The 1,153,433-nt window shown below is 46.3% G+C and overlaps 1 protein-coding gene across 2 annotated transcripts; it reads left to right on the plus strand.

Moving 5' to 3' along the window:
• Positions 1–22,170: 22,170 nt before the first annotated feature.
• On the plus strand, positions 22,171–912,903 carry ARL13A (ARF like GTPase 13A). Of its 2 annotated transcripts, XM_069613008.1 has the most exons (11): positions 22,171–22,231; positions 223,274–223,305; positions 430,165–430,270; positions 518,963–519,033; positions 698,599–698,848; positions 743,188–743,293; positions 796,698–796,900; positions 819,669–819,786; positions 886,210–886,411; positions 897,993–898,103; positions 909,510–912,903. In XM_069613008.1, the coding sequence occupies exons 3-11, from the start codon at positions 430,212–430,214 to the stop codon at positions 909,584–909,586; spliced, it is 1,197 nt and encodes a 398-aa protein (XP_069469109.1). In that variant the 5' UTR covers positions 22,171–22,231; positions 223,274–223,305; positions 430,165–430,211; the 3' UTR covers positions 909,587–912,903. The 2 variants fall into 2 exon arrangements, with proteins under 2 accessions (XP_069469109.1, XP_069469108.1); XM_069613007.1 differs by lacking the exons at positions 22,171–22,231; positions 223,274–223,305 and adding an exon at positions 312,653–312,778.
• Positions 912,904–1,153,433: the final 240,530 nt, after the last annotated feature.

The following is a 1,153,433-nucleotide window of genomic DNA, read 5'->3' on the forward strand; positions in this document are numbered from 1 at the left end:
CCCAGGCACCTGTATGAGGGCTTCTTGGCAGAAGCCCGCCAAAAGACAGCGAACAAAGGAGGCAAACCTGGTTTGCCGCGCAAAGTAAAACACAAGAAGGACAAAAACAAATGGCGAATAAACCCGACCAGAGCCAAAAGAAAAAGTATTTGGTCAAGCGGGTTTATGTTCAATGCTAATATAATAGCCTAAAACAATACTACATTTATATAATATAATCGCGGTAGAAAAGTTAGGGTAAATACCACTGCCATCAGCCAAGTCTAAATGTTAAAAGAGCAAAACAATGCTCTAGGAGGTACAGATAAAAAGGGATACGGAGTAACCCTTTCCAGTACTCCATGTAAGATGGGGTGTACTGGATCTGTGGTTAAATGACTAGATAAAGTTAATGGCAACTTTACCCTTTTCTGGGGGACTGTAGTCAGCCTCAGAAATGGAGTCGGTGGGAAGTCTAAAAGACAACCCTGTGTCACTACACTGAAGGTGCTGTGTAACACACAAAAGAAGGGGACTACTGAAGTTGTGTACTCCAGAGTCCACAATCACAAAAACAGGTAGAAGACACATGGCAAAACATGGGTAAGAGTGGGGGAAAGGCTCACACTCTTACCAAGTGAAAAAAATAAACTCCAGAAATCCAGCAAGCTGCTGGGGGACACACTAGGTGAGGGAAATTAGCCATAAAATGAGAATTCTCCTTAACACCTCCCCCTGGTGCCTTCTCGTGGGCCGCGGCGGAGGTGTTTAGTCCCGGTGTCCGTCCTGGCTCCACTCTCCCAGGGCAGTTTGTTTTGGTTTTGCAGAGGGAGCTGTTTCCTTGCCCTCTGGGTGCCCCTGCATACCTCTTAGCAGCTTGGGAGGTCTCCGATGCAGCCGGTCCTCTCGTGCCACCAATCCCGATACAGTCGGGGCGCAGTTGCCTCGTCAGCCCGCAACGGCTCTGTGCCCCTGTGGATGGGCCTCTTCCTCCGACGCTTGCTGCTTATTTGGGCGCGGGCGGGGACTGTGAGGCACTCGGCACAGGACCGGGGCAGCCTGGTGCTTGTCTCAGGTCGTCCCTCCGTGGTCCCTGCTCTGCCTCCTCGATGCGCCCTGCGCCTTGGTCCGGTTTCCAGCCGCGGCCCGCACTTATGTGAGCGGGGCACAAGCGCTGCAGCGCCAAGCCACAGGGTTCCCCGGCATTCCTCAGAGGCGCCGTCCACAGCGTCGTAGCATGCAGCACTTGTCCGGGCTGTCGGCCGCGCAGTCACTCCTCCTTCTCACGCCAGGCTGCAGCTGCGCCGGCCATCTTGGATTCCGGGGGGCCCCTACTTTGTCGCCGAAATCCTCGTCTCCCTCACTCTGTTTTCCCTCCCCGTGCAGGTCGAGGGAAGGGGAATCGGTTTATGCACCAGCCGGTATGAGTATATGCGCTCGAAGCAGTATTTCCAGGAGTCAATTCAGGATCAGTTAAGGATCAAGGCAGGAGCTCCGAGCCAGCACGTCCTCATGGCATGAGCTCAGCCCACGCCCCCCCCAATTGTGTTATGGTTATATAACCTTTCACACATTTATTTTATTTATCTTTGTTTATGAAAATCACAGGGGAAGCAATGAATGTTTGGTGCAAAAACGTAAATATAGAATTTAGCATCGATAACAGAGCGGCGGACATGGGTCCATTAAAATGGGGTGAGAGAATGTGCCTTGAAGACCAGATGTTGCAGGGGAAGGTGGAAACGTACACCAGGACGAGGACAGCCAGAATAGCATAGGAATGGCATGGTGGAGAAAGGATGGAGGGGCGACGGAAAAGTGATGTACAGTTGTTCATTAAGTGTAGGGAGAGAGGAAAACAGGGTGATGCAGTAGCATAGAGTGCTATGAAACAGGTTCTTCAGAAAGAAGTAGAGTATTGAAGTTGAATTTAAATAGCGGTAGAGTTGGAGTAGTACGGAGAGGGAGAGGTAGAGCATTCCAGAGTAGGGGGAATGAGGAGAGAGTGAGCAGAAATGAGATGGAGTACAGTGGGCTTGAGTGGTGGCAAGAAGGTTATCTGAGGATGATCGTAACAAGCGAGGAGGGAGTGAGATAAGTATGTAGGAATGATGGGTGAATCCATGGATAGTTTTGCAGATTATGAGAAGAAGTACATACTTAGCCCTTTGTTTCAAAGATAGGCAGCCAATCTTGCGACAGACAGAGGAGGTAGAGGTAAAGTGAGAAAGGTTGAAAAGTGTGCAGACCGCAAAGTTGAAGACATTGTTCAGAGGTGAAAAATCATAGGTGGAAAGGGACTAAGGAGGAGATTAGCTGTTTAGCAGTATTGAAAGGAAGAAGATGATGGATTGTTCTGATATTGAGAAGGTGGAGTCTGGCTGCAGTGGCAGATTTGGAGATGAATAGCGAGACTTTGTGTGATCGGTTCAAGATGACACCAAGGTTATGAGCAGAAGCACAGTAAGGAAGGTAGTCAGGAGAGAAGAGAAGAAGAGGAGGAGAGGAAGAGATTGCCTGTTTGGCTGGGAAGTAGAGAACATCAGTTTTAGTGGAGCTGAGCATGAGCGAGTGAGATGCCATCCAATAATTGATTGTGGAGAGACAGTTTGACATTTTTTACAACAGCTTGTCGGATAAGGAGTGAACGGAGAAGAAGATCTGATTGTCATCAGCAAACAGTTGATAGGAAAAGCTGCAAGAGGACATCAAGGCCCCAAGAGCTAAAGTATAGTGAGTTCACAGAAGTGGACCATGGACAGACCCTTGGGGAACTCCAACAGTAAGGGGCGTGAGTGAGGAGGTATGGCTGTTCTAGGACATCTCAAAGTGTCTGGGGCAAGTATGAAGCAACTCAAGTGAGGAGAGTATCTCAGATGCCAAGGAGAGATAAGGTAGAGAGAAAGTCAGAATTTTGACAGTATTGAAAGCAGCAGAGTGGTGAAGATGAATATGAATAGATGAAAGGATTGTATGCCAAGCGGAAGAGATGAAGTTGCTAACATTGAGGAGAGCTTTCTCCATAGAATGCATAGGTCAAATGCCAGATTGAAGATGGTCCCGGAGGTTGTGAGTATCAAGGAACTCGTGAGTCGATAGAATACTACTCGCTCAAGGATTTTGGAGTTGAAGAGGGAAGTAAGATGTGGAGCAACTGTGGGAGGTATGTACTTCACAATGTGCAGGAACAGTGGGTCAGTGGAGGCACAGGAAGGGTGCCTTGAAGAGCAGGGCAATAATCTCATCAGGGTTGGTGGGGCAAAGTAAAATAAAGTAGCTGGAGAGGAACAGTGGTGGCTGCTTTCATAGGGTGGGGGGCGCCACCCCCCCCCCCAGCCAGGAACCCCCTCGTCCCCCAGGGAACTTCACAAGTTTTGTGCTGTGAGCAACGATTCATAAAAAATAAATATCTGCCACCAACCCACTCACAGTAAGTGTACTGGTGGCAGATTTTATTTTTTTAAAGAATCGTGCTATTGGTTGCCTTGCCTTACATAAACCGCGTCTTCACCTAACAGGAGGGGCGCGTCCTGTTTTACGCAGATTATTTCTACAGTAAAGTGCGTGGAGCTTATAGCTCCATGCGCTTTACATAGCGCCATCAAATTAGGAGGCTGGCGAGGTGCCAGAGGGGTGGCCCTGCCAGCCTTAATATGTGCGCAGTGGATCTCACTTTGACCTGGCTTGCATACAGTTAGTCAGGGCCAAGGAAGGGCACAAACCAACAGCAATGCCATTGGCTGTTTGCCAGCCAATGACAATTCAGTGTGGGTGGGGTGATGGACGCATGGTTTGCCCATGCGTGTCACACTGCCACTTTCACTTTGTCTTGGGATTGATTCTGTGAGGAGGTGTTCGAGGTGCCCAGCCAGAGAAGAATAGCAGGCCTGGTGCCATTTTCTGACCGCCACCGCTGTCCGCTCCGCTGTTAAGTAAAAAGTTAAGCAACTTAACTAGTTGCAGCCAGGTAGTAGCAGTGATGGCCTGGCCAAATCATTCCCCAGGACAGACTGCTCCAGGACTATCCGGAGCCCTGCCCTGGGAAATGTAAAATTCAGAATTCAGGGCTTAGTTTTGTTGGACGTCGGACTCTGACATCCAACAAAACTAGGCCCTGCATTTTTCATTTCCTGGTTGGACGAGGACAACTGTCGCCGTCTCTAGGCCATGCCGGGTGGGTAGGCCCTACTGCATAGCCTGGTTAGCACTTGGAGGACCATACAGAGCCCTGCCCTGGGAAATGAAAAATGCAAGGCCTAGTTTTGTTGGACGTCGGACTCTGACGTCCAACAAAACTAGGCTGTGCATTTTTCATTTCCAGGTCGGTCCAGCACTGCTGGAGCTGGGAATGCACGAGAATGGCATGCTCGCGCAAACAGTACCCAGTGCAGATTCAGAGTAGCGATGGGTCTCATATGTGTAGTAAATAGACGCAGTCACTTAAGGGACTGTGTGGCTTTGGCTGGCCTATTTTTGCCCACTTCTGCTTCCCTGTAGGATTGTGGTGCAGATTGCCTCCATTTGAATTGCACCTTTAATCATGCCTGCAGCATCATCAACTTTTGTTAAGCATGACAGGGTTCACTGATAAGAATGAGCAAGGCCTAATAATATGCCTTATGGGGTGCGGCCTACTTAGCAAATATTAAAACTCTAGGGGTTTCATCCTAAGTAATTAAGTGTAATTAGACTTGCACCCGTTTCCCTCTCTGCCTGTAGTCAACATCAGCTTGAACGGTTGTCAAACATGTCAGAGTTCTTCGGTTGGCACCAAACATGGACCTTTTACCTCTGTACTTATATATAATGTCCAACAAGGAAGAAGCAAGTGTCTACGGTTAATGTTGGTACTTTTTACCAGAGGAGAATTACATGACATTTTGGTGCTGGACTATCCTTATGGGTGAGACCAGACTGATATGCAAAGAGATATGTTTCCTCTGGTTTGGCACAAAGAACTACATTAAATGGCAATGCAGACACCTCTAAGTGTGCACCTTCTCATCGAGCAGGTTGTTAGTACTTATTTATTCTCAGCAAGGAGGCTCTCACACACAATGTGGTGGGAGTGGGGCAGAAGTGGTCTGCGGTGTCAGTGGCACATTGGTTTTGTTTTTGGAGTGAAATTGAGGTGGTGACGTTGTTGAGCGGAAGTTGATCACACTATTCAAATAGCAATTTGCTGCACGTAGCATGGTGCGGAATTGGGTTAGAAGTGGTCTGCGGTGTCAGCGGGAAGGCCCTTGGAATCCTTATGTGAGCAAAATCCCTTTTGAAGTTGAGTTTGTACACAGAAGCCTATGTACTTATCCTGTACATTGTCTGCAAACTTCATAGCATAATCACAGGTCTTCTCAACTTTCTGCCTCTGTATGCCTCTTGCTCTCATCTCCAAATATTATCTTAGGATCACTGCCTCAGTAGTTAATTTGACCGACACATTGCCTCCTCAGTGTCTACCAATGACTAACATGCAACCTTCACCTATTGGAAACTCAGTGGAAGTCGATCAGGTAAATGGCGGTGCTGTGGTTACACCTATGTCTAACCCAAAACAAGTAAAGATAACAGAATTCTGCCAGCCCAACAACAAAATTAATTGTCAGAAGAGTTACCATTTATTCGACAGACAGTTGCAAATGTTCGTCATCTGGAGCATACAGATACTTCTATTCTAGATTAATCGCTTATCTGTCTCTGTCAGGATTTGTGTGATGACCCCTTTGAATCAGGTTTCAACCTGAGACCTTTCAATACAATACCTAATAGAAATGATACAGCCACTCAAATACCGGAAGTGTGCCCCTTGTGGATTTTGTGACTCCCAAAAATCCTCAATAAGGGTTAGAGGCACCTTTAACATCCAATATTAACACCTTGGGGTCTTCCTCGATTGCTGCATTACATTTAGTTATTGAGTCTATGCTACACCTCTATGCTAATATTAAAGACTCAGTATCCCACAATACGGCCTTAATGAAGATTATCCAGGCTAAATTAGTGCAGGAAAGCTCACTTGATGATAGTGGAAAGCCTATGGGCTCACCAACAAGTATCTTAATGTTGGATTCCCCACTACAGGAGGCCAATAAATCGAACACCAATCCAACCCTCACTGCCACCAAAGGTAAATATGTCTAGACTGAGTGCTTCGCCTGCACTGTTTCACAAACAAGATGACATTGGACAAATTGAGGCTCCTGAACCTACAGATGACAATAATATTAGTAATACTAACATGAAAGGGGAGGAACTTGTATGGACTTGTTTTAATAAAAGATAAACTGTTCAAACCCAACAAAAGAGGAAATCCAAAGATCTTCTGAATGTCAGGAATCAGAGTAGGAAATCCGCAAGGAAGTTCTTGCATTCACTGTTGGTAGATCATGAAGTGATTGATCTTAACACACACACCAAATACCCACAACCAGAGGACGTTGCATCTAATAAATCAGTGGAGAAGGCGATCAAATCTAAAAAAAGAGCAAGAAATCTAAGCGATCAACACAAGGAAAGTAACTAAATGTCTTAAACCTTGTAATGATGAGGATGCCGGTAGGGCTGGGAAGAGTCTGTCCCAGGTTTGACTGGCCCCTTGCAAGGAATTCTCTCATTCAAGCAACACATTCAAGCAATTTATCATGAATGGTCTCCGTTTCTTTTAAAAACAAGCAGTTTGGGCTTTTATGTAGGCATGGGAAAGATAAGTGCTAGGCAGGCAGGCAGTGATAAAAATGTTTTTTTTTCATCATTATTGGCTATCTATATAATGAATGTATTTATGCATACACCATCTATTCTCAACACAAGCTGCTGTAAAATACACCATCACACTTTTTTTGCACACGTAAGAATAATGTGCCTCCACTTGTATGTAAAAGCTAATGCTTTTTATGTCATATTTCGTTGGGTTTGGACAGTAAATTGCAAATTTTGGAAGACATTTTTCAAAAGATTTAGCAGGGTAGAACACCCCTGCACCCCACCTTGGTGTGGTGTGGGCTCGTTAGCTGCGCTCATTCGCTCCCAAATTCGCCCCAGGAAATGTACGCCCCACCATCTTTAAACTCATCAGCCACCACTGGAGAGGAACTGGAAAGTGAGCAAAAGGAGGGGATAGAAGGTTATTAGTGAGGGTGTTTTGTGAATGGTAGACATTTTAGATGCAAACTAGAGAGCAATATAATTTTCATAAAGAGCAGAGGATATAGAGGTGGCTTTAGGAGGTGAGAGAATTGAATTGAGAGATGTTTGGAGGTGCCTAGGTTGGGAGGATTGAGACAATATGAGAGAGAGAGAGAGAGAGAGAGAAAGAGAGAGAGAGAGAGAGAGAGAGAGAGAGAGAGAGAGAGGGGTAGAGAGAAAGAGAGAGAGAGAGAGAGAGAGAGGGGTAGAGAGAGAGAGAGAGGGAGAGAGAGAGAGAGAAAAGTCACGTTGGCAGAGTGAAGTGTAGAGGAATAGTTTTGAAGAGCAGTGAGATAAAGTTGGAGATCAGAGGTGTGTCATGACCTTTGCCAAGTTCATTGTTGTTTTCGGCGTGTGGATGAGAGGTGTACTCCAGGGCTGTGGAGGGGAGGATTTAGGAATGCATGCAATAAGAGAGTAGTGAGAAAAAAGGGAGTACAAAGATCAGTGTTGAAGTTAGTGAAGGCTTCTTCAGTGGATGCAAAGGTGAGTTTAGTGTAGGTGGCGAGAGAGTGATGTAGGTCAGAGATATAGTCAGGTAGTATGGAGGAGGGAAACTTGAGCCTAGTAGTAACTGGAGTAGCTGGAGAGAGTGAGGAAGAAACAGGAGTGGAGATAGAGTGATTGGAGGGAGAATGTGCAGTGGAGATATTAGAGGTGGAGAGGAGATGCAAATTAGATCTCAAGTTAGTTACTTAGTTAGTTATTATGCGCTCCATAGAACCCAGAGGCTTAAGGGCGCAAAAAACACAATTCACAACAACAGACATAGCAAGCAAGAATTCTACATGGGAAAAAAAAGAAAAAAACATAGGGCACATCCTATTTAAATAACAACGTCATAATCTTCTTCCTGAAAATTGCCATACACTTAATATCTGTAAGGTCCGGAGGGATGGCATTCCATGCCTTAGGTGCCGCCATAAAGAAGCCACTTTTCATAACCTTAGTGATCTTACTCAACCATAATGAAGGGAACATTATTAATTAAAAAAATGGGAGCTCAATTACTTAAAGATTCTCAATCTGAAAAATGCTGGTCTGAAAATAGACACAGGATGTATAAGACACTATGGCCTACTTTGAGCCTGAGGCCTTCAAGGCAATCAACAGTACCAGAATATGACCTGCTGTTACTACCTTTCACATACAACTTTCAGACACAACGTTTAGATCCCCAAATGGGTAAAGACACAGGCATCATGTATATCAATTTTGGATGTCTGAGAAGAAATCATTGGTACCCATTATTAAAGAAGAGACATGCCCAGCAAACAGTACAAACGTCGCCATTAGAACAGTGGTAAAGTATTTTTATATTTGCCACTTTGTATGCGAGTCATTAAGGTACTGTCAAATAGGAGGCACAACTAGGATACGTTTGAACATGGAACCTTGGAAGCTTGGGAACATTTCTGTATTAGTTCCACCATATGCATACATGTAACTCAGGTTAACATATTGTACCACCCTAGCACAGCATGGAGGCTTCAGAAATGTGTAGTAACCTCTGAAATGTTAGTGTTTTGTCCCCACACACGGATGCACAGTGTTTTTCTTAGTCGGGTGGGGCATTACAGTCACTGCAAGCAATGATTTAGCTGTGACTGCCAGCAAGATGCTTATACATATTGTAATTGGAAAAACGGGAATCTGCTTATAATATTCGAAAATGCATGACACTGTACATGTGAAAAACCTTACTGTGCAGGGAATGCGTGAAAACGCATTTCCCTTCCTCCTCAACCTGTGTGCCTTCAAATTTAACATTTTGGAATTTCTCGACAGAAGCATTACTGTTTTTGTATGCTGGGTTCCACTCATTAGAGACTATGGGCTTCATTACGAGGCTGGCGGTAACCTGCAGGTGCAACCAGCGGGTTGCCGCCAACCCTGTAACACTGAATCCGGCGCCTGACTTTCTGGTGCCACTGGGACATTACAAGTCCCGGGAAGTCAGGTGCCGGATTTTGTAACTGCCTAATCCCATAGAGTCCAATAGGACTCTATGAGAGTGGGGAGACGGAAGCGCTGGCACTGTTGCTAACGGTGCCAGTGCTTTCGTGAACAATCTGCCTATCGCATGCCGCTGCGCCCGGCAGGGTCAGACCTGTCAGGGGTATCAGCCCCAGCAGGCAGACTCGTAGTGTGGCGGTCCAGAAACCAGGGTGCTGGTAATCTTACTGGCACCCTTGTTTCTGGACCGCCACACTTGTAATGAGGCCCAATGCATTTAAACGTTTGGACACATTGTGCATTACATGCAAAACCTTTGCTTGAAATGTAACTTCTCAAGGAGGATAACTGACTCTCAGTGTTTGAGCATATGTCTGTTTCGTTTCCAGTGTATGGCCCATTAGATAAAGGGGCTGTGCAAGACTGTATTCCTGGCATATGATGATATGATATGATATATATTATATGATATGATGGGTTATTTATAACACGCTTAATATCCAGAGGTTTGTAAGCGCGGACCGGGGATCCAACCTGTGGTGCTCTGTGACGTCTTGTTTCCAAGGTGAGCACCTGGACCCTGGATCCTCCCGACCCTACAGCCAATGGAGTTTAAAGCGGGAGAATCCCTTGCCTTTTTTACCATGTCAAAGTAATGTGCAGCCCTGTGCGTGTTTTATTTTGTTGCTCATTTGTCTTGTGACCACCATATGATTAAGAGGTCTCTGGGACTTCAAAAGCTAATGGAATTGCCATTGTAGCATAATATGTTGTTAGTCCAATAAAAGGTATCAAAAATTGGACTTTGCATGATAATTAAAAAAAAAAAATCCAGGGCTTCTTCACCCTTGTCAGATGGCAATCCTTGGGACATTTGTCATAAAGTAAGCAATTATCATTAGCACCCTGGAGCCGGCCAATCAGGAGGCTGGAAATGCAGGCTGATACTCCTGATCTAGCCTGCATTCCAAGCCACCTGATGGTCTGCTCCACAGCCCGCCATCTTCCCCTCACCCTGTGTTCCCTTTTATTTTAATCCCATCCCCACTTACCTGATTGCAGCAGCGGCGGTGGCCGCCGCCGCAGCTCCCCTGCCTCTTCCTTTTCCAGATGCCATGTAATGGAAGGGGGTGCAGTGTCATGTTCAATTAATAAAAATGCATTATTCTTTAATACCACGGGTTACCGCTTTGGTAACCCGAGGTGCTAATGCTGTTCTTAAGCCGTCCCACTGGCCATACCGGGGATAACGTCCCAGTGCCCTCGTTAACCGCCCACACTTTGCTCGGCCGTTACCTCGGGCTGCCAGGCCATTACCCCCAGTATTGCCAGTGAAACGGGTTAAAAACGCCATATTATAGACATATACTTCAAGAAACCAATGCACCTAAATGAAATCTGCCACTGCAATCTGTTTGATTATAAGGGTGTTCATAACAAGATCATCAAAGGCGGATTTAAGATCTGAAATGAATCAGTCCGCAAACGGTGGAAGCAAGTCCTACTCATTGTTTTACAAGCAGGGCACAGTAATATAAGAGTGATACCATTTCATTGATGTACAGATGACAGACTTGGAATTGATTGAACATTTCCATGTTCCAACAAAGCATCTGGTGGTACAATTCCATGTCTATGCTTCACATGCAAGGTTTGCAGTTGTTGTCATCATGTCATTGCTAAATAAGGTTCCATTCCCCACTATGACTTATTATCGACATAGGGGTGTGCTACAATCCCCTAGTGGGCTTTTTGCTGTGGAATCCCTTTCCAACGCAATAGCTTTTCTCTCTCTAAGTGGGAGAGCAAGTCAGATTTCCGGATAAACTAGGTAGGCTCATTTGTGCGGAGTTGCAGAAATGTTACTGGCTTGTATCAGTGAAATGTTTTTTTTATTGTGATCTTTTCTAGCACATGCCTCCAAGTTAGATCACAGTCAGGCCCAAAATACCCCAGATGCAATATACGTAATGGAATGAACACCAAGGTATTCCCTCAATGAAATGCGATACCCGCATTTAGGTAGAAGAGTTACTTCAAACACTTGCTTTTAGAAATTGTGAAGATGCCCTACCATGCAGTTGCTAACACCTTAACAATATAAACCTGTTTTGCCACAATTAGGTTCCCAGCAAATTTCCGGCAAAGCCAAAGTATATCCTGATGGATCACAACAAACCCTCAATTTTCATTTAATAGAACAAGTTGGGAAACACCCATCCTGTGTTAAGCAATGCATGAAACTAAAACGATCCTCGATAATTCTCAAGTGATCTATTGCATCAGCCTATGCGAAAGCTCCAGCCGATCAAAAAATCCAACATCCATGTTGCACCTAAAGAAACTCCAGCCCATACCTTCAGGCTTGAAACCCTTCACGGGCTCCTGCTGGGATGGTGGGTCAAGATCTGTCAGCAGTGGTTTCCTCATAGACTTGATGAGGTTAACCTGCCAGCCCCAGTGGCTTCTTATAGGATTTATTGGAAGACATGTTGGTGGGGGTCTGATAGTAACTGCAATATAAGCATAGACTGCATCTGTTTAAGTGAGTCATAACACCCACAAAAGCTGCAACTCAACATCCATTGAACAAGGAAAAGGCTTTCCTGAGTAAATTTCATTCTTTGAAGACGTGTCTCAACATTAAAGCCACAACATTTCCCCCTTGGGATGTACTATCTAAACACTAGTGGTGAGCACTGCAAAGCCCACAAGTATGTCTGTAGTAGGAGAATGCGTAAAAAAGGGAAAAAAGATTAGTGATCACCCACCTGTGGAAAGAGCATACTCAGGTTACGGTGCGCATTTGTGAAAAAAGAAATTGCACAGAAGGCGCAATGTACAGGTGGGGAACATCAGTATTCGTCATTGGTACATTTGCCAGATAGCTACTAATTTCCTTGCTAACACGTCAGACACATTTGCGGTTTGACCACGTGTGAATTTGATCTCTAATTGCGTTGCCAGCTGCGGGTGTTTCCGTAATGACCTCCCCTTCCCTAGGAAAAAGATTTTACATTTTTTTAATTGCGTATTTAGTTATAAAACTTGACACAAATATTTTAATACACTAAAAAAATTAAACAAATAAATCTCAATTTTCATCTAAACTTGATACATTCCCTTAATAAATACAATATTACTACACATACACATTGCACATGCATCCCTATAATATTAACACATTGCATATTCATCCGAACACCACCATACATTCCATTCTCATTACTAAATTGAGTTAAAAGAGACTCCATTATCATACAAAACATCAATAATATACATACCAATCAACAAAGAAAACTCACTGGTTAAATTCCTTCTCAGTCAGCCTAGCCGCTGAGACCCTCCAACGCCGGACAATCGCAGCCATCAGACCCCTGATATAGCCTGATACGTACCTCAGCCACAAATTATCATTTCTAATTAAATTAATGTTATCGACATGCTTACTATAATATACCAAGTAAGTCATATAAATGGCCGGGCACTGAGTCGTTACATGCCAAATTCTCTCTTCTTGGTGAACATCAACACACAGCCGACATGTATGTTTGTCGTTTAGGAATGCCCAGCCATGCATCTCTAATACTCAAAGCTTCAAAGCTGTTAAATCTAAGTAACATAAATAACCTTCCCATGACATGTGAAGGTGCAATATAGATATATGGCTGAGGTTTTTCATAGGTAAAGAACATCTATGCAAATGTGGATAATGAACTCCTACCAGCTACCTATTCATGGCTATTTCCCCGATCAGACTTTTCAGCACTAGCCTTGAATAGTTTCAGCAATGGACCTATCCCATAATCCCACTTTGGGTACCACCCTATCTGATGAAAAAAGGCCACATTTAGCATTTGGAATTCTTGTAGTATGACACGTCGAAGCAACAATAGAGCAGTCTTAACCAGACCCAACAGTGAGCCATCTTGAGCACACATTATTTTTATATAAAGACTTCCCTGATTGATCTAATCCCTGTAGACAGGGAAATCAGCCACAATTGTAACATTACAGCTGCAATTGGAGTATAATTTGATAGCCCCAGAACTTTAATCCAGATAATGATCTCCAATCTATCGGGCCAGACAGTATTGTCGTTATATGACGTTTCCTGGGCATAAATAATAATAATAATTTAGCATTTATATAGCGCTACGAACCCTCAGGTGTCTGAGCGCTGCTCATTATTACCCACGGTGTGTGGTGCTCATGTATCCACTTTGGAAGGATGAAGGGCTGAGTTTGGCCCTGCCAGGATTCGAACCTGCGTTAGAGAGCTCTGCACGGATGTGAAAGCAAGCCTCTACTCGCTGTGACACTTTACCGGCTGTAAAGAATCATTGAGGTACGTTTTTAATCATAAACATTTAGAACGCCAATGAGGCTGTAGCCAGCTGTGCTTCTCGGAAATTGTCAAATGGCAGCCATAGTAGCCATATCTTTTTATCTCTTTTTCCTCAAGAGTATGTCATCTTTACCACAATCCTCTATTTCGTTAAACAATAAGGATAGTTACATTCTCTGTCAACGACCCCATTAGGACAGGCAATACACTGATGTGACGAACGCTTCCTGCGAAAAGACATAAACTGGATGTTTTTGATGTTAACTGTTCGTCCATTACTGACTGCGTAATCTAGGACGGCACTATGATTAACACCTATATAGGTACGATCAAAAATCACAAAATCACCAGCATAGCCGAGCCTCCCTTTTTTATATGGCCCAGCTTCTGGGGAGCATTATTGATTTTACCCAAACCCAACCCGAGGTTCTGAGACATATAAATTGAAAAGTAGGGGGCCAGCATACAACCTTGTCTGACCCCCCTCCTAATCAGCGCCGGCTCCGAGAGCTCACCAAGGCCATTTAATCAAACGCATGCCATATTATCATGATATAAAAGCTAACATGCATAAAGCAGATAACTAAGGAGCCCCATGTTCTTCAATTTCATCCATAATTTGTGTCTGTCACCGATTTCTCAATCAGAGAGTTGACAATAAGTATATTCATGTTCGTTGACAGACCCCTTCCAGGCCAGTTTGAAAGCATTCTAATATACCATTATTCTTGCACCAAGTGTTTATCACATTGAGAAGAAAGGTTGAGAACATTTTAGTTGCCAATAGACGATAGCTCTCTGGGCTACTTCTCATGCCTTTTTTTATAAACGGGGACCATAAGTGACATCCTCCTGGATTCAGGTATTTCACTAATCTCCACCACCTTGGTAAATAAAATCAACAGGATTTCGGACCACAGAACAGGACTGGATTTAAGCACTGTATTACCAACGCTGTCCGATCCTGGGGCCCTAGACTGTTTAAACTGCTTAAAAATAGAGATCAGCTGAATTTTAGTAAATTTAAGACCAATACTGACTTTGTTCAAACTTGTATAATTGTCATTCACATTTTAACTAAATAGTCACACCAGACGGCTTAATTTATGCAACACACTAGTTCCGTGTTCAACTTTGAGTGATAGTTTTGTACGACGACCAGAGTTTCTTGCTATCCCCTGCAATTAGGTCCTTCAGCATATTTTGCCATACCACATTAACTGACAAGGCTTTATAGTGTTTCACCCAATTGGTACACCTGTTCTTCACCTTTTTTTAAAAGTTATCTTTTCTAGTACACTATTATCAGTGAGGCCAGTACACCGACGTTCTTATCTCATTATTTTCTTTGCCCGACAGATCTTTTTATCATATATCCTGTCGATGTTTTTACCTTCTCTGAAGAATTTACAACTGCCCACAGGCAGGTGATTGTAGGCAATCGATGTTAACCATTCACTCATTGGAGGACACCAGATACTACTCCTGTACCGTGAGCATACAACAATTAATTTTATCTAAGTTCGTATCAAACCACCCAAGTCTATTATCTCCTGAGTTAATAGCAATGGTACCAAGTTTATGAAACCACTTTACTCTAACATCACCAACCTCACACCCTACTGTGAGGATGGTGTGATCACTAAAGTCTGCAAAGGAGGAATTACATTCTTTGGCAGCCAATAGAACTTTTTCATGAACAGAGACACAGGGCCTCATTCCGAGTGCGGCGGTAAGGGGTTAACGGCGCTGGTAAGGATGCCGATGCCGTTAACCCCTTACCGCCGCATTCCGAGGTCCTTTAGCAGGTCTCGCTAAGGGCGGCTGGTAAAACCAGCCGCCCTTAGCGGGAGATGCTAAAGGACTAGGGAGCTAATAACGGGCCCATTATTAACGGGCCCGTTATTAGCTCCCTCCCCATGCCCATTGAGCCCTATGGGGGCTTGAATGGGAATGGGGATGGCTTCCCTGAATGGGGAAATACCGGGTCCTCCAAGGTTGGAATGACCCGGTAAGTCCCCATTCACTGACCCGAGTTTGGAGGCAGCCATACCACAAATAGCGGCATGGCTACCTCCAAACTCGTAATGAGGCCCATGGTCTATTGTAGATATTTTTAAGCCATTCTGCCATGTTGTGCCGGCTGGAACGTCACAGCTCACTACACCATTGTGTTCCATGTCTTCAAAAAACTCTGACCATACTGGCGTTTTTTTTCGTTCTGCACTACTCAGTAAGAGTGGCCCATTTGTTATAGGAGTGGGCAAACTGTAAGCATTCAGGTCACCACATACATATAGTCAAAATCATAGTTCTGGATGGGTCTCAAACACATTGTACTATATATGTAATGTTGAATACTCTCTGTTGCCTTACCCCAGGGGGATCACAGATATTTATAGGCACTAATGTACATTGAGCAGGTACATCAACTTCAACTAGCAGAACATTTGGGGTTTCACCACATACACTGATTCCATGTGAATTCTGCTTATTGGATATTAGAATCAATAAGCCACCAAATGGGTGTCCTTTCTCACCCTTATGAGCCTTATTTGAATAGCATGTAAAACCGTCAAACAAGGCTTCACCCATTAGCCAAGTCTCTTGGAATAGGGCAATGTCAGCCGAAAGAAGCCGTTTAGAGGAGCCATCTTGCCTAAACAGATGCGCTTGCATTCCAAGATTTTATTATAATTCCAGATCATGATTTGGTAACCCTAGGCGGTAAGAAGCATAACCACTCCCAGTGTGATTTTGCCATTAGATCATTAGAGAAAACTGGAATAGAACTGCCAACACTCAGCTGACTAATTGCCTTTAACAAAAAATCGTGAGACTTACCAGACAACTTCCTGTTGCCTTGTTGCTTATTATCAACTACACAATCTAGGTCTTCCCCCCTTTTTAAAAGGAATTCCAAGTTGGCAAAAGCCAATGATACCACTTTGGATGAATTACAATGCACTCTTGTAAGTGGAAAGGAGCATCCCTTCACTTGCTCCAAAAAATCAAGGTTGCTACATCTGACTGATGTAAGGGCCAATAGGTGGCCAAAGGTGTCTAGTAGACACCACGGTTAATAGGCGCCATTGTACCTTCAAACAACTACAAATGGCAAAAGAGTAAGCTGGTAAAGGCCTCAATGCCATGACAACAGGTGCCAAGGCAAAGTCATTTGCAGCAGGAGGTATACTGTTTACACTTATACAATTGTTGCCTAACAGAACAGGAGCAACTGCTCATGGGGGGGGGGGGGGTTCATGGCAACTCTCCTCATGTTCAGAAACTGTGGTATTGTCTGTCCGTTGCTGGTGTTTAAGCTTCTAGTTTTATTAGACATCCTCTTTACTCGCCTAGCCGCTTTGTTTCTTGATTTCTTAGAGCCAGACCATCTCTTACCAATTAGGTCATTACCAGAATCAACAGACTGGTTGATGTTTTCAGTGAATTTCTCCACTGCCTCCTTTGCTTTTTTAGCCCTGTTTAGTTCCCCCTTTATTTCTTTGATATTATTGATCCCGCTTCCACATATTCACTGCCCTCCGAGTTTCAAATATTTGTTGATTCTAGGCCATCCTAGCACCAGGCAGCCAAAGAATCGGGAAGTAGGGATCTATTAATCTCCTAAGGGGATACTCCACCTGTTTTAAGATCACCTGTTTTCTCCTTTTCAATTATATTACAGGGCTTAGCCTTTGCAATATTTTCAAGTACAACCAAGTGTTGTTGGACAATATGAATAGGGTGACAATGCTTCAATAAGATTTTAAAAGCAAAGCTAGTCGCAACATTATGGGCATCTAATGCTGTACTCACACCACTATTTATACTGTGTGACACCACTGAGCCCAACCACACTTCATTAATAATAGGTAGAAAGGATTCATTGGCAGGGAATGCTTGAAGTTCATCAACCAATCCGGTCAAGCAGGGTGAACAAGACAGTCTCTCATTTCTGATACTGCAATGGTCAACAGCCATTACTAATCCTTCAGATCCTGCCATAGATTCAGCTCAGTCAACATCAAGAGCTTCCATAAGATTGACATTGGATTGTAAAGAATAACAGAGGTTAAGAAGAGAATTGTTATTATCCAATCCCGCCGATGTACATGCTACAGTACTGGATATGGGATCCATACAGTTAGGTACAGGATGTACTTCTGCAATAGTGTCTGCTGTACCTTTAAAGAAACTGGTATTTTTACCTTTTTTCTGGTAGCACCAATGTTACAGCTCGACTGGTTTATTTTTCAGGCCAGAATTCTTATTGGTCAACATTGTGAGTTGTTTATTTCCATTCCTCAGGTTACAGACCCTCTTACGCGTTTTGCCAGGCATATTCCACTATCTTGTTGCAGGGCTGGTATAAGAAGTCAACTGTTTCAGGGAACACTGGTGTAACGGGGCCCCCACAGCCCCCTGTGTGCGGGGGCCCCATGCTGCCCATGCCCTGGAGGGGGGCTCGGTGGCATGATGGGGACCCTCAGCAAGGCTTGCAGGGGGGCCCTACATTTTGTGTCCCGCCACTGTCAGGGAAATATATTGCCTTTCTGACTGAACAATGGCCCCAACAATCACCGCCGATGTTAATAGTTACTTCCAGTTATAACAATAAAATGAGCAACAAGTAGAATTTACTCACTGTGCAGCGGCTTTCCAAAGGATTTTAAGATTTGATAAAGATCCACGGCACAGCCCGTACCAGCTCAAATAGGGGATCCCAATTCCATCTCAAGGCCTCAAAGGCACACAAGTCACTCTGCATGCACTCACACCGATGCGCGCCGAGCACTGAGGGAGTTCAGCAGATAGGACCAAACGAAACTGGAAAACCGGATCACTTTCACCATGCACTTGATACTGCAGCAATATCCAAAGATCTGCAAGTCAAAGTTATAACCAGCAGAGTACTCTGCACACACTCACACAGACGCGCACAGTGATGCACATCGGTCCAGTTAGAACAATAAGCTTCAGGCAGCTTTGCAGAGCACTGAGTGAGTTCAGCAGGTAGGAGCAAACGAAACTGGAAAACCGGATCACTTTCACCATGTACTTGATACTGCAGCAATATCCAAAGATCCGCAAATCAGAGTTATAACCAGCAGAACCAAAGGCACACTGGATGCACTCACACCGACCGAGAAAAGAATAAAACAGATAATGATCGAGGTAAAGGATAGTGGAGCACATTCTGAATTAGAGTTAGACAAAAATCAAGGGTATTACACAATGTTGTTACAACTCTACCTGGTTGTTATTGTTAGGCAAGAATTGGTGCAGTTACACTGTGTGGGACTACACAACACTTATCTGCTTGGTATTAGGTAACCCACCTTTTGGTATAGGTCTGTACTACACAAGTTGGTAGTGTGACTGAGCAGCCATGTTAGACAGTTTCTCAGTACATGTGAGGACATCAAAATCTTCCAATGAAATCCAGATAAGCCTTTCCCAGCAGTAACAGTATACAACAAGCTACCACCTATGAGGGTCAAAGTCAAAGGACAAGAAGAGTATTCAGTGAGCCAGGACAGCCGAAGTCATCTGGGGCACAGTCTATGGATGTGATGCACTTCTTAGATCAAAGTCTTGCACAAAGTTAGACAGTGTAAGAAAAGTCACTTGTAGGGTCACAAGCTGTTAAGCCTGTGAGAAGAGAGTTGAAATCAACTTGTAAAAGGTAGGCCAATGCAATTCCCAAGTGAGAAGAGCATGGCTATAGGCAATAAGGTAAGTACCCCAGGCCTAAACAGAACCTCCGGTTAGAAGAAGAGTGGTCCAGCTGGATTCTGTCCTGCTACAGCGGTGCAGACTCTTGTTCCTGAGCCTCATTCGTGAAGACAAGAGGGAGGACGTCTGAAGGGCTCCTCCGGTGGTACTTGGGAGGTCGTGGGCAGCTATGGGCTCTTTTCGGTTTAGCTGCAATTCGCAGTTTCAGCACTTAGCAAGCAGCACCGATGCAGATCTTGGACACTGGTTGGACTCTCTTCGGTCCCTCGGTCCGGCACTCTGGTGAGGGGACTCTGGATCTGGAGGTCCTGCTTCGGGATGGTCCTCAGGAGTTTCCTGGAGCTACAGGTCGGATTTGTTCCATAGCAGATGTTGCACTCGACTACGGACACTCAACCCTTGGCATTGGGCTTCTGAAGCAACTGAGAGGCACAGCAAGTCGGGATGGTGGTCCAGTGGAGTTTGTCTCAGGGTTAGTTGGTCCAACTAACATAAGGGGAGAAGTCGTTCCATCCGGAGCTTCTCTGTCGAGGTGGAAAAGGATTTCAGCACAGCAGCAGGGCTTCACCAGGCAATTCAAAGTTCCAGCAGGTTGCAGCAAGCTTCGTTCCGGGTTTCTTCATTGGGTGCTTCTCCCAGTGGTCAACTCTGCCTGTAGTCCCAAAAGCCTTGCCTTTTAAGGAGGTTTTTCCCTTCATGCACATCCTAGGCTGTCAATCACACAGAAAGGACAGCCAGCCGGCCAATCAGGACTAGCTGCATTCGGCATTCCTAGAGACAGAGGACGGAGGGGTTTTGGGACTCTCTGTCACATCCTGTCCTCCCAGACACACTGGAGTCAGAGGCGGGCTTCAGTACTGAAGCCCACCCAAGGCAAGACAAACAAAGGGCTCAAATCGGTCTCAAAGCATAGAGTAAAACCCAAGAGAGACCTCCAAAACAGAAAATGGCAAAAAAAGACAGGGCCGTTTTGACAAAATGGTCACCCATGGGTGCTGTACTGCAGCTGAAAGTTCAGCCTGCGGTAGGAAAGCTCAATGGTAGGAAAAAATAAACCATTGCCACCAGCCATTTAAAGTAGTGAGGGTAACATAAAAATGTTACATGAGAATTTAGGATGGGGGCTACTAGGTAACCCCCCAGCACTCCACATAAAATGGTGTGTGCTGGACCTACAAAGAGAAAAGGTAAGTAAAGTCAATGTCACTTTACTTTTCTTGGGAACTGTAGTTCACACGAGAAAGGTTATTTAAACCTTATGTGAAATATAGAGGATTTCTCAGTGACACTGCACTGAAGGTGCTGTGTGTCACCATACAAAAAGCAGATGCCTATGGAGTTTGTCAGACTCCAAAACCAATGAAAACACAGAGTCCAAATCAGGTAAAACACATGAGAGAGTGAGAAAAGGGTCTCACTCACTCCAGAGTTAACAATTAAAAGCTCCTAATAAGTCCAGCAAAAGAGCTGGGGGTCTCTAAGCTTGAAGGGAATTAGCACAGAAATGAGAATTCTCCCCAACAGTTATCTCCACAAATGAAGTTTATACAAACATATACAACGTCCAGCCATCATAAACCTGTGGCTATATAGGCAAATGCAGTACTAAAATGAAGCGCAAATGTAGTACTAAAATGAAGCGCAATTAAGTGCCATTTTTATTGTTTGCATAAAAGCAAAAGGAGCAAACCCTTTGCTTGAGTCCATGTCACATAAACATGTTTAGGAAAAGGAAACAATGGAGTAAATGGGGTTTGAGTATTTTTCTGATAGTGTTACACGGCATGCAGCAAAATGAGTGCGAACATGCTTTACCAGGGACGTCATTTCACCAAATTGCCAGGGGTAGCGGAAGTGACCCTTGTCCTCTGATGACATCACAGCAAGTGATGTCATTTGACCCAATACCTGGAAGCGATGAAACACGACCTTTCACCTCTTGACAAAATAGGAAGGGGCATCACATAGCATTGTTCCTAAGTACACTACGAAAAATATGGTTACTATAACACTATAATGTGATATGCATTTCTTACAAGAATGGATCACCATATACATTGTTAATATCAGTGTTTATAGGCACACATTACCAAATGACTATGAATGTAAGCGGACCTCCAAGGATAAAAATTATGTGTTATAGAAAAAATATACATGCAATATCATCCAGCCTGTGTTGGTACTCATTTATCAACCTCAGAATGATGAAAGCCTGAGTTAAGGTGTTTAAGAACAGACTAAATCAGTGACTCACCCCCTGAAGTGTGCCTGAAATAAACCTTTAATGACTCTAGCAATTATTGTATAGAATTGCAGAAAGACACATTATTTGTTATTATTATTCTTTCTTATTTCGGGTCACTGCTCAAAGTGTTACACTTGTGAAACCCCCTGATTTTTCAAAGAGGCCTGGACAAAAAAAGCCACCCACTACAGAAACAAAGAGCCACATGGCGCTGGCCACAGCCCAGAAGCTTACATCTAAAAAATACTTTTTGTTTTAAATTGTCCTTTTTTTTTTAGGGGCAGCAAGGGAGATCACAGGGGTCGCAGTTGCAACCCCTGGCCGTCCCCAAATAACGTCCCTGTTACTGGCACCATATCCATATCACAAAATGTTTTGCACGAGGACAAGCAAATTGAGCAAGTAAACTAGTCGCAGCAAAACATTTTTCTTTATCACATGCTTTAAACAGGGCACAACACATGTTTTTTGATACAACGTTTGTAGCAGTGCAACGTTTGTTCACGATGATCCCAAAAGCCTCAAAGACGTCCCAAAAAGGCACAACATTCGCACTGAAGAAGCTACGGAAGCGCGTAGTCACAGAACGTATGACAGGAAATGACAGGCACAAACACGTGAGATGGGAAACAGCAACATAACGTGCCGAACGGTTTATTGACGATAACAACCAAGGGCTAAGCACCAGCAGCATAATGTTCAACCACAGTTTCCTGTCTCCCTGCAGCTGCACTTTTCATCGTGAAGAACCAAAGCAAATCAGACGTGGAAATCGAACAGTGAGTGGCTGCTCAAACTTGCAGCAGAATAATTACAATGAGAGCATTCAGACATTCTTAATTCTACCTAACTTTGGGGGGGAAAGTCCTTGCCTGTCATGTCGTGTCCCTTTGTCAGATCTATGTGTTGCTCATCCAAAATGAGCAACAGGTTGTCGACCCGCCTTCCTTATAGAGGAGCCACAATTATTATTGCAGCAAGCAGCTGTGCATGTGTTCTTGCACTGGCTTTGTATTGTTTACAGCACTACAACAACACAAGGCAATAGGGCAGCAATGCATTGAATGATCCAATGGGCTTGCAGACCCGAAAGCGTGGAATGGCCACTGCTACGCATCCCCATGCGTTACAGATTCCTAGGTTGTCGGGTTGGTGGTGGTGCTTGGGCTCCGCATGTCAGGGAAAGGTGTTTGGTTGACACCTGCGGCGGTTCCAGGTTGCCTGGTGTGTGGTAGCCGAAGGAAGACCTTAGCAGAGGCTATGCACAGCAAATGAAAAATAAAAACCTTTGTTTTCGTGTATGTATGCGGGTGTGCATGAAAGGTGTTGTGTGTGTGTGCATGCAATTGCGAGTGCAGTGTGTATGTTGTAGAAAATGGGTGTGCGTCTGAATAAGAGCATGCAAGTGCATTGCGAATGTTGTAGAGATGGGTGCACATGTGAATGGGAGCTTGAGATTGCAGTGTCACTGTTGCAGCATATGGGTGCATATGCGAAAGAGAGAATGAAAGTGCAGTGTGAATGTGCATGAAAGTTAGTGCATGTGGGCCAGGAAGGGAAGTCTCTTCACAGGAAAAGTGGAGGCTGGGGAAACTGTCCCTTGATCCCAAATTGTATGGACATGTTTTCTTGTTACTAGCATGCATTGTTAGTGGCGTAATGGACAACTGCATGTTGAGTGTCCCTATGTTTAGATACTGGCCTAGAATTTTGCAGTCAGCATGGACATGTTTTCTTACAGTGACAGCATTTTTACTGACATTTTGGGCAAAGCCACTATGAATCTTCTTAAGTGAGGACACTGGCCTATACTGGTACAGCCTGAAGGGACATGTTTTCTTACAATGACATGGCATTTTTACCAGCATTATGGGCAAAGCGAACATGAGTGTTTATACGTGGGGATACTAACCTATGTAGGCACAGCCACCATGGACATGTTTGGCACAGCCAGCATGAAAATGCTTTTTTACACTGGCAGAATATTAGCTTATATTGTGGGCAAAGTGCCATCAGGAAAATGTGTTGGATAATGCTCCTGTCCACTTTTGGTGACCTGACGTTTATTAGATTTTTGGTTTTGCTCCATATGGTGATGCTAGCCACCTATGTGGCAAAGCATTGCTAACACAAGAAAGACATGGGTGTTCAGAAACAAGATATCTGGTTCACGTGGTAAAGGGAAATGCTCAGGCATGAATTTGGTGCATCAGAAAAGGTTATTATTTACGTCTCTGGGTCATTTAAATCAATGTGTGGGTGTTTTACAATGATTCTCCCAATCCGCAATCTTGTTGGAAAGTACATGATTTCATCCTGTACTGGTGTAGGGATTCTTCCTTTGCCTGCTCACCCCCTCCATCTATCTGTGTGTCATGTCCCTCCCACCGTGCAATTCACAGAGGTCTCTTCTCCTGAGAGGACTTGTGCCCTGGATTGCATGGACAGAGAGCTCCACAAGCTGTGATGTCTGGAACTTTCCTCATCTGATTTATGATTTATCGGCCTGCTTGCTCGCGAGACGATATGGAGGTTGCGTATGGATGAAATTCATTGCCCATAAAGCCTAGGCAGCGACAGAGTAACGTGGTGCAGAGAGGACCGTAGCAAGGCAGGGATGCCCGTTGCTGAGGAGAAAGAGGTGGACTCTGGTTCTGGGATCCTGGGGAGGTGCTTACTGTGCTCTGAGGTCTGCTCCACCTCCTCTGTGGTAAGTGTCCCGTGTACGCACCTAGCAGCAGACCCAGTTGTTATGTTCTGATGAGCCTGATCTCAGGGCAGCTCACATGGACCAGGGACCAATGTTGGCACCTGATACTCTCCATGTGTCCACTGCAAACACAGAAGAAACGTTCACTCAAGCACACCTCTACCTTCTGTGAGTGAAGGTGCATGACACATGCCATCCTATCAAGCAGTCGATGCAGCACACAGATCTCTATTGCTAGTGGCATTAATGTCGTTTTTGTTTCTATGTTGCGCATATCTCGAGTCGTGGTTGTGTTGGGATACAGGTGCAACGCCCCAACCGAGGATAGAGGTTTAGGCTCGCAAATTGTATTAACAATAAGAGTTGGTCATTTAGTGTCAGTTTGAATGGGCAATCCTGCACACGTGTTAATTGTATCTAAGCTTTGACACACTTCAGAAAGCATTATAAAACCTTACACAATGAAAAAGGAGTAACAATGTTATAACATTGCTCATTATATTTAAAGGTTAGAGCTCCAGCATTGTTTAATAGCTTGTAGCTAGCAGTAGTGATTATATAGTGTTTTGGTTTCATTAAGACTTATGGGCAACTTTCTGGCCGCTAGTAGGAGATAGTTGAAGTGTTTAAAAGCAAGATATGGTAAATGGTATTGTTTTAGGACTGTGTGCCAACGTAGCAAGAGTCCTACCATGTTGGATTAGGCATCACTAAAACATGTTATTTCCAATAGCTAGAGAATTAGGCTGCTCGTTGGCGCTTTTGCTTTTGTTCATAAAAGCTGGCCATCACTCAGCTTACCCTTCATTCTGATTCTGTTGGCTGTCTCCATGACCACCAGTCTGGCTTCAGAGCTGCCAGAAGCATGGAACCTGCTCTCCTGAACATCTGTGAAGATCTGCTCTCCAACCTTGACTCTAACATTCCCTGTGTCCTCATCCTACTCGATCTCTCTTCTGCCTTCGACACGGTCAACCATCCCATCCTGCTCAACCATCTCTGTGATAACCTGGGTATCACCAATCAGGCTACGGCCTGGCTGACCTCTTTCCTCTCTGATCGACCCTCCCAGGTCCAACTTGGGTCCTTCCTATCATCTATCTCCCTCTCTACCTGTGGTGTTCCTCAGGGGTCTAACCTCTCTCCCTGGCTTTTCAACTAATACCTGTCAACTCTCAGCCACTGCATTGCCTTTTTCTGCTAACATTTACAGTGTTACTCTGATGACACTCAACTCATTTTCAGGCTGCCTCTCTGATTGCCTAACTGTCATTCAAGATTGGTGTGCCGCCAAAGATCTTTGTCTGAATGCCAGCAAGACGGAGATCCTCCTCATGGTCACACCTTCACCATCCTTTTCCGTCACTCTGTGGCCGGCCTCTCTTGGCCCTCCTCCTACCCCCACCTGTGAGGCTAAAAACCTCAGGGTCATCTTTGACTCCACACTTTCCTTCTCCGCCCACATCTCTGATGTCTCTAAAAAGTCAAACTTCCTACTGTACCTCCTCAAAGTTACTCTGCCTTTCCTCTCCTTCCCCCAGAAGGTCACTGTCTCCCAAGCTTTGGTTCTCTCTAGGTTGGACTATTGTAACAGCCTCTTCCTAAATCTACCTGATTCTACTCTCCGCCCTATCCAACTAATCCAGAACAGGACTGCAAGATTTGTCCTTGGCCTCCCCATATCTCTCCAGCTCTGAAATCTCTCTATTGGCTCCCACTGGATGCAAGGATTAAATTCAAAACCCTCTGCATAGTCCACAAGGCTTTCTGGGGCCTGGGTCCAACATACCTTTAACTATCCCTCTGTAAATACCTCCCCACTCGAGCTCTTTGCTCCTCTTCCTCTAACTCCATCAGGGTCAGTCTTTTTCAAAGAAACAAGCTGGGGGTGGATCTATATCTTTGGCTGGGGCCTCGCATTCAAACAGCCCCCCTGCCACTCTGAAACTTGAGGCGACCCATCTAAGGTTCCGGAAGCACCTCAAGACCTTCCTGTTTGCTTCTTCCTTTGCCCCCCTTCTCCCCTGCTGATCTGTTTCCCTCTAGGCATTGTGCACCTGGCTACCCTCTATCCCTCTATCCTCCAGGCCCAGGTACCTGCTCACCCTGCCATCCTCCTGCACTGTCTCCGGGCCACCACTGCACTGGAGTCTGTATCTGTACCCATACAGTCCCCCACCCCCTTTCCTTCCTATCTGCACTTTCAGACATACCCTGTCTGCTAAACCCAGCACTTGCCACTTGTTGGCTGCACTACCATTGTTTATTGCTGTTATTATTTATGTATTTATTATTATTTATCTGTTGTTCCTCTGCACCACACTTTCCACTTCTCCCCCCTTTCCATGCACTTTTCCCCTCTACCCTTTCCCATGCACTTGCAGGTTCTCAATGTCACTGGGCCTAGAACGATCATTGTTTTGTTCTCCCCTGTCCCCCTCCCTTGCCTTGTCACGCTCTGAAACACTTGGGTATAAGCACGATATAACTCAAATATTACATCATATCATATCAATATGCATCCTTCCCCCAGTGAGTGATCAAACAGCCATGCTCTCGGAATGAAGGGAGATGCGCAGAGCAGATAGAATATTAATTGTTCCAAGATGAGCAGTGTACATGAGCTGGGAACGCAACGTTGGTCTTAGCTGATTAGATTAGTGCTGCAGCTCTGAAGGACGTGTTTCATGAGAACAGGGCCTGTTATCGGGCACTGCCACACGGTCAAGCCAGGATTGGAGCAATAGTGCCCCAGTGAAAAGCGACAGGACCATTTGAACTGCGGGTGTTTTCATTAACTTTATTAACTAGAGCAAACAAATATGAGAAATAAATTCTGAAGGGTGGTGCCTCCACTATGTATTTATAAGCACCTGGTTCCCAAGAGAGGTAGAGTAGGGTCCTTGTTTGGGGTATGGCATGTTCCCAGATGGCAGTCGCAAGAGGCGATGCCAAAGAGCACAGCTGCAAGGTCAAATGAGCCATTCAAGATTGCCAAATTGTCTGGTCTCATGAAGAAGTCATTGTAGCACTAGCCAGGTTTGACCTCATTGTTCACACTAGCTCCCTGATAGGGCCCTCTCAAGGGTATGCACATCACAAGTTGTCCAAAAGTTGTCTTGACCAATGAGAACAGTAAATTATTGCAACAATTTACCTGAGTATAATGAACCAATCCTTATAGAGTCTTCTGCTGATGGCATAACAGGTAATCTTGAAGAGGGTTGTATCTAGTTATGCACAACCAATAGTGAAATAATCTATAGGGGATGTTGAGATTCTTGTATAGGTTTTAGCCAATGGGGAATGGGGGATTATGCTGTATCTGGCATGTTTTGCGTATGATCATTTACGGTTCTCTGCTATGGAAGACGTAACTTAGAATAGGTGTGTCGAGCGTGGCTTCATTTTTTCAGTTCTACAGGACTGACTGCCACTTATGGCCATAGTTGCATGTAATAAAACTTTGTTTATCTTTGCAAACTGTGCGCTCATTATTGATCCCTTCTGGAGTGATTTTTTATCGATCAGTTTTTGGGTCTGCCCTACAGTTGGATGTATGAGCTTACCTTCACTGACTTTGTTGCTGCCATCGTTATACCGTTGGATGCAGAGGGATTGTGAGCTGAACCGTCAGTGCTGAGAGAAAGAGATGGTAAATTGGCAACATCCTCAATAGATAGGACGCTCAAATTGTATCCCAGTTTTATCACGGCTCACTTGCAGCATTTAATACTTATCCAAAAGAGTATCAGTCTCATCACGAGTTTGGTGGTAACCCTTAAATGCAGTGGTAACACTATTACTGCTGCATTTAAGGGTCCGCCAAATCATGGGTGTTGGCTGCATTTACCCGCAGCTCTGAGCTAGGGGTAAATGCGCAGGGAAAATTCCCATTTTCGGGCGCAATTAGCGCTGCACTATTAGCGCGCACTAATTGTGCCGAAAATTCCCCATTCGGTCCAATGGGGAATTACTGTTACCGCCTAACCTGTGAACCGACGCTTTTAGTGCCGGATGGTTTGCCGGTACCGCTATTAGCCCGGGCGGTAATATAGCTGGGATACCGCCCAACTTGTGATGAGGCCCTATGTATTGACATTAGTTGTAAAGCCTTCCTGTTTAAAAAAGTTACCTGTTGATGCCACCAGGGGGCGCAGGCAAGATGGTTGTCTGAGAGCCGAGCTCCGTCCCCTGCCTTGGTAAAATGAGGAAACATGGTGAATTGCGGCACCGAACACAATACTGGAACAACTCCTCAAGCGTTGGAAGTCGTAGCTGCCCACCCCGCGATCAATAGTTCGGGAGACAGCAGCACGGAGACGGGCCCTGGTGGGCCTAAATCAGAGTATGACTCCCGCTCCGTAGGCACGAAACCAGAGGTGGAGCCACCAGCAGCCATGACTGTCAAGTTTCTGGGCCCGTGTTCCCAGTGAGAATTCATGTTGCTTCACCACGGGCCACAACGGACTAGATGCTTTCCTGTACTGCAGCCGGGCGGGCTGGTAGCAGGAGCACCAACCAGTAAACACTAACAATCTGGGCGGCAGCGGAGTGCAAAGCCCGGGGGCAGAACCCCGATGCCCGCACCGAACCGGGAGACCTGCGCCTTGTGGAGTGAGCCCCCACTGCAGTGGAGAGACGTTGCCAACCAGCTGACCCAGGCACCCTTGGTGTTGGGCTTCAGAGAGGGAACAGGGGACCCTGCTGACGATGTATCGAGCTAACGGGCCTGAAGCAGAGCGATACTGGTGCTGCAGAGAGTTACTGAGGCCCTGGGAAGACCGACTCTGGACTCCCTGAGCATAGATGCAGCAGTGGTGAAAAGCACCCCGTCGCGAGGAAAGTAAGGGGCTGCAGCCCCCGTGCCCTGTCGTTGGAAGGGGAATCAACACATGACCACGTGTGGCTTAAACACTGGGAAATCCTCCAGCAGCGGGCGCAGATGGGGAGCTGGCCTGGACTCTGGGGGGACATTTGAAGATGTGGATCAGGAACCAGGGGATGACGTGAACCAAATCCCACTTGGCTTAGCACTGCTGCCCAGCCCTGAGGCGAAACTGGGACAAGGAGGAACACCTACCCGAGGAAACTAACCTAGTACCCAGGTGATCCAGCACCTGACACGTGGAGGACTTTTGCTGTGGCGCCAGCCCACTAACATAGAGAGCTGGGAGGCCACCATCTACACCGACACCTGATGTGAATCATCCATGGGGAGCTTGACACACCGTCTGGAGGCGTAAGAGTGTGCACGAGAGGCCTGGTCATACCAGGCAAGCTGGTAGCAAAAGGGACTGTCAAGGGGCACGGCAGCCACTGTTGGAATTAGGCCTATTGTCTTGCGATCACCCCCGAGGTGTACTAGTGGAGATGACCCAGAATGCCTATGAGCTTGTGAGGTGCTGTAGCGCGATTCCAATATCAAAGTGGGGAGGAGATGGCATAGGTTAAGGGAAGGGAGACAGGGGACCCGGCCACCTCAGCAGAGCTCGGGTCCATCAAAAGTGATATACAGACTATCCTGGAGGAGATTAGAGGGATGAGCGCAGATATGGGGGTGCAGCGGGCAGACCTCTCGGCTAAGGTGGTCATCCTCAAGGACAGAATGGATGGGGTGGAGGCAAGCCAAACCTTGACTGGACTTCTGGAGACACAAATGGAGGCATGCTTCATGGAAATGGAGAGGTGTGAGGATAAACTGCACCTCAAGGTGGACGATATTGAGAACCAGGAGAGACGGAACAATCTCTGGTACTTCGGGCTGCAAGAGTTGAAGGGGAATCACCAGTGGGCCTGGAACACAAGATACAGAAAATAATAAGGATGGTTCTAGGTTCCAAGGAAGGAGAGACGTCACCACAGACAGAGTGCACCATGCTAGGGGGGGCCTGTGGTCCGTGCTCAGTCCTGGAACGTATGTATTACTATGGGGACAAGATGAGGATCCCCAAAAAGGTGAGATGTATGAAGGAGGTGGACTATGGCGACTCAAGGGTGGCTATATTTCAAGAGCTGTCAGCATATACGTTGTGGGGCTCTCACTAGATGGCTCCAGGAGAAGGGGGTGAGATACCGATGGGGCTACCTCTTCGCACCTGTATTCAAATGGGTGGAACGATACCATCTGGTGACGCGGGAAGACATACAATGTGTTACGGATGACCTGGTGGGCTATCGAGAGGAGGGTACTTTGAAAGGAGGCAGGCAAGGACTAGATCCTAACTGGGGCACACAGGGCCCCCGGGGCCTGGAATCAGCATGAGGAAAGCCCAGGGAAAAAGGGGCCTGGAAGTTCCAGAAGCTTAACACCCTGCCACCACGGAACAATGACACTTGAGAGGAGCCTGAAGATTTCCTTGACTCTGCTTGTCTTTGAGGGCGCTCCCCAGGCCTCTCATGGGGGTTACATCAGGGTTTAGAGGGTCAGACAGGAGGACAGATATGGTTGCTGGTTGCGCTGTTAGATTTTTGGATACTGAAATTGAGTTGTGGGGTTGGAGGGTAGAGGTGTGCGGAGGGGCACCTAGTTGTTTGAGGGGGGATCCGGGTGCTGGGAGAGTTGGTTTACCATTTGATTAAGAGATAGGTAGGGGCATCGTCTGATCTATGTGGTGACAGAAGAGTTGAAGGGGCTGCCTGACATGGTAACCAAGGCAGGGGTTGCATCCCTGATGGTTCGACGGATGCGCCCAACATGGTTGGGGCACGCGATCGAACACCTCTGATTGGGATAGGAAGGGGAGGGGGGAGAGAATTGGAAGGGGGGAGGGTGCGAATAAGGAAGGGAGCCTCATGCAGCGGAGTTCACATGCAACAAGGGATAAGTACTGCTCAGGAAATCCAAGGGGCAACCAGCTAACAGTGAAGAAAGGTTATGGCTGAGTTGATAGTAGGCACACTGAATGTGAATGGATTGAACTCCCAGAACAAGAGATCCCTAACCAGTAACATGTTCCATGAGCAGAAACTGGATCCTCTTCCTGCAGGAGACCGATTACAGGCAGGGGGCGGAATGTGCAATAAAGGGCAAGGAGATTGGTATGAATTTCTGGGCCTCCCACAGGAACTCCAAGAAATCCTACCTGGTAAGTCATTTAGATGGTCTGGGATCCATCAAGAGGGGCTTTGGTCGCAGGTTCCTGGGAATAAAAGGAATCCATGAGGGGACACAGCTCGCGCTTGCCACCCTGTACGCACCCAATGTGGGACAGTTGGGATGTCTTTGTCAGGTATTTAGAATGATGGATGGCTGGGCGAAGGGTGCAATGTTCTTGGGTGGGGATTTCAAACTGGTGGTGGACCCCATGCTGGACTGGTGGTCGGCAAAGGGGACAGGTCTCAAAGCGGTGGGCAAAGAAAACCTGGCTATTCGGGACCTTCTGCATGATCATTATTGGGCGGATATTTGGCGGGGTGTTTGGCCGGGCCCGGGGGGCTACACGTTTTCTCCCCCCCACATCAGAGCTATACGAGAATAGATCTCCTAATCCCAAAAGAACGGGAAGGTGAGGTAAGGGCACCCACAGTGGAGGCGCTCACATGGTCAGACCACAAGCTGGTGGTGGCAAATTGGTGGCTACCTGAACCTCGCTAGTGTTTTAGATGGAGGTGTAACGATACCTTCTGAGGGACCGGATGTTTTGAGACTTCCTGGAGAAGGAGATACGGTCTAACTTTGAAACCAGCGACAATGGGGAGACGGGTATGATGAAGGTATGGGAGGCAGCGAAGGCCACTTTTAGAGGGCTACTTATTGACAAAGGATCTCGCAAGAAGAGAGAAAGGGGGCTAATCAAGGATAGGCCTCGAGAAAGCTGAAAACACCGTGGTCCCAGCTGACCCAACATCAAGGGCGGGACAAAGTCTGATATGCAAATGGATTTTTCCCTTCTATGAAAGGTACAGTGAGCTAAAGTGTGGCTGCAGACTCTCGAGTGGGTACCTTCCCAAAGAACAGGTAATTTAGCCCTGTTCGTTCTCTCAGAGGGGTGCCTATGGACTATTTTTTCATATATATCCAAACAACACTTACAAGCTGTGTGTCCCTCCTTAAATGCAATGTGATATGATATGATATGATATGGCATTTGTAAAGCGCCTATACATAAGTGTTTCAAGGTGCGACGAGGCAAGGGAGGGGGAACAGAGGGAGGACAGAGACAGCGATCTTACTAGGCCATGTGACATTGGGACCGCGGAAGTGCAGGGGAGGGAGGAGGGGAAAAGTACCAGGGGAAAGGGTAGGGGGCAGTACTGTACATGGGATCAAAACAATAACAAGAAGTGCGGCCAGCAGGCGGCAGGTGCCAGGGTAAGTGCAGACATCAGGTGTCCAAAGGTACAGATAGGATGACTCTAGGGTTACATATACAGACCCAAGTGCAAGGGTTACCGGGAGGCAGTGCGTGTGTGCAACTGGGCGGGTAGGGACCTGTGCCCGAAATCAGAGGGTAGCCAGGTGACCAGTGCAGTATCAGACAGGAAATCAGCAGGGGAGAGGAAGAGAGAAGGCAGAAACAGAGAGGAAGTTCTTGAGGTTCTTTCGGGAACTGGAGATGGTTCTCCTCAAGTTTCAGAGAGGCAGGGAGGCTGTTCCACAGGGAGGCCTCAGCCGAAGAATATGTACTCTCGCATATGTACTCTAGCATATGTACTCTAATTCAATACTTTCGTCTTATAGGTGGCGACACCTAATAGTCCAAACAAATGACAGACAGACATGGGAGAGGCACCAGCAAACTACAGTGGAATGTGGGCATTTAGCTTGGATTTGCAACTGTCTTGTGAGCAACCTCATTGATTGATGCCTCTCTCCAGGGTGCTCATTTTAAATTTGTAATAGCTAGTAATAACTAGAATATAATGGGATTTCTAACTGTCACATCCCGGTTAAATTGGAGAATACCATGGCGTTTGTCCGAGCGCTACCCGACACGCAGAACCCTTTGAGACTACAATTCCCACAACTCCCGCTACTTGTAGTCACGTGACACGTGCACTACGTTGTGGTGTTTCCTTCATTGTGGACCGCATTTAAATGCCGGCTATTCAGAGATCGGGTGCTCCTAAACTGTTGTTAGTTACGAGCTTCTGTTCCCGGACTCCTGTTTAAATCCTTGACTACCCGGCGCTCGAATCAAGTTGTTGTCTCTGCCTTGTCCTTGTCTGCCTCCCGACGCCTGCCTCCCTCGATTGTCCCCCTTGGATTATATGAACCCGGCTTACTCATTATTGACCTCCCATTTCTGAATCCTTAAGTTTTGGTGACCTGATAACCCGAACATTTCCGTAAGGGAACTAGAGTGAGGTGAACGCCCGCTTCCCTGGTCATTTCATTTCTTTTCCTTGTCCACTCCTGTTACTTTGAACACTTTTGGAACACTTTGCTGCCTTAACACCGGATTGCTTTGAACACTTTTTGGGACGCTCTGCTGTTTAAACTCTGGATTGCTTTGAACACTTTTTGGGACGCTCGGCTGTTTAAACTCTGGATTGCTTTGAACACTTTTTGGGACGCTCTGCTGCTTTAACTCTGGATTGCTTTGAACACCTTTTGGACGCTTTGCTGCTTTCACCGTGGTGTTCCTAGGATACTGGCATACCTTCCCTTCACCAGACATCCTCCTTGTCTCTGCATTTCGATACTAGTAGGTTACTGGTATATTGTTTCTACGGAGCAGGTAAGAGTGGGTAATTGTGGGCGGTGTTGGCTGTTTGTTTTCCGGCACTACTTGGCTGCATTTCCTGAACAATTGTTTTGTTCTTTGTCCCTCTAGCTCTGACGATTCTGCTCCGGCCTTTTCACTCAAGCCCCCGGCCTGCCAGGTGTATTGATCCCTGTAGGCTGAGCTCTTGGGAGGGAAGTCTTTGGCACATCACCATAAAGATTTCATATTCCTTGAGTGAAGGTAACTTCCCCAAAAGAGTGGGGAGGTATTATCTGCAACGAGCAGAAAACAATCCCTGAGTTGTGACAGATTTAGGAGCCTTACAAAAACGCCTATTGGTTATGGAGGCTGCATCAGACCCAATGGCAGCTCTCATGCAGGCTTTTTCTGCCTTACATACCGATATGGCATCCACACATGTGACCTTACATCAACGCAAGGATGTATTACAGAGCTTCATGCAGCCATTACCCCATGATGAGGAATTTGGTGATGCCGCTGCAGCGGCACCTCCTCCTGTACCCCCTCCGGCTCCAGCTCCAGTTGTCCTTCCTGGACCCTTTCCTTTGGCCCCACCCGAACGCTTTTTGGGGGATCCCAAGGCGTATCGGACTTTTGTGAACCAATGTCGCCTTCACTTTCTTTGTCGTCCCTTGGCATTCCCAGACGCTACCACTAAGGCGGCCTTCGTTCTCTCCCATCTAGGTAGCACTGCCGCAGCATGGGCTAATCCTTTGCTGGAAGCTAATGATCCGGCTCTATATGACTTTGATAGGTTAATCCAAGCCATGAATAGCGTTTTTGATATGCGATACAAAGCACAAACTTCGGATTTGGAGTTCTTGGCTATTAGTCAAGGCAAGACAGATCTCTTGACTTACCTGGCTCGTTTCAACCAATTAGCGGCTGAGACCACGTGGCCAGAACAGAAGAAAGCGGCTGTTTTCTATAAAGGTTTGTCGGATGACCTAAAAGACGCCCTATCAGTGGTACCCGCCCTTCCGCCTGGTTTTCCCGAATTGCTCGACCTAGTCCTGCAAGTCGATGCTCGGCTTCGGCAAAGGCGTGGCGAACGTCGGTACCCCGATATTCGCACCTCTTCCCGACCAGATGGAACTACTCCTGTTTCCCATGGCGAGGCCGAACCCATGCAAATCGGGGCCATCAGGGGTCCGTTATCCAAAACTGAACGAGAAAGACGGGCGGTGAATAACCTGTGTTTCTATTGTGGCCAGTCAGGTCATTATATTCGTTTGTGTCCTAAAAGACCTGCCAAGTTGGCGGGAAACGCCAAGACTCGTCCTTAAACCGGGCCTTCCGGACGAGTCGAATGAACCCGGGCTCGGATAACTGTTTTCCGTCTTCACATGTTTACCTTGCTATGCGTTTCAAGGCTCCTGGCATTAAAACCTTTTCCAATCCTGTAATGATAGACTCAGGGGCTAGTGGGAATTATATGGATCTCAGGTTGGCCGAACATTACGGACTACCCGTATTTCCCAAAACGCGACCTGAGGACATTCATGCAGTAGATGGTTCCTGCTTGGTATCTGGACAAGTAACGGAGCAAACTGCTTCACTACAAATGTCCACCGCACAAGGTCATTCGGAATCCATTACCTTTGACCTTATTACGGCCCCTCAGTTCGGCATAATTCTGGGTCTTTCTTGGCTACAGATTCACAATCCTGTAATTGATTGGGTTGAACAAACAGTGCGGTTCTCCTCCTCTTTTTGCATACAGAAATGTCTTGGATCCCATGATGTAGCAGCATTTTCTCCTTGCCTAGCGATGGTGACTAGCGTCCCTTCCGTCAGCGCCATGTCATCTAATCCAGTCCCTGCACTTCCATTGGAATACCGGGAGTTCTCGGATGTGTTTGATAAGGGACTGTCAGAAAAACTGCCCCCACACAGATGTTATGACTGCCCCATTGACCTGATACCTGGGGCAGTAATTCCACATGGTCGTATTTACTCGCTCACTCAGAAGGAAGAGGAACATCTACGGGATTATGTGGACAATGCTGTGCGCTTAGGACACATACGTCCGTCCCGTTCACCGGCGGCCTCCCCAATCTTTTTCGTGCCGAAGAAGGAAGGGGACTTACGCCCCTGTGTGGATTATCGGGCCCTCAACAAAGTCACGATTAAAAACCAATATCCACTGCCGCTCATCACGGAACTCCTCGATAAAATGACCTCCTCGCCTATCTTCACCAAGTTAGACTTGCGGGGAGCATACAACTTGGTGAGGATACGAAAGGGGGACGAATGGAAAACTGCCTTTAAGACGAAATTTGGGTTCTATGAATATTGTGTAATGCCCTTTGGGCTTTGCAATGCCCCTGCGACATTCCAACATTTTGTAAACGACATCTTCAGAGACTTGCTGGATTGCTACGTCGTAATATATTTGGACGACATCCTAATATATTCAGAATCCCTGTCTCAACATGTACAACATGTGCGCTCTGTCCTACTTCGTCTAAGGGAGCATTCCCTCTTTGCAAAACTAGAGAAATGTGTGTTCCATGCATCCTCTGTGGAGTTCCTGGGATTTCAAATTTCCCAAAAGGGAGTACTCATGTGCACCTCCAAGGTCCAGGCAGTATTGGATTGGCCTGTCCCGACCTCAGTAAAAGCTCTCCAATCCTTCTTGGGCTTTTCTAATTTCTATAGGCGTTTCATCGCCTCCTTTTCCGAGATAGTAGCCCCACTAACCCGGTTAACCAGTCCGAACGTCCCTTTCCTTTGGGATGACAAAGCGCAATCCGCATTTCAGACATTGAAAGAAGCTTTTACCACCGCTCCGGTATTGCAGCACCCTGATCCATCCCTCCCGTTTATTGTGGAAGCTGATGCCTCCGCTGTTGCAGTAGGGGGCATCCTATCACAGATCTGCCCCGCTACTCAACGCTTACATCCAGTGGCCTTCCATTCTCGAAAACTTATGTCGGCCGAACGTAATTATACGATTATGGAAAGAGAACTGCTGGCAATAAAGGTGGCATTTAAGGAGTGGAGACACCATCTCTTAGGTGCCAGGCACATGATTACTGTGCACACGGAACATCGAAATCTCCAGGACTTATCCCATGCGAAATGTACCAATGCCAGGCAGATACGTTGGCATTTGTTTTTCACCATGTTTGATTTCATAGTGACATATCGCCCTGGTCCATTACATGGAAAGGCAGACGCTTTATCCCGCATTGGTACGGATATGGAAACTGTGAAGCAGACTACCCCGGTATTACCCTCAGGGGCTGTTGTATGTGTTTGTTCGGTCCCTCCATCCATCCTAGGCGGATTAAGGAGGTGGGCTAGGGATCATGTTCCTGTTCTTGAGGAGATGGGCGCCGAACTTATCACCGGCCTTCCGTATATTAAGGGTCTACTGTACCTGCCTGACAACCAAACCAGACGGAAGGCTCTCGAATGGTCCCACGATCTCCCGTTAACCGCTCATCCTGGCCAGGCCAAAACCTATGATCTTCTACACCGATGGTGCTGGTGGCCGGGTATGAAGAAAGACGCCGAACAATACGTCTCTAAGTGTGCCATATGTACACAGTGCAAGAGGCAGCCGGGTAAACCCGTAGGCCTTCTAATGAGCATGTCATTACCACCACATCCATGGCATACGGTTACCCTTGATTTTGTGGTGGAACTCCCTTGTGTCGAGGGAATGTCCACCATTCTGTTGGTAGTGGACGTCTTTACCAAGATGGCTCGGTTTATACCATGCTCAGGATTACCTACTGCTTCTACATTAGCCAGCTTGTTTTTTGACCATGTGATACGCTTTTTTGGATTGCCTACGGTCCTGATTTCCGACCGAGGGTCTCAGTTTACCTCACGTTTCTGGCGTTCTCTCACTTCCTCCTTGGGTATTGATGCCCGCTTGTCTTCGGCCTACCATCCTCAGACAGACGGCCAGACCGAACGTACCAATGGTACCATGGAACAGTTTCTTCGCTGTCTGTGTCTACAGCATCAATCAAACTGGCTCTCGCTTCTAGGTGCAGCCGAATTTGCCTACAACAATTCCAGGCACTCGTTGATTGGTTGTTCTCTGTTTTATGCCCTATATGAACTACATCCTAGAATTCTGCCGCCTGTCTTGCCTTCCCTAAAACAATTCCCCGCAGCTGATGCTGTGAGGGATTCTCTGCTCGCCATCCGTAAATCGGTCTTAACGCATCTGCAAGCACCAAAATGCAAGCTGAAAGGCGGCGCTCGCCAGCTCCTTTGTATTCTTGTGGCGACCGTGTATGGCTCTCTACAAAGTACCTGGCCATTCGGGGCAAAAGGAAACTTTTGCCATGTTTTGTGGGACCTTATACCATCCTACAGTGCCTCACCCTGTCACTGTTTGTCTAAATATTCCATCTCATTGGCGGGTGCACCCTGTGTTTCATGTCTCCTTGCTTCGCTCTTTTGCTCCCGGCACACGGTTGCCTGCTGTCCCAGCCCCAGTCAATGTCAAAGGACAGGATGAGTATGAGGTACGTGCGATTTTGGACACTCGCCTCTGTCGAGGGGTTCGAACTTACCTGATTGACTGGCTGGGGTACGGTCCAGAGGACAGGTCCTGGGAACCGGCCTCTAATTTGAATGCACCCCGTTTGTTGCGTGCCTTTTGGTTGCAACGCTTACAGAAGCACAGAAGATGTCGCCCTTTGTGGAGGGGTACTGTCACATCCCGGTTAAATTGGAGACTACCATGGCGTTTGACCGAGCGCTACCCGACACGCAGAACCCTTTGAGACTACAATTCCCACAACTCCCGCTACTTGTAGTCACGTGACACGTGCACTACGTTGTGGTGTTTCCTTCATTGTGGACCGTATTTAAATGCCGGCTATTCGGAGATCGGGTGCTCCTAAACTGTTGTTAGTTACGAGCTTCTGTTCCCGGACTCCTGTTTAAATCCTTGACTACCCGGCGCTCGAATCAAGTTGTTGTCTCTGCCTTGTCCTTGTCTGCCTCCCGACGCCTGCCTCCCTCGATTGTCCCCCTTGGATTATATGAACCCGGCTTACTCATTATTGACCTCCCATTTCTGAATCCTTAAGTTTTGGTGACCTGATTACCCGAACATTTCCGTAAGGGAACTAGCGTGAGGTGAACGCCCGCTTCCCTGGTCATTTCATTTCTTTTCCTTGTCCGCTCCTGTTACTTTGAACACTTTTGGAACACTTTGCTGCCTTAACACTGGATTGCTTTGAACACTTTTTGGGACGCTCTGCTGTTTAAGCTCTGGATTGCTTTGAACACTTTTTGGGACGCTCTGCTGTTTAAACTCTGGATTGCTTTGAACACTTTTTGGGACGCTCTGCTGCTTTAACTCTGGATTGCTTTGAACACCTTTTGGACGCTTTGCTGCTTTCACTGTGGTGTTCCTAGGATACTGGCACACCTTCCCTTCACCAGACATCCTCCTTGTTTCTGCATTTCGATACTAGTAGGTTACTGGTATATTGTTTCTACGGAGCAGGTAAGAGTGGGTAATTGTGGGCGGTGTTGGCTGTTTGTTTTCCGGCACTACTTGGCTGCATTTCCTGAACAATTGTTTTGTTCTTTGTCCCTCTAGATCTGACAATTCTGCTCCGGCCTTTTCACTCAAGCCCCCGGCCTGCCAGGTGTATTGATCCCTGTAGGCTGAGCTCTTGGGAGGGAAGTCTTTGGCACATCACCATAAAGATTTCATATTCCTTGAGTGAAGGTAACTTCCTAAAAAAGAGTGGGGAGGTATTATCTGCAACGACCAGAAAACAATCCCTGAGTTGTGACACTAACATATGGTTGTTAGCCAAGTCGAGGCTCCGCAAGAAGGAGAATTTTTGAACAGATCTTCAAAAGCAGTTAAAATGCAAGCACTTGCATTGTAGGGGACCATAGGGGTCACAGCTACAACCACGTGTGACCACTAAAAGATGCCCTGCTATCAGCTACTATTATATCTTGAAAACTCACTACACTCTGAAGCAGGCGCAGGAGCCAGACAGGTAGAAAAATCAATGCTTTTATTGCCAGAAGTCTCAGGATTCTAATTAATCTTCAGTTGAGTTATATTACAGGGGAAACACCCACCGGTCCCACCTCAGACGTTCTACGTCTGCTCCAGCTGAGACTCTTGGTATTGTACATGCATCAGATCCTAGCAAAGTTGCCTCAGCTGTGAGACAACACAGCACCATACTTCATTCATACCAAACACTCAAGACCAGATACCACACAACTACTTTTCATCACAACATTTAAACAAACAGGCCACGCACCCCAGCCTACCCAGCATCACACACATGTTGGAAACACACTCATGGACGGTTCACACAAGAATAAGCAAGGAATTCAAGAAGATTACAAAATACAAGGCAAGAATCCTGATGGTGCACAATTAGGGTACCATGCAAGGGCAGTCGGGCGTGAAAGGGCCTCTTGGCTTCAGTCCGGGCAAAACACATACAGCCACAAAGAATAACAGATGCATGCAGCACCCAAAAAGCAAAACTTGTTTCTAACTCACAGCTAAAGTGTGGACAGAAAACTCACCCCTAATCTTGAGTAATCTCCTGACCCACAACAAAACTAAAGCCAGTGATCCACTCGCGCACCTGCTGAATCAGCAACTAGAAAGAACAATACCAAATGAAAGCCCACGTTGCACCTGACAGTAAAGGAGGAGTGGTGCCAGCATGGACATGTGGACATACCCAACCCTTGGCAGCCTCCTTAAACCAGCCAAACGCCAGATACCCACCCACATGTGCAAGCACACCAACACAATCCCTTTGTGTTGTGTGTGGCCAGAATGCTCCTCTGGCCCCGGTGAGCCCCCCAGCCAGAGAGCACACACAGAGACGTGCTTGCTGTCCGGGCTCCACGGTCGCTCTGCTGCAGCCGTGGAAACACCCCGTTTATTACAAGTACATGCGGTGGAGTGGTGTCACTATGCCACGTGTGTGCCCTTAAAGGGGAAGGCACCACACTCCTCCTTTTTCATAACAAACAACAAGTGGAAAGTAAATACAGACACTTCAAACCATAACACAGCACACGAAAATAAACACCCCTTTATTTGCTTCCCTCCCAGTCCCACAAGTCACTGTTTTTCCTGTGGGCTGGGCCCACTGTTAAGAAAGATTCCTCTTTACTGCACCTTTCCTTCCATCTTCATGGAACTACTAAACTTTTTGCTTTTATTTTTTAATCTGACTTGTACTTTTTGCAGTACAGTGAAGACGTAAGCTTCACTGCACTGGCATTTGCTCATCTGTTATGGGGAAACTGAAAAGTCCTTCAGGCTGTCAGTACTGGGAAACATTGTTTCCCTTAGTCAAGTTACTATGTTGCTACTTGTGGTTACTTTTGTATCACTTGTGGTCACTTTTTAGCATTGCACAATGCAGCTTACACTTCAATGCAATGGGGTGCATTTTTGTTTTGCTTAGACTAACAAACACTCAGAGGGTTTCTGGTTACTCGAGATGTGCTTTAAAGATGGGCTGGTGGCAGCAGTGACTTTTCCCCAATTTTTGGGGAATTTCATTTTAGCTTTACCGAGTTTACAACATTTGGCTACTAACTGTGGCCAATGGTCAAACATGGCCGTGCCACGAGATTGTTTGCCTGTTCTTTTGCCATATTGTTGTTTAGCCTTCTTCCTGGCCTCGGAGGCCAGGAAAATCCTTATAAGGACATCCAGTGCCCGGGAAGGCAGGTGCTTTTGGTGGGCTACTGGAGGGCTGTCTGTGTTTGCAGACAGGATGTGGGCTGGGTCAGTCTGACTCCAAGCCACATACTGGTTTCTGTGTGTCTGAGTGGTATACATGAATATTCCTGCCAGAAGTCCTGATTGGACCACTGCTGGGTGTGTGTGTGTGGGCTTGTCTGCTTTTGGCTAGTCAGAGTTTCAGCTCTTAAATGGCCTTTAGGATAAGAGGAGGACCCCTGCATCCATTCTTCAGAGATCCTTGAGGAACCTGAAGGAGCCAAGTAACCCAAACAGCTGTAAGACCCGCAAAGAAACCTGAAATTATGACTGAAGGAGACCTTGCAACCACCTTCTGCTGCCGCCCTGGTGGAGACCTGTCTTGCTCGTGATCTTTAGTAGTCCTGTGAAGGTGCTTGGAGTGGAGGGACCATCCATTCCAGATGTCTGTTTGGTGTCCTGCCAAAGAAAGCCTTCAGAAGTGCCCTGGAACCATCCTGTGGCTGACCAGCTTCGATTCTGGGCTATCAAGCTAGCGATGTCACCATGCCGAGTTTTGGCCTGCCATGGCAAGACTCCTTCCTGTGAAATTCCGGCATCCTAGCCCAAAGGGGACTGAGATAGACCGGAAAGTACGACCGCGGCTACGGAGTCCTGTTGCATCGCTGTGCACGGCTTGCACCATCTGAAAACTGCTTACCTGAGCCGAATCCAGTCCTGAGAGGGGTGCTGCATCGAGCTTTCTGCATTCTTCGACAGAGAGTCCTTGCAGCAGCAAAAGACACCAAACGGAGTGGAGCTCGAACCTGCAACTCCTGGAAATCGAGGACCATTGATTGTGGCGGGAAAAGCAACATAGAACACCCTTTCTTTGTTCTACCAAGTCTGGGGAAGATTCGAAGTAAGGGGGGTAAGTTACAAAGCTTCTGTCCATAATTAAATAACTCTATTTTTATACATCCTGTCTAAGTGTAATCTGTGATTCTCATTGTGTGACCTCATTGTGTGCCCTTTACAAGCTCACCCCCTCTGAAGAACCTAGCCTAGACCGCCTGTTACTGCTACCTAAACGGGTTTGGCTACAGCTTCCCGAGTTGTTCCTGTCAAAATATAGGTTGGCCTTCTATATATCTGTCCATCAGGCCAGAGTACAGAAAATCTGTCCTAACATCCACCAGTTCAGGGGTCCAACACATAGTCATTGAGATGGGCAGGCTTCCCCCTCCCAACCCTTTGGGGATACCTCCTGCCTGATTACCGATCAGGCCCTCCTCACCTGCGTCCCCTCGACCTAGGGGACACCGCGGATGAGCCAGGCCACTGCCCTCGTCCGGTATCTCACCACAGCCTCTTCTCAGGATCACCTCCGGCCTGGTCTCCCCCACCTTCTTCAAGAAACTAGCATTACTGGTAGCAGTGGCAGTTCCACCCGATGCAGTCACCATCGAGCCACGCACCGCTACTGTGTCCCTCAGACCAGGCTTATATGGACATAGCTGTGCCTTTGTCTTGGCAGTTCCTTGATGGCCCTGGTGCACCAGATCAATGACTTGGGGCACCTTGCACATTGGTATCACTATGCGGTCAGCCCTGAGCAGCAGCCCCGACTCCACAAATGTCCGTTCATCTTTGACTCTCCACAGTTGTTCTAGCACAAATTGCACCTCCTGGGTCCTTTGTGTTAGCGTGTCCGCCACCGACCTCCACAATCCTTGCTGAAGGGCTGCCTTTAGTATTTGGAATCACTCATCCTCAGCTGACGCCTTTGCCATCTCTTGGAGAGGCACTGAGTTTGGTGCTGCCGCCTCCACAACTAGCCTCATGTGTTCATCCGCCTCCTCCCCACTGATGCTTCCGCGTGCTTCCACCTCGCCTCTGGGGTGCCTAGACAGATAGTCTGCAGTATTGTTACTGCCCGGGTGATACACCAATGAAACCCCAAACTCCAGAAGCACCAGCATCCACCTCTCAATATGGGCTTGAGGTTTTGGAAGATGAGCCAGACATGATCGGCAGCAGGGGCTTGTGATCAGTTACCACCATCACCGGCCATCCCAGCACGTATAGGCAAAAATGCTGGCTCCCCCACAAGACTGCCAGGGCCTGCCTCTTTATTTGTGAGTAGTGATGCTCTGTCTCCGACAGGGCCTTGCTTGCGTAGGCAATCGACCTGATCTCCCCAATCATGTATATTTGGGTTTGAACTGCACCCAGACCAAAAGGGCTGGCGTCCACCACAATCGCTGATGTTTGGGACGGATTGAAAAATGCAATAGTGTTCTCTGCCTTCAGCGCCTCCTTCACATTTTCGAACGCGACCTGCTCCAGCGTACCCCACTGCCACATGGCTTCTTTCTTGGTGAGACTTCTCAGGTGCTCAGACCTGAGGCTAGGTTCCAGATGAAGCGGCCACAGTAGGTGACCATCTCCAAGAAGCTTCAGACTTCAGACACATTCTGTGGGGGCCTCGCCTCCACAATGTCTTTGACCTTTCGGGGGTCAGGTGATACATCTCCCTCCTTGAATACGAACCCAAAAAACTCAATGTTCTTCTTGAGGAATTTGCATTTTTCCTTATGCAAGGTCAATCCGAGCACCTGCAGCCGCTCCAGAGTTCTCACGAGCCTCTCCATGTGTTCCGCCTCCGTCTTTGCAAACACCAGGATGTCATCACTGATGTTGAGGACCCCATTCAAATCCGCAAGAGCCCCATTGATTATGTTTTGGAACACCTCCGCTGCTGAAGTCACCCCAAAGCTCAGGCACTTGACTATAGTGGCCTCGGTGCGTGGTAAAGGTGATTATGTACCGTGAGTCTGGATGCAACACCACTTGATGGTATCCCGCCCGTAGGTCAATCGTTGAGAAGAATCGCGCCCCTTGCAATTCCACAATGATGTCATCGATCGTGGGCGTAAGATTTCTTTCACGCTTGATGGCCTTGCTCGGGAGACACATGTCCACACAAATTCTCACTGAATCAGGTTGTTTTGGCTTCCTGGCGATGACTATTGGAGACACCCACAAAGTCGGTCCATCCACCTTCTCAATGATGTCCAGCGCCACCAAATTGTCCAGTTCTTTGTCGACCAGGTCCCGCAGATGGAATGGGACTCTGCGATTCTTGAGCACAATCGGCTGCATCGACTCGTCAATATGAAGCCTCACGGGTTCGCCTGCCATGCAGCCTATCCCTTTGAAGAGCTGGCTGTACTTCGCGGGCAGCCCCTGTACATCTTCCAAATACACCAAATAGGCGAAGCACACAATGCTCAGTGCTTCTGCTACTGCACAGCTCAGGAGAGTGTTGCTGCTGATGCTTGTTACATAGAATCGTGCCTTGATAGATGACTCAACATGCTCAACCTTTAGCACAAATGCTCTGGCCAATGGGATGGGCTGCTCACTGCCAAAAGTGAATATCCGCACCCTGGGCTTCTGTAGTGTGGGTGGCACCACCATGGCATCATAGTGCACCCTGGTGTTAGGCAAGGGTTGCATGCAGTACCCTCTGGGAACACTACAAACAACTCAGGTACAGGAAACCCAACCTTCGGTATAAGCTTGTACTACACAGTTTTGGTAGTGTGTTGAGCAGCCAAGCTTATCTCAAGAGGGGTCAATGTGAGCTGTAGTGGAGTACACAGAGATTTACAAGTATTCAAATAAACCTTTACATAAGGTTTCTTGAATAAACAATTATTAATTTATTTATCAGTCAGTTAGAATAAGCCTTCTTCAGAAGGGAGCAATATAATAGTAACACTCAAATACACTTCATGGAATACACAGTCTTGATATCTCTAAATCAGTAGATACCCTTTTGGGATGGCCCACAGACACTACCTACACCCTCAGGTGATTTCAATTGATAGGGTGCTGAGGACCTTAATATATCACTGTTGCATTTAGGATCATAAAGTAATAAGTCAAAGGAAAAGATTATTTAGAACAAACAAGAGACCACAAATATTCTTAAGCAGGCAAATACTTTTTGTATCCCCCCAAGAAGAGTTATTCAGTACAATAGGTGAGGCCAAAGTCAATATGCAAATAGTCTTATATAGGATGAAACACTTCTGGAAGGTTCATGGAAAAGTCTTTGCACAATGTTTTAGAAGTCTTTGAAGAAAAGAAGAATCAAATGTAGGGTGGCAAGCTGATTAGACTTGTGAGTAGTAGAAGATGCAGGCAACTCTACAGCAAGAGGTAAGTTCTCTTAGACTTTGTACAGTACCTTTAAAAATGAAGAAAGGATGCAGAAGATGACACCTGTTCCTGTACAGCTCTGCAGATCTCACTGTTCCTGGGCCTCAGTCATGGGGCCAAGATGGAGGATGTTGGGGGACACCTGCACTGCACTGGGACAGTCAAAACTCGCAACCGGCAAACTTCACTTTCAGTGGCTGTTCAGTGTTTCAGTTCCTCGCGTCTACCCCAAATAACAACACCATGGTTCCTGGCTGTCGAGATGGACTTTCCTTGCTTCTGGGGTCCCGCACTCTGTTGAGGGGGCTCAGGCTTGGTCAGTCCTGCTTCCTGTGAGTCCAGCTTAAAAGCAACACACACAATCTGGTGTTCCTCTCCCTGGCTATACGGTTTCCAGCAGCAACTCTGTGGAAATTGAACCAAAGAGGCGGCTTACTTTGGAGTTGATTGGTCCCACCAATTCAAGAGGAGAAGTTGTCCTTCCAGGGGCGTCTCTGTCGATGCGAACTTGGCGTTTCGGCACTGCATCAGGGCTTCACCGGGCAAACCAATGGTCCAGGAGTTGCAGCAGGCGTCCTCTTCAAGTTCTTCTTCGGTTCCTTCATCCAGTGGTCGACTATGACTTCCAAGCCAAAAGCCTTGCCTTTTATTCAGTTCTCTCCCAATCATTCCAGCCTAGCTGTCAGTCACCCAGCAGGGTGACTGTCCTTGCCGGCCAATCACCAAAGAGTGCATTTGGGTCTCCTAGGAGACTAAGCACAGGGAGTTTCAGGCACCTCCCTCACTTCCTGCCTACCCCAGACACCCTGGAGCCAGAGGCGGGCTTCACTCGTGAATTCCGCCAAAGGCAAAGTGAACAATGGGACGAAACCTGGTTTGGCGCGCAGAGTAAATCTCAAGAAGGACCTTTCCACAAAGAAATGATGAAAAAAGAAGACCGGGCCACTTTGACACAAATGGCACCCTTGGGTGCTTTACTGCAGCTGCGAACGCAGCCCGCGGTAAATGCACACCACAGAGGTTAAAACGAAACCACTGCCACCAGCCATTCAGTGAGGAAAGGGTAACATAAAATGTTTTACATGAGAAGCTAGACAAAGGGGATACTAGGTAACCCCTCCAGCACCCTATTGTAAGATAGTGTGTGCTGGGTCTAGAAAGTTACAAATGTAAGTAAAGTCAATTTCACTTTACTGCTGTGGGAAACAGTAGTTTATCCCAGAGAAGGTTTTCAAACCTTTGGGAAATCTGAAAGACTTTCTTGTGCCACTGCACTGAAGGTGCCATGTGACACAATGTAAAAGATGATGCCTATGGAGTTTGTCAGACTCCACAACCAAAAGAAACACAGTGGACCTCATTATAATGTTGGCGGACACGGTATGAACAGTGCCGATAAGGCACCGGCACCATTCATACCATGCCACCGAATTGCAAGTTCTGCTCGCGGGTGCCTGACAGCCCGCCAGGTCTGACCTGGCGGGCTGTGCGGCACCTGCAAGCATAACTCGTAATTGCACCGGCACCATTATCAACGGTGCCGGTGCAACCATGCTCCCCACCCCCATTCTGCCCTTTGGGGCAGAATGGGGATCGGGAGCCCGGCAATACCGCCACCCGCGAATGGGCAATTACCGGCCCATTCAACTCGTAATGGGCTGGTTATTGCCCAATCGTGGGTGGCGTTGCCGGTAGTGAGTTTGGCAGTAGCTGTGCCTGTAAAACAGGCACGGCTACCGCCAAACTCGTAATGAGGCACAGTGTTCAAAATCAAATTAAAATACATGAGAGAATGTGAAAAAAAGAGTCTCACTCTCTCCAGGTTAAATAAATCAAGTCCTCAAAATCCAGCAAAGTTGCTGGGGGTCTCCAAAGTGGAGGGAATTAGCACATTTCTGAGAATTCTCCCTAACACCTGTCCCCCCCCAGACTAAGAGACAGCAGGATTTAATCCACACCTGGATGAATCTCCTTACTCCAGTCGGCCATACTTTCTGGAGAGACCATCAGCATTTTGATGATTACACCCTGACCTGTGTTCAATGGTAAAATCAAACCGCTGTAGGCTGATTGACCATCTTAACAATTTGGGATTTTCTCCCTTCATCTGCATCAACCATCTTAAGGGTTGGTGGTCTGTTTCAATCACAAAAGTTGACCCATACAAGTATGGTCTAAACTTCTTCAGAGACCACACAATGGCAAAGCATTCATGTTCTATGGTTGCCCACCTTGTCTCAGGTTCCTTCAGTTTCCTACTGATGAAGTAGATTGGATGTTCCCCGTCTTTCTCATCCAGCTGACTCAGAACTGCACCTATACCTGTATTGGAAGCATCTGTCTGTTCAATAAAGGATTGGTTTTAGTCAGGAGCTCTTAAGACTGGAGCTAGACAAAGGGTTTGCTTAACTCCTTCGAATGCCTTAGTGCACTCCTCATTCCACCTGACCTTCTTGGGGAATGTGGGTGAGGAGATCACATTCAAGGGAGAAACTATGCTCCCATCGTTCTCAATGAAGTTCCTATAGTAACCTGTGAGATCTACAAAGGCTCTTGCTTGGGTTTGAGTAGTAGGGGTGGCCCAGTCCTGTGCAGCCTGTATTTTGCTAGGCAATGGCCTTATTGCACCTCCTCCTATCTCATGTCCAAGGTAGACCACTTTACTCTGACCAATTTGACATTTACTTGCCTTTATGGTCAGATGGGCCTGCGTAAGAGCCTGCAACACATATCCCAGGTGGTCAATATGTTCTTTCCAAATAGGACTGAACACTGCAATGTCATCCAAGTATGCCATGCAGAAGGCCTCCATCCCATTCAGAACATGATTCACCATCCTTTGGAATGTAGCAGGTGCTTTCTTTAGTCCAAAAGGCATAACCTTAAACTGGTAGAGGCCTCCTGGGGTTGAAAAGGCAATTTTCTCCTTGGCATGGTCTGTCAGTGCTATTTGCCAATAGCCTGAGGTTAGGTCAAATGTACTGAGGTACTCGGCTCAACCAAGCTTGTCCACCAGCTCATCTGTCCTAGGTAAAGGATGGGCATCAGTCGTGGGGACTGCATTAAGGGTTCTATAGTCCATACATAATCTCAACTCCTTGGATCCTGTGTTTGGTACTAGCACAACTGGACTAGACCATGGACTTGTAGATGGCTCTATTACCCCGAGATCAAGCATCTTGTTGACCTCTTCCTTTATGTGGGTGCTTACATGGTCTGACATTCTGTAACCTCTGCTTTTAACAGGTAAACAGTCACCAGTGAGAATCTCATGCTGGTCCCAATGGGTCAAGCCTGGTGATAGTGAAAACAGAGGGGCAAACGGATTTAACAGAGCTTTGCACTCCTCCTGTTGTTCCAGTGTCAGATTAGAAGAGTGTCAGGAATCTGATTTGGGGTAGAGGACGGCGCTTCTTGTTTCCCAAGAGACGATAAACTACATTTCCTATCAGGCGTTGGGATGCATGTAGTTCCTCTTTCGCGCGGTATGCCAGCTGCTCATTAGCAGTAACTGTTGAAAACTCGCCGCTGCCCGTCCCTCGGTGCAGGTAATTACAGATTAGCAGCACGGGCGGCGGCAGCTGAAGAAGCAAGAGCATGCGGGAATGTTTTGGACGCCGAAGGGCTTTTGGAGCTGTCCCCAGGCCACGACGGTAATTAGCAGCCTAAACAGGAGAAAAAGCAGTTGCGGGCCACGGCGGTGAATCAGGCTCCTTCCCAAGTGTTGGGCATCGAACTTCAGGGTCCGGATGTCCTCGTGAGGCATCCGGACCATCAGTTAGGTTTTTTACAACAGTGTTCATGTTTTGGTGTTAAAGTATGCTTATTTTCACTTGTTGATTTATGATACGAACACGGCAGGGAGTGTGTGATGAAACACGCAATGTGTAGGATACACGCCATGTTTGAGACACGCCATGTGTGAGGAAACACGCTATGAATCTCAGAACTGACAAAACAGTGCCCTGGGAAAATAGGAGACTATCCTTTAAAGCACACTTGTTTTGGAATCATTCTTTAAGGTCCACACAGCACAAGGGCATGTGTTTTGTGTATTTGTTCTAATCCTTGTTTGTTGCTTCATTGGGCCCAGCGGGCCATGAATCTTGTATCTTCGGGACAACCCCTTTGTTTGTGCCATTTTGCTTGTATGCAACCCTATGTGTTTTCAGGAAGTATACGTCCCAAGGCGCATGTTATGTTATGTTCAAGTTCTATGTTCAAGTTTATAATGCTATGTTTTGTGGTGTGCAAAGTGGAGTCGTATAGGGACACTAATGAGGTACACTACTGTGGGTATGTAGCAGGTGCATTACATGTATAGGAGGTCAGGCTGGGTGTTCAGGAAGTAGAGGTACAGGTATAGGAGTATTGCGTATATTATATGTACTTGCTTGTTTATGTTCCCTTCCTTTCCTTTGTCACTCCATCCCCTTTCCCTAACTCATTCTTCCCCCCATTGGCTGCCACGTGGTTACTTGTGATATCATTTTCAGGCGCCCGTGCCAACCACGGTGGGAGGGGTCAATCTATTTGGCTTCTGTGGTTCGGAAGAGGGTATCGAGACCCCTATTCCCTTCTAAGTTTGACAAAGAGAGATGATTTCCTTCTATCTTCCCATCTAAAGGTTGGCCCCCGAGGAGGTCCGGTAGAGGCTCACTCTCCTCCTCTTGAGCAGAGGCTAGAAGCAAAGCTTCCAGTTCTGGTCTAGAGACATAGGCCTTTATGCGGTTGGTGTGAAATAACCTGGGGGCCTCATTAGGGTTGCCTAAATCCACCAAATAATTGAGCTCTCCGGGTTTTCACACAACCTTGAAAGGTCCAGTCCATTTGTCCTGTAAGGCCCACTGCCTTGTAGGTACCATAACTAGCACTAGCTGGTCTTGAGTAAACTCAACCATGTTAGCCTTCTGGTCATGCCAATACTTCACCAGAGCCTGACCTGCTTTCAAGTTATCTGAAGCTTCTTTCATCATGTGTGTCATTCTCCTTTGGAGACCTAACACATAGTCAGTGACTCTCACTGGCTTGTGGGAAGGAGCACTCTCCAACCCCTCCTTGATTAGGGCCGATGGACCTCTAACCGGATGACCATACAGAAGCTCAAAGGGACTAAATCCAACCCCTTCCTGGGGGACTTCTCTATAAGCAAAGAGAAGGCATGGCAGTAGAAGGTCCCACTTTCTTCTAAGGGGTTCTTCTAAAGCACCTATCATGCTCTTCATAGTTCTATTAAACCTCTCTACCAATCCATTGGTCTGGGGATGGTAGGCTGTTGATAACTTGTAGGTCACTCCACAGTTTTTCCACATGTAGTGGGATATAAAGTTAGATCCCCTGTCAGAGATAACCTCCTTAGGAAAGCCTACTGTGGAAAAAATACCATGTAGGGCCTTAGCCACTGCCTGAGCAGTAACAGTCCTCATAGGTATGGCTTCAGGATACTTGGTAGCAAGGTCTACCACAACCAATGTATATATCGGTTGCCTGAAGATGTTGGAGGGTCTAAGGGACCAACAATGTCGATTCCTACCCTCTCAAAAGACACTCCCACCACTGGGAGGGGCACCAAAGGAGCCACATTCTTGGCTCCACCCTTGCCAGATGTCTGACAAGTGTGACAGCTCCTAAAGAATGTATCTACATCAGACCCCATCTTAGGCCAGTAGAAATAGAGAGCTATCATTTCCTGGGTCTTCTTAAAGCTAAAGTGACCAGCTAAAGGAATCTCATGGGCTAACTGTAGAAACTGAGGTCTCACCTCCTGGGGCACTACAAGTCTCCTGTAGTCTCCCGGGGTAGGCTCAATAGGTTCACTGTAAAGGAGGCCATCCTCCCAGTACAACCTGTGCTTCCCTGGCTCTTGCCCTTCCAGCTGGGAAACTGCCTGTTGGCGAAGTCCTTCAAGAGTAGGACACTCTCTTTGACCTCTGCTGAAGTCTGCCCTACAGGGACCACCTTTTGCCAGTAAAGACTGCAGCTCAGGATGGTCTTTAGGATCCAGATAGATCTCCAACAGGGGGGAGGTCTTCTTCCAGCTATGTGTCTTCAGTAGCTGTCTCAACCTCTTCTGGTTCCAATGGAGTCTTCAGCCAATAGTTGAAAAGTTTCCACTTGCCATATGTATTTCTCCCTCAGGGATGAAAGCTAAGGAGGTGGTGTGGACCCCTGAAGGTTTACCCTTGCATCTGGGATCCCCCTTCACATGGTCAGTTGACGGACAAGCATAACATTTTCCAAATGTTTTGAGAAATGAGGGCTTCTGCTGACCTCCCTCTGGTTTGGCACCAGAGGTTTCACTGGACTGACCTGGTTTCCCATGTGGCTTACCCTTCTTATGTTTGTGGCCCTATTTTGGATGGGAGGTTTTAGAATTCTCTTTGTCATCTTTCTTGTGCTGCTTCCCCTTATCCTTTTTCTGAGTGGCCGCAGAATCCTTGTGAGTAGCCCTGTCGGCAACCCACAAGTCAGCAGCTTTTCCTAGCTTCTTGGGATCAATCTCTTTGGAGTCAGCCAAGTGCTGTCTCAGCTCAGGAGAGCAGGCATCCAAAATAGATTCCAACAAAAACAGATTTTGCATTCCTTCAAAAAAGTTCACTCTGTAACCCTTAACCCAACTATCTAAGTTTTTCAAGCATTCACACACCAGGGTAGCCCAAGGGGTAACATCAGTCTTTTTGAGGGTCCTAAACCTCTTAAGGTACTGGGAAGGAGTTTTCCCAAATCTAGCTATCAAATCTAGCTTCACATTTTCATACTCCAATCTTTCATGTTCCCCCACCTCCATTACAGCATGAGTTGCAACCTGGGGGGAGCTTAGACAAAAGCCAAGGAATCAACCGATTCCCTGTGAAACTCTGAATCCAATAGTTATATTCAAAATCACCCAACCAATCCAAAATATCAACTTTCACATCATACATACTCACTGCCCCTTTAGGCATGCAAGGTCTCTTTGGACTGGAAGACCTAGAAGACTCTGGAAGAGAAACATTTTCAAGAGACAATTTCTTCATTTCAAGAGCATGTTGCATTTCCATTTCCCTTAGTTTGATGTCCTGATGTTTGGTTTCAGCTTGGATCTGTAATTTTTTTAACTCTAACTCAACTTTTTCAAGAGACGCACATTCTGGACTCAGTGATAGGCCTTGTGCGGTCCCTGTGGCTAAAGGTTGAGGCAAAAGGGCCTGTTGAGGTAAAGAGGGGCTCTCTTCCTGTGACTCTTCTGACTCTTCAACAATATTAGAGTTAGACTCTGAATTATCATCCTCATTATCATTTTCCACATTTCCTGGAATAGTTGGTGTGACACGCCTACTACCCAAACGTTGATTATTCAACAATCTTGCAATGAGTTAATTTTTCTTTCCTTTAACAGGGAGATTCCTGACTTACACATTTGTTTCAGGTGATCTACTGTTAAAATGATCAGGGCTTCCTGCTGAAGTTATTCATATCTGGCATGTTACAATTTCTGTTCTAGTGGAGCTTAGCCTTGTGAAGGTTTTTAGTTGAACAAAAGTAAAGCTAATTCTTAGTGTAACAACTCTACAATATATCCTCACCGCCTGCCACCAGTGTTAGTCAAAGATTGTATGCAGTACCCTCTGGAAACACTACAAACAATTCTCACTACAGGTATAGGAAACCCAACCTTTTAAGCTTGTACTACACAGTTTTGGTAGCGTATTAAGCAGCCAGGCTTATCTCAAGAGGGGTCAATTTGAGCTGTAGTGGAGTTACAAAGAGATTTACACTTACAAGTATTCAAATAAAGTCTTCATAAAAAAAATATTTATTTATTTATCAGTCAGTGAGAATAAGCCTTCTTCAGAAGGGAGCAGTATAATAGTAACACTCAAATACACGTCATGAAACACTCACTCTTAAAATCTCTAAATTAGTAGATACCCTTTTGGGATGGCCCACAGACACTACCTACACCCTCAGGTGACTTCATTTGCTAGAGTGCTGGGGACATTAATATATCACTGTTGAATTTAGGATCATATAGTAATAAGTCAAAGGGAAAGATTATTTAGAACAAACAAGAGACCATAAATATTCTTAAGCAGGCAAATACTTTTGGATCCCCCCCAAGAAGAGTGACTCAGTACAATAGGCTAGGCCAAGGTCAATGGGCAAAAAGTCTTATATAGGCTGAAGCACTTCTGGAAGGTTCATGGAAATTTCTTTGCACAATGTTTTAGAAGTCTTTGAAGAAAAGAAGAATCAAATGTAGGGCCACAAGCTGATTAGACTTCTGAGTAGTAGAAGATGCAAGCAACTCTACAGCAAGAGGTATGTTCTCTTAGACTTTGTACAGTACCTTTACAAATGAAGAAAAGATGCAGCAGATGACTCCTGTTCCTGTGCAGCTCTGCAGATCTCAGTGTTCCTGGGCCTCAGTCGTGGGGACAATAGGGAGAACGTCTGGGGTCCCGCTCTCTGTTGAGGGGGCTCAGGCTCAGTCAGTCCTGCTTCCTGGGAGTCCGGAGGATCTTCCTGGAGCTCTAGGCCAGCTTAAAAGTAACGCACACAATCTGGTGTTCCTCTCCCTGGCTCTACGGTTTCCAGCAGGAACTCTGTGGCAATTCAACCAGCTCCGAGATGGATGTCCAGGTGGCTTACTTTGGAGTTGAGTGGTCCCACCAACTCAAGGGGAGAAGTCGCCCTTGCAGTGGCTTCTCTGTCGATGCGCACTTGGCGTTTCGGCACTGCAGCAGGGCTTCACCGAGCAAACCAACGGTCCAGGAGTTGCAGCAGGCGTCCTCTTCAAGTTCTTCTTCGGTTCCTTTGTCCAGTGGTCGACTCTGACTCCCAAGCCTTGCCTTTTATTCAGTTCCCTCCAATTCATTCCAGCCTAGCTGTCAGTCACTCAGCAGGGTGGCTATCCTTGCCGGACAATCAGCTGTCCAATCACCACAGAGTGCATTTGGGTCTCCTAGGAGACTAAGCACAGGGAGTTTCTGGCACCTCCCTCACTTCCTGCCTATCCCAGAGAGCCTGGAGCCAGAGGTGGGCTTCACTCGTGATGAATCCCGCCAAACGGCAAAGCGAACAATGGGACCAAAGCTGGTTTGGCGCGCAGATCTCAAGAAGGACCTTTCCACAAAGAAATGGCGAAAAAAGAAGACCGGGGCCATTTTGACACAAATAGCACCCTTGGGTGCTTTACTGCAGCTGTGAACGCAGCCCGCGGTAAATGCACACCATGGTAGTTCAAACGAAACCACTGCCACCAGCCATTCAGTGAGGAAAGGGTAACATACACATTTTTACATGAGAAGCTAGACAAAGGGGATACTAGGTAACCCCTCCAACACCATATTGTAAGATAGTGTTTGCTGGGTCTACAAAGTTACAAATGTAAGTAAAGTCAATTTCACTTTACTGCTCTGGGGAACAGTAGTTTATCCCAGAGAAGGTATTCAAACCATTGGGAAATCTGAAAGACTTCCCTGTGCCACTGTAGTGAAGGTGCTGCGTGACCCAATGTAAAAGATGCTGCCTATGGAGTTTGTCAGACTCCACAACCAGAAGAAACAGTGTTCAAAATCACATTAAAATACATGAGACAGTGGGAAAAAGGGGCTCACACTCTCCAGGTTAAAAAAATCAAGTCCTCAAAATCCAGCAAAGTTGCTTGGGGTCTCTAAGGTGGAGGGAATTAGCAAATTTCTGAGAATTCTCCCTAACACCTGGCCATTATATTGACTGACAGTCCTGTGTCCACCAGCACCGGTACCGTCGACTTTTTGACTTTCACGAGGCACCGTGGCTGACTTCTGTTGGTGGCTCGTAGCGCACTGACACTCGAGATAAAGAAAATATTCTCCTCCGTATCCACCTCTTCATCTTCGTGAGTCACACCATCATCCTCTTGGTCTACATGGGAGACATTGGGCAGGCACTGTGGCCTGAAGAAACCTGCCCTTACCGGCCCCCTCAGCAACAGAGTCCTGCACATGTAGGCATAGTGGTCGGGTGCCCCACAATGTCCACAGGCCTTCCCTTGCACCGGACATTATGCTGGGTGCGGAAGATCGTACCCACACTTGCTGCAGGATTTGAGTGCCCTGGCACCTCTGTCATGCTGTCCTCCAATCGGATGTCGGGCCCGTCTTCCTCCTTGACCTCGGCCCATGGTACACACCTCTTCCGTCTTTGCTGGACATAGTGCTGCGTCCATTTCTGACACCAGACCCTCCGACACCTCATGGCAACTGCCAAGGTCCAATATGCAGGGCAGCATGAGTCCTGGTTCCCGCAACATCTGTCTGCGCAGTTTTCCAGATGTACTGCCTTGTATGAGCTGGTTCCTGACCATTGTTTGGGGGTTCTCCCAGGCACACGACAGGGACATCCGACACAGCCATCCATAGAAGGTGTCCAGCAACTCATCGTCCTTCTGTTTGGCACTGCACATCAGGAAGCATTTATAGTACGCGTTGGCCAGCGGCATGAAATGCTTGCACAGTGCGTTCTTGGCCGCCGTGTACAATGCATCCACAGGTGTCAGGGACTGAAAGACTTCATGCACCGCTGTTCCTGCTGAGTAGAGAAGTGTGGCCACTTTGCTGTCTTCATCCGTCTCACCAGTCGCCCGGAAGTACATGTTGAGCCGATCTATTCAAAGCCTCCACTTTGGTCCAAGGCCTGACAGGGCCCCAGAGATATCAAACTTGGGCATTGGTGTGAGTGCCCCCTGCTGTCTCTGCGCACGCTCACCCACTGGACTTGCTGGTCCTGGCGCTGGTGCTTGGGCTTCTGCACCACCATCCTGGTCATTAATGGTGATGAGCACACGAACACCCCACAAGAGGAGTGGGGACGTAACTCACAGACAGCCCCTTCCAGTCAAAATGTGCTGAAATATTGAACATGATGATGTTGGAAAACACTCTGCTTCTAGCTAGTTCCGACGATTGCCCTTCCACCAAACCACCCAGTCACGAAATGCTTCTCCCAGCATTCAGTGGAGAGTGTCTAGAAATTGGGCGTGTAATCACTTCCCACTCCTCCACCCCCCTAGGGCTTGCTATCTTGGTAGACCCCTCCACCAATGTCCAAAACAGCCAGGAACAATTGGATAGTTCCCTTATCTCAGGGGCTAGAAATCCCAAAAATTGAGTGGGGTGCGGTCCAGCAGACAAAGAAACCAAAACAATCCAGCCCTCCCCTTTCTCCTCCCTCATACTCGACACTTGGAAATGTAGAAAACACTTCACAAATGCTCATTTTGAGCACAATGCTGCCCCCTGCACAAGGGGTTCCAAAAATTATACTTGTTGGATGCACAAATACTCCTAGAATAAGCCACAACCCTTACCAGCGTGTTGACAAAATGGCAGACGACTGCGTGGTTTTCGCCGGCTCTACAGCATTAAAACAGGAGAAAAATGTCACCCACGTTCTTTCACTGACTGTGCCCGGGTCCAATGTTGTGTGTGGCCAGAATGCTCCTCTGGCCTACCTGAGTCCCCACAGCCCCAGAACACACACAGAGACGTGCTTGCAGTCCGGGCTCCACGGTCGCTCTGCTGTGGAAACGCCCCGTTTATTACAAGCATACGCGGCTGAGTGGCGTCACTCCGCCGCGTGTGAGCCCTTAATGGGGCAGGTACAACACTATGAAGCCTCTACCAGTCACTAGCAAGCAGCCAGGGCCCACTAACACGAGCAGACACACATAGAACCACTCACACACTCAAACAGTGCATACAGTCTAAAAAAACTAAGCAGGTTTGTAATCAAGCAATGAGCAATAATGCCATGAATGAAGAGGAGGCGACGCACTGCAATAAAGTCACCAAGCCAAATGTACTCACAACAACATAGAACCTTGGGAGAAACTTAGCAAAACATTTTGCTCAAATGCATTTTCTCACATATCTGGGTTTAGCAGACTGTACAGGTGTCAACCTAAGTACCTGGTTCATTTCAAAACAATAACTATTCAAACTAAACTTAATCCAGCGGACAAGAACCATAGAAAACCCATCCACTACACTAATACATGCTTAAAATGGCAAACTGTTGATCTTACTATGTGGAAAAGGGCCACAGAACAAATGCAATTACGCTGACAAGTACAACAGCCCAGACGAGGCAAATGCGGCGCTTCAACAGAACACCTGGAGCTGTGGAGCAGTGTTACATCTCACCCTTATCGCTTGCGTTATGTATTGCAAGTATTTCACTCTTATTTAGGCTCAGGAGTCCGGTAAGTAGAAAACGCGTTGCTTTATTTACAGAAGTCTCAGGAATGCAGTTTCTCTGGAACTTATTGTTATACCAGGAGACGTTCATCGGTCCAAGCTCATGCAGCTCCAGCGCACACTCGGGAAATCCTCACACTCTGCCAACCTTTTCTGAGCTGTGATTCGTTCGCATACACCAGCTCCTACCACCACGCACGGAGGAGCAGTGAGACAACGCTGCGCCATATCTCGTGCATCCCAAACACTCGAGTTCAGACAGCACATTACTGGGCCGTAGAATGCCTCACCATCACCCCCTGCTGGTTGCAAGGGGAAGGTTGGGTGGGTACAGTTACTGGTATCTCCCACGCCGTGTCCGCTCCTGTGTGTGAGAGACTCGGGAGATGGCGCCGCTGAAAGCAAGGACTGGAGAGACAAACTAGCACAGCATTTTCAAACAAAACAATCGGGGGGGGGGGGACTGTGGACACAGTCAGGGCCTAAATAAGATATATGACTTTGTCGCCTGTGGCGTTGCCCGATGACGGGCGAACGCGGCGGCGTGACGCGTCACGCCGCCGCGTGGTGGTTAAATAAAGGGGGCGTTCCCGGCCGCATCAGAGCGACCGGGAAGCCCGAACGAACAACACCGTGTCTCCGTGTGCTGTCTGTTGTGGGGCTTGCGGGACCGCATCGGGGGCGCGGATGGCGACCCCCAACAGTGGCGACGAGGTGTAGAGGAGACCCGGGCCCGGCGGTGATTGTATTCATCACAATTTTTCTCGTGGGAGCGGATCGAAGATTCGCTCCGATCAAGGCCGGGTCGCGAGGACGCACACGCGGCCGGCGGCCATTTTGTTTGAAGGCCATAAATATTTCGAAGGCTCCGGTTCGGAGCGGAATCACTTTATGGGCCTAATTTTTGGACACATCAGGAGCGGACAGCTCCATCTGCACGCCCATACCTGTGAAATGGTTTTTTGAGTTTTCCTCGGACTCACACGTCGTGTAGAAGCCCGGAGAAGGATTGCCATGACTGGGCTTGCCTGATACCAATCCAATGCTCCAGGCTTAATTTTTGGAACTTTCTGAGGTGGAAGGGACATGACACAGTGGCTGCATGCAATTTTCTTCATCTCCCTCATCATCAGTGTGCTGTGCATTCTTTTTCGTCTCCTTCATCATCAGGTGGGTCTGAGTTGCGGCCCCCAACGCTGTGACTGGGGGTGCCTGTGCGCTCAAGTCCATGGATGAATCGGATGGTGCTGACAGTGACTCTTCATTAACGTCGCAGCCCCGGGATCAGAGCCAGGTGACTGCCCCGCTGACCAACCAACAGCCTGCTGCTGCAACACCAGGTCGGCCACTGGGTCAACCTGCACCCCCCATCATGGCTCAACTCCCGGTGCCCATCGCACATGCAGCTCTGCAGCCCATCCCGGAGTTTGATGCATCGGGTCCGCCCTCAAGCATGGGGCCTCGATGGAGGAGATGGGTGAGTCGTCTGGACATGTATTTCAGGGCGGCACACGTGACGGATGACGACAGCCGAATTGCCACTATGCTGTACTCGGCTGGGTCGGCAGTCCAAGACATTTTTGAGTCCCTGACGCCTGCCAACAACACATATGATGCGGCCAAAGTGGCACTCCTGAATCATTTTATCCCCCTCGCCAACGCGGACTATGAGAGGTTTATCATGCTCTCGGCCAAACAGAAGGAGGAAGAGACGCTAGACACTTTCTATGGTCGCCTACGCCGTCTCTCTCTGGGATGTGCATGGGGTGATGCGGACGACATGATGCGCACTATGCTCATTCAAGCATGTTCTTCCGGAAAACTCAGGAGACAAATCCTCCGGGAGCCCGGTATCACGCTACAGCGCATACTGGAACTAGGCCGGTGCCATGAGGTAGCGGAGGCCAGGGCCGTCAAGATGGAGTCTGGATCTCGATCAGTGAGGTCGGAGGAGGTGTGTGCCGTGTGGCGAGGTGGGCGAGGAGTGAGGCGTCCAGGCGGAGGACCCAGAGACAGGGCAGGGAGAGCCGGTGAGTCATGCCAAAAGTGTGGCTACGACCTCCCTCATACCGCGGAGTGCCCGGCGGCCGGAAAGGTCTGTGGAAGATGCGGACTGGCAGATCATTTCTCGAGGGTGTGCCGGGCCGCCCTGCCCGTGATGGTGCCGAGAGGTCAGGCTAGGATATGGGCCCCTCGCCAATACCAGCAGCCCAGCGTAGCCCAGGTGGAACAGGGTGAAGGTGATCCTCAGGCGGAGGTGGCGGATGAAGAGGACGAGGAAAACATATTCATCATCTCGAGCGTGGGGATGCTTAAAGGAAAGAGCAGAAGGCAACCACGGTGTATTGTAGGGATCAACAACGCCCCGGTCCCAGTCCTGGTGGACACAGGTGCCTCGGTCAATGTGATGGCCAGGGAACATTATGACTCTCTCAGGCCTTCCCCAGTTTTGGTAACGCCGAGGGCCCGCATATTTGCGTTTGGTGGTCAAGATCCCATACCACTGGACGGGGCATTTATAGCGCAGGTGGAACATGATGGGTCGCACATCAAGGCTCGATTCTACGTAACACCAATCAGTAGCAACACCTTGCTCAGTTGTGCGGCTGCGGAGGCGTTGGGAATCGTAAAATTTGCGTACGCCGTGCACCGAGAGGACATCAGCGACCTCCTAGACCGCTATGCCAAGCTCTTCAAGGGGATCGGCAAGATGGCTGGAGAACCGATCCGATTGCATATTGACGAGTCCGTGCAACCGGTGGCGCTGAAACACCGCAGAGTGCCATTCCACCTCAGAGAACTTGTGGACAAAGAGTTAGACAATTTGGTACAACTCGACATCATCGAGAAAGTGGAGGGCCCGACACCGTGGGTGTCCCCGATCGTGGTTGCCAGAAAGCCCAAGCAACCTGACTCAGTACGCATTTGCGTCGACATGAGGCTCCCCAATAAGGCCATCCGAAGGGAGCGGCACCTTACACCGACTATTGATGACATTATTGCGGAGGTTCAAGGGGCTCGCGTATTCTCCAAGCTGGACCTCCGAGCGGGCTACCATCAAGTCGTACTCCACCCTGAGTCCCGGTACATTACGACCTTCACCACCCATCGGGGATTGTACCGGTACAAGCGGCTGAGCTTTGGAGTGTCATCGGCCGCCGAGGTATTCCAGAATATCATCAGGGGCGCGCTGGCAGATCTGGAGGGCGTCCTGAATATAAGTGATGACATTCTGGTGTTTGCCAGGACCGAAGCGGACCACATGCAGAGACTGGACAAGACCCTGGAGCGGCTCCTGTCGCTGGGCCTCACCCTTCACCGGGAAAAATGTGAGTTCCTGCGCTCGTCGATCGAGTTCTTTGGATTCATATTTAAGGAGGGTGGGGTATCGCCAGATCCAAAGAAAGTCCAAGACATTAAGGCGGCGAAAGCACCTGAGTCTGTCACGGAGGTGAGGAGCTTCCTAGGTATGGTCACATACTGTGGGCGGTTCATCCAAAGTCTGGCCTCAAGATCGGAACCCCTCCGGGCGCTCACCAAGAAGGACACACTGTGGCACTGGGGCCCACTGGAACAAGCCGCCTTCGACGACATCAAAGGTGCCCTCGCCAGGGAGGATACGATGGCATTCTTCGACCCAGCGCTGGAGTCCGAAATTGTGGTAGACGCGAGCCCTTTCGGGCTGGGCGCTGTGTTGACCCAAATTGATATCACTGGGACCATCAAGCCTGTGGCGTACGCCAGCAAGGCTCTCACGGACACGGAACAGAGATACTCCCAAATCGAACGGGAGGCTCTAGCGGTGTTGTGGGGCTGCCGCCATTTCCGGCTCTACGTGCTGGGGCGCCCGGTGACGGTGGTGACAGACCACAAGCCACTGATCCCAATACTGGCGGGGTCCTCATCTAAACCCCCGGCAAGGATCGAGAGATGGATGCTGGCCCTACTGGAATACTCCGTAACACTTGTTTACAGACCAGGAGCTAACAATGCGGCGGACTATCTATCCCGCCATCCTGGAGCGAGTGGGGGAGAGGAGGACGAGGCCTGTGAAGAGGAAACTGACAGTCACATACGCATGGTCGTGGAGGCGGCAACACCAAACGCGATGTCCATAGAAGAACTGGAAGTCGCCGCCGCAGGAGATGAGTGCTTCCGAATTCTGAAACAAGCCATGCACAGTGGGTCCTGGAAGTCCGTGCTGGAGGCCGGGGCTGGACGCACGCCAGGAGCGAGAGCATGCCTGGAACAGTTGTGGAAGGTCAAGGAAGAGCTATCCTTCTCTAACTCCGGGCTGCTGCTCCGGGGGGACCGCATTGTCGTTCCACAGTCAAAGGTTCTTGAGGTAATCAGCCTTGCACACCATGGTCATCAAGGAGCGGCCAAGACCAAGGCGCGACTCCGTTTGAAGGTTTGGTTTCCCGAGCTCGAGAGGAAGGTCGACGAGTTCGTGGCCGCATGTGTGTGGTGTCAAGCGGCATCCCCCCTCCAACGGGAGCCCGCCATTCAGGCCATGCCCCGGGGCACGAGGCCGTGGGAGATCGTCCATGCGGACTTTGGCTCGACATCGGTGGGGACCCATTTCCTGGTGATCATAGATGAATACTCCAGATATCCAGAGGTTGAGTTCGTGGAGTCCGTAGCATTCGAACATGTGGTGATCGCCGTTGAGAAAATATTTGCGGCCCATGGTTTTCCACACACGCTCTGTTCCGACAATGGTTCACCGTTTCAAAGTGAGAGATTCTCTGAGCTGATGGAGAGCTGTGGAGTACATCACCGGAAGGTGTCCCCCCTGTGGCCCCGGGCCAATGGGGATGCCGAGAGACTCATGCGGACCTTGAACAAAACATTCAGAATTGCTCAGGGACAAGGCCAATCACTACAACGGGCCCTGTACCAGTTTCTCCGTGTGTATCGCACCACTCCCCACGCCGCCACTGGAGTGGCCCCGGCGGAGGTGTTGTTCCAGAGGTGCCCCCGAGGACTGCTGCCGGAAGTGGGGGACAGGGAACCAGGGGTCATCGATGATAATCGTGTTGAGAGTGAAAGACGGCTTCGGATTGAGCAGGAAAATCTACGACGGGGCCTCCAACCACAGAGTCTTGAGCCAGGGGATGAGGTTTTAATACGGAATAGACGTCCCCAGGGCAAACTATCACTCCCCTACGAACCCGACCCCCTGGACGTGGTGGCGGTGAAGGGTTCCATGATCACGGCCTCGGACGGCAGGTCGGCCGTCACCCGGAACGTTAGTTTCTTTAAGAAGTTGGGTGATTCGCGAACTGAAACCCCCCCTGAGCCTGATCCCCCCTACACGTTGTTCAATGACAGTTTCCCGGCCGAAGTGCCGGAGTCTCCCATCCGAGGTGAAGGAGCCGAGGGGCATCAAGTGCCAGAGGTAGGCCGGAGGTACCCCCAGAGACCTGGGCGTGGGAAGCCCGCCTACCTCAGTGACTATGTTGTGGGGCAGATGGCCCCTGAGTCTGGGGATCCGAATGGGGGTGGCTGTCATTAAAGGGGTCCACGAGTTTGGGTGTGCAGTGAAGTTTTTATAAGTGTGGGTTTAAGTTAATAAAGTTGACGAGTTTGCAATGTTTGTTGATCCTCCCGGAAAAGGAGGAGTGTGGCGTTGCCCGATGACGGGCGAACGCGGCGGCGTGACGCGTCACGCCGCCGCGTGGTGGTTAAATAAAGGGGGCGTTCCCGGCCGCATCAGAGCGACCGGGAAGCCCGAACGAACAACACCGTGTCTCCGTGTGCTGTCTGTTGTGGGGCTTGCGGGACCGCATCGGGGGCGCGGATGGCGACCCCCAACATCGCCGACAGTTAGTTCTTGATACATATTTTAGCAAGCTCTTAGCAGCTTGAGCAATGTACGGCGTGTTTCTTCTGGTGTGATATCGGTTAAGGGGTTTCCCATTGCTCAGTTATACCTCAGGTTGTGAAGGGGCACTTGTTTCTTCGTGTGTGCTGAACTGCTAGTAGTCCAACATATGCCATGCTTTTTCCATAATCCGTGTGCCCACTTCAGCCGTCCACATGCAGCGAGACATGAGCTCAGCCTGCACGTCTGCCCTATAATTATGCTGTGCTCCATTGCAATGATTGCGGGACTAACGTGCTGTTTACCACGTGCCTTTTCAATTTAAGACTATGAATGCATAATTTAATTATTGATTTCTCTGTATGGCCCTAATCAATAAACAGCTTGCAATTTAAGAGGAAAGTCCGCCTGTCTGTCTGGCTAAACAGTGAAAAGGGTAGTAACAATTGAGGCTACTAAGCGCCCCATCTCCTTCCGAAGCCACGTGGCCCAAGGAGTAATTAGCACACGCATTACAAACTGAGCCAAAGGGGCAGGGCTCTGAAAACTGGGATTATCCGGATTATAATTACCAGCCAGGATTTAGACCGCCATGTCATGGCTACAGATTTAGAAAAAGATTACGTCTGTTCTGTTCTCCGCGTTTGGCGTTGTGAAACCAGTCCCTGAGCTTGCCCAGTCAAACTCCGCCTTTCCAACGGAGGGGGCTCATGAGCGTTAACCCGTTGAGCCCCGGGTAACAGAAGCCATCCAGCAAACACTTGTCATTCTAGAATGCAATGGCGCACAGACCGAGCTTGCAAAGAATGAACATCCGGAAGGAGACTCACGGCGCAATGACGTCATGTCCCTTTGGCATCCAACTTCTGCATGTGGTTAGCTGATCTATGAGTGCACTTAACAACGCCGTGAAATAAACAAGCATTGGCAGTGCCAATAGTTTTGGCGTTTTACTGTTGTTCTTTGCATTACACATTTATTGGCACCACGGTGCAAGGTGGAGAGTGCAACGTTTTAAAGGTGGATGTGATAAGGGGTGTGCAGGTGTGCAAGAGAATGAGAAGGGGAATAGAGCAAGGGAGGAAGCCATTGATAGAAGGTGCCATCGATGATGAGCAAGAGGAAATATGAGCGTGAAAAAATGAGATGGGAAGAAATAAAGTGAGAGTGTGAGAGGAAGATTGAGAGGGGTGGGTGAATAGGGGGTATAGGTTGGTTGGGTTAGAGAACTAGAGGGGCTAGGCATGTGTGGGTGGGGGTAGAGCAAAGAGATGTCCCCTATTTACAGAGTTCGAAATTGAGGGGAGCAGGGGGCTGTTCAGCTTCTGCTGGAAACTTACAAGAGCCTGGTTGGCTTGGCGCCAACATCTACCAAAGCACACCTCTGATTATTTAAGTCTGTGCTTTAGGACAGTCTATAAATCCAAATTGGGACCCAACTGTACAACATTCGGAGCATACAGGGTTGTGACTAATGGAGAAAGGGCTATGTGTGCATCTTGGGTGGAGGTTAGATTTGCAGCACACTATATACTAGCTCCCCAGACCCCAGTCTTGGCTCCTGGCCACCTGCTATTGCTCGATACCCAGGAGCTGCTTTTGCTCCTGCTCATCCAGTCTTAATGTCAATCCCTACCTGTATGTCCTCTACCTGCCTATACTTGTGGAAGCGTAACTGGAACACGCAAAGAAGGCTGCAATTTAATTCAATCTTATTTACATAGATACTTTGCAATAGATGTTTTTGAGCAGTTTCTGGTTTAAACCGAGTAATCGCTGACAGAAAGTGAGGGCAGTGTACAATTGTGCCATTGGTAGTTATGGCAAGTTAACCTACACACCGTACCAGTCCCGTGCGAAATTGTTCCCTTAGAGGCTCAGTATGGTTAGTGGGACGCGGAGTAGGTCCCTGCAGGGGCCGCATGCGGTCAATGGAAGTCAAATATGCCACATAATGCGATCTAGAAAGTGTAATGCCGCATTGTGTGTCCATTGCACATACCAGTGGCCAGCGCCGGTGCGTCCATACTTTACACAGAGGGCCACAATCTATGACAACATTAATCATGATCATGCCATGCAAGTAAGGTCTGCTGCAGTTTATGGCAGGTCCATGCAGCTTTTGTGGCAACGCAGCCCAACGTATCACTAGTTCCGTAACATGTGTAATTGCATCCAATGCTGGTTGCCACATGTGGCAATGAAGCTGATAGAACAATGGGTCCGCCGCCTGTGGCAAAGCACTGCATAGTATGCCACGTAAGAGCAATGTACTGTTTGACCCACGCTGTCAGCCTACATTCCAAATACACCGCCTTCCCTTACATCTGCACAGTTGTCTATGGTTTAGTTGAACGCATATGACAATAACTGACCTATGCACCGAGCCGTCTGCAACACAGAGTGTGTGTGCAATGCTTTCACCTCACAGACACTGCTTCAGAGAAGGCATCATTTGCGAGCATTTCACCCGTTGGAAGGAGGAATGGGCGAATTTAACCTGCGCCTGCACATCACCCTCAGCCAGCAGCAGCAAGCGTTCAACCCGCTGAGCTATTTTAACATGCACATCTTAATAGTCATTGTGAATGCTCGTGTTTTATAGTAGAACCCATGTGCACATCGTTAAATTACCTTAACATAACTTCCTACTGTGTGCCACGGCTACGGCCACTCTAAGACATACAAAACAAATGCTGTCACCACAACTGCAGCTAATGCTCCTAGTTCATTGTAAAGGCAACATGCACATATTAACATACATTTTAAACAGCGGTCATACCCTGTGGTAATACGACGGCCTGGCCACTCTAAAAACAAGCAATGCAACGGCCGCCGAACCATACATGCACTCAATATATACAAATGCTTCTTAATTCTGACATTTACTTTCCGCAACCAAATTCCTCAACTCCCACTCACGCTATCCCCTGATTGCTGATGCCATTGAAAATCAGCCTTTTTTAGTGTTGGAGAAACTCACAAATATAAACCTAACATTAACTGCACGACCCCATTGGGTCGCCCTGGGGCCATGGTGCATATGCCACAGGCCCCCCACCGTCCCAGAGAGGTAGGATGGGGAGGAGTGGGGGGCGTGCGGGGGAAACACAAAGGCAAAGAGGGGACTATACGGAGCTACCAGAAAGGTAATGGACACAGCAAAAAACAAAGCGCCCCCAGTTTGAGTAAAGCTTCTGAAGGAGAGGAACAGAGCTCTGACGTTTTTCCCACCCAACCCACCCTGGAAAAGGAGGTGGTGTGTAAAACGCTGGGTAGCAGGTACGGTACCCGGCAAAAGTCGTAGGGGACACGTGTCTAAGGAGAGGATGCCAACTGGGCTGAGAGAAAGGAACCGGCCAAGAACAGAGTTAAAATGTCTCACTTGCAGGTACGCAAAGAAAAGGACTTTCCGACAGAAGCAAGGCATCACTCACCTTGGACACGGTGTGGCCAGAAGCACACCTGCTTTTTATCTTGTCGCATGTCCAGCTGGCCTGCAGTAGCCCTGTGCGCACACTCTTTTAAACCCGGTTATCGATAAGATGTCCGCCCGGTCATATACATATAACAAAGCACCTATTTGCATGTAATAATCACCCCAACAGACGTTTGCCCCCCTTTCTCTACCTCGGGACAATGGACGGCTCAGTTGCCTTCTCATGATCTAAACTGTGACCCACAGACAAACCGATGGCAGCAGCAAGCGCTCGACCCGCTGAGATATCATTACTCGTACTATCTTCATGCATTAAACAAACCCTGCTGTCGCTAAAGCACCACATCCCGGTGCATAACGCTACAGCCCTTAAAAACAAGCACCGCAACACTCCAGGCTTTTGTTCCCTTGTTCTGGGAGGTTGTGGCCCCTATTTTCTGTCGTGCTGCACCTCGGCAATTTGTATTTATTTATTTATTAATCATTTGTAAATTCGTACCTCCCCCTTTACCAATATTCAGCACAGTACACTGCTAGTTTTGACCACGCCCCAAAGCTCGCAGCTGGAAACAGCCCAAACAAATTCTAAGTAATGTCCCCTTTACCAGCGCCACTCCTGCTGCACAGATCTAGGGGTCACAGCTCCTGAACCTAGTATTTTGGGCCAGTGCACTGTGACAATCTGTACAATCTGATGCTATTCTACAGGGGCCTGCTACTTCGGTTGGCTCAGACAGTTGCAGCGCCTACTGCAGAATTTCCCAAAGCCATTACTAAACACACGGGCGTGCAGATATCCCCCGCCAGCCAATGAGAGGCCCATCTGCGAAAGGTGGCAAGCACATTTATTAACTACATGTAATGAGAAATGCGCGCTATGGCCCAACTCTTTACAATATATTAAAATGCCAAACTTCATTTCCCTCCTGTCGTGCAACCGCCCTTTTACTGCCCTCCATTGAGCCACCACACTGCACCTTAGCATGATGATTGGCGCACTACGCCACACTAGTGGTCGAAGTGGGCGGGAGCAGTTGGGAACGGAGCTCCTCTACTTTTTTTAAATTATGTTTTACTGTTATCTTACTTTTATTTTCAAAAGAAACCGTTCCGGAAAGGTTTCGTTTTAAAATAAAAGTGTAGGAAGAAGTTGAAACTTGCACTTCAGTCCACTGCACTGGATCATTCCCTTAAACAGCAGGTACGTTTGTTTGGGGGTTTGGATTGTGCTTGAGAATGGCTTGGTGATGGGCTTTGTGGTGAGTGGGGGCACGCCAGCAGGGAACATAGTTCCACTACTTCTCTCCGTACTCTTCGAGCTATGCGCCACACTTGTACACAACCCACGGCAACCGACCTCTGTCGCTGAACCCAAACTGCCCTGGGGCACTCCTTCACTGCGAACCGACAGTTCCAAATACAGAGGGGGGTATTCTGCCACCATACCGGCCGCCACCCCTCCTATTGCTGAAAAGTGAAGCTAAAGCGAGTGAGCAGCCTGCCCCGACCTTCATAGTTCTTCACAAATTAACAGAAAGCTCCACACACATCCCAGACTGCAAAAGAGAAAGAGCTCTCGCAGCCCGATCCCTTTATGTGCCCCCAGGGCAAGCTGATTCCAGCTGTACCCTGGGAGCAACACCCCTTTTGGCTTACTGCACAAAAACCCAGACTCATTTAAAAGTGGAAAAGGTCGCTTTAATGTGACAGGCCAAAGCTTACAATTAGACGCTTACCTGGCTCCATGGCCTTACAAACTAAAGACATATTTCAAACAACCAATTAAATAATTAAACATTCTCATTTTTTACCTAACAATTAAATAATTAAATAAAGCCATTTCCTCCCTAACTATCCCTTGGACCCTACCGTCTCCTTACCCTGTTTCCAGGCGTCCCGCTTTCTCCCCGAGGCCATGCCCCTCCAGGCTCAATACCTGTTCCCCCGAGGTGGCCCGATTGTGCAAACAGCGCCACCTCATCCTTTCCCGTGTCATTCCTCCATTGTGCTTCCCTCCCCCACATCAAAAGGGGCCATGCCCCCGGAGCCCAGGACCACTTCAATACCCCCCAGTCTCCCCTCTACACCAAACTCCCCCTTCCTATGACCTGCAGCCAGTCTGACCTGCCACATCAGCAACAAAATTTACATTACAACTTCACTGCTGCCCCAACCTCTCACACAAAACTACCATATAATAGCTCCTTAACAGACCAAAAAACCTCCGTAAGAACTTGACATGTGACGTAAAAAACCCCCACAGAAACCAAGTACAATGGTCCCCCATCCCTGTTTAATAAAACCAGATCCCAGACCTAACCCAAAATGAAGGGGTGGGAGGGAGGGACAATCACCAAGTCCAACCGTCGCCTGCCTCCCGAACCTTCCCTGGCCCTTAAATACCCTAGTGAGGCGCTCTGCCCCTCACGGCCACTCGCTGGCCGTGTGCAGCGCCAAAAACCTCCCCGGGGGAAAACGCTTCGTGTTCCCCCAGGGGCCCCCCTTCCGCCTCCCGAGAGAGAGAGTGAGGGGAGGCGAGATGGACAGAGGATGCCAGAGGGGTTCTATTTTCGTTCATCGTCAGTCATTTTTACGACTGCCTTTTAAACAAGTACAAAATTACGAAAAAGGTCACGCAAACCCCCAATCTTCCACCTATTTTGAACTATTCCCGACCCCCCCAAACCCTTACCTACCCTTTCCCATCCCAGCCAAAACATTTCGCTAACCTTTACTCGTTTAAAAGGCAGTCGTAAAAATGACTCACGATGAAACGATGTGATACCGCCAGAGGGGCGGCCTCCGATAGGAGATCACTCCACACTTTAAAGAAGTCCACAGGAGTTCAACTAGCAAAAAGGACTGGTACATACAAAATCCAAATATGATGGTCATGAAGTTGAGTGCAGTCATGTTCCTCCTACTTTGGAGCTTGCACAGCAGCAGACCGGCAAACGTGAGCGAGAGGGTCAGGGCCCAGATACTGCTTCAGCCATTTCACCACCCAGGCGTCGGCAAGTTGCCATGGCAATGCCATACACTGCTCCCGAACTCCCCTTTCTCTTTTTTAAACATTTACAGTACCACTGTTTTAGTGAATGGGTGGTTTACACCACCAAAGCGCCAAAAACCAAAAAGAGATCAGACCCCATTGTAGAGGTTGTGCTCTGCAGCATGGCACTAACCATCTAAAATGCATTTATCCCAGCCCATGCATGAACATTGAAATCAGGCGTAGTAAACATGCCAGTACTTTGTAAAAGAAAATAAGGGCCAGGGCCCAAATATGTTCTAGCACGCCTGTGACACTACCTATGGGCAGTTCCCCACCATTGCTGTCACCACCCACAGCTGCTCCCCACAGTGTTAACACATTTGGGGTTAAACTACAGCTTGCACCTGCTCATTGGGGTTGATGGTAGGGCGAACAGACGTCCAGGTTTTGCAAGGACTGTCCCAGAATATGGTGCTCTGTCCCCCTTTCTCAAGATTATGTTCCCATTGGAAACTGCAGTGGTCCCGGTTTTTTGTAGTAGGTCTTTATAGCTGGAATGCAGGAATGCACAATCTCACACAGAAGAAATGCTGCATTTTACAACTTAAGATAGTGCTAGTTTGTGATTAATTAATTATAATATGTGTTTCTTTGAACAGCAACATTTAAACCCCCTTCTCCTCCAAACGCTACTGAAGTGTATTGGCCTGACAGCCACTTTCAAGAGTTAGTCCTACTTTTATTTTAGTTGCCCTGTCCCGGTTTTTTACTTATTAAATCTCGTCACCCTAGTTGATGGATGCTCAGACTAACACCACTTCATGATGAAACTGAGTGTAAGGCAATAAGTGCCGGGGATAAGAAATAAGTGCCATGGCTGAGGGCTGCCAAACCGCCCCACAAATGAAGCACTGGATCATGCTCTTTAAAATATACCACAGTGATAGGACTAGCCAATGGAGTGATCACACTGCACACTGCGTGATACCTCCTCCCGCTGCATTCACTAACCCTGCTCACCTCCAGGCAGGTATGGAAACCCTTTCACTGCAGATGTTATTCCGTTTAACATCAGCATTTGCACACAGGACCATTCCAGCGTGTGAATTGGATGAAATGACACTAATCAGAGAAACGAGAAAGTGAAAAACCTCTTTTTCATGTGACCGATCAAAGTTCACATACAATACTCGCCTAGCTGTCACCCTTACACTAAAACATCCTTATGAACCTGCTGTAGCATAAAACACTTAACCCAGCTCTCCTACATCTCTCCTAAAGTCCCCTCCCTTTATCAATGGCCCCCTTTAATGTTCCTAACTGTATACTTACTCTTACACACCTCTTTCCCTTAGCAATAAAATCACTCTTGCTGCCGCCCTGCCCAGCTGCTCCCTGAGCTAGCCTGACCATGCCCCAGGCGTGCCTAACCACCCTCTCTAAAATCGCCGCCATCGATGCAAGACCATCTCTATCACTGAACAACTAACCTTAAACTTGAAAACTGCGGCCCTGGGGGAAACCCCTTCTTGAATTAGCTTTCCTGCCCCACCACTTAGCCAAGAATAGACCGCTACTGCCAACACACCTAAACCTGCCCCAAACTTCAACAGTCCTGCCCCTAAACCCAGAGAGTAACATTTGTTTTGCATGAACAACCGGTGCCCCTGCGCTGCCCGAAAATTGCAAATGCCTTCTTCCTAATCCCTGCATGAACCAACACCTCAACGTTCCACTGATCACAAAACCTGCCTGTTTTCTTATTCACTTACCTCCTCAACTTTCTCAACACCTGCCTGACCTTGCCTCCTCTCTACACAATGTCCAACAGAAGGGCTGTCCACGCGTGTATTGTCTTCTGCCGCTGCTGTTTTGCTAGTCAGTATATATTTTTTTCCGGGTTGTTAGCAGTAAAAGTCACAAAAAGTCCTACATACATAAACTACACTTTATACGTAGGTAAAACCAGAACGGCAAAAAAGAGCCATATCAATACCATAGCAATTCGTATAATTAACCTGCAACCACAAAGTAAGCACACATTATCAACTATTGAAGTTTTGTATCACTAACCTTTATGTCAGCACAAAGGAAATAACCCAATTCCCAACAGAGCTTCGTATCCCTCACCTCTCAAAGGTATGGATGGGCCACTTGACATTTCTTATGTTTTTCTGTTCACATCCCTTGCCTCACAAAGGTATGGATGGGCCACTTGACATTCCTTATGTTTTTCTGATCCTATCCCTCGCCTCTCGCCTTTCAAAGGTATGGATGGGCCATTTGACATTCCTTATGTTTTTCTGATCACATCCCTCGCCTCACAAAGGTATGGATGGGCCACTTGACATTCCTTATGTTTTTCTGATCACATCCCTTGCCTCACAAAGGTATGGATGGGCCACTTGACATTCCTTATGTTTTTCTGATCATATCCCTCGCCTTTCCAAGGTATGGGTGGGCCACTTAACATTCCTTATGTTTTTCTGATCACATCCCTTGCCTCACAAAGGTATGGATGGGCCACTTGACATTCCTTATGTTTTTTTGTTCACATCCCTTGCCTTTCAAAGGTATGGATGGGCCACTTGACATTCCTTATGTTTTTCTGATCATATCCCTCGCCTTTCCAAGGTATGGGTGGGCCACTTAACATTCCTTATGTTTTTCTGATCACATCCCTTGCCTCACAAAGGTATGGATGGGCCACTTAACATTCCTTATGTTTTTCTGATCACATCCCTTGCCTCACAAAGGTATGGATGGGCCACTTAACATTCCTTATGTTTTTCTGATCACATCCCTCGCCTTTCAAAGGTATGGATGGGCCACTTAACATTCCTTATGTTTTTCTGATCACATCCCTTGCCTCACAAAGGTATGGATGGGCCACTTAACATTCCTTATGTTTTTCTGATCATATCCCTTGCCTCACAAAGGTATGGATGGGCCACTTAACATTCCTTATGTTTTTCTGATCACATCCCTTGCCTCACAAAGGTATGGATGGGCCACTTGACATTCCTTATGTTTTTCTGATCATATCCCTCGCCTTTCCAAGGTATGGGTGGGCCACTTGACATTCCTTATGTTTTTCTGATCACATCCCTTGCCTTTCCAAGGTATGGGTGGGCCACTTAACATTCCTTATGTTTTTCTGATCACATCCCTTGCCTCACAAAGGTATGGATGGGCCACTTGACATTCCTTATGTTTTTCTGATCATATCCCTCGCCTTTCCAAGGTATGGATGGGCCACTTGACATTCCTTATGTTTTTCTGATCACATCCCTTGCCTCACAAAGGTATGGATGGGCCACTTGACATTCCTTATGTTTTTCTGATCATATCCCTCGCCTTTCCAAGGTATGGGTGGGCCACTTAACATTCCTTATGTTTTTCTGATCACATCCCTTGCCTCACAAAGGTATGGATGGGCCACTTAACATTCCTTATGTTTTTCTGATCACATCCCTTGCCTCACAAAGGTATGGATGGGCCACTTGACATTCCTTATGTTTTTCTGATCATATCCCTCGCCTTTCAAAGGTATGGGTGGGCCACTTGACATTCCTTATGTTTTTCTGATCACATCCCTTGCCTCACAAAGGTATGGATGGGCCACTTGACATTCCTTATGTTTTTCTGATCATATCCCTCGCCTTTCCAAGGTATGGGTGGGCCACTTAACATTCCTTATGTTTTTCTGATCATATCCCTCGCCTTTCAAAGGTATGGGTGGGCCACTTGACATTCCTTATGTTTTTCTGATCACATCCCTTGCCTCACAAAGGTATGGATGGGCCACTTGACATTCCTTATGTTTTTCTGATCATATCCCTCGCCTTTCCAAGGTATGGGTGGGCCACTTAACATTCCTTATGTTTTTCTGATCATATCCCTCGCCTTTCAAAGGTATGGATGGGCCACTTGACATTCCTTATGTTTTTCTGATCACATCCCTTGCCTTTCAAAGGTATGGGTGGGCCACTTGACATTCCTTATGTTTTTCTGATCACATCCCTTGCCTCACAAAGGTATGGATGGGCCACTTGACATTCCTTATGTTTTTCTGATCATATCCCTTGCCTCACAAAGGTATGGATGGGCCACTTGACATTCCTTATGTTTTTCTGATCACATCCCTTGCCTCACAAAGGTATGGATGGGCCACTTGACATTCCTTATGTTTTTCTGATCACATCCCTTGCCTTTCCAAGGTATGGGTGGGCCACTTGACATTCCTTATGTTTTTCTGATCACATCCCTTGCCTTTCAAAGGTATGGATGGGCCACTTGACATTCCTTATGTTTTTCTGATCACATCCCTTGCCTTTCAAAGGTATGGATGGGCCACTTGACATTCCTTATGTTTTTTTGTTCACATCCCTTGCCTTTCAAAGGTATGGATGGGCCACTTGACATTCCTTATGTTTTTCTGATCACATCCCTTGCCTCACAAAGGTATGGATGGGCCACTTGACATTCCTTATGTTTTTTTGTTCACATCCCTTGCCTTTCAAAGGTATGGATGGGCCACTTGACATTCCTTATGTTTTTCTGATCACATCCCTTGCCTCACAAAGGTATGGATGGGCCACTTGACATTCCTTATGTTTTTTTGTTCACATCCCTTGCCTTTCAAAGGTATGGATGGGCCACTTGACATTCCTTATGTTTTTCTGATCATATCCCTCGCCTCTCGCCTTTCCAAGGTATGGATGGGCCACTTGACATTCCTTATGTTTTTCTGATCATATCCCTCGCCTTTCCAAGGTATGGGTGGGCCACTTAACATTCCTTATGTTTTTCTGATCATATCCCTTGCCTCACAAAGGTATGGATGGGCCACTTAACATTCCTTATGTTTTTCTGATCATATCCCTTGCCTCACAAAGGTATGGATGGGCCACTTAACATTCCTTATGTTTTTCTGATCACATCCCTTGCCTCACAAAGGTATGGATGGGCCACTTAACATTCCTTATGTTTTTCTGATCATATCCCTCGCCTTTCCAAGGTATGGATGGGCCACTTAACATTCCTTATGTTTTTCTGATCATATCCCTTGCCTCACAAAGGTATGGATGGGCCACTTAACATTCCTTATGTTTTTCTGATCATATCCCTTGCCTCACAAAGGTATGGATGGGCCACTTAACATTCCTTATGTTTTTCTGATCATATCCCTTGCCTCACAAAGGTATGGATGGGCCACTTAACATTCCTTATGTTTTTCTGATCACATCCCTCGCCTCACAAAGGTATGGATGGGCCACTTAACATTCCTTATGTTTTTCTGATCACATCCCTTGCCTCACAAAGGTATGGATGGGCCACTTGACATTCCTTATGTTTTTCTGATCATATCCCTCGCCTTTCCAAGGTATGGATGGGCCACTTAACATTCCTTATGTTTTTCTGATCACATCCCTTGCCTCACAAAGGTATGGATGGGCCACTTGACATTCCTTATGTTTTTTTGTTCACATCCCTTGCCTTTCAAAGGTATGGATGGGCCACTTGACATTCCTTATGTTTTTCTGATCATATCCCTCGCCTCTCGCCTTTCAAAGGTATGGATGGGCCACTTGACATTCCTTATGTTTTTCTGATCACATCCCTTGCCTCACAAAGGTATGGATGGGCCACTTAACATTCCTTATGTTTTTCTGATCATATCCCTCGCCTTTCCAAGGTATGGATGGGCCACTTAACATTCCTTATGTTTTTCTGATCATATCCCTCGCCTTTCCAAGGTATGGATGGGCCACTTAACATTCCTTATGTTTTTCTGATCACATCCCTTGCCTCACAAAGGTATGGATGGGCCACTTGACATTCCTTATGTTTTTTTGTTCACATCCCTCGCCTTTCAAAGGTATGGATGGGCCACTTGACATTCCTTATGTTTTTTTGTTCACATCCCTTGCCTCACAAAGGTATGGGTGGGCCACTTAACATTCCTTATGTTTTTCTGATCACATCCCTTGCCTCACAAAGGTATGGATGGGCCATTTGACATTCCTTATGTTTTTCTGATCACATCCCTTGCCTCACAAAGGTATGGGTGGGCCACTTAACATTCCTTATGTTTTTCTGATCACATCCCTTGCCTCACAAAGGTATGGATGGGCCACTTGACATTCCTTATGTTTTTCTGATCACATCCCTTGCCTCACAAAGGTATGGATGGGCCACTTGACATTCCTTATGTTTTTCTGATCATATCCCTCGCCTCTCGCCTTTCAAAGGTATGGATGGGCCACTTGACATTCCTTATGTTTTTCTGATCACATCCCTTGCCTCACAAAGGTATGGATGGGCCACTTGACATTCCTTATGTTTTTCTGATCATATCCCTCGCCTCTCGCCTTTCCAAGGTATGGATGGGCCACTTAACATTCCTTATGTTTTTCTGATCACATCCCTTGCCTCACAAAGGTATGGATGGGCCACTTGACATTCCTTATGTTTTTTTGTTCACATCCCTCGCCTCACAAAGGTATGGATGGGCCACTTGACATTCCTTATGTTTTTCTGATCATATCCCTCGCCTCTCGCCTTTCAAAGGTATGGATGGGCCACTTGACATTCCTTATGTTTTTCTGATCACATCCCTCGCCTCACAAAGGTATGGATGGGCCATTTGACATTCCTTATGTTTTTTTGTTCACATCCCTTGCCTCATAAAGGTGTGGATAGGCCACTTGACATCCCTTGCCTCATAAAGGTGTGGATAGGCCACTTGACATCCCTTGCCTCATAAAGGTGTGGATAGGCCACTTGACATCCCTTGCCTCATAAAGGTGTGGATAGGCCACTTGACATCCCTTGCCTCATAAAGGTGTGGATAGGCCACTTGACATCCCTTGCCTCATAAAGGTGTGGATAGGCCACTTGACATCCCTTGCCTCATAAAGGTGTGGATAGGCCACATGACATCCCTTGCCTCATAAAGGTGTGGATAGGCCACTTGACATCCCTTGCCTCATAAAGGTGTGGATAGGCCACTTGACATTCCTTATGGTTTTATTTTCCTTGAGTAATGGAAACAAGTACTCAATTCTTGGCCTCTTGTACCATCCACTGAAGAGTAGAAAACGTATATTTGTCCATTTGGAATTATTATGACATTAACATCAGAAATCACATTTATCAAGCTGCTTTGTTTATTGCAATAGGTGCTATTGTTAACAATTTAGTAATCCACATCATTGACTATGGGCTACATAATTCAGATGGTTAGATGCTTTAATATTTGGAAAACAGACAGCTGGCTGCAGTGTGTGTGTGTGTGTGTGTGTGTGTGTGTGTGTGTGTGTGTGTGTGTGTGTGTGTGTGTGTGTGTGTGTGTGTGTGTGTGTGTGTGTGTGTGTGTGTGTGTGTGTGTGTGTGTGTGTGTGTGTGTATATCTTAGCACGAACTGCATGATCAAATCTCAAAATGTGATTATGCCCAGAATTTTATTTAACTTTAGCTTTTAAAGATTTAGTTACAGTAGATGGATTATAAAATAACACTCTCACATCTACCTATGCTGATGATAAAATATAAAATAAAAATATAATGGGGCTCATTAGAGGTTTGCCAGTAACCCGCCGGCACCCGATATTCCATTACTACCGGGATATTACGGGTGCTGGCAACAGCAGTACATTCCTATTCCATGGAGTTCCAGTAATACCAGTGTTGGTGAATGCGGAAAATATTTGCCGGTAGGGCCTGAACAAATGGCAGGTCAGGCCTGCTCGTGGATCAGAGCCCCTAACCGGAAACTTGCAGTGTGCCGCTCTGGTAAAAATGCCAGGGGCAGTATTACCAGCATATTTTCTGGCATTTTTACCAGACCAGCACACTCGTAATGAGCCCCAATATCTTTTAAAATAGCCTAATGCCTTTTGTAATTAGCCCAAATCAAAGCACATAGTAAAAATACTGCAGATAAGTGTCATGAATCTGTAATTAATTTGGAGCCCATCTCAAGATACAAAAGTTCCTCAGCAGCCGATTCTCTCACAGATAAAAGTTGTTTAATATTTTTTTCACCCACTCTTGGCAATTAATTCAAGTGCAGATATGGTTCATACATCTCTACCATGTCTTGCAGTAACACAGCATTCCCCCTCTTAAATCTTCAAGGATGGGTAACATTTCGACCACCAAATTGTGTGATGAACCACAGAATGGCCCCATAACCTCGGGTTAGGCAAACAGCAAATTTCTCTGTTTCGTCCATGTATTCTTATTTAAAAAATGAATTCCTAGATATTTAAAACTGGTTATAATCATCATAATGGTATCCTTCAAATAAAATGTCAAATTAATCTTTTTCCCATTCATTGGAAACTTAAAATATATGCAACGCATTTTCAAAAACCAAAATCTTCGAGATTTCACATACACTTGATAGCCATTTAATAACTTCTGAAAGTCTCACCAAAGTGCTTGCTAGCAGGATCACATCATCAGGGTATGCCAGGCAAGGCATTCTTCTTCCACCAACAATCGTAAGGTCAAAAGTGAGTGTCAAGGGTTATGGATCTAAATACAGATTGCCCACTGCTTCCGAACACCTAGTGAGATAGCACAACTCTCATAGTGTCCTCCCATTTTTCCATGCCTAATGTAGGTTGTAGAACTTGTATACAGTTGCATGAGATTCTCATCTATACCTTTCATTTTCAAAATATTCCATAATACAGATCCATATGATGTGGAGTAACCCATAAAGACACACATACAAGTTGGATGCTTTGGGTTTATAGTAATTCTCCACAAGTAAAGAAACATTAAGACATTGCGCAGCTGGACCCAGTCCTTTTTTGAAGCCAAACATTTTTTTGTATTTCTTATTTGTATTTTTAATTGTTTATTGTACGTAAGAAGCCTTTAAAATATTGCAAATCACATATTAGACAGCATATTACTAGCACCGACCCAGCTTAAAAGCTTCTCATAGACACATTTCCCCAAACTCCTCAGGGAAATATTGCTTGATGCTATTGGCCTGCAGTTGTGTGCCAGGGGCTCTTTTCTCAACGTGCTTCCTGCCCATTTCAGGATCAAATAGCAGCAGATCAAAATCGTCAGCACCTGCTGTTCTTTTGCCACACCGAGACGTACAGAAACAGGGTTGACTTGGAGGGGGCAGTTGGACATAAGAATGTCAAAACTAAACAAAGTATCGACTTCTTCCTCCCAATTCGTCACCCAAATGCATATAACCCTTATAAATACTTGACTTTGACTGCCTAAGTTTTTCAATGACCCCTGTCTCAAAATGTTTCTAAAGCGAAACAAAAGAGGTGATGGCTGGAAGGTTTAGAATGAATATTATCCTCTGGAATTGCTCTGGTGCAGGAGAGACGACACTGGAGCCGGATGGTGGTCAGACTCCCGAGCCGGAAATGGCCCATTACTTTTATTATGTTGGTCACGTGGCTGCTGCCACGTGACCCATGACAACATCCTGGGAGCTACCATGCTCCCAGGGGTTTACTTTGTAACACCACTCCATTTTATAATAAACAACAAAACAAAACATATTCCACTAACTACGCACTATTGCTCCTATGACCACTCTACTAATACACCCTTTATTAACCTGGGTGAGTGGTCTTACTATGACACAACACGCTAATGCACGCACAAAGCACTAACAACAGCTGCTGGCACCACATTATCTTTCCCACCGAGAGGGTCATGGAGGCACTGCTGAGATTCTTCTTGGGGACATCTGTGACTGTACCCTTCTTCCGCCACCCTGAAGGTGCAGGAGGCCATGTTGAGTCCTCACGAGTGTTCGCTTTGGGCGGTGACACCTCCGTCACGCTGAGAGAGACCGGCAAAGCCGCACCTGGGTAGGCCCAGGGGCCACATCGGCCAAGTCCATAGTCTAGGGGCGACTGCCACGTGACCCATGACAACATCCAACCATGCTCCCAAGGGGTTTAATTTGCAACAGGTAGATTAGACATGGACATTACATTGTAGATTCCTGCTTTCACATTCAAGCAATGGTGCTCTCCCTTTCCTACTCATGGGTGGTTGTGCTGGAGAAGAACCACTGGTGTGTTGCTGTAATTCTTTAGGCACATTTAATGTCGTCTTCAACTGGCAAAGCTTGGACCATTTACTCTAGTTACCCTGTGTAACGTTCATGCGGGGCAAACGCTGATTTAAACCGTTCTCTTGGTTCCTGGACCTTCAGTTTCGGCAAGATGCCAAACACATGAAAGCTTAAATGTTAACTGATCATCTCTTTTTAGAACAGTGGTTTGCAACCTTCTCTCCAGATGGTTTTGACTACAACTCCCATCATCCCTAACTAGCAGCAATAGCCAAATACTGTGGGAATTGAAGTTCAAGACATCTGGAAAGCCAAAGGTTGCAGGTTGCATACCCGTTGATTAAGCAGACTTCGGAAGCCATTTGCAAGCATCACAAGGTTTCTACTCTCAAGCACATTGATGGTCCTTTTAGCTGTTAAGCACTATAAGTTCCATATCTTTCACAAACCTGGGGTCTGTATGACTGAACCAGAATAACACTTCCTTTGAATCCTTTTTACATGCTGCAATGATGAGGTGCCCTCGCTGCTCAGCTCTAATAAGTCTTGATGGGAGTCTGCTAGATGGAACACACCTTCTATCACTGATAATTACTTCTTGCTCTAACATGACAAAGGCTGGTGTCCCTGGTGTCACCCTAGCGGTACTATGACTTTAAATGTTGTCACCTCACTAAACCACCACCATCAGAGTTTACCCCGTAGCTTTTGACTCGGACCATGACCGTTTTATCACATTGACATGAAATCCTCCTTGATCTGTTATGTACATGCGTTGGATATAGTCGTAGGGTTCCAGTACGAAAGGTCAAACAGTTAGGCACTTGCTGTTGAGGTCTGCATGTAACCTTTAGGTCACAGGCATAAATACAGTTCAGACTGGCTCTGCTTCACATTCTTTTGACGTCCTGAAAATAAAACCATTAAGTTGGGCAATATAAAGACATGTTACTTATGGTGCTAGGAAACAAAAAACTGCAGTACCAAGCTCTACATAAGATCTCGATAACGCACCTGTCGCCAGTGACTGTCTTCCAGACCACTTTGTAGTCATACGTCAGAAGCCTCAAGGAGTGTCTCTGGACGTTACAGAGTCCCTTGCAGCAAATGCTTTCAGTGACTTGTGCTCTGATTGTCCATAATGATAATCACATCTGATACAACTCAAGCCGCATAGATCAATGTGGATTCATTCCACAGTGAAATATACTTCTGAACCTAAGGAAGCTACTTATGATCCTGGGTCGTACAGGACAGATTAATGCTAGCATGGATGCAACTACCCAGCTTGTAAGGCCATCGATACTATAGACTGACCATACATGTGGGAGGTATTGAATGCATTTGGCGCGGACATATATTAGATGGGCAAAATTGTGTTATTCAGCTTTGTGGGTTAGGGTAAAAACTAGCGCCCTCTGTCGCCTCTGGTTTTTGCTGTACTGATGGAACCACTGTCACAATATTTGTGCAGAATCTTCAGCGACAGAGATACCTGTTTGGATGGGATCAGTCATGTTGACTCGTTGTAAGCTGATGGCATGGGGCTATTTACAAGGATCCCAAAAGCGACGTTTACCCAGTTTCTGGAGGTCATAGATCATTTTGGTCTTATCTCAGTTCTCCAATATAATATGGAAGAAATCGATCCTTTAACCTCCTAGAGAATATCAGACATGGGGCCTCATTACGAGTATGGCGGTAGCCATGGTGCTATTAGCGCCATGGCTAACCCCATACCGCATACCAGGTCCTGGTTCTCGGTATGGGGACTTAACCGGTCATTCCAACCTTGGAGGACCTGGTAAGTCCCCATTCTGAAAACCATTCCCAATGCCCATTCGAGCCCCCATAGGGCTCATTGGCAATGGGGAAGGAGCTAATAACGGGCCGGCAAATAGCGGGCCCGTTATTAGCTCCCTGGTCCCTTAGCAACTCCTGCTAAGGGCGGCTGGTAAAACCAGCCGGCCTTAGTGGGACCCGCTAAGGGACCTCGGAATGCGGCAGTAAGGGGTTAATGAGGCCCATTGTCTTTATTAGATCCCCTCATAAAAGTGAGTACTGACATTTTTGGATACCTCCGAGTGTACATTAGGAGCTGCTGGGAGGAGGTACATGCCCTGAACTTCACTGGCCACCTGGGGGAAATTAAGACACTCAATCCAGTTCTGGGCAGAGTCCCGCTTATCAACATGATAGTTTTGCCTAAACTGGTGTCCCTTTTTCGGGATTCCCGAAAGCTTCATCGTTAAACCTGACTTGCTGATTGCATGGCCTTTGTGGGATGGGAAGTCCACCAAATTAGCACAAACAACTCTGTGTCTACCGTATGAAGCAGGTGATGTTGGCTTGCTCGACTTCAGGGCTTACTATAAAACTGTGCAGTTGCAGCATTTGGTACCACGGTTCATTGGCTATGCACCGGATTGGTACACAATTATTTTGGGCCAAGCAATGGATCCCATTCCACTAGCAACCAGGGTTTAGGTAAGGTCTTTTCTTCATTCGATTCAAGTATTAAGAGATTTGTAGCATAGTACTACTAGAGAAGTGGGATATAGTAATATGTACCTACTGTGATCCCATTATGGCAGAACATGGTTTTCCAGGGCTGATTTAGGATTGGGCTCCACCATGGTACAAGAACTGAATCGAGTGCCAGTGGGATTTAATCTTCTAAATGAAAGAGAAGGGGAACTTATATCTCTTTAATACAATCCTAAAACCATTCTCCCAGGTTGTGACGGGCCCCTGGGGGACCCTCCTGCATGGAAACAAGGCACAATCACCATGCACAAACTGATACGCCAGACACAAGGTTCAATTCCCAAAATCTAGGGTTTATTGCAAAGCAAATAGTCTCAGTCAGCCAACTGGATCTCACGTCTCGCAACGTGTGTTACACAGACCTCGTGAGACGCAAGAGTGTGAGCATTCTACAACAGTTACATATATACAAAAAGATCATCATATTATCAGTTAGTGACACATCAAAACCACCCATAATGTGTCTTCTTCAGCAAGGTTTTCGGTGATTGACAATTATGACGTGCACGACACCTTCTAATACATTTATTCAGCAACAATTGCAATCTGCGAAGGTGCAGACACTATTCTATGTTACAGAGAACATAATGCTCTTGTTCCATGAGCGAGCTGTGTTCGTAGGAGAGACACATTCCAAAGCATACCATCTCCTAGTTTCTATTCGTGTGCTGGGGTCAGCTTGATCTAAAGAGGCCCAGTAAGGGGGGACGCGAAAGAGAATATAATTTATGTCTTTAGCTGTCTATTTCTACAATTTCTGCAGTTTCAGCGAGACCAGCTGGCACCTGCTTGGTGATTAAATGCCTCTCTGCTCGCCTTCAAGGACTTGTGAGGGAGGAAAACAATGTATTTCTGTCTGGACTAGTCTCTCAACGTGTAACTTGTGGCCTCGCTCTGTGCAGGGGCAGAACGGAATAGAATTCATTTGCAAAGCGTTTGAACAGAAAAGCAAGAGAAAGAAAAATGTAAAATTCTGTTGGTACAAAATGGACACTCTATGGTTATGCTGACGATTCGGTACTGGCGATGCTAGGCGTATGATGCGGTTGGTTTTCGGCCAACATAATATACTGTCTATGCTATGGTAGGGTATTTTTCTAGACTAACAGTTGGATGGGTGAACCCAAATTCTGTTTGTTATAAATCAATAACACAACTTCCCTAATCAAAAATCTGCAGAATTTTAATACAAGTTATTGTAAGCATATTTTAAACTGCACAGCGTTGTTAGCAAACCGTAGCATCATTTTCAGCATCATTTTCACATGGGAAGGGGGCAGGGGAACATGCAACAGTTCCCTGATAGCATCTGTTGGTCACATTTTGTAAAGCAAATTTCCTCATGTACAAGGTAACTTTATGTGCAGTTTAAAGATGCTAGCATATTAGGGAAAGTCAAATGTTTTCAAGAATCACATTACTGTTATAACCTGTCGATTGCTATGTGGTACATTTAAACCCATTGACTCGATAAGCAGCAGAGTTACAATTAGAATGTTTTTGTTATTCAGACTTCAATATGTTTAAAGAATCGATTTTGGAAATGAATCCTTGTGCATGAGAAATAGTGGCATTAAGTGGGCATGTCAATTTCTTTTTTTTGTAGAGAAGCTGACTGTGATTGCGTAACATTGTGGTAAATTCCCCTGTGTAATCCGAGGTGATCCCCATTGCCATGACTTCATCTTTAATTAATTTACTTACATAGATTCGAGTTTTGATCAGACTTACCATATCTTACCCAGAATTGAGGGGTTATATTTGGGGGCATTAGATCGGTTTTGCCTGCCTAATGAAAGTGGACATACATTAAACAAAATACATCTTACACATCCATACATTTTGATTTGAAAAATAGTCATTTTCTTTTTACTTGGTGAAGATAAGCAAGGTGTTGTAGTGTATGTCTGAGTGTGGTGACATCACTGACCGTGGAATGCTGTGATGTCAGTGAGTGAGAATGCTGTGGTGTTATGTTCTGAACAGGGGTTCCAACAGTTACAGTTGGAGAGAGTAAGCTGGCACAGAGTGACGTGCTGGTGTTTCTTCCTGGCAACATATACTTACCAATAAACCTACATGTAACTTTCCTGCTGGTTCGGGTCCTGGTTTATGGTACCACCTTATTTCACAAGGCAATAAATCCACCAGGTGAAAACATTTGGAAAGATGGCGAATTAAAAATGCTGGCAAAATAAACACATCCCAGCATAGGCTGGATGCAGAGACCAAGCAGAGTGGGGCACAGGTGTAAAGTCCAATTGGCAGAGTTTAGCCACTTCGCCAACACGATGGTCAAACCTCAACCTGAATGACTTATATCTCAACCGCATCCTTCCTATACGTTTATGATCCATTCCCTATAAAACTGAAAGGGACATTTCCATTGTGTAGACCTGTGGCAGAACATGTACCACTAAAACGAAAACCTTGCATTGTAACAACACTTTTTTGTTTTTATACATGTCCATCTATTTACACAATGTACAATCACACCACTAGAGTAATTTGATTGTATTTGCATTACTGTGCGCATGATGTACACATACATTTTAGTTCCTGCTCTCCACTGTCTGTCCAGGCCCACTTGAACCCGACCCATGCCACCCAAAAGACTACAGAGCTACTTTGGCTCTGTACATTCCAGGACTCTGGGTCAAGCCAATCCATTCCTCTAAGGCTGCAGCACACTAGCTTCTGAGTACCTGAGAAACAAATAGTGCAGAAAATGATTGCCTCATCCATATTCTTTTCTGCCCATTGTAATAGGTCTAGTCTTGATTTCTACATTCACTCCTTTACTTTGCAGCTTGCTTCGGCTGCAACAATGACACTGTTGCTATCAACACTAAAGCAGAAATGGAACCTCAAACTGAGAATGAGGTCTCAAATAAAGAGTTTCATTGTGATGCAGCACAGAACAATATTCCGGGCCTTCTGGACACCAGACAAAATGTTCAACATGGGAATTAAAGAAAAAGACCAGTGCTTGTTGTGTAGGATCCGAACGGTGGGTCTGGTGCAGTACAGTGAGAGAATTGTGAGTTAATATCAAGGAAAGGATTGCACTGCTCTTAGGAGTTCAGCCATGCCTTGACCTTCTCTTGGCACTGTAAGGATCAACAAGCTCACTCCGCAAACTGGAGAATGAGAAATGAGTGTGGGTGCTGAGGGCAGTCACATGTGCGAACAGAGTGATCCAGAGGCTACTCAAAGCAAAGAGTAGGCTGGCAGTGGACACATGGCTACGGGATCAGAATAGTTTGACTACCCTCTAAAAAGATCCTCTATCTGAGAGGGGACCCAGGAAAGACACCATCTCTTCTGGTTGAATATTATGGACTTGCATGCTAGCTGAATTTCTAGAAACGATAATGATATATCTCTGTGTTCTCCCCAGTGACCCAATCTCTTGGCCTTTCCAGGTTCCTTGTCCCTTTCCCTCCTATCATGTTCTTTCTGCCGTTTCTTTTCTCAACCCCACTACTAGCTTTCTTTCACCTGGCGTAAAAGACGCAGCCTATGTCGAACCTGAGAATATTTGCAGACATCTGGGCTGGAGTGACCTGGTGGGATAGCGGGAGATTTCCCGCTGTTCCTCTGAACCCTTGGGCCTTGTTTGCATTCATGGGCATAGGATACTAGAGGACTGTGAGTTTTCATTTTATTTTGAACTCACACTTTGGTTTGGGAGACAAATGCCTGCACTCTGTGGTCAAGGCCGAGCTGCCTGACTGCGAGTGTCGGAATGAAGTCGTTACCTAGCAAGTGCCGAGCAGCCTTGTATCAATGCAACACAGGCCACAAGGCCACAGTGCACACTTGAACTGATATTAAAAGGAGCAAGGAGTAAGGCCAGATAATACACTGATTACCCCCTCACGTTCCAAGGTCTAGTTTTGTTTGCACTTCAGGTTTTGCATCCAACTCACTGAAGCCTGCACCCCACGCATGTGCTTTTAAGAATAGTAAACGATATCAGAAAATGAAAGTGCATAGTCTGGGCAGGGTAATATACTTGTAACAATATATTGAGAGACCACCATTAACATGGGAAGGTAATTCCCCCCAATCAAAGTGCCACATAGCATTCCCTTTATTTTGGTTCTGGCTAGCCTGGTCTATGACTCATATATCCCTCCCCCTGTTACACCAATGCGCCAGGAACCAGGCCAGGGTACAGAAAGTATATATATATATATTTATTAAATAATAGGTTTAATGAATATTTGCACTAAATGATTACACACTCCACCTTCTCTCTGGCAAACAAAGCATCAATACAAGAACTCACCTTTGGGTCTCAGGTATGTGGAACGCAGGCCAAATAAACAGTTGAACCCTCCTGTTCCACAAAAACCCCAGAATGACAAAATTAAACCATACCTTGGAACATTACAAGATCATAAGCATTAGCACTCCTTGATAAGGTTTAGATTTAAAACAACTGCAACATTTTTCTAGTTTCAAATGAAATTTCACACATGCAGCGCTTTGTATGTATAATTTCCCTGCAAATCTGAAAATGCTAGCAGTTTTGAAATCACAACAGACTTTTGATACTACTTTGGATTGATAGAACCCTTCTTCCTTCTTCACCCGAAGCAACACAAAATCTTTCTCCTACCAGGGTCACTTTCACACTCTCAGGAAAGAAGAGTGCATTTTTCAAATTTGAATTAAATTTGTTTTGATTTAACAAAGCACTTTTCTACCTAGCATCAAAAACCCAGATTTTAGTTACATTGAACCCTGCTCTGCTTAAAGGCAAGGTTCTGGGAAGTGGAGACATTTAGGAATTTCATTTTTAGACAAGGACATACTTTCGTTTAGGGAAGTCTGGGGTTAACAAGAAAATAGATGTACCCAATTACTTAAAATTACTATAACTCTTTGTGGATAGGTCTTTGGGAGTCATATAATTGAATTTATGGGACAGAGGAACACACCTACTGGAGTTTTAACCTAAAAAGACAACTTTCTTCATTACTATAACCAACGCGACTAAACCTGACCAGGGGCTAGCCACACTACGAATAAACACACCAAGAATCAATCAAAGGTTCTCACTCTACCATCTCTCTGAGATTCTGGAAGTGAACCTAGAGGGAACTCCCTGGCACATAGTCCATAAACCATCAACAATACAGAAATACACACCAACACAATAGCTATTCATACACCTAACAGCCATCCGTGGACCCCTTATGGATACAGCTAACCAGTGCGCACAGCCTTTTTCCACCCGAACATCACATACCAACACAAACACTATTTATTTATGTATTTATTTATTTACATTTATATAGCGCACAAACAGCCCGGGGGCATTGTGCCGCTGTTACATGTGAGGCGTAGTTACATAGGGCATCTGAGACGCTGTTGGTATCAATATAGGATTAGTTGCATACATAGAGAGTACCTTTCGCTGAGCAGTGAAGGTATCAATAGAACATTTGTAACACAAAGTATGTAGCAAATGGGTGCTGAGGCGTTTTATGAGAAAAATAAGGTTTTCACTGCTTTGCGGAAGGCTGTGTGTGGGTTTTCTCCTCTGAGTGTTGACGGGAGGGTGTTCCAATGCTGGGCTGCTAGGTAAGGGAAGCTGGTTCCGCCTGCTCTGACTCTCTTGATGCTGGGCACCGTGACCATGTTGGAGTATGGAGTCCTGGTAGGTCTGGAGGTCATGGGACAGTGCATTTTCTGATGCAAGTAAGGAGGGGCAGTTTGGAGGACACGTTTGTGGGTGAGTGTGAGTGTCTTGAAGAGGTTACACTGTCTAATGGGTAACCAGTGGGCCTGTTTCCTGGCTGCAGTGATGTGTTCCCTTTTGGGTATGCCTAGTGCTGCCTGTAGCACGTTATTTTGAATACCTGCATCATTTCAATGTTTTTGGCTGACGTGCCCAGGAATAGGGCATTACAATAATCGAGTCTTGACCCTGTAATGGCTCTGGCAATGGTCAGGCAGTTTTCCTTGGATATGAATGGTCTGACAGCATTTAGAAGTCTAGCATGATAGGCAGCGGCCGATGCAATGGCATTGACTTGCCTAGTCATAAATAGCTTAGAATCTAGGTATACTCCTAATGTTTTGACTGAGTCTGAGACTGGAATTATGTTATTATCGATGGAGAAATTACTGAATTTGGGGTCAAGGTTCTTGAGGGTTTCCGAAGACCCAATCATGAGGAGCTCTGTTTTGTTACTGTTGAGACAAAGACCATTGAGGGTCAACAAGGCTTGGATCGTCGGGTAGATGGTGTTGAGGACTTTGGCGTCAGACACATAGTCCCCTGTTAGTGGGAGGAGGATCTGTGTGTCATCCGCATAGTTTGTGTATGAGATACCAAGTGAGTCTAGGATATAGAAGAGGGGCCTTCTAAAAATGTTGTAGAGTGTGGGGGAGATACATGACCCTTGAGGAACACTGCATGAAATGATGGTGGGACATGTGGATGCTAGGTTTCAGAAGACTTGCATGGACTTCCCTTATAAGAATGACATGATCCAGGCAGTAGCGTTTTGTGAGAAGTTTGCTGTGGAGTTGAGGTGGTGGCATAGGACATTGTGATTGACAAGATCAAATGCCACAGAGAGGTCTAGGAGTAAGAGAAGTGCAGGTTAACCTGCATCTCTAGCCTCATCCATTTGCTTTTTGAGATTGTGTAATGCTGTCTCAGTGCCATAACCTGGGCGGAAACCAGATTGTCGAAGTCCATGGATTTTGTTCCCTTCAATGAAGAGTTGAACTTGTGAGTATGCGGCTTTGTCCAATATTTTGAGCAAGAAAGGAACTGTCGTAATGGGTCTGTAGTTGATGGGTGACTGGGGGTCGAAGGTGGTTTTTCTTAGAAGCGGGCGGACCCAAGCTTCTTTGAGGCACGTCGGAACATTCCCAGTGGAGAAGGAGGAGTTCATGAAGGCTGTTAGGAAGGGAGCGAGGGTTGGCTTGGGCTTGGGAGGATAGCCTAGGGGCACCGTGTTCGCCTTGGAAGCAAGACAACACAGAGCCACACAGGTTCGATCCCCGGGTCCGTGCTTAGAAACCGCTGGGTATTAAGCGCATTATAAATAACCTATCATATCATATCATATCATATTAGTGCATTCCTTGATGATAGACGCTGGGCAGCTGTCTCCTTTACAGTTTGATGGTTTAATTGATTTTATGATGTTTAAGATATCTTGCTCCTGAATTGCCTTGAAGGAAAATGTCAGAGTGGACTTCTTAGCTGGAGAAGGTTCAGTGCAGTGGAGTTGGTCATGGTAAATTGAGTAGCTTTGATTTTAGGTTGGAGGGTGTCCAATTTGTTCAGCATGGCTGCTTGTATCTTGTTGCACCAAGTTTTATCTTTGGTGATGTTTTGAGGGGGGGCAGTAGGGGTTTATAGGTCTCCAAAGATGGAGAAGATCTCCTTTGTGTTGGATTTAGCATTTGAGAACCTTGCTCTGAAGGATGTGACTTTAGCCTGTGTGATAGCTTTTTTGTAAATTTTAGATTGGAGTTGGAAGTTCGGTTTGGCTGCTTCTGACTGGGTGGTTTGCCAGTGGGAGAGTGCGGCACTTTTTTTTAACAAAGTTCAAAAAGGTCATCGGTGAACCATGCATTAGTGTGCATGGTGGGTTTGGCTTTCCTCGCATTCAGGGCCACGATATGGTCCACTGCTAGTTTAATAGCCGTTTTGTGAGATATTGCTAAGGCCTCGGGGTCATTGGAAAAGAGGGGCCTGAAGGCAGGGCCTTGAAGGTGTGGATGTAGTCTCGCAGCCGTGAGTTGACAGGAGCTTCTGGTAATCGCTAGTGGCAGGGTGGGCGTGTTATGGAGAATTTTCTGCGTGGGGGTAATGTTGAACTGAATAACATTGTGGTCTGACCACAGTGCCTGTGTATTGGCAGTGACAGAGAGGGGGCAGTTATGTTGGGCTATCCATTGCAGAGTGCGACCTAGAGAATGTGTCATTCTGTGATGGTGTTGGAGAACCCTAGTGTCAGGAGAGCAGTGTTCACGGATTTAGCAGCATGGTCTTTGGGGTCATTGAGACCTAGGTTCAGGTCGCCTAGGATAATGGATTGTGTAGATTATTTCAGGTTGTCTGAGAGGAGGTGGGTGAGGGCAGGCTGAAAATCTCCCAGGGGTCCAGAGGGGCGGTAGACGAGGTGAATGGAGGTGGTGCAATTGTGGGAGATGTCAAGTTGATGAGGAGGTAATTGCTGTTATTGTCCATAGTTTTGTCTGATTTTCTAATGGGTAGGCTGTCTCGAGCTATGATGACGACTCCACCTCCCTTAGTGGGTCTGTCCTGTCTCATAATGGTGTATCCTGTTGGAAGAGCGAAGGAGAGGGCAGGGCCTGAGGCTTCATGTAGCCACGTTTCAGTTATCATGAGGAGGTCAGAGTTTTGAGTGGTGATGAGGTTGTGGATGTCAAGGGCGTGGGCGTTGATGGATCGAGCATTGATGAGGCCACAGCTCAAGGTGTATTCTCTGTGGGGATGGTGGTAGCTATTGCAGTATGCAGGGCTTTACTAGCTATGGGAGTGGACAAGGTAACATCATAGGCAGGGGCAAGTATTAGTGGCTGTTTCATTTGGCAGAGTAACATCATAGGCAGGTAAACATAGAGTAGCATTTGCATCATTGGCTAAGGCAGCTGACAAGGTATTAGTGGCTGTGGCATTTGGCAGAGCAATGCTGCGAGCCACCTGAAGCTGTGATACAACCCTTGGGTACACTCCAGCCACATGGCATTCATTGCCTAGAGCTTGCAGGACTCTCAGTAGACTATATACATGTCCAACAGGGTCCGGAAGGTACTTCTGAGTAATTGCATAGTGACGCGACTATTTACAAAATGGCACCATCGCACTCTCATGCCTGACATTTTGATTATGAAGCAATACCTTTGGGGCTGAATTAAGAATTGTTCATCCTGACGAAGGTGGTATATCCTTCCTACTTTACCACCGAAGCACCAGTCTTGTCACTGTGCATGCGCGGGGTGTGTGATCACACCCGGGACTAGTGAACGTGGCGCATCACGCTTATAACCACTCACGACAGCGGATTGCATAGTTTTGTATCCGCCTCATTCCCACTAGCTTTGAGATAAGTATTTATGTGGCATCAAACTACAAGACAGTGTTTCTGTTGACTGTCTGCTTTGACAGACTGATAATATTAGCAATAATTCAGCTATAGACAGTTAGCTACATCTCGCAAAACTAATGTTTGATGCTTTATTGTCAAATTCAGTTTGTGGATCATAACCAGCACTATGAATAGATGTGCCACTTGATTCATACTTGTTGACTTCAGTTTATCTTTTTAACTGTATTTCTTTACCTTTCCAGCAAATTGTATGTGTTTTCCTTCAATTTATCAGCTCACCACCTGTGTCTTTAACACACAGTTTCATCTGCAAATTAGCGCATATTTTCTGTGTCTAATTGTAAACTTCTAAGACAATTTTCTATTTTGAATATTCGTTATTTCTTTTAGATAATATAATTTTGTGATGAGATTTTTCCCTTTTGATTTCAAACCATTGAAATAATAAAACATAGTTTTGAATGTTCTCCAGATCCTTTTTCCTTGTTGCATTTGCGCCAATAATTGTACACTGTACTATTACATTATGACAGGTATCACACCTCCTTGAAACCACGTTATTCATTCACTGCACCAACCAGTCCAGTAAATGGTGGTTGTCTATAAGTAATTCTTTTGAACTCAATCTACACGGGAACACCCTTCTGTTTACCTTTAGAGTAAGATCATAGGCAGGTAAGCATAGAGCAGCATTTGCTTCATTGGCTAAGGCAGCGGACAAGGTATTACTGGCTGTGGCATTTGGCAGAGTAACATCTTAGGCAGGTAAGCATAGTGCGGAATTTTCAACATTTGCTGTGGCAATGGGCAAGGTCACACTGAATGCAGGTTTACAGCGGGAGGAGTTGGCCTTATTATCTTTGGTAGGAAGTAGGTCAACATTAGCAACGTGGTTAAATATGATGGTATTATCATCATGGCATTTGGTAGATGCTGATAACAAACATATCATGGCCGTAGAGTTCGAAATAACCGTGGTGTTGGTTATGGCCGTATCACCGTTGTTTGCGGTGGGGCTAGCCTCCCTATGTCTGGAGGTTTGTACGATCTTGGTGGGGACCTTTTAAGGTGGTCTGTGGAGGAGCGGAACCAGTGTCTTGTTGCGGTCTTGTTTCCTTAGATTGCGTCAGGCCGAGTATTCCGTACTCAGGTCATTTGCTAAACATGTCGTTTGCGGAATAGTTATCGTGCTGCTGCTGGATTCTGCGCCTGGTCGGGGATCCAGGTGACGGAGGAGCTTATCACGGCTTGAGGATACGTGTGCCGTAAGAGCAGAGGCGTATGCTACTCGCGGGGCAAGGATGGAGGTCCTGCTGGATAGGTGCAGGTTACGGTGGGGAGTGGGTGCCGCTGAGGAGGGAGGAAACTGAGTGCAGGTGCGGGCGCCGAGGCGGGAATTTCTGCGGCACAAGTGGGATGGGTCAGCTGTAGTGTTTATAACGAAGGTGGGGTGGGAAGGGGGTAGCGTGTGACCTGCAGGAACCTTCTCACACGAAAGCCAAATTATTGCATTTCAACTGAATGAAGGTGTCCTTTGGAGAACTGACCTACGGATCCCTAACGTCTTTCGTGTGTGTCTCATAGAAGTATTTCATGTCGACAATCTTTTGATGGAAGGAGACAAAGAGCTTTCTATAAAAGGGAAACATGAAGCCTGTTATGCTTTCCTTTTGTTTCGTGCTGGGCGTGAGCAGCACCTGAAGGCACAGGCACTTGAATGGAGAGCACTATACAAATGCCATACTTTATAAGTAGAAATCAGGCCAAAAAATGGTATCTGGCCGGATTATTCACAGCGCTCAATGTTATCCATGTGCTTTTCCTAAGCCTCGCGTCGCAGGTGCAAAGACCCTCATTAGCTGCGTGTTTTAGCCAGGTCTGCTTTGCTTCAGCAAATAGGACATAAAAGGGAACAGTTGCACCAGGAAGCAGGCAAAAAGAAATAGGAAACAAATACTTTTTGCTTGCAACTGTAGAAATCTTTAAAACAATCATATACTCTTTGATGGACCAACCACAAAACAGGCATACTTTTTGCAATTAATTACACGCGTTTACTGTGAGCAAACATGTTATATGTTCAAATCAATGAGGGTGGAGTGACCAGTGAGTTGAGCTACCTTTCCCTTCAGAGGAACTATGCGGACAAAGGGAAACACAGATTAATGCTTTATATTTTTCATTTTAATCATACTTAATGAAGATCTGCTTTACAGTGGCCGTGGTCGACTATATTGTGGGCACCATCATGGAAGTGTTTTACAGTAGGAATTCAGTCAGATATTGTGGTTGCAACTTCATGAAAGTGTTTTGCAACATAAAAGTGTTTAACAGTGGCAATGCTGGCATATATTGTTAGTAGTATTGGTAACCTGGAATCACGCCCAGTAGAATACAGTTGGGTTCCACAATACATTCAATCCAATTGCACACATAGCTCCTCCACCTTTTCTTTCTCATGCATTCCTGAGCCTCTTATCTATCCTATGCCCTCATCCCAACTATATACCCGACTTTGCTCCTCCCTACTACCACTGCATGTTCTATTATACTCCTCTTGTGTCTCTCTGACAGGCAAAATGCTTCAACACCATACCCCAGGCAGAGGGCGTTATACAAATGCAAGATGGCATAACACAAGCATCTTGCCCCAACACCAGCCCCAGGTCTCCCACACACAACACCTTGTGGCCTGTGACACTCCATGCATCCCAACCATGTGCAGCTTGTCCCACTGCTCCCCACACCAGCCCTGTTTAGCTTGTCCCCACACCCCTGTGCCAGCTCTATGGCTTGTACCAGAAGCACCCCACACCTCAACCCTGTGCATAATCCCAAATCCCAATGGTGCCATCATCAGCAGCACAATATTCCCACACCTCTACCCAATCACATGAATTCACATAATGACTTCCAGCATTGATTGGAAACAATCACACGCATCCATCCATCCTCCATTCACACAATCAAACCCATCCATCATATCTTCTATCCATCCACAAGCAAACTCTAAACCCTATTAAATAAGACCAACCTATTGGCTATGTCAATGAGTGTTACTGTTTGGAATGGGTATTTCGATATTAGGGTAAATATGTTCCTTGCTCTGCCAAAATTATGGTAGCTTTAACCACCATCTCTCATTCTGCTTTTGGTATTTTCAATAACATCAACAAATGGTATTCCATGGTAATCAAGAAGTGGACCCCTCGCTCATTGTGGTTAGAGAAGAACAGCTTCACCTCACTGATAAGTCCCAACAAAGCCAAAACACGTGTCTGGAGTAGCTGACGGTAGTCTTGTTCGTCGAAGAATCCCTAGCATTTCGGTGCTGGACTGCCCAAGTGGGTGGGGTCAAATTGATATGCAAATAGAATTTCTGTGAAAGGCACAGTGAGCTAAAACGTAGTTCCAGACCCCCATGCTTGGGAGTCTACACATACAACATATCCTTAAATTGTGCGGAACTTTTATGTATCGATATCATACATTGGTACCTTCGCGACCTAATTTTACAATTGTTGCTTTAATTCTCAATTTCTTTTTTCCTTATGTTTCTTTAATAGTAGCCATTTGTCGCATGAGTGTAGGCTAATACGGAGACATTGAGTTCCTCTACTCCATTTGTAAACCTTGAGAAAACACAAACACTTGTGCCTGCACTACTTTGCGCCAATAGTAGATGAAAAAAAAAACAGTTCTCATTCCAAACCACTGAAGCAGGAACTTCATAATTTGCAGGTGGGATTGAACCCATGACTTGTTAGAACCATACAGGATAGAGAATCATTTAAAGGCCCAGATTTGAAAAAGGCGGAACATGAGCCCCGAAACACGTGTCATCAAATAGGGCAAAAATTTGAAATTCTAAATAAAATCATAAAAAAATGGACAAAACCAACCATTTGGAATGAGAACTGTTTTTTTTCATCTACTATTGGCGCAAAGTAGTGCAGGCACAAGTGTTTGTGGTTACACATACAACATGTTTTCTGGCTGTATTTGTTCTCAGAAGAGTGGCCTCCAGACCTTTGCTTCTTTTCTTCAATCTCGTTGGATCCTTGAGATCTTTCAAGTCAATGCATAACGAGTTCCAAAGATATGGAACCAACACAACTTCAACACGGGCACAATGTGTTCAATGCCTACCTTGAAACTATAAAATGTATTATTTATTTGAAGTGAGATTACTGTCCAAATTCCCAAAACATGAAATAATAGAGACACAGTGAGGTGGCATAACGCCAGGACAATGACAGCCGCAATGCCTTGGGATCTGAGTCTTGCACGCTGTGGGGCATGCATTTACACTTCTGAATTCCTGAAAAGGGAAGTTTTGTACATAAACCACCAGCATTATTATCAGCACCATCCGAAAGTTATCTTATGTTTTGTTATCCAGTATTTATACTGCACCCATCACCACCATAGTGGTCTTCTGGCACGTGACCTTGTCCGAGAAGTGGCGTATTGCGATGCTGCCAGGGTGTCATCAGACCGTAGTCTGTGGATAGTAAAAAATATGCAGATACGTTAGCGTTGCGGTGTAACGTTGGAAGGAGGCACTATTTCTCCTAATCTATAGATGTGTCATCTGCAGCAGTATCAGCATTGGGAGGTACCCCTAACCCTCCCAGAATTCTCAATCTCAGGAAATAGTAAGGTTAAATGCTGAGAAACAGCGCTATGACAATGGTCATTAGTGTCCTTGAATGTCTTTCAAAATGAAAATACCTTAAACACTGCAAATGTGCAATTCAGTTTTAATGCTGGTGTCTGTCACAGCTGACACATGTTTCGATCTTGGGTCGTCCTCAAGGCAACTTCTTTCATCAGTCTGTTTCCCTATTAATGGTATTTGCTGGAAATCTTCCAGTAATGGCTTCAATTTTCTTCCACTTTTCTAAAAGTCAGCACTCTGCTTGCAATTCTATTATTGAGTGGTATTATTGCTCCCCAAATGGTGTAGCTGTATAGTCAATCCTGTGTTACTTTTCCTTCAAATGGATCAGATTGCTGCTTTCCGAATCTTATTAATTAATGGTTCTAATATCCCATGGAGTTCCACCTGTCAAGTACTTGAAGGTTCCAATACCTAAATTCACAGTATCCCAGTCCTCGGGCTAATTCCTGCGTGGTCGCATGTCCATGTGTAAAAAAAGATGGTTGCTTTGGGGGAGGGGCAGGAAAATGCATAATAACCAACATAAAATTCAGTAGGTGATAAAACATGGGGTGAGTGGGAAGTTATATAGCGGTGGTAGAAGGGACGCGTGTTTCATGACTGTTCACTATTGGCAAACATGAGAGAACATTTCAGGAATGTACAGCTTAGTTTAGAGCAAATGTGTTGCTCTGGGGGCAATATCTAGACCAGACAATACATGGACACCAGTTATAGTTTGGTGTGGGATTGCATGGTGGATTTGAGAGAGGCTCAAGCTGGCCCTTGCAGGAGTGTCTGGGATGAACCAGGACCTACCTTCTACAATGAGGCATCATGCAGCAGAAATGTGAAGAAGGGAAGAGTAAATTAGATCACTAAAAACAGTCCCACTTCCATGCACACAATAAAGTGACTTCCTTTGGGCAAAGAGAATAGGGCTGGATGAGTCTAAAATGAGCTCAGTCACCACATCTCTTCACACGCAGGAGAGTATGATGCTCTTCACACTCAGAAGAGTATGATGAAGCTGGCAATGTGCTCTAGGATCAATGTATCATTCAAGTGAAGCGCAGCAATGCGACATGCAGCGTGACACACAGCAAGCAAGTCAGTCATATTTGTGATTCGTTACGCACCGTTGCCGCAGTGATTCCACAGCTGCTCTACAGAAAGTCCTTGTATTCTCTCTTAAATCAATGCAACATTGCACCACTGACTAACTGGAATAGGTGTTCCCAGTGGGCCCTAACCACCCAGAATTGACTACATTTGTAACCTTTTCAAAATAGCACAAATGTAGAGCTGGAGACCAGGCAGAGCTCGGGGCACAGAACCAGCAGGGAAAGGGCAGACTAGATGGACCAGGTTGGTCACAGTTGGCGTCTTATACCTATTGAGTCTACTCAGGATCGGTGTTACTGGTGATTTTGCGGAGAGAATACCCATTAAGCATGTGCAATATGTCACCACTTGAAAAGGCCTACATTAAAATAAATATAAATTGCCCACATATAAAAGCCATATCCCTTACAGTAAACACCTGGCTCAACAGTTCTAAAACATGAAATGGTATTTAACACTCATCACAGGTTTCAGAAAACCTACTGCTGGTTTAAAGCACCACTCCTGAACAAGCTGATAAATACCAGCTATCTGGTCGTCTCAATTCTTGAGCCTAAAGCCACCCCCTGCTTCTGTTGAATGGGGAAGAGTGGAGATGTGTGAACCAGCATAGCAAGGCTTCAACTCCCACCATGGTTCACAGTGTCTAGACTGTGGCAGCCTCCCCCAAACAAAAACGCTCACAGTTCCCAACTAAACACATATCCAAAGCATGCAAGAAGGTCAACGAGCTTGACTTACACTTCTCCGAAAGCTGCACACCCATGAGGCGGGCAGGCAGTACAGATGTGCATGAACTTTTATAGCAATGACTCAACTCCCACATGTAACACATAATATTGTCATAGATGTATTCCCCTGCCCCAATTCCTGGGAGAAGGGGTACTTCAAATAAAGGTGGAGATGAAGGGGCAGGAGAGGATGTGAACATGCATGAAACCGCTGAAATTCAAACCCTGTGGCCTTTATGTTTTACAAGGTAAATGAAGGGGTTCAGACTGTAACTTCCCATATGCAGCCTCAGTCCTGTCCCTTTGTTCGTATATAATCAAAGGGTGAAAATCGCAGTGGAAAGAGATTCTGGAGGACATGGAGTAAACAGATGGGTAACCTGCTTTGAATACTGTACAACCGAAAGGACAAGAGGAGAGCTAACGACTAGAAACACAGCCACGGGACCAGCGGGAGGAACCCCAGGCCCTATATGTCTCAGAAACACTCCAAGGAAGGAGTACCAGGCCTGCAACCGAAACACTCCAAGGAAGGAGTAGCAGGCCTCCAAGAAATCAGCCTGCAAGACGCGGCCCATCCTTAAAAAAATGATAAGATCCAGACCTCAAAGGGATTCTGGATTTGCCGATGAGAGGACTGCATGGGCCGGCCTCTCCACAGCACATCAACCATAAAAGGAACCCACAAACAAAGAAAGCATGACAGAGCAGCATCCAGCCTCTGGTCAGTGAATGCCTCATCTGAATCAGTAGAAAAAGACAACATGGGTGACTGACTGGGGGCCTGATATCATGGAAAAGTGCTGTGTCTGAGATGAAAGACCCTTTTCCTTGAATGGCGCAATAAACGAAGTCCTGCAAAGCCCTGATTTAAGACATGGCAAGAGGACGCGGAGCACCACAGGTTCGATCCCCAGGTCTGCGCTTAGAAACTTCTGGGTATTAAGCGCGTTATAAATAACCAGTCACAATTACGTGTAAGGATCTGTCAAGGATTGTATTCTGAAGCCAGAACACCCTTCCTACACCAACCTAAAGAGGCATTTATTAACGGTGCCTGGGAGGTGCCTTAAACTACACAGCACACATTTTCTCATTATTAACATAGTATTTCTCAGACTGCAAGGCCACTTTTCTAGTTTAATGAAAGTTTAAGAAAACGTTCTTAAATTAGAACAGTAGCAATCTTTTGAGAATTGCTTTCAATGCCACTGGAGCACATAAAGAGAGATTTTAGCAGCTTTTGCTGCTGGAAAGCATATTTCCCCTCCAGTATTTCCACCCATGGGAGGGGAGAATGTCGGCTTTCCTGCTACATTTAGCACAAGCTCAGAATCAGGCTCTTCATTCCCAAGAGAGGCGCTGTGATTGCCTGTTTCTCGTACATGACTCTACTGCATATTAATACAAGTGTGAGGAGGGTGGGGGAAGAAGTGGCAATGACCAGCAGCAAATAGAATGCATTACCCCTTACAGTAAAAAGGAAATAAACTGAAAGTCCACTAAGGGAGATTTGGATATCTACAGGAGAATCCCATTGAGGTCAATGCTGATGAAAAGCGTTACCTCCACGTCCACTCTTCCTCGTCCCAGTACTTACCTCATGAGGCCCCTGCCTCTGACACAGGACCTTCTTTTATTTCTTTTTTTTTCTGTAACTCCTCCCCCACACCCACGTCACTTAGTTAAATTTTTCCTGCCTCTGGCAGGTTGGGCTTGTTTTTTCTTCCCGGCGCGGGGCGCTGGGCAGCTCTGATTGCTTGCCCCCTAGTGGGGCTGTGTGGCGGGGCCTTCGGCTCCCTCAGGGGCAGCAAGACCTCTGGGTTCCGTGCGGGGCTCAGGACCTGGTCAAGTCAGGCTGCCTTGTCTAGTTTCTGCTGGGCTATGGCCAGCGCAGGGCATCGTGACCCGCGTCCTTGGAAACGGCCCCGGGTTAAGTTAAGGAGTTTGGGGGCATGTTTTTCCTGTTGTATGGCCGTGCTGCACGGGCGGCTGTGCGCGGCTTGGCGGCTCCTTTTTTGTTTGATCCACGTGCTCCGAGGTGGGTGGGCTCCACCTCTGGTGCTGCAAGCAGTGTTGCCATACAAATTAATTGTTGTTATTCTTATTGGTTGTTGTTCTTTCTGGCCTCTATTTGAATGTGGGAGAGGCACGTTGGCAATTGTTTGTATGTGGAGCCTTGGTTCAGTGTGCAGAGGCTTTGGTGGTGAAGCAGGCTTCCTTTGGTCACTGTTTTTGGAAATACTCGACATGGGTAAACATTCTGCAAAGAGTAGGCATCTGGTCCTGTCTTCCTCTTCTTCTTCCTCTTCCTCTTCTCCTGAGTTATACAGAAAGAGAAAGAAGAAGGCTAAGCATATTTCCCTTACCAGAAAGGAGTTGAAGAAGCTTCTTAAGCATCATAGAGGGAGTCACACACGTACCCATGGACACAAGCGCAGGCGTCTGTCTAACTCACCCTCCTCTTCTTCTGGCACTGAGTCATCTGCCTCTTCATGTACATCATCGGCTGATGCAGAAGGAAAGTATCTGGACAGAGAGGGAGTGGAGGAGGTGCTTGCTCAAGTTGGGGATTGCATGGGATTTTCGGAGCCCCTGGTACCGGTGGAGGGGGCCGACCCTTCTATTCGCCAGTATAGACATACCCCTAGGAAGGGGTTGTCATTGGTTTCCGATATCTGGTATAAAAATCCTTTGGGAATGGCATGACCCGAGAAGATTTCAATGCCCCGCTTCATGTCCAAACTTTACCCATTAAAGGGTGAGACTTTGCTCTCTGATCTAGTTGAGGTTGACGATATCCTCACCAGCCTGGTGAGTCGCTCCTCTATGTCGGCTGAGGAGGAGGCCATCCGGGATCCAGAGGACCGCCGAGTTAATTCCGGCCTTAAAAAGGTTCATGCAGGGGCGCATCTGGCCCTTCGAGCGAATATCTACAGTTCCTACACGGCTGAAACGGTGTTGAATGGTTTCAGGAAGTTGAAGAAGGCTGTCAATGAAGGCTCTGATTGTGCCCCTTTGCTTACAGACATGCAGAGACAGGTTGAAATTTTGGCCGATCTGGATTTTGATGGGGTGCGTGGTTCAGCCATGGCCATGGGGGCTGATGTATCTGCCCGGAGGCATTTGCACCTGAGGGACTGGAAGACTGATGGGTCTCAGAAGGCGGCTACCCTGAAACTTCCTTTCACTGGGTCCAGGCTTTTTGGAGATTCCCTTGAGGATAAGGTGCACAAAGTTTTTAGGGAAGACAAACATGCTGACAAACTGACCAGCAAGTCTTTCCCTGGCTCTTCATCACATTCTTTTCGGAGAGCTATGGGGGGTTGGGGTCCTCCACACTCTTCACGTCCTGGGCCGGCACCTAAATCCGGACGGTTTGGAATTGCCAGTGGGCGGCGGCTCTGGCAGTTTTTTCCAGTATGGGAAAGGAGGTGTTCTGACTCATGGGTTCTGGACACAGTGCAAAGGGGTTATCAAGTGCATTTCCTATCTCCTCCTGACCAGCATTGCATGGTTCGGACTGTGGTTCCCAGGTCTCAGCTCAAGAGGTTGGCCATGGATGTCGCTCTCTCTGAATTAGTGTTAAAGGCGGCCATCATGCCCGTTCCGCTCCCTGTTCCGGGTCAGGGGTTCTACTCGTGGGTGTTCCTGGTCCCCAAACCTTCGGGGAAGTATCGTCTAATTCTGGACCACAAAGCCCTGAACTGCTTCGTCCAGAAGGAACACTTCAAAATGGAGACTTTACAGAACATTCTTCCATTGTTATTCAAGGGGGATTGGATGACATCTCTGGATCTCCAGGATGCTTATTACCACATGGCTCTCCGTCCCTGGCACAGGAAGTTCTTCCGCTTTGCAGTGGGATCCTGACATTTTCAGTCCAGAGTGCTCCCATTCGGACTGCAATCAGCCTCCAGAGTATTCACCAAGCTGGTGGCTCCCCTGGAGGCACACTTACATCTGTGGGGCATTCAGATATTTCCCTACCTGGATGATTGGTTGATCAAAGCGTCCTGCCGGCAGACTGTCATGTCTCATCTCCGATTGGTCTGCCACTCATTGCAGGACTGGGGTTTCCTTGTGAACTGGCAGAAGTCTCAACTGGAGGCTTCTCAGGATCTAGTTTTCATTGGTGCATAGGTTTGCACCAGGATGGGGAGGATGTTCCTGTCCCTGGAGAGGGTCCGTCACTTGCTGGCTGTTATGGGCAGGGTTCTCAGGAGGTAGTATGTCCTGGCTTGCCTATTGCTGAAATCGCAGGGGCACATGGCTTCTTGCTTGGAAGGGTTTGGGGGGCTACGTTGCGGGTCCTCTCTGCTCAGGGGTTGTGGGATTCGGAGGAGAGCCATTGGACATCCAATTGTCGAGAGTTGTGTGCCATTCTCCGGGCTCTGGTGTACTTCAGGAGGTTGCTAGTAGGCCGGGCAGTTTTGGTCCAGACGGACAATACGACAGCTTTGGCTTAAGTCAACAGCCAAGGGGGTTCCGGCTGCTTCTTGAATGCCCTTGCAGCTCAGATAGGCGCATGGGAGGAATCACATCTGGTGTCCCTGGTGGCTTCGTATATCAGGGGGGTGGACAATGTTCGAGCGGATCTTCTCAGCTGCCGGTTTCCAACCTCGTGGAACTAGTCCTGTCGACCCAGGTCTTTGCAGAGATCTGTGTCAGGTTCGGGACCCCTGTTCTGGACCTGTTTGCATCTCCGGCCTCAGCAAAAGTTCCCCTCTTCTGCTCTTGTTTTCAGGCCGAGGGTGCATGGGGGTGGACGCCACCTCTGTGCAGTGGCCTCAGGGTGTCCTTTATGCTTTTCCACCTTTTCCCCTTCTGCCCCAGGTGGTTCAGCGCATCAGAGTGTCGAGGTGACTGTATTGTTGTTAGCTCTGTTCTGGCCCCGCCAGAGTTGGTTCCCCTCTCTGTTGGAGCTTCGGTCCCAGGAGCCTTGGCTGGTTCTGAAGTGGCCTTGTCCCCTTCTCGGGGATCTGTGGTTGGGGGTCCGCCAGATGCAATGGGCAGTGTGGCTATTGCGCGGGCTAGGCTGATATCTCAGGGGTTCTCTGTTCCTGTGGTAGAGTCCATAATTAATGCTCTTAGAACCTCCATTCTTAAGGCTTACGGCAGGCATTGGAGCCATTTCCGGGACTGGTGTGGGCAGTGTGGGATCCCTCCCCTACGTTCTGGCCTCCCCGCTATCCTTCAATTCCTCCGGGATGGGTTTGACAAGGGCCTGGCGGTTTCCACGCTTCACTCTCAGTGGGCCTCCATAAAATTCCTTTTGGGGGACTCTGATGGGCACTTGGATGGGGAGGTGTTGGTGGGGAAGTTGCTCAGGGGGTTTTCTTCTTCCCGTCCTTGTACTTATAAGGGGCTTTCATCTTGGGGTCTCCCTCTTGTCTTAAAGTTCCTTCAAGGGCCTCCTTTTGAGTCAATTTACGATTTTGATAAGAAACATCTGATGCTGAAGACTGCCTTTCTGATTGCCATAACTTCTGCCCGTAGGCTTGGGGAGATTGGGGCTCTGCTATGTCACCCCCCTTTCCTGAGGGTTCTGCCGGACTCGGTGGTGCTGATGTGTGATCCGAAGTTTCTCCCTAAAGTTGTTTTTCGGTTTCACACCTCTCAGGATCTGGTTCTCCCTGCCTTTTGTCAGAATCCGCAAACGCCAGAGGAAGTGGCTTGGCATAACATTGATGTGCGGCGGGCGGTGTTGGAGTATTTGGCTAGGACTGCCCCTTTCCGCCACTCTGACAGTCTTCTGATTACTTTTGGCCTGGCTGGGGCTGGGCGTAAGGCATCTGTGGTGTCCATTAGCCGGTGGATCTCTGTTGTGGTCTCCATGGCCTACGTGGCTTCTGGCCTGCCTGTGCCTGCGCACGTTCAGGGGCGGTCCACCAGAGATTTGGCAGCCTCATGGGCCGCTGCAAGGGGGGTTTCTCTATAGGAGATTTGTAGGGCTTCCACTTGGGCTGATAAGAGCACCTTCATAAACCACTATAGGTTGAATGTCTCCCACTCAGGAGTTGGTTCCTTCGCGGTTGGAGTTTTGTCTGTGGGGTTGTAAATTTGGAGTTATTAAAGGTGTGTGTTTCTGCACTGTTTTGACTCTGTTCTTTTTCCCCGTTGCTGCTTTGATATACCTCATGAGGTAAGTACTGGGACGAGGAAGAGTGGACGTGGAGGTAATGCTCTGATTACTTACCGGCAATCTTCATTACTCCTAGCCCTACTCTTCCTCGTCACAGTACTGACGACCCTCCTCACCCTCCCTGCGGGGAAGGTCCCATGCTACGGCTTGCTAATATGAAACTAAGTGACCTGGGTGTGGGGGAGGAGTTATAGAAATAAAAAGAAATAAAAGAAGGTCCTGTGTCGGAGGCAGGGGCCTCATGAGGTAAGTACGGTGACGAGGAAGAGTAGGACTAGGAGTAATGAAGATTATCGGTAAATAATCAGAGCATTTTGGACAGCTATGGAGGTGCCATGGGAGGGTGATACCAGTGAAGATGTACAGGCGCCATGAGGCTAAATGGAACGGTGGAAACCTGATGAAGAGGTAGATTTCCTCGTAATGAGCATGAGATGCAAAGCTGTAGACTTGCGAATTGTGAGGTGAGACTATTGTGAACTCAAAGGTGAGAGAAGAACAGGTGGGAATGTCTCTGGGAATAGAATGGGGTCATGTTTGGAAAGCATAAATTGAGTTGGAGAGAATAGCCATTGTCTTTCTGCTGTGGTAGTCAGCTATCCGGCCGGGTGCTGAAACATAACAGCCCCCACTACTATACATATCAAAGACCCAGGGCTCCCGAGGATCTTATAAATACAGAGCAGCATGCTCTGAGAAAACACAATCCGTTTGTGGACCCTGAACGGGGACCCAAACACACAGGCGGTGCACTGTTTACTGAGTGCCTTCCAAACCTTTGCTTCTTTACCACAAAACCCTCCCACCCTACAAATAATGGAGAAGAACAAAGGAAAAGAAGTACAGGGCACTGTACGGTGCCCACAACAAGTCGTGGAACATGAGAAGGCGGGCACGGGCCAGAGGGTGTAGCCCCAAGGCCGGGTGCCCAAAAGTATTGTTATTATCTATGATATGTGATTATTGTTATTTGCATAACCATATCTGGACAATAAAACCTACAGCCTTTTATTGCCAACACTTGACAAACAATGTGTGAGACAAAATTTTCTGGGTGAGGGTATGGGATCAGCAATTTATAAATATGCATGCATATGGGTTCAGCAGTTATATGTGGTGTTTGTGCAGAGTGACGGCAATTCCATCTAGGCTATGTTCCACCAGAGTGGCTGTTACTCTGACGGTTCAGTAAGGGAGCATTATAATTCTGGTGCATTTGATTGCAGTGGACACCCATCAAGAAACCCGCGTTTTCAATGACAGTGCGCCTGACCTCATTATCTGTCGACGTGCCGCTGAGAAGCTGTCTGCCTGTTTCACTCCTCTGGCTGTCAAATGCACCGCGAGGTTTCCTTTGTTTTATCAGTGGCTGCCAAATCATCACAATTAAAGCGTGCGTGCATTGCTTTTCCACTGGACGCTGCGCGGGAAAAGCCTTCTGACTGAAGGATGTTGCGTCGCTCCCTGCAATACGTCCGCGCTACCGTCTTCCATTTCTTATCAGGTAGATAGAGCTCTGCACAGGGAAAGTGCCAGAAAGTTGTTAATGAACAACCAGTCCTTTCATTTCGGGAGCACCTGGCGTTGTGGTCATTTGTGTAAACGGTGCCACCTGTCTGTACTCTTACGTTCCCAGACGATGTGCTTTACAGTGTTTGTAGGCCAGAAACCAACATCTTGGCAAGCTCAATGGGTGGGCAGTGCATCCGTTTCCAAACCTCAGTCTACGTCAGTCATGGACAATATTGCACGTATGTACAACACAGATACCTTTGTCCAATAAAACGTATCACAAAAGCATAGAATATACATGGATATGAAAACCTACCCATTTCAAAAGAAAATGTAACTATTGGATAGTAGTAACAGCATGCAATACAAATGCCATACACTAATGACATTATGGGCCTGCAGGGCAATAGGGCAATGCACAAAGGGTACGCCTGACAGCCCAATGTGGGCAGGTGCTGGAGCTGTTGTTGGCGCGTTTTATGACTTAGGGGCTCATTTGATTTGTGCCTGAGAATCCAGCAGGGAGTGCCCTAAGGTCACCCTCTCCATGGTGATGAGCCTCTCAGCCAGATTTTGGCAAATTCCTCATGAAGTGTAAACAGGCACTGGAATCCAGTTGGACCCTGCACCCGATGTGGAAAACCCAACTAGATCTCTGCTGCGCATGAGCACAGCAGAGATGAGTATTAGTTGCTGTCATTCCAGTAGACCGCTGCGGGCAGTACCTTTTCTCTGCACATGATAAAAAGCAGGCAGAGTCCGTAGGTATACCAGCCTCTCCACCAGCATTAGAATACTGATGTGGGCGGAGACATATACGCACCCGCTGCATGAAGCAGGCATATGTATGGGGTGGCATTCCCGCTGCTGTACCCACAATGAATATAGTGTGATAATGCACTTCACAGCTGGTAGCTTTTACTAATGCTACCTGCCCAATGTGCTTTCAAATACCTCATTTGACATACATCTGTGGCATGGTACTGTGATGAATCAATTGCCGGGGCACCAGTGGTCCAGGGATGAATATTGGTTTCTAAACCATCAATCAGCCCCACACCTCTGGTACACCAGAAGGGATCCCAACAGATTGGAAACACAAGTCAATTATAAACCTCCTTGTCCGATTTTGGTAACGTGGACGGAACAGCAGGCTTATCTCTGCAAGGTTGTGGATAGTTGGTTAGTTGCAACAACGCAAAATACAATTATTACCCAATGATAAAAGGGACTGGCCAGTCAAGCCTGTATTAAAATGTCTACTTTATTATTATTCAACAGACAGTTCAGCACACCACAACATACAGCCCACCCTGGAAAGGAATGCAGAGGACAATTTTCGAGTAGGAAAAGGGATACACTCTGGATACTGACATGAGGGTAATAATTAATCTCAATAGTTCAAGGATACTTGGTTTGCACACAAGAGGGGAAATGGGTTGTAGAATGTCACTAGGGGTCTTCAGAGAAGGACCAGGGGGACTAAGCCATAAAGTACCTTGTGCTTGTAGAAGTTCCTGGTGCTCGACAGCATCGAGTCGGTTTCAGGGCACTTTGCAGCTTCTGTGACAGAGTTCAAGATGGGAGACAGCTGCGAGTATCAGGCGGCAGGCAGTTCGGCTGCCAGTGAAAGTGACGATCTTACAGTAGGTAGAGGAACATTCCATTCCAGATGCCAAGCAAGATTTTGTAGATGCCAAGGAAGAGGTTGAATACTTCATTTGGAGACCAATCATGCTGAACCAAATAACAAATGTATTCATATTATACAATTAATTGATTGGTTAGAAAATCTTATACAGTAAACAACTGTTTGTTTTTAATCAAGCATAAACTTTCCAGACTTACAAACCAGACAGAGTTGTAAGTGGTCTCTTACAAATGAAAGCATATTGAGGACAGATCTGTGATGCCTTCATAAAGGGATGTCGACCTGTCATGTGTTTTTAAAGAAGGCTGGAATGCCAGCCTAACCACTCCAGTTACAGAAATGGGCCACGGAATGGCTCAGTGATCATAGGCTGAGTAGTGTGGGCTCGCTTTGCTCTTCTTACCAGATCCCTACCTAAATAGTAAATCACAGACCAATTATGTTTATGGAAAAGTTGTAGGCCGTAGGCATTTTATTTTCTTACAGAAAATACAAAACAACAAAAATCAATACACTGCCACATGCTTTTGAGCACCTTGTGTCCAGTCTGGAAGTTGCCCAAGGCTCCTCCTGAGTCCTTGATATCCCTGGGCCTCCGGTCCTGGCCACATGCCGCATACGACATGCTTTGGACCGTGCACCGAAAGAGTACTCGACGTTCCCACTTCTGCCTGCTCCTTCTTTTTGGACCGTGTACCGAAAGAGTACTCGGCGTTCCGGCTCCTGCCTGCTCCCTTCTTCTTCCGTTATTCTTGTAGGGTGGGTTGGGTGGCAAACGTTTTTCCTTACCCTTATCCAGGCACTAAGAGCCTACCCGAGAGAGGTGAGCTCTTTACCTGGTTTGTGCCGCCTCTCCTTTTCCTGGCTTACTTATACACCCCAGGCCTTTTGTTCCTTCTTGGGGGCCGGGTTTCCCCCCCGGCCCCTTGTTGTTATATTTCGCACCTTCCCCAGGTGCTGTTTCCTGCCCTTTCCTGGGCTTTTGTTTCTTTTGGCGCCATTCGGACGCCCTTCCCTACTGCTTTCGCGCCGTTTCCCCCCACCCCACGCCTAAACTCCCAGGCCCTCCATCGGCCCGCATTTCATGCGGCCCGGGGCCTGGGGCATATTGATTGATTTTGTGGCTTCATTGGATTGCAAAAAATGGTGGAATGGGTTTTGAGAAATGTTTAATCCTCTCAGAAAAAGCATTTTTTAGAAGGACTGCGTGATCGTAGAGGAATATATGATTTCTGTCTTTTTGCCTTTAATAAGATCGACAGTCATACTAGGGACAAAAGCTTAATTGTCCAGGTGTTACCAGCATGTTTCTATAAAAGTTGCAATAAATATGAAAAGCAATACAAAGCCAGTTTGCTCTTTTAAAAGGTATGTCAGTTATAGACTTGATGAGGATATATTGTTTCCGCATTATTATTCACAATAATGTTTGCCCATTTGCCAAATTTGTGGCAAAGTGTTATTAGTATTCATGTATGCTGACAATCCGGTCCCCTTTGAAAAGACTCCATTTGGTCTGCAGAGATAGCTTTATAAACTGTTGCAATATTAAAAATATATTCAAATTATAATGATTATGGAGAAAACTGATGATACTCTCTCAGAGGAAACTATTATTATTATTTGTATTTGTGTTTAGTTACAAATAACCTTTACAGAAAATGTAGAGAAATGTAAAAAGGAATTAGATTTGTACAAACATTACAATTTCATATAGAGCACAAATACAAATAATATACGCAATATTCATACATTACACACAAATTATACATGCTTAACAAAAAGAAACAGGGGCAAAAAACATAACCATAGATCACAAACAAATTCCATCTAATCCATAATAAATCACAAGGATTCCTTAATTCCTCGAAAGGAAGAAAGAAGGACAAAAAACATAAATATATATCACAAACAAATTCCATCTAATCCATGATAAAACACAATGGGGGTCATTACGAATATGGAGGTAGCCATGGTGCTATTAGCGCCATGGCTACCCCCATACCACATACCGGGTCCGGGTTCCCTGAATGGGGAAATACCAGGCCATTCCAACCTTGGAGGACCCGGTATTTCCCCATTCATGGAACCCATCCCCATTCCCATTTGAGCCCCCATAGGGCTCAATGTGAATGGGGAGGGAGCTAACAACGGGCCCGTTAATAACGGGCCCGTTGTTAGCTCCCTGGTCTGCTTTACCAGGCACCCTTTGCGGGTCCTGCGAGCAAACTCGTAATAGGGTGGTAAGGGGTTTACGGCGCTGGCACCATTACCGGCGCCATAACAAAAATGCAGAATGACCTTACATTTGTAATTGCGAAGAGTGGGTAGAATGGAGATTTTTCCATACTTTCTATCAATATTTCTAATCTATGCTATTTGTGGACCTACTTTCCCATCTAAATAATGCTGTATTTGGATTATTTTTGTCTCTGAAGATAGGGAAACCTAAATAACACATAGACGATCTTACCGCCAATTTGACGTGATTTAGAAACCAAGAGCACAAGACCTGCCATAAATCCTCATAATCACTGTCTTTTTGGCATTTATATTAAGATTATTTAGCATTGTATACTCTCTAAATAATGTAAGCAGATGCTGAAGACCCCTAGGGCTATGATCGTAAAGCATAAAATCATCCGCATACGCGGTCCAGCTGACTTTTACTCCCTCCACTACCGGTGATGCAAAAGCAGCTTTTTTCAGAACAGTGCCTGCATCCGCCACATACAAATGAAATATAGTAGGCACAAAAATGCACCCTTGGCGGAGGCCATTGAATGCATTAATGGTACGTGACAGGACGCTGGCATTGTTGAGGCTGACCTGAACCTTGGAGCCCTCGTGAAGATGATAGAGGATAGACAGGAGGGGATATGGAAGCCCTGCGTATAAAAGTTTCAACCAAAGGGTATTCCTGTCTACAAGGTCGAACGCGATGGAAATATCCATCGAGGCGACATAGATCAGCAGACTGTTAGGCTTCCAAACCTTATCTTGTAAAACCTTCAATAATAAACCTCCTGTGTCCATCCCCACGTTCTTTCTGAACCCAAATTGGAAAATGGACATCATGTTAAAGTTATCCGACTACTCCTGTACGTGCTTCAGCACTAGGCTGGCAAAGATTTACGAGTCGGCATCCAGGAGTGCTATCAGTCTATAATTAGCTGGACTGAACTGTCTCCCTTCTTATATACCAGCACTATATAAGAGATGTGCCATGTGTCCGGAACGCACCTAGTAATAGCAGTTTATATTGATAGTTTTGTATGCCATAGTTTCGAATAGCAACGTTTCGAATAAAAATGCATCTAAAAATGCATTTTTACAAAAAAAATGTAATGGCCCGCACCCCCATTATTTTACTCCTTAACCCCCATTTTAGTTAAAGAAAACCTTTACCTACAAAAAAATCATTTTTTCGATGCATTTTTTAAAAAACTTTTCTCATTCGAAACTATGTTTTCGAAAAAATGACTGGATACCGTAATTAGCAATATCGCTAAAGAGAATGAAAAGAATTTTGGACAAGAGAACTAATTCCCCTTTAAGAATAACATTTTCTAGGCCGTTAGGTCCTGCCGCCTGAGAAGTAGAAGCTTTCGATATCAAGGATTTAATATAATCCAACTGAATTTTAAAATTCCAGTGAGAGTTTATAACAGATACGGGCAATTGCTAGACAATCCTAGAAGGAGCATAGAGAGAACGAAAATGGCCTTCCCAATCCCTCAATGAGGTTAACATAATTTCACTGTCCGTTTGATAGAGCGATGCCCAATGTCTCTTTATTCAGTTTTTCCATTTATTATCAGCCTTCTTCAATGGTACAACCTTTTCGGACAGTGAGCAGGACGAGACACGGATATGCCTAAATTTCCTTTGTCTACAGTTTTTAAGGGATTTAACCTTTGCGTCATAAATGTGTAAATGTTTCTCTTTACGAGAATTAGGGCACACTGGGGACACTTACTTCTTTATTGAGGTCTCAATGTAGTGACCAAGTGTATCATGAGTGTAGAAAGTTAACTTCTTCCCTAATTCCATAGTGGTGAAATCCGACACAAATACAGAATTTAGCTTGTGGACATTATCTTTGTGCCATGTAATTTTCATGTTGGACATGTTAATATTCAGGGGGACAGGATATATATCTGATTTCCCCAATTCCCTGCAAATGTTAATTCCAACATTTTGTGGTCGCTACAATCAGTTTGTATAAGAGCGAATGAAAGGACTAGATCGAACATAGGTTTAGAATAATAAACATAATCTATATTCGAAAAATCAGTGCCATTCATCCAGGTAAAAAGATCTGAAGAATCACTCTGCAAGTCATTTGCGCAGTAAATGCCCCAATTTGTAAAGAAATTTCCCCACAGTTTCCCCTGCAGCTGCTTCCCAAACTGCCCATAGGACCACCTTCTATGATATTGTTGGGAAGACTAAATAAAATGCCAAGGAACTTTACAACTGCGTTGCCAGGACCCCCATGTTTTTCAATTTCACCGTTAAGGTCACCAGCTACTATGATTTGTAAGCCCTGGCACAAGGAATGATATTCCTTAAATAGACAATTTAAAATTTTGAGGGATTCACACAAATTGTTGTCCGAATACCAATAAATATTCACCACTAATATAGTACAGGTGCTGTGGCTACTTCCTAACTCCAATAATACTGCTATGCACCATTTGGAAACCATAAACATTGTTTTGCTCTCAAGTTAGTGTCAGTAATAATAGCCAATATAAGACCCGCCGAAGGTCTCCCTCTGGGGCTTTTCTCGGCAAATTCAGAATAAACTATTAAAGCCTCCAAGGCATAAGATGTAGTAAGCCAGGTTTCCTGTAGACACAATACAGAGAATTTCAGTAGAGCAGAACATAATTCAGCAGAATTTCTGAGGAACCATGACCCTCTAGAGTTCCATGACACCAGGAAAAGTCCTCCCGCCTGGTTAAAGATACGGTTTCAGCCCCTGGAGTTGTGAAATGGACTCATGTAGGCTCAAGGCCAACCCTCTGAGATCGGGATCATTGGGCACCCCACCTCCTGATAAGAACTCTGGCTTCCTTGTGGGTCAGCCAAAGAACATCGTCTATTGTCTACCGTTTGTCTCTCAAGTCGTGGATTTAAGAACCTAGGACTATAGTCAAGGAGATCATAGCCAAATTTATTAAATGACTCAACCTCTAGCAATACCACATCATACACAGTGCGCAAATAAAAAACGATCCGCACATAGTCAAAGCATTCAGGGTGTATGAAATACACCAGTTTAATATCCCCAGGTCTAATAAGGGTCAAACGGGTGATCTCATTGAACAATGCCAGAATTCTCCATGGATAGAGGGAAACAGGCCCACCATGAGTGAACACATAGTGAAGCAAAACATAAGGTTTATCAGGAAAGTGCGGGTGTCTCCACGGCACATAATCAAATTGACTGTTATGAATGGATTCATATGATCTAGCCATCTTCCTCGGTGGTACTCCACCCTCTAACTGCGTATCCCCACAGTCCCTGCCAGGTTTTGCCACATCTTCCACCCGACTATTATTCTCAAGAGTTTTACCCCTGCAATCCCCTGTAGTCTGATCAACTGACACAGAGGTCACATCTTGTGGTACAGTCCCCTTTTCTATTATCACCCCCTCTTTACTCATCTGAGAATCATACGCTGCCAGTTGGATCTCAGATGGAGCAGCGAGGAAACCAATTTGCAGCAAATCAATTAAAGATTGTCCAACCATTGTATCCAGATCCTGACTACATGGAAAAATGTCCCTGTTATTCAGAGGGTTATTTAACAAGGGACCCACCTTCTCTTTCTCCCTGATAACACTTTCCACGTCTAGTGTCGGAATATTTAAAGATTTACTGGAACAACCAGGTGGGAGAATTAACTCTGAGTCCTTTATTCCAAACGGTGGATCAATAGGACCTTCTACGTTGTCCTGTGCAGACCACCACCCTCCGGTGCAGGCTCATTATTGTTCATATTTAAATGTGATGGAATAATTTCCAACATGAGTATGCTTTTTGTTGAAAAGGTAGTAGACCCCAGTATCACTTTTAGAACCGCCAGAGACAGCACCATATTCTGCATTGCTTTTTGACTTCTTATTATTTTTTAATCCGTTGTGTTTCATAGAAGAACTCAGAGTCTCGGGGGCAGGACAAAATTCAGGTGATTCCACTCCAGCTAGATCCACTTCAGCCTCAAGCTCCTGAGAAGCCACAACATCTTCCCTTACAAAGTTTCTCCAGGATCGGCGCCGGGGTCAGTTAGCCCCTTTCTCAGGCTGGAGCTTGGGTCTCTTTTTTTTGTTCCTGCCTTTTCTAGGTATAGTCTGCGAAGATAGGGAGACCTCCAAAACTCTACTAGGGGACCCTTTCTCCCCCAACCCCAGAGTCGATGGTTCACGCACCACATTGCCTTGCTTGCAGTGCGAATAGAGATAAAATTAGATGGAATTATTTCAGATAAAGCCTCTGGGGCAGATGCTAATGCCTCTGTTCTGACATTATTATCAGAACCCTCTGCTGAGTTCAACGTACAAGGGTGTACACATCTACAAGGGCAGATACCACCTAAGCTTTGCATTTCCAGCAGAACAGACAAGATTGATCTTAAACATAATGTGTTCTCTGACATTTCATTCAGGATCCTCAAGTTCATCCCATGTCCCGCCACCCCTTCCCATGTAGCCCCTACATCACCCGGCACCTGGGGCGAAGGAACATGATCCCCATCCTCCCCCACCTGATCCACAGCATATTGAGAGAGAGCCATGAGGGAGATTACCCCCTCCGAAATAATTGGGGGTGTATCCAGAAATGAGGAGTTTATCCCCCCAACAAGCACTGCACTGTTACCGCAGGATTCACTCTGTGCCTTTGACGTCTCAGTGGTAGTCTGCTCAATTTCTATAAGGGGAGGGGATGCCCTCCTCCTGTTACCCGCAACATGGTGAGATCCGTGATGTGGGGGGTGGAGCCAAAGCCCACCTCATTGTATTCCTGATGGGAGTAAATACTAAAGGTGCAGAGAGAATGTCATCGTACACACCCCCCGCCTCCGTATTTGCTCGTGCTCGAGCGAAGATTAAGTTTCATTTTAACACAAAGGCCGCTCTGGGAAAAAAAATCAATACAACCCAGGCATATAGTGAAACCTTTAGGTACATACAATGAATTGAGCACAGACATTTCTTGTACGCTCACTGCCTCCACATTGAAGAAAAGGCAGATTTATGGACAGACACCACTTTGTCCAAGTTTACATTAAACAATCCCAATATTACATCGGCAGACCAATTCAATCATTACAGAGTATTCAATCCAAGATTAGTGTGTGCGAGCAGGTTTAAACAAGAACAGCGCAAGGGCGATACTCACAGTGGTGGCAATGGTGGCACAACAACAGTTAAAGAACAGTTTAGCATTCACTCAACAAGCTTCCATGTACCGCTCTCTCGGGTGGTACAGAAGCGTTTGCAGAGCCGTGGCCATGCAGCTGTACAGCTTAACAGCCTAACAGCCACTTCCGGGCCACTTCCCGCTGCGCCTGTGCTGGTGCGCGCGGCTCAGTGTAGAGATATCGCGAGAGCCCCGCTCTCGCGAGATCTCGCTCGCGCCCTCAGCTCCGCCCCCGCGCGCTACATGCGCATTACGGGACGAGCTGAGGACGCGGAGAGCAGCATCTTCCCGGCTCCTCCGAGCACGGGACTTATTAAAGGAGTTTTGCTGCATATTCGAGCCATAGCATCTAAACCCCAAGTTGGCCACGTTGGCCCATTAAATCCTGGACACTATCTGTGCACTATCTGATCCAGACATATTGGAAATAAAGTCCTGGTGAAATCCCTGCCTGGCTCCTGTCTTTCTTCAGGCACAAATTTACTACATAAATTGGCGACGAGGATCACCACAGGAAACCGCGCAGAAACATGCAGGGAGCCACACCGCCGCCACCCTTTCTACAGACACCAGGTAGGCCTGCCATTCCTTGGCCACAATGGCAGCCCCTGTTCACGACGTACGTGGAGGCAATGGGTGGATCAGGACTTTCAGTGGTGAGACGCAGGGCCATGTTACTTAACGCCTTAGGGGTAGAAGGGCAAAGAATATTCGAGGGCCTTACCCCGATACCAGTAGCTGACGACAATGATGATGTGTTCAAGGAGGCCATTAGAAGAATCACTAAGAGGTTCGCCAGCAAAGAGAACACTGTACTCCATAGAATAAGGTTTTACACTCGAAAACAAGAGCAGTCCGAACCCGTCGATGACTACGTCACAAAATTAAGGGAACTAGCAGCCCTGTGTAACTTCGGCACCGAGGCGGAAAACCGCATATGTGACATGCTAGTCGTCCATACCAACAGTCGCAAGGTCCAAGATAAGTTCATCCTCGAAAAAGAGCTACAGTTAGAAAAAGCCGTAGAAATTGCCAGAGCGGTAGAGGAAACCGCGGGGAGAAGGAAAGAGTTTACAGGGGCCCAAGTCCCCACTGAAATACAAGCAGTTGGATTCCGTCCAAGAAAGGAAAAGTTTGCACCAGACACGAGAGAGTCAAGAAACAGCAAGAGAGAACCCCTCAAGTGTCATAGGTGCTCCAGCACCAAACACCTGGCATTTGACAGAGAGTGCCCAGCCAGAGACATGGAGTGTTCAGTCTGCAAACGCATAGGACACTTCTCGATAGTATGTCGATGGAGGAACAAGAAAGTCACAAGCCTCACCACAGAACATGCAAAGGAAAGGGAATCCTCGTCAGATGAGGAGGGGAGACCCACAGTCATAATGGTGAACAGCACCCGAGCCAGGAGAGAGAAGCCTCATTGCGTGATCAAAATCGATGGTAGAGAGACACGGGTCATGGCAGATTCCGGGTCGGACCTCACCATCCTACCGCTCCAGACATATAAAGACATGGTGGGTAAAGAGAAAGTGGAAGTGCTCACCACACGACACAAGCCCACGGTGTTTGGGGGGGCCTCAGTCGAACTCTTAGGGTATATAAATGGCAGAGTCGAATTCAAAGGAAGAGAAACCATCACCAGAGTCTACTTCAGCCATGAAGGGCCTGCAGTGTTGGGCTGGGATGATCAAGACAAGTTAAAAATCAGACTGGATCCCAGCACAGAAGATCAAGTCCTATCAGTCCATACGAGGAACAAATCTGTTGTCAAGAGTGATTACCCAACACTTTTCTCGGAGGAGCCGGGGCACATTAAAAATTTCATTCACAAGATCGTGCTCAAAAGAAATGCCGTCCCTGTCAAGCACCGGGTGAGACCGGTACCGGCCACAGCAAGGGACACCCTTAGACAACAGCTAGACAAAATGAAGATGGAAGGAGTGATAGAAGAAATTGAAGCGTCCGAATGGCTGAGCCCAGTCGTCCTGATAAAGAAACCCCAGTCACAGGAATTAAGGGTGTGTATAGACCTGCGCAGCCTAAACTTAGAGGTTATCACGGACAACTACCCGCTCCCAAGCATAAACGAACTCATATTATTAATGAAAGAGGCCAAAATATTCTCAAAACTTGACATGAGAAATGCATATCATCAGATACAGCTCCACGAAGAATCGAAGCCCCTTACAGCATTTATCACGCCATTTGGCACATTTCAATTCACTAAAATGCCTTTCGTGTTGTCGTCAGCCGCGTCGGCCTTTCAGCGCATGATGGACGTCCTACTAAGGAAAGTCAAAAATGTAGTATATTTTCAGGATGACATATTGGTGTATGCAAAGGACAAGCAGACGCACAATACCACCCTCAAAGTGGTTCTCAACAAACCACAAGATGCAGGAGTGCGTTTACGTCACGAGAAATGCTCATTTGGAGTAAAAGAAGTTGAATATCTGGGCTACAAAGTTTCGGAAAAGGGGATCAGCCCGAAAGAAAATCTTATGCAAGCCATCACCAAAGCTCCTGAACCTGCCACCAAAGAAGAGGTGAGGTCTTTTCTGGGATTGGCTGAGTACTACGCGAAATTTATACCAAAGTTTTCAGAAACCACGTCACCCCTACGCGATCTACTTAAAAAGGGGACAGAATTTTCGTGGAGTGAACCTCAGAAGAGGGCGATGGACACCATAAAGCAACACATCATGAAAGCTCCATGTCTGCAACCCTTTAACCCAGAGTGGGATACGGTTATTACCACTGATGCCAGTGCGTACGGATTAGGAGCAGTGCTAATGCAGAGGAGAGGTGACACCGAACATGTGGTGGCCTTTGCGTCGAAGGCACTATCAGAGGCGGAACAGAACTACTCTACGATTGAAAAAGAAATGCTAGCATGCGCATGGGCAGTCGAACATTTCAGAACATATGTGTGGGGTACAAAGTTTAAGCTGGTGACAGATCACAAGCCGCTTATCCACATGCTCAGCCCGGGAGGCACCAAAACATCCACGCCCAGACTAGCTCGCATTGCAGCAAAACTACAGGAATACACATTCAAAATCCATCACATCTCAGGATGGAAAAACTCGCAGGCCGACTGCATGTCGAGACTGCCCGAGAACAAGGAAAGGGCTACCACATTCCTACACGGAGAATGCATAGTCGCATCCATATCAGACATAAGGGCCCCAGACTACCTGGAACTCAGTGAGAGACACTGGGAAGAAGAAGACGGGAAGGACCCAATCATGGCCAAGATACGCAATTGGAGCAAAGAAGGCTGGCCGAATGAGAAAATGCTGCCGGAGGGCATGAGAGCATATTGGAAGGTGCAAGATGAGTTGTCGGAAACGGAGGGAATAATCATGAAAATGGATCAGATCATCCCCCCCACTGGAATGAGGCGCACCATACTCTGCAGGGCCCATGCGGGACACCTAGGGAACACGATGACTCGCCGCAGGGTGAGAGAAGCTTACTGGTGGCCGTCTATGGACCAGGAAATACGCGCCATGATAGAGCGCTGCCATGAATGCCTAAACAGTGACAAAAGAATGAAAGTTCGACAGGCGCCTCTCATTCCCACGGAGATACCAGAAGCAGTATGGTCCAAAGTGGGCATTGACTTCATAGGGCCCCTGGAGGCGATGGAAACGGAACACAAATATGGCATAGTGCTGGTCGACTACTTATCCAAGTGGGTTGAAGCCGAGTTTGTCCCGAACATAACCACAGAGACGGTCATAGAGATACTCACTGAAATTTTCCAAAGGGAAGGCCTCCCCAAAGAAGTCGTCACAGACAATGGTGTGCAACTAGTTTCCAAAGATATCGAAGCATTTTTAAGAAAGAACCACATCAAACAAAAGAAAGCGGCTTTGTATCACCCCCAAGCAAATGGACTGGTGGAGAGGGCGAACAGGTTCATAAAAGGGGCCATCCAACTGGCAACAGCGTCAGGAATGAACCCCCTCAAAACTGCCAAAGAAGCCATAGCGGCTCACAGGCTCACGCCAAATGGAATTACTCAAATATCCCCATTCAAAATGTTGAGAGGGAGGAGTGCGGCATCCACCCTCATTCCACCATGGCTGGCGAAAGTAAGGGAAGATGGAGCCGTTGACATGACGGAAGTAGTATGGCGCATGGAGAGAAACAAGACACGCATGAAATTGTGGAGTGATGAGAGAAGAAGGACGAAGCAAGCGCCCAATATAAAAGAAGGGGACTGGGTCAAAATCAAACTGCCAAGAAAGGACCAAGCCACGGGATCCCGTTATAGTCGGCCCATAAAAGTAACTCACAAAGGAACCAATCACGTCCACACGGAAGACGGACGCTCGTGGAACTATGAAAGGGTAGCGCTATACCAGCGAAGGCAAGAAGAAGCGAGGACCCAAGAGACACCCCACGTAGAAACCAAAAGAGATAACTGGAGAAACGAGGAACGAGAAACAGAAGGAAGCGATGGAGAAAGAGATGAAACCGAAACGGAACGGGAAGAACCATGTGAAAGTCCAGAACCAGAGCAGCAGAGACCATGCCCCGTAACCAGTGAGAGGCCCCGAAGGGAGCACAGAAGACCGGTGAGATACAATGACTATGTGGTACAGTGCACCCGTTCTGTTTTTGGAAAAAGGGAGGTGTGTAGAGATATCGCGAGAGCCCCGCTCTCGCGAGATCTCGCTCGCGCCATCAGCTCCGCCCCCGCGCGCTACGCACGCATTATGGGATGAGCTGAGGACGCGGAGAGCAGCGTCTTCCCGGCTCCCTCCGAGCACGGGACTTATTAAAGGAGTTTTGCTGCATATTCGAGCCATAGCATCTAAACCCCAAGTTGGCCACGTTGGCCCATTAAATCCTGGACACTATCTGTGCACTATCTGATCCAGACATATTGGAAATAAAGTCCTGGTGAAATCCCTGCCTGGCTCCTGTCTTTCTTCAGGCACAAATTTACTACACTCAGGTTTCAAATACTGTAGCAAGGCAAAGATGGGCCGAGCTACAGAACCACTGCAAAAGAAGTGAATATATTATACTAACACTGTGTTAGACACCATAAATTATCTGTTCTTAGTCCATATATGTCCACACAGTGCCCACAATATTAAGGGGCTCCATAATTCGGCACAGCACATCTTTAGGAGGAAAGTCCACATGTACAGGCTGAACGGTATCCCAGGAAAGAACACCAGAATCACCAGCCTAACAGCCACTTCCGGGCAACTTCCTGGTGCGCGCAGAAACTATTGAAGAAACCTTTTTGCAAGGGCTTCCCAGGTACATGATCTCATTCTTGGCATCAAACATTACACAAATCTCAGCTGCATAGAACATATTACCATGCAAGTGGAATAGAAGGAAAGAGTCAGAAAGGGTTTATAGTGCTTTAATAAACTCTATGGTTGATACATGGTTCAGCCGCTGTTGGCTTTGTATACAGCCACAGTGTTGATGCTCTTAACACCAGGGGCTGCTTTGTGAGCCTGCAGGCAGTTACGTGATCTTTCTATGTGCAAGTAATTGCCATCTGGCAACAGTGTGAAAGCCCTGGCTTTCTAAATTTGTATTAAATAATAAAATAATGTGGGTGATTCAATCTCTGAAAGTGAAATCTGATAATCAGATTGCCCTTTTATAAGCTTCATGGCAAAGCATAGTGTGTACTTGTGTTCTGCTCCAATTTTGCGAATCTCTCAAAACATGGCTCTTTCAACAATACCTGACCAAGGACTAATTCCAATGGATGCACATACTGACACACAAACCTCACAGTACTGCACTACTGTTAAACCATGCCAGCCCAAATGCCAGCCACCCACACTCTGTAGAGCGCTCCGTTGCTCTCGAGCTATGTCTGTGCTTTAAACAATAAAATAAAATAAAAAATAAAATCAATATCCTGATTTGCAGCACCTCCTCTACCAATGGCACAGAGCAGGTTCAGCGGTCACAGGTGCCTTCTTGGTAGCTGCAGTAACATTCAAGTCTCTGCAGTGCATGGGGCTGCATTTCAATTATGCACCCCTGTTCCAAAAACTGCATAACTCTGGAGATCCTGTGCTGGCACAATCCACTGTAAATACAAGCCAAACCTGAGTTAGAGTATGGTGGCCAGCATCTCTCAGAGTTACCCCAGCCACATTACATTTATTTCACACATGTGTCAGCCCTGTGAGGCCAGTTCAGTTGTCAAAGGATTATTTGAATTCCTCACAGACAAGGCCCAACCCTGTCCATTGACAGGACTGTAACCTTGAGGCATTGCTTCTCTTTGTCCCTTTGTACGAGCGGGTAACACCCTTTCCCCCAGGACAGCCACTCTACAGGATGCTGGCCTGGGAACACAAACCAAGAGACAACCCCATTCAGAGAGAATCAGGCCTCACACCAGGGTGCCGCCTTTATAAAGGCCAGGAGTTCCACATCAGAGACCAGCTCTGTCCCCTAAACACCCCCAGGGACCATTGGGGTTAAACTCTGCTCCTGGACCATGATCCTGCCTCTCAGCCAGCCATCCTGTTGCCTAGGACCTCACATTGTTGAAGGTTCCCTGAAGGTTTGTACCAGTCTCCCCCGTGTTTGGGAGCCTGAGAAAGGGACTGACATTGGCACATGAGACCCTGGAGTGGGACATACAGCACCTGGAAGCCAGAACAGCCAAGGCCCCTGTTGTCGCAATGATCCGCTCCAAGCCGTGACTCAAGCGTACTTAACACCAAGCAATCTAGCAGGACCCTTCACCACTGCCCTTTGGTGTCCATTGCTCTCTGAACTGCCATCCTCTGTTTGGCTCTATCCGCCACCGCACAACACCAGTGAAAGTGCATTGTTGCCTTGGCTCGTACCACGAAGTACCGCTGCCTAGCTTGAGCAGCCATCAGAAACACCAGCTTCTTCATTGCCGCTCCTGTAAATCGATCAACCCGACTCTAGTGTTCCCCGAAGAGTGACCTCCGAGCCTCCGCATAGAATCCACTCACCTGTGCATCCTGGTGAAAGCTCACCACTGGTGAAATGAGACTGGCGACTGAACCTGGGGACCGTCCGATCCACACAGAGCGATGTGATAAATCCTACAGTCATCACCAAACCCCAGCCTAAAGTCTCCTCCCATGTGGACAGGGGAAGGCAGCCGCTACCTGCTCCTAACCTTGGGGGTTGTATCAGGGGGAGCATAACATGGGAGGGGACAGCTATCAAGGTGAGGTGGTGACTCCGCTAGGATCAACGCGATATTCAACTTCTTCTGAGGATGAAAGTCAAATCATTCCTAAATAGCTAATGGCATGTTATCAATGTGCAAGTCCCTCCCATATAACTACTCAAAGAACCTGTCATAGGAAATCATCAAGACAGAGTAATGTTGATGCTTCAGAGTTTCAAGAACTAAAAATGAAACCTATAAATAATCCCAATTCCACCTTAAATGAAAGCCCTCATTACAATTTCAAAATACAAATCCTTTTTACAACCTCTCCTGTTGCTAATGGTTCTCAGTACCTAAAACAGTACCCCTCTTTCTCCTGCCTGTCCCCTCCAATTTCTCTGGAGCAAAGCACTTTGTGTGTGACATCATAAGGGCAAATTCTATCTGTTTCATTTCAAGAACAGGGAATGGACCCCCAAACAGGCTAGCTGTAGTCCAATCACCTGGGGACTTTTGCCTATACATGAAGGGTTCTTCCACCACTTCTTTGAATCATCTTGAAGCATCTTAGGATCATCACCTGAAAAGATTTAGCTGGATTCTGCTGAGAGAGCAGTCCTCTATAAACTCCTCTAGTGTTGAGGTAAAGACAGGAATTCCAAAGCAGAGACCAGCTCCATCCCCTAAACATCCCCAGGGACCATTAGGGGTGAACTCTGCTGCTAGACCATAAGCCTGCCTCTCTGCCAACCATCTTGTTGCCTAGGACCCCAGAGTGTTGCAGGCTCTCTGAAGGTTTGTACCAGCCTCCCCCATGTTTGGGAGCCTGCGAAAGGGACTGACATTACAATTTCAAAACACAAATACTTTTTACAAACTCTCCTGTTGCTAATGGTTCTCAGTACCTAAAACAATCTAAACTAACTAAAGGTAAAACTAGACAAACCAATATCACATCATGTAATATGGACTTCATTAACCATAATTCATTAAGTACTGGGATGAGGAAGAAGTGCGCAGAGACAATGAAGATTCAAGGTACTACTAGTCAAAAGGTGCAGTGTAGTTGTTATAGACTGAGGCACCAGAGCCGGTTATTTAAATCCCAAAATGAGGCACAGGTGAAGAGTGAGCAGGGAGGAGAGGAAGGTGATGTTTAATGCCCTGCAGGAGGTGTAGCTCATGCGGCTGAAGAAGTCTGTGGTGCCGGAGCAGTCACAGAGAGAAGAACGCCAGGAGAACCTGTCACAAAGGATGAAGGTCCAGCAAATTGCAGAGTGAGTGCAGAGGGAAGTGGCATGTCAAGAAAAGGCCACGCAGATTGCAGAGTACGCGCAGCGGGAAGCAGCGTCTCAAGAAGAGGCCCAGCTGTAGAGGGGACGTGCTCCCTGTTCAGCATACAGCGAGACGGTGAAAGAGGGCCAGCGGAAGATCCACAGAGCCGCCCAAGCTACGAGAGATCAACGCGCAACTCACCGAAGGCATGCGGTTGCAGGAGAGAAGGCAGACGGGAGATCGAAGACCCACCGCAACACCTGACCACGATACAGAGCTGCAGAATACAACCGGCTAAGTGTCAATGCTGACCCCAGGACACTCCGTGAAAGAAAGTCATAAAAGAAAGCAGAAGCTGCAGAATATTGAATACCGAACAATTAATGAAAGAAATTTGAAATCACATGATTTTGAATACCCAATACTTATTGAAAGAAAGCAGAAACGTCCTAATTGTGAATACCAAACAATTAAAGAAGTGAAGCAGAAGTGGCAAGAAAGTGAATTCCCTTAGAGGGGATTACAAGTGGGGAAAGCTTACAGTCATCATTGCCAACAGCCAAGAGGCTGTGAGAAACGTACAATAAACCAACAAAGGCATACATTCCCTTTCAATAGACACACAGTGGGGAAAGCTTATATTTTACATTGTCAACAGCCATGAGACTGTGAAACCGTACAGAGTTGACAAGTGTGCAACTCTCCCTTTTTTGGATAACAACTAGGGGAAACTTGTCACCCAAACTGCCAAAAATCCAAAGATTGTCAAAAAGCATTAAGGAGACATTTAGAGCATGACTCTTCTATAACAAGTTATTATTTTGGTGAAAACTGAACACACATTATCAAGAGTGAAGGGATTGTAAGAAAAGCAGTTGTTGCTCAACGCTCCTTCCAAGAGAGATTGGTGTTGAGACTCTTGGAACCAATATTGACATCAGAACTGAATGTAGATGTAGGAGTTTTCTTCCTCGCAGCGAGAACACCAGGAAAGGGATACTAGTGGTTAGTCCTGGCAGGCGGGTATACCAGGAATCAAGAAGATGGTTTAATGAAGGTAAAAAGGTGTGGTGAAAAGACCTTTGATGAAGCAAAGAATTAATAATCTTATTTTATGTTTGATAAACTGTGCTATCCTGACAACAGTCGTTTTTTTGAAGAAGGTGTGCCAAGAAAGGTTGTTGTGCTATCCTGACAAAAGTGGTTCAAAGTGGTTCATTTGAAAAAGGTGAAATAAGTCAATACTTTTGGAATATTTTGAAAATCACACTTACTTTGGTTTTGATCTTGTGTTCCAGAAGAAGGAAATTTACTTTTGAGAGGAGGATATTATGGATACCATCAGTTGATTTGAACTGTGAACAAATATTAGTGGCAAAGCCATTTGTTGTGTCCCAGGGAGAGACACAGTGGCTGGAAGAGACCTATTTATGTTATTTTGAACAGAACTTCGTTAAACAGATCTATGCTCAAAGTGTTCCTGCATTGATCCCTGGTAGGGGGCTTCAACCCTGGTCACAAGGAATGCTTTCAAGAATATTTAAGTCTGAATTGAGAAACTGTTTTGTTGAACTGACATAAGCCATATTCTCCTTGTATAATTGTGTGGTGTATATTAGTGTGAGGCTCAGAGACGTCTTGGACATTAGGCCATTTTTCTTTAGTTTTAGTTTGCTAGGCATGGACCTTCTTATGAGGTTAGGGAAAGATAGGCATTTTTCCAACCCTTTTCCCATTTATAAATGGTGAATTTGGAGAAAACGTTATCTATCTGTCCGCCTCTCATTTCTGACCTCTAACAGCCAGTAGATGATTCAAGACCGCAGCCACCTTCCATTCGACCTCGACTTTGCACCAGCTTGCTGCTGGGTCATCGTGACTGCTGCATCCTCAACCCGAGCTGACACTGCGATCAGCGCAGAGAAGCCTGGTTCGACACTGTTGAACCACCAAGATATTTTCAAAGGTGTGTTGGATCGATATCTGCCCCCACCACCCAGTCCATCTTCTGGGCCAAAGAAACTGATTAGGTCACTTTGTACCCTTTTTGCACACAAGTACATATCTTTTTACAAGAACATTTTGCTATTGCTTGTCTTTCACCCCTGATTCAATACCCAGAGTGCTGCATCTACTAACTTTGTTTATTCTGTGTTCTTTCCTCAGGGGTGGATTTTGTTTAGTTTTTTTCTAGTTAGTACTGTACATGGTGTGTCAGATGACATTCCTTTATTTTGGACTGTTGTACTTCTCTGTTTGGGTTGCTGCTAAACCACATTCTCACCCCTCTTAACATTATAGCCTTTCCTCAGCCCAAGTTACCACAAAAGGTGAAGGAGGCATATCTCTTGACTGTGCCTGTTTTCACTTTATGATTGTGTTGGCTCGTGGTTTTTAGAAGTGTGAGGGCTGAGTGGCTGTTTTAGCCTCTACTCATCCTTCTACTAAGTCAATTCGTCATACTATGCTTGAATGGACATCTTGACATAAGGCCTTGGAGTGGAACTTCTACATCAGCTTTAAGGAGTGAGTTGGGACTACTGAGCACAGAAGCCAACCCAATATAAAACAGTCTCATGTTATTGGGAAAAACCTGCATGTACACAAAGTATATTAGAGTGTGAAAGCACATTTTCCGGAGATCAATTCAATATATTGATGAATTATAAACATGTGGTGGGGTGGAGCGAGTCTGCCTTTGCTGCTAATCACTGAGGAGGAGCCTACATAACCTTGGTGTCCCTAAGGAAGCGAAGCAGAGTGATAGAAGAGTGTAAGCAGTTTCCTTCAGTTTGCTGCGAGTGAGTTGCAGGGGCCCACTCGGGGCGGCTGAGTGGACTGGCACAACAGGAGTTTGAGAGTGCTTTGATAGTAAACTCGCCACTTTGGAAGGGGTCTGAAGCTAACAGGCCCTTAGGGGCCATTGAGGTGAGTGTTATGAACTTACTAAGTAAGGATCTTGATCTCGTGGAAGATAACAAGCTGAGTAGTGGTGGTGCTGATCAGCCATGTATGAGCTTCTCATCCTCATCACACCCACCTCCAGTTTCGTTTGTGGCTGAAGTTCTGGTTACAGCATCAACGCCTTCCTACATACAAAAATACGGCACTGTAAAGCCCCCTCCTCCCTTTCCTCCACGGGATCCGCCAAATGCTCTTCGAGATTCAGAGACATTGGGGTCTGATGAACAACAACATGAGCGAGTGCCTGTGAAAGGGCTCTGTTAGGAAGGAAAGGCCGCCCAGAATAACAAAGATCTTCATCAGCAGGAGAGGTTTACTGCCGGATTGAATGCTTTTAGGGAGAATTCTCATTTCTGTGCTAATTCTCTTCAAACGTAGAGACCCGCAGCTCTTTTACTGGACTTTAGGACTTTTTAATTTTAACCCTGGAGTGAGTGAGACCTTTTTCTCACTCTCTTGTATCTTTACCTGATTTGGATATTGTGTTTTCACTGTTTTTGGAGTCTGACAAGCTCCATAGGCATCTGCTTTTTGTATGGTGACACACAGCACCTTCAGTGCAGTGTCACAGAGGAATCCCTTTAGATTTCTCATAAAGTTTAAATACCTTTTCTTGTGTGAGCTACAGTTCTCAAGAATAGTAAAGTAAAATTGACTTTACTTACCTTTTCTCTTTATAGGTCCAGCACACCCCATCTTATGTGGCGTGCTGGGGGGTCACCTAGTACCCCCTTATCCTACATTCTCATGTAACATGTTTATGTTACCCTCACTACTTTAAATGGCTGGTGGTAGTGTTTCAATTTTTCCTACCATTGTACTTTTCAAATGCAGGCTGAACCCTCAGCTGCAGTGCAGCACCCATGGGTGACCATTGTGTCAAAATGGCCCCGGTCTTCTCTTTTCACCATTTTCTGTTTCTGAGTTCTTTCTTGGGTTTTACTCTGTGCGTTGAGGCAGATATGAGTCCTTTGTTCGTTTTGCCTTTGGTGGGCTTCAGCCCTGAAGAATGCCTCTGGCTCCAGTGTGTCTGGAAAGGCAGGATGTGAGCGAGGTTCGTGAAACTCCCCTGTCCTTTGTCTCTAGGAATGCTTGAATGCAACTAGATTGGCTGGCTGGCTGTCTAGGCTGTGCATGAATGGGGGAAACCTGCTTCAAAGGCGAGGATTTTGGGACTAGAGGCTGAGTCGACCACTGTGAGAAATACCTGATGAAGAAACCGTGAACGAAGCTTGCTGCATCCTCCTGGACCTTTGAATTGCCCGGTGAAGGCCTGCTGCTGTGCTGAAGCTCCTTTTTCAATTCGGCAGAGAAGCTCCGGAAGGGACGACTTCTCTTTTGGGTTAGTGGGACCAAGTGACCCCAAGATGAACTCCACTAGACCATCTTCGCTGACTGGCGGTACTTCTTTGTGGCTGCAAGAACCGAGTACCAGAGGTCGAGTAATCCGTAGTCGAGTGCAACATCTGAAATCCAGCCAGAAGTTCAAGGAATCTCCTAAGGACCCTCCAGAAGCAGGACGATCAGAGCTTGCATCCCCTCACCAGAGTGCAGGACCCAAGGAGTGAAGGAAGCCTAACCGGTATCCGAGATCTGCGATGGTGCTGTTACTAAGCGCTGAAACCACAAAATCATGCTGAACCAAAAAGAACCTGTAGCTGCTAACAACCTCCCAAGTACCGTGGCGCAGAAGCCCTCCAGAGCCCTCCAGACTTCCCCTCTCTTGTCCCTACGACTGAGGCTAAGGAACACAGGGTCTGCACCGCTGTAGCAGGACAGAATCCAGCTGGACCACTCTTCTTCAAAACAGAGGTACTGTTTAGACTTGGGGTACTTACCTCATTGTCTTTTAGCTGTGCTTTTCTCAGTTGGGAATTGCAGTTGCTTACCTTTAGAGTTGATTCCAACTCTCTTTTCGCAGGCTTAACAGTTTGTGACCCTAAAAGTGATTTCCTAACAAACTCTTTGGCTGTCCTGGCTCCCTGCAGACTCTTCTAGCCCACTGACATTGTTATTGTTTGTCCCTCATAGGTGGTAACTTGTTTTATAATGTTATTGCTGGGAAAGGCTTGTCTAGATTTCATTGGAAGATTTAAGTGTCCTCACATGTACTGAGAACCTACCAACTTGTGTAGTACAGACCTATACCAAAAGGTGGGTTACCTAATACCAAGCAGATAAGTGTTGTGTAGTATCACACAGTGTGACTACATCAATTCTTACCTAACACTGGTGGCAGGTGGTGGGATTGGCGTAGAGTGGTTACATTGACTATTTGTTGTACTTGTGCCCAACCAAACCAGCCACAAAGCTAAGCTCCACCAACAAGATAAGCAACTGTAACATGGCAAATATGGATAACTTTAATGAGTCAGCCCTGATTGTCCTAAGAGTAGAACAACTGAAAGACATGTGTAAAACCAGGGGTCTGACAATGAAAAGAAAAAAAAATGTTAATAGATTATAAGGTTGTTAAATCAGCAAAGCTTGGGTAGTAGGCCTGTAACACCTACTAACCAAAATAATGTGGAAGATAATGATGAGGATGCTAGCTTAGAGTCAAACGCCAATCTGCAAGAGAAGTCAGAGGAGGGAGAGGAGTCTACAGAAGGGAGTCACCCTCTTCCAAACATGCCCCTGTAACCCAGTCACTTCCCATTGTGAACTCACAAGGTCCAAATCTAAACCCAGAATATATTTCACTCGAGAGACTAAGATTAGAGTTGGAGTTCAAGAAACTAGATGTCCAAGCTGAAACCAAACATCAAGAGGTGAAATTAAGAGAAAGAGAAATGCAGCATGAAATGGAAATGAGAAAGATGTCCCTTGATTCTGCCTCCCTTTCAGGGTCTTCTAGGTCTACTAGTCCCAAGAGGCCTCGCCTGCCTAAAGAAGCAGTGAGTATGTATGAACCTAAACCAAAATGTGTTGGATTGGCTGAGTAACCTTGAATACATCTATGGTCTTCAAGGAATAAGTGGGAATGTTTTGATTCCATGGCTCATGTCTAGGCTCCCCGTTAATGGCGGTGATGCAGTGATGGAATTGGGTGCCAGTGATAGAAAAGATTACGAGTCAGTTAAGCTGGCATTAATAGCCAGATTTGGGAAAACTCCTTCCCAGTACCTCAATGTTCTAACTTGATGGGTCCGACTTGATGGTCATGCAGTTATGTAATGCCTCCGTCCCCAAGTACCGCTCGAGCAGAATGTAAAACACTGTCCTAGCAATCTTTGAGGCCACAGGTGGGAGTTTCGTCGTCAGCCTGGTACTGAGTGCTGTAAGGCAAAGGGTTATAATCAAGGAAACACCCAAAAGGCAATTGGCAGAGGGAGCAAACAAGACACCAGCTTACCTAAAAAGGGTGGAGTATAGAAACCTATGTAGACAGCAGGGTAACCCAAAGCAGGCTGAGATGATGTACTCGGCACTCCTGAAAACACCTGGTGGAGCAAGAACTTGATCCGTGGCAAAACTTGAAGCAATCCGAGGTTTGCAGAAACAGAAGGGTAATCCAAAAGCAAGTCCAGAGTACAAACAGGTGTCCGGTGTCCGGGAGATCAGAGAGCACGCCAGAGTCCAAGGGTAATCCGAGAGCGGGTCCAAATGAAGCGTTCCATGGTCAAGGCAAGGAGAGTGACAAGAAGCAAAATGTAACGCCTGGCAGTCCTCCGTAGAAGTAGCTGTGAAGCAAAGTGTCTTGTTTGCCGGCTTCTTTTGAAGCAGCGAGCGGTGTCACGTGACGCATCACGTGACCGCTCGCACGCGTTACGTGGAGCGCAACGCGGCCAGCGATTGGGGCTGCCGGTACTTCCTGGTATCCTGGCGTCACCGGCTGTGCAGGAGATGCCATGGCAACCGCCAACGCGGAAATGGGCGAAAAGAGGCGGGTCTGCCCAACATGGTATCCCGCCTGTCGTGCTTCCCCTGCTGATGTGACTGGAGAACACGACGGCGAGAAGCGCCTGATGGGAGAGACAGGTGTGAGGGGGGAAGTGGGAGATGGGGTGTGTGAGAGGGCGTGACACTCAAGAGGTTTAGGACCCTCAAAAAGACTGATGGTGCCCCTTGAGCTACCTGTGTATGTGAATGTTTGAAAAACTTTGATGGTTGGGTTAAGGGGTACAGAGTACACACCTCTGAAGGAATGAGAAATCTTGTTTTGCTTAAATCTACTTTTGATGCCTGCTCCCATGAGCTGAGACAGCACTTGGCTGACTCAAAGGAAATCTTATTCCATTTAGTGGTTCCGATTAAGTTCAAATAACGTGTTTAAGAAGCTGACAATTGTGAAAATGTCTTTCTTTGTGCAACCGCAGAGAAATTTGGCCCATCAGTCTTCAGTTGAGAGTTTAATTGTGGCGGGTAGATACATGTCTCTAATACGTGATTTTGTGTCATCCAGTGCCGGGTATAAGGTGACAATATGCTGTAGTGTTTCAAGTTCGTTTGATTGCAGAAATGACAGAAGGAATTGCCTTTTGGTACGAGTTGCCTAGTTAATAATAGTTCTCATGTTGGCATCAAATTCAGTCGAAAACGAAGAAACGTGTCTCTGACAGAAGCAGATGGGAAATGTTGTAAATATAGCTGAAGACAGTTTAGCGGATGCGCATCCAATTTACATTCCAGATTGAGTTTGAATTGTGTTTTGGCGTTGATGGTCGATATCCAACCAGTAAGGGCGAATTCTTTTTCTCGCTTTTTCTGGGCGCTGGATTAACAGTTCTGTTGATGTGTCTGGCGTTATTCTAGTATTTTCCATGTGTTTTTTCCAGATCTGCATTGCAGTTGCTTGAGTTGTATGGTCTTTTTGCTGGAATATATGTAGCGCCGGAATATGTGAGTCAGAGATGATTTTCCTGTATAGATCTAGCTTTCGCCATGTGTAAAGTGAGGTGAGGGATTGAAGTGCCAGTTCGTATCGAATGCGAGCCATCGGGAACGATTGAGGTAATGAAAGCACTTTCCTCCAAAATGTATCTTCAATACGCGGCCATATCGATCTATCGATGTTAATCATATATTCACTTCCATAGAGAAGAATTGCAGTGACATTTTGCCTATAGAATATTATGATTGGCTGTAAAGTGAATTTTCCATGTTTTAGATGTAGAAAACAACCTTGGCGGGCTAGTGATAGAGTTTTCCCCATTAAATAGCTAAACCAATTTGTTTCAGTGGGTGATTGATTTATCCAAATCCCCAAATATTTGACTGTTGTCACTTGTTCAAGGGGTGAGTTATTTAGTAGAAATGCTTTCAATTTCTGTTTTGATTTGTGGGAAGGAGCTAGGAGCATCACTTTTGATTTTTGTGTGTTTATTTCCAGTTGATTTGTCTTCATTTAAGCTTCTAGTTTTAAGAAAGCTGATTGGAGACCACTTGGAATTTGTGAACACAGAACAATGTTGTCTGCGTACATCATGCAGCCGATGGTTGTTACATTTAGTTTTGGTGGATTTGACTGTGGGGAGTTTGTCTCAATCTCATAATCAGATGTGAATAGGTTAAAAAGCGTTGCCGCAAGTGGGCAGCCTTGTTTGAGTCCATTGAAGGTGGGTATGGAATCCATTACTGTATCATCTTGTGATAGTCTAACTCTGATAGATATTTTCCCAGAGAGTAGCTTTATTGGTTCCAAGATGTCATTTGGAAACCCCCCTTTCTGTAATTTCGACCAGAGGTGTGATCTATTAACTAGGTCAAATGCGAGTTTGAGATCTATAAAGGCTGTATATATTTGCCTTTTGTTATGGATGGCCTCCTGTTTTAGCAGATTAAGTAGGAGTAGATTGATGTTGGTTCCAACATGTTTAACAAATCCAGTTTGTCTAGTTGCATGTATGTTATTTGATTTGGCCCAGGTGTTTAGTTTGTCCAGCAGAAGGTTAGCAAACATTTTTCCTAGTGGGTCTAACAGGGCGATGGGTCTATGGTTGGATGGGTCTTTTGTTTCTCCTTTTTTAAAGATTGGTAGCAGGATTGCGGTTTGCCATGATGGTGGAATGGCTTTGGTTTTGTTGATTGGTTTATAGATGTCAGAAGAGATAGCTGTCCAGATGGTTTTGTTAGCTTTAACAAGTTCATTTGAGAGGCCATCCGGTCCCAGAGCACGTGAGGGATTTAAGTTGGTAATGTTTTTCTCTATGTCTTCCAGCTGCCATGAGAAGGTCCAAAGGTGTTGTTGTTGTGTTTGGTCTTGAGTATCTGAGTCGGAGGTAGTATTATAGAGGTTCTGAAAATGTATTTTCCATCTCTGTTCGTCGACGTCTGTTGACATCTTATCTACTGAAGTTGTTTGCGGGTTCAGTAGTTTCCATAAGTCTCTTGTATTACGGTTTTTGAGAGCAAGCAACATTTTTTCGGCATCATTTTGACTTTGAAGAGCTCTATTAGATCTCATCCAGTTTTTGTACTGTTTTAGTATTCTTATTTTGTCATGGTTCGTGTGGCATCCGCTGTACTTTTTTTATGTCACTTCTCAATTTCTTTTCTTTTTCTGCTACCAGTGTCGAATAAGCATGTGTATGAAGATGGGTCTTATGGATATTCGATGTTCTAATTAGTTTAAACAGAACTAATAGTTGTGGGTAGTTTAGCCGTTTGTCACCTGTCATAGTAGTCAAAGTAATTTTATCTGCTAGAATTGTCAGAGATTGATGAGAGATCTTCAGTCTATTCCGACATGAATTTAGAACTAGTTCAGGAAGATTTAGTTTTGTTTTCTGAGGACTGAACATTTTCCACAAGATTGTCATTAGTGTGTGGTAGCTGTTATCTGTTTTTATATTTTTTACTGTATTAGCTTCAGTGCGATCTGGTTCGGTGTATAGATGTAATCGATGATGGCACCGGATGAGTCTCGGGTCCATGTATTCAAAGGCTTGTTGGTTTGAGTGTCCAGGAAATGCACTCTGACGAGGCCCCTAGTGGACATTTCTTTCTGCCATCGTCGAGCTTGTGCAGACATGTTGTTTAGTTTTAGCTCTATGCCTGTACTGTCATAAAGATGTAAATTCAAACCCCCACACACTATTGGTTGGATGGTTGGATATTTTAAGATAATTTCATCTATACAAGTAAAGAGTTTATCGATATATAGATCATCGGCAATGGCCAATGGATTCCAGTAGGTATTGAGTATTCCAAACATATCGTGGGTTGAATTTTTCTTTGTCTTCGGTGTACGAAGTATCATGATTTGGATACAGTCATTTATTTTCATTGAGTCCATGATTGTGAGATTAGCGGTCGCTTTGATGAGGGTTAATAAGCCTGCAGATGGTCATCCTCTTTTGTTCTTTCTTGCTTGAACCATCATAGTTGTGTATCCATCACAGATTGGGTGTGATGTGATCCATGATTCCTGGATACAAATGATATCATATTGAAAAAGATCATGTGTCTTGTTGCGAAAAAGATGGCAGTGTCCTCGAGTGTTCCAGGAGCACAGTGATATTTCAGATCTAGAAGGTTGCAATGGTGGTTATTGAGTAGAGTCCGCAGTTTCTGAAGTTGTTAATTGTGACCATTCCATTATCCTCCGTATGTGATGTACAGTGTGGTCTGAGTATTTAGGAGAGATTTTGGTGGCTTTTTGGTGAATATTTTCTATCTGCCAGTCGTGTTTATTAGTATTTTCATCTCTTGATCTTCTGCGATGGCTATCTGTCTGACAGTCTTGTTTTTTTGAATGGCCTTTTCTTTGTAAACTAAAAATCTTTACATCTGCGTTTCTTTCTTACGGTCGACGTGTTGTATATCAAATCCCAGTATCTTTAGGTTAGTTTGTTCTTTCATAATCTGCTCCTTTACATTGTTTGATATAAGAAGTAAATACATTTGGTCCAAATAGTTTTCATCCACAAATTCCACTGTCAGGATCTTGTGTGTTGTAATATTTTGTAGTTGCAGTATGGCTCCAAAGAGGCGTAGGACATTTGTTCTATTCAGTATCAGCTCCTGGGTGTCGACTTCTGTCTGTTTCAAAAGTACCGCCCGTGACAATTAAGTTTTTTTCGGATTAGCAAAGATTGGCTTTGTTAAAGCTGAATTTGGTAGATTTTTTATTTGAGGGATGTGTTGGGTCTGAGGTACAATGAAACCGTCAGGAAGCAGGTCTACTCCATCTGCTACTAGCGTAGAGTTTGATATGTCTGCAAACGACAGCCTCATTTGTGAGTCCTGTTGAGATTCAGTTTGTTCGTAGTCGTCCACAATAATGGGTGAGGTATCACTTGGCTGTATTTGTGCTTCCTCTGAGATGTCTATTTCGTTGTCGAGATGTTGCGATAGGTTTACTAGATCATTCATTTGCGCATCGTCAGAAGTTTCTGCCCTTTTGGTATCACATAGAGGTGTTGATGTTCTAGCTTCGGCCGGAGTTTCAGACTTATTAGTGGGGATTGATGGCCCGACTATATTTTTCATTAATGGCTTCTGGAGCACAGGTTTGGGTGTCGTCAAGTTTCGGAGGAAGGCTCTAGAGCCAGTTTGCCTTTTTTTTGTTTTGTTGTGTTTTGTCCTTTTGGATTTGGGACAGAGGGCAGAAAAATGGGACAAGTGCTTGCCAATGAAGTCGAATTTCGTTCTTTATTTTGTATTTGAAGATTTGATGTTGGTGTAGAAGTCGTCGGGTTAGGATCTACTTGTATTTGAAGTATATTAAGAGAAGTTCCGGCAGTTTTTCCTTTGTTCGCCGTCTCATTCGCTGATTGTAGAGGACCTTGGCGGTTGACGTTCAATGGTAAATTGCTTGGCCGATTCATAGAAGTCATCATGGTAATTAAGGCAGTAGTGAGCTGTGTGTTATGTGCTCGATCTTTTCTGGTGATGTTTGACAGCCGAGATTGCCACAGTTTACTTGTTTCAGCCTCATAATCCAAATGGTCCTGGATTTTCTGAACAAAAGATTCTATGTAGAACTGCTTTGCATGAATAAGGGAAAGGAGTGTTGCTTGATCTTTGCTCGCATCTGCACATGCTTCTTGCATTTTTAAGAATGGTGTCATTGTCTGAGATGTTACCGCTATTAGCATATTTTGAAGATCTTGCATAGTAGTTGGAATGGATGGCATGTGGTCTGTTGAATGCGAGGAGTCTGTGTTCAGAGACATCTGTGGTTTTATCTCTCTTGTATCAACGAGAGGATTTGGTTGCTTCAGTGGTGATATTTGTCTCTTGAGGTTTGATCTCAAAGCCTCTGTATTGGGTGTACAAAGTTTGGAAAGGCCGTCTACATTACATGATTGTGGCATGGGAAACAGAGTTTCGTAAATTGAGTGACCAAACACTTCTATGCGCTTTTCCTGATTTGCCAAAAGTGCTTCGATCTCAATCATGTCCAAGGATAGACGGGCAATTCTTGGGTTTCGTTGGGCTGTAGGTGAGTTTGCCATATCTCGTGATAAACGTTTGCTTTCGTAAAATGATTGCCATCGTCTTTTTGCCAAAGCTGCTTTATCTCGCTGTGAAATTAGCAGAGTGAATTGTGTATTAGCTTCTGGATTCCAATTTGGAAGAGAGGGGAAACTGGTTTGTGGTATTGCGGCATCACCTTGATTTTGTAATCCAAGGCTCAATGGAGAAGTAGAAATAGGAGATTCAATCTCCAGGGAATTGATCATCTTGTCATTTAAATGTCTATCATCTCTACTTAAAGGATCTGTGCTTTCTTTGATTTGAATTGAGGTGGAATTTGAATACGGATTTGTCGTATCAGTTGAGTAGATCTTTGTAATGATTGGTAGCTAGTTGATGATGTTATTATATTTAACTCAGTAGCTGAGGTTTGGAATTTCTTTGCACAGCTTGAATCTGAATTTGACATTTTGGGTTGTAAAGTGGCTTGTTCTTGCAAGGGTGGGGCGGGCGATGTGGGGTGTGTGAGATCGTTATTCTTCAGATCAGTCTTTGGTATTTGTGATAGAGTATCTTTTTCTATCAGTGGATCAAAATGAGTATGAAGTTTTTTAGGGGTAGTCAAAAGTTGGAGCTGTGGAGTAACGGAGGATTTATTTATTAGTGGATCCTCTTCCATTGGTATTGTGGTCTCCTTAAGGTTTTTTTGGCTTGTGGTCAGGACCTTCCCGCGTGGCTTCTTTTGAGGGATTATGGTAGGTAATGCCTTTGCTCGTTGCCTAGTGTGAGGACCATTTTTAGAGTCATTAAGCGTGGTAGGTGTAAGGTCTTCCTCCATGATGACCGGCACCTGGGCACAGAATCTCCGAACCACTGCACTGTTTGTCCAGAAGTGTGCAGATTTGTTAAAGCTTTTATAAATTCAGATTTATAAATTCACATACTTCTATGGTGATTCTGTCTATTCTAAGCAGTCTGTGCCTTGTTTTAGAATGGATATGGATTTTTCCGTGTTAGTGAGTCAAAGGCTATTGTCCGCAGTTCTCAGTGTTGAAATGATTATGGAATGCCGCCGTGTATCCGCCTTTTCTAACTGATGTGCTCCGCTGATGGTAGTCCGGAGCTGTTTTTCTGCGTCCACGATCAAAAGATGACCATGGTTTTGTGGCGAAGCGGGACAGGAGCACAGCAAACGCCAAACAGTCTATGAAAATCCTCTCGCCCTTTACGCACTCGGGCTTAACGCCACAAGGGCGGATGGGAAGAGTTTTTCTTCCTCGCTTCCTGGTGGTGGCATGGCCTCCGTGGGGGCGTGTCCTTCTTCCGCGTCGCTTCTGTCTGCCTTTCTTTCCTCGCTGCTCGATACACGCCGCAGATGTAGAGCAGATGAAAGGAATGGGGGTGGAGGGACAAAGAATAGGCTTCAGCTGCCTTTGCCAGAGTATGCAGCAAACGCCAAACAGTCTATGAAAATACTCTCGCCCTTTACGCACTCGGGCTTAACCGTAAAATTAAAATTCCGAGAATCCAATGCTTTCTTGGTTAATGGCCAGGCATGGCTGATGCGGAGCTCGTGACACGGGAACCCTCACCAGGGGCCACTCGCCTCATCTGGGCCCTTCCCGGGCATTTCCCGGTGGGCCTCGCGGGTAGACGTCACTCCAGGGATATTAAGGGGGTTTATGCACCGGATCTTTGATGTAGTCTCCCCTGTGATCTTTGGCAGATCTCTCCACAGCGATCGAGGGTGGATTACTGCCTGTGATCGAGGGTTTCTCCCAGCGACGTCTCCACAGATGATTCAGAACAATGGGAGAGAGCGGAAGAGGCCGGAAAAGAAGCAGTGAGTATGTATGAACCTAAACTTGATGTGTTGGATTGGCTGGGTACGTTTGAATACATCTATGGTCTTCAAAGAATAAGTGGGAATGATTTGATTCCATGGCTCATGTCTAGGCTCCCCCTTAATGGCGGTGATGCTGTGATGGAATTGGGCGTCAGTGATAGAAAAGATTACGAGTCGGTTAAGCTGGCATTAATAGCCAGATTTGGGAAAACTCCTTCCCAGTACCTTAAGAGGTTTAGGACCCTCAACAAGACTGATAGTGCCCCTTGGGCTACCTGTGTATGTGAATGTTTGAAAAACTTTGATGGTTGGGTTAAGGGGTACAGAGTACACACCTTTGAAGGAATGAGAAATCTTGTTTTGCTTAAATATATTTTTGATGCATGCTCCCATGAGCTGAGACAGCACTTGGCTGACTCACAGGAAATTGATCCTAAAAAGCTAGCACAAGCTGCTGTCTTATGGGTATTCAACAGGCAACTCATAAAGACTCTGGGGCCACTCAATACAAGGAAGAGGGGAAGCAGCACAAGACAGAGGGTAAAGAGAATTCTAATTCTAACCATCCAAAAGAGAGCCACAAACATAGCAAGAGTAAAAGTAAAGAGTAAATTCCATGGGAAACCTGGTAGGTCTAGTGAACCCTCTGGTGCCAAACCAGAGGGAGGTCAACAGAAACCCCCATTCCAGAGAACATTTGGGAAATTATTTGTATGTAGGTCTGTAGATCACATGAAAGGGGATTCCAAATGTAAGGGTAAACCTTCAGGGATTCACACCGCCTCCTTTGCCTTCAACCCTGAGGGGAAGCACAAATGGCAAGGGCACACTTTCAGCTACTGGCTGAAGACCCATTGGAGTTCAAGCCAATGTATCTTTAGTGTCCCTGGGTCTGTGAGAACAACAGAATGTGGATGTTTATAACTCCATTACAGATAATACCAAAGAATATTATGACAGTGTTGTTGTAAATGGTCAGGAGACCCCTGCCATCAGAGACACTGGGGCAAGCATTACAGTGGTTGATGAAAGTTTTTTCAAACCTGAGGATGTAGCTAAAGCACCGAAAGGTCCCACTAAACTTGCAGGAGGCCCTATCCAAATGGTTCCTATTCTGCCAGCTCTCATCCAGTGCAATAATATGACTGTTAGAATTCATGTTAGTGTAAAGAATCAAGCGCCAGGGACAGTCCTGTTGGGAAATGAGTTGAAAACTCTTGAAGTAGTGTCTAGTACCGCCAGGCCTCCCAGCAAAAAGAAACAGGAGCAAACAAGATTGGCCAGAGAGGCATCCTTAAGAGACTCTGAGTTTGAGGTTAAGAGAGATTTCCAATACCTGCAGTCCACAGGAAGGCCACCCTTCTACTTCCAAAACCAGGAAAGAGACAAAGGAGATATCCAAGCGCTCTGGCAGAGAGAAAGGTTTGAAACCTAAACCTGTTCATAGGCAAGGACATCCCCGATAGGAATGTCCCAGGTCACCCCAGTGACACCTTCCCCAGTGACACGGTCCCACCACAGTCCCAGTGTACCATGGCAACGGTGTCGCTTCATCGGAAACCCCTGGCCCGTTTGTATCATACTAGGAACTCCCCATTTCTGCAACACTGGAGATTGCTTTGGCGATGCTGGGGACAAAACATCCAGAGGTGGTGCTCTGCATCCGCGCATTGCGCTGTCACAGGAACGGCACAAAAACATGATCACCTGACCAGCGCTGACACGTTACGCCCCGCCTCCCACGTCCCATAAAACTCAGCTGAGCGCTATCATTGGTGCTTCTGATTGAAGTGATTCACATTATTCTTGTTCTTGTTCCTGGATCTTGTGTTCCCTGTGCTATAGACTCCCTCCCCCTATAGTCCTGTCTGAATTGATTACCTGATAACGACAACCTGCTACTGAATACGGACTGCTTTATCTTGACAGTTGGTACTTCTACTGCCTGCACACTTCCAACTCATTTGCTGTTGAACACTAACCTCGCCTGCCTAACGTTTGTGCTTCCACTGTCTGTTCGCTGCCGACTACCTGCTACTGAATACTGACTGCTTATCCTGATGTTTGGTACATCTACTGCCCGCACGCTGCCGACTCATTTTGAAACACGTACATGCTCTTCGGATTTCTTCCGGATTCCTATTTGAACTTTCAGTGCACAGATCTAGAGACGCTCTGCTGTGCCTTCACGTGCACCACCCTGGCCATTAGAGTGCCTTTGTGCCGCCTGGGAATTCAGGTCCCACTAACACCACTAACTTCCTTTCCTTGCTTTTGTTGTCGCTTGCTCAACTCCTGGATTTAATTGGAACTTTCCTCTGACTCCTACTTCTTGGTCCTTTTGCACTTCCAGACATAGGTAAGAGTCTCTGCGGCTTGAAGCTTCATTCTCTGAATCTCTTTTAGTTAGTTCCTTATCATTTCCCATCTGTTTCCTTCTATAGTGGGTATCCTGCTGGACGAACTACCTATGCCATCAGATAGTTGTTTGAACCTGCGCCCCAAGACAGAAAGGTTAGTTCTTAATTCGCTCCTTGATTTTTGTTGCCTAATCCAGAACTCAAGACTAAATCCTGCCTTTTATTTTCAGCTGGCGCCCACCTGATGGTATCGGTTCTTTCTTCTTGCTCTTTCAGTTAATTAACCCCCTCTGTTATTGATATACAACTAATAGAGGGGTGCATTAATAGAAAGGTCTTTGTTAAGTTCTGGATCAGGTTACAAATGACTCTGACAACTTCTTGTTAACTGTAAGTTCTTTACTTAGTTTGGGCTTATTAGTTACAGTTCTTATGTCAGATAAGTCATCGGGAAAATAGGACACCCACCGGCATTCTCTCTCAGGGCTTACATCTTTCAACTGACCACCCTGGAGCACTCACTCATGGGTAAACATTCTGCGCTCTGCCTTCCATCTCAACATTCCACTCTCTTGCAGGCAGAGCTAATCATAACACATCTTCCACCTATAGGGACAACCAATCACATTAAACACCAAGATGTAACTAGTGGGAAATATCAGAAGAGGGGAAGGCTCAAAGAGCATAAATAATAAAATAGTTAACTGGCCTTCCAAAACCACTACTACCAAGCTAACGCTCCGAGAAAAAGCTCTCCATTCACTGAACCATATACTAGCTAACACATAGCTACACTCCCACCAGGACAAAACAACTATTTCATAGCTGGCCTACCATGAAATTCGACACCAGGGAACCAGCCCACAATCCAACTATCATTCAAAACAAACATACTGCACTCACAACCATCTTCCTCCATCCCCCATCAACCAAATGTGCACAAAAAAAAACACAATTCAGGGTTCTTAACCTCCCACGCAGCCTAAAGCTATGATAGCATTACTCAAACTTTTGCACCGCTAATGCCAGGAATCTAAATCCCTACCATCATTTGACACCTCTAGTGTCGGGATTCTCCATCCCCCAGGAATTTGACACCACCAGTGTCGGGATTCTCCATCCCCCAAAGATTTGACACCACCAGTGTCGGGAATCTACATCCCCCAAAAATTTGACACCACCAGTGTCGGGATTCTCCATCCCCCAAAGATTTGACACCACCAGTGTCGGGATTCTCCATCCCCCAAAGATTTGACACCAGCAGTGTCGGGATTCTACATCCCCCAAAAATTTGACACCACCAGTGTCGGGATTCTCCATCCCCCAAAGATTTGACACCAGCAGTGTCGGGATTCTACATCCCCCAAAGATTTGACACCACCAGAGTCGGGATTCTACATCCCCCAAACGTTTGACACCACCAGTGTCGGGAATCACAATCCCCCAAAGATTTGACACCAAAAGTGTCGGGAGTCTCATCCCTCCTTCCATTTGCACACCTCCACTCTCTCACAGAGTCACATCACACACTTGGCAATTTGCGCACAAAATATTTGAAAAACAAGTGTACAAACATCAATTGAGTTCATCATATTTGGCTACAAAGTCCTTTGTGATGTTACCTGTAAAAAAAAACATTAACCACAATTGTGCAATTGGGATGTTCTAAGAAAACGAAACTACACAACATTTCCTGGTGTTCCAAAAAAAAACCTCCACTGCATTTCCCTATCAACAGAGGCCACGATATCCACTTAAAACTCTCACACCATAACTCAACAAAGGCCATAGCGCTTGCACATACGAACCCAGCGCACACCAGTACACAGCAAATACTTTCATTCCATTACTGTAACTCAGACAGGCCTCACATCACAGCTGCGCTTTGTAAATGTTGTTTCTGACATGAGTAATGCAATCACAATACATTACACAAAACTATACATCATTACATGAAAACACATTTCATCTCATGAGTTCTTATCACTTCCCCTTCCATTTCAAAATTAATAAAAAACTGTTAAAAAAAACGTGTTCAAAACTGTGTGATGGAAAACCTCTAAACTATTAGATCTCGGCAGTTCAATGGCATTCCCCCTGCTCCATGCTGGCACTAGCGTTATATAAAAGTACCTGGTGTGGGGAACCTAACCCCATTATGCTGGCATCAGATAGTCCTGTCCCTGCAATTTGAACCACACAATGTGGAGGGCACAGTCCCTTGCAAGTCACAGTGCAGCCGTACGCTACCTCTTCCCATTTTCGTTTTAAAAAAAATGTTTTATCCTCCGACGAAAATATCGGCAAAACATCCTCAATGCCAACGTATGACTTCCAGCTCTATTTACTTAACAAGTGAACCTCTCATAGCAGTACGCTGCTAAACAAACATCAGAGAATTGCGTGGCAGTGTTCTCCTTTCTTTGTTCATTCAGTGCTCCCCCACAGCAACCGAATGTTGCTTCTAGTGATGGAATTCTTTACAAGCACAATCGCCAACTCCCCCAGCATTCTACCCGACGTCATCGGTCGGGATGGGTAGCCAAAGAGGACGGAGCTTTCCGCACTAACGAACTCGGCTGGAGGACGCCCACTCCACAGTCCAGGGCCGCAGCAAATTCACCAGAATAGCGCTCTCCATACAAACAGGCGCACGTCAGCTACAATCTCATTAACGGTAAACAGCCACATTAGGCAACTGAAAGTGCTTCCCCCAAAGATACTTGGCCACTGAAAGTGCTTCCACCAAAGTTACTTGGCCACTTGTTGTTAACCACTGGTCCTCTCAGACCCACTGTCTCTGCGACACTTCATAGGCTGATAGGGCAGAATGATCACAAAGCGCTCCTTCTTACAGTTCATGCACGACGTCTGTAGCACTGCACAAGGCCCCTGGCAACTGCAGCTCTTCACAATTGGACATTACATGACACTTGTCTAGGACTCTGCTGCCTCCACTGCCTCTGTAGCGCCTCTCTATGTCACGCTTGCCCTCACTGTGCCTCGCCTGCAGCGCCTCAATGCCAATCAGCGCCCTTACCTGAGAGAGGATTTCTTTGGGGGTGCCGGTGGGTGTCCTTCCTTGGTGCTGCTGTCCCCTCAGCAAAATCAGCATCATCCTCGTTGCCACTGTTAAGTTCTGGGTCCGGTTACAAATGACTCTGACAACTTCTTGTTAACTGTAAGTTCTTTACTTAGTTTGGGCTTATTAGTTACAGTTCTTATGTCAGATAAGTCATGGGGAAAATAGGACACCCACCGGCATCCTCTCTCAGGGCTTACATCTTTCAACTGACCACCCTGGAGCACTCACTCATGGGTAAACATTCTGCGCTCTGCCTTCCATCTCAACATTCCACTCTCTTGCAGGCAGAGCTAATCATAACAGTCTCCCTCATTTGAGGAGACTAAGACCTTATAGGTCTAGGTTTGCAGCAGCTCGAAGATCGGTTCCACTGGTGAGTTCAACTGGAAGCAGCACAGTGTCTGGATTCGCTGGTGAGTTATAAAACCCAGCTGATGCTTAGTGGGAGGACCAACCAAATTCTGTGGAATCTGCTACTGGTGACACAGAGCTGGAAGAAAACCTTCCCTGCATTGGAGATCTGGATCCTAGAGCCCATCCTGAGATAAAGACTTTACTTACAGAAGGTGGACCCTCTAGGGCAGACTTCAGCAGAGGACAAAGAGAGTGTCCCTTTCTGGAAGGTCTTTGCCAGCAGACAGCTTCCCAGCTGGAAGGCAAGAGCCAGGGAAGCATGGGCTTTACTGGGAGGATGGCCTCCTCTACAGTAAACCTACTGAGTCTATCCCAGGCAACTACAGGAGACTGGTAGTGTCTCAGGAGGTGAGACAAAAGTTCCTACAATAGGCACATAAGATCCCTTTGGCTGGTCACTTAAGTTTCAAGAGGACCATAGAGAGGCTATCTCTGTACTTCTACTGGCCCAAGATGGTTGGCTGATGTAGATACATTCCTTAGGAGCTGCCACACTTGTGAGACTTCTGGCAAGGGTGGACCCAAGCATGTGGCACCTTTAGTGCCCCTCCCTGTAGTGTGAGTCCCTTTTGAGAGGATGGTGATTGATATTGTTGGTCCCCTAGACCCTCCAACTTCCTCAGGCAACCGATTCATACTGGGTGTGGTAGACCAGGCTACCAGGTATCCTGAGGCCATAACTATGAGGACTGTTACTGCTCAGGCAGTGGCTAAGGCCCTCCTTGGCATTTTTACCAGGATAGGTTTTCTAAGGAAGTAATCTCTGACAGGGGATCAAATTGTATGTCCCACGACATGCAGACCATGTGGAAAAACTGTGGAGTGACTTACAAGTTCTCAACAGCCTACCCTCATCAAACCAATGAGTTGGTGGAGAGGTTTAATCGTACTATGAAGAGCATGATAGGTGCTTTAGAGGAACCCCTTAGAAGAAAGTAGAACCTTCTACTGCCATGCCTTCTCTTTGCTTAAAGAGAAGTCCCTCAAGCAGGGGTTGTTTTTAGCCCCTTTGAACTTCTTTATGGTCATCCATTCAGAGGCGCTTTGGCCCTGATCATGGAAGGGCTGGAGAGTGATCCTTCCCTACAGCCGGTGAGAGTCACTGACTATGTGCTAGGACTCAGGAAGAGGATGGCACTGATGATGACAGAAGCTTCAGAAAGCCTGAAAGCAGGTCAGGCTCTGGTCAAGCATTGGCATGACCAGAAGGCCAACATGGTAGAGTTTACTCCAGATCAGCTTGTATTGGTGATGGTACCTACAAGGTAGAGGGCCTTACAGGACAAGTGTATTGGGCCCTTCAAGGTTGTAGGCAAGCTTGGAGAGGTCAACTATTTAGTGGACTTGGGCAACCCCAAGGAGGACCCTAGGGTCTATCACACTAACCGCCTGAAGGCTTATCTTTCCAGACCAGAACTAGGAGCTTTGCTTCTAGCCTCTGATCAAGAGGAGGGGGAGAGTGAGCCTCTTCCTGATCTCTTAAGGGGACAACCTTCAGATGAGACAATTGAAGGAATCGAACTCTCTTCAGATTTGACTCTGGAACAACAGGTTGAGTGTGAGGCTATGTTGAATCAGTTTGCCTCCCTGTTTTCACTGACATTAGGCTTGACCCCTTGAGGCCAGCATGATATTCTCACTGGTGACAGTCTCCATGTCAAAAGCAGGGGTTACAGAATGTCAGATCATGTCAGAACTCACATAAAGGCAGAGGTCAAGAAGATGTTTGATCTTGGGGTTATTCAGCCATCTACAAGTCCACGGGCTAGTCCCGTTGCACTAGTGCCAAAAGCAGGGACCAAAGAGTTGAGATTCCGTGTGGACTATAGAGCTTTTAATGCAGTCACCATGATTGATGCCCATCCTTTACCCAGGACAGATAAGCTGGTGGACAAACTTGGTTCAGCCAAGTTCCTCAATACATTTGACCTGACTTCAGGCTATTGGCAAATAGCTCTGACAGACCATGCCAAGGAGAAAACTGCATTCTCCACCCCAGGAGGCTTATACCAGTTTAAGGTTAAGCCTTTTGGGCTCAGGAATACACCTGCTACATTTCAGAGGAGGGTGAATCAAGTTCTGAAAGGGTTAGAGGACATTTGCATGCAGGGGGGGGCTATCTAGTAGCCCCTTATTCTACTTTCTCATGTAACATTTTTATGTTACCCTCACTACTTTAAATGGCTGGTGGCAGTGGTTGAACTTTTCCTACCATTGTGCTTTTCTACCGCAGGCTAACCCTCAGCTGCAGTACAGCAGCCATGGGTGACCATTATGTCAAAATGGCCCTGGTCTTCTTTTTTTGCCATTTCTGTCTTTCTTGGGTTTTACTCTATGCGTCGAGGCATATTTGAGCCCTTTGTTTGTTTTGCCTTTGGCAGGCTTCTGCCCTGAAGCCCACCTCTGGCTCCAGTGTGTCTGGAAAGGCAGGATGTGAGGGAGATTCCCGAAACTCCCCTGTCCTTTGTTTCTATGAGTGCCTGAATGCAAATAGTCCTGATTGGCTGGCTGTCCTTTCAGGACAGCCTCCCTCCTGTTTGATTGACAGCCTAGGCTGTGTCTGAATTGGAGAAACCTGCTTAAAAGGCCTGGGTTTAGGGACTAGAGGCAGAGTGACCACTGGGAGAAAACCCTGACGAAGAAACCGTGAACGAAGCTTGCTGCATCCTCCTGGACCTTTGAATTGCCCGGTGAAGGCCTGCTGCTGTGTTGAAACTCCTTTTTCAATTCGACAAAGAAGCTCCGGAAGGGACAATTCTCCCCTTGGGTTACTGGGACCAATTAACCCCGAGAGGAACTCCACTGGACCATCTTCCCTGACTGGCTGTACTTCTTCGCTGCTGCAGGAACCGAGTGCCAGAGGTCGAGTAATCCGGGTTGAGTGCAACTTCTAAAATCTGGCTAGAAGCTCTAGGAGTCTCCTAAGGACCCTCCAGAAGCAGGACGACCAGAGCTTGAGTCCCCCCCCACCAGAGTGCAGGGCCCAAGGAGTGTAGGAAGTCCAACCGGTATCCGAGATCCGCGAAGGTGCAGTTTACTAAGCGCTGAAACCGCAAAGTGTTGCTGAACCAAAAAGAGCCCGTAGCTGCCGACGACCTCCCAAGTACCCCCACAGGAGCCCTCCAGGCGTCCTCCCTCTAGTCCCCATGACTGAGGCTCAGGAACACAGGGTCTGCACTGCTGTAGCACGACAGAATCCAGCTGGGCCACTCTTCTTCAAACCAGAGGTACTGTTTAGGCTTGGGGTACTTAACTCATTGTCTTTTAGCTGTTCTTTTAGCTGTTCTTTTCTCAGTTGGGAATTGCAGTGGCTTACCTTTAGAGTTGATTCCAACTTTCATTTCACAGGCTTAACAGCGTGTGGCCCTACAAATGATTTTCTAACAAACTCTATGACTCTGTGCAAGACTTTGATTCTAAGACGTGCCTCAGCCCCATATACTGTTTCAAATTGACTTTGGCTCTCCTAGCTCCCTGCAAACTCTTCTGGACCATTGACTTTGATATTGTTTGTCCCTCATAGGTGGTAACTTGCTTTAGACTGTTATTGCTGGGAAAGGCTTGTCTAGATTTCATTAGAAGATTTAAGTGTCCTTGCATATACTGAGAACCTGTTTAACCTTTTCCCTTCCCTAAACCTTTCCTTTCTGCAACCTCAGAATCTGCAAAGCATAACTAGTGTGATATATAAATGTCATTACTGTTCTTGTGATTATAGTCACCTCAGGTGAAAGGGGCCCCTCGGGGTCCCTTACGTCTATGGAAACAAGGCGAGTCACCACACACGATAGATACGCCAGACACGAGGTTGTATTCCCAAAGCTAGGGTTTATTGCAAAGCAAAAAGTCTCAGTTGGCCAACTCGGTCTCACGCCCCGCAACGTGTATCTCTAGACCTCGAGGGACGCAAGAGCGTGAATTACGTACATCAGTTACATATATACAAAATGCATATCAAACAATCAGCTATGACATGTTTAACACCCCCCTTTATTGGGTGTCTTTGAACTCGGTGTGATGATGGACACTTTCGACAATTATGACACCTTCAAATATCTATTCTAGTAACAATATGCAATTTGTAAGTGCAGAGGCATCTTTCAGTTGCTGAACAGAACACAGTGCTTCTGTTCTTGGAAGCGAGTTACATATGGGGGAAGAGTCGCATTCCAGACCTTGCTATCTATGAGGTGCTATTCGTGTCCTGGGAGCCAACACGCTCTAACAGGGCTCAGTAAAGGGGGGGCATAAGAAGAGCATAATTCAAGCCTTTAGCTGCTTTATTCTAAACATATTCTATCATATAACGAGTCTGGCTGGCAGCTGGGAAATGATTAAATGCCCTCCAGCTCTGCTTCAAGGCTACATTTGAGAGGGAGCCGGGCATTCTTCCTGGCGCTGCCTACGTTGTGTTTCAACAAACTCTTGTTATCCTCGCGCCCTGCGACCTTGTCCTTTTACGTGCAGACAACAATGTTTTACAGTCGAGCAGTGTAAGCAGAAAATGTACTGTGAAGCAATAAGAACAGAAAGCAATGAGCAATGATTAGAAAACAAAATGGCGATTCTTGTTACATCAAAATGGCCGTTCATTGGCAAACTCGGAAACCTATATGTCTGTCATATCGTGCATGAGACGGTTGGCCCGCGGCCATCAAAATACGTTTGCCGTTACATATGAGAGGTATCAATTTTTCTAGAGTGACAAACACTCCTTTGGCCGTACGCCAAACGTCTCATTCATTTATTGTATCCTCCTCTAATGACGATAAGTCTGAAGTACTTATGTCAGAATTTTGCATGCTATTGTAAGCATCATCATCTTCATTAATATCTATAGCCATCAATTCTTTTACTGTTTTCATCTCATTTGTGTCTTGGTCAGCCCGACCATGAGTTTGTTTTCTTTTTGTCATCATATGCATACATCCCTTAGTACATCCCTCAGTCACCTCAGCGCAAACTATTGGTAGGCAGTGTATGCAACAACAACACGTTATGAATATTCCAAACACCACTACTAATATCGAAATCAACTTCCATCCCCAAGAACGCAGTATTCCCGAAAACTAGGACTCTATTCCCCAGCCTCCTTTTCCAGTGGGGAGGTTGGAATTTAGGACATGTATTTTTTTATTGCTTAAAAATTGTAGGGGAATAGTCATCTACAAATACACAACACTCTGATCCCACTATTTTGCAAATTCCCCCACGATCAACCAGGATCACATCGAGAGCCATTCTATTTTGCAGCGTCATTAACCTGATTCCTTTTTCTTCCAACGTCATGTTAAATAGTATATCTGTTGTTGTGTTTATGGTATTTTTTAGTATTCTGGACAGCTGCCTTATATTATAGAAGTTCACTATCTGAGACAAGAATGGAATGAATGATTTTGCTACGTCGGTCGCTATCAAAACACCATCGCTACTCCTTTTGACTCTAGATCTGGGTAGTCTGGCCATGTCTGCTGTTTCTAAGAGGAACACTCATGGGAACAGTAGACCTAGGTAACATGTACCTCCCCAGTTTCTGGGCAACCAAGGATATGCTTTCTCTCCGCATATAAAATAAACTGGATCTCCCACATATACTGGTTCTATTTCCCATTTCAATACCACTGTATACATGCAGCCAGTAAATGTTCCGACTGAAAAGGAGCCTTTCTTTTTTAGACAAAAAGGGACAGTTCTTGGGTTATAATTCACCGGGTAAGAAGGGGGAACTGCATCTTTTTCCCCGTCTGTTCTTACACGAAACGTCATAACAGATGTTTTAACTGGTGGGGACAATCTATCTTGTCTATTTTGTCGGGTTATCTTTCGCATACTTTTCCTCGTAGGCTCTGGGGTCATTACTTGTGCTTTATGGAATATAGAACAACCCACAGGCCTCATTATTATTTCCTCAAACTCATTCATGTTAGTTCTGTCTAATTGACCCGTACTACTCTCATTCCATTTCCCATAGAACATTGCACTTAAAGATGCACTACATGCAGAACTTAATGGTAATGGCTGTACATACCAACCTATTCCCTTCCCAGCATGCTGTGGTAAATGGGCACATACCCAGCAATTTGTTTTCTTCAGAATTGCATGTGTCATATTCATAATTAATAACAACGTGTTGTTACCAAACCCTTCTCTGTGTCTTTCTTTCATTGGGGACAGGGTATAAGTAATCACCTGAACCGGGCTTTCAGTAGTGGATATATTAACTATTGGTAAAAACATTCCCAATGGGTACATCGATTCCACATACCATAATACTAGGGCTGTTGTTATTCGCGCTACCACGCTCATAAAGCACATAATTATTGTCAGTGCCAGCATACAATTCTTTTTACCATGCATTTTTCTTAAGCTTACAGTCTCCACAATTGACTCATTCTCAGCAGTGGTGCAGGAGGAGGCCGGAACCGGTCCCGACATGTTTCTCATCGTCCTTCTTCTCCCTTATTACAGTTCATCGCAGATATCTCTCTTCGTTGCACTTGCTCTGATGTCAATAAGTTCAACTGAATTATCACAGTTCAGTTCTGCCAGTCCTTTATAGCCTGGATTTGCTTAATTATTTTTAGGCAAGATCACTTGTCCTTTCTCATACTGCTCAGAGGACTTTTGATCAGTTATCTTATTGCCGTAGTACCATGTGCGCCCAGCTTGTCCACTCTGGTTCAGGACACATGTACTTTTTATGATCGCACCGAGGAGCCGCAAGTCTTGAATTGTCCGACTTGCACAATTCTCACGCTTCTCTCCTCTACACCTCTAGTTCCTTCTCCGTCCATGAGCAGAACCAGAGGTTGACATAAACACCAAAGAACTGGGGATCACTTTGTCTTTCGAGGCCGCAAATTGTATTGCCTTACTCCTGGTATTGTGTGATCCGTGAACAGTGCCGGTGCACTTCCAGATTCAGGCTCAAAGTCAGCCTGTGGCGCTACTGCAGGTGCTGGTGTGTGCCACGCCAGTGATCCGGATTCGGTCTTTGGCGTGCTGGCAAGTGCTGGTGGGCGCCAAAGGGGTACACGTTTAGTTTCTGCTGGTATTTGTAAGGCAGATTTCGTGTCGGCCAACAGTGATGTTGATTCTGCTGGGCAACGTTAGGGCACTCTTTGCCCTTTCCCCTTTTTAGCAATCGTCTCAGGCTTTGTTTCGAATTTTACCTCTCGCTTGGGCAGATTTGGTGGCGGCTTACTGGCAACAGTTTCTTCCGTTTCTGGGACCGCTGTCTCTTTCCGGTCGTCTGGGTCAGGCAAGTCTTTCAGTGAAGTTGGAATCTTTTTGGCATGGGTGGCATGAATCCACGACTTCCGTCCATCCACCCGTATCGCCGTCTGCGTTGCCAAGCGTACTTGATAGGGGCCACGCCACCTGGGTGCTAACAATTACTTTCTTTCAAAATCTTTAAGCAGCACCCAGCCTCCTGGCTCCAGCGCGTGCCCCGGACCGGTGTATCTCACTGGTGATGCCTCCTGCACCTGCTGATGAATCAAACGCAATTTCTGCATTAAAAGGCCACAATAAGTACTAAGCACAAGATGTTCTACCTCTCTAAGTCGTTTTAGCTGAGGGGCGCACCAAACATTTGCCGGCCTCCCCATTACGATTTTGTACGGGGAGAGCCCAGTTTTAGCCTGTACAGACGTACGCATGCATAATAGCGCTATTGGTAATGCATCCACCCAACTCAACTTGCTTCCTGCACATATTTTGCTGATTTTTTACTTGAGAATCCCATTGTGCCTCTCCACAAGACCGGGCTGAATTCGGATGACTTGAACTATGGAATCTCTTATCAATCTGAAGATCTGCACATATCTGTAACACCACTGCACCCACAAAATGCGGACCATTATCTCACCATAAGACACGGGGCAAGCCAAAACGGGAAAAATACTCTTTAAGCATTACTTTTGCCGTGCTCATTGATGTGCAGTCTTTTAAGGGATATGCCTCCACCCACTTACTGAATGCACAGATCACCACTAAGACATATTTCAAATTTTGGCATCTCTCCATCTCTATGAAATCAAAATGGATCACCTCAAAAGGCATAGAGGGCGGGCCAAAACTGCCTATTGGAGTCACTGTTCCCTTTCCTACATTGTGTTGTAAACACGTGATACAGTTCTGCACGAACCTCTCTGCATTCTTCTTTATGTTTACATTCTGCCATACTGTAGATAGGTGCTGTATTATCTTTTTCGCACAGATGTGAGTAGGGCTGTGGGCCATTGTGACCATTGCAGTCACAAATGAATTTGGCAACATCCAGTTTCTAGTTCCCTTGTCCACCCAACAACCCTCCAGATCTAACTCAGCAGAGCCCTCTGCCCACCCTTGTATTTCATCGGCCGTAGCTTCGGCCTGCATTTCTTTGACAGTGGCAAATCCATTTTCTATCATACAGGGTACTTTCTCAGTCTGGACCATCATCATTTTGGTATTTAAATCAGTGGCAGTTTGTTTCGCAATTCTGTCTGCAAACGCGTTTCCCTCTCCTACTTTGCATGTTACCTTTTTGTGTGCCTCGCATTTCACTATTGCTAGGCGCTTTGGAAGCGTGAGTGCAGACAGCAATCATACAATCAAAGGGCCATGTTGAATTCTGGCACCATGTGATGTCAGAAACCCTCTCTCAGCCCAGAGTCGACCAAAGTTCTGAACCACCCCAAAAGCATACTGACTATCAGTATATATATTCACTTTCAAATTTTCAGAAATCTCGCAGGCTCTGGTCAATGCTATTATCTCTGCGGCTTGTGCCGAGTTGTAGGGGATTCTTTTGCTTTCTACAACGTTCTCTAGGGTAGTGATAGCGTACGCGGCAGTTGTCGTGCCGTCAGGTAATTTAAAACATGAGCCATCACAAAATAACTCTCCATCCGGCTCTTTCTGTTGGGTGTCACTTAAATCAGCTCTCCCCCTGGTTTCTTCCTCAGTGACCATTAAGCAATCATGGGGGGGGGGGTGATTCATTCTACCCAATTTCTTTTATGGGTAGTGGCATTAATTCTGCAGGATTCAAAGCGCTACACCTCATAATTTGGATATGGGGCGCGAACAAGATAATCTCATATCTTGTCAATCTAGCAGAGGTGAGGTGTTGCGTCTGTGTTCTATTTAATAGAACGTCTATGGCATGTGACACCATCAAAATTAAAGTATGCCCTAATACCATCCCTTCCGTTTGTTTCACTGACGCAGCAGCCGCCGCGACAGATCGCAAACATCGTGGTAGTACGCGCGCTACAGGGTCCAGCGCAGAAGAAAAATAGCCGCATGGCCTATTTCTTCCACCTTGTTCCTGTGTCAAAACCGCCAATGCACATCCTTCACTTTCACACACAAACAGTCTAAAATTCTTCTCATAGTTCGGCGTGCCCAAAACTGGAGCAGAACACAATGCAGTTTTCAATTGATCAAATGCTTTCTGACATTGTAAAGGCATAACCGCATACTTTCTAGTCAAATTCACCATCGGTTTCACAATTAACGCAAAATTACCAATCCATTGTCGGCAATATGAAGCCATGCCTATTATGGCTCTGACTCCTTTCTGTGTCTTTGGAATAGGCATACAAGAAATACTTTTTATGCATTCTGGCGTTAGCCTTCTCCCTTCTTTCGAAAGTAGGTAGCCCAAATTGGCCACCTCCTTTCGATTATATTGAAATTTCTTCAAACTAGCTTTATGGCCATGTGCCGCTAGGTGTGACAGTAGTAATACAGTGCTTTCTTTCCAAATCACCTCTGTGTCAGCAGCTTATAATAGATCGTCTATGTACTGCAAGAGTACACAACCCACTGGTAAGTCTAGCATGTCTAGCCGCTCTTTCAATGCTCTACTGTAAATACTCGGACTTTCCGTGTAACCTTGCGGAATCCGCGTGAATGTAAATGATCGTCCTCCTAATGTGAACGCGAACAAATATCTGCTGTCCTTGTCCACCGGAATGCTAAAGAACGCATTTTTTAGATCAACTACACTAAAGTATTCTGGTGAAACAGGTATCATTGTCAATATTGTAGTGACATCTGGCACTAAAGGAAATTGTGGATCTACTACTTTGTTTAGCGCGCGCAAATCAATTATAAAACAGTATGGTACTTCATTGCCTTCTTTTTTATAAACTGGAAGAATCGGGCTGTTGCATGTACTGCCTGTAATTTCTTCAATTACCCCTAATTTCACCAAATCTGTAACAATACTCTTCAATCCTTTCTCACCTTCAGCCGAAATTCTGTATTGGGGAATTCGCGGTAGGGTAACACCCTCTTTCAAAATTATCTTTACTGGCTCTATTTTCAAGCATCCTACATTGTTGTCATGCATCGCCCATATACAGGTTGACACTTTTCTTAACTCTCCTGGTAAAGTTTCAGACATGAATTCTGACACAAGGGCATCTTGTGGCCAAATCGTTAGGAACACCCCGTCTGCCGTGCAATATATAACTGAACCTAATTTTTTCAACAAATTTAATCCCAACAAGTTCTCCCCACAATTTTCTGTTAAAAGGAAAGGACAATGTTCAGTGAATGGTCCTATAGTAACTGGGACTGGTTGGGACACTGGGTTTATGACTGGTGTACCTGCGAACCCTACAGAAACATTCTTTTGCCCTGACAGTGGTATATCCGGAACCAAGTGATGGTCTATTGAATACTTTTGCGCTCATGTATTTACAAGAAAGCGGTGCTCCTCATTCCCGACTCTCATTTCTACATAGGGTCCTCTCTGATTCACGGGAATAGACACTGGTTACGACCCCTGTCCTGGGCTGTCCTATTGGGGAAATAACACATCGTCCGATGTGTAATCATTACTGTTACTGTAATACGTGGTTGGCTGTGTATCGAAAACGTTCCCACTCTTCCCTCTGTTTCCCCCACTCTGGTTTCCATACTGTTGGTTTTGCTGTCCCTGACTCTGGTTAGGGGCACTTTGGTTTTGGGATTGGTTTTGATTACTTCCATTATTGTGGTACTGCTGCATACTATTCCTATTTGGTCCATTCGCTCCTTGGTGTTCTCTATGCTGTCTCCTCTGACCAGACCCATTTCTATTCTGCAGATGCGGACATTGCGCTCGCCAGTGTCCTTCCTCCTTACAATATGCACACTGATTTGGTCCCACTGTTCCCCCATGCATATTCGAATTACTCCTTCCTTGTGCGTTCCCTCTCCCTCTATTGTGTCCTACTACTTGCTGCAGTAGTACCTGCGTTTTCAGTAGGCATGCTTTCAAGTCTGCCCCCATCTGTTTTAACAACGATAATTCGTCCACCATTTCCTTCTGCCCCGGTGATGGTAACTGCTGCCGTTCATGATGTGACCCCTGCATTCCCTTCCGATGTCTCCCGATGTCCCTACTCCTGTACCCAGGTGTAGTAAACATTTCGGCATAATCATTATCTAATTCATCTTTAAGTTCAAAAAGTCCATATACATGTTCCCTCACTTCTTCATCCCTCTCCCTACAGCGTGCTAATGCATTCAAATCCAACAATCGCTGTGGTGGTAATTTCCCAATTAACTGTTTCCATTTCTCCACCAAATATTCATCCATGCATTCCAACACTACCTGTCTTTCGTTGCTTCTTCGGAAGTCATACATCGAGGCCAATGCTGCCGTCCCATCATTCCTGTCTATATACATCTCTGCCTGTTGCTGCAATTCCACCTTATTTTCTTTGCTGATTGCACTACGAGTTACCCTTGTGCATCCACGTTGTTCAGTCCCACCGCTCGCCCCTGTGGTTTCAACTTCAACCCCGGGAGGAACGGACGGTACCGAGTCTGTGTCTAAGGCGGGAGGTGCGGATGGGTCTATGGCAACAGGGAGTGTCTGTTGTGGGCCTGGTTGGCTGATAGGAAGTGTTACGTGCGCTGATTGTGGCTGTGGGAGGGCTTGAGCTACAGGAGGGAGAGTTTGGGCTACGGGCAGGGTTTGGTCTCACTTCTGATCTTGGGCCTTGTTTTGTATGGGTCAATAAGTTTTCTATCAATTCATCTGCTATGTGTAATTCTCGTTGTGGGTATATTTTTTCTATATTCAACTGGTCGTGTCTACCTGACCTCCTTAGACTCTCAGTCCACTCCTCCTCTTCTTTCTCTTCCGCTACTTCACCTTTCGATTTATGCCTGCGCGCATGCTTCGCTCTACTTCTAAATCAGAGCATTGCTTCCCTTCTCCAGTCTTTAACGATGTCAAATGCTGCAGGACGGGCTTTCTTTCTTATCAACACCCTTTCCAAGTTATCTATTCTCGCTATCTCAAAACTGCCATTAATCGGCCACTGATGGTCTTGTCGCTTTCTGGTTTGCCTATGCCAAGTCTCACAGAACATTATCGCACCCACTCCATACTTCACATGCATCTCATACGCTGGCGCTCCCCCAGGTGGTGCAATTTGGCCACCTGCCAAAGATTGTCTACCACAGTGGAAAAACCCCGCTAGGGTGGACAACACCCCAGGCATGTTTCAACCTTCCTCCTGGTTAATGAACCCTACCTAGGGTGTTTCATTTTGCAAAGTCAACTCTCAACCAATATCAGGATTACTTTGAATCGGGAATGACTCACCTGATAAATCAATGTGTCCTTTCGGACACAAGTCGTCTGTATACTGACGCACCCAATGATGTTGTGTCCTCGTGTTCTTTGGCTTCCGCCTCGTTTCGGGACCCTCACCTCCTTGTTCTCTAGCCATGTACGTCGATCAGGGATCAGATGTGTGCAGATCTGCAAAGGAGTCTCTCAACACTTCTACAGGGCGCCCCAAACACCTCTTGATCCCAGCTCGATCGTCCCGTCCTCGCCGTTCTCCGCCTTACTCAATTACAACGTATGCGATGGAACAAGTGGGGGAGGGTCCCTATTCGGGCGCCATCTTTAAAGGGGCCCCTCGGGGTCCCTTACGTCTATGGAAACAAGGCGAGTCACCACACACGATAGATACGCCAGACACGAGGTTGTATTCCCAAAGCTAGGGTTTATTGCAAAGCAAAAAGTCTCAGTTGGCCAACTCAGTCTCACGCCCCGCGACGTGTATCTCTAGACCTCGAGGGACGCAAGAGAGTGAATTACGTACATCAGTTACATATATACAAAATGCATATCAAACAATCAGCTATGACATGTTTAACACCCCCCTTTATTGGGTTTCTTTGAACTCGGTGTGATGATGGACACTTTCGACAATTATGACACCTTCAAATATCTATTCTAGTAACAATATGCAATTTGTAAGTCCAGAGGCATCTTTCAGTTGTTGAACAGGACACAGTGCTTCTGTTCTTGGAAGCGAGTTACATACAGGGGAAGAGTCGCATTCCAGACCTTGCTATCTATGAGGTGCTATTCGTGTCCTGGGAGCCGACACGCTCTAACAGGGCTCAGAAAAAGGGGGCCGTAAGAAGAGCATAATTCAAGCCTTTAGCTGCTTTATTCTAAACATATTCTACCATATAACGAGACTGGCTGGCAGCTCTGCTTCAAGGCTACATTCGAGAGGGAGCCGGGCATTCTTCCTGGCGCTGCCTACGTTGTGTTTCAACAAACTCTTGTTATCCTCGCGGCCCTGCGGCCCTGCGGCCTTGTCCTTTTACGTGCAGACAACAATGTTTTACAGTCGAGCAGTGTAAGCAGAAAATGTACTGCGAAGCAATAAGAACAGAAAGCAATGAGCAATGGGTAGAAAACAAAATGGTGATTCTTGTTACATCAAAATGGCCGTTCATTGGCAAACTCGGAATCCTATATGTCTGTCATATCGTGCATGAGACGGTTGGCCCACGGCCATCAAAATACGTTTGCCGTTACACATGAAAGGTATCCATTTTTCTAGACTGACACAGGGTGTAGGAATTGTGTAAGAAGCATATCCAAAGATTATTCACTAACTTGTTTTGATTCTAAAAAGTATTTTTAAAGTATGTTTACATTGTTACATGGTTTGCCTTTTTTTTTTAAATGGATGTTAATTAAATAAATAACTATTTATAACAGAAACCTTGAGTGTAAGTGTTACTTGGCAACTTGTATTTACGGATTTCATTTGTACAGCTCTGCAGCTTGCATGTACCCCTCTTGAGATATGCCTGGCTGCTCAGTCGCACTACCAACGTGTGTAGTACAGACCTATACCAGAAGGTGGGTTACCAAATACCAAGCAGATAAGTGTTGAGTAGTCTCACACAGTGTCACTATATCAATTCTTACCTAACACATGCGCTGCATGACAATCTAGTGGACATTGACAAATGTGTCCTCAGCAGAGAGCTTGCCACTCGTAAAACACTTGTGGCAGCAGGTCGATCTGGTGACAACATCACACATATGTAATGATCGACAGAAATTACCAGGAGCAGCGGGAGTATTGAGTTTTGAACATCTGCATGGGAGTAGTAGCAAGAAAGGCCACCCCTTGCAGACATAGTTCTTAAAATCAATGGATGATAGAAGAAGGGGTGGCCTCACCAGTTTCCAAAATTTGACCCCCAAAAAGGACTACCAATTTGGAATCAATGGGTTTAGAAATAAGTGCGGCAGAGGGTGCACAAAGATTCCATTATAACAACCCAAAAAAGAAGGCTACGAAAAAACCCTGTTAAAGTCACGTCCTCAAAAGGTTTGGAATTTGTGGAAGTAGAGGACGTGACTATACTTGCAAGTTGGAATCAATTAGAAGGAAGTGCCGAGGTAAACATTGAGCAATCATGTATCAATTCATCTCCAAAGGGCTCTACAGGTGAAAGGGGGCACTTCTGGTAACACAGCTAGACCAACTGGATGCGTGGTCAGACTCGAATTTCCAACAAAAATCCATTGAGCAACGTGGAAGTAAGCCCAAAATACTGACTGAAGAAGAAGCATCAAAACCCTCAACGGGTGTATTAATGTGTACTGAGACGAATACACCCACAGACTATCAGAGTGGAAGGGAGGGGAGAAAGCGCAGTCAGATTGAAACAGTAAACAAAGGCTCTATTGATGATCTTGATTCCACGCAATCCCCTGCAAAGTATTAACACCTTGAAACGGGACGTTTCAAAGGAGCGGGGTGGACTGGTTAAAATCGATTCTGGTGGTTTGGCTATAAATGGCAGAACAATGGCTGCACTGTCATTGGTAATGACTCCATTTACAAAATTATATGAGGCGATTAATGGACCAGTTAAAAGACAAAAATACAATGATAGTGATGCTGCACTCAAAAATGGTCTTTGTGGAAGGTTGTGTCACTGCGGTCCAAGGCTAATTAAACAAAAACAAGGAAGAGACGACAAACTTACTTCACCGGATTTTGGATCCCATCATTGAAAAGAAAAGGATAAGACCACAAAGTCATGAGAAGGGTGACCAAAGCACTGAAGGGTTAGGGGGGGTGCTCACTTTCATTCAAAACTCTGGTCAAACAAAGATTCTATCCACCCTGAGCCTGAGAGCAGGGTTCCACCTATTGTGGACAGAGAAAAAGGGGTTAAGCCCTTGGAAACCATACAGGAAGTTACCCAAGCTGGAAAAAAAATTATTGTTCTGGACAATGACGAAATAGAAAGTGATGCGACCAGAAAGACAACTGAGGAGGAGGGAATGGTAGATGCTCAGGATAAGGAAGTGGAAGGAGGGGCTTCTCGAAGAGCTAGAGAGCGTTCGCCTCTGGGCCCTTCACCACTAAAAGTCCTTGCGGAATATACCTTGTTTGCAAGACTGAAAAAGCAAAAAAAGAATATAGGGGCAAAGCCTTTGGCATTGAAGGAACATCATAAGGAGAAACATAAGGGTGAACAAACCCATTTAAAAATAAAGTCAAATGATGAGAGACAATTCTTGAAAAAACAAAGCCTCCCAAAACCTGCAAAAGAAATTAAAGGCCTAATTGGGCGAAAACCTCAAGACACAAAAGGAACGGGCAGCGAAAACAAAATATCCCCAGCAATTAAGCAACAATTCCTTGGCAGAAGACGGAGTGTTTGAACAACACTTAGAGCTTTCAACAAACTCGGTTGAGGAGGAGAACGAAGATCAACCGGACCTGGCCTCATGCCTTTTGGGTGAGGAGTTGGGAGAAGAATTGACAAGCCAATTAAATAATGAGGTTATCGCCCCTTAGGTGCAGAATAGGGAGGTATCACCCATGGGATTGAAAACATTGGAGCAAAAACGTTTGGATCTAAAATTGAGTAAGCAGCAGTACAGCCCTGTAAATAGGGAAGGGAGGCTTCTGACACAGCTGACTCATATGAGGAAATTCGAGTCAGATAGATCTGATGAAATATTAGAGAAAAACAGGCCCCCATGGTTGGAAAAAACAGCCATGGGAAAATAATTACAAAACAACTGGAAAAACAAAGCTGATTGGGACCCAAGTGTTATTCTAGAAAGGATTTTCCATATAGATGATGGCCTGATCTTGAATAGAGGCAATGTACTCAGAATGCTGCACCAAATTCCAAGATTGCGATGGATTACAACAAATGATATTGCAAGGGTGGCGTTCCCGCATGAAGAGAGATTGGACAAAGTTGTAGTCCACTTGGAAGACGAGTTAATCATGGAAGCCATCTTGGATGAAGCCTCATTAATCTCGGCCTTGGGGTTTGTTTTATCGGAAAAATCAGAGTCAAGAGAGGCAAAGAATACAGGCTGTATAATGATGAAGCACAGTGACGAGAGTAAGCTCAAAAGGACCCATAGATTTACAAAAGATTTACAAGATTCTTGCTTAAAAATGAAAAGAGTGGATTGGGGGTTGGGGATATAGTACGCCTTCGCATTGTGGTAGGAACCCTGGATAACGCAGAAAGAAAAATAACCACACATCAGGACAAAGAGTTGACTTGGATCCAAGAGAATCTTGGGAGTGGTTAGCCAAAGCTCTGGTTGTAAAAAAGAAAAGAGCCTTATTATCACACCAACAGTGTCAAGACAAGGGGGTTTAGCCAGTTGGAATACTAGAGGCTTTTGGCACTTATTTGGTAAAGAGGAGAAAACCTTGGAGAATTTTGAGATTGTTTTTCTCCATAAAACATGGTGAAGGTCACCTCCAATCCTCGATGGCTTTACTGGCCTTGTAAATCCAGCTATGAAGGGCAGTGAGGGAAGACCAGCATCAGGGTTATTAACACTAACCAAAAATTGAGAACTATTTGAAATCGTAGAAACATGGAACCCCAATCCCTACACCCAAATGATGCAGATCAAATGTACTGGGCTAAGGGAAAACAAACTTGAGTGGATAATTCTTTGTAATTTCTATTGTAACTCGGTAGGAATCAGGATCCTCAGCTTTCATTAAGGAGATCATGGAGATGTTGGACAGACTGAAAGAAGCACTATAAGATGCAATAGTCATCATTTGTGGAGACTTTAATATGCCAGCTTTGAAAGACCATTCTAGCTTCTGCTTGGAGCAAAAAGATTGTTTGATGATGGCTAGGGAAAGGGGTATACGATGTGTGGAGGAGACAGAACAACAAGACCTACACTTTAATGGAAAAACTAGGGGTGACATCACAGCTCACTACATATGGTATCGTGGAAGCTCAAATAAGGTGCTAGATTACTTCTTTGTATCAGGAAATGTCTTACCTTGGATATTTACTCTTGAAGTAATTTGATCAACAACTAGTGATCACAACATAGTTAAGCTATCAGGCAGCGGAATGATTTGGCCATCAGCAGAAAATTACTCTTGTCCAATTGCCATGTCACACGGCCGAAATCAGCTAAAAATTGATGCCCCAAAAATTGTGAAATTAACTAAACAACCTAAAAATCTAACAGCAATTAAAAAGGAGAATGGTTATAATATTTTGGAATACCCAAAACCTTAGATGGTTTTTAAACAAACTCAAAGTACTGGATCAAAAGTAGCCTTCACATATAAACATTGTTAAGATCTAGAATTAGTGACTGAAAAGAGACGATTGAGACGTGACTTGAAGAGGATAAAAGTAGGAAACCGTATGGCCAGTACTGCCCTGATTAAAACCAGGAAACAATATTATAATAACTGGATAAAAGGACAGAAACATAAAATGCTGCAGGAGGACACAGTACAAATGATGAAGAACATATCGAGTAAGCAAATTGGAGATATTTGGAAACAACTAAATGCATTTAACAGCCCACTAGAGGCGCTTCAACATCACGTCTAAATTATACTTGTAATCCTGTGCAAATGCGCCCAGATACCCACGGGTTTGGCGCGCAATACAAAGCAATAAACAAACAAACAAACTTCAGTGGCCGAACAAGAGTGGATGGATTACTTTGGGAAGGTGTTTAATGTGGACGAAGTGGAGGATCCTCAAGGAGAGAGGAACTTGGGCCCTGGATGGTTATTCCCCACTGACAAAAAGGAGATTCTGTCGTTTATCATCAAAGCCAGCAGTACAAGATTCCCAGGCCCAGAAAGGTTGACAAATGCCCTTTTCAAAGAGGAACCGGAACTATGGGCTAAGTTCCTGATGATCCTATTTGATAATATTAAGAAGCTTAAGCAGGTGCCGACCTCTTGGAAGACCTCTATAGCGGTCCTGATTTTCAAAAATGGCGACAGGACGGATCTCAGTAATTACTGCCCTATAGCTCTTCTAGAAGTGGTCGAGAAGGTGTTCGCCAAACGATTCTGGTGGGCCTGGAAATCTGGACAAAAGAAGCTGGTCGCTCGGACTTGTGGCAGTCAGATTTTGTTAAAGGAATGAATACTTCTGTGAATGTGTTTCTAATTAATCTTCTGAAAAAACGCCCCAAGGAGTCTACCAGCAAAACATACCTGGCTTTCATTGATCTAGCACAAGCATTTGATTCAATAAACAGATATATATGATGGACCAAATTTGCTAATTGGGGTGCTCGTGGGACTTACAGGAAGCCATTAAAGACTTGCACAGAGATACAAAGCCCCAGACAAAGCTGGATCAAAGGGGCACCCTCTCCTGCTCGATATCAACATCAAGAGGGCTAAAACAGGGTTGCCCGCAGGCGCCAGCTTTGTTTAACCTGTTCTTATCCGTCCTTCCAGACACACTGAGTAAAATATAGAGCTTCCTCCCTAATATCGACAGAGTGAAGATTCACCACCTATAATGCGCAGATGATTTGGTCCTAATAGACCAAACTCATGTGGGTCTACAAAGACAATTAAATGCACTAGAAATCTATGTACACGTGAATGGCCTAAAAGTCAACGTAAATAAATCAAGAACTCTAATTCTACAGTCAGCAAGAGGGAGGAGACCGAGCAAAAATGTGTGATATTTAGAAAACGAAAGGCTGATGGAAGTGAACTAATTTATTTATCTGGGGAGCTGCATAAATACTGCTCTAAAGGACGTCTCCCAAGCAACTATGCTGAGGAACAAAACTAAAACATTCGCCATTCAAGGAAGACTGATACAGAAGAAATATGGCAAATTCTCCATCATACCAGAATTAACTTTCTACAGAATGAAAGTAGTCCCAACGGTGACTTATGGGACCGAATCATTTCTGTCACTCCCATCAATACCCCGGAAAGCATTTTTGGGAAAAAAGGTGCTGTAACTTCCAAACTGTGTCCCAATCGCAGTTTTGAGACAGGAGCTCGGGTTAATCTCTATGCAGGCACAGATTACATGGACACATTTAACATTACTATTCTATTGGATCCGATAAGAGGATTTGGCATTCTGAAGGGAGCTATCCTGGGTGGCCGAGATCACTGTTTGCAGAATTCGAGGAGTCCCTGCATTGACACATTGAAAAGCTTAACAAAAACTGAAGACCAACTATTGACCAACCGTGATTCAGTAAATATTATGATCTGTAGACAGGATTGGATTCTGACACAAGAAAAGGCCAGAAGATCCAAGCTCTGCCTCCAAGGAGGTCTAGTAGGTAGGCCATACAATGTCCTCCCCAAATATTTGTCCAGGTGTCCAAGCTGTTTCATTAGAACAAATGTATGAGGTTTCAGTTGAACCTGTACCGTACGCTGGAGGTTTTGGCATCAAGAGATAAAGGTAAGAAAAAGAACATCGGCTGTAGACTGTGTAAAGTAAAGGCTCAGACGGAAACCCTAAAGCACTTGGTTCTATTTTGTAAGGTTGTGACACCTTTAAGACCTCTGTTACTGGGAGTCTTCTTTGAAGAACTGAAGATATACACGCAGGTGAATGGTGGAGCTCCCTTCTGCAAGGGGAAAGGACAACTTTCATTATTGCTCTGGTCACCTACGTGGAGGGAGTGTTCAAACATATTGAAGCCACTCAAGCAAAGGCGGCAAGCGGTTGATGGGAACAGTGAAGTACCGGAGAAAATGAAGGAAAAGCCCCTTTTTAGCCTTTATTGCTGTAGTTTTACCCTTTGCACGTGTCTGGAATTCTATAACTGTGTGTGTGACCATGAGGTCATGGAAGGTGAAAAACTTTTTTTTCTTTTAAAAGTTATAGCACCTTATACATAAATTAAATTAAAATAAACATCTTAACTATAATTTTAGAATTAGATAGTCCATGGATGTCCATAACTGAGGAGGAAAAAAGCCTTACTGAAAGCTTTATGCCTTAACACGATATTTCAAAAAGTCTCAGCCTTTGATTAAAAGTATCAGAAGCGGCTAAAGGAGTTATAAGATGGTGCAGCCTTAGCAATCTAATGAGCATTGCCCGTAGCACATTGGAAAACACCCCCTACCCTCAGACAACTACATTTCCAACAGGCAGTTTTCACTGACGTTTGCAGCAACGAAACAATAATGGCTGCCCGAAGGCACTGCTAGTTTTGAACATAAAGGATTGTTGGCACCGCACACTTTGATGCATGTAATTAACCCCCCATTGCCTTGATCTTGTTAAGGAAGGTTTCTCCGTATGTTTGATGGCTGCAAGGCCGAACATACAGAAAAATGTGTTCAGAGACATTATGACAAAACAGATGGACTGTACATGCTGTCAAGAAATACCATTGGAATTAAAGTAAAGGGGAGATGCTTTTTCCAGAAATACACCTTTTTCCATATATCTACGGGGTCTTTTCGCGTTGGCCCTGTCAGAGATAGCAGTAGGCAGTAGTAGGGTTGGGCGTAAAGGCAAGTCAGTAATTGCTTTAAGAAAATGATCGGATCTCTTCCTTGTTTGTGCTGTTTCCAAATTTCATGGAGAACATATAGCAGGGCAGTTATTAGCAACAAGGAAGTTTATTCCTGATGGAGCTTGGTTTCATTTCAATAGTTTTAAATGTGCTGAATATCTTCACTGAGTGGTATGTTTGTATCTTTTTATGTTGTAACGAATTTTCATTCGGGGGTGGTGGGGGGAGTCAAAGTGGGCCGGAGCGGTCGGGAGCAGTGCTCATATACTTTTTATTTTTAAATGTCACTGTTCCTATGCTTTTATTTTAAAAAAGAAACCGTTCTGAAATGGTTTCGTTTTCAAATAAAAGTGTAGGAAGAAGTTGAAGCTTGCACTTCGTTGCACTGCACTCAACATTCCCTTAAGTAGCAGGTGTGTTTGGGGTTTGGATTGTGTGTGGGAAGGGGCGCAGTGATGGGGTTTGTGTAGAGCGGGGGCAGGCCATCAGGGAACATAGTTCCACTACTTCTTTTCGTACACTTCGACCACTGAGGGGGACAATACAAAAAAAGCACTTTGATTTCCACCTGGACAACCTCATGCAGTTTACTTCAAAACACCTATGCTGGGAAAATATATTGCAAGAATACGTTCAGCCAGAATACAGCGTTCTATTGAGTAAAACATTAAATGGAAATCTGAAAAAGAAGCAAATCTGAGTGAGAAACTTGTCGTCTTAAAATACTCGAGCAGGCGAAAAGACTGAAGGGGCGTAGCAGTGCCCCCTGGCATCCCTTTCTCGGAGTGCCATTTCTTCTCTATGTGCAGTGGATTTCGAGGAAGAATTCTAATAGAACAGCACACTGGTAAATTCCAAGAGTGGGTGAAAGTGCAGCCTGGTAGCCCTGAAAACTGTGGCTGGTGTTCTCTTGCTGAAACTGCAAAGCGACCTCTGCCTTCCAGAAAACGACAAGTTTACAAGTTCCATTCAGTAAAATGGCGGCTGCGCCTCTTGGATTCAGACTCCTAGGACTGCTTAAAAAGCAGTATCCTACCGCCTAAATCGGTAGGGTTGGCAAGTATGCAAATAGGTACAACTTTGCCGCTTTGCTGTAACAGTCCTGCTTAAAAACCACCTCAAAGTGCTTCTTTGTACAAAGCAACATTTATTTTACATCTGGAATTGGACATCACATTATAATATTTAAAAGAATCAAGTACCTGTATGCTGTCAACAGATCAATAACATAACAATGCCGCCTTACTGTCTACAGCACCCCATAACCTTCTTTTGGGCCTTTTGGTCCCAGGTTCCTTTTTCCTCTTTAGCTTCTGTGGACCTTCACTGGAGGGTCCCCCAAGCCCCTCACATTAAGGCCTAAAACGACCACCATACCATGTCCAGCCAACAAGTGCTGCACTAAGCGTTTTCTCAGAGGTTGTCCAGATATACGCTAACAGTCTTTGCTCTTTCCTTCCCCACCCCCCACCCCCCCTTGAAACATCAACCTTGATGCAATGAACATCTCACTAACTGTGTTTGACCACCGCATGTCACACAAAAAGAGTAACAATGTGGTAGACTGGTTCTGGGCCAGTGCCCTTCTTCAATCTCTGGTGCACAGCACTGTAGCCTCACCCCAAAACCCTCATCCAGATCGATTTCAACCATTCTCAACCTAGGGGTGCAACCAAAGCCCAGGCAAAAAATGGTCCACCGCCCCATGCAAATGAAACACCAGAAGGGCAATCTACTTACTGCACCTGGCTTCTAATGGAGGTCGCTTGAAAAAATAGGGGATATTATGTGGTTGGCACATTGCAATGGCTCCATGGGATTCCGGGTGAAAATTCCTTCTTGGGGGGAGAGGGATGTGCCCAGAAATGTTTAACATTGTAATCTGGTAAAACTCAATGCATGCTTGCGAATCCGCTACACATGTGCTGTGCACATACGTGTGCAAAATTAAACACACACACAGATCGGATGTAGGGCCATGACAGCATATGCTGAACGCTATTATCTTGTAAGGGTAAATATTTCTTTGCATGTCAGCGCGCTGCAAGGCAACTTTGTGGTAGGCTTGCCCCAATACCGCCCAATAGCTCCAGTTAAACCCAGTGTCCCACTGTTGTAATGTCACAGCAAGCAATGACGGAAATAAGTATTCCGTGTTTAAATAATCATTCACTGTCTTGATGTTACAGCAGTGAATCGATGATATTGTGGGCAGAATATTCTTAAAACAGTGTGATATTTCCCCCTTTAAAAGAGAATGCATCAAGATGCAACTGAGATGTCCACACAGCCCACATTGTGCCCAGCAAAATGCCCATCATGCAAAAAAGAACAGATGCACCCACAGTGTTGCAGGGAGGACAAGGTTTAATAACATTCACAGATAGAAAATGTACTGTGAGGCAGTTATATTTGAGCTCCAGAGAAGGCTGTAATCATTGATCAGATCAATGTTGTATGTGTGCCTCACTCGAACCCCTGCAGAGGCGGCCTGCAGCCACGGATAACCTGTCCTTGTAGCAATTCTAAAAGAACACTGCCTTACCCAATGGAGATGGGAAATGGCGGCACTGCTTATCACAGGGTTACACAGCTTGCACTCGGCCAAGAAGGCCCAGCGCCGTTATGCCAATAAATCCCTCCATACACTTTGTAGCTGCAATAGAGGAGCAAAAAGTGAGAAAGAAAAGAAAGAGACCACCCATTTCACATGGATTCTGCATGTGCTGATTGGAGTATTGCAGAAGCAGACATCCCCGCAGCACATCAACTATCAAGTAAGGGTAAAAGAAAGAGCAAGAAAGGGGACTTAATGAGAAATCCCCCTCACTAACGTGACAGGGGGTTTAGATTCTATTAAAGACAGGAGGCGAGTATTATGCATTTCCATCTTTACTCTGAAACCACAGCAGCAAAGAAAAAACTTTACAAACAAAAAGTTTCAACAACAGAACTAGATAATGTCCATGCATGGGGAACTCCCCAAACCATCATGTATAATGTATAAGTTTTTAAGTGTTTTTAAATGCTTAAGTTGGACTTAACCCCTAAATACCTCTCAGCTGCTTTCCTGTGGGAACATTATTGCGGGGTCTCTTACCCTTGGGCATATGGATTAAGTAGATTTGCAGAGAAAGGGAGTTAATTGCTCCTTGGTCCTTCAATGGAAGATGCTATAGTGTTTAAGATGCTCTCCTGGGGGAGGGAATTGTCAAAGCAGCTGTTTGGTCATGGGAATAATATTTGGAATAATAATTTTATTTTATCACTAGTGTATTGCTCAGGTTGGGATTTGGATTGGGATGCAAGGGCTTTGAACTTGCATAATATGAAGCCTCCTGTCATGCCATAGAATGAGAAATCCCCCTCACTAACGTGACAGGGGGTTTAGATTCTATTAAAGACAGGAGGCGAGTATTATCCCACCCACCCTCCCTTTGTATTGGCTGTTCTGCTTCCACCCACCCACCCTGTTATATTTCATATTGTTTCAGATTTGGGTGAGAAGTCCTATCCAGAAGAACTTCGTCATAGATTCAGGCTGTGGGAAGGTTGAGATCTCCAGTTTCGCTGGATCCTTTCTCCGCGCTATGCAGTTCAACCGTTTCATTGGACGTCTGGTGCGAGACAGCTGCAGAAAGAGGGGTTGGGGTTAGAGTAATGGATATATATAGAGGAGGATCCCTGCTCATTGGTTCCCTGCAGGGCATGACCTGTCCTCCATGATGGTTTGGGGAGTTCCCCATGCATGGACATTGAACTCTTATCTAGTTCTGTTGTTGAAACTTTTTGTTTGTAAAGTTTTTTCTTTGCTGCTGTGGTTTCAGAGTACAGATGGAAATGCATAATATGAAGCCTCCTGTCATGCCATAGAGTTTAGGTACAGCGCAGCGTCAATCCTCCAACGCAGCGTTTGAATCGGGGGAAACAGACACACAGGATTATGGCTGACAAGTCAAGTTTTTTATACCTGGGGAGGTACATTGTGCGTTTAAGTTAAAGGGTGTGACAAGTCCAGAGGTCTGCCCCTGTCAGGTGGGGTAAGGACCCATCTCAGCCTGTGGTGCGAGGCCTACCACGGTTAACGCCAGAGCCAGCCCTTCCACATAGTAAGGGTGTGGGAGTTGAGAGGGCACCAGTTCCTGCCCCTTCCCCCTGTGCCTGGTTGCATGACATCAGTACAACTGTCTATCATCCCGTGCCCACACAGCCCCATTAAGACCAGTGTATTTCTCTTTGTCTCCTAAAACTTACAAGCTCATCTGCCTTGACAGCATCACCACTACCACCACAGACAGCCATACAGAGAGCACAAAACAGCAAAGAGCCGTAAGAAGCAGAACAAGCTGATGGGCAACTTAGTGCGACCCAAGTGCCTGTGCGAAGAAAGACAGCCAAGTCAGACTGCGCAGGGAGAGAGTGTCGCACCTGCACCATACAGGTGCAAAACAGGGCGCAGAGCGTTCCCGAGAGACTTACCCACTTCAGGGCATTTCATTCACCTATATAGGGGTCCCAGCTGGGCATCCTCAGTGACCGGCGCTCATCTGGCAGACGATCCTTCCATGAACCGGGACATTGAATTTGGCGGGCCCCCATTGTTGGAGACTGGCAGATCTGCGTAAAAAAAAGGTGCTGGGTTTAAGCCCCCTTTTGAATGTTTTAATGTTTGTGACACCATCCCAGGGAAAGGTAGGCAGTGGTTTGTACAGGAAACCAGCAAAAAAAGCTAGCCAATGGAGGAGGAAAGAAGAGGATAAAGGGGAGAACAGGAAATGGGAAGGGGTGGGTTTTTGGGTTAGGTCACCCAAGAAACCAGACAGAGGAAGGAAGGACCAGAGAAGTGTGGAGGAGATTTATTGAGGGAGCATGGTGGGATATTTTTTGGTGGGAGAGGGTGGTCCTGGAGTTTGTGTGTGCGTAAGAGATGAGTGAGTGACAGTAGGGTGAGAGTAGAGCGTCGGGGTTACTGGGAAAAGTGAAAGAAGGGTGACTGAGGGAGAGGGTGTTGGAGTGAGTAGAAAGTGTGGTGTGGAGAGGAGAGTTGTAGTGTGCAGAGGGGAGTGGGTGTATTGTGGAGAGGGGAGTAGGTGTAGATTAGAGAGGGGAGAAGTTATAGTGTGCAGAGGGGAATAGGTGTAGAGGGGAGAGTAGTTCTAATATGGAGATTAGATCAGTTGTTAGATGAGAGGGGAGTAGCAGTGATGTGGAGAGGTGAGAGTAGTATAAGTAGTGGAGCGGGGAGAGAGAATAGTAGGTAGTAAGATCAGAGGGTGGTGGCAAACAATATAATGAGGAATATCAGAGGGATAGAAGAGGAAGTTACAGGGAGAGAAGGGGGGCGAGAGAGAGGAAACAGTGGATGGAGTAGGATGGAGTAGAGTAGGAAGAGACCAGGGAGAGTAACAGTGAGACCCAGGAAGAGGAGTAGTCAGGCTTGATAGGGTAAGAGCAAATAGGGCCTGAGTGTCCGAAAGGCAACAACATCCAACCTAAGTCATCCTGGGGACCTTAGATCAGGGACCACCAAGATTGTTCCCTGAGGTAGACAGATAAATTGTTTGCCTTTAGGTCATCACCTTTAGTAAGGCGAGCTTTAGACAGTAGGGGTTACCAATCTGTAGTGACCAACCTGGGGTTGAGGGATGCTTGGGTTAGGGAGGGATTGCCCATCTCTATATTAGATAGAGAGGGACCATCCTTAGAAAGCTGAAACTAAGGTAGGAGTGGAACCCACTTATGTTAGAAAACATTCAGTAAGATCTGGAGATGACTTAGATGTAGTGGAAACTACAGTCTGGTATATACAACTCGCAACACTACAGTAATTCTCACAACAGACGATGAAGAAATAGCAGCCAATGCATTTCAGACCTGCAAGCCCATCTTTAGGGCTCACTCTGTCCTTCCCTTGCTATCAACACAATTGTGGATGCACAGAGATCTGATCTGAATGAAAGTAATCCCTTTTAAAAAAAAATCTGCTTACCAAAAGGCTTCCTGATATTTCTGTAAGTAGCCCCACAAACGTCTGGTAATATAACGTTTACCTTATTTCCACAGGAGCATAAGTTGCCTGAATGGAAAGGAGTTCCCCCTGTCGTCAAAGAGAGAGAAAAAAGGAAAATGAAATGAACCTAATGTGGTCACTATACTATGGCTCTACCCCCACCTGCTGTGCGCCCTTATGATAATCTGGATGCCCGTTTCCCTTCTCACCTGTGATTTTGTGTTAGGAAGCTCTCCGTCCTGCTGTCGTGCAGGGGTGCGTTGGTATTGAGGCACAAGAATACTCCAAACTGGAGATTGTAGAAGAGCTTTGCGGTGGTAAGTGTGTCTTGATGTTCAAACTTTTTTCTGTAGTCAGTTTTGTGTTGAAGCCTCTGAGGGAAAATATCAACTGGAGAGGTTGCTTCTCTTTGTGAAAGTCTAAATCTCTCTCTTTGTCTTGCAGGTTCGGCGAGGAAAGACTCACATTTGAGGAAGCACGGGTGTCATCAAAGAAACCCACTAAGTCTTGCTTGTGAGGAAAGGCTGGGTGTGTAAAACGGAAGGCTCGCAGTGATACGTGGCTTCGTGACCAAGCTGCAGATTCTCGCTGCGTGTCCGAGTGCTGGGAATGCTCGGAAAAGTTTGTAGGAGTTTGCGATGAGTAAGCGAGTAGTTTCACTTTCACACGCCAACTAATGTTAAATGTCTTTCTTTAACTAGGATACCTTGTCTTACAGGTTAAACGGAGATCGAAGGATTCGCGGTGAAGCCGTGGCTGAAGAAGAAGGTTGCGGTCTGTCGTGCGGAATTTGGAGGAAGGTTTTACCTGCTGGAAGACTGCTGCTGTGGAAATTCTTGTCAGGCACGTTGAATCTTTGGTCTGTGGATTTACTGGTAACGGGATAAATTCATAACATGACTTTTCTCTTGCTTTTTCAACTCTCTGAGCAACGCGCCGGTAAGCGGTGCACTGCTGTCAGCGGACCTAACATGAAGCATGTGCTATGGCACGGGCGGGGCTTATATAGTCCGCCACGCTCAACTACTAGTTCCCTAGTGCTTTTCAGTCGGTGACCTGCAAGGAGGCCATCTTAAGGCAACCATTTAACCATTAGATCTCTATGTGGGCTCACTGTGAATCTGATGCTGAGGAGTGTGAAGAATGCCTGGCACGCCATGCTAGTAACCATCTAGTCCCTGCATATCTGCACAAGGAACCCTTACTAGCCTGCATACCTGATCCCAACCCCCTTAACCCTTGAGGTGATCATGACAGTTTTGCCCCCTAAGGCCCCTCCAAAGGATGGACCTTCCAGCCCTGGCTTAGTCAGATGGTTCTGATTAAACCTTTTAAGTAGTTGAGGAGCATGGATGTTATAACTGAGTTCCCAAGTTCTGTCCTGCGGCCCATACCAGTTCCAATCCACCAGGTAAAACAATTTCCTCCTGACCACCATAGAATCTAAAATGTCTTTCAATTCAAACTCAAGCTCCCCCTCTATAACCACTGGGTATGAGGATTCTTGCATTCGGGTCCCTGGACACACCATCTTCAATAGGGAAACATGAAACACAGGGTGTATTCGCATATGAGATGGAAGAGGCAACTTCATAGCTGCATGGTTGATGACTGCTTGCAATGGAAACAGGCCCAAAAATCTAGGTTGGAATTTACGCAGCCACCAGAGTGTCTCTTCAGTGCTTGTTAGCACATTTATTCTGGCTCTCCTTCGCTGCAACCAGATGTACCAAGGCTTCCTCTTTGGCTCGAGCAATGTTCTCATGTAAATTCTGTACTGCAGGCATCTCTAAGGGCTCTGGTGGATCGAAAACTGAGGTTCGTGGATGGCAACCTTTCAAAATGTAAAAGGAGTACACCCGGTAGATGCGTGCTCAGAATTGTTATAAGCATAGTCTGTAATCCAAAGCAGATCCACCCAAGTGTTATCCGTTTGATGGAGAAGACATCAGAGATATTGCTCTAGGGTCTGGTTTGTCCGCTCCGTCTGTCCGTCGGTCTGTGGATGATGACTATTGGACAAACGCACCTCGATCTTGGCCATCTCACAGCACCTCTTCCAAAACTGGGATACAAATTGGCTGCCTCTATCAGAGACCACAACTGACGGAACACCATGTAGACATACGATGTGTTTCAAGAAGATCATAGCCAGGACTGATGCCGACGGAATCCCTTTCAGAGCTACAAAGTGAACCATCTTGGAAAACAAATCCACTACCACCAGGATTGTGTTGTAACCAGAACAAGGTGGCAACTCTGTAATGAAATCCATTGAGATGGTGTGCCATGGGGTTGGTGGAACCGCTAAAGGTTGAAGAAGTCCTGCAGATTTTTGCTTAGAACTTTTATTCTGAGTGCATATTGCACAAGTCTGAACAAAAGCGATGATATCCTTATGCCATGTGGGTCACCAGAATAATCGCTTAATTTTGGCTGTGGCCTTAGCAATGCCTGGATGACCTTCCAATAGCGCACCATGATAGTCTGCTAAGACCTTTTCTTGCAGGGCCCATGTATGCAGATAAAGACACCCCTGGAAGTACGGTAGGTTCTCCTGGATTGAACACTGAGGCCCCTTGGACCCCCAGGCATCTCACTCTGAGATTATGAACCCTCATAATTGTATTGTATGATGTATTATGTGATATATCTGATCACAGGTCACTGCCTTACTGTAACCCAAGGCACAACCTGCTCACATTGTAACTAAGTCTTCCTTGCAAGTAACAGTGCCACAATGCCCCTGGGCTGCCTGCGCGCTATATAAATTTAATAAATAAATAAATAAATAAATAAATATGATACTAAGCCGGATCTTTGTCTTCAATTCCTCTAAGGAGCAGTCTGTAACACTCACAACTCCCAACATCTTTTCTTCAGGAATGATGTTCACCTGACTTGGGGCATCATAGACATCTTGACCTTCCCCTATACCCAATAAGGCGTCCACCTTGCCGTTGCACACTCTGGGGCGGTACGTGATGACAAAATTATATTCTGCAAAAAACAGAGCCCAACGGAGCTGTCGCGATGACTGGGACGTCGCAGATCACAGGTATTGCAGGTTCTGATGGTCTGTGAGGACAGTGATAGTGTGTCGAGCTCCTCACAAATGATGTCTCTATTCTTTGAATGTATTCTTTATAGCCAATAATTCCTTGTCTGTGATAGCATAATTCAATTCAGCTGCTGAAAACCTCTTGGACCAAAAGGACACTGGGTGCAACAGTCCGGTGTCTGAGTCCTTTTGGGACAGTGCCGCTCCCATGGCAGCACTAGAAGCATTGGTCTCCACCACAAATGGCTGATTGGGTTGAGGATGCCATAACACTGGGGCCTTAGGGAACCTACTCTTCAACGCCTGGAATGCTTCTTCTGCCTCGACTGTCCAATCATATTTTTTTTGTTTCCAAAGTAACGACGTTATTGGATTGAGAAAACCGAGGTACAAAGTGCAGATAAAAATTGGCGAATCCCTGGAAACTTTGGACTCCTTTTAACAATATGGGAGATGGCCAGGTTAGGACCACTTCCACTTTCCTGTTATCCATCTGAATGCCCTGTGGTGACAAAACAAATCCCAAGAATTCCACAGCAGTCACATGAAAAGAGCACTTCTCAAGTTTGGCGTACAGTTGATGTTGCCGTAACTTGGTAAGTACCTCTCGAACATGGGCAATGTGTTCCTGGACTGAGGCTGAGAAGATCAAGATGTTGTCAATTTACACCACTGTGCACACGTCTAACAACTCCCGCAGCATGTTGTTCATGAAATTCTCAAAGTCTGCAGGGGCATTGCACAGGACAAAGGGCATCACTTGCTACTCATATAATCCATGCTGGGTGTGGAGAGCTGTCTTCCACTCGTCACCTTTTTTGATCCGCACTAGATGGTAGGCTCCCCGAAGGTCTAATTTAGTGAAAACTTTAGCATGCTTGACTTGGTCCAACAACACCGGAATGAGTGGAAGTGGGTATCTGTTCTTTAATGTGATCAGATTAAGCGCACAGTAATCCATGCAGGTGCCAAGGTCCCCCTCCTTCTTAGGCACAAAGAATAGGGGAGAAGCTGCAGGCAAATTCGAGGGTCGGATAAATCCGTTAGTGAGGTACTTATCGAGATATGCCTTCAAATGAGTATTTTCTTACTCAGTCAAGGTATAGATCCGACTGCACGGGCTGGGATCCAGGTATCAGATTGATCTGTCAATCGTATGGCCGATACGGTGGTAGCACATTGGCCTGTTCCTTCTCAAAAACATCCTGGAAATGTTGATATTCCGGGGGTCGAATTCCCAACAACCCCAGTGCAGGACCCCCTTTACATACAGCCTGTACCCGGTTTCCTTCTTCCACTCTATAACATGAGTTCTTGCACTTTTCAGCAAACGTCACGGTCCTGGTGTGCCAATCGATATGCGGATTGTGTTCTTTTAACCATGGGATACCTAAAATAACTTTGAACTGCGGAGCACTGATTAGGTCAAACAAAATCTTTTCTTGATGTCCATCCTGGCAGAGCAAGGTGCAATCCTCAGTGCACTGTGTCACTGGTCCCAATATTAACTGGGTACCGTCTACAGCCATGACGTTCTCAACCACTGGCTTAGGGTACATAGCAATACCAATATTTCTTGTGAGTTCGTGATCTATGTAGTGGAATACCGCACCGGTGTCCACGTATGCTTCTAAAGCATGCAGTTTGGAGGGTTGATGGTAGCTAATCAGGATGATGGGTACAATGAAATGAGAGATGTGAAGATTGCTCCTTCTGCCTCGACAAGCCGACCTCTATGCATGTCGGGCGTTGGAGTTTTCCGCCTGAGCTTCTTTTTCAGTCTTATGCAAGCCACCTACCGATTTCCTGGGAGATTTCACTGGACAATCATGAAGGAAATGTCCAGCCGAACCACAATAGAGGCACAAGTGCTGCTTTCTTCTTTTCTCGCTTTCCTCCTTTGGGATGGGGCCCGCATTCCCCCCAATTGCATAGGCTCAGGATGGCCCTCGGATACATGAGGGGCCCCATTTTCTTTTGGGCGGACATACTATGATCTGTTATCCAAGCGGGAGTGATCCACTCGTCAATCTTGCAAGCGGTGGTCCAGCTGAATGGTAAGATCAATGAATTCTGCACATCCTGCAGGAGGATTCACAACCTGAGCAATAATGTCCTTCAGTTCCCCCCACAGAACCCAATAAAAGAGCGTTGTTCTCTTTTTTTCCGGTCCAGTTAGTTTCTGCTCCTAACCGATTGAAGGTGGCCACATAAGCCAGCAAATCTTGGCAGCCTTGTCGTAGGGATAGCAACTCATTGTCCAAGGCCTGCCCCTGAGTATGAAGGGCCGAAGAGTTTCTCTAGTTCTCGCTGAAAACCTGGGAAATTTTGTAACAAAGGATCATCCCTGTTTACAAGGGGAATGGACCAGTCCGCAGCATGTCCTCCCAAATAGGACAATACAAATGTCACTTTAGACTGGTCTGATGAAAAAACCCTGGTCTACACAGGAAATGCAAATGACACTGATTCATGAACACTGCGAAACGCTTGGGATCCCCCATAAACCATTCAGGTGGTTCCAATGGAATGTTTCCTGGTACAGCCACCTGAACCGGGGCACTGGTTGAGGAATTTGCATTGGGGGAAGACCACTGGGAAGTGGGGCCTGGCCTGCCTGCGTTTGGAGTAGCTATCGGCCTAATTCATCTGTACGATCCCTATTAACTACCAACTCCTGTCTCAAGCAATTCGTTTCAGACCGCGCTGCATGGACTTCAGCACGTAGTTCACCCAACAACTGGGACATATTATCTATATCTGTGGTCTCCATTACGCTCGTGCAGAGTAATTTTAGGTAATGGGTAATGGCTTAGCGTTCTGTAACGCTTACCTTATCTCTGCAGGAGCGTAAGTTGCCTAAATACCCAGTGGGCTGCAAGGGCTGTATGGAAAGGAGCTCCCCCTGTCATCAAAGAGAGAGAAAAAAGGAACATGAAATGAACCTAATGTGGGTCACTATACTATGGCTCTACCCCCACCTGCTGTGCGCCCTTATGATAATCTGGATGCCCCGTTCCCCTTCTCACATGCAATTTTATGTTAGAGAGCTCTCTGTCCTGCTGTCGTGCAGGGGTGCGTTGGTAATGAGGCACACAAATAATGCAGACTGGAGAGTGTGGAAGAGCCTCGCGGTGGTAAGTGTGTCTTCATGTTCGGAGCTTTTGCTGTAGTCAGTTTTGTGTTGAAGCCTCTGAGGGAAAATATTAACTGGAGAGGTTGCTTTTCTCTTGCAGGTTCGATGAGGAAAGAATCACAAGTGAGGAAGCACGGGCGTCATCGAAGAAACCCGCAAAGTCTTGCTCCTGAGGTAAGGCTGCGCATGTAAAATGGAAGGCGCACGTAATATGTGGCTTTGTGAGCAAGCTGCAGATTCTCGCTGCATGGCCGAGCGCCTGGAATGCTCAGAAAGGTTCATAGGAGTTTGCAGTGAATGAGCGCGTAGTTTCACTTTCACCCGCAAACTAATGTTAAATGTCTTTCTTTAACTAGAATACCTTGTCTTACAAGTTAAACGGAGGTCAGGGGATCTGCGGTGAAGCCACGGCTGGAGAAGAAGGTTGCGGTCTGTCGCGCGGAACTCAGAGGAAGGTTTCAACTGCTGGAAGACTGCTGCTGTGGAAATTCTTGTCAGGTACGTTGAATCTTTGGTTTGTGGATTTACTGGTAACTTGATAAGTTCATAAATTGATTTTTCATTTGCTTTTTCAGCTCTGTGAGCAGTAGAGCGTCAGTAAGCGTTGCACCGCTGCCAGCGGAACAAACGCAAAGCACGTGCTACTGTGCGGCGGGGCTAATATAGTCCTCCACACCCAACTACTAGTTCCCTAGTGCTATTCAGTCTGTGACCGGCAAGGCAGCCAACCTAAGGGAACCATTTAACCATTAGATCTCTATGGGGGCCCACTGTGAATCTGATGCTGAGGAGTGTGAAGAATGCCTGGCATGCCAAGCTAGTAACCATCTAGTCTCTGCATATTTGCACAAGGAATACTTGCTAGCCTGCATACAAGATCCCAAACCCTTAACCCTTAACCCTTGAGGTCATCATGACAGGTAACTTCTGACCATTAGACAGATTCTTTGTTTGCTCTTTTTTCTGTCTATGAAGAGATGAAGCCAAGAAATCACCACCTGCTTACTGCTACAAGGAAAGTGACTACTACCCATTGACTACTAAGCAAATAGAAATCCTTGAACTGTCTTTGAGAGTTGATGTGTTCTTAAGACCATCTGAAACAGACTTATGTGATTTCCTGTTCCTCAAACATCACTCACCCTCATAGATTAAGGACTGCTCCAAGGAATAGGGATCACATGGTAATCACAGTTTACTATACATTCCCCTGCCTCTCTCTCCCATCTGAGCCCTGGGAATTTTAGGAAACTGCCCAATGATCTAATACAAAATGAGCAAACCTTGCATGAGCAAAATATTCTAAGCAACTCTAAGAAAGTTCTAGTATCACGCACTTCTGAAACATCAAATTCTTCATGACTATCTTCCAGCATAGAAAGAAGGGGGGAAAGCTCACACCCAAAGGAACCCTTTCACTTGGGACACAAAACACTATGTTATAGGTTAGCTGCTCCAAGGGATCCTTAAGGGAAGACAAAGTGCAACAGGATAATTAATGTGCACCTGGATTACCAATACATAAATGATACATGTGCCAGCAGCCGACAGACTGCGTGTACAGGCCATTCGCAGTGCCTGATGTTCTCAACAAAAGTGTGAGAAGGCTGCCCTGCTGCCATAGAAACATTGTATACCGTGTTTTAAGAAAAAGCTTTTGTTTTAAACTCGATTGCACCACCACAGATACGTCCCACAGACCAAGCAGAGGTCCTCGCTTTGCTCGGGCCTACAAAGCTCAGATTCGGGCTGGCGGGCCATTAAATGCCATGCCCGCTGCACAGCTGGGGCATGAAAGCTACAACCTTAAACAACCTAAGAAAGGCTTTACGGCTCACCCCTTTGCTAGTGCCTTGGTGCTCTCGTGCCAGTGTGCGTGTGTGCCGAGTGGCCATTCTGGGATGTGAGTGGCTGCGCCGTCTCAGCGGTGTCTCAGCTGATATTAGCTGGCCTTTTGCTACTGTGACCAGCAGAGGTCTTGTAGCCCTATCCCTTGGGCCTTGAGTGGCCTTCTGAACTGGGCCATCAGGCGTTGCGGTGCCTGCAGAATTCAGAACATTGACACAGCGGCTGGAAAGGCGGACCTGGGGAGACTGCCATATAGAGAGAGCTTTGCAAGGTTTAAGGTTGCTGTAAACAGAGGACCGATGTATTAAACAGTTGGGTGGCAGTCTGGTGGCAGTGGACGTTGCTAAGGTGCTGGGAAATGGAATCGAATTATGGTCCAAAAGTAAATCTCAGGCTAACTAACAGAAGACCAAAGTATCAGGACAGCAGTGAGTGGGGGGATGTAGATGGCAGGATGTCGAAACTGGTGGGGGTGAGCAGCCAAGCTAATGCTGGTGACACGGCCAGGAGTAGACAGTTGATGTGTCCAGTGCAGTGTCTAAATCCTGCTGCAAGAGGTCACTGTGGTATGAGCTGAACAAAAGAGGGAAGGAGGAAGAGAATTGCAACGGAACAGAAGGTAGGACAAAGCGAGCAGGAACTACCTGCAAATGAAAAACAGAAAGTGAAGTGTGTTAAGAGCAAGAAAGTGAAGGAGAAGAAACAACAGGAGAAGAAAGGTATGCATACTTTAAAAAGAGGCCGATAGACTTGAACCTAATGAGTAAAAGATTGGAGATCAGCGAACTCACAGATACAGAGATGCTGGAGGGGATTGATGAGCCAGAGGGCCAACAGGAACAGCAAGATAAAGAGTTAGAGTGCACTGATCCAGGGATCAAAAGGAGATCTGAGACGAGTGTGTTACCGACCCAGGTGACGCTGGCCTCAGTGAGGAGGATGGCTCAGCAGGATTTGGCAAATGGGATGGGTGGGAAGGTGTCTTTGCACCAAATATTGTCAGCAGACATTGAACAGATAAGTCAAATGATGGAAATAGTGGAGGGCTATCGTTCTCCAATGCCTATAGGTGGTGCAAGAGGATCCACGCAGGTTAAAGCTCTAAAAAGGAGAAATGAGCACCGTCAAACAAACTGAAATTACATGGATGAGTGTTGGACGAAGAAGTGAGAGAAGTACGAGTATCGAGAGAAGTATGGCTGGACTTGTCAGGGTCATCAACTCCCGCAAGACAGAGGGAAGATAAATCATCAAAGCTGGGGCTAGGGCCTTCAAGGAAAGTCACAGGGTTCGCAAGAAGTAGATATGACCCGCACAAACAGGAAAATGAAAATATATTGTAATCACTTACGATCACTTTGGCACCTTTTTTAAAATTGTATGAGAACTTTAGTGATAATCTGAAGGGCCATTCAACCCTTCTAGCAATGTTAGATTCCAAAATTATATGTATCGAGGGGTTTATTATGGCAAAAGAAGAAAGGCGAGCAATGTCTGATCAAATGGCAGCATGAGTGTTGGACTATGAGAGAGGCTTCATGGATCATCAAAGACTGAATACTGTGAAACTCCCAGATGAGCCCACACTACTAAATCCCACAGCTTCATCTAATAGTGCCAGTAGTGAAAGGACAGAGAATGAGGTGGGGTTTGAAAAAGTTAGGAGGTCGGGGGGAGAGTAAGGTGAACACAAGGATTATGACAGCTCAACAACTAGAAGAGGGACAGATATACATACACGTAATCAATGAAGGAGAAGTAGAAGATGAAGAAATGATGGTACAGGAAGAACAATCAGAAACAGTGATCACAGGAAACTCAATGGGGAAGGAAATCTGAATACTGTTGAGGACCAGTCTCAAGACGAATATACAATTTTTCAGCAAAAGAAGAAGAAAACCAGGGAAAAAGAGATGTGGCTCTAAATAGAAAACAGAAAACATGAAACAGGTGCAAAGGGTAAAGTCTAACAGATTGAGAAAATGTTTGCAGAACCTGGAGATTAACAATAAGAGCCCAACACCTATAAAAAAGAATAAAATGGGGAAAAAGAAGATCCAAGATAAAGCCTTGGAAGAAAGTGAAGATTGTATTGTAGGACAATTGTTGAACTTATCCACTTATTCAGGGGAGATCGACGAGTGTGAGAAAAGTCCAAGGCTAGTCAACTTAAAAGGACCAGAAATTAACATGCTGTTTACAGAAGAGAAAGGAAGAGTGAACAAAGATCCACAAACCCTGAGCGAGTGCCTCAGAGTACAGGAAAATGAAACAAAATATCCAGTGTTTAGAACACTTGAAGCTAAAAGGCGACAAGAGGATCTTAAATCTCAAACTGTAAGAAGATTATCAATGCCATTGAATGGAAAATAAATGGTTGACAAGAATTTGGAGGGGTACCGAAGGGGTAACCAAAGAGATCTGGAAAAATGTGTGTGGTTAGAAGCATTGTTGAATGCAGAGAAAGGTCTGATATTAAACCGAGTAATGTATTAAGCTTATTGCATCTTGTCGCAAGATTAAAATTTTGTTCTTCGAGGAATATCAGACTGGTAGAGTTTGTTAATGAGATGCGACTCGATAGGGTGTTGCTCCATCTGGAATCCTCTTTGGTCAAGCAAACAATTCTTTAGGCGGCAACATGTTTATTGTCACTAGGATTTGAATTGCTAGACACCATTGACCGTAAAGGAGTAAAGGAGTGAGGGGAGGATCAGCAGGGGATAAAGAGGTAACCTCAAGAGTTGCAAAAGCATGAAAGTTTGAATAGGAGTACTGAACATATGGTGGTATCAGAGAGGAAGGATGAATTGTGGGAAAAATACTTGGCTAGATTTCAGGCACAAAGATCTTGTCAGGTTAGAGTGACATGTGGAGGAATGAACAAAACAGAAAGAAGCATATCAGTGATACAGGAGAACAGATGGCTCCCTAGAGAGAAATGTTCATGGAATTGGCTATCAGAAACGTTGAGAATCAACACAGTAAAATAGGCAAATAAGAAGAGTGGATTGCAGGGTATTACATTAGGATCTTGTAACTCGAGGGGATTTAAACATTTGTTTGGAAGCAAATCTATAGAGTTTGATCAGTACGATATATTGTGTGTTCAGGAGATGTGGCTCAAATTGACCCCTAGGTTGGACGGATACACAACTTTGCTGAATCCGGCAATAAGGGGAGGCCATCATCGGGTCTAATGGTATTGGTAAAGAATGGAATTGGAATTCAAATAACCGAAACAAGAAATGTGAATCCATTTATTCAAATCTTGAGGCTGAAGTGGGACTTAACTGGTTTTTCAGGTAGATGGCCTACGTTATTACTTAATTTATATTGGAACCCGGAAGGCATTGGAGATAACGAGTTTTGGAATGAGGTCATGAATTTGATCGATGAATATCAAGTAGCGAACGGAATAGATGAGATATTGATTTGAGCGGACCTAAACAGTACATGTTATGATTCAAGGAAGCAGATTCTGACGGGTGTATTGGTAAGGGCAAAAGCAGTACAAAAGAGGGTGATTAAATGATTAGAGGAAATGGGAACGAGAGATCTCCATTTAGTCAACTGTCAAGTGAAAGGTGATTTCCCTGTCAGAACCATGTGGGCACGAGGAGAAACAAGGTCCACAATTGATTATGTGTTTGTAGACAGAGGAACGTTCACGGAAATTGAGAGTTTTATGGTTAAGCAAACAGGAAACAAGTGACGATTTGATTTTAGAGATGAAGTGGGGTCACAGGAATGATACTGTGAAGGAAACATACGCGCATCAGATAAAAGTGACAAATGGGAGAAAGCGACTGGCATTCAGAAGAGAGAGGCTGGGGAGCTTTATGGAGGATTTTAGTAAAGAAAGGTTATACAAAGCAGAGACCCACGCTAGGAAAATACTGGAGTATCCGCTGGCTTTGATAGAGTTTTTTAAGTTAAAGTTAAAGGGAGAAAGCCGCATTTCCATGCAAGACACGTATATGATGTAGAAGTAGCAGAAAAAAAGAAGTTGTGCAGAAGGGATGTTAAAATATTACTTGCTGAGTCTGGTGATAAAATAACAAAACAGATAAAGAAAAGGAAACAAACATTGAAGAATTGGTTACGTGCCCATAAGGCCAGAATGCTAAAGAATGATGCTGAAGATATGTTATGAGCTATATGTAAAAGGCGTACAGGTGACTTCTGGCAGCTCTTAAACAGGGTACACGTTCCACAAGAGGCCCTACAGAAAAATCCCATTGCAGAAGAGATATGGGTAGAACATTTTAAGAGATTGTTCTCTAATGATAAAGTAAAGGACTATTGTAATGAAACAAAAATGGGAGGATCATGGGCAATACCATATGATCAAGAAATCCTGGGGACCCAGATTAAAAAAAATCTAGTAGCTCACGAGCGCCTGGGCCTGACGTCTTATCAAACACAATCCTGAAAGAAGAACCGGATAATTGGGCCAAATTTGTATGCATGTTGTTTGAGCAGGTGCTGATAAACCGAGAGGTCCCGACATCGTGGAAGTCAGGGATAATAGTCCCAATATTCAAGAAGGGTGGTAGGGAAGATTAAAAACACTATCGCCCCATCACCCTCTTAGACATGCCGGGGAAGATCTTTGAGGGTCTGGTGCTGAAGTCCTTGACAAACTGGATTACAAAGTCAAACGAAAGAGACATATATCAGTTAGGGTTCACCAAGGGGCATGGTACACATCGAAATACATGTATGCTAAGTATTTTTAAAGCAAGAGTGCAATATAATCATACAAAAGTGTGTCTAGCTTTTATTGATTTTAAACAAGCCTTCGATAGCATTGATCGGGGAGTATTATGGAATAATTTGGTGAAATGGGGCTATTAGGCAAATATTATAGATGTTATCACAGCCCTATATTCAGGTACCTCATTAAAAGTGAGGCTGAACAAAGAGGGCAAGTTATCACGAGATATAGAAACAGTGAAGGTCCTTAAGCAAGGATGCCCCCTGGCGCCAACCTTATTCAATTCATTAATTTCTGATCTGGGAGAAGTCCTAGATGGGGCTCGATCATTTCCCCCTAAGATTGGAGAGTGTCAGGTGTGGCAGAATATTAAAGGCGGACGACTGGGTCCTTTTCGATCAGACACGTGTCGGTCTCCAGCTCCAACTGGATGCATTGAACAGATGTGTGATGTCAAATGAGCTGATGTATATACCAAGAAAACAAAGATCTTGGTTCTACAGTCAGCAGGTAGATCAAGAAAAACAATATGTCGATGATTTCTAAACTGGGAAGCCTTACAGGAGGTGGAAAGATTTGTTTATTTAGGAATGTCCATCAATTCAAGTGTAACGGATTCACCAAAGGCAGAGGACTTGAAGGAAAAGGTCAAATATCTAGCAGCGCAAGGGCGTATTATAATGAGACGGTTTGCCCGGTATTCACTGATACTGGAGATTCAGTTTTACAAACAGAGGTTTGTGACAATCCTCACAAACGGGGCAGAATGTTCCCTCTGCTTACCATACAAGATGTGGCCGTACCTGGAGGGGGCATTCGGGAGAAAAGTGTTATTTCTCCCAAACGGTTTCCCAATCCAGGTAATTCGGAGAGAATTGGGTCTTGTGTTGATGTATGCAAAGATATGCTGGACATCTTTGTCTCTGCTTAGGAAATGCTTGTTTGACCAAACTGTATATATGTTTCGCATATTAAAGGAGTGGATTAAACGGGCTAAATAAATAATATTAGTAGAGTGGAAACAAGCATGTGTAGAAATCTTGTATACACTTGATATGGATGAAGGTACCAACCCAGAAGCAGTTAAAAGAAAATTGTGGAGAATGGATTGGATAGTGACATAAGTGGAAGCTAAGTCATACAAACCTTATCAACAACTGGCCTATGAAGGAAGAGCAGTGAATACAACTCTGAGATATCTGACAAAATTCCCAAGCCAGAGCAGTGAATACAACTCTGCGATATCTGGCAAAATTCCCTAGCCCGGTTTACAGAAATCAGTTTCTAAGACTGCGTTTTAACCTATATTTAACAAAAAACAAAAAGAAGTCCTAGGAAAACAAAAGGATACACGGATATGATTTGTAGAGGCTGTAAAAGGCAGAAAGCTAAAGAAACATTTAAGCACATATTGCTATTTTGCACGGGATTCACAGAAAAGCATACTTTTTATTTAGATAGAATTGTAAACAAGGGGCGAAGGATATCAGCAGTTGAATCGTGGAGGAAATGTATCTTTTGTTGTAGCATCAATCAGTTGTTTAGAGAATGTATTTAAGGATATGTTGACTATTACAGGCTGAATTGTGTTTGGTTTTTAAGGTAAGATATGATATTGGGGATCATGAAAAAGATGACGATTTGGGTTTTTAACTTAAAATTTGTAAGGTTACTGTATCTTAAATAATTATATTAAGTGCTTGTTTATTTTAGAATGAAGAAAAAGCATAAATGGCTTTTATATGTAATACGCCTTATTGTTCTATGAAAAAAAAAAATTAGAAAAATCTCAAAGCACTTCATATCTTTTTAGAAGGCTAATCCAGAATAGTTGGCACCTGAACACCAGAGAGTTAAAACGTATGATTATCTGTACTTAGCACTTTTCCTATAACACACACTTTTTCAGGCTTTCTAAGTGACTTTTTTTCTAAGTTAACTCTCCCAAATATCATATTCATGATCCGATCATTGTGTACCAAGCATGAATAGACTAAATTGTCATCCAAGTGCTCAATGTTTTGATATTTTATGCAGCATGTACAAAGTGCTAAACTGCCAGTGCAGTGCCTCGAAGTGCTGAGGCTATCTGCAGTGCGACACTGAGGGACCGTGGTGGTCCAACAGTGGCGGATCGAAGGCAAAGGGCCCTAGGTGGGTGGGTCACGGAGGTAGAGCTTAGGGTGGGTGGAGTTAATTGTGGTCATAAGTGCACAATGGCGAACTTTCGAAACAAACGTATTTTTTATTTAAAGTTGTGTTTTTTACAGTTACCTGTGTTTAGGGGTCTGATTAACTGAAAACAGCTGGGCCTCCTCATCAGGCTTTGATATCAATGGTAATATTAGGTGATCAAGCATGAAACTAATGTTGGAAATGAAGATGTTTCAAGGCTAAGGGCAATGGAGAATTACTTACAGCTTATCAAGACCACACAATTTCCTAGAAAAAAGGCTCTAAGAAGGCTAGTTGAATCCAATGTTTGATGAATGATGCATATGGGTACGTGGCAGGGCAAGTCTTAAAAAGAGGAACAATAGGGGCCGTACTAACATGGGCAATGGGAAGACGTCACAGGAAGTGACAAAGTACGTTTTAGGTTTAAAAGGTGTGCAAGTTTTATACTTTGCTGACATTATAAAACACCGGGCTATTTTCCAGGTGTTCGTGATTAATCTTCTGAGGGGCTGAGAGGCAAATGATTGTCGGGAGTGAGTAAAATACCCGCTCCCCTACGTCCCCCTCCTCTTTGCTGGCTGGGATCCCCCAGTAAAAAAGTCAATTTCCAGCACTGGACATTCATCTATTTTAAAAGCAGGGCTCTGGCATTAAGGCCCCTACATTTGGAAAGGTACTGTATGAGTCAGAGACATTGAAGTATGAAGTCTCTTTTTCCCAGTTTGGGTATGGGCTGCCCCTGCAGCACAGGACTGGCCTGCTGAACCCCTATGACAGTACGTCTGGTTTCTGCTAACATTGTTAGGGGCAGGCCCGGCTAAAGATGTGTGGGGGCCCATTTGAACATGATGGTTGACCCCCTTTGCTTAGATTTGAAAGCATTCAGAGACACCCTTCGGGACACACATTATAATGGAGATAAAGTTAAGGTTAATAGCTGCCAATTATCATCAGACGGCGAGCCAGCAGGGAGCTGAAACACTGAATGCCCACTGATTAGCAATCAATCCATCTTTGTAAGCAAGTGGCTAATGTGGAGGAACCAGTATTGAAAGGTAACTAGGTAATAACACTTCTGTTTTTCACAATGGAAATGACGGCTGGACGGGCTCAAGCCAACGCAGCTTGTAAGGCGAGTGCTGCAAAGCGCAGACTGTAAGCCCCAAAACGTATTTGATATATAAAGGAATATATTGCTGTGTTTTTGGACTGCTGACTGGCAATATGGAGGCAGTTGCTGGGGCCCCCCTGAGGCTCAAGGCCCCTTTTATTTGAAAAGGTTGAAAGGCCCTGACGCTGCCCCAGGCTATGGGCGTGAAAAGGGGGTTGGAGGTGGGCAAAAGGGCAGTGCAAGGATTTACAGGACTCTGGTCAATCTCTGTCTCTTTCTCTCCCTCTCTCTCTCATGACCTAACAGTTGTCTGCTTTAGTCTACTTCTTCACCTTCTCTTGACTTCTACTACTCTTTTTTTTGCCTAAAGCACTTTCAAACGGTCTAACACTGACATCAAGCACTATAAAAACAGAAAAAATACCATACAATTTTCCTAGATAGCAGTGCCTCTAGGAGCCTGTAAGTGTTAGATAAAAAATGTAACCCCTCCCAAACCCTACCAGATATTCAGCAACAGCCGTATGCGTGGAAATTGGTGGACTTCCTCATAGGTCAGGAATGCTGCCCCACACACCACCCATTTTTACTTTGGCCTATTAGGTGGCGCTTGTTCCACCTATAAGCCGAGACCATTGCATTAGAGTACAGCTAGGGAGAAATGGCATATGAGGAGGGATACAAAGCTTCTAGGTGCTGTTTGGTTATTTGTCCACCCTTTGACTGCCCATGGCCATGCTGAACCCTGTGGCCATTCCTACCCAGGTCCTACCCCTCCCCACCTAGAACTCTTTGAGCTCTGTTCTCAAGCCTTACCATCAAACTTTGCACTCAAAGTGCATGCCAGTGTTTTTTTCAAAGCTGTCTTCTGAGAGTTAATGAGATAATTGGGACTGTAAATGGGCCAATGGTGTAATAAAAATGTCTTAACCAGATCTGCCTTCAGCCGCTCGATTTATAAGCACTATGAGTGTCCTTCACCAAAGTCTTGTTAAAAACAAGCATTGGAAAAGCCAACAGTTTGGGCTTGTTTATAATTATTAAGCATTTGCATGGGACACTGCTATTAGATAACCAGGTACTCACACCATTTTGCAGGTGCTGCCATCGATAGCCAGTTAATACCACCACAGCAGTGCCTGGCAAATGCCTTTTCCATGAGTACAAAAAAGCCAGAAAAAACTGTTGCCATTGCCAATGCTTGTTAAGACTGGCAAGCCGCGCACTCTTAGACTCCAGTGTAGACTGTGGAGCTTGTTTGCTGAATGCATTCGAACTGAAATCTGTTCTTGTTGATATTCCTGGGTGTGTTCTGCTGCTGCATGCAGCGGAACACCTTAATAGGGGAGCGAAAGACAGTAAAGCAGGGCTTTAATGCACATATGCAGGGCTTTAATGCACACATCCTCTAGGAGTAACGTGCTGGCGCTGTCATAACTGCAGGACTGGCTTTGGAATAATATTATGATATGTACATGCCTGTCTGTTGCCCATGTGCACCCCATTTCAGGAACAGCTGACATGTTTACGCTAATGGAAGGCACTAGATATACACATTTCAATTGGTTATAACACTCTGTCCGGGCTAAAATATGCCATGGTTTCCTGACCCGTCAGAGCATTCTTGATCTCGGCGAACACCCTTTGTTCCTTGGTTGTCCATGCCCACGCAACATCGTTCCTAGTCAGTGCACGCAAGGGCTCTGACAATGATGCCAAATCGCGAATGAACCGCCCACAGTAGTTCACCATGCCAAGAAAGCTTCTTACCTCGGCCGGTAACTCTAGGGGGGGGGCGCCTTGTGTATGCCTCTCACCTTCTCCGGGTCGGGCGAGATACTCCTGCATGGAATACAAACCCGAACTCTATCCGGTCCTTAAGGAACTTGCATTTCTTTCGGTGTAGTGTCAGCCCTAGACTTTTGAATCTTTCCAACGCTCGTTCCAGCCTCTTCAGGTGTTCAGACTCCGTCTGGGCAAAGACCAGAATGTCGTCAGACATGTTAATGATACCTTTCAGTCCCGCCAGGGCTCCAGGGATGATGTTCTGGAAAACTTACGCCGCTGAGGAGCCACCAAAACTGAGCCTTTTAAACTGATATAGCCCTTCGTGGGTCGTAAATGTAGTAATGTAACATGACTCCGGGTGGAGTTCCATCTGGTGGTACCCAGACCTCAGATCAAGCTTGGAAAAGACTTTTGCCCCCTGCAGCTCACCCACTATGTCATCCACCGTGGGCGTGAGGCGACGCTCCCTCTTTATGGCAGCATTCGGCAGTCTCATGTCCACACAGATGCGGACAGCCCCTGGTTGCTTGGGCTTTGGTGCCACCACTATGGGGTAGACCCACGGAGATGGGCCCTCCACCCTCACGATGATGTCCAGGTCAATGAGTGATTGGAGTTCCTTTTCCACATGCGCCCTCATATGAAATGGAATTCTTCTGTGCTTGAGGGCCGTCGGCCTCACTGATCCATCAATGTGGAGCCTATTAGGGTCGTCTCTCAACTTGCCCATGCCCTGGAAGATGCTTTTGAACCGACGCAGCAGGTGATCAATGTTTGTATGGTATACTGCCAGAGTGAAATGTACAATGTCTAGGGCCTCGGAGGCAGCGCAGCTCAGCAGGGAGTGCGGGCTTACATGAGTCATGAAGAACCTGGCCTTGATTTTATTCAGCCCATGTGACACTGCGGCCACAAAGACCCCCTGAATTGGCAGGGGCGTGTCCCCACAAAAGGAGTATATCCGAGCTTTGGACTCTTCCAGCTTGGGGGGCCCTGGGAGAGCCTCATAGAGTTCAGCTGCTAGGACGCAGACCGACACTCCTGTGTCGATCAAGAGTGGGCACATCGCCAATGTTCACTGTATATGTCGGTTGCCTGCTCTGCTTCGCTCCAGTGGCAATGCTAGAGCTGAAAAAGATCTCTTCATCTTCCTCCTCTTCGGCAATGACAAAATCCTGCATCCCTTGCTCGATTGTAGACACACTTCTCAAGCGTCTGGGGTTACCCCCGCCTGATCTTGCTGGCCCCCTAGATGCAGCTACTGGGGTCGTGGCCCTACACACTCTCGCGTAGTGTCCTGGCATGCTACACCTTCCGCAGACCCTTGTCTTTACAGGGCAATCCCCCGCATGTGGCAGGTCGTACCCACAGTACGGGCAGAACTGCGGGTTACTGGGCGTCGAGGGACCGTCCGCTCTCTTGGGACCCCAGCACGACCTCCCTGGGGCAGAGCACCCAATGTCAAAGGCATCCTCACTTTTTCCAGGATGCACCGCCGCGTCCATCTTCGCACCTCTTGACTCTGCCAATTCATATGCTCGCCCAGTGTCCAGGATTTGTGCCAGAGTCAGGCCTGGTTCCCTAAGCACTTGCCTCCGCAATTTCCCCGAGCTGCACCCCTGTATTAACTGGTTCCGCACCATCTCCTCCTCATTCACCTATCTGAAGGTGCTTGCGAGGTGCCTCAACCTTGCACAGAACTGGTCCAAAGATTCCTCCCCTTGTTGCTTCTCGGCACACATCACAAATCTGTCAAAGTCGACATTCGTCATGGGGAGGAAGTGATCCTGGAGGGCCTGTTTCACCGCATCATAGGTGACCACCTGAAGGTTTAGCGAGTCGAAAATCCAGTGGACCTCTGTGCCATCTGAGTACACCATTGTGGCCACCTTCGCATCATCATCAGTCTCACCCGAGGCCCTGAAGAACATCTCCAGTTTCTTCACCCAAAGTAGCCACTTCGGTCACAGTTTGGACAGTGGGCCTGAAGTGTCAAACTCAGGCATGGGTGCCAAAGTGCTGTGCATCCTGCATGGGACTGGCATGGGGGCCCCTCTTCACCATCCTCTTCACCCATGGTGATGTTTGGGGTGAGAGCGTGTCGGCAGGGTCAGCCCAGGGATGTCCTCCACTAACCTTCTCTGGAATGTGGGAGGTGCACAGGATCAGATGGCCCAGGTTGCTGATGGAGTGGGCTTGCAGCAGCAGCAGGTATTGCCTTTGGGTTTTCCCAAGTTGAAAAACCACAGCCCCTTTTGTTTCAGGGCCATGGAGTGTCCAAAAATTGAATTATGAAGGCTGGCGAATGAGCACCCATGTGGGCCGCAACCGCCGTGATCTGTGTGTTCCTAAGATGGCCGCCGGCCACCTGCGTAGGTCCGTGACCGCGCGGGGAGAAACACTTTCTCCAACAAAACAGCCAGAGCAATGTCGCGTTCCCCTCCGTGGGGTATCCTCTTCGCCAGTGTTATATGCGGCGTGTGACCCCCGGGACCCCCATGCACACAATCACACGCACACGCATCCAGTCACAGACAGACATAGGAGGCGTGTTGCTGGTACGGGGTCCCGGCTGCAACTGCTGACCAGGACTTCCTTTATTAACTAAGCGCATGCATGAGCCGGAACGAGGCTCGCGCATGCTCACATAGATAGCGTACTACGCAACACTTGATTGCTGATTAAAAGACGACCTCAGATCTATCTGTGTGTGAGAAAGCCGTTCTCATCCTCAGTGCTTCAGTGCTTTCGGCAACTTTTTATACTTTTAGTGGGCTTTGTGTGACTTTGTGATTATGGTGTTGCTTTTTTGCTGATGCAAGTTTCCCCCATGTTTGCCATGATGCTGAAGGACTTGAGAAATCGTCACTTGAAAATGTGGTGTGTGCATTTGGGATGCCTCTACACAGTGAGCTCTTAGCATCTCCTTGTGACACAGCGCGGCATTCACGGTGGAGGCTGCCGTGCAGCAGGGATGCCGGTCCCTCCACCGAGGCGACATTATGCTGCACCCCCTGGGGTCTCAGCTCCTGCTGTCCACACTGGATCCCTCAAAAAGTAGCAGGGATTTTTCAAAAAAGATTGTCTGCTGTGCTGCGGCACCGCGAAGAAATGTGATTTCCACATTGCGGCTTTCTCACTCCAATAGATATTCACACTCATGTGTTTTCTTTTTGCAGAGTCCACTGTCTCTGAGAGACTGGAAAGGGGTGGAGCAGGGCACAGGGGCCTGCTCGTCGTTTGTCTGCCTGACAAGTGCTAAAACCGCCTCTGTGGCCCAGTATTGAATTACATATTCAAGCACTACTATAATATGGACAATTGCAGTAGAAGAGAGGACTAGACAAATGTAATGTTTGTAATAATTCAGTTTGTTGCAAGAAAAAATACAAATTACTTAAGGTGTTACTTTCAATGATTGCTTCGATGAAAGCCAGGAAATAGACTGCAAAAATAGATTAACAGGAAAGATAGGAAACAGTATGAGGTTTCGGTTTCTATGCATGGACTGAAACCCTAATACCTTAAAACTTTTGGTTAATTAATTAAAATGACAGTGATGTTCACAGAACAGAATACATTGTATGTTAAGTAGACCGACTAGATCAATTTCGACAGTTTTTCGGATTGCTGTAGTGAACAAATAGTGCTGCAGTGCATTATTTATTTAGAAAGCGTGGAACGTCATGCCTACGTTAGGACTATGACGCAGTTCAATTTGCAGCACTAGGAGAGTATTTCATAACATGCGACTATGCACAGAATAGAACGCGTTCTGGCTGAATGGCCTCCAGCGAGAGGATCCATGACATGTATTGAGATTTGATACAGTTCAATTTAGCACTGGGCTATATGGATCGAAAACCTTTCAATGAAAGCCATTTCACCGCAAACCCAACTCAATGAAGACATTTTGTTGCAAGTCATCTCAATGTAATGCTTTTTAAGTACCATTTCAGCTCAAGCAACCTCCCCGAAATTCGTCTTGTTTTCCTTATTTTGTTTGTAGTTAGATTTCGTCACTTTTTTTATTTGTGTTTTGGATTGGAATCCAAACCTTTCACAAAATTACGCCATACAATTTACAATTCAATTATCAAAATTCGGAATACAAAAAAATAGATTTTTTTGCAAGAGTAGGAAACCCATGTTACTCCAGTTTTGCCCCTACTGACCGCTCCCTTTTCTTTATTTCACTTTTCTTTATGATTTTTTATATTTGTGTTTTTGTTTCCTGTTTTGTTTGCACTGTTCTCATTTGCTGTGTGTTATTTAAGTCTTTTTTTTAATTTGAAGGTTATTCTGTAACACTTTTTAAAATATTCAGTGAGTTTTACTTCAGAGTGTATTTTCTGGTGAGACGGCCTTGCAGTGACATTCTTTTGAAATGGCATCAATTAAAATGGATGAGGTCGAATAGGTGGGTACAATTACCGAGTATATAAGCTGAGTTATAAAAGAAGCATGGACGCTACGAGAGTTAGTGTTGGTGCAAGATAGTGTAGGGCCTTAGGGATGTGAGGAAGTTACTATAAAAGGTGCAGACAGTCGTGGAGACTCATTTGTGTATGTACACTGCCCCAGTTAGGTCATGATGAGAGTAAGTAACTTAAAGAAAAGTCGCTGCTTACCAGGTTTCTTTCTCAACATGTGAAGAGTCACAATTCCAAAATCGGGAGTACGATTAAGATTTGGATATCTCTATCTTCTCAATTCATGGTATAATAGATTATACTAAGAGACAGGGTACAGTTGGTAATATCTCTGAAGTAGTATGATATGCTGTAGTGTCATATTCTGGCTGATGTCCACACTGAAAATGTCTTCAAAATGTGAGAAAAGATTGAGCCCATAAATCCCCGATCTATCACTGGAGCAGTAACATTGCAGAATCCAAATGAGATTACGTGAAACTAGCAAGGACCAAGTTGATCCTGAAAAATGGTCATCTACTCATCCCGAGACCTGGCAATAAGGACCCTGCAAATCTAAATTTTATAAATCACAGCAGCTCAACTTGGCTCCAGAATGTCAATAATTAAATGAAGAGAATACTGATCCTTAATTTAAATACAAGTCATACCCCTATATTCCATATAGAGACACTGTTTTTAGGTTATTTTGGACAAATAAATAACAAAGCTTTAGCTCAGGCCTAAGAAGGATGATGCATTGCATACATTCTCCTGCAAATACTCCTAAGAAGTCCCTTCCCTTTTCAGACAGAGTATACATTCATCCAGTGACAGAATTCAGCTAAAGGGCCCAGTAGGCATAAAGGACAGAGGGCCCAAGGTAGGCAGGTCATGGAGGTGGAGCCTGGAATGGGCAGAGTTGCACAGTGTTGAACTTTAGGGATTAATGCATTATTTTGTTATAGTGTGTTTTTTACAGTGTTCTGTGTTGGGAGTTCTGACTCTAGCTAAAGACATGTGGGCCTCCTCGCCAGTTTTTGCTGGCAAAGGTGGTAAATATTGAATGATTAAGCCTGAAGCTAATGTTGGAAATGATAGGGTTCAAGCTATGGGCAAGGGGAAGGGACCGTACAGGCGGTGATATCATAGGATCATTCTTACAGCATCCAGAACCATTTTGTGCATGTCCCCGGTATTCTTACCCCACACACTTGAATGTCATTGAACATCACATACTTAAAGAAGTTCACCTTTTAATCTGAATTAACATACCAGAGATTACCTTTTTTGTGGATGCTGCTTGTGGCACTTGAAAGAACCCTTAACTCCCCATTACCTCCATGTCTCCTCCAGCTCCACAGTGCCCTGCTGCAGGGCACTGCATGGACATGGAGAGGGAATAATGGCAGGATAGTGAGGAAGAAAAGTAGAGAAGGAGCTGGTAACATGAACACTGATGTGACAGTAGAGTGGAGAATGAAGGAGGGCAGAAGAGTGAGGGAGAGATTGAGAGTGAGGAAAGGCAGGAGGTAAGGTGATTAAACAGAGTCAGGTGAGGGTAAAAGGGTGAATGGGTACCGAGAATGAATGAGGGCAGGAGCATGGGGCAATAGTTAATCAGGTACAAATGTGAGCGGAAATGCAGGGTCAAAAGGATTAAAGTGAGGGGAAATAGCGAGCAGAGGTTCAGAAGTGAAAGGGGAATGGGGAATAATGGAGTTCTAAAGAGTCAGGGAGAAATGAAGAGTGAGGAAGGGCAGGAGAATGGGAGAGAAGAGAGACATGTGAGTAGGAAATGGTGAGTGGAGGGGCAACAATGTAGGCAAATGGTATGTGATGTGGGTAAATGAGGGAGAGGAAAATGGAGTGAAGGAAGCAGGTGAGTATGCGAATATCAGCAAAATGTGGAAGAGAGTGGGCTCTTTATAACAAAGAACCTTCGGCAGAAATGGAGAAAGAAAAAGGCAGTAGGTTTAAGGGAATGAGGCAAGAATAGGACAACAAAGTGTTCAAAAAGAGCAGGAAAGAGTCAGATAAAAGAGAGGAAATTGCTGGTAAGGAAAAAAGAGTGGGGCAAAAAAGAATGCTGTATGGGAGAAAAGGGAAGCAGGAGGGAAAGGAGTACAAGGGGAGCATATTTGTGATGCGAGGTCAGCAGGTGTTTGCCCTAGCTGCCCACCTATACACAGTAACAGCTTTAATAGATAAATGAACAGGGAAACAATTAAAATGCAGCCACTTAGATAAGGTTGTATTGAAATGAGCCAAAAAGATCCACATGGTTGACAAAATCCCTTTGTGCGAGTTCTTCATGTTCACTTTATACCAAGTTGGCAGCTAAAGAAGCTCAGATGAAACCCAAGATTGGGAAACAGGGCTGGGTGTGTCTGTAGGGTGGCCAACCATCCCGACTTTTGCGTGACTGTCCCAATTTCATAGGCCATGTGCCGTGTCTCGCACACAGCCAGCTCGGCACAGGAATAAAGTCTGACTTTTCTCCTCTGAAGCAGGATCAGCTGTCCAAAGTCTTTCCAGCTCCCCCTTTTCGTAGGATAGTTAAAAGCACACGAAAGCACAGCACCTTTGCCACTAGTCGACCAGCACCCATGGGTTCAGCTTTGTGTGAACGTCATTTCAATAAACCAATAAGAGGTTGATGACCCAGGCTCAAGGGGTGCCTGCGTAAGGACTGTTGTCCCTTACAAGGTGCAGTTGGTGGGTGATATTAAATGGGAGGGGAGTGGAATGTTGCTTGCTGTGTAAAAGAATGGCTCAGTCAGATTACCTTATATTGAATTCTTTGTGAATACCGTTTTTAAAACCAAATGATATTGTTTTTAGGTCCCCATTCCTTTCCTTTGCTGGCTTCTACTGCAATTGTGCATTCAGGGTGGTGACAATAAAGCTAAGCATGTCTTTTGCTTGACCTATTTCTATAAAAATGCATACAATGTCAGGTTGGTTTATTATGTGATTTGTGTACTTTCAGTGCGTTGATAGAAAAAGAGTATTTAGTTTTTGGAAACCCAACCTTACAAAATATTAGCGACCTATCGCTAGGAATATATGTAGTCAAATGCTTAAATCACAGCCTTGGCCCACATAATGATGTTACCACTTTAACTAAATGTGTGATCCAGGGCAAACCATTTAATCTCACTGTGCCTGATTAGCTGACATTGAGTGTCACTAGAAGTGGTTGAGTTTGCACTTTTTCCTATGAAGACAAACCCTTGTGGTTTACTAAACTATTTAGTTGTTCCATATTAATAATAGTGAATATGTATATATTGCAAAGCACATTATTCTCTTGGTTTACAAGTGAAAACTTATTTCAATGCCAATGGAGTCCTAGAGTAATGAAGACTGATGACACTGATTTGTAATGTTATATACTGTGATGTCACTTCTGATCATGTCAATCCATATCATGCAAATTAAGGTTCTGCATATGTTTTGCTCAACATGTTTGGAAGTCAAATTAGAGCATATGTATTCCTGACAGTCCCACAATGTTGTGAGTTTATTCTGTGTATGCGTTCAAGAACCTCAGGAAAGAGGGTTGGGGGTGCAATCAGCTGTCCATGTTTTATATACTACACAGCAACATATTTCTTACTTTCATGGCATTAAATGTGCACTTTGCCTTGTGTGCATGTTACAGGCTGCCCTTTGCTGGCTGCTGTCACCTTAACTGAAGAATTTAAATATGCCCCTTGCAGCAGGTTCCAGACCGACTTTGATAGCATCCAGCAGTGTTATCACCTCTTTTACTATGTCCTCATCTGTGTTAGCACCATGCTGACAGAGCAATCACTACCTTTTCAGTGTCAGTTTATTGTATCAGGTGTTTGAACTCCCCTCTGCGGCCTGACCCATGAGATTAAAGAGCATTCATTTATATCCATTTTAATTTAAGCAACCCAAGGGTGCCACAGAGTGTGTCCACCCCTCCTAACTGGGGGCCAATTATATTGAAATGGCCGCCCACGAACCCTAACAAATGTTTAGCCTGACGACTGCTAAAATGGCCCTTTGTTATTCCACTGTGCCTGACTGCCAGCATGGAGGGATGAGGGCGTGTGTGTTGTGGCTGGTGTGAAGAGATTAGGAAGGTATCACCAGGACATGGCAGGGCCCGGTTGTCCTTTGTCTATCATTCAAGTTCTAAATCCGCCTCTGCATTCAGCCAAGTAGAACAACAGAACCTTCCCTGGAGCCTCATTGAGAATCACATTCCCAATGGAGTGGAGAACATACACAGTATGCTTTTGGAAAGCATCCACAATTCTTTGATACTGTGTTGCAATTATGCAGTGTCACTGATGGCTTAAAGAACACTCACTCCCAGAGATAGTTCAATGGTTTTAATTGTAATTTTCCTTAGCGTGTTAAGGGCCGTCCCTCACTCCCTAGTCTAGTTGTGGCAGATACCACTCTAGCACAGGTGTTGCTAGCAGTGGGTTAATATATACAGCGTATTAAACCCTTCTGCCTGATATCTATCTGTCAACTTGGGTGGGACTAAAGGCAAATCTGCCTTATCAATGAAAGGCTCTCTCAGGGAATTCCTAATTGTGGCCTACGCTAGCCCTGGGTTAGTACTGAGAGCAATAGGGATGCCTTCCAAATACTCCGGCCCATCTCGGTCTCGTTCCTTTCATGCCCTGATGTTCCTCTCCCTGTTTCTCTTGGTTATTCTCTCTTCACCCCTGCTAGATGCATCGGGTGCTTGGACCTTATATCCTCCCCCATGGTTGATAAATCCCTTAGAGGAGCATAAACTAACCGAAGGAGGATCCACTAAATTCCATAGTCTTGAGAAAGCCTCTAAACTGCAAAGAAACTGATCACTAAACAGTTAAAATGAAGTTGCTTACCGGAGGAGGACTAACCTCTATCTTAGTAAATCTGAACTATCTTGTCACCCCCAGCACGCTGTGCTGGTACTTTATTGCAGAACAATCTCCCATGAGAACCCAAAAGGGCTACCTGCCATGTAGGCGGCTAAGTGAACTCAGTCACTAACAAAGTGTCTCCCCGCCCTCGGGCAATCGCACTGACAGACACCTTCGGGGATGGCTAATGCTGAGCCGTTGAAACGCTCTGATAGAGAGGCCGCAATAACTTGGATGGAAGATGAGCAGCACTTCCAGACCCCTCTATCCCATCGAGGGATATTGTGCCTTCCCATAGGAGGAGATAAAACCTCCTCCACTTATCTAAAGAAAAAAAACCTGAAACCCAGAAGGATAAGGATGCAAACCCTGACGTCCACACTGAAGCCCCGCTCACAACTCTAAAATAAATGCACTCTTGCACTTATAACCAACCCCCACGACCGTAGAAGGGGAGAGCCTGCAGCGGCTCCACTTAACTTATTGAAAAACCAGGAAATTGGTGCAAAGGAAAGTAAACAAACGGGAGGGAAATTCCCAGTGCGAGCTCTGCACTGGTCATGAGCCAGAACTCCTGTTAAAGGAAAAACGGAAACCATCAGGTGTTCCTCCTAGAGGTGTAACATTATGATTCAATCCCCCCAAAAGGGTGGTGGGGAGGGATGTGGTAGTGGAGAGGGGCAGGGGGCAATGACTTTGGGATAATCCTCATGCACAGTAATCGAAAGGCTGTGAAGGAATACTGGGACCATTGTCCCTTCAACATTGAGGCCAGGACCTCTGTATGCATGCAAGGCTGACTGGCCTCTCCGGAGATCAGGGGAAAGGAAAAAAGAAGCACATTACACATAGTGAATAGCACTTAAATAGTGCTACGAACCCTCAGGCATCTGAGCGCTGCTTATTACTACTACCCACAGTGTGTGGTGTTCATTTATCGATATCAGAAGTATGAAAGGCTGATTTAGACCCTTCCAGGATTCGAAACCTGCGTCAGCAGGCTCTGCACAGATGTCAAAGCAAGCACTCTATTCGCTGTGCTGTAGGGAACAATAGAATGAAAATAAACAGCTCCCTTGAGGGTAAAAAATTGGGCTTGTACTCCTCGAGCAGAGGAGAAATTGTATACACCGCTAGACATATTAGCGGAAATAGGCAAAGCCTTGGGAGGAAAGCTATAGGGGCAGGCTCCAGAATGTTATTATTTGGTAACTTTTCCCTCTGATACCAGCAAGAGTTTCCCAAACACTGCATCAGGGTCAGAACCTGGGTTGCTCAAGGTTGTCTTCCAACAAGACTGAACAGTTACCCTTGAGCTGACCTTGTCCCCGCCAATAGTTAAAATTGTATAATGAATGCATATTGGGACAATATTAAGGGAAATCACGCCGCCCTTTAAGGAGTGGACTTGGTGTTGCCTAGCAGGCAAACCCCATCTGCACATCAAGCCTCTCAGGCCTCAATAGGGACACTAGGGGTTATTTCCCTCTTCAGCTTGTCGAGAGAAAACTCAGTAATCTGAATCAACACGGTTACCATCCTTCCAGTCTTCATCAAGCCCTCTTTCCTGGGGTCTCACCCTTTTGTCTGGACCAAGAAGGATACCAGGACTGTTTGTCTAATATTTTGACGTCTTATGAAGGCGAGTAGCGTAGAGATCTCCAAATATTTGTATAAGGAAAAATAGGGACTGAGGGAGCAATTGTTATTGGGAAAGAAATGCCTAAGGAAACAGACTGAGTTGTCCTGTAACTAACTAAAGTAAAGGCCAACAGAATCTAAAAAAGACAAAGGTTAACACCTGAATGATGGCTAGAGGAAGGTAGGGCCCCCCTATGGGTCTGTTACCAACCACCTCCACACACTCTTTTCTTTGAAGTACTATATAAATAAATAAACATAAATATAAAATGCTCTAGGAAGTGGGGTTACGCCCCAACACGGGTCCGAACCCCAGCCCCTTATAACAAAGCTAATGCTTACTGAGCCATCCGGGCTACAGCCAAAAGGAAAAAAATGTTAATGTGCTCCAGGCACAGTTTAAACATATTGTTTATCAAAAGAGTACACTGAGCAAGTGCACCTCAAACTGCTCACCCTGGCAGGGTGTGGGAACCAGCAGTACACAAGGGGCAACCTGCAGTAGAACACATCCACCGAGCAGGTTTATGGCACACCTACAGTGAAGGTAATCACCTATACCATATTCAGCGCTTAAACAAAACTGCAGACTGGCAGCGCATCAGGCTCTTGAGTGGGCAGGTCATTGGCCAAATATATGTTACACATTATTTAAAAAATGGAATTAAAAATATATCAACTTTAAAAAATATATATATAAAGAAATATGTACGGGACATAGCAGGAAACAAACCCAGGTCCTTCTGCACAGTAAACATACAGCTTCATCGTTGAGCTACCCTGCTTCTGGAGTGAAGCAGCAGCTTTTGCTACATTTAAGAAACAAATACACTGAAAAGCAACACAGGGCCTGTGTGGGACCATAAAGGGCAGGCAAGTCCACTAGGCTACAGCACCTGGTATTCCCAGGCATCTCTTTACACCCAGGTGTTTCCTACAAAAAAAACAAACAAAGAGGTATGTGTGCACCAGGTCTGAAGCTTTAGCAGCTTCTTTCAGACCGGCGCACAACGGAACCACAATAGGGCAGGCAAGCCCTCTACCGCACCTGGAGCTCCCAGGCGTTTCACAATAAACAAACAAAGAGGCCCGTGCGCGCTGGTCCTGAAGCTTTAACAGCTTCTTACAGGCCCGGCGCGCAACGGGAGCGCAAAGGACATACGCCTCGTAATCCGTGGAATCCAAGGGGCCCGTGCACACCGGGTCTGAAGCAGAAGCTTCCACTAGACCGGCACGCACGGGCTTAATAGTTTCTTCAATGGATACTTATTACGCGCTTAATACCCAGAGGTTTACAAGCGCAAGCGTGCTAGCCATTCTATATTCATTTTCAAAGGCTCATGAAGCATGTGTTACCATCGTAACCAATATCACGGAAGTTGCTTTACTTGCAGGTGGCAGCACACAACTGACTTATAAGCCCAATGTGAGAATTGCTAACATTCTAACAAAAAGACACACAGTAATAAAAGCAACAGCGGCACGCAGCCTCTCAGATACAATGTATCCAATCAGTAAAACTTCCCTTTTATAAGCAAGGTAACCAAATATACATTTACAAAATACATTTACATCACATTATTTAATACCTTAATGTACTATTAAGGCCTTCTACTGACTAACATGCAAGACACAACTAAAAAGAGTGACTTAGCTGTGGTGTCAGCAGCAAATAAAGAGAAGTTGGGATTGGAGTAAAGGACTTATATAGGGGAGGGTCCCTGCTCATTGTTCTCCTTCGGGGCATGACCTGTCCTACATGATGGATTGGGGAGGCCCCCTTACATTGACATTGAACTCTATTTAGTTCTGTTTTCAAACTTTTTTGTATGTAAAAGTTTTTTCTTTGCTGCTGTGGTTTCAGAGTAAAGATTGTAATGCATAATATGAGCCTCCTGTCTTGCCATAGAATCACTACACAGTACTGCTTGCTCACCAACCATTACCACACCTTGTTGAAAAATTACCTCCCACTCCATTAGCCATATTTCCTCCTGCTGGTCTCATGGGCTGCCACTACATCCTCCTCGGACCTCACTCAAATAAACTTTCTGTATCCTGTTGTCACCATTCTTAGACTTCCCATCTTGATCTCATTGGTCCTCTTCCCCTGGCCTATCTAATCCTGTCTTTCCCACCTGTGAAGTGTTACAGTGGTTATGCCCTGCCCCTTTTCTCCATGCAAAGCCACAATGCTTTAACAATGGCAGCCCGTAGCAGTGTATGTCCTAGTTTGCGTTAGGACATTTTTCTGCAGTGGAGTCCTAGGTAACGGTGTGGGAAATCCAGGTCTGTTGTACTCTGATCCACGGCTTCCACTATCCTGCCCTTATTTCCTCTCCATAGTTTGTGTCTATTAGAGGGGGTTTGTTGGAGCCTGGTGCAGGGCACTTTCTTCAGCAGTTTGCTGTGGTCCCTACGTCTGGCTAGCTCGGCTGTTTCTCAGTTCACTTAGCTTCTCTCTGGTGATGCGTATACGTCGCTGTCTGGAGTGCGTGGCTGGAACGATCAGATTGGTTATCTTCATGTGCGTGGTCCATCTTGCTTTCTATAGATTGAGTTTGTCTGAAATTAAACATAGAAGATTGGCAAGCATTAGGTAGTTTATGGGGATGGGGTTATGCAATGTGGTACCGCTCAAATATAAGCAAACACTTAGGGAGGAGACAGGAATTGTGTCCCTCTCAAATGCCAGCACTGGAATGAGACTGGCTTTAGCTTCCACCCTACTATGCCTCCCACTCCAGAATGAGAGGGATTTCTATCTCTCATGACATTGTTGTTTATTTTATTTATAGAGCATGGTCAGACTACCTTGTCAGTAGGTCAGATTACTGACCTTGTCACACAATGCACTGACAATTGGCTTCCCCACCGGCCATCCTCACATTCAATCTCTGGAATACATTTCTTCACCACACAACAGGCTTTGCAAAAGGATGACCGCATAATTGCAGAATAGGAGTTCCAATTAATGTGGAGAATTCCTCTTCAGTAACTAAACGTTCAAAATACAGTAGAAGTTGGGATTTGATATTAAATCACAATAAATAACCCCATTGTGATTACTAAGCCAGACCAGATGTGAAATCTATGTTTGTTTTTTCCCAGACCTGCAGGCAGAAGTTACTCCAATCTCAGAATGAACCATATTTGCCCAGGAAAAGGGCACTATATATTTTTTGTTTAATTGTTATAAGGTTAAAAATGTAACCTTTAACAAAGATTTCATAGAGAAAGAATAAAAAAAACCAAATTTCATAAACAAAATAAAATATGTTAAATAAATACATACGATTTGGTTTCAATTCACAATTCAAATTCAAAATCAACAATACTAAAGAAGACAAGCTATTATAAACAACACTGTAAAAAAAACTGCAAAGAACTTCAAAGACCCATATATTAAAATGAACCCGGATTTCCTACATTCCCCAACATTCAATTGGGAGTGCTTATATTCTATTTGGCAATACCTCTTTTGAATAAGGCAATGGAGCAAGACTCCAAGCATGGGGGTGAGGATTGGAATGGATATGGCCATAAGAAGCCAAAAAAAGGGTTGTTTCACCCCTTGAAAGTCAGCAAACACTCAAGGTGTCCTGGGGCAGTCCTGTGGTGTTTTGCGCACACTTCAGATGTACCTATTTCTGCATTTACAGGGTTGGCGAAAAGCAGTTTTTGGATGGCTTATAACTTTTGCGCCACTCAATGAAACTGCATGTAATTTAGCAATTTTATTCTAGAACTAATCCTGAATGGTTTTGCAAAGTTTTGTGGGATTCTGTCAAGAGGGGGCAAAATTAGAGGGGGGGTCCCAAAATATTGTAAAGGCAGATAAATGTGGCGTCATTTGACGAATCTGCACATTTGGCAAAACGATTTTAGATCTAGATATAAATGGTTTTCTAAAGTTTGGTGGGATTTTCTCAAGAGGGGGTGAAATTAGAGGGGGGGTCTTAACATTTTTAGATGGCTTATAACTTTGTTGCTATTTGACGAATGTGGACAAAAGTTTTGAGAAAGATTATAGACCTTCAATGTTTGTGTAAAGACTGAATGGATTTTGTCAAGTGGGGGCTAAGTTATAAGACGATTGTATGTACATATATTTTGACACTTTTAAAAAAATAAAACATGGGCGGATTTCGAGAAAACTCGTGAGGAGCATTGGCAAGGACATTAAAGCATGGTTTTGCAAATGTTCCCGTGTTTTATTTTTTGACAAGTGTAATAATGTTGGTACAAAAAAAAGTCATATACCTTTGGTGACTGAGGTATAGCCTGTGGCCGTGGGCAGTAGCCATATTGTCTGGGTCATGGCATAAGTTCATGACGCAGACAATCTGGCTACTGGCCATGACCGCTAGGGACAATAAATGGTGTTAAAGTTGCTATGTCTACCTGGGACCGGCTATTTGGTAAAGTTATTCGAAGGTAGGATAGGTTTGAAAGGGAAAAAAAGTGCTTGTTAATATGTTCATAGGGCTTTGCAGGTTGCCATGGCAAGGGAAGAGGGGCTGTGTACGGAGCCCCGCCTTCTCTTTCCATGTTGGCTGTCTTGGAAAAGGATTTTCCTTCCAACAGCGGGACGCCTGAGGCGTCCCGCTGTTGGAAGAATAATTCCTCCTTCTTACAGCGGGACACCGCAGGCGTCCCACTATAGGAAGAAAAATCTATGTTTTAGCACCCTGGGGTCCCCCTTTGGGAACCAGGGGTGCTAATGGCCTTTATCCCCCGTTTCCGGGGCTGCTATGGATGATAATGGTCCGTAGCCCTCTTTATTTATTTATTTATTTATTTATTTATTTATTTATAACGCACCAATGCCCGCAGACATCAGGCTGTGTGGTTACAGTATTTGTTGAGGAAGATGAGGTGGAGGAAGACAGCTTACTACTTGCTGAGAAAGGAACAACCTTTCTGAGAGCATTGCAGTCATTGGATTTGGTGTGGCGGCGCATGGAGGTGGTCCCGTCGGAGTACTGTCCAGGTAGTCTGCGACTGAGTACAAAAGTGCACTCAGTGCATTTCACTTTGGTAGCTTTAGCCTTTGGTACACTCCCAACAGTAGCAAATAACTGGCACACCCATGATTCGATCTTGGTGCTAGAAGTAGGCACTTCTCCTACCTCATCTTCTTGGTCCTCTTCATTGTCTTTGAAAGTACAGCACTTATTTTGTTGTGAAGGTCCTCCAGCTGGTGATGGTGGTGGCTCTTGGGGAGGAGGGATGGCAATAACTGATGCCATTTTTAAGATAAATAGCAGTTTTGATAACATTCTTCCAAGTATGTACTGTGTACTAGATTGGTAATGGATAATGAGTATGAAAAGGTGTAGGAGGTGTGCAAGGGAAATTTTGAAGTTGAAAGTTCCTATATCAGTAGAAAATGCAGTATCGAACTGTCCGTGAAGGACGGATCTCATCGTGAAGTGCGTACGGGTTCTCGGACACATCATCATGCTGCGCACCAGCGTATGGTCATGTGGCACTGTCCGGAAGGTCTGCAATGAAGTCAGATGTTTGTAGACGTCTACGGATGCAAAACTAGTTGAAATAGTTGCAAAAAGTGTATAGAAGTGTTAAAAATGATTCTAGAAGGTGGGAAATGGCAGAGTTTTAAGGTAACACTTTGTAAATTGGACCCAAATATTGTTATATTTGGTAAGTAGGATGTTAGTAAGTTGTAGGAAAATTGCATGCACTGGTAAAAACCCATGAAATTCACTGAAAAAACGTTGTTAAAGGGATGTTATGGTTAACTTGGACTAATAAAAACCTATGAAATTCAATGAAAAAACTTTGTTAAAGGGGCGTTACGGTTAAGTTGCACTAAGAAAACCTATGAAATTCAATGAAAAAACTTTGTTAAAGGGACGCTATGTTTAAGTTGCACTAATAAAAACCTATGAAATTCAATGAAAAAACTTTGTTAAGGGGACGTTATGGTTAGGTTGCACTAATAAAAATCTATGAAATTTACAGAAAAAACTTTGTTAAAGGGACGTTATGGCTAAGTTGGACTAATAAAAACCTATGAAATTCTGTAAAAAACATTGTTAAAAGGACGTTATGGTTACAAGTAAAATCGAAAAAACCCTGAAATTCGCCAGTTATGGTAAACTAAGCAACCATAACTCACGCCACCACTGTGCACTGCTAAGACTAACACCCAGGACATCAAAGATGACATCACAAATATCATTGATGACATCACTGATGACATCACATGTGCATTTACTTTTCATACAAGGGGTTGTGAATGTAATATTGGCAAAAAAGTATCAGGGATTATCGGGAAATGTGTAATAAACTACGTACTTCGTTACGCAATGTAGTGTTCTAAAGAACATTCCATTGCAGTGTTCTTTCTAGTACAGGAACCTACTCATACAGAAATGTAGGTATTGGCTGCAGCATACACCACAGAGTTGCTATATTTGTAATTGTCCAAAGTTATATAATAAAACGGTGAATGCTTCTGTATCAGACTTTTCTGTACTGTGAAACATGTACTAAGTAGCTAATAATGCATCACTTACTACATATTTCTACTAATACACACAAAACATAAATAGACTACAATGCATACAAATATGGGGCTTATATATGGAGAGTAAAGTAAGCAAACAAGAGGCAGTATCATTAGCAACTGTGTATAATCTACATGATTGTATTCACGCACAAAAATGATTGCTGTATTTCAGGCATGCTTCTTCCTCTATATATGTACATCATAAAATGCGATTAAATTCTAAGCAAAGTAGTGTAAGAACATGTGAGAATAGCAATTTCTATAAATGTAATACCTTTTGAAAGTTAAGTTTCTGGCTGTCAGTAAATAAAACCACCTGGCCTAGATATGGCAGTGAACAGAAAAGAAGGGGCTAGACATGTGATGTCATCTGTGATGTCATCAATGATATTTGTGATGTCATCTTTGATGTCCTGGGTGTTAGTCTTAGCAGTGCACAGTGGTTGCTTAGCTTACCATAACTGGGGAATTTCTGTTTTTTTTTTCGATTTTACTTGTAACCATAACGTCGTTTTTTTACTGAATATATATATATATTGTATACAGCAACGCTAATAGACCTATATTTAAGGTGAAACCTTTTCATCCATAGGAAATGCGATTATCCTGTGGCTAATAACTTTAGTGCCATACGACGGATCAGTCCAATTTTTGACAATTGTAAATTGGGGTGCAGGCCCCTCAGAACTGAATAATTGAGTGTAAATCCGTGTATGGTTCAAAAAATGTGAAGGCTAAAAAAAGGTTGAGTTTTTCACTTTTCCAATAATATACCCAGATGCAAAATGTCCACTTTTTGCTCAAATGCACAGCCCAAACTCTTCACGCAATTGCAGCAAATAAGAAACATGTCAGGCACAAAGCGCTTCAAGGAAATCCTTTGGTGCAAATTCGTCCTGTAGATTTTATTTATTTTCCATAGAGCTGGACGCCCCTCTACCCAAAATGTAAGTTGTATCTCCCATGATGCATTGCTGGTGCATTTCTGAAAATCTGCCCTTTTGCGATTCAAAAATCAAGTTCTCTAATCGATTTTGGAAAGTGCCCTAAAATGATAAAAGGGGTGTCGGTAGGGCAGTTTTAAGGCCAGGGAGAATGTAGGCAGGGTAAGAAAGGATGATTTGTGTAGTTGGTGTTGTTTGAAGCATTTTTCAGAGTTCAAGAATTGGCTCGAACGACAAAAAAAAAGATTAAATACTCCAAAACGATAATATATTGAGATGTAGAAAAGGGAGTATTTTAAATTAAATCGGGAAACTGTTTTTTTAAATATAAAATAAAATCACAGGGATTGCTTCCTAAATTAACTACAAATGTGTGGGTGGGGCGTATTAGGGGGCTTTAAGTGCTTTCGGGTGTTAAATGTGTTAAAAAAGAATGTAATTGCTTACTTCAAAATAAAGTGTGCTGCGAAGGACCTATGGAAGCCGATGCTTGTTTACCATATCCTTTATTTTGACTGGACAAGCTTTTCACGTGATTTGACAGTGAAGTTCTTGATTCACTCCTGACATCAGCAGGGAAGAGATCTACATTATCGCACCACCCTCTTCTTTGTTCCAGTCGTCATTAGTAATGCTACCTGAACCCCTACATCCCTCTTCCTCATCCCAGTACTGAATTGTAATCTTACCTATATACACCTACATCCCTCTTCGTCGTCCCAGTACCCAATGTTATTCTCGGGAGGATAGCTCAGGGGCAACGTGCTCGCCTTAGAAGCAAGACGACACAGAGCAACACGGGTTCTATCCCCGGGTCCGCGCTTAGAAACCTCTGGGTATTAAGCGCGTTATAAATAACCTATCATATCATATCATTCTTACCTTTAGCCCCATTTTCCTCATCACAGTCCCCAACTTCCCCACCTCATTCTCCCTCATCCCCCACTACCACCACATCACTCTTCCTCATCACAGTATCCCATTACCACCAACTCACTATTCCTCATCAGTCCCCCACTACCACCACCCCACTCTGCCCCAATAAAGTCCCCCACTACTACCACATCACTCTTCCTCGCAACAGTCCCCCACTACCACCACATCAGTCTTCCTAATCACAGTACTCCACTACCACCACTTTACTCTTCCTTGTCCCAGTCCCGCACTACCACTACATCACTCTTCCTCATCACAGTACTCCACTACCATCAACTCACTCTTCCTTGCCATAATCCCCCACTAGCACAACCTCATTCTTTCTCATAACAGAGTAGCCCACTAGTAACAAATCGCTCTTCCTCATCACAGTACAGCATAAGTAATCCTTTCTCATCTAGTGGACACAGAAAAAGATAAAATACTTGATAAACCTGATGTTGCGTAGCTGAAAAACAGATATTGATAACAAATGGTATGACATGAGTTATATTATCATACAATACACAATAAAAAAATATATCAGAAAAAAGGCTGGATTACATGTGGTGGGAGATACAGCCTAACAAAACCCTTGAAATTCAGTGAAAAAACAAACTTTAGTTGAGGGACAGTTAAGGTGAATATGTTCAGTGCAACACAACCCTTGAAATTCAGTGAAAAAATGTAGTTGAAGCACCGGTAAAATGAACCAATCTGATGCAACAAATCACTTGAAATTCAGCAAAAAAAACCTTTAGTTGAAGTGACTTTAAGGGGCTGATTTAATGCCCCAAAACCCCTTAAACTCAGCAGGTGTTGGACAGTATTGGAAGCTATGCCACCTTAACTATGAGGTCCCCATTGCGCAGCCACTAAGCACACTGATGACATCACAAATGACACCACTGATGACAAAAGTGTTATGAGAGTGTAGATTGATAGGGGTGATGAGATGCAGAGGTGAACATGCAACACTGGCATGTAGTTTGGGTTTTCGTCTGCCCAATCCCTCTTATGTGCTTTGCTCTCCACCGCCCACCCGTGCCGGCCGCAATCGCACCCAGAATGATCCTCCTTATCCCCAACCACTCCATGATGATGGCATCTTAGTGGGATCAGCTCATTCTCCTCTTCAGCCGCAGCCGGTATGTTTGGGCCCAAGGGCACCGCCCCCTTTCTTGTGCTAGGTGAAAGATGAATATTTTCAGTGAAAGCATACATTTTCCACCTAGCCCAGCTCCACATCTACACCCAGAGAATAAGAGGCAGTGTATGTCATCATGTACAATTGTGCGTACAGCCTGAGCAGGGGCGCATCCCTCACCAGTAAGGGCCGTTTTCTTTTGTAGCGCTATGTGCAGATGGCGTAGGATAATTATACTTTAACATTAGAGGGTGTGGTGGGGCACCAGAGTTCTGGCTCCCGCTGTCTGCTTAAACGTTAGCAAACAGTGCAACAGTGGGCCCTGTGTGACTGGCATTAGACTTTGGCCACGGTCTGCTTTCAGTCAAGCACACATTCGAAACCCCATTGGCTGTTGTTTTAGCCAATGGAATTCGAATGTATACTGTGCAGGGGTGGGGCTGAAACACCTAACATTTGTTAGAGGGCAGGGCCCATTGTCGCATGTGCATGAGGAGGTGGGTGAATCACTTTAATGCGCTGACGCTGAGCTGAAGAAACGAGACAAGTCTCACACTGCAACACATGCCTGTGTACGTCCTCCCAGACCCCCTTCCATGCCACTGTGTGAATGAGCGTGGTGAAGGCAAGAGGCGGCCGCATGGGTGGATATGATTCATGGCTTTCGTTGTGGGGGCCGGGGAGGAGTTGATGGCATTGCAGGCGATGTCTGTCACCCCTAAGCTTAATTTGTAACAGGTTGTTCCGTTTGCTTATCGATTATTCTGCAAAAAATGAATTGGCGAAATCATTACAATGTTATACTTTCAGGATGCGGTCGTGTTGACTGTTACTCGTTTTGTGTTTGTAACTCAGTGCAGTGCTTTGGGAACCACAACACCAGCCTTCTGGGATACGAGCGTCATGCCGCATGGGATCGTATCGGGGTTCGGGCATGCTGAGCTCTAAAAGAAATAATTCAAAAGAAAAAGAAATCCTCTGTAATTCGTAAGGAAGAGACAGTATCATGCACCCACCCAACGTGCAATGAAAAGCCCTTCCAACTGGTGCCACCCGGAAGGTGGGGAGAGCATGACGCCAGGGATGAGGGGGCCTACTTCAATGGTTGAGGAGGGAGGTAGAAAAGTAGAGAACAAAAAGTAATGCGTTTTGTGAAATAGAGGGATAGCTGCATCAGGAACACTAGGCTGAGATGTCGAGAGGCCGGGGCCCTGCTCTGAGACCGAGAGTTTAGAATATTAGCTCCAAACGTCAGGGGGACAAAAGGGAGTGTGGGTTGGACAAATGAAAGATTGCTGTAGTTGTAAGAAAACATACCATTCCGTACACCGTTGTATTTTTCACTCAAACCGAGCGAAGCAGTGTGTACAGCTGTTGAATGTTCAGAACAGAATGTCTTGCGTGGTTTGCTATCTCTGCGATAGCGAGGGCGCGGCCGCCACCTTTCTGTGTGCTTTCCCACCACCAACACGCATTCACGCTGATTGCTGGAAGTGACCCAAAGCGGCACGGTTCGCATTGCCAGACTGCTGCTAACATCTGGGCCTATCCGAATAGGTCAAATTACGGCAGGTAGATCAGGGGCATATTTAGGACAGTGTGTCACTGTGTCAGCAATGTGGTGGGGGGTTTAGGGGGATGATAACGGTAGTCGCAGCACACGAAAGGCAGCGTGTTTCAGAAATGAACAGACTGTCTGACTTGCACCCTTAATTATTGCAGTCCCACAGTCCCCACTTTCTGTTGTCAAAGGGAGAAACTGTTTTATTTTTCAAGTATAGTCAGAATTATTTGATAGCAGTGGTATGGTATCATGTAAGTATGAAGACAAGTTGGGTGGGTGTCTTGAAGCAGGTGGCATTGACGTTAGAAACTCAGGGGAGCTGTGGCGTTGGAGATGTGCTGGAAGGAGTTGGAGAGGCCGCAGGGCTTCTGCAGTTGAATGATCTTGTTGGGGTGAACAAATGCCTTTTGCCGATGGAGGCAGCGGCACAGAGTTGATGGTCAGCTCTGTTTCTTGTCCCGAGCCGAGCGGACGACGACGCGTGGCACAGAGCTAAATAGCTAAGAAGGGGGCAATGTAAGGGCCCCACGAGAAAACTGACTCTGAGCTTGCTGGATAAAAAATTAAGCAGCCTGCTGTGCCGGTGGGTGCTCCTCTGTGATGTGTGGCTGGCTGCTCTCAGCCGACTTGTGAATGACTGAGATGCGTTGGGAATATGCAAAAAAAGGAATGCATATTCCAAACACAGTGTGTGAGATGCTCTCGAGTCACACACCCTGTGGCCCTCATTCTTTGTCTTGACAGCCTTTCAAGTGGGGCAATTTATACTATTAGTGATGGCTCATTTAACAAGCCATTGTTTTACAAAGTATGTGCTTAAAGGAATGGTTCGGTCAGAAAATATTATTGTCCCTATGGTTCGGCCATGTGTTTTTAACCATAATTCGATTGATCGTACAAACATTTCCTTTGCACCTTACCCGAGTGTTCGTCTCTTTAACACAAGCGAAATCAGGCAGCAGGGCATGGCCATTTTGTGATAATCTTATCACTTGCCGCATCGCCCTGTGTGACCAGTGTTTGCGGCACTAAATCATATTCCCTGCTCCTCAGCCTGACATCACTAGACACGTACCGCCAATTTCACAACACCAAACGACGTCTCATGTCAACATTCTCTGCGCCTCAGCTAATGATGTATCGCCATGGAAATGGCAGGAAGCCTCTTTCCTCGATAAGTATAAATAGACCGTTTCACAACACACAACAGCAGATTTTCTTTCCCATTCCTCTCAGTGTATTTCTTTGAGTATTCTGTGACTCGTTTCTGTGCTCTGGTCAGCTACCTTCGTTGCTTGTAGCCCGTGTGAACAGATACCAATACCACAGCTATACATTATTTTCGTTTTTTTACCACATAATGGCAACAATAATGCCCTACCTGTACGAGCCCGAAGTATTCCAAGGAGGAATTACTGGAAAGAGAAAGCTGCGTAAACGATCGGGATTTGGACAACAGTTGGGTGGACGTTTCAACAGATGAAGAGCCTGGGCCTAGTCGCATGGAGGGTGTGTCCACCTGGTGTACCTGCAATCGGTGTGCGCTAATGCCAACCCAGGTGGAGAACTGCTGCTGCCGAGAAAACTCTGGATGCCTGTCCTACATATCGCAAGGCGATCCACAGCCGCAATGCGTTACCGATCTGCCAGACTTCACGGCAGTCAGCCCCACACGGCCCGTGTTGAGGATTTTGATGGTGCTTATGCACGAACTTCGCGCAACAGTTCGGCCTCGTAATCCAAGTAACGAGTAAGTATAGTCTGGTTGTGATGTCAGTTAGGCCACTACTATTTCCTGGTTGTCCCCTATATTCTCGTAACTTCAATATATCACTGTCATATCAGTTTAGTCTTGCAATTCTCTAGTAAAATTTGCATAAAAGTCGTTCAATATTGTGCAGTGTCTAGTTAGCATTTGTCCTGCCAATAATGCCATTGGATACAAGATTTGTCATTGACAACCAAGGTTTAATACACTTATCTTGGTCAATTAAAAACAGTTTGTATCTTTCTCTTTCACATGTGGTACCGGCTGGTGGCCTATCGTTCATACAGATGGTGGCTCCATGGGAGGCTTGGACACCCCGTTCGACGAGTAATACCCGCCTGTGTCGTTGGTGCCTTTAGACAAACTTTCCCCAGTGACAGCGGTCACTACAGGGGATTTTCCCTCGCTGAGCTGCAACCAGAACTTTAGAATGTTTAGTATTTTTGTACCATCAAAATAAGAAACCAAATAAAACACAACATATTTTTTTATCAATGGTTGTTTCATTTCTTAAGTGAAACAAGTGTGTCTCCATTCCGCAGTGTTCCGGTGCCTTGTCTGCACGCCCCCGTCCCATCCATCCCTCTCCACTATCAAAGGCAGTTTGCATCAGTGGATGTGCGCTGGCAAGGGGTGCTGTCAGGGGTGGGAACGACCAAGGTGCCAAACACCATCAAAAGGTATCTTACGCCAAGGGGCCATTGTTCACATGGCCTCCTCAGACCCCGTGTCTCCAGGCAGGCTCCCCTTCAAGGAGGCCACGCCCCTGCAATACACATAATACCACGACATATACATGTCATTCATTCACAAAAACACCCCTTTTTGTTATTCTTTATAAACCACTTGATATTTACCTTGAGCACATCTTTGTGCACTGCAAGTCAACTCGTGAACGTGCTACTCTGTGACCGCTTCAAGTGAACTTGTCAGTGTGCTACCTATGAACATCTCCCTGTTCTCCTGCCACTAATTACTCTGCTTGCTGAATCTAACTGTTTGTCAAGTTAAGGGCATGTATCCTAATCATATCTCCTTCGTTTGTAAATTTATATCTATTTCGAAGTAACGTACTCAGTAGTGCTATGTTAATTTGTCTCATTGTTATTGACTTGAGTTTCTTTTGTTATGTTATCGATATATCAATTTTTATCAATGTCAATTGGCATCGTATTGCATGCTTCACGGACCGTGTCTATAGTACAAGCATGTTTCCTTTTCGTGCACGATAGAACATTCAAGGGACGAGTAACATGTTCTGATTTTCAACACATCAATGAATCGTTTGTGAAATTTATCCTATAATACAGCCGCCCATGCTGTACTGGTTTTGCTGTGGTGCCCAAAAGAAAACGTGCAATGGACAATGTATGGTCCAATTCATTCTTTCTCACATTTTTATGCAAAATAATTTTCGAATAATGTTGACCTTTATTTTGCAGAATTTACAACAATGCCTGCATGTTCTATTTTCGGTTGTCCTTCGAAGACCCATGACAAATCCGAAGGCAGTACAATGCATGTATTCCCTAAGACTGTTGATCGAATAAGAGAAGGGGTCAGATATTGCGGATATCCACCTGAAGAGCTTGAAAGTAGTCAAACAAATCTTGGAGGACAAGAGGGGTCATCGATACCGCATCTCCAGCCTGCACTTCAACCCGGATATGTATCCTTGTACACAAAGAGGAATCAACTGAGAACAACTCGAAAATTACTCCCAAACGCTATTCCGACTTTATTCATGAAAATGCTGCCACAGGTGAGTCACGCTTCCGGATTTAGCTTTACGCCTGTATTTTCAGTGTAAATGTCACTTATAATACTTTCGATATTTATATGATTGAATAGCTGTTTAAATAATGACTATTTTGCTAAACATCAGGCCTTGTTTTTGAGAACCCTCATAGGAAATTGATTTATGGGGACAGATAACTATGCTATATTATGCATTTACATAAGCATAATTTTCTTGTATTCAGTCTCCTTACATGCCACTTTTTAATGTTGCAATTTCTAAATCGAATAATACTTTCCCTTTACAACTCCATGACTATCCACCGAATAGGAAGCAACAAGATTCAACATCCATGTCTTGCCTGGAGTCATCAACCACTTCCAGCGCGTATCAGGTAATCTTACCTAGCTATTCTGTTCCAGACTGGTTTTAAGCATGGAATTCTAGATAACGTGATCATATTTTCGCACCGTATCATTGCTTTACACAATTTTTATCGTGGTTTGATATTGATATGTACCTTTGTCGTCTTTCCAAAATGTGTGTCCAGTTTCCAATATTTTCATCCTTACTAATGCAAGTACTGTGTTTCAGGGAGATGTTGAAGCGTCCACTATAATTACAACATCCCTCGTAGTAGGTCCGGTGCCAGAGGTATGTGTCTTAACAGTTCAATTGGATGACATAATCTGATCATATTTACATATTGTGTAATTGTTTTATACAATGTTTCATTCGTACTTTAGTATTGATATGTACCTTTGTCGTCTTTCCAAATTGTGTGTCCAGTTTCCAATATTTTCATCCTTACTAATGCAAGTACTGTGTTTCAGGGAGATGCTGAAGTGTCCACTACAATTACAACATCCCTCGTAGTAGATCCGGTGCCAGAGGTATGTATCTTCACAGTTCAATTGGACGAGATAATCTGATCATATTTACATATCGTGTAATTGTTTTACACAATGTTTCATTCGTACTTTACAATTGATATGTACCTTTGTCGTCTTTCCAAATTGTGTGTCCAGTTTCCAATATTTTCACCCTTACTAATGCAAGTACTGTGTTTCAGGGAGATGCTGAAGCGTCCACTACAATAACAACATCCCTCTTAGTAGATCTGGTGCCAGTGGTATGGGTCTGCACAGTTCAATTGGACAAGATAATCTGATCATATTTACATATGTGTAATTGTTTTACACAATGTTTCATTCGTACTTTACTATTGATATGTACCTTTGTCGTCTTTCCAAATTGTGTGTCCAGTTTCTAATATTTTCGTCCTTACTAATGCAAGTACTGTGTTTCAGGGAGATGCTGAGGCGTCCTCTACAATTCCATTATCCCTTGTAGTTGTTCTGGAACCAGACCTTGCAGTTGGTCAGGAGCCAGAGGTGTGCATACTGACAGTACCATCTAATGAAAGAAAGTCGGTCTAATTGTATGTGTAATGCAAATGACTTATTTTATATGGATACTATTTTTTGTAGGGATGTATACAAGATCCGTATATTGAACCGGAGGCCCGTGGATCTGAGTCGGTGTGCCAGCTTGCTGATGTTGATGTTAGAGTAAAGAAGGTTTCAAAGAAAAGAAATAAAAATAAGGTTAGTTATAAACATGTTATATTGTTGGCAATTGTTTTGTGCTGAGGCCTTCATTATATGTTTTTTAATGTAAATTGTACAACACTGTATGTAGGATTTACACTGAACATCCCTTTTCCTCTCTGTCCTGTAGTTGCCCGATGGAGTACGGACTATGCAGACACAGACAGTGATACAAATGACAGATGCTGCTTGCCAAACTGTTTTCACCATGGAGGAACTATTAATTGAGGCGCAGCGTGTTGACACTCGAGATCCCTATGTCCAATGGCCAGAAAATGAATTTAATATGACCGGCGAATCCAGCGAAGTCTTTTTGGACCATTGCTACAATGCGCCTGCTCCACCAGAGGAAGGTGAAATTGAATTTATAGATGATAGTTTAACATTACTAGATGAGCACTTGACACAATCGACACCCGCCAAAACCAAAAAAATGCCCCCCAAAAAATAGTCCACATTGATGTTTTCTCCTATCCATGGTCAAGTAACAGATGTTGGAATGACAGAGACTGAAGCATCAACACTATTGACCGACGAAACAGACAAAGATATCGACTATAGTATATCCAGTTTGGCTGATATGTCCACAACAGTTCCGTCTGAAACAACAGTGTTGCCGGATGACACTCTAATAAAAGAGGCCAAATACATAGTATTCGACAGCAGCTTGATGGAGCTTATAAAGATGCTGAACTGTGTGTATTCAGTGCGAGGGGAAGTATGTGGGAAGCCATTGGTGAGCGTGACTCATCTAACACAAGGCAGTAACCTCAAAATACATGCCACCTGTGAAAAATCACATACAACATTTTCATGGTCCGCTCACCCGATGCTGGGGAAACTGCCAGCTGGCAATCTACTGTGTGCAGCAGCTTTACTTTTCAGAGGCTCTAGTTTCACAGAGTTATCCAGTTTCCTTCAGTTTGTGGGACTACATTTCATTTCTAAAACGCAATACTACAAATACCAACGTGATTATCCATTCCCTGCCATTAGTGAAGCTTGGAAAATTGAACAATTGGCTATTAAAACTACATTCGCCGACAAACGGTTCAGGCTAGCTGGCGATGGACAGTGTGACAGCCCCGGATTTTCTGCTAAGTACTGCACCTACCATTTTCAGGACATGGAAAGCAAGAAAATGGTGAGTTTGGTGGTCGTGTAGGTATCCCAATGTAAATCCTCAGTGGCCATGGAGAAACTTGGTTTTATAAAATCAACGGACGATCTACAATCGAGGGGAATGTAAATTGACCTCATAGCCACGGACAGACACGTTTAAATAGCCAAGACAATAAGAGAGCAGTATCCAAATATTAAACATCAATTTGATGTATGGCATGTTGCCAAATCAATAAATAAAAAAATCTCAGCAGCAGGGGAAAAAAAGGTTTTGAAAGTATTTCACAATGGTCACAGTCTTTCAGCAACCATCTTTGGTGGAGCTCCAAAACATGTGAGGGGTCTGTGGAAATTCTACTGGAAAAATGGCGCTCTCTAATGCACCACTGTTCCAACGTTCACAACTGGACAGAAAACCAACATTTCCACCAATGTGAACATGGCCCTTTGTCCCCAGAGCAGGCACGGAAGAAGTGGTTGATCCCATCTTCACCTCCACACAAAGCCCTTAAGAAGATTGTGTTTGATAAAACTCTATCAAGAGATCTGAACGGACTCACAGAATTCTGTCACACTGGAGATTTGGAGGTGTTCCACAATATGTGCCTAAAGTACAGGCCAAAGAGATTGCATTTCGGCATCCAAGGGATGAAAGCGAGGACTTTACTAGTGGTATTAGCGCATAACGATAATGTAGGCCAGGAACAATCTAGGACTGCAGGAAACTTAGGGATGCTTCGCTACAATATGGCCTTTACGAAAAGAAGCAAAAAATGGGTTGTCAAACCAGTATATGAATTCGATTTTGTGAAAGATCTTATTGTTAATGTCGTCGAGATGCATACTCATGGAATTGCGCACAAATCTGTTCAGAGCACACAAACATTGCCAACGTGCCATGTCCACCCAAAGAAGAGCTTGTTAAATTGTTCAAAACCGGTTATAAATTATTAACATTTGTTTTTATTTTTGCAAAAATTGTTTTTATAAACTACAAATAAAGTATGCGATTTGTCTTTTCAAATCTATCCTCTTAGTCCTTTTATTAAAAATAAATTACAATTATTACGATTGCTTTCACATTTCACAGTTTAGTCGAGCTACTGTGGGACCTTTGTTTTTCGTGTTAATGACCAATGGATAACAGTGTGTTAGAATCTTTGAGTTTTGGCAGTTGCCTTGACATAAAATTCCGCAAAAAGCTGAATATCTGCTCGCCCTATAAAAGGTATTATACCTAGGCCACAAAACATTCTAGGCACGCAAGAAGTACTGACTGTGAAAACATGCCATGGCGTAGGAGGCCATGAGATAAGCAGAGGTGGCCCTATTACTAGACACATTTTGACTCAGTGTTTGTGTTCCACCGACTATAATTTGGGAATAGGGAGCATTCTGTCATTTGCAAATTTCACCAACAGCTCAGCAGCGCCACGAACAACGAACAGTGACAGCCCCCAATTTCCTGTGCCCGTGCTTCAAAATTCATGTTCTAATGGATGTGTTGACACGGGATGTTGCAAAGTAAGAATGTATGTTCATTTTGAGTGAAGGTCACCAGCTTTGAATTTTTGCTTGGGAGCTGGGAGGCCCACGCGTCCCGCGCACAGTATAAGACTCTTTTTTTTTTTACCTTGAGAGGCAGGGACCATTCCGAAAGGGATTGAATTGAAGGGGGGGTGTAATAACGTATGATAAGGTTGCCCATTCCGAAACTGGACCTAGCTACATATAAGTTCAGTTTATGAAAAATCGTTGACACAAACGGAGGAGTCTGCATTACGGTGTGCATTGCGCCAAGAGAATGGAAATGCTGAATATAATGTAAGTTTCTCTTTAGACGATTTCATACCAGAACCAGTCTAAATACGAATAGCTGACCCTTATTGCTGGGTCACATTGTACTTGTTCGTTCTGTGTTGCATATTGCAATGAAGTGCTAGTGCAACCTTTGTGTGCTGGGCTATCTACTGGGCACATGGGCAGGCCAGCATCGAGACGGATGTAGACCACCGCTCATTTCTCCCTGGTTCTACATTAATAAATCATTACATAGTTTATGCACCTCCAATTTTTGCCCCAGTTTACACATTACGTTTAGAGCTCAAGATACTCCATGGCATTATCGTTGGAAGCAACTAGCAGAGTACTTTGAGATTCCATGCTGTATTCTCTCGGTTCACATTGTGTCACCTCTGTGCTAATAAAGAAAATGATTAACTGTAATAAAGATCGGCTACTGAGACACATTTCTATTTTTATCTTTTGCAAACAGGTACATCGTGCCATTCTGCGATTGTCATCTATTCCAGACCCCGACCGATGGGTTCTTCAACCACCAGCTGCAGCTACATGTCAATCACTGGATCTACTTAACCATCTTTTGGCACGACAGACAAGGTCCAATTTGCCCGTACGCGGTACTAGCGATTAGGAACAACATAACAACCTTTACGGTGGTTTAGTGCCTAGTTCATGCACCAGCTTTGCAATTCACTGTGTGACTGCAGCGCTTCATTTAGACAAAAGGAACACCCTGTGTACCCAAAAGGAACAGTGCGTGACTCACAATAAACATTTGCAGATTTGCGGAACGAGAGCAAAGAAAAAAAGTTTCATTTTGATTGATTATGTCAGACGCTGAATGTTATCGAAACATTTAATGTGAAATAAATGTACTTTACCAATTGTACAGTCTTGTTGTTTCCTTTTAAAGTACAGTTTCATATTCCTAATTGTGACGTGCTGTGCTGTGAGACGATGTGTGTTGTTTTCTAGGTTCCGCGTCTAGTCACGTAGGTGACGGCTGGGCGCGTTTGGCTACGCTGCCCAGTAACGTCACAGAGAGTGGCAGAGAATATCAATGATTTGGTGATGTCAGAGGCGGGGGATATGATTTAGTGCCTCAAACGCAGGTCACCTAGGGCAATGCGGCTAGTGATAAGATTATCACAAGATGGCCGCGCCCTGCTGCCTGATTTCGCTTGTGTTCAAGAGACGAAAACTCGGGTAAGGTGCATAGGAAATGTTTGTACGATCGATCGAATTATGGTTAAAAACATGGCCGAACCATAGGGACAATAATATTTCTGACCGAACTGTTCATTTAACATTTCAGTGTCAAGAACTGCATATGGGGCATTTTTATTCACCAGGCCAGCACAAGTATCAGTTAGCTGAGTAAACCAATGCATTCTTCAAAGAGGATTAAAATGCCACACAAAACAAGTTGTAAACTATTTTAATTTATTTCCATGTCTCTTTATTTGACACATCAAAACGTTTTTTTTTTGTACATTACTTTTTAGTGATGTATGGCCATCCCTGGGAAGGTTAATTGTCATTTTCTTGCTTAAGTATTCTAGTGGCTGCTTTGGGACATGGCCTAAATGTATCCACTCAGCATCAAAGGTCTTTTAATTTTCTAAACAAGCCAGCCACTGCCTAGCGCGCACAGCAGATGGCAACTCAATGTCACTTGGCCCCTTGATTAGAAAACGTAGAGTTCATTGTGTGTCACCATGCAGACAGTAGTCCATGGGAAATCAATGCAGTGATATGTGTGCATCAATGTTTGTGCACTGCACAAGCCACCACCCTATTGGTTAATGTTGTCTATGTGGCGCTCCTGTATGTAACAGCACATATATCTGTTTTTGTCTGATGTGCCCAATGTCCATAAAATAGCATACTGGAATGTTTTGTGTGTGTGGCTCGGATGAGCATGCCATACTGTGCCCACACTTACACTTAAACGCATGAAGCAATCAAAGAAGTTGCCTCAAATTGTGTATGCACTAAGCCAAACGCCCTTGCTACACTGCCACACCATGATTTTCACTAGCTACAGGCCAGCACTAATAAGAGATGCTCATGCCAACTATGTCAGATAAAGCAGGGGCCTGCTCTTTTTTGCAGAAATAACCCCAGAGGCCTGCGAAATAGTGAGGAGGTAGTGGTTGAGGAAAGGTGGACCCTTAACAGTATATTAGAAGCTGGTTTTGTTTAAAAAGCTTCATCAGTTTATTACTGGTCAGGCTAAAGTTTGTAAGAGGTACAGTCCTTTCTGTGTAGCCTTTCTGTGAATTGTTTATTGGGTCTCTCTTGTACGGTATCCTGTCCTGTCTATAGATATCATTCCCAAAAGATGTTTCTGTATTGGGGTTTGGGCATGCTCACACTGAGACCCAGCCCTTCCTCATCTAAAATTCTTCAGAAACAAGAAGCAAAAGAGCCCTTGTACCCCATTTGGGTGGCTGATGTTGCAGCCATTTTATACTCAATTCAAAAAACTTAAGCTGTCCAAATGAGTATATATGGTTCATGGTTACAAACATTTCAGTGTTAAGGTGAGTGTTGCGAACAGTGATATGAGCCATGCATCTGTTATGAATTTAGAGATTCACACATACAACCATATTATCACAGAGTTGTTTATCCAACATAGATATCTCTGATCATTGTTATATTGCTGAAAGGCTCTGTGATTTAATGCAAAGCAGACAGGAACATTCACTGGTGCTATTCGGAATGATAACCTTCTATCAGCAAAGAATTCATATGTTTAGTCTAGTGTTACCTTTTGCAAAATACAAGTGAGGTGGTAAGAACAGAACACCTGCAACACAGGGCCAGTGGTCAGTGGTCCCTCAGACCCCGGTAGCCTGGTCACACCGCGGTGTGCCAGTACAGACAGTTTGAAACTGCATTCAGGCAAGGCCTTCCCCGAGAGCAGATGAAAGAAAAACCATTTACTTGGGCAGAAACAGTTGTGCTTTCACATTAGAATTATTCTGTAAAGTACTTGCATTACAATGTACTGAACCAAGCTTCATTAATATAGCAATTATTTATTCATATTGAGGAGGGGTTTTATTATCGACACATAGGTGTAGTTTGGGAGTGACGTGTGTCAGTCAGGGGTGGGGGGCACATTCTGGTGTTTCGCCCTGGGCACCAAGTTGGCTAGAAACTGCCCAGCTGATGTTATTGTGCAGTAAGTGGTGTATGTCATTGATAGTGAGGGAGAGAATAGTGCAGTGTTGGAAGATGCTCCTGTGAATGTGAAGGGATGTCCTCTGGATTTTGAAGGGACTTTAGCGATGACACTCACGCAACGGCATGGATATGCTAAAATAAATGTGTCTGTCACTGTTTCCTTTTTCAAACATTTTCCTGTATTTCCAACAATTAAACAAAAAATTAATTGGGAAAACATTTACAGCGATTGCCAAAATATACTGCAAGTCATACCTTGCTATATTTTCAGTACAGTGGGCCTCATTAGGAGCTTTAACTTATTACGATTACTGTTATTGCCACTTGGTTCCATGGGTTTACTATGCAATTACACGTGGTGGGCACCCTAAACCACCAGGGAATGTTGTAATTGAAAGGGGGTGGCCCTCCCCCCCCACCCAAAATGGAGTGGGGGGCATTTAATGCTGCCCTCCCTGGGTGCAGATAGCTTCCCCTAGGAAGAGGCATCTGACCCCACAGAGGGCTGCATGAGATGCCCACCCCTTATCTGCCCCCAGGAATGGCTACATGAGATGCCCACCCTCAATTTGGGGTGGGAGGGAGAGGGCCACCCCCATTTACATTAGAACATTCCCCGGTGGTTTAGGGTGCCCCTCTGCCCCCCGACCCACCCTAAAATGCATTCTACCATTTTCAAATTTTCTTTTTGTTTACCCAACCTCCCTTGGGGCAGATGGGCCCATTAGTGTGCCAATCTGCCCCCAGGGTGCCTAACACCTACTGCCCCATCCATTGGGGGGCCTGTCTGGGTGGGTTGGTTTTTGGCTGGTCTGACACAGATAATGTATGTGTTTTCTTTTCCCTTTTACAGGTCTTGTACAGTTCAAGCTTCTCCTTTGTGATGTAAATATGGAATTTGGGTTATTTCAACATTGTATATTACGCGGGGGCGGATTGCTAGTGGGGTGGGTGGGAACTGGGGCTGGAGTGTTGGAGGTGTGAGCGGGAGTGGGTGCTCTGGGGAGGTATTGTGGTTGCCAGGGACACACTTGCAGGGGCAGCCCATGAATTGCCCCCCAGACCAGCTGAACAGTGCTGTTCCCCTGGGAGGGCAGTTTGTCAATATGCCATCTGCACAATGTTTACCTAGTAGTGCGGGTTTCCATACACCCATTGGTCTTATTCCCATTTCCTATCAGTTTGCAGTTCAGCCTTCCGGGGTGGTAGATGACTGGGATGTGCCATGTATCTGGTGGAAGGAATCGAAAAGTTTGCAGATAGCAGTCTCAAAATTTGCATGTAGTATTGGTGGGCTGAGCACAGATTGTAATTCTTTTTTGTTTCCTTTGCAGTTGCGGCTACTGGAAAGCTTTTGTTGACTTATGTAAGTACTACATATATTACTTTTGTAGATATCGATTGTAATGTGGGGGTGGATGGTTACTGTGGTGGGGGGACTGTGGCTTCAGTGGGAGTGGTATGGGTGGGAACGGCTAGTGGGGAGGTGATGGGGGCAATGATGGGTGTGGCCTCCATAGAGGAAATTGGCCTCTTTGTAGAAAAAAAACACAATTAGCAACAATGTTCAAAAATGTTTGCGGTAGTAATGCAGATGGTCATTTCTTCTGAGCATGCAATGCGCACTTGGTATGGAGCTCATTCCTTTTATTGCAACGGTCACCATTTGTGTCATCCAAGTCCAGCAGTGGTCCCAGTGAGCCCTGTTAGGGTCCCCATCCTTTCGCAGGCGGCAAAGCTGTAACGCAGGGTAGCCAGAGGGGCAGGACAGTCGGGGTTGATGTCACTGGCCTTGGGTGCCCGTCTCCCATGTGGGTCTTTTGTCCCCGAAGTTCAGCAGTGGTTGCAGGGTGCCCCGGCAGGGTCCCCATCCCTTCCTGGAGGGGAAAGCTGTAGCGCTGGCAAGGTAGTTTCTTGGATGGTTGTGGTTGATGTGTGTGACCTTGGCCGCCTCTCTGCCTTGTTGGTCGACTGCCCCCAAGTTCACCAGTGGTCCTGGAGCTGTGGCCGAAGCTCTCACAATTAAACTGTCCAAAATTGCAGTGATGTGATGGAGTCTGGCTTTGAGCAAGGCACACAGCTGGATATGCAATCTTTAACAGATAGTTCTTCTGAGGGTCAGCATGAAAGTGGTTGGGGAAGTGAGTTCTCCAATTATGGTAGTTCCTCCTCCTCATCATCGGATGATGAAGAGGATGAAAGAGTACATGCACCTTATCCCACACTTCCCACACGCAGGGGAATTGTAAGGGGGAGGGGACGCGCAGGACATGCAAGGAATGTGCCAATTCCTGACATGGCTGAAGAGTCGCAGTGGGTGCCTCCAGCAATGGCTCAGCCTGTTGTGCCCCCTTTCACTGGTATATCAGGGTGCACAATGAATACAGATGGGTTTCAGCCTATTGATTTTTTCAACCTTTTTGTTGATGATGGGTTCATTGCAGATGTGGTTCAGCAAACCAATGTATACGCTGCACAGTTCTTGAGGTCAAGGGGTCCCACTCTGAAACTCCAGCCCAGAGCACATGCATGGGTCCCAACAACCAATGTTGAGATGAGAACATTTTGGGGTCTCATTCTGCTCATGGGAATATCGACGAAGCCGTCTGTCTCAATGTACTGGTCTATTGTAGCGGTACATTCAAGCCCGGCTTTTCCAGCTACAATGAGTAGAAATAGCGTTCAAGCACTGCAGCGTATGTTGAATTTCAGTGACAACTAAGCAGCATTACCCAGATCTGACCCAAGCTTTGATAGGCTCTTCAAACTTCAGCCATTTCTGAAGCACTTCACTCAGCGATTTGCAGAGGTGTATGTTCCTAGCCAGAACATATCCATTGATGAATCATTGGTGTTGTACATAGGTCGGCTAGTGTTCAGGCAATTCATTCCTAGCAAGAGAGCATGATCAAGTTGTACATGTTGTGTGAAAGTGCCACTGGGTATGGCTACAGCATGAGAGTCTACACTGGTAAAGACTCTACCCTAAACCCTCTGGGTTGCCCAGCCCATTTAGGGACAAGTGAGAAGATTTTTTGGGATCTTCTCACACCATTGCTCCACAAGTGTCATCATTTGTATGTGGACAATTTCTACACAGGAATTCCACTGTTCAAGGAATTGTTCAATGTGGGCACACTGGCATGCGGTACAATCCACAGTAACCGCAAAAGCATCCCCAGACAGCTTGTGTGTAAGAAGTAGGCCAAGGGAGCATGTATGGCATTGCGGCGGGATGAACTGTTGGCAGTAAAATTCTGCAACAAAAGGGATGTGTACATGCTGTTCATGATGAAAGTACTTCAGCAGTTACTCTGCGCAGGCAGACTCGAAAATGTGGAAGCCCAACTGCATTCTGGAGTACAACAAGTACATGGGTGGAGTAGATAAAGCCGACCAAATGCGTGAGCCATACCATGCTGAACGCAAGTTGCGCTTCTTGTACAAAAAGTTGTCCACACGAATTATGCAGATAGCAACGTACAATGATTATGTGGTGTACCGTGCAGCTACTCCACAAAACAACCTCTCCATTCTGAACTTTGAAACAGAAGTTGCTCAATCTCTGACTATGGTCCATGTACAAGCTCCCTCCTTTCCAGAGGTAGAAGATGTGGCCAGATTGCAAGATCGACACTTTGCTTATTTTGTTCCTGCCACTCCCATGAAAATACAACCTTACAAAAAATGTAAGGTGTGTACAAAACAAGGAAAGAGGAAGGATACTCGGGTGTACTGTCCCTAATGCCCTTCCATGCCAGCCCTCTGCCTACAGCCTTGTTTCCTTTTGTATCATACAAAGGAAAGATATTGGGAGATCGACTGATTCCATCATTCCTTGAAAGTGACCCTTAGGCTCTGAATTTGTGCATGTCTAACAAAAGAATAGCACTCCTGCTCCCTGCACTGGAGGTGTACCTTCAATAAAAATGCAACAGCATGTCAACTCACTTCACTTGATTTAGCATGCACTCACAAGCATTGTTAGTTCGGCTACCTCCACTTGAGGCCTGCCTTGGAAAGGCACACCACTGCCGTACCTTTCCCTTGAGGCCTGCCTTTGGGATAAACGTCAGTCTAGCTCCCTCAGCTCAAGGTGTAACTTGCAAAGGAATGTGCTTCAGGCTCCTTCCATTTTTGAGGCGTGCCTTGGTGGCTTGGACACCCTAGGCCCAAATCTGTATGGTGTGCACATGAGCCCAATTCCTGAAATTCTGCTGTGCCAAAAGACTTGGGGTTACCTGTGTTTCTGGCTTCTCCCTTTGCGCCCAGGTAGGTGCACCTACACATGTGAGGTACCGTTTTCGTCGGGACACCTGTGGGAACGCGGTACGGTAGGCCATGTGTTGTTGGTGGGGTGTTTTGGTGGGTGACCAGAGTGAAATGTGTGGAAATTGTGTTTTTGTGGCCACATTTTGGACTTTGCCGGGGGTTCTGGGTAATAAATTCTGGGCCGATTTGCGCAAATCAGATCTCTGTGGATTCCCACGGCTGGCCTCTTTTCAGAAATGCATGGGGTTACAGTTTTCCTTGCTGGCTTGGACACCCTCGGCCCAAATCTGTATGGTGTGCACATGAGCCCAATCCCTGAAATTCTGCTGTGCCAAAAGACTTGGGGTTACCTGTGTTTTTGGCTTCTCCCTTTGCGCCCAGGTAGGTGCACCTACACATGTGAGGTACCATTTTCGTCGGGATACCTGTGGGAACACGGGACCATAGGCCATGTGTTGTTGGCGGTGTGTTTCGGTGGGTGACCAGAGTGAAATGTGTGGAAATTGTGTTTTTGTGGCCACATTTTGTACTTTGCCGGGGGTTCTGGGTAATAAATTCTGGGCCGATTTGCGCAAATCAGACCTCTGTGGATTCCCACGGGTGTCCTCTTTTCAGAAATGCATGGGGTTCACAGTTTCCCTTGGTGGCCTGGGCACCCTAGGCCCCAAACTGTATGGTGTGCAGATGAGCCCAATTCATGAAATTCTGCTGTGCCAAAAGACTTGGGTTTACCTGTGTTTCTGGCTTCTCCCTTTGCGCCCAGGTAGGTGCACCTACATATGTGAGGTACCATTTTCGTCGGGACACCTGTGGGAACGTGGGACCATAGGCCATGTGTTGTTGGCGGTGTGTTTCGGTGTTTGACCAGAGTGAAATATGTGGAAATTGTGTTTTTATCGCCATATTTTGGAATTTGCCAGGGGTTCTGGGTAATAAATTCTGGGCTGATTTGCGCAAATCAGACCTCTGTGGATTCCCACGTGTATCCTCTTTTCAGAAATGCATGGGGTTCACAGTTTCCCTTGGTGGCTTGGGCACCCTAGGCCTCAAACTGTATGGTGTGCAGATGAGCCCAATTCCTGAAATTCTGCTGTGCCAAAAGACTTGGGTTTACCTGTGTTTCTGGCTTCTCCCTTTGCGCCCAGGTAGGTGCACCTACATATGTGAGGTACCATTTTCGTCGGGACACCTGTGGGAACGCGGGACGTCAGGCCATGTGATGTTGGCGGCGTGTTTCGGTGGGTGGGCAGAGCAAAATGTCTGACAATTGTGTTTATTTCCAGCAAATTCTAGAGACATTTCCTTTTGCCCACCCACCGAAACACATCACCAAAAACAGATGTCATACCTTCCCGCGTTTCCACAGGTGTCCCGACAAAAACGGTCCTTCACATGTGTGGGTGCACCTATCTGGGCGCAAAGGGTAAAGGCTAACCCACTGGTAACCCCAGGTCTCTGGGCACAGCACATTTTGTTCATGTGGGCAACCTACAGATTTGGGCCTAGGGTGTCAAAGCCTCCAAGCAGAAAAAGGAACCCCCTGCATTTCCGAAAAGAAGACACCTGTGGGAATCCACAGAGGTCTGACTTGCACAAATCGCCCCAGGATGTATTAGCCACAATCCCTGGCAAAGTCCAAAATTTGGCGCTAACACACAATTTTCAGACATTTCACTCTGGCCACCCACCAAAACACACCGCCAACACCCCATGTCCTACCTTCTCACATTTCCACAGGTATCATGATGAAAACGGTACCTCACATTTGTGGGTGCACCTACCTGGGCGCAAAAGGAAAAAGGCTAAACCACTTGTAACCCCTAAAGTGTTTGGGGAGACAACCTACAGATTTGCGCCTAGGGTGTCGAAGCCAGCAAGGAAAACAGGGAACCCCATGCATTTCCCAAAAGAGGACACCATGTGTCGGTGCACCTACGTGGCCGCAAAAAGAAAAGCCTAAAACACGGGTAACCCCAAGCCTTTCGGCACAGCAGATTTGCAGGAACTTTGGTCGTTCGGACAACCGACAGATTTGGTCCTAGGGTGTCGAAGCCACAAAGGAAAACAGGGAAACCCATGAATTTCTGAAAAGAGGAGACCTGTGGGAATCCACAGAGGTCTGACTTGCGCAAATCGCCCCAGACTTTATTACCCACAATCCCAGACAAACTTTGATATTTGGTGGGAAAAAACACAATTTTCACTTTGTCACGGGTTCTGGGTAATACATTCTGGGCTGTTTCGCGCAAGTCAGACCTCTGTGGATTTCCATGGGTGTCCTCTTTTCAGAAATGCATGGTAAAGAAAAGAAGAAACCTGTGGGAATCCACAGAGGTCTGACTTGCGCAAATCGTCCCAGAATGTATTACCCACAATCCCCGGCAAAGTCCAAAATTTGGCGAAAACACACAATTTTCAGACATTTCATTCTGGCCACTCACCAAAACCCGCCGCCAACACCACATGTCCTACCTTCCCACGTTCCCACAAGTATAACAATGAAAATGGTACCTCACATGTGTGGGTGCACCTACCTGGGCGCAAAAGGAAAAAGGCTAAACCACTTGTAACCCCAAAGGGTTTGGGCAAACAACCTACAGATTTGGGTCTAGGGTGTCAAGCAAAACAGGGAACCCCATGCATTTCCCAAAAGAGGACACCCGTAAGAATCCACAGATGTCTGACATGCAAAAATCGTCCCAGAATGTATTACCCAGAACACCAGGCAAAGTCCAAAATGTGGCAAAAAACCCACAATTTTCGCACATTGCATTCTGCTCACCCAGAGAAACACGCCGCCAAAACCACATGGCCTACCTTCCTGCATTCCCACAGGTGTCCCGAGGAAAACAGTACCTCGCATGTGTCGGTGCCCCTACCTGGCCGCAAATGTAAAAGCCTAATACACGGGTAACCCCAAGCCTTTCGGCACAGCAGATTTGCAGGAACTTTGCTCATGCGGACAACCGACAGATTTGGACCTACGATGTCAAAGCCACCAAGGAAAACAGGGAACACCATGCATTTCTGAAAAGAGGACATGTTATTGTTTTCGGAGACCTCCTACATTAACACCAGTAAAAGGTCAACCCATTTTCAAGACATTAGGACTCAAACAATGCCATAACACAACATACTCGGCAGCATTGGAAACGTAAATCTCTTGCAACATTTTTGCTACAGAGAACTAACTCAAAACACGTGTCAGTCTGCAGATCTCACCTATGCTAACATTTTAAAAAGCAATTTAACTGGTCTGCTTACTAAAGATGCAAAATCTATCTTAAAAATGACACTGATCCATGAGCTATATGGGCAAAACACATCTGCCCCTGATGTCATGGAACAATGATCTCAACAAAATATAAAATGCATGCCCTTAATGCCAATCCTTGCAAGCTGTAGTCAATTCAACGATACAATGTTGAAAAAAGAAATGCAACCCATACTGCATATCATTTCCATAGACAAACTAGAAGTGCAAGGTGTGACACTCCCCATGTGTCAGCCAGCAACAGCACGACTAAATAGCTTGGAAAAATGTATCTCCAACACAGCTGGATTAGAAACAGTATTAATTCTGTTTCTAAACTGCAGAGTAATTCTGAAACGTAACTTTGACGTAGAACAACGTTTAGTCAATGGAGCAATTGATACAGTTGTTGGCTTCCAAACATATCCACATGACAACAACATTCAGTTTGTCAACATCCACTTTGACAACTTTGCAGAAGTTAAAAAGAAATATGCTGCACAATAGTATGTTTCCTTTTTTGCAAAGACATGTTTGTACGTAGAGAACAATTTTCTCTATCTCTTGCATATTCTGTGACTATTCACAAATCGCAAGGTCTAACCCTAGATCACGCATTGATTGACATTGGCAGTACAGTCTTGAAAGAAGGTATAAGCTACGTAGCACTTTACACATCTCTGTACACTCAGGTAAACTTTGATGCAACGCTGACATTCCTTACATCCTAGAATACAACAGGCTACGCGCACTGTACACTCACCATCTAGATATGTACACTGTACCTAAAAAAAAAAAACTTTAAAAAGAAAACGAATACAAACAGAACCTATAGCAGATCTCCCAGCAATACTGTGGAAAAAACAAAGAGCTGCTGCTCCATCAAATAATACAGCCACAAAACTCTGTAATCCAAAACGAACTGCACGCCCATCAGAAGACAAAGAGACAAATGTTTCTTGTCAAAAAACAACTTCAGGCTCATCAAAGGATACAGAGGCACAACTCTCTCGTCAATTCAAATTCAGCAACTCAACTGGAGTAAATTGCTATGCAAATGTAGCCATCAATCTTCTCTTCCAATTGCCACCAATTGTTCACAACATTAAACAGCTCAGACAAGTTGTGTTTGCAAATGCTCATCCTTCATAGAAATGCCACAAATAATGCTGATAGCACCAGTCTCCGGTATAAGGCAAGAATTGGACTACTGTACAGGAATGGTAATATTCACCATAAATACAAAGGAAGATTCACAAGAAGTCCTAATGTACTTATATTAAAAGGTAGGCGGGAGGCGGTATGCATTATTGAAAACAAACGTCCTTTATTCAGGTTGCATGAGAGTCCCGTGTCAGGGAGTGGTAAGCTTTAAGAGAGTTCAAATAAAAAGAAAACAAAGCAGCCGTTCCTCACTCGGCTCGGGTGTAGAAAAGTCGTCTGCTTCGGGCTGCTCGCCTACCAAATATGCCCAATGGAAGCTTGTGCCGTCCTCACTCCATTCCTCATAGTCCTCTGTCTGGTCAAACAAGAGAAAACAGAAGAACCCAAGTTTCCCGTGATTCTGGCTTTTATTGGGCCAACCCCCTTTCCCCTCCTATCAGCGGGCCTCTTGGTTGCCACAAAGTGAATGGGAATGGGTACCTCCCACTTCCTGGAACAGGTCGTACACCCAGGATGCCGCCATTCCTTCAAACCTATACCGGCCTGACCTGTTCTCCAGCTGATTTCAATGTCATGGCGGTTTCGGCCACGGTGGAAAAATGTCCATGAGGCTGTGGGTAAGGGTTTATTCTGCATTGCCTTCCTTTGCTGGTGCGGGTCTTCTGGCAGTTTACTGGCTGGTAATATGGCGCTCCGGTGCAGCCATGCTTTCTGGGACTCGTAGTCCCAATGGTGGGAGGCTCCATGCAGCACTCTCTTGATGTCATGTTGTTGCATGGAATTCTGCTGAAACAAGGTATCTCTGGTGCTGTAGTGCAGCTCCCACTAAGCATTGCACAGGAAGGGCGCATCTCAGTGGGCGAGGGAGGTTTTGATGCCACAGTGCTGTGTCATGCCTGAGCCCATATGGACACACCTTCACAGACTCCCACCAAAGGACTGAGCCATTCAGGCAGGTCTAAGAAACAGGATATATAATCAGCTACCAGTTGGTTCTTGCCCAGTTTATGAACTGTTGCAAAGTCAAATGGCTGTAGGGTAAGAAACCAACATAAGACCCGGTGATTGGAGTCCTTCTGGAGGGCCAGCCATCGCAAAGGAGCATGATCCATAAATAAGGTGAAATGTCTAACAAGCAGATAGTAACAAAGCGACTCAACTGCCCACTTAATTGCAAGGCACTCTTTTTCAAGGGTGGAATAGGACAATTCATGGGGGATTAGTTTCCTACTGATGAAGGCAATGGGATGAAGGTCGGTTTCACTACGCTGTGACAGAACAGCACCCAGTCCGCAACCCGAATTGTTGGCTTGTAAAAAGAAAGGTTTTGAATAGTCCGGGCACTGTAACACTGGCCGACGGCAAATCATGGTAATCAGGGTCTGAAAAGCTTGGACCGCTTCCTCCCTTAGGACCAGGGGGTGGTTAGCCAAGAGAGCATCAGTTATTGGAGCGGCTATTGCCGAGAAGTGTGGGATAAACCGGCTGTAATAACCCACAAAGGCCAGGAATACACATATGCCCTTCCTGGTGGTAGGCACCTGGAGCTTCTGAATAGCTTGGATCTTGTCCACAATAGGAGTTATCTTTCCACGGCCCACAGTAAAACCCAGATACCTAGTGGTCTCAGCGGCTAACTTGGCTTTTTTCGGGTTTATGTGTAGTCTGGCTTCCTTGAGAGTTGTGGTTACCTTTAGGAGAAAACCTAGGTGTTCCTCCCAAGTTGAGCTGTAAATGATTCATGGGGTTTCAACAGTTTATCCATCAAGGCCTGAAATGTGGCGGGTGCTCTGTGTAGTCCGAACGGGAGTACCACAAACTGGAAGAGCCCTTGGGGGTGGTGAAAGCAGTTTTTTCCTGGTCTTCTGACCTGAGTGGTATATGCCAGTAACCATTAGTCAGATCAAGTGTACTTAGATGCATGGCTGGACCCAGTTTTTCGAGTAACTCATCAATACGGGGCATGGGATACGCTGCATAGTGGGAAATGGCATTCAATTGTCGGAAGTCCATACAGAACCTTGTGGTACCGTCTGGTTTAGGTACTAGTACAACGCGAGAACACAAGGCACTTTTAGAGGGAACAATGGTGCCCAGTTTCAGCATTTCTTGAATCTCCTTGGAGACTTCAGCCCTTTTGGCTTCCGGTATCTGATACGGTCTAAGGCAGACCGTTTTGCCTGCATCTGTTTTGATCGAGTGTGTTACAAGGTTGGTCCTGCCAGGGAGGCCAGAGAAGATTGAAGTTACAGGCTCGAGGTAGTTGAACAGTTCTGTTTCCTGTTCTTTACTCAGCTGGTCTCCTAACAGTACGTCCCGTGTACTACTTGGGTTGTTCGGTACCAACTGTTCTGGTATGGATAGATCTGAGTGGTTGGTATCATAATAGAGACCGGTTTTTGAATCCATTACTTTAGTAAGTTTATATGGTAATTCTTTTACTTCGTTTGCCGGTCGTGTTGTTCAACCTCGTAGTTCACTGGACATAACACCTTGGTCACCTTGTAGGGCCCTTTCGATTGTCCCAGTAATTTGCTCTCGCTAGTAGGGAGCAATACCAACACCTTATCTCCTATGTTGAGTGGGCGTAACTGGGCAGTTCTGTCATAATATCTTTCTTGCTGCTCTTTTGCTCTTCCTAGTTTTTCTTGGGCAAATTGCCGTAGTTGGTCCAGATGATCCTTCAAATCACATGCATAGTCTTTTAGATTAGTTTCTTCTTGGGCCTCCCATATCTTCTTTAATACCTCGAGAATGGTTCTGGGCTTTCTCCCAAACAGGAGCTCAAAAGGGGAATAACCTGCAGACGACTGGGGAGTGTCCCGAAAAGCCATTAATACCCAGGGTAGGGCTCGATCCCAGCCTAACCCCATCAGTCCTGTTGCTCGGCATAACATCTGCTTGATTGTTCTACTGTATCTCTCTCGGACCCCGTCGGTCTTAGGATGGTAAACCAACGTTTTGTGATGGGTGATCCCCAGGGTTTTACAGACCTGCTTCATGAGCAGTGACATTAAATACTGCCCTGGTCGGTGACAATTTCAAGAGGTATCCCGACTCGGGCGAAGTATGGGAGTAGTAACGTCACACACCTGTCTTGTTGATATTCCCCATAAATGGAAGGCCTCTGGGTATCTCGTGTCATAGTTTACTACTACCAGTAGAAAACAATACCTCCTACTGTTGGGTTCCAGAGGTCCTACAATGTCCATTCCTATCCTCTGGAATGGTTTCTTTACGCAGGGCATCCGTTTTAGGGGGGCTTGTGGTGGTATGTGCGTACTTGTTTTCTGGCTGGTGAGGCATTTTTGACAATACTTGGTGACCTCAGAGTAGATACCCAGCCAATAGAAACCTTGCAAGCATCTTTTCAGGGTCATGTTATCAGCCAGGTGACCCCCGGTGTTCTGGTCATGGGCTAACTGAACCAAGCTTCTTCGATAAGATCGAGGTACCAACAGTTGCTCCTTCTCGGTTGTGTCTTCCCCCACTGTGACCCTCTACAATAGGTCCTGTTTATCCTTCAAGTAGGGTAGAGAGCTGCTATGTGGGTCCGGTTCCTGTGCCTGCTCGTGGCCTGTTTGAGGGTGTCATCTGTCCCTGTTTCAGTGGGAAAGGATGGTAAATGATCCTCCAATCTCCAATCCACTAGGCCTATCTCTCGGGGTTCTCCATTCCAGGCTGACTTTATTTTTCTTTTCATGGGCCTGGACAGGTGAGCCTTTGATGAGGCCTGAGCTCTTAACTCAAGGGGGCTTCTTGTAACCAGTCTGTAGAGCTGAATAAACTGGAAGACCCGGGGAGGTCAGTACCCAGAAGAATGGGAGCCGGAAGGGAATGAATAACAGCGGCCTTTATAGGTATCAATGACCCCTTCATTCCCAACGTGATGTCCCGGGACGGGTAGTCCTTAATATCGCCATGCATACACTTCACTGGAATCGTCCCATTTGGTACATCAAGCCGTTCACTTACTTTGGGTTGTATCCCGGTCTGTCTACTGCCGCTGTCGATCATAGCCGGGGTCGGGCATCCATCCACCGTAACCTCAATGATGAATGGGAGTCGTATCCAACGATACTCTTGGGTCTGCAAGGCCCCTATCTCCATGGGTTCTGTCTTGGGCTTCAGTGAAAAGAAGCGAGCAATCACCACGCTCAAAACACTGAGGTGGTTGGGACTTAGTGATGGCCCCTCCGGTTAAGGTCCGGGCTTCAGGTCGTGGTCTTGGATCTGGTTGTACTCCCCTGGGTGGTCCGTTGCAGGGAGTTGTGGGATCATTACCCGATCTTGCGGGAGCGACTGTAAAGGATCTGGGTATTCCGGCCTTCTGATATGCTGTAGTCACATCAATAGCCTCTGTTAGAGTCAAATGATGATGTTGTCGAACCCATCTTTGTATGGGACCTGGTTAAGGCATCCATGAACTGCTCTAGAGAATTTTATCTCTTATTTGGACTATGGTGGCTGTGCTGGGCTGAAGACATTTTTCTGCCAGATCTTGTATCCTGTAGAAGAGTTGGCGTGGACTTTCCCCAGGCTTTAGGTGCGTCTCTCGGTGTCTTATTTTTTACGTCTCCTCATCCATGCCCAGCCTCTTCAGTATGTTTTTTTCAAATCGGCATAAGGGGTGTCCCCGGTTGGATTGGCCACTTGATATGGCCCTTGCATTACCCCCCTCAACAAAGGAGCCAGAAAGAACGCCCATCTTACTGGTGGCCACTGCACTTCTCTGGCAATCTGTTCAAAGTTTATGAAGAAGAAACTGGGATCATCCCCTGGTTGATATTTTTGTATCAAAGTGGGAGGGATGGCCGCTTGGGATTTGCTGGCAGCCACAGCTTCCGCTAGTAAGAGCTTCCCGGCCCTGATCTTGTGCAGCACTTTGGATTTGCAGTGGCTGTTGCAGGGCTTTCCGGTCAGCCTGGGCTTGGTGTCCCTGTACCCGCAGTAGCTGTTGAAGTTGCTGTTGGCCCTCTGCCAAGGTTTTTATAATGGACTCCATGTGGGGGTGTTACCTTATCCCAACGCTGCCACCGCTGTTAAGAAGTAGGCGGGAGGCGGGAGGTGGGAGGCGGTATGCCGTATTAAAAACAAAGTTCCTTTTTTCAGGTTGCACGAGAGTCCCGTTTAAGAGAGTGGTAAGCTTTAAGAGAGTTCAAATAAAAAGAAAACAAAGCAACCGTAAGTCGCTCGGCTCGGGAGTAGGGAAGTCTGCTTCGGGCTGCGCACTACATGTTTTCACATGTTTTCTTAAGTTATACAGTTCCTTAATGGACATTCTTGTTCTCTTATGCTGCGCAATTCCTCTATATCGATATGAAACTGCTTTCATTCATAACAGTATTCAACCGTACTTGCTTTAATTCAGATTGGTATTCAAAATGCTTGTTTTCATTTAAATCGGTATTGAAAATGCTTGCTTTCATTTAGATCGGCATTAATTAACTTTCTCTTAAGTCTTACAAGCTTGCCTGCGGTCCCAGTGTCCCCCTTCCTAGGCTGACTCACTGGTCAGTGCTTACGGCGTTCCAGTGAGGCTTCCAGCTGCCAAGAGCTCTCTCTCCCTCATGCAGTGCCTCGCTTCGACTCCACAGCAACTCTCTGTGGCTTCGCTCCCACCACTGATGCATCTCTTGCAGCTCAGGCCTCACTCGGCAGCTTCACCTGGTCACGCTGGTTCTTCTTCTGTATTCTGCCACAGGCCCCCAGCTTCCTTTAGACTCGCCTCCTGCTGCATAGATCGTTCCGGGTTCCTCGAGCACTCAGTCTGCCACACCGTCTTCATGGAGAGGTCTGCTCTCGCCCAGCAGTCCATAGACCTGCTTCAACAGCTGACTCCGTTCTCTCCGTTCTTGCTGTTCTTAATGTCCTCGCCAGGTTGATTGGTCCGAAAAGGACTAGACCCTTACCCATTAATGAGATTCCTATCTAATACATCAGTATGGAAATTGCAGGACCCCTTTTGACCATCTTGAGAAGGGGATGAATACATCTTCATAATTATGGACTACACATCACAGTACCCAGAAGCTTTTCCCTTAAGAAGCAACACCAACAAATCTACCTAGAAGGTGCTAATCCATTCCTTTACTCAGGTTGATTCCGACAAGAGATTTTGACCGACCAAGGCAGCAGCTTAATATCCAGACTCACAGGAGAAATCAAGGCTCTCATGAATATCAAAACTCTGCATACTTGATTTGTTTTAAATTAACTTATAACGCACTTTGACAAAACAGAATACACTGTATCTAAGTGCAGATGATAAATAAGGGGAATGACATATCAAAGAGATTTTCCTGAATAATAAAAAGTAGGACATTTCTCTAAGGGGCAAGGGATGGGAATTCCACAGACGAGCACCTAAAACAGAGAAATGCCTATTCCCCCTGGGGCTGCAACAAGCTGTAAATGCAACTAGTATACACTGATTAGCAGATCACACATTTCGAGGCGGGTGATAAAGTGTGATTCTTTAAGACAGATAGTGGGGTGGTAATACAGGGATACCTTTACAATCCAGGCATAGAATCTTAAACTCTGTCCTCTGTCTAATGAGAAGTCGGTGAAGAATAAAACGATAGTGTGAGAAAGAGACATATTTTGGCACGCGTAAAATAAGTCTGACTGCTGCATTGTGAGCAACTTGCCATCGGGACAACTGAGTTTGAGGAATGCCTGCCAGAAGAGCATCAGCGTAATCCAGTTTGGTGTTCACCAGGGCAACAACGAATGGTCGGCTGAGGCGAGGAATGGAAGGACATGGCGAAGCTGCTGAATTCAATAGAAAACAAATTTGACTATGTCCCCAACCTGTTGCTAACAACCCAGATTGGGCTGCCCACATTTGTTACCTTCTCTGAGAATGTCATCGGAAGATCAAACAGTGGAATGAAGACGGGGGCACGTGATGTGTTGTCAACCCGGGAGTTTCGGTCATAGAAGGGTGGTTTCAGTTTTTGAAAGGTTATGTTGGGCTTTATTTGAAAATCATCCAAAGTCTTGAATGATGTCCTGGAAAGTGTCTGAAGCATTATGAACATGCAAATAAATCTGTCATCTGCGCAGAAATGAGTTTTTGGTGAAAATTGACAAAAGGAGCTGAATATGAACAATATAAAGTAGAGGGATAATCTGGGGACTTGATGCACCCCACAAAGAATTTAAGTACAATCATCTGAGAAACAATATCCAATGTTGACTTGTTGAGTGCACCCAGCTAAAAAGGAGTGAAACCAGACAACGGCATACTCTCATAACATAACATCAGACAGCCTGGATAAAATAATCTCAAAATCCACTATATCAAATGCACAAGATATATCCATTCTAATCAGTTAAGTAAGAGCATCACTATCAGTGTAATATGTATGTCATTCCAAAGGGCAACAAGCGTTGCCTCCATTCCTTAAAGTGGGCAAAATCTGGACTGATAAGTATCCAAGAGCTAATGTTTTTTAATGTTGCCTCGGGAGGATAGCTCAGGGTCAACGCGCTTGCGTTGGAAGCAAGATGACACAGAGCAACACATGTTCGATCCCTGGGTCCGCACTTAGAAGCCTTTGGGTATTTAGCGCGTTATAAATAACCAATTACAATTACAATGTGATCCTAAAAGGGAGAGGGACCACCTTCTCCAAAACCTCTGCTGCCTAAGGAAATCCGGCAATTGGGCGATAATTCTGTAGTATGGTTGGATCTAACGAAGGCTTTCTTAGGTAGCGGAGGAGTGCATGACAAGGACAGAAGCCTGGCCTTGTCAAAAGGGGAGGGGTATCGCTCTGTTGAGAGTGGGAAAAATACCAGGGAGTAATCCAGTACCAGGCAGACCCCTCGGGGGAAGGTGGCAGCTGAGAGGGTCCAATCCCCCCATGCCAGTTTGTTTTAAAGCAGTCAACCTTTGTCTCATACCTCCAAGCCAAGATGCTCGCCAGTCCATCTGTTCTTTGCAGAAAGTGGGAATCAGAATGAGAAATCAACAGAGAGCCACCCCTTGAGAGCCAGTGTGGAGTGCCACCAACCAGCACACAGAGCCCGCGATTGCATTACCTGGCAGAAGCCCCACCATCTTCTGAAATGGATTGCCAACAGAGAAGGAGCAGATAACGAACACCACTGCAGGGTCTGTGCGCGGCAGTCAGCAAAGCTGCGCAGCACTGCAGATGAGTACCGTTGAGTATCCACAGCCGCTGCTACCGACCCAGGACCATGAGGGCCTCATGAAAAAGACTTGACCATGGGAACTTACCTTAATGGACACCCGAAAGGTGACAGTTGCCTTCTTAGGCCAACATTGCTGTTTCATAGCCAGTCCGTGTGGATGAAGTGGGCGTGGCTTAGCCCCCTACTTGTAACATTGCCAGTCATCACAACTTCCTGACTGTGATTGTAGAAAACAGTGTGGAAAGCAGTGCCAGATTGACCAGGGACCGAGGCCCAATCCTGGGTAGAGCAGAGGGATAGAAATAACACAGCAGGAAGTGTGGGTTAGTTGGGTGGGCTCATTGGATGAGGAAGTGCATAATCAAGAGACCAGCAGGAGGGAGGAAGGAGCAGTGGAGTCTGGAGGCGGTTTCTGGAGAAGGTGAGGTATTGGCTAGTGGGTGAAAGTGGTACTACAGTGTGAGTTTGTGTGGTAGTGTGCCAAGTGCGGACTGGAAATTTAGTGTAAGGAGTGACTGTGAAGTGTGTGGTACTGAGTCGAAGGAGAGTATCTGAGTAGCAGTAGTGTGGAAGATGAAGTACTAGTGTGGAGTATTTAGTGGGAGAGAATAGGAGGAGGTAGTGATAGCAGAGAGTAGGTAGTGAAATCAAAGGATGGAGGCAAGATCCAGAAGGTGTGAGAGAGGTTGGAGGGACAGGAGGGTGGAAGGACGAGTGAGGAAAGAAGATGGAGTTGAAGGCAGAAAGTAGAAGAAAGGACAAGAGAGAAGGAGAGGAGAGAGTGAGCGTTATATAAAAAGCCTGACTCAAACAGGGCATCTGCAAGGCACATTTCTCTAAACCACTGGCTAAAGTATGGACAGTTCGGAAGTACAGGAGGGAGTTTAGTGAGATAAAGCCAAGGGCTTTATGTTAACATCCCAGATCATTTAGTAATTAGAATACTAAGGGAGAAACAATCTCTATGTACTTACTAACCTGGGGATAAGGTAATCTGGGCTAGGGATAAGGTGCTTATAGGCAAGAAAGAGAGGGACAGTCATAGGGCCCATTAATACTTCAATACAAATCTTTGAACTGCCTAAGATTTGGAGTGATTCTTGTGCCATCTGTGACAGGTGATAATAGAAGCTTGAAAGGCTGCAATAGTTGGCGAGCAGGTGCAAGTGGATCTAGGCCCCCTGGTCTAAGCCCAGCCCACCTGTCAATCAACTTAAACTGTTGATGCATTCCTGTATTCCGTCCCTTTTTCCCTACTTAAGCAGCCCTCCAGCCTCTTTCCTTTGCAGTTGGTGAGCAGATGCAAGTGAATCTAGGTCACCTTGCCTAAGCCCAGCCCACCTGTCAATCACCTTCAACTGTTGGCGCCTTCCTGTTTTCCTTCCCTTTTCCCCACTTAAGCAGCCCCCCAGCCTCTTTCCTTTGCAGTTGGTGAGCAGGTGCAAGTGGATCTAGGTCACGTGACCTACGCCTCACCCACCTTCTTAGCCCTGCCTCTTCCTTTCTGTTCTTAACTCTTAGATCAAGGGCGTCTCTCGCCCGGGCATCCAAATTGAAGGGCAGACAAAGCAAAGGGCAATTCCTGGTTGGACCGGCAGGACCCAGTGCCCGAACCACTGCTCAGACAACAGGTAAGCATGCCCTGACATGTGTTTTCTCCCTCTATCTCCACAGGCCATCCCCACCATCACCAGGCAACGCCAACATCAACATTACCCCTCCTCTAAGGCATGGACTCTGCAATGCAGCAACCTCATCCACATCAGCCTCAAGCCCATCAACACCCCCTAACCGTCCACAACATGGAAGTTGATGCTTGCCAATGTCCGCTCAGCTATCACCCATGCAGCAGACATCGCTGACCTCATCACTACACACAACCTTTATGCCATCTTTTTCATCAAGACCTCTCTGACACCCTCCTGACAGATTTAGATCCACCTGTCAGGCCCTGGTCCTATCCCACCTGGATGGGGGAAACGCACTCCATGAAGGCCTCCCGTCATCCTCCCTTGTGCCCCTGAGAAGTGGCCTACATGTAGCCGCACGCCTCATCAAGGGTCTACGCAGATACGACCACATCACCCCAGCCCTCAACAACCTTTATTGGCTCCCACTGCATGCACAAATCACCTTCAAGTCTTGCTGCATTATCTATAAGGCAGTCGCCCTCAAGTCACCCAGCTACCTCATGGAGAAACTCTTCGGTGGACAGCGCACCACCAGAAGTCAGGACAGGTGCAGACTTGAAATCCCCTGTGCAAAAAGCTAGAAAGGGCTAGAAAACAAGCCGTCTCTGCCTATGCCCCAAGACTATGGAACCTTCTCCCCGTCAGCATCAAGCTCGTCCCCACGCTCCTACAATTCAGAAAAGAACTCAAGACCCACCTCTTCAAGGAGTCTCTCCTCCTCAACACCTAGGGCATCACATCGCCCCTCGTACCACCTGACGAAGTAGACACCACATGTCCCTCTCCTCCCCACCACCCAGTATAGCTGTACCCCCCTTTAACCTCCTATGTATCCTACCGCCCGCTGTATATCTGTTTGGTTGTTACCACTGAAAAGTTCTCAGTTATGCATCTGTAATGTTGTATACCTCTGTAAAGCGTTCCGTTATGTATCTGTATTGTGTGTACCTCTGTAAAGCACTCCGTTGCTTCTCAAAGATAGATCTGGACTCAATAAATACCATAATAATACAAATAATAATAAAAGGAACAGTCTCTTGTAAAATTGAAAGCTTGATGAATACCATGATGAAACTGACTAGGGAGCTGGTCTGCATCCAATAAACAAATGCTGACAGAACATCAAAACAGTAGTTGGTTGCTTTAAGGCCTGGCGTAGGGGTGCATCTGTGTATGAACACCAGACCAATGTATTGGTGAAAGATTCAATCACACCCTGAAGGAGATACTGCAGAAGCTGGTTGATAAAGAGGGGAAGAACTGGGACGGTTTAATCCCATGGGCCCTCTTCACTTGGATAAACCATGCAAGCCCCAACAGGACTTTCACCATTTGAGCTGGTCTATGGCAGGAACCCAAGAGATGTACTGGACATAATGAGGGAGGAGACGGAGGCTCCTAGAAACAGACACACTATCCATTGGTCCAGAAGACTCTGGAGCGCATGGCGGTGGTCAGAGACCTTGTGATGTCCCAGCTACAAGCAGCACAAGCACAACAGGAGAAAGTGTGCAACCAGAGGGCAAAACTGTAAACATTCAACATGGGGGACAAAGTGATTGTTCTCCTACCTATGACAGAATAAGCTGTTGGCCAGGTGGCACAAGCCATATGTTATTAGAAAAGCGGGATCCACCAGATCCTACAAAGTTCAAAAAGCCGATTGCCGGAAACCATTACAGCTCTACGATATTAATAAGCTAAAGGCCTCTAGAGAAAACAACAGGCCACTCCTCTTGGCCCTCTATGAAAATAACACCATGGAGATATCTATCTGGGCTTCCCCTTTGGGGTTGTTGCAGGCCATAAGAGATCATAGGGATAGAGGGGCAAGAAAAGGTAGAGACACTCTTCCTTGGGCAATGTTATTACAGGCCCAGAGACTGGGATGAAGAAGAGGTGTGGGGAGGCATGCTGGCATCTCCGGACCACAATTCTCAGAATGCTCTGCCTGTTGTTGGAGGCCATCTTGGGCTATGAAGTTATATAAGCCACTCCCATCTATATGCCTGTGCGTGGTGTTATTAGAGTCACAGAAGCAGTACTACATACACTGTCCTGATATTTACCAGACCCTCCGATCGTCCCAAGCCACGTTCTTTGCTTGTCTGGATCTGACAAAGCAGCTCATTTTGTTCCGCCCGCTTCAACACCTGAGAAGGAACAAGACAAATTTAGCATACAGTGCTGCTGCATTTCCAGTCTTTCAGCTCCCAGCGAACTTGTGTGCAACCGTCATCAATCACTGAGCCTCCCACTCAGAAGCAACTCTGACCTTGGGCATTCACCTGCCCACTCTATGTGATCCTGCTCAAGCAGCACATTTTGAGCCAATAGTCACTGAGACAACTCTGAAAATGTACTGCATGGCCCAGCCATCATCTCATCACCGGTGCAGTTTCCTCTGCAGTCATGGAGTTCTTCATCCATTGGTCTTTCTCCACAGTGATTTCCTTGTCCAGACCTGCCAGTTGTGAGGAACCTGGACTCATGTTTGTGGTTCCAAAATGTTATTTAAAAAAAAGGGGGTTGGGAAATGTCTCACTGTCCCTACTCTAGGAGGCATTTCCGTACCTCAACCAAAAACTAACGGTCTGTCCTGTGTCAAGATGTCCAAAAGCAAAATTGTCCTGTGTCTGAAATCCTATTCTAGCCCTCCCTTTCTAAAAGTAACTATCAGGAGTAATGTCTTTCGCTTGGAAAAGGTGCACAAATGTTCAAGTTCAACAAAAGGTATACATCCAACAGAGGTTTCAAATGGAAAGTATTCACATTCCAGGGAATGGCTCCCTTGCACAGGTTTCTCGTGACCAAAACAAAAGTAGCAAAAGAATAAACAGTTCCTTGTAGTCCAAGAGGATAATCCCCATCCCCTTTTCGTGTTGTAATCCAGTACCAGGGAAATGACTCCCTTGCCCAGGTCTTTTCACAATCAATTCAATTCAAATTCCTAAGGGCATGAATCTTCCCTGGATTCTCTTTTCAAAGTCCAACAACTTGGGTGCAAGCCTCGGACTCATACAACACCTGGTATACTCTTCTGCCAGATTCTTTTCTACCACATGTTAGGACTGATTTTCTATACTCTGGCCTGGTGGACAGATGTATAGAAAGCCAACCTATACTGCGACAGGAACAACTCTGGAAAGCTGTAGCCAAACCAGTTTAGGTAGCAGTGACAGGCGGTCTAGGCTATGTTTTTCAGAGGTGGTGAGCTTGTAAGGGGTCCACAATGAGGTCACACAATGGGAATCACAAATTACATTTAGACAGGATATATACAAATATAGTTATTTATTTATGGCCAAAACACACTATTGGAAAATTACTACTAGCAGGTAGACCTATCACACAACACTATCAAACTAAATACATACATACATTAACTTTGTCATAGGGCCTAATACACATCAGAAACTCCTGTAAAGGAAAGGTTAGACATGAATTATGCACTTATGGTCCACAGAGATGATCCCTAACTAAAATTTTCCAGCCCTAAATTGCCTGGGGCCTTTTGCCCAATAGTTCAGGTTAAGGTTCCACAGAAGGTAGGAGGCAGGAAGAAATGCAGGTAGGGTCTCTGGGGTCCAGTGAAGGGTTCTTAGGGTTAGGGTTTGAGTCAGACTAATGCCCAAAAGTAACCCCAACAGTTAGATGTATTGCGCAAGCAGGTATTGGCAGAGTATTGTTATAATTAAGCTTTATTATAAGCCAATTGACTTATAATAGGAGTATAGGGGTAGGTTAGGAACTCTGTAACTGCCGAAAGTCACAGTCCTCGAATCACAGGGATTGCAGGTTCAAGCTGATCTCCGGTTGGTGTCTTTCACTGTTGCAAGGACTCTCGATTGAAGAATGCAGCAAAACTCGATTTAGCACCCCTCTCAGGACTGGACTCGGGTCAGGTAAGATATTTCGGACGGTGGTCACCGCAGCATGTCGACGCAAAAGAACTCAGCAGACTTTCCCTCCTATCTCGAGAACGCTCGATGTTAGGATGTCGATATTTCCCATGAGGTAGTCTCGTAGAGCCAGCTGAGGATCCCCCAAGTTTCAGGCCAAAACCCGATACGGTGATGCCGGCAGCACGGTAGCCCAAAACCGAAGCTGGTCAGCCACAGGACGGTTCCAGGGCACTTCCTAAGGCTTCCTTTGGCAGGGCACCAAGCAGACGTCGGGAATGGATGATCCCTCCACTCCAAGGATCGAAGCTCCTTCACAGGACTACTAAAGATCAGGAGCAAGACAGGGCTCCTCCAGGACAGCAGCAGAAGTTGGTTGCCATGCCTCCTTCAGTCAGGTCTCAGGTTTCTTTGTGGGTCTCACAGCTGGACACAATGCTTGGCTCGTTCAGGTTTCACCAGGATCTCTGAAGAATGGGTGCAGGGGTCCTCTTCTTATCCTAAAAGCCAGGTAAGAGCTGCTGCCCTCACTAGCCAATAGCAAGACTAGCCCACACACACACCCAGCAGTGATCCAATCAGGACCACTGGCGGGAACATTCATGCATACCACTCAGACACACCGAAACCAGTTTGTGGATTGGGGTCAGACAGACCCAGGCCACATCCTGCCAGCAAACACACAAAGCCCTCCAGTAGCCCGTCAAATGCTGCTGCTTTCCCTGGCACTGGAAGTCCTTATAAGGATCTTACTGGCCTCTGAGGCCAGGAAGAAGGCTAAAGAACAAGATGGCAAAAGGACAGGTGAAAGATCTCGTGGCACGGCCATGTTTGACCAGTAGCCACAGTTAGTAGCCAAACGTGGTAAACGTGGTAAAGCTAAAACGAAAATCCCCAAAAAGTGGGCGAATGTCAGTGCTGCTGCCAGCCTATCCTTTTATCACACCTAGAGTAACCATAAATCCTGAGTGTTAGTCTAGGGGAAAACAAAATTGTACGCATTTGTACTGCAGTGTATGCTGCTGTGCACAGTGATAAAAAGTTACCACAAGTGATACAAAAGAACCAAAAGTAGTAACATAGTAACACGACTAAGGGAAACAAGGTTTCCCAGTACTGACAGCCTGAAGGACATATCAGTTTCCCCATAACATAAGAGCAAAGGCAGATTCAAAAATAAAAGCAAAAAGTGTGGGGGGTTTCATAAAGATGGAAGGAAAGGTGCAGTAAAGAGAAATCTTCCCTAAAACTACATAACTCCTTTTGGGTGCGGATCCCAGAGCCGCACTACAACTGGTATGCTCTCCTGCCAAGACTTTATAATACAATTCTCTCTCTTTCTGATTCAGTACAGTACAAGTAAAAGTGGTATAGGTCGTCCCCCAAATTCTTCTTCTTATTGGTATATTTGTATCTCCCCCAAGTGCTTGGGCTACTTAAATCAGTTCATAATGTAAACCGGAGGGAATTGGCCTGACGTTTCCATTAGGGAATGCCTTGTCCAGCTCCCTTTCGTGGCCCCAACCTTCTACTGTTGGCTCACCGGCTTCAGGACTGCTCCCTTGGCTTCCCTGACCCTGCTGAGGTCCCTCTCTGCTTCCGCTCTCTCTCTCAGCTTCGGGCAGTGCGTCTCTGAGGCAGGTGCCAGTCTGCGTGTTGGTCCAGCTTCCCTTGCCGATGCAAAGCTCTTTGCTTGCTTGCTTCGCGTCCCACTTCAATGTCCTTCTAGCCTGTGGGATTGCTTCTCCGGTCCAGACACTGCCTTTGACGTTCTCCATGCCGCTTCTCTGTCTTGCTCTCTGCCTTATGGATTCCCATCCCGCACGAAGAAGTCTCCTCCACGGTTCTCCTGTGTCTCACTATTCGACCTGTCCACCTGACACATTGGATTCCGCGGCAGTCGCTAGCCAGTCAGATCTCCCTGCGTTGCTCTGCTGTTCCAACTTTGAACTCCCACTCAGCGGAAGGGAGTTGTTCAGAGTCAATCAGATTTCTACGACTGCTAGACTGTTCGTTTTGCTTCAGTCTAGCAATCTTCATTTTGGTTGACCTCTTCTTCATGTCAGTTCTTGTCATTAGGTTGGTTACAGAATATTGAAGGTTACTGTTAGCAGGCTGCGTGGGAGTTTCAAGGGAATTGTCACAATATGCCATCAAGGCATGAGAAATGGATGGGATATCCCTAAAAAGGGAAAGGGGAATACCATGTCTCATTTGACAATGTCTCACTCCCCCATGAGGGTCGTCTCCCCCATATATTCCTCTGTTGCATAGCCACCCCCAGGGTCAGGATCGGGTAGCTGCTAGCATTTCTTGGCAACATGAAGAGAGGCTACCTCCGGGAAAGAAGTGATGACATCATCAGATTCATCACACAGTGAAGTTAACTGACTGGAGAAGCTTCTACTGCAAGGCATCTCCGGGCTATTGGTATTTTAAGAGGAATACATTAAAAAAGAAAAAGAAAAACGAATTGTAGATGTGTTAGAATTTCGGCTAAATTACATATAGCCAAAGATTTTGAATACATCTACCATTCGCTGCAATCACAGTGAACAAGGGGAGTGGAGGTGGCAGGGGTATCTCCTGAACCCTTGCTCACTGTAATCACATCCGGCGTTGCAGGGGTGTCCCCCGCGACCTACGACATACATTTTCTTTTTAAAAAAGGACCCTGTGGTGCCGGTTCCCCTGCATGGAGTGAGGGGAACCGGCGTCGCAGAGGGATGACGGAGGCGGCGGCACACAGAGAGGTGTGCCACCAGAAGGTAAATAAGAGGGTAGGGGCAGAAATTTGTTGGAAATGTCTGCGGAGCGAAAAACAAATGTTATTTTCGAACAAATAACTTTCTGTTTTTCTCTTTCTGACATTTCGTTATCAAACAAATCACAGATATCCATTTTAAGGTACAGGCCAGTGTTAGAAGGGGTAGAAGGGAACTAAGGGTGGAGAGTTAGTTGAAGGACCAACTCATAGTTTCTATCTATTGTAGGTGCCACCATGTTGCCTCCACCCCAGAGAGAAGAGGAAGCAGTAAGGGATCACAGTTACCACAAAACGTCTCCATTCCCTTCACTGCGTCTCCTAGGGCTGTATACCACTCCAGTTATACAGCGACTTGGTGGTGGAAGTGGTGGGCACATGGCGTTACCGCAGAAGGCCACAGGTAAGAGCATGACATAATGCAAATCCCAAGAATTGAACCTGCCTGAATGCCATGGACCCCACTATTTCGCTTACAGATCTAGCGTCCTTGATCCAGAACATGAGTGCGGAGTTAGAGGCTAGTCGAGCTGAAACTGCAGCGTTAGCTAAGAGAGTGAATGCTCTGCAAGCGCAAGCCACTCTGGTACCCAGGTTAGAGGCTATGCCCACTTAGGCAGTACAGGACCCTCAATGGGCAGAAGGTGGTGCTACCTCATTCATGTACACACACCTCCTCCAGTCCTGTTGGCACCACTGGAACACTTTTTTAGAAGACTGTAAAGAATCCAATGACATCATTACTCCCTTTCCGGCGTTGACCTTCCCCCATGTGGCCAGGGGAAGGCAGCCGCTACCTGAACCTGACCCTGGGGGTGGCTATATGAGGGAGGAGATCACATGGGGGAGACAACCTACAGGAGTGATTGGTAATGACAGAGGATGAGACATGGTATCCCTCTTTCCCTTTGCAGGATGAATCTCCCACACATAACATCCTAATGGCCTACTGTGATTCCTTCCCTGCTCCCACACAGGAGAGTGCCAGATTTCTCTCAATCAAACCTCAAATCCAATCTTCAAACAATAACTGGCACCCAGACCATGTTAAAGCAATTTCTCCAATGTCTTTATGCTAGTTGTTCAAGTGGAACTAGGATTCCCAAAAACACCCTAACACTGAGACGAGGAAGAGGAATGGATGAATGCAGAACAGAGGAGGTCTCGAACACAGGCAACGTCCTAGTTGTTGGGAGGATGAACCTGCACCTGGGATGTTTAAAACCAGCTCATCCAAAGAAATGGCAGACTGCTGGTGGGAGCGGGCGGAAGTTCCTCGCATTACCGGAGGAGAGGAAGTTGGAGCCAACCGGCTCATACCTTGGGCAGAAGAAGTCTGCACTGAAAAGATTCCATGTGGGAATGCCAGAAGCAGACACCAGGCTCCTGGGCATTTATCAGTGGAAAGAAGCAAGAAGAAACGTACCCTAGACCCGCAAGAGGAGGAGAAGCACAGCCGGAAACACGGGAAGGAAGGAAGTCGAACACCGAACATCGCAAAGGAGAGAAAATCCTGCGGCTGTCATCGGCAAGCTGCAGACAGACCAGGAAATGCCACAAAGTGCCAGCGAGTCCACGCTGGGACCAAGGGAGCACCAGGGCATATTGGCGAACATATCAGATGTTAAAATCTGAACAAACCACATTGGGTAAAGAGAGGAAATCAATTATTAACATTAAAAGTAAGAAGTTAAAAGCATATTTTCCTCTGAAGAAAAACGTTATCGGGCAATGTGAATTAACCCATAATGCTGAAGTGGTGAATGATTTGAAAAGTGAGCAAAACATTAATGAGGCAATATACTATGGACTAAAGGAAATAGCCAAATGGGCTAAAGCGGTGAACTATCAAAGGTGGAGTTGCAGAGATAGGCAACTACAAGAAGTCCTGGCAGCAGAGTACACCAGGCAATAGCAAATGTGTCAAACCAAGAAGCCCTGGCAGGAGAGTATACCAGGCAATTGCAAATGTATGGAAACAAGAAGCTCTGGCATGAGAGTATACCAAGCAATTGCAAGTGTGTGAAAACAAGAAGTCCTTGCAGGAGAGTATACCAGGCAGTTGCAGTTGTGTGAAAACACAAAGTCCTGGCAGGAGAGTATACCAGGCAATTGAAAATGTGTGAAAACAAGAAACCCTGGCAGAAGAGTATAACAGGCAATCACAGGTGTGTGAAATAGCGAAACAGGACCAGGAATCCTGAAAACCCAAATTCCAAAGCTAAGCATATATAAATGTGTTATTGACCAAGAGGAAAGACAAGAAATGTTATTGACAAGAGATTGTGAAGAAGAATCCAGGGGAAGGAAGATACCTTCCGGATTAGAGAGCCATATCCTTGAGAGACTTTGTGCTGGAGTTATTTATTCCTTTTTTAACATTTTCTGAAACACAGAAGGCCACAGATATTATATTTTTAACCTTAACCTTTATTTCCTTAGAATGTGAAGGCCAGAATAATACTTTGGACAGAGGATGGTTTTGTTTTGGACATTCTGACAGATCCTTAGTTTTGAGTTTAGTTAGGGAAACACCTCTAGTGCAGGGGCATTGAGTCATTTTCACAACCCTTTTTATCAATAAAAGTCTTTACTTAAAACCATGGCTAAATTGTGTTTGACTTTCATTCCTGACCCTTCACAGGACCCACAAAAGTTCTGTTTTTTTTAACCTGTGTCGGCTGCATTTCATGTGCAGACCTGCATCCTTTCCTACAGACAGCACCAAGGTAGCCTTTTTACTTTCCACCCTGTGTGTCACACAGCCGATTGGTCAATACCTATGGTGGCGTCAGATGATCCCATTCTCTGTGATTTTTAGGCTTTCCAAAGAGAGCTGGAAAAACTGTTTGCCACCAAGGCTCACATTCAAGTGCGTAATAACCAATTATTCATTTGTTTCAAGGCCTGCAAGACCTCCCGCAGTATGTGTCAACAGTCAAGAGACTGGTGGCAGAAACCCACTGGTTAGAAGAAAAAATAATGTCACTTTTCTAACATGGACTATGCAGTGAACTAAAAGATGTGCTGGCTCAGGTTGCCAATCTGCCTGAAACATGTTCTGAATACATTGCCCTGGTGGTACAGCTTGATCATTCTTTAACAGAGAGAAGGATGGCTAACACGCAAAGCGAAAATCGAGCTATATATATCTTACTGAAGGAGAGCCCGAGTAACAGTTCACGAAACTAAGCACATCGGAGGTCTCAGAGGACCACTCACGAAGGAAAAACAAGATTGATGCTGACAGAACCAGTTGTGTTTATATTGCGGCAAGGTGGACCATTTCCTCTGTGAGTACCCAGTTAAACCCAAGATTGGAAAGAAAATGTTAGGAGCAATGGATGAGCACAGAATTCTGAAGCTGTTTCAGATGAAGAGCTAGCTTGCGATGCATACATAGACTGTGGTGCAACAGTGTGAAAACAAAATCAAAACATCGAGGCTGAGTACCCCAAAAGGAAATACACTGAACACGGGTTACAAAGGAACATAACAAAGTACTTTATTTTATACTGAATCTAGTTACAAAAACAGAACAAAATCAGATAGCTATCGGCCCTCAGTACAACACAACGAACTCCAGTGTGGTTCAATGTGTTCAGTGAGAGACGCTGTACATTAGAATGCATTGGCTTTTTACACATTTTGTGAGCACGATGTCCAGCCCCACTTCGGGTTAATATTCCACTTAATAGATCACCGATCTAGGGTTCATGCCGAGCCTCGAACATCCACATATAACTGGTTTGCTTTTAATACATATATCAACAAGCCTATACGGCAACTCAGTATTCTGGAATTTTCCGTGTGTGTCTTCTTAAACATTAATACAATGTGGTTTAAACAAATGTTCTACTTTCAGTATTTGAATACATTGTCTTTAAAGTATACTCGTGGATTAGTTTCATTGCACAAGCAATCCCTTACACACAGGTCAACGAAGGACAAGGCCTCAGTTCACGACCTCAACAAGTGACCTGCAGGCAAGTTACATATTAGCTATGTACAGAGGTCAAGATGGCCATGTTGTATTTTTGGAATGACATTGTCCACCATTTTAACCCACAGGGTGACTTTACAAAGCAAACCTAAAATTGCGGATTGACCTAAAATGGCGATTTACATTGATGTAAAGGTCAGGACCTTGCGACACGGATTCTTTCGCAAACGACTTTTGAGCAGCTTGGCGTAGGCCAATATACATATATTTATTGCAATACGAGGCACGATATAATTTCTCTTTTGACAAACCCTCCTTTTGGCCTATGCCAAGTGCTAAAACTACTTTGGATCTCCTCGCAAATAACTCCATGCATCATCATCCATGCACCCTGAATCGCTGTCGGAAATATCTATTGCCATTAGGTAATTCACTAAAATTTCTTTCAACAGATATTCCTTGGAAGTTTTATCTGGGGCATACACTTTATGTCCTATCGAACCTATCGCTTGTGCGCAACACCCCCCTAGCACCGAACACATACTAGGTAGGCACTGAATACAGCAACAAAGAAACAACTGGATTCCCAAAATAATCAGCAAGACCAAAAGTACTTTACAACCCCAAGATCGCTAGAAGTCCCAGAACCAAGCGCTAAGATCCCAATTTCCCTCGGGAACATGCACTTCTGAACTAAGGACATGCAGATTCTGTATTGCCTTGAAGATGGTTGGGGAGGAATCTGGTACAAAAACACAGCAAGCAGACCCCACTAATTTACACACACCACCACGCTCAGCCAGAATGACATCTAATGCCATCCGGTTTTGAAGTGCTACTAGTCTTATCACCTTCTGTTCTAACGTCATATTATAGAGTATGTCCGTGGTCCGGTTGATGGTTCTCTCTAGCACTCTCGCTAGTTTTCTGATATCTTCTGAATTCTCCATCTGCCCCCAAAATGGCACAACTGATTTTGCTATTTCTCCCAAGATTTGTGCTGGTGTGTCACCATTCTCGTCCCGCCGTGGACGAGCCTTTGAAACTTCTTTTGTACTAGCTATAAACACCCCAGGTAACAGGATCCCTAAATAACAGGTTCCCTGCCTATCCCTGGGCAACCATGTGAATGCTACATTACCGCAGACAAAGTAGACAGGTTCGCCTACATACAAAGGTCTGTTTTCCTCAGTCAAATTTGCAAGTTGGCACAACCTAGAAAATCTCCCATTGACTGAGTTCCATTCCTCCGTATGCAAAAAGAAACTGAATCGGGGCTATGATTAATAGTGTAAGAAGGAGGCATGGCATCCTTATTGCCTATCGGAGCCATTTTAAAAGAAATCAAAGATTGGAAAGGGCGAGGCAGTCTGTCAGAAGGCCTAATAGAAGCAACGTTAGGTTTACTCCCATTTGCAAAACGCGAGCATCCCAGTGGAGTCAAAACACGTTTCTCAAAACTATTCAAATTGGTGCCATCAAAGTTCCCTGAGATGCTATCATTCCAACGGCCAAAGTACAGTGCTCTAAGAGAGGCATAAAAAGCAGTTGTCAAAGGTAAAGGATGAATATACCAACCTAACCCCTTATCCCCGTGTTGCGATAAATGTGAGCAGACCCAACAGTTGGACTTATTAAAAATGGCATGCGTAGCATTCATGATAAGTAGTAGAGTGTTATTGTGGTACCTTTGTCTATGCTGAGAGTCCCTAGGGGATAGAGTATGCAAATGTACAAAGGGGGTAGGAACAATAGGTGTACTTTCAGTAGGTAACAAAAGTTCTAAAGAATGAGTTTCCTCAAGGTACCACAATCCTAAGGCAGCGACTATTAAAAACCCAAATATCAGCAATACATTTTTGGGGCTGAGGCATTTTGTCCATTGTCCCGGTTGGTCACCCCCTCATTTACAAGTCCCATACGAGCGGTAGCGGGAGCAGGCATTGTAGTCTTCAGACGGATACCCCAATGTTCGTTGGTGGCGACCTCCCAGCCGCGCGACTTCTTAGTCCTTTCACAACCCTAGCCAACAGAATCCCCTTTCTCAAATTTGGGCAAAAACAAGCCCTCGATGATCCGTTTCTTCTTTGAATGCACAGCCGAATCGTGCCGTTAGTCTATCAGAGGCACAGCAAAACCATGCTGTAAGTCTATTTTCTTGGACGCAGATTGTACCTTACTTTTCCCGGTACTGATTGATCCAGAAACAATATGTCGTCACTTCCTGTTGGAAGCAACGTGTCAGAGGCAAGTGAAGATGCCGAATTTGAAATAGCAGTTTACGGATGCAAAACTTTTGGAGAGTGTGGAGACAAAATTGCGGCTTCCCCAAGCCTCACGGGCTCGGAGAGATTCTCCGACACACTCTCGGTGCTACTTACTGCTTTGGGATCGTTGGTTGCAGCATTAGCGAGGGGTTCTGTTTCTTCTGTAACGTGTGGCACTGGGTGAGGAAGTTTCTTGATGTGGGACGCATGGATCCAGTTCTTTTTCCCAGAGACCCGCACCGCTGTTTGGGTGACCAACAGGACTTGGAACGGCCCACGTCAGCGAGGTGCAAGGCAGGAAGAGCGTTCGAATGCTTTGACGAGCACCCAGCTTCCAGGCCGTATACTGTGGCGCGGGCCCTCGTATCGCACAGGTAAAGCTTCTCGTACCTGGTGATAAATCAAATACAGGTTTTTAGTCAACTGGCTGCAATAATCTGAAAGTAATACATTTTCAACATTTCTCAATGAATTGCATTAAGAAAGGTTCCAAATATTGGCAGGTCTCCCCATTACCACCTAAAATGGAGAGAGCCCATTCTTAGTTTGAGGGGTTGTACGAATAGATAATAACACGATCGGTAAGGCGTCGGCCATTTCAGTTTGGTGCCGGTACACGCCTTAGCAAGCTTGTTCTTGATGATACCATTGTGTCTTTCTACTAGTCCGGCGTACTGAGCATGACTGGCCGAATGGAACCGTTTGTCAATTTGTAACACCGCACATATCTGCAGAATTACAGCAGCGACAAAATGTGGACCATTGTCCGACCAGATAACTCTTGGTAGCCCAAACCACGGGAAGTAGTCCCTTAACATAGTTTTTGAAGTAGTCATGGCTGTAGCATCCTTAACAGGGAAAGCCTCAACCCATTTACTAAAAGCACAGATGCCCACCAGTACAAATTTCTTATGGTAATCCTTGGAATTACTGTCCCCTTTCCCACATTGTGTTGTAGGCAAATCATGCAATCCTGGACGTAACTTAGTTTTCAAAATTTTGTCATTTACCCAAACTTTCTCTAACATTTTTGTCATCTTCTGGGCACATACATGTGTAGGACCATGGGCCATGATGACCATCATCATTACATACACATCAGGGAGTAGCCATTTCCCTTCCGCTATATCCACCCAACACCCGTCATCGTCAAGTTTCCCCAAGCCTTCAGCCCACCTTTTGGATTCTTCTAACATGGCATCAGCTTGGATATCCCGTACAGACCCAACACCCTCATCCATTGCATAAGCATTTACAGTCTCCCTTGAAACATACATCTCCTTAAGGGAATCGGTAGCAGTTTGTCTAGCTATTTGATCAGCGAAAGCATTCCCTGTCCCTATATCATCTGTAACCTTTCGATGTGCTGCACATTTCATAACTGCTAACTGAGTAGGGAGCGCAAGCGCTGAGAGTAGTTGTACTATTAGGGAGCCATGTTGGATTTTGGTGCCATGTGAAGTTAGGAATCCTCTCTCTGACCAAAGTCTCCCAAAGTTGTGAACCACCCCAAAGGCATACTGACTATCAGTATATATATTTACTGCAAGCCCTTCGGAAAGTTCACAAGCTCGAGTCAATGCTATAATCTCTGCGGCCTGCGCAGAATTATGCGTGATTCTCTTAGTTTCCTCAACCTTGCTTAATGTGGTGATTGCATAAGCAGCTGTGGATGTACCATCCGGAAGTTTAAAGCAAGAGCCATCACAGAACAGCTCTCCTTGCGGATTATCCAAAGGAGTGTCTTTCAAATCAATTCTACCCTTTATCTCTTGTTCGGTCGTATACAGACAGTCATGTGACTCTTCATCGCCGCAAGTAGTATCTTGTGGGAAAGGTAGGAGTTCAGCCGGATTAGGAACACAGCACCTCTTAATTTGAATGTGAGAGGCAAACAAGATCAATTCATATCTTGTTAACCGTGCAGAAGTGAGGTGTTGCATTTGGGTTCGGTTCAGTAGACCATCTACAGAGTGAGGCACCATCAGGGTTAGATCATGGGCTAGGACCATTCCCTCACTCTGTTTTACAGACACAGCAGCAGCAGCGACAGCTCGCAAACATCTTGGCAAAGCGCATGCTACAGGATCAAGGGCAGAAGAAAAGTAACCACACTGCCTATTCTTCCCTCCATGTTCCTGTGTTAATACAGCCAAAGCACATCCATCACATTCATGCACAAACAACACAAAGCCTTTTCATAGTTTGGTGTGCCCAAAACTGGTGCAGAGCATAATGTAGTTTTAAGCAAGTCAAACGATTGCTGGTGTTCCGTGTTCCATGGCAATGGCGAAGAAATGCCCTTCTTTGTCAAAGCCAACATCGGTTTGATCACTAGTGAAAAATTTGGGATCCACAACCTACAGTAAGACGCCATACCTATCAAGGCTCTAACTTCCTTCTGTGTATTTGGGACAGACATGCCAGAAATGTGTTTTATTCTTTCAGGTGTCAATCTTCTTCCCTCCTTTGACAGGAGATAGCCTAAATAGGAGACCTCCTGGCAACAATATTGAAATTTTTTAAGCGAAGACCATGCTTAGCTAGATGGATAAGCAATAACACAGTGCCCTCCTTACAGGCGATCTCAGAGTCAGCAGCTAAAAGTAAGTCATCAACGTACTGAAGCAATGTACAGGTAGACGGCAATTCAAGGGTATAAAGCTGTTCTTTCAAAGCCCTACTATAAATGCTATGGCTCTCTGTGTACCCTTGAGGTGCACGAGTAAATGTGAACGAGCGTCCCCCTAAGGTCAACAGGAACAAGTATCTACCATCCTTGTGTATAGGAATACTAAAGAAAGCATTCTTTAGATCCACCACACTAAAGTAAGTAGCTGTAGCTGGAATCATGGTTAAGATTGTCGTCACATCAGGCACAATTGGAAATTGTGGAGCGACGACTTTATTAATGGCACGTAAATCAATTATGAAACGGAATGGAATTGCATTATCGCCTTTCTTGTACACGGATACAATCGGACTATTACACAAACTTCCTGAAATTTCTTCAATCACCCCGCGATGCACAAAATCGGAAACAATGCATTTCAAAGCTCGCTCGCCCTCAACTGAAATCTTATACTGGGGAATGCATGGCAGCTCAATTCCGTGTTTCAAAACTATCTTAACAGGTTCAATCTGTAAAACACCGACATCATTGTCGTCAACAGCCCATAAACTCTCTGGTACATTAATGAATTCTGGCGGCAAAGGTCTAGTCAAGAATTGCGAGACAGAAAATTGCTGTGGTGAAATCGTCAAGCGCACTCCATCAGAAGAACAATAAATCACTGCATTTAATTCTTTTAACAGATTCAACCCCAGCAAGTTCTCTCCACAATTCGAAGTCAACAAAAATGGACAGTGGTCCATAAAGGGACCCAAAGAAATGGGTACCGGCGAAGAAACCGGACAAACAACTGGTGTGCCAGAAAACCCTACAGAAACATTGGTTTGCCCTGACAGTGGAATGTTTGCAACCCGTGAATGATTAATGGAACATTTCTGTGCTCCAGTGTCTATCAAAAACTGATGTTTCCTATTTCCCAACATCATTTCAACAAAGGGAACTTTCTGATTGACAGGAATAGGTGTAGGTTCCAAACCCTACTTCGGGCAATCCTAACGAAACAGAAAGTCATCAAAAGGAAGCTCTTCAGATAAATATGCAGCGGAAGGATGATCAAATATGTTCCTGGTGTCCACACTCGAAATCTGATTATCCTGCGAAAAAGGTTGCTGAGGATCCTATGTAAACTGACCTCTACCAGGGCCCCCTAAACCCGGGCGACCTCTGGATCGTCTACCCATATTCCCGAATGTGTTATTCGACCTTTGTCGAAGGACGGGGCATTGTGCACGCCAATGACCCTCTTGGCGACAATAGGCGCACTGGTTAATGTTCACATGACCCAATGGCACATTCCCTTGCGGGACATACTGGGCCTCATTACACGGTAGGCAGTAACCATGGCGCTATTAGCGCCATGGTTGCCGCCGGTACCGTACAGAGTCCGCCATGGTGAATGGCAGAATTACCGCCACATTCCATGGTGTGTGGGGGCGGTAATTCCCCATTCACCATGGCACTCCCCCATTCCCATTTGAGCCCCCAGAGGGCTCAATGGGAATGGGGAAGGCGGCAATTACTGTACCGCAAATTGCGGTACCGTAATTGCCTCCAAGGTCCCTTTGCGGGCCCGTTCCTTAACGGCTGGTAAAACCAGCCGTTGAGGTCGGGTCCCACAAAGGGACCTCGTAGTAAGGCGGTAAAGGTTTACCGGCACCGGTACCCTTACCGGTACCGGTAAACCCTTACCGCATTCCATGTAATGAGGCCCACTGACCTCTAATCTGAGAACTACCCCCTCTGGGTCCTCTAACAATTTGCTGCAATAGCACTTTAGTTTTCAAATCACCTTTTCGTTTTTCAACTCTATCTTTTTCATTATTGAAACGGTTCTCGTAGTACTGAGCCATGTGCAGTACTTCTGATTGCGATTTCGCCTGCCAAGCACTCTCAGAAGACATCATTTGTGACTGGATGTCAGGCAGCAATCCACCCACAAATTTGTCCACAAATAACCTTTTCCCAGACTCTGTGCCTAGGTCTTGTCCACTGAAATCCTAGAATACCTGTTCGAACCAATTAAAGAACTCGGCAGCACCCTCAGACTTTCCTTGGACACAGGCCGTAAGTTTGTCCCATATAATTCTTTTCTCTGGAATTATGGTTTTCAATTTTGCAATGATTCTATCAGGCAAAGTTAATATCATCTGAGGCGGTCTTTCACCAGCTGGCCTTTTTCCATCGAGTCTAGTTATATTTACCCATGTATCTTCCAATCCTGGCACATCGTCTATAGTTCTAACTTGCTTCCACAAATCTATGGGCAGGAGTAAAGGGAATGACAAATCGATATTGCCTAAGGTGAACACTGAGGATTGCAAGACGGACTCTATTTCTTTATAGAATCCTGTCGGATTTTTCCTAATATCAGGAATAGATTGCCTAATAGTATTCACTTCCTGTCTTGAGAACGGGACGTGAACGAACTGTGATACATAATGTGCAGGAATGTTCACAGCAACTGTATTTCGTGCAGCATCGGCCGCAATCTCAACCTTCGGGACAAATGTCAGAGGAACCTCTCTCATAGGCAACTGAGAAGTAGGTGACTCCGAACGCTTACTAAGCAACAGAGCTAAATCGAGCGCTAAAGCAGTCGAAGAAGTGTCAAGTGAAAAAGCTCTCTTGTAAATACTCAATAACTCTGTGGGATAACTAATCTTTCTTTTTACACAATCATCCTGTAGGTACTCTATCATTACCTGTATCACTTTCCTCTGCATTTCTGGCGTATACTGACTATATGTGTCATATACCTCAACTGGAGTTATCGACATATCCGAAATCCATCTAAGTGCGTCCTTCGTACAAATTCGTGCTTCCTCAGATATCGATTTACGACAAGGAAGGAACCGTTTCTGTACATACATATTTTCCTCATCGTCATCCTCATTCTGCAACTTTTCGAACTCCTTTCTATACGCAAATAACCTCTCGACATGCTCATTTACTTTCTCCACAGTGTCTCTAGAAAACGCTAAAGTATTTAGATCCCTTAACCCTTGCGGGAGATCTATGTTATTTAACTTTCCCCACATTACACATAACTGAATCCCTAAACCTTCAATAAAAACATTTTTCTCAGGAAAATTATCCATATTACTAAGTGTGGCAAAAACATTGGCTTGATCATCCTTCTCCATACAATACTTAGCCCATGCAATTAACTCACGTTTCTTCTCCGGTGGTACAGTATTGCGAGTGACAACCTTTGACCCTGCACCTCGATCGACTACAAGCGGTTCAGGACCACTTGGAAGAGAGGGAGCAGGCAAATTCAATGGAGGTACTGTAACTGGTGCGATAAGAAGAGGTGGAGGAGCTGGAGGAAGGGGAACATTAGGAAGAGCAGGAACAACGGGAACAACAGCAGGTAGAGCAGGAATAGCAGGAGGTAAGGCAAAGCAGCAGGAAGAGGAACATACGGAGGTGGCGCAGAGGCAAAAGGCCTTTGTTCATTTAACAATTTATCTATAACTTCAGCGGAAGCATGGAGGTCTTTGGAAGGATATATTTTTTGAATTCCAAGTGAGAAAGCTCTATCCATATTCCTAGTCGATTCAGAATGTTTATCTTGGTCATACAATAATGCTTTTTCGGCGTTCGTCTTATGACGGCGCGCATGTTTTTCTGTACTTTTAAGTTATTGCAACGCTTCTTTTTTCCAATTCTGCAAAACATCAAATGCTGCAGGTCTAGCCTTTTTCTTTAATAGAATTGACTCTAAATACTCAATACGAGGGATTTCAAAACTACCATTGATTGGCCACTGAAGTTCTTAGGCATGTCTGGTTTGTCTGTGCCAAATGTCATTAAATACTATACTTCCAATGCCATGCTTACAGTACATAGTACATGCCGGCGACCCCTCCTGTGGTGCCGGACGGCTAAATTCTAAAGATTGTCTATCACTGCGGAACAACGCCCTGAAGCAGGTAGACAATTTCCCAGGCATATCAAATTATTGGTGTTACCTGGTCAATAATTGTGTCTGCAGATACAATGCACCAAATTCAAATTATCAGGGTTGAATTAAGAGTCGGGTCACGTCTCACCTGAACAAACCTAAGGAGGTCCGATCGGATTTCAAAGAATCTTACCTAACTAATCTTACCTCGTGTATGGTGATTTTGGCAAATCTGCCCGCCTCGATAAGTGGACCCTCGTCAAGATGCTGTCTCGGACCACAAGCTAATCGTCCAGGGATCGGGTCGTGCAGCGCTGCTGAGGTGTCACATCTCGTTCAGTGGGGCCCCTTTTTGTCACACCGTCGGATCCCGGTCCGATAGCCTGAGTCAACCTTCAACAATCCGGCATCAATCTTGAGGGTCCCTATTCGGGCGCCAACTGTGAAAACAAAATCAAAATATCGAGGCTGAGTACCCCAAAAGGAAATACACCGAACACGGGTTACAAAGGAACATACAAAGTACTTTATTTTATACTGAATCCAGTTACAAAAACAGAACAAAATCAGATAGCTATCGGCCCTCAGTACAACACAACGAACTCCAGCGTGGTTCAATGTGTTCAGTGAGAGACGCTGTACATTAGAATGCATTGGCTTTTTATACATTTTGTGAGCACGATGTCCAGCCCCACTTCGGGTTAATATTCCACTTAATACATCACCGATCTAGGGTTCATGCCGTGTCTCGAACATCCGCATATAACTGGTTTGCTTTTAATACATATATCAACAAGCCTATACGGCAACTATGTATTCTGGGATTTTCCATGTAAGTCTTCTTAAACATTAATACAATGTGGTTTAAACAAATGTTCTACGTTCAGTATTTGAATACATTGTCTTTATAGTATACTCGTGGATTAGTTTCATTGCACAAGTAATCCCTTACACACAGGTCAGCGAAGGACAAGGCCTCAGTTCACGACCTCAACAAGTGGCCTTCAGGCAAGTTACATATTAGCTATGTACAGAGGTCAAGACGGCCATGTTGTATTTTTGGAATGACATCGTCCACCATTTTAACTCACAGGGTGACTTTACAAAGCAAACCTCAAATGGCGGATTGACCTAAAATGGCAGCTTACATTGATCTAAAGGTCAGGACCTTGCGACACGGATTCTTTCGCAAACGACTTTTGAGCAGCTTGGCGTAGGCCAATATACATATATTTATTGCAATAGGAGGCACGATGTAATTTCTCTTTTGACAACAGGCAACTACCTAAACATAACATTTGCAAAGAAACTTGGACTGGCAATTAGAAACAAGGAATACCCTGAGAACGTATGCACCGTTGATTGTTCAGCATTGACTTCCGAACCTGTTACCACTCAAACACATACATTAACATTATTATGTGGTCAGGGACATTGAGAAAAGTTTAAATTTGTTTTAATTGCAGTCCCGCAGTTCTGATAAATATTGGGGATTCCTTGGTTAGCCAAACATCCGAAGATCAATTGGGCCCACCGAGTGGTAAATCTGGGCTCCGTCTTATGTACAAATAATTGCTTTCTACTGGGCATAGAATAGACACCCCTGCCTTTGGCAACACCATACCGGCCACGCTCATGACAGCACCACCGTTGGGATTAATGGACAGGCTCCTGGATGCATATCAAGACTTGTCTTCCAGAAGGAAATTTAGTTTTTACTGCTGCATAGACCGTACGATTGTAAAATCAATATGATTCCTGATGCCAAGATCCATTGCAGCCATATTTACACCCTGACTACATCCGAGAATGACCATCTGAAGAAATACTTTGATAAGTATATAAAGAATAGGTTCATCCAACCCTCCAAATCCAGAGCTGCGTTGGCTTTGTTGTTTGTGCCCAAAAAGGAAGGAAATCTCAGAACATGCACCGATTATCATGCACTTAATAAGGTGCCAATGAAAAATTGCTACCCCTTGCCTTTGATTCCTGTCCTGCTGGATCAAGTGAAGGATGCCTACATTTTCACTAAACTAGATCTACGAGGGGCGTATCGACTGGTACGGGTCAAAAAAAGGAGACGGATGGAAGGCAGTTTTTCATGCCGAACTTTGGTCTCTTCAAGTACCAGGTGATGCCACATTCCAACACTTCATCAATGATGCTCGACATGAATTCATCGACATTTGCACGGTACTGTACATAAACAACATACTGATATATTCCAGAACTGAACAAGACCATGTACACCATGTGCGAGCCGTGCTACAGCAGTTGCAAAGGAATAATCTGTTTGCCAAATTGTAGAAGTGTTGTTTCCATGTGAATAGGGTCATTTGTGGGATACATACTGACCCCACAAGGCATCTCCATGGACAATCAGACAGTAGAGGCAATCCTGCAGTGGCCATCCCCCATGTCTGGAAAAGTGTTACAGAGCTTCCTTGGCTTTACCAATTTCTATAGGAGGTTCATCCCAGACTTCTGAGAGGTTGTACCCCGATAACCGACGTACTGAAAAAGAACACAAGATGCAGCTGGTCAAAGGAAGCTGAGCGTGCTTGCCAACTGATGGAGATCCTGTTTACCTCAGCACGCTTCCAGGCACATCTAAAACCGGAAGGCCCATTCATCCTTGAAACTGATGCATCTCATGTAGCGATGGGCTCTGTTTCGTCACAGAAAGGATCCGATGGGCTTCTCCACCCAGCAGCCTTCTGGTCCAGGAAATTCAAACCCTGTGAGAAGAACTACGCAGTGGTGGATAAGGAGCTATTTGTGATTAAAGCTGCCTTGGCACCATTAACGCCTGGAGGTTCACCATCTTTATGGATCACCAGAACCTGCAGTTCCTAAAATCTGCCAGAGCATTATCGGCACGACAACTAAGGTCGGCCCTCTTCTTGACGGACTTTGACTTTCAAATCACGTTATCGCCCCAGAGTCAGGAACAGCAAGACTGATGCCCTCCCTAGAACTGACATAAGTCCTGAAGAAGAAAAAGAAGTCAGAGGCCCCACGATCCACCTCCAATCATCCCATTGGAAAGCTTTGCGAATGCTACAAGCACCATGGACGTCAACAACTGTTTCCTTCAGCAAATACGGGAAACCCTCTCCCCAGATGCCCTAAAAGAATGGGTCACCGCAGGAGGTGAACGCAGTTTAAAACACAGCCTCTTTTATTTTAGGGACATACTCTGCATCGCGACTGAACCCCTGATGAAGCAACTTCTAAAGATCCACCATGGCTCGTTATTAGCAGGGCACCCTGGCATAACCAAGATGATACTTTGGATACAAAGAGACTACTGGGGGAAATGATGTGGGCTGATATTACAGAATATGTCAACACTTGCACTATCTGTGCTCAACTCAATGTGCCTCGACAAAGACCCCAAGGCCTCTTACAACCGATGCCGATCCCAGCGACTCCATGGCACACATGGTCTATCGATTTTGTAGTGGAATTATCCAAAAGCAGAGGTTGTACTACCATTGTTTTGGTTACAGATCACCTAGCCAAGATGGCACCCTTTCTACCCCTTAAGGGTCTGCCCACGGCCAAAGAACTAGCCAAAGTACTCATGAAACAAGTTTTTTCTCTACACAGATTACCCACGGTCATCATATCTGACAGAGGGGGTCAATTCACCTGGCATTTCTGGAAGGCCCTTTGCAAGTCATCTCACATGGACTCCAGGTTATCGTCCAGTTACCACCGTCAGACTGATGGGCCAGACCGAGAGAGTCAACCAAGGCCTAGAAAAATATTTGCGTTGCATGACAGCACAGAATGAGTGTGATTGGGCAGATATACTTTGGGTAGCGAATTTGCATATAACAGCAACGCCCACCCAGCAACTGGATTCACCCTGTTCGAAATCCTTTATGGTTACCAACCCACTGCTTCACTTTATGCTCGAAGACTTGTCACCTCGGTGCCATCAGTACAAAAACACCATGCTAGGATCAGATGCACACTAGAACAGTCCAAAAGCAGTGTGGACATTGCCATAAACGTGTACAAGGAACACACTGATAAAAAAAGCTAACACTAGCTCCCGAATCCCAGGCAGTGGTCTGAGTATGGGTTTCCACTGAACACCTACACTTGAAGGGGCCCCACAAATTCCTTCCACGCTATATCGGACCATATCCTGTGATAGGCCCCATTGGCAAAGCAGCAGTCAAGATCGCACTACCCAGTTCGTTTCAGGTACACCCAATATTCCATGTCTCACTAGTCAAAAAGGCTCACCCTGATCTCCGATCCAGTAAGACACCACTTCCACATGTAATGGTAACTCAGGGAGTGGAGTATGAGGTCAAGGCCATTCTTGATTAAAAAAGGGTTAGAGGCCACCTGTACTCCCTAATTGACTGGAAGGAAAATGGGGTTTAACAACACTCCTGGGAACCAGCAGAAGGGGTTCATGCCAATCGTTTGATCCACAGATTTCATCAACAGAATCCTCTGAAACCCGGCCGAGAGTGAGGTCTTTGGGCGGGGGGATACTATCCGGGCTTCTCCCATGGGGTTGTTGCAGCCCACAAGAGATCATAGGAGTAGAGGGTCAAGAAAAGGCAAAGACACTCTTCATTGGACCTTGTTATTACAGGCCCAGAGACTGCAACAAAAAAGAGGTACGGGGAGGCATGTTGGCATCCCGGACCACAATTCCCAGCATGCTCTGCCTGTTGCTAGGAACCATCTTTGGCTATGAGGCTTTATAAGCTACACCCAGCTATATGCCTGTGCTTGGCATTATTGCCGTCACAGAAGCAGCCCTGTGCACACTGTCCAGATACTTACCAGACCCTCCGATCCTCTGCAGCCGCAATCGCTTGTCTGGATCTGACAAAGCCACTCATTTTGTTCCACCCACTTCACCTGCAAAGAAGGACCAAGACAAGGTTAGGGTACTCTGCATTTCCAGTCTCACAGCTCCCAGCAAACTTGCAGGCACACCTTCCATCATTCTCTGAGCCTCCCGCTTGTGCGGTGCTCTGAACTTGCGAATTCCGCACACTCTATGCAACCCTGCGGAACCAGCACATTTCGAGTTCCATTCCTCCCAGTAGTCACTGGGACAACTCTAAATGCTTGCCGCACAGCCCAGTCATCTCATCATGGGTGCAGTTTCCCCGACACAGTACCCACAGGGTTCTTCATCCATTGGTCGGTTTTCACAGTAATTTCCTTGTCCAGACCTGCAAAGAGAGGAAAGAGACATTAAGAATCTAGAAGAATCAATCACATAGACATTTCAAGGCAATAGAGAACAGTGAGAAGATCCAGTAATAAAAAGACAACACAAGGAACAGAACCTTGAATTAAGGGCACAAGAGTCAACGATAACGCACATCCCTGAAGCCTGATGTAGCAGGTCTACATTCGTTCCAGCCAGTAAAGTTAACTGACTGGAGAAGCTTCTGCTTCAGGGCACCTCTGCACTATTGGTATTTTAAGGTACAATCTAGTTTTAGAAAGGGTAGAAGGAAACCAAAGGCAGAGGGTTAATTAAAGGGCGCAAGACATAGTTCCCTATCTATTATAGGTGCCACCACGTTACCTCAACTCCAGAGAGAAGAGGAAGCAGTAAGGGAGCACAGTTACCACAAAACTTCTTCATTCCCTTCACTGGATCTCCCAGGGCTGTATACCACTGCAGTTATTGGGCAACTTGGTGGAGAAAGTGGTGGGCTGCAGACATTCCTGCAGAAGGCCACAGATAAGAGTCTGACAATATCTCGTAGGATACATGTCGGGAATGAGGATTCTGACCGGCCTACCAGCACAGGTACATAAAGATTTTGCAAAGTTTCTGCAGTCCTTCCCCAATGTCTTTTCTGGGAACCTGGGAGAGTTCCTGGATTCCTTTATAAGATCAAGACACCACCAGGAAGATTAATCCTCCTCAAACCATGAAGCCTGCCTGAGTATTGTGAGAAAATAGTGAGAGAGGAACTACGAAAGATGCAGGACCTAGATATAATGGAGAGATCTCACAGTGTGTGGTCATCACCCATTATTTTAGGGCCAAAACCTAAAGAGTTGGAGATTCTGTATAGATTTCTGGAGATTGAAGGAGATGTCAGAGTTCGACATATTGTTGATGCCTCGCATTATTTTATTTACTTATTCATTTATTACATTTGGAAAGTGTTCAAGCCAGGGGTCATCAGAGCGCTGTTCAGATAACCAGTTACACATAAAATCATTTGAGGCAGGGTTAATCATGGTTGAGTCCAGAGCATTTCAGTTTCATGAAGAGACTCTGGGGAGAGTAAAGTTAATTTCTAATGTATAATGTCCTCCACCGGATACCTCCTCTGAGATATATTTGTAGCCTGCTCTGCAGTCTCAGAAAAAGAAATTGACAGCAGGGGGCACTGTGCAGTATCAGCGCTGATGTCCCTCGAAGATTACCATTTCTGCTTCCAGATATGATGTCAATGACAATATAACTAGCATGCACCATACTCTGTTGCTTCAGTTCTGTTTTTCTGCATGCACAGCATGCTTTCGGAACAGTCCAACTCACATCCGTGATTTTCTTCAATGTACATCGGTCTAATTTTAATTTTCTGTGAATCTGTTACAATGTATAGGCTGAAAACAGGCTTCAACAGATCTGCTGACTGTGATTTAAAGTTGTTGATCACTGATCCACACACGATTTGTCTCTGGTGCCGGTGCGAAACCCAGAAAGACATTGAATGTGGCTCCTGCCAATCGATGACAAGTAAAGCCTGGAAGGAGGGAAGGTCGACACAGACCCTAGATCGGTCGGTTTCCCCCCTTCAAAAAGAAAATCCTCCGATGGTAGGAGTTCCACCAGAGACAAATCTCCAGAAAGGCCCAGAAAAAGAAAACACTCTAAGAGATCCAGATCCAGGAGTGATTTGAATCACACTTCCTCTTTATCTTCAAAAGAAAGAGCTAGAAAAGATGCCATCATTTTTCGTCCTTGGATTCCTCACCCGACAGACGTCAGATACATTTTTCCAAGAAGACCGCCTTAGTGGCAGAAGGTGTTTAGAAAAGTGCCTCTTCCGGGCCCCTTCGAAAGAGCCAAAGAAGGCTATGGATACCACCACGTCCTCCAAGACTGACAGGGAATTGGTTAAGGCTTTGATGCGCATGCATAAAAGCCTGAGTCAAAATGTTTCCAGGATGCCTACTCAAGTAGCGTCGGCAGCATTGACCACCTAATCAGCATCGAAGCAAAAATATTCTATAATATCCTCCTCAAAGGAATCGAAGTCGAAGGGACCTCCAACATTGACATTAAACCTCAGAGTCGACTTAAAAATGTATACCGCAAACAAAGACAGATTTCTTAAAATCTTTCGGATCCATTTTTGAGGAGGAAGAAGAAGAGGATGATGCCATTCCCTTTGGGTAGGCACATTTTGGGATGCCAAATGTTCCAGAATAATAATTCTCAGAGGAATCACAGCTGGAAGAATTATTCTCGTGCCTAAAAGATGCCAGTGGCCTAGACATTGAGTCTGAAATTGAGTTTGACACTCCAGATTTGCATTCTCACCCAAACGCAGCCTATAACACTGTCATGAGCAGGGTAATGGAATATTTGGGATGTGGTCGCCCTGCAAAGGACATTACCCAAGATGATCTAAAGGACATTTTAGATATGGGCCCTCCTAAGGAAGCCTTTGCTGCTCTTCCATTCAGCACTAAATAATTCAATTACAGAAAAATTGAAAAAAAACAGACACAACCTCTGCTGTGAATAAGGAGTTGGTGAAGAACTACAAGCCTTCTGCTGTGGACCCTGATTTCCTATCTAAGCACCCTGCACCACAGAGCTTAGTAGTACAGGCTGCAACTTCAACATCCAGAGCCACAGGATATACTACTATCCCTCCAGATATGGATGATGAGCGTTATGACACCCTTCCAAAAAGTGTCTTTTCAGCAGGAAGTATAGCATTAAAAGCCATCAATGCATCAAGTGCACTGGCAAAATATAGATATACATTGTTCAATGTAATTGCACAAGCTGCTGAAAAAATTCCAGAAGGGGAAATGAGATAGGGGTTTACTAACCTATTTAATGACGGAAAGAATGCTCCTACAAGCAGGATTAGATGCATCAGACTGTGTTGGCAGATGCATGGGGTCTAGTGCACTAATCAGCCAATTTGCATGGCTGCGTAAATCTGGGTTGCCCCAGATGTTCAATCAAGGCTTCTATATATGCCTTTGATGGGTCCAATCTATTAAAACTACAGGCTTCAAAGGCTGCAGCAAAATCTTTCCCTACTGTGAAAAACCAGAAGGTGTTTCACAACCTAGTCCCTGGGAATCCCGTACTGAGGTGGCCAGGGAAAGGCCATCGCTCTTGGATCCCGACCCTGGGGGTAGACAAGTGAGGGAGGATCACCTGTGTAGGGGGTCCTCTGGGAGCGGGGGAGAAGCACCCAATGGTGAGACATGGTATCCCTCTTTTTCCACAACCCATCTAACTCCTATCCCTGTTTATTTATGGGAAACTACAACTCGCATAATTCCTCTCCACTTTGCCTTGACAAACGTACTGTGCTGAGGAAGATGAGGACTGAGGTCAAAAGGATTATTTTTCCTGCCACTTATTAGGACTCCCTGTGAAAATAAATGGTGGCGTGCACAGGCACACTTTGAGCGAGGCATGGTGCGAGAAGGCACAGCTCTTCCGCGTCTGATGTGAACTCGGCTGTGGAAGTTGGAAGGCCAATTGTGTCACAGGTTTCCCCTATTCTCACCTGTTTTCTCTGTTTTGCGGAGTCCTTTGTCAGGGTTTTCTTTCGACCAGTTCGGGTCTTGTACAAGCCCGCTCGGCCGTCTTCGGATTCCAGGATTCGATCAGCTTCTTCGTCCGGGATCTAGGAAACTCCAGGAAGCTTGGAATGGAGACAGCACACAGAAGCGGTCTACGCGGAACGCGGAAGAGACAGGATCAAGGAAGGTGTAGGAAAGGAGAAGGAGGAAGGTCCGGGGACCAGGAAGCAACACAGTTCAGGAGTACGAACTACGGAGCACGTCAGGCCACAGCTATCGGTAGAGTTGAGACACGCGGAACCGCAGGGGACTGGCTAATTTATAGAACGTGCTGCATAGGACGTAAAGGTCGATAGACCGCGTTCCATCTATACGGCCATGTTGGGTGTACTACAGCGAGTAACCCCCGATGTGCCAAGGACCAGGAAGACCAGAAGGGGCGTGATCGATTGATCATGACAGCATGCCCCCTTCTAAAACACGTTCCACTGGGTTTACCTGGATGTATTTGGTGGAACCTTCTGAGCAATCTGGGCGAGTTTAAATTCGAGACTGGTTCCCAGGTACGTTCACTGGGTGGATAGCCCTTCCATTCCACCAGGTATTGAAGCCGGCCTCGTCTATATCGGGAGTCACAAATACGAGAAACTTCATATTCCAGCTGGTTATCGACAATCACAGGACTAGGTCTAAGAGTAGTCTGGGTGGTTTGGATTTGGATAAATGGCTTCAACAGAGATTTGTGGAAAACTGGATGTATCTTCTTCCAGGAGTCGGGAAGTTGGAGTCGAAAGGCCACAGGATTAATGATTTCTTTTATAGTGAAGGGCCCGTAATACCGGGGAGCCAACTTATTCGGTCTGAGATGTCGGGGCAGAAGTTTCAAGGATAGCCCTACTTTATCCCCAATAGAGTAAGAAGGTCCTGGTCTTCTCTTTGAATCTGCATAGTGCTTGGTTTGGATTTGCGCACTCTCAAGATGTTCCTTGGCGTCTTTCTGTACATTGATGAGTGTTTCGATCCAGGAATCGACAGTTGGAACAGGTGTTGTGTGTGGAAGAACAGAAGGTAAGACTGAAGGGTGGAATCCTTGGCTGCAGAAAAAAGGGCTGGTCTTAACAGCCGAATGATCCGAATTATTGTAGGCGAATTCGGCCACTGGTATTAAAAGTGACCAATCATCCTGGACTTTGGTAGAGAAGCAACGAAGATATTGTTCAAGGGTTTGATTCACTCGTTCTGTGATACCATTGGTTTGGGGATGATATCCCGAGGAAAGAGCTTGTTGGATCCCTAATATCCTGCAGAGGTGTTTCCAAAACTGAGAGATATACTGTGGTCCTCTGTCCGATATGATCTTGGAAGGAAGTCCATGCAGTCGGAAGATGTGTTCCAGGAAAATACCAGCAAGTTCTGATGAGGATGGTAATTTATACAGAGGAGTAAAGTGAGCCATATGAGTGAATAGGTCAATGGTGACCATGATAGTGGTATAACCTCTGGAAGGCGGCAATTCCACAATGACGTCTGTAGCTATGATTTCCCAAGGTCTTGTTGGTGGAGTTGGCTGTAATAAGAGACCTGCTGGCTTCTGGTTATCATGTTTGTTCTGATTACAGACGGAACAAGATTGAATGTACAGCTGTACGTCTGTCTTCATCTTGGGCCACCAAAATTGTCTTTGTATTAGACGGAGGGTGTTGAAAATACCACGATGACCGGAGTGAAGAGTATCATGGCAAAGATTTATTATCCTGTGTTGTAGTTTCTGTGTGGGGATGACCAGTTAGTATCCTTGAACAAGTATCCGTCCTTGATTCTTAAGTCCCATTGATTCTTCTCTGAAAGTCCTTTCCAAAGTTCCGAAAGTCTGAGTTTGCACGCGAATCTCTTCCAGGAGGTTGTTTGTTTGAGCTACAAATATGGTATGAGGAAACATCTTGGGATACGTTCGATCCTCCGGAGGTTCATAGTATGGACGACGAGAAAGTGCATCAGCTATTACATTTTGGGTTCAAGGGACATGGTGAATCTGAAACTGATATTGGGCAAAAAAGAAGGCCCACTGAGCTTGGCTACTATTCCTACATTCCAGGGCTTGCAATACTTGTAGGTTTCGATGATCCGTGCGGACATGGACCGGAAATTTGGCTCCTAGAAGTAAATGACGCCACTCTGTGAAGGCTTGACGGATGGCTAGCAGCTCTTTCTCTAGGACGGAGTAATGGGTTTCACTATGAGTTAATGTCCGAGAAAGGTAGGCGAAGGGATGCTCCAAGCTATCCTCGAATTGCTGTTTTAGAATGGCTCCAATGGCGTAATTGGAGGCATCTGTCTCCACTATGAATGGTCGATTAACATCAGGCTGAGCAAGAATGGGAGCTTGTGTAAATTCAGACTTTAACTGTTGGAAGGCTTTCTCTTGGGCCATGGTCCAATGAAAGGGAACATCTTTTTTCAATAAGGCAATTATTGGTTGGACAATCTCGGAAAAGGAAGGTATGAATTTCCTATAAAAATTAGCCAACACCAGGAAGGATTGTATCTGTTTCACTGAGGCGGGGCTAGGCCAGGATAAAATAGCCTTGACCTTGGACTGATCCATCCATCCGATACCATCGGGAGTAAGGACAAACCCTAGGTAGTGAACAGTAGAAGTATGGAAGATGCATTTCTCGGGCTTCGCCAGGAGTTTATTTTTGCGTAAGCATCGTAAAACTGCTTTCACATGTTCTTCATGCTTGAGAGGGTCCTTCGAAAATATTAGAATATCATCCAGATAGACAATCACAAAAAGGAACAGCAGGTCTGAGAACACTCGATCCATGAAACGTTGGAACACCGCTAGGGCATTAGCAAGTCCAAAGGGCATGACCTAGTATTCAAAATGCCCAAAGGGTGTTCTAAAGGCTGTCTTCCACTCGTCACCTGCCCTGATACGAATCAAAAGATAGGTGCCCCTGAGATCCAGCTTGGTGAACACAACTGCGCCTCTTACTGCCTCCAGGATGTCTGAGATCAAGGGCAACGGATAGCGGTCCTTGAGAGTACATTGATTTAGACCTCGATAATCCAGACACGGTCTAAGTTCTTTAGTGTCTTTTCTAGGAACGAAGAACAGGGAGGCCCCTGATGGAGATTTAGATGGTCGTATGGTGCCATTTGCGAGATTAGTATCCAGGTATTCACGAAGGGCTTTCTTTTCTGGTTCTGATAGGATGAACATCCTTCCAAATGGAATCACCGCGGAAGGTTCCGTCTCAATTGCACAATCTTCAGGTCTGTGGGGAGGTAAGGCCTGAACAATGGCGGAGGAGAAAACATTGGAATATTCCTGGTAAGCCTCCGGGACCCGGATGATGTTTGAAACTGAGATTGTGTTCTGATGAGTTGTAGGAAATTCCTTACATGGTGTAGGATCAAGGTCTGGATGTAAGCAGTGGGACATACAAATCTCAGAACCCAGGAACAAGGATCCCGCTGCCCAATTGATATAGGGGTTGTGTCTTTGAAGCCAGGGCATTCCCAAAACCATGGGGTAATGGGTGGACTTGATGATGTCAAATCTTATCCTTTCTCAATGTTGATTTATAGCAAGCTCGATCTCCTTGGTCTGCAGGGTTATAGGTCTAGAAGAAAGGGGTCTTCCATCAATTGCTTCCACAGGTTGCATGATAGTCCGGGATTCATAAGGAATATGGTGTTTTAAGACCCATTCATGATCTATGAATACCCCCATAGCTCCACAGTCGACCAGTGCCAGGATGGGATATATTTCTTTCTTGGATGTTTTCAAGAAGGCCTGTAAGATTACCAAGGAATTTTGTCCAGGAGAGTTCAAGGATGGAATAGAGGTGGAGCAGACATCTCTCTCCCGAACCTGCGCTCCGTTTAGGATCGGGAGCTGGCGTTTCCCGAGCGCCGTGGGGGGGCAATCGGACATTCTCTTACTAAATGTTTGTCGGATGCACAATACATACATAATCCAGTATGAATCCTTTGCATCCTCTCTTGTGGTGTAATGGGTCCACGGAAGGCCCCTAATTGCATAGGTTCAGGCTCATTTCTTGGAGTAGAAATGTCTTCTGAGCTTGAAGGGGTTCCAATGGGGTTTTTCTGGAGTGGTAACTTGGTTTTCTTCTTTTCTGCCTTTCTCACCTGAATGCGAAAGTCAATCTGTAGAGCAAGATCCATTAGGGCTTGAAAGGAACCCGGGCGTGCTACTCTGGCTAGTTCGTCCTTGATCTCTTCGTTTAACCCTCTTCGAAATAAAGTAAAACAAGCATCAGAGGACCAATCCGCTTCCTTAGCCAGCTGTTTGAAGCGTGTGACATACGTGAGCAAGTCCTGGGTACCCTGATGAAAGTCGAGTAGACGTTCCTGGGCACTGTAAACTTGTTCCGGGCGTTCGAACATGGTCTTGAGGGCCTCTGTAAAGCCGTCGTAGTCATCCAGGAGAGCATCAGCAGAGTTAACCAATGGGGTGGCACAGGTCAAGGCATTCCTGGAAAGATGCTAGATTATAAAGCCCACTTTAGCCCTGGGCATAGAAAAATAATAAGGCTTAAATGTAAAGTGGACCAAACAGGAATCTAGGAATCCACGAAGGCTCTTTGCTGAACCGTCGTACTTATCAACGACACCGCCTAGAATTACACTCTCCTTCGTGGCGGAATCACCGGATAACACCAATTGTTTTAACTCAGCGTTTTCCGCCTTTAAGTTTTGCACTTCGGTCGTCAGCTCTTGCATGCCACGCATAAGATCCTGGACGGCCGCTTCCATGTCTGTATCGGGATCGGTCAGGTGGCGTCTCAATCTGTCACAGGTTTCCCCTTTTCTCACCTGTTTTCGCTGTTTTGCGGAGTCCTTTGTCAGGGTTTTCTTTCGAGCAGTTCGGGTCTTGTACAAGCCCGCTCGGCCGTCTTCGGATTCCAGGATTCGATCAGCTTCTTTGTTCGGGATCTAGGAAACTCCAGGAAGCTTGGAATGGAGGCAGCACACAGAGGCGGTCTGCGCGGAACGCGGAAGAGACAGGATCAAGGAAGGTAGTAGGAAAGGAGAAGGTGGAAGGTCCGGGGACCAGGAAGCAACACAGTTGAGGAGTACGAACTACGGAGCACATCAGGCCACAGCTATCGGTAGCGTTGAGACGCGCGGAACCGCAGTGGAGTGGCTAATTTATAGAACGTGCTGCATAGGACATAAAGGTCGATAGTCCGCGTTCCGTGTATACGGCCATGTTGGGTGTACTACAGCGAGTAACCCCCGACGTGCCAGGGACCAGGAAGACCAGAAGGGGCGTGATCGATGGATCAAGACAAATGGGCTGATCGACAGTTGAGAGGATCAAGAGAAAGCCAGGCAAGATTTCCAAGCTTTCGGGAAGCCATGAGTGTTCGAAGAGCAGAGCCGAGTGATCAGAGGAAAGAAACCTTCAATTTGCCAGGAAGCGGCCCGCGACCATCCTGAGTGAACGGCGAAATTGGGGAGGAGGAGAGGAGGCATTGGTAATGGCCTTGTGCTGCAGGAAAAAGATTAAATAAATCCACTTAACGCGACTGGTGAGTTATGAAGAGCAACAAAATTCTGGTTGATGTGAAAGGGAAAGTGAATGTCTTTTGAAAGTTGAAGGTTGTGCATGTGCCAATAAAACGTGAGTGAAGAGGACAAGTGTTGAAAGAAAAGGATACAAAGTAGCAAAGTGGTCCTGCGAGATGAAGTTGCACAATCGAAAGTCTCTGTGAAATGTAATGGATTTTTAAGGATGTTACAAGCTGAAAAGAAAGTGAAATAAGTGAAGTGTGAAATATGTCAAGAGGGCAAACGTAAAATACATTTGAACTGTGATACATGCCAAGAGGGCAAGAGTAAAATATAAGAACTTTGGTGGAAAAGGCCAAAAAGACAAGTGAAAGAGAATAAGGACTACAAGTACCAAGAAGGATGGGGGGAAATACCAAGAAATATTGGTGTTACCCACGAATATTTGAAAAGGCTAAGAGGGCAGACTAAAGAGAGTGAGAATCATAAGTACCAAGAAGTATTGGTGCAATAAAATGAGAAGTGATTGTGATTGGAAGGAGTATTGAAAGAGAGGTTGAAGCGGTCATGCAGCGGTACATGTAAATTTTTTACATTATCGAAAGTCTTTGACAATGAAAAGAAACCTTAGATAAAATGTGGGGAAGGGAACCCCACAAAGGAGAGACAGGCTCGAGCCAGGCAGAGGGAAGCCTGTGCAGCACTGTGAGAAATTGAGAACATAGGAACTGAATATTGATGGCAAGGTGGGTGAAGCCTAAGGAGTTGATTGAAAAACCAGAAGTTGAAAGCCTAAGATTGAACTGTTGAATTGTACCAGTAAGCCAAAGTGTGCAAGACTGGTACAACTGTGCCAACCACCTACCTTTTGTTTTCTTTAAGAGACTCTCTAGACCCCGGGGGAGGGTTGAACCTGCAGAAGGGAGTTGGTACTGAAGCCATTTTAACATTTCTTTTTTGAGACACTATTTTTTCTTTTGGATTCCCCGAACACATTTGGTATTTTGAGAAGGAGGGCAGGGTTAGGTTTTCTTAGTATTGGCCTTTTTATTCTTGACCAGACTGACTTGGACGCATTTGTTATAGTCTAATGGTCAAGATTACTCCCATTTCAGAGTTAGGGCCAGTTGGGAATTCTACCATCCAAATCAATATATTAAATAAAGGTTTTTTAAACTTGTATCCATTGTGTCTGTGTCTACTTGTTGATACCATGCCTTCCTCACACTACCTAGATGACTGGCTGATCAGAGCTTGTTCTCCCGAACAGGCTCTGGAACATCTCATCAACACCTGTCACTCCCTCCAAAACTGTGTTAAAAAATAAAAATGTTATTAAGAAAACATAAAAACACTGTTTTCAGCCTAATTGCATTAATTTTCCGATAGAGAAAAAGTTTTTTCTCTGAACAGCCATGGCGAAAAAAACACCAGGGAAATTTGGACCAAATAAGAAATAATTTGGGCACAAAGCATTGACTTAATTTCCTTGACTGGTTTGGGATAAATCCATCCAGTAGTTTTTAAAATATTTGACAAGAGACATGGGGATGCCTCCCTGTTCCTTAAATGAATACCTTTATACATATCAGAAAAGAAAAGCTTCCTTAATTTTGTTTTGATTGTTTTGTTCGATGCAAGTGATTCCCGCAATATTACTGGGAGAAGCCACAAATGAAAGAACTCAAAATGCTATTTGGTGGAGGAAAAAGGATTCCATCAAACTTTGGAATGAACTCCCCCACAACCTTACAGAATCTAATAACGTTCTTGGCTTCAGAAAGAGACTCAAAACTCTTCTGGTTATGTAACCACTCCAATGGGAACACTGATTGTTTTGAACCACAGCGCTTAGATGGCCTTGCCGTAGGCGCTATATAAATAGCCATAGCAACTACATCAGGCTAAAGGTTGGGAGTGGGAAAGAAGACACCATGTGAAGTTGGGGATTCGGGGGTGGGGAGGGGAGCCCGTTACGGGTAGCAAATGTCTGGTTTTCAGGGGAAGACCGCAAGAATTTCACAAGATTACAGCACCATTATTGCTGCAGATATGCAGGAGGGGGCAGAAGGGGAAGAAGGAAAGTACATAATCAAGTGACTGTCGGCTTAAATGAAAGAAAGGAGAGATGGTAGAGTGGTGGGAAGAGCATCAGTGAGGTGTCTAATGTGCCAGTGGCGAACAAATGTAAGCGGTAGGGGCAACATGAGGATGGAGGATCCGGAAACAGGCATGCAAGCAAGGAGGGGAGAGGAATGTTGGCTGTGAGGCAAGGGGCATCTGCCCCATTGTTGACTATGGAACAAGTAACACTCCCATGTTATAATATAACGTTAATGGCGGTGCATGGAGGCGTTGCCAGCCACTAGCCTCGGGACATCACTAAACAAGGGTTACGTTCTTTGCTATCTGACAAAGTCCCCCTGCGCAGCCTGCATTACCATTAACTCTATTAGCAACCTGGCCAAAAAGCAATGCCCCCTTCTTTAGGGAAAACCTGGTTTGTTAGAACCACACATGCCGATTTCCTCTTTAAAAAGTTTCAAACAAAGATGGCTGCCAAGGGAAATAGTCAGGAGAGTTGCTAGGTCTGGAAAAGACCTGGGGCTAAACTGATGTCGGAACTGTTGGGACTGGGGGCTAGCTAGTCTTTTGGCTGTAACTCCTGAGATTCTATCAGGGGCTACAACCAAAAGATCAGGGGCTATAGCCCTCTTAGCCCCCCCCCCTAGCAACGCCCCTGGAAATAGTAAAGAACGCTCAGGCATGAGTCCCTTTACTAGTTCCATGGCGACCAGTCTAAGGGAAAGATGCTTGCGTTGTGGAGGGAGCAGAGACAAGGTGAGGGCAGGTAGCAGGTACTATGTTATGGGTGGGAGGGAAAATCCAGGGCGAAGGTAGTGCGGGGGACGCTGGGGTGCAAAGGGCCAAAAAGATGACAGGCAACAGGAGAGGCCTGGTGACCTGAATAGAAGACGCGCTGTTATTGTCAGGTTCAGACTGATAGCGTGGCATGTTTCCCGAGCTTGCTAATGCCATTTAATGCCTAATAGGCAGGATATGGTTATAAAAGTGCAGCCTCAATAGCTTCAGACGTGCCACATAATGCAGTTAATGACTCAGATTCAATGGTATAGCCACTGCGCAATTCATATCCTCTCTCTGTTATTCACAATGTGATATTTGGTCCACACAGTTTTCTCTGTCATAATCGGTCTTTGGCAAGGTGCACTGTGGTCATTTCTCCCTGCTGTTTGTGCTGTGAGATTTGTTCTTTGGTTATCCTCGTTGCTCTTTACTAACCTTTTCAGACTTCCACCATAACTGACATACCTTCTCACCACACGACTTAACTCTGCACCACACGCCACAACGAGAGCCACTGGAAAACAGATAGCTGACATGTATGAGCCCACACATGCACTGCACAAACCCATGCTTGAAGCAAAGACACTAACGCACAGCCCACTCCATACAACCATAACTTGCAAGCATGCCAAAACAAATATCGACAAGATGCAATACACACCTATCCATCACAGGGTATGTCCCAATGGACCGGGTGTCAAAAAACATGCTGATGCTTACTTCACATACAGAGCCCAGTTCCTTCTGATCTGCATACACCAACAGAGTAGCAAAGCAGCCTTGCACTACTCCACCTGCTCCTACTAACCAAATGCAGCCCTATTAGCTGGAGGTCTGAAAGCATCAGGAGAGCATGAGAAGGGCAGCAGAGTGGTATATAAATCCCCATGCCTTGTTCCCATGGACAAATCTAACAAAGGAGACCTCCTGCTCTGATTGATGGAGATACATGAAGCAAAGCAAAGCTGGAGAAAGCTGAAAACAAAGAAAGGAAAGTGATAGAAAATCTGTACCACATACAATGCCACTGTCCATCTCTTGAAGAACCCAGGCAGAAATATCCTAAAACCACAATGAGATGTGCGATGACTACACATACGCAGGACATTACCATGGTCCACCAACGGGATGCATTCCCACAAGTCACCGAGACGGTGACGGCGACCTTCTCTCCGAAGGACCAAACAGATAATGACAATCAGGGCCAATGGGAAAAATCTGCAAGACCCGAGAGGTGAGGACAACCCCTAAATAGCAAAACCACGCAAATCAAAGGGAAATGGTGGAGCACAAGAAGTCAGCAACAGACCATGTACAATGCCCACTTTCTAGGAGAGTAGTGAGACCAGAACAGAATTCGGAATTAGCACTTGGCTCAGTAGGGCTATGCAGCTAGCCCTGGTCCTCTATTAATACACGTTCTACCAATCAGAAATAAGGAAATACCCGAAATAGTGCATGAAGCAGTCAAGCTTTTAGCAGTCCATACAGCATTGAAATGGCGCCACAGCACAAACAATTCCAACGTATCCTGGAAAGAGTGGGCGAATAACTGAGCAGAAGAATGGGCATTAATGAAAGGATGTATCTGCTTCAAGAAGACCCTCTCTATGCTTCAGATTTCTTTATGCTTGGAACTTCCAAGTGTTTCTCTCTAGTAACCCCTCTTTGAGATAAAGAGGGGAAAAGCCTTGATGGGGAGCAGGGAATTATTCATGTCCTACCTTGGCACACCCTTCCCATTTACAGCGCTTGTCCCACTGGGAAATGTCCAAATACAGAATTGCTGAATCTGCTGCTATATGACCGGTATTTGCATCGGGCTCAAGCAGCATTGGGTGACTCCTCGGTGCCAGTCTGAACCTTCTGAGAGCGTGATAGGGGAAAAGTGCTGCGTTTGTTGAATAAGAGGCCAGGTGAGGTCCCCCCACTGCGGGCCCGAATGGTGATCAAGCGACAGTCATGGGCATTCATTTCAATAAGGTGGCCATCCTCTCCGGATTCCCTGGAGCAGAGCTGAAAGGCATCAGTAGACTGAAGGGACCTGGATGGAGCATAGGGAGCGAAAGAGGCGCAGACAGGGTAAGGCCTGAGCAGGCAAGGCCCACCCAAAATCTATAAATGCCCACTCAGCAGCACTGTGTGGGCATTTGCAGCGTTAAAGTAACTGTGTTGGGCTCAACTACATTAGCTTCAGGCCCCACTTGCAAGACGGTCCTGGCTACGGCTCTGGGTAGCGAGACCATATTTCAGGAAGTAAGGAGCCGGTTTTTGGGGATATCCGATGAAGGATTCTGGCCTTGCGCCAGCGTTCTGTATCCTCATACTGTGATAGACTGGAAGCCCAGGTAAGGAGTGTTTTCTTAGTCACAGCAGCTCGTGTGCTGAGCTGGAAGCCGCTAAGTGAGATTTCCACATGTTTACAGGCCATTATTATGCTCGTCTTTATTTCATGCTTTTCTGTAAATTGCTTCAATTTCCAGAGTTGCAATTTTCCCCAAATCATTAGCACCCTTACCCACGTCTGCCATTCCAACCAAAGGGGCTTTTTTTGTGTTGTGACTTGCAAACCCGGATGATGGTCAAGGGAACCCATCACGCCACAGGGGGCAACTAACAAGACAGAAGTGGATAAAAGGGTTCCATGTGAAATGGTCGAATCTTTTTAATCGAAGTAGATTTCGTCTATATTTTTTTTTTTGCAGGAATATTTTGCTGCAAAAATATGCGCGGGAGACACCCTGCAGTCCCCCCTTAACCCAGCTACATTAATTATTCTCCAAAACCCGCCCCGCCACGCCCCCATATATATTTGCAGAAAAATACAATGACAACAAATTCGACAAAATCTACTTTGACGAATTCTACTGCAGCAAAAACTCCCTATCCCGATAAAAGGGCCCTGATGACACGAGGCAGAAGGCCACTGTGAATATATTCCTCTGCCTGGCCCTGAGTGTTCGTTTCCCTTCCTTCACATGCTTCACTTTTTCCCTCATACCATTTCACCGCCTGGTCCTGCCAGCAACGTGAACAGCGGTTGGTAAATTGGCTTAGCGGTGCCTAAATTAGTCTGCCTATTGCCACACGTCTGCTCCGCGTGGGCCCTTTTCTCCTTTATGAGATCCATGATAAGTCTGTTTTTCTGAGCTTCAAAAGCCGCGTCTGACTAATCCCCTTTCTGAGCTCCTTCTGCGCGGGCTTGCTCCTCCCACCCTTACTCTGATTTTGCACAGATGCCAGTTCAAGAGATTGTGCCTTGCCAAAGAACGGCCCAGTTGGAATGCCTTCTCTCGTGTTTCTATGAAGCACCCACACAGGGGGGGTTGCATAGTTGGTCAGAAGCGGCGCGCTATAGGACGAAAAGATGCAAGGGACTCCCAAAGGGAGTGATACTGTGGATAGCTCAGATGCGCCCCTTCCCACTGCCTTGATGCATAATGCACAGCACATCAATGAGTAGCCCCTCAGAGCATTTGTTTGCATGGATCAGCATCGGTGATAACCGTGGCAGTCACATAGCGCATTTCTATCCCTGAAACAGTGATAGGAAACTGCCTTACAACGTTTATTATAGGCATGACTTGGGGTATTTCAGAAATAATGCATGAAGTGAAATACCACCTGTCTGGTATTACTTTAGCGTCCAATCGGTGGTAAAGTCATAATCTATGTGGGCTGGGCAGCATACTGCATGTGGTAAGGGTAATTACTGCATGAAGTGTTACTATGGGAAACACTGCAAAACTTGAATTGAGGCTCATAATGTACTTACAATTTAGCAAAAATAGAATATTTGATGAAACATTTAGTAAGGACCACTGTTTTCTTTGCATGGGAACTGGAAAAAGGTATGCAGTATTATATTTGGCCCCCAGAACCATGGCTATTTTGATAGTTGAGCGTATTTGCTTTTTGGCTGTTCCATGTTTCGCAGTGGCAGCATGTAAAGTACCAATACACTCATTTTCCGAACCATACCGAACCCTCGGACATTAGTGCGTGCCTTTATGCTGGGTCACTCAATGCTGCTTGTATAGTAGCTGTAGCGTAAAGGCATGAAAGCCGGACCGCATCAGGGCTATTGCTTAATGCCAAATGGCGCCCTGTAATCTAACGCTGCATGCCTTATGCGTGCTGCAGAGTCAATGCTAAATCTACAGATGTTGCAAATGGTGAATAGCTGCGCGAGCAAAGCGTCGGCCTGTCTGACATGAGGGCAGCTTGAATTAAAAAAAATGGACTACAAATGGCACTTGGTTTTACAGCGCTTAGAAGCTGGAGAAATCTGGCAACAAGTGCTATACAAACACACAATATTATAATTTTGACTGTAGAAAACTCTGCTTTAAATGTGAATTCTGCACTATATTACAGTAACTATTTGCTGCAGTGTTATGAGGGTGGACTTTGGGGTGGTAACAAAATAGGTCAATATAGGGGCATTAATCACATTATTTGTTGTCTCTATGAGCACCTTGTTATTTCCGAAGCATGTAGCTCAGGGATGACACAGGAGGCCAGTTGTAAGTGCGATACAAGCTTTAATACCTGAGTTCAGGTTCAATTCAGATTTAAGCCTTTTCAGTACATTTGCGACAGGAGATACCCACCGACCACCTCTTTTATCTAGGCCCAACCCCCAAATGCTTACACACACCCAACATTCTCAGGATTCAGCAAAATTCTGGCTTCAGCCACCATGGCCATCAGGACACAACATCTCTTCCTCTCTTAGACAGCACACCCACAACTTTTGGTTCTATGTTCTTTTGATGGCTGTTTATTTCAATGAGTTTTTTAACGAAAATGTTTAATCGACAACACAAATCTATTTTTTTTTATATATGGGTCTTCCGTCCCAATTCTGCCTTCTGTATTATTTAATCCCTATCTCTAAACCCCACCTCTTTCATCCCCTTACCCAGCCCTTTATTTTTCGATTCGTTTTTTCGATTAATATTTTTCATTAAAAAACCAATCAGAAAGAAATCTTGTGGCAAAACTACTGTATACCCCACAACACACTTCTTCTCGTTCTTTCACACATTCGAATGTTTTGTTTTTCTGCCAACCACCCACTTTTTTGGTTTCAGGGACAGGTTAGGCGAATGCCTATGGAACATACAATATTCTCTAACAACAAACAATAGGATCTTTCTACAATCAAAATGTGTCAGGACGGGTGAAATGAGTGCATTCCCAGCTCCAGTAAGTCCACTGGTCATAAGTCCAAATGTCCAGTCACTAGTCTAGTAGGTAGGGTTCCTGGGTGACATTCCAGGAAAGAGCCCAACAAAGACACTCAGACTTCTTGCTTTTTGGTGGGATACGGTCTTCCGGGACTCTGGTTGTAGCTTCTGGTCAGTGCTCATGCCCGCATCTCCTCCTGGATGTTGATATGGCCTCCAATAATGGTTTAAGCCCCTGTGTCCTGAGTCATCAGATGGTATTCACCGTCGGCAGGCATGTGGTTGTTCCTCCTGCCTTGCTAGTCTCTGGTGTTTGGTTGCCTCGTTTGGAACAACTTGTGAAGATATTCCCCATATCTGGGTAGAATATATATGCTCTGTGCTTAGGTCTAAACTATCTTCGGTCCTGAGGATGTAATAGTCCACTCCCTCAGCAAAATGTAGGGGATACAGCAACTCTTACTTGCTTCAGCAAACGGATGGGATATAGTGCCCCCGACTAGTTTCAACTTTTCTGTCAAATTCTGGCTCGCCCCTCGTACCTCCTCTGGGCTTGCTTGGGCTCCGAGCCTGGTCTCTTTCTCACTGTGGCAATCTGAAGGTGACCCTTGCTGTGCTAAGGAATTTCTCCCAGTGTGCCATCGTGCCTTACCCACCACACTACTTGTCCTCCTCTTTTTGTTCCGTCTCCTGCTTCTGCGCCTATTCCTCTTCCTGCTCCACTTGTTCCTGCTCTCGCTCACTGTGAGGAAATCGACCATCCTCACAGTGGATGTGCGCTCACCTTTTTATTTTTTATATATATGAAATGGAATGAGGGTCGGTCAACCTCTGGAAAATGTGTGGGGCTAATCTGCACACATTTTTCTATGCTCACCGCATGACATACACATAGACTTGTGTACACTGGGTGGACAAAGCCTGCAGGCGCAATCCTCCCTGTGACATTTATTTGGAATGTGACACCCAGGAGTACATCTAGGCATCTCAAAAGGGGGAGGGCAAAACATTCCCCCTGCCATGGCCAGCCTAATTAAATAACAAAAGGCTCCATAGATCCGCCATATCCTTTTTTTGGCCCAGCAGAATGGTGGCAGCAAATAAACATAATTAGGATACTAGTAGAGTATACTTCAAACAGGCCCACATGGGGCCTAGCTGCAGAGGCTAACAAAAGACAGGAAAACCCCCAACAACCTTTGATATGCACTGTGTCAACCTGAAGCCAGCTCCCTCCCCTCAGTATCAAGGGCATGAAGTGTGATGTCTGATACATGTGTTTACAGTAGGCAACCCCTTTCAGATGGTAGGAGTGTGTGATTTGATGGAGCCAGAAAGTCTGTTCTCACCACAAATTCAAGGGAGACCTGCCTTTAATCATGAACCACAGTGAGCTCAATTAACCGGAGAGAGTCTTTGATCCACAACAAACAGGAAGATGGGTGGGGCTTAGTAGTACATGTTTTCACCCCTTTACCTTTCCAGTTGCAAAGCACTCTGGTTATGACCTCACGCATAACAAAATATTGTTGGTGGGGACCCAGGATTGGTTCATTAAGGCAGGCTTAGCCTACACCAATAACTGGGGCCCATTTGGCTTTAAAGGAGGGTTGAGCACCTTTTTCGGAAGATTATCTGAAGACTGTGCAAGGAGTAACAAGAAGAACTCCTTTGGATCCTGGCTGAAGGTACAGTGTGCCTTACAGCTTCTGCCAGTTAAGGAAAGCAAGGATTTCTAAGGGGGAAGCAAGATCCCTGCCCTGAACATCTCCCAGGGAACAGTGGAAGATACTGAATCCGGAGGACCCTCCAATCAGCTCCAGAACCGGTTACTCAGCCAGCACACAGCGTGCCGTGCTAGGCTATACAAGGAAGCTTCCTATATGGGAAGTGCCAGAGAGTCTCTGAACCAAATCAAGGAACGAGCCATTGCCTGCAACACTTTCCTCAGCTTTGGACATCCGCATTAAAGGATGACATCAGCCCAGCGAAGAAGCTAGGAGGAGTGCACCGACAAGCATCAACCAGTGCCCGCCTTAAAGCACATTTGTGAGGTAGTCGAGCCCCTCAAGCTGCAACCGGCTGTACCGCTGACTGTTGTCATGCCGCAGTCGCTCATAGCGTCCGAGACGCTTCGACCAGTGCTTCAGTCCCGCCAACCGGCACTGAAACAATTATTCCTGATCTCGAGCCGCTGTGTAGGCCAGCATGCCGCCGTCTGATCAGCCTTACTCACCGAACTGCCTGCCGCCTGATACCCGCAGCTGTCTACCGTCTTAAACTCTGTCTCAGAAGCTGCAAAGTGCACAGAAACTGACTCTACACTGTCGAGGACCAAGAACTTCTACAAGCACAAAGTACATTTCACCAGCACAGCTTGAGAGCGATGCTCCGGTGTCAGAGTTCAAAGACCCCTAACTCACTTGCTGGCTACAAGTTTATATCCCTCACAGGTCACATTTCCCATTCCCTGGTTGTTGAGACGTTTATCTCTCCTGCAGTGAGAGCACTGCTGGACCCTTAATAAATACAATGAGTGTACACTATTTGCCACACAACCTCACTAATTTACTTAGCAAGGTAGTGCGGAAGATAAATGTGAGAGCAAAGTGCAAGGTTGTGCATGAGAGGAATGAAATGTGCATCACAAGGGATGGAAGAGGGACTAGGAGCTGAAGGCCACAATGAAGGCCAGTTGACATGGGGACAGGGAAATGTGACCACAGGTAACGGCATGATGAGTAGCGTCATGACGTATGTGAAGAGAATGAATAAATAAGGGTGAAAGCCTGCCAACAGGACATTGCGTCCCTGTCACCAACTAAGTGTGTGTGTGTGTGTGTGTGTGTGTGTGCCTTATTACTGTGGGGCCTGGTAGCATCCAGGCCTCTCCTGAAAACATCACATTGGCGATGATTGGTGGTCCCCGGCACCCACTTACCTTAGCACCCGCCGTTTTGCATTCATGGCTGCCCCCACGTTGCCTCGTGCATACACTGCCACTACAGTGGCGACGGGGGTGCTGAACAAAATGCCCGGTGCTGCCGCCGGGAAAAATAGCGTGACTGTAGGCCGCGTCCGGGCTGCAGCAATGGAGGATGCATAGAGGGCGCGTAACACGGTGGCAGCTTCGTCCGCACAGTGCGGCCCGATCGCTAGCAATTTCTCAAACGGGAGCTGGGGGCGGCTGAAGCGCTCCCTGCCGAGGCGCCAGCCCACAGCAGACTTGCAACTGTTGTGTCCTATTTCCATGGACATGTTTTGTTTATAGTTGTTGAGTTGTTGTAAGTCCTTCCTCCCTGTTCATGAAGGGTTCTGGCGCGGCGAATAAAGAAAGTGCATCCCAGTACCCCGGCTCCCGCGTATTATTGATTGCCATAATTTCCATACATGGTTTAATTTGTCCTAGCCTCCGAACGCACTCGGAAGCTAACACTGGCGACGAGGACCATTTACCCACGCCCACCAGCAGACAGCCCCAGCGTCGCGTGTGGGCCGCGTTGCATCGCCACTGCCTCCGGCGTTGCTGCACGTCGTCGGCCCGCCCACGCCCGCCCGCAGGGCATTCCAGCATCGCGAGGGGGCTGAGAAGCAGCGCTGCTACCGCCGGTTCTGTACACATCAGCTGGCAGATACAGTGTCACGTGTGGGCCATCAACTGTAGCTGCTGCCTAGACACGGCAGCCCTTTCAACTTGCCTGATTCACCAAGAGGGGAACTCTGCAGCCCAGCACCCAAGGGCCTCCTCCTGCTCATGACGCCTCCATGCAGCCCAAGTCTCCGCTAGCCCCTACGTTCAGTGGGCGAGGCCGTGCTGGTGCAAGAAGTGGCGTAGGACCTTCAACACACGCCACACCCGTGAGTACAGTGTCACAGCAGAGCAGCCCAGTCACATCATCCACCAACATGTCAACTGACAATATTGACAGTGGCCTACAGAGCCCCCAAGCCAGCTCCACTCCGAGGGCAGCCAGGAATGGAGAGGACACCTCCTCTGAATCTTTGCAGCTACAAGCAGTCCCTCACTTTGACATGACGGACACCAACAGCCTGGCACCCAGATGGGCTCGTTGGTTAAAGGAACTCCACATCTATATCGACGCCTCGGGCGTGCGAGAAGAACGCCGTTTGAGGGGCATTCTGCTTCACTCGCTGGGCCCTGTGGTGGGAGACATCGTGTTTGAAATGCCCGAGGACAACACTAACTCTTTTCAAGGCATAATTGACTCATTAAATGCATATTTCGCACCCTTACGGAATGTCGACTACGAGAGATACGTGTTCCACACAACGACGCAAGACAAAGATGAAACCATGGACAACTTCATCATGAGACTGAGGAAAAGAGCCAAGTACTGTGACTTTGACAAATATTCTACTGAAGAGGCCCTGAAATCTCAAGCCATAGCAGGGTGCGGCTCTCCTGACTTTCGCAGAAAATTGCTACAAAAGAGCAGGACACTAGAAGAGATCCTTCAAATTGCAAGAGCTGATGCTGCACTAACCCTACAAACGGAATCTCTAGGCAACATTTCCATCACGCAAAATGCCAAATCAGCCTCTCTCTGCCCCATCCGTACGCCTGTCAGCCCGTCGGACCAAAAGAAATGCTATCGATGTGGTTTCCGTTTTCCCCATACAGGTCCATGCCCTGCGATTGGACATCAGTGTGACAAATGCGGGGGGGACAACCATTTCCAGTCCGTCTGCAAGAACATCAAATTCCTTCAAACCGCGGGACGCAACAGAGAAGGCGGACGCTCGAGAAGGGAAAGCCCGCGCAGAAACTCACATCGAGGCTCCACACATGGAAGGAGGCGCTCTCACAGTTCGTCCAAAGAACAAGCGCCCTCGTTGAGAAGGCGAGAAGAAAGGAGAGAGAGAGAAACGTCTACCCACCGAGAGAGCAGACGCCACTCTCCACACCGCAGACCAAGACATAGGATCAGATACGTGGATGACTCGCCTCAGGACAGACAGATAACAAGGTCATCTTCATCCAGTGGAGAAAGAAAACGAGCATACGTACATGCCATTGGAAATGCCACAGCGACTGAATACAGTCCGACCCTACTACTCCAACTGAATGGCCAAAATCTGGAATTCCTGATAGACACAGGCGCCACTGTGAACGTCATCAATGACATAATATACCAATCGTTGGAAATCAAGAAAGACTTGAAGATAGCCGACACGCTAATATACCCCTACGGATCCAACAGGCCGCTAGACTGTATCGGGATGTTCAACGCACGCTGCAGCTACAAGGAGCAGAGCCAGAAAGTAAAGATATACGTAATCAAAGGTGAAGTCCCGGGAGGAAGCATCCTGAGTTTCCGCACAGCGATACAAATGGGCCTCATCAGCATCATGTATCAGATCATGTCTGCATACACCTCCGGCGCCAAAGACATGATACAAAAGATATTCCCGTCACTCTTTAAAGGACTAGGGTGCTTAAAGGACAAACAAATCAAGCTGCACATTAATCAGCAAGTAAAACCCATCGCTCAACACTACCGGGGCATTCCCCTCAACATACAACGGCAAGTTGAAGATGAGATTCACTCACTACTCCAACAAGGCATAATTGAACCAGCGTCGGGCCCGACTCCATGGGTTTCACCAATAGTACCGGTACCCAAGAAAGATGGCACCTCCAAAATACGCATCTGCGTAGACATGCGTGCCCCAAATGTAGCCATTGAAAGAGAGCGACATCTGGCTCCACGCATGACTGACATGATACACCTTCTACATGGGGCCACCGTCTTTTCGAAGCTTGATCTAAACAAGGGTTACCACCAACTTGAACTTCACCCGTCTTCTCGATACATAACCACCTTCTCAACCCATCTAGGACTCTTCAGATACAAGAGACTAAGCTTCGGTGTATCATCTGCAGCCGAGATCTTTCAGAATGAGATACATCAGATAATCAAGCACATCCCGCACTGTTTGAATTACAGCGATGACATTCTTATCTTCGGCACCTCCCAAGAAAGCCACAATGACACGCTATGAAGGGTCTGCATGGCGCTAGACCAACCTCACGCTCAGCCCGGAAAAGTGTGAGATCAACAAGACCACCCTGAAATTCTTTGGCCACATCTTTTCAAACAAAGGCATGCGCCCAGACCCTGAGAAAGTGCAAGCCCTGGTGGATGCCCCCACTCCCACTTCTTCATCCGGCATACGATCATTCCTGGGCATGGCCAGTTATTGCACGAGGTACATTCAAGACTTTGCGTCTGTGAGCACCTCGCTAAGAGCCCTCACCGGGAAGGACCAGGTATTTGAGTGGACAACAGAATGCGAAGCGGCATTCCAGGAAATCAAAAGGCGCATATCCTCAGCGTCATGCATGGCCTATTATGACTCTAACTATGACACGGAACTCACTGTGGACGCCAGTCCTGTAGGTTTGGGTAGGTTTGGGGGCCATTCTAGCTCAATCCAGACCGGGAGCGCCACCCAATGCACCCAAGCGCATAGTAGCCTATGCCAGTCGGAGTCTATCAAAGGCAGAGTGCGCATACTCGCAACCCGAAAAGGAGAGTCTCGCCGTTGTATGGGCGTGTGAGCACTACCACCTCTTCCTATATGGCCGCCCATTCACGGTCGTGACCGATCACCAAGCGCTAACAACGATATATGGCAAACCCACGGCCAAAATGCCACCCCGAATCGCCAGATGGGGTCTACGCTTACAGGAATATTCCTTCAAGATCATACATCGCCCGGGAAAAGAGAACAACCCAGCTGACTTTCTCTCCAGATACCCACTACCGGCTCAAGTAGAACGACAATCCATGAAAGCAAACCAATACCTTAACTTTCTAGTCAATAATGCACTCCCCAAGCACGTCTCCGTTGCTCAACTTGTGGAAGCCACATCTACAGACAAGATGCTGCCCATCATAAAAGAGTGTCTGCGAACGGACCGGTGGCATGCCAAAGAACTGACCGAAGCAGAACAGGCTCAACTCCGCGTTTTCAAACTGATACGACACACATTATCCGTGTCCCCGGAAGGTTTGCTGCTCAAAGAGAACCGAATTGTAATACCATCCAGCCTGCAGAAACAAATACTGGACATAGCTCACGCCGGTCACCGCGGAATAGTGTCCACCAAGAGACAATTAAGAACAAAGGTCTGGTTCCCCAAACTGGACGAACAAGTAGAACAGATCCTAGGCAAGTGCCTCACCTGCCAAGCGGTGGGTCCCCGAACATTCCCGGCACCCCTACAACCGTCAGAGATGCCTCCGCAAGTGTGGGACCGAGTGGCTGTAGACATGTTTGGACCCCTGGCAAACGGGAAATACGTGCTGGTAATTGTAGACGAAATGTCACGATTCCCGGAGGTGCATCTCATTCACTCAACAAGTGCCCAAGCGGTCATACCCGCCCTGGACAAGACGTTTGCTGACTACGGTATTCCATCGATAGTTAAGTCAGACAATGGCCCCCCATTCAGCGGGCATGACTTCGCAATGTTCGCGGAACACCTTGGTTTCCAGCACAGAACAATCACACCGCTGTGGCCGCAAGCGAACGGAATGGCTGAGAAATTCATGAGCTCTCTCAAGAGAACTCTCCAAGTATGTTCCATCACAAATCGGTCATTCATGCAGGCCATTTGCACCCTCCTACGTGAGTACCGGAACACTCCACATAGCACCACAGGGGTGTGTCCGTCCACGTTAATGTTCGGGCGCATCATACGAACACAACTGCCCCACAATCCTCAAGCCCGTCCGTCACCAACGGCCATTGGTGACGCCATCAAAAGAGACACGCAGAGCAAAGAGCTAACAAAGACCTATACTGATCGAAAGAGACAGGCCAAGCCTTGTCACATTCAAGTGGGCGACGTAGTGTTGGTGAGGCAAGAACAAAGCACCAAGGACACTCCGGCATTTAGGCCTGAACCATTAGAAGTGACGCACGTAAATGGCTCCATGATAACAGCAGCCAGCCCCACAGGGACCATTACGAGAAACTCGTCATTCTTCAAGAACTTTAAGGGACACTCTGAACCGATCACTGACCACTCGATGACTGATCAGGAATCCTCAGAAGTGGAGTCGGAGTATCAGATCGAAGTGCGAGATGCGGACGACAGCGACAGCGACACACCAGTGCGGTGGGAGAAGACACCACGGAAAAGCCCATCCAAAAGGACTATTCGCCGACCCTCTCGGTGGATAGAAGAAATGTAAGAACGTGAGTTCCTCATTTAAGTGGGGGGGAGATGTTGTGTCCTATTTCCATGGACATGTTTTGTTTATAGTTGTTGAGTTGTTGTAAGTCCTTCCTCCCTGTTCATGAAGGGTTGTGGCGTAGCCACGGGAAAAAGGAAGAGGCGGGGCCACCGCCTCGGACGCCAGTTCTGGCGCGGCGAATAAAGAAAGTGCATCCCAGTACCCCGGCTCCCGCGTATTATTGATTGCCATAATTTCCATACATGGTTTAATTTGTCCTAGCCTCCGAACACACTCGGAAGCTAACAGCAACGGTGCTCGCAAGACTGCTGCGAACACCAGAGAGCAGCATAAGGTCAGTGGCAGTGTGAGTGGTGCCCCCTGTGACTGACTTCTTCGGAAAAAGCAGAAAGATCAGGACATTTTTTTTTCTTTCAAACGTTTGAATGATACAGTGTCTACATACCCATGTACTGGTTTTAGCAGTGAAACAATCCCAGGCAAACACGGAGAAAAGCACATCTCCTGCAAGACTGTAGCCCGCACATTCAATAATAAGGAACCGTTTCAAAGCACATAGAAGCATCAAGCCCAGCACTTGAGCAGCTAGACACACACCCCTAGTGAAAGAAAAAGGGGCATTGAAGCACCATTGCAACCATTGCAACATGGAGCACCAAGCTGCTCCCACAACACAACAGGCTTCCCCGAACCCACCAACAGGCCGCAGAGGGGTGAGCACACCCAACTATTATGGAAGCAGACCCAGCAGCATCCCCTGCAAGGGAAGGAGGCCAGGGACAGCAGCAGATGGCTGGACACCGCACACGGGACCTTCGTGAAGCATTTTGAGCCCATGGGCCCAGAGCTGCTCTTAGGTGGGTGCTGTGGATACAACAATTTGAACTTAACACAAAGTCCTGCAAGGTCCCTGAAACAAGTGCACTCCTAATTCGCAAACTTTGGTTTCCTGCATTAAGACTATTCAAAGCCCTGCCCCACAGAGGCAATGAGGACATCTATGCCAAGCTCATGCTTACCAGAAACCTCAGGTCAGCCCAGATTTTAAAAGGTTAAAATGAGCTAAGCCCATCAACATCCGAATGAAAAGACTGATGACTTCTGCAGCCGCCTCTGTGAAATGGCGATAGGGTGCGACTTCCCAGATGAAGAGTTTGCCGTTCGCCAGCAGGTAATCCACGACCTATCATCAGACAAACTCCACAGAGTGATACTCACCATGGGGCGTCAAGGAGAACAAATGGACGCACATGTAGCTGAAATGGAGTCCAGTATCAGCCGACTACCTCTGTGCTCAGAAAATACAGAAAATGTCATAGCAGCAATACAGACCCTCCAACAAGGAAGATACAAGCCTGGCCAGAAGCTGAGACCATCAGAATCATGCAAATGAAGCAAAGGGCCCTGGAATTAGGAAGAACCGTTCATAGTACTAGGGGTTACCTGCCACAAGTGCAGAAAGCTTAACCACTTTGCAGCAGTATGTTTGAGCAGAATTACCACAGAGCCACTGGACCACCAGAACATTGGCACAATTACCCCCTCTGAGGGTACAAGCATGAAAGCACCCCAAGCAGCAAGCACCCGCCAAAAAACATCACCAGGGAAACCGAGGATGAGCATGTGCAGTGGACGCAGATGCTGACGGCAGTGATGAAGACGAACACTCGGAGGATGAATCATCCCCAGACAGGTCGTCACACTGCCGGAAGCCGAGAAGAGAACGAGTACACATGATCTCAGTCGTGAAAACTCACCAGAGCAAAAAGAAATGATGGACAAACACCCACATTCCACATGCATAATCCTAGCTGACAGCACTCCTACAAAAACGATGAATGACACAGGGGCCACTGTCAATGTCATGCCCGCCGTCCGATATGAGAAACTCTGCCCGTGCCGGACACTGCAACATATGTCAGTACACTATGTAGGGTTGAATGGTGGAGTCTATTCTTGTTAGGAGAGAACACGGCATGCGTCTGTATAGACTTTCTTACCAAGATATTAAACATTCATAAAGGTTATAAGGCGTAAAGTGATGCAAGGTACAGAAATGTAAAATGTGGATTCATGTTTGATGGCAAAATGAAGATGGAAGGTAAACAGTATGGTTGAATGATTGAATGATTTTATATGTAAAAACAAGTTTGTAATAAACTAAATGACTAATACAAAGAAAAAAGTATTAACAAGACAGTACAACTGTTTGCATATGGGTGCAAGAAGCCTCTATCAGTGAGGGGCTCATTTAAGATGGAACTAGCGTATGAAGGGTAGTGATGCAAGTCACCTATTTATGTGGTCGACGCAGATATTAAGACAATTCTCAGCTGTAGAACAGCACACAATCTGAAGCTGATTCATTTTGTTTTTGTAGTATGCCCCGAACTAATTGAATGGCTTCTGATAAAACATGTTAAGCTATTACAGGGCATTGGGTGCTTGAAAAACAGCACAGTCAAACTACATATAGACCCCACGGTTGAACCCAGAACTGTCCAGCAATGACGAGTTCGCTTCCACATGAGAGCAGCAGTGGAGGCAGAGCTCAAGAATCTCGAAGGCCTCAACATCATAGAGAAAACAAACAGCCCAACACTGTGGGTATCACTGTCACGACCCTCGGCCAAAACCCCCTCTGGCAAACCCATTGGCCAGGTGGAGTCAGGACTCGGGCCTCTAGAGTCTGGCATCCTCTTCGAAAGCCCTCATAAGGCCAGTCCTGGCGCCTATGGTGCCAGGCTCATACACCATGAAAAACAATGTGCTTGGGAACTACTTTATTGTATTTTCAGCCAACATGGAGGCATCCACATAGCTTGGTTCCTAAGAACCAAGCTATGCGGTCTAGTGTTATGGATGTGGCAGCCTAGGGACTACTTTACCTGGACTATTTTGTTGGGGCTATTTAAACCACACCCGAGCAAGACAACACGCTTCGCGTTACTTTGCAGCTTGCAACGTGACGCTCACCATGTCCAGCTATTCCCTCGAACCTCGGAGAAGCAGAACCTGCAAGGAGACAAAAGGAACAGCATTGGCAGCAGCATCTTACCTGCAGTCTTCATCTTTAAACACTCGTAGCTACTGAGAACAGCTTCCTCGAATCTGCACGCCTCCCGGACAGAACGACCTGAAAAAGTAAGATAGAGGCAACATTAAAGAAAGCAGTAGAGACATTTACAAATTACGAACTGCTCAAAAGGCTTACCTGGCTGGTCGCCTCTCGGCTGGCACCACTCCGGACATTCCACTCGCGCTAAAGAACACCGTGACCTACAAGGGAGGAAAACACAGGTTAGCAAAGGCAATACTTCACAGCTCTGCGTATAGCGCTTAGTTACCACATCATAGCGCTCTTAATGCGCCATCATTTACCATCGGGGCTCAACCAAGCCAGTTCGCCGCGCTGAAGCTCCGCATACCTAAGGGAGAAAAAAGAGACATTTTAAACAAATAAAGGCATGCAGGATAGCAACAAAACTAAAGAACAGCAATAAGACCTACCTGAACAATATCAAACGGGCCGGCGTCAGTGAAGTAACTAGACCGCACTCGCCCATGAAAGACAACGGGCCCCTGCAAAGAAGGCAGGACGGAGAGCACACCTAATTCTACTACAAGGTGAGGAGAGGGCGCCAGAGGGACTGAAATCATACGGGGGTGGAGGAAGGATACTTAGCCCAGTCGGTCAGTCTTGAACACAGTCGTCCTGTATTTTCAGGCAGAACCTTCCCCGCAGACCACATCAGGACAAAGCTGAGAAGCATACCAGCAAGTAACCCGGCTGGGTGGCGTCCCTGTGGATACCAGGTGAGCGTAACAATCATCTATGGTGATAACCGCAAAGCCCAATCAGCCCCAAGCCTTATGGATCTGCATAGACATACAACTGCCGAACGTAGCTATTGGAAGAGAAAGACATATCACCCGAGCATAGATTAACTGATCAAGGATCTTACAGGGGCAACCACCTTCAGAAAACCGGATCTACGCTCTGGATACCATCAAAGCAGACTAGCCAAAGAATCAGGGTACATTACGACCTTCCCATTACATCTCGGGCTGCAGAGGTATTGTTGTCTGAACTTCGGGATTTCCTCTGCAACTGAGGTGTTTCAACACAAAATCCTGCATGACCTCCCAGGAGTGACCAATGCCAGCAATGGCATTCTTGTGTACGGAAGAACGGACAAGGAACATAACTCCTGACTAACTCTGAGAGGTTCCATGTCATTTCATCGAGGGATGTTTTTTCGTGGAGGTTTTTACTGCAGATTTTTAAATGAAAAAACTCATAAAAAAATTTATTTTTTATTTTTGGGGGGGTTCCCCCCCAAACACCAATCCCCTTTATTTTTTTTGCTATTCTCGAACACCGACACCTATATATATATATGTCAAACTCCTCCTAAAAATTCAATGATTTTTTCAGTAAAAAAAAAAAATCACCTTAAAAACCCCCACGAAAAAACAGACCGGGATGAAAGGGCATTGTACCCTCATAGAAGACTGCAGACTAACACTACACATGGAAAAGTGCAAGTCTGGAAAGAAAATGTTCAGCTTTTTCAGGTATGTGTTTAACGAAAAAGGCATATCTCCAGACCCTAGCAAGTTGGCAGACATTAAGAATGGCAACGCTCCTACTAGTGCCACCAAGGTTTGTAGTTTTCTCAGAATGGCCACCTACTGTGGGCAGTTCATCTCCGACCTGGCCCCTACTGCCACCCACTGTGGGAACTCACCAAAACAAATGTCACCTGAGAGTGGGGAGAAGCACATGAAGCCGGCTTCCAATGGATAAAGGACTCTTTGCTAGGAGATGCAACCATGGCGTACTTCGGCACTTCCCGAGAAACAGAAGGTTCAAGAGGGGATGATGTAACCTATAGCATTTGCACACAGAGCCCTGACCTCCACTGAGATGAACTATGCACACATCGAAAAGGAAGCATTAACCATCCTATGGGGATGCAGGCACTTCCATGTGTACATCGTTGGTAACCGAGTCAAAGTCCTCACAGACCACAAGCCGCTGGTACCAATATTTAAAGGATCAGCCCCACAACCTCTTGTGGGAATCGAGTGCTGGATGCTACAGTTACAACAATTTGACAAAGAGTTCCAATACAGAGCCAGAGCTCACGACACCCTCGGCCAGCGACCCCAAGAGAATGCGAAGCAGCGCTGGAAGCTGAAGAACACATCTACCAAGTTGTTGCATGTGCCTGACCAAAAACGATTTGGCCACAAGACATCATTGAAGAAATTAAAGTTAATCACTGTAGTGACTAGAGTACTCATAGTCTATAGTCCCCTTTCCTTCATCCTTGTGGGCATCCCCCAACATGGGGACAGTACCGGAACCTTTGGCAGCAATAAATTGAGCTTCCACTTTAAATTTAGTATAGCGAGTGGGGTGCAGCTACGGGCATGGGAACACCCCGCTGAGGCCCCACTCTACGGACCCTTTGAACACATTGGATGCTTAGATACCTGGCTAGACCTAAACATGTTAGCCTTTGGCATACTAGCTGGGGAAGGTGGGTGGGAGGTATGGAGGAAAGGGGACTATGAGTACTCTAGTCACTACAGTGAGTAACTTTAATTACTAAAACGTCCCGTCCATTTTCCTCCATCCTTGTGGGTGATTCCACCGGACAAGAAACATCGGGTGGAGCTCTGATAACCTGCCTCATTACTAGGTTGAAGCAAAAAGGTTCTTCTGAACTGCCTGACCAAACTCTGCATGGCGCCTGGAGCTGGTGTCCAGTGAGTAGTGTTTACAGAAGCCAACGGAGTGGCCCAATTAGCCGCCTTGCTGATGACATCCCAAGACGCGTGTCTCTGAAATGCGATGGCTATGGCCTTGGCTCTGACTGCATGACCATAAACCTCTTCAGAAACAGGTTTGGCCATGGCCCAATACACCTCTGAAATGCCCTGAATCACCCAACGGGCGATGGAAGCTTTAGAAGCCTGAGAGCCCCCAAAAGTCACAAACAATGTCTTGGACTTCCTGAAGGATTTCATCTGAGAGAGATGAAACTTGAGGACCCTCCTGAGGTCCAGGGAATGCAGAGGCCTCTCTGCCTCTGACTGAGAGTTCATGAAGAACACCAGCAGCCAGATCTCTCTATTCAGATGAAATGGAGAGACCACCTTGGGCAAGAAACGTGGGTGAATGCGCAAGATGACTTTGTCATTGTGAAATGTGGTGAATGGCTCACACGAAGACAATGCCTACAGGTCAGTAACCCTGCGCACAGAGGTGAGAGCCACTGATAAAACAGCCTTTAGCATCAACAAGTGGATTTCTACCAAACCCATCGGCTTGAAAGGCTTGCGTTGCAAAGTCACAAGAACCACATTGAGGTCTCTGACCGGATGAGGTCTATGTACCGGAGGAAAAAGCCTAGACAACTCCTTAAGGTGGCCCATAACCACCAGGTTGGCTGCCAAAAACACATGCTCGGGGGAATTCTTGTAAGACCCGATGGCTGTCAAATACGTGCAGCAAGTATTCACTTTGACTCCCGATTGCGCCAGGTGCGACGAAAAAGCCAATACATCATCCAGAGGACAGGTGACAGGGTCCAGTCTCTTGTTGCAAGCCCAATTGCAGAACCTAGTCCATTTTCTCCTATACTGGGACTGAGTCAAGGGCCTCCTGGCCTACTGAATGATGTCCCAGTTGTCGTCTGAAAATTGAGCGTTCTGAAGCCTCAGCTGATCAGGAACCATGCCGCCAGAGCCAGTTTGGCCGGGTTTGGATGTTCCACTGCCCCACCCACTGTGTTAGGAATCCCCTGCTGGGAATCGAAAGATGGACAGGACCCTGGTAGCCCAACTGCAGCAGATCCGAAAACCAGTGTCTCGAAGTCCAATGGGGGCAACTAGGATGAAGCTACAAACCATAGAGACCCGGAACTTGCAGAGAGTCCGTTGGAGCAGATGGCAGGGTGAGAACGCATAACACCTGCGGCCGTGCCAACAGATATTGAAGGCGTCTACCAGTTTCCCCCGACCCCGACCTGCCCATGAAGCAAACTAGGGGCACTCGGGGGTTGCAAAGGGATGGGAACAAATGCAGCTCAGTGAATCCCCAATGGTAGAACAGGTAAAACAAGGAGACGTTCTACAACTCCCACTCGTAGGTGTTGAATCCCAAGCTACTCAGCTGGTCTGCTTCTGCATTGCTGTCCCCGCAGAGGTGGACTGCTGAGTTCCAAATCCCCTCCATCAGAGCCCATTCCCAGATTGAAACCGCCTCCGTGCAGAGGAGGGGGGAACATGTGCCAGCCTACTTGTTCAGGTGAAACAGCATAGTAGAATTGTCCGTCCTAACCAGAACCGACTTGTTCCTGATGAGGGGAAAAAATGCCTTGAGGACCAGGCCCACTGCCCTGAGCTTGAGCAGACTGATATGCAGGAGGGCTTCCATCCTGGACCATGCACCACAACTCTTCTTTCATAACTTGGGAATCCGTCACCATCGGATAACACCATACTGGCCACAAGCAAATGGAGATGCCGAAAAGTTTATGGCATTAATAAACAAAGTGGTGCAAATTGCCAAAGACAAAAACAGGCCATGGCTCCAAGAGCTATATTGTTTCCTTTGCTTAAACCAGACCCCACACTCATCAGATGCAGAGTGGGATAAACAACAACGCTGAGTGCACAACAAGAACGAGAGTCAGGCCCGACAAGCCACCCCAAGCACCCTGCAGGTAGGAGACATGGCGCTAGGGAAGAACCGGGTGCCACCAAGGAAACTAGCCCTCACGTATGAATCAAAACCATGGACAGTCGTGGAAAAGAACCACTGCATGGTAACAGCATCACGAGGAAGCAAGAAGGTGACCTGAAACACCTCCCAATTTCGGAAAGTCCCGACAACCCTGTGGCTGCAGGAACCACCACGGAGCATGGCGAACAGACTCTTGCAGAGACGGAACAGCTACAAGAAGCCGAAGGCCCTTCCCAGAACACTGACCACGAGATGCCGCCAGTGAACAAGGGAGAATGAGTCCTCCCAAGTACCAACACTGCCCCGAGAGTGAAAAGCCACCACCTGTACTCACTGCGGCTGCAACCAGCACCGTCCACCCGGCTCAGAGTTATTGTGCCTCATGGTATCGTTGGCGAACTAGTACACCGGACAAGCGTAAGACTGTGAAAAGTTGATTTAAAGTTGTTCATCTAAATTCATGTTGGTATTCAGTTTGGCGAGGGATGTGAAATGGTCATGTGACCACAACTAACGGCATGACGAATAGCATCATGCCATATGTGAAGAGAATGAACAAATGAGGGCAAAAGACTGCCAACGGGACATTGCGTCCCTGTCACCAAATAAGTGTGTGTGTGTGCCTTATAACTGTGGGGCCTGGTAGCAGCCAGGCCCCTCCTAACAACATCACAGGAATCACAACCCATTCAATCAAAACCCAGGCCAAAAACTCCAAGCTTCACAATGATGATCAACGGACCAACATCATACTGACTTTCAACCTCAATCCATTTCTCTAACCCAGAAGTAGCTCTTACTTCCTGTGAGTGTCTACCCCATCCACCATCTTGACGTGGGTTTTATCGTCCATGTCTTCTGATATTGTCTCCAATTTCTCCCATGTAGGCAATCTTGATATCTGACAAACTGGCCTTCTATTGATTAAAAGAGTGTTAAAACAGGAAACTTGGAGGAACTTGGAACAAACTGCACATAGTAAGGATACAGTCGTGTTCTGGCAGATTGGATCTCGTGGATTAGGGTACCCTGGTCCATCTGCAGGGGTTAGCTATAATGTAACCCCCCCCCCAATGGATAAATCACTTCTTTGTTTAATCCTCCTCGTGCCCTTTTACCAGTCCCCTGCAACTCACCTCTTGTAACATCAGTAGGCAAGAGAAGCAGATTGATTTCGATTGTTCTGTATTTTTTGTGCAGAGGTGCAAACAAAGCTCTTTTTGTCGCCTAGCCAGAAAGCCCTTGTGTCTGATTTGGTCCCGTTAGAAGTGTTTAAACACAATGAAGCTCTCTGGGTTCACTAGAATTGTTTATGCATCTGCGTCGTAGTTTTCTTTTCCTCTGAGCTAAAAGAAAGATATAATTCTGCTGGTTTTCAAGACGGGAGATTGGTTCGACCGCTAATGCTAGCCCCCTTTTTCCCTTCTTGATTCATCGACTAAATGGTGCAGACACCTATACAGATAGATGTGCTGGATTGAGCTTTGATAAGTCATGTTTTCTCAGACATACCTTTCAGCATCCAGGAAGGCGTGGATACTGTTGAGCTGGCACTAAACCTCGGTGGAAACCTTGATAAATATGTTTTGGGATACTAGAGGTCGATTAACCTAGGGTTTTGGGATTTGAGCATTGCCTTTGACTGAGTTCAGCAACCCAAATTACACATTACGTTCTTTCATAATGTTCCGCTCTCTCCTGGTTATTTTGGTGGAAATGCACCCCAATCTTACCTCTAGGATGTACTTTAAACAGGTGACCGATTTGACGCTTTCTTTCAACTTGTGGGTTAGTCAGTGGTGAGTGTGGGCATCCCTTCTTTTTAACCTATATGGTAACTCCAGATAAAGTGAACTAAATCAAATCTCTTTGAACCAGTGCTTAATTTGTGGTGGTGTTGCCAGGGCTCAGCCTGGTACTTATTTCTGAGCCGCGGCACTTATTTTCTCAGACTCAATCTGATTATGATGTTGTGTTTTTCCAACTTTATTATTAAATCTCAATCAGTAGTTGTCGCACAACAAGCAACAACAGCGTGCACTAGCCACATTCCCGTTGCCCTTAAACATTTATCTAAATGAGTATGTTATTTGGCATCTGTTAATAGCACATTTTCCATGGATAGTGCATCTACCACCCAAAATAGCCAGTGGTTGTTGCAGCATAAACCCTTAATATGCAGGTACTGTGAGGGAAGAATCATGGGTTTTGGCAGCGGTGGGCTGGGGGGGTGCCCGCTTGATGTGTCCCAGGTGCGCTAGAAAATATTTGGGCCTGGCCTGATTTGTTGACATATTAAGCACTGCTTCAAATGAGCACCCGTCACTTATAGGTAACCGGAATATCTGTACTTTACCTTCTGCCGACAATGTTATTCTGTTAGCCTGGACAAGGATATCACTGCAAGCACGAATAAATGGTTATTTGAGCTACTTGGGCGCTCGCAATTTCCAACTGAATATCTCAAGTCAACTCTCATGGGTGTAGCACGCTCTGGTGGAAGGTTTCTCCCAATAATGGCAGCCGATAAGAAATTGGAGTGGGTTAGTCAATTCCATTACTTAGAGAGGAGTTTCTCAAGTAATCTAAAGTGGGACCCACATATTAGTTCCCAAGCGTCGAAACTGGTCCAGGCGAAGAGAGCTCTGTTCAGACTTGGGAGTAATATGCACGGTTTAACACGTGATCCTACCCCGGTAGCTACATATGGTGAGGAAGTTGAGGAAGTCTGGAGCCTATTCCATTCAATTAAAAGAAAACTAATGACACCTTATGGGGCCTGCGGCGGGGATGCAAGCTCGCTCTCTGTCTTTTCAATCTTTACCTCACGGACCTGGGAGTCATATTGGCCAGGTCGAGAACCTTCCTGCCAGGTTTAGGTAAGACAATAATGGATGGCCAGCCTACGCTGACAATATGAACATTTTTGATTTCACACCTATTGGGCTGCAGCAGAGTTTGAACTAAAGAATGATTTAATTATTAATCATAGTAAGACTACAGAATCATACTTTTGTCCTTCAGTATTCAACTAGAGCCTAAATTGGAGCTTGGATATAATTCCTTTACAAGTAACAATTCAATTCATTTACTAGGCTACTTGTTTACTAATAATCCTAATAAGAGTGCCCTAAACTGGTGTTATGCCTTACAACGCTGACGTATACAGTCCAAAAGAAAAAGGTGAAATCTAAAGTCACCCGATTTAGCCTAATTCCGTTGATTTCATACTATAAACAAAAGATACCTGGAATTGTTTATAGATTGGAATTCAAATCAAGTTGTGATTGTCAATTTATTGATAAGATTAGACTTATTTGACCTACTGTCTGATCTCTTCAGATGTGTGTTCTCATTGCTGTCATACACCACAAACACGGGCTACTTCCTCTCCGTGCCCTAGTTACTTGGAGGTGTTCTAAATAGGTGTGCTGGGATTGGTAGGTCTGACAGGGAAATATTGGGTCTTTGTTTTCTTACCACAATAGGTTGCCTCTTCCTAACACAAGATTTGTGTCAGTCATGTTTGTGTAATAGAGTCCCTTGAAGCCCCACCCTAATGTACTGAGTTCATGGCTTCCTTGGCTAGAGTTGCAGTTCATTACGAGGGGACAATATGAGTTGCTTGCTTTTTCCCAGTATTTTCTCGCCTCCACAGGCAATGGTATGATATTGTCTGTCAGTGCTCTGTTTGAAGGTAACCATTTTCTGCACTGGATGTTAGGGATTTCTAATAATTTTGTTTATTTATTATTTATTCAGATTTGTAGAGCGCACGTCAGCCCGGGGGCATCGTGGCGCTTGTTAAAGAAAATGGGCCGCATTACGAGTCCGGCGGTAACCGCGGCGGTAAAACCGCCTGGTTACCGCCGGATTCGTATTAACATTCCGCCTCCGTGATTCCCGGAATTACCGGGGCATCACAACCCCGGTTTTCCGGGAATCACGGAGGCGGAATGGTGTTAATCCCCTTTCCCATTGAGTCCTATGGGGCTCGATGGGAATGGGGATCATGGAAACACCGGCAGCATCTCGTAATGCTGCCGGTGTTTCCTCGGCCGCCTGCAGGCGGGCGGTGTTAAACCCGCCAGGTCAGACCTGGCGGGAACATCACCTCCCGCCTGCAGGAGTTGTGATCGCCCGGCATGGAAACAACGGTGGCGGCGGGTTTACCGCCACCGTTGTTTCCATACCGGGCGATTTGTAATGAGGCCCAATATCTTAGTTACATAGGATTCAATATTTACATACACATCAAATATTTACAGTAGACAAGGACATATATACAAGTTAGAAATGCAGTATATTTACATGGATTCCTGAAGGTTGCCTATTATTTTGCCAGGGAAGAGGTTTTCAGTTTCCTGCGAAAGATCGGGAGTGAGTTTTCCGCTCTAATGTCTGCAGGAAGGGCGTTCCAGGTCTTGGCTGCAATGTAGGGGAAACTAAGACCTCCGGCTTTGGCTTTTTTTGATGCGTGGGATGTAGAGCAGGTTGGAGTATGGCGTCCTGGTGGGGCGGGATGAGGATGGTTTGAGGATGGTCTCTGATAGATAGGGCGGGGCAAAGAGAGAGAGGCATTTGTGTGTGAGGGTGAGGATTTTGAGAGTGATCCGTTCCTTGACCGGGAGCCATTGGGCTGAGTGTCTGGCAAGGGAGATATGCTCTCTTCTTGGGATGCTGAGAGCGGCCCGGAGCGCATTGTTCTGCGTGACTTGAAGTCTGTATAGGTTTTTGGCTGATGTGCCTGCTAGGAGAGCATTGCAGTAGTCCAATTTGGCTCCAATGGTTGCTCTAGCTATAGAGAGGCAGTTGGGTTTAGAGAGGTAGGGCTTGATGGCGTTTATGAGTTTGGTGTTATGCGTAGATGAGGAGGTGATTGCGCTGACTTGTCTGGTCATAGATAGTGAGGAGTCTAGGTATACTCCCAGTGTCTTTACGGCTGTGGAAACGGGAATGATGGAGTTGTCAATGGAGAAGTTAGCGTACAGTTTGTCAAGTTTGTCTAGGGTGTTCTGTTGACCTAGTATCATGATTTCCGTCTTGTCGCCATTGAGGCAAAGGCCATTAACTGCCATCCATGCCTTGATGATGGAGTAAATTGTGTGGAGTGCCTTGGCGTCTTCGTTGTATGATCCCGAGAGGGGTAGAAGTACTTGTGTGTCGTCCGTGTAGTTAGTGTATGTGATACTGTGTGAGTCTAGTTTGTCAAAGAGGGGCTTAGTGAACAGGTTGTAAAGTGTGGGTGCAGCGCATGATCCCTGAGGGACCCCACAGTGGATTGTCGTGGGAGTGGCGTTGGCGATGTCCAAGAAGACTTTCATGGCTCTTCCCTCTAGGAAGGTGGTGACCCATAGAGCTGATTCTTTAGAGAAATTGGCTGAGTGTGTGAGGTGGGCTGTGAGAGTCTTGTGGTCAACGAGATCGAAAGCGGCTGAGAGATCTAGAAGGAGCAGAAGAGCAGGCTTGCCTTTGTCCATGATTTGGGTGATCTGGCTCTTCAGATCCACCAGGGCTGTTTCTGTGCCATGTCTTTCCGGAAGCCTGATTGCCTAGTCCCAAGGATGGAGTGCGTTTCCAGAAAGTGTTGGATTTGGCAGTGTGCGGCTTTGTCCAATAGTTTCAGGAGGAATGGCACTGTGGTTATTGGTCTGTAGTTGTTGGGTTGTGAGGGGTCGAGAGTAGGTTTTTTTAGGAGAGGCCGGACCCAGGCCTCTTTGAGGTTGGCTGGGATGATGCCTGTTTTAAAAGAGGCATTGATGAATGCCGTAAAGAGTGGCGCAAAGCAATCCGCGCAGTCTTTGATGAGTTTTGGAGGGCAGATGTCGCCTTTACAGGGGGAGGGTTTGAGATTTTTCAGTAGGTTTATCACCTCTGATTCGGTGACGTCCCTGAAGGAGAAGTCAGGCATGGCGGGCTTGGACGAGGTGGGTGGGGTGTTGGTAGGCTTGGTTTCTGTCTGTTGAGGAAGTGTTTTGTAGTGGTCTTTGATTTCTTTTGGAGAAGGTCAATTTTATGTAGCATGGCAGCTAGAATGCTGCTACACCAAGCTTCATCTTTGATTATTTCATCCGGTGTATTGGGGGGAGATGAGCTTGTTGAAAATGGTGAAGATCTCTTTAGAGTGTGATTTGGCATTAGAGATTCGTGTGTTGAAAGCGTTGGCTTTGGCATCTGTGATGGCTATTTTGTATTGGTGGGAGATTGAATTGAATTTGCTTTTGGTGCTGGTGAAGGGTTAGATTGCCAGTCTTTTCGTGCTAGTCTTTTGTGGGATCGCATTGAGTGCAGTTCTTCAGCAAACCATGAGTTGGTATGTAGGGATTTCCTCTCTTTTTTCCAATCAAGTGGTGCTATTTCATTGATGACTTTGGTGATGACATCTTTGTAGATGTCTGCTAGGATATTGGGGTCATTAGCGAATGGGGGAGCTAACTCAGGGGTATTGAGGTATGGGCGCAGGTTATCCTCTGTGAGTTTTTTTGAGCTTCTGACTTGTGCAGCGATAGCAGGGGTCAGGATTTTGTGGTTTTTGGTGATAGGAATAAGGAACTCGATGCAGTTGTGGTCAGTCCAAGGCAGTGCGGAGTTAGAGGTGATAGTGGAGAGGCAATTATGGTCTGCAATCCAATCAAGAATGCGGCTTTTGGCGTGAGTAGGGCTTTCTACTTTTTGGGTGAAGCCCAGGTCATTAAGTTCCTTCGTGAGGGTGACTGCAGATTTATCCTTAGTATCGTTGAATCCGAGATGGAGGTCTCCTAGTAGCAGGGTTTTGGTGGAGCTTTTGATATTATTGCCGAGGATGTGAATGATGTTTTCCTGGGAGTCTGTGGTGATGCCTGGGGGGGCGGTATAGAAGGTGTATGTTAATGGTGCTGTTGGGTGATAGTGTGAGTTTGGCCGAAAGGAGGTCAGAGTTCTTTGTCGGGGGGTGATTGACGGGTCTGAGCTGGAGGTTCTCCTTGTAGATGAGGGCTACTCCGCCTCCTATTCGATCTGGCCTGTCTTGTCTGAGTATGGTGAAGCCAGGTGGTAGTGCAAGTGCAATGGCGGGGCCTGATGCTTCGTGTAACCAAGTTTCTGTGATGGCTAATAGGTCAATGTTATTGCAGGTTATAAGGTCATGAATATCAGATGCATGAGCTGGGAGTGATCTGACATTGAGGAGGGCACATTTGATGTAGGGTGTGTGTGGTTTATTAGAGTTGGTGCGAGTGGTGGTCGTGACAGATATTTTATGTGAGGTAGTATTGTGGGCTGTGATGTGGTTAGCGGGTGGAAGTCTGTGGAAGAGTGGGTGACCCATGCAGGGGCTGTGTTTGGAGGTGGTGCGGGAACTCAGTCTATAGTTTCTGTGTTCAGTGGGAGGGGGTTTAGTGCAGAGTTCTATGGTCTGAGTGCGAGCTCTAAGTCTTTCTCGTCTAAGCATAATTACGACGCAGGGTGTTTGGGGCGGCTGAGTATGTGGGGTATCCGGGGTAGCCGAGGTGCTTGGTGGTAGGGCGTGTGTTGAATGGTATGGGAGTGAGGGGATGGATATGTGTATTGAGTTGGAGAGCAGTGAGTGTTGCGAGGAGAGTGAGCAGCGTGGTGGTGGTAGCGGCGAGCTTGCAGGACGCTATGTGCATGATTGTATGCTAGGATGGGCTGTGTCTGGAGGAGGGCACAGTAGGTGGGGTGGACCTAGCCTAGGGTAGGCGGGAGTGGATGGTTCAGAGTGGGCTGAAAAGCATCCTAGATGCTAGGTGCAGATGAGCGACTATAAGGCACAATATGAGTCAAGTGTGGTCTGGTAGCGACCATAAGGCACAACACACTTCAAAATGTGGTCTGTTTGTTCCATACACTTAACAGTTTCCATTATGTGCCATTTTTTAATACTGACAGCAAGATAATATGTTGTCCAATTTTTCCAAGGTTTCCACAACAATGATATGGTTTGTCTATGCCACCTCCACTCCATTTTAATCACTAATAGCAATTGATTGGACTTATCACTTCAGTCTGGTACACCTCCACCTCGAAGAACTACATCCAAGATGCCTGAAGCCCTTTAACAATCAGAGCTCGCGCTGTTAAATTATCTGAAATTGTCAGTGAGATAGCTTTGTGTGTACCTCCCACACACTCTGTTTATTGTCCCAGTTCTCAAAGGCTTATGAGAGGGTGTTGAGGTGCTCGTTCTCCCTGTTTTGCCGGAGAGGAATTACCGTGGTTTCCAGGTGCTGTTTGCACAATCTTCTATGTGATGCCATCTGTGGTGATCGGTAAAAGGGTCATGACCCTGCCTCACTGGAGAACTCCATTTCACGTCTTCTTTCAGCGACTGTTAATACTGTAAGGTTTTACTTGGGGCCCTCGAACCGAGTAGGCGGAACGTAATATGCGGGAGCCAGGTCACATGCAACTTGTCTTTATTGATACAAGGCAGGAACTGCCGAACTCCCCGTAGCCCCCTCCCTAACCCAACGTCAGTTCCCCTTATTGGGGAGAATGAGACGGCAACGGCGGTCTGCCCACACAACGATGTGGGCGGGCTGCATGCCCTGTGGACCGACCTGACATCTCCCTCCTTTTTAGCAGGCAAGACGCTTGACTCTCCTCACTCCATCTCTTCTATGAGTCTGTCAGGTTTTAGACAGCTTCTCTGGGGTCGACCGTTGTTGCAGGGTGTCCTCTCAGTTTGTCCCTGTGGCATCAGATTGTCCTCGCTTTCCGAGGCCTCACACTCTCCCAGGTAGGGGGTGTCTCGATCGTGATCATCGTCACTGTATCCAGTTCCATCCTGTGCGTACTCCATGTGGCTCCTCTGAGGTTTGAAGTACGATACATTCCGAGTGACAGAGGATTGGTCGTTTCTCTGGGCCATGATCATTGTCCCTTTTCTATGCGTGACAGACAGTGGTTCTTGTGCGAACGTGGCGTCCTCCTTTCTTTGTTTGGGTTGTCTCAACCACACTTGGTCTCCGGGCTCAATGTTGGACTCCTGTGCTTTCCTTTTGTGGTCCATGACTTCCTTCATCCTGGCCTTCGCTGTGACATCTTTGTCTCTGGCCTCCTGTTCGAGTGGCTTGGCCTCGGTCGAGTGTGTGTCTTCCGGAGCCGCATCTGAATCGGTCTTCGGAACATCAGGTCAGCAGGGCATATGCCCGTCGTGCTATGGGGCGTGTGTCGATAGTCCCTAAGGAACTGATAGAGTGCTTGCTCAAAAGGTTTGTTAAGTATGGCCGCTATTTGTAGGGTTCTTTTGATGTTGGCTATGAATCTCTCGACCATGCCGTTTGCCTGTGGCCATCGTGGTGTAATTTTCCGATGGTGAAACCCCATGTATTTCGCAAAGTTTTCAAAGTCCTTGCTCATGAATGGTGCTCCATTGTCGGACTTTATGACCCTGGGTATTCCGTATGTGGACAGCATGCGGTCCATTGCTGGGATGACGCTGGAGGCTGCAGTGCTGTCGATGATTTGTGCCTCTGGAAATCTTGAGTGCTCGTCTATTAGCACTAACACGTATGTGCCATCTCTTAGGGGTCCAAAGAAATCCACCGCAAGTTCCTCCCACACATGTCCTGGTAGTGTTGACATGTGAAGTGGGCTTGGGTGTGGAGGCGCTGCTACTTGCGAGCACGTCGTACATTGGCCTATCATTTCTTCGACCATCACGTCCAGTCTGGGGAACCACACCTTTTGCCTTAGTAGTCTCTTGGTGGCGACCACTCCCCGGTGGCTTTCATGGGCTACTTGGATCGTTCTGGTGCGTAATGACTTCGGGAGGAGTATTTTGTATTACATGATTGTCGACTATGGGGAGTTCGTCTCAGACCTGGTCTATGTGTTTGATGTCTTCTTGAATCTCCTCCGGTTCCTGTCTCGCTTGTTGACGCATTTGCGCTCTTCTGTCTTCTTGCATGCAGTGACGTACAATTCGTAATGCCGGGTCCTGCTCTGAATGTGTGATTATGTCTGCCCACCTCACGGACAGGGGCTGCAAGTGGTGGACAACATAGTTGAGATATTCATCGGCGATGGATGGTTGAGGGTTGGCAGGGCCAGTTGGGTGGCGAGACAGATAGTCAGCCGGGTTGTCTTCTTTTCCCGGGCGGTGCTTAGTGATGAATTTGTAGTCCTGCAGACGTAGACCCCATCAGGCTATCCTTGGCGGCATTCTTGATTTGGGGTCTCCGTAAATTGTAAGCAAGGCCTGGTGATCCGTTATGATGGTGAACTCCTTGCCGTATAGAAACAGGTGGAAGTACTTGCATGCCCACACCACCGCCAGGCTTTCCTTTTCGGCCTGGGAGTACTCTTGTTCTGTGGGTGTTAGGCTCCTGCTAGCATATGCCACGATGTAGACTTTAGTGGGTTCATGCGGATCAACTTGCGTGAGTATGGCGCTTAGGCCGACAGGGCTGGCGTCAACGATTACTTCAGTGTGTCTTTTGGCGTCGAAGTAGGCCATGTCCTCCGCCTTTGCGATGGCGTCTCGTATCGCCTCAAATGCCTTCTGACAGTCGGTGAACCACGTGTAGGGTTGGTCTTTTCTCGTCAGTAGGCGTAAAGGGTTGCTGATTGTCGCGTAGTCCTTTAGGTACCTGGAACAGTAGCTGGCCAGCCCTAGGAAAGATCGGAGCTCCGTCGTGGTTGTCGGGGGTGTGGTAGAGTTGAGCGCTGCTACTTTATCCGGATCTGGCGCATCCCATTGCTGGAGAAGATGTAGCTGAAGAACCGCAACGATCCTTTCCCAAATTCACATTTGGATTTATTCAGGGTTAATCCAGCCACTTGCAATGCTTCGCACACTCTGTGAAGAGCTGTGTCGTGTTCTTCCTTAGTCTTACCAAATACCAGGACATCATCGGAATAATTCAGGCAGTTTGGCACATGTCTGATGACACGGTGTATCTCCTCTTGAAAAATTTCGGCTGCGGAGGATATCCCGAAGCTGAGCCTTTTATATTGGAATAGGCCCAAATGTGTGATGAATGTCGTAATGTATCTAGATTCGGGTGCAATCTCAATTTGGTGGTAACCTTTTGTGAGGTCCAATTTGGAGAAGATCTGAGCCCCTTGGAAAAAGGTGGATCATGTCAGTGATCCTGGGCGCCTGATGTCTCTCCCTCTCGATTGCGGCGTTGGCTCTCCTCATGTCTACGCACAGGCGTATTGACCCGTCAGGTGACTTTTTGGGGACGGGGACAACAGGGGATATCCATGGGGTGGGCCCTGACATTGGTTCGATGACGTTGAGTTTGATAAGTTTGTCTAGTTCTTCTTCGACTTGGTGTTGTATGTTGACAGGTATCCCTCGATAGTGCTGAGCGACGGGCGGTATGTCCGGGTTTATGTGCAGCTGCACCTTTCTGTGTTTGTGTTTTCCCAGCCCTTTGAATAGATTTGGAAAGGTTTGTTCTATTGAGTCTGGTCTGGCGAAATATTTGTGGGCCATGAGCTGGTACAGTATGTGCACCAGACCCATCTCGACAGCGGTTTTAAAGCTTAGAATACATCCGCTGTTGGCTTCTGTCTTCAGAATATGCAGGGGAACTTTTGCCGCGTGTGATTTGTGTACGCACCAAGCAGAGATGGTCCCTTTGCAGGGTAGTGGGGTTGTGGCTCTGTACGGATATATGTCCACTGTTGCCTTTCTGATTTTCGGGGGGTTGGAGAGTGAGTTGTATGCTTGCTCGCTTATTATGTTAACTGTTGCCCTGTATCGAAAAGGAATTCCAGAGGTGTGTTGTTGACGTGTAGTGTGAGGATTGGACTGTGTTGGGTGGCCGTGGCGTTATTGAGTGCCCACACATACCCTTTTTTTCGTTGGTCGTCCTCTGATGACTGGGATTCACTGCCTGATGGGGAACGCATTTCAATGTATCGGACAAATCGTCTCCTTTGAGATCGCCTAGAGCCGTCATTGGGCTTCCTGTCATCCCTGGCTTATGAGCTCCTTCGTGTTCTGTCTTCTCTCCGGGGTCCCATCTGCTCTTCGTCTCCTCTCCCAGCGGGTGGGCTGTGTCGCGAGCTTCTCCTCCTCTCCTGTTGTCTCAGTCTGCTGGGCCCAGGTCTGGGTGCATTTTTGCAGACCGCTCGGTAATGGTCCATACCGCCGCAGGCGGCGCATTTTTGTCCGACTGCCGGGCAGTCACCCACGTGTGGATATTCGTACCCGGTAGCACGTGGCGTCTGAGTGTTTCCCGCTTTGTGAGGGAGCAGCATATAGCTTGTTGATTGTGTCCAGGTTGGGTGCCGGGTGCTGATTAGTGACCTTGGCCAGGCTGTCTAGCTGCGACTCGACTGCAGCTTCCATTGTGGCGAGGGCGAGGATTTCCTCGAGGGACCTTTGCTTCTGGAGTAGTTGCTTTCTAAACGGTTGTGAAATGCAGCCAGCTATGACTTGGGATCTTAGTGCCTCCTCATTGGAGTATTTGTGGAACTCGCAGTATTTCAACTTAATGCGTAAGCTCATCACAAAATTATCTAGCGACTCCCCTTTTTCTTGTCTCGTGGTATGGAACACATGGCGCTCATAGTCGATGTTTGTATGAGGTGTGAAATATTCTGATAGCTTCCCATGAAGTTCTCCATAGGTGACAGTGTCTACGTTCATCAATTCGCCTGCTATGTCCCTGACAGCAGAACCTACTGTCATGAATAGGGTGTTTTTCAGCATTGCGTCATCAGTTAACCCGATTGCGCCGGTGTAAAACTTAAAATCCCTGAGCCATATGACCCATTTGGGTCCTAGATTGGAGGTGTCTCTGACATTGAATGGGCCTGGTATGGGCAGATTTTGGGAGGCGGTACTTGATCCATGCGCCTGTTGAGGATCATCTGCCATGGCTCCGGATCCGCCAGATGAGGACGCTGCTGGGCTCGTTGGGGCCGACATGTCCACAGTGTCTGGTGTGCTCCGGTTGAGGCCTGGTGTGTCTCCGGAGTCTTACGCTGTTGCTGGGTTGCCAACCCAGAGAACGTGCTTGTAGAGGCCGCACGGGCCCTGTGTCGTCTTGATGGGCTGTGGTACGCCCCTTCACTCAAACAGAGGATTGCCCCCGGGTTCCCCGACTCTCGCGGGGCCTCCCTCTGCCTGCGGGTTGAAGAGAGAGCGAGAGGGGGGGCGAGATCGCCACCCGCGACGACTTGCGGGCCTGCCGAGCTCACTCCGTGTTGTGCGAGTACGCCCACGTGAGGGTGGCCTTCCTCCGCCGCGCTCACGGAGGTGGATGTATCTCTCTGGCCCCGTGTTGCGTGAGCATGCCCACGCGAGGGCGGCCTTCCTCCGCCTCGCTCGCGGTGCTGAGTGTGTCCCCCTGCGTGCAGCGAGTCCACGCACCTACGAGGAGCGCTGACACGCCAAGCTGCTCGGCCGCGGTCCTCTGCGTGCCTCCCAAGCCTCGGGAGCGGAGGTGCGCCGACGCGCTACGACCGCTCGACTGCAGGCCTCCTACTGGCACGGGCAGGTATCACGTACCCCTCGTCGCCAATTGTAAGGTTTTACTCGGGGCCCTCGAACCGAGTAGGCGGAACGTAATACGCGGGAGCCAGGTTTACATGCAACCTGTCTTTATTGATACAAGGGGGGGCTACGGGGAGTTAACTGCCGAACTCCCCGTAGCCCCCTCCCTAACCCAACGTCACTTCCCCTTATTGGGGAGAATGAGACCGCAACGGCGGACTGCCCACACAACGATGTGGGCAGGCTGCATGCCCTGTGGAACGACCTGACAAATACTATTCTTAAAAGACTGTAAACGTGTTTTTTTCGTTGCTGTTCGGTGAGTAGATGATCATCTGCGTCTATAAACGACTGTACACACCCTCTCGCGATAGTGAAGGGAGATAAATCGTTAAGCAACACTCAGAGTAGCAGGCGCATGAGCTTATCACACTGCAGAATTGACCTGCAGACTGCAAAATACGGTGACAAACATTGCCGTACACTGTGGACTTCACTCAATAGGATTGGCACACTTGAAAGCAGCTGCAAGATGGCATATGGACCAAATTTAAAACATCTAAATAAATAAATGCATACTACTCTAAGAGCAGCTGCCTCGTGGCAGTGTTTGGAGCATCTGCTGCACAAGATGAGATATAGCCAGAGTGCAATACACACCAATTAGAAAACATGTGCACTTCATACAATGAATACTGCACAGCTCTGCTTTTAAATGGGCCTACAAAATTACTGTAATTGCTTTATGGTATGAGAAGTCTGGCCAATAAAGAGGGTAGCGTAAATGGAACAATGAAAGGGATTGTGGGAAATGCAGTGCAATGTCCTTCCGATTTCCTTAAAACAAAACGACACCCATAACCTTGACAACTACAATCCCCAGAGGATCCAGCGGATTTCCTCTTCTCGCAGGGGCTGGGATTAAAGAGGCCCCTTGCAGTAAACAATGTAAATCCAGATTAGTTTTGCAAGTGCATCAGAGGATTGGAGACTGGAGCGGGATGCTATAGGGAAAAGATGGGTGGCGGAGCCGACACCTGCGTAAGTCTTGTTTTGTTGATATGAAACCTGTTCTCTCGCCTCACATATGCCAGGCATTGCTGCAGATAATGTATTCCCGGGCGGGACATTCTGCAGGGAGAAGGAGAAGAGCGTTGTCTCGGGCAGCAAGACGTCACTTCCCCCCCTTCAGAATGCAGCCTTTCGCTTGACATGCCGTGTCTGGTAATCATAGTTTGCGTGTGCGTGGAGCTGCAGACAGGGGTTATTTAAACTCACGCAGAGGACAGGAATGCTAAGTAAATAACAAATTAAGGAGCCATGTGTGTTATCTTGCTTCTTTTACAAGGTACAAAATGGTAGTGCATGTCTTTAATTGTGATTCTTGCTATGGGATAGAAAAAAGAGAGCTCAGCAAACCCATTCAAATGAATAAATTGAGTTCTGATTTGAATAGGTCTGTATGTCTCAATTGAGCTATTGTGTTGCCCCGGACCAGCGAAACAAAGTTGGGAGGGAGGGGTGAGGGGGCGGGACCGGCGCAGGTCTCCAAACACTACTCTATGGTATTTGGAAATCATCCTTCTCTGTCTCCCTCACCTCTCATACCTTTGTGTGTTTGTCTCCGGCCTTCATGGGGATCCCTGTCTTTTAATTTGTTTTGGGGAGTCTTTTGTTTGCTGATGTGAAAAACGTTTAATGTGCCAGATTGTGCCAAAACATACATTATTTGCCCCGAAACCAGGGGTGTTGCTAGATCTGGAAAAGATCCGGGGCTATGCTAATGTGAGGACTGTCGGGTCTCGGGGCTAGCTAGCCTTTTGGTTGTAGCTGCTGAACTTCTATCCGGCATAACTCTGAACCATTTATGTCGCAAAGGCGGGTGAAAACACCCGATTTTATTTTTGGCGGGTGAGAGGCCCATTGAAACGAATGGGCATGCAGGAGGCTTTGCGGCTGAGTCAGCTGTTAACAAGGCGGGTGACGCCCGCCAAAAGCGTGATAGTTGAGAGCTATGCTATCCGGGCTACAACCCCCTCAGCCATCTCCTAGCAACACCTCTGCCCAAAACTCGGCACATTATATGTTTCCGACTTCCTAAACATAATTGTAAAGTTCCATGGATTTTCGTGGCCCAACCTGTAAACTATTCAAATTGAGCACTTTTCCTACATTGTAAAACTTTAATGTGAAAAATGGTTAATGTTGCTTAATGTGAAAAATTGTGCCAAAAGTTAAATCAATTGCTGAGAAACCCTGCACATTACATAAGTCCTACTTCATAAACATAACTGGACAGTCTGATGGATGGTGGTGGCATAAGCTCCAAATTATGCACAATGCACACTTTTCATAGAGCACTGAGTGTTGCGTAATGTGTCAAACTTAGTCAAAAATACATCATGTACCCTGAAACACTGCATATGACCTGTTTCCTATTCCCTACACATAACTGGAAATGTTTATGATTTCTGGTGGTCCAGCCTACAAAGTATCCATGTTAAGCGCGCCTCTTAAAGCACTTAATGTTGCTTAATGTGCCATATTGTGCCAAAACATAAATCAATTACCATGAAAAGTCTGCACATTGAAGGTTTAATCCTTCCTTATAACATGTTGTGTACATCCTAAACATAACTGGAAAAGTTCCATGGGATTTCGTGGTCCAATCTGCAAAAAATTCATGTTAAGTACTTTTCTTATAGTACTTGATGTTGCATAATGTGCCAAGTTGTTCCAAAACAATAGTTGCACACAAGCACTGCAAATTACATGTTTACAACTTCCAAAACATAACTGGAAACACGGTTTTTGGTGGCTCAACCTCCAAATGGTGATTGGTAAACACTTTTCATAAAATATGTGATGTTGCTTAATGTGCCAAATTGCACCAGAACATAAATAATTTACCAAGGAACTCTTCAGATTGCATGTTTCCTGCTTCCTAAACATAACTGGAAAATGCCATTGCGTTTGGTGGCTCAACCTCTAAATGATGAATGTTAAGCACTTTTCATAGAGCATTTAATTTTGCTTAATGTGCCAAATTGAGTCAAAACATAAATCATTTACCTAGATACTGTGAACATTACATATGGCCTACTCACTAAACATTACTGGAAATGTTCATGATTTGTTGCGCTCCAACCTCCTAAATTATGCATGTGAAACACTATTCTTGGAGCACCTAATGTTGCTTAATGTGCCATATTGTGCCAAAACATAATCATTTAACACAAAAAGTCTGCACATTGAAGGTTTCATTCTTCCTAAACATAAGTGGAAAGTTCCATGGCTTTTGGTGGCTCAACCTGCAAATGATGAATGCCAAGTACTTTCCGTAGAGCACTTAATGTAGTTTAATATACCAAATTGAGCCAAAACATAAGTTATTTACCCAGATAATCTTCACATTATATGTTTCCTACTTCTTAAACATAACATAAAGGTTCTGTGGTTTTTGGTGGTCTAACAAGCAAATAACTCAGGCATAGCACTTCTCTTAGAGCATTTAATAATGCTTAATGTGACAAAATGAGCCAAAACGTAATTCGTTTATTCAGAAACTCTGCATATTACAAGTTTCCTACTACCCACACATCAATGGAAAGTTTCATAGTTGTTGGTTGTGAAACCCACACATAATTCACGTTAGAGCATTTAATGTTGTAGAGGAGCAGTTGCTTGCCTCTGCAGGAAATCCCGCCTCCCTACCTCCTGTATGTTGGATGCCTGAGATTGTGCCATGCTTGACACCAGGAGTTGTGCCCATACCTCGACGAATATTTGAGAGAAGATATCCTCTGAGAAAACCCTATCAAATGTATCCCCGAAGATTCGACAATCTGAGGGAGGAACTCAAAATATGAAAAGGAGCAAAAGAGGAGCTGGTGACGTCACGAAAGACAAGTGTGACGCCTTGAGAATATTGGCTGAAGAAAATGCATGGATCTTACAGAAATTGATGATGAAGTAAAGAATCGAGTAAACTTTCATATGCAAAAAGAAGATTACATGCGTGCAAAGTGCTACAGAAAATGCAACGGTTCAATGATTGTACAGACACTGAAATGCAAGTAGACTAAGTGATCATAGAAGCTGGTTAGATGTAATGAATAGACTGCAGGCGAAGCCACCATTGTATAGAAACTGGACATCGGTGTGAAATTAGTAAGCCAGGACCCATGGAGAGGAAAGGCCGAGAACTGTGTTGCAGCAAGAATAAACTGAGATCGTTGAAAAGAATGGCGAGGCTGTCTGACCTGGTATCAAAAGCCAAAGCTGCCAAGGTTGGTTATCTGTTCTTGAAGGCAGCGAACGTGTGAAGCTGAATCATCCCTTGTTAAGGTGAAAAGAAAGAACACCAAGCGTGCCAAGTTTTAGTCATTTAAGACATTTAAATGCTGCAAAAAGGACCAAATCGTGTTCTCCTGTCACGTGAGCCAAGGATGGAAATAGAGTTGGGCGTGGAGTTCTAGAACAGCGACAGTGAAAGCCTGTGTTCCCATATATTCCCACAGACAAGGATACTTTGCAGGGCCAAGTTCAAAGACACTCTGCATGGCAGAAGGCTTGGGTGATGAGAGATGTGGGGCTAATTGGGTACGGAGGTAAAGTCAAGTCCACCTCCTGGCACCTGCGTATGAGCTTACGTGCTGCTAAGTGAAACAAATGTTCCAGACATGGCACGAGCATGCCAACCAATTGTAGATGGCTGGATAACGAAGGGCCTTTATAGTTTGAGAGCCAATGATATACTGTGTACTTAATACTGTTAAAGATTACATGTTTTTAGAGGAAGGCATACGTTGTCCACCTGACAGTAGATAGCAAATCACAATCCTAGTCCCTATGCAATGTATATTTAGATGTTCCCCTTGAACCTATGACAATCCTTCGTAGGTTTTTCTTATTTGCCACGTAGTATGACATCACTGCTGTATTTCTTTTCATAGAAGGATGCTTTTATGAGAAATGCGCTGAGAGCTCGAGCGAACATCCGTTGAAATTCCCTGTTTTAGATCATTGTTACTAAAACAGAACCTTTGTCATGTTCCTGAGTTGGTTTGATCATTTGGTGTCTGAGTTATTCTGCATCCCCATCCATTGCATGCATGATACCCAAAGGGCCTTATGCTCAATGTTGCTTAATGTGCCAAATTGTGTCAAAACATAAACAATTTACCAATAAACTGCAAATTGCAGGTTTCCTACTTCCTAAACATAACTGGGAAGTTCCATGGATTTTGGTGGCCAAACCTGCAAACTATTGACATTAAGCGATTTTCTTAGAGCACTTAATTAACCAATTACTTTGTGTTCTGAGGGCTTCATCGTTCGGTGACAGCCCGGGCCCAAGTTATAGGCCAAAGCAAACTGAGGACCTTAACACCTGGCCGGATGCCGTTACCAGGTTACTGTAGCCCTCAGAACACAATCCTATCGCTATGAGCACCCCAAGGCAAACCCTCTTGGTGCTAATAGCAATTAGAGAAAAAAAAGAAACCTGCCTGCGCTGCTTCGTTCGCAGCAGCACCGGGGAGAGTCAGGGGTGCCATGGAAATGGAAGGCAGGGCTCCGCTGGGAGCCCCTCTTCCATTTCCATGGCAATGACCAGTAAGACAAGTGGATGGTGTGTCCTGGGCAGAGGACCACTTTTCAGGAAGTGAGAAGGGTGGGAGCTTTGAGGGGCTGAATTTAGCGGCAGGGGTGGAGAGAAAAAAGCAGCTCCATGTGGATGGTGGGTGCGCAGATCACTCGGGTTGCTCTGAACCTGGCTTGCGTCTATAGATTCAGCTGGGTTTGGCGAAACCTAATTGGCTGCTGCACCCGCCAAGGGTGCTAATGTTGCTTAATGTGCCAAAACATAAATCATGTGCCCAGAAACTCTGTGCATTACATGTGTCCTACTTCTTAAACATAACTGGAAAGTTCCATAGTTTTAGGTGCCCCAACCTAAAAAATGATTAAAATTAAGCACGTTTCTTACATGCAAAATATTTGGATATGTAGCTTTACTTTCAGGATCATTTAGAAACTTTTAGAGCTGCCAGAAAAGTGTTTAATGTGAAATATTTGCAGGTTATAATACCAAATTACTTGGTAGTTACATCAGAGATCGAAATTGGGATTTGTTGACCAGGAGCAAAAAGCATCTCCTGGGTATCCGGCATGCAAACTCTAACTTTGTGTCCATTTCATGTTATGCTCTAAATGTCCCTTAAGTGTATTCTTTATCGTCCTATCCCCAAACATACATAGTTGATATCACATAGCTAGGTTTGTATGTCACCACTTGCCCCAGGAGTCAAAGGTAGCTCCTGGTAGCTGATGGTTTCAGGCTAACCAGGCTCTCTCTCCTTGGCTATAACCAGGGGCTAAATAGCTCCCAGCTCCTGGCAATTTCGAACCCTGTTACATGATATATTTAGGCATTTGTAGACATATGTGCAAAGTTTTGGCGGGCATGGTTCATGTCCAGGCAGGCTGAACCACCAAGGGCTAAGGAACCGTTATTATATGGATGGACGTTGGAGGTGTATAGTTGATATTATGACACTTTTGAGTACATTAAGCAGAATTAAGTCACTGCCAACAAATATCATAATGAGAATAATGTACAGTTTCTGCCACCATATTATATGGCTTTAAAAGTCTATATCTTGTCAGTTAGAAACATATGTGCAGAGTTTGAAAGCATATGGTGTATGTCTTGGCAAATTAAGCAACTTAATAAAAGTGCTTAATGCATCTAATTTATATGTGAAATCAAAGGCCATGGAATTTTTAACAAGGGATTTGGGAGTTCGAAACATGAAGCATGCAAAGTCTTGAGGTATGTAGTTTTGTCTTTGCACTTTTAGGAGCATTTAGCAATTTTAAGAGTTGGCAAAAAAGTGCTTGATGTGAAACATTTGCAGGTGATAACACCAAATTACATTGTAGTTACAGGATATATTTAGGCATTTGTAGAAATGATATGTGCAAAGTTCTGAAGGGCATGGTTCATATTTTGGTACTTTTAGCCACATTAAGCAATATTGGACGTCTCGCGAGGATAGCTCAGCGCCAACGTGCTCGCCTTAGAAATAAGACGATGCAGAGTACCAAATGTCCGATCCCCGGGTCCACGCTTAGAAACCTCTGGGTGTTAAGCGTGTTATAAATAACCTACATATCATATTAAGCACTTGCATTAAAGTGTTAACATGAAAGCCAAAGGCTATAGAAGTTTAAGCATAGAAACATGAAAAGAGCAAAGGTTGTAAGTATATAGTTTGTTTAAGCAATTTTAGGCACATTAAGCAACATCAAACCCTGCAAACAAAGTGCATAATATGAATAAATTGCAGACTGGGTCACCAAATGACAAGGGACTTAAAGTTCATAATTTGTCAGTTGGAAACAAGAAATGTGCAAAGTATTGAAGTACATGATTGACATTTTTCCACTTTTAGTCAAGTTTAAGTAGCGTTAAGCACTTGTATACAAGTGCCTACCAAGAAGAACTTGCAGTTCGCGCCATCAAAAGATATGGAACCTTCTTACATGTAGTTAAGGATTCAGAAACATGAAGTATGCAAAATAATGAGGTATATATTTTATATACCTCATGTAACTCTTTTATAGCACTTATATCGTATGTGACACTAAGTACCGCTCTTTGCACATGGATTGAATCGAGGGGGTAGACATGGTTGTTTGTGTAGCTAACCCATTTTTCCCTTGCACCCTGCACTTTCATAGCTTAGTTGAAGGCACGGCCTCACTCCCACACACCTCTGCACACACATATAACACAAACACTATTGCACAACACCTCTGCCATAAGTATGAAGCTACTTTTCACTTCAACAAATTCGAACTATAGTTACTCACTTAATTTCTATCCACTGGCATAGTTCGTAATATACCTCCTTTCCGCCAATTTGTCATTCAGAAATGGGTGAGAAGCAGGGTCTTGGCCACTCTCTCATAAGGATAATGGCCGAAATGCACATACGCATAATATTACCACATAACGAGGCCGTTCAAGCAACAGCGCGTTGGGACCATAATTATGGTGAAAGGTGCTATACAAATGACACAATGAATGAATACGTTGGCACTTGTATGTGTAATAAGCAATTGGAAGCACTTCTAATAAAGTGCTACATGGGAATATTTTCAAGGTCAGACCATCAATGGCTCGAGCATAGATTTGGAATTTAATAACATAATGTCACTTCAGAGTTAAGGTATAGAAAAAATGTGTAAAGTATATAATCTCTAGATTGGTCTCCCAATTCAGCACCTGTTTTATGATTTGGCACATTGAGGGATATTAAACAATAAGTGCTCAATGTGAATAAATTACAGGTTGGGCCGTCAAACATTGTAGAACTTTCCAGTTGTTGTTATGAAATATGTAACATGTAATGGGCAGAGTTTCTGGGAAAATGATTTATGTTTTGACATGATTTGGCACATTAAGCATTATCTAAGAATAGTGCTTAATGTGAATAACTTGCTGGTTGGACCACCAAAAACGTGGAACCTTCCAGTTAGATTTAGGGAATAGAAAACCTGTAATGTGCTGCTTTTCCCAGTAAATTATTTATGTTTTGGCTCGGTTTGGCACACCAAGCATCATTAGGTTTTCTAAGAAAAGTGCTTAAACTCAATCATTTTCTGGTTGGACCACCAAAAATAATGAAACATTCTGTAGCGTCCCGAATTCGGGAGGGGCGCGTGGCTCAGGACAAAGAACACCAAACAAAGGGCCGTACACACAGGGCTGCTGTCACAGACTAACTAACTTTATTTGCGTGCCAAGTGCACTTACATTTGCGTGGGTCAGCTGACCCTTGTACGCATTACCGCGTCCACCGTGTGACTGCCGGCGATGCTACATCTGCCCCCAAAATAACATTGTCCTACCCCATTTCCTAGAACCATCTTCTTGGCTTTTGAATGATGCGGAAGGGCTGTCGTTGGTGTGAAGAGCTGCATTCTACTGCTCTGGCACTTCTTCCGCTGTGTTCTGCTCCTCCCTTTCTGATTCATCCTCATCTCCTGAATATCCAGACGTCACCCTTGCGAAATCTTCTTCCTCACTCCAAATCTGTAACCTTCGTGGTCCACCTTCTTCTGTTTTCCTGAACAGTGAACTGTTCCTTGTTACAGTCCAGCCTTCTCTTTCAGCCGTCACCATGGATCCTTTCATGGCTGTGAAGGTCAGTGGCCAGGGGTCAATGGGCGGGACATCCTTGTCAGATTGTGCCTGTCTCACCAACACTTGATCTCCTATTCCCAGTTCAGCCTCTCATGCTCTATTCCGTCTATCTGCATAGTTCTTCATTTTCATTTTTGCCTGGACGTCCCTTTTTCTCACTTTGCTCTTGTCCTCTTCCCTTTCCGCCCTCTGATCTTCTTGGGGCAATCTTGAGCGCGCTGGGCGACCGAACATTAGCTCAGCCGGGCATGTTCCAGTAGAGTCATGTGAAGTGTTGTGGTAGTCCCGCAGCAATTGATAGAGCAACTGCTCAATGGGCATGTGGGTGATATTGGCGATGCAAATTCCTCATTTTGGTATTCATCATGAAGCGTTCCTCAGTCCCATTCTCCTCTGGCCACAATGGAGTGATCTTGCGGTGTTGGAAGCACATGTATACCGCAAAACCCCAAAAGTCTTTGTTGGTGAATTGAGGGCTGTTGTCCGACTTTACTACTTTGGGCACTCCAAAAGCCAAAAAGATCTGGTATAGTGGCTGTGGCAGCTGTGGATGACATGATTTCTGCTTCCAGATATCTCGAGTGTTCATCTAGCACTACTAACACGTATTCTCCTGACCTAAGGGGGCCAAAAAAGTCTATGGCCACTTCCTTCCATACCCCTTCTGGCAGTGGGGTCATGTTCAAAGGTTCAGGGAACGCATGGGACTGAAGACTGAGACAAAAGTGGCATGCTTTCAGTGTTCTCTCGATCATTTTGTCCATTCCTGGGAACCATACTTTCCTTCGAAGCATTCTTTTAGTCAATACTATCCCTCTGTGACTCTCATGTGCAATGGTCAATTGTGCATTGGTGGCGTGCTGCTGGTATCACAATGCTGTCTCCTTTCAGTATCAGCGATGAAGGAGACACGGAGAGCTCTTCTTTGGATTTTGCGAGCATCCTGAGGAGGTGTCCATCCAGGGCCTGGTGTGCCTGGACGGAGGCAACTGTGGAGTTCCATCATCCGTTCTCTATACAGGACATGGCTAGGGAGAGGGTAGCATCTTCAGCCGTGCACTTCGACAATTCTGTCATTGATATGGTTGTAGGCATTTCATGGTGGATGATGTAATTTACATATCCGTCTGCTCGGCTGCCCGAGGACTGGGGGCCCTCCAGTGGTTGACGCGAGAGAAAGTCTGCCGGGTTTTCATCTTTCCCTGGCTAATATTGGATCATGTACTTATATTCTTGTAGTCACAGCCCCCATCTCGCAATGCAGGGTGGCATCTGTGCAGTTGGCTTCCCATAAATTGTGATAAGAGCCTGAGTAATTATTGTAAACGGATTTCCATAGATGAACAGGTGGAAATGTTTGCATGCCCACACAACTGCCAGGGCCTCCTTTTCTGCCTGCAAATACCTTTGTTCCGCTTCCGTGAGGCTCTGGCGTAGGAAACAATTTTCCTCTGCGCATGTTCACTCCCTGAGTGTTGACCTAGGAGGGCTCCAAGACCCACGGGCTTGCATCAACAGTCAACTCGGTTTGTAAATTGGGATCAAAGTAGGAAATGCATACGGATGTGGCAATGTCCCTCCAGATTCTGTCAAATGCCTCTTGTTGAGCCAGACCCCACTCAAAAGATCTACGTTGCTTTGTGAGGAGCAAGCAAAGTGGCGCACTGGTGGTGGCAAAGTTCGGTAGGTATCAGATGCAATTGCTCACCAATCCCAAGAATGATCCTACTTGAGCTACATTAGTTGAGCAGGGAGCCTCTGTCGATGCTCTAATTTTGTCCGGGACTGGCAGAATTTCTCTCTCCCAGAATATGTGCCAAAGAATTTCAGTGTGTTCTTATTGAAGTCACATTTATCTTTGTTGATGTTTAGATTTGCATTGTCGAGTGCTGCACAGACCTTCGTTAGGGTGGCGTCGTGGGCGTCAGGGAGCGGCCAAAAATCAAGATGTCATCACTATAATTTATGCAGTCGGGGATGTGGCAAATGATCCTGCGAATTTCCTCCTGAAACATTTCTGCCACTGATGAAATAACAAAACTCAGACGCTTGTAACGTAATAACCCCAAGTGTGTAGTGAAGGTCACAATGTACCAGTACTCTTCACTGAGTTCAATCTGGTGTTATCTTTTATTGAGGTCTAGGTGAGAAAATATGGTTGCCCCATTGAGTATATGCATCATATCAGTGATGCGTGGTGACTGATGGTGCTCCTTGAGGATGCCTTGATTTGGCGCCCTCATGTCCACATACAGTCTTATTTGACTTTCCGGGCCTCTTTGGTACTGGGACCACTGGAGAAATCCATGGTGTGGGTCCTGACGCTGGTTCAATTATTTCCGCTTCCTCAAGTGCGATCAGCTCTTTCTCGACCTGGTGTTGGATATTGAAGGGGATACCCCTGAAGTGTTGTGCAATTGGTTCCTCCGTCAGGTCAATCTGCATATGGAGAAATTGAGCTTCCCAATTCCTTTGAAGAGCAGAGGAAAGTTTGACGCTACTCTGGCAGCCGGCGAGATGTATTTGCTTGCCATGATCTGATAGAGTACATGGATCAAACCCATCTGGACCGCTGACTTGAAACTTAACACGCATCCACTTGTGACTTCTGTCTCCAAGACGTGTACCAATATGTGACTTTGTTTTTCCTCATGTCGGCAGAGTGTTTTGAATGCTCCCAAGCATGGAAGCAGGTCTCTGGCCCCATAGGCATAGATAGCCACACGTGATGCCTTTTAACTTGGGCTTGCTCTTGAGCTTGTGATATTCTGCTTCCTGCATGCCGTCAATAGTGGTGCCAGAGGCAACTAGGAACTCAAATGTGTGCCTCTGAATGGTGAGTGGCAGAGTGGGGCTGTGTTCCAATACCGTGGGCTTTCCTAATGCATATAGGTATCCTCTTCTCCTCCTGTCTGTGCTAGAGTGAGACGCAGGCTAGCTTGTAGAAGAAGTGTTAGCGTGAAGCCGGTGAATCCTTCTCCTGCTTTTCCGATGCTTCTCTGGCGATGGTGAATCTCTCTTGTGTGGTGTCTTTCTTTAGGATGTCTTCTTTCAGGGGCCCATGGTTGATCATCCCGTTGGTGTCGGTGTGGGGATTTATTCCGGCGCCACCCTTGTTCCGATTAGCTGGCTCTCGATTCCTTTGGGTTTCGGCCCATGGCGCGATAATGGTCCACTCCCCCACATGCAGAGCATATTTGACCAATAAACGGGCACGTCCCGTCATGGAGGTCACATCCACCTCTGAAGCATTGCTGCTTCTCTTGTCGAGCATCCTGCGGTGTGTGGGTTTGGTTCATGAGCTTGTTGATGCTTTCCTCTTTGATGGTCGGTGTCGAAATGTGCGTCTTATTTAGTGTCGATATTTGGAGGTCCAGTGCTGGCGATGTTCGCGCCAGAACGAGGATCTCAGCTAGTGTGTGCGGTATTTGCAGCAAATTTTTCTTCAGTATGATGGACTTGCATCCTGCGATTACCTGAGATTTGATGGCCTCCTCATTATTGTACAAGTTGAATTCACAATATTTGACCTTGGACTGAGGTGCATTACAAATGTGTCCATACTTTCTCCTGGAAGCTGTGTCATTGTGTGGAACACATGCCATTCATAATCGACGTTCCTGTGTGTTGCAAAATGTTCTTTGAGTATTGTAAGGAACGCATGGTGACAACAGTAAAGACAGACGCAAGTGATCACAGTTCAAGGGTGTTTTGTTAAACAATTAGTGCAGGGTGGAAAAACACCTAACCTAAATCTAAGATGGGAGACAGCGTTGACCATCAAATGAAAAATAAGGCAGTCCAGTGGCATTGTATCAAATAAAAAGGGCCTATACTAAGAAAAACCTATTGCCAATCCTTAAGCTAGATACAAAAGAAGTGTGGGAGAGCGTTTCAATAGAGAAAAGTGTTCTCAATAATAAGTCAGGATGTGATTGCCAGGGGTCTCCCTTCCCCATGTTTTCAGCACGGGACAAGGTGGATCTCCTAAGCACAGCACACCCTCGAGCTTTCCCCAGCACAAGCTGACAGTTCCGCTCCAGCTATCAGGTTCTCTGATGAGCAAAAAGTCTCTTGCCCTTGAGGGTCTGATGGTTCCAACAAACTACACAGGTCTGTTCTACAGCTTGCTTTGGGTGATGGCTTCACCCCTGGGTACCCCTCTTCTGGGCGCTGACCCTTCAAACCCTATTTTGGGTAATGGCTTCACCCCTTGAGCATCCCTCTTCTGGGCGCTGGTCCCTCTTTACTTTCACACTTCCCTTGCTTTCTCTCAGTGCGGGATTCACTTCTCTTGCTTTTCACCAATTTACAGATCAAAGTTTTTTGATTGTACAGGGATTTCGGTCGACATCCTGTATGACCACTTTGACCTGTTTTGCCGACTCTCCTACATCCTTCTGGTATCTGTAGTTTCAATCAAGATTGGGTCGACCAGAGCCTCTCAAATTAGCACCCACTTGGTGCTCAGTCCCTCTGCAGCTAGTTTTCCCTTTACACTTTCTCACAGTTCTTTGAAATTCCTTAAAATTGCCACTTTGCTACTTTCATTCAACACAGCCTGGTTCTTATTAGTTCTCCCCTCGACTCCCCGGATGTGATGAACTACTTGGCTTTTCTCTTCACTGGAGTCGAGGCCTTTACCATGGTTGCAGGAGATTCCCTCGCTCCTGCTCATCGACATAGGCTTGCCCCATGTACCGTTGACATCTGCTGCAAGACACTTGTGCTATTGTTTGCGGTCTTATGTCCTCTTCCACAAAGGTTCCGCAGGCCTGGGATGAAAAGGCAAGGTTGCTTTCCTCCTCGCCACCCTTTCGATTCCCGCCGCCTTTCTCCTTCTCTTGAACTGCTGTGCCTGGTTAGCTGTGCTGTCGTGGCGTTTGCTGTGCTCTTACTGTGATCTCTCGCTCCACCTTTTATCCATGTGGGGAAAGGAAAGGGCCATCAGGTGTGTGTGGTTCTGATCAACTGCCTGACTCTGCCGGACCCTTGTAATGGGACATGTCAAGTAAGCAGCTCTGTGTTAGTCTGTTCTCTGGTGTGCTGTGCGAAAGTGTTTGTGTTGGAAAAGGGGCGAGGCAGTGGTTTTGAATGTCCTATGTGGTAGGATGGGGAAAAGGTGTTGAAAGAAGGGGATAATGCGTCTCACCCATCGGTGTCTCACTCCCCGAGGACCCCCCCATCCAGGAGATCCTCCCTCACTGGTCCACCCCAGGAACTGGATCCAATAGCGATTGCTGTGTCCTGGCCACCTGGATGACAGATGCCCGGGGACTCGACAGGGAGACACCTTCAGGTTTCTCACAGTATCTTTTTGAGGTCATCGTATTTGTACTCCACTTCCTCCGCTAGCTCTAAGATTATGTCCTGTACCTCAGGACCTGCCGTGACAGTGAGCAGTCCGATGATGCGTTTGTCCTCCAGCAAACCCACTGCATCCAAGTATGCATCAAACTCTTTCTTCCAGCTGGTCCACATCCAACCAAGACTGGTGGTGTCCATGGTGTCGAACGGCAGTATGGATGGTACCGGGAATTAATCTCTCCCTTTCTGGGAGGTCCCAGGAGCTCCTGCGGCCTGCTCTTGGCCCTATTCTAGGTCTGAAATGGTACTGGGGCATTGGCGCTCTGCACGGAGCATGCTTTACAGATAGCACTGGTGTGGTAGCCTTTGTCGCTGTCTTTACTTCCTCGTGCTGCAGGCTTCATGGGCCTTACATGCCCATTTAGCTGTGGGTCGTGTGGTGTGACGCACTGGTGCCTTATTTACCCTTACTGGCCCGCTCTCACCTCATGCTGCAGCAGGCCGGGTGGTACATGTGCCCAGGGCGTCTCTTTTCCAGCTCGCAGCAGGAAGCAGCTGGGTCAGCTAGGACAAGCGGCAGCCTTCCTTCAACCTCCTGCACGTGGGAGGGGTAAGGCTGTTCCAAATTTGGGACCTGCGCTTGGCAATGCACCAGCACACTGGGTTCACTCCCTCATTGCCATTGTAGCGTCCTGACTTTGGGAGGGGGGTGTGGCATAGAACAAGTAACACCAAACAAAGGCACATCCACACAGATCTGCTGTCGCAGGGTAACTAACTTTATTTGCACACCAAGCGTGCTTACATTAGCATGGTGTGGGATGCATTGACCCACTAGGTTCTGCCCTGCGACATCACTGTGTGCTGCTTTCACCAGAAACAACAGAATGGCCGCCAAAAAGCCCTATGCGCGCTAAAAACCTCTGAAAAGTGCGCAGGGAAACCGGAAAAATAGGCTGCCAATCTACTTTGCCTGTGTCAGTGGTAGAACAAGAGACCACAATGCCAAAACCTGTCATTGGGCTGCCCACATAGTGAAATGGAACTACCTGAACAGGCAGTACTTCATTGCCAGGGAAACCCAGAAGTGCTCTAAAATCCGTTTTTCCTTGTCTGTTGAAATTGCAAAATAATGGTTCCCAAAAATCGGAAAAGATCCAACATCCTTGTTGGGTGTTAACCATCAACTTATCTAAGCAATCACCATAAGCACAATGTAAGGAGAAGCACATTTCATCACAAGAATACCCACATTAAAAAAAAGGTGCTTGCTTGGGAAAATCTGTCAGATATGGGCGCACTACCGCTGGCCGCTTGTATCAAAGCTGTCATTTACTTACACTGGGAGTTTAAACTGGTGCCTTAAAATCAAATTGTGGAAAAGAAGAGACTTGCCATCCAAAGCAAAATAGGTTGCTACTATTCAATCTCTATGTTGAAAAAGACTAGAATTGGAGATATGTTTGACTGTTTTTAAAATTGTAACTTTAATTTCAACAAAGAACAATGTAACAATTTGTCTTAAAGTAACTTGATTCAGCAAAACTTCAAAGAAGCTTCCCCGTCTGGGAAACACACCACCCTTCTCCTTCCCACCAAAAGGGCAGGAAATCTCAGTTGGATGTTAATGGAGGGCGGGAGGAGATTTTGCTCTGTGCTGTGGGGAGAGGCAATAGACTTCCTGGATTGAAAGGGAATGCAAATTCAAGTGTCAACAGAAACTACTGCCAGCAGGAAGAGAGGCCAGGCTTGCTCTTGGCCCAGCAAAACCTTGGGGGCGGGACTAGACAGATATGTGTATCTGTAAACCACAAGAAAGTATCTTTTTGAAAAAGACCCACAGAGAACTGTGCAAAATGTGTACAAATCTGTAAAATATAGGTTGTTAACATGAAAATTCTGCTCACATTATGAAACTACTCTGAACTCTGTGCTATGTTCAGAGACAGGACTACAGAAAATGTGATTTTGTAGCAATTGTGATGATTCTAGAAATATGAAACTTCACAGGATTATGCCCAGATGTCATGCGCATATATGTAGAAAAATGTGGACAAATCTGACATTGGGTACCCAACCAAAAGCGCAAAAAACTGTTAAATCTGAACTAAAGCTCTCACTGAGATGGGACTTGGATGGATACTTGCTCTATTAAATCGGTGATGTAAATATGTATTGCTATCAAGTTGGTTGTATTGTAAATATGATTTATATGAAAAATAGATTTTTTTTTTAACTTTTGTTTATTGGCAGGAAGTCAAGACAGGTACAGCATAGATTTACTGTGCAGGAACAAAGGGGAGGTCCTCCTGGATTGTAAAATACAGCATCATCATGGCACCAGAGTTCCTTCCCAAATCAGGAGAGAGGACAGACCCTAACCAATAGGATTCCTAGAGGGTGTGCCTCGTATAATTCAGCCTATCCACCTCTTAGGGAAATACATAAATAGAGACAGCGTGGGACCTACAGACACACAGACATTTCACCCATCAACTGATTGCTGGCAAAGCACTTTGCAAGAGAAACCCATAGCCAAGACTCCAGAACTTTCAAAGCAGCGAGGCCCAATTCCAAAGCTGACCCTTCTCAGCTTGGCCTCTAAATTCTTGAAACCTGATTTTACCCCAGACTTCCAAGGGGCACAACAAAAAGAACAGCCGGGCTGTGCTGTTTCTGCTTTTGCGCTAAGAACTCTTGCTAGAATCCAGAGATCCAAACCAGTAGAGCAGAGCTGTAACCTGATAGCTGCAACCCAGAAGCAACCCGTCAGATCCAGTCCAAAGGCTGTGCCGTGCTGAGTGCAGAACCGAGCGCCCTGAATCCTGTCTGGTGGGCTAGCAGAATTCCAGTGCAGAAATCTTTTGACCAGATCCCTGACGGGCCTATTCCAAACAGTAGTTATCAGTATCTATAGCATAGAATTGTCCATAGCCAGTATCTTATCCTTAAGTAATCCTATCCAACCCATTCTATTATATCCAGAACTGCATTGTAGAAAATCTTTTGTATTTCCTTAATCCTTCTCTCATCCCTATAGACCTTTGATTATTGTAGTGATAATATCATCTTTGCGCTAATATAGTTGCTGAAGAAAGACAAGCGTCTCGGCAGGTAGAAACCATCCGGAGACGTCGCTGGATTGGTGGCTGTGCTGTCGTGTAGCTTAAGTAAATCTGCTTGTAATTCCAAAGCGCATCTTTCATTTGAAAATGTTGACTGTTTATGAGACAAACCGACCTCTACTAAAACCTTCGTAACCTCTGTGCTGTGTATGCTAGAAACCAAATTTAAGTGTCAAATTGAAGCTAACATCCTCAGAATCCAAAACCGCATTCCAACTATAGTTTTCCCGCAATCGCGTTTCTCGCACGTGGAAAAGTTTGCCGCAAATTTTTCATTTGGCTCAATTTCATCACTTGTAAAACAGCTGTTCTTTGCATCTGACCTCAGAATTCAATGTTCAACCTGCTAGTGACTCGGTCATCATTGCTAGTGTTTACCTGAAACTATACAAAGCGGCTCCCACTAATTTTGAATCCAATTAAGGGAATTAAATCCATTTTTCTGTGTTTTTAACCATTCATTCAAAGCCACATTCAAAAGCATTTGACCTGTTTGCAATCATTCCTGTTTCTCTCTCTACGCTTGCTGGGGGGAATTGGGATTGAAACTGTATTTGTTGAGTGTGCATTCCTGAAACCTGTTTTGTTCTCCTTCCATATCTTGATCTTGCATATTGGGGGATTGAGTAGTGTGCAGGGGGAAAGAGTGGCATTGCATTTGACTGAACCCACACAAAGTATTATTCTGTGCTGCATTAATGTTCCTATCCATACTCCTTCTGATTGAAGAGATTGTTGATTGTAACATCACCCCAATGGTGATCCTTGTATAAATATTAAATAGTGTGATATATATATATTGTTCAAATCCATAAAAATAAATCCTTTTAACTTTGCAAAACAGCCTGCTTCCTGGTTCAGTGCGACCAGGGGCGTTCAAGGAGAGGGGCGTGATATAAGGGTACATCACTCAGAAATAAAATAACTTATAGACACATATATAATTAAGGGTTCCAGCTGTGCATCACATGCTAGGCATTGGCTTAGGTGGAGTGCTGGGTTGAAATCCCTTACAATGGATGAGCTGACCCTTGTACGCATCACAGCGTCCACCACATGACTGCAGGCGTTGCTACACGTTCCAGTTATATTTAGGAAAAGGAAAATACATGTGCAGAGTTTCTTGGTAAATGATTTATATTTTGGCACATTTTGAGACATTAAGCAACATTAAGTATTCTACGAAAAGTGCTTAGCATGTATCATTTGGATGTTGAGCAACCAAACATCATTGAACCTTCCAGTTATGTTTAGGAAGTTGATAACTTGTCATGTGAATAACTCTTTGGTTAATGATGCATGTCTTGGCACAATTTGCCACATTAAGCAACACGAAGCACAATAGGATAAGTGCTTAGTGTGAATAATTACACGTTTGGGACATCAAAGACCACGGAACCTACAATTTATGTTCAGGGACTAGGAAACAGGTATTTGGTAAATTAAGCAACATCAGGTGCTCTAAGAAAAGTGCTTAACATGCGTATATTGCATACGTTGTATATTGGGACACCAGGAATCCTATAAATCAACTTTAAGGATTCTTAGAAAATTGATTGACGTGCATACTTTGTAGGTTGGGTCGTAAAAAATCATGAACTTGCCCAGTTATGTCCTGTGAGTGCTCCTTGAAAAGTGTGCATTGTGCATAATTTGGAGAATATGCCACCAAAATCCATTACACATTCCAGTTATGTTTATGGCATAGGACATATGTGATGTGCAGAGATCATCAGTAATTGATTTAACTTTTCACACAATTTGTCACATTAAGCATTGTTCACATTACATTTTTTAGAATGTAAGAAAAGTGGTTCAGCTTGGACCACCAAAATCTATGTAACTTTCCAGTTATGTTTACGAAGTGGGAAACATGTAATGTGCAGAGTTTCTGGGCAAATGATTTACGTTTTGGCACATTAAGCAACATCATGTGCTCTATGAAAAGTGCTTACCAATAATCATTTGGAGATTGAGCCACCAAAAAACTAAAACCTTCCAGTTATGTTTTGGAAGTAGGAAACATGTAATTTGCAGAACTTCTGTATAAATGACTTATGGTTTGCCAAATGGGCACATTAAGCAACATCAAGTGCTCTCAGTGAGGTGGTTATCATGCATACATCATGAATACATGCCACCAGCCACCATACACATTTCCACTTATGTGTAGGGAGTAGGAAACATGTCATATGCAGAGTTTCAGGGTGCATGATGTATGTTTTGACTCAGTTTGGCTCATTAAGCAACGTTGAAGTGCTCCATGAAAATTGTGCATAATTTGGAGGTTATGCCACGAAATACATTAGGCTTTCCAATTATGTGTATGGCATAGGGCATATGTAATGTGCAGGGTTTCTCAGTAATTGATTTAACTTTTGGCACAATTGTTCACATTAAGCAACATTAACAATTTTTCACATTAAACGTTTTAGAATGTAATAAAGTGGTTAATTTGAATAATTTCATGGTGGGGCCAACTAAACTATGGCACTTTTCAGTTATGTATAAGAAGTATGAAACATGTAATGTGTAGATTTTTTTGGGCACATGATTTATGTTGTGGCACAATTTGGCACATTAAGAACATTAAGTGCTCTAAGAAAAGCGTTTAATGTGAATACTTTGCAGTTTGCACCACTAAAACCCATGGAACTTCAAAGTTATGTTTAGGGAATAGGAAACATGTAATGCTCAGAGTTTCTGGGTAAATTAATTATGTTTTGGCACATTAAGAAAAATGCTTAACATGCACACTTTGTAGGCTGGCCCACCAAAAAACATGCAACTTTCCAGTTATGTTTAGGAATTAGGAAACATGCAAAGAGCAGATTCTCTTGGTAAATGATTTGTTTTGGCACATTAACAACATCATGTGCTCTATGAAAAGTGCTTAAGATTCATCATTTGGAAGCTGAATGGAACTTTTGAGTTATGTTTTGGAAGTAGGAAACATGTAAGTTGCAGAGCTTCTGTGTAAATGATTTATGTTTTGTCAAATTGGTACATTAAACAACATTAAGTGTGCCAAGAAAAGTGGTACGTGTTAATAATTTTGCGGTTGGAGCACAACAAATCATGAACATTTCCAGCTTTGTATAGAGAGTACAACATATATAATGGGCAGAGTACCTGGTTAAATGATCACATGAAGCAAAATCCAATGCTCTATGAAAAGTACTTAACATTCATCTGCTAATAGCACCATGGTCCAGCGCCGGACTTGTAATGAGGGCCCATGGAATTTTCCAGTTATGATTAGGAAGCAATGCACATGTAATATGCAGAGTTCCTTGGTAAATTATTTATGTTTTGACACATTAAACAGCAAGTGCTCCAAGAAAAGTGCTTAACGTGAATTATTTGCAGGCTGGACCACCAAAACCATGGAACTTCTCAGTTAAGTTTGTCATAGCACACATGTTATGTGCAGAGTTTCAATGGACAGGAAATTATGTTTTTTTATGACTTTGCAGGATTAAGCAACATTAAGTGCTCTACGAAAAGTGCTGAATGTGAATAAACTATTCACATTCAGCACTTGATGTGCATAATTAGGCATAATGTGCCTACCAGTGCAAAATTATAATGTATGTGCCTTGAAACATTGCTCAGGTTATGGTTTCAATCCCTGAGGACTGTCTTGAAATTGATACTTGTGTGACCAGAACTGCAAATTATTCATAATAAGCACTTTGAGAGTGCTTAGTGGTGCTTAATGGGCCAAAAAGTGTCAAAAGATAGATAACCTGTGTCTCATGAGATTTGGCACACATCATGTTTCAAATTACCAAATCTATCCTGTAAACTCTGTGCCATTTGAAGGCCAGAGCTGCAAGGTATTCACTTTAAGCATGTTTTGGACTTATTCAATGTGCCTCACTTTTCCAAAACATAAACCAAATGCCTAGAAGATTTGCATGGGTTATTTTCTCAACTTGCCGAAGCAATACTAAACATTTTTGCAGCATTGGTGGCACAGCCTACTAATCAATCACTTTAAACATCTTGGAGGAGTTATTTTCCATAAAGTGGTTGCAATAAACTATGTGTAAAAATCATGTGTAAATGTTGTTTGCATGCGTTTTATACACTGGTTTTTGAAGAATTTGTATGGTGGTCAAGAAGAACAAGTTACCCTCTTACCTGGTAACGTTCTTTCGATGGGATGGTCCGACGACGTATTCCATATCTATGACAGTAATCACCACAGCTGTGCTGCTTCGGAAAATCTTTCGGCGTCTGTGTCCTGCGTCGATGACGTCGATACGCTGTCCTCGAGGGCCTCAGTCGAGCCGACGTCACCGGATGTTATAAGTAGGATGCACGACGCCCGTAGCCTCAGTTGTAGTTTTTCCCAGAATGTGTGGCACCAGTCTTCTGCCAGTATAACCACTGAAAGCCTTGCGGAAACGTAAGCTGCAATTGCATAAGAAATTCTGTAGCGGGGCAGGTAGGGAGGGAGCGATATGGAATACGTCGTCGGACCATCCCATCGAAAGAACGTTACCAGGTAAGAGAGTAATTTGTTCTTCGAGGGGGTTGGGTCCTCCGACACATTCCATATCTATGACAGACTCCCAAAGCAGTACCAACATATGGAGGAGGGAAAAATAATTTAGAATATAGAAATTTAGAATGCCCAATCAAATTGCAGAGTAAAGGACCGCCTTGCCAAAGGCCAGATCCTGCCCATGGATAGAATCTAGGGAGTAGTGTTGTACAAAAGTATAAAGCCCAAATGGCTGCTTCACAGATGTTAGGAATAGGAACACCGCTCTGCAGGGCAGTAGAGGCAGCCATACCCCTAGTAGAATGGGCCGCTAAACCTACCGGAGGGTCCTTACCCGCCAAGCGGCAACATTCAGAAATTGCCAAGATAATCCATCTAGACAAAGTCTGCTTAGTAACAGCTTGTCCCAAACGCCATCCAGCGTAACCAATAAAGAGCTGATCGTCCACTCTGACCCGGGACATGCGAGAAATGTAGAAACTTAACGCTCTCCTAGGATCCAACCTATGGAGCCTCTCCTCTTCCTTACCAGGATGTGGAGGAGGATAAAATGCCAGAAGAACAACTTTCTGGCTTAAATGAAATTCTGACACCACCTTCGGAAGAAAGGAAGGACAAACTCTAAGGACAACCCTGTCCTTATGAAACACAGTGAAGGGTGGCTTAACTGAAAATGCCTGCAACTCACTCACTCTGCGAGCGAAAGTGACCGCAACTAAAAACACAGTTTTAAGGGTTAACAGCCTTAAAGGACAAGAATGTAAAGGCTCAAACGGAGCACCCATAAGGAATTTCAGAACAAGGTTCAAATCCCAACCAGGCACCTGGAAAGGTGACGGCGGAAACACATTAGTAAGTCCTTTGAAAAACTGAGAAATTAACGGAATTTTGAAATAAGAACACTCCTCAGATGAGCGCTTAAATATAGACCGCGCCACCAGGTAACCTTTAACAGTACCCACTTGCAGGCCCCTGTGGGTCAACGAAAGCAAAAAGACAGAACCACAGGAACCACAGGAATGTCACATGAAAAAGGATCCACATTCTTAACCCTGCACCAGTCGCAGAACTTTCTCCAACAGCAACGGTACAGGGACTTTGTTGCCGGCCGTCTGGCCGAAAGCAACACCTCCATCACGTCTTCAGGGAGGTCCCAATCTTTATACCTCAACCTTACAGAAGCCAAGCGTGAAGGTTGAGGGATCTGACCTCTGGATGGAGAACCTGACCCCCCCTCGCTTGAGAGCAGGTCGTCTCGATTGGGAAGATGACGTGGAGATCAGATGGACAAGTCGAGAAGGTCCGGGTACCGCGTCCTCCGAGCCCAAGCCAGAGCAATGAGGAGCAATGAGGATCATCCAGGAACCGAACCTCTGTAACCTGCACAGTACTTGCAGGATGACGGGGACTGGAGGAAACGCGTACAGCATTGGGAAGGACCACTCCACCACGAACGCGTCTCCTAAGGCTCCTTTTGGAGGAAATTCCCGCAAGCAGAACCTCTCGCACTTCCGGTTGACACTGGAGGCCAAGAGATCCACCTGAGGGGACCCCCAAAGGGTGGAGATCTCTAGGAGAATCTCCTGAGCCAGCTCCCACTCCAGTTACAGGTACATCCTGGCAGAATGTACAGTAGAAAAACCGTGGGGTCATGGGACACAGATAATTACAAAATATACATAGGACACAGATAATTACAAATATACAAGGTTCAAATGCGGGCAGTCAAGGTTGAGGGTGACATAGGTCATGTGAGATCAGCTGAGGTCAGTAGAAGTGAGGAATTGGATATGTTTTCTAAAGCGAGGGTAGGGTAGGTCCACTCTCAAGTCTTGTGGTAGTGAGTTCCAGGTCTTTGCAGCCTTTACCTGAAAGCTATTACCTCCGATCGTCTTAAGTCTAAAGTTCGGTATTGTCAGGCAATTGGAATTGACAGCTCTAGTCGGTCTGAAGGATGTTCTCCTATGGAATTTGTCAATCAGGTATTTAGGGGCGGAGTTGTTAAGGGCTTTATGGGTCAGGGATAACATCTTAAGTGTTATTTTGTTTTCAGTGGTCAGCCAGTTGTGATGGCGTCTGGCGGCAGAGATGGGGGATCTTTTGTTTAAGCCTAGTGCTGCTTTCAGGGCATTATTTTGTAATATTTGTAGTCTTTGCGTTATGGTTTTATTTGCTCCGGAGTAAAGAGCGTTGCAGTAGTCAATCCTAGAGAGTATTAAGGCTCTAGCCAAGATTAAGAAGCTATTATTAGAGAGGAAAGGTTTACCAGCTCTTATCAATTTACACGTGTAAGCCGTGGAGGAGGCAAGGGATTTTAGCTGTTTGTCAAAAGATAGGGTGGAATCAAGATAGAATCCCAGGGTTTTTACGTCCTTCGATACTTGGATGATATTCCCATCTATGTTAAATGAGGAGAATTCCTGACCTAGTTTTTTTATGTTGGTTTGAGTGCCCAAGATAATCAACTCTTATCATCTTATCATCGTTCAGACAGAGGCCATGAGTGGCCATCCAGGCCTGGATGATAAGACATACCTTGTTCACCAATTCTGTGTCTTTCGCATGATCCCCAGAAAGCGGGAAGAGGATCTGTGTATCATCTGCATAATTAGTGTAGGTGATACCGAGATGGTCCAGATCCTCAAACAAGGGCTTGGTGAAAATGTTATAAAGAGTTGGGGAGACGCAGGAGCCCTGGGGGACGCCGCATGAGATAGGAGTGGGATCTGCCGCTGCCGAGGGGGAGAAGACTCTCATCGTTCTTTCACTCAGAAATGACTCGATCCATCTGATGGCTTCCGGGGAGAAATGGGCAGCGGAATCCAAGTGAATGCAGAGGACTTTATGATCCACCAAATCAAAGGCAGCAGAGAGGTCAAGGAGTAGCAGAAGTACTGTTCTCCCTTTGTCTCGTAGCTCGTCAATTTGGGATTTTAAGTCAATAAGGGCAGTTTCAGTCCCATGTAAGGGACGGAAGCCCGATTGTCTCTCTCATAGGAGGTTGTGTAGTTCTAGATGCTTTTGAATTTGGTTATAGGCGGCTTTGTCCAGAATCTTGAGAAGAAACTGTACCGTAGTAATGGGGCGGTAATTAGTAGGGATGAGAGGGTCTAATGTCTGCTTTTTTAGTAGGGGGAGTACCCAGGATTGTTTAAGGTTAGCCGGGATGGTGGCTGAGGCAAAGGAGGCATTGATCAATTTGGTAATAAATGGCGATAATTCTCTGGCAGCGTCTTTTATTAACTGTGCTGGGCAGAGGTCACCTTTACAGTTAGATGGTTTAAGCGACAGGATAACTTTTTCTACTTCCAAGGTGGTCAATTTAGAGAAGTGGAAGGAATCACTGTGCGCCGATAGATTATTGGTGTTGGGCATTTTAGGCAAATCCTGAATTTTAAGTACTTCTTTTTTTTGCTGGATTTTATTTTGGAGAGTAATAATTTTATTTGTTAGGGCTTGCTGGATGTCTGTGCACCAAGGTTTGTCCTTGGTACAGACGTCCGGTGTGGCGATCGGAGACTTAAGTTCATTTAGAATAGAAAAGAGCTCTTTCATGCTGGAATTAGAGTTGGCTATGCGGTCATCATACGAGTTACGTTTTGCCTGGCAAACTTCTTTTTTGTAAAGTGAGGAGAGAGAGGTTAGTTTGGCTTTATTGTTGACTGAAGGACAGAGCCTCCAGGTGGTTTCACTTTTTCTTTTCAGGATGCGCAAGTCTCTTAATTGTGGAGTAAACCATTCGTTTAGGTGGGCTTTCGGTTTGCTTGATCTGAGTTTGAGAGGTGCCAGTTTATCTAGGGTAACGAGCATGATATTATTGAATTCTTGTACTAGGGTGCTGAGGCTTAGATTAGCTGGTAATGGATTGAGGGTCGGTAGTATAGCTGGGATCACTTTCTCTACCGTAATATTTTTTTTTTTTTTCTGGTTAAGCAAGGCGGTGCTATTGGAAGGACTGTGGGGTTAGGTCTGGACGTGGCTAGGTTAAAGGACACTAGAGAATGGTCTGTCCAAGGTAGGGATCTTATGGATAGGATAGTGGCTGAGCAGTTGCAGTCGGCTATCCAATCTAGCGTTCTTCCTTTCAGGTGCGTAGGCTTGTCAACTCTTTGAGATGGGCCTAGTGCGTGAATAGTGTTCGCTACCAATGTAGCATTAGTATCAGTGGTGTCATGGAAACCTAAGTTAAAGTCCCCAAGGAGGATTATGTGCAAGCACGGTTTGAGGTTATTAGTGAGAAGGTTGTGGAGATCCTCGTCAGGGGGCCTGTATAAGAGGTGGATAAGAGGTGGATGGTGAGAGTTTGATTATTATTTATCTGGAGTTTAGCAGATAGTCTCACAGGATTGGATCGATTGGGTGGGTCTGAGTGAGAGGCTTATTCTGGAGATTATGGCGATGCCACCGCCTCTTGCACCTTCTCGGTCATTTCTGATTATCGTGTAGCCATCCGGGATGGCTAGCATGAGCGAGGGTCCTGCTGCATTGTGTAGCCACGTCTCTGTAATAGCGGTAAAGTCAAGGTTGCCTTCTGATATTAGGTCGGCAATGTCTAGGGCATGGGCGACAAGCGATCTCACGTTCAAGAGTGCTCCAACGATAGTTGGGGTCTTGGAAACCTCTGTGGCTTGGGGGGATGGAGTACTAAGTATGTTAGATGTAGTGGGCTTGTTGTTCTGAGTAGGGCAAGTATTGGAGTTGGGTGAAGGAGGTAGTCTAAAATAGCGAGGATTGGAGTTCTGCTGGAAGTTAGATTTGATGTTAGTAGGGGGAAGAGACTTACGGGGAGGTTCATACAGTTTGGTTAACCTGGCGCGGAGTCTAAGGTTTCTACTAAGTGTATCACATGGACGTGATACAGAGGTGGCTGTCTCAAGGGATCCATGGCTTGGATATAGGTATTGGCCTGGAGAGTTACAGGTCAGATGTATTACCGATGTCAGAGGAGGCAGGGTGTTGGGTAGGTGAGCATCTAACATGATGAATAGATGTAGGATAGTCCTCAGTAGGACTGTGTAAATAGCTGGTAGATACATAGTTATATAAGGAGGTCTATCTAAAATACCACATTAGTAGTCGGTGGGAGCAGTTGGTAACAGGTACAAAGCACAATATATGCTAGAGGTATTTGCATATAGGAGCAATTTGGTAATAAGAGTCACCTAGATACTAAGTGCTACCGACTCCTGGACCGAGACCCCCCGGACTCACGATGATGATGTGGAGAGTCGCCCCTTGAATCATCGGTCGAAAGTCCAGCGGATCGCGACTTCCGGAGCTTGCCCACCTTACCCACCTACAGCTTCTTCTTACGCCCCCGCAAGGCTTTCGATGAAAGAGATTGGCAGTTGACACAGTCATCCGTATCATGGTCCTCCCCGAGGCACCAGAGGCAAGCATCGTGCGTGTCCGTCAACAACATCTTGGACCCGCACACCTGACACTTCTTAAAACCCAACCGCGGGGTGGAAGAAGCCGAAGACATCATATTCAATACACAAACTAACAGGTTCGAAGAACCGAAAGAACAGGATTCAGTAGAACCGAGGCGTGCCAAGATCTCCAAAGCGAACACGTTCGTGGAAAAAACGGAACTGAGGCTATGGGCGTCGTGCGTCCTACTTATAACATCCTGTGACGTCGACTCGATGGAGGCCCTCGAGGACAGCATATCGACGTCATCGACGCAGATGCCAAAAGATTTTCCGAAGCAGCACAGCTGTGGTGATTACTGTCATAGATATGGAATACGTCGGAGGACCCAATCCCCTTGAAACATGGTTCGTAGTATCCAATTATGCTACTCTGTTCTGTTCAGCCATAACAATCTGTCAGTATCTCCATAGCACTTGATTTTGATGCTGGTTTAGGTACTGTTGGAGAAGATTTCTGGGATTTGCATGTTTGAATGACACTATTTTACAAATTGAATCAAAATTGCACAGACAGCAGCACTGCTACCATATGCAATCTGGTGCATGTACTCGCCAGGAAGTTTGAAACTATCCCCCTTTGCATTTTTAATATTGCTGAATTAATCAAAAGGTCACCAAAAATAACCCACTCAGCTCCACAAGTTACCTTTAACTCATTTTTTACTTATCAAACCTATCCAGAAATTGTCAGAGCTCTTGGTCAAATAATCTGCACATAATTTACAATAGACCTTTTCGAGGTCACGTCACATGGCCTAATATTTAAAAATATCTAGAAAAAATATTTGAATAGAGACCAGCTATCTTTAATATGAACCAAGTCTGAAATGATTGCAAATGCACCAACCTGCACCATTTTAGCAGCATGTGTAATAGTAAATGAAGCAAGGATGGTATGCTTCAATTTATATTAATTAATGATGTTTGCACTAACGCAAATATAAAGCAAGTGGGTTTGCACATTTTCTCTGCTTGCATAATAGTGGAGGGAGTGAACTGGCATAGCTACAAACGTAACTAGAACCGTGTTATGCAACGTTGGGAATTAGGAATAGAAACTTTATGAAACAAATTGATTATAAGAAAACGAATATTGCATCACTTTTCAAATGTGAAAGCTAGGGCTGTGTTGAGTCCAATTGTCGTTCTTCCATTTTTATCAAGTTAAGCACAAAGCATTGCAGGAGTTCAAAAATATCATTGTTAAATGGATGGAAGTACACGATTTTTGCTCTATTCCATATACTACAGACACAAGCAACACAACCTAAATTGTTAAATATGCTGTGCCAGTGCTAAAGGCACGTGGCCTGTCCTCTGGAGCTTTGGCTTCTGTCCAACATTCCATGTCCCAGGCATACGAATCTATCCTCACTCATCATTTTCCGGCAGACTAGTGTTAAAATAGTAAATAGGTAACCAATACCTGAGACACATATTCAATGTTTCCATTTAAAACAGTCCACTTCCTGCTTCTGCAAACATAACAGACACATATTCTGACATGCAAGTGTACCTGAGGCCTTGCAGGCGGATGCTTCTGCTAGGCCACGGAACACAGGGAAAGGTAGACGATACAACTGCATCTTTGCTGGGCCTCACCAGGCAAAAAAAACACAGAGTAGCATGGACACGTTTGCTGGAGTGTTCATATTTATAAAGTGTTGCATTCATTTGAACAGTTTTATATCTTGTTAATTGTGCTTCTTTTCAGTGAAATGCCTATTTTTAGGGAAAGAATGAACGAATTTAAACTAAAGTAAAGTTGAATCAGTGCTAGTAAGCAATGCTGAATATTAGAATTATGTGTCTACCAGTCCTACCAAAAGCAAATGAGGTCTTTCTCACCAGAACACCAGCTTCTGATGGAACATTTTAGCATGTTTGAGTATTCAGAGATTTGAAGCATGCAAAGTTATGAGGTGTGCTTTTTATATGTTGCCACTTATAGGCACATTAAGCACCATTTAGCACACACAACTAAGGGCCTGATTCACAGAATCGTTTTATAATGGTGGAATACCATAGGAAAACGCTCCATGAATCAGACCGTAAGTGTTTAATGTGAATACTTTGCAGCTTGGGTTACCAAATGCTGCAACAAATGTTGGACAGTGTTTGGGAGTAGAAGACGTAGGACCCCTGGCAAGTGTTTTACAATGGCGCAATCCCACTAAAAAACGCTTTGTAAACGAGATCCAATGTGTGCAAAGATTCTGGCCATCTGGTGTTTTGTTTGGGTCATTTGGGCACAATAAGCACAATTAGCATTCACATGAAAGGGCTTGATGTGAATACTATGTAGGTTGGTCCTCCAAAGGCCATGGAATTTTCAGCATACGTCTGAGGATTTGTAAAAAATGTTTTGTGTTGGACTTTTGGGCATATTGTGCAACACTACGCACTGTCAAAAACCTGCTCAATGTGAAGAATGTCCAATTGGGCCTTAAAATGCCCCAACATTTCCAGAAGAGTTGCTAGTTAAAACAAATCTTTTTTTTAAAACTTGTCTTTATTAGTTTTCAGATATCAACATTCATCAAACATTGTAACAACTCCCCCCCCCCCCCCCCCCTCCCCAATCCCTCCCCCGGGGACACACGTGTTTTGATTCGGGGATTACATTATGCATTAAAAATGTCGGTAACTTTAATGTTGTGTGGGCACCATTGTTCCATAAAGTCTGACTGGAGATACTCTAGGACTCCTCCCCATTCCTTTGCAAACCTGTCCCTCGTTCCTTGGATTGTGTGAGTGACTTTTTCCATTGCCAGCTGCGCCCAGACTTTTTGTAGCCACGTGAAAATCAGTGGGGTGTCTTTCTTTTTCCAATTCTGGGCTATTGTTGTCCATGCCGCAATGAGTAGTCCCATAAAGCTTCTCCATTGTGGTTTTTTGTATCTTCTTGCTGTTTCATCTCTTATTCCACACAACCAAACACCCTCTCCCAATTGTCCCACATCTGGAAATATTTTGCCCATTTCTCCCTTAACTTCTTCCCAAAACGGCACTATTCCTTTGCAGGCCCACCAGGTGTGTTTCCACATCCCCACCTCTCCGCATTCCCTCCAGCATAGGTTTGACGTTTTTGGGAACATTGTGTGAAGTCTCTCGGGGGTGTAGTGCCACTGTGTAACTATTTTAATCCACATTTCTCTTATTTGTGCAGATCTGGTCGTTTTGGGGATCAACGTCCATAAGTCCACCCACTGTTGTTAAAACAAATCTTATGTGCTTTTATTTTTTTTTAGCACATGGTTTATGTTTTGGATCTTTTGGGGACATATTAAACATCAATAAGAATTGTGAAACAAAAATTATGCTTACCATAAACAGTTTGTAAGATATTTTACCAACCTTGTGGATGTGGGAATCATATGGTGTTTTTATTATGTTTTGTAACTTTTTATGCAATATAAATTACATAGCACCATTGACATTTTGCTTAACATGAACATTTTGAATGTCGGGTCAATGCACGCCATGAAATGTATAGGATAGTTGCAGGTCATATTACTCTTATTCTCTGCAAATATTTGTGGAAATTGATCTATGATTGTACAGCAAAAGCTATAGTACAGGTTTCCATATTAAGGGCCTCATCACGAGTTTGGCCCGAGCCCTTAAATGCAGCGGTAATCATATTACCGCAGCATTTAAGGGCTGACCAAATCACGAGTTGGGCGGAAAATGGCATTTTTACCTCCAGCTTTTGGCTGGCGGTAAAAATGACAATTTTCAGGCCATTTTTGGTGCTATTGCCAGTGGTGCAATTACCACCGGCGGTAATAGCGCTCCCAGCTTCATTGGGTCCTATGGACCTAATGGGGATTTACCGCCCCCCACAATTCAAATTGCACCAGACCAAGTTGCGGTAGTGCTACCAGCATTGGGCGGTATGCCGGCATACTGCCCAACTCGTGATGAGGCCCTATGTGTTTTTATAACTTTAAGAAATCGTATAATGAAAATAATTTTCATTGATTCGCCAAAGGCGATGACATTTACAAATGCATACAGCATGTATAAATATGCTTCAAAATTTGGAGACAATTTACATTTCATTCAACGAATTCTATTGGTGCACATTTTGAAACACTAGTCATTATAAAGTGCTCTAAAACATGATTAACATAAATAATTTGCAGCTTTAGCCACCAAAAACCATCAAATATTCTGTTTATGTTTTGGAGGTAGGAAACTAGTAATGTCAGCATTCCTGAGTAAATGATTTATGTTTTGGAAAAATTGGGCACATTAAGCAACATTAAGTGCTCTAAGAAATGTTGTTAGCGTGCACCATTTGGAGGTTGACACAGCCGTCAACATTTCTTTTTCTGCTTTTCTTGCCACCTTGTGGCATTGCCTTCTTGGCCTTTCGCCTCCCACATCTCTTCCTGCTTCACTCGTCCTGCCAGCCCCCTCCTCTGATTGCACCTAGGCCGTGCTCTGAATCCACTGTATGGGTTTTTTAGTGAGCCCTGGCTCCGTGCAGCACTCCGGCTGTGTTTTCCATCTGCAACAGGTCATCATTTTCCATCCAGAGCATGCGCTCCTCTCCTGGCCCACCATGGGGTTTTCATTTGTTTTACTGCTTTTCTTGCCGCCTCGTGGTGTTGCCTTCTTGGCCTTTACCTTCCCCACCTCTTTTCCTGCTTACCTCGTACTGCCCGCCCTTCCTCTGATTGGGCCTAGACCCTGCTCTGAATCCACTGTGTGGGTGTCGCCTCCTCTGATTCCACTGTGTGGGTGTCTTCATGAGCCATGGCTCCATGCAGCACTTCGGCTACGTTTTCCATCTGCAACAGGTCAGTGTTTTTCATCCAGAGCACACGCTCCTCTCCTGACCCACCATGGGGTTTTAATTTCTTTTTCTGCTTTCCTTGCCACCTCGCAGCATTGCCTTCTTGGCCTTTTCCCCCTCCCCACCTCTCTTCCTGCCTCCCTCGTCCTGCTCGCCACCCTCCTCTGATTGGGCCAGTCCCATATAAAGCCACTACTATAGAGAAGCCCAGTGCCTGTTGCAGCCCCCTCGACAAAGGGCCCTGAGGCAAAGGGCAGCTCGTACAGTTGCAGCTCCAGATGGTGTTCGCCGGTGTTCACCGTGGAGCATGCAGTGCAGCCGACATCCAGCAGCAACTGACAAGATAGGGAAGGTGTGGGTAGGGGGAACATCCATTACTGCTCTCTTATAACTCCTGTTAGCAAATCTTCCAGTTATATTTTTCAATATCTTGCATGTAATATTTTTGTCTTAGTCACATGGGGAATTCCCTCACTCTAGGAAAGTAAATCTGGGTGTTTTTGTATTGTGGTGTGTTTGAAATGTAGGCATTTTTCCCTCTCTCTAGGGAAGTCAAATCTGGGTGTTATTGCTTTTGTGGTGTGTTCGATATTAGCCTTTTTTTACCTCTCCCTAGGAAAGTCATATCTGGTTGTTTTTGCATTTGTGGTGTGTTTGAAATGTAGGCTTTCCCCCTCTCTCTAGGAAAGTCAAATCTGGTTGTTTCTGTATTTGTGCTGTGTTTGAAATTTAGGCTGTTTTCCCTCTCTCTAGGAAAGTCAAGTCTTGGTGTTTTTGCTTTTATGGTGTGTTTGATGTTAGGCTTTTTTCCCTCTCTCTAAGACAGTCAATTCTGGGTGACTCTGCAGTCATTCCTTGCCACCGGAACCCTCTCCGCTTCTCCTCTAGCACTCCCTTGTGCAACCTCCCCTCTATGTGCAAGTGAAGTTGTTCACCGGCCAATATTGCTCCCCGCCGCTCCCTACCACCGTCCCCTTCCTGCTTGCCCTGCACTCAGCCTCTTCCCCCTCACCCCACATTTCTGTTACTGCACTTGCATGCTCTGGATTTTCTCGCAACCTAGTAGGAACGATGTTTGTCTTCGCTGTTTACCCCAACCTTCACTTCCCCTTCTCTCCTTCCCCCATTTCTGTTACTGCACTTGCACTCTCCGAATTGCCTCAGGACTTAGTAGGAATGTTATTGTTTTGTCTTCCCAGCTCATCCCATCCTTCACCTCCCCTCGTCCCTTGCCTCCCTTTGTCCCTCGCCTGTTTTTCTCGTTACTACACTTGCATGGTCCGAATGCCTCAAGACCTAGTAGAATCGTTAATATATTGTTTTTTTTCTCCCTTCCTCCCCCTCCCCTGTTTTGATGCACCTGGAAACACTTTTTCTGTATAGCTGCATTATAAATACCCAATAAATAAATTAAATAAATAAAACAAATGGCACTTTCCAGATATGCTTAGGAGGTAGGACACATGTAATGTGGAGAGTTTTTGGGTTAAGTATTATGGGCCTCATTTTGGGTTCAGCGGTGTGGCCAATAACAATGCAGTTGTAACATATTTACCAATGCATTACTGCGCAGTACCCCAGTGCCACACCTTGGGTTTGGAGGTAAGATGGAGGAAAAACCTCCAGCAAAATCCTTGAGGTAATTCCTCCACCTTACCACCAAACATCAGCTGTAGAGGAGGTCCCAAATATGGCCTGCACTCCAGCCACCCATATCGAAATGCCAGAAGCATACTCGCCAAGATATGTGACATATAAGGACCAAATGAACCAACAGTGAGCCACGGTGGGGCTCTGTCCAGTACCCATCAGAGGGTCATGTATACCTATTGAAGCACCAATATCCAGACAACCGTGGGCTGCAAGGTACCCACTGAGACAACCATACCAGCAGCTGATACGAAATGAGGATTACTTACAAACAGTCCCTGAAGAGACCCAGAGAGCCTTAATGGAGGGCAGATGGTGACAACAAATGAACACAAACAACGAACGAAAAACTGACGCACAAGGACTAAAAACAAAGAGTAACGATGTAATGGACATAAAAGAAGAAACAATGTTAGGAAACAGAAACGTAACCATGAAGTAAGATGAAAATATGCGACTAACTGAATGCATGCGAATAGGCTTGGAACGCAAGAAGCAAAGAAAAACGGTACTGCTTGCAATGCTTAGTAGAAGAATTGAGCGGCATGCGGCAAGTATATATCACCCTCAATGAAGCACGCTATACAAGTGCGACTTCATTTTGTAAAATCAGAATTAAGCCCAGGCTGCAAGGGACTAACAAGGCCAAGATTCATATTCCAGCCAAAGCCAAAGGGAAGAGCGGAATCGAAACTCAGTAAGAAGCAGCTCAACGCCTGGGAATTCGAGGTCAACCTAAGGAAGGGAGGAGAGCTGCAGCCTCCGAGAATCAAAACTTCAGAGCATGCCAGCCAACCAGTGAAGGTCGAGATAAATAGGCTCCAGGCAGGTGGCGATGCTAAGGAAGAATCAGGTACGCGAATAACAGGAAAAGCAAGCAGATTCACGGTGAACAGACACATGATCAGCCAAGGGCTCAGAGATACCAGCGTCTGATGTCACCCAGAACCCAGGATGCCATAACCTTTCCTGATAAGAAGCTACAGTTTCGAGGCCATCCCTCGCCAACTAATTGACACATAGCCCTAAAGGTACTAATTGATGGAAGGGAGGCAGGGTGAATCATGGGGCCCTCCGCATCTGGGTGTCCATTCTGCATGCTGCTAATTAAAGTGGAGATTTATTCCTAGGGGTGTAACCCACCCAATCACAATGGACCAAATAATCTAGGGTCCAATAGCTTGTAGAACCAATAAGACGTCATAGTTGTAGTGACGTCTATCACGAGAGATGTAGTGGGATGGGCATAGATGCCCACCCGATAAGAGCTACCCAATCCACATGCTCTGTTACCATATACAGATATAGCACCTATACTTAAGTCACCTTTCCGACCAATAGAATTGCATGACAAACGTATGAGTTTTGCACATCAACTGAGGACGAATTGTGCCCATATAAGTTGCTGTCTGAATGAAGAATTTGGGAGTTGAAGCGAGACAGGCGATTGCATCATTAATGATTACCATTTGTTTCCCCGTTTTTTGTACTTGTCATTAAACGGACTTCCCATTGCCAAACTATTGAGTTGTCCTTATTGAAGTGTGTTGTAGTAAGTGAATCCTGCACCCCGATTCCTCTCATGGTGCAGCTATGTTGTCTTACAGGTACTAGAGGGGGAGCTCTGACCTATAGGCCCGTCAGAGGATGCTACGCCCTCCTGTACACAGCCATTTCAGCAGAATTACTGCTGGCAGAATTACCGCCAGTGATGATTCCACTGAAATCCCCATGTAGTCCTATGGACTCCATAAATGCTGACAAATACTGCCACTTGTTATCCAGCATTAATTCTGCCAGACCAAGTGGTGATAACGGTAAATCCATTTAGTGGTACCTCAGCAAATTTACCTATGAGATATCGCCAAACTCATAATGAGGCCCATTATGTTTTGTCTCGGTTTGGCATATTAAATGCCATTAGGTGCCCTAAGAAAAGTGCTTCATGTGAGGAGTTGGAAATGAAAGTCAGACGCAGGTTTGCCATGTTTGTGGTTAAGAGGCTCTAAGAGGAATTTCCCTACTTAAACCAAAAACAAAGTATCTGTCTGTGCAGAATGTCGAAAATCAAATTGTCCCGTTTCCAAAGTTCTATTCTAACCCTCACACTATAAACGTAACACTAAGGTGAAGGGGAAATGTCCTTAACCATAGATCGTTTGAAAAAGTGTTCGTAAAAGAAAGAATGAATGGCTTCAACAGAAAAGTTCTACAAGAACAATTTGTCTCGTTCCAAAGGGTGGTTCCCTTCCACTGGATTCTTCCTTGGTCTTGATGAGTTCACAAATAAGTGTTCTGGTCCTTTCTTGGCCAACAGTCACCTTTACAAAAAGAACTTGATTGACTTCATCACTTTGTTAGCACAATCTTTGTTTAGTGCTGGTATTTACCCTTGGGACTTCTTTGGATCTTGTACACTTCTAGTTATGGACTGGTATACTCAAGAATACTCTCCTGCCAGGTATTCTTGTTCTCACACATTTGCAGTTGCCTGGTATACTCACCTGCCAGGGCTTCTTAGTCTCATACACGTGTAATTGCCTGGCATACTCTCCTGCCAGGATGTCTTGTTCTCACACACTTGCAGTTGCCTGATATACTCTGCTGCCAGGGCTTCTTAGTCTCATACACTTGTAATTGCCTGGTATACTCTTCTGACAGGGCTTCTTGTTCTCACACATTTATAATCATGGTCCTTTGTCCTTTTCCAGAATTGAGTACCAACTCTGATGGATAATATATCTTCTTGATATATCATCTTATCAGGTTTTCTATGTGCTTGAATTGCACTCATTCATATATTCTTAAGGGTTCTATACTTAGTTCCTTTCCATTCAAATATGTCCTTTCGTTTTCTTTCTCTCTATCTGTTATGCTGCATTCATGTGTTTGCAGGGGTTTTATACATAGTTCCTTTCCCTTTGAATAAGATGTCCTTTCGCTCTCTTTATTGTATTGTATCCAATTCTCTGTATCTGCCATTGTTGCCAACATGCCCTGGGGTCCCCACTCTCTTTGGGCAGGCTCACCGGCTCTGAACAGCATTCCTGGATTCTCCCATGGTCAGCCGGTAACGGATTTCGGCTTTCCTTGTTGAGACTGTGTCTGTTTCTTTCCTCCGTCCCGTGGCTTCCGCAGATCAACTCTGCTTCCTTCTCAGCTCCATTATGTGAAGTGCTGCTGTGGACTACCTGCGAGCACTCCAGAGTGCCTCACCGGCTCTTGGCGTTCCCACAGCATATCCTGGAACAGCAGCTTCTTCTTGTTTAGTCGGCAAGCATCCTGGCTCCACCACGCTGGCTCCAGCCTTTCTTCTTCCCTGTTTTCACAGAGTTTTCGCTCCCTCCCGCCAGTAGCAGACCTCACAGACTTCCTGCCTCTGCCTTTTGAACTGCCCTGGCTCAGATGCATGCGAGTGAACACTAGAGCGATCGTTGGACTTGCGGTCTGCTTCAATCTGCATTCTTTGATTGATCTTCTTCGTCCCAGCATTTTAAGAGTTCTGGGACATGGGGTGCATTGTTGCAAACAAATTCTGATAACTTAAATAAGTATTTGCAAATGTTTCACAAGGGAGACCAAAGGTGGGGAGTTGGTCTATAGGTTTGATCAAATGGGTTTCCCTATTCTCTAGAGGGGAATGACTAGATGCATGACAGTAGGCCATAAGGCTATTGAAAATACAAAGGTTATTTTCAACAGAGAATGGGGGATGCCATGTCTCACCCGATGAAGCCATGAGGTCATCTCCTCCCATGTGATCCTCCCTTATATAAATCTGCCCCCAGGGTCAGGATCAGGCAGCAGCTGCTGTACCCTGGCCACATCGGAGGAGGTTGCCACTGGGAAATTAATTATGACTCCATCGGGTTCATTACGCAGACATGAATAATTTGCTGGTTTGACCAGCAAAAACCATGCAACTTTCCAGTTATGTTTAAGAAGTAGTATCTGGGTAAATGATTTATGTTTTGGTACATTTTGGCTCATTAAGTGTGCTTTGAGAAATATTTACCATGCATCATTTGGAGGTTGAGCAAAAAAAACATTGAACTTTTTCCAGTTATGTTTAGGATGTAGAAAACAATCAACGTGCAGAATTTCATGGTGAATGACTTATATTCTTGCACAATTTGTCACATTAAGCAACACTAAGTCCAATAATAAAAGGGACTAATTTGGAGGTTGGGTCATCAAAAACCAGTTATGTTTAGGAAGTAGGAAACATGTAATGTGCAGAGATTATGGGTAAATTATGTATGTTTTTGCTCAAATTGGCACATCAAGCAACATTAAGTGCTCTATGAAAAGTGCTTGACATTATTATTTGGAGGTTGATCCACCAAAAGCAATCCAATGTCCATTATGCTTAGGAAGTAGGAAACATGCAATTTGCAGAATTTCTGGGTAAGATTTATATTCAGGACGAGAGCAGCAAACTTTGCTTGGTCAGCGTTCTTGGACCCGGCGGGGTTATGCGGGTTCCTCACTCACCACGTACACTCTGTGGTCCCGCCCCCAGACAGCGCTGGTTCCCCATGATACCAACAGCATCCGCTCTGCGAGTCTCTTCCCCAAGTGATTGACTTTACGTCAGCAGTTCTCTCTTTGCAGGTGAGGATTGAAATGTCTTTATATGCGTCTCTGTCATGAGAGATGATGTTCTGCTGATTACAAGGCTACAGAATTGAGTTGGGGTCAGCATTCATTTTAGACAGGAAAAAAGGCTTTATCACCTTGCCAACCTCTTTGGCGCTCATGTAGACCGAGAACACTGGATTTGGAGAACATCTTGATAAATAGAGTTCTAGTCCCCTAAGGGGAAGTCACTCCCACTGAGATCCTACTTGCCAATCCCCTAGGGAGGTTCTTGCATAGTGGGCTCATCTCCCTACTCTCAATGGGGATAGGTCCCTCTTGGGGAGAAGGGATGAATTCTCTATGTTCATTACAAGTGATTAAAGTTAAAAATGTGCTGGTCGGACCACCAAAAACCATGGAACTTTCCAGTAATATTTAAGAAGTAGGAAGCATGTATCTGGCTAAATGATTTATGTTTTGGCTCAATTTGGCACATTAAGCACCATTAAGTGCTATATTAAAAGTGCTTAACATACTTCATTTGGAGGCTAGTCCCAAAAGCCATTGCACGTTCCAGTTATGTTTAGGAAGTAGGAAACGCCTCAAAACCTTCCTCTTTGCTTCTGCTTTCTCTCCCTCTCTCCCCTGCTGAAATTCCTGGTTGAAACTGCACTGGTTACCTGGCCACCCTTTCTGATCTAGGGGCCAGGCCCCGCCTTTTGCACACCTGCCCTGGCTCCCTGGCAACCCCTGCACCTGGGGACTGTTTTCTGTATCCCTACAGTCCCCCTACCAGCACTTATGTCTGCTCTTACCTTGCACTTGCCACCATCTGGCCGCTTTTATTTATCTATTTATTCTTCTATCCCATGTACTGCACGTTCCCCTCTCCCTTCCCCCAGGAACTTTTCCCTTTTTCCCTACCCACGCACTTGCGCGATCTGAATGACACCTGGCCCAGTAGGATCATTGTCTGTCTTCCCACTCTTTCCCCTCCCTTGCCTCGTCGCGCCTTGAAACACTTGTTTATAGGCATGTTACCGCACCGGCCAACTACGAGTTTGCCGGTGGGGTGGGGTAATGACCTCCAGTTAAGAGCTGGAGGTATTTCTGCTACCTTACCAGCAGAAATTGTTGGTATCTCAGGCGCCGGTAACACCGGCAACGTCCGCCACGGAGTCCTAAAGGACTCCATGGAATTGGGACTAATGCTGCATACCGGCACTTGTAATCCGGCGGTAATACTGCCGGAACGATTGCCAGTATCAGTAATTCAGTTTTTCAGTATCCTGGCATTTTCAGCCAGGACACTGGCAAACTCATAATAAGCCCATTTGAGCATTATTAAGTGATTTTAGAAAAGTGTTTAAAGGGAATAATTTGCAAGGTTGACCCCCAAAAACCATGGAAACTTTCAGTTTGTTTGGAAAATAGGAAACATGTACTGTGCAGAGCTTCTGGGTAAATTATTCATGTGTGGCTCAATTTGGCATATTAAGCAACATTAAGGGGCCGATTCATGGAATAAATGTGCGCCGAAAAGGGGAGCGCAAGCGTGAAAATCGCAGCGCAAGCATGAAAATCGCAGCGCATGCGTGCCAAAGCCGTACACATCAATTCATGGAATTCAGTGCACGTGTAAATCCTGGGATGTGCGCTAAAATAGTGGGTGGCGCACGCAGGTGCACACGTCATTAAACGGCATGCGCTGCGCGCACAGGGAAAGCGCACATAACGCAGCGCACACAAGAAAAGTGGGCGGAACACGGGGTGGAACACGCGGAATGGGGAACAACGCGTGAAAATATGGGCGTTACGGGGGAAGTACAGGAGGTAAATGCTTGCAACGCCCACACGCGCCAATAACACGTATTCATGGAATCAAACAGGGGAAAGGCATGCGCCAAAAAAGACGCGCTAATCCGGAAACACGTACGCCAGCAGGAAGCAGGCGGAAGCGGCCCCGCGCAGCATAAAAGTGCACGCAAACAACAAACAAGCTCAGACGCTACGATGAATATACCGTTCCTCGAAGCAGTGGTCGTGGGACACCGCAGGAGGAGGAGGATAGCCAGGCCTGCATTTATTACCCAGGACCAACCTTTTTGGGATGCCTGATGACCAGGTGTATGGGAGGTACAGGTTTCCACCACACATAATCCTAGACCTGGTGAGTGAGTGGGAGGATGACCTCACATCACCCACCCTGTGCTCGCAAGCACTGAGCACCTTGGAAAAGGTGCTTAATGTACTGCACTTCTTGGCTACTGGTTCATTTCAGCGGCCAAGTGCCATAGTGGGGGGTGTGTCACAGGCCACCGCAGTCACGCTGCCTACACCAGGTGTTGGCTATCATGACTGCACGCCCCTCAGTCCGCAGGCACATATACATGCCCAGAACACCTGCAGAAAGGCAGGCCGTGGTCCAGGACTTTTACGGGGTGGCACACTTCCCCAAAGTGCTAGGTGCCATTGGTTGCACCCATGTGGCTCTACGTCCTCCCAGGGCCAATGAGCACATATATCGAAACCGCAAGCACTGGCATTCAATCAACGTGCAGGTAGTATGTGATGTCAAGGGAATCATCACTTCAGTATATGCCAATTATCCAGGGTCAAGCCATGATAGTTTCATTTTCAGAATGTCACCCCTAAACCGGGACCTGGAAGCTGGTGGCATGGCGACACATGGCTGATTGGTGAGTATAAATGCCTCTACACATGCATGCATGTCAGATACTGAGTAATGTGAAAACTCACTAATGATAGCCATCATCACCTCCCCAGGGGACAGTGCCTACCCTCTGAGCACCTACATGATGACGCCAATTCTGAACCCCACCACACCACCCGAGGTAAGATCCAACATAGCCCATATTGCAACCCGGGGCATAGTGGAGCGCACATTCAGAGTGCTCAAGTCACGCTTTCGCTCCCTTGACCGCTCTGGTGGGCAGCTGCTATATGCGCCCCAGTACTGTGCAGGATCATAGTGGCAGCATGTGTCCTGCACAACGTTGTAACCCGCCGAGGCGTGCCGGTGGACATGGTGGTGCCCCCACATCCCCAACCACATGCATGGCTGCTGTGCATGGGAGGTGGAGGGGCACGTGGTGAGGCAGCCCGTACCCAGCTGGTGGCAAATTACTTCACCTAAAATCCCACCCCTGCGGAGTGCACACTGTCAGCTGGTATGTGCCAGGGCTATCAATGATGATGACAAAAGGGACAGTCAACTGTCGCAACCATACCAGCCTAAGATTGTTCACCTGGAAGTGTTACATTGTGTGCATCCCTAGCTACTTTAAGACACCCAATGCTGTGTCACAAAAAAACACAAATTCATGCAGCATGCATGACTACCCCCTTGCAAAATAGCACATCAAAATAGTGCCATGTCACCCAACCCCTCCCCATCTCAGCTACCCAACACACCATGGCATGGCATGCAATGTGAAAGCAACCAAATGAATGCACAACACATGGACACAAGTGTCACAAAGTGTACTGTCCCTAATGTAAACAGGCCACAGACAATATGCTCTCAGTAATCAATAAGAAAAGGCACACATGATTGAATACTTACCAGCAACACAAAACATCAGTACAGGATGAAACGGTGCCAATATATGGCAGTAAAAAATGAAAGTACTGCAAGTGTCACAACCTGACTAAGGCAGCAAATCGACCCCTTCCAACTGCAGTGTGTTGCTGTCAGGCAAATGTGTCAGTGTACTGCAACAACATGAACTGCATCTGCAAAGGAGATGGGCTTGTCAAGACATGAAAAAGCTACATGTATATAAGGATAAAGACATGGTTGCACAAGCAAATATCAATCCACCATGCAGTGGAGAATCGAACAACAATCTCCACTAGGGATGTACACACAGGTTTGACTACAGACTGGCCACACAACTCATGGGAGCCCAATTGCAAGTTACTGTCACTTGGTCATACCCTTTGCAAGCCCAGGGAGGGAGGGAGGGGGGGAGAGAGAGAGAGAGGGAGGGGGAGAGAGAGAGAGAGAGAGGGAGGGGGGAGAGAGAGAGAGAGAGAGGGAGAGAGAGAGAGAGAGAGAGAGAGAGAGAGAGAGAGAGAGAGAGAGAGAGAGAGAGAGAGAGAGAGAGAGAGAGAGAGAGAGAGAGAGAGAGAGAGAGAGAGAGAGAGAGAGAGAGAGAGAGAGAGAGAGAGAGAGAGAGAGAGAGAGAGAGAGAGAGAGAGAGAGAGGAGAGAGAGAGAGAGAGAGAGAGAGAGAGAGAGAGAGAGAGAGAGAGAGAGAGAGAGAGAGAGAGAGAGAGAGAGAGAGAGAGAGAGAGAGAGAGAGAGAGAGAGAGAGAGAGAGAGAGAGAGAGAGAGAGAGAGAGAGAGAGAGAGAGAGAGAGAGAGAGAGAGAGAGAGAGAGAGAGAGAGAGAGAGAGAGAGAGAGAGAGAGAGAGAGAGAGAGAGAGAGAGAGAGAAATAAAAAAAAAAAAACACGCACACGGGGGGGCTGTGTGTCTGTGTCCCCAAAGACAAGCCTGCATGTGCCCAGCTGGAATACACAGTGGATGCCTGCTGGACGCCAACATGTCCTCCCTGTGTGAGTGGCAAATGGAGACTGCTGCTGGAGCTCCATCTGCCTTTCAGGGGGGAGAATGGAAGTGGCCACCCTATCCATTGCCTGACCCATCATTTCACACGATGCCCCCTGTTGTGCTGCTATACTGTACATGGAGTTCTCCCACACAGTATTGCCAGGTGCCGCACGGCCACCGTGTTGGCAGGCACCACACCTGTTTGGGGCAAGGCGATGTGCACCTTGCTGTGCTGGCACTGCCTGAGGCTGCAGGACTGCATTCCTCCTTTGATCTGCTGGCCCAGGAACAGGAGCAAATATTGTGGAGTGTGACCCTGCATCCATAACCGCCACAGGCGGACTTTCCAACACTGAAATCCCCATAGAGGAGTCTACCCCCGGTGCAGGTGGGTTGGACAGAACCGCATCCCTGCCAGAAACACTCACCTGCAACGGCACATATGTCTCAATGTCCGATTCAGCACCTGATTCATAGAGGTCTCCGGAGGTGTACACAGAGACACCCGTGGAGGGCATGGTCTGTAGGACAAATGGGTTTTCACCCACCACCACCCCACGTCCTCCAGTGGTGCCCTGTTTTGGCTGTGATTCTCCTGGGTCTCCACCATCTCCTCCTCCTCAACAGCATCAAGTGCCTCATCACCTGCAAAAACATGAAAGTTAAGTTAACAAATGGAAACAGGCATGAGCACCATAGCACACACACATAGGCCTGACGAGGCAGAGATCCAGCACATAAATTACACATGTCCCACATGACAATAACCCTGGCATGCATGCATTGTCAATGAGTTGGAAGGGGAGGCAAAAAGCAGACACTGAGGACTCCAAGATGGAAAAGCAACACATGTGCTGCATGCTGGATAGCACTGGCATCACACATTAGCCTGTGAGTGGCATGTCCAATACACATACATTACAAATGCCAGCACACAGATGGCACGTAGCATAGCCATGGTACATTTGACAAGAACAGCCATATGGTAGGAAATAAGTACTGTCACCCATCCATGTGAGATGGACATCATGAGATAAAACATGCAAAATAGTGTGACAAAACACGCATGTGCCACATGCTGCAACAAATCCAGTGTTCACTGATGCAGTGATGGCAGGCAGACAGATAGATTAATGGTTGGTCACTTCAACAGGACAGAAGACAACAGTCATGTTCAACATTCAAACAAGGCCCAAAAATGATTGTGTGCAGGCCATTTTTCAAACAGCCTGAATGGTTAAATCATTCCCATAACAAGGTAATAAATGTGGGCCATTGTGGGGTGTAATCTATGACAGAAGTATGTTACATTTGTGGCAGTATGGCAAAAAAATGTGTTGTAAAAATGGCAAGGATTAAAACAATCAGGCTGAATGAAACATTTTGAACAATGTTGTTGCAAGATGACAGTTGAAGGGCAACTGCAGTAATCTGGTGTAAATTGGCAACTGTGGTCAGAAGTGATACTGTCATGCCAAAACCCAAGGCCGGGGAATGGTTTGGAGGGACCACATGGGTGACCCATACCAGTCATGACTACACAGCCTCACCTGGCACTCAATCAGAACACATCACCCAAGCAACATACACATGGATTGCACACACATGCATGGGCACTCACCGGACAATGCTTCAAGATCTGGTAGGTCTCCCACGCCTCGGATCTGATCCTCTGTGATGAAGCCTCCAGTGACAGACTCCTGTTCAGTGAGTTGGTCGTCCTCTGGTGGAGACCCACCGCCAGTCACCAGAGTAGAGGCATGATTGGAAGCCAGCTTGTTCTTTTCTCTGCGTTTCAGGTCATTCCACTGCTTAGAGCAATCATCAGCTGTACGCTTCACAAATCCAAGGGAACTACTTTTGGTCAGCGATGGTCTGCCAGTGGGCCCTACGTTGAGCAGGCGTAGTCTTGCACCCTGCAGTCACCACCATTTCGCGGCTATGTGCTAACGCATAGGCCACAAGTGCATCTAGTTCGGCGTCATTGAAACTAGGCTTCCTTGATGTGCCGGAGTGTGTAGCCGTGTCTGGGGTCCCAGCCTGTACTGCAAGAGCACCCTTCTTCTTCTTGGAAGGTGGTGTGGACCCTGAGTGGCTTACGCCGCTCTGGTTGGTAGGGGCAGAAGCGCAGGTGGACTGGGCACTGGAAGTTTCCAAAGGCATAATGACCAAAGGTCTCACTGCAGGCATTGTCTTCAGGGTGATGTTGGCAGGACCAACCTCGGTGTGATGGAATTGGACGACACTGTCCCGGCTGGGAGACTCAGAGCTGTGGTGGATTGAGCTGCATCTGCCCCTGCAGCCTCCTGAACCTGGCTACTTGGAGCAGCAGATGACATTGCTGCCCCAGATCCACGTGGCCTGGTGACAGCAACTTTCACCGCCGCACGTGGCTTAGACTTGGTGACACGGAAGTCAGCCTGGGAGTCATCCTGTGCCGGTTCAGTTGACAATATGGGCCGGTTTAACAAGGGCTGAGCTGGGATGGTGTCAGCTACATTTCCCCCAACCATTGGGGGAGGGCATAGGTGTCCCCGATTGGTCCTCCACACACTGGCCTCTTGGGCCACCCTGCACATCCTGGCCACGTCCCCTACCGCGCCTACTTCTTTGAGCTCTGCCACCTTTGCCTCCCTTACTGCTTGGTCGACCTCCCAACCATGGCACTGATGTTGTTGTGCGTATGGGAGTTGCAGTTAACAATTGTATTGGGCAATTGGGGTGAAAGGGGTAGGGTACTAGATGGAATTCGTACCCTAGTGCTCTAGCAAGGCTGTCTGTGACCCCTGGGGGAAGATGACGGGTCACGCAACGCACAGGCACTCCGAAAACAATATTAAACATGCACACAACCCCTGGTAGACCATGTGCGTGGAAAAATGAACCCGCACTACGCTTTGGCACCCAGAAACACAAAAATGAGCGTACGCGTGATACATGCAGCCTACAATGACCTTTGAAGGGGTACGCGACACACGGGGGCAACCACAGTTGGAAAATACATTTGCGACTCACCGTCTGCCTGGAAAAAGAATGTGAAAAAGACGCACGTTTGCGTGTTGGCAACACCCCCGCCAAAAGAAGAATTGAACGCTGTCTAGGTAAACAGGGAGTACGAACTGGAACCGTTGTGAAGTAATCGCGTGTGAACCGACAAGAAGTACAAGAATCACCCGCTCGCTCTCCACAAAAAGCACGTACGAGAAAATGGCATCATATGCGTGCCTTTTGAGCAAGCCCACACGTGCAACGTCACTTAGGCGCGTACGCGCTAAGGCCCTTTCCTCCAATTGCACGCAGTGACACACGGATGTGCAGTTATTGCACGTGTACAATGAACATGCACCCGTGTTGAGGGCAACGCCCGTGTGCATTACATCACAGACGCGCTTACGCGCTAAGGGCCTTTCCTCAAATTACACGCTGACGTGTTCATGTGCCAAATCACTCCGTATCAAGCTGGCCATGCGACAAACCACGGAAGACCCCACGCTCCTGCCCAAAAGGCCATTTTCCTGCCCCCCAGATCCCTGAGCACGCTCCCACCTGCCATCTGCTGCTGCCTGCCTGCTGCCCAAATGCCCTGCTATTTGGTGCCTGCATGTCACCCATCTGCAGGGGTCCAGTTGCTGTGTCCACCCCTGCTGGAACGGAAGACTCCCGACTGGGATACCATCGCTCCACAGCCCAGCCCCAGGACCCAGTTCCCCACCCACACCTGCCTCGGGGGTCGCCATGTCGGGGCAAACATCATCCGAGACCGCTGGCGACCCCCAGCCAGAGAGGCAGAGGGCTACCAGCTTCACCGATAAGGAAGTTTGTACCCTGGTGGAGCAAGTTCTGGGGCATTATGATGCCCTCTTCACACCATCGCGCGCCAATAAGGAAGGACGGGAGAGGATCTGGGAGGACGTAGTGGTTGCCATCAACACGGAGGGGGTGGCAACCCGCGACATCAAACACGCCCGGAAGCGCTGGGAGGACTTCAGGTCCAGGACCCTCAACAAGGCCCGGCGCCTCTTGAAGGCAGAGGATGCAGAGGGGTGCCGGATCAGCCTGACCAACATCCAGATGAAGGTCCTGGAACACATAAACCCAGTGCTCTATGTCCAGATCCTTCAGAGGCAGACCCGTCTGGAGTTGAGCGGTAAGTGGCCATGCATTGCTGTGTGAAACAGGGCATGTTGCAGTGTGCTGGTAGTCCGCTAATTGCCTGTATGTGTGACATAGGCCATGTATGGATGTGTGTGTGCAGGGACATCATGCTAATGCATGTGAGACCAGTCATGCATGAACCACATGGATGGTGCATGTGTTCCAATTCGACATGGGGAGCAGCATGCGGAATGCACACTTGAATGCATGCCTGTCTCTGTTCTTGGACATGGATGGGGTGTGAGAGATGGGTGCCGCTCTCATGTACATGTATGGTGTACATGTCTGTGTGTCTGAGTAGCATGTGTGTGACTTTGAAACGCCATGGATGCATGACACATGTCCCTGACGATGTGTTGATTCACTTATGCAGTCTAGTCATCCTTGTATCCACTGTGTCTGTGGTGTACAAGCCCTGAAGCATGACCCTCCGGTGATGTGTGTGCATGGAATCAGTATGAGCCATGATGCATGTGAGTTTGAAGCCAACATTTCTGTCAATAGAGGCCCTTGTACATGGATGCTGATGTTGATTGCATGCGCCATGCCTGTTTCTGCATGTGTGTTGCCTGCATTGACCCATGTGTTGTGGAGGGACAGGATGGAAGTGACGTTAGAAAGTGCCACTAATGTGTTATTGCTTCCTGTCTAGGGGACTATTGTACAGTACCCTGATGCTTATGTTCTATGTCTCCCTCTATGCAGCGTCGAGTGAAGAGAGGGCGGAGACGGCGCTGTGGAGAAAAGCGGCGGGGATGCCTCCACGGGGCGGCGACGCAAGGCCCAGCCACCCTCCCAGGAATTGCCATCATCTGGGAGCGAGGGGACTGGTGTCGCGTCTGCCACTGCGGCTGTAGCAGAAGGACCGGGTGAGCCCCCAGAGGGGCTTGCGATGGCGGAAGACGGTGTGCAGACATCCAGGTTGGTGGTCTCCACAGAGGAGGAGGAGGCCGCTACTGAGCTGCACATGAGGCCTGGTGGGGGTAGTACCACTGGTGCAAGTGGTGCAGTTCAGTGCCAGGGGCAGGAGGCAGCACAGGTCACCGCGGAGGGGCCTTGTATGTCACTGTCCCTGACCCTGTGACTGCACCACCATGCACCAGCAGGGATGCCCCGTCCCAGGCCCGTCTGCAGGTAGGGGGGAGGCCCACGTCATCTGGCACTCCACTACCTGTGGACGAGGAGACCCCCTGACCGTATGGGTTCTGTCCTGATTGGTGTCACGTTGCGCACACGTGTCATTCGTGATGACGTGCGTGCTTCCTGGGGGACCACTCACGCCATCACGAAGAGCTGCGTGGCAACGTGGTACAGTTGGGAGGGTCCCTGGTCGGAGGGTTCCTACATGTGTCGAGCACTCTGGCGGCCCTCTCCTCCTCTGTGGAGACTATGCGCCAGTCGTTCTCCCTGCCGTCTTCCAGCCAAGATTCCACAAGGGCCCCCTGTGGACCTGGCCGACCAACGCAGCCAGCTTGGTGGAGCTCCCATCCCTGCCACAGTTGAGAGTCGGAGGTCCAGCAGGGGTGGACACCCCACCAACTGGAGATCAGCAGATGGAGGATGTGCCGGCATCATCGGGCAGGGCACATGGACAGCAGCAGCAGGCGCAAGGTGAGAGCTATGATGGCTCGGGGCCATCAATTTCAGAGGGGCAGGCATCGGCCGGAGGGTAGGAGGACCCTGGAATGGGAGTGTCTTCCGTGTGGCAGCGGTTGGGCCAGCGGATAGATGCGGAGCAGCGGCGGGCGGAAGAGGCGCGGCTCACCATGGTCAGGGTGGAGTTCTCCATGCGCCGGGCGTTGTGGCGGGCTGAGTGCCTCGAGGCAACTTGCAGGGAGTTGGAACAGGCCATGACTGCATCCCTGCGAGACCTTGGGACCAGGGCAGACGCCAGCCTCCGGGACATCGACATGGAGTTCGATGATGGCCCCGGACATCAGAGTGAGCCGTAGAACTTGCCCGCCGCCATTGTATATAGTTAGTTAGTGTTAGGTTTCCTTACTGTTTTCATTTATTTTGGGACGCTTGGACAATGCCCCACGTTTTTGTATATAGTTTTTCATTAGGTAGGTTTTTTTTTTATAGGTTTCATTTCAATGATTGGGCACATGGACCCTGGATTTGTACTTTGTAAATAGTTCGACAATGGATTTGGCTTCTTATTTTTTTTTCCATGGATCAATGGTTTTTTATTGTTTTTGCACTTTGGATTTGTTTTGCCGGACTGACACTTTGGACACGTGCTTTTGGATTGCTTTGGATTTTGCTATCATGCATTTTTGGTTTATATTTTGGACATGCAGCTTTTCATTTTTTATTTCCATTTTTGTGTTTTTCATTTCATTCCCTTGCTTTTGTGTTTAATACATTTTTATTTCTTACTTCAATGTGTGGTATTCTCTTTTTGGTTTCATGCATGTCACAATGTGTTTTCTCAATCACATGCACCCATTGTGTGGGTGTGACGGAAATATGTTGATGTACATACTTGCCATTTGGGATTTATCATGTAATGGGGATTTCATTGTGGGGTGGGTGTAATACCTGGTTGTGTGTTTGGACTGGGGTGGTGTGGGGTGTGATTTGGGTGGCCATAAGGCCCATGATTGTGGATCGTCATGAGGTGTTGGGGGCGGGGGGGAAGACATGAGTTGGGGCCTGCTTGCAGGTGCCTGTCACTGCTGGGTGGGTGGGTGGGTGGGGGGACGTGAGTTGGGGCCTGCTGGCAGGTGCCTGTCACTGCTGGGTGGGTGAGTGGGTGGGGGACGTGAGTCGGGGCCTGCTGGCAGGTGCCTTTCACTGCTGGGTGGGTGGGGGTGCAGGGGGACATGAGTCTGGGCCTGCTGGCAGGTGCCTGTCACTGCTGGGTAGGTGAGTGGGTGGGGGACGTGAGTCGGGGCCTGCTGGCAGGTGCCTTTCACTGCTGGGTGGGTGGGGGTGCAGGGGGACATGAGTCTGGGCCTGCTGGCAGGTGCATGGAACTGCTGGGTAGGTGGTGGTGCAGGGGGACATGAGTCGGGGCCTGTTGGCAGGTGCCTGTCACTGCTGGGTAGGTGGGGGTGCAGGGGGACATGAGTCGGGGCCTGCTGGCAGGTGCCTGTCACTGCTTTGTGGGTGAGTGGGTGGGGGACGTGAGTCGGGGCCCTCTGGCCGGTGCCTTTCACTGCTGGGTGGGTGGGGGTACAGGGGGACATGAGTCGGGGCCTGCTGGCAAGTGCCTGTCACTGCTTCGTGGGTGGGGGGACATGAGTCGGGGCCTGCTGGCAGGTGCCTGTCACTGCTGGGTGGGTGGAGGTGCAGGGGGACATGTGTCGGTGCTCACTTGTGCATGGTGACATGTGGGGTGGCTGGGGGGCATGGCCAGGGTGGATGGGCTGCCTGCGGGGCATGGCCAGGGTTGCAGGGTAGTCCCCTGTGTTGTTGGCTGCCTGCAGGGCCTGTGGAGGGGTGAGAGGGCACACCTGGGAGGACACATACTGCCAATTCGTGTTGGGGCACACCAGGAGTACACGTACCCCTCCTGTGGCAGCGAAAATGTGTGTAAAAAAAAAAAAACCCCGCGTACCCCCAAAATACACGTACCCTGCTCCCCAAGGCCTATCGCGTGCGATTCTCCCCACACACCCCTCGAAATACATGTACCCCGCTCCCCAAAGCCTATCGCGTCTGATTCTCCCCGCGCACCACTCGGAATACACGTACCCCGCTAGCCCAAGCCCTATTGCGTGTGTTACTTCACGCACACCCACTAAATACACGTACCCCACTCCCCAAGGCCTATCGCGTGTAATTCTCCCCGTGCACCCCTCGGAATACACGTACCCCACTCCCCAAGGCCTATCGCGTGTAATTCTCCCCGTGCACCCCTCAGAATACACGTACCTCGCTCGCACAAGGCTTTTCGTGTGTGATTCTCCACGCGCACCACTCGGAATTCACGTACCCCTCCCGCACAAGGCGTATCGCGTGTGATACTTCACGCGCACCCCCCAAATGCACTGTCCCGGCCCTGTGAACTGGTGCAGGTTTAGCGTGGCCCTTTGCGCTGCATTGGGGATTTCAATGCCTTATCCCTGCGCAAGGGGCGTTCTTGGGGCGTAACTGGTGCTGCGGGATGTCCTCTGCGCCAGCGCTCAAAATGGCTTTGATATTCCATGAATAGGCGCTGCGCCAGAATGCTGTTTAGCGCACACGGGTGGCGCACGCTAGCTCTCTGCGCTGCTCGTGTGCGCTTCCTCTGTGCTGAAATCTATGAATTACCCTGTAAATGTTCTACGAAAAGTGCTTCTCATTCATCATTTGGCGGTGGAGCCCCCAAAAGCCATGGAACTTTCCAGTTATGTTTATGAAGTAGAAAACCTGCAATGTGCAGAGTTTCCTGGTAAAATATGTATGTTTTGACACAATTTGGCACATTAAGCAACATTAAATGCTCTAAGAAAAGTGCTTCACATGCATACTTGACAGGTTGGGCCACCAAAAATCATAAACATTTCCAGATATGTTTATGGAGTAGGACACATGTAATGGGCAGAGTTGCAAGCTACATCATTTATGTTTTGGCTCAGTCTGGCACATTAAACAACAGTAAGTGCTCTAAGAAAAGTGCTTAGTCTGAATATTACTATATGGACCACCAAAAACCATGTAACCTTCCCGTTATCGTTAAGTAGGAAACGTTTAATGTGCAGATTTCCAGGGCACAAATAATTCATGTTTTGGTACAATTTGGAATATTCAGCAATATTAAGTGTTCTATTGAAAGTGCTTAACATTCATCATTTGGATATTTAGTGACCAAAAGCCATCCAATTTTCCAGTTATGTTTTGGAAGTAGGAAATCTGCAATGTGCAGAGGTCCTTTGTACAGGATTTATGTTTTGCTGCAATTTAGTGCATAAAGCAGCATCAAGTGCTCTAAGAAAAGTGCTTAGCGTGTATCCTTTGTAGGCTGGGCCACCAAAAATCATGAATATTTCCAGTTATGTTTAGAGAGTAGAAAGCATGTTATGTGCAGAGTTTCAGTGTAAATGATTTATGTTTTGACTTTGTTTGGCACTTTAAGCTTTAGGAAAAGGGTGTATTGTGCCTAATTTGAGGTTATGCCACCAAAATCCATTAGCCTTTCCAGTTATGTTTCAGAAGTAGAAAAAATGTAATGTGCAGGTAATCTCAGTAATTGATTTAGGTTTGGCACAATTTTCCACATTAAGCATTTTTCACATTAAACATTTTGGAATGTAAGCAAAGTGCTTAATTTGAATAATTTGCAGGTTATGCCATCAAAATCCATTAGCCTTTGAGGTTATGTTTGAGAAGTAGGAGATATGTAATGTGCAGAGTTTCTGGGCAAATGATTTATGTTTTGGCACATTTTGGCACATTAGGCAACATTAAGTGGTGCAAGAAAAGTGCTTAATGTGAATAATATGCAGTTTGGGCCACCGCGTTCCATGGAACTTTACAGTCATGTTTAGGATGTAGAAAACATGTTATGTGAAGAGTTTCTGGGTAAATGATTTATGTGTTGGCAAAATTTGGCACATTAGCAACATTAAGTGTTTTTCACATTACACGTCTTAGAATGTCCCCTGATACACTGATGAGAGGAGCCGTGGCTGCATTCCCTTTTTTATTTAATTAGCATTTTTGATGCCTTGTTTGGGTAGGAGTGTGGCACATCTTCCACCCCTCCCAATTCATCCTCCTTTTCCTAGCTATGTATTGTTGTTGGAACTGCCGCTACAATGAAATCTGCATTCAAAGCTTTCAAGTTTACTGTGGCCATGCGAGAAGATCATCCAGTCCTGTGTTTTCCATTTTTGGTTGCAGTTTTTTCATTCGCATTTGAAATTAGGAAGACTACATGCCATATGGGTCCAAGGAAAAACGGGGCAGAATGGCCTTCTCGTGCATGGCCATGAGAAACCTGAGGGTTCTGCTCACAGTGCTGGAAATGGAAAGAATGTATTGGGGGAACCCTCTCTTCCTTGGAGGAGCGAAGCCACGAGGGGAGGGGGGTCGGGGGGTGGCGGGCTGAGGTACCTACAATGCAGTATCTGTTCATAGAACCCAATCCTGGCGATTTGCATAAAAACAAAGCGCATATTGGGAACATAATAATGTCCACATTTTTTTTAATTTGAAACATGTTTTATAGTCATTGAGTAATAAACACTTTTGAGCGAATAATGGACGTTGGCTGCTGCAGTTCTGATTGGCATACTACTCACCCTAATGGATGTACATTGCAGGACATATATACCAGTTTGGACAGCTGCAACAAGTATATGCGGCTTTGGCTCTTTAAGTATTTAGTGTGCTGTGTCTGCTGCAAGCCCCGGGTCTGGGGACAGGACAGCGCTCCGTCATGTTCCAGCCCATTTCCTGCCCTGTTGCTGCATTGCGGTAATAAGAACCGGTACTTTGCAACTATCAGGGTAGTTCAGTCACACAGAGTTGGACAGTGTTTTTCCACTATTTTTTAGGGGGGCTCAGTCTTCCAGAGGGTAGCTGTGGAGAAGGGGACAGTGTTTCATTGGGCGCATTTAGAGCAGCTCAGCACAACAGAGTCTAAAGCTGTCGTGCCTCTGCTTATTTTGAGGGGCCCGTTCTCGGCACAACTACACCTCAATGGCAAAAGCACACACTGCACGCATCTGGCTGCTCAATACTCGCATGCGTTCAAGAAACCAACAACTATATAAAAATAGTAAGCTGTCTATTCCATTTCCACGGCAATTGCTTGTTTGACAAGTAAGAAACGTATTTGTTCAGTGGCACGGCAGATTTAATTTCATTATGCTGACGGGCAAGCTGCACGACTGTGTCCCAGAATGACTAGAAGCAGCGGCTGCCACGCAATGGCTCCTTCAGGGTGTGGCTTTGTGTCTTCAATACAGCAGGTGAGTTTACAGTGATCACAAGGTATCCCTTGTCATCTAAGTTTTTCAGCTAGTCCTCCCTGTAAAACTCACAGTACTTTGAATTGTGTTACTTGCAGTCCTACATTTAAACAAGGAAAATATAACTCTATGAATAAAATACAAGAAATGTCAATGCGACAATAAAAAATCCAAGACTTGCACAGCATCACTTGCGCCACCCAACATCATACAACATATTAAAAGGGCAGATGTATTTTTGTCCGATGCAGTCCTGCACAGTGGAGACTGCCCGCTTTGCCTGTTGCCACCACTGGAGGGAGCTGTTGCCTTAGGAAACGCACTTTGGCCCGTGTAAATAGGCTTTCACACTAGTATTTTTATAAAATGTGAATGATGAGTGGCGCAAGGTGATAAAAGCTGGCAATAGTTGGTCATGCTATAGCTTTGTGGCAGAGGAGAAAACATGTTCTGCTGCCAATCAAGTCAATTTTAACGAGGGGCCTGGTACACCCTCGTTGACCATACATGTATGGAATTCCATTGCTGCCTCTGCATGTGCTCTGGCATCACTTACTCTCTTGAAGCACATTCTGCATGCTTAATGATAGGATATGGCATTTATAACGTGCCTAGTGTTTCAAGTTAATCCCTTCCCCACTTATTTGTTTAGGATTAGTGCCCTGCGTGGCATAATAACAGTTGTTTCCTAGTGTGCAAAGCCCTAGTGGAAGAGACATACCTGAGGCTGGCATTCTTTTCCACACATGATCACCAGCAATGTATTAGGACTTTGCTGTGTTCCTCTTGTCTCATCACACTTTCCCTGCCTAGTTTGTCATGTACTATCAATATGTTTATAGCACCTCTTGTAAATATGGACCCACGCCCTAACAGGTTGACTAAGCTTCCAATTGAAACAAAGGCCGACAAGTATATTTTTCTTTTTTATTATCAGCAAATGTAGGTGTCACCGAGTAAACTGTCCCTGTGCTAGAGGTATCAAGATCGTTACTGTTATGTGTCATTTGTAGAGTGAATCATGTTTTGGTGGTCTACCCCAATGATGCGTCAGACACCCCAAAATTATCTGAGTTTATCTTTAAATCAAAAAGTGCGGCAAAATCAGGGACTTAGATGTCAGCAGACATATTTAGTATCCCAAACGTCCATATGTCGACACGTGTTTCGGCCCTACTTGGGCCTTTTTCAAAACCGGGCTTGTTGTCCTGTGGCTTATAGATTAATTAAAAGTAAGATTTCTCCATCAAAAATATATGGAATAGTTTTCTTGTCCCTTCTTTGTTAAGGAAGGATGACCCGCTCCGAGTGCAATATTTTAAACAAAAAGGCATAAGTAGGGCCAAAACACGTGTCAACATATGGGCGTTTGAGATAATAAATATGTCACTGACATTTAAGTCCCTGACTATGGCAGAATTTTTGATTTAAAGATAAACTCAGATAATTTTGAACTGTTTGGCCCACCATTGGGGTACACCACCAAAAACGTTATTAACTCTAAGGAATGGAGCGACGAACAACTTGGATTCATAAAGTATCACGTGGCGCGGAGCGACAAGGCATACCCCTTTTTTGATTATCATTTGTAGAGCACTGGTCTTCCGTTGGTCTGGCACTATTTCCATCGCCTAACCCATACTCTCACATAGCCTAGTCAGGTTGTGTATATTGCCACTCCGCCATGAGCGGACACCTGGAAGCCACACCTCCACATTCCAGCTGTACAAGTTGTCTGTTGGCCAAATCTCACCATCAATGGGAGTGTGCGGTGGCATGGGCCTTCTAAGAAGCAATGTGAAGTGTCATGGGCAGTTTTGGGAGCAATATGAGCGATGTGCCAAATTTAGGGGCGATGTGATGTGGCGCAGGTAAAATCTTGGGTAACGTGAATGACATTTAGCAAATCTCCGGCAATATGGCATAATAGGGGTCAATGTGAGTGGCAAGTGAAACATCTGGAGAACATGACGTGGTACATCTGGGGACATTGTTGATTGGCATGGTGCTAATCTGGGATAATGCAATATGACATATGCAATTCAGGGGCCAATGTGAAGGGTCCTGGGCTGTTCCGAGGCCAATGGGAGTTACTTTGGGAAATCCTTGGGGCATTGTGACGTGGTATGGGAACATTTAAGGTAAATGTAGCATGCCATGGGTAGGAGTGGGCTAATCGTTAGTGGCATGGCTAATGCATGTGGGCCATGTTATGTGACATGCAACAGTTCTGGCTGAAATGTGAGTAACCTAGGGAAAATCTGAGGGAAATGGGCCATGGCATAATGCAATTCAAGGGCACTGTGTGTCATATGGTGAACATCCTGGACAATACGTAGTGTCACAGGGTAACGTGAGGTGGCATAGGCAGTTTTGGAGCAATGGGACGTGGCAAGGTCCTGGGAGCAATATGTGGGTGTCTTATATGGTGGGGTAATGTGAAACTGACATGATCACTTCTTTAGGACAAAACAGGAACTATAACAATGTGCATAACGTGGGCAACAAAATAACATTCTTAAGACAATGGTCTGGTCATTTTTTAGGGGCATTGTTGAAACTGTACGATGGTTTGCAAGACATGCAAGGCACTGTTAAAACGGCAAAGGTCATCTTTCTGGAGAAACGTGAAACTACGTTCTTGCAAGACCCGCTTTAGTTGTGCGTTGGCACTGGGTCGGGTTTTGCGGCTGCAGTAGAGATGAACCAATACGATATGAAATCTGTTGTTTTTTCAAATACCATGGAGTATTGGAGCACCACCCACAGCAGGTTGGCACAACCGGCATCACTTTACTAGCAGCTCGCTAGCTTATATGGGCAGCATCGTGATATCACTGAGCACCCTGGATTGGAAGTAACCTGGCATGTTGTGGCAGCAACCTTTCTGGCAACTCTGGCTGCAATACTTTCAGGCATTTCTGATTTCCATTTAATGTACCTGAACTTTGACCTAGGATGTGCATCATTACTCGTGGCACAGATTGTAAGACTGGCGGGCGTCGATCTGCTTACACAATATTTAAAACTAGCAATGTTCCTGTTGGGATTTCATTCATGATTGCTCGGTTTCCCAACACACAGCGAACCAGACACTGCTTCAGTGATATGGCAAATGTGTGTCTTCTGTGCATTCAGTGGCTCTAATGGGCGCATCGTGTTCTGATGGGCGCCCACATGATTTGTTTTAGTCCAGTGTCCCTCTGTACTGCGCTGCAGCTGAAGTACTGACATATATTGCACTCGCCTTTGAAACGGCCTGTAAAAGGCAGGTGTGGACAGGGAGGCAAAAGAGGCCCTGGAAATCATTTTCAAAATGGCCCCATGTTACACATTTTCAGCAAGCCCAACCCATTTCCTTTGGGAAAATGAGAAAATACCACACAAAAGCGGCCCAGGGTGCAGAGACCCACTGGGAAATCTCCAGAGTTCCCTATGGGCCATTCCACCCCTGGTAAAAGGTAATGATATTTGTAAATTTCATTTCTTCGAAAAATGGTGCTGCAAGAAGCGCCATTTTTACTGATTATATATACAAAAAAATGTATTATTTTTTAACAAACCTTACAAAATATAAAGACAATTGAATCATGCATACAAAATACACACGAATTTATAAAATATTTCATAGTAACTGTTTCCACATAAAAGGGTAAAGAATGAGGCCCTCTAAACTCTGTCACAGCAATAAATTATTGCATCTACTAAAAATATTCTTATAGGTGGGCAAGGAGAGACCCACCACCATTTTCGGCATTCTTGATTGGCTCGGACTAGTTTTGATGTTTATTTCCGGCCCACCGGTGTCCAAGTTCACCAGAAACCACTGCCTATGCTCAAAGTTGAAGTAAACAAATGGCCAACATTCAGAGGCCTAATGCAAACCCCAGCTAATTTGCTCGGCTGTAATTAAAGGGGAGTTGTTGTGTGGTCAATGGTTTGCTCCTATTATTATGATGCTTGTAGTGAATGCTAGTGACACTAAGTGCAAGGTTGATTGTGCACAATTAGACAGGATCTGTGCGTATCATTAGTGCGTGGGCAGTGAGTGCACAAAGTGTCCATGGTTGGTTTCATAGAATGAGAGTTGATTGGCCGTACTATAAGAGGTGAACCGTAGAAGTGCAAAATAAAGTCTTCTGTCCGAATCCTAATCAACCAACTGGCCCTACCACTTTAGAAAACATCCAACTAAAGGGGAAAAAAGGAGGCTTGCACAATTGCCTCGGTATCAGCTTCTGCCTGGTCCAACTTGTTATTGACTTGCTCTCAGTCTCAAAGTTCTTTTAGCACATAATGGTATATTCTTCCCAGTCTTCATATCGAGTTCTTTGGATACAATTATAATTATCTTCTGTATGGGTTTCACTCTCCCCTTGATAAAGCCTTTGATTTGCTGGAGTGGAAATGGTTATTCCGAGTGTTGAAAGAATTTGGGTTTGGGGAAAATATTTGTAAGTGGCTGGCCCTACTATACAACAAACCAATGGCGATGGTGAGGACTAATAACTGGGCATCTGAAAAATGGGAATTAGGCAGAGGGACTCGACAGGGATGTGCGGCGTCTCCAATACTATTCGCCCTCGCTATGGAGCCCTTAGCAGAGTTTATACGGCAGGAAATGGTGAAGGTGGGGATAGAACTCGGAGGAGTCCAACATATAGTGTCATTATATGCGGACAATCTCCTCTTATATGTATCCAACCCATGGGAGAACTTACCAGCGCTATTAGAATTATTAAAGAATTTTCGCCACATGTCCCAGTTTCGCATCAACGAGGAAAAATCAGTCTTGTTCCCCTTGGGAGGGCTACGTGAATGTCACATACAAGACCTGCTGATGGTAGGTATACAATGGGAGATGGAGTTGTTTAAATATCTAGGTATACAAATATTTCACGACATGTAGGAAACCTTTATGCACAATACTGGGAGGGAATTCTCAAGGATAGGGGACTCAATACAATTCTGGAAGGACCTGCCACTTTGCCTGATGGATAGAGTGGCGCTATGTAAAATGTTGACCCTACCAAGATTGCTTTTTTTCTTCACCAATACACCATATGTGGTGAAAAAGATCTTTTTTTAAATGTTGGATAGTAAAGTGGGGGAATTATTATGGAATACGGGGAGAAGAAGGGTGTCCTTATAAATACTACGTAAATCTAGAACAGAAGGCGGGTTAGGCCTGCCTGACTACGAGAAATACTTTGTAGCAGCACAGCTACAGTCAGTGTTGGAATTGGGACAAACGGGGGGAAAACCTTGAGGGGATTGGTGGGGAGCCTGCCACCACATCGGAAGGGTGTTGAATTACTGTGGAACCCAATGGGGAATAAAGGGTCTTCGATTGTGTTTGAGACTGTCAGGGAAAAATGGAAGAAGTACGTTGGAAAGAAAGGGCCGGGAGGGCTCTATGATGGGTATTTGCCCTGGGGGGTAGACCAGAAATTGCGACCAGCAAAAGGGAGAGCAGGGATACCGAGGCTTCTGGAAAAGGGTTGTGAGAAGGTGGGTGACCTGTTTGAAGGTGGGAAACGACTGACCTTTGCAGAATGGTGCATGAAGTTTGAAGAAAGAACATGGGGGGGCGGAATGTTGAACTCTTTACGTTTGTTATTATGAAAATGCAAATAAAAAGTGTTTAAAAAAAAGAGGTGATGGTGGCATTCACTCGGCAAATTAGATAGCGGCTGTGGCTGGGGCATTGCCTTCCAATAGCAGTACAGCTGCATGGGGTCATTTTCCACCATATGTTGTCACTTATAACCTGCCATGCCAGGTGTGGTCATCTTACGCTAAATACAGCCCCACATTCCCAGGTGATGCCATAGTATTCCAAGTGCACCCTCCTGGATGTGTGTGTATTGCCACCTTATGCCAAGTAGAGACTCACATGCCAGGTATAATCATGCTTTATATAAGGGACAACCTGACATAACCAGGTGCTCTCATCACATGCTTTACAACTATGCTTATGCAGCTGGTATAAGCATCATGTGTAAGAAGAATGTAGCCACACTGGTGCAGATGCTGCCATCATACTATATGCCAATGGCAGTTTCAAATATCCCACAAATGTCATCTTGCAGCCTCTTATGTCCATGTCCACGTGCATGTTTAGCGGGCAAAGCCTCAATAATGTGATTTAATGCTAGTGAATGTCTCTTGTACATTCATGAGTTACTCGCTTCAGCAAAAATGTCTCATTCTGAACATAGAACAGCTGTAATACATGCAAAGAGATCATTTTTTGCCAATTTCATTAAATCCTCAGTTAATTGTCATCGAGCCCTATTAGCATTTTAAAAGAGCAATATTAACCTATACTTGGACCACAATAGGTCAATCCTCAAATACTAACAGTTTGCAAAATGTCTTCTCAGATGAAATTAGAAACATAAGGACTAATGTCAGTTTATCAATTGAGAGATCTAAAGCCTTAACTTATTAGTTACCCCAGGGGTTTGCCATATGACTCCCACTGACCAGACTGATCTGTTTGCATAAAAAAAACGTAATGGGAAAAGACACTAGGAACAACATTTCAAGTCTTAAATCTGCCAATTGCCCAGGAGACCTGTGTCATTCAACAGTCGTTATGGAAGGTGTTGATGTTTGTCTCCAGTCATTACCACAATGATTAACTCTTTGCTTGAAGACTCCAACAACCCAGAAAGTATACAGCAGGCCTGAATAACTGGATGCAAAGGAATCTCAAGTGGGTGTAGTTCTCCCTTGATAATGCTCAGGATTGGTGGGAAGCCCTAGATGATGGGGCTGAAGGCAGCCCTGAGGGACGTCATTGAGGGTTATCGCTAGTTCCACACTCTATACAGATAAAAGGGGGGAGGGTGGGTTATGATATTTAGTAATCATGTGCCCAGGTCCGAGGTATCTTCAGGATCAAACCTTTCCCAAAGTAACATGAACCCTTTGCAAACAGGATTTCTCCATGGAACCTGTCCTTGGAGAAGTGTGGTGCGCATGCATAGGGTATCGTGCCCTACCCCTTTGTACTGTGACTGTGTGTGCATTTTAGCTAGAGATTACATCAGATACACACTTTTCATTGTACATTTCTGATGCCTTAAAATATTCCCTGATCCTGGTCATAATTCAATGTGTGTGGTTTGTGTATAGCAGACTGTGTGGTCACTGTTTCACTGTCTATTGTCGTTTGGGATATCATTTTGTGTAGCTAATGAAGTTATAGCAACCTGATGCCCTCCCGAATTATGAAAGGTTGATATCCCCCCTCCATACCCTTCACATACCTTACATAGCTAAACTCTGATCTGGTTATTGTTCCCCTTGGCTAACACAGAGTGTGAGGGTCTCCTGTTCACTCCCCTCATCCCCCATAAGTCTGCTACAGGTCATTTATAGAACACGGTTTCTACTGTATGAGGTAGGCTGTTAGAATGTGAGATGGCCCTTCACACTTTCTTCATACCTGCCATCATGGGGTCTTCTCACTCTGCTGTTAGAGGCCACATTATGGTTGTGCTATTCTACCGGCTCGTGCACTCCTTGCTTTGGGAAGATTAATGAACTGCTGGACATATAAACAAGGACTTGTGTTGGGTACATTTTCTGTAATTTGAGTGAAGAATGACTTTTGTGATAGAAACATGGCATGTCTGCCTGTGGATAGGATGCAGTTTAGCCCTAATATATATTGGGTCCTGGCTAACCAGGCGCTAATAACCATGGCCACAGGGAGTCAATAGGGCAATGATTGTTTGGTGTATTGGATGAACCTTGCATTGCTTTGCGGCTATGTGTTTATGAAGTTTTAGGGACTGACCTTGAATACACACAAACTGAGATATGGTAAATGTGATGATAAATATGTGGCATTCAGTGAAATTGCTATTTTTAAAGGCTGGCGGCACTATGATTTCTTTAATTTCTAGTACATAGCAACATTAAGGGCCTGATTCTGAGCTCGTACTAAATGTACCATGGAAAGACAACATTTTTCCCTCCAGTTTCCGCACCACCATTCTGAGGTGGGTGGAAATATTGTGGGGAAATGTCGTGCTTTTCAGCAGCAAAAGCTGCTTAAATCTATCATTTAGATATACACATGTGGCACTGCGAGCATTTCCCAAAAAACTGCCACTTTTCTATTTTAAGAAAGTTTTCTTAAGCTTTCATTAAACTAGAAAAGTGGTGCTGCAGTCTAGGAAATGGTATTTTTATAAAGGGTAAAGTGGCAGCAGTGTTTGGCAGCACCTCATAGGTGCTGTATTGTAACTCCTCTTTTTGACGTCTTAAAGCAGTGCTTTTGAAAGGAGAATCCCCTCACAGTGCCCGCACTGCATTTCTCATGGTTGCTAAGGATGTTGTCAAGCAGTAAATCGGGCACATGCAAAAGTCGTGGCTTTGATGCCAGATCTCCACATGACCACTTTATCAGAATATAGTGCTTTTAAGGAAAGTTTTCATCCTTCATAGATGAACACTTTGCTATTTTGCATGCACCTCAGTATCGTGCGTCAGTTTGCAGTACGCTAGAGCTTTTTATTACATCCTTAACTTTAATTCCACATGCAGTTGGATGGTGAAGCTATATTGTGCTGTGTGGTAAGTCAGAATCAGAGACAGAGAAGGTGGCGTTTTGAATTATGTGCCTCTTTTATTAAAAACAATCCTATCTGACCCTATCTGTGCTGACCCTATCCTAAAGGAAAGAAAAGATATCAAAAGCGTACTTGTCAGGATGTCCCACAACATAAAACTCGTCCATCATCTAGAAACCTAATCATACCTGATTTCTGTCCCTACCACTGAAACAGAAAGAAGCTAACAAAATGAAAGCTCTAGTCTCTTGCCCAATGCTTGAATGGTGGTTGGTTCCTAGCCCACTGTTATGTTTCAAGAAAAAGTGGGTCCTTGGCCTCGTTGCTCAGTCACTGTAATGCCTCTTTCACTTCCCCTGCCTTGGGTTGTGAGTAAAATCAAAGTTCTTTCCTCCTTCGTTCTCTCTATCTTTTGATTTGTCATCCACTTTGTACCAATCCCGGGCATCTGATAACTTTGGGATTTGTAAATCCTGTTCCGGGTCTTCACTGGGTATTACATTCCAATGATTTTTGTACTGTCCTTTCCACTCTTCCTGTTGTATATGCCTCCCTGGCGTCTCTGGTTTCACACCCTAAATTGGGTGTTGCCTCTCTTTTGCCAACCTCAGGGCTGTATCACTCATACCCCTACTTGAGGCACCCAGGTTCTCGCCCTGCATCGTGGTCTATTGCTTTTCACCCCACCTTGGGGTCATTAGATTCTCACCCCAGTTTGAGGTTGTTTGGGTTTCACCCCACCTTGGAGTTCTCACTGCACCTCAGGGTCTTTCGCGACCTTTATACCCACCTCCCAATTTCCACGAGCAACCACGTACCTTTTCTTTTCAAGTGGCGATACTCTGATCTGGTGTGTTGGGTAGGTGGTGTGGTCTTCTTCTTTCAGTGTCCTTAATCTCTGTTGGAGCAGATGCTCCCTTCCCAATGGTTCTTAGCAAGGTTTTGGTGGCGGCTTCGTGTCTTGCTGTTGGTCGTAGGGCTCCAGCTCCCTCCTTTGAGTTTGTTGCGCCGGATCTCACTCCTCTGCTGCGGCTTGTTTGTGTAGCGTTCCATGGGCTCCATAACAGGTCGAAGCACCACACCTCATGACGGTTCGTCCCTCCAGTCCACACCTCCTAGGAGGAGCTTCCTCCCATGTGGCTCAGCTGGACTCTTTCACCAATGCAGATGGGCTCTCCTCCCTCCTTGTAGCGAGGGCGGGGGCTTATGTCCTGTTCTCCAGATCTGTTAAAGAATGGTGGCTGAAAACAGAGATATGGTCAGGATTGTCTAACAAGTGGGGCCTGAAGCTAATGCAGTTGTGTTAGGATGGATTTCTGAACTCTGACCTAGTGGGCAGAGGTTCAGGAGGCCAGCCTAGTTTCTTGGAACAGGGTAACTGTGATGCTGGAAATGCGTCAGAGGGACAGGGCCTCTGTATCCTTGTCATTTACTGCTTTTTATTGCGTGTTCTGCCATGTGTTCATGTGGGACTCCTGGCGGGGCAGCTCTCTCCTTTGGTTTTGGTGAACAGACCCATGGGATACCCTTATGGTACCCATGGGTAGGGGTGCAACCCTGTGCCCCTAGTGTATGTTTTTGGGCACCTGTGTGTGGCCCACAGAGCAGGGTATGGGCTGGTGGCAGCTCTGTGCTGAATTGACTGGTGCCTTGAGCATCCTCCATTTTGGGATGCCCAGGCCCTGTCATTGGAATCGGTACATTCCGGATGGAGACAAGATGGCCCCCATGGCCTCTTGCCTTCCATCGCATGCTACCTTGATCTTCCCGAAGTCCCGGGAAGCCCTGACTCTGTCCCTTCCCCCTGACTGGCTGTTGGGTGGAAGTTCCATATATGGTAGTGTGGGGGAAGTGCTGACCAGACTGGCTGGAGCCTTCCCAATGACCGTATGTTGTGGGTACGCCTGAGGATGGGACCTGGGTGAATGGAGTGTGTGATGAATACGCATTCTATGTTGTGGGTGTCTAGTATCTGGTGTTTGATACAATGACTGAGACAGCCCTGCCCGAAACCGGTATGAATGCAGTGTGGAGTGTTGAATGGCTTGGTACTTGTCCCAATACACATAACTTGTTGTGAGTGTCTGGAGAGAAGTGAATGGCCTGAATGCACTGTGTGCCTGATTGGCTGCCTGCCTGCCTGAATGCCCTTTGCCGTGATTGGATGCTTGAGTATGACACAGTGGAATGAATGTGAGATCAACCGTATATCTGGGGACCTCTCACTGCTAGGAATCATGTTCAGAAGCTGAAGTCCACTACGACGAGTAACTGGAGTAACTGAAGCGTAACCTTGAAGCCCTGCTGGAAGGGAAGAATTGCTGTTGCTCTCCTTCACAATCTGAAAGCTGCTGTGTCTCCAAAAACTGACCCAGAGAGGACCTGGTAAGGCGCTCTCTTCCCGAGCTACGAGGAACCATCGTGCACCAGCTGATCTTTGCCAAAGCTCCCTGGTAGACAGACCTTCGACACGCTTCCGACAGGAGACGTGGACTGCTGCAGAATAGGAAGGAGAAGCGCCCGGACTGTTGTCCGCCACTGCTGTCGCCGACCTGAGCCGCCGTGCTCCCGTTTGCCTAAGAACCTTCGAGTCCAAGGACTCTCTCGTCCGCATCGTCACCGCTGTATCCTGCTGGAGAAGGCCTGACCGTCGGCGTGCCGAGGAGCATCCGCCGGTGGGTTTTCTGCCACCCAAAGACCACAGAGATGCCGATGATTCGACGTCCTTGCTGGGCCACAGTTCTTCAAACTCTTTGCGGTCCAGAACTATCGACACCGAGGTGGCCTGCACGCCTCTTCCTTGTAGGACGTTTATGCTTCCATGTCAACGAGCACAGCTAGGAACAAACCTGCCACTTCACCGTCGTAGCTCAACTTGTTCTCCGTCGGATGTTCGACCCGTGACTCCTGCCTTAAAGGGAGGGCACTCAAGAAGGGCCGTCGATTCCCTGACGAGGAACGCTACAACACCAGGTACTTTGGGGTTGCAGAACTATTGGGAAGTCTCTTGTGAACAATATATGGACTGGGCTTGTATCTTTATTCTACAGGTTGCCCAGGTGGGGGGGATCTCCACACGGAGCTGTGTTTAACGCTAGTGACCAGTATTTCTGCCAGTTGTTCTCATCAACTGCTTTCCTCTTTTCTCTACTGTTGGCTTTCTTTACGACTTGATTTGTGTGCCATTTAACCGTACAGTTCATGAACTTTAAAGAGATCTAATAGTAATTGTGGTACCACGTAGAACTGTATATATTTACCATTGTTGATTTTCTGAGCTCAAAGTGAGTTATTGTGATAGTGTACATAACCTTGACTATGAATTTTATAAAGACTGTGTTTTAATCAATACAGTGTGTGGACATTCCTTTGTGGAGGCTTGGGGACTACACTGTACTTAAGAATCAGCCCACATCACCTTTCTGAGAAGCTAGGCTTTGATTGCTCAACTACGTTACCAATAATAGAGAATCTTGGCTGGGGTCCTCTGTGTCTCTCCTCTAACATATAGAGAGCGGAAGTACAGAGACCCCCCTCCAGTCTTTACAGTAACCTTCTGGACAAGCCAGACCAATAAAGGTAGCATTGTCGGCGGTCAAGACTAGGTTTCAGGAGGGGTGAGGGTGACTGAAAGACCTCAACGAGCACACAGAGCAAAGGACACTTACAAATCACTCCCAGTCAGTTGTATATATAAAAATGATATGTACATTTATTCAAGGCCTTGGAGTTTCAACACACAGTAATTATCAACAGTAATACTTTTAAACCAACACAATACATGTATACAATGCCAAGTGGCCTAAAGGGATTAAAGCACAGAATGGATCAACAACCTATAAGGGAAAGAAACGGGCAATGCAAATAGTCTTTAGGCAGTTCGTCGTTAAATAAACCCTAACTGAGAGGCATTCCAGTCCCTACGAAGAGTGGAGCCAAGCGCTCAATGTACTTTCAAATGCTGGTGCACGCGATAGTGCAGAAGGGCGAAAACACAGTCTCTTGCAGGGGCTGTATCAGCCCAGGAAGGTGGCTGAGGCAATGAAGAATAAGTTCCCACTATTCGTGGAGGGTCTCCCCAAGAGGGCAGAATAGGTTCCAGGAGTTGGGAAAGTTTCGATACCAAGAGCTACCTGTGGAAAGGAGAGTGGTTTTCAGGGGACAAAATGGATGGATGCACTAGGGGCCACCGGAAAGGGTTGCAAGTACTCACGACCCCCAGCGCACTCCGGACCAAACTTAAGCAGTCGAGTCCACTTCGGTTGCAGGTTCAAATGTGGCAGTTGTGCGGCTCTGCGGCTTTCAGCGGCGAAGTTACAGTAATGATTTCCCAGTGGGACAGTGGTGATTTCTCTGCTCCTGGTTGATGGATCAGGCCAGTTTCATTGTAGCAGGCTTCAGGGCACAGAGGGGCACCGCAGCAAGGCACCTGCAAAGTTTGTCACCACAGCTGGGCAACATGGTAACAGTGTGTACTCCGGTTCGGGCGCTTTCTTTATTCCAGACCTAGGAATGCCAAGTGAACACAATTTGGTGTGAGAGTGCCGTGAACACAGAGCTTGCGATGTACCATGTTTCAAGGGTCTCATCGAAACGGCAGCGGTTTGGGAGCAAAGGTCCTGCGCAAGCTGGTCAGCCCACTGGTTGGCCCAGGGACACTTCCGAGAAGGCTTACTTGCAGGGTTTGATGAAGGTGCTGAGAAAAGTTGGTCCCACTATTCTAATGAGCTGAAGCATGTTCGCAGACCTTCTAGTTCGATCAGATGCAGAGGGGTCCAGCGGGACAACAGCGGGCTCAGGGTGCCAAACCTTCCAGCAGGTCACCAGCAGTTCCACGACTCGGCTTCTTAGTTTCCAGGCACTTGGATCCTATCCTAGGTTCAGTGAGAACTCAAGAGATCGACCTGGCATGGGTGTTTGGGGCGTTCTCTTATCCAGTATCTCCTTCGTGCAAAAATGAGGACCCAATGAGAGATATGCTCACATACAATCACACAAGACGTGGACCAATCACGGATCACGGTGGTCCCATTCATTCACAGCACACCAGACGTTCTGGCACCCAGTCTGTGTATTGGAACTAGACAGTCCAGCCCACATCCTGGAAGCATGCACACAAGGCATGCAGAAGCCTGCGAAAGCTTGGTGTTTTTTCGCAGGAGAATGAATGCCCAAATAAGGACTGACCCGGGTTAGCTCAACCTGGGGAAGGCAAAGGGGAAAGATGGGCAAAGGACAGGACAAAGAACCTCGTGGCATGGCCATTTTGGAGCGAGGCCACCTTCTTGTGCCAAACGCTGTAATCGCGGTTTGCATGGCAAGAAAGGGTTCAAATAAAGCGAAAAGATAAGCTGCCACCAGCCCTGTCCAAGGCACATATGCACTTCTCCTAAAAAATCCTTTGAGGGAGTCTAGGGCCTTTTAGAATCGAAAGGAAGACCCAAGCGCACTGTACTGTAAGGTACATGGGGCTCATTACGAGTTTGCTGGTCCGGTAAGCTACCGGCACCGTAGTTACCGGACCGGCAAACTACGAGTTGTGCCTGCGGGTGCCTTTCTGCCCACCAGGTCTGCCCTGGCAGGCAGACGGGCACCCGCGAGCACAACTCGACGGATGCACCGGCACCATTCATGAATGGTGCTGTTGCATCCGACCTCCCCATGCCCTAAAGGGCTCAATGGGAATGGGGAGTAATGGGTACCGGCACCCTGCAATGGGTAATTACCGGGTCCGCCGGTCGGCATAACCCGGAAATTGCCCATTGCTAAGTGCCGGTAATTTCATGAATTTGGCGGCAGCCGTGCCCGGTTTTATTGGCACGGCTACCGCCAAACTCATAATGAGGCCAATGTGCACTTGTAACATGTTGCAGAAAAGTTGCAACATTGGAAAGGACTAAGGGAAACCAAGTATCCCAGTACTGACTGTCTTTAAGGGCATGTCAGTTTCCCCATAACAAAGTGAGCAAATGCCCAGTGGAGTGCAGCTGGAGGCTGTGCTTCACTGGCAAAGTCAGAGTATGGGGTTTAAAACAGCAGCAAAAAGTCAGGGAGTACATAACTGGAGGGAAAATTGCCCATAAATGGAAATCTTTACTAACGAATTGGGCTCACCACAGTGACATTACCATCTGTAAATGCCCACTCAGCACTGAGTGGCCATTTACAGATTTTGGGTGGGAATTGCCCGCTCAGGCCCTACCCTGTCTACGCCTCTGGCTGAACAGAGTCAGAAAGTATTCAAACGTTTGGTATATGAATTGGTAACTCGGTACATATGTCAAGAACCATGTAACCAACAAACCTATTGTATTCTTGAGACAAGGGAGGATAACACAAATCACTATCTAGAGATTGCCTGTCCTCTGAGGGGGTCACCGCCAATGGGTTCACGCTTGCCCTGTCCCATAGGTGGTGTTAAGCTTTGTGGGTTCACCTCCCTAGTTCCAAGGGGGTGGCTCCTCCTTGGAGAGAGGGGACACGTGCCCTGTATTCATCACATCTGTGAAACATACAGCCAACAATTATTATCGCAAAATAAAGTTGAGAAAGAATGGCAGCAACTAGGCTTAAAATGTATTAGCATAAGAAATACTTGTGATAACATATCACATGAAAAGTAAAAGATTAACCGACAGGTAGAATGGTCTTATATGCACATTTGGAGGTGTGTATGAACATTGTCTGATTAACTACACACAAAGGATATTGGTAAACTAAGCAACTTTAGAGGGGGAGGGAGTTAGAAAAAAATTGAGGTTGGTTGTGTTCAATCCAATGACCGTACAGCATGCCGTGTAATAACGGTTGCGAGGCCAAGTCATATCTTAGCGTTTCACACTTATTAAATGCATTCATTTCAGTCATCTATTGCCATATCTGCGAAATGTGAGTGAATTCACAACTGGTCGCAAAGTTGATTAAGAATGTTCTAAAATCCTTAGAAATGCACGTTAAGTGTTGCAACCACATACTCTTAATGTTAGCATTGCATTACATAAAAGGCAATGATTCTAGGTACGAAATTTGCAAATCTCTTTTTATGTGATTCGCATTCTGTATACCTAAACATACACTTTTTAAATAACTCCCTAAACGATTGAAAACCTAGAAAAAGGACAACCACCTGTCAGTTGGTAGAACGTACAATGAACACCACTGCACCGCAAAATGCGGCATTAGCATTACTGTGCGCTATGGTGAGAAAGATGTCCCATCTTTCGCATGCCAAAGGAAACCGGTGGTTGTAGAGGGCGCAGTCATATTGTACTGGGGTGACACAGTTGCCTTTTCCTATCAATGTTACCATTGCGAGAAGGCATGCGAGCGAGGATCCCCTGAACTTCTCACAATGCACCATTTCCACATGGTCCCAATGACCACAAAGCAAGTAAATTACTTAACATGGCAAGTAATGAGTAGGTTGGAGTCGGCAATAGAGGCAACATAGATGAAGTGTGGAGAGAGAGAATGACGATGACATGCAAATGTTGTCAGTTAAAATTCCCCAGGGCAAATGAACCTGACATTAACATGGGTCTAACAAATGTAAGAACAATGTACACATTAACATTGACAAACTCCCTGGACCCTCAGTGGACTACCTCCTCCTATTCCTTAAGTAACATGTTCTTGGCACCAGGCAGTGCTGGAAATGAGAGGGAAAAGACCTTCTGTGGTTATCCATCACTTGTTATGGGGGAAATGGTGAGAGGGCCTGAAGCAAAGGGGTTAGAGCTATAGGTGGCGTCGGTGCTTTATGTGGGGTGAGAAATCAGGTGGTGGGGCTGGGTCTGTAACTAGTGGGTGTGGCTTAAATAGTGGGCGTGGCCTGAAGTGACCGCAACACGGGGAAATAAAATAAAAAAAAGCCTTTGCTTTATTGTTGTGGGCTGACAAGCTGTCACCTCACGCTGTGCTGTTTCATAAGAGCTGTATTTCTTTTGTTTCATTTGATAGACTACTTGACACTCAAGTATATTGAATGAAACAAAAGAAATCCACCATCTCCAAAACGTAGATTTGGCACATGAACTTGTTATAGTCATTTATACTATAGTCATTTTATAATTTTCAAGATGGAAGCCAGCATGCAGAGCAGACGTGAAACCTCGCTCTTGCCCGCTGAAGATCCTGGTGAAATCCTACCTTACTTCGCCCTTCTCACCCTGGAAATCCTGCATTTGCGAACAAATTACAGGGGGCACTCGAAGACCAGGCGAGGTCGCCTACAGAGGCTGAGAGGAGGCTAAATGACTGGGTCGAAGAGGCCACACAGAAGGCGCTATCTTGGCAGCGTCGCATTGGTGCCTCGGCCCTATGATAACTACAATCCAGAGAGGGACAAAGATCAGCATCTGCAGCAGGGACAAGAGCCGAAACGGAGAGCCCCGCAGAGCAAGCCTGGGCAAAATAAATGGCTAGGACCTTGGGGTGCGAACGATCACCTCCCCTCCCAACGTTCCCAGCTGTGTTAGAGTAACATAGAGGGCCCTAGAATCATTATGTACTGCCTGAATGACGCTGCATACTCTTGCAGTGGGATCAGCTCCGAAGCTGGACAAAGTCCTGCGGGGTGAGTGCCGGCCCTGGGGAGCACCAGGTGTTTTCTGCAAGATGGTGGTAGGCCATTAAAGCTGGTTAGAATACATAGTTTGTGAAGGGGGCAAGAAATGTAACACTTGGTCCCTCCAATCGCAGGCATTGTATCCACGGGTGCGAGGACTCATACCAAAGCTGCAGGGAGGAACCACAAAACGGAGGTGGGTGGTTGTGTAGTTGGACAGTCTCCAGCACGTGGGACCATCTCTGATCCTTTTTGAGCTGTCTTTAATGAGTTGACGAACCTTGCCAGATCGCATTGCTTCTCGAACCAGACGTCCTTAACAGAAGGTGCAATCTGAGGTAGTAGCCAAACAGTATAGGTGCACAGTCATTTCTGCTGGGCTTTGCGTCAGGCTGACAGGCTGCAAGAACTGTGAAGTGCTCCTAATGGTGGCCGGCTCCTGGTGCACACCACTTTGAAACAATGCCTAATCATAAATTAATGGGAGTACCTACCTGCTTCAAGCCACCGACCTGTTTTTCTGCGACCTGCAATGTCTTGTTCATGTGACTTCTTTGCTACTGTCTTGCTGCTTGGCCACCTGAATGGAGTGAAGTGATATACAATTGGTACCCCCTACGGAGAGCAGATGGGATAATACCATTAGGTTTCAAAAGGAGTCCTTCGCCTGAGAAGAAATCTGCCTACCTGAAGGCATCATTGACTTAAGATCCTAAGGCCTTGGCGTGCTGAATTTGTACATCTGTCCCGTTGGCAGGAGGGCCTGACTTGCCAGATGCGGCAAGTGCAATTGGGCCTGTTTCTCTCATCTATCTCATTCTCCATCTGCGGCGCCCCTCGGGACTCTATCCTCTTGCTGTGGCTCTTTAGCATTTACCTTACCCCTCTTGCCCATCTGATCTCCACTTTCCACATTTTCAAGGTTATGCTGACGACACATAGCTCTCCTTTAATCTTCCCTCCTCTTCCTCCTTTTCCTCCTCTTCTTCCTCTCATTCCTGACTGTCTGACTGCTATTCAGGCATGGTGGGCCTCTAACGAGCTCTGCCTTAATGCCAGTAAGACCGAGATCCTTCTCATTGAGACTCCTTCCCTCCTACTCGCTGGCCACCCTCCTTGGACCCCCTCCCCTCACCATTGTGTGATGCAAAAAGCAAGGGTGTCATCATCGACTCCTCCCTCTCCTTCTCACCTCACATTGCTGACCTTGCCAAGAAATTTCACTTTCAGCTTCACCTCATCAGAGGCATTCTCCCTTTCCTCACCTTCCCCCAGAAACTCAATGTTTTTAGAGCTCTGGTTCTCTTCAGGCTGGACTACTGTAACAGCCTCCTCCTTAATCTGCCTCTTTCCTCCCTCCACCCTCTTCAACTAATCCATAATAGGACTGCAATATTTATCCTTGGCCTCAAGCTCAGGGACTGCATCTCCCCAGCCCTGCAATCTCTCCACTGGCTTTTTGTTTTTTCAAGAATCAAATTCAAGACCCTCTGAATCATGCCTCTCTGCTAGAGTTCTTTGGTCTTCTAGCCCTTACTCTCTGCATGTCAGACGCTTCTCCAAACAGGAGTGGCAGGTAGATCTCTTTCTGCGGCAGGAGAGAGGCAGAGCCCAAATAAAAGCTTACCGCTTTGTGGGATGTTTTTACCCATGCATCCAAGCCCTACCATAAAACTGTGCAGTACTGGCATGGAAAACATCATGATGGCCAGAACTCCCCAGAGAGTGCACAGGGAAAACATATAGAATAGGCTGCCACCCATTTTTGCCTATGTTGTGAGCACAGGAGGGCACTGCCTAAAACCACCATTGGGCTACACACAAAGTAGCCTGAAACCATTGGGAATGTCAATGCTGATTGCCAAAAAGCAACTCAGAACTGTGGGGAATTCATTTTCTTAATCCCAAAAATGGTTGCAATAACGGTACTCGCCACTATCAGAAAGCAGGCGTTTTAAAACCACCAGACTTTTGTGTAAAACTGAACAAATGAAACAAAACCAGGCCAAGGAAAGACTTGCTAAGAGGTGGATACAATGTAAAACTATATTCTGAAATGACTTGAAGGAAGTAATTATTTAATGTATATGTAAACATTGTAAGTTTGATTTAAACTGGGAACAAAAAGTGACATTTAGCTGAAACCTGGCTTAATGAAACTGGATTCTGCCTGACAACTACACCCGACAGGAGAAACCTGCTCAGCCACGCTTCCCAGGCCTAGCTGCATCCTGCTTCCCCACCAAAAGGAGTTGACACCTCTCTGATTAGATTAGGGGTGGAGCACCTGGGAACTGGAAGGGACAGAACAATGCAACTTCCTTGACTCAGGCAAATGTTATATTGGGGGCGTCGTAAAGTGGCTTCCTCTTGGGGGAAACTGGGAGGGGCAGTGCCTCTGCTAGCCAGCTGAGCTTGGGGGAAGTGGATAAACCAGTTATTCCACCATGTGATGTGGGAAGCCACACCCCTTTTTGACCAGGGCATACTTTTAAAAAGATGGATAATTCATAGTACGGACCTGTCAAAATTATATAAATAATATCATTATTCTTATGATTTTTCTGTGCACATTTTAAGAGGTGTTAGGACCCTGTGGTATGTTCCTGGGGATAGTAGCGGAAAAAAGGTTGTTACTCCAAATGTATGCATGTTAAAAATCTGACACTTTATCATCTGCAACCCATATCCCTGGTGCACATTTGTGTAAAATCTGGAAAGGTTTAGAGGTTATCTGGATGAAAAGGGGAGAATTCTGTCATCAGTGGACACAACATCGTACAAAGACAGGGATCGGATGGTTTGGTGCTACAGAAAATATGTTAACTGGACCTATAATATTAGAAAAATGGTACATAGATAAATATGCATTTGGATCAGAAATAGATTTGTGTGCAAATTGACCAGGGGAGGATCCTCTGACCCATAAACAGACCTCATCATGATGACAATCCATTTCCTTCCCCCAATCATGGGAGAGGGGAGAATTGGGCCAATGACAAGTAGAGAGGGGCAGGCTTAGTTAGGCCCAGGCACACACCCATTTTCAAAACACATAAAAAGAGACTGCTGGGACAGGTAGAGACATTCAATTCCATTTGCTGCGGAGCATGCTGACCGACGACTTCACATCCAGAGATCCAGACTTCAAATCCATCAATCTCCAGAACCTGTAGCAGAAATTAACTCCAGAATTTGTAGCAGAGAGGCCTGAATCCACCAACTGAATCCGCTTCAGCAGGCCTCAAAACCGACCAAACTATTCAACAGCCGGGCGAGCTGTTTGAATTTTTGCCAAGAATTTTTGCAAGAACCTGTAGCAGGATCCAGAAAGCAGTGCTGTATCCAGAACCCGAGAGAACCACAAACCAGACCGTTGTGAGCAGATCCGGTGCTTGACAGACCCAGAGAGCAGAGCTGACCCAGTTAGCCGGGACTTCGGAACCACCCGTCGGAAGTCCCGTCCAACCTGACCAGACCGTGATGAGGCCTATTTCAAATTGATATTGTGAGTACCTAGCAGAACTGTGCAGAACCAATCTCTTAGTTAAAATAATCTAATCCAAACTATTTTAACCTAAGTAGAACTGCCTCCTAGAAATCGTGTCATCTGTCATTTTTAAAGCTGCACAACTGTCACCTGTCAATTCTGCAGCTGCAAGCTGTCACCTGTCATTTTGAGTTTTACTTTAAATCCGAAAATCTACCTTTATTAAATCGTCCGTATCTCTTGAACCGAAAGCTTAGAATATAGGCTTTCCAACGAACCTAGAACCGACTTCCTACTCCCTATACTTTTCCCGTAATCGCGAGACACGCACTCGCGAAATTTACCGCGATTTGCGATTTGGCCCGATTTCTTCATCTGTAGAAATCAGCAGCTTGTTGCTTCTCTTTGTTAAAATCCGTTTGCAACCTGGTAATAACTCATAGGGCATTGCTAAAGTGAGCCCAAACTAACACCAACAAGCATCTCTCACTCACCCTGAACCTCTAGAGGGAATTAAAAGCAATTTTAGCACCTTTTCACTTCCTTGCAAACCACATTAAAGTAATTTGCCTGTGTTTAAAACTCATCCCTGTTTTCTCTAAGCTTGCTGGGGGAACTGGAACTGTGTATTGCATTATAAAGTGTGATTTGTGGGATTCTTGAAGACTGTGTGCTCTCCTTCCATTTCTTGTATTGCATAGGGGGGGAGTGAATTGTCAAAAGAAAAAGTGATCATATTACCTTTTGCTAAAATCGTAACAAGTTATTTCTGTACTGCATTTTATTCCACCTTGCATTTCCTTGAAACCATCAAGCATTTTCAGCTACCTCCTCTGCACTACTCCTAAGCAACCAAATCAGTGTACCCCTGTAACATTATCCATTGTTGATCACGGTCGTATTGTGAAGTGTGATATCAGTTATCAATTTATTTATAAAGTGTGATAGATATATATTGTTGAATTGTCCAAATAAACCTTTTAAATTTGCAAAACAAACCTACTTCTTGGCTCAGTGGGGTCGGGGGGATTCTAAGAGGGGGGTGTTATACAAGGGTTGTCATCCAGAGTACTGAACTGGATATAAAAATACATCAATAAGGGTTTCCTCAGCATCCCAGACTAGGCATTGACTTAGCTGTAGTGTTGATTGAATATCGCTTACAGCTTAGACAGAGGTATGTTATCTTATAGTCGCTCAGCCCAGTGACGGCACAGGCAATGGTGCCTTAGAGCATCCTCACTGATCACGCCAATCACTTGGCACACTTCGCTCGCTTCACTTCTGGCAAGGTTTTTGTAAGAGCGTTTCTTAAAGCAACATTCACACGCTCAGCAGAGGCTCAAGAACAAAGTGTAAACACAGCGAAGTCAGCAAAGCAAATCCGGTCTCTGCAACCATGCCAATCACTTTGGGAGTACGATTCTCTGAGTCAGTACCGGGTCGAGCACACCTGAGAAAGCAATCGTTGAAGATGATGCAAAATTCGGGAGGGCTTTTTCGTTTTTTGACCCGATGCCAGGGGCAACTGCTGGATTTGTCTTTAGAGGTGTATGCGAGACAAACGAAAGTGGCAACCTTGTATGGAGCACGCACCTCTATGGGGTTATATGAAAGTGCCAGAGTTACAGGTGTTGGAAAACACGTTTCTCAGACATTTATTGGGACTCCTTAGATCCACATCGAATGTAGCAGTGCATAGGGAACTGGGTGTGGTCTTTCTGGAGGATCAGTGGGAGCTGGCTCCGATTTTGTTCTTGCTCCACCTTTGGTCCAATGAACGTGCTAGTTTAAGTCATTTTATTATTAAGTCTTTGATAGGTGGGGCTAATTGGTATACTATTCCCTGGCTCACCTTTATGAAAGACTGCTTAAGAGTAACGCTTTGATCCTTTTTCCACCTGGCAGCTTGTTATCCCTGGGGCAAAAGCAGTATTGTAAGTGTATTTTGATGTCAGTGGTTATGGAAAAGAGGGAAAGTCGGGCACTTGTTACTGATAATCATAGAGCACATGCTTTTATCAGCAGGGTAGATAGGATACAGCCTTATCTCCTTCTGAGCTCTAAAAAGGGAGATTGTTGGCTGAGTACATGTGCTAGAATGGATTGCCTACAGTTCAGGGGAAATACAGTTCACTGGTAGGGTTATTTGGATGCTGCGAGTTGCCCGTTATGTGGGGAGGTCAGGGAGGATCTAAAGCATTTAATTCTTTTCTACTATGCATACAGGGACTTTAGAAAATCCACATTACTGCCTGTTTTTAGACAGTTCAATTTGCTCTGTCGTCATCCTGCCCTGCTCTTTCGCTTATCTGTGGATACAGTATATGTTGCTAGTGTCTTATCTTTTTTTAAAAAAACATCTATACATAAAAGAAAGGGTGTTTTGGCAGTGTTATGAAGGCCTTTATTTTATTCTTGTTGACTGCATAATGTATTGTTTTTATTATGTATTGTTGTGTTTTTTGTCTGATGGATGTTCATATCCAAATAAACATATTGACTGACACTTGTTTTGCATAGACCAGTACCCCCCCCCCCCCACCTCTTCCCTCTAACTTCTTGTTCTGCACTTGGACGTTCCGAATGTCACAAGGCCTGGTAGGACCGTTATTGTATCTTTCTCCCTTGCTCCCTTCCCCCCTTTTTTGTCTTGGGGCGCCTTGAAACACTGTTGTATAGATGCCTTACAAATATCCAATGAATAAAGATTAACCCCTTCTCCCCCAACATCCTTGAGTCCTCAACAATACTTTAAAGGACTACTGTGGTGCAAAAGCCACTCGCAATTATAAATGATCAGAAGCCAAGCAATTGACACATTCTGTTCACTATTGACTGCCTTTCCTTTGCCTGGAAAACGTTTAACAGTGTAGATTAAGCAAAGAAGCTTATTAAACAACAGTCTCGAAAAGACCATTTTGGAACCCACCAGAAAAGGAGTCATTGATCGGTTTACAGATCACACCTCCGCTTCCCCCCAACAATGGCAACCCGCTGCCCCCCAGTGTATGCAGGATCCATGGCAGCAACTCCCTGGAAGAGATGTGCACCGAAAGCTTTCTGAAAGTGGCTTTATACTGCGAACACTGCTCTTGCATGTGTGTGAGAGGAGGGGGGAGAAAGAGATGGCAGACACAAAGGCGGCGGTAACAAGCGGCAGGAGGGAGATGAGGGGTGTTGCAATTCTGCAGGTTTGGAAACATGCAGCCTCATGCCACTGACATGCTGCCCTGCAGACAGCATTGAGTCCCATTGCTGCTCTTTTGCTTGAATCAAGGCTTGGGGTTGCTAATCATTTTCAATGATATTTACTATTATTGGCAGCAATGATATCTTGTCAGAACCTACAGACTAAAAATAAGCAATATTTGTATGTCATTTGGCATTTTCCTCCAAAGTACTGCCACGAGGAAGATGACTTGTGTTGCTTTCGTTTGGTGGGTCCCAGACCCTTAAGCTTCTCTTATTGCGGAACAGACCTGGTGCACTTGCCTGCCAGGTACTGTGACTATGAAGATGCTAACTGCACCTTCTTAGTTTCCAACCAGCCAGCCCCAGTGCTTCCCCTACCTTTATAGAGCCTTGTAGTGGACTCTGGTCCACCCGTGAACAGTGCAGTCTCAATCTTCCTCTGGGCAGTGCAGTCTTCCCTTCACGTGCTTCCCAGGCTTCAGGAACATCGGGCGCTTCTCTCTGCCAGCTCGCCTTCTGGTCCTTCCACTTTGGACTGGCCCTGATCTTTCCAGCTCCCTCTTGGCATCCTGGTTTGCTTACGTCCACCTTCCTGCACCGTGCTGGCTCCTGCAGCTCCTCCAGGAAGGACTAGACAACTGCTTCCTGAGCCTCTCTTCCTTTACTACTCTATATTAACCAATGAGCACCTGGCAATAACTAGACTGCTCATTATGGTTCCTAGGAGTACTATTCATGGCTCCACACCTCCTGCTCGGCTCAGTACTTAAATCTGCGTGTTCTCCTGAGAGTCAATGGAGTTCTTCTTCGTCTCATTACTTCTACTCTTGATCTTCCTTGGGTCGGTTATGCTCTTCATAGTCCCAGTACTTTCTAGGGAAATCGTAGGATGACAATAACTCTTGAGCCTATTAAGGAAGGGGTTGTTCTTAAGGTTGTAGGAAGGGGGTGTAGGGTCAGGTGTTTGGCGGGAATACTGCATTCTCTTGATATAGTTGTCAATGGTTCCACAGGGGGATCCCCTCCCATGAGATCCACCCACTGAGTACCACCCCCAGGGGGACTATTGGGTAGCAGCCTCACCTCCCTGACCTCATGGGAAGGGGCTGCCCCTATTGAAGCAGTGTCAATACCCTGGGATTAGTCACACTACACATTGTCAGGATCTGCTGCAGTATTTCTCGCTCTCAGTCTCAATGCTTCATGCTTTCATTTTCTGCCCTCAGTTTTTGCATTCGGTTTCTGCCCTCACACTGTGGTTCATTCCATAACAAAATGGGTAAAGTTGATGCATGATGACTTTGTGCTAAAAAAATTGTCAAGTGAATAAATATGTACTCCCCCTAATCGATATACACAAGGAGCTGATGTAAATTACATTTTAGGTGATTTCAACCTCCTGCTCCGAATGAGAGTAAAAAACGTATTCAAGACGAAGATTATAAAAACTTTATTAAAACCAAAGGAGCTTTCTACTTGTCTGCTTGACTTCTCTGGGAGCTCTCCTCCGACAAAAGTCATAGACAGTTATAGACGGTCCAAATTTAAAATTACATTTTATGCAGCTGGTCTCTGCTCAGACACTGGTCTCTGTTTTGAATGAAGGTAAGCCACTAATGCACATCCTTTTTGATCACCATAACTTAGATATTAGGCGCAAACACACTGAGACTCTGTGCTATCTCTGCCCCTTTTTTAGAACGGCACCAGTGCACCATTCGACACTGGTATCTGCCTGAAGGTAACTTCCACCAACACGCTGTACCCATTATTCGGCCTTCCATGTCTGCCTGAGCCTCACATAGTCAGCAGAACTTCTCTTCTGCCCAGCACATTAGAATTGGAGCATTTGTATTCCTTGGTAAGCCTCCTCTGTGGAATCCCATGATTCTTTGATATTATTCACCTTACTAATAGCTTTTATGATTAGATCTACTCTCACAATTGTCTCCAACTGCATACAGACCTTGCCGGTACTGTAGTTGCCGGACCTGGGGGGCGGAATGGCACCCGCGAGCAGAGCATGTCGGATGCACTGGCACAATTCTGAATGGTGGCAGTGCATCGACCTTTAGATCTACTCTCACAATTGTCTCCAACTATATACAGACCTAACTGTATCCTCATATGTATCCAACAGGGTTTTCACAGCTACGCCCTGACGAAGGCGACTTCCAACAGTTTTATACCGCCAAAACGTGATTTGAATTGGGGGTCCAACAAAGTTTAACTTATGTGATTTGTAATCTTCCTTCTGGACATTAATTTACCCCTGTCGTTTAGGCAGACCCCTTAGGTGTTCCTTTGTAAATTATCCTTGAAAACGAGGAAGGACATACATTTTAAAAAGAAAAAAAGAAAACAGAAGCAACTTAGCCTCTAACAGTTTAAATACAACTGCAACATTTGTGATTCACTATTGTTGTTCCAACTGCCTAGTTAGATTCTTTGTAGAAATTGAAGACATGGGGGCCTCAAAACAAGTTTTCCGGTCCAGTAACTACAATACTGGTAAGCTTGTCGGTACCGTAGTTGCCGGACTGGCAAACTACGAGTTCTGCTTGCGGGTGCCTTTTCACCCGCCAGGTCGGACCTGGGGGGGCGGAAAGGCACCCGCGAGCAGAGCATGTCAGATGCACTGGCACAATTGTGAATCGTGGCAGTGCAGCCGACCTCATTCCCATTGAGCCTGGTGGGGCTCAAATGGGAATGGGGAGTAAATGTTTCCGGCCCCTGGCAATGGGGCAATATAGGGCCGCCAGGGTTGTAATGGCCCTGTATTTCCCCATTGCCAGGGGCCAGAAAAATGTGCAAGTTTGGCCGCAGCCTGTCGGTTTTACCGCCAAGGCTACTGCCAAACTTGTAATGAGGCCCATTGTTTCCAAAACTAAGGGAACACCCTGATCATCTTTTGATCAATTAACTTTGTGTAACAACACTATATGGAATTTTGTATTTTCAGAATGTCTATCTGCACTCCTTTAATTCTCCGTAACCTTTTTCTTTAGCTTTGGTTTTGCACACCATTACCACTGGGTCTCTCTCACTGTCTTGTTCTTTCTAAAAACCACTATATACTTTTGCATTGCTGTTGCGCTCACTTCACATTAGTAATCCGTTTTGTATTTAAAAAACATTTTGTGTCTGTTTACCAATGAGCCACAATCAATAATGCTAAAATTCATATTTTTTTTAAAATGTCAATAAATTAACATTTATGGTCCAGTGAGCATACTCTAGTGGTCTGTATGATTATTTATGGGCACAATTATAATTGCATTGAATTACAGTTTGATTATATGTTGATGCAGCAAAGTTCTAAATTAATACCCACATCGGCATCAGCAATGCCTCTCTGTGCGTGTTCTTTACATCGATCTCGGATGCCACGTGAGGGGATATTACATGTATGAATAGGTCAAAAATTGAAAACCTTAAAAAATAAAAAGAACATAATCTGGCAATATGTCTTTTTAACCATTCAATGTGAACTCTCATGATTACTAAAAATAAGATCTTCCTTGTTTACAGAATGATATAAAACCATGGTCCATCAGCAATTTCCTGATGTACATGTTCAATAAGTGTAAGATCATGTGCAATAAAAGTATGTATGATAATCCTAAACATATATTAACAGGTCCTATCTTATAGAAAGGTTGTCTGTTTTGTAAAGGTTTTATAAACCATAAACAATCCAAAAAAAAAGAAAAGTTATCTATACTGTAGAAGATTTAAGTCTGTGACACGGAAGGGTCATGGTGATTATTACAAACTTTTATTCAAGTGCAAAAAGGAAAAGGAGACCCTATCTCGCCTTAACTCTAAGAGGGGTTTCCCTGCCTCAACTGAAATAACTAGTATCCCCTGGACAAAAGACAGTTCTGGAATCTTCAGACCTTGAAGTATTGAGAAATATCTCCCTTCCCCGGCCTTGTTCAGGCGTCTTGTAAAGTTCAACAATTGTTGGAGGAAACTCTGTCCCCTTCTTGGCCCTTCACAGGCTTCTTTTCTGTCCCTGGGCCCTGAACCCGATTGGCAGACCTAGTTCCTTTTCACCAGACCCAGTTGCAAAAACAAAAAGATTTTGGATGTGTTTCCAAACTGGAGTGGGTCCTTGACCCTGGTTGACAGACCTGGTTTCCTCCCACCAGGCACTATGATGATGATGATATGCTTGGATGCACTCCCAAGCTGTGGTGAGTCCCTGACCCTGGTTGGCAGACCTGGTCTCCTGCCACCAGGTACTGCGATGAAGAAGAACAGCCTGTATGCACTCCCAAGCTGTGGTGGGCCCCTGACCCTGGTTGACAGACCTGGTTTCCTCCTACCTGGCACTACGATGATGATGATATGCTTGGATGCACTCCCAAGCTGTGGTGAGTCCCTGACTCTGGTTGGCTGACCTGGTTTCCTCACACCAGGCACTGCGACAAAGAAGAACAGCTTGGAAGCGCTCCCAAGAAGTGGTGTCACATACAGACTTAGTTTACTCCCCTGGCAAGTACTGCATGTACAGTCTATCACATTGACTGTTCTCTTTACATGGGCTTGGGTCCAGACTCACACTTCGGGTTTCCACCAATACTCGACTGAACTTAGTTCACTGTTCTGCCAAGTATTCTTCACCTGATTAGGCTTTCGTAATTAATGTATGTGATTTTACCAAATTAAATAACAGAGAATTAATTGAATTAATAACAAAACTTATCCAACGAAAAAATATTGAATATTGAATTTTTTAATTTGGTGCGGGCCCCCCAAACTCCCCGTTTCCCAATGCTTTTAAACCCATCCCCAACCTCCTCACCACCAGTTTTAACCCCTTACCCCACCCCCCAAATATATATATTTTTAAAATTCAGTATTGTTTCATTATTAGAGATTCATTATTAAATGCATTCTCTATTTTCTAGTTGCTAAAATCACTTGATACCTTTCGGGATGTCTTTTGACTTTTGCTAGGATCACAGACCCATTCATGCAGCTCTTTGGGCTTACTTACTTGCCTCATTGCACTGTTTCTGACATTTTACAGGACCTCCCCGAACATCTACTTACCTTGTTTTGTAGTCTGCCATGTTCTCAGGACATCCTACGTGCCTGCCGTCAGCGGTGCAGCTTCCCCTGCTTCCTTCTCTCCTTTCCGGAGGTTGGTGGCTCTCCTTCACTCTCGTCAGCATAGGACCATTCCTCCACAGCTGCCGACCTTTGGGGATGCCAGGAGCGTCTTCCCTGATGCTCACCTCGCTCTCCCTGCACACCAGACCAGCTTGACAGTGACCTTCTCCTTGCTTGGCTCCCTGGTCTGCCTTTCTTCTGCCCTGAGCATTCTCCGTCTCGCGTTTCCTCCAAGGGGAGCTTCACACTATGACCAGTCCTTCTTTGCTTTTAACACATCTTCTTCCAATCGGCTGTTGAGAACCACTCGAATGGGTAAAGTGGTTCTGGTAAGTATTCTGTATTGCTCTGCACCTCCTCCTCATCCCAGTACTAAGTGAGATATGATGTTGTAACTCCCTAGAGACCTTCCTCGTCTTGGTACTCTTTACTTTTGTTGGGCTTCAAAAATACATGATATACCTGAGGATTGAGGTGGAGAGGTGGGGTTGTTGTAGCAAGGGGTCTAGGATCAGGTGATTGGTGCAGATACCATGTTCTTCCAATATGGTTGTCACTAGTCCCAAACGGAGATTCGACTCCCATGAGATCCACCCGCCGAGTACCACCCCCAGAGGGACTATCTGGTAGCAGGCTCAACATCCTAGTCTCATGGGAAGGGGCTCCCCCTTCAGAAGCAGCAATGACATCCTGGCATTCATCACAATACATTCTACATTCATATGCATTATAGAAGTTATTTTGAGCAGTTCTCCACATGGCCTTACCCAATGTCTCCCAAAATGTTGCCAGGAAAGAGTTGGTAGTTAGTTATACTCCTAGTGTGATAGTGTTCTGGTGTGAACCAAATACCGTTTAAAAATTGATTATTTTGTAAAAGCGATATAAGTGGTGCCCCTGTTCTGTAATTTTGGGTTTTCATAAAAAGAACTACCCAGACCATAATTTCCTTCCTACTCATCATTCCATATTATAACCCCCATGTGAAGCCACCATTACTCTATTCTTACTGCTCCACAATCTAAGGTAAGTACCTGTGTGCTCACTAGCGGGTAGGCAGCAGAGGTGCGTTTGGTTTGGTTTACAGGATAGTGTCCCTCATTTTGGGGTACCTAATGGCTTAGAGGAGAGTGCCTTACCTTGTAAGGCGAAAGTTGCAAATCTTTTTCGGTCAGCATTGCTAGTGCTCAGTGATTCGCTTTGAGCGGGGAGAAGGAAATTAACCATTTGGTCACACTCGGCTCGCAGCAGATGGTGCTCTGTGTGGGAAACAAGATTTCAGTGATTTGAACTCGACATGCAGTGGTACGTTCCCCAAACGGGGAACGGGCATTGTCAGTTTGATGTGCTATTGTTAGTTGAAAGCACCCAGCAGCCTAGGTGCACGTCCTTTTGGAAAATGGGAGAAAATATTACATTTCTGATTATGGGTTTTGTGTTTGCCTGTATAAAGACGGCTGTTTTCATTTTTTCATACAGCTGTGTCTCAGGAGGACAGAGAGTCTGAGGTGGCCTTACTGGATATGATTTCTGGAGAAAGAGATTGAGAAGGACCACTTTGTCTTGGTTGTCAGTTCTTCCTTTTATCAAGTTGTAGATGAGGATTTCAAACAAAAACTGTTTTGACCCAGGCTGAGGTTTAAGTTTCCGAGCGACTGGCCTTCGAAATTCCCTGTATGGTCAGGGTTCAGGGCTAGGGTGAAACGGGGCAGACTTTTCTGTAGAAAACCGTCTCCGTTTGAGCTGACCCCCCCCCCCTCAGGACAGCGCTCAATGGTGGATCAACTGGATTGATGGTTTTGAGGATTTCATCCAAGGTTGTTGGTGATGCCTCATAATTTGTTGACATGTTAAAAAATCTTCTGGGGAGAGAAGTTGAGGGGTGATCAGAACACTCTGCACTGTGGATAACCATTGTTATGGTGCTTTCACAGCTTCCCTGAACAGAAATGTGTCACCGAACCAAACCGTTATTATAAACAATATGCATCTCAAGAAGCCTCTCTGTAGAGGAAAGCATGGACCATGCATGTGTCGATGTTCAAGGTGCTGAGATTGAAGCACCTTGCAAACCAGAAGGTCTTTCAGTCATGTGGTACAACCCACGCAATGAGAAGAAACCCGATCTAGCATGAGGTGCCAACTTGAGGAATCGCAATGCCGGTGAGTTTATTTGTATGGATTCACGTATCCACACAATGGGAAGTCACCTGCATTGGTGCAACATTGTGGTAAATGGGGTAAAGCAACCACTTCAAGCTTTATGCAGAAAAGGAAAGCTGCATCCACCAGAGCTCACGAATGAGAGGGAAGCCAAAAGGAGCACAAGCAGTGCACAGATTGGAGGGAGAGCAAGACGGGAGACCAGCATGCTCCCAGGAGGAACCCCCACCATATCCCTGAAACAATGAATATGTATATCTCGTGGTGCGAGACGTATATTCAGCCAAGAGCCCACAATTAACATTCAAAGTTGGACACTGACATGCCATTCATTATCAACACGGGCACCACTGGAAACACAATGACTGCATGGAACCTTCAGAAACTTGCAGCAACATTGCAGCTTACCCCATCTACAGATCACAGAAACCAGTGGAGTGCCAGTCACCCATTGCCATGCCTAGGTCACTCTACATATGCTCTGAGTCACAAAAGCAAGCCACTTAAAACCATCATTCATGTACTCGAAAGGTCATCACTAGGCCAATGTCTTCTTAGCTTTCAAAGGGTGCCCGGGGTAGGCCTCATCGACATTACATCACGTAGTATAGAGGAAAAATGACCAGAAAAACATAGGGTAACCCAAAATCTCAACTCACTGAAATCATCACTACTCTCAAGAAAAGATGCAGAACAACAGTTCCCAAGACACTCAAAATGCTTAGGAAAGACTAAAAATACACTTATCAAGTTTCACATTAGCAAAGCTGTCAAATCAATCCTCAAACACTGTGGCAGAGTTGGATTTTACTTATAAGATTGTGTATCAAAAGAGCTTGATAGCCTGCTCTGTCTGGAACTCAGAAGAAACCAACTATCCAACGGTGTAGGTCTCTCCATAAGTCATTGTACTAAACGAAGGGGCACGTACATGTCTGTGTATTGGTATGAGAGTTCCAAACATGGACAACGAAAAATAGCGACATCCCGGTCCCAACTTCCAAGACATGATCGTGAAGCTCAAGAAAGTGATTTTTAAAATTCAACATAAACCAAGGCTAACATGCGCTAGAATGACACTCAATGTCAAGCGCTATAACCATTTTCTCCACACATCGGGGTCTCTTCACATATAAAAGATTACATTTTGGGATAGCATCAGGAGCAGGAATAGTACAAGAAATGCTCTGACGCATACTTAGGTCATTCAAACATGCTTTGACCTACAGCAACCTGTGGGATAGTTTAAGCCCCAAGACAAAAGGAAAATGCATTTGGCTGACTGAGGCCTAAAAGTGCAGAACATTGAACACTCACTGTGGGCTCTACTACATACTCTAACAGGGTAGTCCGAGGAAGAAAAAACTAATTAAATGGGCCCTGTGCTGAAATGATAAGGCCTAAAACCAGAGGCCTACTTTCCATTAAATGTGACTGATGTCTAAAGTGTGTCTTTGCAAATGCAGTAACAGTTACCATGGAAAGGTGTGCATTGTGCAGCTAAGAACAATGAGCACATGAAAACGAATTTCCATTGACATAGTAATGTGAATATATATCAGGGATTATTCATCCCTTTGATCTGGGTCAGTTACCAGTTGTGTATTCTGTCTGTTACGCGACACAGGTCACTCTGCTTTGCCTGCAACAATGGAGTGTGAATTACGACCCTTTGGTCCACTCATATTACTAATTTTCACTGCCTAATGTAATGCTCACCTGGTATCCACGGGGACGCCACTCAGTCTGTTTGGACCTCCTACGACCTCAAACCCTTCCCTGAATCTGTTCGACTGGAGACTGGGCCTGAAACACAGGATTGCCAGAGTTTAACTCTATTGTCTCTGCTTGCTTGACCCCCTCTTCCCTTGGGGACCAAACCTTCCCCTTTGTCCACTCCTCACATTGCTTTCTTGTGTGGTGCGCTCTCCGTCCTGCCCTTCGGTTCAGGGGTGCGTCGACTGATGTGGGCTCGATGCTGCCTAGTTGCTTCAATGGCGCGGGCCCAATGGACTGGGCTTGCTGTAACTTCAGCCCGACCGGTAGGTTGAATGATTCTTATGAACTGTCCTTTTGACTCTTGTCCCTTCTGTAACGTGTCTCTCCTCCTTTAGGTGTAAGAGGGGTCGGAGATGGCGTCGTGCTGCTGAGGGAAGTCGAGCACTAACGGTGAGTGAGATCACGATGCACAATGCTGCTCACTCTTTCTTGTATTGACCAATGTTTGTCTCTGTGTCCCTTTCAGGTGCTGCAATATCCCAGCGTGGCTGCCGGCTGAGTGAATAAGGTCCGGTGAGTAAGCGCGATGTGCGACACCTCATTATGCTTTCCGTGCTACCCTGTAATGTCTTTTCCCCTTGCAGGTCGATGGGACGCTCTAGAGCTGAAGTTTCCCTGAGCGGCTTGAGTTCAGGTAAGCGTTTGACTCTTCTTCAGTTTTCGAGTAAGCTAGGATATGAAGAATGCTTACTAATGTCTTTTCTTTCGTTTGTTTATCGCCTTCTAGGATGCGGCGTGCCAAGATGGAGATGACACCGCCGTAGCTGCCCACAGGACCGGAGGAGCGATGGATGGAAGCTGGATACTCCCCAAGGTAAGTATAATGTTAATGCTGTTCTTGTTCTTGCAGGTGCGCGGGATGCGGAGGAAAGGCAAAGGCCTTCAGGAGACCGATCCGAGCACGGCGAGTGTCACGCTGCAGGTGCAGAGGAACGCAAAGAGTGTTTCTCTGCCTGGGCGTGGTTTAAATAGCTTCCAGGTATCCCTGGGTTGAACCACACCCAAAAGGCTAGACCGCATACTGAGTTCAAGGAACTGGGTTATGTGGGGGCATCCATCTTGCCCACAATACATTAAAAGTGCAATGCCAAGTTATCCTTAGAGCTATGTGTGAGCCTGGCCAGGCCTGACTCAAAGTGGGTCTCTGGTAGGATGGAGAGGCCTTTAAGGGCCATATAGGGGATTGTGGCCTGGTTCCAGACTGATGTCTCAGAGGGCTGTGGGCAGGGAGCATGACATCTAATTAACTTACCGACATACCATCTCAAAGACTGTGGGGGAGCCTTGTTTTCTCTGGGCTTTGTTGGCCCTGACTACATTGGTTAGTTTGATCTAACCAACGATCATGAGATCGGGCCTGCAAAGTCAGTCAGGCTATGAAGCCCAGTCGGGCCAGCAAACTTCACAGGTACCCATGGAACTTTCATCAAGCTGTAATATCCAGGCCCCACAGGAGTCTTTATCGTTATACAGGTTTTCGCCTCCTTCTACCATCCCTGAGGTGCCTTGGAAGGATTCATCCTGTAAATCTGAAGTGCAAGTGGTACCCCAACTGATCTAGAATCTGGATGACTGGTTTAATCCAGCTAAGTGCACAGACATAGATGCAGCTAACTCTGTTCAATCTGGATCATATAAACCATTGGCTGCCTTCAAAACTCCCCGAGCAAACTGTTTTCTTGCCCATAGCTGGCCAATGATTTTTGGTTCACTACTTTGTGAAATTGGCCGCAACGAGTACGGAACTAAAAACGGTGCCTCCTGTAAGAGGAAAGGCGATGCTCGATCACTCTGTGATGAAAATGCATGACAATCTTGCTGGGCACAAAGACTTTAGAGACTTAGCATCATTGAGTTTCCGGATCAGACCATGGAAAACAATTCTCTTCAGCGGCCTACGCTGTTTCACAATGCAGGCAGTGTCATTGGTGGGCTCCCCATTGTATTTAACCAACATACTCGACAAATACTCAATAACAAATCAACCTAATTTTTTTTATTTTTTTTATTTTACTTGTTACAATTTACAAAAAAGTTTTACAGAAAAGAAAAAGAGAATGTAGTACAATTCTCAACTCCAATTGTCCCATCACTTCATCTATCGAATAACATCAGTATTTTCAAGTAGTCCATAGACGGATCTTTTTCAGGTCACATCCCCCGAATCATTCCACCTTGTGTTTTTAGAGTTTCAAATTCATGAAGAACTGGGAAACCGCTATTACGTAACTGATGTTGTCTCCCTCGTTTAAGCGGTTCCACCAGTCCTCCTCATTGCACGTTCTTGACACCTTGAATAAATGGCCCAAGTGAGCCATTCTCAGCCTTGTTAAAGCGCCACACACTAAGAGTAAGTGCCGCAGCGTCTCTAGTTGCATCTTGTTTTTACAGAATCGGCAACTATTGTCAGATGTTAATTTCCTGATTGCTTTGATCTCGTTTGTTAGCAAGAGGTTCATTCGCACTCTTAGGAAGGTTTCACGTAGAGTTTTACTTGAAAATTTCTTTAAGTAGTTCGGTAGGTCGTTTAAGCCTCTCGTTATTGGTGGCAAGTGGCTTATCAGTTTACTTCTTTGGTCCAAGGATGTTGTCTGTATCCAGTCATGTTCCTACAGTTTTCGTTTTACTTTATTCGGATTCAAGATAAGTTCTTCCTCAGAGCTATTTATTTCCACCAGTTTTTTTTCGTGTTCTTTCGTCCAACACATCAGAATTTTGCTTTTCTGTGCTTCAATTTCCGTGTGAATAATAGACATTACATTCGGGCAGGTGCTAGTCAGTGACTTCCTGTATAGCATTAACTAGTTTCTAGCAACCATAGATTCCAATGATTGCAGACAAAGTTCCTGGCGTATGGTCTTTGCCGGTGTGGATTGCAGTAGGTTCAAAGTATGTTTCCAAAACAAACCTTCTAGTCTTTTCCAAAAGTCTGAGGGTATCGCCAGTAGTGTGTCTGCACCGTAGATCAAGGACGGGACCACCTTCCCTTTGTAAAATTGAATAAGTGGAATTGCTGTAAATCGGACAAATCTTCTGTCAATTATTTTTGCTTGACATGCCAATTGTTTTGCCTTCTCTAATAGGTGCAGTTGCATAGGGTGTTATTGCTGATGATTACCCCCAGATATTTAAATTGCACCACTTGTTCTATTTTCTCACCTTCCAGGGTCCAGCTAAAATTCTCTGTGCGGGTAGTTTGTTTCTCCATGATCATAACTTTGGTTTTGGCCCTGTTGATCTCCAAGTTGTTCGTCTCTATATATAGTGCCAAAGCGTTTAGTTGGCGCTGGAGACCAATCGGAGTGTAGTCCATTAAAATAAGGTTGTCCGCATAGAGTAATCTTGTTATCTTGACCTTCCCTACTGTAGGTGGAAAGGACCGTATCTCCTGGCCGCTTTCTTCAATATCCCAGAGATAGGAGTTGAACAATGTTGGTGCAAGAGGGCATCCTTGCTTTACTCCTCTCGCCGTGGGAATTAACTCAGTTAACATCCCTCCTTGGTTTAAACGCACTCTAATAGAGGTCTTCTGGTGTAATGCTCTAATGGGCCCCAAGATGTTTTCCGGACAGTTTCTCGCTATTAGTTTTTCCCAAAGTATTTCACGATTGACCTGGTCGAAAGCCTGGACCAGGTCAATAAAAGCAAGGTAGATCTTTTGGTCCCCTTCTTGTATCTTGCTTTTTAGGGTGGTTAGTAGGAGAATGTTTGGTGCCGTTCCCCCATCTTTCACGAACCCTGATTGTAGGGGGTCCTCGTGTCCTGATTCCCTAGACCATTTTTGAAAGTTTTCTAACAGTGAGCCGAACACCTTCCCAACAACGTCTAACAATGCGATCAGTCGGTAGTTCTTAGGTTGGTCTCTTGGCCCCGACTTATAAATTGGGACAATTGTTGCTGTAGTCCACGACACGGGTATCGATCTTGGTTCGTTGCATTTTTTAAGTACCTCATATATAAAGTTTGACCATTCTACAGCATGTTCCTTGAGGTCTGCGTTAGTAATACCGTCGGGCCCAAGGGCTCTTGAGTTGTTCAGTCGGACAAGTTTTCTTCTTATGTCCTCCCGATCCCATACATTTTCCCAAGTTGAATTGAGCAGTTCTTGGTTATAACACAAAAGTCCATGTTCTTTGTTGGGAAGATCGACATAGCCCTCTTTCCGGAATACTTTCGTGAAGTGGGTTGACCATGCTTCTTCTCCCACGTAATTATTTATCAGATCTTTTTGTGAGTCTGACGTATTCCTGATTAGGGTCCAGAAATCTCTAGTTTTCCTACTGCATATTGTCTTCAGCATACCTGCTGCATCGGCTTGGTTCATGCTTTCTCTGTGTTGTCTTAGCCAGTTTTTAAAGGTCCTTGTTGCTATTTTCATTTCAGTAACTAATTCAGCAGTAGGTGATTTCTTAACTTGTTGCCTTAGTTTCCTCATTTTTTTCCTTTCTTCCACAATTCTTTTGTTAAATTCGTGTTGATGGATTTTTGATTTATCATTTGGCCGGAACTTTCTTTTGACTTCATATACTTTTAACAAAGGTCGATATTATTTTCCGTGTTTGCTCGGTTATTTACTCTTCTGGTATTTATGTATGAGTCTGTTAGCTCCACAACTGCACTAGCCGACAGTCTTAATTTTGTACCGCTACTGTCGGTCTCAATTTTTGCTTCCATGGTTGATTTTATTCTTCTTGTGCACGCCCATTTTACCTTTAATAGGTTTTGATCACTATTGGCCGTTCTCACAACCTCGTACTCTGTTATGATTTTAAGTAGCTCATCAGAAACAAAGATGTGGTCTAAGTTTGCTGCATAGTTATCTCTCTCCCATGTCGGTATTCTCGGATTGTCTCTGTATACTGATGTTTGTAAGCTCTGCAGATCCCAGGCAGTCATTGCCTTAATCCAGAGATGCCCACGTACCATGTTCAATGGCACCTTCTTACCAGTCCCGTATTTCGAGTTGGGTTTTGGGCAGATCGCGTTAAGGTCTCCACATAAAATGACAAATTTCGGTGTCCATTCAAGATGTATTCTTTCCAGAATGTTGTCTGCCATTTCCAGTTAGTCCTCGTTTTTAATCACTGCGGGATTCCAATATGTGTTCAACACAATTATTACTTCGTCCTTTGCAGTGTTTTTACTGTTTACTGACAGCTGATTCGACCAGTTCAAAAGAGACCCCTGGAAATGGCTGTTTGAGATCACCGATTCGACGTAATGTAGTCCCGATCCAGATGTAATGGCGGTCAGCAGGCCTGAAGAGGGGCGTCCTTTATTTGAACGATCCACAGGGGCTAGAAAGGTTTCATAACCCTCCAAAAATGGCTTCTTAGTTAGCCACGTCTCCTGCAGGCAGATGACGTCAAACTCTCCCAAGTTGACGTCACTCTCTGTCAGGAGGTGGCTAAATCCCCGAGTATTCCAACATGCCATGACGATGTTATCCTCTTCCAAAGGCCTCACGACGTCGGTCCCGGGTCCTGCCTTGATATCCTTCCGTGTCTTGCATGGCTACCTTCTTTTTCCTGATGCTTTAGCGGCAGCCGTCTTAAGATTCAGATCTTCTCCGTCTCCAGGGTTAGTACTTGCTGCTGGTTCATCGTTGACCATTTCACTAACTTCTTGAACGAATGTGATTTTTATCTTCTGTAGGGGACCTTTTGGGTATCTATCGTTGTTCACAGCATCATGATCAGTGCTTACATCTTCGTTCACGTTGTTTGATTTTACTCTTTGATCATCTCTATCTAGGATGCTTGTCTGCTTCTCTATCTTTGTTCCTTCCTTTCTCTGTGTCCGCTCTTTGGTTGAACCAAAAGTAGTCTCGTCCTGATTGTTAAATGAATCCTTTTGACTTAATCTCAGATTTGCGTTTTGTGACTGTTGTAGTTTCGCACCAGTTGTTCGACAGTCCGATAAGTCATAGCCCAACATTTGAAAGCTTTCTTGTTCTAAAGTCAGCATTTGTCTGATTACCGGGGAGGGAATATGTAAATAAACACAATCTTTTACCTGTGGTACTGAACTCCACGATCTTAATGTCATCAGTGTTGATCTGCCTTAATTTTGGAATGCAGTTCAATAGGGCTATGATGTTTTTCCGATTCAGGATCAAATTATCTCTGTTCTCCCCTACCCGTTCCAGTTTAAAAGTTCTTTCGCTGCCTAGCTTTTTACTGTACGGAGTGTGGGTGTCTTGTTCTTTGACTCGAGCTTGTTTTCTATCAGCCGTTGTATTGCGCTCCTTAATTTGATCCAATATGAATCTGCTCTTTTCCTCTTTGTTGTTGTGAGTTGCAGATCGCAACTTCTCCTCTATACTGGAGTTCGTTTCTCCCTTGGTGTGTGGGGCTATAGACTTTGGATTTATTGCTACGGCTGTCCAAATGCTCCTTTTGTGGTCTTTCTCTGAGTTCGCCAATTCCAGAGGATATCGATTCGAAAGTTGTTTTCCGGCGTATGCCTTAGCTACTTTTTCCCGTCTTTCTGCCAAAGTAAGGAAAGGGCTCAAGTATTGGGCATCTTCATTTGCTTCAATTCCGCAGTCCTTTCCCGGAGCACTCACTTTTTGCCTCTCTGATAGGGATTTCTAGTTCCGAGTTTTCAACCGAGTATACCGACAAATCCAGTAAATCGATACTTTCTGCAGACTCATCTATGATCTGGTAGTTCTTGGCTGGGTTGTCGGCCAAGCTCATTTCTTCTGTATTCGATGGTTCCGTATCCTGCAATACCACCGCTCTGTTTTTTGGTTCTTTGTTTTCCCTGACTTTTGTTTTCTGGTTTTCTCTTTGGTCCTTTTCTGCTACTACCTTAGAGGGTTGGAGGTCCTCAGTTGTTGCATTTTCCCCTCTCTTGTTCGGTGGTCTTTTTCCCTTTGCAAAGAGCAGGGATAGTTTCGTGGTCTTCCCTCGATTGTCGAGTTCTTTTTGATCCCTGGGTCCGGGATTATTTGATCTCTGAGATTTATTTTGTGGCTCTGTTTCCGGTTCCTCCACAATCTCATCTATAGTGAATGAGTGGTTTTCTGCAAACGTAGTTACACAGCCATTTGATGGATGCTTCTTGGATATAGGCGGGGTGGCGAGCCTCTGTTCTTTGCGTGTTTTTGTTGACTGTGCTTTTTCCAAGGTTTCCTTAACTTCCTCTAAGGGTTTTGATTTGACTACTTCATTCTGTTGTTCCCTCAGTAGCTGCACGTCTTCTATCACGATTGTATCTGAGGCTACTTTTGTAGGTGTCTTCATTTGTCCAGCCAGCGTGACTTTCCCTGATATCGTCTCATTCTCCACTACCACGGCTAGATTATCCGGGTTTCCTGTGGCATCACCCTGTGGTTTATTAGATGGCATAGTTCTCCCATTTCTCATTTCTAATGCTGTGATATACCCTTCAATAAATGTCATTTTTGGATAGAGCATTGCCACCAAAGTTGTCTGGTCCTTTAATGCCTCATGGATGGATTCATACAATTTGCAGTATGGTGTCAAAGCAATAGTTATTTCCGACATTACTGTCAAGATTTCAACTTGTTTTGTGGAGGTTTCTTTCTCATTGTTCGAGTCCATGGTTGAAGATCTCCTATTCCTCGATGGGGATTGTAGATGGGTATTGTGCAAGGTGTTCGACCCCTGTTCTATGTTCTTTGTGTGTTTCTCAGCATCACTGATCGCGTCCCATGGGACTCCCGATGGTTCCTTCCTTCGGTCCACGCCCATCCTTGGCGTTTCCTTTGAGCTGGGCCTCGAGTTTGTTTCTCATAAAGGGAAATCTTTATCAGATATCATTGTATGGAATGCTTCTTGTCTAGGGGTTGATTCAAAGCTCTTGCCTATGTTTGCCTTAATAGTTTCACTCAGGGCCAGAACACGTCCGTTTGTCGTGTGATTTTTGCTCGTCCGCGGACTGTCAGTCCGGGACTTCGTTGAATCCTCGTGTGATTCCTTAGTTATTGACCATTTAGATTGTTGGTTCCCTTTCAGTTGTAATTCGGGGTCTTTGAAATACCGGATTCCTGTTTTTAGGAGGAGACCGGAAGGGTACGTTTTAATTCCTGGCCAAACACACTCCCCCCTAAGTGGGGTTTCATTTGTAGACATGCTGGTCCCATCTAGTAAGTCCGCGACAGACACTTCCTCCAGCATCGTTTGATCCTTCCTTAGCGTGTTTTGGAAAAATCTTGTCATTGAGTTTGAAGCTGCAGTCTTTGCTCTACCTCTCAGGGTGGTTTTGCGGGTTACTCTCCTATTGCTTATCTTAGAGGATTCATAAAAGGACGTTTTGTGCGTCAATTTAGCTGTTCTTTTTGTGCTGCCTTTTCTGGCAGAATTTTCCCTAATGTGTTTTCCTTTAGGGTTTAAAGTCATTGGTTTATCCTCTAATAGAGGAGAGTTGTTGCTTTGTTCTGCTTCTTCGCTTTCATCTCTATTGCGATCTCCTAATCCATCTTCTTTGTCTATGTTTGTTCCCTTTCCATCAGTGAACTTTAGTACTTGGATGACCCCTGGCAATGTTAGATTTTCTTTTCTGGGTTCTTCACTTGGGCTAGTTAGGTCTGGTCCTGTCATTTGGTGATGAATCTGGATAATAACGTTCGACACGTTATTCGGGTTCACTTTAACTGCGCCGACGCTTGCAACTCTCTTAGGTGTTGCCGTGCCTGGGGTCTGTGCCGCCCCCTCCACGGGCTGGTCCGGCGAGGGCGTCTCTTGGGCCACGCCCCCTGACTCCCAGCGACGACAGACCCTGGAGCTCTGCCCCTCCCGCCTCGTCGAGCAGCTCTGCATCGCCCACTGTTTGGTCTGGGCTCCTCTCTCCCTCCATACCCCCTCCCGTTGAAAACCGCAGCTCCGGCAGCGGCTCCCGCAGAGAGGGCAAAGACGGCTGCTCATCCACGCCGGGGAGCACCGGAGGGCTTCCTCCCGCTCCAGCAGGGAGCACGCCGACCCCCCCGACTCCCACACCCCTGCCCCCTCTCCAGACCCACCACCAGGTAGGGGGGACTCCAGGGTTGGGCAGGAGGGTTGGGGGGTGTTTGGGGGTGTTTGAGGTGGTGTTTATGTTTTTGCCAACAAGGAGGAAGGGGGTGGGCAGGGGAGGAGGAAGAGACTAGCTCATGAGCGTTGTCCACGTTCTCCTTTTCCTCCTCGTTTTCGATCGTGGAGTTTTGAAATGTTTTCATTATTTCGGATGTTTCATCCACGAGTGGTGGGGAAGCACAAGGGGCTGTGTTGTGGAGCGTTGATTTTGGAAAAAGAAAGATGTTCTGTTGCGTACCTGACTCCACCTGTATGTTTATAGGTGACGGTGAGACCAGTCGTTGTTGGCGCAGTCTGGGTAACTGCTTCAGCTGGCTTCTCTTGTCCAAACCAAAGTCCTCACGACCAGATCGTTTGCTCCGCGTGCTTCGTCCTGTGTCCTCCATTTTTGGATACAAGCAGACGGGCAGGCCACCCCCGTGCAGCCCCGGACTGCACCAGACTGCTTCCACCTCAGCTTCTAACTCCGTGTCCGCTCCGCGGTGTGTGGTGGTTTTTCAAGGGTGGGCTCCTCCTCCAATAGCAATGGACAACAGACTGCTCAGCACAGGGGGGGACTGCACCAGACTGCTTCCACCTCAGCTTCCAAATCAACCTAATGGCCATGCCCGGGTTCGAGCGAAATCATCTTCTGAGGCTGGTGACCATTATGAAAATGCTGCATTGCACCATACTTTAAGGGAAGTTGACGAAAGAATTAGTCTGGCTCATCCGACGCTCTCTGCCTTAAATATGGTGTTTCACTGTATGGTAATATTTGGAGTGAGTTAAAGTCAACGAATACCCTGATATCTGAGGTGAATAGCAAATTGGATTTTATTGGGTCAGAGCTGCGCTTTCCCCCAATAGGCAATGGTTTGGGCCTTTCAGTAACTGTCCCTGGGGTGTCCGATATGAATCCTACAGTAGCGGATGAAATAATTGAAATTTCAGATAGAACTTATCCGTCTGTTATCGAGCCGGCTCCAGTTATCCTTATTGTTCCTTTGCTAGAGATGTGCCTTGCTATAGATCAACTTTCTCGGCCAGCCTGCTCCAATATAAAGGATGTACCAATGATAGACTTGACTGTTGAGCCATCGATCCCATCGAAAGAGCATGAGGGCTCTAGGGCTGCTGCAGAGGAGCCCTCAACTAACAAACTGCCCAATGGGAAGCTCCCAGAAAAAAATGTTGCTGCAAAGGACTCGGCACAGTAACTCAAGACTTAACTATAAACCTTTCTTCAGTACAAGCATGCCTCCGCTATTGGAAGAAGGTACCCCATTGGAACAGGTGAAGGCAAAGGCCCTCACTACCGACTTCACCGTACAGACGGACTTAGTCTCTCGGGACTCCTTGGTGGCGGCATGTATGTAAACCTCAAATGGGATGACAAGTTATCCTGATTTGAGTGGTGAGAGGGGCGGTCCCTCCATGGTAGCTCAATCTCAACTGACTTTCCCCACACCTTCAGTGGGCTTGGTATCAAAGTGTGCTAGGAGTGAGGTTTCTTCTCTGTTGCCTACTATATTAGTATCTCAGCCTTTAACTCCATCTCCTATTGTTTGTAATAAGGCAGCTAAACCCTGTGTGAGTGGTTATCAAATGAAGGGTGGAGAGGGGAACTTGGTGAATAGATGGGAATCGTTGTTACGATCGATTTGCCTCCCAATTGGTTGTGTGAACCAGGCTGCTTTCCAACTATCTACTCTGGATGTTGAGTGTCGGATCCCAGATACCGACACAGGGGCGGTGAGAGATCAAATACTGAGAAATTTGCCATAAAATCTGTATCCTTCATTGGTGGCTGGTGCGGGCCATCTTCTGGAACGATTGTTGGACCTACCACACAATTGCCGTTGGATTCTTATCCAAGATGTGTGGACTCGCAGCGGCACAAATCGTATACTATCTTGCAGCATACAAGAGTGAACGATGGCCCATGGGATAAATCCAACAGGAAACCAGGTGGGAGGATGACTGACTCCTCAGTGGGCAAAGGGGAGTACCAACTTAAAATATTGAGTGCTCTTGGCCCTAATTTTCTGGTTTGCCTCAACCGATTAAACATTCTACAGATCTTTTCTGAAATCCTGTCATTGGGCCCACTCTGTTCATCTGACATTGACAGAGTGGCCTTCCCAGATAAGAACCACCCGGACACTAGTATCATCTATTTCAACTCACCCCTGGTGACAGAGCTTGTCCTCTCCCAACGTCTTTGCCTAGAGGCTTTGGGCTTTGAGATTTGCCCTATTGTTTTGGAGGAGGGGGGCTTCCTAGGCTCTCAGGAAGGGTTACACATTGTGGTCCGCCACTAGAGGGATGAAGGCAGAAGAGTGGGTATGGTGGATTAACAGGCTGATGGGGGGGGGGATATCGATTGGGTAGCGGTTATGCCAACATTTTGGTGGCAACCAGTCCCATAACCCACTGAGAGTATTAGGTACTTGTAGTAGAGAGATAGCCCTATGTCTTAAATCTTGGAACACACGTGGGAGTCGCCATCTTTTTACTAACCCCGTTTCTGTGGCTATCCTCAAAGAGGCAAACTGTATATGCCTACAGGAGACTTGGCTGACTAGTGCTCCAGTGTTGGATGGCTATCAAGTGTTAACCCAAATGGCAAAGCCTAGCAAGGGTGGGAGAGCTTCTGCAGGACTATTAATTGCAGTGGAGACAGCCTTGGGTATGGTGCGCCTCCCCTTGATGATCTTCCGTTTGGTGCTATGGGGTGGCTCTTTGCTCTGCAGATTCAGCTCTAAATCTTTTGTTAGTGAATATATACTGGCATAAGGAAATTGCCAAGCTTACTTACTTTGTGAAGGTGGTGTGTGAGTGTATAACCATGTGGTCAGTCAGACATCCTTGGGGTAGAGTCGTAGCTGGAGATTTTAAGGCCACTTGTCTCTTCCAAGATTTGGATTGGGATTTGTGCGATCTGTCATCGGACATGGTTCAGAAAAACTCTAAATGCCAAGTGGGCAGAGGCTGGTGTCTTGCTTTGGGGGCTGCTTGGGCTGCAGCCCTTGTGGGTAAGTCATCCAGTCATATTAATGGGACAGAAATGTATAGCTGGCACAGAGGGAGGAGTTCTTCCATGTTTGATTATATTTTCACAGATGAAAGTTTGACTAATTCTTGTTCCTTATACTCAGTGTTAAGAAATAACTGGAGTGATCATGCCATCCTTACAGTGACTTTGATATTTTATTAATTATTAGAGATTATTCTCATTTGCTGCACTTAAGTATTTCTGCTGCAGGTTGTGCAATTCGATGGTCTGACCCAAATATTCACATTCTAAACCAAAATCTCCAATCAATTATGAACGGAAAATGCTCAACTTTTCAATGTGAATGGGATTCAGAGCTTTATTTATGATCTGGTAACTGGGGTACGATCTGAACCCGGATTTAGGCCAATAAGATCATTTTGACCCCCTACATTGTTATAAAGAAGACCTTGCTGCAGCTAAATCCACCATGAGGAGGGAGATTAGGACACTGTCCGATCACGGTGATGATGTTATGGTAAGATCTAGCCTTGCAAAAAAGATCAAGCAAAAATATAAAAACAACTGCAAATCAATTAAAGGTATGTCACTACAACAAGATGCCGAGAACATGCTTGGGCTGTTGATGAATTCCTGTTTGGGTGCTTTCTGGTCCTTAATTAATGCCCAGGGTCCAAATTATGTTGTCATATCTCAATGAAATCCTGTTCTGGAGTTGGAATGGGTTTGTTTCTTTGAAAATGTGTTTGGTACATCCACTAGCAATACTGGTGATGATCCAGGACCGAGCATTCCTACACCTGAATATAATTGACAGCCGGATCTGGATATTAAAACTATTAATTTCCTTTTAAAAAGAATGGCCCAACCAACAACACCTTTAAGGCTGACCATACCAATTGGTCAAATTTGCTGTACCTACAATTTGGCATTATTATCCACACAGGAGTTTTACCAGCTTCACGTAATATGGCACATATGGTACCTATTTTCAAATGTAGGTCTGAACCTAAAAATTACAGGCCAATTTCCCTTATTGATGCGGACTGCAAGATCTTCTCTGCCTTCCTTTTGATTTATTTGGAACAATGGGCGTCTTCCACTCATGGCTTAAACAAACAGCAGACAGTTTTCTGTAAGGGGTATTCAACCAACATAAATGGCCTGGTAGTAAAGTGTATTCAAGAATCAGCAGGGTCGATGCCTGAGGGCTGCACTTATATGGCCTCAGTCGACTTATCAGTGGCATTCGACTGTGTATATCGGAACCGTCTATGGTCGAAATTGGCTGGTTGGGGCATGCCTGCTGGGCTTTTGTGGCTGGTCAATGGTGTTTATGAAAATTGTGGAATCTAGATTTGCCTATATCGATATGGTGATCTCTCAAGGGGAATACGCTTGTATCGTGGTCTCGGGCATGGATGTGTCCTGGCCCCTTGGATTTTCAATCAGTACATGTCTAATGTTGCTGATTGTCTGGGTGAAGGGGGTCTTATTTCCCCGAAGGATAGCCAGTTTAATATCTCATCGTTGGCATATGTCGACGACTTCATTTTTTATCAAACTATGGATGGCCTTCAATGGTTGTTGAAGTCCTTTGCGGGTTATGCCAGGGAGAATGGGCTTATTATCAACCCTAGAATGACTAGAATCTTGGCATTGTCGAGGAAAAGAAATAAAAGTAGCAATAACTCCTGGGTCGTTGAAGGAGTTGCATTAAAAAGAGTCTCGGTGTTGTATGTCTGGGGTTTCATTTTCGGGCTCATGGTGACATATGAAATATTAGCGGCATTCTTCTGCAAAAGGTAATCGATCAGAAATTTGGCAGAGTTTCCCTCAAACCGGCCCTTATGTTTTACGAAGGGGAAATCATCGCAAAATATATGGCCTTGAACTCTACAACGGCGCTATATTCAAATTACTGGATAGGATTGGGAGTAAGCTGTGGAGAAAGATCTTGGGCATACCAAATGCTATACCTTTAGCGGCCATCAGGTTTGAACTCAGAATTATTTCTCTAACGGCCCGGGTTGAGTGGCGGCTGTTGACGGTATACTCTAAATTAGCCTCACCAATTCCAGATTCCTTGTATGAGACACTTGGTGGTACTATCAATCGTAAAAATGCTTCTCAGGCAAACCTTAATTACCTGGCTCAACTTGGGAAGAGATGCAAAGCAATTCTCTAAAGAACTAGCTTGGATTTGGAGACCCTGATTAATAACACAATGAAGGTCAAAAGGGCTCCGTTTGATCTTGATTGCGCAACAACTGATGCGTTCCATTCCATTCATACTCGTCTATGAGTCATTTATCTCATGAGCATAAATGTAGGGGAACTTTATCTACACTGTTTTTCAAATTCCCTAATCAACATCATAGTGGCATTCTACTCAGGTTACTTTGGAATTTGCTCCTGACTAAGGAGATCTTGCTGAGAAGAACTTTAATCACTGAGGTTGAGAGTGCATATAGATTCTGTAACGCTGGTATGGAAACTATGGGCCTGATTCATGGAAGTGTTTTATAATGGCACAATCCCCTAGGAAAACGTTCCATGAATCCGGCCCTATAAAGCATTTGGTTCTCTATTGCGCTGCATTAATACCACGCAGGACGAAATATATGGTGCTCCTTCTAAAGTATTGATTAGGCTGTATAGATGAAAACTTATGGAAACAATGCTTAAATATCCAACATGTTCACGAAGGCTTAGCACTATCGGGCTTCATTAAAAGACAAAATATTCTGTAATATTTGCATATGCATACTACTGGAACTCAATTTTGGTGTGTTTGATTATTACACTGTACTTACTCTGATTTACAATCTGATTCTGAGTCATTTTAAAGATATGCTTTGAAATATTTGTATTCTTCTAATTTGTACAGCAGTGGCTCTGTCTTATGTTATCTATGTAAATGTTAATGTTTTGTTTATTTATATTTTTTAAATCTTTTCATTGTATTTTCTTGTCTGATGGTTTGTTTGTAAAGGTTTAATTTAAACCGAATACCATTTTTAAAAAATAAAATAATAATAATAAAAAAGAATATATAACCGGATGTAAAGATGAACATTGATGGCTTGGTGCAGGAGAAATATGCATATAATTTGAAGGTAAATATTAAAGTTGTCCACATGTGTAAAAGAAATTGCAACATTCAAAAACACCAGTTTCTGTGCATGAAGAAAAGCTGGGTTTAGCCCATTTAGAAATGTTTCTCAGGTGATTTACAGGCACAGGACTCCTCCCTCTCCCCAATCGGAGGCCAGGGTAAAGCTCTCCTCTTCTAGCTAAAGCATATTTTTGAAGCTCACAGAGCCAGGACAGGGTTTGTGCCGGACTAAAGGGTTGATGGGGTCAGCCGCTGACCCCTGTGAAAACAGAAGATCCAGCTAATGGAAAAAAACTTTAAAATACATGCATTTAAATTCGATTCATGGTGTAGCTCAGGACCTGACTGACAAGTGGCATGGTACAGAGACTGCCACATGAGGCTAATGGGTGGCGTTAGACCCATCTGGCCAGTAAGATAAGATCACTTCTGCAGGCCTTTGGCTTTGCAGGAATGTTAAGTGATTTACACCAGGCCAAACTAACAAAGAAGTAAATGGCCTGAAGTACACGTGAAGTGCTTAAAGAAATATAATGCGTAATTAGGGTTAAGAGTTATGCAGATGCCTTGAAATTGCCATAGGTTTGCATAGAGGATCATAGTTTGTCCATTATATTTGGAACTGTGCCACTTACAACATAGGGATGAATATCATTGAAAAACCTATGAATAGGGCCATCTAATTAGACCACCCCTAAACGTTTGACCTTGCGAACTTAAGTTATGATCTGCAATGTGATTATAACTTCCCAGAAAATGTCACGAAGCAGAGATTTCACGAGATGATAGCTTATTAAATTAGATAGCTGTATAGAACGTTTTGTGTTGATATTGTTATCATTTTTGAGTAAATCACACAAAGCTGTCATTCGAACCTGCAGCCTTGTCCAGACATAGGACGCTTAAGTTCTGCATGATAAGACTAATTCAAAAGGATATATATTGTTAGGTTTAGTTAGATGATATTATTAGATTATTACTATAATTGGTTTCTTATAACGCGCTTAATACCGAAGAGGTTTCTAAGCACAGACCCAAGATTCGAACCTGTGTTGCTCTACGTCGTCTTGCTTATAAGACCAGCGTGTTGCCACTGAGCTATACTACTCACGTCACTACTCCAATGAAGGAGAAATTAGAGAAAGTTGCCACATTATAGATTTTTAAGTGCAAAACTGAAATGTTTGGTAATGTAAATTCAAGTGGGTGGACTGAACCCTTCCTGAATTTGAGCTTGGTAACTAAAGGGGCCAATCAAAGAAAAGGAGATAGCCCTGTGTTTAGGGAATGGGAAATAGATGTCCAATCCAGATTAATAGCAAATGAGCTGGCATCTCATAATTTAGACATGCATGTGGGAGTGGTGAAAGGATTACAAGAAGACAGACAATGAAAATAAAATGAAGGAGAAAGGAAAGCTGTCTGATATGATCTGAGCGGGACTACTGAAAAATTGCTGGAGAATCAAGCTTGCCTGGGAGGAGGAAAACCATGGATACACAGAAGCTGGGTCCATACCAGTAGAGGCAAATAAAAGGGGATTGAGGCTAGAGGTATCCATGATTGAACCTGGAGAGGTCATCTGACCAGCTACCTGTCCTTTCCCAATGAGATGATCTAGGCTTCATGTCTTTTTACTGAGTAGGAAACCCAGAGAGATTCTGTGTAAGTAACCTGAGGGAGGGGTGGCTAAAAACGAAATTCCTAACTGTTCACCATTCCTCAGACCCTGCCATAAAGCAGAGGGCTGACGAATGTAAACTGAATATCTGGATTACTTTTGTGCTGGGGCAGAAAGGTGTCTTGCCAAAATTAAATAAAGTGGAGTGCCTGATTGAAAAGCATACTCTCTACTGAGAGGGGCGAAGTGACTCCTGGTAGAAGAGAGATTCTTCATGGCATTGTGGTGAAGTAAGAAGGGTTCTTAAATATAAAAGTGTTTTGTTTTTAAAAGTCTGTTGTGTGCCAACAGTGCTAGCATGCCTACTACGCAGGGAAATAAAGAATACAGAGCGCTGCCTGTGTGAAATTGCTTTTGCAAACAGAAATGTGTTGCATATTATTTAAACTAAACTTCATGTAAAGTATAGTGCCAAGAGTATGATCCAGTCATGTTTCAAGGTGCTACATGTTATTAAAAGTAAACCCCAAGCAAAGTATTTTGACTGTACATGTTGTGGTGTTAAAGAGTCTGTGATCTATGTTATCCTAAACCAACTAGTGTTTTCAATTTGTCTGAAAAGGGAAGTGTTAGATAAGAAAAGCATGTGGGACATGGAGTGAGGTGGCATGATTTATGATTTTGTACAAACATAAGTTTTCCTATTCACTAATACATATGTATTCTTTCTACACACAGGCCTGATTCTTGACTTAGCTATGGCAGAGGAGTGAGGGATTTGCATGGTTTTTTATGAGTTACTGACCGGGCTAGATTGAATTACATCACAGGTATATTGCTGTGGAGCTTTTGATTGGTGGGGGGAACTGAACACCCTGTATTAATTGTCGTCCATAAATATATCCAACAAACAACATCCTGATTTTTGTCCAAACCCAAATAGAACTCGATGAAGAAATACATGTATGTAATCTTCTTATAAAAGTAGGCCTCACACTCAACCATGAAAAGTGTGATATAAACAAAAGCCATCTTTAATTCTATGGACATATCTTCACCAAATGAGGCATGACCCCAGACCGCATGACATTTCAAACATCAAAAACCAGCTACCTCTCAGCCAAACAAGAGGTCTGGTTCTTCCCTGGGATGTCGGGCTACAGTTCCCTCGATATACCCAGATATGTCAAGCTTACTAGCCCAGTGTCTCATCTACTAAAGGAGGAGTCATCGCTCATGTGCTGTCAGCACTACAACAGGCCTATAATTACATCAAAAGTTCTCCCTTAGAAGTGATACATTTATCATATTTCAACCCATCATGGCCCATTGAATTGACTATTGGATTGGGACCATACTGGCTCAGTACAATTAACACAGAACCAGCCCAAAACATGCAAAGGCCTATGAAAGCAAAGACTTGTCTACCATAGAAGCAGAGTAGTCCCATCTCTAGATACAGCCTAGTAGCCGTGGGCCTGCAAGCATTTCTACCACTTCCTCATTGGGAAATGCTTCGCATTAGTCACAGATAAGCACTACTTTCCTAGGGCGGCAAACCTAAAACGAGGATGCAACCACAGATTGAAGGCTGGGGCATCAGGCTACAAGAATATTATTACGATATCATCCATAAGCAATATCCTGCCGATTACAGGTCGCATCACCCCATAAAAGGAAAGCTGTCCACATCACCTGCAGAAGCAGGACACCTGAATTACATATCGGACTCAAATGCCCAGGTGATGCAACAGGACATTCATAACTCATATTTGGGAGCTCAGTGAAAAGCATGTTCACCTTATTCAGCCTGCTGCCTTACAACTAAATATCAAGGTACAGCCCACCAAGAGCTGAATGTCAACATATGTGTGCCTCTAACAGGGGTTAAAAGATGCAAGTTGATACACAGGCACAAAAAATCACTCACCCCTTTTGTTCTCCTCACTCACATAGACATAATTTCTTAATCTCCAGAGGTCAATTATCACCTGCTTATGACTAGTGGCAATTACAGATTTGAGGCCTGCCTGTAGTGTAATGCAAAAAGATGTCGATATCAGGGTTGTATTATTATAATAATATTTACCCTCTAATAATAAAGTGTGCAAAGGCTTTAATTAGCTGAACAAATATTGAGTGTAATTCAGTGTCCCTGCACTGTTTAAAAATACCATCTAGGCTACAGCAGCAGTGGAACTTCTCGGAAACAAGTGGCCCTGCAGGTAAGACAAACAAACACATGGAACCAAGAATTCCCCGTTAATGTTAACCTGCTCCGAGCCAGTTAATTACCTGGGTTCGTGTACCTTCCCAGGCTGTAGACCAGATTGCGTGCGTCATTCGCATTATATGCTTGTTAGGATCAGCGAGAACAAGCAGCTTTCCAAACAGGAGCAGATACCTCACGTGACCCCCGTTTCGCATTTTCATTTTCTGATTGTGTTTCCTAAATAGGATTGTGCTCGGTGTCAGTTGTTGCTGAGAATGAAACACTATTGACTTTAAGTTATGTACATGTACTGCACTGTTGATAATGCAGGGAATTTTAGCACTTCCAGGGACACACATGTTGAATTCTTAACTTATCATAAAACAGAAAGCTGCAAAGGTAACTGAGCAGGTTGAGGGACTCTTGCTAACATGTTTTATGTTATGATATGGCATTAATAACGCGCCTATACGCAAGCGTTTCAAGGCACGATGCGGCAAGGGCGGGGGAACAGTGGGAAGACAGAAACCACGATCTTACTAGGCCAGGTAACATTGAGATTGCACAAGTGCAGGAGAGGGGGGGAAGGGTAAAAGTGCGGGGCAAAAGGGGAGGGGCAGTGAAATACATAAGATAACAGCAAGATGAATAAACAAGACATTAAATAAAAGTGCGGCCAGCTGGTGGCAAGTGCAAGGCTAAGGGCAGACATCAAGGTGTCAAGTGCTGGCAGGGGGTAGTAGGGAGACAGAAACAGTCCCTGAGTGCAAGGGTTGCCACGGGGCAGTGCAGGTGTGCAACTGGAGGGGAGGGGACCTGGCCCGAGATCAGAGGGTAGCCAGGTAACAGTGCAGTTTCAGCCAGTAGATCAGCAGGGTGGGGCGGGGGGGGATAAAGCAGAAGCAAAGAGGAAGGTCTTGAGGTGCTTCTGGAACCGGAGATGGTTCTCCTCCTGTTTCAGACAGGCAGGGAGGCTGTTCCAGGGGGAGGTCCCAGCAGAAGAAAGAGATCTACCACCAATTCATTGCTTGGAGAAGCGACTGACCCGGAGGGAGTTGGAGGCGGATGAGCGAAGAGCTTGAGAAGGAAGATATTTAGGAAGAGAGAGTTGAAGGTATTGAAGCCCCAAGCCCCAGAAGGCCTTGTGGACGATGCAGATGGTTTTTTAACTTGATCCTCACCGCCACGGGGAGCCAGTGAAGTGATTTCAGTCCTGGAGAGATACGATCCCTGGGCTTGAGGCCAAGGACAAGTCTCAGTCCTGTTTTGGATGACTTGCTAAGGGAGGAGAGTGGAGGCAGGCAGATTTAGAAATAGGCTGTTGTCATAGTCTGGCCTGAGAGAACCAGAGCTCTGGAGACAGTGAGCTTCTGGGGGAAGGAGAGGAAAGGAAGAATACCTCTGAGGAGGTGCAGCTGGTAGTGTGACTTCTTAGAGATGTCAGAGATGTGAGGAGAGTAGGAGAGTGTGGAGTCGAAGATCACCACAAGGTTCTAAGCCTCACAGATGGGAGCAGGAAGAGGGCCAAGAGAGGCCCGCCAGAGAGTAACAGGAAAGGAGGGAGCAGGTGGGCTGATGGGGAGAAACTTGGTTTTACTGGCATTAAGGCAGAGATCATTGGCAGCACACCACTCCTGGATAGCAGACAGACAGTCGGAGATGAGAGAAGGAGAAGAGGTGGCAGAAGGGAGCCTGAAAATGAGTTGTGTCATCCGCATAGCACTGAAAGTTGGGGCAGAGAGCGGCAATGTGGACAAGAAGTGACAGGTATTGGTTGAACAGCCAGGGAGAGAGGTTACACTCAGAGAAACACCACAGGTGGAGATAGAGATAGAGGAGAGGAAGGACCCAAGTTGGACCTGGGAGAGTCGATCGGAGAGGAATGAAGTCCGCCAAGCCAGGGCCTGATCGGTGATACACAGGTTATCACGGAGACGGTTGAGCAGGATGGCATGGTTGACCATGTCAAAGGCAGAAGAGAGATCAACTTAGATGAGGACACACCGGGTGTTGGAATCAAGGCTGGAGATCAGGTCTTCACTGATGTTCAGGAGAGCATTTTCCATGCTTCTGGCAGCTCTGGGAGATGGCCAGCTTTTCCAGGAGTTTGCCCAGGAATGGAGTGATGGAGACTGTGTGATAGTTAGCCGGGCAGGAAGGATTGGTGGAGGGTTTCTTAAGAAGAGGGTGCAAAAGGGAGTGCTTCAGGGGGTGTTGGAAGGGAAGACTCCTGTCACAAAGGAGTGATTGCAGAAGTCAGACAGAACAGGAGCCATGGTGTCAATGTGGTCCTTGATGGTTTTGGAGGAACAGGGGTGAACCTGTTTTGACGAGACTTTCATAGATCAGATTTGTCTAGAAACCTCGTCTGGGCAGAACAGGGGAAAGGCAGAGAAGGAGGGGGGGGAGAGTGGCCAAAGAAGGGCCAGAGAAAGAGCAGGGAGTAGAGGGACGAGGAGTAGAGGAAGAGAGAGGGGACAGGATGTCCTGCAATTTAGAGATTAAATGAGAAGCTAGGGCTGTGCAGAGGGCCTGGGAGGGGACAGGAGAGGTAGAGACTGCAGCATGATTGGCCAGCTCCTTGCATATTTGAAAGAGTTCAGCCAAGTTGTTAGATGCCGCAGAGACACAGGCTTGTATGTGGGCTCTCTTCTTGGTGCAGACATAGAGCCGGTATTGCCTTTGGAGCAGGCGGCAGGCCAGGATGTACCAGAAGCATGCCATTTCTTCTCAGCCACCCTGCATTTGTGTTTAAGGGTGACGAGTTCAGAGTCGTACCAAGAGTTGCACTTGGCTTTGGGCTTCAAGCGGATCCTCATGACAGGGGCAAGAACATTGAGAGTATCAGATATAGCAGAGTGGAGCATGGGAAGGTCTGTGTTAGGGTGTGAGTCGGCAAAGAGGGGAAAGGGGGGGAGAAAGTGGTGGCGAAAGCCTCAACTGACACACGCTCCATGGGTCAGAGAACCGAGAAGGTAGGTGGAAGTGCTGGAGTTGGCTTGGCCTGAGGGGTAGAGAGGGTGAGCTGGGAGGAAAGGAGAACGTGATCACTCCAGGAGAGAGGAGTGGTGAGAGGGATCGAAAGGGGAAGGTCTGAAGAGATCGGAGCATCCAGAGTGGGCCCTGCAGAGTGAGTTGGGCTAGAGGGGAGAACAGAGAGTGAGAGAGTCACAGAGGTCACAAAAGAGTCCAGAGGAAGGACAGGAAGCATCCAGGTGGATGTTAAAGTCTCAAAGAAGGAGGAGTTGAGTGGTCGGGACCAGGAGGGAAGAGGAGAGGTCCGCCCACTCAGAGAGGAAGGAGGAGATCTGACCAGGTGGTTGATGGATGGATTCCCAGTAAGAGAATGGCCAGGAGAGAGAGAGAGAACCTGCAGACGAGGCATTCGAAAGAGGAGTAGGCCTGCATAGGAATGACAGAGGCAGGAATCCACTCAGGGAAGATCAGGGCTACACCCCCTCCGGAACGGTTGGATCTGGGAGCGGAGAGGATATTGTAGCTGTCGGGGAGGAGAGTGTCAAAGCTTGGGACAGAGTTGGCCGTGAACCATGTCTTGGTGAGACCGAGGACATTGAGGTCAAGTTCCTACAGAAGGTGGCTGATGTCCCAAGATTGTTTGATAGCTGAGCAAGGGTTTAGAGTGGCAATATGGAGAAGTTTGCGTCCTTGAAAGAATTCCGGGGGGGGGGGGGAGGTACAAATCAGAGGTAACCAAAAACAGCAGGGATTTGTCCACACAAATACCCCTTATTTTATGTATCCAACCTGCATCAGATAGGTCAACTTCTTCTTCATATCTTCAGGACTGGGATTCCCTAAAAGGCCTCCCCGCCGCCATGCAGAATAAAATACTTGACCATGTCCCTTAGGTCCTGAAATGACTTGCAGCACTGAAACGAGTTTAACTGAGCATGGATCCATTTTGTGGAATACATTTACCTTTGGCCGTCGAGATTGTGCCTTACTCAGCAATGCTTACCGAACTTCGTCAAGTGTCTGCCCCACATGTCAGACACCCACTAAGAAAGTGAAGCGAGTGGTACGTTCCACTATTGGGATATCCAAAGCCACCTTTCTCAACCTTCCTCGGAAGATTATGCATAGAAACCCACCTTGTTCTCCCCCTACTACAAATACTCTTTAAAAGCCTTTCTTGTCTTGTGCGCTTTTTACAAAAGAGCAAGCTACACTGTGCAGAAAACATGCAACTCTCTAGGCAGGAGTCACCTTGAATTTGGCACCAATGTAAACCACAACTTACTCCATTGTTTGCATCGCTAACTGCATTCATCCATAACCCAGTTTACGTTATACTGCAAAGCTGCCTAGTATATTTCGAGAGCCATATGTACACCCTCCTTCTGTCCTCTTAATATTGAGATCACCGAAAAGCACTCTGAGATATGAGTAAAAGGTACTAAATATCTCAGATAATAAATCCAAAATATCCATAACCAAAATGGTGTCTGTTTCCGATACAATTAAAGTGAGTGAAAGAATAAATCTCCCTTTTAAAGATGAGTTTATACCCATGATGTCCACTACCTTGACAAGCAAAAACATGAGTGCAGTGGACAGGGAGGACCAGGTTAGGGCTAGTCCGGGGAAGAGAGCCCTCAGGCAATTGCTGTTAAGGGATGCTGGGGGGATTCTAGGGGGGTGGTCTGGCCCCTTTATGACTCTGAAGGGAACAGGACCCAGTTGCAGCGGCAGAGGGAACGTTAGCACAGGAGGGGGAGGGGGAAGGAAGAGAAGAAAAGAAAAGTCTTGAGAAGTTTCCGGTATTAAGAAGAACTGACTCAAGTGTGAGGGGGTCAGGGTGGCCGTTCCAGAGAGTGGAACCAGCCGAGGCAAGGGCTCTACCTCCCACCCTCTGTTTGTTGAAACGTTAGAGCTGCACAGAGTTGGAGCCAGAGGACCGAAGGACTCTGGCAGGGAGATATTTAGGGAGTGAAAGATGGATGTAGAGAGGTCCCAGCCCCAGACAGCCTTGTGGATAATGCAAAGGGTCTTGAATTTGCTCCCTGCAGTGACCGGGAGCTAGTGGAAAGATTTTAGGGCTGGAGAAATGCAGTCCCTGGGCTTGTGGCCAAAGATAAGTCTCACATTCCTATTCTGGATTAGTTGAAGGGGGGAAAGAGGCAGATTGAGGAAGAGGCTGTTGCAGAAGTCGAGCCTATAGAGAAGTAGGGGTCTGGAGACATTGAGCTTCTGGGGGAAGAGGAGGAAAGGTAGAATGCCCCTGAGGAAGTGGAGCTGAAAGTTGGACTTCTTGGCAAGGTCTGTGATGTGCGGAGAGAAGGAGAGAGAGGAGTCAAAGATGGGCCCTGAGGTTTTTTGCCTGACAAGTGGGTGAGGGGAGGGGACCCAAGCAGGCTTGGCAGAGAGTGGGGGGGGCAAGGAGCAGGCATCCCAATTAATAGGATCTCAGTCTTACTGGTATTAAGGCAGAGATCATTAGCAGAGCACCATGCCTGAAAAGCAGTCGGGTATGAGGGAGGAGGGGGAGGAGGTAGAGGATGGCAGTTTGAAGGAGAGCTGTGTGTCGTCTGCGTAACACTGGAAATGAGTGGAGAAGGTGGCGATCAAGTGGGCCAGATGGGCCTGGTAGATTTCGAAGTGCCATGGTGATAGGCTAGAGCCCTAAGGGATGCCACAGGTAGAGAGTGAGGTGGGGGAGAGAAAAGGACCCTTTTGTACTTGAGAGGGTCTGTTTGAAAGGAAGGAGGTGAGCCACGCCACGCCAGTGCCCTGTCCGTGATTCCTAGAGTATCATGGAGACAATTTATGAGGATGGAGTGGTTGACTGTGTCAAAGGCAAGAGAGCGGAGGGAGTGTTTGAGTCCTGGTTAGAGAGCAGGTCTTCACAGGTGTACAGGAGAACTGTTTCCGTGCCTCTGAGTGCCCTGAAACCAGACTGGTGGTCATGGAGGTAGCTAGCCATTTCAGTGTAGACGGTCAGTTGGGGGATGACCAGCTTCTCCATGAGTTTGCCCAAAAAAGGGGTGATAGTTAGCCGGGCAAGAATGGTCAGCAGGCAACTGTTTTAGGAGAGGGTGCACAAGAGAGTGCTTAAGGGGTTGTGGAAAGGAGCCAGTGGTAAAGTAGTGGTTGCAGAGGTCAGCCAAGGCTGGGGCGAGAGAGCCGATGTTGTCCTTGATGGTTATGGAGGAGAAGGGGGGCAACTGTTCAGAGGAAACTTTCATAGAGCAGACAACTCTAGAGATCTCGTCTGGTGCAATGGAAGAGAAGGAGAGTATGGGAGTGTGGGGAAAGGGGGGACCAAGGGAGCCAAGAGAAGGGGGTGGGGTGGGAGCAGATGGCAGAGGTGCCAGGATTTTCAGAGTTTTGGAGGAGAAGTGGTTGGCCAGTGCAGAGTGCTTCGAAGGGAGGAGGAGACAAGGAGACTGCAGTAGCATTGGCTGGTTCTTTGCAGATTTTACAGAGCTCAGCCGTGTTATTGGTGGCTCCATAGATGCAGGTTTGGACATGAGCCCTCTTCTTGGAGCAGATCGTGAGATGGTGTTGCCTTTGGAGTAGGCAGCAGGCCAGTTTGTCAGAGGATGAGCTAGATGCCTGCCACTACCGCTCTGCATCCTTACACTTGGGTTTCAAAGCTGCCAAGTCGGAATCATTCCAAGAGTTACTTTTGGAGGCAGGCTTCATGCAGATCCTCATGACGGGGGCAAGGATGTCCAGTCATGAGGATCTGCATGAAGCCTGCCTCCAAATGCAGCTCTTGGGATGATTCCGACCAGCACTTGACTGAGTCAGAAGGAGAGTCCAAAGAAGGGGGTGGGGGAGATGAAGGAAGAGGCAAATTCAGCAACTGACCCACGTTTCCTCGATCGAATGACGGAGAAGGAGACTGGCAGTGCGGGTGGAGGCATCATCACTGGACAGGTTAGGTCGAGGTGGGATGAGAGGAGAGAATGGTCAGACCAGGACAAAGGGGTAGTAAGAGGATAGGAGAGTGGGGTGTCTGTTCAGATGAGAGCATCCAAGGTGTGTCCGGCAGAGTGGGTTGGGCCAGAGGGAAGGATAGTGAGGTCATGAAAGAGTACAGTAGCCACATGCAGAGAGTTGAGATGGATGTCAAAGTCCCCAAGGAAGATACGTTTGGGGGAGGAGGCAAGAAGAGAGGAGGACAGGTTCGCCCATTCTGAGAGTAAGAGGGAAGTTGTTCCGGGTGGCCTGCAGATGATAGCAAGATTAAGAGAGAAGGTAGGCAAGACAGATAGCCTGCAGACTAGGCTTCAAAGGATGAGAAGGTTTGAGTGGGGATGATGGAGGCAGGAACCTAATCGGGGAAGATCAGAGCCACTCCACCGCCAGGCTGGGAGGGCCTGGGATTGGACAGGAGCTTGGAGCTCTCAGGGAGAAGTGTGTCAAAAGCAGTGACAGAGCTGGCCTTGATGGGGTGGGGTGTCACCACTGGGGGGAAAGAGGCAATGAGGGAAGGAGGGAGGAGGGTTTGGCGAGAGAGGGGGGAGAAGTTGAAGAGAGATGGAAGACGCCTGTCAAGGAGGAGGTTGGGCTACGAGCCCTGGGTAATGGTAGTGCCATTGTGATATACATTAATTGTGCATTTGGAAGATGAGAAGTGAGCAAGAGCCCTTCCCATCTGATGACACCAGTAATGGGAGAGGAAGAGAAAGGGGAGAGGACAGAAACCGTATGGGGAGTCCATAAGTCAGAGGAAGGAACAGCAAAGAGAATGTCAGTGATAGTCTGTCTGGAGGAATCATTGATGTAGGTGACTGCAATGCGTAGGCTGGGTAGGAACTCAGGAGTGCCTTTTTAAATGTCTTCCTTCCAAACTTCATGGGAGAGGGGGATAGATGATGGAAAAGCAATTAGAATATATAGGAGAGATGGAGAGCACCATGATGGTAGAGACAAGAGGGGTCGGGGGATAGCAGGGGAGAGGGTTGGAAGCACTATTCAACAGTAGAATCTCAGCAGGCGGCCAAGCAGGCAGAATCAGTGAGCACAGTAGAGATGTCCAGATTACAATATCATTAACAAATTGGAAAGCACACCTACATTTGAATTTGCCAGAAAGCACTAAAAGGTGATACAAAATGGAGGATGCACAGTTGGAAAGTACACCATATAATCGAACTAGGGTTTTAGATTTTGTTTTGTCTTTTGAAGCAGTGTATTTAGAAAACAGCAGAGAGCATACAGTAAGTGGCACCACACAATGAATATTACAATTGGTGCAGGGATTGGAGGTTATAGTTAGGCAGGTGGGGTAAGGAGCACGAAACAACAGAGAGAAATCAGATAGTTCAAGGGAGGTATGCAGAGCAGGTCAATGTGATCCATTTTGCTTACCAGAGCAAATTCAAAATCAGGGTGTTTAGTGGTCAAAGCCTGCAGTGGTCCAAGTCTGTGTGATTCATTTTGAGAAATGTTGCCAAGAGGCAAAGGGGTAAGGAGTAGTGGCAAGGAGTGGTGCTCCCTCCAGCTGCAGACAGGGCTAGGCAGGTGCCTTAGCGGTGGGCCTTCGTCGGGGGCAGGGAGCTAGCTCAGCCTGCCGACTCTCTGATTAGTGTTAAGGCTGCTGGTCTGGCCAATCACAGAGGAGATGAGGCAGGCTGATGAGGGCCTCCATTGTGATACATGGCATTGTCCATGTTTGAGCTGCTTACTTCCACATGCAGTGGAACAGTCCCACAGGGCTGCTACAATGAAAAAGAGCTGAATTTCAAGAAAAGACGCGCCAAGGACAAAGGAGAGGTCAGATGGCACCCACCAGATAATTTTGAAGCTGGCAGCAGCAAAAATAAATTCAGATTAAGCCCAGCTACGCTTACCTGAATTGCGTGCAGCAAGCAAAGGTGAAAACAAATGCCTTGATGTCACAGGAGGCTTTTGGTTGCTGCTGCAGGCTCCAGGTCTCGTAGAGAAGTGAGGACACAAAGGGCTTAGTTGTGGGCCTTCGTCGGGGGGGCCGCTCAGCCTACCGGCTCCCTGAGTAGTGTTAAGGTTTCTGGTCTGGCATTATAGCGAGCTGGAAGTATGTGACAAACAATCTCTATACCAGGTGACCTTGTTACACAATTTGTTTTAGAGTGGGGCTCATGTTTATTATTACGTAGCATAAAAAGCATTTGTAAAATATATCCGCAAATGTTTAACGCATGTTTTATGAGCTGCGCCATATTTTAATTCATTTGTATGGTGGTGGTAGTTAATGGAGGAATGGATAGAATTGCATGCAGGGGACCTATTTGCACATAAGGCCAAATGTAACAAGTCCCATTTGTGCAATTCATGTATTTAAATAAAAGGACTCCAAGGCCCACCTTACGAGTTTGCTGGTATCCAGCTGGATATTCCCGCAGGATACCGGCAAACTGCCCCTACCATTAGCGGTGCCTGATGGTTCCGGCAACGGCAGGAAATCCCCATCCCATAGAGTCCCATAGCACTCCATGGATGGGAATGCTGCAATTACTGGCACTGGTATTACCTGTGCTGATAATTGCTGCATTCTTTAGCCTATGGGGCCCTGATTTACTGGCAGGTCAGGGCTAGATGTGGATCTGTGGCCCCCAACGGCAAACATTTTTCCCTGGTGTGGTAAAAATGCTGGTGCCAGAATTACTGGCAATTATACCAGCATTTTTACCAAAACTGTAATGAGACCCTATATATTTCTTCAAGTGCTAAAAACACAGTCCCATACAACAGGAGAGTTATCAGACTATCATTATTTTGTATTCTAGGACTTGTAGTTTTCCACTCAACATGTGGCAAGTAAAGGTACAAAGATATTCTTTTGGCTTAATGCGTTTCTATAAGTATTTACATATGGTCAGGTTGCTTAACTATGGGATTTGGGTACTTTTTAAGTAAACACAATAAATGTTTTACTGTAGTCCATGAAAGCCAGCAACTAACTATATGTGCCATGGTGCGCTCAGAATGGATGTGGTAAAGTGCCTAATTTCCATAGGGGATTAAAACCCAGGTTTACTGCTTAACAAATGGTGTGTAATCTGATTGAGTCTTAACTGCAGAAAGTGGACTCCTTACAAGTGATTAAGTTCATAGTATTCAAAAAATAGCAGTGCCTTATAATGGGGCAAACTTCATGATTTAAGGGACACAATGCTACCCCCTTGTGTTCCTCCATTAAGGCCCCCTTAGGCTGCCACCTAGTGTTAATGATTCAGTAACCCTCCTTCAGTTCCCATATCACTTAATATGACATACAGATATATAGTTTCACCAACCAGTCACTGCATCAGAGACTGTAGCATAAGATACTGACAGTAATTGTCTACCCTGCTTCTGCCAGTCACCACAGTTGCCTGGGCAGTTCAGAGTACTACCCCAAATGAAAATTAGTAACACCTCTTGCTATGCCCGGGTTATGCTATGTTATTGAGCCTTGCATAACATACCTTCACCCCTTCTCATGGTTTTTTGGAGCTTCAGGATCTGTACACTGGCCCAGTAGACTAACACAGCGCAGGACAAGGATTCTATTTGCAATGTTTTGTACTCAGATCTGAAAAGATACGGTTGTCTGTGGTGTAAAAGGTTTTAGCTTATTTAAATTGTGTGTGGCTGACTGTGATGTCTGTCAGAGTGGTGTTTAAGGAGTTTGGCGAGTTGGGTTGGTGTATCGGTGGTGGGTTAGTGTGGTGTTTAGGGAAATTTAGTGCACATATTTGTCTTCGGTTTGGTGTACCTTCCACTATTTAGCCAATGTTGTTTTTGCTGCTGGAGTTGTGTATGTGGAGGTGTGTTGTTGGCTAGTGGATGCTATGTCAGGTGACACTACGCAATGGCACATATTCATGGACCACAGCATCTAGCCAGTGTCCTGGGACCTCCCTTCTGGCTGCCCACTGACACCTCAAAGACACTACACGTGTAGCACAGTAATGGCCCAAAATGTCGCCCTCACAATTACGACGGCCCAAAATGATGTTTGGGGGAAGATGATATAATATTAATAAAGGGAGCTGCGGGGGTCTCCCCCCGCATATATATGTGGTGTAAAGGGGGTTTAAAATAAAAAAGTCTGCATTTTCGTCTGTCGTAATTATGACTGTCGCAGTGATCATATAGATCCGTGACATTGCCCAAAGAATGCACATTTTGATGGTAACTGCCAGTAAGATGTTGCTGTGGTTGTGAGGTGGTGCATGGTTGGACTGGTCAGTAAGATATTGCTGTAGTTGTGAGGTGGTGCGCATGGTTGGACTGGTCAGTAAGATATTGCTGTAGTTGTGAGGTGGTGCGCATGGTTGGACTGGTCAGTAAGATATTGCTGTAGTTGTGAGGTGGTGCGCATGGTTGGACTGGTCAGTAAGATATTGCTGTAGTTGTGAGGTGGTGCGCATGGTTGGACTGGTCAGTAAGATATTGCTGTAGTTGTGAGGTGGTGCATGGTTGGACTGGTCAGTAAGATAATGCTGTAGTTGTGAGGTGGTGCATGGTTGGACTGGTCAGTAAGATATTGCTGTAGTTGTGAGATGGTGCATGGTTGGACTGGTCAGTAAGATATTGCTGTAGTTGTGAGGTGGTGCATGGTTGGACTGGTCAGTTGGTAGTTAGGATACAGATCCAGCTGCATTGCGCCATCATCCCTTGTAAGACTGAGTGGTGCTACAGGGTCTATGTGATCACTGCGACCGTCATAATTACAACGGCCGAAAATGCCGACTACAGCAATATCTTACTGCCAGTTACCATCAAAGTGTGCATTTTTTAGGCAATGTCACTGGACAAATGTGTATTCAATTGGACAATTGGTTGCTAATTTGACACTAGTTAATTAAAATAATTCTTTGACACAACGGGTATGGGGAACCGTACACGTAAATTTGCCTCACCTTTACAAAGTCTTTGAAGGTACCTTCTCCCCTGTCATGTGACGCGTTAGCCCATCCCTACGTTTCGGTCTAGTTACGCCCCTGGTCAAATGGGCTTAAGTTTATGGCAAAGATGTGTATGAATTCTCTTTTGTTTGGAGTGTGTTCCCGTGATTATCACGTGAAAGCTGTTTGAATAATCAGAGTATATTTCTGTAAAATAACGATTTAACTATCATAGTTTACAGCGATTGATTTGGTAAAGAGTGTTCATTTTAGTACCTTATCCTAGACATGATGTAGGCAGGAACATAGGCAAACATCCCCAGGCATGTATGCAAGCATGTGTGTGTATCTGAATCCTCTAGTAGTGCTGTGCAGCTCATGAGAGACATTAATTAACACACCCTTTGCTCTGTTCTTGGATTTCAGGATTAAAGGGAACAGGCACCACCTTATGTGCTCGGCGTGACTGTACAATGTTCCATCTCCTGTCCAACTGCTGGACGTGGGTGCAGATGAAGCAGAAGCCAATAAGGTGAGGTGCTGGGTGACATCAAAGTCCCTTTTATTGACAGACAATCCATGGCACAATTTCAATTATATGATTACTCCAGAAGAAAGATGAGCACACCGGTCCAGTGAAACCGCTAGCCAACTATGACGCTGGTTATTGGTCGTCTTTGAGGCCAACTCAGTCTATTAAAATGGACCTTGAATTAAATGAATTCAAAGCGCATATAACAAAGAAGATATGCCATTTGCAAAATGTTTTTATTAAACTGTTGAACCACAAGGTTTGTTTGTATTGTGATGAAGTATAGCATCTGTCAAACTCAAGCAAAATATGAATATCATTTTAACGGCGCTTGGCTACCACGTGCCCCACCCACTCGCTAACTGGACTGAGCGTGCCACCTCATTGCATACTACGTTTAATTATAATGTATTAATTGTTTTGAAAACATCGTCACTTTAAAAAGCTTCTTGCAATTTCAATTTAACTGCATAATTGCTGCTCAAAGTTTCGATCTTAGCTCTTCCTCAGGTGTTGCCCCAGAGCAGTGGAACCGCTTGCTTCACCATTCACCAGTCTCATCTTTCTACAGCTTGAAATTGCAGAAAGGTGATGGTGTTTTTGAACAAAACGAAGCAATTATAAATACTGATTTTAAAAATAAGAGACACATTCTCCAGTAAATGAGTGGGATGCCTGATGCAATCAAGGTTCCTCCCCTCCCTTTATGCACCCCTCTCCCTCACCTTTTGTTTTTCTCTGGCTCCACCATAAATGTTGTCAGGCCTAGTACGGTAGTCGCCTGTCTGTTTCCATTTCCTTCCAACTCTCCCCCTCCCTTCCTTATCTATGTCTTAGTTCTTGCACTATCTGAAATGTTGTCAGGCCAAGCATGATAGTTAATTTCACATCTTTACTGTTCATGGTCTGTAAGAATGTCTTTGTATTTTCCCTTGTTCCCTCCCTTGCCTTGAAGCGCTTTGAAACACATTGTGTATAGGCGCTACATAAATAAACTATCATATCAAATGCCACCGAACTGATATATTCATGGTCAAACTGCACTCATATTCCGCCAGCTGCTGCATGTTGCACAAGCTGAACCCGCACTACATGCACAAATAAACGTTTAGATAATCTAGGCAAATGACCCTTCATTTTGTGTTTTATGTCAATATAATTCCAGTTTAACAGACCAGGCAGGATCTGAAAGGCATGGACAGTCCTGGACACACTTCACATGAAAGTGAGGTTACAGGAGTCCTACTAGATAAACCTGGAGTAGGTAGAATATGGGTGCTGCTCCAGCAATGTCACAACCACCGTAAGGCACAGAGTGCAAACTTCCAACAGAGCAGACGGTACACCTGGCAGCTTTTCAGGTTCTCCCTTTTAAACATGAGCTGCCAACATGATCATTTGTAACCCCTTCATATGGTTGTAAGTCATTTTCTCGATCTCACACCTTGCATGACTCTCTGAAAAAAGCAACATTTTCAGTTTTTTAAAAGATTTTATTTTTTTCGTTTTTTGTTAATGAGGTTTTCACTTCCATACTCCCCTTCTTCCCTGATCCTACACCCTTTCTACTCTTCCACTTTTCTTTCCCCTCTTTTGTTTCCTTTTTGCCCTATTCGTCAGTATTGAGTTGAGAAATGTAGATTCTCAATTTTGTTCATTTTTATAACTTCAAGCCCTTTGTCCACCTTTTGCTCAGGAGGTTCGGAGACTGAAACATCCTTTTCAGTTGTGCAAATACCTTAGTACCAGCAGGCACTTACCCCATCACCCATTGTCACAGGCAGTGGGACCAGCACACGACACAAGACTGAATAAGTGGGGTACAATTCTCTTGTATTTATACAAAACACAAAGTTTGGAGTAAGGCCTATGATGTATAACAGAGAAAGGTTATAACAAAAACAGCGATATATCCAAATACGAACGTGTAGAAGCTTAAGGATAACACAAGCAGGTGAAGGGGGCGTTCAAATCCTAGTGTAATGTAGGACCATGGTCCTGGGTCCAGTTTCCCTGGTCTAATATAGGAGGAGTGAGAGATTGTGGTCAGGGTTGTATTGCCCCGTTTTGATCCTAGAAAGTGGCATGCGGTCCTTGAAAGGTCTGATGGTTCCTGGGTCCTTCCTGCACAGTCAGCAGCCCTCTTTCCCTCCTTGATATGATATGATAGGTTATTTATAACGCGCTTAATAGATGTGTAGCACAACCACCAGTCCTCGGCCCCTCAGCTGTGACGGTTCAGGGTTCATTTGATGGCAGTCTATCTGTTCCCCGTCTGGTTTTTCATGCCTTATTATGGTCATGTTCCCCGGCCAAGACTGATACACAAATTCAAAGGGGTATTATGCCTTCTCCCACTCCTCGGTCTGGTTACCTAGCCCCCAGCAACGCTTGCTCATGTTTTCCAGCCTCTCTCAGCTCTGACATTTTATACAAGCAGGATCTGGATCAGGGCCCCCCAGTAAGTCATAGGCAAGGGCCCTGCCTTAATAATGCTAATATTGTGTGACTTGTTACAGACTCTGTCTGTTCCTCTCCGCACCTCCTTTTTTCTGTACAGCTCTCTGATTCTCCACCTCCTAGAGCTCTCCTTCTTCTAGTGCCATACTTTAAATCACAACTCTTTGCTTCTCTTCTTCCTCCCCCTAAACCATGATTATAGGGACCCAGGAACAGTCCATTGGGACATGGCCACCGAAAGACATGACCCTCCCGAGTAAGAAACTTGTGGTCCAAACACGAAGGCTGGTAGGCGGGCACTAATGTACCCATTCCTCCTCATACATTCCATAGATTAGCAGGCCAGGCATGGGACAGAGGCCCTCGGGGTTCCCCATGTGCCAGGAGGAGTCTCCCCCCCCCCCCGAGTCTCCTGAGCCACCCTCCCTGGGGCTGTACAAGGAGACTTCATCACACCACCATGGCAAAAATGTAAATATTTGAAACCCTACATTTTGTTTTACATTTTCTGTGGATCCCCCCACAATGGTGGGCCAAAACATATCATACTACACTCATCTGGGTGTGAATTATGTGGTAGTAGAGTCCACACACAGCTCTGCCAGGATAGATGTGAAAGCCACTAAGCAAAGGTGGAGGTGTAGCTTTCTAGTTCCATCCTGTCTCTGTAATTGTAGCATTGTCACCCTCTTCGTACTTCTCCCCTGCTGGTTATCATTGGGTTCCAGAATTGTGTGTAGCAGTCTGAATTGTGATGGGTCATAATCTTCGTCTTGCTCTTCATCAGACTGATCAGTGGCTGTCACTCACCATCAATAGATTCAAACACTTGTGTACGAGCGCGCTACAAATAAAATATCAATATTAATATCTGCAACTCCTCTCTGCTTCTGCCACAGAGCCAGTGGTCTGAATCTTCTCCTCTGGCAACAATGCCCAAGCACACACTACTTCATCATGCACACCAGAGTGATGTGTGTCAAAAGGTGATGCCGCTGAATCTGGAATAGATGTCTTCAATTTACCTCGGACACTTGTGGCCACCCAATGCACAAGGCAACTGCTGTTGCTAATGTAAAACGACCTTTAGCCGCATGCCACCTTCTTCCAGGGGCATGCTTAGGCCTCCAGACACATGAGTACTCAAAATGGTCACTTCTTTCTCTAGTGAGAAACACATGACACGTGCATTTTGCACTCAGAGCCGCTGAATGTAATCTCCTGCCTCCATACATTTCAAAGATATTCTTCTTCGCAACCGGCGTTTTCTTTTATTTATCCCAAAATACTGGCACTCTTAGTTACAGCCACTGAATGTAATCACCAGCCCCCAAACAATTCCAAGATTTTTCTTTGCAGCTATTGTTTTGTCTCATTACTAATCTTAGCAACCAGCATTTTGTTTTGTCACCACAACTGTTGGCACACTCAGGTACAGCCGTTGAAGGTTATCTCCTACCTCCAAACAATTCTGAGATCTTATCTTTGTAGCTAGTATTTTGTCTTGTCTATCAAAAAAGTTGGCTTATTTTAATTGTATGACTCTCCCTCAACCCAATCCAATTGTGAACATTCTACCTCTCCCTCAACTGCTCTTGCAACATTCTCCCTCGGCCCTACCTACCAGACTGATCACAAACTCCAACTGGGACTTTCCTTTTTATCTTGAACTCATCTGCCCCACGTTGTTTGAAACCTGAAGGTAGCTAGGGAAAGTTTGACTCAACAGAATCACCTGAAAACCAAGTGATTCTGGATTTGGTAAAATAAGTTCACTCAAGGGCTGCGTGTGACACATGCCATCATATCATCAGTGGCGTCATACTTCCATTCTGGAATTCAGTTGTGTTATGGAGGTTGAGCACCAACTGGTGATCATGGAGGTCCAACGGTGGGGTGTTTAACTACAAATGAACATACATGCTATATAACAGAGGTTCCTTCTGTATCCTTACTTCAGCACACCGAGAGAAAATCTTCCAGAGAATAGTCCCTAGAAAATCATCTCATTTTAAGAGCAATACATCAGGTGTGAGGACTTTCGAAATTTGGAGAAAGAACCGTTTTCATGAAAAACAATCCAAAATGGCCTTCCACTGACCTGTGAGGTTTAAGGGAATTGGCTAAAAGACCCAGTGCCATCAGTTTCACCTGAGAAATGCTTAATGCGTAATGGATCGACGAAACCCAAGCTAAGCTCAAAAAGTAATAAGATGAACAATCTGAGCCACCAAAACTATGTCAGATGTGCATGTCCTGATGTTGAAACCCTCTTGGGAACCATGAAGTGGCACACTCAGACCATGAAAGAATTGTTTCGGATGAAAGTTCTCCCAAGCGGGGTAGAGGTACGTGGAATGCCACCTGTGTGGTGAACCCGTCTGGCCCAGGAACTGTACAGGAAAGATAAACCCAGACTGTACATTGGAGTTGTCCCCATATACCGTGGAATAAACACTCTAAGCAATAGGTACCTGTTAATCAACATAGGAGCACAAAACGTATAAAGAGTTGAAGCACAGCTGGACTTGGGGGGGGGGGGGTGGGGTCTCAAGAAGTAAGAAGTCACCCCTTTTACTTAAGTCCTTTGGTAAGGGTGCAAGGATCTCCCCTGGTAGATACTGGCATTGGAGAGGGTTCCTGAATTAACAAAAGTATGGCTAAATACCTATAGAGTGAAAACCTCCTGCTGGTCACTATGTAGTTGTCCTTGGTGAAGTGACCACTGGATGTGTGGGATTTCACAGTTGCGAGAACTGTGATGTTGGCTTCTAGATGCATTGTTTCCTCTTCTTGTTTGCTACTGACATCGGCACATTGGCGTAATGCATGCCACCATCATATTTCAATGAAATGGGCATCACCGTTGTTCCCCCAGAGGCACCACGATAGAAGGGTAGAAACCTTATTTTGTCTCAGGAGGATAGCTCAACGGCAACGTGCTTGCCTTGGAAACAAGATGACACGGAGCAACATGGGTTCGATCCCCGGGTCCGCGCTTAGAAACCTCTGGGTATTAAGCGCGTTATAAGTAACCTATCATATCATATATCATATCATATCATTATAAGTAAGTAACCTATCATATTATAGTACCCTAGGAACGTGGGGCAGGCATCAGAGCTGTGCCTAACACAACATCATAACACCAAGGTGAAAAAGTAGCCAGTGTGACAATGAATGATCCAGGTCTCTATCCCAAGGCCTGGAGGGGAAACTGCAGACCAGGAAAACCAGTCTGCCACAGCAATATCACCAAAGGTGCGAGTTACCTAGAGATGACACAGGGTGGAAGTTGCAAAGTTCCACTCCCCTCCCCGAGTCTCTGACATTGCCCTGACATGGGTATTGTACTTTTTAAGCTAGAAGACTCAGAGTGTGATGATACACATTGTCCTTTTGCTAAAGCCCTACTCAAATCTTTTGGATGCAATTGGAGAGGTGATTGCACCATAATAAGACAGTGAGCAAAGGCAATACTTACATCCCAGGGGTGAGCACCTCAAGATCCAGTGTTTACTTCTGTGCAGGTATTACTGGTCTCAGGTGGAGCCCTGCAAAGATTTGCCTAGTGTTAAGTGACAAGGTTTGATTAGCGGCGACATGAGTGGCTAGCATCTGCTACTGACACCAGAACAAGGCAAGTTGCAGCATGCTGCGGCAGGGTCCAACCTGCGAACAGAGATCCCTGCATATGCAGGAGAGTCCCACACCACACCAACAGTGAATTTCCCAACACATACAATGAAGACGGGGTGCAAAGCTGTCGAAGGAGATCAGGAGTTGCAGAAAAACGGCACAAAGGCGGGAATCGGGGGGGGGAAAAACCTCTGCCTGGAATTAAAGCTGCCCAGCACTGGAACTCCCTTCCCCCACCTTAAGGGTAGACCAAACATATTCGCACTTCAGGCTTAAATACATCCACTGGATTAAGAAAAATTACTGCTAACTCGCAATCCGCCCACCATCAGCGACACCCCACGGTCATATCTGCCGATGTTTGTACAATTTTCTCACTTGTATCCTGTATTCTGTATATATATTTATGCACACCACTGCACAGCAATGTAACCAAGCTTAAAACTATCTGCATTTGTATCATTGTATTCTGTCTTCTGTACATATTTGTATTCACACTTATGCACAGAAATGTAACCAAGCTGAAAATGTCCTTATTGCTCTCTGCGCCCTGATACCCCGGGTCTGGCGCGCATTATGAATAATAAAACAAACAAACAAACAAACAAGTTGGCCGCTGAGCCTTATGTAGGCACAGGAAGTGCACAGAATTGGGGAAAACATTGCATTAGGCAATTAGCCTAATCCAAGAGCATCACATAATACAATACAAGTCAAAGCCAATCAGAAAAGAAGTTGGGAAGGAAAGGCCTGCAAAAGGCTAGAGTGGCAAAGACGGGGCAGAAGCACTTTGCCATGAGCCTGCAGGCACAAAGAGGAAGCGAGAGCCAGATTCCAGGACCAAAGCAAAGGAGCCTGAAATGGGGCTACAAACACAAACTGGGAGAGCCAGACTCCTTCAGTGCTTAGACAACGTTTTAGGTGGGCCGAGAGGTAGAAGGTTGTAAGAGTGGGAACCCCTGAATTGACCAATACTGCTTGCCAATCCGAAGGGCATGCTATCCTTTATGAGGGAGAAGTGAACTCGTATGTATAGAACAGGAAAACGTCTGGCAGGCACTAAATCCTGGTTGCATTACAAATAGTGAACTGGGTGTTGTACATCTGTGAAAGAGAATTGTGGCAAAGAAGCACCAGCGTGCTTTATTCTTGTGACTATGAATTTAGGCAACAAGTGGCTATTCACTAAATCCTTGAGACGGTGTTTGAGACTCATGAAGTGGCTGGTGTCTAAATACCTGTGTTTGTGAGGAGCACAGAGAAAGTTGGGGAAAGCAGTCTGCCTACCTACTAGAGAGAGAGACGGTTTATAGGTTGACCCATCTTGCAGTGTTTGCTTAGATTGTTCCTAGATAGGCTCACCCAGTTATCTAAACCCCGAATCCCTATAAACTTTAATCCCAACTACCTTCTTATAGGTAATACACTGAAGGGAAAAATCTTGCTTCTTGTGTCATGTGTTTTGTCAGTCAGCCACACCAGCAAAAACAGACTAAATGCATCCAGACAACCATAACATTTTATCCACAGAATAAGCGTGGCCAGCTCTTCGAGAAGCGTTGGGAAACCTCTGAATAGCTTTTTGCACTCCTTGAGATTCTGAACAACCATGTTCTGAGTGTGCTGTAACACACTCAAATTGTTCTAGAAGCCGGTACCAATTGTTGAGTGGAATGACATCTACAGAGCACACGCACCAACTTCCACATATCCCCTCACCCCACTTCCACAGCATCTGCCAGAATTTGGTGACAGTGATTTGGGAGTGTCTGATCCTCGCATGTCGGTAAAATGCTTTGCCATTGCAAGATCAATAGATTATTTTGAAACCATGTCCTTTTTCTTTCTGAGCCCTTGATTGATACTGCATTGTTTCACTTCTCTTTAAAGTGGTATGATGGGCATATCAGCACTACGGGAAAACAAGCAATATAGCTCACTGGATCCTACCTAGACAATTGTGCAACCTGCATATCATCTTCCCGCAATGTGCAGGGCAGATGTTCAAAACCACAAAGTGATCAGATACCAGGGCCACAATACCAACAGAGGCGATATAAAGGTGTTTCTATCTGAAAGAGTGTTCTTGATGGCTAATCTAGATGTTCACTATTATTACATTTGCTCTAGTCCAAATAACATTGCTTTACCATCGCAGCCACAGGATTAAGGTTAGTTAGTGTATTTATAAACTCATAAAAGACACTTCTTGGTTGATGGTTGTTTGATTTCTTTATACACTGCTCGGACACCATCAAAGTGGGCTCTTGACCCTGTCCTCCAGGATAACACCACTGGGGGGACATGCAACTCTGCCCACTGGAAAAACAAATAATTAGGTTATCATGGGCATCTTTAGACTTCTCATTAAGCTATTGATGTGGTTATTATTGGTAAACAATGATGTCTTAAAGTGTCTACAAAATATGAGAAGGGCATCCGTGTTAGCAAGATGCTGAGATTTCTGCTACCACATCGATAAAGCCCCAACAGCCATTCTCACTTGATGACTTTAACCCATGTGCATGTTTTAGATTTCCGAGTGTGGTGTAGCGAGTGAACCTATATAAAGGTGATGCAGTCTGTCTATAGCAGCAAGTACACTTGTTCTGCACATGAACACTCATTGGGTAATTGTGATTAAAATGGTGTGGGTTCCTGACTTTCAATTACAATAACTGCCAATGATGTTAGAATCCGAACTTATGATGGCAATGCCTGGGCTACGATAGCAGCACCTGCCAGATCATGTAGCAGAAGGGGCCAACAGCTGGAAAGTGTCCAACATCAACTACTGTCATGGGAACCACTGAAATACCGATTTCCTTGGACCAAGCTTACCTAGCAACAAACCGGAGTCACCAGAATCCATTGAGGCTAGGGCCTCCACAGTCTGACTACAAAAAGAGAATACAACTTTTAACTTAAAGAAAGACCCAACACTAATAGAAATGTCCTGGGGGGCGTGGCTACTGGCCATGTAGAAGGACAGAAGCTCCGGAGCTCCCAGTGATCCGACGAAGATCCTGAGAATACCTGCCTCCCAAACGCAGCATACCCATTGAAACAATAGGTGCAGGCGTGGGACTACAAGCAGCGTGCAATCCGCACAATTCGATTAAAATGGCCACCGCGCGGTGAGACAAAGGAATGGCGGGCCGGACACAGAGACGTTGCCGAAAAAAGCCCTGCAGGAGAACACCACGCATACAGCACCCGAGACGAGGGCACTAGCGAACAGGGGCACCAGGCAAGCCTGATGGAACGGTGAATGGGAGGCAGCCTGTGAATGCGAACAAACCGCCGCAGAGAGGCGGTAGGCAAAGAATCATCGAGGGAGAAATCAGAACAAAGCAGAGCTCCTGGGCACCGAGACGCGCGCCACGGCCGAGGTTGAGTGGGACACCGGTGGTGCCCTAAGCAGCGGAGGGCCGTGGGGAGCAGTCACGCACTGTCAGCGTGTGAAAGCCGCGCACACCAAGCTGCTCCACACACCACCCTAAGTCCTCAACACCAGAGAAACATGGAGCAGCTCCATAGGGACCCCGCCCGTAGCGCACTTCTAGCGGGGCGCGCGTGAAGCGGGGAGCATAAGGCATAGTGCCCAGAGCCACGGCGCAGAGCCTGGCCTGGCTCTCTGGGTGACCCACTGATACAATGAGCATTGCTACACTGTAGCAATCCGGGGGAGCGAAAAAGGAAGAGGCATGAGAGACTGTCTCTCGCTGCACTATGCCACTGCAGCCCCAATAGGAACATAAAAAGGAGATATAAAAGGCGAGCCCCACCACGAAGCCACAGCAGGAGGACGCTCGACCCCAAGGGAGGACTGCACAGCGGGTCACAAGCCTGCACAAGGAACAGAACACCCACAGGGCACAGTTACACACAGACATGGGCCGCGGGCATGTGGATGCCAGGCCGCACCGCAACACACTGGGTCCAGGAAACAAGGGCGCCAAATGCACCGCAAAGGACCGTACAGGAAGCTATGACAGGGCACAGTTGTAAGCCCAGCCGAGGCACCTGAAGCTGTACCACAGTCACTGACAGCCCAGAGAACCAGTGAGGCACAACCCCACCTCCGAAGGCAGGCAAGGCGGGAACCTCGCTGAGACACACCACGGCACCCGCTGCACTGCCCTGAGACATTCCCACGGGAGCCTTGCTGTACAAGACTGTAACCTAGCATAAGGAGTAGCGCAGGAAAGTGCAAAGCAAGCTGTGGCCGCCCCTGGCAAGAAGTACAAGTAAGACAGTCTAACCCTGGCAGCACCACAGTGAACTAGCCCAAAGGAGACCACTGCCTGGGAAATGGACAACGGTGCCAGAACACCCGCAGGTGACAGCAAGCGGCCCACACACATAGGGCCGAGAGCCTGATAGCAGCAAAAGGCTGCACCATCCAGAGCTAGGGTCCTGCCCACCTGGAACCGCAAAAGGAATGGCATCTAAGCAGACTAAAACAAAAGGTAAGCAATCCACGATGGAGGACTTAATCAGCGGGAGGAGCCAGAAGCAAAGACAGAAGTGCCCAGCTGGATGTATCTCCAGCACGAGGAGACTGGCAAATCCTAGAAGCCAATCCACACCTGAAAGCGGTGTGGGAAACGAAACAGGGAGACACAGAGCACCCGATCTCACACCCCCTTAGAAAGGTTGGTTGAGTTACCAGTAGTGCGGTAACCTCCTGCTGGGTTCCCAGTACCGGCCTAGCTGGATAGGACCAAATACGGGATTGCCTGAGATCCAGGGATGGAGCTAGGCAACAGTTGGGGGAGGGTGGGGAGTTGGGGAGTTTGTAGTGATAGTTGTTAGGGAACGAGCTGGCACCCGCGCACCTCTGCGCATGACCCGGGCTAAGTATTCTCGGGTCAAAGGACATGGAGGGTGGGACAGAGGAGGGGATCTAAAGGATAACGGGTGACTTCAGAATAATAACTTGGAACATCAGGGGACTGAACAGCTACCTGAAGAGAAATAAGGTGATGATGTACTTGAGAAGGCAAAAAGTAGACATAGCTTTGTTGTAGAAAACTCGCCTCACTAAGGAGAAACCGGAGGTAATTAAGAAAAAGTGGAGAGGGACCACCATAGGAGCAACTTATTCGGCATACACCAGTGGGGTGATCATTTGGGTGGCACCACACATGCCTTTCCAGATACTACAGATCACGGTAGAACCGGATGGGAGGATGGTAGCGCTCCGGGGGCTTTTAGAGAACAGGGAACTAAGTATCATAAACACATATGCCCTCAACCAAGATACAGTGACCTACTATAAAACATTATATTGTAAGATCAGCCCCCACACAGGAGGAGCGATCATATGGGGAGGGGACTTCAACTGTACGCTAAACCCCAAACTGGATAGATCTGACACGAAACTAGACAAGCCCACCCCCGCAGCAAAAGCGATACACGAGCCCTGTTGACATACTTCGGGCTAGAGGACATTTGGAGGCGGCAACATCCGGCTGAAAGACATTACTCACACTTTGCGGCCCCACATAATCTGTACACAGGGTTGGATTACATGTTCGCCACCCCGGAAATAGCGGGGGAAGTGGTGGGTTCAGAATATAAGGCGAGAATACTATCAGACCATTCCCCTTTGGTCATGGAGTGGAAACACCAGCCCCCCAGAGCCAGAATCCCAACGTGGAGGCTTAGAGCCGAGGCACTGAAGGATACTACATTCCAAGAGGACCTACAGGAAGAGATAATTATCTATTTTGAGAACAACACAGGCAGCGTGAAATCAGAGGGAACCCTGCGGGAGGCCTTTAAGGTGGTAATAAGGGGGGGGTGGCCCTATCCAAATCTAAAGGGCTCCAGGGGGGCATAGAGTGAGAGCTGCAGGAGACAGAGAGGAAACTAGAAGCAATAATGAAAAAAGAAGGCACCTCACAGGAGGAGGCAGAACGTGTGAGCCAGTTACAACTGGCTTGAGGGGAGCTTTGGGAGAGGCTAAGCAATCTGAATTACAAGAAATATATCGAAAGACAACACGCCGGGGGGAGACCAACCAGGGAGGCTGCTCGCGTGGCTATATAAAAACGAGGCACCAAGATCAGCAATTAGAGAGATAACGGGAGAGGCGGAACAAGTCTGGAACACCCAGGAGATGGTGAATGAGAGTTTCCTTAGATTTTATAAACACCTCTATGCAGATACGGGGGAGAATACGGAGAGAAAGACCCAGGAGATCCTAGGGGACATAGGATTGCCCAAATTAAGCGTGGAAGATAGAGAGAACTTAGAAGCCCCAGTCACACTGGAGGAACTAGAAGCAGTGGTGATGCATCTACCCACGTGTAAAGCCCCAAGCACAGATGGGCTCCCCAGTGAGTTTTATAAAGCGTACAGCAAGAGATCCTTCCCCCGCTACTGGCAATGTTGAATGAGGCATACAAAAAAGGGAGACTGCCGGAATCTCTGAGAGAGGCGGTAATTATCCCGCTCCTTAAACCAGACAAGTCAAGCGTAGACTGCGGGTCGTACAGACCACTATCCATGTTAAACCAGGACAGCAAAATCCTCATGTCAGTACTAGCAAATAGACTTAAGCTGGTGGTAAATAAACTGATACACCCAGATCAAACTGGTTATGTCCCAGGCAGAAGTATATCCGACAATCACAGGAGGCTCCATCACATTATACAGCAAACGAAGGGCGACCCAAACGAAATAGCAGTAGTCTCACTAGATGCAGTTAAAGCCTTCGACTCGGTCAGGTGGCCATGGTTGATGGTAGCTTTAAAAGAATACGGGATGGGACCTGGGTGCCTACGGTGGGTGAAAATGCTGTATAGCTCTCCCACAGCCAGGGTCAAAACGGGAGCGATAATCTCAGATAAAGGGCAATTTAGCAGAGGCACGAGACAGGGCTGCCCGTGGTCTCTGATGCTGTACATCCTCGCATTAGAGCCGCTGGCAATTTATCTGAGACAGCAACATAGTGAGATAGGAGTGCACACCAAAGGGGGACCGCACCTGATATCACTGTATGCAGATGCTCCTGTACCTACGATACCCGGAGGAGAACTTGCAATACATCTTGGAAGTGATGGAGCTATATGCGGCTCTCTCCGGGTAAGCGGTCAACGCCAAAAAATCGTGCATGTTCCCCTTGGGTAGATACAAAGACATTCCACAGAATAACCTACCCACCCTGCAAATAGCCTGGCAGACCAGAACGTTCAGATACCTGGGGATCAAAAATACATCATACGGTAGCAGACGAGCATAAGTATATCACAGAGAAAGCAGTGGAAGGCATCAAGAATAGCATGGAGTTCTGGGCAAAGCTCCCCCTGGCCATGGTAGGGAGGGCAGCCTTGCTTAAAATGGTGGTTTTACCTAGGCTAATACATTTTTTAACAAACATCCCACACATGGTGCCCAAGCGCTTCTTCACTAAACTACACAGTCTAAGCAGAGGTTTCCTATGGCACAACACTAGAAACAGAGTGGCCCTGTGGAAACTACAGAATGCGTACGACAAAGGGGGGGATAAATCTACCGAACTTCGAGATCTACCACCTGGCGGCGCAGTTACAATATGTAGCTAGGTGGTTGGCGGAAGACGAGACAGCAGAATAGACTGCTGAGGGTTGAGAGCGCCCCATACTTTCTAAGAGAACTAATATGGCTACCCAAATCAGAGAGGCAGGGGAGACCGAGATTGCTAACACTGGGCTGGAAAATTTGGCATAAAGCATGCCGGGCCATGGGAGGCCTGGCCCCGTGCTCCCCGCAGGCGCCACTTGTGGCGCTATGCGGGGTAGATGAACAACTAAGGAAAGGATCCGAAAATATTGGGAGCTGGTGGGCCTACCTACCCTTGGGGATATCTGGCAAGAAGGGGAGGCCCTGGAATTTCAAACGATAATGGACAGAACTGGGATACACGCGGGGCAGCATATTCCATATAGTAGAATAGTCAAACAGGTGAAAGAAACGTGGTCGGAAATAGCGCTAGCAGAACAACCGGATACAGTCATAGAAATTATGTACTACATGTCGGAGGCAGGGCATGGATATACGAACTGACAATGTCTAGAGTGGGAAAAGAGTGGGAAAAGAGCTCCAACTGAGGCAGGACTGGGAGGAGGAAGCGGGAGAAACCATGCAGGAAGGGCAATGGGAAAGAGCTCAAAGATACCACAAGAAGGTGTCCAGAAATGCGAGGCTGCAACAAATCCAACTATATGTCACCCACAGAGCATACATGACCCCCCCCTCCCCCGAATGATTGCCAAATTCGGAAATACAGAAGCACAAGAAAGCCCCAAGTGTGGGGAGGTGGGAGCAGGGATGATCCACATGTTCTGGGCGTGTCCGGAGGTGGGGAAATTCTGGGAGGAAATTAAGCACAAGCTATCTGAAAAGGGAATCAAACTAGACGTGGAATCGAAGTGGGCATGCATGCTGGGGGGATTCACCAGGCCACGTAACCTGAAACACGTATGTAAACTGAAGGACCTAGCATACATCCTGGCCAAAAGGAGAATTGCCATGAGCTGGAAAGCCGCCCATAGACCCACACTAGAGGTATGGTGGAAGGACCTCCTAAAATGGGCAGACGCTGAGACAGTGGTATGGTATGCGGCGGACAATAAAGGGGAAGGTGAAGAAGTGGGACCACTGATAGAATAGAGACAAATGATAGCCTCGCTGTATGGGCCCACCCAAGTTAATCCCAGTGACGATGACACACCCGAGAACGAGGAAGAGAACTAATCCTGGGACGTGAGAGCCAGAGGTATAGTGGGAGGAGCTTGAGTTTTAAGGGAAGGGAGGTGGGGGAGACACAAAGGAGAAACATGTATTGTATGCTATGATACTTGTAACCGAAAATGTCGGGAGTGAAAGTTAAGATTTGTTTGTTGTAAAAACCAATAAAAACTATTTTTAAAAAAATGAATAGAAATGTCCTACCTTGACTGGCTAGGCAACTGAGGAAGTCAAACCGATTCTCTCATACTTCCTCAAAAGGGATGGACTCTCTTGTTCCTGAAGTTGCATGGGGTGGACTACACAATCCCTTATTGAATTCCTATTCCGCCCACAATACAAGCATTATCCCAGATAACTCTGTTGCCCTCTCTCCTTACCTGTGAGCGGACCAGCCTGCATGGGTTCATCCAGCCCATGACATCCAGCTGGTTCAGGAGATTGCACTTTCCATCATGGGGACTCTCTGGGGAGAACCTACACCCCAGACACCAGTACTTTGTTGCTCCTTCTTGCTTTCATTACGGCGAAAGTCAATGGCCATAAACAACTCAATCAACCCTGATTTAAGGTTAGATATGCGATTCTAACAAACTCAGCTTTGATTTGCCCCTTGGGGCCCCTCCAAAACAGGGTTGACTGAATCATTTCTAGCCAATGAGGGGTCTGCAGCAAGCTGAATACACGTAATATAGCAAAGGACATCCATTATGACTTTCTACAGACCACAAAAAGCCTCCTCAGCTGAAAAAAAGCCTTGAGGGCCAAGCATTTGGCAAAATGCTGCCTCAAAGGTAGAACAATTTTCCAAGGCTGAGTGAATTGCAGTCATAAAGGCCATCATCCAAGCAAAGGCAGAACCTATAACTCTTCAGCCCACAGTTCAACCTTCAAACAGACTGACCTAAACAAATTAAGCTTAAACTGACGCAAACCACAATGGAATAATACGTGTATTCATCGGCAGCGGGTGGAGGGGGTGGAAGGTGCTGTGCAGCGGTGCTGGTACAGAGGGGGTACCCACCCTAAAAGAATCCACGAGAGGTCCGGTTAAAAAAGGCCAGACCTGTGGTGTTGCATGTCACCCCTGCCGAGGGGACATGGTATCCTCCAGTGTGTGTTGTGGTCACATGGCTTCCCATGTGACCACGTTAATAAAAGGGCCGAGCTGCTTCCGGCTCGTCAGTCAAGACGGAAACTGACTCCAGCGTCGTTCTTGGAGCACCCTGCTGGTGCTGCGCTGCAGGCGCTGGGCCCAAGGACGGGGCCCAGCTTGAGGACGGTGCCCCTGCCGGGCAACGCCGTCCTTGTGTGTCCCCCAGCCCCCAACAATGGCGATGAAGGTGGGATGGGTGCTGCGTGTGCCCCAAAGAAGATGTGCGGTGGCGGGCCCAATTCCAGCTGGGCCCGCAAAGGTAACATGGTGGGCGAGCTACCCGCCCGTCTCCTGAGGGAGACGGAGGAAGTCTGCGGCGTCGGCCGCGTGGGTGGCTGCACCCCTCCCCCACCTTGGATGCGGACTCTGCCGCCACATGGATGGGGAGAGAAAGATGGGTGGCATCAGCCGCAAGTGGAAGAAGGTCCGGGTGCCCGCCCTGAGGCGCCCTGCCCCGCTGTCGTGAGAGGAAGAAGAGATTGCCCTGGGGCGTTGGCCGCCACATCGGGGAGCTGGTACCCCCTCCCGTCGGAGGGAGGTGAGTTGCCTGCCCCCGTTGAGGAAAGCGGCATCCGCCGCGTTGGGAGGGGGGGTAAGCTGCCCCTCCCCACCCGGAGGCCACACAACATGGAGCGGCTGGGGCACACAGCATCAGCCGCAGTGGAGTCTCAGAAGCGGCCTCGGCCGCATGGAAATGGAAACGCGGCATCAGCCGCGGGAGCGCTCCCTCAGCCACAAGTAGAGGAAAGGAGGGGCGGACCCCCGCAAAGAAGATATGAAGTGGCATCCGCCACGGAGAGGGGTGAGCTGCCTGCCCCTCCCCCACCCGCAGGTTGAGAGGGGGAGGAGCGGCAATTTAAAAAATAAAAAGAAATTGCAAAATGGAACATTTGCCGGCGGCAGCCTCATCAAGAGTCCGGGTCTGCCGCGGCACACAAAAACAAAAAAAAGTGAGTACTGGACGATGCGGCGCGCTGCTCCTGCCAAGCACCCTCGTGTGCACAATCCAAAAGAGGAAGGTGACAGGCTCCACCTCAGGCATGGTGTGGCAGCCCCACCGCAATGAGAACTGCGCTGGCCCCGCAAGACTGGGCTATCCAGCGGTGAGTGCTGGTGTGCTCCATCCTGGAGCAGATCAGTAACACAAGTGGAGGCGGTGGGGAGTTAATTCAAAAGTTTTGTGCTGCTCTTTGGAAGAGGGAGGAAAAAAAATACAAAAAAAAACGATGATGCAGGCCCAAACCCAACAGGGTTTGCAAAAGGAACAATGGAGGCGCTGCCCATCCCCACCCGCGACCCGCGGAGGGGAGGGACAGCGAGCATCGCCACAAGAGGAGACATGAGGCGGGCCCACCACCAACTGGGCCCGCAAGGACATTGTAGGATCGCACTGTAGAGCAGGCAGAGGAGAGGCCCGGGAGCCCCTCCCCCAATGGCACCCTACCACTAGTGTTTGCCTACCACCCGCCCCCATGAGGGAGAGGAAGCGTGATGAGGGGTCTACTGCCATACCGCCCTGGTGCCGGTTCTCCATCGGTGGTGCCCCCCTGAAGACTGTGGACTTGGCCGATGTGGCTCCTGGGCCTCCCCAGGTGCGGCTTTGCCGGCCCCTTTTGACTCTGGTGAACGTGAGGGGGGACACAGACAGTGTCCAGATACGGAGGTGCAGAAGATGGATGTCATCACCAACGTCCTTGATGAACACTCCGGGCCTGCAGAGACAGACTGGTGTGGGTTGGTTCACTGGGTGGGAAGTATAGTATGATTCACCTTTGAACACGATACGTGCCTCAAATGGTGCCAGTAGTTTTAGTATTGTGTGATGATAGAACCACTCACCCAGGTTAATAAAGGCTGGGACAATTAGCAGAGTGGTTTGGATAATAGTAGTTGTGGTTGTGTTGGGATTGTTGGGGGTTTTTGTTTTGTCGTTATGGAAAAGGAGGAGTGTTGCATGTCACCCCTGCCGGGGTGTGTGTGTTGTGGTCACATGGATTCCCATGTGACCACGTTAATAAAAGGGACGAGCTGCTTATGGCTCGTCAGTCAAGACAGAAACTGACTCCAGCGTCGTTCTTGGAGCACCCTGCTGGTGCTGCGCTGCAGGCGCTGGGCCCAAGGACGGGGCCCAGCTTGAGGACCGTGCCCCTGCCGGGCAACGCCGTCCGGACGGTGCCCCTGCCGGGCAACGCCGTCCTTGTGTGTCCCCCAGCCATGTGCGGCGGGCTGGGGTGGCGACCCCGGCCTGGGTGCCCCCAGAGCCGGGGCCGCGATGAGCCGGGTGCCCCCAGCCACGTGTGTGTCACTCCGGTGATCCGGAGCGGGTGGGGTGACCCCCACCCCTTGTGTCCGCAGCGTGATCGCCGCCCTGTGGGTCGCTTCGGATGCTCCCCGACATGAGTATGGGGCTGCCCGGTGACCCGGAGCAGCCCCCAACATGTGGTATACATCCTTTTGTTCTGCAATCCGCAGGTTCAGCCTTTTGTAACTGGCCTTTAAACATAGGTTCACACCAAACGCCCGTTATTGCCAAGGAAGCAATGTTTCAAATATTGTCAGACATCTTAAAATGGGCTACTACAGGCACTCTCCATACCACTGCCTTGCAGCAGGCTCAACCTCCAGGAAAGATGAGCACCCTTCACCATTCCACAAAGCTGTCTCTGATAGGACTGCAGCTCTCTAGCCCCAAAGGCCACAAGTGCGGGCCGGAACGGCTAAGCAGACCCGGAGTCCACAGGCCTCCATAACGAGAAGAATGCATAGCATTAGCTGGACGCAGATAGAGTATGCAAAGGAGTCTAAAGGCCTGTTATCCTGTATTGTTCATCACGTTGGAATTCCCAAATCAGAGAAGGCCTTGACAAATGGATCTATGTCGGAACGCCACCCGTTGAAGGCCACATACCAAAAGGCTGCATTTATTAAGCCAATTTGGTTCTGCTTCAATGGGCGGGCAATGGCCATTTTGGAAGGGGTTACCCCTCTGAGCTTCCCAGCCACATTGGAGGAGTCTACTTGTATTCAGGGTGGTTTCACCCCCGAACCACTCTTTCATGCTCCACCTCTCACACACACACACATATATAAATACACAACATAAACAATTACCATACCACGACAGTGTCTTCCCTCTCCGGGGTTGCTCTGGGGTCTGTCTGTTCAGCCCCCTGCATGTACTTTTGTGCAGTATGGTGCTGGGCCCGGCCTCAGAACTCCCCAAACTAATGCTTACTGTCTTCTCTGTACGCAATCACACACATGGATACACTAACACTGTTATACTTGAGGAACTCGCAGGGATTCCCGAAGTTGAAGTAAGCACCATTTTTACTTGTGTGGACCTAAAATTAAAGGGCAGACATGTTTGTTACTCTGCTTTACTTAGGAGGACTTAGTTGACACAGAGCCTACTAGTGGGGACACAAGTAGGTCCTCAGTAAGACAAAGAAAGGATTTGTATTTGACTGTGTTGTGATCCAATTTGCCATTTTCTACTCATTGCTACGTAGATGCTGGGGGTGAAGGTTAACTCATATTTCACCTATAGACAAATACCCAAAATATATGATCACCGCAATAACGTTTTCGCTGGAAGTGTTAATCCCAGCTCACTCGAAATGACCCAGTATGTATGGTGTTCATCAATTAACATTTGTGATTGTTAGGGAGTTTTACACACATTGCTGTCTGTGACAGAACTTGGAAAATAGGCATTTATTATATAAACTAAGTCAAAGGTGATCACTCACAAGTCAAGTAAGTACTCTAAAAACAGTAAGATAATATAGGATCACTTTGTAATATTCCCTGGATAATAAAGCACAGTTGTAGTAACTTAATAGCATTGGTGGTAACATATCACTTAGTAAAACCATCTGAAACATGTATGCAAACTGTTCCAAACTTTTAATAACCTTATTTCAGCCTGTATTAAAGAGTCAAACCCTATCTTCTGTGAGTCTCTCAATATTCAGCTGACTCACTGGGCTAACACGTGGCCAGGGGTGGAGCACAAAAGGCGGGAAAGCAGGGTAAAATGTTCAGTATGGCGGAGTGCAGCAGGAGTTCTTTCCAGTATTTAAGGTAAGTAAAGTTATTTATACACAGGCAAGAGAATCAGGTTGTTCCTTTGTAGGTTTGTCCCAAGGACCAGTGTCCTAAGGCAGGGTTAGAGTACAATGGGTAGTCCACCCCAATGTAACTTTCTGAGTAACCAGGAGGGCTGTGAGATGAAGCTATCTGCAGCCCCCGGAATAACAGGATCAAGCAAACAACCCATAGGTAAGCTGTACCAGGGATAGGACAGTACCTTTTAGTTGAAGAAACGGTTGCTGAAGGACAGTTCCAGTGGTGAGGCTACAGCAGACCCACTCGCTGGTTTCTCGGTCTTGGCAACAGAAGAAAGGGTCTTCAGTGGATCTGGTGACAGCTCTCGTGCAGACCGACGCCCAGCAAAGGATCTTCTCGATTCTGGCTTGTTGATGCTTTTTTCAGCCTCGGTTGAAGGAAGGTTATCGCAGCGGGAGACTCTTCTCGATTTCTCGGTCCCTTGATCCTTGTCTCGGGTGAGGGGATGTTTGGGAGCTGGATCAGATCACTGCAAGTTTAGGAGGCCCACAAAGTTTCAGGTGAAATTGCGCTTCAGGATACGATGCACAGCAATGCAGCCGAGGTCCCACAGTATTGGCGAATTGCAGGCCGTGGAGTTCGCAGCTCTTCAAGGGATGGCTCAAAATGCAGTTTGTCTTGGCACTGGTTAGGCCCCCCAGTCCCAGGGTGGAAGTAGTCATCTTTGGATCTTCCCAGTCGCTTAGAGTTTGTGGTCGGGACAGCAGTGTTTACTCAGCAGGTGCTGGCGGTCACTGGAAGTTGCTGATGACTTCCTTCTTTGTTTTTGTTTTTTTTTTAATTAAAAATGATTTAGTTACATTATATCTCAGAAAAAGTTCAGTAAACAAAAGAAAATATATTCCCTGGTTTAAATAAAGCAAACAGAATAGTTCAACTAAATTATTTAAATTCAGTCCTCATCTGCAAAATCTTTTCAGGTCGTTACAGATATTCAAGTACCTATAGTCCTTTTAAATTCTTGTTAATCGACATTATTGAGTCCCAAAATTGAATTACTCTAAAGGTGAGTAGTTTGTCGTTTCCAAGGATAATATATGCCCAATGATCATTACCGTCCATTTGTCTCGCCTCTGGAGGGAGCATAATTGCGTATCTTTCTCGTTTCTACCTTGTTGCCGGACACTCCATTTGGACGATTCAGTAACATTTCTCTAGTTACTTCTGCGTTCTCCATTAATTGGCTGCAGTAAAGTATTGATTACTGTCGCGTTTATCGGGTTTAGCTTGTCTCGCAAGATGTGGATTGGAGGAATACTGTAATTTATCAGTGTTTTCCTGTAAAGATCTAAATATTTCCAGATGACTATCGAGACCAGGGATTGTAGAGCAAGCTCATATCCGATTCTCATCATGGGATACAAAGCCGGTAGTGGCAATATCTTCCTCCAAAATATGGCTTCTAATCTGGTCCATATTTGTCAAGAAATATTTAATGCAGGTTTGCTCCCGAATATCAGAATGGCTATTATTTTTTGACAATAGAAAGTCATCACCGGTTTTAGAGAGAATTTTCCATACTTTTTATGAATAGCTAGATCTTGTCACGCTAAAGAAATTGACTTCGTCTTTAAATGGTCCACCCATCCAGCATCTATTGTGGATTGGGTCACCCACACACCTAAGTACTTGACTGTTCGTACTGGGATCAGTTTTTCACCTTTAATGAATATGCTCAAAGACTGCTTGATTTTTAAATTGTTTCATTCCGTGTATCGCACTAGGGCTGCCAACCTCTTTTGAAGACCCATTCGTGTCTTGTCAAGCAGGACAATATCGTCCATGAAAAGTATTTATGGAATTTTGGTAGAGTTCAGTGTTGGCGCTTCTCCTGTTGCTGCTACTTGAGTTAATCTCAAGTCTGAGATGTATAGAACGAATAGTGTGGCCGCCAAGGGGCAGCCCTGTTTTTAACCATTTCTTGTTGGAATTACTGCTGACATCGTTCCATCTAATGATTGGCGGATCTTGATCGAGGTTTGCGTGTACAGTGCTCTGATCGGTTCTATGATGTTTTGTGGACAGTTCCAGTTTTTTTATTTTTCCCAAAGTATCTGTCGGCTTACCGTATCAAACACAAGTTGAAGGTCTACGAATATCGCATAGGTGCAGATGTTTTTTCTTATTGCTTTGTGTTTAAAACAATTTAGCAATAATAAGTTAACAGTTGTGCCAACATTCTTTGTAAATCCAGTTTGTCGTGTGTCCAAGTGGCCGTTGGTAGAGGCCCAGGTAGTAAGCTTCATCAGAAGAAAAGCAGCAAAGGTTTTACCAAGAGGATCTAGCAATGCAATCTGGCGGTAGTTTGCAGGTGTACTCTTGCATCCCTGTTTATAGATCGGTATTACTGCAGCTAGTTTCCTGGTCTTCGGAATGAAGACACAGTTTTTTAATAGCAAACAGATGTCAGCCCATTGCTTTGGGTATTTTTTGATGGTCGCATTAGTGAGGCCATCTGGGCCAGGGGCCCTTGAACCATTTAGATGTACAATATTGTTTTGGATTTCGTTCCGGTCCCAGGCTATGTCCCAAGATGTTGTAGGGGATGTGGCCTCTTCTTCGCTTGTGGCATGTGGCAAGCTATATAGCTTTGAGAAGTGCGCCACCCATGCCTCTTCTGACACACCAGAGATAAATCTTATTGTTCTTCCTTATCATTGATTAAATTCCATAGCTCTCTGATATTTCGGTGATTTAATGCTTTCAGCATCTTCTCGGCATCATTTTGTGCAATCTGGGCTTGCTGGTTTCTAACCGAGTTGCCATATTGTGATTTCAGCCATTTTATCACTGTTGCATGTTGTTCTGGAATCAGGAATCTAGATTCCTTGATATTTTTCCTCACTGCTTTTTTCATTTGGACAATTTGTAGGTTGTAGGCATGGTAGTGTTTCTTATTCTGGGTGGGAGGGCATCTACTGTTACTTTTGAATGGAATTAATAACCCTACATAGTCAAGTTTTACATCGTCTCGCAGTTTTGAATCGGCAAAAGATGCTGTTAGGGGAACTATTCGCTGAACATTGATGCCTAGTCTGTTGCAAACTTTGTTTAGTAAAAGAGGTGGCAGATGTCGTTTTTGGGCTCACTCGTGACTTAATTCCCATTGCATCAATATTTTGTGGTGGTCGTTGCATTCTGTTGGAATCACTTCCAGTGAATGGAACTTTGATCTCATCGATTCCGGTATATAAATATGGTCCAGCAATATTGTTGAGCGACTGCCTACCCAGGTAGGTCTTATCTTTCTATCCTTTTCAGATAGCCCATTACCAATAATCATGTCTCGCTTCTTCATTTCCTATTCCCAAACTTTGGCTTTTTGTTGTTGTTTTCCAGATGCAATCTTTTACCCCTCGTGTTCAAATAAGTGGATGTTCAAGTCACCACATATTATCACTTCGATTTTCTTATATTTTATTTGCAACTCATCAATATGAGTTAATACTGTGTCAATAAATATTGTATCTTGGATTCCTGCTTTGCTCCAATATATATTAATCAGGTCGAAGAGTCCTGACTTGGTTTATTGATTCCTGAAAACTTTTTCTTGATTGTTTAGAGACATTGCTTGTAGTATTGTTATTTGTGTGAAAGAGTTTGGGTTAAATGATTCTATTATTTTTATGTTTGATTCTGCTTTGATAAGTTTTAGAAGACCTGCTGAGGGGTGGCCCCTTGCTCTCAGGATTGCTGGATTCATCGTTATTATAAAGCCATCACATATTGGTTGATGAGCTACCCACATCTCTTGTAGAAATATTGCATCAGAGTCTTGGAATTCTGCATTGGTATTTCTAAAAAAAGGTGGGCTGAACCCCTCGTGTTTCCATGAGCATAGAGTCAAAAATTGCTTCTCCCGCATTTGTTATTGTTGTTCTTGATTCGGTCAACGTCTATTTTCGCCTCTTTGGAGGCCACTGTATTCATATATTGATCCACTCGTCCTTCGATTCCTTCTTGTCGCTAGTCCTCTTATGTTCTCATAGCGAGATCTTCTCTTCGAATCATCCAAACTGAGATTATGTTGCTCTTTATTTAATGCCTGCTGATGTCTCATTATGTCTCTTTGTAGTCGATCCTGGGCGGACAAATGGCTTATGTCTTGTTGAGAATTGGAGTCGTTTTTTAAGCAGCGAAATCCCAGTGTTTGGAGTTGTTCATAGCTCGCTGTCACTTAATCATGTGCCTTTTGTGTGGTAAATTGTATCTCCACTACATCTGTTTCACCTTCTAAAGGAAATTGTACTACTTGGATGAGTTGAGAACTGATGTTCCGGAGATTTGGAATGGCATACAGCAAGCGTAGGATATTTGTCCTATTTAGAATTAAATCATCCTTTTTGGATTTAATGCGTTCTACCCTCACTTTATAGGACTCACGTTTCCTCCGGGGAATCAACAAATATTGGTGGTCTTACGTCCTGATTACGAGGAGCTTGTTTTTCAGACAGCACCACTTCTCTGGTCCTGCGGAAAGGGCCTTTCGGGTCGTGGTTTGTTAAGATGTTCTAAGATGTTGCTTGTATAGCTGTTGTATTATTTAGTGAACACGAGCTTTCCAGTGACACCGTAGATATAGTTGAGAACTCCAATTCAGTATCTGAGATATCTTCTACAGAGAGGAGATCAGACTCTAAGTTCATTGTTTGGCCTGGCTCATATTCGTCAACGATGTACAATGATTCATTCATATCTTCAGCTGAGGATTTAGCAGAGTGTAAGCTTGCTCGTATACTTCCTCTTTCATCTCTATAAATTGACACATGTATAAGAAGTTCCTGACTTTCACAGTCTTCCATTGTAGTTGTCCGGACTTTGATCTTATCAATAGGGTCTCCCCTTAGGGGCATCTTTGTACAATTGTTCAGAGCTATTCGTTTATCCCTTGATTTTGTCTGGGTAAGCTGGGTTATTGGTAAGGTAGGGTTTCGTAGAAAAACATGCAATCCTCTCCTTGAGGTTTTCCCTTTAGTGTTAGGTTTGTTGTTTTTCTGAATCTGTTTCTTATCCACTGTATGAGTGTCATTTTTCTTCAATGTTGATCTTGGATAAAAAAATTGAGAAACTTTCAACGGTCGGTAGGGATGTTTTATTCTGTGGCAGTTTCATAGTTGTTTGGGCAGTCGTGGGTTTTAAGGTAAGAGTCTTTGAGTTGTTTGACTCAGATATTTGTATCAGCTTGGTTATGTGACTCACGCTACTTAGTCTCACTGGCTGTTATCTGGTTTACGGGTAATTTTATTCCATTCACAATTGTTGCTTGTACTTGGCTGATTCTTTTCCCTTTGTTGGGAGCCAATTGATCCTGATTGCAAATGGTGGGGATCTTCTTTCTGGGGGGGGGGTTCATTATTACGCAATGATCCCATGGTATCATCACATGTTACAGGTATGTCCTGCGACTTCAATTTTTCTACCAATAAGGTTTCTTGTGATCCTTGTTTTGTTATTTTTGCTTGAAGGTGGATGTTTTCTTTGTGGGTCATTACCATCATTTCAGTCAATGATCTTGCCATAGCAGCTTTCTCTATTCTATTGCTTCTAGCGACTTCAAAGAGGCGTTCCTGCCAGTGGGAAGAAGTTTTGGCTTCTTTATCAAGTCTCTGTTGCACTTTAATTGCAAAGGATTCTCGAAAGACTTGCTTGGTGTGTGTCATGGCTATCAAAGTAGACTGATCCTTCAAAGTACCTGCTAGTGTTTCATAGAGTTTCATGAATGGTAGTAAGGCATGTGTTGACACCGTTGTTAGTGCAATCTCTAAGTCCAGCATTGTTGTTGGGATTGTTGGATATATTTTCAATCAGTCCTTCATATTCCCATAATGGTCAGCGGGGGTTGCAGACATGTCAACCTTCTTTCTCTGGTGTTGTTGCTCTAGAGGCGCTTATGATGTTATTGCGCCTCTATATGTTGAATAGTTTGGTAATTTTTGGTCATGCTGAACATCAGAATTACAGTCCCAGTTCCCATGTGGCATTTTTGAGGATCTGGGTTTGCCATCATTCAGGGGCGTTGACGTCCTCTTTCTTTGACTTGATGTTCTATCAGTTGAGACTGGTTTATTAAATAGCATCTGTGGTTTTTCCTGATTTAAGATCAGCAATTTGATTTCAGTAATGTCCAACGAGAGTCTATCTGCCCTTAATTTGACATAATTGAAATTTTCTTTTGGAGTCTCAATTGTAGACACGTCTTGCATGCATTTCTGTTTCCATCTTAGTTTGGCCTGGGCTGCTTTTTGGCGTTGGATTGCTTGTGGAGTCATGTTTCCTCCTGTGTATGGAGAGTTGTGTTTACTCATTGGCTGTTTATCATGCTGCTTTAGTGGGCGCTGCTTCTGATTATTAGATCTAGTCAGTAGTTCGCTTAATTCCTCTGCACTATTAGTGCGCTGAATGTCTGCCCATACGCCTTCTTGCTGTATTTCTTTTGTCTCACTAAACGTGTTTACGGCTGTTGTGTTATTTGCTTCACTTTCAGCGAGTGGAAACATGCCTCTTTCGATTGTGGACTTAAAGGCATGGTCTAGTAAACATTTTTATTTAAAAAATAGATAGGCAACATAAAAAGAAATACTAGCATTCTCTTTTTTAAAACTTCCTATGTAAAATTTTGAGCTATTCAAGCTCAAAATTAGCAAAAGCAAGCACATGGGCGCATCCATTTTGTGAAATGGATGCCCTCATGTGCTGGCTTTTGCTTTTGCGGCACTAATGAAGGAAAAGCCAGCCAGCTGTAGTAAACAAAAGCTACCGCTGGGTGGCTTTCCCTTCATTAGTGCTGTATGCGGAGGACGGGGACCGGAGACCAGAGCAGGAAAGCTGCAGCTGAATCTCGGTAAGTGCTATTTATTTTTAAAAAAAAATAAGCACTAGCTGTGTTTTTTTTTCTAAGTTTTCCGGGCTGGAGGAGCCCGGAAAACTTAGAAATAAAACCGCAGCTTTAAAAACGTATTTATGTTTGCGGTCGCTTTTGAAGCGACCGCAAACATAAATACAACGTTATTGTGTTGGAAAACGCTGCGGTTTTTCTTTCCAAGTTTCTCAGGCTCCTCAGGCTCGGAGGAGCCTGAGAAACTCGGAAAGAAAAGCCGCAGCGTTTTCCAACACAACCGCGTTGTGTTTCTGCCTGCTGTGGCTATCACTTTGGGTCTCCGGTGCTCCTGGAGACCCAAAGTGAAAGCCACAGCAGGCAGAAAAACAACGCGGTTGTGTTTACATGCCGCGTAGTGTTTCTGCCTACAGCTGATTTCCCATTTGGGGCTCTCGGAGAGCCCCAAATGGGAAATGCTAAATGCTGCATTGTTTCTGCCTAAATCTGCTTTCCCATTTGGGGCTCTCGGGCTCCCCGTCGGGAGCCCGAGAGCCCCAAATGGGAAAGCAGATTCAGGAAGAGACAACGCGGTTGTTTTCCGCAATGCTGCGTTGTTTCTGCCTGAATCTGCTTTCCCATTTGGGGCTCTCGGGCTCCCCGTCGGGAGCCCGAGAGCCCCAAATGGGAAAGCAGATTCAGGAAGAAACACAACGCGGTTGTGTTGGAAAACGCTGCAGTTCTTCTTTCCGAGTTTCTCAGGCTCCTCCGAGCCGGAGCCTGAGAAACTTGAAAAGAAAAACCGCAGCGTTTTCCAACACAATAACGTTGTATTTAAGTTTGCGGTCGCTTCAAAAGCGACCGCAAACATAAATACAACGTTTTTAAAGCTGCAGTTTTATTTCTAAGTTTTCCGGGCTCCTCCAGCCCGGAAAACTTAGAAAAAAAACCGCAGCTAGTGCTTATTTTTAAAAATAAATAAATAGCACTTACCGAGATTCAGCTGCAGCTTTCCTGCTCTGGTCTCCGGTCCCCGTCCTCCGCGTACAGCACTAATGAAGGGAAAGCCACCCAGCGGTAGCTTTTGTTTACTACAGCTGGCTGGCTTTTCCTTCATTAGTGCCGCAAAAGCAAAAGCCAGCACAGGAGGGCATCCATTTCACAAAATGGATTCGCCCATGTGCTTGCTTTTGCGAATTTTGAGCTTGAATAGCTCAAAATTTTGCATAGGAAGTTTTAAAAAAGAGAATGCTAGTATTTTTTTTTATGTTGCCTATCTATTTTTTAAATAAAATGTTTTACTAGACCATGCCTTTAACCAACCACCCGCTTGATCTATGTGCTCTTGAGCAGTTATCAAGCTGGCTTTGGTTGCTAGCGAGCTTCCAAAAGTCGAAGGGGAAGCAGGGCTCTTTTGGAGTGTTTTATTTGATTTCCGTGCAGTATGTTCAACAGTTCTGTGCATCGCAGTGTTATTTGTGAGTAGAGTGGAGACCAATTCCGGCTTTGGGAGATCGTTAGCCTCCTTTCGAGCGGTATACTGCAGGTCTATGATCACTTCAGAATCTGGCTGACGGGTGGTAGACTCTCTCATTTCTGGTTTCCTTTCAAAGGTGCTCATTTTCGGTGCTAGAGCATTCGGCAGGCACAATGGCATCGAAGCTGCGTCGTGAAGTAAATCTGTCTTTACTCTCTGCCTCGTTAGAGGCCCCGGCCCCGGCATTGAGGTAATTTTTGATGGATAAATAGGGGGATTTGTGCAAGCAGGTTACACAAGTTTGCCACTCCTTAGGGCTCAGCTTCACACCTTATTTGTAGTGCCATATGGTGTTATTGTATATGGTGTTATTGTAGAAACAATCAGCAAACTGGCTCCTCCATAGAAAAAACAGCAGACAGACTTTCGTGCACTGCCATAGACTGCTTCACTCGTCAGCCTCACTCTGCGGCCGTATGATGTTATTGCAGAAACAATCAGCAAACTGGCTCCTCCTTAGAAAAATCAGCAGACAGACTTTCGTGCACTGCCACAGACTGCCTCACTCGTCAGTCTCACTCCACCTGAAAGACGCTGGGTTTCAGCTTCAGGACTTCTAGATTTATGCGGGAAACCTGGCTGAGTCCACCAATCGTATCCCATGCGCCATTCAACCTTGGGGTTGGCTGTCCAATGGGGACAGCCTGAACTAGTTTCTCTCGGGCACTCTGCAGGACAAAGGACAGGGGAGTTTCGGTTCACCTCCCCCAATTCCTGTCCTGCCAGTCACTCAAAAGGTCCTCGCAGGCTTTTTGAAGGAAGCCCAGCAAAGACAATGGGACAGACAGACCCTCCTACACCTAGTAGGGTAGAAGAAGAAAGGACAGGCCATCTTGTTAAGGGTTTAAAAAGTACACCCACCATTTTGGGCAAATGGTGTCCCCTACCGCAGCTGCGAACACAACCTGTGATGAAAGTTTGCAAAATGTTGTTTAAAAGGTACACTGCCACAAGCCTAAACAGATAGGCCTGGCACAGTAACCAAAAGGTTACTGGAGAGTTATTTGTAGACGTATCCTACAAGTAGGTTGTTATAGTAATTCCCTTAGAGTCCAGTCACATCATATGAAACATATACATAGGGGAAGACACAATATTTAAAGACAGCATTATTTTCAAGCAAATAAATGATGATTTCTCTGTTTCAAAGCTGCTATTTACCCTATGTATATGTATATTGCTATGTGTTGTTGTCTCTTTCTGTTTTCTCTATAGTAATGCAATTATGTAATACATGGGTTTTATTAGCTACTTATTACATATTTCACAGTACACAAAAATCTATTAAGAAAACAATTATCATTTCATTATTCAACATATTAACATTACGAATATTATACCTTCATCTTGTACGCTGCACACAATGCTATGTTTCTGCATTAGTAGCTTAGTATACTAGGTAGAACCCCATAATAGAATGCTATTTATATCAATGCATCGTTCAAAGCACTAATTAGGGTATGATATTTATTGCAATGATCCTTGACACTTTTTTCGTAACATTATAATAAGAATCCCTTGTACACATATTTCATGAAAAGTACATACACATGTGATGTCATCAGTGATGTCATCAATGACATTTGGGATGTCATCTTTGATGTCCTGGGTGTTAGTCTTAGCAGTGCACGGTGGTGGCGCGAGTTATGGTTGCTTAGTTTACCATAACTGGCGAATTTCAGGGGGTTTTCGGTTTTACTTGGAACCATAACGTCCCTTTAACAAAGTTTCTTTATTAGCACGCAAACAATATACAAAGATGGAGTGTAAAAAGCAATTTCTCAGAGATGGCTGTACACAGAATGTGGCAAACTAAGAATTTATGGTCGTTTACAGTGAAGGTCAGCTGCTTCCATTTTTTGCTCGCGTGCCGGAGAGGCCCACGATTCGCACTATAAGGTTCTATTGTTTTTTGACCTTGACAGACAGGGATCGTGCTAAAAGACTTCTTTTGAAGGATTGTTGCAAAAACGTAAGACACGATAAGGATTACATTTCTGAAACGAAACGACTTTTATATATTATATCACTATGAGAAAGATTGTTGGCACAGACGGAGTCGTATTTTGGAACTGCACTACGCTTAGACAATGGACAATGCCAATATAATGTAAGTAACCCTTTAGATTATTGTATACCGGAATATAATAACAATAGCGTGGCGTTAAAGCCCGGTTAAGTTGTACTTGTTCGTTCAATGTGACATAGGGCCTCATTACGACCCTGGCGGAAAGTAACTGACATGACCGCCATAGCGTAAATAGCGTTTCCGCCATTGCACGATGGAGCAAAGTGCGGCCAATTCCGACCCATCGGGCACGAGCACCACGCCATGGCGGAAGTGCAAAGTCCGCGATGGCGGAAATGACCCCAAAACGGCCCATACCGCCGTCGTACGGCGCCCTAGGTGCAATTCCGCCACCCATCTTAGCGGTCACCGTAATGAGCGGTCAGCGCAAATTACGGTCACCGTAAATATACGGAAACGGAAGTAAAAACATGGGGCCGGAACGGGAAACAGGACGCCGTACACATATAAAATCAGAATCCCAACACAACCATAAAAAACCGACCCTGAGACACATCCCAACCCGTTAGCCACCCCATAATAAAAAAGAAAAATGGGAAAAGTTGCTAAAAAAGCGTGCGATCGCAAGCGGCAGGTACACTTCTCCCATGAGGAACTCACCGTGCTCACAGAGACCCTCCAGGAGAACGCTGCCGTCGTCTTCTCGACGCAAATGACCAGGACGGCACTTGCGAACAAGAAGGACATATGGGCCCTGGTGGCACAGCGGGTAAGTGCGGTGGGGACCGCACCCCGCAACCCACAGCAATGCAGGAAGCGATGGGACGACTTGCGGATACGCGTCCGGAGCATACTTTCAGCCAACCGCAACATTGCCACAGCTACCGGGGGAGGATCTGATTCACCCATCAAGTTGACCCCCTGGGAAGAAATCTGTGCCTCCACCATTGGAATGGAGAGCATAGAGGGAGTCGGAGGGATGGAGAAAGGAGTGCAGACATCCGAAGAATCAGGTAGGTGGGCCAAATTAAACAACGCTAAATCCACAAAGTCCAATCATGTGAAGCACCATGTGTCCCCATAGTGCAATAGAAACACATGTCCAGGAGAACGTCCACATACATTGCCATGATAGCGCCCTGTAAAAGTCAGATTAAATACATAAATAAGTAAAAATCCTAAAAACACCCTCTGCATGTGCAGCATGCACACCCTAACTGCAGGCTGCAAAATAACTGCACCCTCAATCCACACGAAAATGAGACCTCCCCCAAGGCCCTGACCCAAATCACCCTCAGGTACCACCCCAATGCATGTGATACATTGCCATTCCAATTACAACAGACCCATAAATAACGCTTGCCCTCCTTTACTCCACCACAGGGTCCGAATCAAACGACGAGCTTCAGGACACCCCTACCAGCACACCTGCAAAGAGGGCCAAGACCAACGGCCAAAGACCCTCCACCTCAGCTGCACGGATCAAGACACGTCAGCAGCACGAATCGAGTGGCAGCACACTGGAGGGGACATCAACAGGCACCCCAGCAGCCAGCATGTCCACAACAGCAGCACCACAGGTCCCCCCAATGGATGCCACAGAAGGCACTGCTTCTGGTGGCAGCAGCACCATAGGTGACACTGCTTTCATGCCAGCATGCTCCGACACAGAAAACGGTGCTGTAGATGTAGGATCCATCCATGACCTGTCCCAATCCCCCTGTATGTTTCATCCCCAAAACCATGAGGACACCACGCAGGGGCACCCACAAGACGACGACTGGCCAACCCCCACAAGGCCTGTGGCAAGGCAACATGAGGTGATCAGCCCCTCTGTGACACCACCGGAAATGGGCATGGCCCAGCAGAGGCAACAGTCCCTCGAGCAGATGATAGTGCAACAGCAGCATTTGGCCACGCTCCTCAAGGAGCATGCTGATGAATGTGGGGGTTCTAAGGCAGCCATTGAAACATCTACTGAGACACTTAGGGCAGAAATGGAGCGAATTACAGAGACGCTAAAGGCACAAATTGAGGGAAGCACCGAGAGCCTGAGGGGACAAATGGAGAGAAGCACCGAGAGCCTGAGGGGACAAATGGAGAGAAGCACCGAGAGCCTGAGGGGGGAACTGCATGCGACGTCCAAAGATGTATGTGTTGAACTTGCCGCTGTGCGCCGTGTGCTCACTGAGCTCTCACAAACCCTTAGGGACATGCATGGACGTGAGCAGGCAGAGACATCATCCGTTGCAAGTTCCGTCCAGGGCAGCCCCCAACGCAGATCTGGGAGGAACCTGCGCTCCACAGGCAGGGGTGCCCCTGATACCCGGAGAGGGGGCTTGCAATAGCGTCTGACCAATGACAATGAGCATCTCTGGACACTGGTGTTCTGGGGGGAGGTAGGAGGGTGGAGGGGGTGTGTAGGGTTCTACCGGGTGGCGGGTCGATTGGGTGTGTAATACCATTTCACATTTGCAATACATATATACACATTAATCCAATGAGATGTGTGGACATTGATCTTTGTGTACGAGGCCTTTCTTGGCGTACAGGCCACATTGTGCATGTTCCCGACACACACAGTGCCACAAGTCCCGTGTCCATGTAACAGCCACCAGGCGTGAGTACTAGAAGCATGCATCTATGATATTCTGACGAATCTCACGGGCCTCCTGTGCCTCGCGGCCTCCTTGGGGTGCTGCCACATCCCCACCCTCATCATGACCATCTTCAGGTGCCTGCAGTTCTGCGTCAGGGGGCATGGCCACATTTCTACGTACGCACATGTTGTGTAGCATTACACATGCCATGACCATCTTTGCAACCTTCTCATGGCGGTACAGGAGTGCCCCGCCAGACCTGCTGAGGCAGCGGAAACGAGCCTTCAGTAGGCCGAATGCCTGTTCTATGACTACATGGGTACGTGAGTGGGCATGGTTGTAGTCCTCCTCATGCTGGTTCTGTGGGTTCCGGATTGGTGTAAGGAGCCATCTCTTCAGTGGATACCCGGCATCACCTGTATGTGGACAAAGAAGGATGTTTGTGGAATAACATTGCTACGTACGCATCCCCCCCCTTCCTGCCACGTCATTGACGCATCACCTACCCCACATTCACATGCATTAAATGAGACTCACCGAGTAGCCAGGATCGGTGCCCTGCGTGTCGCTCCATGTAGCGTGGTACTGTAGAGTTCCTCAAGACCATAGAGTCATGGGTTGATCCTGGAAATCGGGCACAACAATGTGTAAAGATCCTGTTGGAGTCACACACCATTTGTACATTGATAGAATGATATTGTTTCCGGTTGCGGTACTGGACCTCCATGGCATGTGGGACAACCAATTCCACATGGGTGCAGTCGATGGCACCAATGCAACCCGGTATGCCGCCAAGTGCATGGAATCCCACTTTTGCGTTTGTGAGCTCCTGCTCCGAGCGTGGTAAACAGATGTAGTCGTCTGCCTGCTTCAGGAGGGCATCAAGCACTTGGAATAGTGTCCGTGACAATAGTGGCTGTGAAATGCCATGCAACTGTCCGACTGTGTGCTGGTAGGTGCCTGTGGCCAGGAAGTGGAGTACAGACACCACCTTCAGTAGGGGTGGGATGGCGGTTGGGCTATCTATCATGCTGACAAGGTCAGCGTGTGTCATGTCGACAATGGCGGTTATGGTGTCCCGGTCCAAACGGTAGAGGGTGTGGATCTGCTCAGCAGTGAGGTTGAACGTATTGGCACGGAGGCGTGGGATTGCGGGCTGCCTGCGTGGTGGTAGTGGCTGTGCTGGTGGGCCTTGCTGCCCCTGCCTTGCCCTCCTCCTCCTCCTCCTCCTCCTCCTGCGTCTCCTCTGTGCGGCCGGTTGTTGCAGTCGTTGGTGTTCGTCTTCTTCTTGAAGTTGGAGTACTTGCAGTGCTATCAGGTCCCCCAGGGCCAACATCGCTAGTCCTGTCGGTAGCATTTGGGAGTGGGTGTGGTTGTGGGAGGGGTTTGGGTGTGCAATTTATGTGTTTTCAGGCTGTATAGCCTCCACCTGTGGTGATTCATTCCACCTGTGCCAGCTGCTATTACTTTTGGGCGAGCACGTCCCGCACACAACGCTGCTATTTGACGCATGGCATCTTGCAATTACAATCATGTATATGATCCCGATGGCAGTGAAATATTGGTTAATATGTTGATTCTGCTATGGTCCCATTGTTTCACATACTATTTTTGCAGTCGCGGACAAACTTGTGAAGGGTCAGTGGAATGTAGTACTCGATCAACGGTGGACCCTCATGCAGCACTGTACCGACGTTCACCGACGGGCGGGGAGTCCCATTAGTGATTGAAGCCAGTTGCCATTTTCACACACAGCCGCACTACATAGATGTATTTGTGAATCTAAGCGTTCACAGATGCCTTTTCGACGTGATGTTGCAAATGAGGAATTCGAAGGACAGCGCTTTTGCTTTTCAACTAGCGGCGAGGAGACGCCCACAGGTCTGACTGGAAATGTAACGTTCTATTGTTGAATGTCCTTGGGACAGGGCCCATGACGAGAATGCAATGATTGAATGGGATGCGCAATAGCGTAGTGGACGATAAGGCAGGACGTCCCCAAATACATGTTACTTCACTACACTAGTGAACCGGGCAGGAGCACAGTGGATTTTGCAGACTGCATTACGCACAGACTCAATGGAAATTTCAAATGTGATGTGAGTAAATATTCAGGCGTTTCTATTCCGGGATGAGGGAATGATGAATGGATGCATGGACAGATGATTTAATTGAGAGTTTGTCATGTGCACGGCTTTTTGATATCTATCCCCTTCCCCTGCGCTATGTGATGCAAAGCTGCCATAGTGGGTCCATCATCTGTCTGCCCTTGTTGAACCCTCCCTGTCTCGACGCGCCTTCAAACACTTGTGTCTGTGCACGTTACTAATCACATCTAATGGATTCTGTTTTGACAGACGCATGCACACATACACTCGTTAGTAATAGTGTATTGAGATCGATTTATGTCGTTATGATTCGCAAGTGATTTTTTGGTGACATTAATCCTTTTGAGTGTGCTAGCATGCATATGGTTGTATATTTAGTGTGTTGAATGAACTGAGTAATTCATATGAAGTTCGGATGCCCATGCTATTATTTTTTTCTTTTGGGTGACAGGTATCTCCTCCCCTTTTGCCGCTGCCATCTGTACGCCACTCCTGCAGATGGCTTTTTCAGTCGACACCTGCAGCTTCGTGTTAATCAGTGGAGCACCATTACGATCTTATGGGACGATCGCCAATGGGCCACATGCCCTTACGCAGTACTAGTGGCTAGGAGCAACATATGTACCTTTCAGCTGGACTAGTGCCTACTTCATGGGACTGCCCTGCGGTTCTAGGCGCTTCCGTGTTGCCTTTTTGGTCGTAAATGTAGGCCCTGTGTACCATGACGGAACAGGGCGTCACACAAGAAGAAGCTGGTCATTCATTGCGGATGCAGCCCACAGTGATGGAAATCATTTGGGAGTTAGTTTGCGAATAGCTGTATGGGCTTGTTGATTTGGATGTGCATTAAAATTATGTTCAGATATTGACCGTGTGGCCTTATTCTTTACTAGTGATGTTGCATATTCCGATTTGTGGTGCGATGTATAGTGAGATGATCTGCATTGGGTTCCGGCTTCTGAGTGGAGTTGTGTGGTACTGTACTGGCCGCGTTTGCCTACGAGGAGTTGTGCAATGTGGGCAGGGAGTGGAGTACAAGCACTCAGTAGGGCCATGTACGGTTGGTTCGCGATGCCGTAATTCTCACCATGGCGGAAAGGTACTTTCCGCCATGCTTGATGGCATTGAGTACATGTCCGCTAGGGTCAGAATTCGCGTACCGTTGCGGCATGGCGGAAATTACGGTTTTGCAAGGCGCGCGTGCGCGTGCTTGGTGCAGTTAGCGTTGGCGTTCACTACGGTGTCGCTAATGGCATCGTACTTTACGGTGACGGGTCATGATCGCAACGAGCGGTATTCGATGGCGGTATTTCATTTCCGCCTTCGTTTTTGGAATTCCGCCAGGGTCGTAATGAGGGCCATAGTGTTTTCTACCGCGCACTATCACCGCCGAATTGGTCCCCTGTTGCTTAGAGGGCTCTGAAAAAGGCAGAGGACAGAGGGTGGGTTAATGGGAATAAGTTAACATACTTTGTTGCACTATCCTCACTAGCAAATAGTTTCACGCCCTAATAAATAAAATGAATATTTTTAATGAAGATCGGCTGGTGAGACTAATTTATGTTTTTTAAAACAGGTATGTCCTTCCGTACTGTCCATGCCACGATTTTCAGACCCCGGCCGACGGATTTTTTAACTGCCAGGTGCAGCTACTTCTAAACAACTTCATGACCCTCACCATTTTATGGGACAATTGCCAAGGACCAATATGCCCTTACGCAGTACTAGCGGCTAGAAGCAACATACCAACCATTATGGTGGTCTAATGCCTCGTTGTTGGAACAGCCTTCCGATTATCAGTGCGACCATAGTGCTTCTTTTATCATAAACCAACACCCTGTGTACCGCAAAGGAACAGCGCATGACTCAAGATGAACTTTTGCGGATCGACAGCAAAGACAAATGCAAATCGCTGAAAATTCTCTAAACATTTGATGTCAAATAAAAGTACTTTACGAAATGTACAATCTTACTGTTTGCTTTTAAATCACAGTTTCATATTCCGAATTGTGGCGCGCTGTGTTGTGAGATGATCTGTGTTGTTTTCCGGGCTCTGTGTAAAGTCGCGTAGGACTGGAGACGACTGGGCCTTACGCGGTACTAGCGGCTAGAAGCAACATACCAACTATTATGGTGATCTAATGCCTCGTTGTTGGAACAGCCTTCCGATGATCAGTGCGACCATACTGCTTCTTTTATCATAAACCAACACCCTGTGTACCGCAAAGGAACAGCGCGTGACTCAAGATGAACTTTTGCGGATCAACAGCAAAGACAAATGCAAATCGCTGAATATTCTCTAAACATTTGATGTCAAATAAAAGTACTTTACGAAATGTACAATCTTGCTGTTGGCTTTTAAATCACAGTTTCATATTCCGAATTGTTGTACACTGTGTTGTGAGATGATCTGTGTTGTTTTCCGGGTTCTGTGTAAAGTCGCGTAAGACTGGAGATGACTGGGCACGTTTGGCTACGCACCCTGTACCGTCACGGAGAGAGACGGGGAATATGAATGCTTTGATAATGTCAGGCTTAGGGGCGGGAGGTATGATTTAGTTTCGCAAAAGCGGTCAGCCAGGTCGATGGGTCAAGTGATAGGATTATCACATAATGTTGACGCACAGCAGCCGAATTTATCGTTTGTTTAGTGGACAAAAAGTCTGGTAAGGGCCATAGGAAATTGTAATGTCAACGGATATAAGGAGGGTTCTTAGAACACTTTCAACCTGACAACGAACAATACGAACAGCGTTCTCAGAACACCCCCATTTTGTTTAATTGCAAACATTACCTCCACGTCCACTCTTCCTCGTCCCAGTACTTACTTCATGAGGCCTCTGCCTCCGATACAGGACCTTTTTCTATTTCTTTAAATTCCTATAACTCCTCCCCCACATCCACATCACTCAGTTTCATATTACCAAGCCGGAGCATGGGACCTTCCCCGCAGGGAGGGTGAGGAGGGTCGTCAGTACTGTGACGAGGAAGAGTATAGTTATACGAGTTATGAAGATTACCGGTAAGTAATCAGAGCTTTTCAGGACACCGTGAGTGTTCTTAGAACACATTCAACTTGCCAGAGTACAATATGGACAGTGTCCTCAGGACACCCCCATTTTGTTTATGTACGAACATTTAAGGACACTGAAAGTGTTCTTAGGTCAATTTTAGCTTGCTTGCGAACAAAACAGACACATACTCCGTCCTCAGAACACCCCACCATTTAGTTTATATAGAACATTTCAGAACAGCCGTGTTGTCCGCAGACAAATCGAACACAACAAAAGGGTCTAGCATGTAAACAAAACAGAACATTGAACCTATCTCATACTCCCCCACCCTCCCCAAACACTCTTGCACACCAACACACTCCACTAAATACAATTTTTAATCCAAGTTTCACTGCGCTGTCCGCGGACGTCTGCGAATGCAAGATGGCGGGCGCCACAGAAAATCTGATGCGCTTCACGCACCACGCCGTCCAATCAGCGAACACTTTGCATGTCCGCGGACATCACGCAAGCCGCTCGGCCAATCGGGGCACTGTCCGCGGAGCAAACAGGGAAGTCCGTCCGCGGAGCGAACGGAGATATCACTAATTATTTTGCCTTACATTTTGGTCATGTTAAAAAAAACTACTGGACGGATTTACACCAAATTTGCAAAAGCACGCTTTCGGGACCAAGCCCCCACTCCTACTGCAAATTTGGTGTAAATCCATCCAGCGGTTTGGGCTGTAGGCGTGCGCAAAGTTTTTTCCCATTATGTCTATGGGAAAAAACAGAAGTTTTGGGACCCCCCTATAACTTTGCTCCCCTGGACCAAACCTCTCCAATCTTTGCAAAAAAATTCAGAGTGGGCCATATACTTTTTTTGCTAAGTTTGGTGAGGATTCGTCCAGAGGGAGCGAAGTTATAAGCTGCCCAAAAAATGCTCTTCCTATGGAAACACCAACTTAACCATAACTACATGGACGCTACTGCTTCCATGTAATATAGATATACATATATATTCATTGAAAAATCTTTGTTAAAGGGACATTATGGTTACAAGTAAAACCGAAAAACCTCAGAAATTCGCCAGTTACCATAGCAACCATAACTCGCGCCACCACCGTGCACTGCTAAGACTAACACCCAGGGCATCAAAGATGACATCACAAATGTCATAATAACATTATGACACTTGCCAAAAAATAAAACACGGGCACATTTGCAAAACCATGCTTTAAGTTCCTTGCCAATGCCCCTTACACAAGTTTCATTAAGTGGCGCCAAAGTTATAAGCCATCCAAGTACTGCTTTTCTCCAACCCTGCAATGCAGAGGTGTCCGCGAGACACCTGTTTTCTTTTGCTTCTTGCAGCTATATCCCATCCCATCCTCATCACCCCTAACCTCTGCAGAGATTATTTGATAAGTTTGACAAGGGCAATGTTGTGTTTTTTCATATGTTTTTACTGCGATGTCCCTGGACACCGGCCACTGTCCGCGAATACAAGGTGGCGGGCATTTCCAAAAATCTGACACACTTCACACTTTTCACCAATAGTGAGCGCGTCCGATGCCTTCTAAGCCAACGGGAGTCGTGTCCGCGGACAGAACAGGGAAATGGGTCCACGGACCGTTGGACCTACTTTTTGGTTGTTTTAAAAAAAACTACTGGACGGATTTCCACCAAATTTACAAAAGCATGCTTTCGGGACCAAGCCCAACGGTTTGGGCTGCAGGCGTGAGCAAAGTTTTTCTCCAGTCAGTCTTTGGAAAAAATAAAAAAAATTGGGACCCCCCCTTATAACTTTGCCCCCCCCCTTGACGAAACATACCCAAAAATTCAGAGCGAGCCATATAACTTTTTTACAAAGTTTGGTGAGGATTCATCGGGGGGGGGGAGCGAAGTTCTAAGCCGCCCACAAAGAGGTCTTCCTATGGATTTAGAAACTTAACCATAACTAACCGTAATGTGTTTTTCCTCCTCTCCCGAGCATTCCCCTCCACCTGCTTCTCTTCCATGGAGCTCTAAAGTGACTGTTTTACATGTGCCACTTCATAAAATAAAACTGAAATAAATGATATGAAAAAGGGTTCATTCACAAAGCTTATTACTCCTATTATGAACTAAAAAAGGGTGACAGCTGTCTGCAAAACTTAAGTCATTTTACAATGGAAAAAAGGGATCTCGATATCAAAAGGAATAAAAATGACTCTTATAATGAGCCGAGATCTAGATCAGTGTATCCCCCCAAATCAGGAGAAATATTTTATCACATTACTGAGGTGATCAGCACTGCTGTTGCGGGCTGCACGGGATAGGACAAAATGACCGAGGACAAAAAGCCTGACCCCCAAAAGTCCGACCCCAATTTTTCCACAAATATATATGTGGGGGGGGTAAAGTTAATAAAAATGTATAGGGTTAAGGGGGGAGGGTTGGACTTTTCTTTGTAAGAGGATTCAATCCAGCACTACAGCTAAGTCAATGCCTAGTCTGGGATACTGAATGGAAACCCTTATTGATATATCTTTATGTCCAGTTCATGAGTTCTGGATGACTACCCCTATATAACACCCCTCTCTTGGACCCCCCCTGACACCACTGAGCCAAGAAGTAGTTCTGTTTTGCAAGTTTAAACGGTTTATTGAGAATGTAAACAATATATATATATCACACTTTATAATAAATTCATAATTAATATCACACTTCAGAACATGAGCAGTTAACAACAATGGGTAATGTTCTACTAATAAACTGATTTGATTACCCAGGAGTAGTATAAAAGATGAGGTAGCACGCTTGGGAATAGGAACAGAAGAATAAGGTGGTAGAGAATGCTTTATCTAGTTTCAGATGGATGCAATGTTGAATGAAATGCAATACAGAAAATACTCAATATGATTTCAACAAAACAATGTAATCACTTTTCTCTGGCAATCCACTCCCCCCCCTTATGCAATGTAAGGAAATGAAGAGGAGAGCACACAGTTCTTAGAAATGCAATCAAATGTAATTCAGTTCACCCCAGCAAGCTTAGACTACAATAGGAGTTTTGAAACACAGGCAAAATGCTTTGAATATGGTGACAATGCAGTGAGAAATATGCTGAAAATGCTTTTAATTCCCTTCAGGAGGTTCAGGGTGAGTGGTATCTAGTTAATATGAGTTCAGGCTCACTCTAGCAATGATTCAGGGATGGTTCTTAAGAGGCAAACGAAATTTGAGCAGTTCAGGCAAAAGCTGCTGATTTTTACAGTAAAGAAATCGGGCCAAATCTCAAATCGCGGCAAAATTCGCGAATGCGTGAATCGTGATTGCGGAGAAAGTATAAGGAGTAGCAAGTCGGTTTTGAAGAGCTGAGATTCTAAGCTTTCAGAGGAAAGTTAAACCAAGTTCCTAGCCCAAACGGTTACGGAGTTATGGATGATTTTGTGAAGGTTGTTTTTCGGATTTGAAATTTTTAAACGTTCAAAGCGACATGTTACAGCTTGCAGCTAGAAAATGACAGGTGACAGCTTTGCAAAATAACAAGTGTCAACTTCTAGGAGGCAGTTCTGGTTAGATTAAAATAGTTTGGATTAGATTATTTTAACTAAGAGATTGGTTCTGCACAGTTCTGCTAGGTACTCACAATATATTGTTGAAATAGGCCTCGCCACAGATCTGGTCAGGTTTTGGACTGGACTCCGGTTCTGGTCTCAGCACTTCACAGTGATCTGGGTCAGCTCTGCTCTGCTGGTCTAGCCTCTCTAGATTCCGGATACTGCTCTGCTTTCTGGGTACTGCTACAGGTTCTGGAGATTGATGGATTTGAAGTCTGGATCTCTGGATGTGAAGTCGTCGGTCAGCATGCTCCGCAGCAAATGGAATTGAATGTGTCTACCTGTCCCAGCAGTCTCTTTTTATGTGTTTTGAAAGTGGGTGTGTGCCTGGGCCTAGCTAAGCCTGCCCCTTTCTACTTGTCATTGGCCCAATTCTCCCCTCTCCCATGATTGGGGGAAGGAAATGTGAGTCAGAGTGATGCTGTAGGTTTTATGGGTCAGAGGATCCTCCCCTGGTCAGTTTGCCCACAAATCTATATTTGACCTAAAGACATATTTCATAGATACACAGTGGTTTGAAATTACATGCACCCATCACGTATCACATGAGGTATACTCTGTTCAAACTCTGATGTTTCTAAGAGCTTGCATTCAGAAACGGCAACATTTTGCGTTTTTTAACCGGTTTTGCAATATTGGTTTTTCATTAAAAATTATACACATATACACGGCCTGTCCATACATACTCCAGTAAATTCCCATGTCTCTAGCTTAAACACAGAGTCTGTAGTATCCATAAATAGCGGGGTTTTGCCCCAGAACATCACACAAATTGGAGTTTGGGCTTGAATCGAAGGTACATTTTTTAAATTAAGGCTCTCAAAGTTATACATTCCTGTCATTTGATTACAAAGAGTTATCAGTGTTTCTGTAAAATATATATTTTGCTTTCAATTCAGTTCTCAGAGTGTTGGAGTCCGCCTCCAAGACTTGGGTGGGTCAGTGATCACATGTGTCTTCTGCTGGGAGCTCTTTGTGTACAGTCAACAGTCAACATCAGCATATTCTATTCAAGTGCAAGAGCTTATTGTGTGATCTCCAGGAGGCTGCCAGCCAGTCTGCCTTCTATCAATCAAGAGGTCATGTGAGATTCTGACTCCTGGTGTGAATCTCTGGAGGTGAGAGGTTTCCCAGCCTTTGGCCTGTTAATTAAATCAGATTGTCTTCTGGGAACAGCATGTGGTTAAGATTTTAATTAACTCCAGCCTTTGATGTAAAGGCCTCTCCTGCAACTCCTGACATGCAGTTTCGCTGTCAGAGTTTAGACCGCTAGCGCCGCCCTCAGTCAAAAGCGGGTACTGCATGCATTTTTTTGGATCAGTCTTGAATTCAAGCATTTCAAACAAGAGATATTACATGGAAGTATATTGTCCAGGTTCAACAAATGGCATTGGTGTAGTTCTGCAGTAAAATAATTTTGTGCCCATAAATAAGCCATGTTTGACCTGAAGAAAACGAATTCCCAACAGTTATGGGTTGCTTTTGGCAATCAGCATTGCCCCTTTTACAATGGTTTTAGGCTCTGTGCCCTTCTGTGCTCACAACATAGGCAAAAATGGGTGGCACCTTGGGTGACCATCCTGGTGTGCGCACAAACTGCGTGGTTCTCCTGGATTCTGGCGCACATGTGGGCTTTTTGGCCATCTTGGATTTTCTAAGCCCACAGCACCAAATGTTGCAGCATGATAACTCAAACGTGGGTCAGGACACCCAACAAAGCCCCCCCCACCCGACTGCACTTTAAATCTGAGTCGATGGGGAGTCGGGTGCAAAGAGTGTTTTGACCCATGTACTGGTATGTCCGCATAATCTTCTCCCAATTCTGCAAATGGCACAGTTCAGCATCTTTTCCTCCATCCGGTACTGATCGATCGGTTCTCCTCGCCGGTCCTGATGGGAATATTGGGCGGTACCCCGGGCCCCTTGCGTCTCTGCTCCCGGTCTCCGGATCGTCCTCCTTGGCCAGTCTCCAGGTTTTCTTTCTCCTAGGACGACAAAGGAAGAGCGGCAATACCTATTCATGGACATTTCTCCCCCACCATTGATATAGTGGGGTGGCATATATATTTTAGAACTCAACAGATATGAACATGCACATTTTTTTAAATTAAGCGACAGGAACACATAAACTTGAGAAACACAGAATTTGATAGGTTATATTTAGGATATTTTACGGTTGGAATTGAATTACTCTGGAGCGGTACCCTCTGGGATGGCAGAGGACTCCTCCAGTTGCTGCAAAGTGTGCCTGGGATGGCAACACTTCAACTGGTTTATGTGGACCCACTTGTCTCCCCCCTCTGCCAAACCGCCTTTGGGGATGCAGATCTTGTAGGCCACAGGGGAGATCTTGTCTATAATTTCAAACGGTCCCTTCCATGTAGGCAAATATTTTCGCTGTTTGGCCTGGTTCCTTTGGAAATTGTATAAATAGACCCGGTCCCCCACCTGATATTCCTTCCTGGAAGTTTTCAGGTCATAGTGGGTCTTCATACTCTCAGCTGATCTTTCTAGATTCCGCTGAGCATAGGCAAAAGCATGTTGAAGGTGTTTCCTTAAATTCTCCACGTACTCATGAGTTGTGGAGGCATTTATTAGTGTCTGCTCTTGGGTCCTGTAGAGCAAATGCTGCGGAAGCACCATCTTGCGTCCAGTCATCAACTTGAATGGTGACATTTTGGTTGCAGATGAAGGGGTAGATCTGATGGCCATTAGGACCAGAGGTAATCGGATATCCCAACTTGGCCCAGAATCTGCCACAAACTTCTTTAATATGCTCACAATGGTTCGGTTATATCTCTCTACTGCCCCAGAAGAAGCTGGCCGGTAAGCAATATGTAACTTCCTTTTGACCCTCAGTATCTCCCACATCTTTGTCATTACTTCACTGGTGAAGTGGCTACCCCTGTCTGACTCAATCCTTTGAGGTAGACCAAAACGGGAAAAGATGTGGTTAATCATCAGGGCAGCTGCTGTTTCTGCCTTGCAGTTTGGGGCTGGGAGACATGTACTTGTTTCCTCTAGACGAGCGGATTACAGGGCCAACAAAGTCGATTTGCAAATCTGACCATGGCAGTGTCATCCCCCTCTTTTGGAGGGGTGCACGTTGCGTGAGGGATGATGGCTGAAATTGTGCACACACAAGACACCCCTTCAATTATTGGTCAAGGTCCTGCCCCATGTGTGGCCAGTATGCAACCTCTCTTAAGATTTCCAGTGTTGTGTGAAACCCCCTATGACCGGCGGTGGCCGCATCATGGGCGTGACTTAACATCAGGCTTCGGAATGAGGTAGGAACCACCCACTGACCGTGGCCAGCTTTGGATTTCCTTACCAGCAAACCGTCTTGGATTCGGAACATTTTTGGACATTTCATCAACACTCTTAGGTCCTCTTTCCCAATGTAATCGGTATCCGTCAGGGGAAAGTTCTCAGGGTCCTCAAGGTGTTGGTAAAACTTACCAATAATTGGATCCCCCTTCTGAGCTGTAATCAAATCAGCATCAGGGGTCTCCTTGCTCCATTGGGCAGTTGAAAGATCATTGTGAGAATTTGTCTGGGACCTAGTGATAGCAGTGACCTGGATTTCCCCCAACAGGGACTCAATCTCAATTAGATCCCCTTAGATGGCCCCGGTTCTGGCCAGCTGATCAGCTAAGTCATTTCCAGTTTTGTCTGGTCCCTCTACTTTGGAATGACCCTTGACCTTCGTCCAGTAGATGGTCATCCCATTCGAGGTGACCAGATCATCAATGTTTTGAATTAACTTCCCATGTTTCAAGGGTTTGTTATTAGCACATAACATGCCTCTGGTTTTCCAATCAACCAGGTGCTCCACGAACCCGTTCCGTACATAATCCGAATCTGTGATTATGACCAGTTCGTGCAGTTGATGCTGGACAGCAGTGAGGATGGCCTGATGCACAGCCATCAACTCTGCCACCTGACTACTTCGGGGACCAATTTTGTATCCGGCGGAGGGTTCTGGGAACTCATTCACCCATGCATTCCCTACGCAGGCCACCAGTTCTTTCTCCCCGTTGTTGTCAACATGGTACGAGCATCCATCCACATAGACAGTGGGCATTCCCTCACACTTGTCTTCTTCAAAGACTTTGTGTGGGGAATTAAGGTATGCCTCCGTGTTGTCCTTGATTTTTAGACTTTCGTCCTTGAGACAGTTTTCTCTGGCACAATCATGCAAGTCAGCCAGACCTTGCGCGAGGGGACTCTTCTTGTTTTGGCCATATCAGACCTCCACAGGAAAGCCTTGCATTGACAGAATCCAGGAAGTAATTCGGGAATTACTCACATTTCCGGCCCGGATTCTGTCACTTTGGAGATATTGCAGAGGCTGGTGTGGAGTCTCCACTATGATGTGTTCCCCCTGGATAAACGGGCGGTAATTCTTCAATGCCCACACCGTTGCCAGGAGTGCCTTCTCACAATCGTTGAATTTTTCCTCCACAGAGGATAGTTTTGCTCGTATAGGAGATTACTTTATTGACTTTGTCATGCTTTTGGTATAATACTGCCGTCAAGCACGTATTAGAGAACCCTGTCTCCAGGAAGAACTCCTTGTTTCTGACAGGGTAAGCTAGGCAAGGCGCTTGTGAGAGGCTTCTTTTGAGTTGTCTTACTGCCTCGGCTTGTTCTGGACCCCATTCCCACTTGACCCCCCCCCCTTCAGGAGATGAATCAGGGGTCTGTGATCTCTGCGTAGCCCTCAATGAACTTTCTTCTGTAATTAGTCAGTCCAAGGAGGCTCCTTAGTTCCCGCAGAGTTGTGGGGTCTTTCAGTTTCTGAAGTGCTTCCACTTTCTTTTCCTGGGGACCGAGACCCTGAGGAGTAATCTCATGCCCCAAGAAATTAACACTGGTTCTACACCACTGTGCTTTCTGAAAGGAAAGTTTTGCTCCGGCCGCCCTCAACTGGGTCAGAATATAACGGATCTCCGCTATGTGTTCCTCCACAGATGAACTTTTGATGAGGACATCATCTACATAAGCCAGGTTACCCCTTGCACCCAGGTCGGGCATGGCCTTGTGTAGGAAAATGTTGAATTCATTGACGGAGTTGAGGTATCCGAAGGGAGTCCGGGTCCATGTGTACTGCTGGCCCCCAAAGGTAAAAGCCAGCTTGTATTGGTCCTCCCTACTGACAGGCACAGTCCAGTATCCATTGGTCAGGTCTATTGCAGTGAATACCTGTGACCCCTGGATCTGGGCCAGCCCTTGGTCAATGTAGGGCAGAGGCCATCGGGAAGTATGGACCCGTTTGTTAAGCTCCCTGAGGTCGGCACAGAGTCTCCACTGGCCGTTTGGCTTCAATATTCCCAGCACCGGATTATTGAAGGTGCTGTGTATTGGACGAATTATTCCCCGGGACTCAAGGTTCTTACTTATTTCAGTAAGGGACTCCATGGATGCGAGAGGCAAACAATATTGCTTCACAAACACTGGAGTCATTCCAGGGTCCGTGGGAATTGTTGTGGTGTGGATGTCGGTGCGACCACAGTCATATGAGTCTACCGCAAAGAGATCTTGGAAATCCAAGAAAACTTGTTTCAACTTTTGCTTTTGTTCCAGAGTCACACAGGCATCAGCTAGGTTGACTCTCTCTTCCACCATCTGCCTGAAGCCTGGAAAGACTTCTGGTTTGGCTATCTCAGCGGCCTCCTCCAGCTGGGTGGAGAAGTCCCTGGACAGAGTGCTGATTTGGACTGGAGGCCTCAGGTGGGAAAGGCAGCCCTCATGGACTTGGAAAATCACCTCATCCCTCCTGAAGTCACAAGTCACATCTTCCTTACCATAGGGGCAGGAAGTGTACACCAGGAAGTTCCCCCCATGCCGGGTAAAAATCCTGTCTGGTGTTGTATTGTCCTCACTGTCACTGTCAAAACAGTCCTTGGGGATTGGTCCTAACAGTTCATTTCCTAGATCAATGGAAAAATGTCGGTCATCAACCGCCATTCCAATAATGGTGCCTGCAGCTAGAGTAATACTCTTTAAGTCGCTGTTATCCACCTCTATTGGAATGGTGTCATGTTCTATGTTGACTAATGGAGTTGGGTTTACCCCCAACCCTTGCATTTGGAGAGAAGCATTTAGATGTATATAAGCATCAGGGTTTTGCAAATATTGTCCTCTTTTAACTTTCACTTCCAGGGAGAATTGTCGGGTCCTTTCTGGGATGGTGACTTCCTCTTTGATCTGAATTTCAACTGCATAAGGTAGCAATTGAGCTGACCTAAATGCTTTTTCTGGATCATCAAAGCCCATGGGATTATCCGCTAATCGGGACCAAGCTTTGAAGTTTATTAGGTCCAAACTAATGGCAAACCGATTGAGAATGTCACTGCCTAAGTAAAAAGCGGCAGTGACGTCTCGCACGACCCAACAATTGTGGACTATGCTCTTGTTGCCAATGGAGATTTTGAGCATACACCTGCTTGGCAGGAGATGTTTGGAATTGGGTGCTTCCAGGTCCATTTCCCATTTGTCTATCAGTTTGAATGTGGGAATGGCTGGATCTTTTGGGAGTTGGCGGAACATGGCTTCGCTGATGAAGCTCTTACCATTGTTCACGCACACTCGAGCGAGAACAGAGTCCTTCCCATCATTTAACTGAACAGGGATGAACAACTGCTCTCCAACTTGCTGAATATCAGCCAGGCTCTGAGCTGACTTCACATCTTTCTGGACTATAGGAGTGAGAGTTTCTGATTGTGGATTAGTAAAGAATTTCAGGGTGTTTCCTTCCAGTGTGGAATTCCACCTTAAACTGGAAGGAAGGTTGATTTTCAGAAATAGAGAGGACCCCCCATCACCAGTCTGTTGTCCTACTGCTATTACTGTCACGTCTGGAATTTGGTTGTTCCGGAAGTGAAATTCTACTTGGTCAGATTTTTGTTCAACCATGTGGCAGGTGCCGTTTAAACTAACATGGTTGACACTCTGTTGTAATTTTATTGGTCGGCTAGTCTGGGTCCAGAGGACCTTGTTTACACAATCTATCAGGGGTGACAACCTTCTCAGGAGGTCATTCCCTAGTAAACAAGGGGAGCCCTCGGGAGTCGCTACTATGACCGGGTGTTTCACCTTGTGTCGCCCAATTTTAATGTCCAAGTCTGCAGTCCCCTCAACGGGAATTTCCTTCCCGTCAAAGTTCTGCAGTTGTCCGGGAAGAGAGGTAAGAGGAATTCGGTAATTCTCCCCCCTTCCTGCATTTAGTTCCTCAAAGGCCCTTTTGGACAGAAGGGTAGCTTGGGATCCAGTGTCCACCAGTGCCAAACTTGTACCCTGCCCCTGTACTTGTACCGGGCATAGTATCTTCCCTCCTTCTCCTCAAGGGGGCACAGATAATGCACATTTTTGGACAACTGGTGGGCTAACTTTCTGGTTTTGGACATTGCTAGAGAAGAGATTTGGGCAGAATTCTGTGGAGAGTCTTGGGAATCTGAAAGAAAAAGTTGGCAACTGGAGATCAGAGCCATTGTGGGTTCTCCTGGTTCCGGTTCTGGGCCGCCCCCCCCTTTTTGGAGGCAGGCACCAGGATGGGTTTGAACCAGGGGATTTCGGTATTGTGGGTTCTGGGATGTGATGATGGGCGGCGGTAGCTCAGTCTCCATATCTCCCCAGTCTGAATTGACATCCCTTGGGACCCATTTTTCCTTGGGAGGAGTTCCCCCATCTCTGAAGGAGAAGATCATTTTCCCAGGATCTTCTGAGGATCCCTCTCCCTCAAATTGGAAGACCTGTACCTCCTCCACAAAGTGGGTCTGTTTGGGTCCTTTGTTTCTCCTACCCCCCCTCTGCTCCTTGGGAGGCAGGCATTCAGGGGCAGGAGATTTTGTTTCCGGTTCCTGGTTTTCCAGGGGCTGTTTACAAGTTGGGAAGGAAGCTTCCTCCAAGGCTTTACACCCCCTTCCCCTTGTGCCTCCTCCCTGGGAACCGGTGGATTATCGGGGTGCTGCCCCCGTCATTGTTCTGGAGCACCAGGTCCAGAGTTTGGGGCATTCAGCGGTGGCATGCTCATCTGAGGGTTCTGTTGAGCCCTCAGTATGTGACCCAGATCCCGTGCCATATTTTGGACCTGGCGCTCTAACTGGGAAACCCGCTCAGGCTGATACGGGGCTCTATTTTCTCCCCTGGGCTGATCCTGGGAAGAGTAGCTATCCCTTCTCTGGTAGTACCCCTGGTTGGGAAGATTTTGGTACCCCTCCACCCTTGGCCTCCCCTCTCCCGGATTAGGTTGTCTGGGCTCAGGGAATTGGGGAAAGAAGGATGGATGATTTTGAGGCTGGAAATTGGGTGGATACCTGGGGAAAAAGTTCTGCCCAGGATTTGGAGAATTTCTGCCCTCCTGGGGGAAGTTAGGAGGGAAGTTCCCTGGGTTAGGTGCTTGGCTGGGTCCCCCCCCCCCTTGGGCTGGAGGAGTCCACACATAACCATGGATTGGTCGGTTTCCCTTGTAAAGGGGACTTACATAGTCAGGGGAGCAGGGGACCCCATTTGTGGGACTACCTCCTCGACTCCCTGTCTGTGACTGCCTTCTGGGCTGCGAATTATTTGGTGCAGGCAGGTTTTTAGGCCCCCCCATCTCCAAATCTAAAACGGGGGCAACCTTTACCTCTGCCACCTTGGCAGCAGCAGGGGTGCTGTTGGTTTTGGGGTTTTTCGGCATGTTATTTTTATTTTCGATAGGCTTCTGCACCTCATAGATCCGGGTAGCCTGTTCAATGACCCAGTCTAAAGATCTTTTCTCGTGAAAATCTCTCACGAGCTGGGTCATGATGTATTTGGGCAAGGCATGGAAAAAAGTATTGATAAATTCTCTGCTGTCTGTGCGCACCCTTCTGGTGGTCTGCGCAAAAGCACGCTTTAATTCTTGCACAAACTCTTGTGGGGCCTGATCCTCCCCACACTGCAAATTGTAGGCTGCCTTGCGAGCCTCTTGGGGATTTCTGTGAACATAAAAATGTTTTAATATGGCCGCCCTATAGGTGGACCACCTTGAATGATTTTGGTCCTCCAGCCCCGCAAAGAAACTGGAGTACTCTGGGGAGAATGTCCACTTTACATATTGGATACAGCTTTGGCTGTCCTTCAAATGAAAAGTCTCCATCATTTGCTCATAGAGCTCCAAGTGTTCCCAAACAGAGTACTTGGCGTTCTTATGATAAGGCGTGATGACACTCCTGATTGCCTTAATCTGTTTCAATGGATCCTTAAGCAAGGCCCTTTTTGCCTTATTGGCCTTTTTGGTTCGGGTAACCCTGGTCCATTCATCCTCTGACTCAGAGGCACTGCTCTCAGAGGTTCCTGTCTGATCTTCCAGGTTTTCCCGGATTCTGCAAGCCTGGGAATGGCTGGCAGAATGTGGGGACCTGGTCTCCTGTGTCCTGCGCCGTTCAGAGGAGTCTTCAGATTCCTCCTTGCTGCCAGGATTTGATGGGTACCCCCCCACTGACCTAACTGGGCAGAGGTTTTCAGGATGCCCTTAATGGGCCTATTCTCCTAGGGTTCCCCACTAAATTGCACTGTGCTTGGGTGCCCATACCCGGATGCCCGCCCATCCATTCCTGGGAGGTACTGGCCTATGAACCCCATGCTTCTGGCTGGATAGTAATCTGCCATCCCTGTGGCCCGGTGCTCATGTGCGCCAGGGGACATGGGGGTGGCAGAGTCCAGGGACTGAGAGAGATAAAGGCCTCTGGTACTAGGGCTCCTGAGGTTATGCTCAGGAGTTTCCCTTTCCCAGCGAACCTGGTCTCTATCCGCCCCTGCTCCCTGTTGCAATGCAAAAGCCTGCGCTTTCAGTTCCTCAGTTAAGGCCTTACTAGACTCTATCAGTCGCTCCTGCATCGCTACCTGTTGTTGGAGCCTATCATTGTGCTGACAGAGAGCCTCATTTTCTCTCTCTGCCTCCTGATTGGTCCTGGAGTACTGGGCCAGTCTCTGCTGCAGGAGGGTTACCTCCTGAGCTGTGTCCCTATTGGCCTGCTCCTTTCTTGCCAGAGCATCCTCCACCCTACTGGTGTGCTCTAACAAGTTGTGGTGTTCTTTTTGGAGGTCACCCAGTCCCTGGAGGGCCAGGTGATTTTCTTCCATTTTCCTTTTTAAGTGGCAGACTTCCTGGCCTAAGGTATCCCTTTCCTGACTAAGAGCCTGCATCTGTGCCGCCAGGTCGTCCCGTTGCCTTTGGAAGGCACCAGCTTTCTGGCGCTCCTGGTCAAACTCTGCCTGGGTATCCAGGTCTTTCGAAATCAGTTTATTGCTCTCTGCCTTCTCCCTATCTAGGTGGCTTTGCAGGGTGACTACCTGCTCAGCACATGCCCTATTGAAGTCTAACTGTTACTCCAGCTATTTCTGGCTCTGCAGTAGGGAGTCCAAACCTTCTTGGTACTCCTTCTGCAAGGCCAGAAATCTGGTATCCTGGTCCGCCTTTTCTTGTTGCAGCACATCCATATCCTCCTTTATTTTAGTGATGTACCGTCTGCTGTCATTTTCTGACTCCTGGCTCCTGAGCAGCCTTTGCTCAGAAGAGTCCAGATCAGATTGGGCCTTCTGTAATGCCAGCAGTTGCCTACTCGCCAGATCTTGGCCTTCAGCACATTTGTCCTGCATGGCTCCCATATGTAAATATAAATATGTCGCTACCCTGGCAATCCTGTTGTGCTCATCCTTGGCCTTAGGGGCCATGTATAGTTCACTCAGGGCCACATGTAGGGGACCCTGATCTCCCCATATATCTGACCCTGTTTCAGTGACCTGTTGCGCGATTGCCTGCAACCAGACCGTTTGGTCCTGATGAGTCCACTCACCTCTCACAAATAGCTTATGTAAGAAGTGCTATCTGGCTATTTTGATGTCTACCAGTGTCGTCATTCTGGAATTTGAGTTCCTTCCTGACTTACAGAAGTTTGTATTTTATTTTTGCAAAACAGACTGTTTCCTTAGAGCGTTCCTTTGAGGAGTGCTTTACAGCGTAACACAGTGTGGTGATCCGGCCGGATGTATGTCTCCTGTCAGTTAGCACACTGTATTAATCTGCACAAGTGATAAATCTAACCCAGACGTCCGGCTCGAGCCCCCACTTTGTAAGAGGATTCAATCCAGCACTACAGCTAAATCAATGCCTAGTCTGGGATACTGAATGGAAACCCTTATTGATATATATTTATGTCCAGTTCATGAGTTCTGGATGACTACCCCTATATAACACCCCTCTTTTGGAACCCCCCTGACCCCGCTGAGCCAAGAAGTAGTTCTGTTTTGCAAGTTTAAACGGTTTATTTGAGAATGTAAACAATATATATATATCACACTTTATAATAAATTCATAATTAATATCACACTTCAGAACATGAGCAGTTAACAACAATGGGTAATGTTCTACTAATAAACTGATTTGATTACCCAGGAGTAGTATAAAAGATGAGGTAGCACGCTTGGGAATAGGAACAGAATAATAAGGTGGTAGAGAATGCTTTATCTAGTTTCAGATGGATGCAATGTTGAATGAAATGCAATACAGAAAATACTCAATATGATTTCAACAAAACAATGTAATCACTTTTCTCTGGCAATCCACCCCCCCCCCCTTATGCAATGTAAGGAAATGAAGAGGAGAGCACACAGTTCTTAGAAATCCAATCAAATGTAATTCAGTTCACCCCAGCAAGCTTAGACTACAATAGGAGTTTTGAAACACAGGAAAAATGCTTTGAATATGGTGACAATGCAGTGAGAAATATGCTGAAAATGCTTTTAATTCCCTTCAGGAGGTTCAGGGTGAGTGGTATCTAGTTAATATGAGTTCAGGCTCACTCTAGCAATGATTCAGGGATGGTTCTTAAGAGGCAAACGAAATTTGAGCAGTTCAGGCAAAAGCTGCTGATTTTTACAGTAAAGAAATCGGGCCAAATCTCAAATCGCGGCAAAATTCGCGAATGCGTGAATCGTGATTTCGGAGAAAGTATAAGGAGTAGCAAGTCGGTTTTGAAAAGCTGAGATTCTAAGCTTTCAGAGGAAAGTTAAACCAAGTTCCTAGCCCAAACGGTTACGGAGTTATGGATGATTTTGTGAAGGTTGTTTTTCGGATTTGAAATTTTTAAACGTTCAAAGCGACATGTTACAGCTTGCAGCTAGAAAATGACAGGTGACAGCTTTGCAAAATAACAAGTGACAACTTCTAGGAGGCAGTTCTGGTTAGATTAATCTAGTTTGGATTAGATTATTTTAACTAAGAGATTGGTTCTGCACAGTTCTGCTAGGTACTCACAATATATTGTTGAAATAGGCCTCGCCACAGATCTGGTCAGGTTTTGGACTGGACTCCGGTTCTGGTCTCAGCACTTCACAGTGATCTGGGTCAGCTCTGCTCTGCTGGTCTAGCCTCTCTAGATTCTGGATACTGCTCTGCTTTCTGGGTACTGCTACAGGTTCTGGAGATTGATGGATTTGAAGTCTGGATCTCTGGATGTGAAGTCGTCGGTCAGCATGCTCCGCAGCAAATGGAATTGAATGTGTCTACCTGCAGTCTCTTTTTATGTGTTTTGAAAGTGGGTGTGTGCCTGGGCCTAGCTAAGCCTGCCCCTTTCTACTTGTCATAGGCCCAATTCTCCCCTCTCCCATGATTGGGGGAAGGAAATGTGAGTCAGAGTGATGCTGTAGGTTTTATGGGTCAGAGGATCCTCCCCTGGTCAGTTTGCCCACAAATCTATATTTGACCTAAAGACATATTTCATAGATACACAGTGGTTTGAAATTACATGCACCCATCACGTATCACATGAGGTATACTCTGTTCAAACTCTGATGTTTCTAAGAGCTTGCATTCAGAAACTGCAACATTTTGCGTTTTTTAACCGGTTTTGCAATATTGGTTTTTCATTAAAAATTATACACATATACACGGCCTGTCCATACATACTCCAGTAAATTCCCATGTCTCTAGCTTAAACACAGAGTCTGTAGTATCCATAAATAGCGGGGTTTTGCCCCAGAACATCACACAAATTGGAGTTTGGGCTTGAATCGAAGGTACATTTTTTAAATTAAGGCTCTCAAAGTTATACATTCCTGTCATTTGATTACAAAGAGTTATCAGTGTTTCTGTAAAATATATATTTTGCTTTCAATTCAGTTCTTAGAGTGTTGGAGTCCGCCTCCAAGACTTAGGTGGGTCAGTGATCACATGTGTCTTCTGCTGGGAGCTCTTTGTGTACAGTCAACAGTCAACATCAGCATATTCTATTCAAGTGCAAGAGCCTATTGTGTGGTCTCCAGGAGGCTGCCAGCCAGTCTGCCTTCTATCAATCAAGAGGTCATGTGAGATTCTGACTCCTGGTGTGAATCTCTGGAGGTGAGAGGTTTCCCAGCCTTTGGCCTGTTAATTAAATCAGATTGTCTTCTGGGAACAGCATGTGGTTAAGATTTTAATTAACTCCCAGCCTTTGATGTAAAGGCCTCTCCTGCAACTCCTGACATGCAGTTTCGCTGTCAGAGTTTAGACCGCTAGCGCCGCCCTCAGTCAAAAGCGGGTACTGCATGCATTTTTTTTGGATCAGTCTTGAATTCAAGCATTTCAAACAAGAGATATTACATGGAAGTACATTGTCCAGGTTCAACACATGGCATTGGTGTAGTTCTGCAGTAAAATAATTTTGTGCCCATAAATTAGCCATGTTTGACCTGAAGAAAACGAATTCCCAACAGTTATGGGTTGCTTTTGGCAATCAGCATTGCCTCTTTTACAATGGTTTTAGGCTCTGTGCCCTTCTGTGCTCACAACATAGGCAAAAATGGGTGGCACCTTGGGTGACCATCCTGGTGTGCGCACAAACTGCGTGGTTCTCCTGGATTCTGGCGCACATGTGGGCTTTTTGGCCATCTTGGATTTTCTATGCCCACAGCACCAAATGTTGCAGCATGATAGCTCAAACGTGGGTCAGGACACCCAACATGGTAGTCAGACTTCTGCATTCGGTAATTTCACGCAGATCCGGCTGCACCAGGTGATAATGGCCACTGCCCACAGCCTATGGTGATAAGGGCCATTAGGACCCAGGCAAAACACTCAGCAGTGTTGGCCCGAGATCTACCAGCATCCTGTTCACAATTATTGGGCGCCCCGCCCCACATGTCTTTAATGCCCCGGGTAAAATAAAGTGTTCTGCTGCTTCTTGGCGCTAGGGACCTGATTTAGGTGGGAAGTTGGCCCGTGGCACGCACAGAGGTTCCCGTTTGGGGTGGCTGCAGCGGCTCGCACAGTGCTCTCCATCACCTTCACTGTCATGTAAAGTGTCAGTCAGTGAATCACTAATCGAAAGTCATTGACCGTTACTTTACATTGGTGCACTGCAGATAAAGGGCACTGCCAGCTCAACAATGTAAAGTGTCATGTAAATACATGACACTTTACATTGTGTTAGTTGGCAGCGCCCTTTTATCTGCATCGCCACCGCACCACTTGATCGCCCCTTGAGCCGGCTCTGACACCCAGAATGCTAAGGGGGTTGGCTTTTTCTGCCAGAAGAAATAGTGAGCACGAAGAGCCTGAGTTTATCCTCATAGCAAAAAAGTAAAAACAACAAACACGGGTGGTCACGGGGGTCTGCGGGGACAAGCAGTCCCAGGCCTCACTCACCACAGGGGCCTCGCAGGGTGTCCTATTGGCAATGGTATATGGGCGCACTGAGCTGCGGCACAGTTTGAGAAATCTCACTGGGATGCAGGTTCAACCAACTTCCTCTTCATCCGTGGATATTTTAGCAGAATAATGCAAAGGCAACTTGTAACCAGAAAGTCACCTTCTGCCACTTCAAAGCTATTAAAAGGTGTTGCCTACACGCATCTCATTTCTCAGTCTTTTTTTACAGTCCTGCCCAGCTCTGTTTATATTTCTTCTGCCCCATTGGTGCCTGCCCAGCCTCTTCTCACCCCCTCTTCCCTACACTTTTTGGTTTTGGCGCTTTGGTGGCGTAGGCCACCTAATATCTAAACCATTGCTACTGTAAATGTATTAAAAAAAGGAGAAAGGAGAAGGGGGAGCTCGGGAGCAGTGTATGGCATTGGCATGGCAACTTGCCGATGCCTCTCTATGAAATGGCCAAAGCACCATATGGGCCGTGATCCTCTCACTTGCGTCTGCAGGCCTGCTGCTGTTGCTGGGGAGCTGTGTGTGCTACTGAAGTAGGAGCAAAATGACTGCACTTAACTACATGCACATTAGATTTTCATTTGTATGCACCAATGCTTTTTGTCAGGTGAACTCCTGTCGGACTATGTTTAAAGTCCAAGCGGAGTGATCTGTTGGCAGACCAGACTGAAGCAGCCAGGCAAGCCTCTGATTTACGTGTCTGTGTGCTGTCTGTCGTCGTCCCATTATGGCGCAGAGCATATGCATGAGTTGGCACTTTGTTTGCTTTCTTCACTTCAAAATGGAAAGCAGAGAATGGAGATAATTGATTCTTATCCTGTGATGGGAATTCAGGGATAGGATGCAGCATGACTGAAGAGGCTGTTTTCATATAAGTTTCATGTGATTGTCTGGAGGTGCGAATGGCTGCAATGAAAAGCTTTTTCGAAGGACAGTATTTATTTACGCAATTGTTGATGCTGTCAAAACTCACAGCCAGCTAAGTGTGAAGGTCATTCACCCCATAAGACACAGCTGTTTATTACTCTGACACATATCGACAAGGGCATCTACAACTTCTACACCCATGCACAGGCGGTGATTGGCCCTTCTCCTGCTGTATCAATGCTCCTCCCCACCCCTCCCCCCAAGTCCTGGCTCACTAAAGGCAGTTTCCTTTATTTTTCAGAGCTATCGTGAGAGGACAGCAGGCACTGTGCCAGAGGGACCCCCTATCCCCACTGTCTCTACACCCACACTACCTACATTCTCTCTAACCTCACCCACCCTCTCTACCCCATCCTGTTTACCCCCACCATTTATACCCCCAACCCACCCCACTCTCTCTACAAACCCGCACTCTCTCTACCTCCACCCACCCAATCCCCACACTCTCTACCCCCACCCACCCTAAACCCATTCTCTCAACCTCAACCACCTTACCCCCACTGACTCTACCCACAACCGCCCACCCTCACTCTCTCCACACTATTCTACCTCCACTCTTTCTACACCCAGCCTACCCCACTCTCTCTACCTCCACCCACCCTACCCTGGCTCTCTCTACCCTATTCACCCCATCCCTGCTCTGTTTTATCCCACCCTAACCCTGCTCTGTCTATCTGCACCCACCCACCCTACCCCTGATCTCTCCATCACCCCCCACTCCCTCTATGAAACTGATCTCTCTATCCCAACCACTTTATCCCAGCTCTCTCTACCCCCACCTGCCCACTTTACACCTGCTCTCTCTATCCCAACCACTTTATCCCAGCTCTCTCTACCCCCACCTGCCCACTTTACACCTGCTCTCTCTATCCCAGCCACTTTATCCCAGCTCTCTGTACCCCCACCTGCCCACCTTACAGCCACTCTCTCTACCCAACCTCACCCACCCTACCCCCACTATCTACCCCATCTACAGCCACTCTCTCTACCTCCACCCAACCACACTACCCCTGCTCTGTCTACCACCACCCACCCTACCATTGCTGTCTCTACCTCTACCACCTACCCTACCCCTGCTCTCTCTAACCTCACCCACCCACAATACCCCTGCTCTCTCTACCCCCACCCACGCTACCCCCTTTCTCTCTACAGGCACCCACCCCCCATACCCCCACTCTCTTAACCTTCACCCATCCACCCTACTGTGGCTCTGTCTACCCTCACCCACTCTACCCCTGCTTGCTCTACCCCAACCACCCACCCTAATCCAGCTCTCTCTACCCCCATCCACCCTTCACCAACCCACCTACCCTACCTCTACCCTGCCCACCTACCCCACTCCATTCTCTCTACCCACACCCTCACTACCTGAACCAAGCCCCATATCCCCACTCCCATTATCCCAACTCACCCTATCCCCACTATCTCTACCACAAACCATCTACCCTACCCCCACTCTCTCTACCCCCACCCACCCTACCCCTATTCTCTCTAAACCCACCAACCTACCCAGTCGCTCTACCCCCACCCATACTACACCCACACCCTCTACCCCCCTCTCTACCCCACCAACCTTACTGCACCAACCTTCCCTACCCCCACTCTCTCTACTGCCGCCACCCTACCCCCACTCTCTCTAACACCCACACCCTCCCTACCCCTACCCCCTGGACCCCCACCTACCCTAACCCCACTCTCTCTACCACCACCCTACTTCCACTCTCTATCCAGACCCTACCCCCACTCTTTATACCCCCACTATATCTATGCCCACCCACCTATGCAACCACTGCTCTCTACCCCTACCCACTGTACCCCTGCTCTCTTTCACTCACGCAGCCTGCCCCACACTCTCTACAGGCACCTACTCCCCGATCTTTCTATCCCCCCCCACACACACACCTTACCCCTGCTCTCTGTACCACCACCCACCCTACCCATAATCTCTCTACCCCCACTCTCTAGCCCCACACTCACTCTACCCCTGCACTCTCCTTGCCCACTCACCCACCCTACCAAAGCACTCTAAAAAAACACTACCCCTACCCTACTCTCTCTACACCCACCCACTCACTCTACCCTCATTCTCCCTACCATACCCCTGCTCTTTCTATGCCCACCCTCCTAACCACTGCTCTCCCTACAAACTCTCTCTAACACCACCCACCCTACTCCCACTATCCCCACTGCCACCCACACTACTACACCTCAGTCTACCCCACCCGCCCTACCCCCACTTTCTCAACCCACATCCCCTCTACCACTCCCACCCACCCTATCCCCACTCTCTCTAATCCTACTCACCCTGCACCCATTCTCTCTACCCCATCAACCCACCCTATGCCCAATCTGTCGAACCCCACCGACCTACCCCACCCCCATTCTTTCTAGCCACACCCACCTTCCTTACCCCATTCCCTCTTCCTCCACCCACCGACCCTATCCCCAATCTCTCTACCCCACCCACCCTACCACCACTCTCTCTACTCCCACCCCCTCTTCTCCACCCTCTCTGTACCACCCACCCCACCCCATCTCTACCCGACCCTACCATGATTCTCTACCCACACCCACTCACCCAACACTTGCTCTCTCTATTGAAACCCTCCCACCCTACTGCTGTTCTCTCTATGCCCACCCACCCAAGCTACCACCACTCACTCTACCACCACCCACCCTACCCCTCACTATTTACCTCCCCACACACCCTGCCCCCACTCTCTCTACACGACCCACTCACCCTACCCCTGTTCTCTCTATCAACATCCACCCACCCTACCATTGTTCTCTCTAACCGCACCCAACCAACCCCCACTCTTACACACACCCACCCTAACCCAGCTCTATGCACCCCAACCCACCCACCCTAGCCCCACTCGCTCAAGCCCCCCACTCACCCTACACCCACTCTCTCTATGTCCTCCCACCCTACCACAACTCTCTCTACCCCCACCCACCCTACCACCGCTCTCTCTACCAACCCCTGATCTCTCTAAAGGCACTCATCCACCCTACGCCCACTCTCTATAACCCCACCCACACACCCTGCCCCTGCTTAATCTACCCCACCCACTCTACCACCACTCTCTCTACCCCCACCCGCTCACCCTACGCCCACTCTCTCTACCCCATCCACTCACCATACACCAACACTCTTATTACAGACTAGGTATAGTGCGGAAACTGAACTCAAAGCAGATGCTGAATACATTAATGCATGGGCTCCTGTCAATAATGAGAGCTGAGTGTTGCGTACTGGGTATATTCCAGGTGACTTAATTAGACACTTGTGCCTTATATTCAAGGTGATTTGATTAAATACTTGTGCCGAAATCTATTTCGACCCAACATGGGTCTTTTTCAAGGCTGTGGTGGTAGTGCAGTGTGTGAATTACATATTTATTAGTGCATCATGGCCTGTATGGTAGGGTAGGGTCCAAGTCAGTGGATCAACCCTGTTTATAGTCAAATGGTTGTGTGACAACTGTAAGTGATTCCCCATAATGTGATTGCAACAGTGGTGTACAAATTGGGTGTCATACGTTATGATAAACGTGACCACGTGAGTTAAGGATTATTACATAATTCGTTAAATTGTGAAGCACAGGAGATATTAGTTCCATCACAGTGGTCACATTCAGAAAGGTAATACATGAATATGATCATACATCAGGGCCAATATCCAGTGTATTGGTAACGAGATAGCAGTAGCAATTGGAGTCAAAAGAGAAAGGAAAGAGAAAAATGAAGGTAGTTATTAATGGTAGTGGATGAGTGTGGGTGCTGGCTGGTGTGGCCCAGTGTTTGGACCAAATGGTGATCTTGTTCCTTACTATTTGTTAGAAATCAGGCATAGTTGTGAGGGTAGTGGGCTCCGAAATGAGGGTTCTGTTGGTTAACCTGTGAGGTAGTCATCCAATTTAGGAGATCATGAATTAGGTGGTGCTAGGTAGCTCCGTCTCCATATCTCCCCAGTCTGAATTGGTTGCTCTAGCTTGGTGAGTTATTGGTATTGGTTGCTCTAGCTTGGTGAGCCCGGGGCAGCAGTCTGGGACCAGCTTTGGGCGAGCGTGGACAGGATGACTGGAGGCTGGGCTGGTTGGGTGCAATTGACATGTGCCCTGACTAGGGGGATGAGTGGCATGTGTTGAGTCTTGGGGCGGGACTACCCGTGGTGGCAGAGCCGTGTGGTGGTGGTGGCTGGTGCTGTTCTGCAATGGGAGTGTGTGGGGGCCTGTGCCACTGGGGTGGGTATCCAAGTATTGATGTGAGAGATGGTGTGTGACCAGAGCTGGGCATCATGCGCTGGCGCATGGAGTGGGCAGTGGTGGCCTTGTGCCACTGGGGTGGGTATCATGAGAGATGGTGTATGACTAGAGCTGGCGAATGTAATGGGCAGTGGTAGGAGGGGCAGTTTGTTTGTGCGTGTCACATGGGGTTTCTGTAGTGTTTGGGTGGGCCGGGCAATCAGCGTTGAGAGGGGCTGGTGTGTGCTCTTGGAGTGGTGCAGTGACAGGGATAGGGGGGTGATAGTGAAGTCTAGTGAGGGGATGTGCACTGTGGCTATATTGCTAGCCGTGATTTATCAGTGGCATCAGGCACGGGTCCATGGTCATGTTGGGAGATGGGGTGAGGCCATAAGTCTATGGTGTCACTGGGTGAGTCGCAGTGATGTGTGAAGCAGGTTGGCTGGTCCGGCCTTATAAAATGGTGGGGGAGCAGGAGTGGGAGACAAGCGCCGGCAAGTAAGAGGAAAAGCAGGCAGTAGTGGCGTCATTTGGCTGCCGATCGCATGGGGAAGAAGGGATGTGGAAAGCTGATGCTCATCTCAGAGGCTTGGGTTTGCAAAATCTTACTTATGGGCCGCAGAGGTTATTTGTCTATAACTTGGCACAGTATACACTAGTTGCACCACCCTGCATGGTTGTGTGACCTGAGATAACGGCAGCCTTCCCCTTCTCTCTTTACCCCCACCACGCACCCTCTCTCTGGCTCCACCCACCCTACACCCTTTATTCCCCCACCCACCTTACACCACCCAACCTCCTCCATTCCTCACCCACATTACCCCTGTCCCTATCCCCTCCACATTACCCTCAGTCCTTATCCCCTCGCATCCTTGCTCTTACAGTCTCACTTTATTTTGTACCTTCTCACTCATATTTTCTATTGCTCTGCTTCAAAGCACCCTCTATCGATGGCTTCCTTCATTGCGCTATTGCCCTTCTTATTCTATTGCACGCCTGCACCCCTTATCGCATCCTCCTTTGAAACTGTGCACTCTTCTCCTTGCACCCTGGTGCCTATAAATGCAAAATGCAAAGAACATCAGTGAACGCCAACACTATTGTCGTTGCCAATGCTTGTTTCTTTTCTCGTGAACGTGTAAAAACAGAATCCAGGGGATGTCAGCAGAAAGAGGAAAACTACAGATTAAGAAATACTTGAATAGGGGTTTGTGCCCCTCTCCACGTCCCTAACCCCTGGTCAGGAAAATGTATTTTCAAGGAGTAATACAGTTTGCACAAGGGTACTCATAGAACAAACAATCCTCTTTTTAAGTATACCTATGACAAGCTGGCAAAATCATAGCAATGCAATGTGAATGGTATGTGATGTCACTACGTCTAGCTCTAGGATCTGCAAGAGGCTGCTTGGCTAATTAAAGGGTAAATGGCATGCAATTAGTTTCTGTAGGGAAACCCTAGTCAAGATTTGGTCAGAAGTTGAATAACAGTCACAGAGATCACATCACACTTAAAATGACACTAGTTTAAGACTATGACAATATTCGGAGCCTATGTTTGGGCTGATGGGTGTTAGCATATATATAATAACCCATAGTTTACATAGTGCGTTCACCAAAGTTCTTTGCATATAACATTATTATCAGGCAACCAAAATCAATACTCATGTGTTGACTTCAGAAGGAAGGTTGAGTAGACTTTCCTAGGATTCAAACCTGATACCTGCAGATCCCTCACCATGTTCCTCCCCCACATAATTGTAAAGCTCTCCATTGCTTCCTGCAGCAAGGTCCGTGCTCACTAAATACACTAATAATAATATTACATAGATTCCAGCAGTGAGCACTTAACAGCAGAGCTATCATACCAGCTAATTCTCTTTCAAAGTGGATTAAAAAAGAACATGTTTGGTAATGCATTGGTTCTGGGGTTACATTTCATATTAATAGAACACTGATTACAGTGCTTAGAAGGAGGAGGAGTATGTTATGACCACTAGTAAACGTGATAATAGTAGAGCTACACATTTTTTATATATATATATAAAAGGACTGGAAGGGACAGATGGTGGCTAGGTATCCTAATACATGTTTTTTTTAACTGCACAGTTGAATAAAAAGCATGCTTGAGTCACGATTGGATAGCTCAGCAAGTTAAACGCTCAGTTCTGACATGCACCAGCCTCCACTTTCCAAATTAATTATTCTGCAGGGCAGAATCAGCCCTTCATCCTTCTGAGGTTGATAAAATAAGTACTATTATATTTGGGTAGTAATAGTACCTATGTTTATAGTGCTTGGATTCGTTAAACATACAAATATGGTATGATATCTATTATACTTGGATCCAGGAAAAGCTAGGCCATAGTGACATCAAAATGTGAAGTATTTGGGCAAAAAATAATAGGCCTCAGAAACATAAAACAATCAAGTTGACTCTAAATATGTCGAGTTTGTGGCATCCACTCTGACAGGCCAATGTAGACAAACACTACTCCTCACTTGTACCATTGTGAATATAGCACTTTAGAGAAAGCCAAAACACACATGAAATATGGAAGGCATTTGGCAGGAGTTATTGTGATGAACATGTCATACTGCAAATTACATTAGCAGCAATGTTCACCTACTTAATGTGACTAGAGTGTACAAGTTGTTTCATGACCCTGGATACTGGTGGAAGGTACCAAATGTTGTGCAACCATGACATGATGTGATGTTTGAAAGATTTTCAAAGTTATCAGCCTCCAGATTTACCCATGAAATCGTTTTGATGGTAAGTGCAATGGACCAACATCAACATGTGTGCTTAGCCCAGCTGCATCCAGCAACCTCACCAACATATCTATGCCCTCCACACAAACGCAAATGGAGAGTGTGTGTATATCCTATTGGCGGTGCCGCTGGTGCAATGCAAAAAATAGCAAGGGGCCTCACCACATTTTTTTGCCCGGGCCACACCAAAACCTGTGCCCTGTGAAAGCTCCCCGAGTCACTTTCCCATTGCGTTTCATGCAGCCACAAAGTAAGATATGCAGAAGGTGCGAACAGGCAGACGGTGTATGTGGCTAGCAAAAGAACAATAGCAGTAGGAGAGTTCCCGGTGTTCCTGAGGGTGCCAGCAGTGGATATAGATGACATTTTGGATATAGATGACATTTTCATCGGCAGGCCCCGGCAGTTGGCAGGAACCTAGGCTTTCACTGGAAAGTAGCTCCTACGTTCCTAGCCTGATGATTGACTGGCACTGCTCCCATGGACAGGGTCGGATTGGCCCATCGGCCACTCGCCTCTTGGCCGGGCTGAAAATATGTTTGTGCGGGCGAGTCCCTCCAGGGCGGTTTCTTCCCACGCCTGAGCCGGTGAGGGGAAAAGAAAAAAAAGCACGCGCAACCGCATAATGAGTAACACCAGGCTGTGTGGGCAGCAGCATGGGCATGGTTGCTGTAATGGGAGTCATACATTAGCTAATAATGCCGGGATGAACCAGTATCATCGAGTTAAAAGGTCCTGGAGAGGTGAAGATATTTTAACGGCGATGTTAGGTAGGTGCAATATTTTCACAAGTTATGCTTTTACCAAAGGCAGTGGTTGGTACCATCCGCAAATGAAGGCAGTATTGCCATTGAAATGAAGTGATAGTCTATTTTTTGAGAGAGGAAAAAGAGATTTGTTTTTGTTCAAAATAAATGCAAGATAGTCACCAGTGACCACTAGAAATGGCTGTGTGGAAACCAAAGGTGGCCTATGGCTGATGACAAGCGGCAGTAGTGGCGTGTAAGTTTCAACTTTCTCATTCATTTTCCAGTTTTGGGGGATGTGGGGTGAACCAGATCAGCCAAGAAGCTATCTAGAATGCAGGTGTGTACTTTTAGGTAAAGTCAGTATTGCAAGCAACGTGATTGGAAAATCACATGGTCCTGCATGAGAAATAGTTGTATTCTATTAATAATCACACTTCCTTACTCAGTCTGCTCTTAGCAATAGTCTCTTCCTCATGGCCTTTTACTACGGCTTCAGTTTATACAGCTGCAGCAGGAGTCTGGAGGCTCCCTGCAGGGCTGGGCCTGGCTGGGACCACGTACCAGTGGCGGCAGCGTGCACATTAAGTTGCTTTCAACTTTTAGCAGGAAGCAACAAATTAGTTGCACTTTCAAAGTTGAAAGCAACTTGTTGTTGTGCCTGGGGGCCGCCAGAACAACAGGCGGGCCATTAGGCCAATGAAAATGCAGCTGCAGAGCAGAGGTTGAAAGGTCAATGAAGACGTGGAGAGATAGAAAGTGACAGCAATGGGGGAGGCAGTAGGAGAGCCGGTGATCATGTTCAGAGAGTTTCACAAAGGTGGGGGCAGATACTTCGCTAGAAAGGAAGAAGGCAGGCATTAGCGAACTTTAGCTGGACCCAGCACACACACACACAGAAGGCGCACAGGCCCGTTCACCTAGGGTGCTGTGCATATATCTCGCTGTTATCCCTAAGCATCTGTCCCTTCTGCAGTACACCTTGGTCCCCATTAGCCCACGGGGTGGAACAGATAATGCTATCTCCATTTCATTGTCATGTGTGCCCTCCGTTGCATGGAAGGGGCTGGAAGAAAGCAACTCACCAGGGTGACATTGGCAGCATGGCGCTTCTTTTTCCTCTGGAGCAGACACAGCTTTCACCTAAAGAACACTGCAGAAAGTGCAGCTTTAGCAGAGAATGGGCAGCCTTCTTCATCCACTCATTAAATGGCTCCACGAGTCGGAGGAGGCCAGTCAGCAGTGCAGCAGCAGCAGCTGGGCTGAGGCCAGCCCCAGGGCACAGAGGCAGCCAGCCCAGCAGTTGGCTGGCCTGGCCCCCGACAGCCACCCGCAGGCGCCACAGCCTGGCAGCGAGACCGTGAGATTCTAGGAGCCTGGCCCTGAGAGCTGAGATAAGAAGACTTCTTTGGGTACTTATTGTCCAGCCACCCCCAGCGGTGCTGTTGTATTAGCGATAAATGACCAATTTTAGAGTAGAATAAGAACCCATTTCGGACTATGTATTTTGAGTTTTCACAAGTTGCAGAAATGGCTTGTTTTTTTCTGCTGTTGTCTCAGTTACGATCATCACAAGACATTCCATCTCGCTGTCCTCGGTCACTTTGCAAAATCCTTGTGCATAAAAGCTTCTGTACAGTGTAGAAATATTTGACCATAGCACATCAAGTGGCCATTGACTTAATTGTTCCAAAATTAATGCTTTGTTGCAATGTGACTATCTTTCCCATCTTCCTGGCATGCTGGTCAGGATGTTTGTTTGCATGTATGAGGTAACGAGTGCTCAGAGTATGGGATGTCCTGTGAGTGCGCTGCTTTCCCTATTTTGCCAACCTCTGAAGCTAGAAAGTAGATGCACGCAGGCTTGACATGCGACCAACTTTGCGCCAGACCTGCAGATGAACTTAACTGGTCTGCTGGTAAATCTCAGTTCCCAGTTTAATGGTATCCACTACAGAATAATTGCTCATTTTACTACAGCCGATATGATTGCTCAGTGGGTTGAGTGCTCGCTGCTGTGATGTGTGTGTGATCTGCAGGTTGCAGGTTTGAATCCCAGCAAGGCCATCTCAGCCTTTCATCCTTCTGAGGTTGATAAATGAGTACCAACACAGGTTGGTTGATATTGTATGCATTTCTATAACAAAGAGCGTAAGTGCTATACAATAACATATTATCATTTGGCCTTGGGCATCTGCTTGCATTCACACTAAGAGCACACCATGAAGGTTTAATTGACCCCAGTCATGGCAGCTCTGGTCTCCATTCGAGCGTTCAAACCTGATCAGAGGGTCTTCATCCAACATCTTTGAAAACAAAGGAGCTAATGATGGAACAGCCTATAAAACCGCCCCGCCCCGATCCTACGTCCTTGCTTTTCCTACCACTCTTGCCATAGGAGGATTTAAAGGGAGTCACGGACGGTAAAGCGAACTTTCCGCCGTCACTTACTTTCATCATTGACGACATCCTAGCTTCGCACAGTCATGTGTTCTGACTGAGCCTGAAGCAATCACGCCTTGTCGTGTGTGATGAAACGATTTCGTTTTTAAGAGTATCTTGCTTCAAAGAGCTCCTTGGTCTGGAGGAGATGCACGCCACTTCCCTAAATAGCAGCGGACATGACTCCGAGGCAGGGAGTATTTTGCTGGGAACCTCTAATAAATATTTGATGGTGTAGCCAAGTGCATCGTGTAGTAGCTCGCCATCGATTAATGGCAGATGCAGGGTTTTACAGGTGTGCTTGGAAGCATCCGGTCAGACGAATACATTGGAAAATGTGTCTTACCAGTGGAGCAGGCAATTAAAATTGCTTAGTGTCTAATTTAAATAATTGCTAAACAAATAAGCAAGCCTCAAATACACAAATCTTTTTATACATAAAAATGAACTTTAATGTTATTGACCTTTTCTGGTGATGTTGTTTCTTTCTTCCTTATTTTAGTTATCAATGTGCATCTGATTTGTGTGCATTGTGGGTCTCATAGTAATTTGACTATATTAATCTATACACACAGATATTAATGATACATATGGTGATCCATCCATTCTTGTATGAAATGTATATCACAGTAGTGAAATCATAACCATATTTTTCGTAGTGTTCTTAGGAACAATGCTATTTGATGCCACTTCCTGTTTTGTCAAGGGGTGAAAGGTCGTGGTTCATCGCTTCCGGGATGTCACTTTCAGATGGGGTCAAATGGCACGACTTTTGGTGCCATATTAGTGGAGCTTCTTCAAATCCATGCAATTTCAATGTCCATAACATCATGCAAACCTCTATTATACCACTATATTATGTACAGGCTACATGCTTATAAAAATGAAAAGTGTTTTTATGTTGAACATATTTTGCATAATTTTAGAATATTCTTTATAAGAAAGAATAGAGGCATGTTTTGTTATTTTCAGAGGATGGGGGCCAATATTGCCTGGTAATGCACTCGGAAGTATCCTTTAACTCCAGACATCATGTAATGCACCCTGCCGGCATATTGTAAAAATACCATCACTTCACAACATCAGTAGCTGCTCTGATTTTAACTCTGAGGTGGGAGCATAGTGTAGGGTGAAACTTGCTTGTCTTGGAAGTAAGACAACACCGAGCAACATGGGTTTGATACCTTGTCCCATGCTTAGAAGCTGGACTCCGACATGAAGTACAATATAAAAGTCCAATTTAGTATTATTATTTTTCATTCCACTATTCTTTAAATGAGAATTGAAAGTAAGGTAATTCCTGGTCTAGTGCAGACTAAGAATTATCCAAAGGCACAAGCCTGTTGTGAAATACATCTCAGCTGGTATTTGAACCTACTGCAAAAATGTAGGCGTAATATGCAAGTCACAAGTTGCAATCCTATGGATAAAGCTTGTTGCATTAGTGTGCATGCTACAGGTTGCAGGTTGGACCCCCATCCATGCAGACTTAGCCTTCGTTATGTTATGTTATTTTTTTATTTCTTTTTTTATAGTGTTATAGTTTTGTTTACAAACTTTTTTACACTTAAGAATGAATACAAGAACGAGAAAGAGGGAAGGAAAAAGGGGGAGAGACAGCAAGATAAGAAACAAGACATCTGCATCTTTCGTTATTCAGTTTTCTTCTTTTTTTCTTTTCTATCCTTTCCCTGTCTCTTCATCCGTAACCATTTTCTTGCAGGGCTCCCTAGATCCCATATTTCGTATTTCCCTCATTTCTTCTATGTCAAATAAAATTTCAACTAGTGCATGTTTTAACTTCCTTACTCATTTAATTTGTTATCTAATATGCGGTCGAGGAAGTCTATACCCGCACATAGTCTTATTGTGTTTTCACCAGCCATGAAAAGCTTGCACCATTCATCTGCAGTTAATGTATTGGTGGTGTATTTCCCTAGAAAATGAGTTCTTTCCAAGGTCATACAGTCAACCGATGTTTAGTTGATTCAATAACATTTGCTTGCAGAATCAACAGAAGTTGCCCGTATAGTTTCTTTGTTTCCATCTAAACAGAGTCTGCTTTGTTTGATATAGGTTTAGTCTCAGCCGGAAGAATTGATTTCTATGATATCGGCTGGGAAATTTTTGTAGATACTTTGGTATCTTATTCAGCCTTCGATTAACTATTGGCATATTAGATAAGGATTTGTACTGTGCTCTTTCATTTTGAGTTGCTATCCAATCTCTGATTTGGAGTTTTTTTTCCCACTGCTTCAGGATTTTTAATTAAGGTGAGTGCAGATCAAGGTGTGTGAAGTGCTTTATACAATTCTTCTTCCAATCATTTGACGGCCATGTGGATGCACCATTCTCTGGTTCTGCTACAATTCGATATGGAACTGCAGTCTTTCAACATAATTTTCCTTAGAAATTCCAAACTTTTCCATATTATTATTTAGTGCAATTATTGCAAGTCTAATTCACTACGAATTGCCTTCATCTGGATAGTTTATGGGAAAAGAAGGACTCTTTTCCCAAATATTCCTCCAATTAAATGCCAGGTTGACCATACCATGCTCAAAGCTGTTTCACCTTCATTTGTTACTATTGGTATCACTTTTTGTTTGTAAAAGCTTAATAGTTGTATCATTGGGAATTTTCCATATCGTGCATGGATTATTGCTCCTTGGACAGCTAATAATTTGTTTTTTGATGTCTACATCTCTAGCCAAATTCTTTCACCAAAGGTTTTATTAAACTGAATTCCTAGGTATCTGATGGACTAGACTTGTTCAAGACTGTCATTCCCTAGGTACCAATGGAATGGATGTTTTTTACTTCTAAATACTTGGTGGAATGTTACTATTTTGGATTTATGTGCGTTTACTGAAAGCTCGTTCGTTCGCATATAGCTTTCCAGTCGGATCAATTTCTGTTGTAACCCAATTTGTGTCTGATCAATGAGCACCAGGTCATCAGCGTATATCATCCATGCTATTTGTTGACCATTGATTTTTGGTGGTAAATCATTTGCCTCCATCAGTCTTTTCGATAGGTTGGCTAGATACAAGTTTAAAAGTGTTGCTGCCAATGGGCAACCTTGTTTTACTCCTTTGTTTGGATTTTAGAGGAGACCTCACCTCATTTATTTAGCCTGATTTGAATTGAGTTATTAGAGTAAAAGGCTTTAATAACTTGCAAGAGTTATTCTGGACATTTTCAAGCTTATTTATTTATTTATTGCATTTATTACTCGCCCAAACCCTTGGGTACCACGGCGATGTTACAGACAGCTTGGTTAAAACATTTCTTAGAAATTGCCAATCGGGCGCAGTGCACGTGAATACAAAATAATCATACACAAAGACATTTAATGCAGGGCTTCAGTACAGTGATATTTCCTGAAGCATGGAAGGGGATTTTAGTCTTGGTTAAATAGCCACGTTTTCAGGGATTTCTTGAAGCCTGAGAACGTTTGCTCATTTTTGATGGGGTGGGGAAGAGTGTTCCAATATGTGGGTGCGAGGTATTGGAAACTACTGCCTCCTGCCTTGGTTGTCTTGTAGCGGGGGATGGCTAGGAGTAGTTGACTGTTAGATCTGAGGGGCCTCTTTGATACTTTTTTGGTGATGGCGTGGTTGAGGTAGATGGGGACACAAGAGTGGATGCATTTGAATGTGACGCACAGGGCTTTGAATGTGACCCTGGCTTTGATTGGGAGCCAGTGATGGTTTCTTCTAATATTTGAGATGTGATCTGACTTGCTTAATCCAAGGGCCGCCCGAAGGGCTTTATTTTGAATAAGCTGTAGTTTGTTTAGATTGGCTTTTGAGGTACCCAGGTAGAGTACGTTGCAGTAGTCGAGCCTGGATAAGATTAAAGCTCTTGCCAGCGTGATACAGTTGGTGGGTGTCAAGAATTGGCGACTGAGAGCAATAAGTTTTGCGGTGTAGGAGGTAGAGGAAGAGAGGGCGTTAATGTGCTTGGTCATGGTGAGGTTGGCATCTAGGTAGACACCTAGTGTTTTTACTTGTTTGAGTACTGATATGTTTGTGCCATCGATGTTGATGGATGAGTAATCAGCATGTAATGTTTCTATTTTGGATTGGGAGCCCACAATGAGAACCTCAGTCTTCTCATCATTGAGACAGAGGCTATTTAGTGCCATCCAATTTTGGATTATGGCATATATTTTGTTGATAGTGTCGGTGTCTTGAGTGTAGTCTCCCGATAAAGGGATGAGGATCTGGGTGTCGTCTGCAAAGTTGGTGTAGATGACACCCATGTCGTCTAGTGCTGAGAAGAGGAGTTTAGTGTATGCATTGTATAATGTTGGTGCGAGACAGGAACGTTGGGGGACACCAATGGGTACTATGATGGGGTCGGCGGCTTCTTTACCTATGGCGACCCTGGAGGTGCGGTCAGCAAGAAAAGATTTGATCCAGGTAGTAGCTTCGGTGGAGAAGTTGAAGTCTTTCGCTAGTGTGGCGCACAGTTTATTATGGTCTACTAAATCAAACGCTGCGGAGAGATCGAGTAGGAGGAGGATGCAGAGTTTTCCTGAGTCTCTGATGGTATCCATCTGGATTTTTAAGTCAAGGAGTGCCGTTTCTGTGCTATGGTTGGGGCGGAAGCCTGATTGCCTCGTGCCAAGGAGGTTGTTTTGTTCAAGGTGAGTTTGGACTTGGTTGTATGCTAATTTATCCAATATTTTGAGGAGAAATGGGACAGTTGTTATTGGCCTGTAATTAGTGGGCACAGTAGGGTCTAGGGTAGGTTTTTTCAGGAGAGGGGTGACCCAGGCTTCTTTGATGCTAGCTGGTACTAGGTTAGTATTGAAGGATGCGTTCACAAAGTTGGTGATAATGGGGGTGAGGGTGTGGGCGCAGGATTTGACTACTGATGCGGGGACAGAATCTCCTTTGCAGTTGGAGGCTTTAAGTTTGGCGATGGTGTCAAACACTACATTTTGGGATACTGGTGTGAAGTGGAATGGGGAGCTGGTGAATTCCTGATGTGGTCGATTTAGATTAAGGAGGGCAGGTTTGTTGGCTAGTGATTGTTTTTTGGATGTGATTTTTATTTGGAGTAGTTCAATTTTGGCTGTTAGTGCGTCTTGAATAGTGGTGCACCATTCCTTGCTGGGGATGGTTGGGTTTATGGCTGGGGTAGGGTTTTCCAATTCTTTTAGAATGGCAAATAGTTCCTTGGTATCTGAGGTCGCATTGCTGATCCTATTATTATACGCATTAGATTTGTAGGTAATAGTAGCTGTTTTATAGGTTTTGTTTATTTCTTGGTAGGCTTTTTCTGCCTCTGCAGTAGGATGCTTTCTGTAGGCATGTTCACACGCGCGTTTGGTTCTTCTGAGGGCGATAAGATCATCATTGAACCAGAAGCTAGATCGCTTGTCTGAGCGTTTTGCCTTGGTGGTGAGCGGTGCTATAGCATTAACGGTTGCAGTGAGGCAGTTGTGATATATGTCTGCTAGGAGACAGGGGTTGTCACTAGTGATCGAGGTAGAATCTAGGATTTTTGAAAGAGGAGGCGTGAGGTTTTCTGGCGTGAGTTTGCGGGCGTTTCTAGTTTCATAGGTAATCATGGTTTTAGGTTTCTTTTGTGTGGGTTCGGAGGGATTGATTGTAAATACAATGTTATGGTGATCGGTCCAAGTAAGAGGGGAGATGGCCTCAATGGTTATGGGGGTATTAAGGGAGAGGATCCAGTCAAGAGTCCTGCCTTTGATATGTGTGGGTGCATTAACTAGTTGGCTGAAGCCCATGTCCTTCAGGGCGGAGTGAAGTGATTCTGCTTTGGCATCTTGGCTGTCATTGAAACCTAGGTTAAGGTCACCCAGGATGATGTATTTTGAGCTAGGTTTTATTAGTGGAGCTAATAGCAATGGAATTTCAGTCTCTGGGTGGTTGTTGGGGCTAGGTGCTCTATAAATTACTATTAAATTAATCGTAGTTTTAGCATTTATGGGAAATTTTACGAGTAATGTTTCATACCCTTCAATACTTTCGATGGGACAAGATCTAAGCTGTAATTTAGTCTTGACTATTATAGCAACACTGCCTCCTTGTGAGTGGGTCCTATCTGTTCTAAATATGGTGTAGTCGGATGGGATTGCCAGAGTTAGTAGTGGACCTGATGCTTGATGGAGCCAGGACTCTGCGACTACTAGTATGTCGAGCTGTGATTCCATAATGAGGTCGTGAACTTCTATAGCATGCGCCCCTAAGGAGCGGGCATTGATAAGCGCTCCTTTTAAGGTGGATAGTAATTTATTGGGGGTGTCCGGGGCTGGTTTGGAAGTAGTGTTGGGTTTCTGGCTAGGAGTATGGTTTTGATGAGGGGGAAGTACTCTGGGCCTAATTTGTTTGGGAGGTGTGTGTTCATATTTGACTGGGTTGGGGTGGTTGAAAGTACGAGACCTTAATCGGAAGTGTCTTGCTACACCTGTCACGGGGTTAGAGAATTTTTCAGTATGGCTGTGGTGAGGTGACTCTGCAGTGGGCAATACGTGTGAGATTGGATCAGGGCTGATAGCATGATGCTTGATAGTATTCAGATAGGTCCTAGGGGTGAGACTTGCGCTCTTTGGGAATGGGGGAGTAGAGGGAAGGAACGGTGTAGGACATGGGATAGGGTGATGCCGGGGGCATGCCGGCTTGCTGAGACCGTTGTTATGGGGCCAGTAGTAGTGGCCCAAGCAGGGTGTGTGGCTGGGGAGAATGCAGAACGGGAACATGATGAGGGGCAAACAGGTTTGCATATTGGATTAGTGTCAGGGCGAGCTGCGACCATAGGGCACAGCGCTAGCTCCTCAAAGTGGTCTGTAGGTGACCCTGGGGCACAATACGGCAGTCTAATGTGGTCTATAGGTGACCAAAGGGCACAATACAGCAGTCTAATGTGGTCTGTAGGCGAACAAAGGGCACAATACAGCAGTCTAATGTGGTCTGTAGGCGACCAAAGGGCACAATACAGCAGTCTAATGTGGTCTGTAGGCGACCAAAGGGCACAATACAGCAGTCTAATGTGGTCTGTAGGCGACCAAAGGCCACAATACAGCAGTCTAATGTGGTCTGTAGGCGACCAAAGGGCACAATACAGTAGTCTAATGTGGTCTGTAGGCGACCAGTATTTGAGACCGGGAGCACATTTCAGTAAAGCGGTTAAGATTACAAACATACAGTAGTGTCTCCGGTGCTGGCATGTACTTACAGTACGTTTTCATTGTCTGAGTGGTAGTCTATCGGTTGGAGAGTAGTAAAATTGTGCAAAAGCTTGCATTTTTTCCCAGAGTCTAATTCTATTCACAGTGTCAACGCCTGGTGGAGGTCAATAAATGCTAGATGTCGATTTGTTTCAGTTTTCATTGCATGAATTTTGAGTAGATTTAGGATAAATAGATTTAACCCTTTGCCCGCTCCTTTAGTGAATCCGGTCCGTCTTGGATCCATAATCTTCATTTTGTTGGCCCATGATACAAGTTGTTTTTGTATATTGATGCCAATACTTTACCAATTACATCTAATAGAGCTCCTGGCCTGTAATTTTTCAGATCTGTTTTGTCTCCTTATTTAAATAGGGGGACAATAATTGTAGTTGTACATGATGGAGGTAATTGACCCATTTTTACTATTTGTGATATAATTTTAGATAGCAATTTGGCCCATGCGTCCTGTTACTATTTTAGTATGTTATTTGTAAGGCCATCGGGTCCTGCAGCATTTGATGATTTTAATTTTGTTATTGCAATCTCTATATCTATTTGGTCGAAATTAATTCTCCATCCAACTTCTGGAGTATTCATAGACACAAGGGGCTTTACTTAGGATCCATACAAACTTTGGAGAAATTATTCACCCATTGACTTTCTGTTACTCCGCTGCATAAGTTTGCCTGTTGGTTACACGTTGTTTGATTCAAGACATGTTACATTAGCTCTCCTTGTTCTTGTTCTCTCAATGTTCAAAAGTTAATCAGCCAGTTTTGATACTGTAGTTTCCTCTTTTTATTTTGGTCTGTCCTTTTACCTGCATTTAGGTTCTTCATCTTTTTTAGGTCTTTTCTCTGGCATTTGTTTTTGTTCTGCTATATTGATGTTTGTGTTCTAAATGTGGATATTTGAAGCCAGTTTGAATGGCCTTGTAACTTTCCAGTAACGGTTCGTATCGTAGACCACTGCTTCCATCCTTTAAATGCTGTGTATAGGCATTATGTAACTGCGTGATGTCTTTGGCATTAAACTTTAGCTGACTTTTTCATTGATTTACTGTTATATCCATTGCAAGAAAGGACTGAGGTTTCTTTGTCCATATGTCCCATAAGAGAAGCAATGTATCATGGTCACTTTCGGTCATTGATAGACCATCTAATTGCTTGATGTTGTGTGGAAAGTTAAACAAGCTCCAAATATAGTCGATGGTCGAAGAGGAACTCCCACTCTGCCATGTCACTTTTCCTGGGATATCGCCTCTTGTTTGGCCATTCAACAAGTAGCAGTTACTTTGTGACAGTTCTTGATACCACATTTGGTTTCTTTGTTTATCCTTCTGAGTTGCAGCGGTTTAAATGACAACAGGATATCTCTCTGATCCATACATTTAATATATGTCACCACTGATTAGTAGGTGTGGGTTTCTTAATTCTAGGTAAAATGTTTCTATTATTGTAGTAACTGCTTGCAAAAACTTCTTGTTTGTGATCATAGCTGGATACCAATAGATATTTAAGATCACTGAATTTATTGGATAGTCCTCATCGTTGTGCATATGCTGTAAGGTTGTTATCTGCATAAACGGGTTGGTGTTTTCATTCTTAATTACCATAACACTAGGATTATTTTTAATCATTGTCAGTAATCCTGAGAATGGTCTACCACATTTCCCTTTTAGCGCAGGATTTAAGAATATTGGATATCCATCTCTATTTGGTAACTCATACAGCCAAGTCTCTTGAAAACATATGACCTCATGGTCTCCCACTTCTGCTGAATTGGCTCCAAAAAGGTGTTTAAACCCTCTTGTGTTCCATGAAAGCAGAGTTCCTGTGTTTCTGGACCATTTTCCTTCCAGCTAATGGTTTAACTTGTTTGCTAGGACACTGGGTAACCAACTCCAACTATAGGGCTCATCTTGGAACTTGTTGGTAACCTGATTTAAGGACACTTGCCTATTTTGAGCTACTTTATTTGTAAACATGATTTTCATTGGTTGCTGGGGGCTATCCACATAAAGAGCTGTATTCACTACTTATTTTTTCTGATCATATTTTGTCCCAGCATTTGATGTAATTCGCCCGCTTAACCTCACTTCATGTCTTACTGGTAGCCTGTAGTTTCTCAGCTCAAAGCCGAGTGGCAGTGATGTCTCTTTTGCATCTAGCAGTTGTTCTTTGGCAAGCTCTGAAATTATGTGCAAAATTACCCAATCCAGCCATGACTCTTTTGCATATTCGATGATAGCAATGTCGTTGGATGAAATTGATTTTAGGGCAGGAACACAGTGTAATAGTTTAATCACATTTCTTCTGTTTAGATTTATCTCATTCTTGACCGTCAGAATATTCTCTACTTTACTTTGCACATGTCAATGTTCCTTCTTTCTTTCCTGTCTTCTGTTTCCATAGTGTCCAATCTTAATGTATTCGTTTTCTCGTAGGGTTTAGTAGGATTAAAGGCTTTGTCATTACACGCTTTACTGATGTTGCACTTTTTGTTGTTACTTGGTTCAATAATATATCGTAGTTGCCTGCGTTTCTGAGATAATGTCAAAATATTCAGCCAAATCTCTTTCAACCGATCCAGATCCACCTCAGCTTATACCTCTCTCAAACTGTTATTCATTTGTCTCTCTGGTGTTGGTGATGTTGAATTACCTGAGAGCTCCTGCATCTCCGATGTAAGGCTTACTTCCTGATCGCTTGAACATAGGTCTTCATTCTCTTGCAGGTATATTGATAAGTCATCTATTAAGTCGACCTCTTCTATTCCTATTCTCTCGTGACACTTAGAAGGATATGAGGCCTCTGGTGTCGTCTTAGATTTGTGTGGTCATATCTCCAATTTAGCCTATATTGTAACACTTCTTTTGGAGATTGTCGTAGTTATTTATTTCAGCTGCTCGATGGGTCTTGTACCTTCAATCTTAGAGTTCTGTATCAGTGGCATAGGAAGGTTTCTCAGAAATGCTTGCGACCCATTTGATTTTGGTTTCGGTCTTCCTCTCACATATTTTTATAACATATCTTTGTTTTGGTTTCCAATTCGATTGGTGTGCATAGGTATTTTCACATTAGCAGTCTTTCCTTGTTTTTTAAAGATACCAAAGACTTCTCTATGTACATTAGGAAGATCAGACTCTGCGGTGCAAGGACTTTCTTTGCAAGACCTCTTGCTTATCACTGTCTGAGTCACTTTTGGTGAAAAGATCGTTTCTTGTGAAACCAGGCAGATTTCTTCACAGCTTTCATTCATTTGCTGTGTAACTTCCATTGGTTCTCACGCCTTCTCTCCTTTTTCATGTATTACACCTTCAACCTGAAACTGCATCTCTACATGATTGACCCTGACAGGTTTGAGGGCACAGGAGGGAGTCTTATCAGGGACGTCATTTCACCAAAATGCCATGGGTAGCGGAAGTGACATCACATGTCCCTTGACCTCTGATGACATCACAGGAAGTGATGTCATTTGATCCCGCCCTGAAGTGACACCACGGGAAGCGATGGAACCCAACCTTTCACCCCTTGACAAAATAGGAGGGCATCACATAGCATTGCTCCTAAGTACACTACCATAAATATGGTTGCAATATCACTGTAATGTGACATAAAGTTCATACAAGAATGAATCACCATATGTATCATTAATATCAGTGTGTACAGGCCCATATTACCAAATTACTGTGGATGCAAGCAGAAGTCCAAGGCCAAATGATAATGATGTGTTATTATAAAGCACTTGCACTTAAGCACTTTATATACAACAAATATACATACAATATCACCCCACCTGTGCTGGTACTCATTTATAGACTTCAGAAGGATGAAAGGCTGAATTGGCCTTGCCAGAATTCAAACCTGCAGATCACACACACATCGTAGCAGCATGCACTCGACCCACTGAACTATCATACCAGCTACAGCTATTTTACCGGCTATAGTAAAATGAGCAATTACATGTCTGAATGTTCTCAAAGTCAGAAAGCAAATCATACTCTGTAGTGGATACCAATAAACTAGGAACTGAGATTTAACAGCAGGTCAGTTAATCTGCAGGTCTGGTCCAATGTTGGCCACATGTCAAGCCCGCGTGGGTCTAATTTTCAGGCTTCACAGGTTGGCAAAATGCATACCATTGGGAGGGTACATAACTGTGTATTAAAGATTTTAGAGTAGCGGAGGGAAAGCAGCGCACTCACACGGCATCCCATACTCTGGGCACTCATTACCTCATACATGCACACAACCATCCTGAAAAGCATGCCATGGAGATAGGAAAGATAGACACATTACAACAAAGCATTAATTGTGGCACAATGAAATCAAGGACCACTTGATGGGCTCTATGTGATATTGCTGCATTTTAAAGACTGAACACAGGTTTTTGTGCCCTTTTTTGTGTCGGGTTTAAAATGCAGCAATATGACATGCTCACGCCCTGCCCAAGTTGATACATTCCCCACCCACAGCCTCTTCCGCTGGTTGTTATGTAAAACAGGGGGTTTTGCCTCCTCTGCCGCCCCTTTCCCCACCCACCACCCCCTTCCCAGCACAATACACACCAAGTCCACACACACATCCGTAAAGGCAAACACTCACGCAGACAAACACTCATGCAGACACACACACAGTCACTCACCTGTCGGCCTGTCAGCCCCTGTGCGCAGGCTGACAGTTCGATTTAGAATGACTGCTCTGTGCGGTCACAGAGCGGTCATTCTAAATCGATCTTTTTAGTTTTCGGTCAAGTCACTTAATATCACTTAATGTGCTATGGTCAAACATTTCAACACTGTACACAAGCTTTTAGGCACACGTATTTTGTCAAGTGACCGAGGACACTGAGATGCAACAGCAGAAAAAATCATGCTATAACTGCAACTTGCGAGAAAAAAAATACATATAGTTTCTGTCTGCATTGTGAATTTGAGGTGTTTAAGAACAGACTAAGGCCTCATTACAACTCCGGCGGTAGCCATGCTGGTAAAAACGGCAGGCTGCCGCCAGAGTTGTGTTTTTTTTCCAGCGTCTGGCTTTAGGGAATCACCGGGACATTACAGCCGGAAAATGTAACTCCCCATTCCCATTCAAGTCCCGTAGGATTCAATGGGAATGGAGAGGACGGAAGCACCGGCATTGTGTGTGACCTGGCGGGCGGGCGGGGGGGCATCTGGCTCTCAAACTTGTACTTTGCCGGTCCGGTAACAACATTACTGGTGAGCCTACCAGCACCGTTGTTACCAGACCTGCAGGGTCGTAATGAGGCCCTAAATCAGACTAAATCAGTGACTCATCTCCAGAGGTCTGCCTAAAATAAACCTTTAATCAGTCTAGCAATTATTGTATAGAATTCCAGAAAGACTATTTGTTATTCCTATTCTTTCTTATTTAGGGTCACTGCTCAAAGTGTTACACTTGTGTTACCTCCTGGTTTTTTTAAGAGGCCTGAACAATAAAGCCAGCCACTCCAGAAACAAAGAGCCACATGACACTAGCCACAGCCCAGGATGTCCATTTACAAATAAAAGATATATCTTTAAAAAAACTTTTTTTAGGGGTAGCAAGGGAGACCTCAGAGGCAGTTGCGACCCCTGGCAACCCCCCAAATTATGTCCCCGAGTCTTACCTGTGTGCTTACCCCCTTTTTCTTCATTTTACTACTTGAGGTTACTTTCGAATGTCCAATCCTTTTAGGACTCACTTGCTGAGTCAAATGATTATTCTGCAGTTTTTCATCTCGTGGGGGCCTCGAGCTTGTAGGCATTACGTTCTTCCTCATTCAGTTCACGGATTCTAAAAGCGTTTCCATTATGTTGTTTTTATCAGTATATTCACCTTGTGCGGTTTCACTCAGTCTTGCTTGCCAACTGGTAGATGCTTCCGCTTCCGTATCAAGTCCATTTTGCACCAATGTAGTAAAAGTTTCCAAGTGCAGGAGTTTCGTGTGTATCATGGCAAGCAGGGTATTGTGGTCTTTCATACTACTGTTTATATTTTCATTTCATTTTAGAAATGGTGCAATTGAAAGTGATAATGCAGCCATAACATTGTTTTGTATTTGTTTCAACGCTGCATTTGAAAGCTGCAACGTATTCCCAGTTAAGTCGGTATCCTCCGATTGCTCTGATAATGGTGAGGTGGCTGGTGAGCACTGCGCATTCAAGGAGTGAACCTCAATTAGTTGAAGGTGCTCCTTGTGCCTTTGACTGTTGAATACTGTGGAGTCTCACAGTGTTAGCAGTTTCTGCCTCATCACCCAAGTCAATGATCTCACCGTTTAAGTCACACCATGTTTTGGGGGGAATTAGTATGTTGACTTTTCCCTCTGTTTTGTATGCTGGGCATAGATGCATAATTGTTTTCTTCATTATTAAAATGTCTTTCATTGAAGAAGCATAGGGACTGTTCCCGCATTTCTGCCACATTTTATTCTGGCAGCCAGTCGTATGTCACGCTTCTCAACTTTATTCGTCAGAATTCTGGCAGATCCCATCTTTCCTTTGGGTTCCTCGGGTGCCTCGTGTGTTTTTTTCGAATCTGTTTTTTAATTCCTTCTCCAGCGTGTTGTTACAATTGTTGGTGGACATATGTCTCTCAAGTCTCTGGGCCTTTATGTCCTTACTTGAATTGCCCTCATTTACCAGAGCTAAAGAAATACATTCTTCATTATTCGCTATGTGCTCCAATATTAATCTGTGAACTTGTTTAGGTTGTTTAAGTTGTTCCGTCCCATTGTTCCTCTTTTTCTTGGTCATCTTCATCCTGTTGTTTTTGCGTCTCTCTTTCTCTGTGATCGCAGTGCAGGAGGCATTATTTCCAGGTTATCTGTTTTCTCACTCCTGACGAGCGTGGTGGCTTTTTCTATCTGAAGCAATTCAGCGTCCGTTATGTCATGAGTCAGTGCTGGTCATTGGGCCGGCTCTCAGCAGATCCGGCACCAGATATGGAGCCGGATCTCGGGATCCGGCCAGAGTCAGCTGCCCAAGACCATGAACCAGGCTGGAAAAGTTAAAAAAAAACGCACGGGGCAGCCTTTTACCACGGCTTTGGCACTGGTGTGTAATGCACAATGCTCGCTACATGCACAACTTTGTACATGTAGCGAGCATTGTGCATTACACACCAGTGCCAAAGCCGTGGTAAAAGGCAATACTGCCGTCGCAGACGTTTTTTCTAAAAAAATGTTTTAATGTATACCAGACCACGCCCCCTCGGGCACCGCCCCCCCCCAAACTCCTCCCTACACCCCGGCCCTTGTGTTGTGGGATCCCCACCACATTTTTTCCATTTCCACCACTGTCATGAGTCATTATCAGACTTGATTCTTTCGTGTTTACGGCTAGCTCGGCAAGCTCAACCACAACCGCAGCTACATTTGTGCCTGGCTCCATGCCCAGTGTCAATATCAGTGCTGCCTTTGCAGATGTTGTATTAATGTTACTGGGACCTTTTCCACTCACCTTTGGACTCACACGCCAGCGATACGCAACCCTTCTGTTTAAATAGGTGGAGCTAAGTAATTAAATAGGTAGTAGTCAGTTCTCCACACTCCAGCACAGGACGAGCAGGATGCAGCTCGCGCAAAAATCAACAGAGGACTGGGGAGAGACTGGACGCTCTGCCGGACTCACGCACCGGCGCTACGTGCCCCCTTCTGTTTAAATAGGTGGAGCCAAGTAATTAAAATGGTAGTAGTCCGTCCTCCACACTCCAGCACAGGAAGCAGCAGGATGCAGCTCGCGCAAAAATCAACAGAGGACTGGAGAGAGACTGGACTCTGTGCCGGCACTACATGACCCCTTCTATTTAAATAGGTGGAGCCAAGTAAATAAATTGGTAGTAGTCAGTTCTCCACACTTCAGCTCAGGAAACAGCAGGATGCATCTCGTGCAAAAATCAACGGAGGACTGGAGAGAGACTGGACTCTCTGCTGGACTCACATTATGTTATGTCGATTTGTACCGTGCACTGCTACCACCCAGGGGTAGTCTCCAGGTGCTCGCTTGGCTCTGCAACAAAGGGGGTCTGGAGGATTTGTGGGGAGAAAGGTGAGAGGTTAGATTCAGAACCAGGAGGAACTGGCATCTGCGGATGTTGTTTTGTATGTGGTAGTTTGTGCGTGGTCTCATGCGTTGCGTCTGTATGACTAAGATGATTTGCCTTGGTTGCATGGTCGTGTTTTGTGTTGGTGTTAGTGTGTCGTATGCCATGGTTAGATAGTGTCCATAAGGGATCCAGATTCACAGGCTGTCATAGCTGCAAGATAGTCTGGCATCTTGGTGTGTGGTTGCATTGTTGGTGGTTTCTGGACTATGTGGGTGGTTCACTCTAGGTGGACCTAGTAATGGTTTCTGTTTGTTTATGTGGTTTGTGTCCAGTCCTGGATCTGGTGTAGTGGTATCAGTTATGTAGAAGGAGCAGGAAGAGGAAGGGTTAGGTAGGTCAGTCATTTTATTGGGGGCTCTGGCGCACCCCTTTGGAGGCCGCTTGACGGTATCTAGACAGATTCTATGTTTTTGGGTCTTTCGGCTCATCTCGTCGCCTCTCTAGTGGTTTGTCTTTGGTGGTGTTGTTGCCGGTGCCCCTTCTAGGTTGTCATTGTCTGTTGAATAGCCAGGTTTTGAGCAGTTACCTGAAGGTGATGTGGTCTTCTGTGGTTCTAATTACTTTGGGCATGTTGTTCCATATGTCAGCAATTAGACGTGAGAATGCTCTTCTGCTGAATTTCCTTTTTTTGTAATGTTTTGCCTCTATTTGAAGGTTGGCTAATCTTGTCCTGGAGGAATTCTGCTCCTCGTCTGTGCAGGGCTTTGTGGGCGTTACAGAGTGCTTTGAATTTGATACGCTTTTTTACTGATAGCCAGTGTAAGCTTTTCAGTGCTGGGTTCTCTTCTGCTTTGTCCTAATAGGATCCTGGCTTCTGTATTTTGTACCCTTTGGAGTTTCTTTCCGGCATTCCTAATTAGCAGCTGTTTGCGTAGTCAATTCTTGTGAGTATCAGGGATATGATTGTGAGAGTTCTGTGGGGGAAGGAGAGGTAGGGGAGTAATGCAGACTGGGTTATAAAGCCTGTAACTAGGGTACTATCAAGTGACAGCCACACAGACGGACAGACAGTCAATGCAGTAAGATCTGGTATTGAAGTCTTTAGGCAAAGGGTTCAAAGTATGTAGTTGCTGTATAAAAACACAATTGTTAAGCCTGTACTGATGTGGTTGTGACCTGCCTTGAGATGTGAGGGTTTGTTCCTGCCCCTTTTTACTTCAGTGTTAAGCCCGCCCATTTTGCCATTTCAAACATCTATACACTATTTTGGCATAGCAACTGGGTACCTTTTATTTATACAGTGGACCCCCAGTAGGCGTTTTTCCTTTGGTGGATATTCTCTCCTAGCATATATCCACCTAAAATATGTTGTAAATCAGAGAAAGCGACTATAATGAGAAGTGTGGAATCCAGGAGAAAAACATTACAAATGTACATTTGGAATGTTTTTATAAAACTGGTAAACCTAGGCAGAGAGAAAAAAGGGGATCATGTAAGACGAGTTGCTTAAGGACATAGCGCATTGGGTCTTATGGGGGGATTGAAATGGAACAAACTTGACTTCCTCTTTCATAGCAGAAGAATGAAAGGGGGAACCACTGATACCAACTCAGGGATTTAACAGTGCTGCTAGGAGGTCTGATGGCATGAACAGAGTGTGGCATGGACGCCCAGGCCCGCCTCATTGCCCCATGCCCTCATGGCCACAACTGAGTTGTCTTCAGTGCTGTTCCTGACAGATAAAGAGGGTGTATATTTTCTTTGACTGATGCACACAAAACATATAACATGTTTTTCTTAAAGTTCAAATGTTCTGCCGGTGCATAAAATAAGATATATGCCTAGAACAGACAATTACTTTAAGTGTGCAACTATCACGCCAGCATTTCTAAGATTTGTCTAATCGTTGGAAACAGTGATGCTCATTGGGAAGGATATCAATTTGTCACATGCCAATAGACACATCAACACATTTAAATTAAGATGCAGCCTTGTGTCTAAAAGCATGTGAATTTATAACAAAGGTGCTTCTGAGAGGTGTCTAATTATTAGAAATAGTGCAGCTGATTATGCAAAACAAAGCAGGATCAAATGTCCCATGTCAGGTGTGTCTTGGGTTTTAGGCTCACATAATATTGCATTCTTGTTTTAATTTGTTTTATTGTTTTATGGTTATAAAATAACCTTTAAGAAAATGTCTTTGATTCATCCAGATTACATATGCACAACATTACAAAGTACAATTATAAAGAAGATAACATTAAGACCAAGATTAAGAACAACATAGAAAAACACTATACAAGAAAAGGATTCATATATTTTAAGCTAAAATAGAATTTCACAATTCTGCAAAACGACAACATACAGTCAACAAGAAAAACAAAACCGTTTTCTTATATATAACATTTCAAAGAAGGTAAAATGCTGAGAGTGCGTTGTTCCTATGCCGAAGAGTCTAACAACAAAGCCTCTAAAAAATATGTTACTGCAATCACAATTGCTGTTGTTCTCCCCGCAAGGCAAAGCTGCCAGGTAGACTCATAACCACACCACACAAAACGAATGCATTCACATATCTGCTCAAATAAATGAGTCTTGTGGCTTTCAGTGCAGGGCAACATGTAAGTAAATGTCTCAATGTCTCCTTTTCCTTCTCCACCTGACAAACTCTGCAGCCCAGCTCAGGATGAAGCTGCTGATGACGAATTAAAATCTCCCTAGTAGGTAGTAGAATCGAACGATAACAGAGAAAGTTGCCTCTCCTTCTTATATGGGGATATATTGTCAAATACAGAGTAAGAATACCCGCTTTTCCATAGTCTCCTCTCAAGTGACTCAAAGATTTATATGCGTGCATCTCCTCCATAGTACCAGCCCCATCGTGACGAAGTAGTTGTGATTTGACTTTCCCCGGATTAGTGGCTATTCCAACGCGGATGACACACTTTGTTTGAGTAGGTTGCTGCAGAAGCTTAAAACCTCATCACCAAAACAATCCCCTCTATTATCTAAAATGAGGCGAGCGGATTTAAGATTCTGTAATACAAATTAAAAAATGTCCAGCTGGCCCTAGCCTCAAGAGAATAACTGCCCTGCTCATATTGAATCAGTGCCAAAGGTGAACAATTTGGTAATCGCAGCAGATTTTTCCAAATAAAACTTTGCAAAAGGGGTAGGAAGTCCAGCACCCAGGTTGCCTGAACTTCCAACCCATATGCAATCTTGGGGACAATTTTCCTAATATTGCATTCTGATACTTGGAGGGCTGCAGTACAGGAATCAAAATGGCAAATGCTACCAATGTCAGGATTTACAGAACATGAATTGAGAAATTTTTCAGCATATTTTTTACAAAACTAGAGTGTGAATGAACTAGTTGGATGAGAACAGTAGGGAGTGGTGTATCTGCATTACTAGCTTTAGAGTTTGTCAAAGTCAGTAGTTATATCACAGATCACTATTGTGTGGTGAAAGAGAAGACAGTGAACCAGGTTTGTATGTATGTCTGTATGTATGGGATATCTAAAGTATAAACTAGCTACAATGCAACAGAGAACTGTACAAAAAAGATGAGGGATACTAAGATGACGCTGGGAGATCCAGTGGAGGGGAATCGGGGGTGGACTGGTCTATAGGGAACTCTGGAGATGTCCCAGTAGGCCTCTGCTTCATTGGCCTCTTTTATGTGGTAACCTATTGTATTGTCAAATGTCATATATGTGGCCACTTTGGACATTATTTCCAGGGCTTCTTTTTGTTACCAGTCCACCCCTGAGGGTAATCCAAGTAAAAAGAATAAATCATTCAACAGAATAGATTTGATTTTACTCCATATCAAGCACAGATCAATATACTTTATTGTTGGCATCCTTTGGACATCCACCATTGCATTGCAATGCATATCAACACAGTTGCCTAAATTAGACTCAGAATTCTTGAATGTATTTTACCACATCCAAGAAGATTAGATATAACAAGCCAAGTATTGGGTTTTCGCCCTGAAGACATTTGTCTCCAGATGGACTCAATGAGGAATTCACCTGGGATATATTTCCTTGGTTTTGGAGCACTATTTTATGACACAAACGTTTCACTCTTACCAGATGGATAAACGCATCAGAACTTTGAATTGGTGTGCACTTTGGACATATGTATTGTAAGCTGAAAATGCCGAATGGTAACAAGGACATGTTTATCTTGTGTTTCTTTTATGTCTATTAACATGAAATTATAGATGGGTTGTGAGAAGGGCATGTGATAAATTCAGTTTCCTATTTCTATGGACTCAGTTAGAAAGGGATCACAGCTTTCATCTCATTTCCTTTGCATTTTCACGTATTTAAACTCTGTTGGTTTCTATATGGCATGGCACAAGTAAAACATGTTTAATGTTTTCATGGCATGCAACTATTCATATGTTTGTGATGTTTTTCTGTAGTCCTACTGGAGGAAGGGATTATACTCCCAAAATGTGATCAAGAGTATTACTGGTATCTGGAATTTTCAGCGTGTAATGATCATGGTTTTGAATTAAAAAGCACAGATCAGCAACATCTTTTGCTTCACTTACTAAATTAAAATGCAAGAGGAGCAATTTAAAAAAAACTGCCCTGCAAAACGTGAGTGCTCAGAAGGAGGGGTTCTAGAAGACCCACTCAAGCTAATATGCACGAGTATTCCTCCTGTGAGGCCACTTTCACGTGAAGGTGGATCTCCAGGGATGGTTGTGGAATCTGCATGCATATCTTTGAATTCTGGCAAAGGGACCGTTCTAACTTTTATCCTCAGATGGCTGTAGAAAATGAGCACCATTTTGTTTAACATGCCCCATTACTTACCAGGCAGTAATATCAGGTCAACGAGTGTATTTAGCAGCTACACTTCCCATCTCCAGTGGTACAAAGTCAACTCGTGGTTCTTTTTTGAGATGGACCCTCCCGTATATGAAACCTTCTTGGTACCCCCTCATGCTTTCCCTGTGGCTGCTCCCAGAACATGGAACTCTCTTCCATGTGCAATCAGTATTTCCCCTTCTCCATTAGCATAGAGAACATCTCTGAAGACTTATGTATTTCGCTTGCATATATGCGTTTTGTCAGTGTTGTTGTATTAAGACTACCCTATATCTAATTTTGATTTCATTTTAAGATAATTTAGTTGTACACCTATTTGATTCTTGTTTATTTACTTTTCCGTTATTTAGCGTGGTTTTATATTTTCCCTTGGTTTGTGGGGAGCCCATTCCCTAGTCCCTGGTGTGTACACTGCAGACCCACTCTGTAGCGAAATTCTGGCAATACTTCTGACAAATTTGGGAAATTCATAAAAATATCTCTTGATAGGGAGACCTGCTTCAGAAGCACAGATACATATATAAAGAGAGGGCGTACCTTTCCCTCCCTAAAGACACACCAGTTCTCCTCTCTCCACCCCCCTCTTCATATCATTCCAACCGTGCCCTTAATAGTATGTCCTAAGTGTATGTATGCTCTTCAAGTATTAATGCCACAGGGGGGGTGGGGATTTTATTCCAAGCATTAGTTGCCCAGAAGCCTGACTTACATTCCCCAAGTGAATTGAGGGCGTTATGGGGGATTTGAGAACTTAACGCCAGGAAGTCATGCCCCCTGGGTGCTAAGGCCCTCTCTTGCCCCCCCGAAAACAGATCTTCGGGCACACTGCGTGGTCCCCGTGGTACAGCGCAGCCACAGAAACGACAATAGGCCCCACACACCGGAATTCTGAGTTCAAACCTACTAAAATAATATTGGAACGCTAATAGAATACTCAATTTACTAACGCACTGTGCTTTTCAACAGGAAAGTGACACTTCTTGTCATCGGCCTGGACAATGCTGGGAAGACTGCTCTTGTGAGAGTCCTCAAAAGAGGTAAGTGGGAAAGCTGTCTACATTGCTCTTGTGCACATGCCTGTGGTTTTACCGAGGTCCTCGGACACGCAACCACAGCGTTTCCTACTCCCAAACACACCAATTATGTGTTGATTGTCACCGGCTACTGGACTTGTTCCATCAATAACACTGCTTTATTGGTTTCAGAAATCAAACGTCTAGCCACACCTGAAGCACTTAGGTGCGTGATATGCACGCGGTTACCCAAACAGGCCTAAAACATGGAAACCTTCAGAGTCGTTTATCGTAAGCATTTGTATCATGATTCAAATTTGTAAATTCATATTTTAAATTGTAAGGGCATCTGTACAGTGGAGTGTGGTTTCCCAGAATGCACTGTTGTGGAGGGGGATGAACGCCTTAATATGCTGGTTGTGTACGTGTGTTCATGCAGGTGGGTGCATTTGCAGTGTCCTCGTAAATAATGGATTTGCTGAAAGTGCTTTTAGTCGCCGCTGCATTCTTTTCCTCAGAACAAAATTCAGACATGTTTCCTCAAGCGTGAACTTGTCTCCATTCCATCAGGGGAGTTGCTAGGTCTGGAAAAGACCTGGGGCTACGCTGATGTCGGAACTGTTGGGACTGGGGGCTAGCTAGCCTTTTGGCTGTAGCTCCTGAGATTCTATCCGGGGCTACAACCAAAAGATCAGGGGCTATAGCCCCCTTATACCCCCACTAGCAACGACCCTGCATTCCATAAAAGTCTTTCACCTGCTCTGTGGTAAGAAAAGCATGGGTTTCCTGAGGGCACATTGCCTCATCGTCCCTCGTCATTGCCCTGTAGTATTGATGAGGACTTTGTGGAGAATGAGTAGGATCCCTAGAAACTGGAATTAGTAAAAAATCGAGACAGTGCCTCATCCTCCCTCTAACTCAGTCTTTGCCAGAACAATACTTTAGGACTGGCAACCTGACCAACTCTTTAAATTACATTTCTACCAAATGACCAGTGCAAGGATGAAATTTTGCATCGGTTCGGTTGATACAGGCAGTGAAAAAGGGCCCGGCACTGGGGTGAGTTTAGCCATATGACCCCTGGTGAGCGAGTCCATTAAAGCCATCGGAGACTGGCTAAGAGTGATAGTGCACCAGTGTGCGGGACTAGGGGTGTCGTGGGTAGAGGGTAGCCGGAGCTGGATAGGACTGATTGAAGCCACTGCTCCCTGAATGCTGAACTTGTTGAAGGATCGGCACACTGTTTGCTGTGAGTGCCTGTAATTTTAAAATTTCGTTATTGTATATTATATTGCTGCAGGTTTACTGCATCGCGAAGCGCTCTAAAGTGGGTATACCAAGTCAGGTTGGCACTAAATTAAACACCAAAATGATAAAACCGGATATATCTTTGGTAGAGTCAGCCCTGAGAGGGCTTGCAACAGTCCAGGAAAGACACTCCATCCTTTCACCCAGTGGGTATGTGTAGTGTCTTGTCTCCTTTCCCGTGTGTGTGTAGCTGTTATGGCAGAGTGAGTGTTGGAATGCATGCTTCTGGCTGGTGGGGGCCAGGGGATCTTCTTCTCTATTACATGTACGTAAACTGTATGTGACTAATACCTGAGTAAATGGACTACATGTACCTACAAGTGAAGGCTACGTCTTTCGTTACTACACTGGCAACGAGGATCGAGAGTTAAAAGGTTGGTGCCGAAGTGCATTCACGCATAAGATCTGGTGTATGCCACTTATATGTATTTGAAATGGAAAAAAAGGACTTGACTTCCTTCTTGCATGGATAGTCAGGTTATGGTTATGGCTGTGAGAATACCGTTTTTTGGAGACCTCCTCTTTCCTCTAGGAAGTGGTGGTCTTTGTAGTGTGTGGCTTTTCTCTTAAGATCGCTGTGTCTGTGTGAGTCAGCTGTCTACGCGGGCCCTGTGTTCCTGTAAAGGGCTGGGGCATCTGTCTTCTCAGTGCTATTTGCCCCTGGTCCTTAACGTGGTGGCAGTGTGTCTGCTGTGCTCCTTTTCTCCACCTTATTCTCCGACTCGGTGAGAATTGTGACTGGATTGCCTGTATTGTCAGGCATAGTTGGGTGTGACATTAATGGAGTTGTGTAGTGTCTTGACTTCTTTACTTTGACTTACAAGTGAAGGCAGCTCTGTCTTTCATTGCTACTCTATCTTAGACACTGCTGTGCCAACCACAGCCTCTTTGGCCTTGCAACAGACCACAATGAAAAATGGTTCCCAGCGTCCTACTGATGCCGTCAAGTGCCTTCAGGGGCAGGAGAAGGGGGTGGGGGGTGTAAGGAACTCATGGTGGCAACAGTAAAGACAGACACAAGTGATCACAGTTCAATGGTGCTTATTAAACTGTATAGGTAGGTTGAAAAAACGGCTAATCTAAATCTAAGATGGGAGCAAGCTACGACTATCAAATAATAATAAGGCAGTCCTAGTGGAGACTATTCAAATAAAAGGGGCCTATACTAAAAATCCTTACAACTAAATACAAAGGGTGTGGGATAGGGTTCACTAGAAAGAAGTGTTCACAAATGATAAGGCAGGATGTTATAGCCTGGGGGGGTCTCTCTTCCCTACGTTTTGTGCACGGGACAAGGCAGGACTCCGGAGCAGAGCACACTCTCGGGCTTTCCCAGCATGAGGCTACAGTTCTGTGCTCAGGTATCAGGATCTTGCGTAGTTAAATCTCTTCATTACCAAAAACTCTCTTGCCTCTGAGTGCCTGATGTGTTCAAAATAACAAAACAAAAGTTCCTCTTCCATATGTAGGTTGGGTGATGGCTTTCACCCTTGGTGCCCCTCTTCCGGGCTCAGACCCCTCTCAAATGGCAGCCTCTCTCCATTGGGTTCACTACGGCTTGTATTGAAAGATTTCACCTCTTGCATTCACAAGTCTTAATGTCTTTTTAAACAATCCACTGTGGACATCCCTTCGTCGGGTTCACTCTTGTCAACACAATGTTCATTGGGGCAGCATGCTTCACTCTGTTCTGCAGGCATCCCTCAGCCGGGTTCATGTTTGCCAGTCACACAGTTCCTTCTACTTTACCACGGTACAGGATGTTTCCCTTAGCTTTCCAATTGCTTGCCGGTCAAAGACTTTTGACTGTACAGGGGGTTTTACTCGACCCCTTTATGACCACTTTGACCTTTTCCTTGCAGCTTTCCCAAGGTTTTCTGGTTTCAGTAGTTTACACACTAAGGGGGATCAACCAGAGTCTATCAAATGAGCACACATGTGGCGCCGGACCTCTCTGCAGCTGGTTTCTCCCTGCGGTGTTAACAGTTCTTTGATTTCCCTTATTTTGTCATTTGCAACTTTTGCTCAACACAGTTCGGTTTCTTATCGGTTCTTCCTTCCACTCACCGGCTGTGATGAACCGCTTGGTTTTTCTTGACTCTGGAGTCAAGGACAGTACCACAGTAGCAAGCGTCTCTCCCTGCTTTGGTTATCAGCCGTGTAGGGCTCTGTGCACCGTTGAATTCTGTTACAGCACACATCAGCTATTGTTTGCAGTCTTATGGTTCCTTCTACGGAGGCTTTACAGGTTTGGGTACAAAAGGGCAAGGCAGCTTCTCTCCTTCTCGCCCCTTCGGTTCTCTATGCTTTTCTCCTCCTCTTGAACTGCTGCCATCCTGGATTAGCTGTCTCGCTGTGCGGTCTGCCTTGCTCGTAGTGTGCTCTCATGCTCCACTTTTTATCCCTGTGGGGAAGGGAAAGGGCTGTCAGTTGTGTGTGGTTATTATTAATTGCCTCACTCTGCCTGACCCTTGTGTTGGGACATGTCGGGTAAACAGCTCTGGTGTTAGTCCGTTGTCTTTCATGGTGTAAGAAGGTGTTTGTGTCGGAAAGGGGGGTGAGGTATAGTTTGAGTATCCTATGTGGTAGGTTGGGGATACCGCATCTCACCCATCAGTGTCCCACTTCTACTCCCAGAGGTCCCCCCATCCAGGTGATCCTCCCGCACTGGTCCACTCCCAGGAACTGGATCCAATAGTGATGGCCGTGTCCTGGCCACCTGGATGACAGATCCCCGGGGACTAGTCAGGGAGACACCTTCAGGTTTCTCACAGAGGCCTAAGGGACCATGGTGTTGTGCTTACCTACTGTGGTGGATCCTAAAAACACGGAATTCACAATCTTCAAAAATAATTTATTTACATGTGAAAGGAGATGGGGATATTTCACAACAAAACAGGATCTACTTTTTTCAAATGTTCTAGGTCAACAGTGTTGGGCTAATCCAACTAATAAGTGCCCAGATTCACCCTATCATGGAGTTACTGGTTACCCCCAGGATCTCCTAAACTTGAGAAAAATCAGAAATATAGTGACCAGCTACTTCTTGGTTCACATGTATGTAGTGCTGTGCTACATTGTGTATCAGGTTGGATTCCCAGGAATATGGCATCCTTTGCTTCTTGACCACAAGCCTCAGTCATAGAGAAATAGAGCCCTGGCTGATATTTGCAATTCACACTAGGATTATAGTCTGTGCAAACTTTCTCAAAAGTGATCTGCTTGCTCCTGCAAATCTCCTAGTGAGATTCGAGTAGGCTTGTGGTTTCCCGAGATTGTTTTCTCCAGCCCAAATCTGCCTGAATCTCCTTTAAGAGCTTCAGAGACATCAGGGGAGGTTTGGGCACGTTCGGGTTTGATTCTTAGGGAATAAAGCATACACAAAATCACTTAAGAGACCTCAGGAAATGATAGAAAGTTTAGGGGGTGGGCAGAGCTCTGGTCAGGCTGGGTGGCAGGGTAAGCAAGAGGAAATTGAGTCCAGTGCATATGTGAAAGTACATTAAACTCTGCAGTAGAATATCTCAGTAGAGTAATACACCTGCTACAGAGACGTATCTATAACCTGCAAGTCCGAGGTTGTAATCTGGGTAAGAACTCAGCCTTGCATGCTTCTGAAGTTGATAAAATTTGTAAAGTTGAAGTGCGGAATTGTGAAACTACACGACAGACCCGCAGAATTAGGCATGCATGGGTCTACTTTTCATCATTCAGCGGTCAACACTCTAGGTCCTATTAAGGTGTTTTAGCATTGCAATATAGGGCATTCATAACAGAGATGGATTTTTGAAAAGCCCATTGGGTTGTAGAAGACTCAGTGTTGGACCCAGGTAAGGTATACAGGGAATACGCAGACGACCCCAACTGCATTGCCACACTAAGGCAGGAGGCAGTCACTAGAGCACTGACACCCCAACTACTCCCACAAACACCAATGACCACCAAAGGGAAAGCAGAAGTTAAGTTGGAAAAGCTGCTGGAGATTAGTACCATTTAACAATTGTCCTTCCTCTTCCATAGCCATATTAAAATAGTTAACTGCATTTCTTGGATGGTTTGTTTTCAGAGTTCATTTTTGAAGGGTTTGGCAATCTGTCAGGCTTCCGCCGAACAGACTTGCACTCAGACTTTAATCCTTCCCTCTTCTTGGCCTGGCAACCTGGAGCTAATGGCACACCCACACAGCCTGCTATCAAAGGAAAGACAGGGAGTAAAAACAAGGGTGATCAAGTGTTTAGTGTTTACAGATTTCCTATGAGGAGCAAGATGCACACAAGTTAGTACTATGTTAGTTCTAGGTACCCTTTCCAACAAGAGACTGTAATATGGTGCGAACAATGACTTACCCAATGAACCAAATTGCCTGGTCTTTCAAACATCAGGGACAGTAGTGAAAGGGAGAAGATAAATGAAGCCATAACTAGGCCTGAGGAAAAGTCGGGAAAAGGACACAGGATGGGCAATGGCGCTGCATAAAACTCTGGGGCTCACCTGGAAATAATGTTACCACAACTCCACACTCCCTATGCCTGAACATCGAGGACATAGTAGAGGTGTCCAGGCCCCCAGAAGAAAACGCTGGAAACCCCAACTGGGAATAGGTGCGCTAGGTCAACGAGTCCAAGCAGAAACAGGAATGGGGGACAGAGTGTGGACCATCCAGTGCGGTAAGCTCAGGGTGTGCAAGCCAAGGGACTCAGAAGCCAGCACTTAGTACGAGGGTGTGAGAGTGGGGGAGGGAGGATCTGGAGAATTGATGAGCAGATAATCAAAGGGAAGAGATGAATACCCTAACTGCACAAAACCTGTAGAGTCGGAGATACGCATATTCCTAAAAGCATGTTGTCAAGCTACCTCCTTAACCCTGGCAGGATATTCATGGTAGTGTCAACACCCCTACTGGAAGTACTCTCGTCCTTCCTTTCATTTTAATTCCTGCCTAATCTCTGGGCCATGTTGATTGGGTATTTCTTTAACAAAATTCCACATTACAGCTGAGGAACCTGGCTACATTAGCTCTTCCTTCCCATTTCCACTTTAAAAAAACTTTCCAATTATCCTGCCCCCTTCTCCCTGTTGCCCTATGTTTCTGCAGGCTTGTATTATGCAGGAGCCTAACAATGTTTCTGTTGACAAATGAGAGGCAGTGATTCTTTGTTTAATTCAGAAAAGAGGCAGCTTTGTCACCAGATTCAAGCAAAGCCAAGTAGGCACACTAGACTCTTTGTATATGTCCTTTCAGTTTCGGTTTAAGTTCTTGATAAAGGGTACTGAATAGCCGAAACCTGTCTTATTGGTAGGATGGGTATTGTGATATAGATTTACAACATGAAATGAAGTAGGAATTACATTATTTGAATATATCAATACAAATGATTTCGGTTAATGACAAACTGTTTCCAGCCATTTTGATTCAAACAGTTATCGCTGGTATCATGGCCATTGATTTGCTCAGGCAATTACTTTTGGCAGCCTGCCTGCCACCCGTGGCCAATATTGTCATATTAGTGTTGTAATTTTATTGTTGGTATGTAATTTGCTCGTACTTTTTATTGTACTGTTGACCATATGTTCTTTAAGGAAGACATAGACAGTAAATGAAAAACAATACTGTGTCTATTCACTTGCTCTTGCCACTTCTCCCCAGAGGGGCGTCCCTTTCCATGAGGCTAGGGTGGTGAGGCCACTACCCGATAGTCCCAGTGGGTAGTACAGAGCGGGAGGATCTCCTGGGGATGGACACCCCCTCTAAGGACAAGGACGAACACCTAGGGTACATCCCTTATAATAAAGTCACCCACACTCTGGCTCCTCTTTCTTCTGTTAATCTTTTTCTGGACAACGGATGTATTGTTGCAAGGTAAAAAACCTGAGTGTCCTTGAAAACACTAAGACAAAGAAGAGCTACAGAACCCAAGTAATCCAGGTACTCTGACAAGTTGGGCCCCTGTGGAATTATGAACATGGATCCCATGAAAAAGAGGAATGACTTAGGCAAGGCAGTGGTACAAACACTTTGAGAAGGGGTACTGGGAAGTTCTACCCTAGTACTGATACTGCAGCGAGGCACACTTTCAAATGGGGCAGAGGCTTGGGAGTGTGCAGTAGGAGTCCAGGGATTATAAAGGGAAGGGGAGCCTCACCAGGGACTGTTCTGCGGGGAGGGCGGTGTAGGCTTTGGCTTTCACCTACAGTGAGAACTTAAGACGCCATTTTAGATATTAGCAGCCACATTGAAACTGAGGCCCAGTTTTGCACTGCAGCCAGAATCACAGCCTAAGCCACACATGGACATAATCATATGCATGTGTGAATAGGAAATCGGGTGTAGCCAGGGGCATCAGTGAGAATGGTCAGAGCTGTAGAGATTCGTAATTCATAGACCTTACATTGTGTCATGTTGCTAGCATTTGTATCCCAGAAGGAATGCGCCCTGCAATGCCACAAGGGGGTTGAGAGCTTACTGTGAAAATTGATCCCTTGAGAAGGAGGGCACGAGCCTCCGACCTTCCAAGTCCCAGTTCTAAGTAATGGTATCCAGAGGCCCCCATTCCAAGACCTCCAACATTCCAAGGTAACAGCCAGTCCCAGACACCTGACCATAAAACTGTTAAACTCCCAATCGATCAGAAAAGATCAGAAAGCAGGGACCAGTTGCCTTCACCCTAGGTAACGTGATTTGTGCTGCGAGATGCCTGGAGGGATAAAACAACATAACTAAAACGAAGGCAGGAACCTTTAGATGGGCGCCAACGTGTCAATCTAGTGTGTGGGATGATATGGCCTCGAAGTATCCTCTTAGCCCTTGTTTGCAGTATCAGATGGACATTAGGTTAGAGATAGAGCATGTATTGTTTTTCTTCACATAATTGCCACTTACTTGTATTTTTATACCTGATGACGTGCAAGGAGGAGCCCACGTGGAAGAAGATGAACAGACGGGGCTGGGACCAATGGCCTGGCATCCCTCATGGAGCAGATCTCCTATGCGTAGGGTCTCGCCAACCAGCCATTTGGATTTGTACCTTATGTAATTTACGTCACTGATGAAGCTGTATGCCTTCATAAAGTGGTGCACATACTAACTTTGAGCAAAAAGATAAAGTTGATCTACTCTATCAAACACTGGTGCTCTCAGTTGGCCCTAAGGAGGGCTGCACTTTTAGAGAATACAATGTTTGACCTTTTGTTAAAGTATTCGCAATCAATTATCACCATCAACGGTAATTTGTTCCAGGAAATGTTTATTCACATCCCTTTTGCGAAGCTTTTTATAGGAATATTATTGTAGTATCATATTCACTGAGTCTGCGCCAAAATTAGTTTAGATTGCATGTACAGATGCCAATGCATTTCGGTTACAAAAACCTTCATCATGGCGATACATTAATTCTGTTATCAATTAACATTTACACGTTTTTCATAATTCTAAACCATTAAGTGACCACATTGTTACAATTGAAAAATGTTTTTACACATACCATTTCCCAGTGTCCAAAATGATAACATAAAAAAGGGGAAAGAGAAAAGAACAATAAACTAATTGTCAATGACTTTGTGTACATTAATTCTAGCTGATAAGCAAAAAAATGTGGGAATAGATCTCATACCTTAAGTATCTAACATTTCTCCACCTTGTGTGAGAAGCAACAAATTGCAGTGCGGGCTCCTGTAAAACCCACAGGAAAGCTCATCAGTAACATACAATTGAAATTATAAGCCGTAAAAGCGAAGAGAGCAGAACCTGCCTTACCAGACGAAAAATGCTGCGTCAATGGAAGCCGTGTTCGCACGAGCACGCGCGCGAGTGTTAGTTTCAGTATTTAAATGTTCCCATGGTGACCATACTAACTTTGCCAGAACGTTCTGTGGCAGCAGAGTGCTTTTCTGGCATATTTCAATTTTTGTGGAAATAAAACGTTCTTCTGGCAAGAGGTGTGCTGGGCCTTTTTCCTTAGAGGGTACCCAACATGATCCCAGCTACCCCTGAAAAGATGAAGGCTTCAACGCCGCATCTCTGGAGGGCCTGCACCCACCTACAGTGACCAGTACCAAGCGCCAAACCCGTAGTGGTGTACAGGAGCAATTTTTACAGATTTCCTGTCTGCTTTTTGGAGCGGACCGCGGTTATTAGGAGAGTGCAGGTCATTATTGCGACCCCGTGACGGAGGAGCTTGGGTGAACACACAGATGTAAGTAGACCTCTTGTGAGCGACAACGGGGACAGGGGTGACTGGGGAGGTGCAGTGTGTGTGTGTGAAGGAAGAGTGCATAAGGCCACGTGGCAGGTTTTTATATTTTTCATTCTTATTATTAAGGAGATAACGAGGAGGAAACCAGGAGTGTGGGAGCCTTTCCAAGTAAGTGGAGATGATGGCGCTTTTTTAAATTATGATAAAGGATACAAAACGTAGGAACTGCATATAATTAGATAGCTCAGATTCCTGTGGCCAATATATTTCAGGTGGGGGAAGGAGGCAGAGTAGTGGTTGTTGTTTTAGCCTATTGTTTTAGTATTGTGAATTCGGTGGAGGCCGAGGGAGGGCCTGCGAAAGTAGTGTGAGTGTGGTGTGTGTAAAGGGCGAGAGGAAGCGCACAGGGAGAGGCCATGGACATGGGGCAACAGGGAGGTGGGAACAGAGGACTGGTAGTGACGCTTGTAATAACACTGTGTGTGACGTGTAACTAGAAATCTTTCTTTTGAACGTACCATTGTCAATATGGGGGTTATCTCTGTGCTGGAGTATATGTACAATGCATTGCCATTATACAACAGCAAGATAGAGATGTACCACAACTAGTGGGTGGAGACCCAAAGGGGGATGCCCTGCCCTTGGCCTGAGCAGGGTACTAGTAACAAGAGATATTAGAACATATGAACACGTTCTTAACTGCTAAATATAAAGATAAACAATTGCAGAAACGAAAAGAGATTCTAGACTTATGGAGGATATAGGGGATAACGTTGAGTGTACGCCCCGGCGTGAAGACAGTGCTACCCAAAATGTAGCAAATGCGATCGTGCCAGAGGAGGTGCAACAGCTGGTGCCTACAGAGGGGGTATATCCACTTACCGCCTGCCCGCCAACAGGATACACTTACCCAACATATGTGCCCACACCTGACAACACCCCCCCCATACCGACCGAAACCAAACAACATTATGCCATGGGAAAGTAAATCGCAGAAGGAGTTGGAGGAGGCTTTGGAGGTAACGCGGGCAGAGCTGGCCCGTCTGAGGGTGGTGAAGGAAGGGGAGAGAAACCAGGGGTATGGGCTGAATGAGTGGAGGGTGAGAGACATTCTGTTTAGATTGGATAGCACCACAATAAAAGATGTGCATGTTGAGAGAGGGAAGGGTGATCATTGCGGGCGGAAAGCATAGGTTATGGGACTGAAAGGTCTTACAGGGATGCTGATAGAGAACTGCAGCAAGGAGATTGGGATATTTTGGATGAATTTGAGGATGACGAAGGGGACCCCAGGAGATGGCAGAGATATCACCCAGAGTAGATAGCTTGTGGGGACCACGGTTGAGGAACAGATTTGGGCAAGTAGCATTGACAAGGAAAAAGCGAAGTGATGGATGGAAAGCGAGGCATGGGCTGGGCACTCAACTACCGCTAATACTCAAGGCGCCTGGAAGGGCGCATTATGGGCTGTGTGCTCAAATGGACTAGAATAATTTGATTAAAATGCTCCCGCCCCTTACTGCCCGGGCCGGGAAATGGATATATGCTTTTGAAAAGCAAACAGCAGGGATTCCCTTTGCAGTGGGAGACATGAAAGGTTTACTGGTCGAAATTGTGAGAGATCAGGCGGGTGACATATTGGTTAAGTCTGGGTATCCAGGAGTGAAGTTAGATGATGATGCGCATGACGGGGTCTCTTTCAATAATATCAGAGTGCAGGTGTGGGATGCACTGCAGCAAGTATATCCGGACACAACGGACTTGCAGTCCGTAATGCACTTCCCTGTGGGGGACGATGTGGAGAGCAGAGACTGGTGACTAGTGGGATCAATCAGTACTCTTTTCTTTTTCGTTATTAGAAGGGGATTACCTAAGGAAGTGCAGAAAGCACTCAACAAGATAGTGTGGTCGGAAGCAAAGTGGTGTGCTGAGATTCAGACCATCATTCTACATCATTGCGAAAGAATGAGAGAAGCTAACGGCTCAGAGATTGCAGGCCGAGAAAGCAAAACTAGTGCAGAAAATATGTGTTTGATTCTGTGGGGTTACTTCGGGGTGCAACTTCTCACGCTTGTGACCTGTACGACAAATCTGTAGGGACGTGCCGCGTCGGTGTGGGAGGTTTGTGGAGGAACCAAAACCCCTACCTCCTTGGTTAACATAAGTGAACGACGGTTGTCCCACACATTGACTGCACCACAATTGATTGATTGGTTTATCAAATGATTTGTATTGAAGAATAGATCACACAATTGAAACAAATGATATGAATCAAATGATAAGTATTGATACAAAAGAGCACAATGGGCCTCGAGCCATGGGCCTACTACAGCAGACAGCTAGATTTGGTGATGCAGGGTCAGTTCCCATGCAAGCAAGGGCTTGCTGCAGCTACATTCGTGACTGAGAAAAGCAACCCAATTTGTATGGGGTTCTCTGTAACACTGTATGTGGAACAGGTAGTATTCACCATTTTGGAACGTTGTAAATCAACATTGGCTACACAGCGGGCAGCCACGTTTGAGATCATCCTGCCCAGCCCAAGCATTCACATGGTGAGGTGCAAAACTGTAAATCCCACCACATTTTTGACACAAAAGTGCACCGAGGAGACCTTGCAATGTATGATTGTGTAACCTTTTAGGGCAAGGAAGATGACATCCCAATGTCAAGGGACAGCCCACTGAAGGGGTGAGGTTCTTTTCATTGACTGGTCAGCAACCATCGACCAGGGCACGGGTTTGAGGCATAATGGGGCTGCAGTGATCTTTCCTAGTGGATGTCATCTATGAGGTATTGGTGCACAAGAGGTTACCCTTGCACTATTTGGCAGCATCATAATCTATTCTGACTCGGCTTACTTCACCACCAGGGGGCATGCAGGACTAACACGTTAGAAGAGGGGGGATTTGAGAGGGTTGACGGGTCCCTGGTAAAACATGCAGCACTGCTAGATAAGCTAATTGAGGCACTATTCCAACCCTCTTTAGCAGCAGTGGTGAAATAACCACAACACAGATGCAGTCTCATTCTGTAATGCTGCCACGGATGTTGTGGCCAAGCAACATCATAGTTACTGGTGCCAAGTGTCTCTGAGTACCCAGTGGTAGCGGAGTGCAAACAACAGCTGCCAGACTCCTACAATTGCTTACCAATTGCACAACTAATTGAGTTGCCGGGGACCTTCCCAACAGGAAGAGAAAGATTTGTGGTTGAAAAGTGGATGTAAACAGTCCCCTACAGATTTATTGTGGCGGCAAGAAACATTGGCCAAAGAAGTTATGCCACACACATTGCTGCCGGTCGCGTTCGACCAGCTGCATCATCCCTCTCATGTATCAAAACACCATATCGCTGCAGACATACAGGAGGACTAGTTTGTCCCAAATCTACAAGAGTCTTTAACTACCATGGTTATTCATTGCACCACATACTCCAAGAACAATTCAGGTTACCTTGCCCCACCCTACTGGGCTGTTCTGTGAACTGCATATAGATTATACAGACATTTATTTTATTTATTTATTTTCATTTTTATACCACACCTCATGCCCGTAGGCCTCAGGGTGCACATAAAACCAGACAAGACGAACAAAAAAGAAGTGAAGTCAGACCAGAGAGAAGCAAGAGAAACAGGTAGCACCTTAATCAGGCTGAGATTGATAAGGTGAGTCTTAATGGCCTTTTTAAAGGACAAGTAGTCCTCAATCAGGTGTATAGAGACATGAAGGGAGTTCCAAAGAAGTGGGGCTTGGACATCAAAGCTTGTGCCACCAAAACAAACCAGTTTGAATTTTGGCTGAACAAGTGTGGGTGCTACAGATTACTTAAGATTTCTAGTGGATGTCTTGCTCTTAATAGGATCCGATAAGTATACTGGACATGAGAGAGAAAAGCAGTTGTGAGCCAAAGTGAGAGCTTTATGAGATATTCTTTGCCTCACAGGGAGCCAATGTAAGGCTTTCCTAAATGTAGAGAGATGTGTACCACGAGAGAGCTCTAAGATGGTGCGTACAGCATTATTCTGTGCAATTTGAAGGGCTTGAATGTTAAGGTGGGGAAATGTGTAACAGGTCTCCCTATTTAATAGTGGTTCTATGTCTCTTCTCACGGCGGGTGATGGCTAGTCCTTGTGCACACCCTGATGCAAAATGTGCTGCCAAGTTCTTGATGAGAGAAGTTTTTCCTCCATGGGGCGTGTGTGAATTATTAAGGTCTGACAACGGCACACACGTTTTCAATGAGCTCTTAGAGGAGATCACAGCATTATTGGGTATTGGGCATCAGATGTGTACAATGTACCACCTGCAGGCCAAAGGGGTCGTGGAGAGGATAAATGATCTTCTAAAGAGCAAATTATCCAAGCTTTGCACCAAGTTGAAGAAAAAAAGGGTGCACTGCTTGCCGCTCGCAACCCTGTAAGGAACACCTCTTATAGCCCCACGAGATGGTAATGGGGCGACATATGCACACGTCGATATCTCCAATCAGGAAGGCATCTAATGCTCACAGGGCTGCATCCATTGCAGGGGAGGAATTTGTTGGGGTAGTAGTTCCCAGGTATGCCAGAGGTCGTCTGGGGGTCCGTCCAACTCCCAAGGGCCCAACACCCTTTCCCAGAATAAATGGAGGACTCCGCCAACGGCAAGTTAATACTGCGGTTTATGACAAAAACCCACAGGGATCATACAAGACAATCAGGATTCTCCAGTACATCTCAACTTTACAATGCATGCTACCCAGTTTTGTTGTGGTATGTCGTCATCACCTGGGCCCTTCCCAAATAAACTATCCCAGTACCGATTAGGTGCTGAGAGTGGTAACCCATATAGACATCCCATATCAAGGTTATTTTACTGGTCCTCGTATGTCAGGTGGTGGACCTTTACCGTACCCAAGAAATGATCTATTACATTGTTGCAGAGTAATGGGCTTACCATTGGCTCTTGCCCCTTGCCATCCACCCCTGAATTTCTATCTTGTGATTGGCTGGAGTTGGTCTCCCCAGGCCTTGCATGCAGTTCAGTTCTCAGCCCTTTCGGCACCTCTTCAAGGTGATGTGAAACGACTATGTGTCTGAATTGTATCTGGTAGTGTACCACCTTTGGCAATGAGAGTGTGCTCCCCATTGCAACACTTGTAGTTTTTATTCTTTGAATGGGTTGCTGGGACCAGCTCTCCTTCCCACCATGGGTGAAGGCCCATTGTCTAGTTCGGCTGCATCACGTGCTTGTGGACCACAAGATACAGCTCTTGGGTCTGCATTTATGAGGATGTATTAAATTTTCCTGTAGCTGGTCCTCTTGTTGTCTGGAGTTTGGAATGTGACTGTTTATCTCTGACCTGAAACACTGACCTAAAACTGGCTCGCTATAATAAAAATATCATATCATATCATACCTTGGCTGTGGGCTCGATCTGCGCTTCGTGCAGCCTGAGCCGGCTCCTCTCGTCTCGTGTTCTGTGGCTTGATGCCTTCTGTAATTTTCTTTACGCTTATAATTTGATTTCTACACATTCTCACTGTGCTATGTAACCAGTGCTCCATATAAGATTTTGAACTGGGAGTATTTTACTCCCTATTTTTGAACTTTGAGAGTAAATGTGATTTCAAGAGAGTAAAAATTGCTTTTCTCCTTTGCAAGAGAGTAAAATGTATGTGACATCCAGCTTACGTGTGCAAAAACGGTATGGAAATCATTACTATGCGGTAGCTTTTTTCATTGTGACAGAATACACCTTTCATTTGATCTCTCCTTTATATATTTAAATGTTGAAAACATAAAAAACCTAGCCAAATAGATATTACAGCAAACATGAATTGTATTGCGTGTTTAGATGTTCAATAGCAGAATTGTCTTCTGATGTTTAATGAAAGTGCATTTCTTGGAGTTATAACTACCTAATGGTATGCCAATGTTATGCTACAACAGTGCAGAGAGGCAAGGACTCCACGCTAAATTCTGTAAGTAATCTCATGGTCAAATGGCTATTTATATAGCGCTTTTGGCAAAGCTCTGTACATAGAACATATTTATCACAAATAGAACCAAACTGAAGTCTGTACTCTTTTATCTACCTTGAAAGGCTGAGCTGGCCTCGCCCGGATTCGAACCTGCAACCTACAGATCACGCACAGATCACAGCAAGGAGCACTCAACCGGCTAAGCTATCTTATTGTCTAACATTCTTCAGAGCTCAGTAAACTGGGTTTCGGCTGAGGTATAATAATCACAGTGCCTAGATGTTGGACAAACCATGTATGAAGCGCTACATACAGTTAAATACCTATCTGGATTATCACAGGGACAGGTTTTACAAATGTTTTTGAACAGCACTTGCACTTCCTGGAGAGTAAGGTTTTGGATGTTTTAATTGCAGTCTCGAAGATTTGAGGCTATAACACTGGTGATTGGTGTATTGACAATCCCTCAACCTTGAGCCGTAGACTCTGCTGCCACTGACCAGTTATAGTAATGTACCCCATTAACTGCAAGGTTGAATGGATGTAAACTAGGCCATGCACACTCATCATTTTACACACTGTTTTTATAATTAGAGCTTACATTAAATTAATGAGCATCAACACAGCAGAAGCTGAATGGAAAGAAACGATTCCTTTTGTCACAGTGTGCAGTTTCTTTTTTTGAAAGACTTCAGATAAATACATTCTGTTTCCGAGGCTTTTCTCCATGGCTTGCAATTACATCCATGTAGATCAAATCTGTCAAGTAACCTGAACTTTGCACTGCTCTCTGCTCTAAACTTAGGTGTAAATGTACACAGGAAAATAATAAAGCTGTCGTATTTGCAAGATTTTCATGTGTAAAAAGGCCTGCTATGCTCCTTATCTGAAGGCCTGTATGTAACCTATAAGTTAGTTTTACGTGGTCCTATCAGGCTCCATATATATATTCCTGTAGTCCCATATGGTTATTCACCATAAGCATCTGCAAACTTGCTCAGGATCTCGTGTTGCCTTGCATTTCTGCATTACTGCATTTGGTTAATGTGAAAATTTAATAAAGCTTTGACAGTATGTATATGTATCCGTCCTCTGCTATAGAACTGTGTAAGTATATTCTTTGTGTATGCAAATGTGTGTTCGTGTAATGCGTGCAGGGCTGCAAGCGTGCTTCATAACTAACGCTGCTATGTTGTGGTGTCACTAATGATGTCAGCATAGCGGCTTCTTGGTGCTTAATTGCGGCAGTCCATGAGGGTATTCCCATCCACAATCTCTGTTGAGTTCCCTGTTCCCGAAAGGATATGTACTGGATTAGGTCGGAATGGCTGACTGAGGGAATACCTTTCTGTGTACATGTCAGCCAGTGGTACACTTGGGACTTGTCCGAAAAAGGATGAGTAGCTTCGAGCGTTTCTGGCCCGTCGGCCTGTCATGCTCCTGGGGATGAGGAGGGGCATCCTTAGGACCCTCTTGTGAAATTCAGAAGTTATTTGCATGCCTTAACGAAAGCCATAAAATGTATCTCTCAACAGATCGCACCACAGAGAACTGAAGAGACGACCAGCGCTGCACCTGATTCTACACCCACGTCACCCCTCTTCAGTATTTCCATGGTGATTCTGTCTTGTAAAGAACTTTGTCTGCTGGTGGAGGGAGCCTAGATATAACGCCCCCTTTGAGGTCATCTATGCTACTCCTCTTGTGGTATATGTTTGTGAACTGCGGTACTGGGTGCATCTATCTGAGGTTCGCAAGCATGCCACACACCCTATCCAAGCTCAGTAAAGTATTACCAGTGCACATTGAGTACTGCATTTACAAGTTCTCCTCCTGGTATTGTTCCTAAAGAAACACAGGTGACTGCAGATGTAATATTTGCTATGGAAAAACTGTACACTTTAATTTTGGGACATTAGAATCACCAAATAAACATGCATCCACCCACCTGTTATGGCGCCACAGCTTTGTTGAATTTGAGCAGTCCCCTGGTGAACCCTTTCCTTTCCCACAACTCAAATGGCCAGGAGGGAATGAGCTCTACAGGGAAACCCCCTGGGGAAGCAAACCCTGACAGCTCTCGGAAGGTGTTTGCTTTCTGTGTGTTGTGCTGAGTGAGGTTCCAGCGATGTTCTAGGGATATGGTAATGCTAGCACAAAAGGATGAGAGAAAAGGAAATATTTTAAGCATGGAATTGAAGTGACAGTTAAGAGTAGAATGAGGGGGAAAGTTATAAGTAATTGTAAAAGGTGAAATACCCTTAAAGAGGCAGAATCGTAAATGAGACGTCTAATCTTTCATGAGCCGTGTTTCATTCTGTCGGAACTGATGTGAAAAAGATAAGAATTAATATGTCAATCTTGAGAAAGCAAAGATACAATGTGTGAATGGAAGCAGAACGATCAATGGAAGGCTTTCGGTATACCTGGCGTGCAGGATCTGAACGCGAAGCAAGTGGGAACTGTTCCCGCTGAATGTAGTCATAGGCTGTCGTCGGCTGAGAGGAGAGAAGCCGTAAGAGGATTGTGATCAACGTTACTTTCCCAGGAAACAAGGTACGTATGGAAATGAAAAAAGGATACCTGACGTGCAGGATCCGAACGCAAAGCAAGTAAAAACTGTTCCTGCTGAATGTTGTCAGAGGTTGTGATCAGCAGTCTTTTCACAGAAAGCAAATACGCCACTTAAAAAGAGACGCAGATCGGAGAATAAGCAACTGGAAGTCCCTAGGTGACAGAAACAGAAATACCCAGCTAAGGAAACACTGATCGGAATACAGAATAAGTAGATAAAGCCTAGTGGCGAACTTCCGAAGCGCTGGCATATAGGAGTAGCAACGCACTCGAGCGTTGTGTAGGAAGACAGATATTCAGCTCCTTGCAGAGTGGGCGGAGTCCCAGGATCGGCTAAGCTCTGCAAGACTGGAACATTGCAGCAACAAGGCGTCGCCATCTTATAATGAAAAATTAATGCATTCCGAGAATGGGACCAACGGTGCCATAAAGACCATCTTCTCCGGTGGGACATGACAGCAGATGCATTCTTGATATTTTTTTTTTTTAAAGTGCTACAACAAAACTACCTCAGTCACAGCTTTAAAACGCTGATACGCACTGTTTGCAAAGAGGGCTCTCACTCACTCTTTCTCTGCCTCTGTCTTTCTCCTTTTTGTAATGGAAGAACAACAACTCCATCTATAAAAAGTGACAATCTTTTTCAAGATTATTCTCTTATAACAGTGGTTTATTCAACGTATATATGTGTTATGCACTGTGTAGCTGGTCTTTCTGCTATCTCTGTGTTAGGATTAGGCATTTATTTAGGATGCACCTTTATATGGGGTGGTCATATAAAAGGGGGGAATAAGACATGCAAATATCACAAATGACTTGTTAACTAATGGTCTATTTGGGTCTTCAACATACCACACTGCTGTAAATGTATCTGTATTTAACCAAACAAGTGAAATGAATTATACTGTGGCCGATGATGATATACAGCCTAATGCATCTGTTAATGATACACGTGTACCCCAACAACGCATGGGGAAGCTTACAAATGTACTGATGTCATTTTTTCCTGTCTCTTCTGATTTACTTGCAAATAACAGTTTATCCTCCTTCTCCCATGGCCCTTAGGCAAGCCAGCTCAGTTTCAGCCATTGTTAGTTGTGAGTTTAAATCCTGTGTGAGCTTTCCAATATCGATTATAGGGGTATCCAGCCGCCTTGTTACTCCTTGGCTCTCATACAGGGGTGGTGCTGTGGCTGATGGCTTACGTACAGGAGGTGCTGTGGGTTGTGCTACATATACAGGATCACTGTATCCTTCTGCAGGTACTGGCTTTGACAATAAGGGATAGACCCGTGTGACCTCTATTGCCTTTTCGTTCTGTGTGATTGGCCCTTTGCTGCCAGCCATTGTCAGGGGAGATGCACTGTGTTTGCTACCTTTCTCCGGGGGCACTTCCTCAAACAGGCACCACAAGTCCAATATTTATCTCCTATTTTGCAACTGCTTCCCCTTATATTGAATGGACAGACAGGTGGCAACCATGTCTAATACCGCCTTATCAAAGGACCCTCCCTCCGGCCATACTTGGGGTAATCCTTCTCCCTTCAACTCCACGACCCATTGGTCGTGGTATTTATTAATCTTTTCTGCATACCCTGGCAGCGTCTTACAAATATGGCCAAGGGGCGTCTCTGTGCCCATTGTACTTTACTATCAGTATACCCTAACTGACAATTCTTATTTGTACTTGTACACTTCCTGTATAACCAATACAATGCACTATGCAATCCTTCTCAAACGAAATGAACCGTCCACTTACTTTTCAATACTTTGGAACTGCATCAACATATGTATAACTATTTTCATACAATGTCAAATCTATTCATTGATGTTTATGCACAGAAAGACCCTCTTTCCCACAAAGAGACGAACATGATACGAACATTTAACAATTCACACATACAACAAAAACATACACGACATAAATTGTACTTCACCGTCCCTAATACTCCTTCTACTTTTGCTTAGTTACACTCCCCTAGAACAATTCTCTCCCTTCACCTTGCTCTGGTCCACCCAAGAGGGAGAGAAAGTGATAGATAAGATGATGTTGGAAAAAAGCGTTTCTAAATACTATTCCGGGTCTTTCCTTGGGACCCCGACGTTATCTTCTTTTACCTCAATTCCCCACACTTGTATATCCTGTACTAGTCGAGATAGCACTATGCGGCGCCACCTTCCACCCCCCACTGGAGATAGGATCCCTGCCAACCTCTTTTCACCTTGTGCCTTGTCACTGTCCTTTTGGCCATATGCGATAAAATGAAGGTAGAGCAGAATATAGAGAAAAAACTCAGGCTCCCAAAACCCTTTTCCCCTTGCACTTCAGCTCTCTGCACCTTTTCGTCACCCAAATTATATTGATTATCCCACGACCTGCTAATCTGACTCTCAGCCGTACTTTCAATATCACCCACACTTGATACTCACATGTCCGTCTTGATCCGAGACCCTCTGGACCTGATCAGTTAGTGCGCCGCTCCTCGCTCAAAGACCACGCCCGGCTCCGGCGAGTGGTACGGTGGGTTTTGTAAAGGTGGATCCCGTACCCTCTCGCCCTACTGCGTGCGCACGTCTAGGTGTACCAGTTGCCGTTGGTGGGTAGCTCTTGAGAGAGCGTGCTCTGGGTCAAAGCAGGGGGACGTCTCGTGCCAGAAGGACGGGAAGGAACGCAATCACGTCAAGGTCACCAATGTAAGTGAGAGGCCCTCAAAATATGGTTAAATCTCCCAATGGAGTCAATGAAAACGCATCCCAGGATGGAATGAGACCAAGACCAAGTGCTGGTCATATAAAAGTCTTTTATCTAGAAATGAGGGCAAGCAGAATCTACTCTGCTCACGCCGAGAGTGCTCTGCAGAAAACATGTTACAATTTAGTTATATACAAAAAAAATCATCATCAGCTGTGGGAAGGCCTAGAGGGCACATGAATGATTGGGATTGGTTGCTAAGAGCGGGCACTGATAAGAGCCATAGGGTCAAAGGCACTTGGTTGGCTGGAGGGCATGTGGTGAAGTGATGCCGTGCCTTGGGTCAATCGGTCAGCTGGGCTTATCGGATTGGTATGTAGACTTAACACTTATGCTGTTTTTCTTCAGTTACACTAAACATTTGACATTTCCCCTTGTTGCCATGTACTCCCATTCATTCAATACCATGATCTGTTTGTCCGGTAAAACACAAGGCCTGTGTCTTAAACACTTGCAAAAACATGGTTCAAAGGCGGGTTATTTATTGCTAGCCATAGATTAAGCTTCACCCACTAAATACTGAGCTCAACCTGTTTGAACAATTCTGAATATACTGGCTAAGGGATAGAGCTCATGGGGTCGCTGTATGGTCAGGGGTGTCTGCCTGATAACTACAAAGAAGATTTCAAATAAATGGCTGAAATGACTAGGTCACAAAAGGCACATATCATTATGGGCATGCATTTCATTGTGGGGGTTCAGTGATCAAATGTCCAAACATCATTAACTCTCAGCTGACCTATTTTGAAACTTCGATAGGCCGGGGAGAATTGAGATCTCTTTTCAGTATGGTTCCTTGTTGCACAATGAATCAGGGCCTTTAGAACACAATTTTACATGCAGGCTTTTTATACGTGGCTTGCTATGTTGCACTCAAATCGTACTGGTTTAAAGCATACTATATTTTTCATCGGACTAGACACTCTCACCATAACAAAAGGGAAAGGAAAGAGCTCATCACAAAATAAAACATATCCTTAACCCAATGTTCATTGTCCATAGAAAAGCAGTTTACATCTCGGGGTCTGCGTGTGCATCCTTAGCTGGGAGTGTGGTTTGTTGAGAGTGATTAGCTGCTGTGTTCGGTTACACAACATCATACATGTATTTACATTTGAACATATGCAGACTGAGGTAGCTTGGTGCTGGTGTGTACAGTTTTACACTGGTTATGCATTATATTGTTGCAATCTATCATTAGGAGCATTTCTGTATCCTAGGTTGACATGCATCATACTTTCATCGTGAAGGTTTAACATGGGGACTCCTGGTGGGGATTCCTGGTTACATATATATATTTATATTGTTCACTCATAGACACATTGGCCCATCATTAGGTTTATACGATCCCGCATAAAAAAGGCACATTGGCTCTGTCCATATTAAGGCGTAAATAAACACACAGGTCCTTTTAACTGTTGACTGCCCTAAGGGCCTGGGGATAATGTTATTTATGGCCAGGGTCTGTAGAGTGTGTGGCAGGTTTATAGAGACAGATAGCTTTTGCTCTGGACCTTGCTCTGGGCTGTATCTGGGTCAATGAAGTGAGACGGAAGGCAGAAGATACAGTGTGGATTTTGTTGCATTCTCGCAGCCAACCTTCTCATGGGAACCAAGCAACTGCGGAGACGGCACAGGGGAGGAGGTGGGGGGAGGAATTTGCTCGCTGTGCACGCCTGTCGGGGAGAGCTGCAGGCTTGTGTTGGAGCTCCACGGCTGTTTTAACATTACAAAATGGAGTTGGTGATTTACAAAATGGAGTCTTATTCACACCTCTGATCTTGTATTGTTATGGGGGGGTGTTACAAGGAGGGTCACAGTTCCTAGGGGTATTCCCGCACAAGTGCTCCGGGACCGGGGCCCTGAACCCAAAGCAGCCATGACTGGGCTTACCCAGGAAGTGTAGGAATAGGGGGGGGTTTCAAAATGCCCCCTCCTTCCACTCACTATCAACCACCATCACATTGAAGTGCACCACCCGAGCTGGGCCTTGAGAAGGGTACAGTCCAGTCACCAATTGGCAGTGGAGCAATTGGCAGTCGTGAAGAGGGCACCAGGGCTAAACTATGTTTGGAAATGGTCATCCTTTGTCAGCAAACAGAGGGTGTAATTCAAATGCTCTGAATGCAAATGGCAAATATGCAAAAGGCGCGGGTAGCCCAGAAACAGAAAACGCAGTCATTCCAAAAGAACAGTGTGAGTGAAGATGAACTGCTAGTTAGAATAAGAGGCAAATAACGACCCGCAAAATGTAGGGAAATATGCATAACAGACTCGGGTGATTTGTCTGTTTGCACACTCATTTACTCATGTGTATGTGCCTTTTCCTGAATCGGTTTTTGATTTTAGTCAGATAGTTAGAGCAAAGGCTATTAACCTGTAAATAACCTCATGAACTTTGTGTTGTTCGGTGTTGCACTCATGAAGACACCGTAGGGACGTGGGCACGACTTGCATGTGCTGCATGCATGCAGACACCCAACATATACAATCCCATATCAACCACATCATAGGTAGTAACATCAAACCATCCTCCAGGATCATAGTTCTAGGCGATCTAAATCTAGGCCTACATAACCCCTCTGAACTTGCAGCCACAGCAAAGATATTCCCTGACATTGGGTTCATGCACGGCGTATCTTCTCCCACCCACAACAAAGGTAGAACCCTCGACTGGATAGAACACCTCAACAGTCAGCTCATCATCACCACCAACACCGATTGCCCCTGGTCCGATCACCATATCATCACCTTTTTTTTCCCATCTTTTAAACAACCCAATGCCTCATCATCCACGCTCCCTCCCACCGTAGCCCGCAGCTCCAGGAAAATCACCAGCAATTCCATTGCACCCTCATTCAAGCCCCTAAGCACAGTGCCCCCTGAGGTAACTGATCCAAAAGCCCTAGCTGATTTATACACCAGCACCCTTATCAAAGCCATCAACCTGGTAGCTCCTCTCATCCCTAGGAAGGCTAAACATTCCTGCCACCTTAACCCCTGGTTCACCTCAGACCTCCAAACCCTGCGAAGTAAGAAAATGACAAGCGGAAGCACTCTGGGGAAAAAAACCTACTAATCCCACAAACACAGCCTTCATCAAAATCGCCATTGAATACCGCCATCGAATATAAACAAGCCATCACAGCGGCTAAAGCTCAAGCATACAACTCTAGAATAGCAAAAGCTAATTAGGAATTATTCAAAATCCTCAGAGAACTAGAGACAACGGTCACTGCCCCAAACCCTATTGACAAAGATGAACCATGATGTGTAAGCATTCAGAACGCCATGAGGGGAAAAATCGGCTTACTACAAAATAAAATTGAACAAAAACAGAACAAATTGAGCTCCTCTAACCCACCACCCCTCACCACATTGTACCCAGCACCCGCCTTTCAATTCAGAGAAATATCAGAAGCGGAAACGGCTAACCTCATCAATAACCTTAAACCCTCAAACTGCAAGGCAGACATATGGCCTGCTGCTAAGAACACCTTGTGCCCTTCGTCACCAAATTAATTAATGCCTCCTTCACCTGCAACACTGTACCAGCTAACCTTAAAGAATCCTGGGTCCGCTGTCTACTCAAAACAACGCCACTTGACCTCTCCAGTCCAAACAACTAACACCCCATAACCACAGTACCTTTCTTGGTGAAGATTTTAGACAGGGCAGCATAGAATCAGATCCAATCCTATCTTGAAACCAACCACATTTTAGGCATTCACCAATCAGGTTTGGCCATGGTACCGAAACAGCACTATTAGACCTCAAAATCCAACTGGACACCTTCCGAGATGAAGGCAAGCCGGCCATCCTTCTTCTGTTAGACCTATCGGCTGCATTTGATTTAGTAAACCACTGAACTCTGTGTCACCACCTCTTCAACTCAGCAAACTTTTATACCAATGCCACCTCATGGATAGCCTCATTCCTAGAAAACAGAACTATGAGGGTCTTCGCAGACACAGCAGTGCTCGCCCATCCCCATCCTATGTGGTGTTTCACAAGGCTCCTGCTTCTCCCGCTCCCTCTATAACATATTAACAAAACCACTGTTGGACATAATGGATGAAGCAGGCATTCATTTCCTATACCAACTACGCCGACAACATTCAAATTCACCTACCCCTGTCAGGCTGCTGCAAAAAAGGCTCACATCTGCTCAACAAAACGTATTCTACAATACAATCCTGGATGGCCTCAAACTACCTCTGACTAAATGATGACAAAACTGAGATCTTATTGGCAGGCCCACCTGAAATTCTACAGAAACGTGGCCCCCAAAACAACGCCTTCAACATAGACGGCATCCAGATCCCGGTCTCAGCTGCAGTAAAAACATTGGGGGTCTACCTGGACTCAGCCCTCTCCCTCACCAAACAAGTAAATGCTTTGACATCCTCAGCAGCATACACAGCCAAGCTTATCAAGGCTGCAAGACATTTCTTAACCCCTGAAAGCTGTGTTACCGTTGCTAGAGCCACCACTGCAGCAAAACTTGACTATTGTAATGTTCTCTTCGTGGGAACCTCAAAAAAGAACATCAATAAACTCCAGATCCTTCAAAACAGTGCCCTGCAGGCTACCCTACACATCCCAAAGAGATCCCACATTTCCGCTGCCAGAAGAAAAGTACATTGGCTCCCCATAAAAGAGAAAAGAATTTTCAAAACACTCTACATGGCTCACAAATGCCTGAGCAATTCTGCTCCGCAATGCCTGGCCCAGAAAATTGAAAGGGCCAACTCCAATAGACCTGTTAGAGCCATCTACGCCCACCACCTCTCCATACCCAAAACCAAAAGAGCAAAAGGAGGAGGGACCAGCTTCCCAATGGTTGCAGTCAGCCACTTGAAATCTCTCCCCTCAGAACTAAGGGCAGAGAGCTCCTACTGGACATTCCGCAAAGCACTGAAAACCTGGCTGTTCACCTAATCTGAATAACCCACTTAGGGTTATAGTCACTTGCTCGCTCATTAAGAGTGCCCCCCACTGTGATATTATATCTTTCGTAATTGTTTAAGTATGTATCATGTAACTGGTTTACGCAACAGCGCTGTGGTGCCTCAGGGTGTGGGCATTTTACTAATGTAAATACAAATAAATAAATGCAATGGGCTCGGGGCTCGGACCACACGTGCCTGGAGTTGCACGTGTACCACCACTGTCTTGTCTTGCGGTGGGGCCGCTTGTCTCATTATTATTAATGCCCGTGCTAGTTGTACTAAATCATCAGCCCCTCCCTCCTGCGAGCTCTCCCAACACCCTATGATCCTGCATTCACAAGAGCAGGTTCATCCACCAAGCTTCACTGCACCAGTTGGTGGCCAATGAAAGTTTCTGTGGGCCACTACAAGATGGGACGCAAACACTGGGCAGAGTTTAAGTCAGTGCTTAACTTATTAAAAAAAATCAGTGCCAGGGCTCAAATATTTTCTAGCATGCCTGTGACACTTAAGGACAGGCAGCTCCCCGCCCGCCATTTTCACCACCCACAGCTGCTTCCCATATTGTCAACGTATACAGAGTTAAAGCTGCAACTCCGACAGACACATTGGGATTGATGGATGCACTATGGCAGATGTGTGATTTGCAAATACCAATCAACGTAACCTAAAATAACATACTAATTGGGTCACATTTTGGGACCAGTGTGCGGAAATGCAATGCATAACAGCCTTGCGTAAGGCCTTTACACATTGCATTTCCTGTATGCCTCAATTTTGTTAATTTGCACGGCAGAGAAGGTTGAACTTATGTTTAAGCCGCTCCTTTCCTCTCCGCCATACAAATCATCTAGCATTTCGGCTGACATTCATTTTCATGCCGGCGCCAATGCTGGGGATCGCTATGGACCCTGCCGGCTTTTAGCAAAAAGCCGGCAGATACCATAGAGATCCATTGTAAACGTTGCCTGTCATGCATACATGGCAGGCAGTGTTTACTCAATTTGCACGATGGAGTGCAAAAGGGCAGTGCAAACGGGGGGGGGGGGCATAAGGCAGTTTACATGCTTGTATCATGCCTTCCTCCCACCCCCTTTTACACCTCACCATGCAAATGACTAAAATTCAGCAGCGAGAACCTGCTTACATTGAAGTGTACATGTAACTGGTCCCACCGCCAAATTATGGGACTCGCAAAAATGAGCTCCCTTATGTTGATATAAGCCAAATGTTTAAGCGAATCTTTAAACACAATTTGAACATTTTCCTCTGATTCTTTAGGTAGCAAGTGGTACAGAGTAAACATGCTTTCCTCCTATGGTAAATTGATGGCCAAGTGCAGGCAAAATCATTACTGAACCGATGAACTTGCCTGTCAAGCACGCAGCAATATCTTCTTATGCAGGTTGGCATTCTAATACCGTATTCGGTCAATGCTTTTTTTTTTTTTAAAACAAAAACAAAAAAACACTATTCAGAAAGACCGCTCTGTGACCGCACAGAGCGGTCTTTTCTAAATTTAACTGTCAGCCCCTGTGACGCGTACGAGTGCGTGCAGGGGCTGACAGGCACGCCAGGACCCGGAAGCAGCCACGAGAGAGATCAGGTAAGTTTGTGTGTGTGTTTGTGTATGTGTTTGTTTATTTACAGAGCGCACCGAACCAGAAGGTACCTGGGTGCTTTAGCTTAGATGAGGGTCAAGGAAATTACAGGTGCCAGTAGCGTAGTGTTATAGATTAAGGTTGAGTACTGTAATGTCCTGTATGTGGACCTCCTCACGCTCACATGCGTTCCTTCATTCAAGAATGAGGCGGACACGAGAGCTGGGGTGCAACACGTCTTGTCTTTATTGTACAGCAATCCTAACTGCCGCTCTGCGCGGTAACCCCTCCTCTTCCTGTCACGTGGGGCGCAGCCCACTCAACAACAAAACAAAGAGAGAGGACTGTTCCTCTCTTCGATATGCTGGTGACGACACCACACCCTCCCGTCACTAAACAGTCAGTTGCGTTCTCAACCCATTTCTTCGATGAGGCGAGTGGGCTTTCTCCTGGTTCTTTGTGGACGGTGATCCACGCTTGTAGAGAGTGCCATCCATTCTCCTGGTGTCACGTCATCTCCAGAGTCTTCTCTGTCTCCCTCATAAGGGGCGTCCCAGTGGAAGAAAGTATCACACATACTTGACTTTCTTGACTGATGAAAACCAGGCATCCTTCGGAAGTGCGAAGAGTTTCGCGTTATGGACCGGTGGTCCCCTTCAGCCGTGATGAGCGATCCTTTTTTTCTGGTGATGATGAGGGGCTCCTCATTGAATGGAGTTGCATTCTTGCGCTGTTGCTGCTGGCGGACCACGACCATGTCCCCTGGCGCCAGGTCGCTCTCTCTGGCTCTGCTCTTACTGTCAGCTGCTTCCTTCATGTGTTCTTTCATGAGGGAGTCTCTTGTTCTCATTTCCGCGTCCCCTTCGTACTGTCCTTCATGATTGGGTGCGTGCGGTAGTCGTGTTCTGATCATTCGTCCGAACATCACCTCCGAAGGTGACTTCCCCGTGGTGCTGTGTGGGGTGTTCCTGTAGTCACGCATAAGTTGGTACAGCATTTTTTCAACAGGTTCACCTGTAAGGCGTGCGATCTGAGTTGTGCGCTTGATGTTGCTCATGAATCTTTCCACGGTGCCATTTGCTTGAGGCCACAAAGGTGTTACTTTGCGATGGCGGAATCCCATGTATTCTGCGAATCTTCGAAAGTCTTGTCCCGTGAAGGGTGGTCCGTTGTCGGACTTTACGACCTTCGGTATGCCATAGATTGCGAACATCCGATCCAGTGCCGGGATGGTGTGATGTGCAGCAGTGGATGGGATGATCTGTAGGTCTGGATATCTAGAGTACTCGTCTACGGCTACCAGGCTGTACTCACCCCCTTCCATGGGCCCAAAGTGGTCGATGGCTATCTCTTCCCATGTTCCTTCTGGTAGTTCGGTCATTCTTAGGGGTTCCGGGACTGTGTGTGGCTTTACAATGGCACAGGTGGGACAGTTTTGTAACAATTCTTCCACAGAGGTGTCAAGTTGGGGAAACCATAGCTTTTGCCTCAGCATCCTTTTGGTGGATACAATTCCCCTGTGTCCTTCATGAGCTAGCTCTAGCACTTTCTGGCGTAGGTTTCGTGGTATTACTAATTTTGTCCCTTTTAGTAGTAGTCCTTCCTCTGATTTCGCAAGTTCTTCCTTTACGGCCAAAAGGCACGTGATGTCTAGTTTGATATCCTCACTCATTGTTTCTCGAATCTGTTTTGCATGTTTCCATCGTCCTGTTTCTAGGCACCTCAAAATGGTTTGTATTCCCTGATCCGCGTTGGACTCTCTCGTTATCTGTTCCATGTCAAGTCCTTGTGGTGTGCTACTGTGAATAACATATCTGATGTATTGATCGGCAATGGATTGTTCGGGTCCGCTCTTATCCTTGGGGTGCCGGGAGAGGAAGTCCGCAGGATTTTGTTCTTTCCCTGGTCGGTGTATGATGGTGAATCAATAGTCCTGTAACCTGAGTGCCCATCTGGCTATCCTTGGTGGCATTTTTGCTTGTGGGTTGCCGTAGATGAAAGTGAGTGCTTGGTGGTCTGTCACAACTGTGAAAGGCTTCCCATATAGGAAGAGGTGAAAATGCTTGCAAGCCCAGACGACCGCCAGTCCTTCCTTTTCTGCTTGAGAATAGGCTTGTTCGGTTTTTGATAGGCTTCGACTGGCGTACGATACTATGTGCTTCCCGCCTCCATCTCTGTCATCTAGTTGCGTGAGAATGGCGCCTAGCCCAACGGGACTGGCGTCCATGACGAGTTCTGTTGTCTTCTTGGGATCAAAGTACGCCAGGTATCGGGCGTCCGAGATGCGGTCCTTGATGATCTGGAATGCTTCTTGGCATTTGGTTGACCACGCAAACTCGGTGTTCAGTTTGGTTAGGGCTCTCAGGGGTTCACTGATGGACGCGAAATCACATATGTACCTCGTGCAGTAGCTTGCGAGCCCCAAGAATGATCTGAGGTCCGATGTTGTTGTTGGTGGTTTAGCTTCACGGAGCGCACTAACCTTTTCAGGGTCTGGTGTCATGCCCTTCTCTGAGAATATGTGTCCGAAGAATCTGAGTGTCTTCTTACGGAATTCACATTTTTCTTTGTTGAGTGTTAGCTGGGCTTCCTCTAGAGCCATGCAGACTCTCATCAGAGTGTCGTCGTGTTGTTCCTGAGTTTGGCCGAACACTAGAATGTCATCGCTGTAGTTCAAGCAGTTGGGCACATGCTTGATGACATTGTGGATTTCTGCTTGAAAAATTTCGGCGCTGAGGACACTCCAAAACTGAGTCGCTTGTAGCGGAACAAGCCTAGATGGGTGGCAAAAGTGGTTATGTATCGCGAGTTCTTGCTGAGCTCCAGCTGATGATAGCCTTTGTTTAAGTCTAACTTCGAGAATATTGTCGCCCCATTCAAGAGATGCACCATGTCCGTTATCCGGGGGGCTTGATGTCGTTCTCTTAGGATGGCCTCATTCGGCCTTCTCATGTCCACGCATATCCTAATGTCCTGAGAATCTCTTTTGGGTACTGGTACTATAGGAGAGACCCATGGTGTGGGGCCTTCCGCGGGCTCAATGATGTCAGCTTCTAGTAGCTTAGTTAGCTCGTTTTCAACTTGCTGTTGAATGTTGATGGGGATGCCCCTTTAATGCTGGGCTACTGGAGTGATGTCGGGGTCGATGTGAAGTTCAATCTGTTTTCCTTTTAGTTTTCCTAGGCCTTTGAACAGTGCCGGGAATATTTGATCTATACTTGCCGTTGGATCTAGGTACTTGTGCACCATGAGGCGGTATAATATGTGAATGAGTCCCATCTCTATGGCTGACCGATAGCTCAAGATGCATCCGCTCTCGGTGGCGGCTTCTAGCACGTGCATGGGGATGCTTTTCTTATGTTCCTTGTATTGGCATGATGCCATGAAGAACCCTTTGCAGGCTAGGGGTGTTTTTGAGCCGTAGGGATAGATGAGGGCTCGTGCTGGCTGTAGGCGAGGAGCGTTCGGTATGCTTCGGTATACTTCTTCGCTTATTACATTCACAGTTGCTCCCGTATCTATCAGGAATTCTGCAGCTGTTTGGTTTATTCGTATTCTTAGCATCGGGCTGTGCTCTTTGGCCATGTCGTTCCCAAGGGCGTATAGATATCCCTTTTTCCGCGGTGCTTCTTGTTGTATTTCCGGTCTGCGGGATCTCTCTTCTGAGGAGGCGCTTGACACACTATCTGACTGTGATTGTTCTATGAGGCATCTCACATATCTTCTGGGTCGCCTCCTTGCTTTTGGCTGGGTGGTTTTGCTCTCCCTCCATTCTCTCCTCTCTTGTCTTCTTTCCGGTTGGTCGTCGTGAGGACGGCGCCGTCCTTGTTCCTGGAAGTGGTGTGCTGCCCTGTTGTCACCTATTGTGGTGAGAGGGTTGGTACTGTTCTGGTTCCATCGAGGGCTTTCCATTTCTGCCGGCCCCTTTTATTTTGCTGCGAAATATCAGGCATACAGACTTGTAGTGGTTGTCACCACCACATGCGGAGCATGTCTGTCCCATGGCTGGACACGTCCCTTCGTGTGGGTATTCATGGCCGCACCTGTAGCAGAAAGGATCTTGAGCGGTTCTTGTCGTGCCCTCCAGCTTGTTGATGCTTTCTTGTTTGCCGTGTGTGATCTTTATGTCGTCCAGGCCTTCCACCTGCGCTGCTAGGGCGGCGTCGGATCTCGCTAGGCGCAGGATTTCTTCTAGACTTCTCGGCTGTTGTAGTAGTCGCTTCCGGAAGTCCGCGCTTTCGCACCCCACTATGATTTGCAACCTGAGGGCCTCCTCGTTCGAGTAGTTGTTGAAATCACAGTGCTTCATTTTCGATCTCAGCCTCATGACGAACGCGTCTATGGATTCTCCTTTGTTTTGTTTGGTAGTGTGGAACACATGCCGTTCGTAGTCTACGTTTGTGTGAGGCGTGAAATACTCTGTGAGCGATGTCTTTAGCTTGATGTATGTATCTATGGTGTCTTCCGGCATTTCCTCAAGGATATCTCGTACATTGGAACCAACCGCATGATTTAGAAGGTTTAGTTTTTGTTCGTCCTCCAGTGGTCCAGCTGCCTTCAGGCATACTTCAAAGTCTCTCAATCATCTTCTCCACCTTGACCCCAGGGTGCTTGTCTCTGTGAGGTCAAAATTTGCTGGTAATTGGGCCAACAGGCTGTCCGTCATTTTTCTGTGCGGGGTCGCTGGGGCGGAGGATCCCTCCTCTTGTGCTGGTGTCACTGGGACTGTGAGTGACACCCTACGGGCTGGAGTCGCTGTGGCGGTGGGTGACTCCTCTCCTGAGCCGCTCATGAGCTTGACCTGGGCTTGCCTGTCGTTCGCGAGTGCGATGGCATCTGACCACCACTAGGGGGCACTGCGTTGGAGGAATTGCTCTCCTTGTGCCAAAATCGGGTGTGGATGGCTGCGTGGGGCTCTATGAGGCCTTGTAGATGTGCCTCTTGACTCGCGGTTTTCGTCGGGGTTCTTGCTTACCCTTTTATGCAGGTGTTAGAAGTGGGCACACTGTGTCCGTTGCCGTCGGCGGGAGGCCAGCGCTCCTCGACCGCCCGGTGGTGTGATGCGGGGAGTCACTGCTCCACCCGCGGCGTTGAGATGCACGCCTGCCGGCGTTGATGCCGTTGGCGGGAGAGAGGTCTTCCCTTTCTCCCGCTCGGAAGGATGTTTCACGGGGAGCTGCGGCTCCTGCTCCACCCGTGGAGTGAGCGCTTCGGCGCCTTTCTTTAACACGGGGAGCTGCGGCTCCTGCTCCACCCGTGGAGTGAGCGCTTCGGGGCCTCTTCCTGCGGAGCTCTCACGCTCCGACCTCAATCCTCGGGGCATCGGAGGGCGAAAACTCACGGGCGTCCGAGCGCTGTGACCTGAGGCGGCGGGCACGGCGGGGCGCGTGTCCGCCTCGTCGCCAGATGTAATGTCCTGTATGTGGACCTCCTCACGCTCACATGCGTTCCTTCATTCAAGAATGAGGCGGACACGAGAGCTGGGGTGCAACACGTCTTGTCTTTATTGTACAGCAATCCTAATTGCCGCTCTGCGCGGTAACCCCTCCTCTTCCTGTCACGTGGGGCGCAGCCCACTCAACAACAAAACAAAGAGAGAGGACTGTTCCTCTCTTCGATATGCTGCTGACGACACCACAAGTACCAGACAGAATCGTTACTTAAATAGCATACATTGTTGAACATACATGTCGATTGTCTAAAATCGGGCAGAATTTTTTTTAAACAAAAAATACAAATAATAAAATCGATAAAATCGGACTTTGGTTAGGCGTCCTAAAAATATCGAAATAATGACATCTAAGGCAGGCACACCACAACAGTGGGTTTTTCCCTGGCCTTGCCCTTTGTTGTTGCTGGCTGGTGACTGTCCTGTTGTTGTCACTCATCCTGCCATGGAGTACTGCCATTTATAACAGTAGAGAGCTGAATCATTGTCATGTAGGCTCACTGGAGCCCTCTGCTGGCATGGCTAGCATTGTCGCCTTGAAATTCATTGTTATTTATGAAAATGGATAGCATTGCTGTGGGAGCGTGGGTCATCCACTTCATGAATAACAATGAGCCAGCCTAGATGCAGACATGTGGCCAGTGCACACAGCTGTTGCTTGTTGTGTGACTGACAGTTAAAAAAAAATCAAGCTGCCAAAACTCCCCATCATAATCAAACTGAGTCTGGGGCAATAGGTGCCAGGGCTCAGAAATAAGTGTCAGGGCATAGCTCTGGCAAACAACCCCACACATTAGGCACTGGTTAAAGTGTTGCTTTCATTAGAAAAATAAAGCTCAAACTAAAGAAAGGAGGATGCCGGTTTCCACAAGTGAGAGTGCCATCAAGCATTCACAGTCTAGTTATACACTGGCATAAACAATGAGCTGGCCTGGGTCAACTTGAGAGAACAGGTACCAGCAAGTATTGCACCCGAGTTCAAATGCAGAAAACAGCTGTTTTAGCGAAATGCATGAGGAAAACAAATGAGAACTAGCAACATTATTAAGTATCGGAATAGTACGATCGGACCAAAAAAAAGGTCAGACCGTACAAAAAGTCAGAAAAATGCTACCACCAAAGGTCTGAACACCAAAAGTTCGAACCTTTGGTGGTAGCATTGTAGGTAAGTATATAAAAAAAAGACTGCAGGGTTGCGGGGTTGTCCCCCGCAAGCAACACCCCACTCACTATACTGTGTGGTATAATGAGCGGGTTGTTGCGGGTGACACCCCTGCAGCACACCCAAAATTATTATTATTTTTCTAAAGTAAAGGACCCTGCAGCGACGGTTCCCGATCACGGAAGTGAAAGGGAACTGGCGCTGCAGGGACACACCGTGAAGAGAAGGTAAGTAGGGTTTGTTTATGTTGGGGGTGTGGGTGGGGGTGTGTTTGGGTGTGGGTGGGTGGGGGGTGTGTCGTGGGCGTGTTGTGTGTGTGGGGGGGGTGTGGGTATGTAGGGGTATTGAACGTGTGTTCCCATGGGAAATCTATGGACCTTTTGTGGTTTGTACATTTCACATGCAAACTTTCCGGCCGTGGGAAAATCAGCCGCGGTCGGATCACATAGATCCTATGTATCGACCAGTGATCTTAATTAAATTTCAGGAACTCTGTGAAAAAATGAGTCCAATCCCCTACATACCTACCCATATTTTTGGGAAAAAGGATTACCACAGCAGCAGTCATGATGACCCTCTGTTAAGACCACAATACTGAACTAAGTGTGATGATGACCCCTTTAAGAGTGGGAGTCATGATCACGTCATGACGTGCTCCTAATAAAATGAGCCTCTTGCCGACGCGTGTACTAGTATGGGGGCTGACTTCATGAATGGAACACCCGTGTCCGACTCAATTATTTATGTACCGCCGTGTGACCAAGGCACTGCAATGAGCAACTCTGTGATTACGGATCCGCCTCATGAGCCCATGTGATCAGTGACCATCCAGTCGTGAGACCAAGGTAACATCCTCCCCCGCTGTGTTCCCACGGTGGTGATTGGTGATAGGTGGGCTTGTGTGATCATAGTGTCCGCCCACAGCACTAGCTTCTGGAAAGAAACACAATGATCTTCATGAAACTGAAGGACAAATACAACCTTCCTTTTGGTGAGAGAGACTGTTATCAGCAAATGAAGAGGGCACTTTGCTCATACGCTCTGCATCTTTCATCTGATCACTCAGCCTTTGTACAAATAGGAAGGTCAATGATCATAAATCAGAACTGTCATCTCCACCTCTAGAGCCTACAAAGGACTCTCTGAAATAGAGGTCATCTATGTGAACAAGATAAAACTAGGCAGGAAAACCAAGCTGGGAAACCATATTTCAAATGATCACTCAATGACCTTACTAAAAATTATTAAAGAAGCCAGAATGGGAATGGACATGATCTCCACAAAATTACAAATTACCATGAGGTTATATAGGACACCTCTCAAGCTATACAAACTGGGGCTCACACACAATGACAAATGCTGTCAACCTGGCGTGTTGGACGCAGGTCTGCACGTCATATACTGTTGGTATACAGTTAAGTAGGGGGTTGGTGGAGCCGTTTTATATCAGATGCTCTAAATTTGAATGTGGGCCTTAAAAACCTCATGTTCTTCTTCAGTAACCTTAGATCCCAGTGATGCATACGATTGCAGTGTCTAGACCCTTCCCCTGAAGCCTGACATACAAAAGGCTGCGTCAGGTTGTGCGACACACAGTAGGTCCGACTTTAGGGAAGAGGGAGCACTGCTCAGTAGCGATGTAAATGGCTGCTTGATCGAAACAGCTCTGCGCCCACCAAAAATCCTAACTTTAAAATCTACTGTTGTTCGGCACAGTGTAACATGCACTGAATGGAGCTGGTTGTGTCACATACCAGGGACATTTTGTTCGCTCCTGACCTGGGGCCGTGCCGCAGGAGCCTCGGATCGGACGCTGAGACCGGCGGCGGGGCAATAGCACCAGGGGGCCCAGGCCACATTGGCGACTTGACATGGTGGGAAGAGCAGACACTTGCGCAATGACACTTCCCTTCTGGGGGTGCGGCAGGTCTTGAGGGCCACCAGTGCAGAACCTCCTGATTTCCAGCGGGTGTCTCCTTTGTGCACTTGGCCCTGTGGTCCCCTGACCACGGCCCGCTCCTCCCTCTTGAGGTCTGTAGGGAGGCTTCTGACACTAGAGAGGAGGCTGCAGCGTGTGTGCAGCTGGGAGGTAGCCGCCATTATAGTAGTGATCTGAAACTGCAAACGGACAGTGCTCCTCCCCTGTCGCTGCGTCGACTGCCGTAACGGCTGCAGAAGCATTTGTGCACTACTTTCCTACATCAAGAATGGGCCCTGTGCTGCACTACTGCTGTGACGGATATTACCCGCTGCACCCCATGACACTGGATAGTTGATGCCCCAGATCGCCACTGGCCACCCCTCTGAACCTCTAATTATTGACACCTGGTAAGTGGCAAACCTGTGCACATATATAACTGGGCCAAAATGATTAGCACACGTTGTGTGCCTCCAGCGACGTGCCTCTCGTGGTGTGTGTGAACAGTGAATGATCTCCACTTGCATCAGACATCCCTAACTGTGCGGGCAGTGAAATTGTGACCTGCGGTGGGCGGGGCACGATGGGATCACTGGTGTGCAGACTTCAGTGTGCTTTATATACTCCTGTACAGACATACCTGTCTCAGTAATTGCAGTCATGACACGTGGTGGTGAAAAGCACAAAAAAAGGCCCAATGGATTTATTCCCCAGCACCCCTCGCAGGGAGACAGTGGATACAGATACAACGGCTGGAGCCCCTGAGGGGGGTCCCACTGGCAACGCCAACATGGATCCCTATAGGTTTATGGTTCAGGCAGGGTTTGCCTCAGTCAATTCCAAATTGGATGACATTGGTGCTAATATCAATTCCCTGTGCACTAAGCTGGATAAAGATAGTAGGCCGTATAACTGGGGTGGAAACCCATGTCAGTGACCTCGAGGATACAGTGGGTACACACAACCGGGACCTCCAGAATTTTAAGAAGGAGCTGCTTGTGGTACGTGCAAAATGCAGTGACCTAAAGTTCAGCTCTCGCTACAATAATGTTATCCTTGAGCAGGCGGTTCAGGGATCTATGGAACACTTTGTGGACGGTCTCTTGAAATCCTTCTTTAGCGACGCACAATTTTCTGCAAAATGTTTTAGTTGAGAGGGCGCACAGGGAGCTGGCTCCGCTCCCGAAGCCCAGATCACCGCTGCACATCATCATTGCGCGCCTTTTGAATTACCGCAATTGAGACCTGATCTTCAAAATGGCGAGGGAGAAGGGCTCACTACACTTTAAGTCTGCTAAAGTTCACATCTAACGTGACCTTTCGGCTTAGGCCCAGGCCACCAGAAGGACATACAATCAGGTGAAGAGGCTACTGCGGGAAAGACAAGTGGAATAGGCTATGATGTTTCCAGCTAAATTGCGTTTCCAGCACGGTGGAAGGGCACACTTTTTTGAATCTCCAGAGAAGGCTGCAACATATATTGAAAGATCGATACCGGTTCCAGGGGAGCGGGGCCTGGATATGGGACGGAATGATTGAGCATCATCTACAGCGCAGCCTTCCTCTGGAGACTGAACACTAATCGCTATAACTGTTGCTATGTACGCAGCTCCATATTGAAATGTTCTGCTGTGCCAGGGTGGGCGCTATGCTGGACGATGCTACATACCACAAGTTCCTATGTACGCAGCTCCATATTGAAATTTTCTGGTGTGCCAGGGTGGGCGCTATGCTGGACAATGCTACACACCACGAGTTAAGTTGTTGTTCGCTGTGTGCTCCCTAAAGTTTTGATGAAAGCAAATGATGGGTTTCACTGTCTTGTTGGGATTGATGGTGCAGGTGGGGGATGGTGGGGTTAGGGATGGGGTTGAAAAATGTACATTTTTGGCAGGCATGCAAATGAAAGGTACACAAGACATTTCTGAGCGATTTTGGACACATGTAAATATGAATATTCATGGCTGATAATAGGGTGAATATCGGGGGCCTCCCTGTTAAACTCCTCACATGTAATATACGGGGGCTTAACAACCCAGTCAAAGCCCAGAATATCCTTACCTACGTAGATAGACATGGGCCACAGATCCTTATGCTCTAGGAGACTCATGCCTTGGGTAGGGTGCAAAAGTCCTTTGCACGCAAGTGGGGCCCCCTGCAATACTACACAGACTATCACTGTCCCAGGGTTTCCTAACCCCAATTCATCATTTTATAGGGTTTCAGCACTGAACCATTGGGTCGCTATGTCATAGTCTGGGGCGAAATTGTCGGCAGGCTGGTAGTGCTGGTCAATATGTATGGCCCTAATGTAGATGATCCTGAGTTCTACCAATTGATTTCAGACATATTAATACAAGCTACAGAAGCTACTGAAGCCTCAATACTCTGGCGAGGAGACTTCAATACTATTCTTGATATTCAGATGGACAGATCATCCGGTGCTCCTCAGGTGCTGTCCAGGGTGGCCTTAACATTGTATCAGCTGATGCTACACTTTGTGCTTATCGATGTGTGGCGAGATCTACATCCACATGCCAGGAAATATACTTTTTACTCATCAGTTGATGTTTTTGGCACATGACTGTAAGGTTTGCCCTCGTACACTCGGACCATTCCCCTGTTGAGCTGAAGCTGGTGTTCGAACACAGTCCCAGACCTCAGCCCTTGTGGAAAACGGCCCCGGCGATACTTGGGGATACTGCTCTGGTTGAGACATTGCACAGGGACATGGCAGAATCTTTTGAAAGAAATGAGGGGTCAGTTCAGATGTGCTCCACGGTGTGGGAGTCATTCATGGTGCGGATTAGGGGAGCGCTCCTCTCTACTGCGTCGCGTGCTCTCTGGGGTGTTAGGAGAGAAATGAGTGAGGGTTGAAACTTGCCTTAGGGAGCTGGAGAATGAACATGGGGTGAACCATAGTGGTGCTGTGTTGAGGCAGATAAAGGAAACGTATCAAATTTCAAAGAGCTAGCTGACCATGAACTGCTGTATATGTTGAAGAGGGGATGCCGAAATATACTCCTCCCCTCCTTCCCCAGACACATAATCAGAAATAAGAGCAGAAAGAATAATGAGCGCACTCACTATTTTGCACCAGTCCCGGGTGTGCCCATGGATGACAAATATGCTGGAAGATACCCACTTTACCAACACTGCAACCTGAAAGCAACATAAATCTTGCCCAGAGTGGATGAATGAGCTTCTGGGTGCTAGCATAGACATGTGCAGTGCCATTAGGGACCTCATGCTCAATGCAAAATACTGCCATGCAGAATCTACAAAACACAAGAATTCCTTTTTAAAGGCTTGCAGTGCAGATGCTTACATGAATCAACCCTATGGAATAGCAGAAGTATTTGGGCTACTTAACAGTGCTATAACTCATTAATTCATGCAGTGTAAAATGGCACAGTGGAAGCCATGACTGGTTTAGGAAAATTACAGCAAAGTACACTTGTCTCAGTGAAGACCAGCAGCGTTGGGATCCGTGCGGACAACAGGAATGCACCTCACAAATCCAGGCTCTCAGCAAAGGTCGTGTAACAGATAAAATTCCTTTCTCTGAACCGCAGTGGACTGAAGCGCAGACAGCATTAATAATTCTTATAAAATACAGCGAATTCTGACCTGGAAAAACCAAGAGTATGGAGACAGGACACGTGACTCAAGGGCCTGACAGCAAGCCAAGGACCTGTCTTGAGAACGAAGACAATTTCGCCAGGGCCAGTCATCTTTTGCAACACTGTGTAACAAGAACACCTGCATGTTGCATTTGAAAGCGAGCACACTCAGAACGCAGTGTTGATTCACACATAATTATGATGCAGAAAGAAAACAGTTACCTTTACTTGGTGAGATACATTTGAGCTGAGAAGGAATTATGTCTCAGGTCTGGGGCAACAGCTAAACCGATGGGAAGACCTTCACAATGCAACATTTTAGAATTAGATAATGGGGAAACAGCCAGGCCAGCCCTCTGACAACGTAGGCCCAATGAAAACAATTTCTATAAGGGAGCTATATGTGACAAATCACTCAGCACCCAATCAGAGGGTGAGACATGTTCTGGGTATTGACCCAAGCTGTGATGTCAACAGGGCACTGTGTCTTAGAAACGAGCTTGCAGGCAGGCTCTGGGTGAGATAGCGTTTGGATTTGTTTCCCTGTGCAGATTCCTGTGTGATTTTTGGCCTGAATAAAACCACAGTTTGAACTTGCTCTTTGCTTGGACTCCTGCTGCATTCATTTTAGCAAGAAGGGGGGTGTTGGGCCTCCCATGAGTTCTGGATACAGGGACTCCCAGTAACCCTCTCCTACCTAGGGGTTCACTCCTACCCAAAAATGTCGAGACCAGTAAGGGCCAGGTGGTATGGTGAAGGGGACAAGCCAGGCCGTTGGCTGGCCAAAGTAGCTAAAGCCAGCCGGGAGGTGGCCTTGATTTTCCCTGAGTGGGTCCCTGCCTCTATCCTACCTACTCAATCTTACTCCTCTTTTGAATGCCTCATCTGTAGGCTCGGGGTCTCGCCCACTCTCTCTTTCACCCTTGCTACCATCTATAGGCCCCCTGGCTCGATTTCTCTCTTCTTCTCTGAATGGACTGACCTTGCCTCCTCCCTCTCAACCTCTAACTCCAAACTCCTCCTCCTTGGTGACTTCAATATCCACCTCGACTCCCTTGAATCAGCCACCCCACAGTTCTGTATCCTCTGTGACTCCCTCTCACTCACTATTCTTCCTTCCAGCCCAACCCACTCTGCCGGACAGACTCTGGACGCCCTCATCTCTGGTGACATCCCTAGCTCTAACCCAGTCACCACCCCCCTCTTCTGTTCTGATCACTCTCTCATCTGCTCCCACTTGGCACCCCTTGACCCTCTATCTGAGCCACCCCGAGCACTGCCAGCCTCCTTTGCCGTCATTCAACCGATGAAGCGAGTGTCAGTCGTGGCTTTTGATTCGACCTTCATCCCCCTCCCACCCTTGCTTCTGACTCTCCCTCTGACTCTGTCCTTGCTAACCTGCACCTCTCCCTAAGAGGGCGCTAGAGAGCCACCCAAGATGGCCGCTTCCTGAGTGAGCTCTGTGCGGCTCTAATGAATCCTGCGACATCGCCGCTCCTGTGGTAGCTAGATAATCCCAATCCTCTGCTGTGTACATCCACGGTGTCCGGCTGATTAATTTGAGACAAATTCCATCTCTGACACTCGATCACAGCCCGAGATACAAACTTTTTAATCCGGGGCCTGCAGGCCAACAGACAACGTGCGAGGGGCCTCCTGGGGACTCGTGCCGTCGGACGAGGCGGGCACCTGGCAAAAACACAGTCATCCGGAGCGTGCACTGTGCCGCTCAAGAAGGCGGGTGGACGTGTGCGTTTCGCCACTCGAGAGACGCGGTGGTCTCCGTCCCCGCGGCGGCCTGGTGCGGGACCAGCAGTGCAACAGCCCGGGGCTCCGGAGCGGTCCAGGTAGGAGAGCGCTGTGGCGTGTGCAGCTGGCAGCGGCTGGGTGGGCCCGCTCTGCTCCCCCCGCCCCGGGCAAACCTCCTGCGGGCTCGCCAAGTCGAGGGAGCGGTCCCTCGCGTGGTCTCCGGGCGGGACGTGCCCATCTCCCTTGAGCCCATCCCGGCGGCATACAGCTGGCAAGGTCCCCCCAGGGCCAACGTGCTCTGAACTCCAGCAACAAAAGCACCTAAATCATTGCCGCTGTACATTGGATTTCCCACAACAACGTTCTCCGTGGAAGCGGGGGGTTAGGGCGGCGGGCGCCGTGGTGTGGGCCAGGCACGCAGTACGGCAGGAATGCCCACCCTCTAAGCTGCCTGCCAACGGCTTGAGTCAGGACACGCAATTCTGCAAAATCACTCCCAGCGTTAATCGGACTCACTGCAACTCCAGCGAGACCGGACCGGGTCATCAAGCAACTGAAGAGTCGACATACTCTAGTTACACGAAACCTGGGGACAATTGGGCAACGGACAACCTGAAATCGGCTTGCCTCGATCGCTGGGTCCCACGAACCAGCGGCCGCATCTCATAGTTGCACTGTTGGGAACTAAAAGCATACTCAGGCACTCCATCCTTCGTCACACAAACTAAGCACCCACGCTGCTCCGATAATAGATACACGCACTGTTACCTACTGGCGCTGCTGGAGTGGAGAAAAACAACAGGTTCAGCCGGGGCCCCCCCCCCCGAGGCGCAGAAGCGCAGAAAGTATTGCCTAAATCGAGTAAAGACACGAGGCTCCCCCTTATCCGCCAAGACCATAGGAAATCTGTTGGGAGTGCGCCAGCGGGCTCGCCGCGGGGCCTAAGAAGCTGCGCCCTACCTGCCGTACACATCCTGCAACGTCCACTGAACGAATTATACGAGCCCCTCGACAAAAAGAACCAAACGCCACCGTCATCTGGGTCCAACCAGGTGCGGTCACTGATCAGAACAAACAAAACCTAGCTTTCTCCCACAAGCCTCTCCCAAAGCCATCATGGGGAAAACAGATAAGACCCAGAGAAACTGAATTTCGAAACTAGCTCCTTGAACAAACCCACGCCCAGCAGCAGATCTGAATCCCCTATGCCGGACGCGGCGCCAATGGGGGTACAGACCCCACAATCAGATATCAGAGAGATCCTGATGGACCTAAAAGCCGGCATCAGTGGCCTGGGAAGCAAGTTGGACACCTTATCGACGAAGGTAGATCAACTCCAACACAGACTTGATAAGCAGGCAGATAGACTCGACGCCGTCGAACAGCGCGTGTCTGACTTTGACGATGGGACAGCGGCACTGACCTCCCGAGTTTCCGCGCTCAAAACCCAGATGAAGGTAGTATGCGCTAAAAATGAAGATTTAGAGGGCCGTTCCCGAAGGAACAACATTAGGATCATCGGAGTAAGAGAGCAACAACTTCCGGGTAAAATGGAAGATCATGTCGAACAGATGTGCATCGCACTCTTCGGAAAAGAGAAATGTTGTCTCAGCTTTTTGTGGTAGAAAGAGCGCACAGAATCCCGAATACTAGACCAGTGCCAGGCGCAAACCCTCGACCGATAATAGCTAAGCTATTAAACTACAAAGACCGGGAGGCGATACTCAAGGCAGCTAGAGACAAGGGGAAGCTCCAGTATGAGGGTGACCCCATTCAGCTCTTCCCAGACTTTTCCCAGGCAGTACAGTCACAGAGGAGGTCGTACATAACAGTCAAGCGGCGCCTGCAGGATAATCATATCCTTTATTCTATGTTGTACCGAGCGAAACTCCTTATTCAACATGAAGGGAGGGCACATTTCTTCAATACCCCCGAGGAGGCCAGCGACTATTTTGACCGGGCCGGCTGCAGGCCCCACGGGAACAATCCGAGACCTCGACGTGAGGATCGAGTGAGAAGAGACCCCCCGTAACCCATGACTCTAACAATAGGTGGATGATGTCAGCACGCCTCTGTTCTCATTCTTGCTAATCACCACAGGAACAAAATCCTGTTGTCAAAGGGAGCCCGGTACCCTCTTGGCGGGCTACTAGCGCCCCTAGCACAGCAATGTTTACAGTTCTGTTTCTAAAGGAGGGATTTTCGTGGGCCAGTTGGGGGTTGCCCACACTAGGGAGGGAATCGGGTTCTACGCGTCCGCCTTACTCACCCCTCTATCATTTCACAGCAAGTCTGATGCACTCCATTGATGCCCCAGAAGCCAAGCCCTTCAGTCACTTATTCAGTTCAAGTTATCAGTCTCACCTTCACATCTTGTCGAGTAAGAACCTACCTGGTCACCTGAATGGCAGTAACAACGTTTAAAATCGCCACCTGGAACATTCGTGGCGGTAATCAACCGGAGAAAAATAGGAGAATCATCCAGTATCTCCGTAGACATAAGATCAACATCGCCATACTCCAAGAAACCCATCTCCTGCCAGCGTTGGAACTGCAGTGGGCCAAATCCTGGGGATGCCACAGGTATTTATCGTCATATTCGTCCTTTGCCAGAGGGGTTGCAATCCTCATTGACAGGAAGTCAAACTTTAGTCTCATCGAGTCGCAGAAAGACACTGAGGCAAGAGCCCTGCTGGTAAGAGGGATAATCGCAGGGAAGGAAGTGGTGATTGTGAATTCCTATGCTCCAAACGCTGATTGACCTGACAATTTCAACTGGGTGATGTCCCAACTTGGCAGGATCAACGCTGAAACCATCATATGGGGAGCTGACCTTAACACGCCAATCGATCCCAAACTTGACAAATCCCATAATACAACCGGGAACCTGTCTAGAGCCAGCATCCAAGTTCGAGAAATATGCCAAGCGTTTGATCTATCCGACACCTGGCGACATCACAACCGAGATGCGAGAGACTTCACGTTTTATTCGCCTGTTCACAACACTAGCTCCAGGATAGATTACATTATGGCATTCACCCACTGTCCGTTCTCCTGGGGAACGAGTCAAATTCTACCACGCACGTTCTCCGACCACTCAATGGTCACACTTGATGTCTCCCTGGCAGGCACAACAGTTCCCGGACTAAACTGGAGATTCAAACCTGGCTCGCTTTCAGACGCCGTCTTCGCAGATGAATTGCGTCAAGAAATAATAGCCTTCATCGAGATAAATCAAGACTCTGTCGATTCAACCAGCACCGTCTGGGAAGCACTGAAGTGCTTTGTACGTGGTATATGCCTTGCTAAAGAAAACGGTATTTTAAAGTTGATCCGTAAAGAACTCTCCGACAGCGAACGTCGGTTGAAGGAACTAGAGACGAAAACCACCACAACATCGAACCCTCAAATTCGGGCAGAGCTGAAAGAAGAGCTATGGAAGTTCAGGTAAACAGCCGAAAGGGAACTAAAATTCCTCGGCCGCAAGCACCAGATCCGGCAATATGGAGAGGGCCAGAAGCTAGGCGCACTGCTTGCCCGATTACTATCGATAGACCGAACCCCAACCCGCGTGTAATGCATTAAAGACGCACAAGGGCAGCTGGTATACTCGGAAGGAGACATCGCCAACGCATTCCGAGATTTCTAACAGAACCTGTACAGCTCTAGAGGCAACTCAGACCCTAACTCTTTACAAGAATATCTCAATGACACTGAGCTGTACTGGGTGGAGGCAGCCCTGCGAGAGCCATTGAAAGCACCAATAACAACTGAGGAAATAATAAATGCAATAAAATCCCTCCCGAGCTCCAAAGCGCCGGGACCAGACGGTCTCACTGGAGAGTTTTACAAAGCCCACGCAGCCATCTTGGCCCCTCTCCTGCTACGAGTCTATGAGGAATCTATCGAGCGCGGTTGCCTTCCCTCCACACTACATGAAGCCAATATTATAGTGTTACATAAAGCCGGCAAACCCGCTGACAAATGTGTGTCATACAGGCCGATTTCTTTGATCAACCTGGACAATAAAATCCTCGCAATAATTCTTTCATCACGGCTTCTCCCTCTCATGCCAGCTCTAGCAATTGGAGATCAAGCAGGATTTATCCCGGGACGCAGCACCACCTATGGCATCAGACGGCTGTTCGGCGACATAGAGGCCCTAGACCCAACACAGCAGGCAATAGCAGTGCTCCTCAACACCGAGAAGGCATTTGACTCTGTGGAATGGCCATTCATGCTGGCAACGCTTAGACAAACGGGCTTTGGCAACTTCTTCATTAAGTCAGTGTCTTTGTTATATAACAACCCACGATCATATGTCACACTGGGAAACACTAGGTCCTCGAGCATATCACTAGAACGCGGAACGAGACAGGGATGCCCACTCTCCGCTCTAATCTTTGCCCTTATTATGGAACCCTTGGCTTTGCGACTGCGCGAATTCCAAATACACAGGGCTCTTAAACTGGGTCCACACAAATTAATTGTCTCCCTTTACGCTGATGACGTCATATTGTTTATCGGCAACCCCCAAGAGAACCTTAACCCGGTAATGCGCGAAGTGATAAGGTTTGGTCAAATGTCGGGTCTAAAAATTAACCACTCCAAATCTGTGGTATTTCCCCTGACCCCTAAACACAGTGGAATTTGTAGACGATCATGGTTTTAAATGGGAGAACTCGAGGGTGCACTACCTGGGTATATATATGTCTCGCAACCACCACGAGATATATAAAAATAACTATGTCACCACGCTCAATTCCATTCAAGACCGAATACATAGGTGGAAAACGCTCCCACTAACGCTTTGGGGCAGGGCCGCTCTGACGAAGATGGTCATCCTTCCTAAGCTTCTGTATTTGTTCACAAATATTCCGCTACTCCTCCCCAAATCCTTTCTCATGAAAGTTAAAACTGCAGTCTTGGAACTGCTATGGGCAGGCAAACCTGCGCGTGTAGTGTATAACACTCTAGTTCTACCAACGTCTAATGGTGGTCTAGCGCTCCCAGATATAGAAAAATATTATTGTGCAGCCCAGGCGCATTTCTTAAGCTACTGGTACATGTTCCACTTCGTTCGCCCACATGTGCAGGTGGAACGAGCTCTTGCCTCACCCGACTTGCTCAGTGCCGTTATTATAAGTCAAATCCCAGTCCCGTACAACACACTGAATACTGTCCTATCTACATACACAATCTGGAAAAGGATGGCTGTTAAATACGGCCTGACCGTAAGATATTCCCCTCTACTACCAATCAGATTTATCCCGGGCATCCCCCTCACAAATGAAAAAGTATTCTTAATATGGGCCGATAAGATCAATATCCACTCCTTCGGCGATCTATTCCTGGAGGGCACCTTCCTAACCCCACAATTGGCCAAAGACAGGGACGGTAACACCTCCCTAGACACCTTCCTTTACTTTAGATTACGCCACACCCTACATAGAATGTTTCCCACATTTCCTGAACAACCCCCTATATGGGATCTGTTACACAACACCATCCAGGCGCAGGGAGAAGGGAGGTTGGTTTTGCTGCTCTACAAATCCCTTGTGGCAGACACCGCGTCGCCTAATGCTAAAACACAGCAGAAATGTGAGTCAACCATCCAGGAGTCAATAAACGGTGAAGACTGGTCCTATATCCTACGTCAAACTAAAAAAGTCGCAGTGAATACACGCTATAAACTAATACACTTCAACTTTGTGCACCAAACATACTATACCCCTGCTAAAAATCATCGGCATCACCCAGAAGCTTCAGCCCAGTGTGAACGATGTGCGGCGGCACACGCAGATTTTTTTCACCTAGCTTGGGAATGTCCAGGAATTCGACGTTTCTGGGTTTCAGTTTTACAAATCACTGCTGACATAGGGGAACAGGTGGCTCTGCTGCCACTAGCAGCCCTCCTTGGCCTCACTAAATACCTACAACCCACGTCCCGTAAACTAGCATCCCTTCTTCTGGTGCTGGCCCGGAGACAAATCGCCATGGCATGGAGCTGGGGGCCCCTGCCCAAAATCAAAGACTGGAGAAAAGACATAACATATTGTCAAGACGTGGAGAGTGAATTTATAAGAACCCTACCATTACATGCTCGCCCCCCAGACATCTGGGGGCCATATATTGCATATCTGCTAAACTGTACAGAATCATCTGATGCCGAGAGCAACTGAACTCGGCATAGGGCTTTGGAACTGAGTACTATTACATACTCATGACCTCATTCTAATTGGCATTAAGCAAAGAATGTACTGATATTTGTTGCTGTGGATGCTGGAGGGGGGGAGCGCCTATATAGACGAACCCGGGGGTGGGGAATGTTATAGGATTTTTTTGTCCTGTTTCCTCCTTCTCCTTCCTCCTCTTCTCCCTTCCCTTCCCCTCCTTTCCTCCTCTTGTTGTCTTGACAATGCACCATGTTGGTGCAATTGTTTTCTGATGGTATGAAAATCTAAAAAATAAAGTTTTAAAAAAAACCCTGCACCTCTCCCTTTCTAGCACCCTCAACATCCTTGCCCCTGTCATGAGGATCAGCCTTACAACTGCCTCCAAGAGTAACAGCTGGTACGACTCTGATCTAGGTTCTCTGAAACATAACTGCAGAGTTGCTGAAAAGTGGCAGACATTGGGTTGACAATGGGTTTACTCACTGACAAGCTGGCCTGCCGCCTGCTCCAAAGGCTGAACTTTAAAAAATCGGCAAGGAACTCACCAACCCAACTGCAGTCTCCACCTCTCTCCTTCCTTCCTTGGCTCTCTGCACCGCACTGGCCTCCCATTTCTCATCTTAAACTCAGGACATCCTATCCTCACTCTCCTCCACCCCCATCTCCACTCTTGCTCCTGCTCCCCTGCCTCCCATGGTTCCCTTCATTCCCCCCACACTCTCCTCCCTCCTGCCCATAGCACCGGATGAGGTCTCTAAAGTTGTCCACTCTAGGAAGGTGTCTTCCAAACAGGTGCTCCCCTGCTCCTCTAGCACTATGAAGGACATCTACTCTCTTGTCCCAGCTCTTACCGACTTCTGTAACCACTCCTTTGCCACTGGATCTTTCCCTCCAACCCTCAAGCACTCCCTTGTGCACCCTCTCCTAAAAAAGCTGTCTGCTGACACCTCTTGCCCGCCTATCATGATCCTGGATAAACTCTTGGAGAAGCTGGTCCTCCCCCAACTGAACCTCCACACTGAACTTGTTGGTTGCCTCCATGACCATCGATATGGATTGCGGGCATCCAGAGGCATGGAAATTACTCTCCTGAACACCTGTGAAGACATGCTTGCATATCTTGGCTCTAACTCTCATGCTGTTCTCATTCTTGTCAATTTCTCCTCTGCCTTTAACATGGTCTACCATTCTATCCTCATAAAATGACTCTGTGATACCCTTGGCATCACTGACCGGGCACTGGAATGGGTGACCTCTTTCCTCACTAATCGCCCTTCCCAGTTGCAACTGGGCCCTTTTTCCTCCACCAACACACTCGCAACCTGTGGTGTACCCCAGGGTTCTATCCTATTGCATGGCTCTTCAATATCTATCTCGCCCCTCTTGCTCCTCTGATCTCCTCCTTCTCTCCTCATTTTCAGTGCTATGCTGATGACACAGCTTTCCTTCAAATTTCCCTCAACTACCTCTACTTCCTCCTCTCTCATCCCTGATTGTCTGACCGGCATCCAGGCATGGTGTGCAGCTAACGATCTCTGTCTTAAAGCCAGTAAGACGTAGATCCTTCTCATTGGTACACCTGCGCCCTGTTTTCCTCCTACCCTCTGGCCATCCTCATTGGGCCCTCTACCCTAACCATCCTGTGAGACCAAAAACCTTGGGGTCATCTTAGACTCCGCTCTCTCCTTCACCCCTCACATCTTCATCCTTGCCAAGAAGGTCCACTTCCAGCTTTACCTTCTGAGAGGCATTCACCTTTCTTCACATTCCCCCAGAAGCTCAATGTCTCCAGAGCTAGCTCTGGCCCTCTCTAGGCTGGACTACTGCAACAGGCTCTTCCTTAATCTCCCCCTCTCCTCACTATGCCCCCTTCAGCTAATCCAGAAGAGCTGCAAGACGTATCCTTGACCTGAAGCCCAGGGACCATATCCCTCCAGCCCTAAAACAAAAAATCGCTCCACTGGCTGCCTGTGGCAGCGAGGATCAAATTCAAGACCCTCTGCAACATCTGCAAGGCTTTCTGAAGTCTGGGACCACGGTATCCCCAACTTTCCCTCCCTAAATACTCCCCTGCCAGAGCGCTCTGCTCCTCTAATTCCAACTCTCTGATTGTCAAACGCTTCTCCAAGCAGAGAGTGTGGGGCAGGTCTCTCTCTTCAGCTGGTGCCTTCCTGCCCCTCTCAGATTTGAGCCGGACCTTCTTAAATTCCAGAAACACCTCAAAACTCTGCTTTTCTCTACCTCTTTCCCTTCCTTCCTAACCACCCCACTGCCACTGAGCCCACTGGCCTGGTCCTCATGAATCTCACAGGGTACCAGGCCCTCTACCCGGTCCACACCAGCACCGCCCTCCCTGCCCTCAATGCACTGCCCCCTTCAGGCCCCTGGTTGGCGGCTGCTTATCCCACTGTGGGATTCAGCCACGCTAGTACTTAGCCTGAGGCCTCCCCCTTGGCTCCCCTTGGCACTTGCCTTCCGGGCCCCCACCACCACTTGTCCATTCCTTGCTCCCACACCCATCCCTATCTCCTGCACTTCTCTTCACTGCACTTGCATGTCCAAATGCCACAAGGCCTAGTAGGAGCATGAGTGTTGTATTTTTACTTTTTTGCCAATGTTATTAATTCCCCTTGTTCCCTCCCAATTTAGCCTTGTGGCACCTGGAAACACAATTCTGTTGCATAGGCGCCTAAAAAATGCTCAATAAATAAATAAAATAGATAGCCCATCACTGGGATTTTGGGTCAGGATGGTGAAGTTTCCACTAAGAATGCAGATATAAAGAGATTTTTCATGCATACTACTCTATGCTAACTACGATACAGTAAATGACACAGACCTTGTGCGCTACTTGCATGGTATCAAGCTTCCGGCACAGTCACAGAAGACATTGCAGGCGCTAGAGCAGCCGATGGCCATGAAGGATGTGGCTGCAGCAATAAAGTTGCTAGCATCCAGTAAAGCTCTGGGATCTGACAGGCTGGGAATTGAGTTGTAAAAGGACTATCAGAAACTTCTTGCCCCCAGTCTGTTGCAGGTATTGGAAGAATCATTAGATAGGGGCAAGATACCCCCTACTCTTCAAGAGGCAATCATTACAGTACTATTGAAACCTAACAGGCCACGCCATGATGTGGCCTCCTATCAACCGTTATCATCAATTTTGATGCTAAGGGGTTTGCCAGAGTATTGGCAATGCAACTTCTTCCATACATGTCACTTTTGGTGCATCCAGATCAGTCGGGATTCATTCCCACCAGATCTACAGCGCTAAACCTGCGACAACCTTTCTGCATCATATCCCAAATTAATCCTTGTGGCAATATCGATTCCAAGTTTCAAATAGGTTTAATTGTAGTCCTTATTTCATTCAGTGTGTGCGGCTGCTCTACAGTGGCCCCACGTCCAAAGTTTGCACTAATGACACAATATCAGCCCCGTTTCAATTGAGGAGGGGCATATGTCAGGGGTGTCTGCTCTCCCCTTGTTGTTGGTGCTCACGTTTGAGCCACTTGCAGCATTAATAAGATATAATCACGGACACAGGGGAATCAGGATGACGGGCCACCCCAGCTGCTGTCATTATATGCATGTGATGCACTATTACATGTTCGATATCTTAAGGAAAACTGGGTCCTCTAATATGCTATATAAACAAATTCATGCTGCATTCTTGCTATAAAATAAATAGCACTACATTTGAGCTGTTCGCCCACTGACCTAATGGAGTTCCGTTGGGTACCTCAGCGCTTCAGGTATCTGGGGATTAATGTTTCCAAGACCCAGCAGTCTCTGTATGCAGATAATCATGAGGTTTATTTGCAGCAACTGGCTCTCAAGTTGAATGTTTGGGCCGGTTTACTGATATTCATGTATGGATGTATCTCCCTATTGAAGATGGTAGTGGTCCCTAAGCTGCTTTATTTCTTTAGTAATATTCCCATGTGGCGGGGGCTGCCTTTTTTAAGAAACTTAAACCAATGGCGGTGGGATTCCTCTGGGGGGCAGGTGGGTCTCGGAAAAGTTGGGGAAAACGTATGAGCTCGGCAGGATGGCGGCACCTGATTTTTAGCTCTACTATTTAGCCGCACAGGCATAGTTTGTAGGACACTGGTATGCCAACGAGATGACAGTGGCTCACTTGTAGCTAGAGTACTATGGGTTATCCCCGACTGCCCTTAAATCTTTGATTTTCAGCGACCGGTATGTGGATTCCTAATTTTTGCCCTGTCCGAACAACAGTCAACGCCTGGTCTCAAATTATTTGTAAACTCAGCATAACGACATCCTATCATAGGGATGGGTCTTTGTGGGGTTTCCCAGGTATTAGCCCCTCGTTTGATTAAGAACTCAAATGGGCCTGCAATGAGTCAGGGCAGCTGATGTTGGGGTATATGTACCCTGAGGGATGTATGTGTCTCTTGAGGACTTCTCATATAAGGTGGGTGGCGGTCCGCTCAGAGTGCTGCACTACTACCAGATGAGCGCAGCATTCCATAGCCTATGGCCCTTGTTCCCGACTAAGCCGGAAAAGCACATGAGTGCCTTACTATGATAATAACGGGGGATGGGACCAGGCAGCCAGTCTCTAGGTTGTATAATTTGCTCCAGACTCACCTGAAGGCCAGGAACACTGTCCCGGGTCAATGGAAGAAAGAAAGATTTAGGTCTAACATTGCAGGATGATTAATGGTGTAGGTGTTGCCAGTCGACAAACTGTTTCGATGAATGCTGGTCTCCAATTGATTCAGTTCAAAGTACTCAACCAATTGCATTATACCCCGGCCAAACTGGTAACATTCTCCCCTAAGGTCAGTGGCAAATGTGCCAAATTTGGTAAGGCACTGGCGGATTCCTTTCACATGTATTTGGGTATGCCCTCTGTTCTATGCATTTTGGGAGCAGGAGAGCTGATGCCACTCAAATTCTTACTGGAGACATAAGTGTCTACTATTACGCATCGATTCTTTAATATTGCTTGTGCAGTCGCAAATAAATGTATACTCAAGCATTTCACAATCTTACCTCTAACTTAATCCTCTCAGTAGTTGGTAGCCCCCACAACTCCCAAGAACTCTTGAGCAAACCTCATGGCCATTACGCATCTGCGACATGACTTAACATATTACCATTGGCACACTAGTAATCGCCTCTAAGTTTTGATAGCCAATAAGGGAAGCTCTGATCCCTTCTTCTCACTTCAACATCTTCTTGGCAAAAAACTGAAAACTATACATGTATCTCAACACTCACTGTCCCTCATCCTTATGTTTTAATTTCCCTACATATTTTGAATGAAGTTTATACATTTTTGTCCCCCTGACATTGTCCACTCTTCTCCTTTCCCACTCTCCTTGGGCCCTGCTTCCATTCTGCATGCCACTCTGGGCAGTGTAACACATGTCTTCTATACAGACAAGGCTTGTGTGATGGATCCAGGGAATTCATCACTTCTCCCCAATGGGTAGCCACCAACTTTGAAACGTATAAGGTGAGTCTGCGATGCAATACCCTCCCTAAGGGATAGGGCAAGTGGGATCCCACTGGGGCTGACCCCCCCCTCAAGCATTTGTTGGTTATATGGGAATTGAGCAGGACAACCATGCAGAAAGACCCTTTTTCGTGGATGCCTTTGTTTCTGACCTTTATTTGTTGCTGCGTCTTTGTGAAACAGAGGACCAATGGAATCTTCCCCTCCAGGAATGGATCTAAATACACCTGCCAAGAGAAAAGGAGAGGATCAGCCGGAGAGAGAGAGAAAAATGCCAGCTTGCGCATCTTCGCAGAGGAGGGAGTCTCCCCCTCACAGGAGGAGCAGAACCATAGAGCTATACAGTCGGCGTGATGGGTGGAGACCCAAGGTAGACCACAAGAACACTGCTGCTTCAACAAATTCAGAAATCCTGACAAACCCGGGACTGCTGAGAAGAAGCAAAACCAATCGACAGGAGACTTAGCAACACCCTGGTTCTCTGACGCTGAAGGGAAGAACTGACGCAAAGAAGCTGACGTGTAGTCCAGAGCCAGGATGAGAACGGGTGTCCGCGCAGGGCAGAGAGACCGCCTCCAGTACAGAACACCACCGCTGGAAGAAAGCATACAGCAGTACATGAATAGCGGGCAGAGGGTGGTGAGGCCACAACGTAATCTACGCTGGGCTGGGAATCAGAAGGCCCCAGAAAGGGGTGAGAAAAACCGCAATCAAATCAGGAATGAGCAGTCCTTTGGCCCATGTTGGGCAGATAACCCGAAGTCTACAGAAGGGGGTGAAAGAAACCAAAACAGGGCTGAGCAGGCCCTTAGCCCACAACAGGCTGATAATTCGAAGGATTGCAGAAGGTGTTGTAAGAAACCACAACCCAAGCCAGGACTTACCCGAGGCTGAAAACATAGATCTTCAACCAGGCATAAAGAGAAGGTTCTGTTTTTGTGAATATCAACCAATATAAATCAAGGAACTTGTTATTATAAATACATCCCTGAACAGGGGATAAAACAGAAACTGTTCGTACTGGCTGATAAAGCCATTTCTTAGCCAAATCAACATTTAGAGACAATTTTGTACGTTGGAAATATCAGGCCAAGAGCTGGAAGAGACTTTGACAACTCTGATGTTTATCAGAAAACTAAGCCACTACTGATGTAACCAAGGGGGGAAGAGTAATCCTATTCTAACTCAACGTGTTCTTTCTTTCTTTCTTTTTATAGTGATAGGGCAGATGTTAGGATAGCATATCTTTGACAGACATTGTTGCATAATTTATAAGACATCCGGATGAGCACCTGCTTGTAGTTTTCTTTATAGTAGGGTACTCACCTTAGCAGTAGGTTTTCTTAATTTTCAAAAATAAAACATATTATTCAAACTTACCACACTTGGAACTTTAAGGCCTCTATGGTTGTGATGTGCACAGTATAAAAGAAAAAATAACATAAGAAAGACTGACACGTTTCCTTTTAAGAAAAACAGGTTTAATTCTCAAAGCATCAGAAGCAGGGAATTTAATAAATCTTCAGCTTGCGATCAGTATCTACTAAAACTATTAAAAGCACAGACCCAGTTAACGGAAGACCCCAGGACATGAAATCACAATCATTGGACATGATTCCTAAAGTTCACCTCACCTACATTGACCGTAAAGTTTCCCAGCCAGACAGTCAGGATCTTCTGGTTCTCACGGGGTCCACTGGCAGGGTTTTCACACACGTGAAGATGATCTCCTGCAGTGGGCCATTCCCAGGCTTGCTAAGTGCCCCCCCTGGCTTTGGATGGAGTCAGAAAAGCCCAATTATTTTCGAGTGGTATGAGGGGAACAATGTGCAAGACAAGTAGTGTCCAGGGGTCCAGCTCAGTTTTGGAAATAAAAATGGCAGCTGGCCTTAATACAACCTTAGAACAGTCACCCGTCAGTCCATATGACCATAGCCGCATGATCCAATCACCACTCAGCCGAAGTCCACTATACAGAAGCATACACTAATGGAAAGACAACTTCAAAAAGACGATTCGCATTCAGAAGATGTTGGTTGTTGGCGCAGGTTGTGGCTGGCGGTTGGAGGAGTCTGTAGCACAATACAAAGACAGTGATTAAGTGGAGGTTGCTGGTGGAGAGAGAAGAAGAAGCAGTCGGGTGGAAGAAGCACAGAGTTGGAGGAGGTGGTAATCTTTGGCGTAGGTATTGAAGAGTTGGAGCAGTGGTAACTTCTGGAGGAAGTTGTGCAGAGTTGCAGGAAGTGGTGAAGAATTTTAGGTGGGATATAATCTGGAGGAAGTGGTGCAGAGCTGGTTAGGGTGGTAATCTTTGGAGGAGGTGGTAACTAGTTGGAGGAGGCGGTTGGCTCGGGGCAAGCTGCAGAGTAAGTAAGAAGAACAAAACAAAGGCAGGAACCTTAAAGCAGTCAGGACCCTAGAAAAGACTAGAGGGTACAGGTCAGAAAGGTGAAGAATGGACCTGGAAAGTAGAAAGGTGTAGCAGGGCCCCCTTGCTCAACTCCAAACCCTCGAAGTTACAAATGGATCTACATTTGGTGTAGGCAACAGGGTGTCATGACCACAGGCCCCAGAATACAAAAACCACTCCATCTAGTGATGGGGGCAATGGGTCACTTGACTCATTGGGTCCCGGGCTGGACTTAGTCCTGGCGTCTTTGGCTCCGGGTTCATATGGAAATGTGAGCAGGAACACTTTATTTCAGTGCAGGAGTGCTTTTACTTTATTTCAGTGCAGGAGTGCTTTTATTTTACAAGAACTTTCCAGGAGCTGAAAGCCTTTATTCCAGAGAACATCCTCATATGCTGACTCATCAGGTGTGGCATGGTGTGGCAGACAGGCTGAACCTGGTGGGCGTGGCTTCAGAAGCTCAGCTATATAAGCTGCTCCATCCTTAAAGCCGGTGCTTCGCGTTACTGTGCACTTGCGTGCAACGTGACGCTCACTGCCCCTTGGACCAGTTTACTTACCTTTGAAACCAGGCGTTCTCCTGCATACTCACCTTCAGGGAAGCGGTGCTTCATCGCTTCATCTGCATAATCATCTCCTGACATCCAGTGATCTTGATCCCGACGCCGCAGCGCTGCACTCCACATCCACGAACTCGGATCCCTGTGAAGAAAAGGAAAGACGAGGTTAGAACATCCGTCCTAGAGCCGCGCCGCATTTAAACCCGCGCACCCCCTAGTTAACAACTTACCAGCTACTGTACCTCTGCAGCTTCGGTCCTCATTCCATCTGGCTGCTGCCTCGAGCTCCACAGCTTCTGCCGGGCCGGCAACATCACCTGCAAGGGAAGAAAGCAAAAGAGCAAACATCAAAAGTGGAACGGACAGCAATACAAGACCACAAACTTTACAATACAACAAAAACAGACGAGGAAAGACAAAGGCAAACAGGAACACTTACCTGTAGTATAGTGGCTTAGTCGCAGCAGGACTGGACTGCCACGTTCAAAGGACCAGTGAAGGAACTCAGTCCAGATCATACAAGCACCCCTGCCAGAAGCAGCAGGACGCAGTGCTCGCCAAAACTAATCAACAGGTGAACTTTCCATGGACAGCGCATCCCACGGGTACCACAGTTTCGGAGAAGGGGTCTGGAAGGGAATCGGGCGCACAAGCTGGCATACTCACGCCCCCTATTCGCATCGCAGGAGCAGTCCCGAGCAGCATCACCTATCACCACCAGTCACCACATAAGTCCGACCCGAGCGACCTCACCCCCGGGAGGGCTGCAACAGTGCCTCAAAGCCTCCGCAGAGACCAAGTGAGCATAACACAGGGAGGTGTATAATGGAGAGACTTTGTAGAGACAAGGTCAATTCAGACTTATGGTTACATTTTATGGCAGATTGGCAAGGCTTCAGGAACCAAGAAATCCAGAATCTAGCTAGATAAGGAGTGGCCACCATGCGAGACACTGGTACGAGACGCTGTTTGGATACTGTGAAGAATCCCAGGATTGTGTTCCATATCCCCAAGCGGGTGTCACCCCCTTTGGGGCTAGGGAGGTGCATCTGCTAAGCTTGACGCACCCTAGGGAAAATAGGGGTCAGGGCAAGAAGGATCCAACTGGGAGTTACTCCCTCTTGGTGGGCAAGGAATCCCTAGAAAGTGATTTCATTCATCCTCCCTTGTGTGAAAATTCCCTTTTGTTTGTTGGCTATATGGGGATTGGGCAGTGAAATTGTACTTATGACCCTTTAGAAATGGCTGGTGTCGTTTCTGACCCTTTCATTAGTCACTCATTATGAGAAACAGAGAATCAATGATTCATCCACTCTCGTTTCAGCTTGAGCCATAAAGATGTCGCAGGAGCAACACCAAAGGAGAAGGAAAAGGAAGAGGAAGTCCTGTGGAGTGAGCCGCAAGAAGGGACATCACCCTGGAGGACGGAGACAAGCAGCAGGTCAGTATAGAAGGCCCCTGGTGCAGAGAAGCAAATGAGGCAGCAGAATGTTGCTACTACCAAACCAGTCTGGCAGCAGTTGGGATAAACCAAGCGAACAGAGGAGCAATGCCCAGACCAGAGCAGTTGACCGGCGCCTGCAGTCCAAGGCACCACTGAGCCTACAACCGAAGAGGAGGCCGATACGAGGAACCGATGTGGGGAACGCTGAAAGAGGTGAACTGCTGTTCTGCGACAGCCAAACACCAATGAACGCCACCACAACACTTTCCCGGGAGGAGGGAGGAGGGTGGAGAGACCAAGCAATACCCTGTGGCAGGGTGAGAAGGATGGGTGAAAGCCAAAAGACCCAGAGATGAGATAAGAGATACAGTACCCCACGGCAGGGCAGGAAACCAGAAGACCCTCAGAGGCATGAAAACCAAATTACCCCACGAAGGGTTTAGAGATACAATACCCCAGGGCGAGGTGAGAAGCCAGAAGCCCATAGAGGGGTTTGAAAGCAAAATGACCCCGAGAAGGGGTAAAAGAGACACAACCCTGCAGCGGGTGGGATACCAGAAGACCCTAGGAGGGGTGAAAGCCAAATGATCCAAAGAAGAGGTAAGAGACACAATTATCCACAAAAGGACGTGCCAGTCCCAAAAAGGGGTGAAAGAAGCAGGACAAGAATGTGGCGAGAGAGACATGCAACCCAAAGTCGATTGAAATAAACCACACTCTCTGTCATACAAGGAAACGAGAAAGACTTAAAATACATTTGTGCTGGAACTCTGAATTACCTAGCCAAGCAGAAGGCCTGAAAACATCCAGAGAGATATTTGGATGGGGGTCAGAAGCCGACCTCCATTTCAGCTATTGAGAAAGCAGCCCTTTAGAGACCTGTTCTGGCCAACCTTTTGTTAGTGCTTTTTATTAGTGGTAGGATTAGGTTAGACTTTTGGGACAGCAGACTATCAGGTTTATAAGACTTACTGACGAGCCCCATTCATTCTTCTTTTTTTTAGATAGGTCCAAGATACACTTTAGAGACAGGGGAAGAATAGGCTTTCTTCTTAATTTGAAGTAAACCAAAATTTGAACCATGACCTCTTGTCCGCCTCCTGAGTCTGACTTACCACAACACTCCTAGTGATCTCTCTTTTGTATTGATCCTCTGTTATTTTCTTGGAAATAAGGACCTAAAATATACTAAACTAAAATCATTCAGAGAGGCCAATCATGTGTACATCCCACTATCCCCCTCCTTGACAAAGGTTTTGTAAATGTATTGTTTAGAAAACATTTAGAATGTTCAATTGAGCTACCTTATCAACATACACCATTCTAGCATATCTTAAAAGTCAATATCGTTTAATAGGAAATGAGAAAGAGACCTGGGACTGGAAATGGAGGCAGCACAGTGGAGGAGGCTATGTATTAGTGCATACAGCACATTGCTGGCCTGCCACTATAAACTATATGGGCTGAAATTGCTGCATAGGTGTCAGTGGGACCCGGTGCGGATATTGAAAATGTTCCCGGTAGCGGATCCCCACTGTTGGAGGAAATGTGGGCAAATAGCAGACTACTGGCAGATGTGGTGCGGGTGCGAGAAAGGGCAGAATTATTGGAAGGAGATCCTCGGGTGGATAAAGGGCCTGGAGGGGGTCGACAGGTGGTTGGACCCCCCTACTAGTACTGTTTGGAATGGAAACAGTGGAAGGGGACTGGGTGAGACTCCCGCATATGCCACATTACTTGCTGCTGGCAGCCAGGGCATGTCTGGAAGGGAAATGGAAGAGACAGGGGTTCCCAAATGAAAGAGAATGGGCCGCAAAAGCTTTGGACTTGTACAGAAAGGAGCAGCTAACGAGACAAATACACAACCTAACCCCGACAATGGCACTAGATTGGGCGGCCTTTCTGTAGAAATATGAACCGGAGAGGCCACAGATGGAAAGTGTACGGGAGAAAGGAGTGATTAGAACTTCCAGGAGGTGAATATGTGGGGTGTTGGGGGAGAGGGGAGGCCTACGATAGATATTGGGGAGAGAGGAAAAGTGCAACTCGGGTGCGCCTCAACCCAGACCCTGAGGAGGGGATATTGACCGCATAAGTGACTAAGGAAACATGACCAAGGAAAAAAGACTCTCGATAAAGGAGATAACCGACAATCGCACTTACTGGAATATAGGCACCGGAGGAATCCCTCATGTGGCGATCCTGGAGCTGCGCAGAACTCAACCTTAGAAGGGAGGGCGGCGTGGGGGAGGGAAAGTTAAAGTTTAATGTTGAGGGGGGAGAAAATGGAAAACACATATGGTGAAAGTTTAGCTAAACATGAAAAGTCGACTGAACATTTTGTAATTATGTAAACTCACCAATAAAAAAATATATTAAAAAAAAGTCAATATCGGTCAGTAATTCATACGGTCACTTCGGTCCCCTTCTTCAATATCAGAATTACCACTTATCACTTCCAGGAAGGGGGCATAGGTTTCAGATTCGGTTCTGCGTTAATACACAGAGAACGCATGGTGGATACAGCGTGCTTGTAGCTGCCCAAGTAAAGGGGACTAGTGTTTATGGTGACACTTGATGCTGTGATCTACTGCGTTCATTCAGCTTTTTTCCCTTGCTTGTGACTACAGTTTTACAACCACTAAAGGGCGTATCTGAGCAGGGCTTATTGAGATGCTCATTTTTCTACATTCTGATATGAGATTGACAAGTTGGAGATACTACATCTTAGTTCAAGTGTTTGTCTAGTTATTAGATGCTTGCTTCACCACTAATGAACAGTGAAGCTTCTAGTGGTGGCTACAAACATTAGAAGCAAAGACTTCATCTCCGTTGAGTATTATTAAGAATATCTTGACCGCAGAGAGTTTTTCACGGAAGGCCATCCTAATGTTAAGAAGATTGTCCCCTAAAGAAGTTCCACCAATAGTGTGAATACACAGGAAAGAGCAAAACATGTTGGCCAAATTCGTACTGTATCTGTAGAGCAGACACATTCATTTTACATTGAATGTTTTTTGTTAACTACTTAACAGTAATTTTTTGTTATTGTATAAACCTCAAACAAAAAAGAAAGGTTTGACAAGATGTTGACTCTGTTGCAGTGTATCAGGAAACTGTTTATAAAAACTTAGAAACCAGGGTGGAGGTCTTCTGAAATTGATTAAATAATCACATCATTAAAACATCAAATCATCATCCATACATCATTACTAAAACCAAATACAAAAGTTCAAATACAAAACACCTTGTTCAGAAAATACCACAAAAACCATAATAAAGTGCTAACGTGACTCTTCTCAACCCTCTAAGTACACTATCTGTCTCCAGACTACAGATCAGATACCTTAATGTGGGTTGTGTGGGACTCAACAAAGTGTTGGTGGTCCCTTTATATGATCAACATGTTTCTGTTCCTGGGCCCTTTTAATGGTGAACATTCTTCCAGAGCCCATCAGTAGGTCACAATTAGTATTTCCTGTTTTTCAACTTCTAGAAAATTCTCTTTTCCTCCAAAAAGGATTCACTGTCACTGCAAGAAAGAGACAAACAACCAATTAGCTCTTAATTCTAAGAATTCAAAGATATAGATTAGAAGAGGATGTTTTGAACAAAGGTCTGGGATTTGTCCTAACCAAGGGACATGATCCTTTTGAGTTTCGGGGGGTAATTTAAGAAGTCTGTCGGCCTCATTACACGGTAGGCGGTAGGGGTTTACCGGTACCGGTAAGGGCACCGGTACCGGTACCGGTAAACCCCTACCGCCTTACTACGAGTTCCCTTTACGGGACCCGACTTTAACGGCTGGTTGTGCCAGCCGTTAAAGTTGGGTGCCGCAAAGGGACCTCAGAGCTAATTACGGTACCACAATTTGCGGTACCGTAATTGGCACCTTCCCCATTCCCATTATTCCCTATGGGGGCAAAAATGGGAATGGGGAAGAGCCTTGGTGAATGGGGAATTACCGCCCCCGCTCACCTTGGAGTAGGTCGGTAATTCCGCCATCCACCAAGGCGGACACGGTAAAATATCGGCGGCAACCATGGTGCTAATAGCGCCATGGTTACCGCCTACCGTGTAATGAGGCCCTGTGAGAGAAATTCACCTGAAAGTTCTTTGAAAATAATGCATTTGTACAGTCTATAAATGAGACAGGTTTCAAAGGCCTGTCAACCTTCATGCCTTTGGCCCACACACACACCCCTGAGTCAAGGGTTTTTGCCAGCATTTCAAAATTTAAGTAAAAGAGAATAAGGAGTGGCAAGAGCAAAAGGTTGTGTGGAGCATAAGCTCCCCAGAACGTGGGAAGTGTTGCTGAGGGCAGGACAACTAACCATAGCGCAAGGATGGAAAGGCGACAAGTTGCCCACAAAGGCGGTATGGAAACGTAAGGTACACAATATGATGGGGATGGATAAATTGACAGCAGTTGTCAATGTCCAGATGGGGTCTTCAGAGAGGAATAGGATGCTTTGCTGTATAGATGGAAGCCTGAAGCAGGGGACCCCCCCGAACCCTATGGACTTGTAACAAGAAATATTGGAATGTTTCAAACGTTGAAAGGAGCCAAGACACAGGAAACTAACTGGATGCTCCATTCGCTGCCGAGACACTGAACTCGAGACTACCTGTAACTACTAGGAATCCGATTGAAACGGAAACCTGGGTGTTTGCGAGGGTAGAGTGCTAGGGGGGGATAATTAAGGGCTCTTAGTGGCCTGATTGCCAGCTATGACAACCAGATGGGTAGAAAGGAAGTTTGTTTGAATATATCCACAGCTGGGGTAAGAGCTTACAGTTGTGTTGGGGTCCAATTGTTTTTGGGGGGTTTGGGGATGGAATGCCAAGTCACTGACTTCTGTTAACTGCATTTTGTATGTCTCATTTTGCTACAAATGTTAATAAATATTAAATTTAAAAAAAGAGGGAACAAGCGGCAGCAAGAGCACTGGTGAACAATGACACGCCCTAGGGAACTAGGGGTCGGGGGAAGCAGGATGCCTCCGACAACTCGCAGACACTAACAGTTATGAACTTTTAATATTGGACCCTACAGAAGCACTGAAAAAGAACATAGAAGTTAAGGTAACAAAGCAGAAGGAAGAGGCTGGATCAGCAAACAGAAAGCAGCCTTCTTGGGTAAGACAGATCCAGCCCTGCCTACTTTTTACTGGCTCGCAGAGATTCATAAAACCTTAACCAATCCTCTGGGGAGGCCGATTGTATCAGGGATTTACTCCATCCTGGAGCCGTTATCGCAATTTGTAGACCAGAATCTAAAAGGGTTTGGGGGTACTATGAGATCATACCTGAAAGATACCACCAGTGCAATCAAGAAGTTTGGGAACTTTGAATTTGACCCAAGGAAGAACATTCTAATAGGACTAAATGTGGTGTCATTGTACACAAACATCCCACAAAGAGCTACCCTAGAGGTTATTGAAGAGAAGAAGTCTTATGGAGGAGAACAGATCAAGATCTGGTTACAAACTCATTTTTGATTTGGTGTGTAGAATTAGCACTCACACAAAATTATTTTGACTTTTTGGGAAATGTATACCAACAAATTGAAGGGACAGCAATGGGGGCCGTCATGGCACAGAGCTTAGCTAACCTTTATGTAGAGAACTTTGAAAAATCTGTTATGTATGTGACTTCTGATCCCTTTCGAGATAACATCAGGAATGGAGCAGCCTTCGATCTTGTGCATCACAAAATCCTTGCCAACACCTTTCTTCTGCCGCCCACTTCCCCATCAAAGCCATAACCTGGATTGAATCCTTTCTCTCTAACTTAACTATGTGGGTTTTCTCCCCTACAGCAGGGGCCCCTCCAGCCCCAGTAACCCGTGGAGTGCCCCAAGGCTCTGGTGTCTCCCTGACACTTTACAACATTTTCACTAAGCCCCTTTTTGACCCCCTAGATGACTTGGGTATCACCTACACCAAATATGCGGATGATATCCTCCTCCCATCTCAGGCACCTACGATACTGATGCCAGCTCACTTAGCAAAATCTACCTAACTATTCATGTGCTTGGATGGCCCAGCATGGTCTGTGCCTAAATGACGAGAAGACCGAGTTACTCCATAGGCCGTCCGCATGAACAGTTTACTCCACAGAGTCACCTCTGCTATGCATGTATGTATCACCTCTTTATGCAAAGTTATCAATCCAGTAACCTTATGTATGTAAGCAAGTATTCCAGTCCTCCACCAAGCCTGCGCCAAGATGCCTCTGGGTTCGGTGCGCCATACAAATGTAAAAATAAATAAATGAATTGATGATGTCCTGATGGTCTGGGAAGGGACGAAGGAAGAAGGGAGGGCTTTACTTGAGTGGCAACAGTGAAGACAGACACACATGATCACAGTCCAAGGGTGTTTATTAAACTGTATAAATGGGTGACAAAAATGCCTAATCTTAATCTAAGATGGGAGCAAGCTATGACCATCAAATAATAAAGGCAATTCTAGTGGCATTTTATCAAATAAAAAGGACCTATACTAGAAAACCTATTTCCAATACTTACCACTAAGTTACAAAATAGTGTGTGATAGTGTTCACCAGAAAATAAAGAAGTGTTGACAAAATGATAAGTCAAGATGGTATGACTGTGGTCTCCCTTCCCCACATTTTTACACGGGACAAGGTGGAACTCTTGAGTGCAGCACACTCCTGGGCTTCTCCAGAATGAGCTTTGAGTTCATTTGCGAATTATCAGGTCCTTCTGTGGCCAAGTCTCTTTCACACCAGGTCTCTTGCCTCAGAGAGCCTTGTGTGCTATAAACAAAAAACAAAAGTTTCCTTTCAGTAATCTTCCCGTCAGGTGATTTCAATTCACCAGTGAATCCTCCTCAACCGGCTCCGATCCTTTTGCCACATTGGCCTCCCTCAGCCGGGTTCACTACAGCCTTCCGTTCAAGATATCAGCAACTTGTAACATTCAAGACTCTCAGCGTCTTTTTAAACGACTGTTCATTGTGGACATCCCTCAGATGGGTTCACACTTGTCGACCGTGTTTATGTGGTGTTAAGTTTTGCTGTTATTCATGGGCATCCCTTAACTGGGTTCACATTTGCCAGTTTAGCACAGTTCACTTAGTTGTAACACCTTACGGTATTCACTTCCCTTGGATTTTCCTAGCCCCCAGTCAGGCTTAACCTTAGCCCCCAGTCAGGCTTATTCTTAGCCCCCAGTCAGGCTTCACTTATTCACTGTTTGCACAGCATTTCCCTCAGCCAGGCACAAACACCTGTTTCATAATGTCAAAACCTGGGCAATAGGTTAAGGACATTCGATTGTACAAGGGATTTTGGCTCGACCCTTGTATGGCCAGCTTAACTTTATTCCGGACTTTCATATGGCCTCCTGTTATTATAATGTTCACAAGAAAAGGGGACCAGCTAGAGTCTTTCGAATGGGCGCCCAAGTGCAGCCAGACCACTCTGCAGCTGGTCTTTCCCTGGGCTTTAAACATTCACTAGCACACAAGTTTTTTGTTCATAACAGGTTGACTTTGCCACCTTTGCTCAACACCGTCCCGTTTACTATCGGTTCTCCCTCCGACTCACTGGGTGTGCTGACCTCCTTGTTGTTTCTTGTCTCTGGAGCCAAGGACGGTACCACGGTAGCAAGAGCACCTCTCCATATCATATCAGTGCGGGTAACAGAGCACCGTTGGCATCTGTCACACCACAAGTCAGCTGTAGTTCCTGGTCTTAGGATTCCTTTCAAGGAGGCTTCACAGGTCTGGGTCAAAAAGGGCAAGGGCACTTCCCTCCTCGTTGTCCTTTCAGCTCTCACCGCCTTTCTCCTCTGTTTGAGCTGCCGTCCTGGAATAGCTGCTTCCTTGTGCATTTGTCAAAGTGTGCTCTGCCTTTTATCCCTGTGGGGAAGTGAAAGGGTCATCGGGTTTGTGTAGTTACTGCCAATTGCCTGACTATGCCTGACCCTTGTGTTGGGACATGTCAGGTAAATGGCTCTGGTGTTAGTCTGTAGTCTTTTACGGTGTAAGAAAGTGTTTGTGTCGCACTTCCCAAAGATCCCCCCCCATCCAGGTGATCCTCCCCCACTGGTCTACACCCAGGAAATGGATCCAATAGCGATGGCCATGTCCTGGCCACCTGGATGACAGATCTTCAGGAATTAGGGGGTGAGACACCGTCAGGTTTCTCACACTGAACACTAAAAACCATAATTTGCAATTCACTATGTGCCAGAGGGCCAATGAGATTAACTTCCTGTATCTAACAATATATCATGAACATGGGAGACTGCTGGTTAACCCGTACCACAAGCCAAGCAATAACAATTCTTTGCTGGACTACATGAGTCACCACATTAAACATCTTAGAGACAACCTGCCCTCTGGGCAATTTCTGCACCTTAAGCGCAATAGTAGCACGAAAGAAGCATTTGAAAGCGAGGCAAAAATCCTTTCCAAAAAACTGAGGGCTACGGGCTATCCTAAAAGAGTGGTGAGGGAGTCTACTATGTGGGCCTTCAATAACAACAGGGAGAAAACCCCCAAAATACAAACCGGGAACAAATTGGTACATGTTCTACATTTACAAATGTAAGTCTTCAGATATGCAATATAATGTGTAAACACTGGTGCGTGTTTGAAAAGAAGGGCACACAAGTGGAGCGCTGGATGTTTGCTTATCCAAAAAAGTGTCTTGATGGGCAACATTGTAAGTAAAAGCCATCTAACTCATGGAAAATATCACATTGGAACACTCCAGAATTCTTGGGGAATTATTCCTGTAACAGGACATTGCCCCTGTGGATTAAAGTACATAGAGAAGACTAATAGAAAAGTTAAGACTTACATAATGGAACACTGCAGTTGTCTTAATAATCGTACCTAACGAGCACCCTTGGTGAAAAACCTTGGGGAAAAGAACCATGGTTGGCAAGAGTTTCCATGGACGGTGCTACAGGAAATACAGAGTAACAACTTAAAAGATAGAGAGAAGAAACTGATTAAGAGAGAACAGGAACTGATATTCCTCACACAAAGTGAAAAGAGAGGCCTCAATGAGGAGTTTGAGTGGCATAAGCTAAAAAAGACATTTTTATAGTTCATGGTAAAGCGGTCGGTTTTGAAATAATGGTGGAAATGCCAACTGAATGAAAAAAGAAAAAAGAGAAAAAAGAACTTTGCTTTCTGATAAACAGACTAGCGTTAGAAAAGAGGACCGGGAATTATTTATGTATTTATGACATTTGTATAGCGCACCGAACACTAAGGCATCTGGGCGCTGTTTTTTTCGGTTACAAAGATGGTGGAATTTCAAACATAATTACATAGTTACATGTTAGCAGTGTTACATAATCGAGGTTACATAGTTACATCAAGGTGGAATATGGGCCTCATCACGAGTTGGGCGGTAGTCCTACCGCCAAACCCCCGGTGGTATTAGCGCCGGATCACGGGTTTGGCGGAACGGTTAGTGCCCATTCCCCATTGGGCCCATTCGGGAATTCCTCATTCCCCAGTGGGCCCAATGGGGAAAGTTAGCGCTATTATAGGATTTCCCGCAGGCGGTAATAGCACCGAAAATCGGCAAATTTGCTGCGGATTTCCCCCCAGCTCAGAGCCAAGGCCATGATCTGGCAGACCCTTAAATGCAGCAGTAATAGCGCTACCGCTGCTTTTAAGGGTTACCGCCAGACTCATGATGAAGCCCATAGTCACCTGGTTACACAGTTTACATAATTAATGAAGTATAGTTACAAGTTACGGCAGTCTTAGGCGCAAGAAAGGCGGTCTTATATTATATAATTATATATTGAGAAGAGAGAAAAGTATCCTGTGTTATAAGTCCCTGAAATGTAGGGGCAGGCATCTATTCATAAATCGAATATTTGTGCATGGTGTGCGTAAAAGTTTGAATAGAGGGGAGGCCCAGTAGAAAGGCTTAACATTTAAAACATATAAACTAAAATCGATGTGAGCAAAAAGGCAACAACCTTTTTACTCCGGCAATTACAGGTTGGACATTGGAACAACGTTGGCCTGTAATACATGGCGCTTATCTGTTTAAGATGGCCACCAGCGTTTCCCAAAGTAGTTAAGCTTTTCATGGCTCGAATGATATTTAAGAGTTGAGAATGGACACAGCATTAGTTTAGCTCTGCCAGTAAAAGGTAAGAGAACCGCCACAATTCGAGGGACTATAAGAATGGGATGTAAAATGTGAGGGGTGTCTGTTAACTGAGAAAGAAACATGAGATGCTCATGCAGTCGCATGTTCGTTTTTGTTTTCAACAGATACAGACTGCGCGAGCGTACTCCAACTCGAAAAGAGATTTCCCCCCGAAGCCACGCATCAGTGTTGTAGAGTCCGCAATGGAAGGGAAGAGAGTGTGCTAAGCCGAGTGAACAGGGACTAAAAATAAATGTTTAAAAAGGGACCTACCTTGAGGCATATAAGGGACTTAAGAATAAGAATAGACAAAAGTGAGTAATATTCACTAGAGCCCTATATATATATATATATTATTTTTTAAATTGTAGATGGAGCTGCACTTTGTTGACATAGAGACTTGGCAGTGAAGGTGAGTTTTCAACATCACACTTCAAATGATAGCAATAGATACAGCTCATGAACTGAGGTTGAGTAATAAATACAGTTGGTATGTTGTGCTCTATCCTCAGATATTTCGTACTACAGGAAGCTAATCTTAGCACTAGACCCAAGTGCAGACTTCTGCAACAAGGGTCAGTGCATTACAATTCATTGAAAATCTCTACGAACCAAAGTTGGACTGAATATAGGGCTTCGGATAGCTATGAACGATGCAAAGTGAAACCCAAAATAGGGTCTAATACATATCTTTGTGTCATTTTCCATAGGTGAAAGAGATCCAAGGAGAGTCGACTGATTCAAACACAGATCTCGTAGCTCTTTGACTAAACTGTTCTTCGATAGGTAATAGAGGTACTATCGAAGGGGGAATAGACAAAGCCCTTTCTTTTGAATTCTTAGCACTAAGATCTAATTGGTTGTTTGTCTCTTTCTTGCAGTGACGGGCAATAGTTTTTGGAGAAAAAGTTGAAAATCTGGAAACACAACCCATATTAAGCTACCTGATCTGTAGTCTGGAGACAGATAGTGTACCTAGAGGGTTGAGAAGAGACATGTTGGCACTTGATTACGTTTTTTATGGTATTTATTGAATAAGGTGGTTTGTGTTTTGTATTTGAACATTTGTATTTGCTTTTAGCATTGATGTATGGATGATGAATTGATGTCTTAGTAATGTGATTATTTAATACATTTAATTAATACATTTGAAACTATTTTTAGTGCAGATGGGTTGTATTTGATTAGAACCTCCACCCTGATTTCTGAGTTTTTATAAACTGTTCCCTTATGCACTGCAACAGAGACATCTTGTCAAACCTTCTTCCTTTTTGGTTTATAATTAGCTAGTCTGGGCATAGGTTTGACAATTCCAATTTGTATTGTTTACTAATTGGTCGGGCGTTTCCTAATTCTTAATTAGTTTGTATAAACCTCAACAGATTGACACGCCGTAAACATCAGGACATGTCCTAAATTGAGATTTTGTGCGTTTGGTAGCAGTCATTTTTGAGCTAAGGCTCTCTTTTTAATCATTAGCTTTAAGGTACTGTATATGTTTGTGAAACAATATTGCATATGTCACTTTCATTGGTTGCTCAAATCACTTTACGGCGTTAATAACATTTTTGTACTTTGATAAAGATTATATATATTTTGTATACCTGTGGTTTTAATGACAAGTGTATGTTAATAAAAATTGTTCTATCACAAATTATTGCTCTCTTGTTAGGGTCATTGTGATTTCAAACTGTGATTATGTGTGCAAGGGGATATATATGTTTGCTTCCCTGTGAGTTTTGAAGTAGATTTAAGCCACATAAACAGTGCAGAGTTGTTTGGGTATTTCTCTTTATATAGATGGTTTAATTCCAGGTCAACCCCTTCAACCTTCTATCTATCCATGTATTCACTTTTTGTATTGCGCTTTACACCCATGGGCCTCTAAGCGCTCTTTCTTGGTGTCTCTCTTGAGTATTGTATAGATTCATGTAGACATGTTGTTGTATCTTGACTGTCGTGTAGTCAGGAGAGTCCTCTGTCCACAAGTGCCACACAGGGAGGAACAAAATACACTCCCTGTGCAACCCTTGGGGCCACAGGTGGGAGATCTTCTTCCTCCGGAACCGCAGACCCTCCGAACCCCGGACCACTGCAAAGAAAGCACCGGTTAAGTTATGCGCCTAACAACAACCACTAGCCAAACGCAAGCAACTGGAACGGTCTTACCCACTGGAGCGGTGAGGTACTCCTGTATACCTATGGGGGTTTCCAGGATTCTCCAAGGGCCCTCCTTACTCCGAGGGAACTGCCGGAAGGCCAGATGTGGGTTTAATGGGCCGGGCCCACCCGTTGTCAGAGTCCTGAACAAGAACCAAGTAAACGTAGTGCCAAGGGATAAAGCAAGCGGGAGTCCAAGAAGCAGTCCGTGATAGGCAATGCAGCAGACAAAAACCAGGGAGATCCAAAATCAGTCCGTGAGGCAGTCCAAGGTCGATATCCAGATGATCAAGAAATCAGGTACGTAGCGCCGAACAGTGTCCAAAATTAAACAGCTGTGAAGCATCGGTTGGACTGACGCGGCCGTTTAAATACTGGCGCTTCTCTTCCCTTTTGGACACGTGATCCGCAGGTTCTGGTCACGTGTGCGTATCTTTTGGGTCACGTGAACCACAGCCATGTTATGAGAGCGGGAAGCATTCCTGGTATGCGGAAGTGCGACGGCACGAAGCCGATCCTTCAATCGTCATGGGAGTCGCCACCGAAACGGGCGTTGCAGCGAGCGGGTAGCAGCACGCTGGAGTGCAGGTGATGGCAAAGTAAGCGAGGAGGGCACAGGTGAATCCTGGAACCGGGCATGGGGTCGGGAGGGACTAGAAACAATGGCGGGGGAACTGGGGGACAGGGAACCTTGCTAGCCGTCGTGACAGAGCCCCCCCAAAAGGCCCACGACCTCGTGGGCAAGAAGGATTGTCCCGGTGGAACCGAGCCACCAGACGGGGCGTGGACGTCCACGGCAGGAACCCAAGACCGCTCCTCGGGCCCATAGCCCGACCAGTCCACCAGATACTGCAGGACACCCCTAACAACCCGGGAGCCCCGGACCGCAGAGACCTCAAACACATCAGGGGAGACCAGGGACACCGGGTCCGCGGGGGCACAAAGCCGCGTAGGACCAGGACAGGGTTTGAGCAGCAAGACGTGGAACACTGGGTGGATCCGCCAAGACCCCAGGAGAGCCAGTTCATAAGCCATGGGATTGACAACCCTGGACACCAGATAGGGACCAACAAACCGATGCAAGAGCTTCCTACACCCCACCAGTCGCAGATGCCTAGTAGACAACCAGTCGAGAGACCCCACGGCATACGACGGGGCCAACACCCGCCGTCTGTCGGCATGCGCCTTCATGGATGCACGAGCCTCGAGGAGGTGGGTCGAGGTCTGAGCATGGATGGAGGCCAGATCCCTAACACAGGCAGCCGCGGCCGGATTGACAGTGGAGGGCAGATCAGGGATGGGCAACACACAGGGATGCTGCCCGTACAGGACGTAGAAGGGGGAGAACCCAGTGGAAGAGTGGACAGCGTTGTTATATGCAAATTCAGCAAGATGCACCACTTGCAACCACGATGCTTGTTGTTGCATGGTCAGCCAGCGCAGGTACTGCTCTAGGGTTTGGTTAAGCCTCTCGGTCTGACCGTCCATCTCAGGGTGGAATGCCGACGAGAAACAGATGTCTATACCGAGCAGTGTGGTCAACGCACGCTAAAAGCGTGATGTGAACTGTGAACCCCTATCCGAGATGATGACTGAAGGGAGCCCGAAGAGACAGAAGATATGTACAAAAAAGAGCTTGGCCATGGCAGGAGCGATAGGTATACCTTTACAGGGAATAAAGCGGGCCATTTTTTAAAACTAATCGACAACCACCCACAGAGCGTCAAAGCCCTGGACTCGCGGTAGATCAGTGACGAAGTCCATGGTTACGGTGTGCCAGGGTCTGGGGGGAACGGGCAAGGGGAGAAGGAGACCCACAAAGCGACCCCTACGGTGTTTACATTGTGCGCAAATGGCGCAGGTGTTAACGTAACACTCCAAGTCTTTTCTCATGGAAGGCCAAGGTACGTGATTGACCGGGGTGTCCGTGTACAGGGGCGTCATGGGACCATTCGAGAGCCATGTTGCGAGTATCCGTAGTGGGCAAGAACAATCTGTCTGATACAAAGGGTAGGCCGTCATGGTACACGGGATCCCATTCGGATAGCTGATCTTGGTGTATGGCAACCCACTTCCGTATTGCTTCGAGCAAAGGCAGGGACGGGGTGCACAGACAAACCACCTTGCCACAGTCTAGTAGAGTGTCAGGGTACAGCGGCAAGGCCACACCCCCAGGGGATCGAGACAGGGCGTCGGCTTTTCCGTGGGCTGAGCCTGAACGATGCTTGATGACAAAATCAAAAGCAACAAAAAACAAATGCCACCGGACCTGCCTGCTGTTGATACATTTCAAGGAGGCCAAGTCTTGCAGGTTCTGGTGGTCGGAGTACACAGTGACCCGGTGTTTCACTCCCAAAAGATGATGCCGCCAAACACGAAATGCGTCCATGACTGCTAACAATTCTTTTTCAGTCACAGTATGGTGTGATTCGGCGTCAGTGAATTTGCGAGAGTGAAAAGCCACAGGGTGAAGCCGGCCAGTGGTGGGGCATATCTGTGACGACACCGTGCCCAAAGCAAAGGAGGAGGCGTCGGCCTCCACGACGAAGGGTAGTTCTGGGTCCGGGTGTTGTAGGACGGGTGCAGTAGTAAATGCTAGTTTCAGGGCCTCAAAGGCCTGTTGATGTGTATCCGTCCAGAAGAAAGGACTACGAGGGCTGGTCAGGGAAGTGAGTGGTGCCACCAGAGAAGAGAACCCAGAGATAAAGCGTCTGTAAAAGTTAGCAAAGCCGAGGAAAGATTGCAGCGCCTTCAGGGTCTTGGAAACAGGCCAGTCTAATACAGCCCGTACCTTGGAAGCGTTCAAGGCCAGCCCCCCAGGAGTGATAGAAAAAACAAGAAACTCCACGGAATCAGCATGGAACAGACATTTCTCTGGCTTGGCGAATAGGGAGTGTAACTGCAAACGGGAAAGCACTTCGCGTACGTGTTGTATGTGCTCATTTAGGTTTCGGGAGAAGATCAGTATGTCATCCAGATATACCACAACAAACACGTCCAGGATATCGGAGAAGATGTCGTTCATGAATCTCTGGAACGTGGCTGGAGCGTTGCATAAACCGAAGGGCATTACTGTATACTCATACAGCCCGTAGCGAGTGCAAAAAGCAGTTTTCCATTCATCGCCAGGGCGTACACGAACCAGATTGTAAGCCCCGCGCAGGTCCAATTTAGTGAAGATGGAGGCGTGAGAGAGACGGTCGAGTAGGGGCGTAATCAAGGGAATGGGGTACCGTTTTTTTACTGTGATAGCATTGATCCGGCGGTAATCTACGCATGGGCGCAGGTCACCTTCTTTTTTGGGGACGAAGAAAATGGGACTAGCCGCTGAAGAAGTGGAAGGGCGGATGTGGCCTAAGCGGAGGGACTTCTGGATATACTCCTTCAGAACCAGGTCTTCAGCTGGGGAAAGGGAATAGACCCGACCGGTGGGAATGATACTGTCAGGTAGTAAGTCTATCGGGCAGTCGTATGGGCGGTGTGGTGGAAGCGCTTCTGACAAACCCTGATCAAACACCCCTGCGTAATCCTGGTATTGGGCCGGTACGTGCGTGGAGACCAAGCCCACTGTATGGTGTTCTATCGGGGAAGCCGGAGCAGTGGTGTCCCTGATGGTCAGATGTGCAATGGATCCCAAAGCCTGAGCAGGTGTGGTGTCCCTGGTGTTTGCGGGAAGGCAGTAGTGTTGGCAAAGGTTGGACTCGAAGTGTACGGAACCGGCCTTCCAGTCTATCAACGGGTTATGTTCCTGGAGCCAGGGGATTCCTAATATGAGGCCGAACTGGGGCATAGTAATGAGGTCAAAGCTCAGGGTTTCGGTGTGAGTTGATTGTCAAGAGCATCGGGGCCGTTTGCTGTTTAATAGGCCCGGATATTAGCGAAGTGCCATCAACCGCGTGTACTGGTTCGGGCAAGGTCTTGGTCAAAAGGGGTAGGTTCAGGGACTGTGCAAGTGTGATGTCGATGTAATTACCCGTGGCCCCGGAGTCTATGATGATCGTAACCTGGTGTGTGATTCCGGGCGTGGGCTGGATAACTGCTTGCACATGGATCGGCCTGATGCGACAGAAAGCGGGTATGGGATTCGGGATAAGACCAGAGGTGCTCGGCCCAGTCCCCGTTTCTAGGGTCGAGCAGTCCAAAAACCCGAGATCTTGTGTTTCGGCCTGCGAGGGCATTCTTTGACATAATGACCTGTTAATCCGCAATAGAAGCAAGCGTTGTCCATTCTCCTACGCTCGCGCTCTACTGGCGTGATAGGACTTCGTATGCCCCCTATCTGCATAGGTTCATGAGCGGAGTCAGGGGTAGCCGAAGCGCCAGGCAGCGTTGGAAAACCAGCCTCAGCCCTATGTTCCGAACGCCGGGCATCTACCTGCAATGCTACGTCTACTATGTTTTGGAATGTGGTTGGCAAAGAGGGAACAACGGCAAGAGCGTCCTTCATGATGTTGCTTAGGCCCCTGTAGAACACGACAGACCTCTTGCTTTCAGGCCAAGACGTCTCTGATACCAGCTGATTGAATCTGGTAATGTACTCGATCAAAGAACCCTTCCCTTGCCCTAGGTCCAGGAGTTCTAAATCACGGGACTGTACTTTATGGCGTGTATCGAATACCCGTGACATTTCTGAAACTAGCAGATCGAAGTCATACCATGCCCTTTAGGGCAGGGTTGTCGTTCTCCAGGAGGGGATTGGCCCAAGCGGCTGCTGTACCAGCTAGATGGGAGAGTGTAAAGGCTGCCTTAGTGGTAGAGTCTGGAAAAGCTCGGGGCCTGCACAAGAAGTGCAATTTACACTGGTTCAAGAAGGTCCTGAATTTACTGGGGTCCCCATGGTATCTCTCGGGGGCAGCCAATGGGAAGGGGGATGGAACTATCACCGGTATGGGACCCTGGGGGGTTGGTACAGGAGGCGGAGCGGGCTGGGAACCTGATGGGGTATCCCCGAATTCGGCATCGGGAGGCAAGGGATGTCTAGTGCTTTGGATGTTGTCCATGCATTGATGTAAGGCAGTGTTAGCTGCGGCCATATCAGCACGTAACACGGTTATGGCTTGTACCATAGCAGCCAAGGGTTCATCTGCGGACCCTCCATGACTACACGACAGGTTGGCTTCACAGTCTGTTGTATCTTGACTGTCGTGTAGTCAGGAGACTCCTCTGTCCACAAGTGCCACACAGGGAGGAACAAAATACACTCCCTGTGCAACCCTTGAGCCACAGGAACCGCAGACCCTCCGAACCCCGGACCACTGCAAAGAAAGCACTGGTTAAGTTATGCGCCTAACAACAACCACTAGCCAAACGCAAGCAACTGGAACGGTCTTACCCACTGGAGCGGTGAGGTACTCCTGTATACCTATGTGGGGTTTCCGGGATTCTCCAAGGGCCCTCCTTACTCCGAGGGAAGTGCCGGAAGGCCAGATGTGGGTTTAATGGGCCGGGCCCACCCGTTGTCAGAGTCCTGAACAAGAACCAAGTAAACGTAGTGCCAAGGGATAAAGCAAGCGGGAGTCCAAGAAGCAGTCCGTGATCCGTGATAGGCAATGCAGCAGACAAAAACCAGGGAGATCCAAAATCAGTAGATGAGGCAGTCCAAGGTCGATATCCAGATGATCAAGAAATCAGGTACGTAGCGCCGAACAGTGTCCAAAATTAAACAGCTGTGAAGCATTGGTTGGACCGATGCGGCCGTTTAAATACTGGTGCTTCTCTTCCCTTTCGGACACGTGATCCGCAGGTTCCGGTCACGTGATCTGCGGGTACAACACGTGTGCGTATCTTTTGGGTCACGTGAACCGCAGCCATGTTATGAGAGCGGGAAGCATTCCTGGTATGCGGAAGTGCGACGGCACGAAGCTGATCCTTCAATCGCCATGGGAGTCGCCACCGAAACGGGTGTTGCAGCGAGCGGGTAGCAGCACGCTGGAGTCCAGGTGATGGCAAAGTAAGCGAGGAGGGCACAGGTGAATCCCGGAACCGGGCATGGGGTCGGGAGGGACTAGAAACAATGGCAGGGGAACTAGGGGGACAGGGAACCTTGCTAGCCGTCGTGACACATGTGTCTTCTGGTGGTTCGTGCTCCTTTGTGTAACCTACATTGTTTCAGTGCTGGAGTTGTGTAATGAGGTGTGTTGTTTGTTAGGGTGGAAGGTTGAAAGCTTTTGAGGTTATTATTGTAACCATATATTGCCCAACAAACCACCCAATAACTGGGGATAACCTTTGTCACTTTGGAAACATCACAGTTGGTAAATTGCATTTGTTCATATCCATGCAAAACGTTCTTTCTCAATCTGTCTTGCCTTATTATGCCAGACGGCATAATAATTTGCCATGATGCTAAATCAGGTGATGCTATGCCATGGCACACATTCAGGGCCCACCATTTCCAATCAATTGTTTAGGACCTCCCTTCTAACTGCCCCCCGGCTTCAGACACTCCACATGTAGAGTCACTCATCCTTACATGTGATTATGGTAAAATGAGGATGGACATGCACCATGAAACTAACAATTGGCAAAGCCACCATTTGAAGAGCTAGTCTATCCCCACCCCTGATGTTCTGCTGTAGTAGCATCCCTGGCAAAATATGACAAACAATGCAGGGGAAGGCCATTCTTCTATAAAATATCAGCTCCCGGGGTCCCCAACCTATTGTGCGCAGTAAGCAAAATGAACATATCAAATGAAATGGTGAGCAACATCCATTTTTCAATGAAACATATCAGCGCTCAGTTGGCCGACAAATGATTGCAACAAAAATTAGAAATGTATTAAACTTAAGACTGCTTACAGAACATTTTAATTTGCAGTACTTAATAGTTTTCTAGAACGCGTGCAATTGTAGTAAAGGAAATTTGCAAGACCTTTGGCTTCATTGGACATTAAGTGGTTGTTTACAGGAAATGTTGACGGAATTGAGTGGTCAGTAGTACATTTTTATAGACACATAGGACCAGTCAAGTTGTTAAAAACTATACAACTAAACAAACATTACCAGGGGTTTCAGGTTCTTGAGCAAAATATTTTTAAGACATTTCATGCAAATGTTTGCACAGTAAAATTGGTCACAAATGGAGCACTGATTTCCATGTGTACTTTGGGATTCTGCCCAGGGATTTTGTGGGATCTTTGGTGGCCTGTTACATTGGTGAAAAGTGGTTGGGAATATAAATAATACTTTTCTGAAGGATTGGGAGCCTCTTTTGTCTGACCAAAAAATACTTTTACACAGTACCTAGTGGCAAACATTGTTCAGAACTTTGAGAACTAGAGGGATGTGGTGGTGTTAAGTATTTGAATTAATTGGCATGTTAATTTAAACTTATTAACAGTAACTTAATTGTATTTGACTACAGGACAAATTAATTATGAAAAATGTTGCTTGCATTTGCCTTATCTGCCCATTATCCACGTGGCAGCGGGGCAGAACATCAAACAACCATTTTTCCACTACGACACTATCTAATGATAAATATAGGAGACACTCAAATTAATAATTTAGATAAAGATAATGCATGATGGCATCAAACACAAATCTCTCTTGTACAAAAAAGCAGTGCATGCAAATTATTTAAAAAGGAAAGTTGGGTATGCATGCCACTTACTTCATGGTTTCGAAATTGAGATTCAATGAGCAGGAGCTAAAGCCAACTCCTGGGTGTCAGGCATCATCCAGTTGGCAGGAGCTACCGCAGGGGAACTAGGAGATACCAGAGATGCTCCTTTAACTTTTTATCCATTGTCTATGAACTATTGTGTTTAAATGTGTATTAGATGTGTTCTAATTCTTCTTTATTAACATTCTCAAGTACTTAAAGTTAATGTCACATTTCCAAGTTGGGACCTAGGAGCCAGAAGTAGCTCCTGGTAGCTGTGCTTTCAAACTAACCCGCTCTACTATGCTAGAAGCAGGAGCTAAATAGCTCCCAGCTCCCCTCAATTTCAAACTGTGCTATTTGTTCGTTATGCTCTGAACTTTACAAAGGAACAGAATATGACAATTTTCTCCCGTACACAAACATGGTTCATTTATTTTGCTAATTAATACATTTGTCAGCTGGGCAGAGTATCTGAAGATGACCAGATTTTAACATTGACACTGCCATAATAGGTAAGGACATTTACCGAAAAATTATTTGCATGGTGGCAACAAACTCAAATCTTGCATGTATAAAAAATAGGCATACATGCCGCAGACCATTCAAAACCCATTGGGGGAAGGCTGAGTCCAAACAACTCAGTATGCATGAGTGCATCTTATTTTGATGGTAATAAAACATACACCACAGAACTTACAGTGACTTTCTTGCAATATTTCCTGGGACAGAGTATCTTATCAGGTATAGAGTGTTTTTGAATGAGCCGATAAAGTGGATCACCAACATTGGAACCACAGTCCATTTTATGTTATTCTGCACATTTCATTTTCAACTCTGTACAGTATTACTGGCCTTGGAGACCTGACTATAGGTTGAAAAACGTGTTGGGTTTAACTTTTACTTGATTTTGTCTTGCAATAAATGGCAAGTCAAATTAATTAATTGACTAGTGATTAGTCATTCGTCTTAGAATTTATTTGTGAAACACGGATTGTTTATTTGTATTTTGTGGAGTACATGTTGGTCAGGACAGTCAGATTAATTTAAAAATAAGCCTGCTGGAACCACAGCAGGTCTCAATGGTGAACATTCTTGCACAGTCCATCCCTTCAGCACCTCCTTCTAGGCCTCCACACCATGGCCCAGAGAAGTTTGCGAGCAACAATTTACAGTTGCTCCAGAGCTATACGTTGGGGATCACTGTGATAGATGATTGTTTGATGTACATAAATCATACCCTTCTCAAACACAAACATAAAGTATACAGGTTGATCACAAAGGCTCCTGTGGGTATCTAACTCTTAAACTTATTAAGAATGTTTGGACAATTTAAGGAGATCTCAAGTTTTCCAACATCAGGTGCCAAGTGTGAAATAATTAGCCATTGCTGGCTTTTAAGTTCATAACAAAGAAAAAAGGTGCATGTAAAAAATGTGTGTCTGCATGTGTGTTTGCTTGAATGTTTTTCTATACATATGTGTGTGTTTGTGTCTAGGACCAAGGCATAGTTTGTTGACTCTGAGAGCAACATGAGGCAGAACTGGAGTCAACATGGGCATATATAAAGCCCGACTGTGTGAATAATTCTGGCATTAGCAGCATAAATGATGGGCACTGCAAGCGTACATTGTTGATACAGGCCTTTTTTCGGCACTAGCAGCATGAAAATGTTTTTTACAGGGGCAATGATGTAATGTATTGTGGAGATCAGCCTCATTCCTTTCTTTGGACACAGAAATCACGAAAGGGAGGACAGACCTCATGATCTGGTTTGGGCATTAACTGTTTTAAGGTGAACCTTGTGAAAGTGCTTGATAGTGGGGCAATTCTGGCATATATTGTTGAGAGAGGCTTACTGTTTTTTCTTTGTGGACAGCCAGCCTTAACACCTGTTACAAAATGCCCCTATGCACAGTGGTTGACCAGGCATCTATTGGGGTGTTTCATGTGTGCCTGTAGATTGCAGTGTTCATTTTACATTGGTACCCAAGTGTCTGAAATTCTTGCTGTGAAATGCATGATTTCAACCCATTATTTTTAAAAAAAAGTGCACCAGACAAACTTTACTGGAGTAGTTCAGGTGTGCTTGCTCATTTCAATTCAGGAAACACATTTCCTGCCCTCATTTTACAAATTCACCAGCTGCCAGTGCTCCAGACATAGAGGCATTGGGGCTCGTACCAAGGTTGGTGGTGTGGGAAAAAGTGGCTGTAATACCGTTACCACCACTTTTACTGCACTGCCAAACCACAAGTTTGCCGGTGGGGTTGCCTGACTTACCTACAGCCAAGAGCTGGTGGTAAATCAGGCAACAACACCAGCAAAAAAGTGCTGGTATTACCAGTGCCGGTAATACTGGCAATCCCCCCATGGAATGGGGATTTACATACCCTTGCCGGGACTTCTAATAATTCCGGCAGACCAGGCACCAGTTACGGTATTATCGTCTGCTGGTATTCTGATGGATTCACCGGTGCAATCCCACCAGATTTAGGATTGGCCACATTGTCAGAGCGAGGCATGGAGGCCCATGAAGATGGCTGTTAGTTCTCGCTACGTTCTTTGATCACGCACTGGGAGAACCCGATTTCCCCAAATAAACAGGACTTTTTCCATAGGTCGCCCCACCTCCTTGCAACCCTCAACCCCCTTCCCCGCCCATACACCCGCCACACTGGATACTCCCTGGGTCAAGACAGAGTGAAGGCCACAACTCAGGAGAAGCTCTAGCGTGTTCCAAAGAAAATCCTCAAAGCCCTGCAAGGTTGCTCGAGGGCCACAATCCCGAAGCCAGAGTCCACCATGGTACATGGTTAGACATCTCCCTCAATTACAAGATGGTCAGGTATCACCTCTGAAGCTTAAAGACTTCTGCACAGAGCCATGAAGTGGGCATTGTATTTTGGGGAGGGACATCGTATATATGGGCACAGCGTTAGCAGTCGTAGTAGCAACTGCGCTGGCATACAAATGTGCAGTGGTGGGACTCTGAAGCAACTGTGATACTATTTGCCAGAGTGAATCGAGGGAGAGCTTACTAAAGGCCCTGGGATGCATCCCAGGTCATACTTGCCAACACCACCCATTCCAATCTTTAGGTGTTTATCCAGTCCTGGGTTTTCTTTGCATTCTGGGACTTTTAGTCCGAGTTTTATAATGGGAAAAGTGGAACTACAAGTCCCACACCGCAGAGAAAAAAAAACAGGACTGGATAAGCACCTACAGATTGGAATGGGTCATGTTGGCAAATATGCCAGGTGAGAGCACTGCTCTATACCGCCCTATCCCCACCAGAGTCTGCACTTGTTTTCTTTATAAATGTGCTAAGGTGGGACGGACAGAAATGGCGATTAGATAAGGAAATTCCGCCTCCCACCGGCGGGGCGCCTCACCGTATTCCAGGCATTTGAGAATGCTGAAATTAGCCTGTTCACACATGCTGCTGCAGCCGACTCTGCTGTGAGTGTGCCTCTGTAACAGCCGTGTTCTCAGATTAGCTCAGACTACAGGGGTTGCTGAGAGGCACTGCTCCAGCCTATGCGAGGCACCGGCCATTAGGAAGTTCCCACGAAATGTCGACATGCCAGTTATTAGTTCTAGCTGTTTCCTCCACGTGTTTATGTGCTCTGTATTTTAATCTTAACTGAATTATTTATTCAAATGGCTTTAGTTACTTTTGCACACCTGACAATATTTGGCAGACATTCGTGACCTGCTAAAAACCGGGTGATCTACCTTTGAAGTGATCTTAGGTATCGTTCATGGTTCATAACATTCCCTTTTTCTTAGACGAAGCTCTATCCAGTTGTATTATTTTACAGTTGCTGCAATAGCAGACGAGGTGCAGTTAATCTTCATTTAAGGTCCCAGGGAGCCATCTGCTGGGCAGGTCTTGGTACTTCAACCTACAGCTGTTCGATTAAGAAGCTCTCCGTTAACAAATAACCCACCAGCAACAAAAAACAGGCTCAGAAGGATGCTTCATGCCAAACCCCGGTAACTGGCAGAGTGCCCCACACTGCAGAGAGCTGTGAAGTATGAACCACCTCCTATCCAAGTGTCTTGAACCAGTGATTACATTGGGCTTCATTACTGTATCACCGGCGCTACGGCAACAGCGGTGGCGGTATCGCTACCGGCATCGTTGCTACCGTACTGCCATACTACAAGTTCTGCTCGCGGGTGCCTTTGCAGCCACCAGGTCTGACCTGGTGGCCGTACCGGCACCCACAAGCAGAATAGGACTGTATCACCGGTACTGTTATTAACGTTACTGGTGCTACCACCCTCCCGATTCCTATTCAGCCCTATGGGGCCGAATAGGGATGAGGAGTCCCTTATTACCAGCACCCGCGAATGGGCAATTACAGGGTCCGCCAAACTCGGCATTGCTCATTTGCGGTTGCTGGTAAAATCACAGGTCCGGCGGCAGCCATGCCTGTGTTACAGGTACGGCTACCGCCAGCCTCGTAATGAGGCCCATTGTCTCTTATGATGTTTTCCGCAGGGACAAACTTCTCTAGGATGGCTCGCGTGTACTGTGTTGTCTGCACGTAAAAAGGAAAAGGCTGCAGGGCCGTGAGGATAACAAGAGTTTGTTGAAACACAAACGTAGGCAGCGCCAGGAAGAATGCCCGGCTCCCTCCCGAATGTAGCCTTGAAGCAGAGCTGCAGGGCATTTAATCATTTCGCAGCTGCCAGCCAGTCTCGTTATATGGTAGAATATGTTAGAATAATACAGCTAAAGGCTTGAATTATGCTTTTCTTATGGCCCCCCTTTGCTGAGCCCCGCTAGAGCGTGTCGGCTCCCAGGACACGAATAGCACCTAATAGATAACAAGGTCCGGAATGCAACTTTCCCCCCCCCCGTATGTAGCTCGCTTCCAAGAACAGAAGCGCTGTGTTCTATTCAACAACTGAAAGATGCCTCCGCACTCACAAATTGCACATTGTTACTAGAATAGATGTTTGAAGGTGTCATAGTTGTCGGAGATGTCCATCATCACACCAAGTTCAAAGAAACCCAATAAAAGGGGGGTGTTAAACATGTCATAGCTGATTGTTTGATATGCATTTTGTATATATGTAACTAATGTACGTAATTCACTCTCTTGCATCCCTCGAGGTCTAGAGATACAAGTCGCGGGGCGTGAGACCGAGTTGGCCAACTGAGACATTTGCTTTGCAATAAACCCTAGCTTTGGGAATACAACCTCGTGTCTGGCGTATCTATCGTATGTGGTGACTCGCCTTGTTTCCATAGACGTTAGGAACCCCTTGGGGCCCCTTTCAAGATGGCGCCCAAATAGGGACCCTCCCCCACTTGTTCCATCGCATAACGTTGTAATTGAGTAAGGCGGAGAACGGCAAGGACGGGACGATCGAGCCGGGATCAAGAGGTGTTTGGGGCGCCATGTAGAAGTGATGAGTGACTCCTTTGCAGATCTGCACACATCTGATCCCTGATCGACGTGCCTGGCTAGAGAACAAGGAGGCGAGGGTCCCGAAATGAGGCGGAAGCCAAGAAACGCAGACACGACTTCATTTGGTGCGTCAGTATACAGACGACTTGATCTATCAGGTGAGTCATTCCCCGATTCAAAGTAATCCTTATATTGGTTGAGAGTTGACTTTGCAAAATCAAACGCCCTAGGTAAGGTTGATTAACCAGGGGGAAGGTTGAAACAAGCCTGGGGTATTGTCCACCTTAGCAGGGTTTTTCCGCTGTGGTAGACAATCTTTGGAAGATGGCCAAATAGTACCACCTGGGGGAACGCCGGCGTATGAGATGTATGTGAAGTATGGAGTGGGTGCGATAATATTCTGTGAGACTTGGCATAGGCAAACCAGAAAGCAACAAGACCATCAGTGGCCGATTAATGGTAGTTTTGAGATAGCGAGAATAGATAACTTGGAAAGGGTGTTGATAAGAAAGAAAGCGCGTCCTGCAGCATTTGAGACTGGAGAAAGGAAGCAATGCTCCGATTTAAAAGCAGAGCAAAGCATGCGCGCAGGCATAAATCGAAAGGTGAAGTAGCGGAAGAGAAAGAAGAGGAGGAGTGGACTGAGAGTCTAAGAAGGGCAGGTAGGCTTGACCAGTTGAAAATAGAAAAAATATATCCACAACGAGAATTACACATAGCAGATGAATTGGTAGAAAACATATTGACCCATACAAAACAAGGCCCAAGATCAGAAGTGAGGCCAGACACGTCAGTAGCTATTGCCCAAACCCCGCCCGTAGCACAAGCTCTCCCTCCGGTAGCTCAAGCCCTCCCACAGCCACAGACCGCGCATGTAGCACTTCCTATTAGCCAACCAGGCCCGCAACAGACACTCCCTGTTCCCATTGTCCCATCTGCACCTCCCGCCTCAGACACAGACTCGGTACTGTCCGTTCCTCCCAGGGTTGAAGTTGAAACCGCCGGGGCAAGAGGCGGGACTGACCAACGGGGATGCACGAGGGTAACTCGCAGTGCGATCAGCAAAGAAAGGAAGGTGGAATTGCAGCAACAGGCAGAGATGTATATAGATGGGAATGATGGGACGGCAGCATTGGCTTCGATGTATGACCGAAGAAGCAACGAAAGACAGGTAGTGTTGGAATGCATGGGTGAATATTTGGTGGAGAAATGGAAACAGTTAATTGGGAAATTACCACCGCAGCGATTGTTAGATTTGAATGCATTAGCACGCTGTAGGGAGAGGGATGAAGAAGTGAGAGAACATGTATATGGACTTTTTGAACTTTTTGAACTTAAAGATGAATTAGATAATGATTATGCCGAAATGTTTACTACACCTGGGTACAGGAGTAGGGATATCGGGAGACATCGGAAGGGAAAAAAGGAGTCACATAATAAACGGCAGCAGTCACCATCACCGGGGCAGAAGGAGATGGTGAACGAATTATCGTTGCTAAAACAAATGGGGGCAGACTTGAAAGAATGTCTATTGAGAACACAGGTACTACTACAGCAAGTAGTAGGACATGATGTAGGGAGAGGGAACGCACAAGGAAGGAGTAATTCGAATATGCATGGGGGTACAGTGGGGCCAAATCAGTGTGCGTATTGTAAGGAGGAAGGACATTGGGTCTGGTCAGAGGAGACAGCATAGAGGACACCCAGGAGCGAATGGACCAAATAGGAATAGTATGCAGCAGCATCACAATAACGGAGGTAATCAAAACCAAGGCCAAAACCAAAATGCCCCCAACAAGAGTTAGGGACAGCAAAATCAACAGTATGGAAACCAGAGTGGGGGAAATAGAGGAAAGAGTGGGAACGTTTTTGCGACACAGCCAAACACGTATTACAATAACAGCAATGATTACACATCGGACGATGTGTTATTTCCCCCAATAGGACAGCCCAGGACAGGGGTCGGAACCAGTGTCTATTCCCGTGAATCAGAGAGGACCCTACGTAGAAATGAGAGTCGGGAATGAGGAGCACCGCTTTCTTGTAGATACAGGAGCGCAGAAGTGTTCAATAGACCACCACTTGGTTCTGGATATACCACTGTCAAGGTAAAAGAATGTTTCCGTAGGGTTCGCAGGTACACCAGTCATAAACTCAGTGTCCAAACCAGTCCCAGTTACAATATGACCATTTACTGAACATTGTCCTTTCCTTTTAACAGAAAAGTGTGGGGAGAACTTGTTGGGATTAAATTTGTTGAAAAAATTAGGTTCCGTTATAGACGGAGTGTTCCTAACGATTTGGCCACATGATGCCCCTGTGTCAGAATTCATGTCTGAAACTTTACCAGGAGAACTAAGTAAAGTGCCAACCTGTATATGGGCAATGCATGACAATGATGTAGGATGCTTAAAGATAGAGCCAGTAAAGATCATTTTGAAGGAAGGTGTTACCCTACCGCGAATTCCCCAATACAAAATTTTGGCTGAAGGTGAGATAGGATTGAAGAGTATTGTTACAGATTTGTTGAAATTAGGGGTAATCGAGGAAATTACAAGCAGTACATGCAACAGCCCGATTCTTCCAGTTTATAAAAAAGGAGGCAATGAAGTACCATACCGTTTTATAATTGATTTGCACGCATTGAACAAGGTAGTAGATCCACAATTTCCTCTAGTGCCAGATGTCACTACAATATTGACAATGATACCTGTTTCAGCAGAATATTTTAGTGTAGTGGATTTGAAAAATGCGTTCTTCAGCATTCCAATGGACAAGGACAGCAGATATTTGTTCGCATTCACATTAGGAGGACGATCATTTACATTTACGCGGATTCCGCAAGGTTACACGGAAAGTCCAAGTATTTACAGTAGAGCATTAAAAGAGCAGCTAGACATGCTAGAATTACCAGTGGGTTGTGTACTCTTGCAATACATAGACGATCTATTGTTAGCTGCAGACACAGAGGAGATCTGTAAAGAAAGCACTGTATTACTACTGTCACACCTAGCGGCACATGGCCATAAAGCTAGTTTGAAGAAATTTCAATATAATCGAAAGGAGGTGGCCTATTTGGGCTACCTACTTTTGAAAGAAGGGAGAAGACTAACGCCAGAACGCATAGAAAGTATTTCTTGTATGCCTATTCCAAAGACACAAAAAGGAGTCAGAGCCATAATAGGAATGGCTTCATACTGCCGACAATGGATTGGTAATTTTGTGTTAATTGTGAAGCCGTTGGTGAATTTGACTAGAAAGGATCCAGTTATGCCTTTACAGTGGGATGAGAAATGTCAGAAAGTATTTGATGAATTGAAAACTGCATTATGCTCGGCTCCAGTTTTGGGTACGCCGAATTATGAGAAGATTTTTAGACTGTGTGTGAAAGTGAAGGATGTGCATTGGCGGTTTTGACACAGAAACAAGGTGGAAGAAATAGGCCATGCGGCTATTTTTCCTCTGCGCTGGACCCTGTAGCGCGTGCACTACCACGATGTTTGCGATCTGTCGCGGCGGCTGCTGCATCAGTGAAACAAACGGAAGGGATGGTATTAGGGCACACTTTAATTTTGATGGTGCCACATGCCATAGACGTTCTATTAAATAGGACACAGACGCAACACCTAACCTCTGCTAGATTGACAAGATATGAGATTATCTTGTTCGCGCCCCATATCCAAATTATGAGGTGTAGCGCTTTGAATCCTGCAGAACTAATGCCACTACCCATAAAAGAAATTGGGGAGGATGAATCACCCCCCCACGATTGCATAATGGTCACTGAGGAAGAAACCAAGGGGAGAGTTGATTTAAGTGATACCCCACAGAAAGAGCCAGATGGAGAGTTATTTTGTGACGGCTCATGTTTTAAATTACCAGATGGCACGACAACTGCCGCATATGCTATCACTACCCTAGAGAGCATTGTAGAAAGCAAAAGAATTCCCTACAACTCGGCACAAGCCGCAGAGATAATAGCATTAACCAGAGCCTGCAAGATTTCTGAGAATTTGAATGTGAATATATATACTGATAGCCAGTATTCTTTTGGGGTGGTTCATAACTTTGGTCGACTCTGGGCTGAGAGAGGTTTTTTGACATCACATGGCGCCAGAATTCAACATGGCCCTCTGATTGTACGATTGCTGTCTGCACTCACGTTTCCAAAGCGCCTAGCAATAGTGAAATGTGAGACACATAAAAAGGTAACATGCAAAGTGGGAGAAGAAACTGCCACTGATTTAAATACCAAAATGATGACGGTTCAGACTGAGGAAGTACCCTGTATGATAGAAAATGGAGTTGCCACTGTCAAAGAAATGCAGGCCGAAACTACGGCCAATGAAATACAGGGGTGGCCAGAGGGCTCTGCTGAGCTAGATCTGGAGGGTTGTTGGGTGGACAAGGGAACTAGAAACTGGATGTTGCCAAATTCGTATGTGACTGCAATGGTCACAATAGCCCACAGCCCTACTCACATCTGTGCGAAAAAGATAATACAGCACCTTTCTACAGTATGGCAGAATGTAAACGTAAAAAAGAATGCAGAGAGGTTGGTGCAGAACTGTATCACGTGTTTGCAACACAATGTAGGAAAGGGAACAGTGACTCCAATAGGCAGTTTTGGCCCGGTCCTATATGCCATTTGAGGTGATCCATTTTGATTTCATAGCGATGGAGAGATGCCAAAACTTAAAATACGTCTTAGTGGTGATCTGTGCTTTCAGTAAGTGGGTGGAGCCATATCCCTTGAAGGACTGCACAGCAATGAGCACGGCAAAAGTAATGCTTAAGGAATACTTTTCCAGATTTGGCTTGCCCCGTGTCCTATGGTCCGATAATGGACCACATTTTGTGGGCGCAGTGGTGTTACAGATATGTGCTGGTCTTCAGATTGATAAGAGATTCCATAGTTCAAGGCATCCGAGTTCTGCCGGTCTTGTGGAGAGGCACAACGGGATTCTTAAATCATAGATTAGCAAGATTTGTGCGGGAAGCAAGTTGAGTTGGGTGGATGCATTACCAATAGACCTATTATGCATGCATACGTCTGTAAAGGCTAAAACTGGGCTCTCCCCGTACGAGATCGTAATGGGGAGGCTGGCAAATGTATGGTGCGCACCACAGCCAAAACAACTTAGTGAGGTAGAACATCCTGTGCTTAGTACTTATTGTGGCCTTTTAATGCAGAAATTGTGTTTGATTCATCAGCAGGTGCAGGAGGCATTACCAGTGAGATACACCGGTCCGGGGCACGCGCTGGAGCCAGGTGACTGGGTGCTGCTAAAGAATTTTGAAAGAAAGTCATTGTTAGCACCCAGGTGGCGCGGGCCCTATCAAGTACTCTTGGCAACGCAGACGGCAATACGGGTGGATGGAAGGAAGTCGTGGATCCATGCCACCCATGCCAAAAAGATTCCAACTTCACTGAAAGACTTGCCTGACCCTGATGACCGGAAAGAGACAGCAGTCCCAGAAACGGAAGAAACTGTTGCCAGTAAGCAGCCACCAAATCTGCCAAAATGAGAAGTGAAACTCGAAACAAAGCCTGAGATGATTGCCAAAGAGGGGGAAGGGCAAAGAGTGCCCCAACGTTGCCCAGCAGAATCAACATCACTGCTGGCCGACACGAAATCTGCCTTGCAAATACCAGCAGAAACAAATCGTGTACCCCTTTTGCACCCACCAGCACGCCAAAAAACGGATCTGCATCATTGGCGCGGCACACACCAGCACCTGCAGTAGCACCACAGGGTGACTTTGAGCCTGAATCTGGAAGTGCACCGGCACGGTTCACAGATCACACGATACCAGGAGTAAGGCGATACAACTTGCGGCCTCGACAGACATAGTGATCCGCAGTTCTTTTTGGTGTTTATGTCAACCTCTGGTTCAGCTCATGGACGGAGAAGGAACTAGAGGTGTAGAGGAGAGAAGCGTGAGAATTGTCAGACAATTCAAGACTCGCGGCTCCTCGGTGCGATCATAAAAGTACATGTGTCAGGAACCAGAGCGGACAAGCTGGGCGCACATGGTACTAAGGCAATAAGATAACTGATCCAAGGTCCTCTGAGCAGTATGAGAAAGGACAAGTGGTCTTGCCTAAAAACGAATAAACAAATACAGGCTGTTAAGGACTGGCAGAACTGAACTGTGACAATTCCGTTGAACTTATTGACATCAGAGCAAGCGCGACGAAGAGAGATATCCACAACGAACTGTGATAAGGAAGAAGGACGACGAGAAACATGCCGGGACCGGTTGCAGCCTCCTCCTGCACCACCACTGCTGAGAATGAGTCAATTATAAAGACTATAAGCTTAAGAAAAGCGCATGGTAAAACGAATTGTATGCTGGCACTGACAATAATAATGTGCTTTATGAGCGTGGTAGCACCAATATCGACAGCCCTAATATTATGGTATGTGGAAGCGATACACCCATTAGAAATGTTTTTGCCAATAGTTAATATATCCACTACTGAAAGCCCAGTTCAGGTGATTACTTATACCCTGCCCCCAATGGAAGAAAGACACAGGGAAGGTTTTGGGAATAATACGTTATTATTAATCATGAACATGACACATGCAATTCTGAAGAAAACAAATTGCTGGGTATGTGCCCATTTACCACAGCATGCTGGGAAAGGAATAGGGTGGTATGTACAACCATTACCATTACGTTCTGCATGTAGTGCATCTTTAGGTGCAATGTTCTATGGGAAATGGAATGAGAGTAGTACGGGTCAATTACACAGAACCAACATGAATGAGTTTGAGGAGATAATAATGAAGCCTGTGGGTTGTTCCATTTTCCATAAAACGCAAGTAATAGCCCCAGAGCCCACGAGGAAAAGTACACGAAAGATAACACGACAAAATAGACGAGATAGATTGTCCCCACCAGAAAAGACATCTGTAATGACGTTTCGTGTAAGAACAGAAGGGGACAAAGATGCAATCCCCCCATCTTACACGGTGAATTATAGCCCAAGAACTGTCCCTTTTTGTCTAAAAAAGAAAGGCTCTTTTTCAGTTGGAACATATACTGGATGCATGAATACAGTGGTATTAAAATGGGAAATAGAACCAGTATATGTAGGTGATCCAGTTTATTTTATATGTGGAGAGAAAGCATATCCTTGGTTGCCCAGAAACTGGGGAGGTACATGTTACCTAGGTCTACTGTTCCCAGGAGTATTCCTCTTAGAAACAGCAGACATGGCCAGACTATCCAGAACTAGAGTCAAAAAGGACTGACAAGGGTGTTTTGATAGCAACTGATGTAGCAAAATCATTCATTCCATTCTTAGGGCAGATAGTGAACTCCTATAATATAAGGCAGCTGTCCAGAATACTAAAAAATACCATAAACACAACAACAGATATACTATTTAACATGACGTTGGAAGAAAGAGGAATCAGGTTAATGACGCTGCAAAATAGAATGGCTCTCGATGTGATCCTGGTTGATCGTGGGGGAATTTACAAAATAGTGTGATCAGCGTGTTGTGTTTATGTCGATGACTATTCCCCTACAATCTTTGAAGCAATAAAGAAACTGCATGTCCTAATCTCTGAACTCCCTACTGGAGAAGGAAGCTGGGGAATAGGATCTTGGTTTTGGGGAATACTACGTTCTTGGGGATGGAAGTTGATTTCAATATTAGTAGTGGTGTTTGTAATATTCCTAATGTGATGTTGTTGCATACATTGCCTACCAATAGTTTGCACTGAGGTAACTGAGGGATGTACGGAAGGATGTATGCATATGATGACGAAGAAAAAGCAACCTCATGGTCGAGCTGACCAAGACCCACATGAAATGAAAACAGTAAAAGAGTTGATGGCAATAGATATCGATGAAGACGATGATGTTTACGATAGCATGCAAGATTCAGACATAAGTATTTCAGACTCATCATCACTAGAGGAGGTTTCAATAAATAGATGAGACGTTTGGCATACGGCCAAAGGAGGGTTTGTCAGTCTAGAAAAATGGATACCTCTACTTTGTGACCGCAAACGTATTTTGGTGGCCGTGGGCCAACCGTCTCATGCACGATATGACAGAATATAGGTTTTCGAGCTTGCTAATGAACGGCCGTTTTGATGTAACAAGAATCGCCATTTTGTTTTCTAACCATTGCTCATTGCTTTCTGTTCCTATTACTTCGCAGTATATTTTCTGTTTACACTGCTCGACTGTAAAACATTGTTGTCTGCACGTAAAAAGGACAAGGCCGCAGGGCCATGAGGATAACAAGAGTTTGTTGAAACACAAACGTAGGCAGCGCCAGGAAGAATGCCCGGCTCCCTCCCGAATGTAGCCTTGAAGCAGAGCTGCAGGGCATTTAATCATTTCGCAGCTGCCAACCAGTCTCGTTATATGGTAGAATATGTTAGAATAATACAGCTAAAGGCTTGAATTATGCTTTTTTTACGGCCCCCCTTTGCTGAGCCCCGCTAGAGCATGTCGGCTCCCAGGACACGAATAGCACCTAATAGATAGCAAGGTCCAGAATGCAACTCTTCCCCCCCCGTATGTAGCTCTCTTCCAAGAACAGAAGCGCTGTGTTCTATTCAACAACTGAAAGATGCCTCCGCACTCACAAATTGCACATTGTTACTAGAATAGATGTTTGAAGGTGTCATAGTTGTCGGAGATGTCCATCATCACACCAAGTTCAAAGAAACCCAATAAAAGGGGGGTGTTAAACATGTCATAGCTGATTATTTGATATGCATTTTGTATATATGTAACTGATGTACGTAATTCACTCTCTTGCGTCCCTCGAGGTCTAGAGATACACGTTGCGGGGAGTGAGACCGTGTTGGCCAACTGAGACTTTTGCTTTGCAATAAACCCTAGCTTTGGGAATACAACCTCGTGTCTGGCGTATCTATCGTGTGTGGTGACTCGCCTTGTTTCCATAGATGTTAGGGATCCTTAGGGGCCCCTTTCACTACAGAAAGCTGATAGCTAAATTCAGGGTACCCAGCAACACACATTTGATCCTGAAAAGCTATGTTTGAGAAGGTATTTGTATTCACAAGTGTCAACATGTTGGCCTGCACCGTAACAGGCAGCCCGGTCTGCGGTTTGTGGCATGCATCAGTGTTACAGATGCAGCTCTGCTTATCTTTTATTTTATTTTAATTTTATATTGTATTTGGTTTAAATTGAAAATTTACAAATCAAGTAACCCATTAAGCAGACATACAAACACATAAAACATCCCTTTACAGATCAACCAAAAAATATGTACAAATAATTTTCATGAAAAACAGAAGCATGTTGGTTATGTAAAAAAGCAAAAATAAAAAGACAATAAATTAATACATTTCAGATTGCGAATATTAAAAAAGCTAAATAGCAAATCAACAGAAGTACTACCCTAAAAGGATCACATCAAAATTAATAACAATGACGTTAACACCCAAATCCTGCAGCAGATTAATCAGTGCAGCCCAATCGATACTTAAGAAGGGGCTCCATGTATTTATTCCTACATGTACTCAATGTATTACAGTCAGGTGCCAAATGCTTTATCGTTTCCAAACCAGCTTGACAAAATATATGTGCGATCTCTGTTACTTCAACTAAGCTTCTCCTAACCTGCATCCCCTTCGTTAAGAGCTAATTCCAACGTACCCTAAGGAGAAGATCCCTATGATGACGATTTCGGAATTGATACATCAAACGAGATAAGCTTCCCCAGCCTTTATGCTCATGAGATAGAAAAAAAGAATGGAATACATCAGTGGTAACAGCCCAATCAAGAAGATCCCTTATTGCCTTATTTGGATAATTAATGAAAGTTTCCGCATCTAGGCCAATTCTTATAAGGATTGCTTGACATTGGATCCCCAGATGGACCAAATATTTGGAATGCACATGGGAGTCACCTAGGATCTCATAAAGGGAATCTGCAATTGGAGAGACCAATTTAGAATATAGAGTCAACAACCGCCACTCGACACAGGCTGAGAGATATGTCAACCCCAATCCGAACCTAATGGCCGCCAGAGGTATGGCATTAGGGATACCCAAGATCTTTTGCCACATTCTGCCTTCAATTATATCTAATAATTTGAATACGGCATCACCATAGAGCGCCAAGCCGTAAATTGTCTTAGGGACAATTTTCCCTTCATAAAACATGAGTTCAGGCCTAAGGGAGAATCTGCCAAATTTACGATCAAGTTTGATTATCTGGCACTGTAGCTGTGCAGCCTTCTGCAAAAGGATTTCAGTGATATTTCTGATGCTAGCATGAGCCCCAAAATGGAACCCCAGATAAACAACGCTTCAGCTGTTTTTGATGTTCACCCCTTCAACAAATCAAGATGAATAACTAGCCTCCTTTCTTCGATTCGATAATGCCAGTATTTTTGTCTTTCTAGGGTTAATAATGAGCCCATTCTCCTTAGCATACTTTACAAATGCCTTAAGCAATTTTTTGAGTCCAACCCTAGATTTGTCGAATATAAGAAAACCATCCGTGTAAGTCAACCATGAGATTTTAAACCCATTAAGCTATGAGACCCCCTTCGCCCAGTCTATCGGCCTTTGAATGAACAGATTCTCCTAGAAAGATCACCCTGTTGGTTTACCCGGACCTGGATGCACAATTCTCATAGACCCCATTAACCAATTGCAGAAGACCCCCCAGCATGCTCCAACCTGCCAGCTTCCACCTTAGTCGATTCCAGTCTACACAGTCAAAGGCAGCCGATAGATCAACTGAGGGGATGACCAAGCTGATTCTTTAATACATTTTACAACAAGGCTATTTAAGTTGGTTGAATGCCCCTTCAGAAGCCGGTCTGTAGTTTGTTTAGCCCATGGGTAGTAGAGGCCCATTCTTCTAAATGAGTCAAGAGGAAGGGCGAGATGATCTCACAGTATGCATCGATAAGGGAAATCGGCAATAATTTTTGGCTCAGACAGAATACCACATTTAAAGATTGGTACTACATGTGCAGTGCTCCATGAGACTGGTAACACTGCCGTATGAATGATACTGCCGAATTGGATGAACAGCCAATTAGCCCAATTTTTTAGATCGACCTTGAAAGTGTACTTGGTTAAACCATTTAGGCCAGGAGTCCAGGATTTTTTACATCTTTTTAAAAGAAGATGGATGTTTTCGACATAGAGAGCCAGCTGCCAAGCATGATCGGAAGCGGGCAGACTGGGCCCTTGCAAATAATTAGTAAATCCAATGGGTGTTCCAAACAAATCTTCAAAAAAGCAAACCCATTCAGGTTCAGGGACCGAATTTAGTTGTGAGATGACAAAATTTGGATCCTGGCCGTTAATCAATGCCCAGAATGCCCCCACACTGGAATTAATCAACAGCCAAAGCATTTCTCGGCATCACCCTGCAGTAACGACCCTTCGATTTACAGAGGTTTTTGTATTTCTGCTTGATCTTCTTTACGTGACAAGATCTTGCCATGGGATCATTACTAGCCCCCCTAAGTGCCCTAATCTCCCTCCTCATAGCAATTTTAGCTGCAGCCAGGTCATCAATGTAGCTATGTAGTGTCCTAGAGAGGACCTAGCAGATTTAAAGCCATGGTCAGCAGTTACCATGACTAAAAAGAAGGTCTGAGACTCATTCACATTGAAATTCTGCATCTTCCACTCCAATGTAGTGGAGTTCATAATTGATTTTAAAGTTTCGGTTTAGAATCTCAATGTTTGGGTCCGACCATCGGATAATAAGTTGAGGTCAGATGCATCAATTTGGTGAACTCACACGTGATCAACACAATAGCAAATATTCTTCAACCAGGTCTCCTGTAGCAATATACATTAGCTTCTTTATGAATAGTCATGGATAATGGCTTAGTAAAAAGGTGACGGGTCTCACACTTATTCCAGAATTTAAGGCACAATGAGATTTCTTTCCTTCCCGTACCCAATGCACTCAATGGGTTACGGGGCCGGTTTGCACCAGAGTGTTGACGTGACAGCAGCTTATTAGGTGTGTGACTTTACTAGTTGCAGAGAAGAGGTTTATAGAGAGTGGCATTTGAGATGGCGTCTTGGAACTGCATCACAATATTGCAAGTGGGTGCACCATTCTAAGATGGCTACTGTTATTTCTATTGATCACTTACCTGCATTGAGATGGTCACGAAGGTTCCCAACCCAACATGACACTCACTGTCTTCCTTCATGTCAGGTGAGAACTAGGGAGCATGGATGAAAAGTGGCCAAGAAAGAAGTTAAATCGCAACTCCCGTTGTTATCTCATCTCCATGAGTGTGCGTCTGAGGTGTCTTGCTGGAAATATGCTAGTGTGGTCCTATGATTGTGGGCCATAGGTCTGTTGTGAACTATAAGATACATATGTCTGGAAGTTTTTTGTCCCAGGCACTTGGCCACATATTTCCTTGCTTCCCAGAAGGTTTTGGATAGAAATTGCATAGTAACCACTGACAAAGATTGCACATTTCTACTTGCCACAAAGGATCGTAGTGCTGGATAGTCTTTTGATTTTTACATGTATATATGTATCTTATAATGCATTTAGGTGGGTCCCCTTCCATAGTCAAGTACTTATTTCAGATCTACGTTAAAACAGTTTTTTACTGCGAGGTTGAAAACCTTGAATGTTAAAAACAATGCTTTTCTATTTTGAATGCAGGGGAGACCCTCTTATGTCCCCCTCCCTCAAATCCTGTCACTGCTAAGAACTGATGGCCGGGGCCATCTCCTGGTGTAACCCAAAAAAATCAGGGCACACACAGGCCCTTCTGCTGAGGAATACATTGACTTATGCTACCTGGTAAAAGGCGGTCCCTATGTTTTTATACGCAGTTAGGATGGTAGGATCAAGAGGACTCTGTACATCTGTATTTCTAAGAGACTAAGGGCCTCATTACACGTTGTGCGGTAAGGGATTAACGTTACTGGTAAGGGAATACCGGTAACGTTAAATCCCCATGCCAATTACGACCCGGATTACCGCTATTAGCGGCACCGCTAACTACGGTGCCACTAATAGCGGTCAGTTTGCGTGCGCGCGACCCTTCATCCCGTAAATAGCGCCATGCCGCTAATAGCCCAGCATCACAAGCCATGCGGACATGCTAATAGCGTCATGGTAAAGCCCCAAAAACCCCTTACCGGCATGGCGCTAATACCGGCATCGCGAACCACACGTTAAAAGAACAGAGCAGTGTTCCCACCTGCCACAGGTGGACACAATCAGCACAGGTGGAGGCAATGGAGACTGTGGCAGCACAAAAGGAGCACACCACGCCCCTTCCCACACCAAGATGGTTCCAATACTAGCAGCATTACATGGGCTGGAGGACATGATTGCAGTGCAGCAGCAACAACAACAGGCAGCACAGGGGAGACGAAGGAGGAGGAGGAGGAGGAGGGCAAGACAGGCGCAGCAAGCACCACCAGGGCACCTAGTCATACCACAGAGGCAGCCACCAATCCCCAGGATCAGAGCCAGTCCATTTAACCTAACCCCTGAGCAGATACACACCCTGGACCGGGATACCATCACCAGCATCGTGGACATGATACATGACGACATAGTGAGCCTCATAGACATCAGAACTGCCATCCCCCCTCTACTGAATCCCCCCTCTACTGAAGGTGGTGACTGTGCTCCACTTCATGGCCACAGGCACCTACCAGCATACATTGGAGCATATGCATGGCATCTCACAACCAGTATTCTCACGCACGCTGAACCAGGTACTGGATGCCCTCCTGAAGCATGCACGTGAACACATATTCCTGCCCCGGACTGCCCAGGAGATTGCAAACACCAAAGTTGGCTTCTATTCACTGGCAGGCATCCCAAGTTGCATCGGGGCCATCGACTGCACCCATGTGGAATTGGTGGTCCCACATCACAATGAAGTAGTCTACCGAAATAGGAAGCAATTCCACTCCATCAATGTCCAAATGGTATGTGACGCTAACAAGATAATCGCACATTGTTGTGCCCGATTTCCCGGATCAACCATGATTCCATGGTCCTGCGGCACACAACCATACCACTCTACATGGAGCGACAAGCTGGACAACATTCGTAGCTACTCGGTGAGTCGCCAGCCAAGCACATGGCAGTGTGATTGGGGGGTGGGTGAGAGATACATACTCCAACTGGGTTTGGTCAGGGGGGGAGAGATACGTACTCCAAATGGGTGTTGACTGTCGTCCATAGGAGAAATGGACATACAGATGTACCCCAATGTCCATCAGTGAAGGCCGCAATGTACCTGACAATAACCCACATGCAATGATAAGCTGCACAACATAGAGAACAATCCAGGTCAACGAAAGCTACACATCCATCCACATCCACATTGCACACCATGCCACACCACATAATACACAAATCAGCAACATGGCGGCAAGATGGTAATACAGAATTAGCGCAGCACAGAAATGTGCCCTTGAATGCATGCAAAGGGATCACCCCTAGCCATAGAATTCAACCACACACCTATAGCGCCGGTGAAGTGATTCTACACAGCATTGCAACATCGATGTCGGAATGCCACCACACTAGCAGTGTGGTTTCAAATATACCTGGGCCCAGGGACACCTAAGACCTGACCTCACCCAGGACATGTCAATTGGTGTCAGAGCCATGATTTGGGCATGTCCACTTGCAGGGTCAAGTTCACCTTTGCAAATTGCAGTCACACAGATTGTCTGCATGCATGCTGCTAGTCGTGGATATCAATCACAATGCAAAGTCAATTTGTCTGATATGTACAGGCCACTCCAGAGGTGACCAGTAACAGGTCCCCATTCTTCCCCCCATATAGGCAATGCCGGCTATCCCCTGAAGAGGTGGCTCCTAACCCCTGTACGGAACCCACAGAACCGGCACGAAGAGGACTACAATCGTGCACATAACCGTACCCGCGTTGTGATAGAGCAGACATTTGGCGTTTTGAAGACACGTTTTAGGTGCATTAGCAGGTCTGGTGGCGCTCTCCTGTATGGCCATGAGAAGGTGGCCAAGATCACCATGACATGTGTCATGCTGCACAATATGTGTATCAGATGGAATGTGCCACTGCCCCCTGACGTTGAAATACAAGCACCTGATGGGGATGATGATGGTGATGAGGACGGAGGTGACAGGGATGCCGGTCATGCAAGAGGCGATGGCCAGGAGGGACGTGATGTGAGACAGCATCTGATCAACCAAATATTCTGAGTAACATGGTTTCACTCTGTAGGATGGATATGGGTAGTAATGCACTGGTGTCTGTGCATTACTACCCTGTATTGAAGTCTGTGTTGAAGCGCACAATGGACCCTGTCACCAATAAAGTACACATACACAATGAAGAAGTCCAAGCCTGTGTTTTGAGTAATCACCAGTATATTAAGGAATATTAAGATGTAAAAGTGCATGTCCCCAACTATCCCACCACCCTTCCCCCCACCACAACAGTCCCGAAACACCCTTCCCCCTCCCCCCACAACAGTCCCGAAACACCCTTCCCCCCACAACAATCCCGAAACACCCTTTACCCCCTCCCCTCGACAACAACCCCTTATGTGTCTTGCACAATGTTGTCCTGCTGCACACGTGGAAGGTTGACCCTGCAGTCCCTATTCCCCATTGCCACCACCAGCATTAGGAGGCTGGGTTGACGTGTGCCTCGTGGTGCGCGTGGAGCGGCGGAGGGGGCTTGTCTGCCTCGAAATAGCAGATGATGAGGTGGCTGTCTGTCCCTGTGGTGGTGGTGGGAACTGGCGGTCCATCGCGTCCGCTATACGCGTGAGGACCTGCCTGAGTTGGCCAATCTCCACGCACAGCCTGTTGGTACAGGCCTCAATTGCCTCCCTCGAGTGCCTGGTAGTCTCTGTTATCTCCCCCCTGAGACGGGCAGCCTCTTCCACTTGCTGCCCAACCAGCATAGTAATGTCCTCCTGGCGCTGCCTGATGCTGGCCAGGTCAAGGGCACTGTGGTGTGCTCGTGGTGTGGCTGCTGCGCCTTCCTCTGCATCCAGGGCATCTGGTGAAGCCACCAGTGGGCTACTGCACCCTCCTGTGTTGTCCTCGCCAGACTGGCCATGGGCACTGGACTCTAGTGTTTTCTGTGGAGTTGCCTCTAGGGTTCCTGGGGGGGTTGGGGTGTGCATTTCCATGGAGAACTCTATCGGGTCCTCCACATCTGAGAGCGGCGCTGTGGCTGCCGCCTCACCTGCAGAACTTGTGGCAGCGGAGGGTGGGCCCGCCGTGGCTGGAATCTGTGGTGGGGGGTTCACATCTGAAGGTGGTGCAGTTGTTGCTGGTGTGGACTGCGGTATGGTAGCAGTGGCGCTCTGACGATTTTTGGCACTCTGCATGGGAACACTTCTCGCTTTGCCCCTTGATGTAGTGGGGGTGTCCCCTGTGTCCTGTGGCCTGGGTTTTTTCTTGGCAGGGGGTGCCTGAGTCACAGTGCCAGCTTCGTCACTGTCTGTATGTGAGCCTGTGGGGGACAAAGAGGGGATGGCATTGGTGATGGTTCAATGTACTTCATGCAGAATACGTTAATCATGCTGTTGTGTGCATTGGGACTTCATTGGTAGGGATGCAGGTGATGGGTCTGTTGAGTGGGACATCCATGCATGGTTCTGTGTGGCACTTGTCTGTGGTGATGCGTGCGTGTGTGTGTGTTTGGGTTTGACACTGACATGGCCAGGGTTGTATGCATGTATGGATGTTGGCGCATCCATGAAGTGAATCTGGGCTCACATTTGGGGGGGGGAGGGAGCCTCAACATTCACAGTGCATAGTTTCATGTGTACACTCACCTCCATCTGATGTAGTGGCCACACCATGCTCCATGCTCCCGACTCCCTCAATTGATTCAACACCAATCGTGTTGGCGCAGGTCTCCTCCCACTCCTTCAATTTTATTGGCGATTCGGCTCCACCTCCTGTGGCCATGGCCATGTTGCGGTTCGCAGACAGTATACTGCGGACCCGGAGGCGGAGATCGTCCCACCACTTTCTGCACTCCCGGACAGTGCGGGTGGTGGTGCCCACCGCACTCACTTTCAGGGCAACCTCTGCCCAGATAGCCTTCTTCCGGATCAAGGTCTCCCGCCGCATGTCGTTGGAAAATACCACGTCTCAGTGAGCATTGTTAGCTCCTCGTTGGTGAACTTCTCCTTGTGCTGGCGGTCGGTTGTTTTTTTTATGGCCTTAGGCATGGCGAGGGATTCCTTTTGGCTTTGGAATGGCACAGTTCTCGAAACAGGTCCAGGGAGCAGAGGATGGCAATGGATTGTGTTTTTAAAGATGGCCGCCATGCTCTTTCCCATTCCTGTGCGATGAGGCTATTTCCGGTTCCGCTATTTAAAGGTGACCACTAATTGCGATGGCCACTATTAGCGGTGACCGCTGTTTGCATGTTGCGGGAGGTCGGAAGTGCTATCAGCGCTTTCATCGATACCGCTAAGGGTCTTTTTGGGGTCATTACCGGCATGGCGCTATGCTCGTGTCTGCGTACTCGTAATGGTACGCTATTAGCAGCCTCTTGCCAAGGCGGACACGTTAATAGCGACATGCCGGTAAATGTCGATTTTTACCGCACAACGTGTAATGAGGCCCTAAGCCTTATCCCCACGTTCTCAAGCAACACTGTCGGCCCTTAATTTGAAAGTGAAGGTCCCAGTGTAGTCAGGGATGTCATTTAGGAGTCGCCAGGGAATGCCGCTGCAAACCCTGTATTAAAAAAAAAAAGTTAAATGGAAGCTCTTGGGCATTGGAGTAGCGGGGGACCCCTCGGCCCCTGCGGCGCACAGGGCCTGACACACCTGGTTTGGGGTCCCCTGCCCAGTCCTCACCCATGAGGGTGGCTTGCAGCATCAGAAGGAAGCGCTCAGTAGGGATTGGAGCTGACTTTGACATGTGCCACGTGTCACATGCCACGTTCAACTCCAACCCCTTCTCCTACGGCTTCCTCACAGCTCATATACAGGAACTAGGAAGCTCTCCCAGCTTCCTGGTTCCTGTTTGTGAGCAGTACGGAGGAGCTGGATTGATGGACCAAAGCTGAAAAAACAGGTAAGAAGACTTTTTTTGTGTGATGTGTATTTTGCGTGTGTGAAGTGGGTGTATGTATTTGCCATGGGTCAGTGAGTGGTGGGTGAATGAGAAGAATGTGCGTTAGAATGTTCTGAGTAGGCGTGTGCCTGTGTGGAGAATGCAGTGAGTGTGAATGTAAGAGAAGGTGTATGATTGAGGGACTGATGGGTGAATGAGTAGAAATGTGATAGTGTGTTTTTGAATATTCAGGGTGGGTGTGTGCCTGTGTAGATAATGCAGTGAGAGTGGATGTAAGAGTTGTATGAGTGAGTGACTGGTGGGTGAATGAATCTGATAGAGTGTGTTTCAATGTTCTAGGTGTGTGGGTGCGTTCCTTTGCAGAGAATGCAGAACAATTGGACGTGAGAGGTTTATGGGTGAGTGAATGGTGGGTGAGTGAGTGAGTAGGAGTGTGTAAATGTTCTGGGTCGGTGGGTGCCGGTGTGAGTTTATGTGAGAGAAGGTATATGGGTGAGTGACGTGACTAGTCGTTGAATGGGTATGAATGAGATTGTGTGTGTAAATGTACTGGGTGGGTGGATGTTTTCTGTGGGGTGAGTGCAATGTGAATGAATGTGTACGGGTGGAGGGGGAGGGAGAAAGAGAGACATAGACAAAGGCACAGACAGAGACACAGAGAGACAGAGAGAGACAGAGAGAGAGACACAGAGACACAGAGAGAGAGAGAGAGAGAGAGAGACAGAGAGAGAGAGAGACAGAGAGAGAGAGAGAGAGAGAGAGAGACAGACAGAGAGAGAGAAAGACAGACAGACAGAGAGACAGACAGTCTAGTCATTGCTTACTGTGGCATAACATTTATTAACCAACATCTTTGATAAAGCAAGCAAGCACGATAAGTAGTATTACCTCGCTAAACTGACATTTTGGTGTAGCAGCCTGTATATTTCTTACTGTAACAAGAGTTTTTATTAACTGAGCATCTATGATGAAGCAAGGATGATAAGTGTTCTTATGTGGCAAGACTGGTTTACATTGGAACCAAGGGTTGTTCTGGGTTACTGAGATCCAAAAACTTGAAATTAGGCGCTGGACAGTGGTATCTTAGTATCCAATGAGTATCAATTTCCACACACGTTAGGTGTTTGAAACATTTGTTGATTTATTTTTCCTTCAGTAATTCACGCATTCGTTGTCACTCTTGTGACCAACATATTCTTTGCTAAAACTTCATATGTGGTACAGAGTATGTGATATACTTTTATTTCATTAGTGCCGACGCATGTTTCAACCTTTGAGGTCTTTCTCAAGGCAATTGTAGGGTTAGCGTGTTCCCGGATGGTTGGAATTAAAATTCTTATGTTCAGCAATGGTATAGGGTGACACCTCTTACTCTCTGGTGAGTGTCCGTGTAGTCTCCTGGTCTCAGTGATCTGCTTCAGTGAGCAACACTAGCGCAAGACCCACAGTCCTAACAAGCTCCCAAATCACTTTAACTTACATTGGAACCAGTTTGGACATTTTTTCTTATTGCTTCACTTTTAATGGCCAAACCAACAGTAGTATTTTGTTAGATAGGAGTATTGGCATATATTGGCAGAGCCAGCTTTGTGCCTAGTGCCAATAATGATACAGTAAAAAAAAATCTCAAAGCGAATACGGTTCTGTTTTAAATGGGAATACTAGCATATGTTGGTGGACCCAGCATGATAATGTATGGGCACAGCCATTGTGAAAATGTTTTTTTATACTGCCATATATTGAAGGGACCGGCATGGCAATGCATTGGGAAATGTGCTTGTGAACTTTTGGTGACTTGCATCTATTGTACTTTTTTTTCATGAGTTACCTTACACCCTACAAAACCAATTGCAAACTGTCTGGCCTTTAACCTAAATGTTCACAGAAAGTGTGCTGTAAAATGCAGGATTTTAACCCATTATTCAAAATATTTTCTCAGGGAAGCGGAAAGAATCCCCCCCGACCTGGCCAAGCCAGTTTTTGTTGGTTCGGGCCTCTCCACTATGCTCGTGTCACGACCCGTGACCCAAAACCCCACTGGCATGGTCACATGCCAGGTAGGGTTAAGACTCAAGGTTCACTTGGGGCCCCAAGGGACTTGCACGATCCTCATGAACTCTGCTGGAGTCAGTCCTGGTGCCTTTGGCACCAGGCTCATGTTCAGATTGGAACACCGTCTTGAAGGGGCTACTTTTTCATTGGAGGCCTGCGGCCAACATGGAGGCATCCACACAGCCTAGTTCCTAGAACCAAACTGTTCGGTGCAATGTTTTGGGTGTGGTAGCCCGGACTAGTTTACCTGGACTACTTTACTAGAGGGCTATATAAACCACACCCAAGTTACAGAACGTGCTTCGCGTTATTCTGCAGCCAGCAGCGTGATGCTCATCGTGTCCAGTGACCAGCACCCGGCGATCCTTGAACAGCGGACCTACAGAGGAGACAAAAGAACATCATCAGCAGTCTCTGCTTACATGCAACTTTCCATCCGTCGATTATCCGTCTTCCTGCTGCTCGCGGTCTTCCATCCAGTCGGCAGCATCATCGGGACTCTGCGCATGCACCGGAACGAAGCACCTGGAGGGAGAGAGAAAGAAGGACAACGTTAAAACAGGTTACTCACGGCATTTACGGCAGTAATCACAAGAACCTCACCTGGCTGGGCATTACTTGGCCGGTTCCGCCCCGGAAATCTTCACACGCCCAGAAAGACCATCGTGACCTGAAAAGAAATAAAGAATACAGGTTAGCAAGAAAAGACATTACCATGCCGCACTTCGCGCTTAACCTATAATCCATCTTACGCTCCTGGGTCCATCATCCTGGTAGGAGCCTAATCCGAGCAGCGCATCCACCGAACCTCTGTGCACCTAAGGGGGAATAAATAAAGAAAAGACATTAATAGCAAGAAAGGAAAGCAAGGGCATTTTAACACTGCTATAACTGGACTTACCTCCTTAAAGACACTTGAATGGGTTAGCACCAGTGAAGTTAACTCAGTCGCTTTAACCCACAGAAAACTACGCGCCCCTGCACAGAAGGCAGGACAGAGAGAGTCCAGGGGGGAGGTTGGAGGAAACAAAATCTGTTCCTAAGTCCAGTCCTCCTGTGTTTTCAGGCCCAACCTCCATAGAAGGCACCATCCGGAATCGGGAATGGTCCACGGTGAATCCGGCAACCAGGGCATAAGGGCGTCCCCGTGGATACCAGGTGAGCGTAACAGAACGCAAAGCCTCCATAACATTATCCACCTGGGCGCCATGGGGACTTCAGAAATGGACCAACTGGCCCAGTTATTAGGACAATTACGTGCCGAAGTGCATTCGGCTAGGCAAAAGACTAATACCCTGCAAAGGGATCTTGTCGTCACCAAGGATCGCACCGAAGAAATCAGCAGGCAATTACTGCAATCACAGGCCGGACAAGCTCCATTACCCGGGAATAATCCACCGGCACAGGCAACCACGTCGTCTGCTGCTCCAGCACAAATCACCTTACCTGGAGCAATACTGTTGGCACCGCCAGAAAGGTTTTCAGATGACCCAAGGAAGTATGCTGCATTTATGAATAAATGTCGTCTTCACTTCCTCTGCAGACCGGACCCATTCCCTAATGATCAGGCACGAGTAGCATTTATTTTGTCATATCTGAGCGGTAGTGCAGCAGACTGGTCAGTGCCGCTTCTGAGCTATGATGATCCGTTACTACGTGACTTTGGGGATTCCAAAGGGAAATGGAAAAGCTCTTTGCTCGACACACCCATGAACAAGCTGTAGACAACAAACTCTTATCACTCCGGCAGGGGAATCAGGACTTACTAACATACATAGCAACCTTCAATAGGTTAGAGGCTGAAACCAGTTGGCCTGAAGACAAGAGAACCACATTGTTTCACCGAGGCCTTCGAGGGGAATTGAAGGACGTCTTGGCTCAGGTGGTTGATCCACCTAGAGACTTTAGTGAATTTATCAACCTGGTGGTGCAACTATATCATCGACTACAAGATCGGAAAGCAGATCGGTCCAGATCAGATACACAGGCTGTGTTCTACGAACCAAGGATGCTACTCCACGCACATCAGAGAATACCACAGAGCCAATGCAAATCGGAGTCATACGACCACCGTTAACAAAAGCTGAAAGAGACAAGAGAAGGCAACAGCAGTTATGTTTGTACTGCGGACAATCGGGCACTTCCTAAAAGACTGTCCGATAAAACCCCCCAAGCGACTTGTGGGAGCTACAGAAAAGGATGAGAGTAAGGAGTCGGAAAACTGCCTAGCTCGACAAAAGTAGAGGTCAGTTTGTCGAGTGAGAAGAATGAGCCACCGACCTCACATTTTGCAATACCAGTGATCCTAATCAATCACCAACAACCATCAAGGATGCATACGGTTGAAGCTTACATAGTCAGCGGAGCAGTTGGGAATTACGATCTGGCCGCACAGATGGGGCTTCCCTTAAGTTTTAAGCCAAACACAGAAAAGGTAACCACAGTGGATGGGACAGAAATTGCTTCCGGACCAGTAACCCAATGTACAGCAGGAATAACTCTGCTGTGCCAGGATGGACACTGGGAATCAATTTCCTCTGATCTCATCAAGGTACCCCAGTTTTAGCTAATACTAGGGATGCCATGGTTAGTTGCTCATAACCCTCGGATAGATTGCGTACAAGAAAATTGACTTTTCCTCGTGATTGCGCTTCTACCTGTTATTTCCAAAAAGACAAATCCAGTTTCAAAGTTCCTACAAGTCCTAGAATCGGCATATCTACACTTGGCACAACTAGTACTCTCCCTGAAGAATATCAAGATTTCCAGGATGTGTTCCAGATGGAACAAGCTAATACACTACCGCCGCATAGCTCCTATGACTGTCAGATTGACCTCATACCTGGTGCACAGATCCCTTGTGGCAGAATCTGTGCGCTCACAGAACCAGAAAACCAGCATCTAAAATCCTATCTGGACCAGTACTTGGCAAATGGGTTCATTCACCCATCTAAATCACCGGCAGCCAGTCCCCTATTCTTCGTACCAAAGAAGGAAGGGGACTTGAGAACCTGTATTGAGTATCACGCCTTGAACCAGATCACCGTGAAAAACCGTTACCCCCTGCCACTTATTCCCGAGATGCTGGATCAAGTCAAAGATGTCCAGATTTATACTAAGTTAGACCTCAGAGGGGCGTACCACCTGGTCCGAGTTAAAAAAGGAGATGAATGGAAAACGGCCTTCCGTAACCAAATATGGATTGTTTGAGTACCAGGTAATGCCTTTCGGACTTTGTAATGCCCTGGCGGCGTTCCAATACTTTATGAACGATGTCCTAAGGGAATTGATCGATGTTTGCGCCCTGGTCTACATAGACGACATCCTAGTGTATTCAACCTCGAAACAAGACTATGTCAAGCATGTCCGCGCTGTCCTTGCCAAACTGCGCCAACATCGACTATATGCAAAACTTGAAAAATGCTTTTTCCACGTAACCGAAGTAGAATTTCTTGGTTTCATTCTTACTCCGAAAGGCATTCAAATGGATGTACACAAGGTGGATGCCATTCCTAAATGGCCTTCTCCGACCTCGTTAAAAGGGGTCCAGAGCATGCTGGGCTTTGCAAACTTCTACTGTCGGTTCATTCATTCATTCATTCATTCCAGACTTCTCTCAGATTGTGCATCCGATCACATTACTTCTACGAGAAAACAATAAAAAATTCATGTGGACAGAAAACGCCGAAAACGCCTTCCAAGAACTTAAGGAAAGGTTCACCTCAGCCCCGATTTTACAACATCCTCGTCCGGAGCTTCCTTACATCGTGGAAACGGATGCCTCCAGAATGGCTATGGGGGGCGGTCCTTTCTCAGAGAGATCCTGAAACTGGCCAATTGCACCCCGTGGCCTTCTGGTCTCGAAAGATCACACCCCCTGAACTCAATTATGCCATCACCGATGAGTAACTGCTTGCTATAGAATCCGCCTTCAAGGCATGGCGACATTACCTCTTGGGGGCCAGGCATACAGTCACGGTAATAACAGGTCATCAGAACCTACAATATTTAAAAACAGCAAAAGCACAATCCTCACGCCAATTACGATTGGGCCCTTTTCTTTGCCGAGTATGACTACGTGATCACTTATCGACCAGGCGTAAGAAACGGGAAAGCTGACGCACTATCTCATGGGCATCGATGAGGAAGTATTTGCAAGCCCAGATCCAATAGCCATTATAACTGAGGACAAGCTCTTAGGCCTCAACACAGCTTTGACAGAAACTGATCTTAGAAATGTGATCCAACGTGAAATAACCCCGAACGAATTACTGGAATGGCATACCAAAGGAAAACAATACACCATTAAAAATCAACTGCCATATTTTGATGAACACCTGTATGTGCCTAAAACAGAGCTACAACAACAAATCATTTCGGACTATCACGATTCTTTGATAGGTCATCCCGGAATTGCCAAAACCCTAGCCAAAGTGAAATGCAATTATTGGTGGCCCACTTGGCATCGAGACGTCATCCAATACGTTCAGTCCTGTGGGGTGTGTGCACAAAACAAGTCACTAAAACAAAAACCAGCTGGCCTCCTGCAACCATTAGAAATTCCTCCTGCACCATGCAACACACTTTCTCTCGACTTTATTACCGATTTGCCTCCCAGCCCAGGGTTCAACACCATTTTAGTAGTAGTAGACTTATGTTCTAAAATGGCACACTTTATCCCTTTCAAAGGCTTCCCGGATGCATCCCATCTAGAAAAAGTGTTCCTGGAAAACATTATCAAACTGCATGGATCCCTTCAGTCCTGGTCTCTGATCGAGGCAGCCAATTTGTGTCTAACTTCTGGAAAAAGTGCTGCTTTATGGCTCAAATCGACATCCGGCTATCCACCAGCCATCACCCCCAAACGGATGGTCAAACAGAGAGGATCAACCAGACTCTCGAACAATACCTACGGTGCATGCTGCACCAAGGCGAAGGAACCTGGAGAGATCTATTATGGATAGCCGAATATGCTTACAACAATTCATTGCATTCCAGTACTGGTCAAACACCTTTCTAGTCCCTCTACGCCAGACATCCACGTACTTCCGAACTAGACAGCCCTCCCAGTCTAGAAATGCCGGCCGTAAAGACTCTTCATGCAAACATCACTCAGGCCATTAAAAAGGCAACAGAACAGCTAATCCAAGCCAACAACATGCAAAAAAGGTTTGCTGACCAACATCGGAAAAAGGCCCCTGACTATCAGGTAGGAGAGAGGGTTTGGTTAGCCGCAAAATACATACCTCTAAAAGGAACCCATACTTTTCACACTCGCTATTTGAGACCTTATTCTGTTGAAGCCATTATCAACCCAGCAGCTCTTAAACTAGCATTACCAGCCAACATGTGAATTCACCCAGTATTCCACGTCTCACTTCTAAAACCAGTACAACCCCGTACACGAGTTAAGCCACCACCTGAACCCATAATGATCGATGGAGAACCCAAATTTGAAGTGAAAGAAATCCTGGATTCCAAATATACCAGATCCAAACTATACTATCTAGTCGATTGGAAGGGTTACGGCCCTCAAGACAGATCTTGGGATCCTAGTGAGAACATTCATGCACCGCGTTTGATTAGAATATTTCATCGAAACTTTCCAGCCAAACCTGGACCAGGCAGGAGAATCACCTTAGGAAGGGCCTTAGGGTGGGGGGGGGGGGCGGGGGGTAGGACAAGGAGTGCTGTCACGACCCGTGACCCAAAACCCCACTGGCATGGTCACATGCCAGGTAGGGTTAAGACTCAAGGTTCACTTGGGGCCCCTAGGGCCTTGCACTATCCTTATGGACTCTCCTGGATGTTCAGATTGGAACACCGTCTTGAAGGGACTACTTTTTCATTGGAGGCCTGCAGCCAACATGGAGGCATCCACACAGCCTAGTTCCTAAAACCAAACTGTGCGGTGCAGTGTTTTGGGTGTGGTAGCCTGGACTACTTTACCTGGACTACTTTACTAGAGGGCTATATAAACCACACCCAAGTTACAGAACGTGCTTAGCATTATTCTGCAGCCAGCAGCGTGACGCTCATCGTGTCCAGAGACCAGCATCCGGCGATCCTTGAACAGCGGACCTGCAGAGGAGACAAAAGAACATCATTGGCAGTCTCTGCTTACCTGCAACTTTCCATCCGTCGATTATCCGTCTTCCTGCTGCTCGCGGTCTTCCATCCAGTCGGCAGCATCATCGGGACACCACGCACGCACCGGAACAAAGCACCTGGAGGGATAGAGAAAGAAGGACAACGTTAAAACAGGTTACTCACAGCATTTACGGCAGTAATCACGAGAACCTCACCTGGCTGGGCATTACTTGGCTGGTTCCGCCCCAGAAATCTTCACACGCCCAGAAAGACCATTGCGACCTGAAAAGGAATAAAGAATAGAGGTTAGCAAGAAAAGACATTACCGTGCCGCACTTCGTGCTTAAACTACCATCCATCTTACGCTCCTGCGTCCATCATCCTGGTAGGAGCCTGATCCAAGCAGCGCATCCACCGAACCTCCGTGCACCTAAGGGGGAATAAATGAAGAAAAGACATTAATAGCAAGAAAGGAAAGCAAGGACATTTTAAGACTGCTATAACCGGACTTGAATGGGTTAGCACCAGTGAAGTTAACTCGGTCGCTCTAACCCGCAGAAAACTACGTGCCCCTGCACAGAAGGCAGGACAGAGAGCACGCCAGACATCACAACAAGGTGATGAGTGGGCCATCAGATCGAGTCTAGGAGGCAGGTTGGAGGAAACAAAATCTGTTCCTAAGTCCAGTCCTCCTGTGTTTTCAGGCCCAACCTCCATAGAAGGCACCATCCAGAATCGGGAAGGGTCCAGGGTGAATCCGGCAACCAGGGCATAAGGGTGTCCCCGTGGATACCAGGTGAGCGTAACAGCTCGGTCGCAATGGCATACTTGTGGAAAATATTTACACCCTCCAATAAAACAACTCACCAGCCACCAATGGTGGTTAGTATATTTGGGGCCCTGTCACTGCCCCTTCTTTCCCCACTAGGTGAAACATTAAAGCTTTGATAAAAAAAACAATTGCTTCTTTCACTTGGAGTAGTGCATCCCCCTTCAGCAGCAGAATCATAGAAATTGCACACATGGTGGTCCGGGCCGGCCCGGGTGGTGGCATAGACTGTGCTTTGGTAAGGACCTTGGGAGAGGGGCCTCAGCATGGCTCACAGGGGGACCCCCAAATGTTGTGCTAGCCACTGATTGGGCTCTGCTCGCCTTGAAGGCATTAGAGTGTGATTTGAATGTTTGAGAGGGGCTGAAAAGTCGACCAGGACCCTGCTCCAGTGCAACACTGTTTAAGAAAATAAGAGCTGGACACAGAGTCTCAGAAGTGAGAGAGCCATGGAGTGACCCACCCCTACCCACCCAAACTCCTTCTTGGAAAGGGCTATGTGGAATCTTCATTCACAGGATGGTCCTGGGGGGAGGGTGGTCATTGAATAAAACCCCTCCCACTGTAACGCTCACCTGGTATCCACAGGGACGTCACTCAGCCTGTTCTGACCTCTTACGACCTCGAACCCTTCCCTGGAGTCTACTCGACTGGAGACTGGGCCTGAAACACAGGATTGGTAGAGGTTAACTCCCTATTGTCTCTGTGGGCTTGAGCCCCTTCTTCCCCAGGGGCCAACCCTTCCCTTTGAGCCACAGCTCACCTTGTTTTCTTGGAAAGTGTGCTCTCCGTCCTGCTTTCAGCACAGAGGCGCGTTGATTGATGTGGGCTCGTTGCTGCCTAGTTACTTCACTGGCAAGAGTCCGACAGGTAAGTATAATGAGTCTTTTGAACAGTTCTCTAACTTCGTTCCTTTCCTTCCTTAGATGATGGCCGGCATCCGGGGATGGCGACGTGCTGCTGAGATGAGTAGCGCTGAAGGTGAGTGAGAGCGCGATGTGCGATGCGACCCTATCCTTTTTGTATTCAACTGAGTTCTTTTTCTGTGTCTTTTAGGTGCCGCAACGTTTTCAGCATGGATGCCGGTTATGAAGAAGAAATGCGGTGAGTAAGCGTGGTATGCAGCGCCTCTAGATGTTTCCACGCTAACCTGGAGTGTCTTTTCCCTCTTGCAGATGGATGAGAAGTTCCGGAGACAGAGTTCCCCCATAGCAGCTGGGATTCAGGTAAACGTTTGAAGCTCCTACAGTCTTTAAAAATGAACAAAGATTTACTGAATGCTTACTAATGCCTTTTTTCTGTTCTTTTCCCTTTTCCTTAGGAAGCGGCGTGCCGGGATGGCAATGACACTGCCGAAGATGCCCGCAGAACAGAAGGAGCGATGAATGATGGGCAGAAGCGCCGCAAGGTAAGGCTGTTCCTAATGGTGTTCTTGTTCTTGCAGGAGCTGAGAACAGAAGAAAGATGCCGGCCTACTGGAGACCGATCCGAACACGGTGAGTGTCACGCTGCAGGTGCAGAAAACACAAAGCAGGTTTCTCAGCCTGGGCATGTCTTAAATAGTCTCTGGGTATCCCAGGTGTCTCTGGGCTGAACCACACCAAAAAGACTAGACTGCACATGCAGTTCTGGGAACCGAAATATGTGGAGGCATCCATCTTGTCCCCATCAATGCACTACAAGTCCAATCCCCAATGTTATCCTATGGGAGTGAGTGAGTCTGGTGCGACAAGCGCCAAGTCTGACTCCAAGTGGGTCTTTGGAGGGATGGAGAGGCCCTTTAGGGCCATGTAGGTGATCGTGGCCTGGCTCCAGCCTGACATCTTGGAGGGCTGGGGACATGAGGGGCAGGAATCATGACACCCACATAGAGCTCTGAAAATCATAGATGCATTGGCCAAACTCTTGAGATAAGTGCCGCTCCCCCTCCCACATCATCTCACCCCATTAAAAACAATTGAAGAAGAGGCATGTATCAAAGCCTAGGACATTAAGGTGTTATGTTCGGCTCTGGGTTGTGGGGGACAAGGTGTGGCTGCTTGTCACATAACTTAAAGATAAATGCACACAGAGACAGATGTCCTCAGCTCACACCCGCACAATAGGTTTAGTCTATCGTAGTGATAGCTGACTCATAGATATATTTATAACTAGGGAATTTTGTTGCTGCTAAATCCTGGTGAACGATTTAATTTTCACGCCTTGCTCGTGCAGCATTTTGCTCTTGGATAAACAGACAGCACACGCCTCCCCAGATTAGTGCTTGTTTGTCTTGTTTAACACATCAATGCCATAGATAATGAGTACTCCTGTGTCCATTGATCTATAGATGTTTCATACACTAGCTATGATCTGCATTAGAGATTTCAGTTACCCTGTTACAAGTGCTGCATTATGTATGTTTTACGTATAGGCCCCACGTCAAGTCGAGAAAATTACATTACCCAAATGTGTGATCGTGGATACATCACACATCCCTCTGTGCTTTGGTTCTCATATCTGGTTGAAATGAGAGCGCCTAGAAACACGGTTGTTCAATGCATCTAAAGGTCGTGTGCCATCACTTCCCGTGATGTCATTTGGGGATGGGGTCAAATTACATCACTTCCGTGATGTCCAGAGGTCGAGGGTCGTGTAATGTCCCTTTCACTACCCCAGGCATTTTGGTGAAATGACGTCCCTGAGTGTAGTCTGTAGCAGTGTGGTTTGTAATGCTCTGACTTGGAGCCAGCAAGAGACCATACAACATGATTTATGTCCTAAAGTTGTCAGAATTTGCCTGACGGTTAAATCAATTCTGAAAGAAATGTGAGTGAGGTCATTTTGGTGGAACGCTAAAACAACCCTGCATGTACATCACCAATTGGAAACTGAAACGGCCAAGGAAGGGGAGTGTCCTCATCACTGTGGCCCTGGTGGCCTATAAAGGTTGGGTGCCAAAGCACAGCATGTGTCTGGTGTGCCTAATGGATAATCTGGCCCTGTACACTGAAATGGGTCCAACCTTTATGCAGCCGATATTCTAGGAACCCTAGTTTGATTGTGCCGCCTGGTATACAATGCGCCCTTATTTCACAGGCAAAGGAAACATTTAAAATGGGTCAGTAATCGCAGAATTCTGTTCATGCCATTGGCATCCTCTCTATTTGTTGCTAGAAGGGTGGTGCACTTTTATCTCGTTTCCTGTTTGCTCAAATTCACACTTTTGTTACAGAGCGATCCAGTGCGAAAATGAGGAAACCAACCAGAATGGCGCTGACACTGGGGCAACTACTTCCACAAATGGCACTGTTAGATGCATGGCGCACATTACACCCAGATGCTAGACGTTACACCTACTACTCATCCGTCCACTACAGTGAGTCACGAATAGACTATTTCTTTGTATCACAGGGCCTATCAGAGACGCTGCACAGCTGCAAAATCCTTCCCCGTACACTGTCTGACCACTCCCCTGTTGTACTGGAGCTTTGGCTGAGAGATGCTCCCAGGCCTGCTAGGAGATGGAGAATGCCGGGTGGGATGCTTGGCAACCCAGGGGTAGTGGAGTCCCTACGAGAGGAAATACGTTTTTTACTAACAACATTGAAACGGTGGCACGGGTCTCCACAGTGTGGGAAACCTTCAAGGTCTGGGCTAGGTGGGCACTTATCTCGAAATCTGCTGGCCTCCTGAGGGGAGTGAGAAGGGAGTTGGAAGAGGTAGAAAATGCCTTAGACAACCTTGAGGAAACCTATAGCCGCACATATGATGGGGCATTTCTGGCCGAGATTCATAAATGTATTCGAAGATTCAATGATCTGGCTACCAGAGAAACACAATATATGACAGCCCCTGCCAGAGCACGCAGATACGGCGAGGGCAATAAGGCGGGTAGAACATTGGCCAACCTGATTAAGCATGGGAGACAGCCACATTCAATTACTAGCATACAAGATGCGACTGGCGAGGTGAAGACAAGCGAAGAGGGTATAAATGGGGAATTTGCCAAATTTTATCAAACACTGTATTCAAATAGAGATAGCAAAACGACCACTTAAGAAATACTTAGCATCGTTGGGGCTCTCAGAACTCCCACTCGAAAATAAAATGGCCCTAGATCAACCGATCACTGTGGAGGAAGTAGGTGAGACAATCATGGGGCTAGCATCGGGCAAAGCACAGGGCTCCAATGGGCTAGGGGCTGAATTCTATAAGGAGTTCCACAGTGAACTAATTCCCGTAATGCTGCAGACCTGGGAGGAAGCCCTAGAGGGAGGCATACTGCCCCCAACAATGAGGGAAGCCATCATAACTGTGTTACCCAAGCCCCAACGCCCACCTAGCGACATGTCACCATACAGGCCCTTATCGCTTATCAATGTTGATGCTAAGATATTTGCTAAGGTGCTGGCGAACCAAATGTTACCCTTAGTCTCCACATTGGTCCACCCCGATCAGAATGGGTTTATTCCCCTGTGATCCACCGCATTGAGCCTCTGTAGACTATTTGGTATAATGGCCCAGATTGACCCCGCGAGGAGGGCAGTTGCTGTGGCCCTTGACGCCGAAAAGGCGTTCGACTCCATGTCATGGGTATATTTCTTTACTGTGTTGGAAACACTTGGGGTGGGACCTGCTTTCATTGGATTTGTGCGGCTGCTCTGCACCACTCCAGGAGCCAGAGTATGCACCAACAGAACCATCTCCGAGCTGTTCCAATTAGGTAGGGGCACAAGGCAGGGATGCCCCTTCTCGCCCATCTTGTTCGGCTTAACCATTGAGCCAATGGCAGCAGCTGTTCAGCTAAGACATGGGGGCAAGGGAATAAACATGAAAGGTTCAATCCAGCTAATTTCACTTTATGCGAATGATACGCTTCTATACGCCCGCGAACCAGAGAAAAACATAGCGCCCATTATGACTGATATACATGAGTTTGCGGACTATTCGAGGTACGTCATCAACTTAGCTAAATTGGAAATGTTTCCACTCACACCTTCCAGTAAATGCCCTGCGACTACCTGCGGCCTTAAATGGTCGGAACAACACATCAGATACCTTGGGGTGTTAGTATCTAGAACCAGACAAACCCTTTGTGTGGACAACCATGAGAAGGCACTGCAGACATTGAGCACTAAGCTAAAGATCTGGGGACACCTCCCCATATCCCTATACGGTAGAATAGCTCTACTCAAGGTGATAGCCCTCCCCAAACTATCTGGGAAAACACCACACACCTGGGTGGAAGCGCAAACTATATCCGCAGCAGACATTAGGTCAGTCATATTTAATCCAAGACACAAATATATCTGTGATTATGACCCGGTCAGCTGCATGGTCTGGGCCTGGGGCGCATTATTTAAGAGACTGAAGCTGGAGACACCATATAACCCGGAGGTCCCCTTGTGTAACTTTCCGGGTATTCCCCCCACGTTCGATGCGGGTATTCAGGAGGCCTGGGAACCACCGCATGGAAATGAAGGTGGGCGATATGTTTATAGATGGTAAATTTGCAACTAAGGAAGACTTCACGAGAGCGATGGGGAGTGGGCCACTCAAAATATTACAATACTATAGAGTAAGGGCCGCATTTCAGAAGAGATGGCCACTGAACCCCCCCCCCCAACACCCCTGCACAACACTCATTACCATGAATGCTGGGCTGGGTATCTCTAAACTATATGTAGCAGTACAAACCCATACCCCCACAATAAACCGGGTGAAAGACAAATGCGAAACGGACCTGCAAATGCCCATCCCGGAAGACAAATGGAGCAGATACTGTGCACTCACAAAAAAGGTTTCATTAAACGCGGGACCACACTTGATACAATTTAAACTCCTAAATAGATTGCACTACACGCCAGCTAAATTGGCAATTTTTGCTTCAGAGCATGGGGGGGAGTGCCCCAAGTGTTGGGCCCAGTCCGTGGGCTCTTTTCACATGTACTGGGAGTGTCCTGCTCTTCTGAAATTCTGGGGAGAGGTGAATGAACTGTTGGCTGAAATCACACAGATACCCCCACAGCTAACTCCCCATAAATACTTATTCGGAGACATTGGCAAGTGCTCGGAGAAAACCAGGTGACTATTCAATGTGGCGTGCGCAGTGGCGAAGAAATGTATCCTACAAGTCTGGAAAATGCCCACCCCGCCAAGCATGACCACTTTCCTTCGTGAACTGACATATATCAATGAATGTGAGGAACAATATATTTAGACTCTCCCGGGGGCAAGCCAACCTAAAGACATATGGGGCCCCTTGGGAATGTATCTGTGTGATTTGCCCTCAGATGATGAAACATCCATGTAACGTTAAATGTAAATGCTATATCTGTTTGTCGACTTGTGTGAATTGATGGGAGAAGGTTGCTGTAACTGTTGAGACCACCGTTGAATAAAAAGAGTTTTAAAAAATAAATCACACTTTTGTTGATTGTGAAATGCTCTGGTTCGCTATCAAATTCGGTAGGGCGCTTGTGGTCAGTTGTAATGCGCACGGCCTGGGTCGTGTCTGAAGTCCTGTATAGAATGGGTGTTCTACTGTGTTTCACAGTATGCAGCGTAGACAAAAGATCTCAAAGCCACCAAACGTGTATGACCACAGGGCTTTTACCTGCCCTTAGACTTCTGAAAACCTACTGCTACTGCAGAATTCATCAGTCGACATGTTTTTTTGGTATCAGGTAATATTATCCCCATATATATGGTCACCGTAAATAATATCGCCGGGAAAAGGTTGTGGCGATATTATATGGGTGACCATATATATTGGGACAGGAGCAAAAAAAAAAACAAATAAATAAATAAAAATTGGGGGTTGCGGGGGTGTCGCCCGCATGTTCCATGCAATAATGTCGCCACAAAAAACGACCATTTCTCGGCGATATTTTTGCATGGCGAGATTTTTGTGGCGACATTATTACATGGAACCGTTTTTTTTAATTGTTTATGGTTAACATTAACCTTTTACAAACAGTTCACATTATTTCCATACTTTACATACATAAACCAAAACATACATGATTTGAGTCCTGATAAAAATCATGAATAAAATCAACTTTAAATAAAACAACCTTTCCCACTCAAAACAGGAGAAATCATAGCCATGACACTGCACACCCTCTTAGAAGTGGGAACAGAACATGACATTTGCATTAATGTTAGACTGGGCTCTTAGCCATTTCTCAATAGTAGGCCCAACTATACTAGAATAACATTGATTAATTACGTGTACTCACCCCTAGTCTACAGCCTAGAGCTCAATTTTACAGCTCTCCAACATTTGTATTACCGCAATTGTCATTTCTTGTGATTGCCCACCAATCAGTCTTTCCCACAATGATTCTTGCATATGGTATAATACAGGGTGTGTGAATTTGCTAAGGAAATGTTGCCTAGCCAGTGCTGTGCCTTCACAAACCAACAATAAATGTTTAGCAGATTGTAATTCTATATTTTTACAGATCTGACACAATTGTAATGCCAGATCACCCATTCCTCTTTTTGCCAATACTTCTCCTGTATGGGTGACATTCAACCTTAATCTTAAACATTTGGTCCTGATTCTCCAATCAGGAAACTTTACCAAATACTTGCTCAGGAAGCCCAATTTCCGATCTACAACCTGGAGGGGATTTGGATTGGCACCTGATCTTATTTTTTCAATAGTATGAATCCAATCCATTTCATCCCATTTCTTTTTAGCCTTCATCGGATCTTCTGTTAGTAATTTACTTTCTATATCGGCATTCGACAATAACTTTTTCACCAGTAGATTTAAGTTACCCGATAATGTTGATTTTCCCATTTCCATGTGGGCTTTTATAGCTGAGTACAATGAATCTTCCTGCGCAGTGATGATTTGTTGCCGAAGTGATATCAATTTCCACCCTGCCTGGGAATTAAGGGACCTGAGGCCCAATTCAAACCTAAGATTGTCCATTGAGAGGCTCAATGGCAGCCCCAGTGCATGTTTCCACAAGAGACCTTCCCATTTTTGCCACGGGGTGTTCCACAACTGAGGTTTTGCCTCCAAACAGTAAAGTAGTACGGGAACAACTTTTGCTTGGTAAAATTTTATTACCGGGATAATGGAAAATCTTCCATACCTTCTGAGTATTTTCTTCATCTTTGCCACCAGAGGTTTTGGTTTCAAAGAGATCTCATGCTCCACTTTATATACTGTCAGGGTAGCGTATATTTTGTAGCCGAGGTATATCAATTCTTCTACTCTCGTTATTGTATCTCCCCTTCGTTGACCATTGTTGAAATGCAACCTGTTTATTTTTCTGCCTGAAAACCAACATTTTCGATTTTGTTGAGTTTAGAGAGAGCCCATTTTTACCCACATATTGGTGAAGAGCATTCAGCAATCATTGCAAACCTATTGCCGTTCTGTCCAGGACTACCATGTTGTCTGCATAGGCAAGCCAATGGAGTTTTACCCCATTCATTACTGGACTTGCCATTGCATAGGACGCCACGAAGTCCCCCATATTTGCTGTGTACAGATTGAAGAAGAATGGTGCCCCCAAGCATCCCTGCCTCACCCCCCAGTTCACCCTCACGGGTTCTGACAGATGGCCCTCCTCATCCAACCGTACTCTGATGTCATTCTCTCTGTGGAATTCTATTAGCATGCCCAACATTCCTTCTGGTATTCCCTTTGTCCTCGATTTCTGCCAAAGCCTTCCCCTATCCACTTGATCAAAGGCTTTGGAGAAGTCCACCCATGCCCCATGCAGTTGTTCTTCACCACTCTTCTGTGTTCTCTCACTTAGCAGATTTAACATTATGCCGTTTAGGGCGGTGGAAAGTCCCCTCCTGAAACCTGTCTGGCATCTTGATAAGATCTTTACTTCTCTTTCCCAGATCTCCAATTCTCCCAACAGTATTTTCATGAATATCTTACTGTCGATGTCCAGGATGGCAATCGGGCGGTAGTTTGATGCCACCATCCTATCCCCCCCCTGAAAAAAGGAATTATGGTTGCTGAGCCCCAGGAAGGAGGCAGTTGTTTTCTTACCAGGATCTCCTTGAAAAGCCAATTAAGCATTTTTGCCCATAAACCCAGACTATTCCTCATTACCTGATAAGTAAGGCCACTGGGGCCCGCCACTTTTGATGAACATCCTTTCATAATCAGTTCTTCAATGTATGTTTCATCAAATGTTAAATGCCAATTTTCTTGTGTGTCACATTCGCATATGGTTTTTTGTGGCTTTCCAAAAAACAATTTTAAGTGACTGATCCAATCTTCTTCACTAACCAGATTACATTGTTGGTTAGCCGATTTTCCCTCCAATGCATGAATGATGGACCAGAATTAATTCAAATTCCTTTTACATAATAATTCTAACATATGTTCCCCGTCTTTTTGGTGTCTTCCTATTTTCCTTAACATGGACCAGTCTTTATAGTTATTGGTCAGGAGTCTTTCCTCCTCTTTTATGACCTCTCTATTTCCCTTGTTGTTTTTCTTTATCAACCATTGGTTCCTATTTCACTCTTTTTTCTTTAGCATTCTCTGTTCATCATAAGCATGTTGATGCATTTGTTTAGGACCATCTCCATTAGTTTTCGGTGGGCAAATTGACCAAATAAACTTTGTGAATCCTGTAGGGGAGCAGTTCTCGTATTGAATGGCCTCAGGCAGGGCTGAGAGTTTTTCATTCAATTTGGGCCCCCCTGCCTTATATTTATCGGTGCGCACTCTCCCCTTCCTACACTCCAATCTTTGTCTCTTACCTGTGTTTCCAGTAATCATTCTGGAAATGAGAGCTCTAACCTTAAATGGTCGCTACCACCCCCTTCCCGGATGACCAGCATTGCCTTTTGTTCAAATAACGAGCTTGATAAAAATAAGTAATCCAGCGTTGATACCGAGGAGCCCTGGATTCTCGTCGGTTTTGCTGGCAAATCCCCTGAAAGGTTACCATTTGACATTTTCAGGTCCCATTCACTTAGAAATTCCACCCATAAATGGCCATTCTCTGTCACCCTCCGCCCTGTTTGTTTTGTTTGCTCTTTTGATAAGTGCAGGCATTGGGAGTTCAAATCCCCTCCCAATATTATTTCAGCACCTGAAAATAATGTTTTCAGCTTCCCCAAGGATTGTGATAAATTATCCAAAAAAACACTGAACCCCGAACACACGGGATTCCAATTACAAAATAACACATCCAGGTCCTGTGTCTTTTTCTTCAATGTTGCTTTACATAATTGCAGCCCTTGTGAGTTACACTCGATTGGGGATATGTCCTTAAGTTTAGAACATTTGAAGGCCATAAGCATGCCACCCCTCGGGCGGCCTCTTGCTTTTTGGGAAGCTGCTTGCGCCTCTATAAAGAATCCCTCTACTGCAATGTGATTGATCATCCATGTTTCCTGCAACATTATAACATCTCCCTCCCCAAAAAGATAGTTTTTCATGGACCTGGATGAGAAATTATCAGGGCCCCGCGTGTTGCAACAAAAAATGTTCAAATGTTCATTTTCAAAGAGGTTTTTGACCTAACCCAAGTTTCTGCAAAACCTCTGTGAGAATATTTGGGAGCAAAGACAGAGCATTTTCATTGGGTGTCACACTTGGAGTTACTATTGATCTAGAGGCGACTGTGGGCCCGTCATTGTGGATTTTCTACTCTCCTTATTTGAGGTGCTTTTCAAGCCCCCTCCCCCAGATTGTGTCAAAACCTCCGGCCTGGAGTTTGAGACCAGTAGATCAAATTTCTTCAAGTCCCCCTTTGCACCTTCAATCGCCAAGTACACCTCTCTTGAAGCACATCCAATCTCTGCTACCAAAGGATGTGCTAAGTCAGGAAATTTCACAGACTCAATGTCATGACTGTTAACGAGATAGAGGCTCTGCACTTTTTTCAGCACTGATAAGATCACACCTCTATTTAAAGATTTTATCTGATTTTTGTTTGCAGTTAATGACAAGCAATTGATCGGCATTGCAAATGGTGATGGAACTTTGAGATCTCGTTCCACTTGATTTTTTTGTATTCTCTCCACGATCCATTGTTACTGGATATGGGATTGATGACTCTAACATTTCTTTCGATTTTCCCACTCCATTCCCAACCTCACCAATCATCCTTTGTTTTCCCTCCCCATCTTTATTTCTTCCCCAGTATCTATTTTTTTGTGTTCCACTTGGGTCTTTTTCTGGAATATCGGGGCAATCTTCAAAGTAGTCTTCACTTCCCCAACAGACTCGTCATTTTGAATCTTTTTTTGGTGCTCCCGCCTTTAGCTTCATTCTTAGGAATATCGGTCCTATTGGTAATCCCTCCTTTGGCTTTAGTAGTTCCTTAGATATCATTGAGCCAACCTTCCCACTTTCCGTTTAGGAGCCTGTTGATGTCATTGATGAGCTCTTATCTCCTTTTGAGGTACCAGGGTGTCCTTGGCAGTTTTTCTTTTTTTTGCCGTGGTTTTCTAGTTTCTTAGTCACATCTGTATTGCCCTGGGAACCATCCTCAGAGTCTAGTTCGATTACCTGTTGTTCTACCCCTGTTTGCATTATCAAGGTATTTGTCATTTTCTTCAGGAAGGTGTTTGTTTCCGAATTGTTATTTTTCCTTCTCTTTTGGTTTTTTCCCATTTTTTTTTAGTTATGCTATCTTTCAATCTTCTTTGTCTCCTCGCTTCGCTCTTCCTTTCTCCTTTCCCTCCTAATGCGGCAGACTGAGCATGATCTTTGTCCACACCATTCTTGGGGTCTCACTTTGGTTTATTGCAATAACCGTTGGGGGAGTTGGCGCCACCTCTTCCTCTTTTAATCTCTCACCTACATTGGCCAGTCTTCGGAACGCTTCCAGTACTGATTCTGACAATGGGGTATCGTCCATCAGAGCGTTGGAATCCTCTGATTGGCTTTTTCCATCTATATCCGACTTTCTTTGATTCAAGATTTGCAGTTGTAACAAAATGTCCTGTTTTAGCGTGAGGTCTTTCTCTTCATATTTTTTCCGTGCTGCCAAAGATGGTTGTATAGCTGACAGATCTAATCCTTGTTTGGCGCACTCCTCTCTCACCTCCTCCTGTAGCCTCTTCAGAACATTTGTGCTTATCGCCTTGTTACAACCCACTATTGCCCCATCCAAAGTTGCCATCTCCTTTGTCATTTCTAGGAGGGTGCCAGTTTGTGACTGCACCTCTCCCTTCAGTAGTTCAAATACTGATACCAGGGAGCTCAGGACATAATTCAATGCAGAGAGTATGTTTCCATTTGATTGATTTTCCCAAGCTTGTATTTTCTCTGGTTGGGGACTACTTACTTCCAAAGGCCTTTGTCGATCTTCCAAGCTTTCTTCATTTCCCAATGCTGTAGACTCATGATTCTTGTCTAAACTTGAGACATTTGGCTCTTCAGAAGTCAGTTCGCTTATATTCAGTCCCAAAATTGTAGGGACTTTGCTGTCTACTGACCCACTATCTCTTCTCAGTCTCTTACAGGGATTCGATGAGTTATCTTTCATTCATGTTATCTCTTCATCATTTGCACTTTTCGATATCCTTTTACCAAAGTGGTCTTCTATTTTCTTCTGTTTTTTCGTTTTTGTTACAGTAAATTCTAGACCTCTTTTCCAGTGGTCCATTCCAAAGTGCTCTTCTTCCCTCATCTCACAGCATTTTAATGGTGTAAAAGAGGCAGCCCCTCATGCACTTGTGCTTCGATGTTTTGTCTAACTGCTAAAATGTGTGTATTTAGCCCGACTTGCTCAATATGCTCCTCTGTGTCATTGGAGGTTGCAGCCTCTTCCATATTATGCCATCCCATTCTGGTGCTCTTCTGTGATCCTGGCTAAGGTTACTCCGTAATTTCATGGCTGTGCTTTATCTTTAATTGTTGGTCCCTTAAGCAAAGTCAAAACTGTCTTTTCCTTTTAGCATTTTGGATAAACGTTGTGTTTGCTTTCAATGGACTTTCTTTATGGTGTATCCTCGCCGGAGCTCCGAATGGGAGGAGACAGCTGGCTCCAACAATGAGCGCTGCGTCGGGCACTAGGACCCGATCACGTTGATCACTCCAGTTAGACTTTGGCAGGCGTGGCCAGCACTACACACCAAGTACCTTGAGCAGAGTAGTAGGGCGCCGCTTACGAGCCGTGGATTTCCCTGAACACGTCGAACAATCTTCCAGGCTACCCTGCTAGTCGAGATCAAAGGATTACTATCCCGCAGTTTCTCGACCAGACGCAGGTAAGCTAATTCGTTCAGCCCACGCTGCTCGTGCTCTCTGCTCGTGTTATGCCGATTTCATACGGCGGACATTCAAAATCTCCTCCTACTGTTTAGTCTCATCAGTTATTAAGCTCCAGATGACAACCTGAGGTCTGTTGTTGCTTGTTTGTGAACTGTTGGTTACAGTAGGGGCAGTGTAAATATATCTCTCACGGTCCGGATTGAGCTTTACTTTCACTTTAGTTCTTTCAACCAGAAATAGACTGTACACAGAGGCCCCTTCAGGGCCATCTTAAGCAGTTTTGGGGCCCTGGGCACGGACATCTGTGGGCCCCCCCTCCACCAAATCAAAGAAATGAAGTGATCAAGAATATCTGGCCCCCCCACTGCAATCACAACCCATAGGTTGATATGCTGCCTAACAGCATTAAAAATAAGCATGTTTACTCCCTTTAAGTCCGCTTACCCTCTTCATTCTTGCTCCAATCAGAATGATAAATAAGTACCATTTGAAGGCCAACATTATCAGTCTACGAAGAGGTTACTTCTGTTCTAGCATAGATAAAGGAGACTTTATCAATATCAACCAAGAAGGTATGCAGTCCGTAGTAATGATCATGGTCTGTATGTAAAAGGTGCATGTAACCCAGAATAGACAGAGAACTCACATTTGCTACCTCACAGAAAGCAAACATGCTCAATCATGGATAGAGGAGACCAATTGGTTGGAAGGAGAAAGCTACACATATGACAGCATGGATAGTGGATGCAGATTAGAAGCTACCAGGAAGGTGTCTCTATCCGACAGACTGAGATTATAAGTGGGACATGGTTTTCAAATAGTGTTGGCATTGGGGATCAAAAGCATAAAGTGCATGTGGTGTGCAATATATCAATGCTCACTATTATAGAGGAAGCAACACTATAGCCAGTGAAACCATGAGTGAGAATTCTTTGAAGATCAAACCCTGAGAAGGTAATCTCTCTGAAGGGCTGACAATTTTGAAAGGTTCCTACACACACTGGTCAAGGGGTGAATCTGGGATTTGTGCCAACTCTGCAATTTCGGCAGAACACTTTCATTACCTGTTCTTACCATGAACTAAAATAATCTCATTTTATAAAACTGACTTGGTAAGTACACCAATCACATTACCAAACATGGCAATTCTTAAAAACAAAATATTATAGAAGGGTGTAACCCAGAATGATTCTAGCTTCATTCTCTCCATCATCAAGAGAAGTATATAAGTACCAGCATACCAATCAGTATCATTTAATCTGGGTTGTATTTTAAATCTTTACATAGTTCCAAAACACTGGCTTGTGAAATTGTTATTTATAAACGTGTTGGAAAATCTTTGACATTTACAAAAATGCGAAGGGCTCTTTTGCGTCAAACAAGCAGACTTTAAAATATGCTTGCCCGAGTCCTGGACCATCTGGTCCGCTCCCTTCTGTCTAACACCCGTTCCACTCAAATGGCCTACATAAGAGAAATGTAAAGTAATGGGTTAAACGATGCCATCAGCATGTGAGGAGACAAACTTAACCAAAGACAGTGCAGTAATGTACTAGGTATGAGATGATTTGACCACTGTATTGTCTGCTGCAAAGCCAGGATACAAGCAGGAATGCTTTGGTTCCAAATGTGGATACTTATTTATCTCTTGGACTAACAGTTTACACTCATCGTTGGAGGTTATTGCCGAGGTTTTACAACACCCTATCTGAACAAACCAATTTCTAGACCTTTACCATAAGGATGACATGTTTGTTTTTATAGCAACCCGGTGCAGGTGCATTGCTGATAATAACACCTGTTGTGCTGCAAGACCAAGTACATGTGCAGGCTGGTTTATAAACTTCAGGCATGGGAAAGGCTCAGCCAGCCTTACAGGAATGTGCTATTCTAATCTTGCATAGGGACATATATCTCTGTAATGAGTGCTTAACACAGTGAGCTAACTTCTGAACCATTGTGGCACTCAATTTACCAATATGAATTTCAAATGTGGCTATTGCACATGATCAACATAATTCCCACAGGAATGAAGAATGCTACCGGAGTTGTGCCGCAAGGAATGAACACACAAACTATATACAGTGAACACAGAAAGCATTACATGATGAATTGATCGAGGCAGAATGAACTTGCCAAAACACACAGGCCATAGGTTTAGAGCCTCAGCACCATGCCATAAAATATCTGGATGTGTGCTATTTAAGTCTGGTGAACAAAGGAATCTTACTTCTTTAGATCAGGCAGTCTTGTGGGGCCCCTTCCAATGTAGGGGTCCTGGGCAAGTGCCCCTTTTGCCCTCCCATAAAAACGTCTCTGGGCCCCTTCCCCTGGACAATAACGGCTACCTGTGGTGTTTTATCCTGCTTACCGCACTGCACAGCCGCATGGACCCGTCCTCACCAGTCCCCAATGGACCACAACAGACAACTTACACCACTTCGACACTGCGCATGCTCCGCGCTGTAAGTGTGGTTTTGTCTCTGTGTGGCTGTGAGACTGCAGCAGGCTCTTCCTTTCCTCAGTAGCCACAGAAAAAAACCCTCTCCCACAATCAGCAGGGTTGATCACAACAGACCACTTCCACCATGTCATTTTATGCATACGAGACTGGCCCTACCGATTGGGCACTTGCAACACACAGACAGTTCATCCTATAGATTCACAATGTTTCAAGCATGCAGGACTCTGATATTTACCAATGTAATGCAGTGTTTATTTCTGTCCCACTATCTGACACGATTGTCTCGCTCTTTCACTGGAGTCGGTCACAACTGCTTCTAAAGCAGTCCTGCAGGCACTCAGACGAATTCTGCACGAGCGAGACTTTTCTAGCTAGAAGAGCTTTTCCTACTATTTTGCAAGTGATTGCGCAATGTGAAAACATGCACAACACTAACACTTTTACTGCTATTTTCTGTAAAGGAAGTATGAATTTAGAGCACATTGAAAATGTAACTGCTTTCTTGTTTCACACAACACGTTCTTTTCCCCTCTGTTAAAAATTCAGTTAACATTAATGCATTTAACAGAAATCAATCTCATTCCTTATATTTACCAAGCTTGCATTTCCATTTTACATGATATGATAGTTTATTTATATAGCGCCTATACACAATGTGTTTCAAAGCGCTTCAAGGCAAGGGAGGGAACAAGGGAAAATACAATGACATTCTTACAGGTTATGAACAGTAAGGATGTGAAATTAACTATCGTACTCGGCCTGATGACATTTCAGTGCAAGGGCTAAGACATAGATAAGGAAGGGAGGGGGTGTGGGAAGGAAAAAGAACAGACGGGCGACTACCGTACTAAGCCTGACGATATTTCTGGTAACGCCGGAGAAAACAAAAGGTGAGGGAGAGGGGTGCTGAAAGGGAGGGGAGGAACAAAACAAGCGGCTATCGTACTAGGCCTGATGACATTTCAGAGGGGGTGCCCGGGGGAGGAAAAAAAACAAGTAGGGGGAGGAGCCCAGATGAGGTTGCTATCATACTATGTCCAGGGACAATTCTGATAGAGTAAGTGCATAAAAGAAAGTAAGGGGAGGTGGGCAGGAGATAGGAAAAGGGAGAAAGGGAAAGGAGGATAGAAGAGAGAGCGTAAGCAGTCAAAAAGAGTGGAGAAGCAAGAGGGGAGAGCGAATACAATTGCAGAAGTCAGTAGTAACACATAATGTTGCAAGCCTGCTTACAAAATTAAGATGGGAACAGCATGATTCACGGCCACCATGAGAAGGGTGACGCATCGTGAATCAATGAAGTCCATAAAAGTCAAATCCAGCATTGACCACAAGACGGTGATGGTGAACCAGAGGCAATCAGGAAAGCACCAGGTGGGCAGGGCTTGCTAAGTGGGGAAAAAGAGCGGCAACCAGGAAGGCACCAGGAGGGCGGGGCTTAGGCCAAGTGACCAAGATCCACTTGCACCTGCTCCCCATAAAGTAAAGGAAAAGAGGCTGGAGGGCTCCTTAAGTAAGGAAAAAGAGCAGCAACCAGGAAGACACCAGGTGGGCGTGGCTTGCTAAGTGGGGAAAAAGAGCAGCAACCAGGAAGGCACAAGGTGGGTGGGGCTTAGGCCAGGTGACCAAAATCCTCTTGCACCGGCTCGCCATTTGCAAAGGAAAAGAGGCTGGAGGGCTCCTTAAGTAGGGGAAAAGAGCGGCAACCAGGAAGGCACCAGGTGGGCATGGCCTAGGCCAGGTGACTAAGATCCAATTGCACCTGCTTCCCATCTGCAAAGGAAAAGAGGCTGGAGGGCACCTTAAGTAGGGAAAAAGAGCGGCAACCAGGAAGGCACCAGGCGGGTGGTGCTTAGGCCAGGTGACCAAGATCCTCCAGCACCTGCCCCCATCTGCCATGAAATGTAATCAAAATAAATATTAACAACACAGAAAAACAGGCATATCTCCTGTCCAACCAGGGGTTGTTAAGGAACAGACCCTGAGAGAGAGGAGACGAAGATTGGTATGTAAAACCCTTAAATCCATAAACCTATTTAAAACAAATATCTGCACCACATAGAATCCTAAAGGTACACACTGTATAAATCACCCTGTAAACTGGACTTGCATTGCTTGCGTGTTTTCAATTTTTTCCCCTCAGGCAGATTTTTTCTTTCTGCTAAATTCACCTCAAACTTAGGGAAATAACTCACACCGGATTTTCCTTGATTGGCAGCCAGTGTGTGATCATAAAACGACTTCATCAGAATTGACTCGCCAGCATGCCCGCTATTCTTTTTACAGGACACATTTTGTGGAATTACCCTTCTTGATGCTGTGAAGTTGGCATATTTACCAATTGTGGCAAGAGGCCCCTCAATTTTTTATTTTTTTATTTCTTAAACTCTTTTTATTAATATGTCAACAAATATTCATAAAAGTATAATACAGGGGTGTTTAGCAAAGCCATAAATGACCTGTTCAACAGCATTTTGTTAACTATATAATAATAAGTAAACATTACAATCAAATTCACCCCCCCCCCCTTGACATACTAGGCAACTTTCAATTTATGCAAGCAGTAGAAAAAAAATACCAAAAGATATAAACACAGTTTATTTTTAGGACACAGACACAAATACAGGACTACACACAGACAAACACTAAACTAAACCACCAGCAAAGAAGATAAAGAAGAAGAAGTAGAAAGAGAAAAGAAAGAAGAAAGAGAAAGAGAGTTTATGTTTAAGTTCTGCCATGAGACTTTATGTACTCTGGTCGCCAGATACCCAAAGCTCACACCGGCGAGCGAATCAGAGTAATTCAAAAAAGCAGAGGGTTGGGGCTTCCTAGCAGGATTCTGGAAATCTTGCAAGCATTTTGAAAATGAAAGATGTCGCATATTCTTTTCTCATAAAAAATCCTGGTGTAACGACAGTAAATTAAAGACAACGCTACATTAGAAACTCTGGTTTGGGTGCACACAATTTGCACGTTTTAAAACATTTCTTTTCATGCCATGTGCGTCTGCGAACTAAACTAATTTCAATATACGGACTTCCTAAATGAAGATATGAGTAATGTAGTCGCAAATTAAGGGGTTTTAATTCCAAATGAGCAAACACCAATGATCTGCCCCGAATGTATTTGAATTCTTTCATAGAAAGAAAATCAGTCATTTGTCTATGTGCTATTAGTACCCGGCGAGAGCCAAGGAGAATGCAACACGCATTCTGATTGGCTCTCGCTGGGTCGTTACCCGGCCAGGAATCCCTCAGCCGGGATTCCACGGCCATTGTTCCCGGTGGGGGCGTGGCAGCCCCTCAGCCAATGAGGAGGCTCAAAGCGGGGCCATCCTTGCTCCGAGCCTCCCCGCGGCTGAGAGGCTGCCTTCGCCCCCCGCCGGGGCCTCGGGTAAGTCTTTTTTTTTATTCCCTTAACTCCCACCACCCCCCCAACTTACCTTCTTGTTCTTGCGTCCCCGGCGGGGGACGAGGGAAGCCTCCAGCCGTGTGGAGACTCGGAGCGAGGACGCCCCCGCTCCGCGCGTCCACACGGCTGGAGGCTTCCCTCGTCCCTCGCCGGGGACGCAGGTACGTTTTTCCATTTTTTTTTTTTTTTTTTTTTTTCTCCCGCCCTCCCAACCCCACTTAACTTCTTTTTGATCCTTTTTCGGGAGCGGACGAGCTGGGAACACTTGTGTTCCCAGCACGTCCGCTCCCGATGGCCACCATGGAAAGGGAAAACGGACTCTGTTTTCCCTTTCCATGGCGCCGGCCATTTTCTTATTTATTTTTTTAAGGTTTTAGTGCCCCAGTCACGCAATTTTGGCGGGCCGGGGTACTAATAGCAATATAACCCTCGCGTCGGGGGCATTACCGACTCTGCTAATGCCCCGGGACCTTCAGTAAGGCCCCCGACGCTCGGGTTATATTGCTTAATTAGTGCTCACTGGGAAGCAGTTGAAGTGACAGTCTTGTCACAGCTGTCACCTACAGATACAATGATCTATATGTAATGTATGTAATGCCTCAGTGGGTAGCTCCACTACGCCATGATAGCATGCATGCTTAACATATCATGATGATAATATTAAGCATGCATTGCTACTTGCGGAAGCTTCCTTCATAAACTATTTCAACCACCCATGTCCACCCATTTAAAGGAGAATCAGTGCATACAAAAATATCACAGCCAAAGCTGGAACATGCATACAGATAAATGGAATGTCAGGAGGTAGAGGAGAGTTTTGGATAACATTTAAGTTCTGGGTGTTAACTCAGTTATGTTTTATTTTTATATAACATAACACATTTCGGTGGAGACGGGATAACTCTTCAAATGTTGGGACATCTAACTTCTTTACACATTCTGATGAGACTATTCTTGTGCAGGTTCAATGTTATAGGCAGTTAACTCTCACGTTCACGTCTGACACCAGACACTTAAGGACTGTTGTGAGAATGAACTGTCTCCTCAAATTTTTGAGGGAGGGCTAAAGCCCAATCTGCCAATGGTGTTACACCACTGTGTAGGGGGGATTCTCTGTGATTTAATACGGTCCTGATGAAAATGATGTGTTCTTAATCTCAGTATGAGAGATAAAAGGATTATGTTTGGCCAGAACAGCAGATTAGTGCAAACGTTTCTTTAAGCAAGTTCATTTTCAGGTGCATTTTGAAAACTGAGAAGCTATGCATCGTCCTCTGGCCTGGACCCAGTGCGCAACAGAGGGTTGATTTTCCTCTGTGTTTAGTGCAGTTGAATTTGACTTAGCTGATGAATCTGAAGAGGTCGATGTAAAATCCCACTTCAGTAAGAGAATGAACGCATATGAATGCCGGTAACATCATGGCAAATTGATATTTTTCCATCATTACTGGATATCTATATTATGAATTTCTTTATGCATACAACGTAGTACCAGCTATTCACAATACAGTCTGTGGTAAAATACACTATCACACTTGCAGACGTAAGAATAATGGTCCACTATTAGTATATAAAACCTAATGCTTTTTATGGCATATTTCTGTGGGTTTGAACAGTAAATTGCACATTTTGGAAGCCATTTCTGCCAAATTTTCAAGGGGTTTTCAAGGGCGGAGAACCCCGCCACCCTGCACCCTCCTTGATGTGGGTTGGGTTCGCTCGCTTCCAAATTCACCTGGACAAATTTACACGCCCGCCACCTTTCAATGTCACCAGAGGCCACTGGCAGTGAGGCAGTTTGTTCAAGCTCTACCATTCTCTTGCTACAACCGGAAAAAGTTAATATGTTGGGAGGATTACTCCACCTTGGGAATTGGATAGCAGGCCATGGAGTGAATGACAGTAATGAGGAAACCCAGTAATGAGATATGAACCTGCCCCCAATGATTTTAAACAGTATCTTATAAGAATGACTCAACAGCACTCGGCAAACAGCACTAAAACCACTGATAACTATGAAGATACATTTTATAGCCACCCCTGTTTTAGAATCTATGTACAACATATGTACCTACACAACACTGACCCTGGATGTGTTGTGTCTAAGAAATAAGTCGCACTCCAGACCTGATGGTGTATTGTGTGCACACACTGGGCAGCTGACTGCCCCGTTCTGCAATGTGTTAAATATGTTACCAGACGTGGAGAGTAAAGTGGTTAAGTATAAGCATTGGAAAGGCCCGCGGGAATACCCACTACTTAGCAGGCTATGTGATATATGATATGATATGATATGGAATTTATAACGTGTCTATACACAAGTTTTTCAAAGGGCGACGAGGCAAGGGAGAGGAACAGAGGGAAGACATAGACAACGATCTTACTAGGCCAGGTGACAAAGATCACTCGTGTGCAGAGAGGGGAGGGGAAAAGTGCGAGGGGAAAGGGGGAGGGGGAAGTGAAGTACACAGGATAAACAGTAATAAAGACAATAAGTAAGAACGATAAATAAAAAGTGTGGCCAGCTGGTGGCAGGTGCAAGGATAAGTGCAGACATCAGATGTCAAGTGCTGGTAGGGGGCTGTAGGGATACAGAGACAGCCCCAGAGTGCAAGGGTTGCCAGGGAGGCAGTACAGGTGTGCAACTGGTGGGTAGAGGTCCTGGGCCCAAGACAGAGGGTAGCCAGTTAACCAGTGCAATTTCAGTTTCAGCCAGGAGTTCAGCATGGGAGAGGAGGAGAGAAAGCAGAAGCAAAGAGGAATGTCTTGAGGTGCTTCCAGAACCGGAGATGGTTCTCCTCAGTTTCCAGAGAGGCAGGGAGGCTCTTCCAGAGGGAGGCCCAGCCGAAGAAAGAGATCTACCACCAACTTGTTGCTTGGAGAAGCGACTGACCCTGAGGGAGTTGGAGGTGGATGATCAAACAGCTCATGTGCAGTCCACTGAGGCGTGGTGTGACCGTGTCAGAGGGCAATCCTCCTGAAGTCAACAGTTCTGAAATCAGTGCTGCCTTGCACGTTAAGGTTAAATGTTAATGGTATTTTCACCGCGCACCGTCGCCAAAGGAGTTGGTCCCCAGGCGCTCTGGCGGATCTGCAAACGAGAAGGGAGGATGGGTTAGTAAGGTGAAGAGGGAGTAGGATAGTGAGAGGGGTGGTGTTCTGTTGGCAGCTTCAGCTCGGTATACACCGTGTGGTGAGCTTTGGTGTGGGTATCGGATCAATGTCAGTCCTCGTGTGCTGTTGGTGCAGCTTATGTGTTGTTGCGGTGTGGTGAAGTGCATGCAGTTTGCGGTGCGAGAGGTGGTTGTGTGAGCTCTTGAGTGAGTTAAGTATGCAGAAAGTTTGAGCTCTTTGGTTAGTGGGTTATATAATTTGCAACTAATCTTCGCAGTATGACTAAATGCCCCAAGACGGGAATCCATTATGGAGGGGGAGGCCCTAGTCCCACAGTAAGATCCGTTTCAGTATACAATTGACAGGTGTGTATACCATACCTAGATTTGAGTGCACTGCAAAGTCGTGAAGGGTCTGGACTTCACAATAAACTACGTCTCGCCATACAGCATGCAAAGACGGAGGCTATCCCCACATACGAGAATCTTGCACAGTGGGAGAAAGGTTCAAGCTCCAAGTAGGTAGGCGTCGCAGTCCAGCAACCACAACTCCATCCCAGTGTAGCATCCGATCACACTCACCACTCCATCCAATGCTGCACATGCCACCACTCACAACTACAAGTGTCTCACTTGCCAACTCCCACAACTCCATCCAAGCGCGGCACCTGCCAAACATACACCATACAATTGCGATGCGGCGCGGGCCAACATCCACACCACATCCAAACCCAGCACCTGTCAACATTCACAGCTTCAAGCGTGTCACTTGTCAATTTCCACAACTCTGAACGGGTGTGTTCGTAACCAAGTGTGTAGTCAGTCTTCACTGTCCTCCTCTTGTGGGTCGTCTCTCATTGTGTCGTATGATATGTCGTGGAGTGCGTTCCTTAGACTCTGTTTGTATTCGATTGGTTGCTGGGAGCCAGGAGCATGGGACTATTCAATGGGGGGGAAAGGCTTTGAGATGAGGCTTAGAATTACAAAGAGGAAGAAACACCTTCCAGGAATGCTGTTAATTTCTTCAGTGTCCGGAATGGCGAAAATGGGGTTTGACAGATACACGCAGCTTCTTCTCATCTTTAGCAAGTGGTTTTCGGCACTGATGCATCCAGGCAGTGTAAAGGAAAGAATGGGAAGCATCTGATTCCTCACTCGAGTCGAAACCACTCCAGAATATTCCGGTTCTTTGGGAAATGCAGCAAACAACAGACTCTGAATCCGTTCATTGTCGCATTTTAAAGAAGCAAATCGGAGTGGTCCTGGAGAACATGCCTGGAGATGGAGGAGTAAGGGCCTAGTTTTCAGCACTCTGTCTCCCCCAGGCCCTGTAACTGCTTGTTATAGGGCCCGTGGCTGGGGGAGACGGTGGAGAGCATTGAAAACTAGGTCCTGCATCCCCAGGGCAGGGCTCCAGGACAATCCTGGAGGTGCCCTGGGCAATGAAGGCCATACTGCGACTGGGGCAGGCACATTGGCACACTCTCTTCTTCACACTTACGTACCGGATCAAGGCAAGGCCGTGCACATGGGCCATCTGGTACTGGTCTCTGGGTGGCCAACCCTGGCTCTTCAAAACTGCTGCAGTCAATGGTCTAACATGAAGTGAGAAGGTAACATGGCACTGCACGCGTGCGTGCGCCCCACCCACACTCATGAATGTCATTGGCTGACAAACAGCCAATGAGCATTCAACAAATTCTGTTGCTATGCTGATGGCTGCTACTGACTAACTAAAAGATCAGATCAGCTTACAGTGACACTGAGCTGTTTGTGCACAAATGAATACTGGCGGGGCCACCCCTCTTGCGCCCCGCCAGCCTCCTAGATTATCTACTATATAATCTGTTACATGCATGGAGCTACGAGCTCCAAGCAGTCTGCACTAGAATAAACGGCATGAAATGGGACGCACCCCTCTGTGTGGCAGGCCCAGTCACGATGTAAGGCAGATTAATTATTTATGTATTTTGCCGCCACGCCGCTGCTCCTAACACAAAACGAATGAATGCTGCTGCAGAACAACAGAAGTGTACACGGTTTTCTCTGCACACTCCCTGGGTGGGGGTTGACCCTCCCCACCCTAAGTAATCAGCCGCCGTGGTATCTACCCCAACCTAAGCCCACATCGATTTTTTTCATCTGAATTCGTTGTTTTACCTGCAAGGTTTTCCTTCTACCTCACAGTAAGAGATGCTTATGGTGTTCAAAACAATGCGTCCTACCCACTGTCCAGGTGAGATTTTCCCTTCTAAACTCATTCTGCAAAATCCCAATAGTTGTGTTGCCCTGTTGCTAAATTTTGCTTACTTCTCCTTCAGTCATTGTAATATACCAGACATCATGTAGTTGTTACTCCGTTGCCAAAATAATCTGGCTCCTGCCCAATTAATCAGAGTAATCTGCGTCCCATCACTAACACGCTCTTTCTGCTGGTAGTCATTAACAAATTAGCAACAACCCAGTTACAACAACACTTGGAAAATGCTAATATCTTTCACCCCAAACAATCTGGCTTTTGTGCCCATCATGGGACTAAAAGTGCCTTACTTGATCTCCAGACATACATGTTTAATTATATGGTAAAAAAGCAAATCTGGGCTGCTAATTTTGCTAGATTTATCAGCTGCATTTCATTTGATTGATCATAAGCACCTGTTGGACTGTCTATCCACCTATGGGGAGTGTTCCAGTGAGGTCACAAATTGGATCTGCTCTTTTCTGAGCAACAGGCTTTCGTGTTGGGGAGATGTCTCTTCAAACCCCAAGCAGGTACACTTTGGGGTCCCACAAGGTGCATGTTTGTCTCCAGCTTTGTTTATTTTGTACATCAAGCCTCTCTGCGGTTCCATGCCATTTCTTCGTGCGGTGTTTTTTCAGTTTTTTTTACTGCAGATTTTTTTTCGAAAAAACTCATCACATTTTTTATTTTTTTAAATAGCAAACCCCATCCCCTTTTGATTTTTTTATGTATTCCCGAACACCCACACCCAATTTACATATTTTTCTAACTTCCCCCCAAAAAATTGGATGATCTTTTTCAGCAAGAAAATAGTGGTAAAATACACAGCGAAAAAATATCCCACGATGAAAGGACGTCGTACCCTCTTTGTGACTTCCTCACCACTTCTGACATCCATTTTTACAACTATTCTGACAATGCTCAGCTACTTATGGAATTGAGTGGCGATTATGTATCTGACTCAGTTCGGCTTAATAACATCTATGACCTTGTGAAGGGATGGATGGTTCATAATTGGATGTGTTTCAACCCAGCCAAGACTGAGCTACTGTCTTCAGATCCACGCAAGCTAGAAGCAAGTTACATCCTGATTACTCTCTTCTGAATATTGAAAGATCACGGCCAAAGTCAAAACGCTTGGAGTACATAGTGAAGCCTCACTGAGCTCCAATGCGCAGGTAGATGGCATAGTTGGTAGTTCAAAGTATCATGTAAAAGTGTTAAGGCATGTTCATTATTTATAAACAACATACCCACATGCTAGCTATATACCACAATGTTAGTAGATACAACTTAATTAAAGGCATACAATATTCTACTTATTCATTAAATTATAACAACACAGACAGTAGGGCGCCCTGTATGAAATTCAACTTGTGTATTTCACAAAACAGCATCTAAAACATATATTTAATATACATATTAGAAAAATAGACATGTGCAAATAACAATTACAATATCATTCATCATTACTCACATACGCACATTCTTTCTTAAAGTGTCAAGTGTACAATCAGGGCTTTATGTGGGCTGGGGCTCTGGCAGGCTCCGAAATTTCGTTTTGAGGCAGGGCCCTACCGGGGCCCACTAATCTTCCCTGGCAGCCCCAGCCACTACACGAAAGGGCTTTTTTTTCTACAGCCTGAAGCTCTCGCTCGTGTGCGAGAGCTTCAGCCTTCAGAAACAAAATGCTTTTCAGCCATAAAGGTGGTGCCGCACCTGCGAGGCATCCCTTTAAGCAAGAGATGCCCGTGGGCCGGCGCCACCATTATGGAGAAAGCGTGAGGCCGCTAGTAGCAGAGGCCTTTCTTTCTAAATACTGAAGCTTCTGCGGATTCGTGGGAGTTTCAGCCTTTAGGAAACGGGCCTCTGCTTCCAGCGGCCTCACCCTTTCAGCCGCAGTGGTGATGCTGCCCCTCCCCAGCTGGCGAGGGGCAGCGCCATCATTAAGGCTAAATAGTCAAGGCGCTATCCCCTGCCAGGCAGGCCTATAGAAAATAAATGCAGAGATCAGCACCCTCTCCCCTTTGGTGAGAGGGTGCTGATCTCTACAAAAGGCTGCCTGGCAGGGGTGCCAGTGACACATTAAGCCGAGGCTCGTCAGGGGGGTGTGGGCTAACGGGCCAGCAGGACCACGTCATTAGGCCACGCTCCCTTGATGAGCCCCGGCTCATTTTGTAGTGCCACTTAAGGCACTGTGTACAATAGTTCAGAGAAGACATCTTTTTGATATGATATATGCTGGGCGATGGAATCTCACTCTAAAGAATAAAAAAGGTAGTAGGTCTACAAACAAGCTGAATTCGTGAAGGTTTAAAAGTCCTGAAAGCCTGCCCTACATATTTCGTTCCTATTAGGCAAAAGTGAACAATTCACTGGAACTTGGTCAGGGGCTGTCATACACCTCAGTTAGGATGTAGGGTTCAGAATAGAACCTACTCTATTCTTTATCATAAAAATGCAATGTTTGTTAGGATATGTTAGAAGTGCTATATCCATATATTTATATATTGCTTTGAATTCTATATGCTACAAGCACGCCATTATTCCATGCTACGTAGTCTTGAATGGCTCAACTTCTCAATCTTGAGTAAGCTCTTAAACATTTCTGCAAAGACCGTACAACATTGTATTACTGAGCTTAAAATTAACTCATGTTATTTATTATTTTTTTTTATTGTATGTAATCAACTAGTGATTTTTACATAGTCAATTTACTTCCTGTGAATTCTGAAGATTTCTGAAAGATGAATCAAACACGCAAAAACAGAATTTCTGCACATGACTGGGTGAGAGTGTTGAGTCCTGTTGCTGCACCCTACTATGTTTCATGATTCGTGTTCTTTCATTTTGGCAAAACTGATTGTTAGAAGTTTTGTTGTAGCGATAGTCCATTTTGACTTTTCGCCTGACATCAGTCCGTTCCACCACACATTTTCATCTAGAACTGAAACTGACATCCCAAGAGGCAAAAGGTATGCACTTCTTTCGTAGCTAAGCGCCTTGCAGTGCAACAATAGATGTTTCAAATTTTCTGGTTCGTCTGTTGCTTTGCATAATCTACATTCTTTGGAGGTCGCCTGGAGTCTAATGTAAAGGATTTCCCGTGTGGGCATTAGGTTCAGACGGGCTCTCAGAAAGCTCCTCATTAATTTTTTGTCCGGGAACTGTTGACAATATGGCAGAGGAGATTTAAGTTTGTTGAAAGATGGAGGGAGGTGTGCAGTTAGTTTGTTTGACTGTGCTTTATCCACTGTGTCGATCCAGTCCATGTGCGCCATTTTTCTTTTTATTTTTTCAGGGTTTCCGATCAGTTCAGCTTCAGTGCAGGCTATTTTCTTCAATTTTGCTGTCTGCATTAGCAACCATTTTGTTAGGCTGTGTAAACGGCCAGTAGAGAGTTCTGCAGCTATCAATTTGAATATTGGAAGCGTATCTGGAAGGATGATTTTTCTGTAGGTTTGCATAGCATTTTGTTCCACCACTCCCAGTAAAGATTGAAGGCCTAAGTCACACCTGATGTTAGCTATGGCCGCCGAGTTTGGTAAGCCCAAAACAGATCGCCATAGTAAGCCTTCAATTTTTGATCAGATTGAAGTTGGCATTGACAGGGTTGCGCCCATTCCATAAACCAGCGCCGGGACAACTTTGCCCCTATAAAATTGGATTACTGGCTCCAGTGAGAATTTACCATACTTCTTGTCAATTGATCTCATCTGGGCTGCTAAGTTCCTAGCCTTGCCCCAAAGAGTAGTTTGCATACATGATTCCCGGGCTGAGCTGTCCATCATTATTCCCAAGTATTTGTAGCAGTCGACAGTTTCGATCTTAATATTTTCCAGGAACCAACCTCTGTTGCAGGACTTGATGGAATCATTTTTTGCCAGAATCAAAAGTTTTACATTTATTGATTTCGAGATTGTTTGTTTTTATGTAATTTTCCAGGTTGGTCAATTGGCGCTGTAGACCTATTTCGGTTTGATCTAAAAGAATTAGGTCATCTGCATAAAGAAGGCGAGATATGTTGCTATTGCCTATTTTCGGCGGAAAGGCTCGAACCGTGACTTCCGAGTCCTTGAAGTCTCCAAGGAAACTTATGAACAGAGCCGGAGCAAGGGGACATCCCTGCTTTACCCCTCACTCTGCCGGAATCTCTTCTGATAACGTTCCTTGTTTATCCAGTCTGACGCGCAATTTATTTGCTGTGTGTAAGGCTTTTATTGGGAGTAGTATTTCGTTCGGGCATTTCCATCTGTGCAGTTTGGACCAAAGAAGACTCCGATCTCCTCTATCAAAGGCCTGTGTAAGATCTATAAAGGCCAGGAACACCGGTGGAGAGCCCTGCTTTACCTTGGCTTTAATGAAATTTAGCATCAGGATGTTTGCCCATCTGAAAGGGGTCATGTGCTGCAGACGCCTTTGCCCAAGTTTGGAATTTTTTCAACAGAAGTGTTGCGAATAGTTTGCCGATAATATCAAGCAAGGCAATTGGCCTGTAATTCTGTGGGTCTTCCCTGTTACCGCGTTTAAATAGCGGAACAATTATTGAGTGCGTCCAAGATAAAGGAATGGTTCTGGCTGATTTGCAGTGCCGGAATATGATGCTTATAAATTTGGCCCAGGCTTCCGGATGTTGCTTCAGGTCGATGTTGCTCAAACCATCGGGACCCGGGGCTCTCGAGGATTTCAGATGTTTGATGACGTTTAAGATGTCTTCTTCGTCGGAGAGGGTAGCCCATCTGTCACTAGACGGTTCTGAGGTGCTTTCCTTCTGGTCCTTCGGTGGGGCAAACATGTTCTTAAAGAAATTTGTCCATTTTTCCTCCGTGACACCGTTTACCAGATCACTTTCCTGTCTGGATGTTGTTGATTAAATCAAGGCCCAAAATTCGCTAGATTTTTTAGAGCTAAGTATCTTGAGCATTTGTTCTGCATCATTTTGGTACATTTCCCTCCTGCGACACCGGAGCCACGATTTAAAGCTGTTGATTTCCGCTAAACACTCTGACCTGGCCAAGTCGGATTTGTCCGTAGCTGCTAATCTTTTAGCTCTCCTGAGGAGTTTTCTTCTGTCGACTAGATCCTGGTCGAACACATGCAGATGATTTCGGCTAGGCCCATTGACTTTCTTTGGTTCAGTCCTGAACTGTAATAGCAAAGGAAGATAGTCCGGTCTCTCACATTCGATGCTATTGAGTACTATTTTTTCGCCGTAGATAGCGGAAATGGTCTTGATGTTTGTGGCTGATAAGCGAAGTCTAGTTCGCTGAGTGTTGGCTTCTAAAGCGGGCAGGCAAAGCTTATTTGTGTGATGTAGCGATGACCAGGTTATCGAAAGCACGTTATGGTCGCTTTCTTTTGTCCGTGTGACTTTAAATGATTTAATCAGTGGTAATAGATTTTCTGATGCAAAAATGTAGTCAAGCGTGGCCCTTGAGTTGTCCCTTTCTCACGTAGGTAGAATGGTCTCCCAAGATTTTAGCCAGGTCAGATTATGAAATTTTCTTGAATTCATCGCGATCATCCATGCTTTACCTCTCTTCCGACGATGATTTGGGCCTGATATTGGGAACGTTAGCATAGTTCTGTACACAGGTTGCATTTAAATCTCCGCAGATGATGATATAATCTGTATGCGAGTCAATTTTGATGTTGTCTATTGCTTCTGTTACTTCATTACAAAAATGTATGATTGAAGTTTGTTGCGGGTTCCAGTACAAGTTTAGTATCGCCAGATCGATGGTGATGATTGTTTTGGACTTTGGATCCTGAAATGACCATGATGTCAAGACTGCTAATGTTCCATAGCTCTCTGAAAGCTTTTCCCTGATTTTAATGCCTGATCCTATTTTCACTGCAAGTAGTAGACCGGATGATGGACGTCCAAATAGGCCACGTTTGGCGGGAGAGAGTTCGATCTCATAGCCATCTAGAGATGGTTTCTCAGTCAGCCAGGTTTCCTGGAGGCATATGATGTCAAAACCCACTAAGGACCAGTTGTTGCTGCTTGTTAGGTGAGCATGGCCTCTGGTGTTCCAAGAGGCCATAGAAATTGATCGCATCTCCAGTGTGTCTAGGGCTGGCGTGATGTTAGCCCATCTTGGTTGCTATTTACTGGTCTTGCCATTAACTGTGGATTTTAGCCATTCCCAAGGGCCTTTCGGGTGGCATGTAGGCTCACGGGTTGGGGACAGATCTTTACTGTCAAGATGTTCCTCCGAAGTCAATCTTGTTGGTGTCCTGTCAAATCTGGTTCGTCGTTTGTTTTCCATTTGACTGGACCTGTGGGGTGCGTAAGCGCCATCCGTTTTCCTCGAGGTATCTGTTTTTGTATTCCAAGCGTGCTCCCTCTGAAGGTCTCTGAATGATCTGGGTTTTGGTCTTTCGTTACTTGATTTTTGCAGTCGCATAGGCTCCAGCTTGCTGGTCGATGGTTCGTGCGACGGTAGTTTTAGTTCGGTTAATAAGAGGCCAATTTTGCTCAGTTCTTTATACGCCTCTTCCATTCCTGTCTGCAACGCCCTTGCTTTTATGTGCAGAAATGCCTTAGCCCTCTGTTCTCTATGATAGGGTTCAATTAACCTAAAGTCGCGCGTTGATAGTGACCTTAGTGATTGGGTGTTGCTCAGAATTTTTAGCACCGTTTTCCTGTTCAGGATCATGTATCCTGATTTGTGCGGAGTTTGTTCTAGCTTGAAAAGTCTAGTGCCCTGTTGATCGCTACGTGAGTTTCTTCGTGAGGATTCCTCTTGTTCTGTATACTTGATTGCTTCTGCTGAGGAGTTAGGTTGTTTATTCGTCGTCGTTCTAACCTGTGTCTCTTTTTGTGAAGCTTCTGGGTTTTGGGACTTCCCAACTTCTGCTCTGTCAGTCACTGTTCTTGCTTTCCTCTCAGGACTGGAGCGACTGTAGTTGCAAGATTTAATATTTTTAGACACAGGAGTCGGGTCTTGTTGAATTTCCTGATTTACCCTCAGAACTGATTTTGGACTGCTTTGATTTGTCTCGGTCAAGGAGAAATCTTCATCGTCCATATGTTGAGATGAATTCATAAGGCTGCTAGACGCCTGAAAGTCTGCTGCTGTCTTCGGAGAATTGCTTAGATCGATGAACACTGAAGCCTCCGTTTGGTCTTTTGATTTTTGGGATTTATTTAGATGAATTTCCGGTTTAGCTTGGTTCTCTTTAACAGCCTGGTTGCACGGCCCAAAAGCCTTTGTATTTTTCTCAGACCTTGAATTCTCACTTGGTAGTTGAAAGGCCGGATTTAGTGTTCGTTAGGGGCCGGCACCCATCTTTTCTGCAGCTGTTTCAGATGGAGCGATATTGACTGCCTTCAGAGGTTTACTGTGTTGGTTATGAAAGACTGGTGCTATTTTGTCCTGGTTGATGCTGACTGGCGATTGAGATGCCTTCTCTTACGTCTGTTTTTTCTGTACAACCAGTTGAATCTTGTTTAGTTGCATTTCTATCCGAGATAGCTTATCCTCAAGGATTACTTGCTTTGCCGCTTCTTTTGTTTCAATGGCTGTTATGTATCCTTCTAAGAAAGTCAATTTCGACTGTAAAGTTGCCAGGATAGAGGTGTTGTCTTTTGCAGAGTCATTTAAGGCCTCGTAGAGTTTACAAAAGGGAGATAGAGCGATGGTGAGTGCAGACATTATTGTAGTTAGATCAGGCCTATTCTTATCCGATCCTTTGCTCGACTCTCCTAAGTCCTCTGAAGAAGGTCTTTTTTTGATGTTGCTTCTCTTGAATCTCTCGATTGGGACTGAGTGTCAGGTGTATTTTCAGATGAAAAGTAATAGCCGGAAGTGATTTTTCTTACTCTTGGTGACATCGGTAAATCTTCCCGGCTGAAGTTGAGAGAACCAGAATAAGGATTTGCTGGTAGGGACAGGCGGCCCAGACGGTGGTTGTCCAGGTGGACATTGATTGTGAGTTCCTTTGCAATTTTGAAGTATCCTTGTCTTGGCTTATGGCAGGTGAAATCTGAGCCGGAATAGCCGACATCACTTTCTAACGCCCTAGGAGGGCTAGTCCCATTTTTAGTCTGTTGTTTGGTTGCAGGAATACTGGGCACTGACGGAACTGTTTTCACTGCAAGTTGCTCAGAGCAAATCGAGTCAAGGAGCTTTTTACGCTGCACAGCTGTCGTGGCCGTCGCTCCCCGACTAGATGCAGGCAAATTTGTTGGCTTCGAAATTTCTGATGGCTGGGCCCCCAGATCCGAATTGCATAGTGTGCTCGACTGAGCCGGACAGGACGTAGTGCTTGTGGAAGCAAGCCCTGAAGGCGCTACCGCTGGTTGGATTGAAGAATTCAGTAATGGTTCAGTGGTAACTGGGTTACTTGTTTCGCTGTTCTCTGATGGAGTTTCGTATGAGGACAATGGCATGTTTTCTTGTCCTAGTTCGTCCTTTGCGGTTTTGTTTTTCTGGCTGGGTTCGAAGGAGGATTTTTCCTGAACTTCCAAAATTTCCGCATCCGATATTTCCATTACCGCATTGTGTTTGCGTTTGCATTGGTGTTTTTTTAAGTAAGGTGAAGATAGCTTCTGCAGTAGGGTTCTTTGGGTGCCCATGTCGTTTTTTCTTGCTGCGTTTTGATTTAAGAGGCTTGAATTGGGTGTCGGAACGTTTTTACTAGATTTGATTTTCATGCCAGCCTCTGCGCTCGATCTTTTACCTGGTTTTTATTTTTTGTAGGTGATCAATTTTAATGGCAGGGTACGGCCAAGCAGTGCTCTGGGGCTTTGACTATCTGGTCTTCCGTTAGCAAAGTCCTCCAAATCAGTTCTTACTGGAGTGGGAGAGCCACTCTTTTCAGATGCATTTGGCACTGGCTGGCGGTTTCCCTGTGGTTGGAGCTCGATTCCAGAAGAATCACGTCTTGAAGATAAGTCTGTGCACTCCATTGGGTCGGTGGACTCTGCATGCACCAGAGCCACGATCTTTAGACCGTGTGTGTGCAGGTCAGGGGAGTTGTCGAACTGCTCTGCATGTCCGACGGCTACCGCAACTCCCCCTCCACCAAAGCTCCCCGGCGGAACAGGAGGAGGGGCCGGAAAAAGGGCCCTCCCAGACCGTCCTCCGACAGCCCCGGAGGGAATCCCTCTCGCCGAAGCGGGACTCCGGCCTGAACTCCAAGCTGCGTCCCGTGATGATCTGGAGCAGCGGGGGGAGGAGAAGGGAGAGACAAGGCCTCCATCGGCTTCCGTGTGCACCGCGGGGTCCTCAGTGGGTGACTCCTCCCAGGGTGCCACGCCACCCTCCAGCAGCTCATCCTGCGGAACTGGGGGTTGTAGAAGCGTACCGGCGGAGGGCTGACTCGCGCAGAGCACCACTGAGGAGGAGCCTCCTGTTTCATTGGTAAGTGCCGTGGTCTTGTTAGATTTACTTTTTGACCTGTTTGGTGACAAAGCTGTGACGGAACTTAGCTTTTCCTGTCGAGAAGTCCTTGGCATATTACTGCTGCGGAGAATCCGTTTTGAGTCCGGGTCTGGAACCGCAGGCAGAGAAAGGAAGGGAGGTGGGGGGGAGCCCATGATGCTCACGCCCCGTGACCCCTGCAGCCCTGCGGACTGCAGACTGCTTCTGCTCTGCGTCGTACTCCACGTTCCGCTCCACGGAAAGACGTGAGGTAATGTTGATCCGCCTCCAGTAGCAGCAGTGGAGGAGAGACTGCAAGGAGTTCAGGGACTGCAGACTGCTTCTACTCTGCATCCTACTCCGCGTTCCGCTCCGCGGAAAGACGTGGGGGTAATGTTGATCCGCCTCCAGTAGCAGCAATGGAGGAGAGACTGCAAGGAGTTCAGGGACTGCAGACTGCTTCTACTCTGCGTCCTACTCCACGTTCCGCTCCGTGGAAAGACGTGGGGGTAATGTTGATCCGCCTCCAGTAGCAGCAATGGAGGAGAGACTGCAAGGAGTTCAGGGACTGCAGACTGCTTCTACTCTGCGTCCTACTCCGCGTTCCGCTCCGCGGAAAGACGTGGGGGTAATGTTGATCCGCCTCCAGTAGCAGCAATGGAGGAGAGACTGCAAGGAGTTCAGGGACTGCAGACTGCTTCTACTCTGTGTCCTACTCCGCGTTCCCTCCAATTGAAAAGACAGTACTGAGAGGCAACAAATCACGGAGGCGCAATTTTGAGGAGTCTTGTTATGGGGGATTTATTATTTCAGTTACACGGGGGCATGATCTCAAGAACTTCAGCCACAGCGCGGGAAAGTGGAAACAGGATTACAGACCTGCAGGAACACCTTCGGAGCTGCGGGAGCGTCTGTTTTAATGTTGACGTTGAGAGCAGAGACCTCACTGCAACAAACCTCCACAGCCAGAGGTGGGCAGGCAACCGGCGTGATGGATTACAGGCGACGTTTTATGCAGTTAGTGGTAAGGAACGCACCAGCGCCATTCCCTGTTAGCTCTCTGAAATGAATAAGGGTTCTTCCCAGATAGACCAAGCTGGAGACCACAGGTAGGTAACTTGTGTGTTTATTCCGTTAACTGATGTTATTATAATTATTCAAAGCTGTGCTATCAATATAGAATAGTAGAAATATAAGTGTGAAAAGCACAGCCAGTTGTGTGTGAACACCAATAGTGTGGATGGCCATAATGGAGTAGGAAAATAACTCCCATACTCACATCCTCTAAATTACAGCTCGCAAATCTGTACTTGCACAAAAAACATCTCATCATTGGAGAAAGGCAGTGTACGTCCCAAAGTATCGTTTCCATTATTGCCTGCAAAACGAGTTAATTGTATCTGTATTACAAACCAAAAAGCTCAGAGCATGAAGTGTTTCAATGAGCCATGTAAATACAAATGTAGGTTACACCCTGGAGAAGGAGACAATAAATTCACACTTGTTAACAGATTAAAGTGTACGTTTATGGGTATCCACAAAAGGTATCCCGTGGGGCATAGTTGGCATAATGATCCCAAAGGAGCAGATACTTTGAGAGATTACTAGTCGAGTTTTGCCTTAATGGTTTTTTAATCATGCAAGGTATTCTTTTGGGAAAGCAACTGCATATATCTGAAATACAAGCAAAATAAAAACAGGAAAGTGCAGCACCAGAACTAATATCTGCTAATTATCAATCTGTGTGGCATTGTACAGGTATTAGTGAAACACATTTCATAAACCTTATGATAAACAGAACATAAATATTACATACAAGCAGTTTGCAGAAATACACGAGAAATTATGCCAAAAAAGAGGGAAGGCATAGAAAAGGGATAACGTAGAAAGCAGTGGTAGAAATTGCAAGAATTAGTACATTTGTGAGAAATGTCTGAATCAAACAAATGAGTTATTTCATCAATAGAACTATTCACTTCATGGTCAATGTTTTATGAGTCTCTTCCAACTTAGAGACTCCAAAGTACAGGGTTTTTTTTATTCCCCTTTGTACGAAGACCATTTTTGGTGAGGGCTTCAAGGTCCTAAGGTCTGTTTTCTTTGGACCAGAGGTTGGAGTCTGCCAACGTGTTAGTAACGAATCTGGGTACTCTCAGAAAGGAATCTCGTGAAGGTTCAATGAGATCCCTGATGGGGCACTTTTCAGCGAGGAAACGTATAGGTCATCTCGCCTTCTTCAGGGCATCTGTGTGGACCCTATGAAATACAAAGTATGTGTCTTTTAATAATATGCCAGGGTGACCAAAATATCATTAACCATGGGGCCTGGATTGCTAGAAATGCACACTTACCCTTTAGTTTAGGGGAAGTGGTTTACTCCATCTAACAATTGCCCAACCTGTGGGGCAGCTGTGGGCGGAGGGGCAACAATCAACAGGTAAGTAGGTGTGTCCGGTTTGTGATCCGGAAGGTAAAAGGGTGGGAGAAGTGCCCGTCTGCAAAGTAGGAACTGGGCAGTGTTTAAAAAGGGGCGGGGGCTCATATAGGTTAAAGAAGTCTGCTGAGTACTGCAATCCCTGTTGTGGCGAGGGGTCGACCCCTATCTATTGCCGGCATGTATTCTGTGGTTCCTATAGAATTGGGTGCGTGTAAAGACTGGGCCTTATATTGCCCGGAATGCAAAGGCTGTGTGGCGGGTTAGGGTGTACACGTGTGAATCGAGGACTCATCCTGTTTAACCTCACCTTGTGGAGGAACTATAACCGTGGCATGGACAACATGGCAAAGTTGTAGTCTATCTAAAAAAGCAGGAAGTACCTCTAGATTTTCCTCCTGTCCGAGTGGGCAGCCTGTGTTCTCATTGGTACACTGCTACTGGGGGCAGAGCTCCATAGTAAATACAGTAGTGCATCTGTGTAGTCAGAGAAAAGGGAGACGAAATCCCGGTCCGGTATATTAAAAATCTGATGTTGTGTTGGGGTAAAAAAGGTTACCCTTAAATCTGGCTTGGTGGCACCTTACCTGTAATTCCTGGTCGTCGGATACAATTGTTGATGCTCTTGTAAAGTAATAGAAACGTTTCTTCGCTCCCTGCACATAGATAAATGCGAGCTAGCAGATAATGCGTTGGAACGTCGATGCCATGGAGGCCGGTGATGCTACTGCGTGTGGAGGTGTGCCATTGGAGGCTACGTACGCTTTGGGCTTGGACGGTCATGGCGCTCCTTCCCATTGGCAAGGCGACGGGAATGCGATGGTATGATTTTAGTATTAGAGAGGCTGGGGCTGCCAGAAGTGGGACGAAACCAGCAGCTGTGCTTTTATGTGATAAAACACGAAGGACGTGTGAGTCCTGCTGTTGAGATAGAGCCCTACAATCAGCGGTTACAAAACGTCATTGTTGAGCTAAATGGATGGCGCGAGTGGATTCCTATGCGTGCACTGTAATAAATGACTCCATTGGACTGTGCTGGTTACATCTTAAGACGGGCACTGTGAGTTTGCATCTTAAAACGGGCACTGGCTTACAAGTTGCAAAGTCTAAAAGACTGTGAGGACTTAGATGAGAGGTAGAAATTCCTCATTCAGGCCATGATTGTATGTGTTCAATTTATAAATCCATCAGGTTTCTTTCTCCACAAGGCTTCTTTGAATGTTTGGTCCACTTTGTCTAGAACCCACCATAATAAATCATTGAGTGCGTGCTGGTATTCCATGTAGTGACATTTTTACATCGTATTCTATATCTATGCTCTGTTGAATGTACACGGGCTCGTGTATACAGCAATGTACTCAAAGCAGGCATGCAATCAGTAAGCAATAAACTATGACTCAATAAATCATAGAGATCATTTTTGTACGTCTGAACATGTCTTTATTCAAGCGCAAACTGAACTTCACGGCGGTAACCCCACCTACCTACTCACTTGGGTCACAGCCCACTTATTAACGGTGATAAACAGAGGACTGTTCCTCTTGGTAAACAAACAACAGCAGAGGTAGGACATTACATGCTCCGAAATCCTGGTGTTCACCGTTCTCATGGTTTTGCCAACGTATCGAAGTCCGCAAGGACACTGTAGGGATTTGGTATTATCCTGCATCCTAATGGAACCTTTAGTCAGTGTCTTGATTGACAATGGAGTGTTAAGGGTTAGAATGTTTATGTGTGACTGGGGTTCTTGGTGAGTCAGTTGGGAGATGTAAGCCTACCTGGGAGGTTGCAGGTGTATGTTGCCCTGAACCCAGATGTATTTGACCTTATATGACTATCATAATGTACTGGAACTAAATAAAGAAGTTACTGGAACTTCACCTGAGGTCATGGTCATCTGTGGGGAACAAGGAGCTTTACATTGGCGACGAGGATGCTGGCTGTGCTGGGGGGACAGCGTTGAAGATGGCACATACACCTCCCCCCAACCCAAGAAGAAGACCTCCCAGGTAGGGCGAGCGCTTAAAACTGTAGGCGCAGAAGGGCCCAGCGCATGGAACACAGCCGCAGAAAGTAAGGGGCTGCGCCAGAGCCAGGGGCCAGCTGGCCTGTCCCTAGCAGGACAGGTCAAGCAAAGAGGAAAGCAAGAGACTGAGGAGGGGCTGAGGGCCCAGAGACTGATGACTTAAGGGGTCTGGGACCACTAGCTGCAGCATGGAGGGCTTGGTGCCCAAGGCAGTAGCAATTTGAAGAGGCCTGGGGTCTAGTTACGCCTGGAAATTTTGAGGAAGCCATGCTGTGCAGCTGAGGGCTATAAGCCCAAGGCAGTAGCATCAGGAGAGGCTGAGGGCCTAAGCTGCGCCTGTACATTAAAGGAAGTCACGTTAGGCAGCAGCAGGCTTGGAGCCGGGGCAGCAGCAATACAGGAGGTTAGGAACCTAAGCTGCACCCAGAAGTGACAAGGATGTAAGATAGAAGAGCTGAGTGTGAGTGTAAATCTGAAGATGACGGATTTGGTCTCTTGTTGAACGTGGTGACATGATATTGAAGTGCCCCAATTTTAAGTGGTCGTATGCTGAGGAGCATAGATAAGGGAGATTTTAAGGTGACATTCTTGATGTGAGCGATAGTAACATGGTAATTTAGAAATATTCCAAAATGTTTCTCAGTATTCATGTGGTAGGAACATTTGTTTTGAGAGGTCTTTCGCAAGTGGTGGTGCATGAATTATGAACTATAGGTGTGCACGGGTGGAATGTTAAGGTCGTGGCCTCTGTTAAAAAATGTTTAGTAGCGAAATATGGTGGATGTTCGACTAACACACTTTTCCTTCCACAGATGGACTTTTAATTGCTGTATAAGTTGCACATTCAGCATTGCTATAGTTTGGTATGTGGAAACTGAAGTAGAGTCATGTGCACTAATGTTTTTATTTCCACAGATGGGACTTTTGAAATCCAGATGTATTGAGACCTTATTTAAAGCTAAAGTTTAGAGTGCTGAGTGTTAAACAAAGTTTTTTGTTTGGTTGTTTTGTTTGGAAACCATGCAGTGTTTCATGATGATACAGTAAAGACTTTAGTAGAGTTATTTTTTTTTATTTTTTTTTTATTACGAGTGTATAATCACCGTGGTGATTTTTACAAGAAGATGAACGAAAAAAACACTCCCCAGTTCCAACAATTATCTGTCAAACTGTCTAACTGTGGCCAGGCCCGTTAAAACGGGGGTACATGTACGAAGATCTGGTCCAAAATTTTTGTGGCTGCAATAGACCAAGATGTTCTCAAGCCTCCTATTAAGCGCTCCCACCAGAGCTCTTCCTCCCTCAGATAGGAGTTTTTTAAGTGATGGAGAATGTATGGTGATCTAAATTTGTCAGTACCTGGACATAGTAGTAAAAGGTGCCGTAAAGTTTCGCTTTGTTCAATGTTATTACAAAAGCGGCAAGTATTTGTTGTTGAAAGGCCCCTTGTGTACAGAATCTCATTTGTAGGTAGCAAATTTAGCCTCGCACGGAGTAGGGTGTTCCTAGTTTTTTTGTCTGGGTGCTTTGTCAGGAAGGGTTGGAGTACATTCAGTTTTCTGTTTGTTGGTGGAAGGTGGCTAGTTAACTTGTACTCAGATGCCTTTTCCAATGTATTTATCCAGTCCAATTCTTCTAATCGGGTTTTAGTTTTAGTCGGGTTCCCCAGAAGTTCTTCAATCGAGCTGCCGCAGATATCAAGTTGCTGTAAACACATTTGCTCCCATTTGGACGATAACTTGGATTTGCTTGAATTCATCTCTTCATGGACCATCTGGAAAATTGCAGAGGAAGAAGGATCTATTATTTTCCGATATAACATAACTGACGCTCTTTTCACAATTGACTCTAAGGAGGAGAGGGAAAGTTCACGTCTAATCAGAGCAATCGGAGTAGAAGATGGCATGTTCAGTACTGAGCGCCAGAACTGACTCTCCAGTCTGGCCCATATGAAGTGAGGTAAAGATGGCATGGCCTCGGCTCCATAGGTGATGGCCGGGATAACTTTGCCCCTGTAGAATTTAAGTAGTGGCAACAATGAAAAACGTCTGTATTTGTTGTCCAGTATTTTTGCTTGCGAGGCTAGAGTTTTCATTTTTCCAGAAAGATGGTGCTGCATCGCCGAGTCATTGGCCGTGGAGTCAATGAGGACTCCAAGATATTTAAATTCAGCCACTTGTTCGATTTTGTTTGTGTCCAGATACCACGAGATATTCTTCATCTTTGTCTTTTTTTGATTCTTTCCAAATACCATTATCTTCGTTTTCTGTTTGTTTACTTCTAGGTCGTTGGCGGCTGTATATGTGGTCAATGCAGACAGCTGCCGTTGTAAACCAATTGGGGTCTGGTCCAATTGAATGAGGTCGTCTGCATACAGGAGTCTCGAGATCTTCTCTTTACCCAGTTCTGGGGGGAATACTCGTGTGCTGATTAGAGAATCTTTATAGTCCCCAAAATAGGCCAGAAAAAGGGCTGGTGCTAGTGGGCAGCCTTGTTTGACCCCTCTGTCTGTTGTTATGGATGACGAGAGTAGGCCACTGGTGTTCAGTCGTACCTGCATTGATGTGGCCGCGTGCAGGGCCTTGATGGGATTCAGGATCTCCTGAGGGCAGTCCCAACTGGAAAGTTTTCCCCAGAGCTTCCTTCGGTTGACCAAGTCGAAGGCCTGGGACAGATCTATAAATGCCAAAAACAGGTTCCGATTTTTTTCGCGAGCTTTTGCTTTTAAGAGGCTGAGGATAAAGATGTTTATACTAGTTCCTACTCCTTTTTTAAACCCCGATTGGAGAGGGTCATTACAGGGCGCACTTTTTGCCCACTGATTAAAGTGATCCAACAGGAGGGAACCATAAACTTTCCCTATAACATCTAAGAGAGCCACCGGGCGAAAATTTCTAGGGTCGTCCTTCCTTCCTTTTTTGAATATGGGAATAATAACTCCTGAGGTCCAAGTGGGCGGGATTGAGCGGGAGGTAGTGCATTTGTAAAAAATTATGCTCAGCAAGTTTGCCCATTCTTCTGGCGCGGATTTCAAGTTCTCGTTTGACAGACCGTCAGGCCCTGGAGCCCTTGATTTCTTTAGCTTGAATATTTTGTCCAAAATTTCAGCTCTGTCCGAAAGGTCGACCCACCGAGCTGTCGTCTGGGGATATAAAGGTCCTTCCTCAGAGTCTGGAGATTTGAAGAGTGTTGAGTAGAACCCAGTCCATGCTGGTTCCGATATACTGTTTAGCATCATTGTAGATGCCTCCTTAGCTCGTGGGTTAACCAGACTCCAAAAGTCTCTAGAGTTGGATTTTCCAATTTGTTCTAACATGTTTTCAGAGTCTTGTTGGTGTAGTTTTAAACGGTGGCCCCGTAGCCAGTTTTTATAGGCTCTTGTTGTCTCCTTCATGTGAGCCCTAGTAGCGGGCGAGTTGTTTCTTGCAGCCATTCTTTTAGCTCTGCGGAGGATGTTTCGCTGTGCCACCAAAAGCGAGTCAAAAGTATGTGCATGGTAGGTCTGGGTTGTATTGGGCCCCTTCGATCTTTTTAACGAGGCTCTATAAGGTTCCAAAAATGGTCTGTAATCCACCTTTGCGGCCTCCTTGCTGCTTCCATACAAACAAGTAATTTCTTGAATGTTGGTCCGTGAGATCCTTACCCGGTTGCCTTTATCTACCGGTTCGATTCTTTCAGAGTAATGATCTGTATCTGGTTTTGTGGAGGCCCATTTAATGGCCAGCAGGTTGTGGTCGCTTTGCTGTGACTGGCAAATGTTAAAGTCTATCAACCGGGCTAACAGCAAATCAGAGACAAATATGTAGTCTATTGTTGAGCTGGTCGAACCTCTTTTCCATGTTGGTAGAGAGATAGAATCAAGAAATGTAGTTGCAGAGTTGAAAAGATGTCTGGCCGTCATCAGCTTCTGCCAGGCTAAGCCTTGTTTACAAGGCTTACTCTGTGCGTGGTCTGTGGTGCTATTATTAATCAATGGGCACTTGATGTTTAAGTCCCTACATATTATAACATCGGAGACCCCAAACTCTAAGTAGACTGAGTCCAATGTGGAGGTTACTATATCAAACAGTGAGGTCTGTTGAATCCCTTTGTGGTTCCAATAGATCGACATCACCAACAGGGGGGTGCATGTTTGATGTTCTTCCCCAGCCTCCTTTCGTTGCCACGAGATGAGTACCGCAATGGCGTATGGAGTCTTCAAGATGGTTTTGGTTATTTCTAAACCCACACCCATCCGGACTGTGACGATTAGGCCTGAAGATGGTCTTCCTTTAGGGCCCGCTAATGCTTCTGAGAAGGCAATCTCAAAACCATCCAATGTTGGTTTGGTTTGTAACCAGACTTCTTGGAGGCATAAGATGTCATAGTCCCCTAAGTTGATGTCTCCAGAAGTTGTCAAATGTAGAAACCCTCTTGTGTTCCATGTTGCCAGAGTCAGTTGATGTAGGTCTTGGTCAGTTTTTGTAGATTCTGATGGCTATTTCTGGAGGCGTGTGGATAAAGCTTTTGGTAGCCAGGCCCATGAAGACGATTCTAAAGACGGTCTGGACTGAGTCACTTTTTGGGTCTCTTCTAAGGTTGTGGGAGCCTTTGTGTTAGAAAAAATACTAGGGGAATTTGCTTTCCCCTGAGAAATAGAGATCGTGTTGGATTTAAGAGTAGCTGGTGGTTTCTTTACGGAATTTTCCTTTGAGTTAGTGGACTGACATTCTTCGTTTGATCTTTCCTCCATTGTACGATCCTTTGTCTTGTCATTATCTGTTCTAGGTGGTCTGGTTATTGTTAGCTCAAACCCTTGTTTGAATAGTACTTCCTCTGCTGCTAGTAGTGCTGTAGACACATCAGCTGACGATGTGTATAGCAGACAATATGCTATATGGTCCTTGTGGAAAGGTTCCACCGTTGTAAAGTCCTCTGATTTTAAATTTCTTAACGAGGAGATACTATGTAGCAGTCTCAACACCGTACGTCTATTTAGTACCAAATATTTTTGGTTCCCAGACCGTTGACGTATTTTGACCGCTGGATTCTTGTTGTGATGTTTCGAGTCTTGGTACGACTTCTTCGTATGATGGAATCTATGATCCAAATTCTCATGTTGTTTATATTCTTGAGGTCCCTTTCTCTTATGAGAATACGTCAAGTCTTTAGAATTATCCGGTAGGTCAGGTTTTGTTTGAGTGTGAACTCTTGATCTATACGTCACTTGAGGCCGATGAGAAGATGGGACCACTTCACAATTTTGTTCAGGACGCTTTTCAGTAAATTTCCTGAATTGATCCCCTTGAGTGCTACGTAGAGATTTGAAGCGCTCATCCAGTGAACTGAAGCCTGAAAGGTCTCTCGTGACTGACTGCTGGTTGTATGTCATCTTAGTTAGATGAGAGTTCGCCCCTTTCTGTTTGTCCGGGGAGTCGTCAAAGTGTTGACTTATGTCCATCAAGTCCTTTTGCATAAGAAAATCTTCTGATGTTTTTGGTGACTGCGATGGGACTTCTAGATGTGCCTCTGTGTCTGTCACTTTTGTTGTCACTGGTTTCGTCCCTCCCCAGTTTTGGGGCGTCTTTGGTAAGGGATCTTTTTGTTGGAGATCACATTGCGGCGTTACTGGAGATGCTTTAAACAAAGGAGCCGTCTTGAGGCATGTGTGCGTTCTGAGAGTCTGTTGCTTTGGTCTCATGTCCAAATTCCCCTCAAAACGCGGCCCTGGGTTCATTGGTTTGTGGCCTGGGCCTTGGGTGAGTTTCGATCCTAAGTGGTCTTTCTGTGGGAGGATGGCGTCTAAACAAATTACATCGTTTACACTCAGATTGTTAGATGTCAGATTTGCTCTGATTGGCAGTGTATTGAGAGAGCCTGACATGGAGGTTGAGCCCGCTTTTGGCCTTGTCCCACAATCAGTGTAGGATACGTCGCTGCACGGAGTGACTGGTGCTGTTATTTGGGTACTTACATCCATCCCTAGGCTATCTTTGTTGGTTTTTCCTAAGCTTGATAGGGCTTCCATGAACTCAACTTGCTGAAGCTGCAAAGCACCAATTGAGTCAGTTTTTCTTTTCTCTAAAGCGTTGATGTAACCTTCTAAGTAGATGAGCTTAGAGTTCATCATCGAGAAGATAGAAGTATGGTCTTTCAAAGAGTCGTTTATTGCCTCATAGAGTTTGCAAAAAGGTGCTAGAGCGATGGTTACAGCAGACATGATGTACATGAAATCCGCTTTTTTTGACGGAGTCTCCTTAGGGATAGTGTAAGAAGCCTCACTTGATCTTCTATTAGATGCGGAACTCACAGGTGTTGAAGGCGGCCATAGCCGCGGCAGTTCCTTTGATTTCTGTTGGGAGGTTGTCAACCTTGGGATGGAGCCCTCTCGGGGGTCCAGCAGGACCTCTTTGTTTCCATTTTCCTCAAGTGCTTCGCTGGCCGAAGGAGCCACCGAAGGGGTGGGCTTGTATCCCAAGTTGCTTTTCTCAAAAGGGTACTCCGTCAGACTTGGACTGTCAGCTAGCCCCAACTTGTTTAGATCCGGTGACACTGGAAGAGGTGGTATTGATCCTGTACTGTCTGACTGGGGTAAGAAATTCTTACTTCCCAGTAGAGATTCAATTAAAGGCTCAGCCTCCAAGACAGTTGGGGCTTCACTGTGAGACTCCTGGACTTCACCACAAGGCTCATTATGCACTAGTGATGGTGGTGGAGTTACGGGTTTCTCTATCCCAGTTTTTTGTAGTTCCAAGATAGTTGGTGAGCCTGGTGGTCCAAAGTTAGGACTATCTAATAGATGTGCCTTTGTATGAGTTGGTGGAGCCATAAACCCACTGCTAGAGGGATTCTTCTGAGAGTCCGATGATGCAGTGAGTAGAGGTTCTAGGAGAGCTTCCAAAAGGTCTGCGTCTGAAATTTCCCCAAGCCCTGCATGGTGCAATTTCTTTATGGCCTGTCTATGAAAAAGCGTTTTTAGTGAGTTTTCCAAACGCTGACTCGCCATTGGTATTGCTAATCTCGGAGGTTTTTTTGCAGCTGTTCGCTTAGTAGACTTTGGAAGATCGAAATTTTTCTTAGAAAGCAGTCTAAATGGGATTCCATGTAATTGGCGAGTTGGATCCCCCTGTTTGCTACCCCTCCTCAAGTCTATAGATTTGACAACCTCAGGTTCGATGGGCTCAAGACTTATGGGGGCCAAAGGAGAGAAGGTTAGTGCGGGCGAGGTGTTCAAGAGTCTTGTCCCCTCCCTCTGGCGACTTTAGGCCATTTCTATCATAAATGGACAATTCTGCACGTTCTGCTGGTGGTGAAGAAAGTTTATTATGAACTTGAGCCTTAGTTAGAATTTGTAGTGGGGGCTCTGTCACAATATCCGTGACCGCCTGATGGCGCTGTGGGGCAGCTAAACCAGGAGGAGTCAAGTTTAAGGGCTTCTCTACCCCACAGACTCTGGTTTCCTCATCCGGATGCTGGAGTGTGCACGAAGCTCCCTTGAGTGCAACAGGACCTGCGCAGCCCAGCCGCGGCTCCCCCCGGTCCGCGACCCGGGAGGCCTCCCCTCCTCCGAGGGACGGCTCCTCCGAGTCATCCACCGGGACTGGACACCGGGCCTCAGCCTGCCCAGCTCCTGTGCAAATCCGTCCGCGCTCGGCCCCAGCCTCCAACAGCTGTTCAAACGAGGCTTTCCCGCAACTCCGTTGATCCGGGGAGCCGCGGCTAGCCCCGCCGCCAGCCCCGCTCGCGAGCTCCTCGCCGACGCCATCCGACCCCAGCCCCACCCGGTCCCCAGCCCGGGAGGCCCCCCCTCCTACGAGGGGGGGACCCCCCACGCCGTCCACCGATGCAGCCGGGGGTCGTGGCACCGCGGCTCCTCTGGGGCTGGAGCCCATCACCGGCTCTAAGGCGAAAATGCCACACCGCTCCAATCGCCTCGATCCGCCAGCGGCGTCCCCAGCCGTGGGGAAACCAGAGGTATGTTCGATCCACTCCTCTGGTAATAGTTGTTGTTTGTGCTTCTGTATGGAGGTGTTGTTTTTAGTGGCATGCTGTTGCACAGTTGATTTAAGTAACTTCTTTGATGGGATGTTTTGTAGTTTGCCTCCTGATCTTTTCAAAGAGCCTGCACAGGCTAGAGTGTTAGAAAGCAGGGTAGAGTGAATTTCTCTAGAAGGTGAGGGAGCCAACAAAAGGGCAGACGAACTGTTGGCACTCCGCAGTCTTCGTGGAGCGTCCTCCTCTTCAAAGATGTTGTGTCTCAGGTCCAGGGTCTCTCCCCCATCCGCCCTAGACGCCATTAGACTGCCGTAGACTGCCCACTCTCACACCACTCTGCTCCGCTTCGCTGCTGCCTTCTGATTTTGAAGGAAAAAGGCGCCAAAAATGTCTCTGTAGCCACTGAAGAAAGACTGTAGAAAGACTGTAGAAAGGCTGAGAGGGACTGCCGTAGACTGCCCACTCTCACACCACTCAGTTAAGCTCCGCTTCGCTGCTGCCTTCTGATTTTGAAGGAAAAAGGCGCCAAAAATGTCTCTGTAGCCACTGAAGAAAGACTGTAGAAAGACTGTAGAAAGGCTGAGAGGGACTGCCGTAGACTGCCCACTCTCACACCACTCCGCTCCGCTTCGCTGCTGCCTTCTGATTTTGAAGGAAAAAGGCGCCAAAAATGTCTCTGTAGCCACTGAAGAAAGACTGTAGAAAGACTGTAGAAAGGCTGAGAGGGACTGCCGTAGACAGCCCACTCTCACACCACTCCGCTCCGCTTCGCTGCTGCCTTCTGATTTTGAAGGAAAAAGGCGCCAAAAATGTCTCTGTAGCCACTGAAGAAAGACTGTAGAAAGACTGTAGAAAGGCTGAGAGGGACTGCCGTAGACTGCCCACTCTCACACCACTCCGCTCCGCTTCGCTGCTGCCTTCTGATTTTGAAGGAAAAAGGTGCCAAAAATGTCTCTGTAGCCACTGAAGAAAGACTGTAGAAAGACTGTAGAAAGGCTGAGAGGGACTGCCGTAGACTGCCCACTCTCACACCACTCCGCTTCGCTGCTGCCTTCTGATTTTGAAGGAAAAAGGCGCCAAAAATGTCTCTGTAGCCACTGAAGAAAGACTGTAGAAAGACTGTAGAAAGGCTGAGAGGGACTGCCGTAGACTGCCCACTATCACACCACTCCGCTCCGCTTCGCTGCTGCCTTCTGATTTTGAAGGAAAAAGGCGCCAAAAATGTCTCTGTAGCCACTGAAGAAAGACTGTAGAAAGGCTGAGAGGGACTGCCGTAGACTGCCCACTCTCACACCACTCCGCTCCGCTTCGCTGCTGCCTTCTGATTTTGAAGGAAAAAGGCGCCAAAAATGTCTCTGTAGCCACTGAAGAAAGACTGTAGAAAGACTGTAGAAAGGCTGAGAGGGACTGCCGTAGACTGCCCACTCTCACACCACTCCGCTCCGCTTCGCTGCTGCCTTCTGATTTTGAAGGAAAAAGGCGCCAAAAATGTCTCTGTAGCCACTGAAGAAAGACTGTAGAAAGACTGTAGAAAGGCTGAGAGGGACTGCCGTAGACTGCCCACTCTCACACCACTCCGCTCCGCTTCGCTGCTGCCTTCTGATTTTGAAGGAAAAAGGCGGCAAAAATGTCTCTGTAGCCACTGAAGAAAGACTGTAGAAAGACTGTAGAAAGGCTGAGAGGGACTGCCGTAGACTGCCCACTCTCACACCACTCCGCTCCGCTTCGCTGCTGCCTTCTGATTTTGAAGGAAAAAGGCGCCAAAAATGTCTCTGTAGCCACTGAAGAAAGACTGTAGAAAGACTGTAGAAAGGCTGAGAGGGACTGCCGTAGACTGCCCACTCTCACACCACTCCGCTCCGCTTCGCTGCTGCCTTCTGATTTTGAAGGAAAAAGGCGCCAAAAATGTCTCTGTAGCCACTGAAGAAAGACTGTAGAAAGACTGTAGAAAGGCTGAGAGGGACTGCCGTAGACTGCCCACTCTCACACCACTCCGCTCCGCTTCGCTGCTGCCTTCTGATTTTGAAGGAAAAAGGCGCCAAAAATGTCTCTGTAGCCACTGAAGAAAGACTGTAGAAAGACTGTAGAAAGGCTGAGAGGGACTGCCGTAGACTGCCCACTCTCACACCACTCCGCTCCGCTTCGCTGCTGCCTTCTGATTTTGAAGGAAAAAGGCGCCAAACATGTCTCTGTAGCCACTGAAGAAAGACTGTAGAAAGACTGTAGAAAGGCTGAGAGGGACTGCCGTAGACTGCCCACTCTCACACCAATCCGCTCCGCTTCACTGCTGCCTTCTGATTTTGAAGGAAAAAGGCGCCAAAAATGTCTCTGTAGCCACTGAAGAAAGACTGTAGAAAGACTGTAGAAAGGCTGAGAGGGACTGCCGTAGACTGCCCACTCTCACACCACTCCGCTCCGCTTCGCTGCTGCCTTCTGATTTTGAAGGAAAAAGGCGCAAAAAATGTCTCTGTAGCCACTGAAGAAAGACTGTAGAAAGACTGTAGAAAGGCTGAGAGGGACTGCCGTAGACTGCCCACTCTCACACCACTCCGCTCCGCTGCTGCCTTCTGATTTTGAAGGAAAAAGGCGCCAAAAATGTCTCTGTAGCCACTGAAGAAAGACTGTAGAAAGACTGTAGAAAAGCTGAGAGGGACTGCCGTAGACTGCCCACTCTCACACCACTCCGCTCCGCTTCGCTGCTGCCTTCTGATTTTGAAGGAAAAAGGCGCCAAAAATGTCTCTGTAGCCACTGAAGAAAGACTGTAGAAAGACTGTAGAAAGGCTGAGAGGGACTGCCGTAGACTGCCCACTCTCACACCACTCCGATGTTTGTATGATGATGGTGTGAATGAAGTGTGGTTTTCCTAATAATAGCTGTATTATATTGAGGAATACTTTCAACATGGGCAATTTAGGGGTAATGGTGTCACTCGTAGTGAAGTAGTTACCCGGGTATCTGGGATACTCAGTCTAGTTGGAGGTGGTGTGTGTTTAGGCACATACCGTTTTGCATTGTTGGGTGTGAGGGAGATGTGTGTGTGTGTTCTGTTGTGGAATGCTGAAGACAAGTTTAAGAAGAGGGGTATGGGTGCCTCTATGTATGAAAGGATTAGTAAGGATGTTTGAGCAGTTGGGTGCCTTTTCTTCACTTCGCAGAAAGAGGAAAGGGCATTGGTTATAATTGTGTCCCACGGCTGTGAGGACGTTTTTGGAATATATAATGAGACTAGCAGAATGTTCTCAGTTAGGAGTGATGATGCAAGTGCATTGAACGTGGGGTTGTTTGTGAGTGTGTTGTTTTTAGCCGTTATGGTTAAGTTATATACTTGTCTTTTTTATGTCCCTAAGGAAGGGAGATGTGTAGGGATTTGGTATTATCCTGCATCCTAATGGAACCTTTAGTCAGTGTCTTGATTGACAATGGAGTGTTAAGGGTTAGAATGTTTGTGTGACTGGGGTTCTAGGTGAGTCAGTTGGGAGATGTAAGCCTACCTGGGAGGTTGCAGGTGTATGTTGCCCTGAACCCAGATGTACTTGACCTTATGTGACTATCATAATGTACTGGAACTAAATAAAGACGTTACTGGAACTTCACCTGAGGTCATGGTCATCTGTGGGGAACAAGGAGCTTTACAGACCCTCAATGAGCTATGGGCATAGTGAAATGACCAATATAGAGTGTGGGCTTACCAGCAAATGAATGCCTCATTACTCATGGCGGAGCACCTGAAATGAAGACAGCTATGTACTCTTCAACATCACTGTAAGCTAAAATAAGGGGAATGCTAGGTCAATTTAAAGGCAGAGAGTGGAAACGCAGCTGCAGACGCATACTACAAATTCTTACTATAATGTTTACTCATGAATTCCCTTGCTCACGCTTAATGAACCCAACGGGGCTTTTTATTCTCTGTATCCACGTTGTGGGGAAACTCGTTCTAATGAAAGCACCTGGAAAACGTAACCCTAACGTGCGCACGTCCTCCCGAGCCTCCTGCCTCTCTTCTAAAAGTAAATGTGTGCTGCCAATAGGATTTCTGGTACCTGAAGTTTGGCGAGTTAGCTCTCAAATGACAACCTGTCTACTTGCCATAAGAAAGCAGGCTGTTCCTATGGAGCGGGTATTTGAATGAGGCCACAGAAAAATGATGTCTATACAGGCTTTATATTCGCTTGTGGCCACTGCGGGCTGATAAGAAAAGAAGCCTTATGAAAAAGAAGGCATGCTTTTCTGTCTCACAAAAAACGTGCGGTTCTAGTCAGGGCAATAATTATGCCTCGCATAGATTATTGTAACGCCCTTCTGATTGGAGCAAGTAACAGTAGCCTAAAGATACTGCAAACATTACGAAATGATGCTGTTCGTATTGTCCACGAAATCCCAAGGAGAGAGCACATCACTCAAGCCAGAAAGGGACTGAGTGTGGCAGCAAGAATTGGCTTTAAGGCACCGTTGGTGGCTCACAAATACATCTATGGCAAGGCTCCGGCCTACCTTAAGGATAAAACAAAATTCTATGTTCCGCATCCTCAATTCCACTCTAGTTCTGGATGTTTCCTGTCTTTTCCTAGATCCAAAAGAGCTAGAGGTCTAGAACGATCCTTGACCTAACTGATCAGTTCGGGAACTCGCTACCCCTAGCATTACACTTGGAAGCGTGTTATTTAACGTTTAAGAAACATCTGAAAACATTACTGTTTGAATAATTACACCTGGCCTGAATCTCACTACTCTGATTCTCTGTTTCTCTGTCCCGTCTTTACTAAGCCATTGTGTATGCATAGCGCCCTGATGCCCGTGAGTTTTGGTGCTTAAGAAATAAATAAATTGTCTTTGATGTTTTGTAGTGATACCCTTATTTCTACCTTCACAATTGCTATTCAGCCAATAGAATAGGCAGGAACTGGAAGAAGACATGGGCTGAAGTCTGGCATTCTTTAGGAGACATCGGAAAGTTGTCCCCGCAAAAGGCAATTCCGTAAATGTGTATGTTTTCCCCTAAAAGGTAGATCAGTAGCAACAGAGCAGACTGAAAGGTACTTAAGTGCAGTCTATCGTGAGGTAGACACGATGGTCCTTGTCCTTCTTTGCAAATATATAGAGACAGTGCAGGTTTGTGCTCCTTTGGGTCTCCTAAAATTGTTTAGAGGACTGAGAATAATTTCTGGGACCATCGTATTTGTGCCACTAGAAAGCCAAGTGATAACAAGAGTAAGAATTTTGAGGGAAAGAAGATTGTTTATGGTATTCAAGATAAACGTTTGATATTAGATAAAGAGAGTGCATGTAAGAAACCCAAGGTGAAAGAACCTCAAGAAAGAGAAACCCTTTTAAAGGGGATCTGGAAAGGCCAAGAGAAGAAAGACCAAATAGAGGTGGCAAAGTTCCCTAAGTGAATTAAATGAACTGATACAAGTGATAGCCAAGAACTATCAAAAGATTTTATACTAACACAGGGATCTAAATTAAGATTTGATAAGCAGCAGCAAAATGCAGCTCTTCGGTATGCAGGATTAAATAGTGACCAGAAGCTACCACTGGGGATCCAGGAGCTAGTACAAAGTGTTCGGCAAATCTAACTTCCACATAAGATGCAAACCTATCACTCATTCTTGACCCCTTATGTTTTAAATGTCTCCTAATGCCTATTTATAGATTATCCCAAAGGCACACAGTTAAATCCACATAGGCGTGTTTGTTCTGCATCAATTGGCCTAGAAAGCCAATAGTATCTTCTGGTAGCTGTTGGTGTCAAGTAAACCACGCTCTTCTAGACCATGTTTAGTATTAGTAGTAGGGTCAGAATAGAGAATTTTTGACGGAGGACAGACTATTCCTTTGGACTTCACAACTGAATGACGAGCATCCTAGTTTAGTTTTGTTAGGTAGGGTTACCCATAGTTTAGGGAAAGTGAAGCGTTTTGTTATCATTTAAATAAATGTGTGTACAAATTTAAAAACCTAGTCTGTCTCCTTCTTCTGACCCGCCACATCTAGTATAAGGCACAGTTGCACTATACATAGCCCTAAGATAGGTTTTTATCCTTTGCACTGTATATCTGCCAGCCCCTTGTGTCTACCTTGGGGAGTTAGAATGCCTGCCGATCGTGTGGAGTGAACCGTTTCTCTTCTGCAGCTGGTGATGGGACATTCCTTATTATTAAAAGCACAAGCACCCATTTGCCTGCAAACCAAACTCATTCTGGTAAGTGATGCTCCTATTCAGCTACTGTGACTATACAGTGTGTTTTGTGGACAGAACAATACTATAGGTGTGTGGCTTTTCTCCTAACTGGAGAAATATCTGAAGTGCGTGGCAAATGTTTTTACTACAACTCCCTTGTCCCTACCCAGCATAATATGACATATGGGGAGCCCTCGCAGTCTGGGGTGAGAAGCCTACCAGGGTGGAAACCAGAGCCTTCCCTACCCCAGAGTGGCAAGCTGGCAGTTGTGGCGGCCCCAATTCCTGTTCCCTCTACGTGCCTATATGTTTGTGGGCAGTAGCACTGCTGATCACCTTATACCTATCTTACATGTTCTAGCCACGTCCTCTGTTTCGTGGGTAGGAACTACCACTACCAGCATGCACAGCCAAAGGAACCAACACACTGCAGAACAGAGAGAGAGCGAGAGAGAGACAGCCGTGAGCAATGGCGCCACCAAACAGGAAACCGGGGGAGCCACCACATTACGAACCCTCAACAATGTCAGCCTGTGGAGTAGCCCGCGTAGTGTTTTCCCCCACTCATTGCACCAATCCTTTCATGCTAAAGGATAGGCTATGGGGCCAGGCCCATGCATAGCTGGCTTACGAACTGTCCCAGCAGGATATTAAACAAACTGGAATTGCTGTTAAAACGTGCCACCATTGTCGATCCTTGGTGGAACAGCACACAAAAGAGGGGCATGGCTTAGAGCCCCCTTTTATGAATTGCCCTGTTTGTAACACCTCCCAGGCTCGAAAGTCCAGTGGAACCAGAAGGGAAAGCCAATGGGGGCAAAAGGGGGAGGATCTAAAGTAGGACAGGAAACCGGAAGGTGTGCATTATTCGGGTGAGAACAGAGGAGGAGTAAGTGGCAGACTTTACAGACCAGTAAGAGGAAGGACAGTGAAAAGGAATGTGGGTGTGATTTGCAGAGAAGTTGAGGTGTTAGTTGTTGTGGCAAAGTTGTACTGTGTTGTTTGTGACTGAGAGGGATAGTGGAAGAGTAGGGAGAGAGTTGAGTGACTGAGAGAGTGAACAGAGAATGGCTGAGGAGAAGGTTGGGCGGAGTAGTGGTAGTATGGAGAAGAGAATGTTATAGTACTAATTGTGCAGAGAGAATAGTAGTTGTGTTGAGAGAATAGAGTAGTAGTAGCATGGAGAGTGGAGAGTAGTAGCATGGAGAGGGGAGAGTAGGAGTGATGGGGAGAGTTATAGGAGAGGTGTGGAGAGGGGAGAGTAGTAGTGTGAACAGGTATAGGTGTAGTAGGGAGAGTACAAATAAGTAAGATCACAGGCTGGGGGTAGGTGAGCAAGAGATGCCTTTAGAGGGACAGAGGAGAAAGTAGCAGGGAGAGAGGGAGTAGAAGGTAGGTGGAGTTGTGTCGGAGGTGAATGGGAGAGGGACAGATGTACCTAGGAGGAGGAATAACATAGCACAAGAGGGATACGACCATGTGGGGAGTCAAGTGTCTGGAAGGCACTCCCACAACTCCTAGAACTAACCCAGGAAGTAGAGTAGGTCACATCTAGGAAATCTCTTAGGGAGTTAAATAGATAAGCCATATGCCTTTAGGCCCGCACATTGAGTCAGGCAGAACTTGGATAGTAAGGATTACTGGTCAGTAGATAAACTTGGGAGCAGAGACACCTGGGTTAGGAAGGGATTCACCATCTCTAGATGAAAGAGCGAGACACAGTGCTTGGAGCTGTTTTATGATACGAATAAAAACCCTTGAACGGCCCTTGGGAGTCAGTGTTTTATTGAGGCCATCTGTGACAATATTCAATGAGTAAGGATGATGGAAGTTGTGCTCCAAAACATTTTGAGAGCTGCAGGGTGCAGACCATGCCCCAACGTCTCTTGGTATGCATACAGTAAGCCAGCATAGCAAAGTATAGCCATTTTATACAATTATTAACACTGTTCAAAAGTGATCAGGTATTTCAATAGAATGAGACGATCTTGCCCAGAGAATGTTTGTAGATGTTAGCAGTGACCTGCTCATCTTCCGGGGTAATGTTTTGCACTGGTAATCTGGCAATGGAGAACCAGTGCTCCCCTTCTATGGAACCATACAGTGAGGTTGTGCGGACAGGTTTCTGAAAAGAGAATGGGGGCATTAGGGTGATGGGCTAAGGCTGCAGTCCCAAGAGCTCTGGCAGTGCTATTTGAGGGTCCTGGGGTGCACGACCGGGAATGCTGGAGTAAGTGTCGGAGTAAATGTCATGTTCATGGACTCTTCATGCTGGGGTTGTTAGACGAAGATATATTGCAAATCTATTGTAAGCCGTGCCCCCCGTTTGCAGTCCAATCTGTGCATCCAGGCCCCAACCACTTTTTATGACATCCTTTTTACCAGGCACACATTGCTCCTTCCAAGGTCTAAATGTCAATTGCGGATGCTCGGCTCTGAGCATGCGCAAGCAGCCTTGAAGGCATCAGGATGTCCTGCAGGCACTCGAAAGGGATTTACCTTCATAAGAAGGAGACTCCTGAACAATATCAGCTTCATCATCAATATCATGTATAGGGTCTGACCCAGGATGCTGGGGTTCTATGTGAAATGACCTTTTTTTTAAAAAAAAGTCTCAAGAGAAAAAGACCCATGTACTTTGATAGATTTTCTTTTGTTCGGAAACCGTGCGGTTTTCCCCTTTTAAAAAAAAATATTCGGGGTGTTTCACCCGTTGAGCCCCCCATTGTTCTCAACCCCTCACCCTCACCCACGGGATTTCAGACCCAGCCCTCTGCCCCCACCCTCGGCATTTCAGTCCCAGCCCCCTCTCCCCTCACCCCCTAAACCAAAACACATACATGCAACACACACACCAACACACTTACCCGTTCTCCTCGACCTCCGCTTCCTGGTCGCGCAGAGCCTGTCAGCCCCTGCGTGCACTTGTGTGCGGCAGGGGCATGACTGTGATGTCGGGCCGCTATTAGCAGGCAGTCCCGACATCCAAAGATAGGCCTTGATGGGCCGCAGATGGTGCGCAGCGCGTAGGGCAAAGACAACACGACCACACGGTGAGAGTGCATAAACCCGAACTGGCGCTCTGACGCCAGTTCCGGTGATTTCTTTATTTTCCTAGTGTCACGTGGCCCGGAACTAACGGGGCACGTGACACCACATTCCTCCCCAACTTGGAGGTGTTTACACTCAGTTCAAACAGAAGTGGTCTAACAGGGTAATTACTTGTTCTCCTGTCTCCGAGTCTGTGTTGGTGGGGTTGTCTGTCTGTAAATTCCGTCCACCACGTATCCTTGAAGACGGGACGACGGTCGGGGTCTTTCCCTCAGCAGGTATCGAGTGCTACTTCTATCAGGTGCCTCCGCTCTTCGGGCTCCCTGCCTAACTGGGTCATCTTGCTGGACCGGTGTTCTGGAGGTTGGTGTCTGTCATGATGCCTACCTCCAAGGAGCCAGGTCCGACCCAGCGACCCCAGAGGCAGGCACCATTTCCCCCAGGGGAGTGCCAGCAGGCCCAAGCTGGGGCCCTTTTGGACGCAGTCCTGGCGCCTTAGGCGCCAGGCTCATAAAGCTAGACATGTGTTCAAGTGTTTTAATGTGCACTTACCTGATGCAGACCATGCTGCCACATCCAGGCCCTTCTTGAGGCCTGAATGGAACTACTTTACCTGTGGGACTACTTTCCACCCGGGTGTGGTCGGGGAAGGATACATACCTGATCGGAGGAAGGATACACACTTGGGACTTCTTCCAAAGCTATTTAAACCACACCCGATCAGCAACTCACGCTTCGCGTTGTTCTGCTCCTCGCAGCTGGACGCTCACCGTGTCAGCTCCTGCATCTGGACTCCAGCCACGCCTGTCAGCATCCTGGGTCACCTGCAAAGGGAGACAAGAGACCTTACCAGCTAAATCTGCACCACGGAGACATCCCTGACGATCCTGAAAGTGAAGACATTATTTTTAAAAGCATTTCGTTACGATCGCTGCAGCGCTGCATTTCACTCACCTTTCCTGGGTTCCTCCATCTTCAGCAGCGATCATCCGGATACACAGCCACTTCCCAGAGCCTAGAGAAAAAGACAAGAATAAGAGGTGAGAGAAGGAAGGGAATAAGACTTACCTGTTGGGTCATTCCCATTTCATTTCGGGTCTTGCCGCTTCCAGGCATTTTCCGGACCCCGGCCCCTATGGGGAAAAAAGACAAAGACATTGAATGAGCATATGCAAAGACAGTTCCCGAGCGCTCATCCAGAACTAACCTGCCATTTACTGGAACTGGAACTGCACGTTTCACTTCGGGTCGGTGCCATATCTCTGGCATTCCGAACCCCGGCCCCTAAGGGGAAAAAAGACATAAGCATTAGAGCTTGCTGCAAAAAGACAATGAACATTATTATTAAGCTTGGACTTTTGAACTTGCAACAGAACTTTTACAGAGCCTTACCTGAATAGTCAAGCTTACCTGAACTCTCATCAATCCTCAATCCAGTGAAGTAACTGGGTTTCAGCGCACCCCTGCATCAGAAGCAGGATGGAGAGCTCATCCTCCCTGACCCTAAGGTGAGACTTCACGGGGAATCGTGGAAGGGTATTGTGGAGGGTTGGAAGAGAGTGGGAGGCTTGAGCATAACTCAGTCAGTAGGTAATACTCCCTTTTCACACACAGGGGAATATTCCTGCGAGCCGGAGAAGCCAGAGTAGAGGGCCCTTCCTGTCCATCTTCAGAGTCCTGCGCTTCACCATTGAAGAAGCATCAGCACTCAAAGCCAGACCTGCGCCTCCGTGGGAATCAGGTGAGCGTTACAGTGTCGTAGTGCGGTCCTTGGGCGATGTTTGGCTCCGGGGTGTGTGTGGTGCTGTCGCCTCACTTCTTGGGGACACTGGTTGTTCTTCTCATAGTTCAGCTGGTACTTTCCTGAAGTGCGACACGTTTCTTGTCACGGTCTCACTTCCACGGGTGTCTGTGACCATGCTGTGGTTTGTCGCGCTGACTGTCCACGGTTGTAGCTCAAAATTAAGGGACATTATTTTTGGGTGTTGCTCGGTTCCTGACGATTACCGTATCACCTGGTGTTAGTTCTCTGTGGCGGGCTTGTCGGGCGATGCTTTCCTGTTCGTTCCACCTCAGTCGCATCGCGTCCATGGCTGGGATGTCTGGTTCGGGGGCTACGCACAGAGGGTGTATGGGGAGCTCTGCCTGTATCGGTACCCCGAGCATGAGGGCGGCGGGGCTGACGCCGGTGGATGAATGCGGGGTTTGCCAATGCGTTCTTAGAAACCGATAGACAGCCTTCAGCCAGGGATGTCCCTTTTCTTTGGCGATGCGAATAACTTTGTTCAGCGACCCCATGAATCTTTCTGCGTCGCCATTCGCTTGGGGCCATCTGGGGGTGATACGCTGGTGTTTGACGTTTATGTCCTTGAAGAACTCTCGCAGTTCTTGGCTGGTGAATGATGGGCCATTGTCGCTCTTCACTTTCCTCGGAATTCCATGTGTCGCGAAGATCTTTTCCAACGTGAGAATCGTGGTTTCTGCGTTTGTGGATGCAACGTGTTCTACCTCAGGATATCTGCTGAACTCGTCGATCACTACGAGTAGGTATCCTTCGCCAGCGATTGTGCAGTGATCCATGCTAACTGCATCCCATCGCTTGCTGCTTTTCGGAGCGCTGCTGATGGGCTCGGGGTTTTCAGGTCTCCTGGATGCTTGGCACGCCGCACATGACTCTACGAGCTCCATTACCCTTTGTTGTATATTGGGCATCCACATTCTGGATTTGAGGTATGCCGTTGTTTTGCTGATGCCTTGGTGTCCGCTGTGCGCTAGCTGGAGGGCTCTCTTCTCCAATGACTCGGGTAGTACAATGCGGTGACCCTTGAGGAGCACTCCTTCGGGGGCGATGGAGAGTTCGTGTCGTATCCCAAACAGTGCTCGGAGTTTGGTTTGAGCTGATGTGGTGCGCTGGGCTATGGACGTGAGGTAGGTTTTCCAGCTGCCTGACTGGATGGCAGCAATGGTGTGCTGCAAGATGGTGTCTGCCTCTGTTTCACTGGCTACTTCCTGTATGGTGAGGGCGCGCGGTCGGGCGCAGGCGACCACGTGGCATACGTGTTCATCGGTTTCCCTCGAGTGGTGTTGTTCTCCCTCGGTGGCGGGTCTCGGGTGACGGGACAGGTAGTCCGCTGTGTTGTCCGTCCCTGGACGGTAGTCGACCTCTATGTTATAGGGCTGCAGCTGCAGCATCCATTTCTCGATTCGTGCTAGCGGAGCCTCGGAATATCGGGATCAATGGTTTGTGATCGGAATAGACTTTTGCTTTCTTGCCGAGCAGGTATACTTTGAAATGGCGGCATCCCCACAGGATGGCAAGGGCTTCCTTCTCTATGTGAGCATAGTTTTGCTCTGGTTTGGTGAGCGCCCGACTGGCAAATGCAATAGGGAATACGTTCCCCTCATTGTCCGTTTGGGTTAGTACAGCTCCCAGGCCAACCGGGCTGGCGTCTACTAGGAGTTCAGTGTGCCTTTCTACGTTGAAAAACGCCATGGTTGTGGATGCTGATAACGTGTCCTTGATTTGCTGGAATGCTTGTTGGTGGACCGATGTCCACTCCCATTTCTGGTCTTTTTTGGTCAATTCACAGAGCGGGCTTGCGATGTTGGCGAGGTCTGGAATAAACCACGCGCAGTATGTCGCCATTCCCATAAAGCTTCTCACCTCTGTGGCTGATTGAGGTGCCTTTGTGTTCTTAATGTCATTTACCTTGGAAGGGTCCGAGGACACACCCTTGGCACTGAAAATATATCCAAAGAAACACAGATTTTCTTTTTCAAATTCACATTTCTCTGCATTCAGCGTTGGGCCTGCCATTTCCAATCTTCTCAGGACTGCGGCCAGACGTTTGTGATGCGCTCTCTCATTTGATGCGTACACAAGGATGTCGTCGCTAATGTTCGTGGTGCCATCTAGGCCAGTGATGACCTTGCGGATTTCATGCTGGAATACCTCGGCAGCTGACGATATTCCAAAGTTGAGCCGCTTATATCTCATTAGCCCAAGGTGAGAGGAGAATGTGGTGATGTACCTTGAATCTCTTGCTAATCTGAGCTGGTGATAGCCAGATCTGAGGTCTAGTTTGCTGAAGATCGTTGCTCAAGTGAGGTCCACGATGAGCTCGTCTATCGTTGGGGTTATGTGGCGTTCTCTTCCAATCGCTGCATTGGGAAGTCTCATGTCTATGCAAATTCTTACAGCGTTGGGCTGGTTAGGTTTTTGGGCCACCACCATTGGTGATACCCACGGGGTTGGTCCTGATGTCTTTTCAATTATCCCTGCTTCTTCGAGCTTGGTCAGTTCTTTCTCCACAGCTTCCCTCAGGTGGAAAGGTATCCGTCGATGTCGCACGGCTTTCGGCTCTATGGTGGGGTCTATGTGAAGTTTGATGGTGCGGCCTTTTAGACATCCTATGCCTTGGAACAGTTTTTTGTGTTGCTGAAGTAGATCGTCAAGTTCCTTGTGTTGGATGTTGAATGCGAAGTGGATTAGTTTAAGTTTTTCTGCTGTCCTGCAGCTGAGCAGTGTCTCACAGCCAGCGTCCACCACATAGATGCGCGCCCTGCAGATAGTGTTGTTGTGGGTGAAGTCTGACTTGAAGGACCTTCGCACGGGTAGGGGTTTCTTACATCCATACGCATATAGTCGGACCTTCTTCTTGTGCAGCTTGGGCTTCGGGTTAAGCTAGCTGAATGCTGTCGCTGGCATTACATTCACTGTTGCGCCGGTGTCAATGACTACTCTCAGCGGTTCACCATTGGCGATGACGGTACAGGATGGTCTCTTCCTTTGTCGTGACCGGCGAGGCTCGACGGCTGATTTGAGATGCACTCGATGTATCCGTTTGCTTCCTTTCTTCCGTCTCTCTTTCCGCTCAGGTGATATGCTATCGTCGCTGTTGTCGCTATCACTTGTGTCTGGGGATCTTTGGGAGTGGCAACGGCTCTGGCTTTTCCTTTCCGGTCCTGTCGGTGCGATGGTGTCCTCGGTGCAAACTTGTTTCGGCGCCCGGGTGCCGGTCGTGACGCAGTTTCTCTGCCACTCTGATTTGGTGGGTTCAGGCAGACTGCAGCATAGTGGTTTAGACGGTTGCATTTCTTGCACGTGGATCCCCATGCTGGGCAGGATTCCCCTTTGTGCCACGGGCCGCCACACCATTTGCAGGCATTGCTTCGTTCTGGCGGCGCTTGTGTCTTCTGGCTGTATTTCATGCGAGTGTTCTGGTGTTTGGATATGGTTGCGACGTCTTCTGACGGCTTAGGGTTGTCCAGCGGGAGTCTTTGGATCGCTGCTTCGATCACCGCCACTTGGTCTTCAGTTTTCTCACGGAGGCGTGCCATTTCTAGAATGCGGGACAGGCGTATGTTCCTTTCTGAGAGTATCGCTCTTCTTAGCTTTTCTGAGGAAATGCCATTAATTATTTGGAGGCGGATTGCGAATTCTTCGTCTGGGAACTCACAGCCTACTGCCATTTCGCAGAGGCGAGCATGAAATTTGTCCATGGTTTCCTTTTCGCGCTGCCTGGCCATGCAGAAATGGAAGCGTTCGTAGTCGGGGTTGAGATCTGGTTTGAACATGTTTGTGAGGATTGTCTTGGCCGTGTCGTAGTTGTTGTGATCTCTGCGGTCTGGGGTAGCGTTGAAAAGGCGCAGGGTGGCTGATCTGACGTTGAGTAAAAGGAAAGTGCGCTTCTTCTTCGGTATGGTAATGTCTCTGGCATCAAGGTGCATTTCAAATTGTTGTAACCAGATTTCCCATCTGATGGCTGCTCCCGTGGTAAATGGGTCAAATGGCGGCATGAGCGTGGTTAGTGCTGGGTCCGGGTGGTCAGTAGTGAGGCTCTTCCTGATGGATGTGCTCGTGCTGGCCCTCACAGGGCTAGTTTCAGAGCTTGACGTGTTGTTTGGGAGTTTCTGATGGTGAGGGTGGTTATGTGGGTTCACTTCACCGGTGTTTGCAACTCCCAGTGTCAACGTAAATTGTCCTGAGCTTACGCCTTTGACGTGAAGAGCCCGTTTGGGTGTGTTAGAAGTCTTTTCTCTCTTGTCTTTTGTTAGGGGTGGTGTTGCAATGTTGTCGCATTGGACACAAACACGTTCAGGAATTCAGGACGCTTTCCCACATCACGTTGGGGAAGGTGCTGAAGGTGCTCTGTAGCGGTGCGTATCTGTCATGATGCCCGCTCCCGGGGAGCCGGTTCAAGCCCGGCGTCCCCGAAAGCGGACAGCCAGTCCCCAAGGAAGGACCCAGCAACCCCATATAGGGGCCCTTTGGACAGTGTCCTGGTGCCTATGGCGCCAGGCTCATTATGGGAATGCTTGGGTGCAGTTACCTGATGCAGACCATGCTGCAGGATCCCGGCCTCCTTGAGGCCTGAAAGGAACTACTTTACCTGTGGGACTAATTTACCATCCGGGCGTGGTCGGGGAAGGATACATACCTGATTGGAGGAAGGATACATACCTGGAAATTCTTCCAGGGCTATTTAAACCCCATCCGAACAGCCACACGTGCTTCGCGTTGTTCTGCATCTAGCAGCTGGACGCTCACCGTGTCTGCTCCTGCATCCTGACTTCTGCCACGCCTGCCAGCATCCTGGATCACCTGCAAAGGAAGAGAAGAAGAGAACAGAAGAAGGAAAAGTCCTTACCTGCTAAATCCGCATCCCGGAGACATCTCGCCGACAATCCTGAAAAGGAAGACTTTAATTTAAAAGCTCATCGCATCGATCGCTGCAGCGCCGCATTCCACTCACCTTTACAGGGCGCCTCCATGTTCAGCAGCGATCATCCGGATTCGCAGTCACGCACCAGCGCCTAGGGAGAAAAAGACCAGAACAAAAGGTGAGAGAGAGAAGGGAATAAGGAAAGCTAAATCTCCATGTTAAGACTTACCTGTCGATTCATTCCCTCTTCATTTCGGGTCCGGAAATGCCAGGATGCGGCATTTCCGGACCCCGGCCCCTAAGGGGAAAAAGAGACATCAGCGTTAATAAGCGAATGAAAAGACATTACCAAAAAACGCTCATTAAAGACTTACCTGATTTCTACAAGGATTTCACCTCTCATCTCGGGTCGGTGCCTGTTCCCCGGCATTCCGTACCCTGGCCCCTATGGGGAAAAAGACACTAGCATTAGTACATTAATGCATGGACACAAGGGGAACCTCTTATCAAAAAACTTACCTGGAAGCCAAGCAAGTTTGGTTCTCACCAATCCGAAAATCCAGTGAAGTAACTGGATACCAACGTGCCCCTGCATTAGAAGCAGGATGGAGAGCTCGTCCTTCCAGACCCTAAGGTGAGACGCTATGAGAAATCACAGAAGGGTTTCAAGGAGGGTGAGAGGGGAAAGTGGGAGGCCGATTGCATTACCCCGCAGACAGTTAATCCCCTATTTTCGCCTACAGAAGGATACTTCTGGGAGCCAGACAAGCCAGATTTGGGGGCCCGGTCCAGTCCGTCTTCCGAACCCAGCGCATCACCTTAGAAGAGGTCACAGCAGCGCGAACCAGGCCAGCGCCTCCGTGGGAGTCAGGTGAGCGTAACAGTATCAACGTTTATGCTGTTGGGGCACTTGTTAATGCAGCACGTATCGATACGCGGCCTTCACGCGTGTTAATGCGCGCTCTTTGGAGACGTTGGGGCACTTGATTTCTGACCTTATTGAGGCCGGCGGGTGTGCCGGAGATGCGGTGGTCGATGCGCGCTCTCCCTGAATGGGTACTCCTGCTGCGCGTGTTACACACGGTCGGCCACACGTGGTCGGTCGGTGCGCGTATGCTACGCCGCTGTGTTGCGCGGCATCTCACCGGGTGCTGGTGCTGTGTGTGTTCCGTGTGTCCCGCGATGCTGGTCCAGGCCAACACATGGCTCTGTTTTCTGTTGCCGCCGTGCAGGCAGTACGGGCCAACCGGTGCGCGTCAGACTGCGTGGCTCCGCTGATGTGCCGGGCTGATGGGGCAGCCACACGTGGCTCTCTCTTCCGCTTCCAGGCAGTCCCGACATCCAAAGATAGGCCTTGATGGGCCGCAGATGGTGCGCAGCGTGTAGGGCAAAGACAACACGACCACAAGGTTAGAGTGCATAAACCCGGACTGGCGCGCTGACGCCAGTTCGGGTGATTCCTTTATTTTCCTAGTGTCACGTGGCCCAGAACTAACAGGGCACGTGACACCACAATGACATTTCAGTTTAGAAAGACTACTCCGTGCGGTCACCGAGCAGTCTTTCTAAAGCGACTTTTCAGTGAAAGGATCTTTAGAAAAAGATCTTTTCACTGGGAACGGCTGCAGTTGTCTGCTGGCTTTTTGTGTGGATTCTTTGCACCTCCGGATTATTTTCTGATTGGTCTGACTTCTGCCCCACTCTCCTTCCATGGTGTTGTCCATTGGGAATGGCTCACCCAGGATAATGTCCAGTACTAGCATGGTGAGCAAAGCAGTGACAGAGGGCCCTGCCACAAAAAGAAAAGAACACATGTTCTTTATGGGCCTTCACAAGAACAGATCAGACAGTACTGCATCCCCATAAAGTATCACACCCTTCCAAAATCCAATAGAAAACGCAGGAGTCACTTGTAATGGGAACCCCTTAATAGACGGTACTGTACGCCCATGATGTCTCGAAATCTTTCCAGCGGCAATAGAAAAAGAGTGAGACACTCCTATTGGGAACGGGGTTAATGTGAAGCACATGGTACACAGTACTGTATTATCCCTGTATAGAAGCAAATCCTTCCAGTGCCACGAACAATGGAAGATGCAATTCTTTATGATGGGGGAAGAGACAATAAAGAGACGCTACTGAATACAGCAGAGTGCAGCAACTTACCCATGGTGGTGGTAAACGGGAATTTTTTTAAAATTTTTTTTTTTTGTGTTAACCGCTTGGTTTTTACAAAAGTCAATCTTCCAACTTGGGACACCACTTTGATTTCGTGGCTGAGCCATTATCGGACTTGGAGGCGCTTCATTCTAAGTTCGTTTGGAGGACACTTACGACGGGAGTGTTGGCCCTTCTAAGGGCAACGTCCAGGAATTTAGCAGTCATCCTGGACAATCTGGGGGAATCTCCAGCGATTAGACGGTACCAGCGAGTTTCTTCATCCAGAGCAATTTCGTTGGATGCGAGTGGTGCCAAGTATTTTTGTCTTTCTGTTGCTAAGGCTGAGCATGACATGAGAAGATGGTAGATCGTTTCAACTTGAGTTGGATCTTCACATAGGCGACAGTGGGGTCCGGGACACGTGCTCTTGAAGCTAGGATTTCCCTTGTGTTGAGTAGATTCAGTCTTGCTCTCATAAAGGTCTTCCTCAGGTTCTTCTCTGGGAATCTTTCACAATATTTTAGAGGGATCCTCAGTCGATTGTGCGTGGGTGGCAGATGCTCTAGGGATTTGTATTGCAGGATCCTCTCACTAGTGTTGATCCAATCCTGATCTTCTAATTTCTTTTTTACTCTCCCAGGGTTATTTAGGAGTGTTTCACTCGAACAGGCCACTTCTTCCAGTTTTTCGTGTATTTTTTTTCCCCAATCAAGTAGTGGTTTGCAGGTGCCTTTAGTAATTTCACTTTCCATGAGTTGGAAAATCGGCAGTGAACCGGGGGACAACATTTTTCTGTAGAGTTGTACTGCGCTTTGAGTTACCACTGAGGCTATAGACGGATAGGTGCAGATTTCGGTAGCGCCAAGACTGACTTCCAGAGGTAGCCTTCAAGCTTGGTCCAAATTTCCGATGGCAGGGAGAGGTTTGCCGCCATTCCATAGGTTAGTGCTGGTATAACCTTTGATTTATAAAACTGGAGAGCTTGAGACCACGAAAATTTTCCAAATTTCGTATCCACAGCACGAGTTTGAGCTGTGAGACTGTGGATTTTTTCCCACAGCGAGTTTAGAAGAGAGTTGTCTTTCAGAGTATTGTCAATCATGACACCAAGGTATTTGAATTCTTTCACTGATTCAATTTTAGTTTTATTCAGATAGCATGAATGTGCTGTCTTTAATTCCTTAGTGGTTTTGCAGAAAGAGATGATTTTGGTTTTCTTTGAGTTGATCTTTAAGTTATTAAGATCCATGTAAGCTGATAGGTTGGGAATCTGTCTTTGGAGTCCGATGGCCGTTTGATCCAGCAGGATCAGATTGTCCGCATACCATAGCCTAGAAAATGTCAAGGGCTGGGGATTTCCTGGCCCACTCTTTGCTGACCACAATCGTACTGCCGTGAGCAGTCCCGCTAAAGGCCTTCCCGCGATGGGCTTCTGAGCTGGGGAAACTTCAATTGTGAATCCCTCGAGAGAAGGTTTGTCTACTAGCCATGTTTCTTGGAAACAGATTAGGTCGAATTTGTTCCAGTTTGTGTCGCTGGGTTTGGTTAAATGAATATAACCTCTTGTATTCCATGACGCCATCTGTAATACCGTTTCTTTCCACCGTTGGTCCGCATTAGGTGTGAGAATCTTCGAAATGATGGCATCATGGGTTGACTGCTAGTCCTTCTTGATACGACCAAAGGTGTCAAGAGATCCATTTCCAAGGTTTTGATGACATCGCTGGCATTGGGGCTTAATTAGACTGCACAGTCTGTTCATTCTTTAAGTGGTAGGTCTTTGGACTTCCCTCTCGGCGTCTAGAGTAGTTAGGTGTCATGTGATTCGTTTTAAGTCCTTTAGGAGGGTAGTAGTTTTGTTTATCCCTCGCTTCGTTTCCACGTTCCGGCGCGACATCTCGTCTTCTGTTTTCCTCTGTAGAGGGGGCTGCTTTCGCCTCGACATCACATTTTGCTGAGAACTCCCGTTCGGTCCTTTCCCCCTCTTCTCGCTCTTTTATCCCGGTCCGGAGTTTTTCTAATTTCAGGCCCAGGCGTTGTAGATCTTTTGATATTTCTAAAGGCCATTCTTTTAGGGCATTTGATCTTACATGTAGATATGCTTTGGCTCTGTGGTCCCTGTGGTATGGTTCCACCAAGACCAGATCATTGGTTGATAGATGTCGTAATTTTCCGACTTTCGCCGTTATCTTTAGAACAGTTCTTCTATTCAGTACCATGTAGCTGTCTCTGGCCGAAGTTTGCTCCAGCTTGAAAAGGGTCGTTTCAGTAAGTTTTAAGTCTTTTTTTGCTATGGGTTTTATGCGTCTGAGATCTTCTTTATGTGAGTACCTCCGGTGTTTTCTTCGGTCTTGTTTTTGCGTGTGCCATTGATGCCTCTCAGATTCTCTGTTCTGAGAGCGGTTCTTTTTTTAATTTTTTTTTAAAGCTTCTATGGCTTCCAATCCGGTAGTGGGCGTGTTCGAGCGGGGTCTTTCCGGTCGGCTTGTCCCTCCTTGTTCTTCGTTGGATTCTTTCGGAGGTGGAGGCTGACCCACTTTTTTCCGGGCACCTGTCGTTATCTGCCATGCTTCTTCTATTTGGGGTTCTGTAATTGCCGTGATCATTTCGACACAATCCAAGGTCTGGGAGCAGTTTGAAGAATCTAGACCGGGGCTTGAGACGGGGGGCCCTTGTGAGGCATCAGACAGGTCTTGTTCTTTCTGGGTACTGGTTTTGTCTGGGCCACTGCTTCCTTTGTTTTCCCTTACTTTGGTAGGCCTGGTATCTAGGGAGTTTTCACAGTGAATGAATACACCTTGCTAAAAAGTTTGCTTATATTAATTATACGGACACAGTTGTGGAAGAACACTAACAGTACAGTTAGTCTTCAAGTATACACACATGTACCAATTCTCCTGTTTTCGATCCTACAGAGCACTATGATTTATACTTACCAGTCTATGAGATAAATATCTCAACTTACCTTATATAAGGTGAGAGTACACTTTTTATTCCTAATTAGAGAGGGTTAAACGGCTAGTTATTTAGACAAACAACCAGTAATGTAAAGTACACTGAAAGATGAATGGGGCCACAATTTTGCATGACGTGGCATCGGTATCCCTACAAAATATACCCACCAAAAATATTGCCATACATATGGCCGTTTGTCTCGCCATAGGCGATATTTTTGGGGAGGATATTTTGTGGGAGCGGGGGTTACGGGGGTGTCCGCCGCACATTTTAAAATAATGCAGGGGATGCGGGGGATATTTTTGTATCGTGATATTTTTGTGGGATATTAAGACATGGAACCGTGGCATCAAGGTGCGGAACTAGTGTCTCAACACTTAATGTTATTTGTAAGATCACAGTGGTATGCAAGGTGAAGGGGTTCTTCAAATAAGTTACAAAGCACCTATATCCACAGGTGGTGTAATAGTAGATTGCAGCATGGGCTAAAACACTGAACACATTTTTGCAACACTGGTATCGACATGATTTTTTTTAATGTGCTGGCCTGTTTTCCCCCTTACTTAAACCTCAGTTTATCATTTGTATTTCCTTACAGGGATTCTTTCAAGTTCAATATGATTATTGGACCAGCCTTGAGAAAGACTGAAAGCACGGTCGAAACACGTGTAGGTGAATGGGCAACACCATTGTTTAGATATTAGAAGACTTAAGGTGCTGTGGGAAATACAATATGTTAGGAATGGATGTTTATTCAGAATACGTATGTTAGGAATATGTTGTAAACCTATTGAGTGATATTATCTACATGTACTAAACCTTTGTATTGGTACACAAGCAGAGCAGTCGCAGTTATTTATGGTTTAACCGTCCTAGGTTTGGATTAAGACAGACTGCAATTGACTGTTTATTTATGTATCACAATGATTGAGAGTGACATTATCCACATGTGAACCTACCACATTAAAAGCTATACATTTGCAGGTATAATTATCTGGTCAGAATAGACTCTTCCTTTATATAGTTTTATATTATACTTAGCTGTGTGCTTGGGAGGTGGTGTATAATTCATTGCTTCCTTTTTTTAACCCTCCCCATCCCATGGTTGGTCCGCTATTCCTATCCAATCTAGCTGAGTGTACCCCGCACAGGAGGTGCTAAAAACATTAGAAATTGCAAATAGAGGGCTAAGTCCCACCCCTTTTCTCCTCACAGGGCTGCCGTGAGATAGTAATGGCAGTATGCAATGCCAAGTGTTCGGGTTTGTGGTAGAGAGCCTAGGCATGACTTCCTCCAAGGCGAGTAAAGTCTTGTTATGTGTTTGCAACTCCAGTAAAAGTCCTGGGCGGTCTAAGTCATTGGCAGCGGTTTCGCTGCTGCATGCTCCAGCGCTGGGGAAAGGTACGCAGCGCCGGGTAGGACACCATGTAAGATATCTGTTCCCTCTCTTGCTGTTGTTCTCTCGCTGCATGATGTCTGTGGCTCTTCTTGCAGCGTACCCAAGGTGTGGAGCCTAGCTCTCTCTTGCTGTTGTTCTCTCTCCACCTGATGTCTGCCGCTCTTTGCAGCGTACCCAAGGTGTGGAGCCTAGCTCTCTCTTGCTGTTGTTCTCTCTCCGCCTGATGTCTGCTGCTCTTCTTGCAGCGTACCCAGCTTGTGGAGCGTAGCTGAATCCTAGTTTTGTGAGTGGTCTCGCAGTAGTGCCCTTGCCTCACTGTTGAGTCTAGGAGACTACGAAATATCTTGACCAACCTTTGGAGTCACAGGCATGGTGGGATGCAATTCAGTACTGCACATAAACAAACAGGCTCATGGGGGGGGGCAGGGGGAGCCCGATTAAGGGCTCTGCCAGCTGCCACCTTCCCCATCTGGTGTAGGTCTGGCTCTGGATTCCTCCCTGGTGGGCCTCCCACCCCAGGCTGAGAGGGGTTCCCATCCCCACTTGACAAAGTTAGGGAACTGACTTTGTTACACATCTCATCTTTATTTGCATTATTCTGTTATAAAAAAAAGACCTCTGCGAAGAAGCTCTTTCATCTCCAGGAGACAGACAACAACTGACATTTAATAAATGGTATGTTGTGTAGTGTTGAGAATCTGCACTTTTGAAGACTGCATCGCCTGATAATGTGTTTTTGTTCAATACATTCTATTTTGTCAGTCTCTCTGTGTCTGCATTTTCATTTCTAGTCATCGAAAACAGTAATTCCCAAAAACATGACACCTATGTCTCCTAACCCCACACCCTGCCATGGCCTATAGACTCTGCCTGCTCTTAGAACACACTAAAAAGCATGCAAAGTTCATGGGCCTCTCTACCTTCCAGCTGGCATCAGAAAACTCATGTGGGCGGAGATGTAGGCGGGTTTCCTGGGCAGAGCAGATTTCCCATAGAGGATCCCACCACTTGTGGGGAGTCTGTACCAAAATGGCACTAATACAGGGATAACCGCGGAAAGTATCATTCTGCACCCTCATTGACATGAGGCTGTGAGATATGTTTTGCATACCAAATATATATTATGTAAATGTACAGTGGATCACTTACCTCTATTTTCAAACACAGGTTGAAATGAACCCACCCATTGTCCTCATCTGCCTTCTCTCTTTTTTTCCTCTCTATGCAGCTTGCTCTTGTGAGATGACCCCTACCACAGACCCCGTAAGGACAGAGCTCAGAGTGGACAGATTCGAAATTACACTGCTTGACCTGGCCGGGGGACCGCGCTTCAGGGGCACGTGGCGTAACTGCTACAATGAGGCTCATGGGATCATTTATGTTGTGGATTCTAGTGACACAGAGAGGGTAGAAGAGGCCAAATGGATATTGGCCAGTGTTCTGTGTCACCCCAAAGTATCTGGCAAGCCGCTTCTACTGTAAGGATCCTTGAAACATTTGACTTGTGTGGCTCTGTGTTTATTTGTTCTTAAAAGGGGATGGGAGATTGAAATGTGTTTTGAGGTGCACCTTTCATACACTATACACTCTGTTCGAGAGAACATAATTTAATAATCTAAGGCTTAAGCAAAAAAGGTGTCATAAAGGTAAACATGTTTTTTGTCATTCCAATCCACGGTAATTTGGTTGGAATTGAAAGAGCCATGTTTGTTATGTTTGTTCGTGGTTAGCTATCTGTGAAGAAAGTCAAATGTGCAGAGCAGCACAAAACTCAGGTTAAGATTGTTTTTGAAACGGCTAAATATAATGACCAATGCCGAATTACTTACTGGTAATCTTCATTTCACCCACTCTTCCTCACCCCATTCCTAAATAATGAGGAGATCCACGCTTCTAGACAGGAAACAATGCTGTGAACTTTAACAAAAAAACGTTTCTTTCCTTTTCTTGAGTTAAGAATCCTCCTCTCTCGCCATGCAGTGAATAAGGGTATGTCCCATTCATACACCCACTGGTTATACCAAGCAGATGGCCTGCCCATCTCTCTCGCATGGGGGGGTTCAGGAAGCAGAACTGGGATTTGGAAGGGTAGGACTAAGTGTATTGAAGATTACTGGTAAGTAATCTGGCCATTACTTCTTTGTCATTCTTCCTTGTCCCAGTCCTCAGATAAGGAGAATATACCGAGCTGGGGCTTGGCACTATCATAAAAGAACAAAAACACCACACTTATTGATGGACACAGGTGAATTTATTCAGTGGAGACCAGAGTGCTATTGCTGTGCCTTCAGGATAGAGAATCCAATGGCCACAGGGCCTTCAGGAAGATGCGGGCTATGATATGAAAGGGACGTGCCCGGATTGACCCAAGTTACGGCCTGGCAAATGTGGGTTGATTGATTGATTGATTGATATACTTTTTGTAGAGCGCTATGTCACCCATAGGCCTCAAATCGCTTCAACATGACAAGACAAACAAAATAGGTAACACAGCAAAGAGGAAATAGAATCCGCGGAAGTCAAGGGAGGAGCTTGTCGGGCTATTTATAATGACTAGCCAGGAAATGTATTGAACAAAAGGGTCTTAATGCCCCTTTTAAAAAGTCTGTAAGGGAGGTTTTTTGCCGAAGCTCTGGTGAGAGTTTGTACCACAGGGTCGGCGCCTGACAGTCAAACATGGTACCTCCAAAGGTTTTTAGTTTAGATCCCGGTTGAAATAGCTTTGAAGGATCGTAGACAACAACCAGGAACGAAAGTGATATGACGATTTGACAAATACTGTGGTGGCACTCCATTGCAACATTTGATAGACAGTAATTTATGCGTGATCTGATGTTTAATGGCGAGCCATTGTAGACCTCTTCTGGCCTTTGTGACATGATCTTTTCTAGAAAGGCCACAGACCGCTTTCACGGCTCCATTTTGAGTACCCAATAATAGACAATTACAATAGTCTAGCCATGAATTAATCAAGGCAGAGGCAAGTAGATCGCTATTCTATTAAGAGATATAGGGGTGAATATGGTGAAGACGTTTCATGACCGATCCACAGGATGCCCAAACCTGGTCTACATGTGATTTCATTGATAATTCCGCATCTAGGATAATACCCAAGGTTTATACCTTCCCAGATACGTTGATTTTATTCCCAGCTATAAGGAAACGTTCATATTCTGATGGCAATTTATTATGTTTTTTTCCTGAAAGCTATTTTTTTAAAATGTATTTATTTGTGTTAGTTGTTAATTACAACTTTTCAAATATATAAAAACACAGATTGACACCATACAGCTGCCATTTTGAATAAATAATACAATAACAATAAATACTGACATTTAGACTAAAAACAAATGTGCTATACAATTCCATCCATCTGGTACAAGTTCAAAGAAGTCATCACAACAAATATGATATTATCCAAAACAGCATATTTCCTCATGAATTTGTAAGGCCAAATAAGAACCTAGCTGTAGCAATATTTACAGACACGGATTCAGCATAAAAAATCTTCGACCATAAAATATCCTCAGTTAAAATCTTGTATTGACTAAAATACTTAAAAAACACATCTTTACTCTGTTGAGCTAGGTTTGGGTAAGAAACAATTAAGAGTTTTGGAGCGCCTGGCAGACTGTAGTTTAGTGGGCCATAGGTTTAGCCACAGTTTCAGTAAAATATCTGCATATCTATTATCAGCACATTTTGGAAGGTATGATGGAGTCGTATGTAAGGATTTTAGAATGAAATCACAGATGTTAAAACTTGAGTAAGTTAAACATTTGTCCCATGGCATACGCCAATCCCACGAGTAAAACTTAGATTTTGCTTTATCTGGATTTTCAACCAGGGTTTGGAGTGAGATGTCAGCCTTTGACAAGAATTGTTTACAATATGATTCCCAGTCATAAAGAGAGCTAGACCTGTGTCCATTCAAAACAGCAGACACCACTGGGATTAAAGTTTTTGCCTTCGTTGGATTAGTAATACATTTTCTATATAAAGTTGCCATGCTACCGTTGTGGCTAAGGATACCAGCCAAAATTCATATCTTAGAATTACTACTGGTATACTCTTTGATAAGGATAATATTTTTTTCCAGTACATGCCCTCTATATATTCACAATTGGGGTGATGTCTTGGCTGCTTGCATTGGGCTCCAAATGTGATTACTGGAACTACCTTCTACTTAAAAAATATGATTATCGGGGATGTGTGAAGTTCTGCCATATCTCTTTTGAATGAGTCTGGCTTGAGACGTTAGAGGCTGCATTTTCTGTTTTAGTTCCATTCGATAGGGAAGATCTATGATGCTACTATTAATATTCTGGGCCAAGTATTTATATCCATGTACAGTTGAAAGCTGGGTATTGCTAAGTACCCAGCAAAATTTGCATTTTGCTTTGCTTGAAGTAGGCCAAAATATTAGACTGTTAGATTTTTTGAAATTAATGGTTAAACCTTTTTCCTGGGCATAGCTTTGCAAAGCGGTCAGTTTTCGTTGGAGGCCCACTGGTGTTTGATCTAATAAAACTAAATTGTCTGCATATAAAATCCAGTATACATGTTTTGGTGGGAAGGAACGTGTCTGATTTAAAACAAGGTTAATATTATTAATATCAAAATCAAAAAGAATTGAAGCTAAAATGCAACCTTGTTTCAAACCTCAGAAAGTTGATATTGCAGTCATTAATAAACCATCGTTTGTTAGCTTTTCTTTGATAGATGTGTCTGAATAAAATTGATAAATTAAGTTTAAAACATATGCCAGGCAGCCTTCTTGCATCAATTTTAGCCAAAGCAGCTCATGAGAGACTGAATCAAAGGCTGTTTAAAATCAATGAAGGCTAAATAAATCAGTTGACCTGTGTTAAAAGCTTGATTTTTGATTGTAGATAGCAATAGTAGATTCAAGGGCATCCCTATACCCTTGACAAAACCTGACTGGTGACAGTCAAGTAAATCAGCTTGTTGCAACTATTTTAAAAGGTCTTTTAAATTAGCCAGGCAAATATTTTTTCAGGAATGTCCAAGAGGGCAATGGGGCAATAATTCCCTGGGTCAGCTCGATTGTCCTTTTTAAAAATAGGTATTATAATAGACTCTTTCCATGATTGTGGGATAAAACCCGTATTTTGTACATTAAAAAAAATTGTTTCTAGAATTGATGCCCACTCATAGGGGTATTTTTTCAGAATGGCATTGCAAAGGCTGTCAGGGCCTGGAGCTTGCGAGCTGCTTAGCTTATTAATGTATAGTGGTATGTCCGTTAGATCAAAATCTAAAAAGGTTGAATTAATTTTTGGAATTCCTACTAACGTAGGTAGCAATGGTGATCTTACAAATAAAGCTGCAAAATGACTAACCCATGCCTTTTCACTAACTGAATTTAGTGTGAGGGACTCTGTTGCAGACACTGGGTCCTCTTTTAGAAGATTCCATATTTGGCCAGTTGATTTGCTTATGATTGCAGTTTACATTTTTTCGCCATCAGTTTGCCATTGATTGTTTTGTATTTGGCGGATTATATTTCTATAACGCGATCGAATGTTAGAACTGCCTTTGTAGTTACTAGTGTTAGAACATTGATTTAATTCATGACGCCTTGCAGTTTTCAATGCTTGAATGGTTGGATTAAAGGAGTGGCGATGTTTAAATATCGGTTGATTGGGACGAGTAGTGATCTCTTCAATTAGCATTAATGTATCTAGATATTCTACTCATATAGAGGCAGAAGCTGCATGCGTGTGCTTGTCAGGATTCGCATGTTCGTGATTGCCCTCGTAGTGTAGCCGATGAATTCTACCCTACAATATAAGCCTGTGTGTGTATACAATGAAACCAACACCAGGGATCGATTGTTTGGAAGAATTGACCTAAAACGCGTGGCAGGAGACTCCCTAAACCGGAAACGAAAAGATTGGTTAACAACAATCTTAATTCTTTCCTTGGCAAAGTATAACAGCTAGATCAGTATAATACCTTAATGTAGATACTCAAATGACCCCAAGGAAAATAAGCTTGAAAACTGTATCACAGAATGGAAGCCCTGGAAGCTCTGTTTTCTAAGTACAAGAAAAGACACAATGGAAAAGAATTCAAAATACTCATAAGTGACCAAATCGTGAAGGAAAAGCAAAATAGGACAGACCCTTCTTACCATGGGATGTTCAGGAGACCATCAGAGGCAGGACAAGCGCTCCAAATAAGACTGTAGGGTACAACAGATCTAGGACTATTCCCGACGGCACACGAACGCCTATGGAGAGGAAGTCCAACAAGCACACCTGACGAAACGAGGACTCTCCTCCCTTTCTTCCCAGGGTACAATGGCAGTCTCTAGTCCGTACCGAAGAAAGGTGAGGAGGAGGTACCCACAGTCTTATGCAGGAGAGCACTTGCGGTTAAATGGGTCCGTGGTGGTTTCAGTAGTCTGAGGATCTCCGGGTCACAGCACACGATAAAGAACAATCACAAAATCGAGAGGCGAAGGCAATCCGCTTAGGCAGTCCGAGTTGGCAACGTGCAGGAAATAGACAGGTGTTTGAATCGGGAGGCGAAGGCAATCCGCTTTGGCAGTCCGAGTTGGCAACATGCAGGAAATAGACAGCGTTTGAATCGGGAGGCGAAGGCAATCCGCTAGGCAGTCCAGGTTGGCAACAGGGATTTCTGAGGGAGACGAAGAGGTAGGTCTGAAGCAGGAAGAGACACACAGTAGCAAGAACAAGGCAGAAGAGGAGGAAAGAGGAAAAATGATGAGTACAGGAGTACAGAAGGATTAAGTCTCTTATTAGACTCTCACACCGGCAATAACCATAAAGTAGGCAACTTGACAGCAAGAACAAAACATAGTTCGCAACTAATCAGAAGCAATGAGTGTCGGGAGAGGAGGAGTTTTATGATGTTACGGTCACATGATCGTAACGTGCGTCTGACGTCAGGTGCATCGGCTTCTCACACTCAGTTTCCATGGCAACCTCCAACGGGAAGAGAAAGAGGTATATTTTCGTATTAGCCGGCATCTGCAAGGTGATTCTGCCTTCCTAAGAGGGGGTTTATATATTCGCGCCTGTGAGTGCGTGTGTGTATTTCGTACTTTGGAAAGTCCATACTGTCTCTGACAATACGGAGATGGAATCGGCCTCCCTTGATTCCTGACAGTACCCCACCTCAAAGAACGCTTCCCCCGACGGAATGACCAGAAATCCTGCAAACACTCTGGGGCGTGAATATGAGCCAAAGGTTCCCATGTTCGATCTTCGGGACCATAGCCCTTCCAATCCACCAGAAACAGATGTACCCCCCGACAGACCTTGGTGTCTAAAATCTGCTGCACCACATATTCATCTGAGCCTTTCACTGGTAGGGGACGTTTGGGAGGCAACAACCGAGAACCTTCCTGGATAGGTTTCAGTAGAGAAACATGGAACACCAAGTGTATCCTCCAGGTGGCTGGAAGTTGTAACCGAACAGTCACTGGATTGATCACTTCCGTAATAGTAAAAGGTCCAGAGAAACGAGGTAACAGAGAACTACGACCGGCTAAGCATAAATTCTTTGTAGACAACCATACCTGCATACCCTTAGAATAGGCCAGAGAATCCAAACGATGGGCATCAGCGTGTTTCTTGGTACAGCGTTGAGCCTCCAAGAGATGCCGTCTAACTTGGGAATGCAAGACTGTGAGAGACCGAACACATGTATTAGCTGCCGGGTTACTAGAACCGGACAACGAAGACAAGGGGAGAGTGCAAGGATGGTGTCCATAAAGGGCAAAGAAAGGCGTAGTACCAGTAGCCGTATGGAATGAATTATAGGCGAACTCGGCCATGGCCAGCAGGGACAGCCAAGAACCTTGGTGGTGTAACAAGAGACAACGAAGGTATTGTTCAGGGGTTGCATTCACTCTCTCCGTTTGCCCATCCATCTGGGGATGATAGGAGCTGGAATATCTATCATCTATACCTAATGAGGCGGTGATGGCTCTCCAAAAGTGAGAGGTAAACTGTGAACCCCTATCTGTGATGATAATGCTGGGAAGACCGAATCGTCTGAAGACCTGAGAAACAAATAAGTCCGCCAACACTGGAGCTGACGGCAAACCACAACAAGGGATAAACAAAGCAGTCTTAGTCAAGTAGTCGACAATAACCCAAATGGTATTGTACCCCGTAATAGGTGACAAATCTACAATAAAGTCCATTGAAATCATATACCAAGGCAATCTGGGAAAAGGTAGCGGTTGTAAAAGCCCCATGGGTTTGGTGTGAGAAGCTTTACCTTGAGCACAAACAGTACAGGTCTTGACACAGTGACTAGTATCCATTTTCATGGTTGGTCACCAGCTCCACCTGTTGAGTAATTCTAAGGTCTTTCTGGCACCAGGGTGTGCCGAGACTTTGGAATCGTGACACCACTGAAATGCCAGAGAACGAGTTGCATCGGTAGGAAGAATGATTTTCTCATGAACATAGGGTAATGAGTGCACAACCTTGATACCTTCTTCTTTGATGGTCTGTGGATTCTGCTCCACCCAAGCCACCAGGAGAGATCTTAATGAGGCGTCTACATTGCAACCACACACCACCTGTTGAGGAAGTAAAACAGAGGTAGGAGCAGGTTTCGATATCGTGGTTCCAGGAATGTGTGCGAGAGCGTCAGCCTTAGAGTTACATGAACCAGGATGATATGTATGTAATTGTGAAGTTAAAAGCAGATAAAAAACTCAAGCCAACAAGCACACCTAGCTGTAGTGCACTTCAGTGATTGAAGGGAGACCAAATTGCGATGATCAGTGTATACCTGAATGGGTTCATTAGTACCAAGTAAATGATGCCTCCAAACCATGAATGTGTCTCTGACGGCTAACAGTTCTCTTTCAGTAATGGTATAATTCCGTTCATGAATGGTAAGCTTTCTAGAATGATAAGCTACAGGATGAAGGGCATTCGAATTACGACAAGCCTGGGATAACACTGCACCTACTGAATTATCTGAAGCATCTGCTTCGACCACAAATGGCAGGTCCGGGTTTGGATGTAGAACAACAGGGGCTGTGGTAAAGGCCAACTTGAGTGATTGGAAAGCTTTGTGGGCTGCTACATCCCATACAAATGACTTCTTGCTACTGGTCAAATCTTTCAGAGTTGGCCAATCCAGAACGGCCCTGACCTTAGCTGTGCTCATTTGAATCCCCTGGTCCATGATTTCATACCCCAGAAACTCAACGGAGGATACATGAAAAACACATTTTTCCATTTTGGTGTACAATGAATGTTCTCTTAATCATTGTAAAACCAAACCGACATGGTGTACGTGACTTTCATAAGACTCGGAATCGATCAAAATATCGTCTAGGTGAATGACGAGGAATTGATCCATCAAATCCCTGAAAATGTCATTAACGAAATCTTGGAAGGTCGCCGGGGCATTGCACAAACTGAAGGGCATTACGCAATATTCGAAAAGGTCATACTTTCTTGAATGCCGTTTTCCACTCGTCGGATTCTAACTAAATTGTAAGCCCCGCGTAAATCCAGTTTGGTAAAGATTTTCGAAGACCCAAGCTGGTCAAGTAGGACGGATATCAAAGGAATCGGGTACTGATTTCTGATGGTAATGGCATTCAAGACTCGATAATCTATACAAGGTCTTAGGTCCCCTTCCTTCTTGGGTACGAAGAACATAGGCGATGCGGCGGGTGAACGTGAATGACGAATAAACCCAGACTTCAAAAATTTGTCAATATACTCTTTAAGAATCATGTCTTCTTTCTGCGTAAGAGAATAGATACGTCCAGTGGGTATTTTAGCCCCAAGGACCAAGTCAACAGGACAATCATACGGCCTATGAGGTGGAAGAGATTCTGCTCCTTTGGCATCAAACACATCTCTAAAGGACATGTATTCCTTTGGTAGGCTGTTGCTAATGACCGCTCCAATGGAGGAAACACTGTGTAACAAGGGTCGACAGGGATTGCTGGGTTCTGGAGTCGAAGAAAAACAAGAAGACTCACAATGAGAGGACATACATTCCAGTTCCCCAGTATTCCAATCCACCACAGGATTGTGGAGATTTAACCAAGGCAGGCCCAATATCAAACGGCATTGTGGTGCTGCTATAATGTCAAAACTGATGTTTTCAACATGACCTTGATTAGTGGTTAGTGTTAGATCAACCGTTTGTTCTGTGACTAAACCGGAAAGCAACGTTGTACCATCCACCGCATTGACCACCTCTGGTTGGGTCTTTTGTACCCGTGGGATACCCAACCTTTTGGCAAAATCATTATCAATATAATTACCTGTCGCTCCTGAATCTAGTACAGCATCGATGAACCACTCATGATCTGGAGAGCAGGAACATCGGGTAGGTATGGAAAAAGGCCTTGTAATCCAGGGAGTCAAGAAACGTTGAGCTCGGCAAATTGACTCCTTCTGCTTTCGAGCTTTGGCATTTCCCCGACGTTTAAGTTTCTTAGTACAGGCTTTTACCAGATGTTCTGATGACCCGCAGTAAAAACATAGATTGTTTCTTCTTTCGTAATTCCCTTTCTTCAGGGGTTAGTGGACCACAGATGGCACCTATTTGCATAGGTTCTGAAGCGCCCGATACAGGAGTTGGAGGTAATAAGGCCAAAGGTGTAGAGGATCGTTTTTCACCCTTCCTTTCTGCTCATCGGGAGTCTATTTGGAGAACCATATCTAAGAGTTCGGGAAAAGTGGTGGGTACGATCGGGACCGTGGACAGGGTATCTTTAAAGGAATGTTTCGGTCAAAATGTTTTATTGTCTCTATGGGTCGGCCATGTGTTTTTAAGCCTAAGTGCTCGATTTCAGAAAAATTTCCTATGGACCTTACCCGAGTTTCTTCCATTAAACGCACACGAAAACAGGCACCAGGGAGCTGCCATTTTGTGATAATCCTATCACTTGCCCCATCACCCTGGCTGACCTGCTTTTGCGGCACTAAATCATATCCCCTGCCCCTGAGCCTGACATTATCAAAACATTAATATTCCCCGCCTCTCTCCGTGACGTTACTGTGCTGCGTAGGCAAATGCGCCCAGTCGTCTTATACGCAATTGGCATATTAAATCGGAATGGAATTTATTTTATTTTCTCTCGATCTGCAAATCCTCTAAAGTTGATCGTGAGTCACACGCTGTTCCTTTATGGTACACATGGTGTTGGTTTTCTTTGAAAGAAGCACTTTGGACGCATGGTGAACCGCAAGGCTGTTCCATCAACTAGGCACTAGGCCACCGTAAAGGTTGATATGTTGCTTCTAGCCGCTAGTTCTGCGTAAGGGCATATGGGCCCTTGGCGATCGTCCCATAAAATGGTCAACGTTGTGCAGTTGTTTACAAGAAGCTGCAGCTGGCGATTGAAGAAACCATCGGCCGGGGTCTGGAATAGGTGGCAGTAGCAGTATGGTAGGATGTACCTGTTTAGAAAACATAAAAATTGAAATTAGTCTCACCAGCCGATCTTTATTGCTATAATTCATTTTATTTATTACGGCCAAGCTGAAACTATTTGCTTGCGAGGATAGTGCAAAGGAGTATGTTCGGCTCTAAAAGCAACGCGAAAACTAACTAAATAAATCGAGGTAAACACACAATGTAATGATTTTTTAGCGTTGAACCACTGAGAAACGACTGTTTGTCTACATGCGTGTCGAATGGGCACACGCATGCCCATGTGCCCGGTAGAAAGACGATCCCACAAATGTTTTACTTGCTCTTCATTCATTCATTCATTCTTCATTCCGGTATAAAAGCGTCTAAAGAGTTACTTACATTATATTTGCAATTTCCATTGTGTCTCTGCGTAATGCAGTCTGTAAATTCCACTGTGTTCGTGCCAATGATTTTTCATATACTGAACTAACATGAAACTCGGTCTAGTTTCAGAATTTTCAGCCTTATCATCTCTTACGTTATTGCACCCCTCCTTCAAATGAAGTCCTTTCGGCATGGTCCCTGTCTCTCAAGGTCAAAAAACAATAGAACCTTATACTGCCAGTGCGAGTCGCGGGCCTCTTCAGTCCGCAAGCAAAAAATCAAAGCCGCTGACCTTTAATCTGCATGAGCATACATTCTTACTTTGCAACATCCCGTGTAAAGCCATCTGTGAGAATTTGAATTTTCAACTCCATCTATGTACTAGGCCTCAATGTGCAAATGTGAACTGGCTTCTTTCCCATCTGCAATGCCTCGCTTGGCGCGTTCTAAGGCCCCCAATTTTGTCCTCGTTGTCTGCGAGCTTTGCAGCCCTAGAGAACCATAACTATGGAGACATTGACTTTTTGGGGGAAGGTCAGTGAAAGTATAAAGTACCCGAGGAGTTGAGTTGAAAGTGAGATTTATTGTTTGTTTGTTTTATTATTTGCATTACGCAAGCCTCCCCTTGGTTAACAGTGCGCAGCATTTACACGAGATTAAGAAACTTAGTTACAGCAACAAAAATATATACATACACATATTCACAAGGTCAGCGATATGAGGTGAATAGATAGAGAAGTCAAAGATGACACCCATGTTGTTCGCCACACAGGATGGTGAAGGGAGGGGTTAGGGTTAGCATACTTTGTATGCACACTGTACAATAACATTATTTTCAAAAAGACAATCAGATTACAATCATTTAAACCGGAATTTGTACTTCTCAACGGGCTCTGCTTTGGGTGGGCATGGCACAGTGGCAATGTTCGGTGGCAATGCATCAGTGCTGTGCACAGAAACGCTCAAAATTCCATATCTGTGCTTCTCTAGTACAGTAACAATAAGGCCTTTAACAAAGTCAAACTCCATTTCCTCATATACTGGTTTCACCACCCATTTCTTACTTCTTTTTGCAAAGGCCGTAGTGTAGCGAGGCATCCCTACATTTCCCATAGTCCTAGATTGTTCACGGCACACATTCTCGTTATGGGCCAAGACCGCTAGTAGAGTCCTATGTTTCATGCCCTGTATGCCGAAATGCAATCGCTTTGGCCTGTACTTTAGGCACATATTGTGGAACACCTCCAAACCTCCTGTGTCACAGAATTCTGTCAGTCCCCTCAAATCTCTTGATAGAGTTTTATCGAAAACAATCTTCTCAATGGCTTTGTGTGTAGGTGAAGATGGAATCAACCGCTTCTTCCGTGCCTCCTCTTTGGACAAAGGGCCATGTTCACATTGGTGGAAATGTTGGTTTTCTGTCCAGCGGTGAACGTTGGTACAGTGGTGCATCAGTGACCGCCATTTTTCAAGTAGGATTTCCACTGACCCTTCACAAGTTTTGGAGCTCCACCAAAGATGGTTGCTGATAGACTGGGACCACTGTGAAATACTTTCCAAACCTTTTTTTTTTCCCCTGCAGCCAAGATTTTCTTAATGATTGATTTAGCAAGATGCCATACGTCAAATTGATGTTTAATATGTGGGAACTGCTCTCTCATTGTCTTGGCAATTGAAACGTGTCTGTCCGTGGCTACGAGGTTGATGTGCATTCCCCTCGATTGTAGATATTCCAATGATTTTATAAATCCTGATTTCTCCATGGCCACTGAGGATTTACATTGGGACACCTACACGACCACCAAACTCACAACTTTCTTACTATCCATGTCCTGAAAGTGGTAGGTGCAGTACTTGGCAGAAAATCCAGGGCTGTAGCACTGTCCATCGCCGGCTAGCTTGAATCGTTTGCCTTCGAATGTACTTGCTAGAGACAATTGTTCAATTTTCCAAGCATCACTAATGGCCGGAAATAGATAATCATGTTGGAATTTGTAGTACTGCGTTTTAGAAATGAAATGGAGTCCCACAAACTGAAAGAAAGACTCTAACTTTCTAAAACTGGACCCACTAAAAAGTGAGGCATCTGCACACAGTAGATTGCCTGCTGGCAGTTTCTCCAGCATCGGTTGTGCAGACCATGAGAACGTATGATTTAATCTACAGGCGGCATGTATTTTGACGTTACTGGCTTGTTTTTGATGAGTCACATGAATCAATGGCTTCCCACATACTTTCCCTCTAACTGAATGCCCACATTTCAGCATACTTATAATATCCATCAAACAACTGTTGAATACTATGTATTTGCCCTCTTTCATTAGACTGTCATCCGGCATCAAAGTTGTTTCGGACAGTATCGTTGAGGACATATCACCACAATTTAAAGTAATATCGCTGACATCAAGTTCTGATGCGTCGGTGAATGCTGCTGCTGGTTCATTCTCTTTCATTTCAACATCTGTTACTTCAACATTGATGGGAGAACACAACAATGTCGACAGCTTTTTGGGTGGCATTTTTTTGGCGGGTGTAGATTGTGTGAATTGATCTGCAACTACTTCAGAGCTATCTTCAATACATTCAGCATCATCTTCTTGTGGCGGTGCGGTCGCACTGTAGCAATGGTCCAATAAAACTTTACTGGATTCTCTGGACACATTCAATTCATTTTCTGGCCATTGGACATAAGCATCTCGAGTCTCAACCCGCCGCGTCTGAATTAATAGTTCCTCCATAGTGTAAATGGTCTGGCAAGCAACATCTCTTATTTGCTTCACTGTCTGTGTATGTATAGTTCTTACACCCATGGGTATCTAGAGGACAGATTGGAAAAGGGATGTTCAGTTTAAACACAAGATAAAGTATAGTACAATTGACAGGAAAAAAACATAATATAATCCCCAGCACAAAACAATTTCAAAAATTATGAACTGTTTGTAACTAACCTTATTTTTCTTTCTTTTCTTTGCAACTTTCTTGACTCGAACTTCAACATCTGCACGCTGTTGCTCCAATTCGTTTCCACATGTCTTCCCTTCCTCTTGCGCTGCAACGACTATATTTTCTGTATCCGCATAGACAGCACGGAATGACGCTCCATCAACTCCCTGAAACATAGTACTTTCATTACTATGTATCACAATACTGAAAACATAAAACACACGTGAGGACGAACACACAGGTACATCTCAATAGCTAAACACGAATTAAACATTGTGTGGAACATTCAAATGACAAGTATTCGAGCACTGATGATCTAGTTCGATGGAACTGTCAGTATCCATACCTCTGGCTCCGCATGGACTGTCATGAATGATTGTATTGGATAGGAGGCATCAGCAACTCCCTGAAACACAGTACTTGCATTAGTATGGTTTTCAATATTGTAAACATAACACACACTTGTGGTCAACGGCACAGGTACATATAAAGAGATAACCACAAATGATGCATTGTCTAAAAGAATCAAGGAATATCTAAATATGATCAGATTTAATTGACTTATTTCTCCGATTTATTTAGATCTGCATCATAGAAATGGGATGTTGTGATTGTAGTGGAAGCTCCGTCGTCTCCCTGAAACACAGTACTTGCGTTAATAGGGAAGAAGGTATAGCAAATGGAATCACGTTATATGATCATGTTCGATGGAGCTGTCAGTACCCATACCTCGTGCTGTCGAAGAATGTCTAGGGATGTTGTAAATGCAGTGTGCACTTCCGAAAGCTGTTGCGCCGATTCGGATATGCAAGGTCCCGCTTCCACTTCCCCTGGAATTACTTGAATGTCAGGCTCTGCATCAAGTGCAGGGGTTGACGCTCCATCTACCGCCTGAAACATAGTACTTGCATTAGTAGGGATTACAATATTGAAAACATAACACACACTTGGGGTCGACCGCACAGGTACATATCAATTGCTAACCACGAATGAAACATTGTGTAGAACAATCAAACGACAAGTATTCCAGCTCTGATGATCTAGTTCGATGGAGCTGTCAGTGTCCATACCTCGTGCTGATGAAGAACATCTAGGGATGCTGTCAATGTGGTGGACGCTTCTGCATCTCCCTGAAAGACAGTACTTGCATTAGTATGGATTACACTAATTATAACTGAAAACAAACTCCAGTGGACGATAACTAAGGTGTACATCAATTGGAAAGCACTAACCAAACATTCGGTAAAATAATTACACGATACATAAAAACTATCACTTGACATGCATAAAACAAGTCTGTAGCGGAATAGCCAAGTACGATTACCTGATACGCGCTAGAAGTGGTTGATAATTGCGAGCACGTCACGGATGTAGAATGTTCTTGCTTCAGATTCAAGGGATAATCAAGCAGTTGTAAAGGTAAATTATTGTTTGATAATGAAATGGCAATATTAAAAATTGCCATTATTCAAAAAGCTATACACTTGTATCAATGTCGAAAGTATTATAAGGGACACAACACCTAAAATATCAATTAATCCATTCGGCTACCTACACACTACCGCAAGGCCTAAAGCTAAATCCGGACACTTGACTCACCAGTGGCGGAATGTGGACGAATAGAGTGGGAATGGTGTTAGCGAGCAATTTTCGTGTCGTTCGCCGTTTATTCTTCGTTGTTACCCAAGATGTGGTGTACATGTTCGAAGGAAAGTGCCGGCTGCAGATGCGGTATCGATCACCCCTCTTGTCCTCTAAGACTTGTTGGACTCTACTTTTCAACTCAACCAGTGGATATCCGCAATGTCTGACCCATTCTCTTATTCGATCAACAGTTTTCGGGAATACATGCATTGTAGTGCCTTCAGATTTAGCATGGGTCTTCGAAGGGCAACCGCTAAACGAACAGGCAGGCATTGTTGAAAATTACCTTGACCAACAAACAGTTGGATTCAGCAAGCAGAGCAGTATGTTGCAGGAGAACAGGTAGATGGCCACAGGTAGCACACTGACGAGTTTGCTCAAAGCGGTCACAGAAGTTCATGGATAGCATGACGACGAGCAGATTAGCATAGATCTCGGAGGTTTCTCAGGTAGCACATTCAGGAGTTGACTTGAAAAGCACAAAGATGTTCTGATGAGACATATCAAGTGGTTTATAAAGTATTAGAAACAGGGGTGTGTTTGTGAATGAATGACGTGTGTATGTCGTGGTATTATGTGGTTTGCCGGGGGCCAGCCAGCGTGAGGGGGGGTCCTGGAGACACGGGGTCTGAGGAGGCCATGTGAGCGATGGCCCCTGTGTGTGGGATACCTTTTGAAGTGTACATGGTGTTTGGCACCTTGGCCGTTTGCACCTCTGACAGCCCCCCATGGCAGCGCGCATCCACTGGCGTTCCACTGGCGTGAAACGCCTTTGATGGGGGGGGTGGATGGGCCGGTGGGCGTGCAGACAAGCAAGGCACAGGAAGACTGCTGAATGGAGACACACTTATGTGGATTGCAGAGGGGCGGCCAGGGTCAGGGGAGGCCTTCCTGGAGACATGGGGTCTGAGGAGGCCATGTGAGCGGTGGCCCCTAGGCGTGAGATACCTTTTGAAGTGTACATGGTGTTTGGCACCTTGGCCGTTTGCGCCCCTGACAGCTCCCCATGGCAGCGCGCATCCACTGGCACGAACCGCCTTTGATGGGGGGGTGGATGGGCCGGTGGGCGTGCAGACAAGCAAGGCACAGGAATACTGCTGAATGGAGACACACTTGATTCATTTAAAAAATCGAAACAACCGTTGTTAAAATATATGTGGTGTTTTATTTTGTTTCTTATTTTGATGGCACAAAAATACAAAACTTTACACATTGTACAGGTCAGGTTGCAGCACAGCGAGGGAAAATCCCCTGTACTGACTGCTGTCACTGGGGAAAGTTTGTTTTATGGCACTAACGTCATTGGCGGGTATTACTCTTCGAACGCGGTGTTAAAGCCTCCCGTGAAGCCACCATGTAAAGGAACGATAGGCCACCAGCCTGTACCACTTGTGAAAAAGAATGATACAAACTGTTTTTAAATGACCAAGATAAATTTATTAAACGTTTGTTGTCAATGACAATTCTTGTAACTAATGGCATTCTGCTCGGACAAATGCTATCTAGACACTGCACACTATTGAACGACTTTCATGCGTTACAATGATATGTAGATGTCATTTTGGATATAGGAGACGACCATGAAATAGTAGTGGCTTCACAACCAGAGTATACTTACTCGTTACTCGGATTACGAGGACTAACAATTGCGCGAAGTTCGTGCATAAGCACCATCATTATCCTCAACACGGACCGTGTGAGGCAGGCTGCCCTGAAGTCTGGCAGCTCGGTGAGGCATTGAGGTCGTGGCTCGCCTTCTGAAATGTAGGCCATGCATCCCGAGTTTTCACAGCAGCAGCAGTTCTCCTCCTTGGTTGGCATTAGATCTCACCGATTGCATGTGCACAAGGTGGAAACACTGTTCATGCGACTAGGTCCAGTGTCTTCATCCGTTGATTCGTCTTGCCAACTGCCGTCCGAAGCCCCATCGTTTTCGCATGTTATCCCTTTCCAGTAGTTCCTCCTCGGTATACTTGAGCTCGTACATGTAGGGCATTATTGTGGAAATTTATAGCGATGGTACAGGTGTTCACACGGGCTACAAGCGGTGAAGGTAGCTGACCAGAGCACAGAAACGAGTTACAGAATACTCAAAGTAACACAGAGAGAGGAATGGAATCGAAAATCTGCTGCTGTGTGTTGTGAAACTGTCTGTTTATACTTATTGAGGAAAGAGGCGTCTTGCCATTTCCATGGCGAAACGTCATTAGCTGAAGCGCAGCGATTGTTGACATGAGACGTGCTTTGGTGTTGTGAAATGGGCGGTACGCGTCTGCTGATGACAGGCTCCGAGGCGGGGGATATGATTTAGTGCTGCAAAAGCAGGTCAGCCAGGGCGATGGGGCAAGTGATAGGATTATCAAAAAATGGCAGCTCCCTGGTGCCTGTTTTCGCGTGCGTTTAATGGACGAGAACTCGGGTAAGGTCCATAGGAAATCTTTCTAAAATCGAGCGACTTAGGCTTCAAAACACATGGCCGACCCGTAGGGACAATAAACATATTTGACCTAACCATTCCTATAAGAGAATCTGACAACCCATGATAAAACATAGAGGCTTTCTTATCTTCCGGCCAACCGGTCTCCGCGACTAACTGGTTGAATCTGGCTAAATAGGCCAACAAAGATGATTCACCTTGATGTAAACTTAACAATTCTAGATCTGTGGCTTGGGTCTTATAACGGGAATCAAAGACTCTACTCATTGCTGCAATCAGAGCATCGCAATCATATAATAAGGGGCTACCTTGTTCAAGTAAAGGATTGGCCCAGGAGGCGGCCATGCAGCCGAGATGAGACAATAAGAATGCCGCCTTTGTTTTAGAATCAGGGAAAGAAGACGGTCTGCATAGATAATGCAAGCGACATTGGTTTAGGGAGGTGCAATAAGTACGGGGATCACCGCAGAACCGTTCAGGTTGAGCTAATGGAAAATGAGCTGTCATAAAGACAGGTCCCGCTTCCTGTCCTGCCAATGCCACTCCTGCACCAGAAGGTTCCGTTGGATTTGGAACAGGAGGATTAGCTGGTATCATGCTGGCTTGTATTTCATTAATACGTTGTTGAGTAGCGGTATGAGCAGCTGTCATATCCGCACATAACTCAGTAACCATATCCATGATCTGGGCCAGTGCGTCATTTGGGTCCATTATGAGGCTTCTCATTTTGTCAGGATCGCCTGTTCGTGATTGCCCTTGTAGTGTAGCCGATGAATTCTACCCTACATTATAACCCTGTGTGTGTATACAATGAAACCAACACCAGGGATCGATTGTTTCGAAGAATGGACCCAAAACGCGTGGCAGGAGACTCCCTAAACCGGAAAGGAAAAGATTGGTTAACAACAATCTTAATTCTTTCCTTGGCAAAGTGTAACAACTAGATCAGTATAATACCTTAATGTAGATACTCAAATGACCCTAAGGAAAATAAGCTTGAAAACCGTATCACAGAATGGAAGCCCTGGAAGCTCTGTTTTCTAAGTACAAGAAAAAATACAACGGAAAAGAATTCTAAATATTCATAAGTGAACAAATCGTGAAGGAAAAGCAAAATAGGGCACATACTTCTTACCATGGGATGTTCAGGAGACCACCAGAGGCAGGACAAGCGCTCCAAATAAGACTGTAGGGTACAACAGATCTAGGACTATTCCCGACGGCACACGAACGCCTAGGGAGAGGAAGTCCAACAAGCACACCCGACGAAATTAGGACGCTCCTCCCTTTCTTCCCAGGGTACAATGGCAGTCTCTAGTCCGTACCAAAGAAAGGTGAGGAGGAGGTACCCACAGTCTTATGCAGGAGAGCACTTGTGGTTAAATGGGTCTGTGGTGGTTTCAGTAGTCTGAGGATCTCCGGGTCACAGCACGTGATAAAGAACAATCACAAAATCGGGAGGCAAAGGCAATCCGCTTAGGCAGTCCGAGTTGGCAACGTGCAGGAAATAGACAGCGTTTGAATCTGGAGGCGAAGGCAACCCGCTTAGGCAGTCCGAGTTGGCAACGTGCAGGAAATAGACAGCATTTGAATCGGGAGGCGAAGGCAATCCGCTAGGCGGCCCGGGTTGGCAACAGGGATTTCTGAGGGAGACGAGTGGGTAGGTCTGAAGCAGGAAGAGACGCACAGTAGTAAGAACAAGGCACAAGAGGAGGAAAGGGGAAAAATGGTGAGCACGGGAGTACAGAAGGATTAAGGGCCTCATTACACGGATGGTGGTAATGGTTAACGGTCACCGTTAATGGTAACGGTGACCGTTAACCATTACCGCCTTACTACGAGGTCCCTTAGCGGGTTGGTGCTTTAACGCCTGCTTTTTGCAGGCGTTAAAAACCAACCCGCTAAGGGACCTTGGTGCTAATTACGGCACCGCAAAATTGCAGTGCCGTAATTAGCACCTTCCCCATTCCCATTATGCCCTATCGGGCAAAAATGGGAATGGGGAAGGGCAGTGGTGGAAGGGGGAATTACCGCCCCGCCAACCTTGGAATGGGGCGGTAATTCCCCCTTCCACCAAGGTGGTGCCGGTATTTTACCGGCATGGACCAAGGTGCTAATAGCACCTTGGTCCATGTGCTAATACCGCCATCCGTGTAATGAGGCCCTAAGTCTCTTATTAGACACTCACACCGGCAATAACCATAAAGTAGGCAACTTGACAGCAAGAACAAAACATAGTTCGCAACTAATCAGAAGCAATGAGTGTCGGGAGAGGAGGAGTTTTATGATGTTACGGTCACATGATCGTAACGTGCGTCTGACGTCGGGTGCATCGGCGTCTCGCACTCAGTTTCCATGGCAACCTCCACCGGGAAGAGAAAGAGGTATATTTTCGTATTAGCCGGGATCTGCAAGGTGATTCTGCCTTCCTAAAAGGGGGTTTATATATTGGCGCCTGTGAGAGCGTGTGTGTATTTCGTACTTTTGAAAGTCCATACTGTCTCTGACAATACGGAGATGGAATCGGCCTCCCTTGATTCCTGACAGTGCTCTACAAGGATGGATTTCAATTGATGTAGTTTAGTTGGCGACCATCTTATTCTATTTCTACCAAGGTTTAATTTCACATTACCTTCAAAGATTGTGCCGGTGTCACTGAATGAGGAGACCACTTTATTTCCAAGATGTTACGGTCACTTTCATCCAAACAAATAATTCTAATGGTCTGAATTTTGTTCATGGCATTGGTAGAAATATAAGTATAGTCTAGAATGAGTATGTAATTCCCTCAAGACCATGTGGGAGCGGGAGGTACATCCCCAAGAATAGTGCCATTCAGCATGGTAAAATAACATGTCTTCATTATGGCGAACCACATCTTCGCCTGCTGTGACAGTAGCATCATCTCATCCGTTATACATCTAATATTTAAATCACCCACTATTAGAGTTGTAGCTGAGTGACCATCTAGCAGAATACGATTGATGTATGTATTTGAAAAATTGCTGTGCAGCTATTGCAAATGGTTTCCAACATACATTGATCACAGCTGCCTGGTATATAGCGGATGATGAACATTGGTTGTCATTAACTTACTTAGCTGGATCGCTGGGTAAGGGGATGCCCAGGGTTCAAGCGAGATGCCAGTATCTAGTTTTTTTTGCAATTAGCAAACCGGCAGCTGGCCTTCTTTTATCTTGTTTAATAGCTGGAATTCACACAATTTGATATCCAGGCCATATTGGTTGACAAGTTATCCACGTCTCTTGGAGCACTATTATGTTGTGAATAGCTAATTTAGTAGTATTGGGGTAAAATCAATGTGAAAAGCCTTGCGTGTTCCAGATGGCCATAGACATATTTGCACTTGTGGATGTTTGGCATTAGTAATCAATTTTTACAATATCTTGAGAAATGGCTTTAGAAAGCCAGGACCATTTGGATTGCATAAGCAGAGCAGAACTAGGTTTAAAATGAACCTGTCAATTTGATGTGCCTGGAACTTCGACATATTTAATCTTTAATGGCTGAAAAGCAACTTCTTTGTCCTGGGTTCTTGTAATGTAGTTATTTGAAACTGGATGTTTATGAGCATTATCAAGGTACAATTTTTTAGATGTTCTCTTGTTTTTAACAGCGCCTAGTCTAGAATTAGTCTGTGGGGTTTGTCTATGTAGTATAAAACCAGCCTCACTGAAGTCGCTTTTAGAATGCCAAAGTAAATCTGCCAAAATATGCGAGGGTATCACCAATTCAATTGAGTCGTATCTAAGGCTAATCAGTATATCTGATTGCCTCAATAACACTCGATCGAATATAATGTAAGTTATCCACAGCTTGAAAAGCTGTAAGTAGTGTGGTGCAGTTTGGAAATGGGTCACGTCTATTTCGGTCCGTCATAGCTAGTGGACCCGTGGATGCACTCACATTTGGTTTTGTATTTTGGCGACTTGCACAGTTTTCACTAGGAGCCATTAATTCAGTTGGTTGAGAGGAGATTTGGCGACTGGTAAGATCTTGATCTAATTGTTTCTTGGTTGAACGAGAATTTTGATGCAAAAGATTAGCGTTAGAAAGTGTGGAAATTCCTCATCACATTTGTGTGCCACAATTGTTCACAATTGGGAGAGGAGGATAATGGAGACTTTCAATAATAGGGTCCAATTGGGGCAGGGATGAAATTGAGTCAGTGGAAAAGTTCATAATTTCATCTTCTGCCTGTTCTATCTGAGAGTGTGGTATTATCGGTAGGACTCTTTGGCCCAATTCGACTTACAGCCGTATTATGATGGTAAAGTAACTATGACTTAGGTTGAGTCTGTGACCTCTCAGATAATTGAATTGAAATAGCAGGAGGTGTTAAATTACAAAGAATATTATTTTTGTGCTCAGCCCATGGGGGCAGCAAACCATTGATTAAGCTTTTAGTTTTTTCGAATTAACAGTAACTTCGTGATTAAATTCATCATGAACCATTTGACACCAATCAGTGTTTTTATTACATGAAAGGTTTGATGGTGAGTTACCTCCAAAATCTTTCAAAATCTGAGAGAGAGCACGAGAGCTGGAGTCAGCCAATGCAATTCTGTTGTAAAGCTTTCAGCTTTGGCATCAATGATTGTTTATTTTAAGTAAGCTACTGCTCGTTTATTAACAGCCAATGTTGTGGGTCAAGGGGACTTTCGCCATTCTCACTCCGCTTTCCTTTTAATATGCTGAGGGACAACAATGGTATTTCCAAACCAAGCACTCTTAGATTTATTTTTCACTATCTTGTGGTTTTTTGGGGCAAGTGTGTCCATGAATGTGTTCTGCTAGCTCATCAGACTTATTAAAGGTATCTGCAGGATGCACTTTCTTTTGTAGCTGAGCACAAATCATAGAAGGTGTCACCTTTTTTAAGTTGCATGCCATCGCAATTAATGGTCTGACCATGGACAGGCAATAACCTCAGTGTCCATAGCTGCTACCTGATAGGTTAAGACCCAATTGAAGGTGTGTCCGTCCTTATGCGTGGGTACCTGTATATATTGGGAATATCCCACTGCATTAAGGGCATGAAGAAGAGGGACTGCATGTGTGTCCCTATGGTCATCTGCCCATACATTGATATCACCCATGACAATCACAGGGGTATTGGCATTAGTCATGGTGTTAATAAGGTCAAGAAATTGCTCTTCAAAAATGGACCTTCCACCTCGCACAGCCCTACCGCTCTGCTTTGCATGGCTTGTGTGGCTCTATTCCCAATGGCAGGCAGAGGAGGCAAGAGAGTTTGAGGAAGGGACCTTCAAACGTGCCAAAACGTGTCAAGCCGCACTGCTCAGGAACGGCACAGACAATTAATCACGCAGCAGCCGCTTCCGACACTCCAACTCTTCACATGATGGTGTGATGAAATGACTACTGCTCCGCAGGAGTACAGGGGTGAGTATTCGTTAAAGTACTTATTCAGACTGACACTACTACTAAACCAGCAATGGTCCCAATAATACAAGTTATACTGGCACACCCTGACAGGTATACCTGCTTCACCTCTTTCAGTGTTGTGGGCCTACGTAAAGGCTATAATCTTCAGGAGGGTTGTTAGCTGGTACCGATGAAATACAAACAATAGTACACTGATTCGAAAATGAAAGAATGTCCAACCAAGGTTTTATAAAAAAAAGGAACTTTAATAAAATGAACAATGTGCATAATTAATAGAAAACACTAACGACCCATCCCTGCAAAGGAAACACTGACAATGCAGACTTTGTGAGAAAAGTCGGCTTTGAGGTGTCTTTGACATGGGGATATCTTTGGATCAAGTTGGCATTCGGGATGGGTCAACTTGATGGCTGTCACCAGGTCATGTCGGTGGTCGAGACAATGCTTCCTGTAGGGTCAAGTCAGCATTTGAGACTGGCAAGTCAATAGCTTCCAGCAGGGCAAGTAAGCTTTTGAATGTGGACGAGATGATGCTTTTTTGCATCGAGCTCTAAGCAACAGGTGAGCCGTTCAAAGTGCTTAAAGTATCAAAAACATCACTGCAGGTCCTGTAGCAGTTTGCAGTGAGTCAAGCATCGTCGAGTGAGCTTAAAGGTCTCTCAAGGCAGTAATCCTAGTTCTGATCTACTTCTGGGTTTCTGAGTTGTTGGGATGCCCAGTCCAAGGTCTCCAGGGACAAGGGGTGTCCTTGCCCCTCTGGCACCTGAGGGGGTCCTCCTTCAGTGATCAGCGACCTGGTTTCAGTGCACAGGCAGCAGCAAGGCCTTGATCCTCAGCAGTTTCACTCCAAATGTGCCCTTGAGATGGGTAGAAAGAAGAGCGTTCCTCTTCCTTGGAGCCTTCTATCTTAACCTCAATTGCAGAGGACCTTTGAATAGACTGTATCCCCAACAGAGTTCTGGGTGAATCCTTCTTGTCTTGATAACAGATTGTTCCAAAGCAAGCCTGTTGTCAGGAGTTCAGTCGGACTCCTGTAAAAATGGTCCCATGTTTTATTAAGTCATACCCAGAGTGTCTTGTCTGCAGGAAGGTGGGAGGGCACAGGAGCTTTGGGGAGCTCGGGCAAAATTCAAGATGGTAGAAGCCCTTCCCAGACTGCACCTCGCCTTTAGGCAACTCCACTCCTACATCTGTGTGCCTACATGGAAAGGATCCCAGTACCCAGCACCCTGGTATGAAGGAGCATTTGTGATATCAGGATTGTCTTCAACAAAAGCAAAACCAAAAATGGATGGCTGGAAAGTTATGAATGAATCATAACCACAGGCACAGCTCTGGGAAACCTTTCAGACCATCGTTTTTCAGCTAGCCAAGCCATTACAGAAGGGGAAAGACCATATGCAAATCATGTTTGGTCCTACCACAAAAGGGACAGTGCAGCCCAAACTGCTAGGTCACATCCCTTCTGCACGAGACCACAAGCATCCGCAGACATGTTTTGGTCTTATTGGGCGTCATCAGTGAGAAGTAGCTTGGTTCTATAGGCCCATCAGGCTCATGATACATGTCTGGGCATGCCCGTCCCACTCGGGGTGACTAAAGCAAAGTCAAAAGTTGATGGCTGGACGGTTCTGAATGATTCATAACTACAGGCACAGCTCTGGGCAACCCTCCAGAACATCGTTATCAGCCTACAAAGCAATTACAGAAGTGGAAAGACCATATGCAAATCAGGTTTGGTCCCACCCCAGGATTGTCTTCGAGGCACCAGTCCTCAGGGGTCCTCAAAAGGGGGGTTTCTGTCTCCTAAAGAAAGGTGTCAACCTTCCTCAGGGGATCAAAAATAAGCTTTTTGTGGAGGGTTCCACATGATTGCTGTGGGTACACCCATGGCAGACAGCTTATACACACCTGTCCTGTCATGACTCAATCACCTTACCAAGTTGACAATAATATATAATCCAAATGCTTGTGGTTTTATAATTGTGTGATCCCAGTAGCCACCATGCCTTTACCAGACATGGCTTATATCTAGATGTTACCCTGCCACCAACCTGACTAGGGAGACATAAAGACTATGTTTTGAGCCAGAGGTGCAGACAATCAAAACACCAGCTGTCTGTTGTAACTTTACATTCCAGCAGCTGTTCAGGAAAGCACATGTGACCTTAGAACCTGCCCTGTGGCCAACACATGGCAGCTGCTGTAGATGTTAGTAGATTGATGCAGCAAGGAGCATTGTTGCATTATGCATTTTGGCATGGAGCACTATAGACGTGGGATCTGATTAGCAGATCCCACTTTCAGAAACAGAATATCGCGTAACATTTTATTGATAAATAAAATGATAAAAGTTCAGGCTGTTCTGCCCTCACTGGTGGAACTGTCAAAGAAGGAAGTCTACTAGCTACCATATGAGTTACAAAACAATGATCGTGCACAAGGTGGTCATGGTGTTATCATTCTGAGATGGGAATCCCAGTGGGACAGGAGGTAGTTCACAAAGGCTTGAGGTGGGCTATGTCCCAGTGAACTACAAAGACACATGCTCACGCTGGAACCATTGGCAAGATGAAGCCGAAGGTCTGGACTTTGACAGCCTTTGCTGGTTGAAGGGAGACACTGCCCTCCTGTGTGTTGATGTTTGCCCGGAAGATGTCTAGTCAGAGGTAAAGGGTTATGCTGCTTTTCACCAGGTTCAGGATCCCCCCAAATCTGATGAGTCTGGAAAACAGTAGCCCACTCCTTTGGGCTTTGGGCAACCAGTAGTGCAGGGTGAGGTGGGGGGGGGCATATAAACCAACAAGTTGTGCAGGTAAGGATGGAGTGGGATATTTCTCCTGTGTAGGATGACTATCAGGGGAGCAAGGATCTTGGTACAGCTCAGGTGCACAGGAGAGACCAAAGGGGAAATTCTGAGTTAGAAAGGGCTTTTCTCAGAAACCGCTGTTCCTCCCCTTTGATTGGCATCCTGTATATTCACTGAACAAAGGTGATCCCCTCGTCCTATCATGCGGATGATAGGATTCAGTGTATCCATCTAGAAGGTGGAGGGCTGTAGGAACTTCTTAAAACCTCTGAGGTCTATAATGGGCAAGAAGAAACCGGTTGGGTTGGAGACCAGCAAGAGGATGGAGTGCACTCCTTGGCTATGTTCTGGTGGTTGGATCCCTCTTGTGATTCTCTCAGGAGATAGAAATGATCCTGAGTTGGCTGGAGGAGGAGTCTCCTATCTGGGTTCATGTGCCAAGTTGTCACCCTTGTGCTGGTATGCGAAGGAGAGCAGGTAAAGTCGAGGGAAAGCCCATCTCAGAACACCGGCCATGCTCAGCCATCTGAAACTTGATTGGGAGGGCTAAGCCAAATTCTTTGTGTACTTGCTTGATGTGTTTTCCAGTTTTTCTGGCTTCTACTCCAAGGAAAGAACTTGAAGTAGGATATCCATGAGAGAAGATTCTCTCATCCAATTTTGCAGCCAGTTATGCCTCCTGTCAGCAACCTATGCTGCCATTGCAAGGCTGAAGGTCCTTAGGGCATTGCATGCATTATTGTAAGCAAACGTGAGCTTCTTTTAAAGAATCTTTGAAGAGGAACTTAATCTGCTGCCTCTTCAAGAGCACATAAGAGCATTTGGAAATCCTTACAGAGGGATTAACATATGCATGCCTCATAGATCTCAGTTGTCAAACTGAAAGAGAAGTATGTGCCTTCATCAGTGTGCTGTCCATCCTCTTGTCTACATGATCTGGTGGAGAGGCTCCCTCAGAGGAATTTGAGATTTTTAATGTTAAGCAGGGTGGTAGAGGATCTTCCTTAAGCCAGTCCCGAAATTCCTTGTCAAACCATGGCATCTGGTATATCAGTGTTTGGGCATGGCCACCTTCTATGGGCCCGCATTCCTTAGCTATGTTGAACATACTCTGAGGAATGTGGAGTCCAGTTATAGTGGCAGACACATTTGACTATACGTTTCTATCAGTACTAGGGTGTTAGGTGCTGCTGCTGCTACTTTAAACAGACCCAGATTCGAAAGGAGGTGGGCAGAGCCTACTCTATCACTTCCCTTGTTCGGTACTGTCCTACTGAATTGCTGCCCTCCGGATCACCTGGAACAGAGGAGCAGAAGGGTGTGGGTCACTGGAGCCTTTGGTATGGCTGCAGTTGGAGGGAAAGGGTATTAGAGCAGCATCCACAGTTACCCCTACTAGTGTAATGACAGCAAAAGCAGTGGAAATAGCAGGGGAACTATGGAGGGGCAGGGGGGGGGGGTGATACTTCCTCTTCTTGTGAAGGTGGTGTGCCCTGGAGTGACACCTCGCCTCTCTTTTCGGATCCCTAAAGCAAAACCTATCACTTCTGTGTTCCGTGTTCCAGGAAGCGGCCTCTAGCACATCTGGAGAAGGCCCTGAAACGTGATTGTGTGGGTGTTGGGTATGGCTTTCATATTTGTGATAGATTTTACTGACCTGTGTCAAGCCCAGAACAGCGTGTGTGAGAAACCTGAAGGTGTCTCCCTAGCTAGACCCAAGGGATCTGTCATCCAGGTGGGCAGGACATGCCCATCTGTATTGGATCCAGTTCCTGGGGGTGGATCAGTGAGGGAGGATCATCTAGATGGGGGGTACTCAGGGAGTGGGACACCGACGGGTGAGATGCGGTATCCCCCTTCCTTTTACACCTTTTCCCCATCCTCTCATGGAAGACATTCCAAACCACTCCCCCCCCCTTTCTAACTCTTAACACTTTCTCACAACGGAATAACACCAGAGCTGTTTACCTGAAATGTCCCAATACAAGGGTCAGGCAAAGTCAGGCCATTGATCAGAATCACACACACCTGACGTCCCTTTCCCTTCCCCCCAGCATTAAAAAAGATGGAACGAGAGAGCACAGTATGAACAAGGCGAGCACGAAAGACAGCACGATGAGACGGCTACCACGCGGCAGTTCAAAAGAAGGAGAAAGGAATCGAGAGGGTGGTGAGGAGACAAGTGATCTTGCTCTTTTCATCCCAGACCCGCAGAACCTTCATGGAAGAGAGCCTAAGGCCGCGAATAATAGCAGAAGTGTCCTGCATCAGATGTCAACAGTACACGGGACAAGCCTATGCCAGTAAGCAGGAGCGAGGGAAGCTCTGGCACCTGTGGTACTGGCCTTGACTCCAAAGAAGCCAAAAGCCAAGCGGTTCATCAAAACCAGTGATTTGAATGGAGAACCGATAAGAACCAGGATGTGATGAGTGAGAATCGCAAAGTGGCAAGTTTAGAACCAAAGCTATTGGACTTTGAACTGTTAAAAGTGTGAAGGGGAGACCAACTGCAGAGGGAAAGCAGCACCACGTGGGTGCTAATTCGAGAGACTCTGGTCGAGCCCCATATGAGAGAAACTACAAGTACCAGAAGGCCATAGGAGGGCCAGAAAAATAGGTCAAAGTGGTCATACGGAGGGTCAGGCAAAATCCCTGTACAATCTAAAGACTTTGATCTACAAGCAGTGTGAGGAAAAGGGAAGTCAACCCCACAGTGAAAGTGAACATTGAGAAACCAAGGGAAAAGAAATCGTGCAAAAGGTAAGAGGGGTCCAAGCCCGACCGAGGGAGATCCAGGGGTGAAACTGTCACCCAAAATTGATTGATAAAGGAACTGTGATATATTTTGGAATACAATTGAAAAGGATCGTCCAGAAGAGGGGGACCCATGGATGTACCCATCACTCACCCAGCAAGCATTGGAAAAGTACTTTCATGTGTTAAAGGAACTTTTGTTTTGTTGTTTGAACACGTCTGATCCTCGAAGGCAAGAGACTTTCAAGGGAAACGAGACTTGGTATTGGATGGCCCTGATAACTGAAAGCTCAAGGGTTAAAAGCTGAACTATCATCTTGTGCTAGAAAAGCCTGAGAGTGGAACTGCTGTCTCGTGCTGGAGAAGCCCGAGACTGTACTGTACTCCAAGCTCCCATCTTACCCCATGGCCAAAACCTGGGGAAGGGAGACCCAGCCTACCACATCCTGACATATTATTTGAGAACACTTCTTTCTTTTCTTGAGAATTATCCCACACCCCTTTGTGTATTAGTTGTGAGGTTTAGTTATAGGTTTCTTAGTATAGGCCCTCTTTGTTTTGACAAGACGCCACTAGGACTCCCTTACTTTTCATTTGATGGTCGATGCTTGTTTCCATCTTAGATTTAGGTTTAGATTAGGTGTTTTTCCAACCTGCATACAGCACTCATTGTTCAATAAACACCCTTGAACAATGATCACTTATGTATGTCTTACTTGTTGTCGCCATGAGTTCCTCACATGTGTAACTGTATTCATTCATAACAGAATAAGTTGCACATTGTTCTTAAGTTAATACCTACATTTAAATTGCTGGTTGCTCTTTTTTAAAAAGTATATGTGTTAGTTTACTTACTTTTAATTGAGTGAGTTTTTACCCTTCTTAAAGTAATGTGGTGGTGTTATTTTATCGTTAGTGAATGACTGTAAAAGATTACCAATAAGGTTTGCCTACCTTGAATAGCCTATAGCCATTCTTAAAGTGTACTATTATGTTTTGCTTCCCCTGATCTGCTTTCTACAAAAGTCTTGAAGTTCTTACTTGTCTTAAGAGATGCATACTGCCCCACTAAAAAGTATATGGGTCCTTACTTACCTTGAACTGATGATTGCCTTTCTTAAGTCTGCTAGAGTTTTCTTACATACCCTAGAATTGTATCTTACACTTCTGAAAAGTATCCTTGGTTAAGCGGTCTATTCCTGCATTAGTAATAGTCTAATGGTTTATGTACCAATAGGTTATAATGACCTTGAATAGCTGTTGCTCTTCGTAAACTTCAACATTGGGTTATGCTGTCCCTGAACTGCTTTAGTGCACTTCTAAAATAGTTTACTGTGTTCATACTTATCCCAGAGTAGCTTAAGGCCCCTCTAGAAAGTATGAGTTACTTTACTAGCTCTGAACTGTGTTCATGAAAGTAATTGTGGCAGTGTAACTGTATCAATTCTTAATAGAAGAAAGTGGCATATGTTGCAAGATACTTGTAACAGTGTTGGTCTAATCAAGTGATTCAGTACTTGAACACCACTGTGAGTTAGAACCAATAGGGTCTGCTGCCCTTGAATTACTTATTGTATTCTAAAAGTATAATGAACATGGTCTTATTTAACATAGCATATTGCTATTTCGAATATATAACTTTAGGTTTGACGCATCTTGACTTGCTGAATGCTGTTCTAAACAAGGTATAGTTTGGTTGGTATACCATAATTATTGAATTGGTTTATATTATTGTGTTTATATGATATGTAGTTTGTATACTATGTAACAGTACTTACCTTTCCAAAGATTTATCTTTGTCTATATGTATTTGTAATGAATAATTATTTTTACATTACATAGCGTTTCAGTGTTTCTTTGGACCATATCTATGCTACAATTTCTTTGTACGTTCCTACAGCCCTTTGTCCCTCCTAAGATAAGCCTGGTTGTTCGGTCTACGCTACCAAACGTCTTCAGGTGGTAAAGCCGTATACTAAGAGTGGAGTTTCTGTATTGCTTCAGATATAGTTTTATGAAGCCATTAGTTAGACTTTAGAAAGGCTGTCCTAACAGTGGTCCTGTGGTTACCCAGGTAGAAGAATGTGTCCTGTCTTCCGAGGCTCTTGAGAGGGAGGATCTGTGTCATAAGCACCTCCTGGAGCAGGAGCATTCACGTATGCCATGGGCATCCTCGCTACCATCAACTGTTTCCATTTGTATCAACTAATAGGATCAGCAAAACACTGCCGTGCTAACCTGAGGTTGGCATCTTTCTCCTCCAGACCTGGCAATGGAAGTAGCGTTCAAGCTGGGATCTCTTTGCGATGCTGCTTTGCCCGATGCCTGACTTCAGGTCCTGGTGGGAGGGCTGGAATTCCTTCTGTGTAATGCACACAAGGAATAAAGGAACTCTAACTTGGCCACTACAGTGTGACTCATGCCTTTTTCTTATATGGGGTGAGGGTCTACCCTGAGGAAATTAGCATGGGACATTAACTGGCACATGATGGCAGCTAATGTACATGTAAATGTTGGGAATATGAGGTTATATTTGGCATATAATGACTGTACCTGATGTTTGTCATTAAACTGCCAGCTTTTGGATCGAGCAGGCTGCAGCTGTGGCGTCCGCAACACCCACTAAGGCACGGAGTTGCTGAGTGCCTTGTCCACTGCCTCCCCGGGCCCCACTGGATTCCCATCATTTGTATCCAGGATCTCCATGCAGCCTTCCATCGCTGCCCTACTAAGAGAACAATTAATTATCTTATGAAGATTCAGCGCGTCCTGAAGAAGATGGTCTACAACCACTGAACAACCATCAAAACCGGTCGACATGACCCGTTGTGACTCCACCACAACATTTTACGATATCCCCAAGACCAACAGGGGGTATCGCACAAAATTGAACTCCTAACCCAGACAGCATGGGTTCATAGCACACCCCATAGCCAGTGGGCCTGTGCGGTTTTAGAAGAAAAACTTTATGTAAACTCGATCTCTTCTTGGGGCAACCACCCATTTGCAAAGAGCTCTTGAGTCTCCAGGGTGAATAAAGCGTACAGCTAAAAATTCCGATGCCTCCAACTTGCAAATGTTAACCAAATTTTCTTGGTTTTTTGACTACGAGATCCAATCCCCCTCCCCGTACTCACCTATTATACTGTTGGTCCCCCCTCCCCGTCTTCATTTAGGCTGTTGGTGACCACACCACATGCGGCATAAAGATCCCCGCAGGTATACAGTTGAACTCAGCTCCTCTCTCTCTCCTCCCCAGACTGGCACTAAACCTACTGCAGCCTGTGGTTAGACAACCCAGCACAAAACCCCTCTTATTTTCCACCTCCGGCAGGGTTTGGGTGTCTAACCAGAGGGCCAGACCAGCTTCCTGTCCAATAATTATTCCAATTACCACACACCATCTCTTTCGTCTTGCCTTGATCTGCAAGCAGACAAATAATTCCCCCAGTGAACCGTTTTTTGTGTTATCAGTATGCCCTTACGGTTTTTAAGCCCTAATAGGCCCTGTTGTTATAATCTGTCATTATACTCAACATAAGGTGGAAGTGCCTCCTATGTATGTTGGTTCTGCTGGATGCTCCTGCCATATCATTATCTCGTATGGGTATATTGCGGCAACAGTGCTTCAAAATACAGTTGCTAACCAAAGGTGACAAAAGATTTCAATTACTATTTACCTTTTAATCATAAACTTTTTTATTACAGTTGTATGCTACAGCAGTGGGGACATCAAGGTCAAAGGTCACATGGTCACATGGTATTATTTGTGGTGATGTCATCAGGTCAGAAGTTATGACAGCACCTCCTTTAATATCATATACGTTATACCATTGTTTCCCAATCCCCTGTGCTATCCAGATTTGGCTACTGAAATACTGTTTATCCGGGCCTAGGAATCAGTCAGTCAAATTCAGCTCCTCCACTAAAGTTGCTAGACTTATCTGCTCACTTAAACCTTGGGTCCCAAGCTCCTCCTCGTTGAAAGCATATGTGCACATCTCTAGGTATTATTCACAAAAGCCTCACTAACAGAGGGCATGATACCCCATTACCTCACTACCTGCATCAAGAGATCTATTCTCTGTAGGAACCTCAGACCACCTTCCAAAAACTTGATATGCATGCCCAAATTCTGCAACAAAAAAAAACGAAATGGGGGCCATTCGTTTATTGTGCTTAGCTCCATGAAATGTAACAATCTGCCTGTGGAAATCGGGAATGAAGGCTACCATCACAGCTTCTGCTGTTAACTGAACATTACCTATTGGTGTGTGCATTTCAGTAACCTCTACCTCCTTTCTGGCTTGTACATATTGAAGTAATAACCCCCGAAGTGGTGGCCCTTACCGCTTGTTAATACTCTGAAGCAGAGGTCAAATGCAGAGCAAAGCAACTACCTTAACGAGGTCCTTGGTGCCATTACCAGGCTGTCATGCGGCCCACTAAGTGGGTTATAGCTATTACCAATCGGCATGCTGTCCGGGACGCTAACTGCTTTTCTTGCATCGCAGCCACTTCACATGTTTTTTTTAAAAAACAGAGAAAATGGCTGCCATTGATTAACGGAGAAGGAAACCATGGACATCTTTTAGAAGTCGCCAAGGATCGCAACTGTGACCCCGAGGTCTCCCTTGCTACCCCCATGGTCTCCCTTGCTGCCCTTAAAAAATAAAGTTCTTTTTAAAAATGGAGTCTCATAGGCTGTGGCATCACTTCCTGAGGTCAAGGGTCATGGAGTGTCACTTACGCTACCCCAGACATTTTGGTGAAATTACGTCCCTGAAGGAAACTCCTCCTAGTCCCTTCTCCCTTTCATACTAGCCATGGTAGGGGGAGGGAAGAGCGGGCTAGCGCTCATGTGGGATGATGTTGGTATGGCAACGACAGAAGGGTTGTAAATTGATGTATTGGGGGCTCGTGTGACTGGGTGTTGGAGCCACAGGAAGCAAGAAGGTGGTGTCCCACAACTAAGGAGGCTCCAAAGGCGGGCAACACTAAGAGGTAATGCTCACCTTCTGAACTCCCTGATTAGCTAGAGGCCATCACACAACACCTTCGGGCTGCAGATTGTAAATAATGTTCCTACTGTACTCCAACAGGTTATCCCTCATCACACTCACACCATCTGTAAACTTCGAAATTACTTAGATAGCCTTTTACCTTCCACTTGGTCATTTCACAAAAGAAATAGTCCTCACATTTAGTTGCTGCAACTGTGTAAATGCTTACTTGTGTGAAACCTCGTTGTTACATGTTGAAATGACTGTTGTTTTATCTCTTTTTTGCATCATTGAATTTGCATCAGCACAGTTGGATGTATTGTACCGTAAGCTTCCTGCACTTTGAAGCAGTTTTGCTGCAACATGGCGCTTTACAAAATACCAAAATAAATAAATAACTACCACTACCAGAGTCATTTTGGTGAATTGATATCCCTTATTTTCACTCTCCTTTGACCCCTTTACTCTCCTTTCGTCACTTTCTTCTCCACAACTGATTTTTATGAACCCTAGAGTGCCTATATATTTGACAGGGCCAGGGTCATGACCCTAAAAAAGATTGGGTATGTGGGCCCTTCCCAACAGAGGCAAGAGGCTCACCCAGACAGAACCAGAACCTGCCCTGTACCCGATGCAGGGAATGGTAGTGACTGTGGCAAAAGTCCCTGTGCCCACCCCATGTGTCACAAATCATCAATGGTATGGTTTTGTCACTCAACACCTCATCGTGCACTTTCTGGCCTATATTCTCTTCTTTCTTTTTCAGGACAAAAACTACCAGAAGCACCTCGAAGCAAACAAGAAACCCCGGATCCAGGAGATTGGAAACAAGAGCAGCCAGAGAATGTCCTGGAAATGTCCCTGCCAAGCAGAAATGAGGCACCCAACACCCAACCTGCCAACACTGGATGGATCCCAGGCAAATGGTGGGGCAACAGAAAGCAAACTGGGGCTGAGGAGAGACTGCAGGGGGGGCAGGAGAGACATAGAAACACTCCCCAAACTGAATTGGCAACAAACCACACCAGCACCGGAGGATGGACACACAGAGATTGAGCAGGCTTAGTCCCTGACAGCTAGCACTCTTATCAGAGACTGCAAACAAGACCGTGCTGGAAAAGGAGAAGGACATGGAGGGTTTTTTAAAGCCTCTAACCTGCGTACACCAGTCCCCCCGGGGGAAAGACAGGTAAAGATTGGTTCCTAGAGTCAGGTGAGCGCTGCAGTCAATGGAAGGGGAGGAGACAGAACCAGCAGGAGCACGTGTAAAAGGGAATAGGATGAGAAGCAGGGTGTGGGTTGCAGGAGTGAGGTCAGGAGGTGTGAAGGTAGACCATGAGACCAGGATGAGCGGTCTGCTAGAGGGTTGGGCACAGATTTGAAGCAAAGTGCAGGTGAGATGTTTGTGATAGAGAATGGTTGCTGTTGTTTGAGTGTGTGTGTTTGTGGTGTAGTGTCAATGGGCTGTGTAAGAGGCGAGGGACACAGAAAGAAAGATGGTGAGTGTAGGGGGAATTGGAGAGCATGAAAGTGAGAGATATAGAGCGTATGGGCGAGAGTGTTGAGAGAGTGGAATGTGGGAGTAGAGGTGTGGGTGGAGTGAAGTAGAAAGGGGGTGAAGGTACTGGTGTAAGAGGCGCAGAGAGTGTGTAAAAGCATATATAGACAAGAGGGTGTAGTGAGAGATGAGAAGAAGTTTGTAGTGAGAGGTGGGGAGAGAGGTGTAGCAAGAGGTGGCGAGGGGTGTAGTGAGAAGTGGGGAGAGGAGTGTAGAGAGATGTAATAAAAGGTGGGGAGAGTAGTGTGGTAAGAGGTAGGGAGAGTGATGCAGTGAAAGGTAAGGAGAGGGGTAGGAGAAAGGTGAGAGAAGGAGAGAGAAAGGGTGTGGAAGGGAATAGAGATGGTAGAAGAAAGGAAGGGGGATAGTAAGATCAGGAGAGGAAAGCAAGGAAGTGCCTGGCAGTGAGACTTAACCAGAGCATTTGAGATTGACACTTTTCCCATCAAGCCACATTGACAATCCTGGGCTGTGTTAGGATAGAGCATCTCTAGACAATCCCCAGAGGGATCAAGAAGGCTGCTGCCTTTATGCCCTTTTTGCCAGGTGGCTCTAGATCGTAGGGATTACTAATCACTAGCTGACCGCATTGGGCTTTAGGGATTCCCTGGCTAGAGATGTGGATGCCCCAGGAGATGAGAAAAGGACACCCAATAATGTATCACCCCTTCTCCAGCCCGGTGGGTTACATTGATCATCTGTGTGATGAATCCAGGGAATTCCTTTGGGAGTAGGGAGGTGAGCCTGCCCCTTAGAGGTCTGGATGTCCCTAAAAAGGGACAGCAATTATCCTCCCTATCCCCAAAATTCCAGTACTCCCTTTGTTGGCTACATAGGAGTTGAAGTATCTAAGGACTGGAAAATAACTGTAAGGATGGTTGGTGTGGTTTCTGACCTTCTGTGTGTTCCTCAACCCAGTGCGGGGTGAGACCCGGCAAACCCCAGGGTGGGGTGAGAAAAGCCAGAGCCAATGCTGACTACATTAAACCATGCCCCAAGGCGTGGTTCACAAAAAAATACCCCCAGGTGGGGTTCAAAAAAACATACCCCAGGTCAGGCTGAGACCAACCTCAGGCCGGAGGCATCGAGAAAAGCCTGAACCCAAAGTGGGCCCTAAGAACCCATAACCCAAGGCAGGGTGTCTGAAGCCACACCCCAGAGCGGGAACAGAAAAATCATAGCCCTAAAAGTGGCGAGAGAAGCCAAAGCCCAATGTAGGATGTAAGAAACCATACCCCAGGGTGGGGTGCACATAACCATTCCACAGGGTGGGGAGAGAATCACTGTATCCCAAAATGGGACAAGAGAAGTACAACCACGCTACGGGGCACAAGAAACAAAATCCCTAAGCAGTTGATCTAAAACAGACACCTGGGTGCGGTGAGGGACACAGTACCCCAAGGCATGGTGCCAGAACAAATATCCGAAGATGGGGTAAGAAAAACCAAAACCTGAGACTTACAGAATTACAAGTGCAAAAATCCCAGCGCTCGCCTGGTAAAGGATACCAGGGGCACCCTCTTTGCTGAAGGGGGAGGGAAAAGGACACAGATCAGACTGATTTCAGATGGGATGGGACAGAAAGAGACACAGTTGGAACCACTTAAAAAGAAAGACTGACTTGAACAGACCCTCCATCTTAGCCTCATGGTTGAAGGAAAGCAGCCCTATGGAGAGAAGCACCCCTGGGAGGGGATCAGAAACAGACCACCATTCCAGTACAAAGACCAAAGGTCTACATATATTTTATGTCATGTGATTTTGTTGCTTTGCAATAGTGGTAAGGACAGAGTGTATGTTAAGGGTAAATTTAGATGGAGGACCTTCTTAGTTTTGTATGGACATCCTGGCGAGCACCCTTTTAGACTTCTTTTCCTTCCTTTATGATGAAATCCAAGATGTAGAGACAGGTTAGGTTGTTTTGGTGAAAAATAAAATGAAGTCGCTCGCAATGTCTCCTTGTCCATCTCCTAATTGTGACCTACCAAATCTGCCTATCATAACATTGAACAGCGTATCATTGAATAATCTGCACAATTTAGGTTGTTTAAAAATAAAAACGCTTGAACTCTCTTGGAGATTCCGCAAATTTGTAAGGCTGTTTGTGATGAAAAGAAAATACTATGGGTACTTCCCACCTTTTTCTTGATATCGGGGGCCTGTATCATGCGGGGAAGAGACATTGTACTCAAAAACAAAAACAGGGACACAGCCCTTTTTCACGTATTCATATACTTTTCAACTATATTCAATAGCAATGATTAATCAATCCACTACAGACAACCAGAAATCTGTTAAAAACAGTTTAATATTTCATCAAAACCTTTACAAAAAAACGTTTCATATTACACACCAAAAACATGTCCTATATCACGACAAACATGCCAAAGGAGATGTCCCTTTGTTGACTATCATGGACGCCCCAATGTATTGTAATAAAATGTGTCCCACTGTGAAGTTAGTAAACTTGGGTTACAATATCTTCTACCACAACAATGCTCAAAAGTGAGAAAAGGGACTAGTTCTGGTCCACGTTTCCACTAAAACTGTTGCTCACAGGTGCCACCCTTCATGTACTTTAGTAGAGGAGTTTAGATCCTTGTATCTGTATATTCAAACCAAACGGAGATGTTATTTAGTAATTAATTCAATACAGAACAATGGCTGTAGTGAGAATGACCAATTCTTACAAAAATGGACATCTGACTCATGTATATATTTTGTCAGGTTTATAGTGTTTCGGCCCTTAATGAGAGATGGGTGTGTCCTAGTCATTCTCATCTGATGGTCCAGGGGGCCTTCACCCGGACAAGGAAAAATTGTGGTAAATATATATTCTGTTGTTGATTTTCACAAAACATTTTGGCATGTAGAAAACTGTAAACAACATACACATTACCAAAGACTCCCATTAAAAACGGATTCCTGGCAATACTGGACTAAGTACTCAGTACCAAGTAAACATAGCTAAACACCAACCTCTTTGTTGTTTCTGCATGTTTAGGACAAGGTTCTTTATACATTTTCTTTAGATTAATTGAATCTATACCAAAATTAAGGCTTCTCCTTAAATAACAGGTTTACATTACTCTGTTCTGTACTCCTGTATATCAATCACAGATGCTCTAAATAATATTTACCTTCTTTTCTCTACACCTCAAGAACCTGAGTGTAAATGGTGTGAGAAACCAGAAGATGTCTCACCCAGTAGTCCCCAGGGATCTGTCATCCAGGTGGCCAGGACATGGCCATCGCTTTTGGATCCAGTTCCTGGGATTGTACCAGTCCGAGAGGATCACCTGGGTGAGGGCTCTTCGGGGAGTGAGAGTGGGACACCGGATGGTGAGATGCGGAATCCCCTTCCGTGTAACACCTTTACTCCATCCTACCCGGTAGGATATTATTAATTGTACCTTTTTCTACCAGAACATTGCATAAACATTGGCGATTACAGAAATCCTTGCCTAAACATACCTGCAAATCAACCCAGAGTGCCCTTTTACACAAAGTTCTGCATTCCCATTTCTTTACAAGGTTGGATTTTTAATGTTTTAGTTAGTTTGTTTGCATTTTTATGTTTGATTAAAGTACGTACATTTTTATTGAATTTTAATTGGGCAATCCTTTATTTTGGAACCATAGTGCTAAACTGTTTTGGTGACTACTGTTATCAGCTCAAGCGAACACCCCTCTTTAAAATATAGCCTGCCCGCTGCCTGTGCTATCAAAAGAGATGAGGGAGGTATACCCGTTGTGCTGTGCCTGTTTCACCTTTGTTTGTCATCACTGCTGGTTTAGTAGTAGTGTGGGGCTGAGTAGGTAGTCTAGCCACTACTCATCCTTGTACTCCTGCAGAGCAGTAGTCACTTTGTCACAACTGCCCAGTATATGTCACATAAATGATATGGTGGGATACTGCTGAGAATGCAGGTGGGCTTGACAAACCAGATGGGTCTGTGGGTGGAAAGTTATCGTCATTCCCTGACTGAGTTTTAGATTATAGCAATGGATAAATATGTGGTCAGACATTCTCTGAGTCGGATTTTCCCTTCCTCCTAAGACTCAGATGTTCCCCCACATTTCCTCTGCAATGACGACATCATGGATCTACATGTTGGCCTTGGCGTCCAACTCATACATTTAGAGGCGTTGTTCCAGACATGAAGATTCACAGGTGTGGGAGGCGAACACTGTATCCCTAGGTTGGTTAAGAAGATGCCCTATGCCTCTCATCTTGTGTAACCTGTTCAAGAGTCACTGGGTAGGCTCCAGAGTGATATTTGCAATGCCATTGTGGAAGAAGAAATCCTGTTTCTCTTTTTTAATTTTTAATTATTGATCAGAGGTACCTGGATCTTGCCACTATGAACCCCACCAAGAGATGGCCAATTATTCCAAGTAGGACCCTTAAACACCTCTGACTATCAGTCTGGTTGCCGAAAGGATATGGCAGATGGCAAAATGGATTTCTCCAGAAGTGGCCTGGCAATCCTTGTAATCAACATTTCCTTCCACATTGAGGTCTTGCATTAGGTGCTAGCAGGCCTTCTTAATATTGCACGAAAAGGGTAATCTGATCCTCTGTGACAATACTCACAAAAACCGTAAGACTTCCAGAGTTCAGTAATGGTGACGACTGGGACGGGACGATGATTAGAAAAAGCCCATCGGAGGCCTCCTAGATTGTAGGTATGGACAGGATGGTGGTTCACCTGGAAGAGCAAAGAAATACCACCAGGTATTCACCAGGCTGAAACGAAACGAAGGAGAGTTTTAGTGAAGAAAAAACCGTGAAGTAAATATAATAGGGAAGTGAATTGGAGACTAACCTGAACGTTCTGGGAATATACTTTAAATGATGATGGTGTAAGTAGTGAAAAATAAACTCTTTATGGAGAAGGTACTTCGACAGATCACCTGGATCACCTGTGACTTCCAGGGGTCTTCTAGGAGGTAGGTCGAAAGGGAGGGGTAGTTAATTTGGTTAGTATGGACCTTATTTCCCGGGCGGAACGAGGACGCACTAATGGTAAACAGATAAGCAATGACAACAGCAAGGTGTCCACAGTTCAATGCGCTCTGAGAGAAGACAAGGGGTATTCCAGTAAGAAATCCGTTATATCAGGGAAATGGGCCAAAAACCAAGTTATCCACAAGGAACAAGTACAGAATCCAGTAGGAAATCCTAAACACAAAAATAGGTCAGTAGCCAGGAATTCAGCAAGAAAAGCGGTACCATTAAGGGTTAATTCAAAGGCAGGCTCGAGTTTACCAAAACCAAGGCCGAAATCACTGAAGAAATCCAAATCGAAACAGCATAGCAGAGCAGGAGGTTGCGAACCAGGAAGTCAATGGAACGTAGGAAAACAGGAAACACGAAGCATAGTAAAACTTCAATCAGAAGCATTAGCCGAATTAATTGTATGTGTATTTAAGCGTCTCAGCTGAATGCCTCTTCTGATGACATGACTGTGCGTGGTGTTGGCAGGGGTAGCATGGTCATGGCAACTGAAGGGGGCGTGGTCGCTGAGGAAGGCCGGGCCGTCTGGAACTGTGAAGTTCTCGAAGACGCCATGGCAACCTCCAGCATCTAGCACTGGTCATATGTGTGTTCTGGTCCTGCACAGGGCAGCGAGCGACGGCAGGGCTCCGGTCCCACACACATAGGCGAGGGACAGCGGAAGCCGTGACATCCCCTAACTTGAAGCCCTTTAAATCTATATATATATACAGGGACCTACACCCCTTTCCAGGAAGCAATAAGTTGTAATTTCGATCTTTAAGAAGGGGGACAGAAGTGTCCCTATGAATTACTGAACGATATTGACCTTTATGATATCCTAGACTGGCATATGTTACGCCGGGAACAGCTGGTATATCTAAATTTGTAAAGAGTGGTTTAAACCTTGTGCCCGGGTTATCCTCTTTGAGGTATGAGCAGTAGTAAAGGCATTCAATGAAACTTGCAGTGGATTTCCTTAGTGAAAAGCTATTCTTATGCTTGTTGAAGAGTTTCACAATGTCCCACCCACCCACATGCCATTCCATCCCTGTTAGGACCAGCCATTGTTTTTGACATCACTGCAGGAATCGACCCTTAGTCCATGAAGATCCTTTAAATGTCTACCTCTGAAGTTGCCTTTCTTGGCAGCTGTGACATGAGCAAGAAGGTTCATTGGGGCTTTGCTATGGTCTGAAGCTTACCTGAAGTTTTCAACAGCAGGATTAACTCCCAGGACACGCCCATCTTTTAATTCATATGTTTTATCATCTTTTCACAGAGGTCATTTACTGTTTCTGAAAACCTTTTTCTTTCAGATATCTGTTAATTCTCCTTGATATGGGTAGGGCAGATTGTATCTGCATGAGTCGTGCTGCTCCTTTTTTTGTGTTTGAGTCGCTTTCTTTGCTTTGCCCTATAAAGGCAAGAAACCCTCCGTCATAAACCTTAGCAGATGTTTGAGGCAGTTAATATCTTTGGCCTATGATGTAAGACAGGTTCCACTTCTTCCAGAGGTCCAACTGAGGTCTACAATAGGAGGAACCCATTATTAGGCAGAGGTCAAAAGAGTGTAACTTATGTAAATATGCATAGGAACCACGTGAGTATCTCCAGCCACATTTATCATTCACCATGGGCCTCATTACACGGTAGGCGGTAACCATGGCACTATTAGCACCATGGTTGCCGCCGGTATTTTACCGCGTCAGCCTTGGTGGATGGCGGAATTACCGCCCTACTCCAAGGTGAGCGGGGGCGGTAATTCCCCATTCACCAAGGAACTTCCCCATTCCCATTTTTGCCCCCCCATAGGGCTCAATGGGAATGGGGAAGGCACTAATTACGGTAGCGCAAATTGCGGTACCGTAATTAGCACCAAGGTCCCTTAGCGGGCCTGTTCCTTAACGGCTGGTAAAACCAGCCGTTAAGGTCGGGTCCCGCAAAGGGACCTCGTAGTAAGGCGGTAAGGGTTTACAGGTACGGGTACCCTTACCGCCTACCATGTAATGAGGCCCTATGTGTTGCATATGGGAGACTCCAAAGCACCACAGGTTTGTTTTGCCTTGAGGTTGTACAGTCAGCTGATAATAAACTGGCTGCTGAGTGTGACTGAAAGTTGATGTGTGTGTGCTTGTGTGTGTATACACCTCGGTTAGGTGTTTCAGTGTCGATTAGTTCAATGTCAAGGGGCTAAATATATCCTGGTGTGGTACATGATTGGGATGAGGAAAATATAATGTGAAGGTAATGTTACAATCACTTACCAGGAATCTTCATTACCTTGAGTCCTCATCTTCCTCAACACAGTCAGTCCTCATCCCTCCTTTCTGCCCTGTTTGTGGGTAAAACTTTGATCTTGGTTCATTGCTTGAGACAGACTTGATAATCATGGAAGAGGGTGGGGGACTTATCACCCACCCCCTCAAGGTGAGGGGCCACAAACAGAAATAAATATGCATTTATGTCGATACTGCACACTAGCAAAGATATGTTTTAGGCCTGACACCTCTCACGTTGAATAGGATTCTGATGAAGATTAAAAGTAACCAAGATTAACAGTAAATAATCAGAGCCTTGTCCAGTCCTGCAGACGTCATCTGGAATTTCACCCCAGGATTAAATTCTAAACAGTGCACATGACAAATGTTCAGATTGACAAAAAACATGTCCTTTTAAAGAAAGGCCATAGTAGAGGTGTATTCAGTGTTGGCTCATATATTGCTACCACCCCTCCTCTGTTCTGAATAATTTTTGTCCTGCACAACTCTGTACATATTTGCATTATAGAGTGTCTTTCACCCATGCTATAATGCAAATGCTTGCTTGAATAAGGGAAGAAGCTTGACATTTGGATTGAGCCTAAATATATTTCAGGGTCTGTGAAAATGCAGAGACGTGTGACCCCAGTCACCCTACACAATGATGGCATTAACCAGGATTGATTAAAAAAAGCCCCTAGGAGCTAGGGATGGTGAGTCGAGCCCGACGTGTGCTGTAAATCTTAGCCAATGTAGCAGAAGTGAGGTAAAAATGCTGTTCAAACCACCACCCTGATTTCAAAACAGGGAACAGAAGGGATGAAAGGGAGGCACTTGTCATGCTGCCCCGTAATCTGCCTCTTTGCTACCAAGAAATACTCCAGACCAGAGAGAGAGAGAGAGAGAGAGAGAGAGAGAGAGAGAGAGAGATAGAGAGAGAAAGGAAACCATCACTGAATGGAAAGGTGTGTTTTAAAACATGTTTTGGCCATTGGTGTTGTGAACAAAGAGAGTGTGTGTGTGCATATGTGTGTGTGTACATCAGTCATAGGCAGCATGAAATGTTCTTGCAGTGCTGAACTATATTGAGCACAGTCAGCATGAATATATATATATATATATATATATATATATATATTTGGGCTCAGTCAGCATACACATGGTTTACAGTAACAATGCAGGCATATAATGGGCACAGTCAACATAAAAGTGTGCTTTTACAGTTTCAATATTGGCTATATTGGGCACATCAGCATTAAAGTGTGCTCTGACCGCGGTGTGCTGGTATATGTTGCACACAACAAGCAAAAGCATGTGTTCTTACAATGCCAATACTGGCATAAAGTGGGGCCACCCACCGACCATGGAAATGTTCTCTTATGGTAAAAATGCTGGTATATATTGGGCACAGCCATCATGAAAGTGTGCTCTTACAGTGTCAATACTGGCATATTTTGGGCACTGTCAGCATTACAATATTTTACAATGGTAAACATGGCATATATTGGGACCCTCTATCACAAAGGTTGGTTCCTACCATGGCATGGTAGCATGTATTGCGTATCGATAGCATAAACATGTTTTATCGTGGCATATGTTTGGTTTATTTTGGTGACGCCTAGCATGAAAGTGTGTACTTACAATGACATGCTCACATGCACTGGAAACAGCAAGCATGAACATGTTATTACTGGTCTATATTGGGCACAGCGAGCATGAACATACTTTATCAGGGCAATACTCACATATCTTGTTGGGCATTGGCAGCCAGCATGAAAATGTAGGTTATAGGGCAATGCTGTCATGTATTTGTGAGTCCTTATGGTTCCCTTGAACACAACCAGCATATAAATGTGTTGTGAAATGTTTCTGTGTACAATTGGTGACTTGGAATCTACTGTAGTTCTTCATGTAGTCTGCCACAGAATTGATTCTAAATTATATGGCCTTTTGTCAATTTTTTCTGATATTCAAGTTAGAAAATTTGCCTTTTCAACCAATTACATTTGAGTGCCCTCTCAATGACATCACTCAAACTAGCTCAGTGAAAATAGTTCTGCCCCTCCAATCACAATTCACCAGTCACAACTGGGTGTACTATAGGGGTAGTATGTGGTTGGTTATTTAAGTAAGTGAATGAGATTGTAAATGTATGAACAAACTTGATTATAGTGTTCCCCTATGGTAATTCTTTCCAGACTCGCAAATAAGCAAGACAAGGCAAGCACTCTCCTACCATCTGAGCTTATTGAAGCACTATCCCTGGAGAAGCTGGTGAATGAGAACAAGTCATTGTGCCGAATTGTAAGTATGGAAACACCATTTACATAATAGCCACGGATTGCAAATCTCTGAACTACTGAGAAATGTTGATATAGCTTGTTAAACACCTGCTGAGTTGTTTAGAGCTGATAACATTTTTCATTCTGGTTCAGTCCATAGAAAGAAGAATCCTATAGCTCTGTATGACTTTCTGCGTAAATCAACTTTTATGATGCCACTATGCAAGAGACTTCCAAGTGACCACCACACAAATGATTCAGAGGCTGATGTCTTAGGGCTCAAGTCATTAGCTCAAATGTTATACCTGATCTACGGCAAAGGGACAATCTGGTAAATCTCATTAAATGTCTTCCAGATTATTTCAAATAGCTTTCTCTCTAGTGAGAGGTTGATACTTTATTTCAGTAGAATATATGTATTTGCATTTCATCATAAACCTGTATTTGCTACCAAATTTAAGATCTATTTTCTTTTCTATGATTTTTTTCATAACACTTTTTTTATTTGATTGTACCTTCATTGCAGCATCTGAAGAAAACCACAACCTTAATCCACAAATCTTAACCACTTTCCTTCTTCCCTAGCCCACCTGGCCAGCAGGCCACAACAATTTGTCCATTACATTGATATCAATTCCTATGTAAGAGATAATCATGGCTGCACATGGTTATCATCCAAAACGTTGAGATATATCATAATCAGCAGTTGAGGTCTATCATTGAAATAGGTTCAGTGCTCTTAATCAGGCTGGGAAAGTCTTCTAATATTGAAAAAACAGCAGATGTAAACAACTTTGTGGAACTATCCCGTCCCCTGCACACCCAATTAGTATTCTATAGACAAACAAATATTCAGTTTTCAGTAAATCATATTCAATAATCAAGAATATCACCTGTACTCTGTGTTTAGTAAAAAGATCAATTGAAATATGTTTTAATTAATTTAATCCTATTAGCTAATTCCAATTCGTTAACAGAGAATCGTGTTCTTTTTGCAATTGAGTTCAGTGACTAACGTACACATTTGAATTGAATCATACACTTTCAAATATCAACCATAATGTTAGTCATAAGTAGAGATATTTCACAAAAATTCTTTGACAGTTTTCAGATAAAAAAGATCATCAAACTATGTTATATGACAAATCCTTATGTCTTTCTCTATGCATTTCAGGGATGAAGCCCCCTTCTTCAGGAGCTGTCTACTCAATTTTTGTTTTCTTATTCATATCTATAATGGATAATATATAATCATGATTCAGTATTTCTCATATTAACATCTGTTGTATATAATTAATAGTCTGTCATATTTCCATTTTTCATAATCACCTCGATTGATCCCTTTTGTATGTGTTCAAGATTTCTTCCTCCTATCTGGTTCTCATTAATTGCTACGTGATTCTTCCTACAAAATCAAAATCAAGAATTTGTCTATAAAAAAACATATTGTAACCTCTACCATTTTTTTAAAAAAAGGCTTGTCTATAACTAAAAGAACAGGTAGTGTTTAGATCAGGTAATTAATGCAAAATTGGGGAATCTCTACTCCCTTGTTTTTCATATCGAGTGGTGCTTGGTCATGAAATAGCCTAAGGCTGGTGGCCCTGTTGTCAGGCAACCTCTCTTTGTGTATATCCTGTAATCAAAAAGTTTATATTGGGGAGTATTGGGGAGCTTATCCCAATCTCACAGAAGTTGTATCATCATTGACCTTTTTGGCATAAAAATGCCATGATATCAGTTGATAAGAATGTAGGTCACAAGAACTTACCCCTATCTACAATATAGGCTTGCCATCAGGGTGTTTGATAGGATCCGCAGTGCTATTGCAAATGGAGATTCCAAGTTTATCCAGAGTAATTATACCTGCAAACTAAAGCAGGGAACTGTTTTAATAATTCTACATTATTTTGAATAGTTATGCTGGCTTAAGCTAAGGATGCTAGAGCATCCGTTTGTCAAACAACTATTGAGAATCTCACCTTTGTGGCCGTGACTATCAGCTGTGTCTTCCATGCGAAACCGCAAGGAGCGTGATATTCCCAAAATGACTGCCTTTTGTTTATGTAGGTCATCACGCTGTTGCGTAATGACATCATAAAGTTGTATTGTCGAGCACGATGGCGTTTGTTTAGTAAACATCAGTGAGTGTCCCGTAAATTCCTACTTGCGTTGTTCGAGGTTGCCATTGTTTATAAATATTGTTTACTAGCTGGCTATTGTTAAAATTGAAAAGAAAAGAAATAAAGGAATTTGCGTCCACTTCTATTGTAGTACTCTAGGGTACACGCAAACATTCCAAATTATTATCTCTAGTCTATTGCTTTCATCGTAGTTTTTCAAAAACTTTATTCTATTTCTGGTGCGGTCTGTTTGGTGACTGCTTCATGAAAAAGGACTTGGGAGAATGCACTCCCCCTTCTGTTTTAGTTCTCTATGCCAAAAAGGACTAAGTAGATAGTTCATATTTTCTCAAGATTAAAGCCAGTCTGTAAGGAATTGCCCTTAAAAGATTTGATCCATCTAAAATGATTCTATATTGCAATGAACCTTGTAGTGCAACATCTCAACGGGATGTCACGTAACGTGGGGTCCACCTTGTTTTATAGAAAAATATAGTATATATGTGAGGTGATCTTATTCCGGTATATGGAAGATGTTAGAGTGAATGCTGAACTCCTATCTTGATAGTGAGGCCAGTAAAAAAAACTCCTGCTACTCATGTACACCATGTGTGCTATTTCCAAGTGCAGTCAACTTAGTGACTGTTTCATAAGAAAAGGAGGAAATAATCACATCCCGTTCTGTAGTGGTGCTCAAAAGCACATATTGACTTTCTAGATTGTCAATTTTATATTCTCTATTGCTGTAGGACAGTCCATTTGGATTTGTCCTGAGATCAATAATTCATAAACTCGCAATGGGCTGTAAGTTGTGTGGAATTCAAACAAGGGATTTCAGAGATGTTGTAGTCGTGTGTTCTATACCTAATATGGAGTAATTCATTGGTGTGCAAATGATGATAAAGATGTAAATTATATAATGGATTTAAATTTCTAGAGTGACCCATTCATATGTTCATCAACAAGGATCATGCTCCCAGTCTTGTGGTCAATTCACTTGTACATTAAGATATAGTTCTAGATGTGCATTATATCCAGTGGTTCAACAGATAGAGGTGTTAGAGAACATGTATGTACAAACCTTATGCATTTATTTGTAGTCTAACACAATCATGCAATCACTCGGTACATGTTTTTATAGAAAAGCTCCCAAGTTGTACTCCTCATTCATCCCATTGAGGGTCAAGCTGTCCACTTTATCTATCCAAAAGATTTCCCGTTGGCCCATGTGTTTAGCATGGTTTCCCCCTCTCTGCGATTTTTTGACTATTTCTAAAATGACAACTTTAAGTTGGGCTATGTTGTGTCTGTTTTCAGCAAAGTGTCTGGCTACTGGTGATCTTAACATTGTTCATCCTGATATTACTTTTATGCTCATTCCAGCGCTCTTTAGCTTTTCTATTAGTCAGACCGACTTAAAATATTCCACAACGGTAGCTCAAACCGTATATTATTGATTTGGAGTCACAAGTCGCAAAGTCATTTAGTTTGATTTTGTTAACATTTTTAGGGTGTCTCACGTAACCACCTTTCATGATGTTGTTACAATTACAACAGTCTAGACATGCAAATGTGCCTGCTTTCTTCTTTTTAAGTGTTTGTTGTCTGTCCTTCGGGAGTCTCTCCGCCTTACCACTTGATCTTTAAAGATCGGGCCCCTTTTGTACACAATAATGGGCGGCTTTGGGAATAATTTGTTCAGTTGTGGGTCCAATTCAATAATACGTCAGTTCTTCTTAACATTGTTCATCCTGATATTACTTATATGCTCATTCCAGCGCTCTTTAGCTTTTCTATTAGTCAGACCGACATAAAATATTCCACAAGGGTAGCTCAAACCGTATATTATTGATTTGGAGTCACAAGTCGCAAAGTCATTTAGTTTGATTTTGTTACCATTTTTAGGGTGTCTCACGTAACCACCTTTCATGATGTTGTTACAATTACAACAGTCTAGACATGCAAATGTGCCTGCTTTCTTCTTTTTAAGTGTTTGTTGTCTGTCCTTCGGGAGTCTCTCCGCCTTACCACTTGATCTTTAAAGATCGGGCCCCTTTTGTACACAATAATTGGCGGCTTTGGGAACAATTTGTTCAGTTGTGGGTCCAATTCAATAATACGTCAGTTCTTCTTGATGATACTTGTTATATGACTTTGCCCTGAGTATCCAAGTGCGTAAAAGATCGGGATATCCTTCGGTTTTGTTTTAGGGATTAGAAGTTCCCTTCTGTCCAAAATCTCAGTTTTCTCCCTTGTATTTCTATAATGTCTTTCGGGAAACCCCTCTTTCTGTATTTCTCAGTCATTGTCACATTTTCCTCCCATAGTGTGTCTACTGCTAATACAATCCTTTTCATATGCAAGAATTGACGATAGGGCAAATTGTTTTTCAAATGTTCGGGATGATGACTCAAGTAATGTAGAGAATTGTTAACATCTGTCTTTGTATGGTAAATATTGGTTATAATGCCTTCTGGTCTGATTTCTAATTCCACGTCCAGAAAATGTAGCTTGGGTGTTCCAACTTCCATGGTGAATTTGATCCTTTAATGTAATGCTGTCCATCATGCAGGCTAAAGAAAGGGTACCTCACCTTCCCAAATAATGTCTATGATCCTGTAATAACAGTCGTAAATCTTTCAATCGCCAAAATCTCTCAAGCTATGGAAAACCACTGATTAATGCTAGGGACTGATCGAGTTCCCTACATAGATTTAATTAAGCACTAACCCACAGTGATGGGCTGGATCAGCCAGTAACTGTCCAGTCCCCGAGTTATAATAGCCCCGGTAGTGTCACTGGCAGATCCAGCCTGCCACCACAGGTATTATTGCTATAGCACCTTTAGGGCCAAGCCCAGAGGTACTAATAGTACCTGATTTAAAAATCAAGCGAGTGGCAAGCATTCAAGTCGCAGCAGAGCCCGACATAGAAATGGAAGATGAGATCCAGGATAAGTTAGTCTTCATGTCTATGATGCAGCATACAGAATTGGAGGCGGTGCCCAGTGAGGGAACAGGAGCGGAGGCTGGCAGAGAAGGAGAATCAGGGTGTGGGAGTTGGGTAAGGAGCATTATGGAGGACAGGGCAGGCAGAGCGAGCGGTGGGGAGGGACTCGGCCAACGGGGCATGCAGACTTGCTTGAGCTCAGGGAGAAAGGTGACAGCCTAAGGCTTTTAGCATGTGATTCAGCCCCTGATTGTTCTGACCCTGATTAACTAGTGCCTTCTCCACCGGTGCGATTTACTAACTGCGCTGCCAAAACCAGGTAAACAACTATATCATATTATGGTGAGATAAGTGGAATGGTCGGGTCACAGGTAATTGTGATGAATCCTGTGGAGTCATCACTGATCCCCAGCCTAAGATCTCCTCCCATGTGGCCAGGGGACGGCAACCGCTACCTGATCTTGACCCTGAGGGTGGTATTATGAGGGAGGATCACATGGGAGGAGATGGCTCTCAGGGGAAATGTGGTGACTCCATCGGGAGAGATACAGTATTCTTCCATTCCATGTGAAGAAAACCCTATAATTCCTACCTTTCTGATGGCATATTGTCATTATACAAATCCTTCCAGTTGTAAAACCTTAAAACCCCTTCTTGCCAAACACCCTAGACAGGATACTATTAACACTTCATATGTACATAACACATGTAAAACCCCTCCTGTTTCTGATGGTGTTGACCTAAACAAAAATCCAAAGCAATACAACTTTAAAAAGCAGAGTAATCCTACGGACTCCAACTCCCATAAAACCTCAAGTACTAAGATGAGGAAGAGGAAGGAGGTGTTAATGTGAATAAAAATAAACATCAAGCTAATTATGCAGGCTAGTTGTTGTGATGGGAATCAACTGTGTGGGCCTTTAAAAATGGTGTGCCTCTTCAAGTCAAAAGTAAAGATGAAAACGAGAGATGCAGAGCGGGGGAAGCGGTTAGCAGAACCAAAGGCAGAAAACCGAGAGCAGACTGTGCTGAAGGAGGCAGGTGCTTCCTACCGGAAAGGCGAGACACTGGCAGAAGCACAACAGGTACCACAGGAGGATGGCTGGGGAACCGGCAGCAGCGGATAGGCTGTTGGGGAAGCGGTCGCTTTGAAGAGCAGCAGTTCAACCGGCAGATGAAAGAGAAGCCGACGGGGGAAGTGAAAAAGGGTCTGCAGAGCTTGAAACGCTTTCCCGAAGCAAGGTCTTCGCCATCCCCATATGCCACGGGTCAGAAACACCAGCAAACACCAGTGAGTTTGCCAAGAAGTATTGGGAACCCAGGGGTGTAACGACAGGCGTACAAACAATTGGAAACTTGTTTTCAATATCTACTAAGTAATATAGAAAGACCGATTTACACAAGTCTCCATACATGAGATGTCGATATGGGGAAAACTGGAGTAAAAGTCGTCATGAGCAATTGAACACTAATGAAGAAGTTGAAAGGCAAGATCTGAACAAGTCTTCATATATGAGATGTCAATATGGGGAAGAATGGAACAAGTATTGCCAAAAGGCGATGAATACTAAAAATGAAGTTAACAAATACAACTTGAACAAGTCTCCATATGTGAAATTTCAATATGGGGGAGGTTGGAAAAAGTAATGTCTGGAGTCAATAAAGTATAAACAGTGAATGAGTACAACTGTGTTATACCTTAAGAGAAAGAGAACTGAAAGATAAAGAAAAGGTTATAAGTGTCATGATCTCTGCTTCCAAAAGATCAGGACTTGCCCGACTCCCTTGGAAGCAGACCCATAACCCCGGTTCCGAGTGCCAGCCAGTCCCAATTGGGACCTTTTGGACCATGTCCTGGCGCCAGTGGCACCAGGCTCATAAAGATGCCCAGTCCCAGCGCTGGAAGCGCCGGGCTCATAATGCTTGGGTGGACTTACCTGCAGCAGACCATGCTGCTTACTTACCTGCCAGTTGAACCCCTGATCCTCTTCTGTTTGGGACTACTTTTCCTGTTTGGTGGGGCAGGAGCCACTCCCTAGGTTCAGAACACTGGAACTCTTCTGGAAAGCAGGAACTCTTTTCTTACCTAGGCGTGGCTGTGGAAGGAGACACCTAAGCACTACAGGAGGCTATTTAAACCACACCCGATGGATGAATCTTGCTTTGCGTTATTCTGCATTCTCTGCAGCAGAACGCTCATTGTGTCTTCTGCTTCTGATCCTGGGCCTAAGGGAACAAAGGCTTACCATCCTGGAATCCAGTCTTCAGCAGCACCTGTAAAGACAAAGAAAGAACAGGTTAGCACTACGGTCTTCAGTGGCAGCGCATCTCTTACCTGGTCCATCGGCTGTCACCACCGCCTCGCGCTGCATTCCGGCATCTGAAAGACAAAGGCTTACCTACTCTTCGCATGCTCCGGAGGTCTTCGCACTGCATTCCGGCATCTGAAAGACAAAAGCTTACCAGCTCTTCGCACGCTCCGGAGGCCTTCGGCGCTGCATCCCGCATCTGAAAGACAAAAGAAGGTGCGTTTAAAGCCATTGGGCAACTTTATTACTCGCGTGCCATTACTCCTTCCCACTCCGAATCCAGTGGGTATTCCAGCACCCTTCAGCTTCTCTAAAGCTCCAAACTTGTACCTGCAAGATAAAAGGGACAGTTAGTGCGCATCGTGAAGCAGGCTACAAGCGCTTACTTACGTGCTTCCAGGCGCTTCTATTCCTCACGCGGGTTCGATCCTCAACTCTCATCAGCCCGCCATCCTCCATCGCCGGAACCCTGCAAAACAAGAGATATCATTACAAAAGACTTTTCAGACATTTGAAGTGCCCAGAACTTACCGTTCGTGCAGTTAACGACGGACAGCAGTCCTCTGAGGTCAAGAGGCCTGCACCCTTATCCAGTGAAGAAACTGGTTACGGCACCCTGCCCCGAGGCAGATGGAGAGCTCGGCGTTCACTTACCTAAGGTGAGGGCGTTAACCTTTGGGGTTCTACAGAAGAAGAGAAGGGGAAGAAGAGAGAGACACCCAATAACCCCAGTTCATTAATCCCATATTTTCTATCTGCAGACATCTTACTCTTCGAGTCAGACATACAGTGCACAGAGGTCCAGCCCAAAGAGCCAACCGTGTGTTACACATCACCTTTGAAGATACGGCATTCACCCAGTCAAGACCGGCGCCTCTGCGGGAATCAGGTGAGCGTTACAGAACGCAAAGCCTACCGCAAAACTCCCACCCAGGCGCTATGGAAACCTCGGATACCGACCAGCTAGCCCAGTTACTTGGGGAACTAAGAGCAGAAGTGCATGCAGCCCGTCAGGAAACGAATGCTCTAAGAAGGGAGACCGTTCAGGGAAAGGGAATCATCCCCTGAATGCAAGGATTGTTTTGTTGGATTTGCATACTTAGTTTGTGCACACTTTATGTTGAATCTAAAGCAGAGATATTTACCTTGCACCTTTTGATGTTCATTTTTAGTGTGAGGGTCAGATACGTTTTGGACACTAGGACAGTTTGCCTAATTTTGATGACCGAGACACCGACTGATTTCTAGTTTTGATTTCCCAGGCAGGGAAACTCTCTTTAGGATAGGGACAATAAGGCCTTTATCCAAACCCTTTTATTTTAATAAAATGTCAATGTTGAAAACATTAAACTTTGTGTCTGCCTCTCATTTCTGACCCCTCGCATAATCCCCAACAACACGGAGGGTGGTTCTTGCAGGAAGTCCAAATCTGAAAAGTTATTAATCCAAAATCTAATTTCTAACCAATATGATCTAAGCTCTTAGCAGTTCCCAAACATTTGGCTAAGTGTATCTACTCTTCTACACACCCTAAAGCACGTATCAGTGTGTGCTGCTAGGAATGTGTTTTCTCAAAATAATATTGTACCATCTATAAACTATTTTTAATTTGCATCTCTCCATGTAGCATACAAATCACGGACTTGTGCATTCTTTTATGTATCTTCTTCTGCATTTCCTCAGGTATAGTATATAAGGTTGGAGTTCCTCCTGCTATTTAACTTTATATTTACATCTCCTCGGATTCCCATTCTTCACCAATAAACTGTATAATTTGGAAATCCTACCTCTTCTGGAGATGGGTGCTGAATACACGTCTTCAATCTTGTTCATTCTCTCGAGGCTCCCCTTTTTATGCTTGGATGCATTGCATAGTGTCAAAGCTTATAATAACAAAACCACTCTTTCTGATCAGTTCCATAATTCTTCTTCTTACATTGGGTAAATGCCTTAATATTCTCTTTAGTAAATAATTCCCCCAGCTTCATGCAGCCTCCCTGTGACCATTATTCGTCCTGCAAGGCTTTAAGCATTTTCTTGAGTTGAGACATAAGTATAGCGTGTAAAAAAGAAAAAAATATCCATAGCACATTCATTTTCATCACTGAAATACCTTCTTGCCGCAGAGGCATCGGCTCTACCGTCATAGTAGGTCCTTTCTTATCTTGTAAAACAAGTTGGGCTAATATGCCTTATGGACGTGCAAAAGGTTTGGAGTAATACTCACCCCCAGATATCTAACTCCCTCGTTAACCCAACAAAAGGGGATCTGTGCTTCTAATATGGTATTGCAACTTGGAGGCCCCGTGTGATAAAGGATCTCAGACAGGGGCGTTGCTAGGGGGGGCTAAGGGGGCTATAGCCCCTGATCTTTTGGTTGTAGCCCCGGATAGAATCTCAGGAGCTACAGCCAAAAGACTAGCTAGCCCCCAGTCCCAACAGTTCCGACATCAGCTTAGCCCCGGGTCTTTTCCAGACCTAGCAACTCCCCTGATCTCAGATGAATCATTATTCACTCCTCCCAATTACTCGATTGCTTCCAGGACTCTTGTTAGTGATTCTTGCAGTTGAGAATCATGTCATTTGAGAATGCACTTATTTTGTGGACTGATTTCCCAACCATCATCTCCTTAATGGCATCTCTCTTAAACTGCTCACCAAATGGCTCCATCCCAAAAGTGGACAGGGGAGGAGAAAGCAGGCACAATGTTGGTAAATTAGCTGTTCATGCCAACCCTTACGACCAATTCATGATAATTTGCCAGGAGCATATTCATGATTGATTTTAGGGCACATATCAAATTTCTTCAAGATTACCTCCAAGAATATCTAATCCACCCTATCAAATACTTTTGCAGCGTCTAATGTAAAAAGTAAGAATGTATCAGACACGCTTCTGACATTGTCAATCATATGAACACATGATACACATGAACATTCTCAAAAGGCTCCTTGGGTTGAGATTCCAGCAAGGTGTATTAAACAAGAGTCTTGTATCTTTACAATGTTAGGGGATGACTCTCCCCCGCCCGATCTTTCTCAGTTTTCTCAGTGTTTTTTTTCAATTGACAAGTCCAGGACAAGTGTCTTTTTTTCTCCTTGCCTTTATCGGACTTTTCACAATGCCAAGAGAATGACTCCCTCCTCTTGGCTCCTTTCGTAATGTTGATCAAGACCAGGGGAGTATGTCTCCCTTCCCCAGGCTTTTCCTAACCTCTTCAGAAGGCCAAGAGAATGATTCCCTTCTCTTGGATTCTTTCACAACTTGTATTAATGCCAAGGGGTATGTCTCCCGTCCCCTGGTCTTTCTCAAACTCTTCACAGTGTTCACAGCCCACCTGGTTCACTACCCTGCCAGGTACTATGACTATGATGATGATTTTGTAGACAGTTTGTTATTGTGTGTGGGTCCCAGACCCTTCTTAGTTCTTCTCATTTGTTAGCACTTATACCCGTTTCACTATCCTGCTAGCTATTCTCGGTCCCAGACGCTTCTTATTGGTTTCTTTCACTCTCTGATCCCAGACCCCGTTGGTATTTATTTCTCTCTTTCTCTGGTCCCAGGCCCCTTTGATATTGGGTTCTTTCATTCTCTGGTCCCAGGCCCCTTTGATATTGGTTTATCTGCTTTTTGGGGGGCCCCTTCAACCGTTCTGGCCTTCCCACCCTCTTCTGGGTGCTTCCCAGTGCCTCTTGGTTCTCTGCAGGTTTCGGTTCACCTCTCTGTCATCTTCCGATCGTTCCATGGACTGCAGCAACTCCACAGGGTTCCTTGCTACTTTCTGGCCTCTTCCAATTGCCCCAGGCAGCGCTACAGCTCGCAGTGGTTCCCTGCTGCTCTCTGGCCTCATCCGATTTCTCCAAGGGCTGTGGCTGCTCTGCAGAGGCTCCCTGCTGTTTGACTGCATGGCCCACGCGGTTCCCTCTCTCCAGCCTGGTTCTTCTGCCTTGCATCTCCCTCTCTAGCCGTTCCACGACGGGCCTTTCCCGCCCTCTGCTGCTTCTTTCTTCCTCGTACGGGATTTCAATAACCCGGTTCTTCCAGGGAGGACCTTTCTCTGTGTATGAATTTCCCTCTTCTATTTCAACTGTGCCTTGGCCAATAGGAAGTCTATGAAGACTAGACAGCTAAGTATGGTTTATAGAGGTGTGCTCTAAGCCTCCTCACTTCTTCCTCACCCCAGTACTGATCTTAAGGACTCCCTCTGAGTCAGGCGGTCTCTTCCTCATCTCAGTGCATATCAGTGCATAAGTGTGGAGCCTGCGCTCTTCCTCGTGCCAGTACTTCCTACCTTACTAGTTTTAAGGAAACCGATAGGAACAATAGGGGTCGTGTTGTAGACAGTTGGTGAGAAAAGTGGGTTAAGGTAAGGTGGGCCATGGGGATAACGCATTCTGGCCAGGTCGTCACTAATCGCATAGGGTGCTTCCCTCCCCTTGAGATCCACCCCCCGGCCTGCTTCATGGGAAGGGGCTCCCTCTAGAGGAGAAATTATGAAATCCAGAGATTCCTCACATCCTGCAGACCTACTGATCATCAGACGCAGAGGACTGCCATTGTCCTTAGATCTCTCTCCATCTGGTTCAGCGACATAGGTTTGAATCACCAGCATTCGCCACGCAGCACACCTGCCATCTTCCAGCACTGCCCGAGACCTAGTGTCCATTGTTGATTTTTATGCAATGTTGCCAGCAGTGTCTGGCCGCATTTTATAAGTCCTTCATCTATTTGACAGGTTTCATCTTCATTGCTCCGCGGGACCAACTCATCCCAGTACTTGGAGTTCCTGTTCTTCTTCATCTGAGTACTTTCAAGAACCTTGATGTACTTGCCTCATAACAGTACACAGGTCTGATATCTACAAAGAGGTTAGCAGAGGAAGGAGAGGATAGAGTATGTGGGAGTGCAATGTTCTCATAAGGGCTGAACTCTAGATGGTCGTCCTTACCCCCAGAGGGGGGGTCCCCCCCCATCAGATCCTTGCACATTATACCACCCCCAGGGGGACTATTGGGTAGCAGCCTCTCCTGCCTGGCCTCATGGGAAAGGGATCCTCATCAGGGAGAAGTGACGACATCTAGTGAATTCGTCATTATACCTTAAGAATGGGGCTGCCAATATTGAGCTTCCTCTGACTACAGCTATAAGATTGTCCCAATGATTTCCCATATTTGTATTCAGAGGGGAGATTAACTGGAGTAAATTCCTAATTGTCTCTTTGAGATCCTTTCTTAGAACTACATCTCAAGACAATTTCATCAATCTTCCAAATCCGATCTCTTAAAGGAGTTCCCTGAATCTCTAACACCATCTTAATGAGGTTATAGTATGCTATGGGTTCTGGAAAAATGTCACCTCTTTTTAAATGTCCCCTCTTTTTTAACACACTCTAACGACTAAACTCGTCATTTTAGGGTAGGATTGGTGCACATGGCAACAATGGTGTGGTTCCTGTCGGATGGGTGTCTGTGCCTCCAAGCATTAGCGAAGCCACAAGCCATCAGAAAATGTTGATTATTTTTTTAGGCTTCTCCAGCCGATGAAAGCTTAGTCTGGAAGAACCTGTCTTGTTAACTATTGAGAACCATCTTCATATCACTAACAACCATACATTCTTCTTCGGCAGATTCCGGAAAAAGTGGAGAGTTCTCTAACTTCTTATACTTAAACAATGCATCCTAACTGGCAACTGCTTTCATGCAGCACCGGCGCCTGTCCTTAACAAAAAAATCCCATTTAACCAGGAAGGGAAACCCCTTCCTTCCTCACAGAAAAGATGGATAGCAACCCTCAGATTGCTTCCTCCCACCTAAGGAACATCTAGTACATAAAAAGAACCAAAGTAAAGAGATCCTATTTCCAGTTCCCAGACATTTAAACCCCTTAATGCACAGAACAGGTCATTGCAGTGTTTATTCATGAAGTGGCTGACCGAAATTAATATCCTCCTCTTTAGCCATACACATTTAAATGCAAGTGATGCATATCCACAGTCTACACTTTACAGCTTCTGCTCACATGACTTAACCCCACATATCCCTAGATCATCTGAGTTGGTCAGTCCAAATTCCTCCAGCCCCTTCCAAATTCATCTAGCCCCTTATTTCCTAGGTAGGTAACAGCTACAGTTGTTCATAAAAGCATTGGTCAAACTGGATCGCATAGCCTCTTATCCACCTCCTTTCAGTTTCAGAGTATATAATAAGGAAGATCACAGAAGATCTCTTTGGTCGGTATCTGTTAACTGCCAGGGGTTCCTGGATCGGCAGATTGCCTGGCTGAGCCTGTGTCACCTGATGAGCTAGAATATTTAGGCTGGTCTTTGTCTTTGATGGAATCTGGTAGTTGTATTCTAAGGACTCTTGTCTCCTCTTCAGGTGTTAGAACTGCCTTGATTACCTCATTCCACCTGAACTAAAGGCTAATGGGGTGGGTCTATTTGCACTTGACTTGCTGTTGTCACAAGGTCAGTAATCTGATATCGTCACAAGGGGCTAGGAACCTCTCTCAGCCTGGGGTGGGATGCCTACCGGGGTGGGATGCCTACCGGGGTGGGAGGCCTACCGGGGTGGGAGGCCTACCAGGGTGGAAGCCAGAGACAGACCAGTCCCAGTGGGGCATATTGGCAGTTAAGAGGGCCCCAATTCCTATCCCCTATTCAGGTGACTGCTTATATCTGAATGCTACCCACTCTGCTCACCCCATTCCTTTACAAAGAAATGCTTGCTACTTGCCAGTCATATTCTTATCATTGCAGGCAACCGCAAGCCCCAGAAACTGGAGCAGACCATCCACAAGCGCATAATCCAATAGAGCCTCCTGATCAGACATTCCAGTCGGCAGAGTTCTTTGGATCGTAAAAGGAGAGAGATTTGGCAATCAGAGACAGAACCCAAGAGTCAGCTGCATATGCCACCATCTGGCAGCATCAAAGGAGCCCCCTCAGACACTCATATCACTGTGTCAAGGAGCAGCTTACCACAAGGCTTAATGCCCCAATACTTACCCAGGGATTTTCCAAACGGCATCCAAACACGAACTGGAACATAGACTACTAAGCACCACCATTGTTGCAGCGTGGATAAAAGTGATAGGCTTAGCACCCTTTTCCTAAACATTGACCATTATAATGCCACCTGGGTGGGGAAGACAGAGCCAGATTAGTCAGGGCCAGAAAACCAATGGGAGAAGGAAAGGGAGGATAAGAAGAGGGATAGGAAATGGGAAGCTGTAGGTTATTCGGGGGATGTCAGAGGAGGAGGAAGTGGCAAACAAGAGACCAGTAGGAGGATGGGTGGACTAGAGCAGGGGGGAGCCTGGATGGCATTTTGAATAAAAGGTGAGGTATTGGTTGATGAGAGCAAGTAGTACTGTGTGGTGAGTGTGTGTTCAAGATAGGTGAGTGAGCGTATTAGAGGGAGTGCAGAGAGTAACTGAAATGCGATTGCGATAGTGGAAGGAGGGTGACCTAGGAGAAGGTGGGGTGGCTTGGAGAGGGGAGAGTCTTAGTGGAGGGGAGAGTACTAGTATATTGAAGAGGGAAGAGTGGTAGGGGAGAGAGCGGGAGGGGGGGAGAGAGTGTAAGTGATTTCAATCCGGCACACACCCAAGTCAAGCCCAGCATGTACTGCGCAATTGAAACCTTTATTTATTTTTATCTATAAGTTCAATATTCTGAACGATATACCACTCGTATCACACCCTTCTCCTGGAACCCCTCCTCCTTCGGTCACACTGAACGAGGAATCGGGCTAGTTTGCAAAGGTAAATATTTATTTATGTATTTAAAATTTAATCACAATATATTTTAATAGGTAAACAACAATCACCAATGGGGTGACAGAACACTGAATAATATCTTTAATCCACTAGTAGTCAAATAATGAGCACAAAAACAAATGCAGCACAGAAAAGAATACTGTTGAGTTGGTTTAGAACAGATGGCACTATGGTTAGAGGTTCCCCCTGCAACACGCCTAAACCCCCCCAATAGGCAATGTAAAGAGGTGGGAGGAGAGAGCAGGTATTCAGGAATAGCACAAATCAAACAGAATATCAGTCCCATCTTCCCCCTTCAAACAAAAGAGAAAAACGGAATTAATTTTTCAGCTGTCAAAATGGCTTTGCAATTGTCTTTGGAATTGGCTGAGCAAAAACCCCAAGTGTGGTCAAAAATACTTAAATTGTTACATATTCCTATGGGAGCCGCTTTGAACAGTTGCACACAAGCACAAGCAATGATTTAGTCAGACGAAAACTTTTGAAATCTCAAAGTCCAAGTCGGAAACAAATTAAAGCTATTTCACATGTGTAAATGTGTGTCCTTGGTATATTTTTCACCACTTTGAATCTCAAGTTATGGGTCTTTAAAAATGGTTCTTTGTTCATGTTTAACAGCAGACGGTTGCTTGGCTCCACCCCTTTGTCTCTCCTGGGAGTCCAGTAGCATCCCCCTCCTTGGGGGAAGTTCATTCCAGGAGCCATTTATGACCCTCTCAGACCTCCGTTTCCTGGGCTGAAGGGCCTGCTATTGTTCATTCTCTGTAACGCTCACCTGATTCCCGTAGAGGCGCCGGTCTTGACTGGGCGTATACCGTATCTTCAAAGGTGATGTGTAACACACGGCTGGCTCTTTGGGCTGGACCTCTGTGCACTGTATGTCTGACTCGAAGGGTAAGATGTCTGCAAATAGAAAATATGGGATTAAAGAACTGGGTTATTGAATGTCTCTCTCTTCTTCCCTTTCTCTTCTCCTGTAGAACCCCAAAGGTTAACGCTCTCACCTTAGGTAAGTGAACGCCGTGCTCTCCATCTGCCTCGGGGCAGGGTGCTGTAACCAGTTTCTTCACTGGATAAGGGGAGCAGGCCTCTTGACTTCAGAGGACTGCTGTCCGTCGTTTACTGCACGAACGGTAAGTTTCAAGTAATTCTAATGTCTTTAAAGTCTTTAGTAATGATGTTTCTTGTTTTGCAGGGTTCCGGCGATGGCGGATGACGGGCTGAAGTGAGTTGAAGATGGAGCCCGTGTGATGAATAGAAGCGCCTGGAAGCACGTAAGTAAGTGCTTGTTGCCTGCTTCACGATGCGCTCTAACTGTCTTTTTATTTTGCAGGTACAAGTTCGGAGCGGCTGCAGGGTGCCGGAATACCCACTGGGTTAGATGTGTCAAGGAGTAATGGCACGTGAGTATTAAAGTTCCCCAATGTCTTTAAACGCACCTTGTTTTGTCTTTCAGGTGCGGGATGCAGCGCCGAAGGCCTCCGGAGCGTGCGAAGAGGTGGTAAGCTTTTGTCTTTCAGATGCCGGAATGCAGTGTGAAGACCTCCGGAGCGCACGAAGAGTAGGTAAGCCTTTGTCTTTCAGATGCCGGAATGCAGCGCGAGGCGTTGGTGACAGCCGATGGACCAGGTAAGTGAAGAGCTGTCACTGAAGACCGTAATGCTAACCTGTTCTTTCTTGTCTTTATAGGTGTTGCTGAAGACTGGATTCAGGATGGTAAGCCTTTTTCCTTAAGCCCAGGATCAGATGCAGAAGACACGATGAGCGTTCTGCTGCAGAGGATGCAGAATAACGCAAAGCAAGATTCATCCATCGGGTGTGGTTTAAATAGCCTCCTGTAGTGCTTAGGTGTCTCCTTCCACAGCCACGCCTAGGTAAGAAAAGAGTTCCTGCTTTCCAGAAGAGTTCCAGTGTTCTGAATCTAGGGAGTGGCTCCTGCCCCACCCAACAGGAAAAGTAGTTCCAAACAGAAGAGGATCAGAGGCTCAACTGGCAGGCAAGTAAGCAGCATGGTCTGCTGCAGGTAAGTCCACCCAAGCATTATGAGCCCGGCGCTTCCAGCGCTGGGACTGGGCATATTTATGAGCCTGGTGCCACTGGTGCCAGGACTGGGTCCAAAAGGTCCCAATTGGGACTGGTTGGCACTCGGAACCTGGGTTATGGATCTGCTTCCAAGGGAGTTGGGAAAACCCTGACCTTTTGGAAGCAGAGATCATGACATTCTCTTTCTATAGACAAAGGTCTGGGGCAACCCACAATGCGTACCTCCCCGTGGTTTCAGCTGAGAGGATATCCCTCCCCCTGGGAAAACCTGTTTGTCCACTTCCAAAGGGTGGCAGCACAGCCAAGCTAAATGTATTCTTTATAAAAAATCCAAGAAAAAACAAACTTGTTGCATCAAACATAAAAACATTACTTTCTTAGCTTTAACTCTGTGAGATAAAAAGCAACTGAGATCTGTATTATTTTTAGACACAATCCTTTTTATGTTTGCTGACCCGGCAGACTTTTTAGTTTAGATCACTTTAAAGTTTCATCAGTAACTCATCCGACAGCTGTCATTCAGGTAGCCCAAGATACTGCACCCAGGTTTTGGCAGGGGCTGTCAGTTTACAGACAATCCAGTCTGTCTGATGAAATGTTTTGCTCTTCACCTTAGGACTTTGTATGTTCGCAATGCTTCATTAGATTACATGAATTTTAGTGCCAAGCAAGATATTGAATTTTGAGGAGTGTTGTGTTACAGGCCATTTGGAGTTTTTAGCAACAAAGCAAATGTCATTTGTAGGCACATTTTGGGGTTTCACTTGCAAAGTGCTGCTTTTCTCTCTGCACTCTGTTTGCTGGTCATGGAGCCCACTGGCACATTTTATGCTGGGTGTGCTCTATTCCACCACACATGCACCATGGGTGGCTGGTTGTGAATCCATCTTTTGTGTGCTTGAGAACGCGGTTTTTGTAGGTTTTTTGTAGGTTTTTGGCACGCACAAGAATGTTGCCACCATTGTTGCAGTTCCTTGCACCATACTATCAGGGTGATGCCGCATAGCATAGTGGTATGGGTCAATACATCCCACAAGAGAGAGAGAGAGAGAAAGACATCAGAGAGTCAAAAGGAAGAGGTACCAGGAGGGAAAGCAGATGTCGTTAGGAGGAGAGTAGCGTTAAGGAGGATAGAACAGCGCTGAGAAACAGGGGGATGAACATCAGGGCATGAGAGGAAGAAGACCGAGTGCAGCTTGAGAGCCTGAATGGAAAAACGCTACAATCAATTTCGAGCTAACAACCATGACAGTGTATGTCCAGCTCTGAATGTGCCATAGAGAGCTTAAATATGTATTGACAACCAGTTAGAAAATAATAAGGACGTGTGGGCTAGGTAGGAAAACATTTTGGCTAGACGAGGGAGTAAAGATTGGTCCTAGCCCATGTCCAAAACTTAAATAATAACCCTTGAACCATATCTCGGAGTTGGTGTGTTTTTAGGGCATTTGTGACACTGTTTGGATAGTTTTTCAGTGATACGTCTCCACTAGACCGAGGCGCTACGCCTATTTCAACCGCCTGGCCACACCCAGGTTCAAGTGATCCAAAGCCAGAGGCGCCAGGTTTCCTGTCAATGCAGCCACACTTTGGAACTTGCTCCCTCCAGCCCTGAGATCAAAACCCTCAATCAGACTGTTCCGGAAACAGCTAAAGACTTACCTATTCAACTTATGCCCACCACAACCTGGCTCTGACTACACCATTGCCTGCGGAAGACCATACCCTGCATACTGCTTTGATATAGCTGTAACCATTCCAATGCTCATTTTAGATGCTCCATTAACTAGCGCCTAGACACCTCGGGTTAAGAGCGCTCCTTTACATTTATAAATAAAATAAAATAAATACGTTGCATTGATCTCATTCTGGCAAGCGTGGCTCATGACCGGTGCAGGCATATCTATATTGAACTGACCAGAAATTTCATGTGGCCTTTTCTTCTTGCTTCAGTAAGTATGGCTTCTTTTACAGCCAAATCATGCAAGTCAACAACTATAACTCTCGGTTGTGTTTCATCATTCTTCCTCACAGGATCCACCCTGTGGTCCCAGTAGAGCTTTATTTTAGTAGTGGAGGATTTCTTTTGCATCTGAAGGAACAGAACTATCATCTAGTTAGTAATGTTGTCCAATTTATTTTAATTTTATTTTTTTAATTAATAATGTGTTGCAGTCAATAATCTAACTTTTCACATACAAAGAAAAAAACAAAAACATGAAAACAGCAAACGCAACAGTAAAAAGCCCATCTTAAACAAAACAATCAGTTATCCTCTTAACCAGTCCCTGAGGCAAGGGTCTTAAGCAATCATTCATTGAGATAAAACCTAAAATGTTCAGTAACTTCAAGTCTTCCACACTTAAAAAGGTTTCATGCCCCGAGAACAGTCTTCAGCAGAATTCTTCTGCGCACAACCATTCTTTTCTATGCACAAATTGTTAAAAATGCAAGACCATTAATTCATATGTCGCCGGACATTGCATCAGTATATGTCGTAAACTCTGAGTGGTCTCTTCACCACAGAGGGAGCATATTTTTTTTTGTTCTATGATCTTTAGACCAAATCACCTGTCGGTATTATATTTAGGCGAAATCTCAAAATCTCTCTTTTCCATCTGGAGTCAGGGAATTTTTGCAGATATATAGGCAGCACCTCCACTGGTTTATCTAAGACAGAGAAACAATTATGTGATTTATAACCCTGCAAACTGTCTATTGTTGCAATCCAATCCGAGCGCATAACTGTTCTCTTTACACGACCCAGATTTTCAACTATGTCTTCAAGTGTTCTTGAGCAAGTGTTCAAGATATTTAATTTAATTTATTTAACATTTATAAAGCGCTCACACAGCCCACAGGCATCGAGGCGCTGTTACAGGAATTGTTTGTTTTTCTTAGTTGTGTAATTGTGTTGTTTTTTTTGTCTTAGTTACGTATTTATAACGCGCTTAAACACCCAGAGGTTTCTAAGCGCGGACCCGTGGATCGAACCTGTTGTTGCTTCGTGTCGTCTTGCTTCCAAGACGCGCACGCTGCCGCTGAGCTATCCTCCCGGTACATATCTGTCACCTTACACACCAATGTTTTCCAATTCAGAGCCCTGTTTTAGAAATGCAACCGAGGTTCTCACACTTAATTTGGAGATTTATATTTGAAGTCTTCAGTTCTTTTGCGTCTTGTGTAATCCTGGGTACTTTGAGTTCAGATGAACAAAATGAGGTTTCATTCTTATTGACCCTATCTCCTAATTCTGCACTCTCTTTCATAGTTCAACCTGTTTCCACTGTAAGGTTCACTCTCAACTTTGACATTTATTATTTGAAAAACATCTTCAAATCATCCTTGAATGATTGCAAGGTTTGGACGAGTAATTCTTTCATTAGTAGTGGTGATTCACTTGAGGAAAAAAAGCATATGTTGTGGTAAGTGAGGGTGTAGAAGGAGATTTACAAGGAGGGGTCATGTTTAGGGCTACAAATGTTTATTATGACAGAAAAGAGCCTATCTCTCTTTGCTTCTAAGGGGCTTGCCCTGTCCCAACCTAGGAACATTTTTAGCAACCTGTCAGAATGTCCATCCAAAAATAATATGTTCTCTGTCCTCTGTCAGAAACCTAGCAATCTAACCCTAGCACTTAAATCAAAAGTCTGTAGCAAAAGTAAAGTTCCTTCAGCAGGAGAATGACTCCCTTCTCCTGGTGGCCTGTTTCAGTCTTCTTGTAATAGTGATTCTTTCAGTGCCCCTTCAAAACAGGGCTAGGGGAATGACTCCCTTACCCTGGTTCCTTTAGCAAAGTTCTCCATGGTGGTCCTTCAGCACTTTTACAGAAAACCTGTATCAGTTCCTTTAACTCTTTCCAGGAAGTAGAAAAGCTTATGGCTTTATTTGGCTTCCCTTTAATGTCTGGATGATAAATATATTTTCAAGGCTCCTCTGTATCTTTATTGTAAACCTTCGCAAGTCTATGTGAGCAGTGGGAATGGTTGACTGGCAAATGACTCCCATTGCATTCTGCTGGAGCAGTGGTATTGGCTGGGCCACTGCGACGAGGAAGATAACTCCTGATGCACTCTGCACGAGCAGTGATATGGGTTTGGCCACTGTGATGAGAGAGGTAACTCCTGTTGCACTCAGTGTGTGCTGGGCCTTTTCCCGGACCCCACCCGGTCTTCCTGCCGTTCCCATTTCCTGTGGTGCCTTGGGGATACAGCTCCAGATCTTGCCACAGTGACAGGGGTCTTTCCTGCTCCTTTCCGCTTCCTGCACAGCTCTGCGACAGGCTCGTGGCCTCTGTGTCGTTTCTGGACCTGCCAGTCCATCTTTCAGCAGTCGTGCCACCACCAAGTGCTTTGGCTCCCTGCCAGCTCTCAGGGCACTCCGGCAGCACCCTGACTTTCCTCTCTCGCTCCTGGAGACCGAAGATTGCTCTGGCTGCAGCATTCTGACTTTGAACTTCCTGACTTTGTACGCATACTCCTGGCTTCCACAATTTTTTGTCCGTTCTCGCTTTCCTGTTTATGCTGTTGATGCCGCCTTCACGTAACATCAACATGAAAGTCTCTTTGGCACTCTTCATGCCTCCAGTAAGCCACCTTGTTACAGTACTTGGCTGCCTCTTCATCTGGTTACTCCATATGCCTCTCACGTTCTTCTTCGTCTCAGTAGGGCTTATACTTGTCACAGTCATGGATTTACAGTAGCACATGGTTCTACTATCAAGGACGGGTGAAAAGGGTGACCATGAGTATATGGCTTTGTGTTGTGGTGGTGGTATGAGGACGATAACTCCTGATGCACTCTGCTCTAGCAGTGGTATGGGTTTGGTCACTGCGATGAGGGAAGGGAAGTAACTCCTGTTGCACTCGTCCTTATCCCCAGGAGGGAGTCCTCCCTATGAGGTGCTCCCGCATATTAGCACCCCTAGGGAGACTATTGGATAGTGTCCTCACCTCCCTAACTCATAGGAAAGGTCGCCCCCTGGGCAGAAGTGACAAGACCTGGTGAATCATTACAGGTGCCATAAGGGTTAGTCTTCCCAGGTATCTCAAGGAAAGATTTCATACACAAGGTCTTAATCAGGCATTGTGGTTTAGTAACCCTTTCAGTCTAAAGAGAAGAAGGCTTCCTCCCGCTGCTCTCTATGTAAATGTTGTGGGAAGAGTAATGTGATGTTACAGTGGAAACCACTTTGACATGTGAGATTGTCCCGTAGCTGTGTGCACACAGAAACATCTTTAACGGTTGTTGATGGTCAACCTGCACTTGATTTATGGATACTAAATGCCAGATAGAAATTTCACAGATTCCTTGGGGGGTGCTGTTGCGCTCATTGGAACAGGCAGCCTAGGTGCCAAGCTCCGGACTGGGGCAATCCGTTTTGTAAAAATAACCGGCTCACACTTAGAATTCTTCTTTCATCTTCCTGTATCCTGCGGACAGACCCACATACTCTGTCCCTGCCGACCCACGGAGCCCGGGATCCTTGAACAGTGGAGATATAGCAGCATCTTAAACCAGACGGCCTGAACGGGGGAGGGGCGACTTGGCCCTCGTTGCGCGCCGGCCTGCAGGTGGCCGACTTGGTTCTAGAGGGGACATCCGATCACGTCTAGGAGCGGATCTCGCAGCCCTGCGCCAGGCTGGTGCGACGCTGAGGGATCAATGTGTTGCGGTGGGACCTGCACTGGCCTCCTGCTCCTCGTGCCCCCCCCCCCTGCCGGCAGATGAAGCCCGCTAATGTGAAGACATGGTAGGGGGCTGGGGGGGTTTACTGAATTTGGCGGTACCCGCCGAGACAGGCCTTCACAGTGGGGGAGCTCACAACTGCTGCCTATTCCACCAGACTGAGAGGCGCTTTTCTCATAAAGTAATAATACCGGAAGCCATCACTTGCTCCCACGCACACCGCTAGAAGCGGCCCCACTTCTCACCCTGCGGCCCGATCGCTTGATCAGTTGAGGCCCGCCCCACCCGCCACACGGCTTCCGCTGGCACCTGGAGCAAACTGCCTGTGAACGAGAATTCGAGCACCCCTGCAAATAAATCGCACTCCTGACCCGACACCTTACAGGGGACTGCAACGGGTCAAGGCCTGCCCACTGCCCATGCCCCACATTGAAGCAATTGCCTACCCTGCACGCAGTTAAACGAGACTTTCAACCCCAGCAATTGGTGCAAAACCCTCAACAGATAGGGCGGGAACACAATCTCTACTGGGGCGGGCTTGCAACCCCTGGAGGGGCTGGTGACATAATCTACTTCAAAGGACCCACCCGGCTCTCCTAGCGGCCCGGCCAGTGTGGTCTTGAATATCCTGCTACACGCATACTGGAAATATAATCTAGACATCACTGGCCACCCACACCTGCCCATATTCCCAGAACCCCCCTCCACTGGCACCATGACCAAAGGAGCAGGTGCGGGGAAGAAGCAGACCTCCCTGAACATGTTCACAAAGACTCCAGCTAAATCAACAGCTGAGACACTGGCTGAGACACCGGATGAGGCCCCTACAACAATGGCCACACCGGCCCTGGATGACTCGCAGAAGATGCTAGAATACATCCGCGAGGGGTTCACCACACTACGCATCAAACTGGATGATATGAATGGCACCATCTCATCCATAAAGGCACATGTTGAGAAGACGGATGGTCGGGTGGCGAAGATCGAAACAAGGGTGGGGGCCACCGAGGATGAGCTGGGTTCTCTACGGGCCACGGTCTCCTCACTCTCCACTCGGATGCTGGCGGTGGAAAAAAAGAATGATGACCTAGAATCTCGTTCCAGACGCAATAATCTGCGAATAGTCGGAGTACCTGAGGACAATATTAACGAACCCATGGAAGACTTTGTGGAGCACATGTTAATATCACTCTTAGACTCTCCGAAACTCTCCCCGCAGTTCGCAGTGGAAAGAGCCCATCGTTCCTTAACTGCAAAACCTAAGCCTGGCGCACCTCCACGTCCCATTATAGCCAGAATCTTGAATTTTCGTGACCGAGATGCTCTCCTAAGAGCGGCTAGAACCAAAGGGGAGCTACGTCTAGGGGCAGCGAGGATCCATCTCTACCCTGATTTCTCTGTGGCGGTGCAGAAGGAATGCAAAACCTTTGTGGCAGTAAAAAGAAGGCTCCAAGATCAAGGGGTTAAATGCTCCATGCTATTTCCCGCCAAACTAAGAATTGAACACTCTAATCAGACATTCTTGTTTACGATCCCAGAGGAGGCCTCAAAATTCATTGATGAACATTTCCCTGGCTGATTCTCCACCGCAGCTGTGTCACCGATGTGGCCGGATCACTACACACCAGGTCCTTGTCTGGAAACATGCACCTCTACTCCCGCACACACAGTTTGGACTATGTTCCGCGGGAAGGCATTAACAGTTTGTTGTTGCTCCTTTTTTGAACTACTGATCCCTCGCTCATGCAGCCTATACTAATTACACTGGTTAATAGTACGGTATTGAAAATCTCCTTACACTCTCCCCAGTCCGGTGCGTCACCGCTAGGCCCCCAGGCGTTGATGCCGATGAGTTTGCTGTTGTTATGGTTCTGTTGGGTTATCATTTCTCTGTTTGAGGGAGGGATGTGGGGGGGGTTGGGATGTTATGTTAAAAAAGTCTTGACAACCACCAGAGATGCCACACATGCCACAGAATTATATCACAGGCGTGCAGATAGGGCGACGTGCCCGCCCGAGCTGGGCTGGTGCTGGCTACTGCCACCCCGTGGACCAAAACTCAACCAACACCTCCACACAAATGGTGGATAACAGCTTAGCCTTCATGAGCTGGAATGTGAGGGGTCTGGGTAACCACAAAAACATGCGGCAGATACAACTCCATGCTGAAAGCCATGGTGTTAAAATCCTATTCTTACAAAAGACCCATGCCCGCTCTGAACAATGCGAAAAATTTGCTAAACAGTAGGGATCCCAGAGGTACTACACTAATTATTCCAACCAAAGTCGAGGTGCTCTTACTCTAATACACAGAAGCCTTAAGCTCTCATGCTGTCACACATGGATAGACCCGCAAGGGAGGTATGTACTAATCTTCGGCAGACTCCAAAACCAAGAGGTAGCCATCTTGAATATATATGGCCCAAACGTCGATGACCCAGACTTTTATCTGGCCTCTGTGTTGGAAAGTTACCCTCTGGTCTCGATAATATGGGGTGGCGATTTTAATACAATACTAGACATCAACCTAGATATATCAGGCTCTACACCTCGTCAGCTCTCCAGGGCAGCCCATACTATTCTGACAACGCTCCCTCGGCTAGCGGTGGTTGACGCTTGGCGGCTCATGTACCCTGACTTCCGCACATACTCCTTCTATTCCTCAGTGCACGACTCACATTCTAGAATGGATAGATGGCTCATATCAGATATATTGGTCAGGTGCCCGTCCCATCTGGCGATCCTCCCTATAACTTTATCCGACCACTCGCCAGTGATCATCTCATTGAATTGGGGTCAGGACTACGATAAAACTAGACAGTGGAGAATGAGACCCCATGCCCTACTTGATCAGCTCTTCGCCTCTGAACTTGAATCTTCCATTGAAGAATTCTTCGAGGTTAATACTAACTCCTTGTCATCACAGGCCACCCTCTGGGAATCCTTTAAGGCATACACCAGGGGTATTGCCATTTCCAAAGGGAGCAGCATCCGGAAAGGAATCCGTGCGGATATCACTAGTAGCAAAACGACCCTTGCTACCCTAGAGGCTCAATATGCCCTGGATCAATCCCCTGAAACACTAGCACTACTAGGGTCAGAACTAGACACATTCCGCAGCCTAACCGAACGAGAAGTCAAATTCCTGTATAGCCCTCGGTCGGTAAGGAAATATGGTGAGGGAGAACGGCCGGGCCGCATGCTGGCCAGGTTGATATGCCGAGAATTTGGAGCTCCCAACATACCGGCGATAGAGAGACCCGATGGAACGCTAGCCACGTCACCACAAGACATTAACTCTGAATTTCTATCATTCTATACCTCCCTATATTCGAAAGTTGATGGCCCCCAGATATCAGAAATCGGCTCCCTCTCTCGGTCCTTTGCACTGATGCCAGAATTTCCCTGGAGAGACCGTTCACTCCTGAAGAACTTACGGAAGCCATTGAATCGTTGGCATCTGGTAAGGCCCCTGGCCCAGATGGCCTCCCTATTGACTTTTATAAAAAATATAAATCTCTCCTGGTTCCACATCTGCTGGTCCTCTGGGAGGAGGCCTGTGAGAAGGGCATACCCCCCCTCACTCCGAGAGGCAATGATAACAGTCCTTCTTAAACCTGGCAAACCCCCCACCCAATGCGGCTCATACCGTCCTCTTTGCTAATTGATTGCAACATCAAAATATATGCCAAACTACTGGCCATCCGACTAGCCTCGTTTATGTCCCACATCATTCACCCTGATCAGGCGGGATTTGTCCCAGGCAGATCCACTTCCCTGAACCTAAGAAGACTCTTCAACGTGATCAGTAGGATTGGCCCAGAGGTACAGGCAGTGGCGGCCACCTTAGATATGCAGAAGGCATTTGACTCAGTGTTGTGGGAATATCTGTCGCGAGTCCTTGAAAAATGCAAGTTTGGCCCCAACTTCCGAACCTGGGTTAAGCTACTATACACCGGCCCAACGGCTAGGGTCCGCACGGAGGACAGGTGCTCCACCCCCTTCCAGATAGCCAGAGGGACACAACAGGATTGACCGTTTTCCCCGCTAATATTCGCCATAGCCATGGAGCCCTTTGCTGACATGGTGCGCCAGTCACATTCTCATAGAGGCTTGCGTACTGCGGGCCAATCCGATATTGTCTCCATGTATGCTGACGATGCCCTCCTTTATATTCGTTCCCCAGAAACCAATCCTGCCCCGATCCTGGAGGATGTGGTCCGATTTGGACACATGTCCGGGTTGAGGGTAAACTGTTCCAAGTCTATCCTATTCCCACTTAGACTGCACGCAACCCCCCTCTGACCTAGGGGGATTCACATGGTCCCAATCCAACATCACTTACCTGGGGGTGGCAGTCTCCCGTCACGCTGTGAAGTTCTGAGAAGAACCTGTCCACTAAAACGGCTAGTTGGACTAGACGCCCCATTTCCCTAGCGGGCAGTATAGGAATACTTAAAATGGTGGTGCTACCCCAACTCCAACTCCTTCAGGTCGCTATGCCACATAACCAACACCTTCCTATGGCATTCCGGTGCAGTCCGTCTCAAATTAACAACACTGACCACTCCAATGGAATTAGGCGCGTTTGGTGCCCCGACTTCATTAGGTAATGGCTGGTGGCCCAGTCCCAATTTGCTTCCCACTGGATTAACACCATAGACCCCCTCCATCATGTCCGGCTAGAGTAAATAACGGTCAGCGATCGAGTTATTGGGTCCCTTATCCTCAAACCCGTCCCGGCTGACCCTAACTCAGTGGACCCTGTCGCCAGTACATCCTTGGCACTCACTAAGATTTGGAAACTGGTAGACACGCCTCACCCCTTCCACTGGGACCTCCCGCTCTGGAACTTCTTCCCGGATGTCCCACACATCTCACAATCCATTGTATCTTGCTGGGCTGATGCAGGCTTCTTGGCACTCCGAGATGCCTATGAACAGGGCAACTTTCTTGAATGGGCAGACCTCCCACTTCCCCTCAAGCGGAAACCTTCGGCATGGCTACATTACTCCTCTCTCTGGAAAAATCTCAAAGCCAGATACCCCAACTTCCCTACAATGCCACCTGACAAGTCCATAATGTAGCTGTGCTCCTTCGATTCCTTTAGGCGGAAAGTATCAAGGCTTTGTACTCTACTGCAGACTAGAGCTGCCCCCTCCTTCACTAAACTGAGACATAGGTGGGAAGAAGATCTCGGAGTTGAGATTACCGATGACCGCTGGTCCCGAATGTGCGCTCGCGCCCACAACGTATCCTATAAATCTAGGTTTAAATTGATACAATTTAAGGTGTTGCACAGATATCATCACACTCCAGACAGACTACACCATATGTTTAGCGAACGTCCTTCCAGCTGCCCTAGATGCGGTGCCGACCACGCTTCCTACATTCATATGATCTGGCTCTGCCCACGTCTGATGCAATACTGATCCGAAATATGTTCCACATTGTCTGCCATACTGGACCATACTATATTCCCATCCCCATTACTATGCCTTTTCCAGAACTTTCCCCAATTGGGGCGCGATTCAAGGAAGCTAGCTGGACTCTGCATGGTACTGGCTGTACGTTGCATCTTGGTGAACTGGCTCCGACCTAGAGCACCCACGTATGCACAGTGGCTCAGGACAGTCACGTGGGTGCACGATACTGAGGAGGCCTGGGGTGCACTGCAACATTCACACTCGAGACCAAGGGGCATTTGGCGGAGGTTCCATAGTTATATGTCTGCCTTGACCTCAAACTCAGACACTGAATCTTCTTCCACCGCCGTTCCCCCCACTAATGTCATCCTGTGAATTTTGTCACTTAAATCCTGTTTCCGTGACATTACCTGGACTCCAACCCTCTTAATGTACACAAAATGCCAGCACTGTACTGTAAAGTATGCAGTGTGTTAAGGTGTATTTTGTGATTATGCTGTGATCATCTCTGTTTGTTCGTGCGTCGTCAAGTCAAATAAATAAAGGTTTTAAAAAAAAAGAAATTTCACAGATTCCTACCATCAAATGACCTTCTCTTGTGGACTGCCGCTAAAATCCTTTGCTTGCCCACCTTCTCCTGAAGTACCCCTTTATTAACGGTGCACATTCTATTTTCAACAGGACGTATCTACGCCTCGAGTGTACCGTTAGCCCTCCAGCAAAGGAGACAGCCTCTTTCCATATCAATTCTGGAGCCAATTAGATTGTAACTTGGGGTGAAGATACATACAAAGGTCTGGGAGCCCCTCTACCGAGAGTGAACATGGTCAAATAACCTGTTAAATGGGTAGGTTCCCACTCAGGATGGTCTACAACCACATTTTAGAACAACAGCAACCCCCCAGACATGTGTTTCACCCTACGGTACCCAGGGTAATCCAGATGTGGACCCCTTGCTCCCCGTGCTTAAGAGAGGCAAAGCTTCAACTCACTGATGAAGCCCGAATGGTCTGAAACATGTCTGGGGTTGCTGTTGGTACTCTTGGCCCACTGTTTACAGCAACCATATGACCTTAATACAGTGAACTGAAGAAACAATGCGTGACATTTTCCTCCCCAGCGCCTTGCTTTTTGACTATTCTTTATCACCAGGATAAACCTCTAATCTTTTTATCTTAGGTTTTATTTAAGCGACCACTCTTACAGTGCCCTTAAAGGGGCATCCAGTCTACATGGCCTATGTAGATAAACTCTACTCTCCAGCTGCACTTCTGGAAATAGCATATTAAAGTAAATTAAAGGAAACCAAAATACACATGAAATAAGGAAGATTTCTGGCTGGGGGAATAATGATGGAAATGTCATACTGGAGAGTTCATCTGACTATAGGATAGGCTCATGGCCCTAGATACAAGTGGAAGATGACACATAATAGGCGACCATGCTCTTTGCAAGATTTTCGGTGTGTTCGGTCTCCAGATTTACCATACAAATCACGTTGATGGAAAGGGCAGTTGACCAGCAGAATGATTTTAGCTTAGCCCAGCTGCACCCAGAGTGCCTCATCAATATATCTATGCCCTCCACACAAACTCAAAGGGAACGTTTTTGTGGCCCTATTCATGGTGCCACTGGGGCAGTGTAAAAAATAGCAAGGGGGTTCAACAAATATTTTGACCTGGGCCTCACCAAACCTTGTGACAGCCCTATTTCTGACTTCCAGGTGATTGGCGTTAGTGCAGAGGTTGGCTGTCAGACTCTTCCAGAGGGAAGATACCAGTTTAGAGGAGGCACATGATCCAAGACAAGAGGATGGGAAATCCTTGCACAAGATAAAGTGACCAGCGCAAGATCAAAGGTTGTGAGAAGGCTGCTGTGCAATCCTTTTGATCCTGAAGTAATCGTGAACTTTCTTTTTGGGAAGTGTGACGAAGTCCCTAGTCTGTTTCTGGGAACCACTGTGATGGTTACTCAGGGGGACGATTGCCTCCAAAAGCCAGTAGATGATGAGCCCAGTGGAAGAGAAGGATATATCCCGGGTGTGCCCTCAATTGGCTCTATCCTAGTGCAAAGTACAATAAAAGGGTGGGGGTCAGAGTGGGACAATCTCAGCAACATGGACCCTCCCAGTTCAAAGTCAGTGAAAGCAGTCAGAGAAATATTGACCCTACCGTCTGCTCAAACATTATACCATTCCAACGGAGAGCTTGAAGCCTTCTCTAGGTAGAACCAAATTCTTAGTGAGAGAAAGCAAATGTTCTGATGCAGAAACAGTCTGCTTAACTCACACAATACTTGTTGCTTTTATATGGCTACTCTTGCTAGTGAATCTGTGGTAATGAGGAAATTCATATATAGCCCAGAGAGACACTGCACAAGCTTGCGTAGCAAGTGTCAGATCCAAACCCCAGTGAGGTGCTTTTGTTAGATCCTGAAGTTTGCATTCAAAACAATGGTGATAGTTCATGGGTCTCCAACCGTGGTGTTAACCATAAGGGATACAATCTTACCTGTCCATTGTCATTCAATAATGTTACTAAGTTGCAAGTTCATCATAAACTGGCATTCCATAAACACCCAGGGGAGTTTGCATTTGTAAAGAGCTTTTCTGACAGCGCTTTGCACACTGGGTATTGTGAGGCCTGAATCCTCCCAAAAGAGTCAAAGGCAGTAACAGGAAGGGGGAAGTAAATCCCAAAATGGCCTGCAGAAGGGCTGGTCTGGCCCTTCAAATCCAAAGTAAGGCTAGGTGGCATGGGAAAGCCATACAAGAGGGAGGGAAGGAATCCCTAAATAAAACATAGAACTCGGGCAGTCAACATGCATTGCAGGAGTAAGAGGCTCATATTTGTAAGGGCCTGTAGAGTGTACAGTGTTGTTAAAAGCCAATTCTGGAATGACGGAGGAGGCTGGAGAAGTGGAGAGGAGGAGGCAGTGCTTACATCGGGAAAGCAGGAAGAGCTTTCAAAATCAGGAGGTGATAACATTGGGAGAATAAGTTAGCAGAAAGGAGTTGGTAGGAAGTTCAAGAGGAGGTACTAACATGAGGAAGTGAAAGTGGTAGGCCATTGGTGGTAGCGTTGATAAGAAAGGAAGGGTTGCTAAAATCAGGAGACGTTGGGAGGCCAGAAGTGGTAAAGGAAGGAGGAAGCTGCACAATGATGAGTGAAGGAGAAGGTGGAAACACAGGAGTTGAAGATGGTAGTCTGGAGGAGGCAGTATTGTCATGAGTAAATGAGGAGATAATGCCAGGAGGAAAAGGGGGCATTCAGCGGAAGGTGGTTAACACGAAAAGAAGGAGGGGGTGATCGCTGGAGGTGCACATGGTGGAACAGAGGATGCAATAACAATAAGTGATGACTTCTAGGGCGAGGAGGAGAGCATACCCACTATTAAACAGAACAGGAAGGTTTCAGAAAGCCAGGATCAGACGGTGAGTAAGAAGGATATAATAAGATCACAGTGGCGAGAGGGCGTGGCTAGTGCGCATGGAGTGAGGAGGCAGCCTGGCTGAGCTCCCATCCGAGATCCTGCATACGATCCTTTGGCAGCCTAATAGTACGGCGTTACCCGCTGATAAACACCAGCAAATTGTGTATAAACCTTTCGCCAATCATCCGGTGCGCCCTCTGACAAGAATCGGAGTCGGGAACTGCGAAAACGTTTGCCACAGTGTGAAGACCCTCCGGCCCCAAAATGGCGCCGGCGGCTTCCGCTGCCTAACTGCGAAAGGAAAGAATCACGGAGCAACTGTGACATCGGCGGCTGGAGCCCTGTGGATACCTGCGGTGAGGGACTGCCTGGGAGCGCTTGTGGCTCCTATTGCTGGAGGAAGGAGAGCAGCGGATGGTTCTGGGCGCTGCCCTGAGGGCGCAGAGCTTTCCATTGGAAGAGCTGAGAGACGCCCGCGTTCCCAGCGAGGGCGGTACTTCCTGAGCCGCGGACAGAGACAGAGCTGGGGCGCGACGGGAGCTGATGGGCCGGCTTGACGCGATCACGGAGCGGCCCCTGCTCCCCACGGCTGGAGGTTGCCACCTCCTGTGCAGTGAAGCGGAAGAGTGACCTTGCCGTCCTGGAACAATCAGAGGACAGCTGGGAGCTCTGGGCGGCCCCCGCCGGAGCGGAGGGCCCCAGCGAGTGCGTGTAACTGGAAGACTGGTGGCACACGGGTCGGTGAGTGCACATCCCTCACCCAGGTGCTGGGCCCACTCTCCGTCTTGGAGCTGCCTGAGGGTGCCTGGCTCAGGGAGGTGGTAGGAGCCGAGCCACACTGCAGGGAAGGAGTAAGCATTGGCGGGGACAGCCCCCGCTGCAGCACACCTACCGAGGGAACATATACCTCGCTGGCACATGGCGAGGACCCGAGGCGACACCGCAGACCCACGACCAAAGGCCTACTACGGAGACTGTGGCCCAAACTGGATACCTGAATTAATGCTCGAACTGGCGCATTCGAGGTTGCGGACCCCGACCCAAACCCTCAGCATCACAGAACACCACCCCAAACACAGGGGCAACTGAACTAAAAAGCAGCAACAACACAAACAGCCCACTGTGCAGGCTCGCAATCACGTAGTACTTGTGCACCCCCGTCCTCTGACGGCCACCTGCCTTAGCCGACCTAAGACCTTTGGGGGTGACACTCATCGAAGGATCCCACAATCACGGACACTAGGCTGTGACCACAGGGCTGCGTATAAACGCAAGTCTGTGCCACTGGGAGATTGGTGCGGTTGGACATCCAATGGAGGGCCCAGCCAACGAGGTGAGGCAATGCCCCCCCCTAAGGGGAAGGGAAAACCAGTATTATGGAATCCTTTGCTGCGGCCCGCTCAAAAGACCATGGGCCGGAACCCGAGACCCCTGACCCTGCCCAGAAGGCTCCCGAGGGACACGCCAAAGACGCACAGATCCTGAGTGACAACAGACCAACAGGAGATGGCCACAACACTGAAGGAGGTCCGGTCCAAAGTAGTGGAACTAGAAAAACGCAACAGGATGCTGGAGGAGAGGGCTGAAGATGCCGAAGGAAGATCTAGGCGCAATAACGTTCGCTTACTCTGGGTTCCGGAGGGGCTCGAGGGACGCAACCCCACTGAATTTGTGGAAATACTGCTGCAACAGGAGGTGGGCGCCACCAGGCTTTCTCAGGGATTTGCTGTCAAGAGAGCACACAGGGCACTTCAGAAAAAACCACCACTTGGCTCGCACCCTCGCCCGATCATAGCTAAGATTTTGAACTTCCAAGATAGGGAGGTAATATTACGCTACTCACGCGAGGAGGGTGCAATAAGCAGGGAAAATGCAAAGATAACAATATACCCGGACTACACCCCGGCGGTCCAGAGGGCGAGAAACTCCTATATCCCAATCAAAGCCAGGTTGAGACTATTGAACCTCAAATACATGCTGCTCTATCCTTCCAGGCTCAAGATCATACACAAGGGACGGGCCATCTTCTTGGAGACCCCAGCAGCAGCAAACATGTGGCTCGAGCACAACAACATGGCCGCCGATGAAGAGCCGAGGACAAGCTCACATCACTGACACAGCAGGACCCTACAAATGTAACTCTGCCCAGGACAGGCTACCACCTACGCCTGAATCTCTGTCAACAAGGACGGGGGGCCTGCCATGATGCCCAGCCCACGCCGAATGACACGACCCCATGAACGAATCGATGCATGCCTGTTGCCACAGCATCGCAACCCGCCAAGGAAGGCTTGGAAAGGCCAAGAGATGGCTGGGGCACCTGAGCACCGCCCAAGTGGCGCAACTGCTGGGTACGGTTGGTTGAGTTTACCAAGTTACTGTTTAAAATGTTCTGCACTCTTCCCACTCTTTCCCACAATACACATCCAGAATCGGAGCGTAACAGAGACCCCGATCAAGATAATGCAACAAGATGATGGCGGCTAACATCAGGGTAATGACGTGAAATGTCAGGGGGATGGGCTCCTACATGCGCAGACATGGAATCAAATCATATATGCGGAGGAAACATGTCTCAATCGCACTACTGCAAGAAACACATCTAACAGCAGAGGACGACAACAGAATATCGGAATGGTGGGGGGGTCAGGGCTTCGGCGTCCCTTACTCTAAATACGCATGAGGAGTTTATACCTGGATCGACAGCTCAGTGCCCTTCAGGCTACACTCGAAGGAGGCATATGTGGAGGGAAGATACTTGATACTCACTGGCAGCATCGAGCAGCAAGAAATATGCATTGTCAACACTGACCTCCCCAACAGCGGCATCCCGGCGTACCTGTCTCAGATAAGTGCCAAACTAACACCGTATCGGGAGGGACTGTTCATGTGGGAGGGTGATTTCAACTTCATACGAGATGGCACGCTGGATAGGTCTAAACCCCTACCACCACTGGCCTCCCCCTCCCAGTCTCTGCTGAACAAAGTACTAGAGAACCTTGACCTGGCTGAAGTGTGGAGGGAACTCCACCCGACTGACAGGGTATATTCATATTTCTCATCCCCCCACACACTGTACACCAGGATCGACTACTTACTGGTGGACAGGCTGCACTTACCTCAGGTCGAATCAATATCCTACCTAGGCAGAACTATATCAGACCACTCCCCGCTACTCATGGAATGGAAGACTAGAGGACCCAGACCACCCATACCAATGTGGCGCATGCCGACTGAGATGCTCACTGACGGGGCCTTCAGGGAGGACCTTCAGGTCAAATTTCAAGAATATTTAGACACCAATATAGGTTCTGTGGAGGGCTGGGATACGATATGGAAAGCGCTAAAAGGAGTGATTAGAGGGGAAGTTATTGCCAGCGCCGGGTGTATAAGGAAAACCCTACAGAGGGAACTTGAGGCGGGGGAGGGAGCAATCACCCAGCTTGAAGCCACGGCCCCCAAAACAAGGGAAACAGAGGAGGAACTAGCCACAGCCAGAGATGACTGCCAAAACTCATGGGCCAGATTGGCTAAATTTGATTATATAACTATGGCCACTAGAATGCATACAGAGGGGATAAACCTGGCAGACTTCTGGCGTGGTTATGCAAAAAAGAACACCCGAAACACCCAATTACTGAAATAAAAGCCCCCACAGGAGAGACCTACAGAACACAACTAGAAATTAACGAGACATTTAGCCAATTCTATGCCCAACTATACAGTCACACGACAACAATACAGCGGGACGACATACAAGGCATCCTCGAATAAATAGGCCTCCCAACACTAGACGAAGCCCAGGCGTCAACTCTTAACGTGGAGTTATCACTGGAGGATATACCTGAGGCTATTAAATCGATGTCCACGAGTAAGACCCCGGGCATTGATGGGCTGCAGCCTGAGCTATATAAAACATACAGCGAGAACCTGGCCCCCATCCTCCTGGAAGTCCTTAGAGAATCCTACGAAAGAGGGTCCTTGCCCAAGAGCATGAGGGAAACGCTGATAGTACCGATCCCCAAACCCGGAAAACCCAGGGATGAGTGCGGGTCATACCGACTGTTAGCCATGCTCAACTACGATATTAAAATACTAACCAACATCTTAGCACAGAGGCTCTCCAAGGTGATCGGCACACTAATACATGAAGAACAAAACGGGTTTATACCGGGCCGGAACATGGCGCGAATCTGCGCCGACTGCAACACACAGTGGCCCAAACAAGAATCCTACAACTACCATGTGCGGTGGTTTCTCTGGACGCCACAAAAGCGCTCTATTCCATTTACTGGGAATGGCTCCTGGAGGTCCTGAGACAGTTTGGGTTGGGGGCCACCTTCATCAGATGGATAAAAATACTAAACCAATCGCCGGTTGCCAGGGTTAAGACTGGGAAGATAGCGTCGGGACTATGGAACATCCAGAGGGGTACCAGGCAGGGCTGCCCACTGTCACCCATGTTATATATCCTGGCTTTAGAACCACTAGCCATATTCATGCGGAAGCAATTTTTCGATTGCTGCCATTAGCATAGGGGGAGAACACCACATCGTCTCATTATACGCAGATGGTGCTCTACTATATCTCCGGGACCCCCACCTCAATTTACCAACCATCCTGGAGGTGCTAGAAAACTTTGCTCGGGTCTCAGGGATCTCCTTTAATAAAGAAAAATCTAGCATATTCCCACTGGCTGCCCTGGCTGCACGCACCGAAACCAGCCTCCCAACGGTCGGGATTCAATGGAAGCCCCACACCTTTAGATATTTGGGAGTCAACATCTGGCACACACCAGAACAAACACACGGGGGCAACATACAGGTGGCGGTGCATGGGCTCAGAAAATCGATAAAATGTTGGTCAAAACTACCATTATCAATGATGGGTAGAGCTGCAATAGCAAAAATTATATTACTGGCGAGATTCCTGTATTTCTTCCACAATATACATTATCTCATTCCCCCCCCTTCATCCGGGTACTGGAGAGCCTGATGAGAGAACTACTCTGGAACAACACTACACACAAGATATCCTTGAAAACACTGACATTGCCGTACAAAGCAGGTGGTATCCAACTTCCAGACTTAGGAAAATACTATCTAGCTGCGCAACTAAGGCATGTGGCCAAATGGATGTCTGACGAGCATACCCCGGAAACCAGACTGCTCAAGCAACACGTGGCCCCAGCGACCTTGAAAGAGATCGTATGGGTCCCGGCAGACTGCCTAGGGGAAACTTCGATGCTGGTAGAGCTGGGCAAAAAGGTCTGGAAGAGAACCCAGACGCATCCCAAGGGTGGGCACTCCTACTCCACAGACATACCCATAGCAGCAGGATTATCAAGGGGAAAACAGACTTAATCCGAATGAGACAATGGGAGGGGTATGGTGTCTACACCTAGGGGGGCCTGTACACAGAAGGAACTTTCAGGGAATTTGAGGCCAAGGTAATCGAGGAAGGTTTGCCCAAAGGCCAATTTCTGTGGTATAGAAAAGTCAGAGAGAGCGCCAAGTCAAAGTGGCAGGGGTGGCCGGAAGAGTCGGAACTGGATCCACTAGCAACACTGTTGTATAGCCTGGAAGACGGCTGGAAACCAATATCCAGACAATATGCCCAGTTGTCAGACAGACCCAACCCCAAAAGCGAATCTCTGAAAGCGAAGTGGGAATTGGACCTGGGGGAAGAAATCACAGAGGAGGAATTGGAGAGAATCTTACGCTTACCCAGAGAAGTATCGAGGAACGCCCGATTTAGACTAATTCAGTTGCAAGTTCTACACAGAACATACATGACACCAGGGAAAATAGCCAAAATCAACAAGTCCAGCAACTCACTATGTCCTCGATGTGCGCTAGAGGGGGCGGGGATGGCGCATATGTTCTGGGGGTGCCGGAAAATCCAGACGTTCTGGTCCAGAGTGGAGCTGACCTGCAGGAGAGCAGGGATGACCCGATAGACATGGTCCCTGAAGGAATGCCTTCTTGGTGTGTACCCGAGAACAAACTGCGACACATAGTGAAGCTCATGGACATGGCATGTGTGCTAGCCAAGAGAGCCATAGCTATGACGTGGAAATCCTCGAAAGGCCCACACTTTGAGAGATGGTACAAAGAACTAGAACACTGGACGGGGGCCGAGACAAAGGTGTGGGGAGATGGAGTAGACAAAGCAGGAGGAGAGACAAGTCCAACATTTGAGGACTGGAAAGCACTAACACGAGATATGTTCCTCCTGTCGGATGACAAACCCCCCTGAACCATCCCCTGACCACCAAAGCAATATCGAATCAGTCTTGAAACCCAATGCCCCATGAAAACACTTGCAGATCTACGAGAAATAATACTTAACCCCCAGCTCCACACCCAGGAAACTCCGACACTGAAGATCCACTTGAACCAAAAGGAAACCCCTAATGGATTCAGATGGCAAAGAGACTAGTTGTTTAGTTGTTATTGTTCACAGTTTACATACCATGTATCTTTTTCCCCTTCCTTCCCCTCTCCTGCTCTCTCCCTCCCCTATCACTTCCTTCCTTTCCCCTCCCTCTTTCTTGAGAACCCCACTCTTCGCCTTCCACTTTATGGAAAAATGCTTCAACTGAGTATTTTGTAAATGCTACTAAATACGAAATGCCAATAAAAACATTTTAAAATAAAAATTAGATCACAGTGGCGAGAGGGAAAGAACCAGGCATCTTTCTTCCATCCCTGCGGCTAATCCCTCGGAAAGATCTGTTAGCATTATAATACACTAGAGTTCGTCTTGTGGTATGGGAACCTGGAAAGACGGTAGCTAGAAAGTCATCTGGAGATGGGCTTGGAGAACCTGCAACACCCAGATAATTGAAAGGGGGTGACAGAACCCCTTTGCAACTGTAAATGAAACTCAGAAGGACATTTAGAATAAAATAAGCCAGAAGGGCATGAGTCCTTGGTTGACCGCAGAAAGCATTGTGGGACCCACCTCCTCATCCCCACAAGAGACGGAGAGGTCCATTTAAGACTCAGACATTTTTTGTTTTTATTTTCAGACCCTGTTTGTTGGCCAAAACCTAAATATTCCCCTAAATAAAAAGTTGAACTTGAACATGTGGCCTTGGCTTGCTTGTTGGTCTCATGATGTCCTAGGAAAGAAGCCAGTGGGAGGGTCTTGTGGCCTAGACTGATGTGGTGTTTGGACCATTTCAGGGTGGATAGATATGGCAACATGGTTTAGGATGACTTGTAGCTTCTGAATCGACGAGGCAGGCAAGCCAGCAAAGAGAGCATTGAAATAGCCCAAACTAGGCAGGAGGGTGGCAATTGTGATGGTGATCTTTGAGAAAGAAGGACTATGGGCAAAATAATTTTCATTTTTTTTAGCTTCATGATTGTGTTAGCTGACATTGTAGTGAGGTGATATGATGAAATGTACTGTCAAAGGCCACTGCCAGTTTGCAGACTTTGAATGTTAGTTGAGAAGAATCACCCAGATTTTTGTGGCAAATTATAGTTCGAGGTTGCCTGGGTTTGCTGGAGAGGAGGAGAATATTCAATTTTTAGTAATTGAGGCATATATATTTGCTTTTCATCCAGGACTGATGGTGTTAAGGCAGTCGGACACTTATATTGTAATTGTCAGTTATATAGCACCTTTTACCACTATTATAGTCTCAATGTGCTGGTCGTGGTAATGACCTCAGGGGCCGAAGTCCAGAGTGTTGGAGGTCACGGGGTAAGATTAGAATGCGTGTGTGCATTTGGCCTAATGAGGCTTATCAGGGCTGCCCAGGCTCCGGTAGAGAGCAACCCATGAGGTCAGGCATGTGGATGGGTGCCAAGAGGAGTCGGGAAATGGTGTGAGTGCTAGAGACTTGCTATGGGTTCAGCATGCCCAAATTCGTCATAGGTTTTCGCCTCCTACTGATGAGGTGTTGAGGCGTAGTCTTGTGTAAGTAGGTGGAAAACATTGGTACCAGCGCAACCAAATTTGTAATAGTTGCTGCTGTATTCTGATGTGTGTGGGTAGCCATGCCTGTGGCCAGTGTCCAGCGGAGTGGTGTGTTATACGTACCTAGCAGATTCGGTGGCGATTTATTGTACATGCACCTGATCAGGTAGTGGCTTCCTCTGTCGATTCTTGCAGCTGCAATAAAATAGTTAGTGACAGTCTATGCTTCAACAAATTGCAACTACAGGAGCACGGACTATGCTTACAAACACTTCTAGGTGGATTGCATGGCAAAGCTACCCAGATATTGTGCGCGTACTGAATCGTCTCAATTGTTACCAATGGTGGTGTTCTATCACAACCACTTTGAGTGTGTGTTCCTGTTTTCCCCATACATGCCTGGTGCAATGACTAATCAATCCTGTGACATTTCATAGTGCGAAAAACAGTATGAAGGCCTGTGTTTCAGCTGGAGGTGCTTGTGGGAACTAAAGAAATGATTGGTGTTTGATAGTGTGTGTGGTCCAGGCCACTGCGAAAGGTGTGAAGAGGAAGAGGTTTCCAGATGGTGGGAACTAGGATAGAGAAGGCCGAGTCACCTACTCTGCTGCAGTGGTAAGGGGGAATAGCGAGGACAAGAGATGAGTCCATTCAGTGGTTTCGGGGGGGTTGGTAGTGGATGATTGTATTCTGTAGGAATTCTGGTCGTGTATTATGGGGGCCTGGTGTGTTATGCACATGGTTTTGAAGGTCGCTCTTAGGCTGATAGGGAGCCAGTGTAGTACTCTAAAGGCCTGGGTGATATGTTCTCTGGGCGAGAGGGCAAGGAGCAATTTAGCTGCTAAGTTTTGGATTTGTTGCAGTTTCCTGAGCTGGCGTGCTGGGATGCCGAGATAGAGGAAGTTGGCGTAGTCTAGGCGAGAGATGATGATGGCCAGTATTGCAGAGACTCTTTGAGGATAGAAGAGATAGGAAAAGATGTGCTTTATAATTCACAAGGGGAAGTGGCAGGTTCCGGATATGTAGTTGATGTGTTTGGAGAGGCATAGGTCTGCATCCATGGTGCATCCAAGATTTTTAACAGAGGTGGAGGCGGCAGGTGGGGCTCCGAAGGCTTTTGGCAATTGTAAACGTTTGAGAATCAGAGAGGTTTTGCAGCATATTAGGATTTCTGATTTGCCCGGGTTGAGTATTAGGTGGTTGGTTGTCATCCATAGGTCGATATCCGACAGGCAAGAGGCGAGGTTGGGAATTGGGGCGTCTGGAGTCTCTGGAATTTTGTAAATGATCTGGGTGTCATCTGCGTAATTGTAGCAGGTAAGGTTGTGAGAGCAGATCAGAGTCAGCAGTGGGCTTAGGTAGATGTTGAATAGGAGGGTTGAAAGAGAGGCTCCTTGTGGGACCCCTTTAGTGACAGGTGAGGGGCAGAGGATCAAAGGGTGGAGGAGAATGATTTGCGAACGTTTAGAAATAAATTAGGTGATCCAATTAAGGGCAGAGTGCAGCACATCCTTCTGAATAGGCAGTTCATTTTAGGTCATCCCAGATAGAAACCAGTGAGGATTCTCTTCCACTGAGGTCAAAACCCTGATTGAAAAAGGCCAAGTTGCTTGTGTGCCGCGCTGTCAATTAGTTTAGCAATGAAGCGGTGTTGGAGATTGGGCAGTAGCTTGATGGGTAGAGTGGGTCAAGGTTGAGTTTTTTGAGTAGCGGTTTGTCATGAGAGGTTTTGAAGGCCTCTGGGAAGGTTCCAGATGAGAGGGATTTATTGATGATGGAGCAAGCTACACTACCTGTACAGGTGATAGTTTTCAATAGATTGTTCTAGCTGGAAACAATGCTGGTGCTCGGGAGGCGGGTGTTGAGTGAGAGGTAGGAGATGAGTAAGTTCAGGATGCATGACCTGGAAGAAAGTGGACGAACAGGAATCCTTGCTGCATCAATAGGTTAATGAGTGGATGGTTGGGACAGGGCGAGGGGTCAGTGGGATGAAGGGTGGTATCTCCCTTTGTGGGAGAATCAGACAGCAGGGGTTGGGCATGGAAGGGAGGACACCCTTCAAGGAAGTTGGACGGGATGGGACAGGGTGTGGGCAGTGAGAGAAGCTGCTCCTGAGGTATTTTCTGTGCAGGAAAGACCCACACACAAGCCTTACTTTGACTACCATCTATCAGCCACCTGTTAATGATAATGTTAAAGTATATTTATACTGTACACTATCACCACTGTAGTGGTCCCCTGGCGCTCTGGCGGATCTGAAAGAGAAGGGGAGTTAGGTTAGGGGTGTGTTAGTGGGGCAAAGTTTGGAGAGGAGTAAGGGAGCTGTGATGTACTGTTGGAAGCTTCAGTTCGGTTAACACCGTTCGCTGAGCTTTTTGGTGTAGTATCCGGTCCGAGTCCGTTGTGTGATGTTCTGTGAAGATCTATGTGGTGTGTTTGTTGATGCGGTGTGGTGAAGTGCGTGTGGGTTTCTGCGGTTTAAGAGGTGTGGTTGTGTTTAGGTAGAGTGTGAGAGGTGTGTGAGGAGTGGTGAGGTTGGTTAGTAGCCTTGTAATTCAGAGAGAGGCCCACTCCTATTGTGTGTCTTGGGCAATTTAGAGATGGTTGTGTTCCTTTCAGTGATTAAGATTTAGCATCATAAGGCTGCCTCTCATCTCTCTGTCATTATGTTAAGTTAGCTAGTCTTTGCATTTCGATCTTTGTATTTGGCCAGCCCCTATAACCCAGTTTGTGGTCGGTGTAAACTAGTCCTTTTGGATCAATCCGCTTGTTAGCTGTGCACCTACCCTACGTCCTGTCTGAGTGGGTGGGTTGGTGGTTATGACTGTGTTAGGCACGTCTGCTATTGTTCTGTCGAGATGGGGTTGTTGCTCGTGTTCTAATCCACCGACAATTGTCTCTTTTGTTCTTGTAGGAGTTTTCCTTAGTCGGTCCAGGGTGTTGTCAGTGTCGTCATATATTCTGTCAGCCTGTTCTTTTGTATTCCTGTTTGATTGTTTCAGTTATTTCTGTCTGGTTCCGCGGTGTTGAAGAGCCAAGTTTTTATTAGTTTTCTAAATTTTAGGTGATCCTTGGTATTTCTTATTCCTTTTGGGAGTTTGTTCCATGTTTTTGCCGCTAGGTGGGAGAAAGAGGAGCCTCCTAGTTTTTTTCTGACGTAAGATTTTGGTTCTAGGTGATTTCATTGCTTAATCTGAGGAGTCTCGTTGGTTTGTAGATGGTTATTTTCTTTTGTAGGAACTCTGCTCCCTGTCCGTTGATTGCCCTTTGTGTTATGCACATTGTTTTGAATGTGATACGATGTTTGATTGGAAGCCAATGTAACATGTTTAGCGTTGGGAGTGATGTGCTCTCATCTTGACAGTTTCAGGAGGATTCTAGCTGCTGCATTTTGGATGCGTTGTAATGTATTCATGAGGTGTTCCGGCATCCCGAGGTAGAGGCTGTTTGCCTAGTCTATTCTTGACATGATGAGGGCGACGATTGTCAGTGTGTTGTGGCTGAAGGAGAGGAAAGGTAGAATTATTTTTGTTGAGTGAAGAAGGAAGAAGCATTTCTTAATTATTGCATTTACTTGTGGTTCTAAGGTTAGAGCGTTGTCCATTAGGACTCCTAGGTTTTTTACTACCTTAGATGCTGTGTGCGCGGTTCCCAATTCAATCGGTAAGTAAATGTAGGTGTTATTCTCTTGGTTTTTGGATATAATCATGATTTCTGTCTTTCCTGGGTTGACTTTTAGGTTGCTGGTGTTCATCCAGTCATAGACTTCTTTTAGACATTCTGCTAGAGTTGAGAGATCTGCTTGAGTGTCTTCGATTTTTTTTAGAGGACTTGAGTGTCGTCTGCGTAGTTGTAGCATGTAATGTTGAATTTTTTGAAAATATTGATTAACGTTGTCTGGTAGATGTTGAAGTATAGTGGTGATAGTGAGGATCCTTGTGGTAACTCGTTAACTCGTGGAGTAGATTTGAAGGGTTTTATCCATACAGTTTCTGTTCTGTTTGCTAGGAATGATTTAATCCAGAGTAGAGCCAGGTCCATTACACCTTAATCTTTTTATCAGGGTTTTATGGCTTACTGTGTCGAAAGCAGCAGAGAGGTCGAGCAGAATCAGAGCAGAGGTTGTGTTGGAGTCTGCGTTTGTTTTTAGGTCGTCCCTGATGGATAGTAGATGATTTCAATTGTATCAGCAATCTATTTATCCAGTCTAGACCTGCCTTCTCCAGTTCTGCCATTGAAGGTTTGGTCAGCTCCAGTTGTTCTATTAGGTTGCTTGCTTTGATAGTTTTCCAGTTTCTTTTTGTGTTGGTTGGGAGTTGAGGGGCTGGATTGTATCTTTGGTTGGTAGCATGTTCACGAATGGAATGATGAGATGGTCGCTCCAAACTATTTGTATCGGAGGTGCAGTGGTGATGAGATTTTTCTTGGCGAAGATTGCGTCAAGGGTGTGTCCTGCCGAGTGTATTGCCCCTTTGACCAGCTGTTGTAGTTTCATGGTTGTAAGTTGTCCGATTAGTGAGCTTTGGGAGTTGGTGTGTTTTTCTTCTAACCATATGTTGAAGTCCCCCAGGATTACCAGATTCTCATGTTGAATGGCTACGTTGGTGATGGCTTCTATGAAGTTGTCGACGAAGGTTGCATCGTATGTCGGTGGTCTGTAAACCAGTATAAATTTAATGTTTGTTTTTGGATTCACTGATAGGTGTAAGACAAAGACAATGGTTTGGCAGTTCACGATGTTTAGCGGTTCGCCTGTGTTTATTTGTAGGTGTTCTTTGAATGCTATTGTGAGGCCTTCTTTTTAATTTTTTGTGTTTAACTGGAGGCATTTGAACTTGGTGCAGAGGCAGCTTTGGAGTGTGATTTTGTAGTTGTCATCCAACCATGTTTCTGTGATTAACAGGATGCCGATACCGTTGTCGCAGAGAAGGTTGAAGATCTCTGTTGAGTGTTTTAACATGGATCTTGCGTTGATTAAATTGCAGTGGATTTTTATGGTATAGTTTGGTTTGAGCTTTATTGTTGGTGTTGTATTCTGTCTGGTGTTTTGGTTTCTATGCAAGTCGATCTCTAGTTGTTGTGTTGGTACAGTTGTGTCTGTGACTTCATCGAATAGCTCTTCTAGGTTAAGTCTTGGGTTTTTTGTTTCATCGGTTTCCTCTTCTAAATGTGGATGTTGAAGGGAGGGTTCACTTGTTTTGGTGATGTATGGGGTTAGGGCGTTGTTTGTGTTCTTGTTACCTCTAGCTTTGTCCGTTCTTCTTCTGCGTGGTTGTGTTTGGTTGTCGGTCTTTCTTGATTTGTTCATTGGGTCGGTTTGTTCTGGCGAGTGATTATTTGCGAGGTATGGTGTTAGGTATAGGGATTTCTCTCTTCTCACGGCCTTTGTCTTTCTTTTGGTCCAATTCGGTTTTGCAGCATTTAGAGTTATGTGGGGGTCCGCTGTGGGGTTAGTGTCGGGTTGTTTCTCATTTCTTTTTTTTATTAGTTTGGGTTTTCGCGATTGCGTGCTTGTATTTCGTTTGGGTTTCCTTCAGGGTTCAAGTTGCGGTTGCCGGGGCAGTAGCCCTCGTGCAGTGCTTTGTTGGCTGGCTCTGTTTTTGTTATGATTGTACGGTTGCACATGTTTTTCCGATTGGTTTTGTTCGGTTCGTTGTTGTAGAGTCAGTCTATCATGCTTTAATCCGGATGTCTTGTAGTGTTGGACTGGGTGTGGGAGTTTGTCTGATACAAGCTTGGGCGCTTTCTGGTTGGGGAGGTCTAGATGGGGTTGTATCGTTGAGGCAGTTCACGTGCTGTCCCAATGTGGCACTCTCTGGGTGAGATTCAAGGCAACACAAACAACTCTCTGGGGTGCGACACAGGCTAGCGCTCACAGCACCATCACAGTATGGCCGGGCCAACAATCACAGCACTATCTCAGTGTGGCACTTTCTATATTTGATTGAATTAAAGGCCTTATTAACAATTCTTACAGCACTATCTCAATGTGGCATTCTCTGGACGTGATTGAATTAAAAGGTCTTCTTGACAACTCCCTATGGTGCTATGCAGGCCTACATTCACAGCGCCATCCCAGTGTGGCATAGGCCAATAATCACAGCACCATTATTACTGTGGCTCTTTCTAAATGGGATTCAAATCAAAATGCACACATCTCCAATGGTGAGACAGGGACAATGATCACAATGAGCCACAGGCCAATAATCACAGCACCATTCTTACTGTAGCACTTTCTAAATGTGATTCAAATAAAAAAAAGCACACATCTCTAGGGTGCGACGGGGACACTAATCAGAGCACAAGTCAGTAATCACAGCACTATTCTTGCTGTGGCGCGTTCGATATGCGACTCAAATTAATATGCACAAATCTCTGATGGGTCTGACACAGGCCAATAATCACAGTACTATCCTAGCAAGGTATTGGCCAGTAATCACAGTACTATCCTAGAAAGGCAGAGGCCAATGATCACAGTACTATCCTTGGGAGGTGCAGTGTAATGAGCAGAGGCACAGGTTAGTAATCACAGTAATATTCTTATAGTGGCGCTTTCTAGATGTAATTCAAATCAACATGCACAAATCTCTAAGGGTGCGACGCAGGCCAATAGTCACAGTACTATCCCAGAAAGGCACAGTCTAATAGTCACAGTACTATTCTAGAGAGGCACAGGCTAATAAGCAGAGACACAGGCTATTAATCACAGTACTATTCTGTTTTGGTGCTGTCTAGATGTGATTCAGATCAATATGCACACATTTCTAAGGGTCCTACGCCGGATAATAGTCACAGTACTATCCTAGATAGGCACAGTTTAATAGTTACAGTACTATTCTAGAGAAGCACAGGCTAGTGATCACAATACTATCCTAGTGAGGCATGAGCTAATTATAAGAGGCACAGGCTAATAATCACCACTGTACTATTCTATTGTGGTGCTTTCAGGATGAGATTCAGATCAGAATGCACAAATCCCTAAGGGTGTGATGCGGGCTGATACTCCCAGTACTATCCTAGATAGGCACAGGCTAATAATCACAGTGCTTTTCTAGAGAGGCATAGGTTAGTAATCACAGTACTATTCTTATTGTGGTGCTTTCTAGATATGATTCATATCGATATGCAGAAATCCCTAGGGTGCGACGCAAGCTAACAATCACAGTACAATCCTAGAGAGGTACAGTCTAATAGTCATAGTAATATCCTAGAGAGGCATAGGTTAGTAATGTGTTGCTTTCTAGATGTGATTCAAATCGATATGCAGAAATCCCTAGGGTGCGACGCAAGCTAACAATCACAGTACAATCCTGGAGAGGTACAGTCTAATAGTCACCGTACTATTCTAGTGTAGGTCGGTTTGCTATGTGGCAGGGGTACCAGAGTAGAGTGATTGGTCTACTCCCCACCCAATCCACTCCTACCCTGTTAGTCGCTGCTGGTTGACGGCTGGCCACTGGCTTCCCCTGCTGACACCTACAGACACGATATGGAGACGCTTCTGTACAAGCTGCCCTTTGGCTTGGGGCCCATAGCCGCAGGGGCTGCATGGGCAGAGGGCTGCCCTGGGAAGGTCACTTAAGAGTAGTGGTCTGACCTATCAGGGGTGGGGGATGGGCCGGGAGGCGGGAGGGGGAAGCAAGGGGAAGCAGAGGGACAAATGTGAACGCAGGGGCTGGGGGGCCTAAGCAAAGTTGGAAATTGGGCAAAACACAAGGCCCAGGAGGATTGGGGCACAGATTCGCTCACCTGCAGAGCCTGGTCAGATCTCCTCCTTCCTCTCTAAGTTGGTGGACCACTTCTCCTCCCTCCTGGTCTTGACCACTCAACTCCTCCTTCTTGAAGACTCTAACATCCCCCTGGATGCTTCTGGTCCTTCCTCTGGACTCTTTCGTGACCTCTGCGACTCTCTCTCTCACTCTCTATCCTCCCCTGGCCTCACTCACTCTGCAGGGCACACTCTGGATGTTCTGATCTCTTCAGACCTTCCCCTTTCTATCCCTCTCACCACTTCTCTCTCCTGGAGTGATCACTTTCTCCTTTCCTCCCATCTCACCCTCTCTACCCCTCAGCCCAAGCCCAACATGTGTTTACACCCTCTGTCCCAACAGGCCATCCCTAACCTCTCTGGTCCCCCGTGTTGTTCCCTCGTGCACCCCCCCTTGCTGCACACAGGAATCTGTCCTGATACATTCTGGTTTCACCATCACCGTCTTGTGGCCAATGCTGGATTTTACTTTTATGGATTTCATTGATTCACGGTGCGTCACCCTTTCTCAACTCTCATGCTGGACTTCCTTTGCATCTTTTACTCATTGTGGCCCTGAATCATGCTGTTCCATCTTCATCTTGTATCCTGGCTTGCAACATTATGTGTTACTACTGACTTCTGCAATTGTATTTGCTCTCCTCTCTTGCTTCTCCACTCTTTTTGACTGCTTACTCTCTGTTCTCTCCTCCCCTCCCCTCTCCCTTTTCCTATCTCCTCCCCTCATCCCCTTACTTTCTTCTATGCACTTACTTATCAGAATTGTCCCTGGACCTACTATGATAGCAACCTCGTCTGTCGTTCCCCTATCCCCTTACTGTTGTCCCACCTCCCTCCAGCACTATCTGAAACGTTGACAGGCCAAGTACAATAGTCAGTTGTTTTGTTCCCATCCCTTTCTGCACCCCTCTCCCTCACCGTTTGTTTTCCTCCAGCTCTACCAGAAATGTCATCAAGCCTAGTACGGTAGTCGCCTGTCTGTTTCCATTTCCTTCCTACTCTCCCCTCCCTTCCTTGTCTACGTCTTAGCACATGCACTATCTGAAATGTTGTCAGGCCGAGTACGATAGTTATTTTCACATCCTTACTGTTCATGGCCTGTAAGAATGTCGTCGTATTTTCCCTTGTTCCCTTCCTTGTCTTGAAGCGCTTTGAAACACATTGTGTATAGGCGCTATATAAATAAACTATCATATCATATCACTCCAGCACTGCCACATACATTCTCGGTTATCCGACCCATGTAGTGTGTGTCAGTTGAGGCTTTTGCCGCCACTTTCTCACCCCCCTTCCCACTTCGGCTGGCTCACACCCAGACATAGCCCTTTCCATCCTCCACTGTGCTACATCTAATACTATTGATGTTCTTGCCCCTGTCATGAGGCTCTGCTTGAAGCCCAAAGCCAAGTGCAACTCAAGGTAGATCTCAGACCTCGTCACCCTTAAACGCAAGTGCAGGGTGGCTAAGAGGAAATGGTGTGTTTCCGGTACATCCTCTGACAAACTGGCCTGCCACCTGCTCCAAAGGCAATATCTGCTCTCTGTCCACACCAGGAAGAGAGCCCACATCCAAGGTCGAGTCTCTGCGGCATCCAACAACTCAGACAAACTCTTTAAAACCTGCAAGGAGCTGGCCAATCCGTATGCAGTCTCTACCTCTCCTGTCCCCTCCCAAGCCCTCTGCATGGCACTGGCTTCTCATTTCATCTCTAAAACACAGGACATCCTCTCTCTCTTCCTCTTCCCCTCCTCCCTCTACTAACCTCTCTTCCTCTGGCCCCTCTTCGGCCACCTCTCCTCCCTCCTACTCTGACTTTCCCCTGTTCTCCCCAGACGAAGTTCCTAGACAAGTCTGATCTATGGAAGTCTTGCTTAAACAGGTTCTCCCATGTTCGTCCAAAATCATCAAGGACCACATTGATACCCTGGCTCCTGCCCTGGCTGACCTCTGCAACCACTCCTTCACCACTGGAGTATTCCCTTCCCCCCTGAAGCACTCCCTTGTGCACACTCTTCTTAAGAAACCATCAGCCGACCCTTCCTAACTATTGCCCAATCTCCATCACTCCTTTCCTGGGAAAACTCCTGGAAAAGCTGGCCATCTCCCAGCTTAATCTTCACACTGAATCTGTTGGTTGTCTCCATGACCATGAGTCTGGCTTCAGAGCTGCCAGAAGCACGGACACTGCTCTCCTGAACATCCGTGAAGACCTGCTCTCCAATCTCAATTCCAATACCCCCTGTATCCTCACCCTACTTGATCTCTCTTCTGCCTTTGACAAGGTCAACCATCCCATCCTGCTCATCCATCTCTGTGATAACCTGGATATCACCGATCAGGCCATGGCTTGACAGACCTCTTTCCTCTCCAATTGACCCTCCCAGGTCCAACTTGGGTCCTTCCTCTCCTCTATCTCTACCTGTGGTGTTCCCCAGGGGTCGAACCTCTCTCCCTGGCTGTTCAATCAATACCTAGCACTTGTTGCCCACCACATTGCCGCTCTCTTCCCTAACCTTTAGTGCTATGCGGATGACATTCAGCTCATTTTCAGGCTCCCTTCTGCCACCTCTTCTCCTTCCCTCATTTCTGACTGTCTGTCTGCTATCCAGGAGTGTTGTGCCACCAATGATCTCTGCCTTAATGCCAGTAAGACTGAGATTCTCCTCATCAGCACACCTGCTCCCTCCTTTCCTGTCACTCTCTGGCCGGCCTCTCTTCGCCCTCTTCCTGCTCCCACCTGTGAGGCTAAAAACCATGTGTTCATCTTCGACTCCTCACTCTCCTTCTCTCCTCTCTCCTCACATCGCTGACGTCTCTAAGTAGTCACACTACCAGCTGCACCTCCTCAGAGGTATTGTTCCTTTCCTCTCCTTCCCCCAGAAGCTCACTGTCCCCAGAGCTCTGGTTCTCTCTATACTGGACTATTGCAACAGCCTCTTTCTAAATCTGCCTAACTCTACTCTACACCCTCAGTAACTCAGCCAAAACAAGACTGTGAGACTTGTCCGTGGCCTCAAGCCCAGAGATTGTATCTCTCCAGGACTAAAATCTCTGCACTGGCTCCCAGTGGCTGCAAGAATTAAGTTCAAAACCCTCTGCATTGTCCACAAGGCCTTCTGGGGACTGGGCCTCAATAGCTTCAACTCTCTCTTTCTCAATATCTTCCTTCTCGAGCTATTCGCTCATCCGCCTCCAACTCCCTCAGGGTCAGTCACTTCTCCAAGCAACGAGTTGGTGGTAGATCTCTTTCTTCGGCTGGGGGCTCCTTCTGTAACAGCCTCCCTGCCTCTCTGAAACTTGGGGAGAATCATCTCTGGTTCCAGAAGCACCACAAAACCTTCCTCTTTGCTTCTGCTTTCTCTCTTCCTCTCCCCTGCTGAAATCCTAACTGAAACTGCACTGGTCACCTGGCTACCCTCTAATCTCGGGCCCAGGTCCCCTCCCAGCTGACCTGTACTGCCCCCCCTGGCATCCCTTGCACTCGGGGGCTGTTTCTGTATCCCTACAGTCCCCTAACAGCACTTGACACTTGATGTCTGCACTTACCCTTGCCTTTGCCAACTGCTGGCTGCACTTTTTATTTATTGGTTTTTATTTTATTTATTTTCACTGTTGATCCCATGTACTGCACTGCCCCTTCCCCCTTTCCCCTCACACATTTCCCCTCCCCCCTCACCTGCACTTGCGCGATCTCAATGTCACCTGGCCTTGTAAGATCGTTGTCTCCGTCTTTCCTCTGTTCCCCCTCCCTTGCCTCATCACGCCTTGAAACACTTGTGTATAGGCGCGTTATAAATGCCATATCATATCACACAGTAAATGCTTTTTAAGCAGAGAGATGGAACTGCTGGGTGTCATCTGTATAGAAGTGGAAGTGAAGGTTCAAGCTATGGATTAGGTCAGCAAGAGATCTGACATAGATGTTGAAAAGAAGGGGGATAGGGAAGAACCGTGGAAGACTCTGCAGGATAAAGAGGAGTTAGAAGACATAAAGGAGCCCAATTTAGAGGAATATGAGCTGTCCATCAAGAAGACCTTCAACCAGAGCAGGGCTTTGTTTCTTATGTTGGCAACTGAAGATAACCTCTTGAGGTGGATGTAATGATTGATGGAGTCAAAAGCGAAAGGTCAAGAAGGAGGACGGCCTCAAGCTTTCTTCAGCCTAAAAGAAAGCTCATTAAGGAACTTAAGGAAAGGGATAATGCAAAAGGTGGACAGGGGAATTGAACCGCCAGAATATGTTCTCATTTTGGAAAATCTTATCTTCAAAAAATGTGTAAATGTTACATGGATCTTGAGAATTGTAGTCAGTGGAGGAGAGAGGATTGTCTAACTTTTGAAGAGTTCAGCAGAATGATCAGCATATCCGTGATTCTGGACTCGTAATGGAGTTTGAATGCCAGAAGAATTTTATTATTGGCTATAACACCGACGATACAAATATTGTCTTCATTAGATTGCTTTTCTCAATTCCTTTCCAGCTTGCAGGCAGGTCTTTTCATGTGGTGGAGGACTTTAGAGAACCAAGGGTTGGAAAACATTTTGTTAGATTTCAATTTCCTGATTTGGAGGGGGTTGTTCATGAAAGGTGAACTGAGGCGGGTGACGAGTGAAGCGAGGAAGGTGAAGGTAGATGGCTGGTTGAGATGAAGTGCAATTGGCTTCATTTTCTTGACAATCTAATTGTGAAGGGGTGCCTGGACATTTTGTGAAGCCATCAGTCTTGATCTTACCTACTACTTCAATCTTCAGAGCTAATTTAATGAGTAATTTGGCGGCAGACGTTTGCACAGCAAAGTAAACGGCTCCATGCCACCAAATCTTTGTCATTGTCACATGTGTGCAAACGTGTACGCCGCCTTTTGCCCTTTACATTTGCACTCCGCAGTGCAAAATGAGAAAACGCTGCCTGGCATGCTGTCATGCCAATCAGCTTTTACTTTTTATTGTGAGCACTGCTTGCCATGCTCGCATGTTAAGCAGTGTTCAAAAATACAATTAAAGCATGTACACGCTCCCTGCCATGCGTGTACAATGGATCCCTACGAGGCCTGCCTTATTTATGCAATAGCAAAAAGCAGGCGGACCCCCTAAGGATCTCCAGCATTTGTGCATGAAAAGTTATGCTGGCGCAGATGCTGGAGCATTATTTGTATGGCAGGGAGGAAGGGAGTGAAGGAAGCGCAAGTTGTGTTGCACCCCTCCTCTCTGCCATACAAATGCTGGGAAAATGGGCCATGGCGTGAATGGAAGGTGTTAAAGCCTTACTCAAGGCTTTTTGGCCTTGCATTCACGTTGTGGCTCTATTGAACATGAGCCCCCTAAGAGTGTCAAACCAATTTGATTTGAAGGTTTCATGCCGAATCTGCCATTGTGTGTGGTGGATGGACTACCATGTTCTTTTAATTCATTCATCTGTAGCAGCTGCTGGAGAGACAATTCTCCACCTGTCTCATTAAATAAGTTTTTAAAATATCAAGACTTCATTGGATCATTGTCCTTATTGTACTATAAACGTGTTACATGTGATTTAATTGAATTACAAAACAACGAATACATTTTTACCTAATAATAAACACCTATTCCAAAAATATCACATTTTGTTTTTGTTGTTTTTGGGGGAGGGTCGCCCCCTCAATCCCCTTCTTTTTCTTTTCGACACTTTCCTCCACCCCAAAAACCACTATTCCCATTCCCAACCCTATATATCTATTTTTTCTAAAATTCGATTTTTTATTCAGCCGTTTTTTTATTGGGTCAAATTTCAAAGGTTATTTTCTATTCGACCAAATCACTGCGTCTGTTGGGTGACGACTTGCCTGGGCATTAATGGAGGAGGGATGGCCTACTTGTTCTAACACTGTCACATATATTCTGCTGAAATCATTAAAAACTGCAAGTAGTATCTGATTTGATGGTGTCCATGCATTCCATAAATGTACTGACTGACGTTTGTGATCCTTTTTCTTCGACAGGAGCCTTGTGCAGCTGTGACAGATTACTGTAGCAACTATGACTGGGTCGTCTTGAAGGCTCTTCGCTGGCTCTTGTTCACCATCACAATCAACTACTCTGCTCTATGCCTGCGGGTGCAGCACGACTCTGGGGAGCAGCAGATGCTAAAGCTAAGCGAGCATCACACCAAGGAGAACCCTCGCAGCAGGATACGAGTGGACAGGTGCTGAGAGAGACCCTATAATGTCGACCCTGAATGTATTTATTGTTTGCTTGTTAGGCGCTTATACAGCAAGTAAAATACCAATTCAAAGCGCCCACAGGGCGAGGGGAGGGAATAAGGGAGTGAAATACAGTACAAAACACAATAGGCCTCATTACGAGTCCGGTTTGATTTGGAGGAGGGGGTCCCTCACTGTCTAAGGGCTACGTGTAATGATGGAGCTGGTGCGTGACTTTGCAGAAGCTGCAAGTTCTGTTCATTTGACAGGCTTGTGGCACCCACACTGTCAAGGCACCATGCTGTGAAAATTAGAGAAGAATATTGGGCGTTTTATGCGTCTCTTGGGTCAAAGGATGACAAGGGAAGTAGATAAAAACATATCCCCAAAAGCAGTAGAGTATGACTTCAATAGACCACTGTCATGACACAGGTCGCAGGCCCGGCCAGTCATCCATGCACCATACAATGCAGCTATGGCTATGCTCTTCAGGCCTAGCAGCGCATATAGCCGTTCAAACTGAAACACCTGACGTACCTCAACACCTCTGCCACTAGCATACAGCGACTGCCAACGAAAAGAAATTCAGTATAGCTAGCCACACATCAACTCTTTCAGCAATGGCACTCTATCGCAATCCCCTAACAGCGCCCACCCACTAGCCTGGCCTCTTTGGGCTGCTTAGTCGAGCCTAGCCAGCCACCTAAGTCTTAGACCGGCGGAAAATACACACACGCATCACCTAATCTAAAATTCTTAGAACCTCCAGCACATTAAGAATTGTCACGAGGGCGTTCCAACCACAAAGCGCATTGAGGCCATACGAATGGGGAAAGAGCGCTATATAAATAACCAAATACAATACAATACATCGAGTTCATAAGTCACAGCATTTTGCAAAAACTTCATTTCAAGTTGGCAGGAGCGGAGCCATCCTCACAATATTAGGGGGACAGTTTTAAAAGCTCGTCATCAGTGAGAGCATTAACCCATTGGGCTGTCACTCCTCTTCCCCATTTCTCTCAGCCAGGGGGACTGGAGAGCTCTTACTCATTTCCTTGGCCCATTAGATGCATCTTTCACCCCAATTCAGACGCTATTCAGTTACAAAGCCATACTATTCATTGGAGGCGTTTGTCATCTAAAAGCTGAGCCCAGGAGGTTAGCCTTTGGATTCATAACAGGGGTGTTCGCGTGTGGCTTGGGCAGGTTTTTGTCTTCTGCCTCTGTGCGTTTGCTGCTGCCACGTTCACGACTGTGTGAATCTAAATACTCTGCTCTCCAAGGTGAAAAATATGACAGGTTCATGCCTCCAGCCCTTTGTCATGACATCCCGGGCGGGGCGTCACAGCAGAGTGCTGCCTCCTGCCTCCCAAACCCAGGGCTGGTGCCGCCCATGCAAATTGGCTTTGTATATATGACATAGTCAACAAAAGGGATTGTGCACGTACCAGCTGAGATACTAACATTGTAAGGGATTCCCGAAAATCAACTTCTAAAGTGCTGAAGCCCATACAAGTGAATAAACATCAGCGTAAGATGTTGGGTGTGGTCTCCTAGAAATTTTGGGCAAAGTGATGCCCAGCATATGTTATGGAAACCAGTGGGTAAAGAAGTGTATGCCGAGATTGAGTGGGTCTTGCTTGAGGTACATCTAAAGTTGTCAGACATGAAATTGTCAGTAAACTCACTCCATTGTAAAAGGGCACAGCTTATTCGTATACATAAATCTTTGAAAATAGGCTACATAATGGGCCCTCGGGGTTTTTTTCTTGATGAATGGTAATGAATAAACAATGGCATCTCTTTGATGGGCCGATAGTAATATCCATACCTACTACCTAATCAAGGGGTAAACGATGGATTTGTGTCCAGACTACTCTGATGTTAAAGGTACATCACCAGGAATAAATATAGTTGTAAAAGGCCCATGGCCCATGGCAGGTAAGCAGCATGGCAGCCCCTTGTACTCCCTATTAGCAGACAAATACTCCCAACAAAAATGGGAGTACACCTAATCAGAACCCACATATCATGGCGGATATGTTCGGATCAGTGGTTACAGCCGAGCAATGTCACAGGAAGGAGCTTTTGCATTATTACTGCCTGAAATGAATCTATACATTTGCATGAACTACTTACGAATTTAAAAAGTTTGTTATAGAGTTGAAGTATATTTGTACTTGCCTAAAAATAACACCATTGCAAATGGAAACTACCTTTTACTCCATAAATTATTTTACTCCCAATTTTAGAACCAAGGGAGCAAAATACACCCACTTTAAAATCTTACCTGCAGCACTGAGTGAGAGAATGCAAAACGAATCTTCTCCATGGGGACCACATTCATGTTACTATGTCTACACTCATGCACCTTGGTTTTGCAACCTCATCAAAAGGCAATAAATAAGGTGATGTGGTGCTGATTCAGTGCATTCACATAGTACAATGGAGGACATGGTTGTCTTAATTGTATGTCCATAGTCATGGTGATCAAGATTTATTTTTGTCAAAACATAATGGCAGACTTCCTAAAAAGCAGAAATCCCTTAATCATCACATACAAGACAACTCAATTGCCCTGCTCTCCTAGTGAGAAAGAAAGCTCTGTCATGTGTTATTATGAAGGGTCTGAACTAATAAACTCCCTGCTGTAATGCTACTATATCTCTCTAAGCTTACAGTGTTTGGGGGAGCGATTGGGGGAAGGAGAGGAAGGATACACAGCATGATATGGAGGGTAGAACACAGCCTGAACCACCACTGGCAGTCCAGAATCCTATTATTGTCCCCCAAATCCCAGTCCCCATCTAAGGTCTGACCAAATGGTAAAAGCAACTTCATAATGAAGAGGATGGAAAAACACTATAACAAGTGAGGCACCTACCCACTCTTACACTCGGGAAAGAAAACGGTCCCAACAACTATGTAATCGTGCAGCCACCACAAACTCTAACATCAGGTACCACTTCCTTGTTGATTTTCCCCAAAAAGCCTTCCCTTCCACCAACTCTTTCCACCCTGCAAACACTGATGCCTGCAAACCCACGTTAAGTAACTCCTTATGAATCTGGAACATCTCTTTTTGTCTCATATGGGAATAGTAGTACATAACTGGAAAAACTCAAACTCCCCTGTCTCCATGATGGATGAATTTGGCCTTGGCTACTGAAGGACGCACCAATTTCCACAGTTCAGTACCAAATTCCATTGTTCAGTGTTTCGGAGGACAGCCATAACAGTTCCACCCCCCTTAGATTCTCTCCATCTTCCACAGACCACAACTCAGGCCAGGAACCAAAGGGAGCCCTTTATATGATAAGTCATTCGTAACGCGCCATTACACAAGTGTTTCTAGGCGTGATAAGGAAACAGGGAGGGTGGCGTCCTGCCACATACATTCAATTTCTTTACATGCACATTTTCTGTACCGATTTAGCCAGTATACGAAGAACTGTTTATTTAGCTTACTGTCATTTAGGATAGGGGAGCACAAACACTTGTTGAGTACATTTAGCTTTTTATTTAGCCAGTGTTAAAAGATGCAGATTCCGTTCCACATTTTGTTTATATTCCCCTGTGTAGGGGGTATTTTTTGCAGAGAAACAACAAGTTCTGCGTTTCACTTGTGTTCATATTGTATAAGCGAGCACAAATAAAATCAGAACACAGACAAGTGAGCATTGACATATGCATATATACACACACGTGCAGATCAATTACAAGGTAGTGAAAACAATTGTTGTTCGCCTCAATGTACAGCACATTTCTTTTACTTTAGATATTTCAGAGGGCAACCAACAGATAGTACAGTAACAGTCAGGTTCAGGCTGTAATGATCAAGTTCAAAAGTGGACACTAGTACATCCTTCTTAGTATTTTTGAGGTGCACTGAGTGTTAGGGGTATGCAGATTGGGGAGTAACCTAGTCGTTGGCGTGATAAGACAAGGAGCGAAGAGGGAGGAGAAGACAAACGATCTTACTAGGCCTTGTGTCATTCAGATCGTGCAAGTGCGTGTGACCTTGCTAGCGACAACAGGGGAAAACGCCATCTGGGCCTGGCTCAGCTCCAACCCCACTGGGATCAAGATTTAACATTCTGATCATCAACAATGTGAAACAATGCATGTGTCAATGTATGGTTTCCGCAGCACAGCAGCACAGTAGCTAATGGGCAGATCGGTATATTATGCACATATTACAGCAATTAATTTACCCAAAGCACTGGCTCAGAGTCCTGGAGATGTTACTGCTGAGATGACGATTGAATGAGCAGAGAGAAGGCAAACTCAACAGGAGCCAAAGTAAGAGAGATAGTAGGAGGTCAGGAAGCAGGTAAGGCTGAAGTAGAATGTGCCTGTAGGGAGGTGGTCAATAGAGGAAGAAGGCAGGGACATGCAAGCACAGCAGAGAACCAATGAGCCAGCAAGAAGGAATGAAGAGGGGCAGAACTCACTAGAGCAGGAGACAGAGAATACAGAGCAGAATGAACACAACAAGCATTGAGACCCCCAGGCTCAGAAACCCCTGTTCTCTTAAGGGAGCAGGCAGAACAAGGCTCTTGCAAGCATTGCCTTAGCAACCTCAAAATGTGGAGGGTCGCAAAAGTCCCCAGGCGGCCCAACTGTCTTCTGAGGATGCACAATGAGACTAAGATTGCAGCACCCACTTTAGTCGGGAGCTGTTGGTGGGAAACTGTCGTCCGCCGCCGTCGTGACTGGCGGATACTTCTGCGGTATCGCTGGCAGTATGGGTTTAGAGACTGGTAGTCCTTTCTCTAGTTTTACGGCTCTAGCAGCCGTCCCAGTTCCCTCAGCGCGAAGCCTGCCGGGAGTATTTATTCCTCCTCCTTCCGTTGGACGCTGCGTTGCAACCCCACTGGATAGTTTTCCCAGTTTCCGGGTTTACGCTTGCTGCTGACACTCTGTCTGGATCGTCATCAGTGCTTTTGTTCTGTTGTAAACTTCGTCCTCTGCACAAAGTTTTCCTTCTCTTTGGTACTTTGCCTCTTACCGGTTTTATTCCGGTTCCTTCTCCCCGCGTCTCTCTCCTTTGAGACCCAGTACCTTTGCTCTTTCTGCTCTTTAATCTCCGTTTAACCTGGGTTCCTCTCCAATTTGGATTCCACTCTACTTTCTATTATTCAGCTTTCTCTTCTCTTACTTGAGTCCCCTACTTCCTGTGTCCTGCCGGGCTGCATTGGATACCAGTTACGCCTTCTGGCTTCACGTTTGCCACGGACCCCTGCCGTTTTGAATCTACACCTCTTCCTGCTTCATCACTTCGGAAGTCCCTACTTGGAGTCGGACAGTGTTCAGTTCGGCGCCTGACAAGGGTTTTTTCTGCCGCTTGGCTTTTTACCTTGTGTATCGGCTTGCTCCAGGGGAGGGAGCCACAGGCGTGCTGTTCCATCAGCGTTCAGTGGCTTCCCTCCGTGACAGGCAATTACCACCAAAAAAGGAGAAAGACTACCTCGCCAGGCGAAACCTGTCCACCGAAGCCTTTGACTCAAACAGCTCAGGTGAGGAGAGTGTGGAAGCAAAGGGGGAAGTGGGAGAAAAAGGGTCAGAGAAAGGACAGATTGCAACACCAAAACATAACAAGATGTCGGCGGAGGATCAAGTTCAAGAGCTTTGGAAGGCTTTCCAGGCTATGTCTGTAGAGCTACAGGGAGTGAAGACAGAGAACGCTCTTCTCAAACAAATGGTATCGGCTAGAGAACATCCTACTTTGGAATTACCTCCCATGCCACTCTCCTCGGGAAAGTTTGATGGTTCTCCCAAAAAGGTAAGAGAGTTCCTGGAGGCTTGTACCGTCTATTTCACATTTCGCTACCGATCAGGCCAAGGTTGGATTCCTAATCTCAAATATGACTGGCAATGCGTTGGCGGAGGCAACTCCTTTGGTAACCAGTGCAAATGCTATATTGCATGACTTTACGGGATTCCAGAACCTGCTTAAACAGACCTTCGAAAGACCCGAGTTGTCTTTTACCGCTTGTGAGGAACTATTGCACGTAAGACAAGGTTCTTTGGACGTCCTATCCTACATTTCTTCCTTCAAGATTTTGGCGGCTGGGGCAGGTTGGCCGGAACCCACCTAGTATGCCATCTTTCGGAGGGGCTTAAGGGAGGAGATTAAAGACGAACTAGCCAGATCTCCACGTTCACCACCCTTTTCTGATCTACTTGCAGCCGCTCTCCACATAGAGTTTAGGCTTCAGGAAAGAAGATCTGAACGTCGCAAGCAACGTGCTTCAGGATCTTTGGTGGACCCTCTTTCGCATCCTTCACCTTCTCTCTCTCCTTCTAAGTCTTCAGACGAACCTATGCAAATTGGAGCTACTAGGACATCCCAACAGGAAATCGGGAAACGACCATCTTCGGCGCCAGTAGGGACAGGCATCCGAGGGTCATCAAGTTCCATTTCTCGTCCCTATGTTTCTCTCTCAGTGTCAGCTCTGGATTCTCAAGAAGATTCGAGACTCGTAGTTCTGTCCATGGCCCTCAAAGTGGAGGGTAAGCAAGTCGATTCTTTAGCCCTGTTGGACTGCAGAGCTGCAGGCAACTTCGTTGACACCTTGTGGGCTGATAAAGTAGGTCTACGCAGGATCGCCCATCAAGAAGGCCAACAGGTCGAAGGTGTAGATGGATCCCCTTTGTCCTCCAGTCTAATCACTCATTCCACGGAGGATCTGTTCTTGACTATCAACTACACACTGAGAAGCTGAAGTTCGACATCATACGAGCAGCCCATTTCCCCATAATTCTGGGAATTCCTTGGCTCCGAAGACACAATCCTCGTATTGATTGGGCGAACAACCAGTTGAGCTTTTCTTCGACCTACTGTACTACCAATCGCCTCCCCTTAAAAGATCGGTGCGATTTACAGTCTGTAACAATCATTCCGGATACCCATCTTGGAGTGCATTCGCTACCCCGATTCTGCTCACCTTTTGAAGAAGTGTTTCAAGAGAATCATCACGCCAGATTACCCCCACACCGACCAGAGGACTGCACCATTGACATAGAGACTAACGCTTTAGTACCATTTGGAAGAATATTCTCCCTCACACTGTCAGAGAAAAAGGTACTAAGAGATTATCTGGATACCAACTTGAAGAATGGCCTCATTCAGCCCTCAAAATCCCCCGCTGGGGCTTCTTTGTTCTTCATTAAGAAGAGAGGTACTGACGAGCTTAGACCCTGTATAGATTACAGGGGTCTAAACAAGGTCACCATCCGGGATCGCTATCCGATGCCTCTCATCACAGACATCATTGAAGCAGTCCAGGGGGCTAAGGTGTTCACGAAACTCAATTTAAGGAATGCATACCATCTGCTTCGTGTAGCCAAAGGCGATGAGTGGAAGACCGCCTTTCGCACTCCATTCGGATTATACGAATACCGGGTAATGCCATTTGGCCTGGTGAACGCTCCTGCTGTATTTCAACCGTTTATGGACCGAAAGTTTTCCGACATGCTCACCATTTCTGTAATTATCTATCTGGATGACATTCTCATTTTTTCCTCCAACGTGGAAGAACATACTCCTCATGTCACTCAGGTTTTGGATCGTCTTCAAAGGAACCAACTTTTGGTCAAGGCCGAGAAGTGCATTTTGCAGTTCCTTCGGTACCATATCTATGGTACATCTTATCTGTGGAGGGTATTGCCATGGATCGCAACAAGGTTGAAGCTATTCTTGACTGGCCTGCCCCTACTTCAGTTCAAGAAGTACAAAGATTCCTTGGTTTATCCAATTTCTACAGGCGATTCATACCAGACTTCTCTGAAGTGGTGTATCCCATTACCCGTCTACTCAAAAAGGATGCTCTCCCTTTTCACTGGTCAACTGAAGCTGAACGTAGTTTTTCCCTTCTCAAAGGACTCTTCTGTTCTGCCCCAATACTATGGCATCCGGACCAGACATTACCCTTCATCTTGGAGACAGACGCCTCTGCCGTAGCCATTGGAGCAGTTTTGTTACAGTCAGTTAACGAAGTGGAACATCCTGTGGCTTATCTGTCTAAAACCCTCTCTCCCAGCCAACTAAACTACTCAGTTCTTGAAAAAGAACTATTGGCGATGAAGTTAGCGTGCGAAGAGTGGCGGCATCTGCTTATGGGGGCACGACATTGGTTTACCATTCGGACAGATCACAAGAATCTGAGCGTACTGCAAGATATGGAGTGTTCAAATTCACGACAGGCCTGGTGGGCCTATCTGTTTTCTCAATACGATTTCCACATCACCTACATTCCCGGAACTTTGAATCGCTTGGCCGACGCCCTGTCCCGCAAGGATATGAGTAAGGAGAAGTCTTCAGATCACTCGGAACCACTGTTTCGGAGGAACCAAATCCTGGTTCTGGTAAGCTCTTTCCTTCAAGAAGTGAAAGCCGCGGTCAGACCGGAGTATGCCCAATTACCACTTCATCCTAATTCCCATTACCAGGAGAAAGATGGCTGGGTATTTTACAAGAAGCGTCTATACATCCCATCCGGTCCGTTACGCCAGAAGATACTGAACTCGTGCCACAATCCTCGCACTGCAGGCCATAGAGGTTTGGAAGGTACCATGGAGCTGATATCAAGAGTATTCCTTTGGCGTAATCTGAGAAGAGACACGTTGGATTACGTACAAGCATGTCCCACCTGCGCCAGAGCCAAATACCCTACAGGCAAACCTCTTGGATTACTTACACAAGCGGAACTACTCACTCGACCATGGGGACTTATTTCCACGGACTTCATAGGGGATCTGCCTCTGTCCGAATCATGTAGATGTATAATGCTCACGGTAGCTAAGTTTTCAAAAATGGCACATTTCTCTCACCTTTCGGGTCTTCCCAGCGCAGCGAGAATGGCTGAGGTTTTTGCCAGAGACATCTTCAAATTACATAGCATCCCGGACAAGATTATTTCTGATCGAGGGAGTCAGTACATCTCAAAGTTTTGGAAGGCTCTTTGTGTCAGACTAGGCATTGAAAGAGCGCTTTCCTCAGGATTTCATCCTCAACCCAACGGTCAGACCGAACGCCTCAATGCCACTTTGGACCAGTACCTGAGATGTTAGATCAATCAACACCAGGACAATTGGGTTTCTCTGCTTCCTACAGGAGAGTTCACATACAACACCAAGCATTCTGCCATCGGTCTTTCCCCTTTCTACTGTACTTACAGAGTCCACCCCAAAGCATTTCTGCTCAATGTTCCAAGCCTCACTAATTCCCCAGCTGCAGAAGAAGTTCTACAGAATATTGCAGCAGCTCAGACCGCCGCTTTACGAAGCCTAGAAGACAGTAGAAGACACAATAAGGAGCAGGCTGACTAGCATCGCAAAGAATGCCCGAAGTTGGAGGCAGGCGACAAGGTGTGGTTGTCCACCAGATACTTACCCAAATGGACACATCCTTCTAAACTATCTCCTCGTTTCTTGGGTCCTTTCCCTGTCCTCTCTAGAGTCAATCCTGTCACTTATAGGCTTCAGCTTCCTTCTCCCCTCAGTCGCATTCATCCAGTATTTCATTCTTCCCTTCTCAAACCCTTCATACCTGACCCCCACTGCAGAAAGGTTCCCCGTCAGGTTTTCTTACCTGAGAAGAACAAGGATGAATATGAGGTGTCTTCCATACTGGACTCTAGGTATTATAGAGGTCGTTTGGAATACTTACTGTCTTGGAAGGGTTACCCCGAGTCGGAGGACTCGTGGGAACCCGCTTCACAGATACAGACAGAAACACCAGCATTGGATCATGAACAAACACCTTCTTTTGCCGTACCATCACCACTGAGTAGAACGGCACCAGCCAACAGGTAAGGAGTAATAATACGCAGGTGCCCAAGGGTAGCGGGCACCGTAGTGACACTCTTGCACTATCCTATGACGTCTAATTAATTTCCAAATCAGAAACGGGACATGAACAGGACAGGCAGGTTCCCATGTCCAATTAACAAGATACTGCAGCTGCTCCTACCAGTTCCAGGCAACACACACACAGCTTCAAAGTCGTAGTCCGGCTCATCGTTGAAAAGCAACGGACCACAATGCCGAAAGCGATCATGGAGCACACGTTTGAGCAGACAGACATGAAACACTGGATGGATCCACCAGGAAGATAGAAGCTGCAGACAAAAGGCAACAGAGGACAGCTGCTTGGTAACCTGAAAAGGGCCCAGAAACAGCGGAGGCAGCTTCTGGAGAAATTTAGCAAGTTCAGGTTAGTGTGAAAAGCCACACCTGGTCACAAACCGGGAAAGGGGGCTCTGGGTTCCTCGTATTATTATCCTGGTGTGCCTGGTTGCGTTTTATGTCAGCTAGGATTGTATTCACGGTCTCATGTATCTACCAGAGGCACTGAAGCAGGCAGTTAGATGAAGGCGCAGGTGTAGAGGACACTAGTAGCATAGGCAATAACTTGGGATGTAATCATAAGGTACATAAATAAAGGACTGCAGTTTAATAGCTGGAGTTGTTAAACGTCTGCAGTGTCTAGATGGTCACACCAATCAGAATTTAACGTGTTCATACAACATTGCATGTACTGCTCTAACGTCTGATTGTCCTTTCCTTCTGCCTCTTAGTCTGAGGTGATAACAGTAACTTATATCCCTTTGTATGTCCAATGCCAGAGAAATGGCTATACAAAAATGGGACGAAAACTGTTGGCCTCGGTAAGGAACTTTTTTCCAGGAATCCATGAAACCTACAAATATCATGAGGGAAGGCATGTGCCATTTGTAGAGGTAGGTAATTTGGAGAAGGGAATACAATTCAACGTCTTACTGACGGAATCAACAACCACCATTACATAAGTGCTGCCTCAAGATACTGGTAACTCCACAATAAAGTCCATTGCAATCATATTCCACGGATACACTGGTGTCTCAAACAGTCCTAACAGTCCCACAGGCAGTTAAGGCCTTTCTTCTGAGCACAAGTTGGACAGGAAGCAACATAGTCCGCTATTTGTGTTGTCATTGGCCGCTGCCAGAACTGTCGCAATACCAATTCATTTGTGCCTTTTGATTTCTGTGGGCAGTGATCCAGAGTCATGGAAGCCCTGTAGTATGACTGTCCATAGAGCAGACAATGGGGTATACAGCTTATTGTGATAAAACAGTGCAGCCTGGACACTAGTTGGTCGTCTCTGAAGGTGGGCTGGGACTAAGGGGTCACTTGGAGTATCCGGAAGTACCTTCTCTAGGTACGGTACAATGGCTGAGAGGAAATCCCTTGTAGGTATGATCAAATGCTACTCCAGAACCTTTGTGCTGATGATTTCCATTGAGCAGGAAAGGGCATCTACCATCTGGTTTTGGTTTCCTGGTATACAGGTTATGACAGAACCGAATTGTGAAAAGGAAAGCGCACAATGTGTTTGGCAACCGTTGGTACAGGTCAGCGTGAGAATAAATTGTTGGTTGCTGTGGTCCATACAAACTTCCATGGGATGCAGACTGCCTAGAAGATGGTGTCTCCACTACTCAAAACCTTCCTGTAGCCCCAGGAATTCTCTTTCGATTATGGAATCATTCTTTTCACTAATGGACATTCGATGAGCGTGGTATGCAAGGGGCTGCTCTTGCTTGGTTTCGAGGTTTGATTGTAAGAGAATGGCCCTCACAGCATTGGCGAGGCATCAGCTTCCACAATGAACAGATGTTTATTATCTGGGCGTTGGCGTATGAGTGCTTTGGTGAATTATCTTTTTAGAGACTTGAAATTGCTTTCTGCGAGGCTATCCCAGATAAGATATGCCCTTTGTATAGAAGTTGTGTTGTCAGCCAAATGCTGGGCAAAACTGGGAATAAAACGCTGGTACCAATTAGCAAATTCCAAAAAGCATTGCATCGCTTTAATCTCCCAACAGCTGACAAGCTTTAATCTTTTTGGGGTCTTTTCCACTGCCTCTTGACTGATGACATTTTAAATCTTGGCACACAGATAATTGTTCTTCAGGCAAGCCAACACTGCAGAGACATGCTTAGCTTGTTCCTCCATACAGGCCAAGAAAACCAAAATATTGTCTGATAAACCCAGGAGGTTATAAAGACTGAATCCATAATACTCACTACATCTAACTCTTTCTCCCTAAATACCTCTCTGCTAGAGTCCTCTGGTCCTGTAGCTCCAACTCTCTGCAGTCAGACGTTTCTCCAAGCAGAGAGTGGGGAGTGTTTCCCTTTCTTCGGTAGGAGCCTCCCTCTGGAATGGCCTCCCTGCCCCACTCCGACTTGAGTTGGAACTCCTTAAGTTCCGGAAGGTTCTCAAGACCTTCCTTTTCTCCTCTTGCTTACCTCACCCCTTCATCTGCTAGTCTCCTCCTGCCGCTGCGACTGGTTGCCTGTGTCCCTTATGAGTCATACTGGGGTCAGGCACTCCTTCGACCAGTCCTCACCCATTCTTACCAGCACTTTCCCTCAGACCCCCTTCCCTAACTAGCCTTCTGAGGCTGGTCCAACCCTTTCCTTGCACCAGTTACCCCTACCATGCTTCCCCCTGGCACTTGCCCTTCTGGGCACCCCTTAGCACTTGTCCAGCCCCCAGCTTTGACTTTGAGAAGGGACAGTGCAAAGCGCTGGCTTGGGGTGCTGGAGACGAGACTGCTGATATGATGACCATCAAATGAGAAGGTGATAGAGGGCCGTCTCAATAACAGCCAAAGTAGAAGAGATAGGGTAATGTTGGGAAACTGGTAAGGGTCTCTCCCCACTGCACTTCTCCCTCTTCACCCTCTCTCTATCCCATCCCCTCGCCCTGATCCACCCCACCCTGCACTTCTTCATATTGCACTTCCACAATCCGAATATCACAAGGCCTAGTAGGACTGTTACTGCTGTTTTCTCTTCTGTCCCCCACCCCCTTCTTTGTCTTATTGCAACTGGAAACACATTATACTGTGTAGGCACCATAACAAATTTCAATAAATAAAAATAAAATACATAAATACAGTGGAAGACAGCTGAGACAATGTAGAGTCCCAGAGGAGTTTTGAATGCAGTCTTCAACTCATCTCCAGGCTTAATGCACAGCAAATGGCACACCCCTTGCAGATCAATCTTGGTAAACACATGTAGCGATTCCAAAATGTCTTCCATCAGTCGGAGGAGACAACAGTCCTTCGAAAGTGATCTCATTGAGTTGTTTGAAGCCTATGCAGAGCCGTAAGGTGCCCTCCTTTTATGCACAAAAAAAGAGTGGTGCCTTGCAAGGGAACAAGAAGGTTGGATGTATCTGTTTTAAAGGCAGTACTAAACGTATTTCCGTAGTCCCTCCTTTTCGGGGCTGGTCAAAGAATAAATACAACCATGCAGTATTGGTTTGTCTGGCTGAAGGCCAATTTCACAATCAAAGTGAAGGTGGTGGGGATACGGATCGCATCTGGTTCAGCAAACATGTTCTAGTATTCCTGGTATCCTTGGGGAGGCGCACAATAGCACAGAACATTCTGACACATCCCACGTTCAGGGTGTAGAAGAGGAGCAGATACAGGAGCAGAAAAAGAACAACAATAACAGGTGAAAAATGTAAGACCTAAAAATCAGGGTACATGTTTTGGATAGTGATGAAGGGATTGTGGTAGACTAACCAGGGTAATCCAAGGACCAACGAGTAGGGAGGCGAGTCAGTAAGGCTAAAGGAGATGATTTACTGATGTTGATTGATGGTAAGCATCAAGGGAATCCACTGCTGACAAACCGGCCCTGAAGTCAACAGAGTTCTGTTTATACCGGCAATCAACACTGCATGCGTTTTACACTGGCTGGGTCTTCTGCTTAGTACCAGGTAAACTCCATCAATGTAGGTTCCCAATGGCCAGAGTCCAGGAATGCTGTCCCAAAACGTGAACACAGAGAAAAAACAAAGTCTAGGGATTCATACACTGGGGGCCATCAATCAGAATACTTGTTGTTTCCTTCCTTCCCAACTACACGCCCACTACTTTCCCATTGACTATCAAGCCCACTATTCTCCCATTGGCTATCAAGCCCACCACTTTCCCATTGACTATGAAGCCCACTACTTTCCCATTGACTATCAAGCCACTACTGTCCCAATGACTAACGCCCACTACTTTACCATTGACTATCAAGCCCACTACCTTCCCATGGACTATCAAGCCCGCTACTGTCCCATTGACTATCAAGCCCACTACTTTCCCATTGACTATCAAGCCCACTACTGTCCCAATGACTATTAAGCCCACTACTTTCCCATTGACTATTAAGCCCACTACTTTCCCCTTGACTATCAAGCCCACTACCTTCCCATGGACTATCAAGCCTGCTACTGTCCCATTGACTATCAAGCCCACTACTTTCCCATTGACTATCAAGCCCACTACTTTCACATTGACTATCAAGCCCACTACTTTTAATGACTATCAAGCCCACTACTTTTACAATGACTATCAAGCCCATTACTTTCCCAATGACTAGGGAGGCCGCACCGGACAGGCAGTGAGGTAATGGCCAACTGCCCGGCAATACAGACACAACCTGTTGAGCCGGTGCCTCTTCTTTTCCTCCTCATTTGGAGGACCCCTTATGACTCCCAACTGCATGTGTTCAGGCGGTGGCTCAGATGGGGTGGTGAGTACGAGTGGCTGAGAAGCAGGACGACTTGCAGCTCGAGATGGATGTTTGTGCCTTTTCTCAGCCCGGAGTTTTGACAATCTGTGGTCGATCTTGCTAACTGGCTCAATCAGCGCCTATAGGGAATAAGACTCAGTATTATGGACTCATTATTCCTCATACTCATCTTGCAAGCCTTGCACAAACGGAGACTTCTGGGTCACCTCTGGCCAGAGTGATTCGGCGGGCATTTCAAGCAGTAGCAGCTTGATTAGGTGATTGAAAGACGTTGCGAAAGGCATTTTCAATGTCAGAAAAAAAGTCAGAATCTGTTCTTTTGTTGTTACATATGCGGCTGCCCACGCTAAAGCTACTAAATCAATACACTCTCTACGGTAGTAAGAACTATATGCACTTTGTAACTTCAAATATTGGTTGGAATGCACCGCCCTCTGTCATATGCTGAACCATGTAACTATTGTGCTTTTATTGTAAAGAACAGTGCCTAGATGCCTCTGGGCTTGGTGCGCTATACAAATTGCTAAATAAATAAAGCATTTCCAGTCAAATAATTGAATATATAACCAATCTTGGCCTTATCACTTGCAAAGTAGATGGGAAGAAACAGGAACTGGATTTTGCAGAGATTGCAGTATCCCCATCATACTTCATGGAACTGGATTGGGCAATTGATCCTTTGGTAACTGGTGCTAGGGTGTTTTGTGCAAAGGCGCCTTTAAGCGCCATATGTAACACCACTTCCAGGCGCAAAGTTTGTGACTTGTCACAAAGCTCTTGTATGGCCTCCATATTTGGGTCCCATTCAGGTGATAGGCATCTCAATCTGTCAAGCTACGCAGAGCACCGGTGCTGCATGGCTGAAATGCTGGCGTAGATACAGTCTGGTCAAGTCCACTCTATGAAACCCACAAGGTCGACTGGTGGTACAGGAATCCAGCCCAGTGCACCTCATACAGAGGGAAGCGCGTGGAGGAGGGCAGATTCTCCCTGCACCACAAACCCCAGCTTTGACTTTGAGAAGGGACAGTGCAAAGCGATGGCTTGGGGTGCTGGAGACGAGACTGCTGATATGATGACCATCAAATGAGAAGCAGATAGAGGGCCGTCTCAATAACAGCCAAAGTAGCAGAGATAGGGTAATGTTGGGAAACTGGTAAGGGTGGAATAAAAGCATTGAGATGCATCCGGGACAGAAAGCCTTGTTCTCTTTAGGGAGAAGGTGGAACGCGGCTCTCGTGTGCGTTGCCTTGACAATGTAAACATTCTGCGGATTGTGCGATGGCCTGAATGGGCCAAGCGCTCTCCAGCGCGTGCGCGAAAAGGGCAGGATTCCGTCGTCCAATGGCGTTGCGAGCTGGTGGCATGAAACGCAGGCAATGGGGCGAGAGTCAAACGTTCTGTGGCCGGATCAGCACCATTAAGTATAGCGACGCCAGCCACCAGTTAAGGCATAATTCAGATTTTCCACACATTCGTTACAGAAAGTCATAATTCTATTAAAGACACGGAGGCGAAGGATTATGCTTACTCTTCAACTTTACTGATCACCAGCAAAGAAAATATTTCCAAAGAACATGAATACAAATTTGTAAAAACTACAATAACCATGTTTTTTGAACATTTGTAGTTCATTTCTATTGGTCTCTAACTGACCACGTGACAAACTTTAAACCAATAAGACAGTCCTCAATGAACTAAATCTCTTGTCCTCTTTCCCTTCTTCCTCTTTCTTTGATTCTGCGAGGATGAGTTCTGTACATCTTTGATATTCTCTTCTCTCAATTTCCTATTTGTTTGCCATCTGACATCGTCCCTAGAGAAAACATAATTTATAACAGTGACTATAAATCGAGTACAGGGTGGGTCAATCGTATAATACCACATCTAGTAATAACTTGTATAAACATCGAACATTAGCAACATCATCATATTCATTATACTTCTTAAACGATTTTGCATAATAGTTACAGAAAACATGTTATGTAAACATTACATTCTTACGATTGATCGGGTGGGATAATCCTTCGCCTCCGTGTCTTTAATAGAATTATGACTTTCTGTAACGAATGTGTGGAAAATCTGAATTCTATGTCAAGACCGGAGGCTCTGATTATGCTTGTTCAAAGCTTACTTACCACTAACGATGTTGCACTTTCTAAAGGTTTAAAATAGAAAGTCTTAAAAATCGATTCATTCGACCAATCCGCCGATTTCATGATGTCTTCTACTCTAGCTCCTATGTTATATGCCTTAGTAGCTATCGCTCCTCTGACTGAATGAGCGCCATATTTCTCAATATTTATGCCTGCTTCTGCCATCACCCACCTAAGCCATCTGGCTATGGTCGCCGGTCTAACCGCTTTAAAAGGTTTACAAATCGCTATTAATAGTTGAGTTACCCCCTGTGGTCTTATTTCCCTCGTCATATCTTCGTATGCCTTTATGCATCTAACTGGACATAATTTTGGTTGATTTGGAAAAGCTTCATATGAAACAGATTTCAAACCTGTCTTAGTCCTCTTCGAAATGAGGAAAGTCACTCCATTGGGGGACATACTCTGCCTATTAATCTCCAGTGCTCTGATATCAGACGATCTTTTACATGCTAGTAGACATAAAATCATAGCTAATTTACCTGAAATTGCTTTACGTGTCAAATCTTGATTATCTGGCCATGTCAAAAATAGTCTCAGGACCTTATCAACATCCCATAATTCACTATATTTCTCGTTAGGAGGTTTAATCATTTTTACTCCTCTTAATAGTCTACAAACTAATGGGTGTTCCCCAATCGTTAGACCATCAACTCTAGGATGTCCAGCCGATATCGCAGACCTGGCCGTGTTAATGGTTCTATAAGCTTTACCTTGTGCTGCCATCTGAGCTAAAAAATTTGCTACATGTACTACATCCGTTCCATCGGGATGTATGTTCCTCTCCAAACACCAGCTACACCATCTAGCCCATGCTGATCTATAAGCCTTGTGTGTTCCGGGGGCCCAGGATTCGTTGATAATGTTCTCAGCCTCATTCGATAGTCCTGGCCTAATCCAAGATCCCCTGAAATCGCCCACTCTACCAGGTTGATTCCTCCTGACCTCACCAAAGGGTGACTGAGACCTCTGGGATCTCGTATTATTAGTTCTCCCTTGGGTAAAGTCAGTGGATTTTGATAAGACATCTCCAGAAGACTGGGAAACCATACTTGACCTCTCCAATCTGGCGTTACTAGGATTAGTGATGCCCTCTGACGTCTCACCTGAGCAAGGGTCCTCATTATCATGGAGAACGGGGGAAATGCATAATTCCTCTGATGGCCCCAGACTTGCAGGAAAGCATCTATCGCCTCTGCCTCCGGGTCTGGTCTCCAGCTGAAAAATCGGGGTAATTGTCTGTTCAACCTCGATGCAAAAAGATCGATCTGGCATGGACCCCACCGGGACATTAGTTCCTGGAACACCCTCTCGTCCAGTTTCCAATCGCTGGAGTCTCTGAGGTATCTGGAATTCCAGTCGGCCACTACATTCTGTTGTCCCGGCAGATATTCTGCTCTTACTGAAACTCTTCTTTCCAGACAAAGTTCCCAAAATTCCTTCGCTAGTTCCGCAAGAATTCTGGATTTTGTCCCTCCCAGCCTGTTGATGTATCTGACTGCTGAGATATTGTCCATCTTTAGAAGGACACAACATTGTACTCTCTCTTGTGTCCAGCATTTGACTGCAAACGATCCTGCCAGTAATTCTAGACAGTTTATATGGAGCTTCGTCTCCTGATCCGACCATCTGCCCCCTGTCGATAGATTCCCGCAACGGGCTCCCCAGCCCCATCTGCTGGCGTCTGATTCTATGATCAGGTCCGGGGATGAGCCAAATATGGCTCTCCCGTTCCATGCATCCATATGAATGAGCCACCATTCCAACTCTTCCCTCACTTCTGTTGAGATGTTCACTTTTAATTCGTATGAAGCGCCCTTTCTGAGGTGATATATCTTCAATCTCTGGAGTGCCCTGTAATGTAATGGCCCCGGGAAGATTGCTTGAATCGAAGCCGCAAGGCGTCCCACCAATCTCGCTATGTCCCTCAGTGATATTTCGCCCTTTGCTAGTGTGTGTCTCAATTGTTTCTTGATCTCGTTCACTTTGTGAATGGGTAGACTGAGAGTTCCCTGATCCGAGTCCACTATGAACCCTAGGAATTCTATCTTCTGTGTTGGGATTAAGCTGGATTTCTCCCAATTTATAATGAAGCCCAGGGACTCTAATAATTCTATTGTTAATTGCACTTGTCCTACCAGTGTTTCTTTCTCTTGGCTCATCAGACATATATCGTCTAGATAAATTATAAGTCGTATTCCTAGAGCTCTGAGGTGCGATACTACTGGTTTCATCATCTTGGTGAAACACCATGGGGCTGATGCCAGTCCGAAAGGGAGACATCGAAACTCCCATGTCGTTCCTCCCCAGATGAATCTCAGAAATCTGCAGTGTTCCTCTGCTATGGGAATAGTCAGGTATGCATCCTTCAAGTCTATCCTGGCTAGCCAGTCTCCCTGAATTAGAATATCCCTTAGTAGGTGTATCCCTTCCATTTTGAAGTGTCTGTATACCACGTAACTGTTTAGACCTCTCAGGTTTATTATAGGTCTTGTCTTGTGTTTCCCTTTTACTAGAAACATATTGCTTATGTAACCTATTGACTGATCTAAGACTGGGCGTATGGCTTTTTTGTTTACCAAACCTCTCAACTCTCTTTCTAACGATATTTTGTCCTCTCTGTTCAAAACTATTCCCTTTGGTGGTTTCTCCTGCTGGGGTGTGTCTAGAAAATCTATATAAAAACCCTGCGCAGTTTGAATCACCCAGGTATCTCCTGATATGTTCAACCAATTCTGTAAAAATTGGGCGGTTCTCCCACCCACTTCTATGGTATTCACGCCTGGCATTGGTGGTCTCACCTGGATTGTTCTGCTGACGTTCACCTCGCCAGTTTCTGCCTCTTCCTCTACCTCTCGAAGGGAAGAACGGTGTTTGTTTGCGTTCCTCATAATCTCTCCACTGTGATCTGTCGTGATAGGATCGATTGTATTGGAACCGGCCAGCCGAACGACCCCGCCCTCTGCTGGCCCGTCCAAAAATCTGCCTTCCAAATACTCTTTTAAGGGAGGCCTGAGCTTTGTCTAAAGCTGCGTATGAGTTTACGAATTTGGTGAGTTCCTTGATGAAGGAGTCTCCAAACAATTTCCCTTTTGCCGAAGTGGCAGATTCTGAGGAGGCCAATTCACTCAATTTTGGATCGATCTTCACTAATAACGATCTCCTCCTCTCTGTTGTAATAGCATGATTGGCGTTTCCTAACATGCATATCGCCCTCTGTGTCCATCCGATAAGGATTGCCGGGTCAATTGGCTCTCCTTTCGTCTTCGCTTCTTCTCCCATCTGGAGGATTTTTGTGAGGGGCCCCGTCATTTCTAACATCTTGTCCTGACACGAACGCCAGGATCTGTCTAGGCCCTTCCTCACATCTTTGGTAAACTTACTCATAAAAGTTATCATTTTTTCATCTATTACCGGCGTGTCCGCCGCTCCCTCCGGGAGAAGAGGTCTGGGGCATTCCGCCCTCATCTTGCTTCTCGCCTCTTTGGCTAATGGCGCTCTCAGGCGCTTCTTCAGATATGCTGAAATCCTCTTGGGAGGTTCCCATTCTGAGGATCTGGGATGGATCAGGGTTTCTGGATCGAAATCCCCTTCATCTGCTATCTCCTCCTCCTCTTTCTTCTTTTTCTTTAACGCTTCCTGACCATCATCTGAGGAGGATATAGATAACACTTCCTCTTCATCGGGATATTCTTCTTCCCAGTCATTCTCGCCCTCCTCTGAGGAATCTGAGGATGATACTCGTCCCCTGTGAGTCACCGTCTTACCCTTTCTCTTTCTTTTGCCACCTTTCTTCTTGGGTGGGGTGCTCGGGGGGGTATGGGCTTCATCCGCCCTGCGAGCTAATTTACTGCCCCCTTTAGTCTTCATTCGAGCCTTAATGCTCTTATCCGCCTCCAGGCCCTGGGATAGTCTGAGCCAATCCTCCATAAGCGCTATCTGCTGCGTATTATGTCCCAGAGAAGCCCCCAGGGCTTTCTGGAAGACAACATTCATTTCTGAATGATTCCTCTTTTGGCTGACCCCAGCCTTCCCCTCATCACTAGAGGAACTCATGATTCCCAGGCCCTGGGGTAAAAGGATATGATATGATATCTAAATATAATATATATATATATAATCAATATATATATAAGTATATACACCAGATCTTGGGTATAATTATCCAAAATTATATGAGTAAATCTCAAATTTACAGGTTTTACCTGGGACTGTGCCCGATTTTGGTGCGGTGACGGTATGTTGCCTGCAGGGGCGCTGTGGAGCTGCTAACAGGACGCTACGCACAAGCGATGCGTGTTGTTGCTGCTCTTATAAAAATAATATATATCCGCGAGTCTCCGCGATCATACAATGGTCTGAACTGACTCCACACACACGAATTATAACGAAGGAGAGAGCGCCGGAACTACGCGGTCCCGTCGCGCTCTCTCTTCCGTTATAATAGTGCCCTCTCTGACGGATCGCCGGCGTTGCGGCCGCCGGAGCACCAGCCCCGTCGCGGTCGCTGCTCCCTAGAGCCGCCTTTCCGTCGCGGAAATGTTCCGCCTGTTAATGTAAACACCACGCGTTACTCAGATATACATACGCATACATATAATAGCTTTCGAAAATGAATATGGAAGAAAGTACTTAACTCGCTGCCGAGCAGCAAAGAAAGAGGAAGAAGGGAAAGAGGACAAGAGATTTAGTTCATTGAGGACTGTCTTATTGGTTTAAAGTTTGTCACGTGGTCAGTTAGAGACCAATAGAAATGAACTACAAATGTTCAAAAAACATGGTTATTGTAGTTTTTACAAATTTGTATTCATGTTCTTTGGAAATATTTTCTTTGCTGCTGATCAGTAAAGTTGAAGAGTAAGCATAATCAGAGCCTCCGGTCTTGACATAGAATCATATGCAGGTGCCCCTGGGTGGCGCGCGCAGTAGTGGCGCATGACAGTGTTTATGACAGTGTTTATGACATTTAACAAAAACAACACTGAAGAATGTCTTGCCCAATAATTAAAAGATGTGGATTAATTGGCATTAGCATCACAGGCAGTTTTGTTTCATCCTCGGATTTAAAAAGTCAATGTGTATTAACATTGTAAGATAAATTAGCAATGTTTTATCCCGGGATGACTAGGCAGGTAGTAGCCTTGGATAATTAGACGAGCTGTTTTGCAAGACAAAGAGGTTAGCCTTCTCGATGAATATCGTCAGCCATGTATTAGCATCTCCGCCCAGGTTTGTCCTTCCAGTAGTGTATTGGCATTCAACGTTGTCCGCATACAATGCTGCTACAGCTTAAGACTTCTAGGGGAAATATCACACTCCGGTGTGATGGAAAGGGGTTCCCCATGTAACGAAAAGAGTAAAGACAAAGGGCTCCACTGGCCCTTTCCATGTTCTTATCCACAACACGGGCATGGCTGCCCATTCAGTATTACAGCAGCCTTCAGTTCCTTGTAGAACTTTCAAGTGATTGACATCAGATTCACAGGAGATTGAGCTGCCACTTTACTGACCATAGAGTCTACTGACCATAGAGACTCCCATAACACAACGTCAAAGCTTTCTCAGCATAAATGAATATGCATGCGAGAAGGGAACCTGTCTGGTCAGCAGTGATGATTGCCCGCCCAGGCATAAAACAGCAGGGTCCCCATCTGTTTACAACAATGTATATAAATGTTTTATTTTCAAAATGAAGTAACAATAGTGCTGCTCAGACATAAATGCAGACCAGAGATTGTGGATATACAAGTTTTGCTGAGGAGTAACCATAAATGAACTTTTTGTGAGAAAATGCGCTAGTTGATGGTATTGCCATCAATGAACAGTGTAGGTGAGATATGTGGATATACATGCTAACTGATATTGTGGAGAAGAGCTTTGTTTCCTCCAAGGCAGCAAGACTCCATCTTTGAGTGGCAGACACAATACATACAAATCTTTATGGCTGCAAGTATTGCCTTGTTTTGACATACAAACGTATATGACTCATTTGTATTGTTCTGATTCTTCCTCAATAGAGAGCTGCTGGACAATCGTGAGAAGCACAAGGAAGGAAGCAGCCAACTCGTGGAATACAAACCATTCCGTGCTATTAAGATGAGACCCTTGCAACCAATACACAACATTCTATCACAGGTACAGTATCTTACTGAGTTCAGCCAAGATGATACAAATATCGGCATGTGCCCTTTTGTTGTCAACATCCCAGGAATTCCAGACTTCCATACCTAGCAGGCCAGTTATTCAATTAGCTGCCCTGTAGAGTGTCGGAGTTCCTTTGTCACTATTGTCTAATGACAAGGTCCATAAGAAGCAAACGATATGACGGGTGTTCTGTGACAGGCAGTCAACGTGGGAGGCTTTCACTGTCTCCCAAGACGAAAAATCACCCAAAATAATGCAACTCACATGAAAAATGGACATGAGTACAAATGTACTCCAGCACGCGTCATAGCCAGAGCATTGGTGGACCAGAATTTAGAACACTTCCCTGAGGAGCGAGCTGTTGTAGAAGCTGTGGTTCAGTCCTCTTCAACACTGACTCATTTCATAAATGTCCCATTCTTCTTTGTGCAGTATGGACAACTGTTTGCTTATTTAGTATGCCCCAATTCTTTTGGAAAATGATTGGCCAAAATACCTTCGAAGATCCCAACGCATACACACATTTATAAAAAAACAGAAAAAAGAAATACATTTCATCATAAAGATTTGTCTCCTACTTTACTTCACACATTTAACCAGATATAAAATAAAGACGCTTGGCACTGAGGTAGCAATTTCTAGCGCCACCGTTAACGTAGGTTCAAGCCAAAACACAGTACTTTCCAAGGCCCAATCGTTTAACATGACCAATCCCTGAATTAAGTCCAGCAAGCTCTACGGTAGATGATTATTGCCACGTAAACAGCTCATATTCACATTTAGAACAGTATTGGGATGTGAGGTGCCTACCACGAAATGAAAGACCTCAGAGAAAGAAGCAGATTGTCCCCCCAAAGTCCAGGACTTATTCAATGCATCCAGGAAAGAGTGAGGTCCTCTTCACTACCAAGGGTAAGTTATTGACCTGACAGAACCTTCCCCCACACCACCATTCCCCTGTATATTGAACACTAGCATGCCAGTAACTTGGGAGTCCTCCTTGTACCCAACTGTCTCAGTTGCTGTCCATGGCAGCATATGTCCCTAGCCCCACCCCATGGAAAGAAGAGCACAGTTCTATGACAAGACCGGAGGCGAGCATTATGCTTATTCTCCTTTAATACTGCTTAAATACAGCTTTTCAAATTCAACTTTTCATTTTTTTTTTAAAGTATTCAACTGACGTAAAAAAACAAACATTTTCATCCAACATAGATCTCTAAATAAAGTCAAGCTAGCGGACCCACTACAACTCCCATGAGGCCTCAGCTGGCTAGTAGTCCTAGCCTCAGTCTAGTCCTCCAATAAGGATTCCCTTGACAGTATAAGTCCCTTCAGCTCAAGGTGCCTTCCTCTTCTTTTTTGCTGCTTACATAGCTAAGTACACTCCTTACCTCTTATGTTTCATTTCTTAATGGAATCTTGGTATTGTATTTTGATAGGTGGCAGGTGCTTAAGCACGAGTTATCCATAATATATTTACTTTATCATACAATGCGCTGCGTGTATTTAGGCACGCTGAATCGATTTTGTATGCTCACAAATATTTTAAAAAAATGTTATACTTCATAATAGCAGGGCAGAGGAGAGGAACGGCCCCCGAGCGTTATCGCTCGCACTAGGGCTTGTTTCCCCCTCTTATCTAGGCGTATCTTGTTCCAGCGCGTCACCGGAGCTACGAGCTCCTGAAGGTGGCGGTGGCGCCGGCCCACACGCTCTGCGCATGCTCGCACATGTGCCAGACACCTCATCTTACTCCAACGGTTATGGAAGATTCCGAACACCGTGCAGCACTGCTCCGGGGCTCGTACGCCCGCAGGAAACACCACGTTTAGGCGTTTAAGCTCAGACTTAGAGGCAATATAAAAAAAGACTATACACATAATTACTGTATTTTCAGTGCACAAGATTATCAAGACTCCTGAGCAAGCTTGCTGATCCAGCACAGGTCCAGTAGTTCAATCCTCCAGAAATACATTACCCAGTCCCCTGAGTGTATAAGTCAGCCATGGCATGTGACAGGGGTGAGGATTATTGGGAGGAATACGAGGAGCAGGAGACAGAGCTGCAGGTGGATGAGATGGACCTGTCACTCGGTTTTAAGAGAGTGTTAGGTGACTCCCTGGTGAGAGCAGTGGCTCAGGGAGTGCAACCTATACAGGGGAGACTACAAGTCCTCGAGAATGTTCTGGGCACCAGAACTGGCTTGCAGGACGATCCAGGTGAGGGGACCTCCACTAAGCCTCTGGAGAATGCTAACAGGTGGTGTAAAGCGGGCTGGAAGAGAAAGCACTCTTCTACCCCCCGGGCTCTGTCAGGGGAATAAGAGAGAAGCCCCAGGAGGCAGCTGATGCTTTCAACAGACTGAAAGATGCCTTTCTGGTGAAATCAGCAGTGCCCACCCCCTGCCCAGGGGTGGATAATATAGGGGATGCACTTTTATCATCCGAGGAGTGCGGACAAGAGGAGGATGATGGAAGCTTGAGCAAAGAGAGCGTAACAGAGCTACCAAAGTGAGCCTGTACCAATAAAGCCAGCACAGTGGAGAGTACCCCTGAAGATGACATATCAGATATGTTCGAACCGGACGCAATTAGACACCCTAGGTCCACTGAATGGACCCCGTCGCCAAGAGTGGCAAATATATATGGCTGAAAAGATTAGGAAGCCATTGGAGAAAGAAACAAGATTCCGTCTGAGATCTGAATGCCCCAGACCAGAGCTTAGCGGGAAAGTCTCTGAGACTCCGGAGCTAGACTCTAAAATGCTCACTTTTGTCACCAAAGCAGGCAAGGATGTCAGGAAGGGTATGGACCGTGCATGGGGATCTTGCCAAGACAAGATACTAGACTTAACAGGGCCCATAGCAAAGATCGTGGACCTAGCGGAGAGAGCCAAGGATACTGGAGAACCAGTAGATTCATTTATTCTAGCGGGCTGGGCACAGAGAGACGTATGCTTGCTAGGGCTCTGCAAACTCTGCCATATCAGCAGAACGGAGGAGATCTATGCTACTGAAGATAGACAGTAAATTAGGTGACTTGGCTTCGTATGAAGCTGGAGAAAGGCGCTGAGGGTCTCCTTCGGAGACACATTTGTCAAAGAAATGAGCACGTTCATGGGAACCTGTACGGCCCTTGAGAAGGCACAAGCTTCGATAAGAAAGGTTTTCCCCGGACGTGTTTTTGCCGGTCCGGCCGATGTAGAGGCTGCTCGACCTGTCGCTTTAACTCTAACAGACGGCCTCAGGGTCCAAGAGCCCAATACTGGGTATCGCGTCAACAAGACGCCTTATTTCCAAATAGAAGCAGAGGCTTCAGAGGGAGAAGAGGCAGAGGATACCTCAGACACCAGAATAACAACTCGGGTGAGAGAGCGCAATGCGATATATCCGCCCGTGGGAGGCAGAACTTTGCTCTGTATGAACAATTGGCGCAAGCTTTCGGCAGACGCATGGGTACTGCAGACAGCGCAGGGATATCAGCTAAAGTTCATACGCACTCCCATACAGCAAAATCCCCCGCCACGCATGCACAGCTCAGATGCGGAGGTGGAGTTATTAGACAAGGAAATACAAGCGCTGGCGCAGAAACAGACTATAGAAAGAGCGCAACCTCATTCAATAGGCTTCTTAAGCAACATGTTTTTAGTGCACAGAAAAGGCAAGGTACTGCCGGTTATAAATCTGAAAGAACTGAACAGTTGGCTAGTTTACAGGCATTTCAAGATGGAGGGTACCAATCTATTAGCGGATCTTCTCAGGAAGGAAGATTGGCTAGCACGTTTAGACCTGAAGGATGCTTATCTGACGGTACCCGTTGCACCTCAGTACCGCTACTTTCTACAATTTCTGTGGAAGGAGCAAAGATGGCAGTTCAAGACTCTGCCATTCTGCCTCGCATCCGCCCCTTGGGTGTTCACCAAGTTAGAGACCCCACACAGCTGCTCTAAGAGACGAAGGGATTTGAATGATCGTCATCTAGACGACATTCTCTTTATGGCCGAAGACAAAGAGAGGTTGCAGAAGCAAGTTCAATGGGCAATGTCCTTGATTTCAGGGCTGGGATTCTTGATCAATTCGGAGAAATCAGCCTTAGTGCTGTGCAAAAGAATAGAATTTCTAGGTTTCAGGATAGACACGAGGAAAGTCATGCTAGAGCTCCCGGGGCCCAAGATCAGAGCGATAGAGAGATCTGAAGTCTCTGAAGAGGCTGGTTATATCGCTTGGGAATCGAGCCAGGATAGTGGGACTTCCTGCAGCCTCTATCCATGCGATATTCCCAAGACCTTTACATTATCGAGCTCTTCAGAGGCTCAAGATAAGATACTTGCAGAAAGGGTGGAGATATCATCACCTAGTCCCTCTAGATGAGAACAGCAAGACAGAGTTTCACTGGTGGCTCAGCAACATTGAAGCCTGGAATGGGCGAGCCGTATTCGGAGATCTGCCAGAGAACATTATAGAATCAGATGCTAGCAGGTGTCATGACCATAGCCCCTGGCCCTGGCATTCGGGGCCTCTGGGCCGCATCACAGTGTCCCTGCACGGCACCAAGGGCCCAATCATGCCCCCCCAAGATTCTCTTGGAGTCGGTCCTGACGCTTTTGGCGCCAGGCACATATAGCAGGAGGAAGGGCTGGAGTCTTCAATGGCAATAGTACAACATGGATGCCCCCACATGGTTCAGTTCCAGAACTGAACCATGCAGTCTAGCTTTTATGGTGTGGTCAGTCCTGAAGGCACCTGGGATACCTGCAGACTATATAAGCCATGCCCGAGCTACAGAACAAGCTTCGCGTTGCTCTGCACTTGCAGCGTGACGTTCACTGCTGTCTGTTCTCTGCATTCCGAGCCTGCACCTGTAGGAATAAGAAGAACATCATTATTCATCCTTACCTGCTAGTTACTCCAGCTCCTGTTGTGCGCTCCAGTGTCCTGAACATTTAAAAAAAAAGTAGCAGGCGCTCCTCTCCAGAAAGAACAAGGCATGATAACCTGTTCTGAGATGAGAGTTTGCAGCACACGCTTTTTGCTCACTGTATCTTTCACAGATGGGAAATATCCATTTGCATATCAGTCTTTGTCCCGCCCACATGGGCAGTCCAGGACCGAAATGCTATGGCAATTCCTCTCTGAACAAGAGTACCACCAGCAACCCCATACACGTGTTTCAGCCTTGTTGGGCATCATCAGCGAGGTGAAGCTGTGCCTCTCTAAGCACAGTGAGCAGGGAGTCCACGTCTGGTTGCCCCCAGGTAACTTAGGGTGACCAACCCCAAGTTCCTTGAAAACATTTCAAAAAAAGGTAGCAGGCGCTCCTCTCCAGAAAGAACAAGGCATGATAACCTGTTCTGAGATGAGAGTTTGCTTCGTGACGTTCACTGCTGTCTGTTCTCTGCATTCCGAGCCTGCACCTATAGGAATAAGAAGAACATCATTATTCATCCTTACCTGCTAGTTACTCCAGCTCCTGTTGTTCGCTCCAGTGTCCTGAACCTCCAGCATCTCAGCGGACGCCCTCTCCTGGAAACCACAACCTGGGGAAGAAAAAATAGAAGAACAAGTTACTTCTTACCTTGTAACTTTCTTTCGATGGGATGTTCCTCCGACATATTCCTTATCTTAGATATCTCTTTCCAGCTTTGCTGGCCTCGGAAAGTTTTTCTCTAGAGGGCGCTGCGCCTCGACGTCTGCCGAGTCGATGTCCCTCGACAGCCGCCGTATCGACGTCGACGTCATCCTGCCTATAAAGGCTGTGCGCAGCGTCCGTTGCTCAGTTCCGTTTTGTAGCCCACAATTATTCTTTCTGGACTAGACTAATCACACTGAAGGAGCGTAAGCTGCAACAACCAGGAAAGTAGTACTGCGGGGATGGATGGGAGGGTCGATAAGGAATACGTCGGAGGAACATCCCATCGAAAGAACGTTACAAGGTAAGAAGTAACTTGTTCTTCGAAGGGATTGTGTCCTCCGATGTATTCCTTATCTTAGATAGGCTCCCATATCAGTATTCTGTTATTGGAGGTGGGAGTACTGACTTCATGCTTCCTTTTATTGATGAATAGAGTGCAATACTGCCCTTCCAAACCTAGTCTCTTGACTGGAGGAGGAATCCAAGTTGTAAAACCGTGTAAAGGTATGGACGGACGACCATGTGGCAGCCGCACATATGTCTTTAACCGGCACTCCTCTTTTGAGGGCCGATGAAGCTGCGATACCTCTGGTCGAATGAGCCCTAAGATTTTGAGGGGGCTCTTTTCCCGCCAGTTTATAACATTCCAAAATGGCTAGAATGATCCATCTGGAAATGGTCTGCTTAGTTATCGGTAACCCCAGCTTGTGACCTGCGTAGCCTACAAACAGCTGGTCTGTCTGTCTTATCCTAGTCAGTCTACTGATGTAAAAACTTAAAGCCCTTCTTGGGTCCAGCCTGTGTAACCTCTCTTCCTCTTTCCCCGGATGAGGAGGAGGATAGAAAGATGGAAGGGTAATCTTCTGAGTGATATGGAATTCAGAAACCACCTTTGGGAGGAAATTAGGCTTCACTTGCAGGACAACTTTGTCTTTGTGAAAGATTGTATGAGGGGGTTTACAAGAAAGAGCTTGTAACTCGCTCACCCTTCTAGCAGATGTAAGTGCTATTAATAAAACAGTTTTAAGGGTAAGAAATCTTAATGAACGAGAATGGAGTGGTTCGAAAGTTGTGCCCATCAGGAAAGTTAGGACTAAGTTTAAATCCCATAGGGGAACCTGGAATGGTCTTGGGGGATAAACGTTAGTTAACCCCTTTAGAAACTGTATTACCAAGGGTAGCTTGAAATAGGATGGTTCTTCCGCAGTGCGCTTAAAGATGGATAGTGCTGCGATATAGCCCTTAATGGTTCCAATTTGAAGGCCTCAATTCGCCAAATAGAGTAGGAAGGACAAAACCATTGGTGTACCACATGAAAAGGGGTCGATATTCTTTTCTCTACACCAGCTGCAAAATCTGTTCCAACGGCAGCGGTATAAAGACTTTGTTGCTGGCCTCCTTGCCGAAAGCAACACCTCCATAACATCATCAGGGAGGTCCCAATCCTTGTACCTCAGCCTTTCAGAAGCCAAGCGTGAAGGTTGAGGGTTTTGATGTCTGGATGGAGAACCTGACCTCCCTTCTGTGAGAGTAGATTCTCTCTGAGTGGAAGTCGAATTGGAGGGCAGATGGACAAGTCTAGAAGGTCCGGGTACCACGTTCTCCTGGCCCAATCCGGGGCAATTAGGATCATGGTTTTCCGGAATCTTCTCAACCTCCTGATCATTTGAGGAATGACAGGGACCGGTGGGAACGCGTACAGAAGCGGAAACTCCCAGTCCACTATGAACACGTCTCCCAGAGCTCCTCTCAGGGGAAATTCCCTTGAACAGAACAGATCGCACTTCCTGTTGACACTGCTGGCGAACAGATCCACCTGAGGGGTTCCCCAACGGGCGAAGATCTCTTGAAGGACTTCCTGAGCTAGTTCCCACTCGTGGGAGACTGTGCTCTGCCTGCTCAGAGCGTCCGCTGTCAAGTTCTTCTCTCCGGCTAGGTGAACTGCCAATAGAGAGATTCCTTCTTGGATTGCCCAAAACCAGAGCTGCATCGCCTCTCTGCACAGAGGTAGTGATCCTACGCCTCCTCTTTTGTTGAGGTAATGCATGGCCACTGTGTTGTCCGTCATTATCAGGACATTCTTCCCTTGTACAGATGGCAGGAACGCCTTCAGCGCAAGTCTGATGGCCCTCAGCTCTAACAGGTTGATATGTAGTCTGGACTCCGATGGAGACCAAAGACCGCTGATGGTCAAGTCGTTGGCGTGGGCTCCCCACCCCGTGAGTGAGGCATCCGTGACTACTGTTATCTCCGGCCAGGGTTGCCAAAACTTTCAACTCCTTTCAGAATGTTCTCCTGACAGGCCCACCACTGAAGGTCTCGAGCTACCCTGTCGGGAACCTGAAGAAGATCTGTCATTCTTCCTGAGAATTGTGACCACTGAGTTCTCAGTGTCCACTGGAGGGATCTCATTCTCAGGCGAGCCTCTGGCACTAGGAAAATGCAGGATGCCATGAGGCCTAGCAACCTCAAAAAGTCGAAGGCTGCGAGACGTTGGGCATTTTGGAACTTGGTAACCATCTGTAGAATATCTTGAGCCCTCACCTCTGGTGGCGAGGCTTTTCCCAGGGAAGTGTCCAGGATTTCTCCGATGAACTGGAGTCTCTGCGATGGTATCATTTGTGACTTCCTTAAATTGAGGGAGAAGCCCAGTCTGTGAAGGGAGTGGCAAACGTGATTTAGCTGGATCTGAGCTTGTTCCGAAGATACAGTCCTGATCAACCAATCGTCCAGGTAGGGGTAGACGTGAATCCCTTCCCTCCTTAGACTTGCAGCCACTACCGACATTAACTTGGTGAATACCCTCGGGGCGGAGGTCAGCCCAAATGGCAGCACTCGAAATTGATAATGAGAGTTGCCAATTGCGAACCTCAGGTATTTCCTGTGTTTGAGATGGATAGGCACATGGAAATGAGCGTCCTGAAGGTCCAGAGATACCAACCAGTCCTCGAACTGAAGGGCCTGAAGGATCTGAGAAAGAGTTACCATCTTGAATTTGTCTTTCCTGAGGAATTTGTTCAATTCTCGCAAGTCCAAGATGGGTCTCAGTCCTCCGTCTTTCTTTGGAATGAGAAAGTAAGGGGAGTACCAGCCCTTGTTCCTCTCCGCTACAGGTACCGGTTCTATGGCACCTTTCTCTAGCAGGTCTAAAATTTCCTGCAAGAGGAGCGGATCTGGAGCTTTTTGAGAGCTGATCCCCGGTGGATGACTCTGAGGTATGCGTAGGAGAGGCAGGCAGTAACCTTGTGCATCTGACGTGATAGCCTGCCATTCCGCCAGATGTTGAGTTAACCTGCCTCCTACAGGTGTCTTGTGAGGGAAGTCCTCAGAGTGGTTTTGGGGCGGCTGATGCAGATGCCGATGGTAAAGAGGCACCTGCTGTTGCTGCGGCTTTTGAATATCTACCCCGTCCACCTCGGGTAGTTCTTCTTTGTCCCCTTTGAGCCGGTCGTCCTCTACCTCTTCCGAATGCGGAGTAGAAGCGAAAGGACTTGCCTCTCGCAGAGGTTCCTGTGGGACGAAAAGGTGTCTGACGGATTGCAGCGCCTAGGGATTTTGCTGCTGCTTTTGAAGTTTGCAGTTTCTCTAAACTGTCATCCGCCTTTTTCCCGAACAAAGAAGAGTCATCGAATGGCATGTTCAAGAGCCTGGCTTGCACATCTGGGGCAAAACCAGACTTTCTCAACCAGGCGAATCTCCTGGTTGTTGTACTTGCCGCCATTGCTCTGCTGATACTGTCAGCCGAATCAATGCCCGTCTGGAGGGATTCGCACATAGCGTCTTTAGCGTCCTGTATGATATTTAGGAACGCCTCCCTTTCTTCTCCCTCCGGGATGCAGTCAGCCGCTGTAGAAGCACACTCCCAAAGTGTATGGCTGAATCTAGCAAGGGTGCAAGTAGCATTAATAGATTTTAACGCCATGCTACATGCCGAAAAAAACTTTCTTTGCCATGGCATCATATTTCTTATCGTCCCTGTCCTGTGGGACGGTAGGGTAAGCAGTCTTGATGTCAGTAGAAGATGCTGCCTGTACCACCAGACTTTCTGGGGATGGGTGTTTTGACAAAAACTCCGGGTCTGCAGAAGATACCCTGTATTTAGTAGACAGTTTTTTATTTACTGCCGGGACGACATCTGGGGTCTCCCAGTTCGTCATGATTTTCCTTTGAAGAGCTTTATGAAAAGGCACTACAGGATCCTCCTGTGGACCTTTATCAAGAATATCCGTGAGGTCATCTTGTTGGAAAGCCTGTGAAGGTGTTACCACCCCATAAATTCTGTGATCCTGGCCATTAAGGCTTTATAGGGGGTTTCAGCATGCTCCCCCGGGTCTGGCCTAGCGAACTCCACCTCAGGGGAAGTGTCTAACCCGCTTGCCTCATGTAAGGAATCATGGAGATCCTTTAACCTGCGTTCTTCTGAGGATAACTCCTCTTGAACTGGGGTTGCAGGTCCCTGCAACTCAAATGTCTTTTCTTGGTCAGATAGTTCTCCCTCTTCCATAATTGAGGACATAGTTCTCAATTGGTCTGAACTCACAAAGGGTGTGAAACCCATCTCCAAGGCAGAGGGTGCCAAACTTGTTGTAATCGGCCTCGAAAACGTCGATGTCGTCGACGCCGACGTCGAAGGATTCGAGTGTGGTGTCGAAAACAAAGGCGGAGGCCTTGAGGTCCTCGATAGAATTGGGATTCTGCTCGAGGAAGTCGACAATCTCGACGCAATCGTCATCGAGGACCTGGGGATAGCCACTGGGTGCGCCGCAACCGTGACTTTCCTTGGCGTCGACGGCGGTGTCGAAGATGGCGTCGAGTCGACAGACCCGTGTGTCGAAGGTCCCTTCGACAACGGCGTCGAAGACACCGACCTCGGCGTCGACGGAACCGGCGGCGACGGAACCTTCGAAGAAGGTTTCGAGGTCATAGCTTTACTCGAGGGTTCGTGACGCGCTCGAGAAGCTTCCTTCACCGGGTACTGCGACTTGCAGCGTTTTTGACCTTCGGGACTTTCGACCAGAGCATCGCTCTCGGCAGTCTTCGAGGGGGTCAAGGCCGCTTTCTCGAAGACGCTCATCATATTTTTGCGGAATTCCTCCCATTCAGCCCGGGAACTATGTTTCGTGGGTCAAGGGATTCTCTTAGGAGAAACAGAAGAAGAGGAGGACTGAGAAGGGGATATTCGACGTCTCCTCTTCGAGTGCTTCGATCTCGAGGAGTGATGGGACCCACTCCGAGACCTGGAGCGCGAATGGTGACGAGGAGACGAATGTCTCGACTTCGTCGAGGAAGAAGAAGCTTTTGAAGTCTTACCTTTTTCCAGCTTCCCCCTACGCTCCTTCAGGGCCTAAGCTGTCATGGACATACAGTCCTCGCACTCCGAACAATGGTGTTCAGCTCCCAAACACCACAGACAAACTCTGTGAGGGTCAGTCAGCGACATCTTTTTCCCACAGTCTCAGCATTTTTTGAAGCCGGACTGAGGGGTCGTCGGTTCCGACGAGGAAGCCATCGAGTATGGATCGAATATCTCAAGGAAATAGGATAAATTCTCTACGAAACTGAGCAACGATATTCCGAGGCACTGAGTAAGCGCGGAAAAACGGAACTGAGCAACTGACGCTGCGCGCGGCCTTTATAGGCAGGATGACGTTGATGTTGATACGGCGGCTGTCGAGGGACATCGACTCGGCGGACGTCGACGCGCAGCGCCCCCTAGAGAAAAATGTTCCCAGGCCAGCAAAGCTGGAAAGAGATATCTAAGATAAGGAATACGTCGGAGGACACAATCCCTTCGAAAGACTGCATTAGTAAGCATTCGCATTTCACATTTAAAGAATTCGGAAGCACGCTTCCCTGAGCGGGACTCGCTGTTGGCTTATTCCCGTTCCGGCCTTCCATCAACCTGCCGCATACTTACTCGACGGCGATTCGGAATACATCCACCCATCGCTCCGCATCCTCTCGGCAGCTTACTATCCGGAACATCACTGCGACCTGCAAAGAAGAATAACACAGGTTAGCACACTGCAAAAGCGCACATAGCGCCACGCTCCACGCATTCATTTACTATCTCGAGCACAACCCCAGCCAGCACGGTGACTTCACCATTCCTCCCGCACCTATGGGAGATGAAAAGACATTAACAGGGGCAATTACAAGTACGGACAAACTATCAAAACAATAGACTTAACTGAAGAACTGAGTCACAGCAGGTCTGGACTCACAGGCATGCCAGTGAAGCAACTTGGCGGCAAAGTGCCCCATCCACGACGCACCCCTGCACAGAACTGCAGGACGGAGAGCGCACCATATTAAAATCCAAGGTGAGGAAGGCTCTAAGGGGATCATTGGGTTCACAAGGGAGGTGGGCCCAGAGAGGAAGAGATTGTGGGCTAAATCTAAACTCCTGTATTCCAGACTGGATCCTTGGCAGAACGAGAACCCGGGGGAGGTGGATCCAGGTCGGAAGCAGTCCAACCAGATCGGGTGGCGTCCCTGTGGATACCAGGTGAGCGTTACAGCAGGTCGGGCTGTGGAGCATGATGCGGCCTCGTAGAGACGGGGAAAATGGTCGCAAGAGGAGCTAGAGCTACACATCAACTGTCTAGAGCTTCTAGCTGGATCGTTCGCAGTCAAAGCATTTTCCAGAGATCAAGCAAAGTGTTGCATCCTTCTAAGGATGGACAATATATCAGCGGTAAGATATATCAACAAGCTGGGGGGCACGAGGTCCAAGATGTTAGCGGAGATTGCAGTCTTCCGGGAGCGAAGAACACAGTAGCAGATTGGAACTCCTGGTAAACAGACCTGAGCGACTGGAAACTGCACAAATCAGTATTCGAGAAGTTGCAGCGAAAGTGGGGCCTCTTCAATACAGATCTCTTTGCCTCAAGACTGAATACCCAGCTGCCAAGATACTTCAGCTGGAGACTGGATGCAGGAGCGACAGGGACAGATGCGTTCCTGCACAGGTGGAAGGATCACATTCATTATGCCTTTCCCCCCTTCGCGATGCCGGCGAGGGCATTAGCAAAGGTCAGCAGAGAAAGAGCGGACCTAGTCATAGTGAAAATAGAGTAGAAATCGCAAGCCTGGTTTCCAGTTCTGATGGAACCTTCCATGGATTTCCTGCAGAGGATTGCTCACCAGGCAGATCTACTAGTCAATCCGAGAGGCACGCCTCATCCTCTGATACAGAACAACACTCTGAACTTCATAGCCTGCAGAATTTCAGGCGCAAATGGTGTTTGCCAGGACTTTCAGAAGAAGCTACAGAGCTTATCAAGGTATCATGGGCCCCGTCCACAATTCGGCGCTATAGTTCTGCTTGGCAAGCCTGGGAGATATGGTGCAGGGGGAGGAGTATTTCTCCCGTTTCAATTGCTATAGAGCATATTTTGAATTTCTTAGCATCACTAACTTCTAACGGAAAGGCTTTCAGAACAGTAGGGGTATATAGATCAGCCATTTCAGCAGGTCATGATCTAGTAGATGGGGCACCAATTGGGGAACACCCAGCAATAACACACTTTCTTAAGGGAGTTAAAGTGACTAAACCCCCATTACCCAGATATTCGGTTCTTTGGGATGTCAACAAAGTTTTGCAGTTGTTTGAGCAATGGCCAAGAAACGACCTCTTGTCAGGGAGACAGCTATCAGGAAAGCTGGCTACTTTACTCTATTTAGTCTCATGCAGAAGGGTATCAGATGTCAAGGCACTAGAGATTGACAGGAAAATGTTCTATCCAGAAGGCGTAGCTTTTAACCTAGCGCAGCGCACTAAGACTAATTCTAAGGTCATCACCTATCCCTATTTCCCTGATAACAGCAAACTCTGCGTAGCACAGTGCATTAAATGTTACGAAGCAGAGACCGCAGCAATAAGGCCACATAACGTGACTCAGCTTCTCAAAGCGCGCAGGAAATCTTTCAAAGCAGTGGCTACTATAGCAAGATGGGTGAAAGAAGTGATGGAACAGGCGTGCATAGACATTTCTGTTTTCGAAGCTCATTCAACCAGAGGAGCTTATGGCTATGAAACTTTTTGCAGCTGGTGTTCCGCTGCAGGAGATCTTGAGGGCAGCAGACTGGTCCAGTGACCCAGTTTTCAGAACCTTCTATTTTAAGCCTGTATCTAATATTGCATTAGCAGTTGTACAAAGCTTTGAACAAGCATAATGCTTGCCTCCGGTCTTGTCATAGAATGAAGATTGCCAAAGCGCACATCGCAGCAAGTCTTGATTCTATTAAAGACACAGAGGCGAGCATTATCCCTCCCTAGAGGAATGTCGCTATTCAGGGGAGATTGATGCATATTGTTTGCGTATGGATCTGTTAAAGAAGACAGCAAATTCCCCTCCCTAACAATCTCGCTCTCTGTTTTATTTAAGGGGAAGAGCAGAAAAACTTGTGAGAGTGATTAAGTAACAGAGTCGAGGAATGTTAATAACCCTTTGCAGGATAACAAGGACAAAGAGAGATCATCCTGGCTTGGGGCCTAGACTAGGATTGGAAGAGAGTCAGTTCATCAAAAAAGAAGGAGGGCACCTTGAGCTGATGGGACTTATACTGACAAGGGAATCCTTATTGGAGGATGAGACTGAGGCTAGGACTACTACTACCTCATGGGAGTTGTAGTGGGTCCACTATCTTGACTTTAATTAGAGATCCATGTTGGATGAAAATGTTTGTTTTTTATGTCAGTTGTATACTTTAAAAAAAAATCTTTTTAAAAATGAAGTTGAATTTGAAAAGCTGTAGTTAAGCAGTATTAAAGGAGAATAAGCATAATGCTCGCCTCTGTTTCTTTAATAGAATCAAGACTTCCTGCGCTGTGCGCTTTGGCAATCTTCATTGCCCACTGAGAGACTGCAGAGAAAAAGCAGGTCATTGTCAGCAACTTAACACACTCTCCAGGTAATATGTTCTACATTCTGTTCAAATGTTTAGTCACTTTCCATCAGTATCAGAAATGGGCCAGACAACAAGGCATCCCTGCCTCTTAATTTGGCCACTGAAGGTTTTTATGTCATCACACGAGCACTGAAAAAATATGATAAATTAATTCCTGAGGATGGATCAACACAATTCTTGGCCTCCCTTTTGCACCCCTTAGCCAGCACCAGTTAACCAATTAGTCAGGCAAGTGACTGTCTCCACCTCCATCCAACACACATGCTTCCAACCTTCAATGTCTTCATTGACCTTGCTGCTACGCCACACACATGGCTCCAACCTTCAATGCCTCCCCAACATTATTGCTATCGCACAAAACAGCATTTGATTAACACTGCATTTATTGATGTAAAGTCATTTATTTATGTATTTATAATTTATTCATAACACAATGTATGTTGAGTTAAAAGTACAATGTTAAATAACCAGTACAAGTCTGAATGTGTTCTCTATCTGTCTGTAAGCACGAATGAGAGGGGTCAGACCTCTGGAAAATTGGAAAAAGGGTATGTCACTTGACATAACTCAACGCTGACATTATTCAACATCTAAAGGCCCACTGGTGTGGAGCACACCTGGCCAGAGCCAAGCCCCCCTGAATCATCCTCGATAGATGCTGTATGGGTATCCTGATTTATGATCTACAACTTCCATTATCCCTAGCCAATGAAGTCAATGATTAGGGATCATGGGGGGCAGAGCCCAAAACATCCAGAGAACTGCTGGTTACCCTAAAACATTGCATGCCTGTAGCATCGTCACTTCCCAGACGTATGGTGCTCTTAGGTCCAGTCAAACACCAGTGTCCTCCCCCATCACCGTGATGAAATCACTAAATATCTGAACAGACAGTGCTATGTAGAGGAACAGGTCAGAGCCGTGGCTCCATATATCACCATTGGTACATAATATAAAGTAAAACATTCAATGTCTGTATTATCCACTGCTCTCAGACTCACACTGAACTGAGGTCTCCTGTTTCATCAAACTTAAAACCGCTAAAAGACTACTTTACATGTACTATATAATGTAGGCACTGCCTGTACACAATGGCAGAATGAGTATACTTCTTATTATAATGAGAACAGCTTGTGGGCAGATCAGTGGTTATGCATTCAAGGTGAGGAGGACTAATGTGCATCTCATTGGGAGTTGCAAAACTAACATTGAGAGTCGCAAACCATCAGCAGACATTATTATACTGCAGAATAGGCGGAACAGCTGTGCATATCTGGAAAATGCAAAATGCAGCATCAGTATTCAGTACAAGAATGCTCTAGAACTATCACATAGTGTTCAATGATAGTTTTGCTAGGTTGGACATGCCATCTTCAGCTTGGCAATATCTGTGAAGAACTGCAAAAAATAAGACAAGGCTGTAGAGGGCATTTGTATCAAAGCACATTGTGTACAATGCCTGATCATGAGTATCCAAGTTATTACCCCAACATAAGTGCAATAGCAAATGCACAGAACATTACATTCCACAAGAGATCATCAACTGCAAGTGAGGGTCTAGAACATGACATACTTGTTTAAGTAGATCAACAAGGCCACTGTGTATTTTTTTATTAGCAGCTGTGCTTGGAAAGTACACTACCACTACTGTATAGTGGCCTTGGGGCCACATCATGGAAGCAGTTATCACGTTATGGCATTTGAGAGAGAACTGTGCAGCAGCGTTATACCATATACAGTATCCCATGCCAAGGAGTAACATGCCATGCTCCCTGACACCAGGGAGGCAGCCTTGTGTCATGGATCAAGTGTCAATAGCCACTATTAGAAGTCTGGATACATCATGATATGATATGGCATTTATAACGGGATTTACAACATGGGGGTTGTATCTTCGCTAACATGGGTCAATATCTATTTAGGTTCCAGTGCAGTATTAATACAAGGCACATGGAAGACTTGCTGTATTGTATGTAGATTGTGGGACCTTAAAGCAAGCACGAAGATTTTTACAATATAACTTGGTCTGTTTGCAGTACCCCGTCACACGTGTTTTGGAAAACATTTCTTTGAAAAGATGATTATGCCCTTGCAGGGCAGGAGAACCCAACCCACATCTGTTTTTATGACCTTTCAATATGAAGTCTCAGAGATTGCATTAAAAATATGCAATAAATACATGCCCTTATGAGTTTAAACGCATGACATTAATTGTTGAAGGATGTGCAATGCTGTTTAACTCTTGGTCATTACAGAAGACAAGCCACACATATTAACATGTGTACTGTACTTGAGAGCAACATTTGGACATATTGTTCTTTTTTTAACACTGAAATAGCAGTTTGATCAACACATATAACCACTATTTTGGTTCCACAGTACCTCTGAGATCCAGCTTTGCACAATTAAGGCAGTCATTGGGAACAGGGACCTTGGATTCTTGCGTTGTGTGACTAAGGCATGATTGCAATTGTGTGACTCAAAATTGTGTATTTATTACCAATTCTTTATTTGGCAAAACATGATGAGAATGAAATGTGCAAAAATTGAATATATTGCAGCGCATTTGAACAATAGTTGTACAGTATAGTCTTAGAGACCCATGCTCAGTTCACTGCAGCCCCATTTTATTAATTGACAAGTGGAAGGACCTTTTTAATATGGCACATTGTCCCACAGAAATTGCTATTGGAATGTACCTCTGACCAGATGAATGTTTTGGCTCATTATCCATAATTGTGGGTTCCAGGAGAAGGACGCCTTTCTCCTGGACAGGCCTTCTTAGCCTTAATAGTCTATATTGAGAGAGTTCCTTCTGACACAGTTAATCAGTTCCTGTAATTCCCCAAAGGCACACTCCCACCTTCTCTCAGGTATCCCCTGTCTTCACTTATTTACAGTTCCTTGTTTCGTCGTTTGAGGGTCTTGGCCTCTATTCCTCTGGATTTACTTTATACCAATATCTGTCTCACTTGTACTTGTTTCACAGTCTCTCATTCCACGAAGACCAGAGTCCCTGGCTCCTTTTACCACTTCGTTAACCTGGAAGTATTCCCACTTATGGGAACAAGCAATAGGTTCTTCTGCTCCTCTTTACTTATGTTTTGGTCTTCCGAAACACTAAGACAAATGTTATTATTCGGCATATGCTCTGCTGTTTTCATTGTTACTGGGATGAAAACGTTGGGTCCCTTGGTATTTGTTATGCCCTTTGCTGCTGTCATAATTACTGAGACGAGTACGATTAGTCTCTCATTATTCGTTATGTACTCTGCTGCTTTTACAGTTGCTGGGACAAGTATGATGAGTCCTTTGGAATTCGTTATACTCTTTGCTGCTATCACAATTACTGAGGCAAGTATGATGAGTCTCTCGGTATTCGTTATTCTCATTACTACTGGTACAGTTCCTGCGACAAGTATGATTAATCTCTTGGTATTCGTGATACTCACTGCTGTTTAGCGCCTCCCCATGTCCCCTCCTGGGTCTTCGGCCATTCCTGTTACATTTAGCTTCCCGTGTTGGCATAACTGGTTCTTCCTGTGAGGTCGGGATCACGCTGTGTTGGTAAACGCTTTCAGCGTCTTCCTTTCCTTCTCTGCTTTGCTCTGCACAGCTCAGCGGAGTATTCTATTGGATGGTCTTGGTGTTGATGTCAGACCGCACCGTCCACCTCCTCGAGGTCATGCCACCACCTGTCAATGCTTGCCACAGACACAAGTTGACTCCCTGCCAGCTCCTGCACCGCCTTCCTTCTTCATCCTCCACTTCCTCTTGACCGAGGACCTCCCGGAATGCCCCAGCTTCTCTCGCCCAGGTTCGAACTACCTGGGTTTCACCTGCTCAGTGAACACGACTTCCTAATACAAGTCCCTCTTTGCATTTTATGCATCTGAGCTGGATCCTCCCCAGTGGAGGATCTTTGTCCTTCTTCTCTTTCCTTTGAATATTCTTTATTACTCCTTCGATCCCACTCTTCACAGTATTCTCTATTTGCCATGGGGGATTGATCAGCACTACTCCTCCAACCTCCTTCTTCTCAGTGGATTTGTGTTGGGTTCCAATATTAGAACTTGTATTTCAATAACAAAAAGTCATTTGATCAGTTTGTGTCTTTTAAGGCAGTGATAGTTTGAGGCACTCATAGGAAAGTGGGGCAGGGAGTCCTTCACGCAATGGGAGTCCTTGTCTCCAAAAAGGGAGTCTCTCCCTCTGAGGTCCCGCTGACTGCCACCCCTAGGGGGAATGTTGCATAGTGGGCTCACCTCCCTAGCCTCACAGGGAAGGACTCCACTCTGGGGAGAAGTGACAAGATCCTGTTAATAGTCACATCATATTATTACTAGAACAACATTTGGAAAATTGGAGATCGAGGCATGGAACTATTAGTTCTTGGGCTTTTTCCTTGAACATCTGGTCTACCAACATTCTGTCTTCTAGGCATACCTGGTTGCACATGAACCTACTTTAACCACAGGAGGCTTGTTGCACCCCCAGACCACATGAAATGCAAATGCAGGCAGGTGAAACCAGGATAAAAGCCGAATTCTCTTAATCTTTAGTTCATGGCCCTGTATAATCCCCCCATCCTGGACATTTCGATGACTGGGCACAGATCTCGGACACTTCTATAGTTGAGGGGCTGAAGAGCACCATCTGGACACACGACAACTGGGCAACTATTGGAACCAGGCAGGGTGTTTGTCATGAACACAGTAACAATTGTGATGGAAGTCACTTGAGCCGAACTAGGTTCTGGGGCAATCTGGGACCATCACGAGTCATCCACTCCATGATGGGAAAGCCAGAAAGCCAGTGGAGGCAGTAAATGAGGGATTTCTCCCATAGGTCCCCCAGTCCTCCTTTACCTAACAGTAAGGCTCAGACTCCATACAGGCCGGTAGCAGGCCCTCCGTGGCTCCAGTTAGAAATGTACCTCCTAGACACAGACAGAGCGGAGCTAAAAGCCAGTACAAAAGACCCCAGGATATATATGGATAGGAAAACCTTTGAGGGACAAGCACACAGCAGGTTTCAGACCACTAGCAAGAGAATGGAATACCTGCCAAGTGTGTTAGGTACAGTTTTACAGTTTTCAGCTCTACGCCAGAGCACTAGTCTGAGCTCAGAGCACGTTGATGGGATAAAACGAAGCATGGAACTTGAACCATGCTCAAAGGGAAATCTTTCCACCACAAGAACAGAGAGAGAGCAGGTACTCTATGTGAAACAAGGCCCATTGAATTATGCACTTCTGATGCAGGCTCACTGACAAGAGGGCAAACGCCATACAAACTAAACATATAGATTGCCGGTTTGGTAAGGTGCCATGATCCTCCTGCCAGACTCTGAGATCGTGGACCCACCTAGCAGCCGAACTAGTTCACCAAACAACTCTCTGCACCAGGAAATAAGAGGTGGTAGGGCAACCATATTTAGGGAGGAGGGAGGAGATTGGGCAAAGGTGCCAAGGCCAATTAAAGCACATGAAGGTCAGAACCACGAATCAAAGCCTTTATTGTCCAAATTACCAGGCTATTTTAAATTTTAAAACATATTTTATTGGTTTTTAGTGTTAAAGACATACCAATACAAACATAATAACTGAAACAGATAAACATAAACAACTACAGTCTTCATATGATACAGTGCGTAATACTTGAATGGATGGGGTGGAGTTCAGGTGTCTCGGGAAGCAAGGGGGGTCACATACAGGGATCGCCGTCCCTACAGTGGTGTAGCGGACCTGTTACGGCAAAATGCTGCGGGTCATCAAGGGGGTTTGTGGTCTGCACTGAAGCGCATGTCGCTCAGGAGGGCCTTCCAGGAGTCCAAAGTGCCACGGCCACATCTCCACCAGAGTTGGCTCCTTCCTGCCAGGCCCTGGTTTCGGCCGCTGTCCATCTCTCCATTTCCCTCAGCCAGCGTTCATGTCTGGGGCCTGCTGGCGTCTTCCAAGCCATTGCTATGGTTCTTTTTACTAGAATACATGAAATGTTCATCAGCTTTACAACATGTTTGAGTTTGCTTGGTCTGGGGTATGTCCCTAATAAGCATTCCCCTGGTGTCCATTCATATCTTCCCATTCCGGCATCTGTGCAGGTCTGTTTGGCTTTGGACCACAGTGCCATCACTTTAGTGCAGGTCCAGAACATATGGATCAAATCGGCTTTGTCGTTCCCACACCATGGGCATGCTGGAGAGGCCTTTTTATTAAAGGAAGCCACCCTATGGGGGGTCATATATGTCCGATAAAGGACGTTTAGCTGAATCTGTCCGAATCTGGAGTTTCTCGACACTTTCTTGGGGAATATTAATACTCTTTCCCATTCCTCGTCTGTGAGCGTGATTTCAAGATCTGCTTCCCATCTCGCCTTCAGCGCCTCTCCTTTGGGGTTAGGTTTGTCATTAAGCCTGTTGTAGAGCCTGGAGATTGGTCTCCAGCCGTCCGCAAGGTCGTACATTTCTTGTAGCAGTGGGTCTGGGGTGGGTTCCTCTGGCCAACTGCTCCACTGCTTCTTGGCGGTCTGCTTGAGCCGGTGATACCAGAGAAACTGACCACTTGATAGCCCTTCGTTGGCCTGTAGTGACTCAAAGTCTCTGAATTCCCCTTCTTCAAACACGTCTCCCCATGAGTATATGCCAGCTTCTTCCCATCTCCTTGCTGTGGGTAGGTCTGCCTCTGTTTTGCACACATCAACCTTAATGGGATTGTCTGGAAAGTACGGATATTTCACCTGCCTGATGTAGCAGGTCCTGGCCCATATCTGCCTGCCAAGTCCAACGATCTGGGGGACTTCCTGGGATTGTCGGAAAGGGTTCAATAGAGTTTCCTTGGGGGTTATCTTGGTAGAAGATTGTAGCAGGAGCCCCAATTGAGCCGAAGGTTCATCTGAGAGCCACTTCGTCGTGTGGCTGAGTTGGGCCGCTAGATAAGATCCGGAAGTTTTATTCCTCCCTCTTTATGTGGCAGGGACAGAGTAGCCAATGTTAGTTTGTGCCTATTAGGTCCCCACAAAAAGTCCTTGATGATTGCCTCAAGCTTCCTGAAAAAGGGCGGTCTAACGTATTGGCTAATGTTCACAAAAAATACAGAAATCGGGGAAGAACTATCATCTTGACAATCGATGCTCTTCCTACCATTGCCAGTGGGAGTTTGGACCAGAATTTTATTGATCGGCGAAGGGCGGTTATTGCAACTTCTGTGTTGTGCTCATGTGTGAGCATCGGAGTGTGGCTCACAATAATACCTAGGTACCGGAACTTGTCATGTTGCCACTTTATCCCTATAGCTGGGAGATAAGTCGCTGCTATGCCTCTCAGACCGGCCAGGGGGAATGCAGAGGATTTATGTCTGCTGAATTGTATCCCAGAGTATTTCACGTAGTTATCAAGTACCTCTAGTGCGATCGGTGCATTGGCCTTGGGATCTTTCAAGTATAAAAGGACATCATCAGCGTATAGTGATATTATGTTATAGACATTGCCCACCTTGATGCCAGCATCGAAAAATTGTTGCCTAAAGTATATGGCGAGTGGTTCCAGGCCCAGTATATACAACATGGGCGAGAGAGGGCACCCCTGTCTTGTGCCCCTCTGTATTTCCCAGGATCTCGATATTGTTCTGCCTGTCTTTACTCGAGCCATTGGAGAGTTGTAGAGTACCGTGATCCATAATATGAAGCCCTCGCCAAAACCAAATCCCCTCAGAACCTCTACAAGCCACTCCCAGTAGATGGAGTCGAAGGCCTTGATGGCGTCGAGTGCCAATACCGCCAGGTCTTCTTCGCTCTCGTGAGTTCCGGCCATAATGTGTTGAAGCCTTCTCAGGTTGGCTGTGGTATTGCGTCCTGGAACAAACCCATTCTGGTCTTCGTGGATTATGGATGTTACCACTCTAGCAAGTCTGCTGGCCAGTATAGAAGTGAGAATCTTGCTGTCGTAATTCAGCATGGCCAGAGGGCTATAGGAGTCGCAATCGGTAGGTGGTTTGTGTGGCTTGAGCATGGGTATGATTATTGTCTCTTTCATGGTGTTGGGCAAGACCCCGTTTGTGTAGGCCTCCTGGTAGACTTTATGCAGGATTGGGGTGAGAATAGATTCATATGTTTTATAGAACTCAGGCGGAAGGCCGTCGCTTCCGGGGGCTTTGCTGGTGGAAAGCGTCCTGATTGCCCCCTTCACATCTTCGGCAGTGATCTCCATCTCCAGTTCGTCTCTGTTCGGTGGTTATTTTGGGGAGGCCTATCTCTTCCAGTGTTTCTATTATTTCATCCTTGGGTATTTGGGCATCATGGGCGTACAATTCAGAGTAGAATTTGGCGAATGTCTCGTTGATCCCTAATTGTGTCTTGTGTGATATCCCTTCTTCGTCCAGTATCTCCGTTGGGAGGTGCTTGGGGTGTTCTCGCTTGCACAGCCAGGCCAGCAATCTGCCTGGTTTGTCAGACTCTTTGTGGGATCTGGCAGTGTATGTTACAAAGTCGAATTTCTCCAATCTGTCCCAAGATGATTGACATTTCTCTCGGGCTTCTTTCAGCTTCCGTTCGACTTCTGTAGTGATGTTGGGGGTGGACTCTAGGCGGGAGATCTCTAATTCTTGTGCCTCGAGTGTTGTCCTTAATTTCCTGCGAGTGCCGCCAGCTTTTGATATTATTTCTCCCCTAGCCACCACCTTCATGGCTTCCCACAATGTGCTCCAGGTAGATACTGAGCCCTTGTTGATTTCAATGTATTCCTCTAATTTCTCGGCGAGGTCCTCTCTGAACTCTGGGTCATCGAGTGCCGCAGTAGGCATCCTCCACGTGGGGATTGGGGGCCTGGGCCCTTTTAGTTGCCATTGCATGATCAGGGGTGAATGGTCAGAGACAGATCTCCCCAAGTACTGTGTGGCCGCTGCCAATGGAACTTGTTCCTTGTCAATAAACAAATAATCGATTCTTGTGTGGACTTTGTGTGGGGCTGAGTAATGGGAATAGATCCTTTCAGCTGGGTGTTGTTCCCTCCAGATGTCCACCAAGTTGAGTTGCTCAAGTGTTTCCATCAGGGCGCATGTTGCGGGGTTACTTGGTTGGGGAGGTGGAATTGATCTATCCATAGTTACATCCGTGACACAATTGAAGTCCCCACCCCATATAAAGGTGCTGCTACGGTGGTGTGCTAGCTTTGCGCTCATTGCTCTGAGGTGTGACGGTATTCCATGTTGTGGAAAGTATGAGTTAACTAAGCAGATCGGAGTTTGCTCAATGGAGCCCCATATTATTACGTATCTTCCTTCCTTGTCAGACTCGCACCCCTGTAGCTGGAGGGCACATTTGGGTTTACCCATATGAGCACTTCCCCTCGCATATTTGGAGTAAGGGGAACCTCTCACGGTCCCATCCCAGCGATCAGCTAATTTGGACATGGCGTCTTCCGTGAGGTGGGTCTCTTGTAACATTGCAATCGAGACTTTCTTTCTCCGGAGGTAGGATTGTATGCGATTCCGTCTAAGATACGGGCCCATCCCCCTCCCATTCCATGTCATCACGTTGAGTTGTGACGCCATCGGATCAGTGTTTCGTGCCAGGCAGGAGGATCCATCCCTGGGGGCTGGTACAGCGTCGATCCGCAGCGACCGGACTGCGGGCAGGAATACACTGGTTCCTTAACTCCTGGGTCGTATCTTGCATCCATCTCATCTTTATTCAGCAGTAGTACTACGAAGACTGTGTAACAAATGAAACTGATAATAAAACTCAAACTGGTGCGCCCAGCGACTACAACTCTGTCGTGGTGCTCGGGCGCTCTCGAGCCGTCTAAACCCATCCGGGTGTCAGGCGCGAGTTGGGTCAGGCAGTAACTGGCCCGACTGGGTTATTCGCTGGGGGTGGGGCTGGGGCCCGGCGGTGAGGCCGAATGAGGGCCGTTTCGTAATAGCATACTGTAAGTTGGATTACCTTCTGGGTTCCGGCTTCTTGCATTTTCTGTGTTCCTTCGTGGCTGCATGTGGCTTGCTTGAAAGTTCTGATGGGTTTAGTCCTCCGTACGTGGAGCGTCCCTGCCGTCAGCAAGATTATTATCTTCCAGCCACATGTTGGCGGCCTCTGGATTGTCAAGGAATATCGCACGCCCATTATGAATGACTTTCAGGGGGGTAGGGGTAGAGCAACCTGTATTTCAGATTCAATTGACAAAGCCTTGCTTTTATCGGTACAAAAGAATTCCTCTCTCTCTGCACTTTCTGAGTATAGTCTGGGTAGATGGTTATCTTAGAGTCCCCCCGTTCGATAGGGCCTTCTTCCCTGGAGTGTCTCAAAATAGTTTCCCTATCCTGGAAGTTTAGTATCTTAGCTAATATTGGCCGTGGATGCGAGCCAGGAGGGGGGCGCTTTTGGAGGGACCTATGGGCCCTTTCGACCGCGAAGCCCTGTGTCATCTTCCCGGCCCCAATCTCTTGTAGCAGCAAGGTTTCTACGTAGGTTGTGGTGTTCGAACCTTCACTTCCCTCGGGGACTCCCAGGATCCTAATGTTGCCCCGTCTAGCCCGGCCTTCGGCCTCCTCGGCCCTCTCTTCTAGGTCAGCTACTTTCCTCTTCAAGTCAGAAACCTCAGACTGTAGGGCTGTGGTAGCCCCAGCCGTTTCCTCTGTTGAGTTCTCAATATTCGACACCCTCTCCGTTAAGTTACGTGCGTCTTGGCGAATAAGTTGGATGTCTATTTTAAACTCGTCGATCTTGGAGTCTATGTGCGTCCTTAGTGATGCAATAGCGTCCAATATTTGGGAGTGGTTATCTGTAACTTCCCCCTCACTTGTCCGGGTGCTTTCGGAGGGGCTAGCTCTGGCTTGAGTGGGGGTCTTCGTCTTGGCAGAGACAAAGGAGTCCATAGTGACTGCTTTAGCTTTATTCCTGGCGGCCATATTGGGGTAGCAGTAGTGTTGTCCCTGGGGCTCAGGAGCTGGGTTGCTGATGGGGGTAGAAGTTGGGACCCCCTTCTTTATCAGGGCCTTAATTAGGGTTCCCAAGGTAACCGTACCCGATGAGTTCAGTGCGGGTATTTGGGAATGATTAGGGGTGCTCAGCGCTGGTGCTGTGTGCTCACCCGCTCCCAATCGTGCAGCCTTGTGGAGCCGCTGCTACTGTGGCGCCGTTGTCCTCGCTCCCTGGCTTAGGGCTTGCTGGTAATGGCGCCCCTGGGCCTCTACAGTTGGGCTGCTGTCAGGGGGTAGGAATCGTCACCCCTTGTTACAGGGCTCCGATTAGGGTGCCCAGGATATTCGTGCTCAGTCAAATGCAGGAGGTTGGGTGAGAGCAGGGGTTTCGCTCGCGTGTGCTGTATGGTCGCACACACCTTAACATGTAGACTTATGCAGGTATTGCTGCCGTGGCGACGCTGCACTCACCTCTTAGCCTCCGGCTTATTGGGGGGCCCAAAGGCTAGAAGTGTCACTGTGACCGCCCTCCCGTTCTCCCTGCTTCGGGAGGGTTGCTGCTCAGCAGACTGGTGTGGCTTCGGGTAACCAGGGGTTGAGAATGATGCTGTGACCGCTCTCCCGCACTTCCAGCTTCGCGAGGGTTGCCGCTCTGCAGTCGGGTGTAGCTCCAGGGATCGGGATGCTAGAATGTCACTGTGACGGCTCTCCTGCACTCCCGTCCTCGGGATGATCGCTGTGCAGCGGTCGGGTGTAGCTCCGGTGCCCGCGTCCTCCCTCGGCGGGCTGCTCGCGGCTGCGGCGGTGTCCGCGTATCGTGGTCCTGTGCCGGTGCGCGGGTCCCACTGTTCTGGTCCTCGCACAGTGAAGGGGGAGCAGGGCGAGGGCACGCAAGTCCGGTGTTGGCTCCAGTCGGGTGCCGCTCGGGAGTCCGCACCCCGATGCAAAGTCTCCTCTCCCCCCCGCGCTGCTGTACGATCCCCAAATGTCAGCTGGTGGAGGATCTCTTCACGGGGGCTCCGCTAAGTGGCGCGCAGTGCCATCTTGGATTCACACGGAGCGGGGGAGGGAGTGCGGTCTGGGACCGTTGTCGCTGTCCAGAGAGTCCGATTACCTGGACCGACAGGCGGATCATGACAGTATCCTCTTCCCCCACCGCTACGTTCTTTTTCGTGGGTTAATGCTTCTCTTACGCCGGCGAAAAAGGATCAAGAAACGGCGTCTCGGCCGGAGCTCGGCGATCAGCCTCTGCACGCCATCGGCTCCAGGCCACGCCCCCCAAATTACCAGGCTATAAACAGTACAAAAGGAGGCATGGTTTTAGCGTGAGAGTAGTGGGATTGTGAGAGGGACAGGAGGAAGAGTGCAGGAGCCATGCTGGCAAGACCAGGAGGGTTAGCTTGGAGTACAGCCAGATAAAAGGTGGTGGCTGCATCTAGGGAGCCTCAGTATTAGGGAGGCCAGGCTAACAATCCTGATTAGTGCAGGTGGCCTGCTGAGGACCTCAGTCCAGAAATTGCAGGAGCCAGATAGTGCAGGAGGAGGTGGTGATGTGAGTCAGGGTGCTATATCCCCTTAAAAAACAGCCACACACCATGAAATAAACACACAACTGAGAATGAGCAGGGAGTAGGCTGGACCGGAGTGGAGTGCAGGGAAGAAGAGAGGCATCTGAATGGGAGGAATGCTTTTTTTTTTTTTTTAGTCCTAGGTTATACCCTTCCCTATAGAGGTACAAAGGGGAAACGGGGGAAGGAGAATGGTCTGACTTAAATGGACCACCACTGATAGAGAGCCTAAAATGGATATAGGGGAGAGAGAGGTGTCCCGATCTCAGTAATGATGGACCGCAGGGCACTGGGAGTACATCCCCCATGGAGGAACCTGTGGGGGGGATAATTGCTGCACACAAACATGTACTAGGGGGGAAGTGATGTGGGCAGCACTTAGTCAGAACACTGGGGGTAGAAAAGGCACTGCCACCTAATTTAATAACCCAAATAAAAACCCACACTTCTGCATACACCATAGGGATGATAATAGCAGCACACCAGAATGTACGATAGAAGAAGGGATATGAGCCACAGTTAGTCAGAACAGTGGTGGTAGGAAAGGATACTGCCACTAACCAACCCTTCTAAAAACTCACCCTTCTGCATACACACCTCAAACTCTAATCTGAACACAACCCATACCTCTACAGCACACCAAACCGCACGCTCTTCACTACACCACAACGAAACAAACCAAACATAGCCTCACCCTCCCAGCTGTCCCCTCCTCTCCCTCCCTGGCTACCTTACCCACTTTTTCCTCCTCCTCTGCCACTCTTCAGGCTACCTCCACAACTCCGCAGGGCATACCTCTAATTTGTACCCCTCCCCGGAAGGTCTTTAAGGCCGGCAACCTTCTTCATCTTGCCACTCTCAACTCTCGCTCTGCTGTCAAACACGCCTCTGACATCTGCCACCTCCTTGAAGAACTGGACCTTGATGTCCTCGGTCTTACGGAGACATGGTTCACGGCTAGCTCTGTCACAAGCTTTGACACTCTACTCCCTGAGGGCTACAAGATCCTCTCCGCACCCAGATCCACTCGACCTGGAGGGGGGCGTAGCCCTGATCTTTCCTGAGTGGATTCCCGCCACTATCATTCTCATTCAGATTTACTCCTCTTTTGAATGCCTTGTCTGCAGGCTCTCACTCTCTCCTAGCCACTCTCTTACTGTTGCTACTCTCTACCCTCCCCCCCACCCCAAGCAAATCACCTCTTTTCTCTCTGAGTGGGCTGACCTCTCCTCCTCCCTCCTGGCCTCAACCACTCAACTCCTCCTCCTTGGTGACCTCAACATTCACCTCGATTCTCACTGTCCCTCATCGCTGCTCTTTCGCAACCTCTGCGATACCCTCTCCCTCTCTATCTTCCCCTCTGGTCCGACACACTCTGCAGGACACACACTTGATGTCTTGATCTCCCCTGGCCTTCCCCTCTCTATTCCTCTGACCACTCCTCTCTCCTGGAGTGACCACTGCCCCTTCTCCTCCCATCTCTCACTCTCTTCTCCCCAAGCCAACCACACCCCAACACTTCCACTTACTTTCTCAGACATCCGACCTATGAAGCGTGTGTCATCTGAGGCTTTCGCTGCCACCTTCTCTACCCCTCCTCCTCCCCTGGCTGACTCACATCCCGACACAACCCTGTCCCTTCTCTACTCTTAAACGTAAGTGTAGGGTGGCTGAGAGGAAATGGAGGTCTTCTTGCTCATCCTCTGACAAACTGGCTTGTCGCCTGCTCCAAAGGCAATACCGACTCTCTGTCCGCACTAAGAAGAGAGCCCACATTCAAGCCCGTGTCTCTGCGGCATCCAAAAACTCGGCCGAACACTTTAGAATCTGCAAGCCGCTTGCCAACCCTGCAGCAGTCTCCTCCCCTCCTCTTACCTCCCAGGCTCTCTGCAATGCCCTTGCCTCGCACTTTATCTCTAAAACCCAGGACATCCTGTCCACCCTCGCTTCCCCTCCCCCTCCTATTCCCTCTCAGTCTGTGCTTGGAGACCCCCCTTTAAGCACCCCCCCACCATCCTTCTCTTCCTTTCCTATTTTCTCCCCAGACAAGGTCACTAGACAAGTCCGATCTATGAAAGCCTCGTCAAAACAGGTTCATCCCTGTTCCTCCAAAACCATCAAGGACCACATTGACACCCTCGCTCCTGTCCTTGCTGATTTTTGCAACCACTCGTTTGCCTCAGGATCCTTCCCCTCCCCTCTGAAGCACTCCCTTGTAAATCCTCTTCTCAATCCTTCCTGTCCGGCAAACTATCGCCCAATTTCCATTACCCCCTTTCTGGGCAAACTCCTGGAAAAGCTGGCCATCTCTCATCTTAACCTTCATTCAGATTCTGTTTGTTGTCTCCATGACCACCAGTCTGGCTTCAGAGCGGCCAGAAGCACGGAAACTGCTCTCCTCAATATCCGTGAAGATCTGCTCTCCAACCTTGATTCTAACATTCCCTCTGTCCTCATCCTTCTTGATCTCTCTTCTGCCTTCGACACGGTCAACCACACCATCCTGCTCAACCGTCTCCGTGATAATGTGGGTATCACTGATCAGGCTCTGGCCTGGCTGACCTCTTTCCTCTCTGATCGACCCTCCCAGGTCCAACTGGGGTCTTTCCTATCATCTATATTCCTCTCCACCTGTGGGGTTCCACAGGGGTCTAACCTCTCACCCTGGCTTTTCAACCAATACCTGGCAACTCTCGCTCACTGCATTGCCATTTTCTGCTCAAATTTCTAGTGCTACGCTGATGACACTCAACTCATTTTCCGGCTGCCCTCGGCCACCTCCTCTCCCTCTCTCATCTCTGACTGCCTAACTGCCATTCAAAATTGGTGTGCCGCCAATGATCTTTGTCTGAATGCCAGCAAGACGGAGATCCTCCTCATCGGCACACCATCTCCATCCTTTTCCCTCACTTTCTGGCCGGCGTCCCTTGGCCCTCCTCCTACCCCTACCTGCGAGACTAAGAACCTTGGCGTCATCTTTGACTCGACACTTTCCTTCTCAGCCCATATCTCTGATGTCTCCAAAAAGTCAAACTTCCGACTGCACCTCCTCAGAGGTATTCTGCCTTTCCTCTCCTTCCCCCAGAAGCTCATGGTATCCCAAGGTCTGGTTCTCTCTAGCTTGGACTATTGTAACAGCCTCTTTCTAAATCTACCTGCCTCTACTCTCCGCCCTCTACAACTTATCCAGATCAGGACTGCAAGACTTGTCCTTGGCCTCAAGCCCTGGGATCGTATCTCTCCAGCTTTGAAATCTCTCCATTGGCTCCCAGTGGATGCAAGGATTAGATTCAAAACCCTATGCATTGTCCACAAGGCTTTCTGGGGCCTGGGTCCAAAATACCTTCAGCTATCCCTCCGCAAATACCTCCCCTCTCGAGCTCTTCGCTCCTCTACCTCGAACTCCTTCAGGGTCAGTCGTTTTTCAAAGAAACGAGCTGGGGGTAGATCTCTATCTTCGGCTGGGGCCTCCCTCTGGAACAGCCTCCCTGCCACTCTAAAACTTGAGGAGAACTATCTCCGGTTCCGGAAGCACCTCAAAACCTTCCTCTTTGCTTCTGCCTTCGCTCCCCTTCTACCCTGCTGATCTGCTCTCTTGGCACTGTGCACCAGGCCACCCTCTGTCCCCTGGGCCCAGGTACCTGCTCACCCTGCCACCTTCCTGCACTGCCTCCTGGCCACCCCTTGCACTAGGGACTGTATCTGTACCCATACAGCCCCCCCCCATTTTTGTTATTTTTCTGCACTTATTCAGACTTACCCAGTCTGCTGCCTTAAACACAGCACTTGCCACTTGCGGGCTGCACTACCACAGTTTGCCTCAATTTTCTATTTATTTTATTTATCTGCGCTCCTCGGCTTCTGCACTTTCCACTCTCCCCCTTCCATCACTTTTTCCCTTTTCCCTTTCCCATGCACTTGCGCGTTCTCAATGTCACTGGGCCTAGTAAGATAGTTTTTATGTTGTGCTGTGTTCTCCCTTGTTCCCCTCCTTTGCCTAGTCGCGCTCTGAAACACTTGTGTACGAGCGCAATACAAATAAAATATATCATATCATATCATACCCAACAGCACATGGTGGCTACAACCGAAAAACACACCCACACTCAGTGAACGGTGTCAACCGAACTGAGGCTGTCAACAGCACATCACAGCTCTCTTGCTCTTTTCTCCAACTCAGTCCTACTAACTTAACCCCTTGCTTCACAGATCCGCCAGAGCGCAAAGAAACCACGCAGGTGGCAACAGTGCGCAGTTAAGAACCTTTAACATGACAAAGTGGTGGAGGAAGATGGGCATTATATCCCCAGGAGCAGAACCTAAAGTTAGATTTGATAATTTGGCGTTAGAACACAGACAGGGTGGCAATTGCTAGGCCATCAGCTCAACCCGAGAGTCTTATTGTCAGCACCACAGCAGGGGGGTGAAAATACTTCCTGCAAGTACACAACTAGGGGCCAGATTACCTACCCATATTGCCCAAAGTGGGGCAGTGATGAAGGAGAGATCCCTAGGGCAAGAGGAGAAACTACAGATGTTGCCCAATTGAGAAACTGGAAGACCCTGCGAACACAAGGTTTACAACTATTACCAGATGCCATTTTAACATCCCAGAAGTAATAACCTACAAAGTCACAGAGACAAGCAATATTGACCAGGGTTTGGAGGACTGACCCCTGGAGGCCCTCCGAAGCCCACCAAGGAGGGTGCTGGAGCCAATAAAACTCTCAGAAACTGTGAGTGACTTAGCTGCGGACACTCTAAACCCTGTTTTCTCATGCACTGAACAGACTTGTGTGCACAGGACAACAAAATAGGTGATTCACTGCATTGGTTTTCTTCAGCCAGACACTGTTTGTGGACTTGAACCTTCCCCTTTTAGGTCTACCATTCTAGCACATGTTCCCCAACCTTCTTTCCCCTTAATACATCTGTGAAATTGACTCCTGGTGTCTGTCTGATCTGTGGATATCATGCCACTATATACTCCTAGGATTTTAAATTGCTGGGGTATATTTAGCTTGTGCTTAAGAGTCAGAAGAGCAAGGCATCACATGATCCAGGAACCACGTTTGACTACCCAGGCCAAATGGTGCCATTCAAACATACCTATGTCACATTAACAATGATTGGGAGTGTATATTGTGGTGAATCTGACAATGTTACCACTCCTTTCCCTGAAGGAACCTCTCCCTATGTGGCCAGGGGGCGGCAGCCACTACCTGATCCTGACCCTGGGCCGTCTATAGGAGGGAGGGCCACCTGGATGGAGATGATCCTAGGGGAGATCAGATGACATGGCAGAAGGAAGTTACATACCCCCATTATCTTTTAGGGGTGTCCTCTATTCCACATACCTTTAATGGCATATTGTCACACTATTCCTCAACCTCTTATTAGATCTATTCTCAATATTCCCAGACATCCCTCAAAGAATAGCATACTGATAACTGGAATGAGGAAGAAGGAGGGAGCAATAATGATCACTCCCAATGAAGTTCAGTAGTAACCTCCTCAATGTCATTCAAGCAATAGCTCTATAACAACTGGGACGAGAAAGACCAACAGAGTAATGAAGATAACTAAGACCGGCGTCCAAGGCAATGGTCTAGTCTTTGGAGAATATGTAAGAAGGCTGGGAAGTTTAAATCCGTGCCCGCTACAGCTGAAGGAGAGAAGGACAGGAGAGAGCTGCAGACGCCAGGCTGCACTGCGACCTGTAACCACACTGAAGACCACACTAGGCAAACTCAAATGTGAGAAGAAGAAACCGAGGTACAGGCGATTCACCGCTCGAGAAGGCAGACCAGCAGGAACCTCGCATCAAAGAAAGGGGTACAACGAGAGTGTGGCAGCCTACGGTTCGCACACCGAGCCAACTAGTGGAGGAAGATGGAAACGAAGGAACGCGAGAAGTAACTGGTAAACCCTGGGAAAACAAATGGGTTCCCGGATTGCCTGCACGGTTATGCCACTACATGAAAATTGTAAAGAGTGAAAGGAACCGAAGTAAGGGCACACCATGTGCAACCAGTGAGCACAGAGAAAGTAGATGGATTACCAGGTTGCCTAGCAAAGTGTGCTGCTTCATGAAAATTACGCAAGAAACATCAAGGGAGGTTATAAATGAGTTGTTGAAACCTCATTTTACCGAAGAAGGTAAAGTGAATGTGAACAAGAGGCAAAATGCCCTTTTGTGAAGGGAAAGTTTTGAAAAGAACTACCAGCGATGGGCTAATATTATTTCTTGTATACAAAGGAACGTGTTTGTGTAATAAAGTCCTGGCAAGAGAGTATAGCAGGTGAAGTTAAGTGTTTGTATAATAAAGCCCTGACAGGGGAGGACACCAGGTGAAGAGAAGTATTTAAAGAGAATCTCAAGGAAGGTCCATGCCCTCGAGAGTGTGAACTGTTGTGTGAATTGTTGTACATGTGAAAAGAAGAATCTCAAGGATGACCCATGCCCTTGGTATTGTAAACTATTGTATAAGTGTATATGTGTATGAAAGCCCTGACAAGGAATATATCAAGTGTCCTGCAAGTTTGGGACTCGCATGTAAATGATGATACAATCGAAGTTGAGTCCTTAGGAGGATACATGGCCTTAGGATTTACATCATTTTAGAGGTTAAGAGAAAACCTGGGCAAGGGAGCCATTTTCCAGAGAACTGCGAATTCGCCAAGAGGGAAGAGATATCCTTTTGGGTTCTAAAGAACTTGACTATTCTTTAGTTTTGAAAATTGTTAGAATACTACAAGGAATCTGGGGAAGGAGCCATTCCCTGGAACTCTGAACACTGTCCATTGGAAACCCTTTCGTTGGATTTGAACTTTTGCGTTAGATCTGAACATTTGGGCACTTTGAGAAATCAAGAGACAATACCCTTTACACCTTATAGTTAGTTTTAGAGTGTGAGGGCCAGAATAACATTTCAGATACAGGACATACTTTTGTTTGGACATCTTGACACAGGACAGACCCATTCGTTTTGATTGAGGAAGGGAAATACCTCCTAGATAAGGGATAGTGAGGTTTTGCCCAACTCCCTTTTGTTTTATTGAACGTTTGTGACCACAAACATGACTCCTCTGTGTCTGCGTCTCATTCCTGGTTCCTCACAATATATAAAGCATCAGGACACATTTAGAAGACATTTAAAGTATAATGTGTCATACAAAATGAACAAAAGGTTATAGCTGGCATCTCATTTGAAAGTTAGATTAGTCACACGTTATGCACTAGCGTCGTGCATCCCAGATGTTGCTCCTACTTACTGGGTGATTCCAGATGCCTAGGATCTGCTTTTTGTTACTGCTCATCCAGGGGTGGACTGGGAACCAAAAGAGGACCTGGAAAAGTTACACCATAGTACACTGTGCAAATGAAGGTTTGCGAGCAAGGCCAGCTCCTCTAAGAAGTCCTCGGGTTGGACCTCCGCCCCAGAAAATGTGTAAAAGTGGATCGAAATAGTGAATTTTAAAATGCATTTGTCTCTAAGTAGCAACACATAACAAAAAAACAACATAAAGCATTTCACTGAGTGAGAAACAAAATACTGTAAGCTTTATCTGAAATTCATTGTTTCATAGGTATGTCAGGGATAAGAGAGATGGAAGGAGTGAGGCAGGGTGCCTGAGAAAGAGGGCAATAGGGGCAGAAAATCCAAACCAGACTACCCATAGAAGAGAGACTGATAGAGCAGTGTCCCACCGTGAAATCTCCAGAGTTCGCCGTGGGCCAGTCCACCACTGTTCATCACATTTTCATTCTGATCCCTATACTCCTTTATTTAGGAATCCAGACTTTACCCCAGCTCTTGCAAGGGCACATTTTCACAGCAGGACTGCCTAGAACTGGATAGTTTATTTTTGAGGAAAGAATTAAAGCCTTTAAAGAATATAAAGAGGATTTACAAATTCATGAATCTGGGAGGCAAACCTGAGAATGCATTTTCTTCCTAGAGATGGGCTATCAAGATACTGACTGTTTTTTAGGGGAATCTTTAAAGCCATACAAGCTCGAGAGGATTGATTTCCCCCGCGAACAGGCCACTTCAAACTTGAAAAATTCTAAGAGATGGGAAAATCCACATAACTGGGAAATGGTGCCCCAAAGTGAGATCTCCAAGGAAAAATGAGAAGACATCTGGGATTGGACTAGAAAATCCTTCAGGTGTTTCCATCATAGCCAAGTAGGTTATACGTTTCTCTGTCACTGGTATTTAACCCTAGGTAGACCTTTCTGACTTCTATTCAGCCAGGTGTTGTAAGCATTCTCTTTTTCTGGTTCCCCCATACATGGTGGGAGTGTCCCACAATTTGTCCTGTTTTGACATACATTATATGTCACCTGTCCTGATAAAGGATTCTCACATTCCATAATATCTGCATTTAGTCAGTTTGGGTCTTCACAAAAACAAGTCTGTCTACTTTGTTCTGCTATGGGGAGGATGATGACTCTTTTGATCCCAGGTGACCAGTAACTACTATGGGCACTGTGAGGCTCGGGGTGCAAATCTGTGGTGATACAAAATATGACATTTCCTAGCCATTCTGACGGTAAATATCACAGACCCAAACAAAAAGTTTAAAGACATCTGGGGCCAAAATTGTCCTAGTGCTAGAAATATACACTTGTGATGCATTTTTGCATCAGGGCAAAGTTTGCCCTAGTGCTAATAACATTCCGTATTAGCACTAGGGCAAAGTTTGCCCTGGTGCAAAAATGTAGTGAAAATTCATCTTTTTTTGCATTGCGTCAATTTTTACCCTGATGCTTTTAATATGCCAAACTGCACTTGCCCTAGTGCTAATACTGTGCAAACTTTGCACTTGCACCGGTGCAAAGTTTCTGTAATCTGGCCCAGACATTCTTTTCTGAAATATGTGGCCAAAGACAATAACAACCTACCTGCCCAGTGTGCTTGAGCGGACTGAAACCTTTTGAACTATGCTTGTTTTGATGGGGTAATGGAGACTTTGTGATATGGCTAAAGGAAAACAGCAGTCTGATCTTTCTTGTGGGTGTTTACTAGGCACTGAGGTAAGCATGTGTTTGGTAGGAATTTTGGTCTGGTCTTGTTATCAGAACATTGCACTGGCCCATGCGTGAATGCATTCAGATTTTCCTAATTGAGATGCACGTGCAGCTTCTAAGAGTTTTGTTCAATGTTCTTTTCTAGATCCTCAGTTTGCAGGATCAGTCATTGTTCTTGCTAGTGCAGGAGGCTAGTCACCTCCATGGTAAGAGAACAGTATGACCTTGACACGTAGATAAAGCAACTGTATAAGGTTCCACCTACCTGTGTTTGTGCTTATACCTGAAAATCAATTAAATGTACTTGACAAAAGAATTACGGAGTAACAAAATACAGAGCAAAATAAAATACAATAATCTTAACCAATACAAACCTTAACACATCTTATCTTTTATCACTTCTGTGCCACAATTTTGAAATTCACAATTTCACCCAATTGTTTGAACCAAGGCAATTCCCTGTCCTTTGATTTACCTTTGTTCCAAAACTGGGAGTGATTAAAAACATATTGGCTTATGGGACGCCGCTTAGGACAAAATTACACCTTTATTCATGTGACATATTATAATGAATACAACATGCATTGAAATATGTAAGGCATGCATTGCGATGACTATAACATGTATTGAGATAACTATGACATGTATTGAAATGAGTATGGCATACATTGTACTTCAACGAATAAGACATGCATTAAAATGAATAGCACACCCATTGAAATGAGAATGACACACATTGAAGTGAGTACGACATGCAATGGAATGCATATGACACCCATTGAAATGAATATGACACATTGAAGTGAATGTAACATGCATTGGAATGAATATAACATGCATTGGAATAATTAAGACATGCATTGGAATGAATAAGACATGCATTGAAATGAATTGGACATGCAATGGAATGAATATAACACCCATTGAAATTAATATGAGACACATTGAAGTAATTATACTTGCATTGGAATGAATAGGAAAGGCATTGAAATGAATAAGACATGAATTGTAATGAATATGACACCCATGGAAATCAATATGACATGCAATGGAATGAATACGACATGCAATGGAGTAAATATGACACCCAATGAAATTAAAATGACACACATTGAAGTGAAAATAAAATGCATTGGAATGAATAAGACATGCATTGAAATGAATACGACCCATGTTGAAGTGAGTGCGACATGGATTGGGATGAAATGAATATGAAATGCATTGAAGTGAATGTAACATGCATTGAAATGGATAGAACATTCATTGGAATTAATATTACACCAATTGAAATGAATATGACACTCATTGAAGTGAATGAAACATGCATTGAAATGCATATAACATGCATTGGAATGAATAGTACATGCATTGAAATTAATAGGACATGCATTTGAATTAATTACACCAATTGAAATAAATGTAACACCCATTGGAATGAATATGAAACACATTGAAGTGAATGCAGCATGCATTGGAATGGATATAACATGACTGAATGAGACATGCATTGAAATGAATATGACACCCATTAAAATGAATGACACACATTGAAGTGAATATAACATGCATTGACATGAATATAACATGAATTGGAATTAATAAGACATACATTTAAATTAATAGGACATGCACTGAAATAAATATGACACCCATTGAAATAAATATGAAACATGTTCAAGTGAATCCGACATGCAATGGAATGATTATGAAACCCATTGAAATTAATAAGACACACATTGAAGTGAATATAAATAATAATAATAATGATTTAGCATTTATATAGCGCTACAAACCCTCAGGTATCTGAACGCTGCTTATTATTACCCATGTAACATGCATTGAAAAGAATAGGACATGCATTGAAATAAATATGACACAGGTTGAAGTGAATATGGCACACGTTGAAGTGAAGAGGGCATGCAATAGAATGATTATGAAACCCATTGAAATTAATATGACACACATTGAAGTGAATGTAAAATGCATTGAAATTAATATAACATGTATTAGAATGAATAAGACACTACCTCTATGTCCCTCTTCCGCGTCCCAGTACTTACCTTTGAGTACGTTCTGTGCTCACTGGAATTCTTTTCTTTTCAAGCTGGCCTCCTCTGGCCCCTCCCCTCCCAGGAGGTATAACCTCCCAACCAACCAGCCCAAAGCAGTTCTTTTGTTACTGCCAGAACTGGTGAATCCTCTCTGTGCTGGGCAGGAGGAGTAGCGGCTGGCGGCCCTCACTCAGCGCCTCCTCAGCAGGGCTTGGTGGTTGCTCAGGTGTCAGGATGCCTGCCAGGCCCCCTGCAGCGCTGTGGGTTCCGGCAGATGGAGTCTGGTAGGCAAGTGCAAGCAGGGGGCCCCCGTCGGCCTCCGGAAGTTGGCCATACTGCTAGCTGAGGGCCGGGGGATTCAGTGCTCTGCTCTGAGCATCAGTAATTTGGTGGGAGGTGGTGGTGGAGCCTGTGGATCTCCAGCGGTGGCCACCAAGCTTCCTTACACCTGTCTGGAGTTCAGGTGTACTCTTACTTGGATGATTGATTGATCAAGGCCGGGTCTTGGCTCCAGGTTGGCCCATCTTTGACTTGTCTGTCGAACCCTGTGCAGGTGGGGTTTCTTGCTCAATCTTCTGAATTCTCACTTTTCCCCTTCTCAGACTACAAAGTTCATCAGTGCACAGTTCTGCACCAGGGAGGGACTGGTTCGGCTCCCACTGGAGAGGGCCTCCCGGGCTGCAGTGTCTACTGCAGACTGTTATTGACAGGGATTGGGCTTCGGCGAGGGAATTGTTGGCTCTCCAGGAGTACACGGCTTCCTGCGTTTTTGTGGTCCCCTGGGCGCGGCTGCATTTGAGACTGTTGGCGCGTCATCTTCTGTTCCATTGGAAACCGGCATCTCTTCAGTTGAACTGTCTGATTCTAGTGGCATCAACTCTCCGGAAGTCCCTCCACTGGTGGTTGGTCCGGTACCATCTCCACAGGGGTGTGCCCTTATCCCAGGGCTTGCCAATCAGTCTTACCACCGATGCCAGCAGCCTTGGCTGGGGGGCGACTCTCCTGAACTTCTCTAATCAGACAAGGTGGTCTCTTCACGACCAGGAGAGGTCCTCCAGTTGGAAGGAGTTGGTGGCCATTCTAAGGGCTTTGGTGGTCTTCAGGTCTATGATCCAGGGGAAGAAAGTTCTGGATCGGACAGACAACACCTCGGCTCTAGCTTACATCAACCATCAGGCGGTACGAGGTCCCACTCCCTGGAGGATCTGGCTTTGTCCATCAGGACTTGGGGCGAGGCACACCTGCTCTCCTTGAGAGTGATCCATATCTGGGGGGTGGACAGTGTGACTGCAGACTGGCTCAGCAGGGTGTTTCCTGTCTCAGGGGAGATATCTCTTCATCCCAAGGTTTTTCAGGAGGTGTGTTGACAGTTCAGGCATCCCTGGATGGACCTCTTTGCCTCCCCATGCAACTCTCCCTGGGGCCTGGGGGGCTGGGCGCGCTTTCCTTGGCTTGGCCCCCAGAGTTTCTTTATGCCTTTTCTCCAATTCCCCTGATTCCGAAGGTCATCAGCAGAATCAGATCGTTTCCGGGGGTGTTTATCCTGGTGGTCCCTTACTGGCCTCGGAGGGGATGGTTCCCGGGCCTTCTGGAGATTCAGTTAACTACTCATTTGGTGTTGCCCAGATGTAGTCTCCGTTGCATGTGGTCAATGCCCCTTTCTCCTCTCTAATCCGTTGAGTGGTATCAAAACTGAGAGCAGGCATTAGACCTTTCTGCTGCGATGGCTGGGACAGTCCTGAGGGCGCGTCGGTCCTCTACACTTAAGTCCTATGACCATCATTGGGCTAATTTTCTGGCTTGGTGTTCCACAGAGCTTGTCCTGGGACTGCAGTGTGGCCTACCATTTGGAAATTTCTTCATGAAGAGGTGGAGAAGGGGTTGGCAGTCTCCACAGTCTGTTCTCACTGGGCAGCCATTCGGGCTTTCCGGGTTTCCTGGTCCCCTGCGGCGGTGATGGAGCTCTCTGGTCTCGAAGATCTTTAAAGGGGTAGCAGATTCTCGTTCTATAGGCCCAGTTGGGGATCCCCAGTGGGACCTTCTTTAGTCCTGTCCATGTTGCCGAAGCCTCCTTTTGACGCTGATCACTACCTTCCTGATTGCCATTACTTTGGCTCGTGTTTGGAGTAAATTGGGGCCCTCTTGCGTAGGCCTCCATTTCTGGTGCTCCAGGAGGAGGCGCTGGTGCTGCGCTGTGACCCCTCATTTGTGCCAAATAGCATCTCTTGGTTCTATTGGTATCAGGAGGTAGTTCTCCCAGCTTTCTTTCCTGCTTTGTCCTCTCCTGAGGAGGAAGCTTGACATTGTCTGCATGTCAAGTGGGCGGTCTTACATTATTTGTCCTGGACTGAGTAATGTTGTCTCGCTGATCATCTCTTAGTCACCTTTGGGCGGGGGACTGTGGTCACTGGATTTCAACTACAACGATTAGTCGGTCGATTAAATCTTTGATTCTGCAGGCCTATGAGTCTGTGGACTTCTGTCCTCTAGGGGGGGTCCAGAGTCGGTCCACGAGAGGGCTGGCTGCCTCCTGGGCACGCCTGTGGGGGGGTACCTTTGTTGAACATTTGCTGAGATGCCACATGGGCTACACCCAACACATTCTTTCGGCATTATCAAATCACAGTGGAGAGGCCTCAGTCTACTTCCTTTGGTGTGGGTGTACTGGAGGCTGTATCTAGATGAGGTGGTGGCAGGAGTCGTGGTCGGCCTGCCTTTTGCTTTTTGCTGGTCCTTAAATAAATTGGTGTTGGGTGGGTTTCACGTTACCCTTGGTGTATGTGTCTTTTTTGATGCGCATGGGCGTCCCCCCTGTTTCTACTTTGGTACAACTCAAAGGTAAGTACTTGGACAAGGAAGAGGGACGTGGAGGTAATGCTCCGATTACTTACCAGTAATCTTCATTACTCCTAGTCCTACTCTTTCTCGCACCAGTATGAACTTCCCTTCCCTCCCGCCCGCTGGATGAAGGTTCCCAACCCTGGGCTTTGGATTACTGCCTTGGGCTGGTTGGTGGGAGGTTATACCTCCTGGGAGGGGAGGGCAGCCAGAGGAGGCCAGCTTGAAAAGAAAAGAGTTCCAATGAGCACGGAACAAACTCATAGGTGTGTACTGGGACGAGGAAGAGTAGGACTAGGAGTAATGAAGATGACCATTAAATCATTCGAACATGCTTTGAAATTAATAGGACATGCATTGATATAAATTTGACACCCACTGAAATGAATGTAACTTTGATATATATGAATATAACACTGATTGAAATTAACGTAACATGCATTTACATGGATATGTAGCTTTTGATAGTTTCTTTGAATATCTCAACCACATAGACCAACGCATTCAGTTTACGAGGGAAATTACGCACAACACGATTACCTTTCTGGATGTTCTCATCAAAAAGGAAACGACGAGCTACAGCACTTCTCTATTTCGCAAACCTACTGACCGCAATAACCTCTTACATCGTTTAAGTTTCCACCAGCCTAGTCTGCTCAGGAATCTCCCATACAGTCAAATTTACGGGTAAAGAAAATCGTCAGTGACACTGAAGACTGTTTAGCCCAACAACTGATTATGAAAGAAAAATTCTTAGCACGAGGTTACAAACAAGAGGAACTTGACTCGGCGTCAGCTAGGGTTAGCATCCTGGCACGTGAAACCCTAATATCTACTCAAAATCCAAGGAACAAGAGAGAACTCAAGACACCTGTATTTGTATCCAAATTTTCTATACAGAGTAACAAAATCAAGAAAACCATCAGTAAACACTGGGGGATCCTGAAAAATGACACCAGGGTTCAAAGTTTATTCAGTGAACTACCGGTGTTTGCTTATCAGCGCAGCAGGAACCTAAGAGATGAATTGGTACAGACAAGACCACCTCTCAAGGCACCTTTAACTCAACGCACTGGAACGTTTCCCTGTCTTCACTGTATTAATTGTAACTCAATAATCAAGGGGAATGCCATTAATCATCCGAGAACAGGGAAAAAGATTCTGCTCAAAACCTATGGAACTTGTGATAGCACCAATGTCATCTACGGCATTAAATGTCCGTGTGGAAAATTCTATGTGGGCCAATCCACAAGAATGGCCAAAACTAGATGGAACGAGCACCGTTCTTGCATCTGGAATGCTAACATCAACTCGTCTGTAGCACGCCACTGGGTTGAGAATGGACACAACCTGACTCAGATAAGATTTGTGATTTTAGAAGTACTTACAAGAAACAGTCCACACGAGGACCTGAACCAGCGGTTGAACCGCAGAGAGACCTTCTGGATCGATAGACTTGGTAGTTTGACTCCCAATGGAATCAACGAAGAAATCAACTATCACTGTTTCTTATGATTTATACTGCTTTGATTAATAGGCTTCCAACTATCAGTATTACCTTGTGTATGCCATCTTGTATACCAAATGACTGTGGGCCCTTAAGCCATCCTGTTGTTTTTCCTAGACACTGCGTCTAGGACCCAAGGTGCCGCCTTCGGACGACACCTCATACAACAGGGGTCTGAAATATGCTAATGTGAAAGCTCAATTTAAGTAATATTGATCACGTGTATTTGACACTGTTGCATACCCTCGGTGCCGTCTTTCGACGACACCTCACACAACGGGTCGCTAATGTTGATGAGTGAGTTCAACATCAGCAACCATAAGATTGTACATAATTTTCCAGCAACACCTATGTGATTCTTGTCCCTGGTGCCGGCATAATGACGTCACCAGCGACAGTAGGAACATTTCATTCATACTATCATGTATTTTGGGCTTGGCTCCTTACTGTCCTTAAATGTTACCATTTGTATGTCACTTACTTCTTTCCTATTCATTATGTGGCTTACATTATCCACAACTGAGTATTTCTTCTGTTTCCATCTTTTTACTTTCTCTACTTTTCTCCTTTTTACACTCCATTATTTCCCATTTACATCTATTTGATCATGTAAATGTCTGAATCTTCTCAGTATCAGCTTATTGGCTCCATAGCAGTCTTGTAATTGTGACCGCGCGCCCATCCGCCCGGCTTTGCGGTCACGTGGTAATAAATGGAAGCGTTGCCTCGGCAACGCTTCGATGCGAAAGCCACAGACTAACGCGAGATAGCAAGAGGAGAACTCCTGTCCCCCGCGTTGCACACGGTAAGCGCGGTTAACGTTGTAATTCTGTCTTTAATCACAGACTTCACCGGCCCTCAAACTCGTATACTTTTTGGTTGCAGCCAATCCACTGACGGCTGAATTTCTGCGCTGATTCACATCAGGCAGCTCCTGATATTTACATGTTTTATATGTACCATGCTACATTCCGTGTATCCAAGTTTACAAACTCAAGTAAAATGCTTTCTGCATTCATCTTACTGTCCTCTATGGATATCATACAGAGCCTTATTGTTCTCTTTTCTTCTATTTTCTACCCTATCCACTTACCTCTACACCCACTTCTGCGACTTCAACTGAATGGTATGTAATTGATATTACAAAATGTGTTTTTTTGCACTATTATGCGATGGTTTTTTTACCATGATGAACTGTTTTAACATTGTTAAATTTATGTACTCATATACTTTACCTGTAGACCTGCCCTGATGAAGGAAATTGAATTCCGAAATGCATTGGCAATATGTTGGTCTGATTGAAAAAGCGAATGTGGCGATTTCTTCCTCACTAAGAAAGCATTAGTGATCTCTCATTTTTTATGAGACTTATTTTTTTGATAAGAATTCTTGTGGATAAAACCATCTTGAAAAACAATTGAATCTCAATATTGTTGTTACTTTTTCAATTGAAAGATAACTTTTTATTTACTTTGAAGTATATATTTTTTCAAAAAAGTTTTGGACTACTCATATACCGGATCGGGTCCTTTTGGAGAGCGGCTGTGTGACCCTGTATTTCACTTGGTCTTCTGCCTCACATGTATTTTGAGTTTGGGTGTCTCCAAATTCGTCTCAGCCAGCTCCCTTCTGAATATCTAGACACGAACTATTGGAACAAACGTATTTCTTTGTTTAAAAATTTCAAATATTTGAAACACGTGGACGTATAATCAAGTGGTGCCCACTCATCTTCCTTTTTGAAATTCTTATGACACAGATTTAAATGAATGTAGCATGCATTGAAATGGATAATGTGCTCTGAATTGTGAGTATAACACATGCTGAAAAGCACATGACATAATCAACCAATCATAATGCAGTGAAATGAATTCCAGTGAATCCTGCTCACTCTTTCTTCAGGCCTAGATGTAATAGCTTAGAGTTCTCTGTACATAGGGCCTCTGCACACTATGTGTCCGCGTTTAGTACTGTTATTTGCACAACTTTCCTGGGCTCAGCTGCCTCAGCCTTACAGGGCTGGCAGCATGTGCGGTTGGAGGGTTCATCTTTTGTTGTGATCATGATGTCTTTGTTTACTGATATCTTTGGGCCTGGGCCGTTCATTTGTTTATTTTTACAGAGAGCTTTCTCTTTCTTCTGACTCCTGATCCAAATGTAGTCAGCTCAGGCCAGACATTCAAGCACTGGCAGTTTCCCAAGTCGCAGCTAGGCAGACACACACACAACGTCCGTCGCTCTGCAGGCTCTTAAGGTGCTAAGGTTGCAAACATATTTCGTTTATCAGTGGCAGAGCCTTTCCTATGCACGATGGAACATTTCCAACTCAGAGATCACAAAGTAACAGTTACTGTGCAAATCTATGATAGTTAAAGTGAGCAAAACAAAGCACCAATTTAAAGATTTGTTTATATCCATCATGACATGCAAAAACCAAAAATAAAAGTTGCTTTATGTTACTAATAAAATGTTTTCAACATCATGAATTACAACGAGCTGGAGGTTTGTGACAAAGAATCTCCATATCTATGTGAGTTTATTACACAACTTATTGTATTGCATGTTTAAATCACTGAAAGTACAGTGGGGTTCAATAGATTTTTCAGGATGATGTCATCTTGCATTCTGGGACTTATAGCTTACCATTTGGGATGTGAAAATTAAACTGCCAATGATATTCTTTTTGCTTAACATGTTTGTCATGATCTCTGCTTCCAAAAGGTCAGGGTTTTCCCAACTCCCTTGGAAGCAGATCCATAACCCAGGTTCCGAGTGCCAACCAGTCCCAATTGGGACCTTTTGGACCCAGTCCTGGCGCCAGTGGCACCAGGCTCATAAATATGCCCAGTCCCAGCGCTGGAAGCGCCGGGCTCATAATGCTTGGGTGGACTTACCTGCAGCAGGCCATGCTGCTTACTTGCCTGCCAGTTGAGCCTCTGATCCTCTTCTGTTTGGAACTACTTTTCCTGTTGGGTGGGGCTGGAGCCACTCCCTAGATTCAGAACACTGGAACTCTTCTGGAAAGCAGGAACTCTTTTCTTACCAGGAACTCTTTTCTTACCTAGGCGTGGCTGTGGAAGGAGACACCTAAGCACTACAGGAGGCTATTTAAACCACACCCGGTGGATGAATCTTGCTTTGCGTTATTCTGCATCCTCTGCAGCAGAACGCTCATCGTGTCTTCTGCATCTGATCCTGGGCCTAAGGAAAAAGGCTTACCATCCTGAATCCAGTCTTCAGCAACACCTATAAAGACAAGAAAGAACAGGTTAGCATTCCGGCATCTGAAAGACAAAGGCTTACCTACTCTTCGTGCACTCCGGAGGTCTTCACACTGCATTCCGGCATCTGAAAGATAAAAGCTTACCAACTCTTCGCACGCTCCGGAGGCCTTCGGCGCTGCATCCGCATCTGAAAGACAAAACAAGGTGCGTTTAAAGACATTGGGGAACTTTAATACTCACGTGCCATTACTCCTTTCCACATCTAACCCAGTGGGTATTCCGGCCCCCTGCAGCCGCTCCGAACTTGTACCTGCAAAATAAAAAGACAGTTAGAGCGCATCGTCAAGCAGACAACAAGCGCTTACTTACGTGCTTCCAGGCGCTTCTATCCATTACACGGGCTCCATCTTCAACTCACTTCAGCCCGTCATCCGCCATCGCCGGAACCCTGCAAAACAAGAGACATCATTACTAAAGACTTTAAAGACATTAGAATTACTCGAAACTTACCGGTCGTGCAGTAAACGACGGACAGCAGTCCTCTGAAGTCAAGAGGCCTGCCCTACCTATCCAGTGAAGAAACTGGTTACAGCACCCTGCCCCGAGGCAGATGGAGAGCCCGGCATTCACTTACCTAAGGTGAGAGCGTTAACCTGTGGGGATCTACAGGAGAGGAGAAAAGGAAAGAGATAGGGACACCCCAATAACCCCAGTTCATTAATCCCATATTTTCTATCTGCAGACATCTTACTCTTCAAGTCAGGCATACAGTGCACAGAGGTCCAGCCCAAAGAGCCAACCGGGTGCCACACATCACCTTTGAAGATACGGTAGTCGCCCAGTCAAGACCGGCGCCTCTGCGAGAATCAGGTGAGCGTTACAGAACGCAAAGCCTACCGCAAAACTCTCGCCCAGGCGCTATGGAAACCTCGGATACTGACCACCTAGCCCGGTTACTTGGGGAACTAAGGGCAGAAGTGCATGCAGCTCGTCAGGAAACGAATGCTCTAAGAAGGGAACTAATTATTTCCAAGGAGAGAACAGACAATCTTGCTAGACAATTGCTACAGTCACAAGCCGGACAAACTCCGTTACCCGCATCAGGGGCAAATCTTCCTTCAACATCCTCTATGAATCCAGTGCAGATCAACCTACCTGGGAATGTACCTCTGGCTCCGCCCGAACGATTTTCTGGTGACCCAAAGAGGTTTGCAGTATTTATCAATCAGTGCCGGTTGCACTTCTTATGCCGGCCAGCAGCCTTTCCAACTGATCAAGCTAAAGTAGCTTTTGTACTTCCGTACCTTAGTGGCAATGCGGCAGACTGGTCGATCCCTCTAGTTAATCAAGATGATCCGGTTCTCCATGATTTTCAAGCCTTTCAGCTTAGTATGGAAAAACTGTTCGCAAGACATTCACAGGGGCAGGCCTTGGACAATGAGCTTCTTTCGTTGCGACAGGGTAATCAAGACCTTTTGGCTTATATTGCATCTTTCAATAGACTAATAGTGGAAACTCAATGGCCTGAGGACAAAAGGATTATGCTGTTTTATAGAGGTCTACGTGGGGAGCTCAAAGACGTTTTAGCCCAAGTAGTGAATCCCCCACAAGACTGTTCGGATTATATAGACTTGGTCGTTCAAATAGATCACAGGCTGCAGAACAGGAAGGCCGATCGTTCCAAGTTTGATGCTCGAGTATTTTCCAAACCGCCAACTCCTTCCAAAGGAGTAGACTCCGGGGAACCCATGCAAATAGGGGGTCTGAAAGGTCCTCTAACACAAAGGGAGCGGGAAAGGAGAAAACAGTTGCAATTATGCCTATATTGCGGAAACTCAGGGCACTTTCTTCGAGACTGTCCGGTGAAACCTGCCAAGAAGGCAGTAGGAGCTGCAGTTACCAAAGTTACAAACTCTGAGCAGGGAAACAACCTCGCCCGACAAGAATAGAGGTCCTCTTGCCGAGCGTGAAAACCAGTTCCGTGACCTCGCATTTCGTGATACCTATGGTCCTCATTAGCCCTGATAACCCGGATCGATTACATGCAATTGAAGCTTACGTCGACAGCGGTGCCATAGGCAATTATGTGGATCATGAAATGGTTTTGAGGATGAATCTAACTCTTTGTCCCAAGGCTGTAAAGGACGTCATTACTACGGTGGATGGTACGGAGATAGCCTCCGGGCCAGTAACGCATACCACTCAAGAGGTGACGCTAGTAAGTCAAGATGGACACCATGAGAAGATCGTGTTCGATGTGATCAAGGCCCCTCAGTTTCAGATTATTCTAGGAATACCTTGGTTAGAGAAACACAATCCTCTGATCGATTGGCGAGCAAGAACGGTCCAGTTTCCAGAATGTGTCTCTACTTGTCACCCTCCACCTGGTGTTGCACTGGCCGCAATTTCTTCAGAGACTCCCCAGTTACCTCCCGAATACCTAGAATACCAAGATGTTTTCCGGAAGGATCAGGCTAACTCTCTACCTCCTCATAGGTCTTATGACTGCCAGATAGACCTGATACCTGGATCTACTCCTCCTTGTAGTAGAATTTATGCCCTCACCGAGCCTGAGAACCTTCACCTTCGACAATACCTGGATCAATACCTGGCAAATGGGTTTATTCGTCCTTCCAAGTCCCCTGCTTCTTCAGCTTTGTTCTTCGTTCCAAAAAAGGAAGGAGACCTTAGAACTTGTATCGATTATCGCTCCCTGAACCAGATCACCGTTAAGAATAGATATCCGTTACCTTTGATCCCTGAACTCCTGGACCAAGTCAGAAAAGCATGCATATATACAAAGCTGGATCTTAGAGGAGCTTACCACTTGGTACAAGTAAAAGAGGGCGATGAATGGAAGACGGCCTTCCGCACCAAGTATGGGCTATTTGAATATCAGGTCATGCCCTTCGGACTTTGCAATGCCCCGGCCGCCTTTCAATATTTTATGAACGATGTCCTCAGGGAGCTCATAGATGTATGTGTTGTTGTTTACATTGACGACATCCTCGTTTATTCTTCATCGGAATCTGAACATCGGAAACACGTGAAAATGGTCCTCGAAAGATTGCGTCAACACAAACTTTTCGCTAAATTGGAAAAATGTGTTTTCAACGTGACTGAAGTTGAATTCTTGGGATTCATATTATCACCTGGCGGAGTGCGTATGGATTCAAAGAAGGTCGATGCAGTTCTCAAATGGCCATCACCATCCTCCGTAAAAGGTGTGCAAAGCATGTTAGGCTTCGCTAACTTTTACCGCAGGTTTATCCCCGAATTCTCTCGAATAGTCCAGCCCATCACTGCCTTGTTAAAGAAAAACAACAGTTTTGAATGGTCTACCGAGGCGGAACAAGCTTTCCAGGATTTGAAGACTAAATTTATCTCTGCACCAATCTTAAAACACCCTCGCCCCGAACTCCCCTACATCGTGGAAACTGATGCTTCAAGCCTTGCCATGGGGGCAGTTCTATCACAAAAGGACCCAGTAACCAATCAGTTGCATCCCGTGGCATTTTGGTCCCGCAAATTCTCGCCTCCTGAAATCAATTACACGATTACTGACAAGGAACTTCTGGCTATCAAGTCTGCCTTTAAGGCTTGGCGGCATTATCTGCTGGGGGCCCGACACACCGTTACTGTGATTACGGATCATCGAAACCTGCAATATTTGAAAACCGCAAAAGCCCAATCCTCTAGACAACTCCGTTGGGCATTATTCTTTGCCGAGTTTGACTTCATAATTACCTATCGACCTGGTACAAAGAACGGTAAAGCTGATGCCCTTTCTCGGATGGGAGTGGAAGAACACTTGATCAACCCTAAACCTGTACCAATCATTCCTGAACAAAGAATTCTGGGTGTAATCGCCACAGAATCCATAGAGGAAGTTAAGGATAAAGCCAGGCAATTTGTAACTCCAGCAGACATACAGAATTGGCATCTGCAGGGAAAGGACTTTGCAGTAAAGGACAACTTATTGTATTTCCAAGAACGATTATACCTACCCAGCACAGATTTACAGAAAAAAGTAATCTCTTGTTATCACGACTCTTTAATGGAAGGTCATCCCGGTATGGCCAAGACCTCAGAAAAGATCAAGCGCTACTTCTGGTGGCCGTCTTGGAAAAAAGATATCAGAGACTTTATAATGTCCTGTGGAGTATGCGCCCAAAACAAGAGTCAAAAGGAAAGACCAGCAGGCCTCTTACGCCCTATTGACATCCCACCTCGCCCTTGGCATACGCTTTCTATGGACTTCATCACCGATCTACCTCCATGCTCCGGATACAATACGATTCTAGTAATCGTGGACTTATTCTCCAAGATGGCGCATTTCATTCCGCTCAAAGGCTTGCCAACAGCAGCAACTCTGGCCCGAGAATTTCTCGAAAACATCGTCCGACTGCACGGTTTTCCTTCGGTTCTAATTTCGGATCGAGGTAGTCAATTTATTTCTCATTTTTGGCGAAGTTGCTGTCGGTCGGCTCAAATTGATGTGAGACTATCGACCAGTCACCACCCTCAGACCGACGGACAAACCGAGAGGACCAATCAAACTCTGGAACAGTATTTACGCTGCATGCTGCAACAAACTGAAAAAACTTGGAAAGACATCCTTTGGATAGCCGAATATGCCTACAATAACTCTGTCCATTCGGGAACTGGGAAAACCCCGTTTTTTCTTTTGTACGGCAGTCACCCTCGAACCTCGGAGTTGGATCCCCTCCAAGATCTTGAAACGCCAGCAGTAGACTACCTGCATTCTACAATTACCCAAGCCTTTAAGGAAGCTGTTTCTCACCTTCAAAGGGCTAAAGAACAATACAAGAAAGGAGCAGATCAACATCGGAAGGAAGCCCCTCAATATCAAGTATGGGATCAAGTCTGGTTATCCACCAAATATCTACCTCTAAAAGGGCCACGCACATTCAACCCAAGATACCTTGGTCCCTATTCCATCACTACCATAGTAAACCCAGTAGCGGTCAAGTTGGACTTGCCCCCGCACATGAAGATACATCCGGTCTTCCACGTCTCTCTATTAAAACCCGTGCAACCTCAAACCCGACTAACCAAATCTCCAAAGCCTATCCTAGTTGATGGAGAACTCGAGTTTGAAGTCAAAAGCATTCTGGACTCCAAGATCTCCAAATCTAAACTATTCTACCTAATTGACTGGAAAGGCTACGGCCCCCAAGAGAGATCCTGGGAACCTGCTGAATATGTCCACGCTCCTCGCCTAATCAAAAGATTTCACCGAACATTTCCTGACAAGCCAAAACCCCCGGAGAAGCCCGGTTTGGGAGGGGCCTTGAGGGGGGGTACTGTCATGATCTCTGCTTCCAAAAGGTCAGGGTTTTCCCAACTCCCTTGGAAGCAGATCCATAACCCAGGTTCCGAGTGCCAACCAGTCCCAATTGGGACCTTTTGGACCCAGTCCTGGCGCCAGTGGCACCAGGCTCATAAATATGCCCAGTCCCAGCGCTGGAAGCGCCGGGCTCATAATGCTTGGGTGGACTTACCTGCAGCAGACCATGCTGCTTACTTGCCTGCCAGTTGAGCCTCTGATCCTCTTCTGTTTGGAACTACTTTTCCTGTTGGGTGGGGCTGGAGCCACTCCCTAGATTCAGAACACTGGAACTCTTCTGGAAAGCAGGAACTCTTTTCTTACCAGGAACTCTTTTCTTACCTAGGCGTGGCTGTGGAAGGAGACACCTAAGCACTACAGGAGGCTATTTAAACCACACCCGGTGGATGAATCTTGCTTTGCGTTATTCTGCATCCTCTGCAGCAGAACGCTCATCGTGTCTTCTGCATCTGATCCTGGGCCTAAGGAAAAAGGCTTACCATCCTGAATCCAGTCTTCAGCAACACCTATAAAGACAAGAAAGAACAGGTTAGCATTCCGGCATCTGAAAGACAAAGGCTTACCTACTCTTCGTGCGCTCCGGAGGTCTTCACACTGCATTCCGGCATCTGAAAGATAAAAGCTTACCAACTCTTCGCACACTCCGGAGGCCTTCGGCGCTGCATCCGCATCTGAAAGACAAAACAAGGTGCGTTTAAAGACATTGGGGAACTTTAATACTCACGTGCCATTACTCCTTTCCACATCTAACCCAGTGGGTATTCCGGCCCCCTGCAGCCGCTCCGAACTTGTACCTGCAAAATAAAAAGACAGTTAGAGCGCATCGTCAAGCAGACAACAAGCGCTTACTTACGTGCTTCCAGGCGCTTCTATCCATCACACGGGCTCCATCTTCAACTCACTTCAGCCTGTCATCCGCCATCGCCGGAACCCTGCAAAACAAGAGACATCATTACTAAAGACTTTAAAGACATTAGAATTACTCGAAACTTACCGGTCGTGCAGTAAACGACGGACAGCAGTCCTCTGAAGTCAAGAGGCCTGCGCTACCTATCCAGTGAAGAAACTGGTTACAGCACCCTGCCCCGAGGCAGATGGAGAGCCCGGCATTCACTTACCTAAGGTGAGAGCGTTAACCTGTGGGGGTCTACAGGAGAGGAGAAAAGGAAAGAGATAGGGACACCCCAATAACCCCAGTTCATTAATCCCATATTTTCTATCTGCAGACATCTTACTCTTCAAGTCAGGCATACAGTGCACAGAGGTCCAGCCCAAAGAGCCAACCGGGTGCCACACATCACCTTTGAAGATAGGGTAGTCGCCCAGTCAAGACCGGCGCCTCTGCGAGAATCAGGTGAGCGTTACAATGTTGCTATAATGATTTGCATGTTGTTATGTGGCTTTATTATGCAATTTGTGTTTTTTGTAAATAACCTCTATAAGACATCATTACTGTTGGCCTTGAAATCTGAACTATTTGTAGAGAGTAAAGCTTGGAGATTATGTGGTAAAATTTGAAAAGTGGCGTTTCACTGTTCAGCCAAGGTTTGTGATCCTGGACCCCACGCCCACCCGCCTCTGCCAGCTTTCCAGCCATCCCACTCCCTTCGTTTTGGATGCAGCCAGAGTGCCATTAGTTCCTTTTTTCCACTTCTACCACTGCACATATCACAGTCCCCAGAATCGTACAGCACGTGCATTAACCCACTCCTCCTTTGCATGCATAGTCTGTTCTTGCAGGGGTGAGTTATCAGATCACCATGGGGTACCCAGTGGCACTAATGGAGAGGGGTAAATTCAGGGAACATGGGCCAGGTACTCACATCCAGGACATGGGGCGCATCTGTGATTCTTCTGTAGGAGCAGGTGATGCCTGTGCGACACACAGCCTAATTTGTTAGATTTCTGCGGCAGGTGTGTTCCCCCACTGGATTATCTTACTGGTGCATGCCATCAAGCATAAACTGTTCTTGTAGGAGCTATACCCTGCAAGCTCGGAGAGTTGTGTGATCCCCAGCGGTACCAGGTGGCACCAACAAGGTGGGGTAGATGTAGGCAGTGTGTACCAGGTACTGAAGTCCAGCCTACAGGATGTGAGATGCCTCTGTATGGCAGGTCACACCTGATACTACAACATGCCTCCACAGATTTCTGCAGCAGGTGTAGTCACCCATTGGGTTATTTTACCGGTACATGCTTTGAAGCATAGCCTGTTCTTGCAGGTTCTATGCCCTGCAAGAATACAGAGTTGTACGAGTACCTCGATGTTCCCGGTGGCACCAGTGTAGAGAGGGGTAGATGGAGAGAGGATGTGCCAGGTGCTCACATCCAGGATGTGAGATGCCTCTGTGGGCAGGTGATAACTGTCCTGCACAAAGCATGTTTTTTTCGCATGTTTACAGTGTATGCAGTGTATCACAGAGTGCACAGCCTCAACTTTCCCCTGGTCCCTGTGAGCTCTATACCCCGGAATCTACTTATTCTGTCACAGTTCACGTTGCCGCACTCACTGGGCTGCGGGGAGGGCTCCCTACTAGTCCCTTCTTTGACAGAGAGGCACTATTGTGGTTTTCTCAAGCAATTACACAAAACATTACATGCAACAAACACCATTAACCCTCCATAAGTCGCATTTTCTGTAAAGTCGTGAATTGACTTGATTCATGGACAAGGATTTAAAGGCCATTTTCTTTGAGGTGAGGGGCAGGCCACTTTTATTAGGTGCCTGGGCCTATTTCTTGTCCCAGTCCTACCCTACAAGAATATAAGAGAAATATCAGCAATATCAATTGTCGGTCGCAGAACCCTAGGCATTCCCTTGCGACCATCTGGCACTGCCTCTGCGACCCATGGGACACGGATCGCAGAGGCAGTGCCAAAAAAATAGTAAAATAGGCTCATTAAAATTCAAAGTTCATTTTGGAAATGATTGCCACCCCTTATTCCTCCCCAGCAGTGGTGGGAGTGGGCAGGAGGGGCTGCGAGCAGTGCTATTCTACTTTTATTTGGTGTCACCATTCCTATACTTCTATTTTAAAAGGAAACCGCTCCGGAATGGTAATCTTTTTAAAATAAAAGTATAGAGAAGTCAGCTGTAGCAATATCTGGATTACAGAGTGCTTAGCCTTGGCCCAAGCCTGCGCAACAGAGACGTCTTTATGGGAGGGCAAAAGGGGCACTTGCCCAGGGACCCACCTTGGAGGGGGCCCCCACAAGGCTGCCTGATCTAAAGTAAAATTCCATTGTTCACCAGACCTAAATAGCACATGCCGGGAGATTTTATGGCATGCTCCTGAGGCGCTAAACCTATTGTTTGTCCCTTTTGACAAGTACATTCTGCCGTGATCAATTAATCATGTAATGCTTTCTATGTTCACTGTGGAATATATAGTTTGTGTGTTCCGTACTGCACAACTTCTGCAGCATTATTTCCTTCTTGTGGAAATTATATTGATCATGTGCAATAGCCAAAATTGAAATCCATATTGATAAATTGAGTGCCACAATGGTTCAGACGTTAGCTCAGTGTGTTAAGGACACATTGAAGAGATGTGTGTTCATATGAAAGATTAGAAGAGCACATTGCAGCAAGGCTGGCTGAACCTTTCCTATGTCTGAAGTTTATAAACCTACCTGCATATGTAATTGGTCTTGCAGCATAAGAGGTGCTATTATCAGCAATGTTCCTGCACCAGATAGGGGTTGCTATAAAAACGAACATGTCATTCGTATGGTGAAGGTCTAGGAATTGGTTTGTTCAGATCGGGCGTTCTAAAACCTAGGCAATCCCCTCCAAAGATGAGCATAAATGATTAGTCCAAAAGGTGAATAAAAGACTGTGGAACCAAAGTGTTCATGCTTGTATCTTGGCATTGCCAGCAGACGATACAGTGATCCTGGTCAAATCATATATATCTTGCATTACTGTGCTGTCGTCTGTGAGGTTTACCTTCTTGCATGCTAGTGGCATCGTTTAGCTCATTACTTGATCTTTCTTCTTATGTAGGCCATTTGAGTGGAAGGGGTGGTAGACGGGAGAGAGCAGACCAGATGGTGTAGGCTTTTGGTAAGCATATTTTAAGGTCTGTTTGTTTGACACAAACAACTTTTTGCTTTTTGTATAAAAGTCAAAGGTTTTTCTGCACGTTTATGAATGACAATTTCACAAACCATTCTTTTGGAAGTATTTAAAGCTTAAAAGTACCAAAGACATACCTAGATTAAATCTGTTAAATCACATCAATTGGTATGCTGATACTTATATACTTCACTTGATGATGGATAGAATGTAGCTAGAACCATTCCCATTTTGCGTAACACCCTTCTGTAATATTTTGGTTTTAAAAATTGTCATGTTTGGAAATGTGATTTGTGTAGTTTGCAAGTCCGTTTTATAAAATGGGATTGTTTTAGTCAATGGTAAGAGCTGGGAAAAAAAGTGTTCAAATGCCGAAATTGCAGAGTTGGCACAAATCCCAGCTCCACCCCTTAAGCAATATGTGATCCTGGGCATCTCATTTAATCTTGTATTGCCTAACCTCTCAGTGTTGCCAGTCCCTAAACCTTTCAAAATTGTCAGCCCCTCAGTGTGATTTCCTTCTCAGGGTATGATCTTCATAAAAGCCTCACTCATGGTTTCACTGGCTATAGGGTTGCTTCCACTATAATAGTGAGCATTGATATACTGCACACCACAGGCACTTGTTCCCTTGATCTCTAATGGCAACGCTATATGAAAACCATGTCCCACTTCTAATCTCAGTCTGTCTGGTTAGAGGCACCTTCCTGGTAGCTTCTACTCTGCCTCTATTATCCATGCTATGGTATGTGTAGCTTTCTCCTTCCTTAAAATTTGTCTACTCTATTCATGCTTGAACACTTTTGCATTCTCTGAGGCAGCTAAATTGAGTTCTCTGCCTATTCTGGGTTACATGTAGCGTTTAAATACAGTCCTGCATTAATACTACAGGCTGCATACCTTCCCGGATGCTATTGATAAAAAGTATCCTGTTTCTATACTAGAACAGAAATAACCTCTTGTAGATTGCTAATGTTGGCCTTCAAATGCTACTTGTTTATCAAAATGATTAGAGCAAGAATGAAGAGGGTAAGGAGACTTAAAGAGAGTAAACATGCTTATTTTGAATGCTGTGAGGCAGGGTTTTGGGTGGGGGAGAGGGGGTGCCACCAGATATACTTGATCACTGAATTCCTTTGGTTTGATTGAGGGGGACCCCAAATGTGTCCATGCCCAGGGCCCCAAAAAATCTTAAAATGGCCCTGCTGCGCAATGAGAAGATGCTGGCGTTCTGTAACTGCACATGCCCTCACAGTGCGCAAACGTGAGCCGTGCCTAAACACTCTGGACTGATATCATATCGACAAGCAGCAGCAGGACGCAGCCATCAGCTGGGCCCCAGTGTACACTTGCTTGTTGCTCCAGCAGAGGTAATCAATGGGTGTCCTGGTTCCGTTACGTACTTCCATTTTAACAGGCTGGAAGTTAGAGAGCCTGTTAAAGTGGAAGTTAAGGCTAGCGGCTGCCGGCTGCCGGACATGCATTGAGGACATGTGCTGGCAGTTTGGTTTCTGATTATTAATTTTTGCTGCATTCCCTATCGTTTACCGGCAGTAAACGATAGGGAATGCAGCAAAATAATCAGAAACCGCAGCTGTGTACCAGCAATTGGTGGTGTAGTGGACCAGGGAAACTTCTAGGTTATTTTAGGTGGCTGTCATGTCGCATTCATATATGTGTGTTTGTGGATATTATTGTGCGTACATGACTGTGCATGTAAGAGTGCGTCTGCGATTGTATATGAATGTGACTCTGTATTTGTGCATTTGCATTATAATACTATAGGTATAGAAATTACTGCTTTCAGCCTATGATGAGGCAAGCTGCCTGTCCTTCATCACAATGTGGCACCCTCTGTCAGTGCACATGACAGCCACTTAAAGTAACCTAGAACTTTCCCAGGTCCACTATACCACCACTTGCTGGCACCGAGTGGCAGTATCAGATTATTTTGATGCATTCCTCATCATTTACCAGCGGTAAATGATAGGGAATGCACCAAAAATAAATAATCTGAAACCAGAACAGTGGCAGAAGGAGATTCTGGGGTATAGAGATCACAGGGACCGGGGGAAAGTTGAGGATGTGCGCTCTGTGATACACTGCAGACATCTGCTGCAAACATGCTAAAAAACACGCTTTGTGTCAGACAGTTATCACCTGCCCACAGAGGCATCTCACATAATAGATTTGAGCACCTGGCACATGCTCCCTCTATCTACCCCTCTCCACACTGGTGCCACCAGGTACACTGTGGTACTCGTGCAACTTTTTGTTCTTGCAAGGCATAGAACCTGCTATGCTTGAAAGCATGCTATGCTTGAAAGCATGCACTGGTAAAATAACCCAATGGGTGACTACACCTGCTGCAGAAATATGCGGAGGCAAATTGCGGTATCAGGTGTGACCTGCCATACAGAGTCATCTTGCATCCTGGAGGCTGGACTTCAGTACCTGGTACACACTGCCTACATCTACCCCACTTCATTGGTGCCACCTGGTACCGATGGTGATCCCACAATTCTCTGAACTTGCCGGGGATAGCTCCTGCAAGAACAGTTTATGCTTGATGCCATGCACCAGTAAGATAATCCAATGGATGAACACACCTGCTGCAGAAATCGGACAAATTAGGCTTTGTGTCGCACAGGCATCACCCGCCCCTGCAGAACAATCACAGATGCACACCATGTCCTGGATGTGAGTACCTGGCTCACGCTCCCTGAATCTACTCCTCTCCATTAATGCCACCGGGTACCCCAAGGCGATCTGACAACTCACCCCTGCAAGAACTGGCTAGGCATGAAAAGGAAGAGTGAGTTAATGCACGTGCTGTACAATTCTGGGGACTGTGATGGGTGCAGTGGCAGAAATGGAAAAAAGGAACTAATGGCACTCTGGCAGCATTGAAATTGAAGGGAGTGGGATGGCCGGAAAGCTGGCAGAGGGGGTGGGGACCAGGATCACAGCGAAACACCACTCTTCAAATTTGATCACATACTCTCCAAGCTTTACTGTGTACAAATAGGCTCAGATTTCAAGGCCAACAGTAATTATGTCTTATAGAGGTTGCCTACAAAAAATACTAATTGCATAATAAAGCCACATAACAACTTGTAAATCATTATAACAATATGTTAAGCAAAAAGAATATCATCGTGAGTTTAATTTTCACATCCCAAATGGTAAACTATAAGTCCTAGAATGCAAGATAACGTCAACCTGAAAAATCGATTGAAGCCCACTGTACTTTCAGTGATTTAAACATGCAATAAAATAAGTTGTGTAATAAACTCAGATAGATATGGAGATTCTTTGTCACAAACCTCCAGCTCGTTGTTATTCATGATGTTGAAAAAAAAGTTTTTTAAAAATGTGTTTATAACACAGCACAGAGGAAACAAGACAATAATAGCATGTAAGTCTCACAGGCAAGTCAAACAAAATAGATTCAAATTCCTTTCCCTCCCCTCCCCCCTCAGGATCCCACGTCAGCGGCAGGGGAAGTCTCATTCGGCCTGAGCGAGTTGGGAGCCCCCCTCCTACGGGGAGAGGGCCCGGGCGATCAAGCGGGGTTTAAAAGTCAAGGCCGGGTAATTCTGGTCGTAGTCCAAAACTGGGGCCCACATGTCAGTGAATCGGTGAAGCAGACCCACTTTGGCTGCCGTGACTTTTTCGGCTATTAAGATATCCCATAGTTTAAGCCACCAGAGAGTTATCAGGGGGCCTTCTGCAGACTTCCAAGTGCGAGCCACTGTGATTTTGGCAGCCAGTAAAAGTTGGGAGACCAGTGCCGCTCTTCTCCCTGTTCTCGGATACGAGTCCAGAAGTGGGATCCCCAAGAGGACCTGTTCAGGCGTCAGGGGGATCTCCATCTGGGTCATCTCTCTGATAATGGCCAGGCATTGAGTCCAGAATTCTTTCACCCTGGGGCAAGTCCACCACATGTGGAAGTAGGAACCTATAGAGCCACACTGGCGCCAGCATTGGGGATCCAGGGCTCGCTGGAAATGATGGAGGCGTAAGGGGGGTAGTACCAGCGCAACAAGAGTTTATGGGCGCATTTCCGATTGGTAATGCATCGGGACGTTGTACGTGTTCTCGTCCAAACGTCTATCCATGTGTGGTCTTCGATTGCTCGACCCAGGTCCGATTCCTATTGGGCCATATAGGAGGGCCTGAAGAGTAGGGGGTCATCCTGCAAGAGTTTGTATAGGGCCGAGATCTTACCCCAGGCCGGCAGGTCCTTAATCATAAGCTCTAGGGGGGCCAGGGGTCTGATTGCAGCAGCTCGAGTTTGGGGGTGAGTGCACCAGTGCCTTAGTTGGGCATAGGAGAATCTATCCGTCTCTGCAAGCTGGAAAATCGATTTGCATCGTTCAAAGGTGAGAGCAGCATCGTTCTCAAAGAGCTGTCCCAAAGTTTTGAGGCCTCCCGCCACCCAGTTCCTGAAGTTTTGCGGGCAGGCTCCAGGGGTGAAGGCGGGGATAAGAAAAATCGGGGAGGCTGCGCTAAGGGAACCAGGGATGCCTCCACGGCTGCGGGCCCACTCCCATGCTTTCAAGGTCTGCTTGGTGGCAGTCAGTATCCCTGGCCAGTTGCGTCTAAGAGTGGTGGGAATGAATGGGAGGAAGCGAAGGTGAAGAGGAAGACGAGATTCTTAATTTCCACCCATTTCGGGCGATTGGAGGCAAGGTCCCAAGCTTGAAATTGGGCCAGTTGTGCTGCAATGTGATATTTCCGGAGGTCCGGGACTCCCAACCCTCCCAGTTTCGTACTGGACATCATTGTTCTCTGGGGAATCCGGGCTTTCTTGCCTTTCCATTTAAAGCCAACGATTTTCCTCTGGAGCCGCTGCAGAGGGGGAAGGGGGATTGTGTTTGGGAGGGCAGCGCATAAGTATAGGAATCAGGGGAGAAGGTTCATTTTGCTTGCCGTAATGCACCCCAGAAGCGAGGTTTCCTGAGTCTGCCAACGGGATAGGTCCTTCTCTAGTTCCGCAAAGAGTGGGGGAACGTTTGCCTGGTAGATCTTCGCAGGGTCAGCGGGGATCTGGACACCCAGATAAGGGATCGCCTGAGTATTCCATTGGAGCGGGCTAAGGTTCTGCAAGGCTTCTCTCTCGCCTGGGCACAGTCCCACGCCGAGGGCAGCTGACTTGCGGAAGTTGATAGCGAAACCCGAAACGTCCCCAAAAGTCTGGATCTCTGCCAGGGCCACCGTCATGGAATTTTTGATGTTTGTGATGGTTAGCAGCACATCGTCCGCGTAGAGGGCAATCTTGTGTTGGGTTGCGCTGATCTTCGGGCCAGGGATGAGGGGGTTCTGGCGAACTCGCTGGGCCAACGGCTCCATGGCCAACGGTAAGAGCAAGGGAGATAGCGGACATCCCTGTCGCGTGCCGCATGTGAGAGAGATCGGATCCGATATGCGGCCGTTGACTCTCAGCCAGGTCCTCGGGGTCTGGTAGTTCGCCAGGGCCATCCGCATGAACGTTGGTCCAAAGACAAAGGCTGTTAAGACCAAAGAGAGGTAAGGCCAGTCTATTTTATCGAAGGCTTTAGTTGCGTCCAGGGCTATCAGGGCTAATTGCTGGGAACCCTGGGCAGTGACTTCTATTAGATCTAGAGCCCTGTGGATGTTGTCTTTCATTGATCTGTGGAGGATGAACCCCATCTGGTCTTGATCTATAATGCTCGGGAGGATTGGGGCAAGGCGGGTGGCCAGGACTTTGGAGTAGATGTTAGCGTCCAAGTTCAACAAGGAGATTGGTCTATAAGAGCTATTTTCAAGGGGGTCTTTTCCAGGTTTAAGAGTTAAAATGCTGATAGATTCCTGCATCGATGGGGTGACGGTGCCGGAGACCGCGAACGAGTTGAAGAGGCTGGTCATGGGGGTCACCAGTTGAGGGCGGAAGAGTTTATAGAAGCGTGTGGAGAACCCGTCAGGGCCAGGAGCCCTCGCTTCAGGCTTTTGATGGCTTCCTCCACTTCGATAGTAATAGGGGACTCCAGTTCCACTCTCGCCTCCATTTTATTAGTGACATAAAGCAACTTTTATTTTTGGTTTTTGCATGTCATGATGGATATAAACAAATCTCTAAATGGGTGCTTTGTGTTGCTCACTTTAACTATCATAGATTTGCACAGTAACTGTTACTTTGTGATCTCTTTGAGTTGGAAATGTTCCATCGTGCATAGGAAAGGCTCTGCCACTGATAAACGAAATATGTTTGCAACCTTAGCACCTTAACAGCCTGCAGAGCCACGGACGTTGTTTGTGTGTCTGCCTAGCTGCGACTTGGGAAACTGCCATTGCTTGAATGTCTGGCCTGAGCTGATTCTATATTTGGATCAGGAGTCAGAAGAAAGAGAAAGCTCTTTGTAAAAAGCAAACAAATGAATGGCCCAGGCCCAAAGATATCAGTAAACAAAGACATCATGATCACAACAAAAGATAAACCCTCCAACCGCACATGCTGCCAGCCCTGTCAGGCTGAGGCAGCTGAGCCCAGGAAAGTTGTGCAAATAACAGTACTAAACACGGATACATAGTGTGCAGAGGACCTATGTACAGAGAACAAGTTCTTACCTCTAGGCAGGAAGAAAGAAGAGTGAGCAGCATTCACTGGAATTCATTTCACTGCAATATGATTGGTTGACTATGTCATGTGCTTTTCAGCATGTGTTATAGTCACAATTCAGAGCACCTTATGCATTGCAATGCATGCTACATTCATTTCAATCTGTGTCATAAGAATGTCAACCCAGGTTATATTAATTTCAATGATTGTCAAATTCATTTCAATGCATGTCATATCCATGTAAATGCATGTTACGTTAATTTCAATCAGTGTTATATTCAGATCTATCAATGTTACATTCATTTCAGTGGGTGTCAAATTCATTTCAATGCATGTACTATTAATTTCAAAGCATGCTCGGATTACTTACTGGTAATCTTTATTACTCATATTCCTACTATTCCTCGTCCCAGTACTTACCTTTGTGTTTATTTCATGCTCACTGGAACTCTTTTCAAGCTGGCCTCCTCTGGCTGCCCCTCCCCTACTAGGTGGTAAAACCTCCAACAAACCAACCAACCCAAGGTAGTAATCCAAATCCCAGGCATGGGAACCTTCATCCAGTGGGCGGAAGGGAAGGGAAGTCCATACTGGGTCGAGGAAGAGTAGGACTAGGAGTAATAAAGATTACTGGTAAGTAATCTGAGCATTACCTCCACGTCCCACTTTCTCGTCAAAGTACTTACCTTTTGAGTTGTACCAAAGCAGGAACAGGAAGGACAGCCATGTCCATCACAAAAGACACATACACCAAGGGTAAGTGAAACCCACCCAACACCAATTTATTCAAGGAACAGCACAAAGTAAAAGACAGGTCGACCACGACTCCTGCCACCACTTTATCCAGACACAGCCTCCAGAACACCCACACCAAAGGAAGTAGATTGGGGCCCCTCCAAGTTGAGCTGGTAATGCTGAATGAATGTGTTGGGTATAGGCCATGTGGCATCTCAGGAAATGTCCAACAAAGGGACCCCCGCAGGCGTGCCCAGTAGGCAGCCAGCCCTCTCGTGGAACGACCCTGGACCCGCCCTGCAGGACAGAGGTCGACAGACTTATAGGCCTGCAGAATCAAAGATTTAATCAACCGACTAATTGTTGGAGTGGAAGCCCAGCGACCACAGTACCCCGCCCTAAAGGTGACTAAGAGATGATCTGTGAGACAAAATTACTCAGTCCAGGACAAATAATGTAAGACCGCCCACTTGACATCCAGACAATGTCAAGCCTCCTTCTTAGAAGAGGACAAGGCAGGAATGAAAGCCGGGAGAACCACCTCCTGAGACCCATAGAACCAAGAGGCGATCTTTGGCACAAATGAGGGGTCACAGCGCAGCACCAGTGCCTCCTCCTGGAGAGCCAGAAAAGGAGGCCTATACAAAAGGGCCCCAATTTACCCCAAACACTGAGCCAAAGTAATGGTAGTCAGGAAGGTAGTCTTCAGCATCAACCACTTCAGCTCCACCTCCTCCAGGGGCTCAAATGGAGGCTTCTGCAACATGGACAGGACTAAAGAAAGGTCCCACAGGAGATCCCCAACTGGGCTCACAGAACGAGAATCTGCTACCCCTTTCAAGAGCCTCGAGACCGGAAACCTCCCTCCCCCCCAGAGGGAACCAGGAAACCCAGAAAGCCTGACTGGCCACCCAGTGAGAACAGAGAGTAGAGACCGCCAACCACTTCTCCACCCCTTCATGAAGAAATTGCCAAATAGGAGGCCACACTCCCCCCGGGGCACACCAAGCCAGAATATTAGCCCAATGACGGTCATAGGACTTAAGTGTAGAGGACCGATGCGCCCTCAGGACTGTCCTAGCCATTGCAGCAAAAAGGCCTAACGCCTGGAGACCCCTGCTCTCAGTTTTCATAGCACTCAAAGGATAAGAGAGGAGAAAGGGGCATTGACCACCTGCAACGGAGACGGCATCTGGGCAACACCAAAGGAGGAGCTAACTGCATCTCCAGAAGGTCCAGGAGCCATCCCCTGCCAGGCTAGTGAGGAAACACCTGTATAAATGCCCCCGGAAACAATCTGATTCTGCTGATGACTTTTGGAATTAGGGGAACTAGTGAAAAAGCATAAAGAAACTCTGTGGGCCAAGCCAGGGAAATAGCACCCACCCTGGAGTACTCAAGCAAACCTGGGGAAGTTGAGAGTTGCAGGGAGAGGCAAAGAGGTCCATCCAGGGATGCGTGGACTGCCAACACACCACCTGAAAAACCTTGGGACGAAGAGACATCTCCCCTGTGACTGGAAACACCATGAAGAGCCAGTCCACCATCATATTGTCCACCCCCCGGATATGGACCGCTCTCAAGAAGAGCAGGTGTGCCTTGACCAAGGTCCTGATGGACAAAGCCAGATCCTCCAGGGATTGGAACCCGTACCCCCCTGATGGTGGATATAAGCCAGAGCCCAGGTGTTGTCTGTACGATCCAGAACATCCTTCCCCTGGATCGAAGAACTGAAGACCACCAAAGCCCTTAGAACGGCTGCCAACTCCTGAAGAGACCACCTTGCCTGATGAGAGAAGTCCAGGAGAGTCGCCCTCCAGCCCAGGTTGCTGGCATCGGTGGTAAGAATGATCGGCAAGCCCGGGATAAGGACACACCCCCCCCCGGAGATGTGACCGGACCAACCACCGCCAGAGGGACTTCCAGAGGGGAGAAGCCACTAGGATCAGACAGCTGAAGTGAAGAGATGCCGGTTGCCAATGAAACAGAAGATGACGCATTAACAGTCTCAAATGCAGCTGCGCCCAGGGGACCACAAAAACACAGGAAGCCATGTGCCCCTGGAGACCTAACAATTCCCTGGCCGAAGCCCAATCCCTGTCAAAAACAGTCTGCAGCAGACACTGGAGCACGCGAGGCCCTGTCCAGTGGGAGCCGAACCAGTCCCTCCCTGGTGCAGAACTGTGCACTGATGAACTTTATAGTCTGAGAAGGGGATAAGTGAGATTTCAGAAGATTGAGCAAGAAACCAAACCTGCACAGGACCCAACAGAAAAGTCGAAGATGGACCAACCTGTAGCCAAGACCCAGCCTTGATCAACCAATCATCCAAGTAAGAGTACACCTGAACTCCCGACAGGTGTAAGGAAGCTTGGCGGCCACCGCAGGAGACCCGGAGGCTCTGCCACCAGCTCCCACCAAATTACTGATGCTCAGAGCAGGGCACGGAATTCCCTGTCCCTGGCCCAGCAGAACGGCCAACTTCTGGAGGCCGACTGGAACACCCTACTTGCACTTCGCTACCGGACCATCTGCTGGAACCCACAGCGCTGCCTGCCAGGCATCCTGACACCCGGGCAACCTCCAAGTCCTGCAGAGGAGTCGCTGAGTGAGGGCTGCCAGCCGTTGCCCCTCCTGCCCAGCACAGAGAGGATTCACAAGTTCCGGCAGGAATGAAAGACCTGCTGTGGCTGGTTGGTTGGGAGGCTATACCTCCTGGGAGGGGAGGGACCAGAGGAGGCCAGCTTGGAAAGAAAAAAGTTCCAGTGAGTAAAGTACACACTCAAAGGTAAGTACTGGGATTAGAAAGAGGGACGTGGAGGTAATGTCTTATTCATTCTAATGCATGTTCAGTACATTTTACATTCACTTCAATTTGTGTCATATTCATTTCAATGGGTTTCATAATCATTCTATTGCATCTCCTATTCACTTCAAAGTGTGTCATATTCACTTCGTGTGTCATATTTATTTCAATGCATGCCCTATTCTTTTCAATGCATGTTACATTCACTTCATTGTGTATCATATTAATTCATTTCAATGAGTGTCATATTTATTCCAATGCATATCCTATTCATTTCAATGCATGTCTTATTCATTCCAACGCATGTTATATTCATTTAAATGCATGTTACATTCACTTCAATGTGTGCCATATTCATTTCAATGGATGTCATATTCACTCCATTGCATGTTATATTCATTTCAATGCATGTTTCATTCACTTCAATGTGTGTCATATTCATTTCAATGCATGTTATATTCATTTCAATGTGTGTCATATTCATTTGAACGGGTGTCATATTCATTCCAATGCATGTTGTATTCACTTCAACTTGGGTCATAGTCATTCCAGTGCATGTACTATTCATTTCAATGCATGTCTTATTCATTCCAATGCATGTTATAATTACATCAGTGTGTGTCATATTCATTTCAATAGGTTTCATATTAATTCCATTGCATGTCGTATTCACTTCAACGTGTGCCATATTCATTTCAATGGTTGTCATATTTATTCCATTGCATGTCCTCTTAATTTCAATGCATGTATTATTCATTCCAATGCATATTATATTCACTTCAATGTATGTCAGATTCATTTCAATTGGTGTCATATTCATTTCAATGGGTGGCATATGCATTCCATTGCATGTCAAACTCACGTCAATGTGTCATATTCATTTCAATGGGTATCCTATTAATTTCAATGCTTGTCTTATTCATTGAATTTCAATGTACTTCATACTCATCTCAATGCATGCCTTACTCATTTCAATGCATGTTGTATTCATTTCAATATGTCGCATTCATAAAGGTGTAATTTGGCCTGAACAGCTTCCCATTTCAGCTTCCATTAACTTAAATAGATTTAAAATGTATTCGGTACAAATATTTATTTCACTGAAAGGAAATGAATTAAGTAAGCTTGTCATCCTTTTTCTTTCTCTCTGCATAACAGAAACAGGATGGACTGAAGGCCCCGAAGAAGAAGAAGGTGAAGATGAAAATAAAAGGTGCAGTAAGTTTAGCAAGTGTGGTGGAAGCGGAAGAGAGAAAACTGGAGGTAGAAAATCGAAGCACTTCAAATACCGGCCTCCTCCACAGCAACCGGATTGCTCAGGAACACTCCAATACAGAAGGCAAACAACTACCTATCGCAGGTAACGGCATTCATGCATCCCTCAACACTGGCACTCAAATAGGATTTCTAATAAATCTGCATTGTTTCCTGACGGAAACTGATGCCAGCCCACATTTAATAAAGAATCAGAATCAGCCTTGGCCAGGCTAAGGGCAAACTCACACTAAGAAAATGTGCATGCTAAAGAAGTAAACCCGCAGCAGATCACCTAATGGTGGTTTAATCATAATGCACAACCCTCTTGGGATGCGACCCACATCCTAATCGTTTGTGCAAAGAATGTTCCTCCCCCATTTAGAGATACATTTTTTTTGGTCATTTTTTCAATTCTCTTAAAAGGCCATTTCAGTGCCTGCACCATGCTCTCCCAATGGCTGTCTATCAACAAGTATATCAAATGCTGATCAAATAGAGGCAGTGACTGAATTAAGCACGCTGTCTCCCTGGTGGCTTGCGTTTTGAAATCTCAAATATTAGGACTATTTTAGCACTATGTTATATATAATGAAGAGATCTAGATACAACACATACACAATCTATGTAAATATGATGAAAATGCTCTGAAAACAGTTTTTAGTGCAAGGCTCTGTGCACCTAGGTGCAGTCAGTGTTGCACAGGGCAGTGTCCCGTATTTGGTATGCTTGACCCATCATTTGGTGTGTAAGGAGGAGTTGAGAAGTTTCACAAAAAAGTTCACAATGTTTAAGTAAAGTCATAGCCTGAGAATAAGAATGCTGTATGGTTTTGCAGTAAGCAGGGTAACTGTAATAGTTTATTTATGCAGCGCTTATACACAGGTCGAGTGCTTCAAAGTGCTTCAAGGGGAACGGGAACAAGGGAATACAGTATTCACTCTTAGGCCTTGAAGTTTCTGAATGGTCTAACAGAATAACTAGCATACAAGGCCTGACAGCTTTTCTCCTAGTGCAAGTGCATGAAGTGTTACAGTTGCGATCAAGCTAGGTAGGGGGGACAAAAAAAGGGGAGGAGGAGACAGATCAGACGAACTTACTAGTCCTAGTAAATTTAGGTCATGCTTGCATACAGACGGAGAAGCGAGGAAGGGGGGTGGCGGAGGAGCAAATGCGTTCAGTACAGCAGGGCCCTGGGTTAAGTGCAGAGAGGTTGTGAACTCATGGAGCGTAAGCTGAAAGTGCAGTGATGCTGAGCATAGTGCAGCAGCCTGGAGGCAAGTACAAAAGGACTGGCGGGGAATCCTGGGACCTGTAAGCTCTGGAGGTGAACCAGGCAACCAGTCAGCAAGAACTGAACAGAGTTAGGGAGGAGAAGAAGGGTGGAGGGAGAGGAGGAGGAGGAGGAGAAGAGGAAGGTCTTGAGTTTCTGGAACCTAAGGTGCTCCGGCTCAAGACAGAGGGAGGCAAGGGAGGCTGTTCCAGAGGGAGGCACCTCCAGAGGGTAAAGATCTACCCCAAAATCTCTGTTTGTGAAAGCGGCTCACCCATAGAGAGTTGGAGGAGGATGAGCGGAGGACTCTAGGGGGAGAGTATTTAGGAAGGGAGCGCTGTAGATAGTGCGGGCCCCGGCCCCAGAAAGTCATGTGGGTTATGCAGAGGGTCTTGAACTTGATCCTTGCAGCCACGGGGAGCCAGTGGATGGATTTCGGTGCTGGCGAGATGCAGTCCCTATGCTTGAGGCTAAGGATAAGTCTTGTGGTTCTATTCTGGATGAATTGTAGAGGACAGAGAGTAGAAGTAGGAAGATTGAGAAAGAGGTTGTTACAATCGTCCAGCATAGAGAGAACCAGGGTTCTTGAGGGGGTGAGCCTCTGGGGGAAAGTGAGAAATGGTAGAATGCCTCTGAGTAGGTGCCATTGGTAGTGGGACTTTTTGGAAATGTCTGAGATGTGAGAAGAGAAGGAGAGAGTGTAGTTGAAGATGACCCGTAGATGTTTTGGCTCATTGGTAGGTGAGGCTGCAGAGTGAAAGTGGGAAAGCGGGAGCATGGGTCCCTATGAGGACGATCTCTGTCTTACTGGCATTCAGGCAGAGATCGTTGGGGGCACACCAAGACTGAACTGGGGATAGACAGTCAGGGATTAGCGAGGAGGAGGAGCCGCCCGAGGGTAGCCTGAAAGAGAGCTGCCTGTCATCTGCATAACACTGAAAGTAAGAAGTAAAGTTAGAGATCCTGTGGGCCAAGGGGGCCATGTAAATATTGAAGAAACAGGGGATAGGTTAGATCCTGGGGGATCTACCACAAGTAGAGAGAGTGATAGAGGAGAGAAAAGGACCCAAGTTCCATCTGTGAGGGCCAGTCAGAGAACAAGGAGGTGAGCCACGCCAGGGCCTGATCTGTGATGTCCAGGGTATCACGGAAATGGGAGAGCAGGAGGTTGTGGTTTACTTCATCAAAAGCAGAAGAACGGTCAAGAAGAATGAGGACAGAGGGGGACTTAGAGGGGGAGTTAGAGTCAAGCGTTGAGAGCAGGTCGTCACGGGTGTTCAGAAGAGCAGTTTCTGTGCCTCTGGATGCTTTCAAGCCAGACTGATGGTCATGGAGACAACCAACAAATTCAGTGTGGAGGGTAAGTAGAGTGATAGCCAGCTTCTCCAGGAATTTTCCCAGGAAAGGGGTGAGGGAGATCGGGTGATAGTTTGCCAGAATAGACAGGTTGGCAGAGGGTTTTTTGAGTAGAGGGTGCACAAGAGACAACTGTCCCCTTCAGATGGACAAGATGGCCTTAGCTATCATTGATGAAAACAACAACTTTCGGTGGAGGGGGAGGGATGGTAGCAGTCCTCAAACCCAAGTGAGATAAGCACAAGCACAGCATTTCAGTCCTGCGCATCCATGAACGTGGTATCTATTTTTTGTTTGTTGTTAAGGGAACAAGTCTTTGCGCAATTCATGCCTCCCTTAAAAAGAAATTAGCCACCCACTAAACAATCTCACCCTTCTGCATACACATCTCAAACTCCAACTAAGCACAACCATACCTCTAATGCACAACAAACTGCACACACTTCACCACACTGCAACAACAAAATATACTACACATAGCCTCACACAACAGCACACCTAAGCTCAGCGAATGGTGCAAACCGAACTGAGGCTGCCAACAGCACATCACTGCTCTCTAGCATTTCTCCTGCTCAATCATACTAACCTTCCTACCCTCTTCCCTTTTCAGATCCGCCAGATCTCTTTGGGACTACTCTGGTGGTGATGGTGCGCGGTACAAATACCTTAAACGTTAACATTATAGAATTACAATAACACAGTCCAAGGGGGCATGGCCGGCAGTAGACTGATGCAGTAAGGATACCATGAGGCTGCAGCCACCACCCGTTAATATCCTGCTATTATCCTGGTTGCAGCGAAGGTTACCGGCTTGGAGGAGCAGACCCACCCAGCAAAAGGTGCAGTGCAGTGCACTGGAGACTATCCTACATTTGAAGTAGGACACAGTTCCCGCTGTGCAATTTTGACCAAAAAGAAAGGTGCGTGGAGGACTGGTGTCGCACCAAGATGACCGCCCAGGGGCACTAACCTGGCAGGGGCATCCTACGGTGGCAGAGTGCGAGGCTGCAGTGTCAAGAGCTGGTGTGCCGTGAGCCCTGCAGGAAAAGTGTGGTGAGACTGAAGTTCAGGCTGCAGGGGCTGAAACCCAGAGGGCCACCAGCCCGGCGCAAGCAGGAGTGAGTAGAAGACAGGCCGGAGCACCCGCACAGGCCGCAAATTACAGCGGGGGGCAAGCAGCCCCTGCCATCTGACACACAGAGGCAGCATCCTGGGGAGGTGCTGGCTCCTCCTCCCCGGCCCTAAGGCCCCAGACACCACGCTACAGTGGGGAGCTGAACTCCCAGCCTAGCGGGGGCCAGACACTGGCTCCGACAGTAGGGGCCGCATAGAAGCTGGATCGGGCCAGGGAGGCCTGGAGCAGCCAGCCTGAGCCCTTCCAGGCACCAGAGGACCACGAGGCTCCAGTCTACAAAAAGGAGTTGCCCCAGCTTCAGCACGGGGTGCACCCATCACAGCGGGGTCACACTGTCAGGAAGGAGGTAAGGCAGGAGGGGGGCAACCCCAGACACCTGGGGCACTGAGGGTCCCTGAGAACCTCCCAACAGAGGTGAGCCCCGGATACCATGCAGCAGCAGGGAGTCGAATTTCCAGCCTAGCGGGGGCGCGAACACAAGCCCCCACAGCAAGAAACCACATGGAAGCCAGAGCAGGCCTGGAAGCTCTGGCGAAGCCGACCTGGGCCCTCCCGGATACAGGAACTGTGAAGCTCCGGTGAACATAAGTGAGCCAGTCCAATGGCAGAACAGGGTGCACTCATCACAGCGGGATCACACCGGCAAGAAGGAGGTGGGGTGGGATAGCATCCCCAGCCATACGTGGTGCTGACAGCCCCTGAAACTCTCCCAACAGAGGTGAGCAGGTGGAAGGCTGACAAGACCAGGACAGTGGGAATGAGAGGGAAGGCCGGGAAGCTGGTGGACTGTAAACACAGAGACATTACCTTGAGCAGTAAGAGAGAATGAGGACAGCCCAAATACATTGTGGAGGCGAGGTGCTGGGGAGTCCCCACCCTGAAGGTTGTGGGAACGGGTGCCAGTGCCTGGTAAAAGGCAGAGCACAGTGTGAGGGGGGAACTGGTGACCCCATGGCAGGCAGTGTAAAAGGCCTGAGAGTGTATACAGGCAATTGCAGAGGCCATGCCAACTCAGCCGCTCTGAGGAACCAGGTGTGGGGACACAAGCATGAGGCAGGCACAGAGCAACCTACTATGCAAACCTCTACAGACACTCTGAGTGGACCTGAGGGGGACAGACATTTACAACGCTACCAAGACTGGCCTGAATCAACCGCTAGACCCACACCCCTCTGGAAGGAGGTGCAGAGGAGACCTTAGCGAGGGGAGAGGCGGCAGCCCAGACCAACGCCCCTGCAAGTCAGGTGAGCGAGCGAACCATGATGGGAGGGAAAAGCAGGCAGCTGGATAAGCACACAACCCCAATTCAGCAACTGCAGCCCGAAGGGGGTTCACATCCTCCCCACCCCCACAGCAAGAGGCACAAACTATGTCCTTGGAGGGGAAAATCACTGACGTCCTACAGGCAGTACAGAACTCCAGGATTGACTTGGAATTCAAGATAGAACGAAACTATAGGGGAAGAACCTGATCAGAGCAGACATGCAAACATTGACAAGAGGCAAAAAGCAACAGAACTGCGGGATACAGCTACAGGTGTGGAGGTACAGACCCTCAAGAAGCAAGTGGCTACACTCCTGCAGACGACAAAGGTCCTGGAGGCCTTGGCAGAGGATGCCAAAAGCAACTTGAGGAGAAATAACATTAGGAAAGTGGGCCTCCCCGAAACTGCTAAAGGGGACTCCATGGAACTCTTTCTAGAAAAATGTTGCTGGGAACAGCTAGGTGGGAAGGGCCTCTCGCAGTGGGTCGCAGTGGAGCTACTCATAGAGACCCAGCACAAAAGCCAGACCTAGGCCAGTTGTGGCCAGGATATTCAACTACTGAGTCCACGATGGTCTCCTGCAAGCGGCCATAAGGCAGGGCCTGATAAGATTCTCTAACTGATCTGTGAAGGTATTCCTTGATTATACAAGGCTGGTCTAACATAAGAGACAGAGCTTTGAGGAAGTGAGGAGGGTCCTTTCGGATAGCGAAATCCGCTACAGGATGTTGTATGCCGCAAGACTTAAAATTATTAAAGGGGACCGACACTGGTTTTGTAACTCACCAGAGGAGGCATGGGAATGGTGGGAAGCAGAGGGCTACTGGTCTACGAGTACACACCCGGAAAGGTGAGACAGGAACCTGGGCCAGCATGCAAGCATGAAGCCACCAGAGACAGGAGAGAGTTAGGCCATGGGTGGCCAGGATGCAGGAGGCAGAGTCACAGTAGCAGAGGACGGATCCCTCCAACTGCGTGGGAAGGATGGACAGCAGGAGGAGGACTCTCTCAGAGTCCAAAGTGACACTGCCCCACTGACAGAGAAGACCACACGGGCACCAGACCCTTAAAGCCACAGTGGGAACAAGCCCAGAGGATGGTGAACTGCTACAACACAAATTGGGCTGCTGGGGGTAAAGGGGGAGCCTGCTATCATGGGCAGTCTACCCTAATTTTGGACATACCTTAGCAACGCACCACCTTATGACTTGGGGGTGTGCACACACCCCAGCCCCCAGCATGGAGTCTGCCCCATTGGGGAGACAGGCCAATGCGGAGTGCCTCTATTGCTGGAGGTTTGTGAGTTGATCTGGTTCCTTAATGAAGTTTTTGGGGATGTTCAGAGGGAGGTTGGTGGGAAGGAGGGAAAGAGGGGAGGGGTCCAGCTTGGGGAGCCAGCCAAGGGGCGAGTAAGGTTATGCGGTATGCTGCAGAGGGAAGAGGAATACGGTGCATAACCAATACCATGGGTACCTTGACGATTCTCACCTGGAATGTGAGGGGATTGGGGTGGCCAGGCAAGCTCAGGGAAGTAATGGGGTGTTTGAAGAGATGGGGGGGTGCAGGTTGCGATGCTCCAGAAGACACACCTCAAAAGGGCAGAACTGGAGAAGGTGAAGGCTAGCTGGGGGTGTGAGGTTTATGGCACGACCTACTCCACTTACTATAAAGGAGCTTTGATCTGGATAGCGAGGGGGGCTCCCTTTCAGGTAACCAAGATTCAGCATGAGGAGTATGGCAGGACTCTTATTCTGCTGGGGCTATTGGATGGGAGGGAAATGTGTCTAACAAACCCATATGCACCCAATACTAATAACGATACCTATTTTAGTTGGCATGATGGGGGCATAGACAAAGGGGGAAAATAGGATGAGGGGATTTTAACTGTGTACTTCAAACCCACCTAGATAGGTTGGACCCCAAGGAATGTAACAAACCGATGGCCTCCAGATCCATGGGAGGCACGCTATCGGATCTTGACATGGTTGACCTTTGGCACGAGATGTGAGGAGATGAGAGATGCTAATCCTTCTTTTCCCTCCCATATGGCACATACTCGTGGCTCGATTATATATTTATGGGGAGGGGGCAGTACACCCATTTCAAAGAAGTTGGATATATGGGAAGGACGATCTCGGACCTTGCCCCCTTAAAGGCCACAATGGTATGGGAGAGGAGGAGCGGGGCATTCCCCACCTGGCAGCTACAAGCCGAAGCATTGACAGATGTGGCATGCGTGGACAAGCTCAGGCACGCCATAGAGGAATACTTTGATGTCAACGTAGGCTCAGTCGATGACTGCGGGGTGGTATGGAAGGAGTTCAAGGTTGTGATGAGGGGAAAATGCATAGCCACCATGCATAGGGTTCATTCAGCTTTACTGTCCTCCTTTAAAGACTTGGAGGACCACATCAGAGTACTCGAGGGAGAGATGGCAAAGAAGTCACTTTGCAGAGCGGAGCCCCTCTGGTGGATGGTATGTAGCCGACAGGCGCAAGAGCGGTTGGGCAGGCATGATTACGCACACCACCTGATGAGAATTCATGGGGAGGGAGACAAGGCGGGCTGGCTTTTGGCCTGGCTCCGCTGGCGGGACCGTCACCCAAGCTTAACTCCCAGGTGGAAAAGGAGGATGGGGCCCAGGCCACGACACAGGAAGATATTAGCGCAGTGTCCCAGAGATATTATGAACAACTCTGGTAAGGGGCACGGGCATAACCGAGACATGGAGGAGATGCTAGACCAAGCCTCCCTTCCGCATCTGAATGAGGAAGCAATTGCCACACTACAAGAATCCTTAACAGAATATGAAATTAGAGGGGCAATAGAATTGCTGGGAAGCAGGAACACACCTGGGGGCGACAGCCTCCCAGGCACATTTTACAAGATGTATGTGGACCTACTTGTCCCTCGTCTCTGGCAACTCTGAGTTGTCCTTCCAGAAAGGGAGCTTCCCATTTTCAATGCAGGAAGCCATCATTATCGTATTGCTCAAACCAGGGGCTGCCAGCACTATACAAGTATACATAACATAACAGGGAGGGACCGCACTGCAGCGGCTCATACCAGCCCATATCATTGTTAAACATAGACAATAAAATACTGGGTGTTAAAATGGATTTCTGAACTCTGACCTGGCGGGCAGAGGTTCAGAAGGCCAGCCTAGTTTCTCGGAACAGGGTAACCTTCTGGACAAGCCAGACCAATCAAGGTAGCATTGGCGGCGGCCAATACTAGGTCTCAGGAGGGGTGAGGGTGATCAAAAGTCCACAATGAGTACACACAGTAAATGACACCACAAATTACTCTCAGTAAGGTGTATATATCAAAAATACCTATACATTTATTATAGGTTAAGTCAAACACAAGATGAAACCACAGTAATTATTAACAATGTAACACAACCAAATACTAGGGAGCATATATACAGTAACTAGTCTCCTAAAGTTATATTAAACAAGTAGAGATATGCAACCTGTAACAGAAGAGGGTCAGACAGTACAAATACACTTTAGGCAGTTCTTCAGCAACTCAAACCCTAACTAATAGGCAGTCCAATCCATACGAAGTGAGGAGCCTTGTGCACAAAAGTACTTTCAGCACGGCAGCACTCGATCGTGCGTTAATGTACAAAACAGGTCTTTTCAAGGGGCTGTAGTGACTCAGGAAGGTGGGTGAGGTGATGAATAAGAATAAAGTACCATTATTCAAGAAGGACCTCCACAAGAGGGCAGAGCGATTTCCAGGAATCAGGGATAGGATGGTAGCATAGGCTACCCTAACAAAGGACAGTGGCCCTGTATGAAATTGTCTATCTAGATTTGTGAAATTGTTCATGTGAAATCATTGAAAAAACATTTTTTTTTTTATTTAATTGGAAATCATATATTATGTAATATGGGTAGACACCAGATGAAGTTTTAACACATTTCTGAGTAGTTAAATAAATATTTGATTTAAAAATGTATTTAATTAATTACTTTGACTAATCCACACAAATTGATTGTCTACACAATACCAATTGGGTGTGCAGGGGACGAGAGAGTGCCACAGGTTTGTGGACATCTGTTGTCTTATATTCATTAGTGCAACCTACTGTCAGTGTTGGTTTTCTCCCCGGCACACCACTACCTTTCCAGAAATAACTTAATCTTCAGATTACTATAGATGTGCTCTAGGCCCATTAGAACATGGGGTAGAAATACAACCAGGAATCTCAAAAGGCTCCAGCACCTTATAGAAAAGGTACAGGGGTCAGCAGAGGAAATGGTGGTGGTCTCCCTGGACGCGGTCAAGGCCTTTGACTCCATCAACTGGGAGGGGCTTTTCCGATTCCTGTAGAGAAATGGGATGGGGACAAATATGTTGAAATGGATCTGGTTGTTATACCACGATACCATGGCACGAGTTAAGACAGGAAGGGTGGTTTCGCATAGCTGGCAACTGGAGAGGGGGAACGCTGCAAGGCTGCCCCTCTGTCACCCATCTTATTTGCCTCCAGCTTATGGCACAGATCTTCCAGGTGCAGTTTCATGATGCAGGAATCAGGGTAGGTGGTCAGAAATACCTCATCTCCATATACGCTGATGATGTCTTGTTCTACGTGCAGAACCACAGCCTGGTGCATATCCCTTACATAATGGAGGTGTTGCAGAATATGGAGTTTTTCACAGGTTTACGGGTGAACGTAGAGAAATCACTAGTGTTCCCACAAGGCTCTCCAGAGGGGAATGCGATGCAGCAGTTACCGTCGGTTGGGTTGCGATGGGAGTACAAATCCTTCTGCTATCGGGGTATCCAGATTCATCATTCCATGGCAGAAACCTTTCAGTATAATGTCAGCAGGGCGCTCACGTGGATAGATGACAGGATTACATTCTGGAACATATTACCTCTGTCCCTAATGGACAAAAAAGCAATCTGCAAGATGCTGATACTCCCAGGTTTGTTCTACCCGTTTGCAAATATCCTGCACATGGCCAGGGCCCCATTCTTTCCGATAATAGAAGGTAAAATGCCTGACATATTGTGGGGAGGGAAACGGCATAAGGCGTCGCAGGCTACACTATGCAGAAGATATCAGGAAGAGGGGCTGGCCCTCCCAGACTTTGCACTATAACATCTGACGGCCCAACTACAGCACGTTACCAGATGGAAGAGGGGAGGAGGAGGAGGAGGGCTGGAAAAGCAGAGGGTTCCTGTCTGAGTGCGGTAGTGAGACAGGCATGGAAAAGGGCTTGTGCTAAACTATAGCTAGGAGATGGCTGCAGCTCCGAGATACCTTTGAGGTCCGATTTCAAGGATGGGCGGGATAGTACCGGGTAAGGGAGATGCAAAAGTCACATAGGAAGGATGACGGGTGCTAGGCAACTCCTTCGAGGCAGGGACGCTAATGCCATTTAAGACGTGGGCTGAGAAGTTTCAGATGCCCAGGGGGCAGTTCTTAAATTACGCCAGGTTAACCAAGGCGCTTGCAGGCAAATTGGACACAATGCCAGATGAGCCACCAACCACTCTGATTCTGCACTCCCTTCTTACCATAGGAGACCACAGACGGGCAGTATCGAGCCTGTAGAAGGCTTTGCAGGATTGTAGGCCCCTACCCCAGCTTAAGGTATAAGGTAAGGGGGATAGGGACTTGGAGATAACTTTTGAGCAGGCAGAGTGGGAGAAAATGTGCACACACCCTAGCAAGGTATCCAGGAACATGCCTTTTAAGTTAATCCAATTTAGCTTCCTGCACAGAGTCTATCTTACTCCTCGAAAACTGCATATGATGCGTCCAGATATCCCACACCATTGTCCCAGATGCAAACAAGACTCAGCTGGCTACTGGCACATGGTATGGGCATGCTCAGTAATACAGGTCTATTGGAGGGAATTATTGGCTTAGTGGAGGGTAGCTAGAATGTACCCCCAAGATGTGCCTACTGGGGGTGGTACCCCGGGGGAAACGGGGATCCCAGAAAAAAAGATGGTCGCCTTTTTACTGCTATTGGCAAAACGTAGGCTGACAATAGCCTGGAAAAATGCGCAGTGGCCCGAATTGGCACAATGACTGGCTGATGCGCGGCAGTGAGAAGCTGCAGAGCAGCGGATAATGCAAGATATGGGGAGGGGAGATGGGGGTGAGGACATGGGACTTGCTTGGGGCATGCTTTTGAATGATTTACACACCTCCCTGATGATCTGCCCCCTTGAAACACGGTCGAACCAATACACCGTGGAGGGTGTGGGGGGACTGTGCAATTCGCTGTCCGGCATGATGGGTGGCAGTCAGGAAGACAATGGATGGGCATGAGCCAGGAAGAGGCCTACAGACAGCTGGCAAGGGTTGGTTTGGACGGGGCTGAGAGGGGAGGAGGATTGGGAAGAGGTGATTACGGTAATTGTTTTTCTTCCGTGTAAGGTTTTTGGCTGCCAATCACAAGCCCGAATGAAATGGACAGGTTCAAGCCAAGGGGGAAGACCGAGCTGGGCTGGACTGGAGTGAGTGGGGGTGGGGGGGATGGGAGAGGGCTGTTTTTGTTATGTGCATGGAGAAAAATCAATAATGAGATTTAACAAAAAAATATATAAAACAGTCCATTCGTTTGTTTACATTGAAAAACGTCATTCTCGTATGCAATGTAATTACATATTTATACTTTTTTGCACAGGATCCAGCAGTAGGAAAAAAAGGAGAAAAAAGAAAATGCCAGTAAAAAATAAGATCAAGAACCAGGAAACCGCATCCAATATGCCGAACAGTGACCTATCTTCAACATTTGGTGAGGAGGTTGTGGGGGGTTAAATACCTACCTTTTCTACTGCAACAACCTAAAGGACGAAGTAAAAAATAATTGGCTAGCTGTTGCAATTTTAGGCATTCATACTAATCATCTCTTTTTTTAATTGTTTTGTGAAATTGTTATTGTCTATATTAGCTATATGTTTTTGCTATATATATTTTAACTATTTCTTGACATACATATTTATGTTTCATATTAAGTAACATACACCGCTGTTTTCAACATGCTTAACACTGTAGGCACAATTTACAACAAGATACATCAATGTCTTTATGAGGCTTACACACCTGTTTTAGAGTGCGATCCTTCCTAATTCATGCCTATAACGACATGGTGTTCCTTTTCACATATCCGGGTGCCTGTGAAGAGCCTGCGTCTGACCTTCCCTTGGTTTGTCTCTCCCCTTTCCCCTGGGCAGTGGGGCTTGCAGGTGTGGCATTAATCCGGCGGCTCAAATGTCCAATGTGAAGGGAGGAATTGGCATTGTGTCAGTGGGCTCGAACTACTAGACCCCCTTGGTTAGCATCAGGACAGAATTCATTAAGATTATCTTGTACAGAAGCCTCCACAACTCTCAGGAACTTTTGAGAAAACCTCAAGTCTATCACGCATCCATAACACGATTTTAATGTGTACCACTACAGCATGTTACTAGTATTTCCTGTCACAAACGTTTGCCAGCCAATAATGGACAGCCTTCTTTCCTCTCTAGATCAAATTTAATTTGATCAAAACATCCTATAACTTTACATGCATCAGGGCAATCATTGTCCTAGAGCCCACTGGTGCATAGGCCTGCCTTTATCAACGTACGTCTGCTTTGATTTGCCTCTTTCCTTTCCCCGTTTCCCTCTCACTTTTGCCTGCTACCTTTCCATCCCATGGGCCACGCTCTGACTGTTACCCTGAGCAGTGTCACAATTCGCCTATGCTCAGTCAAGGCTTGGGGCTTTAATTCCAGTTTGGTGGTGATGTGCAGCGTATAAAATACAAGTAAAATAGCATAGCACCGAATGAAGATGTTCACATATTGCAGGGTCTGTAACAAGTTCAGTTATGTGATGTGTCACAACTGGGATGGATTTGGCTCATGCAGAAACAGATGCAAACCCCTTCCTTCCCAACAGGCCTTCTAGCCCCCGGGTCAATGGCACAGTTGGGAGCCCCACTGACCAGAGGAAAGGGGGAGACAAACCAAGGAAGGGTCAGAAGCAGGCTCTTCATAGGAACCCTGGTATGTCAACAGGAATGCCATTACACTATACGTTAGGAAGGCCATCAATCGAGAATGCGCACTAGAGGACTTGCCTTGTAGAGAGATTACAGCTGTGTTGCTCTGCCAACACCAACTTACACCCCTACATGGCCCCTGTAGTCAAAGTACAGTGGCAGTGGCAGAGGAATTCCCTGGAGGACCACAGAAAAACTGCTTGTGGAACACCGAGATGAGCAAATGGGAGTACAGACACTCCAGACAAAAGCAAACAGTAAGATGTCAAGTTGGCTAAGGCAAACGAGTACAGAGCGTGCAAGTTAAAGAGTGGTTGCACTGAAAATAGGCGAGCACTCAATACACACTTCACAAGAGCAGCAGTGCAGCTGAGGTAGCAGGATACGGGAAGGTCTCAGGGGTGGTTGAAGTGTGAATGCAGGGAGGGGAACAATGCTAGCAGAGGGAAACTGAAAGCATGGAACCCAGAGGAGGCAGAAAGTAAGCCGAGCCCGGGAAGGGAGTGAGGGGCGGGAGAGCTAGATCATCAAGCGGAGAGACAAAAAGAAGAACAGTGCAGAAGCAGAACAAAAGTCCAACCCAGAAGAGCGATGGAGCGTGGCCAGAACCACCAACCAAATCCAAAAAAACAAATGAAGAAATAGCAAGGGGCTGCAATGGGACCATCAACTGATCCATTGGTCAGTGTTGTTAAGGAACTCTGTAAAGCCAGACCTGGCTATGTATAGTCCTGTCCAATCCTGAAACTGGCTAGTCCTTTGTATATGTTCTTTTCTCTAAGTCTGATTTGGTGAGCATCTTGGAATGGTGATTGCCGTAGCCAAACAAGTTGTTTTGAACCCAATAGAGCCTTAATGTCCTCCTACCCAATTTCCTTGTGGGCCAAATGTTCCAACCATTCGTAATCATTTTCCCTTCAAGCTCTCCCACTGCCTTTGGATTCTGACATGATGTTACTGTGGGAAAAAAAAGAGTTTATCACTGATAGCCTGCTTGGCTGCTTGGCTCTGGGCGGACTCGCCCACAATTGAATTTCTTAATCTACAAACACGCAACTAGCCCATATTTATTTTTGACAGAACAGTTACTCAAAAGTTGCTGGTTCATTGAATGTAATAGGCGAGATGGAACATAATGGCAACATTTTCCTTTTAGATACAGTGGACCCGATGGGGGGCACTGTTAAGCCCAGCTAAAATGCCCGCAAGCCTGTGAGCTCCTGGGCACTCCTATAAATCTGGAAGAAATCCTGACACTTTCCAACCTGGACCGCAGCACTGGCTAGTGCATCGACCATCCTGGCTCTTTCTAACCAGGTACCGCAGCACTAGCTGGTGCATCGACTGTGAGACCACCCTGGGCACGGTTGTGCGGAAAAATTGTGTTCCCTGCTCGTAAACTGAAGACATGAGGCATGGCGGAAAAAAGCCAGCCTGATCCGAGACTACAGCATGGGAAGACGTATGCAAACAACTGGCGGCTGGGAAGCCTTCCTGGAGGAAAGTGGACTTGAAGCCACCCGAACTGCAGTCCTGTTTTGTATAGCGAGCCGTCGGCTCTCATGGCCGCTGCTTGCCTGGGACCTGCTGGTGGTGAGGCATGCTGCTGTGTCCCAGAGGACCGGAGAAAGTGTTTGCTGACACCGTCTGGGGAGACAAGGTTTGGGCATGGGTGGGGGGGACACAGATATTTCTCTTTGTACTCTTCTTATTCCAGGGGGGTCTGCATATTGGTACGCTGCTCTGTGGGTTTCCACCTGACAAAGGCGATTAAAGACCAGGAGGGTCGGACATTGCTGGTGACTGGGATGCTACATTGTCGGGCGGTTAGCTTACTTAACTACTACGGCCCTAATCAGGACACAGTGGATACTCTAGAGTGGGTGGCCAGGCAGTTTCGCCAATACTCCATCGGGGCAATAATATGGTCGGGGGACTTCAATGCGGTGATGGAGCCAGAACTGGATAGAACTGGGAGTGCTTTACGACCACCCATGAGTTCGACAAGTAAGTTGCTGGACCTGTGCTGGGCTTGGGATTTGATTGATATCTGGAGGGCCAAGCATGGGACAGAGAAGGGCTATACATTTCACTCCAAGGTTCTCCAGGCAGCGTCCAAGTTGGATTACTATGTGATACTATGTGAAGTTGTCGGGGTGTGTGTCTGAGGTCACAATACTGGCACGAACGTTGTCAGATCATGCGCCAATGCTGCTCGTCCTGCAGATTCCAGGGAGATTGGGGGGGTGGGTCGACCTGGAGATTCAAGAGTGAAGGTTTGACTGATGGGGTTTTTCAGGATGGTATTGGGAATGTTATTGCTAAATTCTTTGAGGAGAATGTGGGCTCTGTTGTGTCTAGCTCCACATTGTGGAAGGCTTTTAAATGCGTGGTGCGTGGGGAGTGTATTTCGAAGCAAGCTGGGGTCTTGAAGCAGATATGGAGGGAGCTGGAGGGAGCTGGAGGAGAGTGAGGCGGCATTCAATGCTTTCAGGCTGGCAGGGAAGCTATGACGAGCCGGATGTGCAGAGGGAGATCAAGGAGAAGGTGAACAAATTCAGAGAGGCAGCCCAGAGGGAAGTGAAATTTCTATCAAGGAGGGTGGTGGTCAGGCAACATGGGGAGGGCCAGCTGCCCACAGGTTTCTTGCGAGGGCAGCTAAGGCTGTTGGGCCGGTAACTCAAATTATGTCTGTTAAAACGGGGAGGGGGAGAGACAGTACGTGGATGGGGAGATTATGCAGGAATTCAGTTTGTTCTTTACAAGGCTATACTCCTCGCAAGCTTGGGCTTCACAATCTGAAATTAACAGATGTGTGGATGAGGTGGACCTTTATTGGTGTGCTGATAAGGAGAGGGAGTGGCTATGCCAGCCTGTTGCGGAACAGGACGTTTTGGAAGCGATTAAGGTGCTCTCATCCGGAAAAGCCCCGGGTCCTGAAGACTTTACAGCTGAGCTTTATAAACACGTTGCTCTAAAGTTAGCTCTGTATCTCATGCAGGTGTACCAGCAGACCATAGAGAGTGGCGAGCTAACGACGTCTATGAGGGAAGCAATGGTGACTATTCTGTTGAAGGGAAGGAAAGAGGCGGATAGATGTTCTTCCTACCGACCGATTTCACTTATTTATTTGGATTACAAAATCTTTGCCAAACTGCTGTCAACGAGGTTAGCACCTCTAATGCATAAATGTGTTAAATCGAACGGATCAGGATTCTTTTTTCGGGGCGCTCCACCTCCCAAGGCTTGCGGCGAATGTTCGGTCTTCTAGCTTCGGTCTGACAGGAAGACGATGTTGTAGCAGCATTATTGGATGCTGAAGAAGCGTTCAGTTAAATGGCCCTTTCTCTTCATGGTGCTGCATAGAATGGGGATGGGGGAGCAGTTTATTTACATGTTTTCGTAGCTTTACACCCGGCCTGTTGCGCACATCAGGGTGAATGGTCAACTCACGTCAGTTATTCCACTAGAGAGGGGTACAAGGCAGGGGGTTCCTCTTTTACCCCTGTGGTTTGCCCTGGTGACTGAGCCACTTGCTGAGCTGATTAGGGATGGACACATCCACTGCGGGATACAGGTCTATATTCACTGTGTAATAGTATCCCTGTAGGCAGATGACATGGTGATTTACATTAAAAAAATCTGCAGGTTAACCTACGGCCGGTTATATGCAGGAAGTGGGGGCTATTTAGGACTGAAGATTAATGTGACTAAGTCGGTGCTCTTCCCTCTCACTGATGGCACTGTGCAGTTTAATGACGGTTTTGGTTTTCAATGGCTATGGTATTGTGAGAAACCTGAGGGTATTCTCCCAAGTGGACCCCACGAATCCCTTATTCCGGTGGCCAGGGAAGGGATGTCGCTCTCAGATCCCAACCCTGGGGGTGGACGAGCGAGGGAGAATCACCTGGGTAGGGGAACCCGGGGTTATGCTCAGAGGAATACCCAAGCTGAGAAGCGGTATAACAACGGGGAAGAAGGTGAGGAGGACGAAGTACCTGAAGCTTTTATAGGCTATTCCCACTCATCATCCCTTCCACCCAATGAATCTCCCTTACCAAAAGGAAAGTCCAACAGCCCCTCCACATTTGCCAAACCTATTAGGAAAAGGAGAAGACAGGTAAAAACAAGAAAGAACACCTCGGGAGTACAAGTGGGGAAATTAAGATGCGTTCCTTCACCACAACATAACTGTCCTCTTTATACTGACATGGATTTGTATGATTTTCCTGTGATTTCTATACCACACTACCCCATCATCCCTGTTTTCACTATAGAAATGTACCAGTGTTCAATCATTTTGCAATCCCACCTTCTAACAGATTTAATTTTTACTCTGAGCCAGGAAACTACCTTTCCCAAAATCCACACTACTTAAACCCAAACCCAGTTGCATTGGAAAACTGCATCTCCCATAATCCCTATTTCCCTGTTGACCCCCCAAGTACTCCCCTTTCACCAACACACCTATTCTTTTTCTGACAGCAAGTTATATAGATTTTCAAAAAATCCGGGAAAACACTACCACTCCCACAATCCTTACAATCCCACTGTTATGGTAAGGAAAGGAAGGACAGACCCTGGAGCTTTACCTTTTGTGACTTGCCATGGCTCTTCCCCACTAACAAGAATCAGACAAGTCAGTCTAACCAGGCCCAGAACCCACACCTGCAGATTGTTAACTCTCCCCACCTGTAAAAAAAGGCAGAGCTCAGAGGCACACTCGAGGCAAAGGGGAGCAGAGCAGCAGGAGATAATTCTCCTTGGAGCAGTGGCGACCCTGGAGGCAGAGCAGGACAGGCCAGCTGCTGAAAGAAAGTCTGTGGCGATATCCACTGCAAAGCAAAGGTCGCAGCAAAAATTAAAGGAAACTCCTTCGTAACGCACATGGCTAAATCGGTGCCTCATTCGGGTGGAAACGAGCGAATTGGAAGGAGAACAAGCAGCGCCATGTTGGAAGCCCAGACTTAAAAAAGGAACGGAGTTGATGAAGTGTATCCTGAACTACCGGTGAGTGAACTGTGATGCGAGAGGCCGGCTAGTGCTAAGGAGTAGAAGATACAGTAGCGTTTGAAGGCTGTGCATGTGCCATTGGAAACCGCAAGAGAAAACCTGAAACATTGTTACCAATTGTGAACCCGACTGATGAATTAGAAACTACAACCAAGAGGCCTTAGGAGAGGCTTGCGTAAGATGTCCAAGTGGTCCTACGAGGGTGAAGCCAAACCCCTCGTACAGTCGAAACTCTTGCTGAACTGTGAGGGAAATTGTGAGGGCGATCGTGGAAGTAAGGGGAAGGGAACCCCAACGTTTGTGAACTGTGAACCCGACTGAGGGAAGCGAAGTAGCGATTGTGAAAGTAAGGGGAAGGGAACCCCAAAGTTTGTGAACTGTGAACCCGACTGAGGGAAGCAAAGTGAACTGTGTTATTGAGAAGGCAAGCGTGCACCTGACTGAGGGATGCCATTGTTATAGAAATTGAGCTATTGATTTACAAGGTTTGAGCCTGGCTGAGGGGAACACATGGAACTGTGAATCGAACTATGTTTGCTAAAGGAGCTTTGGGGTACGAGCCAAAGCTGGAGAAACTTGAAACACTGGGAAGCTGGGTCGAAGTGTTTGCCTGCTTAAGTGTGCCCCACTGCCAACGAGCTCTGCCTGCCCCTGTGCCATTAAAGGAATGGTTGGTCCAAAATATTTTATTGGCCAAAAAGATGGGCACTAATAAAACAAATATACTGGCACTTTTCCCTATGTAAAATTTTGAGCAATTGAAGCTCAAAATTTACAAAAGCAAGCACATGGGGGCATCCATTTTGTGAAATGGATGCCCGCCTGTTCTCGCTTTTGCTTTTGCGGCACTAATGAAGGAAAAGCCAGCCAGCTGTAGTAAACAAAAGCTACCACTGGGTGGCTTTTCCTTCATTGGTGCCGGGACTGGAAGGATGAAGACCGGAGACTACAGGCAGAAAAGCTGTAGCTGCATCTCGGTAAGTGCTATTTTTTTTTTTTAAAGCACTAGCTGCAGTTTTTTTTCTAAGTTTTCCGGGCTGGAGGAGCCCGTAAAACGTAGAAATAAAACCGCAGCTTTAAAAACGTATTTATGTTTGCGGTAGCCTTTGAAGCTACCGCAAACATAAATACAATGTGATTGTGTTTGAAAACGCTGCAGGTTTTCTTTCTAAGTTTCTCAGGCTCCTCCAAGCCGGAGGAGCCTGAGAAACTTAGAAAGAAAAACAGCAGCATTAATGAAACACAACCGCATTGTGTTTCTGCCTGCCGTGGCTATCACTTTGGGTCTCCGGTGCTCACCCATGGGAGCACCGGAGACCCAAAGTGAAAGCCACGGCAGGCAGAAACACAACGTGGGTGTGTTTTCATGCCGCAGTGTTTCTGCCTGCAGCTGCTTTCCCATTTGGGACTCTCGGGCTCCCCACGGGGAGCCCGAGAACCCCAAATGAAAAATCATCTGCAAGCAGAAACACAACGCGGTTGTGTTTCCATGCTGGAGTGTTTCTGCCTGCAGCCGCTTTCCCATTTTGGGCTCTCAGACTCCCCAAATGGGAAAGCGGCTGCAGTCAGAAACACAGCGCGGTTGTTTTCAGAAATTCTGCAGTGTTTTTGCCTGCCTTGGCTTTCCCCGTGGGGAGCCCGAGAGCCCCAAATGGGAAAGCCAAGGCAGGCAGAAACACAACGCGGTCGTGTTTCCATGCCGTGGTGTTTCTGCTTACAGCAGCTTTCCCATTTGGGGCTCTCGGGCTCTCTGTGGGGAGTCCGAGAGCCCCAAATGGGAAAGCAGCTGCAGGCAGAAATCTTTCTAAGTTTCTCAGGCTCCTCTGGCTCGGAGGCGCCTTAGAAACTTAGAAAGAAAAACCAATGAAGGAAAAGCCACTCAGTGGTAGCTTTTGTTTACTACAGCTGGCTTTTCCTTCATTAGTGCCGCAAAAGCATGTGCTTGCTTTTGTAAATTTTGAGCTTCAATTGCTCAAAATTTTACATAGGGACTTAAAAAAAAAAGTACCAGTACATTTGTTTTATTATTGCCCATCTTTTTGGCCAATAACATTTTTTGGTCGAACCATTCCATTAGCGCAGGGAAGGGAGTTACAATTACCACGTCCAGTTATCCTGACACTTCTTTTGAGACACACTGTTTCTTTTGCATTTCCCATTGAAAACCTGAACACTATTTTCTTGGAGAACACTACCCTGTTGTGTTAAAAGCTTACATATCCCTTGTCACGTTTGTATTAGATTGAGGACAAGAAATAGGTTTAATAGTCTAGGCCTTTCTGATTTGACTAAACTGCCTAAGACTGTCTTTTCTTTATTATTTGATGGTCGAGACTACTCCCATCTTAGCAGTAGGGCAAGATAGGAGTTCTCCAACCCCTTTGAAACTATTGAATAAACACCCTTAAATTTGTACCACTTGTGTTGTATTCTTACACCTGATAACCATGCCATCCTCACAGTATACACCCGGTATCTGGGGATAGACATAGCATCTTCCTCAGACATTTTGTATTAGCTTAACTATGTCAAGGTACTGGAGCACGCACGGACGTTAGTGAATATGTGGATGGGGTTGCCTCTCAGTCTTTATGGACGAATCTCAATGGTAAAGATGATCTTGTTGCCTCTGTTCCTTTACGTGTTTTTCAATGTACCCTTAGCAGTGCCTAAGTCATATTTTCGGAAGGTACAGTCAATGTATCTCTGTTTCTGTGGGCGGGCAACCAAGTGCACATCTCTTGGCAGAAATTAAGCACGCCGTTGGACAGGTGGGGCCTGGTACTGCCAGATTTTGAGGTGTATTACGAAACGGCTCGGGCAGGATTCTTGTTGGAGATGGTGCAGCTACGAGGCATGTGGAGACAGAAAGGGCTCTGGCAGCACCATCCCTGTTACAAGCAGTGATACTGACTGCCCCTGCTAGGATATCTCTGACCGAGAATAGGGTGGCGTTGACCTGCAGGTCCTGGCCTTGCATTGAAAAGAAAGGGAAGGGAGATGGCCTTTATTCTCCAAAACTACCTGATTACCGATATCCCGGCCTTGCCACTGGCCAGCGAGTTGGAGTTTACACGATGTGTGAAACGACTGGGTATCTCTTGCTTTCTTGACCGCATCCCGAAATGACAGTTTCTAACGGTTGAGGGGTTTTGCAGCAGAGGGGCTGTTACTCCTTTAACCCTGTATCTATATTTTAGGTTGAAGTCCTCTCTGAAAGGCCTGTTCCCCACCTTCCCGCAGGAACCAGTGGTAGCCCCTATATTGGATGCAATGATGGGGAGGACGGATGTTCGTAGGATTGTGTCTGATCTTTCTAGTAAAATCCAGGATGTTGAGGGGAATGGGGTGGCTACATCTTCAGGGAAATGGAGGACCTCCCTGGGCGGAGTTCGAGGGGGGTTGTGCCTGACGAGGTATGGGAATACTGCTGTGCGCAAACGAGGAAAGTGGCTCTTAACAGCAGGTTCAAGTTGATCCACTTTAAATTCCTGCATCAATTTTACTATGCCGCAGCGTTGCTGCCTACATTCTTTCTGGATACCCCGGACAAGTGTGTTTGCTGTCCAAGCACACCAGCAGATTTCTTACATGTGGTATAGAGTTGTCCACCAGTGATGAGTTTTTGGGAGGGGGTGTATGAGACGCTGAGTGCTCTTATAGGAGAGAGGGTGGAGCCTTATGCAGTAGTGGCCTTATTGGCGAACAACCGGCAGATCATAAGCCGGGTGAGGAAGCTGGTTGGACTATTGCTACTGGCGGCTAAGAGGTGAGTGGGGTAGGCCACGTCACACTATAGTGGAACAGTGGAAAGCGGACATTCTCTATTGTAACGAGATGGAAATGGAATATGGAAGGATGGTGCATTCTAGTGCTTGTCCCAAGGATATTTGGGGTCCTTATAAGCAATACCTTACTATGCAAGCCCAGACAGTAGCGGTGTATACAGGAGGTGGGATGCCCTTAGAGGTCGCTGCTCATGGTTTATGATGTTTTGAGTGTGACATTATGGTTGAATTCTATATCCAGATGGGTGGGAGGTGAGAAGGGGGAACATTTATTTGTTAATGGAATATATTGTTGTAATGAAGAAGACTCAATATATGTATCCTACCTGGTGTAAGCATGTACTGAAGTATCGAGAGGGCAAGGGGTTGATCCACTGAACCACTGTAGTGTTGTGTTTACACTTTTCCTTGTAACGATAAACTGAAGTTAAAAAAAGAAAAGTACAGCAGGCCCTGTCAAAAGAAACCCATATGCACGCTGCATGTGCCTTAAATTGAACTGAACACACTTTACAAGTGACAACCAGTGCAGTTGACGGTAACATTTTGGTCTGTATGGTTACCTTGGTTTGTTTCTATTAAAACATGCATTACAGATCACATACCACATAGTGTAGGATCAGGGTTAGTGTATGGTAACTTGGCACTACAAGTGGAGGGTTGGGGGCCCTGGGTGCTATCCCAGATATGGTACAGTGGTGATAGTTGAGAGGGGGAATCCCTTCTAAAGAATACAGCTTTTAAATTTTTACTGAACAACATCATGTTTTCTGTTCCAGAACTAGGGAGATGGAACCCTTATTTAGGACTTATGTATCTGGGCAGTGGAAATATTAGTGGCCCCATAGCATATTTTGCTTGGGATCTGCATGTTTAGTGTTCCACCCCTGTTCCAACATGCAGGATGCAGATGACGAAAATGCCTGGGCTTACATGTCACAAATAACATAGGGCAACTTGGCAGCTATGGTAAGTGGTTTTTCCCCAAAAGACTTGATTTCCTGATAGTGAAAGCAACATTTAAGGACCGATTGTTGTTTATCACAATTATATTTGATCAGTGCCACACTGTATTTGTGATTTTCAGAAATAGGTCTTTCCACAATTAGTGAATATTGAGGTTTGTACGAAATTGTGTTGGATGTACATATTTCTTGAGTGGCCTGAAATAATTTCCAAGCTACCACTCCTTGAGCGTGTAATTGTTGACCACTTGCAGGCACTTTAATATCAGTGCCACTCGACTTTGATAATATATGTCTAGTGTTCCATGGGAGAGGTTAGTACCTGATCCAGCTGCCTGCCATTGAAAGCACTGCAAGCAGTGACAGTCTAATTTTATTCTATTTTACAGATTTGTATCGGAAAGCAATGCTGACCTTGAAAATGAGGCAACAACAGAAGAGGCCACCCAGTGATGTCAGTCCATGATGAAATAATTCCAAAAAGGACATCCAGCATTTAATCTTAAGGATCTGCTCAGTGATCCTGTTCCATGTAACGTGGTCAAGCACCATAGTGGCACAAACCCCAGGAATATCCCTGAGTGGGTCAGCAAACAAACAACTTGCAGTATTGTGTGTTTATTTAGAATACATCATGAGTATACAGAGTATCAGTGAAATGATTTTCAGATGAATTGTCAAAGTAGGTAGCAAATCATTGTACCTTGAGGTGGACTGTATGGCCATCTACCATTTTAGAATTGCACACTGGATCTCTGCTTCTAAAGGGGAAACAATAGGATTCCTTAGTGGTTGTGGAGTGTCCCACTTCTCTGCTTTCGGTGACACTGTTACAATGGATGGGAACAATGGAAACTCGTAGTGTTACCAAGTGATCATGTCAAAATAGTCTCTTTTATGTAGCTCCGACTTTTTATCCATATGCATAGACTTGTGTCTTTATATGTTTTGCCATGATTGTGTGTGCTCTAATAGTCCCTCCGCAGAGCGAGCTGTGTTAAAAAAAAAAGAAGAAAATAAGCCCTGTATGGATAAAGGTGATTCCAATGACACAAGACCAAACTATCGAGGAAAATATGCTTTCAATTATTCTTTGACTTGCAACAGCCAATGGCAGAGAGATCTACTATTTTCAATTACCTAGAAATGAAACCAAAGAGCATATTCAATCCATCCATAAACAATCCGGCTTCGGAACTCTTCGTGACTAAAATGATTAATGACCCAACATTGATTAGGTTTTTTAGCCGGAAACAACCAAATATCAACAAACATATTATAAAAATGACTACAACAATTGGCTGAAGATAAAACCATTAAAATCAAACAAGCGGATAAAGGGAGAGCAATCGTGATTATGAACACAAACTTTTATCCCTCAAGCTGTCTAGAACTACTGGGAGATGACAGCACATACCTGCGTCTTGAAGGAGACCCCACTGAAGAAATACAGACAATTATCGACTCGACCCTAGAAAAGGCACATGGAGAAGAATGGATCTCAGACAAAACAAAGGAATACCTAACTAATACTTTTTCCGATTATGTCTTTGTTTTATGGCTTACCTAAAGTACATTCAATTCTGAGACACCCATCCTTGAGACCCATTGTGGCAGTAGCAGACAGCATGTTTGATTCAATAGCTAAATATCTAGAAAAACGACTTCAACTCATTGTTCAAAAATCTTCTACATCTAAGAGATGTAACATACTTCCTTCCAAAAATGGAAAACTTAACAGACTTACCACAGATTCTAACTTTGTTTACACTGGATGCACAATGTCTGTACACATCCATTCCACATGACGAAAACCTGGAGACCCTAGAATGGCCCCTACTCAATGTAGAATACTCCAAACTGATAAGATGTTCACACTGGAACTCACTAAAATCATACTGTATAATAACTATTTCCTTTTGGCAAAGAGCATAATTTACAAATCTCTGGTACATCAATGGGTTCGGCAATGGCCCCAGTTTATGCAAACTTGTTTATGTACGCATTTGAAACCAAACATGTCATGGAACATGTAACATGGTCCAACAAACTCCTAACATGGAAAAGATTAATCGACAATCATTTAAATACATGTCATCCTAGAATTAGAGATAGGCAAGCCACAGATCCACTTCTTAGATGTCATAATTTCTTATGACAACAACAAATTGGAAGCCGCACTTTACCGCAAACCCACAGACATGAATAATACATTACAGTATGAACGATAATCTGCCAATGAGCCAAAACCTAAGGATACGAAGAATCGTCTCAAATGACAACATACTTACAGAAACGACACAAGATGTCTCAGAGAGATTTAAAACAAGAGGATACCCAGAGGAAGTATTGAATAAAGCCATCACAAGATATACATCCCTAATTGGGGACACACGACTAGGACCAAAGATATGTGCAGATGCACCAAGATTAATTCATATCATGACATTTTACAGACAGAATGCTCAAATGACGCAGCTGATGAAGAAGAATTGGAAAATTACGAAATTGGATCCACAATTGAACAAACTCTTCCCTGAACCCTCTATGTGGCCTACACAAGGTGGGGGGGACTTTAGGGATAGCTTGGTGAAGGCCGAAAGACCAACTAAATCCAGACAACCATTCCTAGGTAAACCAAATCTAGGAACTTTCTTGTGCCTGCACTGCGGGCATTGTAACAATATCTCAAAAAGAGTACATAAGCCACCCGAACACAGGCAAGAAGATCACACTCAAACACTACGCTACATGTGACTCAAAGAACATAATTTATGTTCTCATCTGCCCTTGTGGAAAATAATATGTGGGCCAGACCTCACGAAGAATGAAGGAAAGATTGAATGAACATAAATCCAATATTCAAAAAATAATCAAAAGTCTTCTGTAACGAGACATTTCACATTAATGAGGCACACTGTCTTACAACTCAAATTCGTGATTCTAGAACAAATAAAAAATCTGCCACAAGGTGGTGATATATATACATTAATGTTAAAACGAGAGTTGTTTTGGATATTTTGGAACTAGACACTGTGAATCCGAAGGGAATGAACGAAGAATTCACGATTGCCCCCTTCTTAAAACACCAGCTCTGACAGAGATAACCACAAATAAAGACAATAGACCATCATGACAAATATTGGATATTATTCATTGAATGCTGACAAAAGATTGAATATGATACATATAATAAAGAAATAGGGACCAGAAGTATTGACAACCACTGAACCTCCATTTAAATGCTTAAAATTCAGAGCCAAGTAAGGATTTTCAATTCTGGTAAACTTTATATGTAGCACCAAAAATCGTGGGTCAGAACATGTTTTTTGAGAATGACAGAATGAGCGATCCAATGTCAGATTTGTATTAGAGAAGATCATATGTAAAGAAGAATTGTATATCAACACCATCCAAAGAAAATATGTCTTTAAGAATGTGAATGTGGAGTACAAACTATTAATACACTCATGCAAGTGAATGTCATGTAGATTATTCGAATATGATACTACATAATACTGTTGATACCTCGACAGGCCTCTTTTTACAGTGAACAATTCAAGAAAGTGTACACCAGGACCCTCCTTTCAAAATGTTTTACTTAATAGGATTCAAACCCGAGGGAGATCTATGATATATTTTTTTAAAAAATTATTTAACAAATGTATTTGGTTTATTAAACGTTTACAGAAGAATCAACGTATAACAATTTCCATTGAAAAAGAGAAAGAAAATATATAGCAGTTATTACCATTAAAATACTTATTAACATTTACAAATTCACTTAATGCTCTTGTTAATATTGATATTAGTATAATGACATTCTTCATATTTCTTTCAAATAGCATTTAGTTAATCCTTAGCCGAAATATAAGTACACAAATAAGATTAAAAAAACAAATAGATCTTATTACGCCCTTTCATAGATTGGATTTACCCCCAACAACATCCCGACTTTCTCAAACTTGGCATATTTGATGGAGCAAACTTACAGAATTCAATCGAGTTTACATTCATTTTTTATGACGGACAAAACTCTCAACTTCAGGGACATGGAATCGCCATGTAACATGAATAACCAGACCAAATCTCTTATAACTTGTTGTGTATTGGTGACAAACGAACCAAAATATTGCAGTCTCATGGTCGTCATTAACACTAGGCACACCAATAATAGATGGAATAGGAATTCTGTTATGTTATGTTACTTGGCATTTATATAGCGCTTTATATATCATTGGTATGACCTCAAAGTGCTGGTAGGTTGAACACCCTCGGGAACCGTAGTTCAGGTCAGTAGAGAGAGATGGAGTCATAAAGTGCATGGGTGCACCGGGTATGTATGCAGCTGGTGTAATTGTCGGATGGTAGCTGCTTCCTAGTGATAGGTGGTGCTGCGGATATCAGTTGGATGTGTGCAGTCTGGTGGGTGGACACCCAGATTGGGTTCTGGCTGCGTTAGGCCTGAAGAACGCTTATGTGAGCAGCGAGGCTAGAATGTGCTCGACTAGTTGCGTTTTATTAGAGTGATGAGGTGTTCATGGGGTCGTATTCGTATCTGAACAGCTAGGCCGAATTATCAGGGGTATAGCTGTGTTCTAGTTGAATGATCGTGTATAGTAGAGAGTGAGCGTAGTGGTGTGGTATGGTGGTTATCTGTAAAGCGCCCGAGACCAGGCACATGAAACAGGATGGTGGGGACATAGCAACATACAGATATATAGGGACAGGGGTGGATACAGGTATATATGGGGATAAGATATATAGCATATATTGGTTGGTTACAGATGTATAGCAACAACACTGGGAATAGGGTGCAGAGTGATACAACTCATTCCATTCTGCCCAATTCATTTCATCCACTCCGTCCATTTCTTTGCTTCGTTTACTCAATCTATTCCGTCCATGTTATCTATGTCATCTATTCTACCTATTCTGTTCACCTTATTCATTCCATTCATTCTATCTATTCGATCTATTCTACTAATTCTGTCTATTCCGTCCACTTTGTCCATTCATCAATTCCATTTACGTTAGCCATTCCATCCACACTAGCCGTTCTATCTGTTCCATCCATCTATTACCTATTCCTTCACTCCTATCCGGTTCATCCATTCACTCCAGTTCGTCTATTCTATCCAGTTCATCCATTCTATCCGGTTTGCCCATTCTATCCAGTTTACCCATTCTATCCAAATTATGCATTCTGTCCAATTCATCAAATCTATCTATTCCAGTTCATCTGTTCTATCCATTCCGTCTACACCATCTGTTCCACCTGTTCTGTCAATTCTATCCACTCCATTCCGTCTATCCGTTCCATCAGTTCCATCTGCTCAGTCTGCTTTAACCGGTTCCGTCCACTCTGTCCAGTTCCGTCCACTCTGTCCAGTTCCGTCCACTCTGTCCAGTTCCGTCCACTCTGTCTGGTTCCATCCACTCTGTCCAGTTCCATCTACTCTGTCCAGTTCCATCTACTCTGTCCAGTTCCATCTATTCCATCCAGTTCCATTTACTTTATCAAAGATACTATCCAGTTTCATCAAGGTCATCCAATTCCATCCACTCCATCCATGTGGCCAGTCAATCTTCTCCATATGTTTCATTCATTTTTTCTTTTTTTTTTTTATTGAAAAATTGATTTAGTTGACATTCAACTTTTTCAATTACAGATATATCATCTTTAAACTTACACATATAATCATTTCAATGTACATACTGGTTTGCCTTGATAAATAAGAATAATTTCAACATTAATATTAACATCCTAAAATCAGATTCATCACTCTTAACATATCATTAGGCAGAGAAATAGTTATTACACTCGTCCTCTCAAGGTCTGGAGTGGATCAAATAGAGCAAACTATCAAACAATGTAACAGTAAAAAGGAATGATAAGTTTTAAAATCGAATAGTACAAACACTCATAAAAGATTAATTGATAATTAAGTGACCATTAAAATTTGTTCTCCATCCTTTTTAGAATCTAATGTTCATATCATAGGCAAATAATACAATAGAATCCACCAATGGTACTTGGGATATCCGTCACAGCTTGGATCAAAAACATTGAAATGTCTAAATTTACATAAAACAACTTCAAGGAGCTAGTGAGTTTTAAAAGAAAATTGACAGTAGAGATAATTAAAGCATCTCTCGAAGCATTAAAGACCTCATTCCACATTTGAGCTTTAGTTAGCATAAGTCTGTCTTTAAAATGCTTAAAAATGATTTTTCCTCAGTTCAACCAACCCTTCACATTCGGTGATTAGATCGGCAGTAGGGATGTAACGGTATAACGGTATACCGTTAAAGATACCGTGAACCACTTAATTGAACAATAACAACCGTCACATTGTTTATACCGTTATACCGTTCATACCGTTAAGTGTGATTTTTCAATCTAATTTGGAAAGGCTGCAGTAAGCAAGTGCTGCGCAGTCTTGGTCTTGCACTGTTGGATGTGCCGTCTGCCAAGTAGTTTCAGTTAGAGCAGTTTTTAATGCCATTCCATAAACCACACGTGCCCGACACAAAATCAATATGTTAGCAATAGGAAGAATAGATACAGTGCCAAGGAAAAGGGTTTACTTTGGGGTGGCGGCTTTTGGGTTTATATATTTATAATGGCTAATGTTCTCTAAACATATGGCAATGGGGGATTTCCCTGGTTCGATCATTGTATTTACATATAATAAGTCACACTGCGAAATTCACTCATCTGTCGGTATTCCCTGCTGCCGTACCAAAACTAAAGGCTGTAACGTGTTGTGTGAACGTGCGAGTGCGCGTGTGTGTACAAGCTTATACTACCATCATCCTCCATTGATCTGTGGCATGCAGGTTATCAAGACGGCAACATGTTCATTTTCACCTGTAGCCAGTGGGGGATCAAAACGCCTAAATGACCACAAAAAAAGCTATTCAGTTTGCTTTGCCAGTTGCAGCAGCCCCCCCCCCCTCTCCACACGTGTGTTTGTGTTTGGTGGAAGCAAGCCATTTCAGTGGAAAGTATGTTGAAATGCCCAATACTGGCCCTGGGTGTCCGGTTTTGTTTGTGATGATAAATCAATTTATGACCTTTTAGAAAATATTTGTTACGATTAGTTAACTCCACCTGCTATACCGCAATAACCATGATATACCGTCATTTGGCAAGAAGGTTATTGTACCGTCAGAAAACTAATACCGTGACACCCCTAATCGGCAGTGGTCTCTTGTTTATGGAGTATTTTACAGAATCTACAAGAGATAGGTAGATCAGTTTCTTTGTTATGTAATGCAATTCTAGATTTTGTCAGTAATAAATTAAATCAAAAACGTAAAGATGTATATGCATAAATGTATATGCATAAGTCCTATCAGGAAAGGTTTGGATATATAAGGGTATCTCATTTAGTGCTTTAGTTAGAAAGGAACCTGTTTTGTACGCATGGTAACTGGAACATTTTTCACTTGTAACAATCCAATCCATCCTATTTAGCTTTAATTTTGCTTTGTCAGGGAATTGGATTAATTGATCCATCGAAATGTCAGCTTCTTGCAAGATTACTTCACACTGCTTTTTCCATTTTGATAGCGGGTTTTTAACCAAGCTCGTTAATAATTTTTTTTTATTAACAGAAAGAGATTTTTTGATAAACCTGTAGATACATGAGCTTTCCTATAAAGTGCTATCATTGACCTATGAACTACTGTTTGTAAAGAGACTAAACTCATTTCATAGCGAATGAGGGCAATAGGAATGCTCATAGGTACTGGTAAAATGGTTTTCCAATAAATACCCTCTAAGATGTCCCATCTGACTGCTTTATCCATTATTTTTGTTTGGCTGCCATAGGTAATAATGGGAACAGCCTTTTGTAAATAGTACATTTGAGCAGGCAGTAATGAAAATCTCCCATATTTACTCTGGAGTGCCTTAGCTTGAATTGCCAACATTCTCATTCGCAGGATAAGTTCATCATTATACGGTTTCTCTAGCGAATGAGCATTCATATTAACTCCTAGATATTTGTAGGAATTTATTTGAGCCAGAGGGTTTTTTAGCAAGTTACCAAGTAAATCTGTACTTATATCTTTTATTAACATGATTGAATACTAGAATGTTAGATTTGTTTGTGTTTGTTTCTAAGTTATTGTCCTCTGCGAAGACTGTCAAGGCTGTTAGCTTTCTTTGTAGGCCTATCAGCGTCATATCAAAAAGGACCAGGTCATCAGCATATAATAAGTACGGGACATCATGGGCACCTAAGCGAGGAGAAATGGAGCGGACATTCTTCAGGGCCTTATAAAAATCACTAATATAAAAGTTAAATAAAATAGATGCAAAGGGGCACCCTTGTTTCAACCCAACATTTGTTTCAATGGCTTCCGATAAAAGACCTTCAGTGGAAATTTTTATTTTGACTGATGTATTCGAGTACAATTGCTGGATTAAGTAAGTAATATACACCGGGCACATAGCTATTATAAGTTTGTTCCATAAGATGTTTCTCGATACAGAGTCAAAAGCTTGTTTAAAATCTACTAACGCCACATATACTGGCTGTTTGTTCTTAATTGGATGGGCTTTGATAGTTCCACTGAAGGTCTTTTATCGGAAGCCATTGAAACAAATGTTGGGTTGAAACAAGGGTGCCCCTTTGCATCTATTTTATTTAACTTTTATATTAGTGATTTTTATAAGGCCCTGAAGAATGTCCGCTACATTTCTCCTCGCTTAGGTGCCCATGATGTCCCGTACTTATTATATGCTGATGACCTGGTCCTTTTTGATATGACACCGATAGGCCTACAAAGAAAGCTAACAGCCTCTTCACAGAGGACAATAACTTAGAAATAAACACAAACAAATCTAACATTCTAGTATTCAATCATGTTAATAAAAGATGTAAGTACAGATTTACTTGGGAACTTGCTAAAAAACCCTCTGGCTCAAATACATTCCTACAAATATCTAGGAGTTAATATGAATGCTCATTCGCTAGAGAAACCGTATAATGAGGAAATTATCCTGCACATTCCTACAAGGAAGGACCATGCAGGTCTTCTCTGATCTAGCTATTGCCTCACCCACCATTATGCTATGTGGGGTACCACAAGGCTCATGCCCACCCTCTACAATATATTCACTCGCCCCCTCATCCTCAAACTTGATGCCATGGGGATCTCCTACACTAATTACGCGGATGACACTCAGATCCTCATCACCCTGACAGGCGACTATGACACTGGGCCTCATTACGACCCTGGCGGAGATCGTGGTGCAATATGCACCATGGAGCACGGCGGAAAGCTGCCAATACCGCCATGGGGGTTTGGCGGATTCACCGCCCCATTCCGACCTTGGCGGGGCGGTAAATCCCCAATCCCCATTTTACCCTTCCCCATTCCCATTTTTGCCCCATAGGGTATAATGGGAGTGGGGAAGGCGTTAATTACGCCACCGTAGAATACGGTGGCGTAATTAACAACAAGGTCCCGTAGCGCCATGGATTTCTCCGCCCGGAAAAACCAGGTGGAAAACGGCTCCATGGCGCTACGGGAACTCGTAGTAGGGCGGAAGGGTCCGCCGCGAATACCGCTGGCGTAAACCCACTCCGCCAGGGTCGTAATGAGGCCCACTGACTCCAAGACCCTCATCACCATCTACAACACAATCCAAACCTGGATGGCGGCCAACAGCCTCTGTCTCAATTCAGACAAAACCGAACTCCTGCTTGTAGGCTCCCCCGACACACTCAAAACACTTGACGACCAGTTTAGTCACTTCACCATTGACTCCATCAAAATTCCAGTATCTGAGTCAGTAAAAACCTTAGGCGTCTACCTGGACTCAAGTCTGTCCATGACCAGACAGGTGAACGCCACTGCCTCTTCGGCTGCCTACCAGGCCAAACTCCTCAATGCAGTCAGACCCTACCTTTCCAACGACACCTGCACACACATAGCAAGGGCTATCACTGGATCACGGTTGGACTACTGCAATGTTCTCTTCCTAGGGACCTCCACACAAAACCTTGAGAAACTGCAAGTTACTCAAAACAACACCCTACGCGCAGCACAAGGCATTTCCAAAAGAGAGCACATTTCTACTGCTCGAAGAGCCTCCCACTGGCTCCCTATAAAAGAGGGGATCATCTTCAAAACCCTGACCCTCACCCACAAATGCATTCACCTCGCAGCACCAGCATACCTATCGCAAAGGATCCACCCTGCCCTGTCCTCAAGACCAATTAGACCCCCTATGCCAACCTACTCACCGTACCCATGGTAAAAAGAGCAAGAGCAGGTGGTGCCAGCTTCCCCTACCTAGCTGCCCTGCACTGGAATGCCCTCCCCACTGCCCTGTGAGCTGAACTTTCACTCACCGCCTTCCGTAAAACCTTGAAAACCACCCTATTTGCCTGATCTTTTACCCCGTTCATTACGTTCATCCCCTATATGAATATCTGAACTGTGTACGTTTCTATGCATAACATGTATTACATCTCTGCACCCAAAGCTGTAACTTATGCAAAATGTAACTAAGCCTGCTGCAAGTAACAGCGCCACAATGCCCCTGGGCTGTCTGTGCGCTATATAAATGTAACAAATTAAAATAAAATAAATAGTTGATGTTATTATAAGGTTTAGCGCTGTACCAATACCAGCCACAAACCCAGATTGATGTGGATCCATTAAGTCTTCTTTAATAAGCCATTTAGTAAAATCCTTTATTAAAAGTCTAGCTAAAATTTTGCCTGGGGCATCTAAAAGTGCAATTGGGCGGTAGTTAAAAGGATTTGCTCTGTCACCTTGTTTAAAAATTGGAATAACTATAGCTGAGCGCTAGGTGAGCGGTATAGTCTTGGTCTTGAGAATATTCTGAAATATGGTATTTAGAACTTCCGCCCATGCGTCTGGATGTACTTTGAGTATAAAATGTGTAAGCATATCAGGACCCGGCGCTCGAGACGAGCTAACTTTTTTCATTATTATTTAGATATCTAAGGAGTCAAACTTGAAATGAGCTAGGTCTGATATCTCAGTCTATTAGTTGAGGTATAACTTCTTTTTTTAAAGAGGAGTTTTTGATAGTGAGATTTCCAAGTAATCTCATCAATACCGTTTAGATGTGTGGACTGGCGGGCGTTTCCAGAGACAGAATTTATAGTTTGCCAAATCTCACTAGCAGATTTCAAGAGTAAAGCTTTAAGCAATGTTTCTGCCTCTTGTTGTTTTTGTATATATACAATCTGCTTAATTTTATTTCTACATGTTGTTTTCAAAGAAGTTTTAAGTATATTATTTGCATTTTTCGGTAACATTCTTAATGATCTTTGTAAATCTTTTTTAAGGTTATAGATGTTTAAGTTCCAACTGTGTTTGTGTTTAAAGATTGGCTTATTACCATCTCTCTTTGATTGAACAAATATCTGAATATAGTCATTATAAAATGTCTGAGCATTTTCTTCTTTGCTTTGTGTCATGTACACAAGTTTCTGCTGTAGACACGAAATTTGTTTCAGATTCCGCTTAGTGCGATTCTGGGAGATATTTGTCTCAAACTCTCCTTTGAAGTATAACACTGATTGAGTAGAGTGGGGGAACCAGTGTACTTCTATCAAATTGTGATCGCTAACTTGAGTTGGAATTACTTCAAATGCACGGATAAGCTTATTAGCATTATTTGAGATAAAAACATAGTCGATAATAGAGTGGAGACTAGCTCTAGACCAGGTTGCGCGGGGTGGAGAGTCATTCTTAAACGTGCCGACCAAGAAGGAGAATTGTCTTATTTCCATCAGCATTGACCATTTATCGGGTCTAGAGTTCGAACCAGGGGTGTAATTTGTAATTAAATTCATGTTGAAATCACCAGCAATGATAGTCATTGAGTTGTTGGGATTTAACAGCGTTTGGGCTAGTATATTCTCAGTTTTACTGATTAACTGCGCTTCAGTTGGTGATAGCGGATTCCAATATATATTTAATAGTGTTATCATTGGGAAAAAAAGGTGATTTTTGTTTGCGGTTCGAATAATCACAGATTGAATACCGTGGTCAGGGGATGGCAGCAGCTCAATGGATAGTTGAGAGTCGATGCGTACAGCGATTAAGAGACCAGCTGCCGGTCTACCCCTTGCAGCTTTCGAAGCCGAAACCACGGAAAGCTGATGATCAGGCCACACCGGGGCGGACATCATCCAGGTTTCTTGCAGTAAAGCGAAGTCATATTGGTTAAGTAACTTTGCTTTGGATGTCAATAAGTGTGAGAACCCCCGAGTATTACAAGAATCCATGGAACACTCATGCAAAACCACTGTAGGAGATAGCTATCAGTTACTGACACCCTTAGCGTTAGGATGAGTCAACCATGCCCATTTTGAGGGTACTGCTTGGGCAGGATTGGCAGATGCCGTTTTACAATTACAACATTTGTGTATATCAAATTAACGAGGGGGGGTCCTGGGAGTCCCTCTGCCAGACATTAGTCCTGGTTACGAGAGACTTACCCAGAGTCTTTAGCTCACTATCTTTCACAGAGACGAAATATCCCAAACATATCAGTCTTTGTCCTGCCCTGGGGCAGTCCAGCACCGAAATGCTAGGCAATTCTCCTCTGAACAAGAGTACCAACAGAAATCCCAGACACGTGTTTCGGTCTGGTTGGACCTCATCAGTAGGGTGGATCTGTGCCTCTCTAAGAGTAGTGAGCAAGGGGTCCAAGTCTGGATTCCCCTAGTAACTTAGGGTGAGACCCAAAGTTACTTAAAAATGCAAATTAACAAGGGGGGGTCCTGGGAGTCCCTCTGCCAGACATTAGTCCTGGTTACGACAGACTTACCCAGAGTCTTTAGCTCACTTTCTTTCACAGAGAAGAAATATCCCAAACATATCAGTCTTTGTCCTGCCCTGGGGCAGTCCAGCACCGAAATGCTAGGCAATTCTCCTCTGAACAAGAGTACCAACAGAAACCCCAGACTCGTGTTTCGGTCTGGTTGGACCTCAACAGTAGGGTGGATCTGTGCCTCTCTAAGAGTAGTGAGCAAGGGGTCCACGTCTGGATTCCCCTAGTAACTTGGGGTGAGACACAAAGTTACTTAAAAATGCAAATTAACAAGGGGGGGTCCTGGGAGTCCCTCTGCCAGACATTAGTCTTGGTTACGAGAGACTTACCCAGAGTCTTTAGCTCACTATCTTTCACAGAGAAGAAATATCCCAAACATATCAGTCTTTGTCCTGCCCTGGGGCAGTCCAGCACCGAAATGCTAGGCAATTCTCCTCTGAACAAGAGTACCAACAGAAACCCCAGACACATGTTTCGGTCTGGTTGGACCTCATCAGTAGGGTGGATCTGTGCCTCTCTAAGAGTAGTGAGCAAGGGGTCCACGTCTGGATTCCCCTAGTAACTTAGGTTGAGACCCAAAGTTACTTAAAAATGCAAATTAACAAGGGGGGGTCCTGGGAGTCCCTCTGCCAGACATTAGTCCTGGTTACGAGAGACTTACCCAGAGTCTTTAGCTCACTAGCTTTCACAGAGAAGAAATATCCCAAACATATCAGTCTTTGTCCTGCCCTGGGGCAGTCCAGCACAGAAATGCTAGGCAATTCTCCTCTGAACAGGAGTACCAACAGAAACCCCAGACACGTGTTTCGGTCTGGTTGGACCTCATCAGTAGGGTGGATCTGTGCCTCTCTAAGAGTAGTGAGCAAGGGGTCCACGTCTGGATTCCCCTAGTAATTTAGGGTGAGACCCAAAGTTACTTAAAAATGCAAATTAACAAGGGGAAATCCTGGGAGTCCCTCTGCTAGACATTAGTCCTGGTTACGAGAGACTTACCCAGAGTCTTTAGCTCACTATCTTTCACAGAGAAGAAATATCCCAAACATATCAGTCTTTGTCCTGCCCTGGGGCAGTCCAGCACCGAAATGCTAGGCAATTCTCCTCTGAACAAGAGTACCAACAGAAACCCCAGACACGTGTTTCGGTCTGGTTGGACCTCATCAGTAGGGTGGATCTGTGCCTCTCTAAGAGTAGTGAGCAAGGGGTCCACGTCTGGATTCCCCTAGTAACTTAGGTTGAGACCCAAAGTTACTTAAAAATGAAAATTAACAAGGGGGGGTCCTGGGAGTCCCTCTGCCAGACATTAGTCCTGGTTACGAGAGACTTACCCAGAGTCTTTAGCTCACTATCTTTCACAGAGAAGAAATATCCCAAACATATCAGTCTTTGTCCTGCCCACTATTCTTAGAGAGGCACAGCTCCCCCCTACTGATGAGGTCCAACCAGACCGAAACACGTGTCTGGGGATGCTGTTGGTACTCTTGTTCAGAGGAGAATTGCCTAGCATTTCGGTGCTGGACTGCCCCAGGGCAGGACAAAGACTGATATGTTTAGGATATTTCTTCTCTGTGAAAGATAGTGAGCTAAAGACTCTGGGTAAGTCTCTCGCAACCAGGACTAATGTCTGGCAGAGGGACTCCCAGGACACCCCTTGTTAATTTGCATATGCAAGTAACTTTGGGTCTCACCCTAAGTTACTAGGGGAATCCAGACGTGGACACCTTGCTCACTATTCTTAGAGAGGCACAGCTCCTCCCTACTGATGAGGTCCAACCAGACCGAAACACGTGTCTGGGGATGCTGTTGGTACTCTTGTTCAGAGGAGAATTGCCTAGCATTTCGGTGCTGGACTGCCCCAGGGCAGGACAAAGACTGATATGTTTAGGATATTTCTTCTCTGTGAAAGATAGTGAGCTAAAGACTCTGGGTAAGTCTCTCGCAACCAGGACTAATGTCTGGCAGAGGGACTCCGAGGACCCTCCTTGTTAATTTGTGTATATCAGCCTTAGTATTGCTATTTGGATCAATACTTAAGGGCAACTGGAGCTACAAAGTTGTTTTTAAGGCTTTTGGCTCTAGTGGCAGTGGGGCCACAATTTCAAGAGCTAGACCTTTCTCAAGAAGAAGATATCTAGTTTTTAATTATTAGCTAAAGTGTCACGATATCCACTGTATCCTGGAAAGCAGGCTTTGGGTAAAATACCCTATGGATGTCATTAGAGTTGATGTGTTGTAAAGCAGGAATAAGCTGAAAGACCGCAAGTAAGGTCGCTCTGCTTGGAAACGGATCCGAGTGAATTCTATCTATCATAGTAATTCTCAGTCTCATCCTGCAAATTGTCCAAAGCACGAGGGACATCCTTAATCTGCATTGATTCAGTTTCCTGAATTGAATCACTAGAGACATAAGATGGTAATTTAGAATGTGGCGCATCTCTTGAATTGCTAGCCACAAAGTTAGAGGAGGGAGATTTGGCAAAGGGCAAACGTCTAATTAAACCATTTCGCTTTTGTTCAAGAGTTCTAAATGTAGAACCATCATAATTTAAATTCACACAAAACTTGGGACTTTGTGCCAGTGGGGCTGAAATATTTTCATGCAAGCTTTGATAGATGGCATCCTGAATGGAGGCGTTATTATGTGAATAGACAGAAAGGTTCATCAATTGATCTTTAGAAATTGAATCTTTAACAGTTACAGAATCAACAGATGTTATATTTTCCATAACAGGATTGCACATTGGAGCCTCCAGTGTCTTGCCCTCAAATAGTGCCAAACCAGGAGAAAGAGGGCATGCCTCATTGGGAATGGGATTGGAAAGCTTTTCAAGGTCATGAGGTTGTAAAGGAATCTGCAGAGGCTCAGTTGCCGAAAGATTAGCCACAAAGGCTTTCGTTTTGGATTTAGCTTTTTTTTGGGGGGGATGGGGAGATTTTTCATTTTTTTCCCTTTGGATTGTTCCGTTGACGAGTTAAGATCAACAGCCCGGATGAAGGTCCTCTTCCTATTCCTTTTACGTCTTCTGTGGGTGTTTTGAGAAGGGTGGCAGAAAACATCATAAAGTGACACCTCAGGAATGGATTGGTCAGGGATATCGTCATCTATTTGCTCATCAATAGGTGACTGCAAATTATTATGCAGGGCAATTTCCTCAAAAGAAATACTATCTTCGGTCATTGGAAAGGTATAATTTCAATGATTTGCTCAACAGGGGGTGGAGACACTGGAAGTTCCAGGGGCAAAACAACTGAGGATGAAAAGGGTATGACATTTTTCAACATGTTGGGGAGATTTAAGACCAATCAGTCCAGTTTATTGGTCAAAGTAAACAACATGTTTTCTTGAGCAGAAGCTCTAGTGTCAAGAGTTTCAAATAGCTCTGTGAGTGTGAATAAAGATGTATTAATTGCCATTGGAGCCGACTCCAAAGCAGGATTGGAAACTGATGGAAAACCGAATGGAGGGCGAGGAATCGGTTTTGCAAATGACAGTGCAGCAGATACATTAGAGTCAGGTGGAGAAATTATGTCATCTGGACAATCTGTGGGATATAAATCCGGAGATATAGATAATCTGGACACCATAGGTCTTGAGGCAGTGTCCTAAATAGTAAGTGGCATGTTAGAAGTTAGAGCTTGAGTTGACTGAGCTACAGGGAGAGGTAGAATTGGCGCCAAATTTAAGAATTGACATTTGGGTTTATCCCCCAAATTAGCAACATCAGCCATAGCAACAGGCCCAAACAGAATTTGGGAGTAAAGAGGATATGGAGTCGGAGGAATCATGGACTGAGACGCTCCAACGTAGGATTCCGGTATGGAGGCTTCATTTAGCACAAGGTCTTTTGGATCTTCTAGAGTAGATGCTTGCTCAGATGCATACGCATGCATTGTGTGATCCGAAAGAAATTGGACTTGAGTGACTTCTTTAGTAGGTGCAGTGAAGTACAGACTGGAGATGCCTCATTTTGTAGAAAAAGGGAATCTCAGAGACGCGGACCTACTAGGGCCATCCATCATAGCAGAAAGGTGGAACCCCGGCCTTAAATCAACTGGAATGCTATAAGAATGGCATGGGAGCATGTCAGATGTAAGCCACATCATTTTCACTACAGATCTTCTTAAAATACGGTTTTATTTTCTCTCTCTTTTTGTTTTCCCCCTTTTTGCTTCCCCCATTTTGCCCTGACTCCCCCTCTTTATAGGTATTTCACCCCTATTTTTCACTCACTGATCCCCCCCCCACAAATGATGCTTAATGTCTTGCTTAGCAAGCCTTTAAAGATGTGGTCCCAAATCCCTTTAGTACTATAACGCACCTCGACAATGAGGGTTCAGGAGGATAAAGATGAGGGCGAACCACATGAGCCTCACAAAAGGGTTAAATGGGGGTAAACAGGGGTCACAAACAATCTAGCGGACAAGATGAAGGAACAATTGAATGAAGGATCGATTTTTAAATTATTTCTTTTAAACACCGGATCCCTTCAAGGATGCATCAAGCGGCACACCGTAAAATGATACACTTTTCTTAAAGAGACACACGTTCAGGCAGCCAATTATCAGTTCAAGAGAACGGTATCATGCACATACTCACAATTCAACTAAGTGTACCGCACGATGTGCCAGAGAAAACAGAGTAGCAGCCAGCGCGGCACTCGGGGGAATTATGCACAAGGTATTAACAAGCGCGGTTTAAAACGGAGGCCAGGTGCAAATAGTCAATCAGAGTTAGGATGCATAGGGTGAAACCTAGAACTCAGGAAGAGCCAGCGGTCCATGACAAGGTTTTGGAATTGCAAGCAACACTCACGATCGAATGGCTGGAACTCTCACCTGGCTAGAGAGGAGCACCTCGCAAATAAAAACACAAGAAAGACAGCTTATCGTAGGGGCGCGGTACAGCGGTACATCGATCAGCGGACAACTAACCGTAGTCGTCTGTACTCGCTCTCAGTGCGCGTGCGCGCTGGTGCACGCGGGGATGCAATTTGTAGCGTGGAGCGTGCAGGGGCGTGGCTACAAGAAACACAGAAAGTAAATTAGTGTTTTTTTAGCATATAAATCTATTACTAATAAAGTCCTTAGTGGCAGTCCTTATGAGGATTGAGGTAGTAAAATGTCCAATATACCCAGTGTTCAATTGAAGTAGATGACAAAGGTAGCTGGCGGCGCTGAAGTATCCGGTATCAGGCAATCCAGGTAGAGTCTGCAGCAGAACAGCTGACAGTACTCGTCTGTACTCCCTCTCGGTGTGAGGTTTCATTCATTTCCATCCAGTCCATCCAGATCCTTCCAGTTCCATCCATTCATCCAGTTCCATCCAGGTCATCCAATTTGGTCCACACCGTCATTCTATCCACTTCATTTCATCCACCCCGTCCATTACATCTGTTTCATCTACTTTATCTGCTTCATCCATTCCATCCGTTGTGTCCACTCCATCCGTTTTATCCATTCTATCCATTCAATGTTCACTCTATCGGTTCAATGTTCACTCTGTCCATTCCATCCACTCTGCCGTGCCATCCACTCTGTCTGTGTCATCCACTCTGTCCGTTGCATCCACTCTGTCCGTGCCATCCACTCTGTCCGTTCTATCCACTCTGTCCGTTCTATCCACTCTGTCCGTTCAGTTCACTCTGTCCTTTCATCCACTAAGTGTGTTCCATCTACTCTGTCAGTTTAATACGCTCTGTCCATTCTATCAACTCCATCTGTTCCATCCACTCTATTTGCTCATCCCCTCTATTTGCTCGTTCTACTCTCTGTTACATCGGTTCTATCCGATCCGTCTGTTCTGTTCATTCCATCTGTTCTATCCACTCTATCCTTTCCGTCCACTCTGTTACATCCACTCTATCGGTCACATCTATTCCGTCCACTCCATCCCTTACATCCACTTCATCCAATTCCAATCGCTCTGTCCAGTTCTGTTGATTTTATCTACTCCATCGGCTCTATTAATTACATCTGTTGCATCCGCTGGACGTACTCTATCTGCTCTATTCACTCCATTGGCTCCATCCACTCCGCCTACTCCTTCCACTCCATCCGCCTCATCCAGACATTGCATTCATTCCACTCGATCCACTCCATACCCACAATCTAATTCTGGCCAATTCCAACCATTTCCATCCACTCCATCCGACTCCATTCACTCTATGTACTTCCATCCATTCATTCGGCCCACTCCATATATTCCATACATTCTATCTAATTCCGTCTATACCATACATTCAATCACATACATTCCATTCCATCAGACTATCGAATTACATCCACGCATCGAGTTCCATCTGCTCTTTCCACTCCATCCACTCCAATTACTATCCTTAGGGTAGGATTGAAGGTCTTTGAGCACCAGGTAGAATAGTCTCATTGTGTGTTTCGTCATTGGGTTGTTGGGGATTCAGACGCATCTTTAGGGTGGTCATTGGTGTTATGGGAAGAGCCATGTTTTTAGTAATTTACAGAATGACTAATAGTCTTCGGTGTGTCGGATGTGAGGTGGAAGTGAGTTCCACAGAGTGGGGGCCAGGGCTGAGAATAAGGATCCTCCGATCCTGACCGACTTGGTGGTTGGGATCACTAGAAGGAGGGAGGAGCTTGATCTTAGGGTGGAGGGAGGTAGGGTTTTAGCTTGTCTTGCAGGTATAGAGGGCCGGTCTTGTGCACTGCATGGTGGGTGATGCACAGGGTCTTGAATGTGGCCCTTCATCCAACTGGGAGCCAGTGGAGGGTTCTGAGAGCTGGAGAGGCGTGGTCTCTTGGGCCAATTGCTAGTTGCATTTTGGCAGCAGCGTTTTGCGCTCTTTGTAATTTATTAAGGTGGTATGACTGGACTCCGAGGTAAAGGGAGTTAACATAGCCCAGTCTTCACATTACAATAGAACTAACAGCGGCAAGACTATTCGGGAAGGAGAGGTAGGGAAAAAGGCACCTGAGAATTTTGAGATGGTAATGACAAGACTTAGATACGTTGTTGATTTGACGAGAGAGCGTTAGGTCAGAGTCGAGAGTGCATCCAAGGTTTTTTACTGTGGCAGAGGGGGTGGGTGGTTGGCCCATGGATGGGGCCAAGGTAGAAGGTGGGGGAGAAGCTCAGTGTTGCCGCACACCATCATTTCGGTTTTAGTGGGGTTTAGGAGGAGGTGGTTGGTAGTCATCCAACGGTCGATGGCGAGGAGGCAGACTGCGAGGTCGGGCTGAGAGTTGGAGTCTGAGTTGAGGAGTTTCTGGATGACTTGTGTATCATCGGCGTAGTTGTAGCACAGGATATTTTGCGGGCAGATGATTCCAGGAAAGGTGGACATATAAAAGTTGAATAGAAGGGCTGATAGACATGCGCCTTGTGGTACTTGTGTGTTAACTGGGCGAGCGGCCGAGGCAAAAGTGGAGAGGAGGGTTATTTGTTTCCTGTTGTTGAGGAAGGAGGCGATCCACTTGAGAGCGGTTCCACAGATTCCTAAGGAGTGGAGGCGGTCAAGAAGGATTGACTGGTTAATTGTGTCGAAAGCAGCAGAGAGGTCTAGGAAGATTAGTGCAGCGCATCCTGCAGAGTCAGCGGTGATCTTAAGATCATCCCAGATTGAGGCCAGAGTGGTTTCAGTTTTGTGTTGCAGTCTGAAACCTGATTGGGTGGGGTCAAGGAGGTTGTTGGATTTGACCAAGGTGTTTAGTTGCGAGTATGCGATTTGGTCTATGAGTTTTGCAAGGAATCTGGTGTTCGAGATGGGGTGGTAATTTTTGGGGTTGAGGGGGTCGAGGGATGATTTTTTAGAAGAGGCTTGACATGTGCAATTTTGAAGGCATCAGGGAAGATTGCAGAGCTGAGGGAGTCGTTTAGGATGGTTCTTGCGTACTCTCCTGCGCAGGTGGATGAGAATATTTCTTTGAGGACTGATGCAGGGCACGGGTCAAGGGGGGAGCCAGAGGGTTTCCGAGCAGAGAGAAGGTCGAGAAATTCATCTCTGGAGATTGGTTTGAAGGAGTCCAAAGTGGGTGGAGTCATTGTTGCGGTGGCGGGTGGGGGCGTGGTTGATGGGGTGGACGGATTTTGTGGTGGGGGAGGAGGGCCAGTTTGTTGTTAAGATAAGTTGTTCTGTCCAGAGCAGTGGTGTAGAAGTGGAGCGAGTTGCAGAGTGATTGAGATGGGATAGATTGGGCTGAAGTACAGGTTGGTTTGACAAACTCTGATATGATTTTGTGGAGTTCCTTGCTGCGGTTTCCACAGTTTAGAATTTGATTGTTGTGGTGGGATTTTTTGGCTTTTCGAATTTCAGCCTTATAGTTGCGATGGTGCCAGGCGAAGGTGGATCTACTGAGATTGGTTGTTCTTTTATGCCATTTGCATTCCAGGGATTTATTTAGTTGTTTGGCAATCCTCAGCTCAGGATTAAACCTACCACCTCAGTTGTCTGGCAGAACCTGCAAAAACCATTCTCGTCACCCAATTGCTTCCTACTGATTAATATTTCCTTTGTTCTTACAACATTAAAGCAAAACCGCAATATTTTATTTCTTAACCCCTGGCTAAGCTATTTCTTTAAATACTGTTCCATCTCCGGATACCACTTTTGAGGCGGAACCACTTGGGAATACAGTCTAAAATCTAAGGCTTAGTTTTTGTTTATATAGTAATCATTGCCTATCATTAGATTTTTTATCTTCCCGGTATTGTCTGTGTTGTCATCGATGAGCCCATTCTTTTACAGAACCTTCAGTAGCATCCTCCCCCGAGAGACTGTACAGACACCCTTAGCGCTGATTTCACATTTTGTATTTGTATTTTGTATTTATTTTATTTGTATAGCGCACCAGGCCCGAAGGCAACTGGGCGCATATCTTCAGACAGTACATACATGAATGGCATGGTTACAGTTACAAGTTACAGTTACTCACTTACATGAGCAGAGGCATTAGAAAACAAGAATAGTGCAAGTTGGTAGGAAATAGGAGTCAGGCATAGTGAGGTGGCAGCGATCAGATGGCCTGAGGCGACTGTGGGTCAGGTGCAGTAACTAGCCAGAGCTTCACTTTATGTTTGAACAAGTTAAGTGAAGGTAAAGTTCTAATGGTAAGTGGCAGTGTGTTCCAAAGTTTGGCAGCCAAGACTGGGAAGCTAGTACCTCTGGCTGTCTGAAGCTTGTATCTGGGGATCGTGAGGCAGTGTGCTTGGGTGGATCTAAGTGACCGAGTTGGAGTATGTTGAGCGAATCACGTGGCTAGGTAGATGGGGGCCTGGTGGTTTACACATTTGTAAGTAAGGGCCAGAGATTTCAGTGATATCCTTTGGGTGACTGAGAGCCAGTGTAGGCTCTTTCCAGTTTCAGAAATGTGTGCAGATCTGGGAATGTTGAGGGCCGCTCTAATAGTGTTAATTTGGGTAATCTGGAGTTTGTTGAGTTTACGTTGGTTAGTGCCTTGATAAAGTGCGTTGCAATAATCAAGTTTGGACATAACCAGAGTGCTGGCATGGGTGATACAGTTCTGAGTGGAGAGGAATGGGCGGCAAGCTGTGATAAGCTTGCATGTGTAAGCTGAGGCAGCGACGACTGCGTTAGTTTGTCTGTTTAAGGAGAGTGTACAGTCTAGGTAGATTCCCAAGGTTTTAGTATCTTTAGTTACTTTGATGGAGTTGCCATCGATATTAAAAGAGCTGAACAGGGGATTCAGCTTATTAAGTCTTTGTTGTGTGCCCAAAATGAGGAGCTCTGTCTTGTCGTCATTAAGACAGAGCTCATGTTGGGCCATCCAGGCTTGAATGACTGGGTAGATGTCATTCCGAGCTTTAGAATCTGCAATGTAATCACCAGTGATAGGGATGAGCATCTGGGTGTCATCAGCGTAATTAGTGTAGGTGACGCCAAGATAGTCAAGCACATCAAATAGGTTTGGTGAATACATTGTAAAGTGTAGGTGATACACAGGAGCCTTGTGGGACTCCGCAGGGGACTGGGGTGGGGTCTGCCGAAGAGGTAGGTGAAAATACTCTCATGTGTCTATTGTCAAGGAAGGAACTAATCCAGTTAGTGGCATTGTCGGAAAAGTGGGCAGCTGATTTCAGATGATGGCAGAGGATTTGGTGATTGACCAGATCGAAAGCTGCAGATAGGTCCAGAAGAAGGAGGAGGGCAAGTTTGCCGTTGTCTTTTAGGTCCTCAATTTGTGTTTTAAGGTCTAAGAGGGCTGTTTCTTTCCCGTGCTTAGGTCTAAAACCGGATTGTCTTGTACCGAGGATATTATTGGTTTCCAGATAGTTCTGTATCTGTAGGTAGGCTGCTCTATCAAAGATTTTTAGAAGGAACGGGACCGTGGTGATGGGTCTGTAGTGGGAGAGTATCTCTGGATCTAATGTCGTTTTTTTTAGCAGAGGTATAACCCATGCGTCCTTCAGATTGTTAGGGACAATTCCGGATTGAAACGAGGAGTTCATGAAGGCGGTTATGAAGGGAGCAATGTCATGTGCTGATTCCTTGATGATAGGTGCAGGGCAGGAATCACCTTGGTAATTGGAAGGTTTTAGATTACTGATGATTTTTTCGACCTCCGGGATGGTGAGTGGTACAAAACTAAATGGGATGTGGGGGAAGGAGGTGGCCGTATTGGGCGCAGGGAATTTAGGTAGGGTGGAGGTAAGAAGGGAAATTTATTTGGCGTTGATTTTGGATTGTAGGGTGGTTATTTTAGTAAGGAGAGCATTTTGGATATTGTTGCACCACGTGCTGTCTTTGCTGCAGGTGACTGGTGAGGGGGATACTAATTCTTTGAGAATTTTAAATAGCTCCTTCGTGTTTGATTCAGCTTGCGATATACGCTGATTATAGGTCTCTTTTTTAGCTTGTAAGATTGCTTCCTTGTAATTGAGGGATGTGATGAAAAGGAAGTCTTTGTTGGCCTCGCAAGGAAGACTTTTTCAAAGTCCTTCAGCCTTACGTTTTTCTTTGCGCAGAGCTCTAAGTTGCGGGGTGAACCACAAATTCAGGTGAGCTCGTTGTTTGGCTTTCCGTATTTTGAGCGGTGCTATGGTGTCAATGGCTTTGAGCACTGTTTGGTTGAAGTTGTCCACTAAGACGGTAGGATCATTGTGCTGAGAAGCACAATTGTTCAGAATGGGTAGGATGAGTGGGAGTAGTTTGTCCCTGGTAATGTCCTTTTTGTTCCTGGTGGGAATAGCGGGGGCTATTTTGGTTTGGGGTGAGGATTGGTGGCTGGAAGGTGAAAGATAATGATATGGTGGTTCGGACCAGGCACATGTGGAGTTAAAACTTATCGATGTATTACAGTTAAGAGCTACAATCCAGTCGAGAGTTCTGGCCTTGTTGTGGGTGGGTTCAAGAATACGTTGCTGGAAACCTAGGTTGGAGAAGATGCTAGCGACCTCGGTGGCCATAGGATCGTTAGGGTCAAGTAGGCCGAGGTTGATGTCACCCAGTAATAACACCTGTGAGTTGGGCTTAGTGTTGTCGGTCGAGAGGGAAGTAATATCATCTGTGAAGCAGGCGAGTGGTCCTGGTGGTCTGTATATAAGGTGTAGTGTTGCAGTGTTGGTAGGTGAGAGGCATAGTTTCACTGATAGTGATTCGACCGAGCTAAATTGGGTGTTGGGGATAATTCTCATGGTGATATTATCCCTATGTATGAATGCAACTCTGCCCCCTTTGGATAAGTTAGACTGGCGGTCATTTCTGAGGATGGAGTAGCCATCGGTGATAGCGAGAAGTGGGCCTGAAGCGGCGTGTAACCATGTTTCAGTAATGGCGATGAAGTCAAGGTTTTGGACAGTGATCAGGTCAGTGATATCCAGGGTGTGGGCCATAAGGGATCTGGCATTGATGAGGGCTCCCTTAAGTTCTTTGATGGGGGGGTCACGGGGTGGTTGTTTATCGTCTGCGTAGTTGACTGTGGGCTGGAGGTGAGGTGACGCTGGGCACGTGATACGTGGGGCAGTCTGGATCTAAGTCTGGCATTCCTGAGTTGGAGTGTGCAGGGGTGGTTAGGTGTGGGTTTTGTGGCAAAATGTTGAAGCCACAAGGCCAGAGCATTAAGGTAGGGATTGGTAGAGGAATCGGTGAGGTTCGTTATGGTGTTAAGCGTGGGTGTGGGAAGGGGGGAGAGGAGGTGGGTTAGTGGTAGTATACTGTGGAGCATGGTGTAGGAGTGTGTAATAGGGTGGTGGTGGGAGGTCTTGGCCGTGCTGACAAGGGGAGCGCAATGAGTATTGGCTGGATACCCTGTAGTGACAAGGTAGGAAAGGTAGATGGTGGCAAGGAACCACAGCAGCATGTCGTATCTTGAGGATCCTAACAGTGGGTGCGGTAAAGAGCGGTCGCTAAATTGGCCAGGGTGGGCAAATACAAGTCCAAAAATAGCAGGCAATTGGTGCAAAGGCACTGGTCAGGAATGGCAGGCAGATACAAGTCCAAGAATAGCAGGCAATTGGTGCAAAGGCACTGGTCAGGAATGGCAGGCAGATACAAGTCCAAAAATAGCAGGCAATTGGTGCAAAGGCACTGGTCAGGAATGGCAGGCAGATACAAGTCCAAGAATAGCAGGCAATTGGTGCAAAGGCACTGGTCAGGACTGGCAGGCAAATACAGGTGGAAAATAGCAGGCAATTGGTGCAAAGGCACTGGTCAGGAATGGCAGGCAGATTCAGGTGCAAAATAGCAGGCAATTGGTGCAAAGGCACTGGTCAGGAATGGCAGGCAGATTCAGGTGCAAAATAGCAGGCAATTGGTGCGAGGTCACTGGTCAGGAATGACAGGCAGATACAGGTGCGAAATGACACAAGACTATGCATTAGCACAAATCGAAATTTCAATACGTGCAACGGGTTGCGGGCACCAGACAGATTGCTGAATACCAAACATACAGAGCATAGGGTAGACAGGCGGCATGCAGAGCCGTGGTTGGTGTACAAAGTTAGCAGTGTAGCTTCTACAACTGATATATATGATTGTCATTGGTGTAGGTTAGTCCCATAGACAAGGTGTGGTAAGGTGAGTTAGGTAGGTAGAGCAGCGGCATTGGTACATAACAGAATGGGCCGTGCTGGGCAAGAGTATGATAGGTAGCAGGAACGCTTTGACTGTCTTACCGGAAATATGGTGTGGGAGGAGCCATCATCAACTCATGAGCTGGACGCTTCCAACGGCAAAGCGAGGAGAGAAGAGTGCTGCAGAGCAGTGTCCCGCACTGCAGCGCAGGTACGGACAGGGGCAGACAGGAAGGTGCCTTTGATTCCGTGTGCCTTAGATGAGGTGGGCCGGCTTCCGCCTCCGGCTTGCCTTCTCTGCCTATAGGCGTGTGATTGTCCTGGTTGCTAGGCAACCAAAATAAACAAATGGCGCTCATGGAGTGCGGCGGCCATTTTAAGATCTGCTGCGCTGTGGCTCCGGCGGTCCCTCGTGGATCTGGATTGGATCTGGGGGTGCCGTGACTACCACGGTGCAGGGGTCGCTTGCTGGGGTGCCTCGGGGGCAATTGTATCACATTGCATCCGCGGGTCGTCTCATTATCTCAGTAGCAACAATCTTTTCCATTGCATTATACTGGCCATAGATTGTAGGCCCATTTCATATCTGATTATTTGTATAGGAACGCACTTCGGGAAATTAAATAGGACCGCTCTCCAAACAAGGCAGCCAACTACTTTCAATTCCGGGAGGATCCACGCAGGAAAGAATTCTAGGCCATAACATATTCTGGGCAGGACTTTCTTTCTATAAAATTCCCTGCAAGGGACCATCAAGAATTTCCCAAATTTCCGGTCTATCTGGTGCATTTGTCTGGCCATAGCCACTGCTTTCATTTTGAGATAATTGCAGTAGAAGATCTTTGAATGATTTCCTAAAATGGGATATCCTAGATACCGCATATTCCCTTTAATCGACAGCACCCTGTTCTCCCATTTCCAGCAAAACTTACTTTTAGACTGACCACCCTTAGCAAATTTCAAGAGGACCATTTTAGATGGATACATTTTTAAATCAAGCTCAGCAATATATTGCCCAAATGCATTGATCAATCTCTGCAGAACTATCAGCGTACAGTCCACCAACACAAAATGATCAGCGTATGCCGTCCAATTGACTTTAAGGTCCCAAATTTTAGGTGATGCTAATGCAATATGATCTAAAGCTCTGCCTGCATCAGCCACATACAAATTAAATAATGTGGGTGCCAGTATGCAGCCTTGTCGCAAACCATTGTGTGTTGAAAAACTAGCCGACATCCTCCCTTCTGAATTCAGTCTAACCTGCATCTTTGGGTTCCTGTGCACGTAGATAAGAATACTGAGGAGGCCCTTGGGAATAGCATAGTCAACCAGTTTTTTTCCATAACAAAGCTCTATTTGCCATGTCAAACGCAATGGACATGTCCAAAGAAGCAACATAAACAGAAGGTCAATTAGATTGCCATACACACCTCTGAAGGCAACTAAGCAAGAGACCCTCACAGTCTGTGGCCATATTTCTTCGAAAACCCATTTGCTTATGATCCAAAATCTCATTAGAAATACATCAGGCCTTAATGTGCTCCAATAATATGAACGTGAACATTTTAGACTCCACATCCATAATGGCAATGGTCTGTAATTTGACTGAGACAGTCTGAAGCCTTTTTTTAGAAAACATGGGGATCACATACGATATTTGCAATGATACAGGGGCACTCTTCCGATGCATCATATCAGAGTAGAGGATATGGAGAACCTTGGCCCATAGATCAACATTTTGTTTTAGTATAACATTTGTCACGCTATTAGGACCTCCTTCTTTTGAAGGTTTGGATTTACCAATAATACTAACAATATTATTAATGGCTATATCCATGTTCCAATCATAACCAGCCACTTCTGGCATCTCTATCAAAAGGGCAGGTTCCTTATAGATATTCTCAAAATTATGTATCCAATCTTTCTCAGCAATGGGATTGGTGAGTAGCTGGTATTGTTTCCCCTCAGTATGGTTCATTAATTCCCAAACATTATGAGTATTATTGCCTTTAAGGGAAGCCATCATTAGTTCCCCGCCCCTTTGATAGGGAGCAGGACGATAGACCTTAAGCCAGTTCTTATAGGCTTGTTTGAACTTCTTAACCTGCTCCTTACTACCTTCGCACATACTCCTTATGTACACCTTTTACAGCTCTTACCCGATTCTTCTTTATGACCAGGTATAATCTAGACATATGTGTCTTCACATATACAGAGAAGTTCCACAAGGAATAGTTCAGTACTTTAACTTCCAATGTGGTGGAATTAAAATCATGAAGCATAATATTGTTACATTTCCTGGTCTTATTCAAGGACCACTTTAGTCTATTACCTCTTAGATTCACTTGTACATTCTTCCATACAGAATCCAAGTGTGTAACCTTAGAAATCCAACTCAATTGCAGGCATAACATTGCGTGATCACTAAAATTGGTACGCCTTATCTTAAAATCCTATATAGTCAAAAACAATTGCCGGGACAGGAAGACATAATCTATGATCGAGATAGAACCCCTTGCATACCCGGTTGGAGTGTCACCCTCTATTAGTTCAGACCCCTACCCCTCTGCAAAATTAAGCCACTGGGCTCTGTGAATATCTTTTTTTGTGTGATGGAACGTGGTCGTCACATTAAGTAATAAGAACTTGTTCAACTTGTAATAAGCCTCATTACAATTAGCATTGAGGTTACCTGCCAAAATAATCAACCCTCCCGCCCCCCCGGACCCACTCGTCCACCAGTATATGTAGAGTTTCAGGGGCAGTATCTAGAGCAGTATCTAGATGTCTCTTGTATAAAAAAAAAATAAGAGCAAATAACTTCAAATCGTTAACCAAAATGTCATTAGATACTAAATGAGAGTGCCCTCTCGCATCCCATGATACAAAGCGGATGCACCCTTGCTTCCTAAAGTGGCTGACTCACAGTCTTGAGCTATGTAATGGAGTCTCTCAAAGTTAGCACTAGCAAATGACAATTTGGGCCCTCTGAAGTTGAACCTTCCTGTTCCAAACACATCCTACTTTCCAACCCCTCATTTCCTCTTCCAATAGAGATGGGTATAGGGTCTTTAATCGCCTCCTTAGACTGGATTGTCCCATCCTTGAATATGGTTATGTCATATCCATACTTCTGAAGACTACTTTCCTCATTGAGTGATGTAGATCAAACTAACGGAGAGGGAATTACCAGTCTAACATAGTCGTATCTCATCGGATGAATGAAATCAACTAGTTTAATATCCGCTGATGTAATGAACCTAAGCTCTAGACTATCTTCAAAGAGAGCAAAGATGCATGATCTATGCATAGACTGTGGTCCCCCTTCATAAAGCAAGTAGCTCAGAATCAAAGTCAGGTGTTCTGGATAGGTGGGATCACATAGTATAACGTGATTATCCCCTTTCAATATTCCTCATCTGCCCTTGGGAACCCCTCATGACTCCCTAAAACCTCCTTCTGCCGATCGCTCAGGTCCTTCTTGTATATAGTTTGAGATGGCCGACTCGTTGGTCCAATAGCGCTCCAGTTAGGCTACCCAACATAGCTCCCTTCCCTGCGTCGACCCTCGAGGAATGACCTGAGGCTGCCGTCTTCCTTTCATGTGTCCGAATGTTATTCACCAAGAGTCTCACCTCTGATTCAGACATCGCTTTCACTTTTTACCTTTGTCAGTAACTATCCCACCCCCACACCTTGTAGAGGCACTATGAACCCCAAGTCTTGGCGATGTGTTAGGTTACCTACTCCAAACCTCCAAAGTGGGGTCAAAGTTTCCCTCATCCCCCTTGAGCACAGCACCAAATTCCTTTTTTTGCCCACCTTGTTACCCACCCCATCCTTTGCTCCCTTCTTGGGCTGTCTCAAACTAGGAAGTCACAGGGATGTTTAAAGATGCCATAAGTGTGTTTGGCTCCCTCCCTATAACTTGTGGGTTTCCTACTACCACTCCCTGTATCAAGATTTAGTTTGAGGACGTCCAACAATCTGTTGTTACCCTCTTCATACTCAGAGAATCCCCTTGTAAGATCAATTGGTGACTGTCCCAGCAGTCGCTTATCTACTACCCCTCAGTCACCACCTCCACCTCCATATTGGGCACTATTCTAGCCTCTCTCTCCTTCCCATCCCTCATCTTCTTTTCCAGGCAGGTGCCTTCAGCTACTAGATGGTCCTGTAAATCCTGGAAGGCCACCCCACGCAAATACTTGCGGCACAAGGTCTTAGAAGCCTTTAATTCTGCAGCCAACTTCCTTGTTTAATTTTTCTTTTTTTTCTTTGAAGTCTTCATTGCCACATTCAAGAAAGGCCCTTGCCCTACATTTACCTCAGCATTCAACTCCACCCCTTTTAGAGGAGACGTAGGGACCTCTTCCACAGTGGGAAGCGACACACTCCCCAACTCGCATCCCTTTCAGGGGCTGTCCATCAAACCCACGCTCAGATGGAAAGCACTAATTACATTATCCAAGCCCTCTTTCAGAGTGTCCGTAAAATTAGAGGAGGTGGCATTCAACGATTGTGACAAATCTCTCAAAAGGAATGTATGCAGTTTAAGTTCAAACATGAAATCGCTGTTCAATTCCCCGATAGCCTCTAATAACGGGGTAAGATCATTGGGTTTCATAGCCTTAGATGTATCAAGAGATGTTTTGTCCTTACTCTCCTCCTCACGCCCCCCCCATCCAGATGTTGTGATAATCCAAGTAAGTTAATTTCCCCTGAAAGAAAAATAGGAGGAGAGTCTAGGAAGGCGCGCTCCAAGATTCCACTCTTAGAACTGTTTGACTTGATCAATGCACGCACAGTTTTGTTTGTATTTCTCAAAGGAGTCGTTTCAATATCCTCAACATGGAGGGATTGGGAATGGTCCTGGCTTTCCTGATTCTGAATATCCATGACAGACATTTCTGGGCTAATGGATAGTTCCCAGCTCCTCTCCTCACGCCCTTTTTGAGGAGATGGAGGTAAGGGCAGCGCCATTGCCCTTGATAAACGATCTCTTCTATGGGTGAAAACCAAAGGAGCTGCTAAAATGTATTTTCTCAAGGACATGTTTTTTTTCCTCATTGCAGGAGAAGATAGCGGTTTATATCAAACCCATGTACAGCAGGCCACTACCCTCTTTGCGCTGTTTCTAAGGATAGACAGAACTATCTGCACATCTAAGCCCCACAAACAAAGCAAGATCAATTCCCTCCTCATTCTTTTAGCATATTATAAGGCTATTTGAACATAACATCAGTACAACAGAGAAACACTGTATGGGTTACAGTAGGCAAGGAACCTATCAGCATTAGCTGACAGTCCCCGTACAGGGTTGCAATTTGCTTCGGTTTTTCACTTTGCAAAGTGATTAACAAATGGCCACTTTCTAGAAGGCAATGCCAAAGGTATCCGCCTTCAAGTATAAAGGTAGTCGATCATGAATAGTGGCCCAAAAAACCTTCAGAGAAAGGACTCCCTTCACCCAAATCCCAGCAAACAGCACTCACGGATGAGCGCGACCTGGGCCTCAAATGCTGTGCTGAGAATTGTGGGAGGAGTGTGAGCAGAGCTTCCAGAGTTGTTGCAAGTGTAATTCACTTGAATAAGAAGAGGATTAGCTATATCACAGTCAAAACAGAAATGTCTTTTGAACGTGTATGAGACATCCAAAAATCACTGCTACTTTCTTTCTTCCTCAGCTGTAAAAAAAGTACACGCTGTAATCCGCGAGATTCATCAAGATGCAGCATCCCCCACCAATCACAAGAAATAAAGGGTACCTGGTATGCTCTTGGTCCCCCAGGCAGGCAATATGTATACACAAAGAAATGTGGACCAAGAGCAGGAGGATGGTACAGAACAGTTCAACCCAATTCACAAGAATATACATTTATTTCCATACATTGTAAATATTTAGTGGCATTTAGACAAACTAAAGCATTACAAATCGAATCAAACACTAGTCTATACTAATCCTTCCTATATTCAGTCTACTCCATCATACAGGCTCATTCACACATACATTCATAATACTTCTTGACTGTATATTTCATATACCGGTCTTGTAACATACAAGACCTTTTAACAAATATTCCAAAAATGTTTTAACACCCCATTTGTATACTGGTGTGTCTGATTCTTTAACAGATGTTGTAAAATGTTGTTGACACGTGTTTCAGTCGGAATCAACGCCCTTAATACTTGGGTCCTCACTTTTCTCCAACCTTCTTCAGGATGAGAGATTCGTTAAGATGCGGCGTCCCCCCACCAGGCAGCCAGGCAGCAAACGGCACTCACGAGGCACTCCAGGAGCTCTTTGATATACAACCCTGAACATCCTAAACAATTAATGTTGTATTATAATACCTAATTTTGGATAAATATAACAATCTAGGTCCTCATCATGATCGTGTCTTTCGGACAGGGGATGTCGTCAATAAGGGCGCACGTTGTGACGTTATCATGTCAACAACGTAATGCAGTGTAAACAAACAGCCATCTTGAATCGGACTCGGCCACCTCGTGGTAAAGCTGAACAGATACCAGTTAAGACCAGCTGAGATTCTCAAGTTAAAGGGAAATATTCTTCGAAATTACACACCTAGGGGTATGTTACAGAGATACACTAACTCCTTACATTAGTACCCAGTGTGTGATGGCTCTAGTCTTACGTATATATACACTTTTCCTCACACAGATTGCTGTGGCATCTAACTTTTGAATTGAGATGACAACTTCTTAATCTTAATCACTGAGATAAAGAACTGAACTGCCACCAGTTAGGCGAGTCCTTTTACAAAGTACACATATTAAATGTAGGAGATTGATTGCATTAGAAGCCTATCCTGAGGGCTCTATTTTTAAGTAAATATACACTTTTCCTTACACAGGTTACTATGTCTACTAACTTCTAAATTGGGATGACAACTTCTCAACCTAAATTACTGCAGAATAGAACAGTTCTTCTTCAAACTCTACATTTTTATGTAAGAAAACAGATGACTTATAGGAACCCTATAGTCTCTTCAGTCCCTCAATGGACTTTACTCCTATTTGCCTTCCACTAGGTGGGACTCCAGAACTTCTGTTGAACCAGAGCAGACCATTATTCAACGCAACTATAACATGGATTTTCTAGTCCACATGAATAGGTAAGCACCAGGATATTAGAAAGAGCCTCAGTCTTGACTCTTATAAACTTATTTAGACTTTTCATTAGCTTTGCCCCTTTTTGTCACCAGATATGACTAGGAAGCCATAAACTCAAAGCACTCTGATAACAACCACCCATTTGGAAATTCACCATGAGAGGGCGCATGGCATGAGCTAGCCAGGTGATTCACATTTTGACTCCATTATAAGTTGATTGAAAGATTTTACATTATCTGATTTGTTGAACGAACAGTAAAACTGATCTCACTCTTACAATGTATTCTTTAGAATATATATGAAAATGTGAAGACACATAAGAAAGTGATTTCGCTCCTGAAGAAGGGATTCTCCCGAAACAAGTAGAGCAATTTTTGTTTTTGCTTTTTGTATTCTGAAGTATGAAATATATAAATGCTCATCTCTTGAAATTGTTTAAAAACACTTAATGAACATCGAGATGATATCTCAATTTTACAAAGCTTTACTGACCTTAGGGACAGTGCTTAAGGTGTTCAGGGCACGGGAGTGTCCATCACTATAGGGCACTGTATTGTCCTTTCATGATCATAGGAACTTTATGTGCTAGAGTTGTTATTCTCCCCAGCACCCTAAATTATCGCTAAATTGTATCTAACTTACTGACATTTTTTCAATAAAGACCCATAAGTGAGTAGGTGTGCAGTCGGCCCCAACACATAAATACTGGCATCAATGCCATGAAACATAAAGGTCCATATGCATACTAAGAGACAAAGCATAGCTGGTATGGCATTAACCAAAGGAAAGAAATGGAGGGTCACAGCTCTGCGTATAGACAGATCGTTTATATGTTCATTCTTAATTAATACACATATCCTCTCACCAGGTATAGTGTCAAAGCGGACACTGGACATCAGCCAGTCCACCTTAATACTCATTACTCTTTCAGTATTACTGCTCTGGAGACCTGTTACCAGTTCCTTAAAGGAGCCAGAGAAATATTTGGTATCATGAATTGAGGGGGTTGTGGAAGAAAGCCTCTGTAATGTGGCCTGTGTAAAGCATGGGCACAGCTACAATAAAGAAGAAAATGACCTTCATAGTGGCTCAGAGTAATCATTGGAGGGAAGCCCGACAACTCGTGTCAAAGGCATTTGGATTCACCAGCACATTAGATGGAAAATGTATGACGTCATTGGACCAGGAGCATCAGGACACGAGGTAACTGCTGTCATTACCAGAAATAGAGAAAGCAGAACGTTGAATCGAGTCAAAGTATCTAACTAAGACCACAAGTAAGGCATCAATACTGTCCAAAGCCCTGGACACAAATACCCTGCCAACAGCACACCCACACAGTCAGCAGCCGCTCAATTTAAGCAGCACGGCCAGCACCCTGTGAGATACTGTTCGCATCCCCCAACGAGAATTTTAGAGAGCACAGTCACAATCTTAAGATAGGCACTCCTCAATCAAAAGCAACATGGGAGAAAACTTGAGCAAGTATGACATGTACATGAGGGCCAGGAATCAGCACTACAGCAAAAGAAACATGAAAGCCGTAAATAACACAGCAGCCATCTTTAAAGGGGACAAACAAGAGAACAAGCCACAGCAGTTTGCATTCAATAAACTATACTAAGATCTCATGAGGGTGCTGCGGTGTTCATTTTAAAAGGGGCAAATACACAAGGAAAGGGGTCCGAGCACAAGATACATAGATACATAGAGGCAAGAAGACACACAGCAGCTTATGGAGATAAACTAGAAGAACACATCTAAAAGTAAAAAAATGCATTTTAAAAGTGTGCAATACAGCTATAGAAACAAAGGGCACACAAAAAATAAAGTAATAGGGCAGCATCAGCTACACGGAAACAAACCAGATGTCTGATGAACAACCCGTTGCAAGACACGACTATCCCTCTACTGATGTGCACAGCACAGCTTGAGGGGCATTGGACCGAAGTGGATCACCTTGATAATTTCACTTAAAGATTTCATAGATAACCTTGACAAAACAAGGGACAAACAAAAATGCACCTGCCACTTTCTTGGAACTCTTTTTCTTAACCCTGCCACTTTTTCTCCCTAGATATGCTTTGTTCCAGCCTCTTTTCTTCTGCATTTTGTGCAACTGGATTTATGTCACGCTAACTTTGCCCCACACACCTGCTAGTCACTGCTAATCTTTTGGTGCCTCTTTTTTGGTGCTCTTTTTCTTCACTGTGATGAATCTGATGATGTCATCACGCCTTTCCCAGAGGTAGCCTCTCCTCATGTGGCCAGGTGTCAGCAGCCACTACCTGATCCTGACCCTGGGGGTGGATATACGATGGAGGATCACATGAGCAGAGGTGACCCTCATGGGGAGGCAGAGGCATAATTAGATGAGACATGGTATCCCCCTTTCCCTTTTAGGAATATCCCCTCCATTCCTCATGCTTTGATGGCATACTGTGGTAATCTTCTTCAACAACCCGTAAAGCCTGCTGACAGTTTCCTTCAATATTCTGTAGCAAACCCGAATGATAAAGACTGAGACGAGAAGAGGACTACCCAAATGAGGATTACTAGGCAGAACCAGAAGGAGCAGTCTAGTGCTTGATGGAAGCGGATTGGCTCTGAGCAACTCCCTTCCTTGAAGCAGGAGTTCAAAGATGGAACAGTTGATAGCAACTTGGAGATCCGACCTGCTAGTCACTGCTGGGGAAGCCAAGCTGTCAGGTGGACAGGTGAGCAAGGAGACGCGGGAGAACCGTGAAGAAGACTTCCCAGCTCGGGCTGGGAATCCAGGAGGTGGCGAGCGAGGTAAGGCAGTGAAGCGAAACGAAGAAAGGGGGAGGCAGCATCTGGACCGGAGACGCATTCCCACGGGCAGGAGAAATGCTGAAGTGGTATGCGAGCCAAAGGAGGAGCTTCACGCCGGCAAGGGAAGCCGGAGCAATGCGCAGACCGCCATCACCCGCAGAGATGCGCAGCCCGAAGCGGAGGGAGAGAGCAGAAGAAAAGAAGGACCTGAGTGGGTTTGGAGAAGCCAAGGGAGCTGTCCTAGAGCCGGTGAGCCCACAGTGGAAGGTCGGGTCCGGGAGGGAGATGGAGAAGGCATTCCCTAATTGGAACGTGAAGCAAATTTCCTACAGCTTACATCACAAACTGGTTTTCATAATACCAGTGTTTGTGGAGATACAAATACACCATTGATAAGAGGAACTTGGGGAGAAAGCATATGTCGGCACAAAACACACCCTGGACGTTGCTGCCCAGGTGCCCAATGCCGCACTCCTAACGTGATAGTATCCCAGGTCAGTTAGCTCAACTAGTGCGAGAAAGAAGACTCAACTGAGTCAATTATCCACAATAGTTGAGGCAATAAAGTTGCAATTTTCGTGGCGAGTACCATGTCAAGGTGCTCCACAATTTAACAAAATCTTATAATCATTCAAGTATTCACTTCTTTCAATATTTCTGTCTGTCTGCTAGAGTAGAGAAAGGAAAACAACCAGACTAACTCAAGGCAGGTTCAACAGAAAGCTTCAAATGTTTATATTTAAAAGGCTCTGTGCTTTGCACTGTTAATTTCCACAGTGCAGTGTGTAAACAGTAAAGAATAGTAAAAAATGGTCACAAGACAGTGATTCAAAAAACAACAATGGTACAGTTTGAGCTGTGAAAGATTGGGTAAACCAAAATAAGGCCAATCCAATGGGTTTTACAGGATGTATCACAATTACATCATTGATGATAACTTTTAGAACTTCCCACATCAATCTTTTCAAGTTTTCATGTTGAAAACTTGATAGGTGGTTATGGTTACGACAATGGTACAGTTTGAGCTGTAAAAGATTGTGTAAACCAAAATAAGGTCATCACAATTACATCATTGATGATAACTTTTAGAACTTCCCACATCAATCTTTTCAAGTTTTCATGTTGAAAACTTTTAGAACTTCCCACATCAATCTTTTCAAGTTTTCATGTTGAAAACTTGAAAAGATTGATGTGGGAAGTTCTAAAAGTTATCATCAATGATGTAATTGTGATACAACCTGTAACACCCATTGGATTGACCTTATTTTGGTTTGCACGATCGTTTTACTGCTCAAACTGTACCATTGTTGTTTTTTTAATCAGTCTTGTGACCATTTTTTACTATTCTTTACTGTTTACACACTGCACTGTGGAAATTAACAGTGCAACGCAAAGAGCCTTTTTCTGTTGAACCTGCCTTGAGTTAGTCTGGTTGTTTTCCTTTCTCTACTCTAGCAGACAGACAGAAACATTGAAAGAAGTGGATACTTGAATGATTATAAGATTTTGTTAAATTGTGGAGCACCTTGACATGGTACTCGCCACGAAAATTGCAACTTTTTTGCCTCAACTGTTGTGGATAATTGACTCAGTTGAGTCTTCTTTCTCGCACTAGTTGAGCTAACTGACCTGGGATACTATCCCGTTAGGAGTGCGACATTGGGCACCTGGGCAGCAACGTCCAGGGTGTGTTTTGTGCCTTTGTATTTTGTATCTCGAGTGGCCTCGAGATTTTCCCAGCTGCACCTGAAATACTATTTTACTTTATTAAACATATTAGTGTACCACCCTATACATTTACACAGTTGTTCCATTGAACATGTATTTGTAAAATATAGCAGTGCCTCCCCTCGCCCCCTATTTTCACTGAGAAAGCATATGTCCTCAGATCTTGAAAGTAAAGGAACTATATGAGAGAACCTGATAGGAGAGTATACCAGGTGTTTTGAGCGTCTGAGACCTGCACCTACATTGTGTAAAGTAACTATATGGGAGAACCTGGCAGAGGATTATATCAGGTGTTTTGCGAGTATGGGGCCTGCACCCAAATTGTGTAAAGGAACTATATGAGAGATCTTGGCAGGGGAGTATACCAGGTGTTTGCGTGTCTGGAACCCACACCCAAGTTGTGGTATCTTAAAAAGAGAATACCAAGGAAGACGCATGCCCTTTGGATTTTTCAATTGCAATTGGAGTATTTTGAAAAAAGAATCCCAAGGAAGATTCATGCCCTTATGATTTTGAATTGCATTGATTGTGGAAAGAGCCTGGGGAGGGAGTAATTTTCCCTGGAGTGGATTGCAGCACCAAAAGGAGGAGGTTATCCCCTTGGGCTACAAAGAACATGCTTATTATTTTGAACTTTTGCTTTGGTGGAGAGAAACCTGGCAAAGGCAGGCATTGCCTGTAACTGTGAACATTATCCATTTGTAACCTTTGTTGGATTTATACCTTTTTGTTGAACTTAAACGTGTGTGCGCTTTCCAAGCCAAAGACAATACCCTTGCACCTTAGAGTCACTTTTAGAATGAGAGGGCTAGGATAAGATGTCAGACAGAGGACATTTTTGCTTTGGACATCTTGACACAGGACAGACCCTTCATTTTTAGTTGAGGTGGGGGAAATACCTCCTATATTAGGGACAGTGTGGCATTTTCCAATCCCTTTATTATTTAATAAAAGTGTATGCCAATAACCATGAGTCCTCTATGCCCTCATCTCATTCCTGGTTCCTCAAATCACCCTGCCAATTTCTTTCTCTGCTTAAGCTGCCGTAGAGCCTCTTTTTTCGTCTGCAAATTGTGTGTTGGTGAAAGTGGATCTAGGTCACATGACCCTTGCCCACTCACCTGCTTAGCCCTGCCTCCGTCTTTCCTTTCTCACCTGTTGAATCACAGGGCATCCTTGGTCCAGACATCGGAAGCAAAGAGCAGATGAAGGAATGGGCAATTCCTGCTTGGTCCTGAAAAGGGCTAGAACCTCTGCTCCTTGCATCCCAGGAAAGCCAGCAGCAAGTGGCATCACTCTTCTCGCCTTCTGCCTGTCATCCACTGCTGGCAACAGTCACCTCAAACCTCACTTAAGGGACACAAGCAGTGTAAGCCAATACTGCCCTCTAGCAGCAGATGATGTAAGAGCAGGTCGTGTGACCTTGCTCTTAAAGCCTTCTACTGATGAGCACAAGCACCTTGAGCTTTATTTAAGGGTCAAGAGCGGCATAAGCATGACCTTGCTCTTCCCGCCTTCTGCCAACCATCCACCACAGACCACTCCTACCTTGCATTGCTTTTTTTAAGGGACACCAGTGGAGTAAGTCAATCCAGTAGCAGACGTGTTGATAGTGGACTGACCACACCTATCACAGGCTTCATTTAAGCAGTCTCTCCTAGACGTACTTATCGCCAGGCATACTCAGCACAGGATATACAAAGAGCAGGATGCCACCTGTTTGTGTGCAAGAACGGGCCTGGCACCTCGCTATTAGTAAAACATAATCATCTGTCTCTCATAGACCCACCTCCTACCCATATTTTCTAGGGATCACACAGGCAAACGCACTCAAGGACACTGCACATCTAAACCGGCTGACCTTCTCCAAATCCCTCTCGTTACGGCTCGCACTTCCCCTTCACGCCATACAGGCACTTTAATGCAGATTAATGCCCACTCAGTCATCCTATATGCAATGGGCATTTAAAACTTGATCATCACCAATAGACTGCTGGTTATCTTTATTACCGAAACCTGGCTCACACTAACCTTCTCCCGCGTCTTTGATGTCCTTGACCCACCCAGATACAGTATACAACATGTTGCTTGCGGGGGGATATCCACACCATCGACTAGCCTTGTGCAGTACACAATCACCAATAGATTCAATAGGAACACTCACTTGCCAATTCCCTCTATCACACAAGGTCTCAGCCACTTTCTACCTCACCTACAGACCACTTCACAAGTGTGGTACCTTTCTAGGTGAGATCATGGTCTGACTTTCTACAGCTTCAGTTTCTCACATGACCAACATCTTTCGTGGAGACTTCCTTAATTTCTTTAATCGCCTATAACAAGTTTCTTTGACACCGTAATCTAGGCTCTATAATGCCATTTGAAGGGTTTCTTTCTTTGTATTTAAACAACACCTCCAAAAGGAAGGTGCTTTAATCATGTCTAAATAGTGTACAAATGTGCCCAAATGATTCATGTATGTGGAGCCTAACATTGAACACTCCGTGAGGACTTTTTTGGTGACTCCAAGAATAACAGGTTATGGCATATTCGACGATGCCTTTCACGTTCAACTAACGATAGAGCCAGACATAGAGTAGAATAAACAGAGAAGCGATTTATGCGTAATAAGAGTATAAATCTACAGAGGTGCCCGGATGGGCATATAACTAAGTAGGGCTGTGCTTTTTTATATAAATACAACATTTCGGTGACAAAGGCATAACTCTTCAAAACTGATAAATGGCAAATATTTTCGCACTAGTCCCATAAATCTAACTGCCTCTTTAATGAATAAGAAGTCAAATCAATACAATCAAATAACTTGGCCATGGTCTCCTTATATTTGGAGTCTCCTCCGTTCTTATCGAGGTCTCTATTCAGACTAAGAGGTGATTCATGGGGATACTCTTCATTTTAATGTACAGAAGTGCCAGTTTCTTCAAGACCATAGCTTTAAGGATGGAATCCCTAGTTCCAGGCGGACAAAGGCCATAGGTATACAAGCAGGCAGAAGTAGCCTTCTCCAGAATCTTCCTTCAATAAGCTGGAGCCATTTTAAGTCAAAGGTGGTCAGACTTTCTAGTCCATATATAATAGCCGGGACTAAGCATTGAAAATAGAGGCGTCGGGCTCCTACAAATGTGAAGCCTCCCGTTCTTTTAACAAATTGATCTATGAGGGAAGTTAACTGAGCCACCTTCCTTATGTGTATCTCTATACAAGTTGTATATCCTCGATGCTGATCAAACTCAACTACAAGGTACTTATATTGAGCCACATTAACAATTTCAATACTTCTTATAGTTAGCATAGGAAGTGCTATTCTTTTTGCAATATATATCAGTATCTAGGTCTTATTCCTATTTATTTTCAAAGAATTTTCCTCAGCGTATTCCCAGGGGGTATAAGCTGCTCGTTGCATGCCTGTGAATGTATGATCTAATATCAATAGGTCGTCCGCGTTAGCAAGTACTCCACAATGGAACAAATCAATTTTTGGTGGGCAACCTCTAACATGCGCTAGGCACTGAGGTAGATCAGACAAATACAGATTAAAAGTAGGGGGGGGCAGAAGACACAACCCTGTTTACCTCCACAATTGGAGGGAACAGGGTATGTCAAGGCATCCCCATCATTGAGCTTCACTTGAACTGTATTATCTACATGGAATAGTTTTATATAGTAGAGTATACCGGAAGGGACAGCCAGACCGTTCCAACTTCCGCCCTAGGCGGTCCCTCCTCACAGAGTCGAAAGCGATTTGGAAATCAACAAACAATGCATAAAGAGGAGGTGAATCGCTAACATTTGCACGTTCAACCAGAAAGTCCATCAACCTTAAATTGGGACTTGTAGAATATACCTATCCGCAGGCCCTCCTTGTCTACCCATCTCTGCAACTCCTTCAAGAGGAACATTGCGAACAGCTTACCCGTACAATCTAGCATTGATAAAAGTCAATAGTTTCCCAGAATAGGCGGCTGCCCTTTTTTAATACAGGGATTCATGTTGCGTTTTGCCAAGACAAATGAATTCTTCCTTCCAGCAAAACCTTGACGAACAGGATCTTTAGTAGGGAGGACCAAAATTCTGGTTTCTGGCTAATGACCGCATTTGCAAGGACATTGGGGCTTGAGGCCGTAGAGGATTTTAATTTACTAATTTCCAATTTAATATCATCCTCATATATTTCAGAGGCCCACTTAGAAGAGCCTAATTCCATGTTATTATTATTTATTATTATTATTATGTGTGCATTAGCAGCAGTCTCAATAGTAATACGACTACCTAAAGATGCTACCCATTGATGCTCATTAATAGGATTTCATGTTTTCAGTTTCCCATTTCCTTTAGCCTCCCCCAACGTTGTCCAAATGCACCTCGCTTTACCACTGCTAAGTACAGCAATCATTTGTTGCCACTGGGGACTCCTAGAGGAGTTATGCCACCACTGCATCCAGTTTCTATATGCCTTCTTTATTGCTTTGTTTTCCCCAAGCCATTCGGTAGGAGCCAAGGCACGCCCCTGCATGCTCACACTAGAAAAAATACAACCCGCCAGGGAAAAAGGCCCAAGTCACTGCTTGCAAGGATAACACGTATTTATTTCTACAAAATACAAATGCATTAGCAAAGAACTCTGCTGCTGCCGAACTTTCTGCCAAATTGGGGATGTGCAGCTAGCTAAAAGGACGCCTGGCATTATTATCATCATCACTACATACAGTAAAAACCTGCGTGGCTGATCGGAGCGGCCCTATACATAGCGGCCCACTCCATAGGGATACTAGGCCATTGGACCCAGCCTTCTCGTCCGTCTCCGTCCACGTGGTTGCTGCTGGGCTCGTCGTCTGTGATAACACTGGGCCTAACAAGCAATTACTTATTTCGAAACCAATGCTATTCTATCACTGTAATGGTGCACGTGGCAGACACAGAGATGGGCCAAGGGGGAGAGCCAAGGTCATACTAACTTGCATACTTCACTCCCTCCCGGATGCACCAGCTGCCTCCAAAAGTCCTCCACCCTCGTTTTGGGCTATCATTTCATCCCTCCTTTGCACCTTGCAGCACAAATCACGTGACTCAAATGTGAAGGCAAGATCACCTTGCTTTCTGATCTTTCTGATCGACCGGGGGTCTTACAGCTTTATGGTCAGTGGTCTGGGCCTGGCTGGCTTTGTGATACGTAGGGGTCTTGCGATCAAAGCATAGGGGGGCTGTAACTCTAACGTGTGGGGTGTTGGTGCTGAGGGGTCATGCTATCTGTATTGTGGAATGGTAACTGCCAAGAGGTGCTCTGCCCCCTTTTCATGGCCTTGCAGAGCACATTCTTTCTGGGGCACAGGGGCCTACAGCCTCTGGGACAATGGCAGGCTTGTAACTCATTGAAGCTAACACGTGGTGGGGGTTATGTCTGTGTGGGCCATGCAAATCTACTACTAATACATTTGGTATTTTTCACTGAGCTTGTGCCTACATACAATCATGGCTGCCAACAACTAAAATGGAGCTTACACTCTCCTATATAGCTCCTTGTGCATGAACTACATGATCATACATTCTCTTGTGTGTACACCCCCCTCCCTCCTGCTCCCTTGATGTGCGGTTTACAGTTTATTTCTTATTCGTAACCGGTTAGGGGGCTGGGAACCAGAGGCAGATGTTTAGCATGAGCTTTACACAGATCCCCACGTAGTGTATGCTTCCTATCTCTGATAGAAGGAAAAAAATGAAGGAACCGTTTTTTTGTGCCAAATCAATGCATTTATTTCTTAATTATGATTGCAAATTCACCAGAATTTCAAGTTGTCAGCTTACGATTCAGTCAGTTGCAGACATAACTTAGCTGTGGGGCAGAGGAGTTATGCCTCTCCCATTTCACTTTTCTTTTCTTAGATTGCTTCACTTTTTCTAGCTTATGACATGGTTTCAGTTTTGATTCTTCCAAGTTTCTTAATCTTGAATCCCCTACTCTCTTTGATCGTTCTGCAAAATAAGTTAAAAAGTCCTTCCATTGTGCTGGTTTTGACAAACCCTTAGCTTCTAAAATGCTTCTTAAGTCAAAAAGCTTAATTAGGTCAAATGTCGGGTCTACAGGAAATTGTTGACGTGTATCACCTTTAGTCAGTATGTTTATTTTTTTATTTTATTTTATTTATTTATATAGCGCCAAAGCCTGCAGGCATCAGGGCACAGTCAAACATAAACATGCAGAAACAGGATTACAAGGATCAGACAGAACAAAAGGGTAAGACAGGCTAGGGAATAGTAATTATTCAAACAGCCAGGTCTTCAGTTGCTTCCTAAACGCCAAGTGGCATTTCTCTAGGCGTAGCTTCAGAGGTGTATTCCATGCTTGAGCCGTAAGGACGGTGAAAGAGCACCCACATCCTTTAGCCTTTTTAGCACATGGTACTACCAGTTGTCCTTGGCTACCTAATCATAGGTGCCTGGAAGGTATGTATCGGGATACGTGTTTCTTAAGATCGCTGCGAGCTTTCCCTTGTAGGCATTGATGTTCCACGGAAAGGGCCCTAAAACTTGCCCTGGCTGACACTGGTAGCCAGTGTCATATCCTTCTGGTTCTGGATATGTGTTCCCTCTTAGGAATATCAAAAATGATCTGCACTGCTTAATTTTGAATCATCTGGAGCTTGGTGTTACATTGTTTATTGGTTCCTAAGAGAAGAGCGTTACAGTAGTCCAGCCGGGGCATAATGATGGCTCAGTCCAAGACTTCTCGATTTTTTTTGTGATATGACCTTGCTTTCTGGAGCCTGGGTCCAAAATACCTTCAACTATCCATCCGTAAATATCTCCCCTCTCAAGCCCTTCGCTCCTCTCCTTCTAACTCCACCAGGGTCAGTCAATTTTCAAAGAAACGAGCTGGGGGTAGATCTCTGTCTTCGGATGGGGCCTCCCTTTGGAACAGCCTCCCTGCCACCTTGAAACTTGAGGAGAACCATCTACGGTTCCGGAAGCACCTCAAGACCTTCCTCTTCGCTTCTGCCTTTTTCCCTCTTCTCCCCTGCTGATTTGCTTTCTCTCTCGGCACTGTGCACCTAGCCACCTAGCACTTTGCCACTTGCCGGCGGCACTACCACTGTTAATCACCTTTATTTATTTATTTTACGGATTATTATTTATTCTGTTCTCTCCTCTGTTCCGCGCTTTCCAATTTTTCCCCCCTTCCTTGCACTTCTCCCTTTTCCCTTCCCCATGCACGTGCGCGTTCTCAATGTCACTGGGCCTAGTAAGATCGTTGTTTTTGTTCTCCCCTGTTCCCCTCCCTTTGTCTGTTCGCACTCTGAAACACTTGTGTACGAGCGCAGTATAAATAAAATATCATATCATATAAAAGTTTTGGTGAATCTCAGTACTCTAAGGTAATAGTACAAGTTACTGACAACTCCAACAATGTGCCTCTTAGAACTGAGGGAGGCTTTAATATAAATGCCCAATGTTTTAAATTTCTCGAGGATGTATATACAGTTTCCCTCCAGAGTCATGGATTTGTATTTAGGACTTAGTTTTGCTCTCGCCTGCGCAAGAGCCAAAGATCATGAGCTCTGTCTTTTATTTGTTTTAATGTGTTTTAGCCAAAATTAACAGCTTTTCACAAGTAAACCAAAAAAGAAAAAGAGAACAAAAAACAATAAAAGAATAAAAACAATACAGCAATAAAACACCATTATACAGAGGAAACATTACTTGAATGTAATACTAGAACTCGCAAAAACCATTAAAATTTCAATTGTCAGGTTTATTTCATGGCCAGCTATAGGTCTTTCCCAAAATGAGGTTGCTGACAGCCACTCCAATTTATCCACAAATTGCCCATCATCCGAACCCGCAATTTCCCAGTGCCCCTACAGACAATCAACAGATGGTGTAATGAGTGAACAATCATTTCGCTACAGAAAGAGCAAGGAGCTACTCTGAGTGGACTGCATCTCTCCTGTACCAATTAGATTCAGCTGAAATCTCAAGAATTCTGCTCTCAAATTTGAGGTTGGGAAGCGTGTTAGGTAGTTTGAAAGAAAACCCCTCGGTCTATCATAAGGCAATAGGGATCCAAACAGACTCTAATCAGGCATTTGTCTTATGGTTTGTATCCAGTCCATTCGTGACATGGCCATCTTAGTACCCACTGGATTTCCCACCAAATCCTTAATTGTAGGTTCACACTGTTTCAGCATCATATTAACAAATTGCCCAGCACCAACAAGATATTACTCGAGCCTCCTTTGGTTCAAAGAGCAGATCTTCATACAGTGAATCCATCTGGGGTATTACTATGTACCTGTATAGTGTGACAATGTTCCAGTCCATTTGCGTTTCTAATAATTGCATCCCCAATTCGTATCTCAGGCTTGCCATTGGCAGGCTATTCGGCAACCGCAAAAGCCTCTTCCAGATCTTAACCTCCAATTGTGACTAATTTAACACAGAGTGGGGAAATGTGTCCAAACCATATAGTACAGATGGAATCACCTTTTGATTTATACTATCAAATTAATGAACACAATGAAAATGTGCAATATGTACTGTAGATTTTTCTAATTTGTGCCACCAAGTGAATACATTTCAATTCCATATCTGACTCCAGGGCAGTCATATGTATGAGTAGGGCACAATTTAAAACCCAGATATGTGACTTCTTTAACCACAGGTACTATTTGCTCCAAGAGTGACCACTTAAAGCTTGGTGCAATCTTTTGAGGACTTTTAAACATGGGAATGTGTGATTTTGTTGGGTTTAGTTGTAGATCGTTAACCTCAGCATAATCACCAAATGCAGCCACAAAGCGCTGCAAACCCACTGGAGTATAGTCCAGCAAGACTATATCATCCACATAGGCTATCCAGTTTAAGGGTTGCAGGCCAATTTTAGGAGTAGGTAAATAATGACAAACCAGAGTTTCAGCAATGTCAGCTAACTAGAGGTTGAAAAGGCACAGGCTATCCTACACCCCTGCTGCACCCTTTTTTCAGCACTTTTTCGGATAAATTACCTTGGGAGTTTAGTCTTACCCTCAGATTTGTTGCCTCATGCATGCTGATCAATACAGCTAACAGATTCTTTGGAAGACCCCAGGAGGCAAGCTTTTACCACAGTCTCTTCCTGATGATGGTGTTGAAGCCTTAGAGAGATCCAACCAGGCCCCATATAATATGGGGCTGCCCTTCTTCCTATACCTCTCAGACACAATCGACATCACCAAACTATTTAGGGAGGTTGATCCTCTCCTAAAACATCTGCCGTCTTGATAAAATTATTTCCCTCATTATACATTCCTCCATGTCCCTCAAGACTGTGGCAGCAAATCATCTGCTCCTTCGGTGTCAGGTGCTATTCTTACGCTGAAGACACCCAGATCCTGATTTGTCTCGATCTTGACCGGGCTGAGGTGTCGTTGTGCCTTCATAAGTGCCTGATGGCCGTGAGGGAATGAATGGTCCACAACTGGCTGAAATTGAACGGGGACAAAACGGAGGTGCTGGGGGTGGGATCTCCCCGTCACCCCTCCCTTTGGATTGCTTAGTTTTGGCTGTCCTCCTTCGGTTCTCTCCCGGTGCCCTCGGTTAAGGTGAAGAATTTGGGTGTGATCATGTCTGCCAATCTGTCCATGGATGCCCAAGTTTCGGCTATTTGTCTGGCCGGGAATTTCCAGCTGAATATTCTAAAAAGGGTGCACCACCTGATACCATTAGCACTACGCCCACCGATTGTGGCTGCCATGGTACTGAGTAGGCTGGAGTATTGCAACTCTCTTTACTTGGCACAGCTCAAGGGTTTGATTTACCGACTTCAACGTCTGCAAAATTTGGCAGCTCTTGTTGCGACAGGGTCACCGTATGGGGCCCATATTTCCCCAGCTCTGCGCTCCCTTCACTGGCTCCCAGTGGCTCAGGATATATGCTTTAAAGCATTATGTATTGTCCATCGGGCTCTGCACAATCAGGGAGCGGAGTATCTCCGAACTAAGTTTGTGTGCTATCTTCCTAAGCACTCCCTGCACTCAACAGCTGTCTTGCTCTGTGTGCCCTCCTTCCGTCGAGCCCGTGTTGGGGGTTGGGCTATTCCCATTGATGTGGCTCATCTGTGGAATGATCTCCCCATTGCTATGAAACAAATGCCAAACCATTTCATTTTTAGGAAAACCTTAAAAACATATCTATTTTAATTATTGCGGTTGATTGGCTGACTTACTGTTTAGATGTTAGTTACTTGCCTCTCCAGCGCCTCCGGGCGACGGTGTGCTATACAATTGAACATAACATAACATAACTCCTGAGTTGTGTCCTGCATGCTGCAGCACGACACATGAGAGCACTCCGGAAATTCAACCCTGACCCTCCTCTAACTGCATTGGCTCCCGCCGGAAGCCTGTCTCATCTTCAAATCCTGTTGCATCATTTACAAGGCTGTCACCCTGAAGTCCCCAAGATACCTCACTGAAAAACTCAGCATCACCAGAGGCCTGCAATCCACCAGAAGTAAGGAAATGTGAAGGCTTGAAAAGCTTTCTCTGTATATGCTCCAAGACTCTGCAACCTCCTCCCATCAAAATCAGGCTTACCTCATTGCTGCTACCATTCAGGAAAGAGCTCAAGACCTTCCTCGTCAAGGAATGGCTCCTACATAACACATAGGTCCACACACCATCCACTCCCCACCATACCCGAGACTCTGTGATCTGCCCCCACTGTCTCGTCTCCTCCCCTGGTTGCTTGTAGATCCCTTGATGCAAATTAGTTGCTGTTGCCCTCCCGTTAGCTCCCACTCCCTTTTACTCTGCTTCCCTCACTGTGTTCTTCCCCGTACGATTGTAAAGCACCCTGTTGATTCCTGAAGCCAGGTCCGGCCTCAATAAATAGACTAATAATATTAATAATAAAAGCAACAACCACACACTATACAACCCAATTATCATCTCAAATATCGGATACCGACTGGAGGTAAACAGGATACTTGGATGTGCAACCTCATCCCATGCTTCCTATTCTCAGTACATATGTCACGCAAGCGCTTTGAAGGGGTCCCTTGCAAGTTAACGCATTATAAAACTCAAATATGAATTTGCTCCCTAAGGATTTTGAGAAGACAAATGTCATGGTCCGAGTATCCTACTTTAGCATTGCTAACATTACCGTATAAGTGGAGAGAAACATTGCAATATAATTTACTTGGCCTGCAAGGGATAATGGGTATTAGCTATGCCAGGTATTACTCGTCTATAGTATTAGGGCAACGGATATTCCGACAGTAGAATGCTTTTCACACAATCTGCATCCTTTCTATGTGTTCAGAGTTGCATTGGGCATAGACCTTAACACATTATATTGTAACTCACTGCTATACAAAAACAATGTAACTTTTAATTTGTATAATCCTATCCAACAATATAAGGGTGGAATACATTGCAAACGATCATGTGTGCGCTGCAAAATAATTGTGTACTGCAAATTCATGACATTTTCCTAAATTGCATATAATATCATGGTGAGGCACTAAATATGTTTTGCTTGCAAAGTACTATAGGTAGGCAAATATCCCAGTGAGTATTTCACTGCTACAATCTCATGTTTTACAGTGCCCTGTCAACTAGTATTGGAGGCGAGCACAGGAGCCGGAGAGGGGTACAGGTGAAAGGGCACAGGAGAACAATCCTTGCGAGTGAAGAAAAAATCAGTAACTTTCAAAAAACAAGTCAGTTGTTTTGGCAGTACAGTACACTGTAGGAAATAGGTTTGTTTGCTAAAAGAAATTAAACTTTAGTAACAGGTCTAGAGAATTGCACTTTCTGTTTCTTTCTATGCTCAGCTGCTGAGGGTGTTTCAATATAAACATGTGTTCTGCGTTTATTGATTCTAGCATCCCCCTGCATCTTGTTTAACTGATAACATTGAATTACAGAGGGATCCCTAGTTACAGAAGAAGGCTCTCAAGTTGTACCACTGAGCATTGATGCTATTAACCCAAAAGGCATGAATATGTGATTTACTTCAACAGGGCTCTATAAGAAACCTCTGTAAGTCTCTTGTTGAATTTTGTCTAGGCTGTGGTGCAGAAGGGTGGGCAAAACTATAGGCTGTATTATGTGCCCTGTCATTTTACGTCCTACATCAGGGTTACAAGCAAGGCTCTGATAAGAATGTGCTTCCTACTTAGAGTTAAATGATTTTTCAGTGAGTAAAAAAAAGTAATTAGCTTTGCCAACAGGGATACTTTATGCTTATTAAAAGATGTTATTTGCCCTTATAATTCGTCTTGTGAACAGTCAGAAATATTATTAGAGTTCCTTCATACGCCACTGTTCTGCTGGGCACTGATTCGAAAAAATATCAGTGGAGCTTTGTGGACAGAAGACAGGGGTTGGTTCCTATGTGTTCATTGTTTCCCATTTTTATTGGGCAAATGTTTCTGTTTTTAGGGATTAAAAATAGATGGTGTATGTAAGGCTGGTTTTGAGTGGCTCACAGGACAACATAATGAGGATAGTCAACAGAAGCAAGGGAATTCTAATCATCATTTTCTGTGCTGCAGTTATTCTGGTGCAATTATCATCCTTACACAAATTATGAAAGGCATGTTCTCCTGGCCCTTGAATTTCTTCATTGAGGTGGCACATGAAATCCTATTGGCATGTTTTCCGACACATTCCTTTTAGTTGCCTTTATTCCATCTGCAAATATTGTATCCGGTCTGATTTTTGATAGCCACATCAGTTATGAAAAGCAATATTCTTTTTTTGTAATACACATGAGTGAATCTGCATAGGAGTACTTTTGCTAGCTACTGTGGCGTATCTTGAGGTCTTGAACTGGTTGATGAGTTCGCTTTATAATCACATATTAAATATATTTATTTTTTTAGCCTATGTGTAGGGTAAAAGGGTTGTAAGATGCACATTGTATGCAGATTTGCAAAAAATTGCAGTGGTTTGGGAGTGACAATTCCTTTCCAAACTCTTTTCAGAGATGGTAGCTCACTAACTACGCATGCTCACAAAGTGGCTTACCTCGTTAGTCAGTTGTGCACATGGAAAATCAAGTGCGCACGAAAAGGTAACCAGTGCCGCACTTAGAGAAAAATAATTAGAGTGAACATTGCATGGGTGCAATGTTTATTATAGCAATTGTGCACAAACACATTCAAATTGCGTCAAATACATCAGTGCTTAATCCATTAAAAAATTCTGGCCAAGTCCGCGGAGGTACTGCAAAACATCACGCTCCCCATAGCTCGCCACAATGTTCTGCACCCTCCTGTTCTGGTTCAGGTACCTCTTCCGCTTTGCAGGTGGGCATTCGGCATGGATGTATTCCTCATACAGCTGGTCTGTACCCTTTTGTATCAGACGTACCCCATTTATACATTTCTAGATTGTTGGATGGGCCATGCCAAACTCAGCCTGCATCATACAGTGGGTAGTGTCAGCAAAGTTGTTAGTGCGTGCCTGGTCTTGGTTAGTTCTTTCATACACCGACCACATCTTTGGTGAGAACACAGCGAAGCAATGGCTGTGTTTTAGGTTCTGGCAACCCATGTAATTGTCCTCAAACAAGCGCAGGACTGGCACCAACTCTCTGCAGGCATTGCATTGTCCATTATAACCACCCCTGTCCCTGGGTCATGAATTGGCACAAAGGCTCTGCGGTCAAAGTGGTGCAAAAGCTGATTCGGCACCAGCCTTTTGGCGTAAAGGTCATTGGACGCAACTGACATTTCAGCCTATGTGCAAACAGCTCTCATACCAAATGGACCCTCAAGGGGCTGCCCTAACCCCTGTGAGGGTAATTACAACCAGCAGAAAAAATGCAGTGATCTCAAACAATGCACGTTTTCCCACTTTTCTAGCAACTACATTAATACTGCTGGTGGTATTAAAAATGCTGCCGAACATAACATATTGAGATTTTAGATGCAGGCCTGGAGCTGTAACAGCTCACACTAGTTCTCTGTCACTGCCTGAGCGATTGATGTACACGCTTGACACATTCTTCTCACTGCAGCGGCTGCTCATGAGTTTTATGTGCTCAGTGCTGACATAAGGTGGTCTTCTTGACAGCAGCTGTACAAGTTTCAACCTCACAATACTCACTCTTCGGCCTTGACCCTCTCCCGTGTCCCTTAAGTCCTTGTCCTCTCTGTTGACACTGGCCACAAGGGCCCCCCTGAAGAAAGACATCATAGGAGATGGCACTGTTCGCCAGTTGTGATGCTGAATTTATGAAAGTGAAGTCCAATTCCCTCTGGATACTTGAGAATATCAACCCATTTTACATATGTAGGATATTTACATTTTGATAGGTGTTTGCTCACAGCCATGTAGACACATATATTCGCCAGGATTTTTTTTAAAAAAAATGTGAATGATTATTAGGGTAAGCCCAGCGCCAAATGAGCGTAAACATTAAATTCGTAGACATTAAATTAATGAAATAATTTTTCAAAAGGTCTGCTCGCCCAGAGATCATGACTCAGCACATAACCACAAAGCCAAAGGGAAGTTACGGTTTAAATATAAGCAAAACACATTCATTTTTTCAATTGCAGAGTAAGTATAAAATTTGTCTCCAAGTGACCATTAAGCTCTCTTTGGTCTAGTGGTTAAGTGCAGCGTGTTGAGCTCTAAGAGAGGAGGGTTCAAGACGCCACTGTTTTAAAAATGTTTTTATTAATTTAATGTATGCGCTCATTTGGTGCTGGGCTTTTGGGTTTTTTTAGCAGCTGACCTTGCCGCCCATTGGGGTAAGTGTCCCGGGGGCGGCGGATCATCTCTTGCAAATGCAACATGTTTTACAGGCACAGTACCTGTCAACCTGGCGCATTTCCAAAAAATGACCCTTTTATATTCTTGGCCAGCTGCTAAATTGCTGACCATGACGGCCGTTGGGATGAGCCTTCCTGGAGTGGTGCTTCATTCTGTGAGATCATGGTTGCATATGTTCTACTATAGGATGTTATGGTTGTGGACACCTCAAAACAAACACAGCTGGAAGAACACGGATTGGCAAACTGCCTTTGCAGGATTGGCCAGGATTGGCGTGCTGTCATAGCAGCATAACTGAGTGCAGATAAAGCACTGGAAACATGCTTTTTGTTCAGGTCAATCAGGCTTGCAGACGTTCTACGGTAATAATATATGATTCCGTAAAGCTGCGTCTACTAGTTATAATAAACACACACATACACATGCATACACCAGGAATACCCTACTAGCGTCTCAAGATCAACATTGATGTTCTGGGTTGGAGAATACTTGCTTTTTTGGATTGTACAGTATTTTTTTAGAGCTGGTTGAAAATATTCTTATGTAATATGCTATTGTTTAAGATGTGTACAAATCAATGACATGGGCTGCCTGATCTCATCAGGGCTGACATGTTGTCATTTATTACTGAATTATATAGTGTTTCATGACAGACTCCTCAGCTTCTAAGAGCTCTGTGTGCCTAAAGGAGAGTATACTACATTCATCAATAATTTGCATTGTTACTTAAACTGAAGGGATATGTAAATATATGTGTTATAGCACTTTGTCCCAGCTGGGCAGCCTACATCAACATCTCATTCTAGAAGATAGCTCAGCGGGTTTGGGTGCATGCTGCACAGAGCGGTGTGAACGCTGGGCTGCACCCTTTCAATGCCTCTCATTAAAGTAGTCAGAAACGGATGTTGCACTCTGTGTATGAGGTGGATATTGTGATTACAATGATCATACATGGAATTGCAGATATGTCCCTCCAAGCACGTCATGCAACTGCGGCGGGTCTGCGCCAGATGCAGTTATTTACATTTTGGGTGCATGAGACCAGGGGTAGGTGCAAGGGGTAGAGGGCTATGGTGGTTCTCTGATATTAGCAGCTGTCACCCCCCCTCCCAACCCACCATCTCCCCGCTGCCTTGGTAAAGGTTCTTAACATAAGAGAGGGGGAGAGACTTTAGCAAGCCGAGGTCTCGCAAGAAAAGGCGACAAGCCATTCAGTCCCACATATTCATGTTTTGGGTGCAGGCGGGAGGTGGGGACAAGGGGGGCGGATTGTACGTGATCAGCATTTTTAGTTTATCGATTCCCCTCGCAATGACATGTGTGCCCAAGTGTTTGCCACTGGTGATGAACTTTGTGCTTATTATTTCATTTTCTTACAACGCGGCTGTGAGGAGAGTCTAGCCCCAGATATATATAGGAGCAGGGTTTTCCCCAGTATTGAATGATTCACCAAGAACAGTCACTGCAATTTTCAAGATTCCTTATCTCAACAACTTTTGGGTAAATGTCCTCTTTTGAAAAAGGCCAGGGGCCGAAACACGTCTTAAACAGGGGACATACCAATGATTGAATGACTTTATCTTGCGCAAACTGTGTGGTGGCAATTTATTTTGTACTATTTAATTTCCATTTACAGTTATTAGACGAATTCAGAACGAAAGAGGTGATTGGGACCAGTTACATACAGTGCATGAACTAAAGGATTGTTCACACGATAGCCTTAAAATCATGGCATCCAAGCGCTGCTCCGGAATGCCTATAAACAAGAGAATATTAGGGTTTACAATCCCTGTTAAGGTTCTGGCACCAATGTGCTGGAATTAGACAGACTGACTGGCGAAATGACTTTAAAGTAAAAGACAATGGGGTCATTACGAGTTTGGAGGTAGCCATGGCGCTATTAGCCATGGCTGCCTCCAAACCCGTGTCCGGGTCCGGGTAGTCGGAATGGGGACTTACCGGGTCATTCCAACCTTGGAGGACCCCATAAGGCCCCATTCTGAAAACCATTCCCCATTCCCATTCGAGCCCCCATAGGGCTCAATGGGAATGGGGAAGGAGCGAATAACGGGCCCGCAAATAACGGGCCCGTTATTAGCTCCCTGGTCCCTTAGCGGGTCCCGCTAAGGACGGCTGGTAAAACCAGCTGGCTTTAGCGGGACCCGTTAAGGGACCTCGGAATGCGGTGGTAGGGGGTTAACGGCACCGGCATCCTTACCGCTGCCGTTAACCCCCTACTGCCGTACTCGTAATGAGGCCCAATGTCGACTAAAACGGTAGGGGTTCAGAACCCCTGTAGATGTAGAGAGGTAAAAAGGAGTAATTTAAGTATGTTTTAGAGGGTGTGTGTGTCCATCTGGCACGGGGCCGTTTACACATAGGCTGCAGCGACCCTTGCGACAAAAGTCTCCAGCAGAATTGGCGTTTGCGCCGAATTGGCTGTGCAAAAAGGAGCTCTGCGGCCTAAGTGTTGCGCCAAAACGTCCGGCACCAAAACAGGGTATACCACTCTATGGGTCCATCAATGTTGAAATGAAGACCAGTATCCTCCCACTGGGGTAATGAAATGGAAGGATAGCATTGGGCAGGAAACAAGCCTGCTTATTAGACAGGCCCTTGGGTTGAGAAGAGCCGCAGGTGTTAGAATTTTGTACTGCTCCTAGATGGGCCCCATAATAACACACTACACCTGCAGGGCTCACTTAATAAGTGTAAGGGGAGCTCGACCTGTCACCTATTAATACATGCGCTGCTTTTCATTTGTTTATGTGTTTATTGTTTGGCTGTTAACATGCCAACCTAATGCATGTCTGATGTACCACCTGTCCTTGAAACAAAGGAATGCATCAATTCTGTCTTGTTCTAAAAATTCAAAAAAAAGATTTGAATACATAAATGGCATATCGATGACCTTTACCTGGACAACAGGCCATACATTTGTAGCCTTTAGCCAACTTTGGCATTGCAAGACTGTGTGGTTGCCCATTGATGGAATCCTGTGTCTGCAATATCAATAGCTACTGAAATGTCATAGTCGGGGGCAGAGTGACGATTCTCTGGATCTTTTCACTTCTCCCCGGGGGAAACCCTTCTCTAGGAGGCGAGGCTGCTACCCAATATTCCCCTAGGGGTGGTAATTAGTGGGAGGACCGCATAGGGAGAGACTCTACCCATTGGAATAAGGACTTCCGTCCTGTGAAAGACTTACCTAAACCCTGGTGCCCAGAAGCTATGACCCGATTGACTCCTCCTCCCTTCCAACCTGAAACTACTACTGTGTGCTATTGTGAAGTTTCTACTATATCATCTGTAAGACCAGTTATGAGTGAGACGAAGAAGAACCAAAGAAGCATACATAACAACAGTAGAAGGGATTACCAAAGTACTGTGTCAAGGTGGTCAGCAGGCGGCATGAAGACAACTTCAGGGGCATTGACGACAAACATTGACGCTAAGCTGGGACCGTCCCAGCAATATAAAGTAAAGACCAAAGAAGGACTACGTGCGCTTGTGAGCAGGAAGAACAGCGAGGGAAGCTGGCGTCTGTCCTGCAAGGCCTGGAAAATTCAAACCTGCACTCCCCAAAGTGTCGAGAGACAAGTCGGTATCGTTAGAAGTAGCCGAAAGGAACCACATGAGCCAGAATAAACCTGACTTGCTGCAGAAGTAGGAAGAATCCAGCTGTGGCGTGAACTCTCTGAGGTGGACTGCGTGGTCCCTACAACACACAAGACCACCACAGCAACAGCTCTGTGGGACCGCACAGACCAAAGAGGAGGAAAGCAGGAATCTGTGCCAAACGCGTGCAGAACGAACAGCGATCTGGGACCCCGGGAAAAACCGGTAGTAATCCCCTGTGAAGATACAGGTAAAGGCAGTTGTGGGAAAGCCGGGTGTGGTTCAGGGAGCCCAAAGAGTCAAGTACTTCTCGGGAGTGATCTCCCTCATCACAGTAGCGATACCCGGAAAACCAAGAGTCAAGCATTCCTCGTCAGTGATCTCACTGGTCACAGTAATGATACCCAGAAAACCAAGAATCAAGTGTTCCTTGGGAGTGATCTACCTCGTCACTGTAGTGATACCCAGAAAACAAAGAATCATGTATTCCTCAGGAGTGATCTCCCTCGTCACACTAGTGATACCCGGAAAAACAAGATTCAGTTATTCCTCAGGAGTGATCTCCCTCATCGTAGTCGTGACACAAGAAATCATAAATCTAAGGAGTGCCTCTGGAGTGAACACCCTTGTCACAGTGGGAACCCCAACACATGTGAAAGATACCAAAAGGGCCAACAACTGTCAGGGAATAATCTCCCCAATAGTCAAGATATAAAAGGTCCTAACAAAGCATCAGCAATAAGAAGTGTTGATAAAGCCTTAACTCTGTTGTACGCAAATCCTTGGGAGTAAGAAAAGAGACTTCCAAAGACTTGTACACAGGACTATCAAGGAACAGTCTCCAGAACTCTTCCAGATTGACCAGGAGAAGGGAGTTATTCTCCTGGTCTAAGTGCAATTGGTAAATCAAACCCTGGTACAAGAGACTGCTGTTAAGTCAGCCAAAGACTGGAGTGTTTCACCAGGAGAAGGAAGCCATTCTCCTGGTGGTATGGAAAAGAAGTTCATTGAACCCTCTTTTTAAAATGTATTTCTTAGTGGTAGGGATAGAGTAGTTGGTTTGGACAGAGGACAGTATATTGGTTTTTGACTTGCATCCAGACGAGCACCTGAGTTATTCTGTGTTGAGGTAGGAAAAACCCCTCTAGAAATATGGAGATGCAAGTTCTTTTCTTTATTTAAATAAAAGTCTATAGCCAAAATGATACCACCTCATCTCATCAGCCTCCTTACTCCAACACGCCACAGCAGTTTCACTATCTCCACCCCGAAGCAGTACAAAAGCCTCCAGTTTCTTGTCGTCCGGGAGGAAATTGAGAATGGGACCGAACTTAAACCAGAGTTTCCGGTGATATCTTGCAGGGATGGTGAGCAGGTTGGCAGCCTTGATAGTGGTTGCCACAGTGGAAATTATTCTTTTGCTGGAAGCATCAAACTGCCTGCCTTCTTTGTCTGGAGGGAATGGAAGGACATTGACGAGGAAGTCAACAACAGAGTCGTCAACAGTTTGTGCTTTGTGGACAAAGGGTGATTTTGTCGTTAACAGTCATCAATGCTTTAGGGGTGATGTGGCTCAAAGATGTGCCTGTTGATGAGGATTTTATATTGTCGACAAGACAGACAAATTGTGTGAGGCAGAAGCAGGTTTGCTAGGCATGGCAGGCTTATCAATGCCATTGTGAGCATGGTTGGAATACCCATTTCCAACAGAAACTCTCCTCATTCTTTCTAGTTGGGGAGCCGCGTAGGACGCAGTGAAGCACAACTCCTCAATGAAGCAGAGTCCGAGGCCACAGTACTTTCATCGAGCCAGCCAAAAGTCTTTTGTGCCTATCTTTTAGAGCCATATTGGAGAAAGCATTGCAAATAGAGCAGACAGCCAGGTATAGACCTGGGTAAAGACACTAAAGGCATTTCTGGTGTCTTCCACATAAGTTTTTTAGGCTACAGGTGGAACAAGTTTTGAAAATAATCTTTTTTGGCCATGGTGAATGGGCGAAAGGGGCACTTCACTGGGCTTGTCCTTGGAGAAACATAGAGTAACTTATGTCCCCTGTAGGGGAGCGCCAAATGAGAAAGCTGAGGTAAGATTCTTGGAGAAAATGTTAAAGCGAGAACCTTGGAGAAGACTTTCAACTATAAACTTGTGGTAAAGAATATGAAGATGGCCTCCATAAATGGAGATAAAAGAGGAACTGCCTATTAGCTCGAGGGTGACTTATCCCAAAACAGCACTAGGAGAACGCTAAAGTGAATAGTCAAAAAGCATTTGAATCTATGAAAGATCCAATACAGAAGTGTTCTCTCTTGCCTGGTCTCAAGGCTTCCTCTTTGGCATTTACCAGTCCTGCCTTGAACCTCACCCCATTTGCAAATATTGTATGGCTCAAGTGCTCAATAGATGCCTTCTGAACTATACGTTTTTCCTTGCACAGTAAAACCGTTTCTCCAAAGTTTAGTTCTACCATATACATGCAGATCATCCTGCAATGCCAAGACACCACGTACCTTCTACAACAAAATGTGCATTATGCACTGGAAAACCAAGAATGTAAAACCATCTAATCTAAAGCCAAGACAGGATTTCCGACAAAAAAAACAACACAAGTATCTAAAGTGGTAGCTTTAGCAAAGCAGTCAAGGTAGAATGTAGGCTGGTAGTGAAGTACAGTTATTCCCAATAGTTACCCCTGGAAAAAAGACTGCAACCTTTGGCTCGTCAGATGCTTTGAACTACAACTCCCATCAGCTATAGCCAGCACAGTCAACGGTGAGGGATCATAGGACCCATCATGGAAATCACCATGGGAGCCACAGGTTGCACATTCCTACCCTCGAGAGTACATCACACTGATATACTGAAATATATTCACTTCTATTATCAAATCACACACACATTATCTATGAGTACTTTGGGTTAAACATACCATAATAAAACACAGAGTATGTATAAAAACATTGAAGGTCTTAAAGACCCTACCCCTTTCTAAACTAACCACATGCCCACTACCTGGTAGTAGGGACAATATATAGAGCTATGGGTTCGGAAGAAAAGGGGAACGCTAGACAACTTAAAAAATCCATTCACAGAGTCATGATAAGAACCCAAAATTCCAACACAGGATTAAGTCACATTAGTTCCTACAGCTCTAGTACATAGTAGGATTTATGATGCAAATGGACCCTATACATTACATATAACAGCTAGAGGGAGATATACAGGGGTTAACACTTTAATAACCAAGCTCAGAGGGCCACCCAAACTTAGGATACAATTAGGCGTACACTACCAGACCCCTATGGTCTCATTACATGTAATAATAATTTAGTGATACGAAAATAACTAACAGCTACAGTAACATCCATATGTAGTAGTTTAATGAAATGATTTCAAACATGCATATAAAATAAGGAGTAAATGCTCAAATTCCAGTCTCTTTGCCTACAATCTCAGAGATTAAAGGGGTACCCAGGAAACATGTTTATGTACAAGTAACAGCCTTTTAAGTCACTTTACAGGATGTTGCACATTAATTTACAATATCCCCATAGGTCATAATGGGACAAACCCTATAGGTAAAAGTGTGGTTATGGGAAAAGGGTAAGTCTGAGTTCTACCCCACAAGTCCAGAAAAGACAACAACCAACTCCAGCGAGCGCAATAGAAGAACAGCTTCAAGAGTTCAGATTTGAGACCCAAAAGCCCCAAGAAGAAAAGAAGCAAAGCAGGATTCAGGCCAATGAAGGAAATGACAAACTGCGGTAGATGAGGACCTGCAGAAACCCATGACCACAAACGCAGGAGTTCCCCGAGTGTAAATTCAAAGAATAATCCACCATCTACAGGCCCAAAGGTATCTACTCACAGTGACATTTTCAGAGAACACGTTTCAGATTGGCAAAACATCCTGACAAGTACAAATCTTTTGTTTAGATCCCTCACACCCAGGTTAGAGTGAACTCAGTATGGTCAAACCAGATCCCGCTGGGTAAAGGGACTAGACAGGGCTGCCCCCTGTCCCCGTTAGTTTTTGCCCTAGATATTGAACCTTTAGCTCAACATATTCATTTACATCCGGGAATTAAGGGCTTTACAGTCGGGAACCAATGCCACAAAGTTGTGTTATACGCAGATGACATCCTTTGCTTTTTAAAAGACACCCGAACCTCACTTCCCCCCCCCATGGATCTTCTTATTCAATTCGGGAGGTCATCGGGATTCACAATAAACATGGCTAAATCAATGGGGCTCAATCTATCTGAAACCCCCGAAGCCTTGGAGGTCTTGAGGAATCTTTCCTCCATTCAATGGACGAACACCTCCATTAAATACCTCGGAATCCATCTAACACCAACCTTTGCAGGTCTGCATAAAGCCAACATCCCTACACTATTAAAAGAAGCCAGAGAATCCCTAGGGAGGTGGTCACTTCAAGAAATATCCTGGCTAGGAAGAATTAACGCTATCAAAATGACTCTACTCCCCCAACTCCTTTACACATTCCAGGCCCTACCCATAATGATCCCGGATCGGGATCTTCTGGGATTGCAGAGGGAAATATGCCGATTTGTTTGGAAGCGTAAAACACCCCGAATCCAATGCAGTCTCTTAACCGAAGCAGCTGGACGGGTGGGCTGGGTCTCCCCGCAATTGTTAGATATTACCGTGCCTCCCAACTAGCCGCCATGTTGAGATGGTCTCATCCGAGTGAACCTCCTAGATGGCAGGATATCGAATATCATTGCGCCAAGATTCCACTAAGTTATCTACCCTTTCTTCCTCGAGAGACACGGAGTTATGAAGGAACTCTCCTACCTTCTACAAAAACCACACTTCGTGCATGGGATAGATTCTGTAAACAAAGGGGTATTGGGTCAGGTCTGAGCCCGATGTCCCCTATACAGCAAAATCCAGCCTTCACTCCGGGGTTGCAATCGAAATCGTTCTGTATGTGGTCGAAAGATAAACCTTTAACTTTAAGGGATCTCTACGAGAACAATTCCCCCCTAACCTTTGATCGTTGTAAAGAAAAGTTTAACCTTCCTGAGACTGAAAGGTTTAGGTATATCCAGCTCCGTCATTGGATAACCAGTCCAGAGGTTAAAAAAGCAGCGACCAGAGCTCCCACGGGGTTGGAACTTGTGATGATGGAAGGCCAACTCACTAAAAGGGTGGCTACATGCTACCGCTTGTTAGAAGAAGAAATGCTGGAACAGAAAATGCCCTACATGTTAGCTTGGGAAAGCGAGCTAGATAGAGAAATTGATCAGGAAACCTGGCACAAGATTTGGAGAAGGGCCCACAAAGTCTCTAGATCTACCACGGTGAGAGAATGTGCGCTTAAAATCTGCTTTCATTGGTATTTTTCGCCCCAGAAACTTCATGCAATTCAGCCTGATTATCCAGATACCTGTTGGCATGGGTGTGGGGCGAAGAGAGACCTAAGCCACCTATGGTGGTACTGTCCCGTCATCCAATCGTTCTGGTTGGAGGTCAGGTCCAAGATCAGAGACATCTGTGGAACGCTCCTTCCCATGGACCCGCTGCTATTGGTTTTAGGAGCTACCCCAGATGATGATTCATACCCACAATCTGGCCATAAGGCGGAACTGATTACTCATCTACTTATGGCAGCCCGGCTCACCAGAGCCAGATTTTGGAAAGACGTCGAAGGACCTCATCTCGCATATTGGTGGGTTAAGATATGGGACCTGTTTGGCTTGGAAAAGTTAACGGCCACGTTGGAAATAAAACTGTCTAAGTTCTCAAGAATCTGGGGACCTTTTCTAGCACACATGGCCGAAAGGGAACATATGTTTTTCCAACCTCGTTTGATCAAATATCTAATGAACCCTTAAAGTCCTGATGCTGTGAACATTGGGGAATTTGTGAAGTGATTGTGAAATCTGCAGGAGCTCACTTGATTCGGTAGCTTAAGGCGAAAGGAAGGACAAGATGGACCAGGAATAATTTTTCTTTTTTTTTTTTTTTTTTTCCTCTTCTCCCTCACTCTTTCCCCTATCGGTATTCTGGTTTAGAACTGTGAAGCTTGAGGTAAATCTGTTGTATCTGAGACCAGTTATTAATGAATTTGTTGCGTTACTGATTTTACATTGATGAAAATGAAATATTGATGAGTTGAGCGTCTGCAATGTTTGGCATTACGCCTCTACATGAATGAATTGGATGATTTGATGATCTTATGTTTGTGATATTTCAATAAAAAAAATCTTTGGTTTACGGTTCGGCAATAGCATTCGGTCTAGCAGGGACATGAACCTCAGACAAACGACAGGTCAGAAAAAGAAGCAGCTCCCTTTGTAGAAAGGTGACCCAAATGCCATAATGAAAGATTTGCAGGCGCAGTTGGAACGCTGTTCACAAATCCAAACTCATCAACCTGCTTCAATCCCACTGCAACTCCGTGGATTGCTGCTCCCTTACCACATTACAGGATGCCTTCACTGCCACGGCAGATGTGCTGCCACCTTATAAATTATGTAACAACGCAGTCGCCCACCTGAGCCCTGGTTTTGCAAAAACTCAAGGATAGTAAACTCCAGTGTAGGCAGATAGAAAGTGACGCCGGAGCTACTCCCCCAATCTAAAAACTTGCTATCGCAACACACTTGTTGGCTACCATAGAGAAGTGTTTAATGCTCAAAGAGCCTACTTTGCTCAAACTGTAGAGGAGGCTATTAACAAACCTAACGCTTTATCTAACCTGGTGCAGTCCCTCTCTACGCCAAAATTAGATCAAGATGCTGACACACCGCCCCAAGAGCTCTGTGACTCCATCTCTACCTTCTTTCTTTCTAAAATAACCACCATCTGAGAAAATATCAAGACCGAGGTTGCAGCAATTGTGGCCGCCTCAGTTTTTGTGAACCCCCCTCTACTGGAGGTTGCTGGTCTTCCTTCCCCCTCTTCTCTAATGCAGAAGTTCTATCTACGATCCAAAAGCTCAAATCTGCATCCCCTACAGATGCCATACCACTCGCTCTTTTACAGGAGACGTCCGCTGATCTGATCAATCACATCACGTCAGCGGTCAATAACTCTTTCGCTACGGGAATGATCCCGGACTCTCTTAAACATGCTTTAGTGATGCCTGTGCTCAAGAAGCATTCTTTGGATCCTGAAGTGATGGCCAATTATCACCCAATTTCACTTCTGCCATTTCTAGTGAAGGTCTTGGAGGCACTGTTTTCCCCACTGCTATCCACTTTTCTAGAATCCACACAGTTCCTTGATTCATTTCAATCTGGCTTTTGGCCTGGTAGAGGTACTGAATCCGTTCTTAATTCGGTGATGGATGACCTTATGTGTCTTGTCGATCAGGGTGGTGTCAGAGCAGTCCTGCTTTTAGATCTGTCGGCTGCGTTCGACACCGTCGATCACTCTCTTCTAATCTCCCGGCTCTCTGAAGCCGGTATCTCTGGCCAGGTTCTCAAATGGTTCATAGCTTTTCTGACTGGTTGTTCTCAGTCCGTCTCTCTTCCTCCTTTTTGCTCTGCCCCTGCCTCTCTCTCTTGTGGTGTCCCTCAGGGCTCGGCACTCTCCCCTATTCTGTTCAATATCTACATAAGATATATACTGTTTCTGATCGAATCTCATGGGTTTCGCTTCTACTCATACGCTGATGATACCCAGATACTGGTCCGTTTGGACCTTACAAAACCGGAAACAGCTAGGAGGCTAAAAAAGTGCCTGGAGGAACTGGGAATTTGGATGACGCTGAACTGGCTCAAGCTAAACGGTACTAAAACCGAAGCTCTGGTTGTGGGTATCTCTACCCCTCATGTGTTCTGGACGGCCGACTTCTGGCCCCCTTCACTAGGCCCTCTCCCTATACCTGTTCTATCTGTCAGGAATTTGGGAGAACATTTCGCGGCCACTCTGACCATGGATGAGCAGGTTAGAGCAGTTTGCAAATCGGGTCACTTTAAATTCAGGGTCCTCCGGAAAGTCCTCCCTTTTATTCCCACGGCTAGTCAGGCATCTGTGGTGGGAGCCCTGGCTCTTAGTGTCCTGGACTACTGTAACTCATTATATCTGGCCCAACCCAGCTATCTTATTGGGAGTCTGCAGCTACTCCAGAATGCTGCTGCCCGTTCTATCATCCGCCCGCCTTTTGGAGCACACATGACTCCCATACTGAGACAACTACATTGGCTCCCTGTTGCCCAGCGGATCCTGCTCAAATCCATGTGTATGGTTCACCGGGCCTTCTATGGAATGGAAGCAGAATATCTGCAAAGAAAATTACTCCCTACCAACCCACCCGTACTCTTCGTTCTCTAACCACCCGGCGGGTGGCTGTGCCTCAGTTTAAGCTGGCCCGTAAGGGTGGCCGTGCCTTCTCAGTTGCTTCTGCAAGAGCGTGGAACCGCCTATTCCTTTGCGTGACATCTCTGACCACCTTACCTTCTGGCGAGGATTATAAACCTTGCTTTTTTAGCTGCACTACGGCATCTTGCCTTACCTCCTCAGTGCCAAGATGCCCTCAGGTGTACGGAACAAGTTACTTACCTGTAACTGTTGTTCTCCAGCATGGGTCTGGCATGGATTCACATGCTCATGAATATTCCCCGTCGTCAGGCTGGGAATCCTCGGTAAAGAAAAAACCAGTATCAGTTTCGTTTCTGATCTGTCTTTCGTAGTAATAACCAATCACTGGTCTCTGCGTCATACTGACCACAGCCAATGACTGCCCTCTACCTAAGCACCGCCTCTGGCAGCCATCTTCAGATTTGGAAGCACGTGAAGTGGCAGTATGACCAAGTGAAGAGCCGCAGAGGGGTAGGCGGGAGGGTTCGCATGTGAATCCATGCCAGACCCATGCTGGAGAACAACAGTTACAGGTAAGTAACTTGTTCCTTCTCCAGCATGGGGTCTGGCATGGATTCACATGCTCATGAATAAAGAATACATAGCAGTACACACATGCACAACCACGGGAGGTGGCAAAGGCTCAACATTAAGCATCACATCAACTCAACATTAAGCATCTTACCTCCTCACCAGGCTCACCTCAGGCGAACAGGTTGCGCAGCACTGCTTGGCCGACCCTGGACTCCTCCCTGGAATCCCGGTCGACGCAGTAGAATTTCGTGAAGGTGTGCGTCGACCTCCACGTAGCAGCCCTGCATATGTCCAGCAGGGGCACACCAGATAGGAACGCCGTGGTAGCTGCGATCGCTCTGGTGGAATGGGCTCTCGGACGGCCAGGCAGCGGTCGGTTTGCCAACCGGTGACAGTACATGATACAGCCGGAGAGCCATCTGGAGATGGAAGCCTTCGAGAGAGCCTTCCCCTGATTGACAGGTCCAAAGTTCACAAAGAGTTGTGACGTCTTCCGAAAACCTTTCGTGCGGTCCACGTAGAACTTCAGCGCTCTAGCTACATCCAGCGAGTGCAAAGTCCTCTCAGCCGGCGACGAAGGCGACGGGAATAACACAGGTAACACCAAGGGTTCGTTGAGATGAAAGTCCGACGGTACCTTGGGCATGAAGGAGGGGTGCGTCCTGAGCACTACCCTCGTGTCGTGGAAAGTCAAGTACGGGGCCTTGCAGGAAAGGGCCTGGATCTCTCCCACTCGTCGTGCGGAGGTGATGGCCACGAGAAAAGCTGTTTTCCACGATAGAAACTTCAACGGGGCCGAGTGCAGAGGCTCGAACGGAGGTCCCATGAGTTTGGTCAGTACCACGTTGAGCTCCCACGCCGGGGCCGGAGCCTTCACCGGTGGGAACGATCTGAACAGTCCCTTCATGAACTCTTTCACCAGACGATGAGACCACAAGGACGTCCGGCCCGTGGTTCTGGTGTATCGGGAGATCGCAGCAAGATGAATCTTGATGGACGCGTGTGCCAGACCAGCTTTGGCCAGCGTCAGCAGGTACGGCAGCACTTGGGGAGCCGTAATCCGTAGAGGGTTAATCTTCTGTGCGTGGCACCAGACAGAGAACCTCTTCCATTTGTGTCCGTAGCATTTAAGAGTCGAGGACGCCCTGGCCTTTGCAAGAACCTCTCTGCAATCGGCCGGTATGTCGTATCCTCCAAACTCTAGCGCTGCAGGAGCCAGGCCTGCAAGTTCAGCGACTTCGGGTCGTGGTGGAGGATGGCGCCTCCTTCCCTGGAGAGTAGATCCGCGTCCGCCGGCAGCTTGATTGGCGGGGACGCCGACAAGTCCAGAAGGTCCGGGAACCATATCTGCCTCGGCCACGCAGGTGCGACGAGGATCATCCTGCACCGTGACCTCTTGAGCTGGTTGACGAGCCGGATTAGCAGAGGCAAGGGAGGGAACGCGTAGAGGAACAGGCCCTCCCAGGGGAACGAGAAAGCATCGCCCATGCTCCTCGTCTGGGGAAACCTGCTGGCGAACCTCCGGCACTTGGTGTTCGTCGCCGTCGCGAACAGGTCGATCTGGGGTGTGCCCCACCGTCGGAAGAGGCGATCCACCAGATCCTGCCGTAGTTCCCACTCGTGGCACGAGCGCAGCTCCCTGCTGAGTGAGTCGGCGATGGTGTTTTTTATCCCTGCCAGATGAAACGGCACCAGAAGAATCCCTTGGGCGACGGCCCAATGCCACAGGTCCTGCGCCTCCTTGGACAGCGCTGGGGACCTGGTTCCGCCCTGTTTCCTGATGTAAAACATGGTGGTGGTGTTGTCGGTGAAGATCCTCACCACCTTGCCCTTGAGGGACGGAAGGAAGGACCTGAGGGCCCAAAACACTGCACGGAGCTCCAGGACGTTGATATGCAGGGACTTCTCCGTCGGGAGCCAGAGTCCCCTTGCGTGCAGATTTTCGGTGTGCGCTCCCCACCCTTCTAGGGAGGCATCCGTGGTCACAGTCACCTGGTGGGCTGGGGTCTGGAAGTCCATGCCCGCCGTCAGATGCGCGCGGGTGCCCCACCACCGTATCGCTCGTCGGAAACTCTCGTCGAGCTTGATCCTTTCCTCGAAGCTGCCCGTCGTCTGGATCCAGCGCGCATCCAGGAACTCTTGCAACGGGCGCATCCGGAGCCTGCACATGGGAATGAGGTAGATGCAGGAAGACATCATCCCGAGGAGGGACTTGATGGACCTCACCTTGGCCGCGTCGGCCACCAACATCCGTTGCACCTTGCCCAAGATGGTCCTGGTCCTCTCCTCCGACGGGGAGGCCAGAAGGGACACTGTGTCGAGCCTCGCTCCCAGAAACAGTGCGACTTGCGCGGGCACCAGGTGGGATTTGGCGTAGTTCACGGAGAATCCCAGGTCCGTGAGGAGTTGGACGGTCCTTGCCGTGTGGACCACGGCGAGCTCCCTCGTCTTGGCGCGGATGAGCCAGTCGTCCAGGTAGGGGTAGACGTGAATCCCCTCGCGGCGCAGCTGCGCCGCCACCGGTGCGAGGCACTTGGTGAAAACCCTGGGTGCCGACCGCAGTCCGAAGGGAAGGGCTTTGAACTGGTAATGACGCCCTTGGACCACGAATCTGAGGAATTTTCGGTGCCCCTTTAGGATGGGAATGTGGAAGTAGGCATCCTCCAAATCCAACGACGATAGGAAGTCTCCTTCCTCCAGCTGACCCAGGACGTGCTGGAGGGTGACCATCCGGAACTTCTGCGCCTTGATGAACTTGTTCAGGCGTCGCAGGTCCAGGATGGGGCGCCATCCTCCCGTCTTCTTCTTCACGAGGAAGTAACGCGAGTAGACTCCGGAGCCCCGAAGCCTCTTTGGGACGAGTTCGATGGCGCCCTTTCTGAGCATCGCCTTTACCTCCAGGAGAAGTTGAGGGACGTGAAGTTCTTTCCTGGCCACGGGGGGGACGCGCGGGCACCTTCTTTGAAACTCGAGCGCGTGGCCCCGGGCCAGGGCGTCCAGCACCCAACGGTCGGTGGAGATGGACTCCCACACGCTGACGAAGCCCGCCAGCCGGCCTCCCACCGGGGTGCTTCGGTGGGGGCCCGACCCCACGGCCGGTTCAATCCTGCTTGGACGCGGCCTTGCCGCCTTGGCCTCCTTGGCGACGACGGCGGGGGCCGCCAGACTTGCCTCGTCCTCTGTAGGCCTCTTGCGACGACGAGCGGGCCGCTTGACGGTAGGAAGCGAAACCGCCGCCGGAACCTTTGGAGGCGCCCTTGCCTCCGCCGCTCCGAAAGGGCGTCCGCCGTTGCTGCAGTACTCCAAGGGCCCGGGCCGTCTCAGTATCCGCCTTGATGGCCTGAAGGGAATCGTCCACTGTCTTCCCAAACAGGTTGTTCCCGTCGAAGGGCATGTCCAGGACCCTGGTCTGGACGTCCTGCCGAAAGTCCGTAGCCTTGAGCCATCCGCGACGTCGAAGGCAAACGCCGTTGCCCATCTGGCGGAACCCAGTGTCGGCGATGTCCGTCGCCACGGTGATGGCGTGGTCCGAGGCCACCTCACCTTCCTGCAGGATCTCAAGGGCCTCCGCCCTCTTGTCATCCGGCAGAAAATCCAGCAGGGGAGCTATCTTGTACCAGAGTTCCCTGTCGTAGCGGGCCACGATAGCCAAGGCGTTGGCCGCTTTAATCGTCGTCGCCGCCGACGAGATGACTCTGCGTCCCATGGCATCCAATTTCTTTCCCTCGCCGTCCGGCGGGGAAGTCGACGTGGAGGCCGCACCCCCCCCCGCTTTCTTCCTGGCTGCCGCGGAGACGACGGAGTCCGGGGTAGGCTGCGCCCGGAGGCATAGGGGGGCCGAGTCCGGGACCCGGTACTTTTTCTCGTACCGGTCTCTTTTCGCTGGCGTCGTGGAAGGGTTCTTGAGGAGGGAAAGGCCCTCATCCCAAATGTCGTCCAACAGAGGCACTGCGAGGACCGTCTTCCTCTTGGTCTCGCGCCGTTGGTAAAGGAAGCCTTCCTTTTTCTTCTCCTCAGGGCAGAGTTGGAAAAGCTCGGATGCCCTGGCGATCATTGAGTGGAACGATCCAATCTCGTCGGGCGGAGAAGCCCTGGTGGGAGGCGACGACGGAAAATCCTCGTCGTATGCCTCGTCGTCCGTACCCGTCGCTGCCGTGTCAGTCCCCGTATCATCCCCTCGGGTGGACGGGGAGGAGGGCTGGACGGGGCGCGACGGTTGAAAAGGAGGCGGTGGATGGATCCTTCTTTTCTTGGTAGGGGGAACACCAGAAGGTCCCGGTTCTGGATCCCCCGACGGGAGAGGTTCCTCCGTCGGTAACGGTAGTCTCGTCCTTATCTCGGAGCATAAGGACTGTATAGCCAACAAAATGGCCGCTGAGTTGTCTTGCGGCGCTGGCAGAGGGGAATCCGACGGGCGAGCAGGGGCCCCGTCGGTATCCTCGACGATGTCGTCGTCGTCACCTGCGTCGGGGCCCATTCCGACGGGCTGGTCTTGTTCCACGCCTAGGCCGTGGCTTAAGACCTCGATCAGTTCCTCTTCTGAGGTTGAGGCCGAATCTACGACGACGCCCTGCCCCCCCTTCTTCCCCACGGAGGGTTTCACGGGGGTCCTATCGATGGGCACGAAAGAAGACTCCCTCCGAGGAGGCAGGGAGATTCTGGGCCCCGAGGCCGCCACCACTGGTGCAGCCTCCACAGGCTGGGCCAGGGCCGCCGCGACCGTTTCGATCGAGGGCTTGGTCGAATGGATCAAGGCCTTCACCACCTTAGGTGCGCTCACCGCCTTGTCCTTGAGGGAGGGGGCACTGCCACGCTCCTCCTCTGCCTTAGAGCTCGACCGGGGTCTCTCCAGGAGCTTCGCCGGGTGCTCGGCCTTCCTCTTACCCGACCCAGAGCGTTGGCTCGTGGTTGATGGTGCCGGGGAGGGTGCGCCCTGCCTGGCGCCCGTAGAGCCCGACCGTTCGGCGCTCCCGGTGCCAGCGGACTCGCGGTGCTTGGCCTTATGTTGGGCCCCCGTCGCCGGGGCGCCCTCAAAGGTCTTAGAAGACCGCTCAGATTTCTTCTTCTTCTCGCCAGACGGGCTCTTACCCTCCAGCCAGCTGGCGAGACGTTGATGGCGGTCCTTCATGGTCCGTTCCGACATGTTGCCGCAAAACGCACAGTCCTTCTCCACGTGCGTCTTGTCCCCATGAAGGCAGTAAAGGCAGAAAGAGTGTTCGTCCTCCTTGAAGACGTTCTGCAGCTGGCATCCAGGGCAGGCCCTGAACAGCTTTCCGGGCGTCGAGCTTCCCTTCTCCTGGGCCATCTCCGAGACCGGGCCTGAGAAGCTTCTGGAGTCCTCCGAAGTGTAGCTCGACGAAATCTTCACCCTTGAGGGGCACAGATGAATCCGACACGGGTCCCCGTTGATCGGATGTAGGATCGGTGGAGCTTGAGGCTCTTTTGACCGAAAGAATCGAAGTTTTTGTGAAAAAGCGCGAAAAAATAGCTCGAGAGCAATAGCACGAGGATCCCAACACATGAACGTGCGGTAAAAATCTGAAGATGGCTGCCAGAGGCGGTGCTTAGGTAGAGGGCAGTCATTGGCTGTGGTCAGTATGACGCAGAGACCAGTGATTGGTTATTACTACGAAAGACAGATCAGAAACGAAACTGATACTGGTTTTTTCTTTACCGAGGATTCCCAGCCTGACGACGGGGAATATTCATGAGCATGTGAATCCATGCCAGACCCCATGCTGGAGAAGTGCGCTTACATAAATGCACTTAGCATAATATAACATAATAAAGAAACAGCAAAGAAAGCATCAAGAAGACGGAGGAACTCAACCAAGCAGATCCAGATAGCTCAATGCGCAAAACAAAGCAGATAGCTAGCAGAACATTGTCCCACGAGAAAAATGGTGGAGGCACAGGCAACCCGAAAAGGCCCAAACGAAGAGGGGGTAGTGGTGTCTCACCACCCTTCTAAAAAACGACACAGAAACTGTCACAGTATAGGCCATCTAACCCATTCAGTGAGGAGGACCAGAGGAAAAGGCAGGACAGCCCAGGTGTCATGCCCGCGCCACTGGCACACGCATTGGCAACCATCATGGACTACTTGGTACTCATTTATCCTCCTAATACTCCTTGAACAACTCCTTTTCACGCCTTGGTCTTTTATTTCCATTTGCTCAACTTTGGTTCTTTCTAATTTTATTCAATTAACTACATTTACCATAATGCACCTGGCTACAGTCCTCAATTCCTGGCTATTCTCATTCATCGTTATTGGGACCACAATCCCCAGAAGCCCTAGCGGCCAGTGATGCTTCAACCTGCTCAGGACCAGAGAGGGAGGAGGCAGATTGTCATCAGGTGTGCTGCCCCAGGTGCTGTCAATTAGCCTGCCTCAGAACAGGGCAGGGCTGTATATAAGCAGCTGCCTGCAGGAGCACAGTGCCTTGCATCTTGAGATCTCCCCGATCCTGTTTGCCTTGACCCGCTTCTTTGTATGCTGTTCCTGTTGCTGCATTATCCTGTTTTGATCCAGTGCCCTTTCCGGGCTCCCTGCCTTACAGCCGATCACGCTCCGCTACCTTCTACCTACAGCCCTTGTCCTTTGGGCTTCCTGCCTTGCAGCCTACTACAGTCCTCTGCAGCCCTCTACAGCCAGCGGCCCTGCTCCTCTGGGCTCACTCCTTGCTGCTCTGCTCTTCTGGGCTCCTTGCCTTGCAGCCTGCCTCACTCCGGCTGCCTACAGTCCTTGTCCTCTGGGCTTCCTGCCCTGCAGCCTGTCTCACTCCAGCTGCCTACAGTCCTTGTCCTCTGGGCTCCCTGCCCTACAGCCTGCAACCCTCTGCTGTCTCCAAGCCCTTGTCCTCCTGGGTTCCCTACCTTGCAGCCTGCACCTCTTCGCTGCCTACAGCCCTTGTCCTCTGGGCTCCTTCCTTGCAGCCTGCTCCCTCCGCTGCCTACAGCCCGTGTCCTCTGGACTCCCTGCCTTGTGGCTTGCTACACTCCTCTGCAGTACAGCCTGTTTTACACTTAGCTGCCTACAGCCCTGCTCCTCTGGGCTCCCTACCTCGCAGCCCTATTCTTTTGGGCTCTCTGTCTGTCGCCTCCTACTAATCTCTCTCTGTCCTGTTCTTCTGGACTCCCTGCCTTGCAGCCTATTAAAGTCCTCCGCAGTCCTCTACAGTTTGCCTGCACCTAGTCCCACTCTTGACTGCAGACCTGCTTCCTACTTTGCAGCCCTTCTGTTTTCCTGACTGCTGCTCCCTTGTTCTCTTCCTTGAGTCCTCTGTACTCCACCTTATGTTATCTACTTCAGTCTAACTGCCTTTCCTTCATTTCCTTCTGCTAGATTGCTCATTGACTTCCTTTTCGCTGGATATATCTGTTCTTGTCTTCTCATGTGTCTTATGTAATCCCTTTGTACAGAGCTTGCCTGTTGGTTTCCGGCAGGCAACCTCTGCCCCTTCCCTTGTCGCGTTTTCAGTGTTACAGACACCCATTGCTGTTGTTCCCAGCCATGAGCATACAGCGTGGGCCTCTGTTATAGCAATCTGTGCAGAAGGCTGGAGTTTCCTAAGGTTCGTGGAACACTCTTTCCCATTTCAGCATACACCCCAAGAGGGAATCCAGTTTGTTTGTACCTTTGTATCTTTTGCCCCTTTTGGCTCACATCTACAGTTTCCTACTCTTCTTTCTTGTTTAACTCCCTGCTGTGTGTGCTTATCTGCTACCTTACTTCGGCACAGCCACCCAAAATCTACCTGGGTACCCTGTGCCACTCTTGACAGAGTGCCATTCCTGACACCAGGACAGATGGCCAGCAACCACAAATTAAAATCAGATTTAAGGGAAAGGACACAGGGCCTAACCAGTAGGATCAGACATGTTTCTTAATAGCAGCAACACACGATTGTGGCAAAAATCCTCAAGCAGAAGATATGTGGACCTAATAAAATCCCAGCAGAGTTAAGGAAGGTTCAAGGTCTCCTTAGATATACCAATTCACTCATGGGCTGGTCAAAGCCAGCCCTCCAATCACACAAAAAGGCAGGCACACAAAGGTTTTGGAGGCCAGTCAATCAGGCTGAAACTAAAATACTTTCAAACACTCTGATCCACCTGCATTGTTTTGTGTATTGGCTTGTTTAGGACAAGGGGCCTGTCCAAGCCACTGGACAGGGTGCAGGGCTGGTCTCATAGGGACCCCCTGTTTTCACAACTGACCTTTTAGGCGGACCACATGGTTGCCAAAACAAAATGGCTGAGAGTAGTACTTAAAAATACATTTGTATTCCAATGGCTACCATAAAGATACATTAGACTACTGATAAAAACAGCTGCACCTGGTGAAGTCAAATCCAAGTTTCAGCTGCCACCAAACTACCCCACAAAACCCTTGTAGAGAGATATAATCACCTTTTGGACAAAATGTGGGCTTAAATAGTACTCTTGGGAGCCGGAAGCACTACCATAGGAGCATATAATAAAACAAAGGCTGCAGTGGTGGTAGGGTGGGGGTCTTCAGTAGCAGCTTCTCTGAACACAAAATTAAGTCGTAGAACCAAAAAAAACAAAGAGTAAAAAAATGTAGAGGCCCCATAATTTGGGACGGCACAACACCTAAAAATTTAATTCTGCCCTAACACAATGCCAGAAGAAATTGAATCCTCTTAAGCTGGTATGCCCTCTCTGGTGTCACAAATACCATTGAGGAACATGGATCCAGCAGCATTTGGGATCATTAAACGTTAAAATGTAGTTTAGATAAATGCTTTACATTCCCAATTTGTATCATTAGAATTTGTATCTTTATATATAAAGCTGAAGGAATGTATGTGTGTGTGTATGTTTGTCCGGCTATACAAATCGACACCATTGAACCCAAGTCTACCAAATTTTGCATGAATTTCTCTTTATGTTTGGATGCAAAAATCTTATGTGCAAAAAAACATTTGTATGTGTGGGTGTATGTTTGTCCGGCTATACAAATCCACACCGTTGAACCCACTGCTACTAGATTTTTCATGGATTCCTCATTTGTCTGGAGCAAGATTGTAGTCTATGCTTGGATGCAAAATAATGTACTCCGTAGACACCCTCATTTACTGATGCTCCCCCCGATTCACTACAGTAGGTACTAGAAGGAGGCAACATTAGCCGGTCAAGTGGCACAGCGAGTAGAGCGCTCTGCAGAGCCTGCTAACAGAGGTTCGAATCCCAGCAGGGCCAAACTCAGCCTTTCATCCTTCCGAGGTCAATAAATGAGCACCACACAACGTGGGTAATAATAAGCTGCTTGTAGCGCTATATAAATGCCAAATTTATTATTATCATCATTATTATTATTATTTGGAAAAGTGTCTGAAGCAAAATGTTCAATATGTTGGTTATTCCTTTAAAAATTATTACTACTGTATACAGTTCGAAACAGTTTATTCATTTTTAAAGGAAATTTAACCAATAAAAAGAATTAAATATTTTTTTTAATCACGTCACTTCAAATATGGGAAATGACAAGGTTACAGTTTACTTAAGTTCATTCATGAGAAGAGAGCACAATGAATCAATCTTTCTTGGACATTTTCTCAAATGTGCTGAAGCCGTTAAGTGACTGAAACATGCCGCACAAAAAACAAACATCACTTGGAAAAGCTCCACTTCTGAAACACAACAATAAACAGCAGGACTTTCCGACCAGAGGACAAGAGCAATTTTCTCCAGGGCAAATGAGATGTCAGAGCAAACGGCAGCAAGGCTTGCTGACATGAAGACAAGAGCAACATCCACCAGGGCACATGAGACACCAGAGCAAACTGAAGCAAGACTTGCCGACAAGAGGACAAGAGCAACATCCTCCAGGGCACATAGGACACCACTCGATTAGGACAAGGGCAACGCCGGGTACCTCAGCTAGTCTCTTATAAAGATAAGACAATATATCCATATCGGTACATTCAAATGCCATATCTCAACAGAAGCAGACTTCTTCATTCTATTTTTTGCTCCTTTACGCTTCACACTTCTGTTGGAGCATGTCTGATAAGTCCTTAAGCACATGAACCAGTGTAAGAACACTAAGCATACCTGTATTCTGTTGTCTCTTTAGAAATAATCATACAGAACTCTATATGGTATTATGTGATGCAAGCTGAAGAGAGATAAAGGTGCCGGGGAGATGGTATCACAATGGGCTGGCGGACTAACCAATTTATCAGATTGTTCGGTAAAGTCTTCCTCCTCATCAGTTGGACACAAATCGGACTCCCGTTCCCTTTCCTCCTCACCTGAGCTTGAATTTAACTTCTTTCTTCTGGCGTGGAGAGCGGGAAGTCTCTTCTTCTGTAGAAGGTAAGGTCGGCCTCGAAAGGAAGCCACCGCGGCTCCGAACACAGGAGGCACGGTGACCCCCTTCCGCGACAGATTAACAACGGAGTGAGGGGAAAAGCCAGAATGGCATAAAAACCCCTCCGGAGTACTGGCAGGAAACCGATAACAGGAATACTCGGGAAAGCACAATCCAACGAATATGCAAGGTGAGTGAGAGAGCACAAGAGGGACGAGCTGAATATTAGAAAGGAGCCGAGAAAGAGACAGCCAGGGAAAGGGAGCGAAATCGGTGAAACCAACCGGGAAGAGAAACACTGGGAAGGCTGGAAGGAGAAAGAGCGCAAGGGAAAGAGCGCAAGGGCCAGGGAGCCCCAAAACAGCATGGGCGGAGCACCGCCAAGGAGAAAACAATAGGGGAGCGAGAGCAACAGAGGGAAATCCGAAAGTTGCAACGCGCCGAGCTGCCTAGCGTGTGGAAGTAAATACGCGTAGGCAGCGGCCGTGTTGAAAAAGACTAGACCGTTAATACTGTCAGGGGGAAAACGTGGCGGCACAAATCAATGGCGGCCCCGCTTCCACCTCTCCCACAGCCGCCAGCGCCCAGCGGTCGTGACAGTATGCCCCCCTCTAGGGCGATACCCCCCGGGCTTGCCGGGATGTAGGTTGTGGAAGCGGTGTAGCAAACGGGGTGCGTTAACATAAGATCAGGGTTCCCAGGAATCCTTGGACGAAGGGAAGCCCTTCCAATGTATAAGATATTCCAGGCGTCCCTTATGGTAACGGGAATCCCTGATGTGGGAGACTTCGTATACTTCAGAGTTAGGGTCGGGCGGAACGTGAAGTCTGGGAACTCTCTGCCTTCTCTCATCAGCCACATAAGAGCAGAGCTGTGAAGAATGAAAAGTCGGATGAACACGGCTGAGTGACTTAGGTAACTTGAGGCGGTAAGCCACTGGGTTGATCTTGGTCAGGATGTCAAAAGGTCCAATATACCGGGGGGACAACTTGGAAGGTCTGACCCATCGGGGTAGAAACTTGGTAGACAGCATAACCTTTGTACCTCTCTCCCACATCGGTACCTGTCTCCGGTGGCGATCTGCTTGGTCTTTGTATTGAATGCTTGCCTCTTTAAGACTCTGTTTGGCCGATAAGTGAGCTTCTCTCAGCTGTGCCAAACTGGATTCAATCGACGGGATAGGAGTTTCCTTCCAGAAAGTGGGTATAATAGATCTGGGATGGTATCCATATGTACAATAAAAAGGACTCATACCTAAAGAAGCATGAATCGCATTGTTGTATGAGAACTCGGCAGTTGGGAGAAGAGAAACCCAATTGTCTTGAGACTGGTTTACGAAACACCTCAGATATTGTTCAAGGGTTCCGTTTAGCCTCTCAGTTTGGCCATTAGTCTGAGGATGGAATCAAGAAGAAAGAGCCCTCTCAATACCCAACAGTTTGCATAAAGCTGACCAAAACTTAGATGTGTACTGGCTGCCACGATCGGATACAATCTTTTGAGGGAGTCCATGCAATCTGAATATGTCTTTAAGAAAGACTTCAGCAGTGAGTGAAGCAGAAGGTATGCCAGACAGTGGGGAGAAATGCGCCAATTTGGAATAGGAATCGACTGTTACCATGATGCACGTACACCCTTGGGATTTAGGTAAGTCGACGATGAAGTCCGTAGAAATGTTAATCCAAGGACCTGGAGGGATCGGGCTGGATTGAAGTAGCCCCAACGATTTCTGGGTGGAATACTTGTTACATAAACAAGTCAAACATGTTTGAATATAAGCCTGAGTGTCTGCCCGCATCTTGGGCCAAAAGAAGGTTCTTTGGAGCAGTTCAAGAGTACCGCGCAGGCCACGATGACCCGCAACCTTTGAGTCGTGACACCACTTAAGAGCTTGTACTTGAAGGTCATGTGTGGGTAGGATTAGTCTTCCTTGGGTGAAATACAGTCCATCCCTTTCCTCGACAGGTAAATTTCTTAGAGTGGGAGCGGGACCTTCTAAAGGAGTATAAGCCCCCCTAACCTCTTCCAGAAAAGACGATACAACCAGGATGATCTTAGTACGGGGAAACATGAGTTCTTTCTGATATGACTGGTGTACTTCGTTTCTTCGAGACAATGCGTCAGCGACTTGGTTTTGAGAGCCTGGAATATACGTGATGGTGAAATGAAACTGAGCAAAGAAGTGTGCCCATCTGGCTTGTCGGGTGTTGTAGCATTCCTGTTGCCTCAAAATCTGCAAATTTTCGTGATCAGTACGTATCTGAAATGGGTACATACTTCCTTGAAGTAAGTGTCTCCATTCCAGACAAGCCAATTTCATAGCCAGTAGCTCTTTCTCGATGACAGAGTAGTTTTGTTGACTGGTTGTCAAGGTTTTGGAAAAATAGGCTATAGGATGTTCCATGCCGTGGTTGATTTGGAGAAGAACGGCACCTACTGCAGCAGCAGAAGCGTCGGTCTCCATAATGAAAGGTTTCAATTTGTCTGGTTGCCGACGAATAGGAGCCGTGCAGAATCTTCCTTTGAGACTGGTAAAGCTGTCTTCAGCTACTTTATTCCAAAGAAAAGGTTTGGAGGATTTCTTAAGTAGAGAAGTGATGGGCAAGATAAGTCTTGAAAACCCCGGGATAAATTTCCGATAAAAGTTTGCCAGACCTAAAAACCTCTGGATGTCCTTTACAGAGGAAGGAGATGGCCATGAGAGAATGGCTTCAACTTTCTCGGGATCCATGGTTATCCCTTCTTCAGAGAGAATAAACCCCAAATAGGGTATGGAAGATTTAGCCAAAGCACATTTCTCTGGTTTGACCAATTGATGATGTGTTCGGAGTCGGTGTAACACCTCCAATACCTGGGAAGAATGCTCCTCCTTCTTCCGGGAAAATATCAAGATGTCATCAAGGTATACTACTGTGTTGATCCCCAATAGATCGGAAAATATGCGATCCATAAACCTCTGGAAAATAGAGGGAGCATTTACCAGTCCAAATGGCATCACTCGGTACTCGAAAAGCCCGTAGGGAGTGCGGAAAGCAGTCTTTCATTCATCACCGGATTTCACCCGAAGCAAGTGGTATGCGTTCCGAAGATCGAGCTTAGTAAACAATACCGATCCCTGAACGGCTTCAAGTATCTCCGAGATTATAGGCATCGGATATCTGTCCTTGATCGTGACTTGATTTAGACCCCTGTAATCAATACAAGGTCTCAACTCCTTTGTGTCTCTCTTAGGTATAAAAAATAAAGAAGCACCTGCTGGGGATCTTGATGGTCGGATCAATCCGTTAGCAAGATTGTCATCCAGGTAGCGCCGGAGAACTGCCTTTTCAGCCAAGGATAGGGGGTACATTCTTCCAAAAGGAACCAAGGCCTGAGGTATGAGGTCTATATTACAATCTTCCGGCCGATGAGGGGGAAGTACCGAAGGTTGTTGTTCCTTAAAAATATCAGCAAATTCCTCGAATATCCTGGGTATATTGTGGATGGGGTTACTCTCAGTAGCACATATAGTCTTTACCTTCTCAAACATCGGTTCCGGCAGACACCTTTCTTTACAAAAAGAAGAGTGAAAGCTCAGCAGGTTGTCTGTCCAATTTATTGTTGGGTTGTGTTTGCGGAGCCAACCAATTCCCAATATCACAAGGAAATGGGCGGCCCTAATGATATCGAACTTCAGGGACTCGGAATGTTGTTGGATAGATACCTGAACTTCCTCGGTGGTGTGGGTTATGGGCCCGGAGCATAAAGGAGTACCATCCACCCCTTCTACCTTCTGGTCTTCCTTCTTTGGTAATCGGAGAAGGCCCACCTTGTCAGCCCACACCGTGTCTAGAAAATTACCGGCAGCTCCACAGTCAAGCAAGGCTTGTGTCTCTATCTGTTGTCCTCTGAACTGGAGCTGGACGGCAACTACCATCAATCGATGGTCTTCGGAGGTTTTGGCAGAGGTCACAGAAAGTGTAGCATAGGAACCAACTGACGCCCCTCGATAGTCTGTTCCACCGACTACCGAGGGCGCTCGTTTCCCGGCCTCCTCGGGGGTACGTCAGGACAGTCCCTCAAAAGGTGTCTTGCCGAACCACAATAGAGACACAGATTGCCTTCTCGCCTTCTCTTCTTTTCTTCCGCTGTCAAAGGAGCTCGGGTGGTACCAATCTGCATTGGTTCATCTCTGGAAGGTGGACGAGTAACAGGTGAGGAGGTCGACGTGTGTGCTTCAAGGGAAGGTTCGGGAGGACGAGTCTTCTTCTTCTCGTTCTTTCTTTCGGTCATGTGATAATCGATCCTGATTATCGCCTTGATGAGATCGGAGAAAGAGTCTGGGCGGGGAATTCTGGCTAGTTCGTCCTTTAAGTCCTCCCGCAAACCCCTCCGGAATATGGTATACTGTGCTTCTTCTTGCCAACCAGCCTCCGCTGCTATTCTTTTGAAAGCGGACAGATAGGAAAGCAGGTCTGAATTTCCATGACGCACGTCAAGGAGGTCTTCGCTGGCTACAAAAGCTGTTTCCGTATGGAGGAAAGTCTGTTTGAGAAGGTCTTTGAAAGCCAAATAATCTTGTAACACTGGGTCAGATCGAGATACCAAAGGAGTGGCCCATGCTAAGGCATTACCCGTCATATGGGTTATCATGAACCCTACCTTGGTATGGTCTGTGGAAAAGGTGCCTCTTCGGAAAGCAAAGTGAATATCACAAGCATCAAGGAATTCCCTTACTTTCCTCTCGGTGCCATCAAATTTGCCTGATACCAAGGGTAGGGGGGGTAGACCGGCAGTAAGCTGTTCTCGAGCAGCAACCCTTAGTTGAAGGGCGGCATTGTCTGCCTTTAAAGTCTGAACCTCCTGACTCAAACCTTGTACTGCTGCGACGAGTTCCTGGAGTTGTTGTGGGGTTGCCATCTCAATACTTGGGCGTTGCAAACTATCACAATGGGCTGGCGGACTAACCAATTTATCAGATTGTTCGGTAAAGTCTTCCTCCTCATCAGTTGGACACAAATCGGACTCCCGTTCCCGTTCAAGTCTTCCTCCTCACCTGAGCTTGAATTTAACTTCTTTCTTCTGGCGTGGAGAGCGGGAAGTCTCTTCTTCTGCAGAAGGTAAGGTCGGCCTCGAAAGGAAGCCACCGCGGCTTCGAACACAGGAGGCACGGTGACCCCCTTCCGCGACAGATTAACAACGGAGTGAGGGGAAAAGCCAGAATGGCATAAAAACCCCTCCGGAGTACTGGCAGGAAACCGATAACAGGAATACTCGGGAAAGCACAATCCAACGAATATGCAAGGTGAGTGAGAGAGCACAAGAGGGACGAGCTGAATATTAGAAAGGAGCCGAGAAAGAGACAGCCAGGGAAAGGGAGCGAAATCACTCTTCATCTGGGGCAAAGCATTGTTCTCTTTAGTTCTAAAGAAATAATAAAACAAATAATGCGATTTAACCAAAAAAAAAAAATTGTATCATGTGTTGGTTTGTCGATTGGACTCCACATTTTAAGAGAGAATAGAAGTGTTAACTGCATTAGACAGTTTTAGACCATGATCTTGAGAACGGGTGGTAACAAGTTTAGGGAGGTAGTAACTGTGCTGAAAAACAATAGAGATCCCCATGATACTATGCAGATCATAACAGAAAGTGCCAACCTTGTGATAGGTTTTTCATCGAGTGAATTGAGTCTGCCTGTCATCTTGGAAAAAATATCTGGAAAATGTATATTTTAATCGCCCTAGTGGATATATATGGTGACATTATCCCATGTCTTCTCATTAAATGGAGCCAATATATATTTTCCAGATATTTTTTCCAAGATGTCAGGCAGACTCAATGCAGAAAAATAGGATGGTTATCCTACAAACTAGCAACACCATGAACTTCGCTCGATTAAAACCTATCACAAGGTTAACACTTTCTGGGTCATGCCTCTCAACGACTCTTTTTAATATCTACATCTTCCCTTCCTGACGACCTGGGTGTGCAATATGACAACTATGCTGATGACACCCAGGTGTCCTTGAAGCTTTCAGGTATCTACACGCAAGACATGGCAGCCATCAACATGGTCTATGATGATAGTGGCCGCAGAGATGCAGTCTTGGATATAGGCCCTCTTCTTCGAGCAGATTGAGAGTCTGTATTGCCTTTTGATCAGGCAGCAGGCCAGTTTGCCAGAGGATGTGCTCAAAGCCTGCCACTTCGCTCAGCTGCTCTGCACTTGTGTTTCAGAGTGGCCAGGTTGGAGTCATACCAGGAGCTGCACTTGGAGGCAGGTGTCATGGTGTCTGGCAAGGATGTCAAAATCTGCAAGGAACTCGCCAACACTGCTGCAGCCTCCAATTCTCCTCTGCCTTCTCTAGCCCTCTGCACTTCTCTGGCCCCTCACTTCATTTCCAAAACCCAGGACATTTTGTCCTTACTCTCTTCTACTCCTCACCCTCTCCCTCACCCACTTGCAGGCCTCCCTTGGCCCCCCTCCCTCCTTCCCCTCCTGCTCTCCTCTTTTTCTCCCATAACACCTGATGAAGTTTCTCAACAAGTCTGCTCTATGAAAGTCTCATCCTAACAGGCGCTCTCCGGCTACTCCAGAACAATCAAGGACAGCATTGCCTCCCTTGCTCCAGCCTTGGCCGATTTCTGCAATCACTCCTTTGCCACTGGATCCTTCCCCTCACTCCTCAAGCAATCCCGTGTGCACCCTCCCCTCAAAAAGCCTTCTGATGACCGTGCCTGTCTGGCAAACTACCACCCTATCTCCATTACCCCCTTTCTGGGCAAACTCTGGAAGAAGCTATCCATCTCCCAGCTTATCTACCACACTGAATCTGTTGGTTGTCTCCACAACCACCAGTCTGGCTTCAAGGCTGCCAGAGGCACGGAAACAGCTGTCCTGAATACCCGTGACGACCTGCTCTGTAATCTCGATTCCATTTCTCCTTCCGTTCTCATCCTTCTTGAACTTTCCTCTGCCTTTGATATGGTCAATCATGCAACCTTGATAAATGAGCTCTGTGATACCCCTGGCATCAGGGACCTGGCTCTGGACTGGTTGACCCCATCCTCTCGGACCGACTTTGCCAGGTTCAAATGGGCCCCTTTCTCTCCACCATCTCACTCTCCACCTGCCGTGTCCCTCAGGGCTCTGTCCTCTCGCTTTGGCTTTTCAACATCTACCTGGCCCCTCTAGTCCATTTGATCTCCACTTTCTCTCCTAACTTCCAGTGTTATGCAGATGGCACGCAGCTCTCCTTCAAGATTCCTTCCTCTGTCTCCTCCTCTTCTTCTCTCATTCCTGGCTGCCTGTTTGTTATTCAGGCATGGTGCACTGTTAACAATCTCTGCCTTAATGCCACTAAGACACAGATCCTTTTCACTGGGGCCCCTGCTCCCTCTTTCCCTTTCACAGTCTGGTCACCCTCCATGGGCCCCCTCCCCTCACCCTCATGTGAGGCAAAAAACCTTGGTGTCATCTTCGACTCCTCTCTCTCCTTCTCTCCTCACATCACGGACCTTGCCAAGAAGGCCCACTTTGAGCTGCACCTCCTCAGAGGCATTCTCCCCTTCCTCACCTTCCCCCAGAAACTCAATGTCTCCAGAGCTCTGGTCCTCTCCAGGTTGGTCTACTGCAACAGCATCTTCCTAAATCTGCCTACCTCCTCCATTTGCCCCCTTCAACGGACCCAGAACAGGACTGCAAGACTTATCCTTGGCCTCAAGACCAGGGATCTCTCCAGCCTTAAAATCTCTCCACTGGCTCCTAGTTGCTGAGAGGATCAAGTTCAAGACCCACTGCATCATCCACAAGGCTTTCTGGGGCCTACGACCCTTCTGCATCCAACTCTCTCCCAAAATACCTCCCTGCTAGAGCCCTTCGGTCATCTAGCCCTAACTCTCTGCAGATCAGATGCTTTTCCAAGCAGAGTGTGGGTAGATCTCTCTCCCCTGCAGGTGCCTCCCTCTGGAATGGCCTCCCTGTCCCTCTTAGACTTCAGCCAAATCTCTTTAAGTTCCGAAAGCTTCTCAAGACTATCCTTTTCTCTTCTTCCTTTCCTCTCCCCTTCCCCTGCTAATGTCCCTGTATGCCGCTTGACTGGCTGCCTGGTTCCTTCAGAGGCTTACAGGGCACCAGGTCACCCAAATCCAGTCAACCCCTGCACTTGGTTTCCCCTGAAAACCCCCACCCACCCAACCTGCACTTGCCCTTCCGGGACCCTCCCCCTGCACTAGCCTGGCTGGGCCTACACCCTTGTAGCCCTTCCAGCCGCTTAACTCGCACTTACCTCGTGGACCTTCCTTCCCCTGCACTCTCTGCTTTCCCCTGGCTTTGTCCACTGCGCCTCCTCTTTTCTCACGGGCCCTTCTGCCCCGACCGGCACTCCCCCTCCCCTGCACTTCTCTTTACTGCACTTGCACGATCTGAATTCACAGGGCCTAATGGGTTGCTTTTTGTTTTGTCCTCCCTGTTCCCCCACCCTCTTGTCTTGTTGCGCCTTGAAACACATTGGGCCTCATTACACGGTGGGCGGTAAGGGTTAGCGCTACCGGTATTTTACCGGTACCGGTAAACCCTTACCGCCTTACTACGAGGTCCCTTTGTGGGTTGGGGAATTTAACGCCTGCTTTTTGCTGGCGGTAAAAACCAACCCGCAAAGAGACCAGGGGGCTAATTACGGTACCGCAATTTGCGGTACCGTAATTAGCGCCTTCCCCATTCCCATAGAGCCCTATGGGGCAAAAATGGGAATGGGGAAGGGGGAATTACCGCCCCGCCAACCTTTGAATAGGGCGGTAATTCCCCTTTCCACCAAGGCGGTGCCTGTATTTTACCGGCATGAACCATGGCGCTAATAGCGCCATGGTTCACCGCCATCCGTGTAATAAGGCCCATTGTGTATAGGGGCCATATAAATACCCAATGAATAAATAAATAGATCGGCAGTACAAATTTCCATGCCACAGTAACAAATAGTTACACTGGCTGCACCAAAATGCCAGTCTAGCCACGTAATTAAATATATCATGCTTACTTATCATAGAGTTCGAGTAAAAATGCCATGTCACAATACGAAATAGCTAAACTGGCTGCACCCAAATGCCCCTAATCTATATTAATAAAAGTCAAAATATGTGGGTTTGTGGCTTGGCGAAACATTGCCCCTTATATAATTCCACACTGTTACAACAATCTGCACCATATTTTGCATAGTTGGCTTTTAGGACCTAGGTCCCTCTGGACATTACTGGCTACATTGCATTTTGACACCCCCCCTATCCCCAGATTTCAACAAAAGTAAAAACTGTTGTGCGTTTGTGGCTCAGCGAAGCATTGTTCCTCACAGTTCTACAACCGTTTCATCAACTTGTACCAAATTTAGCATAGTTACCTGTTAGGACCCTCTAGGCATTACTAGCTGCATGACATTTGGACAACCCACCCCTTTCCCCGGATTTCAGCAAAAATCAACATTTGTTTGTGGATTTGTGGCTTGGCGAAGTGTTGTTCCTTATACAATTCCAAACCATTTCACCAATCTGCACCAATGTTTGCATAGTTACCGGATCCTCCAGACATTACTGGCTACATGACATTTGGACACCCCACCCCTTTTCCTGGATTTCAGCACCTTCATACATGAGATGGTTGGCTGAAATCAGCAGAACATCAATATGGTCGTAGAAGACCTGTCTCGACATGAGGAACAAAACTCAAGGGCCCTCATTACAACCCCGGCGCTAAACCATGGCGCTATTAGCACCATGGTTGGTGCCGGTGTTGTAACGAGTCCGCCATGGTGGAATGGGGAAATACCGCCCCATTCCAAGGTTGGCGGGCCGGTATTTCCCCATTTCACCATGGCCCTTCCCCATTCCGATTTTCGCTCCATAGGGCTCAATGGTACTGAGGAAGGCGCTAAGTACGGTACCGCAAATTGCGGTACCGTAATTAGCACCGAGGTCCCTTTGCAGCACTCTACTTTAACGGCTGGTAAAACCAGCCGTTAAGGTCGGGTCCCGCAAAGGGACCTCGTATTCAGGCGTTAAGGGTTTAACGGCGCCGACACCTTTTACGGCGCCGTTACACCTTTAACGCCAGGGTCGTAATGACCCCCAAGGTCCCTATGGGACCATGAAAAACACGTTTCAAGGCCCTGGGATGCACAGTTTGCGATATTTGCAATGCAACTAACTGCACCATGCCGGGGTGAGGCGACAGGTGGGGAGAGAGGACAGAAGTTCCCAGTAGGCAGCAGCACACCAACTCTCGCCTGCGCCCAACGTCTCCTCCCGGGTGTGTCAGCCAACCACACGTGCCTATTCTCAATGCAGTTTACTCTTCAGGATGCAAAGCACATCAAGCAAAGAGCAAATCGTAACAGCGACCTACAGGATCGTTGATTTTCAAGAATTGATGAGACTGTTATCATGTCTGTCTACAGAACCTGTTCGGAGAACGGGTACTTTTTGCTAGTATTTCCCTAAAACTAAAGCTTAATTGTAATGGCGTTGAACAAGATTTGACACTTAAATTGCTATTATTTTGGGTTAGAATTTGCTCATCCCCACTTTTAATCAAATTTCGGGATAGTCTCATGGATGTTCTGAACCAGCAGGGTGGTCCATCATTGCCTGATGTGTGTAGACACATAAAATTCATTTTGGAATTTTGCACAAATTGAATGCAACAGATCTATGTTCAAATCCTACTACAATTAACAGGAATTTAAAATATTTGATTCAATCTTTATTTAGGGAGTTGACCCAAGTACAGTTCAGTCTAGACCGTCAGCGATCTGAGCTCTTAGGTCAATAAAGAGCCAACCTGGGTTTGAGCCTTACTTGGATATTATAAAAACGCAATCTGCGAGATCACTAAATATACGGCTTAGGCTACGTATATTACATATAGAATGCGTAAAGAATCAGTGGAATTCGACCTCTAATATTTCCTGTTTGTATTGTAATGGTGTGGCTGAGTCATTTTTATCACTTTTTATTTTTCTGTCTTCTGTACAAGGATCTGCGAGGTGCTTATCTGATCCCTTTATTGAAATTTTTTTCTGTATCAGCGCTAGTGATGCTTTGTATTTATGCTCTCAGCCTCAGCACCTCCTGAAAGGGAGATACTCCCTCCTCTGCGCGTCTGCGTTTGCTGGCATTTCTTGCTCTCTGGAAGATTCTCTCTCCCTTGTGGGCATCCGGTTGCATTTAGATTCCTCCCTGGAATGGAATGGAAGATTCCAATGGACCTGGTCTTCATCAAGAGGTGGCAACAAATACAGGTCAGAAACCAAGCCATCCACTTTAAAGGGACCCTGTACATGATTGCCATGTTCAATTCCCATATAACGAACAAACATTGGGGAGTTTGAAGTGAAGGAAGGTGAGATGGAATCCTTACTTGGGCATTTCTTGTCCCTGGGGGGAGGGAGGTCACCTCCAGTGGGATACCGTTTGCCCTGACCCTTAGGGTTTAGCATAGTGTGGGCTCACCTCCTAGTCCCAAAAGGGTTGGCTCCCTCCCTGAGGAAAAGAGACACATTTCTTGGATTCCTCACAGCACTCATACACCATACACTCGCTCATTCATAAACGCACCAAAAATCATACACGCACTCATTCACTCATGCATACATTGAAGTTAACCTTACATTCAGCCCTGTTCCGAACTCTGCTGCTCTCAGAAGATGCCTCGCACAAAAGCCCACAGGCTCCCATGCAGCACATAAAGGAACCAGGAAGCAGAGTGCTTCTTGGTTCCTGCATGTTAATGCATGAGCTGGAGTGCTCCAAAGCCAGCACCCCAGGCTATTCTGAATGTGCAGTGAGTCTCAAGAGTGTCCCCTATGTACATTCAGAGGTGCAGTTCTCCAGTCTGCATCCCCAATGTACCATACAAGGCTGGGGAAGAAAGATGTCCCCAGCCTTGCATGATCCATTGGACTAGCACTGTGGGGAACAGAAACTGACAGTTTAAGCAAGTCCAGGAGCACTCCCTCAGCTGCATAAGCAGCTGAGGGAGCGCTCAGTGTTTACACTGGGCTGCCATGGCTCATCTATAATGGGCGACAGTACTGGTTAGTCAGCGATATGTCGCCCATTATGCACGATCTGCCCGTGTCAGCGGCCATTTCTTGCAAAGGCTGGTTAGCGTTGCACATTCTGCCTCGCAGACACCTAAGTACAGCAGCTCCTTCCTCACTGCCCCTCTATCACCGTGTTTGATCTCTGCCTTAGTTGCCACAGTAGGTTCGGCATAGGATGCAGGAGAGGTTAGGTCTGGGTCCCCATCCGGACAGTGTGTAGCATTGGTGTGCTGTTCTTTCTAACTGTGCACTCGTTGCTGTCTTCGTCTGGCCAGTTAGCTCTAGGGAAGACTGAAAGAATCTGGATAGAATATGGTTCATACGGCACAAAGTCGCTCTACAAAAATACATGCTGACACAAAGCACGGGGGGCAGGAATTAGAGCCCTCTTAACTGGCACCACCCTCCTCAGGAATAGGACTGGCTTTACAGTACATAGTCGCGGTTAGCAAGCCATTCGGGTACAATTTACCTACCTACAATTACATTCCAGAGGAAGAAAGCTCAACATTGCACATCAAGAGCCTTGAGGACAAATCTATTGTGAAAGGATTGAGGGATTACCATTCCCCACACTCCCCAGTATTGTCAATTTGGAAAGGATTCACAAGCAACAGACACATTTTCTGCATTTACTAAAAATAATTCCAAACATACAGCTTCTAACAAAAAACCTGTTTACTAATAACGCCAACCCTCCTGAGGAACCAGACAATCTCATTTGGAGAAACACGTGTCGAGGGTAATTTGCACAGTTTTCAAGAACTGAGGTTAATTTGCACAGTTTTGAAGGATTCATACTTGATTATAATACACATGTGGATCAACATGTAATTGTCTTTTTGCTTTCGAATTTCAACCTTATAAAAACTATTTTCATACCACAAAGAAGTCCAGCTGAAGGGCGCAGATATACTTAAGGTGTTTCATAACAATCATAGGACTGGCTTTAGATTTTGGCTCTAGATTTCTAGACCTCTGTTGGGGTGAGGCCTCCCACCCCAACATCAGAGGAGTTCCCATAAAGGCCAGAGTACTACTGGTGTTGTCACAAACCATTGAGAAGAGACTGTACTGACACTGTTTTTACTTTGATCTAGAAAAGGAGTTTTTCGTTTTAAATAAAACCTGTATTAACTTGACATCGGGCCTCATTCCGACTTTGGAGGTAACCACGCCGCTATTTGCAGCATGGGTGCCTCCAAAATAGTTCAGACTCCGCCCTGGTGAATGGAGTAATTACCAGTCCATTCCAAGGTTTGGTGGGACTGGTAATTCCCCATTCACCAGGGCCCTTCCCCATTCCCATTGAGCCCCCATAGGGCTCAATGGGAATGGGGAAGGCGCAAATAACGGTACCATAAATTACGGTACCGTTATTAGCACTAAAGTCCCTTTGCGGGTCCCGTCCTTAACGCCTGCTAAAAGCTAAAAGCAGGTGTTAAGGAAGGACCCGCAAAGGAAACTCATAGTAGGGCGGTAAGGGTCTAATGGCACCGGTCTCGTTACCGGTGACCGTTAACCCTTACCGCCCTACTCGGAATGAGGCCCATTGTGGTTGGCCTCTTTGTTGATCCAATTCGGCCCTACGATAGGGTCTATAAAGAGAATCCTTCTGATGTGGGATGCTTTTCTGCACTTTGCACATAATCGAGGGGAGCAGTGAGATGAGTTACTTACAAGTGTGAGGAATCTGGAGAATTCATCCCTTCTTCCCTAGGACACACCACCCCCGTTTAGGCTAGACGTGAGCCCTCTACGCAAAACCCTCTCTAGGGGTTGGACAAGCGGGACCTCACTAGGAGGGACTCTGCTTTAGGGAACAAGAACTTCCATTCCCTTGGGGAACTCCCTACACCCGGTATACTCTCTGCCTATATGGCACTAAGAAAAGAGGACATCCATGTGTTTGACGAAAGGTAATGCTAAACTTTCCTCCTGCTTGATATCTTGTAATGAACAACATGCCCCTTCTCATTACAGGAACAAGAATAAAGGGCCAACGTCGCTTCAATGGAGGAGGAGATTACTAATGCCAAAGCGATTCACTGACGTCAGACCGCCAGCAAGGGTAGGAGCCATGTAGACCAGAGAAGCCTACTGCAGAACAGAAGGAGGCAGACTCACGACGGAGACGCCACACTTCAGGGGTGGAGATGTCAAGGCTGCGTGGAAAACACAAGACCTGGAAGCGGCACCATGTACAGGGCCCGGTCGGGCTAGAACCCACAAACCGACGCCTAGTCTAGGGACGAACGGAGGACTGGTTCCTCCACTTTTTGCACATGAACCAGTTAAAAGCGAGAGAGCAGAGTGAACGGCAGAATCCGAAAACCACCAACATGCAGCGGAGAGAAGCAGCAAGCTGCAGATAAAGTTGCAGGCGCTTGACAGACGGACCCTCCCTGGAGCAAGCACCGCAGCATAGCACATACATGGATAGCCCAGGTCAGAGGGAGGGAAAGAACCAAGAGAACAAGCAGGGAAGAAGGAAGGACTACCCTAACTCCATCCAAGGGTCACAGGGACCTGAGAAGTCTGAGAGAGCAAGATGAGTTAAATGGTTGCGGGAGCCCGAGAAACCCGAGCAGCATAAACACACAGATGGGCCACAGGGACCCTAGTGAACTAAGTAATATATTCAGTCTGGGGAACTCAGACGACCCACGGGGGCAAAATAAGCAGAGCGAGAAAATACCTCACAAGAGCATAAGAGCACCCAGAGGTTGGTCGAAGTGTGAAGAGATTGACCAAGTTGGTGGAAGGGAATCCAGGAAATATCCCTCCATATAAAGATGATTGGACATTTTGTTTTATCAGGAACTTGAGACTACTTTGAACTTTGGGAATCTTTGAGGAACTTTTGATAGACTGTGTCAAGGTGCAGAAGTAAGAGTCTGACAGTGGGGGCATATTTGTTGGGAAATATTTCTTTGGATTTGTATGGGTCCTCGATCCCTGTGTACTGCTCTTGCGTGGCTTGCCCAACTTCATATGAGTCCCAGACCCTGATGTGTTGCTCTTGCGGTGCATCCCCGACTTTGTATTGGTCCCACACCCCACTCTCAGGTTTGTCTGTTGCAACCAATATTGGATAACTAACCTGACGGGCACTGCTTTTCACGTGACTGTCTCTTAGTTTTTCCCCAAGTCCTCGTATGAGGAAGGTGGGGTTCTACTGCCTTCCCCAACTGCCTCCTTTGTTCTCTTTTCTCTCCACCACCCGCTATGGTAACTCAAGTACCTTTTTGTGGCATTACCGGCTTGCTCAGGTAGCTTCTTTGAACTTTTTCTTCCTGCAGCTGGCTTCTGCACATCTTCCAGTGGTCTCTGCCATGTCCTCGGATTGTTCTCAGGTCTGGTCCCTCTCGTTGTGTACTTCTTAGCACGACTGCGAGGTCTGACTCCCGGTGTCCCCCGAGGTTCCGATACTCTCCAGCCTGGACACCGGGGAACACATTGTGTGTTCGACAAGGCTCTGTCAGCCTTACTTTTTCTCCTCAGCGAGCCTATGGATGGCTCTCGCTTCCTCCAGGGAGGATCTGACAAGGTATACAGTCACTCTTCCCTTTTTATCAGACTCTAGTTGATTGTACTGCATATGTTGGTTACGCTGTAGGCTTTTGCCTCCTTCTTCTTGTCAGTGGTTGTATGAACTCTGTCTGCGCAAACCTCACTCTTCCTCATCCCAGTACGACCTGTATGGATGGGTTCTTCTGCCCTACTGAGATGCACAGATGTGTGGGGGACTACAGTGGACTGATTGGGGTGAAACGAAAGAGGGGACAGAAATGGAGGGGTGTATACTGCGTTCTCCCAAGATAATTGTCACTGGTCGCGTGGAGAGCTTCCCTCCCCTTGAGATCCACCCGCTGAGTGTCACCCCGAGGGGGATTATCGGGTAGCGACCTCAACTCCCTGGCTTCATGGGAAGGGGCCTCCCCCATGGGAGCAGTGACAATACCCTGGGATTCGTCACAACTGACAAAAACAGTTTTCTTTGAGAGGAACGTTTGTTAATTTCTCATTTCTAATATTGGATCAAGGCCCAGGATGAATTCCTGGAAAAGACTCAGCAAACTTTGTGAAGATCGAAGAGTGCAGCGCACTCCTTATATATCTTTTATGTTTTGCTAGTGGCGGGCCCAGTTTAGTAGATAGGTTTGGTCCGAGGACTAGTTCCTCCAGATGGTGCCCCTTCCCTGCCCCTAGTACAGTGAGGGAAGGATGTCTCTCCCGCTGGCTTCATCCCTATGCAAAGGGTCTGTGAATTGTCACCAAATCCAACACTGATCAGCAGAGTGTGGTTGTTTTCCACAGTTTTATAGGTACATTCTAACAGTGGATTGGTGGCCTCCAAGCCTCCTGCCAGAAGCCAATGGGAACGTCACCAAATGGCAACTTCTCCATCTTTTTCCACATTCAAAGTAAATGGCAAATAACTAAGATTTAAAACTGCAGTCTAGGTAGTACACCACAAGTACATGATAAGGAGAACGTAACTGTGAGCTGTAGCAGAGTAAGAAATGCAAGGCAGAAGGACAGAAGGTGTGGGTCAGTGGCAGTGTAATGAGCAATGCGATGTATATTGCTGCATCGAGCCTAAAGCATCAGCACCACCCACCAGCAGAAGCAGTGAAAAGCAGCATGACCCGCACTACTCCTTTAAGTATTTGTTTTGTAAAGGATCACACATGTGTAAGAGCACATAAAAGGAGGAATGGGCAGCTGCATGGCGTTCTATCTGGAGGCTGTGCATTTGTTGTGTGTCAGTCAGACGCCTGTTTGGCAGCACCAGTGTCTCCATTGTGCATACTCTGCTTACTACATTTGCTGGCTGATCCCTAGGTGTCAGGCTATTGACTCTCCAATACGACGCAGGAACTGATATTAGTCGGCACAGACCCTTTTAATCCCCCCAACACTCCCTCAGGAGATAACGAGGTTCAGCAGGAAGGCAAGTGGGACCAGAACATGTAGGCAGGACAGAAGAAGGCGTCTTCCCTCAAGCATGTGGCACAGAAACAGGAAAGGCCGGGATGGATATTTGTACAGTGGAACACCAGTGAGGCTGGGAGATATGTGAAGGGTAATCATTACCTAGACCCCTCCCCAGGGCCCAGGCTCTCCTCTGAAATGGTGAATGGTCTGGCAATGTGGCTACCACTGGCAAAGGAACTGCGATAAGCTGGCAGAATTCGATGGATGACGTTAGGATTCGGTCTTAGATATCTATAGGAATGAGTCATGAAGACATGTACAGGAGGATGATGATTTTCGCTGGGATCGTGGCAGTCGACAAGACACCAATGACGGTGGGGCCCATGCATGGGCACAGAGCCAGCGTTTGTAGACAGCAGTTTACAGGGATGGGGAACATCTTCTGATGGAACCTAGGCATGTGTTGAAAATAATGAGCATTTAGGCTTGTGGAGTCAGTGATCTGCGCTAGAACCTGAGCAGATTCCTAAAATGAGCAGGTGCAATTGCTCCTTAATTCTACTGGAACAATGATTAGATTTCTTCCCCATTGTGTGAAAGAATGCGGGGAAGCTGTGGGGGCATTGTAGAAGGCTTAAAGTTGCTAGGACAGGATGCAGGTTCCTCAAGTATACTGTGACTGTTCCGTGACTGTTTTGTAGATACAGATCCCTCTCCTAGCCTCTCCTTCCTTGTAGATCCTCCAATTGCCTAGATGCTAGTACAAAGTATTATGTTTAGGCAATGTTTATTGAGTAGTAATTACAATTTTAAGAGGTGTGCGTTTTTTAAAATTTAGATTTGGGGTCTATGAACTCACTTGTATGTGCAATTAGGTCAATTTCTGTGCTATCAAAATTAGGTTTCAGTAAGGTGACCGAGGCACCACTGGTCTTGCGAGCCGTTTGATGTTTTTAATTTGCTACTATTTCTTACATTATGCTGGAGTGTCCCTTTTTAAATGGGACAGGACTAGGGGTGTACCGAAATTCAGCTTCGAGTAAGTATTCGGCTCAATTCCAGCTGAAAATTATGTATTCGGTTTTGGCAGAATACCTAATGAATTGCTTACTCAAAGCCGAAGTTACACCCCTACTATTCACAGGTGCATTTGGAATACTAGTCTTTCTTGGTTCGGTTTACAATACATTTTAAAACAAATATAAACAACTTTGCAGCAGGATTTCTGAGTGGGACACAGCAAGTGCTCCCCACCCCATGTCGGGACATTAGCATGTACATAGAGGAAATGGGATGGGAAGTCCCCGCTCACCCCAAGGGGTGCAGGCTACTTTTGCATCATCAAATGGCAGCAATTAAAAGGACACCCAAAGAACAATGGATTTGCAAATGGAGGCACTGTGTGCCTCTGGGGCCAGCTGTGCCATAGTACTCTAGACCTCTGCAGGGAAAAGCAAGTTCACTTGGTGAGATAGCCAGCCAGCAGAGAACATGGCTGCAGGAGGGTCCGGGGTGCAGAGGCGCCGGGATAACGCACAGCCATCCACCTTCCCCAAGCTTGGATGAGGACTGGGGGGTGGGGTTTCAGGGGAACACGAGAACACAGAGCCGTCAGCCTCGTCCAAGCTCTAAACGGGAACTGGGCTGTAGAGGAGCCGCGTCTAAGTTTGGAACTGTAGCAGGGGGTGCAGATCAAACAGAACTGGAGTATTCCTCCTCACACATTCGCAAAGCTCGCTTACTGGCATGCACTAATCTAACTGGAGGGAGGTGTTTATTTAAAGATAACGAAGATGTTGACACTGCCAAGGAGAGCAGTAAATGGACTTGTTTGCTTTATGTGCAGTGTACCCCGCTAAGGGAAATGGGGTGGGGGTGGTTAAAAGCATTGCATACATAAAACATCCAGATGTGGGAACGTACATCCATGTATTATATTACTCCATATAAGGGGCAGTTTGGGGCCGGGAGCTTGTCGGCCGGGGCCGCTGCTTCCCATCTAAGGACAAAAGGCAAAGTTTGTCCTAATGATGGCTGGTCTTTTTCTGAAGTTCTAGGAGCGCTTCAACGCCACACTGAGTCCACCCCTTCCTGGCGATAGAAGGGGTGGGCTGCATTTACTTCATGGGGGGTCCGAGGATGCTTCCACTGCGTGGGGCTGGGTCCTCTTGGGAAGACCTTCATGTTTGGCCGTATGAGTCACACACAGCGATACATATATGCACAGTAGACTGTGTATACGTACAGCCCTGCACACACTCGACACACATGCCTATTAACACATTTGCAATCTCACACATTTACAAACACACATAAGCGCCACACAAGCAGTGCACTCACACACACACACACACACATGCTGCACACCAACACACAAGTGCATACAGTAAATACACACATATGCAGTTCAGAAACTGCACACACACATATTAGAGTTTCTCTATCACAATATGCAGTACACTTACAAATGCAGCACACACACACATTCAGTACAATACACGCACATATGCAGTACTGACACATGCAGTTCACAAGCAAACAGGGATTAAGGAAGAGGCAAATGCAGTGACTGACACACGCTTCATCGGTCGAATGGCAGAGAAGGAGACTGGCAGTGCGGGCAGAGGCATCTTCAGGGAACAGGGGAGGTGAAGGTGGGAAGAGAGGAGAGAGTGGTCAGACTAGGAGAGAGGGCTAATAAGAGGGTTGTAGAGGCAGATGTCTGTTGAGATGAAAGCATCCAAGGTGTGTCCGGCAAAGTGGGTTGGGCCATAGGGAAGGATAGTGAGGGAAAGGGTGTTGCACAAGTCGCAAAAGAGAGTTGAGGTGTATGTTAAAGTCCCCAAGGAAGATATGTTTGGGGGAGGAGGCAAGTAGAGAGGAGGACAGGTCAGACCATTCTTAGAGGAAGAGGCAGGATGGTCCGGGTGGCAGGTAGATGGTAGTGAAAGAGAGAAGGTAGGCGAGACAGAATGCCTGCAGACTAGGTTTTCAAAGGACGAGTAGGTTTGAGTGGGGATAATGGAGGCAGGAACCCACTCAGGGAAGATCAGATCCACTCCACCACCAGGCCGGGAGGGTATGGGGTTGGACAGGATCTTATAGCTCTCAGGGAGAAGAGTGTCAAAAGCAGTGACGGAGCTGGCCTTAAACCACATCTCTGTGAGAGCAAGGATGTCAAGGTCAAGGTCTTCAAGGAGGTGACTGATGTCAGGAGTGTTTGATAGCAGAGGATCGAGAATTGAGGGTAGCCAAGTGAAGCTGGTTGCCCCCTTGAAAAGATTTGTAAGGGGGGCAAAGGGGTGGGGTGCCATCACTGGGGGAGGCAAGAGGGGAATGACGGATGGCAGGACGGGGGATTTGAAGAGAGATGCAAGATGCCTGTCAAGAAGGAGGAGGTTGGACTGAGAGCCCTGGGCCATTGTGATAGGTATTAATGGCGCATTTGGAAGATGCGAAGTGAGCCAGAGCACTTCCTATCTGGTGCCGCCAGTAATGGGTGAGGAGGAGAAAGGGGAGAGGACAGAACCATATGGGGAGTCCATAAGTCAGAGGAAGGAACAGCCTGAAGGAAGCATCAATGTAGGTGTCTGCAATGGGCGGACCAGGGTTGGAAATAAGGAGTGCCTTTTTAAGTTTTTTTCTTCCAAAGTTTGTGAGAGGGACAATAGGTGATTGAGAAGTAGTTAGAAAAGGTAGGAGAGACGGAGAGCACCATGGGGGCAGAGACATGTGGGGGGTGGGAAATCAGAGGGTAGCAGGGGAGAGAGTCAAAAGCACTATGCAACAGTAGAATCTCACTAGGCGGCCAGGTAGACAATGACAATGAGCACACTGGAAATGCCCAGATTGACAGATCAATAAAAAAATTGGAAAGCACACCAAAATTCAAATTATGCTAGAAAGCACTAAAAAGCAGTACAAAAAGGAGGACGCACAGTTGGAAGCATTCCTAAATTCAAATTATGCCAGAAAGCATTAAAAGCAGTACAAAATGGTGGATTGCCCAGTTGGTGGTATACCTTAATTTGAATTATGCCAGAAAGCACTAAAAGCAGTACAAAATGGTGGATACAGTTGGAAGCACACCTAAATTAGTTATGCCAGAAAGCACTAAAGAGCAGCACAAAATGGTGGATGCACAGTTGGAGGCACACCAAGAATATGAAGAGTTTTACATTATTTGCTTTCTTTCTTCATTTTGAAGCACTGCATTAAGAAAGCAGTAGATGACCAATCAGTATGAGGCACATCAAGATGCATAGTACAGATGGTGCAGAGATTAGAGGTTAAATATTAGGCAGGTAGGAATAGGAACAGGTAACGAGTAGTCATAGTGTCCAAGGAAGGTGGGAGAACCGATGCGATCCATATTGATCACCAGGGCAATTTGAAGTCAAGATTTTGATCGTGGTCATAGTGTGCTGGGGACCAAGTCTGTGTGAGTCAGTTGGGAGCGTTGCAAAGTAGCTGCAGGGAGGAGTGTTGCGTCCAGCTCCGGACAGAGCCAGATAAGGTTCTTAGAGTGGGCCTTGGGTAGGGGCCGGCTTTTGCTTGCCGGCTCACTCGATGGGCCCAGATGGTAGGCGATGCGACCAATAGGGTAGGGGCTCGTTTGGAGGCTCAGATGTATATGAAAGCACTGCAGTGCCTACAAGGCAGCGGCCATGATGTAGTGCAAAGGCCAAATTAAACCACATTATCCTGCCTGGGCTTTGATGAGGAGAGGTGCACGCTTGGAGCTAAGTCTGTGGAAATTGCCTCCAAATTCCAATTACAGCATTGTAATGCGTTGTAAGGCACATCAGGGCAATGTATGCGCACAGAAAAGCGCTTGTCGCCTCACATAGCAAGGTTGGGTATAAACAATGAAACAAAGTCCATCTGGGCTTACCTAGAGAGCAGGAAGGCAGGCGTTGCTCTGGATTGCCTCATACAGGTGGTTCTGAACACTGATGTAGTTGTAGTTTTATTTTCAGATTGATGTTGCAACACTGTAGGTTTTTTTATGTTTAAATCCACTGACTCAAAGTTGTCTCATAAATAATTCATCAAACGTTAATTTTCAAGATGATGTTTTGGGGGCTGTTTGTAGCAGTCTTGTTTCTTCTTCCTTGCCTCTGCATAATGATATTAAAATGAAGTAGTGCAACACCAGTGAGTTGTTCACTTGTTTATCCATCTGCGAAAACAATTTGAGCAAAACCTCAAAAAGGGATATATTTTTTCATTTTTAAAGCATGCAAAACCCAGAGGCATCGCAGTGCTGTTCAATGGTTACAGTAATACATACAGCAGGCATAAAGAGGCCATTGTTGCTCTAGGTAAACAGCCATGTTTTTAGACTTTTGCAGAACGACCAGGACAATTGTTCCGCTCTCAGGTTGGGCGGTAGGGTGTTCCACAGTTTAGCTGCATTGACCGGGATGCGGGAGCTTCGGGCTTTGGTCAGTCTAAATTTCGGTAGAGGCAGCTGGTTAGTATAGGTGGTTTTGGTTGGTCTGAATACTTGAGTTCTGGCAAACTTCTGGACTATTATTTATTGCTCAAGAGTGCCACCTTTCCAAAGGTATTCCTTCAATACTTAATGTGATCCCAAATTACTGGCCAACCATACTTTAGATGTCTCCTTGTGTCCCTTGAAATTCAATGGAGAAATGTAAAATATCACAATAGTCTTTCGTATTTACAAGTGTTTCCCCCTTTAATGGACAATCATGCCCAGTTGGTAGATTGCTCGCCCATGGATCAACAAACGGCAGGGAATCAAGTATGTGATGAATCCAATGGAGTCATCAGATTTGCCAGCAGTAGCCTCCTCCCTTGTGGCCAGCGGACAGCAGCCGCTACCTGATCCTGACCCTGGGGCGGCTTTCTGAGGGAGTGTAGTGCGTGTCGGAAAATGAGCTAAATAACATGGCACCAGTGTGTGGCCATTTTGGACATGCACTTCCAAACCGCAATGAAAGTCTACGTATTTGCGAGCTCAGTTGGAAGGCAGACATGATTTCTGCAACAGTTGCGATATTGTAGCATGAAGCAGATGAGCTCACTATGGAGGATAGTTATTGTATTGTTTGCTCAAGGACGAGCCGAGAGGGGAGTAAGGGATGTGCAGGTGCATTGATAAGGGATGCTGGGAACGAGAGCGCGAGCTGGGTTTTTCCACTGTCTGGATTTTTCCACTCTTGCCTCCCATGCTTGCTGTCTGTCCTTCGGCCAGGGCAGTCTGCAATTTATGAGGGGCAGGGATTTGTCCCCATAAGAAGAGAGGTGCAGTTGACAGAGAATTGGAACCCCAGGTGTGGAAGTCTCGCTGAGAGGGAGGACGCTCTGCTTCATACCCCGTTATTTGATGTGTAATCTCTCTGCCTACCTGCCTCGGGACTGGGTAGTGTTGTCGTGGTAGAGATTAAGATTTCTCCTACAACTGCACTAATGGTGATGTATACTTATTGTGTTTATGCTTGTCCATGTATTCACGTATAACCAGTTGCATTTATTTCGTAGTACTATGCATACTTATGGAATGTGAATAAAGGGCCTGTAAATAGGCAATTATTTTCCAACTAATGGTCTAAGTGTACATCGTTGCCTTCCTGGGTTGAATAACTTTTAGTTTGTGTAACAGGGTGAGCGCTGAGGTCATTACACGTGTCTAAAAAGCAGAACAGGGAGTATCACATGGGAGGAGATAGCCACTGGGGGATATCATGGCTTAATTGGAGGAGACGTGGTATCCCCCACTTTCCCATGAGAGAGATTTCCTGTTGTCCAATACCCTAACGGCTTATTGTCATATTAGTTCTCCTTCAGATATAACTGATCATCCATGTGAACCTAGTAAGAAAGACCTTTTAAGAATCTTGCATCATAAACCATCAATGAACTTCAACTCCCATAAAACCTTAAGTACTGAGACGAGGAAGATGGAGGAGTTGATGCTGAGAAATAAACGTGATGAACGTGCTAGTCATTGGATGAAGGCACCTGTTACGCTCACCTGGTATGCACGGCGACACCACCCAGCCCTGGTTGGATGATTTGCACTCTCAAACCCTCTCCCGGTCCCTTGGTAAGGCCTCTGGTTAAAGATGGGTCTTAATATTGTAGAAGGTGGATTCTCCGTCCTGCTCCTCGTGGCAGGGGCGCGTAGAAGTGGGGGCGAGCAGCGACCAAGTTACTTCACTGGTGCAAGCCCCCCCCCTGTGGGAATCCAGGTCTGCTGTGACGCTGGAGCTTTGCTGCTTTACAGTCTTTGTATGCAGTTCTTATGTTCCTCTTAGTTCGAATAATAATGTCTTGCTTCTTCTTTCCTTTTAGGTATGGCAAGGTATTTTGGAGTTGTCGTGCAGTTTGAAGATGAGCATGGGCCGGTAGGCGAAAGCGTGGTGTGCGTGATGCTGTCTGGTGAGTAATGCGCGATGCGCTGCGATGTTTCGCCTTTTATATTGCTAACCTGTGTCTTTTCTCTCCTTGCAGGTTATGATGTTCCTCACCGAGCGCCGTACGTTCCAGCAACGATACTGACCAGGAGATGACTACCCAGGTAAGAATTGTGTGGCTTTCTTAATTCGGAAGGAAACATGAGTAAACGCTTACTAATGCTGTCTTTCTTTCTCCTCTTTCCAGGTTATGGTATTCCAGGATGCATGTGGTGCCGGATGATGGAGTTCGTACCTTCAGGTGAGTGGAACGGAAGTCGGCGATGGATTGAAGACAGGATACTGTTCCAGGAAAGTTTCGTAGTGTTCTTTCTCTCTCTGCAGGTCCTCGGTTTCAGGTAAACTGACATCAAAGAAGTGGACACGGCGAGCGTTACGCTGCCCACAGCAGAATAACACAAAGCATGTTCTGCTGTTTGGGTGTGGTTTAAATAGTCTTAGGTAAAGTAGTCCAGGTAAAATAGTCCCAGGCCTGCCACACCCAAAGTAGTCCAGGTAAAGTAGTCCCAGGCCTGCCACACCCAAAAGACTAGACCGCATAGCTTAGTTCCTTGTAACTGAGCTATGTATGTGCCTCCATGTTGGCTGAACCCCCCCAAGTTAAATAGTCCCAAGTAAATAGTCCCATTCTAATGTTGGTCTTCATGATGGTTATGAGCCTGACTCCAAGAGAGTCTTGGATGAGGTTTTAAGGCCTTTGACCTGGCCCTTACTGGAAGGCTGACTTGCCAGTGAAGGCCAGGGGCAAGGGTCATGACAGCACCTGAGCGCTGAACCTTTACAAATGGTCATCGCACTGAGAGATGGAGCTCAGAAGAGGACTTGATCTCTCCAGGCACAGCGGACAGAGGATGGAGGCACGAGTTGGCGTGCAAAAGCTGGAGTTGTGAGCCGGTGTGGCAAGGTGAAACAGCTCGCCAGCAGAGAAGAAGGAAAGAAGCGTGGTGCAAGGGAGACGGGTCAAGGAGACACCAGGAACCATCAGAGGGTTCCTGGGTGTCTGGAAGCCAAAAGAAGCAGCGCCGCCCTTTCCGGGACCCAGAGAAAAGCTAGCGTGCAGGAGCGGAGACGCGAGAGAGCCTGGAGAGACATCAGAGCCACGCAGAGACTAAAGCCGGCTGCAAAGGTGCAACCCATAAGCGCAAGGGAACCTGGAAACGCTACAGCAAACCCCTGAGTCTGCCAAAGCAGAGTACGGACCTTGGGGCATTTTTCGGCAACTGCACTGAAGACCATTAGAACAGTGGGAAGTTACAAAAGTGAAATGGCATGAAGATTGTGTATGCATAAAAGGGCCAAAGATGTTCCTAAAGATTGTGAGATAGCGGAAAGAAAAGTAAAACATTGTGAGATTGTGAAAAGCAAAGTAAAAGCAAAGATTATTTATCAAGTAGATATGCCAAGCCAATAAGAAGGGTATATATTACTTGCATAATAAAGAGGAACCATAAAACATTTGAGAGTATAAAGAGAGGTCCTGGCAGGAGAGTACACCAGGCATTTGACAGTACACGCAGAAGTCCTGGCAGGAGAGTACATCAGGTATTGGAAAGTGCATAAAGAGTCCTGGCAGGGGGGTATACCAGGCAAATTGCAATCCTACAAGGAGTGTCAAACAGAAACAGTGTTTGTGTTAAAAAAGAAACGTGTGTTGCAAGAGAGCCTACAAAGTTGAACTGGGTTCATCTAACAAGACTGTTGCAGGCCAAAGGAGGCCTAAAGAACTATTAGTCTGAGAAACATTTGTGATACCTGTGAAGAATCCAGGGGAAGGGAATCAACCTGTGAATTAAGGTCTTTTACATCTTGGAGAACATTTACGTTCAAGCCATTCTACTTTGATTTAAAGCTGCCAGACATTTCCCTTGTCACTTTGTTATTTTGTTTTAGTGTGAGGGTCAGGATAGAATGTTTTGGACACAAGGACGGCTTTTTGATTTATGACATCCTGACAAAGACAGATCCTTGGTTTTTAGGTAGGGAATTTCCTCTTTAGAATCGGGTCAGAGAGGCATTTTCCCAACCCTTTTAATTTGAATAAAAGTCTATAACGACAATTATGACAACCGTGTGTCCGGCTTTCATTTCTGACTCCTCACAAGTATATGAGGCTTTTATTATCAAATCAAAACAATCTTTTTCTTGGGTTGAATACGTAAGGGGGTGGTCTTTGAGCAGGCAGGAAGTTCTATCAATCGTGCATCCATTCTTACGGGAATGCTGCTTTTTTAATGTGCAAACAGAAGTGAAACACAAGATGAAAAGTTGAACTATTTATGGTAAATTGGGGAAATTAATGCTACACTTTTACGTAATCATCCATTACACAAATGATTGCTCAACATTGACACATTAAGAACTGAGGTATTTCACAAGATAGTAGTGGGCGTATCTGATCAGAGTTATTCAGTATTGTACCCTCTCGTACCTCGATAGTCATTAATTCTGACTCCTGCTTGATTGTAGAATATAGCTGAGTGTGAGTTGACCTTCTGAGTGGGATCTACCAGTAGTGTGGAACGGAAGTCAGGTTCCAGATACGTTTCCATTAATATACTGAAAGGAGGGAAGGTTAAAGGTTGGAATCAAAAAGTAAGAAAGTGAGGGTGGAAGAAAATTAAGGGTTTGGAGTGTGAGAAAAAAAACGTGAGAGAATGGTAGGCCTCGATACACTGGCAAAAAAGATGCCAAATAGGGGGTGGGGCAATGTGTCAAGGAACAAGAGGAAATTTGCTACTAACATGGCATGGTAGTTAGTGCTATAAACGAGTAGGTTTATCTGGATGTCTACAAGGATGAGTCATGGTCCGCCAATGAACAAATAAAGCCACTTATTAAATAAAAAGTAATCTATTCTGGAATCTTGAAGAATTTCCAATGCCAATGAGGCATGTCTGTAACCAACGAGTTGGTGGTAGATCTCTTTCTTCGGCTGGCGCCTCCCTCTGGAACAGCCTCCCTGAAACTTGAGGAGAATCATCTCCAGTTCCGGAAGCACCTCAAAACCTTTCTTTTTGCTTCTGCTTTTTTTCCTCCTCTCCCCTGCTGACTTCCTGGCTGAATCTGAAACTGCACTGGTCACCTGGCCACCCTCTGATCTCGGGCCCAAGTCCCGTCCCCCGCCAGTCACACACCTGCACTGCCTTCCTGGCAACCCCTGCACTTGGGGACGGTTTTCTGCATCCCTACAGTCCCACTACCAGCACTTGCCACCTGATGTCTACACTTACCCTTGCACTCGCCACCTGCTGGTTGTACTTTTACTTATTGCTTATTTATTCTATTATCCCATGTACTGCACTGTCCCCACCCCCTAACCCCCACCACACTTTCCTCCTTCCCCCTTCCCATGCACTTTGCGCTATCTGAATGACAGCTGGCCTAGTAGGATCGTTGTATGTCTTCCCTCCGTTCCCCCTCCCTTGCCTCGTCGCGCCTTGAAACACTTGTGTATAGGCGCTTTATAAATGCCATATCATATCATAACCCAGCTTTTCCCCAAAAAGATTTTTCGATCCGACTTTTGTTTCACTACTTTTACAATATTAACTACATTTTTGTTTAGTATAGATAACTACATGCGTATTTGACAAGAAAAAGGGGATGAATGCGGGTGAGTCCCTTACACACCCTCTTGCCATCCTCTCTCTTGCCACTGTGTGAATGTGGAGACTACCACACCTACCAGTCCCTTTTCATTCCCCCTTTCGACACTCAGAAAATGCAACCTACCATTCTCCAACAAGGCTCCAGACATACCCAATATGGCGAGTTAGCAGTAGTTGTTGCACCCAAAATATATAGATGCTTTGTTGCTTTGGCTTTACCTAAACACAATATTAAGTATGAACGTACCTTTCTGTGCTGTTATTCTTGAGTTCACATCATGAGAATGCCCTATTGCTTTGCTTTTTTCCTGATGGGAGCTGCTGTGAAGGGAACTCAGAATTTATGGGACTGATAATCCAGCCACCATAATCAACGTCAGTATGCAGGTATACTGATATACGCTACAGCTTTCAAATCAAGTGGCACGTATGGCATGTAGTTTGCGAATAACATTTTCAAAATGGGAATTAAAGTACACCCATTTGTTACAATTTTAAGGTGTTTTTCCATAAATTCTGTATTTTAGAAATATATGATACAAATATTTTATAAATGCATTCTAATCCCATAGTGATGGTGAGAATAAAAAGCGTTTTATTAAAAGTTGTATTTCATTCCTATTTTTAGGAATATGGAAAGGTCACACTCAAAGGGGGTACTTCATAGAAATCAGCGCACAAGTGGCGCACGCGGCTGGTGCACAGTATGCGCATGCGGCAGACTGAGCCAGCCGCGTGCGCCAAAACCCATTTCAGCGCACAGCGTATTCATGGATTTCAACATCCAGAACCAGCCGTGGCGCAGAGTGGCGCAGCGATCCTGCAGCAGCGCCGGTTACGCCCCCAACCCCGCCCCGTGCTCCATAAACATCGCACAAATCCAGGACATGGCGCAAAGGCCAGTGGACCAGCATACAGCCCCCCAACCACGAAAACGTGTGTAAAACTCCCTGCGCACCCCTCAGAATACACGTACCCCTCTCGCGCTAGCGAAAACACGTTTAAAACTCCCCGCGCACCCCTCAGAATACACGTACCCCTCTCGCGCTAGCAGAAACACTTGTAAAACTCCCAGCGCACCCGAGAATACACGTACCCCTCTCGCGCCAGCGAAAACGCATGTAAAACTCCCTGCGCACCCCTCAGAACACACGTACCCCTCTCGTGCTAGCGAAAACGCGTGTAAAACTCCCCGCTCACCCCTCAGAATACACGTACCCCTCTCGCGCTAGCGAAAATGCGTGTAAAACTCCCCGTGCACCCCTCAGAATACACGTACCCCTTGCGCTAGCGAAAACGCGTGTAAAACTCCCAGCACACCCCTCAGAATACACGTACCCCACTCGCACTAGCAAAAATGCGTGTAAAACTCCCTGTGCACCCCTCAGAATATACGTACCCCTCTCGCGCTAGCGAAATCGCGTGTAAAACTCCCTGAGCACCCCTCAGAATACACATACCCCTCTCGCGCTAGCGAAAACATGTGTAAAACTCACAGCGCACCCCTCAGAATACACGTACTACTCTCGCGCCAGCGAAAACGTGTGCAAAACTCCCCGTGCACCCCATGGAATACACGTACCCCACTCGCGCCAGGCCTATCGCGTGTAAAACTCCCTGCGCACCCCCTGGAATACACATACCACGCTCGCACCAGGTCTATCGCATGTAAAACTCCCTGCGCACCCCTCGGAATACACGTACCCCACTCGCACCAGAACTATCACGTGTAAAACTCCCAGCGCAACCCCGGAAACCAGTGCTGCAGGAGCCAGGCCTGCAAGTTCAGCGACTCGGGGTCGTGATGAAGAATGGCGCCTCCTTCTCTGGAGAGAAGATCTACGTCCGCCGACAGCTTGACTGGTGGGGACGCTGACAAGTCCAGAAGGTCCGGGAACCAGATCTGTCTCGGCCACGCCGGTGCGACGAGGATCATCCTGCACCGGGACTTCTTGAGCTGGTTGACGAGTCGGAGCAGCAATGGCAACGGAAGGAACGTATATAGGAACAGGCCGTCTCAGGGGAAACGAGAAAGCATCGCCCATGCTCCTCGGTTGGGGAAACCTGCTGGCGAACCTCTGGCCCTTGGAGTTTGTCGCCGTCGCGAACAGGTCGATCTGGGGTTTGCCCCATCGCTGAAAGAGTCGGTCCACTTGGTCCTGGCATAGTTCCCACTCGTGGCATGAGCGCAGCTCTCTGCTGAGTGAGTCAGCGATGGTGTTTTTTATCCCTGCCAGATGAAACGGCACCAGAAACATCCCTTGAGCAACGGCCCAATGCCACAGATCCTGGGCTTCCTTGGATAGGGCTGGGGACCTGGTTCCACCCTGCTTCCGGATGTAAAACATCGTGGTGGTGTTGCCGGTGAGTTTCCTCACAACCTTGCCCTTGAGGGACGGGAGAAAGGACCTGAGGGCCCAGAACACTGCCTTGAGCACCAGGATGTTGATGTGGAGCGGCTTCTCCTCCGTAGCCAAAGGACTCTCGCGTGAAGATCTCCGGTGTGCGCTCCCCACCCCTCCAGGGAGGCATCCGTCGTCACCGTCACCTGGTGGGCGGGGTCTGAAAATCTGTTCCTGCCGCCAGACGAGTGCGGGTGCCCCACCACCAGATCGCTCGACGGAAGGTCTCATTGAGAGGGATCCTGTCTTCGAAGCTGCCCGTTGCTTGTATCCAGCAGGCGCCAAGGAACTCCTGTAGAGGGCGCATCCGAAGCCTGCACAGGCGCACGAGATATATGCAAGAGGACATCATCCCGAGGAGGGACTTGATGGACCTCACCTTGGCCACGTCCGTGGCCAGCAGACGCTGCACCTTGCCCAGGATGGCCTTTGTCCTTTCCTCCGACGGTGAGGCCAGATGCGGCACTGTGCCGAGCTTGGCTCCCAGAAACAGTGCGACTTGAGAGGGGACCAGGTGGGACTTGGGGAAGTTGATGGAGAACCCCAGGTCCGTGAGTAGCTGGATGGTCTTCGCTGTGTGTTCCACGGCGAGCTCCCTTGTCCTTGCGCGGATGAGCCAATCGTCCAGGTAGGGGTAGACGTGGATCCCCTGTAGGCGAAGCCGCACCGTCACTGGAGTGAGCCACTTGGTGAAAACCCTGGCTGCCGATTTCAGTCCGAACGGAAGGGCCTTGAACTGGTAGTGCCGCCCTTGGACCGCGAACCTGAGGAACTTTCGGTGTCCTTTTAAAATGGGGATGTGAAAGTATGCATCCTTCAAATCCAACGACGACAGGAAATCGCCCTCCTCCAGCTGTCCCAGCACGTGCTGGAGGGTGACCATCCGGAACTTCTGTGCCTTGATGTACTTGTTCAGTCGCCGCAGGTCCAGGATTGGTCGCCATCCTCCTGTCTTCTTTTTCACAAGGAAGTACCTTGAGTATACTCCGGAGCCCCGGAGCCTCTTCGGGACGAGCTCAATGGCACCTTTTTTGAGCATCGCCCTTACCTCCAATAGCAGTTGAGGGACGTGATTTTCCTTCCTGGCCACGGGTGAAATGCAGGGGCACTTTTTTAGAAATTCGAGGGCGTGCCCCTGGGCCAGGGCGTCCAGCACCCAGCGGTCGGTGGAGATGGACTCCCACACGCTGATGAACTTCGCCAGCCGGCCTCCCACCGGGGTGCTTCGGTGGGGGCCCGACACCACGGTCGGTTCAATCTTGCTTGGAGGACGCCCTGCTGCCTTGGCCTCCCTGGCGACGACGGCGGGGTCCACCCGACTTGCCTCGTCCTTTATAGGCTTCCTGCGACGAGGAGCGGGCCACTTGGCGGTACGCAGAGGAGCCACCGCCAAATCCCTTGGAGGCACTCTGCTTGCCTCCGGTGCTCCGAAAGGACGGCCTTCGTTGCCGGAAAACGCCCAGGGCCTTAGCTGTCTCCGTGTCCGCCTTGATGGCTTGGAGGGACTCATCCACTGTTTTCCCAAACAGATTGTTCCCGTCGAACGGCATGTCCAAAACCTGGGCTTGTACGTCCTGGCGGAAATCCGTCGCCTTGAGCCACCCTCGACGTCTAAGGCAAACGCCGTTGCCTAGCTGGCCGAAACCGGTGTCGGCAATGTCCGTTGCCACCCTAATGCCGTGGTCCGACGCCACTTCGCCTTCTTGCAAGATCTCCAGGGCCTCGGCCCTCTTGACGTCCGGTAGGAAGTCCAACAGGGGGGCGATCTTGTACCATAACTCCCTGTCATAGCGGGCCACGATCGCGAGGGCGTTGGCTGCCTTTATCGTTGTTGCCGCCGAGGAGATAACTCGTCGTCCCATTGCGTCCAGCTTCTTTCCTTCGCCGTCCGGCGGGGAAGTTGACGTTGAGGCCGATGCCCCCCCCCCCGCTTTCTTCTTTGCGCCTCTGAGACGACCGAGTCAGGGGTCGGTTGTTCCTCTTGGCCTTGTGCCGTTGGTAAAGGAAACTTTCCTTCTTCTCTTCAGGGCAGAGCAATGAAAGATCCGATCTCGTTGGGCGGGGAGGCCCGGGCTGGGGGCGATGGGAGCTCCGTCCCGTCATCACCGCCGTCGTCGGTACCCGTCGTGGCCGTGTCTGTTCCCGTGTCATCCCCAGGGACGGGGACGTGGGCAAAGGTTGAGTAGGCCGCGAGGGCTGAAAAGGCGGGGCTGGATGGATCCATCTTCTCTTGTTTGGGGGGCTTCCCGCCGGGCCTGGCTCTGGCTCTTCCGTCATCGAGCCTGTTTCCGGTTCCTCCGTCGGTGGTAAGGGCAATCTCGTCCTTATCTCCGAACATAAGGATTGTATTGCCAACAAAATGGCCGCCGAGTTGTCCTGCGGCTCCGGAAGGGACGGGTGACTAGGACCCTCGCCAGTGCCGCCGTCGCTCTCGTCGTCACCTTCGTCGGGATCCCTCCCGTGGGAATGGGCCTCTTTGATGCCCTCGTCGAGGCCCTCTAGGACTTCTACCAGCTCCTCCTCGGATGCTGTGTCTGTGTCCACAATGGCCACCGGGCCCCCTCTCTTTTTCCCCTGGGGTCTTCACGGGGGTCTTTTCGATGGGTCTGAAAGAGGCTTCCCTCCGCGGAGGCAGGGAGACTCTGGGCCCCGAGGTCGCCTCCACTGGTGTAGCCTCCACAGGCTGCGCCAGGGCCGCCGCGACTTTCTCGATAGAGGCCTTGGCTGGGTGGATCAAGGCCTTTACCACCTTATGTGGGCCTGCGGCCTTCACCTTGGGGGGAGGGTCACCGCCTCACTCCCCCTCGGCCAGATCCTTCGAGCTCAACCGGGGCCTCTCCAGAAGCTTCTCTGGGTTCTCGGCCTTCCTCTTCCCTGAGCCAGAGCGTTGGCTCGTGGTTGATGGCGCTGGAGAGGATATGCCCTGCCTGGCAGCCGAGGAGCCCGAACGTTCGGCGCTCCCGGTGCCTGCGGACTCACAGTGCTTTGCCTTCTGTTGGGCCCCCGTCGCCGGGGTGCCCTCACAGGACTTAGAAGACCGCTCGGACTTCTTCTTCTTACCTGACGGGCTCTTTCCTTCCAGCCAGTTGGAGTGACGAAGGTGTCGGTCCCTGATGGTCCGTTCCGACATGTTCCTGCAAAACGCACAGTCCTTCTCCACGTGCGTTTTGTCCTCATGAAGGCAGTAGAGACATTTCGAGTGCTTGTCCTCCTTGAACACATTCTGCAGCTAGCATCCAGGGCAAGCCCTGAACAGCTTTCCGGGCATCGAGCTTCCTTTCTCCTGGGCCATGTTCAGGTAGGCCGCAGAAACTCCTGGACTCCTCCAAGACGCGTAACTTGACGAAATCTTCACCCTTGAGGGGCGTAGAAAAATCCGACACGGGTCCCCGTTAATCGGATGTATTGACGGTGGCGCTTGAGGCTCTATTGACCGAAAATTGAGAAATTCTCTTTGAAAAAAGCGCGAAAACGCAGCAAAAGCTTGAGAGCTAAACACGAGGACTCCCAACACTTGAGCGTGCGGTAAAAATCTGAGGATGGCTGCCAGAGGCGGGTCTTAAGGAGAGGGCAGTCATTGGCTGGGGGCAGTATGACCCAGAGGCCAGTGATTGGTTACTACTGAGAAAGACAGATCAGAAACGAAACTGATACTGATTTTTTCTTTACCGAGGATTCCCGGCCTGACGACGGGGAATATTCATAAGCATGTGAATCCATGCCAGACCCCATGCTGGAGAACAGTGATTCAACACATTGTCACGGACATGTGTCATGCATCCATGGCGCACACACTACTCTGACACTTAGACATGTACATCATGCATGTCCATGACAACAGCACACATCTATCACACCACAAACATGTCAAGGTACAGACACAGGCATGCATACATGTGAGCATTCCGTATGCTGCTCAGCATGATGCATTGTAACACATACACCATCCATGTGGGTCACGGCTGACTAGATTCACATGCAGCACCGTCATTTCCCTGCACACACACATCCATACATGACCCATGTCACACATGCAGCCGAGTAGCTAACTACCTCCACGCTTCAACATGCACTGTTTCAAACGTGAATGCATTGCCACTTACCGCTCGACTCCAGGCGGGCCTGCATCCTGAGGGTCTGGTGGTGAAGCACTGGGCGGATGCGCTCCAGGACCCTCATCTGCTGGGTGGTAACACGGGCCTGGTGCTCCACTGCATCCACTGCCTCCAAGAGGTACCGGGCCTTTTTGAGGGTCCTGGATTTGTAGTCCTCCCAGCGCTTCCGGACGTGTTTGATGTCACGGGGTGCCACCCCCTCCGCGTTGATGGCACCCACTATGTCCTCCCAGATCCTCTTCCGTCCTTCCTTGTTTGCACGCGATGGTGTGAAAAGGGCATCATAATGCCCCGGAACTTGCTCCACCAGGATACCAACTTCCTTGTCACTGAAGCTGGTAGCCCTCTGCCTCTCTGGCTGGGGGTCGCCAGTGGTTTCTGATGGTGTTTTCCCTGACATGGCGACCCCCGAGGCAGGTGTGGGTGGGCAACTGGGTCCTGGGGCTGGGCTGTGGAGTGATGGAACACCATTCGGGAGTCTTCTGTTCCAGCAGGGGTGGTCACAGCAACTGGACCCCTGCAGATGGCAGATGTGCAGGCACCAAATGGCAGGGCACGGTGGCAGCAGTTGGCTCGTGGGAGGCTGCTCGGGGCTCTGGGGGGGCAGTAAATCGGCTTTCTCGGCAGGAGCGTGGACTTCCGTGTGTTGGCGCGTGGCCAGCTTGATACGGAGTGATTTGGCACATGAAAAAACTGCAAATCAGCGTGTAATTCGAGGAAAGGCCCTTAGCGCGTAAGCGCATATGTGACGTAACATACACAGGCGTTTCCCTGCAACGGGTTGAGGGTCCCACGTGGGTTTCTATCGCTCTGTATGTGCTTTTCGTGGAAAGCGGTGCGTGTGTTTTCCAGGCGTTGGGGATCACACGCGATTACTTCACAGCGGGTGGGTGTTGGCTACGTGTTCTTCTTCTACGCGCAAGGCAGACGGTGAGTCGCACACGCTATTTTTCCCACTGCTGGTGTCCCTGTTTGTCGTGTACCCCTTTTTTTTCCGTGTTGATCACGTACGTATTTTTGGGGTTCCTGGCTGCCACAGCGTACTGTGTGTGTTATTTTAACACGCTCATGGGCTACAGGGGTCGCCTATCTCTTTTTCTTGCTTTTATGGGATGCCTGTGCATTGCGTGACACGTCATTTCTCCTAGGGGGCCACAGAATGGGACATTCATCGTAGCTGTATATACGGGTTTGTTGTTTGTGCACACTTTTGTTATGCGCCTGCCTTCGGGTGGCAGATGTGTTTAGGCCTGTGCGCTTGGTGACGTGTGCGCCCACGTGCGCCACCCACGGATTTGGCGCACATCCCAAGGTTTACACGCGCAGTGCATTCCATGAATCGACGAACGGCTGCGTGCGCGGCTTTAGCACGCGTGCGCTGCATTTTTCACGCTTGCGCTCCCCTTCTTGGCGCACATTTATTACATGAATTACCCTAAAAATCTCCTGAAGGAATTGTTTCCATCCAATCTAGCCCTTCCCTACCACTTATACCTTATCAGAACCTGTGATACTGAGTGTGTACAAATCTTGCCCATGAGAAGCTCTATCTTTAAGAGTAATAAGGAAAGTCTCCTTTTGTGCTCACATTATAGACAAAACGGTCATTGAATATATGGATTTATTCAGACCCTAGCGGAGAGACATTAGATGGACAAGCGATGACAGTTCCATATCGTAAGTATTTGAGCATTTTCGACAAGTTATTGGAGAGTTTGGGCCTGTGAAGAGAACAAATTGGTAACTGGAGTTTAAAAATCAAATCAGAAAAAGAAGGTAGGGAAAACAATATTTGAGGTTGGTTATGTGAGAGTGAGCAGTAACGTAGAAGGAACACATTCCTCTTCTGCGTAGGGAGGCGAGAAACAGTGCTGCCTATTATGGGGATGCAGGCGCTGTCAAGGAGCGTAAGCTAACCTCCAAAACATCTGTGGGGCAGTCCTTGAAGCAATGGCGAGGGGTGAATGTGGGTGGTTTTTGTCCTTAGTTGCTGGGTATCACAGGTGCGAGAGGAATTGAGATGGTGGCATGATCCAGCCAGTTCAGGGTTCATGACAACTGATACACCGGGAAGAGGATAGGACCAGATATTAGTGTTTGCCCTTGAGGTGGGTGTGACTTGTGACGTGCTGCATGATGGGGATCTTAAACTAACATGCAAATCTTCAGTGGGATAGTCCTTGCAGGATCACAGGGGTTGCTTGTGGGTGGTTGTTATCCTTGGTTGTTGTGTATCACATACATAAGGAGAATTGGGATGGATGTCTCATCTGACCATTCCAGTTCGAAAGATACACATTATTTGGCATGCAGATTTGGATAGGACCAAGCTAATGTATCGTCCACGAATCCAGTGGTGGCTGAAGGGTTGGTAATTGGGGTTAAAAGCTGCTGTTATGAATTGTGAGGTGAAGGGGAAGTAGCAGCTAATGAGCTTACAGGCCGAGAGTGCAGCAGATTCCTGCAGGGTGCACTGCCGTGTCCGTTGTGACTGACCCTACTCAATGGTACTACAGAAGAATCGGAAGGAATTATGTCACACTCTTCCAGTGAACCTAAAAAGGCACTACTATTATGATTCACAATATGTATTCAATAAAATGTTGAAATCAAAAAGTGCAAACAACTTCTGAAGTCGTCTGAAAATGTAGGATCACATGTCTCAAACAAGGAAGTAAAACTTCTGAAACATTTATAATAGTTTACAGTAATCAAATCAATAAACAAAACACTTATATTGCGCATGGCAATTTTTTATTAACTAAATGAATATACAAACCCAAGTTATTACATATATATCTCAACTAGTAAACCGTCCCACATAACTTTATCTTTTTCTCTGACGGAAAACTCAAAAAGTCGGGGGGCTCCCCATGTTAAACTTTATGTATTTCAGTTCTCCATCAAACCCTACTTCAGGAGATGCAGGACTCCCAACATTCTCCATGTTGTGGTATTAACCTTTTTCACTGCAAGGAGTTTCCCAAAAGGGAACCTCTGAAAGAGCAACCACATTCTGGATACCGATTGCTTTTTCTATACTGTAATCATGATGATAACTCAAGCTGAGCTGTTCTGCTGATTTTGTCAGAAATATATCTGGAACATCTTACCATCTTACAATAAAATGTCAAATCTTGAAGAAAATTGATCTTATTACTTGTATAATGAGCTATCCATACATTGAGATATTCATTCATGACAAAAACAGTGAGCGCCTCTCACTTCTCTCCCACCCAATGTTGCAGACTGTATCATGGATCCAAAACTGCCTCTCCCCTTTGCGACTTGAGCTCGGCTTCTTTGCTGCATGCAATATTTGAGTTTGCTGAATCGCAGCATGCTATACCTAATCAGAACTCCCACGCAGATAAGCCACCATTCCTCAGTGGCTGGTGAGGAGCTACATGAAGCAGAATGTGGCAGATTCCCGTATGGCACACAGCTATATCCTCTTGTGCATGACTGCAAGGCTTCTACCAACACTTCCCAATCTATTCATATGCTGCAATGCAAGCTGTAAACCAATGGAATGAGCAAACAGAACATGTGTGAGGATGTTGGGGTGAAGTAGGTCTCTGAAACAGAAATGGTATAGAGGTTGTGGGAAATGAATTAGGTTTGCAATATTGGCTGCATGTCAAAATGTGGAATGGGCATCGACAAGAAGGTTTCGGAAGAGCATTTATCATGGCAATATGTAGGAGGGAGGTACTGCGACCGAATTTCCGGGACACTGGATGCTGTCTTTCATGGAGCTCCTGTTAAGGTGCTTTCCCATGCTTTGCAGGCGCAGCTATGAGACCCTGCCAAATCTTTGTATACAGTTGTATGCTGACTTCACTAGATAGCAGCAGAACCCCAGATAAAAGAAGCCAGTAGCTCAGATAGAAGGGGCCTGCGAGTGACAGCTGTATGGAGGTTGCTCAAAACTGCTCTGAATGGACTCCACATGGACATATCATACCATGGTTCCAAAAAACTGCAAGAGAGATCTCAACATTGACACACAATACTTAATGACCCATGCAAAGGACTACATGATGAAAGTAGGAGCATTTTCCCTCCAAATCCGAAATGCTTCCCTCCCAAATCAGAAATGTTTTATACCCTTATAAGTGGGAGAATTGCAATGCTTCTCAAACCCATTACGCTTTGAAAAACGAAATTCTTGACACCCAGGATCAACTTTCAGCTCTCCCAATTTCGACCCCTGTATATGAGGTACGCCTGTCGGTGAAAGGGCCATCTACAGATACTGGCGAGAGTAGGGATGGTAGAGATTGTGAAGGGTGAGCGGTATAAGGATATACTGTAATGCAGAGGAACTGGCCCTTCCTGGCCCGACAAGCTCAAACAAGCATCTCCTTTGTCTCATTCCACCTTTAACTGAGGACTCCAGGGTGATGTCACTGTGGCAGGCTACGATAAGAAATGGATTGAACAACATGGTTGTCTATGGAAGGGGGTAGGGTTTTAGGTACCAGCAGCAAGGCAGGTGGTCAGTGGAGAGACCGCTCGAGATAGGAGTAGAAGGGAACCTGAAATAAGTCTGCATGGAGGTGGATGAACATTTGTCAAACCTGCAGCATTGCATTGAAAATTGGTATGAAACACTGCTAAATGTATGTCTTGGTACTAAAACTATTTGCACCTGACCACAAATACAAGCAAGCATAGTCGAGAAGCCCGTACCACCACATCAGAGAAAAGCGGACACCAGAGTTAATCAAGAGCTGCAAAGAACAGTGTAGAGGGGTCTGCAACCTACGGCTCTCGAGATGTTTTGAATTGAGGCTCCAATGACCCCTCACCATTGAATATGCTGTCTATGGCTGATGGGAGTTGAAGTCCAAAGCATCTAGAGAACCAAAGGTTGTGGACCTGTGGCAGAGCCACAGAATGTGTGTGAAAGAGGGGAGAGAACTGAATAAAGACTGGAGCAGCAGTCGGTCCACAGTGGGCTGAAGTCACCCACACACAGTGCAGACCTGCATTAACCAAAGTGCATTTGAATACTGACAGGTGCTATTAACTGATGCTGATACAAATTCATAAAACAGTTATAAAACACAACCACAAACCATCTAACTACTCAATAGAACTTTCACAAAAAGAGTTTAACATTCAAAGTGGTTTTTTTGCACACATCTTAATGTGTAAATCCAAAGCAGATGACCGTACCCGATTATGTTGTTCACCTATCGAAATGTGCTTTAAACAAAGAAGACAATATAAACCAACATCTTTGAAGCGGGGATCCACTTCACGGTTCAGTTCACGAACAACAGCATTTGTAATTTCTCCACCTTGCCCAACTGCCGTTGTGCACTGTCCAGATCTTCCGGGAACGGTACGTCTTACTTCAACACTTCTTTCATGGTGACGCCTATAGGTATGTGTGTGCTGTGTTTTGACATGTCGTTGCATCGATGTTGTGCCATATGAATACTTTCCTGCTTTTCCCCTGCTGAGGTTTCTTTGACAAATCTTGCATGTAACAACACGTGAAACAGATTTTGACCCTGCATCAGACGGTTTAAAGAAGGCCCACACCCAGGATTCGGACGTTGCTGTGGCTTCCTCCTGGTTTGCACACTGTTCCTCTTCACTATCCTCTGTTTTTACTTGCAGCACATTCAAAACCTGTTCTGTCTTCACTGGACCTCTCTGTTCCAGATGCTTAGATAAAGGATCCATTTCTACTTCTCCTGTCAAGAGTACAGTAAAAATAAAAGTTATTCAATGCTATGCTACACTCCATCATCATTAGAGCCCGTAGAAATCAAGACCATTCCTTTTATTTCTAAGGTCTGCATCGCATATCAACTTTGCTGAACCTTTGAAGTAAAGGTTTGTTATTGACCCTTCATGCCAAGTCCAATTTATGATATACAGTGTTTGAATTTTCACACTCACACAACATACAATTTCTCAAACCATTCCAAATGATCTGCAAATTTGCCTAAAGATCTCACTAATACAGTCAGTGACGGCTGGGGAATTCTTTTGGGGAATTCTTTTAACTGGAGGTTTGTAAATATTTCCCATGAAAATGCATGGCTGACGAGCAAGTGACCCCAAACCAACACAGAGCATGCTTTAAAACATTGGCTAAAATGGTGCACAGCGCTTTCTGTGAATAATTGGTTAAAACACCACATCATTTTCAATTGGTTTTCTAGACTAACACATGAAAAAAATTCAATGGATGCCAAGTTATCAACAGTGTAAATTTGCATTTTCCAAGACATTTTCATGATGAGTTTGTTCACAATATATGGACGTATTCTGCTACTGTAATAATATTTCACACTGGGTTTGCCCATACATGTCCATGCTGCCTGCACCAATATATGCCAGTATTCCCACATAACATACCCATGTTTGCTTCCCATAATGCCAGCAATATTCTAAAGAAAACCTGTCCATGCTGCCATATACCCAGCATCGCCACATAAGAACATACTCCTGTTGACTTTGCTCATAATACCATTACAAATGGCATGCCTCTGTAAGAATACGTGTCAAAACTGGCTGCACCAAATTATGCCTGAATGGCCACATAAGAACACTCCTCATGTTGGCTTTGTCCATAATGTATGCAAGGACTGATGGAACCCCGCCAGTGTTGGTAACACCCTTTCAGTATCTACTAGCTGCAGTTCGATACAAACATCAATAGGGAGATCATGGATACTTAATTTTCTTAATAACGTCTTTATTGGTGTTGTCTTTTCACCATTGCAAGAGTGGCCGAACCTCTAGCCAATGCATTTCGGACTCAGTGTCCATCCATCATCAGGGCTGGTTCTGTCAACAGTAGAAACTGTAGCGCTGGTGAACACACTTTCTTGCCTGATCTCCCAAGTGTCTATCAATGATATTCCACGGAAGATTCAACTCTTGCGAGGATTTTCTTTCTTCAGCGGAACTCAGTGTTACCAGCGTTATAGTTTGTACTGATATTCCAGACTGACACACTGCTTGTTTTTTTGCCTTATAATGATACAAACGGACCATTCATGCAGAGAAGTCAAATAATATTAATTATGCCCATATTTTAATGCTTGTTACTGTATATTCATTTCAAAAACAATTCAACAGAGAAGGACATCTAAAAACAAATAGGATGTCCCAGGAAAAGTGGTCAACTGGTTTGTGCCACTATAGCAGCTAGGTTGCATTCACATCAGGACCACAAATATTTAATTATTAATCATCAGGGTCAATGCTGTAAGTCTGTTCAAGTCTTATACTCTTGTTTTTGTCCCCCAAGCCCCCCACCTGCAGACGAATCTTAAAATATTTCTCTGTAAGGTACGCAGATCATTCGCAGGGATGCTCACAGGGAGTGTGCTGCAGTGATATAACAGTCTAGGGAGTAATTTCATTTTCATAGCGGCAATTTGCCCTAACCATGAGATCTCCTTATTCTCCCAATGTTTCAGATCCTGCCGAAAATCGGCCCATAGCTGAGGGAAGTTGCATTGGTACAAGAGCTATATGTCATTGGGGATCTGCACCCCGAGGTATTCCATCTCAGACGCTGCCCAGGGGACTGGCAAGCAAGGACCAAGCTCTGACTTTTGCGATTTGGTGATATTAACAGCAAGCGCTGACGATTTGCCCAGATTGACCCAAAATCAGCCCGAATTCCTTGATCTCATCCCACAGAAAACCCAGGGACGAGTTTGATATAGTCAGGGTTAATAACACGTCGTCTGCGTATAGCGCAATCTTATATTCATGCCCCCACACCTTAAGCCCTTTAACATTCGGGTTGCAAAGGATTCTATTTGAAAAGGGCTCCATTGATAGAGCGAAGACCATTAGCGACCACAGGCAACCCTGCCTCGTCCCCCTGGTGATCCTGATTGTCTTGGATCTGATGACGTTGACCTGCAGTTGCGTAGTGGGGAACTGGTAGTTCGCCATGATCCATTTGCAGAAATTTGGCCCAAACCCAAAGTGTAACAGCACCGCACCAATATAGCCCCAATCCACCAGATCAAAAGCTTTGTGAGCATCTAAGGATAGAACCGTCATGCTCTCTCCCATCTTTTGGGCGCTTTCTATGATATCTATAGTCCGTCTGATATTATCCTGTGTCCCCCTCCCAGGGATAAACCCTGTTTGATCGCTGGAGATGATATTCAGTAGATATGAAAATACTTTCCCATCATTGTTCATGTGGGTAATTGGTCTATAGGAGGAGGCCAGTTCAGGGTCCTTCCCCGGCTTGTGTACCAGAATCGTGACCGACTCCGCCATTGATTTGGTGATCGAGCCAGAGTCAGGAAAGAGTTAGGCAGAATTATGAGCTGGGGGACCAAGACTTGCACATAAGTTTTATAGAATTTAGCTGTGAGCCCGTCAGGCCCCAGAGCTGTATTTTTAAGGGATTTAATGGCCTCTAGGATTTCCTCTGCTGTGATTGGGTTTTCAAGGGCCAGTAGGTGAGACTCCGGTCGGGGGCCACAAGCTTGTAAGTAAGAGGGAAAATTCTCAGAGGTCATAGGTGGTCCGGCCATTACAGATTTGTGATGTTCCACCAGCACTAGATAGGTGGGGTAAGGGGGACCCTCTTTTTTGTTTAAGGGGGGCACTGCCAGCTTGTCCACCTCAGTGTATCGGGCTCCGCCGTCAGCCCCAATAAGGCGGAGATGTTGTTCCCGTTATGTTTTTTTTTAAGCTTATATGCTAGTATTTGATTCGCTTTGTTGCCTCTACTATATTAAAATTGTTTTGTGAAAGCTAGTGATCTGGCGGATCTGTCAGCCCAGAGCATCTCGAGAGTGATCTTGGCTTTCATTAAGGCCCTCTGTGCTTTCCAGGTCCTACGGGATTGTAATTATTTTTCCCAGAATGATACTTCTTTTTCCAACCCTGCCGCCTCTAACCTAGATACCCGGGTCCGTTCTGCCCCTGCACTGATAAAAGCGCCTCTCACTACAGCCTTCATGGCGTCCCAAATCATAGCAACCGCCATATCGGGGGTGGAGTTCTCAGTGAAGTAGTTCGTGAGTGCTTCGCCAATTTTTCTTCTGACACCGTCATCCAGTAGGATGGGGTCGTAACGTTTCCAATATTGTTGGGGGGGGGATGACGATGGCCCGTTATGCTAAGGGTTGCAGCCACTGGGACATGATCAGAGCGAGCTTGAGTGAGAATCTCCACCTTGTCCAGACATGGGAAGATATCGCTAGAAGTAAGAAGGAGGGCTATGCGTGTAATCTCTCGGACTGTCATTAAACAGTCTCCACACATCCACTGTAACCGTTTCTCTGAGGAGCCTCGCGAAAGACAGAGCTTGGGAGTAGTCTGATTTTGTTGCGGGGGGAGGGAGTTTTGTCCAGAAGAGGATTTGGGACCAGGGTAAAATCCCCTCCTAAAAGGAGAATCCCTTCAGCGAAAGCGAGGATGGATGGGATCAGGTCTGCCATAAATTTGTCCTGGGCTGAGTTAGGGCAGTAAATCGTCCCCATGGTAATTGGGCGTTCCACCAGTAGTCCCTTCACTAGAAGATATCTCCCATTAGGGTCCCTTCTGACTGGGATTGGGACTGGGATTCTGGACAAGGGGACCCTTTCACTCAGAAGAATAGCTACTCCCCTTTTCTTCGACCCAGAGGTGGTGAAGAAAGCCCTTTTGAATCTCTTAAATCAAATGCGCTTTTCATCTGCTTGCTGCAAATGAGTCTCCTGCAGGAGAACTATATCCCCCAGTAAAAGGCAGAGCCTGTGCTCCATGGATCTGCGCTTTCCCGGGTAATTTAGACCCTGGACGTTCCAGGAGAGGAGTTTCAATGTGCTTCCATCATCCTGCATCGCGAGGAGAGGTAGTGAATTTGGCTTTGGAGCGCGACCTACCGACATCTTCTTGTGATGCTGTAAAGTAACTGCCCTGGCAATGTGTTCCTGAGTTAAACATGGGTGAGCTTTTCTCCCACTTGCAAGCGGAAGAGCAGAGAAACTCTAACCCAACTAGGGTAATCTCCAACCCACTCCCCCCAGTCCCTCCAGCCCCCAACCTGAGAACTCACATTCCCAACGGGACAACTGGAAAGGCTCCAACCAGGAGCTCTATGGCCAACTGGGCCCAGCTTGGAGGTGACCGGACCAGTCAAGTGACCTACATCACCATGTAATCTGAGATAGGTAAGTAATATAACTTTGCTGTAGTTCCAACTCAGGACCAAGTGTCAGCAGAGATCCAAACCCACTCGGGACCAAGTGTCAGCAGAGCTCCAAACCCACCCTGCCACTAGTCCACAATGAACCGGAAACCGCCCGTAGGGGCCGATGTGCCCGACTGTCTTACCCCCAATGCCCAGGAAAGCACCCAGGAATCAGTCGCTGGTACAACAATAAAACTGCCCAAGATTCTTGGAGGTTTCAGCTTGAGACACAGTTCAGATCAGTCCGGGTCTGGCTTTTTGCAGGGTGGGCCGCAGATCCCACTCCGTCTGCTGACCCGCGTCCAAGTCATTGTAGTTTGCTTCTTACAGAGGTCCCGAGAGGGAACATCCGGATCAGATCCCTCGCCAACTTCCGTGATGCCGATGAGACCCTCTGCGTCCTTTATGGAGTGAATCTGGTGTTTCGAGCCCTCCTGGGTAACTTTTACAGATGTTGAAAAGCCCCAACGGTACACCACCTTCCTTTTGCGGTGCCAATCGGTGAGGGGCTTGAGGGCTTTCCTTTTCTGAAGGGTGGAGTTCGCAAGGTCTTGGTACAATAGGATATTGGAGCCTCTGAAGGAGATTTGCTGCATTGATCTAGCTTCACGCATGATTTCTTCTTTTAGTTTAAAGAAATGGACTCTGGCAGGATGTTGGGAGGTGCCACAGATGACTGCCTCAGGACCGTTCTGTGCAACCGATCTAGCTCTAGCGGAGAACCATCTGGGAGGGTAATTATAAATCTGAACAAGTCCAATACATAATCCTCCAGTTTAGTATCAGTGATGGATGAAGGAATCCCCCTTAAGCTAATGTTGTTCTTTCGCAACCTGTTCTCCGCGTCCTCGTGCTTCGCCTTAAGAGCCTGACAGCGAGCCTCCAGGGCCGATAGTCTCTCTTGGCCTTTTTCCCTTTCATAGGTTTGCTCACACAGGGCATTTTCTACCTCCGCTGTACGATTCCCCGCTGATTCAACCCCCTTGTCAAGGGAGTCAATCTTTTTTGTGACATCCTCAGTTCGCTTCTGAATTTCTTTCATCAGGGCATCCAGTAGGTCCCGCAGATCCCCCTTCGTGGCTAGGTTCTCTGACTCCGGGGCTTCTTGGATGGAACTAGGGCGACTCAACTGCTCCCCAGGGGAGTCAACCCTCCACGGCCTCTCAAGGGTATTGTTTCCAAGAAGTGTAGCAATGTCTATTTGCTTAGTGGCCTTGCTACTCTTAGCCATTGCAGCACGATGCTTGAGGAGCAGTAGGGTGCCACCGGGGTTCTTCTTGAGTGTCTTACTGGGTCTCCCCTGTTGAAAAATTCTTTGTACCTGCCACACCCCCTCACCACACCCTAGGAGACCCACCAGAGAGCAGGATTCTGCAGATTTAGTCAGCACCTTACTCCGCTTGAAGCGTGAGGACAGTGGCCCCGGATTTGGACAGGCATGCTAAAGCTGTAGCTCCTAGTGCAGTAGAGGAGGAGATTCCAATAAGGGAAGCCGCCGCGGCACAACAGTCCCCAATCCTCCAACTGCATGGTAGGTGAAGCTACAATAGCAGTATGCGGGGACGCCTGGGACCCTAGGTCCACGGGGGCCTGGCCGGAGGTCAGGGAGGCAGGAGGGATCCAGTATCCAAACTATCCCTGAAACAACAGCTGCAGGCCCACACCTTCAGAGGTGTAAAATGAGCCATATGAGTGAACAAATCTACGGTAACCATGATGGTCGTGTACCATCGGGAAGGTGCTAATTCCACAATGAAGTCTGTTGCAATGAATTCCCATGGCCTTGTTGGCAGCGATAGTTGCATTAGAAGACCCGTCGGTCTCTTGTTATCATGTTTGTTTTGACTGCAGACAGCACAAGCTTTGATGTACTGCTGTACGTCGGTCTTCATTCCGTCTCATTCCAGGCCACCAAAACGGTCTTTGTATAAGACGGAGGGTGTTGGTTATGCCACGATGTCCAGAGTGAAGGGTATCATGACAGACGTTTATCATTCTTTGTTGTAATTTCTGTGTAGGAATGACCAGTGCATTGTCCTTGAATAAGTATCCTTCCTTAATTCTTAGGTTCCATGGATTCTTCCTTGAAATATCCTTCCAGAGGTCAGAGGATTAGGTTTGTAATCGAATTTCTTCCAGAAGGTTGACTGCTTGAGCTACAAAGATCGTGTGGGGAAACATCTTAGGATAGGCCTTGTCTTCAGTAGTTACATAGTCAGGATGTCGAGATAAGGCGTCAGCAATCATGTTTTGTGATCCGGGAACATGAGTGATTTGGAATTTGGTATTGGGCAAAGAAGTAGGCCCAACGCGCCTGACGACTGTTCCTGCACTCCAATGATTGTAGAATTTGAAGATTCAGATGGTCCGTGTGGACCTGAACTGGATATCTAGCACCCAGAAGTAGATGTCGCCATTCAGTGAAGGCTTGGCGGATGGCTAACAGTTCCTTTTCCAGGACGGAATAGTGCGTCTCACTGGGAGTCAGGGTTCGTGAGAGGTAAGCAATGGGGTGTTCCAGTTTATCCTCAAGTTTCTGTTTCAAGACCGCTCCTATGGCGTAGTTAGAGGCATCCATTTCCACTAGGAATGGGCGATTTATGTCTGGTTGGGCCAGGATGGGGGCTTGCATGAACTCTGTCTTCAATCGTTGGAATGCTTTGTCTTGCGGTGTAGACCAGATAAAGGGAGTGTCTTTCTTCAAGAGAGCAACAATCGTCTGGACGATCTCGGAAAAGGAAGAAATGAACTTCCGGTAGAAGTTGGCAAGCCCCAGGAAGGATTGAACTTGTTTCACGGAGGTGGGAGCAGGCCATGCCAGTATGGCCTTTACCTTTGAAGGGTCCATACCAATTCCTTCTGGGCTAAGGATGAATCCCAGGTAGTGAACAGAAGTAACGTGAAACAAGCATTTTTCGGGTTTGGCTAAAAGTTTGTGTTCACAGAGTCGTTGCAGTACTGCCTTTACATGCTCTTCATGCTTTAGAGGATCTTTGGAAAAGATCAATATGTCATCCAGATAGACAATGACAAAAAGGAATAACATGTCAGAAAACACCCTGTCCATAAAACGTTGAAAAACCGCGGGAGCATTAGCTAGTCCAAAGGGCATGACTAGATATTCATAGTGACCAAAGGGTGTTTTAAAGGCTGTTTTCCATTCGTCTCCTTCCCGGACATGGATCAAATGATAGGCACCCCAGCGATCCAACTTCGTGAATACTACGGCGCCTCTCACAGCTTCCAGGATATCCGAGATCAGGGGTAGTGGGTACCGATCTTTGAGGGTGCATTGATTTAAGCCACGATAGTCGAGGCAAGGTCTGAGTTCCTTGGTGTCCTTCTTGGGAACAAAGAACAATGAAGCACCCGCTGGAGATTTTGAAGGTCTTATGGTGCCGTTTTCAAGTTTGGTATCCAGGTATTCTCTGAGGGCCTTTTTCTCAGGTTCGGAAAGAATGAGCATTCTGCCAAAAGGAATCACTGCTGAGGGATCTGTATCTATGGCACAGTCTTCAGGTCTGTGAGGGGGTAAGGCCTGGACTATGGCAGTTGAAAATACACCAGCATATCCCTGATAGGCCTCTGGGACTTGTATGATATTAGAAACCATGAGTGGTGTTTTCAGGTCTCTTGGTTGTTCTTTAAGGGGTGTCGAGGAGGGATCCAGGACTAGACAGTGGGACATACAAAACTCTGAGCCTAGGAATAGTGATCCTGCTGTCCAATTGATATACGGATTGTGCTTCTGTAACCAGGGCATACCCAATACCATGGGGTAATGGGCTGACTTAATGATGTTGAATGTAATCCGCTCTTGGTGATGGTTTATGGAAAGTTGGATCTCTTTTGTCTGCAGGCTTATGGGTCCTGAAGAGAGGGGTCTTCCGTCGATTGCTTCCACCGGCTGCATGATGCTTCGTGTCTCGTACGGAATATGATGACTAACAACCCAGTCTTGATCAATGAAGATTCCCATAGCTCCGCAGTCCACCAAGGCCAGAATGGGATAGGTCTTATTCTTGGAGGGTGACAGGAAGGCTTGTAGTATCACCAAATTGTTTTGTCCAGGAGAGTTCACGGATGGAATTGATGTGGAGCAAACATCTCTCTCCCGAAGCTCTGCTCCATCTAGGATCGGGAGCTGGCATTTCCCGAACGCCGAGGAGGGGCCAGAGGACACTCCCTAACCAGGTGTTTGTCTGAAGCACAGTACATGCACAACCCTGTATGAATCCTTCTCATTCTTTCTTGCGGGGATATAGGTCCACGGAAGGCTCCTATCTGCATGGGTTCTGGTTCAGAGATTGAGCCTGGGTTTGTGTCCGCCTTGGTGGTACTCTCAGCGGACGGCTTCGGAGGATTAGCTTTGGATTTCTTCTTCTCTACCTTTCTTTCCTGGATACGAAAATCTATTTGCATGGCAAGGTCCATTAGTGCCTGGAATGAGTTTGGGCGAGCCACTCTGGCCAACTCCTCCTTAATCTCCTCATTCAGTCCTCTCCTGAAAAGGGTAAAACTCGCCTCCGGGGACCAATCAGCTTCCTTGACTAACTGCTTGAATCAGGTAACATAGGTGAGCATATCCTGGACTCCTTGCTGAAAGTCTAACAGGCGTTCCTGGGCACTATAGACCTGTTCTGGACGGTCAAACATGGTCTTAAGGGCTTGTATGAAGCCATCATAGTCATCTAGAAGAACGTCGCCGGAATTACCGAGGGGCGTAGCCCAGGTTAAGGCGTTTCCTGAAAGGTGGGAAATTATGAAGCACACTTTAGCCCTGGGAGTTGAAAAGTAGTAGGGCTTAAAAGTAAAGTGAACCAAACATGAATCCAGGAATACTTGAAGGGTTTTTGGTGAGCCATCATATTTGTCCACTATACCGCCCAGCAATACACTTTCTTTTGTGGCAGAAACGCGGGATAGAACTAGTTGTTTGAGAGCGGCGTTTTCAGCCTTTAGATTCTGCACCTCGGTTGATAGCTCTTGCATGCCACGCATCAGGTCCTGGAAGGCCGCTTCCATGTCCATATCGAGTTTGGTCGGTTGGCGTCTCAAACTCTCAAGGAGTTCCCCCCCTTCTCACCTGAGTTCGATCCTTGCTGGATTTCTTGATTGATGCCTTCTTGCGTACTGCTCGAGTCTTGAATAAGGCTGCACGAGTCTCTTCCGACTCCAGCGTGCGTTCAAGTACCGGGATGCAGGTGTCCAGGAAATAACAGGGTGTGCGCAACTAGTCCAGGAATCAAGAAAGGAAGGAAAGGGACTAGAATTGGGTTAGAGTTGGAGAAGCAAGGGAAACAATACTGCGAGCTACGGAGCACACGTCTGGTCGCTACTTCGCAATAGCATTGAGACGCGCGGGGCCGCGGCGGCGTGGCATATTTATGGAACGTACTACGTCCGCCGTGAAGGCTGGTGCGAGGCGTGTCACGTGATACGGCCATGTTGGGAGAAACAGTGAATGCAAGCCCTGCCGTGACAAGGACCAGGAAGTCCAGAAGGGGCGCATTCTGTGGGTCATGACAGCTGTAAGGATATCACGGAACTCCAGAGAGATTTGGCTGCCATTTTCTTGCCATGCTACGTGCCGGGAAAAAGAGCTTGAATCACAGGTTTTTCCGTGTTAAAGGGTCCGGCAGCCCAGCAACGGTGACATCTTCCCTTCCTAATTCCAGACCCATCGAATTTCCCACAGAACGGAGCTGTGAACCGGAGATAATACGCTTTCAGTCTAGAGCCAACCAGGAGCTTCTAAGAAGCCATGCCTTTCAAGGCGGCTCCAAGCCACGCCCCCCCACCACCCTTAATAAGTTGACCGTTTACAATGTAGAGACCAACTTTTGATTTGTAAAATATAATTTTGAATAGGATGTCACCTATTGTGAATTTGTAACACTACATTAACAAACAGGAAACAGGAAGTTGTAATGGCTCATTCCTTCTTTACACTTCAAAGAGATAGGTGTGATCTATGCGGTAATGGAAGAAAAGATGGAATCTAAAATGCTGAATGCACGTTTAGCATTCGGCATAGTAGATTAGATCGAAGCCCATAATACCAAACAAGGGACGGGGGTGTCCTCCGCTCCGGAGTTCGGTATTATGGGCTGCGGGGGTGTACGTTAAAGGCAGTGCGGGGAACAAACAGGCAAAATTCCAAAAGATCGAATTACATAAAGCGTGCAAGTGGCTGCGTAATTTCATAATTTGATCTTTTGGAATACGTTCTTTTAATGTACATCCTTCTACGCTGTGCTCCTGTCTCTTCACAATTGTAGTATTTAAACTGAACTTCAATAAAACCTGTTTCTACATTTCTGTTAACCTCTTTTTTTGGAAAACAGTTTAATGTATTTATACAAATCAGATAATCACAAATATGTTGTAACACACAAAAGGCGTGTACGCAACCGTGGCAATACAATCCCACATCTTTGAAGAAAACTCTTACAGAGTTAAAGAATAGCACTAGGTACATCTTCTCCACCTGACAAAAAAAGTGCTCTACTCTGCATATGTTCCCCCACCATTATTTCTTCTGCTGCTCTTTTGGATAGCAATTGCTATGACTTTGTGGTACATTTGGATATACACCTGAATCAATTATTACCACCCGGCTATTCCTTTCCCATCAATCATTATAAAATGTGTTTTTAGCAACATATGTTTATGTTAATACCGTAACACCAGCTTAAACTCAGCACTTGACACATTTGGCATTGTCCACATTTGAAATGTCCTTTTGTAGGTGGTTGTAGCCATGAAGTTGATTTTGATGTGTGTGTGTATTTTGTAGGATTGAAATGTGAAGGGCTCAGCGTGTGTCTCAGAATTTTGCTCTTGCGAAATGTGATTGTTGGTTGATCTTCCAGTATGTTAACTAGTTCTTGGTCCAATATAAGTGTATTCCAATTCTTCTTTAGAATGCATTTGATTTGTTGGCTGTTGCTGCTACAAGGTGTAATTAACCTCGGTTTGACTGAGGTTGATCGAGCTGGTGGCTTATCAAGTAAAAGGTCTTGTCTTGTATGGTTTGTGGTTTTGGCATATGACTTTTTCAGATGCTGAGAGTTGTAGCCTCTTTTTCTGAACTTCAATACAGAGTTGGTGCATGTTTAGCAAATTTCTCATTGGTTGCAATTCCGTTTAATTCGTAACATTTCTCTGTACGGGATATTGTTGATGACATGAGTTGGATGGTTACTTGTGGCATGCAATATGCTGTTGACTGAAGTTGGTTTAATATACAGTGTAGTATGGATGGTATTGTTCTCGACATATAGTTGAAGGTCCAAGAAATTGATTTAAGTTTGACTGGATGTGATTGTTATTTTCAAATTGTACATATTTTGATTTAGGTGATTGTAGTACTCTGTTAGTTGTTCTTGGGTGCCCTTCCAGATCATTATTATGTCGTCAATGTACCTTCCCTAGAATACCACCATATTGTGGGTGGTGAAGGCTAGGTGGTGCCATGCATGTTATAACTCAAAGTGACCCATATATAAGTTTGCATAAGATGGGTCGAACTTGGCGCCCATTGCGGTGTCTTGTTTCTGTTTGTAAAGCTGGTGCTTGAAGGTAAAGATAGTGTTGATGAGAGTGTAGCTTAGCATTTCCAAGATCATCATGTTTTGTTGATAGTAAGATACTGATCTGGTTTTTAAAAAGTAATTAGTTGTGTCCACGCATTTATCGTGAAGGATACTAGTGTAAAGTGCTGTGATGTCAAGATTTACTAGCCAGTAGTTGGGTTCCCACTGTATGTATTCAAGTTGCTGGATGATGTGCTTTTTGTCCTTGATGAAGGATGCTAAACTGGCTGCAAGAGGTTGAAGTTGATGGTCAATATATTCTGATATTCTGTCGATTATTGCACCAATGCTATTGAAGATTGGGCGACAAGATGGTAAATCTGTAAAAGGTTTGTGAATTTTTGGAATAAAGTAAATTGTAGAGATGATTGGAAATGAGATGTTCATATACTGGTTGATTTGGGTTTGAGAGATGTTTTGTTCTTCCGCAAATGTCTCAATGGAATGAATGTCATCTGTTTTTGGTAAGTTTAGGAGATCTGCTGTTTGTTCCACATGTCTTACTGTTAGGTCAAATGACAGGTTTATGTCTGAAGGTGGTTTAGGGTACGTAGTATGCAGAAAGTGTTTCTGCAATTTTAGCTTTCTGCAAAAACGATATAGATCCACAGTTGTAGTGAAGTAGTCATAATTGTTTGTTGGACAGAAAGTTAAGCCTTTGTTGTGGGCTGAAATAAAATGTGGTGAAAACTCTTTTTGTGTTAGGTTGACCACTAGGTCTTCCGAGGTGGGCGTTGGTTTTTGGATCGCGTTTGAACTCCTTCTTGTGTTTCTCCTTGCTTTGGGTTGTTTCCTGCTCCCCCTCCTACCCCTACTTGTCCTCCTGAATTTGGTATTTGAATCGATGTATTTCCCAAGTTTCGGTATCTTACTGGGTGTTGTCTCATGTGTTTGTGCTGGATGAACTCCTCTAAAAAAGATCATAATGGAGGTGAGGGCGATATAGATGTGTCTGGGTTCACTGGGCCACTTGCCGTTAATACTTGCAGTGTATATAATTGGTCTATATCACTTGATAACTCTGTGTCTGAAGATGGTAAATTTGGGGAAGTAGGTCGAGTGCCTGTAGGTAAATTTGGTTTGATTTTACTAGGTATTCTCTTGCCTGTTAGTTTCCGAAAAGTATACACTCGCTTAAATGTATAGTCCATTTCGTCACGTAGAAATTGACGTTGTTTTTTTAGTTTGATTTCCTCTGTGTAATGATCTATAATATCGTCTATAATCTGATAATATTTTTTACGTTTTCTCCGGTATTTTCAATTTTTCTATGTCCTTCTTAATTTGAGTGATGTCTTTAATAAGTTTATCATGTTGTTTTTTCGCATTGACTATTCATTTGTGCATCATTTCTTTCGAAATGTTCGTTAAAAGTTCTTCCCAATCCTTGAGCCCCTCTAAATCATCTTCATCATGTGGGGGGAAGATACAGATGCGTAGGCCTCTTGATATTCGGCCTACCTGGAGATATTTTTCCAATGTTTTTATCTCTCACCATCGGGATAGTTCCTGTTTTAACAGTTTCTCTTGTTGTATAGAGATTTTTGAGTGACTGTTAAGTTGTTTCCTTTTTTTTTTATTGTATTTATTATTTTTGAATACATACAAAGAACTTGGAAATAAACGATACCCCTTAATTCCCCCACCCCCGGAAGATCTCCTTGAAGTCTTTCAGAAAGGGAATGCCTTATGCACTGAAGAATTCTGTTATTTTGATTTTGTGGGGGCACCATTGTTCCATATAGTCTGACTGCAAATAGTCTTGGACCGTTCCCCATTCCTTTGTAAATGTTCCACTTGAGCCCTGGATTGTATGCGTTAGCTTTTCCATTGTCATTTGTGACCAGACCTTCTGGAGCCAGGTGTATCCTAGTGGAGGGTCTTGCTTTTTCCAATATTGGGCTATTGCTGCTCATGCCACTATAAGCAGACCCATGAAGCTCCTCCAGTGTGCCTTCATGAATTTCCTGGCTGTATTGTCTTTCATTCCGCATAGCCACACCTTCTCCCCCAACTGTTCCGCATCCGGAAACATTTTTCCCATCTGGGTTTCTATCTCGGACCAGAATCCCTTGATCCCTGTGCAGTCCTACCATATGTGTTTCCACGTACACACTTCTGCACAGCCTCTCCAGCATAGGTTAGATGCTTGAGGGTACATTGTGTGTAATCTCTCTGTTGTGTAGTGCCATTGGGTTATTACTTTCACCCACATCTCCCTCATTTGAACTGATCTGATCATTTTGAACTGACATTTTTGGAATGTTAATCCACAAATCCTCCCATTGTTTTTTTGGGATATCCTCCCCCAGGGGTTTCCCCATTTGACCATGTAGGCCCACTTAGCATCTTCCTCTTGAGAGTTTATAAAGGTGTATAGTGACGAGATTAGCCTCCTAGACCCCGAGTTGGTTATTAGATCATTTTGAAAAGGAGTAAGATCCCTTGTTGCTGCTCTTGTGATTTCCGTTGTAGCCAGCCAATGCCGGAGCTAATCGTATTTATACCTGTCCCCCTTTGTAAGGTTTAGTAGGGGTTTACATAATTTCTTTGTCCTGAAACATTTCCCCAATTTTCATACACCCTGCCGATTCCCATTTCTCGAAGGCCCCTCGTTCCATTCCCGGCAGGAATTGGGGGTTCCGGCAGATGGGTGTGAAGGGAGCTTCCACCGAGGTCATGATACCCCTTTGCGTTGTGAAGTTGTTTCTTGAGGGTTGCTTTGATCTGTGTTATGGCCTGAGAACAATAGTTCAGCCTCCTTGTCTCTGTTTGAGTAGTTCTTTAACATGTTTAAATGTTCTTGAGGTGGTTTTAAGGGAGACTGCCTGGGCTGTGTGTTCAAGAATAATACTGTAACACCAGCATAGACTCAGCACTTGGTGCTACACCTCTCTGGTTTCAAAAATGTAGGTTGACAAATTCATTTATGTTGATAGTGAGCTGCTAACTGTGATTCATATGCCCTGAAGCTGGCCAGGGCTCAACAACTGATACACCAAAAATATATGAATCCAGTTGTGCTTTCACTAATAGCAATTGTATTCGTTGGATAATAGGTATAATAAATGAAAGTATACACTCTGTTGGTTCTTCAGGTTTTATTTCTTTTTTTATTATTTTGATGTCTTTTGATTTTGGTATATACACACTCATTTCTTTAATAGTTCTTTTGGAGTCTATCCTATACTTAGTTTATTAAGTGAATCGATCCAACATGGGGAGAGCAAATGAATTGGTGATCATTCAGTTGCTGTTTGCCTTCTTCATAAACTTTGAAAATCCTTGGTTCGATATGCTATTTATGTTAAAAGACAAAGAAAATGCACACTTTAACACCGGGATAATATGATCACTCGTCTAAGGTAATAAGCTTAGGTTGTAACCCAGACACAATGACCAGGGCAACAGTGCTTGCTGGGCTCGGGCGTCAACCATGACCAGCAAACACAATGTCCATGTCCAGGCACTGTAAAAATACCAACCGTACCTCTTGGTATGGCCTGCGACCATGGCCTTTAAACACTGTATCCAAAACAGCATACTTACCTTACCAACCCAGCCAGCTGGTCATGGTCATATTTGGCCCTGCCCAGGGCACACTGACTCAAGCTTCATTGATCCCAGTCTGGGTCTGCAGATTTTAGTTCAGAACTGTTGAGTCCACACACTACATTGCGTTTTCTCTTCCCCAAAACCAAATTCCACGACTCTGGGACATAGCATTGCTTAGTAACCAGATCAGCCATCCTTGCAGAGAATATTTTTGCCCTCGCCAGGGACAGTAGAGTGCTAATAGGCCCCTTTCAAGCTTATTTCAGTCTTGGAGTCTGTGCATCTTGTCATCGAATCCACACTTGATTGCCCAATTCTATAGTGTTTTGCATTGCTTAGGTAGTTATTTCACCCAGGTGAGGCAGGCACTTGCCCTCTCCAGTGTCACTGCAAGCCTTAAGCATGCCATATAGCCTTATTAAAAGGTTTTTCTAGCAAAGGTCCACGGACCATCACACTGGGTCCATGGAAGCCATTTAAAAAATGTTTTGTCAGACATTGCTCAATTTGAATTGATCTGTTTGGGCAAGCCAGTAACATTTTTGAATGTAGGTTTCAATTTGGGTCCATAACCCATATGGATAAACTACAAATGATTTTTGATCCCATATTTTGTTGATGTAATGTAAGTACCAATGCAGTCAATTTCAGCATGTGGTGGAACACACACTGGCTATTTGTGGACAGGAGGTCGGGTTTGCACAGCAGTCTCTGGTGTGGTTTAATTGACAAAAGTAGAAGGCTGCAATACCTCTACTAGCAAGACGATGGTAGGGCAAGTAGAACTATTATTAACCTAGCTTCTGAAAATAGCCTGTAACAACAGGGGAATCTAAGAAAATGTGCAGAGAAAATCTTTCTGTCCAGTTTATCAAAAGTGCATTACCATTGGATTTTGGTGTTGAATAGCGGGATGCAAGATTTTGGCATTTATACATTTCTACTAATGCAAAAAGATCAGAATCCAGTATTCCCCAACGATCGAAGATGCTTTCTAATACCTTGGGCCTCATTACGAGGTTGGAGGTAGCCATGGCGCTGTTAGCGCCATGGCTGCCTCCAAAACCCTTCCGACTCCGCCCTGGTGAATGGAGCAATTACCGGTCCATTCCAAGGTTGGAATGGACTGGTAATTCCCCATTCACCAGGGCCCTTCCCCATTGCCATTTGAGCACCCATAGGGCTCAATGGGAATAGGGAAGGCGCTAATAACGGTACCGCAAACTGCGGTACCGTTATTAGCTCCAGAGTCCCTTTGCGGGTCCCGTCCTTAACGCCTGGAAAAACCAAGCACCTCGTAATGAGGCCCCTGGTATTTTAGGAACCAATCGGGATCTTCCACATTAGACCTACCTAGGAAATCTGCTCGAACATTACGATTACTCAGAAGGTGAACAGCCGTTATGGACCCCTTGCTAGCAGCCAGTGCCAGACATCTTCAGCCTTCCTCAGAGCGTCCTGGATTTAGTTCCTTCCATTGTCATCATGTTGGTGATTCGAATCAAAATGGAGAAAAATAATCGAAGGAAGAAAAGCCTTGATGGCAAGATGCATAGGAAAAAGCTAATCTTATCATAAACCCTGAATAGTCAGATGGTCCATTTGAACTCGTAGCCCTCCATCAATGCATCTGTCATGAGCGCATAAGGTGGCATTTGCTTTTTAAACAGAGCTCCTTGCAGAAGATTCTATTTGTGACAAATCTATTTCAAATGACGTTTGGCTGATGATGTAATCATCCTCAACAGCTTTCTATCCCAGGAGTCCGTTTTCAGTGATCACTGGTCCTCAAGGCACTGCTGCGGTGCACATATGTAGAGACTGAGATTAGGAACAAAGAAAATTCAGGATGCCATCAAGCCCAGGAGAGACGATATCCATGTTGCTGTGGGGAGAGGTCTCGCAGTCTATCCTTCAAAAGATTCCTATGCTTGTGCTTACAACAGCTCTGAGGAACGGTTGAAGTGGGGATGGGTTTCTGCACTTTCACTTGAAGACCCAATCTGTAAGAATGTTTGCCCGAGTCCTGAAGTTTAGTGCTCTTTCCTGGTGTGATTCTGATTTAATCATATAGATAAGCATCTAGAAATGGGCACTGTCACCCAATCTCCTACCTGACTCTGGTGGCATCTAGTGAGGTGACAAAAGGGTCCGGGTACTTCCCCAAGTTAGCAGATGGTGGGCCCAGAAGAGGTAGTCACAGGGACAACTTGACCACTGGCTCTTTAATGATCCTCCAATGGGCACTAGGACAATGTACTAAACCACACCTTTACAGCAATCCATGGGCCCAGTACCAAGCATTCCTTCATTTTCAGGCAACATCATAATAGGCATAATCACATCTCAAGAATTTAATAAGGTACGTCTGACTGCTATCTGTTACTCACCAGCCGGCGAGTAGTCTGGGCAAGCGACCAATATGGTTGTACTGGATGTTGCTTGAAGAGCTCGAGATGGAGCCTCCACCTGAGCCTCCTCTCTGTTGAGGGAAATAAGCTCTTTTTGATGATATGACACTCTGCTGCGCTTAATCGCAGACAGAGAGACCGATCACCCAAAAGAGCGGGGAGAACACACCGCCACGGACCCAGCTGAAAGAAAATGACAAATGGTAAATACTTGGTGAGAGCAAAGACCACCACAAGAAAAACCTCACAAAAGCAGGAAGTACCTGGGTCACCCACTCCCCTTGTAATTGAAAGGAACAAGAATGGAATTTCCCCTGTAAGTATAGAAAAGATATTAGATTCTATTTTGATGGTTTCAGATAGGATATAATAAAGAAGAGTTAAGGAGGTCTTACCAGAACAGGAAATGAAATAACCTAATCAATCCAGGCTAGAAAACAACAGAAGTACAAAACAATAAACAGGAAGGTTAGTAGGGATGCCATACCCGGGCGGCACGAGGAGCGCACTAGATACGGGTAGGTGCACTTCTCAGCAATGCGTCCCTGTGTGCACTTTCAGAAATGAGTCCTTGTGTACAATCAGCAAAGCGTCCTTGCGTACACTTGAGGAAATGGAGTCGGAATCCACAAAAAGACAATTGAATTGAAGAAGGGTACAGCTCACAGTATACCTAAGGTGAAGCATTGCAGGAGGCTACACAAATAAGGTAGCCATGTTTCAGTAGCTCAAATGTTCCAAATAGAAATTGTAACAGGAAGAACTCGCCCTCGATTTTGAGAGGTTGAAGCTGAGAACTTGGAGTCAGCTGGGAAGGTGAGGAAAACCAGGTGAAGGCGGTGATTGGGTAATTCAGGACAGAAGTTTCTGTACGGGAAGAACAGCGAAAGGCAATCCAGTGGACAGGCAGCGAGATCTGGTACACAGGCGGGCTAAAGACAGTACAGAATCAGGATGCAAGCAAACCGTAGGGCTGGCAAAGGTCCGGTACACGGGTAGGCAGAAGAATTGAGAAATCTCAAGGCAGTCCGTAAATGGAAAACAGGAACTGGTACACGGGAAGGCAATGATTAGGAAAGGCACAGAAGACGAAACTTCAGATGCCGGTTGCAACGTTAATCAGAAGCAGCGTCCTTCCCGCTGTAGTGCCTAATATTACCCAGGAGGCGGAGCGCCGTAAACCCATCAGAGCTCACGTTCCGCATAGTCGGAACTACACGCAAAAGGTAGGTTTCCTGGGAGTTGTAGGCAAAGGCTGGGTTGTTGATACTTTTGATGTTGTTGACCCCAATCTCCAGGGTAACTGCCACCGAGAGAAGTAAGGGGCTGAGAAACGTCAGATACTGTGGCGAAGCGTCACGACTTTGGTAGGTGCCTTGAAAGTGGTCTGTTTCGCCTGGCGTGATGAGGAGGCGAGCGGGTCATTCAGACCCCGATGTGTGACAACATCCACCCCCAAAGGCAGCGCCAACCCCTTGCGGGCATGAAAGCGGCGCAGAAGCACAGGAGATCGGATGTTCCTCAACGGTTCCCAGGATCTATCCTCCGGGCCGTACCCCTTCCAATCAACAAGGTAGAACGGACAACCCCTGCGCAGCTGGAAATCCAGGATATCCGCCACCTCGTATTCGACATCGCCCCCCACCCTGATAGGAGGAGGACGAGCAGGCAAACGAGTAGAAGGCGGGCAAGGCTTTACCAGGGAAACATGAAAAACCGGATGCACTTTCCAAGATGAAGGCAGAGAAAGCCGCACAGCAACCGGACTAATCACGTCAGTGATGGCATACGGACCCACGAACTTGGGAAGGAGCAAGCGCTTTCCAGGGATCTTCAGGTTGCGAGTAGACAACCAAACCTTTGCACCCACTTTATAACTGGGAGCAGGAATCCTATGCTGATCCGCATACTTTTTTGATTTAACCTGAGCACGGAGGAGATGTTCCAGAACAGATTTGCGAACAGATTTGAGATCCCGAATACAAGCTTGTGCAGCCGGGTTGTCAATGGGAAGCATAGGATCCAGGGGCAAAGACCGAGGATAGTAGCCATACAAAGCGAAGAAAGGAGAAACACCAGAAGCCGAATGTCGCGAGTTGTTATAGGCGAATTCGGCGGGTGGCAACATCGCCAACCAAGATGACTGGAAATGAAGACAGAGACAACACAGGTATTGTTCAAGAGTTGCATTGACCCTCTCGGTTTGCCCATCCGTCTGCGGATGATAAGCAGAACTGAACCTGTCATCAACACCAAGAGACAATGTCAACGCCCTCCAGAAGCAGGACGTAAACTGAGGGCCGCGGTCCAAAACCACAATGGAAGGGAGCCCAAAGAATCAGAAAACATGCTTTAGAAACATGGAGGCCAATATAGGTGCAGAAGGCAGCCCGAAACACGGGATGAACAGTGACATTTTAGTGAAATAATCGATGACAACCCAAATAGTATCAAAGCCATCCACAGAGGGCAGATCGACTATAAAATCCATAGAGACCATATACCATGGTTTATGTGGTACCGGAAGAGGCTGCAACAAACCCACAGGTTTAGATCTAGAGATTTTAGACTTGAGAGCATACAGAACAGGAGGCCAAATAATCAATGACGTCGCTGGACATAGAAGTCCAAAAAGCCCAACGGCGCAAAGAGTCAAGGGTTTTCTGTTGTCCGGGTGAGTCGCCATCAGTGAATCATGAGACCAAGCAATAGCGCGTAAACGCGCATCACCATGAGGTAGAAACAATCTCCCCTGGATGTAGGGCAAACCCTGCACTATATCGAGGTTGAGAGCCTCACAATCCCTTGCATGCGAGGAAACCCAATCAGATATCAGGGAGCGTAGTGGAGGCTGAGGGGTGCACCCACAGACCACTCTACAGGGTAGCAGGAGAGAGTGATCGTTAGTTTTACCACCGGGATTGTAAGACAAATGTGACAAGGCGTCAGCACAAGTATTGAACCGGGCTGGCCGATTAATGGTGAAATTAAATTGTGAAAAGAAGAGATGCCAGCGAGCCTGTCTAGCGGTAAGATATTTCATGGATTTGAACGCAAGGAGACTGCGATGATCTCAAAAGACCGTGACAGGATGACGCGCACCCAGCAAATGATGTCTCCATTCAGAAAAGGCGTCCTTGATGGCCAACAACTCTCTTTCCGTGATGGGGTAGTTCTGTTCATACTGAGTCAACTTCCGTGAATGAAAAGCAACCGGATGGATCTCTCCCGAATCGGGACAACGCTGGGATAGTACCGCCCCTATGGCGGAGCCTGAGGCATCGGCCTCCACTAAGTATGGTAAGAGCGGATTAGGATGTTGCAGTACTGGAGCAGTCGAGAAGGCAGCTTTCAGACCTTCAAAGGACTGTTGCGCCTCCGGACTCCATTGAAATGCCCGTTTAGAGCTGGTCAATGCTGTCAGAGGAGCTGAAATGGATGAAAACGAGTGAATGAAGCGTCTGTAAAAGTTTGAAAAACCCAAAAAGGATTGTAAAGCCTTGGTAGTAGTAGGCACAGGCCAGTCAAGAACAGCTCTAACTTTAGAACGGCTCATTCTAATTCCGTGATTAGTAAGGTCGTACCCCAAGAACTCCACTTCAGTAGAATTGAACACGCATTTTTCTGCTTTAACAAATAAATGATTGTCTCGTAGTCTCTGAAGCACGAAGCGAACATGGTCAATGTGTTCCTCCATGGAAGAGGAGTATATCAAAATATTGTCTAAATAGACAATGACAAATTGATCCAGACAGTCATGAAAAATATCATTCATAAATGCCTAGAACGTAGCAGGCGCATTACACAGCCCAAAGGGCATCACCAGGTACTCAAATAGTCCATAACGGGTCTTAAAGGCTGTCTTCCACTCATCCCCGTCTCGTATTCGAACAAGGTTATATGCACCTCGAAGGTCCAGTTTAGTGAAAACTACCGAAGAACCAAGCTAATCCAAAAGAACAGATATCAGCGGAAGAGGGTATTGATTCTTTACAGTTATAGCGTTCAAGGCTCTGTAATCAATGCAAGGGCGAAGATCGCCTTCTTTCTTAGGGACGAAAAAGAGGGGAGATGCCGCAGGAGATCTAGATGGTCTGATGAACCCAGTGGTCAAGGCCTTGTCAATGTATTCCTTAAGTACCTTGTCTTCGGGCAGAGTAAGCGATTACACCCTTCCTGCTGGTATCTTAGCTCCTGGCACTAAATCGATAGGGCAGTCATAGGGTCTATGAGGGGGCAGAACATCTGCACCCCCTTTGTCAAAGATATCCCAGAAGGCACTGTATTCTGAGGGAACATGGACTTCCTTGACAGTAGTAATGGCACCGATAAGTGCATTAGAGGCTGCCAATGCCTGACAAGAAGACACCGGACACACGTTCGAGTCCTGAAAACATTTCTCATTGCAGACCGGGGAAGGAAATTGGACAGTTTTTGCAGCCCAATCAATGGCCGGGTTGTGATAGCGTAACTATGGAACTCCCAGGATGACCCGAAACTGGGGTGCTTTGATCAAATCGAAGGAGATTGTCTCCACATGTCTGTCTTCTGTTTGCATGCGGACGAGAGACGTGTTTTGGGTTACCAACCCAGAGACCAGAGAAGTGCCGTCCACAGCTTGGACTGTCTCTGGTTGGGCCTTATCTAATACAGGAACCTTGTTACTGATGGCGTAATCATAGTCCATATAATTCCCCGTTGCCTCAGAATCGATGATAGCCAGAGAAGAAAAAGAAGTGTCAGTAGTGGCAGTAAATACTACTGGTAAATTGACAGGGGCGGAGGCTGTACCATGAGAGTCCAATGATAAGATTCCCGGCGTAGGGACTCTGTCTATCGCCGGGATTTGGCGTTTCCCGCCTTCTTGTTGGGTTTCTTTGGACAGTCTTTCAGCGGGTGTTCGGCTGAGCCGCAGTACATGCATAGATTGTGAGATCGTCGATAATCACGTTGCGCAGGGGTTAGAGGGCCCCGCACCGCCCCCACTTGCATTGGCTCTGGAGCAGAAGAGTGCGTGGGAACAGGGTCAAAGGTGGGAGTTATGTTTGCTTGTGGCTTATGTTCCCCCTTCCTTTCGGACCTTCTGGCGTCTATCTGCAAGACTAAATCCAAAAGTTCCCCAAAAACAGTAGGAACCACGGGGACAGTAGCTAGGGTGTCTTTTAATTCCTCAGACAACCCTTTATAGAATACTGCCGATATCTTCTCCTCAGGCCAATCTGTTTCAGCCGCCAATTGGTTGAAACGAGTGAGGTAGGTAAGCAGAGAGGCAGTGCCCTGGCGCAGGTTCAAAAACTCCAGGTCTGTGGCCTGTGACTTGTAGCGGGTATCAAAGACCCTGTTCATGGCTGTGATAAGAGCATCACAGTGGTATAAAACGTAACTATTAGATTCAAGTAAAGGGTTAGCCGAAGCAGCTGCCGTCCCCCCAGATGAGAAAGAATGAAAGCCGCCTTTGTCGTGGAATTGGGGAAAGCAGTTTGGCGGCAAAGAAAGTGTAGTTTACACTGATTAATGAATGTACGGTATTGTTTTGGATCACCTGTGAAACGCTCCGGGGGGGGGGCAACGGAAACTGTGTAGCCATGAGCACAGGGGTTGCAGAAAACCCAGAGGCGGCAGCCGTAGGGGCGCCAGAACCCAAAGCCGTAGCACCAGAGGAATCTATGCCCAGAGTCTGAGAAGCTGGAAACCTCTGCAGGCTGTCAATCCTGTGATGCAATGCATCATGCGCTGCCATCATATCTGTATGGAGTTCGGACACCAAGCGAATAAAAGCGTTTAGAGGGTCTTTCTCTTCCATGGCTTCTGATTTTGTTACTCACCGGCCGGCGAGTAGTCTGGGCAAGCGACCAATATGGTTGTACTGGATGTTGCTTGAAGAGCTCGAGATGGAGCCTCCACCTGAGCCTCCTCTCTGTTGAGGGAAATAAGCTCTTTTTGATGATATGACTCTAAGCTGCGCTTAATCGCAGACAGAGAGACCGATCACCCAAAAGAGCGGGGAGAACACACCGCCACGGACCCAGCTGAAAGAAAAAGACAAATGGTAAATACTTGGTGAGAGCAAAGACCACCACAAGAAAAACCTCACAAAAGCAGGAAGTACCTGGGTCACCCACTCCCCTTGTAATTGAAAGGAACAAGAATGGAATTTCCCCTGTAAGTATAGAAAAGATATTAGATTCTATTTTGATGGTTTCAGATAGGATATAATAAAGAAGAGTTAAGGAGGTCTTACCAGAACAGGAAATGAAATAACCTAATCAATCCAGGCTAGAAAACAACAGAAGTACAAAACAATAAACAGGAAGGTTAGTAGGGATGCCATACCCGGGCGGCACGAGGAGCGCACTAGATACGGGTAGGTGCACTTCTCAGCAATGCGTCATTGTGTGCACTTTCAGAAATGAGTCCTTGTGTACAATCAGCAAAGCGTCCTTGCGTACACTTGAGGAAATGGAGTCGGAATCCACAAAAAGACAATTGAATTGAAGAAGGGTACAGCTCACAGTATACCTAAGGTGAAGCATTGCAGGAGGCTACACAAATAAGGTAGCCATGTTTCAGTAGCTCAAATGTTCCAAATAGAAATTGTAACAGGAAGAACTCGCCCTCGATTTTGAGAGGTTGAAGCTGAGAACTTGGAGTCAGCTGGGAAGGTGAGGAAAACCAGGTGAAGGCGGTGATTGGGTAATTCAGGACAGAAGTTTCTGTACGGGAAGAACAGCGAAAGGCAATCCAGTGGACAGGCAGCGAGATCTGGTATACAGGCGGGCTAAAGACAGTACAGAATCAGGATGCAAGCAAACCGTAGGGCAGGCAAAGGTCCGGTACACGGGTAGGCAGAAGAATTGAGAAATCTCAAGGCAGTCCGTAAATGGAAAACAGGAACTGGTACACGGGAAGGCAATGATTAGGAAAGGCACAGAAGACGAAACTTCAGATGCCGGTTGCAACGTTAATCAGAAGCAGCGTCCTTCCCGCTGTAGTGCCTAATATTACCCAGGAGGCGGCGCGCCGTAAACCCGTCAGAGCTCACGTTCCGCATAGTCGGAACTACACGCAAAAGGTAGGTTTCCTGGGAGTTGTAGGCAAAGGCTGGGTTGTTGATACTTTTGATGTTGTTGACCCCAATCTCCAGGGTAACTGCCACCGAGAGAAGTAAGGGGCTGAGAAACGTCAGATACTGTGGCGAAGCGTCACGACTTTGGTAGGTGCCTTGAAAGTGGTCTGTTTCGCCTGGCGTGATGAGGAGGCGAGCGGGTCATTCAGACCCCGATGTGTGACAACATCCACCCCCAAAGGCAGCGCCAACCCCTTGCGGGCATGAAAGCGGCGCAGAAGCACAGGAGATCGGATGTTCCTCAACGGTTCCCAGGATCTATCCTCCGGGCCGTACCCCTTCCAATCAACAAGGTAGAACGAACAACCCCTGCGCAGCTGGAAATCCAGGATATCCGCCACCTCGTATTCGACATCGCCCCCCACCCTGATAGGAGGAGGACGAGCAGGCAAACGAGTAGAAGGCGGGCAAGGCTTTACCAGGGAAACATGAAAAACCGGATGCACTTTCCAAGATGAAGGCAGAGAAAGCCGCACAGCAACCGGGCTAATCACGTCAGTGATGGCATACGGACCCACGAACTTGGGAAGGAGCAAGCGCTTTCCAGGGATCTTCAGGTTGCGAGTAGACAACCAAACCTTTGCACCCACTTTATAACTGGGAGCAGGAATCCTATGCTGATCCGCATACTTTTTTGATTTAACCTGAGCACGGAGGAGATGTTCCAGAACAGATTTGCGAACAGATTTGAGATCCTGAATACAAGCTTGTGCAGCCGGGTTGTCAATGGGAAGCGTAGGATCCAGGGGCAAAGACCGAGGATAGTAGCCATACAAAGCGAAGAAAGGAGAAACACCAGAAGCCGAATGTCGCGAGTTGTTATAGGCGAATTCGGCGGGTGGCAACATCGCCAACCAAGATGACTGGAAATGAAGACAGAGACAACACAGGTATTGTTCAAGAGTTGCATTGACCCTCTCGGGTTGCCCATCCGTCTGCGGATGATAAGCAGAACTGAACCTGTCATCAACACCAAGAGACAATGTCAACGCCCTCCAGAAGCAGGACGTAAACTGAGGGCCGCGGTCCAAAACCACAATGGAAGGGAGCCCAAAGAATCAGAAAACATGCTTTAGAAACATGGAGGGCAATATAGGTGCAGAAGGCAGCCCGAAACACGGGATGAACAGTGACATTTTAGTGAAATAATCGATGACAACCCAAATAGTATCAAAGCCATCCACAGAGGGCAGATCGACTATAAAATCCATAGAGACCATATACCATGGTTTATGTGGTACCGGAAGAGGCTGCAACAAACCCACAGGTTTAGATCTAGAGATTTTAGACTTGAGAGCATACAGAACAGGAGGCCAAATAATCAATGACGTCGCTGGACATAGAAGTCCAAAAAGCCCAACGGCGCAAAGAGTCAAGGGTTTTCTGTTGTCCGGGTGAGCCGCCATCAGTGAATCATGAGACCAAGCAAGAGCGCGTAAACGCGCATCACCATGAGGTAGAAACAATCTCCCCTGGATGTAGGGCAAACCCTGCACTATATCGAGGTTGAGAGCCTCACAATCCCTTGCATGCGAGGAAACCCAATCAGATATCAGGGAGCGTAGTGGAGGCTGAGGGGTGCACCCACAGACCACTCTACAGGGTAGCAGGAGAGAGTGATCGTTAGTTTTACCACCGGGATTGTAAGACAAATGTGACAAGGCGTCAGCACAAGTATTGAACCGGGCTGGCCGATTAATGGTGAAATTAAATTGTGAAAAGAAGAGATGCCAGCGAGCCTGTCTAGCGGTAAGATATTTCATGGATTTGAACGCAAGGAGACTCCGATGATCTCAAAAGACCGTGACAGGATGACGCGCACCCAGCAAATGATGTCTCCATTCAGAAAAGGCGTCCTTGATGGCCAACAACTCTCTTTCCGTGATGGGGTAGTTCTGTTCATACTGAGTCAACTTCCGTGAATGAAAAGCAACCGGATGGATCTCTCCCGAATCGGGACAACGCTGGGATAGTACCGCCCCTATGGCGGAGCCTGAGGCATCGGCCTCCACTAAGTATGGTAAGAGCGGATTAGGATGTTGCAGTACTGGAGCAGTCGAGAAGGCGGCTTTCAGACCTTCAAAGGACTGTTGCGCCTCCGGACTCCATTGAAATGCCCTCTTAGAGCTGGTCAATGCTGTCAGAGGAGCTGAAATGGATGAAAACGAGTGAATGAAGCGTCTGTAAAAGTTTGAAAAACCCAAAAAGGATTGTAAAGCCTTGGTAGTAGTAGGCACAGGCCAGTCAAGAACAGCTCTAACTTTAGAACGGCTCATTCTAATTCCGTGATTAGTAAGGTCGTACCCCAAGAACTCCACTTCAGTAGAATTGAACACGCATTTTTCTGCTTTAACAAATAAATGATTGTCTCGTAGTCTCTGAAGCACGAAGCGAACATGGTCAATGTGTTCCTCCATGGAAGAGGAGTATATCAAAATATTGTCTAAATAGACAATGACAAATTGATCCAGACAGTCATGAAAAATATCATTCATAAATGCCTAGAACGTAGCAGGCGCATTACACAGCCCAAAGGGCATCACCAGGTACTCAAATAGTCCATAACGGGTCTTAAAGGCTGTCTTCCACTCATCCCCGTCTCGTATTCGAACAAGGTTATATGCACCTCGAAGGTCCAGTTTAGTGAAAACTACCGAAGAACCAAGCTAATCCAAAAGAACAGATATCAGCGGAAGAGGGTATTGATTCTTTACAGTTATAGCATTCAAGGCTCTGTAATCAATGCAAGGGCGAAGATCGCCTTCTTTCTTAGGGACGAAAAAGAGGGGAGATGCCGCAGGAGATCTAGATGGTCTGATGAACCCAGTGGTCAAGGCCTTGTCAATGTATTCCTTAAGTACCTTGTCTTCGGGCAGAGTAAGCGGTTACACCCTTCCTGCTGGTATCTTAGCTCCTGGCACTAAATCAATAGGGCAGTCATAGGGTCTATGAGGGGGCAGAACATCTGCACCCCCTTTGTCAAAGATATCCCAGAAGGCACTGTATTCTGAGGGAACATGGACTTCCTTGACAGTAGTAATGGCACCGATAAGTGCATTAGAGGCTGCCAATGCCTGACAAGAAGACACCGGACACACGTTCGAGTCCTGAAAACATTTCTCATTGCAGACCGGGGAAGGAAATTGGACAGTTTTTGCAGCCCAATCAATGGCCGGGTTGTGATAGCGTAACCATGGAACTCCCAGGATGACCCGAAACTGGGGTGCTTTGATCAAATCGAAGGAGATTGTCTCCACATGTCTGTCTTCTGTTTGCATGCGGACGAGAGACGTGTTTTGGGTTACCAACCCAGAGACCAGAGAAGTGCCGTCCACAGCTTGGACTGTCTCTGGTTGGGCCTTATCTAATACAGGAACCTTGTTACTGATGGCGTAATCATAGTCCATATAATTCCCCGTTGCCTCAGAATCGATGATAGCCAGAGAAGAAAAAGAAGTGTCAGTAGTGGCAGTAAATACTACTGGTAAATTGACAGGGGCGGAGGCTGTACCATGAGAGTCCAATGATAAGATTCCCGGCATAGGGACTCTGTCTATCGCCGGGATTTGGCGTTTCCCGCCTTCTTGTTGGGTTTCTTTGGACAGTCTTTCAGCGGGTGTTCGGCTGAGCCGCAGTACATGCATAGATTGTGAGATCGTCGATAATCACGTTGCGCAGGGGTTAGAGGGCCCCGCACCGCCCCCACTTGCATTGGCTCTGGAGCAGAAGAGTGCGTGGGAACAGGGTCAAAGGTGGGAGTTATGTTTGCTTGTGGCTTATGTTCCCCCTTCCTTTCGGACCTTCTGGCGTCTATCTGCAAGACTAAATCCAAAAGTTCCCCAAAAACAGTAGGAACCACGGGGACAGTAGCTAGGGTGTCTTTTAATTCCTCAGACAACCCTTTATAGAATACTGCCGATATCTTCTCCTCAGGCCAATCTGTTTCAGCCGCCAATTGGTTGAAACGAGTGAGGTAGGTAAGCAGAGAGGCAATGCCCTGGCGCAGGTTCAAAAACTCCAGGTCTGTGGCCTGTGACTTGTAGCGGGTATCAAAGACCCTGTTCATGGCTGTGATAAGAGCATCACAGTGGTATAAAACGTAACTATTAGATTCAAGTAAAGGGTTAGCCGAAGCAGCTGCCGTCCCCCCAGATGAGAAAGAATGAAAGCCGCCTTTGTCGTGGAATTGGGGAAAGCAGTTTGGCGGCAAAGAAAGTGTAGTTTACACTGATTAATGAATGTACGGTATTGTTTTGGATCACCTGTGAAACGCTCCGGGGGGGGGGGCAACGGAAACTGTGTAGCCATGAGCACAGGGGTTGCAGAAAACCCAGAGGCGGCAGCCGTAGGGGCGCCAGAACCCGAAGCCGTAGCACCAGAGGAATCTATGCCCAGAGTCTGAGAAGCTGGAAACCTCTGCAGGCTGTCAATCCTGTGATGCAATGCATCATGCGCTGCCATCATATCTGTACGGAGTTCGGACACCAAGCGAATAAAAGCGTTTAGAGGGTCTTTCTCTTCCATGGCTTCTGATTTTGTTACTCACCGGCCGGCGAGTAGTCTGGGCAAGCGACCAATATGGTTGTACTGGATGTTGCTTGAAGAGCTCGAGATCGAGCCTCCACCTGAGCCTCCTCTCTGTTGAGGGAAATAAGCTCTTTTTGATGATATGACTCTAAGCTGCGCTTAATCGCAGACAGAGAGACCGATCACCCAAAAGAGCGGGGAGAACACACCGCCACGGACCCAGCTGAAAGAAAAAGACAAATGGTAAATACTTGGTGAGAGCAAAGACCACCACAAGAAAAACCTCACAAAAGCAGGAAGTACCTGGGTCACCCACTCCCCTTGTAATTGAAAGGAACAAGAATGGAATTTCCCCTGTAAGTATAGAAAAGATATTAGATTCTATTTTGATGGTTTCAGATAGGATATAATAAAGAAGAGTTAAGGAGGTCTTACCAGAACAGGAAATGAAATAACCTAATCAATCCAGGCTAGAAAACAACGGAAGTACAAAACAATAAACAGGAAGGTTAGTAGGGATGCTATACCCGGGCGGCACGAGGAGCGCACTAGATACGGGTAGGTGCCTTTCTCAGCAAGGCGTCCCTGTGTGCACTTTCAGAAATGAGTCCTTGTGTACAATCAGCAAAGCGTCCTTGCGTACACTTGAGGAAATGGAGTCGGAATCCACAAAAAGACACTTGAATTGAAGAAGGGTACAGTTCACAGTATACCTAAGGTGAAGTATTGCAGGAGGCTACACAAATAAGGTAGCCATGTTTCAGTAGCTCAAATGTTCCAAATAGAAATTGTAACAGGAAGAACTCAACCTCGATGTTGAGAGGTTGAAGCTGAGAACTTGGAGTCAGCTGGGAAGGTGAGGAAAACCAGGTGAAGGCGGTGATTGGGTAATTCAGGACAGAAGTTTCTGTATGGGAAGAACAGCAAAAGGCAATCCAGTGGACAGGCAGCGAGGTCTGGTACACAGGCGGGCTAAAGACAGTACAGAATCAGGATGCAAGCAAACCGTAGGGCAGGCAAAGGTCCGGTACACGGGTAGGCAGAAGAATTAAGAAATCTCAAGGCAGTCCGTAAATGGAAAACAGGAACTGGTAAACGGGAAGGCAATGATTAGGAAAGGCACAGAAGACGAAACTTCAGATGCCAGTTGCAACGTTAATCAGAAGCAGCATCCTTTCCGCTGCAGTGCCTAATATTACCCAGGAGGCGGAGCGCCGTAAGCCCGTCAGAGCTCACGTTCCGCATAGTCGGAACTACACACAAAAGGTAGGTTTCCTGGGAGTTGTAGGCAAAGGCTGGGTTGTTGATACTTTTGATGTTGTTGACCCCAATCTCCAGGGTAACTGCCACCGAGAGAAGTAAGGGGCTGAGAAACGTCGGATACTGTGGCGAAGCGTCACGACTTTGGTAGGTGCCTTGAAAGTGGTCTGTTTTGCCTGGCGTGATGAGGAGGCGAGCGGGTCATACAGACCCAGATGTGTGACACTATCAAGGATACAATGTTTCTGCCTGCCTCAAACCATACCCTTTCACTCTCCCCAATGTAAACACTGTTTTAGTACGGTTCCTTTAAGCGTCCGAAGCTCTGAAGCTCAGAATAGTCAGACAGCGTGTGCATCATTTTCCTCAGACACTGCTCACGGGCCCCCACACAGACATCAGAAACACTTTCAGAGTTTATAATCAAGCCCCATCAAGAACTTGCATAGACAAAGCCAAAGTGAAATGTTTTGGTGACTGTCCAGGAAGACGAAGTAGCTTCATCAAACAAAGTTGGATTTTCTGTACGACCTGCTTCGCGAGTCCATGCCAGCAAAACAGACACATTGACTGCTCGTGTATACAAAGCCCTACAGCAGCAAAAGTGCTTTTTCCTTGCTTATCAGTGATATATGTTGCCAATACACAGCAGTATGAACTCCAAGGCCGAGACAGGTTGCAGAGAGGTTAGCAGCACACGGCGAAGAGATTTAAAATATAAAATGGTGCAATATGTAAGTTAGGTCCATCCCTCCCCAACTGCCCACACCAATTTGCCAGCACAGGCACAGACCCTCATAGGCAGTCTTCCCAAGCGGACGTGTCATAGGGCTCTACAAGTCCAGGCTCTTATTCAGTCAGGAGGGGAGTTTGGAGGAAGGAGTCCCTGTAAAACGGTGGGTGCAAGGAGCAGGAGTTCAAGCTTAAATGCCAACAAGATAACCAGGGCTAGTGGGGAGCTAGCCAGGAACAGCTGGATACAACTGAGTGGGCCAGAGACCCAAGAAGGGTAAAATCTGGAGGCCACAGAGTGTACTAGACCTAGAGTGGAAAGATCCAGATACTAGAGAGTGGACCTGTGGTCCAAGAAGGGGAAAAGCCAGAGACCACTGAGTGGACAGGATAGATTTTGCGGGAGAGAGGCGAACGACAGCAGGGGACAGGAAGCGAACCTCAGAAAGCAAGAGGTAACTGCATCTCCATCCTGGCCCATTCGATGCGCGATAGAGAAACACGTTAATTCACCAGGAAGTTTAGGCGTTCTTCTAATCCGAGGAACTGGGTGACTGACCTATCCTTTGTATCCATCACAGGCAATTCCTTTCTCGAGAGAGAGGAGCGCTGCTGCACCTTATAGCTGGAGGGCCACCAGCAGTGAAGATAGATCACATGACTTGTATATTAATACAGGTAGCTAGGTCTCTAGCCTGGGGTGTCTAGCAAAGAGGGGAAGCGAAGGGCATCATAATGTCTTTCCTTTCACTAGCCTGTTGTTGCCAGGATTGTATGTATTGTCTTATTTTCAATTTCCCTTGTATCTTTCTTTGCTGTTTAACTAAAGATGCGTTATTCAATTGATTTCTCGCCTAACGCAGTTCTTAATTCCAGTTGGGACAATGATAGAAAATGTAACCTAGGTCAGACATTTGTAAATGATGAAAATATTATCTCAGTTCAATTAGAACTGATACAGCCCAAGAAAAAGGAAAAATTGTGCACTATTAATGTCACCTTGATAAATTGCAGACAGCAGTTGCCCACTAGAGCAAGATAAATTATATTATTTTAGACCATATTCTCAACTTGATGATTTAAACTGAAACTTGGTTCAAAGCTACATCAGCAGTATGTTTTGATTGGAGTTTGCCTACCGGGTATAATCATATGAATGTATATAAAATTGCATCAAACGGGGAGATTCTGTTTAGATGCCTGAAATCAATCCAAATCTCTATGTATTGTCAAGTTTTGGCATTAGGACTATCAGCGAAGAACTCTCACTGTAAGACTTCTCAATTACACAGATTACACAGATGTAGAGCATCTTTTTAGTTCTTCCATAATTTGTTTGCTGGCCACAGGCAGTCGGTAGGGTTTGAGACATTGCACTCACCCTGAAGGTGTCTGGATTTTATGTACGACTCTGTTCACACAACCAGGCTCCAGGAAGAACACATCGGAGTATCTTCCGATCAGTTGGATGAGTTCTTGATGACTGGCTGTGGAAAGACCTGCATGCATCGTAATTTAATAAACTTCAATTGGTAAAGGGATTTATCTGGTGTTATTGGCATACATGACATGAGTTGAGGATTGCTGTTTTCCTTCCATGCCTTTAATTTGTTCGAAAGATGAAAATGTGATGGTTTTCACTATCAGCTTGATGGACTTTGTATGTGAGATGGGAGTCAAATTCAGTAACAACATATGGGCTATGCCATCTGGCCAATTGTTTGATTTGAGTGGTGGGGAGTAAACCAGTCACCTTATTCCCCCACCTAAAAAGTATGTAATCTGGTGTCTTTGTTATATGCCCTTTCCTGCCAGGCCTGTGCATCTTTCAGGTGAGTTCAGCCGAATCTGCACACTTTCAGCGATCAGGTTGATACAGTTATGGCCATCTTCCACAACCACTTTCCTTAAGATACTCCTAAATGTTTTATTTAATTGCTCTACAAACCCATTGGTCTGTGCGTGGTATATCGAGGACCGGAGAGCTTTTCTGTTCATCAGTGTTTTGATATTGTCCATCAGTTTCGACATAAAGCTACTCTGCTGCTCAGTTAGAATCACAGCCGGAAAGCCCACTTGAGTATTTGAGGATGGCTTTACTGGTGTCACTCCTCAGAGAAAATGTTTCAGGATTGCATAGTCGACAATTACCAAGATGTACCTGTTTGCAGATTTTTAAGGTTACAGTCAATGCAACTTTGAAGAAGGGGACTTCTATAATTGGACAGCAGGTGCAGAACTGCTTGACTTCGGCATAGACTCCGGGCCAGTAGAACCTACTGAGGAGAGTCCTCTGGGTCTTCTCTAGCCTTAAATGCCCCGCTGTCAGACTAGAATGGGCTAACTCTAACACAGCCCTTTGAAATTGCTTCGGTAGCAACAGTTGGCAGTAGTTGATCCCTTCACCCTCAGGATTTGCATTGATTCAATACAGAAGTCCCCTTTTTCGATGTAATGTGGTGTCTTCAAAGTTCGGCTCTGAGCTTCTGACACTAAGCTATTCCAAGCATGTTCTAGAAGCAGATCTGTCCTCTGGACTTCTGTAAATGGACCTGTGGTGCTTCGGGACTGGGCCCCCTCCTCCTGTGCCTCCGTTATTTCCACCTCCTCAGTCTCTAGTATGAGAACTTTCATGCACCAGCTGTGCCATGGGTTGACCAGGCCAGACAATGTAAGACTTATTTCCCCAGGTTAAACAGAATTACCTTTACTTATGTGCAGTAATTACTATTGACGATGATGCCTCCAACATAAAGGTAATGCTTCTGGCCCAACTGAGACTTTGAGGTCAATTCTTCCATAGGACCCCTCAGGTATCAGGTACCGCCATCTGTAAGTGTCTTGCCCCTTGCTGGGATACTGACTTCCTTGTCATCATATACATTGCACCCCCTGTCTCCAAGGGTTATCCGAGTGGGGACTTGGGCCGTATTAGTTAGTCATAGTACTCATAACATTTTGGATGGCAGTGGGTGACCTTTATCGGGGTCTAGAGGATAACACAAAGACACCACGTGTCACTGATGGCTTAAGAACACCCGAACTCTCAGAGGCGGCTCAATGGTTTTCATTTGATTTTTCAGGCAGTGCGCTAGGGCCGTCTCTCACACTCTCGTCTAGATATAGGGCCTCATTATAGGTTTGGTGGTATCTCTGCAGTAAATCCGCAGAGAAGCCACCAAACAGAATTACTGTTACCACCACTTGGTCCAGCACTATTACCACCGGATTACAAGTGGTGGTAGCAGTGTTAGTCCCCATTTATTTTGAGTCCATATGACTCTTTGGGGCATTTTTGCAGAATTATCGTGACGCAATTCTGCTGCGGTAATTCTGCTGAAATTGGGCTGAAAGTTGGTGGATTTACCTCCAGCTCATAACTGGGAGTGAATCCTCCAAGTTTCCACCCAACTATTAGTTGGGTGGTGCGGTAATGCAGCATTTAAACCGCTCTGCCCAACTCGTAATGATGCCCTTATGTTTTCCAGCCTCGTCCAGGCGCCCTTAACCGCAGGTTATAATATAAAGCTTATTAATGCCTACTGTCTGTTCTCTAGCTAGCTGTAAGCGAGGGACTAAAGGCAATCAGCTTCCCTATCGAGGCACTGTGACACATCAATGTAATTCGTCCCTTCTCCCCAAGGGGAAGGCATCCCCTTTGGGACTAGGGAGTTGAGGCTGCCGCTTTGACGAAGGTGGGGAACCGACATGACCAGGACCGCTGAGAAAGGAAGCAAAGCCAAACTAAAAGAGATGTTCCTGCATTCTGCCTTTCCGATGTTCTGGAAAGGAAGAACCGAAGCAAGAAAGCCAACCAGGAAGACTAGAGCCAGGTCGACAGTGCTGGTCCACACTGGCCAGCGAGACCGCCTCCATTAAGGAGGACCGCTGCTGGAGAGAAGATACACGGCATCAGACTAGGAGCAGGTGAAGGGCGATGAGGTCCCAACCGAGCCGACGCTGGGCTGAGAATTCGCCGACCTCACGAAAGGGTGGAGGAAGGGTCCGCCAAAACAGGGTTAGAGAAACCCATAGCTCACCCGGGGCTAAGAATTCAAATGCCCCACAAGGGGGTGAGAGAAGCAAAAACCAAAGCAGGGCTGTGGCGGCCTAAAGTCCACGCAAGGCTGAGAAACTGCATATCCCATGAGGAGATGAGAGAAGGGAACAACTAGCAGAGCTAAGCAAGCCTGTAGCACATGCAAGGCTGAGAGTGTAAATAACCTGCAAAGGGGAAAGATGGAACTTTGTCTTGTGAGCACCTAGCTACCCAGGTCAGGAAGCATGTGGCATCTAATAAGGAGAAAACCTCCCAAGAGATGGGATGGAGTAGGAACTATTCAAACTGCCTGATAATGCTGTTTTTTGACTGAAAGGAAAGCTGACCAAAAGGAAAGCTGAGAGCCATTTTTTGTTGTTGGACCTATTACACCAAGCCGAGTGCTGGAAAAATCTTTCAGAACTCTTTGGGTGGGGGTTAGAATCTAAGGGGGGGTAACCTTAGCCTAAGCTAACACATCTATTATATTTTCATTTCATAGTGGTAGGGCAGATGTTAGGTAGCATAGGGTTTTGACGGAGGTCAGACTTTCTTTGTAAAGACATGCTGATGAGCACCCGTTTGTTGTTTTTTAGAATAGGAACCCCATATTAGAGTTTTGATGATGCTTTCTTTATTTTAATTAAATACCTTGTTCAAACATGTCCTCTTGTCCATCTCCTATGTCTGATTTATCACATTACCCTTTGGGACTTTCGAAACTGGTCCTACCTGTCGATGTTATAGCAATAAAGGGGTTATAGGGTTGTGCCTTCTAGACACTCTGCCCCAATTCAATCTCCTTCCTCTGACGCCTGATGTTCCTTTCCCTATTCCTGAATGTTGTCCTCTTCCTGCTACTCTTCTCCGACCAATTCGTCCCACCTTTTCTCCTGTTTTACTTCTCGGTCCCTCTGATATCTCTCTCCCTCCTTCTATTTCCTACCTCTAACCTTTGCTGTTAATACTTTCTCTACTTAATACTCTGTCCTCCACCAAACTACTACTCCACCCTCCCACTCTCAGTCACCCCTCCTTTTACTCCCACAAACACCTTTCACTCACCCTCTACACTCCCTCTAAGTCTCACTCTCACTAATTTTGCATGCACACTCACCACACAGTACCACTTTCATCAACCAATACCTCACCTGTTCTCTAATTTACTGCCACACTCCCATACACCATCCTTCCTCCAGCTGGTCTCTTGGTCCTCCATCACTTCCTCCTCTGACCTCACCCGAACAACACACACCTTCCTCTTTCATCGCCCTGCTTATCCTCCCTGCTACTTCTCCCATTGGATTTCTGGCCTTGCCCAATCTAGTCCTACCTTTCCCGCCCGGGAGATGTTACAATCATTAGCATTGACAAATAATGGGTTAAGCCCCACCCCTTTTTGGCACACAGGGCAGCTGTACTGCAACAATGGCAGACTTTCGTGTTAAGCAGATGCATTGCGGTAACCCCCAAGGTAAACAAACATTAATCAGGTCAATGTAACAGTAGCTCTGAGTCAGGCGTGGCTGTCAATCTGCCACAGCTGCCGTAGCTCGGGAGCAGTGCGCTGCGTGCCTGTTGGCTGTTCAGGCCCTCCTTTCTGTCGTCTGCCGGCTCTCCCTCTCCCTGCTGGTTCTGGAGCTAGAGTTGGCTAGCGTGGGGCGCTGGTTGATTGCAGTCCTGCAGGTTGTTTTTCCATAGCTCAGCTGCCTCATTTCTTGATCAAGAAAGAAAAGAGAAAGCCATTGCTCTCAAGAAGTATGCAGTAATGCAAGTTGGTACTTTTCAAATATTAGCATGCACTTGTGGTGGGGACAGGAGTCGGAGCCCTTTCAACAGCCACCGTCCCCCTATGGGATAAGGCTAGTTCTGGCTTCCACCCTGGTGGACCTCCCACCCCAGGATGAGAGTGGTTTGTATCCCCTCGTGGTGACAAGGTCAGATTGCTGCCTTTGTCACACTACTAAAAGATCATTACAAAAGCTGACAACAAACCAAAAGCCCTGTATGGTGCTATAAAGAAGGAACAAGTTACTTACCTGTAACTGTTGTTCTCCAGCATGGGTCTGGCATGGATTCACATGCTCATGAATATTCCCCGTCGTCAGGCCGGGAATCCTCGGTATAGAAAGAAATCAGTATCAGTTTCGTTTCTGATCTGTCTTTCTTAGTAGTAACCAATCACTGGTCTCTGGATCATACTGCCCCCAGCCAATGACTGCCCTCTCCCTAAGCCCTGCCTCTGGCAGCCATCCTCAGATTTGGTAGCACGTAAAGTGGCAGTATGACCAAGTGAAGAGCCGCAGAGGGGTAGGCGGGAGGGTTCGCATGTGAATCCATGCCAGACCCATGCTGGAGAACAACAGTTACAGGTAAGTAACTTGGTCCTTCTCCAGCATGGGGTCTGGCATGGATTCACATGCTCATGAATAAGAGAATACATAGCAGTACACACATGCACAACCACGGGAGGTGGCAACAGGCTCAACATTAAGCAATACAACAACTCAACATTAAGCATCTCTTACCTCCTCACCAGGCTCACCTTAGGCAAACAGGTTGCGCAGCACTGCTTGGCCGACCCTGGACTCCTCTCTGGAGTCCTGATCGATGCAGTAGAATCTTGTGAAGGTGTGCGTCGACCTCCACGTCGCAGCCCTGCAGATGTCTAGCAGGGGCACACCAGACAGGAACGCCGTGGTAGCAGCGATCGCTCTGGGCGAATGGGCTCTCGGACGGCCGGGCAGCGGTCGGTTTGCCAACCGGTGACAGTGCATGATGCAGCCGGAGAGCCATCTGGAAATGGAAGTCTTCGAGAGAGCCTTCCCTTGATTCACAGTCCCAAAGTTCACAAACAGCTGTGACGCCGTCCGAAAACTCTTTGTGCGGTCCACGTAGAACTTCAGCGCTCTAGCTACATCCAGCGAGTGCAAAGTCCTCTCGGCTGGCGACGAAGGCGACGGGAAGAAAACTGGCAACACCAAGGGCTCGTTGAGGTGGAAGTCCGACGGCACCTTGGGCATAAAGGAGGGGTGCGTCCTCAGCACCACCCTCGTGTCATGAAAAGTCAAGTATGGAGGCTTGCAAGATAGGGCCTGGATCTCTCCCACTCGTCGTGCAGAGGTGAGGGCCACGAGGAAAGCTGTCTTCCATGACAGGAACTTCAGAGGCGCCGAATGCATAGGCTCGAATGGGGCCCCCATGAGCCTGGTCAGCACCACATTAAGCTCCCACGCCGGGGCAGGAGCCTTCACCGGCGGGAATGATCGGAATAGTCCCTTCATGAATTCTTTCACCAGGTGATGAGACCACAAGGACGCCCGTCCCGTAGTCCTGGTATATCGGGAGATTGCAGCCAGATGTATTTTGATGGAGGCGTGAGCCAGTCCAGCTTTGGCCAGTGACAGTAGGTACGGCAGTACTTGAGGGGCCGTAATCCGCAGAGGGTTAATCTTCTGTGCACGGCACCAGACAGAGAACCTCTTCCATTTATGTCCGTAGCACTTGAGTTGAGGACGCCCTGGCCTTTGCAAGAACCTCTCTGCAGTCGGCCGGGATGTCGTACCCTCCAAACTCTAGTGCTGCAGGAGCCAGGCCTGCAAGTTCAGCGACTCCGGGTTGTGGTGAAGAATGGCGCCTCCTTCTCTGGAGAGAAGGTCTGCGTCCGTCAGCAGCTTGACTGGTGTGGACGTTGACAAGTCCAGAAGGTCCGAGAACCAGATCTGTCTCGGCCACGCCGGTGCGACGAGGATCATCCTGCACCGGGACCTTTTCAGCTGGTTGATGAGCCGGAGCAGCAACGGCAGCGGAGGGAATGCATAAAGAAATAGGCCATCCCAGGGGAATGAGAAAGCATCGCCCATGCTCCTCGGCTGGGGGAACCTGCTGGCGAACCTCCAGCACTTGGAATTCGTCGCCGTCGCAAAGAGATCGATTTGGGGTTCGCCCCATCGTCGGAAGAGTCGATCCACTTGATCCTGGCGTAGTTCCCACTCGTGGCACGAGCGCAGCTCCCTGTTGAGTGAGTCGGCGATCGTGTTTTTTATTCCTGCCAGATGAAGAGGCACCAGAAACATCCGTTGGGCGACGGCCCAATGCCACTGATCCTGGGCTTCCTTGGACAGGGCCGGGGACTTGGTTCCGCCCTGCTTCCGGATATAAAACATCGTGGTGGTGTTGTCGATGAAGATCCTCACCACCTTGCGGGACGGGAGAAAGGACCTGAGGGCCCAGAACACTGCGTGGAGCTCCAAAATGTTGATGTGGAGTGACTTCTCCTCTGGGAGCCAAAGGACTCTCGCGTGAAGATCTCCGGAGTGCGCTCCCCAACCTTCCAGGGAGGCGTCCGTCGTCACCGTAACCTGGTGAGCTGGGATCTGAAAGTCGGTGCCTGCCGACAGATGGGAGCAGGTACCCCACCACCGGATCGCCTGACGGAACGTCTCGCTGAGAGGGATCCTGTCCTCGAAGCTGCCCGTCGACTGGACCCAGTGGGCGTCGAGGAACTCTTGTAAGGGGCGCATCCGAAGCCTGCAAAGGCACACCAGATAAATGCAGGAGGACATCATCCCGAGGAGGGGCTTAATAGATCTTACCCTGGCCATGTCCGTGGCCAGCAGATGCTGCACCTTGCCCAGAATGGTCCTGGCCCTTTCCTCCGACGGCGAGGCCAGCCGCGCCACTGTGTCGAGCTTGGCTCCCAGAAACAGGGCGACTTGGGACGGAACCAGGTGGGATTTTGGAAAGTTGATGGAGAATCCCAGGTCCGTGAGCAGCTGGACGGTCTTCGCAGTGTGCTCCACGGCGAGCTTCCTCGTCCATGTCCGGATGAGCCAGTCGTCCAGGTAGGGGTAGACGTGGATCCCCTGTAGGCGCAGCCACGGCACCACCGGTGCGAGGCACTTGGTGAACACCCTGGGTGCCGACTTCAATCCGAACGGGAGGGCCTTGAACTGGTACTGCCGCCCTTGGACCACGAACCTGAGGAACTTTCGGTGTCTTTTTAGAATGGGGATGTGGAAGTAGGCATCCTCCAAGTCCAACGACGACAGGAAATCGCCCTCCTCCAGCTGTCCCAGCACGTGCTGGAGGGTGACCATACGGAACTTCTGCGCCTTGATGTACTTGTTGAGTCGTCGTAGGTCCAGGATGGGGCGCCATCCTCCTGTCTTCTTTTTTACGAGGAAGTACCTTGAGTAAACTCCGGAGCCCCGAAGCCTCTTTGGGACAAGCTCGATGGCACCCTTCTTGAGCATCGACCTTACTTCCAACAGTAGTTGAGGGACGTGATTTTCCTTCCTGGCCACGGGTGGAACGCGAGGGCACTTCTTCTGAAACTCGAGGGCGTGCCCTTGGGCCAGGGCGTCCAGCACCCAACGGTCGGTGGAGATGGACTCCCACACGCTGACGAACCTCGCCAGCCGGCCTCCCACCGGGGTGTTTCGACGGAGGCCCGACCCCACAGTCGGTTCAATCTTGTTTGGAGGCCGCCTTGCCTCCTTGACCTCCCTGTCGACGAAGACGGGCACCACCTGACTTGCCGCGTCCCCTGTAGGCTTCGTGGGACGAAGATCTTGCTGCTTGGCGGTACGTGGCGGAGCCACTGCCGGTTCCCTTTGAGGCACCTTGTCTGCCGCCGGAGCTCCGAAAGGACGGCCGTCGTTGTTGGAGCACTCCCAGTGCCCGGGCAGTCTCTGTGTCTGTCTTGATGGCCTGAAGGGACTCATCAACCGCCTTCCCAAACAGGTTGTTCCCGTCGAAGGACAAGTCCAAAACCTTGGTTTGTACGTCCTGGCGGAAATCCGTGGCCTTGAGCCATCCCCGTCGTCTCAAGCAAACGCTGTTGCCCAACTGACGGAAACCGGTGTCGGCAATGTCCGTTGCCACCGTGATGGCGTGGTCCGAAGCAATCTCACCCTCCTGTAGGATTTCAAGGGCCTCAGCCCTTTTGGCGTCCAGAAGGAAGTCTAACAGAGGGGCGATTTTGAACCACAACTCCCTGTCGTAGCGGGCTACGATAGCCAGGGCATTGGCCGCCTTGATAGTCGTCGCTGCCGATGAGATGATCTGTCGTCCCATCGTGTCCAACTTCCTGCCCTCGCCGTCCGGCGGGGAAGTTGATGTTGAGGCCGATGCCCCCCCAGCTTTCTTTTTTGCCGCCGCCGAGACGACCGAATCCGGGGTAGGTTGTGCCCGAAGGCACAAGGGGGCAGCGTCGGGGACCCGGTACTTCTTCTCGTACCGGTCCCTCTTTGCCGGTGCCGTGGCAGGGTTCTTGAGGAGGGCGAGCCCCTCATCCCAGATGTCATCAAGAAGTGGTACGGCGAGGACCGTCTTCCTGTTAGCCCCGCGCCGTTGGTAAAGGAACCCTTCTTTCTTCTTCTCTTCTGGGCAGAGCTGGAAAAGCTCGGATGCTCTGGAAATCATGGCATGAAAGGATCCAATCTCGTCGGGCGGGGACGCCCGAGCAGGGGGCGACGGGGGACACGTCCCGTCATCGCCTCCGTCGTCATCTGTACCTGTCGTAGCCGTGTCCGTGCCTGTATCATCCCCGTGGGTAGTAGACCGAGGGGAAGGCAGAGCAGGCCGCAGAGATGGGAGAGGTGGCGTAAGATGCGTCCTCCTCCTCTTATGCGGTGGACTTTCCGAAGATCCTGGCTCCGGTTCCCCCGTTGGGTCTGGCTCAGGTACCTCCGTCGGGGGAAGGGGCAACCTTGTCCTTGTCTCCGAGCATAAGGACTGAATCTCTGACAAAATGGCTGCCGAAGTGTCCTGCTGCGCCAGAAACGACGGGCGCGAGGGCTCTTGAGAAGCCTTGTCGGCGACACCGTTGATCTCGTCGTCGCCCTCGTCGGGAACCCTCCCGATGGGCTGGGCCTCTTCCACGACTTCGATGAGCTCTTTTTCAGAGGTCGTGTCCGTATCCACGATGGCCACCAGCCCCTCGCCCACCTTTTCCAACGAGGACTTCGTGGGGGTCTTCTCAATGGGCCTGAAAGACGACTCCCTCCGCGGTGGCAGGGAGACTCTGGGTCCTGAGGGCGCCTCCACTGGTGTAGCCTCCACAGGCTGAGCCAGGGCCGTGGCGACATCCTCAATCGAGGTCTTAGCAGGGTGAATTAAGGCCATCGTCACCTTCTGGACGCCTGGGGCCTTCACCTTGGGGGGAGGGTCAGAGCCTCGCTCCCCCTCTGCCAGAATCTTCGAGATTGACCGGGGCCTCTCCAGAAGCTTCGCCGGGTTCTCGAACTTCCTCTTATCCGAGCCAGAGCGTTGGCTCGTGGTTGATGGCGCCGGGGAGGATGCGCCCTGCCTGGCAGCCAAGGAGCCCGACCGTTCGGCGCTCCCGGTGCCCGCAGACTCGCAGTGCTTAGCCTTTTGTTGGGCCCCCGTCGCCGGGTGCCCTCACAGGACTTAGAAGACCGCTCGGACTTCTTTTTCTTCTTCTCGCCTGACGGGCTCTTCCCTTCCAGCCAGTTGGCGAGACGGAGGTGGCGATTCTTCGTGGTCCGCTCCGACATGTTCCCACAAAACGCAAAGTCCTTCTACGTATGCGTCTTGTCCTCATGGAGACAGTAGAGGCATAACGAATGTTCGTCCTCCTTGAAAACATTCTGAAGCTGGCATCCAGGGCAGGTCCTGAACAGCTTCCCGGGTGTCGAGCTTCCTTTCTCCTGGGCCATGTCCGGGGAAGGCCTCGGAACTTCTGGAATCCTCCAAAAGCGTAACTCGACGAAAACTTCACCCTTGAGGGGCGTAGAAAACTCCGAAATGGATCCCCGTTGATCGGATGTAGAAACGGTGGAGCTTGAGGCTCTATTTAACCGAAAAATTAGAAAAATCTCCTGAAAAAGCGCGAAAACGCAGCAAAAGCTCGAGAGCTACAGCACGAGGACTCCCAACACTTGAACGTGCGGTAAAAATCTGAGGATGGCTGCCAGAGGCGGGGCTTAGGGAGAGGGCAGTCATTGGCTGGGGGCAGTATGACCCAGAGACCAGTGATTGGTTACTACTAAGAAAGACAGATCAGAAACGAAACTGATACTGATTTTTTTCTATACCGAGGATTCCCGGCCTGACGACGGGGAATATTCATGAGCATGTGAATCCATGCCAGACCCCATGCTGGAGAAATGTGTTTATCCAGTAAAAGCTCATTTCTTGATGGCCTCCGATCTTTTATGTGAAAAATTCGATTACATTCTTTATGGACAAAAAGCTATTCATGATGGCTTTGAAGATAAACTATACATGTGTGTCCAAATGATTAAAAAAATCCATAAATATCAAATGGAATCTCTACGCTAGACTATGGAGGAATTCAATAAATTTGTGGCTAGTTTAAAACCTACTTTTTATGCCAATGATTTCGTCCCAGCTAAAATTGTCAAAAAACTATCTGCAACATCATTAGAAGCTTTGAATCAGATCAAAATGTCTTCCTTTTCAGAAGGTACTTTTCCCAGTATTTTGAATACAGGGTTCATAACCCCCATATTAAAGAAGGGAAACTTGTATGTATATAAGTTAAATAACCTTTGGTCAGTGTGTAGCCTATCCTTTTGGGGACAATTCTGGAAAAACTGTTTATTTACATTCAACTAAACAATTTGAACTTTCACACAAATCTGTCGAAATCTTATCATTCTGGTTTTAGAGCCAACCACATTATTAAAGCAAGCCCCACTCCAGATTAATCATTATATTCTTTGTATTACTGATGGGTGGCATACATGTCTTTCGCTGGAATTCGATACCATGGACCACAGATGCTGGTTAACAACTTGTCACAGTGGATGGTAATGGGGCAGTGTTGTCTTGTACGCTCTGGTGTGCCATAGGGGTCTATATTGTCTCTATTGCTTTTTGATCTATACACAGAGCTGCTGGGTGATCTGGTTTGAAGCTTTGGGGTCACCATTCAACAGTTACATTTAGTTGTGATGTCCATCGCCTAGGATGCTGTCTCTCAGTTACAGAAGAATGGATGGAAAAAAGCCCATTTAAAATTTAACAATTAAAAAACAATGTTTTGTCATTGGTCCCGAAGAAAAAGCCAATTAAATCAAATCTTGGCTCGCCCCCCCCCTATTCTTGGTAACACCTATTTAAAAGTGATGCCTTAAAGTAAATCCCTTGGTATTGTCGATATGAAATTATCTAAAAAAGTACAATTTTCCCATTACCAACTTTCTCTTCTATGTAAGCGTAAGGACTTTTCTCCTTGCACTTCATTGCAATGTTTAGTTCAGTCCCTGGTCGTATCTCATATGGATAGAGGTAATGCCTTACTAATTGGTATCTCAAGCTGTCTAAGGCCTTTAAAAGTTGTGTTTCGTGCACTAGCTTATCTCATTACTGGAGTCAGAAAATTTAATTTCAACTCGACGATGGGACATTTTTCATGTACACTTCTGTCTTTTTCTCTTTTTATTTAACACTGAATTTAGTTTATTGATCTACAGTGCTTCACTAATTATTTTTAAAAAAGGTTTGCGCTTTATATAGTCTCAAATAAAATAAAGTGAGGATCAAGAAAAAGAAAGTAGTGCATATCACGAACCAGTGAGAGAAAAATACTAGAAGGTGGGAAAAGGGTAACTATAGAAGAGTCTGCCTGGAATAAGCCAAGTGCACAAAGGGGCAAACAAGATGAAAATGGTAGGAGACCGTGGGAGCGTAGTTTATGCGAGCAAGTACTTGGCAACAGTAACAGCTGGAGAGATGGGTACTTTTGGAGATGGGTAGTTTCCCAAAGTTGCAAAGAAGACAAAGAGACAGGCGAAAGATAGACCAGTAAGCAAAAGGGTATGAAACAGAGACAAATAGTTTGCTGAATAGCTGATCAAAGAAGTAACAAGAACAAAGTGGGATGACAGTCAGAAGAAGGCTATCAAAGTCAGAAGAAACCGAGGGGTGAGCTGATGGGCCTGGTTAGCTCAGGTGAGAGATAAATCCAAGTGCAGTTAGACACCCTCTTATCAAACCTCCCTCTCCTTGTAACAAAAGTCACTATGCAGGTTGCCCCAGCCTGTATTGTCTGGGTCCTTCAGTGAACAAGAAAAAAAAGAACAGAGCAGACCAGTTGGGGGACCCCGTTAAATCAGCAGCTAGAAACCTCAGAGAAACCCAGAGAATAATCAAGGTAATTTTGAAAACCATATAAACCCATAACGTGGGAATAAAGGAACTTCCACAGAACAGTATTTGAGAAACCCATGAGCCTGAGACTGATACAGTCAAAGAGGTTATTTGAGAGGAAACAAGCCTGGAGAGGGTGGTGACTCCTTTCGAGAGGTTTGGCTAAACTTCGGCTGGCCCTGAACCGAGGGTTAATGAAAAGAAGCACCCAGAATGTTCAGTTAGTTGGACCTTTTTGTTGCCCTTAATCCTTTATCGGATCCTGACTTTTTTTTAGTTATCCCACCCCATTTATTAATTTGACCAAAAGTTGTGCTTCTACCCTAGCAAACCAGAGTGAATCTAAGTCTGTTTTCTAGTCCGCTCCATTGATGCCCTTGTCTGGGATAGGACTGAAGAATCTTTGGCCTTCCTCAGTAATGTCACCACCACCAGCACATTTTTAGAAAACACTTTTGGGGCTGACTTCAGACTAAATGGAAGGACTTTTACTTAAAGTGAGATCTGTTCACAACAAATTTGAGGAATTTCTGATTTTGTCTGGTAGTGCGGATGTGGAAGTATGCATCCTGAAGATCTATGGAGGGCATTCAGTCGTTGACCATAAGACAGGGACAGAACTTATTAAGGTTGTGACAAAGTCATAGTCCGGACTTGGTCCGAAGAGCTCGCAGAGTCTCTGCATAGTAGAAACACCATCCTAGCATAGCCCTTGGGCCAGTGCTGTGACCCACCTTGAGGGGAACACAGAAGGGACCCTCAGTCATCCTCCGAGTTTGATCAACCCCCCTGCTCAATGCGCAAGGGACGTTACAGAAGCTGGTCCTAGTAAGTCTTGCTCTCCATCCTGGTTCTCCACTGTTTCATGAGGGCAGTAACATCACCCATTTGCCAAGCAGAGAACCCCAGGTATGGTGAGACATGCACAATAAGCACAACTGCTGGTTCGCACCCCTGTTGATCTGAAGATTCTTTATGACATTCAAGAGATGCAGAAAAAAGGAACCACAACAAACATTTCCATGTGCAAGGCTACTCACCCTTTTGATAGAGAACAATAAATAAAATAAATCAAAGAATCATTGTTACGAAAGTCAGTGGACTGGTGAAATGCCAGAGCCATACGTGTCAAGGACAGGGCGACCACACAGAGGAGGCAGGCCTTCCACTTGGTCCCAAAATGACCACCTGGTCTTTTCTAGTCTTGGTTGCGCACTCCAGCTTGACAGGTGGACAAGAATACCTGTTTGCAATGATTAGCCAATCAAAAGGAGTCCAAGAAAGTATGAACGGAGATAACAAATGCCAAATCTGGTCAATTAAATTTCAGCCCACAAACCATTATAACTCATAACCACAGTAACCCCTAGTAACCCCTAGGTGTCAGAGGCCAGTACGTGAAAGAGAGTTCAAGATGCTGGCAGAAGTGAATAAAAGCAGCACACAAAGAGAAAATGCTTTCCACATAGGGCTGAGTTGTGCAAGCTGCACTGGCTCATCCACCTGCAATATCTTAAGAGACCAGAAGTGGTGAAAGGAGAGAAACAGCAAAATCTTTTATAACACGCTTAACACCGGGGACCAGTTTCTAAGTGCGAGACCGCCATTCGAACCTGTGTTGCTTCCAAGACAAACACGTTGCCCCTAAGCTATCCTCCCAGCCCCAACAATAACCCAAGAGAAACAGCATGGGTTTCCTAAAGAGAAGCTGCAGACAACAGCCTTTCATGGGAGCCAAATCAGAGGGTTGGCTTCACAAGTGTGCTGGGCACTATATCCTAAAGTCTTACATAGACTGAATTGGACACTAAATCCCTGATGGGAACTTACCACTTTATCCTTGGAGGTTCACAAATCATGAGCGGGCACAATATCTCTTTAACCCAAGCTTTTTTGTTGACAATTAAACAAAAGAACAATAAATGACCCTGGTATTCCTTCATACAAATATCCTAGATCCATATTTTTAACATATTATTTGCAAAGAGAAAAAAGGGAAACAATTTTTACATTTGAAAAAATGCAACACAAATAAAATGGGAAGAATTATAAAAATTGAATGAAAAAATGTAAGAAAAATGTCACAAGTGTTCTGTTGTACAAAATTGTGATATATATGTTACACGGCACGCGGTTGCGGGCGTGTAGTTATGGTTACGTTGCTAAACCCATAGGAATACCTATTTTGTTGCCGGCTTATAACTTCGCTCCCCCTGGACGAAACCTCACAAAGCTGTGCAAAAAAAGTATATGACTGGCTCTGATTTTTTCCGGCAAGTTTGGTGAGGGTTCGTGCAGGGGGGCACAGGGGGAGTTATAGGGCGGGTCCCAAATATTTTTTTTCCATAGACTGAATGGGGGAAAACGTTGCGCACGGCTACAGGCCGAAAAGGCTGGACGGATTTGCACCAAATTTGCGGAAGGAGCGGGGGCTTGGGTCAGAAAGCGTGCTTTTGTGTGTCTGGTGGAAATCCGACCAGTACTTTTGTTGCAAAGAACTGAAATGTAGTTCCCAAAAAATTAGTGATATCTGGGTCCACTCCGCGGACAAATTTCCCTGTTCACTCTGCGGAGCAAAGAGTCATTGGCCTGCGGAATGGTGTGATGTCGGCGAACATTGGACGCGGCCAGTGGTTGGCTGGAGGGAAGCGTGCAGTGCGTCAAAGTTTTTGGGAAACACCGCCATGGTGAATTGGAGGATATTGTCATGGAGGAAGGGGTTGCTAAACATGATTTGCAGGATAAGGTGGGTGAAAGAGGGCAAAGCAAACAAATTGTAATCTGTTGTGCTGTAGCGTAGGGCTGTCGGTGGTTATGTTGACTTTGTGCATTTGGAGCGTTTTATGGCGGTGGGTTTGTGGCGAAATGTTGCCATGCTTCTCTGCCATGCCTTGTAGTGTTTGTGGGTATGGTGTAAGGTTTTCAGTGCATGGGCAGAGGCCGCATGCCTCCCCTTGTACCAAAAAGTGTACGGCTTGGGCACCACCCCCGCAATGCAATGTATCCATGCATGTGTAGGTCGGCAGGCGAGGACATTCTGTGGCGACGGCGTGGACGCTGCCTTGGGAATGGGGAATGGATTGCAGATGGTGGGAAAAAATTGAGAATGGGTGACATTCCTACATGGAAGGATTTAAAATGGAGAATGGGTGACATTCCTACATGGAAGTATTTTTTACCACCACCTTTTTCCTATATGGCCCATGCACGGAGCTGCTCACGTAAAAGCCATTGGCGGGTAGCTCCAGAGGTGACTATCACATTTTGGTCAGTGCAGGCAGATTGCAGTGGGGATGGGGAGTACACATACAGTATGAGGATATTTGCTGATGGTGTACTATGTTGTGTTGTGCCTGCAAAGTTCCCACTGTCTTGTGTGCATGGGTAGGGCCCTTGCTCCTAACAGTGCGGGCATTGGTTGGAAGTAGGTGTGAGAAAATTGTCATGTGTGCGTCTGTTAGTGTACTCATATGTATCTGTAGGCAGGGAAGCTACGTGGCCACATGTTGCCATGCATGGCTGCATTGCCTTCTAGTGGATGTGCAAGAAGTAGACTTTTGGGTACATCGGCGGTACAAGGAAGGCCATTATGCCATTGAGACATGGAAGGATTTTTTACCAGCACACTTTTGCGATATGGACCATTCACGTAGGTCATTGACATATACTGCATTGGTGGTTTGGTGGACAGGGGACTATAACATTTTGGTCAGTGCAGACAGAGTGCATTCGACTGGGGAGTGCATTGCAGATTGGCGGGTAGCTGTACAGGCCAGTATTACATTTTGGTCAGTGCAGGCAGTGTGCAGTGGGGATGGGGAATGCACATGCACTATGAGGATATTTGCAGTGGGTGTCCTATGTTGTGTTGTGCCTGCAAGGTCCCCACTGTCTTGTATGCATGGCTAGGGCCTGGTGGTTAGGTGCACAGCGGGCTATATAGTGCATTGGTGGATCGTTCCAGACTACCTTTGGGGCACATGGCCAGAGCAAGTGCATTGTAAGTTTTGTATCCTTTTTTTCTGTAATTCCATACAATGTCTGACCTTCGAGCTAAACATGCTTCCCCCTCAAGGCTGTTTTTTTACAATGAGCGAATGTCCTGTTGAAGGAGAGGTATGTTAGGTTTCGATTTCCGGAGATGATGCTGGAAAAAAAAGGAATCAGCAGGCAAGGTGTTGTGATGGTAGCATGCATTTATGAATGTTGGTAGTGTCATTATGGTGAAGGTAGTACGACGAAGAGGTACCGATGATCGTGCCGTACACATGGGGCAGTGAATGCACAGATGGCAACATACATAAAATTTGCTTTTGCAGTGCCTAAGGACCAGTTATATTTGTAGTGTGTAACGAGGCAACGGTGCACGATGGCAGACAGTGTGTTCGCTGCCTCAGAATAGGTGGGCGGGTGGCCCATCGTATGCAGTTTGGTGTCGTGCAGCATAACGTTGTTAGGGGCTGCCGTTCAACAAAGAAACGGTGTTAGTGTGTATGCTTGTGAAACACTGTGAGGGGGTTATGGAATTGAAAAGGTGTTTCTTTGTTACAATAAGAAAGGGAAACAGAAGTATGAAAACTTAAGCAATAACGCAGTGGTTGCAATATGCTACTGAGCTATAAACCAGGCGCTGCACTGAAATATGTATTGGATAGCTTTCTTTGAAATGGTCTACAAAACAATGAAAATAACCTAATGATCTACACGGTGCTAGAGGAAAGGAAGAAGCCAAATGTTCCAGTAGTTACGGTAGTTATGTAAGATGTATGGATGAATTAATCAAGTTGTTATGTTGTGATTATGCAAATTGTCGGGTAGGTTACTGTAGTGTTGTGCAATCAGTGTGTCCACTTATTATAGGCTTAGGTGAACAGTGTACATAGGGAACAGGTTATGTATTGTGTGGAAGGAATGGCAGCCAATGTCAACTGCAGTGGGTAATGTGGTAGGTGGCGGTGTTATGCGTGGGGTTAGTGGTACGTGGATAGATATTTGTATGCATAGTTGTACAGTGCAGCAGCAATTGTGGGTAGGGTGTACAATGTTGAGTGCATGACAGGAGGCCCTACACTGTACAGGGTGTAGTGAAGTGTGTAGGGAGAAGCTGTGTAGTGTAATATAGGTGTGCATTGAAATGGTGGCATTGTATGTGTATAGGAGAAATGCACTGTGGACATTGTAGAGAAGTATAATAGCAATCACTGTAGACTTACTGTTTGGAATGAGGAGAGCCTGTACTGTGTTTTGTGTATCAAGTGTGAAATGGTGTGGTACTGGTTGCCGCATTATCTGTGGGAAAAGAAAACAGAACATGTTAGAGCAGGTATATTGTTAGTTTGCAGTCGACTACATAGCATACATTTCTTTACTTTGTGGACCCTCATAACTAGTACTTCCTAATACTATGCTTTGAACATGTGTACTGGGCAATGAGCTTAGTTCCTGTGTTTCTTCGCATAATCATTGGGTCTGTGGGGAAGAAAAATCCATGCAGGATTAAAAACAAAACTTCCAAATTGCTTTGCTAGTATGGTGCACAATGAATGCTAGGCACGTTTAGAGTGGTTGCAGCACTTTTTAAGGTGTACTCTTGAAGTAGGAGGAAATGCAATGGTTTACGATTTCTGGCCTATACATGTTGGTAGGATGGGTGGCGTTCTATAGGAGGTGGTACATTTTACTTGGTTTTAATGAAAATAACATTGTTGTATTCTGGTTGCAGTTAGATACCAGGTGGCGTATTCTAAAAGTTTACAGTGTCCCATTCATACAGGGTACGTTTAGAAGCTTGTGCATTCCTGTTGCTACTTGGACATCTGTGTACGTTCTGAAGTGGTAGTGTACCATTATGGATTCACGTGGTGATAGGTCCATATGTGTTGGAGTTGTATGACTATTCTTGGAGAGCTGGAGACTGATTTGCGTACATGCTGAGTTTCTGAGGTTACTGAGGATAGTTTTGAACCCTCCTACTTAGTACTTTCTGTTCCACATATCCTGTGGGAAATACTGGTACTGTGATTTGTTTACACGTATTGTTTGTGTGAGTGTATTCATTGGGTTCATTGGGGACAAAAGTGTCCAACACACACTTTAGTGCATTTCGTCAATGCTTGTAGTATGCTAAATTGCTTTAGGTTAACAGTTTGGATGGAAGCATTTTCTATTTCCTCCACTTACAAAGGTACTGGTTGGTGCTGGGGAGTAAGGTGTAGTAGGTTTGTACATCACTGAGTACATTTTGGCTTCAAGAATATTTATTTATTTTATTTTATTTATTTATATTGCGCCGGTAGCTCGCAAGCTTCGGGGCGCAGAGACAGGAACACGAGAGACAAGTGACGGATAACCTACACGAAGCATAAGACAGATATAGAGTAGGCATTCGCAAGATTTGCAGGTAATCTCTGCTTTGGACTGATGGAAGTATCATTGTATTTCCACCATGACGATTGCTTTCTAATGTATGCAGTATAGTGGCCTCCATTGGTTGAATCCCCTGTGTGATAGATTATGGCAACTGTTGTGAAGGTTTTCTTGCCAAGTGATACCTGTCAGTGGGTGAAGGCAGTAAGTTTGCAGTTGTTTTTGATTCCATCGGCATTGTATCTTAGGAGCATTAATATTACATATTGACTATGTGAGTGTATATATAGCGTTGAACGAATGTCAGAATTGCACGACATACACAACATGGTATGGTTTGCATTTTGCACCAGTTGCTGAAATGGAATGGAGTCACAGTTAGGTATTGAAACATACACAAAGCATTTGTTAGGGACTTGTTCCTGAATGACATGGTTGCACAGAGTACATGTATGTTTCCACATGTAGGAAATGTGAAACATTTCATTTTCGAGTATGTTTTTCCTTTCCAGCATTTGTACTAAGTACATTAGAAATTCCTGTGGATCTTCTTGTCAGTTTAAAGTGAATTTCACCATTCCAGCACCGTAGTCCAATTCTTGCCTTATTCCTGAGACACTGTAACTGGTGTCAGGATTACTTACTGCATTTCTGTGAAGGATGAGCATTTGCAAATACAACTGGTCAGCGCCATTTAAATAAATGTTGTCAACAATTGCTGGTATTTGGAATTGAACATTCATTGTTACATTTGCATAGCAATTAACACCTGTTGTATTCGAAAATTTGAATGGGCCAGGTACTTCTGTGTCTGAGCACTTTGATGGAAGGGTGCGTGCTTTCTTTGCAGAGACATTTTTATTTGTGGTTGAAGTTGGGTATTTCTTTTCTTTTTTACTCCTTTTGTATGTGGTTTTGGTAGTTGAAGTACTATGAGTTGCTTTCAATTTCTTTGATGGTACTTTTGCCAAATCATTTACATCTTGTGATTGAATGAGCCTTCTTTTCAAACCTTTTGGTTTGTGAGGAATAGGGTATATTTTCATATGGGGTGTGTACAGGGCATTTAGTCTTCTATTGTACTCTATGATGCAAGGAATGTCTGCACTGACTGTAGTTGCATCAAAATTCACTAGATACAGTCCTTCCAGTGTTCTAGCCGTGACAGTGCTACATAACCCATGCCTTCTTTAAACACTGTGTTCCCAATATCAATTAATGCTTGATCTAAGGTTAGACCTTGCGATTTATGAATAGTTACTGCATAAGCTAGCGACAGAGGAAACTGTTCTCTGCGTACATACATGTCTTTGAAAATAAGGAATCGCGCCGCTGTGCGTTCTATATTTTTGACTTCTGAAAGTTTGTCAAACGTGATGTTTACAAACTGAATGCTGTTGTCCCGTGGGTATGTTTGGAAGCCAACAACTGTAGCAAGTGCTCCATTAACTAAACCTTGTTCTACGTCAATGTTACGCTTTAGCATAACTCTACAGTTGACACATAACGTTAACATTTTCTCCAAACCAGCTGTGCTGGCGAAAGAGTTTTCTAAGGTTTGTAGTCGTGCTATGCCTTGTTGACACATAGGTATTGTCTTACCATGCACGTCCAGTTTGTCTGTGGCATGAATTTCCACTAGTGGTTGTTTTTCTTTTTGCAGCATTGTGCACAGCTTGCTAGAGTTGGCATTAAGGCTATACAGCTGACATTTTTCTGAGCTAATTGTTCCATGACATCAGTAGCACATTTGTTACGCCCGTATAGCTCATGGATGCGTCTAGCATTGAGGGTAGACTGCGCCTCCTTTGATAGTACACCAATCCGTATGTTTTTTTAAATGTTGGCATAGGTGAGGTCTGCAGATTGACGCATGTTTTTAGTTAGTTCTCTGTATTGGAAATCTTGCCAGAGATTTACATTCCTGATGCTTCCAAGACTTTTAGAACACGCTTTGTGCCCTAAGGTTTTGAAGATAGGTTCGCCTTTGACTGGTGCTAATTGAAGAAGATCTCTGAAAACAATGACATGTTTTCCTCCAAAGAGTTCTTCGTAGTCTGTTTTGAGGACCTCTTGCAAGCTGAGGTGAATCAAAGCCAACATTAGGTTGGAGACCATGCTCACCTCATCTATTAGGACTATTTTCATTTGTTTCAAAACTCTGCGTAGCTCCATAGCAGATTCTGCTGAAAGTTTATAGTACTCTAATTTGTTGTTTTGGTGTTCCACTGGAAGGAGTAACAATCGGTGTAGAGTGACTCCAACTATGTTGTAGGCAGCCAAACCTGTAGGGGCGGTTACAACAGCAGAAAGGTTGTTGTTTGTTAAGTGTTGGAGGTATTTACTGATCATTTTTATTAAGAATGTTTTATCTGACCCAGCTTCATCACTTTAAAACAGCAGTACAGGTTTGTAGTTGTCACAGGTGCAAGTTTTACTTTCGTGCTGTATACCATGTTCAATTTTTTCACTTAGTTTGAGAAAAATGGTACGCTGCTCATTGTTTAGTTGGGATTTCAGTACTGCCAGCTCTTCTGCAGAGTGCTCATACTGAAGCATAGTGGTAGTTACTTCTGTCATGGCTAATTCTGCCTCAATTGCTATGAGTGGCTGTACAAGTGGTTCTTGGCTGCCTGTTTGAAAAGGTTCACTGCTCTAAGAAGTGTCTACATTTACTTGTGCTTGAAGTTCTTCTTCTTGTTGGCGCTCATTGTCCAATATGGTTTTGTATCATGTCAAGTTTTCATCTGTAATTGTACTTTCACTGACATTGAAAGCATCTTCATTGGAGGTGTGGGTGGCCAATAAATCTTTTTTTTCGCCATGGTTTGAAAGGTTGCAGTAGAGCCATGTAGTACAGTTCTTTGTGTTGAGGAGTATTTAATGACAACTTCATATGATTAATTAGGCTGTGTTTGGCAAGTTTAACCAGACTGCCTTCACAACTTTCCACTCTGTATCAACCTTTTTCCACATTTGGTTTAATGTTGTTTTTGTATGCAAAGTTTTGGGCTATCTGGTACTAGCAGAAGGCTTCAAAACTAATACTCTTGTTCAGGTAGTATGTATCCAATAAGTTGTTCTTCAAAAGGTCCTGGCTGTTGGGATCGCTTTTGGCTACTGTTTGTATGCCTTTGTACGATTTAAGTACTCTTTTTCTGGATGCAGCAGGCCCAAGGCTTAGCCACACTATGTTGTCAGATTTGCCATATAAGGCGGTGCCGGTTAAACGGTCAGCAACTTCGTAGCTGTCACATTCTATATGGGACAGCATTTTAATGCCATAGCTGTACCATTTCTGTGCCAGTGTTTTGTCAGAGGAAATGTCCTCCGAGAGGTCTTATAGCTCTGTTTTCTCTGCTTCGGTTATGCAGGCGCTAACATATCGGGCAACTGTAGTGGAATTGTCTGAAATGTACTGTACATCAACATTGGCACTCCATAGGAGGGCAATATTGCATTGTAATAATTGATGTATTTTGATGCTTTGCTCCTTTTTATGCAGTATGGGTTCTTAGGAAATTTTCCTTTCACACTGTGTCGAACCAAAGACATGAAGCTGTTTACTTGGCCTGTAGTTGAAACTGATCTAGGGAAACCAAAGCGGCATTTGGTGTAGTATTTGCCTCTGTTCTTATATTTGCGTCGACAATACTTGCCACACTTGTGTCTTTGGAATTGCAAGATTTGTGCTCGTAGGTCACTATGTGTACTTTCCTAAGGGATTTCGCAAGTGTCATATTTGTGAATGAACTGCAAAATAATTTCATCACTCTCCTCACGAAATTTAGGAGCATTTTTAATCCACAAAAGCATGCAGATGTGTGGTGCTCCTCTGGCTTGATATTCTTTTCTCCAAAAGAAGTGCTGTACTTCTCCGAGGGGAGGAAGTGCTTTATTGCAAATGAAGTGGAGCATGGCAAGGAAGCGATGATTAAAGTAGCGTGAAACATTTACTGGATCGAGAGAACAAAGCTCTCCAGGTGTTTGCATGTCTACACCTGTTTTGTTATTGTTTGCTATGCGTAGGAAAGTGTGCAAGCCTTCCCATGAATACTCTGCACAACTTAAAGTGACAACTATGTGGGTGGTCCAAGGTTGCGTAACATACACCGTACATCTGCGTGCTGTCAGAACCAGTACACTTTCGTGCCACGCATGTTTGCCAAGAGATTTGTAATTCTTGACTGTAAAACTTCTTCCTTCTCTTGCACTTTTTGAAGTAGCTGTGTAGCAGAAATGTTTTGAAAATAGGAACATGTTTTTAATGTGTGGGCAAATCCATAGTATAGCATTGCTAGTTCACTTTCAAAGAGCAGGTGGAATATGTACTCCACCCTCTGTCTAAATCTATGGTCTTCAGAATACATTCGTAAACAGCAGTATTCTGACGCTGTTATTTGTGTGCATCTTCCATCATATCTTGCACCTTTTCCAGTCGTGATAGAGTAGAGGAAAGGGTTGTGCTTCCACACTTTTTTCCCATTTACTGATTGGCGCTGCTTTGGCTTGCCGCATTTGATATATTTCTAGTGCATCGTCTATGGTGTCTTTGGAGTGCAGTGGGTGAATTGTATAATGGTCTAAAATATTGGAGGCTGCAGTAGGATCTAGACGTTCAAATAGGCCAGTTGTTGAGGAGTCCCGAATTATTTCGGTTGTTTCTCTCAGGTTTTCTTGAACATTTATTTCCTTGTAGTATTCATTGTTTTCTTTAAGGTATTGCAACACTTCCCTAACTTTGGTTAAGTCCACTAGTTGCTGCCAAATTCTTTTGTCTTTAGTAGGTACACCATTTACCAGGATAATCAACGATTCATGTATTGGCCTTTGCACTCGTAGAGTGTCTACATTTTCTTTGAGATCTAATGGTAAATAAACCACTTTACCACAAATGCTCTCAGTGATTCAGTGGGAGGCAATGTTGCGGTTGCAGTCGTATTATTGCTTGAAATGGGTGCATTGTTTGGATTATAATGCTCTCATACAAATTAAACTGTTGCAGTGCGTTTGGCAGTGGAAATAGTTCTAAATTATTACTAATTGCCAGTGAAGGCATTTGGTTATTGTCAAGTTTTCCAGAGCAGTATGTGCACAGTATGGAGGTGCTCGTAATTTCCTATTTGTTTTCAGCTATAAGGTACAGAGCTAATTGAAACCATTGGGATTCCTCATTGCCTTCTATTTTCTGCATTATTTCTACAGTTTTGGTGCTCTTTCTATAGAAAGTTCTACAACAACACGCACATACTTGGTTTGGCATTTCAGCAGATGTGCTTTTGAACTTTTGTATTTCTTTTCTGTATGTGCGATATAAGAAGTTGATAGCTGTACTGTTGTCAGTACTGTTGTCTGAAAATGCTGGAATTTGTAAGTGGTCTTCAATTCCACAACATTTCCTTTGGATGTGCTCTATTTCATCAAGCAATTCTTTGGCTGTGCCATGTAGTAGAATATCATTTAAATGTTGGAGTGCTGAAGCTGGACTTTTTGCATAGTACAGTTTGAAAACTAGAGTTCTGAATGTGGAATGGTGGGTTGCTAACATTTTGATACGGTGGAAGGTGCTTTTGCAAGCAGGTCTAGAAATACAGGCTAAAGAATGTCCTCGTATTCCAGTGTAGTTGCGCACTGGACAGGAGTCCATAGTTTTTAATATTTATTTTTATTTTTTGTCATTGCCTTTGACATAACGATTGAGGAATTGCTGCAAAGATTTGATTAAAATTTGGCAAACGTTACACATTGATGTGCAAGGCCATTTGTAGGTGAGGCGTGTTGCTTTGGTGGAATGGAGAGTGACATCTAAGTTTGATGGGGATGTTTCTGAAAGCAGTGTTTCCTCTTCCATTATGGTATTGTGTATCTTTTCATACCCTTGTCCACTCCGATGTAAGGCAATTTGGTTTGTTTGTTCTTGTTTGTATGATTCTTCATTGAAGTATGGCTCTGTGTTGGTGGTATGACTCCACTCACCTGTGCAGATGTGGGAAAAGGTATCTATGCTGACACTGCGTTTGTTTCGAGGTAGTGCTTACCATTTACCAATGAATCTTGTTAGTGGTTTCATTTTGTTAAAAATTACTATAAACAATTTCCGTTTCACGCTCATTGCACTGTCTACAAGAGCTTCTAGGATTACTTGTTTGCGATAGGTTTTGAGGGTTGAGCGTGATTCCTGCCCTTTATAAGGTTCTGAAGGACTCTGTGGTGGAAATTTTTCTGTAAAAGTACTTTTTTAGAATGCTTAATTGTGGTTACATTACCATTTGTACATGCTCTCTTAGCAGTAGTGTGCGTTGCACTGTACTTAGTGGTTTTGTTTTCATTGTCACATTTTGACAGATCATCTACACTGTCTTTACTGGTAGATGCATCCGTTTTCCGTAATGACTGAATTAACTCTTCTCCTTCATACTTTCTGTTCACATTAAGATTGCAGTGGATGGCTTTTTTCTGTGATTTTAGTTATGCGTGGCTCTCTTTCTGCATTGTTTTCGACGAAGTTGCAGTTTGGTAGGCATTGTGTAGTAGCTGTTGCCGAAGAAAGGGAAGTGTGGGTGTGGGAATTTGTATATGTGTGCAATTTGCAGTGGTGTGTAACTTTCGGTTGAGGACAGTATCTTACTATGTGGGGATTAATCTAATGGTGGCAACATAACAAACACTGAGCGCCTGTAGAGGTGTCATCAGTAACAATGAGTACATACTGGTGGATGGCCGCACATCTATATGCTACAATAGAACAATAGTACATTTTTATAGTAAGACATAGGACAGTTTGGTGGTAGTTTACTTACTTGGTTGCTTACTGAGAGTAAGTTTATTGTGGACTGTATTTTGAAGTGTGCACTCCAGTGCCTTTCCGGAGAGAGGTGGGTACTGCACCTGTATAAGAAGATGGTACCAAAATATGTTGGCTAATGGAATAGTGCTTACATTTGTGCAATACATTCTTCAAAACAATAGGGGAATGTCTTGGCAGGGAGAGGAAGTGTGTGTGTGTTTGTATAAATGGAAGGCTTACGATATGAATGGGCACTTGGGAGAATAAGCATGTTTGTTAAGGGGTAGGTGGGTTATTTTGCAGTATATTGTATGACTTGTTATGAATGACGTGTGTGTAGGCCTATTTACTTTCAAAATGCAGTACTTCGCATTGTGCAAGGATGAAAAAAGGTGCTTAAAGATGTACAGAGGGCAAAGCAGAATGTTTTTGCACGTACATTTGCATGTACTTCTCTGCATATATATGCTTGCTAGATGAGTGAAGGCATTGCTCTTGGGCAATAATTTCCTTATGCACATTTTGAATGTTACTGTTGTGAATGCACACATCAATATTTTGTATTGCTTCACTACTGTTGTTATCCATGACGTACGGCAGGAAACTGTGGGTTTGCTTATTTATTTATTTATTCGTATTTGTTAAGTGCACAGGAACAGCCCTGAGGCATCGTGGCGCTGGTTACAGAGATAGCGCTGGTTACAGGAATAGCGCGACTTAGTTAGAACATAGAAAAAATAGCTCAGCATACAAAGTTATACAAGAGCATTTGCAGTACGTATTAGTTGGCTGTCAGAGAGTAGATTTAGTTAAAGAGAGAGGTTTTGAGTTTTTTTCTGAATGCCAACAGGGAGGATTCTGCTTTTAGAGCGTGGGGGAGATTGTTCCAAAGTCTGGGAGCTATGTAGGGGAAACCCCGCCCACCTGCTGTGGTCTTGTTGATGCAGTATACAGTGAGTTGGTTGGTGTAGCACAGTCTGGTTGGTCTGGATGAAGTCGGAATGTAGATAGTGTCTGAGAGGTATGATGGTGCAGTGAGATGGATACATTTATGGGTGGTAGTCAGAACCTTGAAGGTGATGCGTCCTTTGACAGGGAGCCAATGAGCGGAGTGTCTTGCAAGTGAAATGTGTTCCCTTTTGGAGATGCTTAAGGCTGCTCTTAGGGCGTTATTTTGGGTGACCTGTAGTTTGTTTAGGTTTTTCTCAGATGTGCCGGCTAGGAGAGCATTACAATAATCAAGTTTGGCGCCTATGGTGGCTCTTGCTATTGAGAGGCAGTTATCTTTGGTGAGGAATGGTTTGATGGCGTTGATGAGTTTGGTGCTTAGAGGAGATGCAGAGACAATGGCACTAACATGTTTGTCCATAGACAAAGTTGCATCAATGTAGACCCCTAGGGTTTTCACTGAGGATAGGACTGGAATGATGCAGTTGTCGATGTTGAAGTTGGCATAGAGACTATCTAGTTTAGCCAGCGTATTTTTTTGGCCGAGTATCAGGATCTCAGTCTTATCCCGTTAAGACATAGGCCGTTAGTGGCCATCCAAGCTTGAATGGTGGCATAAATGTGTTTTAGGGCTAAGGCGTCTGCGTGGTATGAGGTGGTTAGAGGAAGGAGCACTTGGGTGTCGTCTGCGTAATTGGTATATGCAATCCCAAGTGCATCCAGCATATCGAACAGGGGTTTGGTGAAAAGGTTGTACAGAGTAGGGGCTGTACAAGAGCCTTGTTGGACACCGCAGTGTATTGTGGAAGGGGTGGCGTTGGAAGTGTTAGAAAAGACTTTCATTGCCCTCCCTTCTAGGAATGATGTTATCCATGAGGTGGCTTGGTCAGAGAAATGTGCGTGGTGGGAAAGGTGTGACGTGAGGGTCTTATGGTCCACTAGGTCGAATGCTGCTGATAGGTCGAGGAGAAGTAGAAGGGCTGGTTTACCTGTGTCCAGTATCTTGGTTGTTTTTTTAGGTCCAGTAGGGCAGTCTCTGTTCCATGACCTTTGCGGACGCCTGACTGTCTGGTGCCTAGAATGGAGTTTGTTTCCAGGAATAATTGGATTTGGCTGTGTGCCACTTTATCTAGAATCTTAAGGAGGAAAGGGACTGTCGTTATGGGTCTATAGTTATTGGGCATCGTAGGGTCAAGAGTGTTTTTTTTTTTAGAAGTGGGCACAGCCATGCTTCTTTGAGATTGTCTGGGACGGAGCAGGTCATGAAGGAGGAATTAATGAATGCGGTAATGAGTGGGGCAAGTTGTTCAGCGCAGTCTTTGATTAATTTGGGGGGCATATATCTCCTTTGCAGGTCGATGGTTTCAAGTGTTTCAGAATGTCCAGGACTTCTTGTTCCGAAACTGTTGAAGGCAAATTTAGGGATGTTAATGGTTTTGCTAGAGGAGTGAGGTTGTGAGGGCTGACTCTGTTTCGGCAGGGTATTGTAATGGTTCAGGATTTTGTTTTGTAAGAGGTCTATTTTGTTAAGCATGGCGGCTTGGATACTGTTGCACTAGGCTTCGTCCTTAATGATCTTGTCGTTGGAGGTGGGAGGCACTGTAAGCTCCTTGAAAATAGAGAAGAATTCCCTTGAGTGGGACTTGGATTCAGCTATTCGGCGGTTGTATGACTCGGATTTGGCATTGAAGATGGCAGTTTTGTATTTTTTTGCGATGTTTTTGAATAGGTCTTTGGTGGTGTCGCATGGGTTGTTGCTCTGCCAGTTTTTGAACACTTGGCGCTTGTTGTTACGCAGAGCTAGGAGGTCCTCAGTGAACCATGCGTTGGAATGGAAGGACTTTTTTTCTTTCTTTTCCTCAAGGGGAGCAATGGAGTTTATAGCATTAGTGAGTGTTTCGTTTAGGATGTCTGCTAGAATGTTAGGATCTTGTGAGAAAGGTGGGGCGAGGCATGGGGTGTTGAGAAGGGGGCGTAAGTTGTCTGCAGTTATGTTTTTTTGAGCTTCTGGCTACGGTGGCAGGTTTATGTACTAGTGTTTTTTTAGTTGGAATCGTAGGGATAGAGAACTGTATGCAGCTATGGTCTGTCAAGGGGAGGAAAGTATTGGATGTGATAGAGGAGTTGCAGTTGTGATAGGCACTCCAATCTATAGTTCTGTCATTGGTGTGGGTAGGAGACACCATTATTTGTGTGAAATCTAGGTTAGAGAGCTCTTTAAGGAAACAGGCTGCAGTTTTGTCCTTGGGATCGTTAAAGCCTAGATTGAGATCACCTAAGAGTAGTGTTTTGGTGGATTTTTTAAAGTTTTCGCTGAGAATGTGGGTGATTTGCCCTTGAAAGTCAGCTGGGAGTCCTGGGGGCCTGTAGATGACGTGGATGTTGATGGTGTTGTGCGAGAGAGGTAGTTTGGCAGAAAGTATGTCAGTGTTCCCTTCCCATGTGTGGGGAATGGGTCTGATGTAGTGGACGTCTTTATAGATTAGGCGACCCCCCCACCTACTTTAGTTGGTCTGTCTTGCCTAAGAATGGAGTAGCCTTCTGGGATGGCTAGAGTAATGGTGGGGCCTGAGGCTTCATGCAGCCAGGTCTCAGTGATGGCTAGCAGGTCTAAGTCGAGGCTGGAGATAAGTTAATTGATTTCTAAGGCATGGGCAGTGAGCGAGCGAGTGTTAAGTAGTACGCATTTGAATATAGGCGCTGGCTGACGAGTTTGGATGCTGTTGATTAGTTAGCTTAGGTCTGGAGGGGAAGGATAATATGGAGTAGGGTGTGAGATTAGGGCTTGGTGTGAAACTGGGCGAAGGCTGCTGGGAGACGGATGAACGGGAATGTGGAGAGAGGAGAAGGACCTGGGTAGGGTACGCGTTCTCAGTCTGCACAGTCTGGTGCAGCTATTGGGTGTAGATGTGTGGAGCTGCAATGAGGCGGAAATGCGGGTACCTTTGTGCATAAAGAGCAGTAGCGAGTAGCGTGCCTAGGAGTAGTAGCGCAATAAATAGTTGGTGCAGGCCTGGTAACATGCTGGAGTACTTGTGCATGTGCCGGGAGGCGGGATGAGGCAGAAGTAGCCCAAGTGATGCATGGTGACTAGCTGGCCAGCAAGTGTCATGTGTCAGAAATGTGTATCGAGCAGTCACAGCGTACAAGTGTGCGAATAGGGCTTTCAGCCAAGAACCTGCGAATTAGGAGTGCATTATAACATGTGCATACAATAATAGGGTACACATGCAAAGGACTTATTTATGCGATAGAGTCAAAATTGAGTTATATGCAAATCAAAGTCTAGGGGACTTAGCAGTGGAGATGCGTGGCAGTCTTTCTCACGTATCCTGAGAGTTCCAACTGGGTCACAGTGAGAAAGTGGAAGTCCCGTGCCTCCAGAGGCGAACAGGGGCAAACAGGAAGGTCCTTTCTCTCTGGGCTTTCCTCGAGATGGGCCGGCTTCCGCCTGCCGGCAGGGGCTGGCTCACGGAAGAGCGAGACGTGTTGCTAGGCAACGCAATAAACAAAAATTGCGGCGGACATTTTGGAAGGCTTTGTCAGTGGCGAGGTGCGGGCACTGGGCTTCGTGTGCCTGGGCTGCCTGGAATTCACTGGGCACTCGCCAGTGAGGGAAATCTGGGGAGGCACAGGGGGTCCTTCACAGCGTCTGCTCCTGCAGCGCTGAGCGGATGAGCACGGCTGCTCCTGCAGACCGTGTGCTGTATAGGCGGTCGATCAGGGGTAGAGGAGGCATCAGCTGCTTGATCCTCCCGATGCGTGGATGGCTCCTGCCCTGTGGGGATGCTGCCTGAAGAGAGGGCAGGGGCAAACAGGAAGGGCCTTTCTCTCTGGGCCTTCCTCGAGATGGGGGCGGCTTCTGCCTGCCGGCGGGCTGGCTCACGAAAGAGCGAGACGTGTTGCTAGGCAACGCAATAAACAAAAATTGCGGTGGCCATTTTGGAAAGCTTTGTCGGCTGCGAGTTGCGGGCACTGGGCTTCGTTTGCCTGGGCTGCCTGGAATTCACTGGGCACTCGCCAGTGAGGGGCATCTGGGGAGGCACAGGGGGTGCTTCACAGCGTCTGCTCCTGCAGCGCTGAGCGGATGAGCACGGCTGGTCCTGCAGACCGTGTGCTGTATAGGCGGTCGATCGGGGGTAGAGGAGGCATCAGCTGCTTGATCCTCCCGATGCGAGGAGGGCTCCTGCCCTGTGGGGATGCTGCCTGTAGGCACTTTCTTCAGTTTGGTGGGAAAGGCTGCCTGATCCTTTTGTGTGTGAATTTTACAAATGTGATAGTAGGTGCGTTAGTGTGGGGAAAGCATTGTAAAAATGACGGAACAAAGGAACAGAGTAACCGTTTCCATATACCAATGGCTGTTATGGACAAATCGCAACTTTGCCACCATCTACCACCGTAGGTGGTGGGAGGATAACAGTATACATTTTCAGTACATTATGGACTTTTACAGCTAGGTACCCTGTTGTTACAAACTTACAACACAATTGCCACTGTACTGTACAAAAAATATAAATACCTATTAGGCATGTTGATGGGTGCCGATGTATGTGGGTGCAGAACTTGTAGATCGTATTAAAGTACTTTAACGTGCAGGTGCTTTTCATTTACAGGATATTTCACCTCTGTGTGTTTAACGGTTGGTGTGGACTGTTCAATAGATGTGGTAGCGTTACATGCATAATTATTGGATGTAATTGGTGGATGCATATGTTAGCATTTAACAGTAGCCAATCAGGGAGTGCTGGTCAAAGAGTACTGGAAAGGGAAGAAGGGCTGGCCCTGCTTTACTGAGGCACGGCCTTCACGATAGTTAGGAAAAGCGCATGTGCTACATGCTGTCCTACTTAATGTGCTTGCCATGGAAATGGGACTCCGGATTATGGATTCAGGTGTACGTCTGCTTTTCTGTTCCATGCTAGGATGTTGTTCTGTGCCCATGAGAACATTACTGCTTGAAGTGTGATGTTTGTCAGTGGCGTTGATATTTTTTTCCCCCTATTGAAATTATCTGTTACACTATGTACAATGTACGCTGCAGACAGTCGTGTAAGAAGGGAAACCAGAGAGCAATCCGTAAGAAGGAGCACACAAAAAGTTGTTTCTTTACATGTCGCTTTAGCAAAATTAGAAGAAAACACTTGTCACAAATTCCAGCAAGACGGCCATTTTCTATGACGTCTAAAATGGGTTTGTGCAGCCCCCCACACAGGACAATATGTTAGTGAAAGCCGCGTCATTTGGAGGTGCGCACGTGCTACATCCGGGTGTTTTCAGGGTGCCAGCAACTGTGCAGGAGCTGCGATTGGTCAATATGATTTCCTGGGTGTGGTGTATAGCAACAGATTGTGCCAGAACGTCTGCTTGCCAATAGGAGTGGAGATGGATACGGGGACGGGTGTGCCGTTAAGTAGGCGGACTATATGGCTTTTGGGCGACTCCTGGATACATTGGGTACAAGTTTACGCAGAACGCTGTGGACTGGCTGCACACCTTGGTTTCCATAATGTCGATGTGCACTGGTACAGAAAACGTGGGATGAAGTGGCACTATGTGGTTCCTGTTTGTGCCAGTTTGGTGACGCTCACTCATCCAGACATTATTATTGTTCATTGTGGAGGGAACAGTTTAGGCCATGTTAGCAGCATTTCACTGCAGTTTGCAATGAAGGAGACATTTCGGCTTTCCAAAATCACACAATTTTTTCTCGCATTGCCCAGAGGCAGATGTGGCTGCATTCTTCCTCGTGTGGCCCACAAATGGAGAAAGCGTGGCACAATGTGAACAAGGCTGTTCGCGCTATTTTTTTGCGCGACGTTGGCATGTTCTCCTTCCACAATGAAAACATAACATTTCGTAGTAGCACCATTCAGATGGAGTTGAGCTTTTTCTGCGTAATATCCAAAATGCAGTGCAGCGCTTCCTGCAAATCTAGCAAGAATGTTCCCTGTGGTTGTGAACCACTTCCAACATTGCAAACACAAACAGCACAAAAAGGCTATTTTCAGAGCCACCACTTTGTTTTGCAAATGCTTACATACTTTTGACTGAGTTCCGCCGTTAATTGTTGCCATCTCTCTACGCAGCGCTTATAGGGTGTGCCACCGCCTGCATGCTTTCATTCAACTTCCATTTTTAACAGTGGAAGGTGGCTCTGAAAATAGCATTTTTGTTCCCTCCCCTTCTGGTTGTGTATCATTTTTCCTGTTCTTATAGGTCAAGCCACAAAAGCCAGCAATGGAAGGGAGATTTGACAAAGGGTACCAACCACAGGGATAAGAAATCGTACGTGGAGAGCAGAAGATGTGCGGTGCACCTCACTTGGGTAAGGGGCACTCTTTGTCATGCTCCCGGACCAAAGCCTCAAAAGCACTTTGACAATGTTCCCCCTACACAGTACCGCGTCGCAGTATATGCACAATACAGTGACCTTTGAAAGGTAGTGGTCTGTTGCAGTGCATATGTCCTCCAAGGCTGCTTGCGGGGTGCGGTGGTCCACTGCAGTGTCCCTAGTGATGGCAGGAGCAGATGTGGAAAATGCTGTAGGGGAAAATAACCTACTGCCTGCTTGGAAGGGGACAACCCTCTGAACAGCTGCCTGGTGGTTCGTTTTGAGATGCCGCTGCATGGAGGTGGTGCCGTAGCAGTACAAGCCAGGTTTTCCGCGACTGAGTACTCACGAGATTTTGGCACATCTCCAACGGTCCTAAATAGTTTCCACAACCACAACTGACGTTGGCTGCAGGTAATGGGGATTCCTTCTACTTTTGTTGCCTGTTCCCTATCTCAGGACCTTCAGAGGGAGGTTTTAGTGGTGAGGGTGCGGGTGCTCCGGAGTCAGAGGTAGTAGCAGAAGCTCTGGTGTCCATTATTTTGAGAGGTACTTTGCAGGCACACAATTGGTGAGGAAGCAATTTCTGCACAAACCAATGTGCACCGCTGCTCTTCTCTGGAAAGCCAAACAAGGATTGCAGCGCACTTGTGGGGTGTGCCGTTTTATAGGACTGTTGTGGAGCACGTGCCACCGCAAAGTGGGCCTAGGTCTTTCCCAACCAATACGTACAAGTAGAAGGAAGAGTGTAGGATCTCTGTAAGGGTGCACACTCACTGTAACACTGCATACATTGCAGAAAATTGTCCTCTTTCGATGTGCAGAGATCTGGCTCGTGTCCGCCAAAGAAGGGACACGCGCAGTGTTGTTTCGTTACCATGGTAACATCACCATTGTTCTCCATTTGGACGTCTGTGTGCCAGACGAATATTGGCCGTAATACTTTGTGGCCACGTGCATGGCTGTCCAACGGATACTCTTGCCATCCCCAGTCTACTAAAATGTACGGCACACGTGCATTGAACATTTCTACAGAAGCTTGGTCTGAGCACGAGACAGTAGGTGGAATGCTTATGTGCACAGGTACTCACAGGACGTGGGTGCCCGCTTCCACCCAGTACAACTACATCACACGTTTCTTTGCATGTCTTGACCAGGGACAGTGTTTCCAGGCGTCACAGGACGAGATACGCATGTGCACAGTTGTGCAGCCGCCAAACTTACGGTCCTGCAATTACTTACAGGTGGTTGTCGGCATTCAAACATGCGGCCCGTCGTAGCTTCCTACGAATGCGTTCATTGTGATTACGCATAGGGCAGCCAGGTGCGGCAGTCGTACGACTCCTCCATTTTCCTCATTTGCAATCATCCCCACTAGTGCTGTGCCCTTCACACTTACAATGCCTTCTTAAAACAAAGGAAAAGGCACATATGCAATCATTACACATTAACATATCAATCTTTATTAGCACTCATTCATAGCCACTATTCGGAAAGGGAAGGGGGACCAGAAACAGATACATATACTGGGGAGTTTGCCATTTCAACAAGTTGCTGGTGAGGGGAAGAAGGGATTGAACTCTCATCGAAGCGTTTGTCATGACACGCAATTTGCAGGGATTGGGGGCTGGGAAATGGGGAAGCGGGGCATGTGCAAGTCAGGCAGTGATATCTATTTTCCCCATATGTTCTTCTACAAAATGTTTCAAAGCAGTAAATTGGAGGAGCAATTTATCAATTTTGGCGTCCAGGCGCTCTTCTTTTCTCTGTCCAGTGTTCACTTCACTTTCGGTGGCCGTATGTTGCTGTGCAAAAGGCGTCGCTTCTGGTGTACTCCTTTGCTTTCCTGTATGGTCTGATAAAGGACAATACATGTGGTTAATTTACATGAAGCACTATATTGCATTTGCCTTCAACTCGCCACCTTGTTCGCTACCTATGTGGTTACTATGCTCACTCATGTTGTCCTGCAGGAAATTCTCCTCCAGCCACTCTAGGGTGCTTGCCCTTGCAGTAACTGTTTCCCTTTTCACAGTGCAGCGGGTACCAATGGGGCTGTCGTCCTCACTCATTTCTTCATGCGGAAAATTCTCCTCTAGCCATTCTAGGGTGCTAGACATTGCTGCGCACAACTAGAACACGTCATGCTTTCCTACTTTTGTACACTACCGGAGCTGTCCAGTTACAACACAAACTTTGTGTACTCACCAGGTTGTAGTTACGTTCTGCTCTCGGTGGTGGACGTCTCTACCTCTACATCTTCCTCCTTTCTTGGATTGTGAATCAGGTGTGCGGTAAAATTTATGAAGGCAAACGTCACTTCTCTTGTTGGTGCTTTCCATTATGCTGCATACCCTATGCCTTTGCGCTCTTTGTTGCGACGGTACAGACTTTGTACAGCTACTGCATTTTCCCTTCCCATTCACTCACTTGCTGCTGTTTCTACATTTCTTTTGTATTTACTGCATGTTAGCACCTTTTCTGACCACCACTCCCTTTCTCAGCAAGTTGGACTCCACCCGATGTCCGCAAACATACGCAATGTTCCCAACCACTGTGGCTATTAGTATAGAGACACCGGCTTCAGAATGCTGTACAGTACATGTATACAAACTAAGCGTATCCTGTTGAAAACTAATGTAATTCAGTGAAAGAAACATTACTAAAGGGACGTTATTGTTCAGTTGCGCTACTAAAACTCTATAAAGAAATGTGAAAAAACTATGATAAAACAAAGTTATGGTTAAGGCGCCCTACTAAAAACCTATGAAATTCACTGACAAAAAACTTTGTTAAAGGGACATTATGGTTAAGTTGCACTATTAAAAAACCTATGAAATTCAATGGAAAAACGTTCCTACAGGGACGTTATGGTTCCAGGTAAAACCGACAAACTCCAGAAATTTGCCAGTTATGGTAAGGTACCCAAACATAACTCGCGCTACCACTGTACACTGCAAGGACTAACACCCATGACCTCAAAGATGGCATCAAAGATGACATCACAAATGTCATTGATGACATCACTGATTGAATTCCTCTGATGACATCAGACTGAATGCCTCCTAAATTGCCCAAAAAGAAGGCCAGCCAAACAACACTAGACAGCTATGCCAGGACCACCCACCAGGCTCCTGGAGGAGATATGGAGCCCTCGCAGGCGAAGGGTGGGAACGCTATGGAAATGCACAACCAAGTGATGCAAGCTATTGCAGATTTAAATGCCTCATTAGGGACGCAAATAGAAGCAGTGAAAATAGATGTTGGACTGTTGCACCAAGATGTGCGGAATCTGGCTGAGCACACTACTAATTTGGAAACCCACATGAAGGAGAACACTGTCAAGCTCCAGGAAACGCACACTAATGTCCATGTCCTGCAACAGAAGGTCAGCCTGTTGGAAAAAAGGGTCGAAGAAGCCGGAAGGCAGGGCCTGAAGAAACAATGGGCCTCATTACACGGAAGGCGGTAACCATGGCGCTATTAGCGCCATGGGTGCCGCCGGTATTTTACTGTGTCCGCCTTGGTGGATGGTGGAATTACCGCCCTACTCCAAGGTGAGCGGGGGCGGTAATTCCCCATTCACCAAGGCTCTTCCCCATTCCCATTTTTGCCCCCATAGGGCATAATGGGAATGGGGAAGGCGCTAATTACGGCATTGGCAAATTGCGGTACCGTAATTAGCACCAAGGTCCCTTTGCGGCACCCTACTTTAACAGCTGGTAAAACCAGCCGTTAAAGTCGGGTCCCGCAAAGGGAACTCGTAGTAAGGCGGTAAGGGTTAACGGTCACCGGTAGCATTACCGGTGACCGTTAACCCTTACCGCCTTCCGTGTAATGAGGCCCAATGTCTGCATAGTTGGCTTGCCTAAAGGGGAAGAAGGAACAGACCCCACAACATACATGGAAAATACATTTCTTCAAGAAATAGGGCCAGGAAACCTCACACAGGATTTCACAATCGAGAGGGCACACAGAGCGCTAACTAGGCGGCCCCCTCCAGCAGCGCCCCCAGACCAATAATTGCAAAGGTCCTGAACTATAAGGATAGAGAAAAAATCCTATCCTACTTCAGGCAAGGATGGGTACTGAAGAGAGCTTCGGCAGACCTGGCGGTCTACCCCAATTACACCTTCCAAGTGCAAGAGAACCACGCAGAGTTCTCGGCAGCCAAGGCTAGGCTCAGGATTGCTGGTCTAAAATATATGCTGATCCACCCAGCACGTCTAAAAGTCATACACAAAAACAGGACTTTGTTCTTTGACCTCCCAGAGGAGGTGCAAGCACAGATGGACAGAGGGAAGAAACGCCCCTGCGAAGAGGACGAAGCGGACGATCAAGCGAGGCACAAGTGAAATCGGCATAGATAGAGGCCAAGCACAACTGGAAACTTCTTACTATTATACCTATGTTGCTTCGGTACGACTGGAGCGCCAAATGAGTACCCCAGGACAAGCGGGCCCTTATTGGGAGGACAGCTCTTCTTAAAAATTGGTCCTCTGTGCTTATACTTTTCTCACATGGCGGGATACACTACTTATTAGGATTACGACCTGAATAAGAGGAGACCTGACTTACTGCCCGGGCTACCACGCCCTCCGAGTTCTATTTTGAGGGCACTTGTTTTTGTGCCCACATGCTGTGCACTAGCCTCAAGTATGTACACTGGAGGTGAATGCTAGAAGCGGATGCGCCTGAGCATGGGCAACGATACTAGGCAGTTGATTTTAGTTGGGGGGAGTTGGGGGAAGTTAAATGGGAATGTGTTTTGCCTGCACGAGTGCCTATGGGGAATAGAAGCACAGTATTCTTGTTTGGATTACCGTATAGGGAGGAATGAGAGCCTCCTGATGTGCCAGAGGTGGATAGCCTTTTTGCATTACACGCAAACTCATGGCTACAGCCGTAAATGTACTTACCTGCAATGTAAGGGGTTTAAATGCCCATGTAAAGCGAAACAGGGTTTACTCGTACCTGAATAGATGTAAAGTAGACATTTTGATTTGCTACAAGAAACACACTTAACAGCTGAAAAACAAACATTGTTAGCAAGTAAATGGAAAGTGTGGGTGTTTGACTCTCTGTACTCTGCCTAGGCAGGAGGGGTCGAGGCCATATGAGGAAGGGGGACTAGGGCCCCACACTTTGGGCTATACTACATAGCAGGGCAGTTACAATTTGTAGTGGACTGGCTTGCAGATGACCCCACTCTGAACACGCTAATGCTGCAACCCAATGCGTCACGTTATTATCTAAAGGTACTGGTATGGAACAAGAAGCCCCGAGATAGACAATTGCACTTGGTGTCTTTGGGGGTGAGAATGTGGAATAGGGCACACGCAGTGATAGGGCTCACAGATCCGATTTCAGTACCAATCCCCCTTGTCTCAGTAGCAGCTCCCAAAGCACAGGCGAGGCTGGGGATACGCACAAATTGGGAACCCCATGGGGTTGCGACAATAGGAGATCTTCTGCAAGATACCTCTTTCATACCCCTTTCAGAGTTGGCCGAGCACACGGGTTTGCATAAAGGTCAGTATTTACTATACGGCACCATCAAGGGGGAGATCATACGCAGATGGCCCGCGTACAGTGAATAAAAACATTCCATTGTGGACACTCTATATAACATATCGGAGGGAGGGCAGACCATATCTAGAATATACCACTTCTTGCTGACCTGCGGGCCCCCAACCTCCTGGCGGTAAGAGGCAAATGGGAAGATGACTTGTGGGCCCCTTTCACAGATGCACACTGGATGGAGATACTGGGATATCATAGGAGAGTGTCACGGAATACGAGATTGCAACTGATACAGCTGTAGGTAACAAACAGGGCATACATGACACCCCAGATGATTTCACGGTTCCTAGGTGCAGCGGTGCAAGATTGCCATAGGTGCAAAGCGACAGATGATGGGATACTACACATGTTCTGGGCATATCCCGAGGTAAAGCAATACTGGCAAGAGGTGGCGAGCAGACTGAACAAAGGAGGTTTGGAATTAGATATACTTTCCCCTGGGGCATGCTTGCTGGGCCGCTTTGCTCGTCCCAAAACATAAAACATATTAATAAGATGAAGGATTTGGCGTACATACTTGCCAAACGTAGGATCACTATGGCACGGAAATCCCCCAAAGGCCCTGATGTGGAAGGATGGTGGCGGGACCTGAAAAAATGGGCGCTGGTTGAAACTGCGGCATGGAGGGGGGCAGCGAGGTTGAGCCAGGTGGGGACCAATGTGGGAATCATGGAATGGGAGATCCTGATACAAACTATTTACTATGGAATCCAAAGAAACGGATAAGGTGGATAAACCCAAATAATGGCAAGAGGTAAACCAAACCAAGCAAGTTGAAGTACACTGATAGTGCACTAGTGCCCTAGGCAACTTGAGGGTGGGGGAGCTGAATGGGAGAGGGGTGATATCGAGACTGTTGTAGACACTGTATAAGGCAGTGCTGGAAAATGACTCATCTCATGTTAAAGCAATAATCAATAAAAATGTATTTTAAAAAAAAAGAAAACAACAAATTAAGTTGGAGAAGAACAAAAGACCATAAGAGATGGAACAAGTTACTTACCTGTAACTGTTGTTCTCCAGCATGGGTCTGGCATGGATTCACATGCTCATGAATATTCCCCGTCGTCAGGCCGGGAATCCTCGGTATAGAAAAAAATCAGTATCAGTTTCGTTTCTGATCTGTCTTTCTTAATAGTAACCAATCACTGGTCTCTGGGTCATACTGCCCCCAGCCAATGACTGCCCTCTCCCTAAGCCCCGCCTCTGGCAGCCATCCTCAGATTTGGTATCACGTAAAGTGGCAGTATGACCAAGTGAAGAGCCGCAGAGGGGTAGGCGGGAGGGTTCGCATGTGAATCCATGCCAGACCCATGCTGGAGAACAACAGTTACAGGTAAATAACTTGTTCCTTCTCCAGCATGGGGTCTGGCATGGATTCACATGCTCATGAATAAGAGAATACATAGCAGTACACACATGCACAACCACGGGAGGTGGCAACAGGCTCAACATTAAGCAATACAACAACTCAACATTAAGCATCTCTTACCTACTCACCAGGCTCACCTTAGGCGAACAGGTTGCGCAGCACTGCTTGGCCGACCCTGGACTCCTCCCTGGAGTCCAGATTGACACAGTAGAATCTTGTGAAGGTGTGCGTCGACCTCCACGTCGCAGCCCTGCAGATCTCCAGTAGCGGCACACCAGACAGGAACACCGTGGTAGCAGCGATCGCTCTGGTCGAATGGGCTCTCGGACGGCCGGGCAGCGGTCGGTTTGCCAACCGGTGACAGTGCATGATGCAGCCGGAGAGCCATCTGGAAAAGGAAGTCTTCGAGAGAGCCTTCCCTTGATTCACAGTCCCAAAGTTCACAAACAGCTGTGACGTCTTCCGAAAACTCTTTGTGCGGTCCACGTAGAACTTCAGCGCTCTAGCTACATCCAGCAAGTGCAAAGTCCTCTTGGCCGGCGACGAAGACGACGGGAAGAAAACTGGCAACACCAAGGGCTCGTTGAGGTGGAAGTCCGACGGCACCTTGGGCATAAAGGAGGGGTGTGTCCTCAGCACCACCCTCGTGTCATGAAAAGTCAAGTATGGAGGCTTGCAAGATAGGGCCTGGATCTCTCCCACTCGTCGTGCGGAGGAAAGCTGTATTCCATGAGGAAAGCTGTCTTCCATGACAGGAACTTCAAAGGCGCCGAATGCATAGGCTCGAATGGGGCCCCCATGAGCCTGGTCAGCACCACATTAAGCTCCCACGCCGGGGCAGGAGCCTTCACCGGCGGGAATGATCGGAATAGTCCCTTCATGAATTCTCTCACCAGGCGATGAGACCACAAGGACGCCCGTCCCGTAGTCCTGGTATATCGGGAGATTGCAGCCAGATGTATTTTGATGGAGGCGTGAGCCAGTCCAGCTTTGGCCAGCGACAGTAGGTAAGGCAGTACTTGAGGGGCCGTAATCCGCAGAGGGTTAATCTTCTGTGCACGGCACCAGACAGAGAACCTCTTCCATTTATGTCCGTAGCACTTGAGAGTTGAGGTCGCCCTGGCCTTTGCAAGAACCTCTCTGCAGTCGGCCGGGATGTCGTACCCTCCAAACTCTAGTGCTGCAGGAGCCAGGCCTGCAAGTTCAGCGACTCCGGGTTGTGTTGAAGAATGGCGCCTCCTTCTCTGGAGAGAAGGTATGCGTCCGTCAGCAGCTTGACTGGTGTGGACGTTGACAAGTCCAGAAGGTCCGGGAACCAGATATGTTTCGGCCACGCCGGTGCAACGAGGATCATCCTGCACCGGGACCTCTTGAGCTGGTTGATGAGCCGGAGCAGCAACGGCAGCGGAAGGAACGCATAGAGAAATAGGCCGTCCCAGGGGAACGAGAAAGCATCGCCCATGCTCCTCGGCTGGGGGAACCTACAGGCGAACCTCCGGCACTTGGAATTCGTCGCCGTCGCGAAGAGATCGATTTGGGGTTCGCCCCATCGTCAGAAGTGTCGATCCACTTGATCCTGGCGTAGTTCCCACTCGTGGCACGAGCGCAGCTCCCTGCTGAGTGAGTCGGCGATCGTGTTTTTTATTCCTGCCAGATGAAGAGGCACCAGAAACATCCCTTGGGCGACGGCCCAATGCCACAGATCCTGAGCTTCCTTGGATAGGTCAGGGGACCTGGTTCCGCCCTGCTTCCGGATGTAGAACATTGTGGTGGTGTTGTCGGTGAAGATCCTCACCACCTTGCCCTTGAGGAACGGAAGAAAGGACCTGAGGGCCCAGAACACTGCGCGGAGCTCCAAGATGTTGATATGGAGTGACTTCTCCTCCGGGAGCCAAAGGCCTCTCGCGTGAAGATCTCCGGAGTCCGCTCACCAACCTTCCAGGGAGGTGTCCGTCGTCACCGTCACCTGGAGAGCTGGGGTCTGAAAGTCCGTGCCCGCCGACAGATGGGAGCGGGTACCCCACTACCGGATCGCCTGACGGAACGTCTCGCTGAGAGGGATCCTGTCCTCGAAGCTGCCCGTCGACTGGACCCAGCGGGCGTCGAGGAACTCTTGTAAGGGGCGCTTCCGAAGCCTGCAAAGGCGCACCAGATAAATGCAGGAGGACATCATCCCGAGGAGGGATTTGATAGATCTTACCCTGGCCATGTCCGTGGCCAGCAGACCCTACACCTTGCCCAGAATGGTCCTGGTCCTTTCCCCCGACGGCGAGGCCAGCTGCGCCGCTGTGTCGAGCTTGGCTCCCAGAAAAAGGGCGACTTGCGACGGAACCAGGTGGGATTTTGGAAAGTTGATGGAGAATCCCAGGTCCGTGAGCAGCTGGACGGTCTTCGCAGTGTGCTCCACGGCGAGCTCCCTTGCCCTTGCCCAGATGAGCCAGTCGTCCAGGTAGGGGTAGACGTGTATCCCCTGTAGGCGCAGCCGCGCCGCCACCAGTGCGAGGCACTTGGTGAACACCCTGGGTGCCGACTTCAATCCGAACGGGAGGGCCTTGAACTGGTAGTGCCGCCTTTGGACCACGAACCTGAGGAACTTTCGGTGTCTTTTTAGAATGGGGATGTGGAAGTACGCAACCTCCAAATCCAACGACGACAGGAAATCGCCCTCCTCCAGCTGTCCCAGCACGTGCTGGAGGGTGACCATACGGAACTTCTGTGCCTTGATGTACTTGTTCAGTCGTCGCAGGTCCAGGATGGGGCGCCATCTTCCTGTCTTCTTTTTTACGAGGAAGTACCTTGAGTAAACTCCGGAGCCCCGAAGCCTCTTTGGGACAAGCTCGATGGCACCCTTCTTGAGCATCGCCCTTACTTCCAACAGTAGTTGAGGGACGTGATTTTCCTTCCTGGCCACGGGTGGAACGCGAGGGCACTTCTTCTGAAACTCGAGGGCGTGCCCTTGGGCCAGGGCTTCCAGCACCCATCGGTCGGTGGAGATGGACTCCCACACGCTGACGAACCTCGCCAGCCGGCCTCCCACCAGGGTGCTTCGGCGGGGGCCCGACCCCACGGTCAGTTCAATCTTGTTTGGAGGCCGCCTTGCCTCCTTGACCTCCCTGTCGACGACGACGGGCACCACCTGACTTGCCGCGTCCCCTGTAGGATTCCTGGGACAAAGATCTTGCCGCTTGGCGGTACATGGAGGAGCCACTGCCGGATCCCTTGGAGGCACCTTGTCTGCCTCCGGAGCTCCGAAAGGACGGCCGTTGTTGTTGGAGCACTCCCCGTGCCCGGGCAGTCTCTGTGTCTGTCTTGATGGCCTGAAGGGACTCATCAACCGCCTTCCCAAACAGGTTGTTCCCGTCGAAGGGCGTGTCCAAAACCTTGGTTTGTACGTCCTGGCGGAAATCCGTGGCCTTGAGCCATCCTCGTCATCTCAAGCAAACGCCGTTGCCCAACTGACGGAAACCGGTATCGGCGATGTCCGTTGCCACCGTGATGGCGTGGTCCGAAGCAACCTCACCCTCCTGTAGGATTTCAAGGGCCTCAGCCCTTTTGGCATCCGGAAGGAAGTCCAACAGAGGGGCGATTTTGAACCACAACTCCCTGTCGTAGCGGGCTACGATAGCCAGGGCGTTGGCCGCCTTGATAGTCGTCGCTGCGGATGAGATGATCCGTCGTCCCATCGTGTCCAGCTTCCTGCCCTCGCCGTCCGGCGGGGAAGTTGATGTCGAGGCCGATGCCCCCCCAGCTTTCTTCTTTGCCGCCGCCGAGACTACCGAATCCGGGGTAGGTTGTGCCCGAAGGCACAAGGGGGCAGCGTCGGGGACCCGGGACTTCTTCTCGTACCGGTCCCTCTTTGCCGGCGCCGTGGCAGGGTTCTTGAGGAGGGCGAGCCCCTCATCCCAGAGGTCATCAAGAAGCGGTACGGCGAGGACCGTCTTCCTCTTAGCCTCGCGCCGTTGGTAAAGGAACCCTTCCTTCTTCTTCTCTTCTGGGCTGAGCTGGAAGAGCTCAGATGCCCTGGAAATCATGGCATGAAAGGATCCAATCTCGTCGGGCGGGGACGCCCGAGCAGGGAGCGACGGGGGACACGTCCCGTCGTCGCCTCCGTCGTCATCTGTACCTGTCGTAGCCGTGTCCGTGCCTGTATCATCCCCGTGGGTAGTAGACCGGGGGGAAGGCAGAGCAGGCCGCAGAGGTGGGAGAGGTGGCGTAGGATGCATCCTCCTCCTCTTATGCGGTGGACTTTCCGAAGGTCCTGGTTCCGGTTCCCCCATTGGGTCTGGCTCAGGTACCTCCGTCGGGGGGAGGGGCAATCTTGTCCTTATCTCCGAGCATAAGGACTGAATCGCTGACAAAATGGTCGCCGAAGTGTCCTGCGGCGCCGGAAACGACGGGCGCGAGGGCTCTTGAGGAGCCTTGTCGGCGACACCGTCGCTCTCGTCGTCGCCCTTGTCGGGATCCCTCCCGATGGGCTGGGCCTCTTCCATGACTTCGATGAGCTCTTCTTCAGAGGTCGTGTCCGTATCCACGATGGCCACCAGCCCCTCCCCCACCTTTTCCAACGAGGACTTCGTGGGGGTCTTCTCAATGGGCCTGAAAGACTCCCTCCGCGGTGGCAGGGAGACTCTGTGTCCAGAGGTCGCCTCCACTGGTGTAGCCTCCACAGGCTGAGCCAGGGCCGCAGGGACTTCCTCAATCGAGGTCTTAGCAGGGTGAATTAAGGCCATCGTCACCTTCTGTACGCCTGGGGCCTTCACCTTGGGGGGAGGGTCCAAGCCTCACTCCCCCTCTGCCGGAATCTTCGAGATCGATGGGTTCTCTCCAGAAGCTTTGCCGAGTTCTCGGACTTCCTCTTACCCGAGCCAGAGCGTTGGCTCGTGGTTGATGGCGCCAGGGAGGATGCGCCCTGCCTGGCAGCCAAGGAGCCCGACCGTTTGGCGCTCCCGGTGCCCGCGGACTCGCGGTGCTTAGCCTTTTGTTGGGCCCCCGTCGCCGGGGTGCCCTCACAGGACTTAGAAGACTGCTCGGACTTCTTTTTCTTCTTCTCACCTGACAGGCTCTTCCCTTCCAGACAGTTGGCGAGACGGAGGTGGCGATCCTTCATGGTCCGCTCCGACATGTTCCCACAAAACGCACAGTCCTTCTCCGTGTGCGTCTTGTCCTCATGGAGACAGTAGAGGCATAACGAATGTTCGTCCTCCTTGAAAACATTCTGAAGCTGGCATCCAGGGCAGGTCCTGAACAGCTTCCCGGGCGTCGAGCTTCCTTTCTCCTGGGCCATGTCCGGGGAAGGCCTCGGAACTTCTGGAATCCTCCAAAAGCGTAACTCGACGAAATCTTCACCCTTGAGGGGCGTAGAAAACTCCGAAACGGATCCCCGTTGATCGGATGTAGAAACGGTGGATCTTGAGGCTCTTTTTAACCGAAAAATGAGAAAAATCTCCTGTAAAAGCGTGAAAACACAGCAAAAGCTCGAGAGCTACAGCACGAGGACTCCCAACACTTGAACGTGCGGTAAAAATCTGAGGATGGCTGCCAGAGGCGGGGCTTAGGGAGAGGGCAGTAATTGGCTGGGGGCAGTATGACCCAGAGACCAGTGATTGGTTACTACTAAGAAAGACAGATCAGAAACGAAACTGATACTGATTTTTTTCTATACCGAGGATTCCCGGCCTGACGACGGGGAATATTCATAAGCATGTGAATCCATGCCAGACCCCATGCTGGAGAAGTATAGTATCTCTTTTTAAAAACATGTTTTTTATTTAAGTGCCTTTGTTTAAAGTAATAACCTTATACACTATACAACACGTTCAACTAAAAATGCATCACACAATTCATATATAAATACATCACATAATTCATATAGTACAGATGCCCAAGTAGTTGCATTCCCAAGTCTGTTCTAATCTGATCCCTCTCAACCACCAATCAAAGGATGGGGTACCAGATGCCCCCTTCCAACTTACCATGATTTTCATCTTTGTAGCGTTAGGAATAAGGCCAAGGTCACAAGCATAGCAATGTAGGGCCTGTAAGGAGTGCTGATGTCCAATCGAGGTGTGATCCAGAATCACTGTATCATCAGCATATGACAGACATGGAAGGCCTTCCCTGCCATGCTGCAGTGGGCAATTCCTGACAGGACTTTAAATTAAGGGCAATTCTGATGTGTAGAGATTGTAAAGCAAGGGTGCTACCAAGCAACCTGCTTCAATCCCGATTAGTAGGGAAGAACCTGGACAAATCCCCCTCTTGGGATAGCCAGACTCTAACTAGGGTCTCACTATATAAAGCCCTAATAAAATACAGGAGTGATGAATCTATAACCCAGCGGGTCAGGACTTCCCACAGCTTTGATCTTATCATGCTGTTGAATGCTGCAGAGTAGTCAATAAAGCAGAGGCACAGAGACATTTCTGGATAATGGCAGGTGTCTGAAATCAGGGTCAGGAGAGTCCTGATTAAATGGGTAGTCGCACAGCCCTTCCTGAAACCCGTTTGCTGGTGATTTAAAAAACCTTTATCTGCAACCCAGGTGGATAGCAGCTCCAGCAGTAGATTTGCGAGTATCTTGTAGCTGCAGTCCAGCATTGTTAGCAATCTGCAATTGGAAGGCACATTCCGTAGTCCCTTTTTAAAAACTGGAATAAAAATTGTAGCCTTCCACAAACCAGGAAAACACCCCGAGTCAAAAACACCCCGAGTCACAAATCTGATGAGATAATTGATAGAGAAGTGGAGCCCACAATTGTGGTTCCCTTTTAACACCAGGTTACAGAGGCTGTCAGGGCTGGCGGCACTAGAGGCCTTAGATTTAATTATACTGGACAAAAGGTCTGCCTCTTTAATATGCTTACTGACCAGAGTGTTACTCATAGATCTTATTTCTAAAGCCAAATCAGATTCACCCTCCTTATAAAATACTCCTTCTATAAACAAACCCCACTGCACTTCTGAGATACCTGTAACCTCATTGGCCAATCGACTCAATTCATGGCCTCTCAAACAGTGCCAAAATGTCTTTAAATCGTTTGTCCTTATGAACCGGTGTATACATTTCCAACCCACATCATTCACAGAGGACCTGTACCCCTTCAACCAATTCTTGTAACTTGCCCTGGACCGGACTATTAGCACACATTTTTCCTTTGTGATTAAACACACTTTCCACCTTATTAACGGCTGCATGCAACTCTTTCTTCTTTTTAGCTATTATGGGGGCGAAGCAGCAGCCCGAGCTGGAGATATGGTTCTTTTTAGATTTATACCTAGGGTCAGTAGGTCCCAGTAACTTACTTAAATGCCCATTACAATATTGCATAATTTGCACTTCGTTCAACCCACAGTTTCCCAGTAAGGTGTTACATTTCTCAATGCTTCCCACAGTCCAGTGGAGCCTGTTCCCCTGTACATTCCCCGAAGGATTACAAACCAATCTATCTCTGGATTTAGGTAGGGCCTCATTACAAGTCATTAAAAGCATTGCATGGTCGTTAGAGATGGTAGGCCTTATATCAAGCACAGGGTTATATCTAGCAAATCAAGCATTAATAAAAATGAAGTCTATACGACTGCTATAGAAACCATTAGACCAATTTGCTTGTTCGTTCTCTTACGTAGACAGTATCATGCTAAGCTCAAACTCTGCTAGGATCCCCCTCCATTCCCTGCCTCCTGACCCCAAGAGGCCCTTCTTGCCCACCCCTTCTTCAGTTTGATCTTTTTGGGCACAGTCCAAGTTAAAATCTCCTGCTAAGACAATGGAGCCTACAGGAAACAGAATATGGCAGCTTCTTAAGGATTCTATCATGATAGCCAGAAACTCAGCCGCGGATTCTCCGCCGGTAGGATCGTACAGGGTAGCCAAAAGAGTAGCTTCCTGGCCCATTCCAAGATTCTTGATATGGGCCGCCAGGAAATTTCGATGAATCCTACTAACACAATATTAAGAGATGTTAGTAGTTACTTTGGCTCCAATGCACAACCCCCTTTTGCGGCGGCCTCTTAATGAGACAAGGGATGGGCGAAACAGTAACGTATACCCATCAATCTCAAATGTTGAGCTTAGCCAAGTTTCCTGTAGCGAAAAACATTGGGCATTTCTCAAGTCTGCCAAGGAACCAGAGTTATTAGTAGAGGAACTATGGCCCCTGGTATTCCAGGACAGCAAATATTTGATGTCTGGTACCCCCAATATGGGAGGTCAATGCCAGTCCTGGGTCACCCAGGACCACTGCCCCTTTTGCCTCGACATTCCTTTCTTGTTTGCTGTCCATCTTTCTAGTCTCCCACTGGACTTTAATAGGTGAAGTGGAGGTGTTATGCACCGGTTTTTGATCAAATGGTTGAAAAACTGTGATTTCAAACCCCAAATGATGTAAAGCCCCAGCATTATTACAAATGCGTTCTACTACAATAGGAGAAATAAAAGTAACCAGTGTCCAATTTCAATCTTAGGTAGATAATTCCTAGGGATGCCCTTGGATGAGATGGTACAAACATTCGAAATTAAATGCATTAGTTCCAATAGCCATGTTCGATTTAAAAAAAGGTATCTTCTCCATAATAACACCACCAAAGGTAGCTCAATCCTAGGAATGTCCTTGGATGAGATGGTACAAAGGTCAGAAATGAAATGCATTAGTTCCAATAACCATGTTCGATTTTAAAAAAGTTATCTTCTTCATAATAACACCACCAAAGCCAAACGGTTTCGATGCTTAGCTTTCTGATTCCAATGGCTGCCTATTCAGCAGGGCAACAACAATAACTATGGGCCTCATTACGAGGTATGCCGGTAGCCATGCCGCTATTTGCGGCATGGCTGCCGGCAAAACCGCATCCGTGTCCGTGTCCTCGGAATGAGGACTTACCGGACCATTCCGAGTTCGGATGGCCCGGTAATTCCTCACTCGAGGACACGGACACGGTTCATCCCGATTCCCATTTCAGCCCCCATAGGGCTGAATGGGAATGGGAGAGGGAGTAAACAATGGGCCATAACGAGATGGCCCGTTGTTTGCTCCCTCTTCCCCTCGCGGGACCCGGTATGCACGCCTGGTTTTCCCAGGCGTGCTTAACGTGTCCCGCGAGGGGACCTCGTAATGTGGCGGAACGGGTTGAACGGCGCCGCAGCCTTTTACGGCGCCGTTTAACCCATTCCGCCAGGGTCGTAATGAGGCCCTATGTCTTACACACCAGCAAATCTATTTAAGCATAGAAGTCACCTTTATTTTAACCGTTTTTTATGCATAGCCTCCAGATTCTAATGGTTGTGTCTTCATCAGGATAACAATCAACAAAGTATGTCTACATAAAAACAATAAAACACAATTCTGCCACAAAAGGCATAAGGATAAGGACATAGTTGTTGATTTGAAATGTGGTGTCTAATAAAATAAATGCATTTAATTACCTTACACACTAGCAAATTTAATTAGGCATAGAAATCACTTCTAATACTGTGCTCGTACAAACATGAATTAATAAATCACTAAAACATGGAGTACATTTAACAACATGTGTCAACATTACAGTGCCTTCCAGTTTCAAGTCTCCCCTTCAAAATATCTGAAGTGTCAAAGAAGATGTAAATGGTAGGAGAAAGTGGGATTGTAGTTTGTGGGAGCAAGTACTTGGAAACAGTAACAGCTGAAGAGAGGGATACTTTTAGAGCTAGGTAGTTTCCCAAAATCTCAAAGAAGACAAAGGGCCTCATTATAAGGCTGCCGATCCTGTAGTGAAGGGGGCCGGTACGGGACCGGCCCCCTTCATTCCGCGAGCGCCGATTACGAGCTTCCCATTGCGGGAACCAGGTCGCACGCCTGGTAAAACCAAACATGCTTTCCGGGTCCCGCGAGGGGAAGAGGGAGGCATTAACGGGCCAGATGTAATCTGCCCGTTATTACCTCCCTCTCCATTCCCATTGAGCCCTATGGGGGTTCGAATGGGAATGGGGATGGGTTCTTGCAAGGAGGAATTATCGGGTCCTCCTATGTCGGAGTAACCCGGTAAGTCCCCATTGCAGGAACCCGGTAATGGAGCCCGGAACGAAGACAGCCATGGAGCTAATAGCTACCTCCATTCTCGTAATGAAGCCCAAAGAGACAGACGATTTTTAATCCATTCCTAAAAATTATTCAAAGATTTAAAAAAACTTATTGATTCTAACAAAAACGAATGACAAAATAATGAGATCCGAGCATTGTCAAGATGGCGGCCGCGGCGTAGAGACGTGTCCGGCTGTCTCTCCCGCCGGGCCGCCCTGTTAACGGTGCACAATAATCCTTGCGACAAGCTCGGACAGTCGGTCGCCTCTCTCCCGCACCGGAGACAGGGGGGAGTAGTGGTGTGGAACCCCCGAGATCCGTGTGGGAGAACCACAGGAAGAGCGAATTCGGGGATGCGAGGTTCCCATCCCCCAACGCTGTCGAGGACTGCCTGGATTGCAGCCCGAGAGGGAGATGTGAGCCCCCCCTCCCCCGCCGGGAGTAGCTGTCTCCCCACGGAGGGGGGAGTGACTTGGAGCGGGATTGCCCGAGGACGGAGCCGGACCGGCCTGCGGGCGGACCCCTGCGGTTGGAGCAGCAGCCATGACGCCGAGTGCCGACCTGCGGGGAGTCTTGGAGGGCCCTTCTCCCGTCCGTGGAAGGACGGTGGAGCAGCGACAGGGGCCCAGCGGGCAGCGCCTCGGGAGGAGTGGACGAAGCTTGCAGGTGCGGGCTCCCTACTGGGAGACTCAGGGAGGCGAGCAATGCTCTGCAGGACTGGGAAGGTGAGCGGCTGCGCAGCGGTGGGGGCCCTGGACACTTACCCGGGCCTGGACAGGACGTGGAAGAAGGCACCTACCCACATATATCTGTGGCTGGGGGGACTGGAAGTGAGAGACTGAAGCGGCTCCCCTGAGTGCATACAGGGGGCCTGTGAAGAGTTGCTGGAGCTTGGGGTCCCCCCCCCTCATTGGAGTGGGATTTCATGCATAAATTGTGTGCCAGTAGACAGGGTTGGAGAATCCCCTCCGCGTGACTGGTACCTGCAGAACCCCAACCAGGTGGCGATTTTTTGAGAGCGCAGTCTGCGCTGGGCCCTGGGTGATTGGTTTTGGAGCCACGAGAGGGGCCGTGGATGGAGGGGGAGGAAGAGGAGGAAGGAAGGATCTGTGCACAAGGAACGTACGAGGCTGGGCTCCCCCCGAACACCCCCTCGTACAGAATGTCCAAATCAAGGGGGAAGAGTGGTGTACCCACTGTGCAATCCACCGCTACAAAGCAGGATATGAATTTGGTCCAGATGGGGGCATCTGTGTCAGCAATGCATCCGAAAGGGGCCGGTGCGGAGGGTCTCCAGGCGGAGCAATCTGGTCCACCGCGGGCCCCCACCTCAAAAGAGGAGCTCCACTCCTGCTTCAAGGAACTACAAGAGACATTCATGTCCACGGTGCAGGAGCAATTTAGCTCCCTACGAGATGACATGAAGCAGGCGCTACAGGAGATTAGGGCTGACGTCTCCAAACTGGAAGAGCGGACAGACGGACTGGAGAGATCGGTTCAAAGCATGGAGGAGGACACTCTGCAGAGCAGGCACGTGCTGGACCACCTTGCGACCCTCACTCACAATTTAGAGTTGCAATGTGAAGATTTGGACAACAGGTCCCGGCGATCGAATATTAGGATCAAGAATATGGTTGAATCAGTTCTGGATAAGGACCTTAGATCCGCAATCCAGGCGGTCTTTCGGGACATCCTGGGGGCTGACGGGGAAGAAGAGGTGGGAATTGATAGGGTTCACAGGGTGGGCCCGAAAGGCACAGGCGAGCCCGGGGAGCGGCCCAGAGATGTGTGGGTTGCCTTCACTTCCTATCAGCAAAAGGAACAGATTCTGCGGAAGGCGCGAGATATTGAACATATCCAGATGAATGGAGTGGACATTCAACTGTTCCAGGACCTGGCTTTGGTCACGTTGCAGAAAAGAAGAAGATGGCTCCGGTGATTTAAGAGCGGATCGCCAGAGATATTAGATACAGGTGGACTTTCCCGTTCGGCCTTCTATTCACATGGAATGGCAAGCAGAAGAGAGTGCAAACGTGTGAGGAAGGTCTGCAGCTTATGGGGCTACAAGAGGCATGCGATGAGGAGGATCTTCGTCGGGGGGGAGGGGCCGGGCGGAGAAACCAGTCCGGATGGCGATCGGTGCAGAGCAGGAACGCATTGCGAAAAAGGGGAAAACGGAGGACAGTGCCGGATGCCGTCTCCTGAAGAGACCGGTGGACTCTTCCGCTGGGGGGTTGGGACTCGCGGGGTCATCTGAGTAGGCAATAGCTTGTTGCAGTCCATGGGATGGCGGCCCGGCGGGGGAGGGCAGTCGAACTGGAATACAAAAAGAGTGGTTCCTGCAGGGTTTAGGAGCCCCCGCTCGGTTATACCCAAGTATGCGGAGGGACGGGGCGAAGGGCAGAACGCCCTTGCTATGTTCGACACCTGGTCTCTCCTTGGGAATGTTGTTGTTGTTTGGGGGGAAGTTGGTAGGGTGGGGGGTTAGGGGCAGAGGGGGGTCAATTTATTCCCCTCGTGGAGGATTTAGGGCGGGGAGGGAAGGGAAAGGGTTTGCCGGAGGGGTTATCGGAGGAGGTCAGGAACGGGTGCCAGGCTCCACTGAAGATTTTAGGCCCATGGGTGACCTGCAAATTTTAACATTTAACGTTAGGGGGCTCAACCACCCGGTAAAACGGAAAAAAGTAGAGGGCCTTCTGAAAAGAGAGGGGGGTGACATTATCATGCTGCAAGAGACCCATATTAAGCGGCGGGACAAGAACAAACAGAGCATAAAGGGATATGATCTGTTGGGGCAGTCCAATGCTCAGGACAAGAAGGCAGGAGTCCTGATAGCGGCACATAAAAGTAGGAGCATCCTTCTTCATGGAACGCTAATGGATAAGGAGGGGAGGTACCTGTTTGTGAGGGTCGCGATAGACGGGCTCCATATTAAGCGACGGGACAAGAACAAACTGAGCATAAAGGGATATGATCTGTTGGGGCAGTCCAATGCTCAGGACAAGAAGGCAGGAGTCCTGATAGCGGCACATAAAAGTCAGAGCATCCTTCTTCATGGAACGCTAATGGATAAGGAGGGGAGGTACCTGTTTGTGAGGGTCGCGATAGACGGGCTCCCCTGCACGCTGGCAAATATATATGTCCCAAACACGGGGCAAGACGGTTTTCTGAGGGAAACAATTGGGAAACTGGAAGGATTTGCGGAGGGGGAAATCATCCTGGGGGGGGGATTTAAACCTGGCGTGCCATCCGCCTATAGATAGGAGCTTGGGGGGCGGTCGGGGACTAGAGGCACCCTCGAAACGACTCCGACAGCTGATGAGTCACCTGTCGCTGGTAGATGTGTGAAGAGAGCGCAAGGCTCAACAGAGTGGCTTCACCCACTACTCCATGTCTACGATTCAATGTCATGGATAGATTACTTCTGGGGAAGATCTCGAACATAGATATTGGGCCGATATCGATCTCGGACCATGCCCCCTTGTTACTGGAGGTGAAATGGTTGCATAGGCAATCGGGACTCTGGAGATGGAGGCTTCCTCAGGAGGTTTTGCAGGACCCGGTACTGGGAGAAGAAATCAAGGGGGAAATAAGGGAGTTTCTTGCTATTAATGATACGGGTGAGGTAAAACTGGGAGTAGTGTGGGATTCCCTGAAGGCCGTCATAAGGGGGCAATTTATTGCAAAAAAAACGACAAGAGTCAAGCAGAGGCAGGCCTGGGAAAGAGAGTTGGAAGCAAAATTAGCAGATATACAAATGGAATGTGTGAAAAAAACAACACTTTCTTTGAGGAGGGCTATGAGACATGTACAGGGTCAGTTAGATGTTCTCTGCACGAAAAAGGCGGAAATGAGTCTTCTCCGCCTCAGACACTGGTACTATGCTAAAGCAAATAGAGCGGATAAACTGCTCGCAAGACAATTATGGGCACAGCAAAAGAAGGGGCTGATCAAGACTTTATTTAACAAACAAGGGGAAAGGCTCTCTACCACCTCTGAAATGGGGGTGGAGTTCAGAGCCTTCTATAAGGATCTCTACTCCTCGGAAAGGCTGAATGGGGACGATCAGGACAGCTACCTAGATTCCCTCCCGCTACCACGACCTTCTGAAAATGATAGGGTCTTGCTAGATGGCGACATAAGGGAGGAGGAGGTGCGCCGAGCAATCAAGAGTCTCCAGACGGGCAAGGCTCCGGGGCCTGATGGCTTCACGGCGACCTTCTATAAGAAATACACAGAGGATCTGATTCCCTTCCTAACCAAATTGTACAATTCCTTTAGAGAAGAGGGTAATCTGTCCCCGACCATGAATGAGGCAAAGGTTGTTGTCTTTCATAAAGCAGGGAAGGACCCGACCTCCGCGAGTTCGTATCGTCCAGTAGCCCTGATTAATCAGCATGCTAAGATTTACACTAAAATTCTCGCCCTAAGATTATCTCCATTGCTTCCCGAATTGATCCACGAGGATCAATCGGGAGTCATCCCGGGTAGGCAGACTTATGATAACCTGAGACGCATGGCCCACTTGGTGGAGAAGGTGGGTATTCACGGCATCCCAGCGACTCTCCTGGCGGTCGATGCCGAAAAGACATTCAACCAAGTCGAATGGTCAATGCTATTCAAAACTATGGAGCTAATGGGATTTGGAGACAACTTCCTCAAGCTGGTTAAATCATGCTATAATACCCCTTTGGTTAGAATAACTGTCAATGAGGAACTTACAGACAAGATAGAACTCTCCCGATGCACAAAACAGGGATGCCCCCTGTCGCCGCTGTTGTTTGCTATCTCCCTAGAGCCACTATTAACAAGGATACGGGAGTCGAGTGCAATAAAAGGGATAGAGATGGCAGGGAGACAGTATAAAGTGGCCGCTTATGCTGACGATCTGTTACTGATCATGGGGGACCCAGCCCACACTCTCCCGGAGGTGATCAAGGAATTAGAAGAGTTTGGGGCACTAGCGGGTTTAAAAATAAATAGGTGCAAATCGGTGGCTCTCCAGTTGGCGGGGGACTCGGGGGGAGTGAAGGGAGTAGCGGAGACAATGGGGCTGAGCTGTGCGGACAATGGCATTAAATACCTGGGCATCCATCTGATGAAAGGGGTGGACTGTATGTATGGGGCGAATTTCCCAGAGCTCCTGGGGGAACCTCAGAGAGACCTTGAGCGGTGGGAACCGCTGGTGATTTTGTGGTTGGGGTGGGTGGCTGTGATTAAAATGTCCATACTACCGAGGCTCTTGTATTACTTCCGAGCCTGCCCGATAAATGTCCCTAGGTCCTTTTTCAAGGCCTTAACTAAAGCTATCACATCGTTCATTTGGAGGAAGAAGACTCCTAGGATCTCAAGGGCGGTGTTAACGACTCCACTGGAAAGAGGGGGTTGGCCCTTCCGCATTTTTATAAGTATTACCAGGCGGCGCAACTGTGGGTGCTCAAAGAGTGGTTGGGGGAGGAGCAGCAGAAGGTGTGGGCTGTGCAGGATAGGGCAGTAGCTAGAACACCCCTGCGGGAACTCCTGTGGAAGGACAAGCAGCACAGGCATGTTAACCTAGGTCTAAGTGTGGTGATGAAAGCTCCCCTTGAAGTGTTGGATGAATTGACGAAATGTGGTGTTTTGTCTACGGTGCCGGGTCCTTTTACCCCCATGTTTGGGAACCCAGATTTCCACCCGGGAATGGAGAGGGGTGCATACAGAGATTGGGAAACGGCTGGGTGTACGAAAATAGGGGAAATGATGGAGGGCTCGGAGGTCCTGCCCTTTGAGAGGTGTGTGGAGATACTGAAGATTAAAAAGGCAGACAGGCTCAGGTATGAGCAACTAAAACACTGGCTGAATTCTCCTCCGATAAAACATGCGGCCACCCGGGAGCTTTCACGTTTTGAGACCTTTGCAATAACCAATTCGGGCACAAGGAAGCTGGTGTCCTCTCTCTACAAGTTAATTGTGGGGCACGAGGAAAGGGTTGGCTGGTCATATATGAGGAAATGGGAACAGACCCTGGGGGAGCCCATTAGCAGAGAACATTGGGAAGTACTGTGGGGTGATCTCCCGAGGCTGGCTCGCTCAGTGCAGGTGAGGGAAATGTGGGTAAAAGTGATGACGCAGTGGCACCTAACCCCGGAAAAATTGCATGTAATGTTCCCTCGGGTATCCAACCAATGCTGGAGGGCTTGTGGAGAGTTGGGAACGTGGAGGCATATTTGGTGGGACTGTAACAAGTTGCAAGGCTTCTGGGGGGATGTAAAGGCACAATTTCAGAGGCTTTTTCCAAATGCTGAGTCTATGGGGGAAAGAGTGTGGATGTGTGGTCTCAAGGATGCAGCAGCCAAGGCGCTTACTAAAGCATATTGGAGATGTTTTATGGGCCTGCTGGTAGCGGCTTGGGCGGCAATAGCTCAGTGCTGGAGAAGCCCAAATCCCTGTCTGATATTCAATTGGCTGCAAAGGGTCTGGACGTTGATTACGATGGAAAACATCTCATATGCCCTTAGGGGGGGAATGTCAGTTTTGAAAAAGACTGGGGTGTTGTACTGGAATACCTCCAATCGGACTATATGTTGCAGTGGTGCCCGCACAACATAAGAATTTTGGACCTATTTAAGGCATGAGATGCTTAGACGACTCCGAGGGGAACCTCTGGCGGGAAGAGGGAGGGGGGAGGGTGAGGGGTATTATCCTTGCTGTTGTTTGTTTGAAAATGGAAAAATAAAACTTAAAAAAAATAATAATAATGAGATCCTGTCTCCGTAACACTTACAAAAAATAATTCACAACCATGATGAGAAACAGTAAACTATTACTAATAGCCTGAAAGAGCAGTGGATAAAAGAAAATGCTGAATTATGGGAGAAACCACAGAGCCGTCAATATAACAAAAAAAAAATGAAATTGAAAAATGTATCTATCTTTTAACTAACTTAGGGCAAAATTCAGGAGCACAACGAGAATGTTTGTGCTGGCATGCATATAAAAGTCAAAACATTGTTTATGCCCATGCACTCTACTTAAATAAGAAGTAAATAAGGTAGAACTTCCTGTTCAACAACTGGACCAAGCTAACTATTTGGTTATAACAACTTAAAACAGCAGCAATGTTGGGATATTAAACAACTGGGCCACTAGCGTGAAATAACTACCCTCCATGTTAGGAGTTCCAATTTTTGGTTTAACTCCGTTAGTCAACAACTAGACCACGCACATGATCTGATATAAACAGAAACGGCAGCCATATTTGAACAATACACCACAAAACCAATGATTTGGAAGAACTTGGCTTCATCTTCAGAGTCCTAATTGTAAATCTTAAATCCACTGCAGCCGCCAGACACAACTGTAATGGGGAAATATTTTTTACATGTACTTTTAGGCCCATATAAAGCGCCCAATCTAAACTATCAAATATGGTGCTATGTTCAAAATCCTACATGGGCAAGTCTAATTCCAAATGTTTGCCCATTGCAGCTGTTCATTCAATTATGAATCACACAATGCCAAATGATACATCCAAGTCTTCTCCTTCCTTGAAAACAACTTCTGAATTGAACCCCCTCGCTGGTCCACTTTCACTTGTTCAATAACTCACATACCCAGGGATCGGAATTGAGATGAGATAAACAGGAGCAAAAATCAACTCCTGGATATTCAGCATTAACCAGAGACCAGGAGCTAGCATTGGAGCACAAGGACCAAGTACATAGTGTTCCGCAAACCTAACTTCCACATAAGATGCAAACACAGCATTGTGTCCATTATTTATGACCCCTTATGCTTTAAATGTTGTATAGATGTGTCCCAAGGCTTATTTATAGATTGCTCCAACACACAGAGTTAAATTCACATGGGAGTGTTTGTTTGGCATCAGTTGGCATGGGGAACCAAAATGAGCTTCTGGTAGATGTTGATGTCAAGCTAACTAGGCTCATCTACACTGCAAGCAGGTGCTAAATAGCTCCCAGATCCTCTAAATTTTGAACCCTGCATACCATCTGCACAGGGTTTACTCCCCATGTAATCGGATACTAAAGAAGCAATCTTGGTCTGAATTTTAGATCAATGCTCGTTCACTCCCAGGTTTACTGTCCTTGATGCTTTACCCACATATATCTTCTTACAGGGACACTGCCACAGACTGAACATTTGGGAACAAGAAGTGCACTAAAACCAGGTGCTTAAGGTTTAGGATCTCCCTCAAAGGAATAACAAAACATAGGATGAGCTTCTTGCATAAATGTCTCTAAACAACGTCTTTCACAAACAATGGGTGAAAGATCAGATTTTTGAGTTTAAGCCGTCACTGTTCCAAAGTCCCACCTCCCTTCTTCTTCCAGTATGTAGCAAAAACTTAATTTGCTCCTCTGAGCCTAGGTGCAGGTTTTTGGGATCCCGTACCCCAAGACTAAACCAGTCCTTGGTATTCTGCAGGACCGATCAGTGTCTCTTAGAGATGGTGTTGGGGTCAGTCACTGCCTCTATAGTCTGTCACTAGGTTTCCTGACCCCCACTGGAGCCTCCTACCTCTAGCTGACTTGCCTGCTTCTGGCCCCTAGCCTCTGTTTTCAATATCTTAATAAAAAATCCTAATATCTTATCTCTATTGCTTTCTTTTTTCTCTTCCCATGCTCGTCAACCCCTGGCTAATCTTATTTAATATCCTCATCTGAAGACGTGTCATACTCAGTCTTGCCAACCCCCTACTCCGCTGATTCATCACTGTCTTCTTAGTACCGCCCTGGCTCGTGTCGCCACCTTCCACTCCACTCTTACTTCCCCCTCTTTTCCTCTGTTCCTACTACCGCCTTCCACTCCACTCCTGTCTGTACTGTGTTACTCTTCCTGTCCCTACTATCACCTTCCACTCAACTTCGGCTTTTACTGCTGTCCTCTTTTCTTCTGTTCCCACTACCTTCAACTTCATTACTGGTTTTACTGCCTTCCCACTTTCCTCTGTTCCAACTACCACCTTCCACTCCACTCCTTGTTTAGCCTTCTCCCCTTTCCCTATTTTCACTCCCCTTTAACTTTCACCACTTCCTTGTCTTCTGTAGAAATCGTCACCTCCTCTCTCCTGCTGCCACTTCTCCAGTTACCCTCTGCAGCACTCTCCAGTATCCTGTCTCCAAAGCCTCTGCAACACCTCTCCTTTCCACGCCAGCCCTCTAACAGGAGCCACTGCTCCTGTCAGCCACCACATTAAACTGGGCTGCCTGGCTTATATAGCAACATACCCCCTCTCCCTGACTGGAACTAGGGATGATGGTCTGCGGCTCTAGGGTTGAGGGTTGGGTTTGGCTCACTTCCTGAAAGTCAGAATGAAGCAGAAGGGTCTTTGGAATACCTATAAGAGCCCTTGTGGCCATTTTGAAACTCTTTGTGCAAGGAGAAGCTCAACAGGCTGCTTGTGGAGAGGCTTTCTCCCTGTGCTGCTGTTAGCAAGGCAAGTGTGTTGGCAGGTCTCTAGGGCAGTTTAGGTTTCCCCAGGTTCTTCATGTCCTTGAAGGGTTTTACTATGACCTCCCTGTCATTGAAGGGAACTGTAGAAGATGTAGTCCATCTGAAGGTGGTTTGAAAGTACAATTCCGATGCTTGAGCCCTGAGTTTTCTGGTGTTTTCCCTGGCTTTAGTGACAGGAATGGGGGCCTCATTACGAGTTAGGCAGTATCCCGGCAGTAAATCCGTCAGAATACCATCCAACTTAATTACTGTTACTGCCACTAGGTCTGGCGAAATTACGGCTGGATTATAAATGGCGGTGGCAATCCCCATTTTTTTTGGTCCATTGGACTCAATAGGGCTTTTTTGGCATAATTACTGCAGCGGAATGTTCACCGATTCTGATGATTTTTCAGTGGTGAGTGGGAGGATTTACCTCTAGGATTTTTGTGGAGGTAAATCCTTGACTCCAGGACTGACCTCATAATTTGGTGTAGCGGTAAAGTTGTCAGTAACGGAGTTACCGCCAATGTTACCACTTAGCGCCATACTTGTAATGAGGCCCTGAGTATTCTGTCTGGTCTACTCCCTCACAGCCTTAATTTGGCTACCTGGATCTGGTCCGTGTTTTGTTTCTGTTCCTGAGGGGCATTATGGGAAATGTATTTTTATATTACTGGTTCGGCTAAGTACTCATTTAGTCACCTGGCTCGTGGTCACCAGACAAAGTTCCAGGCAAACATTTTGGAGGCACGAGTTGTGTTAGTTTAAGTCTGCAGCGCCCAGGTCTCATTGGCAACATAAAACAAGGTCCGTTTCTAAAAAGGTTTAAAGGCATTGCATGTACCAAAAGAAAAATATCCAGTAATGAATGGAAGATTCCACATTTCCTCTCGTAGCGGGCCTTAACGAAAGTACCAATTTCTGATGTTGCTAATATTGTGAAGAAATCCTGCAGCTACTTATTTCTTGCTTTGCTGTTTTTCTACAAAAGCCACATCTAAGTTCCTGCTCCAGACTTTTTTAGACTGTCTCAATTCAAGATTAAATGCATTATGATTGATGCAATTATCTGATTTTAAAGGTTTAGGAATTGTGAGTAAAGTTGCATCAGCCAATACACCGAAGCTCAGCTAGTTCACATTTTTGGTGATGCTTGATTTGATGTCATGCAAGAGTAACTCCAAATAGTTCTCTTATTTATGAGGGCACGTTTAGGTTTAGACTCATGCCTTTTGGTCTAATTTCTGCTGCTGCATTGTTTCATCGAATGTGGTTCTTTGAAAATTAAAAGGGTGTGATGTGCTACCAAGAAGACATACTAATTATGGGCAACACAGTAGAGGAACATGACAGTAGGTTGTCAATGGTGTTGGGTGAACGACAAAGGGCAGGGATGATCCTGCAAAAAAGCAAGTGTTGTTTCAAAGTCAGAGAAATTGATTATTTGGGACACAGACTTTGTGGATATGGTGTATCTCCAAAAGAAAGTTTGGTGTCTACCATTGTGGGGTTACAACTTCCCAGGGATAAGAGCCCATGGTCCTCCCCTATCATATTGGTCACTAAACCTGACCGTTCCTGAAGTTTTCGCATACACATCCATCACATTAACACAATTTCTGACTTTGATGCCTACCCCATGCCGCGCATCGATGACCTAATTGATAAACTCGGAGAAGCCACTTTTCCATCCACCTTAGACTTAACAAAAGGGTATTGGCAACGCCCAGTATACGGGCCAGAAAAAGAGAAAAACGCTTTTTCAACGCCCCTAGTACTGTTTCAATTCGAGGTCCTCCCTTTCGGCTTACACGGCACACCAGCCACTTTCCAACGCCTCATGGATAGGATCTTGCATCCATATTCTTATTTCTGCAAAGCTTATATTGACGATATCGTCAATTATAGTAAAACCTGGGAGGACCAGCTCTTCCATCTTTATACTATGATGAAAGTCCTCCAAGAGGCCGGCCTTACTGCTAATCCATCTAAATGCAGACGAGTGCGATCAGCCGTGAATTACCTTGGCTTCGTTGTAGGGAATGGGAACGTACAGCCTCAACGTGAAAAAGGGAAAGGCGTCTTCGATACATCAACACCCAAAACAAAGAAAGATTTTAGAGCCTTTCTAGGGTTAATAGGGTATTACCGTAGGTTTATCCCAAACCTTTCGGACAAAACAGCTATGCTGACTGATAAACCCAAGAACGAGGAACCCCAGAAACTGCATTGGATCAACGAGTATAACACCTTAAAACAAACCCTGTGCCAGAACCTGATCCTAAAAGTAGTAGACTTCTCTAAGGAGTTCATACTGCAAACAAACGCCTCCCTTACAGAATTAGGAGCAGCCATGTCTCAAGTTTGTGATGGATTAGAACATCCCATCTTGTTTACAAGTCGCAAGCTTTTCCCACATGAAAAATATTACTGCGTGCTGGAACCTTGGCTATCAATTGGGCCATTATCCATCTGAGATACTACCTGTTGGGGGGGGGGGGGGGAGTGCACACTTGTCACAGACCATTCTCCCCTAGTTTGGATTAGCCAATGCAAAGACTCCAACCCTTGTGTCATGCAATGGTTTCTAGACCTGCAGCCCTACTGTTTCACTGTGGGACACTGAAAAGGTAAGGACCAGGGGAATGTAGACTTCCATTCCTGGCTCACCTTTGAAACAGATGCGGCTACATCGCGTGGAGGAAGGGTATGTGAGAAACCTGAAGGTGTTTCACCCGCTAGTCCCGGGGATGTCATCCAGGTCACCAGGACACGGGCATCGCTATTGGATCTAGTTCCTGGGGGTGGACCAGTGCTGGAGGATCACCTGGATGGGGTCTTCTGGGAGAGGAAGTGGGACACTGAAGGGTGAGACGCGGTATCCCCTTCCTTATGACATCTTGTTCCCATCCTGCCCAGTAGGATACTTAGAAACACTACCCCCCCTTTCCAACACGAACACTTTCTCACAGCAAGAACGACAACAGACTAATACCCGAGCCGTTTACCTGACATGTCCCAACAGAAGGGTCAGGCAGAGTCAGGCAATTACCGACAACTACACACATCTGACTACCCTTTCCCTTACCCATAGGGATAAAAGGTGGAGCACAAGAGCAGACTCCGAGCAAGAACGAGCACACAAAGAAGCAGCCATTCCCGGACGGCAATTCAAACGGAGGAGAAAGGCGGCGAGAACTGAATGGACGTCAAGGAGGGAGTTGACCTTGCCCTTTTCAACCCAGACTCCGATTAAAGAAACATAAGACCGGGAATCGCAGCTGGCAAGTGGAGTGACCGATGTCATTGCTAAGTGGCGCCCTCCCGCATTGATAGCCAGAGCGGGGAGACGTGGTTGCCATCATGGTACCGTCCTTGACTCCAGCGATAAAGGAACCGCCAACGGGTTCCTCGCAGACGGTGAGTCGGTAGAACCTGATAGGTAAGGATTGGCAATAAGTTTTCTTAGTATAGGCCCTCTTATTTGACCAGACTCCACTAGGACTGTATTATTATTTGATGGTCATAGCTTGCTCCCATCTTTGATTTAGCTTTAGATTAGGCGTTCATCTCACCCATTTATGCAGTTTAATGAACCCCCTTGAACTGTGATCACTTGTGTCTGTCTTACTTTGATGCCATGCCTTCTTTACATATCTGTAAACCAGCGTCCCCTAAAACTGTAGATGAGGTTCCATGTAGTATTTTGACATTTTGCAACTCAGGGCATCACTTGGGTGGTTTGAGGTATGGATGGATCTTAAACTCTACTATTAGGCCTGAAACTTGAAAGCAAGCGCTGAGTAAAGCAGCTGCTTCAGTTGTCTGAAGAGGAAATGGCAAGGAATGAATGCCACTCATATGTTTCCCTGCCAGAAATTGACCAATTGCCTTCACACTATCGCATGTTCCTTAATTATAAATATAAGTAGCATGTTTACAAGTGTGCTAATAAACTCTTTGCATGGGCCTGCATGGGTAACTGGTGCTAGGTCTTACTACAAACAATATGTTCACTTTTCTGCAAACTATAGTTAACAACCAATACATGCCCTCATTCGCATGGTCTCATATATTATTTATGAATGAATTCTATTTCGGAGTGGTACAGTCCTACTTTTTGGCCCTGTAGTGAAAGGATTGTTAGATGTTATACTATTCTATTGGGCATTGCTTCCAGACCTGGTTAATTGAGCGTGAAGGTATTTTTACATTATTGATGATTCTTAATGGCACAGACATTCAAAACCTCATATAGGCTTCGATAGCAGGCTGTATAAGCTGCAGCCTTCGTGCCTCAGCTGCCGAAGTAAAATGTTATAAGTATTCGTTAAACCTGCAGAGGCAAACAGCTCCCATAACAATAGCCATGTCATAAACAACCCTTCAGCTTGCATGTTCTTGAGATTCATTATGGAGCTGACACAAAATGATGCATTAAATGTGAAATGCAATGAATGCATGTTTGAAATTAGAAGTAAAGAAAGTGATTTACATACTTAATGAGGGTATATTTTTAAGGCAAATAAACATATATTAACTCTAAAACAGATTTTGCATTTGTGTTTGTTATCCCTCATAGGTTTCTCCTTACATCAGTAAATAATAATACATAAGGTACCTTCCTGTGTCACTGCTTTAATGGTGCCACTGATCTGAATATGTATCACTAGAGCTGTGTGGTAGAAGCTGTGTAGCAGGATCCCCTGTAATCATTGTGTCCTGTTTGTTGGGAGTATTGTATTCCCTTTTATAGTGGAGGGAGTATTTGCCTGCTTTTGGGGAATGAAGGTGGCTGGTATGCCAGGGCTCGCAAACTCTACTAGCCCACTCGCACTGACAAGGAGATTTTATGAACGGAGTGTACCGTTGGCATGGTACCTGATCCTGCTTGTGAGATTCTGGGAATGTTTGAATCTTTTATTTGACATTTACTGCAAACATACTTTGTTTGCAGTAAATGGCAAATACACATTTTAATGTGCATGGCTGGCCTTTGGGTGGCAGTATTGCACCAAATATGAAATGTGCTTATGGTGACATGCACCATTTTATAGAAAGCACAGGTACATATTTTGTCACCCATCACCATGGGGAGAGTGCATTTCTCTTAGGTTGAGTATTTAAACTAAGGAGCTCATCATGCAGGTCTAGTGGGAGTTCTAATAATTTGTTACGCCCCCTAAGCTAATGCTTCAAGATTGTGAGAATTGTTGCATGAACGTCTGGCACTTCATTACTAGCAATTATATTGGCCCATTTCACCATTCTTCTGGAAGTAGCTAATACGACATTATATGGGGTGATTGACATGGTTAAGGTTTTGTCACCACACAATAACAGTGTGGCCTTGAGATTGGTTACTCCCTGATTTAGGGATGACCCTAAAGTTACCGAGCAGCTTCAGGCTCCCCATGTTAATCATAATGTAGTCAAACTGAAATTTATACAGGACTGATCTAAATGTAGAGTATGCTGGCATATCCTATGTAAAGCGTCCATCGCAAAGCCTTTTCTCTCTGACTTTGATATTCTGTATCAGGTTGTATACCAATTTATGCTGTGGTCAATTGTTCTACAATTCACATCAGGAATGTTTCAGATTTCTTGGACATCCTCATACAAACATGCAAAATTCTCTACATACCCAAATTTGCATATAAAATCACCAATAAGAATAAAATGGACCTGCTTCCTATGTTTGTTAACTTTTGTATATTTTAGGGTATCCAGAATTTCAATTAGAGCATCAACTGCTTTCTCCTTTCACCTCAGATAAATATCAACAATAAACAAAGTATTAGAGACAAAAACTCCCTATATCATCTGGGTATATGGATTATTGGATGAAAAAAAGCCTTTAGTCTCCTGAGCCACGTAAATTATCAAACCACCACTCAATCTCGCCCGAGTCCCCTTCTCAGCAGGAACACAAAAGCTCATGTATCCATGTTTGAAAATATTATTTAGTGACAAGTCTCTTGTAAGCAGATAATCTGTGAGCCATCAATGAACCTCTGCCAATCAAGATCCTCAATTTTAGTTAGGAATCCTGCAATATTCCAGGACATCAAATGTGTACCATATTTTCTGACAGTGTGATTTACTTTCTGTTTGGGGATCAACCACACCCTGAGAGAAAACCGGAGTCTGCATGAAATGGGTGAGAAGGGAACAGATATCATGTCTGTATAGAGCATTAAGATTAGTATTGGTTAACTCAACATCGTTTTTTTTTTTTTAAAGTTTTTATTATTTTAAAAACAAATAAACAATACAAACCAAACTAGCAGCATTATTTGCGACAGACACATGAACATCAATTAATGCGCACTATTGCTCCCCCAATCCCTCCCCCCTCAAGAGCTTATTTGCGTTTCTCATTCTGTATCTGCTGCATGTGGCCGGGTATCGCTTTCTTCCAAAGCTGCGGAATCCATTACTGTGCCAAACAGACCTGTTATTAACACTCTCCATGCCATCAGGTTCCCCACCTCTTCTTCCCCGCAACATGCCTCCTGCCATACTGCCGTTTCAGCCTCCGCTCATTCTTGCAAATCCCGCCACCATACCTCAACCCGTGGCTTGTGGCACTGTTTCCAGCCCATGGCAATCCTTCTTTTTGCAAGCACATATGCTAGGTCCCTCAGTTTCCCAACATGTTTAGTATTCCGTGGTCTGGGAAACCCTCCCAACAGGCAGGCCCAGACCGTATCTATGTTGAGCGTGACACCTTTATCCGCTAGTTTTTGTGCCACTTCTCCCCAAAAACCTTCAATCACTGGGCAAGACCAGAACATATGTGTCATATCAGCGTCTTCTTTATCGCATTTCGAGCATGCTTGTCTTCCTTCATTTACAAACTTAGATACTCTCTTCGGGGTCATATAGGCTCTATGCATAATGTATAACTGTATTTGTTGCAATCTGGCGTTTCTGGACACCTTCTTGTGGTATCCCATAGCATGCTCCCACATCCCATCGGTCATCTGTGCCCCCACCTCCACTTCCCAGTCCAGCCTCAAATGCGTCAAATCCTTCCCCACCCGGGTCATCACCATCTCATACAACCTAGAAATCTCGTGACCTCCTTCTGATGTGTCATATATTGTCCCCATAATGGCGTCTGGCTCCTCCGCCAGTACAGTCTCTGGCCAGGTTTTACGAATAATCTGGACTAGCCTAAGATATGTGACATATTGGCCTTTGGCTTTGTGATCTTCCCCCAGTTCTTCGAAATCCTTAATGGTCCCCTCTTGCCATACATCTCCCAATGTGACCAGCCCGACCGATTCCCAATAGGTCCTGATTATCATTCTTAGTTGGTTGTCTTCCCCTGCTAAGGCCACTAGCGGCACTTGTGGGGAACACGGATACGGGTTCTCCATCAGTCGGCATACTCTACGCCACATCTTCCACCCAAGCAACATCATACCCAGGCGTTTTTTCATTTCAAGTCTAGGCAACCAAATAATCTCCTTTAGGTAAAACGGTGTGCAGTCCTGTCCAAACAACCTAAGTTCAGGGGTTACCTCATCAGAAAGCCATTTGGTTACATATTGCAACTGACCAGCTACATAATAGGCCTCAAAATTTGGCAGCTTAATGCCCCCTCTGTCATAGAAGTTCTGCAGCTTCCCTAGCGCCACTCTATTTCGAGTGCCATGCCATAGGAAGTCTCTGCACATGCTATTCAGTTTGACAAAAAACTTTTTGGTGATCAAGTACGGTATATTACTGAAGAAATGTAACAGCCTGGGCAGGACCACCATTTTGAGCATCGCCCCCCGTCCCATCATCGCCAGCGGCAACTTCTCCCAGAACTTCATACTTGTTCGGATTTTACCCACAGCCACCTCGGTATTATGCAAGTGTTCCTCCTCTGCCGTGTGATACACATCTATTCCGAGGTAGCGGAAGGAATCAACCACCCATGGTACAGACAACATTGGCAACCACTCCAGAGGGGCTCCTCTGTAACTCCCCAGTGGGAACATGCTCGATTTTTGGGGGTTCACCGCTATGCCGGACAGTTCTGCATACCTTTCCATAACCTCTAGAATATATTGAAGATTTTCCTCCGGATATTTCAGATATAGTAGCAAATCGTCAGCATACAAGGATATTAGATGTTTCTCTCCCCCTACCTCAATACCTATCATGTCATATTGTTGTCTGAGGTACACTGCCAGGGGCTCCAGGGCTAGAATGTATAACATCGGGGACCAGGGGCACCCTTGTCTGGTGCCCCTACTAAGTTGCCATCTCTCGGATATCACCGATCATGTGCGCACCCTGGCCAGTGGTTCACTATATAGTAATTTTGCCCACCTAACATAGCACAGCCCCATCCCGTATTCCTTCAGGGCCTCCAGCAGCCATGGCCACCTCACTGAGTCAAAAGCTTTGACTGCAGCTAGGGACACAACCGCCATTTCCCCCTCGCTCCTGTTCCCCTCTTCAATCACCCGGTGGAGTCGCCTATGGTTGTGGGTTATGTTTGCTGCTGGGGACATAACCTGTCTGGTCCAGGTGTATCAGTTTGCTAATAACTCTACGCAGCCTATTGGCCAGGACCGCCGTCAATATTTTGCTATCCTGGTTCAACATTGACAAAGGCCTATAGGAGCCGCAGCTATGCCCTGGCTTGTTGGGCTTAGGAAGCGGCACAATTAACGCTTCTCTAAGCGATTCCGGCAGCCGGCCCATCTCAAAAGACTCATTGAGCATCTCTAGCATAGGGGGGAGTACTTCCTCTCTATATGTTTTATAAAACTCGCTAGGGAATCCATCCGTGCCCGGGGTCTTACAGGTGGGCAGTTGCTTCACCACCTCATCCAATTCCTCTAAGGTAATCGGTGCGTCCTGCTCCTCCCTTTCTTCAGCACTAATCTTAGGTAATTCCATGTCTTTTAGAGTTTCTCTTATCTCCTCTCGGTTGTCTCCTCTTCTGTCCTCATATAATGTCCTATAATAGTCTAAGAATGCCTCGTTGACTCCCTCTTGGGTGTCCACTACCTCCCTGTCTTCTTTAGTTATCGTCCTAATCGGGGGCCTGGGGGTTTCGCCCTTATATAACCACGCCAGCAAGCGGCCAGTTTTATCCCCACCTGCATGTTGCCTCTCAACATACTTCTTATAATTAAGGTTGCAGAGCCTTTCCCAAAGCTCTGCACACCGCTGCTGTAGTTCAGTACAAGTTCCGCATTCCCTCCTGCCCTGTTGCTTTCCTGTTCCAATTTCACTTCCGCTTTCTCTAATTCCGTTAGGACCCCACCTTGTAGGCCTTTTGATTTAGCAATAGCAGCACCTCGCAATACCACCTTAAAGGCTTCCCAGAGCGTGCACGCTGAGTCCACACTGCCTGCGTTTTCCTCAAAGTACTGTGTGATCGCATCCCTGATATCTTTCCTGAACACCGAGTCCCGGAGCGCCTCCGCCCGGAGGCGCACGTCGGTATCCGCGCCCTGGGGCGGCAGCATTGCCAGCTCAGAACCAGAGGCGAGTGGTCCGACAGGACCCTCGCTCTATAGTCTATTTGGGTGGTCTCTATCACCACATCTGGCGTGGCAAAAAAATAATCAAGTCTCGTATGTAGTTGTTGCGGGGCTGAGTAATGCGAGTATTGTGTTTCATTAGGGTATTTCAGCCTCCAAACATCTGCCAGCCCGAAGTCGTCGAGTAATGTCTGCAATACCCTGGCTGCCGGGGTGGGCCTATCAATCTTATCATCGGATCTATCTGCCTTGGGGTTGAGCACGCAGTTGAAATCCCCTCCCCAAATAACCGTTCCTCCCATACACGCGCCCAGATGAGTACACAGGGTTCTAAAATATGCCGGAGTATTTTGGTTGGGGGCATACGTATTTATAATGCACACCTCTCTATTCTCCACCAAAGCCTTTAATATGACCAACCTCCCCTCCGTGTCCACCACCTCTTGTGTAAGTTGGAGCGGAACGTGCGGTGCCACCCAGACCAGCACTCCCCTAGCGTAGGCAGAATACGGAGAGCCTACTACAGTACCTCTCCACTTCTTCCCCAGCAGTTCCAGTTTTTGCCGAGTCAGATGTGTTTCCTGCAACAACGCAATATCAATCTTCTGTCTTTTCAAGTACATCATGACTTTGTTTCTCTTTAAGTAACTGTTGAGTCCCCTGACATTCCATGTTACAATCTTAAGGTCCCCCATAGCTCATGAGTGTCCTCTTCTCTTCCGTGTAGCGAATCCCCTTCGCCCACGTGATACAGACACAGCTCTCCACGTTTACTTGTAGCTTCTTGCACAAGCTCAATCTACCCATAACTATGTACACAACAAATTCCCAACTTTCCTCCCCACCCTCCCCCCATCCCTTCCCCCATTCCACACACCCCAACTGCTGCTCAGCTCCGTTCTCGGAACTCAGGCACCCCCACATCTAGCCCTGCAAGCACCAAACAATGCCCAGAGCCCAGTAGGGTGAAGTCGCCCTAATGGCCACTTAACTAAGAATACTGTGGGGTAAAGAGATCCGCTCTGCAAGGCTCCCATTGATTCAATAATAAATACAGTGCTCATAACATCTAGTGTAACAGTCTGACCTTCTCTGCTGAAGGCTGCGCAAATGACTATATTCAAGTCCCATGGGTCCTTGCCGCGCCATCTTGTGGCATCCTCCTCGTGCATTACTTATCTCTTTCATGCTCTTTCTCCGTCCGAACTCCAGACTCCTGGGGACATCCCTGTGCATCGAGCCATCCCATGGCATCCTCCGGGGTCTCAAAAAGCAAAGTTTTGTGTTTATGTATAACTTTCAATTTTGCCGGATACAGCAACATGTATTTGTGGCCCGCCTCTCTCAGTCTCCGCTTTACCGTCCCAAAGTTCATACGACTACGTTGCACAGACAGGGTATAGTCCGGGTAGGCCGTGATGTTCGCCGCTCCTCGTATAATCGTTCCTCCCTTGCGGAAGTGTTCCAATATCCTCTCCCGGTAATTAAGAATTTTGGCTATCACCGGCCTAGGCGGGTTTCCTGGCGGCGGCCTCCTTGTTAGAGCTCTGTGTGCCCGTTCCACCGCAAATCCTTGAGATAGGGCTCCTCCAGGTAGCTCTTGCAGTAGCATGGACTCAATGAACTCCGTGGGATCGTGGCCCTCTAATCCCTCCGGCAGGCCCACGATGCGGATGTTATTTCGTCGGGCGCGTCCTTCCGCCTCCTCCACTCTGCTCTCCAAGTTGCCCACTCTCTGTATCAGGGCATGCAATTCGGCCTTATGGGAGGCACAATCTGCGGTATTCGGGCTCACTTCCTTCTCAAGGGTCTCCGTGCGCTCCTCCAGGGCCCTGACGTCCTGCCGGAGTAGATTAACTTCCTCCTGCACCTCTCCGACCTTAAGGTCCAGTGCCGTTTTCAGCTCAGTGACGGCTAGTTCGAGTTTGGCTTCCCAGGCCGCCTTTAAGTATGCTATCGCAGCTAGGACTTCTTGGTTAGTGCCCGTTGCCGTCATGCTGCCTGCAGGCGACTTATCCTTGCACTTGGTATTTTCTTGACCAGGGGACGACTTAGCGAAGTCGTCCAGGGTGGGCTGCTTCGCCTTCGGCCTCACCGTTCTATTAGACATGACCCAGAGGACCTGTATTCTGCACAAGTGACAAATGTGCACCCAGTACGCCTCTTCCGCTCTATCACCGTGCGGCCTGCTCCTTCCTTTGTTCCGGACATTGGCCGGCCATTTTGTTTCGTCTTTTGTCTCCGGCGCTCCTCGTCTTTTCCGCACAGAACTCTGCCGCCGTTCCTCCTACACCTTTCAAAAGTTCACCAAGCATGGTCCACTCATTCACACACCAACATGTGTATTTTCAGCAGTCATCGGCCCATCGCTGCGCACTTTTACGCCCGGATCATTTCAGGATCTCGGGAGCTCCTCCAGATCACGTCCTCCTACATGGCCCTCGTGGCCACGCCCCCTTAACTCAACATCGTTATTTTCAGCTGAACATACAGGTCCTGGAGAACAATGATATTTTCATTGAATTACTTTTCATTATTACAGATTGCACACTCATGATAGAAAATGAAACGTGTGATCATTCTAAACTGAATATTAGAACCATTGGGGGAAGTGTTTAAGTAACTGTCAAGAATCCCTTCTTCTAATTTATTGTTCACCAATATAAGTTCAACTGTGTCCAGCATCGAAGTTGAATCACCTGGAGGTCTAATGGCTCTCATAGTTATCTTCCCTGATTATTGATTTTCGTCCTTTCACAAACTGACCCAAACAAATCTCGGTTTTCCTTTTGGTTGGTCCCCACTCACAAGACTCCTGTCAGAAATATTAGGTTGTTATTTATTCAATGACCATTCTTCCCGTTGGTATTTTTGCAATCAGCATTGTTTCTGACGAGAACACCAGTTTGCCCAGTTGAGATGACATTAAAAGCAGTTTGTTTGATACTACTATTTTGAAAAAATCCTATTGGCAAAATTGGTTTGGGCAAAGATATTACATAGAGGAATAATTGGGGTGTTTAGCATTACCTGCTGGCACTACAGGTTCTTTCAAGGTCGTTCTATGTAGTTGCTCAACCAGTGGTGTTTGGCAGCATGTGATGTTTCCATTATTGCAAGTATTGCTAAAAATTATGACTGAGAAGTGATCCGAGTTCTGACGTCATTAAAGAGAGATGATAATTAGTTTTTTATCAATTCAAGATCAGTCATAACTTGGGCTGTTAGTAACACAATGTTCACCACACTGCAACTTAGGTCTCTGAAGTCTGGTCACATGGATTTCTTAACAGCATCATCTAGCACTGCTGTCTGAAATCTAGAACTCTCACTACCTAAAACACGAGCCTCAGTCACTACTGATATGATATATTTTATTTATATCACGCTCGTACACAGATGTTTCAGAGCGCGACCAGGCGAAGGGAGGGGAACAGGATAGAACAAAACGACAATCTTACTAGGCCCAGTGACACTGATAACGCGCAAGTGCATGGGGAAGGGAAAAAGGGGGAAGTGCATGGAAGGGGGGAGAAATTGGATAGTGCGTAACATAGGACAGAGCAAAATAAATAATAGGTCACATAGAAATAAATAAATAAAGGTAACTTGAGGAGAACCGTAGATGGTTCTCCTCAACTTTCAAGGTGGCAGGGAGGCTGTTCTAGAGGGAGGCACCAGCCAAAGATAGAGATCTACTCCCAGCTCGTTTCTTTGAAAAACGACTGACCCTGAGGGAGTTAGAAGTAGAAGAGCGAAGGGCTCGAGAGGGGAGGTATTTACGGAGGGATAGTTGACGTTATTTTGAACCCAGACCCCAGAAAGCCTTGTGGACAATGAAGAGGGTTTTAAATGTAATCCTCGCGTCCACTGGGAGCCAATGAAGGGATTTCAGAGCTGAAGAGATACGATCCCAGGGCTTGAGGCCAAGGACAAGTCTCACAGTTCTGTTCTGGATTAGTTGTAAAGGGCGGAGAGTAGAGGCAGGTAGATTTAGAAAGTGGCTGACCTAGAGAGAATCAGAGCTTGGGAGACAGTGAACTTCTGAGGGAAGGAGAGGAAAGGCAGAATACCTCTAAGGAGGTGCAGTAAGAGGTTTGACTTTTTAGAGACGTCAGAGATGTGTGTGGAGAAGGAAAGATGACCCTGAGGTTCTTAGCCTCGCAGGTAGGAGCAGGAGGAGGGCCAAGAGAGGCCGGCCAGAGAGTGAGGGGAAAGGATGGTGAAGGTGTACCAATGAGGAGGATCTGAGTCTTGTTGGCATTTAAACAAAGATCATTGGTGGCACACCAATTTTGAAAGTCAATTACGCAGTCAGAGATGAGGGAAGGAGAGGAGGTGGCTGAAGGAAGCCTGAAAATAATTTGGGTGTCATCAGCATAGCACTGGAAATTTGAGAAGAAAAAGGAAATGCAGTAGGCCAGAGTTGCCAGTGGGTAAACTGTCCGGTTTACCCCTTTTTGACCAGTTCCTGATGGTAACGTTTGCTTACTTTTGCTGATTTCACTTGCTGGCAAAGAATCCATTTGCTCAGGTTCTGACACCAGTGGTAACAACCTATTTTGTAAAACAACAAAATTCACTATTATATCAGGGGAATCTGAATTAATAGCTTCAGGAGGATTTATTATTTATCCCATAGAAAACTCACTAGTCAAATTGTTTGATAACACTTTGATCAGGTCCCAATGTCACTGTTGAACCAAAATGGATATGAAGCTCTGCTGGCACCAGAAATGCCTTTCACCCTAGTTGAGTAGGACCACAAGGAACTTCAGTTAGTTGCAGGGATGACATATATCCAGTCAGCTCACTTGGCTCCCTGTTTGATACAGGCTGCTTGTTTGCATTACGAACCTGTTCTTTTCTGAAATATATGAAGCGCTTTGCTTGCAGAGGATTAATTTGGATATGCCACCTATTGAAGCAAATTTCAGTTGCTATTGTTTTGAGAAGCTTCTTTTAGTCTGTTTGTGTTGTGGTAAGTGGGCAGATGTTTGCGTGCATTGCTGTATTATGCTGCAGTGGTTGTGGCCAGGGCCTAGACCCAACACTTAAGGCCCTGGCCAAAATGTACCGCAGCATAATACAGACATGCACTCAACACTGTCATACTAGTATATGGATTAGAGAAATGTGTACAGAATCCATATTTGCAGATTACAAAGAAGTCTGACACCAATAAGTGTATACTTACTGTTTGTATTGTTGAGGGTCTCTGCTGTTCTGTTTGCATGGTGTGTGCAAATGTACGATAAATTGTTATTTCATTCTCTGTGATAAAAGAAAATATAACAGGTTAGGGTACGTACTTTGTAATTTTGTATTACATTGCATTGCAGACATTTGTATACTTTGTGGACCCTCATAGTTAGTACTTCACACGTACTATGCTTTAAACAAGTGTACTGTGCAATGTGCTCAGTTCCTGTGCTTTTTCGCATAATCATTGGGTTGGTGGGAAAATAAAACCCATGCAGGATTTAAAAAAAAACTTCCGACGTTGATTTGTTGTTATATTGCATAGTTTGGTTTAGTGACATGACCAGTATTTATAGCAATGTTTAAGGTGATTTTCATTTTGGAAGTGGTGGTACTATGGTTGCAGTTAGATACCAGTTGGCGTATTCTAACTGTTTATCTCTTTTTATCAGTATTTGTTTGTGTTTGGTTGCTGTTGATGTTTTCTAAGTACTGTGCTATTGCAGTGTAATGTTGCAGAATTGTGGGGGCATTTAGATACCTGTTGGCATATTCTAACTGCTGATAGCTTGGAAGTTGTTGAGGGTTTGTTTGTAGAACTGTGGTTGCTGAAGGTTGATATTGGCAGTTTGATCGATGGAAGTATTATTGAAGTACTATGGTTGCAGTTAGATACCGGTTGGCATATTCTAACTGTTTGCACTTTTCCAGTTTTGCAGGGTGTTTTCAAGCACGTTCATTTTTGATGGTACATTTACATTTTTCACTACTGTGAAGTGCCTTTTCAACACTTTGTTGGATAGTTGTTGTATGGTAAATTGTTTCAGTTTCACAGGGTAGAAGGTTATTTTGGTTTTGCAATTACATATGTGATGGTGGGTATTGGGCAGTAAGTTATTCTACTTTTGTAGATTAGGGAGTACATTTTGGTTTCAAGAATATTAAGTAGGCACGTGCAAGATTTGCAGGTAATCTCTTCTTCGGAGTAATGGAAGTAGCATTACATTCAAACCATCCACATTTCTTTTTAATGGATGCAGTATAGTGACCTGCACTGGTTGTGGTGCCTGTGTGGTAGATTATGCCTACTGTTTTGAAGGTTTTCTTGCCAAGTGATACTTGCCCATGTGTGAAGCTAGTAAGCTTGCAGTTGTTTTTGGTACCATCTGCATTGTATCGTAAAAGCATTATTATTACATATTGGCTATGTGATTGTATTTGAAAGGTGGAACGATTATCAGAATTGCAAGTAGTACATAATATGCTATGGTTTGCATTTTATACCAGCTGTTGAAATGGAATGGATTCAGTTAGGTATAGATACATACACAAAGCGCTCATTAGGGACTTGTTCCTGCACCACATGGCTGCAGAGAGTGCATGTATGTTTCCACATGTATGAAATCTGGAAGATTTCATTAATAGGTATCTTTTTGTTTTCCAGTACTTGCAGTAAGTACATTAGAAATTATTGTGGATCCTCTTGTGTGTTTAGAGTGAATCTCACCATTCCTGCACAGTAGTCCAATTCCTGTCTTATTCCAGAAACACTAAGTATTGTCATGATTGTTTGTTGCATTTCTGTGAACATTTGCAAACACAAGTGGTCTGTGCCGTTTAAGTAAATGTTTTCAAGAATTGGTGGCAATTGGAATAGAACATTGATTGCTGCATTTGCATAGCAATTTACACCAGTTGTACTGGAAAATTTGAATGGACCAGACAGTTCTGTGTCTGAGTCATTTGATGGAAGTCCACATGGTTTCTTTACAGAGGTAGTTGTCTTTGTTTGAGGAGTTAGGTATGCATTTGACTTTTCAGTACATCCTTTTGTGGTTTTGGTAGTTGATGAAGTATGAGCTTATTTTAATTTCGTTCTGATTGCATGAGTTTTCTTTTACAAAGTTTGTATTTTTGAGGAACAGGATACAGTTTGAGATGGGGTGTAGAGTGCACATGTCTATTGTACTCTACGATGCAAGGAATGTTAACGTTGACCTTACTTGCATAGAAATTGACTAGAAATAGTCCTTCAAGTGTGCGTAGGCGAAAGTGCTACGTAACTCATGCCTTCTTTAAAAACTGTGTTGCCAATATCAATCACTGCTTGATCTAGGGTTAGACCTGTGCTAATTGTTCCATGACATCAGTAGCACGTGTTATGGCCGTATAGCTCATGGATGCTTCTGGTACTTAAGATATACTGTGCTTCCTTAGATAGTACACCAATCTGAATACTTTAAGATGTTGGCATAGGAGAGGTCTGCAGACTCACGCATGTTTTAAGTTAGTTCTTTGTATTGGAAATGTTGACAGAGATTTACATTTCCTATGCTGCCAAGAGTTTTACGGCAGTTTGTGTCCTAGGGTTTTAAAAATAGGTTCATCTTTCACTGGTGTTAATTGAAGGAGATCGCCAAAAACAATAAAATATTTTCCACCAAAGAGTTGTTCATAGTCTGTGTTAAGGACCTCTTGCAATCTGAGGTAAATCAAAGCCAATATTAGGTTGGAGACCATGCTCACTTCATCTATTAGGAGCATTTTCATTTGTTTTAAAACTCTGGGTAGTTCCATAGCAGCTTCTGCTGAAAGTTTGCAGTAGTCTAATTTGTTTTGGTATTCTACTGGAAGGAGTAGCAATCGGCGTAAAGTGACACCACCTATGTTGTAGGCAGCCAGACCTGTGGGGGCAGTTAAAACAGATGAATGCTTGTTAATTGTTAATTGTTAATTGTTGGAGGAACTTGCTGATGATTTTTATTAAGTATGTTTTGCCTGAACCAGCTTGACCACTTACATACAGCAGTATAGGTTTATAGTCTTGACAGGTACAGGTTTTCATTTTCGTGTTGTACACCATGTTCTATTGCTTTAGTTACTTCTAGAAAAATGCTATGCTGCTCATTGTTTAACTGATTTCAGTAGAGCAAAGTCTTCTGCAGATTGCTCATACTGACACATGGTGTTTTCTACTTCTGTCATGACCTACAGAACGCGCCCCTTTTGGACTTTCTGGTCCTTGTCTCAACGGGGCTTGCACTCCCTGGTACTCCCAACATAGCCGTCCAGCGTGAAACACCTTCTTCGCTCTACACGTTGGACGTAGCGTGTTCTATTAATAGACCACGCCCCCCGCGGCTCTGCGCGGCTCAATGCTATTGCGAAGTAGCGACCAGACGTGTGCTCCGTAGTTCGCGGTATTGTTTCCTTGATTCTGTCCCTACTAACTCCATTCCTAGTCCCTTTCCTTTCTTTCTTACTTCCTGGACTCGTGTGCTGAGTAGTGCACTTTCTTAATTTCCCAGATTCCTGGATCGTTGCATCCCAGAACTTTGAACCCACGCTGGAGTCGGAAGAGACTCGTGCAGCCTTATTCAAGACCCGATCCGTCCGCAAGAAGGCATCGACCAAGAAATCTGGCAAAGATCGGACTCAGGTGAGAAGGGGGGAACTCCTTGACAGTTTGAGACGCCACCCGAACGAACTCGATATGGACATGGAAGCGGCCGTTCAGGACCTGATGCGTGGCATGCATGAGCTATCAACCGAGGTACAGAATCTAAAGGCGGAAAATGCCGCTCTCAAAAAATTAGTTCTATCCTGTGATTCTGCCACCAAAGAAAGTGTGTTGCTGGGCGGCATAGTGGAAAAATATGATGGGTCGGCAAAAACCCTTTGTGGATTCCTGGATTCAGGTTTGGTCCACTTTACCTTTAAGCCCTACTACTTTTCGACTCCCAGGGCTAAGGTGGGTTTCATAATTTCTCACCTTTCAGGAAATGCCTTAACCTGGGCTACGCCCCTCGTTAATTCCGGCGATGCTCTCCTAGATGACTATGATGGGTTCATACGGGCCCTTAAAACCATGTTTGACTGCCCAGAGCAGGTCTGTAGTGCTCAGGAACGCCTGTTAGACTTTCAGCAGGGATCCCAGGATATGCTCACCTTTGTAACCCGATTCAAGCAATTAGTCAAGGAAGCCGATTGGTCCCCTGAGGCGAGTTTTACCCTTTTCAGGAGAGGACTGAATGAGGAGATTAAGGATGAGTTGGCCAGAGTGGCTCGCCCAAACTCATTCCAGGCACTAATGGACCTTGCCATGCAAATAGACTTTCGTATCCAGGAAAGGAAGGCAGAGAAGAAGAAATCCAGAGGAAATCCTCCGAAAGTGTCCTTTGAGAGCACCACCAAGACAGACACAAACCCAGGCTCAGTCACTGAACCAGAACCCATGCAGATAGGAGCCTTCCGTGGACCTATATCCCCGCAAGAAAGGATGAGATGGATTCATACGGGGTTGTGCATGTATTGTGCCTCAGATAAACACTTGGTTAGGGAGTGTCCTCTAGCCCCTCCTCGGCGTTCGGGAAACGCCAGCTCCTGATCCTAGATGGAGCAGAGCTTCGGGAGAGAGATGTTTGCTCCACATCAATTCCATCCTTGAACTCTCCTGGACAAAACAATTTGGTGACACTGCAGGCCTTACTACCGCCCTCCAAGAATAAGACCTATTCCATTTTGGCCTTGGTAGACTGTGGAGCTATGGGAATTTTCATTGATCAAGATTGGGTTGTTAGTCATCATATTCCATACGAGACACGAAGCACCATCCAGCCGGTGGAAGCAATCAACGGAAGACCCCTCACTTCAGGGCCCATAAACCTGCAGACTAAAGAGATCCAGCTTTCTATAACCATCACCAAGAGCGGATTAGATTCAACATCATTAAGTCAGCTCATTACCCCATGGTATTGGGTATGCCCTGGTTACAGAAGCACAATCCGTATATCAATTGGACAGCAAGATCACTATTCCTAGGCTCAGAGTTTTGTACGTCTCACTGTCTATTCCTGGATCCCTCCTTGACACCCCCTAAAGAACCACCAAGAGATCAGCAAACGCCACTCATGGTTTCCAATATCATACAAGTCCCTGAGGCCTATCAGGGATATGCTGATGTATTTTCAACTGCCATAGTCCAGGCCTTACCCCCTCACAGACCTGAAGACTGCGCCATAGATACAGATCCCTCAGCAGTGATTCCCTTCGGCAGAATGTTCATCCTTTCCGAACCTGAGAAAAAGGCCCTCCGAGAATACCTGGATACCAACCTTGAAAATGGCACCATAAGACCTTCAAAATCTCCAGCGGGTGCTTCGTTGTTCTTTGTTCCCAAGAAGGACACCAAGGAACTCAGACCTTGCCTCGACTATCGTGGCTTAAATCAATGCACCCTCAAAGACCGGTACCCACTGCCCTTGATCTCGGATATCCTGGAAGCTGTGAGAGGCACTGTAATATTCACGAAGTTGGATCTCCGGGGTGCCTACCATTTGATCCGTGTCCGGGAAGGAGACGAATGGAAAACAGCCTTTAGAACACCCTTTGGTCACTATGAATATCTAGTCATGCCCTTTGGACTAGCTAATGCCCCCGCAGTTTTTCAACGTTTCATGCATAGGGTGTTCTCTGACATGTTATTCCTCTTCCTCATTGTCTATCTGGACGACATATTGATCTTTTCCAAGGACCTTCTAAAGTATGAAGAACATGTAAAGGCAGTATTACAGCGACTCCGTGAACACAAACTTTTAGCCAAACCCGAAAAATGCTTGTTTCACGTTACTTCTGTTCACTACCTGGGATTCATCCTTAGCCCAGAAGGAATTGGTATGGACCCTTCAAAGGTAAAGGCCATACTGGCATGGCCCGCTCCCACGTCCGTGAAACAAGTTCAATCCTTCCTGGTGCTTGCCAATTTCTACCGAAAGTTCATATCCACCTTTTCCGAGATCGTTCAGCCGATCGTTGCTCTCTTGAAGAAAGACACCCCCTTTATCTGGCCTACACCGCAAGATAAGGCATTCCAACGTTTAAAGGCAGAGTCCACGCAAGCCCCCATCTTAGCCCAACCCGACATAAATCGACCAGTCCTAGTGGAAACGGATGCCTCTAACTACGCCATAGAAGCGGTGTTGAAGCAGGAATTTGAGGATAAACTGGAACACCCCATTGCTTACCTATCATGAACCCTAACTCCCAGTGAGACACACTACTCCGTCCTGGAAAAGGAACTGTTAGCCATCCGCCAAGCCTTCAGTGAATGGCGACATCTACTTCTGGGTGCTAAGCATCCAGTTCAGGTCCGCACGGACCATCGGAATCTTCAAATTCTACAGTCATTGGAGTGTAGGAACAGTCGTCAGGCGCGTTGGGCCTACTTCTTTGCCCAGTACCAGTTCCACATCACTCCTGTTCCCAGATCACAAAACCTGATTGCTGACGCCTTATCTCGACGTCCTGACTATGTAACTACTGAAGATAGGGCCTATCCTAAGATGTTTCCCCACACGATCTTTGTAGCTCAAGCAGTCAATCTCCTGGAAGAAATTCGAGTGCAAACCCAATCCTCTCCTCTGATCTCTGGAAGGATATTTCAAGAAAGAATCAATGGAATCTAAGAGACAGGTTATTTATTCAAGGACAATGCACTGGTCATTCCTACACAAAAAGTACAACAAAGAATAATAAACCTCTGTCATGATACCCTTCACTCCGGACATCGTGGCATAACCAACACCCTCCGATCATACAAAGACAGTTTTGGTGGCCTGGAATGAAGACCGAGGATACCCGACCATCATGGTTACCATTGACTTGTTCACTCATATGGCTCATTTTACACACCTGTGTAAGCTACCATCCTCGTCCGAACTTGCTGGAATCTTTCTGGCACACATATTGCGTCTGCATTTGCTTCCTTCCAAGATCATATCTGATCAAGGACCTCAATATGTCTCACAATTCTGGAAACATCTCTGTCAAATTTTGGGAATCCAACGCGCCCTCTCATCAGTTTATCATCCCCAAACCAACAGGGCCACAGAACGTGCTAATCAGACCCTGGAACAGTATCTTCGATGTTTCGCCACCAAGGTTCAGGATGACTGGTCGCTCCTGATACCCGTGGCTGAATTTGCCTACAACAATTCCGATCATTCAGCACTTAAAACCAGTCCCTTTTATTGTAGCCAAGGTTTCCATCCATCGGTTCTACCCTCTGTTCTCCCTCATCCCACACCGGTACCTACTGTCGACTCCTAGATCGAAACCCTCATCAACGTACACCAGGAGGCCAAAGAAAACATAGAGAAGGCCAGAGCACAGGCTAAGAGGTATGCAGATTCCAAAAGAACACCAGGGCCTTCTTATGCAATTGGTGATCAAGTCTGGTTGTCCTCGAAATTACTACCCCGACATCTACGGCCAAACAAATTGGCCCCTCGGTACTATGGTCCATTTCCCATCAAGGAAATTATAAATCCAGTCTCATACCGGATCAAACTACCAGACTCCTAGAAGAAAATTCACCCAGTTTTTCACACATCCTTATTAAAACCCTACATCCAATCCTCCCGGAAATCCTGCAGACCCCCTCCTCTGCTGGTCGACAACCAACTGGAATATGAAGTGTCCCGAATATGCGACTCCAGGTATAAACGGGGTCAGCTTCAATACCTGGTTGAATGGAAGGGATATCCTCCTAGTGAAAGAACCTGGGAACCACTTTCTAATATGAAGACCCCTCGACTGCTCAGAAGATTGCACCTCATACACCAGGTTAAACCTGTAGGAACGTGTCTCCGGAAGACCTACAGAACGCGCCCCTTTTGGACTTCCTGGTCCTTGTCTCAACGGGGCTTGCACTCCCTGGTACTCCCAATATGGCCGTCCAGAGTGAAACACCTTCCTCCCTCTACATGTTGGATGTAGCGTGTTCTATTAATAGACCACGCCCCCCGCGGATCCGCGCGTCTCAATGCTATTGCGAAGTAGCGACCAGACGTGTGCTCCGTAGCTCGCGGTATTGTTTCCTTTATTCTGTCCCTTCTAACTCCATTCCTAGTCCCTTTCCTTTCTTTCTTACTTCCGGGACTCGTGTGCTGAGTAGTGCACTTTCTTAATTTCCCGGATTCCTGGATCGTTGCATCCCGGAACTTTGAACGCACGCTGGAGTTGGAAGAGACTCGTGCAGCCTTATTCAAGACCCGATCCGTCCGCAAGAAGGCATCGACCAAGAAATCTAGCAAAGATCAGACTCAGGTGAGAAGGGGGGAACTCCTTGACAACTTCTGTCATGGCTAATGTTGCTTCATTTGCCATGAGTGGTTGTCCAAGTGGTTCTTGGCTTTCTGTTAGAGAAGGTTGACTGCTCTCAGGAGTGTAAAGAACAGAACAGAATGCTCAATTACCCCTCTCTTAGTTCACTTAAGAGACTGGTCAAGGAAAAGAATTTAGGATAGATTATCTATTTCATTTATCCAAATTACATATGAACCAAAGGATTTTTTCATCGAGTAAACAAAGTAAAACCATATTTTAATCAAATTTTTCACAACACAAACATTTGGTAGGCGCTTTCCACAAGGCACCTCACACCTTAAAATTAATCTCAAAAGATAGAAAAAAGTAAGAAGTCCAGGAATATCACGTTTTCTGCCACTAGTGACTGTGGTTAGTAGGTGACAGTTATAATTTATCACACTAACATACTGTTTTCAAGATATTTATCATATTGCATTTTTTGGGGGAACACACTGTGAATGTACAACATAAGGGGAATGCTTATGCTACAAAAAAAGACACAGTTTTTCAAATGTCTGCGGTTTGTCTACATATGTTTCAGATAACAGATTTCATCAACACCGTCCCTGGTGTTCTGCTGTTTTCGTTATAGCCCTCTTCAGGACAGTACATTGCTTTAACAGGTTGACAAAGAGTCATATCCAACATATCCCCACAGTTTCACAATTTTTGTCAGATACTTTATATTCTGTTGTGGTTGGACTAGAACGTGGCAAAAAACAAAGGTGCCCCGCAACAGACAACCACAAAATCTAGAATATAGATATCAGAAAACAACACCTGATTCACGGCATATAAAAAAAACTGTGATACAGTCTGCAAACTGATTAAATTCAAGCCAAGTGAAAAGCAGAAAAGACTGTTGCACAGCGCAACTCACGAAAGGGAAGAAATCTCCTATTTTTCTTTAAACAACCACGCTCTAGTCCAACCACAACAGAATATAAAGTAATCCGACAAAAATTGTGAAAATTTGGTGATATGTTGAACTCTTATGTATGAGAATGAGAGTAGGCATACATGTAGAGTTGTGTGATTGTGGAATGGGCTGTCAGTTCAGGTTGGGAGGGCTGTACCCAAATCTGTGTGTTACTATACTGGTGTTCAGATGACAATACAAAGTGTGCACCTGCTGTCAGTAATAATATAATGCTGTTGGTTTGATACAATTGTGTAGCCTACAATACAAGAACATTGCTCTGTCTGACTAACAGGCAGAACACTACAACAGTATTGCACTTACTTTGTTGGATGCAAAGAGTAGGTTTCTTCTGGGTTCTTTTTTGCACTTCAGACACCACTGGCTTTGAGGAGTGTGGTCTTCACTGCAATTGCAAAAGAAGGAAGTTAGTACATATTTGTGTTAATGGCACAGTAATTTCACTTGAAGAACAGATTAGTTAAATTTGTAGAAGGATTTCTTGCCAGGAGGAGGTAGTTTATGTGTTAAATTGCAAAGCTTTGTATATGAGTGGGGACTTTGGAGCATCAGCATCATTGCTAAGTGGGTTAGTGGTGTATTTATAAGAGTGTGCTATGAGGTGCAATTTTGCAAGTGTATGTTTTGCTGTTGCACTATTTAGTGCAGAAATGGATTAATGGAAGTTGTAGTAAGGTGAGAAAAAGGCTTAGCTAGATGTACAGTTTGGAAAGGAGAATGTTTCTGTGTGTGGAATTCCATGCATTTTTCTGCACATGGATGCTTGCTACATGAGTGGGGGACATTTTTCCGTTCTTTGATTTATTTAGCCACATTTCAAATGGCACTGTTCTCAATGTACACATGCATTTGTTTGTTTTTGCAACAATGGTGCGTTCTGTTAATTGTGCGAAGTATGTACTTGCCCTGGTTTTTCCAGCATGCAGTTTCCATTCTCTGTGTGAATTCTGGGCATTTTACATAGGACCTGCCACTTCAACTTGCTTTAAAAATGATTCCAATATGGTTTTCTTTTTTTCATGTCCAAATACCTCAGAGAGAGTAGAGTGGTGATGAAATGGAAATATGCAAGTGGGCATTAAAAGAAAAGTGTGTAAGCACACAGCATTGTAAGTAAGTGGTACTTGATGTTAGGAGATGGGACAAATAACAGTATGATTATGGAAGGTAAGTGACAGGCACCCTGTTGAAATGCATGCAATCTATATACTTGCAATGCTTTGGTAAGACACATGCTGGTTTCCTGTTTTGTGTGCATTCTAGGAATTTTGTAGCAAGTGTGTTGGGGGGGAAGTGGTTGTAAAAATGACAGAAGGAAAGAAGCAAAAAGCAGTTTGCACATTACAATGAGTGATCTGGGTAAATGAAAACTTGGAAAGCACACAGCATTCATATGTAATTAACCCTTAATGATAGGAGATGGGACAAATAACAATATGCTTTTTTAGTAGGTAATGTGGGGTAAGTGGCAGGTACCCTGTTCACATGCATTCATAAAACAGTTGCAAATGCAGTCTACACAAAATATTCATACCTGGAGTTTGTGTTGATGCATGCAGATGTGGATGAATCTGGAAGCAGAAATCTTGGGAGAGTTTTACAGCACTTTTTGCTGTAGGTGCTTTGCAATCACAGGAGACTTGTATTGAGAGTGTTGAACAGTATATCTAAAGTGCTGAACTGTGATGATAAGAGTTAGATGTAGAGGTTTTGGATGTGATTGGTGGATGGTTGTATGACTGCTTAACAGTAGCCAAAGAGGGAGTGGTGAGGGAGTGGTGCAGAGAGCGAAGTGGAAAGGGAATAAGGGCTGCCCCTGTGTTACGGGGTCCACGGACACTGCGGTAGTCCCCGGACAGGGCGTGCCACATCCAGGGCATCTCAGCATGCCTGGCATGGAAATGGGACTGGGGGGATTAGCCAATCGGGTGTTGAGGGTGTTATTCATAGGGAGAGGGGGTAATCCTTGTTTTCATTGCTGTGTGTAGTGAAGATTGCTGTGGTTGGAGAGATGGAGAGAGTCAGTGTATGGATGGTGGGAGATGGCTTCATCACTTATCTGCAGTGGTATGCAGAGATATGTGGAATTTCTGCCAATCTTGGATTGGAGGGAGTGGAGGCTATGTGGTGTGATATGCCAGGGAGAAGTGTGCAAGGTGTATTTACACTTTGTAAAAATATGGCTGTTTTCAGCAGTCCAGATATCCTAGTGATTATTTGTGGAGGAATGTATTTGGGGTATATGAGTGCAATAACTTTGCAGGTTGCACTGAAGCATTTGCAAAGGGAACTAATGCACCTATTTCCATGTGCAAAGTTTATCTTTTCCCAAATCCCACCTAGGGCTGCATGGATGTGGTGTAGTGTCTTTAATCCTCAACAAGACATAGGAAGGTGTCTTGTTAATCAAGGGATATCTTGTTTTATGTTTGTTGCTGGGATGTCAACCTTCCAAAATGAGAACCTTTTGGAGGATGGTGCAAGTTCTTTTTTTTGTGATGGCATTAGTTTGACAGATTGTGTTAATAAAATCTTTTTTAGTAATATTCAAAATTCAATCAGAAGGTTGTTGTAAAGTCATGTAGAGTGCAGTTAGTAGGTGTAGCAGAACAAATCTGAAAAGGGCCCAAAAAAAGGCTCTTTTCAGTCACCACCAAAGAGGAAATGTGCTACCCTGGTTGCAATTTCTGTCCCCACCCGTTTGATTTTAACAATATGTCCACGGACACAGGCTGGCAGGCATGGAAATGGAACTCTGCAGGGCAGGGATAAGGTTTACTGGATGTGATGTGTAACGAGAGACTTGGCAGAAGGTCTGTTTGCTGAGAGGAGAGCAGATGGCTATGTCTTTCAGGAGGCATAGTGTCTGGATATTGGGAGACTCATGGATACATTGTTTGGAGGTGCATGCAGAGCACTGTGGAGTGGCTGCACATCTTGGATTCCATCCTGGTGTAAGGCGCTCTATAAATAAACAAATCAATCAATCAATCATGTGGATGTGCACTGGTATGGAGTGCGCGGAATGAAATGGCTGGATTTGGTTCCTCTTTGTGCCACTTTGGTGACACACCGTCATCCAGACATTATTATTATTCACTGTGGAGGGAACAGTTTAGGACATGTTACTGGAATCTCGTTGCAGTATGCGATGAAAGAGGCACTTGGGAAAGTCATGGACATGTTTCCAAACTCCCAAGTAATTTTTTCTCGCATTGCGCAGAGACAGATGTGGCTGCGCTCTTCTTCATTTGGTCTGCAAATGGAGAAAACGAGGCGCAATGTCAACAGGGCCGTTTGCGCCTTTTTGAGAGATGTTGGCATGTCCTCTTTCCACAATGAAAATATTATGTTTCGTAGCACAAACATTTTTCGCAGAGATGGAGTACATCTTACTGATGCTAGTAATAAGCTTTTTCTGCGAAATATCCAAAATGCATTGCAGCCTTTTTTGAAAGTATAGCAAGCATTTTTCCAGTAGGTGTTGGCAACTTCAACCATTCCAAAACACAAACACCACAAAAGGAACAAGTTACTTACCTGTAACTGTTGTTCTCAAGCATGGGTCTGGCAGGGATTCACATGCTCATGAATATTCCCCGTCGTCAGGCTGGGAATCCTCGGTAAAGAAAAAACCAGTATCAATTTTGTTTCTGATCTGTCTTTCGTAGTAATAACCAATCACTGGTCTCTGCGTCATACTGACCACAGCCAATGACTGCCCTCTACCTAAGCACCGCCTCTGGCAGCCATCTTCAGATTTGGAAGTGGCAGTATGACCAAGTGAAGAGCCGCAGAGGGGTAGGCGGGAGGGTTCGCATGTGAATCCATGCCAGACCCATGCTGGAGAACAACAGTTACAGGTAAGTAACTTGTTCCTTCTCCAGCATGGGGTCTGGCATGGATTCACATGCTCATTAATAAAGAATACATAGCAGTACACACATGCACAACCACGGGAGGTGGCAAAGGCTCAACATTAAGCAGTACATCAAACTCAACATTAAGCATCTTACCTCCTCACCAGGCTCACCTCAGGCGAACAGGTTGCGCAGCAGTGCTTGGCCGACCCTGGACTCCTCCCTGGAATCCCGATCGACGCAGTAGAATTTCGTGAAGGTGTGCGTCGACCTCCACGTAGCAGCCCTGCATATGTCCAGCAGGGGCACACCAGAAAGGAACGCCGTGGTAGCTGCGATCGCTCTGGTGGAATGGGCTCTCGGACGGCCAGGCAGCGGTCGGTTTGCCAACCGATGACAGTACATGATACAGCCAGAGAGCCATCTGGAAATGGAAGCCTTCGAGAGAGCCTTCCCCTGATTGACAGGTTCAAAGTTCACAAAGAGTTGTGACGTCTTCCGAAAACACTTTGTGCGGTCCACGTAGAACTTCAGCGCTCTAGCCACATCCAGCGAGTGCAAAGTCCTCTCAGCCGGCGACGAAGGCGACGGGAAGAACACAGGCAACACCAAGGGTTCGTTGAGATGGAAGTCCGACGGTACCTTGGGCATGAAGGAGGGGTGCGTCCTGAGCACTACGCTCGTGTCGTGAAAAGTCAAGTACGGGGCCTTGCAGGAAAGGGCCTGGATCTCTCCCACCCGTCGTGCGGAGGTGATGGCCACAAGAAACGCTGTTTTCCACGACAGAAACTTCAACGGGGCCGAGTGCAGAGGCTCGAACGGAGGTCCCATGAGCTTGGTCAGCACTACATTGAGCTCCCACGCTGGGGCCGGAGCCTTCACCGGCGGGAACGATCTGAACAGTCCCTTCATGAACTCTTTCACCAGACGATGAGACCACAAGGACGTCCGGCCCGTGGTTCTGGTGTATCGGGAGATCGCAGCAAGATGAATCTTGATGGACGCGTGTGCCAGTCCAGCTTTGGCCAGCGTCAGCAGGTACGGCAGTACCTGGGGAGCCGTAATCCGTAGAGGGTTAATCTTCTGTGCGTGGCACCAGACAGAGAACCTCTTCCATTTGTGTCCGTAACATTTAAGAGTCGAGGACGCCCTGGCCTTTGCAAGAACCTCTCTGCAGTCGGCCGGTATGTCGTATCCTCCAAACTCTAGCGCTGCAGGAGCCAGGCCTGCAAGTTCAGCGATTTCGGGTCGTGGTGGAGGATGGCGCCTCCTTCCCTGGAGAGTAGATCCGTGTCCACCGGCAGCTTGATTGGCGGGGACGCTGACAAGTCCAGAAGGTCCGGGAACCATATCTGCCTCGGCCACGCAGGTGCGACGAGGATCATCCTGCACCGTGACCTCTTGAGCTGGTTGACGAGCCAGATTAGCAGTGGCAAAGGAGGGAACGCGTAGACGAACAGGCCCTCCCAGGGGAACGAGAAAGCATCGCCCATGCTCCTCGCCTGGGGAAACCTGCTGGCGAACCTCCGGCACTTGGAGTTCGTTGCCGTCGCGTACAGGTCGATCTGGGGTGTGCCCCACCGTCGGAAGAGGCGATCCACTAGATCCTGCCGTAGTTCCCACTCGTGGCACGAGCGCAGCTCCCTGCTGAGTGAGTCGGCGATGGTGTTCTTTATCCCTGCCAGATGAAACGGCACCAGAAACATTCTTTGGGCGACGGCCCAATGCCACAGGTCCTGCGCCTCCTTGGACAGCGCTGGGGTCCTGGTTCCGCCCTGTTTCCTGATGTAAAACATGGTGGTGGTGTTGTCGGTGAAGATCCTCACCACCTTGCCCTTGAGGGACGGAAGGAAAGACCTGAGGGCCCAGAACACTGCACGGAGCTCCGGGACGTTGATATGGAGAGACTTCTCCGTCGGGAGCCAAAGGCCTCTCGCGTGCAGATTTTCGGTGTGCGCTCCCCACCCTTCCAGGGAGGCATCCGTGGTCACTGTCTCCTGGTGGTCTGGGGTCTGGAAGTCCATGCCCGCCGTCAGATGCGCGCGGTTGCCCCACCACCGGACCGCTCGGCGGAAACTCTCGTCGAGTGTGATCCTCTCCTCGAAGCCGCCCGTCGTTTGGATCCAGCGCGCGTCCAGGAACTCCTGCAACGGGCGCATCCGGAGCCTGCACATGGGAATGAGGTAGATGCAAGAAGACATCATTCCGAGGAGGGACTTGATGGACCTCACCTTGGCCGCGTCGGAAACCAACATCCGCTGTACCTTGCCCAGGATGGACCTGGTCCTTTCCTCCGACGGGGAGGCCAGAAGGGACAGTGTGTCGAGCTTCGCTCCCAGAAACAGTGCGTTTTGCGCGGGTACCAGGTGGGACTTGGCGTAGTTCACGGAGAATCCCAGGTCCGTGAGAAGTTGGACGGTCCTTGCCGTGTGCTCCACGGCGAGCTCCCTCGTCTTGGCTCGGATGAGCCAGTCGTCCAGGTAGGGGTAGACGTGGATCCCCTCGCGGCGCAGCTGCGCCGCCACCGGTGCCAGGCACTTGGTGAATACCCTGGGTGCCGACCGTAGTCCGAAGGGGAGGGCTTTGAACTGGTAGTGACGCCCTTGGACCACAAACCTGAGGAATTTTCGGTGCCCCTTTAGGATGGGAATATGGAAGTAGGCATCCTCCAAATCCAACGACGACAGGAAGTCTCCTTCCTCCAGCTGCCGCAGGACGTGCTGGAGGGTGACCATCCGGAACTTCTGCGCCTTGATGAACTTGTTCAGACGTCGCAGGTCTAGGATGGGGCGCCATCCTCCCGTCTTCTTCTTCACGAGGAAGTATCTCGAGTAAACTCCGGAGCCCCGAAGCCTCTTTGGGACGAGTTCGATGGCGCCCTTCCTGAGCATCGCCTTTACCTCCAGGAGAAGCTGAGGGACGTGAAGCTCTTTCCTGGCCACGGGGGGGACGCGCGGGCACCTTCTTTGAAACTCGAGCGCGTGGCCCCGGGCTAAGGCGTCCAGCACCCAACGGTCGGTGGAGATGGACTCCCACACGCTGACGAAGCTCGCCAGCCGGCCTCCCACCGGGGTGCTTCGGTGGGGGCCCGACCCCACAGCCGGTTCAATCCTGTTTCGACGAGGCTTTGCCGCCTTGACCTCCTTGGCGACGACGGCGGAGTTCGCCAGACTTGCCTCGTCCTCTGTAGGCCTCCTGAGACGACGAGCGGGCCGCTTGACGGTAGGTGGTGAAACCGCCGCCGGAACCTTTGGAGGCGCCCTTGCCTCCGCTGCTCCGAAAGGGCGTCCGTCGTTGCTGCAGAACCCCAAGGGCCCGGGCCGTCTCAGTGTCCGCTTTAATGGCCTGAAGGGAATCGTCCACTGTTTTCCCAAACAGGTTGTTCCCATCAAACGGCATGTCCAGGACTCTGGTCTGTACGTCTTGACGGAAGTCCGTAGCCTTGAGCCATCCACGCCGCCTAAGGCACACGCCGTTGCCCAACTGGCGAAACCCAGTGTCGGCGATGTCCGTCGCAATAGTGATGGCGTGGTCCGACGCCACCTCACCTTACTGTAGGATCTCCAGGGCATCCGCCCTCTTGTCGTCCGGTAGGAAGTCCAGCAGGGGAGCCAGTTTGTACCATAGCTCCCTGTCGTAGCGGGCCACGATAGCCAAGGCGTTGGCCGCTTTAATCGTCGTCGCTGCAGACGAGATGACCCTGCGTCCAATTTCTTTCCCTCGCCGTCCGGTGGGGAAGTCGATGTGGAGGCCGCACCCCCCCGCTTTCTTCCTGGCCGCCGCGGAGACGACGGAGTCCGGGGTAGGCTGCGCCCGGAGGCACAGGGGGGCCGCGTCCGGGACCCAGTACTTCTTCTCGTACCGGTCTCTTCTAGCTGGCGTCGTGGAAGGGTTCTTGAGGAGGGCGAGGCCCTCATCCCAAATGTCGTCCAGTAGAGGCACCGCGAGGACCGTCTTCCTCTTGGCCTCGTGCCGTTGATAAAGGAATCCTTCCTTTTTCTTCTCCTCAGGGCAGAGTTGGAAAAGCTCGGATGCCCTGGCGATCATGGAGTGGAACGATCCAATCTCGTCGGGCGGAGAAGCCCTGGTGGGAGGTGACGACGGTAGATCCTCGTCGTATACCTCGTCGTCCGTACCCGTCGCTGCCGTGTGAGTCCCCGTATCATCCCCTCGGGTAGACGGGGAGGAGGGCTGGACAGGGCGCGACGGTTGAAAAGGAGGTGGAGGGTGAATCCTTCTTTTCTTGGGCGGGGGAACACCAGATGGTCCCGGTCCAGGATCCCCCGACAGGAGAGGTTCCTCCGTCGGCAACGGTAGTCTCGTCCTTATCTCTGAGCATAAGGACTGTATAGCCAACAAAATGGCCGCCGAGTTGTCTTACGGCGCTGGCAGAGGGGAATCCGACGGGCGATCAGGGGCCCCGTCGGCACCCTCGACGATGTCGTCGTCACCTGCGTCGGGATCCATCCCGACGGGCCGGTCTTCTTCCACGCCAAGGCCGTGGCTTAAGACCTCGATCAGCTCTTCCTCCGAGGTTGAGGCCGAATCTACGACGACGCCCTGCCCCCCCTTTTTCTTCCCCGCCGGGGATTTCACGGGGGTCCTATCGATGGGCACAAAAGAGGACTCCCTCCGAGGTGGCAGGGAGACTCTGAGCCCCGAGGTCGCCACCACTGGTGTAGCCTCCACAGGCTGAGCCAGGGCCGCCGCGACAGTATCGATAGAGGGCTTGGCCGGATGGATTAAGGCCTTCACCACCTTAGGTGCGCTCACCGCCTTATCCTTGAGGGGGGGGACACTGCCTCGTTCCCCTCCGATGGGGCCTTCAAGCTCGACCGGGGCCTCTCCAGGAGCTTCGCCGGGTGCTCGCCCTTCCTCTTACCCGACCCAGAGCGTTGGCTCGTGGTTGATGGTGCCGGGGAGGGTGCGCCCTGCCTGGTGCCCGTAGAGCCCGACCGTTCGGCGCTCCCGGTGCCAGCGGACTCGCGGTGCTTGGCCTTGTGTTGGACTCCCGTCGCCGGGGCGTCCTCAAAGGTCTTAGAAGACCGCTCGGATTTCTTCCTCTTCTTCTCGCCTGACGGGCTCTTCCCTTCCAGCCAGTTGGCAAGACGTTGATGGCGGTCCTTCATGGTCCGCTCCGACATATTGCCGCAAAACGCACAGTCCTTCTCCACGTGCGTCTTGTCCTCATGTAAGCAGTAGAGACAAAAGGAGTGTTCGTCCTCCTTAAAGACGTTCTGCAGCTGGCATCCAGGGCAGATCCTGAACAGCTTTCCGGGCGTCGAGCTTCCCTTCTCTTGGGCCATGTCCGGGCCTGAGAAGCTTCTGGAGTCCTCCAAAAGCGTAGCTCGACGAAATCTTCACCCTTGAGGGGCGCAGACGAATCCGACACGGGTCCCCGTTGATCGGATGGAGAGTCGGTGGAGCTTGAGGCTCTTTTGACCGAAAAACGAAGTTTTTGAGAAAAAACGTGAAAAAATAGCACTAACGCTCGAGAGCAATAGCACGAGGATCCCAACACATGAACGTGCGGTAAAAATCTGAAGATGGCTGCCAGAGGCGGTGCTTAGGTAGAGGGCAGTCATTGGCTGTGGTCAGTATGACGCAGAGACCAGTGATTGGTTATTACTACGAAAGACAGATCAGAAACGAAATTGATACTGGTTTTTTCTTTACCGAGGATTCCCAGCCTGACGACGGGGAATATTCATGAGCATGTGAATCCATGCCAGACCCCATGCTGGAGAAAGGCTCTTTTCAGAGCCACCACTTTCCCCTGGAAAATGTTTTTAAAGTGCCACCCCCTTCATTTATTGAAATGAAAGTCCGCGGACTGTTCGCGGACTTCTCACTTTGCACAGGGGCATGCACCATTTGATTGCCACTTCTATTTTTAAACTGTGAAAGGTGGCTCTGAAAAGAGCATTTTTTTATTTTGTTGTTTTGTATTTTTGGGGGGTTTTGTACATGACACATAAGGAAAGGAAGGGAAGGGAGGATAGGGAAGGGGCACCAACCACAGGGATAAGAAAGGGCAAGTGGAGAGAGGAAGATGCTGGGTGGGCCTCACTTGGGTAGGGGGCACTCCTTCGATTGCTCCCGGACAGAAGCTGTCACAATCCACTTCCTTCGCTCCCGTTCCCACCACTTGGGGGCATGATTTGGGGTTTATTCCCTACTGGACATTCGTTCCGAACCTTATGCTACAATGCTGTGATGAATTGGGAGCGCTAAATCCTTATTTTCCAAGTTACATCCCTTCCGGATCCATTATAATTATTATTATTATTATTATTATTATTATTATTATTATTCCAGGTCCTTGGCAGCCAGTATGCTGCTTTAATCAAATGACTATGCTTCCCAGAATGCCTGGCCCACAGCTTCATCTCCACCCTTGCAGGACAAGGCTGGGTGGAGGATAGGCAACACCTGTGGCTGCGGGTGCAGCAGGCAGCACACCTGCGGCGAGTGCTCGTTAAGCAGGTTTAAAAGCCTCAGTTTGCTTCAGTCCAGCGCTGGTCATTGTTGCAGTGTTCCTGTTGTGACTGGCCCCTTGTTCCTGGTTCTTAGCCTTGTGCCTAGTTCCAAATGTCCATTGCTTGTTCCTTATCCTTGGATTTCGAATTTATGTGCTTAATTGATTTCTGCTTCCCAGATTCCCTTTCTGTCTTCCTCCGTTTGCAGGCAGCATTTCTCAGTGCTTTCCCTTTTTGGTGCAGCCCAGTTTGCCTGTGTTCTATATTTCTATGACGTGTACTTTGCTGTATACCTTGATGCCTTAAGTCTTTCCTCCTTTTTAGATTAGCTTTCTGCCTTTTTTCCTTGCATGGGTGGGGAAAGTTTTCCCTTGTAATTGCGTTTTCCCTGTTCCTGTACCTTTACTTTTCTTGGAATCCATTCCATGTTTTCCCTTGCACCTCTGCATTTACTTTCCATTGATCATTAGGTGTGGTGTGCGGTTGTAGCTAGCTCCTGTGTGAATGCCTATGTTTTCCTCACTATTCTGTAATCACTATTCCTACTTACCCCTTGTCTTGAGTTTTATGTATTTAGTTATCCTCCCATTGCTGTTACAGCCTTTCGGGGTCCCTGTTTGATCAACAGGGTTCGTGGGCTTGCTGACATTCAAGTGGTATTTCTCGTCCTCGTGAGTACTGTTTTTAAGTTTCCTTATTTAATACCATCAAGAGTGTTAGATCACAGATCCTGTCGTTGCTTGCCCTCTACGTGGGCTTAGCGCTGTCAGTACCTGTAATAGAAATTGTGGGTAGGAGCTTGCCGACTTTCCTTACAGTCATAAGGAGCATTCTAAGTGCTTGCCCCACATCCCTTTTCATATATTTGTATTGTTGTCACACTTTGTTTGCACTCCTGGGTTTTAGTATACCTGAGTCTTGGTTCCTGTATGTATGTTGTTTGACTCAAACCATTCACTGTGTGATAGTGTGCACATTTCCCTTGCCATATTCACTGCCTTTGTCCTTACTTGACAGATTCCTGACAGAAGCCTCAAAAGCACTTCAAATTTGCTCCCCCCTGCAGAGTACCGCGTCGCTGTACATGCACAATACTGTGACCCGTGAAAAGTAAGGGTCTACTGCGTCGTGTATGACCTGTGAGGCCGGTTCAGGGATGGGCTGTCCCACAGGAGTGTCTCTTGTGGTGACAGGAGCAGATCCGGAGGATGTTGTAGAGGAACTCAACCTACTACTTTGTTCAAAGGGGACGACCCTCCGAACTGCCGTCTTGCGGTTCGACCTCAGGTGTCGCTGCATGGAGGTGGTCCCGTAGCTGTACAGACCCGGTTTGCTACGACTGAGCACAATCTTGCACTCAGTGCAGTGCACCTTGTCTTCACATGTCTTGGGTACCCCTCTAACGGTGTTAAAGAGCCTCCACACCCAAGACTCACGCTGGCTGGCATTAGCAAGGACTTCTACTACCTCATCCTCGTCTTCCTCTTCACCCGTCCCTACATCTCCACGCCTGATCCCCTCTCCAGGCCCTTGGACAGGTGGTAGTGGTGGAGGGTGTGTGGGTGGTGCTGAGGCCGAGGCAGCTGCAGTAGAAGAAGCCATGGTTGCCATCTGGGATAGTTCTCCAAATGTAGCACAGCACAGCACAACAAGCACAGCTCAGCAGCAAATCCAATGTAGGAAGCCAGCAATGTGGAGCAATGCTCTCTCTGGTAGCCCAAAATAAAATGAGGAGCAGCTCTGGAGTGTGGCCTTTTATAGGGGTGCTGGGGAGCGTGCGGACAGTTCCGCGCTCCACGGACATTTCAAACCCCAAAAGGGGCTAAAAAAGTTCCAAAAAGTGTCCCGATCACAAGGGCCTGGTCTATGACCTCTGCAAGGGTGAAGTTTCAGAGTAAAACACCTTGGATTGCTCAAAAAAGTACTATTTTAGTGTCGGGGGCCCGCACAATGCTCCCAAACAAGGGCCCACCCTCAGCGTGGGTGCGGTCACATGTTGAGGTCGCGGACATTCGCGTAGGGGGCGGCTGTCCGTAGGACACCTATTGC

This window comes from Ambystoma mexicanum, chromosome 5p (assembly GCF_040938575.1).
Source record: "Ambystoma mexicanum isolate Mex_15411 chromosome 5p, UKY_AmexF1_1, whole genome shotgun sequence".
Taxonomy (NCBI): Eukaryota; Metazoa; Chordata; class Amphibia; order Caudata; family Ambystomatidae; genus Ambystoma; species Ambystoma mexicanum.

Bases quoted from the DNA above. Each gene is read 5' to 3' on its own strand.
- ARL13A (XM_069613008.1), top strand. From the start codon at position 430,212: ATGTTCCATCTCCTGTCCAACTGCTGGACGTGGGTGCAGATGAAGCAG. The intron at 743,294-796,697 runs GTAAGTATGGAA...TTTCTTCGACAG, and splicing joins ACAAGTCATTGTGCCGAATT to GAGCCTTGTGCAGCTGTGAC. The intron at 898,104-909,509 runs GTGAGGAGGTTG...TCTATTTTACAG, and splicing joins TGACCTATCTTCAACATTTG to ATTTGTATCGGAAAGCAATG.